The sequence below is a fragment of the Ornithorhynchus anatinus genome, chromosome 4, assembly GCF_004115215.2.
Source record: "Ornithorhynchus anatinus isolate Pmale09 chromosome 4, mOrnAna1.pri.v4, whole genome shotgun sequence".
NCBI classification, from domain to species: Eukaryota; Metazoa; Chordata; class Mammalia; order Monotremata; family Ornithorhynchidae; genus Ornithorhynchus; species Ornithorhynchus anatinus.
This window is the reverse complement of record NC_041731.1, coordinates 78,606,332-79,554,440: the sequence shown is the minus strand read 5'-3', so window position 1 is coordinate 79,554,440 and position 948,109 is coordinate 78,606,332. Positions and strand designations below refer to the sequence as shown.

Here is a 948,109-nt window from a genome sequence, read left to right as displayed (position 1 = left end):
CTCCAGCGCTTAGAAGTAAATAGTAAATAGTAAGCACTTAACAAATACCATCATTATATGTATATATATATATATATATAATGGTTGAGAGTGAGTATAGAAAATGCCCATTGAGAAGCAATGTGGCCTAGTAGGCAGAGCATGGACCTGGGAGTCAGAAGGACTGAGCATTAAACCCAACTCTACCACTTGTCTGCTGTTTGTACTTGGGTAAATCACTTCACTTCCCTGTGCCTCAGTTCCCTCATCTGAAAAATAGGGATTAAGACTGTGAGCCTCATTTGGGACAGGAACTGTGTGCAATCTGATTATTCTGTATTTGCTCCACAGCTCAGTGCTTGGCACATAGTGCAATTTTTAGTGTTTATTCTTGGGTCAAACGGGATCCAGATGGAGTAGAGTCCTTTGGATTTGGCTATACAAAGGTCACTAGTGACCTTGAAAAATGTGGTTTTGGTGAAGTAACTGTAATGAAAAGACAATTACTCTCTCCCTCTTCAAAGCCTTACTGAAGCCACATCTCCTCCAAGAGGCTTTCCCAGATTAAGCCTCACTTTTCCTCATCTCCCACTCCCTTCTGCATCACCATGACTTTCTCCCTTTGCTCTTTTCCCCTCCCAGTCCAAGAGCACTTAGGTATATATCTGTAATTTTATTTATATGTATTGATGTCTGTCTCCCCTCTTGCAGACTGTGAGCTTGTTGTGGGCAGGGATCGTCACTGTTTAATGTTGTATTGCACCTTCCCTTGGAGCACTTGCGTGGCTCAGTGAAAAGAGCCCGGGCTTGGGAGTCAGAGGTCATGGGTTCGAATCCCAGCACTGCCACTTGTCAGCTGTGTGACCGTGGGCAAGTCACTTAGCTTCTCTGAGACTCAGTTCCCTCATCTGAAAAATGGGGATTAACTGTGAGCCTCACGTGGGACAACCTTATGACCCTGTATCTACCCCAGCACTTAGAACAGTGCTCTGCACATAGTAAGCGCTTAACAAATAGCAACATTTTTATTACTTGGGTACTTCCTCCTATCCACAATTTATTTTAGTATCCATCACCCCCATTCAAGTGTAAACTCTTTGAGGACAGGAATCATGTCTACTAATTCTGTTATATTCTCTCAAGTGCTTTGTACAGTGTTCTGCACACAGTAGGTGCTCAATAAACACTCTCTATCAATCTGGTGTTTATAATAATAATAATGTTGGTATTTGTTAAGCATTTACTCTGTGCCAAGCACTGTTCTAAGCACCGGGGCAGGTACAGGGTAATCAGGTTGTCCCACGTGAGGCTCACAGTCTTAATCCGCATTTTAAAGATGAGGGAACTGTGGCACCGAGAAGTGAAGTGACTTGCCCACAGTCACTCAGCTGCCGAGTGGCGGACGGGGATTCGAACCCATGACCTATGACTCCCAAGCCCGGGCTCTTTCCACTGAGCCATGTGAGCGTTTACTGTGTGTTCTAAGTCCCGGGGTAGATACAAGTTAATCAGGTTGAACAGAGCCCCTGTCCCACATGGGGCTCACATTCTTATCCCCACTTCACGGATGAGGCAAATGAGGCACAGAGAAGTGAGGTGGTTTGCCCAAGGTCACACAGCAGACAAGCAGAGAAGCAGCGTGGCTCAGTGGAAAGAGTACGGGCTTTGGAGTCAGAGATCATGGGTTCGAATCCCGGCTCTGCCACTTGTCAGCTGTGTGGCTGTGGGCAAGTCACTTAACTTCTCTGTGCCTCAGTGACCTCATCTGTAAAATGGGGATGAAGACTGTGAGCCCCACGTGGGACAACCTGATTCCCCTGTGTCTACCCCAGCGCTTAGAACAGTGCTCGGCACATAGTAAGCGCTTAACAAATACCAACATTATTTGGCATAGTGGGGATTACAACCCAATTCCTCTGACTCCCTGGCCCGTACTCTATCGAGTTTTCCCGATTTGTGGACCCACTGAGTACTTTTCAATTATACCCTGAATTTTTGGTGCGAAACCCACCAAATCCATCAGTGATCAATCAGTGATATTTATTGTACACTATGTGCAGAGCACTGTACTAAGCGCATGGGGGACTACAGTACAGTAGAGGACGTAGACACAGTCCCTGTCCGCCAGGAGCTTACCTTATATAAGTGCTGTGGGCGTGGGGTGAAATTCAAAGAACTTGGAGGTTACGGACTCAAATGCGTAGGTGAGGCAGAAGGGAAGGCAATCAAAAGCAGTGATTAAGTCAGGGAAAGCCTTTTGGAGGAGATGTGATTTTAGTGGGGCTTTGTAGATAATAATGATGGTATTTGTTAAGCACTTACTATGTGCCAAGCACTGTTCTAAGCGCCAGGGGAGATACAATATAATCAGGTTGTCTCACGTGGGGCTCGCAGTCTTAATCCCCATTTTACAGATGAGGAAACTGAGGCACAGAGAAGCAAAGTGGTTTGCCCGAAGACACAGAGCCGATAAGTGGCAGAACCGGGATTGAAACCCACGTCCTCTGACTCCCAAGCCCATGCTTTTGCCACTAAGCCATGCTGCTTCCCAACAGATGCCATTTAATTTAAAAAAAATGAGGACTCAATAAATTAGATTGATCAGTGGCGGTACAGTATGTAAAGTTGGCATTAGGCACAATCGTGGATCTGTAAGCTCGCTACGGGCAGGGGACATGTCTACCAACTCTCTTATATCGTACTCTCCTAAGCGTTTAGTACAGTGCTCTGTATACAGTAACTGCTCAATAAACACGTTCAGTTGGTTGATTGATAAAACTGATGGAAATGGCCCTTGGTGAGTCTTCACAGGACACAGGTAGAGGAAGGGAGTATGATAGGAACGCAGAGCCATGTTGAACTGGGATATTGATAAGGGTCAAAGGGGTTTCCTGGATTTCTATTCCATTTTATTGTAAGGTCTTAGAGGGCAAGGATAATATCTACCAACTCTATTGTATTGCACTCTCTCAAGCGTTTAATACAGTGCTCTGCGTACAGTAACCGCTCAATAAACATGTTGGATTGGTTGATTGATAAAACTGATGAAAATGTCCCTTGGTGAGTCTTCACAGGACACAGGTAGAGGATGGGGGTGTGATAGGAATACGGAGCCATGTTGAACTGGGATATTGATAAGGTTCAAAGGGGTTTCCTGGATTTCTATTCCATTTTACTGTAAGGTCCTAGAGGGCAAGGATAATATCTACCAACTCTATTGTGCTGTACCAAGCGTTTAGTACAGTGCTCTGCACACAATAGACACTGTTGAATGACTGATTAATCTAATCTCATCCAACCGTAGTTCACAGCAGCTCAGGAAGCTGTGTGGCCTAAAGGAAAGACTATGGGCCTAGGAGTCGGAGGAAGTGGGTTCTAATCACAGCTCTGTTACTTGTCTGCTGTGTGGCCATGGGCGAGATGCTTAACTTCTCTCTGTTTCCTCATCTGTAAAATGGGGATTAAATACTACTCCCTCCGTTTAGATTGTGGAACAGGGACTCAGTCTAATCTGAATATCTTGTATATACTACAGTGCTTGGCACATAGTAAGCACTTAACAAATACTAATTAGTTATTACTAGTTATTACTAGTAATAATTAATTACTAGTAATACTATAATTACTAATTATTATTTATACTAGTAATTATTAAGACTACTACACAGTTGCTTGAAACATCCTTCCGTCGTTGTTAGAGACGGAATACCAGTTTAATCAGTAGGTTAGAGAAGCAGTAGGTTAGAGTCAAAAGACTCTAATCCTCTAATCGTTTAATCAGTAGGTTAGAGAAGCAGTAGGTTAGAGTCAAAAGACTCTAATCCTCTAATCCTGGCTCCACCAATTAATTGCCTGCTGTGTGACCTGGGCAAGTCATTTTACTTTCCTACATCTCAGCTACCTCATCTGAAGAATGGGAATTAAAACTGTGAGCCCCATGTGGGACATGGACTGTGTCCAACCTGATTAACTTATAGCTACCCCAGTGCTAAAACAGGGCCTGACACATAGTAAGTGCTTAATAAATACCATTTACAAAAAAAAAGAAACAAAAAAAACCCTTGATCATCTTTTTTCAAGTTGGAAGTATTTTCCTCTTAATTTAACACTATTTCTGACAACCTAGATCATATTTTGTCTTAGTCTTAGGTCTGATTTGCTTGCATTCTCATCGAGAGTGAAACGGAAATCTCGCGAGAAACTTTTCGCTAGAATTTCAGCCCCCCGAAAGTGAAATTATTCCCTCATCAGGCTTTTTATTTCCAAAGCTCGTACAGAGAGCTACCAGCCAACCATCTTAGAAGAGCTGACTCTGCTTCCTAATGACTTTATGAAGCATTTTCACACAACTTTTCTAGGCAGAAAGTTTTCACAGCGTAAGCAATTAAGGTAAACCAAGATGGAACTAAACATTCCCGAAAAACCTTTAAGACAAATTAGACATTGGCCTGTCAAAACCTATGCTTAGTCTCGTTGATGATTTGAAAAATCTCTCAGTGGTTTTTCCACCATGCAAAGTGTTTACAGCCGAGTCCACATGCTGGTCCTAAAGCCTCAGTCTTTTCAACTGTATTGACATGGTGGCCTAAAGAAACATCACAACCATATTTGGTGCAGAAAATGGATCTGATAGGAGTGCCCAGAAGCTTTGTTGTTGATAGAAAAGTTTATGGTTGTTTACTTTCCTTCCTACTTTAGGCCAAGACTTCTAGCTTCTTGGAAAATCCATTAGCAGCTAATGTTTAGCTGCCATTGCTTTTTCACTCCCCCGGCCCATGTGAGTTTCTGCATTCCTCAATGACACTGTCCAAACCTGCTTTGAAACCTCTCACACTAAGCTAATTAGATATCAGAACCATTGAAATGACCTGTCTAGTTCAAGGAGCGGGCAGTTATTTTGGATGGAGGATCACAAGCCAACTCAAAGTACGGGAATGACCACCCCCAGCAGGTGAGAGCTGAGAGAGGGAGAGGGGTTTGAGAGGCAAAATGCAATTGCTTCTGCAAATCCTAGTTGGAGATACATTCAGCGATTTCCCCGCACAATGACGGGAGAGTTGTGATGTGCAAGATCGCTGATTATCCATGGCAACTCAGAGCCAGTAGGAGCCACTGTGGGTTCAAGCATGGCCACTTTGGTTGGTGATCTGGATCCAGATCCATAGGCTCGTTGGATAGACTCAATTTGGGGATTGGATGTGGCCCAGATCTATCAAACTAGATCTTGACAGACTACTTCCTTTGCTTCATCGTTCCCTTTATTCATCCTCCCCTCCCAGCCCCACAGCACTTATGTACATAGCTGTAATTTTCTATATTTATATTAAAGTTTGTCTCCCTCTAGACTGTAAGCTGGCTGTAGGCAGGGAACGCATCTGTTTATTGTGATACGGTATTCTCCCAAGCATTTAGTACAGTGCCCTGCCCACAGAAAGGGCTTGATAAATATGATCAAATGAATTAGTGTTAGTCATAGCGGGGGCATAATAATAATAATAATGATGGAATTTGTTAAGCACTTACTATGTGCCAAGCACTGTTCTGAGCACTGGGGTAGAGACAAGGTAATCAGGTTGTCCCACGTGGGGCTCACAGTCTTAATCTCCATTTTACAGATGAGGTAACTGAGGCCCAGAGAATTTAAGTGACTTGCCCAAAGTCACACAGCTGATAAGTGGCATAAGCACTGGCGAATATGGTGGCATACATCTGCTCTACAGGAAGGCAAAGGGTTCTTAGATGCTCACTGGGGAGGTTTGCTTGTATCTATCCCTTCGCTTAGTACAACGCTTGGTACATAAAACTTAACAAATATTTTTTAAAAAAGCATTTAGTACAACGCTATGCACACATTAAGTGCTCAGTAAATAACACTGGTCGATCGATCGATTCGTTGGAAGGTGAATCTGTCTGAGCTGTCTGGATCTTCTCAGATAGCCTTCATCCTCTCGGTGCCACAGTCAGCTCCATATCAAGCTATCTCGGGGTGGCAAATGATATTCTTCCTGCCAGGAAACTATAGTTTTTATTGTCATGTAGCACCCAGCGTTTCCCCGATACAACTGTTCTTGCCACGATAACAACTATAATAATTATAATAATAGTAATAATAGTATTTGTTAAGCCCCCTCTTTGGAGAGTTTCCAGTACTCTAAGAAAAGCAGTGTGGCTCAGTGGAAAGAGTGCAGCCTTGGAAGTCAGAGGCCACGGGTTCTAATCCTGGCTCCGCCACGTCAGCTGTGTGACCTTGGGCAAGTCGCTTAACTTCTCTGTGCCTCAGTTACCTCATCTGTCAAATGGGGATTAAAACTGGGAGCCCCACATGGGACAACCTGATCACCTTGTATCCCCCAGCGCGTAGAACAGTGCTTGGCACATAGTAAGCGCTTAACAAATACCACAATTTTTTACTCTACCATTCTCGGCTAGGGAGGGAGAGTCAACAAGAGGCCCACTCATTCCATTCCTAGCTTGGCCAGTGGCTGGCGAGTGGAAGGCAATCTGTTACAAGGCAAAACTCTCCAATGATGGGCAACAAAGGCATGGGAGAGAGTCAAGGGCAGAGACTCAAGTTTACTGCGCGGAAGGAGACAATGGTAAACCACTTCCTTATTTTTACTGGGAAAATTCTATGGATCCGCTATCAGAACGATTGCCGATGGAGGCGGGGTGTTCTGGGAGAGATGTGTCGCTATGGGTCGAAAGCAACTCTAAAGCATAAGACAAGATTTGTTAAGCACGTACAATGTGCCAAGCACTGTACTAAGCACTGAAAGCTCATTGTGGGAAGGGAATGTGTCTTATTTGTTGTATGGTACTCTTCAAAGTGCTTACTACAGTGCTCTGCACACAGTAAGCATTCAATAAATACAACTGACTGGCTGACTGGTTAGATACAAGGATTTCGGGGCAGACGAAATCCCTGTCCCAACCAGGATTCTCAGTGTAATGGGGAGAGAGAACAGGTATTGACACATTTCTGTTACATTATTCTTGGGACTTCTGAGTTTTTAGATGAAGCTTCTGGGAGAGTGCGGAGTATGTGTGAATGGGGATTCAGGGATGGGGAAGGGTGAGGCTGACTGATGTGATGATGATGGTATTGGTTAAGCTCTTAATATGTGCCAAGCACTGTTCTAAACTCAGGGGTAAATACAGAATGATCAGGTTGTCCCACGTGGGGCTCCCAGTTTTAATCCCCATTTTACAAATGAGGTAACTGAGGCACAGAGACGTTAAGCAGCTTGCCCAAGGCCACACAGCAGACCAGGGGTGGAACTGGGATTAGAGAAGCAGCGTGGCTCGGTGGAAAGAGCACGGGCTTTGAAGTTAGAGGTCATGAGTTCGAATCCCAGCTCTGCCACTTGTCAGCTGTGTGACTGTGGGCAAGTCACTTCACTTCTCTGTGCCTCAGTTCCCTCATCTGGAAAATGGGGATGAAGACTGTGAGCCCCATGTGGGACAACCTGATTCCCTTGTGTCTACCCCAGCGCTTAGAACAGTGCTCCGCACATAGTAAGCGCTTAACAAATACCTACATTATTATTAACCCATGTCCCCTGACTCCCAAGCCCGCGCTCTTTCCACTAAGCCATGCTGCTTCTCTCTGCACAGAAGATTCCATTTTGTCAGTAAATAGGCCCAGATTGGATGTCCAAATAGTAATAATAATGATGGCATTTCTTAGGTGCTTACTATGTGCAAGCGCTGTTCTAAGCGCTGGGGGAGGGTACAAGGTGATCAGGTTGTCCCACGTGGGGCTCACAGTCTTAATGCCCATTTTACAGATGAAATAACTGAGGCACAGAGAAGTGAAGCGACTTGCCCAAAGTCACACAGCTGACAAGCGGCAGAGCCAGGATTTGAATCCAAGATCTCTGACTCCCCAGATCGTGCTCTTTCCCCTGAGCCACACTGCTGAGACCCAGAAAAGTCAAGTGGGTTGCCCAAGGTCACACAGCAGACAAGTGGTGGAGCTGGGATTAGAACCCATGACCTCCTGACTCCCAGGCCCGGGCTCTATCCACTAAGCCACGCTTTTTCTCCAGTCCCTCTAACCCTTCCATGTTCTCTGCCCCTCCCTGTCCTTCGTTGGGTTGTAGGTGAGATCCTAGGATTCATTCAGTCGTATTTATTGAGCACTTACTGGGTGCAGGGCACTGTACTAAATGGTTGGGAGAGTACCACGCAACAATCAACAGCCACATTCCCTGCCGACAAAGAGCTTACAGTCTAGAGATGAGTTTACAGTCTAGAGACGGGCTTACAGTACAAGAAGATAACGCAGCGTGGCTTAGTGGAAAGAGCACGGGCTTGGGAGTCAGAGGACATGGATTCTAATCCCAAATCTTCCATACGTCTGCTCTGTGACCTTGGGCAAGCCACTTCACTTCTCTGTGCCTCAGTTACCTCATCTGGAAAATGGGGATTAAGACTGTGAGCCCCACGTGGGACAACCTGATTACCTTGTATCTACCCCGGTGCTTAGAACAGTGCTTGGCACATAGTAAGTGCTTAAATACCATAATCATCATCATCACGTGGGACAGGGACTGTGTCCAACCTGATTTAGCTCGTATCTATCTCAGCATTTAGTACAGTGTCTGGCATATAGTAAGTGTTTAACAAATACTAAAATAAATGAAAAAAGGAACATTAGCCAATAGATCGTATTTATGTCGCACTTTTGGTTCATTGAGCACTGTGCTAAGCGTTTGGGAAAGCACAATAGTGGGTCAATCATATTTACTGAGCGTTCACTGTGAGCAGAGCACTATACTAAGCATTTGGGGGAGTACAATATAACAGACACTTTCCCTGACCACAGCGAGCTTACAGCTGGTTGGCTTGATCCATGCTCCCGAGGAACTTAAACTCTAATCACGGAAGCAGCGTGGCTCAGTGGAAAGACCCCAGGCTTGGGAGTCAGAGGTCATGGGTTCGAATCCCAGCTCTGCCACTTGTCAGCTGTGTGACTGTGGGCAGGTCGCTTAACTTCTCTGTTCCCACATCTGTAAAATGGGGATGAAGACTGTGAGCCTCATGTGGGACAACCTGATTACCCCGTATCTACCCCAGTCCTTAGAACAGTGCTCTGCACGGAGTAAGCACTTAACAAATACCAACATTATAAATATACCCTATTAAAATGAACTACTATAAAGAGAAGCAACAGAGACTACAGGTGTGTATAGAAGCACTTTTAGAGAAAGCTATGCTTGGCATTTAGTGTGAAAATTCATTTTAGAATTGCCAATCTCTAAAAATTCCAGTGAGCTTTTTGAGACATATTGCCTGCCGCTGGGAATTGACAAGCATTTAGTAAGTGCTCAGTAAATAACACTGATCGATTGATCGATTGCTTGGAAGAAGGTGAATCTGTAGCTTTCTCTTTGCAGGAAAACTACAAATGATCATCTGAGGTAAGAATCCTCTACTTTCACCCTCTTTCGTAGCCTGCCGGTTACATTCATGGCCTCTGGGGGAATTAACGCGAACACATTAGTTCCTAATTAAATCCAAATGGGACGTTTAATACAACCAAATAACTTCCCAACATTTCTTGGGTTTCTCATCTCAGGTGGCTAAAAAAGAAAGGGTTATATAAATTTGTGATTTTTCCTCCTCATTCTAGGAAGTCTTTCTCATCTCAGGTGGCTAAAAAAGAAAGGGTTATATAAATTTGTGATTTTTCCTCCCGATTCTAGGAAGTCTTCTGAGTGTTCATTTGACCTCTCAGATTGACTTTCCTCTAATGGTTTTCCTGTAACTGTTTTAAACTTGCCAATTTAGCAAGATAGAAAGAAATGCAGACTGCTATTGCCATTCTTTTTTCTTCAATTAGTATTTCTAATCACATTAGACATGTTTTCAGTATCTAGAGAGGATGCCTGCTCCCTACAGCTATCGTGAACCATTAACTTTAATTAAAATTTACAAGTCTAATGTTGTTCCATCTGCTAAAAGCATTAACTTCCATGTTAATTACCAAAATGTTAATGTTGCGTTAAAAATATGAACGTTCCCTTTTGACAGTTTGTCTGAAGTTTAATTATTTATTTTGTGAAAGATTACATTTTAAAAATTGGAAAGGCAGAAGGGTAGGAAATCAAATGATAAAGATGAGACATAAGCGCAAAAAACTCCATTTAAGAAGGCAATTTTATGGTTCAGATAAGGATTTATCAGTTGAAGTGCATTTGAATTCTGGGCCCCGCTCCTAAAATAAACACGTGTTTCTTGTCTGATGTCTGGTGTTATTTATAATAGTTCATTTTTTACTGCTACTTCATAGTGATATCTCTCTGCTACAGAATGGGAGCTAAACTCCCTAGAGTCTATAATACCACACATTCCATTCCTCAAATGAATCATTTACATTATGAAAACTCTAGATTGCTTTTTGGGCTGTTAGGTTTTACTGAATTTTTATAACAAAGGGAAAATGTTCACCATCTTCGCAACCACCGATAAAATTCTCAGTTTGATGCATGGGGCCATTGGTTTCCTAATACGAGTAGAATTAAAATATCAAAATTGAAACCGGCAGCTGTATTGACTGAAAAGATTCGTGCAGTTAAAGCAGAGTTCCCTCGCTGTTTTCTTTTAAGCGTCTTGGGGGACCACTGAAAAATGAAGGAATGAACGTACAGATCTGCAGTAGTCAGGCAGCTAAAGGGGAACGAGGGTCTCTCGGAGGCTTGTGATCGTCGAGAGAATGAGGAAGAGGAGAACAGAAAGGGGCCTGCTGATAAGAGAGGCAGCGTTGCCTAAATGATAGAGCACGGGCCTGGGAGCCAGAGGACCCGAGTTCTAGACCTGGCTCCGCCACCTGTCTGCTGTGGGACCTCGAGCGAGTCATTTCCCTTCTCAGTTCTCTCATCTGTAAAGTGAGGATTAAGAGTGTGAGCCCCATGAAGGCATGGACTGTGTCCAACCTGATTAGCTCGTATCTACCCCAGCGCTTAGTACAGTGCCTGGCACATAGTAAGTGCATAACAAATGCTGTTTAAAAAAATAAAAAACAGAAAGTGGCCTTTGGCCTTCAGAGACATGAGGTTGAAGTCCATTCACCACCATCCTAGAGAAGTCATCCTCCTCCTCCCAGGCCACCACCCAGAATAAGGGAGCTGGCAGGCTCTTGGAGACCCTCAAGGCAGGACCTCAGTCTGATTGGCAGGTGCCATTTCAGGGTTTTCCATCCCCATGATGGTCTCCATGCCTCATTGCCTCAGAGTCTCATAGCAACTCTCAGAAATAGCAGCATCAGGGGAACAAGGCAAGAAGAGTGGCCTTGACCCTCCTGTGACTACCAGACTGGACCCATGACCAGAAGCAGCATGAGCAGGGGGTCTGAGAGTCAGAAGAACCTGGGTTCAAATCCCAGCTCCTCTGCTTGTCTGTTGTGTGACCTTGGGAAAATCACTTCTCTTCTCCTTGCCTCAGTTACCTCATCAGTAAATGGAGATTAAGACCGTGAGCCCCATCTAGGACATGGACCGTTTCTAACTGGATTAGCTTGTGTCTATCCCAGCGCCTAGTACAGTGCCTGGAACATAGTAAGGGCTTAACAATCACACTTCCCCGCCACATGACCCACTGGGGCGACTGCTGGAGGATATCAGGGTGCAAAACTCCCAACCACGCAGGCTTTCGGCGGTTTCCAAAATATTGTAACAAAAATCTACCATTCACCAACCTTACTTGGATTGGAATAGAGATGACTCTGAGATGATGGGTCCTTTAAGTTTATTAGCTTAAAAAGAAAATAAAAATCTGATGCTTTCTGTCCACATATTTGACTCTCTCTCATGAGGCTTTTCTCCGTTTTCTACCGGGTTTCACTTCAACTTCCCAATCTGAATTCCACCATGTTACTCACAGACATTTTTTCCCCAATTCATCTCAAGGCACTAGATTTACAATGGGGAACTGTACTGGCTCGTATTTAATATGAGCTTGATACTGATTTATCCAAGAGTAATAGGAAATATTCCAGGGGAATCTCCTCTGTGCACTGAACGGGGGTTACCATGGCACATGAAGCAGCATGGCGTAGTGGATAGAGCATGGGCCTGGGGATCAGGAGGTCATGGGTTCTAATCCCATCTCTGTCACTTGTCTGCTGTGTGACTTGGGCAACTCACTTCAGTTCTCTGGGCCTCAGTTCCCTCATCTGTAAAATGGGGATTGAGACGATGAAACTCACGTGGGACAGGGACTGTGTCCAACATGATTTGCTTGTATCCACTCCAGCGCTTAGTATAGTGCCTGGCCATAGTAAGCACTCAACAAATACCATTATTATTATTATTATTGCTATAAAACAAGCAAACAAACGATGAAAGCCAGCAGGGCAGTGATATAGCTGGGATTAGATGTGTGACGCCTGACCGACTGCGGATTCTCAGGCAAGAATCTTATGGGAAAAGGCAGAACTAAGCCCTTTTGCCACCATGGGAGGCCATTCTCCAGACCCAGAGTGAAGACAGATTCATTCCAGCCAAGGAGAAGTCCATGTTCAATGTTTTAGGGGAAGTATGATGGGAAAGCAGGGAAATGCAGGCTACGCCTCCCTGCTTCTCCTTTTATGGTATTTGTTAAATACATACTATGTAATAATTGCAACAACAACAATAATAATAATGCTATTTGTTAAATGCTTACTGAATTTCAGCACAATACTAAGCTCTGGAGTAGATACAAGATAAGTGGGTTGGACATGATCCCTGCCCCACACAGGGCTCACACTCTTCATCCCCACTTTACAGAGGAGGGAATTGAGACCCAGAGAAGTTGAAAAAACTTGCCCAAGGTCACACAGCAGACAAGCACTGTTTTAAACTCTGGTGTAGACACTGGATGACCAGGTTGGACTCGGTCCCTGTCCCATATGAGGCTCGCAGTCTAAATCAGAAGGAGGAGGATTTAATCCCCATTTTACAAATGAGGTAGCTGAGGCACAGAGAAGTTAAGTTCGCCAAACTGATTCTCTTCCCCTCTTCAAAACCCTACTTAAAACTCACCTCCTCCAAGAGGCCTTCCCAGACTGAGCTCCTCTTCTCCCTCTACTCCCTCTACCCCCCCCTTCACCTCTCCGCAGCTTAACCCTCTTTTCCCCCCATCTCCCTCTGCTCCTCCCCCTCTCCCTTGCCATCCCCTCAGCACTGTATTCGTCTGCTCAACTGCATATATTTTCATTACCCTATTTATTTTGTTAATGAAACGTGCATCGCCTCGATTCTATTTAGTTGCCATCGGTTTTTACGAGATGTTCTTCCCCTCGACTCTATTTATTGCCATCGTTCTTGTCTGTCCGTCTCCCCCGATTAGACCGTAAGCCCGTCAAACGGCAGGGACTGTCTCTATCTGTTGCCGACTTGTTCATTCCAAGCACTTAGTACAGTGCTCTGCACATAATAAGTGCTCAATAAATACTATTGAATGAATGAATGAAGAGACTTGCCCAAGGTCACACAGCAAATAAGTGGTGGAGCCAGGATTAGAATTCAGGTCCTCTGACTCCCAGGCATATGCTCTATCTACTAGGTCTCATGCTGCTCTGTGACTTTGAGCAAGTAAGTCCAACAATCATTGGTATTTATTGAACACTTACTGCGTACAGATCACTGCACTACACACTTGGGAGAGTACAATACAATAGAAAAGATAGATACAGTGATTATTTTATGGAATTGTTAAGCACTTACTGTGTGCCAGAGACTGAACTAAGCCCTGGAGTAGATACAAGCTAAACAGAATGGACACAGTCCATGTCCCACATGGGATTCACATTATTATTCCCCATTTTAGATGCGGTAACTGAGGCACTGAGAATAATAATAATAATTATGGTATTTGTTAGGCCCTTACTGTATGTCAGGTACTGTGCTAAATGCTGGGGTAGACACTAAGCAAATCAGATTGGACACAGTCGCTGTCCTACGTAGGGCTCACAATCTCAATCCCCATTTTACAGGTGAGGTAACTGAGGCCCAGAAAAGTGAAGTGATTTGCCCAAGGTCACACAGCAGACAAGTGACAGACCTAGAATTAGAATCCATGACCTTCTGACTCCCAGGCCCATGCTCTACCCACTATGCCATGCTGATTTACCCAAAGTCAGGCAGATAAGTGGTGGAGGTGGGATTAGAACCCAATCCTTCTGACTCCTAGGCCCATGCTCAATCCATTATGCCATGCTGCTTTATTTATTTTAATATCTCTCTCCCCCTCTAGACTGTAAACTCACTGTGTGCAATAGACACGTCTACCAACTCTGAACTGTACTTTCCCGAGCACTTAGTATACTGTTCTGCAGTAAAAATGATGATGATGAAAAAGCTTACAGGCTAAAGGCTCATAAACCAATTAATCTCTCTGGGGCTCATTTTCCTCTAAAAATGAGGATTAGATCCCCACATTGTCAATAGACTGCTCATTGTGGGCAGGGAATTGTCTGTTTAATGTTTATTGTACTCTTCCAAGCACTTAGTACAGTGCTCTGCACAAAGTAAGCACTCAGTATATACAATTGAATGAATGAATAAGTCAGACAAGAGCCATCCATTTAGACTATTCTCCCAAGAAGCTATGACCACAAAGTTTATCTACCTCACTCAAGAAGCTTTTTCCAAAGTGCAACCAAGTGCTGGGCTTCACACCTCTACTTGAAGCACATATATTTTCTCACAGAAATGTGCAGGATTGGAGTTGGTTTTCTGGTAACCGAGCACTGTTTCTGGAAAGATGTGCGAGTCTCGTGAAGAGCATCACTCCCTTTGCTTTCACTGTGGCTTTCTGCTCTGACCACCGGCCTTTTCCGCATGCCACACAGGGAATGAGAGCACCCGGCGGAAGGCATGTTTTCCGCCGAATCCGTTTATGCCCATTTAAATCTTGTATCCTCCCTGGGTTACCTGAAAAAAAAAAGTCCCAACCTGAAGAAAAGTAATTGGTGAGGATGGAAAGTGCTAAGAAAATATTTTCTGGTCTTTGGCCGGAAGGCAATCACCATCCCCGGGGACCCACTGGGCTGGGAGATTTCATTGCTCTGCTTTGGTCTCCTAAAGGAAGGTTGTAAAATCTGGACTCTCTCAGGAGGCTTCCTTCAGGCAATGAAATGCTTCAGCACTTGCCCAAAAGTAAAGTTTCTACAGACGAGCGAGCAGCCGGGCCCAAGGAGATGTTGATTTTCAACAGCTGGGTGATTCCCAGGGTCCCCCTCCTCAGTGCTCTCGCCCTCCCTCCCCCCAACCACCACCAGCAGGTGGATTTTCTTTCCTGCCGCAAAAACCTCTCAGTCCCATGACCCGCCCAGAATCCATCTGAGGTTCGAAAATTCTGTTTACGGAGGAAAACCGGGAGTGAACATCTCCTGCGCGTGAGGATGCGTGGCAGCTGACACGCAAGCAGGCAGGCTCAGGCAGCACCAGGATATAGACACCTCAAACACGTCTGACTGGACACCACTGCTCTTGCTGCCCCGCTGCTCTCTCTTTCCTCCCAGCCTGGAATTCTTTTATTACAAACCCTGTAGGGGACTAGTCTGCCAGCTCCTGTCCGTGGCCTTTTAGGGGTGCGCTTTGTCAGAATAAATTACAATTCTTGGCCGGCAGTCATGTCTCTGATCCTTCTCGGGAACTAGAATACTCCCTTATAAAAAGTGCAGCTCTCTTTATGCGCTACTTTAATTTAATAGGCCAAACGTGAGGAGGCTGTTTCTTAGGTCCCTTTCCAAGGGCTCGATTTCACATTCATGTCATCATGGAAAATATCATGTTTCCTTTGCCACTGGTAGGGACGCAAATATTCTCCAATGGCCTGAGCAACTCAAAGTCATTGGTTTTTTTTTTAATGATATCTGTTAAGGCATCTGACTCCATAAACAGGCCACTGTATTGGGATAAAGGACACAGATAATCAGGTTGGCATAGTCCACATTCCACATGGAATTCACACACAATCCCCATTTTACAGATGAAGGTGATTGAGGCACAGAGAAGCGAAGTGACTTGTCCAGTCACAGAGCAGACGAGTGGCAGAGTGGGATGTAGAACCCAGCTCTCTGACTTCCAGGTCCATTTTCTTTCTACTGGTGCACCCTGCTTTTCAAAAACACTGGCTTTGTCGGGACGTGCGGATTCTAGGGGACTCCAGTCATTAAAGCCCCCAAACCCATTCAAGGAAGGGAGAAATAGAGATTATCATTGCTCCGGACCCTCCCTCAAGAGCTTTTGATTGAGAGCTCACCCGAGGCAAGGATCAGCGACTCACTCGTTCAATACTTATTGAGCGCTTACTGTATGTAGAGTTCTGTACTGAGCACTTGGGAGAGTACGATACAACCATGTTGGTAGACACTTTTTCTGCCCACACGGAGCTCATAGTTTAGAGGGAAAGACAGACACTAATATAAATTAATTACAGATATGTACATAAGTGCTGTGGGGCTGAGAGAGGGGAGAATATCAAATGCTAAAAGGCCACAGACCCAAGTGCATAGGCAATGCAGAAGGGAGGCCTGGGAAAGAAGAAAGGATCGCAACCTTTAACATTTTGTATAATCCTCACAGTGCCTAGGATGGTGCTCTGCACGCAGTTAATTAATCAACCACTCAATAGTATCTACTGAAGTGTGTACAGTATGCAGAGAAGTGCACATTGTGATTGGCAAAGTATAGAATTGGTGGATGAGATGCCAAACCACAAGGAGTGTACAGTCTTCTCGGGGAGACAGACATGAAAACTGAGTAAAGACAAAATAGATTAAAATAGGGGAAATAGTAAAGGAGAAGAATATTTACATAAGTGAATATTATGGGGCTGGGATTAGTATCAAAGTGCTTAATGGGTGCACAGACAAGTATTTAGTTGACAGGAAGGAGAAGGTAGAAGGGGAAATGAGGACTTAGGGAAGGTCTCTTGGAGGAGGTGTGATTTTAGGAAGGTTTTCGAGGTAGGGAGAGTGGCAGCTGTTGAATATGAATGGGGAGGGAGTTCCAGGTCACAGGGAAGATGTTGGCAAGGGTCAGTGGCGAGATACACGAGATCAAGATACAGAGAATAGGCTGGAGTGTGTGGATTGGGTTGTAGTAGGAGATCAGTGAGGTGAGGTAGGAAGGAGAGAGCTGATAGAGTGTTGATTGGCATCCAGTAAGGTGCTCTGCACTCTGTAAGTGCTCAATAAATATTGACAACGATGATGATAATAACGGCATTTGTTAAGTGCTTACTATGTGCCAAGCACAGTTCTAAGCACTGTGGTGGATACAAAGTGATCACATTGTCCCACATGGGGCTCACAGTTTTAATCCCTATTTTACAAATGAGGTAACTGAGGCACAGAAAAGTTAAGTGACTTGCTCAAGGTCACAGAGCAGACAAGTGGCGGAGCCAGAATTAGAACCCACGACCTCTGACTCCCAAGCCCTTGCTCTTTCCACTAAGCCATGCTGCTTCTGCTTCTGATGAGGACGATGATTGATGATGATACCGATGAAATGAGTCAGAGGTCCTGCTTTTTTATTTTCTATATCCATCAATCAATGAGAAGCAGCAGGGACTAGCCGATAGAACACTGTCCTGGGAGTCAAAGGGCCTGGGTTCTAATCTGACTCTGCCACTTGTCTACGGCAAGTCACGTAACTTCCCTGTGCTTCAGTTTTCTCATCTGTAAAATGGGCATTAAGACTGAGAGCTTCGAGTGGGACAGGGACTGTGTCCAACCCAAATAGTTTGCATCTACCTAGTTGCTTAGTAGAGTGCCTGATAGATAGTAAGCACTTAACAAATATTACATTTATTATTATTATTATTTATTTATTGAGTGCTTATGTCAGCTGGGTGACTGTGGGCAAGTCACTTAACTTATCTGTGCCTCAATTACCTCATCTGTAAAATGGGGATTAAGACTGTGAGCCTCACGTGGGACAACCTGATCACCCTGTATCTCCCCCAGCACTTAGAACAGTGCTCTGCACATAGTAAGTGCTTAAAAAATACCTATATTATTACAGAGCACTGTCCTATGTGCTTGGGAGAGCACAATGCGACAGAGTTGGTAGACACGGTTCCTGAAGTGCTCTAAGGCACTTTCACAAGCAGATATTATGGACTGCATTTTACAGAGTAGAAATTGATGTCCAGGGAAGTAAAATGACTTGTCCAAAATAATACAGCAGGTCAGCAGCAGAGCCTGGACAAGAATCCTGGTCAGATTCCCAGACCTGTGTCCCTTCCACTAATCAGTCAAACAATCAACCAGTGCAACTTATTATTTATTGAGCGCTTACTATGTGCAGAGCACTGTACTAAGCGCTTGGAATGTACAAATCGGTAACAGATAGAGACAGTCCCTGCCCTTCGACGGGCTTACAGTCTAATCTTATTGAGCATACACTGGGGGTGGAGCACTGAATTATTCAATTGTATTTCATTCAGTCATATTTATTAAGAGCTGACTGTGTGCAGAGCACTGTACTAAGAGCTTGGAGCACTCTATTAAGCACTTGAAAGAGTATAGAGAAGGTAGACACGATCCCTGTCCTCAAAGAGCTTACACTCCAGCAGAGGTGACAGACGTTAAAATAAATTCCAGGTAGGGAAAGTCGGTTCACCTTTGCTGGGAAGCAACAGCATGGGAAAGAGTCAAAGGTGGATGATCAGGTGATCACAATGTTGACCAGAGACTCGAGTTTTTACTGCACGGACGACAATGGTAAACCGCTTCTGTATCTTTACCAAACTCTATGGATGCACATAGAAGATGGGACATTCTGAAGAGGATGTGTCCATGGAGTCGGAAACAACTCGACAGCATTTGAAGAAGAGGGGACGCGGCAGAGTATAAGGGATCTACCTGAGTACTGTGAGCGTGAGTTGGGTATCAAATGCTTAAGCATTAAACCACTAAATCATTTCCCTTCCCGATATTCCAGCATCACTTTGTCGTTGACTCAGACTTGTTTCTCACTTGAGAAAACTCTCTTTTATTGTGTCTTATGGGGACAGGCAAATGAAGTCGTAACTAGATCTGGAGCTTCTAGCTAAAGACTTTCAGATTCTATTAAAGCCTCCTTGAAAAATCTGGAATCAGCCTCAAAATCCATTTGAATGAAATATTCAGCTTCCTCATTGACCCCTCTTCCTCCTTCCCGGGTCCAGTCCGTACTTTCCTCCGCTGCCTGGATCATCTTTCATATAAAAAAACAAGTGGTTACCCATCCAACTCCACCTGGAACAGAAACTCCTATCGCCTTAGAAGCATTCGATCAGTCCGCCCCCTCCTACCTAACCTCACTGATTTCCTACTTCGACCTAATCTGCACACTTCACTGCAATTTACACTTCAGGCCAATTTAACTCACTGTACCTTGATCTTATTAATCTTGCCACTAACCCCTTGCCCTTGTCCTCCTTCTGGCCTGCACCTACCTCCCCTTCTACAGACAACAGTACATCTCTCTCCACCCCTTCAAGGTCTTACTAAAATCATATCTCCAAGAGGCCTTCCCTAATTATTTCCTAGTACAGTGCTCTGCACATAGTAAGCGCTCAATAAATACTACTGAATGAATCGAATGAATGAATGAATGATTTAGGCCCTCTTCTCTCCTGCTCCTTCCCTGCTTCTGCATAACCTGTGCATTTGGATCTATACCTTTGAAGCACTTGATATTCAGCCCACCCTCAGCCCCATAGCACTTAAATTCGTAGTCGTAATTTATTCATTCATTTATTCATATTAATATCTGCTTTCCCCTGTAGACCGCAAGCTTCTTTTGGGCAGGGAATATTTTTCCAACTCTGTTGTAGTATACTCTCCTTGGCACCACATACATCGAGAGCTCCATAAATACCATTCAGAATAGAGTACTTGTTCAATAATTTAATGCTTGTGAACTCTTTGGTTAATTTCAGTATTGACTCTGCAGCCTTGCTGTCTATTTAATGTGTGAAAGTTTCTCAGTCTTACAGAGGCAGTCCAGATTGTGAACCTGAAGTAGTTATACTAAACAGTAGTGAAGTGTTAATAAATCACACATTTGGGCTAGCATTTGTTTTTCCCAAATTGTTTCAGATGAAACATCTTTAGAGCATAAACTCCAACTGTTGTGGATTCTGTCTTCTAAATACACTTGATTATGACAGAATGTATTTTCCTTTTTCTGGTGGGGGGGGGCTATTTGTTAAGCATCTAATACACTTCATACTGGCAGACTGTATTTTTCCTTCTCTTTTTTGATATCTGTTCAGCTCTTACTATGTGTCAGGCACAGTCCTGAGAGTTAGAATTCTCTCAGGATTCTAATCCGGGCTCCGCCACTTGTCTGCTGTGTGACCTTGAACAAATCACTTAACTTTCATTCATTCATTCATTCAATAGTATTTATTGAGTGCTTACTATGTGCAGCGCATTGTACTAAGCGCTTGGAATGAACAAGTTGGCAAGAGATAGAGACAGTCCCTGCCATTTGACGGGCTTACGGTCTAATCGGGAGAACAGACAGACAAGAACAATGGCAATAAATATAGTCAAGGGGAAGAATATCTCGTAAAAACAATGGCAACTAAATAGAATCAAGGCGATGTACATTTCATTAACAAAATTAACAAAATAAATAGGATAATGAAAATATATACAGTTGAGCAGACGAGTCCAGTGCTGAGGCACTTCTCTGTGCCTCAGTTACCTCATCTGTAAAATGGGAATTAAGACTTTGAGCCCCATGTGGGACAGGGACAGGAACTGTGTCCAACCTGATTAGCCTGTATCTACCCCAGAATTTAGTACAGTGTCTAGTATATACTAAGCACTTCACAAATACCACAAGGAACAAAACAAAAAAGAGAGACTGAAGACCATCTCTAAAAAGAGACTAGAAAGCACAAGGAACAGTGAGAAAAGCAGCAAGCGTATATCAATCAGGGCATTTATTGAGCTCTTACTATGTGCAGAACGCTTGGGAGAGTGCAGTACAACAGAATTTTCAGTCACGTTCCCTCCCCGAAATGAGTCTACAGTCTAGAAGACTGTATCCTAGAGTCTAGAGGTATATTCTAGCAATGTGAGTGTTTCTTGGTTTTCTGAGGGTTTTTCATTTCTGACCAAACATGAAAACGTAGCAGTTACGAAGATGAAGTGGTGGGGGCATTATGTAAGTGCCCGCTAAATACCACTCACTGATCGATTAGCAGACTCCAAAAACTTTTCCCGCAGGACCGTCGTTCTCAACTGAATCAGCCGCCATCCCTGTGATGGAGTACTCCTCCGTTGGGAAAACAAGGATGGCTTCAGACATTCTACCACCTTGAGATAGAGCCCAGAGGTTTACAACTCCCTCCACCTAATTTTGTCACACTAACTGGCCACTCAACGGTAATAACATAATAATAATGCTGGTATTTGTTAAGTGCTTACTATGTGCAGAGCACTGTTCTAAGCGTTGAGGTAGAGACAGGGTAATCAAGTTGTCCTACGTGAGGCTCACGGTTAATCCCCATTTTACAGATGAGGGAATTTAGGCCCAGAGAAGTTAAGTGACTTGCCCACAGTCACACAGCTGACAAGTGGCGGAGCCGGAATTCGAACCCATGACCTCTGACTCTCAAGCTCGGGCTCTTTCCACTGAGCCACGCTGCTTCCCATCACGTTATACACAACATTTGTGGAAGAGTATTTCACCCCGGCTACCCCCGTGTTGCTCCTCTCGATGTCCCCGTGGCCAGCCCTTAATCGAGTACCTCGGCCAGCTCAGATACAAGACCTTAATCTGTGCCCCACTTGAGGATCACCACCATCTCACTGCCATCTTTGGGAAGGGCAGAGGAACCAGCCATCTTTGGAAAGTCCTAGGGGGCTGCCATCTTTGGAGGGACCCAGTGGCTGCCATATTTATAAGCAGCGTGGCCTAGTGGATGGAGCACGGGTCTGGGAGTCAGAAGGACCTGGGCTCTAATCCCGGCTCCTCCACATATCTGGTGTTTGATCTTGGGCAAGTCACTTAACTTCTCTGTGCCTTAGTTACTTCATCTGTAAATGGGGATAAGAGGGTGGGCCTCATGTGAGACAGGGACTATGTCTCCAACTTGATTAGCTTATACCTACCCCAGTGCTTAGAACAGTGCTTGGCACATAGTAAGTGCTTAACAAGTATCATAGCAAGTACAATAATAATGAAAATAATTATATTACCCACTAAGTGCACACTATGTGCCGAGCACTGTTCTAAACACTGGGATAGATATAAGTTAATCAGGTTGGACACAGTTCCTGTCCCAAATGGGACACATAGTCTTAATCCCTATTTTACAGATGAGGCAGCTGAGGCCCAGAGAGGTTAAGTAACTTGCCCAGATCACACAGCAGACATGTGGCAGAAGGCAGTCCTCCCTGACCACCATCTCTGGAAGATGATACTAATAATAATGTTGGTATTTGTTAAGCACTTACTATATGCAGAGCACTGTTCTAAGCACTGGGGGAGATACAGGGTAATCAGGTTGTCCCACGTGAGGCTCACAGTTAATCCCCATTCTACAGATGAGGTAACTGAGGCACAGAGAAGTTAAGTGACTTGCCCAGTCACACAGCTGACAAGTGGCAGAGCCGGGAGTCGAACCCATGATCTCTGACTCCGAAGCCCAGGCTCTTTCCACTGAGCCACACTGACAACTACTCTCCTGACCTTACAATTCCTGAAGTACTGCTTACCTCACTTATCGTCTGGTACAGGCCAGGGAGAGGAATAAAAATAACAATTTTGATTGAAAAATTAACAGAGGGAGAGTCTATTTGACCTACATAAAATTACATCTTGATCATAAACGTATAGATCATAGCAATGCATTGTCTCGACTTCTGGAAGAAACACAAGAGTTGTAACCACTCTGGTGGTTTGTTTTATCTGGGAAATGCAAAACATTATTGACATTTTACATTAACCTCAGTTTGAATATCCTTTTCCTTGAATTAAAAGGACTGATTCCTTTTGCTGTACTGCCTTGCGTGGCTCAGTGGAAAGAGCATAGGCTTTGGAGTCAGAGATCATGGGTTCGACTCCCGGCTCTGCCACTTGTCAGCTGTGTGACTGTGGGCAAGTCACTTCACTTCTCGGTGCCTCAGTTACCTCATCTGGAAAATGGGGATTAACTGTGAACCCTCGGTGGGACAACCTGATTACCCTTGTATGTACCCCAGCGCTTAGAACAGTGCTCTGCACATAGTAAGCGCTTAACAAATACCAACATTATTATTATTATTATTACCAACACAACAGCACTCCTCACCCTTGTTCTGCAAGTTCAGATTTTATTTTTAACAATATAGGTTAAGCTCTTACTTTATGCCAGGCACTATAATAGATGCTAACTCATCAGGACGGACACAGTCCATGTCCCACGATGTTCATGTCGTTCATGCACCGCTACCTTGCTGGTACAGTCTCTCGTCATATCCCGACTGGATTACTGCATCAGCCTCCCTTCTGATCTCCCATCCTCCTGTCTCTCCCCGCTTCATTCTATACTTCATTCTGCTGCCCAGATTATCTTCCAACAGAAACGCTCTGGCGTGTCGCCCCCCCCTCCTCAAAAATCTCCAGTGATTGCCTATCAACCTTTGTATCAGGCAAAAACTCCTCATTATTGGCTTCAAAGCTCTCCATCATCTTGTCCCCTCCTACCTCACCTCCCTTCTCTCCTTCTACAGGCCAGTCTGCACCCTCCGCTCCTCTGCCGCTAACCTCCTCACTGGGCCTCATTCTCGCCTGTCCTGCCGTCGACCCCTGGTCCACGTCCTACCTCTGGCCTGAAATGCCCTCCCTCTTCACCTCCGCCAAACTAGTTCTCTTCCCCCTTTCAACGCCCTGAGAGCTCACCTCCTCCTGGAGGGCTTCCCAGACTGATCCCCCCTTTCCTCTGCTCCTCCTCCCCTTCCCATTGCCCATAGTCCATCCCTCTGCTCTACCCCCTTCCCCGTCCCACAGCACTTGTGTATATTTGTACATATTTATTATTCTATTCTTTAATGATGTGTATATATCTATAATTCTATTTATCTACTTTGATGCTATTGATGTCTGTCTACTTGTTTTGTTTTGTTGTCTGTGTCCCCTTTCTAGACTGTGAGCCCGTTGTTGGGTAGGGATTGTCTCTATTATTGAATTGAACTTTCCAAGCGCTTAGTACAGTGCGCTGCACACAGTAAGTGCTCAATAAATATGACTGAATGAATGAATGAATGTCTTGATGCCCCCACTCCCAGACTGTAAACTCATTATGGGCAGGGGACGTGTCTGTTCATTGTGTGTTTGTGTATTGTGTTTATTGTTGTGTTGTACTCTCCCAAGCACTTAGTACAGTGCTCCGCACATAGTAAGTGCTCAATAAATATGAGTGAAAAGGGGAATTCATTCATTCAATAGTATTTATTGAGCGCTTACTATGTGCAGAGCACTGTACTAAGCGCTTTGAATGTACAAATTGGCAACAGATAGTGACAGTCCCTGCCCAGTGACAGGCTTACAGTCTAACTGGTGGAGACAGACAGACAAAAACAATAGCAATAAATAGAATCAAGGGGATGGACATCTCATTGACAAAATCAATAGGGTAATAAAAATATATACAATGAATGAATGAATCTCCATTTTACAGATGAGGAAAATGAGGTTCTGAGAAGTGAAGTGACTTGCCCACAGTCACACCTCAGACATGTGGCAGAGCTGGGATCAGAACCCAGGTCCTTTGACTCCCTAGTCCGGGCTCCTTCCGCTAGACCATGCCACCTGTCAAGTGTGACAGGAAGAGAGAGCGAGTTGGTGCCGTGCAAACCACTTGCACTAGAATCAAGGTCTCGGTCCTGAAGTCTCAGTACAGAGGCTCATTTGTCTTTCCATCCCTTCTCACTTTCTCACCTTCTAAAACCACTTGTGCCCCCTCTTCTTCCCTCCCTGAAAGCCATCTCTGACCACTCACTCTGAGAGACTTCCCCTACCCTCCTCTCCATGAATCACCGACGAACTGGACAGGTCTGTGGCAGCCCACTGATAAAGGATGAGATCTTGTCCCACCGTAAGCCCGTCAAAGGGCAGGGACCGTCTCTATCTGTTACCGATTTGTACATTCCAAGCGCTTCGTATGGTGCTCTGCACATAGTAAGCGCTCAATAAATACTATTGAATGAATGAATGAATGAATGAATGAATGGGGCTGATGTAGCCGACTGTTTCCCAGCTAGTGAAAGGGGGTTTGGAAATCAATACTTTCTGTTCCAGAAGCTGGAAAGCGCTAGGTAGCCGAGAACTTCCTTGCTGGTCCAGAGCTACTCATAGCGGACAGCTGATCCCCGGTAACTGAGGATCAACCTGCTGTGACTCCTTCTGGTTTCCATAGTCTGCCCAAATCTCCAAGGCCAGCACTGAAGTGGGGACTCAAAGGGAAAAGTCCAAGAAGCCACTGTAATAGGGCAGATGTGCTGACATCCAGCCCGATTTGCGTCAGCCCCGTTTGTATTCCTCCGCCACGCTTAGTACAGTGCCTGACACATAGTAAGCGCTTAACCAGTACCGCAATTATTATTATTATTTTGACAGCTGGGTTCCTGGGGCAGAATTGGATTCAGAGCTAGTGGAACATAGCACACTCACGTCTGTCTGCTCTGCGCGGCAGACAACACTGGACTTTCTCCACGACCATCCTGGGGAGAAAGGACTCAACTCATGTAGAAATGGAAAAGCAGTGTGGCTTAATGGAAAGAGCATGGGCTTGGGAGTCAGAGGATAAGGGTTCTAATCCCGGCTCCGCCATTTGCCTGCTGTGTGACCTTGGGCAAGCTGCTTAACTTCTCTGTGCCTCAGTTACCTCATCTATAAAATGGGGATTAAAACTGTTAGCCCCACATGGGACAACCTCATTACCTTGATTCTACCCCAGCGCTTAGAATGGTGCTTGGCACATAGTAATCGCTTAACAAATAGCTTCATTATTATTATTATTATTATCATTAACTTCTCTGTGCCTCAGTTGTGTCATCTGTAAACTGGGTCTAAGACTGTAAACCCCAAGTGGGACATGGACTGTGTCCCAACTGATCACTCTGTATCTACACCAGCATTTAGAACACTGCCTGGCACATATTAAGCACTTAACAAATACCGTAAAAAGTGCCCACTTCTCTGCAGGTCCCTTGCTTTTGACCCCCACCTCTTAAGGAATAATTAGGAGTTGTGGCCTAGCGGATGGATCACGGGTCCGGGAGTCAGAAGGACCTGGGTTCTAAGTCCAGCCCTGCCACTTGTCTACTGTGTGCCCGTGGGCAAGTTCTTCACTTCTCTGGGCCTCTTCATCTGTAAAATAGAGATTAAGATTGTGAGCCCCATGTGGAACAAGGACTGTTCAACGGATTAGCTTGTATCTACTCCATCGCTTAGTACTGTGTCTGGAACACTTAACAAATACCATTTTTTTTATAAAAAGGAAAAAGTGAGAAACTTAGAATTTCTGCACTTGGATCCTCATGCCACTGCAGCCCCTTCTGAGAGGTTGAAACTCCTTCAGGCCCTGATGCCGTTCGATAAACGACACAATGACCGGTGCCCTGGTGACCTGAAAGAATTCTTTGCAGTTTGAGAAGTGTCTCACTTCCAAGAAGAAAGTGAGGGCCTGGGAGAACCAGTTTGAACATGTGTGAAGTGTTTTGAGTGCCTCAGAGAACATTAGCAGAGAATTTTCAGGAATGAGGATTAATAATAATTGTGGTATTTGTATTTACCGAGCCCTATGCTGAGGTAGATACAAGATAATCAGGTGGGATATATATTATTGTTATCAGTATTATTTTATCAGAGCTGACTGTACAGTACTTCATTTTCAAAGTGTTGTATTTCACAATCTTTTTTACAGTAAAGTCACCTTGTGATAAGATCTCTACTATTATCTGTGCTTAAAATAATGCTATTACCTGTTGCTCAATTTCAAAGGATCTTAATTACTCTATGTATGTGGGTCACACTATTTCAAAGGGAGGGGAGTTGAAGTTCTTAAAGCAAAGTAGAAACTCCTAGCATGGCTTAGTTGGAAGAGCATGGGTCTGGGAGTCCAAGGACCTGAGTTCTAATCCTCACTCTACCCCTTGTTTACTGTCTGACCATAACTGTTCTGGGTGTCAGTTTTCTCCTCTATAAAATGGGGATTCATTTCCTGTTCTCCTGTCCCCATGTGAGACAGGTACTGTGTATTATCTGAATATCTTGTATCTCCCCAAATTTAGTGCAGTGCTTGGGATATAATGAACACTTAACAAAAGCAACATTAAAGTGAACAGTGAGTATGCCCCTGAACTGAGAAGCTTGCGTCAACCTCAAAGGGATCTAGGTCCTTTTGCCATTCCCTGAGATCACAAGCAGGTCTGAGCTAATTCCCCCAAGTGCCCCTGCTTCCCGGGATCGTTCTTCCCTGAACCGATCCAGGGCTCCTAATCATTCAGTTGGCCACTGCTTGAAATTGTCAATTAGTCTGAGGACTGAAGTTATGTATTAATCATTGCCTGGTAAACTCCATAAACAACCAAAGATTGCTGAAATAGGGATGAGCACGGTCACTGTTTTCTGCTACCCAGGCAGCCCCTCCTTCAATGATGCAAGGGTAGGCAAAGAGTTAAAAAAAAAAAAACAACGAAATAAGGATAGTTCGGCTCTCTACCATTATAACTCTCTTAGTAGTTTTTTATGGTAACATTATTAAATTTTAAAGTCAGTATTTCTTACAGACTCTCTCATTTTGATACAGTACTGCAAAATTTCCTTAAGCCTAAACACCTCACTTCCTCCTTTTGAGAGCATAATGTCTCCATTGAGCTATGCTACTTAAGCAACAAGAATGAGCCCAAGTATAACCTTAAGATTGGCCAACTGAAGAGTTATGAATTTTTCCATTACTTTCCAAATATGTTTTTTTTACAACAGTCCAAAAATCAGTATGCTTATCATTTAGTCACTATAACATGATAGAGCTAACATAAATTTTATTAGTATTACCCATCCTAAACGAAGAGATAAAATTCTATTTGAGTTTTTTTTTTAAAAAAAAAAAAAAACATTCGTGGATGGTCCTTACATTTTATAAAATGCCTAATTAATATCGGTCATGATCTGCAATACAAGATTGCAACAACTGGCTTCATCAGGTTACTGGCCCAATCATGATAGATATTCAAGACTATAAAATTAGAATGTTGGTACTCTTGGTTAATTACAGTGATTGACCAACCTGTAGTATGCTAAAGAAAAAGTAAAACCCATATTCAATTACCAACACGCGTTTGTGAAGAGGATGCCGACGTGGAGAGAACATAACAGTGCAGTGGGAAAAAGTTGAATAATACAGGTGATAATGCAAGATATGGGGCTGGGGGGATAGGGAAGAGATTATCATTGACATTAAACTACCTTTCCAATGTGAGGAATGCAGAATACTGATATCATATTTGTAATTATAATGATGTGTACATAAATTATAGATCAATTCAAAAAAACAGCTCTTTATAGTATTAAACAAATGTATGCCGCATAACCCCCAAAATATGGATTAAAGATGGTTTCCTTCGATGGAATATTAAAATCCCAAAGGATGCCATTTTGTACAAACCATGCCTATTTTCTCTTTCGGTGTTTTCATTTATATTCTTCAGTGAAAAATCCTAGTCCTCCTCATCCGTGAACTCCGAGTATTCTACAGCTCTCAAAGTCTGTTTCATAAAGATACTCCTCCTTCAGGGAGCTAATCTCCCATTTCTGGGGAATTAATTGGCCACATCCACAACTCTCTGTTTCAAGTCCTGTTTAACATTTCATGCTGGAGGAGTGGGTTTAGAGCTGGGTCATGGGGGGCATGGAGGGGTAAAGAATCTGCAGATCTGCTACCCCTTTAGTTGCCCACCTCAATATTTGAGTGATTTTTGACTCCTTTCTTCCCTTCCTACTCTCATTCTCATCACCTATACCGACCCTAGGGGAGAGAACATCCATGCTAATGATCCAGGTGAGCCTCCCCACAACCTCCTACTTCCACAACCTACTTAGCAGAGCATTTTCAGAGAAGCAGCATGGCTCAGTGGAAGGAGCCCGGGCTTGGGAGTCAGAGGTCATGGGTTCAAATCCCGGCTCTGCCACTTGTCAGTTGTGTGACTGTAGGCAAGTCACTTCACTTCTCTGTGCCTCAATAACCTCATCTGTAAAAATGGGGATTAAGACTGTGAGCCCCATGTGGGACAACCTGATTACCCTGTATCTACCCCAGAGCTTAGAACAGTGCTCTGCACATAGTAAGCACTTAACAAATGCCAACATCATTATTATTATCTACATATTCATAACCTATTTGTTGTAATGTCTGTCTCCCCGCTAGACCGTAAACTTCTTGTGATCAGGGAACATGTCTCCCATCTCTGTTATGTTGTGTCCCAAGCGCTTAGTTTAGTCCTCTACACCTAGTCAGTGCTCAATAAATACCATTGATTGATTGACTGGCAACGCTGACCTCTTTCTTCAGGCCACCACAACTTGGACACACACTTGATCTCGTCTTCACTAAAACCTGTACCATTCACCGGCACAGTGGACAAAGCCCGGGCCTGAGATTCAGAAGGTCATGGGTTTTAATCCCAGTTCCACCACTTGTCTGCTTTGTGAGGCCTTGGGCAAGTTCATTCATTCATTCATTCAATAGTATTTATTGAGCATTTACTGTGTGCAGAGCACTGTACTAAGCACTTGGTACAATTCAGCATTAAAGAGAGACAGTCCCTGCCTGTCACCTAACTTCTCTGTCTCTCCGTTACCTCATATGTAAAATGGAGATTGAGACTAAGCTCCACATGGGAAAGGGGCCGTGTCCAACGCGATTTGCTTGTATCCATCTCGGCACTTAGTACAGTGTTGGCACAGAGTAAATACTTAAATACCATCTTTCATTTTAGTTTTTATTACCAATTTTGAATTACCATTCTCAGACCAAAACCTCCAAATCTACCCTTTACTCTCAATTTAGAGAAGCAGCATAGCTCAGTGGAAAGAGCCCAGGCTTGGGAGTCAGAGGTCGTGGGTTCAAATCCAGGCTCTGTCACTTGTCTGCTGTGTGACTTTGAGCATGTTACTTCACTTCTCTGGGCCTCAGTTCCCTCATCTGTAAAATGGGGATGAAGACTGTGAGCCCCACGTGGGACAACCTGATTACCTTGTATCTACCCAGCGTGGCTCAGTGGAAAGAGCCCGGGCTCTGGAGTCAGAGGTCATGGGTTCGAACCCCGGCTCGGCCACTTGTCTGCTGTGTGACTTTGGACGAGTCACTTAACTTCTCGGTGCCTCAGTTACCTCATCTGTAAAATGGGGATAAAGACTGTGAGCCCCACGTGGGACAACCTGATTCCCCTGTGTCTACCCCAGCGCTTAGAACAGTGCTTGGCACATAGTAAGCGCTTAACAAATACCAACATTATTATTATTATTATTACCCCAATGCTTAGAACAATGCTTGGCACATAGAAAGCGCTAAAAAAAAAAACCCCATCATTATTAATTCATGCCCCCAAACTATCCTCTTCCTCTTTCTCATGGAGACCTCCAAAATTTGAACCTCTTCCACCTACATTGTCCTACCTGAACTTCTTACTAACTCTCCCCTTCTCTGCTACAGAAATCCATTTTCTCAACACTTCCCTTTTGGCCAAATTCAACTCTCTGCCCCCTTTGTTCCTCTGCCACTGTCACCCTCCCATCACCAGCGCTTAGTACATTGCCTGGCACATAGTAAGCACCTAACAGATACCATAATTATTATTATTATCACACCGTTGCTTCTGACCCAGACTTCTCTCTCTGAGTCATGCAGCAGGGTAATAATAATAATAATAATGTTGGTATTTGTTAAGCGCTTACTATGTGCCGAGCACTGTTCTAAGCGCTGGGGTAGACATAGGGGAATCAGGTTGTCCCACGTGGGGCTCACAGTCTTAATCCCCATTTTACAGATGAGGGAACTGAGGCACAGAGAAGTTAAGTGACTTGCCCACAGTCACACAGCCAACAAGTGGCAGAGCTGGGATTCGAACTCATGAGCCCTGACTCCAAAGCCCGTGCTCTTTCCACCGAGCCAGGGTACTTTTGGGTGAAAACCTGTGTATCATCTACCGTTTAAAATCTACTTTCGCCTTTTATAATTCAGCCCTCTCTTCCTCTCAGCAATACCACCCCTGAGTTTACAGATCTTCACATCTATTTTTATTCCTCATTAATCTTCCTTAATTCCATTACCTTCCTACACTTCCACTGACCACTGTTGCTTGTTGATCAACAGGTCTCCCTAATGATCTATATTGCTACAACTCTTTGGTAAGTAGCAAAAAACACAATAAACATTAAAACAAACAAATCAGTTGATTTAATTAATAAGTCCTCAATTTGGTTTTTTTTCTGGTATACGTGAGCCCCACACTAAATAACTGTGTTAAAATGAGATAAGAGCATAGCAATATGTGCTGGTATTTGTTAAGCACTCATTAGGTGTCAAACACCATTCTAAGCTCTGCGGTAGATACACTGCAAGAGACCGTATCTGACACACTATACCACGGCACATACAGTCCCTTATTATAATAATAATGGCACTTCTTGAGAACTTACTATGAGCCACTTACTGTTCTAAGCACTGGGGTAGATGCAGGTTAATCAGGTTGGACACAGTCCCTGTCCCACATGGGGCTCACACACTCATCCTCATTTTATAAATGAACTAAGCCCCAGAGAAGTGAAGTGACTTGTCCAAGATCACACAGCAGACATGTGGCGGAGCCTGGATTACATCCCAAGTCCTTCTGAATCCCAGACCCTTACTCTAGCCACTACGCCACGCTATCCCGCATGGAGCTCGCCATCTAGGTAGGAGGGAGAATGGGCATTTAATGCAGTGTGGCTCAGTGGAAAGAGCCCGGGCTTGGGAGTCAGAGGTCATGGGTTCGAATCCCAGCTCTGCCACTTGTCAGCTGTGTGAGTGTGGGCAAATCACTTCACTTCTCTGTGCCTCAGTTACCTCAGCTGTAAAATGAGGATTAACTGGGAGCCTCACGTGGGGCAACCTGATTTTCCTGTATCTACCCCAGTGCTTAGAACCATGCTCTGCACATAGTAAGCGCTTAACAAATGCCAACATTATTATTATTATTATATTTTGCAGTTGAGGAAACCAACACAGAGAAGTTAAGTGGCTCGCCCAAAGTAATAGAGCAAGAAATTGGCAGACCCAGAATTAGAATCCATGTCCTCTGGCCCTTAGGCCCATGCTCTTTCCACTGGGCCATGCTGCCCTTGGCCACAGACTTCACCCCTAACCCTAATCAGCCATCTTGCAATGCCTGCTGCTGGTCCCAGGGAAACCAGGAGCGAGACTGTGGATGACTCTGTGCAAGCCATCACCTTTAACTGATAAACAACTCATGTGCATGTCTTATTGACCATGGGATACCCCCTCCCTTTGTCCCCAAAAGTCCCTTGCAAGTAGATGACTCAGGATATTAGTTTTAAAATCTCTGATGAAGGAGCAGCAGCACTCATAATAATGATGATGATGGCATTTGTTAAGCGCTTACTATCTGCCAAGCACTGTTCTAAGTGCTGGGGGTTCGATACAAGGTAATCAGGTTGTCCCACATGGGGCTCACGATTTTGAGCCCCATTTTATAGATGAGGTAACTGAGGCACAGAAAAGTTAAGTGACTTGCCCAAAGTCACTCAGCTGACAAGTGGCAGAGTCAGAATTAGAACCCAGGACCTCTGACTCCCAAGCCCGTGCTCTTTCCACTGAGCCACACATGCCCTTCTAGCATGTGTGTAGCAGTCCTATTAAGGAATGCCCTTCTCACCCTAAACGGGATAGAAACTAGAAAAAATGATCTCAACATTACTTCCCTCTTGGAACTCATTCCTGGTTCACCAGAGAACTGCTCAGACTTTAATCTTAAAGTTCAGTAACAAAAGAAAACCTAAGGTCACATCTCTTTCAAGGTTAAGCTAATTAACTTCTATCTATCCCAGTGCTTAGTACAGTCTTTGACACAGAGTTAGCACTTCACAAATACCATTAACAAAAAAAAGATGCCTTCCCTGGTTAAGCACTCATTTCCCAACTTCCTCTCCCATCTGCTTCATTTATGCACTTAGATCTGTACCCTTTGAGCACTTAGTATTTACCTCACCCTCAGTTCCATGGCATTTATGTATATATCTGTAAATCATTTATTTATATTAAATGTCTGTCTCCCCCTATAGACCGTAAGTTTGTTGTAGCAGGGAACATGTCTATCAACTCTACTATATTATACTCTTCCAAGTGCTTAGTACACAGAAAGAGCTCAAAAAATATGATTAATTGATGGACTGCAAGCTCACTGTGGGCAGGGAAGATCTCTACTAACTCCGTTATATTGTACTCTCCCCAGTGTTTAGTACAGTGCTCCGCATACAATAAATGCTCAATATATAATTTTGTAATAATTATGGTATCTGTTAAGCACTTACTATGTGTCAAAGCACTGTTCTAAGCGCCGGGGTAGATACAAGATAATCAGGTTGTCCCACGTGGGGCTCACAGTCTTAATCCCCATTTTCCAGATGAGGTAACCGAGGCACAGAGAAGTGAAGTGGCTTGCCCAAGGTCACACAGCAGACATGATAATATTGGTATTTGTTAAGCTCTTACTATGTGCAGAGCACTGTTCTAAGCGCCGGGGTAGATACAGGGTAATCAGGTTGTCCCTCGTGAGGCTCACAGTCTTAATCCCCATTTTCCAGATGAGGTAACTGAGGCACAGAGAAGTGAAGTGACTTGCCCACAGTCACACAACTGACAAGTGGCAGATCCGGGATTCAAACCCATGACCTCTGACTCCCAAACCTGGGCTTTTGCCACGGAGCCACGTTGCTCTGTGGCAGAGCCAAAATTAGAATCCACCTCCTCTAACTCCCAAACTCAGGCTCTTTCCACTAACCTCTGTTGATGATGATGATTTATAAATACTGTGTCAGTCTGTCTCCCTCATTAGAATGTAAGATTCTTGTGGGCTGAGGCTATGACTTTGACCTCTCTTGTGCTCTCCCAGATTCGATAGTATTTATTGAGCGCTTCCTATGTGCAGAGCACTGTACTAAGCGCTTGGAACGTACAAATCGGTAACAGATAGAGACGGTCCCTGCCCTTTGACGGGCTCACGGTCTAATCGGGGGAGACGGACAGACGAGAACAATAGCAATAAATAGAAGCAAGGGGATGAACGTCTCATTAAAACAATAGCAAATAAATAGAATAGAATAAATAAATAGAATGGAGAAACCAGATGATTAGTATAGTACTCCTCACACAGCAGTGCTCAATAAATGCTATTGATGGATCGATTACAGATTCTTACAATTTGCATCTGCACTATCTCAGTTGCTTTTTTATTAATTCAGCCCACAGGCATCTCTTGAGCACTTACCATGTGCAGAGCACTGTTCTAAGAGCCGCGAGCCCCCGGCTCGTACCACCCAGGACCTTCCTGCACTGGGGGAGCCTCGGTGAAATGCAGTAAAGTCAAGCCACACCACTGATCACCAAGGTTACTGTGGAAAGTTTTTTACTTGGTTGACCACCCTGCAAGCAAGTGACACATAGACATTCTCACTCAACTCCACCAAGGGTCCAGTGCCAGTCTTCCGGTGAAGGGAACTCTTTCTGCCAATGCTTTTTCTTTCCACTTCCAAATGCTGCTGCTTTCCAGTGCTGCTCTCCCCTGAGTCAAGAGGAGCGGCTTTTATCCGCCTTAGGCATCGCAGCTGTGGCTCTAAGTGGCAGTCATTGATTGGTCCAGGCCCGTTACTGAGTAAATATATATATATGTATATATATATGGTATCTGTTAAGCACCTACTATATGCAAAGCACTGTTCTAAGGGCTGGGGGGGGGGGATAGAGAAGCAGCCTGGCTCAGTGGAAAGAGCACGGGCTGTGGAGTCAGGGCTCATGAGTTCGAATCCCAGCTCTGCCACTTGGCTGTGGGACTGTGGGCGAGTCACTTCACTTCTCTGTGCCTCAGTTACCTCATCTGTAAAATGGGGATTAAGACCGTGAGCCCCACGTGGGACAATCTGATTCCCCTATGTCTACCCCAGCGCTTAGAACAGTGCTCGGCACATAGTAAGCGCTTAACAAATACCAACATTATTATTATTATTATTACAAGGTGATCGGGTTGTCCCACGTGGGGCTCACAGTCTTCATCCCTATTTGACAGATGAGGTAACCGAGGCTCAGAAAAGCTAAGTGACTTGCCCAAAGTTACAGCTGACAAGTGGCAGAGCCGGGATTAGAACCCACGACCTCTGACTTCCAAGCCCTGGCTCTTTCCGCTGAGCCACACTGCTTCTCTAAGTAGAGCAGAGTAGAGCAGGGAGGGAAGGTCATATTCCGCTCCGTGCTCTGACCCCCGCCCCCCCGGGCTGGCAACCACCTGTCCCCCTCATCAGTGCCTTGGCGAGTCTCTTCTTTGTCCTCCGTTGTTCACGGGATCACAAACGGACGCTAGTAAAGCGGCTTTCTGCGGCCTTACGCTTGGAAGAATGCAGTACAATAATAATAATATTTGTTAAATGCTTATTCTGTGCTACACTAAGCACTGGGGTGGATGACAAGATCATCAGGTTGGATGCAGTCCCTGTCTCAACTGGTGGTCAAAGCGTAAGTAAGAGGGAGAACAGGCTTTGAATCTCCATTTTACAAGTGAGGAAACGGGACCAGAGAAGTTAAGTGATTTGTCCAAGGTCACGTAGCAGGCTAGTGGTGTCTATCTCCCCGTCTAGACTGAAAACTCTCTGTGGGCAGGGAAAGTCTCTGTTATATTGTACTCTTCCAAGCACTTAGTACAGTGTTCTGCACACAGCAAGTGCTCAATAAATACGATCGACTGACTGGCCCGAGCAGTGATTAGAACCCGCGGTAGAGTTGATAGATCCGATCTTTTCCCACATGTTGCTTATAATCTTCAGTACAGTTGTCCTAAATGATGATGATGATGGTATTCATTAAACGCTTACTATGTGCCAAGCACCGTTCTAAGCACTGAGGTAGATACCGGGTAAACAGGTTGTCCCACATGGGGCTCACAGTCTTAATCCTCCTTTTACAGATGAGGTTATTGAGGCACAGAGAAGTCAAGTGACTTGCCAAAGGTCACACGGCTGATAAGCGGCAAAGCCGGGATTAGAACTCATGACCTCTGACTCCCAAGTGCGGGCCCTTTCCACTAAGCCACGCTGATACTTCATATGAGAAGCGGCATGGCGTAATGGATAGAGCACATGCCTGGGAGTCAGAAGGTCACGGGTTGTAATCCCGACTCTGCCACTTGTCTGCTGTGTGACCTTGGGCAAGTCACTTCACTTCTCTGGACCTCAGTTATCTCATCTGTAAAATGGGGATTGAGACTGTGAGCCCGATGTGGAACAGGGACTGTGTTCAACCCGATTTATTTGTATCCACCCCAGCGCTTAGTACAGGGCCTGGCACACGGTAAGCGCTTACCAACTATGACAATTATTATTATCTCCTTACGGACACACTACAGGAATGTCTACAACTCTCTACCAGGTCTGGCTGTCTCTGGCAGCAGCCACTGAGAGCATCGTGAAGCAGCTTGGCTCAGTGGAAAGATCCCGGGCTTTGGAGTCAGAAGTCATGGGTTCGAATCCGGGCTCTGCCACTTGTCAGCTGTGTGACTGTGGGCAAGTCACCTAACTTCTCGGTGCCTCGAGTTTCCCTCATCTGTAAAATGGGGATGAAGACTGTGAGCCCCACATGGGACAACCTGATTTCCCTGTGTCTACCCCAGCGCTTAGAACAGTGCTCTGCACATAGTAAGCGCTTAACAAATACCAACATTATTATCTGCCTCTTTAGCTGGGCACCACGTGGACGTAACAGCCAAACAAACCCAGCAAGACCGCATTGAGTGGTCTGACATACATTTCTACCTGCTTTTCTTTGATCAGGATTTGTACCCTCTTCTCATCTTTAGACTTGGCATCAGATACACGGCAGGAGAGGAGAAAGGTCATGGAAAATGAGAATACAATGAGTGTAATTTTTCTCAGTAACATTTGTATGCAATGACAACATATATGTGCAGAAATTAGCATTCCATCACCGACAGCTAATAAGGAAAGTTAATGAGACTGACATTTACGTTGTTGACCGCAAAGTATTCTTATAAATTTTCTGTTTAATTGACATTACGTACGCACATCATATTTAAAAACATCAAATTATAAAGATGTATTGAGAGAAATAATCTCCAAGGACTCAGTTCCAGAAGTTGTTCTAGGGTTTTGGGGCGAGGAACATGTCTACCAACTCTGTACACAGTCAAATGCTGAGCACAGTGATCTGTACACAGGAAGTGCTCAATAAATATAATTGATTAATTTCTCTGAATTTCTACTTCCTTGGGGCACTGGTCCACGATATTTCGGCCTATGAAGAGTCACAGCCGATCATGCCAAGAAACAAACTTTTGGCAATATGAATTTTGACAAAATCTCTTATTCATGACATTCCCCAAATGAGCATTCTTCATTTATAGGAAGGACTTCATTTATACCAGTAACTTTTATTTTATGTCAGTTATACTAATGATGCTCAAGGAATTACTGATTCAATTGATGAAGGATATAACTACTTGCCTGAAAAATGGTGCTTAGCTGAAATAATTGGATTCAAAACGACACTATGGAATATGGTCATTATCCCGGGAAAGTGGCTATATCATAAATGGGTATCAAAAAGTGTTTGTTGGTCATTTATTTTACTTTAGTTCTTCCTTGCTAAGGGCATGGAGAGAGGAGAGACTGATAAAATGTTCTTACGGTTTGGTATCCTTTTTGACATTCTTGTTTTTTGCACAAAAACATCCAAGGACAATCTACTGTCTTCTACTTTGAAGGTTCTCTCCCAAGCACTTACCACAGTGCTCTGAACATATAGGTGCTCAATAAACTCTTTTGATTGTTAGATAGATTGAAGAGTTTGAAGAACAGGTAACAGATTGACTTCCAAAATGGGGAATTTTAACTGTGGACAAGATGTTTTCAAAGGAACTCTGTGTAAGGTCAAGCAAACTTAGGGCATCAACTTACTGTTGGCTGGGATGGCATCCTGTCGAAAAAGGGACTTTTTTTTTATGGTATTTGTTAAGCGCTTACTAGGTGCCAGCCACACTACTAAACGCTAGGGAACATGCAAGTTAGTCAGGTTGGACACAGTCCATGTCCCATATGGGGCTCCCAGTCTTAATCCCCATTTTACACATGAAGTAAGTGAGAGCCCAGAGAAGTTGAGTGACTTGCCCAAGGTCACAAAGCAGACAAATGGTGGAGCTGGGATGAGAACCCGGGTCTCTTCAAAACCACACCCCAGTGAACCAGGCCATGTATTACAAATTCTCCTTGGGCTGAAAAAATAGGCCATTTCTATCCATAATTAATCATTTTTTTAACTATAATAAAACCTAGAATCCCTCTTCCACACTATCAATTTAATAACTTTAAGACCTTTCAGTGGTTGCTTATCCACCTTCACATTAAAAAGAGTTTAGTAGAATGCCTGGCACATAGTAAGCACTTAACAAATACCACAATTATTATTATTACTATTATTATCATATCAGAAGGTGATAATCAGTGAGCCTTAAACACAAAGAGAATAAATAACCTTTGCATCGTGGAAAACCGGGACACTATGTGATCATGGGAGTAGGAGTCAGTTCATAAAGAGAATAGCACTTGTTGTCTATAAACTAGGTTAGATTGTGAAACCCATATGGGACAATCTGATATCTTTGTATCTGCCCCAACACTCAGTACAACGCTTAGTGCACTACATATATTATTATTATGGTATTTGTTAAGTGCTTATAATGTGCAGAGCACTGTTCTAAGCACTGGGGTGGGTACAGGGCAATCAGATTGTCCCACATGGGGCTCACATTTTTTTAATCCCCATTTTTACAGATGAGGTAACTGAGGCACAGAGAAGTTAAGTGACTTGCCCAAGGTCACACAGCAGACAAGTTGGCAGAGTAGAACCCACAACCTGAGACTCCCAAGCCCGGGCTCTTTCCACTAAGTCACGATGCTTCTCACAATAATAAGTGAATAACAAATATCATTATCAACAGAAACAAGCTAGCCCAGAATCAATATTGCAGCACTGAGACAGGCCTGATGGTAAACCTGCAAGTAGTGAAGGGACATATGTATGTGCGGGAGTGTGTGTGTGTGTGTGTGTACCCAGAGAATACACATTCACAATTCCATCAGTATTAGTATTTGACCACAGTAAGCGCTCAATAAATACAATTGAATGAATGAATTTGTAGGAACCTCTTCAAATCCAAAGGCCATACATATTAATTTTCAAAAACAAAATAATTCACGAATTATTAAATCATTAACATTATAATAGTATAGTTATAATGTAGTGTTATGATATAATATTATAATAATAATTATTACAATTAATGAAAATATCACACTTTCAGAATTTTGAACCAGTACCTCTTTATAACAAAGACCTCAAATGAATGGATCAGATGAAAATGCCCATAAAATGACGGGACATTAACCCGAGGGAGAAGCCATAGGTGCTCAGTGAATAACGAGAGAAGCAACGTGGCTCAGTGGAAAGGGGCCGGGCTTAAGAGGCAAGGTCATGGATTCCAATCCCGGCTCCGCCACCTGTCATCTGTGTCATCTGTGTGACTTTGGGCAAGTCACTTAACTTCTCAGTGTCTCAGTTCCCTCATCTGTAAAATGGGGATTAAGACTGTGAGCCTCATGTGGGACAACCTGATGACCCTGTATCTACGCCAGCGCTTACAACGGTGCTTGGCACATAGTAAGCACTTAACAGATACCAACGTTATTATTATTATTATTTCAAGTAACTAGTTCCTTGTATTTAATAACAATGCTCACATGGAAACGTTCAAATCCACCATATTATATGTTTTTGCTATGCATTTTGGCTGAAGTATTGTGGTGGAATTAGGAACTCTTCTTCCAACTCCATTAGTTTATGAACTCTTAGAGGGCAGGAATCACATCTGTCGACTCTCCCAAGCATTGAGTAGAGTGTTGTGCACACAGTAAGTGCTCAATAAATACCCCGATCGATTAAGACCGTGTTTGGTTTGATACAACAATGTAGAATTGAAAGAAAGAGTTGTGTGCATATGTGCGTTGTCACACCCGAATATTACCGCATCGGAAGTTTTCGGTAAAACAATGTTGTGCAAGAACACAATCCTAGTACTAGAGGACAGCTGGGTATACCAGTAAAATTATGTGCAATAGAGAGAAAAATAACCCATAATGATATTAGGAATCTTCCTAGTTCCACTGGAGCTGCTTACAAGTAAGAGGCAAGAAAATATTGACGAGACCTTCTCTACAAGATCTCCAGGTTTAATGAAGGAAGAGTAAACATGTTTTCCAAAAGCTTTAATCATTTATAGGATATTGATTTATGACCTCTAAAACGTGGCAACCGTTTTTAATTGTGTCCTTTACTTTGAAAATTGCTCTCCCTAGATTTGCTGCAAATAGCCATTTTAAATAGTGCGACTGATTTCTCGTGTTTTTAAATAATACTGTGAGGTTTGAGCACACCACAGGGACAAACTCAGAAGTTTGGGGGTCTATTAATTTTTCATTAAATTGCTGCTGCAAGGCATTAATTGACACCCAAGACACCTCAAAATAGAGAGCGAACGCACTTTACAAGTCGCCCAATCGTCCCGACGGGTACCACTTTACCTGCAGGATCAGGTCCCCCTATTTTGGTTTTACAAACTGTCTTAAAATTGATATTATTCAATATAGAATTATTCTTAAAAATACAGTACAGGTTGTAAAATCCTAATGCTAAAATGGGCCCCAAGAGGTCAACTGGTCCAGCCCCCGTCTTCGTGTTGATCAAACCCCAAAACCAACAGAGTCAGAGGTGCACAGTGCTATTTTAGAGCTCTCTGGAGCTGAGACGTTCCCGAATGGATCCATGAGCATTACAGTCTGGATTGTGGTGGGGAGCACTGGGGATTGGGGTGCATAGGACAGGCAGCAAGGGGCGTATGACATGGGACACAGAACGTGGAACACGATAATAATAATGTTGGTATTTTTTAAGCGCTTACTATGTGCAGAGCACTGTTCTAAGCGCTGGGGTAGATAATCAGGTAGAGTAGGGTAATCAAGTTGTCCCACGTGGTGCTCACAGTTAATTCCCATTTTACAGATGAGGTAACTGAGACACAGAGAAGTTAAGTGACTTTCCCAGAGTCACACAGCTGACAAGTGGCAGAGCAGGGATTTGAACCCATGACCTCTGACTCCCAAGCCCGGGCTCTTTCCACTAAGCCATGCTGCAGTAGCAAAGGACATCGAGCACGGAGCGTGGAACCTGGGAAACAGGGAAGAGAGTGGGAAAAGAGTGTGGAAACAGTCTGACTTAATGGATAAAGGATGGGCCTGGGAGTCGGAAGGACCTGGGTTCTAATCCCGGTTCTGCTACACGTCTGCTGTATGTCTCCTGTGTGACTTTGGACAAGTCACTTAACTTTGCTGGGCCTCAGTTACCTCATCTGTGAAAGGGGGATTAAGAGTGTGAGACCCATGTGGAACAGGGACTGTGTCCAACCTGCTTAACTTGTATCTACCCCGGTGCTTAGAACAGTGCTTGGCACATAGTAAGCACTTAAGAAGTACTATAAATTATTATTCTGGAGCATGGGGCCCAGAACACAGGGCAGAGGCATGGCTCGCCCATGTCTACCTTAGCTCACTCATCTCCTATTACAACTCAGTCCGAACACTTTGATCCTCTCATCCATTCATTCAATCGTATTTATTGAGCGCTTCCTATGTACAGAGCACTGGACTAAGGACTTGGGAAAGTACAATAGAGCAATAATAATAATAATAATGGCATTCATTAAGCACTTACTATGTGCCAAGCACCGTTCTAAGCGCTGGGGGGGGGATACAGGGTAATCAGGTTGTCCCACATGGGGCTCCCTGTCTTAATCCCCATTTTACAGAGGAGGGAACTGAGGCACAGAGAAGTTAAGTGACTTGCCCAAAGTCACACAGCTGACAAGTGGCGGAGTCAGCATTAGAACTCATGACCTCTGACTCCCAAACCCGGGCTCTTTCCACTGAGCTACGCCGCTTCTCTAGTGCTTCTCAATAGAGACGATCTCTGCCCACAAGGAGCTCACAGTCTAGAGAGGGGGAGACAGACATCAATGCAAATAGACATCAATAGAAATAAATAAAATGGCAGATATATGTAAATAAGTGCTGTGAGACTGCGGGGGGGCGGGGGGGAAGAGAAAAGGGAGCAAGTCAGGGTGATGCAGACGGAAGTTGGAGATGAGAAACCTACTCACTGTACCTCAGTCTATCTTTCTCATCACCTACCCTTTGCTCACATTCCCCTTCTGGCCTGGATTTCCCTCTTTCTTTATGTCTAGTGGGTTACCATTCTTCCCATCTTCCAAGCCTTACTAAACTCACACCTCTTCCAAGAGGCCCTCCGATCAATCAACGGCATTTATTACGGTATTCAGGGAAACAGCATGGCTAGAGCCCGGGCCCGGGAGTCAGAGGACGTGGTTCTAATCCCGGCTCCGCCACTTGTCAGCTGTGTGACTTTGGGCAAGTCACTTCACATCTCTGTGCCCCAGTTACCTCATCTGTAAAATGGGGATTAAGACTGTGAGCCCCATGTGGGACAACCTGATCACTTGTATCTGCCCCAGAGTTTAGAATAGTGCTTTGCACATAGTAGGTGCTTAACAAATGCCATCATTATTATTATTGTTATTTAAAGCTTAATATGTGCAGAGCACTATACTAAGTGATTTAGAAAGTACAACGAAAGAGCATAGTTTGCAGACTAGAGACAAGTTGACATAGTGGATAGAGCACTGGCCTGGGAGTCAGAAGGTCATGAGTTTTAATCCTGGTTCCGCCGTTTGTCTGCTATGTGACCTCGGGCAAGTCAGTTCACTTCTCTGGGCCTCGGTTCCCTCATCTGCAAAATGGGGATTGAGACTGTGAGCCCCACGTGGGACAGGGACTGTGTCCAACCCGATCTGCTCGTATCCACCCCGGCGCTTAGTACAGTGCCTGGCATAGAGTGAGCGCTTAAATGTCATAGTTATTATTATTATTATAACAATGCTTGTTAATGGCGTACTATATGCCAAAGCGCTGTACTAAACTCTGGGGGTCTTGTCTTATGCCATCAAGTCATCTCCGACCCTTAGCGACAGCATATACACATCTCTCCCAGAACGCCCCACCTTCACCCACAATCATTCTGGTAGTGTATCCATAGAGTTTTCTTGGTCAAAATATGGAAGTAGTTTATTATTGCCTCCTTCCGCGCAGTCGACTTGAGTCTCCTCCCCCGACTCTCTCCCAGGCCGCTGCTGCCCAGCACGGGGGGGTTTTGACTTGTAGCAGCTGGCCTTCCACTCGCTAGCCACTGCCCAAGCTACGGATGGAATGGATCGGCCTCTGCTTGACTCTCCCTCTCGTAGTCGAGACTGGTAGAGGACTGGAAACTCTCCAGATGCATTGCTGAGAGGAGAAACACTGGGGTAGACCCAAGATATTCTGTTGGACACAGGCCCTTTCCCACAGGTAGCTCATAGTTTTAGTAAATGGAATAGGATTTAATCCTCATTTAACAGATGAGCAAACTGGAGCACAGAGTTGAGTGATCCACCCAAGGTCACAGCAGATAAGTGGCAGAACTGAGACAAGAATTCAGGTTCTCTGACTTTCAGGCTCGCGCTTTCCAGTGGGCCACGTTGTTTCCTCAAGATTACCGATGTGAAAATATAAAAATACACCATCCTAATTTAAGGATTATTATTATCGCACAGTTCTGACCATTGTTGAAGGCAGAATACCGGTCTGATCGGTAAGTTAGAGAAGCAGCGTGGCCTAATGGGTAGAGCACGGGCCTGCGAATCAGAAGGATCTGGGATCTAATCCTGGCTCCACCACTTGTCTGCTGTGTGACCATGGGCAAGTTACTTCACTTCTCTGTACTCTGTTCCCTCACCCGTAAAAGGGATGTTCAGACTTGAGCTCCATGTAGGACATGGACTGTATCCAACCTGATTAGCTTTCATCTGTCCCACCTCTTAGTACAGTGCCTGGCACATAATAGACACTTTACAAATGCCATTAGAAAAAAAGGCTTCCTCCCTCAGGGATGTATTCTGTTTTGTTTCTGTTATTGAATTGTTGCTGAATTTACTCAATTCTTTCTTTTTCTCGGTGTCTTTTTCCCCGCTGTCCTTCAGACTGTGAGCCTCTTCTGGGGCAGGGATTTGTCTGAACCGATGCTCCTGTAGTTCTTTCCAGAACTTAAAGTAAAGCTCTGTACTCTGCAATAATTATGACATTTGCTTTAAAGCTTATTTCAAATGCCGTCGAATCGTTCCCGGTTCATAGCGACTCTATGCATATATTTTCTCCAGAACATCCCATCTTTTGCCATAATCTGTAATCTCGTTAATGGTTCTTCCTTTAACATTGTTATAGTTTCTATCCATCTAGCTGCTGGTCCATGTTTTCCCCAGTCTTTTCCTAACATTAGTGTCTTCTCCAGAGAATTAGTCTTCCCGATGATGAGTCCAGAATACGCTAATCTAATTGAGTCATTTGGTATTTGTTAAGCGCTCACTATGTGCCAAGCACTGTTCTAAGCAGTGGGGTAAATACAAGGTAATCAGATTGTCCCATGTAGGGCTCATAGTCTTCATCCCCATTTTACAGATGAGGTAACTGAGGCACAGAGAAGTTAAGTGACTTGCCCACGGTCACACAGCTGACAAGCGGCATAACAGGGATTAGAACCCACGACCTCTGAGTCCAAAGCCCGTGCTCTTTCCACTGAGCCATGCTGCTTCTAAGTGGCCTTCCAAAGACCATATTAGCTTAATTTGCTCCAAAAATCCATTTGTTTGTCTTTCGGGCAGGTCGTGGTATTCGCAAAAGTCTTCTCCAGCACCACTTTTCAAAAGAATAGATGCTTTTTCTATCCTGTTTTTTCATTGTCCATCTTATCCATACATTGTCACTGGAAATACCATAGAACTGACAATTTATATTTTGGGGGTAATTGTTACATCAACACATTTCATGATTTTTTTCCAGGTTCTTCACACCAATTTACCAATTCTTCATAACGTTAATCTTTGGCGTATTTCTAGACCGCTAGTTCCTTCATTATTGATTACCGATCCCAGGAGAGAAACACTGTCAACTATTTCAATCTACTCTCCATCCGCTATAAATGTGTTAAAACTTCCAGTTGTCATGATCTTTGTTTTCTCGACATTAAAATGCAGGCATCTTTTTTCTCTGCTCCTTAACTTTTAATAATAAGCCCTTCAAATCTTCTTCACCTTCTGCTAGTAGGATAATCTCGTCGGCATAATGAAGGTTGTTTATATTCCTTCCTCCAATCTTTACTCTCCGTTTGTCTTCATCCAATCTGGCTTCTCTCATTATGCATTTGGTAGAAAGGATGAGCAGAAAAGGCGATAACATACATCCTTGTCTTCCACCCTTCTAATGGGAAACCAATCAGTTTCTCCATATTCTCTTCTTAACGTAGCCTCCTGTCCGGCTAACCGGTTCCGTATAAATGCAATTACATGGTCTGACATGCCCATTTTTCTTAATGTGCTCCAGAGCAATTCATGAGCCACACAGTTAAAGGCTTTACTATAAGCAGTAACGCACATGCTGACTTCCTTTTGATATTCTCTTGTCCTTTCAATTAGACAACGGACATAAGCAGTAGTATCTTGCAACCCTCATCCTTTCCGGAATCCTGCTTGAACATCGGGAAATTGGTGTTCCAGGTAGGTCTCCATTTGATATTGTATAACTTTAGACAATACCTTGATGGCATGTGCGATCAAGGAAAGTGTAAGATAATTGTTGCATTTAGTTGAATCTCCTTTCTTCTATACTGGAGCATAAACTGATTTCTTCCAATCATTTGGCCATTGAGTGGTTAACCATACCTGTTGACATAATTTGGTAAAGACTTTAACTGATTTCACTCCAGCTGCTTGAACATCTCATTAGGAAGGCTGTCGAAACCAGGAGCCTTATTTTTGGTAAGACGGTACAAAACTGATCTAACTTCGCTTTCAATGATGAGTGACTCTAATTCATAAGGAACTCCTTCAGATACTTGTATACTGCTGTCTTTCTGGTACAGTTCTTGTGTATTCCTTCCACCTCTGTTTGATTCCACTGGCATCATTTTTCGTCAGTCCATCTTTGTTTTTAACAAAGTGAATCCAAGTACGAAATGTTCCCTTAATTTTCTTAATTTTCTGAAATAGTGATCTTTATTGGGTGTATACAAGATAATCAGGTTGGACTCGGTCCCTGATCCACATGGGGTTCACAGTCTAAGGGGAAGGGAGAACAAATATTTAGCCCTCATTTTACAGATGAGGAAACTGAGGCCTAGAGAAGTGAAGTGGTTTGCCCAAGTGCACAAAGCTGGTATGTGGAGAGCTGGGATTCTAATGGCCTAGTGGATAGAGCTCGGACCTGGAAGTCAACACGACCTGGGTTCTAATCCTGGTTCGGCCACTTGTCTGCTGTGTGACCTGGGGCAAGTACCTTCGCTTCTCTGTGCCTCAGTTACCTCATCTTGTAAAATGGAGATGAAGACTCTGAGCCCCAGGTGGGGTACGGACTGTGTCCATCCTGATTACCCTGTATCTACCCCAGAGTTTAGAACAGTGCCGGCACATAGTAAGTGCTTAACAAACACCATCAAAAAAAAAAAAAAACGCAAAAAAACTCACATCCTCTGACTCTCACAGCCATGATTTTTCCACTAAGCCCTGCTACTTCCATGATTAAGCAGTTAATAAATGTCTTTACATTTATTTTAGATTGCTACTGTTGCGCAATGGGATAGTAGGCTCAAGACCAATCTCCTAGGTGTGGAAGCTCTGCTCACCTTAACACAGCTACATTGCGAGAGGACATGTGAAGAGACTGAAAGACTCACTCAATCAATCGTATTTACTGAGAACTTCCTGTGTGCACAGCGCTGGACTAAGCACTTGGGAGAGTACGACATAACAATATAACAGACATAGTCTCTGCCAACAACGAGTTTTCAGCAAGAGAGCCAAACAGCTGCAGAAAGGAGAGCTGAGATCGGGATACCGCAGGCAAGGAGGGCAGAGGCAGCATTTTAAAGACGTGATAAAACAAAGCATCAGACAATACTGCATCACGGTTGAAAACTGGGAGTCGGTTGCTGGGAAGAGATCTTCGTGAGCACTGCTATCAAGAAAGGAGTAGCTTTCTTTGAACATAAGCTTCATATTGAAAGAGAGGCAAGGAGGCAAAAGAGAAAACTGTGCGAGGCGTGACAAACGTTAAGTACAACAACGCAACAAGGGACACAGTTCGTGCGCTCAGTGCGGCCTGGACTATGGATGCCACATTGGCCACACGTGTAAACTTTACCATCAGAGGTGTTTTCTTTGGATGCAACTATACATACTCCACTCCAACTCCATCCCACATCAGCCGTACACCAACATGGTCACACCCTAGATCACACAATCAATTAATCAGTGGCGTTTATTGCATGCTTGCTGTATGCAGAGCACTGAATTAAGCGCTCGGGAGAGGGGTCTGCCTCCATTTCCTTTCAGAAAACTCCCTCCCAGACTAGTCTAGATTTCAAATTCTTCATGAGAAGCAGCATGGGGTGGTGGATAGAGCACAGGTCTAGGAGTCAGAAGGTCATGGGTTCTAATCCCAGCTCTGCTGCTTGTCTCCTGCATGGCCTTGGCCGAGTCACTTCACTTCTCGGCTTCAGCTATCTCATCTGTAAAATGGGGATTGAGACTGTGAGCACTACATTGGAAAAGGGACTGTGTCCAACCTGATTTGCTTGTAACCACTCCAGCCTCTAGTACAGTGCTTGGCACATAGTAAGCACTTAACAAATACCACAATTATTATTATTATTGGGTTATCTGGGGTTGGGTCTTTCAAAATGTAGCGTAATATAAAAGAAAACAGCACCTGACACTGTTTTTCTTTTCTCTTTAGCTCTCTGAATCTCCATATGAAGACTTTGTTCAAAGGGAGCTACTCCTTTCTCGAGTTTCAAGGAGCAAGCAAAGTCAGATCATGGACCTGCTGGGCAGGAGAACCAGATCTAATCCCAACTCAGCCACTTGCTTGCTGTGCAACCTAGTGGCTCAGTGGAAAGAGCCTGGGCTTGGGAGTCAGAGTTCATGGGTTCGAATCCCGGCTCTGCCACTTGTCAGCTGTGTGACTGTGGGCGAGTCACTTCACTTCCCTGTGTCTCAGTTCCCTCATCTGTAAAATGGGGTTTAAGTGTGAGCCTCACGTGGGACAACCTGATGACCCTGTATCTACCCGAGCGCTTAGAACAGTGCTGTGCACATAGTAAGCGCTTAACAAATACCAACATCATTATTATTATTCTTATTATTCTTAACTTATCTGTGCCTCAGTATCCTCACTGTAAAGCTATGAGGTTGATATGAGATCATAGTCCCTGGCCCAAATGGTGCTCACCATCTAAGAAATAGGGAGAATAGGTATTTTATTCCCATTCATTCATTTTTGTTCTTTTGTACTTATTGAGCATTTAAAAAAATTATGGTATTTGTTTAGTACTTACTATTTATCGAGCACTGTACTAAGAGCTGAGGGGGGTACAAGCAAATCAGTTTGGACACAATCCCTGCCCACGTGAGGCTCACAGTCTCAATCCCCTTTTTACGGATGAGGTAGCTGAGGCACAGAGAAGTGAAGTGACTTGTCCAAGGTCACACAGCAGACAAATAATGGAGATGGGATTGGAGCCCACAGCCTTCCCACTCTCAGGCCCATGCTCTATCCACTACGCCATGTGTGCAAACCACGGTACTAATACTTGGGAGAGTAAAATATAACAATAAATAGACACTTTCCCCGCCCACAATCAGCTTACATGAAAAGGCGAAAAAATGCGAAAAAAAAATTGCGAAAAACTCGAGAAAAAACGAAAAATAGGAAAAAATGAAAAAAGAAAGTTTCGCTAGCGGGGATTTACAGTCTAGAGGGGAATTTTAAGGATGATAAACCGAGAGCCAGAGGATGAGTTGCCCAAGGTCTCAGAGCAGGCCACCAGCGACTAGGCTGTGGTTTCCTGACTCTCAGCGCTGTCCTCTAGACCTTCAGTTCCTTGCAGGCAAGAAACCTGTCTACCGACTCTGCTATCTTGTACTGTCCCAAGTACTTAGTGCATTGCTCCACATGCAGTAAGTGCTCAATAAATAGTCGACTGACGCATGATCGATTGCCTTTCCCCTAGGAGTTAACGGCTAAGAAACCTGACCCTGGAGAATGGCTGAGTTCTGATGCCGAGGGAGGAAATACATCTTTGACTGCGGCAAATGCCCCTTTTAATGACATTTGACTCTAAATAGTCTTCCCAAGTTAACAAAATCATAACTGCTGTTTTCCCAGCTCACGCTCCATTTCAAACAGGAAGAATCACACCTCGTGTCTGGGAACCCAGAGGGGGAATAAAGGGGCTGATCAAGGAAAAAACCAGAGTGCAGCCCTAAAGAGTCTGTTGGCAAACATCTGCAGAGCAAGTAGTTCAGTTGCCTGTGCTGTTAGGAGAATTACAGAGGTACGACAAATTGTTGATAGCGCTCTAATTTGGTTTGGCCTGCTCTTAGCTTTCCTGGCCCAGCTAAAATAACGATCCTTTCACGAAATAGCGTTTGGCCAAGGATTACTGTACATGCTTTTTTGCTTTACTTTCCTCGTCACTTCACTTATGGGCTGCAGGGGAGGGATATCATTATGGTTGATGGCTTTTTACATTCATATTCTGTAAGCTGCACATTGGCTGTCACTCTGCATTAACTCCGGCAGCAAAGCAGGAAGTTACGATTTCAGAATCTAGCGCCGACTGGGGATCGCAACCGAGGAGTTGCGGTTATTTGGATTCCAGGCTCTTTTTCGCAAATACAGACCATTAGCAGCTTTTGGTTCTTGTGCGAGTCTCCTGGTGACACTACGTTGACCGCCACAGTCCCTGCATGCGTCGCACACCCACGTTGGAGTTGGACCAAAGAGAGAAACCTGACTACAACCATGTGCGCATGGAATGGCTAAGAAGGATTTGTCAATCAATCGATCAATGGTAGTTATTGAGTGCTTATTAAGAATAAGAAGAAGAATGGTACATGGGGAGCACTTACTAGATGCCAAGCACTGTTCTAAGCACTGGGTAGATACAAGTTAATCAGGTTGGACACAGTCCCCATCTCACAAGGGGCTCATACTCTAATCCCCATTTTACAGATGAGGTAACTGAGGCGCAGAGAAGTGACTTGTCCAAAGTCACAGAGAAGACACGTGATGGAGCCAGGATTAGAACCCAGGTCCTTCTTACTCCCAGGCCCATGGTCTATCCACTAAGCCACGCCGCTTGGTAGACACGTTCCTTGCCCAGTACGAACTTACAGTCTAGAGAGCAGTTCTTAGCTAAGGGCAATCTAGCCAAACCTGGGTTTCTATAGGCCGTCCTAGGCAACATTAGAAAAATAGTCAATGTCTTGCAGTTATTCAATCAATCAACCAATAGAATTTCAAACACTACAGAATCTCACAAGGGAGACAGGGACACAAAATAGAGATGAGGTACAAGCGAATGTTTAGATGGATCTGCAAAAAAGTAATAAAAATAATAATGATAGTATTTTTTAAATGCTTACTATGGACCGGGCACCGTTTTAAGGGCTGGGGTGGATACAAATCAGGTTGGATACAAGCCAGTCGGGTTGGACACCGTCCCTGACCCACTTGGGGCTCCCAGTCTCAATCCCCACTTTACAGCTGAGGTTACTGAAGCCCAGAGAAGTGAAATGACTTGCCCGGGGTCACACAGAAGACACGAGGCAGAGGTAGGATTAGAACCCATGCCCTTCTGACTCCCAGGCCCATGCTCTATCCACTACACGACGAGTATGTAAATCGACATGTACAGAAACACCTAAATGCTTAATCCAGTGCTCTGCACCCATTAAATGCTCAATAAATACCACTGAATGATATGCACAGAAGTGTTACAGGTGGCCAGGGCTGGATTAAGACCCCTTTGTGCTCTGGGGCTATTGGGCCCATCCCCCTCACACCGATAACAGAAAAGAGGAGGGGTATCCTTCAACTCTGGGAAATGGACAGGGTACCAGTAGGCCTCCCCGACGGCAGCCACGGCAGAGCCGTGACTAAAACGTAGCAGCTCCTCACAGGGGCTGGAGTTGGAGCTAAGCTTCAACCACACGGAGCCACAGTTCCCCTCTGTTCAGAGAAACTTAAAGTAGCTACTCTGCATATGACAGCAATGATAATAATAATAACGTTGGTATTTGTTAAGCGCTTACTATGTGCCGAGCACCGTTCTAAGCGCTGGGGGAGATACAGGGTCATCAGCTTGTCCCACATGAGGCTCACAGTCTTAATCCCCATTTTACAGATGAGGTAACTGAGCCACAGAGAAGTTCAGTGACTCGCCCACAGTCACACAGCTGGCAAGTGGCGGAGCTGGGATTCGAACCCATGACCTCTGACTCCCAAGCCCGGGCTCTTTCCGCTGAGCCACGCTGCTTCCCAATGACAAGCACCAGTGATGTTGGGTGACAGGGTATCCTGGTCAAATCCAGAGCCATCGCATTCCCCCCGACTTGGCGCATGCATGGCAGGCATCTTGGGAAGGTCTGTTTGAGGCACCATCATCATCATCATCACGATAATAATAATGGTATTTGTTAAGCGCTTACTACGTGCCAGGCACTGTACTAAGCACGGGGGTGGATACAAGCAAACCGAGTCGGGCACAGTCCCTGTCCCACGTGGGGCTCACCGTCTCAATCCCCATTTTACAGATGAGGTAACTGAGGCCCAGAGGAGTGAAGTGATTTGCCTAGAGTCACACAGCAGACGGGTGGTGGAGCCGAGATTAGAACGCATGACCTTCTGAATCCCAGGTCCGCGCTCTGTCCACTACGCCGTGCTGCCTCCCACGGGAGGCACCAGTTGGCTCTCTGAATCAGCGATGGGTCGCGTCGTGAATCTCTAAGACGCGTCCAGGCTCGCCTTTAGCTGGTAGCCTGGGGCTGCGTGGCATAGCGCCCCTGCCTTCACCCAGCCCCGAGAGTGGTTGTGAGGGCAAAACTACAGAGGTGGCAGATGAAAGGACTTGACTTGAGGAGAAGAAACTGAACCCCAGAAAGCCTCCCAGAAGAGGTGTGATTTCAGGAGGGCTTTGAAGATAGGGAGAGCTGTGATCTGGTGTACTGGAAGGAGAAAGCTGCTGGGAGGAGGAACGGTACGAAGAAAGGGTCAGAGGTGGAAGACTAGGACTGAGAAGAATGTGAGCTGGAGCCTAGTGGAATAATAATAATAATGTGGGTATTCGTTAAGCGCTTACTACGTGCAGAGCGCCGTTCTAAGCGCCGGGGTGGATACAGGGTAATCAAGTTGTCCCACGCGAGGCACACAGTTGATCCCCATTTTCCAGATGAGGTAACTGAGGCCCAGAGAAGTGAAGTGACTCGCCCACAGTCACACGGCTGACAAGTGGCAGAGCCGGGAGTCGAACCCGTGACCTCTGACTCCGAAGCCCAGGCTCTTTCCACTGAGCCACTCCGCTTCCCCTGAGAAGAGAGCAGATAATTAGGAGTCAGTCAGTCATATTTATTGAGCACTTACTGTTTGCAGAGCACTGTACTAAATGCTTGGGAGAGTACAATATAACAATCAACAGACACATTCCCTGCCCATAAAGAGATGATAGTCTACAGAGAGCTTACAGTCTAGAGGGAGAGAGAGCTTATAGAATGCCCTGTAGGAGTTAGGGAGAGAGAGTTATAGAAGGAGAGACAGCTTATAGAAGTCAGTGGTCAAGAATTTCTGCCGGAGGCTGGAAGAACCATAAGAAATGATGAGGACGGATGAACTTGCATTGAGCCCCAGCTGTTCTCGCTCACCGTGAATGGTTGGATAGCCATGTCTCATCTGGACCATGCTCAGTACACCCTAAATTCAGGCCCCGTAGCAACGTGGGGCCTTGAGACAACTTAATCCAGCAAATTTTGGCTTGGTTTTTTTTTAATGGCATTCGGCATGTGTTTAATTTTTGCCAGAAACTGTACTAAGTCCTGGGGTATGATACCAGCTAATCAGGTTGAACAGTTCCCAGGGGGCTCACCGTCTTAATCCCTGTTTTACAGATGAGGAAATTGAGACACCAAGAAGATAAGTGACTTGCGCCAGGTCACAAAGCCGAGGAGTGGTGGAGCTGGGATTAGAACCCGGGTGTTCTGCCCCCCAGGGCCTCACGCTCTCTCCACTAGGCCACGTTGCTTCTCAATTCCTCCCCTCTCTTCCAGGCCCATTTGCTCCCCCCTCCCATAGCACTTTTGTATACAGCTTACATTCCTTATTACTGAAGGACTAACTCATAGAGAGATCCTCTTTTCCTTCTTCCTTGTCTCTGTAAAATAAGTCAGCGGGTCTCCCCCGCTAGACTGTAAGATCCTTGAGGCCAGGAATCATGTCCTGATTCTATTGTACTCTCCCAGCTGCTTAGTATACAGTGTTTTGCACACAGTAGGTGTTCAACACCCTATTTATTTTATTTAATGAGATATACATCACCCTGATTCTATTTATTTGCCATTGTTTTTACGAGATGTTCTTCTCCTTGACTCTATTGCCATTGTTCTCGTCTGCCCGTCTCCCCCGATTAGACCGTAAGCCCATCAGAGGGCAGGGACTGTCTCTATCTGTTGCCGATTTGTACATTCCAAGCGCTTAGTACAGTGCTCTGAACATAGTAAGCGCTCAATAAATACTACTGAATAAATGAATGAATCAGTGTTATTGAGCGAAAGATGGATCATAAGAAGCAGCCTGGCTTAGTGGCTAGAGCACATCCCTGGGACTCAGAAGGTCACGCATTCTAATCCCTGCTCCGGCACTTGTCTGCTGCGTGATCTTGGACAAGTCGGTTCACTTCTCTGTGCCTCTGTTACCTCATCTGTAAAATAGGGATCGAGACCGTGAGCCCCACGTGGGACAGGAGCTGTGTCCAACCCGATTTGTTTGTATCCACCCCAGCATTTAGTACAGTGCCTGGCACATAGTAAGTGCTTAACAAATGCCATCATTAGTATCATGATTATTATTATTATTGTTACAACGGGCCAATGGCAGGCCTGGGATTAGAACACAGGTCCCTCAAGTCCCACCCACACTTATTCCATTAGGCCATGCTGGAACCTCAAGGGGAGAGAGAAGGGATGGAAAATAGAGCGATCCCAGAAACTGGGGCAGCTACAGACAACTGGGTAGACTGGTGAGAGAGCAGCCTGCATAGCCAGGGCCAGAGAGGATAGGTAAGCCAGCAAGTCACATGAGGAGGTGTGGTTTAGTGAAAAGAGCATGGGCTTAAGAGTCAAATGATAATGTTGGTATTTGTTAAGCGCTTACTATGTGCAGAGCACAGTTCTAAGCGCTGGGGTAGATACAGGGTCATCAGGTTGTCCCACTTGAGGCTCACAGTTAACCCCCATTTTACAGATGAGGGAACTGAGGCACAGAGAAGTTAAGTGACTTGCCCACAGTCACACAGCTGACAAGTGGCAGAGCTAGGATTCGAACCCATGACCTCTGACTCCCAAGCCTGGGCTCTTTCCACTGAGCCATGCTGCTTCTCAAGGCATGGGTTCTAATTCCGGCTCTGCCACTTGTCAGCTGTGTGACTTTGGGCAAATCACTTAACTTCTTTGTGCCTCAGTTACCTCATCTGTAAAATGGGGATTAAGACTGTGAACCCCACATGGGACAACCCGATTCCCCTGTATCTACTCCAGTGCTCAGAATGGTATTTGGCACAAAGTAAGCGCTTAACAAATATCATTATTATTATTATTATTTTATTATTATTACAATTTCCGGGATAGGGTTAAAAAGACAAGTTTCGGTTTGTCCTCTTCACCTTCAAAGTGAATCATTTTTATTCGAACCGTGAAATATCCCGACAAGCTCTCATCAGAGGCAGGCCTTGCAAATTCATTATATCATCACAATATTCACTCTGGTCATTTCCGTCTTATCAAGCAGATTGAAGTTGTAATTTTCATCTACTTATTATCTGATACGTATTAAATAAAAAATAGGATAATCAACCCAGATGTTGAGCCGTCACAGCTGTCACTCAGAACAAGGAGATTACATTTTCCACAGGTGATCTGGTCAGTCAATAGGCCTTGGTATCTCTCCATCAGATGTGAAAAGAATGGAACAGATATTGATGAATTTTTATTACGCAGATTCACTGATTTTGTAAGAAGTTTCTCCAGTTGAGTACCTTCAATCGGTGGATCGGTAATGAGTAAGTATCATTGGAAAGACAGAGACAAAATATCCTTGACCATGGTCTAAACTCATTTTCTAACTCCAAAATTACTACTTGTGAATCCCCGGAAAGTAAAAGTGGCAAAAATGCACTATAGAGGGGATGTAATTAGACGGATCTACCACCTTCCAAGAATGAAAAATTAGTTTAAAAATAATCTTCTTGAGCCTGAACTTCCCTCTCCCTCCATCCCAACATAATCCTCTCCTCCAAATAAAATAACAGTTTTCAAGGTGCTAAATCTAAAACAGAAATGATTTGGTCCATGTTTTTGGTTTCTACTTATTATAGTTAATGATAATTATGAGAAGCAGCGTGGCTCAGTGGAAAGAGCACGGGCTTGGGAGTCAGAGGTCATGAGTTCCAATCTTGGCTCTGCCACTTGTCAGCTGTGTGACTGTGGGCAAGTCACTTAACTTCTCTGTGCCTCAGTTACCTCATCTGTAAAATGGGGATTAACTGTGAGCCTCACGTGGGACACCCTGATTACCCTGCATCTACCCCAGCGCTTAGAACAATGCTCGGCACATAGTAAGCGCTTAACAAATACCAACATTATTATTATTATTATTATAACTATGGTAATTGTTAAGCACTTACTATATGCCAAGCACTGTACTAAGTGTTGGAATAGAAGCAAGATAATCAGGTCTCACATGGAGCTCACAATCTAAGGAGGAGGGAGAACAGATATTGCATCACCATTTTGAGGTGAGGGAACTGAGGCACAGAGAGGTTAAGTGACTTGCCTACGGTTCCACGGCAGTAAGTGGCAGTAAGTTAGTTACTCACAAATGTCAGCTGAACCTCTTAAATCCGATGGATCTGTCCCACGATTTTGCGATTCATGCTTAATGAAAGTAGAGAAGATTATTTCCTACATTAAGACCCTTTCCTTATGGAAAATAAATAAATACTGATGGAATTATTTTGCCCAGGTTCTCAGCTATGAAGTCTCAAGAACAAAGAGTGTTGGGAGACTCCATCACCAATTGGTTTAAGCATCATCCATCTCTTATTCTTTTTATAGTATTTGTTAAGTGCTTACTATGTGCCAGGCACTGTACTAAATGCCGGGTAGATACAAGCTAACCGGGTTGGACACAGTCCATATCCCATATGGGGCTCACAGTATTTTCCCATATTATTCATGAAATAACTGAGGCACAGAGAAGTTAAGTGACTTGCCCAAGGTCACTCGGCAGAGAAGTGGAAGAACTAGGATTAGAACTCAGGTCCTTTTGATTCCCAGGCCCTACGCTCTATCCACTAGACCACACTGCTTCTCAATCTAACCTTTAGAAGAGTTCTAAAGAATATGCATGCTTTCTCATTTCTTTCTGCCTTCATTTTATTTTATGTTTCACAATAGGGATCTTATGTGAATATTAAAGACAGAATTTTCTTCTTTGAAAACATTTCAGCTGTCTTCAGAAAAGAGAACCTACCCAGCATCTTTATAAGAGAATATTCTGAATACTATTATAATCCTGTGACCCATTGTTTATCGATAGGTCTTTTCCGTGATGCTTTTAAAGTCTTGAACCGAAGCCTTTTTAGGATCTCCCCAAAACCCTGTATTATCCCTTCAACACGGTTAATTCATTTTCATCCTGAAATTATCAGAGGATTTAACTATCGCTGTATTAAATTCCTACCGTGCGGTTTCAGAGTTTTTCACCCTTCACTTTGTGTAGGAGACAGTGACCTCTGTTCCTCCACCGAAAAAACTTCTTCACCCTAGATGCCTGCAGCCTCCTAAATTAAGTTACAGATAGTCAGATTTTATCAGTGAGCATGTGACGGTAATGCTGGCAAAATCAATTCGTGACTGACAACGTCATGCACAATATGTGCATGGAAAACCTGATCCCAGCTGCACTAACGAATGTTTCGTCCTCAGTGACTCTTTTCCTCTTTGTGTCCCAGACTCTCTGAGTTTCTGATTACTTTGCACCAGGCTGATTTGCCTTCACGTACTGTCTCCCAGCGGTCCATAACTAGGCTGCATCAGGTGAGATTTTGCTTCATTCATTGTTTCTTTTAAAGTGTTTCTTCTGCTGTCCCTGTTCACGGCTTCCTTCTTCCAGCTCGCCATCAGACTGCTGCTTTGGTGAGCAGCTCTTATCCATTCTTCTCGCATCTTCCCACCAGTAAAGATATACTATTCCACGTGTTGCTTCAGTGCAGTTGGGCTAACTGTATTTTGGAACTTCAATCGATCAAGTGATCATACTAATTGAGCACTTTGTGCAGAATACTCTACTAAGCGCTTGGGAGAGAACAATACAATAGAGCTGGTCGACATGTTCCCTGCCCACATTGAGTTTTACAGTCTACAGCTCTATCCCCCTCCCCACCCCAAAGCACTTGTGTATATATGTACATATGTATACTTCTGTTTATTTATATTAATGATGTATATATATCTATAATTCTATTTATTTATATTGATGCTATTGATGCCTGTTTACTTGTTTAGATGTCTGTCTCCCCCCTTCAAGACTACGAGCCTGTTACGAGCAGGGATTGTCTCTATTTCTTGCTGAACTGTACTTTCCAAGTGCTTAGTACAGTGCTCTGCACACAATAAGTGCTCAATAAACACGATTGAATTAATGAATAGAGGGGGAGACAGACATTAATATAAATGAATTAAATATAAATTAAATTAAATTATGGATGCTATGGGCTGAAAGAGGGTTGAATATAGGGAGAAAATCCTAATGTAAGGGTGATGCAGAGGGGAGGAGGAAAAGGAAGGCTTAGTCAGGGGTGAACTCTTTGGAGATATGTTTGTTGTTTGGCATCTTTCCCTGCCTTGTGATATTAAATATGGCACACGGGCAACTTCAATCAATCGGTGGTATAAGCTCCTTGTGGGCAGGGAACGTTTCAACCCGTTCTGTTGTACCATACTCTCCCAAGTCCTTAGTACAGTGCTCTGCACATAGTAAGTGCTCAGTAAATACATGGGATTGATTTATTGAGAGGTTATTTGTACCAAGCACTTGGGAGAGAAAAATAGAATTGGGAGACACAGTAGTTTACAGTCTAGAGGGGGAGATGGACATTAAGGTAATTTACAGGTAAGGGAAGCAACAGAGTATAAAGACAGAAATGCGCTGGGAATCAAATGTGGCACCTTTGGTAGGTCAAGGAGTGAAAGCCATTTAAGAGGCGGACATTCCTGTCACTCTACAGAGTTTCAATTTTTTCTTGACGACCTAATAATAATAATAATTATGGTACTTATAGAGTGCTTGCTATGTGCCAAACACTGTTCTAAGTGCCAGGGGACAAGTTAATCAGGTTGGACCCAGTCCCTGTCCCATAGAGGGCTCACATTCTTAATCCCCATTATACAGATGAGGTAACCGAGGAACCCCTCTCAGGGTTACACCTAGAGAGTTTTTAGTACTCTATCGGTTTCGGCAATAGGAGGGAGAGTGACGCAGAAGCATAGCCATTCCATTCCTAGCTTGGGCAGTGGCTAGCAAGTGGAAGGCAATCTGCTATAAGTCAAAACTCACCCATGCTGGTGAGCGGCATCGGAGAGAGTCGAGGACACAGACTCAAGTTTACTGCACAGAAGGCAGCGATGGTAAACCACTTCTGGATTTTTACCAAGAAAACTCTATGGATCGATCCACCACCAGAATGGTTGCAAATGGAGAGCAGGGTGTCCTGGGAGAGATGTGTCCGTGGTGTCGCTATGGGATGGGAATAATAATGTTGGTATTTGTTAAGCGCTATGGGCAGAGCACTGTTCTAAGCGCTGGGGGAGATACGGGGTAATCGTGTTGTCCCACTTGAGGCTCACGGTCTTAATCCCCATTTTACAGATGAGGCACCGAGAAGTTAAGTGACTTGCCCACAGTCACACAGCTGACAAGTGGCGGAGCCGGGATTAGAACCCATGACCTCTGACTCCCAAGCCCGGGCTCTTTCCACTGAGCCATGAGAAAAGACAACTGAAGACCAGAGAAGTGAAGCGACTTGCCTAAGGTCACACGGCGGATACGTGACCAAGCCGGAATTAGAATCTACATCGTTCTGACTCCCAGGCTCATGCTCTATCCATTAAGCCACGCTGCTTCAATCAGCAAGGCTGAACCTCTTCAGTTCCATCCTCTTTGCTACCGTATCGTGACAGTCTTCCAAAGAACTGATTCGTTTTCCTGCCCCGTGGTTTATTCATGTATCAGTCAACGGTCAGTGTGTTTTCCAGGGATAATTCGAAGGCAGCATTCACCTCTGGTTCACCATGGAGATATCTGGCTGTGTGTAGGATTTGCCAGGGGCAGGTTAGTTCCTAATCTTGACGTTCTCCAGATTAATTGGGAGTCCGTAGCTCTGGCCAATTCTGAGCAGTTTACACATCTGCCTGTTTTTCACAGATGTGAGCATCTGGAGCCCGGTCCGCTAATAGAAGGAGCTCTGCCTAAATTATTCAGGACTCGTGAAGCTTTTAGTGGATTGACGTGAAAGGTTTTCCCAGGAAAACCAGAACTATACACTGACAACAGTTCCCTGATTCTTGGTCGCAACCTTGAGCATGGCCACAAGAACTGTAAACTCATTTTGGGCAGGGAATTGTTATACCGTATTCTCCCGAGCGCTTAATATGGTGTTCTGCACACAGTAAGTGCTCAATAAATCTGATTGGTTGATTGATTGATAGACTGGATGAGACTGGACCTAGCATCCCTGTTTTCCTCCCTCCACTGGTGTGGGAAAAAGAATCAAACAGCCCCTCCCCCTTTAGTTAATAATGATAATAATATTAATGATGATGGTATTTGTTAAGTGCTTACTATGTGCCAGGCACTGTACTAACCCTGGGGTGGCTACAAGCAAATCACATTGGTCACAGTCCTTGTCCCACATGAGACAGTCTCAATCTCTTCTTACAGATGAGGAAACTGAGGCACAGAGAAGTGAAGTGACTTGCCTAAAGTCACACTGCAGACAAGTGGCGGAGCTGGGATTAGAACCCATGACCTTTTGACTCCCAGGCCCCATAGCCCATTGACATAAAACACAACAATAATCCCCTCAGTTCTGTTCAAGTGTGTGTTTTCAGTATGAGCTTTGTTTATAACATGATGGGAAAATTAGAGACTCTTCTTTCAGTGATGCATAATCTATTGGATAGAGAAAGCATGATACGGCAGTGGGGGAAATGGTTTTGCATCTGTGTGCACGCATTCAATTTCTGCTCTATTGAGGACTTCAACGCAGAGTTCTGAAAGAATGCAAGGAAAGGAAAACTGGTACACGTATTCATGATAATAAATCTCTCCAGACTTGCCTGAACTTTCAGGAACTGGTCCTCTGGTTTTATTTCCCGCTTTTGCAGCTCAATCCTCTAGTATGCTGACCTTTGGTAGACAAACAGTTGGGGGTTTTTTTCCTTAAATTTGAGCTTTTTTTTTTCCAAGAGGCCTAGGAAATCTGAAAACAATAGTAATTGAATGTAATCAAGTTTGTATAGACTTGGATTAAAAACTGAGAATTTTGCTTCAGGAAAAAGCAAAGCATAGATTACTTCTAATAATTTAATTCATATCATATGTGTCTTAGTTTCCCCACTAAATCATTATTGTAACAGCAATAGCATAGTTAAATGTTCTGACTTTCCTGGAGTGATCAGTTGTTTTTCGAAACAAAAGCCTCTGCCTCAGCTGAAGTAAATTGAGTATTTTCAACTGCTCCTTTTGTTTACAGGAGAAACTTTTAACTGAGCTAGATCATTGTGGTGGACATTTTGTTTGTATTTACCCAATGGCTTTCCGGTAAATTGACATAAGCATTGTAAGGAAATTATCTACAAAAGCACCTTGAACAAATAGTCTCTTGAAAATCAATCAGTGGTATTTATTGAGTGCTTACTGTACTCAGGGCATTGTAATAATAATCATTATCACTGCGGTATTTGCTAATCACTTACTTTGTGTCAGACACTGTACTAAGCTCTGGGGTAGATACAAACTAACCGGATGGGACATAGCGAATATCCCAGATGGGGCTCACGGCCTTAGTCCCATTCTACGGATGAAGAAACTGAGTCCCGGAGGAGTAAAGTGATTTGCCCGAGGTCACACAGCAGACAAGTGGCAGAGTCAGGATTAGAACCCAAGACCTTCTTACTCCCAGGTCCGTGCTCCACCCACTACCCCATGCTGCTTCTCTACCAAGTTCTTGGGTGTTTAATAGCAGTGACTCCCACCCATAGCCACGTTATATTCTCAGACACACGGTAGGTTACAAACCTGCGAAAGTCGAAACTGAGTCAGAATCTCACGGTTGCTAAGCCCCCATCTCCCTGACACTGAGGCAGGACCTTCTAGACCGTGAGCTCACTGTCTGCTCATTGTTATAATGTCCTCTCCCAAGCACTTAGTACAGTGCTCTGCACACAGGAAGCACACAATAAATGTAATTGAATGAATGAATGAACAGTGACTAGAGCAGAAAGGGGTGGGGGGAACAGGCCAAGCAGATGCGGGGAGAAATGGAATCCAATACGGCAGAGGCTTGAAGCACCAGAATGGCAGCTTGCGGTCAAGTTGAATTCTCCTCCCTCTGCACGTTTGCGGATCATAGTGGCCACAAAATACAACAGAAGTCTCTAGGATGCAAATGGGACAGCCAGTCATCTTGTTTCATACCAGATAGTCGGTTTTTCCGTTGGTCTTTTCTCTCTCCCCTCTCAGGATTGCACGTGGAGAGTTTCCAGGACTCTACTAGTATCGGCTTCGGGAGGGAGAGTGAAGTAGAGGCCTACCCTTTCCATTCCCAGCTTGGCCATTGGCTAGTGAGCGGAAGGCCATCTGCTACCATTCAAAACTCACCTCTGCTGGGCGGCAGCGGCATGGGAGAGAGTCGAGGGTGGAGACTCGAGTTGACTATGTAAAAGGAGGCAACGGTAAACCACTTCTGGATTTTTACCAAAAAAACTCTATGGATACCCTACCAGGACGATTGCAGATGGAGGTGGGGCATTTGGGGAGAGATGTCCACGGCATCACTATGGATCGGAGATGACTCGACAGCATGAGACGAGATAAGACTTTTCCCTCTTGAACACAGATCTTGCCCTGGGGACCTTTATGTCTATCATTTTTGTTTTTGTTCTGTTTTCCCCTCTGGTAATAATATTTGCATTAGTAACAGTACTTGTTGAGTACGGATTGAGTTACCGTGTGCCATGCACTGTTCTGGGGGAGATACGAGCTAATCAGGTTGGACACAGTCCCTGGTCCACAAGGGGCTGACAGCATTAATCTCCATTTTTCAGATAAGGGAACTGAGGCACAGGAAAGTAAAATGACTTGCCCAAGGTCACACAGCCAACATGTGGCAGAAATGGGATTGGAACCTAGATCCTTCTGATTACCAGGCCCATGTTCTATCCATTAAGCCACACTGCTTCTCACACACTGATTAATTCATTCAATAGTATTTATTGAGCACTTACTATGTGCAGAGCACCGGACTGAGTGCTTGGAATGTACAATTCGGCCACAGATAGAGACAATCCCTGCCCAGTAACAGGCTCAATAATAATAATGATGGTATTTGTTAAATGCTTACTATGCGCCAAACACTGTTCTAAGCGCTGGGGTCATAATAATGTTGATATTTGTTAAGCGCTTACTATGTGCAGAGCACTGTTCTAAACGCTGGGGTAGATACAGGGTAACCAGGTCGTCCCTCCCGAGGCTCACAGTCTTCATCCCCATTTTATAGATGAAGTAACTGAGACACAGAGAAATGAAGCGACTTACCCAAAGTCACACACAGCTGCCAAGTGGCAGAGCCGGGATTTGAACCCATGATCTCTGACTCCCAAGCCCGGGCTCTTTCCACTGAGCCACGTTGCAAGGTTATCAGGTTGTCCCATGTGGGGCTCACAGTCTTAGTCCCCATTTTATAGATGAGGTAACTGAGGCACAGAGAAGTGAAGTGACTTGCCCAAAGTCACACAGTTGATAAGTGGCAGAGTTCACTCTAGGCTTTAAGCTAGTTGTGGGCAGGGAACATTATATTGTTATAATGTACCCTCTCAAGTGCTTAGTAAAGTGCTGGGCACACAGTAAGTGCTCAGTAAATATTATTGATTGATTGATCGATTGAGCTCCGATCCTTCCTCCTTTGCTGTTTAGAAGCAGTGCCCTTTTTCACTGGAACCTGAACGGGGAAGACACGACCCTGGAACAAAGCGATCGGATCAGGCACTTCCCCGAGCGAACTCGGCGCACTGCTGTGCGATGGCGAATAGAACGTCATTCCGTCACACTGCGTGCTTGGCATGACGCATGTGATGTCATGTGGTTCTCAATCCCTGTAATTCTCAGCTGTCCTCAGGAGCCACCCAACTTTCCCTTTGCAAAGCCCCGTGTCTTGTAATAACCAGGCCCATGAATGGGAGAAGTTCGAAAGCATAAGAGTGGCACTGAATTAACTGCTGTGAAAAGTTACATTCATAGCAAACTGAATTGAATAATCATCGTTATCGTACTTGTTAAGCACTTACTACGTGCCAAGTACTGTTCTAAACACGGGGGTCTTATCATGTCTTGTGCCACTGAGTCTTTTCCAACCCATAACGACACCACGGACACATCTCTCCCAGTACGCCCTGCCCTCCATCTGCAACCGTTCTGGTATTTATCCATAGTTTTTTCTTGGTCCAAATATGGACATGGTTTACCATTGCCGCCTTCTGCACAGTTCATTCAATAGTACTTAATGAGCGCTTACTATGTGCAGAGCACTATACTAACCGCTTGGAATATACAAATCGGCAACAGATAGAAACAATATCTGCCCATTGAAGGGCTTACGGTCTAATCAACAGTAAACCCAGTACACTCGAGTCTCTGCCCTCGATCTCACCCGTGCCTCTGCTGTCCAGCATGGGTGAGTTTTAACTTGTAGCAGATGGCCTTCCTTTCTTTAGCCCCTGCCCAAGCTAGAAATGGAATGGATAGGCCTCTGCTTGACTCTCCTTCCTGTAGTCGAGATTGATAGAGCACTGGAAACTCTCCAGGTGCCACCCTGAGTGGGGAAACACTGGGGTAGATATAAGTTAATCAGTCTAGACATAGTCCCTGTCCCAAATGGGGCTCACACTCTTAATCCCCATTTTACAGATGAGGTAAAATGCAGCCCAGAGAAGTTAAGTGACTCGCTCAAGGTTACACTGCAGACATGTGTGAGAAGCAGCGAGGCTCAGTGGAAAGAGCCCGGGCTTGGGAGTCAGAGGTCGTGGGCTTGAATCCTGGCTCCACCACTTGTCGGCTGTGTGACTGTGGGCAAGTCACTTAACGTCTCTGTGCTTCAGTCACCTCATCTGTAAAATAGGGATTAAGACTGTGAGCCTCACGAGGGACATTCTGATTACCCTGTATCTACTCCGACGCTTAGAACAGTGCTCTGCACATAGTAAGTGCTTAACAAATACCAACATTATAATTATTATTATTATTATGGAGGAGCTGGGATGAGAATCCAGGTCCTTCTGACTCCCAGGCCTGTGCTCTGTCCATTTAGCCACACTGCTTCTCAATACAAGTGGCCCATCCGGGGATGGGACCCGTGACCTTGGCGTTGCGAGCACCATTGAACTTGTCACACTGTAACTTTGGCTGGGAGAGGATACACAGGTGAGAGTTGGACATAGACACTCTCCCTCAGGGGGCTCGCAGTCTTAGAGAGCGAACATTCACATTACCATTTCATTTCTTTCCTTCAAAGCCCTGACCTTCCCACTTTTCTTCACACTGGGGCTCTGGGGCCTGTTTTGGCATGGTTGGGCAACTCTTAAACAACTGAGATGGCAATGATGTGTTAATGGTCCCTATTCATTTAGACAGCTCTTAGGCTGCTCTGCTCTCCGGAGGCAGAAAGGCACCTCAATCAATCAGTCCATCAGTCGATCATCTTTATTCAGTGCCAACCTTGGGCAGCTCATTGTATCAAGCAGTTAGGAAAGTTTTAGGAGATACAACCTCTGTCCATAGGAGTTTGCAATCTAACTCTTGTAATTATGGTTGAAATCAGTTTAATTATGCTTCATAATACTTGCTTACATCTTCCATGCAACCATAGTTATTAGGGTTCTGAAAGCCCAGAAGAGTGATAATGCAGTCACAAAAATGCTAAACCCAGTTTATTGCTAACTGATAACAATAACAATCGTGGTATGTGCTTGGTGTTTACTATCTGGCAGAGAAGCCCCGTTATTGGGTAGGGATTGTCTCTATTTGTTGCCAAACTGTACTTTCTAAGTGCTCAGTACAGTGCTCTGCACACAGTAAGTGCTCAATAAATACGATTGAGTGAATGAATAGCATAGCGGATAGAGCAGGGGCCTGGGAGTCTGAAGGTCATGGGTTCTAATCCCGCCTCGGCCACTTGTCTGCTGTGTGACCTTGTGCAAGGCACTTTACTTCCCTCGGCCTCAGTTACCACATCTGGAAAATGGGGATTAAGACTGCGAGCCCCAAGTGGAAAAAGCTGACTGCCTTGTATCTACCCCAGTGCTTAGAACGGTGCTTGGCACATAGTAAGCACTACCAAATATCATAATTAATTAATTAATTATGTGCCAAGCATAATTTGTTTGGGGTAAACTCTGGGGTAGAGACTGCACAATCAGGTCCCACATAGGACTCAAATTCTAAGTAGAAATAAGAACAGCTATCGAATCCCCACTTTGTCAATGAGGGAAGTGAGGCACAGAGAAGTAAGGTGACTTGCCCAAGGTCACACAGGATACACGTGGCAGAGCCTGGACCAGAACCCAGGTCTTCTGACTCCCGGGCGCATTCTCTTTCCACTCGGACACACTGCTTCCCACTAGCAGAGAAATAATCTAGCTGGACTGTGGTCACATGGGTCCAACATCAAGAAACAAGCAGCTAACGAATGGAAAGTAGCTCTTGCTGCTTAAAAATATTCAGCTTTTAAGGGAAAATATGGCAGAGAGCGATGACCAGTCCAAACCACTGCTTAACACCACCATCCTCTCATCTCTCAAGCCCAAAAGCTTGAGACCCTCCCCCCGTCTTTTCAACTCACATATCCAATCAGTTACCAAGTTCTGCCAGTTCTTCCTTCACTCCAACTCTGGAATTTTGTCTTTCCTATCTATCCAAATCACCTACACTCTATCCAAGCACTTGTCATAGCCCACCTCAATTACCTCATCATCCTCCTTGCCGACCTCCCTGCCTCCAATCAACCACCTTTTCAGTCAATACCTCGCCCCACTCCCCACATCAGTTTACTAAAATGGCATCCTTCCCACTCCTCCAAAACCTCCATTGGTTGTCCAACCACCTCACCGAGCAGAGTCCCCTGACTGTCAACTTTAAGGTATGCAGTTCTTTCCCTGCTCTTCTATCGCTAAAATCTAGCCCTCATGCTTAAGCGGCCAGGGAAGTCCCGGGGAATGAGCCTTTACAACCATTTCCCAACAGCTGTTTGCGAGGGTTTTATGCCTCTTTTTTAGAGACATTGATTGTTCAAGGTAACACGGGTTTTAACAGCTAGAGTTTCCTTTAACATTTTTCTCAGTCAAACTTTGTCACTCTGACAAGTGAACTTTACAAAAATGAATTGTTCTAACATGTCAGTCCTAAATTAGCTGACTGTTATTTATTATGGGAAAAGACCATTTTAACAGTTACACCAACACTCCAAAACAGATGGGATCTCAGCAAGATGGTATACAGAGAGAAACTCTTGGGACGTAAACTGATTTTGTTATCTTAATGAGACCTATTTGGGAATAATTCACTTTTCAAGCCATTGCCACAGATTGTAATGATCTGTGCTGTTTACGGGGTATACAGAAATATTCAGGCTCAAAACAATTCTCTTTAGTGTTAAGGCGCTACATAATCTGAAAATATATAAAAATTAATTAACTTGAGATGTTTTCACATTGCTGAAGCACAGCTCTTGAAATAAAACAAAATTGCAGCTTTCCACATGTAACTTGTCTGTGCATCTTACAAATATTCTAAGATAGGAATAGAATCCTCCCTAGAAAGTGCCCAGTTGGTAAGTGAGGGGTGGGGGGGGTGAACGAGGGCCCTTTCCTTGGGCACAGACCTGTCCGTGGCCACCACCAGACTGGCAAAAAACATCTCCTTGTCCCCAAAACTGCATTACTAAGAGACGGAATGGGAAAGAATGAGAAAAAGAGAGGATGAGAGTCAGGGATTAGGAAAGAAGAGAAGCAGTGTGGCCTAGTGGATAAAACACCGACCTGGGAGTCATCATTAGGACTTGGGTTCTAATTCCTGTTCCGCTACTTGTCTGCTGTCACTTTGCTTCTCTGTGCCTCAGTTCCCTCATCCGTAAAATGGAGATTAAGACTGTGAGCCCCACCTGGGACATTCATTCATTCAATAGTATTTATTGAGCGCTTATTATGTGCAGAGCACTGTACTAAGCGCTTGGGATGAACAAGTCGGCAACAGATAGAGACAGTCCCTGCCGTTTGACGGGCTTATCTAATCTAATCGGGGGAGACGGACAGACGAGAACAATGGCAATAAATAGAGTCGAGGGGAAGAACATCTCGTAAAAACAATGGCAACTAAATAGAATCGAGGCGATGTACAATTCATTAACAAAATAAATAGGGTAACGAAAATATATACAGTTGAGCGGACGAGTACAGTGCTGTGGGGATGGGAAGGGAGAGGTGGAGGAGCAGAGGGAAAAGGGGAAAAAGAGGGTTAAGCTGCGGAGAGGTAAAGGGGGGGATGGCAGAGGGAGTAGAGGGAGAAGAGGAGCTCAGTCTGGGAATGCCTCTTGGAGGAGGTGAGAGTGAAGTAGGGTTTTGAAGAGGGAAAGAGAATCAGTTTGGCGGAGGTGAGGAGGGAGGGCGTTCCGGGACCGCGGGAGGACGTGACCCGGGGGTCGACGGCGGGATAGGCGAGACCGGGGGACGGCGAGGAGGTGGGCGGCGGAGGAGCGGAGTGTGCGGGGTGGGCGGTAGAAAGAGAGAAGGGAGGAGAGGTAGGAAGGGGCAAGGGGATGGAGAGCCTCGAAGCCTAGAGTGAGGAGTTTTTGTTTGGAGCGGAGGTCGATAGGCAACCACTGGAGTTGTTTAAGAAGGGGAGTGACAGGCCCAGATCGTTTCTGCAGGAAGATGAGCCGGGCAGTGGAGTGAAGAATAGACCGGAGCGGGGCGAGAGAGGAGGAAGGGAGGTCAGAGAGAAGGCTGACACGGTAGTCTAGCCGGGACATAACGAGAGCCCGTAACAGTAAGGTAGCCAGCCGTCTGGGTGGAGAGGAAGGGCGGATCTTGGCGATATTGTAGAGGTGAAACCGGCAGGTCTCGGTAACAGATAGGATGCGTGGGGTGAACGAGAGAGACGAGTCAAGGACGACACCGAGATCGCGGGCCTGAGAGACGGGAAGGATGGTCGTGCCATCCACGGTGATAGAGAAGTCTGGGAGAGGCCCGGGTTTGGGAGGGAAGATGAGGAGCTCAGTCTCGCTCGTGTTGAGTTTTAGGTGGCGGGCCGACACCCAGGTGGAGACGTCCCCGAGGCGGGAGGATATGCGAGCCCGAAGAGAGGGGGAGAGGACAGGGGCGGAGATGTAGATCTGCGTGTCATCTGCGTAGAGATGGTAGTCGAAGCTGTGAGAGCGGATGAGTTCACCGAGGGAGTGAGTGTAAATGGAGAACAGAAGAGGGCCAAGAACTGACCCTTGAGGAACTCCAACAGTTAAAGGATGGGAGGGGGAGGAGGCTCCGGCGAAGGAGACTGAGAATGACCGGCCAGAGAGGTGAGAGGAGAACCGGGAGAGGACAGAGTCCGTGAAGCCAAGGTGAGATAAGGTATGGAGGAGGAGGGGATGGTCGACAGTGTCAAAGACAGCAGAGAGGTCAAGGAGGATCAGAATGGAGTAGGAGCCATTGGATTTGGCAAGAAGGAGGTCACGGGTGACCTTAGAGAGAGCAGTCTCGGTAGAGTGGAGGGGACGGAAGCCAGATCGGAGGGGGTCTAGGAGAGAATGGGAGTTAAGGAATTCTAAGCATCGATTGTAGACGACTCGTTCTAGGATTTTGGACAGGAAGGGTAGTAGGGAGATAGGGCGATAACTGGGGCGGGGGGGGAAGTGGGGTCAAGAGTGGGTTATCCTGTGTCCAATCTGATTAGCTTTTCTCTACCCAAATGCTTAGTACAGTGCCTGGTACATAGTAAGCACTTAACAAATACCATAAAAATAAACAAAACAAAAGAGAAAGGTGTATCTGGAGAGAACGGAGGTCCATATCCTACCTCTAGCCTGAAATGTCCTCTCTCCTCACATCCAAACTAACACAACTCCCCCCATTTTAAGTCCTATTGAAAGCCCACCTACCTCTTCCAGGAGACCTTCTGTATCTCTCCTCTACAGCCAGATGGACAAGGCTAAAGCCACTTGTGGGTGGGAGAGCAAAGCTGATCTCTCGTCAAGGACAACCCAAGCAGCAAGAAGAATCAAGGAGGATGGAATGAATGTTCAAAGAAGCAGCATATAGCCTAGAGGAATGAGAATGGGCCTCGGAGCCAGAGGACCTGGGTTCTAATCCTAGCTCTGCCAATTGCCTGCTATGTGAACTTGGTTAAATCATTTCACTTCTCTTTGCCTCACTTTCCGCATCTGTAAAATGGGGGTTAAATCCTACTCCCTCCTACTTAGACTGTGAACCCCATATGGAACAAGGATTGTATCCAAATTTGTGTCTATCCCGTGCTTAAAGCAGTGCTCAACACACTGTAAACACTTAAACAATACCATAAAAAAAGCATAAGCATTGTCCTCATACTGAAGTTTCTCTGGCACTTAACCAATACCATAAAAAAAAGAATAAGCATTGTCCTTATACTGAAGTTACGCTGGGGGCCAAACCACTGAGAAAGTATGACCAGTCAATCAGTCAGTCAGTCATATTTGAAGTCCTTTGAAGTACAAACCAGAAATGACATATTTGAAGTCCTATGAAGCACAGACCAGAAATGACAAATTCCTTTTTTTTATGGTATTTATTAAGCGCTAACTATATACCAGGTACTATACTAAGCACTGGGGTAGAAACAAGCTAATCAGGTTGGACACAGCCCCTGTCCCACATGGGGCTTACAGTCTTAGTCCCCATTCTACCTATGAGGTAACTGAAGCACAGTGAAGTTAAGTGACTTGCCCAAGATCACACCACATTCATTTATTCATTCAACCATATTTACTGAGTACTTACTGTGTGCAGAGCACAGTACTAAGTGCTAGGAAAGTACAACTCAGCAATAAAGAGAGGAAATCCCTGCCCACAACAACCTTACAATCTAGAAGGGGGAAGACAGACATCAAAATAAGTAAACAGGCATCAGTAGTATCAATATAAATAAATAGAATTATAGATATATACACATCAAAACAAGTAAACAGACATTAATATAAATAGAATTACTGATATGTACAAATACATACAAGTGCTGAGGAGCAGGGCGGAGGGGTAGAGCAAAGAGAGCCAGTCGGGGTGATGGGGGCGGGGGGAGCTAAGGAAAAGGGGGACTTAGTCTGGGAAGGCCTCTTGGAGGAGGTGAGCCTTCAGTAAGGCTTTGAAGGGGGGAAGTGTGATTGTTTGGCGGATTTGAGGAGGGAGGGCGTTCCAGGCCAGGGGAAGGACGTGGGCCGGGGGTCAACAGCAGGACATGCAAGAAGGAGGCACACTGTGCAGTGAGCAGAGTGTGCGGGCTGGGCTGTAGAAGGAGAGAAGGGAGGTGAGGTAAGAAGGGGCAAGGTGATGGACAGCTTTGAAGACAAGAGTGAGGAGTTTTTGTCTGACCTGGAGGTTGATAGGCAACAACCAAAGATTTTTGAGGAGTCGGGGGTGACATTCCCAGAACGTTTCTGTAGAGAGATAATCCGGGCAGCAGAGTGAAATATGGACTGAAGTGGGGAGACACAAGAGGTGAGGAGGTCAGAAAGGATGCTGATGCAGTAATCCCGTCAGGATAGGATGAGTAATTGTACTAACGTGGCAACGGTTTGGATGGAGAGGAAAGGAGAGATCTTGGCGATGTTGTGAAGGTGAGACTGGCAGGTTTTGGTGAGGAATTGGATGTGTGGGGTGAATGAGAGAGCGGAATCAAGGATGACACCAAGGTTGTGGGTTTATGAGACTGGAAGGACAGTAGTGCCGACGACAGTGATGGGAAAGTCAGGGAGAGGACAGGACTTGGGAGGGAAGATAAGGAGCTCAGTCTTGGACATGTTGAGTTTTAGGTGGCAGGAGGACATACAAGTAGAGATGTCCTGAAGGCAGGAGGAGATACGAGCCTGGAGGGAGGGAGAGAGAACAGGGGAGGTGATGTAGATTTGGGTGTCATCTGCAGAGAGATGATAGTTGAAGCCGTGGGAGCGAATGAGTTCACCAAGGGAGTGAGTACAGATGGAGAACAGAAGGAGACCAAGAAGTGACCCTTGAGGAATCCCTACAGTTAGGGATGGGACGGGGAGTGGCTCAGTGGGAAGAGCACGGGCTTTGGAGTCGGGGCTCATGAGTTCGAATCCCAGCTCTGCCACTTGGCAGCTGTGTGACTGTGGGCAAGTCACTTAACTTCTCTGTGCCTCAGTTCCCTCATCTGTAAAATGGGGATTAAGACTGTGAGCCCCACGTGGGACAACCTGATTCTCCTGTGTCTACCCCAGCGCTTAGAACAGTGCTCGGCACATAATAATCTGTTGCCGACTTGTTCATTCCAAGTGCTTAGTACAGTGCTCTGCACATAGTACGTGGGACAACCTGATTCCCCTGTGTCTATCCCAGCGCTTAGAACAGTGCTCTGCACATAGTAAGCGCTTAACAAATACCAACATTATTATTATTATTACATAGTAAGCGCTCAATAAATACTATTGAATGAATAGTAAGCGCTTAACAAATGCCAAAATATATATATAACCCATGAAGGATACCGAGAATTAACGGCCAGAAAGATAAGAGGAGAACCAGGAGAGGACGGAGTCCATGAAGCCAAAGTTGGATAAGGTGTTGAGGAGTAGGGGATGGTTGAAAGTGTCAAAGGCAGCTGAGAAGTCAAGGATTAAGTAGAAGTCGTTGGGTTTGGCAAGGAGGTCATTGGTGACCTTTGAGAGTGCAGTTTCAGTGGAGTGGAGGGAGCGGAAGCCAGATTGGAGGGGGTCCAAGAGAGTTGGAGGAGAGGAATGTGAGGCAGCGAGTGTAGACAACTCACTCCAGGAGTTTGGAAAGGAAGGGTAGGAGGGAGATGGGGCGATAACTGGAGGGGGCTGTGGGGTCAAGAGATGTTTTTTTGTAGGATGGGAGAGAGATGGGCAAGTTTGAAGGCAGATGGGAATAAGTTGTTGAAGAGTGAGAAGTTTAAGATGGAAGTTAAGAGAAGGGACGAGAGTTTTTATAAGGTAGGAGGGAATGAGGTCTGAAGCACATGTGGAGGAGGTGGCACTTGAGAGGAGGGAGGAGATCTCCCCTGAAGATACTGCTGGGAAGGATGGAAAAGTATAAGAGGGGGTCAAGAGGAGGGGAAATGGAGGAGGGGGGGATAGAGAAGGGGAGGTGGAGGAGGGGGAGGGTTGATTTTGGGGAGCTCACACCTGATGGTGTAAATTTTCCTAACGAAGTAGGTGGCCAGATCATTAGGGGTGAGGGATAGGAGAGGAACAGGGGGTCTGAGAAGGAGTTAAATGTGCAGAATAGCTGATGAGGGTGTTGCACATGGGAGTCAATAAGGGAAGAGAAATAGTTTTGCCGGGCAGAAGAAAGTGCAGAGTTAAAGTAAGAAAGGACAAGGTTAGTCCGGTGTTTTGATTTCCGCCATCAGCATTCAGCGGCTCGAGCGTAAGAGCGAAGGAGGCTGATAGTGGAGATGGTCCAGGGCTGTGGGTTAGTGGTGTGAGAGCGACCAAGGGTTAGGGGAGCGAGTGAGTTGAGTTGAGTAGAGAGGGTGGAGTTGAGAGCATCTATTTGGTCATCAAGAGTGGGTAGAATGGGTAGGGAGTTTAGGTGGGGTGTGATGCGCTGAGACGGATGGATGGAGTCGAGAGAGTGGAGGTCTCTGTGGGGGAATGGTACAGTTTTAGAGGGAGGAGGAGTGTGAGAGAGGAGGCAAGTGAAAAGCTTGTGGTCAGAGAGAACAGACAAGTTGAGGAGCTGGGATTAGAACCCAGGTCCTTCTGACTCCCAGGCCCACGCTCTATTCTCTATCAATCAATCATATTTATTGAGCACTTACTATATGCAGAGAATTGTACTAAGCACTTGAGAGAGTACAAAGTAACAATATTACAGACACATTCCCTGCACACTAGACCACAAGGAGTTTATAGTCTAACCTTTTATTTTTCCTCAAGCAATTGAAATTCCTGAGGGCTTTTTTTATAATGGTATTTGTTAAGTGCTTGCTACGTGTCAGGCACTACACTAAGCACCGAGGTAGATACAAGCTAATCGAGTTGGACACAGTCCATGTCCCAAGTGGTGCTCAATCTTAATCCCCATTTTATAGATTAGGTAACTGAGGCACGGAGAAGTGACTCACCCAAGGTCACACAGCAGACAGGTGCAGAGCCAGCATTAAAACCCAGGTCCTTCTGACTCCCAGGCCTGGCTCTACTCACCAGGGCCTGCTCTTCAATCCCCTTGCCTCGGTCAGGTGATTAACCATGCTAGGAAAAGGCATTTAGGGAGAAGAGCAAGGCAGGGCTGCAGGAGAATCCAGAATCATTTTGTCTGTGAATATGCAGCAAACCAGAATTCCTAGCAAACTAATGGCTAATGGTGAAGAATGTCAAATGACATTCGCTAATGTTTAAAATCGTCAATTATCAATGTTATTTATTGAGCTCTTACTGTGTGCAGACCACTGTACTAAGTGCTTGGGAGAGTGCAATACAACAGAGTGAACAGATACGTTCCAGGCCCACAATGAACCTTCAGTCCAGTGGGGGAGACGATCATTAATATAAATAAATCATTTATAACAATAATAATACAATAATGATGGTATTTGTTAAGTGTTTACTATGTGCCAAGCACTGTTCATTCATTCAATAGTATTTATTGAGTGCTTACTATGTGAAGTGCACTGTACTAAGCACTTGGAATGTACAATTCGGTAACAGAGACAATCCCTGCCCAATGACGGGCTCACTGAGGTAGATACAAGGTAATCCGGTTGTCCCGCGTGGGACTCACGGTCTCGATCCCCCTTTTAAAGATGAAGGTAAATGAGGCACAGAAAAGTTAAGTGGCTTGCCCAAGGTCACAAAGCAGCAAGCGACGGAGCTGGAATGAGAACCCACGACTTCTGACTCCCAAGCCCGCGCTCTTTCCACTAAGCCACTCTGTAGACCTGTACATAATGGGTTTAGAAACAGAGTCAAAAACTGGAATAATTTCCCCTGATTCTACGGCAACCTGTTAGCCCCAAATGAGGGGAAACACTAACTTTCCAAAGACTTCCTGCGGACTCTTTCCCTCCTGCAGCAACAAGTGGAAACACTCTGATTCCCCCTTACTCTCCCCTGCAAACAGTGACCTGAGGTGGAAAAAGTAGAAACAGTTCCTTGCTTGATCAGAAAAGATTTAGGCCAGGTGTTGATAGCTAACTCTAATTAGCACACACTACTACGTAGACCCGGAATTTTCTTTAGGCTCACATCTAGGGAGAGCAAACCGGAATCGGAATCTGGCAGGCTCCCACTGCAAAGTCTGCTCTTCTTGCTCACTCGCTAACCGACATGAGAAGTGACAACCCTTAAAACCTAACTAGTATTTCACGTGGAAACTGTGTTTTTTAATATCTTAGGCCATTATTATCCCCCCCCCCCTTTTTCTTTTTTGCTTCAACTGTCCAGAGATCTTATGGATGCTTAGCTCCCAGGCAGCAAAGACAAAGAAAACCAAACACAGATCCTTGTAGGGGGACACACGCCCGAAATAACCATCCCTGCTTCATGAGGCTGTTGTCATCAAATATTCATGGACGACAAGGGGCCTGCTTGACTGGACATGACAATTTCACATTATAGTTTCCGCTGCGGCGACATTACCAGAACGGTTGTAACGAGTCCCTCGGTGTGATCAACAACAGATGTAAAAAAACTGTTGACAGGTTTCCATCAGGTGCTTCTGCCTTATGTACTATACTGTCCACCAAATTGTAACCCTCGGTTTCAAGCAACTGCCTAAACAGCCGCTTTTGCTAAAGAAAGCCTTGCTCTGAGAATGTTCATTTTGCATTTCTGTTTTGTCTAGCTGAATACAGGGACCAAGAGCATGTTTTCTGCAGGAGGGGATTGGACAAAAGGAATTCTCTTAGCCCGTTTGAAAGAGCAGCATTTATGCACATAATATATATTTTGATTTGCATATTCGTTAATCCGATTGTTATTCAGCTATTTCATCCTGATAGATTTGTATGATTTGCTGCTATATTGTTTTTCCTTTGGCTCTCGCTTTGTAAATAGTTCCCTAGAGGGCAGAAAATATGTACCTTGCTTCTGTTGTACCCTACTAAGTGCTTAGTTCAGTGCTTTCTATTCAGTAGGTGTTCAATAAATACCAATCGATCAGTGAATCAAATATATAGAGCACTTACTGTGTGCAAAGCACTGTACTCAGCATTTGGGAGAGTACAATATAACACATTCTGTAGACATGTTCCCTGGCCACCGTGAGATTACCACCGATGAAGGATGCTGTGAAATTAGATCAATTAGGATAATTGCCTAAATTTAAAATGTGAGTCACTCACATTTCCAAAATCTCTCTTCTCTCCCATGGCGCTGCTGCCCAGCATGGTGAGTTTTGACTTGTAGCAGATTGCCTGCCACTCGCTAGCCAAGGCCCGAGCTAGGAATGGAATGGGTAGGCCTCCGTTTGACTCACCCTCCCAAATTTTCTGAGAAAGAAAATTAAATAAAAAGAAACTAACTAAAATAATACTAAGCAAGACCTTAAGAGGAATTTTCAAAAGTGGTTCAGTTCTTAAAATCACTCAGTGTTTATCTGGCCAAGATGAAATTAATTTAGCAGCTGCTCTTCGAAGGGGAATATTTTAAGAAGGTAATGTTAGACATTCAGATTTTTGTTTCTATCTCCATGAATACCTTATTTAATTATGCATACAGGCTTTTAATGAGTGTAAATATCTAGTAATAAAAGCCTGATAAGGGAACACTTTTTAATCCCTGTGTTACTACACACTAGGGCAGTCCATAGACTGTGCAAAACAACAATTAGTCAATAAGGCATGACAGGTAATGTAGTTATTGCGTAATAATTAATTCCTGAGGCATAATAAGCTAGAGGCCCTGCTGAATGCATCAATTTCCCCTGGGTGTAATTACACCTTGAAAACCATGCCCTAGAGTTGCGGATAAAAATAGCCTTCAGTTTGGATAAATGTATTTCTAACTGTCTTATAATTAGAGTTTGGATCTTTCAGCTTTATCTGATATCACCCAGTTCTGATTTTCTTTAAAATTAGAGTTAAATCCCAAAGCACCTGAATGGCTTCCTGAGAGCTCCTGGCCATGTTGGTTTAGTGCTGCCAACGCTTCCTCCTCATGTTTTCCCTCCTCCTTCCTCCAATCCCGACAGTTCCCTCTGACCTGACCCTCCCACTCCCCCTGCAAAAGTCCCAGGGGCCAGAGTTTCCGCTCTAACACTGAGCCTTCCCAATCCAAGGCATATCTGTAGAAACCCCAGAACCCCTCTAGCAGCCTGCTTCTCCCATTCCCCCACCCATCACTTCCTCTTCAGATCCAGAGCAATAGTGCCCCATTTTTTTAATGGTACTTAAATGCTTACTATGTGCCAGGCACTGTTGTTATTAATAATAATTGTGGTGTTTGTTAAGCACCGTACTAAGCACTGGGGTGGACACAAGCAAATCTAGTCGGACACAGTCCCTGTCTCATGAAGGTCTCGCAATCTCGATCCCCATTTTTCAGATGAGATAACTGAAGCGCAGAAAAGTGAAGTGACTTGCCCAAGGTCTCTTGGAGGAGCCGGGACTAGAACCCAGGTCCTTATATCTCCCCTTCCCTGTCCCTTCTGTGGGAAACTCTTGGACTAGTCATAGTAGTGCTTTAGTAGTGGTAAAAGCGGCAGGGATAACAGTATTGTTGAAATGGAATTTATCGAACAGGTAGGCACCACACCCAGAGCTTTCAAAACACAATACATGATCCCTGCCCACATGGAGTTTATAGTCTATCAGTGGAAATGGATAGAAATTTTCCAAAAGGGAAATAGAATAATCAAAATGGAATAGTCATTCAAACGTACAAACAGGTGCTGCTGCGGTGGGCATAAATGTATCAACGTATCAGCGCTAGAACACTTTAAAGGTTATAATGACTTGCTCAGCACAGGTTCCCATCCTTCCCGATGGGAGAGGCCAGCATCATCAATCGGTGAAGGTCTGTTGAAGGAGGTGGGATTTTAGGAGGGCTCTGAAGGAGGGGAGGCCTGAGATACGGCCCCGGTGATGTAAGAAAGGAAGGAGTAGGAGGCCGATAAAGCGGCTCTGGGATACAGAAGAAGGCACCAAGCATGTTAGCAGGGGAAAAGAGGGTGAGAAGATAAGGATGAGATGGAGACAGCTGGTGAAGAGCCTTGAAGCCGATAGCAAGGAGTCTTCGCTGGAGGAGGAGGAAGACGGATGGACAAGTATCGGAGGAGGGAGTCCGTGTCCACTGACATTTCACAAAGAAGATCCAGGCAGGGGGTAGAATACGGACTGAAGGAGGGAGAAACCAGAGGCTGGGAAATCAGCGAGGAGAACGATGCAGGATTCGGGCCACCAGACAGCCACGTGGGCTACAGTTTTGTAATACCGTAAAGGAATTCAGAGCTCTGAAATAAGATTACCATAAAGGCCCTGACTGTTGTTGGCAATCAGCTAGGAGAAAATATCGGCTTGAAAAGGTGTTAATGCCACCTAGGGAGTTGACAATCCAAATGGGGAGAATTGTGTGGATAAGTAAAACAGAGGTAAGTCCCGAAAGCGGTAATTAAAAATTAATATGTCCTGAACTGTCACTTTCTCCAAGGGCTGATGAGGATTCAACCAAAACCACACATTGATACCGCAAACTAGCAACAGGAATGTCACTGACAGATTCAGGACCCACCTTCTAGCAGTTTGACATGCCAATTGCTTCCTTCCTATTGTTTCCCCTTTCATTCCATAGAGTTATGATTCTCAGGACCTCTGTCTACATGCTCCTGAAAGAATTCCAGGACATCTAACACAGGAAAGCAATACAAACCAAAATTATTACTTCCCATTAAAACCAATATTAAATAACAGCTTTATTAGATGCTCCCTGGCTTCCTTTTACTGCACCTTAATTTCTTTTCCTTAATCCCACTCAGTCTGCATTTCCTTCTACATTAAGCTTTTCTCCCCCAACGCATATTGAATTACCACTTCTTTAGTCTGCTGTCCAGCCATCTATTTGCTCTTTTTTCAATATTTTAAAAAATATTGTCTCCAGCGGTACTTTTATTCAACAAAGACTCTCTGCCTTTTGTTTTGACTATTTATGCGCCTAAAAACCTTCACCAAATGGCACATAAACTTTAAAGGGCAAGCGAAGAAAGGAATGAAAAGAGAGCCCTGCCCACTATTTCCTCTTTTTACATATTTTCTTCTTTGGAGTCATTTCTGCACCTCTGTGCAGTCACTTAGAATTGGTGACCTGGGAAGTTTTTATTGAACTTTATTCAAACTAGAAAAAAAAACAAACAGAGGTTTTTGTTTCAACAAATCAGTATTTAATCTGTACCCACTGTACTGAGTGCGCTTAGTACAGTGCTCTGCACATAGTAAGCATTCAATAAATGCTATTGAATGAATGAATGAGACAATCTGATTACCCTGTATCTACCCCAGCGCTTAGAACAGTGCTCTGCACATAGTAAGTGCTTAACAAATACCATAATTATTACTATTATCACCCATTTTGTCCAGAACACTGTACAGAGCACTATACTGAACACCAACTGTGTGACGAGTACTGTGCTAGGTGTTAAGTGACTAGATCCCAGCCAAAGTGGTGTACTGTAAAAACTCACTTGTCTTGTCTTATGCCGTCGAGTCGTTTCCTACCCGTAGCGACACCACGGACACATCTCTCCCAGAACACCCGGCTCTCCATCTACTATCGTCCTGGTAGTGTATCCCTAGAGTTTGCTCAGGACTTAGACCAGTGCTTGGTACATAGTAAGCGCTTAATAAATACCATCATTAGGAAATATGGAAGTTGTTTACTATTGCCCGCCTTTCACACAGTAAACTCGAGTCTCCACCCTCGACTCCCTCCCATGGCGCTGCTGCCCAGCATGGTGAGTTTTGACTTGTAGCAGATTGCCTGCCACTCGCTAGCCAAGGCCCGAGCTAGGAATGGAATGGGTAGGCCTCCGTTTGACTTACCCTCCCAAAGCCAAGACTAGTAGGGTACTGGAAACTCTCCAGGTGTGACCCTGAGAGGGGAAAAACCCTCCAGACAGATCTACTTTAAACTAGCAAGGGAAATGCAGGGAAAGACAGGGCAAAAAAAGAAAAGAAATAAGCCTAAAGTGCAGAGGAGCTGGTTTTAACTACAATTCCCAGCAGTCACTGAGGTCTTTAAGGAGGAGTTTGCCTTCCCGACCAGTGATAGAAGTGCTCCACCTTTCTCCATTCTAAACAGAAATTCTAGGAGCTTAATTTCCTCCAGGTGGATTACTCTATTTTCTGGTCTGCTTTGACTCCCTGATCTTCTCTGCCCTGGTTCTCTGCTAGAAGAAGTTTTGCATGAGGCGAAGTTGCTTTCTCTCTGTTTAGCCTCCTCTAAGGCTAGAGGAGGCTAAGGTGAGTGGATATTTTGTTCTTCAGCCTTTCCTCCTCCCTTTCCCAAGCAAAAGCCTTAGACTATCGATTGAATTGACCATTCATTCATTCATTCAATCATATTTATTTAATAATAATAATGATAATAATGTTGGTATTTGTTAAGTGTTTACTATGTGCAGAGCACTGTTCTAAGCGCTGGGGTAGATACAGGGTAATCAGGTTGTTCCATGTGAGGCTCACAGTCTTCATCCCCATTTTACAGATGAGGTAACTGAGGCACAGAGAAGTTAAGTGACGTGCCCACATTCACACAGCTAAGTGGCAGAGCCTGAATTCGAACCCATAACCTCTGACTCCCAAGCCCGGGCTCTTTCCACTGAGCCATGCTGCTTCTCTAATAATGGTGGTATTTATTAAGCACTTACTATATGCAAAGCATTGTTCTAAACACTGGGGGATACAAGGTGATCAGGTCGTCTCATGTGGGGCTCACAGTTCTAATCCCCATTTTCCATATGAGGTAACTGAGGCCCAGAGAAGTTAAGTGACTTGCCCAAAGTCACACAGCTGGCAAACGGCGAAGCCGGGATTAGAACCCATGACCTCTGATTCCCAAGCCCGGGCTCTTTCCACTGAGCCATGCTGCTTCTCTAGCACTTACTATTCAGCACTTACTGTGTGCAGAGCGCTGTACTAACTGCTTGGGAAAGTACAATGCGGCATTAAACAGTGACGTTCCCTTCCCACAACAAGCTCATAGTCTAGAGTGGAGGAGATAGAGATCAGTACAGATAAATAAAATGACAGATATGTACATAAGTGCTTTGGGGCTGGGAGGAGGGAGACCAAAGGGATGAGTAAAATGACAGATATGGGCATAAGGGCTGTGGGGCTGGGAGAGGGGGAAAGAGCAAAGGGAGCAAGTCAGGGTGCTGCAGAAGGGAGTGGGAGTTGAGGAAAAATGGGGCTCAGTCTACTGAGGTGGACCAATCCCTGGGAGTGGAAGAAGGCCATCATCCCCATAGGTTGGATGGTGAAGGCTATGAACTATATGCCCACAACTTTCTGGGAAGAGCAGATGGCCAAAAAATGGCATTCCCCACCCCTCAGAGTCACAAAGAGGCCAACAGATGCACCTGAAATGTTGCATTTCTCTTTTGCTCCCTGGTGACAGGCTGCAGTCCCAGTACCGACCCAATCTATCACTGGTATTTATTCAGCGCTCTCTGTGTGCAGAGCTCTGTACTAAGTACTTGGGAGAGTACAGCACAACAAAATAACACATTCCCTGCCCACGATGAACTTCCAGTCTAGAGGACCCAGTGCCCTTGGGCTTTTTCACATCCTTCCTGCTGCATCACATTCTCTTCTTCCTCCCCGCCGCCAGTGCTGCCAGAGTCTCCATATGCAAAGTCTCAGCCTTTGTGCCAATCTGTTGATATTTTTTCTAACTGTGAAACTGATTAAGCATTGACTCTGTTTGAGAGTCTAGTTGAGGCACAGTGACCGAAGCCTCTGCTGAGTTAACAACAGAATCCTCGTTGGCTTTTTTATTCCCACTTTTCTAATCGTGGCTAATTGGTCTAAATCTCATGAAGCCCAAGTTTATACCGACTCCTGCTGTTTACAGTATACTGTACAAAGCACCACACAGAATGCTTGCATTATGACTAATATTAATAATAATAATGATAATGCCACTCAATAAGTACTTAACCAAGTGCCAAACATTGTACTAATCACTGGGGAAGCTACAAGCTAATTCAGTCAGACGCAGTCCCTATCCCACATGAGGCTCACAGTGTAAGGTGGAGAGAAAACAGGTATTTTATCCCCATTTTACAGATGAGGAAACCGAACCATGGAGAAATTAAGCAATTTGTCCAAGGTCTCACTGCAGGCATGTGGCAGAGCTGAGATTAGAACCCAGGTCCCCCGATTTCTATACCTGTGCTCTTATACAGAGCACTGTACGGAGGGCCTACCGTAGACAGAACACTGTAATAGCTGTCTGTTGTGTGTGGAATAACATATTAGGCGTCTTTTGTGGGGGGTGCCTACTATGTACACCGTGTTTGGAAGCATATAGTAAAATGAAAGTAGGCTCCTCATCTTTGCACCCAAACCCTGTCCTTCCCAACAGTTTCGCTTCACCAGAGTCAACGCCACTATCTTCCCCGTCTCACAAAACTATGACATTGGCATTATCCTCGACTCATCTCTTTAATTCAACCTGCATATTCAGTCTGACGCCAAATTCTGTCAGTTCAAATTTCAGAACGTCTCTAGAATCCCTTCCTTCCTCTCCATCCAAACCTGCTACCACAGTAATCTAGGCACTTATCACATCCTGCCTCAACTACTGTTTCAGCCTCCTTGCTGACCTCCCTTCCTACTGTCTCTCTCCTCTTCACTCCATATTTCAATCCGATGTCCAGATCATTTTCTAAAAAAATTAATTCCACTTCTCCCCACTCCTCAAAATCCTCCAGTGGTTGCCCATCCATCTCACAACAAACAGAAATTCCTTACTATCAGTTTTAAGGCACTCCACCTCCTCATTAATCTCCTACAGCCCAACCTGCACACTTCACCCCTCTAACACATTCACTACACTTCAATCTCATCTGTATCCCTGCCAGCTCTTGCCCAAGTCTTCCTTCTGGCCTGGAATTCCTCCCACTTTCATATCCATAGACTGCACCCCTCTCCCCATCTTCAAAGCCCTCCTAAAATCCTGTATTCTCCTCCAAGAGGCCTTCCCTGACTGACCTTTCATTTCACCATTCTATATGCCCTGCTTCTCTGCATTGCATACCCAGTTGGGTATGTACCCCTTAAACACATCGATAGTATCCCACCGTAAATATATATCCTTAAACCCTGCCCTTTCCCCTAGATGTAATTTATTTCAGTGTCTCTTCCCCTCCCCTTTTTTTAAAAGGTGTTTTATTAAACACTTACTCTGTGCCAGGTACTGTACTGGCACTGGCACCCCACAAGCACTGGGGTAGATACAAGCTAATCAGGTTGGAGTCAGAAGCTTCTGAGTTCTAATCATGGCTCTGTCATTTGTCTGCCGTGTGGCTTTGGCCTTGGGCAAGTCACTTGGCTTCTCTGTGCCTCAGTTACCTCATCTGTAAAGTAGGGGTGAAAGCTGTAAGCCCTATGTGGGACATGGACTGTGTCCAACCTGATTAGCTTGTATCTACCCCAGAGCTTAGTATAGTGTGTGGCCCACATAGCAAGTGCTTAACACCACTAAAAAAGGTATGTACCCATTTGTAATTTGTTTTCATGTGTGTCAATTTCTTGTGGGCAAGAAACATGTCTGCCAACTCTGTTGTATTGCACCCTCCCAACTGCTTAGTTCAGTGCCCTGTACTCAATAAGCATTCGATAAATACCACTGATTGACTGATTGGACCTATTACTATTATCGGCCTCCTGGATGACTGGGCCTCAGTGGTCTTTTGTGAACAACCATTCGATGTTTTTCCCATCATAATCTTCCTGATTTGAAAGATTTCATCATGTCCTCTCCACACTTTGTGTTTTTAGATCAGAGGCTCCCAAAGTTTCAAACAACGAAGGCCCCCTTATCGGTGAGCTGACTGGTATTGGGAGTCATGTAATAAAATTCATTCCATAAAACTGCAATGAGCAATCACTGAAAACACTGCTGTAAATGTTTTCACCTGAAATCTACCACATTTTAAGTATTTTTCTCTGCCTCAAACATGCGAAGGCACAGAATTATTATAAATGATTGTGTGCTGCCCAAAGCGCCCATTGCAGGATGCAACCCAACAGTCCTAATTTTAGCAGTTTACCCTCACGCAGAAGTTTCTGTTCACTCCCACGATCATTTTAGTTGACATTCTCTAGCTCTGTGTCCTTCTGAAAATGAGGAGTGGATTTACCAGATTTACCTAATGTTAGGAATATACTCTCTGCCTTGTTTTTGACTCCCTACCTCGCTGTGGTCAGGATTTCACTGACCCCACTAAGCCCACTGGTCAGTAAATCAAATAATCAATCAATCAACCAATAGTACTTATTGAGAATTATTCTGAGCAGGGCACCATACTAAGCACCTGGGTAGGAACAATAGAGTTAGTGGACATGACTGCTGCATTCAAGTTGCTGACAGTCTAGCAGGGAAGATAGACCCTAAAAGAAATTACAGCTAGGGGAACTTACCAACAGTGCTCAGTGCTTAGAACAGTGCTTGGCACATAGTAAGCGCTTAACAAACACCATTATTATTATTATTATTATTAACCGAGTTATAGCCTGTATAACCAAGAATTTTTCTCCCTCTCAACTACCTTCTCAGCACTTCTGCATTACCTCCACATTTTGCACTCACAGTAAAGCACATATACATTTATTCATTCATTTAATCATATTCGAATGCTTACTGTGTGCAAAGCATTGTACAAAGCACTTGGGAGAGTATTGTTTAGCAACAGACACACTCCTGCCCTCAATGAGCTCACAGTCTAGCAGGGGAGACAAATATTAATATAAAGAAATAATTAGATAAATAAGTAAATTACAGATATATGCAGATATGTACATATGTGCTGTGGGGATGGGAGGGAAGATGAATAAAGGAGCAAGTTAGAGCGGCAAAGAGGTAGTGGGAGAAGAGAGGAGGACTTAGTCAGGGAAGGCTTCTTGGAGGAGATGTGCCTTCAATAAAGTTTTGAAGTGGGGAGACCATTTTGAAGTGGGAGAGACCAATTATCTGCCTGACATCATATATCTTGTATTTAGGTATTTAGCTAGATATCTACTTTTCCACTCTCTTTTCCTTCTATCTGTAATTATTCTCTGTGTCCCTCCGGCTATACTGTAGATGCATGAGGTCAAGGATTGCATTTTCTAACACTATTGTACTCTCCCAAGTGCTTAGTACAATACTAAGCACTTGGGAGCAGCATTGCTTGGTGGAAAGAGCCCGGACTTGGGAGTCAGAGGTCGTGGGTTCGAATCCCACCTCTGCTACTTGTCAGCTGTGTGACTTTGGGCAAGTCACTTCACTTCTCTGTGCTTCAGTTACCTCATCTGTAAAATGGGGATTAAGACTGGGAGCCCCACGTGGGACAACCTGATGACCTTGTATCTACCCCTCTGCTTAGAACAGTGCTCGGCACGTAGGAAGCACTTAACGAATACCATCATTATTTATTATTATTATTACCAAGAAGGTGCTCAATACTATTGATTATCTCTCTATGTTTCTGTTTCTCTCCTTCCCCTTCTCTCATCATATTCTGTCTCCATCTCCTTTACCCCCATTCCTCTCCCCCCAAGCCCGGATCTATCCACTTTCAGCATGTCCTACCCCACCGCCCCGGCTCTGCCCATCCATCCCACCTAAGAAGATTAGAATTCTTACCTGAAACACTCTCCCTTTCTGACACCACTCTGATTCCTGACTCTTGGATGAGCAAAAGTGAATTAAGTGCTTTAAAATTGATAGTGGGATTTTTAAAGGATTGAGACATCCCAACTTTTTTTTTTCCTTGAGCCTCTATCCATTCCAATAAGGTGAACTAATTGGCTTTCTGGGTTTGTTTCCCACTCTTTGAAGATTTCGTAGACTCTGAAATGGCAGCCAGCCATATAAAGCAGACTTGTCAGAAGTCTCTCTTACCAATTTAAGCTGTGGCTGCTGGCTAAGAGTAGAAAGGGCCATTTTTCCAACAGCACTTATATTTAGGAGCCAATCAGGTCTAAAACCTGAAGTGTTTCTGCTTTTATTAGTGGGGAGAAGGAAGATAATTTTTTTTTTTTAATAGAGAAGAGACTAGGTGTTTTCACTAGGTTTCCGCTTTCAGAGCCATTACAGTTAAACACGTGAATCACGAGGTTCTGGTTAATGTATATTTACATATATATAAATCTATATACAGAAGTGTGTGTATAATAATTAATAATAATTATGGTACTTGTTAATAACTTGCTATGTGCCAAGCACTGTTCTAAACACTCGCGTAGATACAATTTAAACAGGCTGGACACAGTCCCTGTCCCACATGGGGCTCACACTCTTAATCCCCATTTTCCCAATGAGGTAACCGAGGCCAAGAGAAGTGAATTGACTTGCCCAAAGTCACACAGCAGACATGTGGCAGACCGGGATCTCAATCGATCAATGATATTGATTGTTTGCTATTTATTGAGTGCTTACTGAGTGCAGAGCACTGTACTAAACTTTTAGGAGAGTCTAATTCAACAGAGTAGGTAGACATGTTCCCTGCCCATCATATATCTACTCATTTAAGCAGCAAGACCTAGTGAATAGAGCAAGGGCCTGGGAGCCAAAAGGACCGAGGTTCTAATCTGAGATCTGCCACTGGTCTACTGTGTGACCTTGGGCAAGTCCCTTCACTTCTCTGGGCCTCAGCTACCTCATCTGTAAAATGGGATGTGAGACGAGACTCTAACCAACCCAATTTGCTGTTATCTACCCCAGCGCCTCACAGATTGCCTGGCATGTAGTAAGGGCTTAACAAATACCATAGTCATTATTATCATTATTATGCATTGTCTGTGTACTTTTCCTCAGTGTTTAGAAGATCTTGCCCACGCCATCTAATGTCCTAATGTCCCCAGGGTACTCTTATCCCCACCCCCAACCTTCCCTCTTCTCCCTTTCCCTTCTCCCAGGCATTTAGAAAGAAAAACTTCTACCTCCAAATGTGTTGCAGATTCCCTGGCCTGAATCTGTGCTGGGACTCAGTGTGGTCTAATGAAGAGAGCACAGGCCTGGGATTCCGAAGGGCTCTAAATCCTGACTGTCAATTGCTTGCTGCATGACCTTGGGCTAGTCCCTTAATAATAATGATGATGTTGGTATTTGTTAAGCGCTTACTATGTGCAGAGCACTGTGCTAAGCGCTGGGGTAGATACAGGGTCATCAGGTTGTCCCACGTGAGGCTCACAGTCTTCATCCCCATTTGACAGATGAGGTAACTGAGGCGCAGAGAAGTTTAGAGAAGCAGCGTGGCTCAGTGGAAAGAGCACGGGCTTGGGAGTCAGAGGGCATGGGTTCGAATCCCAGCTCTGCCACTTGTCTGCTGTGTGACTGTGGGCAAGTCACTTCACTTCTCTGTGCCTCAGTTACCTCATCTGTAAAACGGGGATGAAGACTGTGAGCCCCACGTGGGGCAACCTGATTACCTGTATCCACCCCAGCGCTTAGAACAGTGCTCTGCACATAGTAAGCACTTAACAAATAGCAACATTATGAAGTGACTTGCCCCCAGTCACACAGCTGCCAAGTGGCAGAGCCGAGATTCGAACCCATGACCTCTGACTCTCAAGCCCGGGCTCTTTCCACTGAGCTACGCTGCTTAACTTCTCTGTGCCTCAGTTTCCTCAACTGTAAAATGGAGATACTTGTTCTCCCTCCTACGTAGTTTCTGAGCCCCACGTGGGACAGGGATTCTGTCCGACCTAATTAACTTGTACCTTCCCCAGCACTTAGAACAGTAAGTTTGATGCATAGGAAGCTTTGAAAATACCATAATCCATCGACCGATCGATCAGTCACCACAAACCTTCCCCTTAACTCCAGCATTCTCTCTGATGCAGGAGCATCAGTCTGGCCAGAATGACCCTGTGACCAAGGGGCAGCAGTGCAGGTGCTGTGGTGAAAGTCCATTCCAGAGGCTTCAAGTCAAGCATATTTATTAAGCGCTTACTGTGCGCCGAGCACTGTATTAAGCGCTTGGCAGGGTACGATATAATAATAAACTGACACACTGCCTTCCCACAAGGAGTCTAGGGAAGGAGCCTCAGAATGTCTGATCTTCAAACTCTCCACCCACCACCCATCCTGGTCCATAATAATGATGATGGCATTTGTTAAGCGCTTACTGTGTGCCAAGCCCTTGTTCTAAGTGCTGGATTCCTCTGACACTTGAGACCTGGAACGTCTCCAGGACAAATGACCCCTGCCCTACGTTGCTTTGGTTACCGGTAACGGGACCTTTCACTCAATCCATCAGTGACATTTATTGAGCCTTCAATGTGCACGGAGCACTGTACTAAGCACTTGGGAAAGTACAACAGAGTTGGTAGATGCCACCCCTGCCCACGAGGAGCTTGGAATCCACAGTAGAGTTGGGATAATGGAATAAGTAGAACCTAGGAATACTTACATTAATATTGAGGGGCTGGGGTGAGTATGAAAAGTGTTTAAGGGGGTACACAGGCACATTCATAGTTGATGCAGAGGGGAAAATAGAGAAAATAAAGGACTTAGTCTGGGAAGGCTTCTTTTCAGCTGCTAACTCCATTGAAATGACTGTGATTATTCAATGGCACAATGCTTTGCACATAGTAAGCGCTTTACAAATGTCATCATTATTATTAACAAGTATCGTAATTAATAATTATAATCATTATATACTATAATAAATGTGTATATATCATATTTATATACTAATGATTATTATTATGCAGGTAAGCAATGTGGCTTAGTGGAAAGAGTACGGATTTGGGAGTCAAAGGACATGCTTTTAATTCCACCCCCTCCATTTGTCTGCTGTGTGACCTTGGGCAAGCCACTTGGCTTCTCTATGCCTCAGTTACCTCATCTGTAAAATGGGAATTAAGACTGTAACCCCCACGTGGGACAACCTGATTACCTTGTATCTACCCCAGCGCTTAGAACATTGATTGGCACATAGTAAGCACTTAACTAATACCATAATTATTATTAATTATTATTATTATTCAGAAATGCATGCACTGCCAGCCTCCGGAAAAAGGTCACCTGCACTGACTCTTCAGAAAAGGGAGGGTGGTGACTCAAACAGGAGGTAGAATCTTTGGACGGGCTCATCGGGGGCAGGGGATGTGTCTACCGATTCTATTATGTCTTCTCCAATGTGTTTAGTATAATGCTCTGCACCCAGTAAGTGCTCAGTAAATACCGTTGAATGATTGAGTGGGTTACTAATGGCAGTGGACTCTAAGGTGGAATTCTTCAGCTGGTTTGTCAGATTCTTTAAAAGGAACTGCAAGATTCTGTGCGGTTAACTCATCTATGGTTGTTATGAAAGAAACTCAAGTCTTACATTTCCAGCTTTCTGCTGGGCAACCCCCAATTAGTTAAGAAGCCGTAGTTTTTTAACATGAAAAATAGGCATATTTTCAAGGCATGGAAATGTCTGAAGAACATATCTTGTAAAAGCCCCGTGGAATGTCAAGCCCCAGTTTTAATCACAAAATAGAAGACAGGTTTGAATCCAGTGAGGGTAGGACTCCTAATGAAGATATGGGTCATTTCTAACATTTCAAAATGTAAAAGGCACATTCAACATAAAGCGATTAGGAGAGGTTAAAAAGGAATGAAGAAAGTGTTTGAGAATCAAATTCTCCAGATTAGGACTGGCTATGAGAACTGGGTATTTTCAGCCTAATGAAAACCGTTGGAGCCTGCCTGTTTCACTATAAATAGCATTTTAAAATGTGCAATAAAATGTGAACACCCTACTAATTGACCTGAACAGAAACAATATGTCAGATTCAGTAAAGTATTCACTGGTGGGATGTGCACTACCAGAAAATAGGGCGGGACTCCTGTGTTTGAAACATTCTCCGTTCTTTTCTGTGAGAGCCCTCATGTCTCAACTGCCTCTGCTTTCATAGAGCCATCTTTTCCTAGAGGACAATCAATCAATGAACGGTATTTATTGAGCGTTTATTCTACTAAGCACTTGGGAGGGTACAATGCAATGGAATTGTAGACTCAACCCCTCACCACTACAGTCTAGGGATGGCAACACAGGCAGGGCCCTCTCAGGATCGCGCCTGAAGAATTTCCAGTCTCGACTCTGGGAGGGGGAATCAAGCAGAGGGCTACCCATTCCGTTCCTAGCTTGGGCAGTGACTAACGAGTGGAAGGCAATCTGCTTCAAGGCAAAACTCACCTGTGCTGGGCAGCAGTGGCACGGGAAAGAGTCGAGGGTGGAGAGACTAGTTGTGGAAGGAGGCAATGTTAAACCACTTCAGTATTTTGACCAAGAAAACTTTATGGATCCACTTCCAGAACGATTGCAGATGGCGGTGGATCATTCTGGGAGAGATGGGTCTGTGGTGTCGCTATGGGTCGGAGATGACTCAACAGCATAAGACAAGACACAGGCTGGGGAAGGTGTTAAATAAATGATATTAATGGATCGATTGAAGAGAAAAGCAGCATAGCCTAGTGGAAAGTGCATGGGCCTGGAAGTCAGAAGATGTGGATTCTAATCCCAGCTCTGCCAACTGTTTGCTGTGTGACCTTGGGTGATTATTAAATTCCCTCCTACTTAGACTATGCACTTCATGAGGGGCGAGATCTGTGTCTACTCCGTCTACCCCAGCGCCTAGAAGAGTGCTTGATACATAGTAAGCACTTAACAAATAACATAAAAAGAACTTCGTACTGACATTAAAGACCATAGGAAGAGCCATTATGCTCTTTAAAGTGTCTGCCATGTCTGCAAAACCATTCATGGAAAGAACATTAAAGCTTAGAGTAACTTATGTCTACCCCAGTGCTTAGAACAGTGTTTGACACATAATAAGCACTTAAAAATACCATAAAAAGAACTTCATACTGACATTAAAGACCATAGAAGAGCCATTATTCTCTTTCAAGTTTCTGTCATATTTGTAGAGCCATTCATGGTAAAAACATTAAAACTATCATCACAGTGTCACGTTGATGAGGATATGCTGGCGTCGCTGGTGCAGTGTTTTAAACCGTATATTGGAGTCGGGTTAAGTGCGCTCCTACATTCTGAATAAAATTTATGAGTCAGAATGAAGGAGAGGCTGAACACTGGCTTCCCCACCAACAGCACTGCTGATCACAAGCACTTCACTTACAGAGAGAGTAGCATCAGAACATCCCATATTACAGTGCAGATTTTCCTAAAACTGAATTTTTTTTTTTAAATCCACTCAACAGTAAGCAATTTACTTGGTTTCCATGCTGTCTTGATTTAGATTAGCATATTTTGGGCACATAATCAGGAGGACTAATTCTCTGGAGAAGACACTATGGTAGGAAAAGTCCAGGGAAAATGTGGAAGAGGCAGACCAGCAGCTAGCTGGATAGAGACCATGACAATGATAATGGAAGAACCATTCGAAAAGCTGAGGATAATGGCAGAGGACAGGATGTTCTGGAGAAAGTATATCCATGGAGTCGCTACGATTCAGAAATTACTTGATGGCACATAATAATAATAATACATGCTATCTGGAATGGGCAGATGATCTCTTAAAAATCTGAACTCTAATTTTACCCGGCTTCACTGACCGAGTGCCCAGCTCTGAAGAGAGACGAAGCCAGCTAAAAAGTGGATTTATACCACCTGGGCCACTAAAACACATATCCTATTTAAGAAAAAGAGAAGCTTTTTATTTTTCCTAAAGGAGAGTTTGTAAATTCTCTGATCCCATGGGATCGATATTTGACTCAACAGCCGGCTGGCTATGTGTTGTTATTGTACTGGTCAGAAAAATATACAAGTTCACAACAGCCCACTCAGTTGAGCAGAAAACTGCTCTAAAACTGTCTTCTCTAAAAATAATAATAATAATAATAATGTTGGTATTTATTAAGCGCTTACTATGTGCCGAGCACTGTTCTAAGCGCTGGGGGAGACACAGGGGAATCAGGTGGTCCCACGTGGGGCTCACAGTCTTCATCCCCATTTGACAGACGAGGTAACTGAGGCACCGAGAAGTGAAGTGACTTGCCCAAAGTCACACAGCTGACAAGTGGCCAAGCCGGGATTCGAACCCATGACCTCTGACTCCAAAGCCCATGCTCTTTCCACTGAGCCGCGCTGCTTCCCCAAGCGACTGTGTCCTGGGAGCTTCCCTGTTTTCTGTAGAGCTCGGCCTCTAAAATGTTCATTATTTCACACTATTAGATATGCTTAAAATCCCATGTATTGGGAATGTGCTTAGTTGTGTAAAACTTCCTCCTGTTATTTTTAATATTTAAGTAAGCTGAAAAATAAAATGCCCTGTGTATCATTTTAGGCCATTCTGCTGTTAGAGCCAAAGCTGCCTGATTCGATGATTTCTCAGCCGAGGTCTAAAAGGAGGCAGAGAATGGGCTACTTAGATGGAACTCAGTAGAGTGCTCAGCCCACAGAGAGGGTGCAATAAATGATTGATTGACTGATTGATTGCTCAGGCACTACCTCAATATATAAAACACTGAGGAAACTTCACAGCATTTCAAAGATGCCACTATAATCAGTAGGTTCAAGGAAAAAAAGGGAGAGAGGACAGAGAAAACAAATAGCTCTCCACCGCATACCAAGTACTAGCCAAAGTTCTCCTGGCCTGAACGTGGATAAACTCTGCCCTCCAGATTGGTGACTGGGCTTCAGACCACAGAGGGGAATAATGGACATGAGCTTTGCTGTTTCCCAGATTCAAGAAAAATGAAGAAACAACGTTAAGACCTCTACTTGGTGAGAATAGACGTTATAAATAACACTGCACATCATCAGTAGACCTGGGATTGGGCAATTAGAAAAAAATCTTTGCTGCCGGTCAACCAATCAATGAATCAATCGTATTTATTGAGTGCTTACTGTGTGCAAAGTACCATACTAAGCCCTAGGGAGAGTGCAGCATTACAAATTGACGCAGTGTGGCTTAGTGGAAAGTGCAGGGCCTTGGGAGTCAGAGGATGTGAGTTGTAATCCTGGCTCTGCCACTTGTCTGCTGTGTGACCTTGGGCATGTCACTTAACTTCTCTGGGCCTCAGTTACCTCATCTGTAAAATGGGGATTAAGACTGGGAGCCCCACGTGAGACAACCTAATTACCTTGTATCTACCTTGCTACCCTGTAGCATTATTATTACTATTACAAAGTTGGTAGACATGTTCCCTGCCCACAATTCAATCGCATTTATTGAGCACTTACTGTGTGCAAAGCAATGTACTGGCTGCTTAAATTCATTTACAGTCTAGAGGGGGAGACAGACATTAATATAAATAAAGTGTATGCACATAAATGCTGTGATGCTGAGTGAATAAAGGGTGCAAATTCAAGTGCAAGGGCAACACAGAAGGGAGTGGGGAAAGAGGAAATGAGGGCTTACTCAGGGAAGGTCTCTTGAAGGGGATGTGCTTTTAATAAGGCTTTGAAGGTGGGGAGTGCGAGCATGTGTCATATATGAAGAGGGAGAGCATTCCAGGCCCGATGAAGGATGTGAGCAAGGGATTGGTAGTGATTGGTAGTAGGTCAAATTACCATCCCAAGCTCTGAATTTCTCCAGAGGAACTCTTCTAGGCTGATGACCATGCTCTAGAAGCACACCCACATGATCTGTTGATGATTATGAACTGTTTCTCAGTCTCCCCAAAGAACCCAGGACTGACCGCTGATGTGATGAAGACTGAGGTCGTATAACAATGATAATAATACAACACGGTTCCTGAACAACCCTATACGCAACTAAAGATCTCCATCAGCAACCCAGCTGACAAGGTAGCCAAAGAGGTAAACTGCATCAAGAAAGCTAGCATGTCCACTGGGAGACTGACCGAGGTTGGCACCCACAAGTCATCAAGATTCAAATGCAGCTGAATTGAAAATCATCAATTTAGTAAGTACTTATTGAGCACTTACTGTGTGCATAGCATTGTACTAAGCGCCTGAGAGAGTATAATACAACAGAGTCGGTAGACACAATCCCTGACCACAGAGAGCTTAGAGACAGAAGCAGCGTGGCTCAGTGGAACGAGCACGGGCTTGGAAATCAGAGGTCATGGGTTCAAATCCTGGCTCTGCCACTTGTCAGCTGTGTGACTGTGGGCAAGTCACTTCACTTCTCTGTGCCTCAGTTCCCTCATCTGTAAAATGGGGATGAAGACTGTGAGCCCCATGTGGGACAACCTGATTACCCTGAATCTACCCCAGCGCTTAGAACAGTGCTCTGCACGTAGTAAGCGCTTAACAAATACCAACATTATCATTACATTATTATACTAGAGGAGACAGATATTAATATAAATAATTTATTCAACCCTCTTTATGGCTGGGGGGGACGGTGGCTGATTCTATCCTAGGTGCCATATTCAACTTTTGGAGCAGCCTGTTTTTGGGTAGCGATTGCCTCTTTCTATGGCTGAGTTGTACTTTCCAAGCACTCAGTACAGTGCTATGCGCCCAGTAAGTGCTCAATAAATACGATTGAATGAATGAATGAATGAACCATGAGCTCCACCTAACATGTAATGTTTGCTATTAAGTGGCAAGTCAAAATCATAGAAGTTTGGGAAGCAGTGTGGCCTAGTAGAAAGTTCCCAAGCTTGAGAGTCAGAGGACCTCGATTCTAATCCCAGCTCTTCCACTTACTTGCTGTGTGACCTAGGGCAAGTCACTTAACTTCTCTGGGCCTCAGTTCCCATACCTGCTCTCCCTCCTACAAGTCTCATATGGGACCTGTATCTTCTATCTACTCCAAAACTTGGAATAAGTGCTTGGCACATAGTAAGTGCTTAATAAATAGCACTATTATTATCATAGAAAATGACATCTTTGAGTGCAGTCAGACTGATGGCTTGTCACATTACACCTTCTCTTGAAGAGGGTAGGGATGTGTGAGTAGTAGTAATAATAATAATCGTAATACTAGTATTAATTAAGCACACATTTGATGCAATGCACTATGCTAAACCCTTGGGAAATACAAAATAAAGAACAACGCATTCGCTGCCTACAGGGGGTTAACTCTCTAACGGGGAAGAGAGACAAAAAAAATTGTAGAATGGATGACAGCAGGATAGACAAATAGCTATTCTACATCCTCTCTGTCCTCCCTCAATTAGACCGTAAGCCCGTCAAAGGGCAGGGACTGTCTCTATCTGTTGCCGATTTGTACATTCCAAGCGCTTAGTACAGTATTCTGCACATAGGAAGCGCTCAATAAATACTATTGAATGAATGAATGAAATATAGCAATCATAGGAAGGGTAGACAGAAAAACACTTTCAAGACCCAATGAAGCAAAATCCCATACAATGAGGTAGAGCAGCAGACAGCAGTAGAGCAGATCCAGAAAAAAAAAATAATGGTTTCTGTTAAGCGCTTACAATGTGCCAGGCACTGTACTAAGCGCTGGGATGGATACAAGCAAATTAAGTCAGACACAATCCTTACCCCATGTGGGGCTCACACTCTTCTCCCCATTTTACAGGTGAGGTAACTGAGGCACAAAGAAGTTAAGTGACTTGCCCAAGGTCACTCAGCAGACAAATGCAGAACCGGGATTAGAATCCATGACCTTCTGACTCGCGGGCCCGGGCTTTATCCACTACATCATGCTGCTTCTTCTTCAGATGAAGAAGGGTCACCTGACATGCAGCAGTAGAGAAGCAGTGTGGCTTAGTGGAAAGAGGACGGCGATTGAGCCCCAGTGGGACAGACCGCATACCTTGTATCTACCCCAGCGCTTAGAACTGTGCTTGGCACATAGTTAGTGCTTAATAATTACCGTAATTATTGTCAGAAATAGGCCACCAGTCTTTCAAGCAGAGGCTTTGGGAAGGTCATGACACCGAGAGGTAGAAATGAAAACAGCGTCAGACTCTGTGGGCTACAATCAATCGACTGCATTTATTGATCACTTCCTGTGTGCAAAGCACTTTACTAAGCACTTGGGAGAGTAGAAATGCCACAGGACAGCAGGGGGCAATTTTTCAGGCACACGTTGAGGAAAATGTGAAACTTGATCAGCCCTACCTGCAAACACAGATCAAATCTCACCATAAGAAGCGGAATCTTTGATCCTGAAGGACAAACTATACTTAAAATATGCTGATGGATTTATAAGACTCTGAAAAAACTCTGCTTCTAATAAACCCCTAGTGCTTGCACAGGCCCCGAAGACCATTCCCTAGCTCCAGGCAAAATCTTGCAAATCAGTCCAGACAGAGAAAACTCTATTTTGTTTGGTTTACTGTTCTTCCTTTTTACTCTCAGATATTTTTCCATTTTCATTCCTTCCCTCCACAATTAAAGTATATCAATCGTATTTACTGAGCACTTACTGTGTGCCGAGCACTCTCCTTAGCAGCCATTTCATGCTCTTCACTCTACCCACGCTCTGAAGCAGCGTGGCTCAGTGGAAAGAGCCCGGGCTTGGGAGTCAGAGGTCATTTGTTCTAATCCTGGCTCCGCCACTTGTCAGCTGTGTGACTTTGGGCAAGTCACTTAACTTCTCTGTGCCTCAGTTCCCTCATCTGTAAAATGGGGATGAAGACTGTGAGCCCACGTGGGACAACCTGATTCCCCTGTGTCTCCCCCAGCGCTTAGAACAGTGCTCTGCACATAGTAAGCGCTTAACAAATACCAACATTAATTATTTAATTACCCCAGCGCTTAGAACAGTGCTCCACACATAGGAAGCGCTTAACAAATACCACCATTATTATTATTATTACCCAAGCAAATTTCATCCGACCCTTTATCTCACCTCTCTCTCCTCTGACCTTTTGCTCAAACGTTTCCTTTGCTTGGAACTCCCTCCCCACTCAGTCTCACCAAACTATCTCCTTCCACTTCTTCACCCTAAAATGTCACCTCCTCCTTAGAGGCATTCGCTGACCTAGCTCATTCCCTTCCCATTTGGTTCCATCTCTTGGTTTAATGGGTTAGTACTTCACTGCAAGGATGCTGGGAGGAATGGGCTGGTAACTGGTAATAATAATACTAATATGGCACTTAAGCGCTTACTACATGCAAGGCACTGTATTAAGTGCTGGGGTGGATACAAGCAAATCAAGTTGGACACAGTCCCTGTCCCACGTGGGGCTCACCGTCTCAACCCCCCCATTTTACAGAAGAGGTAACTGAGGCCGAGATGTTGCACAAGGTGACACAGCGGACAAGTGGCAGAGCCGGGTTTAGACTACATGACCTTCTGACTCCCAAGTCCGTGCTCTATCCACTAGGCCGTAAGAAAACGGGTGGGGCTGGCAGGATTTGAGTGGGTGGGTGTGGAGGGGGATGGCCAGGAAAGGGGAAAATGGAGGCCTTCAGACTCATTTCTCCTAACTTTTTGTAGTGAGAAGTAGGGGGAGTGATCTTGCAAGAGAAAGCAATGTGTCCTAGTGGATAGAGCATGGCCTGAGAGTCAAAAGGACCTGGGTTCTAATCATTCAATTCATTCAATAGTATTTATTGAGTGCTTACTATGTGCAGAGCACTGTAGTAAGCGCTTGGAATGTACAAATCGGCAACAGATAGCGACAGCCCCTGCCCATTGACGGGCTTACGGTCTAATCGGGGGAGACAGACAAAATCAATAGCAATAAATAGAATCAAGGGGATGAACATCTCATGAAAACAATAGCAATAAATAGAATCAAGGCGATGTACATCTCATTAACAAAATAAATAGGGTAATGAAAATATATACAGTCGAGCGAACGAGCACAGTGCTGAGGGGAGGGGAAGGGAGAGGGGGAGGAGCGGAGGGAAAGGGGGGAAGAGAGGGCTTAGGAGAGGGGAGGTGAAGCGGGGGTAGAGGGGGAGCAGAGGGAGCAGAGGAAAAGGGGAAACTCAGTCTGGGAAAGGGGAAGTTCAGTCTGGGCTAATTCTAATCCCGACTCTACCACTTGTCTGTTGTGTGATCCTGGGCAAATCACTTAACTTCTTTTAAGTCTCAGTTACTTCAATCAGTCGTATTATTTATCGAGCGCTTACTGTGTGCAAAGCATTGTACTACACGTTTGGTAGAATACAACAATAAACAGACACTTTCCCCGCCCACAGTGAGCTCTGTAAATAGGGATTAAGACCGTGAGCACCATGTTGGGCAGGACCTGTGTCCGACCTGATTAGTTTGTATCTACTGCAATTTTTAGTACAATGCCTGGCTCATAGTAAGCTCGTAACACTCTACCATAAAAAAAGAGAAAGGAAGCAGAGTCCAGACCCTGAATTTCACTCTAGGGGCAAATTCATCATCCTCTCTTCCTTTTACCTGTAGTATCCATTTATGTCTACCCCCATTAAACTGTAAATTCCTCAAGGGCAGGGGCACACTTTAAAAATGTCTACATATTCCCCAAGTGCTTAGTACAGAGTCCTCTCCACACAACAGAGTTCAAATTAATACTAATGGTCTACAATGGTAGAAATAGAAAATATGTATTTATATACTATATGCAGATATACACACGCATATAATTTTAATAATAATGATGATGGTATTTGTGAAGTGCTTACTATATGCAAAGTACTGTTCTAAGCACTGGGGAGGATACAAGGTGATCAGGTTGTCCCAGGTGGGGCTCACAGTCTTAATGTCCATTTTACAGATGAGGGAACTGAGGCACAGAGAAGCTAAGTGACTTGCCCAAAGTCACACAGCTGACAAGGGGCGGAGCCGGGATTAGTACCCATAACCTCTGACTCCCTAGCCCGGTCTCTTTCCACTGAGCCATGCCGCATATATATTCATACATGAACAAATATATGAATACATGAATTCATGCGCACATATGAATATGTAATAATGTTGGTATTTGTTAAGCACTTACTATGTGCAGAGCACTGTTCTAAGCGCTGGGGTAGATTCAGGGTCGTCAGGTTGTCCCATGTGAGGCTCACAGTCTCGATCCCCATTTTACAGATGAGGGAACTGAGGCACAGAGAAGTTAAGTGACTTGCCCACAGTCACACAGCTGACAAGCGACGTAGCCACCCACGACCTCTGACTCCCAAACCCGTGCTCTTTCCACTGAGTCGCGCTGCTTCTCTACATATGTATGTATACATGTATATATATATATATATATACACACACACAGATCTATATATTTTCTTTCCTTTTTGCTTCATTCTTTGATATTTGAATTCACCATAGAACCAGAATCGATTTGCAGGCTATCCACTTGGAGGAGTCTCCAGTTCACCATGTGCTTATGATAGAGAAGCAGCGTGGGACAGTGGAAAGAGCCCGGGCTTGGGAGTCCGAGGTCATGGGTTCAAATGCCGGCTCTGCCACTTGTCAGCTGTGTGACTGTGGGCAAGTCACTTCACCTCTCTGTGCCTCAGTTACCTCACCTGTAAAATGGGGATTCACTGTGAGCCTCACGTGGGACAACCTGATTACCCTGTATCTGCCCCAGTGCTTAGAACAGTGCTCTGCACATAGTAAGGGCTTAACAAATACCAACATTATTGTTATTATTATTATTACTATTGTTTTCTCCCCACCAAGATCTGATTGGTGGGCAAATCTGCTTATTTTGGAAAATATCTCGGTCCCGCCCTGTCCTCGGATGGGTCTTCGGTGTCAGTGATGCCTCCCACTCTGACCTCCCGTGGCTGCGGAAGGTGGGGCCGGTAAAAGGGGCAGAAGAGGTACAAGCCCTCAATCAGTCTCCTGCAGAGTGGCAGCCAACGGGACCTGCGGAGGCCTCAGCCCTTCTTCCTGGCCCAGGCTTCCCTCACTGAGCCCAGGGTGGAGGTGCACCCTGAGTGCAGGGTAGAAGCCGCATGACGCAGTGGATAGAGCACGGGCCTGGGAGTCAGAAGGTCATGGGTTCTAATCCCAGCTGCGCCACTCGTCTGTTGTGTGGCCTTAACTTCTCTGGGCCTCAGTTTATCTCATCTATAAAAAAGGGATTAAGACTGTGAGCCTCAAGAGGGCCAGGGACTGTGTCCAACCCAGTTTGCTCATATCCACCCTGGAGCTTAGTACAGTGCTTGGCACATAGTAAGCGCTTTATAAATACCACAGTTATCATTACCCCCTTTATATCTTTCCAAATTCCTCCCCTATCTGCATACCCATTTTATTCCACAACAGCACAGTTCCCAATCTCATCCCCCTAATACGCATCCACTTTCACCCACCTCTCCCCGACACTCGCTCAACCAAAAGGCACCTTCGTGCAATCGATCGATCGTATTTACTGAGGGCTTAGTGTGTGCAGAGCACTATACTAAGCACTTGGAAGACAACAATATAGCAGACACATTCCTTGCCCACAATGAGTAAGTTTCAAGCTTACAGTCTCGAACAAGAGACAGAAGCTAATATAAATAAATAAATTTCGGGTATGTACATAAGTGCCGTGGGGCCGAGGGGGGTGGGTGTGAATAATGGGAAGCCAATCAGGGTGACACAGAAGGGAGTGGGAAAAGAAGAAATGAGGGCTTAGTCGGGGAAGGCCTCTTGAAGGAGATGTGCCTTCGATAAGGGTTTGAAGGTGGGGAGAGTAATCGTCGGTCGGATACAAGCGAGAGGTCAGCGGTGAGATAGATGAGATCAAGGTACGGTGAGGCCCTGGAGGGCCAAAGTGTTCGGCTGGATTTGTAGTAGGAGAGTAGCGAGCTGAGGTAGGAGTGCTTTAAAGCTGATGGTAGGGAGTTTCCGTCTGATGCTCAATCAGTTGAGCAACGACTGGAGGTTCTTGAGGAGTGGGAAACATGGACTGAACATTTTTGAGCTCGGAGAACCGTGTAACTAACCTGCAACCCCGAAACGTTTCTTTCACCCCGACTTACACCGGCCTAACCCATCAGAGCGGCACGCAGAAGCCCCCTTGAAAGACATCAAAACTGCCGTGCCAGTGACCCGGGGTATTACAGGAGCTGCAGCCTTACCCTGCTGTCTCTCGGTTTCCCTTTCAATTTTCCACTTCAGCTGGGGAATGGGTAGGTGTTAATCTGCATGGTTGAGCGGACGTAAACATTTAGGACATTACCCAAACGGTAACAGTAGTAGAGGTGATATTTCTTGAGTCCCTCCTGTCTGCAGCTCATGATACTAAGCACTTGGAAAAGAACCACGACCCCGTCATTGGGCAGGGACTGTCTCTATCTGTTGCTGAATTGTACATTCCAAGTGCTTAGTACAGTGCTCTGCACATAGTAAGCACTCAATAAATACTACTGAATGAATGAACCACAGAAGCGTGATCCCTGCCCAATAAAAGACTTTTGCTTTAAACCTTTCCCGCCACAGATCTCAAGAAAGATAATAATAATAATTATGGTATTTGTTAAGTGCTAACTATGTGGCTGGCACTGTACTAGGCACTGGGGTGGATGCAAGCAAATCAGGTTGGACACAGCCCCTGCCCCACAGGGGGCTCCCAGTTTCAATCCCCATTTTACAGATGAGGTAACTGAGGCGCAGAGAAGTAAAGTGACTTGCCCAAGATAACACAGCAGACAAGTGGTAAAGTCAGGATTAGAACCCATTACCTTATGACTCCCAGGTCCATGCTCTATCCACCATGCCACGCTGCTTCCATCTCTGGGTGTGAATATAGTTATATTGTACTCTCCCAAGTGCTTAGTACAGTGCATCCATTGAATGCATCCATTCAAGCAACTGCTCCCTTGGGCCACTATGTCTGTGGTTTGCAGGGCCTGACTTCTGCCTCCTTGTCTCACCATCCTTACAAAGTAAACCCAGTGGGGGCAGGGTTGGTCTCTCTTTATTGCTGAATTGTACTTTCCAAGTGCTTAGTACAGTGCTCTGCACACAATAAGCACTCAATAAATACTATTGAATGAATGAATGAAGCTTCCAACTAAAAACAGCCATTCCTTTCTTGATTTTTTTTTAATGGCATTTGTTAAGCGCAAACGACGTTCCAGGAACTGTACAAGGCATTCATTCATTCAATAGTATTTATTGAGCACTTATTATGTACAGAGCACTGTACTAAGCACTTGGAATGTACAATTCGGCAACTGATAGAGACAATCCCTGCCCAATGACAGGCTCACAGTCTAACTGGGGGAGACAGACAGCAGAGCCAAACAGAACAAAACCAAAACAAGGCAACATTATCACGATAAATAGAATCAAGGGGATGTACACCTCATTAACAAAATAAATAGGGTAATAAAAAATATGTGCAAATTGAGCACAGTGATGAGGGGAGGGGAAGGGGGAGGAGCAGAGGGTGAGGTAGGGAGGGAGGGGGAGCAAAGGGAAAGGGGGCTCAGTATGGGAAGGCCTGTTGGAAGAGGTGAGTTTTCAGTAGGGCTTTGAAGAGGGGAAGCGAGTTAGTTTGGACTGGGGTAGATACAAGATAGGTTGGACACAATCCCTGTCCCACATGGAGCTTACAATTCTAATCTCCATTTTACAGACGAGATAACTGTGTGACTTTTCCAAGGTCACACAGCAGAAAAGTGATGGAGTCAGGATTAGAACCCAGGTCCTCTCTGACAACTAGGGCTGTGCTCTTTCCACTAATCCATGCAGCTTGTTGTGTGCCGTGCTGGTGTATACGCAGTAATAGACTCCCACTTTTCAGGTGGGATGCTGCCCCGTCTGAGCACGGCCTGGTGGAAAGAGCATGGGACTGGAATTCAGGGGAGCTGGGTTTTAGTCCCAGCTCTGTCACTTGCCTGCAGGGTGACCTGGGGTAAATCACTTAACTTTCAGTGCTTCAATTTCTTCATCTGAAAAGTGGTGATGAAATACCAGTTCTTTCTCCCACACTGTGAGCCCTACATGGACAGGGGGGCTGTGTTCAACCTGATTACCTCGTATCTACCCCAGCACTTAGTACAGTGTTTGGTACATAATTAGTGCTTGATTAACAGGACAGTTACTCCCTTTCCTCTGTCCTGTGTCCTACTCTCATTCTCTCTCCTTATATCCCATCCAGTGCAGCTGTGTTGTGGCATCTCAAATATGGGAAGCTGGACTTTGTCCTAAGAATTTCATCGTTTGCATCCAGTCTTGCCATTTAATGGTGAATTTAATCCATCAGTGATTCTAATGGAACTGCTCAAGAAGTCTAATGAGGCATCTGTGGAGAGGCCAGGATTAACTGAGGAGGCAGGACAGACCTGCAACTCTGAAGACTTTCAGTTTTTATATTTAGACACTGGGTGGATCTCAGTTCTGAATCTCTATATAGGGATGCAGCTAAGACCTTTTCCTTGACTTAAACATCAGTGTTTTCGTTCCTATGTTCACCTCGCTTGCAGTTATGCTGCCCCGGCTCTCCGAGCCCAGCGGTTCCTTAGGATTTCTGCTGCCATTTCCAGTCTCGACAGGATTTTTCTGGTAAAACCGAATGGCTGGGGGCTTGGCTTTGATGTCAGGAGGATGGCACCGGGAGAAAGGCCTCCATGAGCTGGGTTTTGGTCACCCCAGTGAGTATGAAAGGGCCGGGCTTGGGCCTGTGGTGCTGACAGGCCCTGTTCCGAGCTGCTGCTTCCCTCTCCAGGCGGCTTGCGTTTCGGCAGGGATAGGAAAAGCCTCCGGGCCGGTCTCATCAAGGTGATGTCTGCCTTCGCCACGGGTCAGCGCACAGCAAAGCTTGCACTGATGCGGCTGGGGAATGTACAACATCGCTTCTCATTTCGGATGCACTGCACTCTAAAATCACTGCTTCCATTGCACAATGGGGGCCTGAGGGGGTGGCTCGCTAGGGGATTGTTTGAATTGAATATATGATTCCTTGGGCGATCTGAAACAATGGAAAGCCAAACAAGTGATGTGGTATCTCTCTTCTCTCATCCCTCCACTTTTCCCAGACTCCTCAGTTCACATTCCCAAGCCAAGGACAGTGCAGATTTAGGTAAGGAAAAGAATCGATCAAGGAAAGCAGCATGGCCTATCATTCAATCAAGCGAGTATATTTGCAGTAATAATAATAATAATAATGTTGGTATTTGTTAAGCGCTTACTATGTGCAGAGCACTGTTCTAAGCGCTGGGGGAGACACAGGGGAATCAGGTTGTCCCACGTGGGGCTCACAGTCTTCATCCCCATTTTACAGATGAGGGAACTGAGGCCCAGAGGCACAGAGAAGTTAAGTGACTTGCCCACAGTCACACAGCTGACAAGTGGCAGGGCTGGGATTAATAATGATAATAATAATGATAATGTTGGTATTTGTTAAGCACTTACTATGTGCAGGGCACTGTTCTAAGTGCTGGGAAAGATACAGGGTCATCAGGTTGTCCCATGTGAGGCTCACAGTCTTTATCTCCATTTTACAGGTGAGGTCACTGAGGCACAGAGAAGTGAAGTGATTTGCCCACAGTCACCCAGCTGATATGCAGATTGCTTTTCTAAGCTCTTGGAAGAGTACAGTATAACAGTTGGTAGACACGTTCCCTGTCCATATAAGCTTACGTCTAGAAGTCCAGTTTAAAGTCTTGAGGACGAGCTTAAGTGAAAAGGCTACAGGCCTAGGATTCAGAGAACTTAGATTCTAATCCCGGCTCTGCCAATTGGTTTCTGTCTGGCTTTGGACAAGTCACTTAAATTCTCTTAATCCTGGCTCTGCCACTTGTCAGCTGTGTGACCTTGGGCAAGTCACTTACCTTCTCTGGGCCTCACTTACCTCATCTGTAAAATGGGAATGAAGACTGTGAGTCCCATGTGGAACAACCTAATTCCTTTGTATCTATCCCAGCTCTTAGAACAGTGCTTGGCACATAGTAAGTGCTTAACAAATACCAACATTATTATTATTATTCTCTGTGCCTGTTTCCTCATCCTCATCTTCATGGGGATTCAATGTCTGTACTCCCTTCTACTTGAGCTATGAGCCCCATGTTGGACAGAGACTGTATCCAACCTGATAAATTTGAATCTACCCCTGAAATTAGAACAGTGTTTGACACATAGTAAGTGCTTAACAAATGCCATAAAAAAAATCAAATCTGTCAGAAAACAGCTCTCCCAATTTCAAAGCCATCTTGAAAATTCACATCCTCCAGGAGAATTTCTTTCCCAGGTTGTATTTATCCAACAAAACCCTTTAGATTTCTCCAACGTGTGTGTGTGTATGTGTGTGTGTGTTTATGTTTCAGTTTACAACTATCCTGTCATACTCCTACTACTAAGAGTTGAGGGATTCTTCTTTCTCCTGTTCCCACTAGAGAAAGTTGGTTTCTTTCTGTCTTTCCCATTCCATTGTAAATTCTTTGAGGGCAGGGATGGTATCTTCTATTTTTATTGTCCTCTCTCAAGCACTTAGTTTAGGGCTCTACTCTAGCAGGTGTCAATAGTTCTGATTGATTGATTGACAGGGACATGGTAGGCCTGGGATCACCCTACAGGATTCTGGAATGGCTCTGGTCCCACTAGAAATCTGGGTCGGCACTTGGTGAAACCTTACAGTCGGGAAATCCTTTCTCCTTTTCATGGTTTGTGGCCCAAGTGGATGCCCTAACCACTCGTATCCAAGTTCTATTACACGAGAGTGCCGCCGTAACGCATGTGGTATTTCGTATAAGCTTGTCAACCAGGAGGGATGGTGAAGGAACCAGCGAATAAATACTTCATGGCTGCTCCAGTCAAACCAACACAAAATTCTTGGCCACAGGAATTCAATTTTTAAGATGAAGAAAGAAGAAAGGAGAAATAAAAGCTAACTCTAGATTCCTACAATTCCCTAATTACACAAGTTTCAAAAAGAATATAGCTTTCTATAAATACTTGGGTTTTTGTGGGCCTAAAACTATGCACTAGCAGTTTGTCACGTGGAAGGCAATAACCCATGTTAAAACCGCAAAGAGAGAAAGAGAGAGACTCACTGACCAGCCAAAGCTTAATGGGAGTAGTTCTTGAGAGCACCTTCTGTGGGCTTTAGTCTAGTCACTGAAATCTTATCATGGCAGAATTTCAGCTCCACAAAAACAAACTAGACAAGGGCTGAAAAGAACACCTTCCACCAATCAAACAGTGGTATTTTTTGAGTGCTTACTGTGTGTAGAACGCTGTACTAAGCACTTCAGAGAGTACAGTACAGTTGGTAAACATGATTCAGTCCCAGGGGATTTTAAAATCTAGTGGGGGAGATGGGCAATAAATTATGGCTAGGGGAAGCAACATAGTATAAAGATATAAGTATGGCACTTGTTAAGCCCTTAATATGTGCCAAGCACTGCAGTAGATATAATTTAATCAAATTGGACACACTCCCTGTCCCACATTGGCTTCATAGTCTAACTAAAATGGGAATTAAGAATATGAGCCCTATGTGGGACAGGGACTGTGTCCAACCCAATTATCGTGGCTCAGTGGAAAGAGCCCAGGCTTGGGAGTCAGAGGTCATGGTTTCGAATCCCAGCTCTGCCACTTGGGGAAGCAGCGTGGCTCAGTGGAAAGAGCCTGGGCTTCAGAGTCAGAGGTCATGGGTTCAACTTCCGGCTCTGCCACTCGTCAGCTGTGGGACTGTGGGCAAGTCACTTCACTTCTCTGGGCCTCAGTTCCCTCATCTGTAAAATGGGGATTAACTGTGAGCCTCACGTGGGACAACCTGATTACCCTGTATCTCCCCCAGCACTTAGAACATTGCCCTGCACATAGTAAGTGCTTAACAAATACCAACATTATTGTTGTCAGCTGTGTGACTGTGGGCAAGTCACTTAACTTTTCTGTGCCTCAGTTCCCTCATCTGTAAAATAGGGATGAAGACTGTGAGCCTCACGTGGGACAACCTGATTACCCTGTATCTATCCCATCGCTTAGAACAGTGCTCGGCACATAGTAAGCGCTTAACAAATACCAACATTATCATTATCTTGTATCTACCCCAGCATTTAGAACAGTTCCTAGCACATATTAAGGAATTAATTAACAAATACCACAATTATTATTATCAAGAAGGAGGGAATAGGGTTTAATCCCCATTGCACAGATGAGTTAGGTGAGGTTCAGAGAAGTTAAGCATCTTTCCCAAGGTCCCACAGCAGACACATGGAAGATGTCAGATTAGAACTCAGGTCCTCTGATTCCCAAATCTATGCCCTTTCCACTTGGCCACACAGCGTTGTGAGAAGGGAAAATGAATAGCAGTGTTAGGGGATATGAACACAAGTGCATAGGCATTGTAGCAGGGAAAACGGGGCGGAAATGAGAAGTTAGTGGGTAAAGTCTTCCCCAAAGAGCACCCCCTCGTCTCCAATATCACAGTTCACTTGCCATGCACTGGACTTTGTTCAGTAGCAATGCCTTTGAGAAGAAAAATGGTAGATTATTCAGACTACAAAAAGAAGAGTCTGAAGATTTCTATCTCTCTAGCCATTTTGGTCAGCATCATCAATGGTATTTATTGAGCACTTATTGAATATGAAGCTCTAGAACAATTCCTGGCATGTAGTAAGCACTTAACAAATGCCACAGTTATTATCATCAAGAAGGAGGAAATAGGATTTAATCCCCATTGTACAGATGAGGTAGGTGAGGCACAGAGAAATTAAGCATCTTGCCCGAGGTCCCACAACAGACACACGGAAGACTCAGGATTAGAACCCAGGTCCTCTGACTCCCAAGCCTGTGCTCGGGAACAAAACACACAAGGCACATGTTAACTGCCCTCCCCAAGTTCATAATCCATTGGGATGAACAGCAAAAATTACCTACTATATACACATAGCAGATCGCAATACAATTGTATCTGTGCCTCATTTACCTCGTCTGTAAAATGGGGACTAAGACTGTGAGCCCCATGTAGTCCGTGGACAGTTTCCAACCTGATTATCTTGTAGTTACCCCAGTGCTTAGTACAGTGCCTGCTGCATAGTAAATACTTAACAAATACAATTTTTTAAGTGTAGCAGGATAAAGTAGCTGAATAAAAAATTGAATATCAAATATACACAAATACTGAGGATAGGAACAAAAAACATAAGTAGAAAGGTGATGTTGGATTGATCAACCAATCAATTGTATTTCCTGATAACTTACCATGTAAAGAGCCCCGCACTAAGTGCTTGGGAGACTACAATATAACAATATAACAGAGTTGGTAGGCACGTTCCCTGCCCATAATGAGTTTACAGTCTAGAGGACTGATGAAACTGAGAAGAGATGAGAAGTAGCATGGTGTAGTGGATAGAACACGGGCCTGGGAATCAGAAGGTCATGGGTTCTAATCCCAGCTCCACCACTTGTCTGTTGTTTGACCTTGGACAAGTCACTTCACTTCTCTGTGCCTCAGTTCCCTCATCTAAGTGGGAATTGAGACAGTGAGCCCTACGTAAGAGTGAGACAGGGACTGTGTCCAACTTTATTTGCTTGTATCCCTACTTAGTGCAGGGCCTGTCACATAGCACTTAACAAATACCATAATTGTAATTGTTATTATTATCATTATATTGTGAATTAATTGGTTAAGCCTCTGGGAAGGAGGTAGGCTTTTAGGAGGTGTTCGAGGACGGAGAGAGCTGTGGTTGGGATGACTTAGTAGAAGAAGTTCCCTGCCGGCAGAACAGAGTGAGAGAGGGGAGTCAGGAGCAAATGACAGAAGATGAGCTTTAGTAAAGATTTCATAAACTCCCAGGGATGGAGGGATCCTTGATCAATCAATGGTATTTATGGAGCACTTACTATTTTCAGAGCTCTGCACTAAGTTCTTGGGAGAGTACAATTCAAAAAAGCCGGGGGACACAAACTCTGATCTCAATGAGTTTACAATCTAGTGGATTTGATGATCCTCTAGTCCACCCCTCCACCTCAGATCATAACTAAACCACTCCAGCCACATGAAAATCTATATATTGGGATGCATGTAGAGCCACACACACACATAAATATATATATATATATATGTATTATATAAATATATATATACACACACAAATACATTTACCAATTTACAGGGAGAACAGCACAGCTTTCTTCAGTAATTAATGGAATATTTAACAAAGTGAGAGTTTAGAAACATGAACGTTTTTCTCACACCCTTACCTAAATCTCTCCTGCAATTACTTCCTTCATCGTCACTGGAGATGGAGAATATACAGTCACCACTCAAGACCCCCCAAAAATCCATTGCTCAATCCATCCTGAAATGTTTGAACTGGCTTATTTCGACATGTTGGCTTGTGGAGAGGAAGAAAGAAGGGTGGTCTTCCTCGATGTGGTCTTTGGAAATCAAGCTCAGGCTTGGAAAGGGGATGTGGTGACTTAACAGGAGCCTACACTTCCCTCCTATCAAACCTGAAATCGCCAGGGTTTCAACAAAAAGCTAAACTGCCAGGTGGCCTAGGGGTGCATTGGGCTAATTGAGGTGTCAAAAGAGTCACCTGCCTGCTTCCATCTCTAATGGCCAATGGGGAAGTGTTATCCTTAGGTAGCAGCTCTCAGGAAGTAAAGAGGGAATGAGACACACTTGTCTAGTTGATTCCACTATCCATTCTCCCGCCCTTCAGTAAAATCTACAAGTGGCTAGCGTCGCTAATGGTTTTAGACTTTTCATTCATTTCCCCTTTTTCTTGAGAGTCCTCTCTAGAAAACGTGATTGTAGGCCAGTCAGACTTTGTCCAGCAAAAGTGTGAGTTACTGGAAAGTAATGGCATTAATGACCCAGAGGCAACGGATAACTGTAAATATGACATCGGTAAGCATGTTGCCAAGATGCAGTCCATCTTTCCATTGCAGCAAAACATAATAAAAATGACTGTGGCATATGTTAAGCACTGTGTGCCAAGCACTGATTTAAGCTCTGGGGTAGAAACACGGTAATCAGGTCAGACACATTCCCTAGCTGTCTGTCGATGGATAGATCCGATTGGATCTTCCGTGTTAATAAGGAAGGTGTAAAAATACTTGACTCCAAAGAACCTTTTTTATGGTATTTGTTAAGCACTTACTATGTGACAGGCATTATTCTAAGAGTAATCAGGTTGGACACAGTTCATGTCCCCACTGGGGCTCACAGTCTTAATCCCCATTTTACAGATGAGGCAACTGAAGCACAGAGAAGTGAAGTGACTGGCCCAAAGTCACATATTCATTTCATTCATTCAATAGTATTTATTGAGCGCTTACTATGTGCAGAGCACTATACTAAGCGCTTGGAATGTACAATCCAGCAGCAGATAGAAACAATCCCTGCCCATTGACGGGCTTACAGTTTAATCACAGGCTTACAGTCTAATCAGCGAGCAAGTGGCAGAGCTGGGATTAGAACCCAGGTCCTTCCAACTCCCGGGTCTGTGGTCTATCTATTGGGCCACGCTGGTATGTTCAGTTGTGGTTTCCAAAGCCGGGTCAAAGTAAATGCATCTAAAACGGAAAAAATAAATTTGGATTTCTATCAAGGCATAAATAAACCCCTGCATTGTGGCACAGTTCTGCATCACTGGATCCAAGATGGCCAAGAAGAGAGAGGATGAAGGTTCAGGACAAAACCTGAATATTCTTTGAGAACAGCCAACAAGTCATTCGAGCTTCATTCATCCCAACGCTTCACTATTGTAATAACCTACCAGTAAGTTCACAAAAGGCAAACAGTTTAGGAAACACATTAAATTTGTATTCTACTACTGTGTGTGTGAGAGAAAGATTGAGAGGAGAGGTTTGAACAGGAAGGGCATGTAACATAGTAGCCACAGAGCCACTGATATGAGACAGAACTGGCTAGAAACAGCGTGGTCTAGTGGAAAGAGCACAGTCTGGAGAGTCAGAGGACCTGGGTTCTAATCCAGGTTCTGCCACTTGCCTGCTGTGTGACCTTGGCCAACCCACATAACTTCTCTGTGCCTCAGTTACCTCATCTGTAAAATGGATTAAATGACCTGCTCTCCCTTCCACTTAGACTGAGAGCTCCATGGGACAGGGATTGTGTCCAACTTGATTATCTTGTACCTAACCCAACACTTAGAACAGTGCTTGGCACACAGTGAGCACTTAACAAGTATCCCAATTATTATTAGAAGGTCCGTGGACAAGAATTCAGTCCCCCAGGTCCTTACCAACATTAAGAGTACCCGTAAGGCCAGCTAAAGAAGTTACCTCCTAATCAGTAGTATTTACTAAATGCTTAATCTGTGCAGAACTCTGCACTAAGCATTTGAGAGAGAGAACAGAAGAGTTAGTAAACATGATCTTCACCTTTTGGGAATTTAGGGTCTAGTAGGGGAGAAGAGCAAAAGCTGTATGAGCTTCCGCAAAAGCTCGATGACCTAGAGGCAGGGAGTCATGAAACCTAAACTGTAGTCTGTCTCCCCTGCTGTTATGGTCTTGGATCTACAGCAACTCCACGCGTCATTTTTCATTTGAACTGTGGGAATTCCTCTCAGAAAAATCAAAACAACCTTATTACATGTTTTTAGCTCATTTGAAGATACTTTCTTTAATATTCTAAAATACCTCAGTGTAACATATCACTTCTGTAGTAATTTTATTTTGGACCCCTATTTAGGCTAAGCCAGACATGGAGGGCCACAAATACAACAGTGCATCAAGGGGGCATTTAGGCAGAAAGAATTGTTAGTCACATGTTGATCCTACCAGCCATACCCACACCCACTAATTAAATCTCACTTTGGGAAGCTTCATCTTCAAATTCAGGCAGCTATGTATAGGTTTATATGTGCATGTATACTTTATAATAGATACAAATTGGCATTTATCATTATAATTACTATGGTATTGGTTAAGCACTTACTATGTGCTAGGGTAGATACAAGTTAATCAGGTAGGACACAGTCGCTGTCGCTCATATAGCTCACGGTTAAGTAGGAGGAGAACAGACATCGAATCCCCACTCCACGATGAGGAACCTGAGGCACAGAGAAGTTAAGTGACTTTTCCAGGATCACACAGGAGGCAACTGGCAGAGCTGGAATTAGAACCCAGGTCCTCTGACTCCCAGGCCCAGGCTGTTTCCACTGTGCTCCTCTAAGCAGCATTTTTCGAACATGTCCGTGTGTTTGGAATTTTATACATAGAGTATACGGTGATTCAGAACACCACAAAATTAAAAAGTACTCCTAAACAAGTCTTGTCTTTCCCTTATCGGCTGCAGATTCACTTAAGGTTCGTAGCTGTGCCTTATGGATTCTAATTCTGTTATACATTTCCACGGGCTCAGGACAGTGCTCTGCACCCAGGAAACACTCGATATGACTGATTGATTGTTTGATTGGCTGACACTATGGAAATTCCCCCAGCACCTACTAAAATGCTGTGCACAACAGCGAGTTGTTATTAAGTGTTCTGATGACATTAATGTCAGCAGCTTCTAGTTACTTCACATTCTAGAGCTATGGAGACCTCCTGCCACACTCTTTATTCAGGGATTCGAACACGTATTTCCTTTGCCACCGTAATATACGGAGTGGTATGCTGTGGAGACTTGGTCCATGGCCATAGTAGAGATCTGTTCTGCTCTGCAAAGAGACACAGCAGTCAATTCCAACTCTCTCAGGTATTTGTTGCACATCCCACCAGCGGAACCTGTACCCCATACTTTTTTTTATTGCTAGGAGCCAGACTCCATTCATGTTTTGTTTCGGGTGACTTGCTCAAGATGTAGTCCTTTACTCGCCTCTTTTTCCTATGCCAAACAAGTTTGAGGGGGTCTTTTAGAGCTAGGAAAGGTGCAGAGATATCTGGCAGTTTGAAAGTCTGGCATCTGGCAAAATATACAGAGCTGGGGGTAGACCAAGAGGGCATCTTTGCAAAACAATAATTTGAAGAAACTGTCAGGTAATGCATTGAAAAAGCTATTTAAATCACCGCGACATTATGAATGATGTTTCGCTGCTGCATAAACCTTCTAGTTGCTGACCAACCCCACACATTTCAAGATCACTAGATCAATCGACGTATCATGTGATGTGGCTTTGTAATGATAAGCTCATTTTTTTTGGTATTCGGGAAGTAAAATCATTTAAGAGAACATCCAAAATACTGAGAATACATGTATGTGAAATATTTAATGTCCTTCATTATTATTCATAAAAGGTACATCATTTACATAGGATCCATCACATATAATAAAAATCTCATCTTAATGAAAAAAAATTCTGGAAAGTGTTTTATATGTTATCTTGTTTAATATACGCTTTAGATATACAGCTAAATAGGAATATTAAAAAATTCAGTTTGCAAGTGCTCTTTTTAACAATTAAAAAAAGACCTCATTGCTAAATCATTGTTTATCTTTACACTTTTTCTCTTTGTAAAAACCATATGTGAATTAGACTGTGAAAGATCGGATCCTCTCGTAGATCAGGATATTTCTGTATTTCAACAAATTCATTCATTGCATAGTGGGCATGTAAACTGATCAGGGATCCAAAAAGTTTACCCTAATATCCTAAAATGTCGGTGAAAAGTGTTTCCACATGGAGTTTGCATTGCTGAGATTTAAAGGGAAGGAGGGTTTGCTAATGTTCGTATTTCTTTTGTATTTTCCTTGATGTTGTAATACACATCAGTCGAATCGGATGCAAACATCATGAAAAGTTAAAAACCAAAGAAATCATTTTACCAAAATAAAGCACCGCTAGTTTTTCTGGGCAGAACCTGTCAAGAATGTATTATTCTGCCCAGTCAGAATGTGTCCAGAGATATTTAAAATTAATTTCATCGGTTAAGTGTGTATGTTTTCATAGAGTTAACTATTTTTGCATCAAATAAAATGTTTATTAATGAAAGCTATTTATTATACAAGAAACATCCAAGAGAAAAGTCATCATACAGAAATGTACACTATAGGTGACAGATGTAAAAGTGCATGCAGATTTTCTTTCTGGTTCTTTTTATAAATCAGAAACAATAGTACTAAAATTACGGAATTTTGATCCCTTGTTCTCAAATGAGTGATCATTTTTCTTTGAATTTACAAAAATGCCATTCAACAGATATGACTAATACACATTAGCAAGCAGGTGGAATGAATGTATCTGGATTTTATTTTACAAGTAGTTGTGCTTGACAAATGTGTCTTTTAAAGAATAACTTTCTTCAAATCAGGGCTTGGGTATATTACTGCCAGGTTGCTCTGGTTTATACACAGTTTATCTAAATTTGTTTTAAACCACACATTTTTTTTAAGCCTCCATTTGTGTTAGACACCATAAAGAACAGAAGTTTTGTTAACATTCAGGAAATGACATTTGAGTCTTTTTAAGTTTTTGGCTCAATAGATTTTTTAAATGTATGATTATCATAACCTAATATTGTCTTTGTCTTCACTGCAGTGGATTTCCGATCAAACTTTTCCCCTTCTTTTAATACTTTAGGGAATTTTCAAACGTCGGGATGTTTGGCTGTAATGCCCCAAGATTTGTTCTCCCTGAAAGAAATCATAGTGACAATTTATTAAACTACAGAGCAACCTGGCTTTTAGGGGTCTGCAATTTCTATTTGGTTTTACAAATATTCACTTGTGGCCCATATTCCTAACATTAAATATGAATCATATTTAGGTTATTTTTCATGCAATTACTTTAGCTGCTAATTATCTTTTTTTTTAGAATCATATGAGGGATTGCAGTAGCAAATCAGTGGGGCATTACTTTTTAGATCCATTAAAAAAAAAAGGATTTAAAACTTAATCCTAACTTGCATTACACCGCCTCATCGCAGGCATGTATACTGAACCTGTACCATAAGGTGGAGAGAAATTGTATTTTAAAATATTTATGAACTCCTCATTAGCATTTTTATCACCATTCAATCATAAATATTGGGAAGCAAAGAAACACACCAGTTCAGGGCGAACTTAAATAAAACTGATGGGAAAGAAAACTCCTTAGATTCAAAATGGTTTATTCACACAAATTTAATAGGATATATCACAATTGTTTGGTCCATAAATATTTAGGGGAAATAGTTTCTATACAATGCATTTATCAATAAACAAAGAAACATGGACAATTTTGCTAGACCACTTACTGTACTATAAACACGAAGCTCAATATATAAGAGAGTATTGAATTTATCAACTATATCTGAAAGAGTGCACAACTGCTTTCTATGACATGTTTTGTCCCCTCTAACAGGATACACCATAAAAAGAGTTTCAGAAATAAGAGGTAAAACAGTACAAAACTAGTGAGGTGTCAAAAGGGCTTAAAACAGTTAATTTAACAAACAACACATATATCCTGATTTTTCACAAACTTACTTCCAAGTTATAGTTTAAGGCACATAGAGGAACTGAGTTATAATTAGTCTACTTAATAAAGTAGATCTATAGTACCATAGATTGTTCTGTCAAAGAACAAAATTTATAAGCATCAGTATTTTTACCTGTAAAAGTGTATTATTAAGATCTCAGCCTTACCAAGGTTGTTTGGTCTGGTTAGTGGTAAATGCCCAAAATGCGAGAGAAATAGGAAAAGTCAAGATTTAAGCTCCATAGAAGATGATAACCATACTTGCTAAATATATAATGGCAATCACACCTTTCTTCTGTTACAGTGTTAACATCTCTTCCATCATCTTTTTTTTTTAAAAAATAAGCTACCTTTCTGTGCTAATTTTCTAAAAACCCTGAGCAAAAGTTACAATAATGCACTTTAATGTGGGCAGTGAACTGTCAATATGTAACTACACATTTATACAGCCAAAAGGACACCTTTAAAATATATTAAATAGCCACTCTGACCACCAGAAAGATTTATGGGGCCTAAAAAGTGGAGTATATGTGCAAAGTTATTCTTAACAATCCACTAAAAGCAAGACATATATCTTGACTGGTTTTTTTTTTCTGAGAAAATCCACAATCTAATCGGTATTTAACTACAACAGAAGCGTACAGATGAACATTCACCACTGCCCAGACCATTAAGATTTTATTTAAATTGTTTTAGGTTGCTATTGTAAACTAGGAAATGTATTCTGATCAGCATCCACGAGGCTTCTGAGTTTATCTACTTCAAGACTGTTGTCTTCAAATCCCCAATTTCATAAGAATGTTTTCCAACATAGGTGTTCTTTACACAAAGGTTTAAAAATAAAAGTAATGGTAATATTAAAAATAGCAATATTAAGCTTGTTCATATATGAACCAATGCCCGATACAAACTCATGGAACATCTGAAATAAATTCAGAGGAGCAAGGAAAAATTTTTACTCAACCAGACTTTCATACATCTTAATGAATCATATTTTGCTTATTTCCATTTTCCCTGAAAATAGGTCATTTTGAAGAGGATTACCTTTTAAACTTTCCTAGACTGCAGATTTTAATGGAATTCACATTGGGGGATGTAAAAATAATAAGCTGGGTTGGGTTCTATGCACCTGAAAGGAAAAATATCAACTTCAGAGTAGGTGTCCCTGGTTAAAGCAGAGACTTTGTATGTGTGAGGCAAGGGTCACTTTTTAATGCTTTTGCTTGATCGGATCCTTCATTCAGATTTTAGGGGTGCATATGAAAAATACTAACTTCTTATTTAATAAAAAATGATGATTTTTAAAACCTCATAAAATTGCAAGACATAAAATTATTATTCCGATACTTCATAAGTGTGATTAGCTGATGGGGGAACGTGATTCTTTGCCCATGACGGTAAAATTGTTGTTGTTTTTTGAGATTCTGGAAATAAGTAACATACAATCTTAAGAGGCACTTATTAGACTGATCCAAAAATTCCCCTTCAATTTCCTAATGAAAGACCTAATGAGAAAATTTAGAAGTCCAAATACATTTTCTAGACAAAATCATAGCTTTGACAAGACATTGCTGTAAACTCATCGGCCAAGTGGCTGCAGATGCTACACACCAAGCTGTTGGGTTTTTTTTTCCTTCTTTTTTCCCAAATATTTTGTGGGTTTCAAAAAAAGTCTTGTAAATAATAATAATAATGATTAGAATAATAATCAAAAAGAAGAAGAAGAATTAAAAAAAAAAATTCCAATGTTAGAAAAGGTTCGTTAAGGTAGTTTGTGAGGGGCTTCCGGATTCGTGGCTGTCCAAGTTAGAGGTCACGGATGTCACTACAGTGATAGTGGGATTGGTCAGGTCTGTTAAAGTGGTCGCAGTGCCCGGTGGAGTGAGAGCGCTGCTGTCTGCTGAAGGCGGTGCTGGAAGTGACGTGCCATCGGCTTTATCGACACCCCCATTCTCCTGCCGCAAAAGATTCCTTCTGAATTTGGCTCGTGCGTTTTGGAACCAAACCTGCAAACCAATCCCAGTTGATTTCTTTACCGATGTGTGTTGGATTGTTCTTTGCTTTGATGGATGTGTCTCTTTTTTTAATTTTTTTGCTCTTTCTTTGCTGGTTTTTTGTATTTTAAAAAAACTAGCAAACCAAACCAAATAATTATTTATTCTATGCTTGATTTCGTGCAAAATCCCCTAATTAGGGCCCTGAGTCATGAGTTGAGAATGCATTTAAATTAAAGTTTGGATAATGGAAAAGCCACCCATCCCCTCAGCTTTCTGGAGAGAAGCAGCGTGGCTCAGTGGAAAGAGCACGGCTTAGGAGTCAGAGGTCAACAGCCCTGCCACCTGTCAGCTGTGTGACTTTGGGCAAATCGCTTGACTTCTCGGTGCCTCAGTTACCTCAACTGTAAAATGGGGATTAAGATTGTGAGCCCTACGTGGGACAACCTGATTCCCTTATATCTACCCCAGCGCTTAGAACAGTGCTCGGCACATAGTAAGCACTTAAATACCAACATCATTATTATTATTATCGATCTGTTCTTGCCCTTTGAACTTGGAGGACTATTTGCGGGATTTACTCTGGGGTAAATGGGTAGTAACTAAAGCTAAGCATCTCCTGTCATGATCTGTGCTCTGTCTTTCCCAAGAATAAAACATCCCTCACCCCCAGGTCACTGAATTAACAAGTACTGGGAAAAGGAGTGGAGGCTTGAGAAACAGCATGGTCAAGTAGAAGGAGCCCAGGCCAGAAGTCCAAAGACCTGGATTCAAATCCTTAATACAGTGCTCTGCACACAGTAAGCACTCAATAAATATGATCGAATGAATGAAATCCTGGCCCTGCCACTTGCCTGCTGTGTGACCTCGGGTAAATCACTTTATCTCTGTGACTCGGATTCCTCATCTGTGAAAATGGGGATAAGTTTTCTGTCCTCCCTCCACCCGCGACTGTGAACCCCCTGTGGGTCAGGGACTGTTTCTGATCCATTTACATTGTATCTACCACAGTGCTTGGCACGTACTAAGAGCTTCCCAAATGCCATTATTATTGATTATTCACTTTTGGAAGTGATTTGATATTCTGGTCTGACAGGCTGGGCGTTTACTGCATCTTCAATTGGCTTCTGGGACTCCCACACCAATAATACCTCTGCCCTGTCCGGAACCAAGAATGGGACAACCTGATCTGCCCAGATCTGTGTGCCATGGGTCAGGGGCTATCAAAGGCAATGCTGGCTATTTTCCAGAAACCTAAGGGCTAAGCCTAATTTGAATAAAATGGAGTAGAAGCACCCCATCACTCCCACCCCAACCCTACCTCTGAAACCTAATAAAAGAGGCACCCGCTCCAAGTCAAAAAGCAAGATGAGACGGCAGTTGCTACCTGTCCCCATATTTGCAGGGAGGACCTGAGCTGCCCTTTCGACCCCCTGAGCCGTTCTATGGGAGCCCTGCCACCTCATCCCACAGACACCCACTAGGGATACAACTAAGGAGAAACAGCACAGGAAATAGCCGAAATTGCTCAGGAGGGGAAGATATTGTGTTGACTGACAGTGGGGAGGAGGGGGTGGTTTGGTTCAGCCAAGGGAGTGACTTCTTTCTTACCTGCAGAACTCTCTTGGTCAGGCCTGTTTTCTGGGCAAGCTGCTTGAGGTCCTTGGCGTCCGGATTGTGATTGATAGCAAAGTAGGATTTCATGGTGCGGAGCTGGTGATGCTTGAAGGAGGTGCGCATGCGCTTGGTCTTCTGTGAGGGAGGGTAAGGCTGCTGGTCTCGGTCCAGGTGGTCTGCCTCATTTTCATTACAGCCTGCTCCAACGAGAATGAAACAACTGCTCAACAAGGGTAAGGTGGGGAGGCGGTAATTCCGAGAAGTAGAAGCCAAGGCTGTTAACTGGACCGTATCGTTTTACTGAATTGCAACTGATCCAGCTTTCCAGGAAGAGGAAGGGAAGGCCACCAAGTGAGCTGAGCGGCCCTAATTCCAGTTAGACTTCCCTGTCAGATAAATGGTTGGGCATTTTTTCTCAAGACCCACAGTCTTTCAACAAGCAGGATTTGGGCCTTGTTTAAGCCCCCATTTCCCCCTATCTGCCTTCTCCTCTGTATGGCCTATGCATTGGCTGTGTACCACTTGAGTAATAATGTTGGTATTTGTTAAGCGCTTACTATGTGCCGAGCACTGTTCTAAGCGCTGGGGTAGACATAGGGGAATCAGGTTGTCCCACGTGGGGCTCACAGTCTTAATCCCCATTTTACAGATGAGGGAACTGAGGGCACAGAGAAGTTAAGTGACTTGCCCACAGTCACACAGCCGACAAGTGGCAGAGCTGGGATTCGAACTCATGAGCCCTGACTCCAAAGCCCGTGCTCTTTCCACTGAGCCACGCTACTCATACTCATCCCAGCCCCACAACACTTATGTTCATACCCTTATACTCTACTACTACTAATAATAACAATAATAATGGTATTTGTTAAGCTCTTATTATATGCCAAGCACTGTACTAAGCGCTGGGGCGGATACAAGCAAATCGAGTTGGTCACAGTCCCTGTCCATGTGGGGATCACAGTCTCAATCCCCATTTTACAACTGAGGTAACTGAGGCCCAGAGAAGTGAAGTGACTTGCCCAAGGTCACACAGCTGGGATTAGAATCCATGACCTTCTGACTCTCAAGACCATGCTCTATCCACTGCATCCCTATCTGTGATTTATTTTTGATATCTGTCCCCTTGTAGACTGTAAGCTCTACAAGGATTGTGGACAGGGATCTTACTCATGGAACATCTGAAATAAATTCAGAAGAGCAAGGAAAAATTTTTACTCAATCAGACTTTCATACATATTAATGAATCATATCTTGCTTATTTCCATTTTCCCTGAAAATAGAGCATTTTGAAGAGAATTACCTTCTAAATTTTCCTAGACTGCAAATTTTAACGGAATTCACTTTGGGGGGTCGGGGGGGATGGACTTTCTGTATCATACTTTCCCAACCATTTAGTAGAGTGCTCTGCACACAGTAAGCACTTAATAAATATCAATGATTAATTGATTAATTGACTGATTGATGAGCAATCATCTCCCACTCACAGTAAGAGCAGCTTTTGGGCTCCTTCCCAGATTATTGAGAGAAATATCACAAAGCAATGTATTTGAAGCATTGGAAATCGAACTCACTAAAAGTGTAAAGCCGAGGAAAGGCTTTGGCCTTTAAAACGTTCTGAACCCTCCCAAACAAGAGAAAATATTCAAGAGGCTTTAGGAGATAGCTTCTTCATCATCATTTTCAGAAAGGGATAAATGGAGCTCTTTGCTTCTAATGGAATTAAATGCCACCATGCTTTCTGTGCTACTATATTCATAGGATTAAAAGTGGGATTCCAGTGGAGTAAAAGGAATTTCCTGGTTGGAGTCATTGCTGATAAATGTTCTGAGAATAGGGAGTCTGGTGCACCCTTGTCAGCTTTGTGTTGCAAGCACCCCTCCTAATTTCCTTCCAAACTACCTCCAGAGAACTTATCCAGGCCACAGCCCAGGGTTAAAGTCAATTAGGAGTTCTGGGATTTCATACACAGTACCTGCGCATGGAATCAGGGAAAAGAGAGTAGAAAAAGTATCCTCATTTGCCCAAGGAGAAAAGGGCAGCATAGAATCCTGTATTTTACTCTTCTTTTCACTGCTAAAGCCCTAAGCGACCATCCCTTCAGCCTGCAAGTGGATATCAACGACCGATGGACCCTGAAACCCAGAACTTCAATGTTAGTGTACAAAATTGCTGCAAAAAAAATGTTCTATACCATAAAGAACTACTCTTCCAAAGGGAATGAGAATGACACCAGAATTCGTGCTACAGCATCCATCAGTCTCTTTTAGGAGAGAAGAATAAGGAAATAAACTATAAAGCTTAATTCCCAAACTAAACCTACTTATACGTATACCACGTGACAACATTTTCAAAATACGTTGAAATCATCCTTAAATCATCCCTGAGTAGTTTAGGAAATGTGATTCAAAGTACCTTCATTAAAACTGACTCACTGTTTCTGTTCACTGAGATAACCATCGAATGCTACCCATGGAATGCTACCCATCAAATGCTACCATGGAATGAATCAAAAAATAATTATGGAAATGCCTATTCTCTGAGTGAAAGAGCAGTTCACAGTCCACAGAGATATCAAAGTAAACAAAAAGCTACTACCCCAAAAAATTATTTTTAAGCTAGAACAGGGTATGACAACCAAAAGCCTCTAAAACTTTGATGTAGAGAACCCCCTTACCGTCACCACCCCCAATAAAGGATGAGAGTAATTATTAAAAATCAAATAAACATGTAATGAAATCAAAATCAAATCTCTGCGATCAAATTCTATTATCCAACTCATCATAATCAGAAATCCCATTCTTTTTCTTGGGATAATGGAGAGGTTAGACTTTAGGAAAAGTTTCTTCAATCACTTCTAAACCATTTTTTTGAAAATATAGAAATTAATGAAATAGCATCTCATGACCAATCGTGCTTGTGTTGGGAAAATCAAAGCTCTAACTTCTTCAGATGCTAATGCAATCCACCTTCCATTTCAGAAATGCCACCCCTTGGGATTTCCATACTATTTTAACTTTAAGGTAAAGTGAATAGAATTTTCTAATTGAACAATTTCTAGGTAAAATCTTATTTTTGACTTAAGAAAGATTCTTTGAATTAAAATTCAGAATCTATTCAACCACGCTATCCTTTTTGTACTAAGTAATAGCTCAGTACAGTTGCCCTCAAGAATGGCAATTATTTACAACACAAATATGGATTTAAAATGTCTCTTCCAAATGAATACAGCATGGTTTGAGAATAAAATAATCACTCCATCGACATAGCCATATTTTAAACTGCTAGTGGACTAACAATGCATTTTAGGCCATTAAACAAAAACATATGGGGGTATTCATATAGAGGTTATTAGATTATCATTTATTTTCTGCAGTTTAAAACAGTTATTTAGCTTTCTGACTCGATTTATAATACAATGTCTTAAGGTAGAAATTTTTTCAAGCGAATAATCTGGTACCTTTTGGAGCAATTGGGTTCTCCCCAACCAACTTTGAAACCTGGAGGTCTTCACTCCCTACATTAAAACTGGGAATGGAATGACAAAGTCTCTAAAGCATTGGAACGCCAATCCCCACCCTTCAAGAACCAACCCGGGGATAAATGGTCGTTAAAAATACTCTAAATAAAGAGTACTTCGGTCCAACTTCCACCCACAAAAAAATGATCCACCGGCCGATACTAAACAAAAACTCCCAGCAGACACCACAAGAGGTCACTAGTGGCCACATCCATTTTACAATTGAAAAGTGCAGTGGAAATGTGCAAGGTAAGATTTAGAAATGGCAATTTAGGGAGGAAGAAAAACTTCCTGCTGGATTTAATGATATATAATCAAAATGGGTTCCGCCCAAATATGCATCCTCTTGTGAACGACTGAAAACTAACTCCACCACGACGTCCCATCACTGTTTTCTCTGATCTCCCCTCAGATTTTTATAGAAAGTCTTCTTTTAAATCCCAAGAGTCCCGTCTGATTTTGTGGGAAACAGGTTTAACTGAAATATGGGTACTCTGCTTTGGACACGTGTTTCTTTCATATGCCAAACCCTAAATCCGTATACCGACAACTTTGAAGCATCTATCTCCTCTAATTATCCACATCTCCGCGCATTATAGCCATAGTGTCGTTGTGGTTTATTCGTTTATAATAATAATAAAAATGATGTTGGTATTTGTTAAGCACTTACTATGTGCAGAGCACTGTTCTAAGCGCTGGGGGAGATACAGGGGAATCAAGTCATCCCACGTGAGGCTCACAGTTAATCCCCATTTTACAGATGAGGTAACTGAGGCACAGAGAAGTGAAGTGACTTGCCCACAGTCACACAGCTGACAAGTGGCAGAGCCGGGAGTCGAACTCGTGACCTCTGACTCTGAAGCCCAGGCTCTTTCCACTGAGCCACGCTGCTTCCCCTATCCTTTTGTGAAGGCTTTGCCATATACAATGAACTGTGAGTACTAATCTCAGATAGGTCTATAAATTTCATGGGACAAAGCTGCCCAAAACACACACACACTTACACAGACACACACTCACTCTTCTGCTTAGGAGATCCTGGGGAAAACAATCTTTGCCATCAGTGTGGTGTTGTTTCTTTCTTATCTACTCCTAGACGAGAGCTGATAGATTAGTAAATAGTTTACTGTAAATAATTCTACCTGGATTGGTGGGAATCAGTGTATTTCAGCTTTCACATTTATGTGTGCATATGCTTGCGTGCGTGTGCATACGTGTGCTGTGAATATCTATTTTTTTCCTCGAGGGTGTTTGTTTTTTTTTCAGGAGAAAGTTGACCTATCCTTAGAACACCAGAGAGTGACCTTACGGGATGCATGATGCTGTGTGGCTCGAAGGCATAAAATAAGAATGAAAGAAGCAGCAACGTAAATTAATTGAAATCTCTCTCTCTCTCTCTCTCTCTCTCACACACACACACACACACACACACACACACACACACACAAGCCTACTGGCCACCCCCAAACCTCCAAGCATAGCACTTCCTCAAGGTGTAGGGTTTCTTCCCCGGAAAGGATTCTCTGAGTTATGCAGGGAATGATGAGGTTTCCTGGTTCTCTGAGTTATCCAGGGAATGATGAGGGCCTTCTATGCTCACTGGTCAGGGAATCCTCTGTCCCTCCCATCCTCAAAGAACAATTCTTGGGCCTATTGTCCGGGCTCAAGCCCGGATGTGAATTGGTTCCGTTCAAGGCCCTGCCTCCACCCACGGCCCCTTACTGAGATGCTCCAAGGGCGGGGACGAACTGAAAAAGGCAGGACAGGGCCTGGCCAGACTGGCCAGAGCAGGGGGTACAGGGAGAAACTGAGACAGCGACATGGGGAAGAGCCGAGTAGGGGCAGGACCAGGACTGGGCTAGGAACAGAATAGGGACAGGGTCAGGGGCAAGGACCGGGGAGGAGCTGGGCAAGGACGGGGCCGAAATTGAGCCAGGAACAGAGTAGGGGGAGGACAGGGGCAGGAATTGGGCTAGGAACAGAGTAGGGACAGCAGCAAGGCCAAGGTCAGGGGCAGGGACTGGGCTAAGAACAGAGTAAGGACAGGGGCAAAGAATTGGGCTTAGGATAGAATCGGAACAGGGCTGGGGGGCAAGGAATAATGTGACAAGGAATTGGACTAGGGATAGAATCGGGATCGGGACAAGGGCAAGGACAGGAGCAAAAAATTGGGCTAGGAATGGAGCAGGGACAGGGTCGGGGGCGTGGCTTAGTGGAAAGAGCACAGGCTTGGGAATCAGAGGACCCGGGTTCTAATGCCGACTCTGCCACTTGTCTGCTGTGTGACCTTGGGAAAGCCGCTTAACTTCTCTGTGCCTCAGTAACCTCATCGGTAAAATGGGAATTAGGACGGAGAGCCCCACGTGGGATAACCCGGTGACCTTGTATCTACCCCAGAGCCTAGAACAGTGCTTGGCACATAGTAAGCGTTTAACAAATACGATAATAATAACAATAATTAATTGAGCTCAGGGGCAAGGACGGGAGAGGAGCAGAGATAGGGGATGAGGCAGGGATTGGGCTAGAGACAGGGACAGAACAGCGTGGAGAATCAGCGTAGTGTAGTGGCAAAAGCATGGGCTTGGGATGATAATAATAATAATTAATTGAGCTCAAGGACGAGGGAGGAGCAGGGATAGGGGAAAGGGGCAGGGATTGGGCTAGAGACAGGGACAGAACAGCGTGGAATCAACGTGGTTTAGTGGCAAAAGCATGGGCTTGAGAGTCAGAGGACGTGAGTTCTAATTCCGTCTCCTCCTCTTGTCTGCTGTGTGACCTCGGGCAAGCTGCTTAACTTTCCTGTGTCTCAGTTACCTCATCTGTAAAATGGGGAATAAGAGGGTGAGCCCCACGTGGGACAACCTGATTACCTTGTACCTATCACGGCGCTAAGAACAGTGCTTGGCACACAGTAAGCGCTTAACTAATACCATTATTATTATTATTGGAGCAGGTTAGGGACAAGGGCGGGATCAGGAACCCGGGGAGGAATCAGGGCAGGAACAGAGACAGAGATCCGGGGAAGAGCAGGGCGGGGGCCGGAGCAGAGAGAAGAAGGGGAAGCTCTGCCGGAGTTGGAGCCAAACAAGGGCCAGTGGGACGTGGATTAGGGCTGGCTCTGGAACCTCCTGGATTAGGATGAGATTTGGGAAAATGCCTCCAACGGTTCTCGCCCCCATTTTAGGATTCGGACTTCTTGTCTCCCCTTCCCTTGGGGGAGTCAGTCAAGCCCGAGAGAAGGTTGAGCCTTCCCTCCTGGAGGCCTAGGGGCGGCTGGACCGGTCCCCAGCCTGACTGGGAGTATTCTGGACTTTCGGGCCTGTTCCTCCCCTAGGGACTGAAATCGTGCCGCCCCTCCATCCCTCCGGACCACCCCAAACGGCCCGACCCTCTCCCCTGCCAGGGCCGGAGTGGCTGAGGGGTTCCAAGTGGGTCCGGCAAGGATTCAGGGGATTCCCCACTCCCCAGGGGCACTGAGAGGGCGACGCTTGGAGAGATGACTGCAGCCCTGCACAGCCTGTCAGGATTTGAACGAGGGTGCGGCCCCTGGACTGCCCTCGGCCGGGATGGGGGTAACGCCGAGGAGCGGGGTGCTGCTTTGCGGGGGGGGCGTGGGGGGAGGCGGGAGCGAGCAGGAACTGGACAGAGGAAAGCAGAAGTTGGGCTGTCGGGGGAGCAGGAGCTGGTCCTGGGAGAGCAGGAAAGAGGAAGGAGCTCCCAGAGGGAACAGGAGCTGGTTCTAGGAGAGCAGGAAAGAGGAAGGAGCTCCCTGGGAGAGCAGGAAAGAGGAAGGAGCTCCCAGAGGGAGCAGGAGCTGGCCCTGGGGGAGCAGAAAAGGGGAAGGAGCTCCCAGAGGGAGCAGAAAAAAGGGAAGGAGCTCCCAGAGGGAGCAGGAGCTGGCCCTGGGGGAGCAGGAAAGAGGAAGGAGCGCCCAGGGGGAGCAGGAACTGACCCTGGGGGAGCAGGAAAGAGGAAGGAGCGCCCAGGGGGAGCAGGAAAGAGGAAGGAGCGCCCAGGGGGAGCAGGAACTGACCCTGGGGGAACAGCAAAGAGAAAGGAGCTCCCTGGGAGAGCAGGAAAGAGGAAGGAGCTTTCTGGGAGAGCAGGAAAGAGGAAGGAGCTCCCAACGGGAACAGGACCTGGCCCTGGGAGAGCAGGAAAGAGGAAGAAGCGCCCAGGGGGAGCGGGACCTGGTCCTGGGAGAGCAGGAAAGAGGAAGGAGCTCGCAGAACTGGAGAAAGAGGACTGGGTCGCGAACGGGACCTGGATCGGAGGTGGGCAGCTGAAGTTGGACAGGGGCTGAGGTAGTCGCTGCCCGGGGACGGATTGGAAAAGGAAAGGTGAAGGGACTGGGACGAGGCGGGGAGTCGGGGAAGCGGTGGACGGACGGACGGACGGACGGACACCGACCTGAGCTGTAATTGACGATGTCCACCCCGAGGGCGGGGCTCTTCCTTTTCCGGGGTCGCCCCTTCTGCACCGTGCCAGGACCGGTGCCATTGAAGTAGGGCAGGGCCAGGCCTCCGCTCTTGGCCGCCAGCTCGGTGTAGCTCAACTGCGGGGGGTAGTCCCCTTGCAAGAGGGTCTCGAAGTGGGCCCGGCAGTAGACCAGGTTGTCCTTCATGCCGAAGTGGTCGCCGGTGGTCAGGGTCTTGGTGCAGGTGGTGCAGGTGAAGCAGCTCAAGTGATAGACGGACTCCCTGGCCCTCATGACCATCTCGGAGGCGGAAATCCCAAGGTGGCAGCGGGCACATCTCTGCACGGAGAACCTTCTGAAAGGAAACAGGGGCGGTGAGAGCGTCCGTTCGGGAGCCGGACAGCGGGATGCTGGACCCAGGGTTGGGAAGGGGGTGCGAGCTGGGAAAGGGGGTGGGGGAGGGCACCCAAGGGAAAGCCCAGGATATCACGACAAGTGGTCACACGTATCTGGGCCGGAGAGGTGAGGGAGACGCATCATCTGACTGACGGGAAGATTCCCTTTACTCTGAAATCCCGATTTTTATCCCGGGAATAACCTGCCTCCATAAACCTACTTGGGAAGGAGAGGGTGAGCGTGAGCGGACCGTGTTTGCGCGTCTGAAGGCGTGATCATAAAGGTTTAACCGAGACCCTATTCTTGAATAGTAACAAAGAGGGTCCGCATCCACATGTTTTGTTTTGGGGAGTTTTTTTTAAAATTTTATCGGAGTTGGGTCTGGCCGGCTACTTTTTATCGCTTCCCTCGTTTCGGCCGAGAAGTAAGAAGTCCGGGCATATGAGATCAGGACAGGGACAAATTCTGCAAGCTTAAAATGCAGTTTACTCACACTCACATACATGTATCTGTGTTATAGTGTGTGTTTTTGTGTGTGTGTGTGTGTGTGTGTGTAAATGGCAGTAGAAACGCCCGAGGATTCGGTTTCTTTCCTAAATAGGCTGGCAAATGCAAAACCTCGTTACTTTTCACTAAGTGACTTTGGTTTCTATAAAGGATTTAGCCCCTGGATGGTTTAAAGCGCCATTAAGACCAGTCTCCTGCCGTTTTTTTACAACATCTTTCCAAACCGGAAAACCCAATAAGGGGAGCCCATCAGCTTAGACATCAGTCCGGCTAATAGGCGTGCTCTTTTTCCCTCTTTTTGGGAAACGAAAACGAAATTCCTGTCCCCAACTAGAGAAGTAACTTTTGTAGAATTCTGCTTTCCCCCATCCCCTAGCCCCTAGGACAAATTGCCGGGGGACTGAAGTAGGTACGATGCGAATGTCCCGACCAGAAAAAAAAAAATGTGAACCAGAAAATCTCAACGTCGGGGACTTTCTGCACCACTTCTTTCATTGTATAGCAGAAATCTGCTCGGGAACTGAGGGGTATCGGTGAGAGACCTTTCCTCGGAAGGAAATAGCAGGGACGCTGGGCGTGGACTTGCGCCCGACCTGTGGGTAGGGATTGTCTCTCTTTATTACTGTATTGTACTGTCCAAGCGCTTAGTACAGTGCTCTGCACACGGTAAGCGCTCCATAAATACGATTGAATGAACGAATTAGCAGCCGGCCGCGTTGTCTCACTCAGGATAGGGCTGGGCGTCTGAGTACCTGTAATAATCCTCCTTGCAGTAAATGCTACCATCCTTGGCAAAGCAGGTGAGCTCTGACTCCAAAGCCAGTTTACATTCACAGCATTTAAGACACCTGAGGTGCCATTGTTTGTCAACAGCCAGCAGGTAATATCTGTCTGAGATCTTCCCTCCACAACCAGCGCACAAAGCAGGCTTTTCGGGACTCGAAGGGGGCAAGCTCTGTGAAACAAAGACACGAGAGAGGAGGTGAGTAGGAAATAACGCAGGCAGGCCACCAGCCGAGCCTTATCCGCCGCACCAAGGAGCGGGTGGGCTCATCCAGAGAGAAAGCGAAACGCCGGGAAGGATCAGCTCATCAATCAATCGATCAGTCAATCGCGTTTATTGAGCGCTTATCGTGTGCAGAGCGCCGAAGCTTGTGCATTTTAAAGGGAAGCCATCCCGTAGTCTCGGCGTCTAGTCCACCAGGCTACCTTTCTGTCCCTGAACCTGACAAACGATTGAACGGACTCTCGCATATCCCAAGCCAGAGTTAGGCCTCACAGAAAAAAAAAATAGTAGGAATGTATTAGCTAAGGTCTGGAGAGAGCTACAGAATTACGATAATTGCGTGGTATGTTGGTAAATGGCGCTTTTCGGCGTAGGCAAAAAAAGAAGAAAAAAACGCGTGGAAAGTTGTAGTAATGCCTAGGCACGATGGGGTGGATATGAGGCATTCGAAGCCTTAATAAGCGGCAATCAAACGCTGATTTTAAACGATCTTGAACAGTTGTTTCCAAACGCAAACAGAATCTGACCAATCAAAGCAAATGACAGAAGAAAAAAAATTGTATGCAGTTCTTCTACACGTGCTCGAGGATTTGTAGCATCATTTGTGGTTTAAAATTGGGCTTATCCTGAGACCCCCCCATAACACGTTATAAAATGTGCAGTTCATGCATTATAAGTGTACGCGTGTTTCCCTTCTCTTTATTTTCCCAGGAATTTTGATATCATAGGTATCTATCTCGGTTAAAAATCAAAGTTTTTCAACCTTCTCGTGAACGGTCCCACCTGAGTATCCTCAAGGATTCTCCCTGAGAGTCAGTCGTGGGCAGGATAGACTCGAAATATTAGCGTTTTCTAAACACAAAGTCTACTGAAGTTCGCTTTAAAAGCAGAGCGACCCAAAAAGCCATCTGTTCGATCGTTTCAATAGGGCAAAAAACGGGTTGCATTTTTTTTTCCTTTTTCCGGAAGTCTTAAAAACAAGTTTTTGTCTCTGCCCCCAAGCACGGGGCACTCGGCCCAGTAGGACACACAACCACACCCGTCCATTTATCAAAACAGCATAAAAATGCTTAGACTTTTTTCGGTCGTTTTATTTCCCTGTCATTCCCGGTTCCCTGTCATTTCCCTGTTGGTGATCCGCTGAAAACGCTCAAATGGAAAACCAAAAAAAAAATGAAGACTCTTTCTCGCTTGAAATTTTTTCTGCAGATATTCCTAATTTCCCTCTCAAAGGAAAAAAATCGTTGAATTACTCATCGACCCTCCAGTTTGGGGAGAACGAGGGGCGCCCTCCCCGTTTTACCAAAAATTTCAAGTCTTTGTTACCTTTTCAGAACAACACTGTTCCCCGACTTGGTCTGGGCAAAGGATCCCCACCGGTCTTTGCCCCCCCCCCCCCCCCCTCCCCAAGTCTCCCGGCCTGGGCCGGTGGCCTTGTAGAGCTTCAAAGGAACCCCAGGCCGCGTTCCCAATCAGGAGCCCGAATCCTTGGGCTGCTTCCCGGGAAGAGCAGCGGGAAAGGAAGGAAGCTCCCCACATCCGATTGGGCTCAATCCCTCTTCCCCGGTTGACTGGGCGAGGATACCAAGAGACGGATAGATTTCTGGATAAGAGTCAGAAACTTGAAGAATAATGATGGTATTTGTTAAGCGCTTACTATGTGCCAAGCGCTGTTCTGAGGACTGGGAGGGTGGAACATGAGCCAACCAGGCACACACACACGCGCAAACACACACACCCGCTATCCGATGCGGAAAGTTGGGTTGGAAAAAAGGAGGGAAGGGGGCGAGGGAAGCCCGCTGGGGTCGCTCACCGCTTCTCTGCCGTTCATCTGCCCTCCTTTGGCCAGGCGGGATTCCGTCTTGGATCTCCTCTCCATCTCCTCCATGATCCCTTGGATATGGCCTCCGGAGATCCCGTGGAAAAGCATGGCTGGGGGACGGAAAGGACAAGTATTTTCTTCTGCTTCCCGGCGGCGGCGGTGGCACCCCACTATTTCCATAGACAGCGCCCCGGGGCCTCGGCGCGCGTAAAGACAATGCTACCGCGGGGGTTGGAGAATTGGAGAGGAGGGGGGAGAGAGAAGGAGAAAGAGAGGAGGAAAAAGAGAGAGGACGGAGAGAGGGACAGAGAAGCGAAGCTCCTTGCAACGGCTCCGAGGAGATGTGCAGAAAACAAACAAACAAGAAAAAAAAAAATCACGAGAAGGAGAATCTTACTGCTCTGGAGAGATCAGGTTACTAATGGGAAACAACTGCAACGGAGGGGAGAAAAAAAAAACTGGTGCAGAAAGAAACTAGTTTTGAACACAAAGAAAGAAAAAGAAGTGGTATTTTCCGCAGTCCCTGGCTGCTTTAAAGTTCTCGGTGCCTGTAGGTTGGATTTGGGACTGCTGCTTGCCGGCGCGGTGTCCAATTTGTTAAGAGACTAAAGCCAGCCCATTTTTGATAATTTAGTAGGAGGAGTTCTCTCCCTTGAGCGGCCACTGATTTTTATTCAGACAACAAAGACCTGTCATACTCCTCTCAACCCCCTGGTGACGGGCAAGTGGTGACAAACATTACAGTGGGGGGAGGAGGACGGAGGGAATTTTATGTGTCCTCCTTCGCAAACACACACCTACACACACAAACACACCATCCCCAGAAACGTACAAACACCTATACACACGGATATATGCACACACAAAGATAGACGCGTGGAAACACATGCAGACACATATACACGGAGAGACATGCACAGATAGACACACACACACATACTTATAAGGACTATATCCAGGCAGGCACACACTCACACGCACTTACACACAAATACAAACAACACACACAGACTCGCACACACAGACCATTCTCATCAACGTACAAACGCATGTACGCACAGAGAGGTACGCTCACGCAGACGCATGGAAACGCATAGAGACATATGTACACATACAAATACATATACACAGACATACCCGGATAGACACACACTCCTAATTATAAGGAATATACCTAGGCATATACACATTCACACACACTTCCACACAAATGCAAACAGCACACACACACAAACACACACCAGCCTCAAAAACGTACACATATACACAGAGACATATGCTCACACAAAGACACATGCAAATACATATACACAGAGAGACATACGCAGTTAGACGCACACACACCCAAGGAACATATCCAGGCGGACAACCACTCGCACACACACGCTTACACACGAATACAAATAGCGCAAGAGTAGGCGCTTAACAAATACCGTCATTTTTATACCCACACACACTTCAAAGTGTTCCGAGCATTCGTCTTTTGAAGGGACCAAGCAACTATTTGTCCCCGGCTCGTGGGCTCGGGGCTGGAAAGGGGGTCTCCGCTTGGGGGCTGAGCACGACACCCCTTTTGAGCCCAAATAGCAGGGGTGGGGATGGGTTAGGCCCTCTGTGTGGAAGGCTCGCGATCTACTTGCCATCATCTTCCCTTCCACTGGCCTGGCTCCGGCCTGGAGAAAAACTAGCAAGACTGCAGAAAAACTACCAAACGGGCAGTGACTTGTCCGCTGTCCCTCCTGGCTCGGGGTTCCGAGGGGATCTTCATCCCCAATACTCTCTCCCACTTAACCCGGAGGCCGAGGCCTGGCTACTCGCCCTCTCCGGGTCCCTCGCCCCTTTGGCAGAGGGTCGTAAACTGCAGTCGCAGCCTCGGGGGACGAGTTAGAGCTCAGGCCTCCGGGGGAGCTTGCTACACGTGGGAATCCGACTGCCACCGATACCCCCACTTTGGCTTTTGTACTTCTCCGAGTCACTTCGGGGGGATTTGTCTCGACTTCGAAATTCAAGCTGGCTAGGTCGGTGTTTGGAGAGTCCCTGCCGCAACCTCTAGCCTCGCTCGTCCCGGCCTAGCCAGGGACCTCGCAGGAGAAGGGACGGACTCGCGTTACCTCTACCTAGCCTTTTAGGGCTGATTTTAGGCGCGGTGGCTTGAAAAACTGTTCTCGGCCAGTAAGGGTCCAGGACTCTGTATTACTTTCCCAGTGCTTCCTTGGTGTTATTTGTCGAAATGAAAGTTCTTGCCAGTGAGCTGCACATAGTAAGCGCTCAATAAATACGACTGATTGATTGATTGTTTGAGATGACAAAAACTATCCATCTCCCAACCACTCTCTGGCCCCACTCACACCCAATGCTCCTCTAAATAAGAGGTCGGGGTCGAAGCGACAAAATCGTATACTTGCACCTTGGAGCACATTCACATTCTCTCTCTCTCTCTCTTCTCTCTTCCTTTCCCTGTCTCTCCCGCTCCTTCTCCCCTTCTCTCCCCACTCTTCTTTTCCCTCCATCTCCCCCGTTGCTCTATTACCTTCCCTGTCTCTCCCCTTTTCTCTCTCCATCACCTCTCTCTTTCCCATCGATCTCCCTCCCTCTATCTCTTCCTCTCCCCCCTCTCTCTTTTTCCCTTTCCCTATCTCTCTTTCCCCTTTTCTCTCCCCCCTTCCTCTCTTTCCATCTCTCTCTCTCTCTCTATCCCTGTTCTCCCTCCCCTTCTCTTCCCCTCTTCTTCTCTCTCACTGTCTCGCTATCCCTTTCCCTGTCTCTCCTTATCTCCGTCTCTCTCTCCTTCCTCCCTTCCTCCCTTCCTCTCCTTCCTTTCACTGGAACAGCTGCTGACTGTTTCTCGACACCTCGGTCGGTCCTGTAGGATGATCCTGGCGGCGGAGCCCGCTCCCTCGGGCCCTGGGAGCTTCCTCACTAAACCAGCCCCAAATCGGTAAAGCAGGCGGCAGGGTCCGCCTGCCCAGAGCATCGCAGCCTCCTCCGCCGCCGGACCCGAGAGGGCCTTCCTGCTTTCTCTAGAGACGGAATGAACGTCCTTTGCAGGCTGGATGGGGCCTCAACTCTCCGAGTGCCGGCATCCAGCTCATAAAACACAATTCCATCCCGAAATGAAATCAATCAAGTGAAATAAGCTGGAGATTGTTTCCCCTTTCAGATGGCGCACTAGACGCTGGACAGCAGGGCTGCTATTTACTGTAAGTAATGGAATTAGCCCTTTGGATGGGATCCAATGAGCTCTAAAAGCAATAATGGTTACCAAACCCCGAGGATAGTCAGAGGGCAGCTCGGATGCCGGTTGTTTGAAAAGCAGATCCCTAGGCGGAGACGGATTTCCTTCCGAGGAGTCGTTGCCTAAACGGGGGGGGGGGGGGGGAAGAAGAGATAGGAAAAAGGGGGCTAGCCTCTCCTTAGAGAGAGTCCATTAGTACGATAAACAAGAGCCCTCAAATCGCCAAGCCGTTTATCTTACTTCGGCAGTGAACCCCTTTAAAAAGAGCAAATTGATCCGGTTTGGTTTGAAGGCAACCTTTCTTCCGAAAGACAAAATTCCGCGGTTCAGTTCAGAAGGAGGCGAATCCAGAAGCAAAAGCTTGAAGGAAAAAATAGGGGGAGTAAAAATGGTCTGTGTGTGTGTGTGTGTGTGTGTGTGTTCAAAGCCAAGTTTTAATAGGGTTTAGGGTGTTATCTAAACCGAGAGTGGCTTTTCATTACGTTACTTTCCTGACTCCAGACCTGGCCGATGTGGAGCCGGATCCGGATAGCTTTGGCTCCGGGATTTCCGCGGGAGACAGTGACAGCTCTTTCCCCGGTGCGGAGGATCTTGGCTGGTGCTGATGGGCTTAGCCGGGTGCTCCGGGGGGTCCGGAGAGGAAGCGTACCCCCAAAAGCCCCAGAAGGCTCCCACGAGGCCAGCGACCCTGCAGAAATTCGGGCTCGTTGGTTTTCGAGTAGGCAGTGAGTAGTTGGCTCTTTTGCCTCGGCCCAGTCGGCGTGGGCAGGCCCAAGCTCTTCGTGGCTCCTGCCTTCTCCTTGTCCGCTCCCTCCCTCCGGCTCAACGGGAAGGCGATGGGAAGGTCCCTCGGCCCAGCGACCCTAGAAAAAATAAAGGGACGGACGGGGGTCTCCGGGTGGAAAAGATGGGGCCTCCCGCTGGGTGGCCTTGTGGAGGCAGAAAGAAACGGAGGAAACCCGAAGAGCGCGTCCCACTTTCCGTCCCGGCCTTGTCGAAGACTTAAATGACCTGTTTTGGGGACGAATTAGCTATTTGGAGACCGCTCCGGACCGTACTGAACCACGTCGGGACGAAAAGGACCTGATCGGACTGCACTGGACCGAATCTGACCCGACCGTGCGCAGAGCATTGTACTGAGCGGTAGGACGAGTGCAATAGAGGTAAAGGACGCTGTCCTCGAGGCGTTTACAATCTAAAGCTTTGGAACCTTATCGGACCGCTTCAAACGCCCCCCATCCCCACTCGTGAGGGGTGATAATAAGTGTGGTATTTGTTAAGCGCTTACTATTTGCCAAGCACCGTACTGAGCACTGCGGGGGGGGAGGGGGAGCCACATGGGGCTCACTATCTAAATAGGAGGGAGAACAGGTATTGAACCCTCATTTTGCAGATGTGAAGGAACTGAGGCACGGGGAAGTGAAGAGATTTGCCCAAGGCCACACAGCAGGTAAGTGGCGGAGTCGGGATCAGAACCCAAGTCCTCAGGTCCGTGCTCTTTCCTCAAGGCCTCGCTGCTTGGAAGAGATAGTTTGGAACCAGCGGTTGTCGTGACAGGCCTTCTGATTCTACCGAGGACCCGTCTCGGTCTCCTTTCGTTCTCTCTAGAGGATCCGATCATTTCGGAACCGCCTGGGCCTCCCCTCGGTGCCCGGCGACTGGAGGGAAAGGGCTCAGGGTCCCGGGATGCCACCGAGAGCAGCAGCGTATGGCCGGGAAGAGGAGGCAGGGGAGAGGCCTAGATCCCCTCCTGCTTCCTCGGGGAGCAGGCGGTCCCCGGTGGGAAAACTGACAGGGACACTCCAGTTTCACGTGGCGGGACTCCAACTGGGCAAAAGACCTTCGCTCCCTGGAGGAAACCGCTTCTTTGCCCGACACCTGGCCAGCAGGTCCCTTTTGGCCAGCATCACCGCTCGGGATGCGCCTAGGGACTAGATAGATGATCCCTCCGGAGCCTCTCAGCTACCTGGAGGCCTGGGAGAGAGGAAGGGGCTGGGTGGGGTTGGTGCCCGGGTGCCCAGGTGAGCCGGGAATGACCTTGAGCTCGCCACGAAGCCAAGGAAATGATTGTCCCTCGGGAGAGAGAGAGAGAGAGGAGAGCTATCCTATCTCACACAGACGGAGAGGGAGGGAGAAAGAGACAGGGAAGCGTGCGCTATCCCTAACTCACCTGGCTGGAGAGCGGCCTCAACCTTTCCACCTCCGCGGCTTCTTTATCCCCAGGGCCCAGGGCCGCAGGGGACCCTTCCTCACCGATCCGGGGAAGGCGGGTTCGAGGCCGGTCCTTGCGGGGGGACGCGGGCAGCCCCCCGCCCCCCGGCCAGGCTATCTTACCTAGCTGCTTCGCCCCAAGGCCGCTCTTCGGTGATGGAGCTCGGCCGGTCCTCGCTCCACGCCCACAATCCAAACGACCAAACGGCTCGGTGGTCGCGTTCTCTCCCTAGGGGTCTCTGGGCCTCGCCATGTCTCTCTCGATGTCTCTCTCCGGGTCCCTCTCCTCCCCCACCCCTTTTCTCCCCGCAGCCTCCGTTATACAATTGACGCGCCTCTCTGACCCTCCCCCTCCCCGCTCCTGCCTGCCTTTATTTTCTATTTATGCTTCCAGATCGGGGGCGAGGGCGCTGGGAATGGAAGTGGGGAAGAAATTGGAGATGGGGGTCGGGGGGGGGGCGACAGGCAGATTTCGGCCCTGGCGACCCTCAGGCAGCGGGAGGGGTGTGGATGGGAACGAGGGCCGCTAGGGATGAGAGGGGAATCTCTCGAGGTGCGATGTGTTGACACCGTCTCTCCGAGGCGCCTGGGTGAGGGTCTCCTCTGCGGCCTCGGTCCAAAGTCCCCCCACTCACCCTCAACCCCTCTGGAGATGGGGAAGAAGGGTAGCAGGTCCTGGGGCTCTCTGAGTCCCCGTCTCCTCAGTTCACTAGAATAATAATAATTCTGGTATTTGTTAAGCGCTTACTATCTGCCACGGTAATCAGGAAGGACACAGTCCCAATCCCACATAATAATGTTGGTATTTGTTAAGCGCTTATTATGTGCGGAGCACTGTTCTAAGCGCTGGGGTAGATACAGGGTAATCAGGTTGTCCCACGTGAGGCTCACAGATAATCCCCATTTTCCAGATGAGGTGACTGAGGCACAGAGAAGTTAAGTGACTTGCCCACAGTCACACAGCTCACGCTCTTAATCCCCATGTTACAAATGAGGTAACCAAGGCACAGAGAAAATAAGTGACTTGCCCAAGGTCACACAGCAGACAAGTGGCGGAGGTGGATTAGAACCCAAGACCTCTGACTCCCAACCACGTGCTCTTGCCACTAGGCCATGCTGATGCTTCTCATAGCACCCCCCCCCCCCCGGGCTGAGTCGATGCGATCCGATCCTGGCCGAGGAAAGAGGCAGACCACCGCCGTCCACCGCCTCTCGGCCACGCAGCACCGAAATGGGCAACGCGAATCCAATTGCCCTCCTTAATAATAATAATGTTGGTATTCGTTAAGCGCTTACTATGTGCCGAGCACTGTCCTAAGCGCTGGGGTAGATAGAGGGTCATCAGGTTGTCCCACGTCTTAATCCCCATTTTCCAGATGAGGTAACTGAAGCACAGAGAAGTTAAGTGACCTGCCCACCGTCACACAGCTGACAAACGGCGGAGCGGGGATTGGAACCCTTGCCCTCTGACTCCCAAGCCCGGGCTCTTTCCACTGAGCCACGCTGCTTCTCTAAAAGCAGCTTCTCTAAAAGTCAGATGCCAAGATGAAAGAGAATCAGCGCCCGGACACGACCGGCCTGGGGGCAGGCGATCGATTCTCCCTGCCCATAGTGGTGGGAAGGTATTTTCATCGGCTTCGGGGACCCGCAGAGTCCGGGACAAGACAGAGAATATCAGGAAGGGAGAACCAGTCAGGGTTTCGCCCTCAAGGCGCGGAGGGGGAGGGATAAAGTGTCTAGGACCGTGTTCTTAGTGCACAGAACAGGGGGGGACGAAGGTCCAGCTCCGGGCCTATAGTGCACAGACGGAGCGGGGGAAGGTCCAGGACCTTGTCCGTTGTGCAAGGATGAAGAGATTCACAGGGCATATGTACAAAACGCCTTCCCAGACCGAGCTTCCCCTTTTCCCTCTGCTCCCTCTGCTGCCTCCCTGCCTCCCCCTCCCCTCAGCTAAGCCCCCTTTCCCCCCTTTCCCTCTGCTCCTCCCCCTCTCCCTTCCCCTCCCCTCAGCACTATGCTCATTTGCTCATTTGTATATATCTTTATTACCCTATTTATTTTGTTAATGAGGTGTAATCCCCTTGATTCTATTTACTGCTATTGTTTTTGTCTGTCTCCTCCGATTAGACTGTAAGCCCTTCATGAGAGGGATTGTCTCTCTGTTACCGAATTGTGCATTCCAAGCGCTTAGTACAGTGCTCTGCACATAGTAAGCGCTCAATAAATACTACTGAATGAATGAAAACTGAATTCCACATCTTCCCTCTTCCCACCCAAGCACTCTCCACCTTCCTATTAAACTCCACATCTTCCCTCTTGCCACCCATACCCTCTCCACCCAGCTACTCTCTCATCACTGCTGACAGCGCCATCCTCTTTCCTCTTTCGAAAAACGGTAACCTTAGCATTAGCCTTGACTCCTCTCTCTCCTTCTCATCACATATTCGGTCGGTCAGCAAATCCTATTCGTTCTCCCTCCACAATACCCACCCCTTCCTCTCCACCCGAACTGCTACCATGCTGATCTAAGCCCTCGTCGTATCCCTTCTCTATTACTGTATCAGCCTGTCCCCTGGAAATGATAGCAGTAATTGTGGTATTTGTTAAGCACTATGTGCCAAACCTTGTATTAAACGCTGGAGGTAGATACAAGATAATCAAATCAGAGAGTCTCAGTTTCACATGGGAGTCACACTCTAAATGGAAGAGGAAACAGGTGATGAATCCCTATTTTTGCAGATGAGGAAACTGAAGCACAGGAAAGCCCAATTATGCCACTTTTGCCTGCTCTGTGACCTTGGGCAAGTCATTTAACTTCTTTGTGCCTCAATTTCTTCACTTGCAAAATTGAGATTCAATACCTATTCTCTCTCCCACTTAGACTGTGAGCCCCGTGTGGCTGATCATCTCGTATCTAATCTATCCAACCACCTATGCTTGGCACGTAGTAAGCACTAACAAATACTATCATCACCATCATCATCATCCTCATTATCATCTCCCCCTCATCTCCTCTGTCACCTCTGTATCTGAGTCTTTCCTGAAAGACTTTGGTATTCACCCTACCCTCTCCCCTACAGCACTTGGGTCCATATCTTTATACTGGGTTGCTTTTCCTACCTGTAACTTATTTTAACGCCTATATCCCCGGCTAGATGATACATTCCTTGAGGGCAGGAAACAAGTCTACCTTCTCTATTACATGTTTCCAAGATCTTAGTACAGTGTTGCGCACACGGTAAGTGCTCAGTAAACACCACCAAATGTTTGCAATAGAGAAGGAGAGGGTCCAGTACTGGCCCACAGTGCAGAGGGCAAGGGAGAGGGTCCAGTGCCGGGCCTATAATGCACAGAAGGGGAGGATTGAGGACTGGGTTCACAGCAGCGTGGCTCAGTGGAAAGACCCCGGGCTTGGAAGTCAGAGGTCCTGGGTTCTAATCCCGACTCTGCCGCTTGCCAGCTGTGTGACTTTGGGCAAGTCGCTTAACTTCTCTGTGCCTCGGTTACCTCATCTGGAAAATGGGGATTAAAATTGTGAGCCCCACGTGGGACAACCTGATCGCCTTATATCCCCCCAGCGCTTAGAACAGTGCTTTGCACACAGTATGCGCTTAACAAATACCATTATTATTATTATTGTCTGCTGTGCGACCTGAGCCAAGTCGCCTCACTTCTCTGTGCCTCACTGACCTCATCTGTAAAATGGGGATTAAGACATGTGGGACAACCTGATTCCCTTGTATCTATCTCAACGCTTAGAACAGAGCTTGGCACATAGTAAGCGCTTAACAAATACCCTCTTCATTATTATTATTATTATTATTATTACAAGGATGGGGAGGGGGAGGGTCCCGGGTCATGCCCACCCAGTGCACACAGAGAAGGGTGAAGGGGCTAGGGCCAGCCCATAGTACTCAGAAAGAGGAGGAAGAGGAGGAGGAAGAGAGGGAGGGTCTAAATCCTGGCCAACAGTGCACAGAAGGGGAGGGGGAGACCTATAGTGTCCCGAGAAGCAGCGTGACTTAGTGGAAAAGAACACGGGTTTAGGAGTCAGAGGATATAGTTTCTAATTCCGGCTCCGCCGCTTGTCTGCTGCGTGACCTTGGGCAAACCACTTCACTTCTCTGGTCCTCGGTTGCCTCATCTGCAAAATGAGGATTAAAACTGTGGCCTCATCTGCAAAATGAGGATTAAAACTGTGGCCTCATCTGGAAAAATCTTTAAAATAAGGATTAAAACTGCGAGCTCTCCATGGGACAACCTGATTACCCTGTATCTACCCCAGTGTTCAGAACAGTGCTTGACACATAGTAAGCGCTTAGCAAAATCATCATTATTATTATTATTATTACCGTTGCTCCCCGTTCCCAGGATTCGCCAGGCATCTCGCCCCCAGTGCCAAACCCTCCGCTCACCTGGGCCCCGAGGTCGGCCGGGTGGTCGCGGGGTGGCCGTGTCCGGGGGGTCGTCAGCCGTCCCCCTTCCCCACACAGATTGGTTTAGTGGAAAGAGCCCGGGTTTGGGAGTCCGAGGACCTGGGTTCTAATCCCGACTCCGCCACTAGTCTGCTGTGTGGCCTTGGACAAGTCGCTTAACTTCTCGGTACCTCAGTTATCTCATCTGGAAAATAGGGATAATCATAATAATAATTACGGTATTTGCGAGGCGCTTACTATGTGCTGAGCACCGTTCTAAGCGCTGGGGTAGATACAGCGTAATCAGATTGTCCCACGTGGGGCTCACATTTTTTAATCCCCATTTTTACAGATGAGGTCACTGAGGCCCAGAGAAATAAAGCGATTTGCCCGAAGTCACACAGCAGACACGTGGCGGAGCCGGAATTAGAACCCATGACCTCTGACTCCCAAGCCCCTGCTCTTTCGACTAAGCCACACTGTTACGTGGGACAACCTGATTATCTCATCTCTATCCCAGTGCTTAGAACAGTGCCTGGCACATAGTGAGAGTTTAACAAATACCATCGTTATCATTATTATCATTACCAACTCCGGCTGCTTCACCGGACTCTGGGAGACACGGCTCGGCGCAGCGCCTAGCTCAACGTTGGAGCTCCTGGTGGGCAGGAAACGTGCCTGCCAATTCAGATGTATTGTGCTCTACCAAGCGCTCAGTACGGTGTTCCGCAGATGGTAAGCGCTCAATAAATACCATTGAAGCCGGTCGATCTCAGGAGCGCCCTAATGAGCGATTGAGATTAGCAGTAAACTCGTTGCGGGCAGGGAATGCGTCTGTTTATTGTTCTGTTTTACTCTCCGAAACGCTCTGTGTGCTTTGCACACAGAAAGCGCTCAATAAATACAATTGCATGGATGAATGAGTGAATGAACTGGCAGCTAGAGCCCCCCGCCCCCCGTCTGGCTTTCACTCTATCCCTTCCTTAGGCTTTTATGTGCAAGGACCCTCTTTTTCTCACCTCCCACTTCTTTCCGAGTCCCCTTGATTTGCTCCCTTGCCTCTTCCCCCCTCTCCCCGCACCCCCAGCCCCTATGTATATATCTGTCGTTTTATTTAGTTCTTTTGATGTCTGTGTGCCCCCGTCTCTGCACTGTGAGCTCGCTGAGAGCAGGGATTGTCTCTCTTTATTGCTGTAGTGTACTTTCCCAAGCGCTTAAACCAGTGTTCTGCACGCAGTAAGGGCTCAATAAATACGATTGAATGAATCGCCATTCCGACAGCCGGGTTGATTTGGATCCTCGGACCCGCCAAGAGGGGCTGATTGGGGTCGCTTCAGATAGCGGATTCATTTAAACCTATTTATTGAGCGCTCGCTGTGTGCAAAGCACCGTATTGAGCGCATGATGATGATGATCACCATTATTTATTAAAAAGTGATGATATTTGTTAAGGGTTTACTATGTGCCAAGCACCGTTCCAAGCCCCTGGGTAGGTGTGAGATAATCAGATTGGACACAGTCCCTGTCCCCCGTGGGGCTCTCCGTCCTAATCCCCATTTTACAGATGAGGGAGTTGAGGCCCAGAGAAACGAAGTGACTCACCCGAGGTCACACAGCGGACAAGTGGCGGAGCTGAGATTGGAACCCACGACCTTCTGACTCTGCCGTTTCTCCACTGAAGATGATCCGACCTCTCGTTTGATTTTCTGTTACGGGAGAAGGGAGGGAGCTTCTCACTGGGGCTAAAATCTTCTGCCAGGCCCGGTTTACTGTAAACTACCCTTGCGTGTGAGTGAGTCAGTGAGTCAGTGTGCGTTTGTGGGAGTGCGTGTGCAGCTGCAGAGCCAGTAACAACCCCGCGTTTTTACTTTACGACGTGCGAATACAATATAGCTTAGAGTTCTTGCAGTGGGTCCGTTTATGTGGCTATATTCTCCTTAATGTGGAAGCCGTGGCGCTAATTCCCCTCTCTCCAGATGGGCCGTTCACTCCTGTCTCCTTTCCAGATCCTTTGGGGCGCATCGTTTAAACTCCACGGCGTTCTTCCCTGGGAGCCCGGATAATTCGCATCCCAACCCCGAACCGGTCTCCGTGGGACGCGGGTGCCACCAGAAGCCGGAGCTAAGTGGAGAAATCTTCGTCCTTCCCGTTTCCCCTTGGAAGGAGCTGAGGGGGAGTGAAGGCGTCGATCCTGCAGGAGGTCGAGAAGGAATTCTCCACCTTGTCTGACCGAGTCCTCTCTCCCCCCCCCGTTTAGACCCCCCTAAACTGTAAACTCGTTATGGCCAGGGAACGCGCCCCCTCATTCTAATTCTAATAATTAATAATGGTGGTATTTGTTAAGCGCTTACTACGTGCCAAGCACTGTTTCCAAGCGCTGGGGGGATACAAGGTTGTCCGACGTGGGGCTCACAGTCTTAATCCCCATTTTACAGACGAGGTAACTGAAGCACAGAGAAGTTAAATGACTTGCCCGAAGTCACACAGCTGACAGGCGGCGGAGTCGGGATTAGAACCCATGACCTCTGACTCCCAAGCTCGGGCTCTTTCCACTGAGCCACGCTGCTTCTTGGTTAAGCGCTTACTGTGCTCCAAACACTGTTCTGAGCGCTGGGGTAGATACGAGGTAAGCAGGTTGTCCCACGTGGGGCTCATAATCTTAATCCCCATTTTTACGGACGAGGTAACTGAGGCGCAGAGAAGTGGCTTGCCCAAGGTCACACAGCAGACAAGTGGCGGAGTCGGGATTAGAACCTATGTCCTCTGACTCCCAAACGCGTGCTCTTTCCACCAAGCCACGCTACTTCTCAATTTTCTAATTCTGTGATCCCGTCTCCTCCCAAGCGTTTAGTACAGTGCTCTGTACATAGTGAACGCTCGCTAAATACCAATAATTGATTGATTGAGCCTTACTGAGCTGCTGGGTTTGTCCCGGCCAAGTGTCAGTCCGTTTCCAAGCCCACCCCTACTTTATTGCTGAACTGTCCTCGCCAAGCGCTTAATACAGTGCTCTGCACATGGTAAGCGCTCAATAAATGCAATTAAATGAATGAAGCATCATCTCGAGTAGGGCACCCCGCTTTCCGAGCGAGGTCCCCCCACGGCCGATCTGGGGGAGGCCGAGGTCTCTCCTCCGGGCCCCGAAGCATTGGCAGCTCCCGAGACAGCGAGCCATTGCCTGCGGGCCCAGTCGTATTTATTGAGCGCTTACTGCGTGCGGAGCACTGAGCTATGCGCTTGGGAGAGTAGTACAGTACAACACTTAACAGACACATTCCCTGGCCACAACGAGCTTACAGTCTCGAGGAGGGAGGAGGGGAGAAAGACAGACATTAATATAAATAAGTGACAGATATGGAAATAAGTGCTGTGGGGGATGGATAAAGGGAGCAAGTCAGGGAGACGCAGAAGGGAGTGGGAGAGGCCGCCGATATAATCAATCAATCCAATCAATCAATGGTATTGAGCGCTCACTCTGTGCAGAGCATTGTAGTAAGCGCTCGGGACACCTCTTCCAAGAGGCCTTCCCAGACTAAGCCCCACTTTTCCCCATCTCCCACTCCCTTTTGCGTAGCCCTGACTTGCTTCCTTTATCCATCCCTCCTCCCAGTCCCAAAGAACTCATGTCTGCATCTGTCATTTATTTATATTAATGTCTGTTTATTTGTATTGATGTCTGTTCTCTCCCCAGAATATGAGCTCTTTGTGGGCAGGGATTTTCTCTCTCTGTTGCTGTATCGTACTTTCCCAAGCGCTTAGTCCAGTGCTCCGCCCACAGTCAGCGCTCAATACATTTGATTGAATGAATGCAAGAATTGGTAAACGCGATTCGTGCTTCCAGTCTAGAAGGGGGACCATCCAAGCAGGGTTGTCCTGAAGGCAGGAGAAAATGCCAGATTGCAGGGAAGAGAGGTCGGGGCTGGAGAGGGGAGTTTGGGAATCATCCCCGTGGAGTGGGTAGTCGAAGCCATGGAAGTAGATGGAGAAGAGAATAATAATAATGATGTTGGTATTTGTTAAGCGCTTACTATGTGCAGAGCACTGTTCTAAGCGCTGGGGTAGACACAGGGGAATCAGGTTGTCCCACGTGAGGCTCACAGTTAATCCCCATTTTACAGATGAGGGAACTGAGGCCCAGAGAAGTGAAGTGACTCGCCCACAGTCACCCAGCTGAGAAGAGGGCCCCAAACTGAAGCTTGGGGCACCCCAATAGTCAGAGGTTGGGCGGCAGAGGCGTTACTCAAAGGGCAAGAGGCCAGTTTCAGGCCGGAGAGGCAGACTGGGATCGCTCCCGAGGTTCAGCCACCCCAGGCCCAAGAGGAGCTAGGCAGGCAAGGAAGCCGGCAACCGGGGAACCGATCGACCAATCAGTCAGTCAGTCGATCACTCCTACTTACCAACGGCTTACCATGTGCACGGCCCTCCACTAAGCGCTTAGGAGAGTCCAATACAACAGAGTCGTTGGAGTCGTTTCCTGCTCACAGCGAGCTTTACAGTCTGGAGGATTTCCCCCATCTTCCCTGGAAATCTTTTCCTACCACCAGTCGCCCACGAATCCTCTCGGCGAGCTCGCCCCTACCCTGCCCATCCTTCCCTGTGACCTACATATATGTATATATACACAAATATACATACATACACACAAATATATACATTTATATATTATATATTTATACATATATATTTGTGTATATGTATGTGTATATACATACATACATATATATATACTTGCGTGTGTATATATATAGCATAGAACTATGTTCTCTGGAAAAGCTAATGACAAGTATAATAATAATAATACTGTTGGTATTTGTTAAGCGCTTACTGTGTGCAGAGCACCTTTCCAAGCGCTGGGGTAGATACAGGGTAATCACGTTGTCTCACGTGAGGCTCACAGGCTTAATCCTCATTTTCTAGATGAGGTAACTGAGGCACAGAGAAGTGAAGTGACTTGTCCGCAGTCACAGAGCTGACAAGTGGCAGAGTTGCGATTTGAACCCTTGACCTCTGACTCTCAAGCCCGGGCTCTTTCCACTGAGCCACGCCGCTGAGCAAGCAGGCCAGCTCAATTTTCAATTCGATACCGACTACCGTTAATATAGACATTTAATGAATGCATGTATGAATTTATACATATAATCATTATAATATATTATAAATATTTTATTCTATATTTATATTTAATAAATACACAGTGGCCCTGAAGCCAAGGATATCCATTCATTCAATAGTATTTATTGAGCGCTTACTAGGTGCAGAGCACTGTACTAAGCGCTTGGAATGGACAAATCGGTAACAGATAGAGACGGTCCCTGCCCTTTGACGGGTTTACGGTCTAATCGGGGGAGACGGACAGACGAGAACGATGGCAATAAATAGAATCAAGATATATATATATATCCCTTGGCTTCAGGGCCACTATTTCCACACAGAAAGGGAATCTGGGCCAGGTTGGCTCTGTGGGGGAGAGCGAAGCAAAGCCGACAAGTCAGAGGGGTGTGTGTGGGTGTGTATGACAGGGGAGGGGCGGGTTTGAGGTATTGGGTGGAGCTTTTGCACGATGACATCAGAGGCAAACAAATTGGATCTAGAGAAACAGGGGAATCTTTTTTTTTTTTTGGCGTGGCGGGAGGGGAAGAAAGGGGAGACACGCCTTTAACGTTGACCCGAGACGGCAGGGGTTGTATATGGAGGGTCTTCAGTCTGATGCCCACTTGATTTTCCTACTCCTTTCCTCTCCCCACCCTACCGGCCCCACGAGAAAAGAGACCACGCTCGAGTCAAACCCAAAACCGGGGGAGGAAGGATGAGAGACTAAGTGGGAGAGAAGGGAGACGGACGCCGAAAGCTAACATCTTCGGCCTGGGAATCCCCAAATGAAAATAATTTTCATTTTTTAACGAGAGAACAGATGGAAGACGATAGTTTTCCTGAAGCAGAATTGCACTTCTTGGGCACTCGCATGCATCGCTCCAGAAAACAGCATTATAACAATCCCTAGATATTGAGATATAAATAAAATGAAATATCCACTCAAACTCTTCTACTTGACACCAGCCAGAAACCTCCTTTGGAGTACTATTTCCGTCTACATGTATATGACTAGTAAGAAAAATTAAGTCAGGAAATAATAGAGAATTACCCTGTGACCTCATCTCTATTTGTTCTATGCAACCGTCTTTATTTTCTTTAACATGTGTTTCATAATGAAGCAAGACAACAGAAAATAACTATCAATAGTGTCACGTCTGAAACATACCAACACACACGAACATCAGCTGGCTTTATTTGTAATTACAATTTTTAAAAGAGAACTCGACTGCTTAAACTCACTCCATAAAGAAGAATTGTGGATTAGGCTTTTTACAGGGTAAAATCAGGATAAGAGGGCACAGTTGCGATTGTTGTCAAGTATAGAAAAAAGAGTTGAATCGCTTCTTTTTGGTAGGTTCTTTAACGTTGATTTGACCGAATGGACACTGCAGAAGAAATCAAATATATCACTGTTGCAGTATACAGAAGTCAGAATGAAAAAGCACAACACTGCTTATGTTTTTTTAAAGGTTTTTAAAAAAAATCACTTAAAACAAATCATTTGATCTCTGGTGCCCTCCAGACTGAGAGGAAAAATAACGGTCGCCTCTAGCAAATGGTCCTAATTAGTGTCCAAGAAACCACTTCCTAAAGGTCTCTCCAACTTTTGGGGATTTTATTGTCCTAAATTCAGTCTTTTTAAAAACTCTCCTCTACTATTCCATCCCTCATCCTAAAGGCTGTGTTCTCTGCAAAAGCTAATGGCACAGGTACAAGCAAGCAGGCCAGTTAAGTTTTCAATTCGATACTGACTACCGTTAATATAGGCATTTAATGGCTATTTTTAACTACTTAAAGGACCCATCAAAGGAAATTCTCTTCCAAGAATACCCTAGGCCCGTGTTGTTGGGGTTTTTTTTTTTTTTCCATATACACACATTTAATGAAACTTCTTCAAAAGGGTCTTAGTGAAAAAATAGTTGATGTTTCACTTAGAAGCACTGAAGAGAGCTAACTGGACTTTAAAATCCGTGGACAAGTCAGAGCATAACCCCCTAGCCCCCACCTGAATCGGGCTACGTTTAAGTTTGTTTTCTGTCCTAACTCGACAACAGCTCATTTGCCATTGCGAGTTTGCTCACCTTCCTGTTCGACCTGAAAAGGAGAAAACAAGGATTTTTGCTCCTTCTTCTTTCCTCCCTTCAACTTTTCGTCCCAGTGATGTGTCCCGATTCCACAATTATTCTGAAAAACGCGCCAAGAGATGTCAACGCCCCGTCCCCCACTCGCTGTGATTTGCTTTTCAGAGAAGATGTGATTTTTTAATTAATCCAGGTTGACCAATTCTTGTTCGAAAGAAAAAAAAAAAAACAGCGACGGGAAAAGCACTCCCGGTTTCTAGGGCCCTAGTCAGTGACAACACCCACCTCTTTTCATGGGCTCTTTGGGCTTGCCTAATGAACGTAATTTACTTGAAACAACAGAGAAAAGTTTTTTTTCCCCCTCTAATAAAGAACTCCAGTGAATTTCAAATCACAGCATTTCAAACAGGAATTGACATTCATGTGAAATGTTGCAATATCCCATTAACTTTAAAGGTCCTCCGTTGACCCTTAAGGACTTCGTTGTCCTTGGCTCGCTTGCTTCTTAGAGAGTCCCTTTAGCTTGATTTAGCTTGTTTTTTCAAACCGTCTTTACGAAGTCACAGAAGCACTGTAAGGTTGCCGCCCGCCGCAAAAATACGAGTTTTCTACCCACGTGTCTAAAGGTCGAACCACAGCATCTTCCTCTCTGCAAGGGAGCATCTTTGGTGAGGACCCGAAGGCCAGTGGCTGGATCCGCGTAGGTTGCTCGACCAGCCTTAAAGGTAAATAAAGCAAATCCTTGGCAAACTACCGCTTTCTTTCGTCGTTTCATTGCACTCTCTCTTCCCTGTGCTTTCATCTCTCAGGTGCCTCAATCTAAGACCTCACAACAGCCAACGCGTGGCTCAGTGGAAAGAGCCCGAGCTTGGGAGTCAGAGGTCGTGGGTTCGAATCCCAGCTCTGCCACTTGTCAGCTGTGTGACTGTGGGCGAGTCACTTCACTTCTCTGGGCCTCAGTTACCTCATCTGGAAAATGGGGATGAAGACTGTGAGCCCCACGTGGGACATCCTGATTCCCCTGTGTCTACCCCAGCGCTTAGAACAGTGCTCTGCACATAGTAAGCGTTTAACAAATACCAGCATTATTACGATTAGAGATTGAATGCATCCACCCGCTATGCATAATCTAATTTTATGTCGTGGAAGGAAGATGAATTGTTAGGGCAAATGACTAGAGAAGCAGTGTGGCTTAGTGGAAAAAGCCCGGACTTGGGAGTCAGAGGACGTGGGTTCTAATCCTGCCTCCGCCACTTGTCTGCTGTGTGACCTTGGGCAAGTCGCTTAACTTCGCTGTGCCTCAGTGACCCGTCTCTACAATGGGGATTAGGACTGTGAGCCCCACGTGGGACAACCTGATTCGCTTGTAACTACCCCAGCGCTTAGAACGGTGCTTGGCACATAGTAAGCGCTTAACAAATACCAACATTATTATTACTATAAAGAAAATAAGCATTAGAGACTCTCCAAAACAAGCAATAATAGCAGTTCCTGCTTAAGGAGTTTTCATTTGTTTGCTTAGTGGATCTTAACTATAGGCAATGGGAATGATGTTGAATGTGTTTGTGTTTCCTTAGTAGGGTAGATATAAATGTGTGTGTTGGAGGGGCGGAGAAGGGGAGGTCGGATGGGAGAGGTTAAGCCTTCGGAAAGATGTTAGTCAAAAGAAACAGCAGCTACAATTTTACCGTCTTCTTGGCCCTTCTGATGTTTTTACAGGGTCGCACTCTTTACGCCATCTGCCTTTTCGAAATGTTCTTGGCTTTATTTTAAAGGGAAAAGAAGATTGGTATAAAATATTAACACTCACTTGCTTTCAACTGCTGTTTGATCAAAAGAAACTTTTAGCACCCCACCTTTGACGCTGAAGAGGCACACTGAAAGACTGTAAATCCGTCAATGGTCAGGGACTGTCTCTATCTGTTGCCGAATTGTACATTCCAAGCGCCTAGTACAGTGCACTCTGCACATAGTAAGCGCTCAATAAATGCTATTGAATGAATGAATGAATTTTCAAGCACGGTTCAACTAAGTCCAAGTGGTTTCGATAGCGGTGAAGGAAAACACCGCGGCCTCCTCCGGGGTGAAGATGGGCTGGCAACTCTGCGACCCTTAACTTCTCTGTGCCTCAGTTTCCTCATCTGTAAAGTGAGGATTAAGACTCTGAGCCCCACGTGGGACAGGGACTACGTCCAACCTGATTAGCTTGTATCTACCCCAACGCTTAGTACAGTGCCTGGCTCATAGTAAGGGCTTAAGAAATATTATTAAAAAGAAGAAAAAAAGTCTTGGACCTAGTATTCTTATGAAAATACAACCATAGTTTCAGGATCCCTTTCTGGAGCGAGGGTTACATTCGGCTTAAAAGCTCTTTGTGGGCGGGGAATGGGTCTGTTTCTTGTTGTAATGTACTCGCCTAAGCACTTAGTACAGTGCTGTGCACACAGTAGGTGTTCAATAAATTTGATTGAATGAATAATAATTATAAGGGTTTTGGTTAAGCGATTACTATGTACCGGGTACTGTACTAAGCGCTGGGGTGGATACAAGCGAATCGGGTTGGACACAGTCCCTGTCCTACACGGGGTTCACAGCCTCGATCTTCATTTTCCAGATGAGGTCACTGAGGCACAGAGAAGGGAAGCCATTTGCCCAAGGTCACACAGCAGACAAGTGGCAGAGCCGGGATCAGAACCCACATCCTGTCTCCCAAGCCCGTGCTCTTTCCACTACACCGTGCTGCTTCTCTAAGTGAAGTGATTTATCCCAAGTCACCCAGCAGACAGGTGGCAGAGCTGGGATTATGGCCTTCTGACTACCAGGCCCGGGCTCTACCCATTAGACCATGATGTCTTCTGGTCTGGGCTCCCGTTTTCCAGGCCAGAGCTGGAGGCGTCCGAGACCCTCACAAATCTCCAGTGGCTCCCTATCAACCTTGGCCTGAAGCAAAAACTCCTCACTCTCGGCTTCCAAGCTGTCCATCCCCTTGCCCCCTCTTCCCTCACCTCCCTTCTCTCCTTCTCCAGCCCAGCCCGCACACTCCGCTCCTCTGCCTCTCACCTCCTCACCGCCCCCCGTTGTCGCCTGTCCCGCCTTCGACCTCTGGCCCACGCCTTATCCCCTGACCTGGAACGCCCTCCCTCCTCACCTCCGCCAAACTAACTCTCTTCCCCGCTTCAAAGCCCTCCTGAGAGCTCACCTCCTCCAGGAGGCCTTCCCAGACTGAGCCCCCCCTTTTCCTCTGCTCCTCCTCCCCTCCCCATCGCCCCCACTCCCTCTACCTTACCCCCTTCCCCGCCCCACAGCACTTGTGTATATTCGTATATATTTATTACTCTATTGTACTAATGATGGGTATATATCTACAATTCTATTTCTGTGTTTTTGATGCTATCGATGCCTGTCTACTTGTCTTGTTGTCCGTCTCCCCCTTCTAGACTGTGAGTCCGTTGTTGGGTAAGGATCGCCTCTATTTGTTGCCGCATTGTCCATTTGCTTAGTACAGTGCTCTGCACACAGTATGCGCTCAATAAATACGATTGAATGAATGAATGAAAAGCTCCACCGCGGGGGCACCTGGCAAGCGTCTCTTGCAGATCCGTGCCGATCCAGCACCCCGGCAGTGCCCATCTGCCCACCCGCCCTGGGCGCCCACCCAGGCCTACAGAGTCGTCGGAAAATTGGCGGCGGAGGGGGGAGGGCCCCCCCCCGCCCAGTCCGGCCCAGTCTGGCCCAGTCCGGCCCCACCGCGCCGAGCAGGGAACCTGTCCGCTAATTATCTTGTGTCGGACACTCCCAAGCGCTTAGTACAGTGCTCCGCACATAGCAAGGGCTCAATAAATAGCCTTGAATGGTGGCTGATTGACCGCGGCTCAGAGAAACCACTATTATTCGCGGAAGGACGCTGACACTGCACGTAAGACGCTTTGCTCCCCTGTCCGAGAGGGCACAGTGGACCAGGGTGCGCACGTTTGGTCCCGAAGGGCACAGTTGATCCAGGAGCGCACTGTTAAACAGGGCGCGCACAGTTGGTCCGGGCTCTCACAGTCGATCCAGGTGCTCACAGCTCATCCAGGCCCGCAAAAGTGGTCCAGGAGCACATCCAGGCGCGCATAGTTGATGCAGGCGCGTACAGTTGATCCGGGCGCGCATCGTTAGTTCGGACGCGCATCCAGGCGCGCCCAGTTGATCCAGGCGCGCAGAGTTGGTCCAGGCGTCCACGGTTGTTCCTGGCACCCATCCAGGAGCCGCGCACAATGGATCCAGGCGCGCACAGTTCATCTGGGCGCGCACAGTTGGCCCAGGCGCGCACAGTTGGTCCAGGCGCCCACAGTTGGTCCGGATGCGCATCCAGGAGCGCACAGTTGGTCCAAGCGCGCACAGTTGGTCCAGGCGCCTATCCAGGCGCGCACGGTTGGTCCGGATGCTCATTCAGGTGCGCATAGTTGATCCAGGCGCACATCCAGGCGCGCACAGTGGGTCCGGACGTGCATCCAGGCGCGCATAGTTGGTCCAGGCGCACAGCCAGGCGCGCACAGTGGGTCCGGACGTGCACCCAGGCGCGCATAGTGGGGCCAAGCGCACATCCAGGCGCGCACAGTGGGTCCGGACGTGCACCCAGGCGCGTATAGTGGGTCCAGGCGCACATCCAGGCGCGCACAGTGGGTCCGGACGTGCATCCAGGAGCGCATAGTGGGTCCAGGCGCACATCCAGGCGCGCACAGTGGGTCCGGACGTGCACCCAGGCGCGCATAGTGGGGCCAGGCGCACATCCAGGCGCGCACAGTGGGTCCGGACGTGCATCCAGGCGCACATAGTGGGTCCAGGCGCACATCCAGGCGCGCACAGTGGGTCCGGACGTGCATCCAGGCGCGCATAGTGGGTCCAGGCGCACATCCAGGCGCGCACAGTGGGTCCGGACATGCACCCAGGCGCGCATAGTGGGGCCAGGCGCACATCCAGGCGCGCACAGTGGGTCCGGACGTGCATCCAGGCGCGTATAGTTGGTCCAGGCGCACATCCAGGCGCGCACAGTGGGTCCAGGGGCGCACAGTTGGTCCGGACGCACATCGAGGCTCGCACAGTTGATCCGGACGCGCATTCAGGCGCGCACAGTTGGTCCAGGCGCGCATCCAGTTGCTCACAGTTGATCCAGGCGCACAGAGTTGGTCCGGGCGCTGGATGGCCCTTGTCCAGGGCGCCGGACCCACCCGCCGGGGTCGTCGCCGGTCTCTGCCCCGCCGGATCCACCCCCCCACTGGCCTCGGCCGAAGGCGCGACCCCGCTGTTATTTACTACTCCATTAATTTTATTAATGATGTGTCTATATCTATGATTCTATTTATCTTGATGGCACTGATGCCTGACTGCTTGTTTCGTTTTGTTGCCCGTCTCGCCTCTTAGACTGTAAGCTTGTTGTTGGGCAGGGATTGTCTGTATCTGTTGCCAAATTGTCCATTCCAAGCGCTTAGGAGAGTGCTCTGCACACAGTAAGCGCTCAGTAAATACGACGGATTGAATGAATGAGCTGGGGGTGTCCGCTACGGAACCCTCCAGCGGGCGGGAAAGCCCCATCGCCCGGGCCCCCTGGACGGAAAAGGGACACGCTCACTGTAATAACAATGATAAGAAGAAGAAGAAGAAGACTAGGTGCAGAGCACTGTTCTAAGCGCTGGGGTAGATACGGGGCAATCAGGTTGTCCCACGTGGGGTTCACAGTCTTAAATCCCCATTTTACAGATGAGGTCACTGAGGCACAGAGAAGTTGGGTAATTTTTGCCCAAAGTCACCCAGCTGACAAGCGGCAGAGCCGGGATTAGTACCTTTGGAGCCGGGATTGACTGTAAACTCCTTATGGACAGGGAACGTGCCTACCAACTCCGTTAAACTATCCGAGAAGCGTTGCGGCCTAATGGATGGATCCTGGGCTTGGGGGTCGGAAGGACCTGGCTTCTAATCTCCGCTGGGTGACCTCGGGCAAGTCACTTGACTTCTCTGTGCCTCAGTTACCTCATCTACTAAATGGGGATTGAGACTGTGAGCCCCAGGGGGGGCAGGGGCTGTGTCCAACCTGAGTAGCTTCTACCCACCCCAGCGCTTAGAACAGTACTCGAATCGTATTCATGGAGTGCTTACTGTGTGCAAAGCACTGCATTAAGCGCTTGGGAGAGTACAGTAGAACAACAGACAGACACATTCCTGCCCACAAGAAGCTCACAGTCTAGAGGGGGAGACAACAGTATAAATAGATAAAGTACAGCTTTAGAGACAATAGTATAAATAGATAAATAAATAAAGTACAGCTTGATACATATGTGCTTTGGAATTGGGACGAAGAATGAATGAAGGAGCAAATAAGAGCGGCACCGAAGAGAATGGGAGAAGAGGAGACGAGGGCTTAGTCAGGGAAGGCTTTTTGGAGGAGATAATAATGTTGGTGTTTGTTAAGCGCTTACTATGTGCAGAGCACCGTTCTAAGCGCTGGGGTAGACACAGGGTCATCAGGTTGTCCCGCGTGGGGCTCACAGTCTTCATCCCCATTTTACAGATGAGGTCGCTGAGACACCGAGAAGTGAAGTGACTTGACCACAGTCACACAGCTAAGTGGCAGAGCAGGGATTCGAACCCATGAGCTCTGACGCCCAAGCCCGGGCTCTTTCCACTGAGCCACCCTGCTCCTTCGATAAGGTTTTGAAGAGGGGGCGAACAATCATCTGCCTGGTATGAGGAGGGAAGGCGGCCAGGCCAGAGGTAGGATGTGGGCGAGAGGCCAGTGGTGCCATAGAGATGGAGCTACAGTGCTTGACGCACAACAAGTGCTTTACCATTTTCGAATTTACCATTTTCGAATCCCGACTCTGCCCCTTGTCAGCTGCGGGACTGTGGGCAAGTCACTTCACTTCTCTGGGCCTCAGTTCCCTCATCTGTAAAATGGGGGTGAAGACTGTGAACCTCACGTGGGACAACCTCGTTCCCCTGTATCTTACCCAGCGCTTAGAACAGTGCTCTGCACGTAGTAAGCGCTTAACAAACACCAACATTATTATCGTTATTACCGATACCATTATGATTAATATCACCATCATCATTACTATTACTCTCTCCCAAGCGCCTAATCCGGTGCTCTGCTCCCAGTCACCTTTGATACTGTGAATTACGTTTTCCGCCTCAAACCACTATCAGGCCTTGTTTTGACTGACTGGGAACTGTGGTCGTTCTCCTCCTCTCCAGGCATTCTCCAGTTCTGCTATTTGGTATTTGTAGTTGTTAAGCGCTTACTCTGTGCAGAGCACTGTTCTAAGCGCTGGGGTGGATCCAGGGCCATCAGGCTGTCCCACGTGCGGCTCACAGTCAATCCCCATTGGACCGACGAGGGAACTGAGGCCCAGAGGAAGGGAAGTGACTTGCCCACGGTCACACAGCCCACAAGCGGCAGAGGCGGGATTCGAACCCATGACCTCTGGCTCCCAAGCCCAGGCTCTTGCCACCGAGCCACTTTGCTGGCTGGCTCCTCTTCCGCCTCTCATTCCCCTCCTGTAAGAACCCCACAAAACTCCTTTCTGGGCCTCCCCCACTCTTCTCGCTCTGCCCTCACTCCGGGAAGCTCATCCATTCACAGGGTTTCAGGGGCCAACTCTATGTGGATGCCCCCCGAAAGATCTCTCATCTCCCACGCAATCTCACATCTCCCCTTGCTTCCGGGGCATTTTCTCCCGGCTGTTCCATTCAAATACTAACTCAATTATTCATCTTTTCCCTCTGAGCCCACCCCTCCTCTAGTTTTTCCATCTCTGTTGATAACCGTCTTCCCGGTCCCTGAAGCTGGCCATCTTTCCCCTTCACTCTACTGCCAATCGCCGCAGGTTCTTCCTAAGCAGAACCTCCCAGATCCAACCATTTCATTCGTGCAATTGCATCTGAGTGCTTACTGTGTGCAGAGCACTGTACTAAGCGCTTGGGAGAGTAGACTGTAACAATAAACAGACTCATCCCCCGCCCACAACCAGCTTACCGTCTAGAGGACTGTAGACGGTAGCAGCAGCGTGCTTAGAGAAGCAGCGTGGCTCAGCGGAAAGAGCACGGGCTTTGGAGTCAGAGGTCATGAGTTCGAATCCCGGCTCTGCCTCTTGTCAGCTGTGTGACTGTGGGCAAGTCACTTCGCTTTTCTGTGCCTCAGTTCCCTCATCTGTAAAATGGGGATTAAGACTGTGACTCCCCCCCACGTGGGATGACCTGATTCCCCTGTGTCTACCCCAGCGCTTAGAACAGTGCTCTGCACAGAGTAAGCGCTTAACGAATACCAATATTATTATCATTATATATCTACTCTCCTTACTCCCTGCTCCCCAGCTTGCTAGCGGATAGAGCACAGGCCTGGGAAGCAGGAGGACCTGGGTTCTAATCCCGGCTCCACCTTTCTTCTGCTATGGGACCTGGAGCCAGCCACTTAGCGTCTCTGGTCCTCACTTTCCTCATCCGTAAAATGGGGATGAAGACTGCAAGTCCCGTGTGGGACAATCTAATTGTCCCACCTCTTCCTCCAGGAGGCCTTCCCAGACTGAGCCCCCCTTTCCCTTTGATTCCCCCTCCCCCCCCCCCCACCCTCTGCTCTTTCCCCTTCCCCTCAGCACCGGGCTCATTTGTATATATTATTTATTACCCTATCTATTTTGTTAAGGAGGTGTACCTCTCCTTGAGCCTATTTATCTTGATGATGTTGTCTTGTTTTGCTTTCTTCCGTTTCGCTTTGCTGTGTGTCTCCCCCGGTTAGACTGTGCGCCCGTCAAGGGGCAGGGCTGGTCCCTCTCTGTTGCCGAATTGTCCACGCCAAGCGCTCAGTCCAGTGCTCTGCACGTAGGAAGCGCTCAATAAATACTATTGAATGAATGAAGCGCGGCTCCGTGGAAAGAGGCCGGGCTGGGGAGTCAGAGGTCATGGGTTCGAATCCCGGCTCCGCCCCTTGTGTGACCGTGGGCAAGTCACTTCACTTCTCTGGGCCTCAGTGACCTCAGCTGTAAAATGGGGATTGACTGTGAGCCTCACGTGGGACGACCTGATGACCCTGTAGCTCCCCCGCACATAGGAAGCGCTTAACAAACACCAACATTACGAAGAGTGGTCGGCACGTAGTCAGCGCTGAACGAATACCAGCATGGTGAGGGTGACCCCCTCCAGGTCGGGTGGTCGGCCCTGGTCCCTCCCCCCCGCCCCACAGCCCGGGCCACGCCCCTCAAGAGACAGACCACGCCCACTCGCTCGCCGGGCCACGCCCCTAGTAATAATAATAATGTTGGTATCTGTTAAGCGCTTCCTATGTGCCGACCACTGTTCTAAGCGCTGGGGGAGACACAGGGGAATCAGGTTGTCCCACGTGGGCTCACAGTCTTCATCCCCATTTTACAGATGAGGGAACTGAGGCACCGAGAAGTTAAGTGACTCGCCCACAGTCACACAGCTGGCAAGGGGCCGAGCCGGGATTCGAACCCATGACCTCCGACTCCAAAGCCCGTGCTCTTTCCACTGAGCCACGCTGCCCTAGATCAGGCCACGCCCACTCGTTTGTCATGCCACGCCCCTAGATCAGGCCACGCCTACTACTACTACTACTAATAATGTTGGTATTTGTTAAACGCTTATTATGTGCCGAGCACTGTTCTAAGCGCTGGGGTAGACACAGGGGGAATCAGGTTGTCCCACGTGGGGCTCACAGTCTTCATCCCCATTTTACAGAGGAGGTCACTGACGCACCGAGAAGTTAAGTGACTTGCCCAAAGTCACCCAGCTGACAAGTGGCCGAGCGGGGATTCGAACCCATGACCTCTGACTACTCGCACGACCGACCACGCCCCCAGATCGGGCCACGCCCACTCGCCCCGTCAGTCACGACCCCAGATCAGGCCACGCCCACTAGCCCGTCAGGCCACGCCCCTAGACCAGGCCACGCCCGCTCATTTGTCAGGCCAAGCCGCTCGCGCAGGAGGCCACGCCCACCCAATGGGCAGGCCACGCCCCTCGCAAAGGAGGCCACGCCCCTCCGCGCGTCAGGCCACGCCCCTCAAACGTCAGGCCACGCCCTCCTCCATAGTCAGATCGCCCCCATCCCTAGGCAGGCCACGCCCACTCGCTCGTCAGACCAGGCCCTCATTCGTCAGGCCACGCCCCTCGCGCGGAAGGCCACGCCCCCTCGATCGCCAGGACACGCCCCCTCCAGGGTCAGGTCGCGCCCACTCGCTCAACAGGCCACGCCCCCTCCACAGCCAGGCCCCGTCCCTCGCTCGACAGGCCACGCCCCTAAACCGTCAGGCCACGCCCCCTCCATAGTCAGAAGGCGCCCCCTCGCTCAACAGGCCACGCCCCGAGTGCAGGCCACGCCCACTCTCACGTCAGACCATGCCTCATTCGGCAGGCCACGCCCCTCGCTCGGCAGGCCACGCCCCCTCGACGTCAGGTCACGCCCCCTCCGTAGTCAGGTCGCGCGCCCTCGCTCAGGAGACCACGCCCACTCGCTCCGCGGGCCACGCCCCCTCAAGCGTCAGACCACGCCCCTCGCCCCGGCAGGCCCCGCCCCCTCTGCAGGGGCCCGGGCTTCGTCGGGGTGGGGGGGGGAGGGGGAGGTCGCCCAGTCCGGCCGGAAGTTGCGCCGATTGGCCCCCGCCCTGCAGGGGGCGGGCTGGAGGGAGGGCGCGTTTGCGCACGCGCGGAGAGAAAGGGGGGGGGGCGGTCCAGGGAGGGGGCGCGGGGGCGCGCGCGCGGCCCCTTCCTTCATTAATAATAATAATAATAATGTTGGTATTGGTTAAGCGCTTACTACGTGCAGAGCACTGTTCTAAGCGCTGGGGGGGGGGAGATGCAGAGGCAAGAGCCCGGGCTGGGCAGTCAGAGGTCATGAGTTCGAATCCCAGCTCTGCCCCTTGTCAGCTGTGTGACCGTGGGCGGGTCACTTGACTCCTCTGGGCCTCAGTTCCCTCCTCTGTAAAATGGGGATTAAGTCTGCGAGCCTCGCGTGGGACCACCTGAGGAGACCCTGTCTCTCCCCCAGCGCTTAGAACAGTGCTCTGCACGTAGTAAGCGCTGAACCCATACCAACATTATTATGATTATTATTACGGGGTCATCTGGTTCGTTAATAATCATCATGATAAGGTTGGTATGGGTTCAGCGCTTACTGTGTGCAGAGAGAGCACTGTTCTAAGCGCTGGGGGAGAGACGGGGGAATCATTAGGTAGTATTTATTGAGCGCTTACTAGGTGCAGAGCACTGGACTAAGCGCTTGGAATGGACAGATCACTAACAGAGAGAGACAGGCCCTGCCCTTTAACGGGTTTACGGTCTAATCGGGGGAGACGGAAAGACAAGAACAATAGCAATAAGTAGAATCAGGGGGATGAACATTCATTCCTTCGATAGTATTTATTGAGCGCTTACTAGGTGCAGAGCACTGGACTAAGCGCTTGGAATGGACAGATCACTAATAGAGAGAGACAGGCCCTGCCCTTTGACGGGTTTACGGTCTAATCGGGGGAGACGGAAAGACAAGAACAATAGCAATAAGTAGAATCAGGGGGATGAACATTCATTCCTTCGATAGTATTTATTGAGCGCTTACTAGGTGCAGAGCATTGGACTAAGCGCTTGGAATGGACAAATCACTAATAGAGAGAGACAGGCCCTGCCCTTTGACGGGTTTACGGTCTAATCGGGGGAGACGGAAAGACAAGAACAATAGCAATAAGTAGAATCAGGGGGATGAACATTCATTCCTTCGATAGTATTTATTGAGCGCTTACTAGGTGCAGAGCACTGGACTAAGCGCTTGGAATGGACAGATCACTAACAGAGAGAGACAGGCCCTGCCCTTTGACGGGTTTACGGTCTAATCGGGGGAGACGGAAAGACAAGAACAATAGCAATAAGTAGAATCAGGGGGATGAACATTCATTCCTTCGATAGTATTTATTGAGCGCTTACTAGGTGCAGAGCACTGGACTAAGCGCTTGGAACGTGCAATTCGGCAACAGATAGAGACCAGCCCCGCCCATTGACGGGCTCACGGTCTAAATGAGGGAGACAGACGGCAGAGCAAAAGAGAACAAGACAACGAGACCACAACATCAAGATAAATAGTATCAAGGACATGTACACCTCATTAAGAAACTAACTAGGGTCATAAATAATATGTGTTCGGTGCTGAGGGGAGGGGAAGTATTTATTGAGCGCTTACTAGGTGCAGAGCACTGGACTAAGCACTTGGAATGGACAATTGGGCAACAGATAAGAGACCATTCCTGCCCAGTGATGGGCTCACGGTCTAAATAGGGGAGAGAGACAGCAAAGTAAAACAGAACAAGACGAGACAACGTCATGAAGATGCATAGAATCAAGAAGATGGACACTTCATTAACAAAATAAAAAGGGTCATAAATAATATATACAAAAGAGCACAGTGCTGAGGGGAGGGGAAAGGGGAAGAGCAGAGGGTGGGGGGGGGGGGGGAGGGGGATCTCAGGGAAAGGGGGGCTCAGTCTGGGAAGACCTCCTGGAGGAGGTGAGCTCTCAGTGGGGCTTGGAAAAGGGGAAGAGAGTTAGTTTTTCTAATCCCACCTCTGCCACTTGTCCGCTCTGTGATCTCAGGCAAGGCACTTCACTTCTCTGCGCCTCAGTTACCTCATTCATTCATTCAGTAGTGTTTATTGAGCACTTACTAGGTGCAGAGCACTGGACTAAGCGCTTAGAATGTACAATTCGGCCACAGATAGAAACCCTGTCCAATAACGGGCTCACAGTCTTTGCGCCTCAGTTACCTCATTCATTCATTCATTCAATCGTATTTATTAAGTGCTTACTGTGTGCTTCAATCAATTTTATTTATTGAGCTCTTCCCGTGTGCAGTGCACTGGACTGAGCACTTGGGAAAATACAGTGCAAGGATAAAAGTGACCTTCCCCGCCCACAACAAGCTCACAGTCAGGAAACACAGGCCATGTTTCCCCGCTTCTCTTTCATTCATTCATTCATTCATTCATTCATTCAATCAAGCATATTTATTGAGCCCTTACCGTGTGCAGAGCACTGGGCTAAGCGCTGGGAAAGTACAACTGGCCAACAGATAGAGACAAGTGCTGCCCGACAATGGGCTCACAGTCTAGAAGGGGGGAAAATGCTAAAATGGGAACTGAGACTGAGCCCCGCATTCCAAGCGCTTAGTACAGTGCTCTGCACATAGTAAGTGCTCAATAAATATTATTGAATGAATGACCGGGACTCTTTCCCACCAGATTTGCTTGTATCAATCCCAGCTCTTAGTACGGTGCCTGGCACATAGCTGTGCTTAGCAAATACCATCATCATCATTATTATTACCTCTCTGGGCCAGCCCAATGGCCTTCCCACACTAAGCCCCGCTTTTCTTTCATTCAGTAGTACTTATTGAGCACTTACTGTGTGCAGAGCACTGTACTAAGCACTTAGAAAGTACAATTCAGCAGCAAATAATAATGATGGCATTTGTTAAGCTCTTACTATGTGCTGAGCACTGTTCTAAGTGCTGGGGTAGGTCAGGCGCTGGGGTAGGTCAAAGCACTCCTTTAAATTTATAAAACGTCATGGGGGGTAGAGGCTCCTAGATTAAAAGGGGAAGATACAGTCAACAACAAAAGAGAATAATTTTAAGTTTTATTAAATTTTATTAATTTTTTTTAAATTTTAATAATTTTAAAGTTTTTTCATGGTATGGGCTCACTGCTTACTTAGTCTTTTCCTCAGTGTGGGGCCAAGAAGTAAAAATAGTGGAAAGAGCATGGGCTTTGGAGTCAGGGGTCATGAGTTCGAATCCCAGCTCTGCCGCTTGTCAGCTGTGTGACTGTGGGCAAGTCACTTCACTTCTCTGTGTCTCAGTTACCTCGTCTGTAAAATGGGGATTAAGACTGTGAGCCCCACGTGGGACAACCTGATTCCCCTGTGTCTCCCCCAGCGCTTAGAACAGTGCCCTGAGCATAGTAAGCGCTTAACAAATATCAACAGTATTATTAAAAATAGGCTCCCTGTATCCTTTTTGGGAAGGGAGAATAATACCGATCATTTATGGACTATATGATGAAACTAAACCAAAATGAAGACCAACAAAGCGAGGCAGCAAGCCTGGGCATCGCAAAATAATAACAATTATGGTATTTTCATTCATTCATTCATTCAATAGTATTTATTGAGCGCTTACTATGTGCAGAGCCCTGTACTAAGTGCTTGGAATGTACAAATCGGCAACAGATAGAGACAGTCCCTGCCCTTTGACGGGCTCACGGTCTAATCGGGGGAGATATTTGTGAACTGCTTAGGTGCCAAGCACTGCTCTAAGCCTGGAAATCTAAGTAAGATAACGATAATAGTAATATTGCTTATGAAGAGTTTGCTGCTTGCTGAGCACCGTAGTAAGCACAGGGAAAGAACACACAGGTGGTAATTAGACGCAACATGTCGCTTGTGGGGCTTACGGGCTTTTTTTTTTTTTTGGTGGAATTTGTTAAGCACTTACTCTGTGCCAGTCGCTATACTAAGTGCTAGGTTAGATGCAAGACGATCAGGCTGGACCCAGTCCCCAACCCACATAATGCTCACAGTCTTAATCCCCACTTTACAGATGAGGTAATTGAGGCACAGTCACTTGCCCAAGGTCTGACAGCAGACGAATGGTGGAGCTGGGCTAAGAACCCAGGCCCTTCTGACTCCCAAATCCGTGCTTTTTCCATTAGGCCACATTGCTTCTCCTAAAGTCTATGATAGTAATCTAGATGATACAAAATAATTTATATTATTAGTGCAATATTTAAGAGGCAGCCTTACTACAAATAGGATGTCTAGAAAACTGAAGAGTGCTTGAAATGTAGACGGGACAGAAATCAGAATTACAGCAACTCGTCTTATAGAATGAGATGTAGCTTCTGAGTCTTATCATTTTGGATAGGTTTGGTACCCACCGAGACACCCGGCAATAAAATTCAGTTTTTATACTGTTCTCAGTCACTGTTTCCCCCGCAGTCCTTTTACAACTTCCAAATCTTGCCTTTCTCTCCTTAGAAGAGTGCGTTTCGATTTTTTTTTCCCCTACACCACTCAACAGCAGCATCATCCTGTACCTCCAACTGAAAAGAGCTGTAATAACCAAGTTGGAGACACTACTTGGTGCGCTGGAAGTGCCTCTAGTGACACTTATTTTTCTCTTTTAAAAGCACTCCCTTAGAATGACCCGCTGCGTCTCCTTCTTTACCTTCTTTGAGTGCTTCTGACCCTTCTCTATCTCCCATCTCCCAGCAGATTGGTTCCACTCGGGGGAAAAAATTGAGTTAGAAGCGTGGGGGCCTGTCTCTCTGCTGATTAGATAACTTCATTCTTTTCCCAGGAACTCTGAATAAAGGAATATATTCAATAGTATTTATTGAGCACTTACTCCGTGCAGAGCACCGGACTAAGCGCTTGGAATGTACGATTCGGTAACAGATAGAGACAATCCCTGCCCATTGACGGGCTTACAGTCTAATCGAATCTATTTGAGTATAGACCGATATGGTGGATGAGGAGCAACGTGGCTCAGTGGAAAGAGCCTGGGCTTGGGAGTCAGAGGTCATGGGTTCCGATCCCGGCTCCACCGCTTGTCAGCTATGTGACTTTGAGCAAGTCACTTATCTTCTCTGTGCCTCAGTTACCTCATCTGTAAAATGGGGATGAAGACTGTGAGCTCCACCTGGGACAACCTAATAATAACAATAATACGGTTGGTATTTTTTAAGCGCTTACTATGTGCAAAGCACTGTTCTAAAAGCTGGGGTAGATACAGGGGAATCAGGTTGTCCCATGTGAGGCTCACCGTCTTCATCTCCAGATGAGGTAACTGAGGCACAGAGGAGTTAAGTGACTTGTCCACAGTCACACAGCGGACACACCCAGCGCTTAGAACAGTGCTCGGCACATAGTAAGCGCTTAACAAATACCAACATTATTAAGTGGCAGAGCTGGGATTGACCTCTGACTCCCAAGCCCGGGCTCTTTCCACTGAGCAACGCTGCTTTGTATCTCCCCCAGTGCTTAGAACAGTGCTCTGCACATAGTAAGCGCTTAACAAATATCATCATTATTATTATTTTTATTAATTAAAAGGCCCCCACTCTCCTATCAGAGAACATGAAAGAGTGAAGCCAGGTTTCCTGGGGCCTGGCAGGGGGCGCTAAAACCTCTCCGTGTGTGGCCATTTGACCTTTTTCTGAGAAAAGTTGTGGAAAGAATGGGCACTTGGCAGCCAGAACACATGCCCCGGTGGGACTTCTTGAATAATAATAATAATTATGGTATCTATTATTATCATTATTATTATTGTTATTGCATTTGTTAAGCGCTTACTATGTGCAAAGCACTATCGTAAGCGCTGGGGAGGATACAAGGTGATCAGGTTGTCCCACGTGGGGCTCACGGTCTTCATCCCCATTTTACAGATGAGCTAACTGAGGCGCAGAGGAGTGAAGTGACTAGCCCAAAGTCACCCAACTGGCAAGATTTGAACCCATGACCTCTGACTCCCACGCCCGGGCTCTTTCCACGGAGCCGGGCTGCTTCTCTAAGTGCTTCCTATGTGCCAAGCACTGTTCTAAGCCCTGCGGTAGATACAAGACAATCAGGCTGGGCACAGTCCCTGTCCCACATGGGGCTCGCAGTCTTAATCCCCATTTTACAGATGAGGTAACTGAGGACCAGAGAAATGGAGCGACTTGCCCAGGATCACACGGCAGACCTGTGGCAGAGCCGGGATTAGAACCCTCGTCCTTCGACTCCCAGGCCTGTGGTCTTTCCACTAGACCACGCTGCTTCCTAGGATACCCAAGCGCTTAGTACAGTGCTCTGCACACAGTAAGTCCTCAATAAATACAATTGAATGAATGAATACCTCCATAGCTTCAAGCTTCATGTGACCTGTGTGCTTTAGGTGGGGGCTGGGAATCAATTACATAATAATGATAATAATAATGTTGGTATTTGTTAAGCGCTTACTATGCATAGAGCACTGTTCTAAGCACTGGGGTAGATGCAGGGTAATCAGGTTGTCCCACATGAGGCTGACAGTCTTAATCCCCATTTTACAGATGCGGTAACTGAGGCACAGGCAAGTGAGGTGATTTGCCCAAAGTCACACAGCTGAGAAGTGGCAGAGTCAGGATTCGAACCCATGAGAAGCAACGTGGCTCAGTGGAAAGGGCATGGGCTTGGGAGCCAGAGGTCATGGGTTCGAATCCCAGCTCTGCCCCTTAGCTCTGTGACTGTGGGCAAGTCACTTTACTTCTCTGGGCCTCAGTTCCCTCATCTGTAAAATGGGGATGAAGACTGTGAGCCCTACGTGGGGCAACCTGATTACCTTATATCTACCCCAGAGCTTAGAACAGCGCTTGGCACATAGTAAGCGCTTAACAAATACCAACATTATTATTATTATTATGACCTCTGACTCCCAAGCCCGTGCTCTTTCCACTGAGCCACGCTGCTTCTCCTTGAGCCATGCTGTAAAGTTCATAGTCCCTGTCTGTAATTGATTTTGATATCTATCTCCCTCCTCTGAACTGTAAGCTCCTTGTGGACAGGAATCGTGTCTTTCTACTCTATTATTTTATACTCTCCTAAGTGCGGACTACAATGTCAACACGCATTAAGTACTCATTCGCCATTGATTGTAAGAGAGCCAAGGAGGGTACACCCAACTCCTTCCTAGTTTTCCAATGACCCAAATTAGAGCCCTTTTCAGGATTGAGAGTCCAGGGCAATATTCAAGCTTCAGTCGTCGCTACTTGCAGTATCAGGGCATATAGGCATGTTGGAAAGAGAGGGAGAAGAGAGAGACGTTCTGTTTTGTCTTTATGTCAATACGACGATGAGCAAAATCCAAAGATTTTAGCTTCTAAGATTGGATTTTCCAAGCAGGCAGGTTGTGGAGGTGTGGTATAAAGATTCATTGTCAATTTAGGTAGGTAAATATGACCCCAACTCTATAGTAATTAATTAGCGCTTACTATGCGGTGAGCACTATTCTAAGTACTGGGGCAGATACAAGTTAATCAGGCCATATACAGTCCCTTCCCAGTCCCAGTCTCCTAAGTACATTCCAAGTGCTTAGTACAGTGCTCTGCACATAGTAAGCACTCAATAAATACTATTGAATGAATGAATGAATCAATAGGCAGGAGAAAAAACAGGTATCAAATTCCCATTTTGCAGTTAAGGAAACTGAAGCACAGAGAAGTTAGGTCACTTATGTTGTTTTTTGTTCTGCATTTGTATATTGTATATTGTAAATATGACCAACGTATGCTGGAATTGTAATTCTATGCAGGCATTGTGTTCTTGACCTATTAAGTTCACTTGTCTCCTTAAACCTTAAGCCTCTGGAGAGATTCAGATGTTACTGATTTTTTTACTTTGATACAGGAAATACTGAAACCAACACCTAATAAAAGTTAACAAATGGGCTTTGGCAGGTTTTTATTGATTGATTATGGTATTCATTAAATATTTACCATGTGCTGAGCACTGTTCTAAGCAATGCTGAAAATACAAATAAAACAGGTCAGTCCTACAGGAGATTCAGTCTAAGTGGGGAGAGGTCAGACACATGAAAAAGAAAAGGTCATAAACAATGGGAGCTAATTCAGAAATTGAGACACTGCATGGGGCATGACGTGGTCAAACATCGTGTGAGAATGACAACATTTTATGACTTCAGAGGAAGCAGCCCGTCAGGCCACAGTCACTGGCTCAGCCTTCCCAATAATAATAATAATAATGTTGGTATTTGTTAAGCGCTTACTATGTGCCGAGCACTGTTCTAAGCGCTGGGGTAGACACAGGGGAATCAGGTTGTCCCACGTGGGGCTCACAGTCTTCATCCCCATTTTACAGATGAGGGAACTGAGGCACCGAGAAGTTAAGTGATTTGCCCAAAGTCACACAGCTGACAAGTGGCCGAGCCGGGATTTGAACCCATGACCTCTGACTCCAAAGCCCGTGCTCTTTCCCCTTAGCCACGCTGCTTCTCACAGTGACATTTGTTAAGTGCTTACTATGTGCAAAGCACTGTTCTAAGCTCTGGGGAGGATACGAGGTGATCAGGTTGTTCCACATGGGACTCACAATCTTAATCCCCATTTTACAGATGAGGTAACTGAGGTACAGAGAAGTGAAGTGACTTGCCCAAAGTCACACAGAGCCGGGTTTCGAACCCATGACCTCTGACTCCCAAGCCCGGGCTCTTTTCACTGAGCCACGCTGCTTCTCTAAACTTCCACCAGTTGTACCCATTGGAGAGGCAGGATTCAATGGCACCGTGGACACGAGATGCACGGCTAATAATAATAATAATAATAATTATGGTATTTGTAAAGTGCTTACTATATGCTAAGCACTGGTATTTGTTAGGCACTTACTATGTGCCAAGCACTATCGTGGATACAAGCAAATCGGGTTGGACACAGTCTCTGCCCCACGTGGGGCTCACATTTTCAATCCCCATTTTACCGATGAGGTCACTGAGGCCCAGAGAAGTGAAGCGACACAGCAGACGAGTGGCGGAGCTGGGATTAGAACCCATGACCTTCTGACTCCCAGGCTCGTGCTCTATCCACTCTGCCATGCTGCTACTGCCTCTGCCCCCGTGGGGGTGATTCCTGTGCACGGGACCAAGGAATCGTGGTCCTTTTCCTATTCCCTTCATCCAACGGGTATCTTTGAAGAATACAAAAAAATAACTATACTCTTTTCACATGAACTGTGGACCAGATGATGAAGCCAGAGCAGTAGCAGGTGATATTAGAATAGAAGCATCTGTTTGGGGACCTATTCTTCAGCAGGTTTGGGATTTCACGTTGAGCAATTACATTGCTTAAATATTCTGCTTCCTCGAATGGCTTGAAATTTCTCTTCCTTCTTGTGCAGCAAAAAAATGATCTCCACCCTTCCCTTTTTAAGAGTCCAATTCTGTCATTCTTCCATATAGTTGCATCCTAGAGAAGTCATCACAGTTTAGCTTGTCTTTAAATATGTAGTTTGTTCAATCTTTTGTTACTAATTGCAATAATAATATTGATAGTTGTTAAGCACTTACTGTGTGCTATAGACCAAGCTTCTTAGGGGTAGGAATCGTGTTTACCGACTATTGTACCAGCCTTTCTCAAGCACTTAGTACAGTGTTCTGCACGCAGTAAGCGCTCATTAAATACTATGGCTGAAGCACTCAGCTAAGCGCTGGAGTAAATAAAAATAATCAGGTCAGACAGAGCCCCTGAGTGGCTTTACAGTTTAAGTAGGAGGGAGATAGGCATTTAATCCCCATTTTAAGGATGAGGAAATTGAGGCACAGAGATGCTAAGTGACTTGCCCAAGCAAACAAGTGGCAGAACTGGGATTAGGACCCAAATCCTCCGACTCCCAGGCCCGTGCTCATTTTGCTAGCCCATGCTGCTGCGTCTCCCCTATCCCTTTGCCGATCCCGTACCACCGACCCACAGCACTGGATCATCTCCCCAGTCTGTTTCCTTCACTCCTGGGCACAAGCTGCAGAGCACTGCTGACAGAAATCCAGATATAAGGCCAACCTCATGCTTCTCAAGTTAATCCTAGCCTACTTTAACTCTGCCCACTCCTCCACCTGACAGCATTATCAACTCCCGTGCCTATTTCCCTTGCCAGTTGTTTTAGACTTTTAACTCGCTCAAACCTTCTATCCCGTCCCCCCGCCCCCCACCCCAGCTCTTGCCCCTAATGACCTGGTCATATGCTTTATTGAGAAAACTGAAACCAACAGTCATGATCTCCCTAAAACCTCCCCTGGTCCTCTCCAGTCCCTCCCTCCTCCTTCCCCTCCTTCAATTCTCCCATCTTTCCCAGCGGTATCTCAGGAGGAGATCTCCCACCTCCTCTCAAAATCAGCCCCTTTCACCTGTGCCTCTGACCCCATCCCTTAAACACCTTATCAAAGCACTAGCCCCCTCCCTTCTCTCCTTACCGACCACCATCTTCAACTGTTCACTCTCCAATAGCTTCTTTCCTAGTGCTTTCAAACACGTGCATGTAACTCCTATCCTAAAAATACCCTTCTTTGACCCCGCGGTTCCCTCCGGTTTTCGCCCCACCTCCCTCCTGCCATTCCTCTCCAAACTCCTTGAGAGAGTTGTCTACATTTGCTGTCTCAAATTCCTCTCTTCCAATTTTTTCTTTGACCCCCTCCAATAGGGCTCCCTTCACTCCAGCGAAAATGCCATCTCAATGGTCACTAATGATCTCCTTCTTGATAAATCCAATGATCCCTACTCCGTCTTAACCCTCTCTGATTTCCTAGCTGCCTTGGGCGCTGTGGACGACCCCCTTCTCCTGGATATATGCTCTGAAGTGGGCATGAAGGAGATTATTAGTAAGGTACTCGGTAAACATGATAGTAAGGCAATCCATTGTAAGAGTACTCCGAGTGGAGGATTGGAAAGTAGAAATGCCTGAATTAACTACATGGCGTGTGTTTAGATTGTAAGCTTGTTGTGGACAGGGAATGTGCCTGCCAACTCTGTTGCGTTACAGTAAGAACTCAAAAATACCATTGTTGATGAAGTACACAGTATAGAAGTGGCTTTTTCTGAACTCTTGTGTGGGACAGTATATGATGGAGCAAGTTTTTAAAATGTTGCAAAGAGCCTATGTTTTGTAGCTTCTGAGAAGGGACTTGCTTATGCAGCTTTTAAATGTTAGCAGAACTGGATCTCAAGTCTTTCAGAAAAACCTTCCCCCCTGCCTCTTCAATGTCTCTGCTCCTCACTGAGTTTTCATTGCATTCCACCCTGATAAGTAAACTGGATAGGGCCATTCCTGACTATGCCTGCAAGTAGAAAGGAATCGGGAACCCCCCTCTAGACTGTAAGCCCATTGTGGGAAGGGATTGTCTCTTTTTATTGCTACATTGTGCTTTCCAAGCTCTTAGCTCAGTGCTCTGCACACAGTAATTGCTCAATAAATACGAATGAATGAATGAATGTAACATTATGTAAATTTGGCTTTACTGACCTTGTCCTCTCCCGGTTATTCGCTTATCTCTGAATGCTCCTTCTCAGTTTCTTTCATGAGCTCCTCCTCTGACTCCCACCCCCTAACTGTAGGGAGTCCTCCAAGGCTCAGTTTGGGGTCCCATCTTATTTTCCACCTACACCCACTCCCTTGCTGAACTCATTCACTTTCATGACTTCCACTACTGTCTCTATGTAGAGGGTCCCTAAATCTGCATCTCCAGCCCTGATCTTTCTCCTTCTCTTCCTTCCTTCCTTCCTTCCTTCCTTCCTTCCTTCCTTCCTTCCTTCCTTCCTTCCTTCCTTCCTTCCTTCCTTCCTTCCTTCCTTCCTTCCTTCCTTCCTTCCTTCCTTCCTTCCTTCCTTCCTTCCTTCCTTCCCTTCCTCCCTCCCTTCCTTCCTTCCCTCCCTTCCTCCCTCCCTCCCTCCCTCCCTCCCTTCCTCCCTCCCTTCCTTCCTCCCTTCCTTCCTCCCTTCCTTCCTTCCTATTTATTGAGTGCAGAGCATTCATTCATTCATTCACAATATTTATTGAGCGCTTACTGTGGGCAGAGCACTGTTCTTGGAATGTTCCATTCGGCAATAAATAGAGACAATCCCTGCCCAACAACGGTCTCCCAGTCTAGAAGGGGGGAGACAGACAACAAAACAAAACAAACCAAGTAGATAGGCATCAATAGCATAAATATGAATACATACAATTTAGATATATACACACCAGTAATGAAATAAATAGAATAATAAATATGTACATATATCAATGAGTGTTGTGGGGCGGGGAGGGAGGTAGAGCAGAGAGAGGGAGATGGGGCGATTGGGAGGGGAGGAGGAGTAGAGGAAAAGGGGGGGTTCAGTCTGGGAAGACCTCCTGGAGGAGGTGAGCTTTCAGTAGGGCTTTGAAGGAGGGAAGTGAGCTAGTTTGGCAGATGTACTGAGGGAGGACATTCCAGGCCAGAGATAGGACTGGGTCAGGGGTCGGCAGCGGGACAGGTGAGAACAAAGCGCAGGGAGGAGGTTAGCAGTAGCAGAGGAGCTGATTGTGAGGGCTGGGATGCAGAAGGAGAGAAGAGAGGTGAGGTAGGAGGCGGCAAAGTGATGGAGAACTTTGAAGTCAACAGTGAGAAGTTTGTGCTTGTTATGAAGGTTGATAGGCAACCATTAGAGATTTTTGAGGAGGGGGGTGACATGCCCAGAGCGTTTCTGTAGAAAGATAATCTGAGCAGTAGCGTGAAGTATAGACTGAAGTGGGGAGAGACAGGAGGTTGGGAGATCAGAGAAGATGCTGATGCAGTAATCCAGTCGGGATATGGTGAGTGACTGTACTAATGAGGTAGCGGTTGGGATGGAGAGGAAAGGGCGGATCTTGGTGATTTTCTGAAGCTGAGATCGGCAGGTTTTGGTCTCAGATTTCACGTTTCTCACACTCCCATATTTCTTCCTGCCTTCTGGATATCTCTGCTCCTATGTCCCATCTCCACCCCAAATTTAACATGTGCAAAACAGAACTCCCCATCTTCCGGCCCAAACTCTGTCCTCCCCCGACTTTCCCATCATCGTGGTCAACACCTCCATCCTCCCTTTCTCTCAAGCCCGTAACCTCGGTATTATCCTCGACTCATCTCTCTCTCCTTCGTCCCATACGTTGATTCTGTCACCTAATTCTGTCGAATCTATTTTCACAATATCCCTAGAATCTGCCTTTCCTCTTCAATCCAAATTACTACCACACTAAGCCAAATATTTATCCTGTTCCACCTTGACTAGTGCATCAGTCTCCTTGCTGACCTCCCTGCCTTCTGTCTCTCCCCACTGTAGTCCTTACTTCACTCTGCTGCTTGGATCATTTTTCTAAAAAAAAGCTCAGTCCACGTTTCCCTACTACTCAAAAACCTCCAGTTGTCGCTCATCCACCTCCGCGTCAGAAGGAAATTCTTTACCATTGGCTTTAAATCAATCAGTCATCTTACCCCATCCTGTCTTACCTCCTTGATTTCCTATTTCAATGCAACCCACCTGCTTTGCTCCCCAATGCCAACCTACTCACTGTACCTCGATCATGTCTATCTTGCTGCTGACCCCTTTCCCGCATCCTCCCTGTAGCCTGGAACCCCCTCCCCCTTTCTCTGCAACAGTCCTCCACTTTCCCCACCTTCAAAGCCTTATTAAAATCACATCCTCCCTCATCATTCAATCAGTAGTATTTATTGAGCGCTTTCCATGGAAGTAGTGACACCCACTGCCATTAGCAAAAATTTTGAACCAAAGTTGTTAAGAATCATTGTAAAGAGTCATTTTTCTTGAACGCTATTCATTGTGCTGGGCCATAGTACCGTTTAAATGTGAATTAATGCTGGTATTTGTTAAGCGCTTACTCTGTGCAGAGCACTGTTCTAAGCGCTGGGGTAGATACAGGGTAATCAGGTTGTCCCACGTGAGGCTCACGGTCTTAATCCCCATTTTACAGATGAGGTAAGTGAGCCACAGAGAAGTGAAGTGACTTGCCCACAGTCACACAGCTGACAAGTGGCAGAGCAGGGATTCAAACCCATGACCTCTGACTCCCAAGCCCGGGCTCTTTCCACTGAGCCACGCTGCTTCTCTAGCAAGGACAGTTGTACATAAACATACAGAATGTGTGTATATGTGAGTTTATTACCACAACTAATTGCTCCAAAGTAGATCACTTACAAGTATGTTTTGTCACTAACAGTTCTATTTAGAGTCTTTATATTTTTCTATCCAAGCCTACTCATGTGGTTTCAGCAAATGATTTCTTTCCTACCCGCTTCTTGTATTTTATGTGAGCATAATTTTTTTTTTTTTTTCAGTGCATGACCTGCCCTTGAAGGAGAACACATTTGTTCCATGATCGTGGTTTCCATTTTAGTGCCAGGATTTCTGGATTCCTTTGGTCGGAGCCAGATGGAGCTTAGTGTGGAGCCTGGGGTGACATCGCCTGCATTTTGGAACAGGATCAGCCCAGCCCCCAGGTCTGCTGCTGCCGGTCCCAGTGAACCGTTCTAGTCTAACCTGGGGATCCGCGGGCACCCTGCCAGGGGGCACTTGGAGGCCCAGACAGCAGAGATGGAAATCCCGCCCCGTGCAGACTCGGCCTGTCAACGTCAGAAACACTAACTCTAGGCAACCGAGAGGGTGTGTGTCCTCTGCAGAAGCAGACTGTGGGAAACGGCACAGCCTAATGGATAGAGTTTGGGCCTGGGCGTCAGAAGGACCTGGGTTCTAATCCTGGCTCTGCCACTTGTCAGCTGTATGACCTTGGACAAGTTACTCCACTTCCTCAGTTACCTCATCTGTAAAATAGGGATGAAGACCGTGAACCCCATGTGGCACAGGGACTGCCTATGACCCGATGTGCTTGTATCCACCCTAGTGCTTAGTACAGTGCTTGGTAAGTAGTAAACACCTAACAAGCAGCGTGGCTCCATGGAAAGAGCCCGGGCTTGGGAGTCAGAGATTCATGGGTTCGAATCCCGGCTCTGCCACTTGTCAGCTGTGTGACTGTGGGCAAGTCACTTCACTTCTCTGTGCCTCAGTTAAAATGAGGATTAACTCTGAGCCTCACATGGGACAACCCGATTACCCTGTATCTCCCCCGGCACTTAGAACAGTGCTCTGCACATAGTAAGTGCTTAACAAATACCAACATTTTATTTATTTCATTTAAATTCCATGCAAAGACCAAAGCCAGTCACTTGGTTCTTTAAGCCTTTTGGGTAGGGTGAACAGCTGTAGGTGGTCTTCCAGCCCTATCAAGCCAGATCATTAGGGGTTCTTTTCTCTCTGTCGAGCTCTGGGACCAGCTGGGGACTTTTTCTGCACTCCATTGTGGGCTAGGGTGGAAAGTGTCTGGTAGCCAGAAACCACACTTCGTTAAGGCCCTATTCTGCAGCCAGCTGAGAGGCCCCATTGAGTGTAGAACCATCCGATGGCTCGACTAACAATGGCAGGCTGAGGGGACACCCTTCGCTGATGAAAATAATGACTGATGAGACTATTTAAAAATGAATATAGGTTTGGTTACAGTGTTGGGGAATGTGTGTGTGTCTCTGTGTGTGTGTTTTGGGTGTGTGTGCGCATGGGGAGAATTTAGCCCTCCCACTGGGGCGACCATCCTTGTCTGTCTCTTTCTTCAATTAGCTCGGCGTGCACCAGTTCTCTCATTGGTCTCCTCTATTCTCCTTCTTGTCATCCTACTCTCCAGAGGGCTTGCGGGTTAACTGGAAGCTTTACTTAGTTTGGAGCAAAACCTTTATTTATTTTTTTAATATGTCTGCCTTGCTTTGGCACCAGTGGAGAGGGGAAAGGGAGGAAGCAGAGCTAAGGAACCTCGGATGTTGTATATTTCATCTCCTGAGTAGGTGGGAGTGGAAGTAGAGAAAGGGTGTAAGAGGGGTAAGACTCGTGTCCATATGATCACAAATTCTGGATTCATGGGCTTAAATTAATGAGGATTTATTGTGCTGAACAGTGGTCTAGGTTGGACTGGGCGGGGCTAGTTATTCGATTTTATTTAAAACCCAAATGTGAAGCAGATCTAGTGTGACCGGGTTATGGCATTGCACTGGGCATACAGAGCTAAATCATTTGGAGGCATGCGCCTCTCGGCTCTGCCTCTGAGCCTGCCCTGGCAACCCTGACGCTAGCTCAGCGTTCCGACTGAAAGATTGTTTTTCAGTGTTTTCCACCTTCCGGCCCTGCACCTCTACTTTGCTGTCTCATGCAATCTGGCTTTCATTTCTTCTCCCTCCTCTATTCAGTCTCCATCTTATCTGCCTTCCTAAACCTGCCTCTCCTCCCAACCACCCCCTCTCTGTTGATCACACCACCATCTTCCCCGTCTCTGAAACCCACAACCTGGGTGTCATCCCGATACCTCTCGCACTCAATCAACTCCCCGCTGTTTGTAAATAATTTGTGCCTTTTACCTCCTTTTTTAGAATGTAAACTCTCTGAAGGCAGGGACTGTGTTTTTTTTCTTTTTGTACCCTTTTAAGAACTTAGTACAGTGCCCTGCCCACAGTAGGAGCTCTGTAAATACCCCTGCTGGTTTGAATTAGTTAAGGAATAATTTTTGAAAGGATTTCTCCAGTGAAAAATTCCTCTTGTGACCTGAATCTTCATGGGCAACCATAACTTTTGATGTCAAACCAAGCTAATGGAGAGAACACCATGCAAATAGAGGAAATACTTTCCGATCCGTGAATCAGTCACACATAATCCCATCCCCAGAGCCTACTCCGGACACCCAGATGTGAGCATAACTTCTTTTTGATTGATAGGTGCCATTTCAGGTGTTTTTTCAGTGAATCCCTGGCTCTTTATGCTGTAGTTGTCCTAAAGGGGAGGGCAAGTCAAGAATATCTGCTTCCAGCATGCTCTACACCCACCAGGCCAGGGGTAAAAGCTGCTCCTGTATGCTTTTGGACTCCTCCATCACCAATGAAAAAAGGACTGTGGTCAATCACCGCCCTCCCCCTCTCCAGCCACCGAGGGTCTCGTTCCTAGGCTGCTCTCTGTCCCTGGGCTGAGGATAAAAGTTGGTCCCGCACACTTTTGGACTACCCCACCACCACTGAGAAAAGCACTGTGGTAATTGCCACCTTCCTCCCCTCACCACTGAGGGTTCCTCTTCCCAGCTTTGCTGGGCAGGGGCTAAAAGCTGCTTCCGCACTGACCCCTCCAACATGGCCGAGACTTTGAGCATATTTTGTGTATTTGTCCGTGTTGTGTTTTAATAATAATAATGTTGGTATTTGTTAAGCGCTTACTATGTGCAGATCACTGTTCTAAGTGCTGGGATAGATACAGGGTAATCGGGTTGTCCCAAGTGAGGCTCACAGTCTTAATCCCCATTTTACAGCTGAGGGAACTGAGGCCCAGAGAAGTTAAGTGACTTGCCCACAGTCACACAGCTGACAAGTGGCAGAGCAGGGATTCGAACCCATGACCTCTGACTCCCAAGCCCGGGTTCTTTCCACTGAGCCACGCTCCTGATGTGCCTGCCTCCAATCCCCTCTCCCCACTTAAACTCTTAGATTATGAGGGCCCCCCACACACAAGGAAGGGGGACCATGTCTAATTCCCATCTGTGGCTTATCTCGTGGCTCAGTGGAAAGAGCCCGGGCTTGGGATTCAGAGGTCATGGGTTCGAGTCCCTGCTCTGCCACTTAGCTGTGTGACTGTGGGCAAATCACTTAACTTCTCTGTGCCTCAGTTACCTCATCTGTAAAATGGGGATTAAGACTGTGAGCCTCACGTGGACAACCTGATTACTCTGTATCTACCCCAGTGCTTAGAATAGTGCTCTGCACATAGTAAGAACTTAACAAATACCAACATTATTATTATTATCTTGTAGCACTCAGTAAGCACTTAAAAATACTTCTATGACTACCAAGGCATTTCTCAGTGTCCAGGCATACGGTGAGAGAAGCAGCACAGAACCTCCAACATCCTTGGGCAATTGGATGATTCATTCATTCATTCAGTCGTATTTACTGAGCGCTTACTGTGTGCAAAGCACTGTACTAAGCGCCTGGAATGTGCAACTCGGCGACAGATAGAGACAATCCCTGCCCAACGACGGGCTCACAGTCTAAAAGGGGGTTCACAGTCTACAAGGGGATTAAATGAACAGACCTGAGCAAATATAAACTCAAGCAGGAGAAAACAATCACAGAGCAAGAAATGTGGCATAGAAGAGCTTACAAAAACCCTACTTTCAGTTGATCTGATAATATTAGGGGAAAATTTACTGTTCACTGATTCCTGTTTGTTTTTATGAAAAGGGAGTTGGAAATAGTTGCCCTGTTTAAAAAAAAGGTGGCTTAGGTTTTTTATTTTTATTAATATTATTATAATTTTTAATGAGCTTTTTGTCCCATGTGAACCCTGCCATTTTCATGGAAAACATACCCTGGCTGCACCAGCTCAAGCTAAAGCTTTGCAGCCTGAGTTATGACAGAGAAATACTAGCCTCAAATCCCTCTAATTTAATAGGCCCACAGGTTAGATGACATTAATGTCATTAAGACACACATGGGTCCCATACATTTTTTTTAACGCTCCTTTAGGTTTGTCCCGTGATAAATAGCCATTGGTTCTCAAAAAGATGTCTAAATACTTTTCATGGACGGAAAACTAAATCAATATGTAGCCTTTGAGTCATTTACAGACCATTTGATAAAATATCTTAAAATTATTCCCTTTCAGCCCCCAAATAAGTTTTCATTTGAATAAATACCAGAGTCTGGTGTTTGTTATCTAATGATTTTTTTATTTAAGAAAAGGGATTAATAACTGAAGCTAGGTGAAAACCGATCAGGTTGTAGAAGGCCTCTGGGGAAATTGGGAAGTCTGCTACTGTAGTGAAGAACTCTCATTAAATGGAGTAACTGCTGTACTCATTAAAGACAGGTCTGAGGAGGTCTTAGCATATATAGGATTAGTGATTTAGTGTGAAATCGTATTGCTTATCATTTCCCCTTTTCCCTTTCTTCTTGCCTTGCGATCTCAAAGTATTATGTGACCTTTTAGTATTCATATCAAGTCACTGTACTGTATTCTGTAAACCCAACACAATCTGGTAATAGAAAAATTAGATATGATGGATGGTAAATGAATATGTAGCAGGATTGCCGATGACTCTATTAAAAAAAGGTCATCAAGGGTGTCAGCAAAATCGCTGCTGCCTGAAAATTGATTTTTTAAAAATACCCTACTCTTTATTAATGGATATGTGAGGCAATGCAAAAATGATATGTTTGAATCAATCAATGGTATTTATTGAGTACCTACTGTGTGCAGAGCACTGTAATAAGCACTTGGGCAAGGTCAGTACAGCGTGGCTCAGTGGAAAGAGCGTGGGCTTGGGAGTCAGAGGTCATGGGTTCTAATCCCGCTCCACCACTTGTCAGCTGGGTGACCTTAGGCAAGTCACTTCACTTCTCTGTGCCTCAGTTCCCTCATCTGTAAAATGGGGATGAAGACTGTGAGCCTCACGTGGGACAACCTGATCACCTTGTATCTACCCCAGCGCTTTGAACAGTGGTTGGCACATAGGAAGCGCTTAATAAATACCAACATTATTATTATTATTATTAGATGTGCAGACACAATCCCTGCCCACAGAGATCTTACCGTCTAGAGTGGGAGACAGATGTTAAAACAATTACAGCTGGGAAATGGTATAATATAAGGATATATGTTATGGGCAGGGAATATGTCTGCTAATTCTGTCATACTGTACTCACCCAAGTGCTCAGCACACAGTGCTCATTAAATACCATTGATTGATTGATTGATATATGCATAAGTGCTGTGGAGCTGAATGTGGCGGGAATATCCGTCAAACGGCAGGGACGGTCTCTATCTGTTGCCGACTTGTTCATTCCAAGCGCTTAGTACAATGCTCTGCACATAGGAAGCGCTCAATAAATACTATTGAATGAATCAAGTGCTTAAGGGGTACAGACCCAAATGCTTAGACAATGCAGATGGAAACTCAAGCAGGGGAATACAAGGAAATTCATGTACCTATGATTTGAAAATCAATCAATCACATTTACTGAGTGCTTACTGTGTGCAGAGCACTGCACTAAATCCTTAGGACAGTAGCCGTGTGGTCTGGTGGAAAGAACAAGGGCTTGCGAGTCAGAGGATATGGGTTCTAGTCCTGGCTCGGCCACATGTCTGCTGGGTGACTCTGGGCAAGTCGCTTAACTTCTCTGTGCCACTGTTACCTTATCTGTAAAATGAGGGTTAAGACTGTGAGCCCCATGTGGGACAGGGACTGTGTCTAACCTGATTACCTTGTATCTATCCCAGTGCTTAGAATAGTGCTCGGCACATAGTAAGCTTAACAAATAACATGTTTATTACTGTCATTGTTTTTACAGTATAAAAGTTTGTAGACCTGTTCTCTACCCACGAGAAGCTTACAGTCTAGAGGGGAAGACAGATGTTAAAATAAATTATAGATATGTACTTAAGTGTTGTGGGGCTGAAAGAGGGATGAATAAAGGGTACAAATGCAAGAGTGATGCAGAAGGGAGAGAGGTTAGGAAAAATGACAGATTAATCATGGAAGGTCTCTTGGAGATGTGATTTTAATAAGATTTTGAAAGTCAGATATGAATGGGGAGCTTCAGGGCCAGAGCCAGGATATGGGCGAGGGGCCTGTGGCGAGATAGACAAGATGGAGGTACAGTGAGAAGGTTGGTGTTCGAGGAGTGAAGTGAACCTGCTGGGTTGTAGTAGGAAAACAGTGAGTTAAGATAGAAGGGCACAAGGTAATTGAATGCTTTAAAGTCAATCGTAAGGAGTTTCTGTTTGATGACAAGAGTGTAATTGTAAGATTTTTCCATTTAGGACAGTCTCGCTATCTTGAACAAGAACCTTTTATTCATTCATTCATTCATTCAATATTTATTGAGTACTTACTGTGTGCAAAGCACTGTCAGAAGCTCTTGGGAGAGAACAGTATAACAACAAACTGACACATTCCTGCTCACAACCAACTCACGGTCTAGAGGATAAGACAGACATTATTATAAATAAATAGAAAAATATATACATAAATTACAGATATATACATATATGCTGTGGGGATGGGAGGGCAGATGAATGAAGGAGCAAGTAAGCGGCAAATGTTTTGAGACTGGTGACCCTGCTGACTTGGTAATGTCTCATCTGCAATGTATGTTCATGATCTAAGAAGGGGTTTGTATTTAACTTGCTTTCACTTTCATGATAGTGTCCGGTCATGAAAGGCCATTAAGAACTTTCTGAGGGAGGAAGGCTAGAAAGCCGACCTAACCGTTTGAACTTTAATTTTTCTGCAGGACCGGTGGCTGAAGTATTGGTTCTGAATATAATCTATTATTTTTCATCAAAATAATAATCACTTGAATTTTTTTTTCCAAATCTTTCCACACTCTCTTAGAGTCAGCACTGAATGAAGCATTTTCCCATTTAGTGTTTCAAATGAGTAACAGCTTCTTTGTGGGTATCCATTCATTCCATGAAAGAAGGAGAGTTACTATTGTATAAACAGTTTCTGCTGTTCTCCAGCTGACCAGGCATAAATTATTTGCCTTTGAGTCTCCTTACATAAGTAAAAAGGAAAAAAATGGAATGAAGAATATGCAATTATCCTGTGATTAATGTGGACAGATAAACTGGGGAATTCACAGTTCCCTTTTCTCTCAAAGATTGAGTCTGCAAGGGGCAAGGTGATTTATTTTTCAAAATTTTCATTTCTGATGATGAAGTCTGTATATTTCAAAACTAATTTACAATATTTTAGAAAGATGATCCAGGAAGTTCAATAATAATAATAATAATAATAATTATGGTATTTATTAAGTGCTCATATGTGCTTAGCAGTGTTCTAAGCACTGGGGTAGATGCAAGGTAATCTCCACTCAGGGCTCAAGGTCTTAATCCTCATTTTACAGGTGAGGTAACTGAGGCACAGAGTAGTGAAGTGGCTTGCCCAAAGTCACACAGCAGGTAATGGAACCCATGACCTCCAACTCCCAAGCCCCTGCTATTTCCATTAAGCCACGCTACTTCTCTAAAACTTCCAGTAAATAATAGTTGTTCTGGAGAAGGAGGAGACTGGAGTTGGTGGCTCCAGAGGGGAAACTGATGAACTAGTCAATTCAGAAAATGGCAAGTGTTTGAACTAGCATGGTGGCCATTTGGATAGAGAGTAAGGGGCAGATCCTGGAGGTTGTGGAAGAAAAACTGGCAGGGTTTAGCATGAGATTTAATTTGGAGGATGAACAATAATAATAATAATGATAATAATATTCATTTTTATTTTATTTTCTTAATTTTAAAATTACTATTAGTAGTATTACTATGTTATCTGTTAAACGCTCCTATGTGCAAGCAATTTACTAAGTGCTGGGATAAATTAATCAGGATGGCCATAGTCCCTATCTCACATAGTAATAATGTTGGTATCAGTTAAGTGCTTACTATGTGCAGAGCACTGTTCTAAGCGCTGGGATAGATACACGGTAATCGGGTTGTCCCACGTGAGGCTCAGAGTTAATCCCCATTTTACAGATGAGGTCACTGATGCACAGAGAAGTTAAGTGACTTGCCCAAAGTCACACAGCTGACAAGTGGCAGATCCGGGCTTCGAACTCATGACCAAGTCCGGTCTCTTTCCACTGAGCCACGCTGCTTCTCTGCTTCCATGGGGCTCACAGCGTAGAGGAGAGGGAGAACAGGTATTGAATCTCCATTTTCCAGATGAGAAAAATGAGGCACAGAGAAATGAAATCATTTGCCCAAAGTCACACAGCTCTCAGGTGGGGGAGCTGGAATTAGAACCCAGGGCTTCTGGCTCTTAGGGCCTTGGTCCTTGCACTAGGCCACACTATTTGGCTTGAATGAGAATGAAATGCTGAAGTTGTGATTTTCAGAGATGGAAGGGATGATGGGTTTTCAAACAGGATAGGAAAGTTAGGTGGAGGGATGATGAGGACATTATGACATTATGAGCTTAAGGTCGATCAATCAAAAGCCTTTATTGAGCCCTAATTTGTGTGGGGTACTATATAGAGTGCTTGGGAGAGTACAAAGGAGGAAGAAGGTATGATCTCTGTCAAGAATCTAAAAGTCTACTTGAGGAGTAAAAACACAAATACATTACATCTAGGAGGAGTTGTAGAGTATATAAGATATATTTAAGATGTGGCTGCCTGGGACAGGTAATTCTTTGAAGAACATTTTTGGATTGAAACACCTGATTTGGATTTGATGGAGCTAATATTGGTGAGGACCGGGCTAAAAAGAGATCAACAGATTAGGGACACAGAGAAGCTGCCTGGCTCAGTGGAAAGAGCCTGGGCTTGGGAGTCAGAGGTCATGGGTTCAAATCCCGGCTCCGCTACTTGTCAGCTGTGTGACTGTGGGCAAGTCACTTCACTTCTCTGGGCCTCAGTTCCCTCATCTGTAAAATGGGGATGAAGACTGTGAGCCCCACGTGGGACAACCTGATTCCCCTGTGTCTACCTCAGCGCTTAGAACAGTGCCCTGCACATAGTAAGCGCTTAACAAATACCAGCATTATTATTACTTGCATTACTGTGGGACACCAAACTATTAGTGCCCTCACACCTGACTGGCAAAGCTCAACTTGGGGTGAGTTGTGGGTGTTGAGGGGGAGCAAGCTGGAAGCTAGCAACATCACTGCCCAAGAAAATTTGCAAAAGCGAAAATCCGAGCCACAATTTTTTTGACAGGAAGTGAATTCCATCGTGTTGACATAGGATCTTCCACCCAGCATTCCAATCCCCCCGGGTCTCCTGACACCCCGTCGGTTTTAGGGAAGTTCCCAAGAAGCGGACGGGTTCCACGACAGGGTGGCACTTTTCTGCCCGTGTACGTCTTTCAGGTGAAATCCTTCAAGATGATATATCAGTTAATCAATCAATCAATTGTATTTATTGAGCACTTACCTTGTTCAGAGCACTTTACTAAACATTTGGGAGAGTACAATATAACAGTTGGTACACACTTTCCCTGCCCCAAACGACTTTACAGTCTAAAGGCGAGCAACGCTGTTCTTAAATGTCTCTGGGGCTACCCGTCCCATAGTTTGAATTCATTCATTCCATCATATTTACTGAGCGCTTACTGCGTGCAGAGTACTGAGCTACATGCTTGGAGGTCTCTCCACCTGGAAAATAGGGAGGGGAGAAGAAGGAGGTGGGACTTTCTGTGAGGCTGGGGACAAAGGGACCTTGTGTGATTGCAGCAACACGTGCAGTTTCCTCGGAAACTGAAGCATATGTGGGTGAACCCAGAGCTGACTCCCGCTTTGGCCAGGAACACCCCAATCTGGGCAGCCTCAGCCGGGGGTTTCCCAGCTGATTTTAGACAGCAGCTGTTCCTGCTGCCCTTTCCCAGAAATGTGGCCCTCAGGGCTCCGGGAGGGACCGCTTAGAACAATGTCTGGCACATAGTAAGCGCTTAGCAAATACCATCATTATTATTATTAGATGTAGGTTGTAATCCTGGCTCTGCCACTGGTCTGCTGTATGACCTTGGGCAAGCCACTTGACTCTCTGTGCTTCAGTTTCCTCATCTGTAAAATGGGGATTAAGACTGTGAGCCCCATGAGGCAGCGTGGCTCAGTGGAAAGAGCACCGTCTTGGGAGTCAGCGGTCATAGGATCGAATCCCTGCTCTGCCACTTGTCAGCTGTGTGACTGTGGGCAAGTCACTTCACTTCTCTGTGCCTCAGTTACCTCATCTGTAAAATGGGGATTAACTGTCAGCCTCACGTGGGTCAACCTGATTACCCTGGATCTACCCCAGCATTTAGAACAGTGCTCTGCACATAGTAAGCACTTAACAAATACCAACATTATTATGAGGGATGACCTGATTGATTACCTTATATCTACCCCAGCACTTAGAATAGGAGAAGCAGCGTGGCTCAGTGGAAAGAGCACGGGCTTGGGAGTCAGAGGTCATGGGTTCGAATCCCTCTCTGCCACTTGTCAGCTGCGTGACTGTGGGCAAGTCACTTAACTTCTCTGTGCCTCAGTTCCCTCATCTGGAAAATGGGGATTAACTGTGAGCCTCCCGTGGGACAACCTGATTACCCTGTACCTACCCCAGCGCTTAGAACAGTGCTCTGCACATAGTAAGCGCTCAACAAATACCAACATTAATAATAGTGCTTGGCACATAGTAAGTGCTTAACAAATACCATAATTAATCATTAATGTTATTGTTATCCAGAAAGCTGCTCTTACTGCTGCCCTAAATTTCTCATCCGTGGATATGATGGCCAGGGGAGGCAGCAGTGGACATTCTTTTTATTTAAAAATGAATAAGAATAAATCCCCTGGCACGGATGAATCTGGCTTCTTATCCTCCCCTCCACCCCTCTGCCTCTTCTCTGTGCCCTCTTCAAGGCTCTGTGTCTCAAGGAGCCAGGGTGGCTGCAGAAAGCTCCAGCTTCTCCCCATCCTGGTCCTCCCCCACCTCCCCTCCACCTCCCTCTGTGGCTCTGCCCCCGAGAAGCCAGAGAAGTGACAGCGTCCACTCCAAACCACTCCTCTAGCCGGAGCAGTGAGCCTGGGGATGGGGAAGGATCCTGATTTTGATTTTTCAGAAACTTTCTCCCCATCTCTCTGTCTCTGTGTCTCACTAGATGTCACAATTGCCTGGAAACAGGGGTGTTTTATTAAAATTTCAGTGTTCCCTCTCCTTCTGGTCTGGCTCCAAAGCGGCCCCTGCCTCAGGGACAGTGGAGCCGGGCGTGGGGAAGGATACTGATTTTAATTGTTCAGAAACATTCTCTCCATCTCTAATATAGTTTTAATCAAGCTTCGGATCCTATCATCAGGAACCAGTAAAAGGATGGGGCTCGTGTCGGCAAGAACCATCCAGAATATGTGGCTCAGAACTGAACCATAAATTATCCCAAACTCACCATTTGTCTGCTGTGTGACCCTGGGCAAGTCACTTCATTCTCTGTGCCTCACTTAGCTCATCTGTAAAATGGGGATTAAAAGTGTGAGCCCCACGTGGGACAGGGAACTGTGTCTAACCTGATTTGCTTGTATCCACAGGCATTCAGTACAGTGCCTGGAACACAGTAAGCGCTTAACAAAAACAAATACCACAATTATAATTATTATTAACCCCTTCAACTGAGTGCAGGCAGGTCAGATAGGCAACCTGGGATGGCTGTAATCCAATCAGATGCAGTTTAGGCAGTTCGTACCTGTGTCGTATCCCCTCTGCTGACCAATCAGTGGTATTTAATAATAATAATAATGTTGGTATTTGTTAAGCACTTACTATGTGCCAAGCACTGTTCTAAGCGGTGGGGCAGGTACAGGGTAATCAGGTTGTCCCCCGTGAGGCTCACAGTCTTCATCCCCATTTCACAGATGAGGGAACTGAGGCCCAGAGAAGTGAAGTGACTTGCCCACAGTCACACAGCTGACAAGCGGCAGAGCCGGGATTTGAACCCATGACCTCTGACTCCCAAGCCCCGGCTCTTTCTGCTGAGCCACGCTGCTTTTCTATTAAGTGCTTACTATGTGCAGAGCAGCGTACTAAGCACTTGGGAGAGTGCAATACAGCGCAGTTGGTAGACATGTCCGCTGTCCACAAGGAGCTTAAAGTCCAGAGGCCCGTCAGAGGACAACACTAGTCTGCATTTATAATCCCATTTTATAATCGTTCAGTTTTACAGCAAGTGCTTAATTTCAAAAAAGAATACTAACTAGAGCCAGCACTGGATTGCTGGCTAATGTCAGATATTGCACATTGTCTTGTTGGGGTTATCCTGAACCCCTTTATCTCTAAAATTTCCATTAAAATGAATTCTTAGAAAGACTTCAAGGCCGTTATAAGGATGACTGTCTTGGAATGTAACACTTCATATTTTAAAGTACTGTTTTATTAACTTACTCCTGGTTAGGGGTTCCCAATCCAAGTGAGATTCGAACTTGGAGAGGATCCAGAAAGAGAGCAACAAAGAGAATTAAAGGTTTGGGAAAGAGAATATTATCAGGTGGGTTAAATTAATCTAGAGGAGAGGAAGTTTAGGATTCATCTAGCCATATCTTCATGGTCATTATTTCTAAGACAATGCAGACACTCTTCCCCTCACTTTTACTTGAAATTTGCAAATAATTGAGACTCTGAAGACTTTGCCCTTAGGAGCATAGTCTAACATTTGATAGATTATGAAGATGATTATAAAGAGGATGACAATTATCAGTTCCCATTTCCAATGGGAACTTAACAGAAAGATATGAGCTTCAACTGTAGCAGGAGGATTCAATTTTGAACTAGGAAAGCACCCTGATGGTAAGAGTGGTTAAATGTTATACTTGAGAGACTACCAAGTGAATTTATAAAAATCTCTTTTCCAGATCTCTCAATAGTGGAAAATACCAACTGTCTGGGATCATTTATATCAGGGAATAGGGTTAATGACCTCTTCAAGTTTCTTCCAGCCTATTCATTCTTTGTTTCCCTGACCTTCATTATCCACTAAATTTTCAAAGATTAAGATCATCATTTAACTGATAAGCCTTCAATTGGGGTATTTGAAGATGCTACAAAATATATTCTGAATCATTAAAGAGAAAGTAAAATTTTCTCCCGTTCAAATTCAAGGTTGCCATAGAAAGCAGTGAATTTTTGTCATACATTAGAGTCAACACCTTGATTTTCAGCTTCATATTTTATATCAGCCATACATATATATATCATATATATATCATGTATATATATACACACATATATTGATTTAGATCCTGAATTCTTTAAATAAATTCTGAATTCAGATGGATTCTTCAGATATAATGCCACTATAATATCATTCGGTTCCTAGAGTTTAAATAGCTTTCACTATGGAGTTCCAGAGCTGTCAAATTTGAAAGATTAAACAGTTCTTTGAGAAGAGCAGTTGAGGTATCAGCTTCTGTTAGTGCCACCATTTTGGGAAAATATTCTGAGCCCACATCTTGTTCTTAATCTCAGAAGATCTAATACATGAGCTTCAGTAAGAGATGCTATTTTAATCTCCAATAATGCCGAAAAACTTGTACTCCAGATCTGCTTCATGGTATCAGAATAACTTTTTGTAGAACTATGTTAAACCAACATGTACAGCTATCAAAAACGATAAGGTTTGCCTCATCAATACTGCTGCGTTACATGGCTTTACTATGCGTATCAACTTTTTTAAACAACTTTTTAGAGTTAGAATGGTTCCCCATTGATTCCCTCCATCATTTTCAATTCCTCTCCCCATCGATCAGAAGCCCTTGACCATTGACTTCAAGACACTCTTTTAAGAAGAATATCTTAAGGAAAGCAGCGTGGTCTAGTGGAAAAAGTACAGACACGGAAGTCAGAGGACCTGGGTTTTAATCTTGATGCCACCACTTACTTGCTGTGTGTTTTGGGGCGTCACTTAACTTTTCTATCCCTCAGTTCCTTATTTGCAAAACGGGGATTCATTACCTATCTCCCTCCTCCTCAGATTGTGAGCCCCATGTGGGACCTGATAATCTTGTATCTACCTCAATGCTTAGTACAGTGCTTGGCACATATTAAGCACTTAACAAATCCCACAGTTATTAGCAGCTACCACTTTCTTATTAGCTTTCCCTTTATACACCAACTCACACACTCTTCATTCCTCCTACTGTGCCTCATTCTTGGCTATCCCACGGTCCCGGGTTTACCCCCTTTTCTGTGCCTGGAACTTTCTCCCCCTTTAAATCCACCAGAATATAGTTCCCCATCTTCTCTAATGAGGCTCCACCTTCCAAATGTGCATTTCTCCAAAAGTTACCCTTAGCATTTCTGCGTATTATTCTCTTGTACTAACTTCCGCTTATTTGTCTATCCTTCCAAACTATTGTTATCAACAGCCACAAAACTTTGTAAATGGCTCGTGTTGTCATTTTCCGCTGGTAGATTGTGAACTTCCCAGATTGTTAGGAACCATGCATCTAATTCAGTGGCACTCTCACAGGTGCTTAGTGACAGTGTTCTTCACAAAGCCGATGTTCAGAAAATGCTACTGATGGATTGCTTGATTGATTCACATGAGTTCATATTCATGGAAAAAATGCCAAGTTAAGAGCCTGGAGCCTAAAATCCTCAATTCACAGAACAGATGCTGTATAAGGAGCAATACTGCCTAGCCTGTGTAGGCATTATTCTGTCCTGAGGAAAATAACAACAGAAATAGCAGAGTCCATCCCCATAGTCAATTAGTCACTGATTTCTCCTGAAATGGAAGACACTGATTCCTGTATTCTCATGAATGGACAACTGACCTATCAGTTGGATAATTATTTCTATTCAGCCTTGTTCCTGATTAGATAGTTACCCTTCACACTCCAAGGAGATGCTACTGATGGTGAAATTCATCCATAGAGTGTGTGTGAATGAAAAGGCCAGTGTGGTACTTCCTTGCTTTTGCTTCCCTGTTTCTCGATCCTTACAGAGCTTCTTCCTCATCAGAGGCCTCCCGTCTTTATTGCCCACGTCACTTCATCATGTGTAGCAGCAGACTCTCTGCTAGGATGCACTACTGTCTGAGGTTTTGTTTAAAGCATGGCCTCCAAGCTTTGCAATGCCCAAATTCACTTAGTCATATGAGAACCAGCCTGACCTAATGGAAAGAGCCCGGGCTTCGGAGTCAGAGGTCGTGGGTTCTAATCCCAGCTTTGCCACTTATCAGCTGTGTGACTTTGGGCAAGTCACTCCACTTCTCTGTACTTCAGTTACCTCATCTGTAAAATGGGGAATAAGACTGAGAGCCCCACGTGGGACAACCTGATTACCTTGTATCTACCCCCCGCTTAGAACAGTGCTTGGCACATAAGTAAGTGCTAAACAAATATCATTTTTTTATGGCACTTGCTTGGGTATCCTGCTGTTGCCCATTCCCTTACCATGTTGTATTATGGTAAGCATAATGTCAATCTTATCTCTCTCATTCATCCACATAGTCAACCTGTTACCAGGTCCTGTTGGTTCTATCTTCATAACATTTCTGTAATCCCCCCCTTCCTCATCAACCAAACTCTCACACTGATCCAATAACTCATTATACCCTGTTTTAATAATAATAATAGTAATAATGGTATTTGTTAGCACTTATTAAGTGCCAGACACTATACTAAACATTGGGGTGGACACAAGCAAATAGGGTTGGACACAGTCCCTGTCCCAAGTGGAGCTTATACTAATTTCCCCATTTTACACGATGAGGTAACTGAGTCCCAGAGAAGTGAAGTGACTTGCCCAAGTTCACCCAGCAGCCAAGTGGCAGAACCGGAATTAGGACCCATTGACCTTCTGATTCCCAAGCCTAGACTCTAGTCACTACCCCATACTGTTTCTCATGCTGCCGCGAGTACTGTGTCAGTCTCGTTACTGATCTCCCTGCCTCTCCCCTTCAGTCCATATTGCCTCTGCTGCCCAGATAGTTTTCTAAAGCTCCATTCAGTTCACATCTCTCCACTCCTCAAAAACCTCCAGTAGGTGCTCATCCACCTCTGCATTATATAGGAACTTCTTACCACTCTCTTAAAGACACTCAATCAGCTCCTCCTACCTTATCTCCATAGTTTACTACAACATAACGCATACACTTTACTTTTCTTCTCACTTCCCTCAATCTTGCCTGAATTGCTATTTATACCTTGTCAATATCCTTCTCCTTCTAGCCTGTAGCTCCCTGCCCCTTCAAACCCAAGTGACTACCCATTTCCTCATCTTCAAAGCCTTGCCAAAATCATATTTTCTCCAAGAGGCCTCCCGTGGCAAACCCTTCTTTCCTCCACCTTATTCGCCATCTCCTCTGTCTGGCCTATGCACTTGGTTCTGTACCCCTTAAGCATTCGATGTCCATCCTGCCCGCCACCCCTCCGTACTTATGTATAAATATTTATTTTCTGCCATTTCCCCTATCTGCAATTTATTTTAATACCTCTCTCCCCTTCTAGAAGAAACTCCTCCTGGGCAGAGATTGTGTCAACCAACTCGTGCACATTATGGGCAGGGAAAGTATCTATCAACTCTGTTCTATTGTACTCCCCCAGCACATAGCACAGTGCTCTGTACACAGCAAGTGCTCAGTAAATACCACTGATTGATTCGTTCTTTTGACTTTCGAATCACAGTGACAAACCTGTTGTCTGTGGGGTGGGTCATTTTTCTGCAGGTATCTTCCTTTTCCATGTTGCCCAGGATTTTAGCAGTTATCCTTCCTGTTTGTAGTACAACAACTATCTCTACATGGACGATTCCCAAATCTGTCACTCGAGCCCCAACGTCTCTCATGCTCTGCAGTCTCGCATTTCCTCCCACAATCAGGACATCTCTACTTGGATGCCTCACCATTGCTTTAAACTTAACATGTCCAGAACAGAACTCCCCACCAACTAAGCCCACATTTTCCCTACTATCTTTCCCTTCTGTACTGCCTATGCACTTGGATCTGCCTTTAATAATTTGATATCCATCCTACCCTCAGCACCACAGCCCTTATGTTCATGTCCACAATTTTATTTCCATGTCTGACTCCCTGTCTACAGTGTAAGCTACTTGTGGGCAGAGAACATGCCTATGAATGCTCTTGTACACTCCCAAGGTCTAGTACAATGCTCTGCACATAGTAATGACTCATTAAATGCCACATTGATTGATTGGTAGGATTCTTTGGACCTTACCCCCTCCCAGGGGCCACTGATAACTAATGAAGAATATGATAGCTGTAAACACAGAGCCGTGATCAGAGAAAGGACACAGGATGATTTTCAATACCTGTGAGATGATAATTGAGGATTACTGCTGCCAGATTATTTTTCTAAATATCCGTTAAATTCATATTTCTCCATTCCTCAAAAACTCCCAGTGGTTGCCCATTCATCTCGTCATACAGAAACCCTTTGCCACTAGCTTTAAGGTACTCAGTCAACTCTCCCCGCCCTATCTTACCTCTTCCATCAGCTATTACTACCTGCCTCAAACACTTCACTCCTCTAGCAGCAAATCTACTCATCCTTTTTGTAAACTCAGTAGACACCAACATAAGAGGTGTTATTCCAAACTACTAATTGAACCCAAATCGAAAGAAATTCCTGGGGAGGGGTGTGTGACAGAAAATAATACTTTTACATCCTTTGTCTCATTTTGGTCTCACAAAATCAGAGAATAGTGTTGCCTAGTGGATAGAGCACGGGCCTGGAATCAGAAGGACCTGGATTCTAATCCTAGTTCTGCCACTTCTCTACTGTGGAGCCTAGGCAAGTCACTTAATTTCTCTGTGTCTCAATTACCTCATCTATAAAATGGGGATCGAGGCTGAGTCCCATATTGGACATGGACTAGGTTCAACCTGATAAACTTGTACTTACCTTAGTGCTTAGTACAGTACCTGGTACATAGTAAATCCTTAACAAATACCATTAAAAAAATCCCTGAGAGCATGAGGGAGGCAAGTCATTACCCCCATTATACAGATAAGGAAATAAAGGCCCAGATATATTAAGTGACTTGCCTAAGGAAGTTGCACAGCTAGAACTAGAGTCTAGGCATTCTGGCTTTCAAATCTGTGCTCTTTCCACTAGACCTTTATCTAATTTCCATGCATTCATAGTACTAAATGAACAATATTAATTTCCTCTATTGCAATGGCTTTTGTAATAAGGTAATATGAAAATAAGTGAGAAGGCAATCAAATTATTCTGCAAGCAGGCATGGTATTTATTGGATAACTGGGCCTACTGAGAATCTATTTTCACTTCCATTATTCTTATGCTAAAATTCAATCCTGGATGGTGCAAAAGAGAAAAAAAAGCAAGTGGAAAAGAATGAATTATTTTCAGGATTTATGGGAGGTATATGTAGATGACAATTTGCATCGGGAAACAAAGCATCTGTTAAATTCCACAGCACAAGTTGAGAAAGATTAAAGTTAGTGAGTGAATACCTTTGTTCAAAGAAAACCAGTAATAGGCACTAACTTGCAATTAATACCTTTAAAATGCAGGATATTTTGGTAGACAAAGCAACTATCTGCACAGTTAAGTCTCTTTTTCTTTGGTGATGTACTATAAAATGGTCAGGAATCAACTGGATGATTCTTACAATGCCTTAGCTGTGACTAACCTGAAAGCTCTTAGCTCACATCTGCACTAGTTACCTGTGAGATTTTAGAAGGGTTTTAGAAGGAATTACATCCATGTCTTTCGTAAATAATTGAGTTGTATTTTTGAAACGTACAGGGTTTAGGACTGACAGTGAATACTGAAAGTGAGGAGCCAGCCTTTCCTGCAATGCCCCGGGCTAACATGACCATTCTGGAAGATTCTGGGCACAGATCCCAGCATGGGGCATCTTTAGGGAGCAGAGCCAAACTGGAAGAAAACAAGTCTGGAGAGATTGAGGGATGTGGAGAAAAGGGAAAGAGCGGGCAATCAATCAATCAATCAATCAGTGGTATTCAATTAGCATTTGGTAGAGTATAACAGAGTTGGTAACACATTCCCTTCCCACAGGGACCTTGCAGTCTAGAGGAGGAGACAGACATCAATATAAATGAGTTAAGCATCGAAATTTATGTAAGGACTGTGGGGCTGAGGCTTGGGCAAATACCAAATGCCAAAAAGACACAGATCCAAGGACATAAATGATGCAGAAGAGAGACACCTCGATGATGCCTTGATTACTGTACCAATCTGGTTGCTGACCTCCCTCCCTCCTGTCTCTCCTCATTCCAGTCCATACTTCACTCTGCTGCCCAGATCATTTTTCTATAAAAACATTCAGGCTATGTTTCCCCACTCCTCAAGAACCTCCAGTGGTTGACCATGCACCTCGGCGTCCAACAGAAACGCCTCAACATCAGCTTTAAAGCAGTCCATTACCTTGCCCCCTCATACCTCACCTCACTACTCTCCTACTAAAACCCTATTTTCTCCTCCAGTGCTAACCTTCTCACTGTACCTCCATCTCATCTATCTCGCCATCTACCTCTCATCCAATAGCCTCTGGCCTGGCTCTCTCTCTTCACATTCATTCATTCATTCAATAGTATTTACTGAGTGCTTACTATGTGCAGAGCACTGTACTAAGCGCTTGGAATGTACAAATCGGTAACAGATACAGTCCCTGCCCTTTGACGGGCTTGCAGTTTAATCGGGGGACAGTTACTTTTCCCCATTTCAAAGCCTTTTGAAGGCACACCTCCTTCAAGAGACCTTCCCTGACTAAGCCCCCTTTTCTTTTTCTTCCGCTCCCTTCTGCGTTGCCCTGACCTGCTCTCTTTATTCATCGCCCCCGCCCAACCCCACAACATGTATAGACATACCTATAATTTGTTTATATTAATGTCTGTCTACCCCTCTAGACTGTAAACTCGTTGTGGGCATGGAATGTGTCTGTTATATTGTTAAATTGTACTCTACCAAGTGCTTAGTACAGTGCTCTGCGCCCAGTAAGCACTCAATAAATACAATTGACTGACTGATTGAGTGACAGAGGGAGCCAGGAAAAAGAGGGCTTAATCGAGAAAGTCCTCTTGAAGGAGAGTGAGCTTAATAAAGCTATAAAGGTGGGGAGAGTGGTGGTCTGACCTATATATTGAAGGGGAGGAGTTTCAGGCAGAAGACTTGGGAAAGAAGTCTGCTGTGAGATAAGTACCTGCAGAGGCAAATTGACCCCTCTTGTTATAAATAATTTCATTGTCTGCCTCCCCTTACTACAGTCACTTAATTAACAATTACTATCACCATTAAGAAGCAGCTGGCCTAATGGGAAGACCAGAGGTTTGGAAGTCAGAGGGTGGGGGTTCAATCCTGACTCTGCAACTTGTCTCCTGTGTGGCCTTGGACAAGTCACTTAACTTCTTTGTGCCTCAGTTACCTCATCTGGAAAATGGGGATTGAGACTCTGAGCCCCACATGGGACAGGGACTGTGTCCATCCTTAATACCTTGTATCTACCCTGGTGTTTAGAACACGCTTGGCACATAGTAAGTGCTTAACAAATACCATTATTATTATTGTTAATTGAATGTTTACTGTGTGCAGATCACTGTACTTAGCGGTTGCGAGAATACAGTGTAACAGAGTTGGTTAACATGTTACCCCCTCCTCAAAAAACTCCAGTGGTTGCTATCCACCTCTGTATCAAACAAAACCTCATCACCATTGGCTTTAAAGCACCTTGCTGCCTCCTACCTCACTTTGCTTTTCTCCTTTTACAAACCAACCCTGACACTTCACTCCTCTAATGCTAACCTTCTAGTGCTTTGCCTGACCCTTAGCCCACGTCCTGCCACTGGACTGGAGCTCCCTCCCTCCTCAAATCCCATAGACAATAACTCTCACCCTCTTCAAAGCCTTATTGAAGGCACACCTCCTCCAAGAGGCCTTCCCAGACTAAGCCCAACTTTTCCTCATCTCCCACTCCCTTCTGAGTTGCCCTGACTTGCTCCCTTTCCTCTTCCCCCTCCCAGTCCCACAGCATTTATATACATATCTATAATTTAATTTATTTGTGTTGACCTCTGCCTCCCCATCCCCCTGCACCCTGTAGACTGTAAGATTGTTGTGGGCAGGGAATATCACTGTTTATTGTTATACTGTACTTTCCCAAGTGCTTAGTACAGTGCTCTGCCCACAATAAGGGCTCAATAAATACAACTGAATGAATGAATGACTGACAGCTTGCATGTCCACAGTGAGCTTACATATTAGAAGGGAAATTTACTATCAAATGATTGATATCTCTTCTCCCAGAGTTTTTTTTGTATTAGAAGTCTTATGGAAAGAGCCCAAAACCGGTAGCCAAGGGATCTGGGGAACTAAGAGTGCCAGCTGTCCTGAGAAGCGGGATGCCGTGGGTGCTGAGTATGCTGGAGGGCAGACTGCTAATCCTGCTATGTGTGTTTGAAGGAGGGAATTCAACTAGCAGTTTGTGAGGACACTGACAAGTGGAGACAAGAAGAAAGAGGGGCCACTGGAACTCAGAATAAGTGGCCCATCCACTCCCACCCCTACTTCCAGGCTCATCTTAACCCCTTCTCGTCATTTGTTTTATTAAGTACCTTCGCCGCCGCTCAACTAGAAAGGAGCGTATCACTGGCACAGGAAACCTGACAGGCAGATTTTTCCCACAGATCAGATCCGACCTAAATGTGACAATTTGTTTACAGGAAGATTTGTCTGCCAAATAATCCTGCCTGCCGGAACTAATCAGATAAAGGGGTGGGAGGAGAGGGTCATAAATCAGTTTTAATTCAGGAATATGAAAAATAGTTACACCGAAGTCATTCACTGTCAAGGGAAGCATAGATTAGCAAGTTAGACTTCCACTGTGTGTTCTTCCAGAACTGGGCTTTGTTCATAGGAAGGTGATGGAATGACAGAGGAGCAAGGGAGCAGAGCATTCAGAAGAGAGTAGTGTTGTCAGCCTGGACCTTCATGTCTAGGGACCAGGAGGTTGTTAGGGAATCCAGGATAATCATAATAGTTTGGGATAAGAGAGGAGAGTCATAACCTAGAGGTTTCTGTGGGGACAAAGGGCAGACTTTTAGCAGGGTGGAGGAGATGTAGGTGAGGTGTCAGACTTAAAGGTGATGGACTGAGAATGGTAATTCAGCATTGGTGAGATTGGAGGTTGGAAGTGCTTCAACATCATAAAGTCCAGGATATGCCCATGTTAGTGTGGGGCAGGAGTTGGAGGTTAGCAGGGTTACATAGAAGCCAGTGTCCTGGGGGTTTGGTAGGATCATCCACACAGATGCTAATGTCCTTGCTAATCAGCGCAGGTGATGGGACTGACAGAAGGGTGGGTGTTTTTTTAAAATGGTATTCATTAAGCACATACTATGTGCCAGACACTGAACTAAACCCAGGGGTAGATACAAGACAATCAGGGTGGAGACATGGGGTTCACAGTCTCGATCCCCATTTTACAGATGAGGTAACTGAGGTGCAGAGAAGTGAAATGACTCTCCCAAAGTCACCCAGGTAAGTGGTGGAGCCTGGATTAGAATCCAGGTCCTTCCGACTCCCAGGCTCGTGCTCTATCCACTGGGCCACACTCCTTCCCAGGAAGTGAGGCGTAGGCTGATTCCTCCACTTTAACCCACGAGTTGTGGTGGGAGGGGGATGACAGAAGGTGAGGTCAGAAGGAGAGAGCCAGGCGATGCTGTTTTACTAGGAGACAGTCAGGTGAAGAGATGGAGAGGATGTGGAGGGGGTGGGATGGAAAGAATAGGTCCAAGAGAAAAGAGAGTTGGCTGAATGACCCAAGGGTGTCAGAGGCTACAGAGATATGGACTTTTTGACGGTGGCTACTTGGTGGGGGTGAGGTTGGAGTGAGGCGGGGGTATTGGTGAGGGTGAAGAACAAGGATGTGAGGACAGAAGGTAGGGTCAAAGGGGACATGGGAAGGTAGAGTGCACTGAACCTGCCACCATATGGTGTGGCTGGGGACCAGAAAGCGTTATAATGGGGGATCCTGTTTGCCAGACCCCGGGGAAGTAACCTAGAGAAAGAGCTGGATGGACTCAACACAAGGAAGAAGCAGATTATGGAGGGGACACCCAGAGAAGGGATTCTCCATAAAAACGTCCCCGGGATAATAATAATAATAATAACGTTGGTATTTGTTAAGTGCTTACTATGTGCAGAACGCTGTTCTAAGCGCTGGGGTAGATACAGGGTAATCAGGTTGTCCCACGGGAGGTTCACAGCTAATCCCCATTTTACAGATGAGGTAACTGAGGCACAGAGAAGTGAAGTGACTTGCCCACAGTCACCCACCTGACAAGTGGCAGGGCCAGAATTCGAACCCATGCCCTCTGACTCCCAAGCCCGGGCTCTTTCTACTGAGCCACGCCGCTGCCCCTCTCTGCTCCCCTTAGGCAGCCGGGCTATGCACTTGCCATAACCACCCCAACTTTCCACTTCAACTGACTCCACCCAAGAAGGTAGGAGAAAGGACAAGAGGTGAAACATAAATTCATCACCTTCAGCTGTTAATTATTGAGTTTCACATCAATTATACAATTACTCTGGGCTATTTGAACACTATTTGCAAAACCTGCAATGGAAGTGAAGCTTCTACTGCCAAACCATCAGGAAGGGGATAGAAAATCAATCCATCAATCGTATTTATTGAACCACGTAGTAAGCCTAGTTTTGCCACTCTTAAAGCCGAATAGTGTGTCCACACCTAGAATACTGCAGACATTCTAGTCGGTACTTTAAGAATGGACACATAATCTATAGAGGTATCCAGAAGAGGAGTGTAGCCTAGTGGATAGAGCACTGGCCTGGGATTCAGAAGGACCTGAGTTCAAATCTCATCTCTGCCAATTCTCTGCTGTGGGACCTTGGGCAAGTCACTTAACTTCTCTGTGACTCACTTACCTCATTGTAAAATGAGGATTAAGATTGTGAGCCCCATGTGAGACACGGTCTGTGTCCAACCTGATTCTCTTGTATCTCCCCATACTTAGTACAGTGCCTGGCACATGGTAAGCACTTAAATTCTGTAAAATAAAATAAAAAAACCCAGCAAGTAAAATGATCAGGGAGATGGAGCAGAAAGGATTAGACTTCTTCAGCTCAGTAAAATGAGAGGGGAGTGGATTGGAGTTTACAGTATTGTTATTATTAGCAGATTACATATGTCTTTATCAATATTAGTAATAATAACAATAATAATGACATTTGACACTGTAACATTTGTGAAGTTATTTTTATGTACCAAATACTGTACTAACCATTGGGGTAGATACAAAGCATTCTTGTTGGACACAGTCTCTGTTCAAAATAGGGCTCACAGTCTAAGTCAGAGGGAGTACAGGTATTGAATCCCCATTTTTTAGATGAGGAAACTGAGGCACAGAGAAGGCAAGAGGCCTTCCCAGACTGAGCGCCCCTTTTCCCTTTGCTCCCTCTACCCCCCCTTCACCTCTCCGCAGCTAAATCCTCTTCTCCCCCCTTCCCTCTGCTCCTCCCCCTCTCCCGTCCCATCCCCTCAGCACTGTACTTGTCCGCGCAACTGTATATATCCTCATTACCCTATTCATTTTGTTAATGAGATGTACATCACCCTGATTCTATTTATTTGCTATTGTTTTAATGAGATGTTCCTCCCCTTGATTCTATTTATTGCCATTATTCTTGTCTGCCCGTCTCCCCCGATTAGACTGTAAGCCCATCAAGGGGCAGGGACTGTCTCTATTTGTTACCGATTTGTACATTCCAAGTGCTTAGTACAGTGCTCTGCTACATAGTAAGCGCTCAATAAATATGAATGAATGAATGAATGAAGAGCCTTGCCCCAAGAGCAGGAAAATGGCAGAGCTGGGATTAGAACCAGGGTCCTCCGATTCCCAGGCCCATACACTTTCCACTAGTCCACGCTGCACGGAAGATGTAGTTGGGCAAAACACAGAATTGCTGATCCCCAAGTCCCAACCCCAACTAGAGCAAGGTGACACCCACTGGCTCTTGAAGATAGTTGACTCAAAAGGAAAGGAAAACATTTCTTCAACCAGCAGAGGATTTATTTATTTATTTATTTATTTATTTATTTATTTATTTATTTAATGGTATTTTTTGAGCGCTTACTGTGTGCAGAGCACTAAGCGCTTGGAATGCACAATTCGGCAACAGATAGAGACAATCCCTGCCCAGCAACAGGCTCACAGTCTAAAAGGGGGAAACAGACAAGAGGATGAGCATATGGTGTTCATTACCAGAGATTATGGTAGAAGTAAAAAACACAAATGGGTTGAAGTAAGGTTGGCGGATAGATATAGATGAAAGGCTCGAAATGGAGTTCTCAAAATAAAAAAGGGAAATTTTAGATAATAATAATATTTATGGTATTTGTTAAGTGTTTACTATATTCATTCAATAGTATTTATTAGTACTTACTGTGTACAGAGCACTGTACTAAGTGCTTAGCACTGTACTAAGCACTTATGCCAAGCACTGTACTAAGTGCTGGGATGGATACAAGCAAATCGGGGTGGACACAGTCCCCTGTCCCATGTGAGGCTTGCAATCTCAATCCTCATTTTACAGATGAGGCAACTGAGGCACAGAGAGGTTAAGTGACTTGTCCAAGGTCACACAGCAGACAAGTGATGGAGCTGGGATTAGATCGCATGACTTTCTGACTCCCAGGCCCGTGCTCTATCCACTAGGGCATGCTGCTTCTTGAATATCCTTATTAAAGCCACAGACTTTGGACAGAGTTGTCTTTATATAGCTACCTCATGGAAGGAGACAGAGATGTAATCTTAACTCTCCAAGTGTTTGAATTTGGTATGAAGATAGAAGATGGAATACTAGCTTGGGTAGACCATTGACCGGACTCACATGTGTGAGACTCACAGGTGTGAGAAGCAGCACGGCTTAGTGGAAAGACCACGGGCTTGGGAGTCAGGGGTTGTGGGTTCTAATTCCAGCTCTCCCACTTGTCAGCTGTGTGACATTGGGCATATCACTTAGCTTCTCTGGGCCTCAGTTACCTCATCTGTAAAAAGGGGATTAAGACCGTGAGTCCCACGTGGGGTAACCTGCTGATCTACCCCAGTGCTTAGAACAGTGCTTGGCACATAGTAAGCGCTTTACAAATACCATCATTATTATTATTATTATTTACCAAAAGGCACACTGACTTTCAGACCCTCTGTCTTCAAACTTCCTCCGGGGTCCAAATTTGGCTGCATTGTCTCTCAGAGGGCACTGAGGAAGAAGGACAAAGATGCCGAAATGCATATTAGACATTAACAGCGGGAAAGAGAAGGATTAATTTCTTTTTTTATGGCATTAAGTATTTACTATGCGTCAAGCACTGTTCTAAGGTGCTGGGATAGATGCAAGTTAATAATACTGGACATAGTCCCTGTCTCACACGGGGGCACAGTGTAAATAGGAGAGAAAAATTCCCATTTGTCAGTTGAGAAAACGGAGGCACAAAGAAAGTAAATGACTTGCCCAAGCTCACACAAAAGCAAGAGGCAGAGCTGGGATTAGAACCCAGGTCCTCTGACTTCCAGGCCTGTGTTTTTTCCACTAGGGCATGCTGCTTCCCCTCTCTACTTTCTTAAAGAAGAGCAGAAATGCTGGATCATGAGGGAGTGGAATTTTCCAAAATTCCACTCCTCTGAAAAGAAGCGAGTGCCCCGCGTCAGGCATCATGAGGTCTGGATTGTAGGCGCCGCCATCCACTTCCCGTTGACCGTGTGTGTGTGTGAGAGACTTGTCTGCTGATTCTGGCCCATCTGTGAAATGAAAATCCACCGTTCTCCCAGGTTACGGGGCTCCCGGACAATTTGAATCAGAGCCATTAAATTCCGACCTTGTACTATTGTCATGAAAGCCGCTTCCCAAATAAACTTTCCCCAGTGACAGGGACAGGAGTGTGTGGAGTGGAAGGATCCTTCCTCTTTTGAGCCCAGTAGAGCTGAGTTGTTGGACTTTCTTGGTTCCTCAAATAGAGAATCAAGATCACCGGTTTGGGGATGCTTCTCCAAATGACTCATCTTTTTAATAATTAGCCAAAATCCAGTTGACGCCGGGACTTATTATAGTACTTGTTAAACGCTTACTCCGTGCCAAGCACTGTTCTAAGTGCTGAGGTAGAAAGATGTTAGATTGGACACAGTCCCTGTTCCACAGGGGACTCCAGGTCGAGGTAGGTGGAAACTCTTTTGCCAAATTGCCGGAGATTATGAGAATCATGGGGGCAATTCTTCTACCCCAAGGAGTCATGGCACCATCGTCATGCATGTGTGAGTGTGTGTGTGTGTGTGTGTGTGTGTGTGTTCATCATGGAGTGAGGGGAATGTTCCTTTGCTGACTAAGGTCCCAGCTGCCCTGGTCCCAAGCCAACCACAGCTGGCCCTGTGGACTGCTGTGGCCTCAAGTTCATGTTGCTCTGGGCAGGGGGATCTGGGCTGTCAAGGGGGAAACTCTGGTTTGGACTGGCAGCTTCTCTGAAGCAGCCTGGGACTCAGAAGGTCAGGGGTTCTAATTCCAGCCCCATCACGTCTTCTGCATGACCTTAGGCAACGCACTTCACTTCTCTGGACCTCAGTTAACTCATCTGGAAAATGGGGATTACGAGTGTGAGCCCCATATGGGACAGGGACTGTGTCCATCCTGATTAACTTGTATCTACCCCAGCGCTTAGAACAGTGCTTGGGGCATAGTAAGCGCTTAACAAGTACCATAATTATTATGATTATTATTCCCTACTCCCTCACCTCCCAGCCTTGACCATGTGAGAGCAACTCTACCTTGCAGAGAATAATGATAATAATAATGATGGTATTTGTTAATAATGTTGGTATTTGTTAAGCGCTTACTATGTGCCGAGCACTGTTCTAACAGCTGGGGAAGATACAGGGTAATCAGGTTGTCCCACGTGAGGCTCACAGTTAATCCCCATTTTACAGATGAGGGAACTGAGGCCCAGAGAAGTGAAGTGACTTGCCCACAGTCACACAGCTGACAAGTGGTAGAGCCGGGAGTCGAACTCATGACCCCTGACTCCGAAGCCCAGGCTCTTTTCCATTGATCCATGCTGCTTCGTTAAGCGCTTACTATGTGCCAAGCACTGTTCTAAGTACTGGGGTTGATAAAAGGTAATTAGGATGTCCCACATAGAGCTCACAGTCTTAATCCCCAATTTACAGATGAGGTAACAGAGGCAAAGAGAAGTGAAGTGACTTACCCAAAGTCACACAGCTGACAAGTGGCAGAAGCAGTATTAGAATCCACGACCTCTGACTCCCAAGCCACGTAGATGGAGCGGGGTAGCTAATAATCGAAACTACATTCTAACCCGGAGGAATCCATTTATTTTTATTGTTTATTGAGGATCTGAGACATTTAAGAAACTGGATGAACTTTGACTTAGGGTGTTAGGCCTCTCAGCTATGTACCTGGTCTCAAGCCAGCAAAGCAGTTTTTTTGGGCTCGCTCGATACCCAAAGTCTAGGCCTTTCTCCATGCATGGGTTTCTTTTATAAATCCTAGAGGGCAGGAAAGTGCCAATAAATTTGATGCTGGTTAAACTCACTGTAAAATCCAGAAGGAAAGTTCAAAGTCCTGATCTCTACATAGAAAACAATTAGAAAATGTTAAGTAATTTTGACTGTCAATCAATTTCGAGAAAAATGCTGGTTAGCTACTGAAATGGGGAATTGATAATGTGCAAGCCACAGAGCCTTCCCATGAACTGTGAATACTGTTTGTATAAATATTTACCGAATAGTATTCACAAGTTCCCAAGAAGATGGATTATATTAAGAACATAGACTTCCTACCCTTATACTATACTACCCATACTATTTTTGCTCCTCGCCTTTTGCTTCTTTCTCAAAATTAAAGGCATTAAATGAAGCGTATACTTACTTTATATTTCCTTTGCAACTTTAGAAGAAGCATCCATATAATCACCACTTATTCAGCCTACTCATTCAGCATGTATCTGGTAAGGTAAGATGTGTGACGTCTTAAATTTAAATTACACCAGAGATTTATCTGCATAATGTCCTTCTGCCTACCGTTGCAGTGTTCACTAGAAATAGGAGCTGTATCATTGCACTTTCAATGCTGCCATTTCCACAGAATTTCCAATTTAAATTCTCCTATTCCATCAGCTCACAGGCCCAACTGCATATTTAGGATCTCCAGGGTAATACAAGGGGAAGAAGACATAACTTTCCTTCCCCTTTTTCCTTTAAGTTACCAGAAGAAAACTTTTTGACAATCTAGAGAAAGTTGAATTGTAATAGCTCAAAAATAGGGAGAATTTTAAAATCAAAATGTCTCCACATTTTGTCACTTCTAAGATAAGGATTAAAAAAAATTCATACTTGGCCATTTGTACTCAGTTCCAGTGAATGTCAGCAGCAGCAGATAAAATGTAGTTTGGTAATTAAGAAAAAAAGATTCAGGCTAATTACTATGTAAACTTTCTTGAGGGAAGCAACTGAGCTAAAAAGATATGTATGTAAATCCTAGGGCAGTGACTGTGTCCTTTACTCATAATAATAACAATAATTGTGGTATTTGTGGTGTTTTTAAGGTATTAGTTAAATACTTACAATGTGCCAGGCACTGTCCTAAGCTCTGGGGTTGATACAAGCTAATCAGGTTGGAGACATGGGGCTCACTGTCTTAATCCCCGTTTTACAGATGGGGTAACTGAGGAAAAGAGAACTCAAGTGACTTGCCAAGGTCACCCATCAGTCAAGAGGCAGAGCCAGGATTAGAACCCAAGTCTTTCCCAGGTAACGTCTGACTCCTGGGCCCATGCTCTTTCCATTAGGCCACACTGCCACATGCAATATCTCTTCTGTATAGTCCCTATTACTTATGCCCTCACCTAAATATCCACTTTCCTTATTTCTATCTGTAAATTATTTTAATATCTGTCTCCCCAGCTGAATTGTAAGCACTTGAGGGTGGTAACCTTGTCTATTAACTCTACTGAACTTCCCCAAGTACAGTACTCTGTACCACTAGGCATTTGAAAAATTAATATTTACTGTTTGAATGTGCTGCAAAATTAGCTCATTGATGTTTGCATCATTTATTCTTAAGTTGTCTCTTCAGTTCAGGACTTATTTTAATTATCTGCTCGGGTCTCCTATTGAGCATAAATTAGGATTCATTCATTGATGGTTTGATTGTTGATTGTTCTTAGAGCATTGGAATGAAATAATCAGAGTGGTTGAGCTTTTCCATGGGATAAGGCACCAGAGAATATCTGGGTTGTATCCCTGGAATGGTTGGTTTGTGGAGTAGTTTCTACCTGGGAAAGGTTTCAAATGCTGAGAAATTTTCAAATGCTAGTGCATAGAGCACAGGCCTGGTAGTCAGAAAGACCTGGGTTCTAATCCCAGCTCTGCCACTTGTCTGCTGTGTGATTTTGGGCAAGTCACTTAACCTCTCTATGCCTCTGTAAAATGGGGATCAAGACTGCGAACCCTTTGAGAAGCAGGCACTGTGCCCAACCTGATTAGCTTGCATATATCCCAAAGCTTAGTACAGCTCTTGGTACACAGGAAACGCTTAACAAATACCATAAAAATAATTGATCCTAGCTGTAAGCCCAGGATAGAGGTATTGTGGGATGACTGAAACATAGTGTAGGGCTGTGCAGTCGTCTGCATATGGTAGGAACTCAAGAGATGCTATTACTGATAACTTGATTGCCTGATTAAACTACTGGGATTAGGCTCAGCAAAATGACTCACAATACCATGGCAAATACTGCAGGGAATGCCTTGAATCAATAAACCATGAAACTTCCTTTACTTTATATTTATAAGAAATTCACCATATACATAAATATAGAATTTCAGTGCAGTATTCAGAAGACAGGATGTTCTGAGGAAAGTATATTCATGGAGTCGCTATAATCTGGAAATGACTTGATGGCACTTAATAATAATAACAACAATTCAGAAGTGTGATTTTAAGGAAGGACTCAGTTAAATTAATATGTTAATCTAGATGCTCACAGTTTTTCAATCGTATTTATTGAGTGCTTACTGTGTGCAAAGCACTGTAATCTTGGGAGAGTACAATATAACAATTGTGTTGTACTCTATCTGTTACCGATTTGTACATTCCAAGCGCTTAGTACAGTGCTCTGCACATAGTAAGCGCTCAATAAATACTATTGAATGAATGAATGAATGAATTGTTGTACAACAATTTTTTGAGCTGCCCAATTCCTCTTCAAATATGTATTTAATCTGGTGAAGCAGAAAAGTGATTCAGCACAATTGATGCCTTAAATTCTAGTGTTATAAATTCTTCTTAACACTGGAGTTTCAAATCCGAGACAATGAATCCCAAATGTTTTGGAAAACTAGAGCTTCTCAGTTGGGGTTTTCCAGATTTGTGAGGGACCTCCAAACTCCCCCAGACTCCCAAGTGTCTCTGTGCCGTGAGCAAGTTGAAGGTCCCACTCTACTGTCTGAATCTGATTTATATCTAGTCAAACTGGTCAAGCAAAGCATTAAAAATCTGGAGTCCAAAGAGGAGATGTCGAATCAAAAGCCATCATATACGAGCTCCTCTGAGGTGAGAAACTTCCCTCTGCTTTTATTGGTTTTGTTTTTAACAGGTTTTCTCTGAAGGGGGCCCACTCCTTGCCCTTTGTGAGTGGTGTCCTAGGAGAATGGTTCCAGCCTTTTAATATTTACTCATAAGTGGAAGGGGTCGTTGTTGTGAGGTGTTTGAGGCGGGGAGTTACCTCCACGTTTGTGCTGTACCTCCTCTCCAGCCTGATACTTCTTTCATACAATCCCACATTTGATCTTGTTTTCTAGTCTGACTGCTGGATTGACTGAGTAGCCACTGAGCCACCAAATTGCTACCTACTGCCGTGTGACCTTGAGCAAGTCACTAAACTTTTCTGGGCCTCATTTTCCTCATCTGTAGATTGTAAACCCAACGAGGGACTTGGTCAGATTGTGTCATCTTTTTCTTACCCCACTGCTTGGTGCAGTGCAAGGCACATAGTAAGTACTTAACGAATACTAAAATTAGTATTATTATTATTTCTCTTATTAATCTTATCGTCATTATCATCATCATGATTAACATACATTGCACCCCACTGGCCAAACCTGGACCTCTAGTAATTAGATGAGCAACTCCCAGAATCCCAGGTGTTGGAGCGGGATAATAATGATAACAACAAAACAATAATAATAATGATGATAATAATTGAGGAGAGAATTTACCAGGGAGTGGTTGAAGCCATGCAAAAACAACACAGGGAATAATAATAATAATAATATAATGATATTTTTGTACTTATCGTGCACCTCCCATATGCCAAGTACTGTGCTAAGAGCTGGGATAGGTACAATACAGTAAAATCAGTTGCAATCCTTGTCCCTCACTGGGCTTGCAGTCTAAGGAGGGAGAACAGGAATCACCAGTTTACAGATGATGAAGCTGAGGCACAGAGAAGTTAAGCGGCTTGCCCAGGGCACACAGCAGTCAATAATAACCCCCCACACCTCCCTTTTAAACTGTGAGCCCATTGTTGGGTAGGGATTGCCTCTATCTGTTGCCGAATTGTACATTCCAAGCACTTAGTACAGTGCTCTGCACACAGCAAGCGCTCAATAAATATGATTGAATGAATGAATGTTAAATACTTATTATGTGCCAAGCACTGTGCTAAGTGCTGGGAGTGATATATCAACATTATCATCAATTGAATGGGTGCTAATGAATAATTATGGCATTTGTAAAGCGCTTACTATGTGCCAAGCACTGTGCTAAGCGCTAGGGAGGATACAAGGTAATCAGATTGTCCCACGTGAGGCTCACAGTCTTCATCCCCATTTTACAGATGAGAAAACTGAGGCCCAGAGAAGTGAAGTGACTTGCCCAAAGTCACACAGCTGACAAGTGGAGGATCCGAGATTAGAACCCTCGACCTCTGACTCCCAAACCCCTGCTCTTTCCACTGAGCCACGCTAATTGTGTGCAGAGCAGTGTACTAAGTGCTTGGGAGAGTAAAATATATCAGACTGATCCTTCATGGCTCCTGTCAGGCTACGGAGCATTCATTTTATTCATTCAGTCGTGTTTATTGAGCGCTTACTGTGTGCAAAGCACTATGCCAAGCACTTGGGAGAGTACAATATACCATTCAATAGTATTTATTTATTGAGCGCTTACTATGTGCAGAACACTGTACTAAGCGCTTGGAATGACCAAGTCGGCAACAGATAGAGACGGTCCCTGCCGTTTGTCGGGCTTACAGTCTAATAGACATATTCCCTACCCACAGCAAGGTTACGGTCTAGACCCAAACCAACATCTCCTCACTCTTGGCTTCAAAATTCTCCATCATCTTGCCCCGTTCTACCTCACCTCCCTTCTCCCTTCTACATCCCAGCCTGCACACTCCGCTCCTCTGCCGCTCACCACCTCACCGTGCCTTGTTCCCTCCTGTCCCGGTGTCAACCCCTGGCCCACATCCTCTCTCTGGCCTGGAATACCCTCCCTCCTCACATCTGCCAACTAGCAAAATTCCCCCCTTCACAGCCCTATTGCAAGCTCACTTCCTCCAGGAGGCCTTCCCCCTTTTCCTCTGCTCCTCCTTTCCTCCCAAATGCCCGACTCGCTCCCTCTGTTAAGCGCTTGGGAAAGTACAACAGCGGTGACATTCCCTGCCCACAATGAGCTCATAGTCTAGAGGGGGAGATGGATAATAATATAAATGCAAAAATGACAGATATGGACATCGGTGCTGGGAAGGCAAAGGGAGAGAGTTGGGGCATCACAGAAGGGAGTGGGAGACTGTGCCTTGTTATCACCCGTCCCACTTTTGACCCCTGGCCCACGTCCTATCCACTGACCTTGAACGCCCTCCCTCCTCACATCCGCCAAACTAGCTCTCTTCCCCCCTTCAAAGCCCTACTGAAAGCTCACTTCCTCCAGGAGGCCTTCCCAGACTGAGCCCCCCTTTACCTCTGCTCCTCCTCCCCTCCCCATTGACCCTACTCCCTCCCTCTGCTCTACCCCCTTCCCTTTTCCGCAGAAATTGTGTATATTTGTACATATTTATTACTCTATTTTATTAATATGTGTATGTGTATATATCTATAATTCTATTTATTTATATTGATGCTACTGATGCCTGTTTACTTGTTTTGATGCCTGTCCCCCTTCTAGACTGTGAGCCCATTGTTGGGTAGGAATTGTCTCTATTTGTTGCTGAATTGTAATAATAATAATAATAATAATGTTGGTATTTGTTAAGCACTTACTATGTGCAGAGCACTGTTCTAAGCACTGGGGTAGATACAGGGTAATCAGATTGTCCCTCGTGAGGCTCAGAGTCTCAATCCCCATTTTACAGATGAGGTAACTGAGGCACAGAGAAGTTAAGTGACTTGCCCACAGGCACACAGCTGATGAGTGACAGAGCAGGGATTCAAACCCATGACCTCTGACTCCCAAGCCAGTACTCTTTCCATTGAGCCACGCTGCTTCTCTAACGCTTAGTACAGTACTCTGCACACAGTAAGCGCTTAATAGATATAATTGAATGAATTAATGAATTAACATTGGTGCATATTTGGTGTTTTGGCACACTGGATGCCGTGAGGGACGTCTCCAATAGGTATGTGTTTTGGATTCTTTTAAATGATAAAAACGAAGAGTTGTCTTATTCACTCGTTGAATCATATTTGTTGAGTGCATCCTGTGTGTAAGACACTGTACTAACCACTTGGGAGAGTATAATGTAAATATAAACAGACATATTCCCTGCCTACAATGAACTCACAAGGTAGAGAGGGGTGGAATAAAGATCTCGGGCCCAAGTCAGCCTCCCGGCCCCCTGAACTGACCAGAGCAGAAAAGACCAGGTGTTCCGGCTAAGCCGAGATGGGAAGCCATAAGCAGGATGGGGCCGACACCAGTGAACAAGAGCTCCCAGTATGCACCACCAGGCAGGCACTCACTTACTTACGCACAATCTTACGCACAATCAATCAATCAATCAATACTATTTACTGGGCATTTACCATATGTGGAGCACTGTACTAAGCGTTTGGGAGAGTACAGTAGAACCGAGCTGGTAGACACAATCCCTCCCCACCATGAGTTGTCCTGTCCACAAGGAGAAGCAGCTTGGCTCGGTGGAAAGAGCCCGGGCTTGGGAGCCAGAGGTCAAGGGTTCGAATCCTGCCTCTGCCACCTGTCAGCTGTGTGACGGTGGGCAAGTCACTTAACTTCTCTGTACCTCAGTGACCTCAGCTGGAAAATGGGGATGAAGACTGTGAGCTTTATGCTGGGATAACCCGATTACCTCGTATCTACCCCAGCGCTTAGAACAGTGCTCGGCACATGGTAAGCGCTTAACAGACACCAACATTATTATTGTTATTATTATTATGAGTTTACAAGTCTAGAGGAGCCTTATCATCTTAAAATATTATAACGACTCTTTTTAAGGTCCTGTACTAAGTAAGCTAATCAGGTTGGACACAGTCCCTGTCATTCATTCATTCATTCAATTGTATTTATTGAATGCTGTGTGCAAAACACTGAACTAAGCATTTGTGAGAGTACAATAAAATAAACAGAAGTATTCAATGCCCACAGTGAGCTCACAGTCTAAAGGGACCTTCCAGTTTAGAGGAAGCTCACAGTCTTAATCCCCATTTTACAGATGAGGAAACTGAGGCACAGAGAAGCGAAGTGCCCTTGCGACTTCCGGGCCCGTGCTCTATCCACTAGGTCACGCTCATCTATGTGGGAGTCAGAGCCCACGGTGCATTGTGCTGGGAAATGTGAGTACAGAGGAGAGCCCGCCTGGTTCCCAGTTAGATTCATTCATTCAGCCGTAATTACTGAGCGCTTACTGCATTCAGAGCACTGTACTAAGCCCCTGGGAGAATACAACATAACAATAAGCAGATCTGTCTGTAGTCACGCTCACTTATTTCCACCAGTGCTGTCGGGGCAGTGGAGACTCTGTGGGTTTGCGCTGGGGCCTCTTGGTCAGTTGAACCCACTTAACCTGCCACTATGAGCTGTTTGGAAAATGGTTTATGCTGCCCGGAAACAGACGCTGGATCTTTTCTTGCCAAAAAAAAAAAAAAATGAGAAGCAGTGGAAACAACAAAAGCTCCCGAGAGTAATATTGCATGACCAGCATGGAGGAGGGTGGAGGGAAAGGTTGTACCCTTGACCTTCGGACTGAGCTGGCCAACAGATCCTCTGACAGTGAGAAATCTGTGTCTGACAGGGCCAGAGACACGAGATGAAACTCAGAGATAGGGATGATTTAGCGTCCGGCAGTGAAAAGCTGCACCAAAATCCCAAGCCCACAGCTTTGGGGGAACTAAGGCCTCTCTCGGCGGAACCAGGGCCGAGATTCCTCCTTCATCCGTTCATTCAGTTATATTTATTGAGCCCTTACTGTGTGCAGAGCACTGCACTAAGGTCTTGGTGGAGTACAGTACAACAATAAACGGGTAGATTACCTGCCCACAATGAGTTTACAGTCTGGGGGGGAGAGGTAAGAGAGACATTAATAAAAATAAATAACTTTGAAATATGTACATAAGGGCTGTGGGTGTACATAAGGGCTGTGGGACTCCTAGAGGTAATAATAATAATAATGGTGGTATTTGTTAAGCGCTTACTATGTGCCAAGCACTGTTCTAAGTGCCGGGGTAGGTACAAGGTGATCAGGTCGCCCCATGTGGGGCTCACAGTCTTCATCCCCATTTCGCAGATGAGGGAGCTGAGGTACAGAGAAGGTAAGTGACTTGCCCAAGGTCACACAGCTGACAAGCGGCGGAGGCAGGATTAGAACCCATGACCTCTGACTCCCAAGCCCGGGCTCTTTCCACCGAGCCACGCTGCTCTCATAAGGTGGGCTTGAACTCAAGCCTTGCCCAGCAGGGGGCACCGGCCAGACGCTGGGCCAACTGGAGAGACCATTCATGGTCGAAGCATTAACAGTAATAATAATGATGATAGTATTCGTCAAGCGTTTACTATATGCCAAACACTGTTCTAAGCACTGGGGTAGATACAAGGTAATCAGGTTGTCCCTCGTGGGGCTCACAGTCTTCATCCCCCTTTTACAGATGAGGTTACAGGGGACGGAGTTAAGTGGCTTGCCCAAAGTCACACAGCTGATAAATGGCTGAGCCGGTACTAGAACCCATGACCTCTGACTCCCAAGCCTGTGTTCTTTCCACTAAGCCACTCTGAAGCATTACGCAAAGTAGCAGTAATCAATCAATCAGTCAATCAATCAATCAGTAATATTTATTGAGTGCTTACCATGCACAGAGTACTGTACTCAGAAGTTCAAACTATTTACCAGGTTTTTGGACAGGAAAAACAAAACCACTAAGGGAGTCGTTTCCTACATCCCTGTCTAGGACTCTTCCCCTCGCCAAATCCCACCTTACCTCAGCCCTTCTCATGTTCAAAGTCCTCCTGCTCCCCATTCCGAACAACCTTCCCCGTTGAGCTTCCAACGCCCCCAGCCACATCCATCTCATCCTCAACACTTAAGTCTATAGGGAGAGAGACTATATACAGTCTGTCTATATTTATTATAATTCAATTACTTATTTGGATGTATTTTAATATATAATGTATATATATAATATATAATATTTAATGTATTCTAATGGAGAAGCAGCATGGCTCAGTGGAAAGAGCACGGGCTTTGGAGTCAGAGGTCATGGCAGAATCCCGGTTCTGCCACTTGTCAGCTGTGTGACTGTGGGCAAGTCACTTAACTTCTCTGGGCCTCACTTACCTCATCTGTAAAATGGGGATTGACCTTGAGCCCCACGTGGGACAACCTGATTCCCCTGTGTCTACCCCAGTGCTTAGAACAGTGCTCTGCACATAGTAAGCGCTTAACAAATACCAACATTATTATTATTATTATTTCACCATGCTCTTTCTCCTCCCTACTTGTTCTTCCTGCTATTTGTGAATATTTTCTATTTCTGTCTCCCATACTAGGTTATAACCTGGTCTCTAATCCCGATTCCACCACTTGTCTGCTGTGTGACCTTGGGTAAGTCACTTCGCTTCTCTGGACCTCACTTATCTCACCTGTAAAAAGGGGTTTGAGGCTGTGAGCCCCACATGAGACGGGGCTGTGTCCAACCGATTTGCTCATATCCATCCCAGTGCTTAGTATGGTGCCTGGAAAATAGTAAGTGCTTAACAAATACCATAATCATTATTATTAGAACACTTCCCTAAACTCTCTGGCGAGAGCAAGGTTTCCCAGTGAGCCTGCAGACCCAGCCCAGGACAGCAGTTTGAGGTGGGGAGGGGTGACAGTCTCCATCTTCTTATTTTAATAGCACAGTCAATTAGTGGTATTTACTGAGCGCTTATCGTGTGCAGAGCATGGTATTAAGAACTTGGGAAAGTACAATACAGTAGGGTTGATGGGAATCTTTGCCCATTTTACAGTTGCGATTTGTGTCCCACACACTCCCTGAGCACAAAGTAACAAACAGAGGGCACAGTGTGGCAGGATCCCTTGTGCGACCACAGAAGTTTAGAAGGGCGCTCACCCCAGGGATGGGGGACCCCGTACTTGAGATAGAGTGGGCAGATTGCTTTCACGCTGAGGGTGGTGATCAGCTTAATGGCCTCACCTGGCTCAGTGTGAAAGAATAATCATAATGGTATTTGTTAGGCACTTAGTCTGCACACAGTAAGCGCTCAAATGGCCTCACCTGGCTCAGTGTGAAAGGATAATCATAATGGTATTTGTTAAGTGCTTACTATGTGCAAAGAGCTTAATGCAGTGCTCTGCATACAGTAAGCGCTCAGTAAATACGATTGAATGAATGAATGCCAGGCACTGTCCAGCCCGATTATTTCGTATCTACCCCAGCGCTTGTATCTACCTGACAAGCATTAAGAGCTTAAAGAATACCACAATTATTACTGTTACTATTCCTAAGCACCGGGGTGCAACTAAGCAAATTGGGTTGGATGCAGTCCCGGTCCCATGTGGGGCTCGGAGTCTCAATGCCCATTTTACAGATGAGGTAACTGAGGCACAGAGAAGTGAAGTGACCTGTCCAAGGTCTCACAGCGGACAAGTGGCAGAGCCGGGGTTAGAATCCATGACCTTCTGACTCCCAGGCCCATACTCTATTCACTACACTGTGGTAGTTTCAGTAAGAAAGTAAAAGTAAAAAAGTTTACATTTTTTATATGTAAAACCCTCTCTGCTCGCAGATGAGTTTGGCACTAATCCTCCTGCAACCTACTTCTAAGATGGGGAACCTAAGGGACAACCAGGACCCCTAAGCCTTGTGGCCAAGTGGCTATGGCCTTAATCAAATGGAATTAAAAGTAGGAACTGGCCTTTCCCCACTACAGTGCCACTATCATTTCCTAGCTCCATGGACAAGATCGATCAATCAATAGTATTTTATTTATTTATTTATTTTTATGGTATTTGTTAAGCACTTACTATGTGTCAAGCCCTATTCTAAGCACAGGAGTAGGAACTAGTTAATCTGGTTGGACCCAATCCCTGTCCCTCGTGGGGCTCACAGTTGAAGTAGGAGGGAGAACAGGTATTTAATCCCCATTTTCCTGTTGAGGAAACTGAGGTACAGTTTCACCCAGGTCACACAGCAGGCGAGTGGCAGAGTGGAGATCAGAACCCAGATCCTCTGACTCCCAGGCCTGTGCTCTTTCTGTTGATCTGCGTTGTTTCTAAGCACTTATTGAGCTCTTCCCCAGCACTCTGGAAAGTGTCCATTCAATGGAACTAAATAACTAGTCATTCACTGAGAACGGTGAAAAGTTAACCGTGAAATGAACACTCCGGTCACTGACAGTCACGAGGCGAAGAGTGGCGAGCTTTGCCTCGATTCTGTCTCCCAAACTTCTCGTAAATCTGGTGCTTCAGGGACATAACTGCAAAGGTTCCAGTCGGGGGCCGGGATGGTGGAAGGAGCCGGCGTGTGATTTACAACAGGCCACTGAAATAGTAGGAAATTTGAAGGAGGATCGACTTCAGTCTCATGAAGACGATGATTTAGAACCTGAAATGGAGCCAGTAGCGTGGGCAGAAGCAAGAAAGGTTCTGGCAGTAACAGCTTGCCTCTTCCTGCAAGAGAATCCCCAAAGCAGAAAGGATTTGTAGACTATCATTGAGCCTAAATGATTCTGTCACCCTGAAAAACGCAGGTCAACACATGGTTCTTCAAAGTAAAGATAGCTTTCAACTCCCTTCTTCATCAACCCCCTCTCCCTCCCTCCATTTCTGTCTCTCTCCTTCCCTCCCCCTATTCTCTCCTCTCTCCCCACTCCTTCTCCCTCCCTCCACCCCCCGGCCTTGTCATCAGCGCTGGATAGAATCATCAATGAGCTGGAACAGAAATTGGAACAGAGACCCCAGCTGGAGCACTGAATCCAAGAAATAGACATTTTTTGGAAAATGACCATGCTGTTTGGCAGCAATTACTATGAACGAGAAAAGAATGGAATTTCAGCCTGGAACGAAGAAGCAGTCTCTCTGCCAAGCTCTTCTACAGCTTAAGCATTACTCTGGAATTACCACGGACTTACTATTAGAGTAGGGCTTTTTCATCTGAATTTACTATGGAGCTTAAATAAATATCATTGCACTATGGCAGTTTTATGAGGACTTCCTGTAGTTTATCCCCATCTGCCTGGCATTTCACCAACCTGAGGAGTGTTTGTAAACTTGGAGGTTTCACTGTGGACTCCCTCTTCCAGGTCACTGACAAAGATGTCAGGCAAAACTGGTCTTAGCACCCATCCCCAGGGAATCCAACACTTTTCCTCCATGAAAAGTACTACTTTTCCCGTTTTATAGATCAAGAGACTGAGACGGGAAGAAACGACTTACCCAAGCATAAATAAATAAATGGCGCTGGAGCCAAGAACGGATCTTCTGGCTCATAGGACTCGCCCATGTGGGTAAGAAGAAGAAGCAGCGTGGCTCAGTGGAAAGAGCATGGGCTTTGGAGTCAGGGCTCATGAGTTCGAATCCCAGCTCTGCCACTTGTCGGCTGTGTGACTGTGGGCAAGTCACTTAACTTCTCTGTGCCTCAGTTCCCTCATCTGTAAAATAAGGATTAAGACTGTGAGCCCCACGTGGGACAACCTGATTCCCCTATGTCTACCCCAGCGCTTAGAACAGTGCTCGGCACATAGTAAGCGCTTAACAAATACCAACATTATTATTATTATTATTAAGAAGGGGAAATAGGAAACTGAAGAGAAAAGGGATGTGGGACAAAGAGAAAGAGAAGGGAAAAGGGAGATGGGCTTGAGAAAGCATGGCGTATAGCACCTTCGTTTCCTTTTATTTGAAAAGTGGAAAGGTTTACTCGAAAACTTTCATGTGTAAATGAAACAAGCCCAAGTTTCAGCAGTTGTTTCACATCCCCAAGTCTGTGTCTTCTTGTAGATATCACTGTGCTCTGATGGACGTCCCTCGATCCAGGGTACACAGCCTCCACTGTAGTCTGTCTATATTTACCAGCTACAGACCAATAAGATGCCTGAAAAACAATCAACATCTCACAGAACTGACAGTCAGGAAGCAGTATTAATTTTTTTTAGGCAAGAGAAAAAATAGACTCTCATCACCTCTTACCTTCATTCAAATCCCTGCACATGGTCTCCCTGTCCAAGGACATACTGGTTTGAAGCAAGTACAGGTGACAAGGACCCTGAATAATGATGGTTTGTTTTTGTTTTTTCTTTTAAAAAAGGTATTTTGTAAGCACTTACTATGTGCCAGGCACTGAACTAAGTGCTGGGGTAGATACAAGCAAATCAGTTTGGACACAGATCATGTCCCACACAGGGCTCACCATCTTAATCCCTATTTTACAGATGAGGTAACTGAGGTACAGAGAAGAGAAGCAACTTGCCCAAGGTCACAGAGTGGATATATGGAGAAGCTGAGATTAGAACCTATGTCCTTCTGACTCCAGTAGGCCACAATGACACCACTAAGCCACAATGCTTCCCTATCAACTGACCTTATCCAGGTCAGTTGACTTTTTCAATTGTTTTATGATGAGTTGAAAATGAACACTAATGCCTCCTCTTGTCACTTGTGCCTGGCAATACCATCTGAGGCAGTGCTCTCTGGCCTAAGTCACTTCCAGCTAAAGCAAATGGGAATTTAACAATAACTGTGGTAATTGTTACGCCCTTACTATGTGCCAGGCACTGTACTAGTCACTGGGGTAGATAAAGATAATCAGGTGGGATAGTGTCTGTCCCTGTCCCCATTTTACAGATGAGGAAACTGAGGCCCAGAGAAGTCAAGTGACTTGCCCAAAGTCACACAGCAGAGAAGCGGCAGAGCTGACTCCGAGGCCCTTGGAGCTGAGCTAGGGCTAAGGACAGTTGGGAGCCAGTGGACACCGGGCTCTGGGGACCATCTTTTCCAAACCCGCACATCTCTGTGAATGAGAGAACCACTCCGAGCTCTCTCCCCACCCCCAACCACTGTGACAGGGCAGAGTTTGGTGGTCTTGGGTAAGCCCTGAATTCTCAGAAGCCACGTGACGGGGGAATTCTGGTGGAGCTAAAAAGAGCAGAATAATTTTCCAATCTGGTAGGCCTGCTCTTACAAAGCCCCCCTCTCCTCAGTTTGAACCTCGGCTGCTCTGGAACCCCAGAATCATAAACTCCTAAACTCCTAGGCCAAGTCAGGACTTGGGGAGCCAGGGTGAGGTGGGCGGGGTGGTTGGGTGCAGTTCTGGAGCAAAACAGCTCCAAATAAGAATCTCCATTTGTTGTTTGAATGTGATTTTTGCAGTAGCTGCAGTCTCTACGTTACATGACACAAAAATATTTACCAACATGCTTCCTGGCTTTATAAAGAACTTAGTACAAGTCTCACAACTCCCATATTTCAGCCCTGTAGCCTTTTTGGTTATATACGTAAAACCATAGGTCTGATGATTGATTTGTTATGTTTCTCTTTAGGGCCATGGGCATATTGAATTCATACAAATGGTATTAAAAACCTAGCAAGGCTTGGCAATTGTTCACTGACTATTTCATTTTTGCAGCAAAAATTTTGGGTTGTGTCTCTTTGGATTGAAAGGAGAGCAACAAGATAATCTGTTCTGAGAATTTTACAGGATTAGGCTTCAGTCCAAACTCCAGAGTCATTTTAAAATTAGTCCATTGGGAGGTCAAAAGTAAATGCTTTTTATAAACAATTCAATAAAAAGAACTCAAATCTGTACTAAATTCTGCTGGAGAAATCAATATCTCTAGAATTAATCCATTGCACTGACTGATGTAAAACTCCCATTTCCTTTTTATTTCATGACCTTCATGCAAAGGAAGAACATCCATTCCACGGCACACAAGCCTGATGGTATACTTGTGTAGCAAGAATTAATTTTGATTTTTAAATTTTCCAGCCTCATCAGCTGTCATTTTTGTACCCCGACCTAGAGCTTCTTTCCTATGTACCAGATCGATTGCTTAGCCAATCTTCTATAGCCAAGATATTTTTTAAAGTTTTTTTGTGGTATTTGTTAAGCGTTTACTGTACTCCAGACACTGTTTTAAGTGCTGAGGTAGACACAAGGTAATTAAGTTGGACACTTTCCATGACCCACATGGGGCTGACAGTCTTAATCCCCACTTTACAAACGAGGTATCGGAGGCCAAGAGAAGTTAAATAATTTGCCCAATGCCACTCAGCAGGCAAGTGGCAGAGTTGGGTTTAGAACTCAGGTCCTCCTGACTCCCAGGCCTGTGCTCTATCCACTAGACCAGGCTGCTTCAATATCCATTCTGGATCTCAATCCTGCCCATTGTCCCCACTGTCCTCATTATCCCCAATCAATTAGTCAATGGAATTTATTGAGCACCTACTGGGTAAAGGTCACTCTTCTAAGTGCTAGGGAAACTACAGTGATCCCTCTCCACAAGGAGCTTACAGTCTACCTCACCTTACTTCTCTCCTTCTACCTCGCAGCCCTCACACTTTGCTCCTCTGATGCCAACTTTCTCACTGTGCCTCCATCTCGTCTGTCTCACCGCCGACCCCTGGCCCATGTCCTGCCTCTGGCCTGGAACTCCCTCCCTCCTCAAATCCTCCAGACAATTACTCTCCCCCTGCTTCAAAGTCTTACTGAAGGCACATTTCCTCCAAGAGGCCTTCCCAGACTAAGTCTCACTTTTCCTCATCTCCGACTCCCATCTGCCGCACCCTGACTTGCTCCTATTGCTCTTCCCCCCCTCCCTAGCTCACAGCACTTATGTCTATTTCTGTATTTTTTTTTAATTTATATTGATGTCTGTAGACTGTGAGTTTGTTGTGGGCAGGGATCATCTCTCTTTATTGCCATATTGCACTTTCCCAAGTGCTTAGTACAGTGCTCTGCATACAGTAGGTGCTCAATAAATATGATTGAATGAATGAATACAGGATGATCTGGCTGTTACTAAAGATAATGATTGTATGTTTGCCTATATCTTCCTAGTCTCTTTCCCTCGTGTCACCTATGCCCCTCCAGCCTGTACTTTAGCTGGGACCATTTGATGCAAAATGATGTGGTGGACTTAAGAGAGGGAACCTGTCATTTTCTGAAATTCTTCCTCTTTCTTCTCTGCCCAAACTTCAAGTCTTGCCATGCCAGGTATGAGAGCCCTAAGACATAAAACTTGTTAGTGAATTGGTGTAAAGAGAATATGGAGCGAACTCCACAGTGCCAAATCACTCTTCACATATATCCTGATGATCGATCAATCAGTCAGTGCTATTTATTGAGCACTTACTGGATAAAGAGCACTGTACTAAATGCCTGAGCAAGTAAATTGTAAGAGTTAGTATACTTGATCCCTGTCCATAAGAAACTTAGAGTCTAGAGGGTGACCTGGATGTTACCAGTGATTGTGTGTTTCTCTATGTTTGGGAAATATTTCTTTGCATGGTTCATCATGATTAACATCATTACTACTTATTGACTGCCTACTTTGGGCCAAGCACTGTATTGGGTACCTACTATGCTAGGTGCTAGGCTCACTGAACCAAGTACTTGAGGGGTACAGCAGAAGCAAGGGATGGGATCCCTGCCCTCAAGAAACTTACGATTAACTGGAGGTAAGGTGGGGGATTAATCATGGAACGTCTCCTGAAGGAGGTAGGTTATCAAACAATGGCTCAATCGATCAATCGATTGTATTTATTCAGTGCTTACTGTGTTCAGAGCATTTTACTAAGCTCTGGGGAGAGCACAGTATAAAATAATCAGCAGACATGTTCCCTAGCGACAAAGAGTGTACAGTCTAGGGAGGAGATAGATATTATTCCATTATTCAGTCATATTTATTGAGCTCTCACTGTGTGCAAAGCATTAAGTGCTAAGCGACTCTTAGCTCTTAGCTCTTAGACTAAGAGCCTGGAAGAGTACATTAATCTCAATACATAAATTACTGGTATATACTTAATTACTGTGGGGCTGAGGATGGGTGAATAAAGGGCGCAAATCTAAGGACAAGTATGACACAGAAGGGTGTGGGAGAAGAGGAAATGAGGGCTTAGTCAGGGAAGACCTTTTGGAGGAGATGTGCCTTCAGTAAGGCTTTGAACACAGAGAGAGTGATTATCTGTCAGATATGAAGCTGGGGGACGGGAGGAGTTAGCAGGCCAGAGGCAGGACGCTGGCAAGAGGTCGGCAGTGAGATAGACGAGATTCAGGCACAACGAGTAGGTTGGCATTAGAGGAATGAAGTGTGCAGACTGAGTTGTAGTAAGAAATCAGAGAGGTAAAATAGGAGAGCTCAAGGTGATTGAGTGCTTTAAAGCCGATGGTAAGGAGTTTCTGTTTGATGTGGAGGTGGATGGGTAACCACTGGAGGTTCTTGAGGACTGGGGAAACACTGACTGAATGTTTTTGTAGAAAAAATGAACTGGGCAGAAGAATGAAGTATGGCTTGGAGTGAGGAGAGACAAGGAGGCAGGGAGGTCAGCAAGGAGATTGATGCATTAGTCAAGGTTGGGTAGGATAAAAATTATGGTACTTGTTAAGCACTTACTATGTGCCAAGAACTGGTCAAAGTGCTGGGATAGATGCTGATTGATTAAAATGTGTCAGTTCCTGTCCCACATGGAGCTCACAAAGAAGGAAGGAGAAGAGGTATTGACTCCCCACTTTACAGATGAGGTAACTGAGGCAAAGAAAAGTGACTTATCCAAGGTCACACAGCAGACACATGACAGGGCTGGGATTAGAACCCAGGTCCTCTGACTTCCAGGCCCGTGCTGTTTCCACTAAGTCACACGATTTCCCTTAGAGCTTGGATAAATGTTTGGATCACTGTGGCAGGAGTTTGGATAGTCTAGAGGGCGGGTTTTTCACCAACAGGACTTGGCAACAGATTGAATATGTAGATTAAACGAAAGAGATGAGTCAAGAGTAATGGCCAACATTATAGGCCTGTGAGATGGGGAGAATGGTGGTGTTATCCACAGTGATGGGAAAGTCAGATGGAGGGCAAGGTTTGGGTGGGAAGATGAGGAGCTCTGTTTTAGACAAATTAAGTTTTCAGGAGGACCTTGAAACTGGGGGTAAGATTTAGTTTGATGGGGATGGTGGGGAAGGTGTTCCATGCGGGAGCAGTGAATCTGACAGGAGAGTTGTGAAAGAGGTACTGTTCGAAATTAGTTCAGGAGGAACCAGAAGTGGGAATTGGGGAACTCTTGACTGTGGGTAGGGAATGTGTCTGTTTATTGTTATATAGTACTTTCCCAAGTGCTTTTTGCAGTGCTCTGCACACGGTAATCCTTCGATAAATATGATTGAAAGAATGAATGGGTGTAGCGGGAGAAGAGAATGTAAAAGTAAAACGGACAGAGCTGGTGGAGCGCCTTGAAGCCAGTGGAGGAGTTTTTGATGTTGAAGGGAGAAATGCATGACCAATGGAGAAGCAGCCTGGCCTTGTGGATAGAGCACAAGCCTGGAACTGAGAGGACCTGGGTTCTAATCCTACTTCTGCCACTTGCCTGCCATGTGATCTTGGGCAAGTCAATTCACTTCTCTCAGGAAGAAGCAGGAGGGAGGGAGAGCAGGTCTGGAGGTGGAGATTTGGAAGTCATCTGCTTAGAGGTGGTAGTTGAAGCTATGGGAGCAAATGACTCCTTCAAGGGAGTGGGTGTAGATGGAGAATAGAAAGGGGACCCAGAACTGAACCTTGAGAGGGTGGGGGTAGAGGAGGAGTGCATGAAAGAGACTGAGAATGAGCATCTAGAGAGATAATAATAATAATAATGCTTGTGGTATTTGTAAAGTGCTTACTATGTGCTAGGCACTGTGCAAAGAGATGGGGTAGATATAAAGTAACTGGATTGGACATAGTCCCTGTCCCATATAGGTCTCACAGTCTTAATTACCAGTCTACAGATGAGGTAACTGAGGCACAGAGAATTAAATAATGCTGATATTTGTTAAGCGCTTACTATGTGCAGAGCACTGTTCTAAGCACTGGGGTAGATACAAGGCCATCAGGTTGTCCTACATGAGGCTCACAGTCTTAATCCCTATTTTACAGATGAGGTAATTACCAGTTTACAGATGAGGTAACTGAGGCACAGAGAATTAAATAATGCTGATATTTGTTAAGCGCTTACTATGTGCAGAGCACTGTTCTAAGCACTGGGGTAGATACAAGGTCATCAGGTTGTCCTACATGAGGCTCACAGTCTTAATCCCTATTTTACAGATGAGGTAACTGAGGCACAGAGGAGTTAAGTGATTTGTCCACAGTCACACAGCTGACAAGTGGCAGAGCCAGGATTCGAACCCATGACCTCTGACTCCCAAGCCCGTGCTCTTTCCACTGAGCCACGCTGCCCAAGATCACACAGCAGACAAGTAGCAGATCTGGGTTTAGAACCCAGGTCTTAGGAGATAGGAGGAGAACCAGAAGAGGACAGTGTGAGTGAAACTAAGGTTGGATAATGTTTCCAGGAGAAGGGGGTGGTCAACAGTGTTGAAGGCAGCTGAGAGGTCGAGGAGGATTAGGATGGAGTAGAGGCCTTTGGATTTGGCAAGAAGGAGATCATCGGTGACCTTAAAGAGGGCATTTTCTGTGGAGTGAAGGGGGCAGAAGCCAGATTGGAGGGGGTCAAGGAGAGAATTGGAGGAGAGGAACTGGAGACGGTGGGTATAGACAACTCACTCAAGGAGTTTGTAGAGGAATGGTGGGAGGGAGATGGGGCAATAACTGGAGGAAGCCACGGGATCAAGGGAGGGTTTTTTTAAGGGTAGGAGAGACATAAGCATGTTTGAAAGCAGTGGGAAAGAAACCACTGGAGAACTAACAGTTGAAGATGGCAGTCAGGGAGGGAAGAAGAGAGGGGGCAAGTGCTTTGATATGGTGTAAAGGGATGGGATCAGATGTGTGGGTGGAAGTAGTGGATTTGAGATACTGCTGGGAAAGACGGGAGAGTTGAAGAAGGTGCAGGAGGAGGGAGGGACTGGAGAGGAGCAGGGGACTATAATTACTGAATTCAGTGTACTGTTCAAAGCACTGGGGAGAATACAGTACAACAGAGTTGGGAGTCATGTTACCTGCCCATGACTAATTTACAGTCTAGAGATGGGCTTACAGTCTAGACTTAAATGTTTACTATATGCCAAGCGCTGTTTTAAGCTAAAAATCAGCTTGGGCACAGTCACTTTCCCACAAGGTGCTCACAGGTATTAAATCCCCATTTTACAGATAAGGAAAGTGAGGCACAGAAAAGGTGAGGGATTTGCCCAGGGTCACAGAGCAGGCAAGGACACAGAGCAGGGGAAGCAGCCTGGCCTAGGGGAAGCAGCATGGTCTAGTGGATAGAGCACGGGCTTGGGAGTCAGGGGGACCTGGGTTCTAATCCCAGCTCTGCCACTTTCATTCATTCAATTGTATTTATCGAGCACTTACTGTGTGCAGAGCACTGTACTGAGCACTTAGGAAATTACAATACAACAATAAACAGTGACATTCAAGTACAATACAACAATAAACAGTGACATTCCCTGCCCCCAGTGAGCACTTGTCCGCAGTGTGACCTAGGGCAAGTCACTTCGCTTCTTTTGGCCTCAGTTATCTCATCTGAAAATGGGGGGTAAGACTGTTAGCTTCACGTGGGACAGGGACTGTGTCCAACCTGATTATCTCGTACCTACCCCAGAGCTTAGAACAGTGCCTGGCAATGAATTAACAAATACCATTAAAAAAAAAAAGTGGTAAAACTGGGATTAGAACTCAGGGCCTTTACCTCCCAGGCCTGTGCATTTCCCACTAGGTCACACTGATTCTCTTATGTTACACATGCCATGGAGGGAATGTCAAGGTTTGGCTGATACACAGTCATCATTGTAGAACTTCTCAGCAGCTTGCAGATTATTCAACAGGATACTGATAAGCAGACTATCAGTAGGGCTTCAAGGAAAATTACTGACATGACCACTGCTTTAATTCTCGCCAGCTGATGGAACTTCATTTCCAAGCATATCGTTAAGCATTGGCTAATAATAGTAATAATTCTGATACTTGTTAAGCATTACTATATGCCCAGCACTGTACTAAGCACTGGGGTAGATACAATGTAAGCAGATCAGACAGTACCTGTCCCACACAGGGCTCGCAGTCTATAAGGAAGGTAGAAGAGGAATTGAATCTTTATTTTCAGAAGAACTTGATTGACAGAGAAGTTAAGTAGCTTGCCCAAGGTCACACAGCAGGCAAGTGATGGAGTTGGGATTAGAACCCAGTTCACCGTGACTTAGTGGAAAGAGCGTGGGCTTGGGAATCAAAGGTCGTGGTTCTAATTGTGGCTCCACCACTTGTCAGCTGTATGACTTTGGGCAAGTCATTTAACTTCTCTGTGCCTCTGTTATCTCATCTGTAAAATGGGGATTAAGACTAGGAGGCCGAGTGGGACAACCTGATTATCTTCTATCTACCTCATTGTTTAGAGCAGTGTTTGGCACGCAGTAAGCGCGTAACAAATACCATCATCAATATTATTATTGATGGTCCAAGTTCTTTTCTCTGGGCCCGTTGGCTTCTGTTCTTTGCTAGCGAAAACAGCAAGGAAATTTTTTAAAAAAAGTTTTAAGCTTCATTTGGGAATGGGATGCTACCATTTGTTTAATTTCATAGGAGAGAAACAGAGAATACAATGTCAAATGTAACCAGGGATTGCACTTCTGCTGTATTCCAATAGAAATGGACTGATGCAACTGAAAGGAAGCATTATTAACACATTTTCATTGATGTAAGTGTAAATGTCTCAGTTCTTCCCATCCATTAACCTTTTCTGATAAGTAATGGTCCCTATTTGCCATGAAGAGCCTATTGAATAAATGGGCCCTAGTGTCCTACAACAATTAATACCCTTTCCAAAAGGGCACTGCCTGCTACCTTAGTACAGTTGCAAAGAGGCCCGGTCAGCCCATGGATAATAATCACATTTCATTGGCTGTGAAAAGTGCCACAGCAGAACCTTAATTATTAAGAACACAAAAGCCACACGGAACTTCTGTATCTCGCTGCGAAGCATGAACGATTCTGGAAAGTATGTAATTGGAGTAATGCGCTCCCAGGAAAACATGCTTATCTTTTCCCTAGGTTTTTTCGTCCTGTTTGCTACATTTTTTTTTTTTTCTGTTCTCTTTGCTCCACTGGGATTCTAACATTCGTGTCCTTGAACTTACATTCTCTCTCTATTCCACTCTATGTCTGTCTGTCTGCCTCTCTCCATCTCTATCTCTGCCTATCTGTCTCCCTCTCTCTGTCTCCATCTCTCCCTCTGTCTGTGTCTCCCTCTCTCAGTGTCTTTTTGTCTCTCTTTGTGTCTCTCTGTCTCTCTTTTTACAATAATCACACCCAAACTTGAAGCTCGATGTCTTTGGGGAGGCTTCCATAGAAGCAGTTGGAAAGAAGCAGGGTGGGATTCTCTGTCCATAAGCAGACACTGAGAACTTGGTTGTTTCAATACTGGGGGTGCTGGAGGGGAGGGGAAATGAGCTAGTTTGGATGATTTATTGAGCACTTACTATTTGCAGAGCACTGCACTAAGCACTTGGGAGTGAAATAGAAAAGAACTAGCAGACATGTTCTCAGCTCATAATGAGCTTACAGTCTAGAGATCAGACAAACTTCCTTCTTTATAATTTTCTGGTTGGCACACATAATAATAATAATATTAATAATGTTGGTATTTGTTAAGCGCTTTCTATGTGCAGAGCACTGTTCTAAGCGCTGGGGGAGATACAGGGGAATCAGCTTGTCCCGCGTGAGGCTCACAGTTAATCCCCATTTTACAGATGAGGGAACTGAGGCCCAGAGAAGTGAAGTGACTTGCCCACAGTCACACAGATGACAAGTGGCAGAGCCGGGAGTCGAACCCATGACCTCTGACTCCGAAGTCCAGGCTCTTTCCACTGAGCCACATGAAATCCAATCCTTCTATTAACAGGCCAGCCTAGCCCTCTCTCTTTGTTCATTCTCCGGTTTAGAAGATGTTCTGATCTAGTCCGGTTTCCAAATAGAGTTGTATGTGCTCCGGTTTAGAAGGAGTTCTGATCTCTTCTGGTTTCCAAATCGATTTTCTCCTTACCTCGGTTATTTTAGCATACTTTTCTGGCCTCCCTTGACCTGTTCCAGATAGACAACGATACTAAAGTAGACAAATTTTCTAGAGCTTAAAGATGGGGAAAAGGTGAGTGTTTTTAAAGAAGCATCTTCTTCTTCTTGTGGGAAGCAGCGTGGCTCGGTGGAAAGAGCATGGGCTTAGGAGTCAGAGGTCATGGGTTCTAATCCTGGCTCTGCCACCTGTCAGCTGTGTGACTTTTGGCAAGTCACTTAACTTCCCGGTGCCTGAGTTCCCTCATCTGTAAAATGGGGATTAAGAATGTGACCCTCACGTGGGCTAACCCGATTACCCAGTTTCTACCCCAGAGCTTAGAACAGTGCTAGGCACACAGTAAGTGCTTAACAAATACCAATATTAGAGAGGAAGGGGGCAGTGGAACAGAAATAGGTTGGGGGAGTTATAGAAGGAGACAGAAAGAAAAGTAGACCTGCAAGATGAGCAGCATTCCTGGTACATGCTAACACACACCCAGGAATACTTCCCCAGATGATGTCTTTACTTGGGACAGCAACAGGTCAGTGCAGAAAAAGATCCTTCCTGCCTTTACTGCTCAGGGTGCTGCTGAACTCTGAAGCTTAGTGGAAAAAGCACAGGTTTGGGAGTCAGAGTTCATGGGTTCTAATCTCTGCTCCACCACTGATCAGCTGTGTGACTTTGGGCAAATCACTGACTTTTCTGTGCCTCAGTTACCTCATCTGTAAAATGGGAAATAATAATAATAATAATTTTGGTATTTGTTAAGCACTTACTATGTGCAGAGCACTGTTCTAAGCGCTGGGGTAGACACAGCGGAATCAGGTTGTCCCATGTGGGGCTCCCAATCTTAATCCCCATTTTATACATGAGGTAACTGAGGCACAGAGAAGTGAAGTGACTTGCCCACAGTCACACAGCTGACAAGTGGCTGAGCTGGGATTCGAACCCAAGACCTCTGTCTCCATAGCCCGTGCTCTTTCCACTGAGCCACACTGCTTCTCCAATTAAGACTGTGAGCCCCACATGGGACAACCTGATTACCTTGTATCTACCCCAGCACTTAGAACAGTGCTAGGTACATAGTAAAAGCTTATAAAATGCCATTATTATTATTATTCTCCTGCTGAACAATCCATCAATTGTATTTACTGAGTGCTTACTGTCTGCAGAGCACTGTACTAAGCACTTGGAAGAGTACAGTACAAAAGAGTAGGTAGAGTAGTTCCCTGCCCACAACGAGCTTACAGACTAGAGGGGGATAGAGACATTAATAAATATAAATCAATGATTGCTTTGTACATAAGTGCTGTGGGGCTGAGGGAGGGGTGAATGAAGGTGCAGATCAAAGTGGAAGGGTGGAGCAGAAGCGAGAGGGAGAAAAGGAATTGAGGGCTTAGTCAGGGAAGTCCTCTTGGAGGAGATGTGTTCTCAATAAGGCTTTGAAGATGGAGAGAGTGAAGAGGTCGGTCAATCATCAGTCTATTCAATAGTATTTATTCATTCAATAGTATTTATTGAGCGCTTACTATGTGCAGAGCACTGTACTAAGCACTTGGAATGAACAAGTTGGCAACAGATAGAGACAGTCCCTCCCGTTTGACGGGCTTACGGTCTAATCGGGGGAGACGGACAGACGAGAACGATGGCAATAAATAGAGTCGAGGGGAAGAACATCTCGTAAAAACAATGGCAACTAAATAGAATCAAGACACATGTACAATTCATTAACAAAATAAATAGGGTAATGGAAATATATACAGTTGAGCGGACGAGTACAGTGCTGAGGGGATGGGAAGGGAGAGGGAAGGGAGAGACCACTGCCAAACCCAGTGGTCTCTACTCCGTCCTAATCCTCCTCAACCTCTCAGCTGCCTTCTACACTGTAGACCACCCCCTTCTCCAGGGAAATGTAACCCAACCTTGGCTTCACTGACTCTGTCATCTTCTGGTTCTCCTCTTATCGCTCTGGCTGTTCATTCTCAATCTCCTTTGCGGGCTTCTCCTCTCCCCTAACTGTGGGAGTCCAGTAAGATTAAGTTCATCTATACCCACTCCCTTGGAGAACTCCCTAGCTGCCATGGCTTCAAACACCATCTCTATGTGGATGATTCTCAATTCTACATCTCCAGCCTTAGTCTCTGTCCTCTGCCTTTTTGTACTTTCTCCTGCCTTCAGGACATCTCTTCTTGTCCCGCCAATGTCTCAAACTTAACCTGTCCAAAACAGAACTCCTCATCTTCCCCCCCAAGCCCCGTCCTCCTCCTGAATTTCCCATCACTATAGACAGCACTAATAATAATAATAATGTTGGTATTTGTTAAGCGCTTACTATGTGCAGGGCACTGTTCTAAGCGCTGGGGTAGATACAGGGTAATCAGGTTGTCCCACGTGAGGCTCACAGTGAATCCCCATTTTACAGATGAGGTAACTGAGGCACAGAGAAGTGAAGTGACTTGCCCACAGTCACGCAGCTGACAGGTGGCAGAGCCAGAAGTCGAACTCATGACCTCTGACTCCAACTACTATTCTTCCTGTCTCACGAGCCCATAAGCTTGGTGTTTTTCTTGACTCATCACTATCATTCAACCCACATATTCAATCAGTCACCAGATCCTGTCAATTCAGCCTTCAGAACATCGCTAAAATCCACCCTTTCCTCATTATCCTACTCTGCCTTGATTATTGCATTAGCCTTCCTTGCTAGCCTCCTTGCCTTCTGTCTCCCTCACTCCAACCCATACTTCACTCTGTTGCCCCAATCATTTTTTCACAAAAATGCTCAGCTAGTGTTTCCCCGCTCCTCAAGAACCTCCAATGGTTGCCCATCCACCTCCGCATCAAACAGAAACTCCTTACCTCCTTAAAACACTCATTAGCCTTGCCTCTTCCTTACCTTATCTCCCTGATTTTATTCATTCAAAAGTATTTATTGAGCACTTACTATATGCAAAGCACAACTCAGCCCGCACCCTTGGCTCCTGTAATGCCAACCTACTCACTGTACCTCGAATTCTTCTATCTCACCACCAACCCCTCACCCACATCCCGCCTCTGGACTGAAACTCCCTCCCTCTTCATATCCGACAGAAGATCGCTCTCCCTACCTTCAAAACCTTATTATAAGCACATCTCCACTAATAGTCTTTCTCCCCGAAAGCCCTCATTTTCTCTTATCCCACTCCCTTCTGCATGACACTTGCATTTGGATTTTGTATTCTTTATAATAATAATAATAATGGTATTTGTTAAGCGCTTACTATGTGCCAAGCACTGTTCTAAGTGCTGGGGTAGATACGAGATAACTAGGTCCCACATAGGGCACCATCTAAGTAGGAGGGAAACATTTGGATTTTGTACTTTTTATAATATTAATAATAATGGTATTTGTTAAGTGCTTACTATGTGCCAAGCACTGTTCTAAGTACTGGGGTAGATACGAGATAACCAGGTCCTACATAGGGCACCATCTAAGTAGGAGGGAAGCCAGGTATTGAATTCCCACTTTACAGATTGGAAAACTGGGGCACAGAGAAGTTAACTGACTTGCCCAGGTCACACAGCAGACAAGTGGTGGAGCTGGGGATTAGAGCCCAGGTCCTCTGACTCCTCCGGAACTGAGCTCGTTCCAGTAAGGCACATTACTTCGTAATTCGCAGAGACACAAAGAAACACAACTAGTAACCACTGAAGAAAGTCAGTAGACCTGGCCCATATAGACGTCCAGAGAAACCATGTGACCAAGTTCCTCTCCAGAAGCTGCTCTAGTTTGTAATCAACCGTTGTGCCTGGAGGCTTTGGGGAATGGAATGTCTCATCCAGAGTTGCTGTTTGGCTACTCGGTTTACATCCTTATCTTGCCCCGTTGATCTTGTACTTTCTTGTTGCTTTGTATTTCGCTGTCATTGTTCTCTACCTCCGTTTATCTCCATTTAGATTGCGAGATCTGTAGTTGGCAGAGATTGATCTACTCTGTTTGTCTTGAAATTCCCCCACCTACTGGATAGATCCCAGACTTGGGAGTCAGAAGGATATGGATTCTAATCCTGTCTCTCCTACTTGTCTGCCGTGTGACCTTGGGCAAGTCACTTCACTTCTCTGTGCCTCAGTTATATCATCTGTAAAATGGGAATTAAGATTGTGAGCCCATCTGCGACAAGGACTGTGTGCAGTGTGATTAGCTTGTATTTACCCCAGGGTTTAGTACAATGCCTGACACTTATCCATCAATCAATCAATCAATCAATCAGTGGAATGTGTGTGGCTTAGTGGAAAGAGCCCCGGCTTGGGAGTTAGAGGTCATGGGTTTTAATCCCTGCTCCGCCACTGATCAGCTGTGTGACTTTGGGCAAGTCGTTTGACTTCTCGGTGCCTCAGTTACCTCATCTGTAAAATGGGGATTAAGACTGTGAGCCCCGCGTGGGACAACCTGATTCCCCTGTGTCTCCCCCCAGCGCTTAGAACAGTGCTCGGCACATAGTAAGCGCTTAACAAATGCCATCATTATTATTATTTTTTGAGCGCTAAGTGCTGAGCACTGCACTAAGAGCTTGTGAGAGTACATGATAAGCATTCAACAAATACCATTAAAAAAGAGCTTAGCGCATAACAATAATAATAATAATAATAATGGTATTTGTTAAGCGCTTACTATGTGCCAAGCAGATATATCTATGTATATTTATGTATATATCTTTACTACTTATTAGGTCCAGCTGAGAAGCAGTGTGGCTTAACGGAAAGAACATGGGCCTACGAGTCAGAGAACCTGGTTTCTAATCCTAGCTCTGCCACTTTTCTGCTGTGTGATCTTGGGCAAGTCACTTCACTTCTCTGTGCCTCAGTTCCCTCAACTGCAAGATGTCCGATCATTCATTCATTCAATAGTATTTATTGAGCGCTTACTATGTGCAGCACACTGTACTAAGTGCTTGGAATGTACAAATCGGCAACAGATAGAGACAGTCCCTGCCCTTTGATGGGCTTACAGTCTAATCGGGGGACACAGACAGACAAGAACAATGGCAATAAATAGAATCAAGGGGAAGAACATCTCATTAAAACAATAGCAAATAAATAGAATCAAGGTGATGTACATCTCATTAACAAAATAAGTAGGGTAATGAAGATATATACAGTTGAATGGACAAATAGACTGTAAGCCCATCAAAGGGCAGGGATTGTCTCTATCTGTTACCGATCTGTACATTCTAAGCGCTTAGTATAGTGCTCTGCACATAGTAAGCGCTCAATAAAAACTATTGAATGAATGAAAATGGAGATTCAATATCTGTTCTCCCTCCAACTTAGACTGTGAGCTCCATGAGGTACCATACCATAGTTAATACCATAGTTATTAAGCAGTTGACCTTGGTGTAAATGTGGGATTGGGAGGGGGCTTCCTATCTTGATAGAGCTGTAGAGTAAGGTGAATGGCCTTGTTTCAGGAAAGAGAATAGTGTTCACCAGAACTAGAATAAGCTTTTTAGTAAAGCATCTTCATAGATGTTTGTAAGTTTATTCTGGGCAGGGAAGGTGTGTGTTTATTGTTGTCTTGTACTCTCCCAAGCACTCAGTGCAGTGCTCTGCACACAAATAAGTGTTCAATAAATACTACTGATTGCATGAAGTCATGTCCTCTGACTCTGCCGGAACAGAGCTCTTTCCAGTAAGGCACATTACCGGAGAAAGGACTGTAAAATCCTTGTGGGCAGGGATCATGTCTACCAAGTTTACTGTATTGTACTCTCCCAAGCGCTTAGTACAGTGCTCTGCACACATTAAGCGTTTACCAAATAACACTGAATGATCCTGCCGTCCTTTTATCCGATGACAAATGGGATTAATGAGTTGATCTATTCTCCCTCCTTCACCCTCCACTTCTGCAGGCAATTGTATTGGTGGTGAAGGGTATTTATTGAGTGCTCACTGGGTGCCCAGCACAATACCGAGCACTTCCGGGAGAGTACAACAGAGCTGCTAGACATTTTCCATGTCCAGAATGAGCCTACAGTCTGGAGGGGAACAATTTTGGGAACTCAATTTTGGGAACAAGCATAGACTAGTTTGGGGTTTGTGCTTTTTTGTTTGTTTGTTTTTTGGTTTTCACTTCTAATTTCCAAGGATCAGGTAATCTAGTTTCTAGGCCAGACATGTCTGTGGGCACAGCGAGAGACTATAGACAAGCTATTAACCTCTCTGAGCTGTAGTTTTCCTGGCTGTAAAATGTGATAATAATAATATCTGAGACCCTCTTCCTTGCATAAATGTTGTAAGTATTAATTCAAAACCATTTGTTATGGGGCTTTCAGAGAAAGAACTATAAAAATGCAAGGAATCATTATGGTAAAGTACTAGTGCTGCTAGTAAATTATTGGTGTATGCAAAAAAGTCATGATGGAGTTCCCATATGGTAGTAAATAAATTTGAATTGAAACATAGTGCCAGTTTAGCCTCCAATTACTTAATTTGAGGGAGAGATATTCTTCTGATTTATGAAGAAAATACTTTTACAAAGTGAATAGGGGGTGGTGTGCAGGTTGGATTAAATTTCCTGGAGTCCGAGGCTAACAGGAAAAATCACTCTTCCGTACAGTCAGTCATTCCTGAAATAAAAAGTCCCTAGAGAGCTTGCTCCCTGAATCATCATTTAAGATACCTGTTTTACCTACTAATCGACCTCACAGGGCTGTAGAGGAGCCCAACTAATAAAAAAAAAGGAACTTGGCTAAATAACAAGAAGGATTAGATGATACATTTGCCCTTAAGCTTGTCTTCTGCCTGAACAGAAGGTTTCTGCTCATGAACTGAGTTAGTGACTCAAAGACTGAGAAATATTTAGATGATTTGGAGGTAGATTTGCCTGTTAGTCTGCTAGAGTGAGTTGCCTCTAACACAATAAGAGGGATTTGCCTAAAGACACTCCATCTAATCCCAATATTGACCTCTCCCTGTGAGTTTATGCATTTAATTATATGCTGATGAATGCATGCCCGCATGTTTAAAGAGGTGTGTGCCTACTGGTGTCAAAAATCATGTGAGCAATTGAGCCATATGGCAAGGAGTTTATCCATGGGAAATTGCAAAATGAGTGTTTAGAGTTTCTATTCTGAAGTTGCCTTGAGCACGCAATGTAGGGGCAAGCTCTGCACAGTGTCCTTAAAGTCATAATTGGGATCCTAGTGAGGGAGGTGAAGATGGTGTCCAACCCATGTCAGGGAAGCAGCATGGCCTAGTGGAAAGAGCACGGGCCTGAGAGTCAGAGGACCTGAGTTCTAATCCCAGCTCTGCCAGTTGCTTGCTGTGTGACTTTGGGAAAATTACTCCTCTGTGCCTCAGTTTCCTCTTCCATAAAATGAGGAGTCAATACCTCTTCCCCCTTTTACTTAGACTGTGATCTTATGAGAGACATGGACCACAGCCAAACTGATTAACTTGTATCTACCCCAGTACTTAGAACAGTACCAGACACATAGTAAGTGCTTAATAAATACCATTATTATTATCATTATTACTATTATCATAATTGTTATCCCCACAAGGCAAGAGAGTGAGGCATCATGAGAGATTGCAAGCTCCCTGAGGATAGAGATCACATTTTATACTTCTTTAAGTTCGGTAAGTGCTTTGTATAGTGATTATCACAACCCTAGGTTGTAATCTTTGGGTTGTTTGGGGGACTTATCCTACTTTGGTCTTGGTTTCTTTGGGGGAGTTATCCTACTTTGGTCCTACACTCCATCTCCATCCTAAAATATAGGTTGCTTTTCTGGGCTCTTGAGCCCCTAGAAGGAAGAACTCAACGATACCTTCCAGTTTTATGTCGAAGATGAAAATCTTTGTTTTTGTCTTTGGTGGCTCTCGGGAACTTAACCTCAGTCTTTTTGAGACTTATTGTCAAATCATAGTACTGTAACTACTAGAAAGTTTTCAGGGCAATTTAGTGCCCAGTCGTCTTTATGGGTGTGAGACCTGGACCAATCACAGATTCCACATTCACTTTTCCAAGTGGTTTCAGCAAAGCCTCTGAAGTGCAGTTCTAAATAACAAGCGGTGATCCCACAACAAGCTGCCTTGTTAAAGACTGTTCATGATCCCATGAACAACAACAAGGAAGAGACTTTGTGAAGGCACTGATGGGCCTACCTGAGACAGGTGATTGCTGGCCAGTGGGGAAGGAGCATGGAGAGAGGTGTGGTTTTCTGTCCCTGTTCTACCCAGTAATGGGTCTGCACCAATCAGTGACTCCTATGTAGTGTCACAGCTGGGATGCCTAAGGCAGATAAAAGGTGGTTGCTTTGAGTCACCTGAAGGCAGCATGTGGGTATGCGAAGAAAGCCCAGAGAAGCAAGCACTGAGGCAGCAGGAGAGCAGTATTTGGAAGCAGAAAGGAGAAGCTTTGGCAGAATGGGCTCTTTTGACCACAGCCTGGTATTGGACTTTAAGTGAAGTGAGTGAGAGTGTGTGTATCTATTATTCCCTTGTGTGTTGATAAGACTAAGTTTAAAAGAAATGTTTCACATTAATCTTGCTGATCAGAGGTGAGGTTTGAACTCTACTATGTGTTGCTGAGGCTCCCTGGTCCAGGAAGGTCCTGGTTGGGCTCGTGACACCAATCACAGATTCTACATTCACTTTTTAGAGCAGTTCCGGCAAAGCCTCTGAATTGCCATTTTAAATAGCAAATGGCAAGACGGGGCTGTGATCAGTGGTATTTACTGAGTGTCTACAGAGCATAGAGCACTTGAGAGAGTTGGGTAGAAGCCAGACACACATACCACTGCCTTTCTGTAGTGCAAATTATTACTTTCCAGCTTGCATTTGGCAAGATGAGGAGGAGGGATAGCTTGACCCTATCAACTAGGGTTTGGGAGACTCTGAAATTGAACTTGAGGGCATGATCAAGATAATTCAGACACTGGGGGATCCCCCAAGAGCACTGGATGGGTAGGCTAGTAACTTCCTTGAGATTTCCAATAAATCAATCAATCCATTAATCTATCTTAATCCTCCCTGGTCTCTTGATTGTCTTTGACCCTGTAGTCTACCTTCTTCTCCTGGATACACTATCTAACCTTGGTTTCTCTGCCCCTGTCCTCTCCTGGTCTCCTTCTACCACTCTGGGTTGCTCTTTCTTAATCACTTTCACCTGATCTTTTTTTAAAATAGCATTTGGTAATCACTTAGTGCAGTGCCTGGCACAAAATAAGTGGTGGAATAGATAGAAGATAATCAGATTGGACACAGCCCCTGCCCCACAAGGGGATCACAGTCTCAATCCCCATTTCACAGATGAGGTAACTGAGGCACAGAGAAGTAAAGTGACTTGCCCAAGGCCCCAAAACAGACAAGTGGCAGAGCTGGGATTAGAATGAGGTCCTCTGACTCCCAGACCTATGATCTTTTCCCCAAGCTGTACTCTTTTGCTCCCTTGGGGAGTTTATCCACTCTAGTGACATCAACTATCACCTCTCCCAAATTTACCTCCCTAGATCTAACCTCTCTCCCTGCAATCTCACAGCTCCTCCAGTCTCCAGCACATTTATAAATAGATGTCCTTCCAGCATCTTAAGTGCAACATGTCAGGAACTGAGCTCTCTCCACCTATCTCTTTCATCACTGTAGACAACACTGTCACCCTCCCTATCCTTCAAGCCTTCAATTTGGGCATTTTCCTTGATTCTTCTATCTCTTTCAGCCTTCATACCCAGTCTCAGAACTAAATCCTGTTAGTTCTTTCTTTACAACAACAGAATCTGCTTCTTCCTCTTCATCTAAACTGCCACTGCATTGATCCAACCACCTGCCATTTTCTGACTCATTTGGGGCTTCAGCCTCTCACTGATCTCCCTACCTTGAGTCTCTCCCTTCTTTAGGCCATACTTTATTTTGCTGCTTGGATCATTTTTCTAAGATATTGTTTAGAACATGTCTCCCTGATCCTCTCCAGGGCCTGCCCATTCCTCTCAGCATCAAGCAGAAATTCTTGACCACGGGCTTCAAGGCACTCAATCAGTTCTCTCCCTGCTACTGATCTTCGCTTCCCTACCACCACACCCCAGCTCATGCACTTTGCTCTTCTCTAGCCAGCCTTTTCTCTCATCTCTCGTGCCACTGTCTTCTTGTTCAGTCTCCCTCCTTCCTAGGATTCCCTCACTCTTTACATCCTCCAGACTCATTACTCTCTCTCTGTCTTTCCAGGTCCTTCTGAAATCCCATCTTCTTCACGTGCCCTTCTTTGAGAAGCAGCGTGGCTCACTGGAAAGAGCACGGGCTTTGGAGTCAGAGGTCATGGGTTCAAACCCCAGCTCTGCCACTTGCCAGCTGTGTGACTTTGGGCAAGTCACTTAACTTCTCGGTGCCTCAGTTCCCTCATCTGTAAAATGGGGATTAAGACTGTGAGCCCCACGTGGGACAACCTGATTCCCCTGTGTCTACCCCAGCGCTTAGAACAGTGCTCGGCACATAGTAAGCGCTTAACAAATACCAACATTATTATTTGATTAATCTTTCTAATCCTCACCTTATTTTTCCCCTTCTATCACAGTAGTTCCATATCATCACCTGTGCACTTGAGTTCTCCCTCCCCAATCCCATATTCTACTTATGGACATATAGAGAAGCAATACTGCCTAGCAGATAGAGCACTTTCCTGGGTTCCAGGACCTGGGTTCCAATCCCAGCTCCATCACTTGTATACTATGGGGCCTTGCAAGACAGTTAACTTCTCTGAGCCTCAGTTACCTTCACTGTTAAATGGGGATGAAGACCATGAGCCCAGTGAAAGGACAAAGACTGTGACCAATCTGATTAGCTTGTATCTACCTCTGATCTTAAATTAGTACCTGGCACATAAGTGCTTAATAAATACCATAAGAAAATCTATGTAATCAATTGTTTTCCACTACCTACGCTGTAGTATCGGTCTCCTTCGTTACAGTGTATGCTCCTTGAAAGCAAGGTTCATGTTACTCATGCCCTGTGCTCTCCTGAACTCTCAGTACTGTACTCTACACAGATTGTGTCCAATCAATAATAATAATTGCAATATTTGCTAAGAGTTTACTATGTGTTAAGCCCTGTACCAAGAACTGGGATAGATACAAGATAATCAGGTACCTTATGGTACTCACAGTCTAAGTAGGAGGGAGAATAGGTATTGTATCCCCATTTTACAGTTGGGGAAACTGAGGCTCAGACAAGTGACCTGCCTCAAGTCACACAACAGACAAGTAGTAGAGCTGGGATTGGAACCCAGATCCACTGACTTCCCAGAACTGTACCCTTTCCATTACGCCACATTGCTTCTCAGTGAGTGATTGATTAAAGTCCACCATTAATCACACTATGTCCTCATGTGACATATTGCACAAACAGCCTGGGCAAGGGCTGTTTAAGTCCCTCAGGGCTGACGCGGGATGGGTCAGCTGACCCAGAGCTGCCAACACCACTTAGTTAATGATGGTAGAAGTGGGCTGGCAAGGGGAGAGGCAGGCTGGAAAAGGGTATGGATGCTTGTGCAACCTCTGCTGTACCTTCTTTTCTCTCTCTCCTCTCCATCTCTCCCCCCATCCTCTCTCTTCCTTTCTCCCTCATTTCCCCTCTCCTCCTCTTTACCTCTCTTCCCCCTCTTTTTTTCCTTCCTCCTCCTCTTTATATCTCTTGCCCTCTTTTCTTTCCTCTCCCTACTTTTTTCTTGCCTCATCCAATCCCCACCTCCAATGCTCAGCCTCAAGTTCGCCCCTCCCCTGCTCAAAATGAAAAGTTGGCGATGTTGTATCTACACCCAACTATGGTAGTGGCGTGATTATGTACCTATTCATAGACTGCCAGAAAAGGAATTGAAAAAGAAAAAGAATACAAATAGAATAATGGAGAAGGTACACGTGCATTCAATCTTTGCCTCGTTTCCTTTTTTTAGATCTAGTCCCCTAACTCTTGTTAGTTCTTCTTTCAGAAGAGCAATTCTTTTATTCCAGAAAATTGCTCTATTCATTTTGGCTTAGATGGGCTGTGTATTTCATGTTGGAGCTTTGTCTGCATTCTTACGGTAAGGTTTACAATCCACTTGTCACCAAGTCATACTATTTCTATATCTGATTAGTTTGGGCATTTGGACCAGAGAGGTGCTGAACTATGCCAGCATGCTTTTTGTTAAAGTACTGAAAAGACTAGGACACATTAGGAATGTATGAGACATTTCTATCCCAATTAACTTCAAAGGAATTAAGTGAAATTCTGGTAGATTGAATACATTTCTTAGCTATGGTTTGAAAACAGTAATTGATTTTTAGTGTTTTGGCACCGACTTCATGGTGTGGAAAAATTTTAAATGAACTAATTTATCTAAAGTGAGCACATTACTAAATATATCCCTGTCCTTTGGCATATCTGCATGCATTATTTAAATTAAAACAATCTTTATCAATGAATAGTATTCATTGAGTGCCTATTTAGTGCCGAGCACTGTACTAAGTGTATGAGAGCTGACAATGACAACATCGCCAAGATCCGTCCTTTCCTCTCCATCCAAACTGCTACCTTGGGGTACAAGCTCTCATAATATCCCGACTGGATTATTGCAACAGCCTCCTCTCTGATATCCCATTCTCCTGCTTTCCCCCACTTCAGTCTATACTTCACTCCACTGCCCGGATTATTTTTCCACAGAAATGCTCTGGGCATGTTACTCCCCTCCTCGAAACCCTCCAGTGGTTGCCTGTCAACCTTCGCATGAAGCAAAAACTCCTCACTCTTGACTTCAGAGCTCTCGGTCACCTTGCCTCCTCCTACCTCACCTCCCTTCTCTCCTTCTACAGCCCACCCTGTACTCTACACTCCTCTGCCACTAACCTCCTCACTGTGCCTTGTTCTCGCCTGTCCCACTGTCGACCCCTGGCCCACGACCTATACCCTGACCTGGAATGCCCTCCCTCCTCACATCTGCCAAATTAAGTCTCTCCCCCTCTTCAAAGCCCTACTGAGAGCTCACCTCCTCCAGGAGGCCTTCCCAAACTGAGCCCTCCTTTTCCCTCTGCTCCTCCCCTCCATCCCCCCTACTCCCTCCCTCTGCTCTACTCCCTTCCCCTTCCCACAGCACTTGTGTATATTTGTATATATTACTCTATTTTATTAATTATATATATATGATTCTATTTATCTGTTTTAATGGTATTGATGCCTGTCTGTTTTGTTTTGCTGTCTTTCCCTTTTAGACTGTGAGCCCATTGTTGGGCAAGGATTATCTCTATCTGTTGCTGAATTGTACATTCCAAGCGCTTAGTACAGTGCTCTGCACAGAGTCAGCACACAATAAATATGATTGAATGAATGAATGAAGCTAATGAAGGATTCTGGTAGACACAACAATGCACAAATAGAGGGAGGAAAAGGAGGAAGAAAGGAAGGAAAAGAAAGAAAGGAAGAAAAAAAGAACACCATGGCTATTGATTGCAGAAAAATGGAAGGATAAAGGATATAATAAGGGTAAATTTATGTAAGCACGTGGGCGAAGGTGAATAAATATAAGTGCTGAGGGAAGCCGTTGGATGAACCATCTGGAAAAGTGGAGCTTAATGAAGGCAGGGCTCCTGGAGGAGGTGGCAGTTCAGGAGGGCATTGAAGATGGGGAGAACTCTGGTTTGGCAGATTTTTGAAGGGGATGGGCAAGAGGCAGGGTATAAGAAATACAGTGGAGGCAGGTGATTCTCTCTGTTCAAAGTTATTCTGAAATCACCTCTCCAACAAGAGACCTTCTCCAATTCATTTCTAATCTCCCCAGTTTGATAGAGGTTTTTCTGGGACTCCACAGCTCTACTCCCCAATCCAGGGAATCATCCGGTCAGGATGGATACCCATAGGGTGCCTAGCAGAGTCCTGAAATGGAGGTTTGGGGAACATATTTTAAAAATGCAGTACATCCTCTCTTCAAGGAGTTTATAATTCAAAAGGACACTCAAGGCAGATATAGATGTGTTTAGTCAAAATTTATATACACAATTACAGTAATAACAATAATGATAGTGGTTTTTTAGCACTTACTATGTTAAACCCTCCCTCCTCAAATCTGACAGACGTTTACTTTCCTCTGCTTCAAAGCTTTATTGAAGGCACATCTCCTCCAAGAGGTTTTCTCAGACTAAGAACCACTTTTCCTCATCTCCCACCCACTTCTGCATCTCTCTGACTTGCTCCCTTTTCTCTTCCCCCACCTCCCAGCTTCCCAGCACTTATGTACAGCACTTATGTACGGATCTGTAATTTTATTTGTATTGATGTCTCTCTCCACCCCCTCCAGACTCTATGCTCATTTTGGGCAGGGAATGTCATTGTTTATTGTTGTGTTTTTCCAAGCGCTTGGTAGAGATGCAGCGTGGCTCAGAGAAGCAGTGTGGGTCAGTGAAAAGAACATGGGCTTGGGAGTCAGAGGTCATGAGTTCTAATCCCGGCTCCACCATTTGTCAGCTTTGTGACTTTGGGCAAGTCACTTCTCTCACCGTCAGTGACCTCATCTGTAAAATGGGGATGAAGACTTTGAGCCCCATGAGGGACAACCTGATCTCCTTGTATCCCCCCAGCGCTTAGAACAGTGCTTTGCACATAGTAAGCGCTTAACAAATACCAACATCATTATCATTATTATTATTAGTGTTCTGCACACAGTAAGCATTCAATAAATACAAAAATGAGAATAAATGAATGAATATGTTCTAGGCACTTTACTAAGCGTTGAGGTGGATACAAGCAAATCAGGTTGGAGAACTTATTTTAAAAATGCAGCATACCCTGTCCTCAAGGAGTTTATCATTCAAAAGGACACTCAAGGCAAACATAGATGAATTCAGTCAAAATGTGCATACACAACTACAGTAATAATAGTGATTGTAATATTCTTTAGCACTTACTATGTTAAACTCTCACTCCTCAAATCTGACAGATAATTACCCAGGGCCCCCTTCTAGATTATGAGCTCGTTGTAGACAGGGATTGTCTCTGTTTGTTGCTGAACTGTACTTCCCAAGTGCTTAGTACAGTGCTCTGCACACAGTAAATGCTCAATAAATATGATGGAATAAATGAATAACTACTGAGTAACTACAGGAACATGGTGAAGAAGAAATTAGGAGGATTTACTCAGAGACATATGAGGGGAGAAAGGTAGGCAGGAGTCAAGGATGATACCAGGAATGACAACTTAAGAGACAGGGAGGATGTTGGCATTGTTAACTTGATATAAGTAAGTTGAAAGAGGAGCTGGAGAAGCAGCTTGGCACAGTGGAAAGAGCACAGACTTGGAAGTCAGAGAACCTAGGTTCTAAGCCCAGCTCTGCCATTTGTCTGCTGTGTGACCTTGGGTGAGTCACCTAACTTCTCTGTGACTGTTAATGTCATCTGAAAATGGGGATTAAGACTGTAAGCCCCTAGTGGGACATGTACTGTTTTCCAACCTGGTTATCTTGTATCTACCCCTGTACTTAGTACAGTGCCTGACCATAATAAACATTAAACAAATACTATAAAAATGTTGATTTGAGATTGAAGGTGAAGTGTTCAGTTTTTAATACGTTGAGTTTAAGGTGGGGGCAAAATATCCATGTGGCGATGTCCCAGAGGCAGGAAGAAATATGAGATCATAGAATGAATGAAAGAAGTTGGGGCTAGCAAGACAAAAAATTGAGAGTACACTAGAGGGAAAATCTGGAGCCATGTGAGCTGATGAGATGCTGAGTATAGTGAGTATAGTATAAACTACTATATAATATATATTCATTCAATCACATCTCTTCCTGCCTTCAGGACATCTCTATCTTGATGTCCTCCTGCCACCTAAAACTCAACTTGTCCAAGACAGAGCTCCTTATCTTCCTTCCCAAACCCTGTCCTCTCCTGAACTTTCCCATCACATGGAAAACACAACCATCCTTCCCATCTCACAAGCCCGCAACCTTGGTGTCATCCTCGACTCCACTCTCTCATTCCGTCACCAAATCCTGCCGGTCTCACCTTCACAACATCGCCAAGAACTGCCCTTTCCTCTCCATCCAAACCGCTACCATGTTAAAACAATCACTCATCCTAACCGAATGGATTACTTCATCAGCCTCCTTTCTCACCTCCCAACTTCCTTCCTCTCCCCACTTCAGTCCATACTTCACTCTGCTGCCCAGATTATCTTTCTACAGAAATGTTCTCTGCATGTCACCCCCCTCCTCAAAAATCTCCAGTGGTTGCCTATCAACCTCTGTGTCAAACAAAAACTCCTCAGTATTGGCTTCAAAGCTCTCTATCATCTTGCCCTTTCTTACCTCACCTCCCTTTTTTCCTTCTACATCCCAGCCTGCATACTGCTCCTCTAGTGCGAACATTCTCACTGCGCCTCAATCTTACGTTTCTTGCCGTCGACCCCGGCCCCCTCCTACCTCTGGCTTGGAATGCCCTCCTTCCTCATCTGCCCCCATAATCACTCTTCCCCCCTACAAAGCCCTACTGAAGATACATCTCCAACAGGCCTTCCCAGACTAAGCCCCCTTTTCCTCAGCTCCCCCTCCCTTTCTTGTCACCTCAACTCGCTGCCTTTGCTTTTCCCTTCCCTCTCCCCGCACCCCCCCAATAACTTATGTATATATGTATATTGTTGCCTGTTCACTTGTTTGGATATCTTGTCTCCCCACCTCTAGACTGTAAACCTGGTATGGGCAGGGATTGTCTCTACTGCTGAATTGTACTTTAACACAGTAAGCACTTAATAAATATGATTGAATGAATGAACAGTGAGGAGATGGTGCAAAGGCTGGAAGGGGGAGAGAAGGCTTTTTAGTATAAGGGTGACCTGAGTCTGTTGAATTCCAAAAGAAATGAGCCATCAGTCAGTCAACTGTAATTATTGAGCACTTACTACATGCAGAACATTGCACTAAGCACTTGGGAGAGTACAATACAATAAATAGACACATTCCCTGCCCACAGCATACTTATAGTTTAAGGAGAAAGTGCAATGATAATAATGATGGTATTTGTTCAGCACTTAGTGTGCCAAGCACTGTTCTAAGTGCTGGGGGAGATACAAGGTGATCAGGTTGTCCCACGTGGGGCTCACAGTCTTAATCCCCGTTTTACAGATGAGGTAACTGAGGCATAGAGAAGTTGTGACTTGCCCAAAGTTACAGCTGACAAATGGCAGAGCCAGGATTAGAACCCACGACCCCTGACTCCTGATCCCATGCTCTTTCCATTAAGCCATGCTGCCTCACTGAAAGAGGCCATGAGGGAGGGGAGGAGGATCAGGGCAGAAGTTTTTAAGAGGTAAAAGGGGATGGATCGTAAAGAAGAGAAAAGAAGTGGGTAGTCTTTGGACAGTCATCTGTTCTGAACAGCATTTTAGGGAAGTGATCTGGGCAGCTGAAGCGTAGGTTACACTAAAGAGGGGAGAGCTGGGAGGCAGGGAAACTAGCTGATGTTTTAATTCAGTGAATATTTCTTTACAATATTAATGCTTTCCTCTAGAATAAAAAATGCTGATATGGGGTTAAAAAGCACCATTCTATTTACCACAGTGATGGTATAATTAATAATGAAAGGAGAAGTTCCAGAAATTCAGTCACATGTGTAGAGGAAGTGGCTTGTACTTCACGGAGCAAAAACTAAATTTCCAGGGTTCTGAAGCCTGGAAGCGTCTAATGGAAAAATGAGGCAAATTAGGAAAGACTTAATTTGGTCTGCGCACTAATTACCATGTTGAACTATACCTGCGGAATGGATAACTCTTTCTTCAAAAGATCACGTAATCCTTCAGAATCATCTGAGCATGCCACACCTTTGTGAGACAGAAATTAACCATTCCATTATATACATGAGGGAACTGAAAAAGGAGGTTGTCTCTTGACCAAAGTTACAAATTGTGTCAGCAACGGAGACATATATTCATTCATTCAATGGTATTTATTGAGCGCTTACTATGTGCAGAGTACTGTACTGTGCATTTGGAAAGTACCATCAGCAAACCCTGTCCACACTAGGCTTACAGTCTAGAAGATGTATTTAACTCTGAAGTTTTCATTCTCTCTCCTATAGCTTGCATCGGAAAGACTACCTTGTAGGAGTTAAAGGAATATGATCCCCATTTTACAGTTGAGAGACTGGGGCCCAGAGATGCAATTACAGGAATGTGGTGGAGAAGAGATTAGCAGGATTTATTCAGAGACACAGGAGAGGGGAAAGCTACCATTCATGACAGGCCTTTTCCTTCTAGCATTTCCCTGCTTTTGTCAACTGACAATCTATGGTGCTTATTGAGGACTTACTGTGTGCAAAGCACTGTACTAAGCACTTGACGGAGTTGAATAGAATAGAGCTGATTGCACTAGGTGCTTGTGACAATACCGTACACATTGAGTTGGCAATAATAATAATAAATGTGGTATTTGTTAAGCACTTACTATGTGCCAGGTACTATACTAAGCACTGGGGTGGGTACAAATAAATGGAGTTGGACACAGTTCCTGTCCCACCTGGGGCTCATAGTCTCAATCTCCATTTTACAGAGGAGGTAAACTGAGGCCCAGAGAAGTGAAATGACTTGTCCAAGGTCACACAGCAGACAAATGGAGGAATTGGAATTAGAACCCATGATCTTCTGACTCCCAGGCATGTGCTCTATCCTTCCATTCATTCAGTTGTATTTATTGAGCACTTCCTATGTGCAGAGCACTGTACTTAGTTCTTAGAAAGTACAATTCAGCAACAAATAGAGATAATCCCTTCCCAACACTATGCCATGCTGCTTCTTATATGCCTCCTGCTAGACCCAGTGATCCCTGCTTTCAAGGAGTTTACATAAGAAATATGGAATAGATATATGGAGGAAAAAAGGCTACAGACAAGGTTTCCCTTGGAAGATCTTCTGGTGGCATTTGGCATGCTGTTGGAGTCTCTTGTCAGGAAAGATGGCTGCGTCTCATTCCTGAGGTTTCCAGAATTCCAACATGAGCAAAAGAATTGATTCATTGTGCTGGTGGTTTGTGTAACTTCACTCATGCTCACTCCTCAACCTGATAAGAAAGTTGAAAGGAGGAGATGGAAAAGCAGCATGGCCTAGTGGAAAGAGCACAAGCCTGGGAGTAAGAGAACCTGGGTTCTAATCCCAGCTTTACCATTTACCTGCTGGGTCACCTTGGGCAAGTTACTTAACTTCTCTGTGCCTCTGTTGCCTCATCTTTAAAATGGTGATTAAAGCTGGACAAAGGAATCGATTCATCTGTGCTAGTGGTTTGTGGAACATCACTCACACACTTTCGTCCCTGACAGTCATGTTTCTGGTGGGGCACGGGGAGCAACTGGTATTGGGTGCTGGGGGGTGTGTGAGGGGGATGATGCATGACAAAGCAAATGGGGGCCCTTTTCCCCCTTTAGCCAGGAAGAACCGGGACTTGTTCCCAGGTCTCCTTATTCCCAGGGAAAGGCTTTTTCCACTGGATTTTCTAGATGTTCAAAAGTGAGTATCAAGGGACATCGAGGAGGGTAATCCATCCATCAGTGGTATGTATTGAGAGCTTAGTGCCAGGGACTCTATGTACAGTAAGCTCATTGTGGACAGGAAATATGTCTGTTTGTTGTTGTGTTGTACCCTCCTAAGCGCTTAGTATAATGCTTTGCACATGGTAAATGCTCTATAAATGTGATTGAATGAATGAGTCCATTAAGTTCTTTGAAGGGGGAAAATAGAGTAAATAGCCACGATCCCTGCAGTCAAGGAGCTTACACTCTAGGATAGCCCTCATACTGTTCCTCAAAGCATCCCTTTGGTGTGTCTGTTGGAGAGAGAATCCTACACTGGATAAGGTATGGGTCTGAATCAATCAATCTTACGTATTTTCATTCATTCATTCAGTAGGATTTATTGAGCGCTTACTATGTGCAGAGCACTGTACTAAGCGCTTGGAATGTACAAATCGGTAACAGATAGAGACAGCCCCTGCCCTTTGACGGGCTTACAGTCTAATCGGGGGAGACGGACGGACAAGAACAATAGCAATAAATAGAATCGAGGGGATGAACATCTCATTAAAACAATAACAAATATATAGAATCAAGGCGATGTACATTTCATTAACAAAATATGAAGATATATACAGTTGAGCGGACAAGTACAGTGTTGAGGGGATGGGAAGGGAGAGGGGGAGGAGCAGAGGGAAATGGGGGGGAAAAGAGGGTTTAGCTGCGGAGAGGTGAAGGGGGGGCGGTAGAGGGAGTAGATGGAGAAGGGGAGCTCAGTCTGGGAAGGCCTCTGTATTTATTGAGTGCTTACTGTGTGCAGAGCACTGTACTAAGTGCTTGGGAGAGTACAATATAACAGAATTGGTAGGCACTCTGACTCTTACCCATCAATCTACGGTATTTATTGAGCTTCTACAGTGCACAGACCACTATACTAAGCAGTTGGGAGAGTACAGTATAATAGAATTGGTAGACACATTCCTGCGTTGGCTTCCTTACAGTTATATGATCCACCACTTCCTCTGCGGTGAACAGGTGGAAGGTGTGGAAGGTGGACAGAAGAGGTGGGCTGGTTAGTGTTCTTTCTGACTTCATTTTAATATCAGTCAATCAATTGTTGCCATCATTTTCAGGTAGATGAACACAAGAGATTAACACCACTTAATAGAGAATCTAGATCCCAAATTCATTCATTTAATTGTATTTACTGAGTGCTTACTGTGTGCAGAACACCGTACTAAGCACTTGGGAGAGTACAATAGAACAATAAGCAGACACATTCTCTGCCCACAGAGAGCTCAGTCTAGATGGGGGGCCGGGGGACAGACATCAATATACACAAATTACAGATTTAATAAACACATTACAGATATAAGCAATCCCTATCCTCAGCCAGCATACTCTAGATATACATTCGGAAATGCCCAAGGATTACATATATTACATGTCTCTATCTGTTGCCGACTTGTTCATCCCAAGCGCTTAGTACAGTGCTCTGCACATAGTAAGCGCTCAATAAATACTATTGAATGAAATACTATTGAATGAATTACATGTGTGTAGGAATATGAAGTTCCCTGAATATCCATATGACACTGTGTAGACACATTGCCAGAAAAATTTGTGCCCCAATCAATGGCATTTATTGAGCCCCTACTATGTGCAGGACACTACAGTAAAAGTTTGAGATAGTACAACAGAATCAGTATTCACATGGACCCTGGCCAAAAGGAGTTTACAATATAGTAGGAGAGACAGACTCTTGAAATAAATTACAAATAAATAATTGTGTTTATAAGATAAATACAAAAGGACTAAGTGTTCTTGTGAGTATTTTTGTTCATTCAACTGTATTTATTGAGCACTTACTGTGTGCAGAGCACTGTACTAAGCGTTTGGGAGAGTATAATTTAACAATATAAGACACATTCCCTGCCCACAGTGATCTTAAAATTTAGAGGAAGAGAGAGACATTAATATAAATTAATAAATTACAGGTATGTACCTTAGTGTTGTGGGGATGAATAAAGGGAGAAAATCAAGGTGACGTAGAATCAAGTGGGAGAAGAGGAAAGAAGGGCTTAGTTAAGAAAGGCCTCTTGGAAAAGATGTGCCTTCAGTAAGGCTTTGAAAGCAGGGGAAGTCAATGTCTGTCAGATTTGAGGAGGGAGAGCGTTCCAGGCCAGAGGCAGGACGTGGGTGAGAGGTCAGTGGCGAGGTAGATGAGGTTGAGGTACAGTGAAAGGGTTAGCATTAGAGGAGCGAACTGCGAGGGCTGGGTTGTAGTAGGAGAGTAGCGAGGTGGCTGAGTGATTTAAAGGTAATGGAGAGTAGCTTTTGTTTGCTGTGGTTGTGGATAGCCAATCTCTGGAGTTTTCTAGAAGAGTGGGGAAGCATAGCCTGAACACTTTTGTAGGAAAACGATCAGCGCAACAGAGTGAAGTATGAACTGGAGTGGGGAGAGACAGGAGGCAGGGAAGTCAGCAAGGAGGCTGATGCAGTAACCCAGGAGAGATAGGGTGAGTGATCATATTATTGTGGTAACAGTTTGGATGGAGAGTAAGAGGGAAGTGTGTGGGCTGGGCTGTAGGAAAGAGACAAGGTGATGGAGTGCTTTAAAGCCAATGGTGAGGAGTTTTTGTTTGATACGGAGGTGGATAGTCAACCACTGGAGATTTTTGAGGAGGGGAGTAACATATCCTGAACGTTTCTGTAGAAAGATGATCTGGGCAGCGGAGTGAAATATGGGGAGAGGCAGGAGGTTGGGAGTTCAGCAAGGAATGAGAGAGAGGAGTCAAGGGTAATGCCAAGATTAAGGGCTTGTGAGATAGGAAATATGGTGGTGCAGATACAGGGTCATCAGGCTGTCCCACGTGAGGCTCTCAATCTTAATCCCCATTTTACAGATGAGGTCACTGAGGCCCAGAGAAGTGAAGTGACTTGCCCAAAGTCACACAGCTCACAAGTGGCGGAACCGGGATTAAAATCTACGATCTCTGACTCCCAAGCCCGTGCTCTTTCCACTGAGCCACGATGCTTCTCTAATGGGAATGAGGCACAGTGAATTGGTTCATTCAGTCAATAAAGGTATTTATTGAGTGTTTTACACTGTGTGCTCTGCACTGTACTGAGTGCTTGACACACAACCCTTCCCCTTAAGGAGTTTACAATCTAAAGCTTATGATGTAGCTAAAGAGAGAGGCATTAAAATAAATTACAGAGAGGATAGTACAGGAGTAGTAAATAAATGCTATGGGGCTGTGGTTGAGAAGACTATCAAGTGCTCAAAGAGTACATACAGATCCAAGTGCAGAAGTGATCATCCTCAGTGGTATTTATTGATCGCTTCCTGTGTGTAGAGGACTGTACTAACCTCTCGGGAGAGTTTGGTACAACCAAGTTGGCCGACTTGTTCCCTGTTCCCTCTTCACATTTGAGCATGTAGTTCATAATTAAAGTCAAGTAGTGTCCAGTTCCCAGTCTCTTTTGGCTTCCTCTTCTGGGTTTTGGGGTTTTGTTCTGGCCATTACTTCCTGTGGGGAGGCCTGATCTTCAGCATTAATGGCTGTCAATTAAGATTGGGGCCTCCATCTGGCTCTGCCCACTCCCATCCACTCAGTCTGCTGTCTTCTCTGGGCAAGTCCTGTTTCCAATTCTACTCTTAGCTGCTGCAGCCTTACTCCCTCTGGAGTCCTAGAACATGGGGCTCCTTGTCTCTTAGTTGGCTCCAGATTTTATTTTATTTCTGTAAGGCATGTGTTAAGTGCTTACTATGTGCCAGGCACTATACTAAGCCCTGGGATAGATACAAGATGATCAGGTTGGATATAATTCATGTTCCACATGGGCCTCATAGTCTTAATCCCCCTTTTACAGATAAGGTAACTGAGGCACAGAAAAGTGAAGGGACTTGTCCAAGGTCACACAGCAGACAAATGGGAAAGCTGGGGTTAGAACCAAAGCCCGTGGTCTATCCATTAGGCCATGCGGCTTCTCAGGTCCTACCGATTTACCTTGTCATCTTTTAGGATCCTGCAGCTTGCAGGACTTTTTGCTTATTCAGGTGACCCTAAACCCCGCAGGCCTGAAGGGGGAGAGTAGCAAGTCTGACACAGTTTCAGAGGGTCAGGACACCCAGAGAAACATGCTGGGTTTATGTGGAATTGGGCACACCTCTCCAGAATGGCATCCATATGACATCATATCCCTCAGACTAGCAGGGGAGTTGGGTGACCCCACATGTTTTGAGGTGTAGACTCTGGAGGAGGAGCACAGAACACCTTACCTTTGACTCGCTCCACCAGCAGCATTATGATAGTGGCTTTTCTTTCTTCAAATTTGAAATGTCAGGGCTCTGGGAATGATCACAGGGAAATCTAGGAGTTGTACAGATCTTTCTCCCTTTGAAGGAAGCCCAGAGGCTCCACAGAGTAGAGGCCTTCCTGGATCGAGCCCAGGATTAAGTGGGCGTTCAAACTGCGGAAGAGGGATTTTCTCCAATTCCCACAATCGGCCCAGTGAAAGCAAACCCTCTAGAATCCCAGTTCCAGCAGTTCAGGTTTCTCCCCTTGAGCTCATCTACTGCGGCCGGTCCTTCCTCCTTGTTTCCGGATCTCAGAATGACTGCTTTGAGTCAGATCTCTCCAGGGACTATCCCTCCATCTGATACAAATAGTGCCTTGACATTTAAAATTTTGTAGTCAGAACCGTAACACCCGTGTTTTTACATTTTTTTTGGTGTGAAGTTAGGCACTAGGTCTAGCAGTATAATTCATTTTGTTATATATCAATTGATACAGGAAGGAGAGAAAATAGAGGAAGTGAAGGTTTATTCAGGGAATTCATCTTGGAGGAGGTATGATTTCGGAAGATCTTTGAAGGTGGGGAGAGTGGTGGTCTGCTGCAAAGGAATTCCAGACCTGAGGGGAAAAAGTGAGAGAGGGGTCAGTGGCAAGATAGATGAGATGGAGGTATGGTGAGAAGGTTGGCATTAGAATAGTGGAGAATTATTATTATTATTGTTATGGTATTTAAGGGCTTATGTGCCAAGCACTGTTCTAAGCTCTGGGGTAATGTTGGTATTCGTTAAGCGCTTACTATGTGCACAGCACTGTTCTAAACGCTGGGGTAGATACAGGGCAATCAGGTTGTCCCATGTGAGGCTCACAGTCTTAATCCCCATTTTACAGATGAGGGAACTGAGGCACAGAGAAGTGAAGTGACTTGCCCACAGACACACAGCTGACAAGTGGCAGAGCGGGGATTCGAACTCATGACCTCTGACTCCCAAGCCCGTGCTCTTTCCACCGAGCCACACTTGCTTCTCTGGGGTAGATAAAAGATAATCAGGTTGTCCCACGTGGGGCTCACGCTTTTAATCCCCATTTTACAGATGAGGTAACTGAGCCATAGAGAACTTAAGTGGCTTGCCCAAGATCACACAGCATACAAGCGGCGGAACCAGTATTTGAACCCATGTCTTCTGACTCGCAAGTCCGTGCTCTTTCCACTAATCCATGCTGCTGCTCTATGTGGGCTCGACTGTAGTAGGTCAGTTGCTTCCTTCAATACCCAGAAACAGCCCTAAGGTAATTGATGACCTTCTCACCAAATCTGTCAATTCTATCCTAATCCTCCTCAACCACTTGGTGGCCTTTGACACTATGGGCCACCCCCTTCTCCTTGAAACTTCATCTAACCTTGGCTTCGCTGACATCTCTTAGTTCTCCTATCTCTCTGACTACTCCTCAGTCTCTTTTTCTGTGAGCTGTTTTTCTGCCTCCCCACTCGCCGATAGTGGGGACCCCCTTAAGGCTCAGATCTGGATCCCCTTCTATTCTCCACCTACACCCACTCCCTTGGAGAACTCATTCGCTCCCATGGATTCATCTACCATCTTTATGCAGATGATTCCCAAATCTTCATCTCTGGCCCTGACCTCTCTCCTTTTCTGCAGTCCCACATTTCCTCCTGCTTTTAGGATATCCCTATCTGGATGTGATATTGACACCTCAAACTAAACATGCCCAAAATGGAACAACTCACCTTTCCATCCAAGCCCTGTCCTCCCTGCCAGTCTTTCTCATCCCTGTAAGCAATACCACTATCCTCCCTATCTCACAACTCCATAAACCTTAATATTGACCTCGATTCATCTCTCATCCAACCTACATATTCAATCTGTCATGGAATCCTTTCAGTTCTACATTCATAAAACTGCTAAAACCTGTCTTTTCCTCTCCATCCAAACCACTACCATGCTGATCCAAGCACTTACCCTATCCTGCCTTGACTACTGCATCTGCCTTCTTGCTGACCTCCCTGCCAGTCAATAATTCACTCTGCTGCACAGATCACTTTTTTAAAAAACATTCCGTCAGTGTCTCCCCACAAACCTCCAGGGGCTGCCCATTCATTCAGTGTTCAATTGAATCAAATACTGTTTGATACAACAGTAGTTATCAAATAGAAGCTCCTGACGATTGAATTTAAAGCAATTGGCAATTTATGGTATGTAAGTGCTTACTATGTGTCAAAAACTGTTCTCAGCAGTGGGGTAGGCACGGGTCAATTAGGTCAGACATACTCCCTACCTCACCTCACTGATCCCTTACTACTGTCCACTTTGCAGTACACTTTGCTCCTCTAATACCAGCTTACTCCCTGTGTCCCCATCTCATCTATCTCGCTGCTGACCCCTTTCCCACATCTTCCCTCTAGCCTGGAATGCCTTCTCCTTCCAAATATGCCAGACTGCCACTCTCCCCATCTTTAAAGCCTTATTAAGGTCCAAGAGGCCTTCCCTAATCAAGCCCTCTTTTTCTCCAGCTCCCACTCCTGTCAGTGTCATCTATGGACTTGGATCTGTGGCCTTTGGGGATTTGATATTTGCCCCACAGCCCTTATGTACACTATATAAGTTATTTCTTCATTTTGATGTCTGTCTCTCCCTTTAGAGTGTAAGCTTGTTGTGGGCGTGGAATGGGTCTACTAATTCTGTTGTGCTATACTCTTCCAAGTTATATACACTTAGTGCAGTGCTCTACATTAAGCGCTTAATAAATACTATTGATGATGATGATGATCAGTGAGGTAAACGTAGGAGGGGGAGAGCTGATTTAGTGCCTTAAAGCAGATGGTAAGAAGTTTCTGTTTGGTATGATAGTGGATGGATAACCACTGAAGGTTTGTGAGGTGTGGGGAGAAGTGAACTGAATAATTTTTTAGAAGAACTGATCTAGGCAGCAGAGTTGAAGTCTGGACCGGAGAAGGGAAATACAGAAGGCAGGGAGGCCAGTGAGGAGTCAAGGCGGGGTATGATAATCCATCAGTGGTATATACTGAGTGCTTACTGTGTGCACAGCAATTATACTAAGCTTGGAAGATACAATGCAAAGTAGTAGGAATAGATGATCTCTCTCCATAGAGAGGTTACAGAATAGAGGGGGAGGTACACATGAAAATAAATTACAGATGGATAGGTACTGTGGGGCGAGGGAAAGGGGGGGGATATCAAATACTAAAGGGGAACAGACTCAAGTGCAGAGGTGACAAAGAAGAGCTTGCATCAGTGTGGTAGTATTTTGGATGGAGAGAAAGGAATAGAGGTAGAACCAACAGGATTTGGTGACAGACTGAATGTGCAGGTGGAAAGAGAGATGAATCAAGGTTAATGCCAAGGTTATTGGCTTGTGAGACAGAGAGGATGAGGTGCTGCTGTCTGAAATATGGGAAAGACAACAGGAGGAAAAGGGTCAGGAGATGAGGAATTCTGTTTTGAGCAGGTTAACTTTGAGGTGGTGGCAGGAATACCCAAGTAGAGATGTCCTGAAGGCAGGAGGAAATGTGAAACTACAGAGGAGGAAAGAGGTCAGAGCTGAAGAGGTAGGTTTGGGAATCATCTGCACAGAGATGGTAGTTGAAGCTGTGGGAGTGAATGAGTTCTCCAAGGGAGTGGGTGTGGATGGACAATAGAAGGGAACTCAGAACTGAGCCTTGAGGGACACCCACAGTTAGGGGCTGGAGGGCAGAGGGGCAGAGGAAGAGCTCCGGAAAGAGTCAGAGAATGAGCTGCCAGAGAGAGGGAGAACTAGGAAAGGACAATGTTAGTAAAGCCCAAGGCTAAATAATGTTTTCGAGAGAAGGGAGTGATCCACAAGGTTGAATGCTGCTGAGAGATTGAGGATGGTCAGGATAAAGTAGAGGATATTGGATCTGGTAAGAAGAAAGTCATTGACCTTCAGAGGGGGCCATTTCTGCGGAGTAAAGGGGATGGAAGCTAGATTGCAGGCAGTCAAGAATCGAATCGGAGGAGGTGGAGGCAGGGGGTTATTCCCTTCAGTTCATTCTTGTAATTACTTCTCTGGGACTCAGACTTTTCATCTGTAAAACAGGGATAATAGCAGCCGCCTCTGCCTCACAGGAATGTTATGAGGACAGAAAGGAATAATTAGTGCAAAAACAGGAAAAAAGTGTAGGGCACACTCAAAATTCATTATCGTTATGTTGCATTCACATATCAGTCATTCATTTGTATTTACTGACTGCTTTCCATGTGCAGAGCACTGTATACTGTATTGGGAAAGTACAGTATAATGTGTACTGACCGAGAGTGTAGCGTCCTTATGGGTGGGGAATGCGACTAATTCTGTTGTACTCTCCCAAGCGCTTAGTACAGTGATGTGCACATAGTATGTGCTCAGTAAATGCCATTGATTGGACCGGATGCATCATTGTTTGCCTCGGGTCTCCTTTAAGACTGTAAACTCGAGGGGTATTTAACATAAAAATAAGTCCTCGAAGCTTCCATTCCGGGGCTGTGCTCTGCACCCCGAGGGCATCCAATAAATCCTTGGCCAGTGGCTGATTTTCCGGATCCGAGGTGGGGGCTGGGGAAGTTCCCTCAGACTGCAGGAGGTGGTTGACTTGGAGGTCCACAAGGGCTAACAGACGGTGGCTACCCTGGCATTTGACGCCGGCCAGAGAAGCGGCAGCGGGGAATGGGCCTGTGGGTCTGCCTTCCAACATTCATTCATTTATTCAATGGCTTATTGGAGAGAGCACAGGCTTGGGAGTCAGAGGTCGTGGGTTCTAATTCCGACTCCTCCACTTGTCTGCTATGTGACCTTGGGCAAGTCACTTCACTTCTCTGTGCCTCAGTGACCTCCTCTGTCAAATGAGGATGAAGACTGTGAGTCCCCCTTGGGACAACCTGATGAGCTTGTATCTGCCCCGCTCTTAGAACAGTGCTTGGCACATAGTAAGCACTTAACAAATACCATTATTATTATTATTATTTATTGAGTAATCACTGGGTGCAAGACACTGTACTAAGCACTTGGGAGAGTATAATCCCAAACAGATACATTCCTGTGCCATAATGAGCGCATCCCGGGGCGTGGCCGGATTGGGGGTAAGCGGGGGGGGGGGGGGTCCCATGTACCCTGAGGCTGCAGCTCGGTGTACACGGGGGCCGGGAGGCTGGGGTCCATGGGTGTCCCCCTGGCACCGCCAGGAGAGTGGGGCATGTCCTACTCACACTTGAGCATGTGCACACACACTGACAAACACACTCAGACACACACACACACACAGTGTATTTGTGTGTTTATATCTACGATTCTGTTTATTTTGATGGTATTGATGACTGACTACTGGTTTTGTTTTGTTGTTTGTCTCCCCCTTTTAGGCTGTGAACCCATTGTTGGGTAGGGATTGTCTCTATCTGTTGCCAAATTGTACATTCCAAGTGCTTAGAACAGTGCTCTGCACACAGTAAGTGCTCAAATACCATGGAATGAGTGAATGAACGAACTGACACACACACTCAAGCACACACTGAGTGTATATATGTGTATATATCCATAATTCTATTTATCTATTTTGATGGTATTGATGCCTGACTACTAGCTTTGTTTTGCTGTCTGTCTCTCCCATTTAGACCGCAGGGATGATATCTGTTGCCGAATTGTTTATTCCGAGCTCTTAGTACAATGCTCTGCACACAGTAAGCACTCAATAAATACCACTGAATGAATGGACACACACATTCAGACACTCACACTTAGACACACACTCTGACACCCTCAGACACACACAGAGTGTATCTATGTCCCTATATCTATGATTCTATTTATTTATTTTGATGCTTTTGATGCCTGTCAACTTGTTTTGTGGTCTGCCTCCCCCTTCCAGACCGTGAGCCCCTCGTCGGGCAGGCCTGGTCTCCCTCTTTTGCCCCATTGTCCTTTAGCAGCGTGGCTCAGTGGAAAGAGCCCGGCCTTGGGAGTCAGAGGTCACGGGTTCGAATCCCCTCTCTGCCACTTGTCAGCTGGGTGCCTGTGGTCAAGTCACTTCTCTGGGCCTCAGTTCCCTCATCTGGAAAATGGGGATTAACGTGAGGCTCACGTGGGACAACCCGATGACCCCGTATCTCCCCCAGCGCTCTGCACATAGTCAGCGCTTAACAAATGCCAACATTTTCAGCCCAGTGCTCTGCCCGCAGCTCTCCATACGGACGACTGAACGAAGGGACCCGCAGAGGGAGGTTCGCACCCTGAGCCAGGCGGTGGGTCGGTGTCCCCTCCCCCGCGCCGGCTCCGGTCCTTTCCCGCGGCACTTCCTGGTTTGCAGAAGGTGGAGGCGGAGGAGGAGGAGGAGGAGGAGGAGGAGCAGGGGCTGGGGGTGGGGTGGGGGGGGACACCCGGCCTGGCACGGCCCAGCCTGGCACGGCCCGGCCCGGCCCGCCAGGCCCCGAGGTGACGGCGGGCAGAGCCGGCCGGTCCTGGGGTCAGGGGTCGGGGGGCTATGCCCGCGCTTGCCCGCGGCTGAGAAGGAGGGAGGGGGAGGCCTCCAGCCTGCCTGCCTGCCTGCCAGCCTGCCTGCCAGCCTGCCTGCCAGGCTGCCACCCCCGGCCCGGCTCGGCCCGGCCCGGCCCGGCATGCCACCATGGACTGCAGGACCAAGTGAGTGCGGGCGGGCGGTGGGCGAGGGCCAGGGGAGGTTGGGCGGGCCCGGCTAGGCCTCCGCAGCCGCCTCGGCCTCCCGGGGCAGGGGCAGGGGCAGCGTCCTGTGCCTCCTCCGGCCCTGTGCCCCCGGGCCGGGTGGCTCCCGGCGGCCAGGCCCCCGGGAGGGGCGGCTAGGGGGCGGGGGGCTTCCATCCCCGGGGACGGCAGGGCACCAGTGTCAGCCCTTCCTCTGACAATCGCACGCTCCTTTCCCATCTTCCTCCCGCCGCCCGCCCCCCTCCCCCTGCCCCTGCACCTGCCCATCCCCCTGCCTCTGCCCTTTCACCTGATCCTGCCCTTCCCCCGTCTCTTTCTCTGCCCCTTCCCCCCACCCCCCCGCCCGGCCCTTTTCACTGCCCCTGCCTTCCACCCTGCTTCTGCCTTCCACCCTGCTTCTGCCTTCCACCCTGCCCCTGCCTTCCACCCTGCCCCTGCCTTCCACCCTGCCCCTGCCTTCCACCCTGCCCCTGCCTTCCTCCCTGCCCCTGCCCCTCCACCCTGCCCCTGCCCCTCCACCCTGCCCCTGCCTTCCACCCTGCCCCTGCCTTCCACCTTGCCCCTGCCTTCCACCCTGCCCACCACCCTGCCCCTGCTCCTGCCTTCCACCCTGCCCACCACCCTGCCCCTGCCTTCCATCCTGCCCCTGCTCCTGCCTCTGCCCCTGCCCTCCCCACTGCCTCTGCCCCTGCCCCTCCTCCCTGCCTTTTTCCCTACCCCTGCAAGCATCTCTGCCTGCCCCTGGCTGGCTACCAGGACTCCCCCTGGGCCCTTCCAGCAATCGAGCCCAAAAAGTTTGAGTTAATCAATCAATAGTATTTATTAAGAGCTTACTGTGTGTTGAGCGCTGTACCGAGTGCTCGGGTGGGTACAAGACAACAGAATTAGCACACACATTCCGCGCCTTCATCTCTTTTACAGAGATGCTAGCATTTGTCCCGGATGGATTCTTTTTTTCTTCATCATTCAATTCCACATCAGCCCGTATTGATCTGAACAGTCGCCATCATTGTGTTTGTTGGAATGATATAAATACGAAATATTAATGTGATTTTTTTTTGGTCCGCCGAGCGCCCTTTTGAATGTTTTCATCTTTTTAGGGGACCTAAAAGAGCTGATTCTAAGGGAGTGTGGTATTCGTGGGAAAACTTTTTCAGTTTGCATGTTGATTATTTAAGTTTAACATTTAAGGTAAACACTGCAGTTTGAAGGGTGGGAAAGAAACACAAACAAAAATAAGCAAATCTTTTCAAAATAAAATGAAGAGATCTCAGTATTAGCCACTTATTTCAAAAAGGAGGAAATGAGTTTGACATCTATCACGGGTTGGTTTTTGTGACTCTCCCATATACCACAGGGTCTGCTTCAAACTTAGTCAAAGTTAGTGGGTAGGTTGGGAGAGACAGGTTAGTCTTAAAGTAACTCATTTTGTCACAGTCCTTATTTATCTTCCGATGGCAGACCTTTGGTTTTGCTGGAAAAAGAACACCTTTTTCATCACTAGGAGTTTAAAGCTGGCATTTGCTTCTGAATGGAACTCAGCTTGAACGTTATTCAAATCACATCTCCAAGAGGCTTTACCTGTCTAGGCCCTTGTTTCCCCCTACTCCTTCTCCCTTTCGCAGCCCTCTGCCTTTGGATCTGTACTCTTTAAACACTTGATATTCACCCAACCCTCAACTCTACAACACTTATGTATGTAGTGGTAATTTAATTTTCATGAATTTCTCCCCTCTCTAGACTGTAAACTCTCAGTTGGTAGGGATAGTATCAACCAGCTCTGTTGTATTGTACTCTTCCAAGTGCTTAGTACGGGGCTTTTTGCCCACAGTAAGGGTTCAGTAAATACCATAGATTGAAAGGAAATATATTTAATCACAGTAGCATGAGTAACATTTATCGAGCCCTCTAAACTGTAAGCTCACTGTGGGCAGGGAATGTGCCTGTTTACTGTTATACTGTACACTCCTAAAATCAATAAATACGATTGACCCACTCAGTGCATTGTACTGTACTAGGCACTTGGGAGGTGTAGGATAAAGAAGTAACTTGTTCTGTGCCAAGAATGATCATAATTATAATAATGACATTAAGTGCTTACTATTTGCCAGGCACTGTACTAACGATTAGATTAGATTACGATTTAGACTGTAAATCTGTCAATAGGCAGGGACTGCCTCTATCTGTTGCCGATTTGTACATTCCAAGCTCTTAGTACAGTGCTCTGCACATAGTAAGTGCTCAATAAATACTACTGAATGAATGAATAAATGCTGGTGTAGATACAGTGTAATCAGGTTGGACACAGTCCATGTCCTACATTGGGCTCACACTCTTAATCCCCATTTTAAAGAAAAGGTAGCTGAGGTACAGAGAAGTGAAGTGACTTGCCCAGGGTCACACAACAGGCAAGTGACAGAACCAGGATTAGAACCCAGGTCCTTCTGACTCTCAGGCCTGTGCTGTATCCACTAGGAAACTTCTTGCCATAGAAGTTTCGACTCTTACAGGGGAGACAAAGAAAGATAGGGAAGCCTGTAAGGAGGGATGATGGGATGGAAGCTCACACCTCCATTTTCACTCACCACAGGACAGAAGTTTGATCATTTCTGCTCTAGTAGGAACACTAATTGTAGACCTGTATGAAGACTGGTCATCAGATTTCTAGAATTATATGTTAATGTAACTTACCACATGAATGTAACTGAGTTCTTTTTCTTTGCAGGGAAAACCCAGAAAGGACCTTTGATTTGGTGTTGAAGGTGAAGTGCCATGCTTCAGAGAATGAAGGTACCTGTAACTGTCTTTCAGCCTTTCTTTTTTTTTTTTGGTGTTTTTATTTGGTTCCTGCTTGTGTTTATTGTACAAGTTCCTCAAAGCTGAAACAAAAATAGAACAAAAACAAAAGTTTGTAGAGTGTTCTGCAGCTAATGTTTTAGGTTCTTGCTAAAGTGAATGTTTTTATTGGCACAGAGTTATAGGGTTCATGAGGTCTACCTGGGCAACTTCCATATCAGGATGTGCTAAGTCTTTGAATGATTTGTCTTATAGCATTATAGGGTATATTGTTTTTAGTAAGGGAAACTCCATCCTTTTCAATTCCCCCTTTCTTACCTCTCTGGGCCTTTGTTTCTGTGGCTATCCAGCAATCCACGAGAAGCAGCATGGCTCAGTGGAGAGAGCCCGGGCTTGTGAGTCGGAGGTCATAGGTTCAAATTCCAGCTCTGCTGCTTGTCAGTTGTATGACTTTGGGCAAGTCACCTAACTTCTCTGTGCCTCAGTTCCCTCATCTGTAAAATGGGGATTTAGACTGTGAGCCTGATCAACCTCCCCAGTGCTTAGAACAGTGCTTTGCACATAGTAAAAGCACTTAACAAATGCTATTTTTTTAAAAAAAAAAGCCAGATTCTTCTGTTAGTTGCAATTGGAGCCCCATTAACTCCAACTTAAGATTTCCAAGATAGACAATGTGGAAAGAAACTGCTTACAATTTTTCTGACCTACTCCATTCCTAGTCTCACCATTTTCTGAGGAAGAAGATAGTAGACATGGAACAGTTTTAACCATTTGGCTCACTTGTGAGAGATAAAGTGGAAAACTACTGGACAAAAATTTGGATAGGCTTGTTTTTTTTGTTTTGTTTTGTTTTTGAGTGTTTGAGATGTTTGTCTGAGGGGAGATAGGAGATGACTCTGCTACTCATTTCCTAAAATTAAAGCCTGCCTAGTGTACTTTCTGGGGAAAACCCAATCTGATCAGTCAGGAAACCGAGTCAAAGAGTAACCCTTAAGTGACCCGATGAGGCGTCTGTGTAATTAAGCTGGTCGCAGCGACAGTCCAAAGCTGCTTACGGTGGGTCTGGAAATCAAATTCAGCAGCAGCTGGGGGATGGCAGACAAGTGGGTTGGTGCCGTTCCCAATCGTTTGCTCAGGGTGGCACGCTGGAAAGACGAAAGCTCTGCTGAGAGCTGCGTCCGGAAGGGGCTCAACTGGCACAAGTTCTGAAAAACAGATGAGAGAGACGCGTTCCCGATCGGTCCGTCTGCCCGCCTCTCCTATGCGCGCCAGAACCGTGACTCAGACTAGCCGAATCCACTTTGCTGAAGCTCCAACCCTCGACCGGGCCGTCACAGCCGAGTGAGTTTCCTGTTTGAAGGGTGCCTGATGCTGGCTCTGTAAGAAGGTTCCTCTCAGCCTTAGCAGCTGCTCTTGAGTTCAGTTCCAGGAGCTGTGAAGATGCTTCAGACGTTTTCCGTCAGGTCCGGACTGTCCTTTGGATCTGCTGTGCTCATTCAGTTGTATGAGCTGTATTTACAAATTCAGTTGTATATACTGAGCAGTTACTGTTTGCGGAGCACTGTATTAAGCACTTAGGAGAGTAAGATATAGCAATAAATAGATGCATTGCCTGCCCACAGCGAGCTCACGGTCTAGAGGGTTCCCTCGTTCCCTGTCCCTGAGGCAGCCACTATGGGGCTGGGGAGGAGAGTTTGGGGATTTGGTCATCGCTGCTTCTCTTCACCTTTAAAACCAAAGGGGACGTAAGAAGCTTGAGGATGGGCAGCAGCTGGACTATGAAGGAGAGACACTTCTGTGAGGGAGTTGAGACAGGGAGGGCAATTATTTTGCTCTGTCTAGCTCGTCTTGAATGAGATGGTGATTCAAAATATACCACTCCGTGGTGTTTACATACTCACTCTGCCCTTGCCACAGTTAGGGGTTCATGAGTGAAGGCTGGGCTAGTAGAGTGGGGAAGTTAATTTTCCATACTGTGGTATGGCCCCTTTGGCCTTGGGTAGTGACAGGGTCCCCCGAGTGGACCAGGTTGGAACCATGATTACGGGTGAGGGAGTGGTCTGTTTGGCCTAGACTAGCTTATGGCCTGGAGTCTAAGTCCCCCTTTTCCTCAGCTCCCCTTCCCCATCGCCCCGACTCGCTCCCTTTGCTCTATCCTTCCCTCCCTGTCCCACAGCCCTTGTGTATGCATGTACATATCTAAAATTCTATTTACATTAATGCCTGTTTACTTGTTTTGATGTGTATAGATCACATAATGTAATTCCATTTATTTATCTCGATGCAATTGATACCTGTTTACTTGTTTTGATGTCTGTCTCCCCCCTTCTAGACTGTAGGCCCATTGTGGGCAGGGATGGTCTCTCTCTATTGCTGAATTGTACTTCCCAAGCACATAGTACAGTGCTCTGCACATAGTGAGAGCTCAATAAATATGATTGAATGAATGAGGTTTCTAGAAAACTTGGGTGGATTCTGGAGAGAGTAGGCATTCAATTCACATAGGGGGATCCTAGATGGAGTAGGAATCTCCATGACGATGCGCCGCTTGAAATTGACTGGGGTGTCTGGAGAGGAATCAGAGCCAGCGCTTTTGCTGGGGGATTCTCCTGGAGGAGTCTTGGGCCTGAAGAGACTCACGAGACTCATAAGAGACTCTCCGGGCCTTCTCTTCTGGGATGGTGTGGGGCTGCAATAATGGAAGAAGAGAATTAGGTGTCTCATGATAGAGATATGCTATGTCTCCTGGGAATTTTCCCTATTTTTGACACTTGCTGGGCAAGGACACTACTTTGCCTTCAGGACCGACCCTCTCCTTTTTGCCAAATCCAACGGCCTCTTCTCCATCCTAATCCTCCTCACCGTTTTAGCACCTGAAGACACTTTGGACTACTCTCTTCTCGTGGAAACATTAACTTTGGCGTTACTGACACTCTCCTCTCCTGGTCTCTCTGACTGCTCGTTCTCAGTCTCTTTTGTGGTCTCCTCCTCTGTGTACCACCCTCTATCTGTGGGGGTCCCTCAAGGCTGAGTTCAGGATCTCCTCTATTCTCCATCTAGATCCACTCTCTTGTAGAACTCATTTGCTCCCATGGCTTCAACTACTGTCTCTATATAGTTGATTCCCAAATCTACAACTCTAGTGCTGATTTCTCTCTTTCTCTGCAGTCTCATGTTTCCTCCTGTGTTCAGGACATTTCTACTTGGATGTCTAACGTGCAAAAAAGAGCTCCTCATCTTCCCACCTGAACCGTCTCTTCCCCTTACTTTTCCCATCATTGTAGGCAGCACCACCATTTTCCTTGTCTTATAAGCCTATAACCTTGGCCTTGTCCTCAACTCATCTCTCTCGTTCAACCCACCAGTTCAATCTGTTACCAAATGCTGTTGGTTGAACCTTCACAACCTCACTAAAATCTGCCCTTTCCTCTCCATCCAAACTGCTAGCCATGTTGATCCAAGCACTTATTGTATCCCACTCTGACTACGGTTAGCAGCCTCTTTGCTGACCTCCTGCCTCCTGTCTCTCCCCACTCTAGTCCACACTTGACTCTGCTGTCTGGATCATTTTTCTTAAAAAAAAAAATTTGGTCCATGTTTCCCCACTCCTCGAGAACCTCCAGAGGTTTCCCATCCACCTTCACATCAGAGACTCATTACCATCGGCTTTAAAGCATTAAATCACATCACCCTCTCCTGTCTTACTTCACTGACTTCCTACTACAAACCCAGCCAATTCATTCACTCCTCTAACACCAATCTACTCTATACCTTGATCTCATCTATCTCACTGTTGTCCCCTTGTCCATGTCCTGCCTCTGGCTTGGAACTCCCTCCCCCTTCATATGTGACAGATGATCACTTTCAAAGCCTTGTTAAAATCACATCTCCTCCGGAAGGTCTTCCTTTCCTAAGCCCTCATTTCCCTACTCCCTCTCCCTTCTGCCTTGCCCTTTTCACTTGGATTTTTACCGTTTATTCACCCCACCCTCAGCCCCACAGAGCTTTTGTACATTATCAGTAATCTATTTTAACATCTATTTTCCCCTGTAGACCATAAGCTCCTGTGGGCAGGGAATAAGTCTACCAACTCTGACATACTGTACTCTCCCAAGTGCTTAGTACAATGCTCTGCACACGGTATCTAATGTGGCCTAGTGAATAAAGCACGGGCCTGGAATCAGAGAACCTGGATTCTAATCTTGGCTCTGCTACTTGTCAAGTGACTTCCCCAGGGTCATGCAATTTCTCTGTGCCTCAGTCACCTTATCTGTAAAATGGGGATTAAGACTTCAAGCCCCAAGTGGGACATGAACTGTGTCCATCCTGATTAGCTTGTATCTACCCTAGTGCTTAGTATAGTGTCTGGCCTATAGCCCTTAACAAATATGATTAAAAAAAGTGCTTAGCACATGTTAAGGTTAGTATATAGCATTACAACTTACGAGTCCAAGCTGAGAAGCAGTGTGGCCTACTGGAGAGCATGGGCCTGAGGGTCAGGTGATCTGCATTCTAATACTGGCTCCACTTAATGTGGTGCCTGGCACACAGGAAGCGCTTAGCAAATACCATTAAAAATGTGTTCAATCAATTATGGTATTTTTTAAGCACTTACTATGTGTCAAGTGCTGGGATAGATACAAGTTAATCTGGTCTTACACAGTCGCTGTCCCACATGGTGCTCACAGTCCAAGTAGGAGGAAGAACAGGTATTAAATCCCTATTCTCCAGTCAGGGAAACTGAGGCACAAAGAAGTTAAGTGACCTGCCCAAGGCCACCCAGGTAGAAGCCATTCAGGTGGCCTAGTGGATAGATCATGTGTCTGGAGTCAGAAAGACCTGGCTTCTGATACCGGTTCTGCCACTTTTGTCCTGTGTGAACTTGGAAAAGTCACTTAACTTCTCTGAACCTCAGTCATCTCACCTGTGAAATGGTGATTAACATTGTGAGACCCATGTGGATCATGGATTGATTCCAACCTGATTAAGTTATATTTACTCCCCAGTGCTAAGTACAGTGCCTGGTGCATATAGCCAGCACTTAACAAATATAAAAAAGTAGCAAGGCAAGATTAGAACTCGAGTCCTCTGTCTCCAATGCCCATTTTTCCACTAGGCCATACAGCTCAATAAATGCAGCTTATTGATTGATTCGTGCATGTTGACGTTTTACGCAACTAGTGATGCTTTGTTTTCACGGACCATGTTTTATACATTGGGAAAATCAATGTATTTCTTTCTCCGTGTTGTACAAAGAAGCCCACGGTATCTTGCATGCTGCCAAGTGAGCTTCATGACCTCATCCAACCTCAAATGTTATTCTAATTGGCCTGGCTAAACTAAAGTTTGTGCATTTGTACTTTACTGACATCTTCTTTGCAGACTTAACTGGACACACTGTCTTTCAGTTCCTGTCCTAAATTTTTGCGTACTGTGACTTGTGGTGTGAGGTAGCTGTGACATTTCACCTCATTTTTGCCTGTGGTGAGTGAAGCGGTGCTCAATTTTGAGGTTTGTAAAAGTTAAATGAGTCCTTTGGGAAGAAAGATGGGTTATTTAAATGCAAGATGCATTCATTACTCATTTGGGGACAGTGGTTTGGCTTTGTCATTATTTTTGGAATCTTTTTGGTTGTCCCTTGAATTTTCAACTTTCCTGTATATATATTTGGCTTTTTCCTATAGTTTCTCCTTATCCTTACTTCCCAATCCATAGAGGCCATTTCATGTTTAATAGTTTGTCATTTAACAAATGCTGGTTGCAGTGGAAATGGAACACACTAATGTTTTCAGTAATGCCTCATGGTTAAATCCCCCATGTAAATCATGTTCCCATAAGCAGTGCTATTTTCTCATTTTGGGGTTTTGCTTTGGTGTTTGTTGTCTTTGGTGTAGTCTCAAATGTTGGAACAGAAAGCATAAGTGCATTTTGGTAAACATAAGGGTGGATGCGATAGATGCCAAAAGTGAAATCCTAATTGATGTGATGAACTTCATTTTGGAGATTTTTTTCTCTCATCTGTTGTTGGAAACAGGCATGGAAGCCAACGTGATTTGAAGGGGAAACAGTGTGGCTGGTATTTTCTTTTCTCACATAAAATTCTCAGACATATTTCATAAAAATATGGCATCAACTATTTCTAAAATTTGGTCTGGAAAAAGTGATGTATTCATTCATTCATTCGTCTTGAATTTCATTCAGAAAGTTCACTGTCTGTTACTGATATGAGATCTGATGTAGATGGCTAACTTTAAAAACACATTCTACATCTCATCATTTTAATTCTCATTTTGTAAAGTCAACCTTGATGGTGTCCGGTATTCTGCTTCACTAACTCTAACTGTAGCGTCATCATCTGATTTCCTCTCTCGTCCAGAAAAAGATAAAGAACTAGGAATTTTGGGGCTTGTTTTGGCTCCTGTAGGCCTTGCCTCTTATCCCCATCTTTCACTTTCAGCGCTCCCGTACAGGTTTTTATCTTCCTCTGTTACTAAAAAATCAGATGGAGGGGAGTGTTTTTTGAGTCTTGGAGAATGAGACTCCTTTGAGAAGGAGACTTGAAGTAGCTTATGCTCCTTGGGAAGGATTTTTATCTTGTTCCTAGATGAGGCGGGAGGGGAATGTAGGAAGGCATGGTGGAATTTCTGTGCGGTTTCCGCCCACTTACGAACTCTGAAGAAATTGAAAGTACCATATAGAAATTAATCCATTGTTTGTTTCTTCCCTCTTCTCCCCTCTGCCGTTTATTTTCCTTCTCATTTACCAACCCTTAACATGATCAGAAAATACTCGATTAAAGTTCATCTAAAGTATATCTTTCTCTCCGTGGTATTAAGCACTCTCCCTGTTATTTAAATATGGAAGCCCACTGATTCTAGCCAGAAGTGAGGTCCCCCATGCTTAGACCAGACAATAGCTGCAGTAAGTTTATTGTGAACAGGGGACGTGGCTGTTAGGTTGTGTTGTACTCTTCCAAGCACTCATTACAGTGCCCTGCACACAGTAAGCGCTCGGTAGATACGACTGATCGATTGGATACATTGAAAGATGTTTTATGAAACTCTGGAGGGCAGAGCAGGGTCTCCTGATGTAGAGAATTGAGACATTTTTCTGCTCAGTTTTCAGTAATTATACCTGCGGTGCCAGCCATTTGTTTTAAGGCAACTGGGCAAGATGCATTCAATTCAATTGTTATCCTCACTAATATTTAACTGCCTACTGTGTTCAAATTACAGTAAGTCTATGGGAGAGTCCTTGCCTTTAGGGAGCTTACTGTTATTAATTTGTTAAATGCTTACTATGTGTCAAGAGCTGCTGTGAGCACTGGGTATATACAAGTTATTCAGGTTGGACACAGTCTTTGTCCCACTTGGGGCACACAGTCTAAGTAGTAATTAATAATTATGATATTTATTAAGCACTTACTATGTGCCAAGCACTGTTCTAAGTCCTGGGGTAGATACAAGGTAATCAGATTGTCCTATGTGGGGCTTACAGTCTTAATCCCCATTTACAGATGAGGTCACTGAGGCACAGAGAAATTAAGCGGCCTGCCCAGGGTTACACAGCAGACAAGAAGCAGAGCCAGGATTTGAACCCACGACCTCTGACTCCCAAGCCCGTGCTTTTTCCATTAAGCCATGGTAATTGTGGTATTTATTAAGCTCTTACTTTCTGCTAGGCAATTTTTGGGTACAAGTGAATCTGGTTGGACACGGTCCCTGTCCCCCTTGGGGCTCACAGTTTCAATCCCCTTTTTACAAATGAGACAACCGAGGCAGAGAGAAATGAAGTGACTTTCCCAAGGTCACACAGCAGGACAAGTGTCGAGCTGGGATTAGAATTTAGGCCCTTTTGACTCCCAGGCCCGTGTTCCATCCATTGGGCCGTGCTGCTTCTTCAAACTCAAAAAGCAACTGCCCATCAACAATTCATTTCTCTCTCCTCCAAGCTGCCCCTTGGTGCTGGCAGTGGGGTCCCGGATGGAACTACTTCTCTCTGGTGTCATTTTTGGGTATTTATTACGTGAAGCTGAGGCAGTCTGATGGTGACCATAGGACAGGAACGTAATTGCCCCCTTGCTCCCCTGTGGAAGATTACCCTCTTTTCTCAAATTGATCCCTCCTCCTTCCCCCATGCACTTTACCATTTCCCATACTTCCTAGTTCAGTGGAATCATTTCTCGGTTTTACAGCTACTGCTTATCCAGTGGGTCAGTCCATCAGTGGTATTTATTGAGCTTTTACGGTATGCACAACACTGTACTTTGTGGCTTATTCAAACAGCTTGTAATGATAATGATGATAATATGGTATTTGTTAAGGGCTTACTATGTGTCAAGCATTATACTAAGTGCTAGGGTAGATAGAAGATAATCTGGTCTCATGGGGAGCTAACAATCTAAATAGGAGGGAGAACAGCTATTGAATCCCCATTCTGTAGATGAGGGAACTGAGGTGCAGAGAAGTTAAGTGACTTGACCCAAGTCACACAGCAGACAAGTGGGGCCAGCATTAGAATCCTCCCAGCCCCATAGTAATTATGTACATAGTACTTATGTACATATCTGTAATTGATGTCTGTCTCTGTCTCTTCCCCCTCACCCCCAGACTGTAAGCTCATTGTGCAGAGAATGTGTCTGTTTATTGTTGTATTGTATTCTCCCAAGCACTTAGTACAGTGCTTTGCACACAGTAAATGATTGATAAACCGATTAAATGAATGAATGAAAGGTGTTCTTACTCTCATTAATTAAAACATTTATTAATAATAATAATGTTGGTATTTGTTAAGCGCTTACTATGTGCAGAGCACTGTTCTAAGCGCTGGGGTAGATACAGGGTCATCAGGTTGTCCCACGTGAGGCTCACAGTTAATCCCCATTTTACAAATGAAGTAACTGAGACCCAGAGAAGTGAAGTGACTTGCCCACAGTTACACAGCTGACAAGTGGCAGAGCCGGGATTCGAACCCATGACCTCTGACTCCAAAGCCCAGGCTCTTTCCACTGAGCCACGCTGCTTCTCTTTATTGAATTTATTCATTCAGGCCCACCCTCTTTCCACTAGGCCAGCCATTCTTGCTTTTAATAATGACAGCAGTGGTAAATACTAAGTGATTATGGGCTTACTGTGGACAACTATTTTAGATGCTGGGGTAGATTCAAGATAACCAGAAGCAGTGCAGTCTTTGTCCAACATGGGGCTCACAGTTTGAGGAAGGGAGAATGAGTGTTTGTATTTACATTTTATAAATGAGGAAATGAAGTAAAGTGACTTGCGCAAGGTCAAAGAGCAGGCATCCAAGTTCCATGCTCTTTCCAGCAACTCACGTTTTCTAACCTTTTCCTCCTTGTTGTAGACCTGGAGCCATTTCACTGCAGAGATGTTGCATGTATTTATCGAGCACTTAGTGTGTGCAGTGCACTGTCAAAGCACTTAGGAGAAGTACAGTATAGCAATATCACAGACACATTCCATGCCCACAGCGAGCTCACATTCTAGAGGTGTCCCCACCCGAGTAGACGAGCATATCTTTTTCTTCAAATGCCTTCCAGTCGTTTCCGACCCATAGTGACTCTATCTACACACCCTCTTCAGACCGTCCCATCTTCTGTCATAAAGTCGTTCTGGTATGTTTATCCATAGAGTTTTCTTTGTAAAGATACGGAAGTGGTTTACCATTTGCCTTCTATGCAGTAAAAACTCGAGTCTCTGCCGTTGTCTTTGATCAAGGTTTTGATCACTTGATCACCCACCTCTGACTCTTTCCCATGCTGCTGCTGCCCAGCACAGGCGAATTGACTTTGCCTGATGCTTTGACTTAGACCTTTCCATTATGGGAAGCTCTGTGTGGCATAGCTCTAAGCTTCATCAATGTACACAAACTCTCCTGCCATGATAAGGTATCGATTCATAGAGACGAGTATATCTAGCCACCCTTCATTTTTGAAGATGACGCTACTGACAGTGAAACTGTATCCCTTTTTGTGAGTGTGGCTGAGAAGACATGTGTGATTGACACTCCCTCCCACATTGTTTGCATGTAAAGAAAGCTCCTTGCTGCGTTCTTGGTTTTGTCCCATATAGGCCCTGTCTGTGGTTCAAACTTGCCTCTGGGAAGCTTGGAATTACATAGACTATCTGTTGCAGCACTCTCCCAAATGTCTACTGCTATGTCCATGTTTGAGATTTCAATTTGCTGCCTGGACGATTTTTCTACAAAAATGTTAAGGCCGTGTTTCTCCCCTCCACAAAAAACTCCCATGGTTGCCCATCCACCTCCGCATCCAGTAGAAACTCCTCACCATTGGCTTTAAAGCACTCCATCACCTTGCTCCCTCCTACTTCATCTCGCTGCTCTCCTACTATATCTCAGCCCGCACACTTCGCTCCTCTAATGCCAACCCTCTCACTGTACCTCGATCTCATCTATCTCACCGCCGATCTCTCTCCCACGTCCTGCCTCTGGCCAGGAATGCCTTCCTTCCACAAATCTGACAGACATTTATTTTCCCTCCTCCTTTCAAAGCCTTATCGAAGGCACATCCCTTCCAAGAAACCTTCCCTGACTTAGCCTTCCTTTCCTCTTCTTTCATTAATTCAATCGTATTCATTGAGCGCTTACTGTGTGCAGAGCACTGCACTAAGTGCTTGGAAAGTACAGCTCCCTTCTGCGTTGCTCTATCTGGATCATTTTACTCATCCCCCTCCCAGCCCCACAGCATTTATGTACATATCTGTAATTTATTTATATTAATGTCTGTAAGCTCATCGTGGGGAGGGAATGTGTTTATTGTTATATTGTACTTTCCCAAGTGCTTAGTACAGCACTAGGCAGACGTTAAGCACGCAATAAATATGACTGAATGAGTGAGATTGTGCTTCACTGTGTTTTTAAGGTCTGTATTCTGACCTCCCATTTTGCATGTGCCTGCTTCAGTTCCCATGAAGAGTGAGTTGGGTGTTCTGCTATCATCTCCTCTCATCTCGTGTCTGGTGCAGCAGAGCTGTAGAAGCGGCATGGTATAGAGAATAGTTCCTGGGCCTGGGAGTCAGAAGGTCAGGAATTCTAATCCCGATTCCACCTCTTGTCTGCTTTGTGGCTTTGGGCAAGTCATTTCACTTTTTTGTGCCTCAGTTACCTCATTGGTATAATGGGGATTGAGACTGTGAGCGCCAGGTGGGACACGGACTGTGTCCAACCCGATTTGCTTATATCCACTCCAGCGCCTAGTAGAGTTCTGGGCACATAGTAAATACTTAACAAATACCACAATTATTATTATTGGGGGCATTTTCTCAAAGTCGTGAGTTGACTGTGCTCTAGAATGTTCCGGATGATGCTGAGGATGGTTCTTGGGTGGACTTGGGAAACCACCCTTGGGGTTGGATAGGTCTACTGTACTAGGCCAGGGTTCACAGCCATATAGAAAGTGGGACACCTCATCAGCTTTATAGTTTAGTTTATATTTTTTTTTAGTTTGTATTTTTTTGTTGAGTGCTTACTGTGTGCATAGCACTGAACCAAGTGCTTGAGAAAGCACAACATAAGAGTTGGCAGTTGCTATCCCTCCTCACAAGGAGCTTACAGTCTTCAAAGAGAAGCAGCATGGCCTAGTGCTTCAACTTGGAAGGGAACTTGGTGCCCCATCATTGTGTCACATGGTCATGTAGTTGTCTGAAGGCTCTACGGGCCTTGTAAGTTTTGTTTTTGTTCTCCCTAGTTGTGTGTTGTAGGACAGTGTGCTGCCTAGGTAGCAGAATTCAGTGGTATATTTTAGTTCTGTGTTGTTGATTACAAACTTTTCTTGGATTTAGTTTTCCTGGGCAGCAGCTGGTCTGTGACTTCTGCCTTTTTTCAGACAGGATGATAATAATAATGATAATCATAATGGTTTTTGTTAAGTACTGTTCTAAGCCCTGGGGTAGAGAAAGGTTAATCAGTTTGCACACAGTCCCTGTCCCACATGGGGCTCATAGTCTATTGTCAGATTGTAGTGTTGTTCTGAATCTGAAAAGTGAGTTGTAATCATTTGTGTGTTGTCTTAGCATTACTAAGGTCACATCTCCAAGAGGCCTTCCCCATTGAAACTCTCTTTTATCATGGCTCTCTTTCCCTTATGCGTCATCTGTGTACGTCAATCTGTGACCTTTGGTCACTTGATAGTCACCCCAGCCGCCAGGACTTATATGCATATCTTGAAATTGTATATTATAAATATATTATTTATTCATATGAATGTCTGTCTCCCTTTCTAGACTGTAAAGTTATGGGCAGGGAATATGTCTGCTAATTATGTTGTGCTCTTCCAAGTGCTTAGTATAGTGTCCTGCACATAGTAAGAGTTCGGTAAATACAATTCAGTAGTATTTATTGAGCGCTTACTATGTGCAGAGCACTGTACTAAGCGCTTGGAATGAACAAGTCGGCAACAGATAGAGACAGTCCTTGCCGTTTGACGGGCTTACAGTCCAATGGGGGGAGGCAGGCAGACAAGAACAATGGCAATAAATAGAGTCAAGGGGAAGAACATCTCGTAAAAACAATGGCAACTAAATAGAATCAGGGTGATGTACATCTCATTAAACAAAATAAATAGAGTGATAAAGATATATATACAGTCCAGCGGACAAGTACAGTGCTGAGGCGGTGGAATGGGGGAGGGGGAGGAGGAGAGGGAAAGAGGGAAGAAGAGAGTTTAGCTGCGGAGAGGTGAAGGGGGGGTAGAGGGAGGAGAGGGAAAAAGGGGGAAGCTCAATCTGGGAAGGCCTCTTGGAGGTGGTGAGTTTTAAGTAGGGATTTGAAGAGGGGAAGGGAATTAGATTGTCTGAGGTGAGGAGGGAGGGCATTCCAGGACCGCGGGAAGATGTGGCCCGGGGGTCGACGGTGGGATAGGCGAGACCGAGGGATGGTGAGGAGGTGGGCGGCAGAGGAGCGGAGCGTGCGGGGTGGGCGGTAGAAAGAGAGAAGGGAGGAGAGGTAGGAAAGGGCAAGGTGACGGAGAGCCTCGAAGCCTAGAGTGAGGAGTTTTTGTTTGGAGCGGAGGTCGACAGGCAACCACTGGAGGTGTTTTAAGAAGGGGAGTGACAGGCCCAGAGCGTTTCTGCGGGAAGATGAGCCGGGCAGCAGAGTGAAGAATAGACTGGAGCGGGGCGAGAGAGGAGGAAGAGAGATCAGAGAGAAGGCTGACACAGTAGTCTAGCTGGGATATAACGAGAGCCTGTAGCAGTAAGGTAGCCGTTTGGGTGGAGAGGAAAGGGTGGATCTCGGCGATATCGTAAAGGTGAAACCGGCAGGTTTTGGTAACGGATAGGATGTGTGGGGTGAACGAGAGAGACAAGTCAAAGATGACACCGAGATTGCGGGCCTGAGAGATGGTCGTGCCATCCACGGTGATAGGGAAGTCTGGGAGGGGACCGGGTTGGGTGGGAAGATGAGGAGCTTAGTCTTGCTCATGTTGAGTTTTAGGTGATACAATTGATTGTGTGTGTGCACCTCTAGAACACAATCACATAAAGCATAGACTTTTGGTAACACTTGTAGCATGCTGGTGGCTTGGAAACTCATTTAAACTCCAGTTTCCAGATACCTTATTGACTCCTCAAGCCTGGCAGCTCAGAGAAGTTTGAACAGGACTGGCTTTACCACACAGACCTACTTGGTTCCAACGATAACGGGCAAAAGGTCAGACAGGGCCCCTTGAACTCAGATTAGACCAGCCCCTAGTTTGTGGGGTAGCCTAGGAATCACGGTGAACTTTTCAGGGCATCCAAATTTGCTTAGGAATTTCCGGAGCCCCAGACTACTGATGGTTTTTAAATGCCATATAAGGAATATAGTTAGGAGCTCTCGGTGTTGCCGTGTGCATATACTTGTATTTGTGGGCTGGAAAAAGTCCTCTCTGCCCTGCTTTGGTGGAATTGTAAGGACAACGTGCTTAGGACTGTGTGGATAAAGGATGTGCATTTTATTTTCTAGACATTTGGATTTTTGTTGGGGTTACAGGTAGGAGAGTTGGCCATTTTTGCTCAGTTTTTGGTATAGGTATTTCTCACACAGCACTCAAAGGCTGAAGGCAAAATGTGGTCAAGTAATTGGGATTGCCGTGTTTCAGGTAGGAATGAGGATGGGGAATTAAAATGCTAAACATATGAGAGAAAACTAGGGATAAGAATGTTGAGAGAAAATAACCAGAGGTTTATACATCTTCTTAATTTATTTCAGATTAATTTCAGCTTAAAAAATCTCTCTGCTCCTCAGATTTCTCCATTGGTAGCCCATCCATCTTTGCCTCCAACAGAAACTACTCAACCATCGGCTTTATGGCCCTCATTCTGTTCTCTCCCTTTTTCCTACACTCGTTTCTTTCCCATTACAATCTAGCCTACACTCTTTACTTGTCTAACCCCACCCTACTTATTATTAATAATAATAACAAAAATCATGGTATTTAAGTGCTTACAGTGTGCAGGCACTGTACCAGGCCTTGGGGTAGGAAACAAGTCAATCAGGATGCACGCAGTTCCTGACCCACATGGGGTTCACAGTCTCGATCCCCATTTTACAGGTGAGGTAACTTAGGCCCAGAGAAGTGAAGAGACTTGTCCAAAGTCACATAGCAGACTAGTGGCAGAGCTGGGTTTAGAACCCGTGACCTCTGACTCTCAGGCCTGTAATCTATCCACTACACTTTTGTCTCTCTCTCACTGTCGAGCCCTTGCTCACACTCTCCTTCTTTCTTATCATTCCCTCACCCTTCATATCCGACAGACCACCGCTCTCTCTTTTCATTCCAAGCTCAATTAAAATCTTATCTCCTCCAGGAAGCCTTCTCTGGCTAAACTTTCACCTTCCCACCCTATTTTCTCTCCTCTCTGCATCGCTTTTGCCCTTGAGTTTGTACCCCTAAGCATTATGATATTCATCCTACTCCATCCCTGTAGTTCATATTTACATGTCTTTATACCCTGCTGCTTATTTGTAATTTATTTGAATGTCTGCTTTGAGAGGGCGGTTTCTGTGGAGCCAAGGGGACGGAAACCAGATTGGAGGGGGTCAAGGAGGGAGAAGAACTTGAGACACTAAGTGTAGACAACTCGCTCTAAGAATTTGGAAAGGAATGGTAGGAGGGAGATGGGGCTATAACTGGAGGGGCCATGGGGTCAGTTCCATGAGGGCAGGGATCATATTGACTAAGCACTTTGCCAAATACTTAGTACATGCAATACTCTGCACACAGTTAGCACTCAGTAAATGCCATTGATGGAAAGAATATGGTCCTGGGAGTCAGAGGACTTGGATTCTGATGCTAACTCTGCTTCTTGCCTGTTGTGTGACCTTGGGCAGGTAACTTCTCTGTGCCTCGGTTTTCTCATCTCTAAAATGAAAATCCTGTACCTGCACTCCCTCTTAGATTTTCGACCTGGCTATCTGTATAGTGCTTGGCACCTAGTAAATGCCTTTTGTTATTACTGACAGCCTCACAGAAGAAGGGAGTTAAGAGGCTTTTTATTCTAATAAATTTTAAGGTATTCTTCAAAAATCACAGACAGATTAGCAGTACATTGTGGGACATTATCAAACAGTAGATAAATGGTGGTTTTTCAGAAATCTCAAGAAATTCAAGTATTGAGTCCAATTTTCCCAGCATCTAAGCCCACTCCCTTTAGGAGGAACCATAGCTTTTTCCGCCCTTTGTCCTCGCCAGGTGTTCCTGATGTTTAGCTTTCTCTTTAACCACCGCCCCCCGCCCCCCTCCCCCACAGACACAGTCCCCTACCCCCATCTCTTGCTCCTAATGACCTGGCCATTACCTACTTTATTGGGAAAATAGAAACTATCAGGTGGAATTTCCTTAAAATCTCACCTGTTCCTGCCCCTTCAACTCTCCCATCTTTCCTAGCAGTGTCTCAAGGAGATCTCCTGCCTTCTTACTAGCCACCTCCTCCACCTGCACATCGGATCCCATTCCTTCATGTCTTATCAAAACACTTGCTCCTCTCCCTTCTTCCCTCTCTGACCTCCATCTTCAGCTGTTGGCTCTCTTCCCCACTGCTTTCAAACATCCCCTTATCTTCCCTATCCTAAAAAAAAAAAACCCCTTCCTTGACCCCATGGCCCCCTCCAGTTATCGCCCCATCTCCCTCCTACCATTCCTTTCCAAACTCTTAGACCGAGTTGTCTACACTTAGTGTCTCAAGTTCCTCTTCCTCCTTGACCCCCTCCAATTTGGCTTCCATACACTTCACTCCACAGAAACCACCCTCTCGAAGGTAACCAGTGAGCTCCTTGTGATGATAAATCCAACGGCCTCTACTCCCTCCTAATCCTCCTCCACCTCTCAGCTGCCTTGGACACTTGTGACCATTCCCGTCTTCTGGAAGCATTATCTAACCTTAGCTTCACTGACACTCTCCTCTCCTGGTTCACCTCCTATCTCTCAGGCTGCTCATTATCAGTCTCTTTTGTGGGCGCCTCCTCTGCCTCCTACCCTCTAACTGGGGAGGTCTATCTAGCTTCAGTTCTGGGTCCCCTTCTATTCTCCACCTATACCCACTCCTGTGGAGAAGCCATTTGCTCCTAGGCCTTTAACCAACACTTCTATGCTGATGATTCCCAAATCTATATCTCCAGCTCTGTTCTGTCTCCCTCTCTGCAGTCTTGCATTTCGTCCTGCCTTCATGAAATCTCTACTTGGATGTCCTGCCATCACCTCAAACTTACATGTCTAAAGCAGAACTCCTTATCTTCCCACCCAAACCCTGTTCCTCCCATTAATGTAGACGGTACCACCATCCTCCCTGCCCACAAGCCTATAACCTTGGCTTTATCCTTGACTCCTCTTTCCCTAATTCAACCCACATATTCAATCCATCACTAAATCCTGTCAGTTCTACCTTTACAACATTGCTAAAATGCGTTCTTTTCTCTCCATCCATACTGCTACCATGCTAATACAATCCCTTATCCTGTCCTGCCTTGATTACTTTATCAGCCTCCTTTCTGACCTCCCAGCCTTCTATCTCTCCCCCACTCCAGTCCATACTTTGCTTTGCTCCCCAGATCACCTTTCTACAAAAACTTTCAGGACGTTTCCCCAGTCCACAAGAACCCCAGTGGTTGCAATCCACTTCCACATCAGACAGAAACTCCTCACCATCGCCTTTAAAGCATTTAATCACCTTGCCACCTCCCACCTCACCTCGCTACCCTCCTGCTACAACCCAGCCTACAACCTCTGTTCCTCTAATGCTAACCTTCTCATTCTACCTCGATCCACAGGCCCTTCTGCCCACGTCCTGCCTCGGGCCTAGAATGACCTTCTCCTCATTTCCGAGAGACATAATCTCTCTCTCTCTGAAGTCTCTTGAAAGCATATCTCATCTAAGAGCCCTTCCCTGACTAAGTCCTCTTTTCCTTTTCTTCTATTCCCTTCTGCATTGCCCTGACTTGCTCCCTTTATTTATCCTCCCTCCCAGGCCCTCAGCACTTATGTACATATCTCTAATTTATTTATTCATATTAATGCATCTCCCCCTTTAGAGTGTAAACTGGTGGTGGGCAGGGAATGTATCTGTTGTATTGTCTTATTGTCCTCTCTGAAGTGTTTAGTATAGTGTTTTGCACACCATAAGTGCTCAATAAATACCATTGACTGACTCATCACCAGGGAGTTGCTTGTGAATGTATAGCAGTAATGCAGCTCTCCACCAGATCACAATGGAATACGAGCTGGGGCCCAGGCCTGGAGCCTGGAACATTTCATAGCACTTGCAATCTGTGGCTCTACCTCAGAGTCACCTCTCCCCCAGATTTCTGACGCTCGGGGAACCGGAGAGCGAAGTTAGAGGTTCCACTTTTCTTTCTCTCTTCTGAAATTGAAATAGGCAACAGTTCAAGTGGAGAGGATCTAGTCAACACATCCTGGGTTGTAGCCTATCTGCAGTAAAACTTTTTTCAAAAGTTCGCACCCTTCGGCTTTCAAGTGTCAAGTGTCCCTCTCACGCCCTGACCCTTATAATGTATTTATTGAGGTGTAGCTGGCTAATGGGAGCGAAGACCACATGTGAACTCTGCAATCTGCTGCACCCCTACTGGCTACTTGCTTGTTGCCTTCCTTGCCTCAGGGGGAAATACTACAGCCCTGGGGGTGAAGTGGGGAGGGAGGGAGTGGTGAAAGAGTTTGGATGGCACTGACCCGGGCCACTAGCCCTAGAATCAGTTTCTCTCTTCAGTTCTGAATAGTCAGTCAGTTAGTCACCTTGACTTGCTCCTTTATTCATCCCCCTGCCAGCCCCATAGCACTTACGTACATATCTGAAATTTATTTATATTAATGTCTGTCTCCCCTCCAGGCTGTAAGCTCATCGTGGGCAGAGAATGTCTGTTATTGTGTTGCACTCTCCCCAGCTTGCCCACGGTTAAGTGCTCAATGAATACGACCGATTGACCAAAACTCATCTGTAGTTCTTTACAGGAACCTCTGTCATCAATCTAGAAAGCAATGCCCTAAACAGTTTCTTATTTGCTGAAGGAGTTACAGCTCTTTTGAAAGAGCCAAACAAGGGAGTAAACTTACTGAGAGACTTGGACTTGTTTTGCTATTGCAGACCGATAGTTCATCCAAGGAGACGCTCAGTTTCTTTCCTAAAGTCACAGTTTCTTTCTTAAGCAATCCATTTTGATCCAGAGTGAAATTAATTGGTAAGCAGGCTTAACTAGTGTTGATATTATTTCAATTTTTGTTTTTAGACAACTGTTGATAAACCACAAGCACTATAACGTGGGTGTAGTTAGTATAGATCAGATAAGCACCTTTTCCTCTTTCAGTTCTTTCATCAAAAATACATGATAGATCAGTTTAGAACATTGGGCTTTGAAATTTTGTTTCTGTAAAGGTTACAATTATGCTGAAAAGTATCATTTGGAAGTACTTTTGAGCAGCGCAAGAGGTGCCTGTGTGGTTTTTAAAACATAAAATACTGTAAAACTCATAGCATACTGTAATTACAAATAAAAGCCTTTGATTAAGGTATGTATGATTTACTAAAACCTAATTACACAATAGTTGAAAAGTTTCTTAAATGAGTAATAATTCAAACTTAGTTTTTCTTGTTGTTCAGAAGACCTCTACACTCCATTTTAAAGTTAGTGTGCACAAATAAGAGTGAGGAGAAACCTTCCCTATCTTTTTCTTCAAACTTGAACCATTTCTCTCAAGTTAATACAAAACAATTTTTTTGCCAAAATTATGTGAGTAGAGTAAAATATATTCCTATTAAAACATTCAAATATTGTTCTTGCTTTTAAACTTGACCAGTAGGCCTCTACTTTGGATTTGTTCAGGTAGATCCCTTGAGGAATATGTTCTGAAACTTCACCCTAAAATGAAATGTGAGATTACAGTTTTGAGACCTACAGTGGCCTCTTTGGTAATGAAGCCCACTACAAGCTGTTCTTCCCCTTGACTCTATTTATTGCCATTGTTCTTGTCTGTCCGTCTCCCCCGATTAGACTGTAAGCCCGTCAAACGGCAGGGACTGTCTCTATCTGTTGCCGACTTGTTCATTCCAAGCTCTTAGTACAGTGCTCTGCACATAGTAAGCGCTCAATAAATACTATTGAATGAAATCAAATATGGAGCTTATGAGTTCTAGATGCGCAGGTTTAGACACGATGAGAATTACCAAGTAGGAAAATATTTATTTCTAAGAATGCCAATCTTGCTACAATATTTCTAAAAATTATGTTGAATATTTACGTGAACTCTTAAATGGTATTTGGTAAAAGTAATTATTATGGTCCAGGCACTGTACTAAGTGCTGACGTAAATACAAAACAGTCAGGGTGGACACAATCCATATCCCACATGGGGCTTGCAGTCTTAATTCCCATTTTACAGATGAGGTAACTGAGGCACAGAGATGTTAAGTGACTCGCCAAGATCACACGGAAGACAAGTGGTAGAGCTGGGATTAAAACCCAGGTCCTTTGACTCCCTGGACAGTGCTCTCTCCACTAGACTACACTGCTTCTCTTCAGTTGTAAAGGTTCTCCCTTCCACTCTCTAACTGTGGGTGTCCTTCAATGTTCAGTTCTGTTTTCCCTTTTATTGTCCATCTATACTCACTCCCTTGGAGAACTCATTCGCTCCCTTGGCTTCAATTACCACCTCTCTGCAGATGAACTCAAATCTACATCTCCAGCCCTGATCTCTTTCTCACTGCAGTCTCGCATTTCCGCCTGCCTTCAAGACACCTGTACATGGATGTCCTCTTGTCACCTCAAACTTAGCATGTCTAAAACGGAACTCCTTATCTGCCCACCCAAAGCCTGTCCTCCTCCAACTTTCCCATCACTGTAGTCGGCACCACCATCCTTCCTATCTCACAGGCTGAGAGAAGCAACGTGGCTCAGTGGAAAGAGCCTGGGCTTGGGAGTCAGAAGTCGTGGTTTCGTATCCCGGCTCTGCCACCTTCAGCTGTGTGACTATGGGCAAGTCACTTAACTTCTCGGTGCCTCAGTTACCTCATCTGTAAAATGAGGATTAACTGTGAGCCTCACATGGGACAACCTGATTACCCTGTATCTACCCCAGTGCGTAGAACAGTGTTCTGCACATAGTAAGTGCTTAACAAATACCAACATTATTATTATTATTATTATTATCACAAGCTCACAACCTTGGCCTTATCCTTGACTCCTCTCTCTCATTCAATGTACATATTCAATCCATCACTAAATCCTGTCGGTTTGATCTTTACAACTTCTCTAAAATCTGCCCTTACCTCTCCGTTCAAATTACTACCATGTTAAACTGATCATTTATTCTATCCCACCTTGGTTACTGTACCAGCCTCCTTGCTGACCTTCCAATCTCCTGTCTCTCCCCACTCCATTCCATACTTTACTCTGCCCAGATTATTTTTCTACTAAAACATTCAGGCCACGTTTCCCCACTCCTGAAGAATCTCCAATGGTTGCCCATCCACCTCTGCATCAAACTCCTCACCATTGGCATTAAAGCACTCAGTCACCTTGCTCCCTTCTACCTCACCTCGCTATTCTCCTACTACAACCCAGCCTGTGCATTTCACTCCTCTAATGCTAACCTTCTCACTGTACGTTGAGCTAATCTATCTTGCTACGACCTTTCGCCCACGTCCTGCCTCTGGCCTGGAACGCCCTCCTCCTTATATCTGTCATATAATGATTCTCCCTCACTTTAAAAGCCTTATTGAAGGCACATTTCTTCCAGGAGGCCTTCCCTAAGTCCTTTTTCCTTTTTTTCAACTCCCTTGGGCATCGCTTTGGCTTGGTCCCTTTATTCATCCTTTATTTATCCCCCAACCCCCTCAGTACATATCTATTATTTCTTTATATTAATGTCAGTCTCCCCTTTTAGACTGTATGCTTGTTATGGGCAAGGAATATGTCTGTTGCATTGAACTCACGTGCTTAATACCGTTCTCTGCACATAGTAAACGCTCAGTAAATACAATTGACTGACTGACAGAATATTTAGCTGCAGAGGAAACATTTTGACATTGACTGCATTTGCCCTTTTGTAGTGATGCGCTGAAGACATATCAGAGAGTCTACTAAATGGCACGAGGTGGTTTTGCGATAAGAACAACATTTATCTCCCAGAACAGCATTTATCTCCCTTTCCTACCAATTCTTCTGCCCACAAATTCAGCCCACAGCAAGGGTCTCTCCAGATTGCTCGAGTACCCATTAGTAGCAAGAGAAGATAGGTCATCAGTAGCTCTAGCCCTCTCATCTTTTTTGTTTAGCCAAAGGCAATGGAGGTGGCTAGCGGGGTTCTCATTTCTTTTTCTGCCATCAATCAATTGTACTTACTGAGCACTTACTTTGTGCAGAGCACTGTACTAAGCCCTTGGGAGAGAATGCTATAACAGACACATTCCCTGCCCACCGTGAGCATACAGTCTAGAGAGGGAGACTGACATTTATAGAAATATATTTATTATATTTATTTATGTAAGTTTATGTATGTAAGCCTACAGGAGGGCTCTGAAGCAGCCTCGAGCTTGCAGTTGTTGCCAAACTCCTCCCTCCCCATATATCGTCCCAGCCGCCTACACAACCGCTAACCGATTTTAGGCCAGCAGGGCAAGCTGAATTTTTAGGCGTGCTTTTACCTTATGTAGGAAGGCCTGCTGTGTTGGAAAGCATCAAAAAGGCATGCTTAACTTACGCGACCTGACAGGAGGTTAGACAACATACCTGGGCCTCACGTCAAAGACCGTAAGCATCAGAAAAAACACACAAACTGACATTTTATTTGAGTGTTATTTCTACAGTTTTCGATGTTTGGTTGGTAAGGCAAGCTATGACTTGCATGCCCTGACCACATGAATCCAAAGTCTATCTTTGACAAGAGCTTGTACATTAGTTATGAGTAATGTCTCCAGGTTTTACTCAATTTTCAATGTAATTCTTATAAAATTATGCACCTCCAAGGAAGGGAAAATAGTTCTGTGTGGAATTTCCCCCTAAGATATTCTTATTTGGTTGAGATTGAGACTTCTCTCTAAAACTCACATTTGAATGAAGTATTTGATTTGACAAAACAAGCACAGATTACTGGGGCCGATCAATCAGTTTGAGAGTTTTACCGGGTTCCTTGCTTGGCTTCATTTCCCTTCTGGTGAAAGAAAGTGAAACTCCATTTTCCTATTTCTTTCTCCTGCTGCTAAAAGCAGAACCTAGTGAGAACATGGCCTCTGTTTAGTGTCTATTTTGTCCTGGCTCTGACCTGGAGCTCCCTCCTCTCTTTCATATCCGACAGACCATCGCTCTCCCCACCTTCAAAGCCTTATTAAAATCCCACCTCCTCCAAGAGACCTTCCCTGACTAAGTCTTCATGTCCCCATCTCCCTCACCTGAATCTGTACCTGTTATTCACCTCATCCTCAGCCCCATAGCACTTATATACATATCTAAAATTTATTTATATTCATTTCTGACTAACTCCCTAGATTGTAAACTCACTGAGAGTAGGGAACATCTCTCTCAACTCTGTTCTGTTGTACTCTCCCAAGCACTTTATTAGTGTGCTTAATAAATGGAGGCCTCTCCTTCTCCCACTCCCCCAGACTCACTGGTAAGGGAGGAGGCATCGGCTTCCTCCTCTCGCCCCGTTGCCGCTTCTGCACTATCCCGCCTATCGACCTCCGCTCCAAACAAAAACTCCTCACTCTAGGCTTCGAGGCTCTCCATCACCTTGCCCCTTCCTACCTCTCCTCCCTTCTCTCTTTCTACCGCCCACCCCGCACGCTCCGCTCCTCCGCCGCCCACCTCCTCACCGTCCCTCGGTCTCGCCTATCCCGCCGTCGACCCCTGGGTCACGTCCTCCCGCGGTCCTGGAACGCCCTCCCTCCTCACCTCCGCCAAACTGATTCTCTTTCCCTCTTCAAAACCCTACTTAAAAATCACCTCCTCCAAGAGGCATTCCCAGACTGAGCTCCTCTTCCCCCTCTACTCCCTCTGCCATCCCCCCTTTACCTCTCCGCAGCTAAAGCCTCATTTTCCCCTTTACCCTCTGCTCCTCCACCTCTTCCTTCCCATCCCCACAGCACTGTACTCGTCCGCTCAACTGTATATATTTTCGTTACCCTATTTATTTTGTTAATGAATTGTACATCGCCTCGATTCTATTTAGTTGCCATCGGTTTTGACGAGATGTTCTTCCCCTCGACTCTGTTTATTGCCATCGTTCTCGTCCGTCCGTCTCCCCCGATTAGACTGTAAGCCCGTCAAACGGCAGGGACTGTCTCTATCTGTTGCCGACTTGTTCATCCCAAGCGCTTAGTACAGTGCTCTGCACATAGTAAGCGCTCAATAAATACTATTGAATGAATGAATGAATGAATAAATACCATTGATTGATTGATAATGATAGTAATAATGATGTTACCATGTTCCAAGCCCTGTGCTATGAGCTGGGGTAGCTACAAGAACAACTTGGACTAGTGGAAAGAGGATGGGCCTGGGAGTCAGAGGACCTGGATTTTAATTCCAGCTCTACTGCTTGTCTGCTGTGTGACCTTGAGCAAGTCTCTTGACTTCTCTGTGCCTTAGTTACCTCATCTGTAAAATGAGATTAAATCCTCTTCTCTCTGACTTAGACTATGAACCCTATGCGAGACACTGACTGGGTCTAATCCGGTTATCTTGTATCTACCTCAGTGCTTAGAATAGTGCATGACACATAATAAATGCTTTAGAAATTCCAAAATCTAATCAGGCTGGACACAGTCCCTATCTCTGTCTGTCTCTGTTGGTGCACTGACTGTCAAGTCCAGTGCAGATTCCAGGAATGGGGGAGAACACTTTTGCCCTCTCGCTAAAGGAGAAATTAGTTTTTGCTGCTCTCTCTGCACACCCCTTTTTTAAAAATGGTATTTGTTAAGCGCTTACTATGTTCCAGGCACCGTACTAAGCCCTGAGGTAGATACAAGCTGATCAGGTTGGACACAATCTAAGTACCACATGGCTCTCAGTCTTAATTCCCATTTCACCGATGAGGTAACTGAGGCCCAGAGAAGTGAAGTTACTTGCCCAAGAGCTCATCATGGACAGGGAATGTGTCTGTTGCATTCATTCATTCATTCAATCATATTTATTGAGTGCTTACTGTGTGCAGACCACTGTACTAAGCACTTGAAAAGTACAGTTTGGCAACAGAGACAATCCCTACCCAACAACAAGCGCTTCTGTTGTACTCTTCCAAGTGCTTAGGACAGTGCTCTGCACACAGTACGCTCTCAATAAATACAAATGACTGCCTGAAGTGGTGGAGTCAGAATTAGAATCCAGGTTTTCTGACTCCCAGGCACATACTGTATCCATTAGGCCACGCCTGACCATGTAATTCTTGTGATTGATGGCTGGGGTTGGGGGCGAAGTAGGGCTGTGGGGGAAGAGTCCTTCTCTCATTCTCCACTAGGTAAAGATACTCTGTGCCAAAGCTGAGAGACTTTACCTTCGACTAAAGGGAGCAGCTCTTTTGGTTAAGTCTTTTGGAGAAGAAGGAACAATTCTATTTGTAAGTTTAACCTTGGCACACGCTGTAGGACATCCTGTAGAATGTTGGACATTGACTGTTTGCCCTCTGTTCTTTCCGTGTTTACCTAGTTGAGCCCAGTCCAGGGCGGGAGCACTCTCCTCTTGGTTGTCCAGCTAGAGGAGTGACATTATAATAATGTTGGTATTTAAGTGCTAAGCGCTGGGGTAGATACAAGGTAATCAGGTTGTCGCACGTGAGGCTCACAGTTAATCCCCATTTTACAGATGAGGTAACTGAGGCACAGAGAAGTGAAGTGACTTGCTCACAGTCACACAGTTGACAAGTGGCAGAGCCAGGAGTCGAACTCATGACCTCTGACTCTGAAGCCCAGGCTCTTTCCACTGAGGAAGCATACAAAGAATTATTAAATATAGGAAACATTTTCTTCTCATCTTTTAGACTAAGATCTGCTTTTGTCTTGATGCTAATGGAATAGACTTGAATATTGCAGAGTGTTCACATTTCTATCAAAGAAAAGGTTTTTTTCCATGGATGAGAGTTTGGCAATTCTTTTTGCACTGCAATTATGAAAGATTGTTTTTTGCTGTCGGAACGATTTGCTGCCTGTAGCATATGGTACAGTTCTAGATCTTGCATTGTTAACGACGATTTCTTTAAAACTGTCAGCAGTTTTCTATTTCAGACCTCCACTTTCTTAGCTATCTCTTCAATCTGGTTAATGATCCATAAACCGTTGTATTCAAAATAATTTAAGTTCTCTGTGCCTCAGTGTCCTCATCTGTAAAATGGGGATTTAGTGCCTATTCTGCCTTCCCCATAGTCTATGAGGCCCATATGGAGCAGGTACTGTATCCGACCTGATTAAATTTTTAACCAACCCAGTGTTTATAACAGTGCTTGGCACTTAGCAAGTACTTAAACAAAGTTATAGTAATGATAACAATAATGAACAAAAATAATGAATACTTCTTTTAATAGGAAAGAGCTAGTAGATAATCAGAACTCTACCTCTCATGGGAGGCCCTTCCGAGAAAGAGTTTTGGTTTCGTTGCGTTCAGTGTGGCATTTTTGCCATATTAGGCTGTGTTATTCAGTGTTTCTATACCAATGCTAAATTACACTTGTAGACTTTTCCTTTTATTGTTGAACATTTTCAGAACTATAGATTTTTGGAAGAAGAAAAAAGATTTTTTGTCAGAAGGCATATCCGTAGCTTTTAATAAGGAAGAAAACAGTAGAATGTACTATTTCTTCTGTGAGTCACAGTGATGTAATTTGTGTCTCTCCACCTGAGGTATTCTCATTCTAGTGTGATGGAAATAGGTATTGCTGACTCGGTTTGTAGGTGTAGTTTGTAAAACAAAATTTAAAGGTATTCACGAGGAAGTTGTGGAAGCTGGGTGGGGAAGAGCTGGATTAGTGGGAGGGCTGAGGAAATCAGTGGGGATGAGAGGACAGGGAGATAGGGAGATGCCAAACTTCATTGTAAGTGGTTTATAGAAGCTTTTATGCCTTTCAAACAAGGGCTTATTTTCAACCCATCTTCCTGGAAAGAAACCAGAGAGCCCGGAAAAACTTGGTATCAAAATTCCTTGTTTGTCCTTTTCCACTTAAGTCTTTATTGGAGAGAAGATTCATTAATTCAATAGTATTGAGTGCTTACCATGTGCAGAGCACTGTACTAAGCGCTTGGAATATACAATTCGGCAACAGATAGAGACAATCCCTGCCCAATGACGGGTTTACAGTCTAATCGAGAAGATGGAGAGTGGAAACCAAGTGGGGAGGGGAGGAAGGAGTTAAATGGGCTTCCTCCAATTTTTTAAAAATATATTTTTCCAGTAAGCATCATCTTTCACCTTTCCTTCCTGCCCGTTGTAAGGGACTTACCAGCAGCCCAAGTTAGAACAGAAGCTTTCCTTGATGTTGGTTTGCTTGCCTCCTAAAGGTTTATTGTTTGAGAGAGAGGACATTCATTCATAAATTCATACGGTAGCATTTATTAAGTGCTTACAGTGTGCAAAGCACTGTACTAAGCTCTTGGGAGAGTACAGTATAACAATAAACTCTTTCCCTGCCCCCCACAAGCTTACAGTCTAGAGGGGAAGACCTAATTTGTTTCGATAGTACTAGCACAGCAGTAATAATGTCACAATAATTAGAATCTGAGGGTATCATTCGTGTAGGGTGACCTGCATTCTAGCAACTAATCAAGCAGTAATGTTGAGTGCCTGCTGTGTGCAGAATACTGTATTGAGAACTTCGATTCTTGCAATAAAGTGAGAAGATATGGTTCCTACCCTTCAGGAACTTCCAGTTTAAAGGGGACACAACTCACCTTCAGTTTGATATGAACAGGAGTTGGAGGAGAAGGATTGAGGATGGTAAAAGCAGTGTAGCCTAGTGGATGGAACATGGGCCTGGGGGTCAGAAGGACTTGGGTTCTAATCCCAGCTCTGCCTCTTGTCTGCTGTGTGATGTTGGGCAAGTCACTTAACTTCTCTATGCTTCAGTTACCTCATCTGTAAAATGGGGATTGATTGTGAGCCCCATGTGGAAAATGTTCTATGTCCAACCTGATTAGCTTGTATTTACCCTAGTGCTTAGTACAGTGCCTGGCACATAGTAAACGCTTAACAAATACCATAAAAAAAGTGCTAGAGTCAGGATTAGGACCCAGATCCTCTGACTCTCAGGCCCATGTTTTTTGCACTAGGCCACACAGCCTCAATAAATATGATTGACTAATTGATTCAGAAATATTTAGATATTATATGACTAGCGATGTTTTATTTTTCCAGACCATGTGGTTTGTATTGCATTTCTCCATGTTGTACAAAGGAGCCCAAGATCTTACTTGCTGCTAAGTGAGCTTTGTGACCATGTCTTGTATGTACCCCAATACTTAGTACAGTGCCTGGCACATAGAAAGTGCTTACCAAATGCCGTATTAAAAACAACAACACTTGAATGTGGAGGAAAGATGTCAGGTGATGTCATGCTGTAAATATTGGCAGAACAGAGTGGGGCTTCTGGAGGTCATATGAAGAGCTCAAACAATGTCGTCAGCAGAAATAAACATCCTTGGCCTTCAGATGGTCAATCAACCCATCAGATTTATTGAGTGCTTAATGTGTGCAGAGTACGGTACTAAGCACTTGGGAGGGTACAGTATAACAGAGGTGATAGACACCCTCCCTCCCCATAACAAGCTTATAGTCCAGAGAGGGGAGACAAACTTTGTTATAAGTAAATGAATTACAGAGCTCTATATAAGTGCTGTGAGGCTGAAGGAGGGGGAATAAAGAGTGTAAATCTAAATGCAAGGGTGACTCAGAAAGGAGTGGGAGAAGAGGAAATGAGGCTAGCCGGGGAAGGCCTCTAGGAGGAGATGGACCTTCAATAAGGCTTTGAAGGTGGGGAGAGTGATCATCTATCAGATTTGAAGAGGGAGGGTGTTCCAGGAGAGAGGTCAGTGGCAAGATAGACAAGTTCGAGGTACAGTGAGTAGGTTGGCATTAGAGGACTGAAGTGGGCAGGCTGGATGTAGTAGGAAATCAGTGAGATAAAGTAAGAGGGGGAAAGATGTTTGAGTGCTTTAAAGCCTAAGGTAAGGAGTTTGATGTGGAGGTGGATGGGCAACCATTGAAGATCCTTGAGGAGTGGGAATCATGGACTGAACGGTTTTGTGGAAAAATGATCTGGACAGCAGAGTGAAGTTTGGACTGGAGTAGGGTAAGGCAAGGAGGCTGATGGAGTAATCAACATAAGTGCTTGGACTAATGAGGAAGCAGCTTCTATGGAGAGGAAAGTGTGAATTTTAGCGATGGTGTGAAGGTTGAACTGACAGGATTTGGTGACAAATTCAGTATGTGGGTTGAACGAGAGAGACGAGTCGAGGATAACGCCTAGGTTATGGACTCATGAGACAGGGTAATTTGGTCGTGGTGTCTACAGCGATGGAAAGTCAGTGGGAGGAAAGGGTTTGAAGGGGAAGATAAGGAGTTCTGTTTTGGACGTGTTGTTTGAGGTATCAGTGGGACATCCAAGTAGAGATGACCTGAAGGCAGGAGGAAATGTGAGACTGCAGAGGAGAGAGATCAGGGCTGGAGATGTAGATATAGATGTAGTCCTTCTGTGTCCTGGCTGGCCTGGACCAGAACTGCCTTCTGATGATTGCCTAAGAAGCAGAGTGGCCTAGCTTAAAAGCACAGGCCTAGAAGTCAGAAGGTGTGGGTTCTCATCCTGGCTCCTCCATAAAGCTGCTTTGTGCCCTCGGACAAGCCACTTAACTTCTCTGTGCCTCCATTTCCTCATCTGTAAAAGGGAAATAAGACCGAGAGCCCCAATGGGGACAGGGACTGTGTCTGTCCTGATTACCTTTTATCTACCCCAGTGCTTGAAATAGTGTTTGGCACAGAGTAAGTGTTTTACAAATATCATTATTATTATTATATTTGATACCAAAAGGACTGCTGCTGCCTCCACCATGGCTGCAGTGAAACCACACAACCTCTCCTTTTCCTATGTGACTGTCCTTTCACTGTGAACCTCGTAAGGACGGGGACTATCAGAACTTTTTTATTCATATTTTCCCCAGGGCTTAGCATGGACTCAGCATACATTAGATGCTTTAATAAATGTGGTAGTCAAGCCGTCACAGAGCTTCCCAATTCCTGTTCCTTGTGATTGGGGAAAAGTCTTGTTCATCACCTTGTCAAATGCTCTGAGGTTCAGTGGGCGGGGGTTGTGTCTGTGTGTGTACGCACATGTGGGTAGTTAGATCAATCAGTGGTATTTATTGAGCATTTAGTGGGTGCAAAACACTATAATAAGCACTTCGGAGAGTACATTGTAACAGCGTTGGCAGACACGATCTCAGCTTTCAAGGAGCTTGACTTGACTGTTGTGGGGATAGTGTAGAGTTAGACAATTTTATTGTGCGTGAAGGTGTATGACTGGCTTCCACTTGCAGAGCAAAAATAATCTATCCATCCCTAAATCACTGTAATTTATAATATTCTTTAATATATTGTAATATATATTAATATGATTCATTAGTTCTGAGACCTAAAATCTCCATTTTAGGAGAGCCTTTTGAAGTTCTGTTTGCTTCTTTATGGTGTCCGATGAGAGCAACTTTGTTTTATATCCCCGTGCTTTATTTGATTCCTGTTTGTTACACAACCGTTTCAGTTACCAGAATATATTTATTAATAGTAATAATAATAATAGTGGTATTCGTTAAGCACTTACTGTGAGCCAGGCACTGTCCTAAGCGCTGGGGTAGATTCAAGCTAATGAGATTGGGCACAGGCCATGTCTCACATGGAGCTCACTGTCTTAATCTCCGCTTTACAAATGAGGTAACTGAGGAAAGTGATTTGCCCAAGGTCACACAGCAGATAGGTGGCAGAGTCAGGATTAGAACCTAGGTCCTCTGACTCCCAGGTCCGTGCTTTTTCCACTAGGCCACATTGCTTCTTACTTGGTGACAGTCATCAATACTCTTACTGTGTTTTGGATAGACTGTTGTAGAATTAGGGAATATTTTCCTCATGATACATGTCTGTTTAGAACACGATGTGATGTCGGAAGAAACATTTGTGCGTACGCATACTGCTTTAATATGAGTTTTCCTTAACCCAGGGTACTTGAAGTTCACTACCTTCATTTTATCAGATAACTGGTTATATTCTATATGAACATCAGGACCACAGATATCAATTTAATTCTTATTTTCAGTACTTGTTCTGATTTCCATTTGTAATTAAGAGCAATGAAGGAAAGAAAAATACTTTCAGAAGAAATAATTGTTTTGTAGATTTTGTTTGGCTTTGCTTACATCTTTGTTTCATCTCTTGTCTTTCATCCAAATAAAAATCTTTTACTATTTTTTTTTTTTAAGAAAAACTTCCTTCATGATTCATAATTATTGCGTAAGTGAAGCTAATATTGAGTTAACAGAGCCAGCCATTATTTTCTGATGACTTCCTTTTCCTGTCAGTATTGGCAGAATTTCTAAAAAGCGCAGACATCTTTAACAGGCCATTGTTAATTCTACGAAAGAATTGTATTAATATTTATTTTATGCTTGATGTATGAATCAGAGCCATAATTTAAGATCTGATTTTTTTCTATTGTAGACTGTATTGAGGTGTTGATAGTATAGCTGTAGGCACCAATCAACAATAGTATTTACTGTATATTCTATATTGTATGATAGTTCAATTAGTTGTCCAAAGGATTAGTTCTTGAGTTATCGTTCTTTTTGACATACTATCAAATCTTGAGGGTTTTTTAGAAACTAAAAGTATAACCTCCTTGCGGGACTGAAATTTGGCCAGATCTAATAATTTCGTTCATTCAATCGTATTTATTGAGTGCTTACTGTGTGCAGAGCACTGTACTAAGTGCTTGAAAATAATTCCAACTGTGTATTCTTTCGCCGCACTATGTACAGTGCACTGTACATAGAAAGCACTTAATACTATCGCCGCTACTCCTCAAAAGAGGAATGCTTCTAGGACTTTTGTTGTACTTTTTCTAAGTGTTTAGTACAATGTGTTTCACTCAGTGGGCTTTCAACCAATATAATTAGTTCTACTAGTTTCTCAGCATAGGTAAAATGAATATTTTTCATCTATGTCTAAATACCCTTATCTGCAAAAGATATGATCTACCTGGCAAGATAAGAGCACAATTCAGAATGTTTCAGAACTCCCTAGTCTTGTCTAGGAGGCACACACAGGTCGGCGAGAGAAAATGGAAACGAAATCCTCCTGTGATACGAGACCCGGCATTGTCATATACAGCGATACTTTTCTATACTGATTATGCAATCTGCTTATAACACCGAAAACTGCTGTAGAATTTTGTTAGAAACAAAACAATCACTATTTAATAGGCAACCTGGAGTTTTTTTGTTCCCTTCCTTTTACGTCTTCATCGCACCCCAGACCACTTGTCAGCTGTGTGACTGTGGGCAAGTCACTTAACTTCTCTGTGCCTCAGTGAGCTCCTCTGTAATATGGGGATTAAGACTGTGAGCCTCACGTGGGACAACCTGATGACCCTGTATCTACCCCAGCGCTTAGAACAGTGCTCTGCACATAGTAAGCGCTTAACAAATACCAACATTATTATTATTACTCTTTGTTCTCCAGCTAGCCTGCTCACTGTGCTCCATTCTCGTCTCATCAACCTCTGATCCCTTCTCCCTGCCTGAAACATCTTCTCCGTTAAAATCCCGTAAACCTCAGCCCCATCTGGCTTTATGGCCCCTTCTGAAATAACACCTCCTGCAGGAGACCTTCCCTGATTAATCTTACTTTTTTCAGGCTATATCCTCCCAACTACTACTTCGAATTACAGCTCCAGTGGGCCTTCCCTGGCTAAGCCTTCATTCACTTCTCCTCTTTTCCCTCCCTACTGGGACACCTACACCTCTTAAGCACTTGATGTTTTTCTCCACCCCAGCCCTGCAGCACTTAGGTACAGCGACTGTCTCTATCTGTTACCGATTTGTACATTCCAAGCGCTTAGTACAGTGCTCTGCACATAGTAAGCGCTCAATAAATGCTATTGAATGAATGAATGAATCCCTCTATAATTTCTGTGCACGTCTGTCTGCCCCTCGAGTCTCTAAGCACCTTGTGCTACCTACACTATTGTATTGTAGAGAAACAGCATGGCATAGTGGATAGAGCACGGGTCTGGGAGTCAGAAGATCATGGGTTCTAATCCTGGCTGTGCCACTTATCTGTTGTATGGCCTTGAGCAAGTTACTTCATTTCTCTGAGCCTCAGTTACCTCATCTGCAAAATGGGGATTGAGACTGTGAACCCCATGTGACACTGGGACTGTGTCCAACCTGATTTGCTTGTATCTACCCCTGCGCTTTGTACAGTGCTTGGCACACAGTAAGCACTTAACAAATGCCACCATTGTTATTGTACTCTCCCAAGCACTTAGTGCAGTTCTCAGCACCCAATAAGCACTCAGTCAATCAGTAAATCAACCAGTCACATTTACTGAGCATTTACTGGGTGCAGAACACTGAACTAAACGCCTGGGAGATTAGGAGACATGTTCCCTGCCCACAGTGAGCTTGCAGTGTGGAGGATAGTAGTTGTGATATTTTCATGCACTTACCATGTGCCCAGCACTGTAGTAAGTGCTGGGTAGATATGAGATAATCAAGTCCCACATGGGCTCACGCATAGTACAGATTAGGAAGGAGGAAAGGTATTGCATTCCCATTTTGCAAATGAGGCAACAGAGGCATAATGAAGTTAAGCTACTTGCCCAAAGTCACACAGCGGACAGGTGGGAGAGCTGGGTTTAGAAGGCAGATCCTCTGACTCTCAGGCCTGAGCTCTTTCCACTGGGACACACCGTGTCATCTCCACACGTAAGCTCTCACAACGAATGGTAGCAGGTCTGTACATAACGACTCTCTTTACTAATCCATGTATCTTCCTCCTGTCGATACTTCTCTTTCGTTGTCTCCCAAGCACTTATTGCTGTGCTCTGTACTCAGTACTGCTCAGTAAATATTCTCGATTGACCGATCCATTTTTCTTATCAAAACCCAGAGGTTTTGAATCATCCCAAGACAGTTCCCAGGTTGTTTGCCGATCGGCCCCGGTAAACTGCAATAGACCTCCCCTTTCCACCTGCCCTGATCAAATTCTAGGTTCAGATTGGAATTGTGAGGTGGGAAGAGGGGGTTCAATAGAACTGAGAAGCCCTCCCACCTCCCTATAGCCAGACACTCTTCATTGGTGGTATTTGTTTAGCGCTTACTATGTGCCTAGTGGATAAAGCACGGGCTTGGGAGTCAGAAGACCCTGGGTTCTAATTGCCTCTCTGCCACTTGTCTGCTGTGTGTCCTTGGGCAAGTCACTCAAATTCTCTGTGCCGAGGTTACCCCATCTGCACAATGGGGATTAAGACTGTGAGCCCCATGAAGGACAGGTTAGACACACTAACCCAATTTGCTTGTATGCTCCCCAGCAGAAGCAGTATGGCTCAGTGGAAAGAGCCCGGGCTTGGGAGTCAGAGATCATGGGTTCGAATCCCAGCTCTGCCACTTGTCAGCTGTGTGACTATGGGCAAGTCACTTCACTTCTCCGTGCCTCAGTTCCCCCATCTGTAAAATGGGGATTAACTGTGAGCCCCACGTGGGACAACCTGATGATCCTCTATCTCCCCCAGCGCTTAGAACAGTGCTGTGCACATAGTAAGCGCTTAAATACCAACGTTATTTAACTTCTCTTTGCCTCAGTTACCTCATCTGAATAATGGGGATTAAAAGTGTGAGCCCCACATGATACAACCTAATTACCCTGTATCTACTCCAGAGTTTAGAACAGTGCTTGGCACATAGTGCTTAACAAATACCATAATTATTATTATTATCACAGTGCATCTAGTAAGCACTTAAATACTATTATTACTACGTGCTGGGGTAGATACAAGATAATCAGGATGGATATGGCCCCTGTCCCAAATGAGGCTCACAGTTTTAATTCCCATTTTACAGATGAGGAAACTGAGACACAGAGAAGTTAAGTGACTTGCCCAAGGTCACACAGCAGACAAGTTGTCAGAGTGCATTTTTCTGCGCTGGCAAGCTTCTCTGTAGGCTGAGATGCTCCCAGCACTTTTTATTTCAGCCGTCGCCCTCCATGAATCAGCCACTGTATAGTCTGAGAAGAGTTAATAAGGAGTTGGGTTTTTCAAAGTGAAGTTTACATTGGAGTACTGAGGGTAGGTTGGAGTTTCTGGAAGTTTGATGGAAAAGTTTGCTTCAATAAAACAGGAAATTCCAGTTGGCATTTGGTAACACCAATGTTCAATCCCTGTAATGACTCCATCGGCGTGACCTCCGTCTTTTCTCCCCTTCTCCCCCTTCTATTTTCCCTCCTCTCTTTGCCACTTCCCCAAACCTCCCCCTAAAACTAAAGGGGGCACAGGCCAAGCACTTCTAGACTACCAGGAAATTATTTTGTTTTATCAAGAACATGTTTTTGAAAATGTCTGGCCCATCCTAACTGCCTTGCTCAGCGGCTTTCACACAGTAATCTATTCACCCAGAAATAACTTTATAAAACTTTAGGTCAATCTGAAGGGTTTATTTTGAGACAGTACAGTTTTTGTTAAAGGCGACCTGTACCGAAACACCTTCATTGGACCTTATCGCTCGGGTCCCATTCTCAGTTGAGAAATGAAAAGGCAGGCTTGGAGCAGAGATGGCAAAGGGGAGAGCAGGCCTTCAACACTAGTCACTTATCATCGCTGACTTTCATTTCCTCACAAATATTTGAAGGTTAATTTCCCCAAGCAGTGACCCAGCACGCACCAAATCAAGGCACTTGATCTGAGATCCTTTGCAAACCTGTCTTTCTTGCGCAGGCGTTGTCGATGTAAAGTGAAACTTGATGTTCCACAGAATGAAATGCTCAGAGTGATTGAAAATATATATGTATATATATATATATATGTGTGTGTGTGTGTGTATATATATTTAAATTTAATGTTAATTGTTAAGTGCTTAACATGTGTCAAACACTGTTCTTATGGCTGGAGGAGGTACAAGTTAATATCGTCAGACACGGCCCCTCTCCCACATGGCGCTCCCAGTCTAAGTAGGAGGGATCCCCATTTTACAGTTGAGGAAACTGAGGAAACAGAAACTTTCCCAAGGTCACACAGCAAGCAGTTGGCAGAGCTGGGATTACAACCCAAATCCTCCGCTGCTTCTCAATATTAACCAAAAGGTCTCAGCAGGTAATTTTTCTTTGGAAGTTAAGCTCTTATTTCATATGAAATTGACAGAAGTATTTGGAGACTGAATTATGTGCTACAGAAGTCAGCTGTGCACAGGTCCAAAACGTTTCCCTGATCACCTTTTACTTTTATCATTATTATTAGTAATAGTAATAATTATGGCATTTAAGCGCTTACTATGTGCAAAGCACTGTTCTAAGCACTGGAGAGGATACAAGGTGATCAGGTTGTCCCACGTGGGGCTCATGGTCTTAATCCCCATTTTACAGACAAGGTAACTGAGGCACAGAGAAGTTAAGTGTGACTTGCCCTAACTAGCTTTCTCTTTCCCCCCTTCAAATCATTTAATAAGCCACTGCTATTTCTGTATGTAAGTCAGTATTAACAAGATGGATCTAAATGACTAATGGAGAAATGGGAAAAGTAGCAATACGTACCGAGCACCCACTAGATGCCCTCTGCGGTTCTGGATGCTTGCTGTGTTCAGAGCTGCATCCTGGGTGTCAGGCAACATTTAATAAAAGTAGAAGATACATACTTATCTATGTAGAGGAGCTTACAATCTAACAGGGGGTAGCGGTCAGGTATAATAGAGCATCCAGTAATCACACTTTGTTGGATATACATGGTAAAGGGGCGAGAAAAGCCACTATCCACAGTGGGGTGGTTAAACATTTCCAACTGACTTTCTGCATCTTAGATTTCTCGGTTTCTGAAATACACTGCGTTCTAGTTGTGCACATTTTGGATAGGACATCGTCAGGGTCCTTTACAAGCGAGGCGTCTGTCTGGGATGGAATGTGATGTCAGAAGAGAATGTCAGGCACGTGGCCCTGTCATCAGTCAAGGCGGAACTACTACATCGTGCCTTTTCTTCATCGCTGGGTGTGGTAAGATGCGATTCCTGTCTCGTAGGAGAACATCTCCTCGCCCAGAGTCAGTGTCACCTCAGAGGGGGAAGTCAGACTGAGTAATGTAACTGTGGCTTGGTGAAAATGACTCAAATGCTAAAACCGACTTGCAGCAAAGCAAGAAATTCATAAATCTCATGACTGTGAGGAATGGGGCCTCAGCAGAATAATTAGAATATTTGGTATTTGTATTGGCACTTACTCTGTGCTGGGCACTCTTCTAAATTCTGGGGTAGATACAAGATGATACAAGATAATCGGGTTGGATGCAGTCCCTGACCCACATAGGTCTCACAGTCTTAATCCCCATTTTACAGATGAGATAACTGAGGCTCGGAGAAATGAAGCGACTGGCTCAGGATCCCACAGCAGACAAGTGGCAGAGCCGGGATTAGAGCCCAGGTCTTTCTGACTCGTAGGTGTCGTGTAAAGAAGCCCGAGAGCAGTGGTGAAGCGCTGAGGAAGGTTATTGGGTATATGCTGACTGTCACCAAGGCATCCCTGTAGGAGTGCCAACTCCCCCAGCCCTGCTAAAGAGGACTGGGGTGGGGGTCAGCGTCTCGTCCTCACCATAGATGAGGATGGCATCGGCCGGGGAAAGCCCCAGCACCTTAGTCGTCATCTTGAAGAGGGCTTTGATGTTGAGATAACAATCTGCCAAGCACCAGAACCCGCTCAGATCCAAGAACGTGGTCTTCACTCCACCTCTGTTGCTCGTCATTATTCATTCATTCAGTCAATCGTATTTATTGAGCACTTATGGTGCGGAGAGCACTGTACTCAGCACTTGGGAAAGAACGGTGTAACATTTCCTGTCCACAGTGAGCCATGGCAGGGGTTATCATAATAATAATAATGTTGGTATTTGTTAAGCGCTTACTATGTGCAGAGCACTGTTCTAAGCGCTGGGGTAGATACAGAGTAATCAGGTTGTCCCACGTGAGGCTCACAGTCTTCATCCCCATTTAACAGGTGAGGGAACTGAGGCACAGAGATCATAACTCTACTGGGCAGGCCTGAGGAGTGTCAGCCGTGTGACTGTGGGCAAGTCACTGAACTTCCCTGTGCCTCAGTTCCCTCATCTGTAAAATGGGGATGAAGACTGTGAGCCTCACGTGGGGCAACCTCGTTACCCTGTATCTACCCCAGCGCTTAGAACAGTGCTCTGCACGTAGTAAGCACTTAACGAATACCAACACTATTATTATTATTACATGATTTATATTGAGAAGCAGCATGGTGCAGTGGAAGGGGGACCTAGGTTCTAATCCCAGCTCCACCACTGCTTGCTGAATGACCTCGGGGAAGATCGCGTGCCTTCTCTGGGCCTCTGTAAAATGGGGATTAAATGTCTCTTCTCTCTCCCCTTCACCATGTGGGACAGGGACGGTGTCCAATCTGATGCTATTATATAATAATAATAATATTCATGGTATTTCTTAAGGGCTCAACCATGTGCCAGGCACTGTACTAAGCGCTGGGATGGATACAAGCAGATTGGGTTCGACACAGTCCCTGTCCCAAATGGGGCTCACAGTCTCAATCCCCGTTTTACAGATGTGGTAACTGAGGCCCGGAGAAGTGAAGTTACTTGACCAAGGTCACCCAGCAGACAAGTGGCGGAGCTGGGACTAGAACCCATGACCTTCAGACTCCCAGGCCTGTGCACTATCCTCTACGCCATGTTGCTTCTTACCCCAGTGCATAGTACAGTGCTTGGAATATAGTAAGTGCTTAACAAATTTCACAATAAATTAAGATACCCAGGTAGCTGTGCTGAAATTCATTCATTCATTCATTCAATAGTCTTTTTTGAGCGCTTACTATGTGCAGAGCACTGTACTAAGTGCTTGGAATGTACAAATCGGTAACAGATAGAGACAGGCCCTGCCCTTTGACGGGCTTACGGTCTAATCGGGGAAATGAAATGGACATATGCAAGGACGGAGGGGAGAATTGTACTTTCAAGATATTGTAAAAGCTAATGTTATATAAAGCCATAAGCGGTAGCAGACCTCTGGGTCGATAGTCACAATCAGTGGTGTGTTTTGAGGACTTACTGTGTGCGGAGCACTGTACTAAGCGCTCACACTCACCTAGTGTGTGATTGCTGAGAGAGAATTACTTTTCTTGTACAGAGACTTTAGGGCAGAGTTAAAAATAATGAAAGATTTTGCAACTGGTAGATTTCAGCCACTACCAGAAATTATACATAGATGTAGCGATAACCATCAGGCGTTTTCAGTGAAATCTTATTCAATTTGGGTGGGTGTAGCTGAAAAGATAGAGATCAAATTGGCACTAATCTGTGGGATTTGCTTGTTAAGGTAGATCCTTGCTCTGCTGACTAGCTTGCCTTGTATAAGGGCTCTCTCTATTTTCAAGCTTGCTCGTTGGTAAATAATAAAAATAACTACGGCATTTATTAAGCGCTTATTATATGCCAAGCACTATACAAAATCTAGGGTCGATACAAGATAATCAGGACGGACACAGTCCCTGACCTACAGGGAACAGATACTTAATGTCCATTTTGCAGAAAAGTTAACTGACTTGCCCAAGGTCACACTGTAGATAGATCAATCAGTGCAATGTCTTGAGCACTTACTGTTTGCGAAGCACTTGTATTAAGGGCTTGGGAGGGTACACTGTGAGTTGGTTAATGCACTCCCTGTCCCCAAGGAGTCTGTACAATGTGGAGTCAGGATTAGAACCCAGGTCTTCTGACTCCTAGGCCTTTGCTCTTTCCACTAGTCCATGCTGCTGCCCATCGCTAACCCCTTCTTAGAGATGCCTTCGCACAAGGAGAGCAACGTCTTTCCTGATTTGCGCCCTCCAGGATGATATGTCCGTCACGGTGAGCTCCCAACAGGCCGCCTTTATTTTGCAGCGTTTGAGACCATGCTTCACTAGTGGACAGGGAACATGTCTACCAACTCTGTATAAGGGCCCAGGACAGCGCTCTGCATACAGTAAGCACTCAATAAATACAACTGAATAAATATTGTACTCTCACAAGGTCTTAGTACAGTGCTCTGCACCCAGCAAGCGCTCAGTAAATACGATTGATCGACTTGGCATGTAGATTGCTTCTCCTGCTTTGCCGGAGAAGCAGCATTGGCGTAATGGATAGAGAACGGTCCTGGGAGTCAATAGGACCTGGGTTCTAATCCCGGCTCCACCGCCGGGTGTCTGCTGAGTCGCCTTGGGTCGCACTTCACGTCTCTGTGCCTCAGTTACCTCCTCTGTAAAATGGGGATGAAGACTGTGAGCCCCATGTGGAACAGACTGTGTCCACCTATTAGCTAGTATCTATCCTAGTTCTCAGAACAGTGCTTGATACATAGTAGAGGGCTTGCAAATACTCTACTTTTTCTTTCTTAACTTCTTCTTCTCCTCTTCTGGTTTCTCCACCTCCTCCCCTCCTCCTTCCCCCCACTTTCAGTTTCAGCGTCTGCTTAGGTATCCTGCTGCCTCCCATTCGTTTCGTACGTACTGGCCAGTGGAGCTGGGTTGTCTCATTTCAGCAAGGCAGCCCTACTTTTCTTATTACAATCCAGTCAGATCAGACTCATTCATTCATTCGATTTAGAGAGCGCTAACTGTGTGCAAAGCACTGTACTAAGCACTTGGGAGAGTACAATACAACAACAAACAGGCACGTTCCCCGTTGTCATTGTCTCAGTTCAGTCAGTCATATTTATCGAGCGCTTACTGTGTGCAAAACACTATATTTTAGTACACTGCTTTGGAGCGTCCTATATAACATCAAACAGACTCATTCCTGCTCACGACGAGTTCTCAGTCTAGAGATGTAGTTATAATGGTATTTCTGATTTATTGTTAGAGGGTACTCTGTCAGGTACAATACAGCACTCTGCCTGCAGTAAGCGCTCAATAAATACATTTCATTGCTATTGGAGTGCCTTGTGAATGCTGTGCATTGAACTGACTGCTCTGCAGAACCTCCCTGTTAGTAGTCGTAGCCTTCCACATTGGATGTTGAATATGGGTTGTGGCACGTGGCCAAACCGGGAATTAGAACTCAGGGTTTTTGACTTCCAGGCCTGTGCTCTTTCCACTGGGCCAGTCTGCTTCAGTTTTGCTGCTTGTCTGCTGTGTGGTCTTGGGCAGGTCATGAGAAGCAGCGTGGCTCAGTGGAAAGAGCCCGGGCTTGGGACTCAGAGGTCATGGGTTCGAATCCCGGCCCTGCCGCTTGTCAGGTGGGTGACTGTGGGCAAGTCACTTCACTTCTCTGGGCCTCAGTTACCTCATCTGTTAAATGGGGATTAACTGTGAGCCTCATGTGGGACAATCTGATTACCCTGTATCTATCCCAGCGCTTAGAACAGTGCTCTGCACATAGTAAGCGCTTAAATACCAACATTATTATTATCATTATTCTCTGTGCCTCAGTTACCTCATCTGTAAAATGGGGATTAACTGTGAGCCCCACGTGGGACACCTGACGACCTTGTATCTACCCCAGCGTTTAGAACAGTGCTCTGCACATAGTAAGCGCTTAACAAATACCAACATTATTATTATTATTCCCAGCTCCGCCACCTGTCAGCTGTGTGACTTTGGGCAAGTCACTCAACTTCTCGGTGCCTCAGTTACCTCATCTGGAAAATGGGGATTAAGACTGTGAGCCTCACGTGGGACAACCTAATTACCCTGTATCTACCCCAGCGCTTAGAACAGCGCTCGGCACATAGTAAGCGCTTAAAAAATACATTATTAACTTCTCTGTACTTCACTTGTAAAATGGGTATGAAATACCTGATCTCCTTTCCCTTTACACTGCGAGCCCCATGAGGGACGACGACCCCAGACTCTGGGCAGAGAATGTACCTGTTTGTTGTTGTATTGTACTCTCCCAAGTGCTTAGTACAGTGCTTTGCACACAGTAAGCGCTCTATAAATACGACTGAATGAACGGAGTCTGATGATAATGTTGGTATTTGTTAAGCGCTTACTATGTGCTGAGCACTGTTCTAAGCGCTGGGGTAGACCCAGGGGAATCAGGTTGTCCCACGTGGGGCTCACAGTCTGCATCCCCATTTTACAGATGAGGTAACTGAGGCACCGAGAAGTTAAGTGACTTGCCCAAAGTCACACAGCTGACAAGTGGCCGAGCAGGGATACGAACCCATGACCTCTGACTCCAAAGCCCGTGCTCTTTCCACTGAGCCACGCTGCTTCTCTATCTGACCGGATTGTAATACGATAAGTAGGGCTGCCTTGATACTTGGAAACTCCCATTCCTCCTGCCTGCTCCTAGCTTTGTTGGGAGGAAAAATCAATCCATTAATGGTATTTATTGTTGTTCTTTTATTGAGCGCTTCCTCTGTGCAGAGCACTGTACTATGCACTTGGGAGAGTACAATGCAACAGAATTAAGAGAAGCGACGTGGCTCAGTCGTAAGAGCCTGGGCGTCTGGGGTCATGGGTACTAATCCTGGCTCTGCCGCTTGTCAGCTGTGTGACCTTGGTCAAGTCACTTAACTTCTCTGTTCCTCAGTTAACACATCTGTAAAATGGGAATGAAGACTGTGAGCCCTATGTGGGACAACCTGATTACCTTGTATCTACCCCAGAGCTTAGAACTGTGCTTGGCACATAGTAAGCGCTTAAGAAATGTCAACATTATTATCATTATATGTTCCCTGCTTATAAAAGCTTACAGTCTTGAGGGAAAGAACGTTAAGGGAAGTCAGGGATGGTATTGTGGAAGCAGCATGGCGTAGTGGATAGAGCACGGGCCTGGGAGTCAGAAAGTCATGGGTTCTAATTCCAGCTCCGCCACTTATCTGCTGTGTGACCTTGGGCAAGTCACTAAATTTCTCTGGGCCTCAGTTACCTCCTCTATAAAATGGGGATGAAGTCTGTGAGTTCCTCTGGGGCAGAGACTGGGTCCAACCTGATTAGCTCGTATCCATCCCAGCGCTTAGTACAGTGCCCAGCACATAATAAGCACTTAACAAATACCATGATTAGTATTATTGATATTAGTGTGGGGAAAACAGCCGCAGAAAGGAGATGGAGTCCAGAGGCTGTGGGGGAAGCACCAGTTTTGGAGCCGTGGCCAGGCGGTGCAGCCCCCGCAGTGGCCGAAGCCTCAGATCTACCTTTCCAACCTCTCCTGCTATGGTACAGCAACTAAACCCAAAGCTGGGGACAAGCAGCCCTCAGTGGTGCGTGTGTGTTCAGATTATGTCAGGCCGTGTGGTTTCCTCTTGAGGTTTTCTCCCCACTTTGTCCTGGGAGGTCCCCGGAGAGCAGCAGCACCTCCATTTTCATGAGAGAGGACTCCCTCTACCATCCCTTCTTGGGCCTTGTGCTTCTCTTCGCTGTGACTTCTCCTTCCCGGCCCGCTGTGGTCCCCTACAGCCTTGGCCTCGAGCGTCCCCTCCAACTCTTAACTCCTGCCCTGCTCTGGAGAAGCGGCGTGGCTTAGTGGATCGAGCACGGGCTTGGGAGTCAGAAGGTCAGGTGCTCTAATCCCGGCTCCACCCCTTGTCTGCTGTGTGACCTTGGGTAAGTCACTTGATTCTATTTCGTTGCCATTGTTTTTACGAGATGTTCTTCCCCTTGACTCTATTTATTGCCATCGTTCTCGTCTGTCCGTCTCCCCCGATTAGACCGTAAGCCCGTCAAACGGCAGGGACCGTCTCTATCTGTTGCCGACTTGTTCATTCCAAGCGCTTAGTACAGTGCTCTGCACATAGTAAGCGCTCAATAAATACTATTGAATGAATGAATGAATGAACTTAACTTCTCTGGCCCTCAGTTCCCTCGTCTCTAAAATGGGGATTAAGACTGTGAGCACCACAGGGGACAGGGACTATGTCCAACCCGATTTGCTTGTATCCACCCTAGCGCTTAGCACAGGGGTTGGCACATAGTAAGCGCTGAAGAAATACCATAATTATTATTATTATCCTCTCTCGAGATGAGTCGCTTCCAGGGTCCAAGAGTAAATGCAGTTAATTGAGCTATCACACTAATAATTATAGTAAAGTGCTCACTATGTGCCGAGCACCACAGGGCTCACAGTCTAAATAGGAGGGAGGACACATATTGAATCCCCATTTTACAGATGAGGAAACTAAGGCACAGAGAAGTGAAGTAGCTTGCCCAAAGCCACACAGCAGACAAGCGGTGGAGCCAGGACTAGAACCAGGTCCTCTGACTCCCAGGCCTGTGCTCTATCCACTAGGCCATGCTGCTTTCCTACTGCCAAGTTTGGGAGGATTTCTCCCAGAGTAAGGGGCCACTAAGACAAGTGGAAAAGTGGAAATCCAGAATTCCTGAGAAAAGTAATGGTGATAACTGTGGTATTTTTTTCAGCGCTTACTGTGTGCCAGGCACTGTACTAAGCGCTGGGGTGGAGACAAGCAAATCGGGTCGGACACAATCCCTGTCCCGCGTGGGGCTGACAGTCTTAATCCCCATTTGAGTGAGAGTGATGGCAATGCTGGCTTCGTGGATGCCAAGTGCTACTGGTTGAAAAACAATTGTTTTAGTAAGTGGTTTGTGGTGTTTGTTCACCTCTCATTTTCTAACAGCAACTATTGATGGTGAGGCTGTATCAGGGTGTAAATGAAAAAAAGATCAATAATGCATTTCACGCCGGCCACACATTCTTGTCTCATATTCTTGTTGTACCTTCCCAAGTGCTCCGTACAGGGAAGTGATTACAAGCCTTTGGCTCAGTTGGCACTGAATCGATACCAGGACACTGCCATCTTGCTGCACGGATCGTCCTCTAGGCCGTAAGCTCGCTGTGGACAGGGAACGTGCCGACCGACTCTGTTAAATTGTACTCTCCCAAGCGCTTAGTATAGTGCTTTACACATTGTAAGCACTCAATAAATATCATTGATTGACTGATTGACTACTACTATTCCTACTATTAGGATAGGGGCAGTTTAGGCTTGTTTAGCAGCAGAAGAATCGGAGTCGGGAAATGTGAGGAGTTGAAAATCGTAAGGGAAGGAAAGGTGGTGGGAGCAAGTTTTGAAATAGTTGAGAGGTCCTGGGCTACAGGCGTAGGTAGAGGTGGTAGATTTTAAGAGCAGGGGGAATGACCTTGGTAGAAAGGGAGAAAACTGGGAAGGAGGAGAATGTGAATTTGGGTGCAAAAGAACATTTAGGAGTTGAAGATGGACTTTGGGAAAGTTCATGTCCAATCCTGCATCTTACCACTAAAGTAATAAGCGAGTCATCAAGAGAGCTTTAGGAGAAGCACCGAGGCCTAGTGGAAAGAGCGTGTGCCTGGGAGTCAGAGGATCTGCATTCTAATCCCAGCTCTGCTTCTTACCTGCTATAGGACTCTGGGCAAGTCACTTAATTTCCCTGGGCTGGTTCCTCATATGTCAAATGAGGATTAAATACCTGTTCTCCTTCCTACTTAGATTGTGTGCCCTATGTGAGGCAGGGACAGTGTCAATCATCTGACTACTCCAATGCTTAGTGCAATGCTTGGCAAATACTATTATTATTATTATTCAAGAGGGAGTCATAGTCTGGAGTAGTTGGAGGTGGCTGTGGGTGAGAGAGTAGATGAGTCTCGTTTAATTGTTACTGGCCAAAACCATTCTATGAAAGGATTACTTAAACACCTTCCAGAACGAAGGCTGATTCCAGGAAGTTTCTATAATAGGATATAAACTGACTTTTTTGGTGAGAAGCTGATTGGGAAAACTGTATCCTGCCTCCATCCTGATACATTTCTACTTAGGCAGCTCTGAGGAGAGGGAACATAGAGGGAGAAAGAAGAGGAGGTATCGGTTTTCAGTGTCATGCACACCTACTTTTCACTTGACACAAACTGGTTGGAGCTCTTTTTCCATTAGGGAGCAGCTGCGTCATCATCTCACTAGAGACCAGTTCTTTATGTCTTTGTCTTCCTCGTCTCTGTTCCGCACAGTGAACAGTTTCACCTTTTATTCTCTGTAGCCTAATCTTTGCATAAGATTCTTGATTTGGAATAAGTGTGGATTATCATTTTGGGTGTCTATGGGCCAATTTCCACTATAGTTAGTAATGAAGTTACTATAGTTACTATGTTACTATAGTTACTATACTGGTTACTATAGTTAGTAACCAATTTTAGATGCCCATTTTTCTAATTTACTGAAACAATTTGTAACTCCATTCTTGCCTTCCAAAGTGTTAGCAATTTTGACTCTGGCTTGCAAAGTTGAAGACCAATCCTCGTGTCCGGCTCGCTGTGGACAGGTAACATGCCTGCCAACTATGTTGTATTGTACTCTCCCAAGCACTTAGTACAGTGCTCTGCACATAGTAAGCATTCAACAAATACCATTGATGATGATGATGAAGCAGCATGGCATAGTAGATAAAGCACGAGCCTTGGAGTCAGAAGATCGTGGGTTCAAATTCGGGTTCTTCCACTTGTCTGCTGTGTAACCATGGGCAAGTCACTTCACTTCTCTGTGCCTCAGTTGCATCATCTGTAAAATGGGGTTTGAGACTGTGTCCACCTTGATTTGGTTGTATCCACCCCAGCGCTTAGTATAGTGCCTGGCACAAAGTAAGCGCTTAACAAATACCATGATGATGATGATGATGATGACATTATAGCCTCTGAGAATAGTAATTACAAGAGGTCCTGGAACCCATCCTTGAGAGACACCACCCAATCTCCTTCCTGGATTTTTTTTTTTTCTTAATGGTGTTTAGGTGCCTACTTCTGAGCACTGGGCTAGATTCAATTTGATCAGGTTGGACACAGTCCCTGGCCCACATGGGCTCCCAGCATAGATTGGAGGGAGGAGGATTTAATCCCCATTTTACAGAATGAAGTGACTGAGGCAAAGAAGTGACATACCCAAGGTCGCACAACAAGCGATTCACAGGGCCGGGATTAGATCCCCAGGTCCTCCGACTCCTAGGCCCATTCCCTATCCACTAGGCCATGCTGCTTCCTGGCTGACGCTGAAGGCATTTATTATACCTGCCCTTTACCTCGCAACCTTTGAGTTGGCTTATACCCACCTACAAAACAACATCTCAACATTCATTCACTCATTCAATTGTATTTATTGAGTGCTTACCGTGTGCAGAGCACTGAACCAAGCTCTTGGGATCTACAATTCGGCAACAGATAGAGACAATCCCTGCGCAAACAACGGGCTCACAGCCTATAAGGGGGAGACAGACAACAAAACAAAACATGCCATTAAGAATGTCAGGTAGGACAGAGACCTGCACGAACACTACACTCAGGACCCAGACCCACCCTGCCACACCTGCAAAGTCTGCCCAGCCAGGTCTGACCTGACCCGTGACTTTGCCCTGTGGGCCCCCGTGAACCAGACTGGGAACTGTGTGTATGTATAGGTTTCTCTGGACAGACACTGGTGAAATGGGTATGTTCTTTCTGGAATTGGAAAGGTATTAAATAGCTGTAATTTATTTATTTAGTTATTTAGGTATGTGTGTGCATAGATATATATATTAATATCTGTCTTCCCCTCTAGACTGTGAACTCGCTGTGGGCAGAAAATGTGTCCCTTTGTTGTTCTGTTGTACTCTCCCAAATGCTTAGTACAGTGCTTTGCACACAGTAAGGGCTCAAGAAATACGAGTGAATGAATGAATGGAAGGGGCAACGGCCTTCTTAATAATAATAATAATAATAATAATTATGGTATTTAAGTGCTTACTATGTGCCAAGCACTGTTGTGAGCGCTGAGGTAGATACAAGCTAATCAGGTTGCCCCAGTGGGGCTCACAGTCTCAATCCCCATTTTACAGATGAAGTAACTGAGGCACACAAAAGTTGTGACTTGCTAAGGTCACACAAAAGACAATGGCTGAGCTAAAATTAGAACCAGGGCCATGCTCTATCCACTGTGCCATGCTGCTTCAAAGACTGAGCACTGCAGCCTCCTCCACTCTCTCTCGACCCTCCTGTTTCCCCATTTGTCCTCTCTTTTACCCCATAGAATTTTTCTCTGCTGGGTTCATTTTTCTTTTTAGGGTATTTGTTAAGCACTTAACATTCAGAGGGTCACGGTCCAAGTTTTTATATCATGATTTGGCTATTGTGTCGAACTCCTTTGATCTCCTTGCTCTAGTCCCTCTTCCTTTCAATAACACCCCACACACTATTGCCAGGATCATTTCCATACTTTGTCATTTGGCAAATATCTCTCTGCTTCATAAAAACCTCCAATGACTCGCCATTTTCGTCTGCAACAAGCATAAAGCTCCTTGTCATTGGCTTTGCGTTGGGAAACAGCATGGCTGAGTTCAAAGAGCCTGGCCTGGGAGTCAGAGGACCTGTGTTCTAATCCTGGTTTCAACACTTGCCTGCTGCATGACCTCAGACAAGTCATATAACTTCTCTGTGCCTTAGTTTCCTCAATGTTTAAAATGGGGATATGAACCCCATGTGGGACAGGCACTGTATCTGGCCTGATTAACTTGTATTTACCCCAGCGCTTAAAATACTTCTTGATGCACAGCACATAAAAGAATTACTGCTATCATTATTATTATGGTATAATAATAATAAAAAAGCTGTCATCCAAATTTCTCCATTTTATATTTCTGCTCTCTTCACCTGCTTCTCCCCAGCACACCCTCTCTGCTTCTCCAAAACTCACTTTTTAACTGTCCGTTAATCCCGACTTCCTAGCCATTGTTTGTGCTGCTTCCCTGTCTGGTGACCCTTCCCCTATCAAATCCTCCATGCCACCTTTCTTCCCATATTAAAAGGCCTCCCAAAATCTCACCCTCTCCAGGAAGCCTTCCATGATTAACTTCCAATACCTTAAGCCACTTTAACTCAAAAGCTCCCCTTAAAACCTATGTACCTATCCCATTTTCATCAGGTGCATATGAAGGTATATGTATAATCAGCTATTTTATCCTGTGTTAAGGAAAACTCACAGCATTATGTTCTCCCGCTCCTCCACCACAGTCACATAGGCACAAAGGATCTTCCATCATCACAATGCCGTCGCAGTCAGGCTGATTCCCCCACGTTGGTCTAGCCGAAATATACAGCGAAACCCACCCTGTGGCACTTTAGTTTACCCTGGGGAGTGATCCCAAAAATAATATGGGAGTAGCTCTGCAAGAATATCTTAGGAAATAATTATAAATCAGAGAGCCAAAAGGATTAAAGCATTTATGCCAAGGGATAAAAGAATAAGGAAGGAAAGGATTATCTCGATTTGGGGCCTGAACGAGATCAAGCCTTTTCTCAAAATTATAAACGAGAAATTACTGGTAGGGAGATGAGGCCTCATACTCCTTCATTGATTCTCTTAATTTGGAGTGAGGTGGGACTCTAAAACACTGGGACTTTTGTGCTGCTTGGTCTTACACAAGTGAAGCCGGTGACAGCTGAGCCCCCGTTTTGATTGCTTCTCCAGAGGGGGAAGGAGGCCGAATCTATAACTGAAAGAACTGGTCGTGGTCAACTGAAGTGTAACACCTCAGATAGTTCATCAACACCACTTAATCCCTCTGGTGCTCTTTCCTGTGTTGGGGGAGGCAGAAGGGGGTGGAGAAAGGAGAGTTAAGCTTGGATTGTCCACTGGAGAGACACACAGGGAATGAAGTCGTCGAAGAAAGGAGCCTACTGATGCCGTGACTTCTGTTGTTGCTGCCTGGCTGACAAGCGGAGGAGGAAGAGGAAGATCACCAATTAGTTCAGAGGGGTAGATCTCCGAGGGTGGAAGGCGCAGCTAATAATTAGCAACATAACTTGCGTCAACTCTAATTGGATTATAACTAAATTCCCAGTCTCAAAAATGCCAAATGAGATCAGAGTCATAGCATTGCGGCTTCTCTTTGCATTAGGACTGGGAGCGGCGCCTCCCCCTTCCCACCCCATGATGAGTGGTGGGTAGCCGGGGCCACCCAGAGATTCATGATATTAACCAAAGTGACACATCCCATTGGGTCAGACAATATCTGGGAGAGGGATGACAATGAGGACATATGCTGTTCACTCTAGGCCACAGCTACACGTTAGATTTAAAAAAGGAAGCCTCAAAAGGTTTAATCTGTTTATCGAAAGATGTAACCCTAACTGAACAAACCATAGGTGAAGTTTTATAAGAAGCTCGGTTTCTCTTACTCATCCTTCCATTTATTTCTGTTTACAAGCGGGGATCCTCAAGTTGAGAAATTAAGCAGTAATAGCTAAACAAGAAGGTTCTATCAAATAACACATTTGAAATCACACTGGCCCTCCCTCTGTAGCCGTAGCTGACAGTCATCTGCTTGACCCGCTTCTGATTGAGAAAGACTAGAATTCTGGTCAAATTTTTTTCTCCTTCCCCTTCCCCTTTCTTTACTAGCCTCTTTTTTATGGTCAGAGGTTAAACTGCTCACCCCTAACCTTTCAGGAAAGTCTTTTTTCCATCCGATAAAAGGTTTTTCATAGCGTGCGGCGGTCGGATTAGCCCCGCGCCTCTTGAACAAAAGCCATGTCTTTGTCCCGGTGGTTTGGGCATGGAGTCTGTGCACCCGAGGAAGCTGTTCCTGCTTTCCATTCAGCATAACGACATTGCCCAGCTCCGTTAAAGCCTCGCCTCGCGGTGGCTAGACTTTCACCCAACTAGCCAGCCTTAGAGAAAATCCTGTCAAGCACTCAGCTGAAAATTAACTAAGATATCCTGGGGCGAACCTGATGAAGATGTTATTGGAGCATACGGTAAAACTTTCCATTGTTTCACATGGAGATGAGAGGGAAACTCTTGAAACCCAAAGCTCTAGCAGGCGTGAGCACCGATTTGGGCTTGGGTCAGTAAACGTATTTTGCTCGTGTACAACCCCTTTCCTTATGGACAATCTTAAAACATATACAGCTTATTAAATGATATTCAACTTCAGGCACCTGGAAATGTACTCTACCCTAAGTTGAATAATTTAAGAAAAATGACCAATTTGTGTAAAAAAAAAAAAAAAAAGTTTAGCTTCTTTTCCTCAAGAGGACTAGGTGGCCTCCACTATACTTAACAATTTCACTGGCATTGACTTTTTGCATCATCAGTGAGCAAAGTCCTTGAAAAAGTTCAGAGTATATGCTGTCAGATCTCTGAAGTGAGCAGTTCACAACTATCGAACTGCCTCAAGAATGAAATGTGAGAAGTAAACAAAAAATTGGGGTGGGAATTAAAATCAGAGACTGTAACTCACACTGAATTTTGCCCTTTACAGTAGAACCTGCACACTTCCCTTCTACCGCTATACTCGGATTTCAGGTGGCCTTTTGTACAAATCAGGTAAACTAGAAAATAAGCAGTATAAGAATCCTCAGCGTGGCTCAGTGGAAAGAGCCCGGGCTTGGGAGTCAGAGGTCATGGGTTCGAATCCTGGCTCTGCCACTTGTCAGCTGTGTGACTGTGGGCAAGTCACTTAACTTCTCTGTGCCTCAGTTCCCTCATCTGTAAAATGGGGATAAACCGTGAACCTCACGTGGGACCACCTGATGACCCTGTATCTACCCCAGCGCTTAGAACAGTGCTCTGCATATAGTAAGCACTTAACAAATACCAACATTATTGTTACTCCTTTTAAAACTTTGAACTTTGTCAAAATAATGCAGATGTAGACAGAATTTTTTGATAATTTAGGGACGAGCTGACTAATATCAATCAATGGAACTGATTGAGCGCTTACTATATACAGAGCATTGTACTAAGCACGTGGGAGAGCACCATACAACAGAGTTTGGTAGACACATCTTTTGCCCATGATGCCCGTTTTGCCCATTTTAACTGTGGAAAACCAATTCCAATTATTAATCTACATGAAGTCTTGTTTCTGCTCCCTGTCTAGCTCGTAAGCTCCTGAGGACAGGGATTATTCCTACCAACTCTATTGTACTCTTCTATGTACTTAAATCACTTTGCTGTGGACAGGGAATGCATCTGTATATTTTTCTGTTGTACTCTTCCAAGCGCTCTGCACACAATAAGTGCTCAATAAATAGGATCGATCGATTGATAGCTAGGCAAACTGACTCTATTGGAGCTGACAAGGGCAGGTCCAGGGTGTGCTGTACAAAGAATCAAAGACTGCTCTGACTCGACTGCATTGCTGATGAAGGTTCACGGTATTCGTGACGAACGAGCCTCTGTCCGGACATGAAGACTTTGAAATCGTGAACTTGAGAATTGATTATAGTGGCAGTGGTTTGCGTAATGCCGTTCGCGATCTTCTGTCCTTGCCAGCTGTGTTACTTCAGGGGCAGTGGGTTCAAAAAGTGAGTAGGTGTTCAGCTTTGCAGCACCTCAAGTGCAACCAATGCTGCTAAAATCTGCCCTTTCTTCTTCAGCCAGACGCTACCATATTAATCCAAGCACTTCCTACACTGTTGTGATTACTATATCAGCCTCACTGCCCTCCGTGTCTCCTGTCTGTCCCCACCCGAGTTCATACTTCACTCTGCTGCCCGGATTACTTTTCTATAAAAACGTTCAGTCCGTTTCCCCACTCGAGAACCTGCAGCGGTTGCCCATCCACCTCCTGATGAAACAGAAACTCCGTGCCATAGGCTTTAAAGCATCAATCAATCACCTTGCCCCCTCCTACTTTGCTTTGCTGCTCTGCTACTCTAACCCAGCCCACACACTTCACTCTGTCGGCCTACTCACTGTATCTCAGTCCCGTCTGTCTCGCCACCGACTTCTCACCCACGTCTTGCCTCTGGCCTGCAATGCCCCTACTCTTCATATCTGACAGGCGATTACTCTCCTCACCTTCAAAGCCTTATCAAAGACACATTTCCTCCAAGAGGCCTTCCCTGACTAAGCCCTCATTTCCTCTTCTCCTACTCCCTCTGCGTTGCCCTTGCACTTGGATTTGCGCCTTTTATTCACCTCCCTCAGTCGCATTGCACTTATGTTCTTATCCACTACTTATTTATATTAATAAGTTCCCTCCCCCTTTAGACTGTAAACTCTTTGCGGGTAGGGAATGTGTCTACCAATTCTGTTATGTTGTTATATTGTCCTCTCCCAAGCACTTAGTACAGTGCCCTGAACACAGTAAGTGTTCAATAAATATGAATGATTGATTTTTTTTTTTCTGGGCAGGAGCCCCCTTTTGGCCCAGGTGATCGCCGCATAGTGCTGGTGCTGTGCCATAGTGCCGCAGATGAGTTGGAGGTTGCCGGGGGGGTGCTTAGGTCTTCATCTCCCTCATTAGCCAGGTATTTTCAGGATTTCTGCTGAGCGAGGCCAGCAATCCCCATCTCCACCTCCTATGACCTAACTCCTGAAGGTTCCCTGGCCTCCTTCTGGCTGCTTCATAACCCTCCCAAAGATTCTGTTGTAAAACACATATATATATACATATATATGTATATATATATGTACTTGTTAAGCACTTACTATGTGCCAAGCAGTGTTTTAAGTAACCCTCCCAAAGATTCTGTTGTAAAAAAAAATCATTATGTTAATAATAATGTTGGTATTTGTTAAGCGCTTACTATGTGCAGCGCACTGTTCTAAGCGCTGGGGGAGATACAGGGTCATCAGGTCGTCCCACGTGAGGCTCACAGTTAATCCCCATTTTACAGATAAGGTAACTGAGGCCCAGAGAAGTGAAGTGATTTGCCCACAGTCACACAGCCGACAAGTGGCAGAACCGGGATTCAAACTCAGGACCTCTGACTCCCAAGCCCGGGCTCTTTCCTCTGAGCCATGCTGCTTGCGCTTACTATATGCCAAGCAGTGTTCTAAGTAACCCTCCCAAAGATTCTGTTGTAAAAAAACCAACAACATTATGGTCCTTGTTAAGCGCTTACTGTGGCCCAAGCACTGTTCTAAACTCTAGGGTAGAATACAGGTTGATCAGGTTGGACACAGTCCCTGTACCTCATGGGTCTCACAGTCTTAATCCCCATGTTACATATGAGTTAACTGAGGCCCAGAGAAGTGAAGTGACTTGACCAAGGAAACACAACAGACATGTGGCATAGCCAGGATTAGAACCCAGGTCCTTTTGACTCCCAGGCCTGTGATCTATCCACTAAGCCATGCTGCTTCCCAATCAATCAGTCTTATTCATTGGAGTGTATATTGTGTGCAGAGCACTGCACTGGGCCCTTGGGAGAGTCGGTAGACATAATTCCTGCCTTCAAGGAGCTCACATTAGTGTGGGGGAGTCAGCCTCAAAAGGAGCCAATGTTGGCCTCGTGGAAAGCGTATGGGCCTGGGAGTCAGAAGACCTGGGTTCTAACCCTGGCTCCACCACTTGTCTGCTATGTGACCGAGGGCAAGTCGCTTAAATTCTGTGCCTCAGTTTCCCCATCTGGAAAATGAGGATTCAGTGCTTGTTCTCCTTCCTAATTAGACTGTGAGCCACATATGGAATAGGGATCGAGTCTCATCTGATTAAATTCTATCTGCCCCTGTGCTTGAAGCTGGAAACTTAGTGAATACAGCATGGGTCTGGGAGTCAGAAGGACCTAGGTTCTAATCCAGGCTCTGCCATTTGCTGTGTGACTTTGGGCAAGTCTTTTAACTTCTTTCAATTACCTCATCCATAAAATGGGATTAAGACTGTGAGCCCCATGTGGGGCATGAACTGTGTCCAATCTGATTAGCTTGTAACTTCCCCCGCACTTAGTACAGTGCCTGGCACATAGTAAGTGCTTAACAAATACCATAAAAAATGCAGTAATAATAGCAGTAATAACTTTTATAAAGCCTCCAAAGCGATAACTGCCTTACAAACCTTGAAGTGGGAGAAGAAATGCCAACAACCTTCAAAGAATTGCTCAAATTGACAAATAATTACATAATGCCACATTCAGAAATATGCCAAAGCAAATTCTAACCTATCTTGAAGCAGTGGTTCCACTTACTTGTTAATAATGATAATAATAATGGTATTTGTTAAGCACTTACTATGTGCCACGCACTGTTCTAAGTGCTGGGGGGGATACAAGGTAATCAGTCAGTCCCACATGGGGCTCACATTCTTAATCCCCATTTTACAGATGAGGTAACTGAGGCACAGAAAAGTTAAGTGACTTGCCCAAAGTCACACAACTGACAATTAGCAGAGCTGGGGTTAAAACCCATGATCTCTGACTCCCAAGTCCGTGCTCTTTCCACTGAGCCACGCTGGTTGGCATGTATGAATTGTACTCACACACTTTTCAGCATGAGTCTGGCAAATAGGGTGTTCAGCTTTTGATATAATTCTATGTCCAAAGGATCAGTATATTGTCCGTATTGAGCGCTAACTCTGAGCAGAGCACCATACTAAACACTTGGGAGAGTACATGGGTTCCCTTTCCATAAGGAGCTTACAGTCTAGAGGGGGAAGCAGACATTAATATAAATAATTAGGGATATCTACATAAGTGCTGAGGGGCTGAAGGAGGGGTGAGTAAAAGGTGCACATATGATGCAAGGGTGATGCAGCGGGAGTGGGAGAAGAGGAAATGAGAGCTTAGTAGGGGAAGGCCTTTTGGAGGATGTGCTCGCTTAAAGCAATGACTAAATAATTTTTGATACTTCACTCCTTCATTCAGAGTTTGTTTCTAAGAGTTACTGGACTGAATACAATATTCAAGTGAGTAGAGAAATTAGATGTAACATAGAAAACGATTTTGCCGAAGTTAAACGAGAATGATGGAATAATAATGGCAATAAAACCTAATTTTAAGAGGCTTTTGGGTTTTCACAATTCCTCTTGCTGAATTAATGCTGTTTTACTACAGACAGAACTGGTATAAAAAGGAAAGACTTTGCAGTTTCAAGGCCTGGTATGGGCATTAGTTTGGAAAGGGTTAAGTGGGTATCTGGTTCACTTCCTACCCCCTGTCATTAGGGTAGACAGCTTTCGTTCCTTTGAAATAATAAATAATTATGACATTTATTAAGCGCTTACTATGAGTCAAACACTGTTCTAAGCACTGGGTTGGTTACAAGTTAGGTTGGATACAGTCCCTGTCCCACATGGGACTCACACTCTAAGAACAGGCATTAATATTGTTTTAATGAGATGTTCATCCCCTTGATTCTATTTATTGCCATTGTTCTCGTCTGTCCGTCTCCCCCGATTAGACCGTAAGCCCGTCAAAGGACGGGGACTGCCTCTATCTGTTGCCGACTTGTTCATTCCAAGCGCTTAGTACAGTGCTCTGCACATAGTAAGTGCTCAATAAATACTATCGAATGAATGAATAAATCCCCCTTTTGCAATTGAGGAAGCTGAGGCACAGAGAAGTGAGGTGGCTTTCCCAAGGTCATACAGCAACTAAGTCACAGGATCGGGATTTTGAACCCAGGTCTTTGGACTCCCGGCCCTGTGCACTTTCCACTAGGCCCCACTGTTCCTTATTCCCTTCCATAATGCTATTCTTGGGAGCTTTTCTGATCCCATACCTCTTCCCTCTTTCACCCCTACCTTCCCGGCTCCTCTCCACCTCCCCGCTTCCCAGTAGGAGAAGGAGAGAAGAAGGAAAACGTTGCTGGCATTCCCCTTCTGGTGGCTGGAGACCTGGAACAGAGCCCCTGAGTCGAGAAGACAGCTTGGACCTTCTGCCTTGCTGCTCTGGGCCAGGCTGTGATTATCCTCCTGGGTGCAGGCTCTGGGTCTCTCTAGGTCTCTGAAGCCCCCCTCCCTCTGGATGCCTGCTCTCTCTTCCCACCTGGTCCCTGGAACCCTCTGCAGTTTCCATCCTCAGTGCAGCTGCTGACATTCCCGTGCCTCTCTCCTCTCCCCTTCCCAAGACTCTGGGGATTAGCCACCTCCCTGTCTCCATGGTGACCGTGCTGGTTGCTACTACAGACCACGGAAGTTTGAGATCTTTATCAGCCCGGCTTGAGTGAGCACAGCATCACTAGGTGGTTTTCGTTTGAATTTTTTTTTTCAGCTGGGGAGGGAGCCATGGGGAAAAGCTGAGTTTAGGAGCCTGGAGGGGAAGAAAACTGCCCTGAGCCAGAGAAACAGAATTTTCATTGCGGGAGGAAGGAGCAGAAAGGGAACTGCTTTTCCAGCAGCAGTTGACTGCAATTTTGGGTTGGGCATCTGCATCCTATACTACGACGGCAATTAGTGTTTGACTACTTTGGGTTTTAGGTATCTTGGTTGTTCAGACTTTAAGTTTTTCATGGGAAAGGAATGTGCATCTATGCCCGTTTAGGTCAGTGCCTGCCATATAGTAAGTGCTTAACAAATACCATTAAAAAAAGTGCTAATTCTATTGTATTGTACTCTCCCAAGTGTTCAGTTCAGTGCTCTGAGCATAAGAAGGGCTCAATAAATACAATTGATTGATTGAAGATCAGAGGTACGCCTGAACTTTACACATCTGCGGGTTGATGCTAAGCCATTGATGACTGCTTTGGTCATGATCAGGAGACTGTCTCTCTTTTTCTCTTCCTCTCTTCCTTCCCGCATCAGTTAGGTTATTTTCAGCCCTAGGTGCTTGCTTTTGCCTTCTTTTCTCATGATTCTCTTGAAGCCCCTGCTCTTGAGTTGCTTCTCCTTCTTGTATCTCTACCCACTGCACTGTCTGTCTCTCAGTCTTTCCAGCTGAGATGCAGTGAATCTTGAGACTTTCTTTACTGTATCTTTAAAATATTTCCTCTATCCTCCTTACTTTCAGTTTCCCAATTTCAGCTCCCCAGGTGGCATCCGTTTCGGCCTCAATGCTAGGAGGGTGATGCGGGCGAAAGGTATCTGTAAGCTCGTTGTGGGCAGGGAACGTGTCTGCTTGTTCTTTTGTACTCTCTGAAGTGCTTAGTACAGTGCTCTGCACACAGTGATCGCTCAAGAAATACGATTGAATGAATGAATTTGTTGTGGAGGCCTGAGATCTCACAGCTGTAGAGAAGGTTGAATAGCACCACAGCTCTGTCCACTGTGTTTGATCCGCTTCCACACTATTTAAAAAGTCTCCTGCGGATCTTCCCGCCTTCTTGGTTCAGTGTACTATTTCCATGTCTAGAGTTGCATCCTGTTCTGCACAGGAAGTAAAATTATGTGACTACATTTAGCTCTATGTCGCCAGTGAAGATCGTTGGCTATGGCTAAGTTTTTATCTGATACGGGCCAGTGCCTGACTTCTCTTTTCTTCAGACTTACTGTTAGTCGCTAACGCCTGGCTGACATTGCAAAGCAGTTTACAGTCATCTACACATATTCTCGAGTGTGCATCTTTATGGCACAAACATCCACATCGTTGTTTTTAGGACCCTTAATGATGCTGATAGTCTTTTGAGTTGGGAGCCTTGCCTCGTGGAATGGAATTGAATTCAAATGCCAACTCTAAAATCCCCATTGCATCCTTCCGCATGGGGGCTAAGAATACTAGGATGGAATGGGGCCGAAAAAATCCCTGCTTTACCCTGCTAGTGATGGATGAATTGGTGAGATTCAGATTTTAAAGACACGGAGGGCTTAATCAGGGAAGGCCTCTCAGGGGAGATGTGACCTTAATGATGCTTTGAAGGTAGACAGAGTGGTGGTGTGACGTACATGGAGGAGGAGGGAGTTCCAGGCTGGGGGAGGATGTGGGAAAGGGGTTGATGGCGAGATAGATGATCGGGGGGCACATTGAGTAAGCTGGAGCTAGAGGAGCAGAGTGTGTGGGCTGGGCTGGAGTAGGAGATTAGTGAGATGAGAGACGATGGGGCAAGTAAATTGAGTGCGTTAAAGGCAGTGGTAAGGAGTTTCTGTTCATCCCATGTGGGTCAGGGCCTCTGTCTTAACTTCTTATCTTTGTGTATACTCCAGAGTTTAATGCAATGCTTGACACATAACAACTGCTTAATAAATAGTATTATTATTATTATTACTGAGCTCATATATGGAGTTATGGAAGACAGGCATGGAGCTGGAAACCTCTGTGACCCTTCCCTGCTGCCATGTAAGCTCAAGAGCAAACATCATATCAACTAATTCTATTTTACTCTCCTAAACTCTTAGTGCAGTGCTTTGCACACAGTAGGTGCTCAATGAAACGATTGATTAAAAAACAGAAGATCAATCAATAATATTTACTGAGCATCTATTGTATTCAGAGCAGGTGCTCTCAGTAAGACTATTGGTTGATTAAAATGCCAGAAACTTTCCTAAGATCAATCAGTAGTATTTATTGAGCACCAGCATGGCCTCTTGGATAGAGCACGGATTTGGGAGTCAGAAGGTAGTGGGTTCTAATCCCAGCTCTTCCCCTGTCTGCTGTGAGACTTTGGGCAAGTCACTTCACTTCTCTGGGCCTCAGTTACCTCATCTATAAAATGGGGATTGAGACTGTGAGCCCCATATGGATGGGTCAGGAACTGTGTCCAACCCGATTTCCTTGTAACAACTACCCTAGTGCTTAGTACAGTGCCAGGCACATAATAAGTGCTTAATAAATACCACAACTATTATTATTATGGTTATTATTACAGAGCTCACAACAAAACAATTGAGACAGTATAATAGAATTATTGGGCATGACCCCTACCCTCAATTAGCTGACATTCTAGTTGGGAAAATAGACACTATGCTAAATTACAGGTAGAAGAAAGGGAAGATACGTGCATAGATGGGAAAGGGGGTGTGGGAATATCCAAAGTGCTTAGGTGACCTGGGACTGTTGAAGTGGCAGTTGGGAAATGTATGGTAGGAAATAAAGAAAGTCTTCCTGGAGGAGATGTGATGTCAGAAGGGGTTTGAAGATGGGGGAGAACTAAGATCTGCTGGTTGTAAAAGAGTATGGAGGATACATAATAATAATAATGATTATGGTACTTAAGTGCTTAGTATGTGCCAAGCACTCTTCTAAGCATAGGATAGATACAAGTTAATCAGGTTGGACACAGTCCCTATCCCATATGGAGCTCTCACTCTTAATCCCCATTTTACAGATGAGGCAACCGAGGCCCAGAGAAGTTAAGTGAGTTGCCCAAGGTCACCCAGCAGACAAGGGGCAGAGCGGAGATTAGAACCCAGGTCCTTCTGATTCCCAGGCCCATCCTCTATCCACTAGCCCATGCTGCTTCTCTGTGAGAAAGGGGTCAGCACCAGGAGAGATGAGAATGAGGCACAGTGAGCAGGTTGGTTTGGGAGGGATTGTGCATGTGAGCTGGGTTGTAATTGGAGAAGAGAGAGAATAAGTCCCAGGAGAGACAGCTGAGTACCTTAAAACCGACGATTGGGAGTTTTGGCTTGATGCAGAGAGAAATGGGAAGTCATTGGAGATTTTTAAGGAGCGGAGATTACTCTGTAATATAACATTAGTATTATAGTACAGTACTAATAAATATTATAGTACATATGTTCCATAAATTTGTATACATATAGCATTATAGTAACAATGGTATTTAATGCTACTTTGCTGGAAAATTAGGATCATCATCATCATCATGTCTTGACCACACCCTGTTGCTGAGCCCTGAACTGTGTACTGAATTTGGAAATGTTCAGTAAAAGTTGAAGGCATGATCCCTCTCGCAGGGAGCTTACAGTTTTTAACTTTCTAATGAATATTCATTCAATAGTATTTCTTGAGCGCTTACTATGTGCAGAACATTGTACTAAGCGCTTGGAATGTACAGATCGGCAACAGATAGAGACAGTCCCTGCCCTTTGACGGGCTTACGGTCGAATATTATAAAGTTCACTCATTTCTAAGCTGCTTGAAGGCAACGATCATGTCTGCTACTTTCATTGTACTCCCAAGTGCTATTACAGTGCTCTGCCATAGTAAGAGATGAGTAAATATGGTCACTTGAAAGAGAACTAATCACAGTTAATGCTTAGAAGGTTTTAGATGTTCTGAATTGAAAATAAGCAAGTGTCAACTTATTATGGTGCTATTTGTTAAGTGCTTACTATGTGTCAAGCACTGTACTAAGTGCTGGGGGAGGTACAAGATGATCATGTCTCACTTGGGGCTCACAGTCCAAGTAGGAGGGGGAAAAGCTATCGAATCCCTATTTTGCAGATGAGGGGACTGAGGCATGAATTAAGGGAAGTGAAGTGGTTTGCCCCAAGGTCTTGCCCAGGCAAGAGGCAGAGCCCAGGATTAGAACCCATGTCCTCTGACTCCCAGGACCCTCTTTCCACTAGGCTATGCTGCTTAGAGCAGGGAACATATCAACCAACTTTGTTGGATTGTACTCTCCCAAGCTCTTAAGTGCCACACTCTGCCCCCAGTAAACACTCAATAAATACCATTGATTGATTGATGCAACCGGGCTAAAATTATCTTTAGATATGGGAAGCCCATATTTGAAAATTAGTGGAGGAACTAAGGTTAGATTATGCATATCTGCCCATTTGAATAGATACCAAAGATGGCAGTCATCACAATAATTCTCTAAGAATCGATTGGCGACAGGATGGTCAGTATCCTGACTTAGCAGTGGAACTGTGCAAGGTCTGAGAAATCAATAGAAAGCTGTAAGGACTATAATGGGGAAAATTAGCCAAAGGTATTTTTTTTTTTTTACAAAGAAAGCAGCAAAAATGATTATTCCACAATTTGGCCTTAAGGAACGTGGGAGATAGTCTAGTTATTCTGGAAATTTTCTACTTCAGAAAAAAAATTGTAGCCCATACTAATGTTAAGGGATGGTAAAACAATGAAAAATACCATCAGGGTTTTTTTTCTCATTGCTCATGGCTCATATTCAAACCAAAATATGCCAAAATGACTTTGCAAACAAATATATTTTGAAGTCTGGTTCACACATTCCATTCCCCGTGCTCCTGCTCTATTCCTTGCAGTAATTTGCATATGCCTTTTCAGGATGTATCATTAGGAGGAATTTTGTTTCCTCTCTAGGATTGTTTGTGCTGCTGATTTTATTTGCTTCTCCCAAGACACTGCCTTTCATCTCTTAAGCTTGACCACTCACACAAACTGATCAAGAATGTTAGTATTCTGTATTCACATTTTCACAAGCAATCTGAAGGCAGATTTTTCATTCTGCACTTTACATTCATTTGGTAACACTGATGTATTGAAATAAAACTTAAGATAAATTGTTTCCTCTTTTGCAGAAGAAGAACCACAATATTTGGGAAAAGGCGAAATGTACCTCTGTGCTTTAGGAAGATTGAAAAATATCAAACCATGACTTTGGCCATTACCGCTTTAGAATTTTCTTAATAGATAGAGAACATCTAAAAATGGATTTTAAATGCCTATGTTTGTTGTTTGAAGATTGTTCATTCTTTAAAAAGATCTTTGTATTTTTACCCTTGTACAATTTCACCTCATCTGTAAATCCTCTATTTGAGCAGAGCCATAAAACATTGCAATGATTTTAGTCCTTTTAATATACCAAATACAAGGTGGTTCATTTTCTTTGGAATGATTTTTGTAAATTGGTGTTGGAAGTTTTTATTTTCAGTCCATTTTCTTTGTATTTTCATTTGAATGAGAATTTGGTGATTTTGATTGTAATACTTGAAATTGACTTAGTAAAATAGTATTGAATAAAGCATTAATTGATTGTGTTTAGCATTCTCTGAAGGGTTGAATTTGAATTCCCAAATTATGAAATTTGCCAAGATTACCACATAAGTTATTTTAACTTCTGTCTTTAGATACTATCTGTGTCTCTTGAAATCCTGTCTGTTTAGGGTTTGATTTTACCAGTGAGGCACATATAGGGTAGAGAAATATACTGCACACTTAACGCATTCGACAAATGGAAAATAACACAGAGTTTGGAACAGAAAAGTCATAAATGTTTACCAAACGGTGACTTGAAGATAGCATGCTTCCTTCTCTGCCTCTCACATGAACCCTGAGGGTCCAGTGTTACAGATAATACCTTCAGGATACCTTGAACATCTTAGCTGGTCAAAAGGTTATCAGCTATTGGTGAAAAGCTAGCCTTTGCGTAAGCACCGTTACAAGTCTTTTATTTCTACATATTTTTCAAACTTTTGTGTTCCGTTTAAATATTGGTGTCTGAAAAAAGTCAAAACATTGATTTGCAGTTGTGCAGTCCCTGTCCGATGTGAACCGGAGGTGAACATGTGGCTTTCAACATTTTTTTCCTTTATGGTGTTGTTGTTGATTTCATACACTGAGAGAAGGCCCTTGGGACAGATGCCCCTCACTGTTGATGGTTCGATTACCATGATCACCCACAGCTTCAGAAGAGTGCGAAGAAAAGAAATTGCTTTCTTTGTCAAGGTGTTTTCAATTCAATTCTCACCCATTAGCCCTGTTTGGTTAAGTTTTGAATTACTCTATCAGGTGATTGATGAGGTTTTCTCTTTTTACTATAAAAGGCCTTGCTTAAAGTGGGGAAAAAAAGTCGTGAAAATACGCTTATTGAATTTTCTTAAGGTTCTTTGAAGCAACTTTTCTTATTTATTAGCTACACTCTGCTAATGCAGAAGCAGAAGCTAGGAGGCTACTGGGTGTGGCTTTTTTTTTTTAAATGTAAGCTTCTTTTTTAAAAGAATAAGAAAACCCAGACAAATTGGTTACCGCCTAGTAGGAACCTTGCATGGCTTTCAAAGGCATAAGGCATCAATTGACATAATTAACCGCTACTCAATAGGGAAGGTATAGGTTCTACTATGTAGGCGATGGTCTAGAGTGGAAATGTTCCCATTATTATGTCTGATAGGAAATGACTGTATTTCATCAGCGTGGCCACTAGCTGTAAGCCAATTGTTTGTGGACAAAGGACTTGCATGTTCAAAATTATTTTGCAGCTAAGAAGGCAGGCATCACAGGCGTAATTTAAGTAATTTAAGTGGGAGTTAGTCGATTATTTATGATAGTGTTGTTTCTGAGCATGATTGTGTTGGTTATGGTTGTGCTGTCTGCAATGACTTGAAATGAGTCACTGACCCGAGTTAAACTGCCAAAGCTACACGCAGTATGGTAGTGTCAGGTTCTCGGGGGACAGTTTAGTTGCAGCACTGAATGGTTCTGGGTCTTAGTTATCATAGTAAGAATTTTTTGTTGCCTTTATGAACAGCAAGCACTTAGTACAGTGCTCTGCACACAGTAGGCGCTCAATAAATACGATGGAATGAATGAACGTAGTAAGCGCTCAGTAAATAAGATGGGCTGATTAATCAACTACAGAGGGATGTACAGTGGAAGCATCATAATTTGAATACATTCTAAATTTTTGAGTTTATTTTCATTTTATCCTGTCCTAAAATAAGCCCTCCCTTGACCCCCATAGCTCACTCCACTTATCACCCCATCTCCCTCCTACCATTCCTCCAAACTCCTTGAGAGTTTGTTAATGAGATGTACATCCCTTTGATTCTATTTATTGCTATTGTTTTTGCCTGTTTGTCTCCCTCGATAAGACTGTAAGCCCGTCAGTGGGCAGGGACTGTCTCTATCTGTTGCCGATTTGTACATTCCAAGCGCTTAGTACAGTGCTCTGCACATAGTAAGCGCTCAATAAATACTATTGAATGAATGAATGAATGAGAGAGTTGAGTGCACCACTTGCCTCCATTTCCTCTCCTCCAGTCCTCTCCCTGATCCTTTTCATTCTGGTTTTTGCCCCCTTATTCCACAGAAAACTTATCTTTAAGGTCACCAGTGATCTTCTTCTTGCCCATTCTGATGGCCTCTACTCCATCCTAATCCTTCTCATTAGACCTCCCAGTGGATAGACCCTGGGAGACAGAAGGACTTTGTCTGCTGTGTGACCTTAGGCACGTCAATTAACTTTTCTGCATCTCAGTTACCTCATCTGTAAAATGGGGATTAAGGGTCCCATGCGGGACATATACTGTGTCCAACCTGATTAGAGGCCTCCCCAGACTAAGCCTCTTTTCCCTCAGCTCCCCTTTCCTTCCACATCACCTTGACTCACTCCCTTTGCTCTTCCCTCCCCACCCCCGTGCCCCACAACATCTACACCAGCGCTCAGTACCGTGGCTTGCATTTAGTAAGTGCTTAACAAATGCCACTAAAAACATAATCAAATCTGAATACCAATAATTCAAACTTCCCGGAATCCTTATTGAGGTTATTTTGGAGAATCCAAAAAAGAAAATGTTTGGAGAACCAAACAGATAGAATTTTCACTTGGCGTAAAGTCGTCATTCCAGTTTAGATTGATTGTCTGGAATTTCATATGGAGTCAGTTCTCTTCTACCATAGAGGTTGGATTCTTAAAGAGCCTCACTTTATAGTACTGTAGGTTTAAATGGCAACGTTTCTTCTGACTCAGGAATCATGATTGTGTTCTATCCAGACAGAAGTGTATCGTGGAAAGTTTAAAATATTGTGTCTAGGGGAGGTACGTTCTATAAGTCTTCAACCACCTTCATTCCAGACTGTTTAATGAAAACATGCATTGTGGAAGAACTGAATATATTAGAAGTAGGTTTGGACACAACTAGCTTGAACAATTAGCTTTCTATTGCATTTCTCTGGATTTCTATTATTTAACTAAAGAATGTCAAAAAGAGTAAGACAATATAACTGCGGCAAGGCCATATACAGACTGAATTTGCTCTTTGTACTGAACATTCTGTGCTCTGAACTTTGGCTCTACTTAGGTTTCTTGTAGAGCATGGCTAATAACACTTTAATGAAAACAGTTCTTTTAGCTCATGGTTATTAGAGTTGTCCTCCACACCGACTTCTTGCTCTGCCTGAGAATTACCGCTTATTCTTTGATCAAAGGATTGATGGACATCTTTCAAAGAAACAGCTAAAGAGACACTTTGCTCTTGCGCTAATAGGATTGGTATAGCCCAGTCTTCTTTTTGCTTCTCAAAGGACTGTCATTCTTGCAAAACAACTGGAGATCATTGGACTAGGTAGCCAGGAAACCCAAATTTTGTGGGGATCTCTAGATATCAGGACTTTCTACTCTCATCTGAAGAATGGCCAGCAGGGTTTGTAATAGTCCCCCTTTTATCTGGATAGTGTTGTTGATGGTGAGCTCCTTGTGGGAAGGGGATTTTTTTTGGGTTTTTTATTTATGGTATTTGTCAAACACTGTTCTAAGTTCTGGGCTAGATATGTTAATCAGGTTGGACACAGTCCCTATCCCACATGGGGTTCACAATCTAAGTAGGAGGGAAAACAAATGTGGTATTTGTTTTTGTTAAGCGCATATTTTGTGCTAGGCACTGTACTAAGCACTGGGGTAGATACAAGGTAATTGGGTTGGACATAGTTCCTCTCCCACCTAGGGTTCACTGTGTTAATCCCCATTTTATTGATGGGCCAACTGAGGCACACAGAAGTGAAATGACTTACCCAAGGTCACACAGCAGACAAGTGGCGGAGCCAGGATTAGAACCCAGATCTTCTGACTCCCAGGCCCGTTCTCTATCCTCTAGGCTGTGCTGCTTCTAATCTCCATTTTACAGTTGCGGAAGCTGAGACCCAGAGAAGTTAAGTGACTTATCCAAGATCACTCAGTAGTCAGTTGGCAGAGTTGGGATAAGTATCCAGGTCCTCTGATTCCCAGGCCTGTGAAGTGCCTGGCACATAGTAAGCGCTTAACAAACACCGCATTATTGTTGCTTTATTATTACCCAGGTCCTCTGATTCCCAGATGTGTGCTTGATTGATTGGGGTTAACTAGAGGAGCCCAGGGGGATGTGTAACAAGCCAGCAGGAACCACCAGTCCTATCCACAGGAGCTGGAGAAGCAGCAGCAGGGAATGGAGACTCGCTGACTCGATTTCTTTCACCCTACTTAGGTGTTACTAGCTGGCTTGTAGGAGCTGGTACTTGTATCAGCTGGTGGTGTGGGTGTTTGAGTGAGTGTTGTGTGGGTGTTTGTGGTAATCTGTGTGAGTGTGACTGAATATAGATTCACGTGTGCCTTTCCCTTCCTTCCTCTCTTTCTTCCCCCCCCCCTCTGCTCATCAATGAGTCTGTCAATCAGATAATTGCTCTCTCCCATTTCAAAGCCTAATTGAAGGGATATCCCTTCCAAGAAGCCTTCCCTGACTAAGCCCTCTTCTCCCACTCTCTTCTGTGCGGGAGTGGGGATTTGACCTGATGATCTTGTAGCTAATCCAAAATTTAATGTAGTGCCTGGCCTATAGTAAGCACTTAACAAATACCACCATTATTATTATTACAGATTATTCGATTTGGCAGTGCATTAATTCTAACGGGGCCCAAAGAATGTCTTCTTCAGGTAGGGTAGGGCTATGATGCGAGAGCCCTAGGGTGGTTGGTCAGAACGGGATGGGAATAAATGAGTTTTTGAGCCCATTAAGCATTATTCATTCAACATTATTGGAGAAGCAGTGGGGCTGACCAGAGAGAGCATGGGCTTGGGAGTTAGAAAACTTGGGTTCTAATCCTGACTCTGCCACATGTCCTCTGCGTGACTTAACTTCTCTGTGCTGCAGTTCACTCATTCATTCAATCGCATTTACTGAGCACTTGCTGTATGCGGAACACTGTACTAAAATGGGGATTAAGACAGTGAACCCCACGTGGGACAACCTGATTACCTTGTATCTAACCCAGTGCTTAGAACAGTGCTTGGGACGTACTAAGCACTTAACAAATACCATCATTACCATCATTATTTATTATTATTATTATTATTATTATTATTCTTTTCAGGAGTGCAATCATTCAGTCAAACTTATTAAGTGCTTACTGTGTGCAGAGCACTATTCTAAGCACTTGGGAAAGTGCAATACAACAATAAACAGTGACACACTCTGCGCACAATGAGCTCACAATATAGAGCGGGGGAGGCAGACATCAATACAAAAAAATAAAATTACAGACATATGCATAAGTGATGTGGGGCTGGGAAATGGGGGAAGACCAAAGGGAGTGAATCAGTGCAACACAGAAGGGGGTGAAGTAGAACCTTAAATCAGGAAGCAGGGAGGCAGGCTGAGGCCAGAAGATAAATACTACTACTACTACTACTACTAATAATAATAATTGTGGTATTTGTTAAGCCCTTACTATGGGCCCAATCTGATTAGCTTGTATCTACCCTAGTGATTAATTCACTGGCTGGATAGTAAGTACTTCACACTTACCATTGAAAAAAAAAAGACTTTCAGAAATGCTCTAATCACATTTCTAGGAACATTTTGACTACAGCAGGTATATTCATTCAATCGTATTTATTAATAATAATGGTGGTATTTGTTAAGCGCTTACTATGTGCAGAGCAATGTTCTAAGCGCTGGGGTAGATACAGGGTAATCAGGTTGTCCCACGTGAGGCTCACAGTTAATCCCCATTTTACAGATGAGGTAACTGAGGCACAGAGAAGTGAAGTGACTAGCCCACAGTCACACAGCTGACAAGTGGCAGAGCCGGGAGTCGAACCCATGACCTCTGACTCCGAAGCCCAGGCTCTTTCCACTGAGCCATGTGTGCAAAGCACTATACTAAGCACTTGGAAAGTATAATTCAGCAATAAAGAGAGACAATCCCTGCCCACACCAAGTTTACAGTCGTTGCAGGAGTTGGGTGGCCTTTTCCAATCCATAGCCTGAACTCCTACTTGTAGAAATTATTTTTCTAAAAGAATTGTAAAGCCCACTTAGTAATAAATCTTTCTGACTCTGCGTATTTACTCATTCCTGCAAACTGGGGATTAAATCCTACTCCTTCCCATGTAGACGTGATCCCCATGTGGAACAGGAACTGTGTCCAACCTGGTTAACCTGTATCTAACCTAGTGCTTAGAACAGTGTCTGGCACATATTAATAATGATAATAATAACTGTGGTATTTGTAAAGCACTGCATAGCTTAGTGGAAAGAGCATGGGCTTAGGAGTTAGGGGTTGTGTGTTCTAATTCCAGTTCTGCCACTTATCAGATGTGTGACTTTGGGCAAGTCACTTACCTTTTCTAAGCCTTATTTACCTCATCTGTAAAATGGGGATTAAGACTGTGAGCCCACATGGGACAACCTGTTTACCTCGTATCTGCCACAGAGCTTAGAACAGTGCTTGGCACATAGTAAGTGATGAACAAATGCTACTATTATTATGTATCAGGCACTCTACAAGCACTGGGGTGAATACAAACCTATACAAGTCCCTGTCCCACATGGGGCTCACAATCTCATAGTAAGTATTATTATCATTACTTCCTTGAAGCCAGTAGTAAAAGATTGAGTCCACTTTTTCAATTTGAAAAATGAATCACTTAAGAGGTTCCTGTGCAGAAATCTTTCACCTACTCTACTAAACTTCCCTCCCCTTCTATTATCCCTAACCCATCCAGAGGTGTACAATGCCTTCATCAGGACAAACTGACCCACCCACCCACCCATCCACTTCTCCGGAGTGAGGAACTGCACTGCTAACCCCTCGCTAGTCATCTTGAGTTCAGTGCTTTGCACAAAGTAAGCGCTCAATAAATACGGTTGAATGAATGAACGAATAAGTGTGATTTTGCAGCTCCCTGAGTCTGGCTGGGGTGTGTACGGATGACTAGGTGTGAGCCGTCCCTACTGCGGGAAAACAGCTCCAGCACATTCCTTGCTGATGTTGAGAGATTCTTCTTCTCCTGTCTCACCCTAACCCTGACCTAAATTCCTCGGTTAGCAGGCAATTCCTTGTTTGAGTCTGGCCTGAAGAGGTTGTCTTCATCTCCCGGAGGAATGCAGTGCTCTCTCCAGCTGGGCTGTCCTGCTGCAGAGTGGCCAAGGAAGAAATCCCACTATTAGCAATGACAACTTCTAATATAAAGACTTGTGTTGTAGTGTGCTTGTGTTCCCCTGTCCCTTTTTCTTTTTTCTCTCCTTTCAGTTATTTTGAGGACCCTTAAAAGTGAATTCTTTAGGTGTTTTTTTTAAAAAAAATAGTATATGTTCAGCACTTACTGTGTCCCAGGCACTATACTAAGCACTGTTCTAAGTGCCGAGGTAGATACAAGTTAATTGGGTCGGATATAGTCCCTGTCCCACATAGGGATCAAAATCTTAATCTCTGTTTTACAGCTGAGGGAACTGAGGCATAGAGAAGTGAAGTGACTTGACCAAGGTCTCACGGCAGACAAGTGTCAGAGCCAGGATGAGAACCCAGGTCCTTCTGATTCCCAGGCCCGTGCTCTAGCCACTAAGTCATACTGCAAATGCGTAGCAGACATGTATAAGGCATAGCCTAGTCATTGTGTGGGCACAAAACGAAACACCTTATAGGGCCTGGAGGTTTATCATTTTAATTAGAAACTAAGGTCCTTGTTAAATATATCTGTTAATGAAGAGACCAGCTAAGAATCTTGTAGAGAAACAATGAGATTGTTCCTAAATTGTGTTTTGAGTTCATGGGTTCCAACCCCTGCTCTGCCACATGTCTGCTCTGTGACCTTGGGCAAGTCACTTTATTTCTCTGTGCCTGTTACCTCGTCTGTAAAATGGAGATTGAGACTTTGAGCCTGTGGGTCGAGAACTGTGTCCAACCCATTTTGCTTTTATCTATCCCAGTATAGTGCTTCACACATAGTAAATGCTTAGCAAATACCGTAATTATTGTTAAAGCATCCGAGATGATCAATTATGTCCATTATTTATTATATCCATAATTTATATTAATTCTGTCTCCCCCTCTAGATTGTAAACTCACTTTTTTGTATGGTATTTGTTAAGTGCTTACTATTTGTCAATCACTGTTCTACAAGCTGGGATAGATACAAGGTGATCAGGTTGGACTCAGTCCCTGTCCCACATGGGACTCACAAAAGTGACTTTCCCAAGGTCACTTGGCAGACAAGTGGCAGAGCTGGCAATGTATCTACCAACTCTGTTATATTGTACTCTCCCAAGTGCTTAGTAATAATAATGATGGTATTTGTTAAGCTCTTACTATGTGCCAGGCACTGTACTAAGCACACTTCTCTGCACACAGTAAGAGCTCAATCAATCTTGTCAGTTGTTTGATTATTAATAAAAATTTGTGCAGAATCCAGTCATGTCTTGCGCAGCGTGACCGGCAGTACTGTCACAAACGAGGAAGCCCAGAGAAACCCGTGGTTCAGCAGTCATCGCTGGTCCTCACTGGCACAGCGATGCCTGCTTTCCATTCTCGTCCTTTCATCCAGAAAATCAGCATAACATTGGCCTAACGTTGCCAGATCAGATGGAGTCTCTGGAAAGTAATCCTTTAGGAAAAGAGAATTCCGCCTTTGTAGATCTCAATAAAGTGCAAAAAGTTGCTGAATTGGATTATACTTCTCTTTATGCGGTGCTTTTTTGTTTCTTCCTCGGCCCTACTTGTGAAAGTTGGCACAAAGATGTGTCAAATGCTAACTAAATCAACCTCTTCAGGAATACCAAACATAATCTGTTACAAACACAGACTCAGATGAGCGCATTATAACCCTTATTCTGAATTTTATATTTTGTTAGGGGAAAGGAACGGTTTATTTCAATGCAGGTATCAACATCACCATCACCACAAGCCTTAATATGATATGCGTATATTCATTTATTTATTCTTCTTCCGTTGATACCCAAGAATAATCATCAGCACAAATACACAGGGACTCTAAAGGATAGTTCAAACAGGTCCAGTTCATATTGAGAGAGTAAGGAGGGCATGGCAACTGTTTAAAAGAGCAGAGTTACAGAGGTTACCTCAAAGGATAGTCCAGATAATAATAATAATTATGGTTTTTGTTAAACACTCTGTGCCAGGCTCTGTACTGGTGTGGGTACAAGCAAACTGGGTTGAACAAAGTCCCTGTCCCATGTGGGGTGCACAGTCTCAATCCCCATTCTATAGATGAGGTAACTGAGGCCCAGGGAAGTGAAGTGGCTTGTCCAAGGTCACACAGCAGACAAGTGGCAGAGCCGGGGTTAGAACCCAAAACCTTCTGACTCCCAGGCCCGTGCTCTATTCACTACAACATGCTGCTTCTACAGAATATTGTATGTGTTTATTAGAAATGAAAAATGTATTATGGCTGGTATCAAAGAGCCCCCAAATTTTAGATTTTGGCCAAGAAATCTGTTTTGGATTTCAGTAGATGTGATTAGGTTGAAAATCAATATTTTTCAGAAAATGAATTGATGTTTTGGTGTTCGTATGTTCAGAGTGGTAGCATGATAATACCTCTTTGAGTCTGCATAGCGTTTTCCAAAACTGTCACATTATTTCTACCATTTTATCCTTCATACCTGTGAGGGAAGGAGAGGCAGGTTATTTTCTTCCATTTTACAGATGAGGAAACTGAGGCCTAGTGAGATTAAGTAACTTTCTTAAATTTCTACAGCTGACCAGGGGCATAGCCAGGGCTAAACCTTAGTCCTGGGCCTTCCATTAGACCACAGTGCCCTGTGTGTTATCTTTACAATACTTTATACTCGAAAGTGTTCTAGTTCTGATTTCTAGCCTCGAGATTACGTGTCTCTCTTCACCTTTTAAATTAAGAAGTTTTTCAATTTTTGAGCAACATAGTGTAGTGGGAAGAGCACAGTCCTACGAGTCAAAGGATTTGGGTTCTAATCCTGGCTCTGCCACTGATCTGCTGTGTGGTCTTTAGCAAGTCAGTTAACTTTTCTGTCCTAAGTTACCTTGCCTGTAAAATGGGAATTAAATTCCACTTGGTCTGTGAGCTGTCAATTTATAATCTTCTATAATAATGATGGTATTTGTTAAGTGCTTACTATGTGCCAAGCACTGTACTAAATGCTGGGGTGGATACAGGAAAATCGACACAGAGTCCCTCCCTGTCCATTGTGGGGCTCACAGTCTCAATCTCCATTTTACAAATGAGGTAACTGAGGCCCAGAAAAGTGAAGTGACTTACCCAAGGCCACACAGCAGATGAGTGATGGAGCTGAGGTTAGAACCCATGACGTTCTAACTCCTAGACCCGTGCTCAGTCCACTATACCATGATTTTTGTCCCAGGACTCAGCTGGGATGCATACATTTTATTTTTAAGTTTAGAAATGATTGATCTATATGACTTATGGGAAGAGATAGTTTCAAGATGAAAGCTCCATTATATTGATGAAAAATGTATTAAGTAGGTTGGAGAAACAGATATTTCATATTTTAGAAGCTTATGCTTTTGATTTAGAAAACACCAGCATGGCTCGGTGGAAAGAGCATGGGCTTTGGGAGTCAGAGGACATGGGTTCTAATCCCTGCTTTGCCACCTTTCAGCTGTGTGACTGTGGGCAAGTCACTTAACTTCTCTGTGCCTCAGTTCCCTCATCTGTAAAATGGGGATGAAGACTGTGAGCCTCATATGGGACAACCTGATTACCCTATATCTACCCCAGCGCGTAGAACAGTGCTCTGCACATAGTAAGCGCTTAACAAATACCAACATTATTATTATTATTATAATTATTATTAATCAGCTCGATTTAGATTAATTTACAGTTCTTGGCAGTGATCCAAAAATACTGTTGCAGTGTTAAGCAAAATGATCAAAATGTCTTATCAGTAACTTGAAATATTTTTCATAGAGAGAATCAAAGTATACTGACAATTATTACATTTAAAAAGTTAATCGATATTTATTGAGAACTGACTGTGTATAGAGCACGGTACTAAGTGCTTGGAAGAGCACAATACAACCACGTAAGTGGACGTGATCCTTGCCCACAAGGAACTTACAGACTAATGGGGGAGACAGATATTAAAATAAATTACAGATGGAGAAGTACATAAGTGCTGAGGGGCTGTGGAAGTGGTGAATATCATTATGTTTAAGGGATTCAGACCCAGGTGCATAGACTGTGCAGAAGGGAGGCAAATAGGGGAAGTAAGGGCTTAGTCTAGAAAGGCCTCTTGGGAGGAGAAATGATTTTAGAAGGGCTTCGAGAACGGAGAGGGTAGTGGTCTGTCGGAAGTGAAGGGGGAGGGAGTTCCTGGCCTCGGGGAGGATGTGGGTAAGGGGCCAGAGGCCAAAGAGATGAAATTGAGGCAAAGCGAGTAGCTTGGTTTTAGAACAGCAAAATGTGTGGGCTGGGTTGTAGTAGGAGATCAGCGAGGTAGAAAGAGGAGAGCTGATTGAGTGCCTTAAAGATGATGGTAAAGAGTTTCTGATTGATCTAAAGCTTGATCGGCAGCCATTAGAGGATTGTTACAAATGGGGAGACATAGAGTGGATTTTTAGAAAAATGATCCCAGCAGCAGAGTGAATTTTGGACTGGAGAGGGGAGAGACAGGAGGCAGGGAGGTCAGAGGGGAGGTTGATGCAGCAGTCAAGGTGGAATAGGATTAGTACTTGGATCAGCATGGTAGCAGTTAGGATGAAGAGGAGGCAGTGGATTCTGAAGATGTCATGAAGGCAGAATTGACAGGATATGGAGACAGACTGAATATGTGAGTCGAATGAGAGAGAAGCCTTAAAGATAATACCGAGGTTGCAGGCTTGTGAGATAGGGAGGATAGTGATATCGTCTACAGTTAAGGTAAATAATAATAATTGTGGTATTTGCTAAGCACTTACTGTGCACCAGGCACCGTATTAAGCGCTGGGCTGGTTACAAGCAAATTGGGTTGGACACAGCTCCTGTCCCACATAGGGTTCACTGTATCAATATCCATTTTACAGATGAGGTAACTGAGGCCCAGAGAAGTGTAGTGATTTGCCCAAGGCCACACAGCAGCCAAAAGAAAGTACAATGTCTGCCTGATGCCTGGATTTCGGCCAGGAGTACCCCGCAGCTAAAGCCCCAAAGTAGAGGAAGTGTACTGTGGAGGTGATGGGGGCTGTGGGTTGTTTGTATGAGAACAGTGGAGAGATTAGGGGAGTGAAGGAATTGATTTCATTGGCAATAGTGGAATTGCAAGTGTGGATTAGTCTGTCAAGAGAAAGTAGCTTGGGTCTGGAAACCAAATGGGGCGTGACGACTTTGGGAAATTGAAGGAGGTCGAGAGATTGGAAGTCTGTGTGTGGGAGCGGGACAGTTTTGTGGGGAGAGCATGTTGTGGGAGAGAAGTCTGATGAGGAGACTGGAATTTCAGAGTTGGTGAGGTTAGAAGTTGGACGGTGATTAGAGATGATATGTGTCCAAGCCAAATAAGTTGGCGTAAGATGGAGCAGGAGGATGGCGGAGTCAAAGAGTGAGAGGGAGCAGGCCATGGAGAGGTCGTTGGGAACATTCATGAAGATATATAAGTCCCCGGGGATGTGTCAGGGTGAGGAAAGAGAGAAGGAATGTGAGAAGGTGTTCAAAAGGACCCAGAAAGTTGGGGGTGGAGCTGGGGGCCGGGCAGGAGGGAACGGGGAGTGGAGATTGGTAGATGTTTGTGACTAGTAACTGAAGCGGGTGGTAAATGTGGATTAGATGGGCTTCAAAGAAAGGGTAGGGAAGAGATGGTGGGGTGGACTGATGCCAAAGTGTTGTTGTGGGGCAAGAAAGAAAATGACTCCACCTTCTTTCCCAGTGAGTCTTGGGGAGTGGAAGAAAGTTAAGCCCCTCTAGACTGCGAGCTCGATGTGGGCAGAGAATGTGTCGGTTTGTTCTCGTATTGTCCTCTCTCAAGCGCTTAGTACAGTGCTTTGCACACAGAAAGTGCTCAAGAAATACAACTGAATAATAATTGTGGTATTTGTTAAGCGCTTACTATGTGCCAAGCACTGTAGATACAAGGTAATCAGGTTGGACACAGTCCTTATCACTCGTGGAGCTCACATTCTCGATCCCCGTTTTACAGATGAGGTCACTGAGGCCCAGAGAAGTGAAGTGACTTGCCCAAAGTCATATAGCCATCATGATGGCAGAGCTGGGTTTAGAACCCACGACCTCTGACTCCCAGACCCGTGCTCTGAATGGATGAGAGAGCAGCAGGGAAGACAGTGGGGAAGCAGCGTGGCTCAGTGGAAAGAGCCTGGGCTTCGGAGTCAGAGGTCATGAGTTCGACTCCCAGATCTGCCACTTGTCAGCTGTGTGACCGTGGGCGAGTCACTTCACTTCTCTGTGCCTCAGTTACCTCATCTGTAAAATGGGGATTAAGATTGTGAGCCTCACGTGGGACAACCTGATTACCCTGTATCTACCCCAGCGCTTAGAACAGTGCTCGGCACATAGTAAGCGCTTAACAAATACCAACATTATTATTATCATAAGACCAGTTCCATATAAACCATTCAGGGAAGGTGCTCCTCTGCCTTCCGCTCCCCTTCCTTCCCCTCCTCTCTTGTGTCTGGAGTCTCCTTCCCATTGTAATTCCAGGAGGTAGTGGAGCTAATTATCTTGAGGGACTGGCCTCTTTTCTCCCTCAACGTGTGGGAGGAGTGGAGATTGTGGCTATTAGTAACCAAAGACTTCTAGCCTAGATTTGAGGAGGCTGGAAACTCCCCTCCAAGAAACATGCTGGGTAATTTCGATTGCTTAATTTTTAATTTGATTTAATTATTATTTGTAATTTCTTCCAATTTTCTTTGTGTCCTCCACTTACTATTAGCTGATAATAATAATAATATTAATGATGATGGTGTTTAAGTGCCTACTATATGCCAAGCACTGTTCTAAGAGCTGGGGTAGATACAAGGTAATCAGTTTGTTCCATGTGGGGCTCACAGACTTAATCCCTATTTTCCAGATGAGGTAACTGAGTCACAGAGAAGTTAAGTGGCTTGCCCAAAGTCACACAGCTGATAAGTGGCAGAGCGGGGATTAGAACCCACGTCCTCTGACTCCCAAGCCCGTGCCCTTTCCACTTAGCCACGCTGCTTCTAGAGGAAGAAGCTACTTATACGCATTACACGTTAGCCACTTGTGGGACAGGGACTATGAGTTATGTTTATATTGCATCTTTGACATGCTTAGCACAGTTCCTGGCACCAAGTAAGTGATAAACACCATAATATTGGTAGTAATGATAATAAATGGTAAATTGAATTTGAAATGGGGGACACTGTTTCTGTATTTGCATGGTGAATTGTTGAGAGTCTTTGCTCCATGGATTTGATAATAGTAAGAATAATAATAATAATAATAGTGCTATTTGTTAAGTGCTTACTTTGTGCCAGGCACTGTACTAAGTGCTGGTACAAGTAAATAGGGTTGGATACAGTCTCTGTCCCACATGGAGCTCACAGTCTTAATCCCCATTTTACAGATGAGGTAACTGAGGCACAGAGAAATGAACTGGTAGGCAAGTGATAGATTCGGGATTAGAACCCAGGTCCTTCTTACTCCCAGGCCTGTGTTGTATCTGCTAGGTCATGCCAGACTCTCACCAGAGCTACTCAGAATCAATCAGTGAATCAGTGGTATTTATTGAGCATTTACTGTGTGCAGAGCACTGTACTAAATGCTTGGGATGGTGTTGCATCTCAGCTGAATGCTAGGAGATAGTTTGGATAGCTTTAGACTGGCACGGTGCACTGTAATTTAGAAGAGAATGACTCTCTTTGGGCCAAAGCTTTTAGAGGATTGGGGGACAAAAAGGCAGTTTTAGAAAGCAAATATGACAGTCCAATTTAGGACAGTATGTGTATTTGCCAGGGGTGAACTATCAGCTGCTTTCAGCTTCATTCATTAACTCGTATTTATTAAGCACTTACTGTGAGCAGAGCACTGTATTAAGCATTTGGGAGAGTACAAAACAGCAATACACACATTCCCTACTCGCAACGAGCTTACAGTCTAGAGAGACACACAATATAAAAAATGACAAATATGTACAGAAGTACTGTAGCTGGGGAAAGGGATGAATAAAGGGAGCAAGTCAGGGCGATGCAGAAGGGAGTGGGAGAAGAGGAGAGGAGGGCTTAATCTGGGAAGGCCTTTTGAAAGAAATATGCCTTCAATAAGACTTTGAAGGTGGGGAGAGTAATTGTCAGATTTGAGGAGGGCAGGCGTTCCGGGCCAGAGATAGGACGTGGGCCAGGGGTCAGCAGTGAGATAGATGAGATGGAGGCACAGTGAGAAAGTTAGCATTAGATGAGTGAAGTGTGTGGGCTGGGTTGTAGAAGGAGAGTAGCAAGGTGAGGAAGGAGGGGTCGAGGTGATGGAGTGCTTTAAAGCCAATGATGAGGAGTTTTTGTTTGATGCGGAGGTGGATGGGCAACCACTGGAAGAAGGACTGTTATACGTGTGTGTATGTGTACAATCAAATTCAAAATTCAAAGGATAACCAATGAAAATAATGCCCTTTTGTGTTGGGTACAGGCTGAATGTTGGTATTTTTTACCTTTTTATATTGGCAGTTGTCATCTTGGAATACCAAACCTAGGGAAGCATGAAGTGAATCCCATCACCTTTGGATACATTTTGAATTTGTTTTAAGATTAGATTTTATTTTTATGGTCATAGTTAAATGCCAAGAAGCAGCACGGTCTAGTGGAAAGAACATGGACCTGTCAGACAGATGACCTGGGTTCTGTTCCCAACTCTGCCACTTGCATGCCATGTGACCTTGGGGAAGTCACTTAATTTATCTGTGCCTCAGTTTCCTCATCTATAAAATGGGGATTCCATGCCTTATTCTGTTATCTTGTATCTACAGCGGTGCGTAGTAAAGTGCTTAGCACTAAGCGCTTAACAAATACAATTAGTATTATTATTATTGTCATTATTATGATTGATAATGATTACAATTTAACCTCAAAAAAGACTTCAACAAAACAGACTCATAAATACCAGTGCAGTCATCTATACACAATTTTAAAACTATAGAAAAGCATCTTTTTAGTTATAGAAATTCTTCCCTGATATTGAGGGATCATTTTTTATATTTGCTTGAGAAAGTGAATCTTAGATTGTCCTCTTTTTAATATTAATAAGCTTTGACTGTATGGTTGTGTTCTTCTACCTCTGATTCATGCTGCCTGTCAATTATTTTGCAGATCCTGTGGTATTGTGGAAGTTCCCAGAGGACTTTGGAGACCAGGTTGGAAAACTTTTTACTATTGGGATAATAATTAATGCCAATAATATTTCTTCTCCTGTCTGGTTGTCAAAGAGCAGATGTGAATGGTATAAGGAGTCTTAATCTTCTTATGTGTAGCTAAGTAGGATTTGCTTGGGATGAGACACTGCAGGGCTAGATTTAAATTTTTTTTAACAGGAGCCTTTCAGTCTAGGTTCTTAATCTATTAATATTCATTGTATAATGTACCTTTTGGAATTATTTCCCAAGTGTTTCATAAAAATCAGAGGCAAAGAATTTGCAATTCTTGGAAAATCTTTACCACTTTTCCTATATAACCAGAGTAGAGATGTATTAGGTATCTTTTAAAATGCAATTTTGATGTGAAGAGGTAATAACTGCAGAGCATTTACAAATTTCTGATATATACTAGATGGTTTACATTATTTTTTAAATTAAAACAATGTTTTTTGGGAAAGGATCGCTAGTCAAGCATTAATCATTTCAAAGGTAGAATCAAGTTTATTATAATGAAAAGATTAGACTACCTTATTGTAAGCTCCTTGAGGGCAGGGATTGTGTCCACTACATTGTATTGTACTCTCCCTAGTGTTTGGTACAGTGCTCTACACACATGCAGTATTTAATAAATGCCATTGATTACCTTGTTGATTTGGCTAGATTTAACTTTATCTTCATTCATTGTCGTATTTATTGAGAGTTTACTGTGTGCTGAGCACTGTATTAAGCACTTGGGAGAGTATAATACAACAATAAACAGACACATTCCTTGCCCACAGTGAGCTTACAGTCTAAAGGGGCTGGGAGAGAGGAAGAGCAAAGGGAGCAAGTCAGCTTGTCACAGAAGGGAGTGGAAGAAGAGGAAACGGGGGGCTTAGTCTGGGAAGGCCTCTTGGAAGAGTTCTGCCTCAACAAGGCTTTGAAGGCAGGGAGAGTCATTGTCTGTCAGATTTGAGGAAGGAGGGCATTTCAAGCCAGAGGTAAGACATGGGCAAATGGTTGGCAGCGAGATAGATGAGATTGAGGCACAGTGAGAAAGTTAGCACTAGAGGAGCGTATTGTGGAGTCTAGGTTGTAGAAGAAGAGAAGTGAGATGAGGTAGAGGGGGCAAGGTGATTGAGAGCTTTCAAGTCAATGGTGAGGATTTTTTGTTTCACGCAGAGGTGGATGGGCAGCCACTGGAGTTTCTTGAGGAATGGAGTGACGTGTCCTGAATGTTTCTGTAGAAAAATGATGCTGGCAGCAAAGTGAAGTGTGGACTGGAGTGGGGAGAGACAGCAGGCTGGGAGGTCAGCACGGAGGCTGATGCAGTCTCTTACTGTGTGCAGGGCACTGTACTTTGTGCTGGGGAGAGTACGGAACAGTAGAATTGGTAGACATGTTCCCTGAATACTTGGATCTTGCTGTCTAGAGAGGAAGCTTTTGGGCTAGAGTATACAGTCATTCAATTCAGATAGCTCCGAACAAGTCTATCATCGTTATCAATGATATTGATTGAACGCTTACTATGTGTAGAGCATTGCGCTTGGCCCTTCAGAGAATACAGCAGGGTTGGCAGACACCTTCCCTGCCCACAACGAACTTACAGATGCAAGTTTGGAATTGACTGATACGGATCAAAGGTGTTTAATGGTGGTGTTTTTGGCCAGTGAAGAATTGCATTTTTCAGAGTGGGATAGTTTCTAGGAATAACAGAGTAGATTAAGGCATCCTTCGTGCTGGTCATTTTATGAAATCTCTCCAGTCCACCTAGGAATCTCTATTTGGTCCAAACTCTTCTCTCAACTCTGGAGGTTTGTGCATGTTTGTCAATACCTGAGTAATTGGGGATAGAATATTGTTCGAGATCGTGTTTCGGGAAATAGAATCGGTACAATCTGGATAGCGCAGTAGCTCCAACCAAGTGAAGGTTTGTCATTTTCCAGAAATGCTACTGGACAAGGCCTTAAAGTGTAGAAAACCAGTGAGAGGAGCTAGATGTTTGTCTCGGATCATGATGCAATTCTACACAGGCCTCAGTCAGTGTCGGCTTCTTTTCCAGTCAAACAAAATTTCCACTCCTTAGTTGTGCTCTGCCTCTTTGTAGGGTGGTCTCTTGGTTTGGGGTCCTTGCTTTACTCTAGGAATACATTCATTTGTGCCTGATGACCTAAATGAAGTACACTTTTCAAATGGTAGTCCGAAAAAACTATGTTTGAGGAGCCATTTATTTCAAGTAGCATCCAGTTAGGTACAATGGGGATTAAACTGTGAGCCTCACGTGGGACAACCTGATTACCTTGTATCTACCCCAGTGCTTAGAACAGTGCTTGGCACGTAATAAGCGCTTAACAAATACCATAATTATTATAGTCATGCAGGATAGGATGAGATGATTGTATTAACTTGGTAGCAGTTTGGATTGAGAGGAAAGGGCAGAGTTTAGCTATGTTGTGAAGGTGGGACCGGCAGGATTTAGTTGAATGAGAGAGAGGAGTCAAAGATAATGCCAAGGTCATGGGCTTGTGAGACAGGAGGATGGTGGTGCCATCTGCAGTGATGGGAAAGTCACGGGGAGGACGATGTTTGGGTAGTAAGATAAGGAGTTCTGTTTTAGACATGTTAAGTTGGAGATGACAGAAGGACATCCAAGGAAAGATGTCTGGAGAGAGGGGGTGAGGTCAGGGCTGGATAAGTAGATTTCAACCACATGCCCAGTTGAAGCCATGGGAGTGAATGAGTTCTCCAAAGGAGTGAGTGTAGATGGAGAATTAGAAGGGGACCCAGAACTGAACCTTGAGGGACTCCCACAATTAGGGGGTGGGAGGCAGAGGAGCAGTCAGCAGAGACTGAGAAGGAATCTCATATATGGTAATTAAATGGGTGTCAATTTTTTTTCACAGATGTACATATTCTAATTCATCTGTGAAGGATGAAGAATTTAAAGTAGCAGAATTAGCATTTCGGATTGAAATATAACAAATGCCCTTTGCTCCTCATTCGGTTGCATATGAATTGACTCAATCTTATTCTTGATAATATTATCACGGCATAAATGTATGATCCATTTTTAGTATTTTGAAATCTTGCGGTGATCGTGATGAAGGTCAGGAATAGAATAAACAGAGACATGAATGTGAACAGTGGACGTAAGCTATGCAAATGAAAATGGAGGAGTTGGGTTGATAATGGTTGATAATGCTGAAAGAAAAATGGAAATTGATGTACATATGTGAAGTTTTCCAGGTATATGATTTGAAAGTTTTACCATGGACCCAACGGGGCAGAGGATGACACAATTATTGATGCTTCTGACCTGTTCTGGGCCTCTTTGGGAAAGGAAGATGAATGAAATGTCAGTCAAACCAAGCCTATGTGGAAAAATCTCTGACAGAACTCTTTGAAGAAGGCCCCTACCCTGAGGATATACAGGAGACGTGCCTAACAACTCTTTTATATTGTATTCTCCCAAGCACTTAGTATAATGCTCTGCACACAGTAAGTGTTCAAGAAATACTATTGATTAATTTAATGTGGCACACGGAGCCTGTACAATTTACATAAGGAGAAGCAATGTCGTCTACGGGATGGAGCCACGGGCCTGGGAGTCAGAAGGTCCTGGGTTCTAATCCCTGCTCTACCACTTCATTCAGTCATATTTATTGAGAGAGTACTAAAGCAGAGCACCGTACTAAACGATGGGAAGAGTACAATACAACAATAAAAAGACATATTCCTGCTCACAATGAGCTTATAGTCTAAAGGGGGTGGAGACTGACTTTAATATAAAAAAAATTATAGATATGTCCATAAGTGCTGTGGAGCTGAGAGCGGGGAATAACAAAGGGAACAAGTTGGGGTGATGGGGAAGGGAGTGGGAGAAGAGGAAAGGGGGGCTTAGTCAGGGAAGGCCCCTTGGAAGAGATGTGCTGTCAATAAGGCTTTGAAGGTGGAGAGAGTAATTAATTGTCTGTCATATTTGAGGAGGGAGGGCATTTGCAGGCTAGAGGCACGATGTGGACCAGGGATCACTGATGAGCTAGACGAGATCAAGGTACAGTAAGTAGGTGGACACTTAACTTCTCTGGGCCTCAGTTACCTCATCTGTAAAATGGGATAAAGAGACTGTGACCAACCTGATTAGCATATATCTACTCCCAGTGGTTAGTACAGTAAGAGCTTAACATATACCATTTAAAAAAAAAAGATTCTAGGGACTTTACCAAGTCTTAGCCAACTGGTCTCTCCTTAAGCATATATCCTCAGGCTGAAGAAAAATTGGGTGCAAAGCCTCTGGGTCCAGTTTTAGTATTACTAGGGCTGTTTCTTGCTTCTTGCGGATAACCAGTCTTGGAGCATCAGCTAAAGAGTTCTGAGCACAACTCTCTCTTTTGAAGGTGTCTTAAAATATTTTCCCCGTGATTAAGCCCTCCACGATTAAGTGGGAGGAAAGTGCCCCCCCAAAATGTGCACAATACAAGCATCCTAATGTAGTGTATAAATTCATCTGCTTGTATTCTGTCTGTAGCATCACAGATCTGTGCATATCAGTGCATTTTTGTGTTGGCCTGTCTGATGTAACAGCTTGATTCTAGGATGTGGGCTCTGGAATTCAGATACTGGGGTAGTTAGGATATGCTCATTTACAACCTTGCCTAGAAAGACCATTTGCATGAGGATGTGAGAAATGGAAAATAGCTCCTCTTAATAAGCTTTAGCAAGCTTCTGGCGATTATGGAATTTAGAGAATCTATGAGATAGAACATTTTGATCGATCCTTAAGAGACTTATGCCCCTGGATCTATTGCTGCACTTGGGATAATAAGAAGCATCCTAGCACTTGGCCTGCCAGAGTGTGCCAGGGAAGCACAAGAATGGAGGAGGATCTCATATATTGACAATTGAAATAGTCCCATGTTCTTTGTGGACCCTTTTCTGGAGTGAAGTGAGTTATCTCTCAGAACTCTCGACTTAGAACTTGTTGTGGGCAGGGAATGTGCCATTGATTGTTATATTGTACACTCCCAAGCGCTTAATACAGTGCTCCACACACAGTAAGCGCTCAATAAATACAGTTGACTGACTCAATGTTTCCTGAAAAGGGACTAGGGGTGTGTCTAGATGATAGTGTCTAGATTATAGTGGCTAGAACAGTCTAGTGCTTTGTTCAACTGCGTCAAATCAATCAGTCAGTGATATTTATTAAGCGCTTACTGTGTGCAGAGCACTGTACCAAACACTTGGAAAGTATAATACTACAGAGTTAATAGACATGTTCCCTGCCTAGAGGAAGCTTACAGCCTAGGAGGGAAGACAGACAATAATATAAATAATAATTTATAGATCTGTACATAAGTATAAATGTCCCTGAGTGGTAGATTTTTTTTTCATTATGACACCATTGATCTGCCTGGGGAAGTGTTCAATCAATACTATTGATTTTGTTGATAGAGTGCTACCTTTGGAATCAGTTCATCAATCAATCAGTGATATTTATTGAGCACTTACTGTGCTCAGGGCTCTCTACTAACACAGTTGGAAGAGAACAACACAGCAGTAATACTGACATATTCCCTGCCCACTATAACACTGCAGTAAAACTGACACGTTCCCTGCCCAGAATGAGCTTCCATTCATTCATCACTCGTATTTATTGAGCGCTTCCAGTTTAAAGAAACTTCGGATTGATGCCTGACATCCTGTACATGGTGCCAAATTGGCCCAATCAAAATATTTGTCAGCCCACAAAGCCTTCACCACTTTTTCTACATTCACCAATACCAGTACACGTATTCATTTAATGATAGTGAATGTCAGTTGCCTGAAGAAGCAACATGGCCCGGTGGAAAGAGCACGGACCTGGGAAATCAGAGAACCTGGGTTCTAATCCTGGCTCCATCACTTATCTGCTGGGCGATCGTGGGCAAGTCACTTACCTTCTCTGTGCCTCGGTTGCCTCATCTGTAAAATGGGGATTAAAACTGCTAGGGCTGTGTGGGAAAGGACTGTGTCCAACCCAATTATTTTGTACCTTTTCCAGGTGTTAGTATAGTGCCTGGCACTTAGTAAGTGCTCAACAAATACCATAAAAAAAACACTAGCAGCTCCTTGGATTGTATTTTTAATTTCGATGAAAATTCTTACACACAACCCCAAGCCTTGTGCTTGGTTGTTGGTGCTGTGCTTGAGCGCTATTGAGCATGGTGCCCACTGAATAGAGCAAAATAATGATACTTTTGCATTTCCTGTAGAAGTTCCACAGCTCCCCGCAATTAAATGTATGAAGAATATGCCCAGTGTGGGACTTCTTACCAGGAAGCAGAACTTCCCACACCCTGGATATTTGGATCCAGAGGCAGAAACTCTATGGGCAGGGAACGTTGCCCAACTGTATTGCACTGCACTCTCCCAAATGCATACAGTAAGCGCTCAATAAGTACCACTGATTGATTGATTGATCAGAGTGGTCTGAGGGCAGGTAATGATTACTGACCCTCCATCTGTCCAAGGCACCGTGATTGTGCAGAACGTCTCCTCCAAGAGGCCTTCCCTGACTAAACCATCCTTTCCACTTCTCCCATTCTCTTCTGTGTTGCCCTGACTTGCTCCCTTTATTCATTCCCCTCTCCCAGCCCCTCAGCACTTATGTACGTATCTGCTATTTATTTAAATTAACGTCTCTCTCCCCCTCTAGTCTGTGTAGCTGTTTGTCCGTGGCGAGTGTGTCTTTTTACTGCTACACTGTACTCTCCGAGCACTTAGTACAGTGTTGCACACAGTAAACATTCAATAGTTAGGACTGCATGAATAATAATAATAATGGTATTCCTTAAGCGCTTATTATGTGCCACGGTAAGCGCTGGGGTGGATAGAAGCAAATCGGGTTGGACACAGTCCCTGTCCCATGTGGGGCTCACAGTCTTAATCCCCATTTTACAGATGAGTGAACTGAGGCCCAGAGAAGTGAAGTGACTTGCCCATGGTCAGGCAGCAGACAAGTGGCGGATCTGGTATTAGAACTCACTCATTCATGAATTCTTTCAATAGTATTTTTTGAGCGCTTACTATGTGCAGAGCACTGTACTAAGCGCTTGGAATGTACAAATCGGCAACAGATAGAGACAGTCCCTGCCCATTGACGGGCTTACAGTCTAATCGGGGGAGACAGACAGACAAAAGCAATAGCAACAAATAGAATCAAGGGGATGTATATCCCACTAACAAAATAAATAGGGTAATAAAAATATATACAATTGAGCGGACGAGCACAGTGCTGAGGGGAGGGGAAAGGAGAGCGGGAGGAGCAGGGGGAGAGGGGAAGGAGCAGGAGGAAAGGGAGGGAAAAGGGGGCTTAGCTGAGGGGAGGTGAAGGCGGGGGGTAGAGGGGCAGCAGAGGGAGCAGAGGGAAAAGGGGAAGCTCAGTCTGGGAAGGCCTCTTGGAGGAGGTGAGCTCTACGTAGGGCTTTGAAGAGGGGACGAGAGTTAGTTTGGCCATCACCTTCTGACTCCCAGGCCTGAGCTCCATCCACTGCACCTGAATGAATGAATGAACTGGTGACAGCTCTGCTCTGAGACTGGAAGTGACTCTCTGTCTCTGCAGTGTCCCCCGCCCAGGACGAGGCCTCAGAAGATGAGGGGCAGGTAGCACGGCACAGGGAGAATCAGTGCTCTACACACAGTAAGCGCTCAATAAATACAATGGAATGAATGAATACTCTGGATCCCACTGTTGGCTTGTTTGATAGTACTTGCTAAGCACTTACTATGTGTCAAACCCTGTTTTCAGCACTGGGATAGGTACAATAGCGAAGCAGCATGGTTTAGTGGAAAAAATATGGGCTTGGAAGTCAGAGGACATGGGTTCTAATCCCGGCTCTGCCACTTGCGTGCTGTGTGAGCTTAGACAAGTCACTTGACTTCTCTGTGCCTCGGTTATCTCATATGTAAAATGGGGATTAAAAGTGTGAGCCCCACATGGGCCAACCTGATTACCCTTTATCTACTGCAGCACTTAGAACAGTGCTTGCCACATTGTAAGTGCTTAACAAAGACCATAATTATTATTATTATTATTTACAAGTTTATTGGGTCAGGCACTATCCCTGTCCCATATGGGGCTCACAGTCTAAAGTGGGAGGGAGAACAGGTATTAAATCCCCACTTTACAGTTGAGGAAACTGAGGCACAGAGACGTTAAGTGACTTGCCCCAAGTCCCACAGCTAGCTGTTGGCAGAGCGGTTAGCAGAGCTGGGATGAGAACTCAGGTTCTCTGACTCCCAGGCCCAAACTCTTTCCACTAGGCCATTTTGCTTTCCTGGTCATGGGAACCTTGTACATTCATTCATTCATTCATTCAATTGCATTTATTGAGCCCTTGCTCTGTGCAGAGCACTGGACTAAGCCCTTGGGAGAGTAAAATGTAGGGAAGCCGCATGGCCTAGTGGATACAATATGGGCCTAGGATTCAGAAGGTCATGCGTTCTAATCCTGGCTTCGCCAATTGTCTGCTATGTGACCTTGGGCAAGTCGCTTCACTTCTCTGTGCCTCAGTTCCCTCATCTGTAAAATGGGGATTAAAACTGTGAACACTCTGTGGGATAGGAATTGTGTCCAACCCGATTATCTTGTATCTACCCCAGGACTTAGAACAGTGCCTGGCACATAATAAGTGCTTAACAAATACCACAATTATTATTATAATTATTAGTAAAATAAAACAATAAACAGACATATTCCCTGCCCACAACGAGCTTTCAGTCTAGAAGATTAACCTCGTGATTAAGGGAAGCAGGGAGAAGGCTTGAAGGATCCCACTCCCTGGAGGTGAGATTGGCGAGCCTCAGTGATCGAAGTTAGTCTGTCGACCCCATGGAGCTGGGAAGGAGGCTGGAGTTGAGCCAAGATGTCAGCTTAGGGCCGTGGCTTAGGGCAGATGCATTTCACCTTCCTTAAATTTGTTTTTTAAATGGTATTTGTTAAACACTATTTGTTAAAAACGCTGAGGTAAGTACAAGTTTATCGGATTGGACACAATACCTGTCCGACAAGGGGCTCACTGTCTAAGTTGGAAGGAGAAGAATTCAACCCCCATTTTACAGATGAGGTAACCGAGGCATAGTTAAAAGTTAAACAGCTTACCCAGGGTCACACAGCAGGTAAGTGGTGGGTGTGATTAAAATCCAGTTCCTGTGACTTCCAGGCCCATGCTCGTTCCACTAGGCCACGCTGCTCGTCAGTGAGTTATGGGACCAGACATTTCTGGGCTCGAAGCCCAGGGAGGGCAAGTCGGGGGCTGACAGGAGGACTGTGTCGAATCCATCCAGCCTGGTGAGTGTTCTGGTGACAAGGCAAGTCCCTGGGCGGTACCCCGCAGGGCTAGCCAACCGAGCTGCCATTCTGCTCCCGTGGCTGAGGTCGCCCCCATCTTTGGTTGCTGGCCAAGCGGCACTGACGGTCTCGGCTCAGCTGGCCCATCCTGTGTTGGTGCCTCCGTGGGGGCCATTTGTCTGAGGAGCAGCAGGAAATGTCAACCGTGTCGTATCGGCAGAGGGGAAATGCCCTTGCCTCTTTCGCTTTCTTCTCTCCTCCCTCTTTTTTTTTATTTTCCTCATTCTCCAGTTTCTCTCTCCCTTTCTACCCGTGTTCTCGTCTAATACAAACTCTATACTTCCGTATTCCCAAAGCCTTTATCTTGCACTGGCCCCTCTAATGTCCCACCCTTTTCTACCCCAGCTCATATCGGGAAGGAACGTGGCCTAGTGGATAGAGCCTGGGCCTTGGAGTCAGAAGGACTTGGGTCCTAATGCCGGCTCTCCTACTCATCTGCTGCGTGACCTTGGGCAAGTCACTTTATTTCTCTGGGCCTCAGTTACCTCATCTGTAAATTGAGAATTAAGACTGTGAGTCCCACGCGGGACAGGGACTATGTCCAACCTGATTAGCTTGTGTCTACCCCAGTGCTTATACCAGTGCTTGACACACAGTAAGTGCTTAACAAATATGATTGTTATTATTATCTATAAAGTGTCAAGGTTGAGGGACTAGAGATCTCTGTTTGACATTGGTGAGTTTCAGACCCCACCCGTCCTCATGTCCTCTGTCCTGGGGGACCCCGTTCATATCATCATCGTAATAATTGGGGTATTTGTTGAGCACTTTCTATATGATAAGCACTGTGTTGAGCAATGGGATGGATACAAGATAATTCATTCAATAGTATTTATTGAGCGCTTACTATGTGCAGAGCACTGTACTAAGCGCTTGGGATGAACAAGTTGGCAACAGATAGAGACAGTCCCTGCCGTTTGACGGGCTTACAGTCTAATCGGGGGAGACGGACAGACAAGAACGATGGCACTAAACAGCGTCAAGGGGAAGAACATCTCGTCAAAACAATGGCAACTAAATAGAATCAAGGCGATGTACAATTCATTAACAAAATAAATAGGGTAACGAAAATATATACAGTTGAGCGGACGAGTACAGTGCTGTGGGGATGGGAAGGGAGAGGTGGAGGAGCAGAGGGAAAAGGGGAAAATGAGGCTTTAGCTGCGGAGAGGTAAAGGGGGGATGGCAGAGGGAGTAGAGGGGGAAGAGGAGCTCAGTCTGGGAAGGCCTCTTGGAGGAGGTGATTTTTAAGTAAGGTTTTGAAGAGGGAAAGAGAATCAGTTTGGCGGAGGTGAGGAGGGAGGGCGTTCCGGGACCGCGGGAGGACGTGACCCGGGGGTCGACGGCGGGATAGGCGAGACCGAGGGACGGCGAGGAGGTGGGCGGCGGAGGAGCGGAGCGTGCGGGGTGGGCGGTAGAAAGAGAGAAGGGAGGAGAGGTAGGAAGGGGCAAGGTGATGGAGAGCCTCGAAGCCTAGAGTGAGGAGTTTTTGTTTGGAGCGGAGGTCGATAGGCAACCACTGGAGTTGTTTAAGAAGGGGAGTGACATGCCCGGATCGTTTCTGCGGGAAGATGAGCCGGGCAGCGGAGTGAAGAATAGACCGGAGCGGGGCGAGAGAGGAGGAAGGGAGGTCAGAGAGAAGGCTGACACAGTAGTCTAGCCGGGATATAATGAGAGCCCGTAATAGTAAAGTAGCCGTTTGGGTGGAGAGGAAAGGGCGGATCTTGGCGATATTGTAGAGGTGAAACCGGCAGGTCTCGGTAACGGATAGGATGTGTGGGGTGAACGAGAGGGACGAGTCAAGGATGACACCGAGATTGCGGGCCTGCGGGACGTGAAGGATGGTCGTGCCATCCACGGTGATGGAGAAGTCTGGGAGCGGACCGGGCTTGGGAGGGAAGATGAGGAGCTCAGTCTCGCTCATGTTGAGTTTTAGGTGGCGGGCCGACATCCAGGTGGAGACGTCCCGGAGGCGGGAGGAGATGCGAGCCTGAAGGGAGGGGGAGAGGACAGGGGCGGAGATGTAGATCTGCGTGTCATCTGCGTAGAGATGGTAGTCAAAGCCGTGAGAGCGGATGAGTTCACCGAGGGAGTGAGTGTAAATGGAGAACAGAAGAGGGCCGAGAACTGACCCTTGAGGAACTCCAACAGTTAAAGGATGGGAGGGGGAGGAGGCTCCAGCGTAGGAGACCGAGAATGATCGGCCAGAGAGGTAAGAGGAGAACCAGGAGAGGACAGAGTCCGTGAAGCCGAGGTGAGATAAGGTATGGAGGAGTAGGGGATGGTCGACAGTGTCAAAGGCAGCAGAGAGGTCAAGGAGGATCAGAATGGAGTAGGAGCCATTGGATTTGGCAAGAAGGAGGTCACGGGTGACCTTAGAGAGAGCAGTCTCGGTAGAGTGGAGGGGACGGAAGCCAGATTGGAGGGGGTCTAGGAGAGAATGGGGTCTAGGAAAGATAATCAGGTTCCACATGGGGTGCACGTTCTAAGTAGGAGGGAGACCAGGTATTGAATCCCCATTTTGCAGATGAGGGAACAGAGACACCGAGAAGTGATGTGACTTGCCCAAGATCACACAGCAGGTAAGCGGGGGAGCCAGGATTAGAACCCAGATCTTCTGATTCCCATGTTTGTGTCCTATCCATGAGGCCACACTGCTTGATGTAGTTTCCTGCTCGCCATTTTCCCCTATGGAGGCAGTATCTGCTTGTCTGGAAATGACCTCAGACCTTGAGAATAGTTTCTTTCGATCTGGGAGAGCTGTACCTTAGGTTCAGGGAAAGAAGACCTAATTGTCCCTCTCCGCAGAGCACCTCCATACCATTAAAAACCACCAGCTGGACAGCCATTAGCTGCCTGTTTTTCCTGGAGTGTTCATATGTATCCAGAGGGGCTGAGCGGGTGGGATAAGAAGGTCCTTAGCAGGATCAAGGGCAGTGGGAATGGGGAGGGTTTCTGGCTTGGAGTTACTCGCTGGTAATAGTGTGATCAGAGGGGTTTTCCTGGAGCTTTAATTTTTTAAAACTGAATCCTTGAGGAGTACTTAACACAGTCATTTGCTGTGGCTACTAGGTCAGGGTCTTCTGGACAGCACCAAGACTGTGAAAGCCCTTAATTAATCAATCAATGAGTGGTATTTATCGAGCAACTTACTGTGTGCAGAACACTGTACCAACCGCTTGGGTGAGTCCAATATAACAGAGTTGGTAGCCACGTTCCCTGCCCACAGTGAGCTTAGAGTCTAGAGGCAGAAATGTAGAAATCTTTATGTAGGCCTCAGGGATTGGATTTCACATGAGGGAGAATCTGGCTGATCAAATATGTATAGCTTTCTGATTTCCAATGAGAAGCAGCGTGACTCAGTGGAAAGAGCCCGGGCTTGGGAGTCAGAGGTCGTGTGTTCTAATCCTGGCTCTGCCACTTGAGAAGCAGCGTGGCTCAGTGGAAAGAGCACGGGCTTTGGAGTCAGAGTTCATGGGTTCGAATCCCGGCTCGGCCACTTGTCAGCTGAGTGACTTTGGGCAAGTCACTTAACTTCTCTGTGCCTCAATTACCTCATCTGTAAAATGGGGATTAAGACTGTGAGCCCCACGTGGGACAACCTGATTCCCCTGTGTCTACCCCAGTGCTTAGAACAGTGCTCGGCACATAGTAAGCGCTTAACAAATACCAACTTGTCAGCTGTGTGACTATGGGCAAGTCACTTAACTTCTCTGTGCCTCGGTTACGTCATCTGTAAAATGGGAATTAAGATTGTGAGCCCCATGTGGAACAACCTGATTACCTTGTATGCCCCCAGTGCTTAGAACAGTGCTTGACACATAGTAAGCGCTTAACAAATGCCATCATTATTATTATTGTGGCTACTGTACCCTCCCAAGCGCTTAATGTGCTGCTCTGTGCACAGTTAATGCTCAGTAAATACCACTGATTGGTTAGCAGGCAACAGGATCAATTCCAGATCTAAGACTATTGAAGCATTTCCATTTAATCATCCTAGGATTGATTGTACTTCTCATACCATATTCTCTTAACACTCATTTAATTAACTGGGAAATAGAAGTGTTGGACTTGAGAGGAAGTTAAAGTTAGATGGTGCCATCTACCTTTAATATCTATGTATATAGCTATAAAGATATGTATATGCAAATATACATATACACACCATATCAAGGACATTTTATTCTCCCCACCCTCAACCTCACATCATTTAAGTACATATCTTTAAATTGTATATTAATAATAATGATGATGATAATAATTATGGTATTTAAGTGTTTACTGTGTGCCAGTCACTCTACTAAGTGCTGGGGTGGTTACAAGCAAATTTGGTTGGATACAGACCCTGCCCTACATGGGGTTCACCGTCTCAATCCCTATTTTACGGATGAGGTAACCGAGGCATGGGGAAATGAAGTGATTTGTCCGAGATAGCACAGCAGACGTATGGTGGAGCTGGGATTAGAATCCATGACCTCCTTTCTGACTGCTAGGCCTGTGCTCTATCCACTACACCATATTATAAATTGCTTACTTGTTTTATTGTCTCTCTCCCCCTCTAGCCTGTAAGCTCACTGTGGGCAGGGAATGGGTCTGCTTAATTCTCTTGTATTGGACTCTCCCAAGCACATGGTACAATGCTCTGCTCGTAGTAAACACTCGGTAAATACTATTGATTGATTATAATGTTGGCGGGGGGGGGGGTGAGGGGAACACAGAAGTCATCATCAGATAAAGATGCAGGAAAGCAACAGCGAATTAAAACGATCATTATTCCCAGAAAAAGTTTCTGTCACTCTTTTGAAGATCTAGAGATCTGACATGGCTATGAGTAATACTTTCATTAATGGCAACAAGGGGTTGTTTAAAGCGAAACTAAACTAAGCCGAGCCAAACTGGGGCTGTAGCGTACAGTTGCTTGAAACACTGAGGTGGGAAAAAGAAGGGGGGATAAACTACAAAGTGTTCTAGAAGCAGATTTCATGTCTTGCCCCCACCTGAGACATCACAAGCAGATAGAGCAAAGAAACAGGGCCAGATCAGCAAATGGACCTTCATATTTCTTTTACAATTGTCAGCAGCCATCCAATTAGCTGAAAGCAAAACAGATTCACTCAGCATGCATATGGTGCCTCCCGACACAGTGGCATTCAGTAGCTGACTTCTCTGGCCATTGTCAGAGTTTTACTTATGGATACTTAAATGAAATCATATGTAAGTCTTCTATCTGTCTGGGTATATATGAAGCAACAGGGAATAGAAGATGGCAACTGGACCATATATATTATGGGATTTGTTAAGGGCTTACTTTGTGCTAGGCACTATACTAAGCTCCGGGGTGCTGTACTAAGTGCTGGGCACTGTACTAAGTACTGCGATCCTGAAAAAATTCCTGACATCATCGCTTCAGTCCTCTCCGCCCTTCCAAAATAACTCAGGGCAAGATAGGCTAGCGAATGTATCTTTAAGGAAAGCGCCACATTAGAATATTCCTTAAAATTTTTTCATAAAAATGTATTTTATCTTGGAATATTTAAACAAAATTTAAGAAAACTCCAGTGACTTTCAAAATGCATCAGCTATACCCAATTTAACGTGCACATTTCCTTTAACGTCATTTTTTCCATTTAGATTGAGGATTTTAGTCACGTACGGTTTATTTAGTTGTAATTCAAGTGACCTCAAACTCATGTTAATATGAACTTGGGGAGCATAGTTTCAGTTCATTGAGATACATAATCGCTCAGATCATTTCAGGCCTTTTCACTCCATTCATTGCAGGCTCAGCTGGAGTCTGCTTTTTTGGCCTGGTTAGCCCAAGAAGGTCCTTCTGTGCACACTCTCCCCTTCATCCTGCATCCGCCAACCTTTCCCCTCCACAGACGATGCTACGCTCTGCTGCCCAGATTATCTCCCAAAACATTGTTCTGACCACATCGCTCTGCTCTTCAGAAACCTCCAATCAGTGTGTTTCCCGGAAGAGCAGCTACTGAATATTTGCTTCAAGGCTCTCTACCAGCTTTCTCCCTTGTACACATCTGTTCTCACTACTTACCTTCAGCTTATGTTTTCTGCTCCTTTCAAACTAATCACTGTATTCTGCTCTTTACTCACTTGCCTCTGACCCATGGCTAAGCCCTCCCCTAATGGCATTCCCTTCTCTTTCATGTCAGCCAGACGTGAACCCTTTCCGTCTTGAAATCCCTCCTGAACATACCCATTCACCGGGAATAATAATAATAATAATTATGGTACTTATTAAGTGCTTACTATATGCCAAGCACTGTTTTAAGCACTAGGGGAGATAGATACAAGTTAATCGGGTTGGACAAGGTCCCTGTCCCACATGGGGCTCACAGGGTCTTAATCCCCATTTTACAGATGAGGTAATGGAGATCCAGAGAAGTGAAGTGACTTGCCTGAGGTCACACAGCAGATAAGTGGCAGAGCTGGGATTAGAACCCAGGTCATCCCAAGTGCTTAGTACAGTGCTCTGCACATAGTAAGTGCTCAATAAATACTATTGAATGAATGAATGAATGAAAGGTCCTTCCGACTTCCAGACCTGTAATCTATTGATCGATCAAAGCTACTTCTCTAGTTTTATTTTCCCCCTTCCTAGGTTCTATCACCCTACCAGAGAATGGTAGTACTTTATGAATATGTAGAGTCAATTTTAGCACTCATGCATGTGTAGCTATTGTAGAACTCCACTCATTTATTTTGTCCATTCTTTCTTCTTGCCTTAGTTTTGTTATCAACTGTATCTCTGTTTCCTTCTGCTCCCACTATTTGTTAATATTCTGCCTGTCTGACTCACTGTATTTTAAGGACCTCGAGGGCACGAATCATATGGGTTACTTTAATTGTACTGTCCAGACTTTTTCTGCTCTGACAGTTCAGGCAAACTGTTAAAAAGCAGCTTAAAGGTTCAGGTCAACACATTTTGGTCAGCCCTCCAAAGCTGAAGTTTTTATTTCTGATTTCTGAACTCCTTATTTCCCCATCCAAACCCTGTCCTCTCTGTCTTTCCCATCTGTGTAGAAAACACCACTATCCACCCTATGTCACAAGTGTGTAACTGTGGCCTTGTCCTCTATTCATCTCTCTCATTCCACCACATATTCAATCTGTCACCAAATGCTGCCGGTTGGACCTTCACGACATTGCTAAAATCCACCCTTTCCCCTCCGTCCAAACCTCTACCCCGCCGATCCGAGCACGTAGCCTATCCCACCCTGACAACTCTATCTTCCTCCTCGCTGACCTCCCCGCCTCCTCTCTCTCCTCACTCCAATCCGTACTTCACTCTGCTACATGGATCATTTGTCAACAAAAACATTCAGTTCAAGTCTCCCCACTCCTCAAGAACCTCCAGTGTTTGCCCATCCACCTCCACATCAAATAGAAACGCCTTACCATTGACTTTAAAGCACTCAGCCAGCTCACCCCCATCCTACCTCACCTTACTAATCTCCTCCTATAGGCCAGCCTGCACACTCCTTTCCTCTAACTCCAGCTAACTCATTGTGTCCCGATCTCATCTATCTTGCTGCCAACCCCCCTTAATCATCATCATCCTCATAATAATAATGGTATTTGTCAAACACTTACGGTGTGCCAGACACTGTACTAAGCATTGATGGGGGTTACAAGGTAATTGGCTTGGACACAGTCTCTGTCCCACATAGGGCTCACAGTCTTAATCCCCATTTTACAGATGAGAGGTCACTGAAGCACAGAGAAGTAAAGTGACTTGCCAAAGGTCACACAGTAGACACGTGGCAGATCCGGGGTTAGAACCCAGGTCCTACTGACTCCCAGGCCTGTGCTCTATACACTAGGCCGTGCTGCTTCTCCTGACCCCTTACCTAAGCTCTCCCTCTGGCTTGGAATTCCCTCCCCCTCCTCATACTCCAGACCACCACTCTCTCCATCTTCAAACCCTTATTAAAGTCACGTCTCCTCCAAGAGGCCTTCCCTGATTAACCCCTCTTTTCCCTGGCTCAGTCTCCCTTCTGCTTCATCTGTGCTCTTGGGTCTTTGACCTTTGCACATTGGATATTCATCCCATCCCCACAGCACTTGTGTACAAATCTTTGTTATATTATAAATTACTTATTCATATTAATATCTGTCTCCTCCTCTAGACTGAAAGCTCATCATGAGCAGGGAACCTATTTGCTAATTCTGCGGTATTGTCCCAAATGCTTAGGACAGTATTCTGCACATAGTAAGTCCTCAATAAATACCATCGATTGGTTAATTGATTTTTTTTAAATGGATTATCCTTCTGTGGCGAGTAGGTCAAGAGAAGGTAGAAGTGGCTAAGTAGTCCATAAATTTAGACAAGGCCATACATAATGATAATCTCAAGGAATAAATGGTGGTAGCTTTGATGTGGCTAAATTATATTTATACAGTGAATAAGCATTAACCCCTGACTGGGTTTGTTTTTGTTGTGGTGACATGTTGAGTCATAAAGCTAATGGTGGGACTTTTCATTTCTCCTTAAGCTTGCAATTTCATTTTTTTTTTATTTTTAAAAGTACAGAACACCAGGAAATTTTAGTTTAGAAGAGTATCACACGGAAGGAAAAAAATAAGCAGTAGTCCACTAAGGTTTACTAAAGTACCTTCCAAAACAGCGTAGAGTGCCTATGCTGTGGGAGACCTTTTATTGGCACAACATCTGCATAAAAGGCTGCTTTTCTTGGGACAGATTTATGTTATAAATAGAAAAAAGGCCACCTGTCAGAGCTTTTTTTGTGCAGGAGCAAGTAGCTTCCTTTAAACTGCTTTCACTCTAATCTATTATTTTAGGGGAGATTTCAGGTCGTATTTTAATTACGCCATATAGAATCGTACCATTCCTTCACCTCTGCCAGCACAAACCAATGGTAAGGCCTTTTTTTTTTGGCCAGGCAAAAATATGTGTACATAATTTAAGAGTTTTAAGGAATCCAAAATATGAGTTTTGCAAAACTCAGTTTGTGTTTAGGCTAACAAGCTTTTGCATTGAACAATGGGCATTTGAATATGGTAGACACTGTATTTCTTTTGATACGGCAACAATCTACAAACCTTTCAGAAGAAGGCTGCTATTGTCCCTTGACTCTTAGACTTGAATAATCAGAAAACAATGACAAGAATCTTGGACTGCAGTTCTCCTACCAGTGAAAGGCCAATGCAAATCTTCTAGTCCCTTCAGGATCGGTTATATTTGTTGTTCTATAAATTAATAGGTAAAATGAGCATAAGCGATATGAATGTAAAAATAGGGGAGGAAAATAACAGAAATAACATTGCTTGGTTTGAGCAAATTTCTGACAGACTTGAGTTCTGGGTGCCTAGGTATATAGTTAGGCATGCTGTTTGGTTCTGCAGAAACACAAGGGATAGTCCAGTCGGTGTAATGGTTTTTTTCCCTCCTTTTTCCACTCTGTTTCTCCCCCCTTGCTTCCAACTAGCAGACTAGCTTTAACAATGGGTGGGGAGAACAGATATTTCAAAATCAAGTCTTTCACTTTTGAGAGGGTCGCTGTAACCACACACATCTTCATTTCCAAGATCGTGGATTCTCGGGTTTTAGATCTTCTCCCAGAGTAAAAAAAAAAAATCAGCGTGATCAACATATGGTACTAGCTAGCCTTATTTCCACCAGCTCTTTTGTTATCCTGTTATTGTTATAGGTCTTAATGGCTGTTGTAAGCCACAGTTCTGGATGTAGGGGTTAGACTGCCCTGGGGAGAAGAGGGAGAAACAGCAGTGTGGATTATGGAAATATGAATTGATCTAAGAAAAGCTCTCTTGTAGTAGAATGGGGCTCAAAGAAAGACGGAGGAGAAACTGATGAAAAGACGATGGAATATGATGTGAAAATGATCATTTGAAATCTTTCCTTTTCATTCCCAGCTGCTGTGTTCTGGTGAAAAGGCAGACATTTGTATATCTTAAGGCAGGCAAAAAAGGGCCAGATGAATGGTATTCCTTGTTAGATATGTTTTCGGTTTGAGACAGATAAATTATGTGCATTTTAATAGACTGTATGCATATATTAGCCTTTTTTTAACCTTAGATGTAATGCTAGGGACTACATTTTGTAAAAACATTGCATTATGTGTTTATTCAAATAAAAGACAGTATTTGCTTGATAGTGAACTCTACTTTAGATCCAGCTGCACTTTGGGAAATTACCATTTCGGAGATCTGCCTCCTCTCTCCCCTTTGGTAACTGGCATTGAGGAATATGCATCGTTTTTCAGAAAGTACCTGAAAGAAGAACCTTTACATAAAAATGTCAATATTGCCTGTGCCGAATGACAGTTTGGGACATTTCAGTGCTTCCGCCCCAGTGAGCCGCCGTTCACTGTTGCTTTTGATTTATATGCGTTTCGTTGACTTTCTTCTTAATTCTGGACCGTTCCATCTGCGTTCTCTTCTGCATTGTCCCTTCCGGTCTCTCTCACAGCTGGATTTGCTCAGGCCTCCCAGGGAGGCAAGCATTTGAAGCAGGCAGCCCCACACAAGCCGCAACTGAGTTCGAAATGCCTGAATCTGTTGTCCCGGGGAACCCGTTTGCTCCCTGACCAAAGAGGTGTTTTGGGAGGCCACTGAGTTCTTTCTCCCAGGCTTTTATTCACCCTCACGGGCCTTGCAGTGCCTGGTTATGTATCCTGGATGTACATGGCTGTAGAAGCATAAAAAGCTGTGAAAGAGTTAATGCTCTCCCCTCCCAAAGTACCTGGATTACTGCAGAGGAGTAAACTGAGGTTCTGGGTTGGTTTTTTTTTTTAAATTATGGTGCTAATTAATGGGGCTCTAATGCGTTTTTATTGGTTCCTGTCACAGAAAGCTATAGCACTGTTTCCTTTTTATCACCAAATACCAATTATTTTTATTAAGGAGGGGAGGGAGAGCAATGTACATGTTCTATCACTTTCCATTGCCTCTTTCCTGGCATTCAGCTTTTCAGCGGCTCCCGCTGCTTCTGTCCTTCGAAGCAGCGTGGCTCAGTGGAAAGAGCCTGGGCTTTGGAGTCAGAGGTCATGGGTTCGACTCCCGGCTCTGCCACTTGTCAGCTATGTGACTGTGGGCAAGTCACTTAACTTCTCTGTGCCTCAGTGACCTCATCTGTAAAATGGGGATTAACTGTGAGCCTCACATGGGGCAACCTGATTACCCTGTATCCACCCCAGCGCTTAGAACAGTGCTCGGTGCATAGTAGGCCCTTAACAAATACCAACATTATTATTCGAAGAATATTGAAAATACTAACTTCTAGTCAGGGCTATTTTTAGCTAACTAGAAATGAATTTGAGATTTTTTTTTTAGCCGTAGTTCAGTGGATTTTCCACCTGATTCCACAACTCTACTGTATAAACAACTCATATGCTTCATTCTTCATTAGACAGATTACTTGCTTAGTGGTTAGAAAGTACCCGTTCAGAGTTTCCGCAACTATACGTATCTTAAGGCATGGCTCTGATTCCTGGATCTGCTCCAGAACACCTGGGCAGCTTCTAATTCAGTTGTACCTGTGCCACCTACAAACAAGACTCAGCATCATCTATATATAATGTAAGCTCTTTGTGGGCAGGAAATATGTCTGGTTATTGTTGTATCATACTCTCCCAAGCGCTTAGTACCATGCTCTGCACAAAGTAAGAGCTCAATAAATATGACTGAATGAAAGCACAGAATCACCAGCAGTGATCTTTTGGATCTGGGCATGTCACTCCCCTTCTTAAACACCTCCAGTGGTTACCTATCAACCTCTGCTCCAAACAAAAACTCCTCACTCTAGGCTTCGAGGCTCTCCATCACCTTACCCCCTCCTACCTCTCCTCCCTTCTCTCTGTCTACCACCCACACCACAAGCTCCGCTCCTCTGCCGCCCACCTCCTCACCGTCGACCCCCGGGCCACGTCCTCCCGCGGTCCCGGAATGCCCTCCCTCCTCACCTCCGACAATCTAATTCTCTTCCCCTCTTAAATCCCTACTTAAAACTCACCTCCTCCAAGAGGCCTTCCCAGACTGAGCTCTCCCCCCTTTTTCCCTCTGCTCCCTCCACCCCCACTTCACCTCTCCACAGCTAAACCCCCTTCTCCCCCCTTTCCCTCTCCTCCTCCCCCTCTCCCGTCCCACCGCCTCAGCACTGTACTCGTCCGCTCGACTGTATATATCTTCATCACCCTATTTATTTTGTTTATTTTGTTTAATGAGATGTACATCAACCTGATTCTATTTAGTTGCCATTGTTTTTATGAGATGTTCTTCCCCTTAACTCTATTTATCGCCATTGTTCTCGTCTGCCCGTCTCCCCCGATTAGACCGTAAGCCCGTCAGAGGGCAGGGACTGTCTCTATCTGTTGCCGACTTGTACATTCCAAGTGCTTAGTACAGTGCCCTGCACATAGTAAGAGCTCAATAAATACTATTGAATGAATGAACAGTCCGCTCATCATGGGGAAGCAGTATGGCATAGTGGATAGAGCGTGGACCTGGGAGTCCAAAGGTCATGGTTTCTAATCCTGGCTCTGCCACTTGTCTGCTGGTGTGACCTTGGGCAATTCACTTATCTGTACCTCACTTGTCACCTGTAAAATGGGGATTGAGACTGTGAGCCCCATAGGGAACAGGGACTGTGTCCATCCCAATTTCCTTGGATCCACCCAAGTGCGTAGTTCAGTGCCTGGCACATAGTAAGCTTCCCCCGCTTAGACTGTGAGCCCGTTATTGGGCAGGGATTGTCTCTATCTGTTGCTGAATGGTACATTCCAAGCACTTAGTACAGTGCTCTGCACATAGTAAGCACTTAATAAATACTATTGAATGAATGAATTAACTGATACTGTAATTATTATTATTATTATTGTCAGAATGGAAGGAATGCTCATGGCAACACAGCCCTGCTGGACAGTACGAAGCAGTGTGGCTCAGTGGAAAGAGCCCAGGCTTGGGGGTCAGAGGTCATGGGTTCGAATCCTGGCTCTGCCACTTGTCAGCTGTGTGACTGTGGGCAAGTCACTTCACTTCTCTGTGCCTCAGTTACCTCATCTGTAAAATGGGGATTAACTGTGAGCCTCACGTGGGACAACCTGATGACCCTGTATCTACTCCAGCTCTTAGAAAGCGCTCTACAAATACCAACAGAGAAGCAGTGTGGCTCAGTGGAAAGAGTATGGGCTTGAGAGTCAGAGCCATGGGTTTGAATCCAGGCTCTGCCACTTGTCAGCTGTGTGACTGTGGGCAAATCACTTAACTTCTCTGGGCCTCAGTTACCTCATCTGTAAAATGGGGATTAAGACTGTGAGCCTCATGTGGGACAACCTGATTACCCTATATACCCCAGTGCTTAGAACAGTGCTCTGCACGTAGTAAGCGCTTAACAAACACCAACAATATTATAAAATAATAATTCAATGTTTAAGTGCTTACTATGTGCCAAGTCCTGTGTAAAGAACTGGGGTAAAAAATCAGGTCAGACCCAGTACCTATCACAAATGGGTTCACAGTCTTAGAGTCAGGGGAGAACAGGTATTTGATCTTCATTTTATAGGTGAGAAAACCAAGGCACAGAGAAGTTAAATGACTTGACCAAGGTCATACAGCGGGCAGGCGGCAGAGTTTAGATTAGAAGCCAGGTCTTTGGGCTCCCAGTCCTCCACTCTTTCCACTAGGTCATACTGTAAGCTCATTCTGGGCAGGAAGGGTGTCGGTTATATTGTTGTATTTTACTTTTCCAAGCACTTAGTACAGTGCTCTGCACACAGTAAGTGCTCAATAAGTACGATTGACTGACTAAACACTGTATGACAGCCGGATGCCCAAGCAGCTTCTGAATGATGTACTGAAATGCGGCACAATCAAGCCAGAGGGCAGAATTCAAAGTGTAATTGCATTGTGAAACAATTTCAAATAGTGTAGCAAAGCAGTGGGTTATGGAAGCCCCCCCACAATGGACAAGCCAGGCTTAGAGGGTGAGCCCACCGTGTGGGACGTGGACTGTGTCTGACCTGATTATCTTGTGTCTGCCTCAGCTCTCAGTAAAGTGCTTGGCGCACAGTAAGCCCTTACCGAACACCGCAATTATTATTATTTTTTTGCCTTGAATGGGGCAAACCCACTGGTGTAACAGAGACCTAGCCTTAAGTGCAAACAATGCAGGGAAAAGTGTTGGTCACAGGGGTCTTTTCAGCAACACACATACGCACAAGTAGGGTTAGAATCTCTCCGGCAGTAGTGTCATTTTCCAAAAGGAGACCAGCACACTGTAGGTGCTCAGTAGATATTACTGATTGCTAAATATTTATACACACACAAATGCACGCACACACTTGTGTGTATATATATTATATGTGTAGAAAGGGGAGGCAGTAATAATTTAATCATTTATAGATTTATATTACCTATATAGAAATATGTAAATGAACAATTTCCTTCACACTGCTTTCCCAATCATAGTCATAAAATGTTATATGGCACACATTTTTCCACTCCTCCACTCCAATGACTCTTCATTTTCCTCTGCATCAAATTCCTTAACCTTACTTCAAGGCTCTCAAACAGTTTTATCCATATTACATATCAACTGTCTTCCCCCACTACTCCTCAGCTCATACTCTTTAGTACTCCCAAAGTCATCTAACTGGATTCAATCTTGTCTCTTCCCTAATAAATCCTTGCTCATGCCTAGAACTTTCTCATCCTTTGAATCTACCAGACCCCAGCTTTCCCCATCTTCAAAGCCCTTCTGAGGTCACATCTCCTCAAAGAAACCTTTCTGATTAACTCCCAAATTAGGACTTCTGAATTTATACCTAACCTGATTATATATGTATATGTGTACAGATACATGTATATATATTCCCTGTATTTTATCCTTACATATTGAGTCTATGAGCCCCATGTGGGACAGGAAGAGCGTCCGGCCCGATTTGCTTGTATCCACCCCAGCACTTAGTACAGTGCGTGGCACAAAGTAAGTTCTTAACAAATAGCAAGTGCTTATTGTATATCCATGTATATGCAAGGATTGTCTGTCTAACTTGCTTTTACAGAGTCCAGTTTAAAAACTTAGAGAAATGAGAACAGAGTTGATTTTACTTATGATGTCTGACTTTATATGAGTTCATCCTTGAGTTGGACATGAAAGCAGCCAAATGTCCTAGGACATGTCTGACAATTTGTGATGCTTTTCCTCTCATCTTCCCCCCTACTTGCTCCTCTCTGCTCTTGGCTCTTCCCAGGTTTAATAATAATAACAGTAATCATAATCCATGGAATTTATTGCATGTTTACTGTGTGCAGAGCACTGTACTAAGCATATGGAAGAGTAGAAGAGAACAGAATTAACAGACATGTTTTCCTCCCACAACAAGCAGGAATACTGAAAAATGTTTATTTTTTGTCTTGAAAGGATACCCTGAACCACTTATGATAATAACAGTAATGATAATAATTATGGTTACTTATTAAGTGCTTACTATCTGCCAGGCACTGTACTAAGCACTGGAGTGATACAAGCAAATTGGGTTGGATACAGTCCCTATCCCACATGCGTCTCGCACTCTCAATCACCATTTTACAGTTGAGGTAACTGGGGCCTGTAGAAGTTAAGCAACATGCCCAGGGTCGTACAGCAGATAGGTGGCCGAGCCAGAATTAGAACCCAGATCCTTATGACTCATAGGCCTGTGCTCTATCAATTTTCTGTGTTTTATCCATTAAGCCATGCCGCTTCTCTTTTCCTCTTCAGGAGTAGTCATAGGGTAGCAATTCCACATGTTAGTTATTAGTCATGTACTTAGTCCTTTAAATACTTGTTTGTTTATTATTTGCTGGCCGGCTGTACTTGGCATTTTGGACCTGCTCCTGGTCACACTCGTTTGAATCGTGCTCTATCAGCACTTCGGAGAAGCCTGGAGAGTTGATTTAACCAGTTAATTTACCCGACTGCGGCTTTGGTGCTGGCTGCCTTCCCCTACGGCCCCTTCTGCTTGAGCCATTCTAGTGGTCATCTGCACTGTGGACAAGTGATTAACAAACCTCCTTTTTATTCTAGATCTAAAAGAATTTCATAAAATTCTCCCCGGATCATAACAGTGATGAAGTAGGGATTTCACACCAAGCGAGTGGTCACGTAGGCGTTGCTTTAAACTTCCTTTAGCTCCGTCAGGGGAAGCCTTTTTCAGACTACCAAGTCGGCTCCTTCCGTGTAGATTTGTTAGGTCCTCGGACATAAATTGGCCCCTAGGTGTCTTAGAAGATGGTCTACTGAAAAACTAAGGATATTTTGAGAAGCGGCAACACCTAGTGGAAAGACCATGGGCCTGGGAGTCAGAGGACCTGGGTTCTAATTCCGACCCTGCCACTTGCCTGTTAAATGACCTTGGGGAAGTCACTTCACTACTCTGTGCCTCAGTTTTCTCATCTAAAAAATGGGGATTTTCAGTACCTGTTCACCCTCCTATTTAAACCGTGAGCCCCAAGTGGGATGGGGACTGTGTCCAACCTGATTTACTTGTATCTACTCCAGCTCTTAGAAAAGTGTTTGACACACAGTAAGCACTTAATAAATACCATAAAAAAAGGACATATCGAATGAGATGGTTAGGAGGGAGAGCATAAAAAAGGGTGAAAATCTGGACTTCTGCATGCAGGGAAACCTTGAATCTTTTATTTAAAATTCAGACTTTAACTCCACCCAGTCTCTGCCCACAGTGTCTGTATTCTGGGAAGGGATGGGTGTCTGTGACCCCCTTTCCTCCCCCTTCTCCCCCACTTAAACAAGCAAGCTATTTGTTCTGAGAATTCTTCATAAGATTTCAAACCAGCTTGGACATCCAAGATGATGTGCTTGTACTTTCCTAAGCGAGTAGTACAGTGCTTCACACACAGTAAACACTCAATAAATACAATTCATTGATTGACCCAGAAAAGAACACCAGACACCAAACACCAGAGAAACTTTCCTCAGGATAAATCTCCCGCACTCTTCCTCAGAGTGTGAGCCACTCTCCCTCTGTGTGAAGAGGGGGCAAAGCTGCAACGGTGAATGCTGCTACAGAGGATGCTGCTGGTAGTCTCAGGGAGATGGGGTCTTCAGAGAGTTGTGGCTCTGCACGATACATCACCACTACTGGAAAAAAATATTCAGTGACACGTTCGGCCACATTGAGATTCCCGGCTTCCCGTACCCTAAGCAAAAGTTCTAGGCAGGCAGGCAGCTCAGGATATTGACTTGGCAGTCATTAATGAGGTAGCGGAAGTGTTTGTTGACATCTGGAGTCTCTGCAGCCTTTTGTTTTATTTTTTATGGTATTTGGTAAGCGCTTAGTAAGAGCCAGGCACTGTATTAAATGTTGGGGTAAATACAAGTTAATCAGGTTGTACTCAGTCCCTGTCCCACAGGGGGCTCACAGTATTAAACCTCATTTTACAGATGAGGTGACTGAACACAGAGAAGTGAAATGACTTGCAGGGTCACTTTGAGGAATGCACTACTAACTCAGAAGGAAGAAGGGGTGAGAGTCAGTCCGTCAGTCATTGGTATTTCTTGATATTATATATGTACATATTTATTATTCTAATATTTTATTAATATGTATATATTTGAAATTCGATTTATTTTGATGCTATCGATGCCTGTGTGCTTGTTTTGTTTTGTTGTCTGTCTCTCCCTTCTAATAATGTTGGTATTCGTTAAGCGCTTACTATGTGCAGAGCACTGTTCTAAGCGCTGGGGTAGATACAGGGTAATCAGGTCGTCCCACGTGAGGCTCACAGTTAATCCCCATTTTACAGATGAGGTAAGAGAGGCACAGAGAAGTGAAGTGACTTGCCCACAGTCACACAGCTGACAAGTGGCAGAGCTGGGATTTGAACCCATGACCTCTGACTCTCAAGCCCGGGCTCTTTCCAGTGAGCCAGGCTGCTTCTCTAGACACTGAGCCTGTTGTTGGGTAGGGAGTGTTTCTATCTGTTGCCGAATTGTGCTTTCCAAGCACTAAGTAGAGTGCTCTGCACACAGTAAGCACTCAATACATACGGTTGAATGAATGAATGAATGAATTTATTGAGCACTTACTATGTGTAGAGCACTGTACTGAGTGTTTGGGAAAGTACAGTATAACGGGTGACATGATCCCTGCCCACGAGGAGCTTATAGTCTACAGGGAGAGATAGACATTAAAATAAATTAAGGAGAGCAGAAATAGAGTATAGGTGAAAAAAGCTTCCTAAACATTATCTGTCTCATGACACTCAAAACTGTCTTGCCAGAAGACCATGCCTTGTGAAATTCGCTAGCTTGCTTTTAGAACATGAAAATTGAATGCATAAAAAGAAGACTTCCTGGCAAGAGCAGATATTCCTTAAGAAAGATAGAGTTGTCACATTTGAATGTCCAGATAGGAGTTGCAGGATTGAGTTTAACTAGGCTCCCTGTTGGACAGCTCACATCTTTTTCTGAAGGGGTTCCTTTCATCAGAAGGACATCTCTCAGGTACAAATCCGCTAGTCTTTCATCTTTGGTCTCCCAAATCTGCCTTGAGGCAAGTTTGATAAACTGGTTGCCTGCTTCTAAAGCTAAAGCATTTTGCAACCTCCCCTTCAGTGATGAATAGCCTAAAGAAAAAGTGATTTGGATTAAGCTCAATTATGTAGGCTGGAAAATATGGCAAATTGCCCGGGTAGCTAGCGGTGACTCAACAAGGGGAAAAAAAAAGTCACTGGCCCTCATGAAATCAGAAAGGTAAGTGGCAGTGATTGACTTCTGCCAACAAATGTGTCACCACAAAGGTTGTTACTCATAGTCATTGACGCTATCTTCCTTCACCCAAATACTGAAAGATAACGTGCTTGCACCCAAGGCCTAAGCGATGGCATCTTGCATAGTATAATTCTATAATTCCATTTACTTATACTGATGCCTGTTTACTTGGTTTCATGTCTGTCTCCCCCCGCTTCTAGACTGTAAGCACGGTGTGGGGAGTGATTGTCTCTCTTAATTGCTGAATGGTATTTTCCAAGAGCCTAATACAGTGCTCTGCACACAGTAAGCGCTCAATAAATGCGAATGAATAGTATAACATTGTCCATCAACGGGCTTTGAAAGGATCGTACAAGGAGCCCAGGCTAATATGCTCCAAACCCGACCTAGCCATTCAAGCATTCTTTTGAAAAATGGCATCCCGACCCTTAAGAAGGCGCCTAATGAACAGAGAAACCTGCAAGGTGCTCTGTGGCATCACAGGACCCAAAATGGAACGGGAAACTCAGACAGGAACGGTGAGTGGGTGCTTTGTCTGTACTTTACTGGGCAGCTGCCAAGACTGCGGGTCTGGCAAGGGAACACCGTTAGGACTGGTCGAATGAAGTGGCTCAGAGAAACCTGCTCGACGAAGATAGAACCGAGATGAAAATCCTACTTGCGGCAAAGTAATTAAACATCAAGAGCACCTTGCGGAACTGAAGAAGAAATAGAAGGCTAGCTGGGCAGGAGTGAGAAAGCAGAGGGGTGTATAAGGGGACGAAAGCTAAGAATGCACTCCATAAATATAGCGTGGTGTTGCTTGGTTAATTGGAGCACAGGAATTTCTGAGTAATCAATTCCAGGGAGACCTCCGGAAAGCTTCAGGAAGCAGAGGTGGCGGGGGCTGGGACTCTCCCATGGCCCTTCCTCTTTTCTTCCAGGTTACATTCAAGTAGGGTCCCTGCCCCTGATTTTTCTAGCAGTAGCTTGGGGCCCTTCATCCATGGGAAATAGGTTTATGCCAGACTGATGTGCTGTCCAAGAAAACTCTTAGCAAAAAAAAAACCTTTGTGTGCCATGGGCTTCAGGCGCACTCTCCCCTAGATGGCTTTCACTCCCTTCCACGATGGATTAACGAAGTGGATTAAATATGTCAGGACTCACACTTGTCAAAATACACTCCCATGCTCCCAGTAAATATTTCTTTGCTAATGTCACTTTGACCTCTGTTTTCCATGCTGCTGGAAGTGGTCTCTCTTTAATTGGCATTGGATAAGATTAGAGTGATTCTCTGCTACTTGGAAAAGGTCTTCTCATTTGTACAAAACTGATAACTCAAGTGTACCAAAATCCTTGAAGTCCACATTTCAAAGAGAAGTTCTTTGTGTGGGAAGAGAAAGGTATATCACAACATTTGCTCCAAGGCTGTAATTTAAAATCTTCCAAGCTAAAACTTTCCTTTGATTATAGGAAATTAACTTGATTAAAAAAAAGAGCTCCAGTTTTACTCTTAATTGGAAGAGGCATGCAAACACATTTTAAATGGAAAAGCTAAGTATAATTTAAAGCAACTAACAGAAAAAAGGGGTGAACTCAGGCTTTTGAAATCAGAATCTGAACAAAGGAGGATCTCGCTGTATTCGTTTGATTATATATCGTTGTCTTTTATACTCAGAGAAGGTACAACTGATGTTGAAACTTATGTAAGAATGCAATGGGAGCCGAAAAGTCCAGAACATACAATTTGCAGCTTATTCGTTTGATTATATATCGTTGTCTTTTATACTCAGAGAAGGTGCAACTGATGTTGAAATTTATCTAAGGATGCAATGGGAGCCGAAAAGTCCAGAACGTACGATTTGCAGCTCGCATGGACCATCCGTCTTGGAGGGTTTAAGTTATGGCAAAAAGACCTCTAAGCCCGTTTGGCACTAGTGTTGGGTGACTCAAAATCATGTGCAGTTGCCCACCCGACTGTCTCTGCTGTCTGGAGCGATGACGCACCTCTTTATGGCACTGAAATTCTATATAAAGAATTGTGAGCTCAGGGACCACGTCCAACGTGATTAGTTTGCAACTACCTCGGTGTTTAGTACAGTACCTGGCACATAGTAAGCACTTAACAAATACCATTAAAAAAAAAAAGTATGAGTCTGCAGCAACAGAGTGTCTGAAGCACTATTTTTCCTGGATTCTGTTTTCTCCTTAGGCAACACTCAGCTGACTGAGGAGCAGGAAACATGGGGCTGAAATCAATCAATCAATCAGTGGTATTTCGAAAGTAATAGTAATAATAATGTTGGTATTTGTTAAGCACTTACTATGTGCAGAGCACTGTTCTAAGCGCTGGGGTAGATATAGGGTAATCAGGTTGTCCCTCATGAGGCTCATAGTCTTAATCCCCATTTTACAGATGAGGTAACTGAGGCACAGAGAAGTTAACTGACTTGCCCACAGTCACACAGCTGACAAGAGGCAGAGCCGGGATTCGAACCCGGTACTTACTGGGTGCTGAGCAAAGTGCAAACCGCTTGGGAGAGTACAATACAGCAGAGTTGTTGGACAACGTCCCTGTCTGCAGGGAGAGTACAGAGTACAGTCTAGAGAAAAGGTGAAATAGCATCTCACCTTATTTTTGTCTCTTCTTCTCCCTTGAAAAGAGTCTGCCCTTCCTTCCGAGGGAGGGAGGAGAATCTGATTTCTTGAGCTAGTTTGCCTCCTTTCTGTGCAGGGTCGGGGCAACGGGGCAACTTGGTGGTGGGGGTGGAGGTGGGGGGAAAGCAGGGCAGAAGCTAATCATTCTTCCTAATTGTGCTCCTTGACAACCCCCAGAGGAAGGTGGGTGGCGGGGAGAGGCCAAGGCAGTTACCCACTGGGGGTACTTAGGATGCAGGGGTTTGGGGGCTACCATCTGGCTCCTCTCTCGGGTGGCATGTTGAGCTGGAGGAGCATATGGCAGTTGGATCCCCGTTCATTTCTGGTTTATTGTGGAGCCGTGTGGTAAAGACCGGAGCTCTGACCGCCTGCCCGTAATCCCCGACTCTACCCGGGGGGAGCCCCGCGGAGGGATTAGAGAGGAGGAGGTTAAACTCTGCCCTGACACTGGGAGAGCCTGAGGCTAACACATTTCTGGGAGCTAAAGGGCTAGTCAAGCCTCTGAAGTACTCAGGAAAGGTGAGATGCTGTTTATAGTCTATAGGCGAGCCAGTCTCTGACCTCAGATAGCCCTGTGCCTTCTGAGTTGTCCTTCTTGCCCAGGACCAAATCTCTATCCCAAATCCCAGCTCTTTGACATCGGCATGTTCTTTTCTATCATCATCATCATCATTTGTATTTACTGAGCACCCACTGGGTGCGGAGTACTGTACTGTGCCTACTGTTTTCAGAACACTGGAGTGGATACCTGCAGTCTCCTAAGGCCTGTTACGTTCTGAACACAGTTTAGATGCCTGTCCATTCATTCAGTCGTAGTTATTGAGCGCTTACTCGTGCAGAGCACTGTACTAAGTGCTTTGAAAGTACAATTCGGCAACAGAGACAATCCCTGCCCAACGGGGTCACAGTCTAGAAGGGTCCGGTTGTGGTCTGGTTGCTGTATGGGTACATATGGGTTACTGTAGAGAAGCGGGATGGCTTAGTGGAAAGACCACAGGCTTGGGAGTCAGAGGTAGTGGGTTCTAATCCTGGCTCCGCCACTTATCCGCTGTGTGACTTTAGGCAAGTCACTTAAGTTCTCTGTGTCTCAGTTACCTGTAAAATGGGGAGCCCCATGGGAGCCCCACGTGGGACAACTTGATTATCTTGTAACTGCCTCAGTGCTTAGAACAGTGCTTGGCAAATGCCATCATCATCATCATCATGTCTGTTGTATCCTGAACACTGTAATAGGTACCAACTGCGTGCCAAGCACGGTAGCTGGTGCTTACTATGTTCAGAGCATAGTGCCGGACCCCTTTGGTAGGCAGACACTGTATTCAGCCTACGGGAAGCTACAATCAGTCAGTCGTATTTATTGAGAGCTTTCTGTGTGCTAAGCACTGTAAATGTAAAAGACATTGGAGCCTATAGTCGAATGCTTAACCCTTTAGTAGAATGTGAAATGATTTTCCTAGATATTTTCGGCCCGTGTGGAAAAGATAGAGAATATTTGTTTATCACTAGCAGTGGTGTGCTGCTTCATTATACATTTCAGGGTAGTAGCCTAAACATTTTGCAGCATAGCTGAAATTTACAGTCAGTATAACGATGGGCCTACTGGTTTGAAGGGATCCTCACCAGTGGTGTTATTGGGATAGTCAACTTTGAAAAAGGAAACACTATGTTGTGGGAAGATAATTTCTCGATAAAATAATCGACGCAAACCAGGGGAAAATCTGAATTGCGAGGCAGTTGTCCGTTCAGCAGTCGAAACGCAAATGAAGCCCTTTTCTTTTTTCATTCCACCCTTGAGTTGGCCCATTGCAATACTCTTTCGGGGTCACGGAGTATGGAAAACTTGCACTTAGTTGGAGTCATCAGACTGTGGGGTCAGGTTCCAATTACAGTAAGGGATTTATGTTTTTTATTACATAGCTAAGGAGCCGAGGTCAATAGCACAGCACATTAATGTCCTCTTTGTTCAGGAAGGGTGATAAAAAAGGTTGTAGCCTGAGGTATCTCGTTTAGTTTTATGCGGTCAGTGCCTGCCTACATCCAGGACCGAATTCCATACTTGCTGGTTTTCCAAAGCTGCCACAGATTTTTAAACAAAGTCTGTGACCCATAGTAAACTTCCCTCACACTGCCCTTGATACGGAGCCGTCGGTAAATACGAGAGAGTGGGGGTGGGGAAATCCCGGACCCTGGCGAGGGTCAGGAATGGGGTCCGGGAGCCCCTTCCTGCCTGGAACCACAGTGTAGTCTAGTGGAAAGACACCGGCACTGGGAGTCAGATGATTTAGGTTCTGTCACTTATCTGCTGGGTGTCCTTTGGGCAAGTCACTTAGCTTCTCTGTGCCTCTTATGTGTAGAATGGTGATTCAGTTATCCTCTTCTCCCTTGGTCAGTCAGTCGTATTTATTGAGCGCTTACTGAGTGCAGAGCACTGTACTAAGAGCTTGGGAGCATACAGTCTAACAATATAACAGAAACGTTTCCTTTCCACAACAAATTTACAGTCGGATGACAAGCTTGGAACCAGCATTGTGTCCGACCTGGGTAACCTGTGTTAAAACCCCATTGTTCAGAATGGAGCTTGGCACATAATAAGTGCTTAACAAATATAATTATTACTATTATCATTACTATTATTATCTCTGAAAGCAGGCCTGCAAGGGAGGTTGAACCTACCCAGATCCCCTGCGCCCCACTCCCCAGGGGGCAGATGTGGGGACCCAGTAGCCCAGGGCACCCCGGAGGGACACCGGCACAACACGCTTCTCCGGTGGCCAGACGGGATGGCGGAGGGAATCAACGCCTGGCTCCATTTCCGATCAGGGATCCAAAGCTGGAGCACCACCTCCTCTCTAGCCCTAAAGCTCTGCACTCCTGATGGGAGGGGACTGAGGGGAAAGGAAACAGGAAGCACCCCTCGATCCACAGTACAACTGAAGTTGATGCGCTCTCTTTCTTTCTCTGTCTCTCCCTCTTTCTCTTTTTCTCACTCTCTTTGTCTCTTCCTCTTTTTCTCTTTCTCTCTCTGTCTCTTCCTCTTTCTCGTTCCCTTTTTCTCTTTCTCTGCCTCTTCCTCTTTCTTTTGCTTTCTCTCTCTTCCTCTTTCTCTCTTTCTTCCTCTTTCTCTTTTTTTCTCTCTCAGTCTCTGCAGTAATAATTACGATAATTATGGTGTTTGTTAAGCACTTACTGTGTGCTAAGCACTGTTCCAAGCCCTGGGGTAGATACAAACTAACCAGGTTGTCCTACCTAGGGTTCACAGTCTTAATCCCCATTTTACAGATGAGGTAACTGAGGCCCAGAGAAGCTAAGTGGCTTGCCCAAGGTCACACAGCAGACAAGTGGCGAAGCTAAGGTTAGATCCTCTGACCTCTGACTCCCAAGCCCGTGCTCTTTCCACTAAGCCGTGTTCTCTTTGTCTGTTCCTCTTTCTCTTTCTCTCCCTCTCTGTCTTTCTCACTCTACATACCCACTTAGTCCTATGCACACCCACCCATCTAATGCAGGGGCCGTCCACATTTTGGTGGCGGTCAGCATGTCTCTGGAGCTCCTCAGCTCTGGGGCCCCACCACTAGTTCTGTGTGTTTTTAACTCATTCTGTACTCAAGTGGCAGGTTTTTGGAAGCCTCCGTTTTGTTATAACATGGTGTGGTGGGTAGAGCACGGGCCCTGGAGTCCGAAGGTCACGGGTTCTAATCCCGGCTCCAGCACTCGTCTGCTGGATGATCTTGGACAAGTCACTTCACTGCTTTGGGCCTCAGTTACCTCATCTCAAAAATGGGGATTGAGGCAGTGAGTTCCACATGGGACGGGGACTCTGTCCTACTCAATTTGCTCGTATCGACCTCAGCGATTAGTACAGTGCCTGGCACATAGTAAGTGCTTACGTCCCATGATGATGATGATGTGAAGGGTGAATGATTTTCAAATCAGTCTTGATCTTGTCTGTCTGGTTGCCTGGGAGACGGTGTCTGAGCTGTGCCCGTTCTCTGGTCACACCGGTACTCTTAAGTGGGGTTCCTTGTTCCGATAAGGTGAAGTGATGTTGTCCTTGGACTTGGTTCTTTAGCCTTCTTGATTACGGGTGCCATTTTTTTTTCCAGCAACAGTTATACTGATAGCTTGAGTTTAGGGCATATGAGCCAATGGATCATAAAGTAAATTATAGCTCTTTGAGGGCAAGGTATCATGTTTGCCAACTCTGTCGTATTGTACTCTCCCAAGTGCTTAGGAGGGTGCTTCGCACATAGTAGCCTCTCAGTATATCCTACGGACAGTAAACCCAGCATTTGGCCTCTCATTACAGGCGTTTTGATGCACACATTCTCACTCTTCATCGCCGTTGGAGTGAAGCAAGAGTGCATAAGTGGCCCAGTTGGGTCGACCTACAATAACAATCCCACAACAAGCTCGTCCTCTAGACTGTGAGCTCGTTGTGGGCAGGGAATATGTGAGTTTGTTGTTGTAGTGTACTCTTCCAAGCGTTTAGTACAGGGCTTTGCATACAGTAAGCACTCAATAAATACGATTGAATTGAATCTTGAAATGTAGCCTGGTCTTGTGAATAAAGCACAGGCCTGCGAGTCAGAAGGACGCGGTTTCTAGTCTTGTCTGCTAAGTGACCTTGGGAAAGTCGCTTTACTTCTTTGGGCCTCAGTTACCACATCTATAAAATGGGGGTTAAGACTATGAGCCCCACATTGGACAAAGACCGTTTAGCTTGTATCTACCCCAGTGCAAGTACCTGGCACATTGTAAGTTCTTAACAGATACCATTAAAAAAAAAAATAAAGAAATCTGGAGTGTGGAGTCTGAACTCATTTCTGATCCACTGGGGAAACTCAATAGAATCTGAGCATCATCAACAGTCTTTTTAAGACATCACCGCTTTATCAATCAATCAGTCGGTGGTATTTATTGAGTGCTTACTATGTGCAGAGCACTGTACTTAGCGCTTGGGAGAGCACAATTCAACAGAATTGGCAGAAATGTTCCCTGCCCACAGTGAGCTTACGGTCTAGCAGGGGAGAAAGACATTAATATGAACAAACAAGTCATTTATAATGTATAATTTAAATATATGTACATATGTTATACAGTGTTGGGGGTGGAGAGAATATCAAATGTCCAAAGGTCGCAGATCAAGGTGCATTGACGCTTTATGCACCGATGTGCTTCTGCTTTATGCAGATGACTACGCGGTAGAGGCACATCCCCGAGAGGTTATAGAAACATAATCGTGGATCACTTTGAGGATTGAGCACAGCACTAAGGACTGACAATAAATGATAAAAATGAGATGTATACCCCTGGCTGCACCTGGAAAGCCCTATATTGGAGATAAAATTTTTCAGCAAGCAGCCCGCTACATTGTAAGCGCCCTTTAGACTGTAAGCTCCTTTGGACTACTGTACTTTACTCTCCCAAGCACTTAGTTTAGTGTCTTGCACACAGTGAACACTCAATACATGTGTGATTGATTGCTTTCTTGATTCATCCACAACACAGAACTTAGAGCAGTCACCAAATTCCACTCCTTAAATAGTAAGCGATTGCCTGGAGGCAGAGGTGCCGCCATGAAAACAAGAGGGTCATCGTCTTCCCGGGCTTGGCACCGTGGTGCAATGGAGAGAGAACGAGCCTAGAAGTTAGAAGGTCATGGGTTCTAATCCTGGCTCTGTCGTTTGTCTGCTGTGTGAACTTGGGCAAGTCACTTCACTTCCTTGGGCCTCAGTTACCTCACCTGTAAAATGGGAATTAAGACTGTGAGCCCCACATGGGACAGGGACTGCGTCTGACCCTATTTGCTTGTATCCACCCCGGTGCTCAGTTCCATGCCTGGAATAGCAACTGCTTAACAAATACTACAATTATTATTATGATTATTATTTTTATTGACTTTGCCCATACAAATTTTTAGTCCCTTGCCATGAGAAACGTGCCAGATGTCCTCATTGCCCACTTCTGACGGTCCATGCCTCTGGCGTATGCTGTCACTGGAGAGGTTCCTCTCATTATCATTAACCATTTAGAGAAGCAGCATGGTGTAGTGGGTAGAGCACGGGCCTGGGAGTCAGAAGGTCATGGATTCTAATCCCGGCTCTGCCACTTGCCTGCAGAGTGACCTTGGGCAAGCCACTTTACTTCTCTGTGCCTCGTTTGCCTCATCTGTAAATTGGGGATTGAGACTGGGAACCCTAAGTGGGCCGGGGACTGTGTCCAACCTGGTTACCTTGTATCTACCCCAGTACTTAGAACAGTGCTTGACACGTAGTAAGCACTTTAAAAAATATCATAATTATTATCACTGTTACGGTATGCAAAGCACCGTACTAAGTGCTTGGGAGAGTACAGTAGAACAATAACCAGCATATACCTTAGACAGCTGGACTAGATGCTCTTCTCTCCTCCAGCTCCCAAGCCCCGTGTTAGAAGAACTAAATTACCCTGTGACCGTGGCTGCCGAGGCCCCTGGGGAGGCTCCAGGCATGGTGGCTTTAGGGACCTTGGAGTGACCCCAGAGACAGGTGTGTGTAACCCTCATGGGGCTGAACCGCTGCCGTGCTCCTTCCCAGTTCTGGCTGCTGCTCTGCCGGTCTGCCTGCTCGGCTGCGTGGCCCGGTGATGCTGGGCTCGTCACGGAGGTTCATTGCGGGCAGGGATTGTGTCTGTTTACTGTTATATTGTAGTCTCCCAAATGCTTAGTACAGTGGTCAACACAAAGAAGCAGCGTGGCTCAGTGGAAAGAGCCCGGGCTTGGGAGTCAGAGGTCATGGGTCCAAATCCCGGCTCTGCCACTTGTCAGTTGTGTGACTTGGGGCAAGTCACTTAACCTCTCTGTGCCCTATCTGTAAAATGGGGATTAAGACTGTGAGCCCCATGTGGGACAACCTGATTATTCCTGCATCCTCCCCAGCGCTTAGAACAGTGCTTTGCACATAGTAAGCACTTAACAAATACCATCATTATTATTATTAAAGTAAGTGCTCAATAAATACAATTGAATGAGTGAATCGAAGTGACTGAGGCTGGGGCGGTGGAGATGGGGAGGTGGCACGGCGAGGGAGCGTACTCTCCTTCCCCCTCTTTTCTCCTTCCCCTCTTTTCCCCATCCCTTTGGTCCCTCTTCTTCATTCTTCTCCTCTCCTTTTTCTTCCCCGTTTTCCATTTTCTCCCTCTTTGCTCTCAAATCCCCACCTTCATGTCCCACCCCCTCTCTACTTCACCTCCAACTACTTTCCCAAACCCTAGCGAGAAGTAGCGTGGCCTAGCGGAAAGAGCACGGGCCTGGGAGTCAGAAGTCCTGGTCTCTAATCCCAGCTCCTCCACTTGTCTTCTGGGTGACCTTGGGCAAGTCACTTCATTTCTCTGGGCCTCAGTTACCTCATCAGTTACTGGGTCCAACCGATTACCTTGCATCTACCCCAGTGCATAGAACAATGCTATTTAATAAATACTATTATCAACAAATACTATTTAAAGCAAGAAATGGAAAAGATGGCCACATCTGTAGATAATTAGAAAACTGAATAAAAATTTCCAGCATGACTCTCGGGAGTTTGACAAATTGTGAGGACGATGGGACATCAGAATGAACGTGTTTAAGGATGTCGTGTTGCCTAAGCTTTTCTATGACTGGGAGTTCGGTTTTGCACGTTTCCAAGTGCTTAGTATGGTGCTCTGCACACACCACTCAATAGAGACCACTGGTAGATCGATGACTTTTTGACAGGAAACAAATTCCACCCCTAAACCAGTTTCACGAGAGCCCCCCAAGAGTCACATTTAGCATTAAATGGCAGGACAAGATTAGGAGAAAAGGAGGTTCTGCAGTGCAGACAACTCAGTAGGACTGAAACAGTGCTCACAGCACTTCGCTCCTCTACTGCCAACCTACTCGCTCTACTTCCTTCTCGCCTATCTCACCGCCAGTCTCTTGGCCACGTCCTGCCTCTGGTCTGTAACGCCCTCCCACCTCATATCTACTGGACGATTGCTCTCCCCACCTTTAAATTCATGTTAAAAGCACATTTCAGAGAGGCCTTCCCTCTTTGACTGAGATCTCATTTTCTCTTCTTCTACTCCTGGATCGCCCTCGCACATGGATTTTTCACCCTTTATTCACCCCTCCTTCAGCCCCGCAACGCTTTTGGTAAATGATATTCGTTAAGCACTCGTTATGTGCCAGCCACTATACTAAGGGCCGAGGTAGATACATGATAATCAGGTCGGATACAGTTGATATCCCATATTCAATTCACAGCTATATCTATTGTAGTATTGTACTCTCCCAAGCGCGTAGTACAGTGCTCTGAGTGCAGTAATCACTCAATAAATACGATTGAATTGAATTGAATCCCCATTTCATTGATGAGGTAACTGAGGCACAAAGAAGTGAAGTGACTTGTCCAAGATCTCCCAGCAGACAAGTGGCAGAGCCGGGGGTAGAACCCAGGTTGTCCGATTCTCAGGCCCCTGCTCTTTCCACTAGGCCACACTGCTTCTTATCCTTATCTTATCTGCTCCATATCCATAATTGAGCCCTAATTTATATAATTTATAATAATGTCTGTCTCCCCCTCTAGACAGTAAACTCCTTGTGGGCAGGGAATGTGTCTCCCAACTCTGTTATATTATACTGTCCCAAGGGCTTAGTGCAGCACTCTGCACACAGTCAGCGCTCAATAAATGCAATTGATTGGCAGGACAGTTGGGGAAAATGGATGATGAAGGACACTTAAGAGGCTGATAAGTTAAACTGTAATGGGATCCACACAATTTAGAAGAGCAGGAGAGACAATTTTAACTTGTAGGGAAGCACAGTCACATATCATGTGACACGTTAGGGACCCTCTTGGAGACCAAGGCAGTAGACGGCCCAGCAATTGCTGATGGGCAGTGACTGGAGAGGGGTGGCCCTCCTTGTGCAAATGCTTTGCAAATATCAGGAGTCCCATGTTGGACCAACCAATGAACACAGCAGGGCTTTATGATAATAAATGTACCAGTTGTTAAGCACTTACCCCGTGCTAAGCACTGCACTGAGTGCTAGGGTTCCACGAATCCCTTGGAAGAGATGAGGCCTTCCCCGACTAAGCCCTCATTTCCTCTTCTTCCACGTGGATTTGCACCCTGTATTCACTCCTCCCTCACCCCCATGGCACTTCTGTACGTATCCATAATTTATTTATATTGATGTCTGTTTCCCCTTCTAGTCTGTAAACTCCTTTTGGCCAGAGGATCGTTTATCAACTCCATTATACCGTACTCTCCCAAGTGCTTAGTACAATGTTCTGTTCACAATAAGTACTCAATAAATACAGTTGATTGATTGGGGTAGTAATGATATTTTAAGCACTTGCTATCTATAGTTATACTATATATGCATATAGATAAATATAGATGTATCGGTGGGTGCATTTATATATTTTTTATATGTATGTGTATATAAATGTCACATATTCCAGGTAATTGGCATATGGAGCTTTTATTTTTTAAGTGATCGTAACCTCAAATCATTTTTTAAAAATCCATCAAGCCCTTCCAAAACTCTAAAAGTTGAATTTAATTAAGTTTTTCCTTAACTTTGTTATTTCAAAATTTATTCAGAACTATCCTAATTCTGTGAGATTGATATAAATGAGTTTAGCCCTCTGTGTGAGGAATAGTCAAGATCTCCACTCTCACCGGGGTATATCTGGAAGATTTGGTCATGTTGAGAGGTGCCGTGTTTTGTCATATTCTTTTTGCACCAGTGTTTTTCTTCTTCCCCCTCCTTCACACCTGTCGGCACTTTGACACCTATGAAGTCCAAAGTCAAAATCACGGTTGGGTTAGGTTACAGTTTGGAGTAATGCTGGAATTGGATACCTTAAATTAGATTCTATACTGTAAGCCTAGACTGTGGGCAGGGAATGTGATGTTTATTGCTGCATTGTACTCTCCCAAGTGCTTAATACGGTTCTCTGCAAAGAGTAAGCACTCAATAAATACAGTCGAATGAATGAAGCAAAGCTGCTTAGGGATTGCTGGTTTTGCTACCATCAGGTGTGTGGTTGAATATTCATTTTACCATTTACATCATTTGCAAACACAGGGTAGGAATCGTGCTACCAAAGATACACTTGCAATGCAGAAACATGAATCATAAAATCAAAAGCTAAAAGAAACAGCTAAATTTTGAAATTTAAATGTATTTTTTTCTGAATTTAAAAAATCCATTAATTTTCCTACTGTATTGATACCTTGCCCTCCTCCCGCCACCGCAAATTCCCATCATCTACACGTTTGGTATCAGGATCTGATAGTGTAAGCTAGTGAAAGAAGCTTCTTCTCTACCTGGTAATAGGAATGTCTTTGTTTTAGAAGCAGTGGAAGTAAGTGTATCATGTTAAAGCCAAATGGTTAATTGAAATTCTTGCTTTTTAAGATAGATGATTCAAATGCAAGTCATTTTTACAAGTTGCCAATGAAGTCTTACCTTGATCCTCTGAACTTCCCTATAGTTATTGTACAAGCCGTCTTTTTTTATCAAAGAATGTGAATTTGGGGCATGAATTTCCTTGAAATTTCAAGAAATAGAGATGAAAGATTTCTAACCTGAAAAATGAGCACTTCTCTGCCAACAATCAGTTTCTATTTCCAGATATGTTGTAGCATTCCTTCTCTTACACAAGGTTTGGGCATCTTCATATCTTAATTATTATGGCTTCCTGAGAGGATTTATTTCTGAAGAAAATGATTCATGTACTATGTAGGAAGGAGAGGTGGCCTAATTGATGCAGATCAGACTGGAGAGCCGAGGAAGGAATTTTGACATCTCGTGTGGGATGTTTTTAGTTATCTTTTTCCTTAAATTAATGACTAAACGGAAATGATGAGTAGAAGTTCAGATTCTGAATACCAACATCACTATCATCAGAATTTACTGAAGCATCCGGGCACACACGATTAAAACAGAGGACAGAGGGCCCCTTCTCTTAAATAAGCTTTCAATCCAGTGAGGAAGAATGGAAACATGACTAGTATATTTGGTAGAAGCATAAGTAAAACAAACTTAAATGGGATAGAAATGAAAATAAGCAAACCGATGGAATAAATTAGTGGAATAAGTAAAAAAGGTAAAGAAAATTACTGCCCTACTGGTGCTTATAGTCTAATGGGAAGACCAGCCGACCCCAGTGGAAAAAATGTCACCTGGTGGGAAAAGCCAAATTAAGCAACAATGAAGAAACAAAGTGGAATAATAATCATGGCATTTCTTAAGCACTATGTGCCAAGCACTTGGGTAGAGCTAAGAGAAATCAAATTGGACAAAGTCCCTGTCTCACGTGGGGCTCACAGTCCAAGTAGGAGTAGGATTTCATCCCCGTTTTACAGATGAGGAAATTAAGGCACAGAAAATTTATTCATTCAATTGCATTTATTGAGTACTCACTGTTTGCAGAGCACTGTACTAAGCACTTAGAAAGTACAATTCGGCAACCAATAGAGACAATCCCTACCCAACAATGGGCTCACAGTCTAGAAGGGGGGAGACAGACAGCAAAACAAGTAGACAGGCATCAGTAGCATCAAAATAAATGAATGGAATTATAGATATATACACATCATTAATAAAATAAATAGAATAATAAATATTTACATATATACACAGGTGCTGTGGGGCAGGAGGGTAGAGCAAAGGGAGGGAGTTGGGGCGATTGGGAGGGGAGGAGGAGCGGAGGAAAAGGGGGGCTTAGGTTGGGAAGGCCTCCTGGAGGAGGTGAGCTTTGAGTGGGACTTTGAAGGGGGGAAGTGAGTTAGTTTGGCTGAATGAAGTGACTTGCCTGAGGTCACACAGCAGGCAAGTGGCAGAGCTGGATTTAGAACCCAGGTCCTCTAGCTCCCTGTCCCGTGCTCTTTCCCCTAGGCCTCACTGCTTCCCTTAATAAGTGAGTAGAGAGTTATGACTAAGCGTGGCATTGCATCCCTGCCCACCCATTTGCTCGTAGCATTCTGTGCCATAGTGGGAATCAACACAGTTGGCAGGGATTATGAGAGTGTGGTACTGCACAGATTCCTGGCACTCAGCAGGTTCCTTTGAGCCATTTCCTGGTCCTCAAGTCTCAGGATCAAGGCTTGTCTGTCACTCTCGAAAGGGTGGTCTCTATTAACTAAGGGTGTCTGGCAGGATGAGAAGCCCAGGGAAGAATATGCCTTACTTGTGTCCTTATTCATATCTGTCTTAGCTTTTAATAATAATAATATTAATGATGGTATTTGTTAAGCCCTTACTATGTGCCAAGCACTGTTCTAAGCACTGGGGTAGAAACAAGGTAATCAGGTTGTCCCACGTGAGGCTCTCAGTCTTAATCCCCATTTTACAGATGAGGTAACTGAGGCACAGAGAAGTGACATCTCAACTTCAGAGTCACACAGCTGACAAGTGGCAGAGCCGGAATTGGAACCCACGACCTCTGACTCCCAAACCCGTGCCCTTTCCACTAAGCCACACTGCTCCCCGACTTTTCTGTAGGTAATTTTCAATACTTTTTAAGGAAGCTTGGTTTTCTGAAAATATGTGCACTGTTTAATGTAATATACTTTATGTAATCAATATTGCACAATATTTAGGAATTAATTTTATTCTAATATTCCTTTGCTGTTGTTTTTTCAAATGCTTCCATTCTGTTTATCTCATTTGTCCTCACAAATGCCTCATTAGGCCGAATAGGGGCAGGTATTTACTTTCCCTATTTTTAAGGTTCGGAAACTGAGGCACTGAGAAGGGAAGCAGCGTGGCTCAGTGGAAAGAGCCCGGGCTTGGGAGTCAGAGGTCATGGGTTCTAATTCCAGCTCTGCGGCTTTCAGCTGTGTGACTTTGGGCAAGTCACTTAACTTCTCTGTGCCTCAGTTACCTCATTTGTAAAATGTGGATCAAGACTGTGAGCCCCGCATGGGACAATCTGATCACTTTGTATCCCCCCAGCGCTTAGAACAGTGCTTTGCACATAGTAAGCACTTAACAAATGGCATCATTATTAAAGTGATTTGTCCAAAGCCTGAGATCAAAACCCGACTTGCCTGATTCCTAACCATGTGCTATTTCCCTCAAACTATTCTGGGAGATGGTGATTTTGGGAAAGACCATTGTGGAAGACACTATCTTTGGACTTTTGCTATTTTAAGATTTTTAAAGCTTTTTAAGCATGCTTTCTGCCCTTCTAATGGACATCTAATGTCGAACATATTTAGTGAAAATGAAACAGCTCTGCCTCACAGGGGACTTACAGAGTAATGGGAAAATCAAGGGGTAATCAAGCAATAATAATAACTGGTATTTTCTAAGTGCTTACTATATGCCAGGCATTGTACTAAACACTGGGATGGATATAAGTAAATCGGGTCAGACACAGTCCCTCTCCCACGTGGAGCTCACAGTCTCACCCCCCGTTTTCAGAGGACGTCACTGAGGCCAAGAGAAGTTAAGTGACTTGCCCAAGGTCACGGAACAGACAAGTGGTGAGCCGGAATTAGAACCCATGACGTTATGGGCCCCAGCCTCGTGCTGTACATGCGTTGCACCATGTATTTATTCAGCGAATCACCAAATCCTCTTGTTCTATCTTCATAATATCTCTAGAATCCACTCCTCCTCTCTTGCTACCAGGCTGGACCAAGCACTTGTCATGCTCAACTATTGCATCAATCTCCTTCTCCAGCCTCTCCTCTCTCCAGTTTGTAGTTCACTCAGCTGCCCATGTCATTTTTCTAAATATCTCATTCTGCATGCGTCTCCCCACCGTTCCTCTCCGTTTTAGTCTATCAAGCAACCAGTCGGTGGAATTTATTGAGTACTTACTATATGCAGAACACTGTACTATGCATTTGGGAGAGCGCAGTTCAACGTAATTAGCAGGCACTTCCCCTGTCCACGGCGAGTTTACGGTTCAGAGGGGGAACCCAAAACTCCTCATGTTTGACTTTAAGGTAGGCAGCCAGTTGTCTCACTCCTACCTATCCTTGCTTGTCTCTCACTGCAACTAAGCGCTCAATAAATACGAATGAATGAATATTACATATTGCACTCTTCTAACATCAACCTACTAATTGTGCCTTGCTGTCACCTCTCGACCTCTTGCGCAGTCCTCTCTCCTGCCTAAAATCCCCCAACCTTTATCCAACAGTCCACCACTCTCCCTTCCTTCAAAACCCTATTGAAATCATATTCTCCAAGAAACCTAGCCTGACTAATCTCTCATTTCCACAACTATTCGCCCTCTCGTCTGTGTCACTTATATCCCGGGTTTATATTCCATAAAACCTTGATGCTTGCCTTATCCCCAGGTCCACAGCACTTATGTACACATCTTTTCATCCCACCCTTTCCCCTGTATGTAATTTATTTTAAGTCTATCTTCCCCTAATTAGTCAGTAGTATTTATTGAGTGTTTATTGTGTGCAGAGCACACTACTACAATACAAAATAATTTACAGTGCCTGGCACATAGTAAGCGCTTAAGAAATACCATAATTATTAATTTTTACTATTATTATTAGAATTGGTAAGGATGTTCTCTTCCCATAATGACCTTACAGTTTAGGGGACATCAGATTAGTGTTTCCACTAGACTGTAAGTTCCTTTAAATAAATTACTCTATTGTACTCTCCCAAGTGCTTAGAACAGTTCTCTGCATCCAGTCAGTTGTCAGCAGTCAGCTGTCAAAAACACCATTGATTGATTGATTGACCCAGGTGGCACACCAATTTTTTTGTGATGCCTTTTTCTGTGACTTGTTTTATTTAGGTAAAAAAAATAGTAATAATAATTATATTAGCAGTAAATCTTTGTTATGTGTCCGATTCTGTACTTAGTCCTGAGGGAAATCAATCAATCAGTGATTATTTATTGAGCACTTATTATGTGCAAAGCACCATTCTGAGGGCTTGGGAGAGTACAGTGCAATAGAATTAGCAGAGGTGTTCCTTGCCCATAACGAGCTTATAATCAAACCAAACTGATAAAAAACACTCAGACTTTAAACTCATTAAGGTTGGGGAATGTGTCTGCTAATTTTCTTTCATTGTACTCTTCCAAGAGCTTAGAACAGTGTTCTGCACATAGTAAGCATTAAATAAATTCCCTTGACTGATTAAAAAAAATATGACATTTGTTAAGTGCTTACTATATGCCAGGCACTGTACTAAGCGCTGAGGGGGATACAAGCAAATGACATTCAACACAGTCCCTATCCCACATGGGACTCACAGTCTCAATCTCCATTTTACAGTTGAGATAACTGAGGCACAGAGAAGTGAAGTGACTTGCCCGTGGCCACAAAGAAGACAAGTGACGGAGTGGGGTTTCGAATCCTAGATTTAGTAGGGTTGAGCAGGTCTCTTTGTCGCTATTTTACAGGTGAGAAACCTGGGCCGTAGACAAGCAAAGTGACTTGCCTCAAGTTTCCCAGCAGGCCAGTGGCCAAACTTGAACTTGAACCCGCATCTTTTCAGCCGTCATCTCATGTTATGACAGTGAAGTGATAATGATGAGCTTAAGGATTGCCAGACCCAACAATAGTTATTTACTTCATCTAAATCAAAGGATTTTCTGTAGACCATCATATCGGAAAGGGATTCATCTGGAAACCTTTTTGAGAGTATTTACCAATCAATCAATCAGATTCATAGAGCACTGTACTGCACCGTTCCGTATCGGTAATCTCCTAGTTAAAGACAGGGTCCTGGGGGTAAAACAACGGATAGAATCGTGGCCTCTTCTGGAAGAGGAAGCCACTCCGCAGCCAAAAGCCAAGTGATTGAACTGTATTAACCTTCCATGTGGTGGCTAGGCTCCTATATGGCCGTATCGACTACTTTTTTTCATTTAACTCTGCGTTAGGCAGTTGCCGAAAGATACATCCTAGAAAGTCTCTCACATTCAACTTGTTCCGATGCACAGTTTAAGCATTTCACTTTGAAGAGCACCTGTAATTAAGGAAGAAAGCAGAGCCCAGAGAGCTAGGTAGGACGGACGTCCAGCTATTGATCTGTGTAAACCCAGCTTACACTGTCAGGGGAGAAACAGTCAACCGCTGAGCTGCTTTGTCACTGACATAAGCTGCGAGAGGATTTTTTTTGTCTATACTGTTTATACACCAGTCTATAGACCTGCTGGCGGGGTGAATTTTAAAGAGTGCGGAGGTTTAAAGACGTGTCCCCGGAGGGATGCTCCTGCCAGTTGGGAAGCGAGCGGAGGTTGTTTTGTAGAAGTTGTGTGCATGTGTGTTGTTGGGGTGGGGGGCGAGGGGGGGTAGTGGTGGGGAAGATAGGAGGTCAAATAATGGAAGCTGTGCAATTCATAGAATCTCCAGATTGATGTCAAATGGAATGAATTTGGGGTATATTTTGCAAAAAAATGTTGAATCCTACACTCTTGTATGTTTCACGTTTGTAGTAATTCCTTAAATCACCTCATTGTTGTAAGATTGGAGAAATGAGGCAAATGCTTTCCAGCTGTAATTCAGTTTGTAGCAACATGAGTGATTTTTGCATCATGGCATTTTTTTAAATTTATAATTACTTAATGACGCACTCTGAGCTGGAATAAAAATTGAGGTTTTACAGGCTCTGGTCGAACCATTTAAAACTTTTTGGTAGAATATAGTTTTCCCCAAGAAATTAATATGTAGCATTTCATACTGGGTCATTTTGAATTCAGATTGGATTTGCTTTTTCCTTTTCAATTGTTTTATCCCACCGGTGCCCGAAGTAAACTGGTTATCTTAGCACTCCAAGAATTTTCCCTGTGACCGGTGCCCGTTCCGGAAGAGAGCGTATCACTTTTTATATTCCAGAATCTCTCTCTAAAGGGAGTCAGAGGTCTTGAGTTTTCCTCATGTAATAAAACAGGGGGTGAATATCCCCTTTACAGTTAGGCCCTAGGTTTCCATATCTAGTGCGAATGATGCATTTTTTAAAATTGCCAAACTTCATTGATAAAAAGACGTTAGGACCGTTTTGTTGCACATTGCATCGGAGTTTCTCGTGGCAGATCCTCTTGCAGGGATTGCAAGCCCAAACCTGTAACAATTGCACTGGACGTTTACCCTTCAGCCTGGCCCTTAGCCTGAAAAGGTACAACACTGATCTGATTCAACTTTTTAAAGCCGTAATTAGTTTTGCGGGACTTAGCAACAGGAGGAATCATCCTATATAATTTCACGTTACCATATTACTACCAGATTTTGCAGTGTATTGTGATGGGTACAACGTCTTACGCTTTTTCCAAATTTTGTAACGTTTGCCCCCATTTATCCATATTTAGATTTTAATAAACACATTTTCATTTACCACGGGCATGCTGGAAAAACCTCCTCACAACTTAAAAAAAGAACGTTTTCCTTGAAATTCATCTAAATCGTGCCATTGAATTCTTCAGGCGGCCTGTTGTAGAGTAATTTCGGCGGAGCCCTACCAAGGGGTTAACTAGCAAGTGTCTGCTTTTTACCCACGGAAGGTCTTTTTTCCGCATGGGACCGCGAAACATGTATAGAGTTGTTATACCTCTCAGTAATTCATTCCGCTGCCAACTTCATCCCCTTTTCTCTGCCTGCATTTTAATTGAAACAACATTTATATTTTTGAGCCAGGATCTGTCAGAAGTCCCTGTGGCTAGTCGATGGTACAAGTAGCACCAGACGTGGTTCGCCCATATGGCACTGTGCTTCTTGTAAAATCCATATGGCCTTATTGAAGGGAATCCCAGCGGGGATGTGAAGGGTGTTAATACCCTTGGGCCAGGCCTTTCCCTCCTGGGGCTCCCAGGGCATTGTCTTTGCAATCTGCCAAAGCAGAAACTTAATTCCTTTTTAATAATCAATTATTTTAGTCCAGGAACGTGTGCTGTGTCGCTTAGGGGGTGGGTGGGGCGAGGGGGTTGGGAAACGGAATATCGGTGAACTTGGGTTGTTTCAAAAAGTGCCCAGCAGTCTTCTTTGGAAGTCCTTTTTAATTGTTTAATCTTCTAATGTTTCTTTTAATTTGTGTTTCAGGAAGTGCTTCAGAGCGTGCCAAAGTTCTGTTTCCCCTTCGACATAGAAAGGTACAGTACATTAATCACGATTTAGGATGAGCTAAACTCATGCCCATTCCTTTCAATCTGTTTTGCTGTATGTATTTTCTGTAAGTGAAAATTTTTGAAAAATAGTTCTTGAAGGAGCAAGATTTTTTTCATGTAGTTTTTCCTTACATAAAAGCAATTGATTAAATTAAAGTATTGGTTCAAAATGTATTTCTTATTGTTAGAAATGGTGACTTACAGGGTGGTGGCTTCCTATCCCCAATTCGCCCCAATCTTCAATCAGTCAATCAGTGGTATTTATTGAGCACTTACTATGTACAAAGCACTGTACTGAACGCTAGGGAGAGTACAATACAACAGAATTAGCCGATATGTCCCCTGCCCCGCAAACTCCTCATGCATCCTGGCCTTAAATCTTCATAGTCACCAGAGGGGAAGAATTGAAGGACTCCTGTCATTGTGCCCTGTTTTTCCCTTTGTTCTTTCAGAGTGTATTGTCAGTATTAGCAGAAAAATATATGTTTACCTCAATTGGAATTTCTGAATCGTGTTCTTTGATCTAGAACTTTAGAGTCTAGTTTCTAGCTCTCGGCAACGTAATTGAAAATACCATTTCTGTGGCATAGAGCTATAAATAGTTGTTTCCAAAGAACAGTTTTGGAGAAGTAAGATTTAGAAAAAATTTTGAACGGATTTGAAAATCCCATCATGGTGGTTGTTCACTAACCAAATAAGAACTGTATAAAGAGTGCTGAATATGTATTTCAATTTTTTGTGCACAGATTAAGATCCTATTAGGAAAAAAATGAAATCATTTATGTTTATGCCTGATTCCATGTGCACTACAATTCATTTAGAAATTATCTCTATAGCAAAACATATTTTATAAATTGGATCTCTGACGGTCCATTATAAGTCACAGAATTGTGCTTATCAATTCGGTAAAGATAAATCTCTGGGGCTGTTGGCGCTCGTCGATGCAATTAATGCGTGACATATCCAATTTGGCCCATCTTGAAATGGGTGAGCCTCAGATGCTAAAAACTTCTGAGGACAAGGGAAGAAAAAGCTGCCAAATAAACGAGAAAGGAAACATCGTGGCAAGAAAGATAATGAAAGCAAAAACTCGGTCGTGGTGGGCATGAACTATCATAGGTGCTTAGGTGCTGAGCACTTCCGTGATTTGATATTTGAAGTTACGATTTTTAATAGCAACCTTTTTGAAAGAATTACAGATATTTGGCATTGTTTATATTTTCATAAGTGCCATAATGATAGATTCCTATGTTAGATTTCCAAGGTAGAATGTACTCCAGCCAAAAATAAAGTACAGGTGTCTTGAAAATGAAATTTTAGGAAGATGGAATCAGGTGAGGTTCTGTTACTGCCACCAAGTGGCAAGAATTTCCCTGATCTAGACGTGGCGAACACATTTTTTGGGGGGGAAGTTATATTTTAATATTTATCTGTGCCCAAAATTATCTTTTCATGAAATCCACTTCACCTCACCAGTATTCTTATCAAATATAGTAATCCCTAAGTGAATTAGTATGCATTAGCTGTCTAATTTATGTGGTATTTTAAAAAGTTGTTTTCATGGATTGTCATAAATGATTGAGGCTCAGAAATCGGTACTTTGGTATTTGATAAATAATTGAAAGAAAAAATGGTGTGAAGAATTCCCAGTGATGGTGCCCTGCACTTTTTATTATCCCTTTACAATGAATATTGTCATGATGGTTGGAATTCTGTAGTTATCATTATACGTATTGAAGAGAGAGCAAAGAAAAATTGCAGTGCTTATTTGAAGCGTGCACTTTTTGAGTGTTGTTCTTGGAAAATAAAGGTGACAGGAGTTGTTCTTTGCATCCTTTGCTGTGTGTTTTACAATTTATTGTGGCTTGTCATAAAGCGATCTTAGCCTTAGAATCTTATCTAGGAACTAAGAACTCTAATGGAGTCTTATAATTGAGGCCTTGAATAGAAAAGATCTGAATTCCATGAATACCTTATTTGTTTAGCAGAAACCAAAGGTTGAGATATGGGAGCCTGAGACTCAGAAACTGCTTGTGGAAAAGAGCTCCTTGACGGCTCTCTATCAACTCTATTGTGTTATCCTCTCCCAAGCTCGTAGCACAGTGCTGTGCACACAGTAAATGCTCAATAAATACTGCTAATTGACTGATGAAAGATGTGGTCCAGAATGCTGTGTAAGGAAGTCAGGTAGAGAGAAATAGAGACATAGTAAGCGCTCAATAAATTGAATAAATTTGTTTTCAGCCCTTCTCAGCCTTGTAATCCCGCATTTGTCATTGTTCATCTTTAACACCTAAAAAGCTGCTTATTCTTCAAGCTCCTTATTTCCTATTTACATGCCATCCACTGAGAAAGTCATTAATGGCTCTACGAGTACTTTATCCTCCCATCCTCCTCTTTATGAGGCACTTGGCACTTGGTATGTGCCAAGCACTATATTAAGCACTAGGGTAGATACAATAATGTTGGTATTTGTTAAGCGCTTACTATGTTCTGAGCACTTTTCTAAGGGCTGGGGTAGATACAAGGTAATCAGGTTGTCCCACTTGGGACTCACATTCTTAATCCTCATTTTACAGATGAGGTAACTGAGGCACAGAGAGGTTAAGTGGCTTGCCCAGTGTCACACAGCAGGCAGGGGACAGAGCCAGGATTAGAACTCACATCCTCTTACTCCCAAGCCCATGCTCTTTCCATTGAGCCACTCTACTTCTCTTCTAAATAATAATAATAATAATGTTGGTATTTGTTAAGCGCTTACTATGTGCCGAGCACTGTTCTAAGCGCTGGGGTAGACACAAGGGAATCAGGTTGTCCCACGTGGGGCTCACAGTCTTAATCCCCATTTTACAGATGAGGGAACTGAGGCACCGAGAAGTTAAGTGACTTGCCCAAAGTCACACAGCTGGCAAGTGGCAGAGCCAGAGTTCGAACCCATGACCTCCCACTCCAAAGCCCGTGCTCTTTCCAGTGAGCCACGCTGCTTCTCTACTGTAGGCTCATTATGGTGAGGGAATGTGTCTACCAACTCTATTTTATTGTACTCTCCCAAGCGATTACTACAGTGCTCTGAACACAGTAAGCACTCAATAAATATGATTGATTGATTTATTAATGTGATTTTCCCATAGTTACAGAGAAGGCAAGTTGTGAGGCAGGAATTAGACCCAAGTTGTATAAATGTGAAGGTGTGGACCTCAGGGACACCTCTCTTTCACCCCTCTCCCAACCCAAATCTCATCATTAATCTAGCCATTCACTTTGGGGATCCTGACCTTGTTGTCTTTCCGGGTCCTCACATTGTGTCTGGTGCTCTCTAGTATAGTGTAGGCCTCCACCTCCTTGGTTCGAAAGTCATGCCACTCTCTCATTCATTCAATCGTACTTGCTGAGCACTTACTGCATGCAGAGTGCTGTACTACGCACTTGGAAGAGTACAATACAACCTCCTTTTCCTGCTCCAGTTGCTCCAGTTCCTGCCCATCTCAGAAGCCAAGATTTCCATCTTTTGCCCCAGACAATACCTGATCCCTCTCCCTTTCACTGTACTTCTCGTACCCCATGGAACCTCCTCTCACTTGCTTCAGCCTCTATTCTCTTTACCACCTCACCCATTTAAACCTCGTGACCTATATTCAACAGAATGAGCTGCCTCCAATTCCCCATGGCCTTCTTTCCCATACAGAAAATAGCCCTTGTGAAGACTACATTCCTTGTCAGCATTAAGTCTCGATGGCTCTTATTTGTTTTGATATGGACATTAGTGCGGTGGGGCTGAGGGAGAGATGAATAAAGGGTGTAAAGCCAAGTGCAGTGGTGACAGATGGGAGTGGGAAAAGAGGGCTTAGTCAGGGAAGGCCTCTTGGAGGAGCTATGCCTTCAGCAGGCTTGGAAGGTGGGGAGAGTGATCGTTGGTCAGATATGAAGAGGGAGGGCTTTCCAGGCCATAGGCAGGACATGGTCGACCTAGAGGTCGGCAGTGAGAGAGATTAGATCACGGCACAGTGGGCAGGTTGGTAATCGAGGAGGAAAGTGTGTGGTCTGGGCTGTAGTAGGAAAGTAGCAAGGTAAGGAAGGAGTGGAAAAGGTGATAGAGTTCTTTAAAGTCTATGGTAAGGAGTTTCTGGTTGCTGTCAAGATGGATGGTGGATGGAAATGTGGACTAAACGTATTTGTAGAAAAATGATCAGGGCAACGGAGTGAAATCTGGCCCAGAGTCAGGAGAGACAGGAGGTAGGAATACTTGTGAACTAAATGGTTAAAACAAATCTGTATTTCTAATAATCCTGTCCTGAATTCTACAATGAAAACAATAACAACAATAACGATCATTATTAAGCACTTACCATATCCTAAGCAGTGTACTATGTGCCGATCGTACACAGACTGGACACAGTCCCTGACTCACATGGGGCTCAAAGTCCTTGAAGGAGATGAGGAAATTGAGGCACAGGGAAGTAAGTGACTGGCCTTTCACAGCTGGCAAATAGGGGAGCAGGCTAGAACCCAAGTCTCCCAACTAACAAGTCTTTGCTCTTTCCTCTAGGCCAGACTGAAGCCCCTTGTTGCGGTGATTGTAATTACATAGAAAAGATTTGCTGCTCTTGGTTTCATATGAAAAGCAAAATCTCTTTCTCCCTTCTATACAAAGTGATCCAAAGTACAGTTTACCTGCCCTTCCTGTAGGTGTGATATGACAATGCTAGGTAAGGTCAAAAGACCCATGTGGGACATGGCACATTTATTTTCCACAAGACATTTTTGTGGCACAGCAGTGCCTGGGTTAGGTTACATTGAGGCTGTTTGATTTGGATCATTACACTCAGTTGCTAAGTCAACCTGGTTTCTATGAACTCTCTGATCTCCAGCTTAGCTGTATCCATGACAGTAGCTGTTTTTGTTATCTTGTTGCCCAAGGTGAATGACTGAGAAAACGACAATTCCTGTTCCTTTTGATGATCAATTTTTTCCAGCTAATGGTTATTTGTTTCACTGTGCTCACTGAGATGCAGTTATTGACTTCCCGTTTATATTGCTGATTAAAATTTTGCCTGTCACTGGGTGTTACTCTGACAGGGAAAATCTCAGTGACTGAGTATATACAAGACAAAATAAATATGTGTTTGGGGGAAAAAACATTCTGACAGCCATCTTCAACTGTTTGCTCTCCAGTGACTTTTTCACCATTCCTTTCAAACCTGCTCATATCTCCCCTAGCCTAAAAAAACCCTCCCTTGACCTCATAGCTCCCTGCAGTTATTGCCCCATCTCCCTCCTGCCTTTCCTCTCCAAACTCCTTGAGGGAGTTGTTCTACCCCCACTGTCTTAACTTCTTCTCCTCCAATTCTCTCCTTGACCCCCTCCAATCTGGCTTCCGTCCTCTTCACTCTACGGAAACCACCCTCTCAAAGGTCACCCATGATCTTCTTGCCAAACCCAACGGCCTCTACTCCATCCTATTTCTCCTGGACCTGTCAGCTGCCTTCAACACTGTCGACCACCCCTTTCTCCTGGAAACAGTACCCAACCTTGACCTCACTGTCACTGCCCTCTCTTGGTTCTCCTCTTCTCTTTCTAGCCATTCATTCTCAGTTTCTTTCACTGGCTCCTCCTCTGCCTCCCATTCCATAACTAATTCCCCTCTTCAGAACCCTTCTTAAAACTTACCTCCTCCAAGAGGCCTTCCCAGACTGAGCTCCCCTTCTCCCTCTACTCCCTCTACCGCCCCCCCTTCACCTCTCCGCAGTTTAACCCTCTTTTCCCCCCATTTCCGTCTGCTCCTCCCCCTCTCCCTTCCCATCCCCTCAGCACTGTACTCATCTGCTCAACTGTATATATTTTCATTATCCTATTTATTTAGTTAATGAAATGTACATCGCCTCGATTCTGTTTAGTTGCCATCGGTTTTTACGAGATGTTCTTCCCCTCGACTCTATTTATTGCCATCGTTCTTGTCTGTCCGTCTCCCCCGATTAGACTGTAAGCCCGTCAAACGGCAGGGACTGTCTCTGTTGCTGACTTGTTCATTCCAAGTGCTTAGTACAGTGCTCTGCACATAGTAAGCGCTCAATAAATACTATTGAATGAATGAATGAACTATGGGAGTCCCTCGAGATTCGGTTCTGGGTCCCCTTCTATTTTCCACCTACACTCACTCCATTAAGAAAACCCATTCACTCCCTCTCATGCTTCAACTACCACCTCTATGCATTAGAAAACATACATTGTAATATAAAATAAAATGGCATTGTGGAATTAGGGACAGTTCTTCTGACAGTATTCACCTATGTGGAAGAAACAGTGTGATGTCTAAAGAAGCAGTTGGGCTTAGGTGAGCAATATTGGTCATTTCATAAAATGTGAGTTTTTCTTAATGCAGGTATCTTCAAGAATCTAATTCCTGTGTTAGAAGAAACATGACTGTACTTAGTTTAATATTGCTGTCTTGAATTGTTTCATTATTTTGTTAAGCCCTCACAATGTGTCAAGCAGTCTTCTAAGTGCTGGGGTAGATACAAGTTAATGAGGCAGGATAATAATTATAGTATTTGTTAAGTGCTGACTGTGTGCCAGGCACTGTACTAAGCACTAGGGTAGATACAATTTAATCAGGTTGGACACAGTCCCCATCCCACCTGGGGTGCCTAGTATCAATCCCCATTTTACAGATGAGGTAACTGAGGCACAGAGAAGGGAAGTGACATGCCCGTGGTAATGTAGCAGGCAAGTGGCAGAGCTGGGATTAGAACCATGACCTTCTGATTGTCTCTGTTGTTGAATTGTACTTTCCAAGTGCTTAGTACAGTACTCTGCACATAGTAAGCACTCAGTAAATACAATTGAATGAATGAATGAATGAATGAATTCTGACTCCCTGGCCCGTGCTCTATCCACTATGCCATGTTACTTCTCATAGTCCCTATCTCACATGGGGCTTACAGTCTAAGCAGGAGGGGCAACATGTAATGAATCCCCATTTTACAGTTGAGGAAACAGACACAGAAAAGTTAAGCAACTTGTCCAAGGTCACGCAGCAGGCAAGGAACACAACTGGGATTAAGAGCCCAGCTTCTCTGATTCCCAGAACAATTTATTGCTCATAAATCACTATTATTACTCTTTTTGTTTCCAGTCAGAGCATGAAAACTTTGTTGGAGAGGGAAATGTGTCTTATCTGATTACCCTATATTATCCTAATGCTTGGTTAGGAGCACAGAGATGTGAAAGTCAAAGTTACTAGTCAAAGATGAGCTATCCCAGGGTGAGAAAAGGAAGATGAAAAGAACATTCCCATCACAAATTTCTGTGTGTGCTACTGATTCCTGGACTAGGTACCCAAGTGGAAGCATTCATCACAAATAATGGTCCTTTGGTCCTTCATTCATTCAGTCAAATTTATTGAGCGCTTACTGTGTGCAGAGCATTCATTCTTTCAATCATATTTATTGAGGATTTACTGTGTGCAGAGCACTGTACTAAATGCTTGGAAAGTACAATTCAGCAACAAAGAGAGAAAATCCCTACCCACAATGGACTCACAGTCTAGAAGAAGGGAGACAGACATCAAAACAAGTAAACAGGCATCAATAGCATCAATATAAATAAATAGAATTAGAGATATATGTACACATCAGAACAGTAAAACAGGCATTAATATAAATAAATAGAATTATAGATGTGTACATATATGCACAAGTACTGTGGTGTGGGGAGAGGGGGTAGTGCAAAGGGGGTGAGGTGGGGCGGAGGGGGAACTGAGGAAAAGAGGTGCTTAGTCTGGGAGGCCTCCTGGAGGAGGTGAGCCTTCAATAGGGCTTTGAAGGAGGAAGTGTGATTGTTCTAAAAATGATATATCTCTGCCTTATTGTTAAAATGCTTTAGAAAATTGTCATCCTAAATTTGGCTACTCTAAATTTTATTATTACTGGAAGAGAGAGAAAAGTTTCCTTATGAGGTCAGGTGTCCTTTGGAGGTACAAAGAAAGGAAAAAGGGTTTGACATTCCAGAGTTTGTTTTCATTTCTTATGAATATTCAAGTATTAATAGAGAATCTCTCTAAGTGTAGATGGAAAAAATGGCATTGATTTGCTTGAGTTTCCATCACTGGTGGTCACTGTCCAAGGAGAAATGGGACATTTGGAAGATTTTCCATTTATATAAGATCTTTTGGTTTCTTATTTTTCCCATTTGTTGTTTATACCACTTACTTGGGGAGTTTCACATTCATTTGTAGTCCAGTATCTGAATGTCCAAACTTGATATATATATAAAATAATCAATGTTTTAATTTTTTGCCAAAGCAAAATCCCTCTACACACTACACATCCCCCTATAGAATTTCAAGCCATTCATTGGGTATAGGGGTATTTAGAACTAAGTTTCTCATATCTGGGTAACTGTAGCTGGAGTCCAATAACGTTCATCATACTTATGAGTCAGATATTGTAGATTGTGACCTATGATTCATCTTAGGCAGTACATTTTCATTTCTGGTTTTTGAAAGCAGTTTGATTCTGCATTCTTGCTGTCTGACCAGATACATGAATCAAGCCAATCCCATTATGAAATTGTAAGCCTACTGCTTTTCATTTTTAGGTGCCAGCTCACTTAATATTTCAAAATTATGTTTGTGTTCTAGGGTGTCCCAAAACCAAGTTGGCCAGCACTTTACCTTTGTGCTCACTGACATTGAAAGTAAGCAGAGATTTGGATTCTGTCGATTAACATCAGGAGGCAAAATTTGCCTGTGTATCCTAAGGTGAGTATTTGAAAAAGATGAAATTATTTTCCTTGTATATATGGCTTATTTTTGCTGTGGCAGTTCATTGAGTATAGAATTCACTAAATTTCTTTAAAATACACCTACACTTTTATATATTACATAAAATTAATGATTCATTGCTGTTCGATTATCGATGTTAGTATGAATATAAAATATGATTTTATAAACATGGTATATGTTAACCGAACATATCGCCTAGATTTTCAACATCTTATTTTCTGTCTTTACATCTCTGCATTGAAAGACCCAGATTTGAAATTATGCAACCTTAGAAAAGGAGTCACCTGTTGTGAAAACTCCTTTTCTTACTTCAAAAAGCCTAATAATAGCCAGTGGTTCACTGTGTAATTAATGTAGCACTTATATTTATGCACATATTATGTAGATGTATCTGGGAAAGGAGCATCTCCCCACCCTTGTCAAATAAACACATGACAGAAATAAAAGATTTAGCTCATTCTTCAGAAATCATAGAAAATCATATTTAATGTTATGTGTTTATACTCTAAAAAGCAAGTAGATTATTAAACAGATAACTGAATAATTCATGTGGCATTTGTACTCCTTACCTGGTTACCACATCTGCATGTGTGAAATTGAGCCCCAGAGCGGAGGTACAATTGAGCCCGATATTTAAGCGGGCTGCAAACCGATTGGAAAAAAAATTCCCTTTAGACTTACAGTGACGGGTGAATTCAGACTTGCTTTTGTGCAGCGAGGTCAGTAGAAAATCTTGTCTCCAGCCCAAGCCTCCACTGGGGAATCCAAATGCCTTTGCAGTAGCAGCAGCCACAGCCAAATGCATGCAAATCTTCTTCGTTTCTCTGAGCCTCACTTGCAGAGCAGTTCAATCCAAAGGCTGAGATGAGAAGTCAACTTTGCCAGCCTGCCGTGTTCTTGGCTTTCTTGACTGCAGACATGTCTGGGGGATGTAGTTTGCATGAAAAGGTCAGGGTTTAAGGTGGCCAGAGACCCCGATTCAGACGGGACCACCCTGACCTTTGCAGCTGGGTTGAAGAGGCTCTGGCAGTGGTGCTTCCATCAAGATGTACTATATGCACTATAGTTTTGAATTTGTTCTTGCATTACAGAGAAAATCATCTTTGATACATTACTGATTTTCTTAATTTGTCAAAATTCTGTTTATCAGTGGGGTAGCCCAATTGGCTTTTGAGGCCTGGTTGAGGAGAAATCCAACTCATCTAGAAAACAATCCTAAATTTCAACTGGAAACCTCTCAGTCTTGAATGGTCAGTTTTGGCTGCAGTCATCACCTGGTCTAGCCAACAAGTCCCCTGTGCTATTCAGTCATATTTATTGAGTGCTTACTGTGTGCAGAGCACTGTACTAAGAGCATGGGAGATACAATACAACCGTAAACAGTGACATTCCTTGCCCAAAACGAGCTTACAGTCTAGACATGGGGAGACAGACATTGATACAAATAAATAAATCCCAGATATGTACATAATAATAATAATAATAATGTTGGTATTTGTTAAGCGCTTACTATGTGCAGAGCACTGTTCTAAGTGCTGGGGTAAACACAGGGGAATCAGGTTGTCCCACGTGGGGCTCACAGTCTTAATCCCCATTTTACAGATGAGGGAACTGAGGCACCGAGAAGTTAAGTGACTTGCCCACAGTCACACAGCTTACAAGTGGCAGAGCTGGGATTCGAACTCATGAGCCCTGACTCCAAAGCCCATGCTCTTTCCACTGCGCCACGCTGCTTCTCATTACTTTGCCAGCCTGCCGTGTTCTTGGCTTTCTTGACTGCAGACATGTCTGGGGGATGTAGTTTGCATGAAAAGGTCAGGGTTTAAGGTGGCCAGAGACCCCGATTCAGACGGGACCACCCTGACCTTTGCGACTGGGTTGAAGAGGCTCTGGCAGTGGTGCTTCCATCAAGATGTAATTCTGCATTACATAAGTGCAATGGGGCTGGCGGAGGGGGAAAAGAAAAGGGAGCGAGTCAGGGCGATGCAGAAGGGAGTGGGAGAAGAGGAAAAGGGTGGAGGCTTAGTCTTGGAAAGCCTCTTGGAGGAGATGTGCCTTCAACAAGGCTTTGAAGCAGGGGAGAGTAGTTTACTGTTGGATTTGAGGAGGCTACTCACTGTAAGGGGGAAGTGGGGACGGTTCCGATTTTTTTGTTCTCAGTCACTCTGTTTCAAGTTCTTTCCTCCAAGTTTCTGACAAACCTATGCCCATATAGAAGGTTGCAAAGGTGTGGAAGATCTCACCTTCCTCCACCCCCACGACTTTTACAGAACCACTTGGTTATTGTACCAAGTGATCAGAAGCTCTTGGGGGTTTCATTCATTCATTCGATCATAGTTATTGAGCTCTTACCAAGTGCAAAACACTATACTAAGCACTTGGGAGAGTTTGTGACCAGTCAGCATTCAGGGAAATAAAGGCAGGGAAGCCCTCCCCTTCCCCCCACACCCAACACCCTCCATCAGATGGGGACCCTTGGATAGCACCTTGGAGAGGCAGTCCTGAGCAGAGGGCTAAATAAGCCCTGGAAACTCCCACCAGAAGTATTTCTGACATTAGTTACCCAGTTGATTTTGCTCTATCTTATCAGTTCTTGTTATGAAATAATTTCACCCAATATTTGCCTATTGGGCTTTCCAACGATGACACTAAAGTCTCTGGAAGGGTGTAAATGATTAACATTATAGCAAAGAGGCGTAATCGTTCATCTTTGAAACCTTTAAGCTTGGTTGTCCACCTCTCGGGTTCAGCTGTTTCATCTGTCCTTGAAAATACCTGGCTGCGGATGTGATGGCAGAACGTCACAAAAATGCACGTTTGTTTGCTGAAGGACTGTAGTACAGTTGCCCATTTCATATGGCTACGGCTCTCATAGTTCTGTAGTTGCTATGACTGTGTAGAGCTGTGGATGATGGAGGCTTGGCCCCAGAAATATGGTCCATATTCATTCATTCATTCATTCATTTATTCAATAGTATTTATTGAGCGCTTACTATGTGCAGAGTACTGTACTAAGCGCTTGGAATGTACAAATCGGCAACAGATAGAGGCAGTCCCTGCCCTTTGACGGGCTTACAGTCTAACTGGGGGAGACAGGCGGACAAGAACAATGGCAATAAATAGAGTCAAAGGGAAGAACATCTCATTAAAACAATGGCAAATAAATAGAATCAGGGTGATGTACATCTCATTAAACAAAATAAATAGGGTGATGAAGATATATACAGTTGAGCGGACAAGTACAGTGCTGAGGGGAGGGGGCAGGAGAGGAGGAGGAGCAGAGGGAAACGGGGGAGAAGAGGGTTTAGCTGCGGAGAGGTAGAGGGAGCAGAGGGAAAAGGGGGGAGCTCAGTCTGGGAAGGCCTCTTGGAGGAGGTGAGCTTTAAGTAGGGATTTGAAGAGGGGAAGGGAATTAGATTGTCAGAGGTGAGGAGGGAGGGCCTTCCACGATCACGGGAGGACGTGGCCCAGGGGTCGACGGCGGGATGGGCGAGACCGAGGGACGGTGAGGAGGTGGGCGGCAGAGGAGCGGAGCGTGCGGGGTGGGCGGTAGAAAGAGAGAAGGGAGGAGAGGTAGACCTGACATCAGACCTGACATCCAGCTGGGCATTCATTCATTCATTCAGTTATATGTATTGAGTGTTTACTGTACTAAGTGCTTGGGAGGGTACAGTACAGACACATTCCCTGTCAAGAGCTCACTCTTGGGCCATGCAGGGTGTTACTACTAATGATAATGGTATTTGTTAAGCGCTTACTATGTGCCAGGCACTGTACTAAGTTCTGATTCTCCCTAGAGGATAGATTCTGTGTTACTCAGCTACCTGGCTGCTGGCTTCCATCTCAGTCCTCCCCCAGTGCCCAGGCTCCTCAGACTCTACTGTCACCCTGCCTCCCTGCTCAGCCTCGACTTACCCCTGTTTCCCCCAGGAGCTCCAACCCTCCAGTGCAGCTGCAAACAGCCCTGTATCCCTCTATCCTCTCCCCTCCCTCCCCATCCTCTGCCTCTGGCCTGAAATGCCCTCCCTCCTCTAACTCGACAGACAGCCATTCTCCCTGGCTTCAAAGCCTTCCTGAAGGCCCATCTCCTCCAAGAGGGCTTCCCTGCCTAAGCCCCACTTTTCCTCATTTCCCATTCCCTTCTCGTCACCCTGACTTGCTGCCTTTGCTCTCCCCCCCTTCCAGCCCAAAGCACTTATGTTCATATCTGTAATTTTATTTATTCCCTTGCTCTTCCCCCCTCCCAGCCCCAAAGCACTTCTGTGCATATCTGTCATTTTATTTAATAATAATAATAATAATAATGTTGGTATTTGTTAAGCGCTTACTATGTGCCGAGCACTGTTCTAAGCACTGGGGTAGACAAAGGGGGATCAGGTTGTCCCACGTGGGGCTCACAGTCTTAATCCCCATTTTACAGATGAGGTCACTGAGGCACCGAGAAGTTAAGTGACTCGCCCAAAGTCACACAGCTGCTGACAAGTGGCCGAGCCGGGATTCGAACCCATGACCTCTGACTCCAAAGCCCGTGCTCTTTCCACTGAGCCGCGCTGCTTCTTATCCCTTTGCTCTTCCCCCTTCCCAGCCCCAAAGCGTTTATATACATATCTGTAATTTTGTTCATTTGTATTCATTCAATAGTATTTATTGAGCGCTTACTATGTGCAGAGCACTGTACTAAGTGCTTGGAATGTACAAGTCCGTTTCCCCCACTCTAGACTATGAACTCGTGGGCAGGGAATGTCATTGTTTATTGTTGTAATGCAATAGTAATAATAATAATTACAGTATTTCTATTTCTTAAGCGCTTACTATGTGCCAAGCACTGTACTAAGCGCTGGGGTCGGTACAAGCAAATCAGGTAGGTCACAGTCCCTGTCCCATGTGGGGCTCACAGCCTCAAACCACATTTTACAGAGGAGATAACTGAGGCTCAGAGAAGTGAAGTGACTTGCCCAAGATCACACATCAGAAAAGTGACAGAGCCGGGATTAGAATCCAGGTCCTTCTGACTCCCAGACCCCGGGCTCCAACCACTAGAAGCAGCTAGAGAAGCAGCGTGGCTCAGTGGAAAGAGCGCAGTCTTGGGAGTCAGAGGTCGTGGGTTCTAATCCTAGCTCTGCCACTTGTCTGCTGTGTGACCTTGGGCAAGTCACTTAACTTCTCTGTGCCCTCATCTCTAAAAATGGGGATTAAAAATGTGAGTCACGTGAGACAATCTGATTACCCTGTTTCTACCTCAAGGCTTAGAACAGTGCTCTGCACATAGTAAGTGCTTTACAAATACTATTATTATTATTATTATTAGAACATGCTGCTTTCCTCTGGGTGGCCCTGGGCCCGGGAGCTTCTGATCTTCTAGAGATTTGACGATAGAGGCCCCAGCTTCTTCTCATCCTCCGCTCCTGGGGGTGGGATGTGGATTTGGAGGGGATGAGGGACATTGGCCAGAGCCCACAACACTCGTGGACTCTGGGTGGGATGGAGACTCAACCACGACAGTCCCCAATCCATTCTGATCTCGTGCTTTTGTAAATAACGACCCCTCATGTGGTTGTTCAGTTTAATTTTAGTATTTCATTTGATTTCTAGTTAGCTACCGAAGCACGCTCCTTTTCATTTTCACAGATAAATTATCCTCATCAGGACATTGTGTCCTTCGATTTTTTCCCGTGTTCCAGTAAAGGCTCCAAAAGTAGTTTGTGTTGATTAGGATTTTACAAGTGGTTGCTGATTTTTTTTTGTTAAGTGCTTAATGTGTGTCAAGCACTTTTCTAAGCACTGGGGTAGATATAATCCATCAGGTTGGACACAGCCCGTCCCACATGGGGCTCATAGTCTAAGTAGGAGGAAGAGAATTTGCGATGTGTACATGTAAAGTCGACTTCATTTTTCATTAGTAAAAATGTCCTACCACCATTAATTTTTCCTTTAGGATTTATTAGTGAAACATTACGACTATTAAATTGTCACTTAGAATTTCCAGTGAAATAAGAAAGACAGGCTTGCCTGGAAGTCATATACAGCTCTCCTGCAGGACAAAGCTTTACATTTTGCCTTGTTTTCTTAAGGCAAATCCTTGAGAACAGAATGTTTCAATTTGACACATTTTGTGTCAATTTTCCAGGCAGAAAAGTAACCTCTACCTATTAGGGATTTTGTTAGGGGAAGACGGAGTCTCCTTCATTTTCTTTGATTAGTAGACGTTAGAGTCCCGCTGATAGTTCAGGACTGTTAGTGATTACTTGACTATTTGACAAAAAGCATTTCCTTTCCTTTATTTAACCTCTGACCCACAGATGTAAAAGTTTTATCAGAGCTATAGTGGAGGCACACGTGAGGTGGAAGTCTCTTGGCTACTACAAAGGTGACTTGTGACTTTAACTACAAGTGTGAACTCTTGCCTTGAGAATCTTAAGGGATAAAAGAAAATATTAAACTCTTAATTAACCGTGAAGCATTTCTTGCCTTCTATTTTCTGACAGAGTGATCGTTAAATGTCAGACCTTTAGTGTATTTCATACAGACAAACTTAGCTTCCATCAAGATGTACTATGTGCACTATAGTTTTGAATTTGTTCTTGCATTACAGAGAAAATCCTCTTTGATACATTACTGATTTTCTTAATTTCTCAAAATTCTGTTTATAAACCTACTCCTTTCATGAAATTTATAAACTCATCAGAAAAAATGGAACCGGAGAGGAATTTTAATAAATGAAGTTTCCATTTAATTTTGGTTTAGTTTTTATGGGAAATAAATTAATTTCCAAATCACTATAATTTATCGTATTAAATATCCATCATACTTTAATGGAGTTATTTATAAATTAATTAAAATGAAATATTAACATTTTAGGGTCATTAAAGGAGCAGCATGGCCTAATGGAAAGAACACGGACCTGGGAGTCTACTTCCGGCTCCAACACATGCCTGCTGTGTGACCTATGTGAAGTCACTTAACTTCTCTGTGCCTCAATTATTTCATCTGTCAAATGGAGATTAAATACATGTTCTCCTTCCTACTTTGATTGTGAGCCCTATGTGGGATAGGGGCTGTGTCTGACCTGATTAAATAGTATCTCCCCCAGTGTTTAGAACAAGGTTTGACATATAATAAGCACTTAGCAAATATTATTATTATTACCATCATTATTATCATTATTATTAATAATGATGCTTTTAAATTTCCATTTTTGTGCTCTTTTAACTTAATAGAAATGAAATGTCTCAACGCCTAGATATCCCACTCCATCACCATTTGTATTTTTTAAATCAGGTTGTATCATACTTGGAAGTTTAAAAATGCAAAGTGATTTAGAATCTTTATTTTTAAATTTAGAAATAGAAATATGCTTCCAGATGAGTTGCTTTATAGGAATAGCTACTTGGCTTCTTTTTTTCCTCTCAAAAAATGGAAAAGAAATCTGTTCATACTTCAGATTACTTAAAAAAGAAAAGGAGACAATTAATTTGATCGGTATACTGATCTCTTTGGTTATGGCTTCAGACCCCTCTAAACTGTAAGCTTGCTGTGGACAGGGAACGTGTTACGTTGTTATATTGTCCACTTCATAAATGCTTAGTACAATATTCTGCACCCAGTAAATGATCAATAAATATGGTTGATTGATTGATTGATTGGCTTTATTAAACGGAGTCCTTGCTGTGTGGACAGCAGGTAGCCAATTTGAACTTGGGCAAACTCTGGCTTGTTGTTACATGGTTAGTAAAAGTCCTCTTTTGTTGCCTCCACCCTATTATTGAGAATCCAGGGTACAGGAAGTGAGGATGGGGGGCTAGGAGACAAGAATTCCTGACTCCAACTCCTCACATCCCTGACCTGAAGATCTGGGGGGGGGTGGGTCAGAAGCCAGGTAACCTGCTGCTTTCCCCTTTTCTGATCCCACAATAATCCTGCTCCCAATCCTGGCAATACCTGAACTCGGATGGAGAGCCGAGAGAGGAATGGGAGGAGAAAGGGACAGTTGATGGAATTGGGGAATTTTAGGTGGTAATAGTAATAATAATAATAATTGATAATTATGATATTTGTTAAATGCTTACTATGTGCCAAGCCCTCTTCTAAGCACTGAGGTAGAAACAACGGTAATCAGGTTGTCCCACATGGGGCTCACAGCCTTAATCCCCATTTTCCAGATGAGGTAACTGAGGCAAAGAGAAGTTAAGTGGCTTGCCCAAGGTCATACAGCAGACGAGTGGTGGGCACAGGATTAGAATCTATGTCCTCTGACTCCCAAGCCCATGCTCTTTCCCCTAAGCCAGACTGTGAAGAAGAATGTTGCACCTATTCTGTGCCCATCAGTGTACTAGGCAGCTATCTATCAATCAACTGTATTTATTGAGCACTTACTATGTGCAGAGCACTATCTTAAGCCCTGGGGAGAGTACAACATAGTTGCCAGATGCATTCCCTGCCCACAACAAGCTTACTATCTGTTGGGTGTAAAACATTGTATTACGTTCCTCTTATGTACAGAGTGACTTACTGAGCTGCTCGTTTTGGGTAGGGAATGTGTCTGTTAATTGTTATATTGTACTCTCCCAAGTGCTTAGTACAGTGCTCAGTAAATATGATTAAGTGAATGAATGAACCTGCTGGGTGCAGAACACTGTAATAGGTAAAAGCAAAAGGCATGATCCTTACTCTGAAGGAGCTAACAGTTTAATGAGAGGAAATAGGAAGATACAGATTGTATACTTACAGTGGGAGTCAAGAGGAAAAATATTAATGGGACACAGATACAAAAGTAAATAAAATAAATGAATAAAAGAGTGGAACATAAAACTGATAGCCACATAAATTCAAAGGGTAGCTGATAAGACGACATGACCCACAACAGCGAGATTAGTAAGGAAAGCCTTAGGTGGGAGGTGGGTTTGGGGGTGAGGAGGGTTATGGTTCGGATCATTTGATAGAAGAAGGGAGTTCTAAGCATGGAAAGACATGCACTGTAAATCAGAGACAAAGGGATTGAAAGCAAGATACAGTTAGTAAGTAACTTGGAAGAAGCAAAGAAGCTGTGAGAAACTGCGTGACCTAGTGAAAAGCACACGGATCTGGGAGTCAGAGGACCTGGGTGCTAATCCCCCTAGACTGTACATTCGTTATGGGCAGAGAATGTGTCCGTTAATTCTGTTACATTGTACTCTCTCAAGCATTTAGTACAGTTTTCTGCACATAAGCACTCAATAAATATGACTGATTGATTGATTAATCCCAGCTCTGCCTCTTGCCTACTGTGTGAAGTTCATTTTAATAACGTAACTTCTCTGCGTCTCAGCTTCCTTCTCTGAAAAATGGGGGTAAAATACCGATTCTCCTTTCCTCTTAGAATGTGAGTCTGTGATGGACAGCAACTATGCCCTATGTGATCACATTTCATATCTACTTAACACAGTGCTTGATACATTGTTAATGCTTATTAAATGCCACTGACATAGGTAAGGCATGTTGGAAGAATGCTCAACAGTAGCTACCCTGGCACTGCTCTTATTCTATCCGGATCACCTGAACTTTTCCAGAGAGAATTTCCAAAGCTCAGTGAGCTCTTTTCATTCATTCAATCGTATTTATTAAACACTTACTGTGTGCAAAGCACTGTACTAAGCATTTGAAAAGTACAATTCAGCAGTAACAATATATATAACAACGATATAGCAATAAACAGCGACATTCCCTGCCCACGGCAAGCTCAGCCTAGTTCCTAAGGCATTGGAGAATGTCTCTCTGCATCATCCCAGTCAAACCATCACCTCACTATAGTAAGGCTTCTAAGGAGAAAGTGTGTCTGGAAACCCTCCAAAGACAGCTGGACTATCCAGGTTCAGGAACAACAAACGGCTGCCTAGCCCCACAAAAAAAGACCAAGTGGCAACCTTATCTCACATTTTGGAGATTTAAAGAGTTACTTCTCGTGTGGGTAGGGAAAGTGTCTGTCATACTGTTAGACTGTACTCTCCCAAGGAGTTAGTACGGTGCTGTGCATGCACTAAGCACTCAATAAATATGAATGAATGAATAAAAATAAAGGCTCAATAAATACAATTGAATAATTACATCAACAAAAAGGATCAAGACCTGATATTTTGTAAATTTCAGTTTTATACCTTCGGTAGTCCGTTATTTTATTCCATCATCTCTGCGTTACCACCAATCTTGAATTAAATGGACTTAAATCCCTTAATGGCTATTGCTCTGAGATAAGCTATGACATAACTAATAGAGTCCAGATACCATGCTAACTAATAGCAAGTCATGATTTGAATCCTAAATTCATTAGAATGAAAGATGCAATTGAAATACCCAACAGTCTCTTTCAAGAAACCTAATGCAACTGAATAAATGGAATCAGATGTACTTCCTAAGGGAATATCAAATTTTGGTGTATTTCATTGCAATTTTCTGATCTCTGTGGCTCACACAAATTATTCAATGAATGACAGAAAACTTTACAATAACATGTATTTTATGATGCTATTAATTCTTTTATTTTTTTATTAACTCCTTACTTATAACACCTTTTTTTTGATATGTTTTTCAGTTACTTGCCATGGTTTGAAGTGTACTATAAACTGTTAAATACTCTGGCAGATTACTTGGTTAAAGAGCAGGTAATTATACCATTTGAATTAAAGTCATGTATGAAGTAACCACATAACTAATCTGCAAGTTAATTGAGTAACTAATTTCCAGTGATCATATCTTGGTGAATTGGAGACTAACATCATTTTCACAGAAAGCCATTGAATTGATGGTCAGAAAATGAGCACATCATTATCTTTCCTTCTGCCAAATATATTCAGAATATATTTCTACCTCCTCAGTTCCTCTAGGAATCAATCCATAAAGGTGGATAAACCTTTCTTTATTGAAATTTCAGAGCCCTCAGAGGTCTAAGAGTTGTCACCTGGCCTCCCCAACCAAATGTCTATTTCCCTCCATGTTTCTTTATAGCAGAAAAAAAAAAACTTATTGGAGTTGAATTAGGGCATCATTGCAGTGAGTTCTAAAGGCCTAGTTAAGGTAGTCATTGACATAAACTATCAAAAAATGTGTTCTTGATGACTGCCTGTTACAGCTCTTAATAGAGAATAATAATGTTAGTATTTGTTAAGTGCTTACTATGTGCAGAGCACTGTTCTAAGTGCTGGGGTAGATACAGGGCAATCCGGTTGTCCCATGTGAGGCTCACAGTCTTAATCTCCATTTTACAGAGGAGGCAACAGGCACAGAGAAGTGAAGCAACTTGCCCACAGCCCCACAGCTGACAAGTGGCAGAGCTGGGATTCGAACCCATGACCTCTGACTTCCAAGCCCGGGCTCTTTCCACTGTGCCACGCTGCTTATGGCCAAGTGGAAAGAGCAGGGGCCTGAGAATGAGAAGATGTGGGTTCTAATCCCGACTCTGCCTCTTATCTGCTGTGTGACATTGGCAAGTCACTTAACTGCGCTCTGCTCTTCCCCAGTAAATGCCCAGACCAGGGCTACCCGAGTGCTTAAATAATGCAATTGATAAGGATGATAATAGTGAAGAACACCAAGTTTTTAGATCAATTGTTCTTGGAGTTTCTGTGTTCAGACCTGAATTTGAAAAGTCAGTGAGGAACTAGCCCAACTGAAAGAGAAGAGAAGCAGTGTGGCTCAGTGGAAAGAGCCCGGGCTTAGGAGTCAGAGGTCATGGATTCTAATCCCGACTCTGCCACCTGTCAGCTGTGTGACTTTGGGCAAGTCACTTGACTTCTCTGTGCCTCAGTTACCTCATCTGTAAAATGGGGATTAAGACTGTGAGCCCCAAGTGAGACAACCTGCTTACCTTGTGTCTCCCCTAGCGCTTAGAACAGTGTTCGGCACATAGTAAGTGCTTAATCAATACCATAATTATTATTAGTATTTAAAATAATTCTTTCATAACAGGAGACTCAGGAATTGAACAGATAAAGCACATAGGTGTGTAGGATTTTGCAGCAAACTCTGGACTAGTCTATGTATTTAAGAGAAGCAGCGTGGCTTAGCGGAAGGAGCATGGACTTGGGAGTCATAGGTCATGGGTTCTAATCCCAGCTCCGCCGCTTGTCTGCTGACTTTGGGCAAGTCACTTAACTTCTCTGTGTCTCAGTTACCTCATCTTTAAAATGGCTATTAAGACTGTGAGCCCCACGTGGGACAACCTGCTGACCTTGTATCTACCCCAGTGCTTAGAACAGTGCTTGGCACATAGTAAGCACTTAATAAATACCATCATTATTATTATTATTATTGGGCAGAATCATATTTTGTTACTGCTATATTCATGTTCAAACGATCCATGAAAATGCTTTTTGGGTTCTCTGTGATTGCACTTGAAAATATTTGCTCTCTTGGTGTAGATTGAATTTAAAATTGGTCTTGAATTTCCTTTTTTCTCTAGGAAAATGACTTGAATGATATGTTGAAATCGCTGTATGAGCATGCTGTTCCAAAGGCAAACACTCCTGTTAGTTTAAGTGTGGTAGGTATCCAATCTGTATTAGTTCTGTTAAAGTTATAAAGGCTTTCAAACACCAGCACAGATGAAACAATTCCTTCCCAAGGATACCACTGCTATTGTTGGGCTATTAGGTTAATCATCGGTTAGTGATAACTACTCTCTTTTTTCATGTAACATTTTAAGTATTTTAATTTACTATGTAGCAATTTCCAAACCAAGACTATTATTTTAAAAGTATAGGCATCCAAAGCTCACCCTAGGAACTATTTACTTCTGACATTTTGGATCTGTGCCCCCGAGAGATCAAATTAATTAGGCTCGTTTTAAAAGATGGACAGTTGTGCTTCCATTTGAACTGAATTTTTGAAAGTCTTTTGAAATAAAAATATAAAGCTTTTATGAATCAAGGATCTGGGAAGCAACTCTAAAATGATAATCAAGATTGTGTTCACTCCTACAGCTTGCTTTGAAAAACATTGAGATATGAGATAGTGATATTGGTTTTGGACCTAAATGTAAAGAATGTCTGTTTTTAGGCATGTGGGCAATTCTCGGGAAATTAGTACAGGAAAAATGAAATCTGTAATTCTAACTGATGTGAAAGAGATACCTTTCCTGTAAAACGTTAAATGTGTTGTTCAGGATGGTTTCTGTTATCCCCTTGTTTCATATGTACTAGAAAGGCCAGAAGACAAGGGAGAGAAAGGACAAGAAGGCCCTCGGGGAGAGAAAAATATATTGATGTCATTCATTGGTTCCTAACATTCAATAAAACTTGTTCCTCTTGTGATAGTTTCAACTACTATCTAATGGCAATGATTTCCTACTGGTAAATATTTCCTTTAATGTCACCAACAATACTTATGACCTTGTGGCAGAATATCCATAAAGAATAACCAAGAATAAATCTATATTGGCTCATTGCTGGTTTGGGGGGGGAAAACGAGTTTCCAAGTGAAATGTTTAAATCATCAGTGAAATATTTTTCTAAAAATATTACAACTGAGCATAAAATACAACTCAAATGATCGAACAGTAAATGATATTTATTGAACTCTTTCTGTGTGTGGAACTCTATGCTAACACTTGGAAGAGTATCTGTTTCTCCCCTCTGCACTGTCAGCTCATTGTGGGCAGGGAATATATGTTTATTGTTATACTCCTCCAAGCACTTAGTACAGTGGTCTGCATACAGCAAGTGCTCAATAAATGATTGAATGAATGAATAAATGACTGCAGTAGAGTGGTTAGGCAGGATCCCTGGTCTCAGTGAGCTTACAATCTAATCATAATGGATGATATGCCATGGCATGCCTGGCACAGAATAAGTGCTTAATAAAGACCATCATTATTATAAGAATCCCACATCCTATATTTTGTGAATTTCATTCTTCCTAGCTGAAATTTCAGCATATTTTTAGCTAGATACAACACTCTTCATTAGGCTTCATAAACAAATTTTGAACGGAAACCTATTTATTAATTTTACACTTTGCCTCAGAACTGACCGTATTAGGTTCAATATCAGAATCAATATCCTACTTATGACTTTATTTTGGAATCTGTTTGCAACGTATGCTTTTGACTTCTGTCACTGGTAGGACAAATGCAAGCTCACTAGAAAAAAAAACTTGAATTTAAAAGGCTTTAACTCCGTTCATAAATAACAGAAACTAAAAACTGCTTCATTGACTTTCTCTGTGCATTATAGTGAAATATGGCTATAGAGTGGACCATAAAGGAGAAAATAGTGTATTATAACTGAAGAAAATAAATCTTAGATAAATCTTACTTTGTCTGGATGGATGCATGGGAGTGATTGTGCTTTAGCCCTGAATTTGATAAAGTCCATCCTCATATCTAATATTTTTAACCTGTTCCTCTGTGAATACCAAATATTTTTCTTTGGGAAGAAATTAGTCACTGAAAGCTAGTTCAGACCAAAGAAGGTATCCTTCTTTTCCAAAGGCGTGAATGTACTCTATAAGATTCTGTGCAAAAACTGTAGTTTGTGACCTTTATTTACAATTATCATTAAAAATGTTTTTTAAAAACATACTGTATGTTTTAGGTATCTATAGTAAAATCCTTTCAAGTCCACTGAATTTCGTATCTCAGAATAACGCCAGTTGTCAGATGCATACAGAAGGATCCTTTCTCCCCCAAGACCATTTCCTCCTTTTGTATCTGGTGTTGCAAGGATTTGGATGCAGTTACAAAGAGATAATAATTTATTAATAGAACTTAGCAAACCAAATGAAATGTGCATTTTTTTCCCTTGTATATAAGAACCAAGAGATATTTATTGCCAGTGAGCAAGTTCTCAAAGAACAGCCTGCCGTAGTACCGGTGAGTTAATAGGATATCGGCTACTGGAAATCATGGATGATAAAGAAAAAATCACTGGCAGGATTGTATGTGTTGATTTCAATTACAAGCTATTCACATATTATCTTTTGGGGAAGCTGATTTTGTTTCTTTAAGAAAAGTAATTCTCTAGATTGTATTTATTTTCTGTTTGCAAAAGCCTTTCAGGAAAACTATAGGTTTGTGAAAGATAATTCTTTAAAATTGATGTGAGTTAATGGAAACCACATTTAAATTCACTCCCACCTTTGAAAATAACAACAACAAAGTAGTTACTGCACAGCATGTCGCTGTTTCCTGCCTGTTCCTCGATCTTTCACTACTTTGTGAGAGATCTTATGTTTGTACTTCTGTTACAATTTTTTTTTTCTGAGAAAATATATCTTCTGGCTGTTTTATCTAGCAGCAATATGCAATTTTTCCCATTGTTTTGACTATCCTTAGGTACATTTTTGGAAAGTCTACTCTTTCCAAGATTAAATGATTAGAATAATTCAAATTGGACTACCCTTCTGGGACCTTGTAAGAAGAAAGAGTAGAATTTAAGGAGAGGCTAATATAAACAGAAAATAAATTTTGGGGGTGTCAAGGTATAATCTAGACTGAAATGGTATTTGTGCATCTGTTTGTGCCACATAATTTTGTCAATGACTAATGTATATGAATTTAAACTCTTCTCAAATCACTAACATTGGAAAAATGATTTGGGGGCATAAATAGGAATAACAGTGCAGTTTTCAAACACCCTCTAAGCTTTTTGACATATTTGTTTAAGTGCATTTTGCTTGAGAAACAATATATTAAAATGCATTATGTTCAATGACCGCCCATGTGACTTTTAATAAATACCCCCAAAGTACCAAATATCCAGAGGCAGCCAGGTAGTGAAAATGGCCAGCTAACAAGGTGAAACCTATTTTACTGCTGTTTCCTAAAGAGTGTAAACACATTTAAAAGGCCTCCACTTTGGTCATGGATCACTTTGAAAACTCAAAAGTCTTAAAAGATCATGGTGTCTTCAGGGGTCAGAAGTCTTCGTTCTGTATGTCTCCCCAAATTATAGCTCTTTCTAAAGATATCAAATTAGAGATAATTCTACCTTTCTGCAGTCAGAATGAAATTTTTTCCATTTAAAATAAAAATCAGTTGTTTTTGAAGTGTGAGCACCATTTCCCACAAAGCCCTGATTTTGTGAATCGGAGGTTTTATCTTCAGAAAGTTTGTCATGACTAAAAATGACATGATTTTCGCCCATTTTGCAGGTTAGGCTTTTGCCCTGGTTTAATTGGGTTTTTCCCCTGTTGCATTTAAGCTTTTCCCTTCTGGTAAATTATTTCAGAAAAATGAAAAACATCATAATCATAAATTTATTCAGGTGGAATGTGTCATTCAAATAATCCTCAATCACTTTGCCCCTTTCTTTTTTTGCATGTTTTTTTATCTATTAGCATTCATACTTCATCACTCCTGATTTAACTGGATTGCCGACAATACCTGAAAGTGTAAGTGTGTAATTGATTTCCGCATTGTTTTCTACTTCACAGCCCGGTAGATGAAATCGTGTTTTTCTCTCAGACTTTTGAGTAATTATGTATTCAGCAACTGTGGGAGCAAATTTAGCATCACCATTCATATATGCTGTGTGGGTGGGTAGGTGGAGTGGTATTAACCATGTGGATAGTTTCCCCTGGGTGGTAAAGAAACTTGCAAGAAAGACCCTCGGCTCCTTTCCCTCGGGATTTTTTTATTCCCTTATGGTACTTGTTAAGGGCTTACTATGTGCTAGGCACTGGTCTACAGATACACGCTAATCACGTTGGACACAATCCATGTCCCATATGAGGCTCATGGTCTTAATCCCCATTTCCCAGTTGAGTTAACTGAGGCACAGAGAAGTGAAGTGACTTGTCCAAGGTCATGCATCAGACACTTGTCTGGATTAGAATTCAGGTCCTTCTGACTCCCAGGCCTGTGCTCTATCCACTAAGGCATTCTCTTTCTCAGAGTTTGTCCAGGTCTGCACAGGAGGACAGGAATGTGTCTGTTTGCTGTTATATTATACTTTCCCAAGTGCTTAGTATAGTGCTTTGCACACAGTAAGAGCTCAGTAAATACGATTGAAGGAATGAGAGGCGGTCCAAAAAGAGGAGTTGGTCTAAATTGACTCACAAGTGCTTTTTTGCTGAAGTCTTTTTGTTTTGAAGAGTCCAAAATGCACTTAGAAAATGTAAACACTATAGTTGATTTCATTGTTGCCACATCAAGAGCTAGTGGAGTGTGCATAGGAAATGTGTCTGTTTATTAATAATTCTATTATCCCCTTGATTCTATTTATTACTATTGTTCCTGTCTGTCCGTCTCCCCCGATTAGACTGTAAACCCGTCAAAGGGCAGGGACTGTCTCTATCTGTTACCGATTTGTACATTCCAAGCACTTAGTACAGTGCTCTGCACATAGTAAGCGCTCAATAAATACTATTGAATGAATGACTATATTGCTCTCTCCCAAGCACTTAGTACAGTGTTTTGCACACAGTAAGTGCTCAATAAATACAATGAATGAATGAATGAATGGTCATTCAACATGGGTGCAAGATGTGCCAAGACCACATAATTCATCTGGGAGGGATATAAACTAGCAAGCTGCCGTGATACCTCAAAACTCCTGCTGTGGCTCCTAGGCAGCCCATCAGAGCCCTTAAATCCTTTAATATCCTTTGGAGCCTCCTGTGCTGGGTATCACGGGCCCGTTATCTCTGTTTCCTTTTCCCCAGGGATTGATTGACTGATGATACTCCAATCTTATTCAAACTTGGGCTCTCACAGCACCAGATTTCTGTTACAATGTAATGCTTAGAACAGTGCTTTGCACATAGTAAGCGCTTAACAAATGCCATTATCATTATTATATGCAAGTCACTCTGTGACCCCTCGTATTTTACCTTCACTTCCTTAAAACTGTATGTACAGCTGAGAAGGCTAAATTGCCTGATGCAACCGCTTTCGATCTCTTTCCACTAAGTCATGCTGCTTTTGTCCAGTCACCACCAGAGCAGTGGCTGTTCAGTTGGTGTGGAAGGAACAGATCCGAGAGATCTTATGTTGGAAGAATTGGCTAGATTTGGTAGAATGAATGTGAGAAATAAAATACAGATAGGAGGGTTTGGGTATTTTTCAGTGGTATTTGTTTAGTATTTACTTTATGCCAGGCACTGTAGTAAGCACTGGAGGAGATAGAAGGTAATCAGGTTGGACACAGACCCTGTCCCGCTCCCATTGAAGTTGCAGACCTTTGGTAGAGGGACAGTGGTGGTGTATTTGACAGAGATGGAAAATATAAGAGAATAAATGTATTTTTTTTTGGCAAAGGAGTTACTCTATTTTAGGTATATTGAGTTTTAGGGGCTGGTGGGACATCTAGGTGAAAATGCCCCGGAAGCAAGAAGAGATGTGAGAATGTACGTTAGATGAGAGGTCAGGGCAAGATAGGGAGATTTGAGAGTTATCTGCCTAGAAATTGTAGGTGAAGTCATATAAAGATGAGATACTGAAGAGATTGTAGATTGAGAAGCAGCATAGCTAAGTGGAAAAATCATGGATCTGGGAGTCAGAGGACTTGTGTTATAATCCTTGCTCTGCTATTTGCTTGCTGTGTGACCTTGAACAAGTTGTTTTACTTCTCTGAGCCTCAGTTTCCTCAACTGTAAAATGAAGACTAAATTATATTATCCTCCTAATTAAACTGTGAGCCCCATGTGGGACAGAGACTGTGTCTAACTTGGTAAATTTGTATCTACCCCAGACCTTAGAACAGTTCTTGACAGATAGTAAATGCTTAACAAATAATAATAATACTAAAAGAGTTGGGAATATAGAACAGAGCTTTTTAGAGCATCCCCAGTAAGAGAAGCAGAGAAGAGTTAGAGGGCAAAACTGAGGAGAACTTAGAGATGAAGGAAGAGAACAAAGTCTTTTTTTAATGGTATTGGCAAAGCACTTATTATGTGCCAGGTACTTTACTAAGTGCTGGAGTAAATCTAAGCTGAAAAAAGCAACATGGCCTAGTGAAAAGGACAGAGGCCTGGGGATCTGAGGACCCGGGTTTTAATTCTGGCTCTGCCAATTGCTTGCTGTGTGAACTTGGGCCTGTCACTTAACTGCTCTGTGCCTCAGTTCTCCTGTTCTCCCTCCTACTTAGACTATGAAAACCATGCGGGACACACACTGTGTCTAACCCGATTAGTTTATATCTAATCCAGAGCTTCGAACATTGTTTGACACATAATAAGTGCTCAACGAATAACATAAAAAAAGCTAACCAGGTTGGACACAGCATTAAAGCATTAATCCCCATTTTACAGGTGAGGTAACTGAGGCACAGAGAAGTTAAATGACTTGCCCAACATCACAAAGCAGACAAGGATTAGACCTCAGGTGCTTCCGACTCCCAGACCTGTGCTTTATCCACTAGGCCTCTCTGCTTCCCCTCTGAGTGAGTCAAACAAAGGTTTGATAGGGTTTTGACAAAGAAGGAATGGTCCCCAGCGTCAGTAGCAGGTGAGAAGTCAAGGAGGATTAGGGCAAAGGATAGCCATTTGGATTTGGCTATAAGAAGGACATTGGTGAGTTTAGTGTGGTCTCTGTGGAGTGAAGGGGTTGAAAATCAGACTGTGGTGGGTCATGAGAGTTGGTGGAGAAGGCCTGAAGATGGCTGTTATTGATGACCTGTTCCGGGATTTTGGGTAGGAATTGGAACAGGGAAATGGGGCCATAGCTGAAGGGGGCCGTGGGATCAAAAGAGGGCTTGTGTAATGTGTTGGAGGCTTGAGCATAATTGGAGGCAGAAAGTAAGTAAGAGACAGGTAGAAGTTGAAATCAGCAGTGAGATGAGGGAGGAGACTGTCAGAAGGTGATTTTAGGGGATGAAAGAGTTAGGGTCCCATTGCATGTTTAGGAAGTTAATTTGGAGAACAGTCGAGAAATCTCTTGAGAAGCAGCTGAAAGAGAGAAAGATAAGGATGTGGCAATAATAATGATATTTTAGTGCTTACTATCTACTAAACACTGTACTGAACTCTAAGAAGTAGTATTTTTTAAGTACTCACTGTGTGCAGAGCACTGTACTAAGTGCTGGGAGAGAACAGATATACAAGTGGGTGGGAACTAGACATTGTCCCTATCCTTCTGGGGCTTCACAATCTAAGAAGTTGCTGAGGTAATCAGAGATTAAGAAGCAGCATGGCTTGGTGGATAGAGCATGGGCATGGGAGTCAGAAGGACCTGGGTTTTAGTCCTGGGTCTGCCACTTGTCTGCTGTGTGACCTTGGCCAAGTCACTTCACTTCTCTATGCCTCAGTTGCCTCATCTGTAAAAGGGGAATTTAGACTGTGAACCCCGTGAGGGACAGAAGCTATGTCCAACCTGACTAGCTTGTATCTACGCAAGCGCTTGACACCCAGTGAGCACTTAACAAATCCTATTATTATTATTACTCCTACTAATAATAAACAAATGTGGTCATTTCTTCCAGGGCATGCCCCTATTTTTACTTTGGGATTGAGCTGTTGTTTTCAATAAATGCATACAACAATTTGTTCCACTGCTAATATAACTCTATCATATATATTCTCCCCTCTTTCCTAATCAAACAGAGAAATCTCACAGAGTATTTTGTTGCTGTGGATGTGAGCAACATGCTGCAGGTTTATGCCAGCATGCTACACGAACGGCGCATCATCGTTACCTCGAACAAACTAAGCACTGTAAGTAGTTCACACATCTCCTTTTAAGTAGAATACATTGAACTTTTCACAAAAAGACCTGGAGACCTTTGCAGATTTAGATATGCTCCATGTGTACTTATAAAACAATACCTACGTACTTTTTTGATATACGGTTTTAATCTGGCCCTCGAAGTACAAAAGTCGGATCTATAGAAGACCTGCTCAGATACATTAAGTCAGGTTAATTATTTTTTCTTATCAGAAGATGAGAGTTCTTTAACTCTCCAGAGTTCATTTCTGTGCCTTCTACTCTATAAAGAATTCTTAAGAGCTATTATGAGATCTTTATTATTCACTTGTGGCTTTTTCCACTGGAGCTGCTTGAAAGAAATCAAGGGGCCTTGATAATAGCTGCTCCCCTAACCTGGTAATAGGTAGATTCATCTTTGTTGCAGAGTTGCAGCTTGGGAGTGTATACTGTAATAGCTCTGATTTGGAAGAGCCCTTCAGACTGTGATAATAGCTTACAACTCAGAATAGCACATCTTATATTAAAGGTTTTATGCCACTGCTCCTTAGTAAAATGTTCTATTGAAGGTTTTCTTTAGCTCTTTAGAGATTGCTGGAATGGAAGAATTTTGCAGTGTTATAAAAATGCTTAAAATTATTTGATATGTATCTTAATTTTTATCTGCTCTCATCGAAGGACATGGAGGGATTATTAACCTTGGAGTTATTTTATCACAGTTTTAACTGGGTTTCAAAGAACATACAGAAATGAGATTATTGTCTTAGAGCCCTCATGAACCAAATGACAATTTGAGAGTGTGGGTACTTTTTCCCGATTTATTTTTACTGGTAATAAGAAATGTACTTTGCCTTGGGCCTTCAGAAATTCACTTGTTAATTTTTGAATAGCATATATATAAATATGCCCATAACCTTTTAATCAAAAAATAAAGTTTGTGGTGGTGTAGTGATGTTGCTTAAGAGTATATGTGAGTAGAAAGAATATATGTGAATAAAACAGGTAAATTTCTACATGTGTTCTCCAGTTGTCCAACTTTGAGTTTGCTCCCAAAGATTTTCATTTAAAGTAAGTTAAATTTAATAATTTGCATGAGAAAAAAAAATCTTCTACTTTAAACAAAAAATACTTGCTCTTTTTCTCCGGGAACTTTGGCTTAATGTCCTCTTTTTGGAATTAAAATTGGCAGTGAGAACTAAATTTCAGAGTGGATGAACAGAATTGTAAATCCACTTGAGTTTGCATGTTTCTTCTACATTGTTTCAGCAAAAGGAAGACCTGTCTTCTATGTTTTTAATGTATGGTTATTAAATGGTTATTTTTCATTTTTCAGTTTGATTCACGAAAATACATTGAGATTTGTTGTGTGTTTTTCTAGACGATAGTACTAGTACCTATAATTAACTAATAGTATTTCCAAGAAACTTTAAAATTATATCTAAAAATAGACAATGTTGATAACTTTAGTTGTTTTTTGGTTAAATCCTCTGTGTATTGCATCTAACAAACTCAAAATTGGCAGAAAAGAGTCTTTAATGAATGGATTTAGTTGAAAAGGTGATCAGTAGTGGTCTTCCGTGTTTCATCATTTGACCTCTTTTCAGAAATAATTGTAGCGGATGCTTGGTAGTGTTGAGGGAGTTAGTTAATAGCTAAAGGGTGTACTTAATTCCAAGTATTTTGGGTAGTTTTTGAAGGCCAGACTGTGATGTCACCTCTAAATTATCAGCTCTATTTTGGGTCACTATCTCTAGGCAGGAGTAATGATAAGAGAAACATAATTCAAGGCCTCTTCCCCCTGTCTCTTTACCCTTCTTGTGTGGGAGATTTGGAATTTCTTTACTCCACCTTGAAAAAAGTCACTTAAGTTTATCTTTTTGCCACTATAAATTTCATGGCTTAGTTATATTCAAGGTCAATAGATGATATAGCCTCCACTCAAGAAATACAATATTCCAATCTAAAAGTAGCTGAGATTTAGGGAAGTCAAAATGGTATTTGGCAGGGAGGGTTAAGGAGTAAGGATCCGACCAACATTTTAAACTGGCAAGTTGTTTACATTTTTACTATTTATGTTCCTGAAGATAAACTGATAATGCACTTAGGCTTTGAAGGGAAATGTGAAAATGATATATTTGCAGATTTTAGTCATATCTTAAATTTATCAATAGGAACAGTAAGTATGAACAGGGATACAAGAGGTGAAAGCTTCCTAGCAGTTCAAATTCTCTTCTGGTTTTAGGGACATTATCTGCCCAGGGTGGCATGCCCTCAAACTCAATTATCTGATTGTCACCAACCTTCCAGCATGCTTTGGGGTTCAGTGTCATCGTAGTGTGGTGTCAGCTGGCCCGAGGATCACTAAGTTGTACCTCAAGTTCAGTAAGTACTGGCAATTACAGTTGGTAGCCTTTTTTCAGAGATCGGTTAAAGATGGAGATTAGCTGCCCAGAATGGAACACAATGGAATCTGATTTCATTTTGATTTTTTTCACGGTATTTGTTAAGCATTTACTCTGTGCCAGGCACTGTACTAAGCGCTGGGGTGGATACAAGGTTGGACACAGTCCCTGTCCCACATGGGGTTCACATTCTTAGTCCCCATTTTCTAAATGAGGTAACTGAGGCACAGAGATGTGAAATGACTTGCCCAAGGTCACACGCTAGACGAGTGGCAGTGTCAGGATTAGAACCCAGGTCTTTTTGACTCCCAGGCTCCTGCTCTATCCACTAGGCCACGCTGCTTCTTGCATAGGAGAAGTGAGTGCTTTTTAAACATCCTGGCCTCTAGTTAACTTCTCTGTGCCTCAGTTCCCTCATCTGTAAAATAATAATAATCTTGGTATTTGTTAAGCGCTTACTATGTGCAGAGCACTGTTCTAAGCACTGGGGTAGATACAGGGTAATCAGGTTGTCCCACGTGGGGCTCCCAGTCTTCATCCCCATTTTACAGATGAGGAACTGAGGCACTGAGAAGTTGAGTGACTTGCCATAAAATGGGGATTAAGACTGTGAGACCTATGTAGGACAGGGACTAGGTCCAACCCGATTATCTTGTTTCTTTCCCAACGCTTAGGACAATGTCTGGCACATTGTAAGCACTTAATAAATACCCTAATTATTCATTTATTAGTGGTTGCTAAATATGATTAAAGGAATGAATAGGTGAATATTGCATTCATGGGCATTTTACATTAAGTGATGCGAGATCATGACTGTTTATTGCTTGGTACTCAGCAAGCGCTTAACAAGAACCATGATAATTATATTATTATTGTTATTAATAACTACTATTGTCATTGGTTTTAGAGTAAACTGTCTAGGTGGCCAGGGGATCGGCTGGGGAGCTGGGCTAGGACCGCAGGTTTCTATTCGCCTCAGGCAGGCCCACGATGACAAAGCCCCAGGTGAGCCTGGCCTGGGGTAGTCTACCAGAACATCACCCCACAGGCCCCAGAGACCCCGGCCCGGGAATACATCATGACCGTACAACCCTGAATCTGTTGACTTATTGCTGTTTTGTGACCAGAGGAGCGACGATTGATGTTGAAAGTCCATGTCATCGGTTCTCAAGTCAGTCAAGCATGCAGGCTTGTCATATGCCTCTGTAATTGTACCTCACCAGACTTCCTCTAACTAGTCAGCTGGGGCTGTGCATTTTGTTTCAAACACCGGCTGGCCAGCGTCTGACAGGAGCTTTCTCATCATCCTGTCAGTAATATGTTAACTAGTGTGTCTCTTTTGTAGCCTAGAGTGGCAGGTGGAAAGGATGCTTCCCTTTAAAGTAGATGTCGAAACGGGCGCTCCTATTTGGACCAATATTTGTTCCGCAAATAGCAGTGCCCCTAAGTCCATAAGCTTGATACTTCCGAGATTTGACTGGGGAGGTGATGAGTTTTTGTTGGGAAAATCTGGTAAACAATATCCTGCGTGCTGGCAACGGGTTAATATCCTTGCGTTATAGGTGCCCCTAGGCGGTTTAGCATATGCCTTTCTCTCTCTCCCTCATTAATTCCATCAAGGGCATATGCAAAGAGGGCCCCCTCAACCCCAGAAAATCAGCTATTAAAATAGAGGTAACTAGAGTAAATGAAAGTCCGAAAGCTTTCATCCCCTCCTCCTGGGTCATTTAAATCCTTGATTTATCTCCTCATGGTTCTGTAGCACCGTTTGACCCGACACTGGGGAAAATCAGCGTTCCCAGTGGTTTGACTGTTCCAAGGTGGGGAGTGCCTCGGCCCTAACTGCTTCCAGAGCAGCGGGGACAGTGAAACTCTATACGGTGACTTCTCAGAAACTGGGGATCGGTGAGCAGCAGTGAGGTTCGTAGCCCTATCAAATATTCCTCAGCTCACTGACGGTGGAATCGCCAGGAAGCTGTTTTGCTTTCAGAGGATATCCATCAGTAGCAGTGTATTTCTTCTCAACTTTATCACACTTCGTATACAACCCTGAGGGTCACTAGATCTGGGATGTGGAGACAGGTGAGGATGTATGTCATCGTGGCCTTCTAAATAATAATAACAATTATTATGGTACTAGTTAAGCGCTTACTATGTACCAGGCACTGTCCTAAATAATAATAATGTTGGTATTTGTATGCTGGGGTGGATACAAGCAAATTGGGTCATACACAGTCCCTGTCCCACATCGGGCTCACAGTCTTGATCCCTATTTTACAGATGAGGTAACTGAAAAGTGAAGTGACTTGCCCAAGGTCACACAGTGGACAAGTGGTGGAGCTGGGATTAGAACCCATGACCTTCTGACTCCTAGGCTTGTGCTCTATCCACTATGTCATGCTGCTTCTCACCTTCTTCACCTGTGTGTGAGTTTAGCGGGGTGGGGGCGGTTGTGGCGTGGCATCTGATTGCAAACTCCATGGAAATCATATAGGCATTGAGGCCCATGGTAAGTCAGTCGTATTTATTGAGCGCTTACTGTGTGCAGAGCACTGTACTAAGTGCTTGGGAGAGTACAGTATGACAATGAACAGACACATTCCCTTCCCACAACCAGCTTACAGTCTAGAAGCCCCAGGCCTCAGAGGAGACCTGTTCATTTCACCCCAAAGGTCTCCAGCCCCAGCTCTGCACTCCTGAATTTTCTTGGTGATCTACGGAATCGTAATTCGTAATGGTAGTAATTCTGGTGTTTGTTAACCACCTACTCTACCAGATACTAGGGTGGATGCAATTAACCAAATTAGCTACAGTCCCTGCCCAACATGGGACTCACAGTTCAAGAGGGAGGCTGATAGGTATTTAATTCCTATTTAACAGATGTGGAAACCAAGGCACAGAAGAAGTGAAGCAACTTGCCCAAGATCACACAGCAGGCAAGTGGCAGAGCTGGGATTAGAACCCAGGTCCCCTGTTCCCAGACCCTGCTCTTTCCTCCAGGCCATAGAGCTCTGTAGGTGACTTTTGCAAAGTCAAACAGCAGGTAGAACCAAAGTTAGAACCCAGGTCTTCCCCTCTAGGCTTGAACTTGTTACGGCTATGGAATGTGTCTGTTTATTGTCATATTGTACTCTCCCAGACTTTTAGAACAGTTTTCTGCACGCAATAAGCACTCAATAAATACGATTGAATGAAATAAGATAGAATAAATACGATTGAATGAATGAAGTCTCCCGATTTGGTCTCGTGCTTCTTTCACTAGGCCACACTGCCTCTTGATAACTAGAGCAAGGAACCGTTTAGATCCTTTAATCTCTAAAATCCGAGAGATGATCTGCTAATCTGTGGCAAGGAATTGTTTGGATCCTGTAATCTCTAAAATCTGAGAGATGATCTGGAAATCCGTGGGTGGGACAGAGTCATCTGCACACTCATAGGAGCTGGGATTGTGGTGACCCATATCGTGCTAACTTGTTTCTCCATTCACGTGAGGGTACTGTCGAGAGAGTGGAAAATGAACAGGGAGTGTGGAAGCTATGAAGAGGGGCAAAAGGCGTAGGCTTTGGGAAGACCAGGGAAGGAACTGTGCCTTGTCTTTAACCTCCCATCTTTCTTCGTATCCATCACCCTCCCTCCTTTCCAAGTCAGTGTGTGGAGGAACCATTCCCATTCTTCCTCTTCTGTCACCCAGCTCCTCCTACCCCTTTGGACTTTACCATCAGCTTGCTCCTTAGAAGCCCCTTCCCAGCCATTAACTCATCCTAATTTCTTATTCTGCTGCCGATTTGTACATTCCAAGCGCTTAGTACAGTGCTCTGCACATAGTAAGCGCTCAATAAATACTATTGAAGGAATGAATGCATGTCTGTGTACAGGCATGTGCCCATTTCAGAATACTGTAAATGTGCCATATTGAGGATGCCGAAAGGAGCTAATTCTCCCATCCTAGAAAAGCTAAAGGAGTTATATTTTCCTAGTGTGAGAGCCAGGTGTTGTCTTTGTCAGGGAAGCACAACTTTGTCTTACATTTTAAAAAATAAATTGGTGCCCCAAAAAGGAAGCAGCTGGCTGTCAGTGACAAATCAAAACTTTGCAAAAGACCATCATCCATCTACAGCTGCAACAAGAGAAATGGAACGTTAAAGGAGCTTGAAAATACATTTCTGGGTGGACTCCACCAAGATGGAAGCAATTCCCTCCAAAAAATTTGAGAGTTAGTTGTTCAGGGCTTAATTTCATCAAACTGGTGTTCAGGTCTTCAGATCATGGAAATGAAAGGAAATTGGTTTGGGGAAAAAATAACACCATTCAGTATAGGAGATTTATAAATGCAAATTATGATTCATTCAGATTTGAATACTGGGAAATGTGGAAACAGTATCTTGAAAGATTCAATGCTAGGAACAGTAAAGACAGGAGAGGAAGAATGGGCATTGAGGAAGAGAGAGAAATGACTTTTCGTACTGTACGAAGATCACATTGTTTGAAATTGATTCATTCTCTCATTTGTATTTATTGAATGCTTACTGCATGCAAAGCACTGTACTGAGCACTTGGGGATGATGTCACACTGGGAATTTGACACTGAAAGGTAGATTTGCTTTATATTGACAAGAGAACCTGAAACAGCTAAATCATCAGTGCTGACTCCGGCTTTTTTTGTTTTGTTTTATTAGACAGATTGTACTATTATAAGTCCATCTCGCAGGGTTCCCTTGGTGAGCTGTGAGCCATATGGTTAAGCTAATCTTTATTTATTTTTTTAAGAACAGGGCCTAAACAGTTTCTTGGACCAGCTATTTTTCATCACTAGATTCCTATATGTGGATACATTAAAAAAATTAATATCTGAGAAGTGTTTCAAGAGCACTTTGAAACTGTTAGAGTACAGTGTATATGACAGTATCAATTTAAAAGAAAGGTGTAGAAAAAGGCAGCCATCATTCCTGCTGTTTAATATTAATTTTTATATAATTATTTGTTAGTCTTATTGGAACTATCTTTTTCTGATTGATAGCGGCATTAAAAAGTTGTTATAGCATTTAGAAGAATCCGGAAGCAGTAAAGAGAGGAATGCTCAAATATGAATTGTAAAATAGCCTTTTATCCATGCAGACATAAAGTAACCACCCATATTTAAGTAAGGCTTTCAGTTATCTATGGTTATGGGAGAAAATAGTGATTCTGATAAATGTTAGTACTGATAAGCTGCAAAATTCCTGTTAGCCCATAATTTCAACCACCTCCCCTACCAAACATTTATCAAAGCTGCCAATAATAAATGCGATGTACAAATGCCTTCAATCAATCATATTTATTGATTGCTTACTGTGTGCAGGGCACTGTACTAAGCGCTTGGGAGAGTACAACACAACAGCATAATGGACACATTCCCTGTCCACAACGAGTTTACAGTATAAACTGTGTATAAATATTGTTATTAGTACTACTGCTAAGAATAACTTGGATTATATTTACATTTTTTCTTCTCACCCTTTGCTTTTCCATTCTAAAGGAAGAATGCTGCTATTGTATAGAAAATTTGGCCAAAACTAATGAAAGAATCAAGGGCCCAGAAAATTGACTAATTAGATCATCAGATTTGAAAAATGGAGAGTCGATGTTATATTTGAAATGACTTGTTTATTGAAAAACCTACCTCTTCACACTGAAATTGTCATCAAAAATGCATGCAGTGCCTCTGGATCCTTTTTTACTAAAATGTTATTTCATGATTTATTTTTTTTAGGCCTCTAATTCACTTGATCTTCATACATTTCATACAAAGCTCATAATCACAGCAGTATTTATTGAGCACTCACTATGTGCAGAGCTCTGTATTAAGCATTTAAGAAAATACGATGCAGTATAGTTGGTAGACATGATCGCTGCCCACAAGGAGCTTACAGGGGAAGCAGCATGGCATAGTGATAATAATAATAATAATGTTGGTATCTGTTAAGCACTTACTGTGTGCAGAGCACTGTTCTAAGCGCTGGGGTAGATACAGGGTAATCAGGGTGTTGCACGTGAAGCTCACAGTCTTCCAATCCACATTTTACAGATGAGGGAACTGAGGCACAGAGAAGTTAAGTGACTTGCCCATAGTCACACAGCTGCCAAGTGGCAAAGCCGGCATTGGAGAAGCAGCGTGGCTCAGTGGAAAGAGCACGGGCTTTGGAGTCAGGGCTCATGAGTTCGAATCCCAGCTCTGCCACTTGTCGGCTGTGTGACTGTGGGCAAGTCACTTAACTTCTCCGTGCCTCAGTTCCCTCATCTGTAAAATGGGGATTAAGACTGTGAGCCCCACGTGGGACAACCTGATTCCCCTATGTCTACCCCAGCGCTTAGAACAGTGCTCGGCACATAGTAAGCGCTTAACAAATACCAACATTATTATTATTATTATTTAAACCCATGACCTCTGGCTCCCAAGCCCATGTTCTTTCCACTGAGCCATGTGGCTTCTCAAAGCAGTAGATGGAGCATCGTCCTGGGAGTCAGAAGGTCATGGGTTCTAATCCCAGCTCCACCACTTGTCTGCTGTGTGATCTTAAGCAAGTCACTTCACTTCTCTGTGCCTCACTTACCTCATCTAAAAAATGGGGGTGGAGACTGTGAGCCCTATGCAGGACACGGACTGTGTCCAACCCGATTTGCTTGGTTCCACCCCAGCGCTCAGTACAGTGCCTATCACATAGTAAGCACTTAACAAATGTAATATTGTTATTGTTATTATTTTTGCAATCTACAAGGGGAGACAGATGTTAAAATAAATTTCAGATAGGGAGAAATTACAGTAGAATGTAAGGATATATACGTCTACCAGTCAGTGGTATTTATTCACTCGCTGTGTGCAGAGCACTGTAACTAAGCATCTATTACAGTGATAACCAAGGAAATGGAAAACTAAATCAAGAAGGCCATTATCTTTTGTAATAATAATAATTGTGCTATTTGTTAAGTACTTACTATGTGCCACTTACTATCCACCCTAGCCTCCAGGGTGGATACAGCAAATCAGGTTGAACAAAGTCCCCGTCCCAAATGGGGCTAACACTCTCAGTCCCCATTTTACAGAAAAGGTAACCGAGGCACAGAGAAGTGGAGTCACTTGCCACGGTCACACAGCAGACAAGTGGCAGAGCTGGGATTAGAACCCAGGTCCTTCCGACTCCCAACCCTGTGTTTTAGCCACAAAGCCCCAGTGTGATAGTATCCGTTCCAGGCCAAAGTGATACTCTTCAGAATGGTAATGCTGTTCAACTCTCTCTGCATTTGTGGAACCCCATGAACCCCTCCCAAATCCTTTGAGCAGTTCTATCACCATCTCTCACAAATTATTCTCAACACCAAAAGGCAAGACTGGATGAAAAACAGTGAAATCCTGGAGCCAAGATGGCCTCCTAGCACGGAAGCTTTGTTCACCTCAGCCCAGCTTTGCTGGGTGGACGTAAGAGGATGAGTATATGAAATATATGAAATGAGTATATAGTGAGGTGAAATTGGGAAATGAAAGCCGAGGTGCTCCGAGGAGACACTTTAAGGATGCAGTGGGGCAAATTTTAGACAATGCCCAATATCGACTGAGAAGGGGGAGACGGGTATGGCAGACAGACAAACTTGGTTCTGTGCCAGTGTCTCTTCTTGAGCAGAAGCTTCTGAGAAAATGATGAGATAAAGAGGCAAAAGCAAAAATAGCTCAGGGCACTACAAACAGCAGCTCAACAAAGGACAGTGCACATTGTGGTCAGATTTAGATCAGCATCGGCTTTTTCAGACGCACATACACCCACACCCATGGGAGTGTACACTCTTGAGAGTGGTGTCTTCTCTGACCCACTGTGTGTGTGGGTTCACGCCAATTGTTCATTACAATACCAACCCCCCCCCCCCACAAACACACCCAGACACAAATTTAGAACGGTGTTCTAAGCAGTGGGGTAGGAACAAATTAATCAGATTAGACACAGTCCCTATCCCTAATGGGGCTCACAGTCTAAGTGGCGGGGAGAAAAAGTGTTGAATCCTCATTTTACAGCTGAGGGGACAGAGGCCCAGAAAAGTTCAGTGACTTGCCCAAAGTCACACGGCAAGCAGTTGGCAGAGCCGGGATTAGAACCTCGTTCCTCCGACTCCAGGGCTTCATTCGAGAAGCTTGAAGATTGGTGAACGATGCCCTCCCAGTTCCTGCTTGTATCATTCCCATTTTGCAAGCGGAAAAACTGTGCCTGTACTTCACACAGGAAGTCAGCAGTGGAGTGAGGGCAGAGCTAAGTCTTTCATTCTTTCCCCAGGCTGGCAATATGAGGGATGTTGCTTTAACCCGGGTTTGGAGGCCACATTACTACCCAGTCCCCACAGAGCCACCTATGTGCCATCTATAGAGCAAATGGCAAATCAGCTGACATGTCGGGGAGCTGGAATTAGAACCCATGACCTCTGACTCTCTTTCCACTAAGCCACACTGCTTTCTGCTCTATTATATTGTACTCTTCCAAGTGCTTAGTACAGTGCTCCGAACACAGTAAGCGCTCAATAAATACAACTGAGTGATTGTGCCTCAGTTACCTTATCTGAGAAATGGGAATTAAGACTGTGAGCCCTGTGTGGGACAGAGACTGTGTCAAACCTCATTGTCTTGTATCTACCCCAGTGCTTAGTACAGGGCCTGGCATGTAATAAGCGCTTAGCAAGTACTATAAATAAAAGCAGACAGGAGAATTACCCCAAAGACACAGTGCTTCATCAGGTCTTGACCAGGTGGGAGGTAATATCAGAAAACAGCTCAGCAATTACAAGTGGAGTGATTCATTTAGAGTAGAGGCTTCAAGAAGTTTTTTGCCCAGAGAGAGAAACCACAGGGGCTCCAGGAACTTTAGTCAATCAGTCAATCGTATTTATTGAGCACTTACAGTGTGCAGAGCACTGTACTAAGCACTTGGCAGGGTACGATATAACAATAAACAGACACATTCTTTGCCCACGACGAGCTTACAGTCAGCAAGTGTAATAGTGAGCAAGGGACAATCTTTACACCTACATGAGCAGCAGCATGGCCTAGCGGATAAAGCGCGGGCCTGGGAGTCAGAAGGACCTGGTTTCTTATCCCGGCTCTGCCACTTGTCTGCTGTGTGACCTTGGACAAGTCGCTTCACTCTCTGGGCTTCCGTTACCTCATCTGTAAAATGGGGGTTGAGACTGTGACCCCCACATGGGCCACGGATTGTGTCCAACCCGATTTGCTTGTATCCACCCCAGTGCTCACTACAGTGCCTGGCACATATTAAGCACTTAACAAAAGCTATTATTATTATTATTATCAGTCCCTTCTAGACTGTAAACTCCTTGTGGGCAAGGAACCTGTCTACCAATGCTGTTGTACACTTCCAAGTGCTTAGTACAGTACTCTGCAAACAGTAAACACTCAGTGATTATCATTGGTATGTCCATGAGTGCCAAAGGAGTTGAATATTCAAGGGTCAAAGGGGTGCAAACTCAAGGGCATAGGTGATGCACAGGGGAGAGTGAATTGAGTGCGGAAATGAGTTGTTAGTCAGGGAAGTTCTCTTGGAGGGGAAATTATTTTAGTAGAGCTTGAGAATCTAGTCCATTTTCGGGAAGTACATTGAGTCTAGAAAGTGCATATTTTCCCAGGCAACTACAGCTTTCCCTATTATATTTCCCTATTTATATTTCATCTCCTCCAGGAAGTCCTCCCTGACTAATCTTAATCTCGCCCACCCTGTCAATACTACCTTTTCTTACCTTTCTTCATCACCCATGTACTTGAGACTATGCACCTTGTTCACTTAGGTGCTCACCCCTCCACTCAGTCCTACAGCACTTCAGTACGTATCTTTATACTCATCTGTTACCTCTACCTATAATTTATTTTAATGCTCTCCTCCCCCACCAGACTCCAAGTTCCTAGAAGGCAGAAATTGCTTTCCCAAGCATGTAGTGCAATGCTCTGCACCAAATAAACTCTCAAGAAAATTCCACGAACAACCACAGTTTTGAGGAGCTATGGGTCAGTTCTCTGGAGAACATTTTGGCGATCAGGGTGCACGGTTTTGAGTAACTGTACGTTTTCCTTGGCTGTGAATGAACCTGTTGTTTCAAACTAGCTGACACTTGGTTCTCATCCTACTTCTCTGTCACTCTATCACAGTTTTATTTTAAATGATATTCGTTAGGCACTTACTATGTGCCAGGCACTGTACTAAGCACTGAGGTCTTGTCTTACGCTATTCGAGTCATCTCCGACCCATAGCGACTCCTTGGACGCATCTCCCTCTCCATCTGCCCTCGTTCTGATAGTGTATCCATAGAGTTTTCTAGGTAAAAATACGGAAGTGGTTTACCGTTGTCTTCCGTGCAGTAAACATCAGTCTCCGTCCTCTGGTGCCGCCCAGCACAGGTGAGTTTTGAGGTAGTTACAAGCTAATCACGTTGGACTCGGTCTTTGTCCCACATGGGGTTCACAGTCTTAGTCCCCATTTTACCGATGAGGTAGCTGAGGCACAGCATAGTGAAATGACTTGCCTCAGGTCACGTAGCAGACAAATGGCGGAGCCGGAATTAGAACCCAGATCCTTCTGACTTGCATGCCCGGGCTCTATCCACTAGGCCATGCTGCTTCTAATTCATTAGAGGCATGGTACAGAAAAAAGTTAACTGTGGCTATTTGAAGTTCACTGCCTTATGGTAACTGTGATGAAGGTACAGAGAAGGAAAAGCACAGTGTGATCCCAAGATCCGAAGGTGACAAGTCAAAGTACACCCGGCTTGAAACAAGCTTAGATGCTCTTTGTTGTATGCATACCTTCTTGAATATCACCCGGCGGGGAAACCGGGCAGTGCTCATCTTTGTATTTCAGAAACCTCTGTTTTCATCTGCCTTGATTATGCCAACTGTCAGGCTCTCAGGAATCTAGCCCCTGCCAGTGGCTCAGGAAACCTGTAATTCATTTTATTTGGGGGACAAATAGAGGTTTTTTTTTCTTAGTTTATTCATGAAGTTTAAATGTACCGTAGAAAACGAAAATGAAATTGTTTAGGGATGTGGGATGCTATGACCCTTGCTCATCCTCATCCTCCTCCAAACTGTAGTCTGCCAAGGTTGGAAAAGCCGCTGAGTCCCGTTTGGTTCCCAGAAAACCAGGCACTTTTAGCTTCTGCCCTCTGTTGTTTCCGTTTGATTGTCATTCATTGTTTATCAAAAAAACAACAGCACTCTTTTTCCACCCTTCTGGGTGTTTGATGTTGGGCTATTCATAGAAGAGTGGAGGCAGAAGAGGGAATCAGTTTCCTCTTACTCAGCAAGCTGTAACTCTCCAGCCCTTGCAGCCAACCTTCTTGACCTAGTGCAGAGAGCATGGCCTGGGAATCAGAGGGCCTGGATTCTAATTAGGGAAGCAGCGTGGCTTAGTGGAAAGAGCATGGGCTTTGGAGTCAGAGGTCATGGGTTCGAATCCCGGCTCTGCCACTTGTCAGCTGTGTGACTGTGGGCAAGTCACTTCACTTCTCTGTGTCTCAGTTACCTCATCTGTAAAATGGGGATTAAGACTGTGAGCCCCACGTGGGACAACCTGATTCCCCTGTGTCTACCCCAGCGCTTAGAACGGTGCTCTGCACATAGTAAGCGCTTAACAAATACCAACATTATTATTATTATTAATCCTGACTTTGCCAGTTGCTTACTATGTGACCTTGGGCAAGTCACTTAACTTCTCTGTGGCTCAGTTTCCTCAACTTTAAAATGGGGATTCTATGCCTGTTCTCCCTCCTATTTAGATTGTGAGCCCCAAGCAGGACGAGGATTGGGTGCAACCTAATTAACCTGTGCCTACCCAGCAATTAGAACACCGTTTGACACATAGTAAGTGCTTGACAAATAGCATGAGATAATAATAAAATAAAACTTTCTTAGTAAAATGTCTTTTTCTTTGCAGCTGCTGCTCAGAAATTCAATTTGAGTATTCTTAAACTGGGAATATTTGTTTGCAAAAATATATGTGTATCAAAATCAATATTTTTAATACCTCCTGCTACTTTAGAGATCAAATGAGACAAACTTTCCTAATGATGCTGTAGGCAGAGATGAGCATCAGTCTGTATTTATCACTTCTCTATGCCTCAGTTACCTCATCTGTAAAATGGAGATGAAGACTGTGAGCCCTAGGTGGGACTGGAACTGTGTCTGAACCAATTTACTTGTATCCACCCCACTGCTTAGTACAGTGCCTGGCAAATAGTAAGTGCTTAACAAGTACCATAATTCTTATCATTATTATTGAGAGCTTGCGGTTTGCAGGACACTGTGCTAAGCGCTTGGGAGAGCTGGTAGACACATTCCTGTTATGACCCCATGGTCAATTAGTATTCACTCATTCATTCATTCAATAGTATTTACTGAGCGCTTACTATGTGCAGAGCACTGTACTAAGCGCTTGGAATGTTCAAATCGGTAACAGATAGAGACAGTCCCTGCCCTTTGATGGGCTTACGGTCTAATCGGGGGAGACAGGCAGACGAGAACAATAGCAATAAATAGGATCAAGGGGATGAACATCTCATTAAAACGATAGCAAATAAATAGAATCAAGGTGATGTACATCTCATTAACAAAATAAATAGGGTAATGAAAATAGTACAAGGGGGTTAGTGACTCAGCTTTACCGCCAGAATAAACCATGATATTCAGTGTCACAGAAAGAAAACATTTATTAACATACACAAAAAAAATTAATAGAAAAGAATCCTGCTTCTGTTAAGCCCCCAACCCAGGGGCATTGAGAGTTTTCTTCTGCGGGATCATCAGTCCTGTTAGATGTTCAGGTCCTTAAATTGCTGGACCGGCATGGCCATCCCCTGACCAAGAAGTCCCTCGGGCCCAGGCTGTCCCTACTTGCCCTTCGAAGGACAGTGGGCAACCAAGTATGGGCCGAGAAGAAGGTCTCTCCTGTCCGGGCTGTCTTGGTTGTCCTTTCGGATAACAGCGAGGAGCTGCGACGGGAGTTTTCCCCCAGCCTTTATACTGTGCTTTTTGACCATTACATCAAACTTTTTCCACCTAAATGGGCCTAATCTACTAATTACAGTCCCATTTCAGCCTGTCAGCTCTTAGAAGACTCCTCGCCCAAACCCCTGTGGGTGTGTCAACATATAGGTCTTCACTAGGTCTGGCTCACCTGCGATCACAAGAAGCGATATGTCGATGGGCATTAAATTTAACATGGTGTTTTAGAAGTGCAAACTGCACACTTCAGTTGCCTGCTCACAAGAAGTTACAGTCTAGAAGGGGAGAGAGACATTAATGTAAATAAATATATTAAGGTTATGAACATAAGTGTTATGGGACTGAGGTGGGGTGAATAAAGGGTGCAGATCTAAGTGGAAGGGCGACAGAAGGGAGTGGGAGAAGAGGAAAGGAGGGCTTAACCAGGGAAGGCCTCTTGGAGGAGATGTGCTTTTTAATAATAATAATAATGTTGGTATTTGTTAAGCGCCTACTATGTGCAGAACACTGTTCTAAGCGCCGGGGTAGATCCAGGGTAATCAGGTTGTCCCACGTGAGGCTCACAGTTAATCCCCATTTTACAGATGAGGTAACCGAGGCACAGAGAAGTGAAGTGACTTGCCCACAGTCACAGAGCTGACAAGTGGCGGAGCCGGGAGTCGAACCCATGACCTCTGACTCCGAAACCCAGGCTCTTTCCACTGAGCCACACTGCTTCTTTTTGAAGGTGGGGAGGGCATTGATTGCCTGTCAGATATGAAGAGGGAGGGCATTCCAGGCCCGTTGCAGGACGTGGGCGAGAGGTTGGCAGTGAGATAGATGAGCTCGAGGTACCTTGAGTAGATTAGCGTTAGAAGAGTGACGTGTGTGAGCTGTGTTGTGGTAGGAAAGCAGCAAAGTATGGTAGGAGGGAGCAAGATGATCGAGTACCTAAGCACAACGACAACACCCATCAACATCAGTATTTATGAGCTTGGGCAAGCTACTCAACTTCTGTGCCTCAATTACCTCATCTATAAAATGGGGATTAAGACTGTGAGCCCCATGCGGGACAGGGACCGTGTCCAACCCGATTTGTTTATATCCACCCTAGTGCTTAGTACAGTGCCTGGCACATTGTAAGTGCTTAACAAATACCACAATCATTATTATTTCTATGATTATGTGAGCAAATTGGAGCAGTGATGTTAGAGGGCACTGAAATCTGAATTCAGTAGAGCCCGGAAAACCGGGAAAGAGTTTGGAGGAGGTGAGTGATGGGATTGACCACGGGGGTGGGTGGGAGAGATGACTGGTGCAGAATCACTTTGGGAAGAAGAGAAGCGGGAAAGGCACGAATGAACGAGGTCTGGTCAAGTTGTAGAACTGAAGAGGGATAGGCAGATTTTAGAAAAGAATTAAAGAAATGAGCAGTGGGAGCTGGCAACTATTTGGAGACAATGAGAGAAGAAAGCAGATAAATGAAGAAAATATGCAAACAGGGAAGTTTTTTTGAAAGACATTCAAGCCACGTACTCTTGTCCTGTTTTGCACAGAAATGCAATTAAGCGAAAGATCACATTAAAAATATGTCCAGTCCTGGTTTCAGTATTTGATTTGTAAAGCATTTAGAGCATTTTAAATTTGAAGTAATGTAATGTTTGTCAAAGACCTGATGCTTTAATTCTTTTTTCTTTTTGCTCTAACCTTTTTTAATGTGAGCGTAAATTAAATGTTTATGCTCCAACCAGATGGTTTCCTTATGCTCTTTACAAAATCTTTTCATTTTGTTTAGAATTTGTCACACTCCCATCTGCAACAGTTTATTCTACAAACCTTCAGGCTCATAAAGTGCTCACGTTTCGGTTGAGTGAGTGTACCAGCAAAGGTGAAGCAAGAGAAGCAGCGTGGCTCAGTGGAAAGAGCCCGGGCTTGGAAGTCAGAGATCACGGGTTCGAATCCCGACTCTGCCGCTTGCCAGCTGTGTGACTTTGGGCAAGTCACTTAGCCTCTCTGGGCCTCAGTTCCCTCATCTGTAAAATGGGGATTAAAGCTGTGAGCCCCACGTGGGACAACCTGATGACCTTGTATCTACTCCAGCACTTAGAACAGTGCTCTGCACATAGTAAACGCTTAACAAATACCAACATTATTATATCTGAGAGCTACATTCAACCACATAGCCTCATTCCCAAAGGACAAAGTTTTGTGCCCATTTAGTCAGTTGCCTCTAGACTGTAAGCTCCTCGAAGGCAGGGATTGTGTCTATCAATTCTATTGGATTGTGTTCTCCCAAGCCCCGCTTGTCAGCTCTGTGACCTTGGGCAAGTCACTTAACTTTTCTGGTCCTCAGTTACCTCATCTGTAAAATGGGGATTCAGACTGTGAGCCCCGCGTGGAACAACCTGATTATCTTGTATCTACCCCAGCGCTTAGAACAGTGCTTGGCACATAGTAAGTGCTTAACAAACACCAACATCATCATTATTATTATTACAGTACTCTGAATACAGATTTGGATTTGCACCCTTTTTATTCACCCCCTCCCTCAGCCCCACACCATTTATGTATGTATCAGTAATTGATTTATTTCTATTATTGTCTGCCTCCCCTTCTTGTGGATAGAGAAGCAGCATGGCTTAGTGGAAAGAGCTCGGACCTGGGAGTCAGAGACCGTGGGTTCTAATTCCGGCTCCGCCACTTGTCTGCTGTGTGACCCTGGGCAAGTCACTTCACTTCTCTGTGCCTCCGTTACTTCATCTGTAAATAGGGGATTAAGACTGTGAGCCCCACGTGGAACAACCTGCTTATCCACAGCACTTAGAACAGTGCTTGGCACATAGTAAGCACTTAACAAATACCAAAATTATTATTATCACTATAGAGAACATGTCAATCAACCATTATATTGCACTGTTCCAAGTGCTTAATAGAGAGCTCTGCACACAGTAAGAACTAAATAAATACCATTGATTGATTGTCATGAGAAAGATTTTTGCACAGATATTAAGGCATGGTTTGGCCAAGGGAACGGAGATAGAGAAGCAGCATGAACTAGCATGGGCCTGGGAGTCAGAAGGATCTGGGTTCTAATCCTGGCTCCTCTGCTTGTCTGCTCTGTGGCCTTGGGCAAGTTACTTACCTTCTCTGTGCCTCAGTGCCCTCATCTGTAAAATGGGGATTGACTGTGAACCCTATGTGGGAGAAGGAGACTATGTCCAATCTGATTAGCTTGTATCTACCCCAGCACATAGTACAGTGCCCGGCATGTAGTAAGCACTTAACAATGACCATGAAAAAAAAATAAGAAGAAATCATAGTGTCACTTAATTTGAGCTGTGGCATAGGTGGGAATACTTGGGGAAGCAGACTGGCATAGTGGATAGAGCACAGGCCTGGGAAACAGAAGGTTATGGGTTCAAATCCCAGTTCTACCACTTGTCTGCTGTGTGACTTGGGCAAGTCACTTCAATTCTCTGGGCCTCAGTTTCCTCATCTGGAAATTGGGGATTGAGACTGTGAGCCCCTCATGGGACAGGATTGTGTTCTACTCGATTTGCTTGTATCTACCCCAGTGCTTAGTACGGTGCCTGTCACACAGTAAGTGCTTAACAAGTACCACAATTATCATTATTATTCTATGATGGTGAAGTCTATTAGATTGCATTTGGATATTACTCTTCTGGTGCTCAACAACACTCATCGTTCCAAATTCACTGGTTGATTATACCTTTGATTTTAAAAGTCACCTGTGTGTTTTACATGAGAAGAAGATCCTTTAGGATTGAATTAGAAAGCTCTCAACAAACTCTGTAGTCAGGATTTTTGTCCAAAGAACAATTTCCTTTCATAAAGGGAAAAAAATTGTTTGGATCAGAACTTTCATTCGAATTATTACAAACAATCTACCCATTATTTTGTAAAGACTCTTCAGGTTTATTTCACTGATTCTCTTCCTGACCTTCTTCCTAAAATTGTAAATATTAGTATTAATCATAGAATATTTTCAAGTTCCCTGTTTCATTTGCATAAATCGCCAACTTTGTCCACTTATATCATAAAATTTATCTGATCAGTGCCTGTCCTAAATGAATGTGGGGCTGTTTCTGTTTGTCAGCTTCAAAAAAGAAAAATGAGTCAAAGTAACAGAAGCTGGCCATAAAATATGATAAAATGATCTGAACAATGGATGCCCATTAATGATTTACAAATTCAGTTTTAGTTATAGCTCATTAGTGGTTGCACCGCATACTGTTTTACCTTTATACATTTGTGCAGAAACACTTGCACATCCAGATAACTATTTTGTTGCTGAATTCAACTATTTTGTTGAATTCTGTTTCTTAATTGGCACCTAGAAAAATGATGGTCCCCATGTTTTCTCACTTTTTACTTTTTGTTTCCTCGAAGTAATTCGATCAAAATTATATTGAAAGAATATTAATTGATTTTCAGGTGATAAAAAATCTGATATGCAGGACAACTCCTGTGAGATTATGTGTTTCTAATTAAATTGTAACTTCAATTGTATTTCTTGAGCACCAACTATGTGCAGAGCACTGTACTAAGTGCTTGGGAGAGAACAACATAACAATAAGTGGACACATTCTGGCACACAACGAGCTTACCATTTAGAGAGGGAGACAGACATTAATATAAATAAATTACAGATATATGTACATGTGTGCTGTTGGTCTGGGGAGGGGATGTATATTATACATATATACAAGAATAGAATTAATGGAGTGTTTCATTTAGTCTTACTTCAGAAACCTTCAAAAGAGTTGGATAGCTCCTTTTAACTACAAAAATAGATGTATTTTTACGTGTTATGCCTAGCAAAACCCACAACATATAGGTGCAAAATAATTAGTATCTGACGAAGAATCTATAAAATGGTTTCCTTAGGGAACATTATCAAAGTTAAAAGTATCGGTAACATCAGTTATCAGGAACTTAGGAAACCTTGGATTCAATTAAATAATTGTCACTGACAACATTGATAATATTGATATTGATTGTTGCGGTCAAAAGTCAGAATAGATGATCCCACCCAGGGGGGAGGTTTTTGGGGAGCACTCTGGCCGTGATGTCTCTCTGTGTGGATTTGCTGGAGTCCCAGGCAGTTTCACTCCAATTTGGGGTTTTTTTTTAATGGTATTTAAGTGCTTACTATCTGCCAGGCACCATTCTAAGCAGTGGGGTAGATACAAGCTAATCAGATTGGACACAGTCCATGTCCCTCATGGGGCTCACAGTCTTAATCCCCATTTTACAGACGAGGTAACTGAGACACAGAGAAATGAAGTGATTTGCCCAAGGCCCCACAGCAGACAAGTGGTGGAGCCTGGATTAGAACCCAGGCCCTTCTGACTCCCAGGCCCATGATCTATCCACTAGGCCACTCTCCTTTACGGCTGTGGGGTCCCTTGTAACAACATGTGGCGTTATCAGAGTGGCACAGTGGCTGGTGCCTAACCTAGGCACAAGACCATTGCATGTTTTGAATTAGAACTTTTTTAAATATGAGCAGACCAGTGGAAGAAAACAGCAAATCAAGATAGCAAAGAGCAAACTTAGAATGTCTTCATTGATATATAAATGTCAAAGGACAGACTTATGCTATTTTATTAATCAAATAGCTATCCTGTACAAAACAGCAAACATATGCTGATTAACCAAATGAAAAGCTAATACAAAATTTAACAGACTGCAAACTTATATTATCTCATTTTTATATAATCAGCAAGTAACAAACCTAGGGGATTTTACTAATCATGCAGAAAGACAAATGCAAAACAGGGAATTTATAGTATTGTATTAATCACACAGAAACCAAATATGAAATGTAAGAAATGGAGATCTGGGAACCATATATACCTTCTTATGTTATAATCAGTTGGCCACATCTCTGTTCAATAGCCAGAATACCGGAATATACATGAGAAGCAGCGTGGCTCAGTGGAAAGTGCCCGGGCTTGGGAGTCAGAGGTCATGGGTTCGACTTCCGGCTCTGCCACTTGTCAGCTGTGTGACTGTGGGCGGGTCACTTCACTTCTCTGTGCCTCAGTTACCTCATCTGTAAAATGGGGATTAACTGTGAGCCTCACATGGGACAACCTGATTACCCTTTATCTCCCCCAGCGCTTAGAACAGTGCTCTGCACATAGTAAGCGCTTAACAAATACCAACATTATTATTATTATTAGTTTTAATTTTATTTCCTAGTATTACAAAATAGTATGGATTAAGCTCATAATGAGCAGGTAACGTGCCTGCTAATTCTGTTGTATTGTACACCACGCTTAGTACAATGTTCTGCACATAGTAAGTACTCGGTAAATACGAGTGATTGATCGTTGTCAAATTATACACCTCCAGATAGCCGTGTTCCACTCTTGAGCCACGAGGCTACTTGTGATTATCTGCCTCCCTCCCATAAATCCTCAGCTCAAAGGGTGTTAAAAACTCAAGCATTTCTATATTTTCTTTTTAATGGAAGCAGACCAATAAGGAAACAGCAAGCCCAGGCAGGCGTAGATATTAGGGAGGCATGAGGCCTAGTGGAAAGGACACTGGGCTGAGAATTAGAAGACCCAAATTCTAATTCCTGCTCTGTTACTGGCCTGCTGGGTGACCATGGTCAAGCCACTTAACCTCTCTGATTAATCAGTGGTATTTGATGATATCTGAGTGTTGTTGCCATTGTTTTTACGAGATGTTCTTCCCCTTGACTCTATTTATTGCCATTGTTCTCGTCTGTCCATCTCCCCCGATTAGACCGTAAGCCCGTCATACGGCAGGGACTGTCTCTATCTGTTGCCGACTTGTTCATCCCAACCGCTTAGTACAGTGCTCTGCACATAGTAAGCGCTCAATAAATACTATTGAATGAATGAATGCTTTCTTCATCTTTGAAAAGTGGGGTTAGGATAATCAGTCAATCATATTTACTGAGCACTTACTGTGTGCGGTGCACTGTTCTAAGCCCTTGGGAGGCTATAGTATAGCAGAGTTGGTAGACATGTTCCTGATACCCCCTCTTAGATTGAGGCTGTGGATAAGAGTTACATTAAATTTAATCATCCCATAATCTACCCCAGTGCTTAGCACCATGCTAGCCACACTGTCTTGTCTTATGCTGTCAAGTCGTCTCCGACCCATAGCGACGCCACGGACAAATCTCTCCCAGAACACCCCACCTTCATCTGCAATCGTTCTGGTAGTGGATCCGTAGTTTTCTTGGTAAAAATACGGAAGTGGTTTACCATTGCCTCCTTCCACGCAGTAAACTTGAGTCTCCATAGGTACATTTTTGTTGTTATTATTGTGGACAACAGTGCCTGGCACATAGTAAACGCTTAAAAAATGCCATAATATCTGATGTTATATTGTATTTCCCCAATTGCTTAGTCAAGTGTTCTGCACACAGTAAACGTTCCATAAATACAGTTGACTGATATTATTACTATTATTGCATACTTTGCCTATCATCTATTTTATATCCTTAAAAAGGTGGTATAGAATAAACTGAACCATTGTGGTTCAGTTCTCTGTAGGTCTTATTTACTCCTGTAGTGATTCGGGAAAAAGTCACATAAATCTCCCTCTACTGTGACTCGACTGGCCTCGCTGTCATGAAATAGCTTTAGGAACTTGAAGTCCTCGAGTTAGCCAAATTTGCTCAACAGTTCCCAGGATGCAGATTGGTCTGTGAAACAGTTTTGGGAGGTCTCTGGCTATAGTATAGCCGGTACAAAAAATTGTGTTTTTCTTACTGCCTTTTGGTCTGAAAGGACATTGTAATTCCGGGGATGCATGATGAACCATCTTCTTCAGGAGCTGTCTCGTAAAGATATCAATTGGATTCTTGTGGTTAAGGGAGAGCAGGGAGATAATATGTCATATCCCTCCCCTTACTTCTTAGAGATTATCATTATGGTGGTCTTTGAAATCCGGAGGCATTGCTTTAGTGTCGCAAATAATGATGAAAAGCTCAGGCCATTATCTAAACAGTGAGATTGCCCCCGACACTTATAAATTTCTCCAGGAATGCTATCAGACCCGTCCTCATCCTTCATGACTTTTGACCGGTTTCAGAATTCCTCGTACTCCCTTGTTAATCCTTCTAGCTTCCATTGAGGAAAATGGGTACCGCTCAGTGGAAAGAGCCCGGGCTTGGGAGTCAGAGGTCATGAGTTCGAATGCCGCCTCTGCCACTTGTCAGCTGTGTGACTGTGGGCGTCACTTCACTTCTCTGGGCCTCAGTGACCTCATCTGTAAAATGGGGATTAACTGTGAGCTTCACATGGGACAACCTGATTACCCTTTATCTACCCCAGCGCTTAGAACAGTGCTCTGCACGTAGTAAGCGCTTGACAAATACCAACATTAATAACAATAGAAATAATAGTGGTATTTAAGTGCTTACTGAGTGCTAAGCGTGGTAGGCCGGTGGGGGCCGGGGGTGGAGGGCGGTAGGTACAGTAAAAGTAGATCAGGCACCGTTCTTGTCCTGCATGGGGCTCACAGTCTAAGAGGTAGGAAAAGATTTTGAACCCCAATCAGTCAGTGATATTTATTGAGCAATGTACTAAGCTCTTGGGAGAGTACAGTACAACAGAGTTGGTAGACATGTTCCCTGTCCACAATAAGCTCACACCCCATTTTACAAATGAGGGAACTGAGGCAGAGTGAAGTTAAGTGACTAGTCCGAGGCCACTTCTGTCTCCCAGCATTGTACTCTTTCCACTAGGCGCCCCTGCATCCTTGTGTTTAATCCCTTAACGCATAAAAACCCTGCAATTCACTCTTGTTTCAGGACACACAAACCCTTTTCAAATGAATGAGCAGAAATTCACCGTTTCTTGTCTTATGAACTCTCTCACTCAGGGTATTGACATCTAATTGATCTTTGCAGCAGAAAGCCATGGAGCAGTATATTGTATTTATATAATGCACCTCACCTTATGCAATACATTCCCCACATATTTATAAGCATATATTTTTTATGGTATTTGTTAAGTGCTTTCCATGTGTCAGGGACTGTTTTAAGCATTGGGTTAGATACAAAGTAATAAGGTTGGACACGATCCATGTCCCACATGGGGCTCACGGTCTTTATCCTCATTTTACAAATGAGGAAACTGAGGCATAGAAAAGTGAAGTGGCTTGCCCAAGGTCACACAGCAGACAGATGGCAGAGGCGGAATTAGAACCCAGTTCCTTCTGACTCCCAGGCCCATGATTTATCTACTAGGCCATGCTGCTTCTCAATAGTTTATATTGAGTTTTCATTTCTAATGCCATGAATGGGAGAATTGTCCCGGGGAGTTGGATTCTCACAGTGCTTCAAATTTGGCCATTTTGGAAGCGCTTTACTCTTTAGGGTCTGAGTAGAGGATTTAGCCTTTGGAGAATTTGATGACATGAGTCGGGAACAGAAGTAGAGCACTGTGAAGCAGAGAAGCAGCATATCTCAGTGGAAAGAGCACAGTCTTGGGAGTCAAAGGTCATAGGTTCTAATCCCAGCTCCGCCACTTGTCAGCTTTGTGACTTTGGGCAAGTCATTTAACTTCTCTGTGCCTCAGTTACCTCATCTGTAAAATGGGGATTAAGACTGTGAGCCCCATGTGGGACAACCTGATTACCTTGTATTCCCCCCAGCGCTCAAAACAGTACTTGGCACAGAGTAAGCGCTTAACAAATACCATCATTAGGTAAAGGGCACTGCACCATGGTGCTGCTCAGTAAATACTAATTCTAATTCTGCTTTCTAAAGAACTGTCTGACCCCCACAATCAGAACTTTCTTTAGTTAATGTGAGTTGCCTAGATCACCACGTGGCCTGACAGGGACACAACCTTTGTGTGCCTCGTGGCATTTTGGTTCTTCATTTGATTGTATTAGGGGTTGACTGAAGAGATTCATTGCAGAATTGCTCTCCTGAAAATGATACAAAATGGAATTTGTGAAGAGTATAGGTAAAATAGTCCATTAAATGCTTTACTTTCAGTGGAGTGAAAGTATCTCCCCTCTCTCTCCGCCTCAAAATATTATATTCTGTGGGCAAGCAATGTGTCTTTATTGTTGTATTGTAGTCTCCCAAGCATTGAATACAGTGCTTTGCACACAGTAAGAGCTCAATAAATGCGATTCAACAAAAACGTGATCTAGGAGTCAATCCCAAATATATCAGAATTCTATCAAGTTGTGACTGTATTTGAAAATAGATTGATATCTAGTTTAAAAATTACCCCATACGATTGAATCAAAGATATGTATGCTTTCGAGGTGAAGACAGTGATCTTAAGTGTTTTTAGATGATTTGGGGTGTCAACAACACAGTATTCCTATTATGCAGTGGTAGGTTTTGTTCATAGGAATTCACAATTTTGGAAATTTTGGAAATGCTTTGGCTCACTTTTTAGATGAATTTTTAATACATTCTTTTAAGAAAAATAAAATGGCTTTGAGACTGAAATGCAAAATAAAGGAAGGCTTTAATTGTGAATTCTTGATTCAGTCAATGAATAGCATGCCCGAAAATAGTTGTACCATTTAAAATGGTAAAGAAAGTCACCTTGAATATATTCCAATTAGAAACACAGAAAAAATAAAAAGGAAGGTACAATCCTTTGTGAATCACCCAAATGCATTTAATTGTTTGCTAAAACAAAACGATAATCACAGTGGCAATCTCCTTTAAAGTTACAACACTGTAATGGCATCTGTTGTGACATAAAACTAGGAAAGAAAATGTTAATCTGGAATGAGTAGCTTCACTGTGAAATGATGATATACTTGGCTTCCTGTAGTAGAGCTGTCAAGCTTGGGCAGTTTCCTGGTCAATAGTGACAATTCTATGTGTCAGTAAGCAGAATCTCCTGATACCATAACCTGCAGTTCACACATTACTGAAGCTCCAACTGTCGAATGTTCCAGTCCCTTGGTATTGTTCCAGCTTCCAGACTCTCCCGACTGGCTCGCGTTTCGCTGTTTGGCAATTTGCCCTAATGATATCCCATGGGGGCGCTCAGCCCCTTCTCGTCTCCATATTTAATCATGTTCCATTCATCTGAGTGATGAGCAAATTGTGCTGCACACATTGTCACTTTCCCTCATCTCTACCAGGGCGATCCCGGATTCGTTCGTCGGCTGATCGTATCCGGGACTGCAGTAGTATTCTTAGAAAAGAGAGAACGGTCATCCCAGTTTCCCCGAGAGCTAGTTTCGCTACATCTGGTTTTTGATGGCCAGTTGTCTCCCCGGAGTTCCAAATGCTTCCCCTTTTCTGTGCCTGCATGTAAGACAAGACAAACCCTCTGATGGCGTGAGAAACCGTGTCATGAAACATCGCTCTGTATTTGGTACTTACAAGTTTTACAGATATCGGCAACCATTCCTGCTTAACGTCCAGCATTTTACGTGGTCTTTTTGGATCATTCGTTGCTTACTTTGGTGTTTTTTTTCGTTATTTGTAGTTAACGGCTTGTCTTCATGGATCCGTTGCACTGCTCTACCCAATGTATTGGCAGCACATATACATCCCCGTGCTGCCTCCGCACGTACTGGACTACTGCTGGTAAGTTGCTTCGCCCTCAATTCTGAATATACGAGCGACCCTCCCTCCCCTCCACTCCAGATCTTAGCCATCCGAACGAGGGAGTAACTGAAGAAGTTCAGGTTGTTGCCCAGAGCTCATGGATGCCAGTGTCGGAACAGATTTGTTAACATTATGAGTGTGAAACGGAATCCCCCAAAACTTAATTTGAATAGGAAATTGGCAGCTGTTTGCCATCCATTTGTTGCTGCCGTCCTTGCAAATAGTGACTGAAGTTGGGTCTGTTCTTTCCTTACTGCTCATTGGATTACTGTTCTGGAAGCTATGAAAAGAGGTGGGGAAAACTGAGTCACAAGAGGTTGATTAACTACTGAGGTCCCTAGTTAATCAGTATGAGGATCCGGCTCACTTGAGTCCAACTTTACTCTTCTGGGTGATTTTTCGCTCTTTAGTCCTTGAGACAGCTAATTTAGTACACCAAAGTAGCAATGTAAGCTTGCCTTCTACACTGTAAGCTCATCATGGGCAGGGAATGTGTCTGCTAATTCTATTGTGTTGTACTCTCCCGAGCACTTAATACAGTGCTCTATGCAAAGTAAGTGCTCAACAAATACGATGAATTGATTCACCGATCAATGAAAGGTAAAAGTATCTCACGTCCCTTACCGATGGAAAGATCATAAGTATTTCACATGATAGAAGATAGACAGCCAGTAACCATGCCTGGAATAAAAAAATAAATACATTTTGGTATTTGTTAAGTGCTTATTATGTGCAAAGCAGTGTTGTGAGCACTGGGGGGGCAGGTACAAGGTGATCGGGTTGTCCCACGTGGGGCTCACAGTCTTAATCCCCATTTTACAGATGAGGTAACTGAGGCACAGAGAAGTGAAGTGACTTGCCCAAAGTCAAACAGCTGACAAGTGGCTGAGCTGGGATTTGAACCCATGACCTCTGACTCCCAAGCCCATGCTCTTTCCACTGAGCCACGCTGCTCCACGTTGCAGCAGGAAGGGTGAGAGAAAGCCCAAGGGCACTGGGTCCTCTAGCCTGTAAGCCCACTGTGGGCAGGGAATGTGTCTATTATAGAGTTGGGCTGTACTCTGTCAAGCACTTTGTACAGAGCTCTTCACACAGTTAGCGCCCAATAAATACCAGTGACTGATTGGGTCCATCCTGGGGACTGCAGCCTGTCACCAGGGGACAAAAGGGAAATAGAACATTTTGGCACCATCCGTTGGCCTCTTTGTGACTCTGAGGGGTGGAGAATGCCATTTTCTAGGTAACTGCTCTGCCCAGAAAGTCGTGGGCCTGCAGTGCATAGCCTTCACCATCCAACCTGTGGGGATGAGGGCCTTCTCCCACTCCCGTGGATTGGTCCACCTCGCTACAGAGCTTTCAGCCCAAATCATCACCCACCTCAACTTAGCACCTATGATGGGTGCATGGGGGCATGGAACTCACCTTAAGACAAGGTCCCAGTGGGCATCCTTTAGTCTCCATGTCTCTCCAAGTGAATGGTTGGAGTTACATTTTTGACATTCTCATCCACCTTTTTGTTTTCCTGATTAGGGGCATTTCTAACATCCTCAGGAGATTTTGGGAGGGAAAACACTCTTATAATGGCTCCCTCATGGCCTTCCTTTAGCGGGAAGACCTGTCCCAGCTCAGATAGTGTCTCATTTGCACGACCAGCCAGAAACCATTGCCACAGAGAAGGATGAAGAAATGTGATACTGCTATATTAGTCCATTTAGGAAATAGTCAGAGAGATTGGATGGCACCATGGACAATCTTGATTATACACTTTTCTTTATCATAAGGTTTCTCAAAGGACTGGATTATGGTGGGACCAGGGAGGATAGTCAATTCAGTGAGGGCTCTAAATATCTCCTTTACATGGATAAAAATCATCTTAGATTTGGGCTGAGAGGATATTTTTGGCTTTAGTTAGACCAACTTCACCTGGGTTCCTGTCTAGCCAAGGAGGGGAAGGTACTTCTTGAATGAGGGGGATTTTGGTAATAATAATAATAAGGGTACTTGTTAAGCGCTTACTATGTGCCAGGCACTGTACTAAGTGCTGGGGTGGATACAAGCAAATCAGATTGGACACAATCCCTTGTCCCATGTAGGGCTCACAGTCTCAATCCCCATTTTACAGATGAGATAAGTGAGGCCTAGAGAAGTGAAGTAACTTGCCAAAGGTCACACAGCAGACAAGTGGTGGAGCCGGAATTAGAACCCATGACTTTTTGACTCCCAGGCCCATGCTCTATCCACTATGCCATGCCGCTTCTCCTCTAAGGATGCAAATGTGGTTGAGAATACAGATGTGTGAGCCACACTGTAGTAACTTAGAGTGTCCACACACAGGTTTTTGCTGCCCTAATGGGTTTGGCCCATTCAAAGACGTTGTCTATTTTTGAGTTTGCCTATTGGTATTTTGATTTTTCACAAACTCCAAACTTCAGCTTTCCAGACTAACTTCTGCAGTGGTCTCCGGGCAGTGCACTGATAGTCCATCTTGTTTGAAATTGTGCTTCATCAGTTGCTTGGTGGGGGATGCAAAAGAAGTTTTGCACTGAAGGGGAGTTGCAGCCTCTGAAATTGGGATTGAATTGAATCAGGAAAAGCCTAGAGAAAAGGAAGGGGAGGAAACCGATGGCTGAGAAAAATATATGAACGTAGCTTTTTTGGGCACATTTTATCAAAGCTTCTCCCAGAAGTGTGTGGTCCCAGCCTCTCCTCAATCAGGTAGGTCCCTCATGATGCCCGAGAAATCTGAGTTTCACTGAAGAGCTTTGGGGAGAGTGGTGCCAAGTGGGTCCTGGATCCTGGGAGTATCTGCCCAAATAGACTTAGATTTACCCCTGCCTCTGGAGGCATCACTTCATATCCTAAATTCCATCCTCTTCCTATATCAGAATCTCCCAAGTGCTTAGTACAGTGCCATGCACAAATACAAATGAATAAATAAATATAATGGATTGATTTCTAGCAGCAGGCTTCCTTTTCTGTGCAAGAAGGAGAAACTCCAGTTTTTGGAAAGGCAAATAGCTTCTTCCTTGTTGGAGAAACTATAGCTGAAAATTACCTCTTCCCCCAAGGTAGCCAGGGAAAGGTCACCATCACGGGGGGGCTGGAAAGGATGGACCATCATAAGTGCCACTGAAGGAAGGGCAGCCTCCCTCTGGGACATCCCTTCTCTCTTTGCAACCCGCAGTGGACTAGAAGCAGCATGGCCTAGTTGGTAGACCACAGGCCTGGGGGTCCGAAGGATCTGGGTTCCAATCCCGGCTCCACCACTTGGGTGCTGCGTGACTTTGGGCAAGTCTCTCCACTTCGCTGTGCCTCAGTTACCTCATCTGTAAAGGTGGCATTATGACCTTGAATCCCACGTGGGCCAGGAACTGCATCCAACTGTTAACCCGTATCGATCCCGGTGTTTAGAACTATCGATCCCGGTGTTTAGAACACTGCTTGGCACATAGTAAGTGCTTAACAAATACCATCATCACCAACATCAATCTGCCAACCCCTCTGTGGAGTTCCAGACCCTTCTCTCGCAGCCATGCACCTCTTCCTCCGCTTGAAAGTGCCCAGATTTTGAACTACTAGCCTCCAGCCCCAGAGGGAGTGGTCAACTCTTGCCCTGACTATGTCTCTGGTGGATCGCAATGCTTTTCTGCCTCAAATCTCCCCACATCCCACACACTCCCCTTGGGTGACACCAATTCTTGTACATAGGTATAAGCTGCATTTATGAGTAAATTACATTTTCCCAGAACACTCCAGTCCTTCCCTCTCTGGAAATATGGAGTGGGAAGGGTATACTGGACAGGTACCTGGAGGTAAAGGTTCAGGTAGGGAGACCTGAATGCAGCCTTGTGCTGGAGGGTAGCCCCTAAAGCTTTTTTAGCAACTCAGATTCTCTCTGATGTCTTGAGAAGGAGGGAACTGCCTCATTGATGGTGACCACCCACCTATGAAAAACCAAGGTTACAGATAAGTAGCCTCTGTTTTGGGTCCTTGCCACTATGTTGATTATGTTATTTTTCAAATTTTTCAGTGAAAATTGATTCCATCTACATACATGTACTCTTACTAACCTGATTTGGTGACAGTCACGTTTTGGGCATAATTCAGTTAGACTGGGAACCTGTCATTGGGCAGGGATTGTCTCTATCTGTTGTCGAATTATACATTCCAAGTGCTTAGTACAGTGCTCTGCACATAGTAAGCGCTCAATAAATACTACTGAATGAATTCAACATTAGCCTTCATATGAGGCTATCTGCATTATTGACATGGTCATAAAATGCAGACTATTTGAAACGGTTTCATGGTTCTTAATGCTCGCAAATCACTCCTTGATAGAGGAGCATTGCTACACCCCCATATGATTTCCAACTCAGTTTTAATGAATAAATGTATCCTTTATATTGCAGTGCCCCAATGCCTTACCTGATTGGTGTTCATTTGAGCCTCATGGAGGTGAGTACTCTTTAATCACAAATTATATTAGGAGGAACAAAAATACTAGTCATTGCATTTCTTTTCCCAGAGGAGATTATCTGTGAGTTGCCTAAAGTTATTATTGTCAGATCTGGAACTCTTCACTCACTCTCAATTCACATTAACCGATTGCTAAATTCTGCTGATTTTACCTTTATAATATTTTCCAGACCCACCCCTCCGTATCCAAACAGCAACCACCTTGGCCCACATACTCGACGTATCCCCACTAGATGACTGAATTAGTTTCTCCGCTGATCTCCACGCCGCCCACGTCTCCCCTTGCCAGCCATTTCTGAGAAGCTGGGTGGCTTATCAGTCAATCCATAATCAATCATTGGCGTGCATTGGGTGCTTACTGTGTGTAGAGCACTGTACTATGCACTTGGGAAAGTACAATACGAGTTGGTACACGTGATCCCTGCCCTCAAGGCACTTACAGTCTACAGGGGTGACCTCCATTTATTTCTCCATAAATTACATATAGGAGAAATAGAGTATGGACAAGGATCATCACTGTTTATTGTTGTATTGTTCTTTCCCAAGTGCTTAGTACAGTGCTCTGGGCACAGTAAGTGCTTAATAAACCTGATTGAATGAATGAATGAATGAATATGTTAAGTGCTGTTGTGCTGGGAAGAGTATCAAAATGCTTGAGGGGTTAACAGCCAACTGCATAAATGATGCAGAGGGCTTAGTGAGAAGAGCTGAGCTTGGGAGTCCAAGGACTTGGGTTCCACATGGGGCTCCCAGTCTAAGTAGGAGGGGGAACATGTTTTGAATCCTCATTTTGCAGATGAGGGAACTGAGTCATGGAGAAGTTAGTGACTTGTCCAAGGTCACACAGACAAGTTGCAGAGCCGCAATTAGAATCCTGGTCCTCTGACTACCAGGCCTGAGCTCTTTTCACTAGGCCACGTTGCTTCTCTCACCCTCGCTTAGACTGTGACTCCCATGTAGGAGAGGGACTGTACCTGATCTGATTGTACTGTACATGCCCCAGCATTTGCACAGTGCCAGGCACATAGTAAGCATTTAACAACCACCACAATTATTATTGTTACAATCATATCTACTTATTCCATTGTACTTTCCCAAGCATTTAGCACTCTGCTTTGCACACTTCTTTCCCTTGCTCTGAGACCTAGAATTGAATTCTCTCATATTGCCCGTCTTATTTTCACCTTTCGCTTTTACCCAGAGAGCTTATTTATGTTCCCAGTTCTCTGAATTTGTGTAGCTATCATTCAGATGTACGATTACACTGTCTTCTCATTCCCTTACAGTTCTTTCATGAAAAATCAATATTCATTTAATACAGGATTCAAGTCAGGATTATTGACCCACTAGGTTCATTTATTTCATTTTCATCACAGTTGTGATCCGCTGGGTCTCACTTCTTATTTCCAAGTGGCTAGGAGTTTGGTACAGATTTATCTCAAGCTCACACTGACTATACAACCATCGAAATGTGCAATCCAAACCACTGGGTGAGAGCTAAGAATTCTGCTCCGGGAGAACTATCGAGATCAGTAGTAACAGTGTAGAATCTTAGTTAATCAGTCCATCGTATTTATTGAGCGCATACTGTGTCCAGAGCACTGTACTAAGCGCTTGGGAGAGTGGACAGGAAACTCCACTCAGTAATCCCCAGGAGAACTAAGAATGGGTGTTTCTCCCTGATACCATCCAGAGGCAGTTGTCAAGACATTGCACGTGGCCAAGCAAGGTCACCAAGATTAGTTTGATACAGATGACTCAGAGAAAAAAGTCCACTTATCAATCAGTTGAATTTATTGAGCACTTACTGTGTTCAGAACACTGTTCAATGCACTTGGAAGAGTACAGTACAACATAGTAGACAACGTTCCCTGCCCACAAGGAGCTTTTTAGCAATAAAACAATTGCTTTACCACCACAACTTGTGACATCACAGGTTTTTTTCCAAAAATGAAGGGCACAAAAACTTCTGCTTCAGCATGCAAACCAATTTAAGGAATGTGAACGACAGGTACCGGGGTGCCAAAGCAGAAGAAATCGAAAGCTACTCCCATCGCATCATTAAAGATGTTGTAAGACCCTGTGCCTGTTATCGTTGTACCTCTGAGCAGTCAAGGTGGCTCCAGCTTCGTCAGTCAATCAGTGGAATTTGTTGAATGCTTATTGTATGCAGAGCACTGTACTAAGCACTTGGGAAGGTACAATATCAGAGATTTCATAGACGTTCCCTGACCACAGGATCCTTACAGTCTAGAGTAAGCTCCTTGCTGGAGTAGGAAAAGGGCTGGGTTGGAACTTGTTAATGCTACAGATGCAGGTTTCTCCTGGGTAGGGAATTTCCTCGCTGAGATTGGGAAGAGAACATTAGGGTAGGAAGAGGCCAAGCAGGTTGTGGTTAATTCATTATGTTGCTTATTGTGCTTGAGAGGGTGCAATAGAAGACACCCAGTCTTAAGCATCTTCTTATCTTTCACTTCCTTTTCCCTTCCTTTCCTCCTTGTTATCTTCTTGTGCTCTCCTTATGGCTAGATCTAATTCTTATATAGCAGGCCCTTCTCCATTTGAAGGTTGCAAAAGTTATGCAAAAAGTGGGGCAATTATTCAAACGAATACAGTCTTTTCAGAGACTTTACAAAGACACGTAAACCCAATAATAGAAATTGTTCAGTCGGTATGACTGCCATGACACTTCATTAAAGATTAATATTATTATTATTACTATTATAATATCTGTTAAGTGCTTACCATGTGTCAAGCACTGTTCGGAGTGCTGGGATGGATATAAATTAATCAGGTCAGACACAGTCCTTGTCCTGCTTGGGGTTCACAGTCTGTGTAGGAGGGAGAACAGTTATTAATCCCCGTTTTGCAGATGAGGTAACTGAGGCACAGAAGAAGGGAAGCGACTTGCCAAAGGTCACCCAGCAAAGCAGCTGGCAGTGTCAGCATTAGAAGCCGGGGCCTCCGGCTCCCAGATCCGTGGTCTTTAGAGTAGGCCACGCTCCTTTTGAGATTACTTCACGACCACATGCCTGGTCTTGTCTGAACTTGCACTGCCTGCCCAGGCCCTTCCCCACAGGGGTAAGCCGGGATGGGCAGAAGGTCTGGCAGTGTTGGATTCATTCCATGCAGTCACTCTGGACGATAGAACAAAAGACCTGGATGCAGGTGTTAAAAATAGGCTTCTGTGCCTCTGGGAAACTCCCACTCCAAAGACTTTAAGCATCATCCAAAGTCACAGAGACAGTCTTTCAAGAATCGCTCTATGCAGATGAACGTGCACCCTAGAGGCCCACAGTAAAGAAGACATGCAAATGATTGTAAATCTCCAGGTGTTACAGACTGACAGTGTCTAAAGAAAGCTGAGGTAATGTGTCCGCTTGCATGAGGGAAGATGTACCCACAACTAAAAATCGATAATGGAAACAAAAATACATGCTGCCTCAGAATTCTGTTGCAATACTGGTAGTTTCGTATTATTATAATTGCAAAATAATTGCATGTTAAGCACTGACCATGTGCCAAACAATAATAATATGTTGGTATTTGTTAAGCGCTTACTATGTGCAGAGCAGTGTTCTAAGCGCTGGGGTAGACACAGGGGAATCAGGTTGTCCCACGTGGGGCTCACAGTCTTCATCCCCATTTTACAGATGAGGTAACTGAGGCACAGAGAAGTTAAACGACTTGCCCACAGTCACACAGCTGACAAGTGGCAGAGCTGGGATACGAACCCATGACCTCTGACTCCCAAGCCCGGGCTCTTTCCACTGAGCCACGCTGCTTCTCTGTAGAAGCCTATTATCATTCTCATCACCGCACTGAGTGCCTGTCATGTGCAGAGCACTGTCTTTGGTGCCTGGGAACTTACAGTGAAAACTTTCAGTCTAATCTGGGAGACAGGCAGAAACAGATTGTTTATGTTAGATTATGGATGAAAGAAGCAGCCTGGCCTAATGTAAAGAGCACAGGCCTGGGAATTAGAGGACCTGGGTTCTAATCTCTGATCTGCAATTGCTTGCTGTTTGACCTTGGGCAAGTCACTTCACTCTACCTGAGTTCTAGATTGTGAGCCCCATGCAGCATAAGGACTGTGTCCAACCTAATTAACTTCCATAAACCTCAGCGTTTAACAAACACCATAAAAATTGCTAAAGCTAGTACAACAGGAAACAAAAATATATGAATAAATGAATGGAAATATTGAGACAGCTCTAAGCCTGTTTACCGCAAACCAGCTTTTCCCCTTAGAGATGTTCTCCGCACGATCCAACATCTAGCTGCAGTGTGGGTGGATTCTCTCCGAGCCAAGGTGGCCCTCCGCACTGCTCACATAATGTCTGACCATTTTCTCTTGCCCAGCGTCCTGAGTCCTGTAGTTTATGAGAGGTTGAGAAAATTTGGTACAAGTTCCGAACATGGGATCAAGTCTGATTTTCTCACTGTCTTGCAACAGTTAGATTTTATTCTTTTTATTTCAAGTGACCGCATCAAACAGAAACTCCTTATCATTGGCTTTACAGCACTCAGTCACCACATCCCCTCCTATTTTACCTTGCTGATTTTCTACTATGACACACTTGGCTCTTCTAACACCAACCTACTCATTGTACCCAGATCTTGTTTATCTTGCCGCTGATCCCTCACCCATGTTCTGCCTCTGGCCTGGAACTCCCCCGCCTCATTGTCCAACAGACCATCACTCTCCCCATCTTGAAAGCCTTATTAAAATCACATCTCTTTCAAGAAGCCTTCCCTGAGCTCTCATTTCTGCTCTTCTGTCTACCTTCTGTGTCACCTCGACCCACCCTCAGTTCAAGAATATCTGTGTTCATATCCATAATTCATTTTAATGTCCTTCAACCCCCCAGACTATAAACTCCTTGTGGGCAGAGAACGTATGTACCAGCTCTGTAATATTGTACTCATCCAAACGCTCTCAGAAAAGTCATCTGTTGGATTGATTGTTCATTCTATTTGGCCATCAATTTAATTTTATTTCATATTTAGAAATTATCGTGCTTTACACAATATGCTGAATGGAAGAATTGAAACAAAAATTACCAACTGGCTTTGAGTACTTACCATTATTTCCTGCCAAAATATTCTTTCATTATTTAAGAACCATGGGATTGAGCAATCACTATATTCTTTGGGTAGTAGCCAAAAAGTCATTTTTATATACCATTTAAGCCAACTTCCACTTTATGCTAAATTTTTCATCCCTACCTTATTAAATCAGGTGAAGGAATTTATGAAATTACTTTGTCAGAGACAAAAATGGAATTAAAAATGACAGTAGAAAAGATAAATTTGTTTTGTTTTACCATTTAATTTGAATGCATCTGTCATTATGGAAGACCTATATATAATTATATTTTGACTTGTCAAAATAGGTATTTTCTCTTCTAATTGTAGTGTTGTTTGAACTAGGTGTATTTTACCCTTTATCAAGGAAATGAAGGGAGTTACTTGATTTATGCACTTGCAAATCATGTAATCATTGCAATAAGTCTCTTTTCCTGCTGACCACTGTATTATGATAGGAAACTATTTTAAGCTTTTCCTTATAATAACCTGAAGCTATTTTGGTTAAAGGAGGGAATATATATGTTGGTACAGGGTGGTACGAGAAAATCAACCCAGTTTCGTTACCCAGAGAAATCACCTTTCCACTCTCCCTTTACTTGGAAAAGAATGTATCCATGGCTACAGAATGAAAAGTCTTAAGATTTGGGATGTTGTAAAGCAGACTCCTCATGGTTAACTCTCTTTTTTCTCATTGGGAAATTATTTGGGCACGTCACAGTAATTCATTAAAAAAAATTTAAGCGGAATAGTACTGTACTAAGAGTAATAATTTTATCAAGAAACTTAGGTTCTGTTACAAATCTGCATATTGGGTGTATTTTATTGATTTGCGATTACAGAATTTCTGCAGTGCATTAAGAACTACCAGTGTCCCTAGAGTTAACTAAATTTGACCAGAATGTGTGTTTAAACCGTGCATTTGGACTAGATCATTGTTAGGATATGACAGAGCATTCTTCCAGCAGCATGGGCCCGTTCAGATATAGTATGTCACAGTGCTGTCGGGAGAAAATGTTTGTACACATACTCGCTATGTCGGTCATGGGAATTCCTACCGGGCCAGTGTGTCCTTGGTGCAGGTCACATCTCCTCTATCCTTCCTTGTCCCCACGGCTTTCTCCAGTTATCACCCCTTCTCCCTCCTAACATTCCTCTCCAAACTCCTTGTCTGCACCTGCTTTGTCCACTTCCTCTCTTCCAATTCTCTCCTTGACCCCCTCCACTCTGGCTTCTGCCCCCTTCATGCCACAGAAACCGCCCTCTCAAAGGTCACCAGTGATCTCCTTGCCAAATCCAACTACCTTTACTCCATCCTAATCCTCTTCGACCTCTCAGATGGCTTTGACACTGTCAAACAGCCACTTCCCCAGGACATATTATCCAAAATTAGCTTCTCTGATTCAGTCCTCTCCTGGTTCTCCTCCTATTTCTCTTGTCTCTCATTCTCAGTCTCTTTCGTGGGCTTCTCCTCTGCCTCCTACCCTCTAGCTGTGGTTGTTGTCCCTCAAGGCTGTTCTGAGTCCCTGCCTATTCTCCATCTACACCCACTCCCTTGGAGAACACATTTGCTCCCATGGCTTCAAGTGTCATCTCTATGTGGATGATTCCCAGATCTCCATCTCCATCCCTGATCTCTCTCCTTCTCTGCCGTCTCTCATTTCCTCCTGCCTTCGGGACATATCTACTTGGATGTCCCGCCGGCACCTCAAACTTACATATCCAAAATAGAATTCTTCATCTTCCCACCCAAACCCTGCCCTTCCCCTGACTTTCTCATCACTGTAGACACCACCACCATCCTTCCAGTCTCACAAGCCCGTAACCTTGGTGTTATCCTCCACTGATCACTTTCATTCAACCCACATATTCAGTCTATCACCAGATCCTGTCAGGTCGACCTTCACAATGTTGCTAAAATCTGCTTTTCCTCTCCATCCAAACTGTTACCAGGCATTTGTACTACCCTGCCTTGATTACAGCATCAGCCTCCTTGCTGACCTCCCGGCCTCCTGTTTCTCCCTTCTCCAGTCTATACTTCACTCTGCTGCCCAGACCATTTTCTACAAAATCATGTTTCCCCACTCCTCAAGAGCCTCTAGTGGCTGCCCATCCACCTCCACATCAAACAGAAAACGCCTTACCAAAGGTTTTAAACACTCAATCACCTTGCCCCATCCTACCTTACCTCCTTGATTCCCTATTACAATCCAGCCCACACACTTTGCTTATCTAATACCAACTTACTCAGTGTACCTCAATAGAGTGTACCCCATCATTGCCCTCTGGCCCCTGTCTTGCCTCTCTCCCGAAACACCATCCCTCGTCATATCCATCTTAAGAGTGCTCTCCACACCTTCAAAGTCCTATCGAAGGCACATCTTCTCCAAGAGGCCATTCCCTGACTAAGCCCTCATTACCTCCTCTCTCAATCCTTTCTATGTCATCATTGAACTTGGATTTGCACCTTTTATTCACTCTCCTTCAGCCCCACCGCACTTAGGTATACATCTGTTCTTTATTTATATTAATGTCGGTCTCCTCTTCTAGACTGTAAGCTTGTTTTGGTCAGGGAACGTTTCTACCAGCTCAGTTATATTGTAATCTCCGTAGTGTGTAGTTCATTGATCTCCATGCACTAAGCACTTAATAAATATGATAGATTGATTGATTATGGGGTTCTTTAAGAGTACCAGCCCCTTACCCACGTCCTTCCCCTGGTCTGGAACTCCTTCCCACTTTGTATCCGTCAGGCGATCACCCTTCCCACCTTCAAAGCCTTATTAAAATCACATTTCCTCCAAGGGCCCTTCCCTGACTAAGCCTCCATTTCTCCTACCCACCCTCCCCTCTGCATCACCTATGCAGGAAGCAGCGTGGCTCAGTGGAAAGAGCCTGGGCTTCTAAGTCAGAGGTCATGGGTTCGACTCCTGGCTCTGCCATTTGTCAGTTGTGTGACTGTGGGCAAGTCACTTAACTTCTCTGTGCCTCAGTTACCTTATCTGTAAAATAGGGATTAACTGTGAGCCTCACGTGGGACAACCTGATTACCCTGTATCTACCCCAGCGCTTAGAACAGTGCTTGGCACATAGTAAGCACTTAACAAATACCAACATTATTATTATTATTATAATTACTACTAATAATAATTGCAGTACTTAGAAGCAGAACGGCTTAGTGAAAAGACCACGGGCTTGGGTTCAAATCCCAGCTCCGCCACTTGTCAGCTGTGTGACTTTGGGCAAGTCACTTCACTTCTCTGTGCCTCACTTACCTCATCTGTAAAAATGGGGATTAAGACTATGAGCCCCATGTGGACAACCTGATTACCTTGTATCTACCCCAGCGCTTAGAACAGTGCTTGAAACATGGTGAGCACTTAACAAATACCATCATCATTATTACTTGTTAAAGTGCCTACTATAACAATGCTTAGCACATAGTAAGCGTTTAACAAATACCATAATTTTATTATTATTATTATGCCAAACACTGTACTAAGTGCTTGGGACGATTCCAGATCATAAGGTTGGACACAATCCTTGTTCCATATGGGGCTAACAATGTAAGTAGGAGAGAGTGGGGCTGAATTCCCATTTTGCAGATGAGAAAACAGAGACTCGGAGCAGTTAAGTCACAGAAGATTAGAGTCAGGATTAGAGTCAGGAGTCAGGATTAGATCCCAGGTCTTCTGACTCCGGGGCCTGTGCACTTTCCACTAGGCCATGCAGCTTCCCAACGTTTGCAAGCCACCAGTCATTGGCCAGCTACCTATTTTTGGGGGGCAGGGACAATTTTTTAGCCGAGATTTCAGTTCATCCTTTTCCTCCTATTCTTTCTGACCCCTCCCTTCCTGTGTCCTTGACGTCCTAGTTTTGGGGTCAGGGAGAATGCTAGCGAACTCATCGACCTCATGTGAATTTAAAGGTTGTCTCTGAAATTTAAAGAAATGTCTATTTCCATCCTCCTGTGTTGAAGTAAGTGGGGTGACAGAACTATGCAGCTAAATTAAGTATTTCTTCACAGATTTTTAAATCTGTGGTGTTTTCTCTGCCTGTATCCAGTATTTGGACCTCCATTCATTGTGCCCTACTTCCACCATTGATTACTACTATTGAAATTCTGGGCATGTTACTACTTGACTGGCCACATTCTTCTTCTTAAAATCAGGACACCATCCCAAGCATGTGGGGGAGAATGTAAGCAATTTTCAAGTCTTCCAGTATCTGAAATGTCTATTTGACTAATCTTACTGGGCATTACTCGATGTGGAAATCCATGTATTTGAAAGTCAGCAACTACAGTTGACCTATTGAGCTGGGTCATTTCTATTCCTGGACACATGCGTATTGGTTATAAATGGCCCAGGACAGTGAACAGAACTCCAGGACTATCCTTACTAGATTGAGGTGATTTGTCACTCTAGATAAAAATCCCATATTGGAGGACCGCTTTGTCCGACTCGGTCTTTCTTCGGGCCTCAGACCATAATCCCTAACTTCCTAGTTACAAGCTGATTGCATTTGTTCATTCATTCAGTCATATTTATTGAGCCCTTACTGTGTACAGAACACTGTATTAAGGTCTTGGAAAGTATGCCTCATTTTTGTATCTGTCAGCACCGGCTTCTTGCTCGTGTCCTCCCCCCGTGCTGGGAACTCCCTCCCATTTCAAATCTGCCAGCCATGATGGAACACTCCCTCATCCTTGAAACATTTTCTGACTTAGGAAATGTTGACATGGTGCTAGCAAGGTTCTCATGGTGTAGTGGAAAGAGCATGGGCCTCAGAGTCAGAAGGGCATGGGGTCTAATCCCGGATCAGCCACTTGTCTGCTGTGTGACCGTGGGCAAGTCACTTCACTTCTCTATGCCTCAGTTATCTCATCTGTAAAATGGGGATTGAGACTGTGAACCCCAGGTGGGACAGGGACTGTGTCCAACCCAATTTCCTTGTATCCACCCCAGAGCTTAATACAGTTTCTGGCACATAGTAAGCACTTAACAAATATCACAATTATCATTATTATTATTATGTTAATAATCATTCAATCATATATTTGAGCACTTATAGTGTGTAGAGTACTGTACTAGGTATTTGGGAGAGTACAATACAACAATAAACAGACACATTCTCTGCCCACAATGAGCTTTTTACCACCGACCATGTCTTCTCAGTTTTGTTGGCTGGTTCCTCTTCTGCTTATCATCCCTTAATTGCAGATGTCCTGAAGGCCTTGTTCTGGGTTAATGTTGGTATTTATTAAGTGCTTACTATGTGCAGAGTGCTGTTCTAAGCGCTGGGGTAGACACAGGGTAATCAGATTGTCCCACGCGAGGCTCACAGTCTTAATCCCCATTTTATAGATGAGGGAACTGAGGCACAGAGAAGTTAAGTGACTTGCCCACAGTCACACAGCTGCTGACAAGTGACAGAGCTGGGATAAGTGGCAGAACTGGGACAAGTGGCAGAGCTGAGTTCCCTACACTTCCTCTTCCCATCCACACCAACTCTCTTTGGTAGCTCATCCACTCACCTGGCTTCAGCTGCAACATATTTGCGGATGACTTTCAAATCGACACACTGAACCGTGACTTTTTTTGTATGTAGTATTTGTTAAGCACTTATTGTTTGTCAGGCACTCTATTAAGCGCTGGGGTTGATACAGGCTAATCATTTTAGATGCAGTCCATGGCCCACTTGGGGCTCACAGTCTTAATTCCCATCATGTAGCTGAGGTAACTGAGAACAGAGAAGTAAAATAATAATGTTGGTATTTGTTAAGCGCCTAACTATGTGCAGAGCACTGTTCCAAGCTCTGGGGTAGACACAGGGGAATCAGGTTGTCCCACATGGGGCTCACAGTCTTAATCCCCATTTTACAGATGAGGGAACTGAGGCATGGAGAAGTTAAGTGACTTGCCCACAGTCACACAGCTAAGTGGCAGAGCTGGGATTTGAATCCATGACCTCTGACTCCAAAGCCCATGCTCTTTCCACTGAGCCACGCTGCAAGGACATACAACAGGCAGGATTAGAATCCAAGTCCTTCTGTGCTCTATCCACTGCTTTTTATCAGATTTTATACTCTGTTCTTTTCCCTATCCATAATCTATATTAATATCTGTTTCATTCATTCAGATATATTGATTGAGCGCTTACTGTGTGCAGAACACTGCACCCTTGTATGCTCGTATACTTTCCTTTGTATAGAGAAGCAGCATGGTGTAGTGGATAGAGCTCAGGCCTGGGAGTCAGAAGATCTTGAGTTCTAATCCTGGCTCCGCCACTTGTCTGCTGTGTGATTTTGGGCAAGTCACTTCACTTCTCTGGGGAAGCAGCGTGGCTCAGTGGAAAAGAGCCTGGGCTTCGGAGTCAGAGGTCATGGATTCGCCTCCCGGCTCTGCCACTTGGCAGCCTTGTGACTGTGGGCAAGTCACTTAACTTCTCTGTGCCTCAGTTACCTCATCTGTAAAATGGGGATTGACTGTGAGCCTCATGTGGGACAACCTGATTACCCTGTATCTACCCCAGCTCTTAGAACAGTGCTCGACACATAGTAAGCGCTTAACAAATACCAACATTATTATTCTCTGGGCCTCATTCCTCTATCCATAAAATGGAGATTGAGACTGTGAGCCCTTTGTGGGACAGAGATGGTATCCAACCTGATGTGCTTGTATCCACCCTGCACTTAGTACAGTGCCTGGCACATAGTAAGGTCTTAACAAATATCATTATCATTATTATTATTATTAATGTAAGCTCCTTGTAATCAAGGATCGTGTCTCCCAGCTCTGTTGTACTTTCTCAAGAGCTAGTATAGTGTTCTGAAGACAGTAAGTGCTCAGTAAATACCATTGATTGAAATTCCACATCTCCACTTGTATGGCCCACCAGCACCTCAAATTTTATAAATCTAAAATTGTACTATTCATCTTACCTCCTAAATCTATTCCCCTTTCTAACTTTGTGTCGGCCAGTAACACCACTGTCCTTCCTGTAAGCTCTCTGTGGGCAGGGACTCTGTTTGTCAACTCTTTTATATTGCATTCCCTCAAGTGTTTGGTACAGGGCTCTGCACACAGTAAGCGCTTAATACATTTGATTAATCGATTACTTTTTCCCAGAAGCTTGCAACCATAGGATCATCCTTGACTCCTCGCTCTCCTTCAGCTTTCACATCCTCTCCTCCTCTAGAATGTAAGATCATTGTGGGCAGGGAATATGTCTGCTTGTTTTTGTATTGTACTCTCCCAAGCTCTTAGTACAGAGCTCCACACACAATAAGCACTCCATAAATATGATTGAATGAATGAATGAATGAGCATCCAATCAGCTGCCAAATCCTGCAGATTCTTTCTACAAAATATCTCTCAGATCCATCCATTTTCTATATCCAAGCGGCTACCACTTTGATAAAAACAACAACAACCATGACCATAGAATAATAATAATCATAATAATAATGATGGCATTTCTAAAGTGCTTACTATGTACAACTGTTCTACGTGCTGGGGTAGATACAAGGTAATTAAGGTGTCCTACTTAGGGCTCACAGACTTCATCCACATTTTACAGATGAGGGAACTGAGGCCCAGAGTAGTTAAGTGACTTGCCCAAAGTCACACAGCTGACAAGTAGCAGAAGCGGGATCTATTTAGGTATCTGACCATATCTAGGTTACACTATTGGGAAGCAGCGTGGCTCAGTGGAAAGAGCCTGGGCTTCGGAGTCAGAGGTCATGAGTTCGACTCCCGGCTCTGCCACTTGTCAGCTGTGTGACTGTGGGCAAGCCACTTGACTTCTCTGTGCCCCAGTTACCTCATCTGTAAAATGGGGATTAACTGTGAGCCTCACGTGGGACAACCTGATTACCCTGTATCTCCCCCAGTGCTTAGAACAGTGCTCTGCACATAGTAAGGGCTTAACAAATACCAACTATTATATTAGCCTCCTCATTGGGTCTCCCTGCCTCCAACCTCTCCCCACTCCAATGCTGACCGGATCATCTTCCTGGAACTTTGTTTGGCACGCATCTCTCCCCTTCTCAAAACCCTCTGCTTGGCTCCCCGTATCCCTCCTCATCAAATACAACCATATTACAATCAGCTTCATGACCCTCCACCAACTCAGCCGTCGTACACAGCTGCTTTCTTCACCCATTACTCTTCTTCCTGTCATACCGACAGATTCTCCTTGGATTCTCCTCACATTGTAAACCTCACCAGGGCAGGAATCACTTTTGCTCCTTTCTTTGTATGCTTTCCAAGTGCAATTCCCTGCCAATTATAATTTGTGTGGGTGGAGCGGGAGATGTTGAGGTCACGTGGTAAGCAATCAATCAGTGGGTTTTTATCGAGAATTTACTGTGTTTAGACGCCGTGATAAGCATCTGGGAAGTACAGTAGAGATGGTAGATGGGATACCCCTCCACTAGGAGCTTGTAATTTAGTGGCACTGCCAGCCTCGTACAAGTTTAGAACTGTACTGTCCTCTGTTTTCCTTATGGTAAACATGCTCGACCATCCTTAACCTCAGTACTTGCTAGCCATATCAGTCCCCGTTAGCAAATAGAAAACACAAAAAGTCTATTGCAATAATGCAATTTCCATGGCTCCTTTTTGTGTTTCATGACTGCTCGCTAATATACTCACTCATTTATGTTTGAGACTACTCCTTTATTACCAGGCAGTCATGCAGGGTGGCAGAGCCAGATTTTATTTGGGATTTCCATAAATGTTATTTTAAAGCATGATAAGGAAATAAATAAGCATGCCTGATAAGAAATTAAAATGTATAGTCTACTTTTAATTTTTCAGAGAGGAACAGTTACCTTTAAAGTGATTCTACCATGAGGAGAACCGAAGGAAAGGAGATAATTGTATACGCAACAGATTTTCTTTTCCCCCACTGATTGATAAATGAACAAAAGCATCGGAATAACCCTCGGTGTAGTATCACTGTTAGAAAGGAAATCATATTGGGCAACTCAGAGTCGAATATGTTTTATTTTGTTTTCATCAGAGGGTGAAAAATAAGTCTCTGGAAGATGTGGTTGTGCTGAATGTTGACACAAACACTTTGGAAACACCATTTAATGACTTGGACGACTTACCCAGTGAAGTGGTAAGTATGACGGGTATTTCTGAGCGTCTGTTTCCCTCAGGTTCTTTGAGCTGATAATAGTTTATTTTTTGTCTGCTTTTGCCACCTGATGCAAAGGGGAAAAAAAGGAGGGAAAGAAAAAGCACCAGCTGCACACCTCATAGATGAGATTTTCTTTTCCCCTCTTTGACAGTTGAGATGTTGAATGAAGCATCATCTTCCTTATTGTAAAAGCAGGCTCATAATTACAAAGCCAGCTGCCTTCATTAGGCATAGCTGCTTTAAACGCAAGTCTCTTCATCTCATCTTAATCATTATATTACAAAGTAGGCATTTCTGTCTGCCTCGTGGCATGTCTTGCAAAGGAACGGGAGAGTTTTTGAAGGCAAGAAGAAGAAGGGGGCCAATTATCAGCTTCTGCTGGCCTGCCACCTGCCAGCCCTTTCCTTTTAATTAATGATCTGATGGCACTGGTCAATATAATAAGAAATGCTTGTACAGTTGGGGTCAGAAAATTCTGACTTTGATCTCTCTCAACTTTCTGAAACATTTATTTGTTTTCTCTAAATTATTTCGGTTTTATTTTCATCTTTTCTATCCTGCTGAGGGCCTCATGAGTGAAATCGTACACTGTTTGTCATTTGCTTTGCCAGAGCAAAGCCTGCTTACTTAGGATTCTATTTGTAAATTAAACTGCAAACCCAATTTGTCATAAAAGACATCTGATCCTTTCCAAATGATGAAAACTGTCTTTTGTCTGTAAAGGCTGATAAATTAAGTGCCAGTTCTTTTCTCGTCTTTGATCTTGCAAGTTCTTTCCCCTCCCCCTCCCCCCCACCCGCTGCTTATAATAGAACATATTCTGTATTTCATGTTAAAGAGTAACCAAAAGTACGTTCTACTTTCTTGCTTTTCCTTAGTAGGGGGCTTAGTGATGTTCAGGCTTTGGGACCTTTAGAATGTATTGAATAGTAATTATTGAAAGTGCTGTGAAATCCATAAAAATACAAGCATCGGTAACTTGTCATTATGGTATAAGAACAAAAGAGACACTCTATTTTAAAATAGCGGAAATCCAATTTCTAAAATAAAAAATAAGCACTGTGTATTATTAGCTGAACTTGCATTAAATGAAAACGTAACTGGATTATTATAAGTGGACTGAATTGATATCACAGATTCCGCTTAAACTGATCCAGTTGTATCCAGAAATAGAATTATCTTGTTATTTATCTTGGATCAGTTTATCCTAAGAATGGAAAAAAGCTGCTATAAATAATGTTTTTGATTTGATAATATATGAAGGTTCTCCTTGGAATGGAAAGAATTGGTGAAAACAATATACTAACTTCCATCAGTAAACCCATACCTTGGTGAATCTCCTAGAGTTCATCAGTTTGGAAGAGAATAGATTTTTTCAAATGTGTATAATAATAACAAAAGTTCCATTTCATTATTAATTTCAGTAATAGAAATTAATTTTTTCTTGAGAATCTTTTAAATTATTTGATGTTTAGGTTTATTTTTTTTGTAATACAACCTTGAAATAGCTTTCTTGATGGAAATTTCTTAATTGGTCACATTCAACCTAAGCACATGTAAGATAAAACAGAACACACAGAATAAAAAGTATTGCACATCTGAAATGACAGGAAAAGTATTCTGTATTAACATTCAAAAACAACCTATTAGATAAAGCTGTAGATTGATAAGAGTCGCCACGTGAACAAGACTCTTTGATTGGATGGAACTTTGCTGTTACTTGAATGTAAATAAACCCATAAATGTAAACCTCAGTGCAGTAAACAATATGATTGAAAAATGCAAAAACAATTATAACACCGTGATAGCAGAATAAATTGCTAGGAAAGTATCAGAAATCGCGTGTGATTCTCTCCCCTGGAAAAAAGTCAGACAACTTTTGCAGTCCATCCACTATGAACAAAGGACCTTTCAAAGCTGTCCAAAAGTGATAAAAAAAATTTCATGACCATAATGTGATTTCTCCATTACCAAGCATTTTGAAATGCATCACATATATTAATATTCCTCCAGTAATATCATGTTTGCTTTCCCTGTGAATGAATAAAAATGTATTTGAAATCTGAAAAAAATTACGGTTGGCATGATCCGAAGTGTAATAAATTAACTGAGATTTAAAGGACCTTTTTAAATCATTCACCAAAGTGTTTAAATTATACTTACAGGTTAGATGACTTTCTATGCATGTGAACTCTATTATTTTGTCAGATTGACCAGTGGTCTTGACTGATCAAGGGTCAGTGGTCACAGTTGTCCTGAATTACCAGTCCTTTTTTCCTGTGGACCCTCTGCTGTGTTGCATGCTGTAATCTTCTTAATGGCTTCATTCCAATATTCACACATAATATTTTAGATTTATTGACTGTTAGAAATACTACCATGCCAGTAGCAGTTCCGCTACTCCTTAGGTATTTGAAATTGGAAAAATAAATCAGGTCGAGACTTTCAGGAATCCTTTGTTTTCCTTAAAGAGGAAAAAAAAAGTCTCTTCCTGTCTTCTGACAAGAACACTTGTTTTTAGATTTCATCATTTCTCTATAGATTTGTATCATAAAAAACGCAAATAAATGACTAATTGGCCCATGCTTTAGGGCAAAATGGTTCTTAGGCTGTCTTTTAAAGACATTTTATTTGTGCATTTTTGTTGATGTCTGTAAACCTATTACAGTGTGACAGGCATAAACAAATTGTGTAGCTTTGACCAGATGAATTAAGTATTTTTAACAAGAATGTACACTTTCAACTCACCTGGAGATATTCCTATAAATGCTTAATTGGGGATAGCATGACTACAGTGGGTTAAAGTGGTGCTTGTTATTCGTGAAAAAGGATATCATGGGGCCCAACTTACCTCTCGCGTCTGTGTGCTGGCTCATTGATTGTGACTTCCTGAAACCAAACGGGCATTTGTTTGGGAACTTTCTTCTGCCCCTGCCTGCCCACCCACCCGCTTTCCTGCTACTCCACAGATTTAGTCCTCATTTAGAAAAAAAGGGGATATTTTTAATGTCTTTTACCAAATTATTCCCATCTTCTTCCCAACTTGTGGCTTGAGGCTTTTCTTCTGAGTGAAGGCTTCATCAGTGTTCTTAAGTGTTTTACTTAGAGTTTCAAGTAATTTCAAGCCCTCTAATATATAAAGTCAAAAATTGTTATCAACAAAGTAGGAATTATTCCTCAGAACGTGAGTTTTTTGAACAGCTTGAGTTTCAGCAAACTTGGAGTTTTGAGCAATTTTCAGTCTTAGAATAGAAGCCTAGAAGTTTATATGAAAGTCTGATTTAAATCGCTTTGTCCTTGGGATTTCATCTTTTATGCATTGGCTAAAGTGTACAATTAATAAGAATCAGTCGTTTGGCTAGGTGGTAGTACGCGTTGGAGTCGATGCGAGGATCGATAATACTTTTCTGAAAGAGATGTATGTTTGGAGGAAAAAGGCACATTCCGAGGGACACGTAATTTCATTATTATAATTATAATACATATTAAGTGCTTAATATAGGCCAAGCACTGTGTTAATCACTGGGGTAGATATGGGAAAATCAGATTGGGAGCAGTTGGATTTTTTTTTTTTAGTGGTATTTGTTAAGTGCTTACTCTGTGCCAGGCACTGAGAGCTCAAGGGGGAGGGAGAACGGGTATTTCATCTACATTTCACAGAAAAGGAAAATGAGGCACAGAGAAGTTGATTAGCCCAAGATCACACAGCGGGTAAGTGGCCAAGCCAGAATTCAAACCCAGTTCTCTAGTCCTGTGCTCTTTCCGGCAGACCACAGTGCTAGAAATTTACCTAAATTATAAATTGTCAATAGGGTAACTCCAGTTTTAGATAGAAAAGTAGTGAGCCAGTAAAAACGCACACTTTAGCCATGAAGCTGAGTCAATAAGCTCCCACTTCTTTGATCATTATTATGGTTATTATTACGGTATTTGTTACTGTGTGGTATTTGCACACATATAGTGCTCAATAAATACGACTGAATGGAAAGTGGACACTAGACATCGCATGCTATTCTAAGTGCTGGGGCTCATAGAAGTTAATCAGGTCAGACACAGTCTCTGTCCCACATGGAACTCACGATCTAAACAGGAGGGGGAACAGGTATGGAATCCCCATTTTACAATTGAGGAAACTGAGGCACAGAGAAGTGACTTGCCCAAAGACACTCAGCAGGCAAGTGTTGGACCTGAGCTTAGAACCCAAGACCTCTGGATCCCAGGATTGTACTTTTTCCTCTAGGCCAAGCCGGCATATATGAAACAGAGGCTGTAAAGAGTTCATTCCTGATTTCTCATCCCTTATTCCAGCCTCGTTATGAGGAAGCATTTTGATACCCACCTAGTAAAATGATCAAGATCTATCAAGAGTCCTCATTCCTGGTTCTCACTGACTCTCTTGAGTTATGGGAGTTTGGTGTCTCTTTTCTATATACCATCTGTGATACCGTAGGCATTAATCAGTTGATGCTTGTGCCAGGTTGTTGAAAGGGGATTGACTATTCATTTAATGGCATAATCCAGTGATAGCTTCTAAGTGCTTACTGTGTGCAGATCACTGTACGAGGCTCTCAGTAGAGTACATTACTACAGAGATGGTAGATGCTTTCCGTGCCTACAAGGAGCTTACGGTTTGGAGAGGGAGACAGACATTAGTAATAAATTATGGCTATGTACATAAGTTGTGGGGCTGAGGGGAGTGTGAATAGCAATTATGTAAGGGATACAGATCCAAGCACATAGGTGATGGAAGGGAGAGGAAGTATTGGAAAAGAGGACTTAATCAGGGAAGGCCTGTTCGAGGAGACATAATTTTAATAAGGCTTTAAAGATGGGAAGAGTGGTGGTCTATTATATATGATGGGGGAGGGAGGGGAGTTTCTGGTTAGAGGGACAATGTAGGGAAGGGATGGATGGTGAAAAAGATGAGATCAAGGTACAGTGAGTAAGCTGGTACCAGAGGAGTGCGGGCCGGACCATAGTGGTTGCCCATTCCGCATAATGAGGAGAGGTGGACGTAATTAATTGTTACTGTTAATTATTAACTTTTTTAAGAAAAATGATGCAGGCAGCAGAGTGAAGTGTGGACTGTGTGGGGAGGTTACAAGAGGCAGGGAGGTCAGCAGGAGGTTGATGCAGTAGTGACTGATTAGTCAATGCAGAATATGATTTCTATCGTCCACATAATTTTCCGAGTTCCTTAGCTGGTATTAAACTGTGAAGTACCGGAAATGTTCTAGCAATCCCCCAATGATTTTAGAATAAGATTTTGAATATCTATTTTCAGTATTGTCAGTCAGCGACCTGGAAGGGTTCTCAGGGAGAGAACTCGTGTGACAAATAAAGTGGCTTCACTTTTCAGAGGATTCGATATCTAATCTTCCGTTCGAAGAACCTATCACACAATCAGAATCTCATAATTTTGAAGCTGATGTGCAATGATGTGATAGCGTCTTTGCTTCCTGATATTCCAGCGTGAAGATTTGGCGTGGCAAAATGCCACCACACATGGGAGACAAAAGAAAGCCCCCCACCCCGGGCCCACCGAGGAGAGCATATTAGTTTCAGGTTTTCTGCAGCTCTGCTTTCACCCTCACTTGCTAGTGTTTAGCAATCAGTGAAATGGCCTTCCCAAGAGATATCAAGTGTGGTGAGGGTAAGATCAAGATAACCCTTAGAGATTCCAGTGCAATTTAAACACTTGGTTTTTTCTATCACATCACTAGTGTCTTCAAAACTTAGCTTCACTGTTATCCCGCTCTTCCCTTCTATCTGTGTAGATGTGTTTATTGTTATCTGTCTTTACTCTTCATTTCCATTATTTTCTGGATGGCATTGTAAAATTCACTGCTAAGCTTAAGCAAATTCCAGAAATGACTGTAAAACTAAAGAAAATGAAAATGATTAATTTTTAATATATGCAACTTTTCATTGTGCTCTCACTGGCAATGAAAGCAACTTTGTCCTGAAGTTTAACATGTAGTCACACATGCACTGTAGTCAAGATACACATTCCCTTTTTTTCCTCTTAAAAAGGTACAGAGAGAGAGAATTCACTTTTCACCTATTTGTTTTAACAGAATTCTTTGTAATCATTAGTACCTTGTGTTTGTTGAGCAACCGTGTTTTCCAGATCGTTTTCACAATATTTATCTTATTTTTGTTCTCACCATGTCCCTCGGTGTTAGGGAAATGCAGATATTACTGCAGGTGTTATTCCCTTTTACATACGAGGAAACTGAGGCCTGCAGTCAGGCAGCGGGCAAGTAACGGAGCTGGGGGTCTATATTTATAGCGTCGATTGGTTAATTTTAATGCTCAAGGTCTTCATCATTTTGGTGTCCAGCCAAAATCCTCCCCATTTTCATTTAAACAGTTTCCTCATTGAGGGTAGGTGCACATTGAAAGCAATGGACAGGCATTCTCACTAAATCCATGGTGGCCTGAAAGACGGTTTAGCCTCCCCTGGGTCTTTTCTTCTCTAAATTAAACAGGCCCAGTTCCTGTAGCTTTTTCCCCATAGGACCTGTTACCAAGCCTTCAGTCATTTTTGTCCCTCCTCTTTGGACCTTCACGGCATCCTTTAAAACCATGGTGTTGAAATGCAAATTCAGTTCTCAGAGAAAGACCTGGCTCACACGAAGTATCAAGGAGAAAATGGCTTCCTAACTCTGGCTTGTCATATTTCCGTTGATACATCCCAGTCCCAAGCTGAGTTTTGAAATAGCAGCCACTGTGTGGGTGACTCACAGGCTGCTTTTAGTCCTGTACAACCCTCAGGCTTTTTCCTACATTGCGGTGGCTAATCCATCTTTCCACAACCTGGATTTGTGGTGCCCCTTCTCCTTAGGGTCAGGCTAGGACACACCGCACTTTTCTGTCCCTGTGGAATTTTTCCCTTCCATTCTTTCTCTGTGGGAGCAATTCACCAGTTTTTTGAATTTTGCTCTGGTTTTCCAAGGTGTCAGCAACCCCTCTCAATTTAGCGTCATGTCCATACCTCCACGCTTAGTACAGTGCTCTGCACACAGTAAGCACTCAATAAATACCATTGATTGATTGATATCCGATGGGAATATTTTCAGTTCCTCCAATCTGGTCATCAGTAAAGATTTAGCATAGGTCTTGTTCTGGAATTAATCCCTGTCTTCTCAGGTTGAAGTCAAGCCACTGACCCTAGTGATAACACCCTGAATTTGAGTAGGGCTTTTTATTCCAAAGCACTTTCACATTACCTCATTTAATAGTAATAATAATTTGTTAAGCACTTACTAGGTGCCAGGCACTGTACTAAGCACTGGGGTGGATACAAGCAAATCAGGTTGGACACAGTCTCTGTCCCATGTGGGGCTCACAGTCTCAATCCCCATTTTCCAGATGAGGTAACTGAGGCACAGAGAAGTGAAATGATTTGCCCGAGGTCAGACAGAGACAAGTGGTGGAGCAGGGATTAGAACCCATGACCTACTGACTCCCAGGCCTCTACCCTATCCACTATGCCATGTTCACTTCTGTCCTGATAACATCCCTGTGAGATCAAGAGAAGGCAGGGGTTTTTAATCCCAATTTAATACATGAAGACTCGGCAGCCCAGAGATGCTGTGACTTGTCAAAGGTCACACAGCAGCCCACTGGGTAAGATGGTACTACTACTAATAATAATTGTGGTATTTGTTAAGTACTTACTATGTGCCGGGCACTGTACTAAGCACTGGGATGGCTACAGCCAAATCAAGTTGGACACAGTCCCTGTCCCGCATGGGGCTCACAGCCTTAATCCCCATTTTACAGATGAGGTGACTGAGTCACAGAGAAATGAAGTGACTTGACCCAGGCAAGCAACCCAGGTCCTCTGACTCCTGTTGTCTTGAGGTAGAGTTAGATGTTCATCCACCTAACTGTCGTGGGTCCCACATTTCCAACTTGTCAAAGAGGGTGCCATTTTGGACAGACTTCAGAATCAATTAATCAGTGGTATTTATGGAGAGCTTCCTTGAGCACTGTACCAAGCCCTTGGGAGAGTACAATTGACACATAGTAAGCACTTAAAAGCCATCATGATTATTATTATTATTATTATTACAGTGCAACAGATTGGTAGACACGTTCCCTGTCTGCAAGGAGCTTACAGTCTAGAGGGATGAGACAGACATTAAAATAAATAAATTACAGATACCTACATAAGTAATGTGAGGATTACAGGGTGGAGTGAATATCCAGGGCCCAAATGGTACAGGCCCAAGAGGTACCTCTACAATATCGCCAAGATCCGCCCTTTCCTCTCCACCCAAACGGCTACCTTACTATTACGGGCTCTCGTTATATCCCGGCTAGACTACTGTGTCAGCCTTCTCTCTGACCTCCCTTCCTCCTCTCTCGCCCCGCTCCGGTCTATTCTTCACTCCGCTGCCCGGCTCATCTTCCTGCAGAAACGATCTGGGCATGTCACTCCCCTTCTTAAACAACTCCAGTGGTTGCCTATCGACCTCCGCTCCAAACAAAAACTCCTCACTCTAGGCTTCAAGGCTCTCCATCACCTTGCCCCTTCCTACCTCTCCTCCCTTCTCTCTTTCTACCGCCCACCCCGCACGCTCCGCTCCTCTGCCGCCCACCTCCTCGCCGTCCCTCGGTCTCGCCTATCCCGCCGTCGACCCCTGGGTCACGTCCTCCCGCGGTCCTGGAACGCCCTCCCTCCTCACCTCCGCCAAACTGATTCTCTTTCCCTCTTCAAAACCTTACTTAAAAATCACCTCCTCCAAGAGGCCTTCCCAGACTGAGCTCCTCTTCCCCCTCTACTCCCTCTGCCATCCCCCCTTTACCTCTCCGCAGCTAAAGCCTCATTTTCCCCTTTTCCCTCTGCTCCTCCACCTCTCCCTTCCCATCCCCCCAGCACTGTACCCGTCCGCTCAACTGTATATATTTTCGTTACCCTATTTATTTTGTTAATGAATTGTACATCGCCTTGATTCTATTTAGTTGCCATCGGTTTTTACGAGATGTTCTTCCCCTTGACGCTGTTTAGTGCCATTGTTCTTGTCTGTCCGTCTCCCCCGATTAGACTGTAAGCCCGTCAAACGGCAGGGACTGTCTCTATCTGTTGCCGACTTGTTCATCCCAAGCGCTTAGTACAGTGCTCTGCACATAGTAAGCGCTCAATAAATACTATTGAATGAAAGGTAATACTTACTAAACACTTAACAATGCCAAGAACTGAGTGCTGGGGCGGGTGCAAAATACCAGGTTGGACACAATCCCTGTTCTACGTGGTGCTCAGGCTAAACTGTAAACCCGTCAAAGGGCAGGGACTGCCTCTATCTGTTACCGATTTGTACATTCCAAGCGCTTAGTACAGTGCTCTGCACATAGTAAGCGCTCAATAAATACTATTGAACGAATGAATGGATAGAGAAAAGGGATATTGAATACGAGGTTACAGAGGCACAGCAGGCCAGTGTCAGAGTGGGATTAAAACCCAGGTTCTCTGGTTCCCAGGCCTGGCCTCTCTCTCTAGTAGACCATGCTGTATCTTGGCTTAGTGGAAAGAGCACGGGCTTGGGAGTCAGAGATCGTGGGTTCAAATCCCGGCTCCACCACTTGTCAGCTGTGTGACTTTAGGCAAGTCACTTAACTTCTCAGTGCCTCAGCTATCTCATCTGTAAAATGGGGATTAAGATTGTGAGCCCCATGTGGGACAACCTGATAACCTTGTATCTACCCCAATGATTAGAACAGTGCTTGGCACAGAGTAAGTGCTTAACAAATACCATCATTATTATTAGTAGTAGTATTTCTACAAAGTAGATTATATTTTTGATCTATGGGGATATGTAGAGTGCATTCATTTTTGCCTACATGATATAGCATTCTGTCACAGAAGAAAATTAAAATGGCCTGTCATGATTTGCTTTTTTCACATTTTTATTATATCACAAGTTTCTCCAGGTGGTTGCAAATTCTACCATTTTTTCCAGGGATCACAGTTAAACAGTTCTGAGTGTATTTCCATTACTGACAATACATCCTTGAAAAGAGTGGCACAACTTGCTCTTTTCCAACTATTAGAACTATTTCCTCTTTCCATGAGTTTCCATAATCATGACCAATGACACTGCATTACCATCTATCAATTTCTTAGGACTCCAAGATACGCATCGCTAAAGCCTTGTGAATTAATAATAATAATGATGATAATAGTATGCTTCAATAGTATTGAAGCAGCGTGGCTCAGTGGAAAGAGCCTGGGCTTCGGAGTCAGAGGTCTTGAGTTCGACTTCTGGCTCTGCCACTTGTCAGCTGTGTGACTGTGGGCAAGTCACTTAACCTCTCTGGGCCTCAGTTCCCTCAACTGTAAAATGGGGATTAAAAGTGTGTGAGCCCCCCGTGGGACAACCTGATTACTCTGTATCTCCCCCAGCGCTTAGAACAGTGCTCGGCACCTAGTAAGCGCTTAACAAATAACAACATTATTATTATTATTATTTGGTAAGCACTTACTATATGTCAAACACTCTTCTAAGTGCTGGGGTAGATACAAGCTGGTCAGGTTGGATACAGTCGCTGTCCCGCATGGGGCTCACAGTCTTAAATCCCACATTACAGATGAGGTAGCTGAGCCACAGAGAAGAGAAGCGACTTGCCCTAGGTCGCACGGCAGACAAGTGGCAGAGCCGGAATTGGAACCCACGTCCTTCGGACTCCTAGACCTACGTTCTATCCTCTAGGCCATGCTGCTTCTGGTTCTTGCCCCCGTTGTTGCCACTGCTGCTGGGTGGCAGTGTGTTGGTTCAGGCATTCGTTGAACCGATTGTGTCCTAAGCTTGTTGCGTTGTTGTCTTTCGAGCCATTGCTTTCCAATCTCAACATTGCCCCTTTCACCGATCTGGCCTAATTTCCAGTTTTCCAACTCTGACGATTTCCTTTCTGGAAGGATTTCCTGGCCTCCTTTATGCTTGCTTCCACCAGGCCCCTTTCATCTTGTGCCCCAAGTGTCTCCCAGTTCATTTTCCTAAAGTTCATTTTCTGTCTCTCCTCTCTGGGTGAGGAACACAATTACTTTGTAATTGCTTCCTCCAGGGTTTCCATCCCATTAAATCCTCAACTAATTTCTCCCTGTTGGCAACGATCAATCAAGAAAAGTGTATGCTCTAGTTTATTCATACCCTAGATGATTCTTCTTTTTGCACTAGAAAATTGTTCCCAATACCATACAAAACCTTGAAATGTTTTCTCAGCAGGATCTGACTAGTTTAGTATCTCCTGCTCTAATGTAAAGCAGTCAGGGTGTTCTAATCCCAGTCCCTCCACTTGCCTGCTGCTTGGGCAAGTCATTTTACATCTCCATGCCTTGATTGTTATCCCTCCCCCTTGGATTGGGAATCTCAGGTGGGGAAGAGGCTGAGGTAGATATGCAAGTATTGAACTTGTCCCAGTGCTTACACATAGTAAGAGCTTAACAGTCGCCATTTTTATTATCAGTCAATGGTATTTATTGAGTGCTTACTGTGTGCAGAGCACTGTTCTAGTCACTTGGGAGAATCCAATACAAGAGAATTAGCAGACATGTTCCCTGCCCATAATGAGCTTACAGTCTAGAGGGCTGTGATATTCCACTCTATGAATGGTGAATTGAACGATGATACCCACGTTGACCTTCTCTTCCCTATTTGGGTACTGTAATATACTTTAATCATTTTCCCTTTTCATCTTATCCTTCACTTTAATCTAGAGTACCCTCAACCAGTGCAGGTCCCATGGCTCCCCTTTTAATCCTTTGCTTTCTGCACACAGTCAGTACTCAATAAATAAAATTGATTTTTTTATTCATTGATTGGGAGGGGAGGAAGTTTGGGAGTTTAAAGAGAGGCAAGGGCACAGAAAGGGAGAGGCTGCAAAGCAGGATGGGGGCAATTTACGTAGTCACTAGGCAGGGATGCCAGCGGTGTGACGTAATGGAAAGAGCATGGGCCTGGGAGTTAGGATACCTGGGTTCAAATCCCAGCTCCCCACCCCTTAAATAGAGAACCCCGAGTGGGATAGGGATTGTGACCTATCTGATGGTGGTGTATGTTTCCCAACAATTAGCACAGTGATTGGCACAAAGTAAGCATTTAACAAATACCATAATTACTATTATTGTCTGTCTTACCATTATGATTATTGTTATTTTCATTATTATCACACAGCAGATTTGCTTATGGTGAAGTCATCTCTGCTGTCATATTACTATCCCAGTTTGTCATCATTATTAATCAGTTCTTAGCCTTGATTTGAAGGTGAATCATTGCAAAACATGCTTGTTTGGTAAATTGAACATAATCTGGAGATTGCTGTGCGGTTTTCATATCTGAGAACTGTTGAATGTCAGCAACTTCTGCTGGAATTTAAGGTGGCACAGTTTGAAGGTCTGCTCAGTCAGTTAATCATTGGCAATTGTTGAGGTCCTCGAGCACAAAACACTGTACTAAGTTTTGGCACACACACCTGAAGCCAAACACAAGCTTCAGGAACTGATAATCTTATGGTAGAGACTGGCAGATATAAATTATTCAAATATAGTAGGGGCAGGAGGGAGAATGAGGTTATTATAGGAAGTTGTTGAGTATTCAGCTTACTCCATAAACTCTCAACTTACACCAGCGTACTCACTGTACCTCGATCTCGCTACCGACCTCTGGCCCCCATCATCCCTTAGACCTGAAACTCCTTCTCTGTCACAGTGCTTGGCACACAGTAAACACTTAACAAATGCCATAATTAATGATTATTATTTTATGACAAATATACATTCTCTCTACCTTCAAAGCCTTATTAAAATCACACTCCACCAAGAGGCCTTCCCCAATGGATTCCTCCTTTCCCCTAACCCTTATCCATTCTGTGTCATCTGTTCCCTTGATCTGACCCTTTAAGCACTTGATAATCACCCCACCTTCAGCGCCACAGTACTTATGTATATATTCATCATTTTATTTGTATTAACTTCTGTCTCCTCCTCTAGCCTGTAAGCTCCTTTTGGGCAGGGAGCATATCTACCAGCTCCATTGTCTTGTGCTCTCTGAAATGATCTGCACACAGTAAGTGCTCAATAAATATCACTGATTGATTGATGCAATAGAGTATGCGTGTAATGAATGCTGAAAATGGATATAGCTAAAGTAACTCTTCTATTGATGCTATTTACGAGGTTGTGCGTAAATCGATTCCTGAAAGAAAAAAGATTCCTGAAGGAGGAGGATTTTAGGAAGATTTTGAAGATGGAGGGAACTGTGACCCTCTGAACTTCAAAGGGGGAAAAGTGTCTGCATGGAGCCTGAAGCAGGACTGAAGCAGGATCAAGGATGAGGTACTGTAAGAAGATTAGCTTGAGAGGAGGGACAAGTGCGAGACAGCAGCATCTTCGAGAAGCAGCATGATGGTCCAGTGGATAAAGCACAGGCCTGGGAGTCAGAAAGCACCTGAGTTCCAATTCTGACTCCACCACTTGGCATTGGACAAGTTATTTAATTTTTGTGCCTTAATTACTTATCTGTAACATGGGGATTAAGACCATGAGTCCAGTGTGGTAAATAGACTAGTCCAACCCAATTAGCTTCTATCTACCTCAGAGCTTAGCTCAGTGCTTGGCACATAGTAAGTGCTTAACAAATACCATAAAAAAAAGACAGGGAGTAGCAAGAGAAGAGAGCTGGTAGATAAGATATTCTCCTGGAGAGCCTTGCAGCCAATGACCAAGAGTTTCAGATTGATGTGGGGTGGGATACGTGATGGGTGTGGGGTTTTGAAGAGAGGCGTGTGTCAAGAGATGTTGTACGAAGATGACGTGGGCAGCAACATATAGTTTAGCCCGAAGGGAGGAGGAGGCTTGTCATAAGACAACTTTGACTCAGCTGGTTTGATTACTTTTTTAACAGTATTAAAATAATAATACAATTATAATAATAGAATAATGTGATAAAGGGAATAATCATTGTAATGGCTTTATTAAGTGTGTACTTGGTGCGAAGCTCTGTGTTGGGAACTGAGGTAGTTACTAAGGTAACAAGATCCCATCATGGGGCTCACAGTCTCAATAAAAGGGAGAACAGGTATTGAATCCCCATTTTGTAGATGAGGGAACTGAGGCCCAGAGAAGTTTAGTGATTTGCCCAAGATCATACAGCAGGTAAATGGCAGAGCCAGGATTAGATCCCAAGTCTTCTGCTTGTAGGATAAGCTAAGGGGTAAGAGCTTGAGTTATTGGATTTTGTAATACAGTTGATGATAAAATTCCTTGAATTTATATAGCACTTTTATTTTTTCCAAAATATTTTCTCATCGATCGAGGGTCAGTAGAAGAGAAACAAAATGAAATCTTGGAGCGAAGAGCCATACAGTCTATAGGCTCCTCACGTGACAAGGGGCATCATTAGGGAAGGGGAAGTGGAGAGCGCAGGAGAAGAAAAGAGAAAAGGGGACGAGGAGGGTGGGGGAATGTTGGCTGTGGAGAGAAATTCAGCAAGAGGTAGTCAGTCAGTCAGTCGTATTTATTGAGCACCCACTATGTGCCGAGCAGTATACTAAGTGCTTGGGAGAGTACAATATAGCAATAAATAAACTCATTCCCTGCCCACAACGAGCTTACAGTCTAGGGGGCAGGGAGGTAGCACCGCCCATCTCCTGGGGCACTTTTCAGCAATAGGCAGTGTCCCCGGTGACCTCCATTGCACAGCGAAGGTGGGCACCAACTACCAGGAAACAACAGACCTGGTCCCTGCCTGTGCTGAAGAGCCATTTGATCCCAAGAGGGTATCATGATAAATAGCTTCCGAGTCCCCAAGCTAAGATTTTGTCAGTCTCCTAATATCCCCCTGTGGAATGGAGGGGCAGTTAACCCCTAGTTAAATGATTTTTTTTATGGTGTTTGTTAAGCACTTACTATGTGCCGGGCACTGTATTAAGCACTGGGGTAGGTACAAGATAGGTTGGACACAGTTCAGGTCCTATGTTGAGCTCACAGTCTTAATCCTCATTTTACAGATGAGTAATGGAGGCACAGAGTAGTTGAAGTGACTTGCCCGAGCTCATCCAACAGACAAGTGGTGGAGCCGGGACTAGAACCCAGGTCCTTCTGACTCCCGATCCTATGGTCCATCCACTTGGCCGTGCTGCTTCTCGTGTGGAGACATGAGGAAACCGAGCCATGGAGAAGTTGAGCGATAATGCAGGCCAGTAGCGGAGCTGTACTAGAGTGTAGTCACTCAAACTTGTGCTCTTTCCATTAGCCCTCTGGCTCCTGGGAGTTTAGCTGGGGGAAGGCCAAAGGAACTTTTCTTATTTCAGAACCAGGAGGGTTGACAGCTCTCCTGGTAGACTCTGTGGAGCCACTGGGATACAGCTCGTTGCCTGTAGGGATGGATTGCCACAGAGGGAAATGATAAAATCACAGCGGCCAGAGGAGTTTCATTTCCTGCTGAAGCCCTAAGTAATTTTAATTTCTCCTCTTAACCTTGTTCTTTAATGTTCCTCTTTTCAGCCTGAAAACAGGCTGCATCTCACCTCAGTACACCTCTCTGCTCCATCGACGGGCCAGAGAAAATTGGTGAACCATTTTGAGTAAACATTTTGGTCACAAAATGTCGCTAGATCAGAACATCTGCTTCTGTCGCTAGATCAGAGGATTGAGCGTTCACGGTCAGTATCTAGTGCCCGTAGGTTGATAGGTAGCCCCTTTAGAGCTGAGTTTCTCAAGGCCAAAGAGAATGCTAGGGTTCGTGCAAAAGTTGTGTGAATAAACACCCCCGGAATTGGTGGTAGGACGGGTCTTCGAGAAGTGAATTTTGATTATGTCCCCCACAGAAGGTTTCACGTAGAGCTGGCATGAGAGGTGCTACTGTACCGGCGGCCGAAACAAATGCGGAATTGAAATTGCGGCCATTTCCTCTGCCACAAGCTGGCTGGCTCACTCTTCATACGGGATCTGCATTAGGGTCTCATTTCAACCAAAAGAATGGCAGCTGTTTTAGTCAATTTCATATATTAGTAATAATAATAGTACTACTCGTTAAGCAATTACTGTGTTCATTCATTCATAGTTATTGAGCACTTACTGTGCGCAGACCACTGTACTAAGCACTTGGAAAGTACAATTCAGTAACAAAGAGAGACAATCCCTTCCCAACAATGGGCTCACAGTCTAGAAGCGGGGAGACAGACATCAAAATAAGTAAACAAGCAACAATAGCATCAATATAAATAAACAGAATTTATAGGTATATACACATCATTAATAAAATAAATAGAATAATTAATATGTGCCCAGAACTGGGTTAGATACATGATGATCCGGTTGATAATAATAATAATAATGTTGGTATTTGTTAAGCGCTTACTATGTGCCGAGCACTGTTCTAAGTGCTGGGGTAGACACAGGGGAATCAGGTTGTCCCACGTGGGGCTCACAGTCTTAATCCCTATTTTACAGATGAGGGAACTGAGGCACAGAGAAGTTAAGTGACTTGCCCAAAGTCCCACAGCTGACAAGTGGCCGAGCCGGGATTTGAACCCATGACCTCTGATTCCAAAGCCCGTGCTCTTTCCACTGAGCCACGCTGCTTCTCTGTCCCGCAGGGAACTCACAGTCTAAGTAGGAGGAAGAGCCGGTATTAAATCCCTGTTTTGCAGCTGGGAAAACTGAAGCCCAGAGAAGTTAAGTGCCTTGTCCAGCGTCCCAGAGCAGGGAATGTGTCAGAGCCGGGATTAAAACCTAGGTCCTTTAACTCCCAGGCCCATCCTCTTTTCACTAGAATGACAGGAGAATATTTTTATTCCTGTCCATCTAGGGAACTTCTGCTTGAGAAGGGTTTATTTGTCAGTGAAGCTCTGCATTTGTTTAACCATGTGCATGTCTGAAGAACTGTCTGAGCCTAATGAAGTCCACATGAGTGTGTGAGAGGGAAAGGTGTGTGTGTGTCCATGCGTAAGGGTCTGACGATGTGTTTCTGCATTGTTTGGACAGAACAGGTGTGTGTTTGTGTGTGTGTGCGTGGGAGCATGCCCCCATCCTTTGGTCTTTGAGTTCCCATCTGGCCTCCCCAGTGTCGAGGTGAAAGTTAAAAAAAAAAAAACCTTCCGTGGGAGCCATAAGCAGGTTTTCAGGGGAGTTGGTTGGTGCACGTTGGTGACTAAGTGTTCTCAGGCAGCTGTGGGGAACCTAGGCAAATCCTTCCCTCTTCGGCTTCCATTCGAAGTCTGTGTTTTGTGTCCTCTTCCACCTTGCTGTGGTGGCGGTGGTGAATGGGGACATTAGGGTGGCCACTAAAGGAGCTGCCCATGAAGACACGCACGTCAACGCTGGGAGGTAGAGAAAAGTTGGGGGGACGGGGTGAGGCTTGGACTACGGGTGAGCAAGACCCAGGAGGGGCAGGACTTAGGACTGGGGGCCTCTGCCTCTCATTCATTGATTCAGTTGTATTTATTGTGTGCTTAATGTGTGCAGAGCTCTGTACTAAGAGCTTGGATAAGTTTGATACAACAACAAACAGAGACATTCCCTGCCCACAACAACCTCACAACCTGGGGGGCGGGTGGGGACAGACATCAGCACAAATAAATAAAATTGCGGATATGTACATAAGTGCTGTGGGGTTGGGAGCGGGGAAGAACAAAGGGAGCAAGTCAGGGTGATGCAGACTTGCCTCTCACCCTGGGCACAGAGAAAGGGCAACAGCAGACTGCCGCCTGCCACTGTCATTGCCCCAGTGAGATCATTTTCATACCAGAAAGGCCCTTCTGGCAATTCCTGATATCCTGTAACTGCATTCCAAACCATTCTCATTTATTTTCCCTCCCTACCTGGGCTTTTCCTTCTGCCTCTTTGTGTTTCTCCTTGTTCTTTTCCTCTCTTGTCCTTTTTACTTCTGACAGACCTGCAGGAAACACAGATCTTCTCTGACTAGTGTTCAGTGGGAAAATTCATTTCTTTTTCTTCTTATTGTGTCAGCATGCCCGAAGAAGCGGCTTGGGCTAGCGGAAAGACCGTGGGCGTGGGCAGTCATCCCCGCTCCACTGATTGCCCGCTGCATGATCTTGGACAAGTCTCATAACTTCTCTGGGCCTTTGTTTCCTCATCTCTAAAATGGGGGTGCAATTCCTGTTCTCCCTCTTATTTAAACTGTGAGTCTCACATCGGACAGGGACTATATATCTGATCTGATACACCTGTATCCATCCCAGCAGTTAGAACAGTGCTTGACACATAGCAAGTGCTTAACAAATACGATCATTATTATCACTTATTAGGAAATCCTGGATCCGCCACTTGACCGCTTTGTGATTTTGTGACTCAATTTTCTCATCTGTATACAGGAATTAAATTTCTATTTTCACTATCTCTTGGACTGTGAGCCCCATTTGAGATAGGGACTGTGTCTGCTTATCTTGTATCTAATCCCAGACACATAACTCTGTCCCTCTTAATATCTGACTGACTGCCACACACCCTATCTTCAAAGCTTAACTAGAATATCTCCTCCAGAAAGTAGCTCCTCCAGGAAGTGTACCCGAACCAACCTCTTATTTCCCCACCAGATTCACTCTTCCTTTTGCATCACCTACACTTTTGGGGTATGTATCTCTTAAGCATTTTGATACTCACCCTATTCCAACCCTCAACGCATTCTAGCCCCATGGTATTTATTAGCCTTCGGTAATTCATTTCAACGTCTGTCTTCCCCACTATATTTTAAGTTCCCTGAACATGTCTACCGACAGTATTGCATCTTTCTCTCCTAAACCTTTAGTACAGTGCTTTGAACACTCAGCAAGTGCTCATTAAATACCATCGATTAACAAATGCTAAAATTATTGTTATTGAAAGAAAACTCATGGATTTAATTACTTTCTAAATTTTCTTAAATTAGAGTTCGGAAAATGCCAAGTGACACAAATTTTCCTTTGCAACGTTGAGATGTTTTAACTATTACTGTTCTGTAAATTTTCTCTTTTGAGATTAGGAATAAAAACACTTAAATGATCTCAGCTGCATGTAAATGGGCTAATCATGTTCAAATCCTTTGTGTGGATCTATGGAACATGGATAGAAATGGAAGGGAGATTTTGCTAAAGGGAGAAGGCCTATACTCTAAAAGCTTTTCTGCATGGATTGTGACCATCATAGTGCAATCATTTTTTTTCTAAATATGCTTATAATTGGACCCAATGGGGGTCTTTTTCTTTGATCAGATCACAGTAACTGTGACTTTACACTGGAAAATGTCACTACTGTGAATCTCTATCACCTGTAGAGCTAGTCTTTCCTCTGATACCATGTCCATTCCTCATTAGCATTATTCAAAGTTTAGTTGCTAATTAGGTTGACACTTCCAATACAATCATCATCTACAAGAACAGCGAGACCACATGCTTTAAAGAAACAAAAATATTCTTCTTTTGCATACATTCATGAAGATTCAGTACTTGTTCTCCCTCATCCTTAGAATGTGGACCATGACTGTGACAAGGACTGTCGGTGTTTAGTACAGTGCTTAGTACATTACAGTGCTTGGTTTAACAATTGCCACAGTTGTTATTAATGGATAACCAACACAATTTTGGTTATAAAAAAGTTTCATAAGGGAAAAATGGTCCTATTTAAAAACAACAGCCCACATATTAGATTTTCATTAGATTTATTTAAATGGCATTTAATGTAAACTTTGTTATATAGTAAATCCTCAGCTTGTTAAGGACTGTCCTGTAAAGCCATTTCTTGTTAAAAAGGGCAGCACTTAGATTATTCCTGAATTAACACTGTTTCTGCCTTATTTCACATTATGACACATTTGACTTTAAAATACTAATTCCTTTATGGCCTTTGTCTGGAGGATTGGTCAGTAGTGTTTTGGGGCACTGTATAGAAGATGTATGGAAATGGAGAAGTGATCTCACAAGATAGTGTGGGAGAGAGGACTGGGGAGATGGAGTGGAAGGGCTTCCCTAATGTCTAGGTGGAGTAATGTGAGAATATCAGACATTCTGTGATGTTAAAGTTAAACTTCTTATGGAGGAACCTCTCCGATTCAAAATAAATACCTTGATGCGGTTATGTTACTCATCTTCTTGCCAAGATCATTTTCTACAAAAGTGCTCATTCCATGTTTCTCTGCTCCTCAAGAACCTCCAGTAGTTGCCCATCCACCTCCACATTAAACAGAAACTCCTTTACCACTGACTTTAAAGCACCCAATCATCTTGCCCCCAGTACTTTTGCTAGCTTCTTTCTACTGGCTTCTTTCCCCCACTCTAGACGGTAAGCTCATTGTGGGCAGGGAATTGTCTGTATATTGTTGTATTGTACTCTCCCAAGCGCTTAGTACGGCGCTCTGCACACAGTAAGTGCTCAGTAAATACGACTAAATGAATGAATGAATGAATGAATGAATGAATACTGCAACTCAGCTGCACTCCTCTGATGCCAACCTTCTCGGTATTTTGATCTCATCTGTCTTGTTGCAGATCTCTCACCCATGTCCTGCCTCTGGCCTGGAAAGCCCTCCCTTTTCATATTTGACAGACAAATCCTCTCCTCACCTTCAAAGCCTTTCTGAAGGCACATCTCCCCCAAGACGCCTCCCCTGACTAAGCCCTCATTTCCTCTTCTCCCACTCCCCTCTGCATCACCCTTGCACTTGAATTTGCTCCCTTTGGTCACCCCACCCTCAGCCGTACAACATTTTATGTTCATTCAATAGTATTTATTGAGCGCTTACTATGTGCAGAGCCCTGTACTAAGCGCTTGGAATGTACAAATCGGTAACAGATAGAGACAGTCCCTGCCCTTTGACGGGCTTACGGTCTAATCGGGGGAGACGGACAGACAAGAACAATAGCAATGATTCATTTGTTTATATTAATGTCTCTTTACCTCTTTAGACTATAAACTCAATTTGAGCAGGGAATGGTTCTACAAACTCTGTTACATTGTTATTATAATAATAATTATGGTATTTGCTAAGTGCTATGTGCCAGCCACTGTACTGAGTGCTAAGGTGGGTACGAGCAAATCGAGTTGGACACAGCCCCCGTTCCACATGGGACTCATTCATTCATTCAGCAGGCAACAGATAGAGACAGTCCTTGTGCATTGACGGGCTTACAGTCTAATCGGGGGAGACAAACAGGCAAAAACAATAGCAATAAATAGAATCAAGGGGATGGACATCTCATTTAAACAATAACAAATATATAGAATCAAGGCAACATACATCTCATTAACAAAATAGATAGGGTAATAGTCTTGTTCTTTACAGATGAAGAAACTGAGGCCCAGAGAAGTGAAATGACTTGACCAAGGCCACGCAGCAGACAAGTGGCAGAGCTGGGATTAGAATCCGTAACTTTCTGACTCTGAGGCCCGTGCTCTATCCTCTACACCAAGCTACTTTCCTGTACTCTCCCAAGTTCTTAGTACAGTGCTCTGCACCCATTAAGCACTCAGTAGATACAATTGATTGACTGATCTTCTAGACTGTAAATTCTTTGAGGGCAGGGAACATTTCAACCAACTCTGTTAAACTGAACTATCTCAAGCACTTGATACAGTGCTCTGCACACAGTAAGTGCTCAATAAATGCCAATGACTGATTGATCTACAGTTGATTGAATAGCCAGTTCTGGGTAATTTTACGAAATATAGGGTATCCAACCTTGGTTCAGGAAACAACCCCCATTTATAAAAGAGAAGCAGCGTGGCTCAGTGGAAAGAGCCCGGGCTTGGGAGTCAGAGGTCATGGGTTCGAATGCCGACTCTGCCCCTTGTCAGCTGTGTGACTGTGGGCAAGTAACTTCACTTCTCTGTGCCTCAGTTCCCTCATCTGTAAAATGGGGGTGAAGACTGTGAGCCTCATATGGGACAACCTCATTCCCTTGTATCTACCCCAGTGCTTAGAACAGTGATCTGCACGTAGTAAGTGCTTAACAAATACCAACATTATTATTATTATAAAACTGGTCCTATGAGGAAGTTGGTCTTCCACTTGGATCTGTGACCTTTGGGGTTTTGCTTTTTGTCCCACCGTCAACCCCTCAATACTTGTGTACACATCTATAAATTCTACATTATTATTCATTAATTCATATTAATGATTGTCTCTCCATCCAGACTGTAAGCTCGCTGTGGGCAGGGAATTTGTCTACCAACTCTACTGAACCGTGCCCTCCCGAGAGTTTAGTATAGTGCTCTGCACGTGATAAGCCCTCCAACGCCATTGATTGGTTGCTTGACTGATTTTGCCCAACAACATTTTGGCTTGAGACAGTTTTCAGGATCCAGTTGAATTGGAAATCCAACTTCTTCCTTTATTAGGCAACTGTGACAAAAATGGAAGGTAAATGAAGGTTTGTGAACTGCACGGAAGTCAGTCTTCTCCTCTCTAATGTATGTATGTATGTTTGTGTCTTTGTTTAGCTAGCCACACAATAGGAAGTGCAGTAGAATGTGGGGAGAAGGACTGATTTCCTTTCACAAATTATTTTTCTTCCCCAAATGAATTCTGTGATCGTGTGGCAATTTTTCTTATCAAATAAATTGTAAGACATCTACCTACCTTTTGATTGCTGTGTACTCCTTGGATTAGGTTAGATCAGAATTTTAAAAATCAAGCACTGGGTGGGACTGCCTTTCCTTGTAGTTGGTACTTTTGTGATGAAAAATCTTTTATTAATATTCCCCATTCACCCGCCAAAATCATTGTAGTTGCAGTTCCATTGAACAATCATTCCCCACCTTCCAAAATAGTGAATCTGTGGCAACTCTCCCATCTTCACTGAGGGACAAATGTGTGTGCATGTAATTGAGCATTGAAAAGAAAGTCAAGGGGTAAGTAAAGCCCAAATGACCTCAACCATTAACTGTACCTCTGCTAAAGGAAAGAAGCCAAACTGGCTTCATCTCCAATAAGAGACACATGTTCCGATTGTTAAAAATCTGCAGGAAAGCAGCTTGCAAGCAGTTTACGATAAAATAATTAAAGCTTCTTTGTGTTAGGAGGCCTTGGGAAGAAAAAAGAGAGCATAAACCAATTTGCATTAGCACTTTTCCATCCTCTCTCACTTGCCTTTCAATTAACGGACCAGCAGGTGCTCTCTGCGGTGGAAACGATAAGCTATCAAGGAGGAGGATGAGTTTCTGGCTGATCCACGGACACTGGGGTTCTCCTGCTGATTGGGTTCGTACCTCGCCACTCCAATTTCGGAAGTGTTAATTTCACTTCTCCTCTCTGCCACGCAGGTCTCGACCTTGAAAAGTAAACTGAAGAAGCAGTCGACAGCCACTGGCGACGGAGTGGCCCGGGCTTTCCTGAGGGCCCAGGCGGCTCTCTTCGGCTCCTACAGAGATGCCCTGAGATACAAACCCGTAAGAGTCTCTCACCATTTCCACATCTCCGTCTTTTCTTGAAATGAGATAGCGGGGTTAATGAGCCTATACCAGCAACCTGTAGAAAAGCCTTTTTAAATCCAAATTGGGACAGCTCAGTAGGGAGTTCAGATCAAACTCAGATAACAATTATAATAATGATGATGATAATTAATAATGGTATTTGTTAAGCCTTTACTATGTACCAGGCACTGTGTACTAAGCCCTGGGGTTGGTACGAGCAAATTGGGTTGGACACCGTCCTTGTCCCATGTGGGGCTCACAGTCTCAATCCCCACTTTACAGATGAGGTAACCAAGGTTCAGAGAAGTGAAATGACTTGCCCAGGTTCACACAGCAGAAAGGAGGTGGAGCTGGGATTAGAAACCATGACTTTCTGACTCCCAGGCCCCTGCTCTGTCCACTTTATCATGCTGCTTTTCAGTGCACTCTCTCTCTCTCTCCCTCTCCTTTTCCCTCTTCCTCGCCCTCTCCTTTTCCTTCTTCATCTTCCTCTCTCTATTCTGAGCATTAAAATTCTCTTGGGTATTTACAGAGGGCAACTCTTAAATTGACTTTCCATAAATTAACTGATGCTCAGAGAAGTTAAAGTGACTTCCCCATGGTCACACAGCAGACAAATGGTGGAGCTGTGATTAGAACCCACGACCTTCTGACTCTCAGACCCATATTCTATCCACTAAACATTGCTTCTTTCTTTTCCATCATAGCATCCTGGATCAATATTTTGCCTAGGAAGTTGCAGAGTAGGTAATATTGATTCATTTAAGAATGGTTACCTAATCCCTATCATCTCTGTAAAATGGAAAATTAAACCCATCATTTATCTCTGGACTTTGCAGGGGCTGCTCACTTAGCATTTATGCTTAGGGCTCAGCCAATGAGAAGCAGCATGGCTTAATGGATAGAGCATGGGCTTGGGATTCAGAAGGACCTGGGTTCTAATCCTGGCTCTGCCACTTTTCTCCTGTGTGACCTTGCGCAAGTCACTTAACTTCTCTGTGCCTCAGTTACCGCATCTGTAAAATGGGGATTAAGACTGTGAACCCTATGTAGTCCATGGATTATGTCTGACCTGATTAGCTTCTGTCTACTCCAAAACTGAGTACAGTGCCTGGCCCATAGTAAGCACATAATAAATACCGTAAAAAAGGGGATAGGAATATTATCCTCGGGCAGTTTCCGTTAAAGTTACCGAACATGAATGATAGGAAGGAAAAGTAAAAATCCTGGGGGATAAAATTTTGTGTGAAGTAATTAGTGGCAAACACAACAGAGAATGGTCTCTCCGTTTTCCTCAATTCAATGCAATTTACAAACTCAGGTTTTGTTTCTCCTTCAGGCATTTTGCTTTCTGGAATAGTTTTTTAAATCAAATAAATTTTGTGTTTATGAATGGATTTCCAGAAAATTAAAAAAAAATTGTTATAGGGTATGGGACCTTTCACCTTAGCCAGTTAAAGTGATTGTCATTTGATAGTTCTTCCATAATTCAGATAAACTTGGCTGAGCCCTGGGGCTTGGGATAGTGATGACTGCCCCAAAACTGCCCTCGTTCATTTAGTTATGGAATTTATTAAGAGTTCAGCTTCACAACATGGCTAAAATTCACCCTTTCTTCCCCATTCAAACTGCTACCGTGTTAATCCAAAAACTTCTCCTGTGCCGCCTTGATTACTGTATCAGCCATCTTGCTAACCTCCCTGCCTCCTGTCTCTCCCTGCTCCAGTCCATACTTCACTCTGCTGCCCGGCTCATTTTTCTACAAAATTGTTCAGTCCGTGTTTCTCCACTCCTCAAGAACCTCCAGTGGTTGCCCATCCACCTCCGCATCAAACGGAAACTCCTCACCATTGGCTTTAAAGAACTCAGTCACCTTGCCCACTCCTAACTCACTTCACTTCTCTCCTACTACAACCCAGCCACTCGCTTCACTCCTCTAATGCCAACTTGCCACTGGCCTGGAACACTCTCCCTTTTCAGATCGGACAGACGAATACACTCCACACCTTCAAAACCTTGTTGAAGGTCTGTCTCATCCAAGTGACCTTCCCTGTCTAAGCCCTCATTTCCTCTTTTCCCACCTTTGTTGTCACCCTGACTTGCTCCCTTTATTCACCACCCTCCCCCCTGCCCCCAGCCCCACAGCACTTATGTACATATCCATAATTTATTTATTGATATTAATGCCTGTCTCCCCCTCTAGACTGTAAGCTCGTTGTGGGTAGGGATTGTGTCTGTTATATTGTTGGGCTGTACTTTCCCAAGCACTTATTATAGTGCCTGCACATAGTAGCCACTCATTAGGTACTATTGACTGATGGATTAGTAGGTACCAAGTATCCTATTCCCATTTTACAGATGAGAAACTCAGGTACAAAATGATTAAGTGACTTGCCCAAGATCATATTGCAACTCTGAAGCAGAGTTGGGTTTTCTGATTCCCGGTTGACTAGACCACAGTATTGTATTCTCCCAAACACTCAGTACAGTGCTCTGCACACAACCAATTCCATTGATTGATGGAATAAGAGTTTCCAATGGACCAGAACTGTATCATCGGCTGCTCCCGAAACTCCTCTCCCTGGCCCGAGGCCAGTTCAGCTGATCCATTCTAGCAGTGGATCTTTCTTCCCTCTCCTCTTCTTCAGCCCCAGCAGAAGCTCCACTACCATTCCGTGGCAACAGAAAGGTTATTTTCTGCTGTTCCAGCCCAAAGCAGCATCCTTAATGTTTTTTTTTAAATTCTGTGAGTGCAGAACCACAAAATCCAGGCCATTCTTGTCTAAAGAGGGATTTCTGCTTATGTCAAATTAAATGGTCAGCCGACTGAATTGTGTCATTAATCATATCGTGTCACTGAATAGGCCAAATCAAACCATAATTCTTTTTTAGTATTTTATGCTATTGTTTGAATTGAGGAAATAGATTCTATCTGATAGTTTTTAAAAGTGCCTCTTTCCGCTCTGTGAAAGTATTGGAATTAAGAGTAGAGAATTGAAATTCAATTGATTTCCATCATTCGGATTTTGATTGCACTTCTTTAGTTCAGCAGATTGAAGGGTTCTACCCATGAATTAGAGTGCAAATGAATGTTTTGATTTAGAAGCAGTGGAAGCAGTGTGGCACAGTGGATAGAGCATGGGCTTGGGGGTCAGAGGTCTTGGGTTTGAATCCAGCTCCACCACTTGTCAGCTGTGTGACTCTGGGCAAGTCACTTAACTTCTCTGTGCCTCAGTTACCTCATCTGTAAAAATGTGGGTTAAAGCTGTGAGCCCCCCGTGGGACAACCTGATAACATTGTATTTACCTCAGTACTTAGAACAGTGCTTAGCATATACTAAGTGCTTAACAAATACCATTATTATTACTATTATTTTCTGACTATCCCCACTGGCATCTTTATGGCGTAGAACTATTAATCATTCAATGGTATTTATTGCACTGCACTAAGCTCTTGGGAGAATACAGTGTAACAGAGTTGCTAAACATGTTCCCTGCCCATAACCATCTAGAGGATTAAGTAAATAAAATTTCAGTCAGTAGAATTCAAGTGCCTACCGAGTGCAGAGCATTGTATTCAGTGTGTGGGACCTTTCAGTAGAGTTAATAGACATGATCTCTGCCCTTGAGGAGCTTACAGTCTAATAGAGCAGACAGACAGAAAGTTATTTACAGTTGGGAGGAAAAAGAATGGAAATATTAATTATCTTACCCATAAGTCCTTAAATAGTGGAGCATGTAAATCAATATGAAGAAACCATTTCTGTATATTTAAAGGTCGAGGTATGTGGATTTCCTTTTTTAATGGATGCTTTCATACTTCAATGACACCTATTTATTTTTCTTCTGGAACATAAACTTGAAGGCCGGGAAGATCATAGTACCATTGGAATTCCTCAACCTTTTGAAAGCTAAACTCCCAGCATTCACCGTTAAAGACATCCTTTTATCCTTAGAATTTCCTAACTCGTTTTTCAATTTATCACATTCTTATCATAACTTAAAGTTTTGTTTAGGTTCATTTTTAGTCTCTCTCTTTTTTAGTGGTAGCTGTCTCCCCTTCCTTTCCCTCAGTGTTCAAGCAAGGTGAGAGTAGGGCAGGGATGCTGTTTTCTTTTCTATGACTTCATGTTTCTTTTGGCTCGGTCTTTGAATGAGAGCCAAACTTTTTTTAGCATAGGGAATAAATCTTGACAGTTGTTTATACTTCTTTATCTGCAAACATGACATGTTTTTAAGGAAGATGATTTGTTTCTTAATTGTATGTAAAATAGATTTTTGTTACAAGCATTATCATGATGAATTGCATTCATAATAGTTTGTGTTTTATCATTACTGGTTATGTTTTCGTAAAAAATATTTTTCACAAATTATCAAGGAGGTTTGTCATTTTTGTCCACTTTCTTGGTGAAGCCAAGAAGCTAAGTGTAGTAGGTGAAATTATTCACAGCTCTGACTTAATTCTTGAGCCAGTAGCCTCTGTAGTGGAACACTATTGGAAAGAATGCCTTTGTGTTTTATTGTTACAAGTGTGACTTCACTAAAATAGAATATTAATCTCACTGGAAATGTTTACAGGTAAGCTCAAATATCTGGTTTTCAGAGGCAAAGTTACTATTTCTGCTTGATTACACACCCATGTCTTGTCTTTGTGATTGGCCAAGGTTAAGATCATATGGCCAATTAAGACCGTCTCAAATGATTATCTTGCATTACCCCAGAGCTTAGTTCAATTCTGGCAGAGAGTAAGCACTCAGTAAATGCCGGAACTAGTAAGACTAGCCATGTGTGTGCCTTGGAAATCTTTGCTACCTATCAGGGAACTGCTTGATTTGTTTCCAAAAGGGTACAGTTCACGTGCCTTCAAGGATTCAAGCCAGTAGTAGTAATATTAATTTCATTAATTAATATTAATTTCATTGAGTGCTTATTGGGTGCAATGCACTATTCTAAATGCTAAGGAAGTACAAAACAAAAAAGGGATGTCTTCCCTGCCCACAAGGAGCTTACACTCTAATGGAGGAGACCAACATAAAAATATTGACAGAGTTGTCCAAATAAACAGTAAAGTGTACAATTGAATAAATGTGAATGCAAAAGTGCTGAGGTTTAGTGAAGTACCTAAGTGCCAAAGATGACTGATGGGTGTATATAACTTGGGGTTCTGGGAATTAATGCAGGAAGGCTTGTTTGATGCCGTAACCACTCAGTAAATATGATTGATTGATTGATTGATTGATTGGAGGAGTGAAAGAGGTAGGATTACAGGATAGTAAAGAGTACTGAAACCCCAGATGCCAAAGATTCGCATAATCTGTTTGAACAAACTTGTAGGCAGTTGTGACAGAAATGTAATAATAATAATAATAAAAATAATAATAACTGTGGTATTTGTTAAGCGCTTACTATGTACCAAGCACTGTACTAAGTGCTGGAGTGGATATAAGCAAATTGGGTTGGACACAATCCCTGTCTCATGTGGGGCTCATAATCTCAATCCCCATTTTAGAGATGATGTAACTGAGGCACAGAGAAGTTAAGTGACTTGCCCAAGGTCACACAGCAGACAAGGGGCAGTGTGGAATTAGAACCTGTAATAATGTGACTCCCAGGCCCGTGCTCTAGCCACTACATCACCCTATTCCCTAAGAGTTTTGGATCAGGCCTTAAAGACTCCCGGACCTGTGCTTTTTCCACTAGGCCACCTGCTTCTCGTGGCTGTCCAGACTTTTCTGGAGCAGAGATAGGAGGTTTGGCCAGTGGGCTATTGAAAAAAAGTCAGGCTGCAGCTGCTGGAGATCAAGGAGGCAACAGGAAACGTGAGTGGGGCTAGTGACAGGGGATTCCAGGTGACTGTGAACAAAAAAAAGTCACTGAATGCCCAGTGATTACTGTGTTTTTAAACTACTGTCACTGACTCATGATCACTAATATTTATAGTGCAATTTTCTCAGATATGTGTCCCAGTATTTAGGTATCACGGAAATGCTCAAGTGGCATTAGATGGAGAAAAAAGAAATATTGGTCAGGGGAGAACTGGAGATGTGATTTCAAGAGGGCTTTAAAGATTGGGAAAACAGTGGTCCCCACACTGTGAAGGTGAAAGGAGCTTTCAGCAGAAGGGCACAGTCTCTAGACTGTAAATTCACTATGAACACTGAATGTGCCTTCCGATTTTGTTTTAGTGAACCTTCCCAGGGCTTAGTTCAGGGTTCTGCACACAAAAGTGCTCAGTAAATACCACTGATGAATTGGTAGGGTGCAAGCGAAAAGTCAGTAGTAAGAAAGACAAGGATGGTTACAGTGTGTAGGTTGGCTCGAGAGGAGCAAAGCGTGTGGGCTGAGGGTAAGTAGAGGAGGCCGGAAGAGAGCTGATGATGAGGGAAAATGGAAAGGTGTAGCCCCCAACAGAACTAAACAGAGAAATTGAAATGTAATTATTTATTGTCTTTGTGTTTTTTCATCCTCTCCAACCATTTTTCCTTTTTTTGTCAGTCTACCATATTTGTTCCACACTTACTGTGTGCAGATCACTGGACTAAGCACTTGGGAGAGTACAGTATAACAGTATAACAGACACATTCCCTGCCCACAGTGAGCTTACAGTGTAGAAGGGGAGACAGACATTAGTATAAGTAAACTACAGATATGTACATAAGGGCTGTAGGGCTGGGAGGTGGGATGACTAAAGGGAGCAAGTCAGGGTGATGCAGAAGGGAATGGGAGGAGAAGAAGAAAGGAGGGCCTAGTCAGGGAAGGCCTCTCGGAGGAGATGTACCTTTAGTAAGGCTTTGAAGGTGGAGAGAGTAATTGTCTGTTGGATATGAGGATGGAGAGGGCTACAGGCCAGAGGCAGGTTGTGGTCGAGAGGTCGGCGGTGAGATAGATGAGATTGAGGTGCAGTGAACTCTCTGCACCGAGACCCATTACTCCCTTGGGCACGGGGTTTACCTTGTTAAAACCCTGGCAAAGGAGGCCAAGAGTATCTTCAGGATGAGGGCAGTGTTGAACATCATCATCATCATCATCATTATCATTATTATGGTATTAGTTAAATGCTTACTATGTGTCAAACACAGTGCTAAGCTCTGGGGTAGATACAGGATATTCAGACTGGACAGAGACCCTGTTCCACTTGGGGCTCACAGTCTTAGCAGGAGAGAGAACAGGTATTGAATCCCCATTTTCCGGTTGAGAAAACTGAGGCAAAGAGAAGTTAAGTAGCTCCTCAGGTCATACAACAGTCACAGTTGTACACATACAACAGTCAACTTGCCCACAGTCACACAGCTCTGCCACTTGTCAGCTGTGTGACTGTGAGCAAGTCACTTAACTTCTCTGGGCCTCAGTTACCTCATCTGTAAAATGGGGATTAAGACTGTGAGCCCCATGTGGGACAACCTGATTCCCCTATGTCTACCCCAGCGCTTAGAACAGTGCTCTGCACATAGTAAGCGCTTAACAAATACCAACATTATACACCAGGCAAATGTCGGAGCCAAGATTAGAACCCAGATCCTCAGACCCGGGTTCACACTCTTTCCACTAGGCCATGCTGCTCCTCATCACTGTATTTGTGAAGTGCTTACTTTGTACTAAGCATTGTACTAAATACTGGATAGCTAAAGGTAGTCAGGCCATACCCAGTCCCTATCCCACATGGGGCTCACAGTCAAAGTAGGAAAAAATGGTAAAGAATAATAAATAAGAAGAAGAAGAAGAAAACGGACTCTTCTTTCCCTCCTGGGAGCTCAAAACCATTGATTATTACTGCCCCTTTTTATACTTCAATCCTTGAAGTAGTCGAATGAATTGCAAAAGTCATTACTGCTAGGTAACATCAAAACTGGAGCTGGAATCCTGGCTTCAATTCACAGTCCTTTTCTTCCCACTAGTGGCCTCCTGATTCACCTCCATTTCCTAGGCTTTGCACTGATGTCACAAATGGTTAACTCTCAGCAGGTGCCATTAAAATGATTTCATGTTTGATACAATGAGGTCAGTATAACCCCAGTGACTAAATGAGAGTCACAGTTTAGAGATAGGTGAATACTCACAAACCAAAAATAATCATTAAAACCGTGATGTAAAGTGCAAGTGCATGTAAGTATGAGTAATTTAATGCAATATAATTTTACAGCGATGGTTATAAAACCTCTGGGGGTATTTTGACCTCACAGGATCTGCTGAAGGTTCACATTTCCCCAACCCAGATCATCAGCTATACAATTTTAGAGAATTTTGTTTCTGTCCACTCGGGAAATTTATGCTGGAAACTTAGAAAATAAAAAATCATTCTGATTTATCATTAAATATAATTTCATTTAAAAGTAAGCTCTTTTCCGAAATTGAGTTCCATCTTTTTTTTTTAAATCACTGATTTTATTTACTATTTTCAGTTTAAAATAAGCGGTCCCTGGGAGGTACATTTCAAATGTGAAATTCAGCTTCCTAGCCAACATGATTAAAAAAGCAGGTACCTTCTGTGGGAAGAGTTGGTTAAACCCGGGTATTAGCTTTCGAATTTCCAGTTTAAAATTCCCCTGGGTTTGATCGAACACATCTTGAACGTAGGTCGTGGAACTGCAGACCGGCCTGGAGGGCAGCAGTTGGGTGATGAGTTGCTCTGTTTGAGCAAAGGTGTCACTCAGATTGGGATACCAAGGGGCAGGCTCGAAAATAGGACAGGACAAACCCCATAATGCAGCTTGGAACTAGGTTTCTATGCACAAAAATGCAGGAGGAAGTGTTTTGGTCTTGCCTTGGATTTTTTTCAGGCTTACGCACACACGGATAGAGTCTAACATCGTCTTTGAATGTGAAGAACGGCTAGTTATGTGTATTCTGTTCTTACAGAAAGAGCCTATTTTGATTCATAATTCAGTATTTACTCCAAACCTTGACTTTTCACAATGACCCGTAACAGTGGGGTAATGCCTTGCCTGATTCCATATATTTAATTGTGCGTGGGCAACATGCTGTAGTAGATAGAGCCGGGGCCTGGAGTCAGAAGGTCCTGGGTTCTAAATCCAACTCCGTCATGTGCCTGCTTGGGCAGTCACTTCACTTCTCTGTGCCTCAGTTACCTCATGTGGAAAATGGGGACAGGGACTGCGTCCAACTCAATTTGCTTGTATTCACCCCAGTGCTTAGTTCAGTGCCTGGCACATAGTAAGTACCTAACAAATACCATTGTCACTATTATTATTATTGTCCCCTTTCCATCAGTCATTCAATCAATCAATCAGTCAATCGGTGGTGTATTTATTGAGTTCTTACTGTGTGCAGAGCACTATACTGAGCACTTGGGAAAGAACAATACAATAGAGTTGGTAGAAGCAAACCCTTCCCACAAGGAGCGAACAGTCTACAGGAGGAGACAGACAATAAAACAATTTTTTTACGGTATTTGTCAAGTGCTTACTGTATGGCAGTCACTGTTCTAAGCGCTGGGGTAAATACAAATTCGCTTCTCAGGGTCACACCTGGAGAGTTTCCAGTACTCCACTATGGGAGGGAGAGTCATGCAGAGGCCTATCCATTCCATTCCTAGCTTGGCCAGTGGCTAGCGAGTGGAAGGCAATCTGCTACGAGTCAAAATTCCCCCGTGCCGGGCAGCAGCGGCATGGGAGAGAGTCGAGGGTGGAGACTCAAGTTTACTGCGCGGAAGGAGGCAATAGTAAACTACTTCCATATTTTTACCAAGAAAACTCCATGGATATACTACCAGAACGACTGCAGATGGAGGTGAGGAGCTCAGGGAGAGATGTGTCCATGTTATTGCTATGAGTCGGACACAACTCGACAACATAAGACAACAACAGATACAAATTAATTAGGTTGGTCACAGACCCTATGCAGCATAGGGCTCACAGTCTTAATCCCTATTTTATAGTTGAGGTAAGTAGGGCCCAGATACAGCAAGGTCACGCAGCAGACAAGTGGCGGAGCCGGGATTAGAACCCAGATCCTTCTCTAACTCCTAGATCCGTGCTCCATCCTCTAGGCCAAACTGCTTCTCTTTTAGAGATGGGGGAATAGTAGAGTATAAGAATGTGTGCATAAGTGCTGTGGGACTGGGTAAGTATTAAAGTGCTTAAGGGGTTTGCAGCCACACTGCCGAGATAGTCAAGGGTGGGTAGGGGAATTGAAGGCTTAGTCAGGGAAGGTCTCTTGGAGGAGATGAGGTTTTAGGAGGATTTTGAAGGTGGGGAGAGGGGTGGGCTGTCAATGGTGAATTTGATTAGTGATTGTGAATGGTGTGGATGATGTGAATGGTGAATTCGATTAGACTGTAAGCCCGTCAAAGGGCGGGGACTGTATCTGTTACCGATTTGTACATTCCAAGTGCTTAGTACCGTGCTCTGCACATAGTAAGCGCTCAGTAAATACTGTTGAATGAATGAATTTTGTACAATTAAAAATATGTACATACACAAGTGGTGTGAGGCGGGGAGGGGGGTAGAGCAGAGGGAGCGAGTGGGGGCTATGGGGAGGGGAGCAGAGGAAAAGGGGGGGCTTAATCAGGAAAGGCATCCTGGAGGAGGTGAGCCTTTCAGTCTGCTCTATCCAACAGCCATATGTTTTCAAAACAATGCTTCTTAAAGCAGTCTATTCAGAAGGTAAAATGAAAATATGTCTTGGGTAATCTGTGTGTGTGTGTGTGTGTTTGTGTGTATGTGTTGCCTGCTAGATTGTAAAATCCTTGGGGGCAGGGATCACGCCTAAGCACAGAGAAGCAACATGGCTTAATAGAAAGAGCACGGGCTTGGGAGTCGGAGGACATGGGTTCTAATCCTGGCTCCGCCACTTGTGTGCTGGGTGACCTTGCGCAAGTCACTTCACTTCTCTGTGCCTCAGTTAGCTCATCTGTAAAATGGGGATTAAGACTCTGAGCCCCACGTGGGACAACCTGATTACCTTGTAGAACAGTACTCGGCACATAGTAGGAGCTTACCAAATACCAGCGTCATCATCGTCATCACTCTACTGTACCCTCCCAAGTTGTTAGTACAGTGTTCAGCAAACAGTAAGCACTCAATAAACACCATTGTTTGTGTGTGTGTACGTGAGCTTGTGTCTGTAGTCAGTTCTCTCAAAGTGTGTTTTCACTACATATTTTGAATAAAAAGCTGTTGAGCAATTAGGAAACAGTCTTCTGACAAAGCCCAACTGCCTGAATAGTAAACGGAGCGATGTTGGAAGAAATTATGGTGCGGTATCAGTGAAGATATGAATATTATAACAAGGAGTTTCCTTAATGTGATGTTTCCCTTGTGAAAATGCATTTATAGTTTGAATGTGTCCATATCTATATATGTACACATATATGCGAGACTGTGTGAATGGGTGGGTGATAATGATGGTATTCATTAAACACTTGTGCCAAGCACTGTGCTGAGCATTAGGGTAGATACAAGATAATCATATAAGTCATCGTTCCTGTCACACACCGGTCTCACTGTCTAAGAGGAAGGGAGAATAGGTATTTTAACTCCATTTTCCAGAGTAGAAGACTGAGACACAGTGAAGTTAAATGACTGGCTCAAGGTCACACAACAGACAAGTGGCAGGGCCTAGACTAGAACTTTGGTCTTCGGACTTGTCCCCAACAGATTTTATGCTATTTGACGTGAAGGGAATATGCCATTATCCTTTTGAAACTTATCCCAGGGCCTAGTGCAGCACTCAGCACTCCAGGATCGAAACGTTTATTGACCGACTGCATACTTAATGTCTACTATCCTCTCCCTGTTCTCATCTAGGGGGAGCCCATCACATTCTGTGAAGATAGTTTCGTCAAGCACCGTTCCAGCCCGACCAAGCAGTTCTTGGAAACAGCCGTGAATCTTCAACTTTTCAAACAGGTAGGAGAAATCATTTCATTGTTCTTCCAAGACAGTGATCAGACCACACATTCTCTCGTTAATGTGGGTTCTCTTGCCTCGCCAGCACTTCCTGAGCCCATACCGTGTGTAGAAGACCATACTGGGTGTCTACTGTGTTGCCCTCTGAGTACAGAGCACAGAACTTGGGCAATTCTACCCTCAATCTGCTTACAGTTTAGATTCAGTTGGTAAACAAAGGGCCATCAGTTTAGAGAAGCAGCATGGCATAGTGGATAGAGCACAGGCCTGGGAGTCAGAAGGTCATGGGTTCTAATCCCAGCTTTGCCACTTGTCTGTTGTGGGACCTTGGGTAAGTCACTTCACTTGTCTGGGCCTCAGTTACCTCATCTGGAAAATGGGGATTGAGACTGTGAGCCCCACGTGGGATGACTGTGTCCCCACCTGATCTGCTTATATCCACCCCAGCTCTTAGTACAGTGCCTGGCATATAGTTAAGCGCTTAACAAATACCGTTATTTTTTTAGTCTTTTTTCATAGGAAAAAACAAATCTCAGAGAGAGGTTTTTGTTCACCTGTTTAGTAGATTAATTAGATCTAAAATAAATTTAAATAAATACAGTAAAGATAAACAATCAGGTTCCCGATTCATCAGAATCCCTTCTTCTATGTCTTAATTGTGCTCTCAGAAGGAACCCCATAAATCCTGAAACCCTGTAATATGACTTACCGTATTATTTTGTGGATTGTAATCTTACCAGAATCTCTTCGTGATTTTCTATCCCTTCTACTTAATTTCAGTTATCAGGATAATAGAAGACAGTATTCTTCCAATTCTTCCTTAAAGAATAGTTAGAGAAAAAGACACTGCCGTAAAAGGACAAAAGTTTAATTCATTTAATTTCATTCATTTGACTATACATTTCCAATAGCCACCAGATCGTACATAGTCACCAAATGATCAGAAGATTAAATCACATTCATAGCTAGGAAAGATGGGGCCAGGCACTATAAAATTGGCAAGATTGAATTTAGGTAAAACCTTAATGAAGGAAGAGTTATAAAATTCAGAAGGCTATGAATAATAAAACGTATGATCTCAGGAAGACTTTGAAAATGGCGAGAGCTGTAGTCTGATGGTTTTGAATAGAGAGGTGCTTCTGAAAGGAGGAAAGTGTGAATAAGGGGTTGAAGGTGGAAAAGTTAAGATTGAGGCACCCTGGGAAGGTGAACTTGGGAGAAGCAGAGAAACCAGGCTAGGCTGTAGAGGGAAAAGTTAACTGATGTGTTAGGAGGGAGAGTTGTTGGAGAGCCTTAAATCCAGTGGTCAAAGTTTTCTGCTTGAAATATGCATGTGCAAAAAAAAAAACCAAACCAAGAGTCTGGAAGTTAAAAAGCATTGTTTTCCAGTCCACCCTGAACCCCTTGCAATAAATGATTGAATGAATGAAGTACTTAATGGGTACCACAGTTAGTATTATTTATGCTAAACCCCTTGCTTTCTGGTCCTTATTCAGGGAACGCTTTCTAGAACATGGTGAGGGTAAGAACAGTAAATTGTCTCTGGCAGAAACAGGGAGCAGGAGGAAAAAAGAACAAGGCTACAGATAGAAACAATGGTAGAAAGTTCTAGGCAGATGTTTGGAGGTTGAGAATGAGATTTCCTCTGATCAGGTGAGAGAAAATGGCTTTCAGATGTCTGGCTATGAGGACAACACAAAAGTTGCCTGCCAAACAACAGATGCAGTTGAGAGCCTGAGTGTCATTTATTGCTCAGTGTAGGACATTCTCATCATTCATTCATTCAATCATATTTATTGAGTGCTTACTATCTGCAAAGCACTGTACTAAACACTTGGGAGAGTATGGCTCAGTGGAAAGAGCACGGGCTTGGGAGTCAGAGGTCATGAGTTCGAATGCCGGCTCGGCCACTTGTCAGCTGTGTGACTTTGGGCAAGTCACTTCACTTCTCGGTGCCTCAGTTACCTCATCTGTAAAATGAGGATTAAGACTGTGAGCCCCACGTGGGACAACCTGATTCCCCTGTGTCTACCCCAGCGCTTAGAACAGTGCTCGGCACATAGTAAGCGCTTAAATACCAACATTATTATTATTATTATTATTACAATATGAGAATAGTCACATTCCTTGCCCACAGTGAGCTCTCTCACTATAACCATGCTTTTTCATGTATTTAGCATCATCACTTTTGACTATGCTTTAGTTTCCTCAGTAAAATGATGTTCTCGCTAAATTTTGCACATGTACACATCAGCATGTATGAGAGCCAAAGGGCTATAATGTGTGTCCCTACAGTGTCCTTTTCAGGCACACACTTGTAGTTGAATTTTACTCTTAATGGTGGGGTCTGGTTTTAGTATAAATAATACTAACTTTGGTATTCTTTAAGTATTTCATTCATTCATTCACATTTATTGAGCGCTTACTGTGTGCAGAGCACTGGTACTAAGCGCTTGGGAAAGTACAACACAATGTTCATTCCAAGTGCTTAGTACAGTGCTCTGCACATAGTAAGCGCTCAATAAATACTATTGAATGAATGAACAGTGACATTCCTTGCCCGCAATGAGCCAAGTCCTGTAGTAAGTGCTGGAGGGGATACAAGGTAATCAGATAGGACACAGTCCCTATCCCACATGGGGCTCACCATCTAAGGGGGAAAGAGAACAGGTATTTAAAACCCATTTTACATATGAGGCATAGAGAAGTTAAGTAATTTGCTCCAGTTCACACAGCAGTCTAGTGGCGGTGCTGGAATTAGAACCCAGTAAAAGGGTATTCTCTAACAATAATAATAATAATAACAATTATGGCATTTGTTAAACTCTTACTATGTGCCAGGCACTGTCCTAAGCACTGGAGTGGATAAAAGCAAATCAGGTTGGACACAGTCCCTGTCCTACAAAGGGCTCACACTCTTTGTCCCCATTTTACAGACGAGGTAACTGAGGCACCAAGAAGTGAAGTGACTTGCCCAAAGCCACAGAACAGACAAGTGATGGAGCCGGGATTAGAACCCATGACCTTCTGACTCCCAGGTCTGTGCTCTATCCACTACGCCATGCCACGTTAGACCTGGACATGTTAGCTTGTATCGTGGGCATCCTGTGGTTACTTTAAAGGCCTGGGAACGTAAGGTGAAGAGACAAACTCTTGTTAGATTGGAGCATTGGAAGCCTAAGTGTGTAATTCTAAAACTATTGGAAGAGAAGCACTGCAGATGCACAGCAGCGTGAGCTAGGGGGAAGAGCCCGGACCTGAGAGTCAGAGGACCTGGGTTCTAATCCCAGCTCTGCCACTTGTCTGCTCTGTGACCTTGGACAATCACTAAACTTCACTGTGCCTCAGTTAACTCATCTGTAAAACGGGGATTGGTCATGAGCCCCATGTGGGACATAGACTGTGTCCAACCTAATTATCTTGTATCTCCCCCAGCACTTAGTACAGTGCCTGGCACAGAGGAAGTGCCTAGCAAATACCATTAGAAACCATAAACAAAACAAAAAAAAAATCTTCTCGGTGCCTCAGTTTCCTCATCTATAAAATGGGGATTCCACACCTGTTCTCCCTCCTACTTATCCTGACAGCCCATAGTAGGACAGGGACTATGTCAGACTTAATCAACTTGCTTAGAATAGTACTGATGCATAGGAAGTGCTCAACAAGTATAATAATAATGATAATGGCATTTATTAAGCGCTTGCTATGTGCAAAGCACTGTTCTAAGCGCTGGGGGGTATACAAGGTGATCAGGTTGTCCCACTTGGGGCTCACAGTCTTAATCCCCACTTTACAGATGAGGTAACCGAGGCACCGAGAAGTGAAGTGACTTGCCCAAAGTCACACAGCTGACAAGCGGCGGAACCAGGATTAGAACCCATGACCTCTGACTCCCAAGCCCGTGCTCTTTCCACTGAGCCACGCTGCTTCCCACTAATAATAAAACTAATAATAAAATAATAATAATATGATTCCCTGGGTATGTTCCTAGGATGTTGTAATAGTGTAGCACCCCAAATGGGATGACTTATTTGCTGTCATTTCTGATTGGGCCAACCTAGCTGTTGAAGAGCAACTATCGTGTTTTTGTAAATTTTTGTTTGCTTTTTGGAAATTTTCCTAAGGACATTCCATGAAGCAGTGATTCCCTAGGGTAAACCCATGCAGAATTCTTCCTTCCTTCTTCCCACTGGAATGCACAACCTTTCGAGTTGTCAAACTGTGGGGCGAGTCACAAGATCCAAACCTCAGGGATCCTGCGGTAGACGGCTGGGTCTTGCTCGGCAACTTTGAGCATGCGGGAAATGCTTTAAATCGCAGATACCGCTGATCATGAAACACAATGAGGAAGCTGTACAGAAATGCCCTGAATAAGAGCACTGCTCCTTCCCCTCTACCCACCGCACCGTATGTCATGGCTTTCCTTCAGGTAGGGAAGAAAGAGATTAATAAAACAGGGTCAGTCACTTTGTTATTCCCGATACTATTTCTGGATTTTTTCCTCATAATAAGATGGAATTTTCTGGCCTGTTGGGCTGTTTTTCTCCTCTGCTGTCCTAATCGTGCTCCCATATTGTGTCTGCGACTCTTCAGAACCCAGCTGTTCTGGGGCTTCTTTCCTGGCAGCTCAGCTGCTTTCAAGACCAACGTTTTAGCAGTTTAGGATGCTCATGACTTTGTCTCGGGAGACTTTCGCACTGGGCGGCAGCCGGAGTTAGACTTCCAAAGAGCACTCGCTGTCCTCATATTTCCTCTGAAGACTACCAGCTGAACAGCTCACCACCTGTATGAGGATTTGTCTGGCAACTCTAGTGCTTTCAGCTAGTTCATTATGGAAACCTTAAGTTTGGTGCAGCAGACTTCTGCAGCATCAGCCTTTTCATGGGGCTCGGAGGCCAAGTTGGGCCATCCAGTTTGGAATAAATCTGGCGGTAGGGGTCAGTTGGAAGCTGAGTAGTTGGAAAAGCAAATGTGGTGAAACCTAAGCCAGCCTCTGGGAGAGGTATAAGAAAACCAAGGTGGGAGGCAGATTTCAGCATGAATGAAAAAATGAGCAAGAAATACAAGTAGGGGCGGGGCTTTCACATGAAGACAACAAGTGGGAATTTGGGGCAAGATAATATATGAATGTGTTTCAGATGTGCCTTCTGATCGTGTCCTGAAATAGCCCATTTCTTCTCTCTCTCTGGACTTATTCCATATCTGAATCTCCTCTTGCCTAAAGAAAGCAGTGCCCTTCATGAGGTACAAAACAGCATGGCGTAGTGGATAGAGCAAGGGCCTGGGAGTCCCGACTCCGCCACTTGTCTGCTGTGTGGCCTTGGGCAAGTCTCTTTACGTCTCTGTGCCTCACTTACCCCCTCTGTAAAATGGGGGTTAAGACTGTGAGGTCCATGCGGGACAATAACTGGGTCCAACCCGATTTGCTTGTATCCACCCCAGAGCTTAGTACAGTGCCTGGCACATAGTAAGCACTTAACATAATTATTATTATCATTGTTATTCATTCATTCAGTCAGTCGTATTTATTGAGCACTTACTGTATTCAGAACACTGTACTAAGTGCTTGGAAAAGTATAATTCAGCAATAATAATAATTATTATTATTATAATCATTATTCAGAAGTTCCCTCTAGACTGTAAGATCAGTGTGAGCAGGGAATGCATCTCGTTGTTATATTGTACTCTCCCAAGCACTTAATATAGTGTTCTATATATAGTAAGCACCCAATAAAATACATTTGATTGATTGATTGACGAACACTTTGACTTAACACTGTGGACTGTGGATCACTGGTAGCCTGAGCTGGCTGTGTTCTTCATTGGATCCACAGCTCCCATCATTGCCCATTTCCTCCAGAAAGACCTTCTGCTAGTCCTTCACATCAACAGTTCGTGATATAGAAGCAATGTGGTTTAGTGGATAGAGCACTAGCCTGGGAGTCAGAAGGACCTGGGTTCCAGTTCCAGCTCCAACTCTTGTCAGCTGTGTGACCTTAGGCAAGCCACTTAACTTATCTGTGCCTCGGTTACCTCATCTGTAAAGTGAATGAGTGCGTGAGCCCCGTGTGGGACAGGGACTGTGTCCAACCAGATTAACGTGTATCTACCCAAGTGCTTAGGACAGTAATTATTATTATTATATTGTTCTTCCTAGCAAAGAAAGCATTTAGTACAGACTACTTTTCAAGGAATTCAAATAGTGCCAGTCCCTGGAACAAACATCATTGATTTTTACAATACCCAGGCATAGCTAGACTTGGATCTAATCATTCAGAGTTTAGTACCGATTTTGATGAACAAAAAGGCAAATGCTAAACCAACCCAAAGAACTTATTCCAGCTTTTTAAATAAAATGTTATGTGACTAGCTGAGATGGGAAAAAGCATGCAGTTCATCTTGGTATGGGTAAACCTTGCCACGCTATAATTATTAATAATAATAATACTAATAATAGTGCTTGTTAAGTACTTACTATGTGCCAACCATTGTTCTAAGCACTAGAGTAGATACAAGTTCATCAGGTTGGACACAGTTCCTGACCCGCATGGGGCTCACACTCTTAATCCCCATTTTACCCCATTTTACAGATAAGTTAAATGACTTGCCCCAGGTCACACAGCAGACATGTGGAGGAGCTAGGTTTAGAATCCAGGTCCTTCTGCCTCTCAGACCCATGTTCTACCCATTAAGCCACAGTGCTTCACAACCTGTTCAAGTTATTCACAGGCCTCTCATCAAAAAGCATGTATCATCCCCCTTCTGGGAGAGGAACTTGGCCCTAGATTGACTATATTGTTTTGTGTTTTAAGGCTTTTCTTTTATATACAATCAGTTCTTCAATAATCCAGGGGTTAAATTCTTGAAGAATCCAGGTTAGGTATTAAAGAGGTCGCCTCCCTCGTCAAATCGCTGCTCTCAGACCCCTGATATTAGGTGTGGTGAGGTGGAACACTTACTATATAGACTCCTAAATCATCTTTTAAATAATCAGTTGCATGATTCATCGTTATAAAATGGAACAATGAAATGTTTAAAAGAACTCACATCATTTGTTGCAGAAAAATCTTAATGGGATTAGTGATCCAAAATTAAGGAAAAGGCAGCAGGAGAAAGAGGCGGGGAGAGAGGCAGACACCCCTCACCTACTTTCCCACTCCCCTCTGATGATTTCCGTGACCCACTGACAATTTCTCCTTCGGACAACAGCTGCAGGAGAGAGAAACAGTGGAGATGGCCCACCTCTGTCTCTGCAGAGCTGCTCTGCTGTTAGCCCTGGGCTGGAGGTGGAGTCATTCAGTCAGTCCATTGTATTTATTGAGCATCCACTATGTGCAGAGCACTGTACTAAGTGGTCGGGAGAGGGCAATAAAACAATAAACCGACATATTCCCTGCCTACAGTGAGTTTACAGTCGAGATGGGAAATGGACATTAATATAAATAAATAAATTACGAATATGTATATAAGTGTTGTGGGGCTTGAGGGGGGAGGGAATGAATAAAGGGAGCAGAAGGAAGTGGGAGAAGAGGAAAGGAGGGCTTAGTCAGGGAGTGCCTTTGGGAGGAGACGTGCCTTCGGTAAGTCTTTGAAGTGGAGCGGAGAGAGTTATTGTCTGTCGGATATGGGCAGGGATTGTCTCTTGCTGAATTGTACTTTCCAAGAGCATAGTACAGTGCTCTGTACAGAGTAAGCACTCAATAAATAGATTGAAAAATGAATATGACGAGGGAGAGTGATCCAGGCCAGAGGCAGGATGTGGGCCAGGGGTCGGCAGCGAGATAAGCAAGATAAGGTCGAGATGCAATGAGAAGATTAGCATTGGAGGAGGGAAGTGTGGTGGCTACTGCCGCGGGGAACGAGGCTACCAACACTATTGTGTTGTATTCTCCCAAGCGCTTAGTACAGTGCCCTGCACACAGTAAGTGCTCAATAAATACAATTGATTGATTTCCAGGTTGGGGGCTATCATTTAGACCAGCTAGAGAAAAGCAGGAGTAGTCCTTCCAGCCTGGAGGCCAGAGCAAGGACTCACCCTTGAGATGCTCTCTCCCCCACTGCTTCCATGTTGCAGCCAGCTGCCCTAGGAGCTGACTGTCCCAAGGCTTTCCTCTCCATCCAAAATGCTACCACATGGATCCAAGCAGCTCCCCTATCCTGCCTTGACTACTGCATCAGCCTCCTCGCTGACCTCCCTGCCTCTCCCTACTCCAGTCCGTACTTCCCTCTGCTGCATGGGATCATTTTTTTTAAAAAAAAAGCTCTGTCCACATCTTCCCACTCCTAAAGAAACTTCCAGTAGTTGCCTATCCACCCCCCCGCGTCAAACAGAAACGTCTTATCACCGGCTTTAAGGTACTCAGCTCTCTCCCTCCTACCTTATCTCCCTAATTTCCTACCGCAATCCAGTCCGGACACTTTTGCTCCTCTAATGGCAACCTACTCTCTGTACCTCAGTCCTGTGTGTCCCACTGACGCTTTGACCACATCCTTCCTCAGGCCCGGATTTCCTTCCTCATTCGTATCTAACAGTCCATAACTCTTCCCACCTTCAAGACCCTCCTAAAATCACATCTCCTCCAAGAGCCATTCCCTGACGAAGCCCTTATTTCCCCTCTCCACCCTCCCACCTGCGTCACCTATGCACTTGGACCTCTATCCCTTAGAAATGTGATATTCACTCCACCTTCAGTGCTTATTTACACAGCTTCAGTTTCTGCCATTTTCCCTATCTGCAATTTGTTTTAATGTCTGCCTCTCCCTCTGATAATAATAATAGTATCTGTTAAGTGCTTACTATGTCCCAGGCACTGCTCTGAGGGCCGGGATAGATACAAGCTAATCAGGTGGGACATAGTCCCTGTCCTACATGGGGCTCACAGCCTTAATCCCCATTTTACAGATGAGGTAACTGAGGCATAGATAAATTAAGTGACTTGCCCAGGTTCACACAGCAGACGAGTGGTGGAGTCGGGATTAGAACCTAGGTCCTTCAGACTCCTAGGCCCATGCTCTATCCACTAGGCCTTGTTGCCCTCGACACTGTAGGCTTCTTGTGAGCAGGGACAGTATCTGTCTACTTATTAAATGGTTTCTTAAATGGTTAGTATAGAGTCTGCATACTCTAAGTGCTCAATAAGTGCCATTGATTGATTGATTGATTGGAGCTGCCAAACCCAGAGCCCTGTAACCCACCATCCTCCCAGTGAACCATGAGTTTGCCAAACCTGGCATACTGGATAAGCCCAGTGCTCTGCACACAATAGGTGCTCAATAAATATGGTTGATTGATTGATGAATAAATATGATTGATGCGGTCAGTGGTGGAGATCAATGAGGGAGGGAATGCCCATCCTCCGCAAATCCGCTAAACAATCACTGTTCCCCCCTTCAAAGCCCTACTGAAGGTGCACCTCGTCCAAGAGGCCTACCCAGACTAAGTCCTGCTTTTCCTCAGCTCCCCCTCCCTTCCGCATCACCACGACTCACTTCCTTTGCTCTCCCCCTCCTCCCCCCACCCTACAGCACTTATGTATATAGGTATATAGCTATAATTCTATTTATTTATATTGATGCCTGTTTACTTGTATTGATGTCTGTCTCCTCCCCGAGACTGTGAGCCCGTTGTGGTCAGGGATTTTCTCTCTTTATTGCTGTATTGTACTTTCCAAGCACTTAGTACAGTGCTCTGCACACAATAAGCGCTCAATAAATACAATTGAGTGAATGAATGAATGGTCAGTCCAGCCTCATAGGTCATCCCCAGCAGTGTGGCACTTGGAAAGGTACTGTCTCTATCTGTTGCCGATTTGTACATTCCAAGCACTTAGTACAGTGCTCTGCACATAGTAAGCGCTCAATAAATACTATTGAAGGACAACTAAATGGTAGCCATCTTTGGTAATGATAGCCAAATACATCAGCCATAAAACTGCATTATTTGTACTTGAATACATATCCTACTAGCTGCTGTCTTCAAATTAACGTTGTTCCTCTGCGGAAAATAGAGCGTTCATTTTCCAATGTGAAGTACTTTTTAAAACCGTAACCGAGTTGTATGCTTCTCATTGTTTGAACTGGATAGTATTTGGAATTCACTTATGCTTAAATGTTGAAAACCAGAACTCAGCCTTTCAGTTATCCGCTGATACCATTTGGCCAAATGTTGAGTGAAGCCATTCATCAGAAGTCAGCGTATGGCATGTAATACAATCGGAACTTTTCCAAAAGCGATAATTTCTTGGAGTTCAAAGACTGGTTTCTGCGCGGCAGCAGCAGCGGCTAGAAATGCTCTTATCTGCTTTACTTACTGTGAAATAACCCAGTGATGCGACAGTGGTCTGACCATGAACCAACTTCACTTGGAAAACAGCCGACTGCAAATCAAAACTAGAAAAAAAACTTTAGCCGAGAAATGCAGAGACAGCATTTTCTCCATTATTCCTACTGGTCCTGGCTTTATTTATTTATTTTTTTTATAACTTTACAAATATATTTAGCTTTGCTTCACCAGTTTGTACATTGCCATCGATAGGAGTTTTGGCCAAACCTAGAGTAAAATAAATTAGGATGCTTGACCAAATGATTGATTTCTGTTGGCTTCTACTATATTATTTTAGAAGACGATAGTAGAAGAAAATCCTAACCGGGAAATAATTCCTGCGTTTATCTGTTCTAAGACTTGAGCTATTTGGTTCACACTGAACTGGGAGGATTATTTCTAGTAAACACACTATAAATATGAAGCTTTTAAAAACCGAGCAACCTTAATCTTTTAAGACATATTAAGCTCTTTAAAAGGATATCTTCATTTGTTCTTTGGGTACTGGGAATCACTTTAATGTATCATTTTACTTTCACCTTTTTTCTTCCAAAATGGTATCTATCGTTTAGATTTCTGATTTATTAAAAAGAAAAATGAGACATACTTGCTGATTTCAAATTGTTTCATTATAAAATTTACAATATTTTTATGGGAGAATGGAAATATGCAATGCAAAAAAAAAAAACAAGACTGATTAATACACCTGGTATTTAATGATGTTCAGACATATTTTTCCTCCTTTAGCATGGTGCAATAAATTATGTTTTAGTCAGATATTACCTTTGAAGAGTTTTAGAGATTTTCCTTCTTCCCACTGAAAGTCACCGGTCGTAAATTTCTCTTACTGAATTTTTTATTACTTAGAAAAAGTGGCCATGGCCTCTATGGCCATAAGCCACACAAGCAACCACTTTATGATGCATTATTTGTAGACAAAAAAAGTTTGAATTTTTGCTTACATAGAATTTACAAACACCATTTATGTTATAGAGTTTATAAAGGTAATAAGATAAAATTACATGCTTCAAAAAATCTTGATATCAGAGCAGGTAAGTTTTGCATTTCAAATTTTGGACACTGCAGTGCTGTCCCGTATTTGTAGATGACTTTGAGACTGTTAAAACTAATACCAATGTAATATCAAGAATTCAAGTGAATAATTTCATCAGCACATATTCTTGGTAAGGACATGGATTTTTAACTGCATAAATGATGTTACATTTTTCCATTTGGAGAAATTCTGCCTAATCGTTTGTTCAGCTAATCAGTAGTTTTTACTGAGCACTTACTACGTGCAGAGCAAGGTTCTAAGCATTTACAATACAACGAAGTTGGTACACACGTTCCCTGCCACAGTGAGCCTCCAGTCTCAGTATTAGTGTGCTTTGGCATTTTCTAATCCTTCTTGTATGATTGATAATCAATCTATCAGTGGTATTTATTGAGGGCTTATTGTCTGCAGAGCACTTTATTGAGTGGGAGAGTACAGTACAATAGAGTTGAGAGACACAACTTGTTAGGTTTTGCGGTCTGTTTCCCCCTTTTAGACTGTGAGTCTGTTGTTGGGCAGAGATTGTCTCTGTTGCTGAATTGTAGATTCCAACCGCTTAGTACAGTGCTCTGCACACAGTTAGCACTCAATAAATACGAATGAATGAATGAATGAATGAATGAATGAATGAATGCCCATCTGTTCTCCCTCTATCGTAGACTGTGAGCCTCATATGAGACAGGAACTGTGTCCAACCTCAATTTTTTTTTAATGGTATATTAAGAGCTTACTATGTGCCAAGCAGTGTACTAAGTACTAGGGTGAAGCAGCTTGGCTCAGTGGAAAGAGCACGGGCTTTGGAGTCAGGGCTCATGAGTTCGAATCCCAGCTCTGCCACTTGTCGGCTGTGTGACTGTGGGCAAGTCACTTAACTTCTCTGTGGCTCAGTTCCCTCATCTGTAAAATGGGGATTAAGACTGTGAGCCCCACGTGGGACAACCTGATTCCCCTATGTCTACCCCAGCGCTTAGAACAGTGCTCAGCACATAGTAAGCGCTTAACAAATACCAACATTATTACATTATTATTCAAGCAAATCAGACTGTACAAAGTCCCTGTCCCACATAGGGCTCACAGTCTTAATCCCCACTTTACAGATGAGATAACTGAGGCACAGAGAAGTTACATCACTTGCCCAAGGTCACAGAGCAGACAAGCGGCAAAGCTGGGATTAGTACCCAGGTCCTTGTGACTCCCAGGCCCATGCTCTGTCCGCTAGACCGCTAGAAGTTTGCTGCTTCTCTCAACTTGTATCTACCCCAGCACTTAGAACTGTGCTTGACACATAGCAAGCATTTAATAAATACTATAAAAAAGGAGCTTACAGTGTAATGGTGGAGAAAGTGAAATAAATTACCGAAAAAGGAAAGGGCAGAGTGTAAAGATGTGTACATAATTGCCGTGGGGGTGAGGATGGGGTGAATATCAAGTGCTTAAGGAGTACAGATCTGAGTATATAGGTGATGCAGAAAGGGAGGGGCAGTAGGGGAAATGAGGGCTTAGTCAGGGAAGGCCTGACTAGTGATTTGATTAGGCAATGAGTAATTATTGCCCACTCTCATTTATTCATGGCCGCAAGGATCGTGGTGAACATGAATAATTTATTTGGAGAGTCACAAATGATTATTAAATGTATTTTCTATGTTTTTCCTACCAGACCTATATCAGGAGCTGCAGATAAATGGCAATTACTGTGCTAAGCGTTTGGGAGAGCACAGCGCAACATAGGTGCTAGGCACATTTCCTGTCCATAGGGAGCTTGCAGTCTATAGGGAACGACGAATATTAAAATAAATAAATTATGGAAATGTAGATTAAGTACTGTGGGCTGAAGATGGGGGAATAAAAGGGTACAAATCCAAGTGCAAGGGCAGTGCAAGAGGAAGGGAGAAGAGGAAACGAGGGCCTTGTCAGGGAAGCTTCTTGGAGAAGATTCATTGTCATATTTATTGAGCGCTTACTATCTGCAGAGCACTGTACTAAGCGCTTGGAATGGACAATTCGCCAACAGATAGAGACAGTCCCTGCCCAACAACGAGCTCACAGTCTAAACGGGAGGATGCGATTCTAATAAGGTTTTAAAGGTGGTTGTGGTAATCCTCTGTCGGTTATTCATTCATTCATTCAATAGTATTTATTGAGTGCTTACTATGTGCAGAGCACTGTCTAAGCGCTGGGAATGTACAAATCGGTAACAGACAGTCCCTGCCCTTTGACGGGCTTACAGTCTAATCGAGGGAGACAGACGGACAAGAACAATAGCAATAAATAGGATCAAGGGGTTGAACATCTCATTAAAACAATAGCAAATAAATAGAATCAAGGTGATGTCCATCTCATTATCAAAATAAATAGGGTAATGAAAATAGATACAGATATTCAGTTGTATATATTGAGCGCTTACTGAGTGCAGAGCACTTTACTAAGCGCTTGGGAAGTACAATTCAGCTACAGAGACAGTCCCTGTCCACAACGGGTTCAAAGTCTAGTAGGCGCTTTCTGTGTGCAAAACACTCTTCTAAGTGCTTGGGAGAGTACAATATAACCATAAATAGACACATTTGTAGCCCACAACGAACTTAGGGATTTCCAATCTACTGTAGTATCTGTCTTCCCCTATAGGCTGTAAGTCATTTGTGGAGAGGGATCATGTCTACCAACTTTGTATTATTGTACTCCCCCAAGTGCTTAGAACAGTGCTGTGCACACAGTAAATGCTCCATAAATGCCGTCGATTGATTGATTCTCTAGGGATGGAGGTTTGAGCCGGGCCACTCGCACTCTTTTGTCCTTGGAAGTTGGGTTCCAGCTGACACATGGAGTGCAGTGAGCAAGAAGGTGGGAAGTTGGGTAGTACTTGTGAAGTGCCTGCAAATGTTTATTTTTAGACACGTAAGGCCCATTTATAGCTGACGCAATTGCAGCCCTGGGCTAATGCTGGGCCTGAACACCATAACTCAGCTTTCACAAAGAAATTCAGCTTCTTCCTGGACTGAAATTAACCAGCGCAACTCTGAGTTTGAGATTGAGCTCAATCCCCTCCGAACCAGGGTTCAGTCGCATCAGATCAGTCGCATTTATTGAGCACTTGATGTGTGCGCAGCACCATACTAAGCATTTAGGAGAGTATAATACAGCAATAAACAGACATTCCCTGCCCACAATGAGCTTACAGTCTAGAGGGGTAGACAGACATTAATATACATTACATTACAGAGATACATAAATAAATACTAAATACATAAATAATACATTACAGATATGCACATTAGAGCTGTAGGGCTGGGGGCTGGGGAATAAAAGGAGCAAGTTAGAGCAATAGAGAAGGGAGTGGGAGAAGAGGGAAGAAGGGCTTAGTCAGGGAAAGCCTCTTAGAGAAGATGTGCCTTCATTAAGGCTTTGAACAGGGGGAGTCATCTCCAATCTATTGGGCTCAAACTGTTGGATCGCCCCATCTTCAGTCACCGTGGTCACAAATGGCTCCTTTATTCCCCATTAAACCCGGCGTGTTCCAGAACAAAGTATCTTAACGGCAAGAGATGCCCACGGTCACCAAAGACAATTCTTTCCATCCCTCGGCCTCTGGAAATACATTAGTGGAATATCTATCACAGAAGCTAAGGAGATATTTTCACGAGTAAGATTCCATAGAATAGCCAATTAACCTTTCAGAGTAAGAGCTTTATTCCAAGAGAGGACGTCACTCTCCCAGGCTCCCGTGTGTATGTGTGTGTTTGGGGGGATGGGAGTGGGGGGTGGCGCCGGTGGTGGTACAATATTCAGACTTAGAAATTAAGGAAAGGTTACTGGTTTGTTTCTCTCATCATTCTCATCCCAATAGGTATAGTTACACAAAATCCGAATATTTTTCTACTTTCTAAACAAAGTTACCCCCGGCAAGAGATTATTGGCGAAACAAAAAATAAAAATGTATGTATTTCCAGGTGTAAATATGTTTCAAGGCATTATGAATAGCAATATCTTTTTAAGGTAAAAAGACAATATTACCTCTTCAATCAGTGGTATTTACTGAGTGCTTCCTGGGTGCTGAGCAAAGTATTAAGCTCTTGGGAAAGTACAATATGATAGAGTTGGTAGATAATAATGTTGGTATTTGTTAAGCGCTTACTATTTGCAGAGCACTGTTCTAAGCGCTGGGGTAGATACAGGGTCATCAGGTTGTCCCACGTGAGGCTCACAGTCTTAATCCCCATTTTACAGATGAGGGAACTGAGGCACAGAGAAGTTAAGTGACTTGCCCACAGTCACACAGCTGACAAGTGGCAGAGCTGGGATGCAGTTCTTGCCCACAGTTAGCTTACATTCTGCGGAGGAAGACAGATATTAAAATGAATTACCGTTAAGGGGTCTAGTAGAGCACAAGGATATGTACATAGGACCGTGGGACTAGGGTGAGTATCAAAGTGTTTAAGGTGTTCACAGCCAAGTGCATTATTGATGCAGAGGGGAGGGTGGATGTAGGAAATGAGGGATTAGTCAGGAAAGCCTTTTGAAGGAGATGTGATTTTTCTAAACTCCTTGTGGGCAGGGAATGTGTCTGTTATATTGTTATGTCGTACTCTCACAGATGCTTGGTACAGTGCTTTGCACACAGGAAGTGTTCAATAAATGCGATCGACTGACTGCCTGGCTGAAGCTGGGGAGAGTGGTGGACAGTTGGATATGAAGGAGAAGGAAATTGAGGCCCGAGGGAGAAATGGTCAAAGGGTCGGCAGCAGAATAGACAAGATTGAGGTACAGAGAATGGGTTGGAGTTAGAAGAGCAGGATGTGTGGTTTAATAGATCAGCGAGGTACGGTAGGAAGGAGAGAGTTAATTGAGTGCCTTAAAGCCAATGGTAAGAAGTTTCTGCTTGATATGGAGGTGGATGGTCAACCCCTGGATGTTTTTGAGGAGTGGGGAGATATGGAGTGAATTTTTTTTGGAAAAATAATCCGGGCAGCAAAGTATGGACTGGAGAGGGAAGAGACAGGAGGCAGGAAGGTCTGTGAAGTAATCCAAGTAGGAAATAAGTGTCTGGATCAGTGTGGGAGCATTTTGTGTGGAGCGGAATGGGCAGATTCTAGAAACGTGAAGGTGGAACCAACAGAATTTTGTGACAGATTGAATGAGAGAAATGGCAAGGATAATGCTTAGAATAGGGCTTGTGAGACAGGGATAGTGATGTCTAACCTCACCAACTCTGAATTGAGAAGCAGCGTGGCCTCTTGGAAAAAACCTGGACTTAGAAGTCAGAGGAGCTGAGTCCTAATCCTGGCTCTTCTAATGCTTGCTGTGTGACCTTAGGGGAAGTCACGTAACCTCTCCGTGCCTCAGTCACCTCATCTGCAAAATAGGGATTAAATCTTCCTCCCTCCAGCTTGGACTATTGAGCCCCATGTGGGCCAGGGAGTATGTCCAGCTGGATAAACTTGTATCTACCCCAGCGCTTAAAACTGTGCTTGACCCGTAGTAAACACTAATCAAATACCATAAAAATAATTCCACTCTCCAACCATAGCCTTCTGATATGCTTAATCTCCACCCTGCAAATCTGTCCTGTTCCCCTCCCGAGACCTCCGGTATTTTGATGCCATCCAATTTTATAAAGTTATCGAGAAGAGAAGGTCTCCATACCCAGCCTACCTTCTCTCGACACACAAATCCAGATCCTGGCCACTTCCCTCTCACCTGAATTCAGTTCCCGCGCTCCCCTGAACCTCTTTTGAACAACCCACCTGCAGCCTTGGATCTCCTCCACAATACACTTCCTCCTCACTTGCGCATGAGCTACGGAGAGGTGTGGGCAGAAATCCTGGCACTGAGTCGACCTTGTCCGTCTCAACTTAATCTTCACCTGCTTTACTTCTATCTTCTCATCTGCCCAGCAACATTATCTCTCTCCACTTAACTCTCCATACTGATTGCCCAAAACAGCTATTTCAGACTTTCCCACTTTCCTCGAGCTCCCTGTTCCACTACTCCCCATCTCTTCCCTCTAATGAACTAGCTACATACTTTGTCAGTAAAATTTAAATGAGTAGGTATGGTCTTAAAATTTCCCTTGCTCCTCTATACCCCCTTCTTCCTCCAGTCCCCTCTTCCACTCTCCCGCCTTCTCTCAAATTCTATCTCTTCCACCTGTGCTTCTGACCCCATCCCTCCTCTTCTTATCCAAGCAATTGCCCCCTCCCTTCTTCCAATGGCCCCTTCCCCACTGCTTTCAAGCATGTCCACATATCCCCTATCCTATCCTCCCTTGATTTCAAGGACCCTCCATTCCTCTCTAAAATCCTTGAGTGAGTTGTCTGCACTCTCCGCCTCCACTGTGCTCCCAGATTCCCAGATTATGCCCCCTCCACTCCTTGGAAGTGACCTTCTCTAAGGTCACGAATGAACTCTTTCTTGCTAATTTCAATGGCCACTACTCCTAATCCTCAACATTACTGCTGCTTTCAACACTGTAGACCACCCCCTTCTCCTGGTTATATTATCCAACCTTGGCTTCACTGACACTTTCTGCTTCTGTATCACTTCCTCTCTATCTGGCCACTCCTTTTCTGCTTCCCACCATCTAACTGCGGGGGGACCTGAAGATTCAATTCTGGGTCCCCATCTATTCTCTGTCTACACCCATTCCCTTGGAGAACTCACTTGCTCCCATGGCTTTAACTACCATCTCTGTGCAGATGATTCCCAAATCTACCTCTCCTTTATTGTCTCACATCTCTTTCTGCCTTCAGGGCATCCCTACTTGGAAGGCCTACTGACACCTCAGAATTAACATGTCCAAAAAAAATTCTCATCTCCCACCCTTTCCCAGTTCTCCCTTTAGTTTACCCATCACTGTAGGCAGCACCTCCATCCTCCCTGACTAACAAGCCCCTAACCATGGCATTATCCTCAGCTCGTGTCTCTCATGGGTTGAATAACCACAAATTTAATCTGTCATGAAATCCTGCCAGATCTATCTTCACAGTATCTGTAGACTCTGCTCTTCTGTTCCAAATCCGAATTGCTGCCACACTAATCCAAGCACTTTTCATTTCCCATCTTGATTACTGCATTTGCCTTCTTGACTAAGCTCATTGTAGGTAAGGGAATGGGTCTGTTAATAATGTTGGTATTTGTTAAGCACTTACTGGGTGCTGACCACTGTTCTAAGCGCTGGGGTAGATACAGGGTCATCAGGTTGTCCCACGAGAGGCTCACAGTCTTAATCCCCATTTTACAGATGAGGTAACTGAGGCACCAAGAAGTTAAGTGACTTGTCCAAAGTCACACAGCTGACAGGTGGTGGAGCCGGGATTAGAACCCATGACCCCTGCCTCCTAAACCCATGCTCTTTCCACTGAGCCACGCTGCTTCATTTGATTATTACATTATACTCTCCCAAGTGCTTTGTACGGAGTTATGCACGCAGTAAGCATTCCGTAAATATGATTGAATTGACTACTGCATCAGCCTCTTCACTGACCTCCCTACATCCTGTCTCTTCCTGCTCCAGTCCATCCTTCATTCTGTTATATGTCTCTTAACTCCTCAAAAACCTCCAATGGTTGCTCATCCACTTCCTTATCGAACAGAAAATACTAACCATTGGGTTTTAGACTCTCAATCAGCCCTGTCTTTCCTATGACACCTCACTGATTTCACTGTTAGGAATGTCACGGGGAGCAGAGAGTTTGGGTGGGAGGATGAGGATGAGGAGTTCTGTTTTGGGCATGTTAAGTTTGAGGTGTAGGTGAGACATCCAAGTAGAGATGCCTTGAAGTCTGGAGGAAATGTGAGACTACAGAGAAGGAAAGCAGTCAAGCTTGGAGTGGTAGATTTGGGAATCATCCATGTAGAGATGGTAATTGAATCCATGGGGGTGAATTAATTCTTCAAGGAAGTGGATATGGATGGAAAATAGAAGGGGTCCCAGAACTGAACCTTGAGGTACTCCCTTAGTTAGAGGGTGGGAGGCAGAGAAGGAGACTATGAAAGAGACTGAGAAGTGTGGCCAGAGAGATGAGAGAACAACCACAAGAGAACAGGGTTAGTGAAGCCAAGGTTAGATAACGTTTCAAAGAGAAGGGGGTGTCTTGGGCAGTCGATAGTCCTTCAGTCAGTCATATTTATTGAGTGCTTACTGTGTGCAGAAAGTTCAGTGAGGATTAGGAGGGAGTAGAGGCCATTGGATTTGGCAAGAAGGAGATCATGGGTGACCTTAAAGCTGTTTCCGGGAGGTGAAGGAGCAGAAGCCAGGTTGCAGCGTGTCAAGTAGAGTGGTAAAGGAGAGGATGTGGAGGCAACAAGTATAGACAGTTTGTTCAAGGAGTTTGGAGGGGAATATTAGGGAGATGAGGCGATAACTGGAGGGAACTGTGGGGTCAAAGGAGGATTTTTTTTTTAGAGTAGGGGAATATATGAACATGTTTGAAATCAGTCAGGAAAGAACCTATGGAAAGTGAATGGTTATATAAAATGGTCAGGAAAAGAAGGAGGGAGGTAATTGTTTTAATAAGATGAGAAAAAGTACAGGTGGAGGGGTTTGAATTTGAGGGAGGTACTGCTGAGGAGACAGTAAGCTTGTTGTGGGCAGGGAACATGTCTGCCAACTGTGTTATATTGTACTCTCCCAAGAGCTTTGCTCGCTGTTCTGCACCCAGTAAGCAGTCAATTTAGGGAGACCTGTCCTAAAGCTTTCAATTTTCTCGATTAGGTTACATGGTGATATCATTAGGGGTTTGAGGAGGGAGTTAAAAGTCTGAAACAGCTGTTTCAGACGATGGATATGGGGGTCAATAAGGATGGAGAAGTATTTTTGACAGGTAGAGGAGAGGGCAGAATTAAAACTAGTGGGGATGAATTTGAGATAGACAAGGTCAGCCTGATGTCTAGATTTCTGCCAACGGTTCTCTGCAGCTTGTGCCCAAAAGCGGAGGAAGTGTACTCTGGAGGTGATCCAGGGTTGCGTGATTAGTATGAAATCAGCGAAGGGAGAGAGGGAATTGAGTTCTGCCGAGAAAAAGGTGTGGAGAAACATGTATTGTGTGTAGAGAAGGTAGGTTGGGTAGGGAGGCCAAGTAGGTCCTGAATTTAGATGAATTGTAGTTATTCTGAGGGACATATTTTGCATCCACAATCCTACTGAATAATGAAATAGCATAACAACAAAATAATTCTGCAATTTCTGCATTTAGTTTCAGAATTAGAATAAAGACATTTTTGATTCCTTTTACATGACCCAAGTAAGAAAAGATACTTTTTTGTAAAAGAGCTGCAACATAATGCTAGTTTGTCTTTGACTATACAGGATTCTCATTTCTAAGTGTGTTTCTGATGTGCGTGACTCGTATTTGGCATCGGATAGTTGTGATAAAATGAAATCTATTGATTTTGAAACAGAACTTGTCTGTTATATCAAATTGTACATTCCAAGCACTTTACAGTGCTCTGCACACAGTAAGCACTCAATAAATACGATTGAATGAATATTGTTTTGTTGTATTCTCCCAGGTGCCTAGTACAGTGCTCTGCACATAGTAAGCGCTCAATAAATATGACTGATCGTTCTATACAATTTTTTTCTTTTGTATTTCAGTTCATTGACGGTCGACTGGCAAAACTAAATGCGGGAAGGGGCTTCTCGGATGTGTTTGAAGAAGAAATCACTTCTGGTGGCTTCTGTGGAGGTAGATGTTTACTCAAGTTACGGAACCCAGTCCCCGGTCAGAAATGGGCAATCTTCAAAATTACTGGTTTGTCTGGGATTTTTCAAGGTGGCTGAACTGAAGTCAGCTTCATTCCAGCTTTGAACACTGCTGGGGCTTCTTGGCTCAGGTGTCCTTTAGTGCAGGCACCCCTACGGGGCTACCTCTCCCTGAGGACTAGATGAAGGTGAGAAGCAGCATGGCCTAGTGGATAGAGCCCGGGCCTGGGAGTCAGAGAGCTTGTGTTCTAATCCCAGCTCCTCCACTTGTTGACCATGTCACCTAGTTAGGGCAAGTCACTTCACTTCTTTGGGCCTCAGTTACCTCATCTGTAAAATGGGGATTAAGACTGTGAGCCTTATGTGGGATATAGACTGTGTCCCACCTGAGAAGCGGCGTGGCTTAGTGGAAAAAGCACAGGCTTGGGTGTCAGAGGTCATGGGTTCTAATACCGACTCCTCCACTTGTCTGCTGTGTGACGTTACGCAAGTCACTCAACTTCCCGGTGCCTCAGTTACCCCATCTGTAAAATGGGGATGAAGACTGTGAATCCTATGTGGGACAACCTGATTACCTTACATCTACCCCAGTGCTTAGAACAGTGCTTGGCACACAGTAAGCATTTAACAAATACCATCATTATTATTATCTACCCCAGTGTTTGATACAGTGCCTGGCACATAGTACATACTTAACAAATACCATTAAAAAAATGAACAAAATAATCAGGTTGTACACAGTCCATGCCCCCCTTGGGGCTCATGGTCTAAGTAGGAGGGAGTAGAATTTAATCTCCATTTTTCAAGTGAGAAAGCTGAGGCACAGAGAAGTTAAGTAACTTAGCGAAGGTCACACAGCTAGGTGGTGGAGCCGGGTTTAGAACCCAGGACTTCTGACTCCCAGGCCCATGCTCTATCCACTAGGTCATGCTGCTTTTCCAGACACTGATTTAATCCTGGCAGAGGCACCAAGCAGCTCTGTTATCTTGGGAAGTCCCATCAACCCTGTGTGCCTCAATGTCTCCAATTACAAAATGAAGATTATATATACTTGCTCTTGCCTAATTTGGGGGGGAGTTTCAGTTAGGTTATATTTCTGAAAAATATCTATGGTCTCTGGAGGGAATGTACGATATCAAATCCAAAGCTGCTCTTATTCATTCTTTCTGTTGTATTTATTGAGCACTTTACCGTGCGCAGAGCACTATACTAAGTGCTTGGGAGAGTAGTACAGTATAACAATAAATAGACACCTTTCCTGCCCAAAATGAATTTACAGTCTAGAGGGGGAGACAGACAGTAATATAAATAAAATATTACAGATATGTACCCGAGTGTTGTGGAGCTGGGAGGGGGGCTGAAAAAAGAAGCAAGTCAGGGTGCTTGCAGAAGGGAGTGGGAGAAGAGGAAAGGAGGGCTTAGTCACGGTAGGCCTCTTGCAGGAGATGTAGAGAGGATTTGAAGGCTACCACATTGAAGCAGCAGTGGAAAGAGTCTGGGCCTGGAAGACAGGATCTGGGTTCTAATTCCAGCTTCACTACTTACCTGCTCTGTGACCTTGGGCAAGTCACTTAACTTTTCTTGGCTTCAGCTCCCTCATCTGCAAGATGGGAATTCAGTTTCTGTTCTCCCTCATACTTAGGCTGTCAGCCCCATATGGGAACTGATTATCCGGTGTCTACCCCAGCCCTTAATACAGGGCTTGGCACACAGAAAGCCCTTAACAGATACTACAGTAGTTATTATTACTCTGCCGAAAACTTAGTCTAGTACTCTGTTTGTAGTAAGCTGCTCAATATATACCATTGATTGATAGGCTCACAAGAAAAAAATCTGTAAGGCTTCATCCAATCAATCAGTGAACTCTTGGTATTTTTTAAATGTCTACTGTGTGCCATCTACTGTATTAAGTACTTGGGACAGTACAACAGAAGCAAAAATTCCCTTCCTGCAGGTGCTTACAATCTAATGGTGAGATAGGAAGACACAAATTATTTATAAATGGTATAAGCGGGAGGTGGACCAAGGTGTAACTGATAGTAGCAAGAGTACGGCAAAATGAAACAAGTAAACAAGTGAATAAAAATATACAGTATATAATTTTACACACGCACACACACATATGCCTTCCCCACACCGTCACCTTCCCCTGACACCTCTGACTATGAAATTCACCAGCGAGTATGTGCATGACTTAAAAAAGCTAATTGGGGTCCTCACTGTCCCATCCACATTGCGCACCCAAAAAAGCCATCCCTTGTCACGTTTTCATGTTTGACACTTGCAAGGCCCAGCTCTGTTTGCACTTTTACCTCCTGGTTATGAAGCTTCGGCTCAGAGAGAACTATTCCTTTCTTGTCTGTAATATGCTGTGCTGGTCTGTCCGTGGCTATTGACTCCCAGTTTTCACCTGGGATGCAACTTTTTCAGAGACTTTGCTTTACCGTATCCGACATGTTTCTTCCACCCTCCTTGCTTTTGATTTCCCAATTTCAGCATGAAGAATAGCTCTGAGGCTGGTTCAGAAACCCGATGGATGCCTTACTGCTTTGTGGTGGTTAGGAATCAAATCAATCTAAATCTTGAAAATAGGGCATAAACTAAGATTACTAGGTCTTCATATTTTGCTAGGTTAATTTGGAAGGTTAGCTGGCCATAGCAGAATTCATGATCCTTAAAAAAAAATCATAGCCACATATTTATAGGGCCTTTGTATTAGGTAGTTCCTGGTTTTATTTTCATTTTTGCCTTTTTAGTATTGAAGTTCAAGCATTTAGACTAGCCAAATAAGTTTTGAACCATAACAGTAATATACTGCAATGGTACATAAATTTTAAATTAGTTTTTCTCCTTTTTTTTTAAAAAAAAGCTTCAAGCCTATTTCTGATTAAAATGATTAAATCATTTGGACACTGGTATTTGGATTACAAGTTCCAGAGTAGTTTTTTATTTTTTTTATTTTGATGTTTGAGCTTTCTATCAAACAAGTAGTAAAACAGAATTATTTTTGACCACCTTTGAAACTATTGGAGATCTTTTAAACACTTACATTGTCATTAAGTATCATGTGGTATCCTCACACTACTGGTAGGAATTTTTGAGAAGTCAAGTTTACTACTTTAACATATTGATTTGCATGTTGTTTGGCTACAGTTAATTACTTTATACAATTCCATAGGTAACCAGCATTTGGTGTAAGTAGCCAGTCCTCTTCGTATATGTTTTTCCTTGGCCTATTTCATTTAGAGGAACTGGTAATGAATATCTAATGTTGTAGATCTTTCCAGACTTTCAAAGATCCGTTGTTCATTTTCCACAGCTCTGTAACAGGAGAACCAGGTATCAGTACATATTTCCTAGGAGTAAGCTCCTTAAGGGCAGAGATAATTTCTACCAACTCTTATTGTACTATCCTCTCCCAAGTGCTTAGTACAGTGCTCTGCATGCAGTTAGCACTCAATGCCTCTGATTGACTGGATTCATTGATAATGAAGTATTTAAAATTTGCATATTTATGGACTAAGATAATTTATTTCCCAAAAGAAATATTCTGCATTTCCATTCTAATGTATGAACATTTCTTCACATTCAATCCTAAAATACCTTCACTTTACTTTTAGACTTAGCTTTATTTTTAAGAAATATGGAAGAATATTTGAATGCCATATTTTATTACCCTCTAGAGGTGGTAATAAAGAAAAAGAATTGGCCATTTTGGAAAGGTTTATTTTTAGTAACTATAGAAATGTATCACATTGCTCAGGAACGTTTTAAGGACACACAATTAACTGTCTGTAGCACTGGAGCAAGAGAGCTGTTCATTAAAATCCCCTGTCAGTCTTTTGTGTTAAAATTATCAGCTTGGTATTTATTGTTATTTTTATTTTTTTAAAGAGGGTACCTAGAATTTGAAATACTCTTTATTTATGTCTTAGGAAACTCGAGGTCTTATCAGCAGTGGATGCACACAGTCAAGGTACATTTTTCATTTTCATTATTAATGCCATTGAATTGAAACGTGCAGTCTTGATGCGACCGCTTTCTTAATTGCTTTAAGTTGTCTCCAATATTTTTTAACAAGAGGATTTCCATCCTTTTTCAGGAAGTTGTTTTCTAGTGGCTTGCAGCATTTATGAACATTACTTAAAAACTTGAAAATTCTTTGTTACATAGAAAATGTTTTGGGAAAGCACGTACTGTTTTTTGGTTTTATCCAAGTGTTTTAATTACTTGGTACCAGGGTGCATTCCATTGCTGTGAGTTAGGTGTGGTAGTAGGATTTGATAAAACTGTTATCACTTGTGGTAAACAGGAGTCCTGTGATTATGACTGTTTTGAACATCGTCTGTTTTAAGTTGAAGAACCTTCATTGCACCATATTGAAGCATTTGATTTGACTTTTTTTTGTTGATTTTATTTTGGAAAATACATCACAACTTGCTTCAGCACTTAATGTTCTAAACGGAAAAGATTGAAAAGCACAGTGGCATTTAAAAAATTTTCGAATAAACATACTTGAGATAATTTCCATTTGAAAAATAGTTAATGTATTATCTTTCTGAACTATTGTAACTTCATGTCAGTCAATAGATAAAATAATGCTAGGTTAACTTTCCTTTTAAAAATGCAGTATGATTTCAGTGTGTCAAAGTGCAGATATATTTTTAATTGCATTGATTGCTAAAACCTTTATTATATAGAAATCTGTCTTTGGTGTCTTACAGAAAGGAGGTGCATTAATCAACACGGCAATGACCAAGGCAACACCAGCTGTCCGAACAGCATACAAATTTGTAAGCTCCTATTTTCTAAGTTTTTTCAATTTTGTTGGAGGAAATCATGTGACATTCTGTATTTACCAAGAAGCAACAAGGAAAAGATTATTTTCACTGATTAACTGAAAAATTACCACTATACAAACAATCCTGAATGTAGAGTGAGGAGAGGAGAGGCTTCGGATCACAGCTTTGGGGACACTGTGAACCCATACGAGGAGGATGAGAGGGAAAGGACAACCCAGTGGATGAATCTGAAAATCAGCAGGGCCTAGTAGATAAAACGTGGGCTTGGGATCTGGAGGATCTGAGTTCTGATCCTGGGTCCTCCATTTGTCTGCTGGATGACTTGGGCAAATCGCTTAACTTTTCTGTGCCTCCATTTCCTCAACTGTAAAATGGGGATTCCCTACCTGTTCCCCCTCCTACCTGACTGTGAGCCCCATCTGGGATTTGGATTGTTGTTTAGCTTCATCCACTTGATCAACCCCTGCATTTAGAATAGTCCTGACACAGAGTAAGGGCTTAAGAAATATCATTAGAGAAAAAGCAAAGGAGCAGTCAGAGAGATAGAAGGAGAACTAGATAAAGACAGTGTCAGCCAAAAACTGATAGTGTCCGAGAACAGGATTGAGGTAGACAGTTGGCAATAAGGACCTTGATGACCCAAGAAAGTTCAGTCTCGGGGGAGGGTAGAGATCGAAAGTGTGCAGAGCACCGTCCTAAGCGCTTGGAATGTACTGCAAGTAGAAGTTGTTGTTTTTCTTGTTGTAGCAGTAATCAATGAATGGTATTTATTGAACACGTACCGTGTGCAGAGCATTCATTCAATAGTATTTATTGAGCGCTTACTATGTGCAGAGCACTGTACTAATTGCTTGGAATGTACAAATCGGTAACAGATAGAGACAGTCCCTGCCCTTTGACGGGCTTACAGTCTAATCGGGGGAGACAGACAGACAAAAACAAGAGCTACTAAACACTTGGGAGAGTACAGTATAACCGAGTTGGTAGACACGTTCCCTACCCAAGCTGAGCTTACAGTCTAAGGAAACTTACAGCTTACCCCATACTGTGCAGTGCACTGTGCTAGGTGTTTTGGGAAGGACAGAATAAATGACACATTTCGTGCCCACAAGGAGCTAACACTCTAAACGGATAAAGAGAGGATTTCTTTGGAATAGGGGAGAGCTGAGTGTGTTTGAAGACAGAGGAGGAATAGCCATTATGGAACGAGAAGTTTGAAATGGCAGGAAGAAAGGCGAAGAGAGTAAGAGCAAATGATTTTAGGAGGTGAGAGGGACAGGGTCAAAGGAACAGACAGGTAGAGGGGTGCACTAATATTATTGATATAAGTGCCTTTAATGTCTTATTCCTTGAAGTGTATTCCTCAACTTCTAACCCTGAACTTACTACTATTAATTCTGTAGAGAAGTCAGGAGATGTCCTCTTGAGAAATAGCCAGGAAGCAGGAGAAGAATGAGGAAGCAGGAAAAGAATGAGGAAGCAGTCTGCATCTCTTCTTTCATTTTCTCTATACCTTTCCTTTCCCACCTCACTTTGTCTTTTTCTCTCTCCCTTTGCAATCCTTTACTCCCCCATTTTCATAGATCCTGAGCCATGCTCTTGACTCCATTTTTGTGCTCCCTTTTTCAGAGTATGGACCGTGGCTCATACTTTGACTGTGTGCTCCCAAATATAGTGCCCAAATGATAGTAACAATGAATAATAATGGTGGTATTAAACGCTTATTATGTATCAAGCACTAAGTGCTGGGTTAGATACAAGCTAATCAGGTTGGACACAGTCCCTGTCCCACATGGGGTTCACAGTCTTAATCCCCATTTTACAGATGAGGTAACTGAGGCACAGAGAAATGAAACGACTTGTCCAAGGTCGCACAACAGACAAGTGGCGGAGCTGGGATTAGAGCCCAGGTCCTTCTGACTCCCAGGACCGTGCTGTAGCCACTAGGCCATGGTGCTTTCTCATCTAGTAAAGTGCTCTGATGATGTTTCAGAGAAAATGGGTACCTTGCTCTAGAGCCAAACGAAATGAAACCTTTGAGCAGTTGGTGTACAGAGGCCTAGAGATGGGTGAGGAGTCAAAGGATCAAGAGGTCCCTCCCCCGGGTGGAACTGGGCAAGAAACCCCTAGTTTGAAGATGGAGGTTGGGCAGCCCAGAATGGCACGGGTCAGTCCTTCTTGGGGCCACCCACCAGGATGAGGACCCCCCCCTCCCCATGTCCCCTTGATAATTTCATCAGCTCCCTGGTGGTCCCCGGGGTCAGGTCGGGGGACGGAGAAGGGGAGGTCAGGTCTATGGCCATGAGAGAGTCAATGCTCACCCATCCCACCTGTTACCCATTGCTGACAGTCTCTCGGGGGGCTGCCACTGCCAACCAGCCTGCCTCACCTCCCCAGGGCTTCTACAGCCAAGGGCCGGCTAGAGCCCGGTGACTGCTAATAAGCTGGGTTTTTGTTTTTTTCGGTCCTCCTGGCTTACGTGTGCCCCCTTTTTCAGTTCTCCATGAAGCAGCTACTTGGGAATTCTGCTGTCATCCGTTCTCCTCCCGTGTCCCTCCCAGGGGGACTTTGCAGTAAAGTTGCAGATGAGACTTTAATTTGCACTTTGGCTTTTCCAGTCCCTGAAAAAATTTTCTCGGAATAACAAACTGGTGGAAAAGCAATGCCAGGCAAAAAATCTCCCTCACACAGAATAGTCCCTAATTTCTCTCTCAAGGCCAATGTTACCTTGCCAATTGCCAGAGTAGACTGCTTTTGCAGTCATCTTGAAATTCTTGACATTTTCCCCAAACCTGCTGTTAAACTATGTTCTTTTCTCCCTTCAGATTTAAAGGTGCCATTTCGGATAGGTAGTTGGCATCGAGAGCCTGGCTGACTTCTGTTTTGCTCATTATAATATGGAAGATGAGGCAGGCTAAATGTTAATATTTTCATGACATTTGCATGCAAATAGAGAGGGAAGCGGGTTTGCTACACCACTAGTCTATTAGCATAATAGGGCTGCCGGCTTAGTACATTACACCTGAAATTAGTTGTTTGAGATCATACTCCATCCTACTACCAAATAATTTGACTGGGTACAATTTTCATTAAATTTGAACTCATGTAGCGTGTTCTCTCAATGTAAGTAGTGTCGTGCTGAGATAATTAGATTTTTTTTAAAAAAACTTTCTAGGCGAAAAACCAAGCTAAACAGGGAATAAAGGAAGTGAAGAGTAAGCTAAAACATAAGGTAAGCATCACCATTATTCCTTTCTCTTACCTTGCTTTTCATGTTAGTTTGAAGCTTAAACTTTACAAATCACATGAGATTTGTGTTTTTAATGACTTTTGAAATATGCTTAGCCCTTTGTTCAACAATACATTTTTCATAACGAGCCCTCTGGCTACTAACTGTCATCCTATGCATCCTTTGAATAATCTCTTTATTGTTTGCATATTTTATCATAGCACAACAGAGGTCTTCAAAGATACTCTAACAGAATGTATGTTTTCATAAAGTTGATTGCTTTGATATAACAATTGAAGCTTTTGCTCCCTGACCGAAATTTGAAATGAGGGGATCTTTAAAATGGAATTTATTCAGAGATACCATTGTCTATTTTGGTCCTGTCATAGTCTTACAGTGATGTTTCAAATTTGTTAATATTTAAAAATTTCCAAAGGGACAGACAATAAATATCTGTTTGAAATATGATTAAAACACATTAAAATAGCTCCTGAGTTTTTACAGATCTTAAAATTTATTCTCTTTTGATATTTCTCATTTGCCAGGGGAAAAAAAAGACAAGTTATCATTAGTGGGGTCTAACATCTCCTGTTTCAGCAAAAGATCCAACGATTTGAGGAAAGAGCTCCAATTTAAACAGCTTGCCTTCAACATTCAATTATTAGGCATTTACGGGGCTTCTCTTAAGATCCGTTAACTTCACGTCAAAGTGAATTTGACTTTGCTACTGGAAAAATATTTTTGCATTTGGGGCCGAATTTTCACTTTCACATTTAAGGAGGAGGGTTAGGCTGGAGTCCAGGTGGAGGCCATTGACACGTTGGTGGCCCTCGTCCGGCATGTGGGTCCCGAGCTACTCAACCCCAACTGCGATGATTGCATGGAGTGAAATTCCACAACCCCAGGGCTCCAGACCTCATCACCGTGTGTGTGTGTGCGTGTGTGCACATGTGCGTTGGGAGATGAGGGAAGAGGAGTTGGGACCTAGATGAGTGATTGAGACACAGAGCACCCCATGTGGAACCCCCTATATAACCAGCTACCTTCTGGCCTCGGGTCTAGACCAATCAATCAATTGTATTTATTGAGCACTTACTGTGTACGGAGCACTGTCCTAAGCTCTTGGGAATCGGTAGACATGTTTTCTTCCCACAGTGAGCTTACAGTCTAGACCACCTTGCGTTTCACCTGGGCTCGTTTCCAATCCAGTTTGATATTCTCTGGGGGTTGGATCCAAACTGGGTTCAGGAGCCTTCTTCACTGAACTGGGCATAATAATAATAATAATAATAATAATAATAATGATGGTATTTGTTAAATGCTTACTATGGGCAAAGCACTGTTCTGAGCGCTGGGGAGATACAAGGTGATCATATTGTCCCACATGGGGCTCACAGTCTTCATCCCCATTTTCCAGATGAGGTAACTGAGGCACAGAGAAGTGAAGTGACTTGCCCAAAGTCACACAGCTGACAAGTGGCGGAGTCGGCATTAGAACCCATGACCTCTGACTCCCAAGCCCGGGCTCTTTCCACTGAGCCATGCTGCTTCTCTAAGCATCATTCAGAAACATAGGCAGAAACTAGTGCTTTTGCAGGGTGGAGAAGTTCTCAGATCCTAAGCACTCAGGACTATCACTGGAGAGAAACCCTGGTCAAGAAGTTCCCAAATAGCGTAAGAGAAAGGCTTTTGTGTTTTTGCGGTACAGGAAAATGAGGAAGATTATGGGACGTGCTCTGGGTCGGTCCAGTATACTCCCGTCTACACATTACATGGTGAAAGGAGCGAAAACCCAGAGAAGCGCAGGCTGGCACAGGTATGGCCCGTTTGATTCGGTTCCTTTAAAAATCCTATTATTCTGTGGCTAATTTGATTTGGGGTGAAAGAAAATGTAAATGAAGTATTGTTTGAAGTTGGAGTTGGATTTTGTTGAATCCACAGAAAGGAAAAATTGGCCTGTGATTTCTGATCCACGTAGGTATTTGGGCAAAAGTGAAGTGCAAAACTCTGGCCTCGAAAATCGACCACCTTGATATTCAAAATGATAGACCGTGAACTCGTTATGGACAGGGATTGTCACTCTTTATTGCTGTATCATACTTTCCCAAGAGCTTAGTACAGTGCTCTGCACACAGTAAGCGCTCAATAAATACGATTGAATGCATGAATTTCATGATAAAAAAGAGAAAATGAGAACTAGCGCTATTACTTTTGATCTAACAACCAGTGTTTTGTGCCCTAATATAAAAGAAATGAGAAGACTTTTTTAAAGGATGTGGTGTTTAAATGTTAGAGAGCAAAGAAAGAGCGGCTTGGGTCTGATTGTACAGGCCCTGCCAGCGACTCAACGCAAGCAAACCGATCCATTAAGACCTTTGCGTAGATTTCTGCCGAAGTGAACTTCAAAATGTTTCTAGGACACACACCTCCTTTAGCCCCCAGTTTTCCACTTGCACCCAAAAGTAGCTTCCGGAACCTCGTCAGCACTCCCACTCCCTCCCCAAATCCCCCCGCCCTCCTCCCGCCCAAAGAGGTGGTTCTAAGCCCTCTGCCAATTTGTTGTGTGCCAAACCACCAGACCTTCTATGTGGTTCACAGCCACGTGAGCCAGTATCCATAGGTCCTTCTTGAGTTTTCGATTAAGACTATATATAATTGTCCATCATATTCAAAGAAGAATCCGCTGGTGGTGAAGTTCACCTATAAGTGAGGACCTGGGAGTCAGAAGGATCTGGGTTCTAATTCCAGCTTTTACCCCATGCCTGCTAAGTGACCTTGGGTAACTCACTTAACTTCTCTGGATCTCCGTTATCTCATCTCGTAAAATGGGAATTAAGAATGTGAGCCCCATGTGGGACAGGGACTTTGTCCAACCTGATTAGCTTGTATCTACCCCAGTGCTTAGAACAGTGTACACACTTAACAAGTACCATTACTATTATTATTAGTGCATCTGAAAAGGCCAATGAAAAGATCTATAGCCCCGGCCCCAGGGAGCACACAAAGAGGTGGTCCATTATACAGTTGTCATAATTTTTGTGGTGTCTGGCGCTGTTTTCTGTTCTGTCTCCTTGTCCCTCTTTCCATGCAAAACTTTTGCTCAAAACTACAACTTTTTTGATAGGCAGGGTGCCATGCGTGTCTATCCTCAGCAATTGATTCCCAGGTTTCAGTTGAAATGTACTGCTGTTTGAGGCTTCGTTTCCTTTTTTACTGTGCACATTAGATTAGAACTGCAGAGTCTAGAGCTTACCCTGGAGTTATGCTTGTGCCTGGGCCTGGCTGGGGTGAACTCTGGTTTGAGAAAGACGGTGCTGTGTGATTCCTTGCCTGTCCTCTCGCCCGCATCCTGCCTCTGGCCTGGAACGTCCTCCCTCTTCATACCCGACAAACAATTGCTCTCCCACCACTTCAAAGCCTTATTGAAGACACATCTCCTCCAGAGGCCTTCCCTGACTAAGCCCTCCTTTCTTCTTCTTCCACTCCCTTCTGCCTCACCTTGACTAGCTGCCTTTATTCATCTTCCCTCCCTCAGCCCCAAGGGACTTATCTACATAGCAGCGTGACTCAGTGGAAAGGGCACGGGCTTTGCAGTCAGAGGTCATGAGTTCGAATCCCAGCTCTGCCACTTAGCGGTGTGACTGTGGGCAAGTCACTTAACTTCTCTGTGCCTCAGTTACCTCATCTGTAAAATGGGGATTAAGACTGTGAGCCCCACGTGGGACATCCTGATTCCCCTGTGTCTATCCCAGCGCTTAAAACAGTGCTCGGCACATAGTAAGCGCTTAACAAATACTAACATTATTATATCCACCGCCCGCTGCCCACCACCCACTGCCCACCAAGCGCTTAACAAATACCAATACCACCCACTGCCTGCCCAGCGCTTAACAAATACCAACATTATTATTATTATTATATCTGTAATTTTATTTATTTTTATTAATGTCTATAAACTGTAAGCTTGTTGTGGGCAGGTATGTGTCTGTTATAAATTATGGTATTTGTTAAGCGCTTACTATGTGCAAAGCACTGTTCTAAGCGCTGGGGGATACAAGGTGATCAGGTTGTCCCACGTGGGGCTCACAGTTTTAATCTCCATTTGACAGATGAGGTAACCGAGGCACAGAGAAGTTAAGTGACTGGCCCAAGGTCACACAGCTGACCAGCGGCAGAGCCGGGATTAGAACCCATGACCTCTGACTCCCAAGCCCGTGCTCTTTCCACTGAGCCACGCTGTCTGTTATATTGGTATGTTCTGCTCTCCCAGGTGCTTAGTACAGTACTCTGTACACAGTAAGCACTCAAGTCCGTAACTTTGGCATTATCCTTGACTCCTGTCTCTCATTCAACCCACCTTTTCAAGCCATCACTAAATCCTGTCAGTTCATCACTAAAATCCACCCCTTTCTCTGCATCCAGTCAGCTACCACATTAAGGCAAGCACTTACCCTAACCTATCTTGATTATTGTATCAGTCTCCTTGCTGACCTCCCTGCCTCCTGTCTCTCCTCACTCCAGTCCATACTCCGCTCTGCTGCCTGGATCATTTTCCTTCAAAAGCGTTCAGACCATGCTTAACCACTCCCCAAGAACCTCCTGTGGTTGCCCATCCACCTCTGCAAAACTCCTCACCATTGGCTTTAAAGCACTCAATCACCTTGCCCCCTTCTACCTCACCTTGCTATTCTACTACAACCCAGCCAGCACATTTCATTCATCTAATGCTAATCTCACTGTACCTCGATCTCGTCTATCTCACCGCCAATCTCTCACCCATGTCCTACCTCTGGCCTGGAATGCCTCCCCCTTCTCATATCACACAGATAAGTACTCTGCCCCACATCAAAACCGTCTTGAAGGCACATCTCCCTCAAGAAGCCTTCCCTAAACCCTTCTCTCCTCTTCTCCCAGTCTCTTCTGCGTCGCCCTGGCTTGCTCCCTTCATTTATCCTTCGTCCCATCCCCACAGCATATTTGTGCGTGTGTGTGTATATTCATTCTTTCAATAGTATTTATTGAGCGCTTACTAATAATGTGGTATTTGTTAAGCGCTTACTATGTGCAGAGCACTGTTCTAAGCGCTGGTGTAGGTACAGGGTCATCAGGTTGTCCCACGTGAGGCTCCCAGTTAATCCCCATTTTACAGATGAGGTAACTGAGGAACAGAGAAGTGAAATGACTTGCCCACAGTCTCCTAGCTGACAAGTGGCAGAGCCGGGAGTCGAACTCATGACTTCTGACTCCGAAGCCCAGGCTCTTTCCACAGAGCCACGCTGCTTCTGCAGAGCACTATATATACACTTGGAATGTACAAATCGGCAACAGATAGAGACAGTCCCTGCCCATTAATGGGTTTACAGTCTAATCTGTGTGTGTGTGTGAGATGCTTGGGAGTCAGAGGATGTGGGTTGTAGTCCCAGCTCCACCACTTGTCTGCTGTGTGATCTTGGGCAAGTCACTTCACTTCTCTGTGCCTCAATTTCCTCATCTGTAAAATGGGGATTAAGTCTGTGAGCCCCATGTGGGACAACCTGATTACCTTGTTTCTACCCTAGTGCTTAGAACAGTGCTTGGCACATATTAAGTGCTTACTAAACACCAAAATTATTATATATATATAGATATAGATATATATGATTTATTCATTTATTTATATTGTCTGTCTCCCTCTCTAGACTATGAGCTCATTCTGGGCAGAGAATATATCTGTTGTATTGTACTCTCCCAAGAGCAAAGTACAGGACTTTGCACTCAGTAAGCACAAAAAATACGATGGAACGAATGAATGAGAATGATTGATTGACTGATGATTAATTGATGTACTTAAGCTGGAGTGGATTAGAACCCCTTGGGGAGCCTCGCCAGCTTGATTTCCTGGCATTTTGTCCTCGGATGACCTGACGCTCCTGGAGGCTTAGGATCCCCTCCTATCATTCAATCAGTGGTACTTATTGAGCGCTTAATGTGTGCAGGTTACTGTACTAAGCACTTGGAAGACCGCAGTACGGCAGAGTAGGTAGACACGTTCTCTTCCACAACGAGCTTACAATCTAGAGGGATCCAGGCAGGATGGGCAACCTCTGGCAAGGCAAGTTTGGTGTTTCCTAAAACCTTTTTTTCGGCAGAGCCTCCTGACTCATCCCCAGAGCCGGGATAGGCATGTGCCTGATATCGGGCATGCCTGGTGTTACCGCCCAAGGTACCACGCTTACTTTCCTCTTGGCAGGTACAAAACCAATTTCCATTTCCTGTTTGGCACTCTCGAGGTCCCTGCACGTAATTTCACTGGTCAGGGGAATTGCAAGCAGCGTGGCCTAGTGGAAAGAGCAGGAGCCTAGGAGTCAGAGAACATGGATTCTAACGCCTCCTCTGCCACCTGCCTCTATAATAATAATAATGTTGGTATTTGTTAAACGCTTACTATGTGCCGAGCACTGTTCTAAGCGCTGGGGTAGACACAGGGGAGTCAGGTTGTCCCACGTGGGGCTCACAGTCTTAGTCCCCATTTTACAGATGAGGTAACTGAGGCACAGAGAAGTGAAGTGACTTGCCCACGGTCACACAGCTGTCAAGTGGCAGAGCTGGGATTCGAACTCATGACCCCTGACTCCAAAGCCCGTGCTCTTTCCACTGAGCCACGCTGCTTCTCTATCCAACCTTAAGGAAGTCACTTCCCCGTGCTTCTGTTTTCTGATCAGGGAAATGGTGATTCAGTATCTGGTAGAAATCCCCCCGCCCCTACAGTGTGAGCCCATGTGGGACAGGACCTGCGTCTGATCTGATTGTGTCGTATATATTGCAGCGTTTAGGACAGTGTTTGGCACATAGTAATAATAATAATATTGGTATTTGTTAAGCGCTTACTATGTGCAGAGCACTGTTCTAAGCGCTGGGGTAGATACAGGATAATCAGCTTGTCTCACATGAGGGTCACAGTCTTAATCCCCATTTTACAGATGAGGGAACTGAGGCCCAGAGAAGTGAAGTGACTTGCCCACAGTCACACAGCTGTCAAGTGACAGATCCGGGATTCGAACCCATGACCTCTGACTCCCAAGCCCGGGCTCTTGCCACTGAGCCACGCTACTTCAAATGCCATCATAATCATCACCATTACAATAATAATTATTATTGTCATTATTATGATGATTATTATTTATTGTGGCTTAATGGATAGAGCATGGGCATGGGCATGGGGGTTCTAATCCCCGCTCCACCACATGTCTGCTGGGTGACCTTGGACAAGTAATTCAACTTCTCTCAGCCTCAGTTACCTCATCTGTAAAATGGGAATTAAGACTGTGAGCCCCTTGTGGTACGGGGACTGTGTCCAACTTGACTAACTTGTATCTTCCTCAGTGCTTAAGCGCTTAACAAATACCATAATTATTATTATTATAGAGCTGTGGTTTTCTGGGCCCAGAAATGGCTCCGGGAGGGAGGGTCATGCTTCTCTCCCAGAACATAGCGGGCACTGCTTCGCTTTCTCCCGGACACCCCACGGTCAGGCATAGCCATCACTTTCAGTTGCTAATCGCCACTGAAGGGACTGACTGAATTATTTAAATTCACCTCTTGGTCATGGAATAAGCATCACTTCTAAATGAACAGTGTAAGGAGGGGAGGAAAGAGGAGGGGAAGAAAGAGGAGGGTCGGGGGAGATTCAGAGTAGAGGTCCCAAGGCCGGGTGCGTAGCTAATATTTTATGGAGTCTGTCATTGGATACTTGATTTGGAGACAGCTAGTCCTCCCTGAAAGAGAATGACATCTTGCACACAGTCACCCACATCCGTTCCAAGACCACACGTGTGCATGTACACAAGCGGTTTCTTCTGTAACACGGCAAACCGAGCCCAAACAGTCGGAAGAATATTCCCTAATTGTGTCCTATCCAAAATGTATATTGGAAACACAGGGTCCAGTGTAATTCAGTTTTCTCACCAGAAACTGAATACTTGAAATTGCCCTTTCCCCAGGCCTACCCAATTTCCTCAAGTCCGTCAATCGTTCCTTCTGAGGCAGCGGGATAAATCTCACCCAACAATTCAAGCAGCATACTAGGCCTGTGGGGAGGGACTGTTGATGTTTCCATTGGTTATTCTGACCAAGTGAGATAGAAGATTGAAATGATCTCAGTTAGAAATTAGAAGCCAGATTTTGAACCCAAACAGATTTTTAGGGCTTCAGGAGAAGCAGCATGGCCTAGTGAAGAGAACAGAGACATAGTAGATAGAGAACAGTCCTGGGAGTCAGGAGGTCATGGGTTTGAATCCCTGTTCCACCACTTGTCTGCTGTGTGATCTTGGGCGAGTCATTTCTCTTCTCTGGGCCTCAGTTACCTCATCTGTAAAATGGGGATTGAGACTGTGAGCCCCAAGTAGGAAAGGGACTGGTTCCAACATGATTTGCTTGTATCCACATCAGCACCTAGTACAGTGTCTGACACATAGTAAGAGCTGAAGAAATACCATAATTATCATTATTATTACTTCTCTGGGCCTCAGTTACCTCATCTGCAAATTGGGGATTGAGACTGTGAGCCCCACCTCGGACAGGGACTGTGTCCAACTCGATTTGTTCGTATTCACCCCAGCACTTAGTACAGTGCCTGGCACTAGTAAGCGCTTAACAAATACCATTTTTATTATTATCATTATCATTATTGGGAGACTAAGGACCCGGTTTCTATTCCTAGCACCACCACTTGTCTTCTGTGTGACTTTGAGCAAATCACTTCCTTTGTAGTTTCCTCATCTATATAATGGGGAGTTGATACATGTTCTTCCTATTTAGACTGCGAGCCCCATTTGGGTCAGGAATTGTCTTCCCCGCCGCCCCGCCATGATCTTGTATCCACCGCAGTGCTTGGCATATAGTAAATGCTTTACAAATACCACCATCATTATCGGTATCATCCTGAATTCAGCATCGAAGCACAGAGTACAAAGATTTATCTTCACAGGACTCTCAGAGCCGGGCCAGGTTTCATTACCAGCTTATCTATAGAACAGACCGTGACTCTACTTTTCACCCCAACCGATAGTACTATTGTGGGCCAGCCTGCTAATTAGTATGGTTATTTCCCGGTTTGTTGACGAGGCTTAAGTAAATGTCAAAGGTACAGCCATGAAGATCTCCCAATTAGGCTCTGCGTTTCTAAAACCCAACCCTATCCCTTTTGTGCGAAGATGACAGTTCCAACTGCAGCTTGAGCTTAACGGGACCCCAGGGAAAAACAGCGCGGCTGGTTTCCCCTAAATCGGAGCCCAGTTGGGTCCTGTGAGAATACGGCCCTTGCTCACAGTGCGGAGCTGTTTGGACAAGGGGGAGCTTGCTGATCGACCTCATCTCGTCTCCAGACCTCTCATTTAAAACACCTCCCCCACCCTCCGCACTTCACGGTAGCGTCTCCGGTTAGGAGAACCACCCCCTTCTGATGGAGTCAGAGGAAAAATCGTGAGACTAGTTCCCGGAAAATTAAGATTTTTTTTTTTTTAATTTTAGAATTTGAATCAGATAACGATTTAAATGAAAACAGAAGGATAGGGCTCTGCTACCTACAAATGCTTAGGTTAGCTAATCTGGACGCTCCGTGTGTGTGCGTGCGTCCGTGTATGTGCGTGTGCACACGCGTGCTTGACTGTACTGCAAGTCAACATTAACAGATGGATTGCCCTAAGCAAGGGAAAGCCACAACAACACAATCCAGTGACAGTAGAGGATTGAAGCTTTTGATTGTTAAACCTTATTAAAACCTTGGCATGTTCAGTGCGGTTAACCGTTTCGTGCCTTGCACAAGAGCATTTCACTCATATTATCAGTTTCTGGACGAATTGATTATGCCACACCAGTACAAGTAACTGCAGATGGTGATTCATTTTCTCTTTTGTGACATTCTTAGAACATTTTGAAATCTATACAAATTTGAGTTTTGTGCCTACACTTTCCTCCAATCTAGTTTTCTAAATTAATAAGAGTAGTGGGCAGCACTTGAATTTACTGTTAGACAACTTGAAAATGGCATTAAATGATTACATTTCACTCCTTTCCCGTATATCACAGTGTTTAGATTTCTAGTTCTGGGTATGAACAAATGGAACTGTTGGTGTTTTAAAACTAAACTAAACAAACAAACCAAAGACACGACAACAAAAGAAACGTGCAAAAGAAGATGTGCTCAATCCCTTAGTGTGATCTGTGCCATTTTTGTCATGTGTAACCATAGCCCAAGGTGATAATGTCGGGGAGTGCAAACAGTGCTTTGTGAACTTTAGTAAGTCATTATGTGAACACAACGGTATTCTAGTGCATTTGTGGAATACTGTGTAAACCACTTTAAGCTCATTTTGTAATTTTTGCAATGAACCTTTACAATTAAGGATATAGAGTATAGGAAAGGGATGGGGGCAGGGGAGGGGAGTGTGTGCAATAACTTATAACCAAAAGGCAATTTAAAATAAATAGCCTTGCCACGGAGGGTGGGTTTATCCAGAATTGCTGTGTCAGTACTCTTTTTAAAGAAATTATTTACCTTAACGTGGATATGTCAAAGTGTACCCCATGTAAGTGTTCCAATTAATTTTTGCATTTTTTCTGGAATCTATAAATACATGGAGCCACATATGTACCTATGCTCCAAAGGATTGCAGCTTTGCTGGTCTACATATTTCTGCTTTAAAAACATAGCTATTAAGATAACTCTATGTCTAGGTGTTGAATACAGTATTCTGATTCCCAATGCTGTGCACACTACTGATGCATTTTTCTCCAAAGGAGTTAATGATTAATAATAATTGTGGTATTCCTCAAGCACTTACTATGTGAAAAACACAGTGCTTAGGGCTGGGGTAGATATAAGATAATCAAGTGACACATGGGAGTCAGTCTAAGTAGGAGGGAGAATAGGAATTGAATCCCATTTTGAAGGAACTGAGGCAAAGAGAACTGAAGTGACTTGCCCAAGGTCCCAAAGCAGGCAGACAGACCTACCTAGGTCAGGAAGAAGAGGTTGTTGGGTCACAAAGAGGAAAAAAGAGACTGAAATCCGGGATGAAAAGAGAAATTCGACTGAGGGGCATTGAATATAGTTATTACAAAGAATGAAACCATTGTTCCACCAAAAATATCAATTGAAGTGCTATTCGCAAATACAAAAGTAAAGCTTTTGGAGAAATACTGGTGAAATACAGCTAATAAAAGAAGAAAATATTTACTTCATCTACGTGCCGAGGGTGAGAAGGAAATCAGTGATCGGAAAAATCTAATTTTGTGACGTTAAAAAATAGATGACATATAACAACTAATGTCATATTCACTAGATAGAATAAGCGTAGGGCTAAATCTGTAGTTTTTATCGTGTTCCGTCAGAGGTTGAGGGTCTCCTTGTATATTTTTTGTTATGTTTTGAAGCCAACTCCAAATGTTTATAAAATGCATCTCCGGGGCCAACTTTGACAATAAGGGAGACCTAACGTTACTAATGTTTTATTTTAGTTTAAGAGAAAGTTGTTTTGTGTGTGTTAGTCAAATGACATCTCTTTATTGTCAAAAACACTGAAATTTCCTTTTAATTAAAATGGCAAAGCCAGACCCAAATTCACATTGGCGATAGCAACAGTGCCCCCCTGTGGTCATTGCCGATTTACATGACGGACTCTAACCTTGTTTATACCCAGAGCAAAATTTGTTCCAGCTGAAAATGTTTTTGAAATAAATGGAATTTTTTCCAGAATAATAATGGCTACTTTACATGAATAATGTAGAATTTGGGCACACATGTTGTTGAAAACCAATGCTCAAGAACAACACTGTCAAAATCCAAACCCTACCCAGAATTCGGAAAATACGATTATGATGTTTGAATAATTATATTCAGCACAGAACCTCTTAACATGTGACCCCATAAAAACTGATAATATGGACATTCTTATTGCTGTTTTCCTTTGGAATGGTTTACTCAATACAGATCATTGAAGGTTTGATGTCTGTCTCCCCCGTCCTAGATTGTGAGCCCGTTATTGGGTAGGGATTGGCCCTATTTGTTGCTGAATTGTACTTTCCAAGCACTAAGTACAGTGCTCTGCACACGTTAAGCACTCAATAAATATGACTGAATGAATTAAATTTTATAACTTCATATTTTACTGTTCAAATTTATCATCGGGGCTTCACTTTGGCATTCTTACAATATCTTTGAATTGGAGCAAAAGAAAGCTAGATTTCCTAGCTTCAAAAATCTGAGGAGAAGATGTTTCTTGGCTTGTTCAGTCAAACAGGTTTTTCTGTGTGAATCTCTGGTATTTGAGTCTTTTAAGTCACTTCGTTTAACAATATTTGTGGTAAGGACTTGGAAAGGAAAATCATGAAAGGAACAAGAAACAATCACCAAAAATTGGAATCCTACTTTTGAAATAATCAACCAATCACATTTATTGAGTGCTTACTGTGTGAGGAGCACTGTACTGAGTGCTTGGGAGAGTACAGTATATTAAAGTTCGTAGACATGGTCCCTGCCCAGAACGAGCTTACAGTCTAGATGGGGAGACAGAAAATTAATGTAAATACTTTACAGATACATGGCATATGATGCATGTGTATATATATGTACATATGCATCACATATCGTAAACATATGTATATGATCACGTGCCTTTAGAATCATTTCCCCCTCTGATAACTGATGTTCCTTTTATTGAATTCTATTTTTGATGTTATTGAAGGAAATATAAGTAAATTCACATAATTGTATTTATTGGCATAATTTCATACAGGTATCATTTCCAAGTGATTGAACAGGTGAGGAAAATAGTCCATTCATTTACTAAAAGTAGAGTAGATGCTTTGGATGTCATGAGGACTTTTCAATATTGAAATGCTGTCAGGAAAAGTCAAATTGCAAGTATCGCACCATGTATCAGAGGACGATTTGACTTTCCCTTTGATGGCCTCAGTGCAGAAGCCTTGTTCAGCTTAAAGTATTGAATACCGATCAATATCATTCTATCTTTGCAGCAAGGAAGACTCTGCTGGCATTTTAAATATTAACTATCACTAGTGTTGCAAACCCTCTGTTTTTTCTACCTATATTGGGGTGGGGGGAGAGATTATCATCATCATTAATTAGGTAATGATAATCTAATTCATTCTAAAATACATTTCCTGAATTGGGTATGTAAGGAGATGTGTTTGGTAGTGAGATTTTTCTATGGTTTCATAAAAATAAGACTAATGGTGGTAGGAATCAGTTAAAGGAAAGGAAGGTAATGAGGATGCCTAAATCACATGTTAATAGATTCATTGTGGGCGGGAATGTATCTACCAACTGTGTTGTATTGTCCTCTCCCAAGCATTTAGTATAGAGAAGCGGTGTGGCTCAATGGAAAGAGCCCGGGCTTGGGAGTCAGAGGTCACGGGTTCTAATCCCGGCTCCGCCACTTTTCAGCAGTGTGACTTTGGGCAAGTCACTTAACTTCTCTGTGCCTCAGTTACCTCATCCCTAAAATGAGGTTTAAGCCTGTGAGCCCCATGGGGGACACGAACTCTGTCCAGCCTGTTTACCTCATGTCTACCCCAGTGCATAGTACAGTGCCCAGCATATAGTGAGTCCTTAGCAGATACCATTTTTTTCAAAAAGTGCTCAATCAATACCACTGAATAGTGATCAGGAAAGTCACTACTCTTCTGGAGCAAAGACTCTTTGGAAACCGGAATTCCCCAGAGGGAGGCTTGAAAACAAAGGCCAACACAGTAGAGTAGTGAGGTCCTGCCAGTTTTCTGCTCCTTGTGAGTAAGGATCATGTCTCCTTCCTCTCTCACATCCTTGGTAGAGTGGTCTGCACACAATAAGTGCCGGATACATAGAAATGATTGATTGACTGATCTATTTGTATCAGCCACACAATGATCTTTTCACCCGCACTCTTGACAGCTGTCTAGGAGCTCACTGCCAGGAGAACGAACTTTGAAAACAATCCGATGTAAGCAATGACAGTCTTTAGTAAAATACCCGTGTCTTGTATCACTGGGATCATTTCAAGTATGTTTTCCAAGTGTCAATATTGTGCATATTGTGATGCTCATGGATAAAGTAAATGCACCCAATTCTCCTTTGTCATCAGAGATACAGTCTTGAAAAACCTCACATTAGAAAAACTGGCACTGTGGTAGACTGTAGACTGTAAGCTCCACTTGTAAACCGAAAGCTTCTTTTGGGCTGGAATCACATCTTCCAAGTCTTGTATTGTTCTCTCCCAAGGGTTTAGTACTGTGCTCTGCATACAGTATGAGCTCAATAAATCCCACTGATTGTTTGATACTCTACTGTTCTGATGCTCTGCACACATCATCACCCATCCCACATCGTTCCAGCATGGGCCTGGGAGACAGAAGGTAATGGGTTCTAATCCCGGCTCTACCACCTTTCTGCTGTGTAACCTTGGACAAGTCACTTAACTTCCCTGTGCTTCAGTTACCTCACCTGTAAAATGGGGATTGAGACTATGAGCCTCACAAGGGACAGGGACTGTCCAACCTGATTTACTTGTAACCACCCCAGTTCTTAATTCAGTCCCTGGCACATAATAAGCGCTCAACAAATAACATAATTTTTAATTATTATTATCCTCTCTTCAGACATCACAGCAGGCTGAATTCCAACAGGCTCATGTAGTCAGGCAAACATTCTCTAGCAGCTTTCTAGCCAAATGTATGATTAAAAGACATACTAGGGCTGAAGTTGAATATACTTTCTATAGCTACATATATTCAATATATCTGTTCCAAGGGCTTAAAGGTTCTCAGTGGTGTTTGAGAAGTGGATTCAGAAGTATATTTTGATGCCTACTTGTAGTTCATTTTGCACCTGTATAGCAGCCCCATATTTTGATGACAAGCTTTTTAACATCCATAACTTCCCAGCTGCCGAATGTGGTCTCAGGCAGCTGCTTGCTATCAATCACTCAATCATTGGTATTTACCGAGTGCTTTATTATGTGCAGAACATTGTAATAAGCGCTTGGGAGAGTACAGTACAGCAGAATCAGCAGACACGTTCCCTGCCCATAACAAGCTTTCAAGGAGACACAAAGATGTCCAGCTTTCTCCACTCTGGCAGCAACACTTTATTTCTATGGTATTTGTTAAGCACTTACTATGTGTCCAGTGCTTTTCTAAACACTGGGGTAGATACAAGCTAATCAGGTTGGACACAATCCCTGTCCCCCATGGGGCTCACAGTCCTAATTTCACAGATGAGATAACTGAAGCACAGATAAGTGAGGTGTCTTGTCCAAGGTTACACAATGGAACTGGGATTAGAACCCAAATCCTTTATTCATTCATTCATTCAATCATATTTTTTGAGCACTTATTGTATGCAGAGCACTGTCCTGAGTGCTTGGGAAAGCAGAATGCAGCAATAAACAGGGACATTCCCTGCTCACAACAAGCTTACAGTCTAGAGAGGGGGAGAAAAACATCATTACAAGTAAATAAAATTACAGATATGTACATTAAGTGCTGTGGGGCTGGGAGGAGGAAAGAGCAAAGGGAGCAAGTCAGGGTGATGCAGAAGGGAGTGGGAGATGAGGAAAAGTGGGGATAAGTCTGGGAAGGCCACTTTGAGGAGCTGTACCTTCAATAAGGTATTGAACTGGGGGAGAGTAATTGTCGGATTTGAGGAGGGAGGGCATTCCAGGACAAAGGTAAGATGTGGGCTGGGGTCGGTGGCGATACAGGCAAGGTGGAGGTACAGTAAGAAGGTTAACAGTAGAGGAGCAAAGTGTGTGGATTGGGTTGTAGATAGAGAGAAGCGAGGTGAGGTAGGTGATTGATTTAAAGCCAATAGTGAGGAGTTTTTGTTTGATATGGAGGTGGATGGGCAACCACTGGAGTTTTTTGAGGACGGGGTGACATGTCCTGAATGTTTTTGTAGAGAAATGATTCAGGCAGCAGAGTGGAGTATGTACTGGAGTGGGGAGAGACAGGAGGCTGGGAGGTCAGCAAGGAGGCTGATGCAGTAATCCAGGCAGGATAGGATGAGTGATTGGATTAACATGGTAAAAGTTTGGATGGAGAGGAAAGGACAGATTTTAGTGATGTTGGGAAGGTGGAACCGATAGGATTTGGAGACGGATTGAATGTGTGGGTTGAATGACAGAGAGGAGTCAAAGTAATGCCAAGGTTACAGGGTTGCAAGACAGGAAGGATGGTGTTGCCTTCTACAGTGATGGAAAAGTAAGAGGGAGGGCAGGGTTTGGGTGGGAAGATATGGAGCTCTGTTTTGGGCATGTTAAATTTGAGGTGACAGGAGAACATTCAGTCGTATTTATTGAGTGCTTACTGTGTGCAGAGCACTGTACTAAGAACATCCAAGTAGAGATGTCTTGAAGGCAGGAGGAGATGTGAGACTGGAGAGAGGGAGAGAGATCAGGGCTGCTGGAGATGTAGAATTGGGTATCATCCGCATAGAGGTGGTAGTTGAAGCCATGGGAGTGAATGAGTTCTCCAAGGGAGTAGGTGTAAATAGAGAATAGAAGGGGACCCAGAACTGAACCTTGAAGGACACCCACAGTTAGGGGGTGGGAGGCAGAGGAGGAGCCCGTCAGGGAGACTGAGAATGAATGTCCGGAGAGAAAAGAGGAGAACCAGGAGAGGATAGATTCAGTGAAGCCAAGATTGGATAACGTTTCCAGGAGAAGGGGGTGGTCCACAGTGTCAAAGGCAGCTGAGAGTTTGAGGAGGATTAGGATGGAGTAGAGGTCATTGGATTGGGCAAGAAGGAGATAATTGGTGACCTTTAAGAAGGTGGTTTCTGTGGAGTGATGGGATTGGAAGCCAGATTGGAGGGTGTCCAGGAAAAAATTGAAGGAGAGGAATTTGAGACAGTGGATGCAGATAACTCACTCAAGGAGTTTGGAGGGGAATGGTAGGAGATAGGGTGATAACTGGAGGGAGCTGTGTGGTCAAAGGAGTATTTTTTTTTTTAGAATAGGGGAAACATGGGCATGTTTGAAAGCAGTGGGGAAGAAGCCATTGGAGAGTGAATGGTTGAAGATAGCTTTTAGGGAGGGAAGAAGGGAGTGAGAGTTTTGATAAGGCATGAAGGAATGGGGTCCGATATGTATGTGGAGGGGGTGCCTTTTGAGAGGAGGCAGGAAATCTCCTCTGGAGATACTGCTGGGAAGGATGGGAGAGTTGAAGAAGGGGCCAGAAGGGGGAGGGGCTGAAGAGGACCAGGCGTGATTTTAAGGAGCTCACACCTGATGATGTCAATTTTCTTAATCAAGTGGGTGGCCAGCTCATTGGGGGCAAGAGATGGATGGGGGGGCGTGGAAGATGGTGGGGGGCAGAAGGGGCGGGGCAGGAGGCCTGAGGAGGGAATTAAATATTTGGAACAACTGGTGAGGGCAATAGGCATGAGTGTCAATAAGGATATCCATCTGACTCCCAGGCCCGTCCTCTATCTATTAGGCAACGCTGCTTCTGACTCAGGCAACCTGAAGTTGAGGAGATTAACTGCTACCATTCTTTGATGTCATGAAGGTTTAGCACTCCACCTCTCCCCAGAATATCTGCTACCCAATTCTCTGTGCCTCAGTTACCACAATCTGTAAAATGGGGATTGAGACTGTGAGCCCCATGTGGGACAAGGACTGGGTCCAACCTGATTAACTTGTATCTGCCCCAAAGCTTTGAACAGTGCCAGTCACATAGTAAGCACTTAACAAATGCCATTTAAAGAAAAAGTCTCGAGCTCTTACCAAGAAGAAGTGGAAGTTCTCCCTATTTTCTGGAATCCAAGGAGTTTTATATGAGAAAATGCAGCAGAAACAGAAGTGAAAAGCTTATATAATGTGAATGGGAAGTCAGTGGACAGTGGCAGTTGGGTTTTAAATGGTTTTAGCTTTTTGAGCATATACTCAAGTGAGAGATTCTCAATGCTGTGGCTTAGTTCCTGCACCTGCCCAGAAAACTAAACTTCTCTTGAATTTTGCCTGGCGTTGGCCTCCTTTGTCTTCTTTTCTTGGGTTTACAAGGTGCTATGTGGTCTTAAACCTCCCCCACACTCTGAATTTCTCTTAGCCCTGTTTACACAAGGCTGCCAATTCAGATACACAGGCTGCATTTATGCCCCAGAGATTAGTTCGGTGTAAATGGACTTCTCAACCTGGGAACTGTAACCATCCTAAACTTCCTACCTGGAGATTTCAGTCAAAATCCAAAATAGGTTGTTGAGTTAAACCACAAAGCATAAATTGTGTTTCTAATAATTGAAGGTGTGTGTTCGCTGCCCTTAAAAAGAGGGCCATAAATACTCTTCGATCGAGAGGGTGTGACAGGCGGAGGAGAGGAAGTACACATTTATATTTTTGCTTATTACGGCTGTTGAGCCTGTCATCCCTCACCTTCCTAGACGATCTTATTTGTACTCATGTCGGTTTTAATGTGCAGTGTGGTTTCAGACGATGACATCTCTGTGAATTTCTTGAAGGAACATAGACAAGGATAAGTGTTATTGGTGGCATTTTACAACTCCAACTAACAACCTCATATCTTCTGCGATCTAAGCTTATTCATATCAATTTCCCACAGGCAGCTTTAAAGCCAAACTGAGTAACCGAAGCGCTTAGGAGCCAATAAATAGTTGCTGTTGTTTTAGGCAGGATTCCATCTGAACCTGCAGTGCTCCCCTCCTGCCAAACCCCATCCTCCCCCAGTCCTGTCCATTTGGAATTTGGTAATCTGTAGAAAGCTAGATTGCAAACACAAAGAATTCAAAAAATCGCCGCTGATCCCCCTTTTACATTTGGACTTTGCATGTAATGGAAAAACCTACCATCATCTTGAAACAAGATGAAGTCCTGCAATGGCAGCTACCTGTCAACAGCCTAGCCCTCGTAAAAAGGCCCTTAATGATGCAGTTGCCTTTACTTTACTTTGTGTTTACTTTCTTTTGTTTCATTAAAAGGGAAACTACATAGTTTGCACCACCTGAAAGGAGTGGAATTTTAATTAGCCGTTGGGTTTGGTCTTCGTCAGAAGCAGCTGCCGGTTAAAGGCCGGGGAATCTGCGGTGGATGAAAATAGGTTTCTTTCAGAATTTGAGGTTCTCGATTCAGTTGTGGAACACCCACACTGGAGGTGTCCGGTTTCTGTTAGAGAAGGAGTATGGCCTAGTGGATCGAGCTCAGGGCTGGGAATAAGAAGGACGTGGGTTCTAGTCATGGCTTTGCCACATATCTGCTCTGTGTCCTTGGGCAAATCACTTCACCTCTCTGTGCCTCAGTTAACTCCACTGTAAAATTTGAGCCCCATGTGGGACAGGGACTGTGTCCAACCCGATTTGCTTGTATCCCTCCCAGCGCTGAGAACAATGCCTCATAATAATAATGTTGGTATTTGTTAAGTGCTTACTATGTGCCGAACACTGTTCTAAGCACTGAGGTAGATACAGGCTAATCAGGTTGTCCCACATGAGGCTCACAGTCTTAATCCCCATTTTATAGATGAGGTAACTGAGGCAGCGCGAAGTTAAGTGACTTGCCCAAAGTCACACAGCTGACAGGTGGCAGAGCTGGGATTAGAACCCATAACCCTTGACTCCTAAGCCCGTGCTCTTTCCACTGAGCCACGCTGCTTCTCTGAGCCACATAAGCCCTTACCAAATGCTACAGTTATTATCAATTATTATTATTCTTTGCTGAGCCTCCATCTCCTACCTTACTCCCCAGTCTGCACTTCCTTTCCCCTTCCCTTTAGCCAAGCTAGAATTGTTATTTTTCTGGGGTGGTGCCTTGATCATCAAACTGAGGACTGAAGATTTGATACAACAAATAACAAACACCGGCAGCCCGAGGCCTCAACTTTTACAGCACTGGTTAGGCCAGGCCCGTGACTCTAAAGGAACCTTTGAAAACCCAACATCTTGCCTCCCAAGCCACAGTGTTCTTGTCGTAATTATCATGGTACTTGTCAGGAAGGAAACATTGCCTAGTGGAAAGAGCCCAGACTGGGAAGCTCGTCGTGGGCAGGGAATGTGTCTGTTTATTTTTATTTTGTACTCTACCAAGCACTCAGTAGAGTGCTCTGCTCACAGTATGGATACAAGTAAAATATGACTGAATGAAAGGTTCTAGGCCTGGCTCCACCACTCGCTTGCTGTGTGACCTTAGGCAACTCACGGAACCTCTATGGATCCCCATTTTCCCACCTATAAAATAGGGAAACGATACTTGTTATCCTTTGCTAGACTAGACTGTATGCTCGTTGCGGGCAGGGGATGTGTCTGTTTAATAATAATAATAATTATGGTATTTGTTAAGTGCTTAACTATGTGCCGGGTACTGTACTAAGTGCTGGGGTAGATACAAGCAGATGGGGTTGGACTCAGTGCCTGTCCCATGTGGGGCTTCACAGTCTCAATCCCCATTTTACAGATGATGTAACTGAGGCCCAGAGAAGTTAAGTGACTTGCCCAAAGTCACACAGCTGACAAGTGGCAGAGTTGGGATTAGAACCCTTGTTTATTGTTGTATTGTAGTTGCCCAGGGGCTTTGTACAGTGCTCTGCACACAGTAAGCGCTTAACGAATGATTGAATTAATGAATGAATATTGTGTCTACCCCGGAACATAGCTCAATATTTGACACATAGAAAACTCTGGAAAAATGCCATCATTCTCTTTTTTTAATGGTATTTGTTAAGTACTTACTATGTGCCAGGCACAGTTCTAAGCACTGGAATAGATTCAAAGTAGTTAGGTTGGACACAGTTCGTCTCCCATTGAAAATTCAGTGACATCTTAGAGCATTTTCTTGCTTCTGAAAATAAGGGGCTGTGTCAATGTTTCCAGGTGTATGAGGAGAAAGAGATGACATATTTCTGGCCAGCTGTCTCCACTTGTTACTTAATTGGAATTGTTAAATACAGTGGTATTCTCCTATATTTCCTATGTTGAAGGAAAGTCTCCATAGTTGTCTCTCTGAACATCTCGATATCAATAGGCTTATCATATCGCATCTCAACTCCCTCCCACTAACCATCTGACTGGCAGCCAGCACTCATTCTTCGAAGTCAAACTAAAATTCTGTTTCTTCCAGGAAGCTCTCCTTGACTTAGCCCTTATCACCATCCCCCAAACCCTTTTTTCCTACCATTTGCCTCACCCATGCACTGACACCCTCTCTAAATACTTAAGTACTCCCCCAATCCCACCCTCACAGTTTTTATGTATATATCTTTATAATGAGTTCCTTCTCTTGTAATTTTTTTTAATCTGTCTTCCCAGCTAGACTGTAAGCTCCCAGAGGGGAGTGATTGTGTCGACTGACTGTACTGTACCCTCTTAAATACTTAGTATAGTGCTCTGCTCAAAGTGAGCGCCAAATAAGTGCCATTGATTGATTGGTAAGATACGGGAACTTTATTATTATTTTTCATGGCTCTGACTGTAACATTGAAACAATGGACATGTTTTTACTTACTTTAGTAGGATGATTTTCCTTTGTCATTCTCAACAGTAGTATGACTTGCCCATCTTACACATGTTGGCCAGCGTATGAGGCATGTTAGAAGTCACTACCGATGGTGAAATTCACCTCTGAATGCAAGGCTGGTTGGAAAGGCCCATGCAGAATGCACAGTCTTAGCCACATTGTGCACAGAAAATGGTTGCCCCTTGTTATGATATCATGTTCAATCTGGACAGTGGCTGGTGCTATTTTCAGTTCTGCCTCTTTGTCTCTCTTTCCATATAAAGCTTTTGGTCCGGAGGAACTGCTGTCTTCTTAATGGCAATGCAAACTGCGGCTCACTTCTGAGCAACTGACTTTGCATTAAGGATGTACCATTGTCCGAGACTTTGTTTAAACTCTATCCTTGAAACTCTTCCCCTGCCCACCTTGCTTTTGTGTTCCTATTTTCACCTCTCCATACAGCAGTCGTTTGCTCATTTTCTTCACATGTCAAACCCCACAAGTCATACACACACTCACAAAGCAATATTTTGGAGAGCGTAGCTTCGATGCCAGGGGACTTACTATATTCCAAGCCTTCATTGTTCACAAACTAGTCCTGAGAGGGCTATTTTGATGTATTTCTTGAGACCTTGGTGGTTGTCTTTATTGTATAAAGTGAGAGAAAGCTCACCTCCTCCAAGAGACATTCCCAGATTAAGCCCCCCTTTTCCTGTGCTCCCCTTCCCCTCCTTCTCACCTCTGCTTCCCCTCCCTTCCCCATTGCTCTGACTTGCTCCCTTTGCTCTACCCACCCTCCCCGCCCCACAGCACTTGTGTATATATGTAGATATTTATAATTTTCTTTTTATTAATGTCCTGTGCATATCTATAATTCTGTTTATTCATACTGATGCTATTGATGCCTGTTTACTTGTTTTGATGTCTGTCTCCCCCTTCTAGACTGTGAGCCCATGTGGGCAAGGACTGTTTCTGTTGCTAAATTGTACTTTCCAAGCGCTCAGTATAGTGTTCTGCCACAGTAAGTGCTCAATAAATACGATTGAATGAATGAATGAATGAGTATGAAGGACTTGACATTAATCGATGGAGATGATTATGTTGGTTGTACTGCTAATGAGGCACTGGGATACAGCAGGTGATCATCAGGCCCAGCTTCCAGGAGCTGCAGTATACATAAAACTCTAGGTTTCTTTCTCCAAATGGGTCTCACCAAAGCAGAGCGTGCAGATAAACTAATCATTTCTTCCCGTTATCTCCTGCAGACACGTTTGAAAAGGCCATTAGGCGATTACGAGAGTGCACAGGACAATGATGACGATGACATAGAGAGAGCCAGCAAGTGAGTAGTGGTTTGGAGGTGAAAAGTCTCTGGCCAGCTGGGATTTCAAGCCACAATGGAGATTTTTCCCCTGATTTTCCTAGAGGAGTCACATGTCACTCTTGTCCCACATCCAGTCCCCCCATGCCACATCTTACACCCCGAGAATGTGGTCTCCTGGCTAGAACCTTCCCCCTTGAGGAATGGGGGGGGGGGGCTTATTCAGTCATATTTATTGAGCACTTACTATGTGTTGAACACTCTACTAAGCGCTTGGGAGAATACACTATAACAGTAAACATACACATTCCCTGCCCACAACAAGCTAGCTTAGTGGAAAGAACACGGGCTTGGGAGTAAAAGGTCGTGGGTTCTAATCCCGGCTCCGCCACTGATCAGCTGCGTGACTTTGGGCAAGTCCCTTGACTTCTCTGTGCCTCAGTTCCCTCATCTGTAAAATGGGGATTAAGACTGTGAGCCCCATGTGGGACAACCTGATTACCTTATCTCTACCCCAGTGCTTAGAAAAGTGCTCGGCACATAGTAGGTGCTTAAAAAATGCCGTTATTATTATTATAGAGAGCTTGTGATTTGCCCCTTCTCCTTAACCCTGGACCCTGGCAGCCTCATCGCGAGGAAGATCTCTTCATCAGGCCGGGGATTCGGCTCCATTTTTAATAGTCCCCAAACAGAGCCAGGAGTGTATTAGTGTTTCAGTTCTGAACTTCAGAGTTTTCTGGATATCTTGCATACGAGAAGGTCTATCTGTATAAGGTAGATGGCCACGGAAGAAAACGTCAGGGAAAATGCAGTCTTCTGTTTTAAAGTTTTTCCTAAAGAGACTTTATGATCAACCAAAGGTGTTGTACTCCCTCGAGCAGTTAGTGCTCTGCCCACAGCAAGTGCTCAATAAATACCGTCGATTGATTCATTCATTGATTGAAAGGTTTAATCGGTCATATTTATTGAGCGCTGTACTGTGAGCAGAGCACTGTACTAATCACTCTAACCACTACACCCTGCTGCTTCTCTGTCGGGTGTCCCCCAAGATGCAGACATTTATTCCTCTGATCCCGGCCACAGATCAGAAAAGCAGCGTGGTGTTCCCTGCCGACGAGGAGCTTACGGTCTGAGAGAACGCTTGTGCGATGAAAGGAGACTTCTCCGCATGGCTTCAGTTCTCATTCTACCTCCCTTCTCTCTTCAGGTTATCTTCAGAAGACAGTGAGGAAGTGTCTGCTTATTTTTATGAGAGCGATGATTCCGTCGAAAGAGTTACAACTCGTGGCCCTGGTGAAATGGACTTGCTAGGAGAAATCCTTGATTCTTTGAGTACACACAGCTCAGATCAAGGAAAACTATCAGCAGCAAAGAGCCTGGATTTTTTTAGATCTATGGACGATATTGACTTCAAGCCTACGGTTAGTCTTTTTTCCGTTCACACGTTGTCTTTTTTTAAGTTTACAGAACCATCTCCTATTATTTTGCCCCTCTTGGGAATAACTTGAATAGGCGATGCGATCATCGTGTTATTTAAAAGCCATTGTATCAGTACACTGTATCATTGTATCAGTTGTATCCTAGAGAAGCAGCGTGGCTCAGTGGAAAGAGTCCGGGCTTGGGAGTCAGAGGTCATGGGTTCTAATCCCAGCTCTGCCACTTGTCAGCTGTGTGATTTTGGGCAAGCCACTTAACTCCTCTGGGCCTCAGTTACTTCATCTGTAAAATGGGGATGAAGACTGTGAGCCCCATGAGGGACAACGTGATCACCTTGTATTCCCCCCAGCGCTTAGAACAGTGCTTTGCACATAGTAAGCGCTTAACAAATACCAACATTATTATTATTACTATTATCAAAATTTTATATGTAATTGGCAGTATGCTATTTTCAAATGAGTCATTTTAGTCAAACTAAAGGTTATACTATTAACCCAGCAGTGTGGCTCAGTGGAAAGAGCCCGGGCTTGGGAGTCAGAGGCCATGGGTTCGAATCCCAGCTATGCTGCTTGCCAGCTGTGTGACTTTGGGCATGTCGCTTCACTTCTCTGGGCCTCAGTTCCAAGCAGCATGGCTCCGTGGAAAGAGCACGGACTTTGGAGTCAGGGGTCATGGGTTCGAATCCCAGCTCTGCCACTTGTCAGCTGTGTGACTGTGGGCAAGTCACTTAACTTCTCGGTGCCTCAGTTACCTCATCTGTAAAATGGGGATTACCTGTGAGCCTCACGTGGGACAACCTGATTACCTTGTATCTACCCCAGCGCTTAGAACAGTGCTCTGCACATAGTAAGCGCTTAACAAATACCAACATTATTATAAAATGGGGATTAAAACTGTGAGCCCCACGTGGGACAACCTGATCACCCTGAATCCCCCCAGCGCTTGCAACAGTGCTTTGCACATAGTAAGCGCTTAACAAATACCTCTATTAGAATGGGTGCCGTTCAACACCCCTGACTTCTTAGGAGTTGTTTCCCTGTGGATTGATTTTAGGAAATAGAAATTCCTTTGCCAAACAAAAAGTTTCATCCTGCTTGTACTCTGGGGAAAAGATCGAGGTCAAAATGCTACTCTTGTATCTCCTGAGCTACTGAAAGGAGGGCTCTCTCCCAAGTGCTTAGTAGTACTCTCCCAAGCGCTTAGTACAGTGCTCTGCAGAGAGTAAGCACTCAACGAATATGATTGAATGAATGAATGAATGAATGAATGAATGAAGGGTACTCTCGATTCATTCCAGAATTATTTTTCCTTGTGTTGGCTGGCAGATGAATAAATGCATCTTGGGGGACACCAGTCAGAGAAGCAGCTTGGGGTAGTGGAAAGGGTATGGGCCTGAGAGTCAGAAAGTCATGGTTTCTAATTCCGGCTCTGCCACTTGTCTGTTGTGTGACCTTGAGCAAGTCACTTCACTTCTCTGTGCCTCAGTTACCTCATCTGGAAAATGGGAATTGAGACTGTGAGCCCCACGTGGGGCAGGGACTGTGACCAACCCGATTTTTTTGTATCCACCCTGGCACTTAGTACAGTACCTGGCACAGGATAGGTGCTTAACAAATGCTGTAATTATTATTATTAATAATAATTGATAGTGTTGGAAAGTGAAATGGTGGCACTTTGCAGTAAAACCGCAACAGCTGCCTCAATTGAAATAGATACATCTTCTATTTAGTATAGGATCCCACTGCCTTTCCTTTGCCGGCAGTCAAGGCTAACAAGGTCTTGTGTCAGTGAGCTGTCCAGATTCTGTGTGCTCTGAGAAAACGTCATTCATTCATTCATTCAATAGTATTTATTGAGCGCTTACTATGTGCAGAGCACTGTACTAAGCGCTTGGAATGTACAAATCGGTAACAGATAGAGACAGTCCCTGCCCTTTGACGGGCTTGCAGTCTAAGGGGCGACGGACAGACAAGAACAATGACAATAAATAGAATCAAGGTAATAAATAGAATCAAGGCAATAAATAGAATCAAGGCAATAAATCGAATCAGGTTTTCAGCCGTACTTTTAGGGAAAATTTCCACCATTTTTTTTCCTTAATGGTATCTGTTAAGCACTTTCTATGCGTAAAGCCTTGTTTTGAGCACCGAGATAGATATGTTTATCAGTTTGGTCACAGTCGCTGTCCCACCTGGGACTCACGGTCTGGTTGGAAGGAGGAGGGTATAATCCCCATTTTACCAATGAGATAACTGAGGCACAGGGAAATGACGTTACTAGCCCGAGGTCACGCAACGAGCCGTTGACAGAGACGGGATTAGAAACCAGGTCCTCCGACGCCCAGGCCCGTGCTCGATCCACTGGGGCGGGCTGCTTCTCAATCCTCAACCCTCCTAAATTTGTCCCGGAAATCCGCATCCTACTAAAATCATTTGAATTGTGTGCTTTCCAGAACCAATCCGGTGCTCCCAGTGAGCGCAGCTTGGCTCTCTGCAGCAGTTCAAGCGATCCAGCGGAATGGAACCTGGGCCAAGACGACAGCGTCGTACACGGCAAACACCTTCCACCATTGCTCAGGAAGCACCAATCGTCTAGTGGCTTTTCAGAGTCCCTGTCCATGCTCAAAGAGGTGAACAGCGAAAAACACCTCAGTGCGGACAACGTGCACTTAGCTACAGCGGCGAGCGATCCAGCTTCTCCCGCAAAATTGGGCTTCGAGCCCGATGCTCTGAAAAGCCCCCAGACAAAGAACTCCACCCAAGGAAAGGAGGCCAAAGAGAATGAAACACTAAGCCAGACCTCCGACGACCAGTTTGGGCTGAACGCTGGACGTCGCCCGGCTACTCTAGTTCCTTGGGAAAAAGAGGAGAATGAAGTAAAACCTCCGGGGCAGAGCGGACTGCTTCACGAAGTCGTGTCATTGTGTCAGATGTCCTCCGCTTTCCATCACGGTTTAAACATTTCGGAGGATAACGGTAGTGAAAGTCAATCTTAAACTGTCTAGCCGAGGAGAGACACCTATATTTGGTTAATCACGTTAGCCCAAAACCACGGGAGGGCTGACAGGTTTGAGGATTTTCAAATGTTTTTTTGTTTGGTTGCCACGTTGCCCATTGATTCGTTTGCTCCAAATCTCAAAGATCAAGCGTACTCTGCTAACGTGCTCTTAAATCAGGCCCGCATCTGTCCGTATGCTTAATCTACTCGTCGAGCGTAGTATCCTACCTATTGTCCTGCTTAATTCCAGCTGTCGTCCTGGTCCAGGGGAAAGCCTATGATCACCATTTCAGATCTTTATCCATTGGGTTGGGCGTGACCTGAGCAATATATTAAAAGTCGCCCGAAACCATTACAAATGCTGACAGCCAATTGCCTTAATCTTAAACACCCTGCAAAATTCTTGGGGAACGTATAGGACAAGGTGTAAATATTTTGGAGGACGAATCATTCATGTTCAAATGAGCAATAATGGCTTGTTGGGCACTGAGTTAAGGGAAGAATTGAAATGTAAAAAAACCCTACTGGAGATCTTTTAGCTCACTTAGAGAAAGACACTGGCAAAGTCTTCCGATGCCCAAAACGGTACAGTTTACCTTCCACTCAGATGAAGTATATGAAGTGCTGAATTATAATGTGAAGTTAATGGACTTCTGTTTACAGATGAGTCACTTTAAACTGTTTTCCCACGTAGGTCTCTGTTGTCTAGGAATCGTGATCTTGTCGAATGCATTTTAAAACTGAAAACAGTAGCCCCTAACATGGCTCCTGCCGTCCACCGTCATGCCCGTCTTAAGTTCTGAAAATTGTCTTTCAAAAGATGTTGATTTGCTCTGGGAGTTTTGATTAGGTTTCCTTAGAGTAGACTTTTGAAATAAAGTTAGAATTTTTTAATGAAGTAATTATTGTGAAGGTAACCAAATTCACAAAATTCCAAGCTTAGCCACAAAGACGCGTAGGAAGTATCAAGGAATAATCACTCTGATGACTCCAGTAGTACTGTATTTGAGAGATCATTCAAAGAATACTCACCTTAGGTAATAACATTTCCATTATTCTGTTATCTTGGCAATTGAGTCAATTTGAAAAACAACATTTTTTTGAACTGCCAAAGAAGCAACCCTTTCTTCGATGCCATCGTTAGTCTATATGTGCATATCAAATGCACAGCTGCATTTTTATATATATATATATATATATGTGTGTATGCAGGTGTGTGTATATTTGGGTGTACATATATGTGTGTATACATGTATATATATATACACACACGTACATATATATAGATAGATATATACACACACACATATCTCCATACCTCTATGGCAGATACGTATGAAAGCAGGAAGAGACCGGCTTGTTTCCCCATATTTCTACTTATCCTATCACATTTGCCTACTTTCAATGTAAAAAATTAAGTAATTATTTAAATGGATTATTTTTATATCTTTATTATGCCTTACTACTAACAAACTAGAATTGATTACATTTGAAGTTACTCTTATGTGTCAGGAGTGAGGAGAAAACTGCATGCAATATTACTTTGTAATGAAGAAAATATGATTTAGACTTCCAGTGATTATCTTGCTGTTTGACACACAATTGGAATTTGAGGCTCTTTTCAAATTTTACCGTTACGTGCTTCAATCCAAATGCCTTTGGAAGGGGCCAGTACAATTTTGGGGGAATTTTCATAATATTTAAAAGAAATAATCCGTGTTTGCCTAAATGAGCTTCATAGTACAACTAGAAGTCACTTCTTCTTTCCCACCTAGCCATCTCTTTCGATTTGTTAGGTATGCTAATAGGAGGGAGTCTTAATTAATGGAACTTTAGGAGCTCACATTCTCTGCAGTTTGGAAATATCTCAAAGGTGGTATAAACTATGCTTCTTAGCCCTGCTAATATAAGTACCTTCCCAGTTGTTTTCGTAGTTCGGAAGACGTTCTCATATGGTGTTATCCTTTTTGAGGGTATTTTTTCTGACATAAATGTATATCTTGACTGTTTAATTGAACTGAATTTAAGGTACGCTCTTAGGATTTGTAGAACACCAAACCTCTTTTCCCAATCTAAGGTATTTGAAAGGCTAATACTCGTGCCTTATCTAAACACATAAAATTGTCTGGGATTTTCTGAATAGCAAATGTTGCCATTGCCATAATATTCTAAAGAATAGCAATACTGGTACCTCAGTATATTGGATCAGTTTTCAGAATCTGTCCTTAGACCTTCCTTCTGATGATTATAATGAGAAAGTTCAGAAAGTATAAATGTGAAGCTATGTATGTGTTCATTTTCCACATTCATTCCTCATGATGCCAATCAAACGTCTCCTGCTTTCTATTTAGGGAATATTCTTCTCAGGACAACCGCCCATTGTTTTCAGAATAAATTGGGGCTTCATAACCCAGTAACATTTTGTTCTTGATTTTCAACCTTTATGAATGAGTGTTGTTCATTCCTCGACATCTAAGGCAAAATCAATCAATCAATCATGGTATTAATTGAGCACTTACTGTGTACTAAGCGCTTGGGAGAGTACAACTATAACACGGTTGGTAGCCACGCTCCCTGCCCACAAGGAACTTGCAGTCTGATGCAAAAGGGCAAGAATTATGCACTGAACTGCCCTCCACATCATTTGTCTCAAGCGGTTAGTACAGTACACTGCGCCCGAGTGCTCAATAAATATCATTTCTAACATATTTAGAAAAGTAACAGAGACCGAGACAGACAGGTGTGTGAATTGGGAAACAGACATTTGTGTAAAATTAATAAGTCTCCATAAGCACTTCTTTAAACCCCCGTTTCGGGCTGGTTTAAAGCCATCAACCCGATCTTTTATTGTAGAAGAAGGAACTTGTAACTGTGAGACCCTTGGATGCCAATGACAGGAAGAATTGTTCCCACTTGAAGGCTATTTGGCTCCCCAACAGAGTCAAGTGGTGCAGTGGGGTGGGAGGTGATTTGAAGCCTGGTCTTACAAGGCAGGTTGGTTCGAGACCCCCATACCCTCCCCGCACCACGATCTCCATGCGTCCGTCGAGCCCATCCACTGCTCCCGCTCTTTCTCTGCTCGTTGGAATGTTTGCCACTGGAGGCAGGATCCTCGTGCTAGGTGAGCAGGGCTCAGGAGGACAAGGGAGAATGGAAATTGTGCTTATTCTGAACACCTGACTTTGCTCTGTAGAACCTCTGCTCTTTCAAATAAGGCTGACCTGCTTTCTAGAAAGATGGGCCTCTCCAAAGGAGCCACCCTGACTACCTTCCATCTTTCCCCCCATGGAAACATCCCGAGGTGAGGCTCCAAGGTGAGGCTACAGGAAATCTCAACTTAATTCCCAGTCGGAGAGTATGAAATGTACCTTCCAAGTTGGCCTCCCCCTGGAAAAAAACAAACAAACTTCTAAATCAGGAAATGCTTTCATCCTTCTCCGTATTGATACCTTTCCTGATTAGATTCTAGTAACAGTGTTACCGACCCCCTAATGTTTCTTGGATGAGCAAAAAAATTTAACATTTTGATCCAGGCAAAATTAGAGATCTTTTTATTTGGATAGTAAGGGAAGGATATTAGGTTTCAAGATTCATAGGAGGTGTGCAATATTCTTTGTAAAGTAATTTAGTTAATGCAAATCACACGTCTGCTTTTGGAGCGGATGCTTAAGGTCAAGTTTTTCGGAACTGTGTAAAATTGCATGTAGCATTGTTCTGTTGTGATTGTAGAAGAGTTGTATGCTGTATATTGTTGGTACATATTGTTTTTTGTTTATTTAAGATAAATATGGATGTCACTAGTCGCATCTTAACTAACAGCCTCAGGATCAATAAATATGCAATAAGAAAATGCTGTTTCTAAGTGAATACAGATCCCATTTCTTTAAAAGTACTGTACATAATGGAAAATGCATCTCTGCATGTACATCTAGTTTTCTGATTTCTGCGTGGATCAGTTGTTTCTTGAAAAAAGAATGTTCTTCTTCACCCCATCAAGTTAGTGAACATTTTTGTGGTGCTGAGCACACATTCAGATTGTGACATCCTTTCTTTTCGTGATCAACCTTTGATGAGATTGAGGGCATTTCAGATACCTTTTGATTCTCTGTAAATTAATTTGTTGGATTTTTTTGTGTATTGATGTACAGTTTGTTTATCTTTAGAGCTTCTATAGATTCCTATTTTACTATACTTGAATGAGGCTAAAGAGCACTGTGGAACAGCTCAAGGTTGAATGCAATATGCAAACATTCAAAAAAGAAAAATCAGGTACTTTATAGGTCACTTGATCTTTATATGTTTCTCCAGTGTTTTGTAACCAGAAGATGAGTGCAGAAGTCTTCCACGTGTTAACTGACATCATTAATCATTGAGCGGCATATCAAACAAGAGAGTCGAAAGGTCTTGAAGAACTGAACTGCTGGAAATAATGAACCGAATTTGGGGACGAGGTTCAAATCGCTCCGTCGCCGTGACCCAAGCAGAGTCTTAAGCAGAAAATCTATGTTCACTTCAGCTCCTAGATGGTCGGTACGAGACAAGAAGCCAACCCTTCGGCCTAACGTTATAATTTTGTACCGATAAGACACACACTCTGTGCAAAGCCTGAAGCGTGGGGGCCCAGGCCTGCCACGGGAAAGGGCCGGGGAGAGGGGGGAGTCTGTCAGGGCCCGGAGGCAGAAGTGACATTCCCATCTTTAGGTCTCCTCTGACTTCCAGCTGGCAACTGGAAACAGCCAAACATGGGATGCTCTCCCCGCCCAAGAATTTCCAAATCTCAGCCATGGACAGAGATGATGTCGGGTGACCTCCCTCCCTTCCACCACCCTCCCTCTCTCCCCCCGCCTCGAGGTCCCTCTGTGGGCAGCAGGCTTTGACTCCTCGGCTTTGATTCGCACTCCAGTTGAAAGTTTTCTTTTCCTGAATTGAGTTCCCGTGCTCCTGCACCCTTTCAAAGGCAATAATGGTTTCAAAGCCCGAGCGTAATAGCATGAGTCACAGAGCTTTACAAAGCAAACTTTCATCGTAGTACGTGCATGGTATTGGTACAAAATTATAACTTTTCTAGAACTTTGTCCCAATCGATTTGGGAGAAGTGATTTTCCAATAGGCGCTTTGTTAAGAACCAGTCTAGGTCTCCTAAAGAACAATTATAAAGACCTGAAATTTCTTCAAGGCCTTTGTGAGATGCTTTTCTTGGATTGATCTTTAATATTTGCAAAACTAGGCTGTTGAAAACCTGTTCACTAACTGCTGTAAGTCATTAATCTCAAACATATATGAACACGTGCACTGAGGGTTGAGAGCTCATTCGATGCTGCTGTGAGGCCTCCAGACTTGCCGAAGAAAACCATCTCCCATTTTGCAGCCAGACGTTTGACTGCTCCTGGAAGCACTCTGTATTATCAACTGCTTTTTCAATGAAGATGTACATGTGAATTTTAGGGGTCGTTCCACATTGCCATAAAATGTCCCCACACTGTGATACAAAATAAAACTTTCTAAAACCCAAGCTGCCTGCTCAGCTTTTCGTGTCCAGAGAAATGAGGCTGATTCTTCATCTTCTGTGCCTGGGTTTGGCACCCGTTTTACAGAAGAGGTAATTGAGGCACAGAGAAGTGAAGTGACCTGCCCCAGGTCGCACGGCAGATACGTGGCGGAGCTGAAATTAGAACCCATGACCGATGGAGAGAATGTATAAGATTGGATGACTCTGGCTGGTGACAGGACCTTTTTGGTAAGAAGGGAGCAAGGGGGTGAGATGGTAGATTAGGTGGTTGGGGTCAGAGAGGAATTTTTCAGATTTGGCGAGGTTACAAGTGGTGCAGGGACTAGTGATAATGTGGTCCAGTGTGTGTCCAGATGGGTGTGTGGGTGAGGTGGGGTGAAGTGAGTTTTTCCACCATCAGCAGGATGTGTGCTTGAATTGTGTTTCCAGTAGTGGTGAACATTGGCACTGAGCCATCCACAATCCCACCCGATCCCACCCTCCCCGGGACTATATTGTGAAAAACCAAGACAAATATCAGTGGTGAGGAATTGAGAGTTTCTGCACACTGCCCACAAAAGATTTCACCAAGGGTAACACCCTAAGTTCAAATACAGTAAACACGCCCAATCTACTACACTGTGTGTTTTCATTGCGTGATTTGGGTAGAACACATTGGAAGAATTAGGGAACACTCTTTCCAAAACAAGACTCGGCTCTGGTTAGTCATCCCGAAAGTGGATTCAGTGCCTCGATCTCGTCTATCTCGCTGCTGACCCCTCACTCATGTCCTTCCTCTGGGCTGGAACGTCCTCTCTCCTCAAATCCCACAGACAATTTACTCTCCCCCCATTCAAAACCTTATTGAAGGCACATCTCCTCCAAGAGACCTTCCCTAAGCCCCCCTTTCCTCTTCTCCCACTCGCTTCTGCATTACCCTGTTTTGTTCCCTTTGTTCCTCCCCACTCTCAGCTCCACAGCACTTATGTACGTATCCGTAATTTATTAATTTATATTGATATCTGTCTCCCCCTCTAGACTGTAAGCTTGTTGTGGGCAGGGAATGTGTTTATTGTCATATTATACTCTCCCAAGTGTTCAGTACAGTGCTCTGCACGCAGTATGCTCTCAATAATATATGACTGAATGAAAGAAGGAAAGAAAGGTTGTGCCCATGTGCATAGTGTTGGTCAACCAGGAATGCTGCTACACTTTCCTGCCTCTCCCTTCGCTTTACAGTGTAGTACAGTAGCGTTCCGTAAGTTTTGTAAGTAAAGTTTTGTGACTTTACAATATTCAATACAGTAAAATGACAAGGATACAAGCTTTTTGTTAGATGTGGACAATACAATATTATAGGAATTTGTAACCGAAAAGGTCGGTCACGGAGATATCTTCGAATAATTGATTTCCTGGCCCATTAATTTCCACTGGCTCGGTGGTTACTGTAATGTGATTTTCCCAGAACACAAAATTGTCCAAGAATTCCCTATAGGAGAATTCCCTGTATCAAATCTATTGTAGGTTAAAGGATGTCTTTCAAAATGCTGATGGCACCTTTTTCATTTTCTTGTCCTGAGTCAGAAACAGGACCCAAAGGTCTGCCCAGTTCCTGGCTCTCCTTTCTGGACATGGCTGTGAGTTTGTTGTGGGCAGGGAACGTGTCTACCAAATCTGTGCTTAGTACCGTGATTGGCAATAAGCGCTCAATAAATACGATTGATTGGTTGATTGGTTAGCTAGTTTTAGCTTGTGAATACACAGTGAAGCATGCTGAAGGGGCAGATATGGGAACTATAATCTGCGGAGATGAGAAATAAATTGGGGAAGGCCTCCTGAAGGAGATGTGATTTCAGAGCCAGGGAGATAACTGTGTGAAAGTAAACATTTATGTACAGCTGGATGGGTAAACTGAGAACTACTATACCTGTATATTCCTATATAAGGCCTGGCTCAGTGGAAAGAGCCCAGACCTGGGAGTCAGCGATCATGGGTTCTAATCCCGGCTCCACCACTTGTCAGCTATGTGACTTTGGGCAAGTCACTTAACTTCTCTGTGCCTCAGTTACCTCATCTGTAAGTTGGGGATGAAGACTGTGAGCCCCACATGGGAAAACCTGATCACCTTGTATCCCTCCCAGCGCTAAGAACAGTGCTTTGCACATAGTAAACACTTAACAAATGCCGTCATAATTATTATATACCTTTTCTAGACTGCAAGCTCATTGCGGGCGGGGTATGTGTCTTTTTATTGTTATAACATACTCTCCCAACTATAGCGTACTCTCCCAAACACGTGGAACAGTGCTCTGCACACATTAAGCGCTCAATAAATTTGATTGGCTGACTATAAAAGGGCCGAGATGGCCAATAGGAGAGGGAGATTAAGATTTGGATGCAATTAATCAGGTAATGAGGGAAGATCTCCTGGAAGAGGTGGGTCTTAGGTGTCTTTGAAGGAAGGGATGACTATGGTTTGGGGAAGGCTGAGGCTGTGCACATCTCCCTCTCTTCAGAAACTTCCAAGGATTACCCAGCCACCTTCACATCAAGCAGGAACTCTTCACCAGTGGCTGTAAGGCACTCAACTGGCTCTCTCCCCTCTACCTAACCTCACTCCACTCCCACTAAAACTTAACCTGCACATGTGACTCCTTCAGCACCAACCCACTTACTGTTTCTCGACCTTTTCTCTCTTGCTGTCATCCCTCGTTCACCCCCTCCTTCCTGCCGGAACTCCCTGCCGCTTCATATCCGACAGACCACCTCTTTCCCCATCTTCAAAACTCTCCTAAAAATCCTATCTCCTCCAGGAAGCCTTCCCTGACTAACCTCTCATCCTAGTCTCCCTCCCTTCTGCATCACCTGAGCACTTCCCTTCACTCCCCCGTAGCACTTTGATATTCACCCTTCATCCACCTCTAGAACACTTTAGTAAATATCCTTATACTGTTACTTCCCAACCCTGTACTTTATTTTCTTGTCTATTTATGGGCAGAGAGTGTGTTTAATTATATTGAACTCTCCCAAGCACTTTGAACAGTGCTCTGCACAGAGTAAGTGCTCAGTAAATACGATTGACTGAATAATTGCGCAAAAAACTTGCTGGCAGGAAATGTCTGTTTATTGTTATATTGTACCCTCTCAAGTGCGTAGTACAGAGCCCCGCACACAGTAAGCACTCAATAACTACAATTGACTGACCAAATAAGTGCTCAATCAATACCACTGATTCAATGAGATGGTTTTCTAGGTGGAGAAAAAGTGGAAGCAGTGAGAGTCGATATTAAAGCTAATTTGGGGTTAAACTAATCCATTCAATTGTATTTACTGAGTGCTTACTGTGTGCAGAGCACACAACGAGAAGACCATCCTGCCTCGTCCCCCTTGGGTTGCCTATTGGTTTCTTCAACTGCTGTTCTGTCAATGGCAGGATATTCCGGGCTGATTATCCGACCTAAAGGTCCCATTCTGAGATTTGTCATTCTGCCATAGTCTTGTTCTTGTCTCTCATCTTCTAATCCCCTTGACTTCAGGGGTTGTTGATCAAGACGCAGATCTCTCCTGTCTCGCCGCCGACCCTTTGCCCCTGTCCCACCTCTGGCCTGGAACGCCTTCCCGCTTCATATCCAACAGACCTTCCCCACCTTCAAAGCTTTATTTAAAATCGCATCTCCCCCTAGATGACTTTCCCGACTAAGCTCTCATTTTTCCTACTCCCTCTCCCTTCTGAGTTGCCTGTGCACTTTGATCTGTACCCTTTAATCACTTGATATTCAACCCACCCTCAATCCCCCAGGACTTTGGTACGTATTCATACTTTATTTAAATGTCTGTCTTCCCCTCTAGTCTCTAATCTCCTTATGGTCAGGAGATCTGTCTCCTGACTGAGTTGTATTGAATTCTCCCAAGCGCTTAGGACAGTCCTTGTCACATAGTAAGCACTCAATAAATACTATTGAATGATTTTTTTAAGCTGTTGTGGAAAAATGGGCCAGTGCGGGAATTTTATGGATGAAATGGAGAAAGGGAATTCAACATGGCCACTGACCTCATTGTGGGCAGGACAAGTGTCTGCTGTTATATCATACTCTCCCAAGTGCTTACTATGGTGCTTTGCACACAGTAAGTGCGCAATAAATGCAATTGAATGAATGAATGAATGACCAATTCAGAAGGAGCATTGTCGTCATCTTTATCATCCTAAATATTGAATAAGATTTGCATCGGGCAAGGCGCCAGAGAGGAAACAGTCAACCAAGAAGGGAAATCAGCTTCCCAACCCACCCAACCCGTCCTAAATGGAACGACCCTGTCCGCCCTGATGTAATGCCAGTCACGCCCAAACACCAGGCAAACACTCCCTTTGCTGACAGCCCTCTGCCATCACCACAGAATCCTCAGGCTTCGTGCTCGGAATCAAAAAGCGTCTCCGAAAACCACGGGCTTCACCCTGACTTTTATCTGATGTGACAAGAAGCCACAACAACAACAACAACAAAAGCCCCCAGCGATGCCGGAAGGGACGGCGTGGTTTGCTGGTATTCCTCCGTAGCCCAGTACGGTCAGGTCCCAGAATACTGACAGACGAAATGCGGAGACGTCATCCCCCCGGCTTGAAAATCCTAAAGGGAACTCATCTCTGAATCGATCCTGAGTGAAGAACGAATAGGGTAGAGGGATCTACCCCGCGCTGTGAGCCGGTCGGTGTCCGAGATCTCCCGATCTCTAGCTGAGGCGTGTGAATGTGAGCTCTCCTTTCTCCTAATGGTACCCGTTAATGAGCAAGGTGTGTTAACAATGGGGACCATTATGGATTTTAAAGATTCAATTGAATAATACATACAAGGACCTGACATTTGGTCTGCTCTGTGGAGCCTACACATTGATCTAATGATTTTGAAAATGCTAACATAGTAAGCAAGAATTAAAATGTCATTTTAAAGTATATTTGTATTTAAATTCTTTGAGAGATTCCTGGATCTATCTGCCCCCTGGCATATTCTAAAGGGGGTCGTGACACCAGTCTGACACCGTGGGCACTTTGAACGATATTCTGAACAATGTTGGCATTTCAGTCTAATTAGTTGCATCCTATTTTGTGATTTGTCTTGGGTGCTTCTGGTTGCTGGCGGAGTATTTTTTCTACCTCCATGCTCAGCCTTGTCTCATTCTAAATGTCAACAGCCTAGAACTGGTGTAATTGGCTTCTTTCTCATCCTTTCTTTCTTCGCTCACCCCACACTCACCTCACTCCTTGTGTGAAAGTTTCGTCTGGGATGTCAACATTTCCGTTTGCCTGAATAATGAAATCTGATTTCAGGCAGTTAGATTTCCTCCAGTCCCTACTCTCCAAGGCAGGTTTTCTAGTCCTGCCAATCTGCCGATATTTCTGAAATCTGGTGGAAACTTGCTGAATGGCAACACACTTGACTTTATAATAATTATGGTACTTGCTAATAATGGTGGTATTTGTTAAGCGCTTACTATGTGCAGAGCACTGTTCTAAGCACTGGGGGGGGGGAGGATACAGGGTGATCAGGTTGTGCCACGTGGGTCTCACAGTTTTAATCCCCATTTGACAGATGAGGGAACTGAGGCAGAGAGAAGTTAAGTGACTTGCCCAAGGTCACACAGCTGGCAAGGGGCGGAGCCAGGATTAGAACCCCTGACCTCTGACTCCCAAGCCCTTGCTCTTTCCACTGAGCCACGCTGCTTCTACACTTACTATGTGCCAAGCGCTGTTCTAAGAACTGGAGGAGATACAAGTCTCCCTGACTAGGTTGGACACAATCACTGTCCCACATGGGACTCACACTCTCAATCCCCATTTTTACAGATGACGTAACTGAGGTCTAGAGAAGTGAAGTGACTTGCTCAAAGTCACACAGCAGATATGTGATGGAGCTGAGATTAGAACCCAGGTCCTTGTGACTCCCAGGCCCGTGCTCTATCCACTAAGCCATTCTGACTCTATCACTGTATTCAAATATTTTCTAGAACCTGTCCTTCGGTAGGGTGGTGTCACTCAGGACCCCAATGGCAAGCATGGCTATGACCACTTCCCCCATGGTTATTCCTTTTTCCTGGGTGGCCACTGTCATCATTGGCCCTAGAATCTCGATGTAGCAGGAGCCAACTACTGTGCTGGTATTTGCAATTTTTCTATCTGGTTATCATTGTAAGATTAAACCTCACTAGATGTGGGCCTCTAGGCAAATTTTAAGTCCCCGTTATTAGATTTCTTCCCCTTTTGCTGATATCTATTAGTCAGTCAGTCATATTTATTGAATGCTTACTGTGGGTAGAGCACTGTTCTAAGTGCTTGGGAGAGTCCAATATAACAATAAACAGACACGTTACCTCCTTAAAAAAGATGGTAAGGCAGCCTTTCCTTAATATCCATAACTGCCGATGCTTTAACCATCAACTGATAAGTATCTTCGTCCACCTGCTTGGCCTGACTTTTGGAGGGGTAGGTTAGGGAATGTGATTGGTGTTTCCAGTAGCGGTGATGGCAGGCACTGGGCCATCCGCACTCTCTCTCACCTGATCATTTTTTAAGTGAAGGATATTTGCACAACAGAGCGTGCTTCGTCTCACATCTGCCAAATCTGTCCAGAGACATGTGACCAATGGGTAAACCCAATGTCTGCCCCTCAAGCTATAGCACTATCAATCAATCAATGGTTTTTATTGAAGGCTTACTATGTGTAGAGCACTGTTCTAAGCACTTGGAAGAATATAATACAACAGAATTAGCAGACATGTTCCCTGACCATAATGAGCTCACTACTTTCATTCTTCTGTGTCCCGATGGATGGATAATATTGGAGAGAGAGAAAAAAGTGAGGTTAAGAATCTAGAGAGACTAATTCGATTTGGATAAGCTGCTTAATACAGTGTTCTGCACACAGTAAGCGTTCATTAAATATAATTGACTGGCAATATATATAATTGATTGCTATTCATTATAGTTTTGAAACATGGAAGAACATGGGGCTGGACAGCTAAGCAGAAATATTCTATTCCTTTTAGCTAGAATGTCAAGCAATGCTCTCTTGGCCTCTAAATAAGAGAAAGACATCATGGGGTATACTCAGAGCCTCAAATCCGGCATCTGATTGACTGTACCATCATCCAACATCTAGATTTCTATCTCTTTCCCACTTTTTTTCTCTCTCCTTAGAATTCCTTTTCACTTTTTATTAATGGCATTTAAGTGCTTACTATGTGTCATGCACTGTACTAAGTGCTGGGGTAGATACAAGCTAATCAGACTGGTCACAGACCATGTCCCACATGGAGCTCACAGTCTTAATCCCCATTTTACAGCTGAGGTAACTGAGGCGCAGAGAAGTGAAGTGACTTCCCCAAAGTCCCACAGCAGACACGTGGCGAAGCTGGGATTTTAACCTAGAGCCTCTGACTCCCAGGCCTGTGCTCGCTCTTTCCACTAGGCCATGCGGCTTCCCTTTTCCTTCCGTTACACATCTACAAACTTCAATCCCAGCTCCTGTGGAAGATTTTCCCCACTTCCAAGCCTCTGAGCTCCTTCCCCAAGCAAAATTCCTCCCCTCTGAGCACGTAAGCCCCAAACCCACTATGTAATCGCCTTCCATTCTCTCTTCCTCATCCTCTCCAAACCGGGTTCACTCTTCACTCTGGGTCCCCTCTCCTCCATGTCTATCAACAAAAACATTCAGTTCATGAATCCCCACTCCCCAAGAACCTCCAGTGGTTTGCCATCCACCTCTGCATCAAACAGAAACTCCTCACCATTTGCTTTAAAGCACTCATTCACTTTGCCCCCTTCCTACCTCACCTCACTAATCTCCTACTCCAGCCAAGCCCACACACTCTGCTCCTCCGGCATCAGTATATTCTCTCTGCCCCGATCTCGTCTATCTCAGCGCCGACCCCTTTCCCACTCCCTTCCTCTAGCCTGGAACTCCCTCCCACTCCATTTATGCCAGACCACCACTCTCTCCACTTTCAAAGCAGTACTAAGGTCACTCCAAGAGGCCTTCCCCAAATAAATTCTCTTTTCCCCGACTCGCTTTCCCTTCCGTCTATGCACTTCAATCTGTGACCTTTAGACCTTTGATATTCACCCCACCCTCAGTCCCGCAGCACTATGTACACATCTTTAAATTATATTATAAATGGCATTTATTCATATTATTGTCCATTTCCCCCTCTGGGCTCTAAGCTCGTTATGGGCAGGGAACGAGTCTGCTAAATTCAGTTATATTGTACTCTCCCAAGCCCTTAGCACAGTGCTCAATAAATGCGATTGATCGATTGATGTCTTGGCCTACTTTCCCTTCTCTCACCATGCTCTGTGTGTGTGTTGTGTGCGTGTGTTCGTGTGTGTGGGTGTGTGAACTATAGCTGTTTATGTATAGGTGTTGGACTATGGGTTTGTTGTATGTGTCAGACTGTGTAGGTATCTGGCTAGAGGTGTGTATCTGGGTATATTGCGGTGGATGTCTAAATATAAGTTTATATCAATCTCTGTCTGGGGTGTGCTTGTGTGTATGGCTTAAAGTTGTGTCTGCAGAAGCAATGTGGCCTAGTGGAGAGATCACAGTCCTGGGAGTCAGAGGACCTAGGTTCTAAACCCAGCTCGGTTACATGTCTGCTGTGTGACCTTGGGCAAATCGCTTGACTTCTCTCTGTGTCATTCATCTTATCTATAAAATGGGTATTAAATCCTATTACCTCCTAACAGGGAACAGGGAATGTGTACAACCTGTTTAACTGGCATCTATCCTAAAACTTAGAACGGTGTTTGGCACGTAGTACGTGCTAAATAAGTACCATAATTAAATTAATTCTACAGATGTGTGTGTTTGTGTATGTCCGTCCCTCCATATAAAGTCTGAGTTATTCTGTTGGTATATGAATTCTTAATTCTTCATAATCTTCTGGCAAGACTCTTTCAATCTTGTCTTATGCTGTCGAGTCGTCTCCGACCATAGCGACACCAAGGACGCATCGTTCCCAGAACGCCCCACCTCCATCTGCAGTCATTCTGGTCGTGTATCCGTAGAGTTTTCTTGGTAAAAATATGGAAGTGGTTTACCGTTGCCTCCTTCCGGGCAGTGTCTGCCCTTGAGTCTCTCCCACACCGCTGCTGCCCAGCACAGGGGAGTTTTTCTTTGCAGCAGATTGCCTTCCACTCTCTAACCACTGGCCAAGCTAGGAATGGAATGGTTAGTCCTCTGCTTGACTCTCCCTCCCATAGTCAAGACCGGTAGAGTCCGGGAAACTCTCCAGGTGTGACCCTGAGAGGGTGTCTTTCATTCCACCAGCCCGATAAATGCTAAAGATCTGGGTTTAATTGTAGTCTTTGGTCAGTGATTGAATTCATCAGAAGGCTCAACTGGCAAACCTACAATTTGTGAACTGGTTCTCTCTGCCCATCCGCAATGTCAATCCCTGAGAACGGTCGTAACGAATTCAGCTTTGAAAGTAAGGTTTCAGAGGCTGTATCCTTGGCAGCAGAAGGCAGTGGCAACGCAGAGAAATGAAATTCTGCTGTTCAGAATGCCAACCCAAAGGGCATCTATAAACTTTTCCAGCTCATCAGAGAGAGGGAAAACCTCTCAAATAAGGATTTCTTGTGTGTGTGTGTGTGTGTGTGTGTGTGTGTGTGTGTGTGTGTGCGCGCACGCACGTGCATGCATGAGTGCGATCCACAAACTCAACCTTGCAATTAATTTTCAATCCTCAGTGGGCTGTAAAAGATACATTCAGCCTGCAGGGATCGTACTTCTTGTCTCCTAGCCACATTGATTTCCTTCAATTTCCTCCTGCAGCACTAATAATAATAATAATTATGGTATTTGTTAAGGACTTACTATGTGCCAGGCACTGTACTAAGCGCTGAGGTGGTCTCAAGCAAATCAGGTTGGACATAGTCCAACCCCGATTAGACTGTAAGCCCATCAAAGGGCAGGGACTGTCTTTATCTGTTCCAAGCGCTTAGTACAGTGCTCTGCACATAGTAAGTGCTCAATAAATACTATTGAATGAATGAATGAATGAATAGTCCCTGTTCCACGGGCTCACAGTCTCAATCAGCTTATAAAGTGTTAATCTGAGCGGAGGAGTCCTCCAAATACTGTTCTGAAAGCATATGACTTAAAATTTTCCATGAAACGCGGAAGAGAACGGGCTTTGGAGTCATAGGTCATGGGTTCGAATCCCAGCTCTGCCACTTGTCAGCTGTGTGACTGTGGGCAAGTCACTTAACTTCTCTGTGTCTCAGTTACCTCATCTGTAAAATGGGGATTAAGACTGTGAGCCCCACGTGGGACAACCTGATTCCCCTGTGTCTACCCCAGCGCTTAGAACAGTGCTCTGCACATAGTAAGCGCTTAACAAATACCAACATTATTATTATTATTATTATTATTAAGAAAAGGCAATAGATTGTAAGCTCTTTTTTAAATGGTATTTGTTAAGCACTTACTATGTGCCAGGCACTGTTCTAAGCACTGGGGTAGATACCAGCTATTTTACATTTATTTTACATGCTCTCCTGAATGAAGAAAAATATCTTACTTGTGAGTATAGACATATGATAATATTTAAGTGCTTACTATGTGCCAAGCACTGTGCTAAAGCACTGGCATAGGTCCCAGCTAATTTGGTGTCAGATGGGGCTAACAGTCTAAGCAGGAGGGAGAACAAGCACTGAATGCCCATTTTGCAGGTGAGGGAACCGAGCCTCAGAGAAGTTACCTTAATTGTCCAAGGTCACACAGCAGGTCCGTGGCAGAGGTGGAATTAGAACCCAAGTTCTCTGACTCCCTGGCCCAAGCTCATCCCACTAGGCCACACCGCTTAAGCAGCGTGGCTCAGTGGAAAGAGCACAGGTTTGGGAGTCAGAGGTCACGGGTTCTAATTCGGATCCTCCACTTGTCAACCGTGTGACTTGGGGCAGGTCACTTCGCTTCTCTGGGCCTCAGTTCCCTCATCTGTAAAATGGGTATGAAGACTTTGAGCCCCACGGGGGACAACCTGATCACGTTGTATCCCCCCCCAGCGCTTCGAACAGTGCTTCACCCATAGTAAGTGCTTAACAAATACCTTCATCATCAAGTAGATAAATCGATATCTTTATTTTTGAAGATGATGCTACTGATGGGGAACACCTATCCGTGTGTGATGAACACATCCTGTCTCATCGCTGGATCCTTTCTGCACCAATAGGGTTGTCCCACTTTGGGCCTTGTTCTATTGCTAAGTCTTCCTCTTCGTACGCTCACTTATACAAGGACTTTCCTCAAGGAAAGCAAACCCTCACTGGATTGTTGTCTGTCAGGTCGTTCTGTCCACTGGTCCGTCTGACTCCCAGCAAACAATTACATTGTTTGAGACTGTGCTTCACAGCAATAATAATAATAATAATCGTATTTATTGAGTGCTTACTGTGTCCCAAGCACCGTAGTAAGTGCTGGGGCAGATAATCAGGTTGGACACAGGCCCTGTCCCCCATGGGGCTCACAGTCTAAGTGGTGGCAATGAGACCAGATATTGAATTCCCATTTACAGATGAGGAAATGGAAACCCAACGAATTTAAGTGACTTGCCCGAGGTCACTTAGCTGGTAAGGATTAGAACCCAGGCCTTCTGTCTCTCAGAGCTGTGCTCTATCTGTTGCCGAATTGTACATTCCAAGCGCTTCGTACAGTGCTCTGCACATAGTAAGCGCTCAATGAATACTATTGAATGAATGAATGAATGTGCTGTTTCCACCAGGCCACACTTCTTCCACTCTATCTCTGTGATGCTTATTCTGCCCTCCTGGCTTATACCAGAGTATTCGGTAACCGTTCGGGTACCCTGTTGTTGACCCTTCTGTTCACACGTCTCCCTCAGCGAAGCCGTGTTGCTGTGAACATTGCGGCAATACTGGTGAGCTGAATATATTTCAGGATCTCCTGGTTGGCAATCTTGTCCTGCCATTTAGTCCTTTACCAGTGACCCTAGATGTGCAAATCTACACCAAGTCTAGGTCCCCAGCCACATCGGAGATCATAAATCACAGCAGCCTAGCAGACATTCAACGTGACGTGGAATTTGATGCCCTGATGTAGCTACATTCTGCTTCGCAGTCTGTCGAAAATCACGCTGGACTTTTAAATTCCATTTTCCATCCCTGTTTCTGTACGTTGTCGGATAGTGTGCTGCCTAGATATGAGAATCTGGTGGCTGCTTTAAGTTCTGTGTTGCGTATGAAAACCTTTGGTTATATGGAGGGTTTCCTGGCTGTAGGTGATTCAAAACATCTCTTGTCTTCAGACCTATGGCTAGTCCACAGCACTGTGCCGAAGCTGCAGAGCGGTTAATAATGTTCATTTGCCTGTCCTCCTGAGGATGTGCTTCTGGATCACAGACATAATGTTGGTATTTGTTAAACGCTTACTATGTGCAGAGCACTGTTCTAAGCGCTGGGGTAGGTACAGGGTAATCAGGTCGTCCCACGTGAGGCTCACAGTTAATCCCCATTTTACAGATGAGGTAACTGAGGCACAGAGAAGTGAAGTGACTAGCCCACAGTCACACAGCTGACAAGTGGCAGAGCTGGGATTCGAACTCATGACCTCTGACTACCCAGCCCATGCTCTTTCCACTGAGCCACGCTGCAGTCGTCTGATGATAGGAGATCCATAACCCAGGCCATCTTTGGCAAGAGGGTGCCTCATCTAATAATGATAATTATGGAATTTGTTAAATGCTTACTGTTTGCTAAGCACTGGTGGGGTGGATACAATGCAATCAAATCAGACACAGTCCCTGTTCTACACGGATTCCCAGTCTAAGAGGGAGGGAGGATAGGTATTTCATCTCGATTTTAGTCCCATTTTACAGATGAGGTACCTGAGGCACAGAGAAATTAAGGGACTTGTCCAAGATCACCCACTAAGCCAGAGACAGAGTCAGGATGAGAACCTCAGTCTTAAAGTCATCATTTGGCCTAGTGGAAAGTGCAATGGGCTGGGAATTAAAGGACCTGGATTCTAATGCTGACTCCGATACCTGCCTGCTGTGTGGCCTTGGGCAAGTCACAGCTTGCCTGTGTCTCAGTTTCCTCCTTTGCATAATGGGGATTCATTCATTCAATCATTCAATTGTATTTATTGAGTCTTTATTGTATGCAGAGCACTGTACTAAGTACTTGAGAAAGTACAATATAACAATTAATACAATTAACAGATGCATTCACTTCCCACAACAAGCTTACAGCCTAGAGGATTCAATATTAGACCATGCTTAGACCATGAGGCTCAGGAGGAACGGGGACTGTATTCAACCTGATGACCTTGAACTACCTCAGTGCTTAGTTCAGTGTTTGGCATGTAGTAAAGTGCTTAAGAAATATCACAGTTACTAATAAACACCAGAAGGCCATGTTGCTTCTCATCCTTTCACAACTTCTGCATCTCAGCTCATGACCCCAGCTGCTTTTTATGTCTCTTCCTCTTGCCAAAGGCACAAAAATATCTTAAGCCATCCTGGCCAGTGACTTTCTGCCTGGGCCAAAGAGGTATCCAAGAAGTGTCCCCTCTAAGTGTTTGTCTAGATGATTTTTTTGTAATAATCATGATAATAATAAAAATAATGGCAACTGTTAAGTGCTCATTATGTGCCAAGCACTGTTCTACGCACTGAGGTAGATACAAGGTAATGAGGTTGTCCCACGAGGGGTTCGCAGTCTTAATCCCCATTTTACAGATGAGGGAACTGAAGTGCAAAGAAGTTGAGTGATTTGCTCAAGGTCACACGGCAGAAAAGTGGTGGAGCCGGGATTACAACCCACATCCTCTGACTCCCAAACCTGTGCTCTTTCCTCTAGGTCATGCTGCCTCTCGATTCTTTGATTGGCTAATTTTAACTTAGTCTCCTTGAATTTCCATTTTATCCTTCTAAGAAGCAGTGTGGTTCAATGGAAAGAGCCCGGGCTTGGGAGTCAGAGGTCATGGGTACGATCCCCGGATCTGCCGCTTGTCAGCTGTGTGACTGTGGGCAAGTCACTTCACTTCTCTGGGCCTCAGTTACCTCATCTGTAAAATGGGGATGATGACTGTGAGCCCCACGTGGGACAACCTGATCACCTTGTATACCCCCCACCGCTTAGAACAGTGCTCTGCACATAGTAAGCGCTTAACGAATACCAACATTATTATCTGTGTCATCCTCTCCCACTCAGGCTGTGGCCCAAGAATCTTGTCTGAATTTACAACGTATACACTAAATGGAAATAACAGTGATAATGCATACTGTGGTAAAGGTGTTCATGGTTACATTAATAATATCATCAGGAAAGACTTGAGACATGGAATGTGACTACTAAAATAGACGAGTCATTTTAAACATACATTTATTAAAATAAATCACATCATCTTTTACATGAATAAACAATCCAGAGGCAGCCTTAGTAAATGTGTTGACTTTGTAGGAGGAGAACTAAAAGGTAGGCAACAGAGTATGGGTTTTTGGGATCGCTGTTTTTGTGCTAATTCTTACCCTGGATTCTTTCATTAAGTTCAGATAAACTTCCAAAGGCCTAGGTTTTAAGGTGTAGCCTGCAGAGTCTATCATTGCTGTTCTTCATTTCCCTCTCTTTCCTTCCCCATCCTGAGTAGCTCCTTCCCCCTTTCCCACTCCTCTGTCCTCCTCCTCTTTCTTCACATCCTCTCTTCCTTCTTCCCTCCCTCCTTCCCATGGTGGGCTGAACCAGTAGGAGAAGGAGGAGAAGGAAGCTGGAGGAGCAGAACGAAGAGGGGTAAAGGGGTTGCCGTTATTGCCGTTATTGATGGGGTGAGGAGCTTCAACCCTCCCCTGCCCTGACTCAAACCTCCAGTGCAGGAGCCCTCCCATCCCTCCATCCATCTGCCCCTTCTGCTTCCCCCACCCCCCAAGTCTTTTCCTTCTACTGCCCCCCAGCTAGAGAAGCAGCTTGGCTCAGTGGAAAGAGCCCAGGCTTGGGAGTCAAAGGTCATGGGTTTGAATCCCGGCTCTGTCACTTGTCAGCTGTGTGACCGGGGGGCAAGTCACTTCACTTCTCTGGGCCTCAGTTACCTCATCTGGAAAACGGGGATTAACCGTGAGCCTCACGTGGGACAAACTGATTACCCTGTATCTACCCCAGCGCTTAGAACAGTGCTCTGCACATAGTAAGTGCTTAACAAATGCCAACATTATTATTACAGGGCTCCCCTTCTTCCCCAGCCATTAGCTCCCCTTTCCCCTACCCCGTCTATAGTACAGTCCTCCCTGGTGGTTGTCTGGGGGTGAAGGGATAGAGCGAGAGGCAGGAATAAGGAGCTCTCTCATCCTCCCTGTGGTCTGGTTCTGCCGGGGATAGGGGAGCAGTGACCATCGGTATCCCTCCCCTTCCGTAGGAAGGTTCTAGTAGTTGGTACATATTTCCGAAAATTCTATTTTTAAGGCCCAGAATCTGGTTGTTGGAACCCTAATTTTCTTTGGATGCATCAGACCTCCCTCCTTACCTTAGAATATTTGGAACGAATATTCCTCCAGTGAACAAATTTTACTCTGGATAAAACTCACCAGAGGGCTTCAATCTGGCAGCAGCAAATTGGCAGCAGCTTCCCTGTCCCGTTCTCGTCGTCTCCCCCGCAGGTAAGTCTTGCCCGGCCTGTCCCTACCTAGACCGCAACACCAGGCTTCAGTTTCCGGGTTGTCCTGGATGCCCTTTCACATCTTCTGAATCAGCCCTAAAAGCCCTGCTCACAATAGAACTCGAGACACGGACACGCGTCGGTTTTCCCCGTCAACAGGTTGAGGGTTTGGGAACCAAAGGTCCACTATACAAGCACGAATGTTCGTGTATGTCAAAGAGTCTTGTGTCTCTCTGGGTGGTTTGGCAACAGATAATACGAGTACATTTCAAGGGAGAAGAGAGACATTTAAACATGTATTGTGCTACAGCATGATAGCAATCAATCTCCACCGATTCCTTTGAGTCGGATTCAACAATGAAAGGGTACGAGTTGTCACATCTCCACGGCCTTTCACAATATTGATCCATCAGGCAACAACGAGTTCACCTGCCACCGTTCTTTCACTTTTCCGTTGTTTTCTGCAGAAATGGCATGCCCAGAAGGATTCAACCATTTGCCCATTCACTCCCAGCCTGGGGCTCATGCCAACCTTGGGAGTCACTACCTCCTGAATGAACCGCTGAAATTCCCACGTGGGGCACAGAAACAGCTGGATGTTTGCCAATTCAAATCAGAACGTTAAGGATCTTGTGATGATTAAGGGTACTTTGTCACTTTTCCTAGATCGAGTCTTCAGAAGGAAGTTTCTTGGCATCCGAGACAAACCGAGATTTCACACTGATGATTTCCTTAGCCCAGCGCCTTGGCAAGGGAATCGGATTAGCCTAAATCAGTCTTTCCATCGGCGGGGGCTGAACCAGGCTCCACATCTCCACTCGGGCCCCCTCCTTCTCCTGACGACTGGGGCTGTAGGTCCCCTGGGTGGCCCGTTTGTTGGTGGCCACGACGGAAGCAACGACCGCCAGGAAGAGGACTAGCAGCAAGGCCAGGATGATCGAGCCAGCGGCAGTGAAAATGGCGGAGAGCACGTCATCTGCCAACTGGAAAGATGGAAATCATCGTGATTCCGTGTACGGAGCAGAGGTATATTTACATGGCATTAGAGCTACCGTGGAATTAAACTAGTCAGGCAGTCGGTTGTATTTACGGAGCACTTACTGTGTGCAGAGCACTGTACTTAGCGCTTGAGAGAGTACAGTACAACAATAAATAGACACATTCCCTGCCCACAACCAACTTGCAGTCTACTACATCATCTAGAGTGATATTGATAAGGAAAGAATCCTGAAGAAGGACCCATTGTCGAGAGACATCTGAAGTTTTCTAAGAATGGCCAGGTGAATACGAACGTGTCGTTGACCTCGTCTAGTAGACTGTGAACTCCTGGAGGTCAGGAATCAAGTCTATGGGCTCCAGTGTACTCTCGCAAGCATGCGCACAGTCAGCGCTCAGTTGACGTTATTGATTGGCTGATCAATAACGAGGTTGTAAACAGATGTTTACAAGGGGTAACTAAAATACGCTTTGGAGCCACCATCATTGATTTACCCAAGGTTATTTTAATAGCAGCGAACGAGACAGCACTTTCTGACAGCATCAAATGTGCGGAAAAAACAGGGATAGATTTGGGCCCCGCACCTTTTGGAGGCCAGAAACTGCGCTGATCACTCTGGGTTGAAAGTCAAAACTATCTCATCCTGGAATGAATCTAAATCCTTTAGGTGCCTGAGCATTCCACAGAGACCTGGCGCTGTGATGGGGGATGAATAATAATAATAAATGATAGTATCTGTTAAGTGCTACTATGTGCTGAGCACCGTTCTAAGCACTGAGGTAGATACAGGGTAATCAGGTTGTCCCAAGTGGGGCTCACACTTTTACAGATGAGGGAACTGAGGCACAGAGAAGTTAAGTGACTTGCCCAAGTTACACGGCCGACAAGTGGTGGAGTCAAGATTAGAACCCATGTCCTCTGACTCCCCAACCCGTGCTCTTTCCACTGAGCCACGCTGAAGCCAGAAGCCAGAGAAGCAGCGTGGTTCAGGGGCAAGAGCCCGGGTTTGGGAGTCAGAGGTCATGGGTTCTAATTCCAGCTCTGCCACCTGTCAGCTGTGTGACTTTGGGCGAGTCACTTAACTTCTCTGGGCCTCAGTTCCCTCATCTGGAAAGTGGGGATTAAGACAGTGAGCCCCACGTGGGACAACCTGATCACCTTGCATCCTCCCCAGCACTTTGAAAGCACATAGTAAGCACTTAACAAATACCAACATTATTATTATTACGTCCTTCCACTGCCTAGGCAGGGGAGGGATCCCGGCTTGCCTCTCAGCCACGTACACTTAGTTCGGTGCCCAGCACAATGCAGGTACTCAATAATTAGGGAAGATCCCCATCTGTGAAATGGGGATCAAGACTGTAAGCCCCACGTGGGACAACCTGATCACCTTGTATCCCCCCAGCGCTTAGAACAGTGTTTTGCACATAGTAAGCGCTTAACAAATTCCAACATTATTAATTACCATTACTTCCGCTACTGCTGCTAATTACTAGGACTGTTGGTAATATTCCTATTCCTGCTGCTATTTATGGCTACCTCTACTGCTATCATTGCTATCATTATTGGGTCCCACATGAGGCTCACAGTCTTACTCCTCCTTTTACAGAGGAGGGAACCAAGGCCCGGAGAAGTTGAGTGATCTGCCCAGGGTCACGTAACAGACAAGTGGAGGATCGGGGATTAGCACCCAGGTCCCCGGATTCCCAGGCCGGGTGGAAAGACCACTAGGCCGTGCTGCTTCCCCGCTTCTGGTGTGTAAGTCCCTCCTAGGCAGGGAATGTCTCACCTTTTTTTGTGTGCGTTTCTAAAGTTCTTAGGGGGCTGCTGCTACCTAATGATGCTACTGTTACTCGTGTTAACTAATAATAATAATGTTGGTATTTGTTAAGCGCTTACTAAGTGCAGAGCACTGTTCTAAGCGCTGGGGTAGACACAGGGGAATCAGGTTGTTCCACGTGGGGCTCACACTCTTAATCCCCATTTTCCAGATGAGGTAACTGAGGCCCAGAGAAGTGAAGTGACTCGCCCACAGTCACACAGCTGACAAGTGGCCGAGCTGGGATTCGAACTCATGACCCCTGACTCCAAAGCCCGTGCTCTTTCCACCGAGCCACGCCGCTTCTATAGTACCTCTCTCTCTTTATATAATAGAACCGCTATACTCCCCTCTCGGGGCCGCCGCTGGAGAGTTTCCAGTTTTCTATCCAGCCTTGACTATGGAAGGGAGAGGCAAGCAGAGGCCTACCCATGCCTAGCTCGGGCGGCGGCGGCTAGCGAGCGGAAGGCGATCTGCTGCGAGTCAAAAGCTGTGGCGGGCAGCAGGGGCGTGGGAGAGAATCGAGGGTGGAGACTCGGGTTTTCCACCCGGAAGGCGGCAGTGGTAAACCACTTTCGGATTTTTTACCAAGAAATCTCTGTGGATAGACTACCAGGGCGATTGCAGGTGGAAGTGGGGCGTTCTGGGAGAGATGTGTCCGTGGTGTCGTTATGGGTCGGAGATGACTCGATGTAATAAGGCAAGACCGCTAGTGGTTCTAACTACTGCTGCTAATAATAATGTTGGTATTTGTTAAGTGCTTACTATGTGCCAAGCACTGTTCTAAGCGCTGGGGGAGATACAAGGGAAACAGGTTGTCCCATGTGGGGCTCGCAGCGTGGCTCAGTGGAAAGAGCACGGGCTTGGGAGCCGGAGGTCATGGGTTCGAATTCCGGCTCAGCTACCTGTCAGCTGTGTGACTGTGGGCGAGTCACTTCGCTTCTCTGGGCCTCAGTTCCCTCATCTGGAAAATGGGGATTAACTGTGAGCCTCACGTTGGACAACCTGATTACCCTGTGTCTACCCCAGCGCTTAGAACGGTGCTCTGCACAGCAAGCGCTTAACAAATACCAACATAATAATTAATCCCCATTTTCCAGATGAGGTAACCTGGGCCCAGAGAAGTGAAATGACTTGCCCAAAGTCGCACAGATGACAGGTGGAGGAGGCAGGATTAGAACCCATGACCTCTGACTCCCAAGCCCGGCTCTTTCCACTGAGCCACGCTGCTACAGATACTACTGCTACCTTTCCGGATTTTTTCTTGGCTTACCAAAAACACCAAAAGTCCGATTCGGGACCGAGCTCATTTTCCATGATACTTCATTCATTCATTCAATAGTATTTATTGAGCGCCTATTACTAGGTGCAGAGCACTGTACTAAGTGCTTGGAATGAACAATTCAGCAACAGATAGAGACAATCCCTGCCCAACGACGGGCTCACAGTCTAAACGGGGGGATGCCACCGGGATCAATCTCCTGAGTGACATGGATGACGTGAGATATGGGAAAATTCTCCCGATATACGGGATGTCCCTGGAAAGGATGGGTCTTCGATGGCAGAGCCCCCGGCCGTCATTTTGATTTGGATCGGAAGTGATGTTTTACTTCTAGTAGTCGCCCATGTGCTCAAGGCTGAACTTTCCGACCCCATGTATTTAGAAACAAGAAGTGACTGATCGTGCCGTGTTAGGAGAAGCTGGTTACAGGGTGTTTGCTTGCCCAGAACGCTACGTTGAATGTTTCCTTTCACTTCCATCCAACTCCAAATCTGTCTTCAGAATCAATCATTTAATCAATGGCATTTACTGAAAGCTTACTAGGTGCAGAGCGCTATACTAAGCGCTTGGGAGAGAAGAATAGAGCAGAATTAATAATAATAATAATAATGTTGGTATTTGTTAAGCGCTTACTCTGTGCAGAGCACTGTTCTAAGCGTTGGGGTAGACACAGGGGAATCAGGTTGTCCCACGTGAGGCTCACAGTTAATCCCCATTTTACAGATGAGGGAACTGAGGCCCAGAGAAGTGAAGTGACTCGCCCACAGTCACACAGCTGACAAGTGGTGGAGCCGGCATTCGAACCCATGACCTCTGACTCCAACGCCCGTGCTCTTTCCACTGAGCAATGCTGCTAACGGGCACATTCCCTGCGCATAAAAAGAATGAAATGATTATCACTGAGTTCGGCCGGTAGTATCTCCATCCGGGTTCGGGATTCATGGCCAAGCCAGAAGAAAATAGGAAGATATTTTTCTAACTACCCAAAATTCCCCTTGTACTATTGTTACTAAAGCAACTGGCTTGGCAAATTCAAGGGAAATTGGAACCTGATTTATATCCCTCTACGAGGCCAAGGTAGAGTGAATCAGAATTCTCTAAAGCAATTCTAAAAAAAACCTCACTAATAATAATTAAAATGATGATGGTATTTGTTCAGCACTTACTATGTGCCAAGCACTGTTCTGAGCACCGGTAATGGTATTTCTTCAGGGCTTGCGATGGGCCAAGCACTGTTCTAAGCACTGGGATAGATACAAGGTTATCAGGTTGTCCCACTTGGGGCTCGTGGTCTTAATTCCCATTTTACAGATGAAGTAAGTGAGGCACAGAGAAGTTAAGTGACTTGCCCATAGTCTCACAGCTGTCAAGTGGTGGAGTCGGGATTAGAACCCATGACTTCTGACTCTCAGGCCCATGTTCTTCCCACTAAGCCATGCTGCTTCTCTAATAGTCGCTCCTCAGTCGAAGGGTGAGGCACCTCAAGCTCCCATGAGATGAGCCAGTCAATCATCTTTAGTTTAGCTTAAGTACTTCCATTCATTCATTCACTGGTATTTATTGAGCGCTTACTGTGTGCAGAGCACTGTACTAAGTGCTTGGAAAGTTCAATTCAGCAACAAAGAGAGACAGTCTCTGCCCACAGTGGGCTCACAGTCTAGGAGGGGGACTAACTATGGTTTTGCTGCGCTTCACTTGCCATCCAGGTGCTGTGAATTATTGTGCAACACATTGATAAGTGCTTACAACACGTCAGGTGCTGTATTAAGGAGCAGCGTGGCTCGGTGGAAAGAGCGTGGAGTCAGAGGCCATGAGTTCGAATCCCGACTCTGCCACTTGTCAACTGTGTGACTGTGGGCAAGTCACTTAACTTCTCTGTGCCTCAGTTACCTCGTCTGTCAAATGGGGATTAAGACTGTGAGCCCCACGTGGGACAACCTGATTCCCCTGTGTCTACCCCAGCGCTTAGAACGGTGCTCGGCACAGAGTAAGCGCTTCACAAATACCAACATTATTAAGCGCTGGCGTAGATACAAGTTAATCAGGTTGGACACAGTCCGTGTCCCACATGGGGCCCACAGTCTTACCCCTCGTTTTACAGAGGAGGGAATCGAGGCCCGGAGAAATTAAGTGATTTGCCCAGAGTCACACAACAGACAAGTGGAGGATGGGGGATTAGAACCCAGATCCCCTGATTCCCAGCCCGTGTGGTCTTTCCACTAGGCCATGCTGCTTCTCCCCTTCTAGAGTGTAAGTCCCTCCTAGGCAGGGAATGTCTCACCTCCCTTTTTTCTGTATTTCTGAAGTTCTCGGCGCTTCTGAAGTTCTTAGGGGGCCGATATCACTACCGTTATTGCTGCTGCTACGTGTGACCGAATGACCTTTCTCGTTGACATTCTTCTGTATTTTTCTATTAAGCGGCAATGGAATAAACCCTGTGGTAATTGAACCTTCAGTGACATGTAAGCTAATGAAAGTGCCCAAGTGAAAGGCGTATCCCCCAGCTGTGTTCCTCGAATAATAGCATGGGTAATGACAAGAACTGGAATGACAATTTACACTTTTAATGTCAGAGATTTGGGGAGTTGTGTTTCTGGAATTGACTCTTAAATTTAATTCTGGGTCATAGGCTATAGTAAAAAAAAAAAATCATTCGAGCAATAATTAATGATGATGCTGTCCTAATTATTTCATTTTGTGGCAGTTATTAGGATATGATTTGGTCTATACTGTATTTTGATGCCTGGACAATCAGCCGTATTTGGAAGAAGAAATTCATAGCTGTTCATTCATTCTTTCATTCATTCATTTAATTGTGTTTATTGGGCGCTTACTGTGTGCTGAACACGGTACTAAGCGTTTGGGAGAGTACAACACAACAATAAACGAGAAACATTCCCTGCCTTCTTGATTGGATCAACCTCTGCCCAAATATAAAAGGGGGAAGCAATTAGAGTTACAATCTTCTTAGTGCTGAAGCAGTGTGGCTTAGAGGAAAAAGCCCGGGCTTTGGGGTCAGAGGATATGGGTTCTAGACCCAGCTTTGCCTTTCGGGCAAGTGATTTAACATCTCTGTGCTTCAGTGTCTTCATCTGCTAAAACGGGGATTAAATCCCGGTTCCTCCTCCTACTTAGACTGTGAGATCCATGTGGGATAAGGACTGGGTTGGATCCGATGATCTTTTATCCCCTAGTGAATCAACCCCAATAATAATAGCATTATTTGTTAAGCATTTACTATGTGCTAAGCACTGGACATAGCCCCTGTCCCACATGGGGCTTAAAGTATTAATCCCCATTTTACAGATGAGGTAACTGAGATACAGCGCAGTGCCTGGAACAGAGCGCGTGCTTAGCAGAAATCACAATTAAGAATAACATTAATAATAACAATATTATTATTATTCTCCTGTTAAAATAGTTGATTTTGATCCACCTGAGCCAGCACCGTGATTCCCGGTTGGCAACTGCACATTTGCTAGGCCAACGGGAAGGGGCTCGCCTCACCCCCTGACTCCTGGGTGGATTGCCGGGGAGGGAGGGAGGTTTGCCCTCTTTTGGCTTCCTTTCCCCATCCCGTTGGCAGTGCCCACGCGCAGTGACGGTCTGCCCCTTTGGGCTGCCAGCACTCGGAGCCAGGCCGGGCCTCGGCGACGAGCCCCGTTAGCGCGAGCAGTGAACCGATGTCGACTTGCCAGGAGCTTCCGCGGTCTGGTCCCATCAGGATCAACCGTCTCTTCACTAATTGATTGCTGAACAGTTCATTTAATTTGGAAAACACAAAATGAGTCGGCTCGTCTGAAGAAAGCGACGAGAATATTCCCGCCTTAGCATCGGGGACTGCCTGTCAAAATATTTGGTGCTGGTGACGGCACTTGGGAGCATGTGAAACAAATAAACACAGAGGAAACGGCCCCAGGAACGGTGTAACATCGCACGGTTCTTCGAGATCCTCGGTCACACATTCGGAGTTGAAAGGAGGTGACAACGTTAAGAGTTTGATTAAGAGCCAGGAATTTCAAGGACCGAGCCTGGGGAACCTCCCTTCTTTTCTCATCCTGTTCTTTTACCCCGGAACGCCAGAGGGGCCTCGCTCTGGGGTGCCTGCCTGCAGAGGTGAAATGGATTTTTCCTTTGAGATTTTCTGCTCATTTAGGGTGATGGTCAAACTTCGGGGTCAGGGGAGAGGTCTCTCGTGTTGGGTATGGATGTTAAAGTACAAGAACCCTCCCGACCCCCACCTCCTAATGTTAATAATCAGCTTGTTCATTCGATCGTATTTATTCATTCATTCATTCCATCATATTTACAATAATGTTGGTATTTGTTCAGCGCTTACCATGTGCAGAGCACCGTTCTAAGAGCTGGGGTAGATACAGGGTCATCAGGTCGTCCCACGTGAGGCTCACAGTTAATCCCCATTTGACAGATGAGGGAACTGAGGCCCAGAGAAGTGAAGTGACTTGCCCACGGTCACAAAGCTGACAAGTGGCAGAGCCGGGATTCGAGCCCATGACCTCTGACTCCGAAGCCCGGGCTCTTTCCACTGAGCCAAGCGTTTACTTTGTGCAGAGCACTGTACTAAGCGCTTAACACTGGTAGGTATGGAACGTGTCCGTCTTGTGCTCTCATGCCTAGGAGTCAGAAGGTCGTGGGTTCTAATCCCGGCTCTGCCTCTCGTCCACTGTGTGGCCTTGGGCAGGTTGCTTCCCATCTTTGGGTCTCAGTTACCTCATCTGTAAAAAGGGGATCGAGACTGTGAACCCTATGTGGGAAAGGACTGTGTTCAACTAGATTTACTTGTATACACCCCAGAGTTTAGTACTGTCCCTGGCACATAGTAAGCGCTTAACAAATACCAACGTTATTATTATTATTAAAGTAATAATAATAATAACAACATTATTATTATTAAAGTAATAATAATAATAATTGAGGTATTTGTTAAGCGCTTACTATGTGCAGAGCACTGTTCTAAGCACTGGGGTAGATACAGGGTCATCAGGTCGTCCCACGTGAGGCTCACAGTTAATCCCCATTTTACAGATGAGGTAACTGAGGCACAGAGAAGTTAAGTGACTAGCCCACAGTCACACAGCTAAGTGGCAGATCTGGGATTCGAACCCATGACCTCTGACTCCCAAGCCCAGGCTCTTTCCACTGAGCCACGATTAGACCGTAAGCCCGTCAAAGGGCAGGGACCGTCTCTATCTGTTGCCGACTTGTTCATTCCAAGCGCTTAGTACGGTGCTCTGCACGTAGTAAGCGCTCAATAAATACTATTGAATGAATGAATGAATTCTCACCCAAGCGATCAGTACAGTGCTTTGCACATAGTAAGCACTCAATAGATACCAAGGGTGATGATGATGATTAATCAGTGGGAAATTGAAGAGGGGATTTTCGCCAAGTGTGACTTCATTTCTCTTTAGTGATGAGACCAGATGTCGTCTAGGGAGTATTATCTGTACCAAATTGTGCAGAGAGGTAAAACATGAAATGGTTCCTAAAGGAGACAGGGAAAAGTAGATCCAGTGTGTTGTGGGCATGAGTACTTTAGATCTCTTTGCTCTAAAAAGTAGATTTTCGACTGAATGGATTGTAAACAAAATCCCACCCAAGCCTCAAACCTCCTAGGGTATGATTCTGCCGTATGGCAAGGGGCAGCCGTTTCCATAGCGATGCTGACTGCATGCCCAATTTTTCTTCTTAAGGTTAGTATTTCTACGGTAACCCGCTTTCGACTGTGAATACCCTGTACTGCGTACAGTTGGGAAGAGGTTCACAGGCCATAACGATTGTTCAGGAAAGTGCCGTGGCAGAATGCAAAAGGAGAGCCATGCTGTAGAATCATTCTTTACTAGGCCGCTTCATAAATATGAATACTAATTTGGCACCCGTTAAAGGCCTACTATTAATCAATTAATCCTATTCGCTGAGAGCTTAGACCGGGAGCTCGTTGTGGGCAGGGAATGTCACCGTTTGTTGTTGTACTGTACTTTCCCAAGCGCTTAGTACAGCGCTCTGCACCCAGTAAGGGCGGAATAAATACGATTCACTGAATGAGTGAATGCGTGCAGAGCATGGTACTACGTACCCAGAATCACCCTAAGCGCCGGGGTAGATACAAGATAACCAGATCGGACACAATCAGTGTCCCACACGGGGCTCACAGACTAAGTAGGATGGAGTACGATTTAATCCCCATCTTACAGTTTGGATGGAGAGGAAAGGGCAGATTTTAGCGATGCTGTGAAGGTGGGACCGACAGGATTTAGTGATGGATTGAATATGTGGTTTGAATGAGAGAGGAGACAAGGAAAATGGCAAGGTGATAGGCTTGTGAGACAAGAAGGATAGTACAGGAACCTGAGGCACAGAGAAATGACTTGCCCAAGGTCACAAGGCTGACAAGTGGCAGAGCTGGGATTAGAACCCAGTTCCTTCTGACTCCCAGGACTGTGCTCTTTCCACTAGGCCATGCTGTTTCCTAGGTAGTTGAGAAAGTGAAGCTACCGGATCGTCTACTGGAACTTGGCAAGCATAAAATAAGCTTCCCAGAAACCTGGGGAGAAGCAGTCGGGCCTAGTGGATAGAGCACGGGCCTGGGAGTCAGGAGGACCTGGGTTCTAATCCTGGCTCGACTACTTGTCAGCTGTGTGATCTTGGACAAGTCACTTCACTTCTCTGGGCCTCAGTTCTATCACCTGTAAAATGGAGATTAAAACTGTGAGTCCTATGGTGGGAAAGGGACTGCGTCCAACCCGATTATATCGTGTCTATCTAGGCCAGCACTTAGAACCGTGCCTGGCTTAGAGTGAGTGCTTAACAAATAATAACAATAATAATAATAATAATTGTGGTATTTGTCCAGCGCTTACTATGTGCCAGGCACAATAGTAAGCGTTGAGGTGGATACAAGCAAATGGTGTTGGACACAGTCTCTCTCCCAAATGGGGCTTACAGTTTCGGTGCCCATTTTACTGATGAGGTGACTGAAGCACAGAGAAGTGAAGTGACTTCCCTAAGGTCACACAGTAGGTAAGTGGCAGAGCCAGGATTAGAAGCCAGGTCCTTCTGACTCCTAGGCCCCTGGTCTATCTGCTACGCCACGCTGCTTCTCACCCATTATTTTTACTGGATGAATCGAATGCTTGAGGCTTCTTTCTATAGAAGCAACGAGGAAAACCAACCAACTCCGAATGGTTTTGATGTCAGTCGATTCAAATTTAACTTACTTAAAGTGGAGCCACTCTGTCTGTGTCCAGTGGTAAAATGCTTCAACGTTTTTCAGTGGGAAAGAAGAGTTAGATGCACATGGTTGATGATGTTGTTCCCGTCTATGCATTTGGCTCAGTAATAATAATGTTGGTATTTGTTAAGCGCTTACTATGTGCGGAGCACCGTTCTAAGCGCTGGGGTAGATACAGGGTAATCAGGTCGTCCCACGTGATGCTCACAGTTAATCCCCATTTTACAGATGAGGTAACTGAGGCACAGAGAAATGACGTGACATGCCCACAGTCACACGGCTGACAAGTGGCAGAACCGGGAGTCGAACTCATGACCTCTGACTCCCAAGCCCGTGCTCTTTCCACTGAGCCACGCTGCTTCTCTACCTTTCTGGCTCTTGGTATTTACCCCACCCTCAGCCCAACAGCACTTATGTCCAGGTAAGTAAACTATATTCATGTCTGTCTCCCTGTCTAGGATGTAAATTCCTGAGCAGCGTGGCTCAGTGGAAAGAGTCCGGGCTTGGGAGTCAGAGTCCATGGGTTCGAATCCCGGCTCTGTCACTTGTCAGCTGTGTGACTGTGGGCAAGTCACTTCACTTCTCTGGGCCTCAGTTCCCTCATCTGTAAAATGGGGATTAACTGTGAGCCTCATGTGGGACAACCTGATTATCCTGTATCTACCCCAGCGCTTAGAACAGTGCTCCTCACATAGTAGGCGCTTAACAAATACCAACATTATTACATGTCTACTAACTCTGTATTGGACTCTCCCAAGCACTAAGTACAGTGCTTTGCACACAGTAAGCACTCAATAAATATGATTGATTGCTGCTGGCCTGGTTAATAAAAGTAAGTTCCAAATTTAGATGCTGAACCCTGTGAATAAATTCGCTTACTCATTTTTCTTCTCTAACTGCTAATAAATGTATCTCTCTCTCCCATGGAGCATAAGGTCCTTGAATATCTGTCTGTCCCTCTAGACTGTAAGCTCGTTAGGGACAGGGAGCATGTCTACTAATTCTATTGTAGAATACTCTCCGAAGAGCTTACTACAGTGCTCTGCACATAGTAAGTCAATCACGTTTATTGAGCACTTACTGTGTGCAGAGCACAGTACTAAGTGCTTGGGAGAGTACAATATACCTTGGCACATCCCATGCCCACAAGGAGCTTAAAGTCTAGAGGGGGAGACAGACATTAACATAAATTACATAAATATAAATATGTATATTTAAATATATGTACATATCTGCCCCTAAATGCTGTGGGGCTGGGAGAGGGGGATGAATAAAGGGAGCAAGTTAAGGTGATGCAGAGGGGAGTTGAAGACAAGGAAAAGAGGGCTTACTCAGGGAAGGCCTCTTGAAGGAGATGTGCCTTTAAAAGACTTTGAAGGTGGGGAGAGTAATTGTCAGATAAGTAAGCGCTTGAAAAATATGATTGATCGATTAAAGGTAAGGAACACGTCACTTCTTTGTTCTGTGCTTCTCAAGTACCTAGTACGGGGTACCACACCAAGTGGGTGCTCAATAAATGCCACCTCTATAACTCTTTGAGAGCAGGTATTTTTAACCTTACTGATCACTCCCAAGTGCTTACTTAATACAGTGCTTTTCACCCTGAAAGCACTCATAAATTTTATTAAATAGGTGGTTGATTGACTGACTATAGCCAATCCTTGTGCCCATCCATCCACCATACATGTTCACAAGTCAGCTGGTCAAAAGGGAAGCAGTGTGGCTCAGGGGAAAGAGCCCGGGCTTGGGAGTTAGAGGACATGGGTTCTAATCCCAGCCCCGTCACAAATGGGCAAGTCATTTAACTGCTCTGTGCCTCAGTTCCCTCATCTGTAAAATGGGGATGAAGACTGTGAGCCCCACGTGGGACAACCTCATTACCTTGTATGTACCCCAGCGCTTAGAACAGTGCTTGGCTCATAGTAAGTGCTTAACAAATAACATTATTATTAAAAGCACTTAGTGTAACTTGCTTTTAGACTCTAAGCTCTCTGTGGGCAGGGAAAATGTCTACTAACTTTGTTGTACTGTAACTCCCCCAAGTGCTTTGCCCACATCATCTGCTCAATAAAAGCCATTGATTGATTTATTGAACATACAGAGGATGAATTTTCTTACCAAGGCAGCGGGAGATTCATTTTTCTCTTGCCTCTGATACATCCGGCCATTTCCTGTTGCAGTTTTCACCCTCCTCTGGTACAGCAATCACTGAATGAAGCATTTGCCTCATTCTGCAAACATCGCTCTTTTACCTCCTCCATGCAGATGATTCCCAAATGACTCCCACTTGTCCCACCTGCTCACCTACTGGGTAATTTAACATTTCCTTCAGCCTCTGGTTTATATCCTTAAGGTTGTCCCACTGGTACTCGAAACTCAACGTATCCAAAACCGAATTCCCCTTAAACGCACTTCTTGGAACTTCCCCATCTCTACAAGTAACAGTTCCATCTTCCCTGGTCCAGAAACCACCAACCGCGGTGTCGATTTAACTCCTCAATAATGTGTGGTATTTGTTAAGCACTTACGATGTGCCAACTTCTGTTCTAAGCACTAGATTGTCAGGTTGGACCCAATATCCCACACTGGCCTCACCGTCTTAATCCCTATTTTATAGATGAGTAACCGAAGCACAAAGAAAAGTGATTTGCCCAAGGTCACTCAGAAGACAAGTAGCAGAGCTGGGATTAGAACTCAGGCCCTTCTGACTCCAAAGTCCAATGCTCTATCCATTAGGCCACGCTCCTCACTCTCCTTTATGACCACGTTTTCATTAAATGGAGAAATTGGGGTGACAACAGATGGCCACTGGGAGCCTGTTGTTGGGCAGGGATTGTCTCTATTTGTTACCGAATTGTACTTTCCAAGCTTACTATAGTATTCTGCCCAGAGTAAGCGCTCAATAAATACGACTGAATGACTTTTCACCCAGGGACAAACTCAGTTATGGAGGCCAATCTTGGATCTGGCCTGTTTAGGACACGTTCATCCAGGAAATGCCAACAGTCAACCGAGAGCATTTATTGAGTACCTGTCGAGTACAGAGTCCTGGGCCTATTTCAAAAGGATGGACACTGCCCTACTGGTCACTTCAAGGGAGTTTTGCCCGAATGTTCCGGCTGGAGGCCCAAAGGAACAGAGGAGGAGATTGGTCTACCCTGCCACAATTCCCATCTGGCCTCTCCATTTGGGAGGGACACCCCCACCCCATTCCCCCCACCCAATCCCCCCCAGTCTGCATTGGTTGGAAGCATTGCTTCCAGGCTTCAACCTACTCCAACGTTTTGTTCTGTGACATAGGTAAACTACAACATTTCCTTTTCAACTTAACTTTATTTTTCATATTTGTTAAGCGCTTGCTGGGTGCCAGCCACTGTACTAAACACTGGGGTAGATACAAGGTTGTCAGGTTGGACACAGTCCCTGTTCCACATGGGGCTCACACGGTCTTTATCCCCAATTTACAGATGAAGTAACTGAAGCACCGCAGACAAGTGGCAGAGCTGGAATTAGAAACCAAATCCTCCTGACTCCCAGGCCCTTACTCTATCCACTAGGCCACGCTTTTTGTTGGCACACAGAGCCTTGGACGAGCCCGCTAAGTCAAGAGGCTGCAGGGCCTTTGCTGGCCTGAAAGGCCGAGAGCCCTGACAGCTTCTTCAGTCAGACCAGGCCAGTGAAAGTGCTTTTCCGAGAAACTGCATCCCTGGAGACTGCTAAGAAGCAGGGCCAAATTCCGGTCTGTGCTCATAGCATCCCAGTGATCTCCAGACTGTGTTCCCAAATGGTGGAACATTCCCTTTCCGACCAGCTATTTACTCTCCTCCCCCTTGCAAATAAAAGTGTTTCAATTAAGAGCTGCTAATGACACTGCGGGCTCTGTCTCCTAGGCGAGAGGGCTGGAGCTGGTGGTTACCTTCTGACAACAACGGCTTCTCCTGGGTTTCACCACAGTGGGGAAATCGGTGGTCCTGAGAGAGAGTGGGCTATTTTTACCGTCTCGAAGGAAAGGAGCACTCCAGAAACAATGTGATGTTCAGCTAATTAGTTCTTCCTGACAAGCGGCTTCTCAGTCGGAGCTGTTGTTCTTGAAGAGAAACAACTTCCCTTTGTGTGGTTTTCGCCTGGTGGAGACCCTAGAACTTCTTAGACTGATGAAGGGGTGACTTGACTGGGAAATTAAACCTACTGAAGAGGAGCTGAGCCATCACTCTTCTCAATCGCACTTGTGCTTAAATTTAGCACCTCCAAAAGACTCAGCCCGAAGAAAGAATTTTCCACTAGAAGATTCCTTTCCAAAAATACCCCTGGGCTGTCTTATCTGATTTAAGTATCTTCGTACCCAAATACTCTAGTGGGGCATCAAAATGGTGCAGAGTCTTCAAGGGAAAGAGAATAAATATTTGAGGCAGGTAGTGATGGCCAATGAATCATCTTATGAGCACTGTAGGCAGGGCTTATGTCTACCATCCCTACTGTACTCTCCCAAGTGCTTAGTACAGTGCTCTGGATACAGTAAGTGCTCAAGTGCCTTTGATTAATCAATCATATTTAGTGAGTGCTTACTATGCACAGCACACCTTACTAAGAGTTTGGGAACGAACAATATAACAGAGGGAGAGGCAGTGTGGCCTAGCAGATAAAGCACGGACCTGGGAGTCAGAAGGACCTGGGTTCTAATCCTGGCTCCACCATTTGTCTGCTGTGTGACCTTGGGCAAGTCACTTAACTTCTCTATTTTTTCGTTTTCTTCAATGTTTTTTACCGTATTGGTTAAGCACTTACTATGTGCCAGGCACTGTACACAGTGTGTTTCCCACATGGGGCTCACAGTTTTGTTCCCTATTTTACAGATGAGGTAGCTGAGGCCCAGAGAAGTTCATTCATTCATTCATTCCATTCAACAGTATTTATTGAGCGCTTACTGTGTGCAGAGCACTGTACTAAGTTAAGTGACTTGCGCAAAGTCACATAGCAGACCAGCTTGGGAGTCAGAGGTTCTAATCCCAGCTCCACCGCTTGTCAACTGGGTGGCTTTGGGCAATTCACTTAACTTATCTGGGCCTCAGTTACCTCATCTGTAAAATGGGGATAAAGACTGTGAGTCCCATGTGGGACAACCTGATAACTTGTATCTATCTCAGCGCTTACAACAGTGCCTGGCACATAGTAAGCACTTAACAAATGCTATCATCATCATCATCCCAAGCCCTTCTGACTCCCAGGCCCATACTCTATCCACTAGGCCACGCTTGGCTCATTGTAAATGCTAAACAAATACCCCAATTATAAATAATATTTTAATCATTATTTTGAGTTTGATTTCCTACAGCTGTGGAGGAGCAACTCTGCTGTCCATCTCAAAGTCTCAACGTCAAACTTCCAGCCCCTAGACCTGCCTGGGCTCTCCCTGGAAGGTACTTGATATCTGTTTTTCACTTTGGAACGAGGGGCTTTATTCAGAAATTGTATTCAAAGTTTTATTCAAAAGCTAACACCAAACTTCTCACAGGAAGCCAATAGCCATTCTGCATCGATGCTTTCACTTCTATCTATACCATGTTGGCTGTTTTCTGGATGAAACTAAAAACGTTTTATTTTTCTCGAGGCTCAAATTAACTCCAGCTTCTAGAGGTGAGAAAGCCACCTTAAGCCACCCAGGTGAAATTACTTTAGTTGGGACAGATCATCATTGGAATTTATTCATTCTTTCATTCATTCAATTGTATTTATTGAGCACTTACAGTGTGCAGAGAACTGTACTAAGCAGATATGCAGTCCCTTTCCAACTCTTGTTTTCATACTTTGCTTCTGTGTTTCATTATTTATCCACAATTTCTCTTAAATAATCTCAGAGATGTAGAGTGGCCTAAGGGAAAGAGCAGAGGCCTGGGAGTCAGGAGATTGGATTATAATCCCGGTCCTACCACTCGCCTGCTCTGTGACCTTGGACAAGTCACGTAACTTCCCTGTGCCTTAGAGTCCTCATCTATAGAGTGGGGATAAAATACCTTTCTGCTTCCCTCTATGACTGTGAGAGCCTCACATGAGATGGAGATTGTGTTTGGATTATCCTGTAATTGCTTAATAAATATCACTCATTATTATTATCATTAATAAATAAAACAATAAGACAGAGCTGGAAGGGACCTCAAGAGGTCATGTCTTGGTTTGAGATTATGATTATGACTATCTAGGAGAGATAGTGTCTCTTCTTTCTGTAAATGTCTTCAAGAATCAAAATTGAATGTAACTCTGGCATATGTCTCGTTAGGGATGTTCTGTGGTTCTCTAAAAATTGATCAAACACTTGAGAAACGTTGTTGAAGCATACTTCAAACTAAAACTGAATAATCCAACCAACAAAAATGAAAACATTAGCAGATGGAGATTTCTTAGAAAATCTTGATTTTGAGCATTTCTTCCAGGCAGTAAAATACAAACTATAGCTAAGCTGTTCCATTACTCTTCCACATTTACATGAAAGCTAAATGTTCTTATATTTCTGTACTTTGTCTAATTTTGATCCATCAAAACAATAGTATTTATTGAGCACTTACTCTGTAATAATAATAACGATGGTATTTGTTAAGCACTTACTATGTGCCAGGCACTGTACTAAGAGCTGGGGTGGATTCAAGTAAATTGAGTTGGACACAATCTCTGGCACATTTGGGACTCCCAGTCTCAATTCCCATTTTCCAGATGAGGTAACTGAGGCCCAGAGAAGTGAAGTGACTTGCCCAAGGTCACACAGCAGACAAGTGGTGGAGCTGGGATTAAAACCCATGACCTTCTGACTTCCAGGCCCATGGTCTATCCACTACACGATGGTGCTTCTCTAGGCAGTGCATTGTAGTAAAAACCTAAATGGATGCAATAGAATTTAAAGATATGTACCTAAGGACAACAGAGGAGTTAGAGGTAGGGAGAAGCTGCATGGCTTGGTAGACAGAGATGGGCCTGGGAGTCAGAAGGACCTGGGTTCTAATCCTGGCCTCTCCTTGTGTCTGCTGCGTAACCTTGGGTAAGTCACCTAACTTCTCTGGACCCCAGTTACCTCATCTGTAAAATGTAAAATGGGAATTAAGAATGTGATCCCCATGTGAGATAGGGACTGTGTCAAACCTGCTTAACTTGTATCTACCTCAGCGTTTAGAACCGTGTTTGGCACACAGTAAGCGCTTAACAAGTATGCAAATATTTAGTTACCACAGAAATGCTGGAGTTTCAGTAATTGGGAGAAATCTGTTTATTAAATAACCAAATTCTAAGAACAAAAAGGCTAGTTTCTTATTTTATCAATCAATCGATGGTGTTTACTGAGCACTTATGTGCAGAGCACTGTACTAAGCCCTTATCCAAAACTAAGTCTAAGCAAAGCCAAGATTAAACCTAAATCCAAAACAACAGAATTAGAGGACACATTCCCTGCCCATAATGAACTTCCCATCTAGAGAGAAAGAAAGAAAGCATTTCACTTTGAGTTATTTGAATTTTAGAGATTGTGAAATATTATGAGCAATTTCGTTGTGACTCCTGTTGGTGAAACTAACTTACTTTCATCTCATTTAAATTCCTGGGAATTTGGAGCATAGAATAAAATTAGGTTGGGAACCTGGAGGATAAAAATAGAATTCTTCCTTCTACCGGATACAGCGAGAAACTCGTAGTTTCTAGATTCCCCAGTAATAATGTATTACGATCAAGATAAAGGGTGTGAAGGGCTTAGAGTACTTCAGAAGGAAGTTATTCTATACATTTTAGACATGTATTTTCACGACTAAGAATAATTTAGGGATTCCAAGTTGCATTTCTGTTTCTGGCAGACCACAGTACTAAGAGCTTGGGAAGGTACAGTATAACAATATAACAGAGTTTGTAAACATATTCCCTGCTCACAACCAGTTTACAATCTAGAAGACCAGCTTACAGTCTATAGCATTCAACTTTTTTTTAATATTCTGACCCTCTGCTGCTTTGCACTTTATATATCTCAAAGCAATATTCTCATTATAACTCAGGAAACTGTTGGTAGAGAGAATTGACCGCTCGCTGATATCGGCAAAGAGCACAGCATAAAATCCAGGTCGTGTCTCCTCACTTCGTGATTCCAACAACCCAATTCCCTCCATTTTCCCCACATTCTGAAACGGGCCCATTTCTAGTAACACTTCCTTTAGCGGTCTGTAACTTTTCTACGGACCCACCACTAAGACTGATATTCCTCAGGGATGTGGTTGGATTGCGAACCGGAGAAGAAAACCATGATTATTCTTTGGATTTAAAGAACACTCCCAGATCCTGTTTACGGAAATGGATGCCAATTTTACAAACGTGCTCCTGTTCTTTTCAGGGTCACTCTGCTTGAACGGCACAGATTAAACACACAGCCTTGGTAGTTTCATTGTTGTTATGAGATACATTTACATTCCACTGATGGCGCCTGGTGTAAACGTTAGCCATCTGCCGTGTTTAGAGACACAAGGAGCGGCTAAGTCTAAGACTGGGAAAAAATCTCTTGCTCACCCTAGGCTGAGTATACATTGCTGTGACAACTCTGCAGTGAAAGCTTGTAAGTGATATCATCTATGTATTTGGTTCAGTTGGTTCCTAAGAAAAATGTACATTTTCAGCCTCTTGGGACATTTCTCTTTTTTTCTTTATTCAAATCAGTTTCTCCTGGTTCGCTCACTTATAGTCCTACTAATTAATAACCACGTTCTAGTTTTCCTCAGTTCCTTTTTTATTCTTTGAGTAAAAGAAAATTTTTTTTCCATAGCCAGATGATGACCAATAGTTTACCTTGATTCTCCTATTCAGCATGGAATTTGTCATTTTTCTATTAGATTTTCCACAAAAGGACAGATTAATTGTGAAGCATTTGGCTAGTTTTGTGGTTTGGGATGTCAAAGAAGATAAGAAGGGTCCTTCCTCCATTTGGCGCACTGTTCTAGATGCCTGGGCAGCATTCATTCATTCATTCAATAGTATTTATTGAGCGCTTACTATGTGCAGAGCACTGTACTAAGCGCTTGGAATGAACAAGTCGGCAACAGATAGAGACGGTCCCTGCCGTTTGACGGGCTTACGGTCTAAGCTAAAGTCTAGCTAAAGTAGCTTACAGTCTACAGTCTAAAGAACTGACACGCCCCATTCCAAAAGGAGTTTACACTCATTTGGGGAGTTATACAGAAAAATAGCTACAGGAATAGGAAAGATAGGTAACTGAAAGTACAATCGAATAAATAATTGAACAATTATAGACGATAGTGCTGGGGATAGTTATGAATATGTTTATAAGTACTAGAGTTGAACAGTGGACCTACATGGCCTAGAGTGCTGGAAAATGAATTTGGAAAGTCCTGTTGGAAGATGTGGGATTTAGCAGGGCTTGAATGTGGAGACAGCCGAAGTCTGTCGGATTTGGGGGATAATAAAAATAACAGTATTTGTTAAGCATTTAACTATGTGCCAGACACTGTACTAAGCGCTGGGGTGGATACAAGCGGATAATGTTGGACACAGTCCCAGTCCCACGTGGGGCTCACAGTCTCCATAAGGAGGGAGTCCCAAGCCAGGAGAAAAGTTTGAGGAAGGGGAAGGAGGTGGGCTGGTCTGAAAACTCCTCGGGGGCAGAGATCATGGCTATCTTCTCTGTAGGACTGTATTCTCCCAAGCACTTAGTATAGTTCTCTGCACCTAGTAAATATCATTGATTGAGTGAATCAAGAGCAAGATACCACTAAGAGGTTGGCTTGGAAGGAAGAGGGAGAGCGAAATGGAGATGAGCAGGGGAAGAGAGCAGATAAGTGATGTGGGGTGAGTTGTTGTAGCAACTTGAAGTAGATAGTGATAGCAGAGCCATAGAGAATAGATCGAACAGGACAAGATCTTCCACACAGCTCTGCTTGCCTCTAACAGTCAAGGGGGAAAGGCACAGTTCCTTTAATAACAATAATAATAATGCTTATTATTATTATTACAGTATTTGTTAAGCATTTACTATGTGACAGGCACTGTTCTAAGCGCTGTGGTAGATACAAGATAATTGGGTCGGGCCTAGTCCCCACATAAGGCTCACAGTCTTAATCCCCATTTTACAGATGAGGTAACGGAGGCCCAGAGAAATGAAGCGACTTGCCCAAGGTCACACAGCAGACAGAGGGTGGATCCAGAATTAGAACCCATGACCTTCTGACTCAGGTCTGTGCTCTATCCACTAGGGCTTTCTCCTAGTTCTTCTTTAACTGAGAAGCCGCATGACCTAGTGGATAGAGCACGGATCTGGGAATCGGAAGGACCTGCGTCCTAATCCTGGCTCTGCCGCTTGTCTGCTGTGTGACCTGGGGGAACTCACTTCACTTCTCTGTGCCTCAGTTACCTCAACGACAGAATGGGAATGAATGCTATGAGCAACCTGATTAGCTTGTATCTACCCCAGCAATTAGTACAGTACCTGATACTCCATCTGAATCACTTGCCCAGCGCAAAGGTAAAATCTTGTGAAGTTAAAAAATGGACGGAAGAATTCTATCTGTTCTCTCCAGACTGTAACGTGGTTCCTGTTATGTACTGTAGCTCCACTGTTCAGGGAAAGAGGCATGATCATTGCCGTCAAACTCTCCGTTTGAGCGGTGGCCAAGGTCAACCAGAATTGAGAAATTCATCACCTTTAAAGCCCTAATAAAATTACATCTCCTCCAAGAAATCTTCTCCATCTAAGCCTCATTTCCTTTACTTCCTTTCCCTTTCTGTGTTGCCCTTGCTCTTGGGCTTGTACCTTTATTCACCCCACTCTCCGACCCACAGCCCTTATGTCTCGTCTTACGCTGTTGAGTCATCTCCGACCCACAGGGACTCGATGGACACATCCCGCACCTCCGTCTGCAGTTGTTTTGGTAGTGTACCTTACGTATATATCGATAATTTCTTTATATTCAGAATTTATATTAATGTCTGTCTTCCCCTCTAGACTGTAAGCTCCTTGTGGGAAGGGAATGGATCTACAAACTGTTTTATATTGTACTCTCTCAGGCATTTAGTGCAGCACTCTGGATATAGTAAGCATTCAAGCGAGAAGCAGCGTGGCCTAGTGGATAGAGCGTGGGCCTGGGATTTGGAAGAACCTTGGGCTCTGTTCCTGGCTCCTCCACTTTTCTGTTTTGTGACCTTGGGCAAGTCACTTCACTTCTCTGTGCCTCAGTGATCTCATCTGTAAATAGAGAAGAGTAAGACCGTGAGCCCCATGTGGGTCACGGACTGTGTCGAAACTGAGTAGCTTGTATCTAACCCAGTGCTTAAAACAGCGCCTGGCACAGAGTAAGTGCTTGACAAATACCATTTTTCAAAAAATAAATAAATAAATAGGAATGATGGATTGATTGGCCGATGGCCGTACCTACTTTTTTGACTGCAAAGAAATGAATTGACAATGGAAGAAGGCTCAACGAGAAACACGAAATAGACCAGGATCCCAGACCGTGAACACTTCGCACGTCAGCTCAGCAAGCAACGAAGCAGTACAGAAACCTTCAAAATTGTTGCTTCTTTGAAACAGCCGTGTACTAGAAAGCTGTGATCCGTGCTGACGAAGAAAGTAGCTACGTGTTTCACACTGTCAGACAAAAAGGTAGCAAGTTCAACAACTCCCTTTTCAGGTGTAGCTATTTAGGTTGCAGCCAGGTAGGGCCTCCAACTGTAAATAATAATGGTTGAAAAAAAGAAAAAAAAAAAACCATTGGCTCTGCATTGCCTTAGCTCAGCACATTACTTGACGCGTTATTTGCTGAGATGTAGATAATTGTGCTTCTTGTTAACAAGCTTCTGTGTATATTACCTTGTCAGCAGTTTCTTGGATCAATGCCTAGATAAGGTATAACTAACATCAGCACATTTTGACTTTGATAGAAAGTTTGAAATTCTTGCCCACTTGAAAATGGTACATTGAGTTTACTATTTCCAAACAAAGGAAGTGGATCTCATGGGGGGTTGCCTAGTAGTTGTTCCTGAGGCCTGCCAATGTGTCTATACCGAAGGCCTTGAAATGGCTCTTGGGTTAGTTGATGACTTGGATGACTTTGGCTTCCAAGGAAAAAGCAAGAGGGAGACAAAGGAAACATTTTCCACGTAGTCAATGTAGTGGACTTAGTTGGGTATAGATTGTCTCTATTTGTTGCCAAATTGTACTTTCCAAGCACTTAGTACAGTGGTCTGCACACAGTAAGTGCTCAGTAAATATGACTGAATAATAGTAATTATGGCATTTAAGTGCTTACTATGTGCAGAGCACTGTTTTAAGGGCTGGGGTAGACACTGGGTAGTCAGACTGTCCCACGTGGGGCTCACAATTTATAATCCCCATTTTTACAGATGAGGTAACTGAGGCACAGAGAAGTTAAGTGACTTGCCCAAAGTCACACAGCAGACAAGTGGTGGAGCCGGCATTAGAACCCACGACCTCTGACTCCCAAGCCCGGACTCTTTCCACTGAGCCACGCTGCAAGGACCTCACCGTAAGTACCATTTCCTTTTCTGCTTTTTGAAAAATACTCTTTGTTGAAAAGTCTCATGCACCATTTCCCCACACTTCATTCCCATCATCACTCCTTGCCGTGGAAAAGAACAGTATCTAAATTATTCTTTAAGTGCACTGATAGATTGATCTGTTGCTTCCCCTGTCTACTTTATTTTAATGTCCGTCTCCCGCACTAGCTCGTAGGCTCCTTTAAGACAGGGATCCCGGCTATGAACACACAATATACTCTCCCAGGTGCTTAGTTCAGTGCTCTGCACACAGTAAGTGCTCAAGAAATACACTGATTGATTGATAATAATGTTGGTATTTGTTAAGCGCTTACTACGTGCAGAGCACTGTTCTAAGCGCTGGGGTAGATACAGAAGAATCAGGTTGTCCCACGTGAGGCTCACAGTCTTCATCCCCGTTTCACAGATGAGGGAACTGAGGCACAGAGAAGTGAAGTGACTCACCCACAGTCACACAGCTAAGTGGCAGAGGCGGGATTCGAACCCATGACCTCTGACTCCTAAGCCTGGGCTCTTTCCACTGAGCCACGCTGATTGATCAATTGATCGTATTTGTCTGTAAAGTCAGTTGTACGGGCATGCTTTCATTGTGTGATATGGGCAGAAAGCTATGAGGAAATTTTTTTTAATGGTATTTTTAAGGCCCTACCATGTCTCAGTCACTGCATTAAGTGCTTGGGAGAATACAAAGTAATCAGGTAGGACATAGTCCATGCCCCATATGGGGCTCACAGTCTTAATCCCCATTGTACAGATGAGAAACTGAAGCAGAAAGAAGCTAAGTGACTTGTCCAAGGTCACACAGCTTCAAGTGACAGGGCTGGGATTAGAACCCTGGTCCTCTGACTCCCAGTCCCATGCTCTTTCCACGAGGCTACTCTGCTTCTCAGCAGAATTCTGACGTACGAAATTGTCTTCCTACAGTGAAAATCAGACGGGCTAGAATATGAGTTCTATTATCCCAAATAGAGATTCGGTGCTGGAAAGAAAGGGCTTTGCAACTGCACATAGAGTCGAACGCAACGTGCCACTGTCCACTTCCCAGCCTCTCCCTCGGCCTCGCTGGTCTAGGCCTTCAAACGGCCCTGGCCCAACTTCACAGGTCAGCACGTCACGCTGACGAATTATAAATAATCACGGTAAAGCTCTCACTACGTACCAGGCACTGTTCTAAGCGCTGAGCGAGAGACAAGATAATCAGGTTGGACACAGTCCCTGTCCCACATGGGGCTCACAGTCTTAATCCCCATTTTACAGGTGAGGTAACCGAGGCCCAGAGAAGTGAAGTGACTTGCTCACGGTCACACAATAGACAAGCGGCGGAGTTGGGATTAGAACCCATGACCTTCTGACTCCCAGGCCCATATTTTAGCCACTAGGGCCATGCTGCTTCTCCAGACCACACCAGTTTTTCGGGAGAGTGGGAGCATCACCAACCTCACTGTTCTCTACGCAGCATGGCTCAGTGGAAAGAGCACGGGCTTGGGAGCCAGAGGTCGTGGGTTCGAATTCCAGCTCTGCCACTTGTCAGCTGTGTGGCTGTGGGCAAGTCACTTCACTTCTCTGTGCCTCAGTTACCTCATCTGGAAAATGGGGATGAAGATTGTGAGCCTCAGGTGGGACAACCTGATTACCTTGTATACCCCAGCGCTTAGAACAGTGCTCTGCACATAGTAAGCGCTTAACAAATACCAACTTATATGTTGCGCTAATGCAATAAAATAATACTGAATGTATTATAATCAATTAATCAATCAATGGTATATATTGAGCACTTGCCGTGTGCAGACCACTTTACTAAGCACCTGCAAGAGTATACTACATATGTGTATGTGTGTGTATATGTTTTTTATATATATAAACAACATATATATGGTATATTTATCATTTCCAGGGCTTTGAACAGTGCTTGGCACATAGTAAGTACTTAATGAATACCACAATTATAAACTTGGGAAATGTTATTTAAAAAATGTCCATCATGAAGGTAGGGATCTCTATCTCTGAACACCTTTGGATGTCTTCAGACCTCTTATCATTAACTTTATTTGGAATTAGTAGTTTCTATTAAGTGATGTTTTCAGAACACGAGAGTCTTCGGGAATAGCTTAGGAATGTAAAACTCGGCAGAGAAGCAAAGTGGCCTAAGAGAAAGATCCTGGGCCTTGACTCCTCCACCTGTGTGCTATGAGAGCTTAGGCAAGACACTTAGCTTTTCTGTGCCTCAGTTTCTCCATCTGTAAAATGGGGATTCAATACTCATTCTCTCTCCTTCAGACTCTGAGCCCCATGTGGTTACAGGGATTGTGTTCTATCTCCCCAAGAGCTTAGTACAGTATTAGGTACCTAGTAAGCACTTAACATATACCAAAATCATTATTATTATTAGGCATATTAGGCACTCACTTGGAAAATGTCAAAGATGACAAAACAATACCCCCTGCACAAAGTGTGCAAGTTACAGTAATGAACCTGCTGTGGACCTCAAGAACTGGTTTTAGGTTAATTTAAGAAATAGTCACTGTTCTCGGCACTGGTTGGTAGATCCCACAGTAGATCCTTTTCTTTTATGGTATTTATTAAGCGCTTTCTATATGTCAAAGCACTGTTCTAAGTATTAGGGTAGAGCTTGGGAATCAGAGGTCATGGGTTCGATTCCCGACTCTGCCACTTGTCAGCTGTGTGACTATGGGCAAGTCAATTAACTTCTCTGTGCCTCAGTTACCTCAACTGTAAAATGGGGATGAAGACGGTGAGCCTCACGTGGGACAACCTGATTACCCTGTATCTACCCCAGCGCTTAGATCAGCGCTTAACAAATACCATTATTAAATTTATCAGGTGGGACCCAGTCCCTGTCCCAGCAAGGGCTCACAGTCAAATAAGAGGGAAAACTGTGCCTCAGTTACCTCATCTGTAAAATGGAGATGAAGACTGTGAGTCCCGTGTGGGACAGAGACTTTGTCCACTCTGGTTGGCTTGTATCCACCCCAGCACTTTGTACAGTACCTGGCACATAGTAAGCACTTAACAAATACCATAATAATTTTAATTATTATTAGTGAATCCCTCTTTACAGTTGAGGAACCTGAAGCACAGAGAAGTTAAATGACCTACCCAAAGTTACCCAGCGGGCATTAGAAGCAGCAGGGCATAGATAGAGCATGGGCCTGGAAGTCAGAAGGTCATGGGTTCTAATTCCCAGCTCCACCACTTGCCTGCTGTGTGACCTTGGGCAAGTCACTTCACATCTCTGTGCATCAGTTATCTGCAAAATGGGGATGGAGACATGGGACAGGAACTGTGTCTAAATCGATTTGCTTGTATCCAACCCCGGTGCTTAGAACAGTGACCGGCACGTAGTAAGAGTTTAACAAATACCATCATTATTATTATTATTACAGCCCCGATCCTTTATCTCCCTGTAGACTGTGAGCTTGCTGTGGGCAGTGAATGTGTCTGTTTGGTGTTATAATGTCCTCACCCAAGAGCTTAGTGCTTTGCACAGAGTGAGCACTCAATAAATATGATTGAATGAATAAATTTATCCTCTAGGACACGCTGCTTCCCAGATCCCCTCAGCAGTATTCTAGCGCACCCAGACATACTTCGGACATGTGCAGACAGAACAGTGCTTTGCACATAGTAAGCGCTTAACGAATACCGGCATCATTATTATTCAGAGCTGTTCTAGAAGAAAAAAAGAACATTGACTAATCAAATTTATTGGGATGCTACTCAACAGCCATTGTTGGGCAGGGATCGTCTCTATCCGTTGCCAAAATGTATTTTCCAAATGCTTAGTACAGAGCTCTGCCCACAATTAACGTTCAATAAATACGACTGACTGAATGAATGAATAAAACCATTCTTCTGGTTACACAAATAAGCTCTACATCAAAGTACAGGGGCTTCAATTTTCTTTATGTGAAAAAATGCTGTCACACAGCTAACGAGGGCATTGAAATGATGTGTCTCTTGGGATATCAGTGTCTTGCCGGTAATGAGTGAAATTCTCTTTCTTTTAAAGAAAAAGACCTTTTTTTCCACAGCTCAGATTTCCCACTCAACGGGATGCTTGGGGGATGGGGCACACGAGCATCCTTGAAACCCCTCAGAGATCTGTTCTGTAGAAAAGCTCAAACGTTCTGATTTTTAAGGTGGAAATCTTCTGCACAATTAGAAAGTGAATAATCTACAAGTCTGAGGTAACTGCAACCCATACTTTTTTATGGTATGTACCAGGCACTGTTCTAAGCGTCGGGGTAGATACAAGCTAATCAGGTTGAACACAGTCGCTGTTCCATACAGGGCTCACAGTCTTAATCCCCATTTTGCCGATGAGGCAACTGAGGCCCAGAGAAGGTCATGCGGCAGACAAGTGACAGAACCAGGATTTACTTCTTGCTGTTTTTTTGTAAATTGAATCCTCACCCCCTGAGTACTTGGTTCCTCCCTCCCCTTCTCTCCCCACATCAATCAATCGTTGGTATTCATTGAGCACTTACTGTGTGCAGAGCACTGTACTATGTACTCGGGAGCATGCAATATAGCAAGAGGGGGAGAGAGACAGAAATCAAACTATGGTGTTTATTGAGCGCTTACTGTGTGCAGAGCACTGTACTAAGCATTTGGGAGAGTCCAATTTAAGTAATAATAATAATGGTATCTGTTAAGCGCTTACTAGGTGCAAAACACTGTTGTAAGCGCTGGGGAGATACAAAGTGATCAGGTGGTCCCAGTGGGGCGGACGGCCTTAGTCCCCATTTTACAGATGAGGTAACTGAGGCACAGAGAAGTAAAGTGACTTGCCCAAAGTCACACAGCTGACAAGTGGTGGAACCGGGATTAGAACCCATGACCTCTGACTCCCAAGCCCGGGCTCTTTCCACCGCGAGTTGGAAGGCACGTTCCCTGTCCATAATGAGTTTGCAGTCTAGGTGACTGCATTCCGGGACTCCGCTTATGGCCAACCCCGGCTTCTAATGCCAGAGTCTTCGGACGGGTGACGGATTAAACAGTTCCTGACAGCGTCCTTTGGGGTGGGAGAGGGGATGGAGGCAAGCTCTCCTCGGTGGGAGGATTGCTTACATACGAGTACGCTCAGACTTGCATGCACGGGCACGCAATTCTGCCCTGGCCTGCTCACTCCGGAGGAAGTGGTACTGACCTGGGAGTCAGAAGAACCTGGGTTCTGATCCCGGCTCGACCACTCGTCTGTTGTGTGACCTTGGGCGACTCACTTAACATCTCTGTGCCTCACTTACTTCATCTTTAAAATGGAGATCGAGATTGGGAGCTCTATGTGGGACAGGGACCGTATCCAACCCGATTATCTCGCATCTACCCCGGCACTTAGTTGCTAAGCGCTTACTATGTGCCAACACTCTTCTAAGCACTGGGGTAGATACAGGTTAATCACAGTCTAATCACAATCACAGTCTAATCTGCACAATTAGAAACTAAATAATCTGCAAGTCTGAGGTAACTTCAACCATATTTATCCTCAGTGTGCAGTGTATATATATCATTATATATTTTCCACTGAGGAGCAGTCGACCTAGTGGATAGAGCACAGGCCTGGGAATCAGAAGGGCCTGGGTTCTGATGCTGGTTCCACCATTTGTCTGCTGTGTGACCGTGGGCAAGTCCCTTTACTTCTCTGTGCCTCAATTCCCTCATCTGTAAAATGGAGATTAAGAGTATGAGCCCTGTGTGGGACAGAGGCTGGGTCCAACCTGATTGGCTTGTATCTACCCCAACATTTGGAACGTAGCCTTAATCTCCATTTTACAGATGAGGTACCTGAGGCCCAGAGAGGTGAGGTGGCTTGCCCGAGGTCAACCGGCCAGACAGGTGACAGTGCCGGGATTAGAACCTAGGTCCTTCTGGCTCCCAGACTGGTGCTCTATCTACTAAGCCATGCTTAGTACAGTGCCTGGCACATAAAAAGCACCTAAAAGTACCACAGTCATTATCATTATTATCATTATTACTATTACTATTATTAAGTGGCTGTCTGCCACCTCTCCCCGTCACTCCTTCCCCCAAGGAAGTATGTACATGTCTTTAAACTCTGCTGCTTCCCCCTCCCTGTAATTTTTATTTTACTCTCTGCCTCCCCTACTTAACTCAGCGTGGCTCAGTGGGAAGACCCCGAGCTTGGGAGTCAGAAGCCATGGGTTCGAATCCCGGCTCTGCCACTTGTCAGCTGTGTGACTGTGGGCAAGTCACTTAACTTCTCTGTGCCTCAGTTACCTCATCTGTAAAATGGGGATGAAGACTGTGAGCCTCACGTGGGACAACCTGATTCCCCTGTATCTACCCCAGCGCTTAGAACAGTGCTCTGCACATAGTAAGCGTTTAAAAAAATACCAACATTATTACTTAACTCAAGAGTCCTTGAAGGCACACAGACTGTCCGCTAACACTATTGTATTCTCTCAAGCGCTTAGTACAGTGCTATGCACTGATTAAGCATTCAAAGACTACTACTGGTCAATGGATCGATTGCAAGGACATTTGAAAGGAAGATGCTTCTCTAATTCAAAAATGTGCTTCGTGGCAATTAAATGGTGAAATAATTCTCCCACCAAAACACACACAACCTTCAACCTTCAGAAGCTGTGAATTAGTATAATTTACATACTGACAGACATGATTATCTTTAGTATGCACAGGGATTTGTAGTAAAAATAAACATCTTCCGGATCCCTTCAGTACTTCTCAGTTTTTCTGCTCTCACTCACATCTCATCTCCACAAGGTAACTCACGCTGCCCTGGATCCTAGCAGTGCTGATTCCCTGCTGGATTTTGCAAGGAAAATACCCTGATTAGTTCAAGTGTTTATCTTTTTTTTTTTTCCTGGTATTTGTTAAGCACTTACTACGTGCCAGGCATTGCTCTAAGTGTTGAGGTAGATACAAACTAATTAAGTTGGACCCAGCCCCTGTCCCATATAGGGCTCACACTCTTAATCTCCATTTTACAGATGAGGGAATTGAGGCGCAGAGAAGTTAAGTGACTTGCCCAAGGTCACACGGCAGACAAATGGTGGAGCCAGCATCAGAACCCAGGTCCTTCTGATTCCCAGGCCTGTGCTCTACCCACTAGGTCCACTGCTCCTCACTGTGCAGTGTATATATATCAATGTATATTTTCCACACTTGCACCCAGTTTTCTGGTTAGGAAAGAATTCAACCTACTAATGATAGAATAGTCTGTCTCTATCTCTCTCTGTCTCTGTTTCTCTCTCTCTCTCCACATCCAACATCCGACATCCTCCCCATTGGCTTTACGCACAGTCAGTTACCTTGCCCCCACTTACCTCACTACTCTCCTCTCCTACTACAACGCAGCCCACACTCTTCCTTTCACTAATGGTAACCTTTTCACTGTACCTAGATCTCATTTATCTCACCCAAATCCTGCCTCTGGCCTAGAACACCCTCCCTCCCCATATCTGACAGACAATTACTCTCCCCACCCTTCAAAGCCTTACTGAAGGCATATCCCGTCCAAGAGGCCTTCCTTGACTAAACCTTTTTCCTTTTTTTCCACTCCCTTCTGCATTTCCCTCACTTGCTCCCTTTATTCATTTCCCCTTCCCAGCCCCACAGTACCTATGTACATATCTGTAATTGATTCATTTATATTAATTTCTGTTTCCCCCTCTAGACTATAACAGATACCATACCATAACAAATGCCCCACTGAGAGCTCACCTCCCCCAAGAGGCCTTCCCAGACTGAGCTACCCCTTTTCCCTCTGCTCCCTCTGCTCCCTCCCCGCCCTCCTCCCTCCCCCTTTCCCCCTTCACCTCCCCTCAGCTAAGCCCCCTTTCCCTCTGCTCCTCCCCCTCTCCCTTCCCCTCCCCTCAGCACTGTGCTCATTTGTATATATTTTTATTACCCTATTTATTTTGTTAATGAGGTGAACATCCCCTTGATTCCATTTATTGCGATTATGTTGTCTTGTTTTTGTCCATCTGTCTCTCCCAATTAGACTGTCAGCCTGTCACTGGGCGGGGATTGTCTCTATCTGTTGCCGAATTGTACATTCCAAGAGCTTAGTTCAGTGCTCCGCACATAGTCACTGCTCAATAAATACTATTGAATGAATGAATGAATAAACTATAATCTTATTATTGGCAGGGAACGTATCTGTTATATTGTATTCTCCCAAGTGGTCAGTATAGTCCTCTGCACACAGTAAGTGCTCAATAAATACGACTAACTGAATGATTGACTCTATCCTGAGACTATTTATGTTTTTATTTATATTAATGTCCGTTTTCCCCTCTAGACTGTAAGCTCATTGTGAGCAGGGAATACTATGTCTGTTTATTGTTTCTCTGAATTCTCCCAAGCACTTAGTAGAGTGCTCAGCACACGGTAAGCACTCGATAAATATGACTGAATGAATAAAATGTCCTGGTCAGAGTCCCCTCTTTGGCAATGCCCAAAAATTGGGATTGCCCATCCCACTCAATTGGCCGATTGGCCTGACACCAATTCATGACTGCTCATGCTCCTTCTAAAGTGCCCTGAATTTCCCACCCAGGCCATTCATTCATTCATTCATTCATTCATTCATTCATTCATTTATTCACTCACTCATTCAATCATATTTATTGAGCATTTACTGTGTGCAGACTATTGAACTAAGCACTTGGAAAGTATAATTCGGGAACAAATAGAGACAATCCCTACCCAACAAGGCCAGTGAGGTTTCACTTATCGGTACCTCAATCAGTTAATTAATGATATTTATTGAGTGCTTACTATATGCAGCACACTGTAATAATAATAATGATGATGGTATTTGTTAAGCACTTACTATGTGCTAGGCACTGTACTAAACACTGGGGTAGATACAAGCAAACGGGGTTGGACACAGTCCCTGTCCCAAGTGGGACTTGCAGTCTCAATCCCCATTTTACAGGTGAGGTAACTGAGGTACAGAGAAGCAAGTCACTGACGTGTGTCAGAGGCGGAATCAGAACCCATGACCATCTAACTCCCAGGTGCTCTATCCACTAGGCAATGTTGATTCTCTGCTTCTCTGTAGGATCCTAGGGGTTTGCAGCACTGATATCACAAAATGCAGAGACACTAAACTCACAGTTCACACACGGTCTCATCACATAGTCTAGGAGGGGAGAGGACCCGTTGGTGGCCTAGAAGAAACAGTATGGGTTTGGGAGTCAGAGGCTGTGGGTTCTAATCCCAGATCTGCCACTTAGCTTTGTGGCCTTGGGCAAATCACTTAACTTCTCTGTGCCACAGTTACCTCATCTGTATAATGGGGTTACGTCTGTGAGCCCCACGTGGGACAACTTGATTACCTTGTATCTACCGCAGGGCTTAGAACAGTGCTTGACACATAGTAAGCACTTAACAAATACCATCATTGTGAGAGCTCCTCGTGGGCAGGGACTGGGACACCTGTATATTTTCCAAGGCCTTAATATAGCACACTGCTTCACTGAATGCTCAATAAATGCTATTTATTATTACTACAATACCATCTTGGCATGGGAAACAACTGTTTTCAAAAAATATAGTACGGTTTCTGTGTAGTGAATAAGAACCCCATACAGCTCCATCAGTGTAAGATTCAGTCCTAACCTGGATGAAAAACCACCTTAATGTCTTGATCAGATTTTACTGAAAAGGTATACATTTGAAATAAGTACATTTTGCCCCACCAAATATTTTACCAAAGAAGGGGCCCATGGAGCTGTACTTCAAAAGTTCTAATTGTTTTTAATGCCTTGTACTAATTAGTGATTTCTCATCAGGAATTAAAGGCTCAATAGAAGAACCCCAAATTCTTTTTAAGGTCTAGGGAATCGTAGAAACTGATCAATCAGTTAATCAATTGATGGTATTTATTGAACACTCACTGTGTGTAGAGACCACTATATTAAGCACTGGGGAGAGTACAATAAAACAGTTGATAGACACTTTCCCTGTCCACAAGGATCTTACTGTTAAATGAGCTTACAGTCTAGTAATTAGTCCTGTCTTCCAAAGAAGGAATAGACAATGTGGGCCAGTGATTTAGAAGCTTAGTCTGTTTGGAATCCTGATTACATCGTGAAAATAAGGATAAAGCCATATATATGTCCATAACTTAAATAAATCACACTAGTCATACTTGAAATTGGGCAGTAGATTTAAAAATATGATAACTCTACTCCTCCTTTCTCTGGCGTGTTATATTTGGATTTTTATGGAAAGCAGTGTTTTGAAGGACCTATGACTGGTTCATTCATTCATTTATTCATTTGGTGGTATTTATTGAGCCCTTCCTGTGTGCAGAGCACTTCATTAAGTGCTTGGGAGAATACAATATAACAATAAACAGACACAGTCCCTGCCCATAGTGAGCTTACAGTCTAGAGGGGGAGACAGATATTAATATAAATAAATAAATTACAGATGGGGCTGATTCTAAAGAACATCCTCCAGGAGGCCTTCCAAGTAATCTTTTATCTCTCCACCCTATTCTCCCTCCCTTCTATGTCACCTAGGCACTTGGATCCATATCCCCTAAAAATAATAATATAACAACTGTGGCATTTGTTAAGCTTTTCTTGCTTGCCAGGCACTGTACTAAGCGCTGGGATGGATTCAAGTAACACAGTCTCTGTCCCACGTGGAGCTCACAGTCTCAATCCCCATTTTACAGATGAAGAAACTGAGGCACAGAGAAGTGGCGTGACCTTTCCAAGGTCACACAGCAGGCAAGTGGCAGAGCTGGGATTAGAACCCATGATCCTCTGACTGCCAGACCTGTGCTCTATCCACTGAGCTATGCTGCTTCTCTGTAAGTATTTTGATACCCACCCCACCCAATCGAGCACTTATATCCATATCTTTATTCTCTGCTGCTCCCCAGACCCCAAATTTATTTGAATGGGTTGTAAGCTCCACGACCCCTCTCAGGGTCACAACTGGAGAGTTTCCAGTACTCCACCAGTCTCGACTCCGGGAGGGAGAGTCAAGCAGAGGCCTGTCCATTCCATTCCTAGCTTGGTCAGTGGCTAGCGAGTGGAAGGCAACCTGCTACAAGTCAGAACTCTCCCATGCTGGGCAGCAGCGACATGGGAGAGAGTTGAGGGCGGACACTCAATTTGACTACGTGAAAGGAGGCGATGGTAAACCACTTCCATAGTTGAATAAGAAAACTGTATGGATACACAGCCAGAACAACTGCAGATGGAGGTGGGGCGTTCCGGGAGAGATGTGCCCGTGGCGTTGTCAGAAAAAGACAATTAAACAAGCTCCACGAGGGCAGAGATCATGTCTACTAACTCTACTGTACTCACCCAAGCACTTAGAATAGCATTCAGCCCAGAGGACCCAAATGATAAATATCACTCATAGACTGAGGGTGGAGAGCACTTAAAAAAAAAAAGAAAAATTAACCACATACATTAACATGAGATATTGCAGTAGTGAAATTGCATATTTGAAATCATACTTTCATTACTTCTTGAATTAGAGCAGCCTAGAAGAATTCACTTCCCATCAAAGTAATTTCTGCTCAATTTTGTGGATTCACCAGGTAAGTATGCCTGTCTCCTCCCCGGGACCTTTATATCAAATATTATAAATTATTTATAATAATAATAATAATAATGTTGGTATTTGTTAAGCGCTTACTATGTGCCGAGCACGTTCTAAGCGCTGGGGTAGACACAGGGGAATCAGGATGTCCCACGTGGGGCTCACGGTCTTAATCCCCATTTGCAGATGAGGTGACTGAGGCACAGAGAAGTGAAGTGACTTGCCCACAGTCACACAGCTGACAAGTGGCAGAGCCGGGATTCGAACTCATGACCTCTGACTCCAAAGCCCGTGCTCTTTCCACTGAGCCACGCTGCTTCTCTATATAAATGTCTGTCTTCCCCTCTAAACTGTAAGCTTGTTGTGGGCAGGGAATGTGTCTCCCAAGTCCAAGAGCTTAGTAGAGTGCTCTGTGCATATTTATCCACTCAATAAATACCATACACAATGTTCTGCACACAGGAGTCTCTGAATAGAAGCTGGTGAAAATGGCAAACTCCGAAAACTCTTCAAGGTCCATTACAGTTCCCTACTGGCCCACCTAATAATAATAATAATAATACCCGTGGTATTTGTTAAGTGCTTACTATGTGCCAGGCACTGTACTAAACACTGGGGTAGATACACGGTAATTGGGTTGGACACAGTCTCTGTCCCACATTGGGCTCACTGTCTTAATCCCCATTTTACAGATGAGGTAACTGAGGCACCAAGGTCACACCATGGACACGTGGCAGAGCCAGGATAAGAACCCAGGTCCTTCTGACTCCCAGGCCCACACTCTACCCATTAGGCAAGACTGCTTCTCCTAGATCACACTGCTTCTCCTAATCAAACTAATTTGCAGTCTAAAACTTGGGAGCAGTTAAACCCTGAGTTAGGTCCAGGTTTTGTCTTCTGGGAACTATTTAGCTAATTTAAATGTAGAGCTTCATTAACCATGACCATCAGGAATTACACATATTGCCAAGCATTATATATGGCATTTGGGAATATACAGTAGAAGAAACAATTATGGTCCCTGCCCTTGAGGATCTTATAATCTCATGGAAGAGAGAAAGAGATTAAGAAAGAAACAGAGATACAGTTTTCTAAGCAAAAATAAGGAATTAAATAGTAATTAAACATATACACTGGGACTAAGGTGACTGATAAGGTGACAAGATGAAGAAGCCGAGAGTCAGATCACCTAGATTCTAATCCCGCCTATGAAGCAATGAGAAGCAGAGTGTCTTAGTGGAAAGAGCATGGGCTTGAGAGTCAGAGGTCGTGGGTTCTAATCCCTGCTCCACCACTTATCAGCTGTGAGACTTTGGACAAGTTGCTTAACTTCTCTGCATCTCAGTTACTTCATCTGTAAAATGGGGATGAAGACTGTGGGACAACCTGATTACCTTGTATCCCCCCAATGCTTAGAATAGTGCTTAGCACATAATAATGATGTTGTTAAGCGCTTACTATGTGCAGAGCACTGATCTAAGCGCTGGGGTAGATACAGGGTCATCAGGTTGTCCCACGTGAGGCTCACTGTCTTCATCCCCATTTTACAGATGAGGTAACTGAGGCACAGAGAAGTTAAGTGACTTGCCCAAAGTCACACAGCTGACAAGTGGCAGAGCCGGGATTCCAACCCATGATCTCTGACCCCTAAGCCTGGGTCTTGCTACTGAGCCACGCTGCTTCAAAGTAAGTGCTTAACGAATACCATTATTATTATTATTGTTATTATTATGACATTTGCCTGCTGTGTGAATTTAGGCCAAACACTTAACTTCCCTGGGCTTCAGTTTCTTCATCTGTAAAAAAGGAATTCAGTACTTGTCCTCCCTCACCTTCATACTATGAACTCCATGTGGTTCGGGGACTGTGTTCCATCTGTTTATAGTCTACCTATCTCAGTGCTTAGTACAATACTAGTCACATAGTAAGCACTAAAAAGTACCACAAGTATTTATTATTTGGAAGGTTGAGGATTAATTTGGGGATGCATCTTGGAAAAAATGACTCTTGGAGGGTTTGAATGTGGCTTGGTATGGCTTTGCTGGGAAAGAGATTCTCAGGTAGGGATAAACATGGAAGAAACGGATCAGAGAGGGGATGGCCAAGAGTGTGATGCAGTTAGAAAGTTAACTTGGGGTGAGCAGAGAGTGCAGGCTGGATTGTAGTGAGAGAGAAGAGCAGATAGGAAGTAAGGACAGAGCTGAGGAGAAGTCATGAAGCCAATGGTCCGATAGTGTTTTTCTTACAATGCAAAGAACTAGCCATTTGAAACCTTTGAGGAGAGGAGTGATGTGTTCAGAAAGGCATTTTAAGAAATCTCTCACTGAGCCCCCTCCTACCCTAAGCTTCTCTCCCCCAAGCACTGAGATGGCTCTCCCATTCTGTTCAGTAGGGCCTACTCAGCTTAAAACTTATCAACTTAATTCTTTCTTTCATTCAGCCAAGAGATTGTCAAAACAAATAATGAAATATTAGTAGAAAAAAAGCATGTTTTCCAGACAGGCAGTTAAAGATGAACAGGAGAACTCCTGCATTATGAAACAATTTGTGTCAAGTACCAAAATGTCTATTATGGAGTAGATCCTGTTGAATAATTTCCTTAGCACTTACGGATAAACACTGCTCTGGGTATTTGTATTGACCATTTCTAATTCTAAATATTTTTGTTGGCCTTCTGCAGTGGTTGCTCATTCACCTCAGCATCGGAAAGAACTCATTACTATCGGTTTTAAAACATTCAATCTACAACCCAGTCTGCACACTCTGCCCTTACACCAACCTATAGACAGCACCTCTGTCTTGGTGTATCTCCCACTGTCTACATCTTCCCTCTCGCCTGGAACTCCCTCCCCTTTCATAATAATAATTATGGTATTCCTTAAGCACTATGTGCCAAGTCCTGTTCTAAGCCCTGGGGTACGTACAGGTAATCAGGTTGGACAAAGTCCCTGCCTCACATGGGGCTCACAGTCTTAATCCCCATTTTACAGATGAGGTAACTGAGGCCAAGAAAAGTGAAGTGACTTGCACACAGCAGACAAGTGGCAGAACTGGTATTAGAAACCACATCCTCTGACTTCCAAACCCGTAATCTTGCTATTAGGCCATGCTGCTTCATAACTGACAGTCTGCAATTCTCCCCACGTTCAAAACCTTATTAAAATTGCATCTCCTCCAAGAGGCTTTCCCTGACTAAGCCCCCATTTTTCCCTCCGTTTCCCCCTTCTTTGTCATCTCTGACCGTGGCTCTGTACCCTTTAAGTGCTGGCTATTCACCTCACAGCACTTATGTACATAGCTGTCTTTGTTGTTGTCTTATGCTGTCGAATCGTGTCCGACCCATAGCGACGCCACGGACACATCTCTCCCAGACCTCCCCACCTCCATCTGCAGTCGCTCTGATAGTGGATCCATAGAGTTTCCTTGGTAAAAATCCAGAAGTGGTTTACCATTGCCTCCTTCCTCTCAGTTAACCGGAGTCTCCGCCCGCGACTGTCTCCTATGCCGCTGCGGCCTGGCACAGGTGAGCTTTGAGTTATAGTGGATTGTCTTCCACTCTCTAGCCACTGCCCAAGCTAGGAATGGAATGGATATGCCTCTGCTTGGTTCTCCCTCCCATAGTCGAGGCTCCTATAGTACTGGAAACTCTCTAGGTGTGACCCTGAGAGGTGGTACATACCTGTAGTTTATTTTAATGTCTGTTTCCTCTTTATACTGTAAGCTTCTTTTGGGCAGAGAACATGTATACCAACTCATTCAATTTTATTTGTATTATACACATTGAATTGTACACATTATACCAACTCATTCAACTCTTTTGCATTGTACTCTCCCAATAGTCCAATCAATCAGTGGCATTTATTGAACACTGCTCCATGCAGAGCACTGTACTAAATGCTTGGGAAAGAACACTAGAGTCGGTAGGCAGGATCCCTGCCCTTTGGAAGTTTATCATCTAGTATGCATGTTTATATATATGATTTTGGTAAAATGTGTAACATCCTCCCCCCCGCGATTAGACTGTAAGTCCGTCAAAGGGCAGGGACCGTCTCTATCTGTTACCGATTTGTACATTCCAAGCGCTTAGTACAGTGTTCTGCACTTAGTAAGCGCTCAGTAAATACTATTGAATGAAATCCTTCAGAGAAATCTGAAGCTCCCTGATAAATTTTAGAAATTCATCCATTGCTACAATACGCCCATCAGAACAAGTGGCCATGGTCAGTTTCAATTACACCCAAATTTTAGCAAGAACAAGACCTATTCAAAGTTGATTAATGCTGAATATACTGAGCTCACTAAACTGAAGTCAGCCTTTTTTGATAGAAGCTAACACAGCTTTTACAGAATGTGAAAATTATCCAATTACGGGCCAGGTTAATTAACTCCCCTTCCCTCTCTGGGATGATTCAGGCAGCACACTGGGCTGCCTTATGAGATGATTTGCATCCTGAGGGTTTTTGTTTAGCCAATTCTGGAAATGATCTCAAGGGATGTACTAATAATTATGGATGTTATTTATACAGAATTCAAATTTATAGGAAGCCTCGCTCATGTCAGTATGTTTGACTTTCAGAACGGCAATCTTCTGTCATAGTTTAGAGATGTTTCAAGGCAATTAGGTAAAATGGAGTAATTATTCATTCAGTTGCATTTATTAAGCACTAACTGTGTGAAGAGTACTGTACTAAGTGCTTGGAAAAGTACAATACAACAATAAATGGTGACATTTTCTGCCTACAGTGAGCTCACATTCTACTGCCCACAGGGGGACCTCATGGCCAATTGGTGGACCAGTCATCCTAAATGGGCTTCTAATCAATCAACCAATTAATAGATCAATTTATTGAGCTCTTACTTTATGCCCATTACTGCACTGATTGCTTTGGGGAGCTAGTTGTGGGTAGGGAATGTGTCTACCAACTCGGTTTTATGGTACTACCCCAGATGCTTAGTACGTTTATTGTTATATCATAATCTTCCAAGCGCTTAGTACACACTGTAAACGCTCAATAAATATGATTGGCTGACTACAGTGCATTGCATACAATAAATGCTCAATAAATATGATTGACTAATAATAATAATGTTGGTATCTGTTAAGCGCTTACTATGTGCCGAGCACTGTTCTAAGCGCTGGGGGAGATACAGGGTAATCAGGTTGTCCCACGTGAGGCTCACAGTTAATCCCCATTTTACAGATGAGGTAACTGAGGCACAGAGAAGTTAAGTGACCTGCCCACAGTCACACAGCTGACAAGTGGCAGAGCCAGGATTCGAGCTCATGACCTCTGACTCCCAAGCCCAAGCTCTTTCCACTGAGTCACGCTGCTTCTCTAGTAGACTTGAATCCTGCCACCAAGGAGCTTACCATATAGTGGAGGAGAAAGACACTAAAATAAAGTACAGACACCCGGAGGAAGTAGAATATATAAGATGATTCCATGAGGGCTAACGGAAGTTGTGAGCACTAAAGTGCATAGACAACACAGCGTGCTCAAGGGTAGTGGAAAACATATACTGGGGAGATTAGAAATTAATCAGGGTAGGTCTTCTGGAGATGGTTTCATAAAGGCTTTAAAGATCCAGAGAGCTGTAGTCTGTAAAATAGGAAGGTGGGTAGAGTTCCAGGTGGAGATGGGGAGTAGGCAAGAGCTAGAGAGCAAGAGAAATGAGAACGAGGCATGACAAGCGGGTGACCTTGAGAGGAAAAAGGAGCAGGAGCTGGGGTTGGTGAGTGAAGAGGGAATAATAAGAGAACTGATAGAGTGCCTTAGGAGCTTCTGAATGTCGAAGAGAGGGATGGGCAGCCATTTGACCTTTTTGAGGAATGGGGAGGCATGTGCCAGTGTTTTAGAAATATAATCGGGGAATGAAGAATGGACTGGAAAGGAGAGAGAATGCTGAGGGGGAAATCAGAGAGGAGGCTGATGCAGTAGTCAAGCCGGGATATGACAAGTGACTGGATCAGACTGGTGGTCATTTGGATGGTGAGGAAGGAGCAAAGATCCTCAACATGTTGTCAAGGAAAAATGAATCCTGAACAAATCCATGTATTTATCATCATACGCTGTGTCCTTTGAGATAGACACTGACCCCATTTGAGATCATTTTCTGAGTAAAATTGTCCAGCAGCTGGGCATCTACCTAGGAGTTATGTGCCCCAGAATCTACATATTTCCATATTTTCCCAGTTTATTAGTAAATCAAGTGTGCAGAGTTATGCATGACTGCTTGCCTTAATTGACTAAGCTAGCCTCCTGTCGGCGAAGGAGATCAGAATAGTACAACAGGATTTCTTTACAAAGCTAGTGCCATATTCTCTTCAAGCTAGAGAAACATACTCGTAATGATCTTTTTTTTCCTGATATTTTCTCTACGGGCTGCATTAGAAACATAAGTAACTGGGTCAGACCAATGACCCTATGCCAGTGTGCTGCTTCTACCGATAATAACTGTGGTGTTCGTTAAGTACCTATTTTGTGCCGAGCATTGGCCCCCAGAGGAACAATGTGACTGAAAATCAATCAATCAGTGGTCAGCTATGTGCAGAGCACTGTACTAAGCGCTTGAGAGAGTACAATGCAACAGAATTAGCAGACATGAATCTCCTAGACATGTAGCCTCTCGTTTGGAGATGTATTATCTAACACCCATAACTCTTCCCTCAGATATTCAACCAAGGTTTTCTCATTCTTGAATAGAGATGAATCCTCTTTGAACCTGTGGATACTGATCATTAAGGAAGATAATATAGAGCAGCATGGCCTAGCAGATAGAGCACAGATCTGGGCATCAGAAGGACCTGAGTTCTAGTCCTACCTCTGCCGTCTGTCTGCTGTGTGACCTTGGGCAAATCACTTCACTTTTCAGTGCCTCAGTTACCTCATCTGTAAAATGGGAGTTAAGAAGCTAAACCCCATGGAGGACAGGGACTGTGACCAACCTGATTAGCTTGCATCCACCCCAGCACTTACTGCAGTGTCTGGCGCATAGTAAGCACTTAACAAATACCATAAAAAATAAACTTCTGGGATCAGAGAAAAAAATAGTCTAATAATCTACTTTAAGGATCTTTGGTCTAACATCATCTAGCACTGACTTTTAATGGCTTAACAGTTATGCATTATTATAGTCGAGGGATATTTTATGCATACTTCTAATTCCTACAGTTTCTAAATTCGTGAGTCATTCACTTAAAGTTAAATTCAATATCGAAAATTTAGTTTTCGTACTAAAATAATCTGACAAAGGCTACCTAAATTCAGCTCCAAATTACACATAATCTGCATGTTTTCTTGAAAATTTATTCACAGGACTATCGGTGTCCCCAGTCCAGGTATCCTGAAAAGTCAGATTGCACTGGGGGTAAGAGAAGAAAAACACAATTTTCTGGCATGAAAAAAAGGCCGCTTCCTCTAGACTGTAAACTCATGGTGGGCGGAGAACGTGTCTACCAACTCTGTTATATTGTGCTCTCTCAAGCACTTAGTACAGTGCTCTGCACACAGTAAGCTCTCGGTGATTGATTGATTCGGAGCTGGGGCTAAAGTGACAGGATTAAGGAAATAATTCTTGCTACTCAGCCTCCTGGACTCTCCACTAATCCATGCAGCAGTATCTCAATAGATGTTCCTTCTAGAAATCCACCTTTCCACCTGTTCCTCCGACCTCATCGTTTTACGACTTAGCAAAGCACTTGTCCCCTCCTTCCTTCCCTCCCTGACTTCCATCTTCAACTGTTCACTCTCCAATGGCTTCTTCCCCACTGCTTTCAAACAAACGTAGCCTATAGCCTCCCTGGACCCCATGGCTCCATCCAGGTTTCATCCCATCTCCCTCCTACTGTTCCTCTCCAAACTCCTTGAGTGAGTTGTCTCCACCCACTGTCAGTCCTTGACCACCTCTATCTTGTTTGAGAAGCAGCATGACACAGTGGAAAGAGCACGGGCTGGGAAGTCAGAGATTATGGGTTCAAATCCCGGCTCTGCCGCTTGTCAGCTGTGTGACTGTGGGTAAGTCACTTAACTTATCTGTGCCTCAGTTACCTCATCTGTAAAATGGGGATTAAGACTGTGAGCCCCAAGTGGGACAACCTGATCTCCCTGTATCCTCCCCAGCACTTAGAACAGTGCTTTGCACATCGTAAGCGTTTAACAAATGCCATCATTATTATCATTGTTTCTAGACCCATCACTACATAGAAACTTCATTCTCCAAGGTAATCAGTGATCACCTTCTTGTCAAATCCAATGGCTTCTACTTCATCCTAATCCTCCTCGACCTCTCAGCTGCCTTCGAGCTATCGGCCATCCCCTTCTCCTGGAAACATTATCCAACCTTGGCTTCCTCCCCTGGTTCTTCTCCTATTTCTCTGGTGGCTTCTTCTCATTCTCTTTCTTGGGTTCCTCCTCTACCTTACTGTGGAAGTCCCTCAAGGCTCAGTTCTTTTGTTCTTCTGCTCTTCATCTACACTTTACTCCCTTGGAGAACTCATTCACTCCCATGGTTTAGAATACCATCTCTATGTGGATGATTCCCAAATCTACATCTCCAGCTCTGATCTCTCTCCTCTGCAGTCTCTCATTTCCCACTACTTTCAAGATATCTCTGCCTGGGTGTCCTGCCGACACCTCAAACTTAACATGTCCAGATCAGAACTCCTCATCTTCCCACACAAACCCCGTCATCCTCCTGACTTTTATTGCCATTGTTCTTGTCTGTCCGTCTCCCCCGATTAGACCGTAAGCCCGTCAAACGGCAGGGACCGTCTCTATCTGTTGCCGACTTGTTCATTCCAAGCGCTTAGTACAGTGCTCTGCACATAGTAAGCGCTCAATAAATACTATTGACTTTCCCATCACTGTAGACAGCACCACCATCCTCCCTCTGCGTCACAAGTCCATAAACATCTCATTCAACCCACATATTCAATCTGTCACTAAATCCTGTTGGTTCAATCTTCACAACATTCCTAAAATCTGTATTTTCCTCTCCATCCAAACTGCTACCATGTTAATCTGTGCACCTAAACTAACCCTGCTTGACTGCTGAATCAATCTCTTTGCTGACCTCCTTGCCTCCTGTCTCTACCCATTCCAGTCCATACATTCCAGTCCATACTTCACTAGGCTGCGTGCACCATTTTTCTCTATATACCTGTTCAGGTTTCCCACTCAAGAACCTCCGGTGGTTGTCCATCCACCTCTGCACAAAACAGAAGCTCTTTACATCAGCTTTAAAGCTCTCAATCTCCTTGCCTCCTCTTATTTTATCTCACTGATTTCTTACTGCAACCCAGCCCGTGCACTTCACTCCTCTAATGCCAACCTACTCATTGTACCTCGATCTCGTCTATCTCAACCTCCAACCGCTCACCCACGTCCTGCTCCTAGTCTGGAACGCCCTCCTTCTTCATATCCAAAAAACAATTATACCGTCCCCCACTTCAAAGCCTTACTGAAGGCACATCTCCTCCAAGATATCTTCCTAATTAAGCCCACATTTCCTCTTTGCCCACTCCCTTCTGGGTCACTCTAGCACTTGGATTTGCTCCCTTTATTCACCCCTCCTTCAGCCCCACAGCACTAATGTGTATATATATATATATAAATATATATATAATATTGTATGATACAATGTAAGCAATTTATTTATATTAATGTCTGTATCCCCTTCTAGACTGCAAGTTTGTATGGATAGGGAGCATGTATGACTATGTTATACTGTACTCTCCTAGGCATTTAGTATCGTGCTCTATACACCGTAAACACTCAGTAAATCTGATTGATTGATAGCGTATGAATCCAAGAGCAAGGGTGATGCAGAGGGGAGATGGATTAGGGGAAATGAGGGCTTAGCTGGGGAAGGCCTCTTGGAGGAGATGTGATTTGAATAAGGCTTTGAAGGTGGAGGGAGTGATGGTCTGTGGGATATGACAGGGAAGGGAGTTCCAGGCATGAGGCAGGATGTGGGCAAGGGCTTGGCAGCAAGATCGAGGTATAGTGAGTAGGTTGGCACTAGAGGAGCAAAGTGAGTGTGCTGTGTTTCCAGGGCACATCTGAGTTTTTTTATTGAACAATAAACAAATATAACATGCCGAGGGAACCTTTAATAATAAATATTCATCATCGAAACAAACTAATCCTTGTAAAATGAAGTAGCGTGCACTATAAAGAGAGTAAGTCAGAGGCAGATAGCTTCTGTATAAGGATTACATCCTCACCACTATGAAGAAAGCTCAGTTTCGGGTGAGTATCAGAGGACTTAAGTCTGAGGTAATGAACTCCAGACCTGTACCGGGAGTTTACTGCTGATAAGTTCATTTTCTTCTTTATTTACACTGTCACACTTTAATATCTCAATATTCTAATTAATCATTTACATAGGCTGACAAATCTTTTAACTAAGATCATTTCTAATTTTTCATGGTATTTGTTAAGTCCTATGTGCCAGGCACTATATTAAGGTAGATACAAGCTAATCAGGTTTGACATAGTCCATGTCCCATCTGAGACTCAGTCTTAATCCCCATTTTATAGATGAGGTAACTGAGGCTCAAAGAAGTTAAGTGACTTGCCCAAGGTCACACAGCAGACAGGTGGAGGAGCGGGAATTAGAACCTCGGTCTTTCTGACTCCCAGGGCCCTTGTTTCATTCTCTAAGCAATGTTGCTTTTTCCGTCCTCTCAGACTGAAAGCACACTGTGGGCAGGGGACGTGTCTGCCAACTCTCAGTTACAGTGTTCTGCACACAGCACTCAGTAAATATGATTGATTCATGATGTAGGACTGGCAAAAATATTTTTTTTACAGTGACAATTTTAGAGATGAGAAAAGGAAGTGATTGGGGGAGTTTCTTTTGCGAACCTCCTGAGAAATCCCTGTGTGCTGCTTAGAATCTCTCTCTAGCCTGGGTTCCAGAAAGCGTTGCCGACTTTAGACTGAGTTTCATTCAGTTTTAGTTGTTGGGAAATACAAATTTTCTTTGTGGATCCAAGATTTATGCACCTTTGAGGTTTGGGGAAGGAAAAGGACAAAACATTCAATAATAGAGTAGTGGTATTTGTTAAGCACTTACTACATGCTAAGCGACATACTATTTCAGTAGCTACAACCTAACGAATCAATGGCATTTATTGTGCATTTACTGTGTGCCAAGCACTGTGCTGGGTGGTTGGGAGACTATATATCAGAGTCGGTAGACCTGATTCCTGTCCTCAAGTGCTTACAATCTACTGGAATCATATTGGACGCAATTCCATCTTACACAGGGTTCACAGTCTAAAGGGAAGGGAGAATAGATATTTAATCTCCATTTTAGAGATGAGGAAATTGAGACACAAGAAAGTTAGGTAACTTGCCCAAGGGCACACAGCAAGGAAGTGGGGGGAGCTGGGATTAGAACCCAGATCCTCTGACTCCCGGCCTGTCCTTTTTCCACTGCGCAACAGTGCTTCTCTCAGGTTTTCTCTGCTTCTTAGAGGTTTTAACAGAGAAATTCTAAATGGAAACATTTTTGTTTTCAGATGACATTTTGTTTATAATTGTTTCTGTTTTCTCTGTATCTGAACTCTCTCAGAGGAACCTTGTCAAGATTGTTTATTTTCTATCTACCCCATTGTTTAGCATAATACCAGAGACTATGAGGTATGTGAATGTGTGTGTGTGAGAGAGAGATAATAATAATTATGGTACTTGTTGAGTGCTTACTACATGGAAGCACTGTTCTAAATGCTGGGGTAGATACAAGTGAATCAGGTTGGACACAGAACCAGTACCGGGCATGGGGCTCTCAATCTTAATCCCCATTTTCCAGATGAGGTAACTGAGGCCCAGAGAAGTGAAGTGGCTTGCCCAAGGTCACACAGCAGACAGGTGGCCGAGGCAGAATTATGACTCCCAGGCCCATGCTCTATCCATTAAGCCATTCGGATTCTGTGTATGTGTGAGATTTGTAAAATTCCTGTAAAGCATGATACATTTAAAGTAAATGAAGACAGACAGCAGTAGAAAAAAATGAGAAAGAAGAGACAGAGCAAAGGCAGAGGTTTATTTTAATATAAAGAGGGAGGAAAGATGTTTTCAGACAAAATGAAATTGAGAATAGTGGAGTACAAAGGGGAAAAGATGGTATTTTGTGGTCAGATGGTTAGTTTTTTCAAAGCCTTGGAAGAAAACAACTTACAGTCATGGTGAAGATAATGGCTTTTGGGCTACAGAGATTTTGAATGACAGATTTTTAAATAATTTTCTCTTTATATTGATGATGTCATACAGTCATCTGTTTTCTAGAATTAGACATGTTCTTCAAAGTTAGCACATGTAAATCTCTGCAGTCTCTGATTATTTGGTAGTGCAAGACACCAATAATCCACAGGTATTCTTGTCTGCTCCAACTGTCTAGTTCAATGTAGTAATTTGGAATATACCCTCTGAAACATGCAAGTAAACTGGGTGGATAGTGAAAAGGTAGGAGTAAAAAACAAATGTGTCACAAGGGGTAGCCTTCCAATCACTGAACTGGCTGAAAAGCTATTTATGGTCCTGCATAATAATAATAATAATAATAATAATAATGATGGCATTTGTTAAGTGCTTACTATGTGCAAAGCACTGTTCTAAGCACTGGGGAGGATACAAGGTGATCAGGTTGTCCCACGTGGGCTCACAGTCTTAATCCCCATTTTACAGATGAGGTAACTGAGGCACAGAGAAGTTAAGTGATTTGCCCAAAGTCACAAGCGGCTGAGCCGGGATTTGAACTCATGACCTCTGACTCCCAAGCCCGTGCTGTTTCCACTGAGCCAAGCTGTGAGCCCGTTACTGGGCAGGGATTGTCTCTATCTGTTGCTGAATTGTACATTACAAGTGCTTAGTACAATGCTCTGCACATAGTAAATGCTCAATAAATACTATTGAATGAATGAATGACACATGCTTGTCATAACTCTGTGACCCTCTAAAATAGCCTTCTTTCAATTATGCTACCCTGCAAAATTAGCTGGCAATAAAATGATATTCTACATCTGTTTCTCAAAAATGAATTGATGAAATATTTAGATGTAAAAGGTATTTCTCAAAGAAACATTTGTACTCCGGATATTTCCATCCAAACGTTGCAATGTAAAAGGGTTTATGTTTAATTAGGTTAGTTTAGTGCTCTCATCGTCCTCTGTTGTTTTCAAAACCAGGCTACTCCTTATCATTTATGAATTTAGCCAAGCACATAAAAAACAACTCAACATGCACAAATGATCACATTGTCATTTTAGCAATTTTAGGAAAAAAGAGTAGACCTAGAAAATGGACCATTAGGTGCAATACAAATTATTAACTATTAGACAGCACATACACTTAAACAAATTCAAATAAAGACTAACTGAAAAGCTTCATACATATGCACTGGCATGATACAATACCAGCGATTAAACATTTAACTAGTTCCTAGTTCCCAGAGTATAATTGGTACATTATACTGTGCAAATAGCATCAAATTGTAACATTCCCAGGTTTGATATAAATACATATATTAGAGTTTAATATTCAAGTTTAGTGGGATGCCTTTGATACTATTTTAAAAATAACCAAATGCATTTCTAGTGCTTAGCATACTTAAATGACAATTCATATTTTTACAGTAGTTGTTGCATATCTGCAATGCAGTACTACTAAATTTCATTATCAGCAAAGATGTGCCATAATATGGTTGACACAATTAAGCAAAAATATTCAGCCGATAAAATTCTGCCATTCATTTTAAAATGGAATGTCTTCCCTGGACTTTTTCGGAAAGACTCAATAAAATCACATTTTTAGGGTGTGTTTTATATGTCAGAATGAGTTCAGTTTGGTTCAGTTTGTAGGTTTAAAAGGAGTCTATTAGAAAATTATGGTTAGTCCAGTATCCAGTGACAGAGTAGGATTAAAAACAGCTTCCATGTGACATCAAAAAGTATCAGAAAAGTATCCAACCAAACTACATCAGGGAATGGTTTCTTTGGAATATAAGCAAGTAAAATGAGAAGCAGTGATGCTTAGTGGATAGAACATGGTCCTGGGAGTCAGAAGAACCTGAGTTCTAATCCTGGCTCTGCTCTGTGACCTTGGGCAAGTCATTTAACTTCTCTGTGCCTCAGTGACCTCATCTGTAAAATGGGGATTAAGACTGTGAGCCCCAGGTGGTACAGAGACTGTTTCCAATCTGATTAACTTGTATTTAACCCAGTGCTTAGTACAGTGCCTGGCACATAGTAAGTGCTTAAAAAATGCCATTTAAAAAATCCCCCCCAAACCTAGGACCCAATTATCTTCCCAATTTACAAAGTAAAGAAGGTACTATGGGAGGATCATGAGGTCTTTCAGGAAGCGGCATGGCCTAGTGGCTAGAGAACAGGCCTGAGAGTCAGAAGGACCTGAGTTGAATCTCAACACCACCACTTGCCCATTGGGTAAACTTCTCTGATACTTTTTGATGTCATATGGGAGATGTTTTTAATCCTACTCTGTCACTGGATACTGGACTAACCATAATTTTCTAACAGACTCATTTTAAACCTACAAATTGAACCAAACAGAATTTATTCTGACATATAAAACACACCCTAAAAATGTAATTTTATTGGGTCTTTCAGAAACTTCCCTGGGCCTCCGTTACCTCATCTGTAAAAGGGGGATTCAAACTGTGAGTCCTATTTGGGACAGGGACTTTATCCAACCTGATTAGTTTGTACCTACCTTAATGCTTAGTACAGTGATTGACACGGAGGAAGTGCTTAAAACTTTCCACAATTACTTTGATTATTATCACTAGGAGGCAGTCTGGATAGAGTCATTGGGTGTGTCTGGCTGTGACTACGCAGCGTGCAAAGCGCTCTATTAAGTCCCTAAATAACCTTTATGACTCGTGTAAAAATGGAGAGTGGAAATGGGGATCCAATTTAGATTTTCGCTGCCTTCCCTTCATTTCTGAACTCTACTTCTACTGAGATCTGCTCTTCACTTGGCCTGTCCAGTGGGTTTTATTTTACACCATCCTGATCCATCCTATTATCTACCGTGGTCTGAAAGAGTTAGCTCTTCTCAGGAACTACCTAATGTCCTATCACCAAGTAAATTTAAGCTCTGGGAGAATCGACCTTTCTAACTTCAACATAGGCCTCAACATGTCATGAAGGATGGATCAGAATGGTGTAAAATAAAATCCTCAGGACAGGACAAGTGAAGAGCAAATCTCAGTAGAAGTAGAGTTCAGAAATGAAGGAAAGGCAGCAAAAATCTAAATTGGATCCCCCTTTCCACTCTCCATTTTTACACGAGTCACAAAGGTTACTTAGGCACTTAATAGAGTGCTTTGCACACAGTAATTGCCCAACAAATACCACTGATTATTTACCATAAGCAGATGCCCTCTTTTTTGTTGCTAGAAGGACAGCCAGAGCTCCTGACAAGTAAAGTGGGAAAAATAATTTTGTCTTGGAAAACTATAAAAATGAAATTATATGTATACATGAAGTCTTAGTCATTTATTGAAAATAGCCTTTAAAATTCTATATAGTTAATCTATTTCACACTTTCCCTTTCTACAAACTAGCTCTCCGACTTAAACAAGGCATCTTCCAGTGTGTTTCAATCATAATCTTAAATTCTGCAAAGCTCACTCACTAATAGTCTTCTTGGTCACCCCACTCAACGGCCGGTTCATCATCCATTCGCAGAACGAGGTAAGAGAGAAGCTGAAAGAGATTCTGCCAAAATAACAAAGACACATAAAAGGAGAAGTCGCTTACATCTATCTCACAGTGTTCGCCGGCAAAATTGACGTCACAGATGCACTGATATCTGTTGAGCAGGTTCTGACACAAGGCTCCATTCAGACAGGGGTCAGAGTTGCATTCGTCAATATCCTTGTCGCATCTGAAAAGTAAAGGAAAACCACTCGATAGGGTTTTGAAGATGAAAGAGAAATGGACTTTTTCACTCTTCTCCTAGAGCAACAGAATAGCACCACTGCATAAACAAGACTTGTCACCTGAAAAACTCCTCTTTCTGCTGTCTTGGCAAATTTAGATACAAAATCCGATGTCTTCAAGTGACCAAAGGCGTGTCCGCCATGAGAACGAGTAAGCTGAGAAGCAGCATGGTCTAGTGGATAGAGCAGGGGCCTTGGAGTCAGAAGGACCCGAGTTCTAATCCCAGCCCTGCCCCTTGTCTTCTGTGTAACCTTGGACAAGTCACTTCACTTCCCTGTTCCTCGGTTCCCTCATCTGCGTTATGAGGATTAAGACTACGAGTCCTATGTGGGTTAGGGACCGTTTCCAACCTTATTACTTTGTTTCTACCCCAGTGCTTAGATCAGTGCCTGGCACATAGTAAGGATTTAACGAGTACCATAACAACAACAAAAAGCTGACAACATGCAGAATGAAAATATAGGGCAAAGTTAAAACAGAGTTCAACACAGAGAGGGTTATTGTCAATCATTTCCATTTATTAAAGATACATGAGAATTGTAAGGGAGTTGGAAGTGTTGTTCTTTAGCATTTAGGCTACTAAAAATCAACTACTGTCAATATTCTAGTGTTTTTACTTTACAGTATGGCTTAGGGGAGAGAAGCCTGGGGATCAGAAGAAGCTGGGTTCTAATCCTGTCTCTTCCACTTTGCTGTCTGATCTTGGGCAAAATCACTTACCTTTTCTGGGCCTCAGTTCCTTCATCTGCAAATTGTGATTTAGTATTTGTTCTCCCTTCTAATAATGTTGGTATTTGTTAAGCGCTTACTATGTGCAGAGCACTGTTCTAAGCGCTGGGGGAGATAGAGGGTCATCAGGTTGTCCCACGTGAGCCTCACAGTCTTCATCCCGATTTTACAGGTGAGGTAACTGAGGCACAGAGAAGTGAAGTGACTTGCCCACAGTCAGCTGACAAGTGGCAGAGCCAGGATTCGAACCCATGACCTCTGACTCCCAAGCCCGGGCGCTTTCCACTGAGCCACGCTACTTCTCAAAGACTGTGAGCCCTACGTGGGACCTGATTATCTTGTATCTACCCCAGGGTTTATTACAATCCTTGGCACATAGTAAGCGCTTAACAAATACCATTATTCTTCTTATTATTATCATTATTACTTTCAGGTAGCTAACCAGTTTATGGCTTCAACAACTACTTGTACGTGGATGATTCTCAAACTGTTTATTCAGCTTATCAACCCGGAACTCTCACCACCTCTACCGTCCCCTTCTACAGTCGTTTCCATGGTGGTTGGCATATTTTTGCATTGCAAAACGTGAGGCAAAATCCTTAAAGATGATATGCCAAACAAGTGGTTTTTAATGGCTACTGTTGGATCGTATCGCAGTTTAAATTACTACATTGCCTGATCTTCAGAACAGTGGGTGGTACCAAAGAGTGAGGTAAGATTTTGCGAGATTTTCCTTGAAGGTCCATAAGAGGAAAGGACTTGCGTTTGGGGAGTGTACTGTCCACTGGTGATGTACAAATGTGCCGTTTCCTCTGAAACTAAATCCTGTGTGGGTGAAGGGGGATTCAATCATTCATTCAGTTGTATTTATTGAGGGTTTACTGTGTGCAGAGCACTGTACTAAGCACTTGGGAAGTACAATTCAGAAACAAATGAGATAATCCCTGCCCACGCTGGGTTCAAAGTCTAGAAGGGGGGGAGACAGACAACAAAACAAGACAGAACAAGTAAACAGGTATCAATAGCGTCACTTTAAATAAAAAGAATTATAGATATATGCACATCATTAATAAAAATAAATTATAGATCCCATCATTTATACAAAAAGAATAGAATTCTACTTATAAACATGTACATATATATACAAGTGCTCTGGGGTGGGGAACAGTGGGTCCGAGTCGGGGAGATGCAGGGGGGGAGGAGCAGAGGGAAAGGGAGGCTTAGTCTGGGGAGCAGAGGAAAGGGAGGGCTCAGTCTGGGAAGGCCTCCTGGAGGAGGTGAGCTTTCAGTAGGGCTTTGAAGGGGCGGTGTGCTAGTTTGGTGGATGTGCATATGTGGACTTCCAGAGACCAGGGAGGAGGCAGAGGCTAAGTGGGTAAAGGGGATGCACAGATGGGCCGTGTCCACCCCTGGACGGGGGACAGAGAGAAGCCGGAGCTGTGTGGGTGAAGGAACTGCACGGGTATTTTCCATCGCAGCAGCTTATGGAGCGAAGAAAGCATATTTGCCTCCATTTAGGAGCACATTTACAAGCTCCTGCTCATTAGCCCAGGTCACGGAGCAGTGGCCAAAACGAGGAAAGCAAGAAAATGCACCTTCCTCCACTCTCCCGGCTCATTAGTCCGGGCTCCGGAATGGCCGCGGGAGAGGGGAATGTAGCTAAGTCAGGCTTACCTGCCCTGTTGTGTTTGCATTTTTTAATATTAAAAAATGGATTTAAAAAAAATCTGAATTTGACTTTTCTTTTCCCTTTCCCTAAAGGGTCCGCAGCTTGCCACCCATCCCGATGTCTGCACCAGACCTGTGAAGCAGTGGTCACCAGGTTTGCATTAGATTGTCACATGAGTGGCAGGGGGAGATGGTGACATGTTCGATCACATTTCAACCCCTTCACCTCTGGATTGGTAGAACTGACAGGACCCCCAGACAAATTAATAAACCAACCAAACGTCTCTTGGGCAAATCGTGGCCTAGTGGATAGAGTGCAAACCTGAGCGTCAGAAGGACCTGGGTTCTAATCCCAACTCTGCCACTTGTCTCCCGTGTGACTCTGGACAAGACACTTAACTTTTCGGTGTCTCAGAGTCACCTCATCTGTAAAATGGGGATTAAGACTGTGAGCCCTGTGTGGGACAGGATTCTGTCCAACCTGATATGCTTCTATTCACCCCAGCGCTTAGTGCAGTGCCTGGCACATAGTAAGCACTTAAATACCATAATCATGGGAAGCAGCGTGGCTTAGTGGAAAGAGCACAGACTTGGGGGTCAGAGGTCACGGGTTCTAATCCCGGATCTGCCACTTATCAGCTGTGTGACTTTGGACAAGTCACTGAACTTCTTTGTGCCTCAGTTACCTCATCTGTAAAATGAGGATTATGACTGTGAGCCCCACATGGGACAACCTGATTACCTTGTATCTACCCCAGTGCTTAGAACAGTGCTGGACACATAGTAAGTGCCTAACAAATACTATCATAATAATAATAATTACTATTATCATTATTATAAATTGTATTTTGACACATCACCCCTCCCTGACCTTCATGGACCCCATGATTGTCTATTTCCTCTTGCTTCCAGGGTATCTTCGTCTGAAACCGTCTTCTTTGTCTAATTTTCCTAAGAAGGTTAGAACCATCCACATCCTCTCTGCTCATCAGTATCATCTTGACGCTTTTCATTTAGTTCCCGGATCCAATTTCTATCTCCATCTTTTTTTCCTATAATATGCTACAGATCTACTTCCATCCTTACAGTCATCACTCTCTTACCGAGCTTTCCTCACCTGTTGCCCGAACTACCATCCCGACCTCTTATCAGTCTTGGCTTCTTGCTTCATCCATCTGTAGTCTATTTTGTACACAGCGCACGAATCGTCTATCTCAAATGCCACTGGGAGCCTATCACTTCTTCCCTCAGAAATCTCCATTGACTCCCCATTGTTTCTCACATGAAATTAAAACATTTGAGCATCGGCTTCAGGAAGACACGGCTAGCAAGTTTGTTTGGGTGAAGAATGGAACCGGGAGTGCCGGGGAGAAGAGAGTAGCTGGTAAGAAGGAGCCATCTGGTGGAGAGCCTTAAAAATCGATAATGCTAAAGTAATACTACAAGGATATTATTGATTATATGTATAATTTGGAGTTCAAAGTCATAGAGAGTCCTTCAAGAATTTCTGTATGTAGGTGAATGCCCTCAAGAAGACGTGCAAATGATTGTGCGCTGCTTGGCTAAATCATCCAGGTGCCATGGATTGATGGGTCTAAAGAAAACCAGAGGTGATGTACCAGCTTACCATAAACACAAATGAAAATTAATACTGGCAGTGCAGTGCTAAACACGGTCACATTATTCGGTTATCCAGGCAGTACACGGAACAAACAATAATGATGGTATTTGTTAAGGCTTATTCTGTGCCAGGCACCGTACTAAGCTCTGGGTGGATACAAGCAAATCAAGTTGGATACAGTCCTTGTCCCATATGGGGCTTAATCCCCATTTACAGATGAGGTAACTGAGGCCCAGAGAAGTGAAGTGACTTGCCCGAGGTCACACAGTACACAAGTGGTAGAGTCAAGATTAGAATCCATGATCTTCTGACTCCAGGCCCGGGCATCATGCATCACTGCATCATGCTGATTCCTCTCTCCAACCCCTTGGTTAGATTCATCAGCATGTATGGGCTAAACAAAATGTCACATAGCGAGACAGAATCACAAACAATGAAGTTCTGGAATGAAGTCAGCCATCTTTCATGGAGGTTTAGCTCGCTGCAACTCAGCTATGCTAGGTGAGATACATGAGATGAATCACTGACAGCAGGGCACTCAAACAACTACCAATGAAGAGCTGAAATGGGGAAAGTGGAAGCAAGGAGGAAGAAAAAAACATTCTAAGATTACGGTCAAACATCATTAGGCAGTGCTGCACCCCAGTTGAAAACTGAGGGTCAAGTGCCGGGATAGACCAGCATGGTGTACTCCTTGTCAAGAAAGAAGTAGCCCTTCTTGAGCAAAAAAAAATTCATGAGCAACAAAAGACAAGGAGGCAAAAGAGAAAATATGTCAGGTACTAAGAACATCAAATATGTCAACACAGCTAAGGACAATCTTTTTGTGCAGAAGAACACACACACACACACACACACACTCCCAGATGATAATAATAATAATGTTGGTATTTGTTAAGCGCTTACTATGTTCAGAGCACTGTTCTAAGCACTGGGAGAGATACAAGGTAATCAGGTTGTTCCACGTGAGGCTCACAGTTAATCCCCACTTTACAGATGAGGTAACTGAGGCACAGAGAAGTGAAGTGACCTGCCCACAGTCACACAGCTGACGAGTGGCAGAGCTGGGAGTCGAACCCATGACCAGTGACTCCGAAGCCCAGGCTCTTTCCACTGAGCCACGCTGCTTCCCACTGATGATATTCACCATCAGTGCCATCTTCTCTGAATACAAAGGACAAACTATTTAAGAGTGTTATTTTCTCCACCTAGAACAGTATCTGATACATAACAAGTGCTTAGCAAATACCATAGTTATAAAATCAATAGGTGTCATAATTTATTATTAATTAATAATCAGTAATGCTATTTGTGATTCTATAATTTAAAATCCATGACATGTAATAGATTATTGTTTGTTCTTGTTAAAGGATTGAGGGTGCCTTCTCAGAGAAGCAGCGTAGCTCAGTGGAAAGAGCTCGGGCTTGGGAGTCAGAGGTCATGGGTTCGAATCCTGCTGCTGCCACTTGTCAGCTGTGTAACTGTGGGCAAGTCACTTACCTCATCTGTAAAATGGGGATTGACTGTGAGCCTCACGTGGGACAACCTAATTGCCCTGTATCTACCCCAGCGCTTTTAGAACAATGCTCTGCACATAGTAAGCGCTTAACAAATACCAACAATATTATTATTATCCACTGCTCTTTTTGTCTTTTACACTCCAGCTCATTTTCTTCACCCAAACAAATGACTTAACCATATTTGGTGTTTGATTCTACCACTTTCATTTCATCTGTTCATTCAACTGTATTTATTGAGCGCTTACTGTGTGCAGAGCACTGTACTAAGTGCTTGAGAAGTAAAGTTCAGCAACAAATAGAGACAATCCCTGCCCACAATGGGCTCACAGTCTAGAAGGGGGGAGACAGACATCAAAACAAGTAAACAGGCATCAGTAGCATCATTATAAATAGAATTATATATACACATCCTTAATCCAAATAGAATTATAAATGTGTACATATACACACAAATGCTGTGGGTTGAGGAGGGGACTAGAGCAAAGGGAGGAGGTCGAGGCGAGGGGGAGGGAAGGGAGAGCAGAGGAAAATGTGGGCTTAGTCTGGGAAGTCCTCCTCCACTTCCTACTCTCCACTCATCAGTATGACCTATTTTGTAAAACTACATCCCTGCCCTCTTTCAAAGGCCCCATAAAAGATCATCTCCTCTGGAGACATTCCCAAAATGGACTTCCCACCTTCCTAGCTATGCTGTCCCCTTCTCTGTTACGCCGTTTTCTGTTTATTTGTGATTGATTCATAGATTTATAGTGGACTTTTAAAAACTATTTTCTATCTGTACATTTATGTCTGCTTGTTTTCCCCCATAGAGTCGTCTTCCCACTTTTCAGAGAAGCTAGAAAGTGGATAAGAGGAAATAAAGAGTCAGTGAGAAGGAGGTGGAAATAGAATGAGAGGTCTGCATCAACTATCTGCTGCCCTCCTCTCCAGCTTCATTGAAGATACTTTTGAAAGTGTGTTTTTTTTCTGTAAAGGCAATTCTATTTTTGGCCTTATAAACAAATGGAGTGAGGAAAAATTAAAAATAAATCCACTGCTGATTTTGGAAAATAATTTACTTGAAGTAATATGGAGAAGGAGATTATTTCTTAACTTGAGGAAGAGATAGATTGTACCTAAAATGCATGGGTAATCCAACACTTCTTTGTCCCAATGGACAGCTAGGGCAAAAGTCTACAAGTGCAAGGAGCTTTTAAAAAAATACTCCTCAAAGCTGAAGATCACTGAAGTGGCCTGTGAATGATTCCTTAGGTCAAAAGCTTATTTTTTCTCACCGCGCCTTCTTCACAAACCAGGGAGTCCAAGTGACTTTAACCAGAGTTTGTGGCCTGGAGTGTGAGAACAGTACTAGAGGAACTGAACTCCTTCTCATCTTTCCAGATGAGTAGACAGTGCTGCCATTTTGTTGGCCTGTTCCTCAAAGGAATTGTTTGTCTGTAACTTCAGAAACTCTAAATGCAGCAAGATTTTTTTGAAAAGGAAGATCAAATCCCATTTTAAAAGCACTGGGTAAACTCTAATGTCAACTAGGGATGATAGAAGATTCTTAAATCTAAAATAACTGATCAGTAGGGTGAGTGGGTTAGAACTCTACCTCACATCCAATCCAATGTCACATTCATGAAGGAAAGAAAAGCAAAAAAACAGCCTTGCCAACATGACAGGTCCCAAACATGCTGGAGAAATGTTGTTGTTTTTTTCCCTTTTAGGCTGAGGTTTGGGACCTGAAATGAAACTTTTCTGATTCAATCTAAGCTAAATTTGACCCCCAGGAGAGATTGCCACAGCACTCTATACTCAGGCAATGTGTTTTCCTATGCATCTGTCACTCACTACCTGCTGCAGATGGCTTATGAAGCTCACAAGCTTTAGAAGCACTTCAGAATTTTGGGGGACTGTAGGTTACATCTGTTGGGCCTCGGGAAACTACCTAACATTACCAAAATATTCTCCTAAATTTAGTTCTTTCTCCTCCTCGATCTTCTGTTTAAATAAGACATGGCTAGGGATAGTTCAGAGGACACCAGTACTAACATGATATGAATATTTAGTGGAGTAAATGGCCAATTAATAAGCCCACTGGTGCTTAATTCATTCATTCAATCAATGAATGAATATTCAATAGTATTTATTGAGCACCTATTATGTGCAGAGCACTGTACTAAGCACTTGAATGTACAATTCGGCCACAGATAGAGAGAATCCCTGCCCAGTGACGGGCTTACGAATGAATGAATGAATGAAATGAGTGATTTTGCAAAGCTTTGGACATGTGAAGAGTGCTCAATTCATGGAGGTATTAATTTGAAGAAAGATTTTGCAGCATGGAAGGGGAAAATGAAAAGCACAAAATTGCTCATTAATCAGTTAGTCAATCATATTTATTGAGCACTTACTTTGTGCAGAGCACTGTACTAAGCACTGGGAGAGTACAATACAACAATAAATTGACACATTCCCTGCCCACAAGGAGTTTACAGCCTAGAAGGGGAGATAGATATTAATACAAATAAATGACAGATATGTACATAAGTGCTGTGGGGCCGGGAGGGGGGATGAATAAAGGGAGCAAGTCAAGGTGACACAGAAAGGAGTGTGAGAAGAGGAAAGGAGGGCTTATAGTCAGGGAAGGCTTCTTGGAGGAGAGGCCTCACTACATTTCATAGCAAGCCAATAGCATCAATCCTGAGCACAATTTTAGAAGAAATTAAGCAGCATGACTAAATGGAAAGAGCAGGTGCCTGGAATTCATAGGACCTGGCTTTTAATCCCACATCCACTACCTTCTTGCTGTGTTACACTGGGCAAATCACTTACCTTCTCTCTGCCTCAGTTTCTTCATCTGTAAAATGCAGATTTAATGCTTGTTCTCTCTCCTATTTAGACTGCAAGCCCCATGCGGAGGGAGACTGTGCCCTACCTGTTTATCTTGCATCTATCAATCAATTAATCAATGATATTTATGAGTGCTTACTATGTGCAGAGCACTGTACTGGGCACTTAATGCTCAACAATATTGCAGTGATCATTGTTGATATAACTTTCATAGCTTGAGTCCCTGTCAGAGTTTCCTTCCACCAGAGACTACAGGGAATTCAACCGATTAATCAACCAATCAATGGTATTTATTGAGTGCTATGTGAAGAGCAGTGTACTAAGTACTTGGGAGAGTATAATACAACAATTACCAGACACATTCCCTGCCCACACAAGCTTGCAGTCTAGAGGAGCCAAGACCTTTCATTATGGGTAGAATCTTGGCTTTAGCTCTCTCTTTCAGTGTTGGAGAATCCCATGCAGGGATGATTCTCTTCCTGCTTCTCTGATTTCTCCTCTTGCACCAGTGATTTCATCCGTTGCCGTTTCTAAGCCTTACCGTAGGGATGTTGTTGGCTCTCGGCGCTCAGAGAAGGTAAATCGGAGTGAAGAGAGGAAGGCACTTGTCCATTCAACTGCCCATTTCTCTGAGTTAAGTTGATCCTGGACACTCACCTTTCTCCAGTGAACCCTGACCGACACAAGCACTTCAGTTCCCCTCCGACCTCCGTACAGTTGCCGGAGTTGTAGCAGGTAAGATTTCTCCTCTCATTCCCACAAAACGTTGAGGATAGTGTGGCATGTCTAGAGGGAAAAAAGATCACACAGCAATTAATCTAAATTCAATTAAGAAGAGTTTAATTTAAATACTTATGCCCGGGGATTACCAAGATGATTGAAAATGCAGGCTGAACATTATAAAGATTGAAGCATCTTTATTGCCTTTGATCGCCTTCTCCCTGTCATTAAGATTGACAGCAAAAGTAGCTCTGTGTGTTTAGTTTTCATGGATGAGAAAAACTTTCTGCTGTTGTGCAATTAGTATTTGGGATTGTAAAGGGGGAATGGGGTAAACTATACGCTTGCTGTTTTCAGGATAATAAATCAAAAAAAGAGAAGCGAAACGTTGAGATGTGTCAAAAGAGGAAAGGAGTCTCTGATAAGAAAGGTCTTTGACTTCCAGAGCCGAACACTGCTTTCTCTACTCCCTACCTAATAATTCATAATTAAGCCAAATTCAGATCAAACTGTGTCCTAGATATGTGGCTCTAGAATCAATAGAAACCGTGCAAAACCAGAATATATCTTGCATAGTTCTGAGGTTGCGCATGTGATGAACAGCTAAGTACCAGAATCACAGCAGTTTCCACTGGCACACATCAAGTTTCCTCTTCGGTTTCTCTGGTTGATTTGTGGAGGTTCAAATACAGTGGAGTAGAGATATTAGCTCATGACATTTTTTTGGTCCTAATAAAGTTGGTTGAGACTATAATCTCCATCTTGGGAGTTGCTTAAAGGTCCCAGAACGTTCTGAGACTAATTCAACACAACGGCCCAGGCCCAGAATGGAGGTAGCCAGATTGGGGAGAAGGGGGAGAGGGGATGCATAAACAATGTTGTGACTATGACCTGGTATATGGTGGTGTAGCACAAGCCTTTGTCTGCTTTTGTTGATAATGTCCCAAAATTTCATCCTAGGAATGCGCCCACAGGAAACAGGAGCACCTACCTTCTCTCCTACTACAACCCAGCCCTCACGCTTCGCTCTGGTGCTAACCTTCTCACTGTACCTCAATCTCATCTATCTCCCGCGGACCTTTCACCCACATCCTGCCTCTAGCCTAGAATGCCCTCCCCCCTCATATCTAAAAATGACTCTCCCCAGCTTTATTGAGGTGCATCTCCTCCAAGAGACCTTCCTTGACTAAGCCCTCCTTTCCTCTTCTCCCACTCCCTTCCGCGTCACCCTGACTTGCTCCCTTTATTCATCACCCCACCCCCCCAGCCCCACAGCCCTTCTGTACATATCTGTCATTTATTTATTTATATTAATGTCTGTATTATATTAATGTCTCCCCCTCTAGACTCTAAGGTCATTGTGGGCAGGGAACGTGTCTGTTTATTGTTGTATTGTTCTCTCCCAAGTGCTTAGTGCAGTCAGTGCAATAAATACAATCAGCTGACTGACTGACTGCCGGGGACCACTTACCGGCAGAGCTTTCCGGTAAAGTTCCCGAAACACAGACACGAATAGCCATTGATCCCATCGATGCACGTGGCCCCATTGGCGCATTGGTGGCCTCTGCAGTTGTCCACGTCAACCTCACAGTTCACACCTGTGTAACCGGGCTCACAGACACACACGTAGCTGGCGACTCGGTCGGAACAGTTGCCGTGAACGCAGGGGTTGGATAGGCATTCGTCAACGTTGATCTCACAGCGCATCCCCGTCCATCCCACTGGACACGCACATCGATAGGAATCGTAGGTGTCCTCACAATCTCCCCCATGGAGACAGGGCGCCGAGCCGCAGGCATCCACACGCAGACAGCCCGTCACCACCGAGTTGGCGGAGATTTTGAGAAACTGTTCTTCCTGAGGCTTTTCAGCGTGCCCATCGGTGCTTTCAAAGTAAGAGAGATAAATGCCGCTGATTTCTATTGAGCTCAGGCACCCTCTGAGGCCATCCAGATGGTCAAAAGCCCTGTCCCCCACGTAAATGTCCGTCTCTTCCTTCAGAAAGTTGAGGTTGCCAGTGGCGACCGTACTAGTCACGGTGGATTTTGGACCATCCACTTGCATTTTCCACCTGGAAGACTGAGTTAGGGGATCGGTCATGGAGAGGGCTACTTGGTGCCAGGTGGCATCGCTCACTGACTGCGGACTTGTTAGGCTCAGCACGTAAAAGCTGTTGCCACTTTGCAGCTGGAAAAGTAATTTAGACTCTCGGATGGCAACGGTAATGAACTCCGGTTCCTTCTCGGCGTAAAGTAGGACGGTGTCGGTGTCCCTGGTCCGGAAGCCGAGAGTGACGTTGGTGAGATCTCTGGTAATCTTCCCGTTGCTTCTGTAAAATATTGCACTGCTACGTCCATTGAAAAGGGCGCTAGCAATACCTGCAATAGAAAATAGTATCCTCTAGACTGTAATCTCACAATGGGCAGGGATGTGTCATATTGTTGGGCTGTGCTTTCTCAAGTGCTTAGTATAGTGCTCTGCACACAGTAAGCACTCAATAGGTACAGTTGACTGATCGATTCACAGTTAGCTGGATCTTTCTGGCCCTCAGAAAAGGCTGCTAAGGTCCAACCTCTCCAGCTTAATCTTTCTGAAATATGAACATTCTTTTCTGGTGGATTTAAGACGTTTTCTAATAGAAATAACAATTTGGCTCTACGTAGCATCTTTCCAATGATGAGCCCAAAGCACTTTTCACATTTATTGTCCCCTTTAGACTGTTAGCTTGCTGTGAGCGGGGGATATGGCTGTTATATTGTTATACTGTATTCTCCCAAATGCTTAGTACGGTGCTCTGCACACAGTAAGTGTGAAATAAATACAATTGACTGATTTATTGTTTGATTTGTCTTCCTAACCCCTGTGAAAAGAAAGCAGTCAGGAATTCTTATTCGTCTCCATTTTGGGGATGAGAAAACCGAGACATAAGGACAATAAGAAAGGCAGTGGCAGAACTTGGTGTCTTAACTCTTAGACTAATTTGCCAGACCAGAAGCAAAGTGTTGGTTAGATATGTAGAAATAGGAGTAGAAGTGATAACATCAGTGTTATAGGATTAATTTGTTGTCAACTTTGCTAAATATACCGATCTAAGTGCTAAGGGTAATTACAAGAGAAAGATACGGCAAGGTCTTTCTTTCCTTTGGCAAGGCTTATTGTCTAATTTGCCCTTTATAGCGGCCATCTGGATGAGCGTTGTCTTTTTCTTCATGGTACTTGTTAATGTTGATATTTGTTAGGCGCTTACTATGTGCCAAGCACTGTTCTAAGCGCTGGAGTAGACACAGGGGAATCAGGTTGTCCCACGTGGGGCTCACAGTCTTAATCCCCATTTTACAGATGAGGTAACTGAGGCACCGAGAAGTTAAGTGACTTGCCCAAAGTCAGCTGACAAGTGGCTGAGCCGGGATTCGAACCCATGACCTCTGACTCCAAAGCCCGGGCTCTTTCCACTGAGCCACGCTGCTTCTCTAAGCAGCGCTTGTTAAGCGCTTACTATGCGTCGGGCACCATAGTAAGCGCTGGGGTAGATACAAGCTACTCCAGGTTGTACACATTCCATGTCCCAAATCCTCCTCATTTTACAGATGAGATAACTGAGGCAAGAGAAGTTAAGTCACTTGCCCAAGGTCAAACAGAAGACAGGTGGTGGAGTCAGGATTAGAACTCAGGTCCTCTGACTCCCAGGCCCACGCTCTATCTACTAGGCCATGCTGCTACTATTGCTGATGATGTTGATGACTCTCACTAGGCCACCCTGCTTCTCATCTCCACCCTCTTCTTCCTCTGAAGAATCTGATCTAATTTGTAGATTACATGCTAGAGATTAATCTCAAACTGATTCAGTGTTTTTGTTTCTTGACCTCTGTTTGACTTGACAAGAGAACCTTAACAAGAACGGTGACTTGACTATAGCGGTAAATTTGGTACTGGAAGGCTGACATGCATGCTTAGTACAGTGCTCTGCACACAATAAGCACTCAATAAATGATTGAATGAATGAATGAATGACACTGAGAAGTAGAAATTAGACCTAAAGTGCCAGCACACTAATCTGAAAAAATTGACCTGCTTTAGAAACATGAGTTTCAACAACTATACCAATAAAACCTTTGGTTTCTGTTTAAGGAAAATGCCGAACAAGCGTAAAGTTTTATTTTCTTGGTTCTGTGAGTTGTCATATCTATCAGCCTCTTTTCCCTGCATATTTGGTTAAAGATAGAGGCAAACTCACTATTTCCTTGTTGTGGTCAGGGAATGAGCCTACCAGCTGTGTTGTATTGTATTCTCCCAGTCTCTTTGTACAGTGCTCTGCACACGTTAAACGAACAGTAAATATGATTGATCGATTGCTCTGCCCACAGTCAGTGCTCAATAAATACCATTAATTTGATTGATTGATTGATTTCACTTAACATACATTAACCCTACTTTACTTCACTGTGAAAATATTTCTGTTCAAAATGAGCTCTTTCTGGGGATCAGGTTAAATTCAATCTTTTTTTCCCTACATTCCACTTTAACTTCAGAAAGGGAAGAGAAATGAAAGCAAGACAAGAAAGGTCTGATCAGTGGCCAGAACTTCAGGTTTTTTCATGCGCGTAAGGAGATACCATTTGAATGACTACATCTTGCTAATACCCTCGTGGGATTATGGATTTAAACTTTATTATCAGAAGAGGAATTAAGATTCCCACTGTATCCATTCCAGAGCAGAAGACCATTCGAAAGTTAATGCAAGAGAAGATCCTCTCATTGCTCTACAATAAAAAATGAGGGGCGCTGAGGACATTGACAGATGAAGGAGGCAGTTCCAGCCTCAACTAAGCAGCCCCCGTGCTTCGAATAAGTGCAGATAAAAGCTGCTTTAGGGAAGACCATCTTAATCTTCAGCCTCAGTGCCTTCTTTTGAAGTACTCTTTCCAGAGGGACCCAAAGTAAACTGGACTTAATTAGCGATATGTTTCCAACATAAGCGGCATCCCCAAATCTGCAGTGCAAACAAAGGTGATTTCGCCGTCATTAAAATAATCCATCACTGTCATTAAAATAAACAATCAATTGATTAAAATAATCAATCCAAAGAAACAATTACACTGAGTTCTACCAAGAGGACTTCTTTGAGAGTGAAATGGAGAGTAAAAGAGGGTCGTCATTACAAAGAAGGTTGTCCTTGATCAATGCAGTCACAACAGCCTCCTCAGAGCCCGTTTGCCTAGACTCCACGGAAGCGTAGACTGTAAGCTAGAGGCGGGCAAGGAACGTGTCTTCCAACTCCGTTTTACTGTACTCTCCCAAGCACATAGTATAGTGCTTTGCACCCGGTAAGCACTTAATAAATACAGTTGATCGATTGATTGAGTCTCCCCATTTGGAAACCAGCAAGCATCCCACTAGACTATAAGCTCCTTGTGGACAGGGCTCGACTCTCTTGTACTCTTCCAAGTGTTTAGGGCAGCTCTCCGCACACATTAAGCGCTCAATAATCGACTGAAATCACATCGCTTCCATAATGCTGGGTTACTCCCTTGATCGAAGAACATGAGAGAGTCCCACCTTCACCATTCTGGCCCGTCTGGGACTCATTAAGGACAAGTCTTGAGATACCTGAGAAGATCTCTTCTCAACTCCGTTTGAAGTGGATGTTTGCTGTCAGATAAAAGCAGGAGAGGAAGAGGGTTTGGAACAGCAGATGGCCTCCTGTATGAAGGAGCCTGGTTTCTACAAGTGGATCTTTCTGGAGACAGAATTAAAGTGCCCAACTTGGGGATCAAGTGGGGAGCCTTGAGCCGTACTTACACTCAAATCCTCGGGGCACCAACTGGCACCGCGCTTCCGGAGGGCAGGGGCTGAGTTCACACCACTTTACTTCCTCACAGGCCTTTCCCGCCGTGTTCGGGGGGCACGAGCAGGTGAAGTCATCCCAGATGGAGTAGCAAACCCCTCGGTTGTGGCAGGGGCTGGACTAGATGGAAAAGGGAAGGATGGAAAAGACTTCAGCTGGGGAGACTGGAATTCATAGGGAAGGCAAGGGGGATCAAAGGTAACTACAACTCCTGCAGAGAAAAGAGGATCAAGCAGGGCTTTTGTGAGCCAGGTCTGCGATCTTGGATAAGAAAGAGGGACAAGTCCTCAAGGGAAGGGTTGCTGCCTACCCCATGTATCTCCCAAGCACTTAGAGAAGTAGCATGGCTCAGTGGAAAGAGCACAGGCTTAGGAGTCAGGGGTCATGGCTTCTAATCCTGGCTCCACCACCTGTCAGCTGTGTGACTTTGGACAAGTCACTTAACTTCTCTGTGCCTCAGTCACCTCATCTGTAAAATGAGGATTAAGACTGTGAGCCTCACGTGGGACAACCTGATTACCCTGTATCTACCCCAGAGCTTAGAACAGTGCTTGGCACATAGTAAACGCTTAACAAATACCAATATTATTATTATTATTATTACAGTTCTCTGCGTGCAGTAAATCTTCAATAAATACCACAGATTGATTGGCTGATGGAAAAAGGCAGGAAACTGAAACAGAGAGCGATGTCAGCAAAGAGAAAGAAGCAGGTAAATTCTAGAATTCTGTCGTAATGTGGGATGGCCCTTAAAGTTACTGCTGGTTAAGGTTATATCCCTATCTCCTGGCCTTCACATTTACCCTCATCTGTAAAATGGGGATGAAGACTGTGAGCCTCACGTGGGACAACCTCATTCCCCTGTATCTCCCCCAGCGCTTAGCACAGTGCTCTGTACGTAGCAAGCGCTTAACAAATACCAACATTATTATTATTATTATGGCCCTGCAGAGAGAACATGGAGGGGCAGGTTAAGAAGACAGAAGGGCAGAGAGGCAGAGGGAGAGGAGACAGACATGGACATGGGCAAAACACACACACACACACACAGAGCTGGGCACATATACACTTATACACACATGGCTTGCCCTGAGAAGCTTCTGCTCTGGGCAGTGAGGAGGAGAGATGCACCTTTCCTCCCTCCCTCCCCAGCTGCCCCTTCCCACCTGACAGGAAGTCCACCTCAGTCACTCTGCTGATGCTTTAGGGGCAGCCACTCAAAGTTTCTAGAGTAGGGACCAAGCCGGAACCTCTGTGAAGCAACATAGCCTAGCGGGACGAGCCCGGGCCTGGGAGTCAGAAGACCTGGGTTTTAATCCCGACTCCACCACTTGTCTGCCGTGTGATCTTGGGCTTCTCCGTGCCTCTGTTTCCTCAACTGCAAAATGGGGAATCTGCTTTCCTTCCTCCATAGAGTGTGAGCCCCATGTGGGTCTTCCAATGACCTTGTTATCTACCCAGCACTTAGTATTTGTTCAATGCTTACTATGTGCCAAGCACTTGTACTATTATTATTATTATTGTAATTATTATTAGTAGTGATATCATTAAAGGCGCAACAGCAGTAGGAGCCATAAGAATCCCCATCGAGGGTCCGGAGCATTCTGCCAACCATGGGAAGAGATCCTCGCAACCTTCTCAGAAGCAGGAACCATCCACAGCCTTCTCCTGCTCTCCATTGCCGGCATAGGACTGTAAGCTCGCTGTGGGCAGGGAACGTGTCTACCAACTCTGTTGTAGACATGCCGCACTTTCCCAAGCACTTAGTATAGTGCTCTGCACAAAGTAAGTACTCAGAAGATACCATTGATGATGATATTCCCACTTTCTCCCCTCAAGATCTGAGGTCACACCACCACAAGCCCAGAGTGTTCAGTGGAGAGGAGGTCACGGTCATCGACGAGAGGCCGCGGCAGCCACGGAGGAGCAGACAGAGAAGCTACACTCTGGTAACAGCTTCCAGTGCTGCCTAAGTAAGTCTGTCGATCAGTGGTATTTATTGAGCACTTCCTGTATGCAAAGCACTGTGTTAAGCGCTAATAGACACATTCCTTGCCCACAGTGAGCTTACAGTCAAGAAGGAGAGAGCTGGCGGTTCTAGGTTGGGTCTAGGCCCCTGGCTCCAGCCTTGGCTTCAGCTGCCTCCTTCTCATTCATTCATTCAATTGAATTTATTGAGCGCTTACTGTGTGCATAGCATTGTACTAAGCGCTTGGAAAGTAGAATTTGGCAACAGAGACAATCCCTACCTATGAACTGCCATGTCCCACACTTGCAAATTCATAAAAACCAGGGCTTTAAGTATGGTCAAATAGTCACTGCGTAGAAGAGAAGCAGTGTGGTCCAGTGGACAGAGCATGAAGCTGGGAGTCAGAGGACCTGAGTTCTAGTCCCAGCTCTGCCGCTTGTCTGCTGTGTGACCTTGAGTGAGTCACTTAACTTTTCTGTGCCTCAGTTACCTCATCTGTCGAATGGGAATTAAGACTGTGAGCCCCATGTGGGGCAAGGACTCTGTCCAACCTGATTACCTTGAATTTACCTCAGCGCTTAGGACAGTGCCTGGCACTTAATAAGCGATTCACAATTTCCATAAAAAAGGGATACAAGTGGAATATTTGTTGGGCTCTATTCATCACCATTAGATTACAAGCTCACTGAAAGTAGAATTCTGCTGTAGTCTCTTGATGTCTAGTACGGTGTTCCGAATAGAGTAGTTGCTCACAGAGCCCCTCTTTACGGAGAGCAAAACAGAATCCAGAAGGGGTGCATTCACTTGACCAACACCTGGCTGCCCACCAGAGGATACAGTCAGTCAATGGTATTTATTAACCGCTTCCTGTGTGCAGAGCACTGTACTAAACACTTAGGAGAGTACAGTACCACAATAAACAGATATATCCCCTACCCACAGTGAGCTTACAGACTAGTGGGGGAAACAGACATTAAGAGAAATAAATAAATTACAGATATGTCCATGAGTGCTCTGGAGCTGGGACAGGGGACGAATAAAGGGAGCAAGTCAGGGAGATGCAGAAGGGAACCAAAGAATAAAAAAAGACGTCTTAGGGAAGGCCTCGTGGAGGAGATGTGCCTTTGAAGGTAAGGCTTTGAAGGTGGGGAGAGACATTCTCTGTCCGATATGATGAGGGAGGGTGTTCCAGGCCAGAGGCAGGATGTGGGCGAGAGGTTGGCGGCGACAAAGACAAGATCAAGGTACAGTGAGAATATTGGCGTTAGTGGAGCAAAGTGTGACCCTTTCAAAGTCGTAAGCTCTTTGAGGGAAGGGAATGTGTCTGTTCATTATTGCGTCTTCTGCTATCGACCTATAGCACCTCCATGGATACCCAGAATGCCCCGCCTCCATCTGCCATCGTTCTGGTAATCTATCTGTAAAGTTTTCTTGGTGAAAATATGCAAGTGGTTTACCACTGCCTTCTTCCATTTACTATTGTTTTCTTCCGCACAGCAAACTTGAGTCTCCGTCCTCGACTCTCTCCCGTGCCACTGCTGCCCAGCAGAGGTGAGTGTCTTATTGTGAAAACAATAATATTTATTGTACTTAACTGCTTACTATGCGCTAAGCATTATTCTAAGTGTTGGGGTAGATACAAGTTAATCAGATTGGACACAGTCCCGTTCCATGTGGGGCTGTCACTCTTAATCCCCATTTTACAGATGAGGTAACTGAGGCTCAGAGAAGTGAAGTGACTTGCCAAGGTCACACAGTAGCAATGTGGCCGAGCTGGAATTAGAACCCAGGTCCTTCTGACTCCCGGTCTTGTGATTTATCCACTAAGCCATGCTGCTTCTCATTATACCCTCCCAAGTGCTCACTCTGCTCTGCACACAGCAAGTGCTCAATAAATATGATTGAATGAATGGATGAATGAATGAATGAGTATATGGGCTGGGTTGTAATAGGAGAGAAATGAGGTGAGATAGGAGGGGGAAAGGTGAGTGAATGCCAAGATTAGGGCCCCTAGGCCAGCCTAAGAAGCCTCAGCAAAAATAGCGAGGGTTCCCACCAATGACTAAGCTCACTGCTCTCTGTGGAAATGAAGGGTGCTTGGACCAAGCTTTTGGCATTGTGGTGTGAGGCTTAAGGACATTGAAAAGTAAAAGGTGTGGTCCCTATACCCTCCTGTAGACTGTAACCTCATTGTGGGCAGGGAATATGTCTGTTATATTGTTATACTCTCTCAAGTGACGCTCTGGGCATGTCACTCCCCTCCTCAAAAACCTCCGGTGGTTGCCTATCAACCTTCACATGAAACAAAAACTCCTCACTCTTAGCTTCAGAGCTCTTCATCACCTGGCCCCCCTCCTACCTCACTTCCCTTCTCTCTTTCTACAGCCCAGCCCGCACACTCCGCTCCTCTGCCGCTAACCTCCTCACGGTCCCTCGTTCTCTCCTGTCCTGCCGTCAACCCCTGGCCCACGTCCTACCTCTGGCCTGGAACGCCTTCCCTCCTCACATCCACCAAACTAACTCTTTTTCCCTCTTCAAAGCCCTGCTGAAAGCTCACCTCCTCCAGGAGGCCTTCCCAGACTGAGCCCCCCCTTTCCCTCTGCTCCCCTTCCCACCTCCTCCCTCCACCCTCTGCTCTTCCACCTTCCCCTCCCCTCGGCACTGTGCTCATCTGTATATATTATTTATTACCCTATTCATTTTGTTAATAAGGTGTATATCTCCTTGATTCTACTTATCTTGATGATGTCTTGTTTTTGTTTTGTTCTGTTTGGCTTTGCTGTCTGTCCCCCCGTTTAGACTGTGAGCCCATCATTAGGCAGGGATTGTCTCTAGCTGTTGCCGAATTGTACATGCCAAGCTTTTAGTACAGTGATCTGCACATAGTAAGCACTCAATAAATACTACTGATTGACTGAATGAATGAATCAATGCTCTGCACCAAGTAAGCACTCAATAAATACGACTGACTGACTGGCTGAAGAAGTCTACAGTGTCATTGTAAAGCATAAATTGAGAAGCAGCTTGGCCTAATGGACGGAGCATGGGCTAGGAAGTCAGAAGGACCTGAGTTCTAATTCCAGCTCTGCCGCTTGTCTGCTGTGTCCTTGGGTAAGTCACTTCACTTCGCTGTACCTCAGTTACCTCATCTGTAAAATGGGGATTAAGATTGGGAGCTCCTTGTGGGACATGGACAGTGCATCAATTTGATTAATTTTGTATCTACCCAGTGCTTAGTACAGTCCCTGGTACTTTGTAAGTGCTTAACAAATATTATAAAAAATAGTAATGGGGAGATACAAAGACAGTTCTTTTACAAATAATGGGAATAGAAGGAAAAGCAAAGATAGAACTAGAAACAATTGCTTAAACAGGTGAATAGAAGAACAAAGCCATGAATAATAAAGTGGAGATTGCTCATTTCTACAAGTGTTTAGACAACACAACCTGGGGTAATGGAAATCAATCAGGGATGCTTCCTGAGGGAGGTGGGATTTCCTAGTGGCAAGAGCACAGACTTTAAAGCCAGAGGTCGTGGGTTCTAATCCTGACTCCACCACTTGTCTGCAGTGTGACCTTGGGCAAGTCACTTAACTCCTCTGTGCCTCAGTTACCTCATCTGTAAAATGGAGGTTGAGACTGTGAGCCCCACATGGGACAACCTGATTACCTTGTATTTAACCCCAGCACTTACAACAGTGCTTGGCACCTAGTAAGCGCTTAATAAATACTATAATTATTATCATTATTATTAAGAGGGCTTCGAAGATGGAGAGGGCTCAATGGCTTTTCCTAGCTTTTTGCTCTACACATTTATTAAGCAAACCCCACAGTCTGACTATATCAGCCTGTTTATAAATCTGGTAAAATCAGTACCCATTACGATTACTTATAGGCAAGACTAAAATCCCGACCCCACCCGTGAAAATGTGCGTTGGAAAAACTCCTCGCTGACCTTACAGAGGTTGTCTCCAGAACAGCCAGGGGTCACGTTCACAAGAAGCTGATTCCCAGTTGAGTTGTCCGGCAGGAGAGGGAAAAACTCCAGTCGTTGGTTATTTAATCTCACATCTTGGATGCAGCCTTTGAAATAGCCACCGTTCATTTCAGTCTCATGTTGCCCTGGTAAGCCTCCAATATAGAGGACATCTCCAACTTGGATTTTTGGAGGGGGACCAAGAATGAAGCCTAGATTTTGCGAAGATTGAAACACCTCAGTCTTATCTGGATCCATTTTTAAAGCTATCAGGTGCATATTCCCATCACTCAGCATAGTTTTCCCTAACAATTTGGGCCAATTAGGAATCAGGAGGGCTAATCTTCCTTGGACCAGCCAGACTCGAATGTACTGAGATGCGTTATTCTCCAGAGCCAGTAATAAACCAGATGATCTTCGGGTTCGAACGAACATGGAGAGAGTGATGTTCTGGTCCAGACTTTCTTCAACTGTGAAAGCGGCATATCCCATGGAGTCATCCTGTCCAAATCTACCGGCTGTGTACTCTTCAAGGATTGGGGGTGTCCCCGTATAAGGAGAAAAACAAAAATCATCAGAATTCAGCACAAATGAATGAGAATACAAAAGTTACCTATTTCAATCAGTCGTATTTATCGAGCCCTCACTGTGTGCAGAGCACTGAATTAAGAGCTTGGAAGAGTAAGATATAAGACAGTTGGTGGACATGTTCCCTGCCCACATTGAGCTTAGCCATTTCTGATGGTTTAAAAATAATGAACTTTCTCTGGAAAATATCAGTTTCTCCTGCCTATCTTTGTATAGTACTTGTTAAGCTCCCTCTCAGGGTGGCACCTGGAGAGTTTCCAGTCGTCTACCAGTCTCGGCTGTGGGAGGGAGAGCCAAGCAGAGGCTTCCATTCCTAGCTTGCCAGTGGCTAGCGAGTGGAAGGCAATCTGCCACAAGTCAAAACTCACCCACGCTGGGCAGCAGCGGCGTGGGAGAGAGTCGAGGGCGGAGACTTGAGTTTACTGCGCAGGAGTTGACAAGGGTAAACCACTTCCAGACTTTTACCGAGAAAACTCTATGGATATACTACAGGAGCGATTTCGGATGGAGAGAGTGGCGTTCTGGGCGAGATGTGTCTGTGGTGTGGCTATGGGTTGGAAATGACTCGACGGCATAAGACAAGACTAGTTAAGTGTGTAGTCTTTGCCGATCACTGTACTGTAATAAGCACTAGGGTAGATACAAGGTAGTTGTGTTGGACACAGATTCTTTCCCAAAGGGGCCGACAGTCTAAGTAGCGGGGAGTAGGATTTTACTTCATTTTACAGACGAGGCAGCTGAGGCATAAAAAATTTAAGTTACTGGCTCAAGATCACAAAGTGGACAAGAGGCAGAGTTGGGTTTAGAACCAGGTCCTCTGAGTCCCAGGCCTGTACTCTTTTCACTAAGTTCTACTGCTTATCTCCCACTGAACTGTAAATACCTTAAATGCCATGTCTACTAACTTTATTGTACTCTACCGAGTTCTTAATACAGTGCTCTGCACAGTATGTGTTCAATAAATACCGCTTTTCCCATACTTTATCCTCCTCTCTTACTGTATCGTATATTTCATGGGGACAATCAGGCCTTTATGTAGACAAGCATTGATTCCAGCCTGACTAAGCACTTCTCTTTGCCCTGAGAACTTGAAAATAATCAAGGCTGCTATAACATTTCAAGGCTTGGGTAGCTGACTTCCAGTTGAGACTCTGGATTACAGTAACAAGACTAAAAAGGACTTTCTGGGGACCAGTGGAAGTATCACAGCCTTTCATCAGTGCAGGGCACCAGAAGATCCAGTGTGCACCACTTTGACTGTTTCATAATCATGGCATTTGTTAAAGGCTATGTGCCAAGCGCTGTACTAAGCGCTGGGGTGGATACAAGCAATTGGGTTGAATGCAGTCCCTGTTCCATATGGGACTCATAGTCTCAATCCCCATTTTACAGATGAGATAAATGAGGCACAGGGAAGTGAAGTGACTGGCCCAGGGTCACACAGCAGACAAGTGGCAGGGCCGGGATTAGAATCCATGTTTAGTTTTGTTCCATGGCTACAGACTGCCTCCTTAACCCCGGTCGCTGATTCAGAACTGGCCCTTGGGAAACACTGAGTCAGTGGGCACGAGACTGTACTCGGTGCAGCCCATCACCATTATGGGAAAGAGAACTAAAGCAGATATATCTTCCCTACAGTGGAAAGGGACAAAATTGGACAAGTGGGTGGCCCAGGACTTTGGCCGCTTGCTTGCTGAAGGGAGAGTAGCTCAGCTGAAAGCACTCGGGGCATCTAAACAGCCCTATTTTGGAATGCCTGGCTCTTATTAATAATAATAACAATAATAACAACACCTCACTATTGGTTTTAAAGCATTTAATCAACTTGCCCCCTCCTACCTCACCTCGCTACTCTCCTACTATATCCAAGCCGACACATTTCGTTCCTTTAATGCTAACCTTCTCACTGTACCTCAAACTCGTCTGTCTCGCCGCCAACTTTTTGCCCACATCCTACCTCTGGCCTGGAATGCCCTCCCTCCTCATATCTGACAGATAATTGCTCCCCCCCACACTTTACAGCCTTATTGAAGGCACATCTCCCCCAAGAAGCCTTCCCTGATTAAGCCCTCTTCTCCTCTTCTTCCACTCTCTTCTGTGCCCTCTTACTTGCTCCTGCATTCATCCTCCCTCCCATTCCCACAGCACTTATGTATATATCTGTAATTTATTTATCTATTTATCTATCTGTTTGCTTATCTATTTATGTATTTATATTCATGTCTGTCTCCCCCACTAGCCTGTGATCCAGTTGTGGGCAGGTCTCCTTGTTGTTGTATTGTACTCTCACAAGTGCTTAGCACAGTGCTTTGCACACAGTAAGTGCTCAATAAATACAATTGAATTGAATCAAATTGAATAACAAAAATAATAATAGTATTTGTTAAGCGCTTATTATGTGACAAGCACTATGCTAAGCACTGGGGTCGATACAAGATAATCAGGTGCCATGTAGGAGTAGTCTTTGTAGGAGGGAGAACAGGTATTGAATCTCCATTTGGCAGATGAGGGAACTGAGGCCCAGAGAAGTCAATTGACTTGCCCAAGGTCACACAGCAGGCAAGAAGAGGAGAAGGTGGGATTAGAACCCAGGTCCCCTGACTGCCCGGGCTTGGGTCTTTCCACTAGGCCATGCTTCTTCTCCAGCAGCATAAGTAAGGGAAAGTCAGGAAACAGAAAAATTGTTCACTCTGCAGTTTGGTTAGAATGTTTTTAGGAAATTAGCATTCTAGGCCAATTACCAGGTGAAAGGTGCACTAAGGGAGAACTAGATGTAAAGAAATATTGAGCTGGCCTTTCACAATGTAAATAATAGAAGTACTAAATATTTAGAATTCAAGAATTACACTGTACTCCTCATGAATAAGCCAAGAAAATGTTCGCTAATTTCATACCTTTCACCAGTGTGGCTCACAAGAGAATGGGTGGGGAAGCAGCGTGGCTCAGTGGAAAGAGCCCGGGCTTGGGAGCCCGAGGTCATGGGTTCGAGTCCCAGCTCTGCCACTTGTCAGCTGTGTGATTGTGGGCAAGTCACTTCACTTCTCTGTGCCTCAGTTACCTTATCTGTAAAATGGGGATGAAGACCGTGAGCCTCACGTGGGACAACCTGATTACCCTGTATCTCCCCCAGCGCTTAGAACAGTGCTCTGCACATAGTAAGCGCTTAACAAATACCAACATTATTATTATGAAATTTAACCTCACAGTGTGAAGATAAGTAAAACACTACCAAACACAAAGATTATTCTTTATCAGTCCCATTCACACACACTTTGCTCTGCCATCAATAATGAAACCCTTGACTCCAAAGACTCCACACTATAAACATACATATACCCACCTTTATCCTGAATTTTGAAATAGCTTAAGCCAAGGAGCAGAATAAGTAATACTATGCTGGATATTATCCGGGCTAATACACCCCCAGACTCTGTGACTGTTTGGGATCCTTGCAAGCGCCTCCAAATTGCAAAGTGAGAATTGGAATATTATTAGTAGTGGTGCTAGTAGTGGTAATAATAATAATAATAATAATAATGGTATTTTAGAGTGCTTACTATGTGCCAAGCACTGTTCTAAGCACTGGGGTAGGTATAAGCTAATCAGGTTGTCCCACATGGGCCTCACAGTCTTAATCCCCAGGATACTGATGAGGTCACTGAGGCACAGAGAAGTTAAATGACTTGCCCAAAGTCACAAAGATGATAAGTGGCAGAGTCAGGATTAGAACCCATGACCTCTGACTCCCAAGCCCGGGCTCGTTTCACTAAGCCAAGCTGCTTCTCTAGTAGTAGTCGTTGTCAGAGTAATAATCTTTTGAGCACCCACTTGGTGCTTCAGGGAAGTACAGAATAAAGACATGACATATTCCATGCCCACAAGGAGCTTACCCCTAAAATCAAAGACAAACATAATCATATTTTATTCTTCTTCTCATCATTACATTATATAATAATAATATAATAAGGATATTTGTTAAGTTCATATTATGTGTCAAACATGATTTTAAATACTGGGGCAGATACAAGATAGCCAGGTTGGACAGTCCCTGTCCCATATGGAGCTCACGGTCTTAATCCCCATTTTATAGATGCGGTAACTCAGGCACAGAGAAGTGAAGTGATTTTCCAGGGTCACCCAGCAGGCAAGTGGCGGGGTCAGGATTAGAACCCAGCTCTTTCTGACTCCCAGGCCCATGCTGTTATCCATCTTGTCTGTCCGTCTCCCCCGATTAGACTGTAAGCCCGTCAAACGGCAGGGACTGTCTCTATCTGTTGCCGACTTGTTCATCCCAAGCGCTTAGTACAGTGCTCTGCACATAGTAAGCGCTCAATAAATACTATTGAATGAATGAATGAATGAATGAATGCTAATTCTCCATATTTTATTCTAAAGTGGTAAAAAATCAACAGTCGAGGACACATATGTACATGAGTGCTGAAGAGGGCATAAATTCATAAATGCAAGAGTTGGCTGAAGGATAATATAGGTCTAAGTACTGGGAAATTTGTTGTGAGGGCTTGTTGGAAAAGGTGGAATTTTTAGAGGGCTTTGAAGGTGGGGAGAGCTGTGGTCTGCCTGGATGGAGGGAGCTCCAAGCTGAGGGAACAGTATGAGCAAGAAGGTGGAGGCGGGAGAATCGAGATTAAAATTCAGCTAGAAGGTTGGCTTGGAAGGACAGCAAGTGAATGGGGAATGACAAGGAAAGAAAGGTGATAGGCAAACAGGGGTCTGGGGTCTAGAGACTTGAAGATGATTGGGATGAATTTTTGCTTGATGTGGACAGACACAGGAAGTCAGGGGAAAGTTTTGAAAAGAGGAGAGATGTGGACTGAATGATGCTTCAGAAAGACCGGACGGGGAGACACTGAAGACTGGCAAATCAGTGAGGAGGCTAATGCTAGAGTCTTCCTGTACGGCAAGACTAGATCACCTATTAGGGAAGGGAAGGGGAAATTCCAAGAGACGTTTTGCTGAAGAACTGGCGGGATTTGAACGAGAGCTAAATGATTGCTAGGAGTTGTGGATGATACCAAGGTTGCAGAGGTTCTGAGCCAAGGAAGATGGTGTTGTTATCGACTAAAAAGGGCACGTTAAGGAGAGGTGAGGGTAGAGGGGAAAAGAAGAGGAGTTTTGTTTTACACAAGTGGAGTTCGAGATGCAGGAAGGATAACTAAGTGGAAATGTCCTGGAGGCAGAAGTAGCTGTACAATGGTAGGTCAAATGAGAGGTCAGGGCTGGAAAGATTGATTTGGGAAACATCCATGTAGAGGTGTTAATTGTAGCCAAGTGAGCAGATGAGCACTCTGTAAGAATAACTGCAAATCGAGAAAAGAGGAGGACTCAGAAAAGAGCCTTGGGGGACACCCACCGAAAGAAGAGGAGAGACAGAGGATGAGCTGTAGAGCGAAATTTAGAAGGAGAAATCAGAGCAGTAGGAGGACAAATAGATTATCAATCAATGGTAATTATTCAGCACTTGCAGAGTATTGCATGAATGAATCGATCGATTAATCAGTCGTATGTGCAGAGCACTGGACTCAGTGCTTAAGAGAGCACAGTACAACAGACTTGGGAGAAAGGTTCCCTGCACACCAGGAGCTCACAGTCTAGAGGGGAAGACAGACATTAAAATCAATTTAGATATGAACCTAAGTACTGAGGGGCTGAGGCTGGAGTCAATAAAGAGTACAAATCTAAGTGTAAGAGGAATGCAGAAAGGAGAGGGAGTAGAGGAAATGAGGGCTTAGTTAGTGAAGACCCCTTGGAGGAGATGTGATTTCAGTAAGACTTTGAAGGGGGGAAGTGTGATAGCCGGTTGGATATGAAGCTGGGGGGAGTTCCAGGCCAGAAGACAGAACATAGGCAAAGGGGTCAGTGGTGCAAGTTTGAGATACAATAGAGTACAATGCAATGGAGTGGGTAGACATGATACAGACATTAAAATATATTAATAATAATGTTGGTATTTGTTTATTTACTATGTGCAGAGCACTGTTCTAAGCGCTGGGGTAGATACAGGGTCATCAGGTTGTCCCATGGGAGGCTCACAGTTAATCCCCATTTTCCAGACGAGGCAAGTGAGGCACAGAGAGTTAAAAGTGACTCGCCCACAGTCACACAGCTGACAAGTGGCAGAGCCGGGAGTCCAACTCATGACCTCTGACTCCGAAGCCCGGGCTCTTTCCACTGAGCCACGCTGCTTCCCTTATTGGGCTGCTTCCCATATTACAGATGGGTATGAACATAAATGCTGTGGTAGTGAGGACAAAATCAAATTGTTTAAGGGGTACAGACCCAAACGCGTAGGCGAAGCAGAAGGGAGAGCAAGTGGGGGTGTGCTAGTTGAGTCAGGAAAGGCCTCTTCTGGAAGATATGATTTTAGAAGGGGTTAGGAGGGTTTCTAAATTTTTAGCATTCTCTATAACCTGACTGGGGGCTTTCATTAATCAATCAGTGGCATTTATTGAGGGTTTACTGTGTGCCGAGCACTGAGCTAAACACTGAACATTGTGGACGGAAACCAACTCTGAGATACCCCAAAATGGAGAGAGACCGGTCATTTTTAATCATCTAAATTAAAGGCCTGTTCCTATGCTGTGTGGTTTAGATTTTGATAGGAAAATGATGATGGAGTCCTCAGTAAGCTCGTGGTGGGCAGGGAATGTGTCTGTTTACTGCTGTATTGTACTTTCCCAATCCCTTAGTATAGTGCTCTGCATACAGTAAGTGCTCAATAAATACAATTGAATGAAAGAGTGAATGATGAATGAGCCTTCTACCAAGAACCTCTTCAGAGGAATTTATAGTGATTCTATTTATTTGCCATTGTTTTTATGAGATGTTCTTCCCCTCGACTCTATTTATTGCCGTTATTCTTGCCTGCCCGTCTCCCCCGATTAGACCGTAAGCCCCTCAAAGGGCAGGGACTGTCTCTATCTGTTGCCGATTTGTACATTCCAAGCGCTTAGTACAGCAGCGTGGCTCAGTGGAAAGAACCCGGGCTTGGGAGTCAGAGGTCATGGGTTCGAATCCTAGCTCTGCCACTTGTCAGCTGTGTGACTGTGGGCAAGTCACTTAACTTCTCTGTGCCTCAGTTACCTCATCTGTAAAATGGGGATGAAGACTATGAGCCTCACGTGGGACAACCTGAATCTACCCCAGTGCTTAGAACAGTGCTCTGCACATAGTAAGCGCATAACAAATGCCAACATTATTATAGTAAGCGCTCAATAAATACTATTGAATGAATGAATGAATAGTGTCAATGGGTTGTTCACTTATACTCACACTCTCTCATCCCTGCCATCATGTTTCTCTGGGCAATGAGAAAGTAGGTGGGCAGAGGTACGCCACATTATGAAATGGATGTGTGGTCTTTGCCCACAGCTCAAAACCCCAAAATGTGCCTGCCCAAGTGAAACACAGTCAGCTCATATAATGAGAAAGCAACCAAGCTCCTTTCTCAAGTACTTAGTACAGAACTCTGCACATAGTAAGCGCTCAGTAAATATGATTGATTGATTGACTCACTGGAGGGTAGTGAAATTTCTGGACCAAAGGCTTGTTTGCCAATTTTCCGCCTGCAGCTCTACTTGCTTAATGCGGAGGAGCTACCTGGCCTAGAGGAGCAAGGTTGATAGAAGATAGAGCACAGTAGATCGCAGACAGAGCACAGGTCTGGGAGTCAAGGGCCTTGAGTTCTAACTCCAGTTCCGCCATTTGCCTGCTGGGTGACCCTAGGGAAGTCACTTAACTTCTCTGTGGCTCAGTTATCTCATCTATAAAATAGAGCTTCGATAGCTGTGATCCCTCCTACTCAGAGTGTGAGTCCTATTTGGAACAGGAACCGTGTCTACCCTGATTAGCTTGTATCTACCCCAGTGTTTAGAACAGTGTTTGACACACTTTAAGTACTCAACGAATGCCATTATTAAGATGATGATGGTGTTGAAGATGATCACGGGTACTGACGAAGGGGATTGAACAGCCCTATAAATGAGGCCCTAAGCTAGAGATTCTGAGGAATCAGAACCGGGATTGGAGATGGGGGGGTGGGGGAAGGGGTGTTTTTTTCATATATGACTATGGGCAAAATGTTTTAATCCGATGGCTAAGAGTTTGGTTTTATTCATTTACTGACTTGGTAAAATAAATACAAGGAAAACTATATTTTGTTCTTAAACCTGCAGTGCACATTTCAAAAAGAAAAGTGTTCATACAAGGCTCTTTGCAGAGCAGTACTTGTAGCCAAGCAGCTCTGACGGGTTAAATGAGAGCCTTGTGGCTGATTTGGGAGCGATGAAATATGTTAAAGGAAGTGGGGGAAGGGTCCCCTCTAAGGTGAGGACATCTGATACAAAATGCTTTGTATTTCCTATTAGAAAAAAAAATGACACCCAAAGATAACCAAGAACCAAGCAACCAGTCTTGGAATCCTTTTGTTGGGGCAGTTAAGATCACCATGGTCAGGACTGTATCATAGAGTCACTACATCTGGAGGCTGATCAAAATAAGGCAACATCTGCTTGTTATTTCGAATATGTCAGGAAAATATTACTAAGTATCAATTAAAAATGTGGCAGCAACCTTTCTTTTAAAAAATCAAACATCACTCCTGGTCTCCTTGACCACAGTCCTGCCCTCTGCCCCCTTAAAAAACAAATAAAAAAATGGCATTCCATTTAAAATACTGCCCCGTCCTAGAATCTATAACTCAGCATGCAACAGTGTCAGAGTTTGTAGAGAATATTATGGATGAAAAAAAGCAAAAAAAATGAAAAGCTTCTAGTAATTCTCAATAATTCTTAACCGCTCTACTGACCTTGAATGGTTCAAATTTCATGTCACATAAGGAAGGAAAACATATTTTACCAGCCACTGTCCCTTGCTCCAGAATTCCTTTTCTAACCTCAGCATAAATTACAGCCATACTTCAAAGAAGTCTGTCACAATTACCTTTCAGATTTTTTCACCGTGCATTGAGAAAAAGTAAGCTGTATATTGATTATTATCAACAGCAGTTCATGAAATCATATTGTACTCCAAAGTTGTGATCAGTATTTCAAGTCATGGCTTAGTCCAAAAGAAGCTTATTGGATGTAGACAATGAAGTTTTCATGTTGTTTAATCCAGTGGATTAAAACTCTATGCTCTATATCTCTTATCCAGTGCAATTCAGCAAAATAGATGCTCAGAGACAATGAATACGATGGTGGTTTATGAGATGGGGGGGTTTGACTTGAAGAGACTTAGAGAAGCAGCATTGCCTAGTGGGACTGGGACTGGGAGTTAGAAAGACCTGGCTTCTAATCCTGGTTCCGCCACTTGCTTACTGGGTGACTCCACTTCTCTGTGCCTCAGTTCCCTCATCTGTAAAATGGGGGTTAAGACTGTGGGACACAGACTGCGTCCAACGTAATTATCCTGTACTTACGCCAGAGCAGCGCCGGACATATAGTAAGCACTTTAAAAAAAAAAGCACACAAGAGAATCAAATCAAAAAAAAAAAAGACGGTCATTGTTTTTTTCTGAACTGAATAATTACAAAATGTTCTATTTCCTCTGAACAAGTAATTCACTGTCAAAATTAAATTAAGCCTGGGTGTGTGATCTTCACCTTTCTTATAGTGTTTAATTGAGTATTGAATGAACAGAGGCAAAACCCCAGTCAAGAAAGAACCCTCCACTCATCCTGATATATTTGCTTGAGAGAAGCCCAGGTTTCCCAAACACGTGAACAGAACATAATTATCACCCACTGTTAACCTCTTTCTTTTTCTCACCAACTGGCCAAACAGCAGAAAGTCTAAGCGGTCATTACATTTAATAAAGGCCTAATAATTTCCAATGGTTCATTTATGCTCTGAGGTGCAGCTGCATCTCTCTACACGGACATAACGTCACCTTACCTCTTGTGCAGTCTGGGCCATAATAGGGCCTGTAGCATTCGCACTGGTACCCGAGCCCCAAGTTGATGCAGTGTCCCCTGTTTTGACAGGGGTGGCTTTGACACCAGTCCTTTTTCTCACAGCCTACTTTGACATTCTGGAACGAACCCGGTGGAATGTCCTCAGGGATAATAAGATTTGAGTCTATTTCAATGTCTCGAAGACAGCCTACAAACGAAGGTGCGGAATGCGTATTATAGATACCAGGGAGCGAGTCACCGTCACTCTCCCTGTCCACCGGCAAGCCTCCCAAAAATGTGTTTTGGGATGCAAGGGCCAGTTGGTCACGATCTATTGGAGAAGCAGTTTTATTGACACATTTTTCTCCACAGGAGCTGCCGAGTAAGCTAAGAGTTACAGCTTCCGCTAAGATTACCTCCACGGAATGCCATTCTCCGTCACTGGAATTGTGTGAAATCTGCAGACGCACTCTGAGCTGGTGAGAGACTTGAATGGATAAGCGGATGTAGCCATTCGTCAGCTCGAGTTTTACATACGTGTCTCGATTCCCTCGGAAGATCAGAAGGGCCGTCGGCTGAATGGTCTGAAAACTGAAGGTGATGTTAGGGGGGGATTCTTTCATGGGACTTGTTCTGCTGGGAATCCAGAGGAAACTATTTCCTTCAAACGAGAAGGTGGTGACAGTTTTGCAGAGAGATCCGGTATAGCCGGGGGAGCATAGGCAACTGAATCCATGTTGGCCATTTCTTAAGTGCGGGAGACACGACCCTCCGTTCTGACACTGCTGCCCAGAGCAGCCCAGAAGGATGTCACTGCAGTCTCTGCCTCCATAAACTATCCCATCTCCATCTCCAGCTGGGCAGTGACACGTATAGTTCCCAAGTGAGTTTTCACAGGTTCCACCATTTTGGCAAGGATTCGAGGAACACTCATCAATATCTTCTTCACAGTGGATCCCTGCCAAGCAAAGGGAGAGCATTGTTACGGGCATATGCTGGATCACATTTACAAGTTTTGTGGGCTTCAAATAGTTTGTTCATTGAAATGAATGAAACTTTTTCGGGTGTAGTCAGTCATTTGTAATTATTGAGCACTTACGGTGTGCAGAGCACTATACTAAGCACTTGGGAGAGTACAATATAACAGAAACATTCCCTGTCCACAAGGAGCCTACAGTCTAGAGGTCCAGGGTGCAGTTGGGCTAATTCTCAGAATGCCAAAGGCAAAAGCAGACAGTGACCCTGGAGCTCTCCATGCCATTCAGTCCAATCTCTCCACTCCTCAAAAACGTCCACTGGTGGCCCATCCACCTCCACATCACAGAGATGCTCCTTCTTGTCTTGTCTTATGCTGTCGAGTCATCTCCAACCCATAGCGGCGCCACGGACACATCTCTGCCAGAATGCTCCACCTCCATTTACAATCATTCTGGTAGTGGATCCATAGAGTTTTCTTGGTAAAAATAGGGAAGTGGTTTACCATGCCGCCTTCTGCGCAGTAAACTTGAGTCTCCACCCTGACTCTCTCCCCGGTCACTCCTGCCAGTAGAGGTGAGTTTTGACTTGTAGCAGATGGCCTTCCACTCGCTAGCCACTGTCCAAGCTAGGAATGGAATGGAATGCCTCTGCTTGACTCTCCCTCCCGTAGTCGAGACTGGTAAAGGACTGGAAACTCTCCAGGTGTGACCCTGAGTGGGGAGAAACTCCTTATGATCGTCTTTAAAGCACTCAATCATTTATTTCTCTGCTACCTAACCTCACTCCTCTACCGCCAACCTACTTTCTGTGCACTGATCTCATTTATCCTGGGAGAGGCCTCTTGCCCACATTCTTCCCTGGTCCTGGAACACCCTTCCCCTTCGTATAATAATAATAATAATTGTGATATTTGTTAAGTGCTGTGTGCCAACTACTGTTGGGGTAGACACAAGATGACCAGGCCTCACAGGGAGCTCACAGTCTAAATAGGAGGGAGAACAGGTATTGCATATGAGGAAACTGAGGTTCAGAGAAGTTAAGTGACTTGCCCAAGATCATGCCACAGACCAGTGGCAGAGCTGGGATAAGAACTCAGGGCCTCTGATTGCCAAGACTGTGCTCTTTCCACTAGACCATGCTGCTTTTTGCTGCTTCATATCTGACCGTCCACCACTCTCTCCACCTTCAAAACCCTCCTAAAATCACATTTTCCCCCAAAGCCCTTCCCAGACTAAGCTCCTTATTTCCCCTTTTCGCCCTCCCCTCTGCATTGACTATGCACTTGACTGAGTACCCCTCAAACACTTTGATACCCCAACCTCACAGTACTTATGCACATATCCTTATACTTTACTATTTCCTTAACCCTAATCTATTTTGATGTCTGTCTTCCCCTGTAGACTGTAAGCTCTATGTGGGCAAGAAATGCATTGACCGGCTGTTGTACTTTCCCAAGTGCTTACTACAGTAGATACATCCTCTACAGTGCTGGGAAGAAATTAATTTCTTTTTCCTTTCACTCTTTTCTCCTCTTTCCTTAGGCTCTGGCTTGACCATTTCTAAATCTGCCTAGAATTTGCTTATCAGTAGGGTGAGGAGGCCCCGGAATCCCTTTGCCTGGCCCTGTCCTCTCTCTCCACTCTCGGTTCCACCATTGACCTTTAGCTGCCCTGCAGGACAGGAGTCTGGTAAACACCCCAGCCATCCTTGATGCTGCCCTAAATTCCTTGAGGCAGGGATCTGTCTATCTACGCTATTGTACTCTCCCAAGTGCCCAGTAGAGTCTCTGAACACAATATATGCTTGATAAATGCCCCTGATTGATTAGCACCCCTGTCACATACCAGTGTGCAATGCTTGCCTGTGGCAATCATTTATACTAACGAGTGAGAGAGACTCGCTCATCCTAGATATGCGCATGAAACCAACACTGTAGAATTTTACACATCTTTTCCTTCATCTAATATTAGGCAATGACTTTTTGAAATTGGAAAGCACATTTTTATACAAACACAATTTCCACTGTCCACTGGGAAAACAATAGTAGAGGGTAGGGAAATTATATAATACAGGTTATAAACTGTCATGGGATAGCCACAATTTCTTCTTTCAATTGTATAGAAACAACTTCTCACATTCCAAGTAGATGAGACTATATGGTTAGAAGGGCTTCAGTTTTGTTCTTCAGGTTGCTTTATCATTGCTGAGAGTTTCATAACAACCTCTAGTCCAAAAATAAATAAGATGTACAGTGTGAGAATGGTTTGGAAATCATTTAATTGAAGCATTATGATACCTGTTGGAACACTGAAATCTAATTTTCTTCTATTGTATTTCTACCAATGTTTAACAACATTTCTCTCTACAGTCTTAAAATAACTCTAAAAAAATGGATTTACTCCCCAAAACCTAAATATTTTGCATGTGTAATTGTAACAGAGGAAGTAGAATTGTTTCTCCAGACCAGAAAGAAGGCACAATCCCCAACTTTTACTGAAAACAGTTTGAACAGTTGGAACAATTTAATTAGCAACAGATCGAGAATGGAAATTAATGATAGTGGTCATAATAATTAAAAGGCAGCATTATTTTTTCTATCTAATATAAGAACTCTACACAAAGTTGCATTACATTGTATTTTCAATCCTATTATAAAAATTGATATCATTTTAATAGCAATGATTTTGTGATTTTGTTACTCTCATCTTTTCTCTCACTTTTCAGCTTTATCTGATATGTGTGGAGCCTTTCTTACCTATCTTAGAGTGCAGGTCTTTTTTTTTTTGCAAAAAAAATCTCTGTTCAGGTACAGTTCTAAATCAGTTCCCTTGGTTTCAGCTCACATTAAATAATAATAATTGTAGTATTTGTTAAAAAACTTACTATGTGCCAGGCACCGTATGAAGGGCTGGAGTAGGTAATTGGGTTGGACGCAGCCCCTTGTCCTACATTGGGCTCACAGTCTAAATCTCCAGTTTCCAATTTCCAGTTTCTGCTAAGGGACATTTTTTCCAAGTAAACCCACTTTTTCTATCTTTGGAGACTTTATGTTCATGTCCTATTCTAAGAATTCCAGTTATTTGGGGGTCAAGGTTTACCTAATTCTTGCTACTGTGAGCTTGCCTGATTGCTTTCTATGTTGAACAGATTTGAACTGTTGAATTGTAGGAAGTGAAAAAAGCAATTTCTGCAATTAACTCTGTGAAAGGTTATCTGGCTTTGGATTTAGATTCAGCTGGGATCATACCTCTGAACCTGTCTGCCTGTGCATCTGAAATTTAAATGATGACCGATTCCCGTGGACAAGCAGACATTTTAGCTTATTGCAAGAAGCCATGGGAGAGGTGGGGAGAGTGTACTGAGTCTATAAAGTTTTTAGCTGATCTAAGGAATTCTGATCCTGTTTGGACTTACAATCTGTAGAATCAATCAAACAACAGTCTTTATTGAATGCTTACTGTATGCAGAGCATTTGCTGTACTAAGAGTTTGGGACAGTCAATATAACAGCTAGTTGACATGTCCCCTGCCCACATCAAGCTTACAGTCTAGAGGGGGACACAGACATTATTATAAATAAATAAATTACAGGCATGTGCATAAGTACTAGGGGGTTCAGGGAGCGGTGAATATAGGGTGCAAATTCTAGTTCAAGGGCAAAGCAGAAGGGAGTAGAAGAGGAAATGAATGCTTAGTCAGGAAAAGGTCCTTGGAAGAGATGTATTTTAACAAGGCTTTGACGGTGGAGAGAGTGAACATCTGTCGGATATGAAGAGGGAGGGAGTTCCGGGCCAGAGGCAGGACATGAGTGAGGGATCAATGGTGAGACAGACGAGTTCAAGGTACAGTGAGTAGGTTGGTATCGGAGGAGCGAAGTGTGTGGGTTAGGTACGGTTAGGAGCGGCCAAGTTGATTGAGTGCTTTAAAGCCAATGGTGAGGCATTTCTATTTGAAGCAGAGGTGGATGGGCAACCGCTGGAGGTTCTTGAGGAGTGAAGAGACATGCACTGAATTTTTTTTTTTTACAAAAATGATCCATGCAGCAGAGTGAAATATGGACTGGAATGGGGAGAGAGAGGAGGAAGGGAGGTCAGCAAGGAGGCTGGATCAAAGGAGGGGGGAAGAAGTACGTAGCATCAACTTCTCTTTCGGTTTTCTACATGGCTGTGTACGGCCGGGATGTATAGCAGAGATGTGGAGAAGAAGTATTCTGTTTCAACAACACAGGCCAGAATCCACTGAATACCTCTGCTATCAGACTCCTTTCATATTTTCAGGGACAAAAGTATTTAGTAATCAACATTGAAGTTTTAAGAAATACTACTTAATTGCCAGATAAAAAAGAGATTGCCGTATTTCCTTTAAATAAAAAGATCAAAAACTCCAACTAAAAATTCCAACCTAATATCCAGACTAAAGGTATATGAGAAGATATTAAGTTCCAGAAAATGAGGCAAAGATCCAGATATGGGAGTTCCTTAATTAAAACCATAAAGTAATTCTATTTTAACATCAGCGTGGCCTAGTGGAAAGAACACGGGTCTAGTAGACAGAGGACCTGGGTTCTAATCCTGTCTCAGCCTCTTGTCTGCTGCATGATCTTGTGCAAGTCACTTAACTTCTCTGGACCTCAGTTTACTCATCTGCAAAACGGGGATTAAATTCTCCTCCTCCTTCTTCCTATCCAGACTGTAATCCCTATGTAAGACAGAGACTGTCCAAACTGTAATCCAATCCAATATATCTACCTCGGCGCTTAGAACAGGGCTTGGCACATAGTAAGTGCTTAACAAATACAGTAATTATTATTAATTGTTATTAAGCTCTATTCAGTTATAAAGATATCTTATGGTGTTCATTAAATTACCTTTAGAAAAACCCAAAGCAAGAAAAACTTGACAACGACCAGGCGAGAACAAGAAGCCATGTCACCATTTGTACAGTGACCTGTCCTGTCCAAATATCTCCCATTGCTGTTTGGCAGGTGAGGTGAGATGCTCGCTCCAGCCGAGTCCCCTTGATCAGGACAGGGAAGAGAAACCCAGGAGATTCACTCTCAAATTATCCTCTCTGAGGGAAGTTCAATCAATGCTTTATATGGTATTAATTTGGAAGCTAGCCAATCAGAGGGAAGGATCGGGAAGGACACGTCGGAGCCGGATAGTTGGGGAAGAGAAGACTCTCAGGTATTTTTGAGGTGAGAGATTCAGAACCTTCTCTCAGCAAGCTTCCTATAGCCAGCACTGGGAGGGGGTGGTAGGCTAGTCCTTTAAACGAGCCCCTCCTCTATGTGAAGGAAGCCTCCTGGGCTTGAATCTAAAGGGTAATGGCATCAAGAGAGTGATGCAGGGATCTGGGATTAGCTAGACCAGGATCTGAAGTGAAGAACTCTCGGGGGCTGGGGGGTTAGTAATAATAATGATAATAATGATTTGTTAAGAGCTTACAATGTGCCAAGCACTGTTCTAAGCTCTCGGGGAGGTACAAGGTAATCAGATTGTCCCACATGGGGCTCTCAGTCTTAATCCCCATTTTACAGATGAGATAACTGAGGCCCAGAGAAGTTAAGTGACTTGCCCAAAGTCACACAGCTGACGAGTGGCGGAGCCAGGATTAGAACCCATGACCTCTGACTCCCAAGCCCGTACTCTTTCTACTGAGCCACGCTGCTTCTCGCCCAACAGAGGCTAACAGAATCAGAAGCTGCATGGCCTCATGGAAAGAACACAGGCTTGGGAATCAGAAGGGCCTGGGTTCTAATGCCAGCTTGGCTAAATGTCGGTCTGCTATGAGGCCTTGGGCAAGTCTATTCTCGTCTCTGGGACTCAATTACCTCATCTGCAAAATGGGAACAAGACTGGGAGCCCCATATGGGACAGGGACTATTTCCAACCTGATTAACTTGCATCTACCCCAGCACTTAGTACAGTGCCTAGCACATAGTAGGCACTTAACAAATACCATACAAAAAGAGGCGACCGGACCGAAATAACACAGAAGGCTCTTTAGGCTCGGTTATAGGGCTGAAGACATCACAGAAGTCTGTGAAAACTAAATGATTGAGCTCAAGAATAAACAGATGCACTTCCTTTTCTGTTAATACATACTTGTCTTTTCATCTGGGGTATTGCCTTTACTTATGCCAAATCTTTCAAATCCAGGACCATTAAAGTTAACTTGTAAAAGATCTTGGTTTGAACTATTTTGCTGCAGTTGAGGTTCTTGTTTTACCTTCAGTGTCAAGTCCACTAAGCTACATGGAGTTTGGAAGCCCGTCTTATTCATACCAAAATGTTACCACTAGCAGCATAGCTATGAATAAAAAAAATAGCATTTTTAAATAGTTACTGTCATATGAGTAGATAGCCAATATTCCAGTTTAATTTTTCTATGCTGCAATTAAAATCCTAGTTCCCCGCCCCCCCCAGTAATGCCTAAAATTCAAACTGACAATAGAATAAATGAACTGCCTGGCCTCCACCTCACTATTTCACTTTTAAAAACACACCTCAAGGAGTGGATCGGTAATTAAATAGATGACTGTATTAGGTAGATTGAACTGCTAAATAAAACTGTCAAAACTGCCTAATGTTGTGAGCGGAGGTACCACTTAGCATTGCTATAAAATAATCAAAGAGTTACCTGTGGGCATTGTCATTAGAAAGAAGAAAGCCTCCATCGTGGCTGCAAACATTTTTTTACAGTCAAAGATTACACCCATACACATCTACATGGTCTCCCAAACAAATTCCTGACAGTGATGCAGCAGTTCCAGAAACAAAGCCTTATTTTCCACGATGCTTTTGCTTTTCCGAGATGCCGAACTGAGTTTAATGATTCAGTCTTGACAGTGTGTTTTCTCCAAACTAGATCAGCAGGGCTTAGCCTAAGACTCATTATACCATTTACGTAACAGATCTGTTAGTATTCTTAGTCTCTCATCACAGTTTCTCTTGCGGTAGGTTCTCGAAGGGCCCTGTCCCTTCAGACGGTGCCTATGTTTGCAATAGCTTGTCGTGGACAGGGAATGTGTCTATTTTTTCTTGCCTCGTACTTTCCCAAATGCTTAGTACAGTGCTCTGCATACAGTAAGCGCTCAATAAATATGATTGAATGAATGAATGAAGTTGGAGAAGTGAGAATCAACTGCTACTCATGGGAGAATGTGTTTTTGGAAATCTAATTTGAGCACGGTTTTAACCTCTGTCAAAACTTCTGGGCAAACTGTGGCACATTGAGAAGCATTCTGGCCTGTTGGCTACAACATGGTCCTGGGAGTCAGAAGGACCTGGGTTCTAATTCAGGCTCTACCGCTTGTCTGGTGTGTGACCCTGGGCAAGTTGCTTCAGTTCTCTGAGCCTCACTTACCTCATCTGTAAAATAGGGATTAAGACTGGTCGCCCCACATGGGATAGAAAGAAAAGATCCACAAAGAAACAGTGTCTGTGAGAGATGTTTAAGTCATAACAGAAGAATTAGTCACACACGTCCTAACATCATTGAGTAAGATTTGCAATTTGGCCTAGAGATTGGCTGTGGCTAGACAATCAGAGGTATTTATTCACGGCCTACTGGGTGAAGAGCACTGTTCTAAGCACTTGGGAGAGTACAATAGAGTAAGTAGACATGATTCATGCCCTCGAGAAGTTTACAGACTAATAGATTTGTAAGAGAAAATTATGCATTCTAGTAGGGTAAAGAGACCATAGTTTGGATACCTCATTTGTGAATGGACTGCTCAATAAATTCTGTCCTTTCAACTTCTGCCGTGAATTACCTATCTAGGTGTCTTTTGTTCTGGAAGATGACAACACAGACAATGAAGACCTAGCCCTGCATGCAAGAATGGCTGAAAAGATTGGCGTGGAATCATCCTGCCTTCCTGAATTGTTTGCACATAAGGGTAGATCCTAGTTGAGCTAGTAATAGTAATAATAATAATTATGGTACTTGTTAGTGTTTACTATGTGCCAATCACTGTTCTAAGCGTTGGGGTAGGTACATGTTAATCAGGTTGGACACAATCCCAGTCCCACATGGGGCTCACAGTCTTTATCCCCATTTTACAGATGTGGGAACTGAAGCACAGAGAAGTGAAGTGACTTGCCCAAAGTCACACAGCAGACATGTGGCAGAGATGGATTAGAACCCATGACCTTCTGACTTCCAGGCCCAGGCTCTATCCATTATGCCATGATATTCTTCTAATAGGCCCATTCCACATCAGGACTGTCTCAGTTATCAACTCTGTCTCCTTACAGCCTCATTATCAAGAAGGTTTTGCTCTAGGAGAGAAATTCTTCTCATTCATTTATTCATTTACTCATTCAATCATATTTATTGAGTGCTTACTATGTGCAGATCACTGTACTAAACGCTTGGAATGTACAATTCCAATTGAGAAGCAGCATGGCTCAGTGGAAAGAGACCGGGCTTGGGAGTCAGAGGTCGTGGGTTCTAATCCCGGCTCCGCTTCTTGCCAACTGTGTGACTTTGGGCAAGTCACTTAAGTTCCCTGTGCCTCAGTGACCTCATCTGTAAAATGGGGATGAAAACTGTGAGCCCCACATGGCACAACCTGATCACCTTGTATCTCCCAGAGCTTAGAACAATGCTTTGCAGTAAGGGCTTAACAAATACCACCATTTTATTTTACAGTTCAGCAACAGACAGACAGAACGCCTGCCCAACAATGGGCTCACAGTCTAAACGGGGGAGACAGACAACAAAACAAAACAGAAAAAAACAAAACAAGTAGTCTGGCGTAAATATTGTCAAGATAAATAGAATCCTAGATATAAAGACATTAACAAAATAAATAGAGTAATAAATAATATATACAAATATGCACAGTGCCGTGGGAAGGGGAAGTTGGAAGAGCAGAGGGCGGGAGAAGAGGGAATGGGGAGGGGAGGAGGAGCAGAGGGAAAGGGAGGGCTCAGTCTGGGAAGGCCTTCTGGAGGAGGTGAGCTCTCAGTAGGGCTTTGAAGAGGGGAAGAGAGTTAGTTTAGTGGAAGTGAGGAGGTAGGGCATTCCAGGCCAGAGGTAGGACGTTGGCCAGGGGTCGACGGCAGGACAGGTGAGAACGAGGGACTGTGAGGAGGTGAGCGGCAGAGGAGCGGAGTGTGCAGGCTGGGCTGGAGAAGGAGAGAAGGGAAGTGAGGTAGGAGGGGGGCCAGGTGATGAAGAGCTTTGAAACCAAGAAGTGAGGAGTTTTCATTTCATGCGAAGCTTGATGGGCAACCACTGGAGGTTTTTGAGGAGGGGAGTGACATGCCCAGAGCATCTGTGTAGAAAGATAATTTGGGCAGCGGAATGAAGAATAGACTGGAGTGGGGAGAGACAGGAGAACGGGAGATCAGAGAGGAGGGTGATGCAATAATCCAGTGGGGTTATTATGAGAGCCTGTACCAGCAAGTAGCAGTTTGGATGGAGAGGAAAGGGCAGATCTTGGTGATGTTGTGAAGGTAAGACCGGCAGGTTTCGGTGATGGATTAGATCTGTGGAAATTCTCCCAATTCTCCCAATTTCTACCCACCAAGCCTGTCTATCTGCTGCAGGGATCTCCTAGCAGTCTATCACTGTGTTGCTCTATTTGAGACTGTGCTTCAACATGTCTTTAAATTGCTTATTCTGCCTTCCTTTCCAACCCCTGTGCATCAGCTGCTTAGGTATCCTTCTGTCAACCATTCTCCTCGCATGTTCCATGCAGGTTTGTGATCTTACTTTAGTGCTGGTGATTGAATTTTGGGACCTTTCAAATGATATTTCTTAAGTGCTTACTATATGCACTGTTCTAAGCATTGGGTCAGCACTGGGCCAAGTGGCAGAGCTGGGATTAAAACCCAGGACCTCTGCCCCCCAGGTCTGTGTTATATTCCTCTGGGCCATGCTCCTTCCCGTTTACTTAGCAATTTTCAGAACCACGGCTTATGAAAGGTGTCATTTGCTTCTAAAGATCAATAAACACAGTAGAGAGGGCTTAGCATTGCTTTCTACATGTTTTCTGTGACAAAGATCAAGTCCCCTGTAGTTTCCACAGCCAACTCTCTGAGCCACACTGCTTCTCACGCTGCTCTCTTCCCTTTCTACTTGAAGATGACAATTACGGCAGCAACTTTGAAGTTTTGCGGCATCAGCTTGGGGTTCCATACGTGGAGCCAAAGAAAATTCAGATCTCTGAGGAGGAGATCCTCTCCATGCTTCTAGACTTCTGCAGGAATTTTGTCATCAGATCCCAGTGTTTTTCTGTTTCTCCTGGTTTTCATTGAGGCTGAGGTCCCAGTTCCACATTTTGGCCTGTTTTATGTGAGAAACAGCATGGTCTAGTGGATAGAGCATGGGCCAGGAAGCTAGAAGCTAGAAGGACCTGGGTTCTAATCCCAGCTCTACTACTTGCCCGCTGTGTAACCTAGGGCAAGTCATTTAACTTCACTGTGGGGGATGGACTATGTCCAACCTAATTATCTTGTATCTACCCCAGTGCTTAGAACAGTGCCCGACACATCTCCACCTTCAAAGCCTTATTGAAGGCACATCTCCAAGAGGCCTTTCCTGACTCATCCCTCGTTTCCTCTATTCACACTCCCTTCTGCATCTCTCTAACTTGCTTCCCTTATTCACCCACCTCCTGAACTCCACAACACTCAGGTATGTATCGGTAATTTGTTTATTTATATTAATGTCTGTCTCCCCCCTCTAGAATGTAAGCTCACTGTGGGCAGGGAATGTGTTATATCGTTGTGTTGTACTCTCCCAAGCACTTAGTACAGTGTTCTGCACACAGTAAACACTCAATATATATGAATGATTGATTCATAGTAAGCACTTTACAAATACCGTAAAAAAGTTACATTCAGAGTCCACTCTAGTTTCCTTTCTATTCATGTAGGACTCCCTCTTTGATTGTGTTGTGGGTTCTAACTGCATTCTTCCATTCCATAGCAGTATGGGTTGAGCTAATCAATCAGTTAATCAGTTGTATTTATTGAACACTTCCTATTTTCAGAACACTGTACTAACTACTTAGGAAATACAATATAACAGAGTTGATAGATATTTTCCTGGCCCAAAATGAGCAAGAGCTTCTCTAGCCAGATTCAAGACCAAGACCAAAGGTATAAAATATGGAAAACTTTTCATCAAGTTTAGGTTTGTGGAATTGCCATTATCCAATATCTGATATTTAATATTGCAAATTATCTTTTATTTTGACATATCTCCTTTTCCTGTTGAAATGTATTTTGTCAAAACATGGAATTGGAAATAATAAAGTGATAGAATAGACTAATTTGACTTAGTCTTTATAAATAGCTACTCTTGCTAGTGGATATGGAATCTATAATAACCTGCATTTGCAATAATGTGCTGTAACTCAAACCATTTTAAATTGTGTATGGGTTAAACTCGAGATCTCCCACAGAAAATGACTAATTGATTGGAACATTTTTGGTTGTGTTCATTTTTGGCACCGTTGATCATTTAAACTACTTTTGAGTGAAATGACAGTGAGACCATTTTTCCACCAGTTTCAGGTTTTTGGATAACCCTTAATTAATGAGTTTTCTGTTCTTTAATGTGATTTTTTTTCTTCCAGGTAATGAGTTGGTTTAGAAAGTGGTGTATTCATTTATGCATTTGGTAAGAAGATGAAAAATGGTCCACCTTTTCGACTGTGAATATTAGCTTCTGAGCAACCAAAGCAACCACTGCTCACTGATAACCTTGTTGCTACGCATCATAGTTCTTCACTCCTGGGTTTCCTACATAATATGGATCAGAGTTTGGGATGCAGCAAATCGGAGTTCCTCCGTGACTGTGTCCAGACAGAAGTGTAGATTCCAAGCAAACTCCCTGTACTTTCCCATCTGTTAACCCCTCCATTTCTCTCTGCCCAACTTTTTGATTTCAACTGGATTCATAAGATTTCTTTCATTTATTTCTTCTACTCTTTGAGGAGGACTCCAACAATCCATTTTGTTAATATTTATTGAGTTTCCTTTTGAGATCTGACAACGGAACACTATTCACGCCAGTCTTGGCTTGACCTAATTTTTAGAAATCCCACAGGGATCTGAATAGGTATAGTTCTTCCTTTCAGAGTTGGGCAGAGACAAGAGGCTAAACCTGGTGTTCATAACATGATTTTGACTTAGTAACTGCTATGATAGTCAAAAAGCGGTGGTGCTAGTTTCTGAATGAATTTGTAGTGATTATTATCATTATAATTATTTTTATTGCATTTTTAAACACTTATTAAGTGAACTTGTCTGCTAATTCTGTTTTATGTACTCTCCCAAGTGTTTAATGCAGTCCTCTGCACATAGTAAGCACTCAATAATTATGATTGATTGATTGTTAAGCACTGAGGTAGATACAAGATGATCAAGTCAGAAACAGTCCCCATTCCAGTGAGACTCAAAATCCTTGTGGGGGAGAAAAAACACTTTTCTCTTATTTTCATTTCAAATTGGCCAATGTCTTTTTTTTTTCAGAGCCCTCCAGTTAGTTGAAGATCTCGCCAAACAAATTCTAACTAGTTCCAAGTCTTAAATTTGACCCTTGGAATGAGGGAAAAAAATGAAGTGTATGCTATTGCAAACTCTCCCAAGTTGAGATGATTTCAGTGAGCTGAGATTTGCAGCTGTTGAAACTGTTTTGCTGACAGTTGAAGAAGGATTTCTAAATGTAGCTAATTCAAGTTCCATTCCCTTTTTCAGTTCCTTTGAATCCTTTGCCCAAGGAATGCTGGGAGTGAACATGGCTCATAAATAGGATATTAATTTTTAATGATATAATCAACTACTCATTTTAAAATAAAGTTGAAGCCCCACCTAAAACCCCCAAATGTAATTTAACAATATTTTGTTGATTTTCTCAACATTTTTACAAACAAAAGAGACTTTAATCTGTTTACAAATACATCCTATTTCCTTCAATGTGGACTTGGCATTGATCAAATGCTTTTTAAAGATGACTTACCATTACCAGTACAGATCAAAAGAATTACATCTATTGTACAGCCAAATATAAGGAAGGCAGGTTATTTTAAAATAAAGCAGTGTGACCTAGTGGAAAGAGTCTGGCCCTGGGAATCAGAAGAGCTGGGTTCTAATTCCAGCTCCTCCACTTGTCTGCCGTGTGACCTTGAGCAAGACACTTTTCTGTGCCTCACTCTTCTCAGTTGTAAAATGAGGATTCATTAAGTCTGTAAACCCCATGTAGAACTGGGATTGTGTCCAACCTGATTATCTTGTATCTAACCCAGTGCTTAGAACAGAGTCTGGCCCATACTAAGTACTTAACAAATGTAAAAAAAAAAAATTAAAATTACCTGTTCTTCTTCTTGTTTAGACTGTCTGCCCTGTGAGAGATAGGGACAATGTCTGACCTGATTAGATTAGCATTTAGGTGCCCACTGAGGGATTTTTCTTCTCTGTGATCTGTGAAGGGTCTGGTTTTGCTTTAAGGCACTGGGCCTTAGGAACAGTTTTGTATTAATTGCTTGTATGGCTGTCATCATTCATATCACTCCAGTAATAACAATAATAATAATAGTTATGGTATTTGTTGAGCATTTACTATGTGCCAGAAACGGTTCTAAGTGCTGGGGTAGATACAAGATAACTGGGTTAGACACAGTCCTTGTCCCACACAAGGCTCACAGTCTTAATCCCCATTTTAACAGATGAGGTGACTGAGGCACAGAGAAGTTAATAATAATGTTGGTATTTGTTAAGCTCTTTTTATGTGCAGAACACTGTTCTAAGCACTGGGGTAGATACAGGGTAATCAAGTTGTCCCACGAGGGGCTCACAGTCTTCATCCCAGTTAAGTGATTTCCCCAAGCAGCAAACAGCAGACAAGTGGGAGAGCCAGGATTAGAACCCATGACCTTCTAATTCCCAGGTCCATGTTCTATTCATTATGGTTTGAATTGTCGCTGAAGTCTGATTCTCTAAATTAAGCGAGGTTCCTTTAACTCCACTCTGTGTGCCAAAAGATATGCCCAGTAGTAATTCGAGTCATTTGCAAATGCCAGAATAGAGTAGCAATACTCTGAAGACACTTGCCAGGCAGGTATTATTATATGCAAGTTACAAAAATAAAAGATCAAATAAACTCCAAATTGTTAAAAGCTTAAACCTGACTTTTACCCGAATTTACCCTGACATACATTTTGTAAACGTGAAAAATCCAGGCCCTGTTTACAAAATGCATAAACCACAATGATTCTGGTAGGTGCCTGAAAGAAGCCACAGTCCCCTTCAAGTGCAGGATGATTTTTTTTCATGGTATTTGTTAAGCTCTTACTATCTGTCAGAGTCGATACAAGGTAATCAGGTTGGACAAAGTCCCTGTCCTACACGGGACTCACAGTCCCATAACAATAAGGATAGCAATAATGACAATAATAATAATGATAATAATAGTAAGGCCTCACACTGTGCTCTGCATGGAGCCTGCCCTCAATAAAAGCTGCTGCTGTGATTTTTAAACGTCTCTTTTATCAGCCTATCCTTTCCTTCTGTGCCATAAGCAGGGACCACTGTACAGCTCTTTTTGAAATCCTCCAAATAGATTGTACCACCTTATTTATTTATCTATTTATTTATTTATATTAATGTCTATCTCCCTCTCTAGACTGTGAGCTCACTGTGGGAAGGAACATGTCTGTTATATTGTCCTTTCCCAAGCGCTTAGTACAATGCTTTTCACAACAGTAAGCACTCAATAAATACAACTGAATATCTCATGCTTTTAGGGGAGCAGAAAAATCCAAGAATAATGTCTTGGGCTCCACTCGGCAGTAGAAACTTGCCCCTCTCTCAAAGTCTGGGGAAATAATCCTGTGGGATCAGAAGGTATCAGGAGAGCTCAGGCCAAGAAGCAGAATGATTTGATAAGCCTTCTTTCCTAAGGAGGGTGCACTAAAACAGTTCATTTTCACTCCAATAACCTTTTCAGAGGAATTTGCGACATTGTCCATTTGATGAATACAGCTTTGCGCAAAAGCTCGGGCTGAGTCCAACCTACTAAGAAAAAGAATTTGTTTCTTGCCTCCGTTAGCTTCTTCTTGGTGTCCTAATTGAAATAGGCATATACAGTCATTGTGCCGTCTAGTGTGAAACTGCTCCCATCCCTACTCTTGCCCGAGGAAAGACAGTAACTTGGCAAAAGATTCCAGTTATTCGCAAGAAATTTTATTTTGCTCTCTGAATTTGTATCTGCTATATCTGTGACCGTGTTCATAAAACCGTATTGTCGGTCCGTGTTATAACTCATTCTCAAACCCAAAAGGCTAGAAAATGATAGTTTTAATAGGATGTCATCCCCGGATGAAAGGAGACTGATAAGAGAGATACCTTTGCCTTGATTTTTTCCTTGTTAAAAAATAAATTAGAGGTTTAATTATTTTTAGACAACCTTTATATTTCTCCCTACCATTATAAAATACAGTTAATTGAACAATAGCATTTCTGAATTCCATCTATTGCATCACTAATGATGCAACGCCCTTCATTTGACTGTTCGAAATGCTCCTGGTATTTTATCATACCACTGATGAAGAACTGTTGGCCACAAATACAGATGCTGAAATTGCTATGGCACAGAGCACTCCCCACTTCAAATCCTCCAAACCCTGTCCTTTCCCACCTTAAAAGCCTCCTAAAAACACCTCCTCTACAAGGTCAGTCAGTCAATCAACTAATGGTATTTACTGAGTGCTTACAATGGGTTGAGCTCTGTACTAAGCGCTTGGGAGAATGAGAAACAGCATGGCTCAGTGGAAAGAGCACGGGCTTTGGAGTCAGAGGTCATGGGTTCAAATCCCAGCTGTGCCACTTGTCAAGTGTGTGACTGGGGGCAAGTCACAACTTCTCTCTGCCTCATTTACCTCATCTGTAAAATGGGGATTAAGACTGTAAGCCCCACGTGGGACAATCTGATTTCCCTGTGTCTACCCCAGTGCTTAGAACAGTGGTGTGCACATAGTAAGCGCTTAACAAATACCAACATTATTATTATTATTAATTTGTTTACTTATATTAATGGTCGTCTCCCCCTCTAGACTGTAAGTTCATTGTGGGGAGGGAACGTGACTATTATATTGTTATATATTGTACTCTCCCAAGTGCTTAGAACGGTGCTCTGCACACAGTAAGTGCTCAATCATTACAACTGAGTGAATGAATAAATGAATGACACAACGACCGGTTGTGAGACCCAGAGTTGGAAGGGCCCCAGTAAAAAAATAAGGGGCAGAGCGCCCATTTTGGCTTGAAGTGTTTCTAAGCAGATGCCTTTTATTGGTTTTGAGTGCTGAGCCAGATGGTCTAGGTCAGGAACCTCCTGGGGGTTAAGGGCTGCCCCTCACGGTAGGGATGAAGGAAGAGAGAAAGATTGTGAGAAAGAGACCAAAATTTAGAAAATTTAGGTGGGGTCTAGGAAGTGGTAGATGACCATTATTAGAAGCCTGAGTGGGTGGTAGAGGCGAATGATATAATAATAATGTTAGCATTTGTTAAGCGCTTACTATGTGCAGAGCACCGTTCTAAGCACTGGGGTAGATGCAGAGTAATCAGGTTGTCCCACGTGAGGCTCACAGTTAATCCCCATTTTCCAGATGAGGTAACTGAGGCACAGAGAAGTTAAGTGACTTGCCCACAGTCACACAGCTGACAAATGGCAGAGCTGGGATATGAGAGGGATGGGGGAGATGAGAGGGTGTGAAAGCAGCACTGGGGAGCAAGAAGGAAGTTGACTCTTCCCCCTTTCCCAGTGAGTCGGGGGGAGTGGGAGAAGATGGGACTCCCTCTAGAGAGAGCTTCAGGGGAGAAAGTGTTATCTGGAGAACGCCAGCTTTCAGGGATGGTGAGGAGGAACAGTGACCAGATCAGAAAGAGGACATGGATAATGGGAAGCTTTCCCATGATGGAGTGGGGGTTCCACAGGCCGCGCTTGGCTGGGGCTTAGGGGGAGGTGCGGCAGCCGGGGAAGGCAGCGTGAGGGGTAGGAAGGTGTTGGAAGGAGTGAGCTGGCAACGTGGCTCAGTGGAAAGAGCCCGGGCTTTGGAGTCAGAGGTCATGGGTTCGAATCCCGGCTCTGCCACTTGTCAGCTGGGTGACTGTGGGCGAGTCACTTCACTTCTCTGGGCCTCAGTGACCTCATCTGTAAAATGGGGATTAAGACCGTGAGCCCCACGTGGGACGACCTGATTCCCCTCTGTCTACTCCAGCGCTTAGAACAGTGCTCGGCACATAGTAAGCGCTTAACAAATACCAACATTATTAAGGGCCGGGGTGTGGAAGGAGGATGAAGGCCGAGCAGGGCAGGATAACAAAGATGGGGTGGGGGTGGCACAGGGGTCAGGAGGGTTTGGATACGAGTGAGCTGTGGGGGGCTGGGGAACGACCAGTGGGAAAGGCATTCAGAAGAGAAAATCCAGAGCTGCAGCAGCTGATCTGGAGAGCCCAGAGACCAGTGCAGGTTCCTCAAGTAGGTGGGGACTCAGTGTGCGTCAGAAGAAGCACTGAATCTTCTCTGCTGTGTGACCTTGGGCAAGTCACTTCACTTCTCTGGGCCTCGGTTCCTTCATCTGTAAAAGGGGGATTGAGACTGTGAGCCCTAGGTGGGACAGTAACTGTTCAACCTGATCTGCTCATATCCACCCCGGGGCTTAGTACGGTGGCTGGCACACAGTAAGCACTTACCAAATACCACAATTATCATTATCATTTTTATTCATTCATTCAATTCGATCATATTTATTGAGCACTTACTGAATGCAGAGCACTGTACTAAGTGCTTGGTGGAAAGAGCCCGGGCTTGGGAGTCAGAGATTGTGGGTTCGAATCCCCGCTCTGCTACTTGTCAGCAGTGTGACTTTGGGCAAACCACTTCACTCCTCTGTGCCTCGGTTTCCTCATCTGTAAAATGGGGACTGAGGCTGTGAGCCCCATGTGGGACAACCTGATTTCCTTGTATCTACTCCAGCGCTTAGAACAGTGCTTGGCACATAAGTGCTTAACAAATACCATTATTATTATTATTATTATTACAATATAAACAGACACAATCCCTGCCCACAGCGAGCTTACAGTCTAGAAGGGGAGACAGACATTAATATACATAAATAAACTACAGATATATATATATATATAATGTTGTGGGGCTGGGGGGGTGAATGAAGGGAACAAGTCGGATGACACAGAAGGGAGAAGGAGAACAGGAAAGGAGGGCTTAGTCAGGGAAGACCTCTTGAAGGAGATGTGCTTGCAGTAAGGCTTTGAAGGGGGAGAGCGTAATTTTGTCGGAACATGCACCCTGAATCGGCCATGGGGTGAGTAATGAAATGCTAGTTTTCCTTATTCTGCAAGAACTCTATCCCCGCAACATAGAAGAAGAGGGGTACATTGCCATTATATTATTACTCTTCTTATGGTATTTGTTAAGTGCTTACCATCTGTCACGCACTGCTCTAGGAATTAGGATAGATGAAAGTAAAACAGTTTGGATAGTCCTTGTCCCACATTCGGCTCACAGTCTAAATAGAAGGGAGAACAGGCACTGAATCCTTATTTTACTGGTGAGGAAATAGGCACAGCCATTAAGTGACTCACCCAAAGTCACTTAGCAGGCAGCTATTCAATAGAGCACAGGCCTGAGATTCGGAAGGAGCTGGGTTATAATCCTGGCTCCACCACTTGTCCTTTATATGACCCTGGGCAATTGCTTAAACTTTTCTGTGCCTCAGTTACCTCATCTGTAAAATAGAGATTAAGATTGTGAGCCCTTGTGCGACAGGGACTCTGTTGAATTTACTTAGTCTGTATCTACCCCAGTTCTTAGCACAATACCTGGTGGTACATAGTTAGTGCTTAACAAATACCTTAAAAGAAAAACTGGCAGGGCAGAGATTAGAACTCAGGTCCTCTGACTCCCAGGCCTATCTTTTTCCACTAGGCCTTGTTGGTGAGGGCAAATTGCAGATAAGCAAATGCCTATTGAACTTTGTTGCTCAGTTAGTGATAAAGTATTGGTGGAAAGCAATAGAATCCATAATCATTAAAGGGTTTCAACAGTTCAGTGTCTTCAGATCCTAGATGAAAGATGTTCTTTACACTCAAACAAGAATAATTTGTCCTTTAGACCCAAACAAGAATAATTGTTGTTACTGCTGTTGCATTGAGTTATCCATTCACATTACTAATGGAACATTGTACCCAGGACCACTTCTGTCTTCAATCATCTTCCAAGTTTACTTGGTTTAATCCGAATAAATCTTGGGCTTTGTTTCTCGAGAATTCAATAATTAGGAAAAGAGATTAATATATTTTCTTCAAGGAGGGTGACTAGTTTCACGCTTACCATGCAAGTGGGATCAATGCTTGTTTTCTCCGAGGGAAAAAACATTTCCATCTCTCCCTTGTAAGGGCAAGGAACTGATAATTGCTTTATTCTGTAAATCTGTAAGTAGGATTGTTATTTGGTTTTGAACTAAGCATGTATCATCAATCAACACTATACATGATTTGCCCTGTATCGAGGGAAAAGTACAGTGCAGGATTGAGCTGTTACCCGGTAAATCTGGGTAATGTGGGTAAACAGTCAATCAATCAATGGTATTTATTGAGCACTTACTATGTGCAGAGCACTGTACTAAGCTCTTGAGAGAGTACAACACAACATAATGTGGTGTCGGAGAAGGCTTTTGCGAATACCATGGACTGCCTGAAAAGCCAACAAATGGATTTTGAAGCAAATTCAACCAAAGAGGTCTCGGGAAGGCCAAATGACTCCGTTTGGTTTAGTGTATTTTGGACACACAATCAGGAGGACAAATTCTCTGGAGAAGACATTAATGCTTGGAAAACTCCCGGGAACGCGTGGTAGAGACAGACCAGCAGCTACATGGATAGAGACCATAACAACGATGACGGAAGAACCATTAGCCAGGTTATGGATTATTGCAGAAGACAGGACGTTCTGGAGCAAATGTATCCAGAGACTCGACATGAATCGGAAACGGCTCGATGGCAGTTGATAATAATAACAGCAGACACGTTCCCTGCCCATAACAAGCTTACAGTCTACCGTACTAAGTGCTTGGGAAAGGACGATAGACTAAGCCTCACTTTTTCTCATCTCATCTCATCTCATCTCCCACTCCCTTCTGCATCCCCCTGACTTGCTCGCTCTTCGCCCGCCCCCCCCCAGCCCCACAGCACTTATGTACTTATCGGTCATTTTATTTATTTGTATTGATGTCTCTCTCCTCCCCTCTAAACTGTAGGCTCGGAATGTCATTGTTTATTGTTGCGGGGTACTTTCTCAAGTGCTTAGTACAGTTCTCTGCACACAGTAAGTGTTCAATAAATATGATTGAATGAATTAATGAATGCCAAGTCAAGAGTTGGTAGCAGCAGTCCCGGCCCACAAGGAACTTTCGGGCTACAGGAGATGGAAACGAGGTCCAAAGAGCTTGGGCCACTGCATCAGGTACCTCTGCAGGGGGATAGATTGAGCGCTTCCTATGTGTTGAGCACCCGGGCAGACGGGAAACGGCCCCCACTGAGTTCACAGTTTGAGAGAGAGGGAGAGCGAGGGAGAGAGAACATCAAGGCCCCATTTTACAGATAAGGAAACAGAGGCCCAGAGCGCGCTTTCCCTGTCCAGTTCAGAAAGACCAGCTGCCTCTGCCCCTTACCAACCCACTCCCCTTCGAGGTAGTTTCGGGCTGCAAGCTAAGTGCAATTATGATAACAAATATGAGAAGCAGCATGGTCTAGTGGATAGAGCACAGGCCCGGGAGTCAGAAGTTCGTGGGTTCTAATCCTGGTTCTGCCACTTGTCCGCTGTGTGATCTTGAGCAAGTCACTTAACTTCTCTGGGCCTCAGTTACCTCATCTGTAAAGTGGGGATTAAAACTGTATGCCACATATGGGACAGGGACTGTGTCCAACCCAATTATCTTGTATCTACCCCAGCAGTTAGAACAGTGCCAGGCACTTAGTAAGTGCTTAATAAATGCCATTATTATCATTATTTTTATAATTAGGCCAAAATATTCCCCTTAATAGGTGCTTTACTTAAATTAAGAAGATTATAATAAAAATTGTGGTTTTTGTAAAGTGTTTATTATATGTCGAACACTGTACCTAGCTCTGGGATAGAGACAGGATCACTGAGTCCCACATGGGACTCACGGTCTAAGTAGGAGGGAGGTATTTAACCCCCATTTTGCAGATGTGGGAATGGAATCACAGAGAAATTAAATGACAAAGAGAAATTAAATTAGAATCCAAGTCTTCTGACATGCAGGTCTGTGCTCTTTCTCCTTGACCATACGCTTCTATAATTATGGGCGGCAACATGATCTGGTGAAAAGAGCATATACTGGGGAGTCAGGAAAGCTGGGTTTTAATCCAGTTCAGTCACAGGCCTTCTGTGTGGCCTTGGGCAAGACATTAATCCCCATTTCATAGACGAATAAATTGAGGCACAGAGCATTTAAGATATCTGCTCTCCCTCTCCAACCGCTAATTAGTAATGGACCAGCTAGCAATTCTTACCCCCCAGTTAGGTTAAATGAGGAGACATGTGACAAGCGATAATTAACCATCGCTCTTGGGCTGTCGGTCACCTGTGCCCCTTCTGGTAACGGGCAGAGGGATGTACCAAAGAGTCAGCTATAAGAATTCAAAGGCAAAGCAGCTTCAGAGAACCTGTAAAAAGAGTCTTGGTGAAAAGCTCCCTGGTGCTCTCATGTCTTCTAGAAGTTCACCTTTAGAGCTTTCTCGAACTTTCCCGTAGCTGGTGCTAAGTGCTCAGCTGGGTGCTTTCTCCTTTCATTTTTCGAAATGAATCTCGCATGGGAAATGTCTGGGGAATCAGATTTTCCCAGTCTGAAAAACAACCGACCGTCTTTCCCCTGGGGACCTTTAGTCTAAGTGGCTCCCATCTTTTCATAAGAAGGAATTAATTGAGCTTCAGCATATGATTGTAGGAAGGTAAGAGCTATGGGGTTGCCTGAGCAACCAGATAAAAGCGACTACCTCTATAGGGAAATGCTGCAGGTTGTTGACCGTCCGCAGCAACCTATGAAAGGAAATCAAGACGAGCAGGGGATCGACATAGCCTATTAAAAATTTATGGATGATTCAGGCAAGCGGCACGTATAAATGGAATTAGAGTTTCAGGAGGACATTAGCATTCAGAGCCATTCATGGAAGAGTGGATGGTGGTGGTCCCAGGCTGTTTCACCTAGAATCTGAAGGGTGACACTAATTCCACAAACACTCTGTGACTCAACAGCCAGCTAGGATTAACTCAGTAAGTAATCCGGAAGGAAACATGCGCTGTTCCCTTGGTCTCCTACCTGTACTTGTCTTATGCTGTCGAGTCGTCACCCTCTAATAGTGACTCCATGGTCACATCTCTCCCAGAATGCCCCACCTGCATCTACAATCGTTCGGGCAGCGTAACCATAGAGCTTTCTTCGTAAAAATAAAGAAGTGATTTACCATCGTCTTCTTTCAGACAGTAAATTTTACTCTAAGTAAACCCTCACTCTAGGCTTCAAGGCTCTCCATCACCTTGCCCCTTCCTACCTCTCCTCCCTTCTCTCTTTCTACCGCCCACCCCGCACGCTCCGCTCCTCCGCCGCCCACCTCCTCGCCGTCCACCTCCTCGCCGTCCCTCGGTCTCGCCCGTCCCGCCGTCGACCCCCGGGCCACATCCTCCCGCGGTCCCGGAACGCCCTCCCTCCTCACCTCCGCCAAACTGATTCTCTTCCCCTCTTCAAAACCCTACTTAAAACTCACCTCCTCCAAGAGGCCTTCTCACACTGAGCTCCTCTTCTCCCTGTACTCCCTCTACCGCCCACCCTTCACCTCTCCGCAGCTAAACCCTCTTTTCCCCCCCTCTCCCTCTGTTCCTCCCCCTCTCCCTTCCCATCCCCTCGGCACTGTACTCGTCCGCTCAACTGTATATATTTTCATTACCCTATTTATTTTGTTAATAAAACGTACATCGCCTTGATTCTATTTAGTTGCCATTGTTTTTACGAGATGTTCTTCCCCTTGACTCTATTTATCGCCACTGTTCTTGTCTGTCTCCCCCGATTAGACCGTAAGCCCTTCAAACGGCAGGGACCGTCTCTATCTGTTGCCGACTTGTTCATTCCAAGCGCTTAGTACAGCGCTCTGCACATAGTAAGCGCTCAATAAATACTATTGAATGAATGAATGAATAAACTTGAGTCTCCTCCCTGGATTCTCTCCCGTGTGGCTGCTGCCCAGAACAGGTGAGTTTTGACTTGTAGCATATTGCCTTCAACTCGCTAGCCACTGGCCAAACGAGGAATGGAATGGGTATGCCTCTGCTTGACTCTCCCTCCCGTAGCCGAGACTGTTGGAGGACTGGAAAATCTCCGGGTGTGTTCCTGAGAGAGGTGCATGTACTGGGTTCTACTTCAAAATTCCTTAATTCTGACATCTCCTTTCCATCTGAGGATGGGAATGAGCCGGCATATTTCGCTCATTCTCAAGCAGTCGATGATAGGAATTGACTGCGTCCTGATGTATGTTGCATTGTACTAGATGCTGAGGAGAACACAGTAAGCGCTCAATAAATAGCATTCACTGATCGACTCATTGGTTACACTTCATAGCGAGACACAGCTGGACAAAGATTATTTACGAATAGTGTCAGCGGGAGAAAGAACAAGGATAGAATGGGAAGTGGTAATAATAATGTTAATAATGTTGGTATTTGTTAAGCGCTTACTGTGTGCCAAGCACTGTTCTAAGCGCTGGGGTAGACACAGGGGAATCAGGTTGTCCCACGTGGGGCTCACAGTCTTAATCCTCAGTTTACAGATGAGGTAACCGAGGCACCGAGAAGTTAAGTGACGTGCCCAAAGTCACAAAGCTGACAAGTGGCCGAGCCGGGATTCGAACCCATGATCTCTGATTCCAAAGCCCGTGCTCTTTCCACTGAGCCACGCCGCTTCTCTAAGTGGTGCAAATGGATTAGTGGATAGAGCAGAGTCAGAAGGACCTGGGTTCTAATTCCAGCTCCATCACTTGTCTGTTGTTTGACTTTGGGCAAGTCACTTCACTTCTCTGGGCCTCAGTTACTTTATCTGTAAATGGGGATTAAGATTGTGAACCCCACGTGGCACATGGACTTTCAACCTGATTAGCTTGTATCTACCCAGCATTTAGAACAGTGCCTGGTACATACTAAACATTTAACAAATACCATACAAGGAATGAAATAGCTGACTAATTGAACATATGTATTTTATTCTTATTCTCAGCATTTGTCTAAAGTTGGGAATAAATTCTGAGAATGGAGGATGGGTTTTGTGTTGAAGTGACTGGGGTATTGTGAGTTAATCAGGGCAAGTGTCCTAGAGGGAGTCTTGTCCAATACAGGCACATCTCTCAGTATGCAGTCTGTATGACTGAAAAAAATTGCTCCCATGTATTCATAATTCCATGTGAGTGTTGCCCGAATTTCATTAGAGAGGCACCGTGGCCTACTGGAAATAGCATGGGCTTAGGCATGAGAGTATGTGGGTTCTAACCCTGATTTTGCCAAGCTTGCCTTCTGTGTGACCATGAGCAATTTCACTCAACTTCTTAAAAGTAAAATGGGGATTCGGTGTCTCTTTACTTCACTTTCCTATTATTGTAGACAACACCACCATCCACGCCGTCCCACAAGTCCATAACCTTGTCATTATCCTCAACTCATCGCTCTCGTATAACCCACATTTTCAATCTGTCACCAGACCCTGTCGGTTCAAGCCTCACAACATTGCCAAAATGTGCCCTTTCCTCCTCATCCAAACTGCTACCATGTTAATCTACGCACTACCTTTTCCGGCCTTGATTATTGCATCAGCCTCTTTGCTGACTGCCTTGCCTCCTATCTTTCACCACTCCAGTCCATACTTCACTCTACTGCCCGGATCATTTTTCTACAAAACCATTCAGTCCCTGTTTCCCCACTCCTCGAGAACCTCCAGTGGTTGCCCATCCACCTCTGCATCAACCAGAAACTCCTTTACAGCACGCAATAACCTTGCCCCCTCTTACCTTGCCCCGCTGCTTTCCTACTACACTAGTCTGCACACTTCACTCCTCTAATGCCAGTTTCCTGTACCTCTATCTCCTCTATCTTGTCACTGACCTCACACCCAAATCCTGCCTCTGGCCTTGAACACCCTCCCTCTTCATACCCAACAGTCGATCATTCGCCTAAACCTTCAAAACCTTAAAAGCACACATCCTCTATGGAACCTTCCCTGACAAAGTCTTCATTTCCTCCTTTTCCACTCCTTTCTGAGTCACCCTTGTACTTCGATTTGCACTCTTTATTCACCCTCAGGCCCAGAGATCTTACGTACTTATCCATAATTTATTTATTCGTATTAATGTCACCCCTCTAGTCTGTAAGTGCACGGTGGGCGGGGACTATTTCTGTCTACCGTTGTATCGTACTCTCCCAAGTGTTTAGTCCAGTGCTCTGCACACAGTAAGCGCTCAATCAATATGACTGAATGAATGAATGAATGCTCTTGTACTCACTCCACCGTTTAGTCGAGGGCTTGGAACGCAGTAAGACCTTAACGAGCGCTCAGTATAGTGACGGGCACAGAGCAAGCTCTTAACAAATATAATTGAGTGAATGAATAACAAATTCCACCATTGTTATCATTCCTTATAGTAGTCCTGCTGTTCAGAAAGAGCATTCTTCTGGAAATCAGGAGACCTGGGTTCTAGTCCTAGTTCTGTCCGACTAAGGTGGCCAAATTCTGCACATGCATTTTGCCATGTGTCTTTCATGTCTGCCCATTCACCCGTTGCCTTCCATGTCTCATCAGGACCATGGCTGGCTGAGACGAAAGAGTCAGAGTGCTGCTGGCTTAAGGCACTATTTATTTTTTTGTTTTTATAGTAGTACTTGTTAAGTGATTACTATGTGCCATGCACTGTACTAAGCACTGGGATTGATGCAAGATAATCAGGTTGGACTGTAAACTCGTCTCTAGACTGTAAGCTTATTATTTGCAGGGAACATTTTAGCTAAGTCTGTTGTAATGTGCTCTTCCAAGTGCTTAGTACTGTGCCCAATGTAAGCACTCAGTAAATACCACTGATTGACAAAATCTCTGTCCCACATGAGGCTTACAGTCTAAGTAGGAGGGAGTAGGATTTAATCCCCCTTTTACAATGAGGGAGTAGGATTTAATCCCCATTTTACAATGAGGAAACAGAGATACAGAGAAGTTAAGTAATTTTTCTCAGGTCTCGCAGTAGAAAATTGGCAGAGCTGGAATTAGAACCCAGATCCTCCAACTCCCAGGAAAGGGCTCTTTCCACTAGGCTATGCTGCTTCACCACCAGCACTAGAAATTAATTTATCTGCAGAGGTTCTTGATCCTGATATCCCCAGACCAAAGATCAATGGTTATTCCTGATGGGAATGCCACCATTACCTTTCCTTATAATATTCTTGAGGAAGGACTCATCCCCATATGAAAGAGGTAGAACAAAGAAATGCAAGTGATTTCCAATATAGTCACATGAAAAGGGAAGCCCCACATATGTTCAGAAAAATAATTTCACCTCCTATTATGTCATCTGCTAATTTGTACTCTTAACCTTTAGGTCTAGACATTGCTACCATTTCATAATGGATTATGCGTGCTTTGGGGAAATGCTCATTGGAACTATTTCCATTACAGGGCTAGAGAAATCCAGCCCTGGGCTTTAATTAGGGTTATGTTTAAGCTAACCCAATCTTATGAGAAACTATCCTCTTGGAGTTCTCTAGTAAAGGAAATTTCACAGACTCCTTCAGTTGCTCGATCCAGGGTTTAACACTGTTTTGAGTCAGAAAGTCTCATTTTCCACATGTCCCATAACTCAATCTGCGCATCGTGATGGAGGTTTCCTAAAGCCTCATTATTGCCTGTTATAACAATAATAATAGTAATTGGTATTTGTTAAGCACTTATTATTTGTTAAGTGCTTCCTATGTGCCAGGAACTGTACTAAGGGGTGGGATAGATACATGCAAACGGGGTTGAACACACTCCCTGCCACGTGGGGCTCACCGTCTCAACCCCCACTTTACAGGTGAGGTAACAGGCAAAGAGGAATCAAGTGACTTGCCCAAGGACAGCCAGCAGACAAGTACAGGAGCCGTGATTAGAACCCACATCCTTCCAACTCCCAGGCCATGCTCTATCCACTAGGAAACACTGCATCTCTAAGATGACACGCAGTGTTATGGGTGCAGAACTTATTTTGCTGCAAGTAGTCTATTATCTTCCTCTCAGGGTTGCACCCGAAGAGTTTCCAGTACTCTACCAGTCTCGGCTACGGGAGGGAGAGTCAAGCAGAGGCCTATCCGTTCCATTCCTGGCTTGGCCAGTAGCTAGCAAATGGCAGGCAATCTGCTACAAGTCAAAACTCACCTGTGCTGGGCAGCAGCCGCACGGGAGAGAGTTGAGGGTGGAGACCGAAGTTTACTGTGCGGAAGGAGGCACTGTTAAACCACTTCTTTATTTTTACCGGGAAAACTCTGCGGATCCACTACCAGAACGATTGCAGATGAAGACCGGGCCTTCTGGGGAAGCTGTGTCCGTGGTATCGCTACGGGTCGGAAACACCTCGACAGCAATAAGGCAAGTTTTTTTTTTACCTCAGACTCATTTTCACTGAATCACTGGTCATGCTCACTGTCTTGGCAGAAGCCTGAAAGGTATTATGGCAGAGAAATGTCGGTTCATGGGTCATGATGGAATTGGGGGTTGTGACTCCTCATTCCAGTGGGCTTGACGTAACGCTGCTGCAGAGTTCCCTGTGGATGTCTCAGTTCTCCAGTAGTAAAAATAATTGTATTTGTTAAACGCTTACTATGTTCCAGGCACTACTAAGCTCTGGGGTAGATACCAGATAATCGGGTTGGACACAGTAGTCTTTCCTTTAGCCATCTTGGTGGTCCCGGAGGCCACTTTTCATTGCAACGTTGGAAGAGTCTGTGTGCGTTTGGGCAGGATCAGACGTATGATCTATCAAGCCCTCCGTTTCATGTACGGTTCATTCACGAACCACGCATCTTTAAGGGCCGTCTGCCTTCAGGGGTTAGAGCCCAGGCCTGGGAGTCAGAAGGACCTGGGTTCAAATCCTGGTTCTGCAAGTTAAGTGACTTTTCCAAGGTCACGCAGTAGAAAATTGGCAGAGCTGGAATTAGAACCCAGATCTTCCAACTCCCAGGATCGGGGCAAGTCACTTCACTTCTCTGGGCCTCCGTTACCTCATCTCTAAAATGGGGATTAAGAGTGTGAGCCCCTTGTGGGACGGGGACTGTGTCCAATCTGATTAACTTGTATCTGCCCCAGCACTTAGAACAGTGCCTGGTACATAGTAAGCACTTAACAAGAACCATAATTATTATTATCATTCACTCTACAGAGATCCTGGGAAAGTGTGTACGAGACCAAAAAACTCCTTTGGTGATAAGTAGAAGTCTCTGTTTTGTTGATGGTTTGCATAATTTTTAGATCTCTGAGGCTTGGGCATCCCACTATTTGTGACACTAGGCCCTTAATTAGAGTCGAATATTGTCCCAGGCCTCCTGTCAGGGGCATGAAATGCTTCAAGTAAACTTTGTATCTAAGTCATTTTCTTTCAAAATAAAAAATTCATGATCTATAACTTTAAAGTTAGGGTGCTGGAATTACACCAAAATAAACAAAAGTTTCAGCATTCTATTCAATTAAAAGGAAAATTGGGCAGAAGGATTCTTCTGAGTTCAGCTCCCAACCCAAATGGTGCTTTATTCTAATATCTAGGGATCAATGAAAGCTCAATTCATTAGTTGAACATAAATACCAATCAAAGAATACACTCCGCCTTTGCCCTGTCTTTGGTTTATCTCTTCGTTTTAGTTTGTTTAATGTCATCTCACAACACTCTGCTTCTCGCTGTGACTTAACTAATTACTCAGAGGATTACTCCCTCATCTACCTCAACTTTTCACCTATTACTGACAAATTGATGAATGTATCTATTAAGCCAATACTTTTGAAAAGGCAAAAACAGTCACTTTCCTTGCAGGATATATGTCTTGCAGGATATTCTTTGAGCCTCTCTCTAGAGCCAGTGTAGAAGTGGTGTGTCCTAGTGGAATGGGCACAAGCCTGGGAGTCAGAGGACCTGGGTTCTAATCCCCATTCCTCCACTGACCTACAGTGTGATCTCGGTTAAGTCACTTCATTTCTCTGTGCCTCGGTTCCCTTTTCTGCAAAGCGGAGATTCCATACCTGTTCTACCTCTTACTTGGGAAGCAGCGTGGCTCAGTGGAAAAGAGCCTGGGCTTCGGAGTCAGAGGTCATGAGTTCGACTCCCGGCTCTGCCACTTGTCAGCTGTGTGACTGTGGGCGAGTCACTTCACTTCTCTGTGCCTCAGTTACCTCATCTGTAAAATGGGGATTAACTGTGAGCCCCACGTGGGACAACCTGATTCCCCTATGTCTACCCCAGCGCTTAGAACAGTGCTCTGCACATAGTAAGCGCTTAACAAATACCAACATTATTATTATTATTCTTACTTAGACTGTGGGGCCTGAATATCTTGTGCCTACCCCAGCACCTAGTACAGTGTTTGGTACATAGTACTTTATGCGCTTAATTAATACCACTGTTAATTATTATTACTGTGGTCATGGGGAGTGGAATGAGTGAATTTAATAATAATAATAATGTTGGTATCTGTTAAGCGCTTACTATGTGCAGAGCACTGTTCTAAGCACTGGGGTAGATATAGGGGAATCAGGTTGTCCCACGTGGGGCTCACAGTCTTAATCCCCATTTTCCAGATGAGGTTACTGAAGCACAGAGAAGTGAAGTGACTTGCCCACAGTCACACAGCCGACAGGTGGCAGAGCTGAGATTCGAACCCATGACCTCTGACTCCCAAGCCCGGGCTCTTTCCCCTGAGCCACGCTGCTTCTGTATTATTTGGGCAGAATGGGTCAGTGGGTGCCAGACTGGGAAGATCTCACCTTCCCTTGTGCCAGTGCGGGCCTGCCTATTCAACACCCACTTCGGCATTTCATTTTCTAACACACTGTCTCCTGCTCTGACACATTGCCCGAACTGCGGAATCAGGTCCAGTGGCACACAAAACAAATACCCACACTGAAAACATCCCTCTTTGGCAGTGAATTGCTTGGGAAGCCAATAAATTCGGCTATATTATTGATCCAGCTGACATAAGCATTTTGAGCAGAAAAATGAAAGGATTCGGAAAAGCCCATGTGAGGCGAAGTTGGCTCCGGGATGACGGACACAGAACATTTGCTTACAAGCTGTTTCCTCTGGTAGATCACCAAGATGGGAAATGCATTTTGTGACATTTCTAATGGTAACTTCCTATGACCTTCCTTTGTAAGAAGAGATGTGCTGCCTTGGAGAAGCAGCATGGCGTAGTGAATTGAACACGGGCCTGGGAGTCAGGAGGTCAAGAGTTCTAATCACGGCTCTGCCCGTTGACTGCAGAAGTCACTTGATTTCTCTGTGCCTCAGCTACCTCATCTGTAAAATGGGGATTGAGACTGTGAGCCTCCAGTGGGACAGGGACTGTACTTAACTCGATTTGACTGTATCCACCCCAGCGCTTAGTAAAGAGTAAGTATAGAGAAGCAGCGTGGCTCAGTGGAAGGACCCTGGGCTTCGGAGTCAGAGGTCATGGGTTCGACTCCCGGCTCTGCCACTTGTCAGCTGTGTGACTGTGGGCGAGTCACTTCACTTCCCTGTGCCTCAGTTCCCTCATCTGTAAAATGGGGATTAACTGTGAGCCTCACGTGGGACGACCTGATTACCCTGCATCTACCCTAGCGCTTAGAACAGTGTTCTGCACATAGTAAGCGCTTAACAAATACCAACTTTATTAGTATTATTATTGAAGTGCCTGGCACATAGTAAGTGTTTAACAAATACCACTCTTTTTATTCTAATGGTAACTTCCTCTGGCTTTCCTTTGTAAGAAGAGATGCGCCGCCTCGGGGTCAACTATGACCCCTCACTCACTCTCTCCTCTTAAAAGGCCTGGGAGTCAAGGCACCTTCTGAGTCCCAGGCCTGTGCTCTAACCACTGTACCTTGCTGCTTTTCAGCTGCAATCCAGTCAAATTTACTCTAGGCAACAAGCACCCATGTTACGTGCCCTAAGAGAATGACCTGCCTGATGTACTGAGACGAAGCTTTGCAAGGAATGAGAAACCAGTGGGCAAATAAGAATAGAGCATCTGGGCACCGCAAATATCAAAATAACAACATAACAAAAGACAGATGGCTCTGTTTGTACAATGTGACTGGGCCCGGGGGCGGTCCCACATTGGTTTTTTTAGCCACACCCACTCTTAAAAGTAAACGATATCAAACCTAATAAGGAGTCAGGGTCTCAGGAGAAAATAATAATAATAATAATAATGTTGGTATTTGTTAAGCGCTTACTAGGTGCCGAGCACTGTTCTAAGCACTGGGGGAGATACAGGGTAATCAGGTTGTCCCACGTGGGGCTCACACACTTTTAATCCCCATTTTACAGATGAGGGAACTGAGGCACAGAGAAGTTAAGTGACTTGCCCACAGTCTCACAGCTGACAAGTGGCAGAGCCAGGAGTCGAACTCATGACCTCTGACTCCGAAGCCCAGGCTCTTTCCACTGAGCCATGCTAGTAAGCGTTTATTTGGGCGAATCACTGAGTTTTCACTGGACAACTTGGCCTTGCCAGCACTCCTGCGCACAAGTAACGGGGCTGTCTGTTGCCAGCAGCAAACTGACCCAGGTGAGTTCCGCGTTCCTCTCTTGATGCAATATTTGCCCGCCCCCTTGATGATGTGGCATCTGGAATATCTTCCGCTTCTAGGTGCCACCCTTCTGCCACCTTTACTTCCTCTTTTTCCAGATATCTTTAAAGAGAATATATTCGCATGTAGAAATTTCCTCTGAAGTTAGCTTGGGAGCGAGTTCTCTTTTTAGTCTACCTTTTGAGTCCTGCCAATCAGGACCGTTCAGTCTGTGGGTCACATTCAATCAAGCAAGCGTTTTTATTGAGTATTTACTGTGGGCAGAACACCGTACTAAGCCCTTGGGAGTGCACGGTATGATATGACACATTCCCCGCCCACAGTGAGCTTATAGTCTAGAGAGGGCAGCAGACATGGAAAAGTGGACTCAGGATGTGGTGATGATGAATCCCTAGAGGGGAAGGAAGCCCTAAGCATCTAGACATGTCATTCATTTATTCATTCATTCAATCGGATTTATTGAGCACTTACTGTGTGCAAAGCACTGTAATAAGAGTACACTACCATAATAAATGACACAGTCATTTATGACATAAATAGCTTACAGTCTAGAGGACTGTCGAAGTGCTTGTCTTATCTTATGCCATCGAGTCATTTCCGACCCATAGCGGCGACACCGTGGACACACCTCTCCCAGAACGCCCCGCTCTCCACCTCCACCTGCTCTGGTAGCGTATCCAGAGAGTTTTCTTGGTAAAAATACAGAAGTGGTTAACCACCGCTGCCTTCCGCGCAGTAAACTAGAGTCTCCAACCCTCAACTCTCTCCCATGCCGCTGCTGCCCGGCATGGGGGAGTTTTGACTTGTCGCTGACTGCCTGCCACTCGCTAGCCACTGCCCGAGCTAGGAATGGAATGGGTATGCCTCTGCTTGACTCTCCCTCCCGTAACCGAGTCTGGTAGAGTACTGGAAATTCTCCAGCTGCCGTCCTGAGAGGGGTCCAAGTGCTACGGGGTGGAATTCTCTGACCATATGTTGAGATGTCAGATTGGCAGGAAACCCTGAATGCAACCAAATGCCTGCTCCAAGTGTAGTGTGTTAGGTGACTCGTACGGGGCAGTCCCTTGAAGTAATTTATTTATTTGAATGCCTGTCTCCCCCTGTAGACTGTAAGCTTGTTGTGGGCAGGGAACATGTCAACCAACTTTATTGTATTGTTACACTCTCCCAAGCACTTAGCATGGTGGCCTACATACAGAAGCAGTGTGGCTTGGTGGATAGTAATAATAATAATAATAATAACAATGGTATTTAAGCACTTACTGTGTCCCAGGCACTGTACTAAGTCCTGGGGTGGATACAAATAAATCAGGTTAGACACAGTCCCAGTCCCCTGTGGGGCTCACAGTCTCAATCCCCATTTTACAGATGAGGTAACTGAGGCATAAAGAAGCAAAGTGACTTGCCTAAGGTCACACAGCAGACAGGTGGTGGAGCTGGGGTTAGAATCCATGACCTTCTCACTCCCGGGCCCATGGTCTATCCATTATGCCATGCTGCTTCTTTGGGAATCAGAGGACCTGGGTTCTAATCCCGGATGTTCCACTTGTGAGCTGTGTGATCTTAGGCAAGTCACTTCACTTCTCTGTGCCTCAGTTCCCTCACCTGTAAAATGGAGATTAAGACTGTGAACCCCACATGGGACATGGACTGTCTCCAACCTGATTAGCTTGTATCTACCTCAGCACTTAGAACAATGCCTGGCACATCGTAAGCACTTAAATACCATAAAAAATAAGCGCTCGATAAATACAATTGATTAAGGTGGCTCATGAGCAGAGCCCCGAATTCCCTTGAGTAACTGGAAACCCGAGATTAAAGATACCTTCGAGATCAGAAGCCTAGGTCCTACACCGCAGTGGGTCCTCTCTATGCCATTGCTAGCCCCCTCACACCTCACCCCCAACAAATCTCACTGCCACTGTTGTCAAATGCTATTGCTATTGCTATTCACCTTTTCTGGACTTCTTTCTTTCTTTGTAAATGATATAATAATAACGTTGGTATTTGTTAAGTGCTTACTATGTGCAGAGCACTGTCCTAAGCGCTGGGGTAGATATAGGGTAATCAGGTTGTCCCACGTGAGGCTCACAGTTAATCCCCATTATACAGATGAGGTAACTGAGGCACAGAGAAGTGAAGTGACTTGCCCACAGTCACACCGCTGACAAGCGGCAGAGCCGGGAGTCGAACCCATGACCCCTGACTCCGAAGCCCAGGCTCTTTCCACTGAGCCACGGATATGAAATTAAGCTCATGTGCGTGCCAAGGAGTCATTCAATTTTCCTGAAGAATGTTTATGTTCTAATCCCTTTTCAGTTTCTGGGGTAAGCACTGTGACAAGTGAAGAGGTAAAACCAGAATAACATTCTAGAAAGTTGAATCTCAGTGGATAGAGGGAAGCTTTGGGCAGTATCTTAGACCCTACTGAGACAAGCTTTTACCCAAATGTTTTGCTGCTGATTACAATAGTCTCTCTGTGCTAGTTCTAATCCCAGCAGGAAAAATTGATCGAGTTAGAATAAGACATAGTAAACCCCAGGGATCTTGAGCTCTAATCTCTCCTCGACAACTTTCTGCACGACCTAAGTAAATCCTTTGTACAACTATCCCAGAAGTAAAACTAAAAGAAAGTACTTCAGATCCACCTGTTCCAGTCCAACCAAATGATCCAGAGAGAATTCTAATATTCATCTCACAAAAGTACTCCTAGTTGTTCATAAATGACATGAAGGTGCTCTGAAACGATTCCCAAATTTCAGCTTCATAGTAGATTTTCTCACTTTCTCAATAGGCACAGACCTTTCCAAATTGCTCAATCTGAATGAAACTCTCTGTCTTTTAAGTGGAATCAATCTGCACGTGAAATGGAGCCTCTGCTCGACCCACCTAACTCTCATTTATTACTGTTGAGCAGTCACACCTGCTCTCCACTCTGGTTATAAAAGCAGTTCCAGCCACCCTCTAGAGAAGTGCTGTTGCTTAGTGGACAGAGCAGAGGCAGGGGGGTGGTCAGAGGGCCTGGCTTCTAATCTTGTCCTGTTACTTGCCTGCTGTATGACCTTGGACAAATCATGTAACTTTTCTGTGTCTCAGTTTCCTTATCTGTAAAAGGGGAATTAAGACTGTGAGTCCCATGTGGGACAGAGACTGTGTCTAACCTGATTATCTTGTTTCTACCCCAGTGCTTAGTATATAGTGCATATTCTTAATAATAATGTTGGTATTTGTTAAGTGCTTACTATGTGTAGAGCACTGTTCTAAGTGCTGGGGTAGATATAGGGTAGTCAGGTTGTCCCACATGAGGCTCACAGTCTTAATCCCCATTTTACAGATGAGGGAACTGAGGCACAGAGAAGTGAAGTGACTTGCCCACAGTCACACAGCTGATAAGTGGCCGAGCAGGAATTTGAACCCATGACCTCTGAGTCCCAAGCCTGTGCTCTTTCCACTGAGCCACTCTGAACGCCATTAAAAAAATAAATCTCCGCCTCTCTCCTCTCCTTGCTTCCTTCATCATCAGAGTGGAAATCAGGTGAGTCTACTCACTCCCTCTGAATTCCCATACTTACTTAGGGCCTTACAGGTAGTGTGAATGACTGGGGCATCTGCATAGTCTTATTATGCTTGTATAGAACACCCCCATAAAATGCTGACCTATTAGCCAATAAAAATAATAATCTTGGTACTTATTAAGTGCTTACTATGTGCCAAGCACTGTTCTAAGTGCTGGGGTAGATGCAAGGTTATCAGTTTGTCCCACGTGGGGCTCACAGTCTTAATCCCCATTTTACAGATGAGGTAACTGATGCACAGTGAAGTGACTTGCTCAGGGTCACATAGCAGACAAGTGGCGGAGCTGGGATTAGAACCCACATCCTCTGACTCCCAAGCCCGTGTTCTTTCCACGGAGCCACGCTGCTTCTAGAATAAGAAAGTGTGGAACCATCTGGAATTTTTCAATCAGTGGCATTTACTGAACATTTACTGTGTGCAGAGAACTGTACTAAGAGGTTAGTACAGTCAATCTGAACTACTGTTGCTAAAATGGTAATTCCCAGCTATTCTTGAAAGTGATTCAAGAAAAGTGAACATTGAATTCCTATGAAATCTAATTAAGGGGCAGAGCTACATGTAATTAGTGTCCAGGCCGGAATCTGTTTAAAATTATGATGCTATGAAACATTTCTTTTTTATGGTATATGTTAAGTGCTTACTATGTGCCAGGCACTGTACTAAGCCCGGGGGTAGATACGAGATAATCAGGTTGGATGCAGTCCATGTCCTACATGGGGTTCATGGTATTAATTTCCATTTTACAGATGAGGTAACAGGCATGGAGAAGTTAAGTGACTCCTCCAAGTTTATACAGCAGGAGTGTTGGGGTCTGGATTAAAACCCACGTACTTCTGACTCCCAGACTCTTTCTGTTCTGAATTCTGTTATGAAACACTCAAGATCTTACCTTACTTTGCTTATCTAGTACTCAGTATTACATTAAATTCCACATTCTTGCCATATAATCGCTCTAAAAACTCCCTAATTCTTACATTTGTCATTCTTAGCTCCCTGTTCTCCCAATTTTCTATGATCTCCTTATTCCCCTCACCAAGCCTAGTGTCCCTGAATTCTTCGGCATCTTTTTCCTGGCCACAGATTATAGCTGAGTTAAATAGAAAAGATAACTGCTCTCCCTTCTGCTTTGATTGTGGGCTCCTTCTGTGACAGAGAGTTTGCCTAATTTGATTATTCACTCCTTCATATTTATTGAGTGCTTTCCGTACGCAAAGCACAGTACTAAGCACTTGGGAGAGTACAATGCAACAACAAACAGATATATTCCCTGCCCACAGCGAGCTTATGGTCTGAGGGAGGGGGGAGACAGACACCAATACAAGTAAATAAATTACAGATATGTACATAATTGCTGTGGGGCTGGGACGGGGCAAGAATAAAGGGAGCAAATCAGGGTGATTTAGGAGGGACTGGGAGAAGAGGAAAGGGCAGGGGGGGACTTAGTCTGAGAAAGCCTCTTGGAGGATCTGTGCCTTCAGTAAAGCTTTGAAGGTGGGGAGAGTGATTGTCTGTCGGATTTGAGGAGGGAGGGCCTCCGGGCCAGAGGCAGGATGTGGGCTAGGGGGTCGGTGGTGAGACAGGCAAGATTGAGGCACGTATTATATCTGTACCACTGCTAGGCATAGAGCACTGGCTTATGCCATGATTATAAATTTTTGTTAAAGGTAGAAATAGAACAGCATGTTATATTATTTTGGACTAGCCAGAAGCTAGGATATGCTGTATGATGACACATCAATTGTTGGGAAAGTGCACTGTGTTTGCACTGCTTGGGTTTTAAAGGACATGGAAGACAGAAAGGGTTTTCATTATTTTAATAATAATAATGTTGGTATTTGTTAAGCACTTACTATGGGCAGAGCACTGTTCTAAGCGCTGGGGGAGATACAGGGTCATCAGGTTGTCCCACGTGAGGCTCACAGTCTTCATCCCCACTTTACAGATGAGGTACCCGAGACCCAAAGAAGTGAAGTGACTGGCCCACAGTCACCCAGCTGACAAGTGGCAAAATAGGGAACTAAGAGCATCCATCCTGAGGAACAAATTCCAGAATCCACTACCCCATTCTGCCTCTATAGCTTTTCCCTAGAGCCTTGGTGGCATTTGGAAATCAGTTCCAGGAGGCTACTCATTTTCTGCAGTCGGAACCAGTAGTTTCTGAAGATTGGAATCCGCGCTGCAAGACATTTTCCTTATCCACTAGGGGGACCCTCTGCACTCCAACAAGAAACGTGGCCCTTTTTGCTTTTATTGCTTGCTTTTCCAACTGGGCTCTCCAGAGCTGGACCTTCGGACTTACCTGTGAATCCAGGCTGACACTGACACAGATACCCTGATGCTTTGTCGTAGCTGAACTCCAAAGGCGACTGTGGAATGATTCCATACTGACTCTTCCAAGACAGCTCTACACATCTGCTGTCATGAAGGCACGGATTGCTGCTACATTCACTGATGTCGGTCTCGCACTGGAGGCCCGTGTAACCTGCGGGAAGGAAATCGAAAGAAGCTCTTTGGTCCCTTTCATTAAGGGTACACTGTGCATCCTCCAATTATTCCTTCCTACTGCTCAAGTGTTGGCATGCGAACACTTTTCCTCTCCTTTTCCTCTCCTCCCCTCGTCTCTCCTTTCTGTGCCGCTCTTACTTGCTCCTTCATTCGTCCTCCCTCCCATCCCCACAGCACCTATGTATATAGCTATAATTAATTTATTTTTTATTAATATCTGTCCCCCACTCTAGACTGTGAACTCATGTGGGCAGGAATGAGTCTATTATGTTGTCATCTCCCAAGCTCTTAGTAGACTGCTCTGCACACAGTAAGTGCTCGATAAACACGTTTGAATGAATGAATCTCTTCCCCCAGAGGGATTTTTCTTCCAATGGTGAACAAGAAAAGGTCCAGGGAAGAGAAAGAAAAATGCTTGAAACCGAGAGAAGATAGGATCTACCTAGAAAAACTAAAGAACTGGGGCTTTTAACCTAGTGAAGAAATGTTAAAAGGTGACTGTCTTTAAAGGCCACAATCAGGATTTCTGCAAGAATGTGACCAATTTTTTTATGCTATTTATTAAACGCTGACTACGTGCCAGGCACTGTACTGAGCACTGGGGAAGATACAAGCTAATCAGGTTGGACACAGCCCATGTCCCACATGGGGCTTACAGTCTTAATCCCCATTTGACAGATGAGGTAACTGTGGCATAGAGAAGGTAAGTGACTTGCCCAAGATCACACAGCAAACAAGTGGTGGAGTGGAAGAGCCAGGATTAGAATCTAGGTACTTCCAACTCCCAGTCCTGGGCTCTATCCACTAAGCTATGCTGCTTTTCTATTTTCTGTAAGCCATCAGAGCCCAAATTTGGTAACATTTTGCAGGAGAAAAAACATCGATTTCTATGGAAGAACTCCATGACTTTCACAGTGATGTCATGCTGGACCAGGCTATTATGGTAGGGTGGCCTTGCTAGATTATAAACTCTTTGAGGGCAGGAATCCTGTCTATTGTATTGTTGTACTCTCCCAAATGTTTAGTCCAGTATTCAGTCAATCAATCAATGATGTTTATTGAGTGCTTACTGCATGCAGAGCACTTGGGAGAGCATAGTATAACAGAGTTGGTAGACATATTACCTGCCCACAATCCTGTCATTCCCAGAGGCTGCGTCCCGACCTGCCTCCCACTGCCCCGGCAGGAGGGACAGAAGCAGCCGCAAAGAGGTACGGCTTGGTACGGAGAGAAAAAGTATCTCTGTTCCTAGTCACTTCCCAAGACTCTGCAGTATAACTCGTCGGAGGATATTTCGGTTGTAAGTGGATTCAGATCAGAGCCTGATCCTTAGACACATCCGGTTTTCCAAAAGAGCAAGACCCCCTAATGTTGGCTAAACATAAGCCAGGTGGGATCCCAGGGGCAACTGAGACTACGTTCTGGATATTTGGTTTGTTTCTCATTTAGCCAGGGGGCCGACAAAGATGGGGGGTTATATAAATTTATACGGATTGGCCAGATTAAGGAAGGTAGCCATCCCCCAGCACGCTGGTAAAGGATCCTGAGGGCGGTGAACAAGCTCTTGGCACTCCTCAGTTTACCCAAACCTAGCCAATCCAGGGTCACTTTTGCCCCCGAGGGAAGTGAGTGGGAAGATCATCTGCCCTAGATGTAATCCCAACAGGAAAAAATAAATAAATCAATGACGTTCACTGAGAGCACTGACTGAGAAGCAGTGAGGCCTAGAGGATAGAATATGAGCCTGGGAGTCAGGTGAACCTCGGTTCTAATCCTGGTTCTGTCACTTGTCTGCTGTATACCTTAGGGCAAATCATTTCACTTCTCTGGGCCTCAGTTACCTCATCTGGAAAATGGGGATTAAGACTGTGAACCCCCCGTGGAATATTGGCTATGTCCAACCTGATTAGCTTGTATCTTGAGAAGCAGCATGGCATAGTGGATAGAGCAGGGGCCTCTGGGAGTCAGAAAGTCATGGGTTCTAATCCTGGCTCCACCACTTGTCTGCTGTGTGGCTTTGGGCAAGTCACTTCTCTATGCCTCAGTTACGTCATCTGTAAAATGGGAATGAAAACTGGGAGCCCCATGTGGGACAAGGACTGCTTCCAAGCTGATTTGCTTGTCTCTATACCCCAGTGCTTAGTACAGTGACTGGCACATAGGAAGCACTTAACAAATACAGTAATAATAATAATGATAACGATACCTATCCCAGCACTTAGTAGATCGCCTGGCACATAATAAGCACTTAACAAATACCATTAAAACAAAAGTTTCTGGAGCATTATAATAAGGAGTTTAGTTTCTGTCTGACAAAATGAATTCAAAACAGGAAGTCTGTGTCAAAGACGCATGGCCCATACCTGGCCAGCATTGGCAAGTATAATTCTCAGCTCCGTCCTCACATGTAGCATTGTTGTAGCAGGGTCTCGACCAACAGGGAGGCAGGGAGATCTCACAGTATGACCCTGTGAAGCCGCTTCCGGAACAATCGCATGAGTAGCTAGAGGAAAAATATAAAGTTAAGTTTTCAGTGAGGCAATGTTGCCTAGTGAAAGGAGTATGGAACTGGGATCAGAGTTCATATGCATTTGTACATATATATGTATATATATACACACATATATAATAATGTTGGTATTTGTTTAATGCTTACTATGTGCCGAGCACTGTTCTAAGTGCTGGGGTAGATACAGAGTAATCAGGTTGTCCCACGTGAGGCTCACAGTCTTAATCCCCATTTTACAGATGAGGGAACTGAGGCACTGAGAAGTTAAGTGACTTGCCCAAAGACACACAGCTGACAAGTGGTGGAACTAGGATTAGAACCCATGACCTCTGACTCCTAAGCCCATGCTCTTTCCATTAAGCCATGCTGCTTCTCATATACATATGTATATATAATAATAATAATGTTGGTATTTGTTAAGCGCTTACTATGTGCAGAGCACTGTTCTAAGCGCTGGGGGAGATACAGGGTAATCAGGTTGTCCCACGTGAGGCTCACAGTTAATCCCCATTTTACAAGTGAGGGAACTGAGGCCCAGAGAAGTGAAGTGACTTGCCCATAGTCACACAGCTGACCAGTGGCAGAGCTGGGATTCGAACCGATGACCTCTGACTCCCAAGCCCGCGCTCTTTCCACTGAGCCAAGCTGCTTCCCATACTTTTTTACTTTGAATATATATTAATAATTCTAATATATATATATACTAATACTAATGTATATACTAACAATTCTAACCCAGAACCATGGCCTGCTGTGTGACCTTGGGCAAGCCACTTAACCGCTCGGTGCCTCAGTTGCCTCATCTGGAAAATAGGACTAAGATGTGTGTTCTGCCTTCCTTTTGGATTTTGAGCCCACGTAGAAGTGTATCTTATCTGATTATCTTGCATTTACCCCAGAAGTTAGTACACTGCTTCATACAGACTAAAAACTTAATAAATACTATCATTTATAGTTCAACTATATTAGTTGAACTGGTAATAGATGTCTTTAATCTTTCAAAACTATGGAATATCCTTTTAATACTGCTAGTAAAACTTTCCAGGATACCTTCTTTTTGGATTACCTAAAACTATCCTAATTCGGCCTAGGTAGATTTCAATGAAATGCTATCCTGAAGATAGACTTTCTACTATGAGAAAATGGTTATGGTTTTAGAACATTCTCTTGAAGTCTGATTGTTTTGGGAAACAAAGCTTGAACCCCGGATTTATACTAGATAGATAGCTAGATAAAGAGATGTACATTTAAGTCCTTCATTTTTTTCAACAAAGCTCCAAATGATGAAGTTATCTAACCCTGAAGGTGAATCGTGCTGAAATGAACAATACTCGATCAATCCTCGCTTTAGACTGTGAGCTCGCTGTGGAGAAGAATGTGTCCGCTTGTTGTTCTAATGTACTCTCCCAAGGACTTTTACAGTGCTCTCCACACAGTAAGTGCTCAATAAATAAAACGGAACATTACTTTCTAAATTGTTTGCACCGAAGATGTTTTCTTGCTGCACTAATGGATGAATAATGCATTCTGGACTTGACTCAGTTTTTGAGCCCGCTTCTTGGAATCCAGCTTTTCTCAAAGGCCTCGTTTCAAAGAGATCACTCCGCACGTATTTACTCTCCTCTAGGTTAGTCTGTCTTCTGCAGTGGGCTCCCAGCAACCCACTGCTCTGCTGTATTGTTTTGAGACTTTAAATCATTTTTTGTAATAATAATGTTGGTGTTTGTTAAGCGCTTACTATGTGCAGAGCACTGTTCTAAGCGCTGGGGTAGATACCGGGTCATCAGGTTGTCCCACGTGAGACTCACAGTTCATCCCCATTTTACAGATGAGGGAACTGAGGCACAGAAGTTAAGTGACTTGCACACAGTCACACAGCTGACAAGTGGCAGAGCCGGGATTCGAACCCATGAACTCTGACACCCAAGCCTGGGCTCTTCCCACTGAGCCACGATGCTTCTACCCTTACATATGCACCTCTCCACACACACACACACCTTCAGTTCCCCATACACCAGCTATTTGGGAACAGTCCACATAGGTCCTGCCCAGTGCAGTTCTGTTACTGTGAGCATTGGTTCAGTGCTCATGAGCAGAATACACTGCAGGACTTTGTTACTGATGACCCTGCGATGCCATTAATGTTGCCATTTAGTGAAACTGTCGGGAAGCTGGATAGGTCTTCTCTAGTAGGTCCAGGTCTCCCAGAAATATAGAAGGATGGACTCCAGGGAAACATTTCTAGACCTTTAATTTGGTAAGGAATTTGATGCGCCATTGTCCGCTGTCTTCACACTGATTTTCAGCTTGCATAATGCCATGCTGTCTCTTTTTATTATTTAGAAATTTAGTCCTAGTGTGTCTATCCAAGCACATATCACTAGACAGTTGCTGCTTAGGGGGAAGAATTTGGTGACGACCTTAAATTAATGCATTAAATTCTTTAATCTACTAACCCTATTTTCCCTCCCTACTGCATCACCTATGTCCTTGAATCCATGCCCACTAAGCATTTAGGTTCATATCCTTATACCCAGTGACTTCCTCTACCTGTCTTTTTTTTTTAATGTCTTCCTCCACTGCTGGATCGTAAACTCCTTATGGGCAGGGATCATATTTTCTTACTCTAGTGCAATCTCCCAAGAACTCCGTAGAGTGTGCCGCACAGAGTAAACACTCAGTAAACACTATTATTTAGTTCTGCATTGTCCATGAAAATCTTTGATTGCATTTAGGGTTTCCCATCAGTAAGGTGGGGATGAAATAGCTTGTTCTTCCTCCTCCTTAGACTGTAAACCACATGTAGGACATGGACTGTGGTGTCTCTCTGATTACCTACTACCTAGTAGGGCACGTAGTAAGCCCTTAATAATAATAATAATGATAATAATGATACTCGTTAATCGTTTAACAGATATTTGCCAAGTGCTGTTTTAAGTCCTAGAGTAGATACAAGCAAATCAGGTTGGACACAGTCCCTGTCCCACGTGGGGCTCACAGTCTTAATCCCCGTTTTACAGTTGAGGTAACCGAGCCCCAGAGAAGTGAAGTGACTTGCCCAAGGTCCCACAGCAGATGATTGATGGAGCGGGGATTAGAACTCAGATCCTTCTGACTCCCAGGCCCATACCGTACCCACTAGGCCATGCTCCATCATCATCATTTTACCAGAAACACTCTTCAAAATGATACGCGTTCAAATATTTGTCAATTTCAAATTGCAGGTTATTTCTGGTTTCTCAAGTAAAAGATATTAGCCAGTGTCCTGATCGTCTATATCAATCAGGGATTGTTATCCCCTTCCAAGACCCCCAACTCCCATTTGGAAAAGGATTTTAAGCTCGTTGGAGGCGTCTACCAGCTCCGTTGCATCGTACGCTCCGAAGCAGTACGGTGCTCTGCACTCGGTGAGCGGTCGATAAATGAGATGGATGGATGGATGGATCGATTGGCCGACTGATGGGCTCACCTGTTGTAACCATCTGTGCACTGCCCCTGGTGAAGGCACGGTTGGCTGTCACACTCGTCGACGTCAATCTCACATCGTTCTCCGAGGAATCCCGCGGCGCAGCGACAGACGTAGCCCCTCAGTGACTCATGACAGGTTGCACCATTCAGACAAGGCTGAGACCAACAGGCTGTAATTTCCACCTGGCAGTTAACCCCTTTGAAAACCACACATTCAACAGAGAGGTTAGCACAGCGTCACTCCTGAGGGGTTTCAAGGGAGTGCCAAAGCTTTTATCTAATTTCATCGGTTTCCTACTCTCATTAGTTCCCCAGAGAATTTGGGGAATCATTTGGAAAGCACGGGCCTGGGTTCTAATCCCGGCTCCGCCACTTGTCTGCTCTGTGACCTTAGGCGAGTCGCTTCACTTCCCTGTGTCTCCGTTAACTCATCCGTAAAATGGGGAATAACACAGTAAGCACCATGTGGGACCGGGACTGTGTCCAGCTTGACTAGCTTGTATCTACTCCAGTCAGTCGGTCAATTGTACTTATTGAGCACTTACTATGTGCAGAGCACTGTACTAAGCACTTGGGAGAGTATAATACAGCAATATAGCATGCACATTCCCTGCCCACACTGAGCTTTCGGTCTAGAGGGGGAAACAGACATTAATATAAATAAATAAATTACAGATATGTACATACGTTTTGTGGGGCTGGGAGGGGAAATGATGGTGTTGGTATTGGTTGATATTTGCTAAGCGCTTACTATGTGCAGAGCACCGTTCTAAGCACTGGGGTAGATACAGAGTAATCAGGTTGTCCCACGTGAGGCTCACAGTTAATCCCCATTTTACAGATGAGGGAACTGAGGCACAGAGAAGTGAAGTCACTTGCCCACAGTCACACAGCTGACAAGTGACTGAGTGGGGATTCGAACCCATAACCTCTGACTCCCAAGCCCGGGCTCTTTCCACTGAGCCACGCTGAGTAAAGGGAGCAAGTCAAGGAGACACAGAAAGGAGGGGGAGAAGAGGAAAGAAGGGCTTAGGGAAGGCCTCTTGGAGGAGATGTGTTCTCAGTAAGACTTTGAAGCTGAGGGGAGAGTAATTATCTGTCGGATAAGAAGAGGGAGGGTGTTCCAGGCCAGAGGCGATGTGGGTGAGAGGTTGGTGGCTAGACAGACGAGATTGAGGTAAAGTGAGAAGGTTAACTTTAAAGGAGCAAAGCGTGTGGGTTGAGTGATGGTAGGAAAGTAACAAGGTGAGAGGAATGGACAAGGTGACTGAGTGCTGTAAGGCCAATGGAAAGGAGTTACCCTATTTATTTTGTTAATGAAATGTACATCGCCTTAATTCTATTTATTTGCTATTGCTTTAATGAGATGTTCATCCCCTTGATTTTATTTATTGCTATTGTTGTCGTCTGCCCGTCTCCCCCGATTAGACCGTAAGCCCGTCAAAGGGCGGGGACCGTCTCTATCTGTTACCGATCTGTACATTCCAAGTGCTTAGTACAGTGCTCTGCACCTAGTAAGCGCTCGATAAATACTGTTGAATGAAATGAATGAATGAGTTTCTGTTTTATGCGGAGGTGGATGGGCAACCACTGGAGGTTCTTGAAGAGTGAAGATTGGACTGGATTGGAGAGAGACAGGAGGCAGGGAGGTCAGCTAGGAGGGATAAGTGATTGGATTAATGTGGTAACAGTTTGGATGGAGAGGAAAGGGAGGAGTTTAATGTTGGTATTTGTTAAGCGCTTACTATGTGCAGAGCACTGTTCTAAGCGCTGGGGTAGATATAGGGTCACCAGGTTGTCCCACGTGAGGCTCACAGTCTTAATCCCCATTTTACAGATGAGGGAACTGAGGCACAGAGAAGTGAAGTGACTTGCCCAAGGTCACACAGCTGACAGGTGGCAGAGCAGGGATTAGAACCCACGTCCTCTGACTCCCTAGCCCGTGCTCTTTCCACTAAGCCATGCTGCTTCTCCATTTTTAATGTCTGTCTCCCCCTCTAGATTGGAAGCTCACTGCAGGCAGGGAATTTATTATTGCTATATTGAATTCTCCCATGTGCTTAGTTCAGTGCTTTGCAGACAGTAAATGTTTGATAAATATGACTGAATAAATGAATGAGCAAGGGCACGCTTTAGGTTCTGGACTTCGGGTGGCCACCCTATGACATCATCTTCTTACACAGGATGCTCACAGTGTCACATGATGAACCTGGGAGTCAGAAGGAGCTGGGTTCTAATACCGGCTCCTCAATATGTCTGCTGTGTGACCTTGGGTGAGTCACTTGACTTTTCTGTGGCTCAGTTACCTCATCTGTAGAATGGGAGTTAACACTGAGCCCCATGTTGGACAGGAACCGTGTCCAACCCAATTATCTTGTTATCTACTCGTGTGCTTAGAACAATGCCTGACACCTAGAAAGTGCTTAACAAATGCCATAATTATTATTAATATTATTATGATGATTACGATTAGACTGTAAGCCCATCAAAGGGCAGGGACTGTCTCTCTGTTACCGATTTGTACATTCCAAGCGCTTAGTACAGTGCTTTGCACATAGTAAGCGCTCAATAAATACTATTGAATGAAAATTATGAGGTCACATGGTTAGGGAGGGACTGGCAAACATATCCCTGCTTACAGGGAGCTAAGCTGATCTTTCTTTTGATGGCTGCCTGGCAGACTGATCTTTCTTCGACAGTGGTGCCTCAGTAGACCAGTGCTAGGTCCTATTGTTTAAGACTGTGTTTCACAGCATCTCTAAATCTTTTCTTCGACTCTCCCAACTGCCACGTGCCCGCTTTTCATTCACAGCCAGCAGCTGTAAGTATTCTGCTCTCATCCGTTCTCCTCACATGTCCAAGCTAGCGGAGCGTGCGGCTGTGAGGATTGCTGATGACTTGATTGCATTCCAGGGCCTCAATGCTGGTGATTCTAATAATAATGATAATGGTATTTGTTAAGTACTTACTATGTTCTAAGCACTGGGGTAGGTACAAGTTAATTCATTCAGTTGTGATTACTGGGCACTTACTGTGTGCAGAGCACTATAGTAAGAGATTAGGAGAGTACAAAAATAAGCAGACATATTCCCTGCTCACAACAAGCTTACAGTCTAGAGATGGGAAGGCAGGCAAATGGTCAACCCTTAGATGCTTTTGAGGAGTAGGGGGTTGTGTGCTGAATGTCATTTTAGAAAAGTGATCCAGACAGCAGAATGAAGTTAGGCTGGAGAGGAGAAGGCATAGAGGCAGGGAGATCAGCTAGAAGGCTGAAACAGCGGTCAAGCTGGGATATGGCAAGTGACTGGAACAGAATGGTGGCCATTTGGATGAAGAGGAAGATCCTAGAAATGTTGAGGAGGAAGAAACAACACAATTTGCAGCAGATTGACTAAGGGGGTTGAAAGAAGAGGAGCAGTTGAGGATAAGGAGAATGGTAATAAGGTGAAGGAGAGGAAGGAGGGAGGTCAAGATGAAAAGTTCAAGCCGCGAAGCAGCATGACCTAGTGGATAAAGCAAGGGTCAGGAACCAGAGGACCTGGGTTCTTGTCCTCTTTGTGACCTTGGGCAAGTTACTTAACTTCTCTCTGCCTAAGTTCCCTCATCTGTAAAATGGGGATTCATTACGTGTTGTCCCCCCTTCTTTGACTGTCAGCCCCACGTGGGACTTGAATATGTTGTATCTACCCTAGAGCTTAGTAAGTAGAGTGCTTGACTCATAGTAGGTGCTTAATAAATACCCCAGCTATTACTGTTGTCATTCAACTTTAGACACATCATGCTCTGAGTGCTGTTAGGCTCCTCAAATAGGGAAGAAGGAGATGTCAAGGCTGGTGAAGTTGACTTGAGGAGCAGAGAGATGCTGGCGGATGCGCATCGCAAGAGAATGAGAAGGAACCAAGGAATGGAGAGAGAACTGAGGGACACTGAGAGTTAGGGGGTGAGAGGGAGAGCCGGTGAAAGACACGGTAGAAGCATCAGCCAGCCAGAGAGGTAAGAACCTGGAGAGAATTGTTTCAAGAAAAACCAAGGTTAGATAATGTTTCAAGGAGAAGGAAGCGGTTCCCAGGGTTGAAGGCCACTGAGGGATCTGGGAGGATTGAGGTTTTCAAATTGTTATTTAAAAGTCTTTGAGTCTGAGACACTTCAAAGAAGTTGCTACTGTCACACGTGAAATAAAATAAAGAGCGAAGGGCAAGACATAGAAGGTGCTGGAGTTCTACTGGGAATAGATATAGGAACTTAACCTATGCATGAAAAGGGAAAATGGAAAGATTATCCTTTATCGGTACTAATGACCGCCCCAGGCTATAAACTGTGTGTGTGTGTTTGTGTATATGTGTGTATGTGGTATTACCCCAGTTAGAAGTGTAATTTCTCCCTTCCAACACAACTAGTTGCTTTCATCCCTTCACCCAATCATTCAATGTACAAGAAATGGCATGTTAAAAAAAACCTTACTTGCCGGAAGGAACACAGCTGATAGTGTCACAGTGTCTTGCCAGAGAAACTAATGTGTTGGAGGCTGTTGAATGAATTAAAATTGAGTAGTACAAGGCCTGATGGATGCCTTACAATAAATTCCCTGAGGAGTCACCCCCTTCAGTTGAAGATGCTGAAAAAAAAATCTCCGAAATGAAAGCAGAATTGAGTTAATTGAAGTAATCGTTGAAAGAAGTATGTAGCAGTAGGAACGTGTCGAATATTACAGAAAGTCTGCAGAGTAACTTCTCTCCCTACATCTTCTTCATGTACGTATCTGCAATTTATTTATTTATTTAGATTAACGTCTGTCTCCCCCTCTAGACTGTGAACTAGTTGTGGGCAGAGACTGTGTTCTGTTGGTTGTTATATTGGACTCTCCCAACCGCTTAATACTGTGCTTTGCGCACAGGAAGTGCTCAGTAAATACGATTGATCGGATGAATGAATGTTCCCCTCACCTGGGTTCCCCCCATTCCCTCCCTCCTGCTGGCTCCCACACTAATTCCCAGCCCCTAGATCTCCCCTACTCACCTCCTTCCCTCTACCCCTGTTTTCATAGTCTTCTCCCTCTAGACTGTGAGCTCGCTGTAAGCAGGGAATGTGTCTACCACCTCTGTTAGACTGTACTCTCCCAAGTGCTTGGTGCAGTGTTCTGCACACAGTGAGCACACACTAAATATGATTTATTAATCAATTATCCCATTCTGCCCCCTACAAGCTTTTGCTCCTGCTACTTGACTCCATTCCCTCCATTCTTTCCCCTCAGGTGTCCCCCATATCCCTCTCCCTTCTAGATACCCACTTTCCCCCAAAATCCTTCTGGGTCCTCCCCCACTCTCTTTTGCTGTTATCCTCCTCCTCTCCCCAACACTCCCTTCCTTCTGGTTCTTCCAACATCGTCATCATATCCCGGCTAGACTACTGTGTCAGCCTTCTCTCTGATCTCCCTTCCTCCTGTCTCTCCCCGCTCCGGTCTATTCTTCACTCCGCTGCCCGGCTCATCTTCCTGCAGAAACGCTCTGGGCCTGTCACTCCCCTTCTTAAAAACCTCCAGTGGTTGCCTATCGACCTCCACACGAAACAAAAACTTCTCACTCTAGGCTTCGAGGCTGTCCATCACCTTGCCCCTTCCTCCCTCTCCTCCCTTCTCTCTTTCCACCGCCCACCCCGCACGCTCCGCTCCTCCGCCGCCCACCTCCTCGCCGTCCCTCGGTCTCGCCCATCCCGCCGTCGACCCCCGGGCCACGTCCTCCCGCGGTCCCGGAACGTTCTCCCTCCTCACCTCCGCCAAACTCATTCTCTTCCCCTCTTCAAAACCCTACTTAAAGCTCACCTCCTCCAAGAGGCCTTCTTGGAGGCTGAGACTCCCCTTTTCCCTCTGCTCCCTCTACGCCCCCTTCACCTTTCCGCAGCTAAACCCTCTTCTCCCCCCTTTCCCTCTGCTCCTCCCCCTCTCCCGTCCCATCCCCTCGGCACTGTACTTGTCCGCTCAACTGTATATATCTTCATCACCCTATTTATTTTGTTAATGAGATGTACATCGCCCGGATTCTATTTATCTGCTATTGTTTTAATAAGATGTTCTTCCCCTCGATTCTATTTATTGCCATCGTTCTTGTCTGTCCGTCTCCCCCGATTAGACTGTAAGCCGTCAAAGGGCAGGGACCGTCTCTATCTGTTACCCATTTGCACATTCCAAGCGCTTAGTACAGTGCTCTGCACATAGTAAGTGCTCAATAAATACTATTGAATGAATGAATGAATCAACAGTATTTATTGAACACCTGCCGTGTTCATGATTTCTTTTTCCATGTTTTAATCAAGCATTAAAAATCCCCCATCACAATCAGATATTAGGTGTTACAGATGAGGTCCTTTTCTTCATCACGTTGGTTATCGATGGCAGACCCATCACTGATGGCTGCCTTTCTGAAGAGGGAAGGTCTCTCTAAAAAAAGACAGCATCTGCCTCTGTGTGCCGTCTTCACCAGCTGGTCTAGATCCACATCTCATAGCGATAACAACTCTGTCCCTAGCCTGTTCATGTGGTTCAAGCACTCCTCTCTGTGCCGTGTTTTCATCATTTTCCTCTTTGTGCTCACTGTGGGTAGGAAGGTGTCTCTACCAAGTGTTGTATTGAACTCTCCCAAGTGTTTAGTACAGTGCTATACACACAGTAAGTGCTCAATAAATCCCATCGATCGATTGACTGTAGAGCTCCTTAGTGTTTCATGACATGATGGATATTTTCTTTGTATTATTTCTGTAAAACCGGTTTTGGACTCAGTAAGTGTACAATTTACCATCTGTGGCTTACTGGTGATCCCAGTTTCATCTGAATGAGATTAAGTGTCTTTTGAGGGACAGCTTTTCTGTGCGTTCCCTATCCAGAATGAGCAGTGCATTCCTAAAGAGGGCATCTGAGACATCCAGAATACAGCTGAATGATGTTCAGCTCTTCATTATAATAATGTTCAGCTCCTCAATAATAATAATAATGATTGTGGTATTTGTTAAGCGCTTTCTGTGTGCCAGGCCGCGTACTAAATGTTGGGGTGGATACAAGCAAATCGGGTTGGACATAGTCCCTGTCCCACGTGGGGCTCACAGTCTCAATCCCCATTTTACAGATAAGGTAACTAAGGCACACCCTTCCCAGGGTCAGTCCTGGAGAGTTTCCGGTCCTCTACCAGTCTCGACTACGGGAGGGAGAGTCAAACAGAAGCTTACCCATTCCATTCCCAGCTTGGGCAGTGGCTAGAGAGGGGAAGGCATCTGCTACAAGTCAAAACTCACTCATGCTGGGCAGCAGCGGCATGGAAGAGAGTCGAGGGCGGAGACTCAAGTTTAGTGTGGAAGGAGGCAATGACAAACCACTTCCACATTTTTACCAAGAAAACTCTACGGATAGACTACCGGAATGATTGCAGATGGAGGTGGGGTATTTTAAGAGAGATGTGTCCATGGTGTCGCTATGAGTCGGAGACGACTCGGCAGCCTAAGACGAGCCAAGAACTGAGGCACGGAGACCTAAGGTTACACAGCGGACAAGTGGCAGAGTCAGGATTAGAACCCACGACCTTCTGACTCCCAGGCCTGTGTCATGCTGCTTCTCTTCTCTTCAGAGACCAAGTGCCAATTACCTTCAACTACCTATTGTGTAGAACTTTTATTAGGGCAAGGTAGGAGCTATCGCATACTCAATAAGTCATTTTCTTGAGTTGTTTTTCTCTACTGGCCATGAGTTACACTGAGTCAACCACACTCTCTGGCCCAGCTCCTTAGAGCCAACAATGCATATTGCGTTGTACTCTCCTAAGCACTTAATACAGTGCTCTGTACACAGTAAGTGCTCAATAAATAGAATTGATTGATTGAATGATTGTAAGTTCGTTATGTGCAGGAAACGTGTCCACTAATTCTGGCCGTCAGATGGACCTGGATTCTAATTCTGGCTCCGCCACATGTCTGCTGTGTGACCTTGGGCAAGTCGCTCGACTTCCCTGATCCTCAGTTATCTCATCTGTAAAATGAGGATTAAGAGTGTGAGCCCCATGTGGGACAGGGACTGGGTCCAACCTGATTAACCTGTATCTACTCCAGCGCTTAGAACTTAGTGCTCTGCACATAAGTGCTCAATAAATGCCAGTGATTGATTGATTGTGAACTAGTTGGGGTGCAGGTACAGTCTGAGGCAGTAGAATGCTTCTGGTTGCCCACTCAGCACCAGACCTTATCCGGTTTGAACGCCACTGCTGAATGAGACTGTTCTGATTTTACTGCCCAGAAAATCATATCTTATGCACAGCACATAATCGGCTCCGCCACTTGTCTGCTCTGTGACCTTGGGCAAGTCACTTCACTTCTCTGGGCCTCAGTTCCCTCATCTGTAAAATGTGGATTAACACTGTGAGCCCCATGCGGGACAGGGACTGTGTCCAATCTGATTACTTTGTATCTAACCCCGTGCTTAGAACAGTGCTTGGCACACAGTAAGCGCGTAACAAGTGCCATTATTATTATTATTTTTATTATAGAAATTCAACCCGCTATATACCAATATTTCACATAGTCTCGGCTCTTTCTTTAGCGTGAAAATTATCTGAGATGTTGCTCGACTCTCTCTGGAACAGTATGGTGTATCAGTCATTCCAAATGCCAATTGAGGGCTCGGGGAACAAGGAGCAGTGGCTGGCCATCATGGTAGCCTTAGATTTACAGCCATTCTCTACCTACCGATTAAGAGTTAGGAACCTTTTTTAACATCCGAGGGAAATGAGAAGAGAATGGAAGATTCCCTGCTGCAATTCCAAGTGTCAGGCTGAGGTAATAACAGTTAGTAAGGTTTCCTGACAGAGTAGAAGAGGGTCTTCATTACCCATGGGGACAGCTCAGGGATTTTATCCAATCACCCCTCTGGCTTGTGTATTTAACACAACTCACAGCAAGGGCAGAAAACAACGGAATAGTCTTCGATTACTCACCGATCGAGCACATATTAAAGGTAGGGGATTTGCTGCTGCTGCTCCTTTAGGAAATTGTGATGTCACCCTCTTAAAGGTGTGCGTGCACTAGGCAACAAAATCCCGAAAAGTTCTCTGAGGTCAGTTGGAAATCATTCCTTCCAGGCTCCACTGGACCCTTTCCAGTCTTGGCCGATGTGTTCTTGAAGCTCAGAATGACCCTTCTGGACCGTGTGAATCAGGGGAAGACTGACCCAAAAAGGTTGGACAGCCCACTTCCTCATTGTCAGGGCATTGGATGGAACGTTAAGGTAGAGGGGATAGTCAGAATTATAGCTATAACCATAGCTTACCCCACCATATAAAATTTGAATCAATTTCGGGGTACACTGCTCACCAACAATCCAGGATGTCTTGCCCTGTATTCTGAGTTGTCATTGGTGTGGGAGGCTGTATTGCCTCACTTCTCTTCCAACTCCACACCTTCTCCCACTTAGTTCTTCTCCATTTATTTGTGATATACAGATCCTGTTATTCTCTTCACCAACCTCCTATAGGAATGGATGCGCTAAGATTTTTAATCTGGTCTAATGCCTAATTGAATTTATACTCCATCTTCTATCTAGACACTGCACATCCACCTCCAAATGGTCTGTGAAAGAAAATATGAGAATTCAATTCAGCTCTCCACTTTCTTTCGAAGTATTACTTACCGCTCATCACCCACACTTTAGATCTGGGCACTCTCTGGGAGTCCGGTAAATCTCTGTAATGTGTCTCAGTAGAAATTCCTAAGCAGTTCAAAGGTAACCATGAAAGGCAGCTTAGTTATGTTTTTGCAAAAGGATTAACCTCCCCTTCTCGCATTCATTTCTAAATTCTCCAGATCAGAGTATCATTCGAAGATGGAATGTCCATTAGTCAGTTAAGGGAAAGGAATGCGATAGGTCAGTACACATTAAACCTGATTTCTGTACCCAGGTAGAGGCCCAAAAGCCTTGTTTCAATCCGTTTAAGGCAGTCTAGTACAGGCAAATACACTGCCTCAAAATCTATGGAGAAGCAGCGTGGCCTAGTGGCTAGAGCACAGGTCTGGGAGACAGAAGGACCTGGGTTCTAATCCCTGCTCTGCCACTTGACTGCTGGCAACCTTGGGCAAGTCACTTAGCTTCTCTGTGCCCCAGTTACCTCATCTATACAATGAGGATTAAGACCATGAGCCCCAAATGAGACAGGGACTGTGCCCAACCTCATTAGCGTATATCTAACACAGTGCTTGACCCATAATGACCACTAAACAAATACTTTTATTAACTATTATTACTACTGCTATTACTTTGAGTACTTACTACTACAAAAGCTATGATAATATTATCATCTTCCCCAGCACTCCGTTCTCAGTGCCTGTTACTGCTTAATAGATACCATAAAAAAATGGCAAGATAGCTTGCTGGATCGAGGTTTCCTGAAACTTCTTATTCCTTTTAACCCTAGCAAGTGTTGTTAAAAGTGAATAAGCAGTTCATAAATGACTAAGAAGATATAATTGAAATGTTACTCATCATATTTACTGAGGGCTTGCTGTGTGCAGAGCACTGTACTAAGCACTTGAGAGAGTACAATATACAAATAAAACAGACACATTCCAGCCCATGGTGAGCTTATAGCCTAGACGGGGAGGCAGACACTAATATAAATAAATAAATGACAGATATGTACATAAGTGCTGTGGGGCTGGGATGGGGGAGGTGAATAAAGGGAGCAAGTCAGGACAATGTAGAAGGGAGGTGAAGGAGAGGAAAAGAGAGTTTAGTCAGGAAAGGCCTCTTGGAAGAGATGTGCCTTTAATAAAGCTTTGAAGCGGGGAAGAGTAATTGTCTGTTGGATATGAGGAGGAAGAGAGTTTCAGACCAGAGGCTGGATGTGGCAGAGAGGTTGGCAGCGAGATAGATGAGATGGAGGCACAGTGAGTAGGTTGGCATTAGAAAAGCAAAGTGTGCAGGCTGGGTTGTAGTACAAGAAAAGCGAGGTGAGGCTAGGCGCAGGGGGGCAAGCTGATGGAGTGCTTTTAAGTTAATGGTGAGGAGTTTCTGTTTGACGTGGAAGAGGATGGACAACCACTAGAGGTTCTTGAAGAGTGGAGAAACACGGCCGGAACGTTTTTGTAGACAAATGATCCGGGCAGACGGACTGGAATCGCGAGAGACAGGAGTCTGGAAGGTCAGCAAGGAGACTGATACAGTAATCAAGGCGGGAGAGGATAAGAGATTGGATTAACGTGGTAATAGTTTGGATGGAGAGGAAAGGGCGGAGAAATTCGAACCAATAGGTTTTAGTAATGGGTTGAATAGTTATGGATTGAATATGTTGGTTGAATGGGAGAGAGGAGTCAAGGATATGGGCTTGTGAGGAAGGATGGTGGTGCCATCCACAGTGATGGGAAAGTCGGGGGAGGATAGGGAAATGTTAAGAACTCTGTGAAGTATTTTGCAGCTGAGAAGCACTCTATAAAGAATAAATTCACTCTCCTCACTCTTCCCAAACCAATCTTTTCTAGTTGTTCCTTACTTCTGTTGTTCCCCCGGCTTGGAGCCCCCCTCCTTTCCGGAATCCTATACCAGCACCTCAAATTCAAAGACCACCCAAAATCCTAGCTCTCAAATAAGCCTTTTCTGAGTAATTTCCCAGAATCCTATGCTTTATTAACCCATCAACCAACTCACATTGATTTTTTTCATTCTCCTCCTCAGCACTGTCTCTACATTTAGTCAAATATACATTCAGTTATTTATTTTGACAAATCCTGTAAAAACTCTTATGTTTCTTTCCTTCATTAAAGTGTAAGCTTCTTGAATGCTGGGAACACGTCACCCCTTAATTCTTTAATTCGCAAGTGCTTAGTACAGTTTAATAAATATTACTACTGTAACCATAAGTTCATTGTGGGCAGGGAATGTGTCTGTTTATGGTTACACTGTAATAATAATAATTATTATGGTATTTGTTAAGCACTTACTATGTGCTAGGCACTGTTCTAAGCACTGGGGTAGATACGAGATAATTGGTTTGGACACAGCCCTTGTCCCACATAGGGCTCACAGTCCTAATCCCCATTTTTCAGATGAGAGAACTGAGGCACAGAGAATTTAGCTGCCTTGCCCAAGGTCACACAGCAGACATGTGGCAGAGCTGGGATTAGAACCCGTGACCTGCTGAGACCCAGGTCCGTGCTCTATCCACTAGGCCATGTTGCTTCTCCATTAATGGCATCTGTCAAACACTTACTGTGTGCCAGGCACTGGGGCGCTGGGATGGATACAAGCAAGTCAGTCTGGACTCCGTCCAGCTCTGGAAAATCCCCATTTTCCAGAGGGAATTTAGGCACAGAGAAGTAAATTGACTTGCCCAAGGTCACACAGCAGAAACGTAGCAGAGACGGGATTAGAACCCATGACCTTCTGACTTCCACATGTGTGCTCTCTCCGCTTCACCATAAAGCGCTTAGTACAGTGTTCTGCACACAGTAAGCACTCAATAAATAGGATTTGGAAGAAACGATTAAGGAATGAATGAATAGTACCACTATTACTATGACTAATGATACTGAATCAATCAGTGGTATTTACTGAGCACTTACCGTAGGCAAGGCCCTCTATTTAGTGTTTGGGAAAATAAAAAGAGTCGGTAGAAACGATCCCTGCCTACAAGGAGCTTCAGTCTACTGGGGGAGACAGAACTTAAAATATGTTTCAGATAGAGGAAATAGTAGGATTTAAGGATATTTCCATAAATGCTATGGGGCCGGGGTGAGTATTAAAGTGCTCAAGAGTGTACAGAGCCGATCGCATAGCGGACATTCGGGGGAAATGAGGGCTACTGAATGACACGTAAGACACAGAAGGGATGTTTCCATCCACTGGGATTTTGCCAGCTTCGACTGTGACTAGTACGTACCGGTGTAGTCAGGTGGGCAGACACAGACGTATCGTCCTATCAGATTGAGACACACGGCCCCATTCTCGCACGGATCCGAGACGCACTCGTCCACTTCCAGCTCACAGCGTCTGCCCTGATATCCCGGGACGCAGTAGCAGGAGTAGCCATCGAGTCCTTCTCTGCACACGGCGCCGTTGTAGCAAGGGTTCGACGAGCACTCGGTGACCTCGCTCTCACAGAACCGACCCGTGAGTCCCAAGGGGCAGGAGCAGATCGGACGGCCGAGGCGCGGGTGGCAAACGCCTCCACGCTGGCAAGGGTTGGTGTCACAGGGCCCACCGGATGGTAGGCAGGTATTGCCGCTGCGCCCCGGGGGGCACACGCAGGTAAAGGTGTGCTCCCCTGGGGTACTCAGACAAGTTGCGTTGTGTTGACAAGGGTTTGAGGAGCAAGGATCCGGCGCACAGTCTCCTTTCGGACTCCCGAGTGCATCCGGGCAGTGGGAAATCTGTTCGACGGGAGCAGCCTCGCAGGAAACGTTCTCACCACGGGACTTGGAGCCGCATGTGATTCCGTTCGGAACAAAGAGGGATCCTGGGAGAGGAACACAATCAGTCAGTCGTATTTACTGAGCGCTTACTGTGTGTAGAGCACTGTACTAATGCTTGGGAGAGTACAATATAACAGACACGTTCCCTGCCCACAGTGAGCTTACAGTGTAGAGGGGGAGACAGACATTACTATGAATAAATAAATTACAGATATGTACATAAGCGCTGTGGGGTTGGGGCGGGGGGATGGCTAAAGGGAGCAAGTCAGGGTGATGCAGAAGGGAGTGGGAGAAGAGGAAAGGAGGGCTTAGTCAGGGAAGGTCTTTTAGAGGAAAGGTGCTTTCAATAATAAGGGTGAAGAGCGGGAGAGTAATTGTCTGCCAGATATGAGGAGAGTGGACATTCCAGGCCAGAGTTAGGGCACAGGCGAGAGGTTGGGGCAAGACCGAGGAGATCCAAGGTTGGCATTAGAGGAGAGAAGTGTGTGGGCTGTCTACAAGGAGCTTACAGTCTCGAGAGGGAAACAGGGAACGTGTCCACCCTTCCGTTTTACTGTACTCTCCCAAAGGCTTCGTACAGTGCTCTGCAAACAGTAAGCACTCCATAAATTGCATTTATTAATTGATTCTGAAGTCTGTCCCACATGGCACCCTCTTTCGGTATTTCCTGGATTTCAGGGGGAAGTTTATCCAAGCCTAACCTTATTTTGAGTTCCCGTAGGCAGCATCCAAATAAAATTTTGCTCTTCGGTCAGGGAGAAATGATCTGCTAAATTTCATTCCAACTCTTTCCCCAAGCAAAACTTTTCCTCACCTTTTCTTACCACTCTGTGGTAGAGAAATTGATTGATGGAATATAAGCATCAGGATGGAGAAGAAAGGATAGTCTATGGTAGAGAAATTGATTGATGAAATATAAGCATCGGGATGGAGAAGAAAGGATACCAAGGTGAAGAGTTAATGCTGTTAAAGCTGTGTATTTTAGCCCCTGAATACGCAAAAATTGAGACCGATCCCGAAACAAATCACAATCCCCATAATAGCAAGAAGAGTGCGGGTATTAAAGTGAAAACTCCTTATTGTCAGGGAACATGTCTACCCATTCTGTGGTACTCTCCCAAGAGCTTAGTACAGTGCTCTGAACACAGTAAGCGCTCAAGAAATATCATTAAAGAGCTTAGTACAGTGCTCTGAACACAGTAAGCGCTCAAGAAATGTCATTAAATCATTGAGATACCATGTGTTTTCCATTTTGCATTTTTAAGCACTGCCAAGTTAACCAGGATTTGATACCAGAAAAAAAAAAAGCCACTTGCTAATGTCCATCTGGGAAAAGATCTATGGATAATCATCAACTAGATGAAGCAGAGGAGGGTTTAGGGTGAACAAAGTAGACCATAGCTTGGGGTCACCAATTTGAAGCGTTCCCATTTCCAGACCCTGCCCCACTTGGGAGAAACAAAGCCCCCAACCTTCTCCTCCTGCTCAACGATGTAGGTGGTGGGTGATTCTGGGAAGAGAGAGAGAAGAGGCTTTGGTTTTACAGAACAGAACAATGTGAGGCTCCAGTAGGTCTACTCTGAGAAGCAGCCGGTGTAGTGGCTAGAGGTCGGGCCTGGAAGTCGGAAGGTCATGGTTCTAATCCCGGCTCTGCCACTTGTCTGCTGTGTGACCTTAGGCAAGTCACCTCACTTCTCTGTGCCTCAGTTATCTCATCTGGAAAATGGGATTGAGACTGCGAGCTCCATGTGGGATGGGGACTGTTTCCGACTCGATTTGCCCGTATCTACCCCTGTGCTTAGTACAGCTTCTGGCACATAGGAAGCGTTTAACAAATGCCGTTATTATTATTAAACCACCCCTCCCCTTTCCGTGGATTTAGTCTGGGACAGAGTTAGAACCCAAAATCCACTGATCCTAAGATCAGTTTGGGAAGGGCCTGCTTAATGGCTGAAGCTTCTCTTTTTCCCTTTTCTGCTCCAGAGACCCCGCTCTCCCCCCGTTTCCATCATGAGGGTCGGGGTCTACCCTGCTGTGTCGTGGACATGGGGAAACTAGAGCCTGGCGATTCTTCCCTCAGCAGCAATGTACCGCAGGGCCGACTGTTAACACTGTGGTCCTTGTTTCCTTAATTGTCTGGTTTTTCTTGCCCCAGTTTCCTCACTCTCATGGCCAAGTGGGTAGAGCTCTGGTCTGGGAGTCAAAAGGTCATGCGTTTTTAATTCTGGCTCTGCCACTTGTTTGCTATGTGACCTTGGGCAAGTCACTTCACTTCTCTGTGCCTCAGTCCCCTTATCTGTAAAATGGGGGTTGAGACTGTGAGCCCCACATGGGACGGGGACTGTGTCCTATCCGATTTGCTCATTCCACCCCTGCACTTAGTACAGTGCCTGGCACATAGTAAGTGCTTAACCAAAACCACAATTTTTATTTTAGGTTGTGAGCCACCTGTTGCCAGTGAACCCTGTCGGAATTATTGTCCCTGTCTCTTTCCCTAGTGCTTGGTATTGGGCCTAGTCAAAGTAAGGAATTAACGAAGGACAGAAATGATAACAGCGGGAAACATCCTCCGCTATATCAGTGAAGCGGCATGGGAAGCAGTGTGGCCTATTGGAAAGAACACGGGCCTGGGAGTCCAAGGACATGTGGGTTTTAACCCAAGCTCTGCCACTTGTCTGTTATGTGACCTTGGGCAAGTCACTTTATTTCTTCATACCTCAATTTCCTCAACTGTAAAATGAGGATTCGATACCTGTTCTCCCTCCTTCTTAGACTGTGAGCCCCATGTGGGACAGGAGCTGTGATTGATCCAGTTAACTTGTATCTTCCCCACTGCTTAGTACAGTGCTTAGCACATAGTAACTGCTTAAGAAATGCCACAGTTCCTCCTCCTCCTTTCTTCTTTTTTCCCTTTTCTTATTCTCCTTTCTTCTTCTCCCTCTTTTTTCCTTCTTCCCCTTCTTCCTCTTCTTTCATTCATTCATTCATTCATTCATTTGTATTTATTGAGGGCTTACTGTGTGCAGAGCACTGTGCTAAATGCTTGGAAAGTACAATTCAGCAACAAAGAGAGACAATCCCTGTCCACAACAGGCTTCTTATTCTTCTTCCTTCTTCTTCCTCTTATTTTTTCTTTTCTTCTTCTTTGTCTTCTTCCTTTCTTCTTTTCTTCCTCTTCCTCTCATTATTATTCTCTTCGTTTTATTAAATCATATATATTAGTATATATTAGTAGTAGTAGCATATCTTGCTCAGATAGAACAGTTTCACCGTTAAACTTTACTTGACCTACCTGTCTCCTGTTTCCCCAACTCCAGTTCATACTTCACTCTGCTCTCTGGTTCATTTTTCTAAAACAAAAATCCAGTCCCCCTCTCCTCACTCTTCAAGAACCTCCAGCAATTGCCCATCCACCTCCACATAATAATAATGTTGGTATTTGTTAAGCGCTTACCATGTGCAGAGCACTGTTCTAAGTGCTGGGGTAGATACAGGGTCATCAGGTTGTCCCACCTGAGGCCACAGTTAATCCCCATTTTACAGATCAGGTAACTGAAGCACAGAGAAGTGAAGTGACTTGCCCACAGTCACACAGCTGACAAGTGGCAGAGCCGGAGTCGAACTCATGACCTCTGACTCCGAAGCCCAGACTCTTTCCACTGAGCCACGCAGAAACCCCTTATTATCGGCTTTAAAGCACTCAATCAGCTTGCCCCCACCTAATTTACCTCACTTATCTACTACAGCCCAGCCCGCACACTCCGCTCCTCTAGTGCCAGCTCGCTCACTGTGCCCTGATCTTGTCTATCTCCCCATCAACCCCTTCCCATGACCTTCATCTGGTCTGGAACCCTCTCCCCCTTCCTTATACACCAGACCACGACTCTCCTCACTTTCAAAGCCTTATTAAAGACCACATCTCTTCCCGGATTAAGCCTCTTTTCCCCGACTCCTTTGCCCTTTTGCGACATCTCTGCACTTGGATCTGTACTCTTAGGCACTTGCTATTCATCCCACCCTCAGCCCTGCAGCACTTATGCCCGTATCCAGAACATATTTATTTATATTAATGTCTGTCTCCCCCTCTAGACTGTGAGCTCACTGTGGGCAGGGAACACGTCTACCAACTCTGTTGTAATTATACTCTTCAAAGTGCTTAGTAAAGTGCTCTGCACACAGTAAGTGGTCAGTAAATACCACTGATTGATTGTTTGATTGATTTATCACCCACCGTGTCCCCACCCTAAAACTAGGATGTGGATTCCATCTAAATTCCCATCTAAGTAGCAGCTGGCCTGAATGCTGGATGTCTACAGTGAGTACTGACATAACAAATAGCAACAGTGGCAAGTTGTCCCATCCCAGCAAACCCCATCCCTCTGGGCCATCTTGCCCAGTGTTTCCACAGCCGAGGATTGGCCCTGAGTCCAGTCAGAGCAAAGACCCTTTGACTCAGCTATGGCAGTGAGGCCAGAGTAAGGGGTTTAACCTGAATTACTCAGGCCATTCGAGTGTAGACCATTTGGGAAGCAGCATTGCCTAGTGGATAGGTACAGGCCTGGGAATCGGAAGGACCTGGGTTCTAATCCAGACACTTGTCTGCTATGTGACCTTGGGCATGTCACTTTAATTCTCTGGGCCTCAGCTACCTCATCTGCCAAATGGGGATTAAGACTATGAGCCCATGAGGGACAGGGACTGTGTCCAACCCGATTAGGTTTTATCTACCCCAGCGCTTAGAGCAGTGCTTGACAGCACTTAACAAGTACTATCGTTATCATTATTACTATAAACCTGCTCTACCAGCACAAATTCAAGTGCTGTAAACTGAGACCCAGGGATTCCTACCTCTTGCACAGATCTCAGTTTGTTTTGTTAGGGTCCTTTCATTCATTCATTCAAATCACTCAGCTGTATTTATTGAATGCTTACTGTGTGCAGAGCACTGTACTAAGCACCTGAGAGAGTACAATACAACAATATGCAAGTTTAAAGTCTAGAGGGAAATAGATCCAAAAAGCTCCTAGGATTGCCAACCTGAAGGTAGGCCTACTAATAGTTTTTCTATGGTATTTGTTAAGAGCTATGTGCCAGACACTGTACTAAGCACTGGGGTCGATGCAAGGTCATCAGGTTGGACACAGTCCCTGTCCCACATGGGGCTCACGGTCTTGTTCCCCAATTTACAGATGTGGTACCTGAAGCACAAAGAAGTTAGGTGAAGTGCCCATGGTCGCAGAATAGACGTGGCAGATGTGGGATTAGAACTCAGATCCTTTTGACCCTCAGGCCCATGCTCTATCAAACAAAGGGATCTCTTTATTCATAATTGACACCAGCTTCATCTGTTTATCTTGTTCAATTTACACTAATTTAGATTTAAAGGAATTATCTGAGCTGGAATTTGATCAAGATTCTGTGGTCATCATATCCATCTTTAAGTATACAGCGTCAGGCATGGATTTCGTCTTCCTGGACTTCATCCTACGCCCTGGTTTACTGGGGCAGTCCCGGATATTTGTTGTCTGTCCTGGGCAATTTTAAAAAACATACCAAAGTCCTAGAATTGGTTCTGTATTGGCTAAGGGGTCAGCCCGTAAGCTCACTGTGGGCAGAGAATGTATCTGTTTTTTGTTATAACGTTTTCATTCATTCATTAAATAGAGTTTACTGAGCATTTACTGTGTGCAAAACACTCGGGGGATAATAACAATAAGCAGCCACATTCCCTGCCCACAATGAGTTTACAGTCTAGAAGAGGAGATGGACATTAATACAAATAAATAAACTACAGATATATACATAAGTAAATTCTATGGGGCTGTGAGGGGGGATGAATAAAGGGAGCAAGCCAGGGTGACCCAGAAGGGAGTGGAAGAAGACGAAAGGAATTCTTAGTCAGGGAAGCGTTCTTAGGGAAGGCGCTGAAAGGGAGAAGAGTAATTCTCTGTTGGATATGAAAAAGAAGGGCATTCCAGGCCAGACACAGAATGTGGATGAGAGATTGGTGGTGAGATAGGTGAGATCAAGGTACAGTGAAAAGGTAAGCATTAGAGGAGCAAAGTGTGAAGGCTGGGATAGAGTAGGAGAGTAACGAGTTGAAGAAGGAGGGGGCAAGGTGATTGAGTTATTTAAAACCAATGGGGAGGAGTTTTTGTTTGATTCAGAGGTGGGTGGGCAGCCACGGGGGGTTCTTGAGGAGTGGGGAAACATGTACACTCCCAGAGGCTTAGTACAGTGCAGTGCATACAGTAAGCGCCCAATAAATACAACTGACTAACTGACCGCCAACTCTCCAATCAATCAATCCTTCAGTGTTATTTATTAAGCACTTACTATGTGCAGCACACTCTTGACTGATCCCCTGCAGCTTTTCCTCCCTGTAAATTCTTTGGATTTCCACCACTGTAGGTATCACTGTTCATTTGAGGCGTCCCACACTCTGGCTCTGCAGTGTGCTCTTCCCAAACCAGAGCATCAAGAGTAGGAGTACCAATCTTTACTGAGCACCTGAGTGCCACACAATGCGTTAAGCCCTTAGGAAATGACAACAGGAGCAAAATAAGGGAAAAAATGGCACAAGTCATTCAAAATGATGAGACCTGATGAGATGGGAGGATGTTGAAGAAACTCTCTCCACCAGACTCCATTCCCACCAGTTCGACCCCAGTCCATTTTGCCAGAGCTACTTCCCCTTCGGCATGTCTTCTGTTGTTAATAATAATAATTCTTATTATAATATTTGTTAAGCTCTATGTTCCAGGCACTGTACTAAACACTGGGGGAGGATACAAGCAGATCCAATTGGACACAGTCCATCTCCCATACAGCTCTCACGTTCTTCATCCCTAATTTACAGATGAGGTAATTAAGGCACAGAGAAATGAAGTGTCTTGCCCAAGGCCACACAGCAGGTAAGTGGCATCACGGGATTAAAACCCATGACCTTCTGACTTCCAGGACCGTACTCTATCTACTATGCCATGCTGCTCCTCCATTTATATTGTTGCACTGTGCTCTCTCAAGTGCTTAGTACAGTTTTCTGCACACAGTAAGCACTCAATAAATACAATTGACTGACTGATGATAGCGGAGGGGGCCCTCGGAGTCACAGTTCCTATTAACAGTAATACCAGTAATAATTTAGAGGGGCCCCGACCAGAAAAACGAGTACAGGCTTATAGCTGTAGACTATCAGCTCCTTTTTTATTGTATTTGGTAAATGCTTAGTATATGCCAAGCACTGTGATAAATACTGGGGTAGATATAAAGTTATCAGGGAGGACACAGTGCTGTGGGACCTTGGACAAGTCACTTCACTTCTTTGAGTCTCAGTTCCCTCATCTGCAAAGTGGGGATTTAATAGTTGTTCTCTCTCCTACTTAGACGGTAAGGGATCTGATTACCTTGTATCTACCACAACGCTTAATACGGTAACTGGCATATAATAATCCCCTTGATTCTATTTATCGCTATTGTTCTTGTCTGTCCGTCTCCCCCGATTAGACTGTAAGCCCATCAAAGGGCAGGGACTGTCTCTATCTGTTACCTATTTGTACATTCCAAGCGCTTAGTACAGTGCTCTGCACATAGTAAGTGCTCAATAAATACTATTGAATGAATGAATGTATAAGCACTTAACAAATACCACAATCACTCACTATCACTTACATCACTTGTATCACACCATACTCTCCCAAGTACTTAGACCAGTGTTCAAGACACAATAAATGATCAGTAAAGGCTATTGATTGATGGCACCGTAGAAACACAACAAATTAACAGGGACATCGTTTTGGTTAAGGACTTTGGATGAGTATTGTTCGCGGGAAGGGAAATCTTAATAGGGTGTGAAGTGTTTTTACTATTTTCAGAATGTTTTTCCTGTTGAATTATTCACTTGCAGTAAAGTTTGCCCTCTACTGGTTATCGTCAGTGTGGTTACAGAGTTTATATATTGTTGCCTTCAATCGATCGATCAACTGTATTTATTGAGCGTTTACTGTGTGAAGAACACTGTATTAAGCACTCGGGAGAGTAAAATCTAATAGACACATTCTCTGTCCACAATGAGCTTACGGTCTAGAGGGGGAGACAAACATTAATATGGATAAATAAATTACAGATATATTCATATGTCCTGGGGGACTGGGAAAGGGGATGAATAAAGAGAGCAAGTCAGGGTGACACAGAAGGGAGTGGGAGAAGAGTCAAGGAAGGCCTGCTGGAGGAGATGTGCCTTCCACAAGGCTTTGAATGTGGGGAGAGTAATTCTCTGTCGAATATGAAGAGGAAAGGTGTTCCAGGTCAGAGGCAGGATGGGGCAGAGGTTGGTAGTGAGATAGGTGAGATTGAGATGTAAGGAGTAAATTGGCTTTAGAGGAGAGAAATGTGCGGGCTGGGTCGTCGTAGGAGAGTAGTGAGGTGAGGTAAGAGGGGGCAAGGTGATTGAGTGCTCTAAAGCCAGTGGTGAGGAGTTTCTGTTTGATGCAGAGGTGGGTGGGCAACCACTGGAGGTTCTTGAGGAGTGGGGAAAGAGGGACTGAACATTTCTGAAGAAAAATGATCTGGGCAGCGAGTGAAATATGGACTAGAGTCAGGAGAGACAGGTGGCAGGAAGGTCATCGAGGAGGCTGATACGGTCAACAAGGTGGGATAGGATAAGTGCTTGGATTATCCCGGTAGCAGTTCGGGTGGAGAGGAAAAGGTGGATGTTGTGAAGGTTGAATGGACAGGATTTAGTGATAGAATGAATATATATGTTTGAATGAGAGAGATGTGACAAGGATAAGGACAGTACAGTTCTCTGCACACTGTAAGCCCTTAGTAAATATGATTGAATGAATTGAATGAATGATAAGGCTGGTGAGACAGGTAGGATGGTGCGGCTGTCTACAGTAATGGGAAGGTCAAGGGGCAGACAGGGTTAGGGTGGGAAGATAAGAGGTTCTGTTTTGAACATGTTAAGTTTGAGGTGATGGCAGGGCATCCAAGTAGAGATACCTTGAAAACAGGAGGAAATGTGAGACTGCAGATCAGGGCTGGAGATGTAGATTTGGGCATCATCCACATAGAAATGGTAGTTAAATCCACGGGAGCAAATAATAATAATGATAATAGCGGTATTTGTTAAGTGCTTTCTATGTGCAAAGCACTGTTCTAAGTGCTGGGAGGATACAAGGTGATCCGGTTGTCCTCCGTGAGGCTCACAGATTTAATCCCCATTTTACAGATGAGGTAACTGAAGCACAGAGAAGTTAAGTGGCTTGCCCAAAGTCACACAGCTGACAAGCGGCGGAGCCGGGGTTAGAACCCGTGACCTCTGACCGCCAAGCCCGGACTCTTTCCAGGGAGTAGGTGTAGAAGGAGAATAGAAGGGGACCCAGAACTGAACCTTCGGGGACCCCTACAGTTAGGGAGTGGGAAGCAGAGGAGGAGCCCATGAAAAAGACTGATTAGTGCCAGAGAGATAATAATAATAATAATAATAATGTTGGTATTTGTTTAGTGCTTACTATGTGCAGAGCACTGTTCTAAGCGCTGGGGTAGATACAGGGTAATCAGGTTGTCTCATGTGAGGCTCACGGTCTTCATCCCCATTTTACAGATGAGGTAACTGAGGCACATAGAAGGTAAGTGACCTGCACACAGTCACCCGGCTGACAAGTGGCAGAGCCAGAATTCGAAACCATGACCTCTGACTCCCAAGCCCGGGCTCTTTCCACTGAGCCAAGCTGCTTCCTAAGAGGATAACCAGGAGAAGACGGTGTCAGCAAAGCAGAGGTTGGATAATGTTTCCAGGAGAAAGGGGTCATCGACAGTATCAAAGGCAGCTAAGAGGTCGAAGAAGATTAGGATGGAGTACGGGCCATTGGATTTGGCAAGAAGGAGATCATTGGTGACTTTTGAAAGGGCAGTTTTTGTGGAGTGAAGCGGATGGAAGCCAAATTGGAGAGTATCAAGGAGAGAATTGGAGGAGTGTAATTTGAGGCAGTAGGTGTAGACAACTCACTCAAGGAGTTTGGGGAGGAATGGTAAAAGGTAGCTGAGGAGATTACTGGAGGGAGATGTGGGGTCAATAATAATAATAATAATTTGGTATTTGTTAAGTGCTTACTATGGGCCAAGCACTGTTCTAAGCCCTGGGTAGATGCAAGGTAATCAGGTTGTCCCACGTGGAGCTCACAGTTTTAATCTCCATTTTCCAGACGAAGTAACTGAGGCCCAGAGAAGTTAAGTGACTTGCCCAAAGTCACACAGCTGATAAGTGACAGATCCGGGATTAGAACCCACGATCTCCAACTTCCAAGCCCGGGCTCTTGCCACCGAGCCACGCTGCTTCTCTAAGAGAGAAGAGAGACGTTTTTCTTTTTAGGATAGGAGAGACATGAGTTTGTTCAAAAGCATTGGGGAAGAAGCCACGGGAGAGCAAACAGTTGAAGGTGGAGGTCAGGGAGGGAAAAAGGAAGATGGTAAATGCTTTGATAAGGTGCAAAAGGATGGGGTCAAATGTGCTAGCGGAGGTTGTGGATTTTGAGAGAAGGCAGGAGATCTCCTCTTGAGATACTGCTGGGAAAGATGGGAGAGTTGAAGAAGGGGTAGGAGGAGGGAGGGACTGGAGAGGACCAGGGGAGATTTTAGGAAGATCCCGCCTGATAGACTCAATTTTCTCAATAAAGTAGGTGGCCAGGTCATTAGGAGTAAGAGTCGGAGGAGGCAGGGGGACAAGAGGTTTGAGAAGGGAGTTAAACGTCTGGAATAACTGGTGAGGGAAATGGCCATGGGTGTCGATAAAGATGGAGAAATAATTTTGCCAGACAGAGAGGACGTCAAAGTTAAAACATGCAAGGATAAACTTGAAGTGGACGAGGTTGGCCTGATATCTAGATTCCTGCCAGCAGCTCTCTGTGGCTCACGAGCAGGAGGGAAGGAAACAGACTGCGGAGGTGATCCAAGGCTGTAGATTAGGGATAGGGGAGTGAGAGAGTTTAGTTTGGTAAAGAGAGTGGTGCTGAAGGAAACAAGGGAAAGTAGTTTGGGTGTGGAAGCTAAAGAGGGCTTGATGCCTCGAGAAAATCGGATGGGGTCAAAAGATCCGAGATCTCTGTTGGGGAACAAGACAGATTTGTTTGAAGGAGGGTTTTGGAAGAGAAGGCAGGTGAAGAGGTTGTGGTCAGACAGAGGGATTTCGGGGTTGCACAATGGGGACTCAATCCTCTTCTCCCTTTCATTCATTTATTCATTCATTCAATTGTATTTATTGAGTCCTTACTGTGTGCAGAGCACTGTACTGAGTGCTTGGGAATGTACGATACAACAATAAACAGACACATTCCCCGCCCACAACAAGCTTACAGTCAGAAGGGGGAAACAGACATGAATACAAATAGATAAATTACAGATAGGTGAATCAATGCTGTGGGGCTGGGTGGGGGGAAGAACAAAGGGAACCAGTCAGGGCAATTACAGCAGAAGGGAGTTGGAGAAGAGGAAAGGTGCTAGTCTGGGAAGGCCTCTTGGAGGAAATGTGCCTTCAATAAGGCTTTGAAGACGGGGAGAGTAATTGTCTGTTGGATTTGAGGCAGGATGTGGGCCAGGGGCCATCGGCAAGGCAAGTGAGAAGGCTAACACTAGAAGTGCGAAGTGTGCGGACTGGATTTAGAGAGTAGGGAGGTCAGCCTCCTGTCTCTCCCCACTCCAGTTCATACTTCACTCTGCTGCCTGGATCATTCTTCTACAAAATTTTCAGGACGAGTCATCCCTCTCCTCAAAAAACTCCAGGGGTTGCCCACCCACCTCCAAATCAAACAAAAACTCCTCAACATTGGCTTTAAAGCACTCCTTACCTTGCCCCCTCCTAACTCACCTCACTTCTCTCCTTCTACAATACAACCCACACACTTTGTTCCTCTACTGCTAATCTTCTCACTCTGCCTCCATCTTGCCTGTCTCACCACCGACCCCTGGCCCACGTCCTGCCTCTGTTCGGGAACGCCCTCCCTCCTCAATTCCGACAGACAATTACTCTCCCCTCATTCAAAGCCTTATTGAAAGCCCATCTCCTCCGAGAGGCCTTCCCAGATTAAGCCCCACTTTTCTCCATCTCCCAACCCCTTCTGCATCACCCTGACTTGCTCCTTTTGCTCTTCCCCCTCAACCGCCGACCTCCTCAACACTTATGTACATTACTGTAATTTTAGTTATTTGTATTGGTGTTTGTCTCCCCACCCCACACCCCAAGAATGTAAGCTCATGGTGGACAGGAAATGATACTGTTTATTGTTGTATTGCACTTTCCCAAGTGCTTAGTATGGAGCTCTGCACATAGTAGGCACTCAGTAAATAAGATTGAAAGAATGAATAAATGAGGGAGGAAAGCACTTACTTTGTGTCAAATACTGTTCTAAGCACTGTGATAGGTACCAGTTAATCAGAACCAATTTAGTCCCTTTTCTGCATGGAGTTCACAGTCTAAATAGGAGGGAGGACAAGTATTTAATCCTTATTTTACAGTTGAGGAAACTGAGGCACAGAGAAGTTAAGTGACTTGCCCAAGGTCACACAGAAAGCAATGGGCCGAGTTGAGATTAGAGCCTAGGTCCTCTGATTCCCAGGTCCCTTTAGGCCGTGCTGCTTCCCAAGCTGCTTCTTTAGCCCAGAAGGGGTCTATCCTTTTCTTGTCTTATGCCGTCGAGTCGTCTCCGACCCATAGCGACTCCATGGACACATTCATTCATTCAATAGTATTTATTGAGCGCTTACTATGTGCAGAGCACTGTACTAAGCGCTTGGAATGTACAAATCGGTAACAGATAGAGAAGTCCCTGCACTTTGACGGGCTTACAGTGAAAACCTCGCCTCCATCTGCAATCATTCTGGTAGTGGATCCATAGAGTTTTCTTGGTAAAAATACGGAAGTGGTTTACCACTGCCTCCTTCCCCGCGGTCAATTTGAGTCTCCACCCTCGACACTCTTCCATGCCTCTGCTGCCCTGCACAGGTGAGTTTTGCCTTGTAGCACATTGCCTTCCGCTTGCTAACCACTGCCCAAGCTAGGAATGGAATAGAATGGACAGGCCTCTGCTAGACTCTCCCTCCCATAGCCTAGACTGGTAGAGTACTGGAAACTTCTCGGGTGTGATCCCGAAAGGGGAGTCTGTCCTTACACGTAGACAATATAACGGGGCGTGTCAGTCCTTGCGACATATCCATCACGTTTAAGGCCAAACACCCAGAAAATTCCAGTGATTTAGCCCCTCCAGCTATTTAGAGCTGAGGTAGGAACTTTCTTGCGCTTCACAGTAGTATGTACGTAACTGTAAATTATTTATTTAGGTGTTAATTTATATTAACGCCCCTCTGCCCCTCTAGACTGTTCGCTCGTTGCGGGCAGGGAATGTGTCTGTTTATTGTTATACTGTACTCTTCCAAGTGCTTAGTAAAGTGTTTTGCACACGGTAAGCACTCAATAAATACGATTGAATGAATGAATGGATGAATGCCACATGGAATGGCTCCAGTAGGTTGCTTCCATCATCCTGTGACTCTTATACCGCAAAGCAGCCCGAGATTCAATCAATCAAACAATGGCATTTATTGAGCACTTACTATATAGAAATCACTGTACCAAGCACTCTGGAGAATACCACACAACAGAGTTAGAAGTTAGTTAGCAGACAGGTTCCCTGCCCACAGTGAGTTGATAGGAAGTATCCAGGGTTCAGCTAATCAGTCCTGATGAAATTTAACACTAAATCTGGGTCTGAGACTTGATCCCATATTAAGCCCAAGGGTTACCTCCACCTCAAAAATACACTGCTTTAATTCTCTTAGCAACCCTTCTGTGGACACATAATCAAGCAGGTCCTTCCTTAGTTGTGTTTCCTGCTGAACCCTCGGCCATCCTAGTGGACACCGGCTTCCCAAATACTTTTCTCCCCAATGGCTAAAACAGGCTTCTCTCTCCTTGTGGCTTTCTGGACTTTGCTAGTCAATTTAATTGATCGATCAATGGTATTTATTGAGCACTTACTGTGTGTGTGGAGCACAATACTAAGCCTTTGGAAAAGTACAATATAATGGAGTTGGTAGACACGTTCCCTGCCCACCGTGAGCTTACAGTCTAGAGTACAGTCTAGTCTAATTAGCAGTAGTAATTATTGAGCGTTTATTCTGCGAGGAGCGCTGCAAGTCTCTTACTCCTTGCCCAGATCCTCCCCTGTAACTGACTGGGTTATGGCTCATGCTACGAGGTGATTGATAATTTATGCAAAATGGGAGAAGCAGCATGGCTTAATGGAGAGAAGCAGCGTGGCTTAGCGGAAAGAGCCCGGGCTTGGGAGTCAGAGGTCGTGGGTTCTAATCCCAGCTCCAGCACTTGTCAGCTGTGTGACTTTGGGCAAGTCACTTGACTTCTCTGTGCCTCGGGTACCTCATTTGTAAAATGGGGATCCTAGTAAGCCCAGGTATAGATATAAGTTTATCAGGTTGGGTATCCCCCCCTTTCCCTCTGCTCCTCCCCCTCTCCCTTCCCCTCCCCTCGGCACTGTGCTCGTCAGCTCGTTTGTATATTTATTTTTATTACCCTATTTATTTTGTTAATGAGATGTACATCCCCTTGATTTTATTTATTGCTATTGTTTTTGTCTGTCTCCCCCGATTAGACTGTGAGCCCGTCAATGGGCAGCGATGGTCTCCATCTGTTGCCGAATTGTACATTCCAAGCGCTTAATACAGTGCTCTGCACATAGTAAGCGTTCGATAAATACTATTGAATGAATGAATGAATGAATGGGTGACAGGGACAGTGTCCAACTGATTCATTTGCATGTACCCCAATGCTTAGAAAGGTACTCAGCATATAGTAAGTACTTAACAAGTATAATAGTAATAATAATTACAAAACAGATTCTCCTGGGAGAGAGGTCCTAAGAATGGTTTTCCTGATCCAAAAAGTTCTGAGTCTTTAATTCTTATCATTGTGCAGGTCTAGCCTAACTTGGACAGCCACACATCAATCTTTTATTTTATTTTACGGTGTGTGTTGTTGTTGTCTTATGCTGTCAAGTCACATCCGACCCATAGCAACGCCATGGACGCATTTCTCCCCACCTCCATCTGCAGTCATTCTGGTAGTGTATCCATAGAGTTTTCTTGGTAAAAATACGGAAGCAATTTACAAGTGCCGATTTCCTCGCAGTAAACCTGAATCTCCGCCCTCAACTCTCTCCCACGCCGCTGCTGCCCATCACAGGGGACCTTTGACTTGTAGCAAATTGCCTTCCACTCGCTAGCCAGTGGCTAAGCTGGGAATGGCATGGATATGCTTCTCTGCTTGACTCTCCCTCCCGTAGTCGAGACTCGTAGAATACTGGAAACTCTCCAGGTGTGGCCTTATCTGTAAAATGGGGAGTAGATACACTTGAATTAGGATGGACACAGTTCTTGTCCAGGATGAGGCTCACAGCCGTAGTCTTACTGTCAGTGATGTCTTCTTTAAAATCAAAGGATAGCTCATTCATTCATTCAAATGTATTTATTGAGCACTTACTGTGTGCAGACCGCTATGCTAAGCACTTGGGAGAGTAAAATGTAACATTAAGCAGACACATTCCCTGCCCACGATGAGCTTACAGTCCACAGACAACAAACTGACAGCTAGATAGATGCGTCTAGAAAGAAAGGGAATATAATAATGTTGGTATTTGTTAAGCGCTTACTATGTGCAGAGCACTGTTCTAAGTGCTGGGGTAGATACAGGGTAATCAGGTTGTCCCACATGAGGCTCACAGTCTTCATCCCCATTTTACAGATGAGGTAACAGAGGCACAGAGAAGTTGAGTGATTTGCCCACAATCACACAGCTGACAAGTGGCAGAGCCGGAATTCAAACCCATGACCTTGGCTCCCAAGCCCGGGCTCTTTCCACTAAGCCACCCTGGGGTGAATATGAGCCACAAAACTTGAATTTGGTCTTATATAATTGTTATATTGTACTCTTCTGAGTTTTTAGTACCGTGCTCTTTATACAGTTTTTAGTAGAGTGCTCAGTAAATATGATTGATTGATTGCCTAGCCTCTGGGAGAGAATTGCGGTGAGGCACCTAAACATCTTTTCTGAGTCAACTGTGCAGATGAAGAAGAGACTTCAAGAGAAATTCAACTGACATTGATCTTGAAACATAATAGGATGAAAAAAAGTACATATGAAACCTAGTAAAATGAGAATATACGTTAATTCCATTCTCCTTACGTACAGTATCCTGTTCATTCACACATATGCAGGAGTTATTTTTGCCACTATGTACCGCGCCCATTAATCTTTCTCTTCTTTACAAAATAATGTAAATGTGAAAATCATTTAAATTACATTTTACTCAGTAAATATTCAATTAAAGGAGAAAATTATATTGTTGAAGTCTAAAGTTAGATTGGTGAATATAATCAGGCCTGAAACTCTATGAACTAATTCATTTATCATAATAGATGAATATATTAACTAACAATCCCTTTTTAACCGGCTTTTCCCACATTGGAGTACCCTTCATTTCACAGGTGTGATTACCACTAACAGGTAAGTGCTTGCCTGGGGAATAAAGAGGTTTTCTGACCCCTCAGAAAAACCGCATTCTTCTTCTCTCCATGGAGTCGCATTTTTAGTTGATCAACAGATACACTTCCAACATTACTGACTCACTCTTGGCGTTGAACATAGAATTCAGTTAGTTTCAAAGGGGCCCTATTGTCTAAAAAAGCCTTCAGAGTTTAGTCTGTCCCATTGAATGATTATTAAGATTTGGAATAAGTCACCCATTCTCAACTCTAATTAAAGGCTAGAACCCCAGAACTGATACCATGAGGGAAGTTAGAAGTGAGAAGAAGTATTCTGGCTGCCACTCGGCATTCTACGTTCAAATAGAGCCCCCGTGATCCTTTCGGAAATTCAAATTTAAAAGGATAACTTAGCATTCCAGTCCTATGTCTAGAACCCAGGAGAGAAGCCTTTAAAAGATTATTTGAGTCGCTGTCAAGGGCAAAGAAGGTGACACGATAATTCTTAAAATGCGCTGCTGTGATTATCTGTGATTATTTGGGATAGGGAGCCAGCAAGGGCAGCCACCTTGGATTTGAAATTATTTGTTGAATGTGTTCTATACCTAGTGCACGTCATGTTTAAGATCCTAATGGAAATTTCACTCAAGCATCTCCAAGTGTTTTATAGATGGTATTAGAAATCCCACCTTGAGACGCAGCCATGGATATGTTCTTTTATGGGCCATCACCAAAGTCTGGGGAGGAAGACTGATTTTCCAAGTTTCCTTGGCAAGATGGGGGCAGAGTTGAAGGAGAGGCCGGGTTTCTTTGGTGTGATCACTTGGACCATCTGCCACGGTGCTAAAGGATTGGTGAATTTTTCCTTTTTCTGCTCATTTGGCCTTAACTGTAGAGGGGCCTGAAGCCCAGCCATTGAAATGCCACCAGGCCCATCTGTGGTCAAAGTCTAGGCCACAAGAAGCAGTGTGATCTAGTGGAAAAAGAACAGGCCTGGGAGTCAGAGGATCAGCATTATAATAATAATAATAATGTTGGTATTTGTTAAGCGCTACAACGTGCACAGCACTGTTCTAAGCGCTGGGGTAGATACAGGGTAATCAGGTTGTCCCACGTGAGGCTCACAGTCTTAATCCCCATTTTCCAGATGAGGGAACTGAGGCACCGAGAAGTGAAGTGACTTGCTCACAGTCACACAGCTGACAAGTGGCAGAGCTAGGATTCGAACCCATGACCTCTGACTCCCAAGCCCATGCTCTTTCCACTGAGCCACGCTGCTTCTAATTCTAATTAGATTAGATGAATTCTAATCCCGGGTTCGCCCCTTGCCTGCTATTTGACCTTGGGAAAGTCACTTGAGTTGCCTCAGTTACCTCATCTGTCAAATGGGGCTTAGGTCCTCCTCCCTCCAATTTAGACTGTGAGCCCTCTGTGGGACAAGGACTGTCTCCAACCTGATTATCGTGTATCTACCCCAGTGCTTTCACGTGCTGGAGACATCATAAACGCTTAACAGATATCATAAAAAAGGATTTATTAACCTGCAGAAAAATGCCCAGTTCTCTTAATTCCCAATCTGATCCTTTTATTCTAGAAAATGACTTGTGGTACCTGTTAACCGCTTATTATGTGCCAAGAACCCTAAATACAAGATAATCAGGTCTGACACATTCCCTCTTCCACATGGGGCTCACTGTCTAAAGGGGAAAGGGAACGGTATTGAATCCCCATTCCTCATCTGTAGAAGAGGAAACTGAGGTACAGAGAAGTTAAGGGACTTGCCCTAGTTCCCACAGCAGGCGAGTGGTGGGGAGGAGATTAGGATTTAGCTCCTTTGATCTGTAAAATGGGGATAAGATTGTGAGCCCCATGTGGAACAGGGAGTTTGTCCAACCTGCTTAGCCTGTATCTACTCCAGTGCTTAGAACAGCATGAGAAGCATTGAGAAACAGCTTAGTGTAGTGGCTAGAGCACGGGCCTGAGAGTCAGAAGGTCATGGATTCTAATCCTGCCTCTGCCACTTGTCTGCTGTGTGACCATGAGCAAGTCACTTCACTTCTCTGTGCCTCAGTTCCCTCAACTGTAATAGAATAACAACGTTGGTATTTGTTAAGCGCTTACTATGTGCCGAGCACTGTTCTAAGCGCTGGGGGAGATACAGGGTCATCAGGTTGTCCCACGTGAGGCTCACAGTTAATCCCCATTTTACAGATGAGGGAACTGAGGCACAGAGAAGTGAAGTGACTTGCCCACGGTCCCACAGCTGACAAGTGGCAGAGCCGGGAGTCGAACCCATGACCTCTGACTCCGAAGCCCAGGCTCTTTCCACTGAGCCACGCTGCTTCCAGCGTGGGGGTTGAAACTGTGAGCACCACATGGGACCGGGACTGCATCCAAATGGTTTTGTTTATATCCACCCCAGTGCTTAGTACAGTGCCTGGCACAAAGGAAGAAGCACTTAACAAATACCATTATTAATTAATTATTAATTACAACCAACGCACAGTTTCGACACAGTCCCCATCCCAAATGGGGCTCATAGTCTTATTCATTTTACAGATGAGGGAATTGAGGCACAGAGAGGTGAAGTGACTTGCCCAAGTCACACAGCAATCAAGTGGCAGAGCTGGAATTAGAACCCAGGTCCTTCTGACTTCCAGGACTGTGCTCTATCCACTAGATCATGTTGCTCTCCCAAGTGCTCAGTACATTCTCAGCACACAGTAATCACTCAATAAATATGATTGATTGATTGCCTAGCCACTCTGCCTACATTGAATAAATCCAATCAATTAATCAATAAATCAATGCCATTTAGTGAGTGCTTTCCATGTGCAGAGCACTGTACTAAGGACTTGGAAAAATACAATAAACAGAGTTGGTAGACATATTTCCTGCCCACAGGAAACTTTCGATCTAGAGAAGGAGCTCCATCCTCAGACCTGCTAACAGAGTTGGAGTTTCACTGCCCTTGTGCCCTTTCCTGGAATGTAAGAACACTGTAATACTGCTTGATACTACAGATAAATTCTTCCTTTTTTCCAGGTTCCAGTTCCATTACTGATTGAATCACCTTCTCAAACTCCGGTCAACTGAAGGGCTTCAAATTTCTGGCTCCAGTCCAAGGATCGTCACAGTTACACGTCACAATTATTCTGTGTGATTTCTCACGAAAACCCGAGCTTTCTGCTGGTCTGTGGTGAGATTCTTAAACATACAGCTAATGGTGAATATTTCACATCATTCTTAATTATAGAATTAACAGGAAAGAGACAGATCCTTAAGGCCTTTTCATCTATGAGATATTTTCCAACATTTTTTTGGTAATTGGAACCTTAAATTGCAAGTAAAAGGCAAGGACTCAAACTATCTGTGTTGATGTCTCTATGGTTTGAAGTTCTTGATCTGATGTCTTTGTTTTATGGAATAATAGTATCTGCAGATGATTCTGTCACATAAACAGATGTACTCTGCTGTGAGGGAATTCAGATCCTAAGGCAGGTGAGGGGAGAAGGGATCTTTAATGTTGAATCTGTTTACTTCAGGTCTGTTTCTAAAGCATCCCATCACGTTGTTATAGAAACCACTTGCGAGGCTGAAAATCTTGCGTCAAGATTATTGCTAAGGTAACCACCAACAAAAAGATGTCAGTTATTCAGAGCTTTCACTGTCCATCACAAAAAGCCCATTTTGTTTCCTCACTCACTGTACGTCATATATTAAAAAATTAATCAGCAATATATTTATGTTAGTAGTATCTGGGAAATACTAAGAATCACAATTAAGAAAAATCATCATTCTAAAACAATGGCTAATTATTTTTGCAGTGAAAGGCATGGAGGTAAAATCAACTTTTTCAAAGTAAGTTTCTGAGTAAGTTTTTTTGTAATAGTCCAGCTCTACTTCCTTAAACACTACTGTAATTTCTACATCTCTGGTAGTGACAATCTGACAGACTAGTAAAGGTGCACACTACCAAGATGTGATGTTGGTTTATACATATTGCACACACACACACACACACACATACACAATTTAGAGTGAGAGGGAAAGAGAGAGAGAGAGAATGCTGTCTTTTATTTTGAAGATAATGCTACTAACAGGGAGAGCCTATCCATTCTCTTCAATCAATCAATCATTTATTGAGTGCTTACTGTGTGAGATCACTGTACTAAGCACTCAAGAGAGTACAATATAACAATATAATAGAGTTGGTAGACACATTCCCTGCCCACAATGAGCTTACAGTCTAGAGGGAGAGACAGACATTAATATAAATAAGTAAATTATGGATCTTTACATAAGTGCCGTGTGGCTTGTGGGGCGTGAAACAAAGGGGGCAAGTCAGGACGATGCAGAAGGGAGAGGGAAAAGAGGAAATGATCTACATCTCTGCCCCTGTCCTCTCCCCCTCCCTTCAGGTTCCCATCTCCTCCTGCCTCCGGGACGTCTCCACCTGGATGTCTCCCGCCACCTAAAACTCAACATGACCAAAACTGAGCTCCTCAGCTTCCCTCCCAAGCCCACTCCTCTCCCAGACTTCCCCGTCACCGTGGATGGTAGGACCATCCTTCCCGTCTCTCAGGCCCGCAACCTCGGAGTCATCTTTGACTCATCTCTCTCATTCACCCCACGCATCCAATCCGTTACCGAGACCTGCCGGTCTCACCTTTACGATATCGCCGAGATCCGCCCTTTCCTCTCCACCCAGACGGCTGCCTTACCGCTACGGGCTCTCGTTATATCCCGGCTAGACTACCGTGTCGGCCTTCTCTCTCATCTCCCTTCCTCCTCTCTCGCCCCGCTCCGGTCTATTCTTCACTCCGCTGCCCGGCTCATCTTCCTGCAGAAACGTTCTGGGCCTGTCACTCCCCTTCTTAAACACCTCCAGGGGTTGCCTATCGACCTCCACTCAAAACAAAAACTCCTCACTCTAGGCTTCGAGGCTCTCCATCACCTTGCCCCTTCCTACCTCTCCTCCCTTCTCTCTTTCTACCGCCCACCCCGCACGCTCCGCTCCTCCGCCGCCCGCCTCCTCACCGTCCCTCGGTCTCGCCTATCCGCCGTCGACCCCCGGGCCACGTCCTCCCGTGGTCCCGGAACGCCCTCCCTCCTCACCTCCGACAATCTAATTCCCTTCCCCTCTTCAAATCCCTACTTAAAGCTCACCTCCTCCAAGAGGCCTTCCCAGACTGAGCTCCCCCCTTTTTTTCCCTCTGGTCCCTCTACCCCCCCCTTCACCTCTCCGCAGCTTAACCTTCTTTTCCCCCCCCCATCTCCCTCTCCTCCTCCCCCTCTCCCGTCCCACCCCTTCAGCACTGTACTTGTCCGCTCGACTGTGTATATCTTTATCACCCTATTTATTTTGTTTATTTTGTTTAATGAGATGTACATCACCCTGATTCTTTTTAGTTGCCATTGTTTTTATGAGATGTTCTTCCCCTTCACTCTATTTATTGCCACTGTTCGTGTCTGCCTGTCTCCCCCGATTAGACCGTAAGCCCGTCAGAGGGCAGGGACTGTCTCTATCTGTTGCCGACTTGCACATTCCAAGCGCTTAGTAAAGTGCTCTGCACATAGTAAGCGCTCAATAAATGCTCTTGAATGAATGAAATGAGGGCTTAGTGATGGAAGGCCTCTTGGAGGAGATGTGCCTTCAATAAGGCTTTGAAGGTGTGGACGGAAATTGTCTGTCAGACATGAAAAGGGAGGGGATTCCAGTTCAGAGGCAGACATGGGCAAGAAGCCAGTGGCAAGGTACAGTGAGTGGTTTGGCATTAGAGGGGCGAAGTGTGTGGACTGGTTTGTAGTAGGAGAGTAGAGGAGTGAGGTAGGAGGGGGCAAGGTGATTAAGCTGATGGTAAGGAGTTTCTGTTTGATGTGGAGGTGGAGAGGCAACCACTAGAGGTTCTTGAGGAGTGGGGAAATGTGGACTGAACGTTTTTGTAGAAAAACGATCCGGGAAGCAGAATGAAGTAAGGACTGGAGTGGGGAAAGATGAAGAACAGGGAAGTCAGTGAGGAGGATGATACAGTAATCAAGGCGGGATAGAATAAGTGCTTGGATTTACGTGGTAGCTGGATGGAGAGGAGAGAGCGGATTTTAGCCAACTTGCAAGGTAGAACCAGTAGCATTTAGTGATGGATTGACTATGTGGCTTGAATGAGAGAGAGGAGTCAAGGATAACGCCAAGGTTATGGGTTTGTGAGACAGGAAGGATGGCGATGCCGTCTACAGTGATGGGAAAGTCAGGGGAGGACCGGGTTTGCGTGGGAAGATAAGGAGTTTTGTTTTGGACGTGTTAAGTTTGAGGGTCACGGCGGGACATCCAAGTAGAGATATCTTGAAGGCAGGAAGAAATGCAAAACTACAAAGAGGGAGTGAAATCAGGGCTGGAGATGGAGATTTGGGAATCATCCTCATAGAGATGGTAGTTGAAGCCATGGAAGCGAGTGAGTTGTCCAAGGGAGTGGGTGTAGCTGGAGAATAGAACAGATGGAGAATAGAGGATAGCTCTCTTGCCCCTCTTCACCCTCCAAGGGGCACTTGGATCTGCCCCTTTAAGCAATTCACATTCACCCCACCCTCCGCTCCACAGAATTTATGTGCATATCACTATACTCTGTCTTGTCCCGTATTTGTAATTTATTTTAATCTCTCTCTTCCCATCTAGACTACTTGTGGGCGGGAATCGGTTTTGCCAACTTTATTATAGTATGCTCTCCCAAGTACTTACTACTTCCGCCTCCAAAAGCCATTCTTTCACTTGTCTTTATTTTCCCCTTGGCTCTATGAGAAGCAGCGTGGCTCAGTGGAAAGAGCACGGGCTTGGGAGTCAGAGGTCATGAGTTCGACTCCCGGGTCTGCCACTTGTCCGCTGTGTGACTGTGGGCAAGTCACTTCACTTCTCTGGGCCTCAGTTCCCTCATCTGTAAAATGGGGATTAAGACTGTGAGCCTCTCGTGGGACAACCTGATTACCCTGTATCTCCCCCAGCGCTTAGAACGGTGCTCTGCACATAGTAAGCGCTTAACAAATACCAAGATTATTATTATTATTGAGTCTTGCCTCTGTTACCTATATCTTCATCTGTGAGTCACCTAGTTCATGAGCCCCATCTGGGTCAGGTAGCAAGGCTGATCAGTTCCTTTCTTCCTTCCCTCCCTCTTTCCTCCCTCCTTCTCTCTCTTTCTTTCCCACCATTTAGCACATAGTAAGTGCTTAATGTATTCTTCAGCTATCTAATTATCAGTAGTATTTATCGAGTGCTTACTATGTGGAGAAGTCTGTACTAAGTGCTTGGGAGAATATAGTACAACAGAATCAGTGGGTATGTTCCCTGCCCATAATGAGGTTATCGTCTAATCGTGGGAAATCTGTACTCTATTCATTTTCCAATAGACGTGATCTCCTATTAGACGGTAGCTTCTAGGAGAAATTTACCTGGTCATGTACTTGGTCTGTAGGTAGGGTTTTCTTCCTTGGCTTATCTCTACAATCTCTTTAAAATTCTATCCTGGGTCTCTCAATCAATTCCTTTCTGAGGCAACACAATCTATCAGCGTTTTGAAATGATGTGTGTAACCCATGCAGCTGACAGAGAATACATGATAAATTCCCTTCATTTAGGACCTTGCTTTCCTCTGGTTTGAGTAATAGATCATTATTCACAAGCAGAACCCACTTATAGACTTGATTAATGATCTCCCCACTGCTTCTCTTTCCTTCGATTACGTTCTTTCGAATTGTAGCTGCCAATGACTTGTAATAAGATTGAATGAATGAATGAATTCCACACAAACTGTTTTCTTTACAAATAAACCCAACAGCCTAATGAGTCAGAAATTACAGGCTTCACAGGTTTTGGTATTCTACAATCAATGATCAAAAATATGAATTGTGGATTTTCGAGGTTCTTAGACCTTGGCAAAATACACAGAGTCACTTTATGAAAAGTGAGGGTCAGCAGATTACTGCCATTTCGGTGACTATTATCATTAAGGTTACGGGGGATAAGAATGAGAAAAGATACTCCAGTGAAAACTCATGCTTCCTGCATCTCCTGTTCTGCTCCCTGGGAAGGGGGGCAACAGATCTCTGGCTCCATGAGGCCAAGCAACATCGATGTCTCCTGGTCACAAGGGCTTATTTAAAATTCCCGAAGCTCCCCAAAATTTCTCTGGGAGCTGTTTAAGGCTCACAAGATAGCAACTGAGCAACCAACCCCTTCTTCGCTTCAGGGAGCAGGTGGGAAAAATCTCAGACTTCTTAGTGGAGAGCAGATTCATCACCCTGGTTCCTTGAGACCCCCTCACCAAATCCCCCCAACACCCAGCCACAAACACTCCTTCGTCCAAATAATATAATAAAAATAATGGTATTTGTTAAGTGCTTACTACATTCATGCCAAGGTAGATATAAATTCATCGGATCTGACTTGAGGTTCAAAGGTAGGAGGGAAAACAGGTATTGAATCCTCATTTTGCAGATGCAGAAACTGAGGCACAGAGGAGTTTAGTGACTTGCTCAAAGTCACACAGCAGGTAAGTGGTGGAGCCAGGATTAGAACCCAGGTCCTCTGACTCTGCCGTGATGTTCTGATTGACAAAGTCACCTCCCCATCTAATTTGGATTTATCAGTCCCAGTTGAAGACCGATAAATGTTGTACCTACCTGTAAGGAACTACCTGCCTACCCATAATAACAATAATAGTAATAATAATAATAAATGTGGCATTTATTAAGAACTCACTATGTGCCAGTCACTGTACTAAGCACTGGGGTGGGTACAAGTAAAGCAGGTTTGACCCAGGTCCTATCTTGCATGGGGCTCACAATCTTAATCCCCATTTAGTCCCCGGGTAACTGAGGTACAGAGAAGTGAAGTGATTTGCCCAAAGCCACACAGCAGAGCGGCATTAGAACCCATGACCTTCCGACTCCCAGGCCCATGCTCTGTCCACTATGCCACGCTCATTCTGTAGTTGTCTACTGTACTGTTTTCCCTATCTGTAATTCATTTTAATGCCTGTCTCCTAGCTGTGAACTGTAAGCTTTCTGTAGACGTCGTTCATATCTACCAACTCTGTTTACTTTCTGGAGTCATTATTACAGAGCTATTCACCCAATAAGCCCGTAATAAATCATCATCATCATCATTATCATCAGTGGTATTTATTTAGTGCTTAATTTGTGCAGAACACTGTACTAAATGATTGGGAGAATACAACGGAATTGGTAGGCACATTCCCCACCCACAACGAATTTATAGTGTTGAGGTGGAAAAAAATACATAATTTATAAGATATAATTTATAGATATGCATATAGGAGAGAACAGTACAACAATAAACAGATACATTCCCTGCCCACAATGAGCTCACCATCTAGAGGCGGGAAGATAGACGTTAATCTAAATAAATACATTACAGATGTGTACTCAGTAAATTTCCTTCTAGACCCAAACTCACTGTGGGCAGGGAATGTGTTTGTTATATTGCTATACTACACTCTCCCAAGCGCTTAGTACAGTGCTCTGCACCCAGTAAGCACTCAATTAATATCCCTCTAGACTGTAAACTCACTATGGGGAGGGGATGTGTTTTTTATATTGTTATATATATATTTATTGTTTATTTTATATTGTTTATATATTTTTATATTGTACTCTCCCAAGCACTTATTGCATCCAGTAAGCTCTCGATAAATACAATTGATTGATTGATTGATGGATTGATTATGCTCGTTGTGGGCAGGGAATGTGAATGTGTCTGTTTATTGTTGTATCGTACTCTCTCAAGCTCTTGGCACAGTGCTCTGCACACAGTAAGTGCTCAATAAATATGATTGAAAGAACAAACATAAATATAATTGACTGACTGGTTGATGGATTGATTAAGCTCGTTGTGGGTAGAGAATGTGAATGCGTCTGTTTATTGTCGTACTGTACTCTCTTAAGGGCTTAGCAGAGTGCTCTGTACACAGTAAGTGCTCAATAAATATGACCGAAAGAACAAACATAAATACAATTGATTGATCTCTCACAGATGGGATTATGGACTTTTTTGGTTTTACATTTTACAGCCTCTCTCTCCTTCCTACCTTTATGCTTCTTCCATCTTTTTCATTGTATTTGTTAAGTGCTTACTATGTGCCAGGGACCATACTAAGTGCTCGGGTAGATACAGGTTGAGCAGGTTGGACACAGTCCATGTCCCCTTAGGGCCTTTCGGTATTAGTCCCCATTTTCCCGATGAGATAACTGAGAAGTTAAATGACTTGGCCAAGGTCACACATCAAGCAAGTGGCAGAGCCAGGATTGGAACCCAGATCGTCCTGACTCCCAGGCCCATGCTCTATCCAGTAGAGTATTTTGTCTTGCATTGTTTCAATATTCCAGAAAACTACAGTGAACTCTTGAACATGCCTTCTCCCATAGTGGAGGAAGCCCTTCAAACCATAGAAAATTGGCCAAAAAGAGAAATTATGTTCTTGGCCTTGTAGAGGACAAAACCTCTGCTTTTAAAACCATGAAAAATGGAAATGCAGCCAGATCTGATGGCATTCCTGCAGAGACATGCACACACGCACACAGGCCCTAATCTCCTGCATATGGAAAACTAAAGAATTGCCACGAAACTTTAAAGATGCCACATTAATCACCATCTCCACCTGGATTGTAATTTCCTTGAGGGCAGAGATCAAGTCTATCCACTCTTTTGTATTGTACTTTCCCATGTGCTTAGTAGAGGGGTCTGCACATAGTAAGTGCTCAATAAATGCCATTGATTGATATATTCAAGAAGAAAGGGGAGAGACTAAACTGAAAGCTCACTGTGGCCAGGGAATGTGTCTTTATTGTTATATTGTACTCTCCCAAGTGCTTAGTACAGTGTGGTGCACACAGTAAGCACTCAGTAAATACGATTGACTGATTGAGTGTGGCAAACTACCAGGGAATCTCCCAGCTGCCATTCTAAGCTGAGTCCTTCTCAGTAGACCAGAAGATAGCATAGCCATCACGTGCTACCAGAACTTCAAGCAGCGTGGCTAGAGAAGCAGCGTGGCTCAGTGGAAAAAGCCCGGGCTTGGGGGTCACTTCACTTCTCGGTGCCTCAGTTACCTCATCTGTAAAATGGGGATTAAGACTGTGAGCCTCACGTGGGACAACCTGATTACCCTGTATCTACCCCAGCGCTTAGAACAGTGCTCTGCACATAGTAAGCGCTTAACGAATACCAACATTATTATTCAATGTGGCTTCAGACCAAACCATGACCCAACTGATGTGATCTCCAAAGCATGACAAGTTCAAGAAAAGTGCAGTGAACGGCACCAAGACTTTTACACCATATTTATTGATATTGTGAAAGCATCGACACCAGCAATAAAATCTTGTCTTATATTGTCCAGTCATCCCCGACTCAAAGCGACTCCATGGACACATCTCTCCCAGAACGGCCCACTTCCATCTGCAATCGTTCTGGTAGTGGATCCATGGAGTTTTCTTGGTCAAAATATGGATGTGGTTTACCATTGTCTTCTTCCATGCAGTAAACCTGAGTCCCCATCCTCGACTCGCTCCCGTGCCACTGCTGCCCAGCACAGGTGAGTTTTGCCTTATAGCAGATTGCCCTCTACTCACTAGCCACTGCCCGAGTTAGAAATGGGATGGGTAGGCCTCTGCTTGACTCTCCCTCCCTTAGCCGAGACTGGTAGAGTACTGGTAACTCTCCAGGTGAGATACTGAAAGGGGAATCAATAGAACAGGACTCTGGAAATTGTTAAGCAAATATAAGTCTCTCAGAAATTTAACAAGATTCATAAGGTAATTCCATAATGGGAAGGTTGTTGGATTTAGAGTTGAGGGAATTCTGTCTGACCTTTTCGTCTGATGCAGTGAAACTAGAGAAGTGGCATGGCCTAGTGGAAAGAGCATGGACCTGGGAGTCAGAGGACCGGGGTTCTAAATACAACTCTGCCATTTGCTTGTTGTATGACCTTTGGCAAGTGACCGAACTTCTCTGTTCCTCAATTACTTCATCTGTAGATCGGGGATTAAATCCTCCTCCTCCCATGGGGGGCAGGGGCACGGATATTCATTCATTCATTCATTCAATAGTATTTATTGAGCGCTTACTATGTGCAGAGCACTGTACTAAGCGCTTGGAATGTACAATTCGGCAACAGATGAGACAATCCCTGCCCATTGACGGGCTTGCAGTCTAATCGGGGGAGACAGACAAAAACAACAGCAATAAATACAATCAAGGGGATGTACATCTCATTAACAAAATAAATAGGGTAATAAAAATATATACAAACGAGCGGACGAGCACAGTGCCGAGGGGAGGGGAAGGGAGAGGGGGAGGAGCAGAGGGAAAGGGGGGGGATATCCAACCTGATAAACTTATATCTATACCTGGGCTTACTAGGATCCCCATTTTACAAATGAGGTACCCGAGGCGCAGAGAAGTTAAGTGACTTGCCCAAGATCACACAGCAGGCAGATGGTGTAGCCGGGAAGAGATCCCTGGTCCGCTGACTCCCAGGCCCGTGCTCTTTCCACTAGGCCACACCGTTCCTCTTCATAAGACACATACCTGGACCATCACAATTACCAATTGGATGGATCAGGAAAGAATGTATTCTGAAAATGTTGTGGAAGAAAATCCAATAAGATTTAGCAAGAGATTATGATGGCTGAAAGAGAAAAATGGAGTCAAGAATAATGCTAAGGTTGCAGAGTGGGATAATAATAATAACGATGGTATTTGTTAAGGTGCTTACTATGTGCCAAGCACTGTCCTAAGTTCTGGGGGAGGTACAAGGTAATCAGTTTCTCCCACGTGGGGCCCACAGTCCTAATCCCCATTTTACAGATGAGGTAACTGAGGCACAGAGAAGTTAAGTGACTTTCCCAAAGTCACACAGCTGACAAGTGGCAGAGCCGGGATTAGAACCCATGACCTCTGACTCCCAAGCCTTTCCACTAAGCCACACTGCTTCTCCTAGGAAAGCTTAGTTCGAAGAGAGGATATGGGAGGGAAGATGAGGAGTTTGATTTTGGACACCCTGAACCTGAGATGTAGACAGGATTACTATGGGGAGAGTTATGTTATGAGTTATGAGTTATGAGAGTTATGAGTTATCTTAAAAGCAAGAGAAAATATGAGATTGTAGTGGAGGTGAGAGGTCAGATCTAGCCAGGTAGATTTGGAAGTTATCTTCCTAGAGGTGGAAGTTGAAACTTTGGGAGTGGGTGAGTTCCAAGGAAGTATAGAGTGAGCATAGGAGGGCCACTTAAATGGAGCCCTGAGGGACCACCACAGTTAAAAGGCAAGAGGTGGAGCAGCCAGAAAGGTAAGAGAAGAACAGGGAGAGAACAGTTAGCAAAGCCAAAGTGACAGGAGAAGGGATGTTCTTCCCTCCCGGAACCCACCCCTCACCCCCACTCTCCTCCATCCAACCCTCCTCCTCTCGAAATCCACCCCCTTTCACCTGCACCTCTGAGACCCTAACCCTTATATCTAATCAAAGGGCCCTTCCCCTCCCTTACTCCCTACCTAACCATCGTCTTTAACTGTTCACTCTCCAGTGGCCTCTTCCCCACTGCTTTCAAACATGCTCGTGTCTTACCTATCCTAAAAAAACCCTCCCTTGACCCCACGGCTCCCTCTAGTTATTACCCCGTCTCCCTTTTATGATTCCTCTCAATTCTGTCATCTATCCCCTTCACTCCTCAGAAACTACCCTCACAAAGGTCACCAATTATCCCCTCCTGGTTGGATCCAACAGCCTCTACTCCATTCTAATCCTCCTCGGCCTCTCAGTGGCCTCTGACACTGTACACCACCCACTTCTCCTAGAAACATTATCCAACCTCGGCTTCACTGATCCTCTCCTGATCCTCCTCCTATTTCTCTGATGGCTCCTTCTCAGTCTCTTTCATGAGTTCCTCCTCTGCCTCCAACCCCCTAATTGTGCGAATCTCTCAAGTTTCAGTTCTGGATCCCCTTCTATTCTCTATCTACAATCACTCCTTTGGAGAACTTATTTGCTCCCGTGGCTTCAACTACCATCTCTATGTAAATGATTCCCAAATCTACATCTCCACCCTGATCTCTCTCCTTCTCTGCAATCTTGCATTTCCTCCTGCCTTAAAGACATCTCTACTTGGATGTTCCACAGACACCTCAAACTTAGCATGTCCCAAACAGAACTTCTCTCCCCCTCCTTCTCTCCCCCACCCCAAACTCTGTCCTCCCCCTAACATTCCCATCACGATAAATGGCACCACCATCCTCCCTGTCTCACAGACCCTTAATCCTTGACTCATCTCTCTCACTCAATCCACATATTCCATTTGTCACCAAATCTTGTCTGTTCAACATTCACTACATCATGAAAATCTACCCTTTCCTTTCTATCCTGACTACTACCCCATTAATCCAAGAACTTATTCCATCTCATCTTGATTACTGCATCGGCCTCCTCTCTGAGGCCTTCTGTCTCTCCCCACTCCAGTCCATACTTCACTCTACTGCCTGGATTTTTTTTTTATGAAAACACTCGGTCCATGTTTCCCCACTCCATGATAACTTCCGGTGCTGGTCCGTTCAATTCTGCATCAAAAAGAAACTCCTTACCAATCACCTTGTCCCGTTCTTCCTTACCTCCCTGATTTCCTACTGTGACCCAGCCCTCACACTTTGCTCCTCTAATGCCAACCTCCTCACTGAACCTCAATCTCATCTCCCCCACATCTTGCCTCTGGGCTTGAATGCCCTCCCTCTTCCTTTTCTGACAGACAATTACTCCCCCTACTTTCAAAACCTTATTAAAAACACATCTCCAAGAGGCCTTCCCCAACTAAGCCCTCATTTCCTCTTCTCCCACTCCCTTCTGAGTCACCCTTGCACTTGGATTTGCTCCCTTTATTCAGCTCCCCAGGCCCTCAGCCTCACAGCATTTAAGATTTTTATATCCATATTAAATCCATAATTTATATATATTCATATTGTCTGCCTCACCCTCTGGATTGTAAACTCATTGTGGGCAGGGAATGTGACTACCAACTCTATTATATTGTTCTCTCCCAAACATGCAGTACGGTGCTCTTCACACAGTGAGCCCTAAGTAAATATAATTGATGGATTAGCATGGAGGAGGCCTTTGGTGATCTTGTAGAGAGTGGTTTCAGAGGAGTGAACTGGGCAGAAACCAGATGACAGAGGACAGGTAATTGAGACATCTCACTGTGAGTTCGTTGTGTGCTCCTCACTCTTTATTGCTGTATTGTAATTTCCCAAATGTTCAGTACAGTGTTCTTTGCACAGTGAGCGCTTAATAAATACGATTGAATGAATAAATGAATGTATATGAGTGTGTATATATATCTATATACATATGTATATTATACATATGTACGTATGTGTATGTATATATATGTATATATATAATATACATATGTATATATGTGTGTGTATATATATATATAGCTTGTTCAAGGAATTTGGACAGGAATGGAAGGAGGAAGATGAAACAATAGCTGGAGAGTTCAATGGGTTTGAGAAAGGGTTTCGTTTTTTTTAGGATAGGAGACACATGGGCATGTTTGAAAACATAAGGGAAGGGACCAATGGAGAAAGAGCAAATTTGGGTGTTTATTAGAGAAAATGAAGTACTAAAGTACAGGGGGATAAACTGAAGTTTTGCTTTGTAATTAAAATATTTTTACTAGAACTTGATTTCATGAGTTGATTTAAATTCACACTAATGTAATCTTGTCTTTTTAAAGCAATCGGACAAGATTTTCTGTCTTCACATCTATGTCCATAACAGTACAAAATATTGCAGTGAAGAAAGAAAATAAATGAGCCCAATTAATTCATCATTATCATTTTATTAAAGTCCAACTTTCCAAGCTCAATTGAAGGGGTTACAATTAAGACCCTTTGACCTGACTCTTAATTTCTGGACACTTTCTAAATGCCTGTAATTATTTAGGGGTCATTTGTCATATATTTCCTGGTTTTATATCATGATTACCGCAGTTGCATTAGGAGCTGTCCATTCCTATTGATGATGCTGGTGATGAATATCTGTGAAAAAGTTTAGACAGTGCTTTGCACATTAAAATCACTTGAAAAAGGTCCACCTTTGAAGTATCCATTTTAAGTCTTGTGGGAAAAGAATGATTTTGACTTTATTTCCGAACTAACTTAATAGCTCATCAAGGAAGATAATAATGATGATAAAAATCAACCTTTGAATATATTTCAGAAACTCATCTTATTCTTTCTGCTCTAAAAAGTTTTTCTTCTTTCCTCCTTCTTTCCTTCCTTCCTTCCTTGCTTCCTTCCTCCTCAGCCAATGTTAAGTTCTTTCAGACGTTCATAGTTTGGTTCAGCCTCTGCTCTATGCTCAACGACAAATTGCACAGTAACCAGCCAGCTGATATAGCAACAGCAGGCGACCTAGATTAGTCACCATTTCACTCTAATGCCAAGTCGCCTGGCTTAATGGCAGTTATTCTGAGCTTGGTCTTATTGAAATTCAGATTCAGCAGCCACAAATCACAAGGCCTCTTTGACAGCTTCACCCCCAGCCTGCTCTCATTTAGACATGTTCAATAGCTGTTGTCTTTCGTAAGCATACATCAGCTTTCCCAGCCGAGACCATCTAATCTTCTCTGCCCATTCTGTCAGTCGTCTGTCCCAGTTCTATAAGAAAACAACACTGACCCATTTTGAGCATCCCATTTCTAGGGAAATGCGTTCGAGTACATGCCTTTATCAGACAAAAACATCACTGATAAGCTAAAAGAGCCATGTTTTCTATGATCTTTGCAAACCAAACTTGAGCCATTTTTAGTCAACAAGTAGCACTGAGAATCTCAGGGTGATATAGTGAATTTCCCATATCATGAGGTTCTTTAAAAGTGGTAGAAAAAAAGTCACATGTACTAGGAATGTAAAGAAAAGATGGACCTGAAAACATTAATCAATTTTAAACTTAGAGGCTCTAAAGTTCCGAACCTGACATTGTAAAAGTGTAAATCCTGTAAATCTGCACAAATTTTGCCAGATAATTTCCCCATCCATCCTCACCAGCCAGAAGCTTTTGGAATGAACCATTTCACTACCTTGCGTATGTAGCAGACTATTCCGAGGATAAGATCAAACAGCCAAAATACTATAGATGGCAAAATTTCATCCCTTAGGTCTTTTTTTGCATCTTTCCAACTACTTGATGAAGCTCCAGCCACTCTCAATTTTCTGCATGGAAAAGGCCAAAAGGGCTAATAAATGAAGAGCTTACTTTTTACGTGAAGGAGCAGCAGGACATTCAGGTAAAGGATGAGAAGAGAGTTCATTCTTGAAAGAGCCATGATCAGTTTTAGAAGACATCCTCATCTGCTTGTCATGGGATCCATTGCCACCTGCTGATCTCGATTCTGCTCCCTTCACCTCACAGACTAGAAAAACAACCCACTCGTCTTCAGAGTCCACTCCATGTCATCTCTGCCTGCACCTCTCTACGGTGCTTTTCCCCTGAACACACACAGACTTAGATTCAAAAGGCAGCTGGGCTCGTAAAGACCTTGCTACAGGAGATTTTGGGTCATTTTTCAAACCTGGTGCAGAGCCTTTTCCGGGTGGATTGGAGTCTTTTTTCCTGGATTCCCACGATAGCTCTGTACCACTCAAAAATGCCTGGATTGAACAGCTCGGCTAAAGTTGGTGTCTTCCCACTAATACTAGCTGTTCATTTCTAATGGCAGCTCGCAGATTCTATTGGGATGCTTGGGTGCATTTGCAACGTTGCAAAAATCAATCAACTGATCATATTTATTGAGCGCTTCCTGTGTGCAGAACACTGTACTGAGCCCTGGGGAGAGTACGGTGTAATAATAATTATAATGATATTTGTTAAACACTATGTGCCAAGCACTGTTCTAAGTGCTGGGGTAGAAACAAGGTAATCAAGGCACCCCACGTGGGGCTCACAGTCTTAATCCCCATTTTACAAATGAGGCCACTGAGGCATAGAGAAGTAAATGGCTTGTCCAAGGGCCCACAGCAGACAAGAGGTGGAGCCAGGATTAGAACCCACGTCCTCTGACTCCCAAACCCCGGATCTTTCCGCTAAGCCACGCCGCTTCTCTATAATAGTCACATTCCCTGCCCACAAGGAGCTTACAGTCTAGAGGGGGAGACAGACATTAACATAAATAAACGAATTACAAATATGTATACATAGTGCTGTGTGACTTGGGACTGGAGGGGATGAATAAAGGGAACAAGTCCGGGTGATGCAGCAGGAAGTTGTCAACTGAGAGCAAAGCACTGTACTAAAGATGAGGAATAAATATACATTTAAGAACTAGGTAAAGTCCCTGGCCCTCAGGCAGCTTACAATCTAGGGATAAAAACGGGAGGTTGGTAATGGACACGTAAAGATAGGAGATACAACAGCAGAAAAACAGTATGAAAAGGCAATGACTCTAGACTGTAAACTCGTTATGGGCAGGGAATGCGTCCACTAATTCTGTTGTAACATACTCTCCCAAATGCATGCTACAGTGCTCTGCACAGAGTAAGCACTCAATAAATACCATTGATCGATCGATTGATTGATTGACAAGGATAGATATCACAAGAACTCATGGTGGCTAAAGGAGCCATTTCATGCCCCACAGAGTCCAACAGTAAAATAAGCCATGGCCACAATCATCCACTGTCCTAATGAATCGACATCTTATCGTAACAGGAGAGTTTGCTGTCCCTGATGAAGCTATATAGAGCTAGCCGTAATGGAAAGGTCTTAGCCGAAATGTCAAGCAAAGTCGATTCACCTGTGCTGGGCAGCAGCGGCACGGGGAAGAGTCATTGACGGCTGATCAAGTGATCAAAACATTGATCGAAGACAATGGCAGAGACTCGAGCTTTTACTGCGTGCAAGAAGGCAGTGGTGAACCACTTTTATATCTTTACTAAGAAAACTCTATGGATAGACATACCAGAACGACCTCTTTATGACAGACGTGGGATGTTCCGAGGAGGGTGTATCCACGGAGTCGCTATGGGTCGGAAACGACTCGATGGCGTTTGAAGAAGAAAAACAATCACCACAACCCCAAAGTTTTAAAAGGCCATAGTCCTCACCATGTGATGAGGAAGGCTGGTAGGGACTGGGGATTCTTATCCACATGCTTGGTTTCTTTTGCTGGTACCTCTAAACTGTAAGCTTGTCTTCTACGCTGTAAGTTCACTGTGAACAGGCAATGTGCCTTATTGTTATACTATACTCTGCACATAGGAAGCACTCAATAAATACAATCGATTAATTGATTGATTGACACCCACAAGAAGCAGACTGTCACATAATGCATTTTGGATCACGTTCAGGCTATCAACTCTGTCTTCCTATCCATGGGACCCAAGGCAGGATACTTTTGGGGGAAAATTAGTTATAAGCCAACCAAACATCTCTTTTGCAAACTGCACCCCTGTTGTGGATCCGACTCACCCACAGCTGTTGTCTTCTGCTCAGCTCCTTGCTTACCCCACAAATCACGGTTCTACCAGTCTTTCATTCACTCATTCAATTAATCTTATTTTTGGAGAGTTTACTGTGTGCAAAGCACTGTACTAAGCTCTTGGGAGAGTACCCAGTTTAACAACGAACAGGCATTCTCTACCCACAACGAGCTCACAGTCTAGAGGGGGAGACAGACATTAATATATAGTGCCTAAATAAATAAATAAATAAATAAATAAATAAATAAATAAATAAATAAATTACAGATATATACATATGTACTGTGCAGTCTTCTCTTTGGTGGCACTTCCAGAAATCTAGGATGGATTTTTTCATTTATATCCAGTGGCTAAAAGTCATTCATTTCAATTATCCTCAAATGCCTTGTGGAAATTTAATCTCATGAAGAGCAGAGCCTACGCCCTCGTCTTATCGATGCAAAGTGGAGTTCCTTTGCTCATATGTCTAGTATGACTGGCTCAATTCTGACAGTGAGTGTTGACTATAAAGCTTTGGCTAGAGGGGATACACATGTTTTCTCACTGTTTTTTCATATACTGAAGCCAGTTCTGAAGACCTGCCTTACAGCTTCTTTCAACTCCCTGGAACTCATTCAAGAGGTGATCAATGAACCAAACTCACCAAGGGTGAGATCCATCTCCCACCAGGTCTTAGATCAGAGATACCATCTACTCTAACCACAGAAGCTGATTTAATCTGGCATCATCTCCTTGGACAATTGGACCATCAACTACTTAGCATAAGAGAAATTGGTGTTTGGAAAATAAATCATTCAATGTTCAAAGTTACATGATTTTTATAGCATCATAATAAATCAAGAGAGAAAAATAGCATTAATTCTGTCTTCAGTGGATTCTCATCTTTTATGGTGAGCTTTTAAAAATGGAAGATTAAGAGAAGGTTTGGGGGCAGGGGGGTAAGATACTGAGTTCGGACTACAATTTGAAACCTGAAAAAAAATACAGATATTCACAATAGGTTGAACGGGCTTCATACTACTTAATTTGAATCATTTTCAGTAAGAGAATGCTGTAAAAATAGCATATTACTCTCTAAGAATTGAAATTTATCACACATTTCTGAGAACAGATTAATCCACCAAATTGCATAGGATGATTTGAGATGGAGAATTTAATTCACTGAAATAGTTCCAGTGATTCAATTTGCAAAAAGAGAGAAACAACGTGGGGCAATTATATACAAACTGGCTTTAGACAAAACTGGCAGGTAAATACCATGTTGAATTTCTGTGATCACTTCAAGTGATCACAGAAATTTTCTTAGATTTGGCACCCACAATCCAATATCTTCTTGTTCATGGTAATGCATTTCACCCAACTGCTTTCCTACGTAGTTGGGTAACTCCTTCTTTATAACAACCCTGCCTCCCTACGAGATTGATTTCTCCCAGCCATGGATTTTTTTTTTAATCTTTGCACTATTATAATAGTCACATCAGGAACTAAAACCATTCATTTCCATATATAAGAATACACTTTGAGAAGTCTTTAAACGTTGATTCTTTCACAAAGAACTTCACTCATTCATTCAATAATATTTATTGAGTGCTCACTGTTTGCAAAGCATTGTACTAAGTGCATGGAAGAGCACATTTCAGCAATAAAGAGAGACAATCTCTGCCCACAACTAGCTCACAGTCTAGAGGGGGTGGGAGACATTAATACATATAAATAAATTACAGATGTACACAGCTGTAAGCATATTTGCTGTGGAGATGGGAGGGAGGATGAATGAAGGGAGCAAGTCAGGGTGATGCAAAAGGGAGTGGGAGAAGAGGAGAGGAGGACTTAGTCAGGGAAGACTTCTTGGAGGAGATGTGCCTTCGATAAAGCTTTGAAGTGGGGGGAGAGCAAATATATGTCTGATATGAGGAGGGAGGGCATCCCGAGTCAGAAATAGGATGGGACCAAGAGGTTGGTGGCGAGATGGACAGGATTGAGATATAGTGAGAAGGCTGGCATTAGAGGAACAAAGTGTGCAGGCTGGGTTGTAGTAGGAGAGTAGCGAGGTGAGGTAGGAGGGGGGTGAGGTGATCAAGTGCTTTAAAGCCAACGGTGAGAAGCTTTTGTTTGAAGCAGAGTTTCTTGAGGAGTTGGGAAACACGGTCAGAACGTTTATGAAGGAAAAAATGATCTGAGCAGCAGAATGGAGTATGGACTGGAGTGGGGATAGAAAGGAGGCAGAGAGGTCAGCAAGGAGACTTAATACAATAATCAAGGCGGGATAGGATAAATGCTTTTATTAATATGGTAACAGTTTGGATGGAGAGGAAGGGGCAGATTTTAGCGATGTTATGAAGGTAGAACTAACAGGATTTAATGATGGCAAAAGAACTTGCTACTTTTTGAAACTATTGAAGATGAACAAAACACGGTGCTTGGATTTCTTGGATGTACTTGGATGTGTCTGTTGAAGGCCTTTTCGAAAACAGTGCTGTCTTAAAGTGTTGTTTTTAAAAAAAGGGATAATAAATTTAACATCTAGAGGGCAAAGCATTCAAGAATAAAACATTGTGAGGTGTATCTGAAAACTTTTGTCGATTAATGGACCAAATGTTTTCTCTGGGGAGATATAAGAAAGACCCATGTCAGACTATTTAAAGGCCTAAAAGTTTCACATCAAAAAAAATAAAAAATAGGTGTGTGGTGGTGAGGAGCTAAACTGAAATCCTAATCCGAGTTTCTCAGTTTCTAAATAAAATAGAAAATATTCACCATTTCAGCTGCCTTCCCCATCTACTAGGCTTCTATAAGGCAGATGACCTGACTGGGACAGTTGCAGAAAACCCTATAGATATGGCAGAAACCTCTCTTAATACACCCTAAGCTTCTTCCTATGCCCATGCTGCTTCCCTCAAACCACTTGTGCCTTTTAGATTGTGTGGGCTTTTTTAGTATTTTTGTTTCAGCTTTCTTGTCTCAGGATGTGAGCATCCCAAAATCACCCCTCCCCCTCCTCAATTTCCACTCCTCTTGGCCCTCTCTTCAACTTTCCCACCCTTCCAAGCAGTATCTCCAGAAGAGATCTCCTGCCTCCTTTCAAGTGCCACCCCCTCCATATGCACATCAGACCCTTTTCCTTCGCACCTTATAAAAACTCTCTCCTCTTCCCTCCTAAACTACCATCTTCAACTGCTCACTCTCCACGGCTCCTTCCCCACTGCTTTCAAACATGCCCACATCTCCCCCATCCTAAAACAACCTCTCCTTTAACCGCACAACCTCCTGCAGTTATCGCCCCATCTCCCGCCTACCTTTCCTCTCCTAACTCCTTGAGGGAGTCGTCTACATTCTCTGCCTCAAATTCCTCTCCTCCAACTCTTTTCTGGACCCTCTCCAGTCGGGTTTATGTCCTCTTCACTCAACTGAAACCACCCTCTCAAAGGTCACCAATGATCTTGCCAAATCCAACGGCTCCTACTCCATCTTAATCCTCCTCCACCTCCCAGCTGCCTTTGACACTGTGGACCATCCCCTTCTCCTGGATACATTATCCAACCTTGGCTTTACTGACTCTGTCCTCTCCCGGTTCTCCTCATCTCTCTGGCCATTCATTCTCAGTCTCCTTCACGGACTCCTCTTCTGCCTCCCATGTCCTAACTGTGGGTCCCTCGAGGTTCAGTTCTTAGTCCCCTTCTATTCTCCATGTACACTCATTCCTCTGGAGAACTCATTTGCTCTCATGGCTTCAACTATCATCTCTATGAGGATGACACCCAAATCTGTATCTCTTCACCTGTTCTCTCTCCCTCCCTCCAGGCTCGCATCTCCTCCTGCCGGCAGAACGCCTCTATTTGGATGTCCTCTTGCCCTCAAACTCAACATGTCCAAAACAGAGCTCCTTATCTTCCTTCCCAAACCTTGTCTTCTCCCAAGCTTCCCTGTCCCTGTAGATGGCACAACCATGCTTCCCGTCTCACAAGTCCGAAATTTTGGTGTCATCCTTGACTCCTCTCTCTCATTCAACTCACATATTCAATCTGTCACAGAATCCTGTCAGTTTCACTTTCACAACATCGCCAACATCCGCCCCTTCCTCCACCATGTTAGTATTATCACTTATCCTACCCCAGCTAGATTACTGCATCAACCTCCTTTCTGACCTCTCAACCTCCTGCCTCTCCTCACTTCAGTCCATACTTCATTCCACTGCTCGGATTATCTTTCTGCAGAAACATTCGGGGCATGTCACCTCTCTCTTCAATAATCTCCAGTGGTTGCCTATCCACCTCTGTATCAAACCAAAAACTCCTCACTCTTGGCTTCAAAGCTCTCCATCACCTTGGCCCCTCCTACCTCACCACTCTTCTCTTCTTCTACAGCCCACCCCATACACCCCACTCCTCTGGAGCTAACCTTCTCACTGTGTCTCGATCTTGCCTGTCTCACCACTGACCCCTAGCCCATGTCCTACCTCTGGCCTGGAACGCCCTCCCTCCTCAAATCCCCAGACAATCACTCTTCTCCTTTTCAAAGCCCTACTGAAGGCACACCTCCTCCAAGAGGCCTTCCCAGACTAAGCTCCACTTTTCCTCAGCTTCCCCTCTCTTCCACATCAACCATCTCTTTGCTCTTCCCCCCTCATCCCTCCCCACAGGACTTATGTATATATGTGTATGACTATAATTCTCTTTATTTATATTGATGCCTGTTTAATTGTTTTGTTGTCTGTCTCTCCTCCTTGTAGATTGTGAGCCCATCATGGGCAGGGCTTATCTCTCTTCATTGCTGTATTGTACTTTCCAAGAGCTTAGTACAGTGCTCTGCACACAGTAAGCACTCAGTACATATGATTGAATGAGTGAACGTGTCCATGGTGTCGCTATGGGTCGGAGACGACTTGTCAGCACAAGACAAGATTGCAAGCTCCTTGTGGAAAAGGATAGTATCCCAGACTATTCTATCACCGTGGATGGCACGACCATCCTTCCCGTCTCTCGGGCCCGCAATCACCTTTGCAATATCGCCAAGATCCGCCCTTTCCTCTCCACCCAGACGGCTACCTTACCGCTAAGGGCTCTCGTCATATCCCGGCTAGACTACCGTGTCAGCCTTCTCTCTGACCTCCCTTCCTCCTCTCTCGCCCCGCTCCGGTCTATTCTTCACTCCGCCACCCGGCTCATCTTCCTGCAGAAACGATCTGGGCCTGTCACTCCCCTTCTTAAACACCTCCAGGGGTTGCCTATCGACCTCCGCTCCCAACAAAAACTCCTCACTCTAGGCTTCGAGGCTCTCCGTCACCTTGCCCCGTCCTACCTCTCCTCCCTTCTCTCTTTCTACCGCCCACCCCGCACGCTCCGCTCCTCCGCCGCCCACCTCCTCGCCGTCCCTCGGTCTCGCCCGTCCCGCCGTCGACCCCCGGGCCACGTCCTCCCGCGGTCCCGGAACGCCCTCCCTCCTCACCTCCGCCAAACTGATTCTCTTTCCCTCTTCAAAACCCTACTTAAAACTCACCTCCTCCAAGAGGTCTTCCCGGACTGAGCTCCCCTTCTCCCTCTACTCCCTCTACCACCCCCCCTTCACCTCTCCGCAGCTAAACCCTCTTTTCCCCCTTTCCCTCTGCTCCTCCCCCTCTCCCTTCCCCTCCCCTCGGCACTGTACTCGTCCGCTCAACTGTATATATTTCCATTACCCTATTTATTTTGTTAATGAATTGTACATCGCCTCGATTCTATTTAGTCGCCATCGGTTTTTACGAGACGTTCTTCCCCTCGACTCTATTTATCGCCATCGTTCTCGTCCGTCCGTCTCCCCCGATTAGACCGTAAGCCCGTCAAAGGGCAGGGACCGTCTCTATCCGTTGCCGACTTGTTCATTCCAAGCGCTTAGTCCAGTGCTCTGCACATAGTAAGCGCTCAATAAATACTATTGAATGAATGAATGAATGAATGAATTTTACTGTTCTTTCCCAAGTGCCTAGGAGGGCTCTCAGAGCACAGTAAGTGCTCAATAAATATCATGGATCGACTGGGAGACAAGCCTCGCGGCAACCCTTCCTCCTTTTCCTGTGATTCAGGGGGAGTGGGAGAAAGCCAGCAGCAGGGGAGACAGTGTCACCAGGAGCAAGTCGGGTCTCAGTGACAGTGAGGAAGAGGAGGCATGATTGGATTGGATTGAGAAGAGGATAAAGGGAAGTTTGCCCATTAGGAATCTGTCTCTCCCACTAGATTCTAATCTCCCTAAGGGCAGGGATAGTGTCTCCCAACTCTATTGTACTGTACTCTCCTGAGTGCTTAAATCAGTAATCTGCCCACAGTAAATGCTCAATAAATACTATTGATTGATTGAGGGAGCAGAGTTTTCACACTGACAGAATTATAAGGTAGGTGAACTTTGTAAACCCACAAAATTTCCCAATGTTTGTTAGTAAAGAAAAATAGAATAATACGAATATAATGAAAACCACAATGAAATCTAGTTGAAAGACAACTATCAGAAAATAAAAATCACTACCAAAATAAGTTTTTGGAGAGGACAGTCTTTGGGTCTCTAGACTGTAAGGCCCTTCTAGACTGTAAGATCCCCTCCAGACTGAAGCTTGTTGTGCGTTAGGGAATGTATCTACCAACTGTGTTTTATTGTGCTCTCCCAATTCCTTGATTAGTCTTATGCTGTTGAATCATCTCCGACCCATAGCGACTCCACGGACATACCATCTCTCCCAGAACACCCCATCTTCATCGGCAATCGTTCTGGTAATCTATCCACAGGGTTTTCTTGGTAAAAATACAGAAGTGGTTTACCATCGCCTCCTTCTGCGCAGTAAACTTGATACTCCTCCCTCAACTCTCTCCCATGCCGCTGCTGCCCAGCAAGGGAGAGTTTTGACTTGTGGCAGATTGCCTTCCACTGGCTAGCCACTGGCCAAGCTAGGAGTGGAATGGACAGGCCTCTGCTTGACTCTCCTTCCCGTAATCGAGATTGGTAGAGTACTGGAAGCTCTCTAGGTGCGACCCTAGACTCAACATGTCTAAGACTGAGCTCCTTGCCTTCTCTTCCATCCCTGTCCTCTCCCTGACTTTCCTGTCACTGTGGACGGCATGACCATCCTTCCCACGTCACAGGCCCGCAACCTCGGTGTCATTCATGACTCTGCTCTCTCATTCACCCCCCGCGTCCAATCCGTCACCAACCCCGGCCGGTCTGACCTTTACAATATCTCCAAGATCCGCCCTCTCCTCTCCATCCAAACTGCTACCATGCTGGTACAAGCTCTCATAATATCCCGACTGGATTATTGTCTCAGCCTCCTCTCTGATCTTGTCAGCCTCCTCTCTGATCTCCCTTCCTCCTGTCTCTCACTGCTCCAGTCTATTCTTCATTCTGCTGCCCGGATCATCTTCCTACAGAATTGCTCTGGGCATGTTACTCCCCTTCTCAAAAACCTCCAGTGGTTGCCTTTCAACCTTGGCATGAAACAAAAACTCCTCACTCTTGGCTTCAAAGCTCTCCATCCCCTTGCCCATTCCTACCTCACCTCCCTTCTCTCTTTCTGCAGCCCACCCCATACGCTCCGCTCCTCTGCCGCTCACCTCCTCACGGTCCCCCGTTCACGCCTATCCCGCCGTCGACCCCTGACCCACATCCTACCGCTGTCCTGGAATGCCCTCCTTCCTCACATCCGCCAAACTAACTCTCTCCCCCTCTTCAAAGCCCTACTGAGAGCTCACCTCCTCCAGGAGGCCTTCCCAGACTGAGCACCCCCCTTTCCCTCTGCTCCTCCTCCCCTTCCCATTCCCCCCTCTCCCGCCCTCTACTCTTCCCCCTTCCCCTCCCCTCAGTACTGTGCATATTTGTATGTATTATTTATTACCCTATTTATTTTGTTAATGATGTGTATATCTCTATGATTCTATTTATCTTGATGATGTCTACACCAGATTGCTTGTTTTGTTTTGTTCTGTTTCGCTTTGCTGTCGGTCTCCCCCATTTAAACTGTGAACTTGTCACTGGGCAGGGATTGTCCCTATCTGTTGCCGAATTGTACACTCCAAGCGCTTAATACAGTGCTCTGCACATAGTAAGCGCTCAATAAATACGAATGAATGAATGAATGAATGAATGACCCTGAGAGGAGTCCCAAGTGCTTACTAAGATATATTTGGTTACAGAGAAGCTCCATCCTTGATGCTACAGTCATTCAAAGTAGCACCAGGCGTTTGGGCGTTAACACACTGGACCTCTTGCCCTGCCTCCTCAGCAAGAAGCAACCAATCCCCTCCCATCCGGATCTGTTTTTTTTATGGTGTTTGTTAACCACTTTCATATTTCAGGCACTGTACTAAGCAATGGGGTGGGTGCAAATTAATCAGACAAGACACAGGTCCCTCTCCCACATGGGGCTCACTGTCTCAGGAGGGAGATCAGGTATTGAATGCCCATTTTATAAATGAGGTAACTCGAGCCCCAGAGAAGTTCAGGGATTGCCCAAGGTCACACAGCAAATAGGTGGTGAAGCCGGGATTAGAACTCAGGTCCTCTGATTCCCTGGACTGTGCTTTATCCACTAAACAATGCTGCCTCCTAAGTTGCTGACCTCCATCAGGTCCTGCTCCAGCCGGGCAAGAGAAGGATTTGAAGCAGCAGCAACTTAGTGGGGGAAGCCCACAAACAAATGATATGTGTTTGAAATGACAATGAAAACATAGCATTCTTTTCTGCTTCTAAAGTGGGATTGATAGTTTTAGAGATATTGGATTTCTATTGCTCAAAATTCTATCTTTTTATTCAAAGATAAAGATTGTTCCGGGGGGAACAATTGTTGCCTCAGGCCCTCTGAGTTCATTTTCCCTGTCTTTTGGATCCTGGTGAGAACAGGGCTGCTAGACGGTTCCATCAACCCTTTGGAAAATAAAAGACTTTCCTGCAACATGATTCTTCATCTGGAAATTCAAAGGGAGGAAATGGATTTCTTGTCAGAACACCAGAAGCAGAAGCATCATTAAACTTCTCAGGTAATCGTAATTCTCCCAAGATGGTTGATGTTCCTAAGATTCTCCTCTATACCCCCTGATTGCAAGAGGTTTTTGAACATCATCAAGCTGGTGTAAGTGTTCAGTGAGTTTATTTTACAATTCCAAAATTCAATCGGGTCTTATTAACTAAGCAGTCATATTTCTAGACTATGAGCCCGTTGTTGGTTAGGGATTGTCTCTATCTGTTGCTGAATTGTACTTTCCAAGCACTCAGTACAGTGTTCCGCACACAGTAAGAGCTCAATAAATACGATTGAATGAATGAACGGCAAACAATCGAACAAAGGGTGCTTTTCGTTTGAAGAAGACTAGTACAAAATTTTAAGGAATGAGAAAAATCTCTCGATTAGCTCTTTTTTTTTAGTATTTATAAAATGGAAGGCAGATTTGAAGAGCTCCAGTCTCTGAGGACTGCACTGGGTAGCTCCAAAACAAAGCCTATTGAAAATATGACTTCTTAGAAAATGAGCCTCAGTATGCGTAAGCTCTCCTAAGACCAGTATTTCCATTAATTCTGTGGAAAATCACTTAGAAAAACAGCATGACGTAGTGGAAAGAGCCCGGTCCTGGAAATCAGAAGACCTGGGTTCTAATCCCGGCACTGCTACTTGTCCCACTTGTCTACTGTGTGACCTTGGCCAAGTCACTGCACATCCCTGGGCCTGACAGTTCCCTCACCTGAAAATGGGATTAAATACCTGCTCATTCATTCAATCATATTTATTGAGAGCTTACTGTGTGCAGAGCACTGCACTAAGCGCTTGGGAGAGTACAACATTAAATGGACACGTTCCCTGCCCAAGACGAGCTTGCAAACTGTTTTCCTTCCTACTTAGACTTTGAGCCCCATGTGGGACATGGACTTTGTCCAATCTGATTAACTTGTATCTACCCCAGCACTTGGAACAGTACTTGACATATACTAAGTACTAAGTGGTTGCCCATCAACCTCCGCACAAAACAAAAACTTCTCACTCTCGGCTTCAAGTCTCTCCATCCCCTTGCCCCTTCCTCCCTCTCCTCCCTTCTCTCTTTCCACCGCCCACCCCGCACGCTCCGCTCCTCCGCCGCCCACCTCCTCACCGTCACCCATTCTCGCCCATCCCGCCGTCGACCCCCGGGCCGCGTCCTCCCGCGGTCCCGGAACGCCCTCCCTCCTCACCTCCGCCAAACTCATTCTCTTCCCCTCTTCGAAACCCTACTTAAAGCTCACCTCCTCCAAGAGGCCTTCCAACACTGAGCTCCCCTTTTCCCTCTGCTCCCTCTACCTCTCCACAGCTAAACCCTCTTCTCCCCGCTCTCTCTCTGCTCCTCCCCCTCTCCCGTCCCAACCCCTCAGCACTGTACTCGTCCGCTCATCTGTATATATCTTCATTACCCTATTTATTTTGTCAATGAGATGTACATCACCTTGATTCTATTTATCTGCTATTGTTTTGAATGAGATGTTCTTCCCCTCGATTCTATCCATCGCCATCGTTCTCGTCCGTCCGTCTCCCCCGATTAGACCGTAAGCCCATCAGAGGGCAGGGACTGTCTCTATCTGTTACCGATTTGCACATTCCAAGCGCTTAGTACAGTGCTCTGCACATAGTAAGCGCTCAATAAATGCTATTGAATGAATGAATACTTAATAAATATAATAATAATACATATAATAAAAATAATAATCCATTAACAAATACCATAAAAGAAAAAGAAATTAAAAAAGCAATACTTGGGTCTCATATCCAGGCCAACCCTCTGAGCTCAGAGTGAACTTGGGACGGGGCTTCCTGAAGGCATAGCTTTCAAGAGCTTAACATTCTCCCTCAAAACACGCGTGAGCACATGCACATACACACACATACCCTTCTCAACGAGGCTGCCAAAAATCCCCAGTTGGCTTCAGAATCCCAAAGAACCAAATGAATCCTCCGGCTTGGCCCAGAGCTGGATGGGGAGAAAGAAAAGTCCAGGGGAGACGGTGAAAGCCACTGGCCGGCACTGGTGGTGAGCGGGGGCTCCCAGTCTGACCTCGTCAGGGTTTGAGGAATCCCTGAACTCCCCCGATGACCCGCCACCCTCCCATCTGACCCCACAGTCTGATAAAATTCTACAGCACCTCCCTCTTGGCCCTCGAACCTAGCAGAAGTAAAAGCACTCTCCCCCTCATTCCTAGATGTAGGCCTGGGCATAAAGAGCTCCCCAATCTGACCCTGGATGGACCAACGGGGACTGGGGGGAAGCTGCCCAGCCATCTCAGAAATGGAAACACCATCTTGGCACACAAAATTCTGCCCCAGTGCTTAGAACAGTGCCTGCCGCACAGTAAGCACCTTACAGCGTGGCTCCGTGGAAAGAGCCTGGGCTTCGGAGTCAGGGGTCATGGGCACGATTTCCAGCTCTGCCACTTGTCAGCTGCGTGACTGTGGGCGAGTCACTTCACTTCTCTGGGCCTCAGTTACCTCATCTGGAAAATGGGGATTAACTGTGAGCCTCACGTGGGACGACCTGATCACCCTGTATCTCCCCCGGCGCTTAGAACAGTGCTCGGCTCATAGTAAGTGCTTAACAAATACCAACGTTAACATTATTATCACAAATACAGTAAAATTCAAACTGGCCTTCATCTGTCTCTAAGGGACGAACTGGGGCTTCCTGTCCTTCCCCAAAAGCCGGGACAGTAAAACTACTAGCTTGGTCCCCACAGAATTACTTCCGGGGGGGAACAATTGCTGCCTCAGGCCCGCTGAGTTCATTTTCCCTCTCTTTTGGATCCTGGTGAGAACAGGACTGCTAGACGGTTCCATCCACCCTTTGGAAAATAAAGGGCTTTCCTGCAACACGATTCTTCATCCGGAAATTCAAATAGGGGAAATGGATTTCTTGTCAGAACACCAGAAGCAGAGAAGCATCATAGCCCCAGAGCACGGATCTGCGAGCCAGGAGGAGCTGGGTTCTAATCCCGGCTCCCACGTGTCTGCTGGGTGACCGGGAGCAAGTCACTTAACTTCTCTGTGTCTTAGTTACCTCATCGATAAAACGGGGATTAAGACTGTGGGCATCATGAGGGTAATGGACTGTGTCCAAACCTATTAGCTATTATCCAAACTAATGTTTCACAGAGTGCCTGGCACACGGTAAACCCTTAATAAACAACATACATAAAATAAACATGGAGATTCTTCCCACCATCGGAATTAAACAATTAGTTGGTGCCACTAGATTGGAAGGAGCCTCTGATATACTATATCTGTCTTTTTCAGTTGCGTCGTGCTACAGCTGGGAAGCAGCGTGGCTCAGTGGAAAGAGCCCGGGTTTGGGAGTCAGAGGTCATGGGTTCGAATGCCGGCTCTGCCACTTGTCAGCTCTGTGACTGTGGGCGAGTCACTTCACTTCTCCGTGCCTCAGTTCCCTCATCTGTAAAATGGGGATGAAGACTGTGAGCCTCACGTGGGACAACCCGATGACCCTGTATCTACCCCAGCGCTTAGAACAGTGCCCTGCACTAGTAAGTGCTTAACAAATACCAACATTATTATTATTACAGTTTTCCCCGATTTGGGGAAATCCAAGTAAGAGGATACAGAGAGATGGGTTAAGATGTATTTGATTTATTTAATCAATTTTGAAAGGGTTGTCCTTTCCCTACAGGGCCTCAGGATGCACTAACAATTAGGATAGTATGAAAGGAAATATTTTAAATAATTTAAAGGGGCAGAAGGGCTTCAGTAAGGAGGTGGTGGGGTTGGAGAGAAAGGAGACAGCTATTCCTGGAGCCAACATAATTGGGGATGGTGTCATGTGGTGTCATAAGGACAGGCAGCCAAGAAAGGCCACCTGTTAATAATAATAATTCTTAATCAATCAGTGGCATTTATCGAGCACTTACTATGTGTAGAGCCCTGTACTAAGCGCTTGGGAGAATATAATACAACAGAGTTGGCAGACACTTTCCCTACCTCGAGTAAACTTACAGTCTAAAGGGACAAAGCATTTACTGTGGCTCAGACGCTCCACTCAAGATAATCAGCTCAGTCACAGCCCTTGTCTCATCACATGGGGCTCAGAGTCTAGAAGAGAGGGAGAGCAGATGAAGAGATGAGTCACGGAGAAGTTAAGTGACTTGCCCAAGGTCATACAGCGGGTATGTGACAGAGCCAGGATTAGAACACAGTTCCCGGTATCTGAGTGAGGCTAAGATTGCCTGCTCATTGTAAGTAACAAAGGCACGGAGAATAAAAGAGTTTTAAATTATAATGCAAGCATTAAAAAGGGAAATAGTTGTAACGTAGTCATAGTCGGAGAAGCAGCGTGGCTCAGTGGAAAGAGCACGGGCTTTGGAGTCAGAGGTCATGGGTTCGACTCCCGGCTCTGCCACCTGTCAGCTGTGTGACTGTGGGCGAGTCACTTCACTTCTCTGGGCCTCAGTTACCTCATCTGGAAAATGGGGATTAAGACTGTGAGCCCCACGTGGGACAACCTGATCACCCCGTATCCTCCCGCTTAGAACAGTGCTCTGCACATAGTAAGCGCTTAACAAATACCAACATTATTATTATTACATGAAGTACAACTTAGGTCACAAAAGAGGCTGATATATTCGTCTTGATAAATTAGCATCTTTTTTTGACAGAGTAACAGTTGAGAACGTTTCTCACTATGCACAGAAGTGAAAGGCAAGAAACAAACTCTTCTGACAGAACACAATTAATTCGCAAGGTTATACATTGATTAACATCCAGATTCCTACTGATGGTTAGCTTATTTGAAGCTTTCAAGGAAATGTATTCCACAATTTTAAATTCAGCTCAAAAAAGAATGCCCTCTTCCAAAATGGTAATTCATCCTCACTTTAAAAAATCATAGAGCCTTTGATATGCTGATAGACTGCCCCCTCCAGTGGAAATATGATTTATCTATTAAATATTTGCCTGTTCTCACCCTCATGGATTTGACAAATCCAAATATGTTTCCTCTTAGGAAAAAAAAAGAAGGAAAACTGTTACGATTCCTTAACCGTTGGCCTGATTTACACCCACTTCCACAGAATTCTTTTTCACTCCCACTGAGTTGCAATGAATTTCAGGCTCCGTTAGGTAAATAAGAGCCTGGCTTTCAGAGCAGCACGGTGGGGGTGTGAAAGCTTCGTTCAGGAGAAGAGAATCGACCCGCATATGTAGCAAGTGAGGAAGAATCCTCTGATGTTGGGAGAGAATAACTTTCTCGCTTTTAACTTAATCGGTTTATCTTATAGGCAATACCCTGAACTCTGACTAGCAAATACAATGGTGCGTAGGATACACTGATGTCTTATATGTCTATTTGCCGTAAATAAAGAGTAAAGAGATGAGGGCAGATATAGGATGGAGACGTGAAGAATATGCTCAGAGAAAGTGTCCCTAATGATGTTGTAGCGTACTTCCCCAAGAGGTTAGTACAGCGCTCTTGCACATAATAAGCGCTTATTCAGTAAACACCATTTTTTAAAAGGTATTCGTTATGTTCCAGGCACTGTACTAAGCACTAGGGTAGATCCCGGCTCTGCCACTTGTCAACTGTGTGACTGTGGGCAAGTCACTTCACTTCTCTGTGCCTCAGTTGTTCCCTCATCTGTAAAATGGGCATTAAGATTGTGAGCCTCACGTGGGACAACCTGATGACCCTGTATCTACCCCAGCGCTTAGAACAGTGCTCTGCACGTAGTAAGCGCTTAACAAATACCAACATTATGTAGGGTACTGGCAAATCAAGTTGAATACAGTCCCTGTCCCACATGGACCCCAGCACCCGGCCCACACCTGCCGCTCCTGCTCCGCACCTGCCGCATGGCGTCCACTTTTAAATAAATAAATAAATAAATAAATAAATTGTGGTATTTGTTAAGCGCTTACTATGTGCAAAGCACTGTTCTAAGCGCTGGGGGATACAAGGTGATCAGGTTGTCCCACGTGAGGCTCACAGGTTTTTTAATCCCCATTTGACAGATGAGGTAACTGAGGCCCAGAGAAGTTAAGTGACTTGCCCAAGGTCACACAGCTGACTAGCGGCAGAGCCAGGATTAGAACCCATGACCTCTGATTCCCGAGCCCGCGCTCTTTCCACTGAGCCGCGCTGCTTCTCTCCCTTTTAAAGACTTTTAGCGGAACCAAGGGCGAGCCACCCCAGCCCGATAAAATCATTTCTAACTTTCGGTCCGGGCAGCTAAAGTTCGGAAAACTCCAGTCTGTGGGCGAGTCAGTCAGTCGATTGTATTCATCGAGCGCTTACTGTGTGCAGAATACCGTACTAAGCCCCCGGGAGAGTACGGCACATCGATAAACGGACACCTTCCCTGCCCGCGACTAGCTTACGGTCTAGAGGGGGAGAGAGACGTTATTATAAATCAATAGATGACAGAGATGTGCGTAAGTGCTGTGGTGCTGGGAAAGGGGGATGAATAAAGGGAGCTGGTCGGGGTGACGCAGAAGGGATTGGGAGATGAGGAACGGTGGGGATTAGACCGGGAAGGCCTCTTGGAGGAGATGGGCCTTCAGTAAGGCTTTGAATCTGGGGAGAGTTATTGTCTGGAGAATATGAAGAAGGACGGTGTTCCAGACCAGAATCGGGAAGGACGTGGGCGATCGTGGGAGACCGCCCTGCCACTGAAGAAGAGAAATGTCAAGTCAGGTATTTATGAAGCCCTAACTGTGTGCGCGACGCACTGTCTAGGTGCCGGGAAAGAAAACACAATTGGTATTTGTTAAGCGCTCACTATGTGCCGAGCACTGTTCTAAGCACCGGGGTAGATACAGCGTCATCGGATTGTCCCACATGAGGCTCACAGTGTTCATTCCCACTTTCCAGATGAGGTCACTGAGGCACAGAGGAGTGAAGTGACTTGCCCCAAGTCACACAGCTGATCGCTTTCCATACCCCTCACTTCTCTCTTCTACTTTGCATTCTGCAGCGGGTATGGATTAATAAATGAGCTTGGGACTTGGGCAGGCAGGTTTTCTATATGGAGGAGATGAACACTTTTTTTCAAAGTATTTGTTAAGCACTTCCTGTGTGTCAAGCACCGTTCTAAACGCTGAATGATCCATACAGTCATTCAATCATATTTACTGAGCATTTAGTGCGTGCAGAGCTCTGTACTAGGAGCTCGGGAGAATGTAATATAACAATAAACAGACACGTTCGCTGCCCACGGCGAGCTTAGTCAGTGTGTAAGGGAGGAAACGATGTCTCCTTTCCGTCCCCAGATTCACCCTGCGTCGCCTGCATCTTCATCGGTTCCAAATCGGCCAGCAGAGAGTGAAAAGGAAGAGGGGATCCACAGTAGGACCTGGAAAAACAAGCCAAGGGAGCACAGTAGTAAGAATTGTACGGTCACTTGGTGAATCTAAGTGGAAATGTCCAGCGAGGGGGAAAAGGCCCAAATACGTTGCCTTGAGCTCCTAATTGTTAGGTCTACAAAATGCAAGCACCCTCAAATACATTTGAAAAGTCTATTGCTTCCTCTGTGCGTTTAATAATAACGAGATCCCATTAGGGAAGACTCCGACGTGATTCTTTGCTTGAGGGATAATAATAATAGTATTAGATCCCTCGTCAGTTGTGTGACTGTGGGCAAGTCACTTCGCTTCTCTGTGCCTCAGTTCTCTCATCTGTAAAATGGGGGTGAAGACTGTGAGCCTCACGTGGGACAACCTCATTCCCCTGTATCTCCCCCAGGGCTTAGAACAGTGCTCTGCACGCAGTAAGCGCTTAACAGATACCAATATTATTATTATAAGCACTTACTATGTGCCAAGCACTGTTCTAAGCACTGGGCGGAGACGCAAGATAATCAGATTGTCCCACATGGGGCTCACAGTCTTCGTCCCCATTTTACAGATGAGGTCACTGAGGCGCAGCAAAGTGAAGTGACTTGCCCAGGGTCACCCAGCTGACAAGTGGCGGAGCCAGGATTAGAACCCCTGACCTCTGACTCCCAAGCCCGGGCTCTTTCCCCTAAATCACCTTGCTTCTCAGGGATCCTCTAGACTGTAAGCTCATCATGAGCGGGGAGCGTGTCTACCAAATCTTCTATAATTGCTACATTATAGTCTCCCACGAACTTAGTACAGTGTTCTGCGCAGCGTTAAGCGCTCGATAAATATGATGGATTGAGGCGAGACTAGTTCGACTGTGGTCAGATACATCGGCATCTGATGGAATGATTTTGAACTGGAAATGGGAACCTGCTCTACCAGTAGTCGGAGGTCATGAGTTCGAATCCCAGCTCTGCCACTTGTCAGCTGGGTGACTGTGGGCAAGTCACTTAACTTCTCTGTGCCTCAGTTACCTCATCTGTAAAATGGGGATTAAGACTGTGAGCCCCACGTGGGACATCCCGATTCCCCTGTGTCTCCCCCAGCGCTTAGAACAGTGCTCGGCACATAGTAAGCGCTTAACAGATACCAACATTATTATTATTATTACCAGTAGATAATAATTATGTGATCATGATGATGTGATAATAGTGAAAATAATTGTGGTACTTGTTAAGCACTACTATGTGCCAAGCAGCGTGGCTCAGTGGAAAGAGTCCGGGCTTGGGAGTCAGAGTTCATGGGTTCGAATCCCGGCTCTGCCACTCGTCAGCTGTGTGACTGTGGGCGAGTCACTTCGCTTCTCTGGGCCTCAGTTCCCTCATCTGTAAAATGGGGATTAAGAGTGTGAGCCCCACGTGGGACATCCTGATTCCCCTGTGTCCACCCCAGCGCTTAGAACAGTGCTCTGCACATAGTAAGTGCTTAACAAATGCCAACATTATTATTATTATTATTACTCGGTACTTGAGTCTGGCCACTTGTACGGTGGAAATAATAAAAGCCACCAGATACTGATGTCGTTAGGAATATTGTGAAAATAAACGAGCTATGGCAGAAAGTACTTTAAGCTTGTTAGAATACAAGCGTTGAGCAAATTCGAGGTACACTCTGTTCTCCTTTTTGGTTTTTTTTTATGGTTCTTATTGAGGGCCTACTATGTGCCGAGCCCTGTACTAACCACTAGGGTAGATAATAATAATAATAATAATGTTGGTATCTGTTAAGCGCTTACTATGTGCAGAGCACCGTTCTAAGCGCTGGGGGGAGAGACAGGGTCATCGGGTCGTCCCACGTGAGGCTCACAGTTAATCCCCATTTTACAGATGGGGTAACTGAGGCCCAGAGAAGTGAAGTGACTTGCCCACAGTCACACAGCTGACAAGTGGCAGGGTCGGGATTCGAACCCATGACCTCCGATTCCCAAGCTCTTCACTGAGCCACGCTGATACGAGCTAATCAGATTGGACACCGTCCATATCCCAAATGGGGCTCACGGCCTTAATCCCCATTTTACAAATGAGGTAACTGAGGTTCAAAGAAGTGAAGTGACTTGCCTGAGATCCCATAGCAGACAAGTGGCAGACCCTGGATTAGAACCCAGGCCCTTCTGACTCCCAGGCCTGTGCTCTATCGACTACCCTCTGGGCCGAGCCGGGGATTCTAGCCTTGCTGGATCTTATGGCAGAGAAAGTCTCAAGGCCACGCACAACTATCTCTTCCAATATCACAGCATCCCGTGGGAAACAAATGTTCCCTAAATCCCTAATGATATTTTCATCAAAAATTAAGCAATGGTATTTATGAAGCATTTGAAATTCACCGGGGAAACATGTAATGGGATTTAGCTCCGTGTATCATCATTGCTCTTGCGTTAGGCAGCGTGGGTCAGGATGATCTTTTTCCCAAGTTAGCTGTGTGCCTTTGACTTTTAAGATGTCAATTTGTATCATTCAAACGAAAAGTAGTGTGCCCAGGAGGAGAAAAAGAAATGTTAAAAGGTGTTCTTATAATCAATCAATCAATCAATCAATCATATTTATTGAGTGCTTATTGTGAGCTACACTAGCATTTGGGAGAGTACAACACGACAACGTAAGAGACGCGTTCCCCGCCCACAACGAGCTTATGAAACTAGATATACTTTAAAAAACGGATTTGACTTGAATAGTCTCTTTTGTACGGAAATGATGTGGTGAGTGTGTTTTAGAGATGTTATTGAAGTGTTATTTATCACTCTAGGGACTTTGGTGATTCATTAAATGTTGGTATTTGTTGAGCGCTTACTATGTGCACGGCACTGTTCTAAGCGCTGGGGTAGATACAGGGTAATCAGGTGGTCCCACGTGAGGCTCACAGTTAATCCCCGTTATACAGATGAGGTAACTGAAGCACAGAGAAGTTAAGTGACTTGCCCAAAGTCACACAGCTGACAAGAGACAGAGCCGGGAGTCGAACCCATGACCTCTGACTCCGAAGCCCAGGCTCTTTCCACTGAGCCACTGAGCCACGCCGCTTCCCGTAAAGACATGGAATTAAAGACATTGAATCTGTATGATGGGAGTCACTTGAGAATGCAATCGGTTTTTATTCTTTTTTTATGGTATTAAAGGGCTTACTATATTCCAGGCGTCCTAGTAAGTGCTGGGTAGGTAGAAGATAATTAGGTTGGACACGGTCCCCGTCCCACACGGTGTTGTCAGTCTTCAACCCCAATTTCCAGATGAGGTAACTGAGGACCAGAAAAGCGAAGTGACTAGTCCAAGGTCACACAGCAGTCGAGAGGGAGAGCTGGGATTAGGACCCAGGCTCTCCGACTCCCAGGTCCGTGCTCTTTCCATCAGGTTCTGTTGTTTCTCTAGGTCAGGACCTGCACCGAGTGCTTGGGAGAGTGCAATAGAACCATAAAGAAGCATATTCCCACCTCCCACAGAGCTTACAGTCTAGAGGGGGAGATGGAAAATACATAAATTATTATACATACATACATAATTATACATAAATTGCAGATATGTATATAAGTGCTGTGGGGCTGGGGGAGGGTGAATAAAGGGAGCAAGTCAGGGCGACACAGAAGGGAATGGGAGAAGAGGAAGGGAGGCTTAATAAAAATAAAGATGTCGATGGAAGCAGCGTGGCTCAGTGGAAAGAGCCCAGGCTTGGGAGTCAGAGTTCATGGGTTCGAATCCCGACTCTGCCACTTGTCAGCTCTGTGACCGTGGGCAAGTCGCTTCACTTCTCCGGGCCCCATTTACCTCGTCTGGAAAAGGGGGATTAACCGTGAGCCTCACGTGGGACGACCCGATGACCCTGTATCTCCCCCAGCGCTTAGAACGGTGCTCGGCACATAGTCAGCGCTTAACAGATACCAACATTATCATTCTTGAGTGCTTACTATGTGCCAGGCGCCGTTCTAGGCGCTGGGGTAGATAGAAGATAATCGGATTAAATACAGTCCCCGTCCCACATAGGGCTCACAGTCTTAATCTCCATTTTACAGATGAGGGAACCGGGGGCCAGAGAAGTAAAGTGATTTGCCCAAGGTCACACAGAAGAGAAGTGACAGAGTCAGGATTAGAACCCTTGACCTTCTGCCTCCCAGGCCCCTGCTCCATCCATTGGGTCTTTCATTCATTCATTCATTCGATAGTATTTATTGAGCGCTTACTATGTGCAGAGCACTCTAGTAAGCACTTGGGATGGACAAATCGGTAACAGATAGGGACAGTCCCTGCCGTGTGACGGGCTCACGGTCTAATCGGGGGAGACGGACGGACGAGAGCGATGGCGATAAAGAGAGTCGAGGGGAAGAACGTCTCATTGAAACAGTAGCAAGCTGGCTCAGTCAGGGAAGGCCTCTTGGAGGAGGTGTGCCTTCAATAAGGCTTTGAAGAAGGGGAGAGTCACCGTCTGTCGGATCTGAGGAGGGAGGGCGTTCCGGGCCAGAGGCAGGACGTGGGCGAGGGGTCGAGATAGACGAGATCGAGGCAGAGTGAGAAAGTTGGCATTAGAGGAGTGAAGTGTGCAGGCTGAGCTGTGCAGAGCACGGGCTTTGGAGTCAGAGGTCATGGGTTCGAATCCCCGCTCTGCCGCCCGTCAGCTCTGTGACTGTGGGTAAGTCACTTAACTTCTCCGTGCCTCAGTTCCCTCATCAGTAAAATGGGGATTAAGACCGTGAGCCCCACGTGGGACGACCTGATTCCCCTGCGTCTCCCCCAGCGCTTAGAACAGTGCTCTGCACATAGTAAGCGCTTAACAAATACCAACGTTATTATTATTATCAGTGGGAGAGGAGCAAGGTGAGGTAGAAAGGCGATGGAGTACTTCAAAGCCAACGGTGAGGAGTTTTTGTTCGACGCGGAGGTGGATGCCAACCACCACTGCCATTTCTCGGGGTGCGGGGAGGATCCGGAAGGCAGGTGGGCAAGGAAAGGAATTCAGGGAGGAGGTCGGCGGCCACGGGGAACGGAGGGATTCATTCATTCAGTTGTATTTATTGACTGCTTACCGGGTGCAGAGCGCTGTACTAAGCGCTTGGGAAAGTACGATTCAGCAATAAAGAGAGACAATCCCCGCCCACAGTGCATCACCGTTTTGGGGGGGGGGGGAGACGGACATAAATCATAATAATGATGGTGTTCGTTAAGTGCTCACTCTGTGCCTAGCACTGTTCTAAGCGCTGGAGTAGATACAAGGTGATCAGGTTGTCCCACGTGAAGCTCACAGTTAATCCCCATTTTACAGAGGAGATAATTGAGGCCCCGAGAAGTGAAGTGACTTGCCCACAGTCCCCCAGCTGACAAGTGGCAGAGCCAGGATTCAAACCCATAATAATAATAATGTGAGTATTTGTTAAGCGCTCACTCTGCGCAGAGCACTGTTCTAAGCGCTGGGGGAGATACAGGATCACGAGGTTGTCCCACATGAGGCGCACAGTTAATCCCCACTTTCCAGGGGAGGGAACTGAGGACCAGAGAAGATGCTGGTATTCGTTAAGCGCTTACTATGTGCCAAGCACTGTTCTAAGCGCTGGTGTAGACACAGGGGAATCGGGTTGTCCCACGTGAGGCTCACAGTTAATCCCCATTTTACAGATGAGGGAACTGAGGCCCAGAGAAGTGAAGTGACCTGCCCACAGTCACACAGCTGCCAAGTGGCAGAGCCGGGATTCGAACTCATGACCTCCGACTCCCAAGCCCGTGCTCTTTCCACTGAGCCACGCTGCTTTGAAGTGACCTGCCCACGGTCACGCAGCTGACAAGTGGCGGAGCCGGGATTCCAACCCACGACCTCCGACTCCCAAGCCCGGGCTCTTGCCAGCGAGCCACGCTGCTGGAAAGATCCCGCGCTTTGGAGTCGGAGGTCACGGGTTCGAATCCCGGCTCCGCCACTTGTCAGCTGCGTGACCGTGGGCAGGCCACTTCCCTTCTCTGGGCCTCAGTGACCTCCTCTGTGAAATGGGGATGAAGACTGGGAGCCCCACGGGGGACAACCTGATCACCTTGTATCCCCCCCCGGCGCTTAGCACAGTGCTTTGCACAGAGTAAGCGCTTAACAAATACCAGCATTATTATTGCTATTATTTGGACAGATGAGGTCACTGAGGCCCAGGGAGAGGGACTGTCGGTGGGATTTGAGGGGGGGGCGGGGGTGAATCCCCCTTTCCCTCTGCTCCTCCCCCTCTCCCCCCACCCCAGCACTGTGCTCATTTGTATCTATTTTTATTGCCCTATTTATTTTGTTAATGAGATGTCCATCCCCCCGATTCTATTTATTGCTATTGTTTCTGTCTGTCTCCCCCGATTAGACTGTAAGCCTGTCCATGGCGAGGGATTGTCTCTATCTGTTGCCGAATTGTACACCCAAGCGCTTAGTCTAGTGCTCTGCACCTACTAAGCGCTCAATACTCATTCATTCATTCAATAGTATTTATTGAGCGCTCAATATTCGCTCGTTCATTCATTCATTGGTATTTATTGAGCGCTAACTCGGTGCAGAGCACTGGACTAAGCGCTTGGAATGGACAATTTTGCAACAGATAGAGACAATCCCTGCCCCTGGACGGGCTTACAGTCTAATCGGGGGAGACAGGCAGACAGAAACAATAGCAATAAATAGAATCAATAAATACTATGGAAGGAAGGAAGGAAGGAAGGAAGGAAGGAAGGAAGGAAGGAAGGAAGGAAGGAAGGAAGGAAGGGAGAGAAAGAAAGAAGGAAGGAAGGAAGGAAGGAAGGAAGGAAGGAAGGAAGGAAGGAAGGAAGGAAGGAAGGAAGGAAGGAAGGAAGGAAGGAAGGAAGGAAGGGAAGGAAGGAAGGGAAAGAAAGAAAGAAAGAAAGAAAGAAAGAAAGAAAGAAAGAAAGAAAGAAAGAAAGAAAGAAAGAAAGAAAGACGGAAAGACAGAAAGAAAGACAGAAAGAGAGAGAAGGAAAGAAAGAAAGACAGAAAGAGAGAAGGAAAGAGAGAAAGAAAGAGAGAAAGAGAGAGAGAGAGAAAGAAAGAAAGAAAGAAAGAAAGAAAGAAAGAAGAAAGAAAGAAAGAAAGAAAGAAAGAAAGAAAGAAAGAGAGAGAGAGAGAAAGAGGAAGGAAGGAAGGAAGGAAGGAAGGAAGGAAGGAAGGAAGGAAGGAAGGAAGGAAGGAAGGAAGGAAGGAAGGAAGGAAGGAAGGAAGGAAGGGAAAGAAAGAAGGAAGGAAGGGAAAGAAAGAAAGAAAAAAGAAAGAAAGAAAGAAAGAAAGAAAGAAAGAAAGAAAGAAAGAAAAAGAGAGAGTGAGAGAGAGAAAGAAAAAGGAAGGAAGGAAGGAAGAAAGGAAGGAAGGAAGGAAGGAAGGAAGGAAGGAAGGAAGGAAGGAAGGAAGGAAGGAAGGAAGGAAGGGAGAGAAAGAAAGAAAGACAGAAAGAAAGACAGAAAGAGAGAGAAGGAAAGAGAGAAAGAGAGAAAGAAAGAGAGAGAGAAAGAAAGAAAGAAAGAAAGAAAGAAAGAAAGAAAGAAAGAAAGAAAGAAAGAAAGAAAGAAAGAAAGAAAGAAAGAAAGAAAGAAAGAAGGAATGATCCCTCCCCCTCCCGTCCGCCGATCCAGCCTCCGTGTCTTAGTCGGAGCCGGCCCCCCCGGGCCGCGCCGGGTCCCTCCCTCGTCGATGACGTCACCCCCGCGGGCGCCGCCAAAACCCGGCGCGGCGGATGGGGTGGGGGGGGCGGCTCCGGCTGCCGGAGCGCCTGCGCGGGGCGGAGGGCGCTCCGCCCCCTCCCCGCCCCGAGGCGGGGGGGGTGGTGTGCGTGATGACGTCACGGGCGCGTCGGGGGGCGGGGCCGGGGCCCGACCGGGAAGTCGGCGGGCGCTGGGCGGCTGCCGGGCGCGGGGGCAGGTAGACATTTTTATTACTCTATTTATTGCGGTAATGAGGTTTACGGCCCCTTCGTTCTCTCTATCGGGATTGGCTTGTGTTGTTTCTGTCCGTCCGTCTGTCTCCCCCCATGAGACCGTCAGCCCGGCGTGGGGCCGGGCCGGTCCTTCTCTGGTGCCCGATTGGCCATTCCCAGCGCTTAGCCCGGTGCCCTGCACCTAATCGATGCTCAATCGATACTATCGAATGAATGAATGAATGCCCTCCCCAGCGCTTAGGACAGGGCTCGGCATACGGTCCCAGCACGGGGCAGGGCCGGTCCCTCTCTGGTGCCCGATTGTCCATCCCGAGCGCTTAGGACAGGGCTCTGCACCTAGTCGATGCTCAATCGATACTATCGAATGAATGAATGCCCTCCCCAGCGCTTAGGACAGGGCTCGGCATACGGTCCCAGCACGGGGCAGGGCCGGTCCCTCTCTGGTGCCCGATTGTCCATCCCGAGCGCTTAGGACAGGGCTCTGCACCTAGTCGATGCTCAATCGATACTATCGAATGAATGAATGCCCTCCCCAGCGCTTAGGACAGTGCTGTGCACCCAGTCGATGCTCAGTCGATACTATCGAATGAATGAATGAATGACGTCGTATCCCCCCTAGCGCTCAGAACAGTGCTTGGCATAGAGTGCCGGCATTGGGCACGGCTGCTCTCTCTCCGGTGCCCAGGACCGTGAGCCCGTCAAAGGGCGGGGCCCGTCTCTATCTGTTACCGATTTGTCCACTCCAAGCGCTTCGTACAGCGCTCTGCCCCTAGTCAGCGCTCAATCAATACTATTGATTGAATTCCAAACGCTCAGGACAGTGCTCTGCCCCTAGTAAGAGCTCAGTCGATACTACTGATTGAATTCCAAGCGCTCAGGACAGCGCTCTGCACCTAGTCAGCGCTCAATCGATACTACTGAATGAATGAACGACTTCCAAACGCTTAGGACAGCGCCCTGCACCTAGTCAGCGCTCAATCGCCACTTTTGAACGCATGAACGAGTGGGCAGCGGGCACCGGCCCCGGGCATCGTCCGGCCCTGGCCGCCCCGTGCCCGTCGCCAGCCGCCGGGACCAGCCTCTGCAACCGGGCCCGCCGCCCTGCTCATTAGAGAAGCGGCGTGGCTCCGTGGCAAGAGCCCGGGCTTGGGGGTCTGAGGTCATGGGTTCGAATCCCGGCCCTGCCCCTTGGCAGCTGGGTGGCTGCGGGCAGGTCACTTCTCTGGGCCTCAGTGACCTCCTCTGGAAAATGGGGATGAAGACCGTGAGCCCCACGTGGGACAACCTGATGACCCCGTCTCTCCCCCGGCGCTTAGAACAGTGCTCGGCACGTAGTAAGCGCTTAACGAACACCGACATTATTATTATCATTACCACCGTTTACCCTTCACATCGGTACTGTCGTCCTCCGCGGCCTGATCGGGGGAGACGGACGGACGAGAACGATGGCGACGGATAGAATCGAGGGGATGTACATATGAGTTACTCGGGTCGGACACGGTCCCTATCCCACGTGCGGCTCACAGACTAAGAAGGAGGGAGGACCGGTACCGAATCCCCATTTCGCACTTGAAGAAACCGAGGCTCGAAGCAGTTGAGCGACTTGCCTAAGGTCTCTCAGCAAGCAGCCCGGTGGAGCCGGGATGAGAACCCAGGTCCTTAGATATCCGTTCGTTCATTCATTCAATAGTATTTATCGAGCGCTTACTATGTGCAGAGCACTGGACTAAGCGCTTGGAATGGACGATTCGGGGGGCTTTCCCCTAGGCCAGGCTGCTTCTCTGAACTCCGTTCTTGAATCAGCCGAACCCCGAGGTGAGGGAACGTGCCCCTTCCTCCCTCCTCAAAACGGACGCTTGCTTCTCTTCCCTTGGAAATTTTGTTCTCGTTGGCCTCCGCTTCGCGTGCGAGGTGTTAAACGTGAAGACTTTATTAGCCTTGACCTAACGACCTCACCTCAGCGGCGGCTTAGATCGAAAAAATTCATTCAATAGTATTTATCGAGCGCTTACTAGGTGCAGAGCACTGGACTAAGCGCTTGGAACGGACAGATCGGTAACAGATAGAGACGGTCCCCGCCCTCCGACGGGCTCACGGTCTGATCGGGGGAGACGGACGGACGAGAACGATGGCGATGGATAGAATCGAGGGGATGAACATCTCATTAAAACACTGGCGGATAAATAGAATCAAGGCGAGGTACAGCTCGTTGACAGAATAAACAGGGCGATGAAGATATATACGGTTGAGCGGACGAGTACGGTGCCGAGGGGGTGGGACGGGAGGGGGGAGGAGCAGAGGGAAAGGGGGGAGAAGAGGGCTTAGCTGGGGTAGAGGGAGTAGAGGGAAAAGGGAATCTCAGTCTGGGAAGGCCTCTCGGAGGAGGTGAGCTCTGAGTAGGGTTTCGAAGAGGGGAAGAGAATGAGTTTGGCGGAGGTGAGGAGGGAGGGCGTTCCGGGACCGCGGGAGGACGCGGCCCGGGGGTCGACGGCGGGACGGGCGAGACCGGGGGACGGCGAGGAGGCGGGCGGCGGAGGAGCGGAGCCTGCGGGGTGGCCGGCGGAAAGAGAGAAGGGAGGAGAGGGAGGAAGGGGCGAGGGGATGGAGAGCCTCGAAGCCGAGAGTGAGAAAAAACTGCCCGCCTCTGACTCGCTTCAAACCGCGTTGTTTCGCAGATCGCGTTTTGCCGCAAGGAGGCGAAAGGATTGAAGCCGGTTCGCATTTTTGACTCCCTCGACAGACGTATGAGGGGCCTAGTTCCGAAATCGCAGGTCTGCAATGAAGAAGAGGAGAAAGGTCCCTGCAAATCTCGATGAGAAGATCCGCCTCGGTCAACGGAAAGATTCTTCAGATGGCCGAGTCCCAGTAGGCCCGGATCGAACCGCCGTCACCCCTTCTGCGGAAGAGTCCGCCCCTGAGGATCCCGAGTGTCGTCAAGAGTGCCCGCCTTCACCCGATCAGAGAAAACTTCTCAGTTCCCTGCAGTACAATAAAAATCTACTGAAGTACTTAAACGACGACAGGCAGAAGCAGCCGTCCTTCTGTGACTTACTGATAATAGTAGAAGGAAAAGAATTCAGCGCCCATAAAGTCGTCGTCGCCGTCGGCAGCAGTTACTTCCACGCCTGCCTGAGTAAAAATCCAAGCACAGATGTGGTCACGGTGGATCACGTCACGCATTCGGTTTTTCGGCATCTGCTCGAGTTCTTGTACACCTCGGAATTTTTCGTGTATAAGAATGAGATCCCCTTAGTGCTAGAGGCCGCCAAGTTTCTGGACATCATCGATGCCGTCAAAGTGTTAAATAACGAGCACGCCTCCGCTTTTCAACCAGAGGAAGCGGCCGAAAGGTTCTCGCCGCCGGAAACCGCGAGCGAACTGCCGGGCAAGCTGGCGAGTGGTCACCAGTGCAGATTTTGCAGCCGAAATTTCTGTTACAAGAAGTCCTTAGAGAACCATTTAGCCAAGACTCACAGATCCCTCTCCTTCGGGAAGAAACATGGCTTAAAAATGCTGGAGAGAGGCTTTTCGTCCCGAAGGTCCACGAGAAGTCGCAAGTGCCCCGTGAAATTCGATAATAGCGATAACGAAAGCGGAGACGCTTCCGACGACTTGGAGGGAATCGGTTCCGACAAGGAGAGATCTGATAAAAATGACTCTGAGGACCCCGGGAGTGAGATTAACGTGGATGAAGACGGACAGGAGGAGGAAATATCGGATGACTACTCTGAAACCGAGGAGCGGAGCGAAAAGGAGCGCGTCGACGCGGAAGAGGAGCCCGAGATTGCCGACGCCGTTGGAAACATTCCCGACGGATTAACTCCGATTGTCGTGCAGAGCAGTAACAAAAAAATCCTGCAGTGTCCCAAGTGTGGCAAAACGTTCGATCGGACAGGTGAGAAAAAGCGAGTCGTCTTAAGACGCCTCTCTAGCTTAGCCGTTTTGAGGAGGAGGGTGCGATAATTCGATCAAGGTAACGAAAGAAACTTTTTAAGCCTGTGCTTAAGCGTATTTTGTTAGTAGGAAAAAGTGAAATTTACATTGTACTCCTTTCGGTGTTCTGTAATCCCGCAATTCATTTCAGACTTCAGTTTTGAGGAAATTAAGCCGGTTTCTTTTCCTTCTCACCTCTTCTTCAAATACGCTCTGACCGCCTTTGGATCGAAAACATTGAAAATATTCAGAAATAGTAGACAAGATGAAAGTTACTTTTTTTATGCAGCGTTGGACAAGAGTTAGCCAAGTAATGGGGGATGGAATTTTTAGTTTGTGTGATTTAAGAAATGTGGTAGCCTTTCATCAATTATTTTATTTTTAATAATGTTGGTGTCTGTTAAGCGCGTACTATGTGCGAAGCACTGCTGTAAGCGCTGGGGGATGCAAGGTGATGAGGTTGTCCCACGTGGGGCTCACAGTCTTCATCCCCATTTTACAGATGAGGGAACGGAGGCCCAGAGAAGTGAAGTGACTTGCCCCAAGCCAGCTGGCAAGCAGCAGAGCCAGGATTAGAACCCATGACCTCTGACTCCGAAGCCCGGGCTCTTTCCACCGAGCCATGCGGCTGTTTACACTCCAAGTTTTATGCCACTCGCGTTTGCATTTTCGCCTAGTTGTCACATTTTTTGTTTTTCTATCACCTAAATGCAGCTGAAACTCCTTAAGGGCGTGGCTCAATTAAATAGTATTTACTGAGTGCTTACTCTGTGCGAAGCACTGTAGAAAGCGTTTGAACGGATCCTATTTGTAGGCTTCCTTTGCCATCCCCCAGTTACCTAGAACAGCGCGCCTATAAAGGAAGTGACCAATAATAATAATAACGTCGGTATCTGTTAAGCGCTTACTCTGTGCAGAGCACTGTTCTAAGCGCCGGGGGAGATGCGGGGTCATCGGGTCGTCCCGCGTGAGACTCACGGTTAATCCCCATTTTACAGATGAGGGAACTGAGGCCCAGAGAAGTGAAGTGACTCGCCCACAGTCACCCAGCTGACAGGTGGCAGAGTCGGGATTCGAACCCGTGAACTCTGACTCCCAATGGTAAACATAAAATAACAGTTATGATATTCGTTAAGCGCTTACTGCGTGCCAGGCACTGTATTGAGCACCGGGGTGGACCCAAGCAAATTGGGTTAGACACGGTCCCTGTCCCACACGGGGCTCACATACTTCATCCCCGCTGTACGGACGAGGTACCTGAGGCCCAGAGAAGTGAAGCGACTTGCCCAAGGTCACACGGCGGACGAGGGGCAGAGCTGGGATTAGAACCCGTGACCTTCTGACTCGCAGGCGCGTGCTCCAGCCACCCCTCCAGGCTGCTTCTCGTATCTGTCGGACAACCGCGTTTCGTAGCCTGTACTCAGTACTCTGTGTACGGGCCAAGAGGAAGGTAGATGATGATAATAACGTTGGTATTTGTTAAGCACTTACTACGTGCAGAGCACTGTTGTAAGCGCTGGGGGAGATACAGGGGAATCAGGCTGTCCCGCGTGAGACTCGCAGTCCTCATCCCCGTTTTGACAGATGAGGGAACGGAGGCACAGGGAAGTGAAGTGACTCGCCCACGGTCACGCGGCTGACGAGGGGGCAGAGGCGGGATTCGAACCCGTGACCCGCGACTCCCCAGCCCGGGCTCTTGCCACTGAGCCGCGCCGCCCTTGATAAAATGGAGGAGGTGGGATGATGCGAGTAATCAACTTGCATGGTGGGAACTTAAAATTGTAAGGGAAAGTCCCGGGGGCCTGATCATAAATGGTGAGTTACTGGGGAAGTGGGAGGAACAGAGAAGCGGGACTTACAGTGATGATTGGATAGAGAAGCAGCCTGGCTCAGCGGAGAGAGCCTGAGCTTAGGAGTCGGGGGTCATGGGTTCGAATTCCGGCCCTGCCGCTCGTCAGCTCTGTGACCGTGGGCGAGTCACTTCACCTCTCTGGGCCTCAGTGACCATAGTGAGCGCTTCACAAATACCAACATTGTATTTTAGCAGTTCAGATTTTTGTGAAAACCTTTGCCCTCATTCTTAGGAAGAGTATTTCCCCCGCTGCGCTGCGTGTCTCCATTTTCATTCGGTCGTATTTACTGAGCGCTTCCTGGGTGCAGAGCGCTGTAATAATAATGTTGGTATCTGTTAAGCGCTCACTAGGTGCCGAGCACCGTGCTAAGCGCTGGGGGAGATACAGGGTGATCGGGTTGTCCCACGTGAGGCCCGCAGTTAATCGCCCTTTTCCAGATGAGGGAACTGAGGCCCAGAGAAGTGAAGTGACTCGCCCACAGTCGCACAGCTGACGAGTGGGCAGAGCCGGGATTCAAACTCGTGACCTCTGCCTCCCAGGCCCGGGCTCTTGCCACTGAGCCATGGAAAAATACACATTCCCTTCCCGCAGCGAGTTGACAGTCCTGACCCGGTTTCAGGTGGTGTCATTCGCACTCCGCTCACCTCCCCATTCCTACTTGCACCTGAGGAGCAAAGATTGGGGCCTGGGGAGTAGTTATAATAGCATTAATAATAACGTTGGTATTTGCTAAGCACTTACCACGTGCAGAGCACTGTTCTAAGCGCTGGGGTAATAATAATCAGGCTAATTATGGTACTTGTTAAGCACTTACCCCGGGCCAGACGCCGTTCTAAACGCTGGGGGAGATACAAGATAAGCAGGTTGGATATAGTCCCTGACCCACATAATAATAATGGCGTCGGTTAAGCGCTTACCGTGTGCAAAGCACCGTTCTAAGCCCTGAGGAGGTTACAAGGAGATCAGGTTGTCTCGCGTGGAGCTCACGGTCTTAATCCCCATTTGACAGATGAGGTCACCGAGGCACAGAGAAGTGACCTGCCCAAAGTCGCGCAGCCGACGCGCGACCGAGCCGGGATTTGAACCCGTGACCTCCGACCCCCAAGCCCGGGCTTTCTCCACCGAGCCACGCTGCGCGTGGGGCTCACGCTCTTTATCCCCGTTTTACGGATGAGGAAACGGGGGCCCGGAGAAGGGAAGGGACTTGCCCGAGGTCACACAGCAGACAGGTGGCGGAGGCGGGGTTAGAACCCGGGCCCTTTCGATTCGCAGGCTCCTGCTCTATCCACCGGGCCACGCCGCTGTGATTTTAGTGCCCGGCTCCCCTCCGGAATATAAGTTCCTCGGCGTGAGGAGAGGAGCCGACGAGCGGAACCGAAAACTGGTCTCTCGACTGTAAGAGCTCGTCGCGGGCACGGAGCGTGTCCCTTTACTGTTACCTCGCGCTCTCCCAAGCGCTTAGTACGTCGCTCTGCACACGGTAAGCGCTCAGTAAACGTGCCCGATGCGATGAAGGGGGCGAACCCGCCGAGTGTCCGGCGGCGAAGTCGAGGTCCGGGTAGCGTCGGCGGGAGAAGGAAGGGCTCAGCTCTGTCGGGAGATGGTGGAGAGGGCAAGGAGGAGCGGGGACGGATTCGAACCCGTTGCCTGGCTCTCGTAATATCCCGGCTAGATCACCGTGTCGGCCCGCTCTCCGATCACCCTTCCTCCTCTCTCTCCCCGCTCCGGTCTATTCTTCACTCGGCCGCCCGGCTCATCTTCCCGCGGAAACGCTCCGGGCCTGTCACTCCCCTTCTTAAAAACCTCCGGCGGTTGCCTGTCGACCTCCGCGCGAAACGAAACCTTCTCACTCTCGGCTTCGAGGCCGTCCATCCCCTCGCCCCTTCCTCCCTCTCCTCCCTTCTTCTCTTTCCGCCGCCCGCCCCGCACGCTCCGCTCCTCCGCCGCCCGCCTCCTCGCCGTCCCCCGGTCTCGCCCGTCCCGCCGTCGACCCCCGGGCCGCGTCCTCCCGCGGTCCCGGAACGCCCTCCCTCCTCACCTCCGCCAGACTGACTCTCTTCCCCTCTTCGAATCCCTACTCAGAGCTCACCTCCTCCGAGAGGCCTTCCCAGACTGAGCTCCCCTTTTCCCTCTGCTCCCTCGACCACCCCGCCTTCACCTCTCCGCAGCTAAACCCTCTTCTCCTCCCTTTCCCTCAGCTCCTCCCCCCCTCCCTTCCCCTCCCCTCGGCACCGTCCCCGTCCGCTCGTCTGTGTATATCTTCATCGCCCTGTTTATTCTGTCAACGAGCTGTACCTCGCCTTGATTCTGTTTGTCCGCCAGTGTTTTAATGAGATGTTCATCCCCTCGATTCTATCCATCGCCATCGTTCTCGTCCGTCCGCCTCCCCCGATCAGACCGTGAGCCCGTCGGAGGGCGGGGACCGTCCCTTCCCGTTACCGATCTGTCCGTTGCAAGCGTTTAGTCCAGCGCTCTGCACACGGTGAGCGCTCGGTAAATACTGTTGAATGAATGAATTTGGCTAGGAGTTAAGGCCTCGGCGACCGCGGAGGGAAGGTGGCGACCGAAGACCTGATTGGAGCTAATAATTGTGGTCTGTGGTAAGTGCCGCGACGTCTTCCTCCCAAGCCCGTGCTCTTTCCGTTGAGCCACGCTGCTTCTCCGTTGCACTGTGCTCTCCCAGATACTTGGAGAAGCAGCGAGGCTCAGCGGAAAGAGCCCGGGCTTGGGAGTCAGAGGTCATGGGTTCGAGTCCCGGCTCGGCCACCTGTCGGCCGTGTGACTTTGGGCAAGTCGCTTCACTTCTCGGTGCCTCGGTTCCCTCATCTGTAAAATGGGGGTGAAGGCCGTGAGCCCCACGTGGTTCGACCTGATTCCCCTGTGTCTCCCCCAGCGCTTAGAACGGTGCTCGGCACGTAGTGAGCGCTTAACAAATACCAGCGTTATCACCACGAGGAGTACAGTGCTCAGAGTAAGCGCTCGATAAATACAAATATACAGGTGACCGATTCTAGCCGGGCGGTAAACCAGATATCACCTGGGTCCAGGCTGCTTAACTTCCAAGACGTCGCCCACCAAGGCTACTGTTCCTCTCTTGAGTTTTCAGAATATCTTCTAGCGTCTTAATGTTATCGAATGCTGTCGAGGCCTTCCCGACTCAGAGCTACTCTGTGGACTTAACTTCTCGGCGCCTCAGTTCCCTCATCTGTAAAATGGGGATGAAGACCGTGAGCGCCACGTGGGACGACCTGATTCCCCTGCGTCCCCCCCCCCCCAGCGCTTAGAACAGTGCTCGGCACATAGTAAGCGCTTAACGAATACCAACATTATCGTATATTTTCTCCGGAACGTTCTCGTCTTCCGCCGGAATCCGTAACCCAACGGCTCTTCTGTTATCACCGTTGCGGTTTCTGTCGCTCTGGCTGCCGGCCCGGCCTCTTCCGTGTTTCCCCTGGACTTTCCCTAGCGTTGGTGTCTTCTCCAGAGGATCAGTCCTCCTGATGACGATGATCGGGCGATTATGATAATCAGAGAAGCAGCGTGGCTCGGCGGAAAGAGCCCGGGCTGGGGAGTCCGAGGTCATGGGTTCGAATGCCGGCTCTGCCCTTTGTCGGCTGTGTGACTGTGGGCGGGTGACTTCACTTCTCTGGTCCTCGGTGACCTCATCCGGCAAATGGTGAAGACTGGGAGCCTCACGTGGGACAACCTGATGACCCTGTATCACCCCCAGCGCTTAGAACAGTGCCCGGCACATAGCAAGCGCTTAACGATACCAACGTTATTATTAAGATGTCTCCAAAGTATGCTGATTTAAGTCGAATCATTTGGCCTTCCACAGACCACGCTGGCGTCGTTGGCTCCAAAACCCTGTCGTGGTACTGAGGGGAATGTGTAAAACCGCTGCGCTTGACAGATCGGAGAGGTTAGAGGTTTTTTTTTTTTTTTTTGATTTGTAAGTCGTGACTTTGACCACCGGGCAGAAACGGCTGGGCCGTGCAGGACCATTCATTCATTCGATAGTATTTATTGAGCGCTTACTATGTGCGGAGCACTGTACTGAGCGCTTGGAATGGACAGAGGGGTAACAGATAGAGACGGTCCCTGCCCTTCGACGGGCTTACGGTCTAATGGGAGGAGACGGACAGACAAGGACATCTGGGGTGACAGCTAGAAGTGTCATCCCATCTAAGCGTGGCTCGGTGGAAAGAGCCCGGGCTTGGGAATCAGAGGTCGTGGGTTCTAATCCCAGCCCCTCCGCTTGTCAGCTGGGTGACTTTGGGCAAGTCGATTCACTTCTCGGCGCCTCAGTTCCCTCATCTGTAAAATGGGAATTAAGACTGTGAGCCCCACGTGCGACAGCCTGATTACTTTGTATCCCCAGCACTTAGAACAGTGCCTGGCACATAGTAAGCGCTTACCAAATGCCATTATTATTATTATCATTATTATTATTATCATCATCTCAGCCTCAGTGTTCAGAGGCTCGAGTCCAGCTGGGGCTCCTTCAGGAGTTTGGGTTTATTCTGGTCGTCAGGGGCAAGTCCTTTAGGATTCAGGGCTGGAAGTGCAGTAGTAAATGCCAGAGGAAGAGCCAGGCAAGATTGCTGTGTGGCCTTTGGCAAGTCACTTGGCTTCTCTGGGCCTCAGATACCTCGTCTGTAAAATGGGGATTGAGACCGTGAGCCCCACGTGGGACAGGGACTGCGTCCAGCCCGATTTGCTCGGATCCACCCCAGGGTTTAGTACAGCGCCTGGCATACGGGAGAAGCAGCGTGGCTCAGTGGAAAGAGCCTGGGCTTCGGAGTCAGAGGTCATGAGTTCCACTCCCGCTCTGCCACCTGGCAGCTGGGTGACTGTGGGCGAGTCACTTCGCTTCTCCGTGCCTCAGTTCCCTCATCTGGAAACTGGGGATTAAAAGTGTGTGAGCCCCACGTGGGCCAACCTGATGACCCTGTATCTCCCCCAGCGCTTAGAACGGTGCTCGGCACCCAGTGAGCGCTTACCAAATCCCGACATTATCGTTATTACAGTAAGCGCTCAACGAGCACCACGGTGATGGTGGTTATTTAAGGTCCCTCTTCATTTGGCCCGCTGTCATGCTCCCGCAGCAGGCTGTACGAAAGAGTTCTGGTGGAGTGAGGCGATTGGGTGCTCTGCCCATGGTGAGTGCTCAATAAATACAAATACCATCGATTGATCCTGGCCATTCTGTTAACCGGATATCTCTTTTCCCCATTCTGCTCCCATCCGTTCTGTCCCAGCCCATCACCGTCTCGCGTGTTTCATTCTTCTCGAGCCGACCAACGCACCGTGTGTCATTCTCCTATCACAGACATCTTGCCCATGCCCGGCTTTCTGCGTGGAACTTCCTCCCTAGCTCACCCGAAATACCAGTGCCCTCTCCGCCTCCAAAGCCCCTCCGAAGTCTTTCCTCCTCCGGGGTGCTCACCTGGTTTCCCCCCACCCTGTTTTCTCTCCCTTCTGAGTCGCCGAGGCGCTTGAGTTTACGCCCCCTAGACCCTTCGATATTCACCCCCAGAGCACTTACGTCGAAGCAGCAGCGTGGCTCAGTGGAAGGAGCCCGGGCTTGGGAGTCGGAGGTCATGGGTTCGACTCCCGGCTCTGCCGCTCGGCAGCTGTGGGACTGTGGGCGAGTCGCTTCGCTTCTCTGGGCCTCAGGTCCCTCATCTGTAAAATGGGGATTAAGACCGTGAGCCTCACGTGGGCCAACCTGATGACCCTGTCTCTCCCCCAGCGCTTAGAACGGTGCTCTGCACATAGTAAGTGCTTAAATACCAACATTATTATTATTATTATTATTACGTCCACACCTCTAGACTCTGCTGCTTCGCCTAATGTACGGTTCTTTAATTATCAGACTGTGAGCTCCTTGAGGGTAAGGATTATTAATTAATTGTGGCATTTGCTAAGCGCTCACTATGTGCAGAGCACTGTTCTAAGCGCTGGGGAGGATACAAGGTGATCGGGTGGTCTCACGTGGGGCTCCCAGTCTTCATCCCCGTTTTCCAGATGAGGTAACTGAGGCACAGAGAAGTTTAGTGACTTGCCCACAGTCACCCGGCTGGCAAGCGGCTGAACCGGGATTTGAACCCATGACCTCCGACTCCCAAGCCCGGGCTCTTTCCACTGAGCCACGCTGACCAGGTCAGCGGTTCTATTGTACTCTGCCAAACACTCTGCATAGCGCGCCCCACGCAGCCTTGTCTCGTCTTAGGCTGTCGAGTCGTCCCCGACCCATAGCGACTCCACGGACGCATCTCTCCCCACCTCCAACGCCCCACCTCCATCTCCAGTCGTTCTGGTAGTGGATCCGTAGGTTTTCTTGGTAAAAATCCAGAAGTGGTTTACCGTTGCCAGGTTCCTCACAGTAAAGGTGAGTCTCCGCCCTCGCCTCGTTCATTCATTCGGTAGTATTTATTGAGCGCTTACTATAGTAATATTGGTGTCGGTTAAGCGCTTACTATGTGCAGAGCACCGTTCTGAGCGCTGGGATAGACACAGGGTGATCAGGTCGTCCCACGTGAGGCTCACAGTCTTCATCCCCATTTGACAGATGAGGGAACTGAGGCATAGGGAAGTTAAGTGACTCGCCCAGAGTCACATAGATGACAAGTGGCAGAGCCGGGATTCGAACCCATGAACTCTGACTCCCAAGCCCGTGCTCTTTCCCCTGAGCCACGCTGCAGAGCGCTGTACTAAGCGCTTGGAATTCGGCAACAGATAGAGACGATCCCTGCCATTTGATGGGCTTACAGTCTAATCTGTAGTTCTGGTAGTGGATCCGTAGGGTTTTCCTTGGTAAAAATCCAGACGTGGTTTACCGTTGCCAGTTTGCTCACAGATAAATGCTATCGAATGAGTGACTCCCATGCCGCTGCTGCCCGGGAAAGGTGAGTTTTGACTTACGGCAGATGGCCTTCCGTTCGCTAGCCACTGGCCAGGCTAGGAACGGAATGGACAGGCCTCCCTCCCGGAGTCGAGACTGGTAGAGTCCTGGAAACTCTCCAGGTACCATCCTGAGAGGGTCCATACGTAGTAATTGCTCAAGAAATACCAGTGACTGATTGGCCACTCGTAGTTATTGAGCACTTACTGTGTGCAGAGCACTGTACTAAGCACTTGGGAGAGTGCAACCTAATACTCAGTCCCAGTCCCTGCCCACAACGAGCTTACAGCCTAGTCGACTTTCCTATTTCCCCTCTTAGTATCGCAGTAGTTTATCGTAATTTCTGTCTCCCCCCGTAGACTGTTCTTGAGAGCAGGGATCGTGTCTACCAACTCAGGCATATTGTAGTCTCCCAGACGTTTAGTACAGTGCTCTGCACACAGGAGGAGCTCAGTAAATTTCACTAGGCTTGGAGACAGTGACTCAGTTAGCAGCTACATGTGTCTGTGTGTGTATGCATCCCTAGCTCTCTCTCTCTAGTCAAAATATCCATTTTCGAAACTGACCCAACCCGACTGTTCCTACGCGTATTGGAAAAAAATGGGTGCGTTGACCTGTAGTTCAACAATTGAGCCTTGACCGCACTTACTACCCTCTGAGGATTTCTCTTCTTGGGACTCCGTTAACTAATTTCACATGACTTTTGCCTCCATCCCTTGTATCTGATTTCTCTACTACTTCCTGGGCTTTTGTTTTTCAGATGATATAGTCATTTTTAATATTCATTCATTCAGTCGTATTTATGGAGCACTTACTGTGTGCAGAGCACTGTACTGAGCGCTTGAGAAGTACAGTTCAGCAACAAATAGAGATAATCCCTGCCCCCAACGGGCTCACGGTCTAGAAATATATCCTGGGAGTTTTCCTTTGACCTTCCTTGCGTATTTCACACTGCAGGTGCGTCGATAACCTCGTGTCTTCGGTCGGTCGGTCAATCGGTTGTATTTATGGAGCTCTTACTGTGCACTAAGCACTTGGAAGAATACAAAATAGCAATATAGCCGACACATACGCTGCCCACAATGAGCGGACAGTCTAGAGGGGAAGACGGGCATTAGTGCAAATACATATATAAATTACAGATATGTACATAAGTGCCGTGGTGCTGGGAGTGGGGAATGAATAAAGGGAGCGAGTCAGGGCGACGCAGAAGGGAGTTGGAGAAAAGGAAAAGAGGACCTGGGGAAGGCCTCATCACCAGATTCCCTCACGTATCTAAATTCTGACGAACAGGGCTTTGATACCTTTTGTGGTTCACCTGACTAGCTGTGAACCTGCTTGTTTCTGCCGAAAGGAGTTGGTTGCATTTCACCTTTAAGATTTAAAACTTGGCGATTTACTCTGTAAAAGAGTCGATTGCCCCACACCCCAAAGGAATGTTTTGATTTGCGTCCCTTTCGCTTTTTCCGCATCGTCTTTCATTTATTGGAAGGCTGTGCTGGAATGTTCACAAGAAGAGCAGCCTTGACCAGAAGGAGAAGGCCTACTAAAAACTAGCGTACTGAAATTCGCCTCAAGAAAATATAGAACTGTTTCCCCAAGGCTCCAACTGAAAAGGAATATTGAATCGAGTTCCTAAGTTTTAATTTTTTTTTTTTGTTCACTATCTGTGATTTCTTGCGACGTTTGGCAGGGATGCTGAGCTTTCAGACAAGAGCAGCCTTAACCAGAAAGGCGAAGAAATTCTCTTCTCTTGACGCCGACTGACAGACGTGAATGAATGCTTTGTTCTTTTGTCTTCCAGAGAGAGTTTGAGGGCTTAAGACTGTTATGAATAGCCGCTTCGGGGATAAAGAGTTAAGATTCATATTAATAATACATTTTTTAAAGAAAGGCTCTTGCTGAAAAGTGCCTTTGATGAGGGGAAAAAAAAAATAAAGTTCAAGTTCCTAGTGAGGACTAAGAGACTCCGATATCTGCTTCCTTTGAACGGTGATATAAAAGAAACCTGAACTCATAAAACCAGTGCTCCTTTTGTGTCTTTTTCTAGGACAAGTTGTTATTTCCACAGAACTTTTTGGGGAGGTGGGGTCACTGAATCGCTCTAGGATCCTTCGAATGAGGGAGGAATGAGAATGAATTCACTGTTCAAACGGGTAGATAATCAGGAAAATTTAATCCTAATTATTATTCAGGATTTCTGCCCATCCCTCATGGGTTGATATTTTTCCTTCCTTCGCTGCCACTGACCCTTTCTCCGTTCAGTGTTTTGGCCTTAGTAGCCTGATGTCAAATAGCAAAATAAACAGATCAGTTTTTTTCCGCCCATATTTTGAAGGGTGTGTCAATTCAGGTGTAAGCTAGTAATAATAATGCTGGCATTTGTTAAGCGCTTACTATGCGCGGAGCACCGTTCTGAGCCCCGGGGGAGATACAGGGTCCTCAGGTTGTCCCTCGTGAGGCTCACGGTCTTAATCCCCGTTTTCCAGAGGAGGGAACTGAGGCCCAGAGCAGTGAAGTGACCTGCCCACAGTCGCACAGCTGACAAGTGGCAGAGCCGAGATTCGAACCCGTGACCTCTGACTCCCCAGCCCGGGTTCTTTCCACTGAGCCACGCTGCTTCTCTGGTAGAGTTTACAGGTGACTGACGTGCTTTTGTAACACGTTCGCTTCAGGCAGTCAGTCTGGTATTTATTGAGCGCTTACAGTGTGCAGAGCAGTGTACTTATTGCTCAGAAGAGTACGGTAATAATAATAATAATCATGGTGTCCGTTAAGCGCTTAGTACGTGCCAGACACCGTGCTAAGCGCTGGGGTGGTTACAAGCAAATCGGGGTGGACACAGTCCCTGTCCCAAATGGGGCTCACAGCCTCAATCCCCATTTTACAGATGAGAGAACCGAGGCCCAGAGAAGTGAAGTGATTTGCCCACGGTGGCTCAGCGGTCACGTGGGGGAGCCGGGATTAGAACCCATGACCTTCCGACCCCCAGGCCCGTGCTCTATCCATTGTGCCACGGTGTGATGGAGGAGGTAGATATGATCCCTGCCCGTAAGGAGCTTACAGTCTCGAGGGCAGAGATGGATCAATCAATCAGTGGTGCTTATTCAGCGCTTACTATGTGCAGAGCACTGTACTAAGCACTTGGAAGAGTACAGTGCAACAGAGTTGGTAGACGCGTTCCCTGCCCGCAGCAAGCTAACAGTCCAGAGAGATGAGCTACCCTTCAAAATAGGAAGAAGTGGGTTCAGTTCCTTTCAGCGTGGCTCAGTGGCAAGGGCCCGGGCTGGGGAGTCAGAGGTCGTGGGTTCGAATGTCGGCTCTGCCACCTGTCAGCTGTGCGACTGTGGGCGAGTCACTTCACTTCTCTGTGCCTCACCTGTAAAAGGAGATTAAGGCCGCGAGCCTCACGTGGGACAACCCGATGACCCTGTATCTACCCTAGCGCTTAGAACAGTGCTCTGCACATAGTAGGCGCCTAACAAATGCCAACATTATCATTATTATTATCATTATTTCTTTTTGTTTCCCGACTTCTTGTTTGCCATTGCTCTCGGCTGCCCGTCTCCCCCGATTAGACCGTAAGCCCGTCAAAGGGCGGGGACCGTCTCTCTCTGTTGCCGATCTGTCCATTCCAAGCGCTGAGTACGGTGCTCTGCACGTAGTAAGCGCTCAATAAATACTATTGAATGAATGGATGAAGATGCCCCTAGCAGACTGGATAAAGCAACTTAAAATGCAAAAATGTTCACTTGGCTTCCTGTCCTGTGGGACAGAGATAAGTCAGATAGGTAAATATAGATCTTTTTCCTATTACAATCAGCAGTAAAACCCAACATAACTAGGCAAAAGGGGGGAACGAAACAAGAAAATCTCCAACATGTCTTTTAAATAGGCATGGCTGGCATCAACCCTTGCACTACGTCGCCCTTGCACGTGGATTTGTACCCTTTCCTCACCCCACCCCCGGCCCCACGGCACAGATCCGTAATTTATTTTAACGTCTGTCTCCCCCTCTAGACCGTGAGCTTCTTGGGAGCAGGGAACGCGTCTGCCGACTCCGTTATATTGTCACCCTCCCAAGCGCTTAGCACAGTGCTCGCTGCCCGCAGTAAGCGCTCGATTAGACCGTAAGCCCGTCAGCGGGCAGGGACTGTCCCTATCTGTTGCCGATCTGTCCGTTCCAAGCGCTTAGTACAGTGCTCTGCACATAGTAAGCGCTCAATAAATACTAATGAATGAATGATGTTAACGCTAAATCAGATATTAAAGCAGAGATTTAACCCGAACCGCCGAGCGGAACTATCGCTCCCGGTTGGTTTTCGATATTTTAGGGTTGCGTTTCATCCCTTGGCTTTTGATTTTTCTTTTTCTGTTGGTTATGGAGAATTTTCTAACAAAATAGGCGCTGTCACGCGGTGACACTTGAACTTGGGTGGTTTTCAAGCGAGTGACCCGGAGTGACTTTTTATGGTCATAATCTTGGGCTTTTGAGGGTTGTTAAACTTAAAGGTGACTGTCGACAAGGACGCAACGTTATCTTGGGTAATTTATGTATCCCCACCCCCAGGAAACAACTGGGTTGTTGCACCTGAGCTCATTCTAGTCTCTTCTCCCACAGGGAAATATGAGAGTCACACCCGGGTACACACGGGCGAGAAGCCCTTTGAATGCGATATTTGTCACCAGCGCTACTCAACAAAATCCAACCTAACGGTTCACAGGAAGAAACACAATAACGACAAGGAATTTCATAAGAAAGAGCACAAATGTCCCTTCTGTAATAAACTTCACGCAAGCAAAAAGACTTTAGCCAAGCACGTCCAGAGGTGAGTGTCGTATTGCGTCCACGCCGTGCTTGTACTGACTCTTCTAAATGATATCTGTATAGAGAAACAAGAGAACCCCAATAGTTTTTTTCAAGTAGATAATGCACACTTTGCTTGGCAGAGAATACAAATGTATTTGTATTCCTGTGTTCACTGTAAATAGATACCTAGAACCTACGTTCAGTATCAGTTAATATTTATTCAAAACAAAGAACCCCCAAGATGTTTGTTTTATTTTTGCTGAGACCGAATCCGCTATGATTGAAAGGAAGTATATTACCTTACTCTTGTATTCACCGTATCAACTCCTGGCCGGGTTGTTTTATGAACTGTAAATTTCTCCAAAGACTTCATTTTTAGAATTATTTTTGGTTTCCGTTCATGTCTTTTGGACCCGACGTCTTCTCTCGGTCTCCATCGTATCCTCTCCTTTCCCTTTCCCGTCCCCCGCTCCCCAACACCTTATGTGGTGTATTTCTCTTTTTGTTGGAATTTTAAAAGATGAGAAAGTCAGCCGTGCCAAGTCAGTTATGTTTTTATTCTCCTTCAGTTCCAGTGAGCGAAGCTCTCTCAGCTCTTCTATAGGAGTAGGAAGGAGTTTTCCGATAACTCACGTCGGTCCGGATAGAAAACACGGTGCGGTGTTAGGAGAAATGGCTGGGCACGTTCAGGTGTTGTAGGATTAGGTGTAAAGGACCATATAGCCATAATAATGACGGTATTTAAGCGCTTACTGTGTGCAAAGCACCGTTCTAAGCGCTGGGGTAGATACAGGGTGATCAGGTTGCCCCACGTGGGGCTCACGGTCCTAATCCCCATTTTCCAGACGAGGGAGCTGAGGCACAGGCTTCCGTAGGTGGAGTTGTTCAGCGGCAACCCCGACGTCGTACGAGAATCGATTCAGTCCTGTTTATTGAGCGCTCACCGGGTGCAGAGCACTGTACTAAGCGCTCGGGAGAGTAGTACGGTACAACAGCAAACAAACACATTCCTGCCCGCGACGAGCTCACGGTCTAGAGGGTTGTATGTATAACCCTTTGAGGGTAAGCAGTGCTAGATTCTTAAAACGTTTGGGAAAATGCATGACGGGTAAGAAAGTAATCCATCCCAAATTTCCTTTTAGATTTCATCCAGAAAATGTACAAGAATTCCTTTCTATCAAGAAGACTAAAAGTGAAGGTTGGCGATGCGACGTAAGAAGTGGGCTCTGTTTTTCTTTTTATTGGAAATGATGGCAGTTTACTAGTAGTGATCAGTCAATGGGTGGTATTTCCTGAGCGCTTACTGGGTGCAGCACACTCTGCGAAGTGCTTGGCAGAGGGCAACCTAGCAGAGTTAGTAGTGGGTACTCAGTTCTCCAAGAACACGTGATTTTCACTACAGGCGTTGGAAGGATCTCAGTGACGGAATTAATAATAATAATAATAATAAAAATCCTAATAATAATGTTGGTATCTGTTAAGCGCTTACTATGTGCCGGGCACTGTTCTAAGCGCTGGGGTAGATGCAGGGTCATCAGATTGTCCCACGTGAGGCTCCCAGCCTTCATCCCCATTTTCCAGATGAGGGAACTGAGGCACCGAGGAAGTGAAGTGACTCGCCCAAAGTCACACAGCCGACGGGTGGCAGAGCCGGGATTCGAACCCATGACCCCTGACTCCCAAGCCCGGGCTCTTTCCACCGAGCCACGCTGCTTCCCTAATTAAGATCCCTTCTTCCGACATTGGGCATCTCTCTGGATGCAGTGGGGTGGAGTGTCGGAAGAAGCTTTGGATTTTTTTGTGTGTTACTAATTAGGTGCTCACTGGGTACCAGGCACTGTGCTAAGCGCTGGGGTTGATGTAAGATCTCCAGGTCAGACACGGCCCCCGTCCCACACGGTGGTTGTGTGCGTGTGTGCAGTCGGGCACCGTCAGTGCTGGAACTGTGAGTTTTCCGTAGCGCAAGAGTCTGCGAGAATGTAATTCTCGTGTTGTATGGGAACGTGGTGTACATTAATGAAAGAGAAGCTTGTCCAGTGATTAATGACAATAATGTTGGCATTTGTTAAGCGCTCGCTCTGTGCAGAGCACTGTTCTAAGCGCTGGGGTAGATGCGGGGTCATCGGGTGGTCCCACGTGAGGCTCACGGTCTTCATCCCCCTTTTACAGATGAGGGGACTGTGGCACCGAGAAGTGAAGTGACTCGCCCACAGTCACACAGCTGACGAGTGGCCGAGCCGGGATTCGAACCCATGACCTCTGACCCCCGAGCCCGGGCTCTTTCCACCGAGTCACGTTGCTTCTCAATAATGATGTTAGTATTTGCGAAGCGCTTACTATGTGCCGAGCACTGTTCTGAGCGCTGGGGGCGATACAGGGGAATCAGGTCGTCCCACGTGAGGCTCCCAGTCTTCGTCCCCATTTTCCAGATGAGGGAACCGAGGCACAGAGAAGTGAAGCGACTCGCCCGCGGTCACACAGCTGACAGCGGCAGAGCTGGGATCCGAACCCATGACCTCGGGCTCCCAAACCCGGGCTCTTTCACTGAGCCACGCTTTTGGGCGTGGATTAACTGAAGTAAGTGAAGAACAGCAACTCATCCAGCGCTTAGAGCAGTCCTTGGCACATAGTAAAGTGCTTAACAAATACTATATCATTATTATCATCTCTTTCTATACAAATTCTAACGGGAAATTGCTTAGCTTTAACTTTTTGGTCCATTTTCCTGTTAATATTGTGCCACCTACTGGCCAGAAATTTGGATTTTATTTTCAAGTTGCCCACTAACAATAATAATAATAATAATGTTGGTATCTGTTAAGCGCTTACTCTGTGCAGAGCACCGTTCTAAGCGCCGGGGTAGGCACAGGGGAATCAGGTTGTCCCACGTGGGGCTCACGGTCTTCATCCCCATTTTACAGGTGAGGTGACTGAGGCACGGAGAAGTGAAGTGACTCGCCCACAGTCACACAGCTGACGAGTGGCAGAGCTGGGATTCGAACTCATGACCCCTGACCCCAAAGCCCGTGCTCTTTCCACTGAGCCACGCTGCTTCTCACTAAGCACTATTCACTAAGAATAAGAACAATAACGTTGGTATTTGGTAAGCGCTTACTATGTGCCGAGCACTGTTCCAAGCGCTGGGGGAGGTACGGGGCCATCGGGTTGTCCCACGTGAGGCTCACAGTCTTCATCCCCATTTTCCAGATGCGGTCACTGAGGCACCGACAAGTGAAGTGATTTGCCCAAAGTCACACAGCTGACAGGTGGCGGAGCTGGGATTAGAACCCATGACCTCTGACTCCTAAGCCAGTGCTCTTTCCACTGAGCCACGCTGCTTCTAATAAATTTTTCAGTTTGGGAATGAGTGTAAAAATATATATATCCCAAACTGAAAAATGTGTATATCTATATATATACACACACACACAGTGAAATGTTTATTTTGTTACAATAACACTACTTCTAGATATACTACCTAAAAATGCCAGTTTTTAAATTAGTTCACTCAAATAAAAACAAATAAAATAAATGGTGGTATTTGTTAAGCGCTTACTATGTGCAAAGCACTATTGTCAGTGCTGGGGGATGCAAGGTGATCAGGTTGTCCCACGTGGGGCTCACAGTCTTCATCCCCATCTTACAGATGAGGGAACTGAGGCACAGAGAATAATAATAATAATGATGTTGGTATTTGTTAAGCGCTTACTATGTGCAGAGCACCGTTCTAAGCGCTGGGGGAGAGACAGGGGCATCGGGTCGTCCCACGTGAGGCTCACGGTTAATCCCCATTTTACAGATGAGGGAACTGAGGCACCGAGAAGTGAGGTGACTTGTCCAAAGGCACACAGTTGGCAAGCGGCGGAGCCGCATTAGAACCCATGACCTCTGACTCCCGAGCCTGGGCTCTTTCCACTGAGCCACGCCTCTGCTCAACTCATATTTATTTATTTTTTTTTGTTAAGCGCTTACTACGTGCCGAGCACTGTCCTAAGCGCTGGGGTAGACACAGGGGAATCAGGTTGTCCCACGTGGGGCTCACGGTCTTCGTCCCCATTTTACAGATGAGGGAACTGAGGCACCGAGAAGTGAAGTGACTCGCCCAGAGTCACACAGCCGACAAGTGGCAGAGCTGGGGTTCGAACCCATGACCTCTGACTCCAAAGCCCGTGCTCTTTCCAGTGAGCCACGCTGCTTCTTTGGCTGCTTCTTTATTGAGCGCTTAAATGTGTGCGGAGCACTTATCATTAGCTATTATCAGTCCTTAGTTATTACTAGGGCCTGAAAATGCCGTCACCCATCCCTGTGGATTTCCCGTTGGCAGCAAAACCAAGGCCTCACCTAGTATTTGAGCCTCGGTTTCTGCGGTCTGCACTGGTAATTTCGTATCATTTACCAGAGAAGCAGCGTGGCTCAGCGGAAAGAGCCCGGGCTTGGGGGGGGGGGTCGCAGGTCATGGGTTCGAATCCCGGCTCCGCCACTTGTCAGCTGTGTGACCGTGGGCGAGTCACTTACCTTCTCTGGACCTCAGTTCCCTCATCTGTAAAATGGGGATGAAGACTGTGAGCCTCACGTGGGACAACCCGATGACCCTGTATCTCCCCCAGCGTTGAGAACAGTGCTCTGCACATAGTAAGCGCTTAACAAATACCCACGTTATTATTATTATTATATCAACACACCCAGAGCAACGGGGAGGGAGGAGCGGAGGAAGAGTTAACACTGTCCGTTAGCCTTAAAGAAGAGGTCAGTCGGTTGTATTTATTGAGCGCTCACTGTACTCAAGTGAGTACAATGTAACAGACACGTTCCCTGCCCGCGATGAGCATAATAATGTTGGTATTAAGCGCTTACTGTGTGCAGAGCACTGTTCTAAGCGCTGGGGTAGATACAGGGGAATGAGGTGGTCCCACGTGAGGCTCACAGTCTTCATCCCCATTTTACAGATGAGGGAACTGAGGCCCAGGGAAGTGAAGTGACTCGCCCACGGTCACACGGCCGACAGGTGGCGGAGCCGGGATTGGAACTCACGACCGCGGACTCCAAAGCCCACGCTCTTTCCACTGAGCCACGCTGCTTCTCTAATAGAACAGAAATAGAATCAGCATATTAGAAAAGCATTACGGCAAAAATAAATACCTAAAGCGATTAAATAATTCAATGCTAAAGAGGACTGTTGAACTAGGGGTGGTGGAAATTAGTTGGGGAATGTCTCCTAGAGGAGGTGAACTTTCGGGAGTCCTTTACAGCTGGGGAGCGATGCGGTCCGGCAGATTTGAAGGCAGGAAGGAGTGTCGGGTACGGGCTAGATCGCGGACAAGGGGCCAGAGATGAGAAGAGTCAGCAGCGGGAAGGTGGTCGATGGAGACCACTGAAGCCGGCGGTCAAGAGTCGGTTTGAGGCGGAGAGAACTGGGTTAGCCACCTCGACTGTTTCGCTCGGTTCTGTCTCGATCGGTTTTCGTCGTCCCGATGATGAGTTTAAAATGCCCCCTTCCTCATCTGTGAATTTGTCATTTAGATTTGTAAGAAGTCTTTCACCCGAAGACCACACTTAGAGGAACATATGATTCTTCACACTCAGAACAAACCTTTCAAGTGTACCTATTGCGAAGAGCACTTCAGATCTCGGTTTGCGCGATTAAAGCACCAAGAGAAGTTCCACCTCGGTACGTAAGCCGCGCTTGTCCACCCAGGTGCCCGCTCCAAGTCGGTGGAGGCTTTTGCCCCCGGTGGTTGTCAGAGCTGTCAATTCCAGGTCTCTGAAAACACCTGAGAGTTTCCCATCAGGCCCGAAAGGACCCCAGACGGTGGCTTTTGGGCAGTCGGGCCGTCGTATTTATCGAGCACTTACTGTGTGCAGAGCACCGTACTAAGTGCTTGGAAGAGTACAGCGGAACAAAGTTGGGAGACCCGTTCCCGCCCGCGGTGAGCTTACGGTCTAGTACGTGCTCGCATTTTATTATTACAACTAACCCGAGGAAGGCGCTCGGAGGAGGCGATTTCAGTTGGGCCTTAAAGATGGGGGGAGAGGATGGTCTGATCGAGTGTTGGGTATCCCGTGTTGCCATTCGTAGAACCCTGCCATCTCTCTCGCGATGCACGAAAGTGGAAGAGGGAGTCCAGGAAGGGTGAGAGATGAGGCGGGGGGAAGGAAAAAGGACACGGTCATTTATCTCTCTACAGATCCTTTGCCCGTGAATTAATCTCTGCACTCCAGGTTAGGCCACGCTCGTCTCCCTCTGGCGGGTCGTAAATCTCCATGCAGCCACTGTCTTGGATCACTCTTGACCCTTCCCAGAAAAAGCCTCCGTTTGCAGATTTTTTTTTCCCCCTCCTTGGGTCTAGGTGAACCCCCATACCTCGTACACTTTTCATCCAAGGAGACCCTCCAGCATACTTTTTCTTCTCTTTTAGAAGAACTCCCCCCTTTACCTTAAAACACTCTTTCCTCAGGACACGACTAACTGGCAGGATAAAAGAGGACTTCGGGGAGAAAAATATACCCTTTCACAAAGTGAGGAGATCAGGAAGCTCTTTACAGAGTGGCGTGGTCCAGGGCAAATTAGATGAGCCCAAAAGGAGTTGGAAGATATCAAAGTGGATACTAAAATATTAGAGAGCTGGCTAGGGAATTGATGAGACCATTTGACAATTATGGGCTTAAAATGGGACTCTGGGAGTATTTCAATCAGAACACGTTAAAATTCAACAATTTCAAGACGACATTATTCATGGCATTTACCGAGTGCTTACTATGTGCAGAGCTTGGAACGTGCAAAGCGGCCACAGATAGAGACAGTCCCTACCCTTTGACGGGCTCACGGTCTAATCGGGGGAGACGGACAGACGAGAACGATGGCGATAAATAGGGTCGAGGGGAAGAACGTCTCATGAAAACAATAGCAAATAAATAGAATCAGGGTGATGTACATCTCATTAAACAAAAGAAATAGGGTGATGAAGATATATACGGTTGAGCGGACGAGCACAGTGCTGAGGGGAGGGGACGGGAGAGGGGGAGGAGCAGAGGGAAAGGGAGGAAGAGAGGGCTTAGGTGAGGGGAGGTGAAGGGGGTGGGGGTAGAGGGAGCAGAGGGAAAAGGGGAGCTCAGTCTGGGAAGGCCTCTCGGAGGAGGTGAGCTTTAAATAATGGGATGAAAACAGGGCTAGGAGGAGCAATCCTCAGGCTACGTACTGGTCCGGGCCACAGTGGTTGGAGATCAAAGTCTCCCGTTTGAAAAGTTGGGAAGGCGGCCTTGGCTCCCGCAGCACTGGGCGGGTGGAGGGAGACAATCCAGGCCACCTGTGGATTCCAGAGATGCTGGTATGGTGGAAGTTCTCTCGGGGCGGCTCACAAGTCGTACTTGCCTTCCTCTCCCATGAGGTCCGGGGTTTGGCTCTCACCGTTTGGGGCGGGGAAGAGAAGGACTCGAGTGGTCCCGGGCATGAGGAAGAATGAAAAGGAGACAGACAACAGACCCTTCCGTCTTTACTGAGGAAGATGATGGAGAAATCCCTTCGTCGAACTAGGTTTCTTGCTAGGAAATGGATCGGAGGAATTGAATCAAATTGTGGCAATTACACGGGGTTCTTTTAGAGCAATTCACTTAGAACCGTATGGCTTCTAACCAAAAGACTGAAAGAAGTCACTCCTTTGAGGGTTAGGGACCGTTTCTAATTCCCACCTCAGTATTCTCTCCCAGAGCTTCGTACGGTGCACAGCAAGTGCTTAGATTTTATAATTATAGCTAACTCAGGGAAGGCTTCTTGGAGGAGATGTTTTCGGTAGGGTTTTAAAGGTGGGAGGGAGGGTGGTCGGAGAAGCAGCGTGGCTCAGTGGCAAGAGCCCGGGCTTGGGAGTCAGAGGTCATGGGTTCGAATGTCGGCTCCGCCACTTGTGAGCTGTGTGACTGTGGGCAAGTCACTGAGCTTCTCTGTGCCCCAGGGACCTCATCTGTAAAATGGGGATGAAGACAGTGAGCCTCACGGGGGACAACCTGATGACCCTGTATCTCCCCCAGCGCTTAGAACAGTGCTCTGCCCATAGTAAGCGCTTAACAAATACCATCCTTGTTATTATTATTATGTACTGTTTGATATCCTATGTTGACATTTGTTAAACCCTGTCATCTCTCTCATGATAATCTTCCTAATTCTGGTCATCCCGTCTCTGCCACTTGTCAGCTGTGTGACTGTGGGCAAGTCACTTAACTTCTCCGTGCCTCAGTTACCTCATCTGGAAAATCGGGATTAAGACTGGGAGCCCCACGTGGGGCAACTTGATTCCCCTGTGTCCACCCCAGCGCATAGAGCAGTGCTCTGCGCATAGTAAGCGCTTAACAAATACCAACATTATTATTATTATTATTATTATTCTGCTGTGCAAAAATAGGCCCCTCTCTGGCCACCGATATCACCTTCCACCCCTTTTGAAGTACACAGAGTTCCTAGCCGGAAATTTATGTTTTCAGTCCCTCATGTACTTAGTTACATCCCTCTGTAGGACACTTACTCCACCTGAAGATTCTCCTCCTTAGAATTCCCGTTTCAGGGTATCCTTCCCAATCCGGGACATCCCTCACCCCTTCCATGAAAACTAAATACCTTCCCTTGAAACCCTGCCTCCAGGACTTATTGCTCGAAAATTCACCTGCCTTGTCTTCGGGTCTACTATCCAGTGAGATGTGACTAGTACATAACTAAGACTGTAAACTAATCCAATTGATTGCAGATAGAATGAATTTAAAGAACTCTTTCTTCCCCGTCCCTTACTCCTTACCCCTCTGTCCCCTCTGACTCCCAGGCCTGTGCGCTTTTCCACTTGGCCCACTGCTTCCAAGATAAACTTGGACTAGCAAAGGTAGTCATGGAAAATAGAAAGTACTAAAGTGGAGATTCTAAGAGTATTTCCTTCAACTTTCTGAAAAGTAGTTAATATTCAAAATACTTAAGCAAGATGCTGAATTTTCTGTATATTCCATGCATACTATCAAATATCTTCAGCAGAAATGATTTGTACTGATTTATTGTACTTGGAAACCTTGATATCTAATACAAATCATGTGAATTGCATTGTTGAATGATTTTTCCGTAGATAAAGTGTGCTCTAGCCCACATATGCACAGCGGGGTTTAACTTTTAATGTTTAAAGCTAAACGATTTAAACTCATTTCCCCTTCGTTTAGGACCATTTCCATGTGATATCTGTGGGCGCCAGTTCAATGACACTGGAAATCTGAAACGCCATATAGAATGTACTCATGGCGGCAAGAGGAAATGGACTTGTTTTATTTGTGGAAAATCAGTGAGAGAAAGGTGAGTGATTGGTCTAAGGACAGAATACCAACATCAAATCTGTGAAAATGACAGAGGTGATCACGGTGGTAATTGTTAAGATGTAACAATCTTAAAATCGGGTAAAATATCTCTTTTGAGGATCCGGAAGATCGAGGCGCTGATTGAGCTCCGTTCAAGTCGTGGTAATCAGCTTTGTATAAGAGCTCTGGAAAGCCGTGAAGCCGTGATTAACTTCCTTCCATCCCAGTGTAGGAAAGAGAATGGGCTCCTGTAAATGAGTCCAGCTTCATTAACATTTTTGCACAAACGCTAATAAATTAGTTGGCTTGAATTAGCTTGTTTCCCTTCTCTGTCCCTGAAAAACTACCTCTTAGCTAACGACTCTCTTCCCACTTGGTGAGAATTGCGAGGTAGAATGAAGCCTAAACCTGGCCCATGTATTAGTAATAATGGTATTTTGAAGCACGAGCCTTCAAAGCCTGACTGAAATCATCTCTTCCAAGAAGCCTTCCCTGAATACCCTCTCTTCTACCCATTCTGTTCTCCCTCCCTGGGACTGGAGATCACTCACTCAAGGAGTTTGACGATGATGATGATGGTATTTGTTAAGCGCTTACTATGCGGCAGACACTGTTCCGAACACTGGGATAGATACAAGCTAATCAGGTTGAACACAGTCCCCGCCTCTCATGGGGCTCACAGTCTTGATCCCCATTCTACAGATGACGTAGCTGAGGCACTGGGAAGTGAGTTGCCCAGGGTCTCGCAGCAGATGAGTGGCGGAGCCGGGATAGGAGTCCTTCCGACTCCCAGGCCTGTGCTCTATCCAGTAGGACGTGCTGCTTTGGAAAGGAAAGGTAGGAGGGAATTGGGGTGATAACTAGAGGAAGACACGGGGGTCGAGGTTGTTTTAGGGTAGGGGATATAGGCATGTTTGAAAGTGGGGAAGGTTAAAGGAGGCAATCAGGGATGGAAGGAAGGAAGGGACAAGTGTTTTGCTAAGGTAACTCTTTCCTTGAGATACTGCTGGAAGGATGGGAGTGCTACGGCCCAGGCCACGCACTCCACTCCTCGGCCGCTAACCTCCTCACTGTCTTGATCTTGCCCGTCCCCCATCGATCCCTAGCCCATGTCCAGAGGCCTGGAACGCCCTCCCTCCTCACATCTGCCAATCGAACTCTCTTCCCCCCTTTAAAGCCCTACTGAGAGCTCACCTCCTCCAGGAGGCCTTCCCAGACCGAACCCCCTTTTCCTCTGCTCCTCCTCCCCTCCCCATCGCCCCCACTCCCTCCCTCGGCTCTACCCCCTTCCCCTCCCCGCAGCACTTGTGTATATTTATACATATTTATTATTTTATTTACCTAATTAATAGTGTGTATGTATCTATAATTCTATTCATCTATTTTGATGCCTGTCTGCTTGTTTTGTTGTCTGTCTCCCCCTTCTAGACTGTGAGCCCTTTGTTGGGTAGGGATTGTCTCTATCTGTTGCCCAATTGTACTTTCCAAGTGCTTAGCGCTCAATAAATATGAATGAATAAATGAATGAGTGTCAAAAGGGGAGCAGGAGGGGATTGGGACTGAGACTGTGAGCCCTATATGAGACATGGATTGTGTTTGACCTGATTAACTTGTATCTACCCCAACGCTTAGAACAGTGCTCAGCACATAGTAAGTGCTTAACAAATAGCATTAAAACAAGAGGAACGAGGAGATTTTTAGGGAGATCATACCTGATGGTTTTTATTTTATTGATGAAACCTGTCAAGATCAATGGGGCAGAAAGAGATGGGGGTGAGGAGCCAGGCTTGAGAAGGGAGTTCAAAATCCGAAACATTTGGCAAGGGCAGTGGGCAAGAGGGTTAAGGATGAGGCAATACTGATGCTGAGCCGAGGAGAGAGCAGAGTTCGAGTAGGTGAGGGTGAATTTCAGATGAGGGTGTATTTGTATTTCCTCTGGCAGTGCTTCGCAGCTCATGCACAAGAGCAGAGGAAGCACACTGTGGAAGTGATCCAGGGTTGATGGTCTGAGAATTGACGGAGTGTTAGGGCTGCGATCAGATTTCGGCTATGCCGAAGGTCTGAAAAGTCAATCTGTAGTCCAGTGTGAATTAAATTTCAGTTTTTCAATTCATGACTTTTGGGGAACGTATTAATGACCTAGTCCCTGGTTGATCTCTCATCTCTGCCCCCCCAGATCTCCTTCAAGGGCAACTCTGGCACTTCCCTACCACCCGAGCACTTGGATATTTTCACCCCTTCCATCACACTTATGTGCATATTCCTACCTGTAATTTATTTGAACATCTGTCCCTTCCCCTAGATTTGTAAACTCAAGGATTATGTTTATTAATTCTATTGTTCTCTCCCAAGTTCTTAGCACAGCACTATGCACAGAGTAGGTATGTTATTGATTGTTCATATATCTGAGGTTCTTTACTGTCTATTGTCCGTTAATTCTATTTTACTCTCCCAAGTGCTTAGTACAGTGCTCTGCACACACTAAGCGCTCAGTAAATACTACTGATTGATTTACAATATCCTCTTCTGTACTTAATATATCGATCATATCAGTACTAGGAGTTATAAGTTGATCGGTAATGCTTCCTAAATTTTTTGGCCTCTGTTTGAACACAGAACAACTTTGAAAGAGCACCTGAGAATTCACAGTGGTGAAAAACCTCATCTTTGTAGCATCTGCGGGCAGAGTTTTCGACATGGAAGTTCCTACAGGTAATTAAATTTTATCAAGCGTAGCCTGACCCCTTTCAACAAAACTTAATGAGTGTTGGGCTCGTATTATCAGATAGTATATCTACAAATGGGTAGGACATTGGGATGATGATATGTACATTGTGTTAATGTTCAGATACAAGTGGATTTAATATTGAAAACCTTTCAGTCGGAATACGTGAAGGTTTTTGTTGGGTTTTTTTTTAAGCCTCTTGTTAAGTAAAGTGGTGTTTGAAAATGCATACACAGAGGCAGTGAGGCCCAGTGGAAATAAAATGGGCCTGGGAGTCAGAAGACCCGGGTTCTAATTCCGGCTCCACCATATGCCTGCTGTGTGACCTTGGGCAAGTCACTTAATTTCACTGTGCCTCAGTTCCCTCATCTGCAAAATGGGAATTCAGTACCTGTGCTCCTACTTGGGCTGTGAGCCCCACTGGGGACCTGATTGTCTTGTTCCTGCCCCAGTGCTTAGTACAATGTTTGGCAATTATTATCATTACCATATCCTGAATACTTGGGAAAATCTTCATTTTAAGATTAATATCAGAAATTCTGTTTCTTAAATGATCAGTTAACTTTGCATTTTCATGTTCTGTATTTAACGATCCCATATGCAATTTAAACTTGCAAAGGGGGCAACTTTTATAAATGGTTGGAGGAAAAGAATAATAGGAGAAATAAGCATTGATTTTTTTTTTTTTTTAACCAGTTTTTTAGTGGTATTTGTTAGGTGTTTACTCCCTACTAAGTACCAGAGTAGATACAGGATTATTATATCACAACACGGTTTCTGTCCCACATGAGGTTCGCAGTCTAAAGAGGGAGGGAGTGCGGCAACTTATCCCCATTTTAAAGATGAGGAAACTAAGGCTCAGAGAGGTTAAATGACTTAACCAAGGTGATTCAGCAGGGGCAGAGCTGGGGCTGGAACTGGATCTCCTGATTTCTAGTCCCAGGCTCTTTCCCCTAAGTTACATTGCGTATTTGAAAACCTCTAAGCCTGAGAATTTTCAGTTATTAACTTTAACTCTGCATTTCATTCATTTTACTCATCTAGAAGAGTAAGTTGTATCACTTCAATTATTTTGGACTTACATGCCGGTTTCCTCATCTTTTTTTTCCAAAACCCCAGTTTTTTCTTAACAGTCTTGCAGTCTGATTTTAGAATAACATAAAACATGTATTCCATAGTTTGAGTTGCAAATGTATTCATGCTCTTTATACATTAGGCCACTAAAATTAAGCCACTAAAATACTGGGCCCCTACTGTGGAAAGCTCAGTGGAAAGAGCCCGGGCTTGGGAGTCAGAGGTCATGGGTTTGAATCCCGGCTCCGCCATTTGTCAGCTGGGTGACTGTGGGCAGGTCACTTAACTTCTCTGGGCCTCAGTGACCTCATCTGGAAAATGGGGATCAAGACTGTGAGCCTCACGTGGGACAACCTGATTACCCTGTATCTACCCCAGCGCTTAGAACGGTGCTCTGCACGTAGTAAGCGCTTAACAAATACCAACATTATTATTAATAATAAAATTGTAATGTATTCATGTAATATCCTCTATGCTAAAAATGAATGTGAAACGAACCGTTTTGTTCTATTTAAAGCTAACCAAAAAATAACTTTCATCAGTTTATCAGTTTATTTTTACCTCTTTGATCCGTCTTAAATCCGCTGAATATTCATATGTTCATGTAGACTTCACTTGCGAGTCCACCACGATGATAAGAGATATGAATGTGATGAATGTGGAAAAACATTTATTCGTCATGACCATTTAACAAAGCACAAAAAAATACATTCAGGTAAGTTACACCATAGGGCGTCAATATGAAAATACGAAACAAGCGAATTGAAAATTAACGTTGATGTTTTCATCGTATATTTACTAAGCCACCCCTGGATGCATGGAGTGTGCCTTTTAAATGTGGTATTTGAAAAAGTAGGGTATTTGAAAAAGTAGATCAGTATCCTAGAATTTGCAGTGGAATGCCCTGAAGCCTTCAGTCAAATTTCCACTATCGCTAATGCCGTAGTTGGAAAATACACATTGATTTTTCACATTTTGGAGTTGGGGGTTACCAGAATTTTAGGAGGAGTGAGGGGAAGAGTAAATAGCGTAGAGTGGAATTATTTTAATCAGGAGTTTAAGATTTTTGTCTTATCGTGAGTGTTTAAAAATCTGTGTGTAAAAGAAGATGCCTTAAGAGTATCCTGATCACTTTCAGATCTTCTTACTGTATTTTTAACTTTCAACCTCTGGGGATTTCTCTCATATTTTCCTCTCAGATTGATGTTCAGGAAGTGCTAAGAGAGAAAGACAACTCTGTGAGCAGAGTAATGGGAGAGAGCCAACTCTGTGAGCACAGTAGAACAGGTGATTATTATTATTATTGTAAATATAAAGTAAACTATGAAGTGCACTACGATCAGTAGTAATTCCTCACAGCATCCCTATCAGGTAGGTCGCTATTATTGTTATATTCATCGTCATCACCACTTAGCAGAGAACGAGCTGGTGACTCTGCAAAACCAGGACTCTAAATTCCCAGTTCCTCAGATTCCCGCAACCTTAATTGGGCATTAGCAGAAAGAGACATAAAATGAGAGGACACAACCTTTAAAAACCATATCTTCTGTTCTTCAAGGTGACAAGTGGGCAGAGGAATTGAAGATATCTGGTGTTTTCCTTTCACTTCGTTTGGGAAGGCAAGAAATCCCCAAGGGTGAAAAGTCATTTTCAAATATAGAATACAGAGATCTGAAATTGTTCATGCCCTTTTCATGAATATGTGTCTGAGCAGCCCCTTAAAGGGGCTAAGAGTAATTTCTCTGGATGTAGCGTGATGGCGTGACAAAGACCTGAGTTGAGGAGTAAGACGATGTTCTCCTGCCTGTTAATTTGCGAAATATTTCAGATCTCAAAAAAGTCCCTCGTAGCGGTTGGTGAGGGAGGAGACTCATAAAACAGGAAAACGAGTCTGCACAGAGCGAGGTTCAGATTGGTGATCAGAAGGGAAAGAAACCAAATAATAGCTGGCTGTGCCTCCGATGTCTTCTTACGCTGCCTGGAGTCTCTCATCTACAATGTGACTTGTTTGTTTCTGTCCGTTATTTCTGAAAGATTTTAAAGTAATCGTGATTTTCCTGGGCCCTTATTTCAAGGTGAAAAAGCACATCAGTGTGAGGAATGTGGAAAATGTTTTGGTCGTAGGGATCACCTCACTGTTCATTACAAAAGTGTTCACCTTGGAGAGAAGGTGTGGCAAAAGTAAGTGACAGTCTTGAGTTTTTTCGCAACTGTTAAACTAGATACAGTTTTTTAGTGAATTTTTGATTTTCCAGGGATCCGTTATCCAATTTGTAGAATTATCCTTTTTTTTCTCTCCCTCCTGCTTGCCATTTTGGGCTTAATTGCACTTTAACGCCAGAGTATAGAGAGCGAGAAAGAAATCAGGCGAACCGCAGAGCTAGCCTATTTTTATTGCTGATTGAAGGTTGAGGGACGGAGGCTATCGAGAATGATGCCTAACATGATGGAATGGTGTTATCTTTCAATTCCAATTGTCTGAGCTATCCGAGGTAAGAAGAGGCAGGAGTAATTGCTCTATGTTCCCAAAATTTGATACGGTCAAATTTAAATCTGTACTGTGATGATGCCGTTTTGTTGGAGAAGAAAGACCTTTCATCTGTTTTGAACTTTTGTTGATATAATAGTCTCGGTTGGACAGAAATCAGATATTTGTGCCAGTGCCTCCGTTTATCACGGAGCGTCTATGTGTTGAAGAGAAGTCCACTGTAAAGAAAATACGTTTAACCGTTGATGTCATCCCTTTTCCCACCCCAAAGTTTTATGTTTTAGAACTGTCTTCATTTGAGAGAGGAAAACAATGGACTCTTCCTCCTCTTTTCCTGTATTGCAGAGTTCTCTCCCTTTCAATTTCCTTCTCTCCTTAGGCCTTTATTTTCTTCCTTTACTGTGTCTCTTCCTTCATCATCAGTGGGAATTATTGAGCATCTGGTGTGTGCAGAGCACTGTACTCAGTGTTTGGAAGAGTACATCAGAGTTGGTAGACACATTCCCTGCCCACGACGACTTTACAATCTCTCTCCCTTTCCTTGTCTTTCAACTCATATATCTCCATCTTTGTCCTTCCTATTCTTTCTTACGCATCTTTCTCCTTCCTTACCTTGCTTCTCTTCTGTCTGATGATTCACCTCTTCTTTCTCCGTTCTTATATTCCATCTCACTGAGTGTCTGTCCTCTGTTTTCATTTCCTGTCTTGCAGCCTCCCTTCCCTTCCGTGCCTTTTCCCTGATTTGCTCTATGCCTCATCCTCTTCCCCTCCCTTGTCCTTTTTTCCCTTCCATTTCCTAGTCAGTCCATCTCGTTCTTTTCTCCGTTGGCTTTCACTCTCCCGCCATAGCTACATTCCTTACAGTTCTTCTCTTAATCCTCTTTCCCTGTCCCTCAGACCTCCCTCTTGTCAGTCCGTCTTCCCCCGGCCATCCCGGGGTCTGCCACGTACGTCAGAGACGTTCCCTCACCGAGTTGCACTGGGCTGCAGCGGGACGGGGAAAGGCCCGGAGGCTGTCGTGGCCTAGAGGATAGAGCACGGGCCTGAGAGTTGGAAGGACCTGGGTTCTAATCCTGACTCCGCCACTTGTCTGTTGTGTGACCTTGGGCAAGTCATTTCACTTCCTCTGTGCCTCCTCTGTAAAATGGGGATTAAATACCCGTCCTCCCTCCTGCTTAGACTGTGAGCCCCACAGGGAATAGGACTGCATCTGACCTAACTAACTTGTGCCCACCGCAGTGTGTAGAACACTGTTCAACACATAGTAAATACATAACAGATACCAGAAGAAAGGGATCAGTTCATCGATCAGTGGCATTTATTGAGCACTCACTGTGTGCAGAGCGCTAAGCGCTTTTGAGTCTCAGTGTGGCCTGAAGGTGAGGAGTCCCAGAAAGCATTGGCTTCTCTGAAGTTCCCCCCAATTATAATTTTCAAACCCAAAATAGGTAGGGGCGTAAACATGACGGGAAGGAAGAGGGATGACATCCTGAAAGATACCTCCCCTTCCATGCTAGGGGATGGGAGGGAACAGAGAGGAGAAGACTGAAGGTGGAGATGGAAATATTCATCATTCATTCAGTCGTATATATTGAGCACTTACTGTGTGCCGAGCACTATACTAAGCGCTTGGGAGGATACAAAATAACAATAGACATACTACCTGCCTAGAGGGAATAATCTAGAGGGAGACAGCAGGGCGAATAGAGCTTTAAATGGCCAGGAAGTGCACAGTTATTCAGTCGGTCATTTTGATTAAACGCTTACTATGTGCAGAGCACTGTACTAAGCGCTTGGGAAAGTAGGATACAGCAATAAACAGCGGTATTGCCTGTCCACAACGAGCTCACAGTCTGGGGTTGGGGGGGGGGGGGGGAGACATTAATGCAAATAAATAATCGTAATAAGAGAGTACGGTTATTATTATTACGTGAGAGTACGATGCGAGACAGTCACATTCCCTGCCCGCAGAGAGCTCACTTCATAGAGTGGGATTGTATGCACTCTGCCTTATACTCTCTCCTTGCTTTGACGAGCATCTTCTATATCCACACGTGTACAGTTCCAATACTTAGAAGCCCAAGAGCCCTTAGATCCAGGAACCGGGTAGGAACCATAATCTGATACGATAGCTCACTGTTGGCAGGGTATGTGTCTACCAACTCTGTTACAATAATAATGTTGGTATTTGTTAAGCGCTTACTATGTGCCGAGCACTGTTCTAAGCACCGGGGGAGATCGGAGGTTATCAGCTTGTCCCAGGTGGGGCTCCCAGTCTTCATCCTCATTTATCAGATGAGGTAACTGAAGCACAGAGAAGTTAAGTGACTTGCTCAAAATCACACAGCTGATAAGTGGTGGATCCGCGATTAATAATAACGTTCGTTGGTCGTTGTTAAGCGCTTACGATGTGCGGAGCACTGTTCTAAGCGCTGGGCTAGATACAGGGTAATCAGGTTGTCCCACGTGAGGCTCACGGTCTTCATCCCCATTTCAGATGAGGTAACTGAGGCACCGGGAAGTGAAGTGACTTGCCCACAGTCACACAGCTGCCAAGTGGCAGATCCGGGATTCGAATCCATGACCTCTGACTCCCAAGCCCGGGCTCTTTCCACTGAGCCACGCTGCTTCTTGATTAGAACCCACGACCTCTGACTCCCAAGCCCGGGCTCTTTCCATTAAGCCACGCCGCTTCTCTCCCAAGCGTTCAGTATAGCGTTTTGTACACAGTAAGTGTTCAATAAATGCCATTGGTTGGTGTACATTCATTCTGACTGTTGTGGAGAGATCCCCGACAAGCGTTTAGGGAATAGTAAATCCAACATCCACTGAAGCGGTGGCAGAATTGGAGGAAGAAGGCGAGCTTCTTGTCTTACGCTATTGAGTCGTCTCCAACCCAGAGCGATGCCCTGGACACATTCGTTCATTCATTCAGTAGTATTTATTGAGCGCTTACTATGTGCAGAGCACTGTACTAAGCGCTTGCAGTGTCCACCTCGGCAACAGATAGAGACAATCCCTGCCCATTGAGGAGCTTACAGTCTAATCACGGGCTTAGTGTCTAATCAATAATAATGTTGGTATTTGTTAAGCGCTTACTATGTGCAGAGCACTGTTCTAAGCGCTGGGGGAGATACGGGGTCATCAGGCCGTCCCACGTGAGGCTCACAGTTAATCCCCATTTTCCAGATGAGGGAACTGAGGCACGGAGACGTTAAGTGACTTGCCTACGGTCACACAGCTGACGAGTGGCGGAGCCCGGGATTAGAACCCATGACCTCTGACTCCCAAGCCCGGGCTCCTTCCACTGAGCCACGCTGCTTCTCTCTCCCAGAGCACCCCACTTCCATCTGCAATCGTTCCGATAGCGTATCCTTCGAATTTTCTTGGTAAAAATACGGAAGCGGTGTCCCATTGCCTTCTTCCGCGCAGTCAGCTTGAGTCTCCGCCCTCGACTCTCTCCCGTGCCTCCGCTGTCCCGCCAGATGTGTTTGGATTTGTAGCAGGTTGCCTTCCATTCCCAGTCACCGGCCAAGCTAGGAATGGAATGGGGAGGCCTCTGCTCCTCCCTCCCTCTCGTAGCCGAGGCTGGTAGGGGACTGGAAACTCTCCGGGGGCGATTCTGAGAGGAGAAGCGGCAAGTGGAGCGTGGTTATTTTTGTTCCTGAAGTTCCAAGTCGCTGGCCAGAGAATTTGCTTTCAGTGGAACCGTCATCTGGTGTAAAACCTTTAGGGAACATCTCTAAGTGGGCAGGGAATGTGTCTGTTTATGGTTACATTGTACTCTCCTAAGCACTCAGGACAGTACTTTGCACACAGTAAGTGCTCAATAAATATGACCGACTGAATGAAAGTTCAACTCATTGAGAATCCGCCCTCCCCTTCTCCGCTCTTGGGACATGGCAGAAAAGTGACCGCTGCTCCCCAGTGAATAATCATTGCTGCCCTCTTTAAAAGCCGTTGGATGTGACTTAAGTTGAAACTTTTTTTAATTTTCTAGATACAAAGCCACATTTCATCAATGTGAAGTTTGTAAGAAGGTTTTTAAAGGCAAATCGAGTTTGGAAATGCATTTTAGGACGCATTCAGGTAAAATGAATAAATACGCTTATGTGTTTTTTAACTAAGAGGGTAAACTGAAAGTTTGAATTTTTTCAATGAAGATTTTTCATTTCCCCGTTAAAATCTGTGGGCCAAGCACTCCATTTTCCTTTCCCGATGTCTCAGTCCTCAGAATTTGCTTTTTCACTTCTTCAAAATAAGATTTTGAATGAGTGGCAATGGCTTTCCCATCACTGTAGACGGCACTGCCGTCCTTCCTGTCTCACAAGCCCGTAATCTTGGTGTTATCTTTGACTCCTCTCCGTCACTCAACCTACATATTCTATCCATCGCTAAATCCTGTCGGTCCCACCTGCCCAACGTAGCTAAAATCCACCCTTTCCTCTCCATTCAAACTGCTACCCCTTAATATAGTCACTCATCCTATTCCGCCTGGATTACTTCATCAGCCTCCTTGCCGACCTCCCAACCTCTTTTCTCGCCCCGCTCCAGTCCCGACTCCACTCTGCGGCCCGGATCATTTTTCTACCGAAACGTTCAGGACGGGTCACCCCGCTCCTGGGAAGACTCCAGTGGCTGCCCAAACTCCAGTGGCTGCCCATCCACCTCCACATCAAACAAAAATTCCTCACCATTGGCTTTAAGGCACTCCACCATCTTGTCCCCTCCTCCCTCGCCTCGCTTCTCTCCCCTCTTCAAAGCCCTACTGAGCGCTCACCTCCTCCGGGCGGCCTTCCCAGACTGAGCCCTCCCTTTCCCTTGGCTCCTCCTCCCCTCCCCATTCCCTCTACTCCCTCCGCTCTTCCCCCTTCCCCTTCCCACACCACTTGCGCATAGGTGTATATATTATTTACTACTCTATTTATTTTGTTAATGATGTGTATCTCTGATTCTGTTAATCTCGATGCTATTGACGCCCGACTGCTTGTCCGTCGCCCCCGTTTAGACTGTGAGCCCGTCGTTGGGCAGGGATTGTCTCTCCCTGTTGCTGGAATGTACATTCCAGGCACTCAGTACAGTGCTCTGTACATAGTAAGCGCTCAATAAATGCGATTGAATGAATGAATGAATGAATGAATGTGAGCCCCGTCCGACCTGATTATCTCTTATCTAGCCCAGTGCTTAGATCGGCGTTTGGCATATAGTAAGCATTAAACAAATACCGCAATGGTAGCAGGGCAGAGGGATGCTTTAGAAAGGAGGAGAATAGAGTGACTTTTTTTAAAATGATATTCGTGAAGCTCTTACTATGTGCCGGGCACCGTACTGAACGCCGGGGTAGATACGAGCTAATCGGTTTGGACGCAGTCCCTGTCCCACATGGGGCTCACGGTCTTTAACTCCATTTTACAGATGGGGTAGCCGAGGCACAGAGGAGTTAAGTGACTTGCCCAAGGTCACACAGCAGCTATTAGAACACAGGTCCTTTTGACTTCCAGGCTGGTGCTCTATCCACTAGGCCATGCTGCTTTTCGTGACAGTTAAACAAACTTTTAGATAACATTTTAGTTAATCTCTGATTTTTAGATAATTCCCTAGTTCTGTGATTCTATGAGGAATTTTCAGTGTCACGTAACATGGTGAAATTGTAATACTTTCGGGCCAGAAAAGTTTTCTTCATTTTAGCTTTCCTAATGATTATTATTTTAATGAATCTAAGTGAATTGGCCATTCTCTGTTCTCAGATACTTATTTTATGGCTGTCGTTAAGTGACCCAAAATCTTAGCAGTCATGTGAAAGTTTGGAATATTTTTTGTACCTCGGTCAGTCAATCAGTGGAATTTATAGAGAAGCAGCGTGGCTCAGTGGAAAGAGCACGGGCTTTGGAGTCAGAGATCATGGGTTCGAATGCCGGCTCGGCCACTTGTCAGCTGTGTGACTCTGGGCAAGTCACTTAACTTCTCTGTGCCTCAGTTCCCTCATCTGTAAAATGGGGATTGAGACTGTGAGCCCCACGTGGGACCACCTGATTCCCCTGTGTCTACCCCAGCGCTTAGAACAGTGCTCGGCGCATAGTAAGCGCTTAACAAATACCAACATTATTATTGAGCGCTTACAGTGTGCAGAGCCCCGAACGAAGCGTTTGGAAAAGTACAGTATAACAGAGTTGGTAGATGCGATCCTTACCTGCAAGGAGCTTACAGTCCACAGGGAGAGACAGACATTAAATCAGATTACGGAGAGGAGAGATACAATATGAAAATGTTTATATGTGGCGGATGTCTTATAATAGCTCAACCCTTTTTAATGACATCTTTTTCTCACATAGGTGAAAAACCGTACAAATGTCAAATTTGTAACCAACCTTTTAGAATCAAGAAAACTCTAACGAAACACATGGTTATCCATTCTGACGCCCGGCCTTTCAACTGTCAGTACTGCAACGCGACGTTTAAACGGAAAGACAAATTGAAGTACCACATCGACCACGTGCACGGCATCAAATCTGCGGACGAGACGCTCGCTTCTGCTTCCGAGGAGAAACTGGCCCCCTTGCCAGTGGAGTATACGGCCGATGGCAAATCTTACCGAACAGAGACGAAACCGTACCCACAGCAGCCGAAGGATTATCAGTCCGAGCCCAAAACTCTGTTAGAGAACGTGCCCGCCGAAGTCTGCGTGCCGGTGGCCCTGGTACCCGTCCCGATGCCCGACGCTCAGACCGATTTAGTGCGTCATACCACCAGCCTCCCACCTCCTCCCGCTCACGGTATCCTCCCTCCTCAGCCGCAACCCTCGGACTATCCGCGGGCGTCGGATTTGGCGTTTTTGGAAAAATACACCCTCACTCCCCCGCCTGCAAATATAGTCCATCCCGTCCGGCCAGAACAGATGCTAGACCCCCGAGACCAGTCGTACCTCGGGACGCTCTTGGGGCTCGATACGGCGCCTTCCGGGCAGAACGTTTCCGACGGTGGACGTGAGTCATGATCAGACATTCCGGAAGAAAAACCTTCTGGCGGTGTACGGTGCCGGTGGCTACTCTAGTCGAATAAGGCTGCTACAGTTTGCATTTTCTCTGGCCTCCCGGGGCCTCCAAAGCGTTGGATGGAGATCGCGAGATAGGCACGTGTATATATGAACCCGAGAGGACACATTTTGGTGCATAATATTTAAAGTGTATATCTTGTGATTTGAAAGATTTTCAAATATTTTAGATGTTAACTTTTTATTAGGATCGCAGATATCTTTTTTAGACCTAATAGCTATAGGAATTTTTGATACGTAGTCACCGGTGGAAAAATGAGTCCGTGTGTTTGAAATCGTGCCCTCTCCCTCCGAACAAATTATTTTTGATTGTCCGTGGTCCCGAGAGAGGAAGTCTAAGGGTGAGCCAAGCATTTGACATTCACGCGGCGAGGAAGAAGATCTAAACTGGCGGATTCTTAGTTGTCTCCTCTCTTCGATTGGAATTCTGCATTGGTTGTCTAAAGATAGAGCGAATGCCCGGCTTCCTTTAAGTCAGTCTTGCCCTGTTTTCCCCATTTGATTTTGGGGGAGGTTATCTACGGGCATGAAAGCGGTGCCGGAAGCGAGAAAGGCCTGGCCTGACTTTGGCTCCGGTGTTTAAGAAAAAAATCTCGGAATAGGTGTGCAGTAGGGGGTGGGGAGGGGCTGCATCCCCCAGCCCTGGCTCCTAGCATGCGATGTTGACTGTTTCTTTGATCCTTCTTTGATCGTCAGCAGCTGTAGTTCAGTCTCACCTCTCCCCTTTTACCCTTCCCTGAGATCCTGGGGCTGTGTGCCTTGGGCACCCCCTTCCCAAATTCCTCCTAACCCCCATGAAAGCCACATCATCTCTGTAACAGGGAGGTGAAGGGGGAAGTGGAGGCTGACGGAATGCCTAGCTTTTTTTTTTAACCTTGAGCACTGAGTGGTGTATTTACTAAAAAAGTGGAAGGATAATGTCCCAAATAATCCAACCACGCGACACTCCCCTGCCTATGCCCGAATGGCATCAAGATATTGGCGTTCAGTTCGAAAAATGAAAAGTAGCACTTAAGTTTTTCAGGATCTGACGATACGTGGTATAGAAATGAAGATCAGAGGAGAGGGAAACTATGCCGATTTGTCGTGCTAGGAATTGCTCCTTTAAACCCAAATACACTTTAAGGCTTTGGTTTTATGGAGGATCTCCAATATCATTTAAGAGTATTCCAATTTACAGTGCTAACTTCAGTTTATCCAGCTGTTTTAAACGTACATTCCCGTATTCCATTTTGACTACCACAGCGCATAGTTTGGAGAATCTCGGTTTTCCGTGGTGGTGCATAATGCTGTCATTTCAAGCTCGGTTTTTCCAGCGCTCCAATCACATCATGCATCTCTCACTGTTACTCCTGGCCGTAGTTTGCTAGCATTATGCAGGGAACTGATTGAAACTGTCGAAGGTTCAATTCAGGCAGACCTCAATTTAAGACATTTTACCTGTCGATGAACGGCATTTACATCCTGTTTCATCTTTACAACTCTAGTCTCCTTTTACAGCTCTAGATCTGGAAGTGCGGGCTGGGGTGGATATATATAAGCACCTTGGGAAAATGCAGAGATGATTTTCAAAGGTGTATTGTGATCGGGGAGAATTTTAAGAGGGCAAGACTGAGAGGTGGGGAGTAGAGAAGAGGAAGATGATTTGATTGCAAGGTGGAGCACCAGGGAACCTAGACATATTTTTTTCGTGGTATTTGTTAAGCGCTGGGGTAGATACAAGACAATCAGGTTGGACCCCGGCCATGTCCCACATGGGGCTCTTGGTATTAATGCACGTTTTACAGATTAGGTAACGGAGGCACAGAGAGGTTAAGTGATATGGCCAAGACCACACAGCAGACAAGTGGCGGAGCTGGGTTTAGAACCAGGTCCTTCTGACTCCCAGGCCCAGGCTCTATCTACTAGGCCACGGTGCTTCTTAGAGACATAGTAGCAAGAGTCAGTTACCTTATTGAGGAACCTCTCTGACCCAACATAAATCCATCAATGTAGCTACATTACCCACATGTAACCGAGTAAACAATTCTAGGTAATTTTGGTTAAATACCAAGTCATGAATACCAACTCTATTATATTCTTCCAAGCGCTCAGTATACAGAGCTCTGAGCATAGTAAGTGCTCAATAAATATAATCAGTCGATTAAGTAGCATATCCGACAGATTCAGGAGCCCATCCCCTCTTTTTAATAGTGTTCCTGTGAGAAAATTGGGTCTGGCTTACAACGATTTGAATCGAAATTCAGTTTTCAGGAAGCAACTGTGTTGTACGTCTGAGGACTGCTTTTATGACCATGTTACAATTTTATCCTCTGTAATTCTAATTTACTACTTACATATAGTAACAGCGGGAAGCGTTTGCAGTTGACGTGCGGTCTGATTAGGCACTGCTGCTACAACGTAATAGTGACATTTTTTAAAAACCCCACGTGGTCAGAAAAAATCCCACCGTCACTTAGTGTTCCGATGGGAAAGGTTGGTTAGAAAGCAACTGAAATAATTGAGGCCAGACTTCTGACACACGAGGGGATATTCAGGATGGTCTGTGGGAAACAAAGCAGCCTGAAACTTGTTTCGAGGAGTCTCCGTTTGCTTCTCTGACATTTTATCAGTAATTAATTATCATTCTCTAGGGAACTGATGGTTTCAAGCCCATTGAAAGCAATGAATTTTAAAGTGTGAACTTTCCTCATTAATTCCCTATACAATGCCAGCAAATGAGAATTATAGCAGTCATTCATACCAACTCTGTTATATAGTACTCTCCCAAATAGTTGTGCACACAGTAAGCGCTCAGTACATAGGATTCATTGATGCACTGTTTTTAGTGTCATGACGGGACTGATTGTACGTTGGGCTGAACTTTTAGAACAGTAAACTGTAACTTCACCAATATGTTATGGTAGCAATTGAATTTTCTTCCCCCGTCATGATGTTCTGGTTCTAGCTGACCACTTTTTTCTTGTGGCGGGGGTGGGGCGAATACGTACCATCGTGAATTTCATCTAATATGATAAAAGTCATTGAGTCCCTAACGCTCTTTGCCCCGAAGCCTCTGCTTTGGCCCACATAATGTTTCCTTCAATGTTTCTGCTCATAAAGCTTCAAGAATTGGCAGGGAGACTAATCATATTGAAAAAGGAAACTAGGTGGAATCAGTCATTTGAAAATAGTTGCAGAACTTTATACCAGCAACAAGGTTCAAGTATAATTCCAGACGAAGCTTGTTGTGGGCAAGGAATGCGTCTGTTATATTGCTTTGTTGTACTCGCCCAAGTGCTCAGTGCAGTGTTCTGCACACAGTAAACTCTCAGTGAATATGATTGATAGATACAAAAATGAAGGGTAAGTTCGCACTTAAAACTAAATCTTAGGCAAGGTCTCCATTGGCGAAATGTAGTGAATTAAGCAGTTTCCCCCAAACTCCAAACTGGTTTTTGCCCGATTTGCCTGGGTTTGGTCATTCCTATAGCAGAAGAGAAGGGAGGAGAGAAAGTTATGGATAGTTTATTAAATTTTGAACCACCAATTTTTTTTAATTGTTGGCTTTTTTAATTAATGACTGTATTTGAAAGATTTGGATATTTGAGGTTCTGCTATTCATCTTTCAACCTGAGTAAATTAAACACATTTTTTTGTGGCACTAAGATGATCTTTGGGCTATTTATTGCTAAAACCAAATCATAATCTAGTTTTAATAAAAAGGGCTCACTTTATTTTCTTTGTGATCCTGCAATCCTAAAAAGCAGAGCAGGCTAAAAAATTGAAGTGCTTTAATAATAATAATAGTAATAATAATAATGTTGGTATTTGTTAAGCACTTACTATGTGCAGAGCACTGTTCTAAGCGCTGGGGGAGGTACAGGGTATTCAGGTTGTTCCACGTGAGGCTCACAGTCTTAATCCCCATTTTCCAGGTGAGGTAACTGAAGCAGAGAGAAGTTAAGTGACTTGCCCACAGTCACACAGCTGACACGTGGCAGATCCGGGATTCGAACCCATGACCTCTGACTCCCAAGCCCGGCCTCTTTCCACTGAGCCACACTGCTTTATAGACTTGGGCAAGCTAAATGAATCAATCTTTTGAAACCGACCGATCATATAGCGCAGAAAATATTGAAAACATTGCCCGCATCTCTCAGCTGTTTCTTTTTGTGAAGTGTCTCACTCCTTCCATATGTGAAATAATGATAATCGTTCTGGTATTTGGTAAGCGCTTTCTATGTGCCAGGCACTGTACTGAACGCTAGGGTGGATACAAGCAAATTGGGTTGGACACAGCCCCCGCCCCGCATGGGCCTCGCAGCCTTTTTACAGACAGGTAACTGAGGCCCAGAGAAGTTAAGTGACTTCCCCAAGGCCACACGGAGACAAGTGGCTGAGCCGAGATGAAAACTTTCCAGGCCGATGCTTTATCTGCTAAACCATGCTGCTTTCCAAATTCTAAACTAAGCCTGTAAAATCAATACCAGGGTTTTATATTCATGTATTTAAATAGCTGCCTTTCATTTGGAAAACCACGCTACTGATATCCAGGCAGGGGAGTGAAAGGAATAACAGTGTCTGCTCCCCCTTTCTGTATTGTGTGCAAGTAGGTAGTTCATTGCCTAGCTAACCCGTCTGCTCCTATTTTTGTGTTCCAGGTACTTTGTAACCTAATTTTCACATAACCTTTACTTCAAGGGACCCTCCTGCCCTCCCGTGTCTGTCCGCTTCAGCCTGCTCCGCCTGCCGTCGCGGTGGACTCCTAACAGTCCTTTACAATGTCTTTCTGTTTGAGACCGTGCTTTACTGTGTCTTTAAATCATTTATTCTGCTCTCTCGACTTGCGATATACCCTCCTCTCGTAATAATTATGGTATCTGTTAAGCGCTTAACTATGTGCCAGGCACTGTACTAAGCGCCGGGGTGGACGCAAGCGGATCGGGTTGGACCCAGTCCCTGTCCCACGCGGGGCTCACGGTCTCAATCCCCATTTTACAGATGAGGTAACTGAGGCCTAGAGAAGTCAAGTGACTGGCCCGAAGTCACACAGCTGACAAGTGGCGGAGCGGGGATCAGAACCCATGACCTCTGACTCCCAAGCCCGGGCTCTCTCCGCTGAGCCGCGCTGCTTCTCACCTAGCACAGTGGCCCTGATAGGAGCATCTTTTAAAAAAATGGTACTTATTAAGCGCTTACTATGTGCCAGGCTCTGTTCTAAGCGCTGGGATGGACACAGGCTAATTGAGTTAGGCACAGTCCCTGTCCCACATGGGAGAGAGAGAGAACTGTAATCGAAATGAGTCCTCGGTGTACTTAGTTTGCTATTTAAAATAAATATAAGGTTCTTTTGTTTGGATCTTGCTTTCCAGGATTGAATTAACTCAGTTACCATCTTGCACCTAAGGTAACCGAGAAGTTGCGACTCGCCCAAGGTCACACAGCAGACAAGTGGCAGAGCCGGGATGAAAACCAGATCCTTCTGATTCCCAGGCTCGGGCTCTATCCACTGGGCCACACCGCTTCTCTTCCATACTGTCCAGCTGACCGTCCCTAGACAGTGTTGGTGATGGTGCAGCTCCCTCCATTTGAAGCCGAGAGACCGTCACAGGTGACACCGTTCAATCCGCTCAAGAAACTCAATGTGACTTTTGCGATAGGTCCGGGTTTCACAGCTATCCCCAAGGTTGGGCCCACCACAAGTTCCTTCATTCATTTAATCGTATTTATTGAGCGCTTACCGTGTGCAGAGCACTAAAGCAAGCACTTGGGAAAGTTCTTGTCTGCCCGTCTCCCCCGATTAGACCGTAAGCCCGTCAGAGGGCAGGGACTGTCTCTATCTGTTACCGATTTGTCCATTCCAAGCGCTTAGTACAGTGCTCTGCACAGAGTAAGCGCTCAATAAATACTATTGAATGAATGAATACAGTACAGCAATAAAGAGGCACATTCCCAATCCACAGTGCTGAAGCTCGATGCCCCGATGTCACCATTAGAAGTGAGTAGGCCAGAAAGCCACACTGGCCTTTTCGATTCTCCTTTCCCCCTATCTATTTGTGTAATTTTGGAGTGTGCGCTCCGTAGAGAGAGAGAGCCGATGATGAAAATCTTTGAGAGAAAGGTTTCCTTAGTTTAGGCTGGTACGTAATTTATTTTTATTTTATTGTGTTGTGCCTGATGTGTAAAGTCGTCCTCTTCTGTTATGTACAGTGTTTGTATGCTATGGGAGCACAGTGGTCAGTTTGTTTCATAATATAAAATCGAAAAATGAGTGTAAGAAATGGTTTGTTCTGGGAACCTTCATTTGAGTTTGAGGTTTGGTGAAGATAGCTTGTCCTTTGAACTTCATTTTTTTTCCAGTTAATCTATTCCTTTCTGAAACCGAGTTAGTTCTTAATAGGTAGACTACTTTAACAAGGGCGGACATTTATCGACTCAGTGATTTTCATGTAACTACACCAAAGATTCTTGGTAGGTTTTAAAGAGGATGCAAATAGTTTATATTTGAATGAGGACTTGTCCAAAGAAGCACAATAGAAATTCCTGGCTTATATAGAAGTTTTTGGTTTGCCTTTTTAAAAAAAAAAAACAAAAACCAGTATAAATAGTGGGAAAGTATTAAGTGTGTCTATATTTGTGAAAGGAAATGAGGGACTGAAAGTGATCTGGGAATATTCATATTGACTTGTTCGCTAAGTGTGTTAAGTAAGAATAATCCAGAGAGATAATTGTCACCTTTACGTGGATACTATCGGTGCTACTTATCATTTTGATGTTTTACAATCCATTTTTGAAAATCATATTCTCACCTCCCGGTGTTTTCCGTTAACTTAGTTTATTTCTTGTGGTTTTTGAAACTGTATCCTACAGCTTTAACCCATATTTAAATTTAGTATTCTCGGTCCAGCCGAAATCCCAAGGGTAAATATAGGAGTTATTCCGCGTTATTTGTTTGGTGTTTGTTTGGAGCTGAAAGAATTTGAAAACCAGAATTAGGCTTCAGAGCGAACAGAGAATGCAGCGAGTTAATATAAATCAATAGCATCTATACTGTCAACGGCGCACTTGGTTGATTTCCTTCTCAGTTTAGTAACGTGATGAAACCCCCAAGGAAGATGCTGATTTCAACATTTTCCTACTCCGCAACGAGAATCGGTTTGAAAAGAGAAGTCCAAAGCAAGATATTAACAGCGCAAATAGGAAAGGCCTTGTTTTCAATCAAATTAATCATTGGGCACTAAGGTTCATTTTTTTTTTCATCTGGCATGCTGTGGGAATGGAAGGGGCCAGTTAGCCAAAATTCCAGTTACCCAAAGCCAGAACTGATGAGTCTGGGCTGTCCAATGGAGCCACTCCCAAGGCTGGTGCTTTGCTCTCAAGGCATTCGAAGCCTCCAGCCTCGTCAAACCTACATATTAGGAATGTAATCCTAAAGAAGGAAGACGAGGAGCAGATATCATCGGGGTGTGGACACTTGCTAATTAGTTGAATCCTGGCCTCCGTAACCCTGGAAAATTCCATTTTACCGCCAGAGCCGAAGCTGCTGATAGAGGGAGAACTGTTTAGTAATTATATTAGTACATCACCAGGTACTCAACCTCCCATTTTATGCTTAGAGGTCCTGAGGAACTGCAGACAGGATCCTGTCTTTGAGCGGGAACTCAGACATAATCATTATAAACTCCTGCCTGCAGAGTGGTTATCTTCTCTCTAAGGATCAGCGACGATAATAGAAATGTTGGTCAGTAAAGCTTTCGGATAGGAAGAGTATGGAACACAGCTTTGATGGTAATTCTTATTGATTTGCGGAACCTCACTTTTGTTTTCTGTGCTAGTTTTTCTTTTTTTCTCTTTTGCGTATGTGAGATTGATCCTCTGGGCTGAAAGCTCAGCCTCTAGACTTTAAAGTCATTGCGGGCGGGAAGCATGTCTACCAACTCTGTTCTATTGTACTCTCCCAGGCACTTAGGACAGTGCTCTGCAATTAGTCAATCATGTTTATTGAGTGCTTACTGAGTGCAGGGCACTGTACTAACCATTTGGGAGAGCACAACACGACAATATAACAGACATATTCCTTGCCCACCACCATCGATTGATTGATTGACCACCCAGGGTGTGAAATTAACATCTGTCAGCCTCGATTTTGTAATCTGCTCAGTCTGTCTGGGTGCTCCGATTTGTGAATCTTCATCTTTTCACATATTGGTAACAACCCTAGTTTAATTTCGTAGATTTTCTTGTTCTGCAAGGGGACAGTTTCTCAGGCACTAGTATTTCACAGGCAGGCACTGTTACGATTCCCAACAAGCAATTCTCCCTAGAAACCTGTTTTATGCATTACTGATTGTATGAATTTTTCCCAGAGCTTCCCAAGGTAGCGGGACAACGGGACAGAACCGGGAATGGTAAACAGTGCCATCCAATAGGGCGGACGTGCTGGTGGACATCCTTTTTCCCGTGGACTTTGAGTCAGGTCTACTGCATCTCTAAAAAAAACTAGCTTGGCTTTCTCCTCCCAGATGTTTGGGAGTAATGGGAAAAATATCTGCTGTGCAGTTTCCAGTTAAAAAGAGCTATTTCAATCGGGAAAAAAACCCCACTCAAAATTAAAATGAATAAATGCTGATCTTTTTTAAAGAATTATTGGATGACTGAAAAATTCCACTCAATGCAGCTTGAAACTAGATCCCTCTTTCCTTGAGATGACTGCACACTTGTTTCAGTAAGATAAAAATGCTTTGATAATGGCCTTTAAAAAGCATATCAATTCTTGAGTGGTGGTTCTATTCCTTTCATACGTTTTAGGTAATGAGTGTTCATATTAGCAAATGAATTTTACCAGTGGATTAGAAATACGGTATTAGTCGATCCGTACTGGGCTTTTCTCATTTTTTGAATTCTGTTCATTTTGCCTGCGGGTCGGGCAAGAATGTTTGCAAGTTGCCTGAGGTTTAAATAGGGAAACAGACACCAAGTGCTAGAATTTCGGAGTTTTTTTTTAATTTCTACAGTGTGAATGGTTACTTCTTTGTGGCCTTCTAGGTACAGTCAATAACTCTTAGACTTATCTCCTTCAAGAGTACTTTTAACCTAAAAAGGCACAATCTCTGTCCTTCATGGAGTGACCCAGCTGTTTCTGCTGACCATATTTTATTCCGTTATTTCTTTGTTAATCATTACAGGGTGCATCTGAACTCAGAACCGCTTCAATTTTTATGTTAATAGTCCTAAAAGTGATTTTCTTTAAATTAGTGGAGGCTGGGTTCTAGGTTTACAACTAGTCCTTCAAGTATGATAGACCTGAGATGATAGATCTGAGTGGTGAACTCAGGAAGATTTAGAATCTAGGTGAAAGCTGCTCTGAATTTTGTCATTATCAGTGCCAAATTTAAGATCTGAAACCCAGTCTTGGTCTAGGGAAGAAAAAGCAGTCATTTTTATTTTTAAAATGGTCATTAAAGTGGAATGTTTGTTGATTTACTGCGATTGCCTAAAACTCAAATAGTGACAGATTTTGAATGTCGACCACCACTACTATCAGCTCGTTGTGGGCAAAGAACGTATCTACCAATTCTGTTATATTGTGCTCTCCTAAGCGCTTAGTACAGTGCTCAGCACACTCAAGCACTCAATAGATACCATTGATGATGATGAATTACTGAAATTAGAATTTCCCCTCTTTTGCCATGAAGTTTGACTCTTTCATCCTGCTTATGTTTTAGTTACCATAGATTGATTATGAATCCCTTTTCATCCTCTTTTGAGCAACTTTTGCAATGTCAGAAGAAATAGAGCTAAATTAAGTATACAGTGGGTATTTTATGGGGTGTACTTTATGGCATGCTATTTCTAGACTTAGAAAGTCGTATCCCAGATTAAAACTACAGCTGGTGCACATTCAGAAGCGATTTTTCGATGGAAATACAGAATGCTATTTTTTCTAGACGATCAAGAACTCCACAGATGTTTTTGTGGATAGGAATTTAATACTCAAGAGAAGTAAAGACTATATGGTTTCGTTTCGAGAGCCTTTCCTCCTTCCATATAATGGATGAGGGAGTTAAAAATGAATTCTTAGACAGTCGAGATATTTACCCTGCCATATTTTGAGTTTTTGTTTGTAAGTCAGGATCGGAGAAGGTACTGTCATAAATCATGGACCCTTTTTTCAATAAGAGAATTTTCATTTTTCTAGTAGTGACAATTATATGCAAACTGATGAGTACTACTGCCAAAAGAGGAAGTCAGAAGCAGATACTGTGCATTTAACTGCCCTGGCTTCACATTTTATGGTGAATGTTCTGATAAAGGGGATTTCTGATGCAGTAAATGTAATAATGCAGTTTTCTAATAGTTGGCAAACCCTCACTGTCTTGTTTAGAATTCATTTGGAATTCTTTAAAAAATGACTTTGGAACAAAAATACAAATCGATATCTAAAATGGTTATCCACGGTTTATTTTGTAAATGTACGTACGATGTTGTCTTGTGAGACCTGTAGCGATGTAGCCTGTCTAATGTCTTAAAGTAATGTAAAAATGTTTGGGTTTTTAAAGCAAGGAACTTCTGCTTTCTGTGACGAATAGGAAGTGTACTGTAATTGAAATCAGTCCTCTGTGTACTTAGTTTGCTATTTAAAATAAATATAAGGTTCTTTTGTTTTGATCTTGCTTTCCAGGATTTGTTCAACTTTTGATTTCTAGCAAGGAAATACAGAAATTAATTGGAAAAACCCAAAAAGAATATCTAAACAGCAAATAACTTTGTGGAAGGATAGACGATATTTTTTTACAAGGCAGGTAAAGTGTGTGCCACAATAATGATGTTTTAAAGGAGATATAATGTAAAAAGTATGACAGGGAGTACCTCACACTCTAATTTTCATTTTTTTTTTGTAGTAGGCCTAGAGAAACTGGATTGATCTGTTGACTTATTGCTTTCCTTAAGGACTTAATTCAGAGCCAAGCACTTACTAGTATTCTGTTAAACAGAGGAAAACCAATGAAGACATAATCCCGGTCTCATACTATAACCTCCTTGTGGGCAGGGACTATGGCTACCAACTCTGTTGTATTCTTCCAAGCAGTTAGTCCAGTGCTCTGCACATAATAAGTGCTCAATAAATACCTCTGATTGACTGAATCTATGGAAAGACAGAATAAAAATGTTACAAACTGATAAGAACAGATGAGAGCCTCAATCACCCAAATTAACATTATGTATCTGAAGGCGGGGGGGGGGGGGGGCGTCCTCAGATTGCTTACAAAGAGAACAGTCTTTGGGGGTAATAATAATAATAAAAATAATGGTATTTATTAAGGGCTTACTATATGCCAGGCACTGTAGTAAGCGCTGGGGTGGATGCAAGCAAATTAGGTTGGACCCAGTCCCTGGTCCTCCATGGAGCTCCAATCTCAATTCTCATTTTCCCCGATGAGGTAATTGAGGCACAAAGAAATAAAGTGACTTGCCCAGGGTCGCACAGCACTCAGGTGGCAGAGCTGGGATTAGAGCCCATGACCTGACTGCCGGGCCCGTTTTCTATCCACTGTGCCAGGGTAAAATGGCTTAATTTTCCAAATGTACTAAAAGTTGGGCAGGCCACCTTGACTCCCTGGATATTGGGCAGAAGGAGGAGAGACAATCTCACCCCGGAGAACTCGATGTTACGGAGGCTCTGGCCAAGTCCGTCCACTCCTTCACTGGGTCGGGGCTTTCTCCCATCGTGTCGGGTGACCGTTAGGTAGACAAAACTGGGCAGAACTCGAAGGAAATTTTAGACCGTACTGATAGTCTGGATCTAAACAAGTCACTGGGACCGGATAGTATCCATCCAAGGATTAAGAAAGAATTTGGAGAACTAGATTGTAAATTTCTGTCAAGACGAGGCAGTCTATTTTGACAAACGGCCACTGTACCAGAAGGCTAACCGATTGATAATGCAATTCCCATCTTTGGAAAGGGTCCCAGAGTTGACCTTGGGAATTGGATAAGTCTCATGTCTTTACTTGGTGTGTAAAATCTGTGCAGGGCAAAATCATACCTCGCTAATCAGTCGGGTTCTTTTGGAAGGGCGACAAGCGTATAAATAGAAGGAAAATGGGAATATATAGAGTGGATTCATAATAATAATGATAATGTTGGTATTGTAAGGCGCTTACTATGTGCAGAGCACTGTTCTAAGCGCTGGGGGAGATACAGGGTCATCGGGTTGTCCCACGTGAGGCTCACAGTCTTCGTCCCCATTTTCCAGTTGAGGTAATTGAGGCACAGAGAAGTTAAGTGACTGGCCCACAGTCACCCAGCTGACAGGTGGCAGAGCCGGCATTCGAACCCATGACCTCTGACTCTCAAGCCCAGGCTCTTTCCACTGAGCTACAGTAGGTGCCCAATGTTTTAGTGGCCTAATTTTAATGGCCTAATGTTCAAAGAGCATGAATATATTTGCAACTCAAACTATGGAATAAATGTTTTATGTTATTCTAAAATCAGACTGCTCTTTCCACTGAGCCACGTTGCTTCTCTATATATTTAGATAGAGAGAGAGAGAGGTGGGAGTGGCTAGAGGGGAAGAAAGAGAAGAACTTCAGATTTGGAGATGATGCCAAAGCACCGGGCACATAGTAAGCGCTTAACAGATACCGCTAAAAAAAAAGAAAGGTGAAGTGCATCTATGGGTGCATAGAGAAGCAACGTGGGTCAGTGGAAAGAGCCCCGGTTTGGGAGTCAGAGGTCAAGGGTTCTAATCCCGGCTCCGCCACTTGTCAGCTGGGTGACTTTGGGCAAGTCACTTCACTTCTCTGGGCCTCAGTTACCTCATCTGAAAATGGGGAAGAAGACTGGGAGCCCCACGAGGGACAGCCTCATCACCTTGTATCCCCCCAGTGCTTAGAACAGTGTTTTAATAATGTGGCTTTGTTAAGCGCTTACTGTGTGCAGAGCACTGTTCTAAGCGCTGGGGGAGATACGGGGTCATCAGGTCGCCTCACAGTTAATCCCCATTTTCCAGATGAGGTAACCGAGGCACAGAGAAGTGAAGTGACTCGCCCACGGTCACACAGCTGCCAAGTGGCAGAGCCGGGAGTCGAACTCGTGACCTCTGACTCCGAAGCCCGGGCTCTTTCCACGGAGCCACGCTGCTTCCCCACGTAGTAAGTGCTTAACAAATACCAACATTATTATATGGGGCTAAAAAGACCAACGTGGGACCCGCGGTTCCAACTACACTGTGCTGCCTCGGCCAAGTGAAGCTTCTAGGTATTGGCTATTGCTGGGATCCACCCCAGCACACAGTTGAAATCTTGGCACGTAATAAGCCCTTAACAGTTACCACGATTACGATTACTTGTTCCCCTCGAATGACCTACACAACCAAGGTGATGAGACCAGCGTTGCTCCACTATCTCCTCCCTCACCAACTCTGAAATCCCTCTCTCTGACCATAACCTTCTCACCTGCCTCATCTCTCACACTCCCTCCCCCTGCAAATCTTCGCTACTGCCCCACAGAGACCTCCGCTCTCTCGCTCCCATCCGTCTTTCCAAAAGCATCTCTCCTCACCTCGCCGCCCTGTCCTCACTTCCCACTCTCGACGATCGGGTCTCCGCTCTCAACTCCACCCTCTCTACTCATCTCGACTCTCTCGCCCCCCTTTCCCTCCCTCCGCCGCTCTCGCTCCACTAACCCGCGGCCCCGGATCACCTCCTCCGTCCGCCTCCTACGCTCCTATGCTCGAGCCGCCGAGCGCTGCTGGCGAAAGTCCAAGCACCGAGGCGACCTCACACACTTCAAATTTCTCCTTTCCTGCCTTAACTCTGCCCTCTCCTCCGCCAGGCAAAGCTTCTTCTCCTCCCTCATCGACACCCACGCCCGTCACCCCCGCCGATTGTTCCGGACCTTTAACTCTCTCCTTAGGCCCCCTGTTCCTCCCCCTCCCCCATCTCTCACCCCCAATGATCTGGCCACCTATTTCCTCACGAAAATCAACACGATCAGGTCTGAGCTCCCCAAAGTCACCCCTCCGCCTCTCCCCTCCCCCCAACCGACCCTCTCCCCTACTTTCCCATCCTTCCCTGCAGTATCCTCAGAGGAGATCTCCTCCCTCCTCGCGAGTGCCACCCCCCCCACCTGCGCCTCGGACCCCGTTCCCTCTCACCTTCTTAAAACCATCGCCCCTGCCCTCCTCCCTTCCTTAACTTCTATTTTTAACCACTCAATCTCCAAGGGCTCCTTCCCCGCTGCCTTCAAACATGCCCACGTCTCCGCTGCCTTCAAACATGCCCACGTCTCCCCCATCCTAAAAAAACCCGCTCTCGACCCCACTTCCCCCTCCAGTTATCGCCCTATCTCCCTACTACCCTTCCTTTCCAAAATCCTAGAACGAGTCGTCTACAATCGATGCTTAGAATTCCTTAACTCCCATTCTCTCCTAGACCCCCTCCGATCTGGCTTCCGTCCCCTCCACTCTACCGAGACTGCTCTCTCTAAGGTCACCCGTGACCTCCTTCTTGCCAAATCCAATGGCTCCTACTCCATTCTGATCCCCCTTGACCTCTCTGCTGCCTTTGACACCGTCGACCATCCCCTCCTCCTCCATACCTTATCTCACCTCGGCTTCACGGACTCCGTCCTCTCCCGGTTCTCCTCTCACCTCTCTGGCCGGTCATTCTCGGTCTCCTTCGCCGGAGCCTCCTCCCCCTCCCATCCTTTAACTGTTGGAGTTCCTCAAGGGTCAGTTCTTGGCCCTCTTCTGTTCTCCATTTACACTCACTCCCTCGGTGAACTCATCCGCTCTCACGGCTTCGACTACCATCTCTACGCAGATGACACGCAGATCTACATCTCCGCCCCTGTCCTCTCCCCCTCCCTTCGGGCTCGCATCTCCTCCCGCCTCCGGGACGTCTCCACCTGGATGTCGGCCCGCCACCTAAAACTCAACACGAGCGAGACTGAGCTCCTCATCTTCCCTCCCAAACCCGGTCCTCTCCCAGGCTTCCCTATCACCGTGGATGGCACGACCGTCCTTCCCGTCTCTCGGGCCCGCGATCTCGGTGTCGTCCTTGACTCGTCTCTCTCGTTCACCCCACGCATCCTATCCGTTACCGAGACCTGCCGGTCTCACCTCTACGATATCGCCGAGATCCGCCCTTTCCTCTCCACCCAGACGGCTACCTTACCGCTACGGGCTCTCATCATATCCCGGCTAGACTACCGTGTCAGCCTTCTCTCTGACCTCCCTTCCTCCTCTCTCGCCCCGCTCCGGTCTATTCTTCACTCCGCTGCCCGGCTCATCTTCCTGCAGAAACGCTCTGGGCACGTCACTCCCCTTCTTAAACAACTCCAGGGGTTGCCTATCGACCTCCGCTCCAAACAAAAACTCCTCACTCTAGGCTTCGAGGCTCTCCATCCCCTTGCCCCTTCCTACCTCTCCTCCCTTCTCTCTTTCTACCGCCCACCCCGCACGCTCCGCTCCTCCGCCGCCCGCCTCCTCGCCGTCCCCCGGTCTCGCCCGTCCCGCCGTCGACCCCCGGGCCACGTCCTCACGCGGTTCCGGAACGCCCTCCCTCCTCACCTCCACCAAACTCATTCTCTTCCCCTCTTCAAAACCCTACTTAAAGCTCACCTCCTCCAAGAGGCCTTCCCAGACTGCTCCCCTTCTCCCTCTACTCCCTCTACCGCCTCCCCTTCAACTCTCCGCAGCTTAACCCTCATTTTCCCCTTTTCCCTCTGCTCCTCCACCTCTCCCTTCCCATCCCCACGGCACTGTACTCGTCCGCTCAACTGTATATATTTTCGTTACCCTATTTATTTTGTTAATGAATTGTACATCGCCTCGATTCTATTTAGTCGCCATCGGTTTTTACGAGATGTTCTTCCCCTTGACTCTGTTTATTGCCATCGTTCTCGTCTGTCCGTCTCCCCCGATTAGACCGTAAGCCCGTCAAACGGCAGGGACCGTCTCTATCTGTTGCCGACTTGTTCATTCCAAGCGCTTAGTACAGTGCTCTGCACATAGTAAGCGCTCAATAAATACTATTGAATGAAAGTTGTTGGCTGACACTGTATACGGGAGCTCATTGTTTGGGATTCTGTCTTGCCACTTTATTTACAATATGTTGTGGCTTTAGTGGTTTGTGGAGTCTGGTCTCGCTGCTAGACCTAACCCTCGGTTGACCCTCTAGACTGTAATAATAATGTTGGCGTTTGTTAAGCGCTTACAATGTGCAGAGCACCGTTCTAAGCGCTGGGGGAGATACAGGGTCATCAGGTTGTCCCACGTGAGGCTCACAGTCTTCATCCCCACTTTACAGATGAGAGAACTGAGGCCCAGAGAAGTGAAGTGACTCGCCCAGAGTCACACAGCTGACAAGTGGCAGAGCTGGGATTAGAACCCACGACCTCTGACTCCCAAGCCCGGGCTCTTTCCACTGAGCCACGCTGCTTCTCTTTCGTGGGCAGGGAACGTGTCTGCGTGCAGTGGTCTGCACACTGTAAGCGCTCAATAAATACGGTTGAATGAATGAATAATAATAATGATGGTACTTCAGTGCTTAGCACACTGTTCTAAACACTGGGGTAGATACGAGGTCATCAGGTTGTCCCATGTGGGGATCCCAGTCTTCACCCCCATTTTACAGATGAGCTAACTGAGGCCCAGGGAAGTTTAAGTGACTTGCCCAGAGTCACACAGCTGATAAGTGGCGGAGGTGGGATTAGAACCCATGACCTCTGACTCTCACTAAGCCACGCTGGGCTCTTTCCACTAAGCCACGGTGCTTCTGTACGAACTATGTATTAAGACTGTGAGCCCCATGCGGGACAACCTGCTGACCTTGTATAATAATGTTGGTATTTGTTAAGCGCTCACTATGTGCCGAGCACCGTTCTAAGCGCTGGGGGAGATACAGGGTCATCGGGTTGTCCCACGTGAGGCTCCCAACACTCTTAATCCCCATTTTACAGATGAGGGAACTGAGGTCCAGAGAAGTGAAGTGACTTGCCCACAGTCACACAGCTGACAAGTGGCAGAGCTGGGATCTGTATCTCCCCCAGCACCTAGAACTGCGCTTGGCACATAGTAAGCGCTTAACAAATACCACCATTATTATCATTATGAATGAATGAGTGAGTGAGTATGCGAATGAACGAATGAGCGAGTGAATGAATGAATGAACGAATGAGTGAATAAATGAATGAATGAGTGAGTGAGCGAGCGAGCGAATGAACGAACGAGCGAGTGAATGAACGAATGAGTGAATGGATGAACGAATGAGTGAGTGAATGAATGTATTGAATGAATTGTATTGAATGTATCGAGTGAATGTTTTGCTGTCTCCCCCCTTCTAGACTGTGAGCCCGTCGTTGGGCAGGGATCGTCTCCATCTGTTGCTGAATTGTCCATTCCAAGCGCTCAGTACAGTGCTCTGCACATAGTAAGCGCTCCATAAATACGACCGAATGAATGAATAAACCGACCCACTCAGATACACTCAGGCACCCACTCCGAGAAGCAGTGTGGCTTAGTGGAAGGAGTACAGGCTTGGGAGTCAGAGGTCGTGGGTTCTAATCCCAGCTCCGCCGCTTGTCAGCTGGGTGACTTTGGACAAGTCACTTCACTTCTCTGTGCCTCAGTTACCTCGTCTGTAAAAAAAGGGGATTAAGGGTCTGGGCCCCAAGTGGGAGTACCTACTGCTGACCTGGAACGCCCTCCCTCCTCATATCCGCCAAACTAACTCTCTTCCCCTCTTCCCAGCCCTACTGAGAGCTCACCTCCTCCAGGAGGCCTTCCCAGACTGAGTCCCCTTTTCCCTCTGCTCCCGCTCCCTCTCCCTCCCCCCACCCTCTGCTCTTCCCCCTTCCCCTCTCCTCAGCACTGTGCTCCTTTGTATGTATTATTTATTACCCTTTTTTTCCTTAATGAGGTGTACATCCCCTCGATTCTATCTATCTTGACGATGTTGTCTTGTTTTTGTTTTGTTCCGTTTTGCTTTGCCGTCAGCGTGGCTCAGTGGCAAGAGCCCGGGCTTGGGAGTCCGAGGTCATGGCTTCCAATCCCGGCTCCGCCACTTGTCGGCTGTGTGGCTTTGGGCGGGTCACTTCACTTCTCTGGGCCTCCGTGACCTCATCCGTAAAATGGGGTTGAAGACTGTGAGCCCCACTCGAGACAACGGCATCACCTTGCGTCTCCCCCGGCGCTTAGAACGGTGCTTTGCACGTGATAATAATAATGTTGGTATTTGTTAAGCGCTGGGGTAGATAGAGCTTAATCAGAGTGCCCCATGTGAGGCTCACAGTCTTCATCCCCATTTTCCAGATGAGGGAACTGAGGCCCAGAGAAGTGAAGTGACCTGCCCACAGTCACACAGCTGGCAGGTGGCAGAACCGGGATTCCAACCTAGGCCCTCTGACTCCCAAGCCCGGGCTCTTTCCACCGAGCCACGCTGCTTCTCTATATAGTAAGCGTTTAACCAATACCATCATCATCATCATCATCATCATCCCCCATTTAAGACTGCGAGCCCATCACTGGGCAGGGATTGTCTCTCTCTGTTGCCCAATGTCCAGGCCTAGTGCTTAGCACAGTGCTCTGTACGCAGTGAGCACTCAACAGATACTATTGAGTGAATGAGTGAGTGAATCAATGAATGAACGAATGAGTGAGTGATGAATGAAGGGGTGAATGAATGAATGAACGAGTGAGCGAATGAATGACTGAGTGAATGAATAAGTGAATGAGTGAAAGAACACACGAGTGGGTGAATGAATGAATGAACGAACGAGTGAGTGAATGGATAAATGAATGGATAAATGAATGAATGAACGAACGAGTGATGGATAAATGAATGAATAAATGAATTAATGAATGAACGAGCGAATGAATAAATGAACGAATGAATGAACGAGCGAGTGAAGGAATGAATGAACGAGTGAATGAATGAATGAATGAATGAACGAACGAGCGAGCGAATGAATAAATGACTGAATGAATGAACGAGCGAGTGAGTGAAAGAATAAATGAATGAACGAACGAGTGAGTAAATGAATGAATGAATGAATGAGCGAGCGAATGAATAAATGAATGCATGAATGAACGAGCGAGTGAGTGAAAGAATAAATGAATGAACGAACGAGTGAGTGAATGAATGAATGAATGAGCGAGCGAATGAAGAAATGAATGCATGAATGAACGAGCGAGTGAATGAATGAATGAGCGAGCGAATGAATGAATGAACGAGCGAGTGAATGAATAAATGATTGAATGAATGAACGAGCGAGTGAATGAATAAATGAATGAGCGAATGAATGAATGAATGAACGAGCGAGTGAATGAATGAATAAATGAATGAGCGAATGAATGAATGAACGAACGAGCGAGTGAAGGAATGAATAAATGAATGAAGGAACGGAGGGAGGGAGGGAGGGAGGGCGGTTCCGTCCCGTCCGCGCGGCGCGAGCGTTTCCGTCTCCCGGGCGACAGGATTTAAATGACTCCCCGGCCTCCCATTGGCCGGCGCGGCGCGGCGCGTGGGCCGGGCGGCTCCCTATTGGCGGACGGGGCCGAGTTGAAACAGCGCCGAGAGTCCGGGCCAATGGCGGCGGGCGGGACGTTGGGGCGGCGGGAAGCGGGGCGGGGGAGGCCGGAGCGGCGCAGAGCGGGCGCGGCCGGCCATGGCGGAGGGAGCCGAGGGAGCCGAGGGGGCCGAGGGGGCCGAGGGGGCGGCGGCGGCGGCTCCTCCCGTCCCCGTCCCCGTCCTCACCCTCAGCCACTTCTCCCGCCCGCCTTTCCTCTCCTTCGACGGGGTCCGCCCGGGCGCCTCCCGCTCGGCCGCCCTGGCCCTGGACAACCCCAACGACGAGGCGGCCGACGTGCAGGTCGACCGCTTCCCCGCACCCCACCAGGGCTTCGCCCTCGCTCCGCGCCGCTTCCTCCTCCAGGTGATGATCCCCCCCCCCCCCCCCCCACCGGCATCACCCTGGCGGGGGCGGTGAAGCGCCGACTGGGTGCGGAGCACTGGGCTGAGCGCTGGGGGAGATGCAGGGGAATCGAGTTGTCCCACGGGAGGCTCCCAGTCAGGTGCTGATAACCATACTCCGTGCAGAGCATTGTGCTAAGCGCTGGGGGAGGTGCAGGCTCGTCAGGTGCTCACAATAATCATGTTGCTATTTGCGAAGCGCTGACTGTGTGCAGAGCGCTGGGCTAAGCCCTGGGGGAGGTGCAGGGTCGTCAGCTGCTCATAATAATCATGTTGGTATCTGTGAAGCGCTCACTCTGTGCAGAGCGCTGTGCTAAGCGCTGGGGGAGCTGCAGGGGCAGCAGGTGGTCCCACCTGAGGCTCACAGTTAATCCCCATTTTACAGGTGAGGTAATAATAATAATAATGTTGGCATTTGTGAAGCGCTGACTCTGTGCAGAGCGCTGTGCTAAGCGCTGGGGGAGATACAGGGGCATCAGGTGGTCCCACGTGAGGCTCACAGTCTTCATCCCCATTTTACAGGTGAGGTAATAATAATAATAATGTTGGCATTTGTGAAGCGCTGACTCTGTGCAGAGCACTGTGCGAAGCGCTGGGGGAGACACGGGGCATCAGGTGGTCCCACGTGAGGCTCACAGTTAATCCCCATTTTACAGGTGAGGTAATAATAATAATAATAATAATGTTGGCATTTGTGAAGCGCTGACTCTGTGCAGAGCGCTGTGCTAAGCGCTGGGGGAGACACAGGGGCATCAGGTGGTCCCACGTGAGGCTCACAGTTAATCCCCATTTTACAGGTGAGGTAATAATAATAATAATAATGTTGGCATTTGTGAAGCGCTGACTCTGTGCAGAGCGCTGTGCTAAGCGCTGGGGGAGATACAGGGGCATCAGGTGGTCCCGAGTGAGGCTCACAGTCAGGTGCTGATAATCATAATTGCCTCCGTCCCACCCCCTCAGCGCTGTCCTCGTCTGCTCAACCGTATAGATCTTCATCACCCTATTTATTTTGTCAATGAGATGTACATCGCCCTGATTCTATTTATCTGCTATTGTTTTATGGAGATGTTCTTCCCCTGGATTCTCTCTTATCGCCATGGTTCTCGTCCGCCCGTCTCCCCCGATTAGACCGTAAGCCCGTCAGAGGGCAGGGCCCGTCTCTATCTGTTACCCATTCGTCCATTCCAAGCGCCTAGTCCAGTGCTCCGCACAGAGTAAGCGCTCAATAAATACTAGCGAATGAATGAATGAAGAAGGTGTCTTGGAGAACGTGGATTTTTCAGGAGGACTCTGAAGTTCAATCAGTGGTATTTTTGGAACACTTAGTGTATGCGGCACACTGTACTGAGCACTTAGAGTACAGTAAATAACCAAGGTCCTTGCCCTCAGGAATTTTACAGTTTAGCGTGAGAGACAGGTATTAAAATAAATTACAGGTAGGGAAGCAACTGAGTTTTCCCACCTTTGGGGTGCGGAGCGCGTTTGGGGCATACGGAATCAACTGCATATGTGATACACCAATTCAATTTGATCGTATTTATTGAGCGCTTTCAGTGTGCAAAGCACTGTACTAAGCGCTTGGGAGAGTACACTATAGCCTCAGACACATTCCCTGCCCACGGCGAGCTCACACTAGGGAAGGAAAGTAGGTTGTGAAGATGAGAGATGATGGGGAAGTCTTCTTTGGGAAGATAATCGTAGCAAGACTTGAAATATAAAGAGAGTACTGGTCTGTCAGATCGGAACGGGTAGGGGATTCCAGGCAAGAGGGAGGGGGTGAGCAAGAGGTTGACCCAAAGAGAGATGAAAATGAGACACAGTGAGTAAGTTAGAGGGAGAGGAGCAAGGATAATTAGTGGGATAATGAATGGGGAGAGAGCTGATTGTCTGAAAGCCAATGATAAGGGGTTTGCTTGATGCAGAGATTGATGGGTGACCATTGGAGGTTTTTGAGATAAGCAAAGATTCATTCATTCATTCATTCATTCAATAGTATTTATTGAATAAGCGCTTGGAATATACAAATCGGTGACAGTCCCTGCCCTTTGACGGGCTTAGAGTCTGATCGGGGTAGAACAGTCTAATCGGGGGAGACATGTATACAGATGTATACAGACTGCTTTTTGTTTTGTTTTATTTTGTTTTTTTAAGAAAAATGGCGTGGGCCGCCGAGCAGAGGGGCTGGAGACTGTGAGGAAGCTGATGATGATAATAATCATGCTATTTGTTAAGCGCTTACTGTGTGCCAACCACTGTTCTAAGTGCCGGGGGAGATACAGGGTAATCAGGTTGTCCCACATGGGGCTCAGAATCTTAATTCCCATTTTACAGATGAGGTAACTGAGGACCAGAGAACTTACGTGACCTGCCGAAAGTCACACAGCTGACAAGTGACGGAGCTGGGATTAGAACCCACGACCTCTGACTCCCAAGCCAGGACTCCTTCCACTGATGTCTCTGTGGGCAGGGAATGGGTCTGCTTATTATTACATTGTACTCTCCCAAGCCCTTAGTACAGTGCTCTGCACCCAGAAAGTGCTTAATAAATACGATTGAATGAATGAGATGGCAAGGTGGAGTATGATGAATGCTTTCTGATGGTAGTTTGTAGAGGAAGGGGTGTGGCTCAGTGGAAAGAGCCCGGGCTTCGGAGTCAGGGGTCATGAGTTCGACTCCCGGCTCTGCCACTTGTCAGCTGTGTGACTGTGGGCGAGTCACTTCCCTTCCTCTGTGCCTCAGTTACCTCATCTGTAAAATGGGGATTAACCGTGAGCGTCACGTGGGACCACCTGATTACCCTGGATCTACCCCAGCGCTTAGAACGGTGCTCTGCACATAGTAAGCGCTTAACAAATACCATTATTATTATTATTATTTCTGGAACAGTTATGAAGATGGAACTGATGGGATTTAACGCCTGACTGAATGTGCGAGTTCAAGGAGTTTCCAGAATAGCGCCAAGATGACTTTGTGAGACAGGGAGGAGGGTGGTGTCAACAGTGATGGGAAGAGAAAGTTCGGGGCCGGCTAAACGTGTTGTGTTGGAGGTTTTCCGACCGGGATATTCAAGTAGAGATGTCCCGAAGGCAGGAGGAAATGTGAGACTGTTGAGGAAAGAGAGATTGGAGAAGTAGATGTGATCGTTCATCCACGTAGAGTCGGTCGATGAAACTGTGGTAAGTGGATGAGCCTCCCTGAGGGAGTGGGGGTGAATGGAAAATATTAGGGGATCCGGAACAGTCTTTGGGATCCCTCCAATTAGGAGGTGGGAGGCAGAGGAGGAGTCTGCAAAAGAGACAAAAAAGAAGCAGTCGGAGGGAGGAGGAGAAACAGGAGAGGTCAATATCAGAGAAACTGTCCGGTTGGATGGAATTTCCAGAAGTGGTCGGTCCGATGTGTCAAAGGCCGCCGAGGGATTGAGGAGGATTTGGATGGAATATAATTTGATTGGTAAGGAGGAGGTCATTGGTGGCTTTGGAGAGGGCAGTTGCAGTTGGGGGGGGGGCGGGGCGGAAGCTGGATTGCAGGGGGCCAAGGAGGGAGGTGGAGGTAGCGGATCTCAACGAATTCATCTAAAGAGTTCGGATCAGAATGGTAATAGAGAGATGGAATGATAACTAGATTGTAAACCTTTAGCCGCAGGAATTGTCGGCTTTGAGCTCAATGCTCAGCTTGCAGTAAATGTCATGGATTGGATGCGGTGCGGTTGAGAAGTTTTTTCTTGGGCGTGTTTCAAAGTGGAGGGGAAGGGGCCGTGGGTGAGTGAGCGGTTAAAGGTGGCAAGAGGGAAAGAAGGAAGTGATGAAGTGTTTTAATAAGGTGCGAAAGGATGGGATCTGAGTTATAGCCAGAGGAGGTAGATTTTGATAAGATGTGGGCGATCTCTTGAGGGATTGCAGGGAAGGATGAGAGAGTAGAAAATTGTCTGGCACATAGTAAGTGCTTAACAAATGCCATAATAATAATTAATTATTATATATTAGATTATACCCTTGTAATTATAATAGAATCATTATTATTAGGTAGAGGTGGGGACTGGGGAGGTAAAGGGAGATTTGGGGAAATTCATTCATTCAATTCATTCAATAGTATTTATTGAGCGTTTACTACGTGCAGAGCACTGTACTGAGCGCTTGGAATGTACAATTCGGCAACAGATAGAGACGATCCCTGCCCAACAACGGGCTCACGGTCTAAACTGGGGGAGACAGACAGCAAAGCAAAACAGAACAAAACAAAACAAGGCAACATCATCAAGATAAATAGAATCAAGGAGATATACACCTCATTAACAAAATAAATAGGGTAATAAATAATATGTACAAATGAGCACAGTGCTGAGGGGAGAGGAAGGGGGACGAGCAGAGGGTGGGAGGAGGGGAGGGGAAGCAGAGGGAAACAGTGCTCAGTCTGGGAAGTTCACACCATATTCTTTCCAGGTCCATTAAGGACAAGAAAGGGGGAAAATAAAGGTGACACATTTAAGAAAGGGATTAAAAGTCAGAAATAGTTGGCAGGAGCAATTAAAGATGAAGGTGGTTGGTAAGAAAGTTATGGCCTGGTAGATTTGAGGGAGAATGGTATGAGCTAGAAATTGGAGATAGTAGAGTTATGTACAGTTAAGGTTATCTCAGGAATTGAAGAGTGCAAACTTATTCCTTCATTCATTCATTCATACATTCAATTGTATTTATTGAGTGCTTACTGTATGCAGAACACTGTATTAAGTGCTTGGAAGAATACAGTGTAGCTTACGGTCTAGAGGGTGAGACAGACATTAATATAAATAAATTACACATATGCACATAAACGCTGTGGGGCTGGAAGAGGGAATGAATAAAGGGAGCAAGACAGGGTGACGCAGAGGAGAAATGGGAGAAGTTGAAAGGAGGGTTTAGTCAGGGAAGACCTCTTGGAGGAGTTGTGCCTTCAATAAGGCTTTGAAGTTGGGGAAAGTAATCATCTGTCGGCTTGTTCCAGGCCAGAGGCGGAGGATGGGTGAGGGTTCTCGGTGAGGGTTCGGCGGTGAGAGATGACATCGAGGTACGGTGTGAAAATTAGCATTTGAGGAGCGAAGCTTGTGGGCTGGGTTTATTTATTCACTCCTATTTATTGAGCTGTTGGGGGTTGTAATAGGAAAGTAGCAAGGTGAGGTAGGAGCGGGCAAGGTGACGGACTGCTTTAAAGTCAGTGGTGAAGAGTTTTTGTTTGATGCGGAGGTGGAGGGGCAGCCACTGGAATCTCTTGAGGAGTGAGGAAACATGGGATGAAAGTTTTTGTAGAAAAATGATCCCGGCAGAGGAGAGAAGTATGGATCGGAGTGGGGAGAGACAGGAGACAGGGAGGTCAGCGAGGAGACTGATGCAGTAATCGAGGTGGGATAGGATAAGAGATTGGATTAACGTGATAGCAGTTTGGATGGAGAGGAAGGGCAGATTTTAGCGAAGTTGTGAAGGTGGGACAGGATTTAGTGATGGATTGAATATGTGGGTTGAAAGAGAGAGAGGAGTCGAGGATAACGCCAAGGTTATGGACCGGCGAGACGGGAAGGATGATGGCAAAGTCAGGAGGAGGGCAGGGTTTGGGTCGGATCACGAGGAGTTGTGTTTGGGACATGTTAAGTTGGAGGTGACGGCAGGACATCCGAGTAGAGATTTCTAAAAGACAGGAGGAAATGTGCGACTGCAGAGAGGGAGAGAGATGCGGGCTGGAGATGTAGATCTGGATATCGGCTGCATAGAGGTAAGAGTTGAAGCCATGGGAGAGAATGAATTCTCTAAGGGAGTGGATGGAGATGGAGAATAGAAGGGAACACAGAATTTACACTGTAGTTGAAGAGAGCAGATATTCCAGAAGGTGAGAACCGATGGAGGGTCTTTGAAGCTAATGATCTGGAGTTTCCTGTAGACTCAGCTCCTTGTGTCAGGGATTGTTGTCTCCAGGCTCTTCTGTACTGTACTTTCCGAAGCACTTAGTACGGCGCTTGACTGGGAGTAATAGGTAAACCGTTGGAGGTTTATGAGAAGAGGACTACGTTGAGATTGACATTTTGGGAAGTCGATCCGGTAGCAGAGTGTAGAGTAAACCGAAGAGGGAAGGGGTTGTAGGGAGTGAGACCAGTGAGGTGGCTGATGCAGTTATCTAGATAGGAGGTGACCGGGGAAGCAGCATGGCTCCGTGGAAAGAGCACGGGCTTGGAAGTCGGAGGTCATGGGTTCGAATGCCGGCTCTGCCACCTGTCAACTGTGTGACTGTGGGCGAGTCACTTCACTTCTCTGTGCCTCAGTTACCTCATCTGGAAAATGGGAATGAAGACTGTGAGCCTTATGTGGGACAACCTGATGACCTTGTATCTCCCCCAACGCTTAGAACAGTGCTCTGCACACAGTAAGCCCCTAACAAATACCGACATTATTATTATTATCAGCTTACCGCAATTCTTGATTTCCCAGGCTTGGGCTTTTACAGAAGCGCAGCTTGTTTGTCATGTGGGCCATCGCTAGCTTTATTTTGGACTTGATGAATGACCTCTTCTTTTTGTTGTAGCCCAGAGAAAGAATTTTAATTACAATAACCTGGACACCATTGGAAGAGGGAAGAGTTCGAGAGCTGATAACGTTTCTGGTGAATGGTATTGTGCGGCATCAAGCTGTTTTGTTAGGGAATGCCGAGAAGCCGAAAAAGAAAAAGGTAACCACAGTTTTAACCATCAGCCGTTTTCTGATTCACTCGCAAATGTACTCGAAAAATGTGAAAAATGATTTTATTAAGTAGACGGGTTCAGAAATACTGCCGTTTAAGAAAAATACTGCAGATTTATAATCTTCTTCTTTTGTTTTTTTTTTTTTAAAGAGGAGTCTTTGGGACACTATTAAGAAGAAGAAGAACGTGAAAGAAGCTGTTTCTTCAAGGACCACCAGAAGATGTCCGAATGCTAAAAATGTTAACAAAACCTTCACTGTCTCTCAAAAAGCTAACAAGGTCAGAAGCCCATTGCAAGCTTGTGAAAATCTGGTTGTGATCGAAGGCAATACGTCCCCTGACGACAACTCTTTAATCCTTGAAGAAAACAAATTTCCCCTTTCACCAATCAGCCCAGTTATGAAAGAATGCCACGGTTTAACATGCACTCCTCTTTCTATGCGGCGATCAACCACCTATTCTCTTCGTACGTCGAACAAGGGCTTATCGCAAGAAGAAAATTCTGGCATCTGGGCAGATTTTCATCTGAATGAGGAAGTCACAACTGCCAGTAGACACCACTCTGGAGCTGATTCAGTGTTAGTAAAAACTGCTTCTGTGAAAGTAGAAATTGGTAGCAGAAAGTCTCCCATCATTTTTAGCCCAGATAATCTTTCAGCTTTGCCCATGACACAGAATCAAGGGGCTTTTCTGAGTCCGGATTCCTTCGTCAGTAATAGTTATGGAATAAAGAAGGACTTGGCAATGGAGCCAACTGCTCCTCTTCTCACACCGGATCGACTCATCAAAGATGACGTGAAACCTACGTCTTTGGAACCGCCAGGACCTGAATTGCAGAAAACTTACATTCAAAGGGTGATTTTGAGTCCGGATTCCTTCGTAAATAATAGTTATTCATTTAACGAAGGGCCAGAATCAGATCCAGTCAGGCCAATACTCTCACCGAGTCAATTTTTAAAAGATAATATGACAGCTCTCCAGCCTGCTCTTGAGCAAGCACATAAATTGTCTCAAACCTATCTGTTAGATATGGATTCTCAAATCTCAAAGCCTTCAGTGTGGATGAAAAATGAAGTGGTACCACCTAGAATTGAAGGTGGCACTGAGGTTTCAAATCATGGCCCTGGAGAGGCTGATTCAAGAGACGCCAGGTTGACGTCCTACAGCCCAGCCAAACGGAATCATCTCAAGGTTCCTGAAATCCGTAGCCCTTCCGGGGGACAACTTAAAAGACGCCCAATCCTCTCCGCTACCGTTGTTAAAAGCAAATCAGACTCTGCCAGAGGAAAGCAAACAGGATCCGGGAAGCCAAAATCAAGACGGTGTCTCAGGAGTGAGGTAGCCGATTGTGATAATACCCTTGTAAACCCCGCAAAATCAGAAAAATTTGACAACCTTCCGATCATCGGCCCAGTCTCGGCTGGGGCTGACGGTTCTGAAGATGCAGCGACGATTTCGGGATCGTCTCGTAAAACTCTGGTTAGTTGTAAAAGAAAAAGTGAAGAACATTCGAGTGACATCAGTGTCCGGGTTTCAGTAAATGAGTATGTGGAAATGAGAGAAACCAAAAGAATTCATATATCCCAAGTTGAGACCAAAAAAACAGCTGTTCTAAGAAAACCAGTCTCGAAACATAGCAGCAGCAGAGACAAACCAAACCACAAGAAAAAGACCGGTAAGTTCTGTTAAAGTGACAAAAATTGTGTGGTGTTTTTCTTTCCGTTGACTATATTTGTACCCTACCAAAGTAAGCTCTTTTAGGTTCAGATCTCTGACCCTTATGGAACTCTGGATGTGGTCCTAAATGTGTGATTTTTTTGAGAGCCTACTGTGAGCAGATAACTCCACGAAGTGTTGGAGAGTGTACATTTTGGTGCTAGGCCAGATAATCAAACTTAATCATTTTGCCTTCTTGCACAGAAAGATTTTTCCTAATATTAATCTTCTAATAATGTCAAAAGTTTGGTCTGAGAGGTTGCGAAGCATAGATTTTGTGTTTGTTTTTTTTAAGTTCTCTTTCTGAACCGTACTTCCCAGAACTTGAAGTACACAAAGAAGCCAGAGTGGGAAGCTGAGTGGCCTATTTAGGCAGGCTAGCTGTTGTGGAAACCTTGACACGGGTGGATCCACTTAGAGCCAAGAAGATTTGAATGATAATAATCGTGGTTTGTAAAGTGCTTACTGTGTGCCAGGCACTCAGAGGTGGAGTGAAAGGAGGAGCGAAAGAAAAGAGCGAAGGGAAGGAAGTGGAAGCACTCAGCACCGTTTCTCCTCTTCCACTGCCATTTTTGGGTCCTTGCTGGGTGTGGGCATTCATTCATTCAATAGTATTTATTGAGCGCTTACTATGTGCAGAGCACTGTACTAAGCGCTAGGAATGTACAAATCGGTAACAGATAGAGACAGTGCCTGCCCTTTGACGGGCTTACACGTCTAATCGGGGAAGACGGACAGACAAGAACGATAGCAATAAATAGAATTAAGGAATGTTTAGCTGGGCTGCCTTTCAGCTATGGGCCTTTGTCCAAGGGTCATGATGCCTTCCGGGTATCATGCCGATTAGACTGTAAGCCCATCAATGGGCAGGGACTGTATCTGTTGCCGATTTGTCCATTCCAAGCGCTTAGTACAGTGCTCTGCACGTAGTAAGCGCTCAATAAATACTATTGAATGAATTGAATGAATCTGTACCACAGAGACTTCAGGCAGAATTCATAACTATTTGAAAGCCCATGGTCAGGAATTTCTACTTAGTGTGGAGAGGAAGCAGCATGGCGGAGCGGGTAGGGCACGGGCCTGAGAGTCAGAAGATCGTGGGTTCTAATCCCTCCTCTGCCCCTTGTCCGCTGTGTGACCCTGGGCAAGTCCCCCTTCACTGCTCTGGGCCTCAGTTACCTCATCTGTAAAATGGGGATTAAGACTGGGAGCCATGTATGGGACAAGGGACCGTGTCCAACCCGATTTGCTTGTATCCACCCCAGGACTTAGTGCTGTGTCTGGCACGTAGTAAGTGCTTAACAAATACCATTATTATTATTATTACTATGTGTACAGAATGACGTGACCAAAAAAAGATCCAGACAGCAGAATGAAGTATGGATAGCTGAGGGGTGAGACTGGAGGCTGGGCTGTTCCCAAGCACTTAGTACAGCACATTGCTCTCAACAGTGGGAAGAGCGTGGGTCTGGGATCGAGGGGATCTGGGTTCTAATCCTACTTCTGCCTCTTGTTAGCCCTTCTCTGTGCCTCAGGTTCCTCATCTGTAAAAATGTAAGTTAAGGTAAGCCTCTTCTACCTTGGGTAAACTGATGGTTTAGCTTCCACAGAGAGAGTGGAATTATAAAGATCATCGTCTCTGCTCTCCCCTCCACTTAAATCCTGTACCCTATATGGGAGAGGGACTGTATCAGATCTGGCTAGTATGTCTACCCCCACACATAGCACTAGTAAGCATTGAGTAAATTCTGTTAGTTCTCATTCTTATAAAAAATTGTGTGGCTTCATTTTGTTTCTAAATCTGTATGCTTGATTTCTAATTTTTTTCCTTTAGATCTACTGAGATCCAGAAGTTCTAGCTCGACTATCAATAGGAAAATGAAACCTGTTGCTGTGGCCCAGTCTCATTTGACCTTTATAAAACCATTGAAAACGGGTAATCTTTTTAAATTCTACATAGCCATGCTAAATCCCTGCAAAGAGATGGATTGCTGGTAACTGTCATTGAGGAAAAAAACTAAGTAGAACTAAGACCCATATGAAATGGATTATTGTAATAAAAATCTTGTAGTTTTTGATCTTTTATTCCAGATCATTCATTAGTTTATAATTGTGATGGAGAGAGTTTTGTGTGTAAAAAGCAGTTTGAGATTTTATGCTGAGGACGGTGTCTCCTGCTCGGCGTGACAGATGAGTCTCGGTCCTGAGACTTCTTGACTAAAAACCTGTGCAGAGGGATTGATCGCAATACCAGTGGTTTGTGCTCCACCCATCAATCAGTCGATCTATTATTTGAGTGCCTACTCTGTGCAAAGCACTGTACTATGCTCTTGGGAGAGTACGGCCCAACAGAGTTGGTGGACATCGTCCCCGCTTACAAGGAGTTTACAATCTTCAGAGGGAGACAGATATTCAAACAGATTAGAGATAGGGTAAACAGAGTATAAAGATATGTAATCTCTCAAGCACTTAGTGCAGTACTCTACACATAATGATGTTGGTATTTGTTAAGCGCTTACTATGTGCTGAGCACCGTTCTAAGCGCTGGGGTAGACACAGGGGAATCAGGTTGTCCCACGTGGGGCTCACAGTCTTAATCCCCATTTTACAGATGAGGTAACTGGGGCACAGAGAAGTTATGACTCGCCCACAGTCACACAGCTGACAAGTGGCAGAGCTGGGATTCGAACTCATGACCTCTGACTCCAAAGCCCAGGCTCTTTCCACTGAGCCACGCTGCTTAAGTGCTCAATAATATGAATTAATAAATAGGAATGAATGCATATAAGTGCTGTGATACTGGGGTGATTATCAAAGGGCTTAAAGGGTACCCAGCCAAGGGTGTAGTCATTCCTTCATTCAATTGTATTTATTGAGCGCTTACTAGGTGCAGAACACTGAACTAAGTGCTTGGAATGTACAATTTGGCAAGAGATAGGGACAGTCCTTACCCAACAATGGGCTCACCCGACAGAGATAGGGGAAATAAAGGGCTCAGTCAGGGAAGGCCTCTTGGAGGAGTTGTCGTTAAAGTAGGGTAGGAAAGTGGGGACACTGGATGAATATGAAGAGGGAGGGAGTTCCAGGCCACAGGGAGATGGTGGGCAAGGGCTCAGTTGTGGGATAGATGGTGGGACCGACAAGATTTAGGTTGAGTGGTTTTAGAGTGATTAGGTTGGTGTTAGAGGAACGGAGTGTATGGGTTGGGTTGTAGTAAGTCAGTGAGGTTAGGTAAGATGGAGAGAGTTGATTAAGTGCCTTAAAGCTGATGGTAAGGAATTTGATGGTTTTTTTGGTGTGGAGGTGGCTGAGCAACTATTGGAGGGTTTAGGAGTGGGGAGATATGAATTGAATATTTTTTATTAGAAAAAATGATAGGGGCAGCAGAGGGGAGTTTTTGGACTGGAATGGGGAGAGACAGGAGTCAGGGAGGTCAGCAAGGAGACTGATGCAGTAGTCAAGCTGAGAAATAAGTGGTTGGATCAGTGTGATAGTTTGAATGGAGGGGATTCTAGGGGTGCTGTGAAGGTAGGACTGATAGGATTTTGTGAATATGCACCACTGGCACTCTAGTCTTTGGCAATTCCTGTGAGAAGCAGCAAGGTGTAGTGGATGGAGCATGGACCTGGGAGTCAGAAGGTCATGGGATAGTAAGTGCTTAACAAAATACCGTTATTATTATTAGTAGTATTAGTCCCGTTTCTGGTAGGATATGGAAAGGGGTGGACAGGGGTGCAGCATATTGTGAAGTGCCCAGGAAGGTTTTTTGGAAGGAGCATGACCAGAGGAAAGAGCCCGGGCCCAGGAGTCAGAGGACCAACTCTGTTATATTGTTCTCTCCCGAGAGTTTAGTAGAGGGCTCTGCACACAGTAAGTGTTCAGTAAATACAATCGATTGATTAATTGTAGTTCCAGCTCCCCAACTGGTCTGCTGTGTGACCCATTTCAAGTTAATTTCTCTGAGCCTCAGGTACCTCATCTGTAAAATAGGGATTAAATCCTATTCCCTCCTATTTATGCTGTGAGGTGAGCCCCATGTGAGACAGGGACTTTGTCCCAACTGATTTTCTTGGATCTACTCCAGGGTTTACTTGGCATGTAATAAGAGCTTAACAAGGACCATTTAAAAAAACAGCAACATTCGTTTCCATCTTAGATGTCTGTAGTCTTGTGCAAACACCCTGCTGAGACCTCCTAGACCTGTCCACCTACTTCACTGAAGTGGTTTTTAAATCAGAAGCAATCACCTCTGAGGCAGAACTGGGATTAGAATTTAGGTCTCTGGATGCTCTTTCCACTGGACTAACAGTGCTCCCCAAAAGCAGTATGCCCACTTAACCTCATTTCATTAGGAGTACAGTCCCCTGTAGATTATAAACTCATGGGCAGAAGAGGTGTCTACCAACTCTGTCGCGTTGTATTCTCCCAAGCATTCATTCATTCATTCAATAGTATTTATTGAGCGCTTACTATGTGCAGAGCACTGTACTAAGCGCTTGGGATGAACAAGTCGGCAACAGATAGAGACAGTCCCTGCCGTTTGACGGGCTTACAGTCTAATCGGGGGAGACGGACAGACGAGAACGATGGCACTAAACAGCGTCAAGGGGAAGAACATCTCGTAAAAACAATGGCAACTAAATAGAATCAAGGCGATGTACAATTCATTAACAAAATAAATAGGGTAACGAAAATATATACAGTTGAGCGGACGAGTACAGTGCTGTGGGGATGGGAAGGGAGAGGTGGAGGAGCAGAGGGAAAAGGGGAAAATGAGGCTTTAGCTGCGGAGAGGTAAAGGGGGGATGGCAGAGGGAGTAGAGGGGGAAGAGGAGCTCAGTCTGGGAAGGCCTCTTGGAGGAGGTGATTTTTAAGTAAGGTTTTGAAGAGGGAAAGAGAATCAGTTTGGCGGAGGTGAGGAGGGAGGGCGTTCCGGGACCGCGGGAGGACGTGACCCGGGGGTCGACGGCGGGATGGGCGAGACCGAGGGACGGCGAGGAGGTGGGCGGCAGAGGAGCGGAGCGTGCGGGGTGGGCGGTAGAAAGAGAGAAGGGAGGAGAGGTAGGGAGGGGCAAGGTGATGGAGAGCCTTGAAGCCTAGAGTGAGGAGTTTTTGTTTGGAGCGGAGGTCGATAGGCAACCACTGGAGTTGTTTAAGAAGGGGAGTGACATGCCCGGATCGTTTCTGCGGGAAGATGAGCCGGGCAGCGGAGTGAAGAATAGACCGGAGCGGGGCGAGAGAGGAGGAAGGGAGGTCAGAGAGAAGGCTGACACAGTAGTCTAGCCGGGATATAACGAGAGCCCGTAATAGTAAGGTAGCCGTTTGGGTGGAGAGGAAAGGGCGGATCTTGGCGATATTGTAGAGGTGAAACCGGCAGGTCTCGGTAACGGATAGGATGCGTGGGGTGAACGAGAGGGACGAGTCAAGGATGACACCGAGATTGCGGGCCTGCGGGACGGGAAGGATGGTCGTGCCATCCACGGTGACGGAGAAGTCTGGGAGCGGACCGGGCTTGGGAGGGAAGATGAGGAGCTCAGTCTTGCTCATGTTGAGTTTTAGGTGGCGGGCCGACATCCAGGTGGAGACGTCCCGGAGGCGGGAGGAGATGCGAGCCTGAAGGGAGGGGGAGAGGACGGGGCGGAGATGTAGATCTGCGTGTCATCTGCGTAGAGATGGTAGTCAAAGCCGTGAGAGCGGATGAGTTCACCGAGGGAGTGAGTGTAAATGGAGAACAGAAGAGGGCCAAGAACTGACCCTTGAGGAACTCCAACAGTTAAAGGATGGGAGGGGGAGGAGGCTCCAGCGTAGGAGACCGAGAATGATCGGCCAGAGAGGTAAGAGGAGAACCAGGAGAGGACAGAGTCCGTGAAGCCAAGGTGAGATAAGGTACGGAGGAGGAGGGGATGGTCGACAGTGTCAAAGGCAGCAGAGAGGTCAAGGAGGATCAGAATGGAGTAGGAGCCATTGGATTTGGCAAGAAGGAGGTCACGGGTGACCTTAGAGAGAGCAGTCTCGGTAGAGTGGAGGGGACGGAAGCCAGATTGGAGGGGGTCTAGGAGAGAATGGGAGTTAAGGAATTCTAGGCATCGATTGTAGACGACTCGTTCTAAGATTTTGGAAAGGAAGGGTAGTAGGGAGATAGGACGATAACTGGAGGGGGAAGTGGGGTCAAGAGCGGGTTTTTTTAGGATGGGGGAGACGTGGGCGTGTTTGAAGGCAGAGGGGAAGGAGCCCTTGGAGATTGAGTGGTTAAAAAGTACTGTGCTCTGCACAGAGTAAGCGCTCAATAAATATCACTGATTGATGGATAGATTGAGTCAATTACCCAGTCTCTTCTCTAGGTGAAGAGAACAATTAAGTGGTAAAGCTCCTTTCTTGGTTCTTTGAAGAGAGCAAGGATTCTGTACATAATTGGACTTTTAAAAACCCAGCCAGAGCAACTCCTTTTCAAATGCCACAATGTTGTATATTTTGTGCCATTATTTTGAAAGAAGGTAATTTTAACGTTTTCTAACTTATTGTCCTGTATTAGTCATTCCTAGGCATCCAATGCCATTTGCTGCAAAAAACATGTTTTATGATGAGCGCTGGATGGAAAAGCAGGAGAAGGGCTTCTTATGGTGGTTGAATTTCATATTGACTCCTGATGACTTAACTGTAAAAACAAATACCTCACAAGGTAATGTCACCAAAATAGTACTCTTGCTTGACTGCATCTCAAGAATGAGCTGGTGCTTATAACAATGTGCTTGCTCTAGTTCTATGCATTTTTTATTATTATTTGGACTATATCAGTATCCTTTTTTTAAATGCTAGTTTATGGTAAAAGGAATGAAGCTGGATTTGTGACTCGCTAAACTGTTATCATGTTTTAGAGTTAATACTAGGGATATTTCAGTTACATCGCGACTCTTTTGTCCATTGCCAATAATGCACTTTTTCTCAAGATGCAACTTTTAAAATTTATATTGTGTTCCATTAGCAATATAGAACATAAGGGTGTCATGTAGTGTTTCTTGTTGATCTTTAATTATTAATTCACGAGAGCGTCATCATTCCAAAATGAATGTTGGGTAAATTTGACATTGTAAGGTCCTAATGTTCTTTGAGGCTGACATAATGTTCAAGACACAAAATGTTTTGCTGCTCTAGACTCTGATTTAGGATTCTAACTGAAAGTTTAGATCCATCTCAAGTGGCCTGCCCATTTGCCCTTTTCATCTATTGACTACAGAGGGGTGATTTGTGAATTCTTAAAGTTCAAGTTTCTATTTTTTATTTATTTAGAAAAGTTTAAAATCTATAAAATGAATTTAGCCGATTGAAACATGTTTTTTTTTCTCCTTCAGTAAATGCAGCTACTCTTCTTTTGGGACTGGAGAACCATCACAAAGTTTGTGTTCCCAAAGCACCTACAAAAGATGAAATGTCTCTCAGAGCATATACTGCTCGGTGTAGACTGAACAGATTGCGACGTGCTGCCTGTCGTTTATTTACCTCTGAACTGATGGTTAAGGCGATTAAGAAACTGGAGGTGGAGATTGAAGCTAGACGCTTACTTGTGCGAAAAGATCGACATCTCTGGAAAGATATTGGTAAGACGACTGTCGATGTCTTGAGTCTTTCTCGGTGGGTTATAATAATCATTTAATCATTTTTTTCAGAGCTGTGGTAAGGATTTCATTCATTCATTAGTATTTGAGTGCTTACTATGTGCAGAGCACTGTACTTAGCACTTGGGAAAGTACAATAAAGCAATAAACATTGACATTCCCTGCCCACAGTGAGCTCACAAACTTTTAAAGTAACCCAAGTTGTTGATAATCAACTTAATGGTCCCGTAGCAAAATTTCAGATCTCCAACATTCTAATAAATTCAAATTAAATTAGTATTATTAGTAATAATAATAATGGTACCTGTTAAGTACTTACTATGTGCCATGCACTGTTCTAAGCCCTGGGGAACACACGAGTTAATGATGTTGCACACAGTCCCTGTTCCACCTGGGGCTCACACTCTTAATCCCCTGTCTACACATGAGGTCCCGAGAAGTTGAGTGACCTACCCAAGGTCACACAGCAGGCATGTAGATGAGCCGGAATTAGAACTCAGATCCTTCTGACTCTCAGGCCCATGGTCTATCCACTAAGCCACGTTGCTTCTTGGGCTTACTGTGTGCAGAGCACTATGCTAAGCTCTGGGAAAGAATACAGGTGGGGATTAAACCCGGTCCCTGTCCCTCATGGGGTTCATAATCTAAAAGTTTAAGTGGGGAGAAGGGATTAGAGACAGACACGACAGGAGAGATGAAACATAAAAACACAAACAAATGGACAAAATAAACTCAAAGTCTCGGTGGTGATGGAGGAGTCGGAGAGCGTGTGGGAGCAAGCTGGGAGGGAGAGACGCAGTGTTTACACAGTGGGTTTTGTTAGTTTTAGGGTTTTTTTTGTTTTTTTTTTGTGGGACTGGAGGGGTCCCAGAGCACACTGGAGCAGCTTTATTCCCAGACCCTACCAGAGCAGCAGGTGCTGAACTCAGAACACTGCCCTGGCAAAATGGTTGGGTATTTGTGCCCCATTCATTCATTCAAGTCATATTTATTGAACACTCACTCTGCGCCGAACACTACTAAATGGGAGAGTACAATGTAACAATAAATAGACACATTCCCTGCCCGCAACGAGCTTACAGTCTAGAGGGGGGGATGGGCATTAATATAAATAAATCAATTAATATGAAGCTCGTGTGCAGGGAATGTGTTCATGAATTTTACTCTCCCAAACCTTAGTACATGCTCTGCACACAGTAAGCGCTCAATAAATACGACTGAATGAATAAAAATATAGCGCCAAGATTACGGGCTTGTGAGACAGGAAGGATGGTGGTGCCAGTTAAGGGGAGGACAGGGTTTGGGTGGGAAGATAAGTTCAGTTTTAGATGTGATAAGCTTGAGGTGATGGGAGGACATCCAAGGAAAGATGTCTTGAAGGCAGAAGGAAATGCAAGACTGCAGAGAGGGAGAGGGATCAGGGCTGGAGATGTAGATTTGGGTATCATCTGCATAGAGGTGGCAGTTGAAGCCTTGGGAGGGAATTCATTCATTCAGTCGTATTTATTGAGCTCTTACTAAGTGCAGAGCATTGTACTAAGCGCTTGGAATGTGCAATTTGGCAACAGATAGAGACAATCCCTGCCCAACGACGGGCTCACAGTGTAAATGGGGGAGACAGACAACAAAACAAAACAAGTAGTTCTCCAAGGGAATGGGTGTAGATGGAGAATAGAAGGGGACCCAGAACTGAACCTTGAGGGACCCCCACAAAGAGTACTTGGGAGCATCTTTATTTCCCGATCGGGACGGCACGGAGCATTCCAGGAGCGGGGACCTCCGTGGCAGGAGGGAAGGCAGTGGTTACGCGGTGCTTTTCGAAGCGGCGATGGAAGGATCCGAGAGCAGGTTTTATCCCCCACCCGGCGCATCCCGAGCCCGGAATTCCCTTATGATCCTTGATTTACGATCCATGTGTTTCACGCAGCCCATAACAATAAATGTGTGCAACCTATGTACGTGATTTCAGTTTGTTTTATTCTACTTCTATTTCAGGAGAACGGCAGAAAGTCCTCAATTGGCTTTTATCATACAATCCTTTGTGGCTACGCATAGGCTTAGAGGTAATATTTACATGAAAATCTCTTTGTTTTTTGCAGCGGATTCTTACTATAGTTTGACATTCTTTTAACCTTTTCTTAAATAGTTTTCTAAATTTAGGACTGTAAATTGTGTTCAGAATGGACAGGTTATATTAGTTTGCCAGAAGAAGATACAGCCCACTAGATGGAATTGATTTCAATACACTTTACATTTCTTGCTTTTTATTTCCTATTTAGTCTGCTAATAGTGGTTTTATGTTGAAGTAGAATCAAAGCTATGTTTATAAATATTAAGTTCTATATTTCAGTTGTTCTTAGAAGATAAGTAAAGGACCCCTAGTTTTGCAGAATTAGTGAGAGTCAACTCCAATACCCGTTTGTTCATTTCATGCTTTCTCAGTCCTTCTTGATTTGAAAGCTACTAATGACCGTTTTTCCCAAATGTCATGTTTCACCCCCATTCCTTCTGTTGAACAAGAAATGGCTTACAATGAGTCAAATATGTTTTAATTCCCTTCGAGGCTGAAGTTGATATGGGCTCAGCCAACTCTGGATCTGTAGTTTCTGCTCCCACTGTCATCTGAATAATAATAATAATTATGATATTTGTTAGGCTCTTACTATGTGCCAGGCACTGTACTAAGTGGCGATTGGGTACATGTGAACTGGGTTGGACACAGTCCCTGTCCCATGTGAGGCTCACAGTCTCAATCCCCATTTTACAGATGAGGTAACTGAGGCCCAGAGAAGTGAAGTGACTTGCCCAAAGTCGCACAACAGACAAGTGGCAGAGCCAGGATTAGAACCCACGACTTTCTGGCTTCCAGGCCTGTGCTCTATCCGCTACACCGTGCTACTTCTTAAAGAGAACTTAGATCTGTTCCTTTTAAGCAGTCAATATTCACTTCATCTTCAGCCCCGCAGCAATGACGTATATATCTGTAATTTCTGTCTTAATGTCTGTCTCCCCAAATATTAATATTAATGTCTGTCTCCCCAAATAGATGTCAGCTCCTTGTGGGCAGGCAACATGTCTACCAACTTAGAAGCAGTGTGGCTAGATGGAAAGAGCACGGGCTTGGGAGTCAGGGGTCATGGGTTCGAATCCCGAATCTGCCACTTGTCATCTGTGCCTCAGTTCCCTCATCTGTCAAATGGGGATTAAGACTGTGAGCCTCATGTGAGACAACCTGATTACCTTGTATCTACCCCAGCTCTTAGAACAGTGTTCTGCACCTAGTAAGCACTTAACAAATACCAACATTATTATTATTGTTGTTGTACTCTCCCAAGAAAGTGCTTAGTACAGTGCTCTGCACACAGTAGCTACTCAAATTTCTTAGTAGAAAAGGCATTTTGTAGATATTCAGATCTTTCTTTGATACTGTCATTTATTATGTGGATGGAGAAGGCTAACAGATCAGAGAAACCTCCCTTAGGAGGAGGATTTGTTTTTCAGTCCAGTAAATTAAATCCAAAACGAGCACCCTAGATGATCAATTCTGAACATTTTTCTCAGTGGGGGAATTTGCTTTCATTTTTACGTCTTATTTCTCATTCCAGACTGTCTTCGGTGAACTGATATCTCTGGAAGATAACAGTGATGTCGCGGGGTTGGCAGTGTTCATTTTGAATCGCTTACTTTGGAACCCTGATATAGCGGCTGATTTTAGACACCCCACAGTACCTCACCTTTATCGAGATGGTAATTTTTAATAACATATGCTCTAACACCAATTACCTCATGGTCCCAGCATTCACACAGCAAGTAAACTTAAGGGAGCACAGTTCGTTAGCCCTGCGGTTTCAAAGGCACTGGAGGAGAGGCTCATTATGTAAATAATAATAATAATAGTGGTATTTAAGCCCTTACTATGTGCCAGGCTCTGGACTAAGAGTTGGAGTGGATACAAGTAAATCGGGTAGGCCATAATCAATCAGTGGTATTTATGGAGCACTTTTTATGTGTGGGGCACTATACTAAAAGCTTGGGAGAGTACAGTGAATTAGATTTGGTAGAGAGGTTCCCTGCCCACAACGAGCTTCCAGTCTAGAGGGAGAGCCAGACATTAATACAAATAAATTGCAGATACGTACATAAGTTCATTCAATCATATTTATTGAGTGCTTACTATGTGCAGAGCACTGTACTAAGCGCTTGGAATGGACAGTTAGATAACAGATGGAGACAATCCCTGCCCAACAACGGGCTCACAGTCTAAACGGGGGAGAGAGACAGCAAAACAAGTAGCCTGGCGTCAATATCATCAAGATAAATAGACTCATAGATATATACACATCATTAACAAAATAAATAGAATAATACATAATGTATACAAATACACACAAGTGCTGTAGGGAGGGGAAGGGGGAAGAGCAGAAGGAGGGAGAAGGGGGAATGGGGAGGGGAGGAGGAGCAGAGGGAAAAGAAGGGCTCAGTCTGGGAAGGCCTCCTGGAGGAGGGGAGCCCTCAGTAGGGCCTTGAAGAGGGAAAGAGAATTAATTTGGCAGAGGTGAGGAGGGAGGGCGTTTCAGGACAGCAGTAGGACGGGGGCCAAGGGTCGACAGCGGGTCAGGCGCGAACGAGGGACCGTGAAGAAGTTAGCGGCAGAGGAACGGAGTGTACGGGCTGGGCAGTAGAAGGAGAGAAGGGAGGTGAGGTAGGAGGGGGCAAGGTGATGGAGAGCCTTGAAGCCAAGAGTGAGTTTTTGTTTCATGCAAAGGTTGATAGGCAGCCACTGGAGGTTTTGTCCTGTGGGGCTGAGGGAGGGGGTGAATAAAGGGTGCAAATAGTAGTTTAAGTTTAATGTCATGTAGTTAACTTGTTTTTTTAATCTTATAACTTTAAAAACTACTTGGAAAGCACAATCCTTGGGTGTCAAGCTGATACTATAACTGTCCCACTGTTATAAAGTTGGGAGGGCTGCTTTCTGCTTACGCTCTGCTCTTCCAAGAACAGTAAGACTTGGCTCCTGTGAAATTGGACAGGAGGATGGAGGCCGCCCAAGCCTCAAGCAACGCCTCTCGGCCACCCCAGCCCCAGGAACATGGAGGCACTGACCTGTGTGTTTCTGTACCGCTTCAAATTAAATCGAGGCAGAAACCTGGGTAGAGAATCTCCAGAGTAAAGGGGCCACTGAAGAATGATGAGCCAAAAGGCTCAATTGATTGTCTAATTCAGCGTCTTTACCGAGGATGGGGTTAGGAAGATCCCCACACCCAAGCGGGCAGGCCTGGAGGTACTGAGTCAAGTGGCGGTGGCCAGCCAAGATTTTGAAACAAAGCTATATACTAGATAACAACTCACCAGGACCTGATGACATCTCCCCCTCATTTCCACCCAATGCCCCCAAGAGTTTTGAAGGAACTTAGAAGTCCCATATCTCATTCATTCATTCAGTCATATTTATTGAGCACTTACTGAAAGCGAAGCACATTACTGAGAGCTTGGAAGAGTAAAATACAGCAATAAACAGTCACATTCCCTGCCCTCATGAGCTTACAGTCTAGAGTGGGGGAGACAGGCATCAGTACAAATAAATAAAATTACAGATAGGTACCTAAGTGCTGTGGAGCTGGCGGCGGTGAGTAGAGGAAAGGGAGCAAGTAAGGGCGACGCAGAAGGGAGTGGGAGAAAAGGATAGGGGCCACTTGGTCTCCTTGGAGGAGATATGCTCTCAATAAACTTTGAAACAGGGGAAGGCCTGTGGATTTAAGGAGGGATGGCATTGCAGGTAAGAATATGAAACCTGAAGTCCAGTGTCCAAGAAATATTTCTCTTCAACTCTAATAGTAATATGCCGCCTGTCTGCTGTGTGGCCTTGGGCAAGTTACTTCACTTCTCTGTGCCTCAGTGACTTCATCTGCAAAATGGGGATTAAGACTTGGAGGCCCATGAAGGACAGGGACTGTGTCCAACCCTACTGGCTTACATCCACCCCAGCACTTAGTTCAGTGCCTGGGACATAGTAAGTGCTAAACAAATGCCACTATTATTAATAAGTATCACTTATTGCGCGCAAAGCACGGTATTCAAACACAGAAATAAGAATGCAGGAGAGAATTAGACACGGAGCCTCCATGTCAAGGGGCTCTCAAACTGCAAATGAAAACACTGATACATGCGCCTGAATCTCACAGAGATATTTTTTTGTGACAGACTGCTAGCCATTTTCCAATGCATAATGCTGGTCACAGGGATGGGTGGGAGCTGGGTGAGAGGATGTGGATTACTCAGCACTATCCGCTGCAAAATAAATCGGGTACAAATCCTGATCTCAGTGGAATATATTTGTAGGGGGGAAAGTCACTCCCCTCCCCACCCTACACTAAAGTCCTGGGAAACTGTTCTCTTGTTGATGTAAATAAATGGTGGTATTTGTTAAGCGCTGACTATGTGCAAAGCACTGTTCTAAGCGCTGGCGGATACAGGGTGATCAGGTTGTCCCACGTGGGGCTCACAGTCTTAATCCCCATGTTACAGCTGAGGTAACTGAGGCACAGAGAAGCAAAGTAACTTGCCCAAGGTCACATAGCAGACATGGTGGAGCCGGGAATAAAACCCAAGTCTGGTCAGAATGGAAGGGAACGTGTCTGTTATAGTGTTATGTCGTACTATCCCAAGCGCTTAGTACAGTGCTCTGCACATAGTAAGTGCTCAGTAAATACGATCGATTGACTGGAAGAAAGCTTCTCTCAGTGACCTACATTTGGGTGCTTTAAACAATGGCAGCAGTATCTTTGAACTCTGCCAGTTTTAATGCATATATATGTGTATATGTAGTACATATATATTACAAATGACTGGCCATTTCAAAAATTTAAGATGAAACGTTTTCAGGGTAATTTGCCAAGCAATAACCATTTTTTGCCTTCCCCAATCTCTCCGGGTTTTGTTTCTTCTTTAGGTCATGAAGAAGCTTTGTCTAAGTTTACTCTGAAGAAGTTGTTGTTACTAGTCTGCTTTCTTGATCGTGCCAAACTCACTAGACTTATTGATCACGATCCTTGCCTCTTCTGTAAAGATGCTGCGTTCAAGGTATAGTGACCAACTATTCATCTTTTTAAGCACGTATTTGACAATAAGTCTCGGTTTTGACCGCCAGATTCGTTGTATTACTTAAGGGATACTAATGAATTGTGGGGTGCTATTAAAATGACCTCTTTGCCTTCAAATTGAACACTGAAACTTTGAATTTGTTGTGAAATATCTACGAGAAGTAATCAGAAGTGAAAGGAACTGCTATCGTCAGTTCCGCCATTTTTTGCTGTTCATATTTGTCTCTGTAGTGTAGTGGATATAGAAATAATTGTTATAGCAATAAAATTATCAAACTGTGCAGTCTTGCTAAAGTAGTTAACATCTTTATTGTTTTTCCTTAGTCTAGTAAAGAAATCCTGTTGGCTTTTTCACGAGACTTCCTAAGTGGCGAAGGTGATCTTTCCCGCCATCTTGGTTTTTTGGGATTACCAGTAAGCCACACTCAGACACCGCTTGACGAATTTGAATTCGCTGTAACAAATCTTGCCGTAGATCTGCAGTGCGGAGTTCGTCTCGTGTAAGTGTTAATGACGAAAACAATTATGTCGTTACTAAAATCACATATTTCTGCAGCAGTTTTGGGTTAAAAGTGTAGCATTTGTTTCTCTTTTTGGTAGGAGAACCATGGAGCTCCTCACACAGAATTGGGACCTTTCCAAGAAACTCCGGATCCCCGCAATAAGTCGTCTTCAGAAGATGCACAATGTCGACATTGTTCTTCAAGTGCTCAAAGAACGAGGGGTTCAGTTGAACGATGAGCGTGGTAAATACTCAGAAGGAGAGCTCTGTGATTATTCAGTTGACTGAGAAAACATGTCTTCTTCTAATTTGCTGGTTTTTCTTAATTTACAGGTACAGCGATTCAGTGTAAAGATATTGTGGATAGACACAGAGAACGGACCCTAGCCTTGCTTTGGAAAATAGCCTTTACTTTTCAGGTACTTGGAATTCAGTATATTTTGGAGCGTGTACAGTTTTTCTGGTGTATAATGACATTTCATAGTTGATTTTTTTTTAAAAAACAAAAACCCTTCTATTCCAGCAAGATAGCTTGCAGCAGTTTTTCTTTCTTTGTTACTGTAGAACACAAATGCTTTCTAGTTATTCAAAGTTGCTTTCAAAGACATGTTTTGGACTGAGCTATTCCAAAGTTTTTATTAAATTATTCAAGAAAACCTGTTTTCTTAAATTTTTTTCATGCTTTATGGTGTTTTATATCCTGGTAGTGTACTTTTAAAGGTAGAAGCCAGTAACCAGGAGTTACTGCATTTGAAACCCTTCAGTTCTGCAGTGAAATAATAATAATGATGATGATGATTATTTGTTAAGCACACACTATGTGCCAGGCACTTTACTAAGCACTGGATAATAATAATAATAATAATGGTATTTGTTAAGCACATAGAAAGTGCTAAAGTACTGGGCAGATACATGCTAATCAGGATGGACACAGTCCTAAAAGAATAATATTCATTAAGCTTTTGTTATGCTCCTACCACTGTGGTAGATTTAATGCAGTCACATCTAATCCCCGTCTCATCCCCCTCTAAGGGTGCGGAAGAACAGGTATTTTAATCTCCATTCTATAGATGAGGAAACTGAGGCACAGAGAAATTAAGTGACTTGTTTAAACTCACATGGCAGGCAACTAGCAGAGCATGATTGAAACCTGGGTTTTTTTTTATCTCCCCACCCCCTGGTCTTGGGATCTTTCCATTAAGCTAGGCCTCTTCCCAACATGGAAGTGAAATTGTGATACCTTTTGTTCTTCATTCCAGGTGGAAATTTCCCTTAATGTAAAGGAGATAACAGAAGAAATTGAATTTTTAAAGCGAGCATGGAATATGAAGAAAAAAATGGCTGCATTATCCTCCCATATCGATGTTCCAGACAACATAAAAAGACACAGTAGGAGCAGTTTTTCAGCTGAACAGTACAGTGAAAATGTAAAATTACTGATGACATGGGTGAATGCTGTTTGTGCATTTTATGGCATCAAAGTAAGTGGATCTGTTCAATTTGATGTTTTAACAAGTTGGGTTTTTTTGTAATTTGAATGAATTTTGTGCTTTGGCTGAGAGTTAAATAAATGCTCTCCTATTCTCCCTGTTCATTCACTTTTTATACCTTTTTTAATATCCTCTCTTCTTTCTCCCTACCTTCATTGAGGAGATCATGATCCTCTTTTTCTTCACACTTTTTCAGTTGCTCTCTTCCCTTCTCACTTTTTTCCCCGTTTTTTGTTGTTCACTCCTTTCTTTCCTGTTTTCTTTTCCCTAAATTCTGCAACTCTCCTTATGCTATGCTGATCCTTCCTTTGAGTGTCACTTCTAATGGATATCGTCCTCTTCTATTTGTTAATATTTCATTCCTTCATTCAATCGTATTTATTGAGCGCTTACTGTGTGCAGAGCACTGTACTAAGCACTTGGAAAATACAATTCAGCAATAAAGAAAGACAGTCCCTGCCCACACCGGGATCGCGGTCTCTCTTGTTAAACGCCCCACTTTTCCTCTCCATATATACTTTTAATTAATGGCTCTGGGAAATCACTCTTTAACTACAGAGGGAGCATTCTGCAAACTCTTAGTTTATTCAAAATTCAAAACTTGCACGTTCAACTCAAAGATGAAGAAATGCTGCTAGTTAGGGATCTCTGATACTTGGTTTCCCATCCTGTTCCTTTATAAATGTTGTTCTTCACTGAATTATTACTTCCAATGCTACCACTCAGGGAAAATCTTCACATATATACATGTGGCAGGGATCGTTAATGACATATTGGGCGTACTCACACAGAAAACCTGTCAGCTACGTGGTTGCCCATTTTCAAAAATTCATGACTTTTGGCCCTGTCCTCATATATCAATAGTCTTTCCTCACTGTTCCCTTGCTCTTGCTTTTCCCTCCTTCCAAGATAACTTTACCATACTTAGTGCTCAACTCTCTTTTTTGCTCCTGCCTTTCCCCCAGCTAAAACTCCTTCCCTCTCAAGTCATCCAAACTACTGTTCTCTCAATCTCAAAAGCTCAAAAGATAATCAGTCCAGGTCCCACATGGGTCTTACAGTCTTAATCAGAGAAGCAGCGTGGCTCAGTGGAAAGAGCACGGGCTTTGGAGTCAGGGCTCATGAGTTCGAATCCCAGCTCTGCCACTTGTCGGCTGTGTGACTGTGGGCGAGTCACTTAACTTCTCTGTGCCTCAGTTCCCTCATCTGTAAAATGGGGATTAAGACTGTGAGCCCCACGTGGGACAACCTGATTCCCCTATGTCTACCCCAGCGCTTAGAACAGTGCTCGGCACATAGTGAGCGCTTAACAAATACCAACATTATTAATCCCCATTTTGCAGCTGAGGTAACTAAGGCTCCGAGAAGTATGACTTGCGGAAGAGTCACACAGCAGACAAGCGGCAGAGCTGGGATTAGAACCCAGGTTCTTATGACTCCCAGGCCCATGGTCCGTCTATTAGACCATGCTGCTTTGCCTGGAATCCCCTTTCAGGAAGGATTCCTGGATTAGATACCACCCCAAGTCATGCCCTTCCAACAGCCACTTCCAACACTTAGATACATCAGCCGTTCTTCATCTGATGTTTATGGAGAGTCATGTGTTCATTTATTCAACTTTCCTCGTACTCAGGCTGTTTCCAGCTTTTTCTTTGTATCTTTCCCTGATCCTTGTCTTCGTTAGCGTTTACGTTCCTTTGAAGACTGGGACTGTGTCTTGTCCTCTGTATTGTGCTCTCCCGAGTGCTTAGTACAAGGTGCGCCTGCACACAGTTGCTGTTGGGGTTGAGGATTACAATTGATTGATGTACAGGCTGAATCCATCCCAGTATTGGTTGTCGAAGGCACTTTGGGGGGAAATACTTAGAAGTCTTGGGACCGTATCCTCTGCCTACTCGGCTTTAATCTCCGGCTTCTCTTGCCGTCTTTAAATGCTTGGGTTGGAACGTATATTAAGGTGTAATTGACTTTTGGAACCGCATCCCAGAATGTTGGGGGACTTTTAGTACTATGATGAACCACCCCCTTCATTTTCTCGCTGAGCTCGTTGTGAGCAGGAAACTTGGCTACCAGTTTTGTAACTGTACTCTTCCCAAGTGTTTAGAACAGTGCTCTGCACACAGTAAGCACTCAATAAGTCCTCAAGAGTAGCACCATGGCTTAATGGATGGAGCCAGAAGGTCATGGGTTCTAATTTCTAATTCTGGCTCTGCCACTTGTCTGCTCTGTGACCTCGGGCAAGTCGCTTCACTTCTCTTGCCTTTGTTCCCTCATGTGTAAAATGGAGATTGAGACTGCGAGCCCATGTGGGACAGGGACTGTGTCCAACCCGATTTGCTTGGGTCTACCCCAGCGCTTAGTTCGGTGCCTGGCACATATAAGAGCTTAACGAATGCTATTATTATTATTACTACTAATAATAATAAATATGATTGAGAAGGAAGAATTTGACCTCCGCACTCGGAACAGGGCCCTGATTTTCAACAACAGTCTACTTACGTGCCTGTGATACTCTCCCAAGCACTTAAAACAGTGCTTTTCATACAGTAAGTGCTCAATAAATACGATTGAATGAATAGCTAGGAGACACTGTTTTTCTATTTCAATTAGGTGGAAAACTTTACAGTGTCTTTCTCAGATGGACGAGTATTGTGTCATCTAATTCATCAGTATCATCCTTGCTATGTACCTCTGGAAGCTATATGCCAACGTACCACTCAAACAGTTGAATGTACACAAAGTGGTTCCGTGGCTCTAAACTCCTCTACTGACACCGACAGCAGTTTGGAGATGTGGCCCGGATCATTTGAACAAGGTCAGTTTTCTTTTTCCTTTCTCTCTCTCTTTCTCTCTTTCTCTCTTTCTCTTTCTCTCTCTCTTTCTCTTTCTCTTTCTCTCTCTCTCTCTCTCTCTCTCTCTCTCTCTCTTTCTTCCTCTTTCTTTCTTTCTCCCTTCCTTCCTTCCTTCCTTCCTTCCTTCCTTCCTTCCTTCCTTCCTTCCTTCCTTCCTTCCTTCCTTCCTTCCTTCCTTCCTTCCTTCCTTCCTTCCTTCCTTCCTTCCTTCCTTCCTTCCTCCCTCCCTCCCTCCCTCCCTCCCTCCCTCCCTCCCTCCCTCCCTCCCTCCCTCCCTCCCTCCCTCCCTCCCTCCCTCCCTTCCTTCCTTCCTCCCTTCCTTCCTTCCTTCCTTCCTTCCTTCCTTCCTTCCTTCCTTCCTTTTTCTTTCTCTCTCTCACTCTCTCTTTCTTTTTCTTTCTTTTTCTTGCTTGCTTGCTTGCTTGCTTCCTTCCTTCCTTTCTATCTCTCTCTCTCTCTCTCTCTCTCTCTTTCTTTCTTTCTTTCTTTCTTTCTTTCTTTCTTTCTTTCTTTCTTTCTTTCTTTCTTTCTTTCTCTTCTCTATTTTTTTTCTTCTCTATTTTTTTCTTTCCTTCCTTTTCCTTCTTTTCTTTCTTTCCTTCTCTTTCCTTCTTTCCTCTCCTTCCTCTCCTTGCTTCCTTCCTTCTTTCTTTTCTTTTTTAAAATTAGATCCGTTTCTATATTTTATGTCTTTTCTCTTCTCTTTTTTACTTCATTTTGCCTTCTTTTGCAGAGACGACTTCAGAGTTGTTTAAGGAGCTCCTAGACAATGAGAAAAAAAATTTCCAGTTAGTGAATACTGCAGTTAGAAACCTTGGTGGAATACCTGCCATGATTCACCATTCAGACATGTCCAATACTATTCCTGATGAAAAGGTACTCAAAACATGGTGACTCTTTTCACAGTTAATAAGTAGTGATAATTACCATGGTCACTCCAGGCTGTTGGTTGAGAGTGTGTTTCTTGTGTTACTGTCTCAAGAACCCGGTCCAGGGCCCGGCAGGCATTTAAAGCCCTCCAGACTGTAAGCTCCATATGGGCAGGGAATATATCTACCAATTCTGTTATATTGTACTCTTCCCTAGCGCTTAGTACAGTGCTCTACACACAGCAAGCGCTCAATAAGTACCACCGATTGAGTCTATCTTCATTCTTCTGTTTTAATCTTGGCCCTGCTTCCATTTCAGGTTGTCATTACCTACCTATCATTTCTTTGTGCCCGGCTTTTGGAGCTTCGTAAAGAAACTCGAGCCGCTAGACTGATTCAGGCAGCGTGGAGAAAGTACCAACTTAGAGTGTATCAGAAATTATATCAGGTAAACTCTTTGTTATTGTGGACTACGAATAGCAAACTGACAGTTGGCCAATTCACAGGCTGGGAAGCTGATATTGAATATTCAACAAGCATTTGCCTTAGATGTTAAAATTACTGGTGTATATTTTTAAAATTGAATGTAGACCTGTAGTAAAAAGCCTCTTTTCGAAAATTCTCCCAAATTAGAAGAGTTCAAAATAAGTGTCTGGTTTAGAAGGAAAATTGTAAATTTTGTTCATAATAATTCTTTTGTTAGACTTGATGCAGTTTCACAGAAAATTCTAGAAAAAAAGCATTTCTTTCCCCAAGCATTTTTCTCCCTCTCCCTACCCTACAGCCTTATTTTGAAGTCACTTCCATTTAAGCAGATTGTCTTTGACCCTTCAATTTACAGAAATTGGGTTATATTTCTGATTTGTTAGCTAATACACCTAATTGTTTTGTAATTAACCAGTATCACCCCCAAACCCTTCATCATGCTCTTAATATTTGGTTAACCAAAAACCCACGGGCAGTAATTTCCTTTGCAAAATTGCCAAACCTTCAAACTTCAACAGCCTTTTGGTAACACAAAATTTCAATTCCAGGAGAAAGAAAAAGCCGCTGTGACCATTCAGAGAGCTGTAATCAACTTTCTAACTCGACAAAGAATAAAGAAGCAGATTACTGCAGCAGTGGTCATTCAGAAACATTGGCGAAGGTATTTAGCCCAGAGGAAAAGTAATATGCTAAGAAAGGCAAAGCTGGAAAAAATTCAAAGGGAAGCAGCGACCATTATTCAGGTACGATAAGACATTTTGGAGGACATTTGAGTATTTTGAAAACTTCTTTTAGATTATCCCTTGAAAAGTTTAAAGTTACTGGTTATTATACTCCCTTTTCAGGGTTCTAGATGGTAAACTCACTGTGGGCAGGGAGTGTGTCTTTTATAGCATTATATTGTACTCTCCCCAGCACTTAGTAGAGTGTTTTGCACACAGTAAGCGCTTAAATAAATGCAATTGATTGATCGATTGGTAGGCCTACTATCATTCTAGATAAGTCATATCATTCTAGACTAGAGAAGCAGCATGACTCAGTGGAAAGAGCCCGGGCTTGGGAGTCAGAGGTCATGGGTTCGAATCCCGGCTCTGCGACTTGTTAGCTGTGTGACTGGGGCAAGTCACTTCACTTCTCTGTGCCTCAGTTACCTCATCTGTATAATGGGGATTAACTGTGAGCCTCACATTGGAGAACCTGATTACCCTGTATCTCCCCCAGCGCTTAGAACAGTGCTCTGCACATAGTAAGCGCTTAACAAATACATTCCTGGGTTCATACACTGCAAAGAAGACAAAGTATTCCCGTCTGGGGAAGATGAGCAGCTAATGCTTTCACACTCTTGGACTTTGGGTTCAATCAATCGATTATATTTATTGAGTGCTTACTGCGTGCAGACCACTCTACTAAGCGCTTTGGGAAATTACGATCTAACGGAATTGATAAGTATGTTCTCGGTTCACAGTGAACTTACATTCTGGAGGTTCAACTCTTAAGTCCTGTACTGGGGTCTAACTGGCAATCATTTGAACAATGGAAGAAGAGATGTTAGCTTCGGATATTTCATCATTTTAGAGATAGGAAAGTTTGACCTTGGTTTTCTTAGAACTTGTAGCCTATAGAAATCTGATTCACTTCTAAGTCATTAATCAGTTGGTGGTGACTGCTTTAGTCCTGGGGGAAATCTAAATGCATATGCTAGTGCGGCTCAGTTAAAGTTCAATCTGCATAATTAGAAATGTACTATATAGAAGGATAGATAAATGCGAATGACCAAAATGGGTCTGGAATGTGAAAAGAGCTGAACGTCAATATTATGGAAAGCGTTATTTAAAATAATTAACATATATTACTAATACTTGGGTGTATGAAAGTAAAAAAAAGTATTTTTCACACTTTATTGTATATGTTATCCAGTCTTCTGGGCTTAACACGCTGACGCAATGAAAGATGTATTAAAAATTCAGTTAGGCTAGGGAAACATATCGTTGACTTTATATAATCTTTGATAAGTCACTTGTCCGATTAACAGTTGCTTGTCGACTTCGATAGTATCTAGTGTTGCTACAGTTGAGCCTCTTCTCTTTTGCAACTCTTCTAAAAGCAAATAGTTCTGAGTAAACTGCATATAAACCTGGATTATGGCCTAATTACATTTTAAATTTATTCTCTAGGCTTATTGGAGAAGATACTCATCTAGAAGAGGTTTTCTGAAATTGAAGCATTACACCACCATCTTGCAAGCCAAAACAAGAATGATCATTGCTTTAGCTGCTTTTAAACGGCAACTTTGGGCCATAGTAACAATTCAGAGACATTGGCGGGCTAACTTGAGAAGAAATGAAGATCAGCAAAAATACAGAAAGTTGAAGTCTTCATCACTGGTAATTCAGTCTGCATATAGAAAATGGAAAAGACACAAAATGGAACGCCAGACTAAAGCTACGATCGTATTGCAGCGAGCTTTCCGAGAATGGCGATCTAGGGAACAGGCAAGGAGGGAAAAGGCAGCAATCGTTATTCAATCCTGGTATCGCATGCAAAAAGATCTGCGGAATTATAACCATGTTAAATTGTGCATTATCCTCATCCAAAGCAGGTTCAGGTGCATCCAGGCCAAACGTTCATACGAAGCAAAGAGAAGGTGCATACTGACAATTCAAAGATACTACAGAACCTATCGGAAAGGAAAGATTGCGAGAGCAAACTACCTGCAAAAACGTAGAGCAGTTATCCATCTGCAGGCTGCTTTCAGGGGAATGATAGCTCGTCGTTTGTACAGACGAATAAAAGCAGCTCTTGTCCTGCAGTCATTTTGGAGAATGAGGCAAGACAGACTGAAGTTTTTACATGTGAAGAAGTGTGTTATCATCCTTCAGTCACAGATAAGGAAACACAAGCAGCTACAAAACTATAAGAGAATGAAAAGAGCCGCTTGTACGATTCAGACTCGATTTCGAGCTTGGATTGCTGGCAGAAATGCCCTGTCGTCCTACAGGAGAGTTCGTTCCGCTGCTGTTGTTTTACAGTCTGCTTATAGAAGGATGCAAGCCAGGAAAAGAGTTCACCTGATAAGGTCTGCCGTTAAAATCCAGTCAGTTTATCGGGCTTATATTTCCCGGAAAGGGTTCCTAAATTTGAAAGAAGCTACGATAAAGATGCAGGCCTTGATCAAGATGAAACAAGCACACAGGCGTTACTGTGCTCTACGGGAGGCTACATTGTATGTTCAAAGACGATATCGTTCAAACAAAATCGCCGTACACTGCAGAGAAGAATACGAACGGCTGCGGGAGGCTTGCATAAAAGTGCAAGCTTTTGTGAGAGGGTCTCTGGTCCGAAGGCAGCTAGAATTACAGAGGAAAGCGGTTATTCTGCTGCAGTCCTACTTTAGAATGAGAAAGGAGCGGCAGAATTATCTGCGGATTTACAGGGCGACAGTCTTCATTCAGAATTATTACCGTGCGTACCGAAAGCAAATCTATCAGAGAAAGACCTTCATGCAAGTTAAAAAAGCAGTTATCTGCTTGCAAGCAGCTTATAAGGGTTTCAAGGTACGCCAAGTGCTTAAAAATAAAAGGGAAGCTGCCCTCAAAATTCAGACAGCTTTTAGAGGACACATCAAAAGGAGAAAATATCAAGCCATGCTGAAATCTTCTGTCAAGATTCAGAGATGGTACAGAGCCTGTACGACTCGAAGGGATGTGAGAACTAACTTCTTAAGAACAAGAGAAGCTGTCCTCGTTCTTCAGGCAGTTTACCGGGGCTGGAAAGTACGAAGACAGATCAGGAGAGAACGCGATGCCGCGATAAGAATTCAGTCTGTCTTTAGACGGTTCAGAGCTCAGAGGCAATTTCGATTGACAAAAAACGCAGCGGTGACCATCCAGCGGCATTTTCGAGCAAGAACTGTAGGTCGGCAGTGGCACCGGGAATATATTCAACTTCGTCGGGCCGCATCGAGACTTCAGGCAGTTTGGAAGGGAAGAGCAGTGAGAAATCACATTCAGAGACAAAACCAGGCTGCCCTTATTATACAGTCGTATTACCGAATGCACGTCTGTCGAAAGAGGTTGAAAACTGTGAGAGAAGCTACTCTTCTGATTCAAGCATACTACAGAGCTTACGTCACAGGGAAGAGACAGTACGATCAGTATTTGAAAACCAAGGTAGCTACGCTGGTTTTGCAGTCCGCTTACCGTGGATCCAGAGTGAGAAAACAAGTCAAGGAACTGAAGAAGGCGGCGGTCACCATTCAGGCAAATTATAAGTCGTACAAAATGAAGACAAAATATGCCACCCTCAGAGCCTCAGCTGTCAGTATTCAGAGATGGTATCGAGCGAACAGACTAAGACAGGACTATCTCCGTCTTAAGAGTTCAGTGGTTAAAGTGCAAGCTGTTTACCGAGGCCTTAAAGTGAGAAGACGAGTTCAGCGCATGCATGAGGCGGCCACTCGTATCCAGTCCGTTTTCAAAATGCATCGGTTGAAGATCAGATATCAAGCAATGAGAATGGCAGCCCTTGTCATTCAAGTAAGATACAGGGCATTTCGTCAAGGTAAAAGGCAACGGGACGAGTACCGGAACCTTCGGAGATCTGCCGTCATCCTGCAGGCGGCTTTTAGAGGCGCCAGAGTTCGCCAGAAACTCAGAACGATGCGTGCGGCGGCAACAGTCATTCAGTCACACTACAGGAAGTACAAGCAACGGACTTATTTCCTGAAACTATGCCTCTTTACTAAAAGAATACAGCAGAGATATCGGGCTGGAAAGGAAAGAGACATTCAAGTACATCGGTACAGCGTTTTGAAGCGTTCGACGGTCCACTTACAGGCCGCGTTTCGGGGTATGAGAACCCGACGGCACTTGAAAGCCATGCATTCAGCTGCGACGCTCATTCAGGTGAGGTTTAGAGCTTTCGTCGTGAGAAAGAGCTACCTTTCCCTCAGGAGAGCGGCGATTTTGGTCCAGAGGAAGTATCGAGCAGCTGCGGTGGCAAAGAGCCACTTGCGAGACTATCTTTGTATTCGAAAGGCGGTAATTACGATCCAGGCCTCTTACAGAGGCTTCGTGGTGAGGAAAAGGTTGCAGAAGGCCCAAAGGGCTGCCACTCTCATCCAGGCTACCTTCCGAATGCACAGATCATACATTCCCTACCAAGCGATGAAACTTGCCTCGGTTATCATTCAGCAACGTTACCGGGCGTGCAGAGAGGGGAGATTTCAAAGAGCAGTCTACTTGAAGCAACGGAATTCTGCTGTGGTCATTCAGTCGGCATATAGGGGGATGAGAGCTCGACAGGCCTTGGAGGAAAGACATCGAGCTGCGGTCAAAATACAAAGTAGTTACAGAAGGTACAGGCAGTATCGTTTGTTCCGGAAGGTGCGGTGGGCCACGGAGGTGATACAGAAAAGATACAGAGCAAACAGAGAGAGAGAGAAGGCAGTCGAGCGCTACTGCGCCATGAAGAAAGCAGCAGTTTGCATTCAGGCAGCTTTTCGGGGTTTGAAGATTAGGAAACTGTGTCGGAAACAACGTTTAGCTGCCGTTCTTATTCAAAGACATTTTAGATGTTTTATGGTTCGGAAGAGGTATCTTTCCCTTAAGACAGCAGCGGTTGTTTGTCAGAGGCGATACAGAGCGATGATTACGGCCAAGAAGCTCACTCGAGCTGTTATCTGTATACAGTCCACCTATAGGGGCTTCCAGGTGCGGAAGGCCGTTCAACAAAAGCACCAGGCCGCGACGATAATTCAGTCTGCCTTCCGCATGTACAAGGTCAGAATCGCCTATCGAGCCATGAGGTGGGCAGCTTTCGTTCTTCAGAACTATTACAGGTCAAAGGCCAGAGTAAAAATCGAGCGCAGTAAATTTTTAGCCCTGCGGAAAGCCACTCTAACTCTGCAGGCTGCTTACCGGGGTATGAAAGTTCGGCAAGAATTGAGAAGCGTGTCCGAGAGGAAGGCAGCGGCAATTGTGATCCAGGCAGCTTATCGTCGTTATCAAACGAGAACTCGCTTTCAAGCAGTTCGACGTGCAGCCCTTATTATTCAGAGATGGTATAAAGCTTGTCGGGTAACTCATATCCACAGAGCAGCATTTTGTGTCCAAAGACGAGCTGCGGTAACAATTCAATCTGCGTTTCGTAAAATGCTAGCAAGAAGAATAGAAAAGAGAAAGAGGGCGGCCCAAAGAATTCAGGTGTTCTTTAAGATGGTCGTGTGTCGGAGAAAATTTCTTAGGCTGAGGACAGCTGCGATCGTAATACAAAAGTGTTTCCGTATGTGGCGAGAGAGAAAGTGGTATGAGACGAGAAGGAAAGCAGCATTAGCTTTGCAGCATCACTACAGAGCGCACCTGGCTGTGAAACAGCAAAGGAAAGTGTATTTACAGACCCGGAACCACGTCGTCACTGTTCAAGCTGAAGTCAGGAAATTTCTTCATCAGCGAAGGTTTCAGAAAATTAAAGTCAGCACAGTCAAAATTCAGGTATTTTTAGACATCATATCATTTTTACTCAGTTTGATAGATCCCTGCCAAGGTTTGAAAGATCTGCTTCCCTTAGACATGCGAACGAGTGCCGGAGCAGAGAATACGGTGGAAAGCATTGTGTTATCGAGTCCTGGCATCGAGGGGAATTGTGGCTGTGATGACTCTGTCCTCATACGCCCTTCCACTGTACACTCACTCTATACATGCATATAAGCACATGCATATATTCATACCATATTTAATTGTGGAATTGCCCCACTTTATGGAGTTTTTGCGATCCAAAAGCAGAGGAGAGGTTCTTACAAGGGTCATAAGAATTAAGTCTAGGAATAAGGGAAGGAGGAGGAAAAAAGTTGGGGGAGGAAGAAGAAGGTAAGACTGTTTGTTCTATCGCACTCTCCCAAGTGCTGCATTTGAAGAAGCAGCGTGGCTTAGTGGGTAGGCCATGGGCCTGGGGATCAGAAGGACCTGGATTCTAATCCCGACTGCCACACATCTGCTGTGTGACCTTGGGCAAGTCTTCATAATTGTGAAATACTATCTATCGGCTCTTTTTGTCAGGGCCCATGTCTTGAACTGCCATGCAGCAGACATGTTGACGCATTTGTTATCTGTAAAATGAAGTGAAATGTGGAAATGACGCATTTCCTCATCTGTAACATGGGGATTAAGAGTATGAGTCCTTTGTGGGACAGGGACTTAGGTCCAACCTGACTAACTTGCATCTAGAACAGTGCTTGGTGGCACAAAGTAAACACTTAACAAATACCAATATTATTATAATTAGACACTCAGTGAATTAACCTTCCTTCTCCTTTACCTACTTTGGGGTTCAAAAGTCTCACTTCCCTGGCACCCCAACTCCTGGAGCCTGTACCTCCAGCATTAGGGAGTCTGACCCTTCCCTCTCTATCCTGGCACTGCATGTTTCAAAGAAGAAACTCCCTCCCCAAGCACAGGCCTGTGTCTGCAGCAGTAGAATCTTCTGAGCCTTCTCTTTCTACCATGGCGGGTGCCGCTCGCACTGCTTACGGAACAAATCTTGCGCTTTGCAGACAGAGATTGTGTCTTCCAATCAGTCGGTGGTATTTATTGAGCCCTTAATTTGTGCTGACCACTATACTAAGTGCCTGGGAACCTACAATATAATGGAGTTGGTAGATATGATCCTTGCCCACAAGGAGCTGACAGTCTAAAAGGTGGAAACAGACATTAAAATAAGTTACACATTGGGGAAATAGAGTATAATAATTATGTAAGTGCTATGGAGCTGGGATGAATATTAAAATGAATCTACCCACTCTGACATACTCTCCCAAGTGCTTAATACAGTGCATGGTAGAGTAAGCACTCAGTCAATACTATTATTAATTGATGATTTATTGCTTCCTCGAAAATTGGAGTGTGGGCAGAGTATTGCAGTGGAGGCAATTGTGAGCTAAGGTAGTGGATGTAAATAAAACCTGGAGGTTGGCCATTTCTATTTGAAAACCTATTCACCAATTAATTTAACCTATTTAGTGGGATTTTCTTTCTCAAGCACTTCCACCTGTCTTTTTACAGTGTAACTAGAATTAAAACGTAATTACCAAGGCTCCAAAGTCTTCATAATTGTGAAATACTATTTATCGGCTCTTTCTGTCAGGGCCATGTCACACAGCACACAGCAGACGTGTTGACGCATTTGTTGTTATACTTTTACTGGATTCATAGGAAATGGAGACTTTGAGGAAAAATGAGTGTCCCTTAGTAACATTCATGGATAGTAGTCCAAAGTACCGTGCTATTAGTCACAACTGACACCGAAGCTCTCGGAATAAGGACTCTTCAGAGGCCTAATGCCTGGATTGGATGCTTGTCCTGCATTCTTGATCCAATTGCTTGAATTCTCCAAATTGGCATTGTTACTGATCACAGGACAGTTTATGAAATTTAGCTTTTTCCTCCTTTTAACTTGGTTTCAAAGATTGTATTAATGTCCGAGGCTTGCAAACAATGCTCTGACTCCTAAGTGTTAAAACTTAGAGGATTCTCCTACCTGTATGCTAGGTCCTTTATTATGCAGTGTAAATGCGCTTATCCTTGTTAGGAGCCAGTCATTAAGTAGTTTCAGATGGCTTTTCTGCTGCACATTAATCTCTGTTATCATCTTAATTAAATTCTTTTTCCTAAGGCAAATGGAAAAATAATGATATTTATTTTCTTGTATGCTCACTAGGCTTTGTGGAGGGGATTTAAAGCAAGGCAATTGTTTTGTCAAATGAGAGCTGCCCGAAAAATTCAAGCTTGGTTCAGATGCTGCAGAGCACATAAAGAATATCAGGCCATGAGAAGAGCCGTTCACGTCATTCAAGGCTGCGTCCGTACCAGACTGCAAAGGGCCTGGTAAAGTATTTTTGATACTGTGACTTTAGAACTGGGTTGTATGGATTTGGGTTATGTATTCATATTTGAAATAAGAAACACCATAGCCAAGTGGAAAAAGCACCGGCCTGGGAGTCAAAGGACCTGAGTTCCAATGAGGGCTCCACCACTAGTCTGCTGTGTAACCTTGGGCAAATGACTTATTTTCTCTGTGCCTCAGTTACCTCAGCTGTAAAATAGGGATTAAATCTTCCTCCCTCTGATAGATTGTGAGCCCCATGAGGGGCATCACTAAAATCCACTCTTTCCTCCCCTTCCAAATTGCTACCATATTAATCACTTAAACTCTCCCATCTTGATTACTGTACCAGGCTCCTTCCCCACCTCCCAGCCTCCTGTCTCTCTCAACTCCAGGCCCCACTTCACTCTGTTGCCTGGATCATTTTCCTACAGAAACGTTCAGCCCACGTTTCCCCACTCTTTAAGAACCTCCAGTGGTTACCCATCCACGTCCTCTTCAAACAGAAACTCCTCACCACTGACTTTAAAGCACTCAATCCCCTTGCCTGCTCCTATCTCACCTTGCTACTCTCCTACTACAAGTCTGCCCACAAATTTTGTTTCTCTAATGCCAACTTTCTCACTGTACCTCGATCTCGTCTATCTCGCTGCCAACCTTTCGCCCACATATTACCTCTCTTCTCTCTTCGTGACTCTCTTCGTATCCGACAAATAGTTACTCTCTTACTCAAAGAGGGACCAGTTCTGCATGGTGTGTGCCTGTCCTACAATTCCAAAGATGAAACTCCTAGAGGTGAGCTCTATCCAGATCTATGAATTTGCTGAAAAGATCTGTGCGTGACCAACGGGGCATTCCACAACATGGACACGTGAAGATTGTCCTCAACCAACTTCAATGCCAGTGGCCATTTTCCTGAAGTGTCTGCATGCAGAAGACAATTATCCTTCCGATTCCCATATGTCAGACTGGTGTCGCCTGTTTGTTTTCTAAGTCTTAGGAAAGCAGTGTGATTTAGAGGAAATAGCACAGGCCTGAGAGTCAGGAAACTGGGTTCTAATCCCAGCTCTACCACTTGCAAGTCACTGAACTTCTCTGTGCCGCACAATGCTCATCTGTAAAGTAGGGAGTAGATGTCTGTTCTCCCCCTGCTTAAAAATTGTGAGCCCATATTGGACTGTGACTGTGTCCGACCTGATTGCCTGGAATCTACCCCAACACGTAGTACAGTGTATTGGATGTATAACACTTAACAGATAGCATTATTATTAGATTTTGAGGTTAGAAAAAAAAACTCTTTAATGATTATATTGATGGTGGCATTTTAAGCTTTTATTAAGTGATAAATACTGGCGTAGAAGACAATTAGATCCAACACATTCTCTGTTCTGTCCCACACCCCCTAAGATCTATAGCATGTCTCCTAAACCTCTTGCTTTTGAAAGATGTTGAAAGAGAATTTTGGCCAGTGATAAAATTCAACATTTGTGACTAATCTTATTTTTTGGGATCCTCTTGACCACTGTGTACTTTTTTTGACTTCTGAATCTCTCTCAATTCCTCATCCCACACCCCCTAAGAACTATAGCATGTCTCCTACACCTCTTGAATCTCAACTTCTTTTGCCTAGGTAATTTCTCAATCAATGGGTGATATTTATTGAACACTTACTATGTGCAGAGCATTGTACTAATTACGTGGGAGAGTATAATACAACAGAGCTGGCAGGCATGTTCCTGATCCACAACAAAGTTACAGTCTAGAGGGAATTTAATTTTTCTCATTGTCACCACTTTTCTGAGCCGCAAAGAATTACTTGCAAGTGATTGTGGAATTTTAATTGGGAAACATTTTCACACTGGTTGTTTTACCAATTTTAGGTTTCTGAAGATGAGAGCTTCAACAGTCGTCATTCAGAGAAGGTGGAGAGCCAAAGTGTCTGCGAGAATAACTTATGAGCGCTTCCTAATAACAAAAATGTCTGCAATCAAAATTCAGTCCGTTTACAGAGGATACTGCATTAGGAAAGTGATGATAAAAGTATGATGGTTTTAAAGTTTCTAGGATTTTTTGTTGTTGTTGTTCAGAGTGGGTCCTAGTTCATTTAGCTTTTTATAAAATACAAGCACTTTTCCTAGAACATTCAGGTTCTTGTAAACCTCTGAGTTATAAAAAAAAAAAAAAAATGTCATCCATTGTTTCATTAGAAAATAAGGGGCTAAAGAGAAGATGATTCACAAATGATTGAATTAATACACGGCTGAATGCACTGGCTAAATTAATCAACCGGCTAAAATCCAGGAAAGTTGACATCAAAAAAAATTAATTTTGAACTGCCTACCTCATCTGACTCAGCAATTCAGTAGCTAAACAGTGTCTTTCGATGGCGAGGCTGTTTATATTTATATTTAAATGTTCAAACATTCATATTTAAATGTTAACGAGAGAATGTCTCATATACTGTGCCCATGAAAATACAGTGGTACGTCTCTTCTGGCTCTATGCCATTTGGAGAGGGCATGATTTCGTCGGCAATGGTTAAGAGGAAGAAGGATGTGTACTTGTCATTTTTGCACTGGGGGTGGTGATGGTGTGCACAGAGTCCTTCATACTCTCTGCTTCTCTCATGCTCGACGGCAAGATAGCTGGCGGGGAAAATGGCTGTAACCCGCACGTGTGGAACTGAATATTATTATTAGTACTATTATTATGGTATGTGTTAAGCACTAACTACGTGTTAAGCACTGTACTAAGCACAGGTTAATTAGGTCAGGCACGGTCCCGTCCCACATGGGGCTCACGGTCTAATTAGGGATGTCTCTGAAACCTCCACAACAGCAAACACCACTGGGCCCTCCTCCATTTCGTAAGCGACTGTAGAGTATGATGCTTGGTTGGCGAGGTCTTTTCCTCTTCCTTGCAAAAAAGGAACGAAAACCTAAAAGGACTACCTGATTTACCCCAGCACTTAGGTAATAAAGGTATTAAGTGCTTAATAGCAGCAGCAAAAAAATTATCCTTTATCGGATAGACTGGAGCCCGGTGTACTACCTGTCCAGGTTTCTTTTACTGAAGTCACACTCGTATTTTTTTCCTCATTTAGAAACATCAAGCTGCTGCTCTGATCCAGGCATCTTACAGAGGATATATAATGAGAAGGAATTTTCTCCAGCAAAAAGCTGCTGCTGTAATTATCCAAAAACATATACAAGCGAGGAAGGCCGGACGGCGCGAAAGAGCAAAATACATTAAAATGAAAGAAGCTGCCGTTGTCCTACAAGCCGTTTCCCGTGGTTGGCTAGTGAGGAAAAGGGTAAGCACCCTGAAGATTCAAATCTCATGGCCGAACTTGCCCATTCCTCCCTGCTTTAAACTCTCTTCAGCTCTTCTCATCTCCTGCTCCTCATGTCCCCTTCTTCATCACCACCACCCCACATCAATTGTTTGCACAAGACATGGCACCTTTCTAACTTGTCAACCTTGTTATTATGTTCCAACCAACCTGCCACCTCATTCTGTCTCTCCTGATGCCCTAAAACTCTGTCCCCCACAGAGCTCCCTGGACTCTGTACTCTCTATGTCTCTCTGGCACTTTCTCTAGATTCAGAAACCCTCCTTAGATTGCTAAACTGAACTCCCTCGTCCCCCATCCCTCAAACACTAACAGTACGGAAGCAGAAGCAGTTCGGCTTTATAGGTAGTGAGGTTTTGGACCAATGTAAAGAAATAAGGATGGAGAGGAAGGGGCAAATCCAGAAGTACTGTGGACCTCTCTTTATCTCTCATCCACTAAGACTGATTTAACAGCTTTTGGCATTTGGATGTTTTTCTCAAATGGAGATGAACTACTCACTTCAATGTAGGCAAAACACAGCCTATGGCAATCTTCACACTTCTTAATGAATACTGTGCTTAATAGGGTGTGAAGCTTAACCAGTTGATGCTGGTTCTTTACTAGACATTTTGGAAGGGTTGAATGCTATGCTGACAGACCGGGTGGCGAAAAAGAGTGTCCTTGTTATTCTGATGGACATAATTGTAAATGTTATTCTTGGGTGTAGTCTCTATTCTATTCTCAGTAAATATCCATCAGAAATAAGTAACTCTGGTTTCATTTATCAGGCAACAAATATAACTTTAAACATTAATTTCACAAAAATGGAATAATATAGCTTTGGTCCCGGAAGCTATATTTAATTTCTAACTTTTTTTTGTCTTCTAGATTGTAGAACAGAAAAGGCAGAGGAGGCTTCTTCATTTTACAGCTGCTGCGTATCACCATCTTTCTGCTCTGAAAATCCAGAGGGCCTACAGAATTCACAGAGCACTGAGACAAGCACAGACACAGATCAGTTCAGTCATTTTCATCCAGGTTAGTTTAAATGTGAAGGAGAAACTAAAATGTCACTTTATATTGATGTGAATTGGATGGTCTTGTTAGCACTTAGTACAGAGATTTGCACACAGAATGCTCAATAAATACAATTGATTATAATCCTTCCCTATAATCTGTAAGAAAAGGAAGCGTGATATTGGAAGTTAACATTTTCACTTATGAAACTAAACTGTTTTGGGGTTTTTTTGTTCGTTTTCAACAGAGATGGTTTCGAGCCAGACTACAGCGAAAGAGATTTATTCAAGATCGTCAGAAAATCATTAAAGTGCAGAATGCAGTTCGAACCTGGTTGAGTCGAAGAAACAGGGCGGCAACAGTTCTCCAGAGAGCGGCACGCCGTTTCCTCTTCAGCAAACGAGAAGAAAAACTTAAAAATAGAGTCGTTAAAATTCAGGTAATGGGATTTTTGTCGCAGAGTAAAATTATCGGGACTTCTATTTTTTCTCTTGTTGCTGTTATCAGAACTGTCAGATCACCAGTGAAATACTATTATGACAAAATTCACAGGATGTCAGAGTCATTTTGTTATTGGAAGGAAATCAGACAGAGCTTCACCTGCAGCCCGTTTCTCTTGCTCTGAAAGAAATGACACTGTCTGGGAAGCTACCCACTCTGACACAAACCTTGGCATCAGGGAACTGGAGAAAATAAAAGGGCTTAGTTATCACTCATCCTCCCTCCAAGTCAGTCCTTGTAATCCTGATGTTACCCAGCACTGCAGATATTCGGTTGGTTGGACTTCAGTCGATCAGTCTATCGGTGGTACTTTTTGAGCACTTACTGTGTGCCGAGCACAGTACTAAACACTTGAGAGAGTACAGTATGGTAGCATTGGTTGACACGTTCCCTGCCCACAACGAGCTTAGAGTCTAGTGGGGGAGACAGACAATAATATAAATAAAGAAAGGGTGCAAATACAAAGGAAACCAAAAAGAGTTGAAGAAGAGGAAATGAGGGCTTAGTTTGGGAAGGTCTCTGCTCGGGGATCGCCCCCCTTCACCTCTCCGAAGCTAAACCCTCTTTTCCCCCCCATTTCCCTCTGCTCCTCCCCCCTCCCTTCCCATCCCCTCAGCACTGTACTCGTCTGCTCAACTGTATATATTTTCATTACCATATTTATTTTGTTAAATGTACATCGCCTTGATTCTATTGATTTGCTATTGTTTTAATGAAATGTTCATCCCCTTGATTCTATTTATTGCTATTGTTCCTGTCTGTCCGTCTCCCCCGATTAGATCGTAAGCTCGTCAAAGGGCAGGGCCTGTCTCTATCTGTTAACGATTTGTCCATTCTGAGGGCTTAGTACAGTGCTCTGCACATAGTAAGTGCAGCGTGGCGCAGTGGAAAGAGCACGGGCTTTGGAGTCAGGGCTCATGAGTTTGAATCCCAGCTCTGCCACTTGTCAGCTGTGTGACTGTGGGCAAGTCACTTAACTTCTCTGTGCCTCAGTTCCCTCATCTGTAAAATGGGGATTAAGACTGTGAGCCCCACGTGGGACAACCTGATTCCCCTGTGTTTACCCCAGCGCTTAGAACAGTGCTCTGCACATAGTAAGCGCTTAACAAATACCAACATTATTATTATTAAGTGCTCAATAAATACTATTGAATGAATGAATGAGTAATTAGATTGCCCCCTGAAAGTTAGGAAACATGCTTGAGGACAACCTCGTGAGGAAAAAATGATGCCTTCATAACCGTACCCTCATTTCTTTCGGTCCGTCCTCGCTGAACTGTGCAAAAAATACCAATATCCAAACTCAGGTGGCTCAGAAAATGGATAACATTAGCAGCATCAGGATGCATGCAGGTTCCAAAAAGTATTCATCATTAGACTTGCCCAGCACAGGCCCTTCCCTGGACAAAAATGTGCTCAAGTAGAGAAGTGGTGTGGCCTAATGAATAGAGTACAGGCCTGGGAGTCAGACGGACCTGGATTCTAGTGCTAGCTCCGCCACCTGTTTTCTTTGACCTTGGGCAAGTCTCTAAACCTTTCTGGGCTTCAGTTACCTCATCGGTAAAATGGGAATTAAGACTGAGAACCTCCTGTAGGACATGTATTCTTCCAACCTGATCTACCCCAGTGCTTAGTACAGTGCCTGGCACATAGTAGATGCTTAACAAATACCATAGTAAACTCCACCTTACTGGGGGAAGGCACTGCTCTCAGAAATCACTTGCATGCCAACAGCTCCCTCAGATTCTTCTGTAGAAATGTTTTGAGCACTGGTAAGCTTGAGGAAGTGAATTGGCCAGTCTCTTTCCCCATTTGGTGAATCAATCTGTGTCATTTTTGTGCCCAGATATGCATTATCTTTTCAAAATGATACTTATTTGCTCTTTCTTTCTTTAAGGCATTATGGCGAGGATATTTTTGGAGGAAGAACAATGACTCTACAAAAATCAGAGCTTTACGTCAGAGACTCAAAAAAGTGAATGAGGAGAGCCGGGAGGAAAACAAGTTGTATAAGCGAACTGCACTTGCCATTGATTATCTTTTAAAATACAAACATCTCTCTTATATCCTTGAGGCTTTAAAACATCTAGGTTAGTCATTTTTGTTTTTATAATGTACTTTTCAAAATTTGAACTCAAAATGTAACAGTTCATTATGAGGCTGTCCGAAAACATACATATACATAACTCAGAAAGCAACATATCCTGTGAGAAGCAGCATGGCCTAGTGGATAGAGCACAAGCCTGGAGTCAGAAAAAGTGAAGTTTTAATCCCGGCTCTGCCACTGGATTGCTTGTGACCTTGGGCAAGTCACTTCACTTCTCTTTGCCTCGTAAAATGGAGATTAAGATTGTGAGTCCCGTGAGGAAAATGGGCTGTTTCTAAACTCATTGCCTTGTATCCACTCCGGTGCTTAGAACAGTGCCTGGCACATAGTAAGCCTTTGAAAAAAAAAAGAAAAAGAGACGATAATCTTGTCTTAAAGTGTAAAGGGAATAGGAAATGTAAATCCATTCCTCCCCGCTTGCCCCGGGCATACTGAACAGAGGTTTTTTCTCCCAGGCAGGAAAAAAAAATCCAAAAGGGTTAATAAAAAAGGGTTATAGATTTCCATTTGTAACTTAGTCTTATTAGAAAGTATGTTCATCCAAGTTCTTGAATGGATTGCTACTGGAGACTTTCTCCTTTTTAACAATTTTTCTTTGTTTTTTTAGAGGTTGCTACCAGATTGTCCCCACTTTGCTGTGAAAACATGGCCCAGAGTGGAACAATTTCCAAAATATTTATTTTGATACTAAGTTGTAACCGTAGCGTTCCTTGTATGGAAGTCATTCGATATGCTTTACAAGTCCTACTTAATGTGGCTAAGGTATGCTTTTTTATCCTTCTAGTTTTTCAGGTATTTGATTTAAGACTATAGTGTTTAATTTATCCATTCTGAAAATTAGAATTTCTTTTCAAAGCATGAACTGCTTTGGTAAAAATCTGAAGATTAATTTTTTAGGAGTTTAGAGACGCTAAGGAAGTTTTTTTGTGTATTGAAAGATGAAAATGAGACAAGTGCACTAAAGCTTTCTCTTTCATAAAACAATTTTGTTGGTTTTAATGACTTACACAGTTCACATTGCAGTCTATATCTACTGAAGTTGATAAATGGGTTCAAAATTTTGCCTCCCCACTTTTTTGTCCCTCTAAAATAAGAAATTCTGGCATTAGATAATGTACACATTGGATTTATAATTGTTTCCACACACCACGAGGCTAAAAATGGCACTGCCCAGCCGATAACTCTTTTTTTCTTGAAAATTTTGTATGACTCTGATTTTCTCCCACCATGCTGTCTTTTTCAGTAAATCCTTGGAATTTTCATTGATCGTTTTGTGTCTTCAAATGAGTTTTTCCCATGGTAACATGGTTCTTTTGATATCTTTTTTGAAGTATGAGAAAACTACTGATGCAGTTTATGAGGTTGAAAACTGCATAGACACATTATTGGAATTACTGCAGATGTACCGAGAAAAGGCTGGCGACAAAGTTGCGGACAAAGGAGGGAGTATTTTCACAAAGACATGTTGTTTGTTGGCTCTTCTGCTGAAGGTTTCCAAGCGAGCTGCTGTAAGTCTTCATCTCTTTTTTTCTTCTGAACCTAGAATTGCAGTTTTGGTTCTGTGTTCCTTTGGTTTCCTCCCATCGTTTTTTAGTCATTTTCACAGTAGTGGGTTCATTTCTCGTGGCAGAGTTTTGCCCAGTTTTGACATAAATCCGAGTGGGAAAAGCATGAGCCTGGGCATCGAAGGACTTGGGTTCTAATCCCAACTGCATCATTACGTGCTTTCTGTGTGACCTTGGGCGTGTCACTCAACTTCTGTGCTTCACTTGTAAAATGGGGATTCAATACATATTCTCCTTCCTACTTAGATTGCGAGCCCTGTGTGGGACAGGAATTTGACCTGATTTTCTTGTATCTTCCCCGGCACTTAGAACAGTCTCTGACAAGTAGCAAGTGCTTAATACATAGCATAAAAAAATCCTTAACTTCATGAATAGTGATTGCATTGGAGAAAAGTTTGCATCGTCACTCAATTCTTACGTATAGATGCAAAAATAGTCCCACTAGAAGAAAAGACACTTGATCAGAGCTTCCGTAAACTTCTAAATTGTTTCTGGTGAATGGTATTTATTGAGCACTTATCGTGTGAAGAACACTGTACTAAGTGCTTGAGAGAGCATAGTACAGCAGAGTTGGTAGATAAATTAAGGTCATGAGTTCGAATCCCAGCTCTGCCACTTGTCAGCTGTGTGACTGTGGGCAAGTCACTTCACTTCTCTGTGCCTCGGTTACCTCATCTGTACAATGGGGATTAACTGTGAGCCGCACGTGGGACAACCTGATGACTCTGTATCTCCCCCAGCGCTTAGAACAGTGCTCTGCACATAGTAAGCGCTTAACAAATACCAACATTATTATTATTAAGTTCCCTGTCCCCAAGGAGCATACCAAATAGAGAGACAAAATAAATTGTGATTACGTACAATAAGTGCTGTGAGGCTGAGGGTGGAGTAAATACCAAGTGCCTGAAGAGTACAAATCCAAATGCATAGAAGATGCATTCATTCATTCAATCGTATTTATTGCTTGCTTACTGCATGCAGAGCACTGTACTAAGCGCTTGGAAGAGTGCAATTCAGCAAGAGTCAATCCCTGCCCACACCAGGTTTATAGTCTAGAAGGGGGGAGACAGACTTCAAAATAAGTAAACGGGCATCAATATAAATAAATGGAATTATAGATATATACACATCAAAACAAGATGAGAGATGATCGGGGAAGGCTTCCTGGAGGAGATGTAATTTCAGTGGGTCCTCCTTGAAGATGGGGGCAGTAATTAGAAGTAGCGTGGCTTACTAGGTAGAGCATGGATCTGGGAGTCAGAAGGACCTGGGTTCTAATTCTGGCACCACCACATGTCTGCTGTGTGACTGAGCAAATCACTTAACTTCTCTGAACCTCAGTTACCTCATCTGTGAAATGGAGGATTAAGAGTTTGAGCCCCACGTGTCCAACCTGATTAACTTGTATCTACCCCCATGCTTAGAACAATGCTTGACACATAGTGCGTGCTTAACGAATACCATAATTAATTAGTCTGTCAGATGAGAAGCAGGAGGGAGTTCCAGGCAGAAGGAAGTGTGAGACAGCAAGAAACAGATGGAGGCACAGTGAGTTGGTTGGCATTAGAGGTGTGAAGATTGTGTACTAGGCTGTAATAGGAGAGGAACAAGGCTAAGTAGTAAGGAGAGAGCTGATCGAGTGCCTTAAAGTGAAAGGTCAGAAGTTTTTGGAAATAGACGATACAGAAAGGGAGTAGGGGCAATGGCTTAGTCAGGGAAGGCCTCTTGGAGATGTGATTCTCAGAAAGATGGGAAGAAGGGGTGATCTGTTGGGTTTGGGTGGTAAAGGTGAGAAGTTCTGTTTGGGACATGTTTGATTTGAAGTGTCTGTGACATCCAGAGATCCTGAAGCTAGGAGGAATTACAAGGCTGCAAAGAAGGAGAGGGGTCAGGGCTGGAGATGTAGATTGAGGAATCCCCAGTGTAGAGGTGGTGGTTGAAACTTTGGGAGCTGTTGAGTTCTCCAAGGGGGTGTAGAAGGAAAATAAAAAGGCGCCCAGAACTGAGCCCTGAAGAATTGCCACAGAGGTTGGGAGGCAGAGAAGGAGCCCCCTGTGCGAGAGACTGAGACAGGAGAACTAGGAGAGGACAGTGACAGTGAAGCCAAGATTAGAAAGTCAGCTGAGAGGTAGAATGGAGTAGGGGCCATTGGCTTTGGCCATTGATGACCTTAGAGAAGGTGGTTTCTGTGGAGTGAAGGGGACAGAAGCCAAATGAGAGGAGGTCAAGGAGAGAACTGGAGGAGAGGAAGTGGAGGCAGAGAGTATAGACAACTAACTGAAGGAGTTTGGAGAGGAATGGTAGGAGGAGGATGGAGCAATAACTGAGCGAGCCATGGGATCAAAGGAGGGCTTTTTTAAGATAGGGAATACATGAGCATGTTTGAAAGCAGTGGGAAAAAACCCATTGGAAAGTGAACTGTTGAGGATGGTGGTCAGGAACGAAAGAAGGTCGGGATTAAGGGTTTTGAGAGAAGCAGCGTGGCTCAGTGGAAAAAGCCCGGGTTTGGGAATCAGAGGTCATGGGTTCTATTCCCAGCTCCGCCGCTTGCCAGCTGTGTGACTTTGGGCAAGTCACTTCACTTCTCGGTGCCCCAGTTACCTCATCTGTAAAATGAGGATGAAAACTGTGAGCCCCTGTGGGACAACCTGATCACTTTGTATCCCCCCAGCGCTTAGAACAGTGCTTTGCACATAGTAAGCGCTTAACAAATACCAACATTATTATTATGGTGCAATGGGATGGGTTTAGGGGAACAAGTAGAGGAATAGATTTTGAGAGGGTGGGAGAGCTCTTGAGAAACTCCTGGACAAGATGGGAGGATCAGAAGGGAGAGGGATTGAGGGGAAGCAAGGGAGATTATGCCTGATGGTTTAATTTGATTAATTAACTGTGTGGCTAGATCATTAGGGGTAAGAGACGGGGGTGGGGGTGTTGAGGAGGGAGTTAGAAGTCTGAGACAACTACTGTGGGCTAAGGACATGGGAGTTACTAAGGATGGAGAGATAATGTTGCTGAGCAGAACTAGGCGCCAAGCACTGTTGTGAGCGCTGGAGTAGATACAGGGTAATCGGGTTGTTCCACGGGGACTCACGCTTTTAATCCCCATTTTGCAGATGAGATAACTGAGGCACAGAGAAGTGAAGTGACTTGCCCAAGGGCGCACAGCAGACAAGTGGAGATGGGATTCGAACCCACATCCTCTGACTCCCAAGCCCGGGCTCTTTTCCACTTTTTGATGGTCACTTGATGAACAGGTTAGCTCTCCAGAGCCATTGAACTGGAGAGCCAGTGCTTTCTCTGATGAACACTCCTGGGAGCTGTTTAAAATTGTCAGGCTTTTTTAGGTGAACTTGAGGAAACTTGAATGTCAACTGACAAGACACATCTCACCTTAGATTGTAAGCTATTTAAGGCCAGGGATCTTGTCTATCAACTCTATTATGCTGTTACTTTCTCAAGTATTTAGATATGGTCTGCACACAGCATTCAGTAAACTCCACTGATTGATGTGACTGACCTTATACTTTGCATAAATATAAAGTGAAATGCATCATGCGATATGTGCTTATTTTGCTTGACCCCATCCATATGAAGTAACTTCGATATTTCAATATGTGGAGATTTATAAAAAGGAAATTAAACGAAGCAAACTTGAACTATAAAACATAACTAAAACTATTTAAAAATGGCTCCTGGTGCCATTTGCTTTTTATTACAGGGCAATGGCAAACTGCTCTTATTTTTAATTCTTATCATATTTGCAATTTACCATGAGCTAGTCACCCCCCCCAACACACACACATAAACCTTATTTTTTACTAGACTCATCCAGAAATGGGAGTTAACTGGTTATATTAAAGCCCTTTTCAAATCAAATAGAAGGCTGTTTTCTTCTTAAAACCATGATTTCTGAGTAGGGGTGGATTTTATTCACTGTGTTTTGTCTAATCTTGTTTTTAGGAAGTCAGAAGCAGACCTAAAGTTGTTGATCGTATTCATAGTCTTTACAAACTTACGGCTCATAAGCATAAAATGGATGCAAAACGAACACTTTCTAAGCAAAAAATGAATTCGTCCACAAATGGAAGCTTCTTTATTCCAGTAACACCTATAAGAACCAAAGTAGTTTCCAGGTAAGAATTTTAGTTGCACTGAAAGATTAAATTTTTCTTTCTGAGAATTTTCTGTTTTCTAATGCTGAATTTCCATTTTCTTCACAGACTTAAACCAGATTGGGTTTTGAGGAAAGACAACACACGAGAAATTGTGAATCCTCTTCAAGCTATTTTAATGGTGATGGATACACTTGGAATTGCTCATTACTAATATATACGTGTACACACACACATCTAGGTGTAGGTGCGTGTATATGTGTATATATGGAGAGAAACATGTATAGAGAAAAATGTATATAGCTAATCTGTGAACATGTAGCTTCTTGGCTTTTGATATGTACAGCTTTGGGGAATCTCACTTCTAGCAAGATTATATAATAAAATTAATAATTTTATAAATATGCTTTAGGCTTTGTTTTTCATATGTTTCATTCTCTTGTCATCTTTCTGTAGTATAAAATATAACTTGGCATTTCACTGGATAATAAAATATGAGTAGTCTCATTATTTTTTCTGTGTTTTCAATGGAAATTTAGCACCAGGAAATCAATGGATGGTGTTCCTGAGAAGTAAAGTAAAAAATATTCATTCATTCACTTCAATCATTTATTGAGCACTTACTGTGTGCAGAGCACTGTACAATAAAAGAGTAAACAGACACATTCCCTGCCCACGGTGAGCTTAGAGTCTAGAAGGGGAGAGAGGGTGATGCAGAAGGGGAGAAGAGGAAAGAAGGCTTAGTCAGGGAAGGTCTCTTGCCAGAGATGTGCCTTCGATAAGGCTTTGAAGCAGGGGAGTGTGTCGGATTTGAGGAGGAAGGGGGTGGATGATAGGTCGACGGCAAGATAGGCGAGATTAAAGTACATTGAGAAGGTTTGTTCCAGAGGAGCGAAGTGGGTTGCGAGTAGCGAGTAGCGAGGTGAAGTAGGAGGGGGCAAGGTGATTGAGTGTTTTAAGTCGATGCTGAGGGGTTTTTGTTTTGATGTAGAGGTGGATTGGCGATCACTGGAGGTTCTTGAGTGGAGAAACGTGGCTGAATGTTTTTGTAGAGGAATGATCCAGACAGCATAGTGAAGTCGAGTGGGGAGAGACGGGGTTGGGGGGGGTCAGCGAGGAGGCTGATACAGTAATTAAGGCAGGACAGGATGAGTGATTGGATGGAGAGGAAAGGATGGAGTGCCACCATCCCAGATCCTAGTACTAGTTACTTGGACTGAGACCAAACTATTTGCTAATTTATCCGGTATCCATTAGCTCGCCACATCAGCGAATGACTGCAGGTAAGTCGATTCTCTCCACCCTTCCTGTTCTCAGTTGTTTTCGGGACTCCCCTCTCCCCGCAACTCCTATAGTTCTCCATTAAAAATTAGCAGGAGCGACACCAGCAGCCACTTTGGCAATCCAAGAGTGAGGCAATGACACCGAGAGGTTCTCCTCTCCCCTCTCTCCTTTCTCCTTGTCGCTCCACTTTCTACTCCAGCCTTGGGTTTAGCAACACGGTCAGACCTGGACAGGGTAAAGAAAACGCCGGTTGCTCTGATTAAAGATTAGCCAGAGAAAGAGATATAGGTTTGGGTGAGGGTCACTGGAGAAGCAAAAGAGAAATATAATAATTATGGTACTTGTTAAGTGCTCCATCTATGCCAAGCACTGTTCTAGGCACTAGAGTAGATACAAATTATTAATAATGTTGGTATTTAAGCGTTTACCATGTGCAGAGCACTGTTCTAAGCGCTGGGGTAGACACAGGGGAATCAGGTTGTCCCACTTGGGGCTCACAGTCTTAATCCCCATTTTACAGATGAGGTAACTGAGGCACAGAGAAGTTGTGACTTGCCAAATTAGGTTGGACCCTGTCCCTGTCTCACATGGGGCTCACACTTTTAATCCCCGGTTTACAGATGAGGTAACTGAGGCACAGAGAAGTGAAGTGGCTTGCCCAAGTTCACACAGGAAACGTGGCAGAGTGGAATTAGAACCCAGGACCTTCTGACTTCCAGTCCTATGCTCTTTCCACTAAGCCACTGCTCCAAGTGTAGAGTAGGCAGAAGAGCTACCAGGAACGGGGGCCGGAGCAATAGAGAAGCAGCGTGGCTCAATAGAGCAGGGTCTTGGGAGTCAGGTTGTGGGTTCTAATCCTGTTCTGACACTTGTCAACTGTGTGACTTTGGGCACCTCACTTAACTCTCTGGGCCTCAGTTCCTTCATCTGTGAAATGGGGATTACGGCTGAGCCCCACGTGGGACAACCTGATTACCTTGTATCCCCCCCAGCACTTAGTGCTTCACACATAGTAAATGCTTAACAAATGCCGTTATTATTATTATTATTATTAATAAGGCAGTAAGGGAGAAATTTATGGTGTAATTTTATTTGTGGGACTCAGCTGGGATTGGTTCTGGAATGCAACTTTATTAATTGCATCTATGTCCATGGGTAAAGTACCACTCAATGCAACGGCTTGTGATTTAGCCACATTTCTGAGTCACGTAATCCAGCTAGATCGTGGAGAATGCCGGTACTCCATTCTCTTCGGCAAATAGGCAAGTCAACACATCTACCAGCTCTGTTTTAGCAATACTCTCCCAAACACTGAGGACAATGCTCTGCACCCAGCAAGTGCTCAGTAGAGACCATCGATTGTTTCCCCTGGGGACATTGAACCAGGCTACCTCATCTAATAGCAATAATAATTTTGGTGTTTAAGTGCTAAATTATAATGGTGGTATTTAATAATAATCAGGTTGGTATTTGTTAAGCGGTTACTATGTGCAGAGCACTGTTCTAAGCGCTGGGGGAGATACAGGGTGATCAGGTTGTGCCACGTGCGGCTCACGGTTAATCCCCATTTTACAGATGAGGTAACAGGCGCAGAGAAGTGAAGTGACTTGCCCACAGTCGCACAGCTGACAAGTGGCACAGCCGGGAGTCGAACTCATGACCTCTGACTCCAAAGCCTAGGCTCTTTTCCACTGAGCCATGCTGCTTTATTAAGCACTTACTATGTGCCAAGCGCTGGATAAAGTGCTGGGGTAGATACAAGTTTATCAGATCAGATAAACCTCTCTGTCTCATGGAGGGAGGAGGAGACAAGTAAGTCAACTCCTCTGTGTAGTTTCTTCTGTAAAGTAATTCAGAAGAATTTATCTTCTTGATCCGATTATACTGTGTGTCTTGTTTACCTAAAGTGCAGTTGTGTTCCACATTGAACTCATCATGCGGTAATTTCTTTGCCATCATGTACTGAGTCCAGGCAGGTTCCTTCATTTTACTGTCACATTCTAGCCAAGATAAAATGTGAGAAGCAGCGTGGCTCTAGTGGAAAGAGCCCGGGCTTGGGAGTCAGAGGTCATGGGTTCGAATCCCAGCTCTGCCACTTGTCAGCTGTGTGACTGTGGGCAAGTCACTTAATTTCTCTGTGCCTCAGTAACCTCATCTGTAAAATGGGAATTAATTGTAAGCCTCACGTGGGACAACCTGATTACCCTGTATCTACCCCAGCGCTTAGAACAGTGCACTGCACATAGTAAGCGCTTAACAAATACCAACATTAAATGTAAGCCATATGTTCTACGGAGAATTGTATATATACCCCAGAGGGTAGCTCAGTGCTTGTCCAGAGATAATAAATACCTTTAATAAATACCATAACTAACAAGTTCAGAGCTCGGGCTTGGGAGTCAGAAGGACCCGGGTTCTAATTCTGGCTCTGCCATTTGCCTGCTGTGTGTCTGGGCAAGTCATTTCACTTCTCTGTGCCTCAGTTACCTCACCTGTAAAATGGGGATCGACTGTGAGCCCATGTGGGACATGGACCGTGTCCAACCTGATTAGATTGTATCTACCCTCACATTTAGTATGGTGCCTGCCTCGTAGTAAGCGCTTAACAAAGGACCATAAAAAATTGTCGTGTTCTATAGTATGTTTAGTATGTAAGTAAAGTATAAGTAAATTGGAGAATTTAGGAGTTCTTCAGTCTTGAGGTTGGGTATGTAGGAAATATTACTAATGTTCCATTGAGTAAATTAACAGTATATTGAGTAAATTGAGCTTGAAGTGCTGGTGGGACGTCCCTGACCTGGAAGCAGAGGAAAATATGAGATTGCGGAGGAGGAGAGAGGTCGGAACTAGTGTTAGTTATCTGCATAGAGGTGGTAGTTGAAGCCAGAGGAGCAGTTGACCATATTGAAGGTGAGGGGGAGATCTTTCAGGGAGCTCATGCCTGATTCGTTTGATTTCATCAACCAATAGTGGTCTGATTAACTTGTATCGACTCCGGGGCTTAGAACAGTGATTGTCGCATACTAAATGCTTAACGAACACCATAAAAAATAATAGTTGTCAAGGTCATTAAGGAAGACCTGGAGACATTGAAGATTGTAGGAAGGAGTTAGAGGTCTGGAATAGTCGGTGGTCATCTGCGGGGAGAAGTATCTTATGTACATATGTTTGATATATTACGAGTTATTTATTTGTATTAGTCACTGTTTTCTCAGCTTTCTTGAGGAAAGATCATACACAATTCCTGTAAATACAGTGTTAGAAATCAAACTGCAGGGTGACTATGTAGATTATTTTAGATTATAATTTATCTGGACGCTTTATACCAAGTAAATAAAATGATATCAAGTGAGGAATCTTTTTAAGAGTTCGTGAAAATTGAATGTACCATGAAAGTCTTAATTTGAAATGGGCTAACTTGAGATGGTTTAATAATCCTAAAAGGTGTCCAGTGACTCCGTGGAAAGAGCCTCGGCTTGGGAGTCAGAGGTCATGGGTTCGAATCCCGGCTCTGCCACTTGGCAGCTGTGGGACTGTGGGCGAGTCACTTCACTTCTTGGTGCCTCAGTTACCTCATCTGTAAAATGGGGATTAAGTGTGAGCCTCACGTGGGACAACCTGATGACCTTGTATCTTCACGAGCGCTTATAACAGTGCTCTGCACGTAGTAAGCCCTTAATAAATACCAAAATTATTATTATTATTATTAATAAAACCCACCGTGTTAAGTGTCAGTAGCCAAAACTGACACTAGGTGTCACCAGTCGCTGCAAGGATAATTTAGTGAAATTTGTGAATGAAAATGAATCCTGGTTTTGTTTAAAATCCACATTATTATTATGATTTTCCTTAAGTGCTTACGTGTCAAGCACTGTTCCAAGTGCTAAAGGACATACAAGAAGCAGCCTGGCTCAGCGGAAGGAGCCCGGGCTTGGGAGTCAGAGGTCATGGGTTCTAATCCCGCTCCGCCGCTCACCAGCTGTGTGACCTTGGGCAAGTCACTTAGCTTCTCTGTGCCTCAGTCGCCTCATCTGTCAAATGGGGATGAAGACTGTGAGCCCTATGTGGGACAACCTGATTGCCTTGTCTCTACCCCAGCGCTTAGTGCTTGGCACAGAGTAAGCGCTTAACAAATACCAACGATGTTTTGCAAGTTCATGAGGTTGGACACAGTCCCTGCCCCACGTAAGGCTCACGGTCGAAGAAGAATAGAGAACAACCGTTGTAACCTCATTTTACAGATGAGGAAATTGAAGCACAGAGAAGTGAAGTGCCTTCCCCAAGGTTACACAGCAAGCAATTGGCCAAACTGGGTCTTCTGACTCTCAAGGTTAGTGCTACTTCTTACACCACCTGCCACTACCATCCACTTCCAGCTCCTAGTTAATAATTATTATTTGTTAAGCGCTTACTATGTAGCAAGCACTGTAGCGTCACCCTATTTATTTTGTTAATGAAATGTACATCGCCTTAATTCTATTTATCTGCTATTGTTTTAATGAGATGTTCGTCCCCTCGATTCTATCCATCGCCATCGTTCTCGTCTGCCCGTCTCCCCCGATTAGACCGTGAGCCCGTCAAAGGGCAGGGACCGTCTCTATCTGTTACCGATCTGTACGTTCCAAGCGCTTAGTCCAGTGCTCTGCACATAGTAAGCGCTCAATAAATACTATTGAATGAATAGTAGAAATAGCAGCAGGGCATCGCATGCAGTAGATGCCAAATACTGTTTATTATGGTTAGATTTCTCTTCATCCTGTTCAGGGATGAACTGAAGTCTTGGTTTGATTTGTCGGCGTATTTCTTCAGCCTCGGCATCCTACTTTGAGACGCAGCACGGTGTAGTGGATGGAACTCAGGAGTCAGGAGGTCATGGGTTCTAATCCCGGTTCTGCCATTTGTTTGCTGTGTGATGTGGGGCCAGTCGCTTCACTTCTCTGTGCCTCAGTTACCTCATCTGGAAAATGGGGGGTCAACACTGTAAGTCCCACGTGGGACAGGGACTGGCCAACCAGATTAGTTTGTATCTACCTCAGCGTTTAGCACAGTGCCTTGCATATAGTAAGGGCTTAGCAAATACTGCCGTTATCATCATTTTTATGTGTCACTTTGTCTTGCAAACTTACCTGATGTAGTCAGCCGCCTGAAAGGGGTGGTTGATACTTATTCTGTGCCTAGATCTCGGGGTCAGTCAATCAATCAATGGTATTTATTGAGTGCTTACTCACTGCAGAGCACTGTACTAGGTCCTCGAGTGAGTACAATATAACAGAATGGTCATTCTCAGCAAACCAGTCCTAAATGTCTGTAAACTCGTTGAGGGCGGGACATATAACAATAATAATGTCGGTATTTGTTAAGCGCTTACTATGTGCCGAGCAGTGTTCTAAGCGCTGGGGGAGATACAGGGTAATCAGGTTGTCCCACTTGGGGCTCACAGTCTTCATCCCCATTTTGCAGATGAGGTCACTGAAGCAGAGACAAGTTAAGTGACTTGCCCACAGTCACACAACCGACAGGGGATTAGACCTCTTGACCTCTGACTCCTAAGCCCGTGCTCCTTCCACTGAGCCACGCTGCTCCTCTATCTTTTACGTGGTTAGTACAGTGCTCTGTATGCAGTAATTATTTTATAGCATTTGTTAAACACTATGTGCCAGGCACTGTACTAATCACTGGGGTAGATACAAGAGAATCTGGTTGAACAGAGTCCCTGTCCATCACATGCTGCTCACAGTTTTAATCCCAATTCAACAGATGAGGTAACTGAGGCACAGGGAAATTATTTGAGAAGCAGAATGGTCTAGTATAAGAGCCTGGGAGTCAGAGGCCTGGGTTCTAATCCCGGTTCTGCCAATTGCTCGCTGTGTGACTTGGGGCTAGTCACTTAACTTCTCTGTGGTTCAGTTTCCTCAACTATAAAATGGGGATTCGATACCTGTTCTCCCTCCTACTCAAGACTGTGGGCCTCATGCGGGACAGAGACTGTGTCCAACCCAATTGATTTGTACCTGCTCCAGCGCTTAGTTCAGCATTTGACACGTAGTAAGTGCTGAACAAGTGCTATCAAACAAACTTGCCTAAGGTCACACAGCAGACAAGTAGCAGAACCGGGATTAGAACCCAGGGCCTTCTGACTCCCAGGCATAATGTTACAGAAATATAGTTTTTCTGGAAGTAGCCAAAAGTGCTCAGAATATAGAGCAGCCCATGGAAACACCCATAGAGTGGTGTCATTGGTAAATGAAAAGGGGATTTCTTACCCCAATAAGACCGCTTCAGTGTTATTGTGATATTCCTTGCACCACTTTTCAGGACCGAATTGCCCCCGTAAACGAGGAAATAGATTAATCAAGTAGTCGTTTCTCTTGAGCACTTAATACTGGTTCGAATCCCGGCTCTGCCACTTGTCAGCTGTGTGACTGTGGGCAAATCACTTCACTTCTCTGGGCCCCATTTCCCTCATCTGGAAAATGGGGATGAAGACTGTGAGCCTCACGTGGGACAACCTGATTACCCTGTATCTAACCCAGAGCTTAGAACAGTGCTCGGCACATAGTAAGCGCTTAACGAATACCGACATTATCATTAATAATTATATGGTATTTGTTAAGCACTTAATGGTATTTGTTAAGCACTTACTATGTGCCAGGCACTGTACTGTGCCGGGGTGGATACAAGCAAATCAGGTTGGACACCATCCCTGTCCCACCTGGGACTCACGATCTTCATCCCCATTTTACAGATGAGGGAACTGCGGCCCAGAGAAGTGACTTGCCCAGACGAGACTTGTGACTTAGACAAGTGGCAAAGCCGGGATTAGAACCCATGATCTTCTAACTCCCAGGTCTCTGCTCTATCCACTACATCATGCCGTGTGCAGAGCACTATACTAAACACTTGGAAGAGTACGATATAACAGAGTTGGTAGATACGTTCCCCGCCCCCAACCAGCAGGGAAGCAGCATGGCCTAGTGGAGAAAGCACCGGCCTGGGAGTCCCAAGGACCTGGGTTCTAATCCTGACTCTGCCGGTTCCTTGCTGAGTGACCTTGAGCAAGTCACTTCATTCATTCATTCAATAGTATTTATCGAGCACTTACTATGTGCAGAGCACTGTACTAAGCACTTAGAATGTACAAATGGATAACAGATACAGTCCCTGCCCTTTGACGGGCTTACGGTCTAATCGGGGGAGACGGACAGACGAGAACAATAGCAATAAATAAACTTAACCTCTGTTTCCTCACCTGTAAAATGGGGATAACTGTGCTCCCTCCTACTTAGACGGTGAGGCCCTTGCAGGACGGGGACTGTGTCTGACTTAATTAACCTTTACCTTTCCCAGTGCTTAGAAAGGGTTTGACACGTAGTAAGCCCTCAAAGATACCTCAGAAAAAGAGCAAATAGTTACAGTTGCTGGGCAGTCATGGAGTCAATGCTGCTGCAGAGCCGTGACCCCTCGGCCAGTCGGTCAGTTGTACTTATTGGGCGCTTACTGTGTGCAGGATACTCTACTAAGTGCTTGGGAGAGTAAAGTAGAACAATATAGAAGACGCATTCTTAGAATCTGGGGTCCAGGGTCTCCTCTTGCCTGGCGTGGGTGAGAAAAACGTGGAAGTGAGAGGTGAAGCCAGTGTCTCTGCTCCATCTCCTCTTCCTTTCCAGCTGTAAGAGTTAAGACTGGCTCCCGATTCATTCATTCAATCGTATGAACCACCTCAGGCCTGGCTTTCTTATTCAGAGAAGTTGCCAAGCTGATTTAGCGGCCAGTTTAGGCTCCACGGGCTCTATAACTCCGTAGAACTATTACATTTTGCCTAATTTGTTGCCGAATTGTACTTTCCAAGCGCTTAGTACAGTGCTCTGCACACAGTAAGTGCTCAATAAATACTATTGAATGAATAATTCCGAGGTCAAAAGAGGATACGGGTCTTGGAGCTAGGGTTATCAGCAAGGGACACGTAGATAGGTCCATGGGTGACGGTGGGAGATCTTATATGGGGCCATGGGATGGGTTGGGGAGAATGAACCCTTATTCATTCAATAGTATTTATTGAGCGCTTACTATGTGCAGAGCACTGTACTAAGTGCTTGGAATGTACAAATCGGTAACAGATAGAGACGGTCCCTGCCCTTTGACGGGCTTACGGTATAATCGGGGGAGTAGGACAGACAAGAACAATGGCGATAGATAGAATCGAGGAGAAGAACATCTCATTAAAGCCATAGCAAATAAATTAACTTTACTCCCATGGCTTCTTGGGTGGATCCTGTCATTCATTCAGTCAATCATATTTATTGAGCACTTACCGTGTGCAGAGCACTGTACTTGCCACTAGTCAGCTGTGTGACTGCGGGCAAGTCACAACTTCTCTGTGCCTCAGTTACCTCATCTGTAAACTGGGGATTACCTGTGAGCCTCACGTGGGACAACCTGATTACCCTGTATCTCCCCCAGCGCTTAGAACAGTGTTCTGCACATAGTAAGCGCTTAACAAATACCAACATTATTATTAAGCATTTGGGAGAGTATAATATAACAATAAACAGACATATTCCTTGCCCACAATTAGCTCACCCTGTCTCTTGTCCCACTCCTCTATGTACAAAGAGGATAAATGGGTCAAGACAGCGATCCTGGCTAGCTGAGGCTGTGGGTGTCAGTCATTCGTATTTATTGAGCGCTTACTGTGTACAGAGCACTGTACTAAGCGCTTGGGAGAGTACTCTATAATGATACATTCTCTGCCCACAATTAACTTGTAGTCTTGGCCCCCCGACTTGGCCTCCATGGAGAAGGGGATCCCCCCAATGTCCCCACTGCTTCTTTAGCAGGCTGCTTCCCTTAATTTACTCTATGTCGGTACCTTGACTGTGTGTTTACGTGTCCATCTTTATTGCTTTACTTCCATTTCAGTTCTTAGTGTTTAATAATAACTACAATGTGATATTTAACCACTTACTAAACACTGGGATAGGTGTAAGATCATCAGATCAGTCACAATCCCAGGGCTCTCAGTCTAAATAGGAGGGAGAACAATTTGGCAATCCGCATTTTACAGATAATGAAACTGAGGCACAGAGAAGCCTAGGGTCACTCAGCAGAGATTGTCACTGTTTGTTGTTGTATTTTCTGCACACCGTAAGCGCTGAATGAATGAATGAATGAAAGTCAAAGAAGCAGGATTAGAATCCAGATCCTCCTACTCTCGGGCCTGCACTCTCTTTACTAGGTCCGCACACTTCGCTCCTCTAGTACTAACCTTCTCACTGTGCCTTGATCTCACCTGTCTTACCACCTTAGCCCACATCCTGCCTCTGGCCTGGAACGCCCTCCCTCCTCAAATCCCACGGACAGTGACTCTACCCCCTTCAAAGCCCTATTGAAGGCACATCTCCTCCAGGAAGCCTTCCCAGACTAAGCCCCACCTTTCCTCATCTCCACTCCCTTCTGCGTCATCCTAACCTGTTCCCTTTGCTCTTTCCCCACTCCCAGTCCCACAGCACTTACAGACATGTTGGCAATTTTACTTATCTGGATTCATGTCTGTCTCCCCCCTTCTAGACTGTAAGCTCATTGTAGACAGGGAATATGACTGTTTATTGTTATATCATACTCTTCTTAGCACTTAGTACAGTGCTCTGCACACAGTAGGCGCTCAGTAAATATGAATGAACGAATGCTGTTTCCCTAGCCCCCATTTCCTCACAGCTGCCCAGGAACTGAGCCCCAAATCCATCCCCACACTCCAGTTTAGGTACTTTATCTGAAAGTTACTATACAGAAGATGGTGACCAACTGTTCTAATTTCTATTCACTATTAATCCATCTAAGCAATCGATCATATTTTAGCAGTTACTGCATGCAGAGCACTAATAATAATAACGTTGGTATTTGTTAAGCGCTTACTATGTGCAAAGCACTGTTCTAAGCGCTGGGGTAGATCCAGGGTAATCAGGTTGGCGCACGTGAGGCTCACCGTCTTCTTGCCCAGTTTACAGATGTGGTAACTGAGGCACAGAGAAGTTGTGACTTTGCCCACAGACACACAGCTGACAAGTGGCAGAGCGGGGATTCGAACCCATGACCTCCGACTCCCAAGCCCGGGCTCTTTCCACTGAGCCACGTTGCTTCCCAGTGCTTAGCACTGTACTAAGAGCTTGGAAGAGAGGACAATATAACAGAGTTGGTAGTCACATTCCCTGCCCACCATGAGCTTATTCTTGGCAGAGCACTGTACTAAGCACTCGGGAGAGCATAAACATTCAAGAAGAGACATGCTTTAGTATTAGGAAGAATCGTCTCAACAATGAAGGTTTTGGAGCAGTGTTTTCTGCAATCTAATGATTTAATTTGCTTGCTGTACAAGACCAATTCTTGGAGAATTGGGAGACAGGATTCCTTATTGATTGCTAGGGCTTTAATTCTGTGAAAATCCACCTTTCAAGTCAGTGAGTAGAATTTAAACAGTAATTAAACAAACTGTACTGGACCATACCTGGTTACAACTGATCTGCTTCTGCAAATGATGAAAAGGAAAGACACCTCTGTAGTCTTTCAATATTTACATAGCAGTCACCTTGCCAAGTGCATGCTCTGTTCAAATGCCAATTGGACCTTCCTAGTTAAGAAATCAGGGGTGTAAAATGACCTTTTAAACATGGACTTGAATCTTTGCTCTAAGTTAAGATTGAACATTTTCCATTCCTCTCCTTTCGAATGTTGCCAAAGTACATTATTTAGACAGCTGCTGACATCTTTATTCATAACACAGTCATCATACCTTTTCTTTTTTTTTTTACCATTGTCAAAACATAAAGATTAGTCTGGTGAATTTGAATGGACGGATTATTTAAATGAAACAGATAAGGCCTGTTATGAAAGAGATATACTCAAAAAGCACTGTAAATAATTAACTGGTTTCTCAAGAGAAATACTGTATGCATTCATCAAAGTCCAGAGAATCAGCGAACTGTGAAAATCTCATTAGACACGATATTGAAGATGAAGTTTAAAGACTTGACATTTTTCTCGATTGTATTTTTTTCTGGAGAAATCTTCGCAAAAGGTAATCATTCTTTGAAAAGCCCGGCTTATTATCCTGGATATTTTTATATACCAACTTTTTGTAGGTTTACCTTTGGGTCTAAATTGCATTTCATAGCTTTGAAAGTTTCATTTCCTTTAAGGGCTGCATTAGGAAAGCGATAGATTGGGGAGGAGGGAGGCCAGTTGGAAATTTAAAAAGAATCCTTTCTTGAGTCCATTGTTATTCTCAAATATTATTATATTCATTCATTCAATAGTATTTATTGAGCGCTTACTATGTGCAGAGCTCTGTACTAAGTTCTTGGAATGTACAAATCGGTAACAGATAGAGACAGTCCCTGCCCTTTGACTGGCTTACGGTCTAATCGGGGGAGACGGACAGACGAGAACGATGGCGATAAATAGAATCAAGCCCATGGACGTCAAAGAGCTGCCCTCAAACCAGACATTTTTGTAGGTGCGAGATGCTTGAGAAACGTCTTTATATTCTGTATCTGCTTGGAGGATTAAAAAGGATTTAATCCATTCTAAGACTGGTGACCCACATATAGGAGACTAGGCATTAGAAATAAGCTTAGTTTTGAAATATAACTGAACTCACAGGCTTTGTTACTTGGTTTAGCACTTCTTTTGAAAGAAAGCCCAAGTTCTCTACTTTCAGGGTATTTTTAAAATTCCAGTCAATCAGTGGTCTTTACTGAGTGCTTACTGTGTGTAGAGCATCATTATTTGGTTCCATGTGTCTAGATTAGAGTACTGCACAAAATAGGCATTTAAATATGAAAGATAACCCTCATTTTATAGATGAAGAAACAGAAGTGAAGTGACTTGCACACGATCACACAGCAGGCAAGTGGCAGAGTGAGGATTAATTAATCACTCAGTGGTATTTGTTGAGTGCTCATTATTTGCAGAGCACTGTAATAATAATAATAATAATAATGTTGGTATCTGAAGCGCTTAAGCACTGGGGTAGGTCATCGGATTGTCCCACGTGAGGGTCACAGTCTTAATCCCCATTTTCCAGATGAGGTAACTGAGGCACCGAGAAGTGAAGTGACTTGCCCACAGTCACACAGCTGACAAGGGGCAGAGCCGGGATTTGAACTCATGACCTCTGACTCCCAAGCCCGAGCTCTTTCCACTGAGCCACACTGTACTAAGCACTTGGGAGAGTACAAAATAACAGCATTAGCAGACATATCCATTCCCCGCCCATAATGACCTCGCGGTCTAGAGGATTATTACCCAGGGAAGCTCCCCAGTCCCATGCTCTTTCCACCAGGTCGCACTGCTCAATTGTGCTATGCCAGTTTCTTTTGGAGATATTTATGTGGTATAAAATATAACTCCTTCTCTTTTAGATAAGCCTTGCAATAGCCCCAGTGTAGAAAATGGAATGATTGCTGAATATTATTACACATTTTCAAGTCATTATTTTCCGATGGAAATCGGCAAAAGGCTTTCATTCTCCTGTTTGGCTGGTTACTCAACTGAAACTGGAAAACAACGGGGGCAAAGCATGTGTACTGCGGAAGGGTGGTCTCCCACCCCAAAATGTTTCAGTAAGTTCGTTTCATTTGCCAAATAGACTCCTAATCGATGTATTGGTGTATCATAAATTGATGTATCGTAAGAGTGGGATGGTCATTATGCTTCTAAATGGAAAATCCTATCCTCAGACTGTCCGTGATGTTGTTCGTTGCTATTGATGTCCCTTTTTGGGAAATATGACTGTCAAGAGCATGTATAAGGATCACATAATTTAAGATGATGATAATGGTATTTGTTAAGCACTTACTATACGCTAAACATTGGGCTAGATACAAGATAATCAGACTGGACCCCCATCCCTCAATTTATTGAAAGAGGTTTTCCAAAAGTGCCGATGGTTTGTGAAAGGTTGTCTCCACAGTCTTCCTAAATGAGCAGCACTTTGTCGCTTTTTAACAAGTTGACAATTTTTCTCTCCTGGGATCAATAATAATAAAGGAAGTCATAGTTAAGAAATACCCCAGAAGCTTAATATTAGGAAGAATTGCTATGAAGAGCCCCGGAAAAAGTCATAAATCATGCTGAGGTAACAATTTCCACAAAAATACAAATGGTCAATTCTGTGGTGTTTCCAGTGACGATGGATGGATCTGAAAGCTGGACAGTGAAAGCACAGGATAGAAAGAACATTGAAATATGGGGTTGGAGAAGGCTTTTGCGAATACCATGGACTGCCTGAAAAACAAACAAATGGATTTGGGAGCTAATTAAGCCTACGTGGCCTTTGGAAGCCCAAATGACCTGACTTAGATTAGCACATTTTGGAACATAATCAGGAGGACTAATTCTTTGGAGGAGACACTAATGCTAGGAAAAGTCCAGGGAAAACGTGGAAGAGGGAGGCCGGCAGCTAGGTGGCTAGAGGCCAGAACAACGATAATGGAAGAACCATTAGAAAAGTTAGGGATTATGGCGGAAGACAGAATGTTCTGGAGAAAATATATCCATAGAGTCGCTTTGAATCAGAAATGGCTCGATGGCACTTGATAATAATGTTGGTATTTTTTAAGCGCTCACTATGTGCCAAGCACTGTGTAGATACAAGGCAGTCAGGTTGTCCCACCCTGGGCTCACAGTCTTCATCCCCATTTTACAGATGAGGTAACTGAGGCACAGAGAAGTTAAGTGACTTACCCGAGGTCACCAGCTGACAAGTGGTGGAGCCGGGATTAGAGCCCATGACCTCTGACTCCCAAGCCCATGTTCCTTCCACTGAGCCACGCTGCTTCCCATGTTAATAATAGTTAATAATAACTATAACACACTGTCTGCCTGTCTCTTTCTCCCCCTCCCAGCAGCACTGCTTCTTCTCCTTCATCCACTCCTCTTCCTTTTACCCTCGCCAACTAATTCAAACTTTTAGTTCTTTCCTAAACCCCCAATGCCACGCCCTTGGCTCTTATTCATGACGACCTTGCCAACTACGTTTTGGCAAATCAAAAATCTAGAACCCCGGTCCTTCTGACTCCCAGGCCCATGATCTATCCACTAGACCGTGCTGCTTCCCGACTACTAATCCAAACCGCTGCTATGCTGATCCAAGCATCCTATGCCGCCTTGATTACTGCGTCTGCCTCCTCGCTGACCTCCCTGCCTCCTGTCTCTCCCCACTCCAGGCCATTCTTCACTCTGCTGCATGGATAATTTTTCTTAAAAAAAACCCCCCAAAAACCTCAGTGCATGTCTCCCCACTCCTCAAGAACCTCCAGTGGTTGTCTATCCACCTCTGCATCGAATAGAAACTCCTCATCATTGACTTTAAAGCACTCAATCAGATCGCCCCCTTCTATATTACCTCATTGATCTCACTCATTTATTCATTCATCCATTCGTTCATTCTACGCACTTGGATCTGTCCTTTGACATTCGCCCCCAATACCACAGAATTGATGTACATATCTTTAAATTATATATTATAAATTGCTTATTTATATTAATTTCTGTCTCCCCCTCTAGACTGTAAGCACTGTGGGAAATGTATTTACCAACGCTTTGTACTGCAGTCTCCCTAACCGCTTAGTATAGTGTAATCCAGGAGGAAGTGTCATTCACACATTGGTTTTTTCTGCCGCAATCGCACACACAGATAGTGTCTCATCAACGGTAGCGTCATCTTTGAAAAATGAAGTACAGTTAAATATATTCTAATGAGATGGAAAGCAGAGAGAGGAATTGGCGAGGGGATTATTTGGATACATGTCACTCGTACACAGGCAAATATAAATTTTACAGACTAAATAAATGTGTGCGTGCACTTTATTTTTCAAAGCTGTATTCTAGACCTGTTGTTTCATTTCTTCCTTCTCCATAGGAAGGATACTAGGTCTATTTCTGATGTAAATGCTTACAACTTAATTAAAGTGAAAGAACTCAGAAGAGCAAATGATTTTCTTTTCTTGCAGACATATTTCAATGACGATGTTTTTCTTTTGGTTCCAATCCACAATGCAGTTGGAGATGATTTTAATGTAATTACCTAAATTGAGGTGGAGAATTCTGTCCTTTTATTTTAGAAAAGTGTAGCAAGCCTGGCTTGATTAATGGATTCTTCCCTGATTTGAAGATGTTGTACAAAATTCAAGAGAACATGCACTACAGATGCGCTTCAGGATTTAAAACTCCCGGAGGCAAGGATGAAGAAACAGTACAGTGTCTTCCAACGGGATGGTCTTCTCAACCAAGTTGTAACAAAGAATTTGGTATGGTTTGTGAATTGTTTTCCACATTTAAACAGATTGGTTTTGGTTTTTGTCCTTTCATTACTTTGAAATCTATTTTTACTTTGACATACAGTATGTTAAACTACCTGACCTCTCTCAGGGTCGTACCTGGAGAGTTTCCAGTACTCTACCAGTTTCGACTACGGGAGGGAGAGTCAAGCAGAGGCCTGTCCATTCCATTCCTAGCTTGGACAGTGGCTAGCAAATGAAAGGCAATCTGCTACAAGGCAAAACCCACCTATGCTGCGCAGCAGCGGCAAGGGAGAGAGTCCACAGCGGAGACTCAGGTTTACAGCGCAGAAGGAGAAAATGGTCAACCACTTTCATATTTTGACCAAGAAAACTCTCTGGATACACTCCCAGAATGATGGCAGATGGAGGTGGGGCGTTCTGGGAGAGACGAGTCCATGGCGTCGCTATGGGTAGGAGATGACTCGATGACATACGACAAACTACTTGAGCTCTGCTGTAAGATCTTTCGTTGAAGGTAAAAGTTGTGTAAGATAAAGCTTAGATAGAAGAGCGAAAATGAAGAGATGTTTTATTTGATTCACGATTCATCTCCGGTAAAATATTTAAGTTTTCTGTGCATTGTTCATTTACAGAATGAGATATATTTAACATTTCTAATCAATCAATTGAATTTATGGAGCATCTACCCAGAGCTTAGAACAATGCTTGGCACATAGTAAGTGCTTAACAAATACCATCATCATCATTATTATTATTACAGAGAACTGTAATAAGTCCCTGTGGGGAGTACAATTAGATTAGAAGACATTATCCCAGCCATCAAGATGTTTACAAACTCAGAAGGGAACTCAAGAAGAAAATTTGAGTTAACGTTCAGGAAGTCTTTTGGGAATCTTTAATTGAAAGGTGCTCCCGATGCACAATCTGGACTCATTAAACAGTGATGAATTTTTAGATCTTAATCATTTTGAGCTATGATTTGTTCATGACCAAATCCTAAAACAAAAATATATTTCCAAAGCTATTTTTAAGCAATCATAATATTATTATTTAAATAATCCCTTGGGAAATCTTACTGTTTTATTAAGCTGCTTTAGTAAATTGAATTAAAAAAATCTACCTTTGCTTTTATTTTACTAGAGTCTTGTTTAACCCCCGATTTGTATCATGGCCGCTACTCCACCACTCAGAAAGTGTTCAATGTGAATGAAAAACTTCAATATGAATGTGATGATGGATACCTCACAACTGGGGGGAAAAGGATGGAGGAAACTCAATGTCTCTCACATGGCTGGACGCTAATTCCACAATGCTCTAGTAAGTTGTGACTTGGGAAATTCTTTCTGGTTTCGACAACATTGTAAATTCTGATTTATGAAGCATTTTAAAGTCTGATTTTTAATTGGACAGTTTGGGGTAGCTTGCCCTATCATCTCCAATCAATCAATTGTATTTATTTTGCAGCTACTGGTCAATCAATATTACAGTCTCTGTTTTTTTGCTTCAAAGCTGTTGAGATATCAAATGAACTGCATTACCATTTGCTAAATTCTAAGCCATTGAAACTCATAAGAGAAATCAAAGCCTTTCACATCTCACTGTCACAGTAACGATGGTGACAATACATTAATTTACACTTTTACTTTTCATTTGGTTTTTTCTTTTATGGTGTTTTGTTAAGCACTTGCTATGTGCCAGGCATTGTACTAAGCTCTGTGGTACATAATCGGGTTGGGCACGGTCGTTGTCCCACATGGGGCTCACAGTCTAAATCCATTTTACAGATGAGAGAACTGAGGTGAAGTGATTTGCCCAAGGCCATGCAGCGGTCAAGTGGCGGAGCCAGGAATAGAACCCAAGTCCTCCTGACTCCCAGGCCTGTGCTCTATCCACTAGGCCATGCTGCTTCTCCACCATATTTTTTTCATTTCATGTGTATTTTTTTCATTGTCTCAGATAGTCAGTTGTACTTATTGAGTACTTATTGTGTGCAGAGCACTGTACTAAGCACTTGGGGGAGTAAAATATAACAGTAAACAGACGCATTATCTGCCCACAACAAGCTCATTGCTGTCAGCATCTAGACTTTCCAATGGCACTCACCCTGTGTTCCTGAATTATCCCACTGATAGTCCACGACTATTGTCTGAGTACTCTTGGAAACTCCTACTGTGCAGTCGGGATTGTCTTTATTTGTTGCCAAGTTATACTTTCCAAGTGCTTAGTACAGTGCTCTGCACACAGTAAGCACTCAATAAATATGCCAATGAATGAATGACTGGTCCCTTGCATTTATCGGAGTTTATTTATTTGGAGTTTTCCCTCAGACATGTGCCCAGTGAGTCTCCCCGGAGTGAGAGCAAACATAGCCAAGGAGTCTAGAAGTGTGTCTTGGTTCTTTCTATGACCCTTTAATGAAATCTCACTGCTATTCCTCTAAGAATGATTCTAATTTAGTCCCAATATTTCCAGTTTGCTTTATTTGCTGGAGATATAGACACGCAATGTGGAGATGGGAGGAAGGGTTAAGTGAAAACACTGCTCTATTTTTTCACCCCTCCCTCAAGCCCCATAGCAATTATGTACATGTCTGTAACTTATTTGTTTATATTAATGTCTGTCTCCCTCTAGACTGTAAGCTTGATGTGGGCAGGGAATGTGTCTGCCAACTTCAGTATATTCATTCGTTCATTCAAGCATATTTATTGAGCGCTTACTGTGTGCAGAGCACTGTACTAAGGAAAATTCAATTCAGCAATATATCGTACTCTCACAAGCGCTTAGTATAGTGCTTGGCACATAGTAAGCATTCAGTAAATACAATTGATTTGGAGAAAGGTAGGACTTGATCATTATTGACTGGTAGGATTTAACCCAAGTGAATTCTTTTTCCGCAGTAAAAACACCAATTTGTTGCTTCTTTCTATTCCAGAGCTAACTTGCACAGCTTTAAGAATAGAAAATGGGAGGTTTTATCCTTTAAAGAACACTTATGAAGAAGGAGATGTTGTCCAATTCTTTTGCCATGGAAATTACTCTCTGACTGGATCTGACTTAATTCAGTGTTATAATTTTGGTTGGTACCCAGAGCCTCCCACATGTGAAGGTACCTTTTCTCTCTCCACACTCCTATTTCCTCCACTTTCAGAACATGCAATGGAATGTCTTTCTTCATCTTGGCACTAGAATCTATCTCAAATCATTTGGAAGCCTAGAGTGGAGTTTTTAGCCTAGGCTTTCTTGAAAAGATAATACCTTACCCAACATTTTTTTAATTTTACAAGATCTACTTAAGTGCCACAGTGTCTTTTCATATTCAAAATTCAACATTTATATCATTCAACGGTATTTATTGAGCACTTATTACATGCAAAACACTGTACTAAGCACTTGGGAGAGTACAATGTAACAGAATTATTAGACACAATCCCTGCCCATGAGAAGCTTACAGCACTTACAGAAAACAGTTCCCCCTTCATGAAGGCTCCTAGGTGTTACTTAATAAGTGAGCAAAGAATGAACACTCAAGATCAAAATGAAATTCTCAAATTTTTGACCTCAACCTTCGCCTTGAGGTTTTGTTCTATTCACCCATGAGAGTGATTTCACTATGAGAGTGAGATCGTAATTACTGAACGCTTACTGTGTACTAGTAGAAGAAGTAGGAGAAGTAGCGTGGCTCAGTGGAAAGAGCACGGGCTTTGGAGTCAGAGGTCATGGGTTCGAATCCCGGCCCTGCTACTTGTCAGCTGTGTGACTGTGGGCAAGTCACTTCACTTCTCTGTGCCTCAGTTACCTCATCTGTAAAATGGGGATTAAGGTTGTGAGCCCCACGTGGGACAACCTGATTCCCCTGTGTCTACCCCAGCGCTTAGAACAGTGCTCTGCACATAGTAAGTGCTTAACAAATATCAACATTATTATTATTATTATTACTAAGTGCTTGGGAAAGTATGATATAACAGAGTTGGTAGACGTGTTTCCCTCCCACAACATGGGAAGCAGTGTGGCCTAATGGATAAATAGCTGGTCTGGGAGTCAGAGGCCCTGGGTTCTAATCCTTACTCCCTACTTGCTTGCTGTGTGACCTCAGGCAAGTCACTTAAATTCTCCAAGCCTCAGTTTCCTCAACTGTAAAATGGGGATTCAATACCTCCCTGTCCTCCCTCTCATTTAGACTGTGAGGCCCATTTGCGGCAAGGACTGTATGACAATAATAATGAATATGGTACTTGTTAAGCACTTACTTTGTGCCAAGCGCTAAACTCTGGGATAGATACAGATTAAGCAGGTTAGACATGGTCCCTGTCCCAGATGGGGCTCACAGTCAATCTCCATTTTACAGGTGAAGTAACTGAGGCCCAGTGAAGTGATGTGACGAAGGTCACACGGCAGGCATATGGCAGAGTTAGGAGTAGAACTCGGGACCTTCTCTCAGGCCCATGCTCTATCCACTAAGCCACGCTGACTTATCCAGCCTGATTAAGATGCATCTACCCCAGGAATAAGTATGCTGCTCGACACATAGCAAACACTTAACAAATACCATGAAAAAAATGAGTTTATAGTCTATAAGGGGAGACCGACATTAATATTTATAAGTGTAGATACGTACACAAGTGCTGTGAGGCTGAGAGAAGACTGAATTAAGGGTACAAATCCAAGTGAGTCAGGGAAGACCTCTTAGAGGAGATAAGCTTTCCATAATGATATGAAGATGGGGAGAGTAATAATCTGTCAGATATGAAGAGGGAGAATTAGCAGCAAGGTGGAGGAGATTGAGGTACAATGAGTAGGTTGGCATTAGAGGACCTAAGTGTGTAGGCTGGGTTGTAGTAAAAAAAATCATGGAGGTAGGTCAGGAAGGCGATAAATTTGGATAATAAGCTTATTATTAATAACTCCGTTTCAGCTTGCTAGTTTTGATTATGCTACATTAAGCTTCTATCTCAGTATTTCTCCTGATAGTTTTTGAGGCATTTGGTAATCTTGTACATAGATTTCTTGCCTATCATTTATCATATTTTAATAAGCATGCTTTTATTTTAGGAAGAATAAATAGATGTCCACCACCCCCACTTCCTCCCAGTGCCAAAAAACTACTGAGCTCGAGGAAGTTCCAACATGGAGAAACAGTCCGAGTAGAATGTGAGCTGAATTTTGAAATCAAGGGGCCAGAAGAAATCCACTGCGAAAATGGAAAATGGACCACACCTCCAGTGTGCATTGGTTAGTGCGGTAGCCAAGGAAGTTTTTTCTTGGAGCAAATTGTGACCCGTGGAAATGAGCTTTCTCTTTCTATCTGTGTCATGTACTGTAGAATCAAAGGCAAGGATAGGGTGTGATGAGCCACCACTTATTGAGCATGGCACAGCCTCTTTAGAAGCCAAGGTCTACTACAGTGGTGATAAAGTGAAATACAGCTGTGAAGATGGCTACCTCATGAAGGGATCTAAGGAAATCGTTTGTAGGAAAGGACGCTGGACAACGCCTCCTGATTGTGTTGGTAAGCGTGTATTGTGGTTCGAGAGATCTCTGGAATTGTCATTGTGATGAAAAATATCTTCTCTGGGGATATAAAGTCAGGAATCCCTGACCACTTGAGACTCCAGTAGGTTTGTTTTGTGGTTTTTTTTTTTTAACAAAGATTGTGACTACTGACCAGGCTGCCGGTATTCAGTATGAGGAAGGTAATAATAATAATGATTATAGTATTTGTTAAGCGCTTACTGTGTGCCAAGCTAGGTTCTAAGAGCTGGGGTAGATAGAGGGTAATTAGGTTGTCCCACATGGGGTTCAAATTTTTAATCCCCATTTTACAGATGAGGTAACTGAGGCCCAAATAAGCGACTTGCTCAAGGCCACACAGCAGATGAGTGTGGAGCAGGGATTAGAACCCATGTCCTCTGACTCCCAAGCCCGAGCTCTTTCCACCGAGCCACGCTGAAGGTACTGGCCAAACTGAGTAGGAAAAAAAGTGCTGACGGCCCAGGATCTTCCATTCTTGGGAAAGTCTATTCAAGCAGTCTAAGGAAAGAAGAGTGAATCAATTCTTATGGCACAGAAGGAGGCAACAGAAAAATGATGGGGGTGGTAGGGCCTATTCCTCAAAATACAGACTGGCAATGGATCATCCAAAAAAGAGTTTGTAAATCAGTAGTGCTTCAGTCAGGAGCTGATAGAGTAGCGTGGCTCAGTGGAAAGAGCATAGACCTGGGAATCAGAGGTCTGGGTTCTAATCTCCGCTGTACCACGTACCTGCCGTGTGACCTTTGGCAAGTCACTTCACTTCTCTGTACCTGTTACCTCGTCTATAAAATGGACATTAATACCTGTTCTCCCTCCTTCTTAGAGTGAGAGCACTGTGTAGGACGGGACTGTGTCGACCTGAATATTTTGTATCTTCCCCACTGCTTAGAACGGTGTTTGACGCATAGTAAGTGCTTAACAAATACTGCGATTATTATTATTAGGGGCAGGTGGAGTGAACATATACCTAGGGTATCGCTGGTTAAGTCAGTCAGTCAGTCAAACATATTTATTGAGTGCTTACTGTGTGCAGAACACTGTAATAAACACTTGGGCGGGGGGAGTATAATATAACAATAAACAGACACATTCCCTGCCCACAATGAGCTGACAGTCTAGAGGGGGAAACAGACAATAATATCAATAAATACATTACAGACATGTACATAAGTGCTGTAGGGCTGGGGGAGGGTGGTGATTAAAGGGAGCCAGTCAGGGCGACGAGAAGGGAAAAGAAGAAGAGAAAAGGAAGTCTTAGGGAAGGCCTCTTGGAGGAGGTGTACCTTCAATAAGGCTTTGAAAGTGGGGAGAGTAATTTTCTGTCAGATATGAGGAAGGAGGGCATCCCAGGCCAGGGGTAGGACATGGGTGAGAGGTTGAAGGCCTTGATAGGCCAGTGGGAGCATCAGGAAAGACATGAAGATGAAGATCAAAAGCCCAAACGTGATTTTTCTACTACCGCTTACTCCAGCACTTGATACCCTTAAACTGCCTCTCGCATTTGCAGAATTGTAATAGTTATCTCTGACAGTGAACAGCAACTTTGACTTTCATGAAGAGTAAAGCCCCTTTAAATCTGTTAATTTTTTTATTTTTCTTGGTAATTTTTTCACCATCAAGAGGGGGACTGTGTTTGTCCCCAACTGCCAGGCCTTTATCTTTACAGCATCAGCCTTCTCTCTGCCTCCAGTCTCTCCCCTCTCCAGGCTATACTTCTCTCTGCTGCAAAGATCATTTTTTAAACTTTTGTTGTGCATCTCTCCCCCTCTTAAATCCCCAATGCTTGCCTGTTTCTCTTCAAATCAAGCAGAAACTCCCAACCATCAGCTTTAAGACACTCCAACACTTCTCTCTCTCATTTGTTAAGCACCTACTATGTGCCAAGAACCATAGTAAGGACTCAGTTACCTCATCTATAAAATGGGGATTACAACTGTGAGCCCCATGTGGAACAGGGACTGTATCCAATATGATTAGCTTGTATCTACCCCAGCACCTAGTACAGTGCCTGGCACATAGTAAGAGCTTAACAAATACCAAAAAAATAGAGCTGGGGTAGGTACAAGGTAATTAAATTGACAGAATCCATGTCCCCACATGGGGCTCAAAGTATTAATCCCCATTTTACAGATGAGATAAATGAGGTACAGAGAAGTTGTCAGTGACCGGCTCAAGGTCACACAGCAAATAGCGGAGCTGAGATTAGAACCCAGGTCCTCTGACTCCCGGGCCCGTGTTCCATCCACTAGGCCGTGCTTCTTCTCTCTTCACCCTACTTATTTTCACTCTTCTCCGACTGTACCTCAGCTCTCAAACTTCGTGGCTCAGTGGAAAGAGCACGGGCTTTGGAGTCAGGGCTCATGAGTTCGAATCCCAGCTCTGCCACTTGTCGGCTGTGTGACTGTGGGCGAGTCACTTAACTTCTCTGGGCCTCAGTTCCCTCATCTGTAAAATGGGGATTAAGACTGTGAGCCCCACGTGGGACAACCTGATTCCCCTATGTCTACCCCAGCGCTTAGAACAGTGCTCGGCACATAGTAAGCGCTTAACAAATACCAACATTATTATTAAACTTAATTCCTCTCAAGGCAACCTGTTTACTGTTCCTTGTTCTAATAATAATGTTGGTATTTGTTAAGCGCTTACTACGTGCAGAGCACTGTTCTAAGCGCTGGGGTAGACACAGGGGAATCAGGTTGTCCCACGTGGGGCTCACAGTCTCAATCCCCATTTTACAGATGAGGTAACTGAGGCACAGAGAAGTTAAGTGACTTGCCCACAGTCATCCAGCTAAGTGGCAGAGCTGGGATTTGAACTCATGACCTCTGACTCCAAAGTCCGGGCTCTTTCCACTGAGCCACGCTGCTTCTCTGTCTGTTCTAGTCTCTGTCACTGCTGTTCACACCTTCCCTTCAGCCTGAAGTTCTCTTCCCCTTCATATCTGGCAGAACAATGCTCTCCCCATCCTCACAGCCCTTCTGAAATCACGTCTCCTCCAGGAGGCCTTCCTTGATTAATTTTTCAAGTTCCCCCACCCCTCAATTGCCACTTCAGTGGGCTTGGAAGTCAGAGGTCGTGGGTTCTAATGCCGGTTCTGCCACCTGTCAGCTGTTTAACTTTGAACAAGTCACTTAACTTATCTGTGCCTCACTTACCTCATCTGTAAAATGGGGATCAAGACTGTGAGCCCCCCGTGGGACAACCTGATGACCTTGTATCTCCCCCAGAGGTTAGAACGGTGCCAAGCACAGAGTAAGCGCTTAACAAATACCCTCATTATCATTATTATTATTACCTGTAATTTATTTCCAGGTCTGTTTCCCCACTAGATTATATGCTCCTGCAGGACAGGTATCATGTTTACTAACTCCGCTGTGCTCTCTCAAGTGTTCAGTGCAGTATTCTGCAAACCCTGAGGCATTCAAATACAAGCGATTGGTTAAATTTCCACACAAAACTCGTTTGGATGATCCTTTGTGGGAAAAATTAATTTTGCCTAAAGAAGCATCCACATATGTTTTACCTCCACTATTTTTATCTGGTTGAAGAAAACAATGAAAACTGTGGACCTCCACCTGCTATCAACAATGGGGCTTTTATTGATGAATTATTGACAAGCTATCCACCAGGTTCTTCAGTGGAATACAGATGCACCATTTATTACTTAATGGACGGAAATGCAAGAGTTTACTGTGGACAAGGAAATTGGTCGGCCCACCCCACTTGCTTAGGTAAGGGAGGTAGAAGCAGATAACTTTGTATTTGCATTAAACTCGATTTCTTTATCTTCGTTATTATAACGGAGAACTCTTTTATTAAAACCAGGATTGAGTTGTTTCCTTCTCCCTCTTTGTAAGGTCCTATCTGAAAATTTGCCAGACCCCTTTCAGGTCATTCCCAGAAAGTTACATAATCTTTGTTGAATGTCATGAGCAAGCACGAGTGCCCAGAAACAACCCTCTCCAATTGAAACACTTTAATTATTATTTTGGTTACGATTCTGGCAATATTCTTTTTCATCAGCGGGATAGTTGAATTTTATATTTTTGACTTGTCCAAGGTCACACAGCAGACAAGTGGCAGAGCCCAGATTAGTGGTTGTGAGCAGGATAATTTCCTATTACCTGGTAGTAGATGGAAGGAAGTGTTTGTGACCTTTCTAAGGCCTGCCAAGACAGCTAAGCATGATCAAACGTTTTTCTCCAAGTCCAGGATTTCAAACTTTACAGCTCTCAGCTAATATTTACCTAGTGAGCAAATATTTGAGTTGTGTTTAATGAAGAAATGTTTCCCTTCTGATTGTGTGGAAGGATAACAAGAAATTTTCTCCGGTATACTTTCTGGAAGTGAATGGAATGTTTATCAAAACATGACATGTACTATATATAAAATAAATAGCAAAAGTTAAGAGAGCATTCCAGTTCCATCTTTAAACATTGCATAGTAATAAAAGCGCCTTTCTAGAAAAAAAAAACCTTCTGCAGTGCTAACGAGTGCTTAGTATAGTGCTCTGCAAAGAGTAAGCACTCAATAAATGCCTTTGATTGATAGTTTTTAAACTACAGGAGATATAGTTTTATTCTGGATATTTAATGTTTTGTCATCAGATCACTTAAGTAAAGCCATAAATACTGCCTCCGATACATTTCCAAATTTATGCATCCTTATAGAGTGTATTCACCCTTTAGCCCGGGCTTGGGAGTCAGAGGGCATGGGTTCGAATTCCGACTCTGCCCCCGTCAGCTGTGTGACTGTGGGCAAGTCATTTCACTTCTCTGTGCCTCAGTTCCCTCATCTGTAAAATGGGGATGAAGACTGTGAGTCTCACGTGGGACAACCTCATTCCCCTGTATCTACCCCAGCGCTTAGAACAGTACTCTGCACGTAGTAAGTGCTTAACAAATACCAACATTATTATTATTATTATTTAGCATCTCATCTGAGCCTAATGCATTTTAAGCATGGTGAAAATATAATTCATTCATTCAATCGTATTTATTGAGCACTTATTGTCTGCAGAGCAGAGAAGCAGCGTGGCTCACTGGAAAGAGCCCGGGCTTGGGAGTCAGAGGTCATGGGTTCGAATCCCGGCTCTGCCGCTCGCCAGCTGTGTGACTCTGGGCAAGTCACTTCACTTCTCTGTGCCTCAGTTACCTCATCTCTAAAATGGGGATTAAGACTGTGAGCCCCATGTGGGACAACCTGATCATCTTGTATCCCCCCAGCGCTTAGAACAGTGCTTTGCACATAGTAAGCACTTAACAAATACCACCATTATTATTATTATTACTAAGCGCTTCAAAAGTACAATACAACAATAGAGACAATCCCTGCCCACAGCGGACTCACAGTCTAGAGGTATAATGTTATTGTGTACCTTTCGATTAGACCGTAAGCCCGTCAAACGGCAGGGACTGTCTCTATCTGTTGCCGACTTGTTCATTCTAAGCGCTTAGTACAGTGCTCTGCACATAGTAAGCGCTCAATAAATACTATTGAATGAATGATAGTGAATCTCAATTTTTAACTTGAAGCCAAGGTGTTTTTAGTCTTCCTTCTCTTTTTCCATGTCTGAATCTTACTCGCAGTGGATTTATGCATGTGTCTCTGTGCATATTTCTTGTGTGGGTCTGTAGGTATTTTAGGTGAGTGGGACTGGCGATTTTAGTGGCCGTGTCCAGAGTTAATTCAATTCTCTTCTTCCCCCAGTCCCCTGCTACCTGCATTCTGCCAATCCTCATGGCCTTGGTGATGACAGAGGAAGAGGTAGCAGCCTTCTCAGTTTCCCACAACGCTAACTTCGTTAATTCACTCATTCGGGCTTATGTATTGAGCACTTACTGTATGCAGGGCACTGTACTAAACACTCGAGAGAGTAATAATACAACATTAAGCAGGTTCGTTCCCTGCCCACAACGATGTCCACGCTCAATTGCAGGGAATATGGAATCAGCAACTATTTGGGAAGTGGTACAGGGAATGAGAGAGACAATTTAATTAAAAACCCATTTTGTCTTACAGAACCATGCTCAATTAACACTGATTACATGGACATCAATAACATAGAAAGGAAATGGAAGCACGATGAGCAGAGTTTTTTCCTACATGGAGACAGCGTAGATTTTCTCTGTAAACCGGGTTATGATCTAACGCCATCCTCCAGGCCGTCGGAATTAACAGTTTGGTGCAACAGGGGAACGCTGAACTATCCGAAGTGCTATAGAAAAGGTAACTAGAAAACCGATTCTGAATGTTTTTTAGGCAGTCAATTCATTTCCATCGTGTTTACTGAGGGCTTACTGTGTGCAGAGCACTGTACTAAGCATTTGGGAGAGTACAACAGAGTAATAAACACACATTCCCTGCCCACAATGAGTTTACAATCTAGATGGGGAGGCAGGCAATTAATAGAAATAAATGAATGACGGATATGTACATCAAGTGCTGGGGGGCAGGGACGGGCGGATGTATAAAGGGAGACACAGAAAGGAGTGGGAGAAGAGGAAAGGGGTGGGGCGTAGTCAGGGAAGGCCTCTTGGAGGAGATGTGCCTTCAATAAGACTTTGAAGGGAGGAAGAATAATTGTTCGTCAGATTTGAGGAGGGAGGGCGTTCCAGGCCAGAGGCAGGAGGGGTCGGCGGCGAGATAGATGAGAAGGAGGTACGGGGAGCAGGTTAACACCAGAGGAGTGGAGTGTGAGGGCTGGGTTGTAGTAGGAGGGAAACAAGGTGAGGTAGGAGGGGGCAAGGTGACCGAGTGCTTTAAAGTCGGATTCTCCCCCCTGAGTTGGCAGCCTCCGTTCAAATCGAGGGGTCCCACCTGTGGTGCTCTGAGGCGTGTCCTTCCTGCAGCCCTGAAAAGCATCGGGCCTGTGGTTTGCACAAATGATTTCAGGTTCTGTCCAGATTCTGGCTCTTGCTTATGAGTAGAGGGAGGCAGGATCCACTGCCCAGCCAGAGTATTCCTTCAATCATACTTATTGAGCGCTTACTGTGTGCCTTTGCACTGTATTAAGCGACTGGGAGAGTGCAGTATAATAACAGACAGACACATTCCTGCCCACAACGAGCTCACAGTCTAGAGGGGGAGAGACTACGCGCACTGTAGGAAACTGTCTTGTTTGCTCTTTATCTAGACTTGAATGGGAAGTCCGAGGTCATTAATTCAATGACCGTAACAGCCTTTAGAAGTATTGATTTTAGCAACAGAAACTGGAGGATTATTGTCCGTGACTTTATCCCAGTCCTTCAGCGTTCGGTTTCAGAGGTGCAGTTAGGCTCATCCTCACTGCAGGCCTGTCCAGGACAGCTGGGTCTTTATCCACTAAGCAGCTTGGCTCAGTGCATAGAGCGAGGGCCCGAAAGTCAGAAGGACTTGAGTTCAAATCCTGGCTCCTCCACACTTTTGCTGTGTGACCTTGGGTGAGTCACTTCACTTCCCTGGGCCTCAGTTACCTCATCTATAAAATGGGGAATGTGAGCCCCAGGTGGGACAGGAACTGTGGTCAACCTGATTAACTTGTATCTACAGCATTTAGAATAGTGGTTAGCACGTAGTAGGCACTTAACGAGTACTGTAATAATAATAATGATTATTAACTATTGTTCTCTGGTCAGGGCAGAGACAGACCTAATAGGACAGTTGTTTAAGTTGAGGTACTGCTTCTGCTAACTCTACCTCAATGGGAGCTGCGACCCTTCCAATTGCCCCCGGCCTGAGAATTTCAGGCACAGCATTCCACCCACCTCGAAATTTCCAGGAACAATCGTGGGCTGGATTGGAACAACCACTAGTGATCTGGAAACAATACCTGCTGTTACTCCTCAAGTACGCCCCACTCCTCCTTCCTGCCATTGTCGTGCTGCTATAACGTCATGATTGTAGAGTGCCTTCCTGGCCTCTGGAAGCAACTTCTCAATTTGAGCGAAAGCCCAACTGGAGCGAAATGCTGACAGGGAAAAACATGGAGAGAGAGAGAGGGGAAAAGGAAGCAGCACGGCCTAGAGGATGGAGCATGGCCTGGGAGTCAGTAGGAACTGGATTCTAGTTCCTGACTCCACCCCTTGTCTGCTGCGTGACCTTGGGCGAGTCATTTCACTTCTCTGTGCCTCAGTTACCTCATCTGTAAATCAGGGATTAAGACTGTGAGCCCCATGTGGGACAACCTGATTACCTTGTATCTACCCCAGCACTTAGAACAGTGCTAGGCACATAGTAAGCGCTTAATGAATACCATTATTATTATTGTTATTATATGGGGCAGGGTCTGTATCCAATTTGATTAACTTGTATCAATCCCAACGTTTAATAATAATAATAATAATAATAATAATAATAATAATAATGTTGGTATTTGTTAAGCGCTTACTACGTGCAGAACACTGTTCTAAGCACTGGGGAGATACAGGGGAATGAGGTTGTCCCACATGAGGCTCACAGTCTTCATCCCCGTTTTACAGATGAGGGAACTGAGGCCCAGAGAAGTGAAGTGACTTCCCACAGTCACACAGCTAACAAGGAGCAGAGTCGGGATTCGAAGCCATGACCTCTGACTCCCAAGCCTGGGCTCTTTCCACGGAGCCACGCTGCTTAGTACAGTGCTCACTGTGGGCAGGCAATGTGTCCGTTAAATTGTTACACTGTACTCTCTCAAGCGCTTAGTAAAGTGTTCTGCACACAGTAAGCGCTCAATAAATGAGACCGACATAATAAGGGCTTAACAGATGGCAGTTTTAAAAAAAAGGGAAGAGGGGAAGGGGGAGGAGGCAGAGGAGGTTGGAGAAGAGGGGGAAGGGAAGAGAAGAGGGGGAAGGGGAAAGAAGAAAGGAAGCGAGAGAGAGGAGATGGGAGTGGAAAAGGGGGAGACTTTTCCTGAAGCCCCTGTTGCCTGCTATGATGTCCACATAGATTAAGTCCAAAAAGTGCGTCAGAGTCACTACCGCTTGGGCAGAGCAGCCGCAGAAAGAAGCAGTTAAGATTTAGAAGCAACTGCTGTCCGTCAGCTGTCTTTGAACCTATCATGAGGACTTGGATGGGGGCTCACTTCCTTTTTTATGGATATAGAAAATCCATATAAAAGCCTATATTTATAAAGGTCTTAGCCTTACACACACACACACATGGTTTCACTCTATTGAGACTGTGGATTTACTTGTACTTAACCGGCAATTTGGAGAGGATTAGCTCATCAACCTCTAACAATGTATTTCGCAGAATCCAAAGGTCGATGTGGACCGCCTCCAAATATTAAGTTTGGAAATATTATTGAATCCTTGCTGACAAACTATGAAAATGGTTCTTCAGTGAAATATAGCTGTTTTGAACATCATTTCGTAAAAGGATCTACTACTGTCTATTGTTTGGATGGCCAGTGGACATCGCCACCATTATGTTTAGGTACCGATTGTTTAATATTCACATAAGTGAAGACACGTTTTGATTTGCGTCATCTTTAGGGATTTTTAAATGATTCTCAGCATTAAGGAAACTTCCCTTTAACTTTCTTGAATCTTTGTTCATGTCTGGAAGTGTCTACGTAAATAGGAAATAATTATCACTATTCCTAGGCTGAAATATGTTTAGTTTGGAATATATGTGAGTTAATCACCAGTGCTGATGTCTCATGTCTCAGATCATAGAGACAAAAATATTGAAATTCATGAAATGAAACATTTTACTGAAACGGTGTTCAGAATGATCCACTTCAGGGAATACTGCAACGCAGACCATAACAGGATTATAGGACTGATGAGAAAAACGGTTTCCTCATTCAGAATTTGGTACAATGACATTTGTAATTAGAAAAGATGGAAATTTGAATTTCTAATTACACTAGTTTTCCTGTAATTAGAGATATCAGCCACATATGGTACTGTAAATTGAGGGGGATTTAGAAGACTTTTTTGGTTATTTATCACTTCTACATCAACTACTGTTTCATTTTGTAAAGTGATCCTGCAGAATATCCCTAAATAGACATTTAACAAGTGTTGAATGAGCACATTACAGTAGTGTTTAAAAAAGAGTTATACTGGGCATAATTATAACTGGTATGACCCCCTAATCTAAGGAGCTTATGGCATAACAGGGGGAACTATAATCAATATGGACTAGTGTAAAGAGCATGCAAAGGGTTGTCAGACCGGATTCTAATGCTGGCTCCTCTACTTGCCTGCTGTGTGACCTTAATCAAGTTACTTAACCACTCTGGGGTTATTTCCCCATCTATAAAATGGAGATAAAATGTCGGTTCTTTCTCCCTCTGAGACTGGAGTCTCCGTGGGACAGGAACTGCATTCCATCTGATTACTTGTACCTTCCCCAGCACTTAACACAGTACTTGGCTCAGAAGCAGCATGGTTCAGTGGAAAGAGCACGGGCTTGGGAGTCAGAGGTCATGAGTTCAAATCCCAGATCTGCCACTTGTCAGCTGTGTGACTGTGGGCAAGTCACTTCACTTCTCTGTGCCTCAGTTACCTCATCTGGAAAATGGGGATTAACTGTGAGCCTCACGAGGGACAACCTGATTACCCTGTATCTACCCCAGCACTTAAAACAGTGCTCGGCACATAGTAAGCACTTAACAAATACCAACATTATTATTATAGTAAGTACTTAATGCACACTACCATTATTATCACAAGAGTAAACTGAGGGAGAGGGTTCATCAAGGATTTTGCTGAAGGTAGACAATAAATGAGGATGAAAACATGGAGGGGTAAATTGGAGGAGAATCCCACACTTGTTGCAGAACTTGGGTTAAGTGTTGGAGTTGGAAGAGGGAAGATCTACTACTTCAAACAATCAATCAATTAATCAATCAAATGACTTTATTAAGAACTTACTGTGTGCAGAGCACTGTACTAAGCACTTGGGAGAATACAATACAACAGATTTGGTAGACGAGTTCCCTGCCCACAACGAGCAAACACTGCTATATGTAGGTCAATGACTAGGGCCCAAACCTCAACCTGCTTTAGGTTACGATCCTCAATAGATCTGTGTAAAATCAGATTGTTACAGATTTTTTTCCTTCCTTCCTTCCTGCCTTCCTTCCCTCCCTTCTCTTCCTTCTCTTTTTCTTTCTCTTCTTTCTTCCTTTTCTTCTTTTCTTTTCTTTCTTCTCTCTTTCAGAACCTTGCATTTTATCTAGGGATGAAATGGACAGAAACAATTTACAGCTAAGATGGAGTTTTGACAACAGGTCTTATTTCTTCCATGGGGAATATGTTACATTTATATGTAAAAGCAACAGTTACCCAGTCACATCCTCTTCACCTTCTGGAATGAGAGTCCGGTGTGATGCAGGACAACTGAAATATCCCAAATGTGCTCTGAGAAGCAGGTAAAATGAAAGACTTGTTTCTCTTTTTGAGGTATTTGTTTGCCCCCCAGTAGTCAGCAAACAGTTTTGAGCACCACAAATTTATAGCCTTATAGTAGATATTTTCTTTGTTTTTGAGGATGGCGTTACCAAATGGGAGGTAACTTTTAAATGGATATTTCGGTGCCTGAAATGACCGATGAATGATTAACATTCCTTTCTAAACTGTATGAATGGAAGAAGAGTTCTTTTCTGTCGGAGGAATTTTCATAAAGGGCCTATCAACCAATCAGTCAAAAACAAATTTAGTGAGCACTTATTGTATGCAGAGCACTGCAGTAAAGTGCTTTGGAGAATTCAATACAGCAGAGTCGATGGACAGGTTTCCTGCCCACGAGGAGCTTACAGTCTAGAGAAGGAGACACATGGTAATATAAATAAATACATTATGGATATGTACAAAAGTGATGTGAGGCTGAGCTAGGGGTGAATAAAGGGTGTAAATCCAAGTAAAAGAGCAGTGCAGAAGGGATTGAGAAAAGGGGAAATCAGAACCTAGTCGGGGAAGGCCTCTTGGAGGAGATGTGCCCTTAATAAGGCTTTGAAGGAGGGGAGTGTGATCGTTTGTTGAATATGAAGAGGGAGGGCGGTCCAGGCCAGAGGCAGGATGTGGGTGAGAGGGTGACTGCAAGATGGATGAGATGGAGGTACAATAAGTAGGTTGGCATTAGAGGTGCAAAATGTGTGGGCTGGGTTGAAGTAGGAGAGTAGTGAGAGGTAAGGGAGAAGGGGGCAAGGTATTTGAGTGCTTCAAAGCTGTTGGTAACGAGTTCCTGTTTGATTTGGAGGTGGATGGGCAGCAATTCGAAGTTTTTGAGGAATGGGGAAACATGGACTGAAAGGTTTTGTAGAAAAATGATTGGGGCAGTAGAGTGAAGTATGGACTGGTTTAGGGAGAGACAGGAGGCAGGAAGGTCAGCGAGGAGGGTGATTCAGTAGTCAAAGCGGGATATGAGAAACAGCATGGCTCAGGGGAAAGAACGTCAGAGGTCCCGGGTTTGAATCCCAGCTCCGCCACTTGTCAGCTGTGTGACTCTGGGCAAGCCACTTAATTTCTCTATGCCTCAGTTACCTCATCTGTAAAATGTGGATTGACTGTGAGCCCCACGTGGGACAACCTCATACCCTTGTATCTATCCCAGGGCTTAGAACAGTGCTTAGCCCATAGTAAACGCTTAACAAATGTCATCGCCATTGTTATTATTAAGTACTTGGATTAATGTAATCCTCTAGACTGTAACCTTGTGCGCAGGGAATGTGTCTATTCATTGTTATATTGTACTTTCCCCAGCGCTTAGTACAGGAGTCTGCACACAGTAAAACACTCAATAAATACAATTAACTGACTGACTGACTTAAATGGTAGCAGTCTGGGTGGAGAGAAGGGCGTATTTTAGCGATGTCGTGAAGGTTGAACCGACAGGATTTGGTGACAGATTCAATGTGTGCGTGGAGTGAGGCCTATAATAATAATAATAATAATAACTGTGGCATTTGTTTAGTGCTTACTCTCTGTGAAGCACTGTGCTAAGCCCGTCTCTCTTGGTTTCCCAACCTCCACGGTGAAAGGGCTGAAGAAGACAGCCCTGCTCCTGTATGAGTCCTGCCAGCCTGCTCTTTCTGCTGTCATAGTCTCCCGACCCTTCTCTGTTCTGTGGCATCATCTGAGATTGTGCCTCACTCACTGTATATGCACATCCGTCCCTTCAGATCCCTTCCGATGTAGGGATTATAGTCTAACAAAATTCAATCGGTAATATTTATTGAACATTTCCTGTGTGCAGAGCACTGTAGCAAACACTCGGGAGAGTTTAGTACAACAGAGTTGATAAACACGTTCCCTGTCCACAAGGAGCCTTCAGACTAAAGAAAACTCACATAATAATTCACCTGCCTCTCCCTCTAGACTGTGAGCTCGTTGTGGGCCGGGAATGTGTCTGTTTGTTGTTATATTGCACCCTCCCAAGTGCTCAGTCCAGTGCTTTGCACGCAGTAAGTGCTCAATAAATAGGACTGAATGAATGAATGAGCCTGCCTTGCGTGACACTGTACAACTGCACGTAGCAGCTTCTTAGAACAATGCCCGGCACTTAGAACAGTGCTTGGTACATAGTAAGCACTAAACGAATACCATCATCATTATTTTTATTATTACTATTACTCAGATAGTTTATCCAGGTCGGTCCTGTGATGGAAGGACAATCCTTATTTCCCAACAGCATCCCCAACAGTGCTCTCTCCAAACTGCATAGTGAGAGCACGTGTTTTGGAAAACCTGGAGGGATTTTAGCTACATGGCAGTCGATAAGGAAAAGGCTACAGTCATGTGTTTCATTAAATTAAATAAATAGCATTAAAAGCGAGAGGCGTATAAACTAAGAAGAACCAAGAGCATTCTTGTCATACTAACGCGATCATTTTCTTGATTCACATCTAATCCAGGACATAAAGGTAAATGAGAGAAGATGCTGAAAAGATGTGAGTTTAGGAGCATAATCCTGTGACATCTTCGAAAGAATGTCATTCAAGTGTTTTTTTTGTAAGAAACTATTATTTAACATGTATATTAAACAATTGCTCTTCATAATGCACTTAGATTTTTCTCTACTATTTCTAAATAAAAGAATGAATAAAATGCACTCCTTTGTGTTTTATTACATTTTATTTTTAAGACTAGACACGTCACCAAAATGATCTACAAACATTATCCTCCTCCTCCTACGACGACGACTAACTGCCATTGTTCTCGTCTGTCCGTCTCCCCCGATTAGACCGTAAGCCCGTCAAAGGGCAGAGACTGTCTCTATCTGTTACCCATTTGTACGTTCCAAGCGCTTAGTACAATGCTCTGCACATAGTAAGCGCTCAATAAATACTATTGAATGAATGAATGAGCGAATACTAAGAATGCTTGTTCAAGCCATTCCCTCTGATTGGAACCCCTCACCCCACCTAATACACCAGACCACAGCTTTATCCATCTTCAAAGGCCACTTAAAACTTGACCTCCTCCAGGAAGTCTTCCCTGCTTAATTCCTATCACCCTAAGTAACATCAAGCCAACAGTCCCCTTAGCATTCGTGTATTTGCATCCACTCTTGACATTTAGGAATATATTACTATATAGACCCTTGTGCTTCTTATTTATTCATTCATTCATTCGTATTTACTGAGCACTTACTGGGTGCAAAGCACTGTACTAAGTGCTTGGGAGAGTACGATATAATAATAAACAGACATGTTCCCTGCCCACAGGGAGCTTATCTATTTTCTCTTTCTCCACTCTTGCTGCTATCTTACTCCCCTTGTTTATAAATAATTTGTACCTGCCTGATTTCTCCATTAGATTGCAAGTTCCTTGAGGGCAGGAAGGTCCAGGAAGGAAAATATGCAGGCAGAGCAAGGGATTTAGGTTCACTTGCGGGAAAAGGAAACTGTTGGAAGCACAATCTCAGGTGATGACACAGAACAGGGTTGTAAGCCGGGCCTGGCCAAGGCAATGGGTCCGTCTGGATGGGGGAGGTGGGAGAGAAGCTGATTCTTCCTTCCCCGGCCTGTGTCAACAGCAGGTCCAGCACAGGATGATGAGAACCTGAATGGGGTTCTCTTCTTGTCGAGTTGCCAGGTCACTGGAGAAATTCAGGATAAACACCAGGAAAACGTCATTTGGAGCATTCACCCGAGTGTCCTCTGGACTTTGCTCTTTGAAGAGGTGGTGCAAAGAGTCTGTCTGCGTTGGAATCGGGCCCAAATCCCGGTTTCCAGAAGAACACGTGGAAAGAGCCGGAAGAGCGGAGCCGGAACGTATGGAATTGAAATATCCTGGCCCAGCTGTTCTCGTCGAGCGTAGCTATGCAGCATTCTCTCTTTTCACTCCTGTGGTCTTTGGTGAGCTTTTTGGAAAAAGGTAAGAAGACCTGGAGGATACTAATCTGTTCAGATGGGATGATAGCCTAGAAAAGATTACCACAAATTAGTCAACTAATTGAAATTTATTTTGGAGGTTGCAAACATATATTTACCTTCATGTGAATTACAAGGGGAAAGACTCGGGGGGTGGGAAGGTGAATTATCATGGTTACCGAGAACACATCGACCTGTACACTCCAGCTAAGGTTTGAGTGGGCAGGTTTCTGTTCATCTTAGATGAAGAGCTGTCTGGGTCCTGCAAAACCCCTTTTCAGTTTTCCTTTTTCATGCCACACATCTAGAATGCTGAGACTCTTTTTCCGCTCTGCTACTGGGCACCTCTCTCCTGACTTCTGCCTCGGTCCTGCTAGAGCTCCCGGACGGTGGTGGTTATTATTATTGTTATTATTATTATTATTAACATGTGGTGTCCAGAGGTTGGATTCTGCCGGCCAGGATTCCTTTCCCTCTCCCAACTCCTTTTCCTTGTTGCCGAGGAATGTGTAATTAAGGAATTGAAAAAACATTTGCAGTGACTGTGTGTGTATTTGTATGTCTGCCTCACAGTCTTAATCCCCATTTTGCAGATGAGGTAACTGAGGCACAGAGAATTTAAGTGACTTGCCCACAGTCACACAGCTGACAAGTAGCTGAGCTGGGATTTGAACCCATGATCTTTGACCTACAAGCCCGGGCTCTTTCCACTGAGCCACGCTGCTTCTCCTATCAGCGTGGCTCAGTGGAAAGAGCCTGGGCTTCGGAGTCAGAGGTCATGAGTTTGACTCCCGGCTCTGCCACTTGTCAGCTGTGTGACTGTGGGCAAGTCACTTCACTTCTCTGTGCCTCAGTTACCTCATCTGGAAAATGGGGATTAACTGTGAGCCTCACGTGGGACAGCGTAACAGATATACAGCGTAACAGATATACAGCGTAACAGAGTTGGCAGACATTCTTGTCAACAACGAGCTTACAGTCTTGAGGGGGAGACAGACATTAATCTAAATAAATTATTGATATGAGCAAATGAGAGTGAAAAGAGGAAGGGATTCAGAATAAAGCCTTGTAGGATACACGCATTTAGGGGATAAAAGTTGATAGAGGAGCTAGAAAACGAGACCTAGAAAGGTAGGGAGAGAATCTTAGACTGTAAGCTCTTTGTGGTCAGGGTACGTATTTGGACAGCGTGGCTCAGTGGAAAGAGCCCGGGCTTGGGAGTCAGAGATCGTGGGTTCGAATCCCGGCTCTGCCACTTGTCAGCTGTTGAACTGTGGGCAAATCACTTAACTTCTCTGTGCCTCAGTTACCTCATCTGTAAAATGGGGGTTAAGACTGTGAGCCTCATGTGGGACAACCTGATTAACCGGTATCTTCCCCAGCGCTTAGAACAGTGCTCTGCACACAGTAATCACTTAACAAATACCGACATTATTATTCTTATTATACTCTCCCAAGTGCTTAGCACAGTGCTTTCAATATGGTAAACAATAAATATGGTAGAATAAATGAATAAACGAATGAACCTTATAATGGCCTTTGTTTAGTGCTTGCTGTATGTGCTAAACCCAGTAGTGGATCAAGGCTATGAGATCCGAAACAGTCCCTGACCCACAATCTGCCGTATCCTCATTTTACAGAAGAGGAAACGGAGGCTTAGAGAGGTTATGGCTCGCTCAGCATCAGCCAATAGGTCAGAGGCAGAGCTGGGATTAGAATTCAGATCTCCTGACTCCCGGTTCGACGCTACTTCTATTCGGTGGCACTGCCTCTCCTCGTTGGCGAAACCAAAGTCTGAAAGTGTTTTAAGGCGGAGGAGACCATCGACAGTGTTGAAGGCCGCAGAGAGAGGGGTCAAGGAGGATAAGCGCAGAGAAGGGCCCACTGGACCGGACTCTGACAATGAGGAGATCATTGGTGAGCCCGGAGAGTGTTGTCGCAGTAGAGCGAAGGGGTACAACCAGCAGACAATTACTATCCGACGGACAATTACTCTCCCCACTCTCAAAATCATATTGAAGTCACGTCTCCTCCAAGAGGCCTTCCCTGACTAAGCCCTCCTTTCCCCTTTTCCACCTCCCTTCCCTCCCTCCCGTGCCTTGACTTGCTCCCTTTATTCATCCGCCCTCGCGGCCCCACGGCACTGAGGAACATCTCTGTAACTTTATTTATTTATATTAATGTCTCTCTCCCCTTCTAAACTGTGCTCTCTTTTTCATCCCCTCTTCCAGCCCCACAGCACTTATGTACATAGCTGCAATTTATTTATTCATTTATATTAATATCTCTTTCGCCCTGTAGACTGTAAGCTCATCGTGGGCAGGGAATGTGTCTTTTCACTGTTAAACCATATTCTCCCAAGAGCTTAGAACAGTGCTTTGCACACAGTAAGCGCTCAGTAAATACAGTTGAATGAATGAAGCTAGCTGTGGTCAGAGAATGTGTTTGTTATATAGTTCTCTCCCAAGTGCTTAGTACAGCGCTCTGCACATAGGAAGCACTCAATAAGTACAATTGACTGATTAGAATACCTCATTGTAATAATAATAATAATGTTGGTATTTGTTAAGCGCTTACTATGGGCAGAGCACCGTTCTAAGAGCTGGGGTAGATACAGGGTAGTCAGGTTGTCCCACGTGAGGCTCACAGTCTTAATCCCCATTTTCCAGATGAGGTAACTGAAGCACAGAGGAGTGAAGTGACTTGCCCACAGTCACACAGCTGACAAGTGGCAGAGCCGGGATTCGAACCCACGACCTCTGACTCCCAAGCCCGGGCTCATTCCACTGAGCCATGTGGAGAGGAAGTGGAGGTGGTGAAGGTATCTCTCAAATAGCCTGCAGCTGGGATGGCTGGACTGAACTTCATCAGCAGGGGCAGCAATTTCTAGACACCCAGAAATGCAATTTCTCAGTAAATCAGGAAGTATTCCTAGCCTGGAAGGTTCATAGTTGCTGGTTCCTGGGCAGTCCCTGTCCCACCATTACTGCCTGGGGTAGGCCCCAGCCTCCGGGTTAGGTGGTAGAAACAACTGAACTGTTAGAGACAGCTGTTAAATGTTAGCTGTGGAGGCTAGTTCTGTTTCATTTATTCATTCGATCGTATTTATTGAGCGCTTACCGTATGCAGCCTCCATCTGTCGGTCTCTGTGTGTCTCTCTCTCTCTCTCTCTTCCTTCCATTCTCTCCCTCTCTCATCCATCTCCCGCTCCATGTTTTCTCCTTCCCACTCTCTTTTTCCCTTTCCTCCTCTTCAGCTCTCCTTTAAACTCTCTTTCCGCTGGCAGGGAGAACCCTCTCCGACACCAAAAATCGTTGCTTTTGCAACTCGGGAACCTACTGATAAAGTACATTAGATTTCAGAAATTTGCACACTGAACGTATTTTTTAAAAGATGTATTATCTGTGATGTTTTTTGGCAGTTCCAAAGTGTGTGGATCCACCTGAGGTAGATTTTGGAGAGATCATAAGTGATTTGGGGCACAAATATGGCAATAAAGTGCAATATGAATGCAACATGGCCTATATGTTGTCTGGTCCAAAGTGGATTACCTGCCTTGGAAACAAGTGGACATCACCCCCAAAATGTCTGGGTAAAGTGACACTTTCTTCATAGACTGGAACTCCAAGTTTTGGTCCAGCTAATAGGATAACAATCAATTATGCTGAAAAGCAGCATAGCTCAGTGGAAAGAGCCCAGGCTTGGGAGTCAGAGGTCATGGGTTCGTATCCCGAATCTGCCCCTTGTCAGCTGTGTGACTGTGGGCAAGTCACTTCATTTCTCTGGGCCTCAGTTCCCTCATCTGTAAAATGGGGATGAAGACTGTGAGCCTCACTTGGGACCACCTCATTCCCCTGTATCTACCCCAGCGCTTAGAAGAGTGCTCTGCAAGTAGTAAGCGCTTAAAAAATACCAACATTATTATTATTATTATTGATCAGTTAATGGCATTCATTGAGTGCTTACTTTGGGCAAAGCACTGTTCTAAATACTTGAGAAAGTACAACACATGAGAGTTGGTAAGCACCATCCCTGCCCTCAAGGGAGACAGACATGAATATAAATTATAGAGAAGAGAGATGAAGTATATGGATATGTACCTAAGTGCTATTGGTATATCACGGTGTGGGGATACTATGGTGAATTCCATATTAAATCGCAGATGTCATCAATCAATCAATGGTATTTATTGAACATTTACTATGTGCAGAGCACTGTACTAAGTGCTTGGGAAAGTACAATAACATACAATTAATAGACACCTTCCCTGCCCCAAAAGAGCTTCTAGTCTGGAGGGGGAGACGGACATTAATATGTAATTTCTAATATATAATTTAAAGGTGTGTACATAAGTTCTGTGAGGTTGGTAATCAGATAAATATCAAATATCCAGAGGTAAAGGACCCAAGTGGATAGATGGGGCAGAAGGGAAAGCTAGCTGAAAAAAAGAGGGCTTAATTGAGGAAGGCCTCTTGGAGGAGATGCTGACAACATGCCAAGACTGTGATAAAGTCTCGGGCTGATAGAAAATAATCCGATTAGACACAGTCCCTGTCCTATACGGGGCTCACAGTCTTTATCCCCAGTGGGATAAAGTGGGAGAGCTGGAATGGGAATCTAGGTCCTATGACTTCCAGGCCCGTGGTCTTTCCATTAAGCCACACTGCTTCTGACTTGCCCAAAGTCACAGAGCGGGTAAATGAACAGGACTAGAACTCGGATCTCCCGACTAAGCAGCTCTTGCTCTTCCCAAGTCATCCCGCCTCCCAAGCATGGTGACGTACAGAGAAAGGAATAGGCCTGGAGTTGGTAGAAACTCAAATCTTGGGAATTTGTCAAACTGCAGCCTGACATAATAATGTTAATGTTGGTATTTGTTAAGCGCTTACTCTGTGCCGAGCACTGTTCTAAGCGCTGGGGTAGATACAGGGTAATCAGGTTGTCCCTCGTGAGGCTCACAGTCTTAATCCCCATTTTACAGATGAGATAACTTAATAATAATGTTGGTATTTGTTAAGCGCTTACTCTGTGCAGAGCACTGTTCTAAGCGCTGGGGTAGACACAGGGGAATCAGGTTGTCCCACGTGGGGCTCACAGTCTTCATCCCCATTTTACAGATGAGGGAACTGAGGCACAGAGAAGTTAAGTGACTTGCCCACAGTCACACAGCTGACAAGTGGCAGAGCTGGGTATCGAACTCACGACCTCTGAGTCCCAGGCCCGGGTTCCTTCCACTGAGCCAAGCTGCTTCTCTAACGTAAGATACTTAATGAATTAACAATATTTATGAGGGCGAACAAGTATCTTTTCCACCCCTCAAGAGGCTAACAATTACTGAGAAGGCAAAAGAAATGTTTTTTTAATGGTGTTTCTTAAGTACTTACCACGTGCCGGGCATCGTACTAAGTGCTGTGGTAGTTAACAAGGTATTCAAGTTAGACACAGTCCGTGTTCATTCAGTCGCACTTATTGAGAGCTTACTGTGTGCAAAACGCTTGGGAGAGCACAATTTAACAACAAACAGACACAGTCCCTGCCCGCAACAAGCTCGCAGTCTAGAGGAGGAGACAGGCATTAATATAAATTATAAATATACATAATGTATATATAATGTAATATATAATATATACAATTTATATTAATGTCTGTCTCCCCCTCTAGACTGTAAATATATATTCATTCCTTCAATCGTATTTAGTGCTTACTGTGTGCAGAGCACTGTACTAAGCGCTTGTCAAAGTATAGTACAACAGTCGAGCGACATTTCCTGTCCACGTAGCGCTCACAGTCTAGAAGGGGATATATGAATTTATTTATAAATATATTCTGGATATGTACCCAAGTACTACGGAGCTGAGGGAGGGGTGGAGAAAGTGCAAGAACAAGGCCAAAGGTCTCTCGGTCACCAAAGAGAAGGTAGTCGGCTAACAGGCAATCACAGAAGGTTACGGGCTGAAAGATCAGTGGGAATCACCGGTGGGGACCCCCTAAGTGTGGCGTATTTACAACCCAGTGGAGCAGGACGGTGGTCTCAGTGGCTGGTGGGAAAGATGGGCTGGTTTCCAACCTCGGCTCTCATCCAGTTTCTCAGGGCCAAGCCTCAATCTTGAGGGAAGGAAACCGGGTAGCGGGTACGGAACTGGGAGAATTGGGTAGTTCTTTTTCAGAGACGTGGTCCTTTTGCAGGGTGGGCTTAGTGAAAAGAACAGAGGACTGAGTTCTAATCCTGTCTCTGCCGTTTGCCTGCTCTTTTGATCCAGTGCAAGTTAACATCTCTGTGCCTCAGTTTCCTCATCTATAAAATGAAGATAAATTACTCTTTTGTCCTCCCTCTTAGTGAGCTCTATGTGAGATAGGGATTGTGCCCCATCAGATGATTTTCCTCTGTTGATTTAAAATTTCTTGTGGGTATCATACTTTTCCAAATGCTTATCATACTGCTCTACATGCAGTAAGTGTTCAGTAAATACCACTGATTGATTACTTCTTAGTGAGCCCTATGTGGGACAGGATTGGGTCCAATTAGATCAGTTTCATCTGCAGATTGCAAACTCCTTGGGGGTAGGGATTGTGCTACCAACTCTCTTGTACTGAACTCTTCCAAGTGCTTATTGTCTTATGCTGTCGAGTCGTCTCCGACCCACAGCGACACCACGGACGCATCTCTCCCAGAGCGCCCCGCTCTCCGTCTGCGATCGCTCTGGTAGTGGATCCATAGCATTTTCTTGGTAAAAATCCACAAGTGGCTTATCGTCGCCTCCTTCCGTGCGGCGAATTGAGTCTCCGCCCTTGACTCTCTCCCATGCCGCTGCTGCCCAGCATGGGTGAGTTTATACCATTGATTGATTATCCCCTGATTAATTACCCCAGTACATGGCCTAGTGGTTGTCAGAGTAAGTGCTCAATCAATACCATCATTATTATTACTCCACTAAAACACGAGGAAACTTTCGAAAATGAATTATCTGCAGTACCTCTTATATTCAAATAGTTATGTAGTTTTTCTGAGTTTCTGACTTAAGAAAGGAATCCATCCACGGAAAAAGGATTGCCTTACAGTCGTTTCATCATTTTATACATTTATTTTATAAACAAAAGTATATCTGGTCATTTCTTAGTTTTCAAACGATGTATAAGAATCATCTTTTTCTCTAGCCCCTTGTAGAATCACAAAGCTGGAGCTGGATAAGAGAAAACTACTGTTGTCCGATAGCCGAAGTCGCACTTTATCAGTTCTTCACGGTAAAGGCCTGGAATTCGCATGCAAGCAAGGATACAAACTAATACAGCCTTCATTCAGGGAGTGTGTTGATGGATACATGGACTTCCCATTATGTATCGTAGGTAAATACTTCAGTTCTTAAGTCAATTTTCATTTTCCCTTTGAAAAGGAGAGGTCTCAGCATGGAAGAGTCTTGGGAAGGAAACGGTAGGGGAAATAGGAGAAGATTTGGGGGTAAGTAAAATAATAATAATTATGGGACTTGTTAAGCGCTTATTATGTGCCAAGCTCTGTCCTAAGTGTTGGGGTAGATGCAAGTTAATCGGGTTGGACACAGTTCCTTTCCCACATGGGGCTCACACTCTTAATTCCTATTTTACAGATGAGGGAACTGAGGCCCAGATAATTTTATTATTAGTAGTAATTATAATAATAATAAAATTGTGGTACTTGTTAAGGGCTTACTATGTGCCAGGCACTGTACAAAGCTGTGGGGCATACAAGCAAATTGGGCTGCACAGAGTCCCTGTCCCGCATGGGACTCACTGTCTAAATCCCCATTTCACAGATGAGGGAACTGAGGCCAAGAGAAGAGAAGTGACTTACCCAGGGTCGCACAGCGGACACGTTGGAGTAGCCAGGATTAGAAACCGGGTCCTTCTGACGTCCAGGACCGTCGCTCTAGCCATTAAGCCATGCTCCTAAAACCTTTGAAGTTTGACGTTACGGGGTTAGTTTGTATTTCTCCATAATTACTGACAAGAGATGACTGAAAGTAGGAATCAAAATGATATATTTCCCCCCTGGGGGTCTCTCCAGTCCCCAGATGTTTCCTCTGGGGAGGAAAAGCAGAGCAAGGTCTCCTGGGATGACACTGGGGTCGGTCGTGCCACATGGCTACAGTCAGCCCCACGGCTCAAGCGGTTTCTTCCTTTCACAGATGGAGGAGAGATTTTACTTATTAGCAAGCAGAGCTACCTCTTTGCCTTTAGAAAAATCTTCCCGATTAACGGGGCCATAAACACACTGAACTGCACATCCTGTGCTCTGCGATGACTCCTCACTCTTGCAATTTTTTTCCATAATTGGTCCTCCCTCTGCAGAATGCATCCATTATGTATAGACAGGCCCCTAACTTGAAGTGTAGAAGTCTCCACTATTTGTGGATGGATGAAACAGATACACTTTCAGTTGAAAAAAGAAAAAGCCAACACTGATCACATGGAAAAATGAGGATATCTTCTGTAGTCCGGTCTTTGGGAATGCTGGAAAAGGATTCCCCGTCCACCGCACTCCTACAGGCCACAACACTTATATCCATGTCTGTAATTAATTTATTTATATTAACATCTGTTTCTCCTTCTAGACTGTAAACTCATTATGGGCAGGGAATATGTCTGTTATATTGTTGTACTGTACTCTCCCAAGTGCTTAGTATAGTGCTCTGCACACAGTAAACGATCAATAAATGTGATTGAATGAATAAATACGATTGAATGGATGAATAAATTTGGAAGGCTCTAAGGGAGCAGGGTTGCCCAGAATGCCATCATTGAAAGAAACTTTTCTGGGCACACTCCAGTCTGGGAACTGGGTTAAAAGTGACATGTTCTGCAGAAACTAATAATAACAATAAAAATAATATGATAATAATAATTCTGGAGCAGGGTTACCCAGAATGCCATCATTGAAAGAAACTTTTTTGGGTACACTCCAGTCTGGGAACTGAGTTAAAAGTGACATGTTGTGCAGAAACTAATAATAACAATAAAAATAATATGATAATAATAATTCTGGAGCAGGGCTGCCCAGAATGCCATCATTGAAAGAAACTTTTCCGGGCACACTTCAGTCTGGGAACTGGCTTAAAAGTGACATGTTCTGCAGAAACTAATAATAACAATAAAAATAATATGATAATAATAATTCTGGAGCAGAGCTGCCCAGAATGCCATCATTGAAAGAAACTTTTCTGGGCACACTTCAGTCTGGGAACTGGCTTAAAAGTGACATGTTCTGCAGAAACTAATAATAATACTAATAAAAATAATATGGTAATAATAATTCTGGTATTTGTTAAGCACTTACTGTGTGCCAGGTACTGTACTAAGCATTGGGGTGGATACAAGCAAATTGGGTTGGGTGGGTACAAGCAAAATTACATTCCCTGCCCCAAGTGGTATTCACAGGCTCAATCCCAACTTTACAGAGGAGGTAACTGAGGCACAAAGAAGTTAAGTGACTTGCCCAAGGTCACACAGCAGACAAGTGACAGAGCCGGGATTAAGTGGCCGAGTCGGGATTAGTATTTATTAAACGTTACCGTGTGCAGAACACTGTATTGATTGCCAGAAGAGAATATGCACTCGGGAATTGTACATGATCCTTATTTCTTGGGCCACTACCAACCTAAGAAGAAAAGCGGGGTCAAGGGACTGGAGGAAACAATAAAACACAACCCAGATATTCATACAAAATGAAAACAAAGCATTAGTGGATAATTAGTGGACAGTGGATAATTAGTGGATTAGTGGATAATTATGGCTTAGTGGACAGAGCACGGGCCTGGGAGTCATCAGGTCATGGGTTCTAATCCCAGCTCCACCACTTGTCTGCTGTGTGACCTCGGGAAGTCACTTTCTCTCTGGCTTGGTTCTCTCATCTGTCAAACGGGGATTGAGACTGTGAGCCCCACATGGGACAGGGACTGTATCAAGCCTGATTTGATTATATTCACCCTAGTGCTTAGTACAGTACCTGGCATATAGTAAGCATTCAACAAATACCCTTATTCTTATAAATAATAAATTATTCTTATAAATAATAATAGTTACAGAATTGGTTAAGCACTTACTATGTGCCGAGCACTGTTCTAAGTGCTGGGGTAGATACAGGGTAATCAGCTTGTCCCACGTGGGGCTCACATTTTTAAGCCCCATTTTTTTACAGATGAGGTAACGGAGGCACAGAGAAGTGAAGTGACTTGCCCAAGGTCAAACAGCAGACAGGTGGCAGAGCCGGGATTGGAATCCACGACCTCCGACTGCCAAGCCCGTGATCTTTCCACTGAGCCATGCTGCTTCTCTTAGAGGAGAAGAATTTCAGTCTCCTTGAGTGTCAGGGTCCACCCATAACCACGGGAGTTGCTACAGTAGCCCCTGGTCTTCCCAAGGTTTTGTGAAGGCCTCATGCCGCAGGAACTCTTCTCTTTCCTTTCTTCTTCTTCTCACTCCCTTCCGCATCGCCCTGACTTGCTCCCTTTATTCATTCCCCCTCCCAGCCCCACAGCACTTCTGCACATATCTGTCATTTATTCATTTATATTAATGTCTATCTCTCCCTCTAGACTGTAAGCTCATGGTGGGCAGGGAATGGGTCTGCCTACTGTTATAGCGTGCTCTCCCAAGCACTTAATACATTGCTTTGAACCCGGTAAGCGCTCAATAAATGCAATTGAATGAATGAATGAACGAACGGGAAGCAGGATGGGATGGAGCTTCCTCGACGGCACCAAGGGAGAGGCGGTGTAGCTAGTGGGCAAGACCCTGAGCGCGTATGACGGCAGCTCTCCTTCCCATCCCAGCGTGTACGGAGCATGTCGGGAGCAGGGGGCCTTGGTGGTGGGAGGAAAGGTGACAGTTACCCTTCGTGTTCTGCTCTACTCGGTCACAAGGGAGGGGAAGCCTGGGGAAAACAGCTTTTTTCTCTTTGTGTTTGATTTTAACATCTAGCTAAAATATCATAACGCGTTCGTTTTGTTTTATTTAGTGAAAGGGAAGGCTTGCGGTCCCGCTCCTGGCATTTCCAATGGAGATATTCTTTCTTTAAATAAAAAGGTGTACTCAGCTGGAGACTTTGTAGAATACAAATGCCAAAGCTTATATACACTGGATGGTCAAAACAAGTCTTTCTGTTCTGATGGACGATGGACAGCAGTGCCCAAGTGTTTAAGTAAGAAAAACCGATTTACTTGGGAAGTGATTCTGTCGAGCACTGGTGCGGTGGTCTCCCGATACGTGTCCCCTCCGAGAAGCTCCAGACGTGGCAGGGTTCGTGAAGGAAGAAGCCTCTGTGAGCATTCTAATAATCACACTTTGGTTCTGCCCATGCTCTCTCCATCTCTGACCTTAAAGACACTCTCAGAACTGGTGTGGAGGGGGTGAGAGCAGAAGCAGGGAAGGAAAAGAGGAAATCCCTTTTTGATTTCCCTCGGGGGGACAGCTATTTATTTATTATGGTATTTGTTAAACGCTTACTATGTGCAGGCACTGTACTAAATGCCCCGGTTGGATACAGGCAAACTATCTCAGCCATGGGCTCTAAAAATTACTTGCAAAGTCATTTCTCTTAATAGCCTAGCTATTCGCTGTTGTTAAAAATAGCATGGCTCAGTGGAAAGAGCACGGGCTTTGGAGTCAGAGGTCATGGGTTCGAATCCCGGCTCGGCCATTTGTCAGCTGTGTGACTTTGGGCAAGTCACTTAACTTCTCGGGGCCTCAGTTACCTCATCTGTAAACTGAGGATTAAGACTGTGAGCCCCAAGTGGGACAACCTGATTCCCTGTGTCTCCCCCAGCGCTTAGAACAGTGCTCGGCACATAGTAAGCGCTTAACAAATACCAACATTATTGTTATTATTATTATTATTCTATTTTAATGTCATTTATTTCCATCTTCTCTGTCATCTACAAATATGTGCATTTCCAAACAGTATGTTAAACGGTAATGCCGATCCAGGCCTACTGCTAGCTGAGCCTCTCTTCTTCATACATGGTGGTTTGAGTTTTGAGGCCAAATATCCTGGAAAAGAAGTTAGTCAAGAAGGTACCACAGAGATGAGAATGGAGCTCTGATCTAGAAATGAAAGACAACAGGAAACTGGTCTAGCCTTTTCCTCTAACAATAATAATAATTGTGGTATTTGTTAAACAATCACTATGTATCAGACACTGTACTAAGCGCTGCGGTAGATATAAAGTAATTGGGTTGGGCACAGTCCCTGTCTCACACTGGGCTCACAGTCTTAACAGGCTGTGCAACTTTGGAAAGGGAAATCTTTCTTTCAAAAACTGGAGTTCTTTTAAAATCTTCAAAGCAGATTTCCATGGTATCAATCTTCAGAAGCTTTAAAATCATAAAAAATAAATAAATACTGATATCTATTTCCAGGCCCTTGCTCTGTCACAGAGAAAGATCTGGCAACCAGAAACATGATGAAAAAAAACATATCTGAACAAATCAGCTACTTACAAGTTGGAGATTCCTTTGAAATTAAATGTCAATCAGGTTACTTACTTGTATCCGAATCTGATTTTAAGGTGCAATGTGAAAAAGACCAGATTATTTATCCTCAATGCACTGGTAGGTATTTCTTCTTATGTCATTTATGTAGATGGAGGTTGTGAATGTATTATATCAACACAGCAAGAATATCGGTTGGATAGCAGAAACTCATGTTCCACTGTCAGGAGCTCATAACGGATTCGTTCTACTTCAGCCCCTGAAGGGTAGCAGAAGATCAGGGAGAGAGTGTTGGGAAAGTCAGGGGGAGGCCAGGGTTTGGATGGGAAGGTGATGAATTCTGTTTTGGACATGTTAAGTTTGAGACGCCAGTGGGACAACCAAGTAGAGAAGTACTGAAGGCAGGACGGAATACAAGACTGCAAAGAATGAGAAAGATCAGAACTGGAGATGTTGATTTGGGAATGGGAGGAGAACATGTAACCCCGCTGTTGGATAGGGATTGGCTCTATTTGTTGCCAAATTGTACTTTCCAAGCACTTAGTACAGTGCTCTACCCAGAGTAAGTGCTCAATAAATACGATTGAATGAACCAGGATAGTACAGTTTCAGCAAAGCCAAGATAATATTTCCAGAAGAGAGTGGCCCACAGTGTCGAAGACTGCTTGAGAAGTTGAGGAGGATTAGGATGGAGTTGAAGTCACTGGACTTGACGAAGAAAGAGATGATTGGTGACCTCTGACAGAACAGTTTCAGGGGAGTGAAGGGGGTGGAATTCAGATCCGTGGGGCACAAGGATGAATTAAGGTGGCTTTCTTGGTGATAGCATGCAACTATTTCAGCCTTTTCAATTAGTCTCTGAAACATTCCTTTGCTTTCATCTTTTGTTCTTCCCTAAATTTGTTCTTCCATAAATGTATGTAGTGTGCATCAAAGTTAGTAATCAATTTTTAAATCACTTGAGGCCCAATTTTGAATCCAATTACATCCTTAATTTTCTTTTGGCAGAGCGGTGTGAATTATCAACAAAAGAAATGGAGGAAAACAACATTAAATTGTTCTGGACCACTTTCATCAAACGTGCATTTGTTAGTCATTTAGACACTTACGTATTTACATGTAGAAGCGGATATACGGAGGATCCCAATTCATCGCCTTTCCATGTCCGGTGTTTAAAAAGAGAAATACAATATCCGAAATGTGCTACCTTAAGTAAGTGTCCTTAGGAGAGTCTGGAGCTTTGCTGACGCATCCTGAAAGCTAGAGGATGCCAGGGCTTCCCCCATCCCCCACTTCCCACCCATAGGCTCTCAGTTCCCAAATTCCAAGAGGGAAAGGTTTCCATTCTTTCCCCTGGATCCAAGCTTCCCTAGGGGTTTGACCATCCACGTGTCCTGCTGTGCAATGTGGGCCACGGAATATTTATTCATCTATGTATTTATTCATTTATATTATTGTCTGTCTCCCCGTCTAGATTATAAGATCATAGTGGGTGGGGAATATGCCTGCTTATTGTTATATGGTATTCTCCCAAACGTCTAGTACAGAACTTTGCACCACAGTAAACGCTCAGTAAATACTACTGAATGAAAGAATGAATGAATGTAGTCAATCGGTGGTATTTATTGAGCACTGACTGTAAGCGAAGCTTGGGAGATCAATAAAGTAGGTATTACTGCCCTTAAGCTAACGATTGAGTCATTCATTCGAGCGTACTTATTGAGCACTTACTGTGTGCACAACACTGAACTAAGCACTTGGGAGAGTACAACGTAGACACGTTCCTGCCCACAGTGAGCTCACCGTCTAGATCTATAATAACTTCCCAGAAAGACTAATCGACTGAGCAGATTTTGAGACTGATCTTAACATTTGGAGGTGTCAGTCGAGGCCAAGGGCTGGATCTGCCCAGCCACAACTAGAAGCAGAATTTTACATTTGTACTGTCTTGGATCTGACTACTAAGGGTGACTACTTTTCAAGACGTGGGGTACATTCCTTCGGGGAGATATTGAAAGTACAAAGCGACACACGGCCACCTGTCGGGGGAAGGGCACCACCTTGCTGTAGATAACTCCACCTGAGGGCAATCACTACCAGAGGTGCCCTCCTGACAGAGGGCCTGAGAGGGAAGGTGGGAAACAGCTGAAGGAAACCCTGATGTGTGGAAACATGGCAAGTGGTGGTGTTCGCCTGTTCCACATCCTCTCAAACTGTGGGGCCTTCAGCTGGTGGAATGTGGACAAGAGCAGCGGTTTTAACCCCAACGCAGTACTGAAACTCGATCTCATCTGTCTCGTCACCAAACCCTTGCCCACCTCCTGCCTCTGGCTTGGAACTTCTTCCCCTTTCATATCCGACAGTACAGCACTCACCCCATTTTCAAGATTCTCCTAAACCTCAATCTCATCTGTCTCACCTCCAAACCCTTGCCCACCTTCTGCCTGTGGCCTGGAACTTCCTCCCCCCTTCTTATCTGACAGTCCAACACTCTCCCTATCTTCTAGATCCTTCTAAATACACATCCCCTCCAAGAGGCCTCTCCTGACCTATCTGTCTTTTCCCTATCTTGCTCACCCTCCCTTCTCACCTCACCTTCAACCCCACAGCACTTGTGTACATAATTGTACTTTATTTTAATGTCCGTCTCCCCTTTTAAGATCGGGGGCTCTTTGTGGGGCTGGGATCTTGTCTACCAAGTCTCTTTAAGTCTGCTCTGTGCATAGAAAGTGCTTAATAAACATCATTGTTTCTTAGGTGGTCTGGGGCATTACTGAGGGGATCTCTGAAAATTATGGGGGGCTGCTGACTGAGATTCTAGTCTGTCCTAACAAGAGTCCTCTAGACTGTAAAGCTCATCGTAGACAGAGGATGTGTCTGTTTATTGTATTTCTGCACTCTCCCAAGGGCTTAGTGCAGCGCTTTGCACACAGTAAGCTCTCAATAAATTCTATTAAATGAATGACTGAATGAAGGTAAGGACTAAGAAGGACTGAGAAGCAGCATGGCCTAGTGGAGACAGCATGGGACTATGAGTCAGAAGGTCCTGGGTTCTAGTCCCGGCTCTGCCACTTGTCTGCTGTGTGACCCTGTGCAAGTCATTTAACTTCACTCTGCCCTCGGTTACCTCAATTGTAAAAATGGGGATTAAGACCATGAGCCTTATGTGATGCCTGTCTACTTTTTGTGTTTCGTTGTCTGTCTCCCCCTTCTAGACAGTGAGCCCGTTGTTGGGTAGGGATTGTCTCTATCTGCTGCCGAATTGTACTTTCCAGGCGCTTAGTACAGTGCTCTGCGCACAGTAAGCATTCAATAAATACTATTGAATGAATAAATGAACACTGACTGTGTCTAACCCGATTAACCTGTCTCTACCCCAGCACATATCACAGCACCTGGCAGATAGTAAGCATTTAATAAATACCATAAAAAAGAGAGGTCATTGCTACTTCAGCTATCGTGACCCCCGTGATTTATTTCTTTTAATGGATGATTTTTTAACAATGGTGTTTGTTCAGCATTTACTATGTGCCAGGCACTGTACAAACCACTCGGGTAGACACAGGCTAATCAGGTTGGATACAGTTCATGTCCCACATAGGGCTCACAGTCTCAAAATCCATTTCCAAATGAGGCAGCTGAGGCACAGAGAAGTTAAGTAACTTGCCCAAGCTCACACAGTGACAAGTGGCAGACCCGGGTCCTCTGACCCACCAAGGCCCGTGCTCTTTCCACTAGACCACGCTGCTTCCGGTCCGATTGGAAAACTCCCCTTATCTGACCATCCGGGGAGGGGAGGAACTTTTCTTGTCACCCCGTGATGGTTGCTTTCCATCTTTCCAAAGCACTCTCCCTTTCTGCTTCGGTGTTTGTGGTTTTGACTGTCTTCTTGGGAATGATGGGATCACCTTATTCTTGCTCAGTCCAAATGACCTTAGAGTTAATCTCTTCTTGCTTCTCTGCTGCTTCCAACGACTGTCTTGATTTAGTCACCTGGCTCTTCACAGACTCCCTTGCTGTCACTCACAACCTCTCCACCAATCCTTCTGTTACTTCAGAGGTTGTGTACCCCACACCTCACATCTCCCACCCCAAAACCCATCGCCAATGACTTCAATAGCACGATACTACTTAAATCCTTAATCATTTTAAAAACCATATGGCGGATCATTATTGAAATTGCAAATTTACGGAGCCGAGTGTTTTATGAATGTTTTTATAAGAAATCAATGCACTGTCTGATTCACACAAAAATCCTTTTATTTCAGAGGAATTAGGAAAGTGTGGGCCACCCCCACCTATTAAAAATGGGGATATGGCCTCCAGGTTGTACATGGAATATGACTCGGGAACATCAGTGAAATACAAATGTTCTAAATTTTATGAAATGGAAGGATCTGAAACAGTAACTTGTCAAAATGGAGAGTGGACAAACCCCCCAGAATGCTTTGGTATGATAAAAATACACAAACACACTCACGTTTTGGAATGTGAAAAAATTGTAAAAGCAATGGAGTATATAAAAATGTGAGGTTTTCTTAAGTTAGAAAGTATTTCTTCAACATGCCAGTAGCATATGCTATGCCAGGTAATTTTAATCATGTATCTTTCTAAATAATTCTTGAATTAAGGAGATCATTCTAGCAAGATAAGTGATTTTTTGATGACAACTACTAGTTGAATAATTCCAATTGTTTGTTCTACTCAGGAACATTTGGAGAATCAAAGTTTCTGACTATCATCATTGCATTGAAATGGGAAGAACAGAATATATTAAAGGCATATTTCTAAATTGATCTTTAAATGCTGATTTAGCATTTCTTACATTAGATCGTATTTAGTTCTAAATTTCGTGGAACCGATGGCTGAAGTATTTCTAGGGCATTTGGTATAAAGCATTTGCAAATGAAGAATTCTTACCTCATAATTTCTTCATTTAACCCCGAACAGCATGGTAAATATATTTTGTATGAAGAGTTTTCCATGAGATTCAAGTAAATTTCCCTCTTTTGCAGAGAAATGTGTGACAAGCCCAAAAGAAATGGAGAGGAATAATATACAGCTGAAATGGGGATTTTTAAAATTTCTTTTCTTTAGTCCAGATTCTTTTGAATTTATGTGTAAAAATGGATATATCGAAGACCCCTCATCCTCTCCATTTGAAGTGAGATGCTTCAAAGGAGGAATAAAATACCCCAAATGTAATATTCTGCGTAAGTATCACTGAGCTGTAGCAAATCATCGTGAAAGAAACCCCTATGGGGATATTTCTGCATTTATTCATTAGAATTATAATAAGCAATTTTATGGGAAGGAACCCACTTCTCTGAAATTGCCTACATACATAGAGGGGATCATACAGTATTGGCTTTCCCTCTGGATAGACTTTCTCCCAGTAATAATAATAATAATGTAATTTGTCAAGCACTTATTCTTCAAGCGCTGTTCTATGTATCAAGCATTGTTCTCAGTGGTGGGTTTGATACAAGTTAATCAGGTCAGACACAGTCCCTTTCCCACATGGGGCTCACAGTCTAGATAGGAGGGAGATTGGGTATTGAATTCTAATTTTACAGTTGAGAAAACTGAGTAGAAGGAATAGAATTTATTAAGCGCTTATTGTGTAAAGAACACTATAATAAGTGCTGGGAGAAAGTACAAAGGTGGGAATTCAACATGGTTCCTGTCCCTTATGGGATTAACATGACCATGACCTCCTTCTTGCCAAATCCAATGGCTCCTACTCTATCCTAATCTTCCTCGACCTCTCGGCTGCCTTTGACACTGTCGACCATCCCCTTCTCCTCCACACCTTATCTCACCTTGGCTTCACGGATTCCGTCCTCTCCTGGTTCTCCACTTATCTCTCTGGCAGTTCTTTCTCGGTCTCCTTCGCAGGCTCCTCCTCCCCCTCCCATCTCCTAACTGTAGGGATTCCTCAAGGGTCAGTTCTTGGTCTCCTTCTGTTCTCCACCTACAGTCACTCCCTTAGTGAACTCATTCGCTCCCACGGCTTCAACTATCACCTCTATGCAGATGACACCCAGATCTACATCTCCTCCCCTGTTCCCTCCTCCTCCCTTCAGGCTCGTATCTCCTCCTGCCTCCGGGACGTCTCCACCTGGATGTCTGCCCGCTACCTAAAACTCAACATGTCTAAAACTGAGCTCCTTATCTTCCCTCCCAAACCCTGTCCTCTCCTTGACTTCCTTGTCACTGTGGACGGCACCACCATCCTTCCCATCTCACAGGCCCGCAGCCTTGGTGTTGTGCTTGACTCGGCTCTCTCATTCACCCCACAAATCCAATCCATCACCAACGTCTGCCGGTCTCACCTTTACGATATCGCAAAGATCCGCCCTTTCCTCTCCATCCGAACGGCTGTCGTGCTGGTACAAGCTCTCATGATATCCCGACTGGATTATTGTGTCAGCCTTCTCTCTGATCCACCTCCCTAACTCCTTTCTCTCCCCACTCCAGTCTATTCTGTATTCCGCTGCCCGGCTCATCTTCCTGCAGAAACGCTCTGGGCATGTCACTCCCCTCCTTAAAAACCTCTAGTGGTTGCCCATGAACCTCCACACGAAACAAAAACTTCTCACTCTAGGCTTCAAGGCTGTCCATCACCTTGCCCCCTCCTACCTCTCCTCCCTTCTCTGTTTCTACTCCCCACCCCGCACTCTCTGCTCCTCCACCGCCCACCTTCTCACCGTCCCCCGTTCTCGCCTATCCCGCCGTCGACCCCCGGGCCACGTCCTCTCGCGGTCCTGGAAATGCCCTCCCTCCTCACGTCCGCCAAACTAACTCTCTTCCCCTCTTCAAAGCCCTACTGAGAGCTCACCTCCTCCAAGAGGCCTTTCCAGACTGAGCACCCCCTTTTTCCCTCTACTCCCCCTCACCCTCTGCTCCTTCCCTTCCCTCTTCCCCTCCCCTCAGCTGAACCCCCTTTCCCTCTGCTCCCCCTCCCCTCCACACTATGCTCATTTGTACATATTATTTATTACCCTTTTTATTTTGTTAATGAAGTGCACACCCCATTGATTCTATTTATCGTGATAATGTTGTCTTGTTTTTGTTTTGTTCTGTTTCGCTCTCCTTTCTGTCTCCCCCGATTAGACTGTGAGCCCATCATTGGACAGGGATTGTCTCTATCTGCTGCCGAATTGTACATTCCAAGCGCTTAGTACAGTGCTCTGCACATAGTAAGCGCTCAATAAATCCTCTTAAATGAATGAATGAATAAACGTTTCTCCTTTGAAGAACATGCGGAGTTGAGGTTGTGCCCACACGCAATTCTCAGTCAGAACTCCCTGACTTTTCTTACCCGAGGCTCATCCCAGATGAACCGGGGGTCAAGAAGAGTTCTACGTGCCTTGATTTGATTCCGTCCCACAGAATTGCGTTTATAGTTTGTTAAGATTTGGGAAAATTCAACCCAGTCGGTTTCACTTTATGCTCGTCACTGCTTCTGTCACTTTAAGTAGCACCCACTGGTTTTATTGAACTGCACTGAGCACTTGGGAAGCAGCGTGGCCTACAGGATAGAGCATGAGCCTGGAAGTCAGAAGGTCGTGGGTTCTAATCCTGGCTCTGTCACTTATCTGCGGTATGAACTTAGGCAAGTCACTTAACACCTCTTTGCCTCAGTTTCCTCATCTGTAAAATGGAGATTAAGACTCGAGCCTTATGTGGGAAAACGACTGTGTCCAACCCGATTATCTTGTCTCTACCCCCGTGCTTAGTACAGAGTCTGGCACATAGTAAGCACTTAACCGATATCATCATTATTGAAACAAAGAATTGACACATTCCCTGCCCACAAGGAGTTTACATTTTAAGGGGATGGGGGGTGAGGGGGAAAATGACAGAGTAGTCAAATAATTAAATGAACAATTGAATAAATGTAGATGTAAAAGTGTTGAGTAGAGGTATAAATAAATGATTCCAACTTGAATTGCTACTACCAATAAGTGTAATAATAATTGTGGTTTTTAATTGTTTTAAGATTGTAATTATGTGATTTATTTACTGCCTTTGGAGATACTTAAAGTGAAATTTCTAATGCCTTGCATATGAAGTATCGCATTACTAATTCATTTATTCTTTTCCTTTTCCAGAGGTATGCTCGCCGTCTCAAGAAATTATGAAGAAAAATAATATAGAATTGACATGGTCTTCTTATTTCAGAAAATTGGTTTTCAGTCAAGTAGACACTTTTGAATTTGCATGTAAAACTGGTTATGGCAGGGATCCAAAATCTTCTCCTTTTAGAGCCTCATGCTTGAATGGAAAGCTAGAATATCCCAAATGTACTTAGGTGAAGTAAGTATTCTCAGTATGCTGCACAAAGTTTTCCATGAATAATTTGCCACCCTGCATCGTAGAGTTTAGAGTACCCTTAAAGTGTCATCCTTTTAGGCTTGAAATTGAACTTCTAAATTGGTCATATTTGTAATCCCATATCATGTGGGTATACTATACCTCTTTCTTCCTCTGCATTGTTAGTTGAAATTAAAAATTATCCCGGTTAGGAGTCCAAATGATTCCTTAGGGCTGTGGATCAATCTGACTGTGCAAACTTATTGCTAGCTTTTGGTATTTCTGATCAAGGCAGCCATGTCAAACTCATTCCCGCGGATAGATGGCTTCTGCACTTATTTATACGTACATAGGTCACAATTCTAAAACAATGCAAACGACCAAGACATTATCTGTAATCTTATCAGCGATTTAGTACATTATTAAATGAGATAAAGAGAAGGAAAAGTGGAGAATATAGGTGTGTATTGATTTCTTGCCGAATCAGTGTTAGTAGACAGGCTTCTCTGGGGGAAAATGGCAGAGAGACTCAGGAAGTCACAACTGTCAGTCATCAGTGGTTTTTATCAAGTGCTTACTGTGGGCAAATCACTATACTAAATGCTTAGGAAAGTACAGTACAATAGAGTTGGTAGAAAGATCCCTGCCCACAGGAGTTTATAATCTAGAGAGGGAGACAGAAGTTAAATAAATTCTAGATAGGAGAATTAGTAGAGTATAAGGATGTGTACATAGGTGCTGTGGGGCTGGGGGGAGTTTCAAAAGACTTAAGGCAGGGAACGTGTCTGTCCACTCTGTTGTATTGTACTCTCCCAAGTGCTTAGTACAGTGCTTTGCCCTCATTAAAGACATCTCTACTTGGATGTCCTGCCGTCAGCTTAAACTTAATATGTCTAAAACAGAACTCCTTATCATTCCACCCAAACCCTGTCCTCTCTGTGACGTTCCCATCACTGTAGATGGCACCACAATCCTTCCTGTTTTACAAGCCCATAACCTGGCTGTTATCCTTGACTCCTCTCTCATTCAATTCACATATTCAATCCATCACTAAACCCTGTCGGTTTGACCTTCACAACACTAAAATCCACCCTTTCCTCTCCCTCCGAATTGCTACCGTGTTAATCCATCAGCCTCCTTGCTGACTTCCCTGTCTCCTGTCTCTCCCCACTCCAGTCCATACTTCACCCTGCTGCCAGGATCATTTTTCTACAGAAATGTTCAGGACATGTTTTCCCACTCCTCAAGAGTCTCCAGTGGTTGCCATCCACCTCCGCATCAAACAGAAACTCCTCACCATTGGCTTTATAGCACTCAATCACCTTGCCCCCTCCTATCTCACTTCGCTACTCTCCTTCTACAACCCAGCCGGCACACTTCACTCCTCTAATACTAACCTTCTCATTGTACCTCGATTTCCTCTATCTCGCTGCTGACCCCTCAACCAGGTGCTTCCTCTGGCCCAGAAAGCCCTCCCTCTCCATATCCAACAGACAATTACTCTCCCTCTTCAAAGTCTTACTGAAAACACAACTTTCCCAAAACATATAAACCCTCTTTTCCTTTTCTTCCTCTCCTTTCTGCGTCACCCTGACTTGCTCCCTTTATTCATCCCCTCCCCAACCCCACAGTACTTATGTACATATCCATTATTTATTTACATTAATGTCTGTGTCCCCTTCTAGCCTGTAAGCTTGTTATGGACAAGGAATGTGTCTGTTATGTTGTATATCGTACTCACCTAAGCACTTTGTACAATGCCTTGCACACAGAAAGAGTTCAGTAAATACGATTGACTTACTGCCTGACTGATTGATATACAGCCAAGTTCATAGAGGACACAGAGGGGAGGGCAAATAGGAAAAAGGAGGATTTAAGGAAGCAATGTGATCTAGTGGATAGAGCATGGGCTTGGGAGACGGAAAGACCTGGGTTCTAATTCCCGCTCTGCTGTTTGTATGCTGCGTGACTTCGGTCAAGTCACTTCACTTCTCTGGGCCTCAAGTACTTCATCTGAAAAATGGGAATTAAGACTGTGAGCCCCATGTGGGACAGGGTCTGTGTCCAATCTGATTAGCTTCTGGCTCACAGTAAATCCTTCCAAAAATGATTTTAACAGGTTCTGAAGATGGAAAGAATGGTGGACTTCTGGCTATGAAGGAGAGAGTCCCAGGCCCAAGAGAGAGAGTGGGCAGGGGTTAGTGGCAGGATAAATGAGATCAAGGTTCAGAGAGTAGGTTGGCATTAGAGGAGTGAACTGTGTGGAAGAGTCGACTGAGTTCCTTAAAGCCGATGGTAAGTAGTTTCTGTTTGATACTGAGATGGATGGACTACCGCTGGAGGTTTCTGAGGAATGGGAAGACATGAACTGAGAGGTTTTTCAAAAAAATGGTTCAGGGAGTAGAGTGAAGTGTGGCCTAGAATAGGAAGCGAGAGTCAGGGAGGTCAGTGAGGAAGCTGATACAGTTAGTCAAAGAGGGAAATTAGCATTTGGATTAGCGCAGTTTGGATGGACACCCACTTCCCTCTTTCCCTCTCTTCCCTTCACACTCACTCACTTTTGTTTGCCTCAACAATGCTGTTTTTATTTACTATAAGGTGACATTCCGCATTTCACTCTACACATGAAAACACACACTCTTGTTTCTTTCTCAAAATGACAACCTTAGCCCATGATTCTTAGCCCATGATGAACGCTAGCCAAGTGCTGATGGTATCAAATACTTCTGTGATGATAAGGAATAAACTGTTGAGGTCTAGGTATTGCTCACTGAACTTTCTCTGTATTTGCTGCACCCCAGGGCTCATATCTGTTATGCTGCACTTAGATCTGAAACCACACTGAGATTTGGGCAGCGCATCCGTTAGACTCCTTCGATATCAGAAAATGGGGTCATTTCTTGGTCATTTCCACAACTGGGTCTCTCCCTTTTCTTCTTAAAAATATGATTACACTGTTATCTGTGGAGTCTTGTGCTACCTTCTCATTGTTCCATACGTTGAGGAGAAGTTCCCACTGAGGCAAGAGGAGAAGATTCCCCTTTGGGCTTGTAGGATTTCTTCAGCAGCGCCATCAGACCAGGGGGCTTGTCAGTTGTTCATGGTTTTGGCTGCAGAGGTTGCTTCCTCAAAAGTTGAGGCTCGGGTCATCTTTCCACATTTGGCCAATTTTCTAAAGTCTGGATAAAGCCTCCTGAACAGTAATGGAAGACGTGAGTAGGAACTCAAGGTTTCTGGGTAGGATTGTCTCTTTGTGAGGAGGGTGACTGTGCTCTGATTGCTGCTGTGTAGGTGACCATAGAGGTTTGTTAGGAGTAAAATCCTTCCTTTGATGATGTTCGGTATATCCCTGGTTCTCTTCAGCTGTACTGGTCCCACATGTTTTTTTGCTTGAACTGTATAACCTGGTGCATGTTTTTGTGAACTTTGGTTTTGATATGATCGTGAGGAACTGCAAGGAGTTGATGATGTACATTTTCTTTAATGCATTTACTAAGATTGAGATAGAACATGGTCCCTGTCCCTTATGGGGCTCACCATCTCCCTTTTCCCCATTTTACAGATGAGGAAACTGAGGCCTTAGTCAGTGGTATTGAGAGCTTGCTGTGTGCAGAGCACTATTCTAAGCACTTGGGAAAGTACAGTACAACAGAATTAGTAGTCATGTTCCCTGCCCACAGTGAGCTGAGAGAGTCAAGCATTAGTATAAGCACTGGGGTAGATACAAGTTAAACAGGGTCACAGTCTAAGTAGGAGGGAGAACAAGTATTGAATACCTATTTTGCAGTTGAGGAAACTGAGGCACAAAGAATAAATCGATCAATCATATTTATTGAGCGCTTAAAGTATGCAGAGCACTGTAATAAATGCCTGGGAGAATACGGTATAACAGTTGGCAGGCATATAACAAGCTTACGAGCTTAGTGAAGTCACATAGCAGGCTAGTGGCCAAGCCAAGATTAGAACCCAGGTCCTCTGGCTTCCAGGCCTGAGCACTTTCCACTGGGCTGTACTGCTTGAAAGCTGCCAGACTGATGTTGTGTCTAGGAAGTGCACATTTCCTGCCCACGCTGATATTTGTGTTTGTGGTTACTGGTTCCATGTTGTCACCAACATGGTTTCCGTGGTCATCATCGAGGCTCTAAGGCTTCCAGGAGCTCGATGTTTCCCTATAAAGCTCCTTGTGGGCAGGGAATGTGCCTACAACTCTGTTGTATTGTACTTTCCCAAGCACTTAATACAGAGCTCTGAACACAGTAAGCACTCAATAAATAC

At 44.5% G+C, this 948,109-nt stretch overlaps 8 protein-coding genes and 6 non-coding genes across 22 annotated transcripts; 8 read left to right on the top strand and 6 right to left on the bottom strand.

Annotated features, from left to right (window-relative positions):
- Positions 1-113,953: 113,953 nt before the first annotated feature.
- Positions 113,954-134,625, bottom strand: LHX9 (LIM homeobox 9). 5 transcript variants are annotated; one of them, XM_029061922.2, is made up of 6 exons: positions 134,468-134,625; positions 130,721-130,839; positions 128,654-128,856; positions 126,992-127,353; positions 119,059-119,261; positions 115,087-117,459 (listed from the first exon to the last, which is right to left on the bottom strand). In XM_029061922.2, exons 2-6 carry the CDS (start codon positions 130,835-130,837, stop codon positions 117,202-117,204), a joined length of 1,143 nt encoding a protein of 380 aa, XP_028917755.1. In that variant the 5' UTR covers positions 130,838-130,839; positions 134,468-134,625; the 3' UTR covers positions 115,087-117,201. The 5 variants fall into 5 exon arrangements, with proteins under 5 accessions (XP_028917756.1, XP_028917755.1, XP_028917752.1 ...); XM_029061919.2 differs by lacking the exon at positions 134,468-134,625 and adding an exon at positions 131,127-131,402; XM_029061923.2 differs by lacking the exons at positions 115,087-117,459; positions 134,468-134,625 and adding an exon at positions 113,954-114,627 and having other exon boundaries at positions 130,721-131,120.
- Positions 134,626-146,945: 12,320 nt separating this feature from the next.
- Positions 146,946-148,540, bottom strand: C4H1orf53 (chromosome 4 C1orf53 homolog). The gene is made up of 2 exons (XM_029063578.1): positions 148,382-148,540; positions 146,946-147,069 (listed from the first exon to the last, which is right to left on the bottom strand). Exons 1-2 carry the CDS (start codon positions 148,538-148,540, stop codon positions 146,998-147,000), a joined length of 231 nt encoding a protein of 76 aa, XP_028919411.1. The 3' UTR covers positions 146,946-146,997.
- Positions 148,541-254,823: 106,283 nt separating this feature from the next.
- DENND1B (DENN domain containing 1B) lies at positions 254,824-557,540 on the top strand. Of its 3 annotated transcripts, XM_029062648.2 has the most exons (23): positions 254,825-255,060; positions 257,825-257,889; positions 336,383-336,426; positions 385,239-385,288; positions 393,942-394,061; positions 404,650-404,719; positions 406,516-406,596; positions 408,865-408,924; positions 410,391-410,444; positions 414,594-414,704; positions 441,582-441,682; positions 446,113-446,158; positions 460,295-460,396; positions 483,678-483,803; positions 495,593-495,694; positions 516,659-516,749; positions 520,702-520,742; positions 521,491-521,559; positions 524,744-524,800; positions 526,506-526,613; positions 547,539-547,615; positions 548,802-549,015; positions 551,484-557,540. In XM_029062648.2, the coding sequence occupies exons 1-23, from the start codon at positions 255,044-255,046 to the stop codon at positions 552,024-552,026; spliced, it is 2,349 nt and encodes a 782-aa protein (XP_028918481.1). In that variant the 5' UTR covers positions 254,825-255,043; the 3' UTR covers positions 552,027-557,540. The 3 variants fall into 3 exon arrangements, with proteins under 3 accessions (XP_028918484.1, XP_028918481.1, XP_028918482.1); XM_029062651.2 differs by lacking the exon at positions 526,506-526,613 and having other exon boundaries at positions 254,824-255,060; XM_029062649.2 differs by lacking the exon at positions 408,865-408,924.
- A 9,138-nt stretch (positions 557,541-566,678) lies between these two features.
- LOC114811542 lies at positions 566,679-566,816 on the bottom strand. The gene has a single exon (XR_003759239.1). It is a non-coding gene; the product is annotated as a small nucleolar RNA SNORA7 (small nucleolar RNA).
- A 6,370-nt stretch (positions 566,817-573,186) lies between these two features.
- On the bottom strand, positions 573,187-748,551 carry CRB1 (crumbs cell polarity complex component 1). 2 transcript variants are annotated; one of them, XM_029064005.2, is made up of 13 exons: positions 748,238-748,551; positions 713,834-714,409; positions 710,593-710,670; positions 700,933-701,128; positions 697,318-697,457; positions 694,749-694,931; positions 656,001-656,957; positions 645,481-646,028; positions 639,511-639,676; positions 635,183-636,089; positions 633,649-633,777; positions 624,436-624,562; positions 573,187-574,158 (listed from the first exon to the last, which is right to left on the bottom strand). In XM_029064005.2, exons 1-13 carry the CDS (start codon positions 748,305-748,307, stop codon positions 573,943-573,945), a joined length of 4,293 nt encoding a protein of 1,430 aa, XP_028919838.1. In that variant the 5' UTR covers positions 748,308-748,551; the 3' UTR covers positions 573,187-573,942. The 2 variants fall into 2 exon arrangements, with proteins under 2 accessions (XP_028919838.1, XP_028919839.1); XM_029064006.2 differs by lacking the exon at positions 710,593-710,670 and having other exon boundaries at positions 748,238-748,550.
- LOC114811648 lies at positions 608,015-608,152 on the top strand. Its single transcript, XR_003759344.1, has one exon. It is a non-coding gene; the product is annotated as a small nucleolar RNA SNORA7 (small nucleolar RNA).
- LOC114811860 lies at positions 657,561-657,697 on the bottom strand. The gene has a single exon (XR_003759556.1). It is a non-coding gene; the product is annotated as a small nucleolar RNA SNORA7 (small nucleolar RNA).
- On the top strand, positions 684,325-684,462 carry LOC114811449. Its single transcript, XR_003759152.1, has one exon. It is a non-coding gene; the product is annotated as a small nucleolar RNA SNORA7 (small nucleolar RNA).
- Positions 689,675-689,812, bottom strand: LOC114811962. The gene has a single exon (XR_003759656.1). It is a non-coding gene; the product is annotated as a small nucleolar RNA SNORA7 (small nucleolar RNA).
- Positions 748,552-774,628: 26,077 nt separating the features above from the next.
- On the top strand, positions 774,629-815,035 carry ZBTB41 (zinc finger and BTB domain containing 41). The gene is made up of 11 exons (XM_029064049.1): positions 774,629-774,676; positions 777,368-778,587; positions 792,007-792,214; positions 793,338-793,407; positions 797,716-797,863; positions 801,382-801,511; positions 804,130-804,225; positions 805,921-806,027; positions 807,388-807,493; positions 811,801-811,889; positions 814,133-815,035. The coding sequence occupies exons 2-11, from the start codon at positions 777,471-777,473 to the stop codon at positions 814,792-814,794; spliced, it is 2,733 nt and encodes a 910-aa protein (XP_028919882.1). The 5' UTR covers positions 774,629-774,676; positions 777,368-777,470; the 3' UTR covers positions 814,795-815,035.
- Positions 815,036-834,561: 19,526 nt separating this feature from the next.
- Positions 834,562-886,165, top strand: ASPM (assembly factor for spindle microtubules; the record flags this gene model as incomplete). The annotated part of the gene is made up of 28 exons (XM_029063157.1): positions 834,562-834,771; positions 841,356-841,499; positions 841,662-843,186; positions 845,062-845,163; positions 849,760-849,906; positions 850,577-850,822; positions 852,836-852,903; positions 854,446-854,587; positions 857,790-857,920; positions 858,265-858,440; positions 858,541-858,686; positions 858,776-858,861; positions 859,702-859,923; positions 862,543-862,747; positions 863,518-863,660; positions 863,973-864,101; positions 864,688-864,882; positions 866,314-870,630; positions 872,852-873,018; positions 874,897-875,056; positions 876,120-876,329; positions 877,239-877,388; positions 877,615-877,806; positions 879,766-879,958; positions 880,583-880,737; positions 881,307-881,483; positions 885,504-885,676; positions 885,764-886,165. Coding segments are annotated over 28 exons (10,017 nt in total), but the record flags the coding sequence as incomplete, so codon positions are not given.
- Positions 886,166-897,797: 11,632 nt separating this feature from the next.
- F13B (coagulation factor XIII B chain) lies at positions 897,798-921,789 on the top strand. The gene is made up of 12 exons (XM_001506209.5): positions 897,798-898,010; positions 899,356-899,556; positions 902,059-902,244; positions 903,379-903,555; positions 905,171-905,344; positions 907,288-907,467; positions 907,559-907,744; positions 911,316-911,498; positions 913,789-913,995; positions 916,981-917,163; positions 918,901-919,111; positions 921,593-921,789. The coding sequence occupies exons 1-12, from the start codon at positions 897,947-897,949 to the stop codon at positions 921,597-921,599; spliced, it is 1,959 nt and encodes a 652-aa protein (XP_001506259.4). The 5' UTR covers positions 897,798-897,946; the 3' UTR covers positions 921,600-921,789.
- On the top strand, positions 902,356-902,493 carry LOC114811543. Its single transcript, XR_003759240.1, has one exon. It is a non-coding gene; the product is annotated as a small nucleolar RNA SNORA7 (small nucleolar RNA).
- Positions 921,790-922,912: 1,123 nt separating the features above from the next.
- Positions 922,913-944,281, top strand: LOC100680584 (complement factor H-related protein 3-like). Of its 2 annotated transcripts, XM_007664000.3 has the most exons (9): positions 922,913-923,057; positions 926,475-926,645; positions 930,209-930,397; positions 934,044-934,226; positions 935,444-935,635; positions 936,524-936,727; positions 939,784-939,966; positions 940,531-940,728; positions 943,633-944,281. In XM_007664000.3, the coding sequence occupies exons 1-9, from the start codon at positions 923,003-923,005 to the stop codon at positions 943,830-943,832; spliced, it is 1,575 nt and encodes a 524-aa protein (XP_007662190.2). In that variant the 5' UTR covers positions 922,913-923,002; the 3' UTR covers positions 943,833-944,281. The 2 variants fall into 2 exon arrangements, with proteins under 2 accessions (XP_007662190.2, XP_007662194.2); XM_007664004.3 differs by lacking the exon at positions 926,475-926,645 and having other exon boundaries at positions 922,929-923,057.
- The last annotated feature ends 3,828 nt before the right edge of the window (positions 944,282-948,109 follow it).

What these genes read in the sequence shown, in the direction of transcription:
- C4H1orf53 (XM_029063578.1), bottom strand. Translation starts at nt 148,540, where the DNA reads ATGAAACGACGAAAGAAAGCGGTAGTTTGCCAAGGATTTGCTTTATTT. An exon ending in GTGGTTCGACCTTTAGACAC is followed by an intron (nt 147,070 to 148,381) that starts GTGGGTAGAAAA and finishes TTTCTTCTGCAG; the next exon opens with TGTCCATTCGGTCAAATCAA.
- LHX9 (XM_029061917.2), bottom strand. Translation starts at nt 130,909, where the DNA reads ATGGAAATAGTGGGGTGCCACCGCCGCCGCCGGGAAGCAGAAGAAAAT. An exon ending in CATCGTCAATTACAGCTCAG is followed by an intron (nt 119,262 to 126,991) that starts GTCGGTGTCCGT and finishes TCGTTGGAGCAG; the next exon opens with GCTGTAATGAAAATGAGGCA. An exon ending in TGACCAAGAGAGTTCTGCAG is followed by an intron (nt 117,460 to 119,058) that starts GTAAGAAAGAAG and finishes ATTGGTTTGCAG; the next exon opens with GTTTGGTTCCAAAACGCACG.
- ZBTB41 (XM_029064049.1), top strand. Translation starts at nt 777,471, where the DNA reads ATGAAGAAGAGGAGAAAGGTCCCTGCAAATCTCGATGAGAAGATCCGC. An exon ending in TTAGCCAAGCACGTCCAGAG is followed by an intron (nt 792,215 to 793,337) that starts GTGAGTGTCGTA and finishes ATTTCCTTTTAG; the next exon opens with ATTTCATCCAGAAAATGTAC. An exon ending in GTGAAGGTTGGCGATGCGAC is followed by an intron (nt 793,408 to 797,715) that starts GTAAGAAGTGGG and finishes TTTGTCATTTAG; the next exon opens with ATTTGTAAGAAGTCTTTCAC.
- F13B (XM_001506209.5), top strand. Translation starts at nt 897,947, where the DNA reads ATGAAGTTTAAAGACTTGACATTTTTCTCGATTGTATTTTTTTCTGGA. An exon ending in AAGTTGTAACAAAGAATTTG is followed by an intron (nt 902,245 to 903,378) that starts GTATGGTTTGTG and finishes TTATTTTACTAG; the next exon opens with AGTCTTGTTTAACCCCCGAT. An exon ending in GCTAATTCCACAATGCTCTA is followed by an intron (nt 903,556 to 905,170) that starts GTAAGTTGTGAC and finishes TTTCTATTCCAG; the next exon opens with AGCTAACTTGCACAGCTTTA.
- DENND1B (XM_029062648.2), top strand. An exon ending in TGCCGACAATACCTGAAAGT is followed by an intron (nt 410,445 to 414,593) that starts GTAAGTGTGTAA and finishes CTAATCAAACAG; the next exon opens with AGAAATCTCACAGAGTATTT. An exon ending in ATGCCCTGAGATACAAACCC is followed by an intron (nt 483,804 to 495,592) that starts GTAAGAGTCTCT and finishes GTTCTCATCTAG; the next exon opens with GGGGAGCCCATCACATTCTG.
- CRB1 (XM_029064005.2), bottom strand. Translation starts at nt 748,307, where the DNA reads ATGGCTCTTTCAAGAATGAACTCTCTTCTCATCCTTTACCTGAATGTC. An exon ending in CTGGAGACAACCTCTGTAAG is followed by an intron (nt 639,677 to 645,480) that starts GTCAGCGAGGAG and finishes TTTTCCATCTAG; the next exon opens with TCCAGCCCCTGCCACAACCG. An exon ending in TTTACCGGAAAGCTCTGCCG is followed by an intron (nt 633,778 to 635,182) that starts GTAAGTGGTCCC and finishes TTTTCCCTCTAG; the next exon opens with ACATGCCACACTATCCTCAA.
- LOC100680584 (XM_007664000.3), top strand. Translation starts at nt 923,003, where the DNA reads ATGCAGCATTCTCTCTTTTCACTCCTGTGGTCTTTGGTGAGCTTTTTG. An exon ending in AGCAGTGCCCAAGTGTTTAA is followed by an intron (nt 934,227 to 935,443) that starts GTAAGAAAAACC and finishes ATCTATTTCCAG; the next exon opens with GCCCTTGCTCTGTCACAGAG. An exon ending in TCCGAAATGTGCTACCTTAA is followed by an intron (nt 936,728 to 939,783) that starts GTAAGTGTCCTT and finishes CTTTTATTTCAG; the next exon opens with AGGAATTAGGAAAGTGTGGG.